Below are 1,098,319 nucleotides of genomic sequence, written 5' to 3'. Positions count from 1 at the left end.
AGAAAACTGAAGAACTTGTGAGAGATTCAGGAGGGCTAAGAGCATAGCTAAGTACCAAGGCTTATATTGCAAAATGATTGGACTAAAAGTAAATTATACTTGTAGGCCTGTCATGAATATTCAAGCACAGTTTTTGTTAAACTTATTTTTCATTCATCTTTAAAACAGAAGTACAAGCCTAGAAGAGAAACAAAACAAAACAAACATTAGCATTTAAAAACCATATTAGTTGAATTAGTTGAAAAAAACATTTACTTTTAAAAAAAATATTGTTGGGCCTTGTACTTTTTGCATAATTTGCCAAAAAAAGTCAGATCTTTGCATCAAATTTAAAAGCAAATAAAAACAACCCAAATGAAGCTATGTCAATGGAAGGCTTTACATGTATTTATCAGTGAAAATAATTATTTAAATAATATTTAATCAGTAAGTTGCAAAACCAATTCCACATTTTGGTAGGATGGAATGAAGACGAGGTTTAAACCGAAGAACACTTTTTTCGAGATGTCTGGAACAAATGTGATGTGTAAAGAGGTCTGACGCTGAGTTGTGAAAATATTACACAGATTACACATATGAAGCCGGTGTACAATCTGCCTACAGATAAATATTCATAAACAACAAAAGAAACCCAGCAAAAGTTAAATTCCAAAGGCATTGAACATGAATTGATCAGTAGCAATGGTATATGAGGCAGAACTACAGGGAAACCTGCTGCATAGAACAAGAACCTCAGAATTTTGCAAATAGTCCAACCTTTTTTAATGACAAACATTTGAATAAGGAAAACAGTTTACCCTAAGAATCATATATTTGACATGTTAATCATGGTGATGATTAACATGGTCTTTTTTTTAAGATTTTGGAGCTTGCTAGACTGATGGAAGTGGATCAGTGGAATTTAATTAGAAATGTCAGGAGTTTTGTCTGTCAACTGACTCCCAGTTATCAATGATAACAACCAATTTATTCATTGATCAAGAAACAACCAAGATAATTCAAGTCAATCTGGTCATAGGATGTAAGCAGACCCATTTTGGGTTTGCAAAGTCAAACAGAAAAGATTATTTTCAAATTTTCTGCCAGCAGCGGATTTGGTAAGGATAATTTATGTCCCATGAACACTAGGGAGCTAACGCTGCAGTGTTGTACACACTTCAAGTACTGTGAGGAAATTGAACACACTGCAACTGGGAAATTAAGTTTGTGTCTGGACAGTGTTTGATCAACTCTAAATATTAAAAGTTGTATCAGGTAATCAGTAAAACACCTGAAGATCTACTTTACAGAGTTAAAAGAAGTGTGAATGTTCAGAAAAAGAAATATAAAGGAAAGGCAAAAGAATGAGGTATAGTAGCCTCCTGTTTAAAAATGCACTGCAATATTGAATATGCAAACTTGGAAGCTTTAATGTAGTCAAAATGTCTTCTTCAACTCTAAATTAGACTCAATAAGACTTGAAGCCAGTGATCTGGACCGTTTCATCCCTTCCAATTTGATATGAAGTCATGTGTTTGCAGCAATCCCAGACTACCAGAGTAAATGTCGGTGTTTTAAAGATTTTTTCTCGGTTTCTGACAATAAATCTAACTAAATGTTTCTGTTTTAAGTAAGTTAGGATGCAAAGACTGGCTGAAGTAACTATGTGCACAAACCAAAAAACAAGTAAATCCATACAAACAAGGATATAACAGGAATCTCTAAAAGGAGCAGAGGGGAAGGGAGGCAAATACCATCATGTTTGCAGATACTATGTCCTTACTTAATTAATAACAGCAAGAACAAAAGATCAAAAACTCACAAAAAGCTCAGATTTCTCTCTTTGTACAGAAGTTGGTTTTAAGTGTGGCAAAGGTTCACATTTTTTTATCCCGACGGTCAACAAACTGATAATGTCCGTCTCTTTTGTATATTTTCAGTATCTTTACCAATTGCTGGTGATATGCTGCAAGGTTTCCTGACATTGATTTTGCTTCCTGAAGTACATTTGTACTTGAAATTTTCAAATTACACCATCAATGGACAACCATTAGACTGGCATTAAGTAGTGTCTGTTCATAAACAGATTACCCACGACTTTCCATATGTCAGTGCAGTAGAATACTTACTCAAATAAGTTACTTTAATTATAGAAGTTCAAGCATGGCATTTATGCCTGCGTTAGTAAATATCAGTATACATTAACTGTATCCTATGTTTTGGTATATTTTTATAGGTCATTTGCATTTGTGTATGTTCTACCTTATAGTTCCCAGCAACATTGCCCGGCTGTGTAACCTCATGTCAGACACGTGAGAGCTAGGGGCCAAAACAGGGCTTGTTTTGCTGAGAAGGAACTTGCGTAATCTTTCCCAAGCACTACCCCTCTGAGGTCAACAGTACATTCATTTCATCACTGCAGAGACAGTGGGTGTCTGCTCTAGGGGTGGGTTGTTCGAGCCAATTAGAAAGCTGTCTGAGACACACACCATCAAAACTACTGAGACCCGAGGCTTCAGAAAATTGGATTAGTTTGTTTTCAGTGCCAGGCATGCATGTTAAAACCACTGGTACTCAAATAGCAACAACAGCGTTCAGCACATATCTCCAGTGTGATCTGTTATAAAACAAATTCGGCATTTAATCTGCGAGCAACAGCTTGCATACAAATAGTAATGTGAAACAATTTGGACATCATTTTACTGACTGTTTTGACTACATTTGGATATATGCACATTTGATATAATAATACTAAGAAATTCAAGTAATGTACAACCCCCACTCAAAAAAGTAAAAGACAGACTGTTTAAAAATTTCTGTAAAATATGAGAAATGCGATGTCAAGTGAGCAAAACTGTATCCTTCAACATGACGATGGCCCAAAACATACTAGTAAATTCATGGACTGGCTGAGAAAGAAATAAAAAAGTCTGGATAAAATGGGCTTTACATGCAAGAAAAGTGTCAACATCTCACAGCTGAAAGTGAGTGGAGAAAACTTTCCCTCAACTGCAAAGGGCTCCACGATGGCTACAAGAAGCATCTCAGAGTTATTTTAGCCAAAGGGGATAACACTTGTAATGAATATGAATATATTTAATATTAAATCTTTAATATTTTATTAAATAACATTTTTGTCTGTTAAGGGTTTTCCTGTGAATACCAGCCCAATAAGGCGGTGGTATTTGGACAAAATTGAAACGGATGAGCCAAGCTCTGACATTATTGAACAGCAAAACTCTGTACACACAGAATGAATTCACACAATTTCTTAAAATACAAGAATTTATTAACAAAAACAAGTCAACTCAAAGTCAAACATATTTCAATCAACAAACTCTTTACTATGCTAAGACAACCCAACTAAACTACCAAGCAGAATGAAAGAATAAGGAAGACTAATGGGCTATGTACAATATAAGCAAGTTTTTCAAAGATGGTTAAAAAGCAATGACCAAAAGAGTGATGCAACATTACCATGCAATGTTTATGTTTGAAAACCAAGGATTATCTTGAAGAATCTAGAAATGAAGTTACACTAGTCCTGGAACTAGCTTAAACAATAATTGGTATACCTTCAAACAACCATTAACAATGCAAGACCAGATAAAATATTATTTTAAGAAAACAACAATTTAAAGAATGATTTGCTGAATAAAACCAACCTTCTGGATGACTAATTCTCAACTATGTTTAATTAGCTGCCTTTATTTAGTAAAATAATATTTAAGGAAATAATATTTTGAATAAGAACCAAACCTTTTGGATAAATGGGTCTAAATGGTGTTTAATTATTTATCACGTTTAGTAAAATAATATTTGGGGAAATGTCATTTTCTAGACTGGAAACTAACAACCTTTCTGGGTAAATGACCTGTAGCTGGCTTATAAGGTGGACAAGCACGTGATCTGGGTTGGAGCTAACAAAAGAAGCTTATAGATGTTACCAGAATCAAACATTAACCTTTAAAATACCACTAATACGGCGCCTTATGGTGGATCTGTGTTTAAAAACCACCCTTTAAGTAAAGTTTGTCTTAACTTTAAAAACACAATACATCATCAGCTGAGTTTCTCAACACAAACAAAAACAAACGTCATTAAACAAACATTATTTAGATTATTTAACTCTAAACTAATCTTCTCTGCCCAAACACTAGTTGTCCTGGGCGTTGAGGAAAACATCCAGTGTGGGTAAACACGTAGCTGTGGGGAAGGACTTTTAGCTGAACAGGTGTTGTGCGAAATTCTGTTCCCCTGAAATATTCTGTTCCCCCTGTGTCGGGAGCGCGCACTGCAGCCAGAGAGGCGGATCCGACCGTCTTCACAGCTTTTTTGATCGATTTGTCGGTAAAACGACGAAACGTATTCATGTCAATGTTGTTACTTATTTTTTAATCAACAGCTCCTAGAAAAAATAAATAAATACAAATTGAACCTGGTCTTGTGAGGTTGTTTTTGCACGGTTTCGTGTTGTTTCGCCGAAAGAATCCATGTCTTTTCCAACTTGTGTCATGTTCACTTTAACCTGATGGACATCAGTCAGCCACCAAACTCTGTTTTCCAACACATCGTGTTTATTTCTACTTTTTTATTACTGATATAAAACAATGGATGCTCACTCTGTTGGCTTCCTGAATAGATGAGAGTGTAGCTTATTTTTCTGGTAAATCGCGTTCTAATGTAAAATATGACAAAATACTGGATTTATAAAATTATTATTATTTAAGTACTTTACATATTCCTATATTAAACATATTTTCCATGTCATGTATGAGAACATATTTCCTCTCTTTTAAAAAGAGGCGAAAATATTTATAGGAACATCATAGGGGAACACAGTATTCCAGCCTGACTCACACCTCGTAATGTTTTGTTGCCCCATGGGACAGGGATTAACCAATCACCATATATTTTGGGTGGATCATTCCTCACATCATACACAACTATTCTTGTGAATGTGGACACATTTACTCTTTATTTGCCAGAATTACAGGGGGGAACAGAATATTTCAGACAGCTGAAATAATCAGTTCCCCCTCTATAACATGGGAACAAAATAACTTACAGGATTCATGGATGTTACATTTAGTGCATTTTGAGACTTTGGGTCTTTTCTTCCCATAGTTACCTTATACAAAAGTTTTGTGAAGAAAAATATCACGCTTATTTTTCAAAATGTAATTTATTGACTTTTAGAGAAAGTCTAAACAAACAAGCACACCACAGCAAACACACAAACCTAAAAAGAACATGCAAAGCACTTAAATGTGTTTTCTGTTGGTGGGCTTCCCACACATGCCTGATGAAACCACCTCAGGCATATCTCACATTGGATCTAGAAAAAGGACAAATAATATAAGGCATTTTCAGCAAAAACATCTGTTTACAATTATAACATCCATTCATTTTCTATTCCTTCTTATTCCAACTTTGGTCCGCAGGAGGGCAGGATCCTTTCAAAGCTTGCTTATGCAAGTTAAAATTACAGTTTAGGTCCTCTCCATTTAACCTCCTAACAATACATGTTTGAATAATTCTAAAATGTTGTTACCCAGTTCAAGTCCGTCTCTTTTTCCATCTCTCCGCAGAAGTGGCACAAGTCTACCAAGTCATCTGATAAGAATAAATGTGAAGTATAAAAATATACCTATATATACAGTTTTTCTTGTTTTTGCATATTCACTCTGCAAATCTTTTGTGATTCAAAGTTTGTTTGTCTGTGGAGCTCAATGACTTGCTTCAAGATGCAAATCCGGTCACTATCTGGTAACTATTAAACAAGATGTGGTAAACACAAACACAATTTATTCAGGAGCTGTCTATGAGAATGTACCACGTTTGGACATAATTAGTGATAAAAGTAGCATTATGAAGTTTAATAACAACAGAAAATATAATGGTTAATTAATAACAAAGTTTAAATGTTTCAAAATATACATCATAATCATACATTGTGTGAAAATTTGTATGGACCTTCAATGCAAATACTCCACATGATGTTTGGGATGTTTGACAGTATCACATGTCCAGCTTGACACACTGCATCCCTTCCTCATAAATGCCCTGTTAATATAGGTATATTAATAAGAAGAACCGTCATTTGAATTTAATGCTTAAGTTAACGTTTCATATCTACCCATACCTTGAGCTTTGCAAACATTTCTGGATGTCTTGCTTTGACTCCCCCAGTTGATCCAAGAACAAAGATATGTTGGCTTGTGGGTAGATCACCTAATAAGTGTGCAATCAACAGTCTTCATGTGGATTTGCTTATGACATAACTATTATATAAGATATTCTTAAAATATAAAAACAAATTCTTACCACTAATGTCCAGTGGTTGTGACAATTATTAATTCCCAGAATTACTTCATAATCCATTGGGTTCATCTGTGCCTTTAAAAAGCAGTAAACATGTTTTGATGTCACCAACCAAAAATGTATGTTTAGTAATACAAACAATGTACCAAGATTAGAATTTGCTCTAAGTGCTACAGCAAAACCAAATATATTCAAGAATAAATATCACAACCAATAACATATTGTCTTATCATTGATTCAAAACTGGTATTACCACATGGAAAACTCACACATAAACACATAGTAGAATGCATGAGATATACCTTTAATCTTGGACTTTTTCCCTGCCACATTGGTGTCATTGCAAATGAATCAATAAAAGCAGCCTGACCTGTATTCTGGATGTTGTAATCCTTCACGATTATAGCAATAAATGCATTAACAGACTGCAAATGTATTAAAAGACCAAAGATTAGCAAAATACTGTAACAACTTTGAAATTTAAAAACAATATAACTGCACTTTTCCTCCAAAGTATCAAATCAAAAGTAGCAAATGTTTCCAAATTCACAGGACTTGTTGTCCATGATGAGAGGAATAAACCCAGTGAAGGACTTGTTGAAAAAAGAATTTGTTCCCATGTTATAGAGGGGGAACTGATTATTTCAGCTGTCTGAAATATTCTGTTCCCCCCTGTAATTCTGGCAAATAAAGAGTAAATGTGTCCTCATTCACAAGAATAGTTGTGTATGATGTGAGGAATGATCCACCCAAAATATATGGTGATTGGTTAATCCCTGTCCCATGGGGCAACAAAACATTACGAGGTGTGAGTCAGGCTGGAATACTGTGTTCCCCTATGATGTTCCTATAAATATTTTTGCCTCTTTTTAAAAGAGAGGAAATATGTTCTCATACATGACAGGGAAAATATGTTTAATATAGGAACATGTAAAATACTTAAATAATACTAGAGCGGATTATTTTAAACAAAACAACATCAGACAGTACCATTAAAATGTCTTTTATAAATCCAGTATTTTGTCATATTTTACATTAGAACGCGATTTACCAGAAAAATAAGCTACACTCTCATCTATTCAGGAAGCCAACAGAGTGAGCATCCATTGTTTTATATCAGTAATAAAAAAGTAGAAATAAACACGATGTGTTGGAAAACAGAGTTTGGTGGCTGACTGATGTCCATCAGGTTAAAGTGAACATGACACAAGTTGGAAAAGACATGGATTATTTCGCTGAAACAACACGAAACTGTGCAAAAACAACCTCACAAGACCAGGTTCATTTTGTATTTATTTATTTTTTCTAGGAGCTGTTGATTAAAAATTAAGTAACAACATTGACATGAATACGTTTCGTCGTTTTACCGACAAATCGATCAGAAAAGCTGTGAAGAAGGTCGGATCCGCCTCTCTGGCTGCAGTGCGCGCTCCCGACACAGGGGGAACAGAATATTTCAGGGGAACAGAATTTCGCACAACACCGGCACTCGCTACCTCGACCGTGCGATGCTGTCCTGGTCTTCTTTTCCAGGCCGTGGGGGAAATCTGCTTCAATTAGGGCTGCTTCTGGAGGACTCAGAAGAACGGCCAAGTCAAGCTTGTCTCATTACAACCTTTATATGAATGAATGTCGGATACTCGAACAACAAATCATTGCTTAATTTCGTTGCATATGACTGTATTTACTTTTGGATCCAAGTTAAAGAGTCATGTCTGTTTGGCAGCAAGGAGACATAGGTGCGTTTGGTGCCTCTCCTGTCCGGCTCCCGTCTGGAATCCGCATGGAAAGAGATCTGATTGTTGGAACTCAGGGTTTTTATTCAAACAGTGACGTCACGGGAAGTCCGCTGTGATTCCTATTCCTGTTCCTGGCTGAGCAGGAGTAGGTTACTGTGATTTATTTTAAAAATTCCAGCAAAGATCAAACTGCCCTTTAAATGTTGTAATCCATGACTGGACCAAACACACTAGATATGAGATGGTAGGGTGTCCTAAGTTTTACCTCAGTTAGAATGCATATTTTTTAGTTTAACTTTTGTTGTTTGCCTGGCTGACTAAATACGTAAGCTTAATATAATATAACATACTGAATGGATAGAGTTTTAATGTAGATCATTGTTAGTGGTTTGCTCATCATTTATGTTAAATCCTAATGGATTGATTTCTGTTTAAATGTTTTAAATAAACATTAACAAAAATTTCATAAATAAATTCAAATTTGATAGGCTTAATCTTAACTAACTTACACATGTTGAAAACCGATTGTTTCTGTTTGATTTGACTGCAGGGCTACTGGAAAATCGTTTTGCTAAAACCATAATGTGACGACCAGGGGGTCAAAATAACAACTTTCATTAAAGTTTAACAATAAGGCATGATGTAGAATAGAAGGAGTGGCATACTGAGGTTTAAACAGCGTCTACAAGGACATTGCCTGATGGCAGCATGGTGTTGTTACATAACACCTTCACTGGTTGAGTTTAATAGACCATGAGGTGTACCTGATATGAGCTGAAGAAATCAGGCACTGGGATCTAACTGCAGACAAGTTCACTGATGTAATCTGCACCAGCAAGGTACACACTGAGAACAGCATGTGACATATGATGTTTGTACCAATCATTCACATGGCTACCCCACAGATAGTGATAATCAAAAGTGTAAACCCTGCTGCTGCTCAGTTTTACATCACTAAATTGCTACATTTAAACAGGACTCCACATATATATATATATATATATATATATATATATATATACAAAAAATCACACTGTGAAGTTTTTCTTGGAAAGTAACTGAGGGTCCTTTGAGTGGACATCAAACTCCCTCTCCTTCTAACAGTGACATCTCTACAGGTCCTTCTCAAAATATTAGCATATTGTGATAAAGTTCATTATTTTCCATAATGTCATGATGAAAATTTAACATTCATATATTTTAGATTCATTGCACACTAACTGAAATATTTCAGGTCTTTTATTGTCTTAATACGGATGATTTTGGCATACAGCTCATGAAAACCCAAAATTCCTATCTCAAAAAATTAGCATATTATTAAAAGGGTCTCTAAACGAGCTATGAACCTAATCATCTTAATCAACGAGTTAACTCTAAACACCTGCAAAAGATTCCTGAGGCCTTTAAAACTCCCAGCCTGGTTCATCACTCAAAACCCCAATCATGGGTAAGACTGCCGACCTGACTGCTGTCCAGAAGGCCACTATTGACACGCTCAAGCAAGAGGGTAACCCACAGAAATAAATTTCTGAACGAATAGGCTGTTCCCAGAGTGCTGTATCAAGGCACCTCAGTGGGAAGTCTGTGGGAAGGAAAAAGTGTGGCAGAAAACGCTGCACAACGAGAAGAGGTGACCGGACCCTGAGGAAGATTGTGGAGAAGGGCCGATTCCAGACCTTGGGGGACCTGCGGAAGCAGTGGACTGAGTCTGGAGTAGAAACATCCAGAGCCACCGTGCACAGGCGTGTGCAGGAAATGGGCTACAGGTGCCGCATTCCCCAGGTCAAGCCACTTTTGAACCAGAAACAGCGGCAGAAGTGCCTGACCTGGGCTACAGAGAAGCAGCACTGGACTGTTGCTCAGTGGTCCAAAGTACTTTTTTTGGATGAAAGCAAATTCTGCATGTCATTCGGAAATCAAGGTGCCAGAGTCTGGAGGAAGACTGGGGAGAAGGAAATGCCAAAATGCCAGACGTCCAGTGTCAAGTACCCACAGTCAGTGATGGTCTGGGGTGCCGTGTCAGCTGCTGGTGTTGGTCCACTGTGTTTTATCAAGGGCAGGGTCAATGCAGCTAGCTATCAGGAGATTTTGGAGCACTTCATGCTTCCATCTGCTGAAAAGCTTTATGGAGATGAAGATTTCATTTTTCAGCATGACCTGGCACCTGCTCACAGTGCCAAAACCACTGGTAAATGGTTTACTGACCATGGTATCACTGTGCTCAATTGGCCTGCCAACTCTCCTGACCTGAACCCCATAGAGAATCTGTGGGATATTGTGAAGAGAACGTTGAGAGACTCAAGACCCAATACTCTGGATGAGCTAAAGGCCGCTATCGAAGCATCCTGGGCCTCCATAAGACCTCAGCAGTGCCACAGGCTGATTGCCTCCATGCCACGCCGCATTGAAGCAGTCATTTCTGCAAAAGGATTCCCGACCAAGTATTGAGTGCATAACTGTACATGATTATTTGAAGGTTGACGTTTTTTGTATTAAAAACACTTTTCTTTTATTGGTCGGATGAAATATGCTAATTTTGTGAGATAGGAATTTTGGGTTTTCATGAGCTGTATGCCAAAATCATCCATATTAAGACAATAAAAGACCTGAAAAATTTCAGTTAGTGTGCAATGAATCTAAAATATATGAATGTTAAATTTTCATCATGACATTATGGAAAATAATTAACTTTATCACAATATGCTAATATTTTGAGAAGGACCTGTAGTCAGGTTGCATCTGGGGCCATACGCATAATTACCCATAATATGCTCTTAGAAATCCTATCTATTTTGGCGACTAAATTTAGGTTTAACTCTACCATTTCAAAAGTTGTTTATGTGCAGCTTTAAGTCACCCTTGTTTTTATATTTCTTGAAAATGTGATAAAAGTGAAAATTCAATCAGGACAGTAATCATTTATTGTACCCCTTCCTTTTTACAATTATAAATTATATTCTTTATGTGTCTTACCCAAGACCAGCTGTCCAAGGGGCTGTCAGTCTCAGAAGGGGCACTAAAGTCTTGCTTCTCCATGCTGGTCATCACACCATTTCCTGATTCGCAGTTACAAACTGCTGCTTTTTCCCCTCATAGAAATATTGATGAGAACATGAAAGGATGTCTGAAGAACCATCTACAAACTCAACAAGAAATGTCTCATAAATCTTCAGAAAAATTATCCTGTTTGGTCCTCTTCTGCGTTTTCTGATCAACTTCTTTAAAAAACTGTCAAATGTCTTTGTTTCATTAGATGTTTTTAGATGGACCAAAGGCTCTTGTGGGAGATACCCAGCTCCAAAATCTGTGATCTGCTTTTAAGTAAGCAGCTTATGTCTGTGCGCAAGTGTTTTACACTAAATTTATCAATGAGTGCCTTCTGGGAATAGGTTCTTGGAGGAAATCTGAGAGTGTTGACTGTTACTGGACTCCCGGCTGCTTCAGGTTCTCGTCTTCTGCTGCATAACAGCAACTTTTTGTTACCTTTTCTCACAAAATAGATTAATATTTTAATTAATCATTTTGTATGTGTAATACGACAGATAGACCAAGAAAATTCGATAGGAGGTCTGAGAACATGAAACATGACCTGTAAACAATGAGTTAAATCTTGTGACAATAAGCTAAGAGCTGAACTTTTGGTTGAACATGTTGGCAGATTGATACTTGACTACACAATCAAACATGTACACAAAGTTTAAAATATATCTGGATTTATACAAATAAAGACATATAAAACTGTACACAGTGAAAAACACTGCTTGAAAATGATGCATTTATGTTACCCAGAGGTACCAGCACAGATACAGACCTGCAATCTTACTTTTTGTACACACAGAATATAAGTACTTTTTTACATGATCTAAATCTAAAAATATATAATTCTGTAAAAAAAAACAAAAAAAAAAACATGCATCTAAAAAAAACTACACAATAAAAAGGTTGCCAAAAATGGGCTTACATTGCACACAAATGATTGTGTCTTCCCTGTTTTCACCTTTTTGTTTGCCATGTATCTGCGCAGGTCTGGGCACCGTGATAACACATAGCAAACAGTATCTGAAATGTCTCCATGTCTTCAATTTCTTGACAAAAGAATTAAAGAATGGATCCAAACTAAATGTAAAACCTGTTACTTCTCGTCAAGAGTTCCAACAGCTGTTTCACAACTAAATAATTAATGTCCTGTGAACTGTTTAAAAGAAAAAAAACACCCCAGTGCATTACTTGGGACTCCTTTCCAGCTCCTTTAGACGATTTGTTACAGTCAGATATGTTTTCCAGTCAGGAAAAAGAGCGGTCTGTCTTCTTTGGCGTTGGCAGTCTGGAACTCATCGCTGAGCCTGAACCTCCACTGCTCCTCCAGCTCCAGCCTGCCCACAGTCTGCCTCAGTGAGCTGCGATCTGCACTGATTACACACAGGGTTGCACCTACACAGAGGCAGGCAACAGGGACAGACTTTGTGAAGATGAGAGAAGACCGGAATGACGCAGTACAATTTTATTTGTTAAAAGATGTTTATTTTTTCCAATGTTTTGAGTGCTGTTTTTTAATGCATTTCAGTGCATTAAGAGACTTCCATCATTTCATCTTTATTAATTTTCTTTCTACAAGAATTAATAATTTGAGGGTGTTTTAAATCATTTTTTAAACCACATAGAGTTAATTCCCTTTCAGTATTTATTTTTTATATGTGAGTATAACACGACCACATCATAATTATGTACTGGCCACATTTACAGAGGAACCTATAGACATTAAAAATAATATCTGAGATTTGATGTACACCTGATTGTTTTGAGGGCAGCATTTTCTTGTTTTTTGATGTCTGCTGCTGTACCTTTGAGAAAGGTGAATTTCTTGAGGAACCCAGAGGTCACAAATGTGTCAGGAAAACAGAGAAGAAGCCCACTAAACAGCAACCCAGCAGTGTTGATGTTGACACAATGAGGTCTGGAACTGACAAAGCACACTGTTACCTGCAGGAGGAGAGCAATTTGTTCAAATGTATTTTTTTCAATAGTTTATTTGAGCAGTCAGGCTACACCACAATCCACAGCTTAAATCAGATATTCGCTTACATACATGAGATATTTACATACATATCTATGAAAAGACACATAACCTTTTTTTTAAGTCTCGGACATTAAAACAGATTAAACCTTGCCTATTTTAGGTCAGTTAGGGTTACTAAATTTATTTCTATTTATTAACTTGCTTTAAATTCAAAAGTTTACATACATTTTCTTAATAATTGTGGATTTGCCTTTATTCTGTATGATCTAGATCAAACATTTTCCTCTTGACAGAACTGGTGTAACTAACTGCTGCATGATTGGGGTCACTGTCCATTTGGAAGACCTATTGTAACCAAACTTTAGTTTCCTGGATGATGTCTTGAGATGTTGCTTCAATATTTCCACATCATGTTCTTGCATCACAACGCTACCTAATTTGTGAAGTGCACCAGGCACCCCAACAACATACATTCTTGATGTCTTTGCTGATTTCCTTTGGTTTTTCCATAATGGTACTCTAGAAAGCAGTGTGTGTTTGGGGTGTTGCATTAAAACACATCCATACATTGATATATGGGTTTTCCCAAACTGTTTATGGTAATCATAGTCTATGTGAACTTCTAAATTAGTTTTCTGGCATTTAGTAAGTGGAAATAATTTGGTTAATCCATTTCTGATTTAATCATTGTATGATTTGATGTCAGACAGTGAGGATAAAAAAGTTAGGTGTCTTTCTACGTATGTAAATATTCGATTTCAACTGAACGTTTCCTGGTTATTATGTGTGTGGCTGGGTAGGTGGGTGTCTCTCTACCTCAGGTCCCAGGTTGAGGTAACAATCCACGGATAGAACAGGGTGAGTGTAGTTTTTGGTGCTGAGGGGAAACAGTTTCTGGCTGGTATGCTGGAGGTATTTCTCCAGGAGAAGCTGAGCTGGAGAGGCCAAGAAGAGATGCTTGCTGTCTGGGGCACAGATGTACTGTGAGGGCCCCACTGAAGTGGAAACATCTGTCATCTGAATAAAAACAAACAGTTTCGATAATCATTTAAAGCTCTTTTGAATAAAAATATTTTTAAACTGTTCTTAAGTATAATGGGTAAATACAGCAGTCAAAGTGCTCACTTTCTTTGGCCCGACTGCAAGATAAACCATTCATTTTCAAATTGCTTGCAGATTATAAAGAAGAAAAGTATGGTGTACTTTTTATTATGTAGAACATTCAGTGAATTTAACTAAATAGAAAAAAAAACAACTTTTCTTTTATTAATCAATGATTGCTTTGTTGTACTCAAATTATTTTATTTATCAAGGAAAAGAGCTATCCAAATCAACCTTGCCCCCTGTTAAATCATGAATTGACTGTGATTAAAATATTTGGTTAAATTTTGTTAGTCACAGCCAAGCCTGATTTCGGCCAAATTAGTAGAATAAGAGACCACTTTTACATAACTTGTTTAACAATAAGACATAGGCTAAGAGACCTCAAAACCATGTCCCAAAACAAAGAAATTCAGGACCAGATGACAAAGTGAGTTATTGACATTTATCAATCTGGAAAGGATTACAAAGCCTTAAGCTTTGAGATTCCAAAGAACCACAGTCAGTGCCATTATCATGGAAAACATGGAGCAGTGGTGAACCCAGACCAACATTTAAAGCACTGCAGAGCTACCTGCTTTAGTTATAGTCAGTGTTCATGATTCAACAGAAAGAAGAAGATTGGGCAAAATGTGTTTAATGACCTGAAACATGCAAGTGTGGCAAAAAAGTCAAAAGAGAAGGAATCTCTAATGGGGCAATTAGTTTTTTAATGGCACTGTTTGTCTGAGTAGTTTTAAAATTCTCAGGTGAAAATTCTCCAGTCAAAACAATTTCTAATAAGAAATATTATAGAAGTAAAATGCAGACAAAGTCAAACATCTTCAACTGCTATCATTTGGCTTTGTGGCTGTGATAAGGCTTCATCTTCTGTGAAGTAATTTTAGGACAACTGATTGATTACTAGTCTTTACCTTGGTCTTGATAATGAATGTTCTGTATCCTCCGATGGCAATCTGCTTCTTCATGATACTGAAGTTGTTGAACTTGCAGACAAGCAGCCCTGCACTGTGCAGCCTCAGGGTGAAATCCACATCGTGACAGGTGAAGCGGTTCTGGTCATACTGGATGTTCTGACTCCGGTCAACATTGAGAAGGAGAAAGTCATGAACGTGACCTCTGGAGAAGGGCTCCCACCGTTTGATACCTGGTTCAATAGTAGGAAGCATTACAGGGTGAAAAACAGAAAAATACTGCTTTACTTTTTCTAAAACAAAATGTTGATATGAGTTGAAAGTGTAAGAACTTATTGAAATATAATAAAGAAAACATCTTCCACGAGCCACACATGGGTGATGGGTCATTTTAGCACAACATGATCTGAGATAAACGTTAACATGAAATTAAACTTAAAAAGATGTTAAATACTGTAAATGCAGCCATATACAGTAAATTAGAAAGTGCGTTCTGATAAGGCTCATTTGTCAGAATAAAAGTAAAAATAACAACCTTTAAGCAGGTATTAAACATACTTTTCACTAAACCCACATTTCTGCATTAAAAATGTTTTTAGCAATAAAACAGTCTGTGTGTAGCTAATTTATATGTGTTTTACTTAGTGAATTGAGTTACTGAAATAAATGAACCTTCTGATTATATTTTATTGAATACATCTGCACATCTCATATCTTGAAACTAACAGTAGTACATCACTGGTACATAACAAGCTGGTGGTTAAATGTTCAAATGAGAAAATATTTTAAAGCTCTTATTTCTACATATGAAATCATCTGAATAATCACAGAATGCACAGAATCCAATACATAGAAGGTACACCTGGTGCTATGCTTCTTCGCTTAGCTTTATTTCTAATCATGACAAAGCACTTCACAGCGCTATTGCTGGCATGAGCTGTGTGTACTCACCATTTATTTCCCTTAGAGAGTACTCCTGGAGCAGTGCTACTGTTTCTTGTCTTTGTCTATTTTCTATCCTCTCAGTCCCTTGGGCTGACGGCAAATTTCTGCTCATACTGACCCAGGTTGTACTGTTTTTGTTTCCTGTTATAAGGAAGCAGTTCCTCTTCACTGTCGCCTAATGCTTAATCAGGTTGAAGGATTGCTGCAAAGTCAATGACTTGTTGCAATCTGCTGGGCTTCTTTAGATAGTTAACATTGTGTCAATTAGCAGTAAACGATCAACCGAATTTGACTGTGTTGCACTATAGTTAGGATTCAATTGGACTGTATGTAACTGCATCCGACTAAATGATTGGATTAAATTAGAATTAATTAGATTTATTTTAATTACATTTAGCTTTTATATATATTTGGGCGAGAATTGGACCTAATTGTCTTGTAAAGTACCTTTGCTGTGAATTTTTAATAAATAAACTGAAATGAAATAAACTGAGCTTATTTTGTTTCAGTTAACATAGTTTTTTGCCAATCATCAAAAAACACAGAAATTCAATTTCAGTGTTACTTTTCTCTTTGATATGGTGTTTTCTGACCCGTTAATCCTCGACTGTTCCACTTCCTTATGCCACACAGACCATACTGGGCGAGGTCTGGACAGGCCTCCATGTGCTGTAAGACTTGTTTTAGTGACACAGCACGCTCAGCAGGACAACTGAAAAAACAGCAAACGTAAGGACGGACTGTGCAAACCCAACATTATTACATAAAATCTTCCTTTACAAACAAGAACAGATTTTTTTCTTTCACCTCAGTTTATCGTTGTCTACTGCGTTCCACATAACACAAGAGTCATCAGCCAGGATGATGAAGGGCCAGACGTCACCCACTGGGCTTCCACCCTCCAGACGCCGACTGCGCTCCAACTCCAAGTTGTGATAAGAAAGCTCTTTTATCAGGAAGTGAGCAGCACCTGGACACACATCAGGAGATGACCATAAAAGTGATAAATAAATAAAAATAATAATAATGATACCCAACCAAAACAAAAGATAAAATTGAAACAGAAGAGTGTAGGTAGTGTAATTAATGAAGCTCAATATATCTAGGTTCTAATGGGGGAGACATACCTATACCAGCTCCATTGAAGACAGTGGGCAGCACCAGCATGATGTGGTTAGGCCAATACTTCTTGTAGACAGCCATCTCATACTCTTTAACTACAAGGATATGTAAATGTGAGGCTCCATCCATCGCATGGTATAGGTTGAACAGACCATGTTCATGGCGGCCGGTGGTCGGCATGAAGATTGGACTCTTAATGCAGTCTGGGCTCTGCGAAAATAAAAAAAGTAAAAAAAAGGCGAAATACAGAGATTCTAAATATTCAATATTATATAGAATGAAAAATGAGAAGATAATAAAATAAAAAAATATATATTTCTGCCAAAAAATTGAACTGACAGTGTGTTTTTTACTGGGTTGTAAATAACATTTAAGCCAAAAATGTAACAATTACGCCACCTGGTGGAGAAACATTGTAACTGTATTGCAACCAGTCCTTTAAGAACATCCCTTTAAAGGAATTTATCTGGATTAAAAACACAACATGATAGGAATTTAGGAATAATTTTAGACTCCCAGTTAAATATTTAAAATTTTAAACTCTTTGACCAGATTCAATAATAATAAAAAAAACACAAATCCTGGCTGTGTCAAAAACAGCATTGTAATCATGTTTAATATGTTCTGCTGCCATGTTTTAGTCCCTTTGCTGTATTTGCCTGTATCTCAATGTTGTTAGTATCACTGTCAACTCTTTTATCATTATTCTATTTACTGTAGTATTCTAGATATACTGTTTATAAAAGCCCAAAGGGACAAGTGCTGCAAATTAGCTCAGGCTATAAGCACCATGATGGGACTGCTGCATTCTTAGTTTAAATAAATAAATAGATTTTGAGGTTTGAAACACAAACTAATAAATGTTGCAAAGCTAATCTAATGATAATATTTAAACTTCTTAAGTACTGGATGGTCCTTATGGGAAGCACTGGCAGATTTCTTAGAAAAGTTGAAAATGCTGAGATTTACGTTTTTGCAAAAAGGAACATACCCAGTCAGAAGTGAGAGGCAGTCGCATGCTCTCCAGCTGGCCACCTGGCTGGCTGAAGCTGAAGTAGTGCTCTTTAGACTTTGGGATGATGAAATAGAGCTGGATTTCTTCTCCAAGCAGGAGATGGGTGAATGTGAAGGCATGCAGCGTTGACTCGAACATCTAGGTTATGATTAGAGACAACTCCCGTTTATATTTTAGAGGCAGCTTGAGTGTAATTTTTTACACTGACTTCCACCATTATGTGTGTGCGTGCGTGTGTAATTTACAGACCTGATATCTAGGGTTAAAACCAAGATACTGATGGCACTGCTCACAATGATGATAGGTGTTGTACGCTGCGTACTTGGACAGCTTTATCCGAGCTGTCCGTCTGCGCAGGTACACATCCTCCTGGCGCATACAGTGTCCTTAACAACACAACAAATAAGAGGGAATAATGTAGCAAGATGACTTCTGGGGTTTAACACCTGAATTACTTTTAGAAGCCAAGAGAATGACAAGAATTGTCGATTTGTGCCTGTGTTTATTTCATAGCTGAATGTCTTTTGCACATTTCTTACCATCAGCTCTAAATCCAGGACAGTACACAATGCTGATGTCATCATATTTTGGGTCATGGATGGTGTAGTCGAAGGGCATCGTCTTTATAACGTCTGTGTTGGGCCATATAGCATTGGGTGGGTGGTACTGCGATCCATCTACCTGGGCTGCTAAAAACCCAATACATTTTAATGTACATTTTGTAATTTTTTGAAAAGCAGTTAAAAACATTAAGAGAACCTAAAATTATCAGGACACTTCTTGACAAATGAAAGTATAATAAGATAATCTTTAAGGTGTCACTTCAAACTAACTTTTGTTGGCAGCGGTTTAAATATTGCCTGTGTGTTTACATTGTATCAAAGTGTCATATCTTCAGTGTTGTCCCATCAAAGATATAATGAAGTATTCATGAAAATGTGAAGGGTGTACATACTTTTGTGAGATCCTGTATATTAGGCTGGCATTTGGTGCCAGTACTGAAACTGTTCTGGGCCAGTACAGGAAAACCTGATCTGGGTCATTCTTTGGGGTATGTTGTTCTAAGTGGCATTATATGGGCCAGAACTAGGCCAGATCTCTTTTGCTATGTGGGAAGTGATAACTGATTTCTGCCACAAGTATACTGACTGCAGCGGATGTCCTCCTCATCGTAGATATCCACCTCCATTAGCCTGATCAACATGCGAGACAGGAGGCCCAGGAAGTGAAGGTATGCTCCCGTCTTACCCACCTGACCATGAAAACAAAAAACAATATTTCATTGTAAATATGTGAAGAAAAAAAAGCAAAATCCTGTTCTTTTGAAAATCTGGTTGCGTGACTGGAACCAATGCATGACTGCAAACTGAATGGAAGAAAAAGCCAGACTGATATTACCTGTGGGGGGCCACTAAGCAGCAGCCTACGAGGGTGAAAATTGTCGGTTCGTCCTTCAGTGCGGTTGCTGCTGTCCATGTGGTAGAACCGAGGGACTGTCCACTGACGATAATATAGGGACTGTTCTGTGCATGTCATCATTTTACTAAGCAGAGGTCTGTGTAAAAACAACAACAAAAAAAGAAACCCTCATCTTAACATGCAAGAAATTTTGATGTTCATCTGCGGTCTAGGCGGCCTTTACAGTTGTTTCCACTGTTTCCCACACTGCTGCTGTTTGTATATCCTTTGGGATCATCCAAATCAAACAAATTACAGCCAATGACCCTTGTAATACCCTACAAGCATTTATTCCAGCATCACATATTAATTCTATAAACCCTAAAAGTAGCTGCAGGTCTATTCCTCTGTGTTTGAGGTTATTAGAAGCACACATTAAGAGCACATGCTTATTTAAAAATAAATATAGCTCCATTTTGCATTGTCTGCCTTTGATACACCAATGGAATTTTTACTTTCAGGAGGGAAGGAAAGAGAACTATGGTATCTTACTAAAGTATGCCTACCCTTAACAAGCTTTTTACATGTCATGGAGCACTGTTCAATGGAAATAATACGGTACAAGTAAAAACCTACCAAGACATGGCTGTCCAACCAAACTGATAGGCCTGCCATAAAGAGGTTTAATTGGAGAAGCAGCCAAGAGGCCCATGGTAATTCTGGAGAGGCTACAGAGATCCATAGCTTCTAGATTCTAATGACAGGACAACAATAAATCATGGACTTCACAAATCTGGCATTTGTGGAAGAGTGGCAGGAAGAAAACCAGTGTTGAAAGAAGCCCGTAAGAGGTCCTGATTGCAATTTGCCACAGGTCATAGTACAGAAAGCAGCAAATGTGTGGAAGGAGGTGCTTCGGTCAGATAAGATCAAAATGAAACCTTTTGGCCTCAAAATGCTATTTGGAGAAGGAAACACTGCACTTCATGAACCATATTCACTGTGTAACATGGTGGTGGCAGCATTATGCTGTGGAAAGTTTTCCTTAGCAGGGACATAGGCATTGGTCTGAGTTGATGGGAAGATGAAAATAAAATCAAATTAGGGGAAAACTGTTAAGACTGCGAATTACTTGAAGTAGCATGACAACACTAAACATATTGCAAGGGCTCCAGTAAAATAACTTAAATCAAAGAATATTCATGTGTTAGAATGCCCAGTCAAAGTCAAGACCTGAAGCCAACTGAGAATATGTGGCAAAATGAGGAAAGATTGATAAAAAACTTCTGTCTGTTATGTGGAATTGCATCATAGTTGGTTCTAAGTGTTGCTAAATTAACAGTTGCTTTTTAGAGTTTTGTATGTAAAAAAATAAATAAGTACCATGTATAATTTTAATTCCACTTTACAATTTGCACGTTTTCGATAAATATATTAAATTTGGTAGTTTTAGGACTGGTGTATTCTTAAAATGTATCCTGAAAAGCTCACATTAGGACAGTGCTACAGGTAAATAACTAACCTATTGTAAAATAAAGAAATAAGAGTTTCTGCTACCGGAAGCTGCTTGCCCACGCAACAGATATGTGTGGCAAGAATGAAGTACACCGTGGAAGGCCACTACTGTCACTGGCTGTGATGATGTTGTAGAGAGCACGAGGGAGGAGCACAGATGGAGGTCGACTAAATCCTCTCGCCCAGGAGCAGCTCAGATGAGGAGAGGAGGCCCGTGGTGATGAAGAGTCCGAGGATGCCGATTTGGAGGGAATTTGAAACTGAGAAACAGGCTGCTGAGTACCCGTTTGATTGTAGGATTGAGGATTTGTTTGAGACGGTGGCTGGCTTTGACCTTGGAGCTGTGCCTGCTGCTGGGAGCCCAGCTGGATCTGGGCATAACTTTGAACTTGGGGTTGGCTTTGGAAGTTAGAGGTAGTTTGAGAATATGACTGAGATGAGGTCTGAGGCTGAATCTGGGCTTTTGAGGGAGACTGCACATTGTCTGAGGCTTCTTTTGCAACATTTGGAGAAGTGGCAATTCTAGATGGGAGGGGATCTACAGTTCTACTATCAAGGCATGGCTGGAGAGGCTGAGAGGACTGTGAAGGTGAGTCTCCTGTAAATTAACCAAAAATACAAGATAAGGTTTTAAGTGAATAAAGAAATGAGGCAATTTGCCAATATCAACTGATTTAATTTCTCATCATACTGTTCTCCTGTCCCTCCTCCTCTTCATTGTCGGTGCTGCTAAGTTTCTCAGCATCACTTTCGATCTCGTTGCTTCCTGGTCCAGGGTTGTGTGGTGGTTGTGACTCTGCCTTCACCAGATAAGCAGCCAGCCCCAACTCCTGTTCCAGAGTGGTCCGTTGAAGGTACGAGCAGCTTATCACACGGAGGTCACAATACTTCAATGACCTGTCACAAGAAGAAATGCCACTATTGAACCTACATGACATTTATTAAAGCTTAGTATTTTCTTGTTAAAGTTTGTATGATCTAGAGTCAGGAATCCACAGTCAAAGCTTAGTGTGTACCTGGGTAATGATTCTCCTAGCGGCTCAACCCCCGACAAGATCAGGATGCAGGGGAGGGCCTCCAGCTCTAAGTAGGTATAAGGCACCCATTCAGCATCCTGGATCTTTAACCAGATCTGTAGTTCAGAAACACAAAAGTCAATATATACAGCATTTACAGTATGATAACTCTTTTTATTTCCAATCACATTCATTTAAAACTGAATGATAATAAGAAACAAAACCCTACCCTAATCTGATCAATGAAAGTCTGCCCAATCGTCAAAGCTTGGCTGGGATTCCCCAGAATAATTTCAAAACTCTCCTCCAGACCCAGCTGCCTCCTCACTCTGGACAGCCGTCGGTGGGCCCAAGCTGCCAGAGCCAGACAGGGGATCCGCAACAGGACCATATGACCATGACGGGTGGGGCACTGCTGCACGGCGGTGAGCAGAGACTGTACAATTTCCATGGTTTCCACAGAGGTGTGTTTGTGGAGGTTGTGAGAGCTTCTGATTTTGCCAGATGCAGCCATGAGAGCGACACAGTATTGTTTGACTAAGACTGTAGTCCGGATTACAGAACTGTGCAGCTTTGGAAATCTGAAAATGACAAAAAGAAACAGTGAATTTCTACTATCATTTGGTTTCAAATTTTATTAGAGCTTATCTAACTAAGGATGCTTGATGTGGTTGTTGGACCTTTCTTCCAGGGTTGATGTCATGCTCTCAAAGGAGGAATCATATCGCATCAGTGGTAGGCTGCTTCCTGAGCGAGTTGACTCTAAAAGCTCTGATACACCAAAGTACCGCGTCCTTTCATGATACAGATCCACATCCTAGGCACAAAAGCACTGACAATCAGACAGCTGTCTCACCAAATGTCTATCCTAAACAGAGTTTAGACTCACATTGCTGAATTGTGATGGCCAGTGTATCTCATTGTAAGGGCTGATGCGAGTGCACTGAGTCTGCAAAGCGAAGGGGAATGAGGTGACGTGTAGAATCAAGATGTTTGTGGCATCTTTCACCTGTCGGGAGTTTAAAAACCGATCCACAAGACCCAAACTGCTGTCTGTGTTGCTGCAGGATGTGCTGAATGGGACAAGACAGAGCCATATAGACACATAAATACAATTAATTGCCTAGTCTTTTCTGCATCATTTCATTGAGCTAAGGTTTTCTAATCCAAACCTGCTAATATCCCAATGGGCATGGTCATGAACCAGGATGTAGAGCGTGTAGGAGTTAGTCTGTGCTTCCTGGATGAGCTTGTCAATTCGTGACTGAGCGCTCTGGTCCATCTTCACTACATAATGCTCTGCCTCTCTCTGACACACCAATTCCTGCTCTGAACTGCCAAGCTCCTGAAGGACACCTGGAAAACACAAAGGTGAGAATAATTTAAAACAGCAGCATATAAACTAAAAACAAATTTTCACTTCTTCATAGCTTTTGACTACCGCTGCACTAAAACCTGTCTAATATATAAAGTTAAAGACACAGAGACTTTACTAACCAGAGCTCCTGAGGTGAAGAGCAGTCTGCTGAAACGAGACCTCAGAAGGTGGGACAAGGATTAGGAAGCTGACTCTATTAAAAGAACCAAGATCCAGGTTTTGTGTGCTGGAGTCTGCGATGGCACAAACATGGGACAGCAGCTTCCTAGCTACCGCCAGCTGAATGGGACGAACTTCATGCCACTCTACTCTATATTCTGCAAGCACAAATATGCACATCGAGATAATGATATATAAAATTTACATAAAGTGCAAATAAGGCAGAATTAAGAAGGATGCAGTCCAAGCTGGCACTTTGATAATAGAAAGTTGAAACTCCAAAATAAAAAAAAAACCTTATTACTACTAAGATAAAATGTGATATATTCTATAGTTGCCTTATCATCCTATGTAAGGTATTTTTGAAATCAGACAGCATTCTCACACACATGTACACACAAGAAACACGTATGCATTTCTTCAAGGATCTGAACTCTAGTGGCCTCAGGCCCTAAGAAGACTGCTACTTTCAAATAGGGACAAACTAAAATGTTTCCCTAATAATAATAATATTTTTATTTTATACTTTTTATACTGAACAACCATATATATATATATATATATATATATATATATATATGTTTAATGTTGAATGACATATGATTGTAACTTAATACATGTTTATATACCAAATTTATATACCATATAAAATATAATTTTTGGGATACACCACTATTAGTGGTTATGGCAAATTTCTTCCCATAGAGTTGATGAGTTAAAATGTATTGTGTTTCAGCAAAGGTTCTAACGTGCTTTCTTCTTACCTAAACAACTTTCTATGGGGCTTGAAACTGTCTCCTTGGGGCTGGGGGTGTCTTTTAAACTGTGTATTTGTGAATCTTTTGGACAAGGTTTGTCTTTGGGGCTATGTGTGGCCTTAAGAATCTTCTCTTCAGGTAACATCTGACTACTGGATGGGGGGGATGCATCGATGTGCTCCACACTGGCACTGTCCAGAAGGGAATCCATATTACCATCTGAGAAACAGAAAACCATACAAACATTTAGCAAATTCTGATGAAAACACAAATGCACAAGCCAAGACAGATATACCTACCTTGTCCAAGGGAATTGCAATAGTGGATAAGTTCCTGAGCAGCCCCTGTGTGGAGCTGGTGGCTGATTTCTTTCATTCCCTCACTGGGAGAAAACATGCTCTCTGCTAAGGCACGACACTGGTGTTTACCTGAAGGAGATACACTGTCTCAGTATCAGCTCTATTCCTTTAAATAAATTCAATCTCCAGTTCAAACTTATCACACCATCACTGTTTTTAATCACACCACAGCTATCACCTGTAACTACCACACAGGACTGAGTTTCTTGTCCTGGTGATGTGACGATGATGACCACATAGTTTGTGTTTTCAAGCCGTCCATCCAACAACCTGCTGAACATTTGCTGAAGCCCCTGAGCCAAGGATTTCACATCTTCCCCCAACATCACCACACTCTCCCCACAGGACGAGGCAGCAAGCTGGGCGAGCCAGGGAAGCTGATTAGGGGTGAGGGGCTGCTGACTCTGGGGAGGTAAAGAAAGATGCTGGGGGAGCCCAGGCAAGGTAGGGAGTACCTGAGGACAATCAAATGTAATCCATTATTCAGGTAATGTTTTTAATCAATGTTACCTATGTAAATTTCATAAAGGTTTTGCTATGGTGACCTTTTTCTTGCAATGTCTGACCTCTATTCCGTAGTGCCTCCCTTGGGTTCCTTGTGTTTGTGACTGCTGAAACTGTCTGATCTCACTGAGGTGAGATTCCCTCCATGACCTCATAAATATCTGCTCCAAGTCTTCAATGAGGGGCACCTGCTCAGGGCCTGGGAAAGAAAGACAAAAACGGCTGACACACTCTTTACAGTCTTGTATGATTGGATATAAAAATGTGTTATTCAGGACTAAGTATGCTACTTTTGCTGTAATTTCACAGTTTTGTTTTATTTAAAAAAAATTTATGGATCAGTTGATAATCTGGAACAGTGTTCTATTAGTTCATATCACTCATTAATGACTTTTAGCTGAAATAATTCAAAAGTAGGTCAGGCTGCCATCAGTTCAACAGCTGAGCATATAGAGGTGGGTGAATCTTCATCAGTGCATACAGAGCATCTGCACCATACAGAATGAGATTTAGTATTAAATTTATTAGTGGGGTTATTGCTGCAAGATTTGCATAGCACTTACCTGAATTTTATAGTGGATGATGTGTGTAGAATATACAGTGCCTTGCGAAAGTATTTGGCCCCTTTGAACTTTTCAACCTTTTGCCACATTTCAGGCTTTAAAACATAAAGATATGACATTCTAATTTTTTGTGAAGAATCAACAACAAGTGGGACACAATTGTGAAGTGGAATAAAATTTATCGGATGTGTCAAACTTTTTTAACAAATAAAAAACTGAAAAGTGGGGCGTGCAATATTATTCGGCCCCCTTGCGTTAATACTTTGTAGCGCCACCCTTTGCTGCAGTTACAGCTGCAAGTCGCTTGGGGTTTGTCTCTTTCAGTTTTGCACATCGAAAGACTGAAATTCTTGCCCATTCTTCCTTGCAAAACAGCTCGAGCTCAGTGAGGTTGGATGGAGAGCGTTTGTGAACAGCAGTATTCAACTATTTCCACAGATTCTCGATTGGATTCAGGTCTGGACTTTGACTTGGCCATTCCAACACCTGGATATGTTTATTTGTGAACCATTCCATTGTAGATTTAGCTTTATGTTTTGGATCATTGTCTTGTTGGAAGATAAATCTCCATCCAGTCTCAGGTCTCTTGCAGACTCCAACAGGTTTTCTTCCAGAATGGTCTTGTATTTGGCCCCATCCATCTTCTCAATTTTGACCATCTTCCCTGTCCCTGCTGACGAAAAGCAGGCCCAAACCATGATGCTGCCACCACCATGTTTGACAGTGGGGATGGTGTGTTCAGGGTGATGAGCTGTGTTGCTTTTACGCCAAACATATCATTTTGCATTGTGGCCAAACAGTTTGATTTTGGTTTCATCTGACCAGAGCACCTTCTTCCACATGTTTGGTGTGTCTCCCAGGTGGCTTGTGGCAAACTTTAAACGAGACTTTTTATGGATATCTTTGAGAAATGGATTTCTTCTTACCACACTTCCATAAAGGCCACATTTGTGCAGTGTACGACTGATTGTTGTCCTATGGACAGACTCTCCCACCTCAGCTGTAGATCTCTGCAGTTCATCCAGAGTGATCATGGGCCTCTTGGCTGCATCTCTGATCAGTCTTCTCCTTGTTTGAGATGGGAGTTTAGAGGGACGGCCGGGTCTTGGTAGATTTGCAGTGGATACTCCTCCCATTTCAATATGATTGCTTGTACAGTGCTCCTTGGGATGTTTAAAGCTTGGGAAATCTTTTTGTATCCAAATCCGGCTTTAAACTTCTCCACAACAGTATCTCGGACCTGCCTGGTGTGTTCCTTGGTCTTCATGATGCTCTCTGCGCTTTGAACAGAACCCTGAGAATATCACAGAGCAGGTGCATTTATACAGAGACTTGATTACACACAGGTGGATTCTATTTATCATCATCAGTCACTTGGGACAACATTGGATCATTCAGAGATCCTCACTAAACTTCTGGAGTGAGTTTGCTGCACTGAAAGGAAAGGGGCCAAATAATATTGCACGCCCCACTTTTCAGTTTTTTATTTGTTAAAAAAGTTTGACACATCCAATAAATTTCATTCCACTTCACAATTGTGTCCTACTTGTTGTTGATTCTTCACAAAATATTTGAATTTTATATCTTTATGTTTGAAGCCTGAAATGTGGCAAGAGGTTGAAAAGTTCAAGGGGGCCGAGTACTTTTGCAAGGCACTGTATATAGTGTCAAAGAAAGGTGAGGCCTTAAGAAATAGTGTGAAAGGTGTATAAAAAATAAAGACACTGTCAGAGTAGAGGTGAATCTTTTTTAAAATTCTAGAATAAGTATTTAACTTAACTTAACAGTATTTAAAAAAACTCCACAGTGGTAGTACTTGGTTTAAAGATTACATTATTCTCAAGCAGGAAAATGTTTTGCACTAACCTAGCTGAACAAGGTAGTAAACGGTGAGCAGAATCTGCATCTCAGCAGAGAGAGGTTGAATAGGTGATGGTCCATAATGTTGATAGACTCTGGGGAGTGATTGTGAGCTTAGGTAACAACTCTGGAGAAGAGAACTGACGAGTACATCGCTTGTATTGCCTGTGAGTTGAGGAAGAGGGCCATGACCTGTAAAAGTACAGAAAAAACATACAATATTGAAAGGCATAAAATGAGTAATGTCAGTTTTGGGATTTTAGCAGTTCATTCTATTCATGTGTCTTTTTCATGTTATCTGCTCCAAACAATGCATATGGATAGGATTAACTAACAACTTTTAGATGTAGGCTATCGAGACAAAAAAACATGTATATCCACACACAGAAAAAGGTGGCAAGTACTAAGCCATGATATCTGTATAGAATACACTCAACATTCAACGTGCCATTTCAGCCAGGGTTGGAGGCAGTAAGACTTTTATTTTAACCCCTCATAGAACACAATACACAGGACTAAGGATGTTAGTACCTTACCAACACGTCAAAATGGCATGGGAGATTTACATGATGACTATCTGTACATGCTCTCTGCCAATGTCCGCCTATCTGTGGCTTTTGGCCATAGACTCAGGTGACGTCATGGAGGAGCCGGCAGGGGGGGATGCCCTCCTTGGTGGGGTGTTGTTTGTGTGGGTGCTTGGTTCACGTCCTGGAGTAGTGGGCTCCCGTTGGGTGACCTATGGCTTCCAATTATGTGCCTGGTAGGCACTGGTGGGCACCTCTCCCTCTTGACCTCACAGGAGCTAGCTCACCAGGAGGGAATGTAATGTGCCCTCTCTACCTGCGGTGATGGACTGGTGCCTGCCAAAGGTGTTTGGGGGTCAGGGGGTCTCCCCTGCTAGGTGCTGGGCAGTCCTGCTGCAAGGTGTGGGCCCTGGGATGCCAGGGGGACTGGGTCCCTTGCCTGGCCTGCACGGGAGGAGTGGTTGGGTCGGGGAGGCCCTGTGCCCTACATCTCTCCTTGTGCCTCTTCGGGTTCTCTGATGGTCTACGTCTGTACCTATGGCTGCCAAGGGTTGATGCCTTGTGTCTGTCTACCTGGGGCTGCTGCAGCCTACTGGAGCCAAGTCCACCTGACCGTTGCTGCCCTTGGGTGATGTGTTTTGCATGGTTTCTACAATTCTACAAATCCCTAACAATTGTCCACCTCTAGGTGGCAAACCCGCTCACACACACCCACTCAACATAAACACATTTACTTCTACACATACACTCACCCACGTACTGATCCACAAATAATCCAAATGGTTGAAGGTCATACTAACACAGGTTACTATTACAGCAATATGGCCTGCATACTTTGATGCAGGATCCAGCCTTGATTTAATAAAGTCAATCAAGCAATTAGAATTCCGTTATGAGATATCGTTTTTGTAGGCCAAGCTTCCCTGGCACATGTAGGCAACCAGCTTTTATTTTTGGTATGCCTGAAATGCCAAGAGAGGACACTTAAAAAAAACAAAAGAAAAGAAAAGAAATGACTATTGCTTTGAATTTCTGAAAAGACCCTGAGTTGGTTGGGATAAAAAAGTCAAGTGGTAGACCCCCATAAAAATGCTGAGCTTGTGGATCCAATACATTGTCAATGAAGATACAGGCAGAACCTTGTCCCAATTTAAGGCCTTGAGGCTGACTGCAGCACAATAATCATAAGAGGGAAACTGCGAAAGAAAAAATGTAATCAAAGGCTCCGTGTCTTTCCATACCATACATTTGGACTTCGTAAGCAAGGACCAAACATTGGACATTACAAGGTTGAAGAATACTTTATTCAGTCAAGAGAAAAAAATATATTCTGCATGGTCCTGACGACTTTTGGTGTTATCGACCTAACAAGGAGAACCCACTGGGGATGTTTTGTCATGATCTGGAAGCTTTTTCCTTTAATGAAACTATGGAGCTCGTGTTGTGCAGGGGCATCAAACCCGAACTGGCTTTGAGAAGATGTTGCAGCATGCATCCCTCTTGAATAAGTGTTCTCATCTAAGTGGTGAACAGATGATCTTTCAACAGGATAATGCTGCACTTCACAACGCCCTGCTAACAAAGAGCTTTTTCCATACTACGTGTTTACGTGATCTCAATAACAGCAAAAACGTTTTTGGATGGATATCAAGGGAGGTTTTCAAAAGCAGATGTCAGTTCCAGACAATAGGTTCACTTTACAGAAACCATCTTCACCACATGGAGCAAAGATCCCACTAGTGTCCTGGAAACACTAAGATAATCAAGAATGCCTAAAAAGTTAACAAAAGCTGCAAGGCCACTTACTACTTACTTAATAGCCTTTTTTTTAGTTTAACAGATGGTCTCCACTTTTGTTTTATCAGCTCCTCCTGTTTCTTTTTGCATTTTGAAGATAAGCTTACAACCGGCTTACAATCCAGAAGCATGAAATACAAATAGTTATAATCCTTTTCTTAAGTTGATCAGGAGTGTATAAATTAACCTAAATACTTGCACTCTGCATACTCCATTTCTGTTGCATGTTTTGGACCATTGCGTAGAACCAAGGTGAATTTTTGAGCTGAAGGCTCTCCATCAAACAACATCGTGCAGCGTCAACTTAAATCACATGTGGCTACGTCATGTTATTAAGAACGGCAGCTTTATCACAAACTAAAAACAGAAAACTTTAAATTTCATATTACCATGTGCCGGTCTATATACACACATAAATATAAAAAAGCCCTTGCACCACAGTCAGACAAAAAAGGAAATAAATGAGACAGCAACCTCTCACAAATTATTGTTATGAAACAAAAATAGAACCAGAACATTCTGTTTGGAAACTAGTTTGGAAGCAAAGGGACCGACTAGAATAAAATGACAGGTATTATGACAATAATGAGAAATTACAGGAGATTAAAGTGTAGAACTATAAGCTGTAGGGTTTGACAATTGATACAAAGGGGGACTCAAAAGCTAAAAGGTTCCAAGAGGTGCTTGACATTTCCCAAAAGAACAGTTGGCATTTCAAGAAAATGCGGACATGTTTGCTGTAAGTTTCTCTAACTTTCGAATTACATATACAACTGTTCCTCCCACCTTTAAATATGACAGGCTGCAGCCTGCAGGCATGAAGCAGCTGATTAGGCACTGTTACAGACACCTCAGGGGGTGAGAGTTGACTTGAGGACCCCTGCAATGAACTCTGCAGGGATGTAGTCTCTGGCACCAAAGGGAAACAAGAACAGAAAGGTATTTACATTTAGCAGACAGTTCCAATGAGACTAATTACCTTTATAACAAATATATCTCTTCAAAAATACAGTGTGTCTGAGCATGTATTTGTACCTGATTTAGCTCCTTTGGTGATGACAGAAGTCACTGATAATTTTGATAAGGTTAATGTCGACTGTGCAGACTTCACAATATTCTCTGTCAGACTGCTGGCGGACAATTCAGGCGACCAGCCTTTGTGTCTCTTTTTGGGGGGACCAGCATTTGCATGTGGACCTGTCAGATTAAATAACAAAATCACATAACAGATTTTGTTTTAATATCAATAAGTACGAAGACTTCTAGCGTTTTCCTGTGTCGTATTCCAGGGACTCAGAAGGTATTATTTGTCATTTTTCATTCAGCTCACGTTGGGACTGAGAGACACAGGAGTCACTTTTCTTATTTCAACACCTTGCAAATTAACACATTTACTACAACATGCGGTGGGGAGACCTTTGTGGATACTGTAATGCAAAATAGTTGTATTTTAGTCATGCATTTATTTGTCTATTTCTCTCAAGTATCTGTTAAAATGCAGTAATAATGGAGACACATAAAAGATGTGCTTGTTAAAAGGGTAATGAAAAAAACAACACTGCCAGGAAGGAAGTGTTTCATTCAGAGATAATGCAGGGGGAAAAATAGATGAGACAGAGAGAGAGAGTTTTACAACCCTGGTTTATGGAGGAGGCAGACTGAGGGAGAGGGAGAGAGAAGGACAGAGAGGGGATATAGAGGAGAAAAGAGAGGCAGAAGTTTAGTGCTCTGAAGGCTGTCAAATGAAAGCAGGGAAAACAAAGGGTGAGCACTGTGACCTAAAAAGTAGCTGCTGGGCTCCTGTGAAGCAGACAGACATAAGAGGGAGGGGCTTAAAGTCAACCAACACAAACTCCTCATGTTTTTATGCAAACAAGAAGACAGTTAAATGTCAGCTAAGGAAATTGAATTTCTCTACATATTATAGAACATATAATAATAATAATATCCAAAACAAAAGGCAAAACATTTTCTAACAAACCAAAAGTGCATTTTTAGCACCAGTGAAATATTGTTTATAATGTTTTTGCTACCACAACATATTTCCATTCTTATCTTAGTTCTCACAAATTAATATGGCATATACAGATGCCCTATTTTAAACTTTCTAACTAAATCCAATTTATGAAAGCTGCAATGCGATTCTCAAAGAGCTTTTTATCTCTTGCTCTGTTTGTGTTTCACTGGAAATTCCAACATACCCTCCAGGCTATTGGACAAAACCTGAAAGCCTGAGAGAGTAACAAAAACATGTTCCTTCCAATAACTTCCTCTGACTTTATGTTTAAACAACTTACAGATATTACAAATTGAGCCTTCCTCACCTAAAAACGTCCACATCAAAGTAATACTGTTCCTACCTCAATATACTTGGTTAGATAAGGTGGTTTCATCAATCAGAAAAACATTTTATGTCAAGAAACTCCAGCTGAGAACAAGCCAATTCTGGCCAACTGATGCATGCCTTATGACTTTTTTTATTATTTATTTAACCTTTATTTTTACAGTAAAGAAATCCATTGAGATTATTCATCTCTTCTACAAGGATGTCCTGGCCAAGATAAAAAGCAGTACAATGTAAAAGTGCAAAGAAGCCAATACATTTACAAAGTAACACTAACAGTATCATTAAAGTATTTACAATAAGAACACTTAGACATTACAGGTACAAGATGTGACCAAAACCTCTGACAGTTTTGTCAAAAAGAAATGAGAGTTTCTAACCTCAACCTGAGCTGCAGATCATTCAAACATCATGGGGCAAAAAAATCAGACTCCTCAGTGTGTGCACAAAGGGTACCTCAAACCACAACCAACTACTGGTTGTGAGACTGTGTGTACTCTAGAGTACAGTGAACTTGGAGTAGATATATGATTGCAATTTTCCTAAAATGGCTTTATATATAAAAACATACAAATGCTTAATCCTATGAGTATTGAGTCAGGTAAATCCAGCAAGGTTATATAATGGTGAATCCTAAACGGTGAGCCTGTTATATACCTTAGAGCAGTATGGTAAATGGGGTCCAGTTTAGCTAGGGTAGTGGGACATGCAAATCAAATTTTATAGGAACATACATGTTTTGAGATGGCCTCATGTTCTTCAAATTTTATTAAAACAATGGCACTCGCAATCAAACTATCCCAGAGAGTCAGAAAATATAAAAATACAAATGCTTCACCATGCAATTAATAACCTTAAACGTTCAAACCCCGGTAGATAATGTCAATTACCTTGAAAGAAGTGTTGGTAGAAATGTTTTTTTAAAATGTAAAAGTAATGTGAACAAAAAGTAAATTTTTTCCTCTTTGAAAATAACATGCATGTCATACACGCCCAGAAAGAACTAAAAAGCTGCAAAAACCAGGGGGATGAATCTGTACCTGTACCCAAGGGTCTCCCAGGTCCTGACTGATTTAAAGGTGGCTGGGAAATGGAGGAAGCTGCTGCATGGTTCCCATTTATCAACGTGTTTGGGATATCAGCCGTCTGAGGCTCCACATGTGATCCTTAAAAATGTACAAAAAATACAAAGGTTTATTAGACATAATAACATTTCAGAAGACAAAAGGTAAAATGCTTTGTTGATTATGTCAAAACATTTGACCAGAATCAGTAATATGTCTATGTTTCATCTTTAACCTGTGACACTACCCGGTGTGTGAGTCAACGGTGGGTTCAATGGCCGTTCATCTGATGTCAGGTGGCCCTCTGAGAGACTGGATCTGATCTGTCTTATTCGGCTGTCTGAAAGACATATCAAACCTGTTGTCCACTAATAGAGAAAAAAAGAAGCTCTTTTACATCAATGCTTTGAGAGTGCACATGCTTGTGAGAAGGAGTGCAACTTAGTTTAGTGTTTAACTTTGAAGTTTGAGGCTTTGAACATCAGAAACAAACCTTTGACCACTGAGCAGAGTTAAACATACAAGACAATATAGGATGACCTGAACTCAATAAAGCTCTGTCATAAAAATGACTCCATTAACTATAAATTCACTCCAAGAGACATCTAAGAGTAATGGTATGTGTAACTTATCTGCTGGATTTACTTAACTTCCTAAAGAAATGTCCATGAGGTCAAAGGCTGGCTTCTTGTGCCAACATAGCAGCAAATGAGTCTGTGTTTGTGCTGGTGAGAGTTGATGCATCATTCTGTTTTCTGAAATGTATGTAGCTTCCCACTCACTGATACTTTGTGTGCATAGAGTCAAAGAGTTGTTAAAGATGTGAACAAAAAGAAGCCATCATCAAATAACCTCATCACAGATTTCCAGAACATACTTTATACATGACTTTCTGCCTTTGGGTGCTCTAAACTAGGGCTCTGCTTTGTATCCTTCATCTTATTTCAAGATCTATCAACAAGTGTTATTAGTCTTAAATTGTATTAGAAGATTACAAAAGACAATGGAAATTGACTGGCTGGTTACTTGTATAGAAGGAATTTAGGAGTGATTAAATGTATTCAATGGACGCTATTTTTACTCAATGCTGCAACCATCATAATCGTCTCTCAGTTTTTGCAAAAACACACACATGGGAAACGTTGTTTTCTTTTTGGCGGGGAAAAATACCACAAAAAAACTCAGGAAACGTGCCACAAACATTACCCTTATGCACGGGGTTCACCCCCGGGTTGTGAGTTTAGCGTTAGGATGAAAGCAAACCTTTTAAAGTGAGTATATACCCTATTAGGACTCAGCAGCATTACCATCCATCAGCACACATCTTTTCCCCAGGTAATGTTCTTTCTCACAATAACCTCCAGGATGTGGCCTCTGTGCACACTCTAGCGTCTCACCTTTGACCCATCTATGAGCCTGCCCTACCAGTCCATCTGGTCACAACCACACATCTTAGCAATCAAAAATCCAGTTTTATCCCACTTCCTGACTATGAATAAGATTAGATGTGCGTTTTAAAAGCAGTTGTGAAAGCAAGTTATTTTATTGATATTGCATATGAAAATTTTATACCATGATTATTTTCTGCAAATTTATCAATGTTAATAGTGTTATCATGGTTTTATTAAAATATGTTGTAAAAATATACAAAAGGCATTTTCATAAGAACCTGTGTTGGTGCTTTTCCAGTTATAAAGTTAAAAAAACAGCTACATTTAAAATCTCTATGCTTCACTTTGAGTCTTTGGCAACAAACCCAATATAATGTTTTTGATGGAGAAACATTGTCAGGGCAGTCCTTAAAACTGGTAACTGTTTTATCCCTAGTTATGTTTAATGGAGTAAATTACACAAAAATGGAACAAAATTGTAGATTAGAATTAAATCTATTCTAACTGACTGGATACCCCAACATGATCAATTTTCTTGTAAAAGCAGTAGTCCATCCATTACCATTTCCCCTCCAGCAGATGGGAGCACCCTTGACCAGTATGCTCTGGTTATTGCGGTAGAGATGGTACTTCAAGTGCTTCTGTTTCTTGGGCTGGGTGCTGAGTTTCAAGTTAATGTGGTTGGAAAACTCTGTGAAGTAACGGAAACCTTTCTCTCCACAGCCCATACAGTTTCCCGAGAAACCTGGAAGAGAATAGTGCAAATGGATCACAGTGAATATAAATATTATGAGGATCATGTCACAAATGCCTGCAGATGCAAAAACAAGCTCAAGATTTTTGGACCGGAAATGATCTAAATCAACTAAACATATCCAAATCTTTTAAACATAGAGTCATGTCATATTTTCCTGTGCAAGTCTTCTGCATTACCAAGCAGGGCGTTTCGACCCCGTTCATCTGGCAGGAAGCGGTTGTCCACAGCGCAGACCAGTAGGTTGTCTGGGAGGGAGGGGGATTTTACCCCTACTAGCATGAACCCAGGAGGAACATCCAAGTTCCCTGACGCAAGCGAGGACAAGCGCAGATCTTTGCCAGCCTGACAAAAGCCTGTTTGGAGAGTAAGGAAGTAATGACAGATTGTATTCATAAAATATTCATGTAGAATAAATACCTAAAATTTTCATTAATTTCATCATCATCAAAAAAGCATTTTCTTGCTTTTCAGATAATCAACCAATTTTTGTATCAGGGAAAATTATCTAAGTAAACACCAAAGGTATAGTTTTTAAATGTTGATCTGACTTATTAGGGGAAAAACAGATTTCCAAACCAACTTGGCTCTACAGGTCCTTCTCAAAATATTAGCATATTGTGATAAAGTTCATTATTTTCCATAATGTCATGATGAAAATTTAACATTCATATATTTTAGATTCATTGCACACTAACTGAAATATTTCAGGTCTTTTATTGTCTTAATACGGATGATTGTGGCATACAGCTCATGAAAACCCAAAATTCCTATCTCACAAAATTAGCATATTTCATCCGACCAATAAAAGAAAAGTGTTTTTAATACAAAAAACGTCAACCTTCAAATAATCATGTACAGTTATGCACTCAATACTTGGTCGGGAATCCTTTTGCAGAAATGACTGCTTCAATGCGGCGTGGCATGGAGGCAATCAGCCTGTGGCACTGCTGAGGTCTTATGGAGGCCCAGGATGCTTCGATAGCGGCCTTTAGCTCATCCAGAGTGTTGGGTCTTGAGTCTCTCAACGTTCTCTTCACAATATCCCACAGATTCTCTATGGGGTTCAGGTCAGGAGAGTTGGCAGACCAATTGAGCACAGTGATACCATGGTCAGTAAACCATTTACCAGTAAACCATTTACTGTGAGCAGGTGCCAGGTCGTGCTAAAACATGAAATCTTCATCTCCATAAAGCTTTTCAGCAGATGGAAGCATGAAGTGCTCCAAAATCTCCTGATAGCTTATCTGCATTGACCCTGCCCTTGATAAAACACAGTGGACCAACACCAGCAGCTGACACGGCACCCCAGACCATCACTGACTGTGGGTACTTGACACTGGACTTCTGGCATTTTGGCATTTCCTTCTCCCCAGTCTTCCTCCAGACTCTGGCACCTTGATTTCCGAATGACATGCAGAATTTGCTTTCATCCGAAAAAAGTACTTTGGACCACTGAGCAACAGTCCAGTGCTGCTTCTCTGTAGCCCAGGTCAGGCGCTTCTGCCGCTGTTTCTGGTTCAAAAGTGGCTTGACCTGGGGAATGCGGCACCTGTAGCCCATTTCCTGCACACGCCTGTGCATGGTGGCTCTGGATGTTTCTACTCCAGACTCAGTCCACTGCTTCCGCAGGTCCCCCAAGGTCTGGAATCGGCCCTTCTCCACAATCTTCCTCAGGGTCCGGTCACCTCTTCTCGTTGTGCAGCATTTTCTGCCACACTTTTTTCTTCCCACAGACTTCCCACTGAGGTGCCTTGATACAGCACTCTGGGAACAGCCTATTCGTACAGAAATTTCTTTCTGTGTCTTACCCTCTTGCTTGAGGGTGTCAATAGTGGCCTTCTGGACAGCAGTCAGGTCGGCAGTCTTACCCATGATTGGGATTTTGAGTGATGAACCAGGATGGGAGTTTTAAAGGCCTCAGGAATCTTTTGCAGGTGTTTAGAGTTAACTCGTTGATTCAGATGATTAGGTTCATAGCTCGTTTAGAGACCCTTTTAATTATATGCTAATTTTGTGAGATAGGAATTTTGGGTTTTCATGAGCTGTACGCCAAAATCATCCGTATTAAGACAATAAAAGACCTGAAATATTTCAGTTAGTGTGCAATGAATCTAAAATATATGAATGTTAAATTTTCATCATGACATTATGGAAAATAATGAACTTTATCACAATATGCTAATATTTTGAGAAGGACCTGTATGTAAACTTAAAACCTGGATGTAGCACCCTCAGCAACAACTGACAACAAGTGTTTGTCAAAAGGGGAAATGAGTCAATGAATTTTGGCTCACTTTTCTGTTAACATTTTTTTTATTCATCCATGTTTTTGAGAATTATTGACCAGTTTTAAGTTTGATTTAAGTGCAGAACTGACTAGGCATCAAAATGTTTTGGGCAAGTGTGAGACAGGTCTTTGTGTTCGTTATGGTAGTGGATTTGGTGATTGATCCCTGCAGTGCTTTAGATCCTGCTCTGAGTTCTTTTGTGACATCCTGGATGATTTGTTGACATAAACTGTGTTTACCACAGTTCCATGTTTTCTCTATTTGTGCATAATAGCTCTTAATATTACTTGCTGAAGAGCCACAGTCTTAAAATTTGCTTGGTAACCCTTTCCAGACAGCTACATGTCAACGACTGTTTCTCATTGGTTCATGAATTTGTTTAGATCAGAGCATGATGTGTTATTGAGATCTTTTAGCCTACTTTATGCCATCAGACATGTTCTATTTCAGTGATTTCTTGATTCGACAGTTATGTTTTCACATAGAACCAGGCTGATTTGGTAAATCCCCTTTCTCTGTCCACTCATTTGTTCACAAGTTTGAAATGATTGAAATATATCAGTGTAGAAAACTTTGACCACAATGGACAAATATTTTTTTTTCATGGACCACTAAAAAAGTGCTTTTCAGTATTTTTGTCATCACATATTTATACATGTACATGCCGTCTGCGGTGCAGCATCCCTCAGGTGGAGGTTTCATCTGATAGGGTATTGGTGGGCTGTTAGACTCTGAGCCATCTTCATCGTCGTCATCATCATTAAATGTACGGCCTAATTTGGAAAAAAAAACATTATTTATTTAAGGCCAAATGAAGGTGTTGCAAGAATGATTTAAATGATGTCTAACTCTGTAAAACAAAAGTTTTGGACTCCAACTACAAATGATAAACCCCTTAATCCTGAGCTCACTGTTGGTTCACCGTCATGTTTCTTCAACCCACCATCCTGCATAAACAGCTGCTCCGTCTCAAGATACAGCTGTGAGAAGACTGGCCGAGGCACCACGGTGTTGGACCTCAGGGATGCCTCAATGGAGTTGTGGAGGACCTCCTCGAAACGTGTGGACCGCAGCTGGCCTGCGTAAGAGTTCCCCATTGACGTCCTGTAAGAACACAGCAACCTTGAAAGATTTTTGGTTGTTTTTGTTTGCTTTGAAATGGTCACAAAAACTGAAGGTGAACTTGTCCAGATTATTTAGTAATATTTTGCACTGCAGAAGAATTAGCTCTGTGAAGGAAATAACAAAAAAATGAAAAAGGCTAAAGAAATAATCAAATTTTATGTTTACAGTTTAAAAGCTCTCTGGCATGAAGTAAAAATGCCTTTCTTTAGTTATGTGTACAGACTCACAGACACATTTACACTTGTGCAAAATAATTTACAATAAGAAGCACATCTCCTCTCACAGACACACACAGATCCACACAGGCTTAAATTGTGGCTGTGGGTGCATTGCGTTTGTCGAAACAACATATAAACTCAGCTGCACTGACAGTCAGGACACCCTGACCTAGACACAACTCCCTCCCTCTGTTTTTCTACTTTCTCTCAGAACATTTCTCTGAATGGGCTTTTCTCCATGGTTCTGTTCAGGGTTAATCTCAGATTTTTGAAATAAATGTAACGAACAGATTTATTAAGAGGACAAATATGTTGTAGAGTGAACAAACTTATCAACAGAAAGAATAAAATAGGATTGTGAACATAAACCTAATCTCCCTACTTTAAAGTTTGGCAGCCCCCAAGCTGGCTGCCAAACTCACACAATTGACTGACAAACCTACCTGCCTGGCTGCATAGCAAGGAGCATGCCAAGGAGCCACCTGAGGGTCACCTTACTGACAAGACATCATTACACACTGTTGAAAGCCCCTTTACCATATTTTCGAAAAGAAGCTCCATATATTAATGCCCTCACACAACGAAAGATGTTTTTCAAAACATTTCTGAAGCCTCATGATCCATCTTCTAGTTGGCAACATCTATCATCAATAAGAGAAAATTGTGAGTGACAAAATAATTAAAAAAGGACCTTTCCAAATTATTTCTTCCCTTCATAATAATCAGTGAAAAATTATTTGTCGGCATTAGAGTAATTAAACCATTCTATTAATTGCTGACCAACTTTTTCAAGGGTATTTTGAGGATTTGGCTTTGCTACAAGTCCTGGAGGTTAGGAGGCCTCCTTACATCACCATAATCTTTAACTCAAAAACATTAATATTACTTCCAGTCAGAAGAAACATGCTGATAAAATTAAAAGATTACATTAAACCAGTATCTGCCAGGGAAATTATTCATTTTGGGTGGATGGATGGATGGTTCGATAGTAGGCACATTAAAATTTCTTAAATTCTTAAATTTTAAATATTACTATTTGTTGCTATGTAAATATTTAGTAATAAATAAACAAAATTGCAACATTGTTACTACAGATTCAGCAATCAATCGATCAGAGATCTGAAATGTCCAAATTTTCCATGGTCGGCCCCGATTGGTGATCCGTGGACTCAAACTGAGGTAAAAAAAGAGGCCTTGCTGATTAAATGCATCAAAACTAATAATTTTAACAATTTATCTCTGAGCACATCAACCAAGAATTTTAGTTAGCTGAATAATAATCAGCCAAATGTTAGGGACATATGCATTGATGTAATAATGGGAATAATCTTGTAATTCCTACATTTTGAATTGAATTCAAAACTACAACCTCTTCCAAAGAACCTACAGCACATTATTTATTTTTTGCTTTTACGTGTTATGATCCTAAAAAGAGAGAAAACAAAACTGAGTCAGTCAAAATCAGCAGGTCAGACTTCAAAGAAAATCAAAAATCAGTAAAAGCCATATCAGTGCATCTTTAATGATAATTTATTCCATTAAAATCTAGATTTACTGCCAAAATACAGCATCAGCAACCCATGTCGTTCTATAATTTTCAACATTGTCATGTTATGGGGTCTGCTGTTATGAGGTTTCGAGCCTCACATTCTCCTCACGCATTTAGGCTGGAGAGATGAGCACATACATTCCTGACCACCTCTTGCTCCCACACATTGAAAGGAGCAGCGCAGACTTTTAGGGCCTTGCACCACCTTGCAGTGAGAAGAAGTGAACGCGAGACAAATAGCCTGGTCACAACACAGCCAGTGCTGACAGGAAGTAATCACACCTTCGACCAAAGAGGATGCTGATGGTTTTACAGCCAGGGACCGGGGGCTGGGAGGCAAGTGGTGGGGGAAAACATATAGCTGAGAAGTTGTACTCGAATGTTAGTGAATAATAATAACAATCTAGTAGATCTTCAGTTAAATGTTTCTTGTAAATATTTCTAAGTATTTAACACAAAGGAAACTTCTGCAGGAAGTTGAATTTATTCCAAAGACCGAAGCTGCATCTTTCATTTATGTTTCCAGTTGTCCCATTGCTCGGTCATGGATTCTGTATCTATCTCAAAAAACCATTCGGTGTTATATCTGAATGTGTTCCTGAAAAAACCCAAGAGACCCGCAACACACAAAAGGAGCAGAGATGACAGCAGTAAGCTGTAAGTAAAACTTTTAAGGCTGCTTTGTTGATCTTTTCTCTTCCCACCTCCCCCTTCTTTCCTCTTTACTTGACGTGGAAGTGGGAGATCCTTTTATCTCCCACTCTGTTTTTTTTCTCCGGCCTCTCTTTCACCCTAGGGAGAGAGACACTATTGTGGTTTTTTTATGACCCCTTGAACCCTATTCTCATCACTACATTTTACACACACACACACACACACACACACACACACACACACACACAAACACAAATAATTGGCAGTTAGGATCCTGTAAGGGGAAATCTAAGCATTAAACCACTAATCTAACACGTTTCAACTTAATATTTAATATTTTAAAAGATTTTTCAGGCATATTCATTATTACATTTTATAAAAGTGTAATTTACACCCATTTTCAAGAGAAAACATTTGGTAGCAACGTCTAGTTTATCCCAAAGCTTAATCTCACTACAATATCAGGTGAATTAAAAACCTCTGCAATCACAGCTATAGTTCCATTGTGCACGAGTCAGCTAACATTTGCAAACACACATATATCATCTCTGCTGTGAGCGCATGGCTGAACTAGTTTGAAGGATGTCTCATGAGCACAAGGTCAAAGGTGAGCCCCGATAACAATGTTTAAGTAAGGCTTTGATGTGGCTTTCCTTCTTGCACATGTGCACACCAACATGCACACACACACACACACACACACACAAACACATACATCCGTGTTTTACTATCTTTATGAGGACTTTTTGGTTACTTCCATTGACTTCCATTCATTTTCCATGATTTTTAGTGCTTAACCCTGACCCTAACACTAACCCTAACCAGTTAATACCTAACCCTGACAATAACTCAATTCATACCCTAGTCCTAAACCTAACCCCTGTCCCAAGAACGGAATTTGAAAAAGTGAGGACCAGGAAAATGTCCTCACTTTGTCAAAATGTCCTCACTTTGCGATAAAAATACGAAAAATGGTTCTCACTCAGCAACAAGTACAAGAACACACACACAGACACAGACACACACACATGCATAAACACAGGGACTCCCTACCTCCCACTCCAGACACACTCTCCCAGGGTCTTGGGCTCAGTGGACACAAAAGGCTTGTCTTAGGGAGGGGTGAAGGGTCATAATGGGAGAGGTCAGAAAAAGACCCCTGGCTTTTTTTCTCTCACAACACAGCCCACATACCAGTCAGTCACACACACACACACATCCGTGTTTTACTATCTTTATGAGGACTTTTCGGTTACTTCCATTGACTTCAATTCATTTTCCATGATTTTTAGTGCTTAACCCTGACCCTAACCCTAACCCTAACCAGTTAATACCTAACCCTAACCCTAACAATAACTCAATTCATACCCTAGTCCTAAACCTAACCCCTGTACCAAGAAAGGAATTTAAAAGTGGAATTCCTCACTTTGTCAAAATGTCCTCACTTTGTAATAAAAATACGAAAAATGGTTCTCACTCAGCAACAAGTACAAGAACACACACACAGACACACATACAGAAAAATATATGCAGCAGCACCAAGGCTTTAATTTCTTTCTGTTCACTCTGACACATGGGGTCTCCACATACATTACCACTGCGCAGCTGAGAAGATAATGGTACAACTGTGGTGAAAAAGATTGATTCAATTAAAACTACTACTAGGAATTGTACAGAGCCAGTACATGCCTGCCGAAGGTATTGCTCATGTGATGGGAACATTAAATAGTTGTTTCATTATATGTCAGATTAAGTTACTTTAGTTAAGTTTAGGTCAGCGGTGGTAAATCAATGTGAACTTTGCTGAAGTCACAGACTGGATGACTCTTTTTAGTGTTTAGGTCTGAAGGGTGTATGTGTGTCTGTATTTGAAACAGATAAGATAATCTAGCTGAGGAATGCACAGCATCTATTTCTGGCCTAAGTTGAAGAATGTAAACAGTAAAATAAAGCTAGCTATGCCCATACTCTGACGCAGACTGCTCAGAGCGCATGTGCAGAGCAAACAGGCAGAAGTGGATATTGAAATGGGAGCACCTCTGAGCAGTGACCCACAGCAAATGCTTCCATTCACAGTTTGCTCAACTGACACTGGATGGATGACCAGTCAGCCAACTGGTCAGGCAACTCCTTAGGCAGCCACTCAGCTATACATTCAGGTACTGATCCACACTTTGCAATACCCAGCAAATCAGTTTACAATAACTAAAAAGAAATACTCCAATCATTAAATCGCTACAGGCTTTGGCCACTGATGTGTTTCCCTGTATGAACAGGACAAATCTTTACAATGTCATACTGCAAAGCAGATTACAATACAAAATGGTCTATGACTGTAGCACATGGAAAACGCCACCACCTACACAAAGATTGTAGAAGACACTACTTCTGCTGCAGATCATTGTCAGTTGATATACTGTACAACATAAATCTGGCCCTCACTGCCTGTCGCTTTGCTTTCTCAGAGAATGTCCTTGAGCAGATAGTTTCTTCTGCTCTGTTCTGCTTACATAGCTCCAGGGGTACTTGTATTGTCTAGATCAACGAACATCTGGCTCAATATGTGCATTGGTGTGGCTTTAAACTTTTTTGATGTTGAATGTCCTCAAGAATTTAAATCATGCTGTACCCATCATCTTAACTTTGAATGAACAGGCTGATGTGAAAATGTTGATGATACATTTGCATCAACTTCAATCCAGACACATGTCAGTAAAAATATATATCACAAAGAAATCAATAAAACTTTTTAAAGTGACAATAAATACAAGACAGCATCTCTGCAACTATGCCAGGAAAACAAATAAATAATCTGTGTTGTGCATTTGGCTCCAAACTTGTAAAATAAAATAATCAAGAACACAAAATATTTGTTGGAAGACAGGTACATTTAGAAGATTAGTCGACAATTTTAATGTTTATTAACATATTGCTATTAAATGATGGATGGAGTAAAATTAAATTTCTAATAATGAATGTTTTTTTCTTATGTATTGTATGCAACTTCACAAAGCTGTTATTGAACCTTTTAAGGATGCGGCTTTGAAAAGAGACACAAAATAATAAAAACAGTTGTAAAAAGTACAGAAAGCGCGTGATATGCCTAAATACCACACACAGTGATAACGGATTATTTAACATCAGCAACAACTGAGTTCACAAAGTGACGGTGAGTTTTTTATCCTTGAGAAGCCAACTCAGGTAGTAATTAAAGCTGCGACTAAAAAAACAAACAGACGCATAAAACTGTTAGGAGGACTTACCTCTACAGTCCAGCGACAAAGTCCGAAAAGCTACTTTTCTCATAAAACGAGGGGACTGATCCCGCGTGCTGTCACCATGTCACCGGCGCGAGACCTGCAGCGGGACTGGCTTCGGTGTCGCGCGTGTCGTCACCTCTGATCTGCCGAGAGGTCCGTCCCCCTTCCTTCGGAACTTTGCTACGGTCCGACTCGGAATACACAAATTTAATCAATCTATGTTTTAAAAAGCAAAGGCAGAGCATAGAAGAATGACGGAATAAAATAAACAGAAGCCACGGTGAATGGAGAAAGAAAAAAAACAACAACAAAAAACAAACAAACACATAATGATAAAACAAAAGCAGAATATGTGCCCATAACCACGACTTGAAGTAATTTAAATGTCAGAATCAATGATTAGTGTAATGGTTGGCCTTGGCTGTTCATGAAAATAAAATGTTCTCAAACTGCAACTTTTCGTCTTTTTTTTCTTTTGTGACTTTTCAGAATCCCTTTTAAAGAAAGAAATAAAACTTCATGTGTCTAACTGACATTTTAATAACAATAACATTTTAGCTCAAATGCATATCTTGTGTATTTCTTTCCCATCAAATACCCAGCAATTAAATTTAAAAGTTTGAGCTGTATGAACTAAGCAATCCAGCAACAAACTGGTCTCCATTTCTTTATCAACTAACTAGTTCTGATAATACATCGCTTGAAATCCCCTTTTGCATCCAAAGAGTGCATTTGTTAATAATCAGCTTTCATTATTCACCAGGTATCACTAAATTAAATAAACAAAGAGCGAAGCATTGTTTTACATATAAATTAAAATTTTTAAGTTGTGTCATTAATGTGGGGGGAACGCTACTGTTTTAGACAGAAGAAACAAAACATTTCGAATAAAAAAAATGGTTTGGGGAAAAAAAAAACCGAGTCCAAAAGACGTATGTTGCCCTCTGCTGGACAAAACACTGTATTACAGTGAGAGCAAGGGCCTCAACAAAATTCATCGGGATAACGTTAGTGGCTTAATAACAAACAGAACGTTTTCTTTTGTGTTTAATTTGGACAAATAACCTATGATTTTTAAAAAAATCTCGAGTTATCAGTGAAAAGTTTTCTTGTTCTCATCGGGACAACTTTAATAAGCTCTGTGTCCCTGCTGTCACAACAGACTGAAAATCTGAAGCTGAATCAGCATTATTGCCAAGTTTGTACAGACAAACAAAGAATTTGACTCCAGTACACTTTGCTCTCAGTGAGGATTTTTCTTTTTAGATATCAGTGGAATCTTTTTAAATGTACATATATACACAACTGACTTTACAATAGAATATAATGCGAGATCAGTCTAAGTATGTATGGTGTTATTCTAAAGCTCTGACTGTCAAGTATTCATCAGATAAACAGCCTGTGTTAAGAAACTGTCTCTGTGGCGGCTGGTTTTAGCAGACAGCGCTCTGTAGCGCCACCTGAAGGTAGAAGCCTAAACAGTTTGTGTGCAGGGTGTTGTGGGGTCTGTAGAGATTTTAGCTGCCCTTTTCCTGACCCTAGACCTGTATAAGTCCTGGATTTAGGGAAGGTCAGCCCTGATGATTCTCTCTGCAGTCCTGATTGTTCATTGCAGTCTGCACCTGTCCTGTTTTGTGGATGAGCCAAACCACACTGAGATGGATGAAGACAGGACAGACTGAATGATGGCAGTGATGAAGATGACCAGCAGCTCCTGTGGAAGGTTGTACATCTTGAGTTGTCTCAGGAAGTATAGTCCCTGCTGGGCCTTCTACCGAAGTCAGTGAGTTAAGTTTCTCATGTTAATCTGGTATACACATATAAAGTATAAATGGTTTCATTATCATTGTATTTCACTGTGAAGGACACACATCTTCTTTTCATTGGTGCCAATTTGTTTTTTACGTGCACGCGTCTCATGCATGTATTGTTTCTTTGACATATTTTATTTTGTTGCTAAATAACAAGATTTAAAATGGGATAATAAAGGTTTTTCAAACTCAACAGATTCCCAGAGATTTGCTTTTTTAAATATAAAAATTTAAGTGGGTTTTAGTTTTACTGTAGATGATAGAGAACATTTCTTGGAATACTGTAATTTTTGTTTACATTTTGTCAGTTACACCACAAATATGTTATACTTATCAGTTTAATTATCAAGGTCTGAGATTGTAGAATCTCTGCATTTCTAAATACGTCTAAGTAAATGATCCCATATACTTCTATAAAGATCATACAATTATTAAAATAGAGATAAGATAACCCTTATCATCTACCTAAGGGGAAATTAAACATTTTCAGTTTTAGTGTTAGTATAGAAGAATTTAAATATTATTTACAGACTGTAAAATGTTTTCAAAAATAAACATTTGGAAAAAAAAATGGAAAAAGGTCTCCATAGTGGTGCAGTTGGTAGCACTGTTGCCTTGCAGCAAGAAGGTCCTGGGTTTGACTCCCTGCCGGGGGTCTTTCTGCATATAGTTTATATGTTCTCCCTGTGCATGTATGGTTTTTCTCTGGGTACTCTGGCTTCCTCCCACAATCCAAAAACATGACAATTAGGTTAACTGCTCTCTCTAAACTCCCATTAGGTGTGAATGAGTGTGTGTGGTTATTTGTCCTGTGTATGTCTGTGTTGCCCTGCGATGGACTGGTGACCTGTCCAGGGTGTACCCCGCCTCCTGCTGGAGATAGGCACCAGGTTCCCCACGACCCACTATGGAGGAAGCGGTAGAAAATGACTGACTGACATGACTGACTTGAAAAAATTCTAAATATATATTTATATCCATAAATACACACTCTAGACAAGATAAAATACAATAATTTAAACACTATATACACAGAAGGAAGGAAATGTGTTGAATTAGTATTTGTTGTATTGTACATGATGATGTTAGTAGCCATAGCCTAAACACTTCCACCCACCTGTCTGTGAAGAAATTTGCTTGTGTGCGACAATCTCCTCTCTTGCTTCTGATTGCACAAGGTACCAGGGCTTCTCATATTCCAGGATGGTGCGTGAAAGCAGAGGGAATAACACATTGATCTGCTTGGCAATGTGCACTGCCTCTTTGTGATCCTTGGACCAAATCTACCTTTAAACGCTCCTCTCTTCTTATCCACCAGCTGTGCCAGCTGTAAGCTCTGCTCCTCTGTCCAGTTTGGTTTTCTCTACCTTTTTTTCTTTAGTTTGTTTTGATCATTTTGCCAAATCAAAACATTTTATACAAGAATAAACTCCCAGTATAATGCTGACAAATGAGTGTCCACATTAATATTAAATAGATGAAGCAGGAAATAACCAGCATGGTGAGTAAACATAATAATAAGCAAATCAAAATGATGATGAGCATGTAAATAAGGTAAGTTCAAATATTTTGATGCTGTGTTACAATTGATTTAAGTTTGCCAAGTTTCCTCATCTTTCAAAAATTCTGAATCCAGTCTAAATTATATAATGGTTAATTTCTCTCCATTGATTACTAGGAGCACATTTGTTTTATTTTTTTTTTGTAACAACCAATCACAGCTCTTACAAGACTGAATCACTCTTAAGCTAAGTCTCCTAAGCAGGAATTATTAGGCTAAAATAGGAGCTCTATGAGAGGACAGGCCTAATTAAACCTGGTCCAAGTACTTGTCTTTAAAAGTTTAGTAGAGTCGACTTGTATGTAATTTAATCTTAGTATAAATACAATTGTTCTTAAAAGAACCCACATGTTTATTTATTAATTGAATGAACAAACAGTCTTATGAAGATCAAGAAACACAACTGAGAGGTCAGAAGTTTAAAGCAGGGCACAGTTGTAAAACAATATCCCAAGCCTTAAAAATCTCACAAAACATTGTTCAACCCATCATCTGAAAATGTAAAGAGCATAGTACAACAGCAAACCTACCAAGACATTAAATATTCCCCTAAACTCATAGGCTAGACAACTTTGGAGGAGTAGCAGAGAACCACTCCTCAGGTGGAAAAACACTGTTTACAGGAAACCATTGCACACAACATATCTTACCACTCTACCTTTATGGAGGAGAAGCTAAAAGAAACTCATTGTTGCAAGAAGGTCATAAGAAATCACATTTAAAGTTTGCCACAAGCCATGTAGGCACAGAGCAAACATTGAAAGAAGGTACTCTGTTCAGATGAGACCACAATTAAAATGTTTTTGGCCTACATTCAAAGTGGGTGGGAAGATGGATTGAAGGGCAATATGTGTTCATTTAATAAAGTGGTAAAATGTAGAAAAGAACAAGGAGAACGAATGATCTTGCATGCCACTTAAACTGAGTATAACCTATGATATATGAAATAATATCTAAAAAGTACAAAAACAGTATAAAATATTTGTGGATATCCAATTGCTATCCTGGATATCATGTAAAGATAGATACCAAAATTGATATAATCCAAAAGCCTTAATTAGTAATACTTTTAACAGCAATTTCCATTTACTTTTATAGGTACGTTTTATTTAATGAAAACGTAGGCAAACTTGAATAAGATAGTCTTTTAATGCTTGATTCATTAATGCTAGGTGTTACTCTGAGGTGCAGATGGAACCTAAAGAAGTTACCTAACTCCACAGTTAATCAAATAAATGCTGTAAAATACAGTGATACTAATAACATTTAGGAATATTTTTAGTCCATTTTAAACAAGGCCTAACCATTCCTGACTCTAGTCCTCCCTCCTAATTACAGCTTACATTTTGTCACTGAAAATCTCATACTTCATCCTTTCTGCTGTCCCAACTGGGCAGTGCCAATCTGTACAGTGGCACAACCATGCCACACCAACACAACATCCCCTGATGGGAGAACAGGTGTTGGACAGGGTCCAGCGGAGCAGAGAGGAGTGGGCTGCCATGATATATCATATGAACCGACCAGCACCGACTCCTCTGGCCCGAGGGAGGGGGACCCAACCATTTATTAAGTGAGAGTTTGTGTGTGTGTGTATGTGTGTGTGTGTAGGTTCTGGGGGGTGCGGGTGGGGATTTTGTGAGGGCAGCAGCAGGACAACAATGAACGCTAACAAAACCTATTGAGACTCAAAGACCCAACAGGGAAGTGAGCTAATCTGAGAAATCCCCAAGCAAAAACTACATATGCTTGTTGGCAGCAACCAATAGCCAAAAAAAACCAGAACATCTGTTTTAACATTTTATGTCAAAAGATATACAGCGATTACATGAAAAGATTGCAGACCTTTTTGAGAACTTACTACTTTGATTAAGAATATTCTACTTCACTATCAATAAACTAAAAAGAAAAACACATTGTGTGCTGTCTTAAACATGTTTTTTATGATCCATTCTAGTTTTGTGACTCAGAGCTTAAAAGAGACACAGATTAAGATTTCGAGATTAGTTTTTCAAGTCACTTAACTGCTAATTTTACAGGCAAATGACATTGAATATGATGCTTTTCTAAGCCACTGTGGAGCCATATTGGCTTAGGCAAGGCTTGTAGTTGCCGTTAATGGGTTGAATATAATATTTTATGTCCCGTTGCTATAGCCACGGTGCTTAACTTGTGAAGTAAAAATAGTCCGGCCCATTCATTTTAGTATAAATACCCCACTTCATTTCAAGACACAGACTGAGGTGTATGTAAAACATGTCTATTTGAATGTGCCCTGGCAGAAGGAAAGGTATTGCTACTTTAAACATAATGACGGGCCAGATCGTTTGGCTGAGAATAATGGTGGTTTCGCTTTAAAGCATATCACTCTCATTAGGTTTTTACACTCTAGTCTTACCTAACTATAGATGCACGTCTCTAGACACACACACACACTCACATGCCTGCACACACACATTGCACCACACACACACACAAACACACACACACTCATATCCACCTTTAAAGTCGTTAAGGCCCTTTGAAAAGAGGCCTCATTTGAGAGAAGCAATAAAATTTTTAATCATTTTATTACCAAAAGAGTATTTAACAAGTGGATAATGAAACGCCAAAGGCAGGTTAGCTGAGTTTAACCTTCATGGAGGAAGCCATGTATCACATGCTGCCCCCAGGCATGGTGGGACAGAAATGTCATCCTCCATTATCCACCATACCTGAAGTGCAGCGTTGTTCGGCTGGCAGGCATGCAGGCGTCTCCGCTCGACAAGGCCTGGCTGACGGGAAATTAGGGGGAAATTCAATTAACCGACGTTTTTTACGCACCAGGGAGAGGGCACAGCTGCACACACACTTCAACGTGTGATGCACGCACTGGGTAACGAATGTAACATGCACGTACCTCAAAGCATATCTTCCACATCTCACACTGTGCGGGACTGCTGGTGTGACAGGAGATCAGGGGAAACACATGTTCTTTCTCCTGTTAACAGTCATTGTCTTGCTTTTAATTTTCTCCTCTAAACTCTTTTTCCTTCCTTTTTCTAGTGGACTGCCAGCTTCGCTGAGCTCTCTGCTCTCTAAATAATTCTCCCTGATATGATAGTGTAACAGGGTTGCTCTGCTTCTTCTCTTCAGTTGGTCAATTAAGGAGAAAATGAGGCAGAAAGGGGCACTCTGTGTGCCACCATAAAATAACCATACCTAACTGCCTGCTTTCCAATTGCTCATTTAATATACTTTTAAATTGCCATGCAGTGTACTGCAAATGGAAGTGTTGTGCATGTAATAGAAAGTGAGAATACCAATGTAAAGGAAAATCAAGGGGCCTGGGAAGTGGACATCATATAGTATAAAAAAATTTAATAAAAGTGGTTTCATAGAAAAGCAATCACCAAGTTTTCAACAGATGAGAATTATTCCGGCCACCTCTGGCAGCACCAAACACAGGTTCATACATTATATTGTGCAATTTCTTTGTTACAGACAGCAATAATTTATGCCTGATAACAAAAAATACTTTATTTTCAATAACAAGGTCCTGTGGTACTTGGAGGGACTGGCCCCCAAAGTTAATTGAAAAGTGTCCTGGCTCTCATTTGCATAGAAAACACATTTAAAGGTGAAAAATTATAAATAAATACATGGCCACCTGTGAAATATGGCTTTTGGCCTGCTGGTCATTTATAACTTTGCCTTTAATTATGTGACAGGCTGGGCTTCTACAGCTGTAATGAGAGGCTGGAGTGATGGAGAGGAGTGTATGAGAGACAGAGGGCTATAGGTCATTTACTGTATGATCAGACAAACATGCCTGCAGATGCTTACTGATAGATAGACAGACATACCCACATGCAATAGAATGTTATATACGTATGAACATTCAAACCTGCCCACATGGATCTAAGTGCACACAAACTTTAGGTAACTTTACATCCACATGGAGACTCTCATGAACAGCAACTCTGCTTATCTTGAAGATTTGTTTTATTCAATCTTTACATATAAGTTGGATCTATATTTATTTAAGAAATGTCATTCATTTTCAAAAAGCAATTCAATTTTTCAAATAAAACTAAGATAAACAAAGTTTAAGCTAAATGTTGTCATCTGGGTTAATTTTAATGTGAACTTCTTTGGTCAGTCTAAAAAGAAAATAAATGACTAAATAGAAAAGCTTAATAATTATTACAGGGATAGTTCATCATTTAAGTAGAGATTTGTAGACCGTGTAATAGCAGGCAGTATCCTACCCGAAGTAGCAGCTCCTTTGGATGCCAATTTGAATAAGTAAAACAAAGTTTGAACTGTATTGATGAGAAAGGAGCTAGTCCAAAGATTAAATCAGATTTCTAAGACCTTCACTAGATTTCTACCTCAATGCTTTCATTGCAGGTCATTCAAAAGCCATTTCACACATTTTGTCATTACTGTCACTTGTGTAATACACAATACACTGCTGCGATTTATCGACGACAGACAGGAGTTCAGCTCCAATTATTGGCCAGCTAATGGAAGTTTTAATTGACCGATTTTTATTATTTTTCTTTGCCTTTGGAGTTGCATTTGGAATGAACTGAGACTTATTTTTGTTTCCAGTTCAGCCTCATCATATTTGACAATTTTAATATGCAGAGATTTATTACCTATATACATAAATAATAAAAGCTTGATTTTATTAACTTATTTATTATTTGATTAATTTTATCATATAATTTTGACATCCTGGAGGTTGGACTTTATACATTCAGTCCCTAAAAAGCACTTCAAGCATCCTGGGTTTCAGGATGAGTTCATCTTTGCCATCGCAGACAGAGCATTTGCATAAGGTAGCATAAGTCATGATGTGTATTAACAATAATAATGGATTATTCCTGCGACATTTGCATATCATTTCTGTAAATGTTGTATTGGTGGCCCCTTTAGGTGTATGCGTGATGATTTTGAGTTATGGCACTAATGCAACAGACTTTTTTAGATGCCCAAAAAATCTCCTAGCAGCCCGACTCAGTTGCGGAATTCATTATCTATACTAGAGCAGTGGTTTTTAAAGGTTTTGTGACAAGTATTACTCCACTCAGTACTAATTGATCCAAGTACCTACATATTGTAAATATATATTAAAACTGTACTAAAACAAGTTTTGTTTTGCATTAATTTGATTTTGTCACAAACTAGAAAGAAAGATTTTTATTTATTTGTAATCTAAATTCAAGCTTGGAAAAAAGAACAGGAAAAGACCCTGATTTAATAATTACAGGAGGTAAAGATGAAGGTTTCTAACCAATCCCTGGCCTCAAAAACCAGTACCTGTACGCAACCAATTTGTATCTCATTAAATCACCTCACACATTCATTCATGTTCAACCTACATTTCTTTACTCTCCCTTTCGGTAATTGAATGTCTAAAATGCACCTGGCCTGGTCACTATGTACCAAAACTGTCGAGTTCTCGATCGAGTTTCCTACATGGTAGTAGCAAAAGTAGCCACCAGTGCTTGTTCTTCTTTCACTGGTGTCTGCTTCAGTTTTTTATTAGGTGTTCCCAAAATATTCTCCATTGCATGTCCCAATATAGTAGTATCTACCACAGGTCCTTCATCCCTACCACTGTCAGACTGTTCAATTTTATTGTATAATAACTCGTGTAATAACCTCTGCATTTATCAATACCCGCGATCATTGTCACTTTAGCACAATCACCTCCACTCATTATTGTACATATGTTATTTTATTTTTTTCTATAATTTCTACTTGTTTTTGCACATTTACCTTGTTCTTTCTTGGATTGCACATTTCCTAACTGTCTGCATTCTACTTGTGTGTTACTAAGAGCTGCTGTAACAAGTACATTTCTCCATTGTGAGATCAGTAAAGTCCATCTTATCTTATCTTATCTTATCTTATCTCATCTCATCTCATCTCATCTCATCTCATCTCATCTCATCTCATCTCATCTCATCTCATCTCATCTCATCTCATCTCATCTCATCTCATCTTATCTTATCTTATCTTATCTTATCTTATCTTATCTTATCTTATCTTATCTTATCTTATCTTATCTTATCTGTTCAAAACAAAAATAAGTGTATTGAACTACTCATCTGTTTGGATGCTTAGGCTAATTAGTTCTATATCACAGCTGGTTTCCCTAATATTTACCCTGCTATTAGTTAATATCAAAATTTACTTTGAGTGTCACTAGAGGCAGATCATGTACCACCAGTAGCACGTTTTCCACAGATACAGAACTATGGTGCTAGAGTGTCAAATGGATAGAAAGGTGATGCTGGAGCAGTACTTACTTAAAGCAGCATATCTTAATATGCCACTGAAATGCAAGAAAAGCATGCAAGAGTATTCGGTAAAACAAATATAAACATGCTATTTCATATATATATATATATATATATTTAAATTCAGTTATAATGATGTAATGCATCATGAATTCAATTAACTTTGGAGTAAAAATTTACTTAATTGTTATTATGAACACAGTTTTTACCAGATTTAGAACCAAAACAGGTCTTGTCAATGTCACCAGCCAACATTTAAACACTTTTATAACAGAACTGTGGACTGGTATACCTAAGCAAAAGTTGTGGTGGTGGATATGCAGAATGTTGCACCTCTGTCTCTGTCTATCCCCTTGCTCCCTTTTTTTCCACCCTCTCATCTTTCCTTTTCTTCTATGCATAAAGAAAACAGCTTGCATTGCCCTGCAGGTACAAACAGAGTGCTTGGGTGGCTCGCACCGCTTTCACTTTCACCTTCACCTTCACTTCTTACTTTGCGGTCACATCCCAGTAGAACTTGAGCTACAGCAGCTACACTTGCAGGGGTGGTCTTTCTCTGTGTCCATGTCTACCCCTGTAAGAAAAGTATTTTCTGTCTCAGTGGAGAAAGAAGAAGAAAAAAAAAAAAAGAGAGGGGGGGGTCAGTCCAGCCCTGAAAGTCCTATAATAAGCAAGGGAAGGCCACGTTTTCACCATTCCACCCTCCAGAAATATTACAAGATAGACAAGCAAGTCGGGGCTAATCCCCGGGATGAAATTAGCAGTGGAGGGGTTAGTGACAGGATGGAGGTATAATAGAATGGGAGAGAATGGTGGAGGGGGGTGGGGCTTGAGATGGGTAACCTGCTAGAGGCAACTCGTCCACAAGGGATAATTACAAGATGCTCCTGGGGTTTTCTGTGTGTCTGTCGGCAGTGCTGGGCCGGCCTTCATTTTTGATGGCTCTATTTTCAACAAGGGGAACTGGTTCTCTCTCTGTGTGTCTGTGTGTCTGTGCGTGTTGGGGTTTGTGTGTGTGTTGCCCTTTCTCTCTGTGTCTCCAGTGCTTTAGATACATAGTAAAAGCTATTAAAATTGAAATTGTTCTAGGGGCAGTGAGCGAATGAAGGAGCGAGGCGACACTCTCAACCCCCCTGACAGGCTGTTTAATAATGGCTGTACAGTACTGTGTGTGCATGTGTGTTATCAGGAAAGTAAGGCCTTGTGCAAAGATTTATTTTTATTCTAACAAAAAAGTGTGACCGTTTGAAATCTGTGCTTCATCACTATCATTTTACCGGTTTCTGCTTATTCAAACAATGTTTTGACTTATTCTAATTGTGAAAGGCATTATAGACTCTGCAAACATTAAATGCAGTCTGACTACGGGGAAAATGGGTTAGATGTAATAGTTCTTTTTATGTGCCCAATGCCAAGTACCTGCTTATTTCTGTTGTTTTATCAGAAAATATTAAGGTTAAACAGCAACCAAAAGTAAGAAAAGATTTTATTCTACAGCAATTAAATTTTCCCATTTACAAATCTTCCCTCCCTCCCTCCTGGTCAATGGTAGAAGCTGGGAGGTGAACATGGCACGAGAAATTTTTGACCAGTACACTGACCCCTCTCCAGGGAAACAATGACTTTGAAAGTGCTGGACCCCACGCACATGCACACACGCACAAAATGAAGAATGGAAAGGGCTAACTCATTTATCACTTTAACAAATATAACAGGCTATTATAGGAGCACACAAAAGAAAATACAAAAGCTAAAGCAGTTGCACTTAGGCCAATAGCTCCATTCATTCATGCACATGTACCATCACAGTGCAGCACGCACATCAAAATGCAATTTTACACATTTGCAAAAGGCACATTTTAAGCTCTTAATGGATTTTTCAAAATCAAAGTACTTGCAAGCTGATTTTTTGTCCATTTGCAGACTAGATATGATGAATGAAAACAACTGTCTGCACATCGGATATTATTTTTATTTTCCTTGCAACCCAACTTACCATCCTGTTCAATGCAAACCTTTTTTATCCGACTATAATTCCTATCAGAGTTTCACCGTATTCTCATGCAATCATTCATGCAATCATTCATGCAGAGTTGTTGGCAGCAATCAAGATACACAGTCATTACTCAGTGAATAACCCCTTCGAGCATGTTGCTGTGTCTAAGAATGTTCGTAGTGGGGAAAAAATATGCATTTAGAGAAATGAGATAAGAAAAGCAGCTGAGGTGTTGCTAATGGGACCTGTAGATGGAGCTCCATACCAGGAAATCATACTGAGTAGTACCGGAATGTAGAATCCAGCTCAACGGTGCACATGTGTTTGAGTGTGTGTAGGTGTGCCTGTGTGAGAGGCAGAAAAGTGAAAAATAGAACAAGCTAGATGTGTGTAAGAAAGAGCAGAGAGAAAGGTGTACAGCACCTGATGTTACAGAATAGTCTAATGACCGTCCTTCCTTGTCTTTGAGCTGGGGAGACAGAGTCATCCAGCACATTCAGCACCAGAATAGCCACAGAAAAACAATGCATAAAGTGAAGTTATAAACAAGAGGGAGCACACTAGATCACAGGGAAAGATGAGGCCAGTGTAACATTTTTCTTGTGATAAATGCAACCTCTCACATAATTCACAAATTCACACAAATGCGAAGACCGCAGGCGCTGGTGGATTTAAAAGCTCTTGTCTCAGCGATCCAAAACTTTTAACTAAATGGTGCAAGCTCAATGCAAAGGTGCAATGCACCCAAAACTCCTTTATACTTTTCATATTGGAAAAATAAATTTAAAAAAGGCACAAATCAATGAGATAATTCAGAAAGTCAAACTGAACGTTTGGATTTCAACAGGTACAATTTGCTTCTCATTTGGATCATATAAAGTGTAATAAATACATTTACTAAATGATAAGCTGTTATTGTATGTACACCCAGCGGGGTTATATTTTGTATATTTTGATGAAACTGTAATAAGTTTAAATTATTTTCAAGGTCAAAGCTGGTAAACAGATTCTGTGTCTTGCTCTGAAACACTAACAGACGTGATGTCTTAATCTGGATTTTATTTTCCATGAGAGATAACACATTACTGTACATTAGTTGGAGATCATAAATTACTTCCTTTTTTAATCACAAGACACAAAACGACATCAGAAATGTTTTTAAACTAAACTTCAAATTAAGACATTGGAGGGTAAAATCTGTTATTGTATGTTATTAGTAATGACACTTGCTGACTGGGAGTCCATTGTAAAAATGGCAACACAGATGTGACCAAGTAACATGTTTACAACTCCTGTTTTGACTGCATGTTCAGAAAAACTGAGAAAAAGAAAAAAAAAAGAAAACCAATACAAGCCTTTTTTGTTCACACAAGTCTAAACTTTAATTACAAAAAATGAAATATGAAAACATTTTGTGAGATAATTAAAGTTAATCACTAGAGGTGTTATTCAACTACAATCAAAATAAAATTATTTAGTTTGTATTTTATGGATTTGGCTCAAAATCTTTGAGCAGAAGGAAGCAAAATAAAATCTGAACTAAAGAAAGCAAGTTTAAATAAAACAAAATCGATAAAAAACTAACCGGAAATTTGGTTTTAGAAAGATGTTACATTTTCAAGAAATTTTGAAGTATGATATTTATTCTTTTAAAAACATAGCTATTGATTAAAATTACAGATCACTTATGGAGCATGTGCTGCAGACAGTACAGTCTAGATGCAGATGCACACACATAGTACCCTACGCTGAAAGGAAAAAAGGCGCTCTTGAAAATGACTCATCCTTCCAGTACTGGATCTTTGTGTCATTAATTTGCCTAATTTCTTTATTGTTTGCTAGAATAGTAGCAGCTAACATGCACAATAATTCAATAGAGACTAAAGAGACTTTATGTTTTGTCTTGGATTATTTCACAATTTATGTGAATAAAAGGAAGGCTGTAATTAAATTATTGAAATAATTACAGAGATGTATATTTTGATGTTATTTACATTTCTCCAAATTACTATTCCCCCTTTCTCTTGTTTTTATATTACAAAGACAAAACAGCACACAAATGTTTTTGATCCATTAAGGTCTATATAAAGTAAATATTAGGGTTTACTCTTAAAAGGATTCATGGAAATTTACCATTTTAATCTGTCATTCCTGTGCAGGAATTTGTTTCCGTTAGCGACTTCAGCAAGGTCAGAGGTAGAAGTTAACAATACAATGACCCTTATGGGAGTCACACAGGTTGCAGTGTCTTGCTCAGGCATACTACAGCTGAGAAAATAGTTACCAGTAATGGGGAGAAAAAATATCTCCTCATATTTTAATATGTTGTAAAACAAAATATGTGTTTTACATTACTGTTCTGCTTGCTTTCCTCAGCTGCACGTTTCCTAAAGAAGTTTATCCTAAAAAAAAATGTATCCTTTTTAGGCCAGAGCTAGTCAGTTAACCTTTGTCAGGGAAAAAAAAAACCCAAGATGTTCATGTTAGTTATTTAGAAGAAAATATATATATAGGATGTTCTTTTTTTTTTCATAATGTCATGTCAGATAACTTTGTTTATGCTCTTGTCAGCAATAATTATAACTTCCTTTATTTTGCATGCAATTAAGAGAGGCTTAGACTTAACCATCATCACCTCTGAACACCCTAAAGGAGTCTCACACATACAGTATACAGACACGCATACACACACACTGGTGGCTCTTTAGCACTCGACGCTTCACTGTTCTGCATGTTCATCTCAGCACAGGATGAAAATAAAGACTTCGACCTTGTCAAAGACATTCCAATGTTAGTAGCCTGTTTTTTACATTTCTTTAAGGAGTTCGGTCTATGTTCCTCATCATTCCATGAGAGTAGATATATGAACAAAAACAGAATTTACATTGCAGGGCTCATTTTGATAAAAGCAGCTCTAAACTATACTTGTTTTAAAAATGATGTCACAATATTATAATGCAATTATTATAAGCATATATATATATATATATATATATATATATATATATATATATATATATATATATATATATAGAGAGAGAGAGAGATGTTTTCTGGTGCTTCATTCATCTGAGAAAACACATTAAGAAATGAAAGGACAAAAAAAATTAAAAACTAAAAATAATTGAGAAGATTTTAAATTATTTTTATGGTAAAGGATTTTTATTTTTGTAGCTTTTTCCAACTTATTATTCTAACTACTTACTCAGTTGAATATATTCTTTTGTAATAATTTATTGATTTATCTGAGTTTCCCATGCCTGACAGGTCTTAGGAAGACCTGGTGAAGTCAGAACATTGAGCTCCTTTCTGGCTCAATGTTCAACTTTGTGTGTGTAATTGTTCCTAAGAGCTACAACTAATGAACTGACCAGCCTTGGGGAGGTATATATAAACCCATTAACTTTAATAAAGTCTGAAGGTATAAAATGGCTCTCTGAGGTATTTTACTGTACACTTGGTTGTTCTTCCAGTCTGTTAATACCAGCTTCTCTTTCAGGTTCTCTGCATGGTCTTTTGTTCTGGAACATGTGTATAACTCTTTCTAATTTAACCAGAAATTGTGCTAATGATTTTAACCTGATTAGGCAATATGATACAGAGCCAGGGAATAACAGAGTTTATCCAGCTCAAGCAAGAAAGTAGATGATAAAAAAGCAAAAGAGGTGAGGTAAAGTTAAATGAGTATGTGTATGCATGTGTGTGTGAGCTCATTTGCTACAGCTTAATCCTTGATTCAATTCTCAGCCTTTAAACATGACGAATTACATTCCTGTCCTCAGCTAATGCTTTTAACACATCCCTGTAAGAGGCCTTAATCAAGTGAAAAAGGCCTCAGTGCTGCTTCCTGCGCACTCACGGGCAAAAACATGCATGCACTTTATAGCAAATACACATTCACAGCCAAGCAAAAAGTGCAAATACACAATTTACTAATTTAATATAACAGCAAACACAAATACACACACATGCTCACACAGACATATAGGCTGATTAGCCTAGCTGTGGTGTTATCCACCCTGGATAAGTCACCAGGTGGATAATGTGCTGCTTTAGCGCCTTAATTACGCCATAATCTGTTCAGCGCCTCACCCCCCTGCACAGAAGGACAGAGAGAGAGTGGGGGGGAGGGCAGGTGGAGGTAGACGGTACAAGAGAAAAGCAATTGGAGGGAGGGAGCTGAGGCAGAGAAAGTGAGGAGAAAGAGCCCCAAGGCACTCTGCTTCTTAACCTGTACCTTTTCCCCCTGATCTCATCTCTCATGTCTCCCTGGTCTTTTTGTGTTTCACTTGCTTCCTTCCTTCCCTTCTCTTTTCTCCTCTGTGCTTACTTGCCTCCTGAATTCCTTGATACACCTCCCCTGGCCCATCTTTGTTCCCATCCTATACACTTCAGCCCTCAGGGTTAGTCTCTGCGGCTGGCCCCTTTGTGTTTCGCTTTTCCGCGCCCCTCATAAACCTCCTTTATTTTACCCTCCTGCTGCCTTTCTGTTCCTCCGCACTCTGCTGAACTACCCACCAACCTCCTGTCGCCTGGCCACTCTGCATCCATGCATCGCTCTCTGTAAGTTGGTGTTTCCGTATCTCAGGCCCTGCTGTACCCTGTACCTGTCACTGTGCATAGCCCTTTGACAAATCACGTGAAGGGCAGACTGAGTTTTGTAGGACGAGACAAAGCTTAAACATATGGCTACAGTGTCCCCAGGTGCTGAGCTGTGTGCTGTAGAAGGTCCCTTGGAGTCTTTCTATATAACATTAGCTACCAGGTTAGCCCCTTTTCTGTGTGTCTGATTGCTACTGAATATTTGTCTGTCCACATAGTTCTGACTAAAGATCTGTTGGAGATTTATGGAAGATATTTCAGAAGGGAGCTTAATAAATGTTTATCGCATCACAAGTAGTTTATCTCAGGGTGTGATGACTTATCAGTAGCAGTTAATAAACTGAGAGATGTTTTCTTGAAGAAAGAAAGTCTGAAAATGGTAAACAATGGCACAAAGACAGCTGCTGTGAGATAAAGTTATTCAACATGCTACACAAAATGTTTCTAAAAGTGTTTCTTTTTTGACTGGTTAAAACAAAATGACTTTTAAAATGTGTAAAACTAATAAACAAAAAAGAAATATATATATATATCTCTTATATTTAAAAATGTATGTTTTTAACATATACTTGGCAGCTAGATCTGACTTTAATAACCAAATTTACATAAAAATACAATGAATGCCAAAGAAAGAACAAAACAATAATACTTTCATCTCGCAGTTAGTTTTAAAACCCTGACTGAGTATAACTGTTTTAAGGCTACAATGATAAGAGACTTTAAATAAAATGACACATGGTTTTTGGTTAGCAGGTAGCACTGTTGCCTCACAGCAACAGGGTCGATGGTTTTGCTCTCCAGGCCTTTCTGTGTTGAGCAGGCTTGCTGAATCTAAATAGACAAGTCAGCAGAAGCGAGCATAATTGTTTGTCTCTGAACTGAAGACATATCTGCACTGAGGTGAAGACATGTCTGGAGTGTACCTAAGGACGACTTACTACCTGGGCAAAATAATTTCATACCCAGAACCTCCTTCTGGCCAATTGGAGCCCTCTGTCTTTAAAGTAATTATAAGCATTTTTTGTTGTTTGACACTTATCTGTTTTAATGTACTGTAAATAAATGTTTAATAATTTTAATGTTGGCTGAATCGTGGTTGAGCAATTGTTAGCACTGTTGCCTTGCAGCAAAAAGGTCCTGGTTTTGAATCCACCAGCCCCTTTCATTGTGGAGTTTGGATGTTCTCCTTGTGCATTTGTAGGTTCTTTCTGGGTACTCCAGCCTCCTCCTATAGTACAAAAACATGCATGTTAGGTTAACTGGCCCCTAATTGTCCATAGGTGTAAGTGTTTGCATGGCAAGCTATATTCCCATGTGGGTACCCTTTCTCTTGCCTATTAGTTACTGGATATATGCACCGGATGTGTTTGCAAGGATTTAGCAGTTATGGATATGGATTTTTAAAGATTCTTTGAATTCTTTGAATTTGAAATATAATAAAAAAAGAAAAGAAAAGCAGCCTGGGAGTGACATACAGGTCAAAAGTCAGGTTCCCTGTTAACATGTGAAAACACTAGGTGTTTTAGCAGAGCTAAAAAGGAATTATACCTTAACGATGCTGTTTTGATGCAAAATATACCATCTATTTGAACATTTTTGAGGAGAAAAATAATGGCACTTCTCACTGGCAGAGGTGTCGACCCCTAATGCTGAAGCTACCTCCAGCTCTTTAAGAGACACTGAGCTTTGAGCAGCATTGAGATGCGCAAAGCAGAAAAGGAGCACAGGAGCACAGTACTGTTGGAAAAAGAACCTAGACATTCTGGAAAACAGGACATATGGGATGAGGTTTAAAGAAGATCTAAAACTTTGATGGACCTGCTTTACAGAATACCTTTTTTGGCATCACAGTGTAAACGGTCAGGATGTGACATTTTGGACGTTGTTTGTGGTTTTGTTTTGCTGATGTTTCTTGTTTTGAGGTTTTGTATTCATGTTTATTGCTTTCTGTTTTCTGACAGTTCTGGTTTCCTTTTGCCTCCCAGTGTGTTCTCCTCTCGCCCTTAGTTCCCTTGGTGTTTCTTTCCTATTTATGTACTTAGAATGGTTTCATTGTTATTATTATTATTATTATTATAGTCCTTGCTTGGTTCCTTAGCTTTGCTCTTGTTTTATGTTCATGGTTTGTATTGGTTCCTTTGCACTCTCCTATTTAGTAGTTTATTTTCTGTTACTCCTCTCGTCATTAGTTTTTCCTCTTTTAGCTATTAATTTCTCGGTTTTATCTTTATTCTCCAGTCCCTCCTTTGTAGGTTAGCTTTAGTTATTGTTTACTTTTATTCTTGTCCTCGTTTCCTCTGCTTCATTCTCAGTTTGTTCTATCAGTGTTGGTTTAAGTTTGTTTACTTTTGTAGTCAGGGTTTCTATTTTGCTAAGTTCTTAGGTTGTTGTGTTCCCTCCAGTTTCTCAGTTTCCTTCAGTCAATGTTTATTCTTGATTCTTATGCTTTAATTTATCTTGGTCTATAGTTTTATTTAGGTCTGCTCACTGTCTTGTCATTTAGTCCCTTTCCTCATGCTTTAGTTTTATTAGGTTCACCTGTTCCTTCTGCCTCCCTGCCTCTTGTTACACCTGTTCCTGTTCCTTTGATTACCTGCCCTTTGTATTCCCTTTGTATATTAGTTAGTCTGGTTCATGTGTTCTCTGCTGGTTCCTTCGTTACAACTCGATCCTCTACCCTCGTCCATGCCATGAGTTTCCATGTTCCTGCAGTGTCTGTTATGTAAGTGTTTGGATCTCGACTCTGGTCAGTATCTGCAGTGTTTTTGTTACGTTTTGTGAAGCCTGAATAAAGCTCTGGATCTGATTATAATGCTGCTGCCAAGCTCTTGTCTGCGCTTTGGTCTACCCCAAAACCTCACCGTGACATAAACAACTAATAAAAGAAGGGGAATCTTAATTTTTTAACAGATAACCAGAAATTCAGCCTTTAAAAAAAAAAACGGTTTATCAGCTGTTTCTTAATGACTGATACAATAGGCTGCACTCCCATTAAACAGGTCTAAAATTGTAGCACCACTTGAAAATTTCAGCCAAAACACAAATTGTCTCTGCAGGTTCTTAGAGAAGTCCTCCACCAGGCGTGGCATGTTTCTTGCCTGTTTTTAACTTGCAAAATACTTCTTTGGTGAGACTGTAATTGTTAATTAACGTGATGGTACTATACTTAAATATTGGGTTTTGCATGGCATGTGACCATTGACAAGCAAGTGGTTTGGTCATCAGAGAATTTAAAGGAGTACTTACCTCATGCCGGGACTACAAATTAAACACGGTACACTGGACTGGCAACATTTCTGTATGTTATTGTGGCTTATTTGCACAGTGCCTCTATTCACTATTCTAGCTGCAACAGAAAGGATCTTACCAAGCACTTGAAAACAGCAGTCTGTCTCTTGGCTTCTTCCACACAGAGACTGGTGTACACAGCACTCTTGTTGCAATAGGGGGAGATGGGATAGGATCATACACACCTCCAGATTGCACCTACAGTCTGGATGTTGGGAGGTAAAAGAAAGCTGTGCTTTTTTGAAGGTGCAGCTTAAATGCAAACGCAGTTGTCATGCTGTCCAAGAGAAGCCCTGGCATTGCATTTTAGAGATTTGTGTACATGATTCCCTCTAATTGCATCTGTTTGCACCCACCAGATATGCATTCAGAGTGCTGGGCCTGGGTAAAATTGTCACTCAGGATGGCATACCATTTGGCACCTATATGAAGAATCTCTTCACCATAACCTTCCTTATTGCTGATGAGCTGATGAAATATTGATGGGTTTTTCTATTCAACAGTGTGGCAAAAAGAGCTGATGGATGCAAAGAAACCTCCCATGTATAAAATAAAAAATACCCATGGTGTTCGAGCCATGGTAGAATGGCCATGAATGGAGCAGTTATAAGTCTGAGTGCTCATTACTTATAGGTTTTCAAATTTGCAACAATCCAGACTTTTAGTGTTACCTTAAGGAGGGCAATCACCACCTGAATAATATGTATTTTTTAAAAATAGTAATGTTTTCTTGATATTGGGAAAATGTTAGACAAACAAATAATGCATTTGCTTATGGATTTTGTGACTGGCAACACAGACACCATTTATTTGACATTTCAAGTGGCCCAGGCGATGAGATCATTTAAAACATGACACACTGAAATTGCTTTATGCACAGTAACATAATAGTTCAGCGTCGTGGTTGTAAGCACACACATACACAGTGATGAAGGTCTGTTTTTATGTGTCTTATTAGTCCTGTGGTTAGTAAAAATTCAGACCCTTTGGTGAGGATAATATGTCTAATCTAGTCTATAAAATGGCCAAATTCATTCCAGTACATGATCTAAAACAATCACTGATTGAGAGTGAATATTACTGTCTGCTTTTGACCCAGTCAATGTCCCACTGGTTACTGGTATGCATATAAATACATACAGCCTCACAGTAAAGCAAATCCCATCAGTTTTTTCCGCTAATGAAGATAAAGTGAGATATAAGTGTTTTCTCACCGTAGTTGATGCCAATTAAGTGCCTCATTTAATGCTAATTAGATACTAAACATCAATGTATGTTATATATTTTTTAAAGTTTTTCTTTCTTGTCATCCTATAAGTCAACAAGGGATAAGATTTGGTTTTTGTATGATCAACAGTGAGGTTTAAGGTAAATCTAAATACATACACGCACACGGTCTTAAAGAGCTGCCTACAAATTGGGCATAGGCTGTGACAATCAATCAAATTAGTCATTACTCAATAATGAGTGTTTGGGGATGTGGGTGGAAGATCTTTAATAGATTGCCAGCTTATTTTAGACTCTTCATTAACTTTGCCAAACACAGCACAAGGTAGATTTAGTTTTTAACGCATACGTTATAACCTTTTAGCTTTCAAAAGTCACAAACAAACCATCTGGAAAAGACTTCAGTGTCAGTTTTGAAGCATGTTCATTCTATCTGCTCATTTTCTGTGTTATTAATTAATGTCATGTTCAGCATATTGCAATAAAAGTATTGAATCATGACAATCAAAGAGAGAAAGACAAAATACAAGCACCAGTAGAAACTATATTGGGAGGAGAGAAAGAAAGACAATGTCCTATAACATTCGAATGTTCTTTCCTTTTTAAACTTTAGTTGTATTTGCTGGTGTGCAGAATAATTTTGGGCTATGCTTGTCTCCAGGGCAATGACCTCGGGGGCAAACAGATCCCCTTGGGGAACAGGTGTCAGGCAGGTGTGTTCAGTATGTGTGTGTGGTTGTGTGTGTGTGTGTGTGTGTGTGTCAGTGAGTAATGGCGCTATCAACTGGCCTACACGATCCATCATGCATGTCCGTGCCCCAGCACCTTTAAGGCCACAACACAAATGCACAGACTCACATTTAAATTAGCCCATCTGCACATACAGTTGAATACACACATAAATATACGTCCACCAGGCACAGAAACATTTAACAAACCAATCAGAAGTTGCAGCTTTCCGTTTCCATCTTCCCTTTACGGACAAAGACGCGCGCGAACAGGGTACAAAATGCTGAACTCATTCTGTCACAGCTGTGCTGTTACATAAGAGACAAAGTTGAATAAATCTTTAAAGACTATTTTGTTGGTTTGATGGTTTTCAATGCCTTACTGTAACCCACAGGAAAAGTAATGTATTCCTGAGAAAATATGAAACCTTCAGAAGTTCAACAGACTTTACAAGAGCCTTTAACTAAACCTCTGATTAAATTAATGAGTTCTGCTTAATTGTTGCCATTGTCTAAGAAGTCTGTAAAGATATACAACTTCAACTTGAACCTCCACAACACATTATAAACTACTTTTTGCAGTTTTCTCTTTGTTCATTTATAATTTATATCTTTTACATTTTGTCCTTCTGCCTTTATCTTGCACATTCATCTGTTGCCCTTGTTGATGTTGCAGAAAGTCTCCTAAAGACTGAACTCATTGCTCTGTTATTATAGTCTTCAACAGGGGAGGATGGGGTTATAATTAACAAAACTATAAAAGTGAATTAATAAACATTAAAATGCAAAATAGCAGAAACGGAAAATAACCGGTGCTATCTATTAAAAAGAAGCAACTCCCTTGTTTTTTTAATTATAAATTAGCAGTTCATTAATGGGTTGAGTGTGTTTTAGCAGGAGTGTGCATGGGAGGTTACCTAGGGACTTTAATAGATCGTGGAGTCCAGTGTACACTAATACCAGAGTCAAGAGAAAAATTTACTTTGAAATACAGCGTGTACCTTATTTTCACACCAACTACTTACTGAAGCAATGGTATTAATTTTTTATTTAAATAACGGGTCTCAGAAAACCATACTCTTCCATGCACACTCTTTGGTTATGGGAAAACAAATGTTCAGTCTGGATGTCTGTGTGGATATGGGATTGTATCTCCCACATAATATTAGTCTATCCCCCTGTCTTGGAGTGTGTTCACAAATCTTAAATTTTTATTTTGTTTATAAAACTAGATTCAATCTTTCATTTCAGCCTGAATCTGAAAAAATTGGCATGCATTTGTATTCATCCTACTGACTCCCACTATGTAGAACCACATTTTGTCTTTTGGAGTTTTCCCCTCTAACAGCTCAGTTAGACTGGACGAAGAGAGTCTATAAGCATCAACTCTCAAGTCAGTCTTGTAACAGATGATCAACTGGATTAATGTTTTCAGACTGTGCCATTCTATCACTTTAAACTAAACCACTCCTTTCCACCTGAAGGTGAGTGTCTGCCCACATTTCAACTCTTTTGAAATCTCTAACCATCCTTCTTCCTTTCAACTTTGGCCAACTTTCCTGTCCCCAACGCATGGCACTACAATTATCATGTTAAACAGTGGTGATTGTGTGCTTCTCATGATGTTCAGTGTTGAATTTCTTCCACATTTTACATTTTGTTTGTAGGTCAAAAACTTAAGTTATGGTCTCATCTTACCAGAGCACCTTCCTTGTCTGCTGTACCCCCTACTTAAATATAAATTGGCCTTTTTTGTTGCTTTCTTTTAACAATGTCTTCTTGCCCTGACTCCACAAAGTCCAGATTTGTGGTGTCTCAGACAAAGCTCAGACTAAATTCTCCAGTGGACAGATTCTCTGCAGCTCCTCCAGAGTTGTAATGGTCCTCCATGCTGTTTTTCTAATAACTTCTCTACTAGATTAAACAGTTCCTTGTGAGATGTTTAACACCACAATTATTTAGATTTTTGTTTGTAAAAAAAAAGAGTAAAAAATATGTATTAATTTCCTTCCACTTTATGATTATGTGCAACTATGTGTTTGTTTATCACATGAAATTTCAATAAAATACTTTCAAGTTTGTGGTTTGTTATTGAACAAAACTGGACCAGGCTAGATGGATATGAATGATTTGTCAGATCCTGGTTATCATCTGCCTGCTACTAACCCTTTTCCACCAGTAGGGACCGTTGGAGCTGAAGGATCAGGGTGGACAGGTGTGTCGCATCTTGTCATCAGCTGGAGGACTACAAGATAGTGGCAAGCTAGCACTTTGACACCTGAGTGTTTTGCCTCTTTGTGGTACTATTACCTGGCCATTTCCTTGTTTGAAAGAATCTTGAAGAAACTTTGTATCTTTGAAGAATTTTGATAACCTTGACTAATAGTTTGTATTTGTCTCAGGTTGCCCAAGTCCCGCTCCAAGTAAAAGAACCTCTGAAGAACTCATCTGACAATAACCTGGATCCTGATTGTTTCTTCCTTGCCGGCCGCTGGCCCTGGTGGTTCCTCCGCAGCTTCCAGGCGAACCCTGTCCACCCTCCTCCGTCCTGCCAAGACAATCTGAAGCTCCGGCGGTTCAGCGTAGCCACACCACCCCCCCCCCAGGATTGACAACCACTCTCCCTGGCGGGCCGACCTCCAACCAAACCGTAAGCCCCCTTACAAAGTAGTGTTCAAGGGTTGCATTTACAGTTTCTTACCTGCGTCCGTTCCTTTGCTGCCGGTCAGCAGATTTTGGTTTTCCAGCCCCAGGTCACCTGTAAATAAAGTTCCTGAAACGCTTCTCTGTCTTCCGTGTTTTCTGCATGTGGGTCAAGTCGGCCTTATCCAATATGACATGATTCTTTTAAAAAAGGTATCAGATTATTGTGAAATTTCGTGTTTTGAGTTGAATTAGAGTATAACTGAAAAGTCAAGCACCTTAAACCACTGAGACATCAGGCTGCCCTAAAAAAGCTATATTTAACAGTAGATTTTCATCCGGTCATCAAAGACCTACCCTTTTCCACCTATACCTCTCAGATGAATACACACACGTGGTCACACTATTGCACACATTTCTACACCTATACATACACAAATTAACACATATACAACCCAGCTCGATTTATAATAGTTGGCATGATCTCACGACCCCTCTCAGGGAGGAACTAAGAGAGTTCAAATCGTGGCCTAATTACACACCGCTCCGCTTCATTCCCTCCGCCTTGTGCTCTAAGAAAGTAGAGCGCACGGCTGCTGCACACACATAAGCACTAACACACACTCATGATCTGCTTTGAAAACAGACGACCCGTTTCAGACTGAGCTCTCTTGCTTCTATCACACATAGACATTGTCATTTTAAGTCTTTAACAAATATGGTCAGGTGTGTTTCTGTATACCATCTTGGGTCAACATATGTTTTAATTCAAATGAGGTCCAAACATGTTCTAGAATAATGATGTGGTAAAAACCCATGATCCCCTCCTCATCTGAACTTTGGCATCAGTTCCTGAAGTATTGTTTATGATGTAAAATTAGGCCTAAAAGTATTGAAAAGTTTTCAAATAACCAAGAAATTTGTTTCTGACAGGAAAAGATAATAAACATAAAAGAAGCATGGATTTAAAAAACAAATATTAGGTTTTATATACATAGTATTCAAAATGCATGTGGTAAATTATTTATACCCTTCTCAAAAATAAGTGTAAAATCCTTTATAGTCATTACAGCAATCAGGCCCTTTTTAAAACTGTTGACCAGCATTTTTCAGCTGGCATTTTTGTTGATGAGCTCCTTGTCTTTGAGATTGGAAGGCCTCCTTGCCATCAACCTCTTAAGCACCTTCCTCCACAAATTCTCTATCAGCTTTAAGTTGGGACTCTGGCTGGATCATTCAAAAACATTATTATTACTTACAGGTAAAATAAAAGATTAGTCTAAATCAAAATCTCCCAGGGATATGAATAATTTTAGGTTCAACAGTATTTTTGCATACCAGTGCATCAACAGTGTGCAAATCTAAATGTATGAGTGACTCATTTAGGGGCTGATGTATTAATAACAGAACAATAATGTGTTCACCACATGAATCCAGCCAACTGATACATAAACACATGCAAAGCTAATTTAAAAAAAAATTCTTCAACATTCTGCACAGGACTAAACCTCTTTTTCCATCTCAAAAACATGAACATTTTCTTAAAAATAGATAATTTATTGTTTTCAGAACAAGCTTTGTTAACTGTTCTGAACACACCTAAACTCACCATGACAGAAATCATTTAAAAGAAGAAAAGTCTGCAAGTGAAGGTTTTAACTGTCAAAATGAGGAATAAAAGGGCAGTATCTAGAGCTTTAAAACACTAAAGTCCTTTTAATATCAGCTTTTCAGTTATAAAGCCTTGGTTTAAAACACGCGTTTAAAGACTGGCAAACTGAAACTTGTAAAAATGTGCCTACAAAAGATCCATAATCATTCTCAGTCACAAAAACAGTTTACTCATATTCATAGACATAAAATGTAATGGGAGCAGAGCTGATGAAAGAGAACAGATTTCTTATGGATTGAAGTTATATGGTAACTTGTTTCTTTGTGGGATGATCCAATAATCCTCAATCTCTTTCCACATGTAACTTGTTTAAAATAATCACTGTAAAATAAAATACAAAAAAGTTAAAGAGAAAGATTACGGGAAACAGTTTGTGCTATTCAGGGTTGAAGGTTCAATTTGCAAGAGTTGGAAAAGCAGGTTTGAGCTGACCCAAAGGAGTAGGTGGCTTTGTTCTATTTTTGCTTTCTTCTGAGCACAGAGCAACAGGTTTTTCTCAGAGAGCTGACATAATACACAACACACTACCTCCACTATACATATGTGCATGAAGACAATTTTAACTTGTCCTTCAGAAGACGTAGCTTCCACTGTGACTGGCCGACTGGCGGAACCAGGAAAACAACAGATATTTCTTTTATCACAATTAAATTACCTCTAAAATTTGTTGATCTGTAGATGCAAGCAATAAAACAGAGAACATGCTTTACATGCACAAAGTAGTAGCCGAATAGTAGTTAAAAAACACACCTATGGAATCTGTGTGATATTTACTGCGAGCAGCAATAAGACGCAAGAGCAACGTTTCTCTCAGGGAAAGGCTGAAAGAACTGTGGAAGAATTTGCTTTAATGACTATTTATTAACTATAGAGTTAATGATAGCCCTAATCGCATGTGAAGTGCCTAAACAGACTCTTAGTGGAGATTATGATCTCACAAATGACTCTACGGCTGCCTGTGTTCATGTTTTTCATGCATGGACTTGAAGAGGGCCGAGTCTAATTTTACCAATCAGACAGTAAATGTTGTCAATGACTGCGTTCAACTGAAAAATAAATACGCTATTTAAATAAACTTGCCTTACCTTACCTTACCATATGGGTGACTCTGACTTTTTTGAGCAATTTGTACTGAACCATTGTGTTATTTACACAACAAAATTAATGTAAGAACAGCTCATCCTGATGCTCTCTTCAGGAGTGAAAAAATGATGTAACATGCGATTTATTTTTTTAAGGGGCAAGCTATTAATGTTTTAAGAGTTGCAATATTTTTCCTTCTAGGCGATGGTTTAGTGTCTGCTCTTCATGTGTGTGGTATGGTTCAGCAGTCGTGCACATGCAGGCGTTCTTTGCAATATTTGTAGTTACGGTTATTGATTATGTTTGCCTCGCCCCTTGCTTTAAACTTTACTTCTATGCCTTCTTTTCCCTTTAATCATAATAATATAAACTGGAGGATCATGCCTAAACCATCAAATGAACTGTTTAAAAAGTTTTTTGTTTTTCACCCTAGATTTTGTTGTCACTGGGGTCTGCAGTTGAGTTTGCAGCTACAGCAGAGATTTGCTGAAGAAGCTGCAGCTTGTCACTTCTAGATTTTCTCTGACACCATCATACAGATAGTGTAGCTGAAATAACAATATAAAACATGTCTTTTAATTTGTGATGATTTTATAAGCTGTTTTTTTTAATCTAAGAGTTTATTAAAGATGTACACCAATGTCATATTTCTTCAAAAGTGGCTAAAATTAAAAAACAGCTTTTTTATTTTAAACACCTTCTGAGGATGGAAGTATTAAGATATGTGGATGAGAGCTATGGAGAGCAGATGTGTTGGGAATTTGTCCATGTTAAATGCAATTTATGAGAGCAAAGATAACAGAAGATACTTAAACAGCTGTAAATAAGATTGCCAGGTGGCACTGCCTGTTTGATGGTATATGTTTATGCTTTATTTTAGACAAAATGTGATAAGTAAGAACCAATTTATGCTGGAGTTGTGAACTTAGTTCAGAATGTTTATTTTTTTATCCTGCAATGACAAGATTCCCTTTTGTCAAAATCGCCTCAGTGTGGCTTTTCAATCCATTTAACCATTCTTTTTTCCATGAATCCATGTAGCAGGAAATTCCCATTAATGAGTTTTTATGTTTGAGAATGTGTGTGTGCGTGTAATCTCCATTCCTGAAACAATGTTTTCCTGATTAATAAACCAAAACGTATATTCTCATTGTTTATCGAAAATAAAATGTGTTTATTTGGACATTTAAAAAAATCCTAAGTGATGTTAAATAACAATCAAAGTCTTTTCTGTCTAGTCTAGAGCTAAATCCAATTGAGAATCTGTAACAAGACTTGAAATATATTCACAGACGTTTCATTTTCCTCCTACTTAACAGTAGTGCATTTTTTGTACTTAGTTCAATCACATAAAATACCAATAAAACACACTGAAGTTTGCTTCTAATGTGACAAAACTTAAAACCATTCAATGGGTATGAATACTTCTGCAAGGTACTGTGGACCTAAAACACTTGAATACTATAGCACACATATGGCATATTGAAGTAGTGACAGTTTCCTAATTATTTGTGTTTGTCTAGTTAAGATTTCAGTGCTGAAAGAGATTTTAAGGACAGGGTATCGATACGTAAATGTGGTGGAGTCCTAAATGACCAGCCACTTGCTTAATGATGATTGCTGTAGGATCATTTCTTAACTCCCAAAAGCTTTGCGAGGCCTGCCAGTTTAGATTGACCAGCACCCACTGTTTGTGTACTGTAACTCAGATGAATTTTCAGTAACATTATTTAAAGGCGACACCAACTACCTATTATAACAGCTTCCGGAGATGATGTATACAACTAAACGGCTTTATATCATGCTGTGCCATCATTTGCCCTCCTGTCTATATCTCCCTCTTTGTCAAATGCTAGCTGTAATGGCAGTGCCAGGCAGGTGATGGTGATGCCAAGCCGGAATGACACGCTCACACGTACACAAACGTCTCCCTACAGACGCCCTTAATTAGACTCCATGCGGCCCCCACGGTCTCTGTGGCAGGCGAGACAAAGGGAGGCTCATACGTTTGGACGGACGGGCGTGTGTCCGCTTGCATCTGAGGGGCCTATCTTTAGCAGATGCTCATACCTCTCCCGTCTCTTTCTCTCTGTGCGGTGCAGCAGTGCTATCATTAAAGTGTCATTGAGAAGTGGCACCACTTAATTTTAGCTGCTCTCACTGGGGGCCCTGAAGGAGATGCTAGAGACTGAGAGGGAGAAAGGGGAGGAGAAATGGAGACAGAGAAGGGAGGTATTGAAAAGGGACAAAGATTAGATGTAAGGTATAGGAAGAGTCCAAACAAATTTGGAAAGGAGAGCTAACACATTAGAAGATGATAAGATTACCTCAAGTTGCGATAAGGTTAACTCAGCTTCTTTGTACAGGTGTTCACCCACTCTGAGATTTCTGATCAGGTTTTATTTGCAGCAAACAAACTCATTACACTGAAAACAAATTATAGATTTACTAATTCATTTCCTGTACGGCATCAAATAAGATTAAACCATTCCTCCAGCTGCTTCATAATAAATAGCCCTACTTGATTTAAAAGATTGATTTTGCAAAATATGGTCAGATGCAATATGTTTCTTTAAAAAAAACAAGGTAGGTGCATACTGTAGGTTTCTTAGACATTTTCCAAACAGCTGGTTGCCCTTAGATGACTTACAATAGAGACACACTTCAAGCTTCCTGCTGGCGTCAGGGTCGGTAATGAATCCATGTCTCAGGGTCGTCAGGTGAGAAGCGGCGCTTCCTTCTAGGAACTCAAAATAACTGAATGGAGTGTCTGAAAAAGAATGCAGACAGACAAACAAGAGTCGGCCACTGATAGTGTTATACCTGAACAGTGTTCGGGAGAAAAGAGACCATATGTTCTGCCATATATAGTGGAAAGACAAGTCAAAGACACTCTCAGTGAGGGTGTATGACTGGAAACACAGATGCATACCACGGTTCACACAGTCTTGCTGACTTTTCTCATTGATACAGTGACCTTAACCTTGGCATTCCCTCTCTTTCTCCCTCCTCACATTAATCTGTCTTCCTGATGTGTCAGTACAACGTTAACACGCTGTCGTTGTCTTCAGCAGCAGGTACACACTTGTTAATTCCTACCCTATCCCTCCACCCATATCTGCTATTTAGATTTTGTCTGGAAGGTTTCTGCCTTTTCAGAAGGCAGTTGCTAACACATACAGAACATTCCTTGGCAGTCTCTAAAAACTGTTACTTTCACTAGAGGGACTTTGTAAAACATTGTTTTTGGACAGTCCAATATTACCCACAGATTATTCACTTTATCGCCTCTCGAGCCTGCCATCACCTCCGTCCTTCTACCTCCAGCTACTGAAGGTCTTTTACACTATAGAAAAAGCTATTTCTGAGGGGTTCGACATAGTTGAAATGGCAACTAAAACCAAGAGCTCATGGATGTCTTTGATATTGCATAGCTTTAAAGGTAACCATAAAGTAGTTTATGTCCTTTGTCTTTGGTTTTTTTTTTTTCTGAAGATTACGTGGTCCCATCCCTCACCTTGCAGCACTGCACTACTTCTACCACCTTTACTGTCTCCTTGTTCACTGCCAAAGTGTTGTCATCGTCTCCCTGGACCACCTTCCTTATGTCTTCCTACCAAGTTTCACCCTTTGCTCCATATATTCATGCCTGGTTTACATCTCAGTGCTTTCTTTCTTTTTCACACCATGTCTACATGCTGTGTTCATGTCTTGTCTCATACCAGGGAATGTGTTTGATAGGGCAGGTCATTGCGCAGGTCTTATGAGTGCCTGTCTGTAGCTGGCTGGTAGAGATTGGACTGCTTTTGGTGTTTGTGCCCCTAGTAACATTGTTTTCTCTCTGCATGGTATCTGCCACATCGCTTTTTTTCTTAAACTTTGATGAGTCCTGCTTGCATGTTGACTTTCAATACGGGGACTACTTTTTGTTTTGGAGTTACTTTCTTTTTTGTTGCCACATTTAGGTGCATCTCAATTAATTACAATATCATCAATCAGTTCATTTATTTCAGTAATTCAATTTAAAAAGTGAAATTCATAAACAGTTTAGATTTGCTACAGAAAGAGTAATATTTTTCAAGTATTTATTTCTATTAATTTGATTATTACGACTTGTAACAAATTAAAAACCAAAATTCAATTTCTCAAAAATTTGAATGTCAAGGAAAGATTAGAGAAATATGAAGTTATGGCCTAAACAATCATCTACAGGGGTTGGACAATGAAACTGAAACACCTGTCATTTTAGTGTGGGAGGTTTCAAGGCTAAAGTGGACCAGCCTGGTAGCCAGTCTTCATTGATTGCACATTGCACCAATAAGAGCAGAGTGTGAAGGTTCAATTAGCAGGGTAAGAGCGCAGTTTTGCTCAAAATATTGAAATGCACACAACATTATGGGTGACATACCAGAGTTCAAAAGAGGACAAATTGTTGGTGCACTTCTTGCTGGTGCATCTGTGACCAAGACAGCAAGTCTTTGTGATGTATCAAGAGCCACGGTATCCAGGGTAATGTCAGCATACCACCAAGAAGAACGAACCACATCCAACAGGATTAACTGTGGATGCAAGAGGAAGCTGTCTGAAAGGGATGTTCGGGTGCTAACCCGGATTGTATCCAAAAAACATAAAACCACGGCTGCCCAAATCACGGCAGAATTAAATGTGCACCTCAACTCTCCTGTTTCCACCAGAACTGTCCGTCGGGAGCTCCACAGGGTCAATATACATGGCCGGGCTGCTATAGCCAAACCTTTGGTCACTCATGCCAATACTAAACATCGGTTTCAATGGTGCAAAGAGCGCAAAGCTTGGGCTGTGGACAATGTGAAACATGTATTGTTCTCTGATGAGTCCACCTTTACTGTTTTCCCCACATCCGGGAGAGTTACGGTGTGGAGAAGCCCCAAAGAAGCGTACCACCCAGACTGTTGCATGCCCTGAGTGAAGCATGGGGGTGGATCAGTGATGGTTTGGGCTGCCATATCATGGCATTCCCTTGGCCCAATACTTGTGCTAGATGGGCGCGTCACTGCCAAGAATTACCGAACCATTCTTGAGGACCATGTGCATCCAATGGTTCAAACATTGTATCCTGAAGGCGGTGCCGGGTATCAGGATGACAATGCACCAATACACACAGCAAGACTGGTGAAAGATTGGTTTGATGAGCATGAAAATGAAGTTGAACATCTCCCATGGCCTGCACAGTCACCAGATCTAAATATTATTCAGCCACTTTGGGGTGTTTTGGAGGATCGAGTCAGGAAATGTTTCCTCCACCAGTATCACATAGCGACATGGCCACTATCCTGCAAGAAGAATGGCTTACAATCCCTCTGACCACTGTGCAGGACTTGTATATGTCATTCCCAAGACGAATTGACGCTGTATTGGCCGCAAAAGGAGGCCCTACACCATACTAATAAATTATTGTGGTCTAAAACCAGGTGTTTCAGTTTCATTGTCCAACCCCTGTATATCTGCTGACTTGACAGCTGTACAACAGACACTGACAACCCTCACAAGAACGGTAAGCCACGGAAACTCATTGCTAAAGATTAAGATTTTTCAGACTGTTTGTATCCAGAAAGTTAAGTGGAAGGAAGGAATGTTGATGGAAAGGTACACAAGCAACAGGGATAACTGCAGCCTGGGAAAAATTGTGAAGCAACGTTCATTCAAGAGTTTAAAGGAGATTCGTGAGGTATGGACCGCAGCTGGAGTTGGTGCTTCAAGAGTCACCACACATGAATGTATCCAGGTGATGGTTGGCAACCGTTGCATTCCTTGTTGTCAACCATCCTTTTATAAGAGATGGTGTCAGAAGTGTCTTGCCTTTGCCAAGGAGAAACATGGTGCTCAATGATTCAGTGTCCTCTTTTAAGATGAAAGTAAATTTTGCATTTCATTTGGAAATCCAGAGTCTGGAGAAATGGTGAAGAGAGAACAGAAGCTGACTGAGTGTATAGACTCAGTTCTGATTTATCTACTGCTTTTGATCTGCTGTGTTTTATCAAGTCCAAAGTCAGAGCTGCTGTTTATCAGTACATTTTAGAGCACTTTATTCTTCTCTCTGCTGGCAAGCTTTATGGAGGTGCTGATTTAATTTTAAAGCAACCTGTTCTTCCTAACACAGTAGAGCCAGAGGCCGCTTGCCTCTATGCCACAGCACACTGATGCAGTAATTCATGCAAAAGGAGCCCAGACCAAATATTGATTCTATATATTGTACAGCACATGGGCATACTTTTCAGTAGGCTTACTTTTCTATAATTGAACAGTTTTTTTGGTCTCATGTAATATTTACATTTTCTGAGAAACAGAATTTTGGGTTGTCATTAAGTCTAAGTCATAATCATTAACGTGAACAGAAATAAACATGTCAAATGCATTACTCTGCTTTTAATTAATCTATATAGAGTTTTAGCTTTTTATTTAAGGATTTGTTTGCAGCACTAGTGGCCTTTAGTTTTTCTTTTTTGACAGTAGCTAGACAGGAAATGGGGTGGAGACATGCAACAAATGTCGCCAGGGCTTGAACCCAGGACGGCAACACTAAGGACTAGAGCCTCCGTATCTGGGTCGGGCGCTTAACCCCCTACACCACCAGCGCTACGCCCGAGGTTGAGCTTTTTAATATAATTACTGAAATAAAAACATGTTTTAATACCCTATTTTATGTAGATGGGCCTGCATAACAATGTTTCACATATGTTCATATGTACATATGTTATGTTTGTACTCAGGTTTATCAATATTAAACAAGAAAAGAAACAGTGTAGAATGTCAGATGAAAGGCAGTAATCTTATAAAAATTTGCTGTACAAGGGAGAAATACATGAAACATTCAAAGGTCTGGGGTACAACACAGTTAGAGGGTCTTCACCCAATATGTGACTGCTGAGTTTGGGCCCCTAATTAATCAGTGAAGCAAAAACAGACCTGCTTCTATTCTCCATAATTTTATTGGAGAATTACAGGAAAAAAAAAAAACTAACTCATGAGAGAAAAGGAAGAAGAAACTATTTGTTTTGTTAAAATATTAGACAAAAATAGGGATGTAAAAATTGACAGAAAGAGGACAAAAGTTAAGAGAGACACTTAATATGAAAAGGAGCTAAGAGGAAAATAAGAGAAGGTGGTGGGAGGTAAGAAGAGGGACAGGCAAAGACCTGATGAATGGATGAGAAAGGAGAGGATGAGGAGGAAAAAAAGGAGTGAGGCCCTCTTCATTTATTGCTCCACTGGAGAAGAACGTAGCGCTCTCTAATGGTTCTGCTATGGTAATAACAATAAAAACCAAGAGTACAAGAGAAAAAGACAGGTGGCAAAAGAAGGAGAAAAGGGAAAGAGGTTAGGACACAGACGGAAACACAAAGTGTGATTGTTTTCTTTCTAGGGTTTCATATTTTCCCACCAACTGTAGCTCTCACGCTCTCCCATACCCTTCAATACACCTACACTTGCCCTTTCTTCGTTTCCCTGCTTCCGCTGTTGGCGCCGTGTGTCCTTGCTCTATGCTTTGTTAGGCAGGGCAGTGGCACCGCTGTAGCTGCTGTGTCAGGGCTTTCTATTGGTGGTGATTAATGTATGGAGATGGACTGATCATCACCAGCCACCAACATTATTCTCACTGCCGGCACAGAGGAGGTGGGTGTGGGGTGCAGGGAACTCAGCAGTGGTTTGCTGGTAGCTGTCAGTGCGTCAAATCATGAGGACTTATAAAATGAAACTGCATACATATAAGTTCTATGTTTTGACGAGTCCACACCTTTACATTGTACAAGAAAAAAACTCCTTTAAAGTTTTTTTTTTTTCAAATTTAGAGATTTATTTCTTTCATATTTATGAGTAAATGAGTTTAAAAGCAAAACTATTTCAAGCCATCAGCTGATATAATTACCTGAATAAATAAACTTTTGTAAATTCAATTTTGAGAAAGTTTTTAAAGCTATTTTACAAGCTTCATAAATATGATGTTGAAATGCATGATGTTTTTTCATGTCATCAGCAGAAATGCTTTAGTGTAGCACGTGGGTATGAAGGACACAGAAGACAGTGTAGGATGCAGATGTGCTAAAACCTGCTGTGATTTTTATGCTACACACTTTAGTCTGCCAGATGAGGATCCTGATCTACTGAATTTATTATTAAGGCTGTTTTCTTTCAATGTTGCTGCTTTACTATGGATCTCAATACCATGCTATAATTAAGTAAAAGTGACTAAAAACATACACCAGTGAAAAGCAAATACCACATACTGTATGTTCTAGTCAATGTTGTATTTTCTAAACGACCATACTCATGTAACAAAGCACACACACTTCAAATGTAAACGTTAAGAAACAGAACTGTTTTTTCTTCAGTTTACTCCAAAAAGCCTTGTCAAACCCCAGGTTTAGTCAAAATAAGTTTATATTTACCCTGGTAGCAGGTCTCAAAGCATGATGAGTCTTGTACGACTGTTATTGTCCAGGTGTTTATCTGAATACTGGACAGCACATGAGAAAGTGTATCTTAGATAGGATCATAAAAGAGTTTCACTAAGGTAGATAACATAATTTTGTTTATTGCAGAAATTCAAAGAAAGTACTGAAACAATTTATCAACCATAAATTTAAATATGAATTGTTTAAAAACTTGAATATATATTATGTGTTTCAGTCATTGAAGTGATTATATGCATGGGTTTACAGGATGATGAAGGAATGTGGAAACAATGTCAGTCATGACAGAGTTATAAAGTAATAGAATAATACTGTACTTTAATGCAAGCTCTTTTCTATTTCTTATAGACATCTTTCTCTCTTTTGGATCAACTAAACAAAGCTCTCATTTCCAAAAATCTTTCATCATAATCAATCTCTCTTCTGGGCATCAATATGTGTAACAACATAATTTGATATTTCTAGAAATCTTCAGGCGCATACCGGCCTTCCTACGTTAGATATTTATAAATGAATGTAAACAACTCTGGTGGCAAACGACACAACTATAAAACAAGATGGAGCACCCCAAACTGTTGTTATCTACAAGTGTAATTACTAAATAAAATTTGTGCCATATCGGAGCACCAAATGGTGTGCCAGCTTGGCATTTCTGCCCACGCTACATATGTGTGTGCTGTGATTAGACTACAGAGACAGTAGATAAATTAGCTTTGGGAGGAAAATGGAAGTGAAAGATATACTGGATTGCCCTGTGAGAGTTCATGTCGTAAGTAGCCACACACACACGCAAACACACACACACACATCCATGCAGGAGCACACTAAAGCTTTCCTCTGTTTCTTCCTCCCTATCCACCTTCCCATCCATCAGGCCATCTCAGGGAACTGCCCGCAGTTCCACTGGCTGGTTTAATTGTTAATGCTAATTGCTATTTATTGGCTCAGATGCAAATGATAGGCTGGCCAAAGTGAAATTTTATGAGGAGTGAACTCCCCCTCTCGCACAAATTGAAAAAAGTGAAACAAGAGGAAGAGGGAAATGAGGCGAGGTGAGAAGAGCCTAATGGCAGTGCTTTAATAGCAGAGAGCAAAAATTAAGACTGATTTAAGAGACGCTGCTAAATCCCCCCCAAATCCTCTGTGATCCACTCTCAGGGAGACACCCATTTGGCAGAAAAGGAGAGAGGGATTGAGGAGTGGAGATGTGAGGAGAGTAGTGGGATTTATACCAAAAAGCAATAATTTATTGTAACTTATAAGCTTGTATGTCAGTATTACTTTATATTACTTTAAATTGCTTACATTTTTAACATAAAAGTGAATTATGTGATGCACTTTTAAAGGTGTAGGTAGGTAGAGGTAGAGAGAGACAGACAGACAGACAGACAGACAGACAGACAGACAGACAGATAGATAGATAGATAGATAGATAGATAGATAGATAGATAGATAGATAGATAGATAGATAGATAGATAGATAGATAGATAGATAGATAGATAGATAGATAGATAGATAGATAGATAGATAGATAGATAGATAGATAGATAGATAGATAGATAGATAGATAGATAGATAGATAGATAGATAGATAGATAGATAGATAGATAGATAGATAGATAGATAGATAGATAGATAGATAGATAGATAGATAGATAGTAGATTGGAGGTCAAACACAGCCAGCAGAAGCTTCTCACTGCCTCCCTCTACACCTACTGAGTGTGCACTTGAACAGCATCCGCATTTAATACACTCTAAAAGGCAAAGCAGCATTTGCACAGCACATTACCTTAATGCAAGCCCAAATGTGTGTGTGTATTGCAAGGATGCTTTGCAGAAGACTAGGGATGCAGGGCCAGCTTTGCATCCTTCTGTGACATACCAATGTCCTCTTTTGATGCTCGCTCATTTGTTTCCCTTCCATCCATTACTCCCCTCATCCGCCTTGTCCATCCATTGCTTCATCACTCCATCTGATTGAAGGAGCTTCCCTCCATCCTCAAGGTGCGATCGCCCTGCCAATTAAAGACCAATCCAATCGCTTCTGGGCGTTCAGTGTGTTCTTTTGTGGGGGAGAGCTGTTAGTGTTGTATGAAACTAGATGGACGTGTGTGTGTGTGTGTGTGAGAGAGAGATGTGAGATCTGGGAGGTTAATGCAGTTAGGGTTATTTCACAGTCCATTAAGAAGCTTATGTTGACCTCCCGACCCTAAAGCCAACAACATGGAATCCATTATCATGACAATAGGACTGCACATATATGTACATGTATGAATGTGACAGGGTTATTCCAAACTTAGAAAAATATAATCAGAAAATTACAAAGGAGGAACAAAGAATACACGTCTTTCATGTGTGATCACTGAGGGTTTGGTCAGTTCACTCAGAGCTGTGGAGAAATTTGTAACATTATAGTTAGTCTACAGAGAGGACCATGAAGGACAATCAATGGCCATGCAAAGCGGAAGAGAAAATGCTGACACTTTTTCTCTCTTAGGTTGCTGGAAAATTTGATTCAATTATGTAGCGAGCAAAGCTCAGGAGTGTGTGCTGGAGAGGCAGTGTGTGTGTTTGTATTTGTGGTGTAAAAGGAAAAAGCAGTTTGTTAGCTGTAACAAATCACAGAAAACTTGACACAAGTCAAACAAATTAGGTGTTTCTCAAGATTTAATAAGGTACCTATGTCAAATGAATGTTTGTATTGTTAATTTAATCCATCAAATACTTATTTTCCATTAATATTAGTTGCACTGCAAAATATAACTATTGACTATACAGTTAGACTTTTGAAGTCCTGATTCAACACCACTTTTCTCTGTGTCCCTCAGTGTATATCTGTCTTGCTCTTTTGTCATGCTTTTATCCACTTATTTCCTTAACACTGGGCTGAAATCCCTGACCCCAATCTTGAACTCTGTTCATCCACAGCTCTGGGCAGGTTATTGATCCACACGTGAACAGAGGCCTGACCGCTGCGTTCACCGCTAATGAGACAGACACGGCTGGTCTGGGTCTTGATGGGTTACAGTGTGAGGACCTATAAATAAACTTACAATGCCTGAGGGAGCCAGAAGATTGAATTTATTAAGTTTTTTGTCACACCTGAAAAAAATAAGATTTTTAAGGAAGGATAGACAAAGTGGCTTGTGCAGATCAGGTAAGTTTGCAAAAACCAAGTTAAATGAAAACACCATTATATTCTTTGCAATATTATCTACACTGCACACACTGAAAACATGTACAAAAGGAAATTCCTCTTTGTCAAAGTTGTGCTTACACAAACTCAGGTTTTAACCTTCACCCCTGCCCTCCTCTTTCCCATTAGATATTTTGGGGTTGATTGTGTGTGTACCTCTGTGCTAGAAACATGCTGTTATTTTATACCTTGCTCCCTTTTTAGTTATCCACATTGCGCAATTGACAGCAGAAGTGTTGTTACATTGGACAGTTGAAAATTGATATCCCTGGCCATTTCTTTATGTCCCAGGCAATATGTTACCTTTTCAGGGACTTATCAAACTGATGGATGGGAAGGGGCCACATCTCTTGTGGCCCTTGCCTTAATCAACAACAGTCTTTTTCAACACACACACACACACACACACACACACACACACACACACACACACACACACACACACACACACACACACACACACACACACACACACACACACACACACACACACACACACACAGACACACACACACACACAAATAATAAAAAACACACAGAAAAAAAATAACTAAATAAGAAACATAAATATTATTTGTATATTAGCAACTTGTAAAAGTACTCTACTTGTGTTGGAAAATTTTCTTTAAGCTTCATATTTTCTGATTGGTGATCGGCAGCTTTTTCCCCCCTGTTTTTTAAATGCATCAAATCTATAGTGCTCTTCCACTTTAACAAACATGGTTCTTTTGGCTGGGTGTAATTAAAGTTTTGGAATGGTCCAGCAACAGTCCTGATAAAAAAAATGTGTAGATGGTCCTACAGATTAGGGTGATAGATAGGAGGCCACCCAACTTCAATGACTTGAAACATATTGTCAAAGATAAATAGTTAAAATAGCAGTGAAAACATGCAAAAGCCAACAATTATATGCAGAATTTGATTGCTGTAGAGAAATTAGTTTTTTCTTTTACTGATTACTGAAAAGGATATACATGATTTTTGACAATGCTGTCAACTGACAATTTGTTGTAAACTGTAAATAACAGGTCATTCTTATTTTCAAAATTGATAATCCTTTTATACTATTTTATTATCTTTTGAGAGTTGACTGTCATTTCCGATCAGAAACAAAATACTTGGTTGAATGAAAACAATAGAAGTCTGTTTAATGACTCTGAGAGGTGTTTATCATTAAAGGGGAGACAGAGGTCTGTTGTTGGTTTTGTCCAAAAGAAAACACTATAGGACAAAGGATACACACTCACCCACATAAAGATGATGATTCTCTGTAAATTGTCCTTCACACAGCTCTCCCTGGATATTGACTGTATGTCCTTTTTCTCAAGCTGACGTTATTGTCAAATTGTTTCTCAAACGGGACACAATTGAAAAGGCGGACAGTTGTTCAATGGCTCGAGTTTTACCATTGATTCCCAATAGGGGCCCTCTATTCATCTGTCGGCTTGAGGAGCAGAGAAAAACTGCTCCCTGCTCGCCCCACAGCCACTCCCTTTCGATTTAGAGATGCCTGCATTCACATGCACACACAAACACAGGTGGATACTACATATATGCATGTACACACACCTCTACTTTCATTTAAATATTGCTCCTGTCCCAGAGCCCTCTGTTACTTGATACAGTATGATCCCCCACAAATCAATAGGAGCCAAGGAGACACCACACACACGAACACACACACGCACACTAAAATCAGGCTCCGTGTAGCCCACAGGCAGATGGTATCTGTTGTTATTCTCAACAACTCTGATATGGAGATCATTAGCAGAAGAAAAACACTAAGGTGCGTTAAGGCACCTGAAGCGCACACATGAGATAAAACTTTACTGATCACAATATTTATGCAGCACCATGCGGGATTTTTTTTCACTCAGTTATATTGTTTTTTAATAAGGGAATAAAAATGAAAAACACAAAAGATATGGAGATGGTATTTAAAAGCTATTAGTCAATGTGTACATTTTTATCTTAAATATAGAAATAAATAAATAGAAAATTAGCAAAGATAAAATATCATTTATTGTGTATGTTTTAAAGAGACAAAACTACTTCTCCTGTATTAGGGTCAGCAGGCTGCATACTGTACCTGCAGAAGTTGTACAAAGTCAATTTTATTAAAATGTATCCTATATGAATATTGGGCTCGTGCTGCATTATAAGTTGTATCAAATGCAGGTTCTACAACTCATCATTGCACTCTGTATGAATATTAAGGAGGAATCCCTTTAAAATATAGTAGATGCACATGATTTCTATTGCAAAACCTTGTTAGGTGATAAACCTTCTTATATTTCTAACCTTTTGTTGTGTTATACTAGTATTAATGATACCAGGTCCAATTAAAAAACAGTGCTAATCCTGCCCAAAGTAAACAATGATTTTAGCTAAAAACAACCTTTTGGTGTTGTTCTTTATCTTTGGAATATGCTTCAAAACATAATCATTCTTTAGACATTTCCTCTCCTTATATTTTTAAGGATCTTTTTGTAAATTCCTGAGCATGACCATAGATAAAGATAAAATTTGCTGGAAATATCATAATAATCATATTTAAAACATACTTTCTGATAGTCTTTAAGTTTTTCTCAAAACTAAGCATGTAATAATTAAAACTCTCTTTTCATTCTGTTCTTTGGTGTTACCATGTTTAGGTTATTGTGTGCAAAACTAGGGAAAGACTTACAAAGTCCATTACAACCACTCCATTTATTGCAAAAAAGGATTAATAAAGTTTACATAATGGCAATCTCTGTGAACACACCAATGCACTTTCTGCAGTCAACATTTGAAGGCTTTTTATGTTTTTAAACTCAAAACATCACACGTTATATTTAAGATAAAGCACAAACTGTTGCCAGAAATTATTCAGATTTTTCCTGTGAAATAGAGCGGGGTTATACTTTAAGGGGTACAATAAATCTAACAATGTGCAGAATTCGCATGGCAAGAAAGAGGTATTTATACAATCAGTGCGGTGTAAAATTGTAAAGGTGGAGTTAAATGATGTCCAAATATACCTCAGTTTAAAACAAATATAAATAGATTATTTTCACAAGGTACAGAAATTTATTGGGGTGGTTATCAGAGGGTGTATAGTCTTTAATGAAATGAATATAAGTGGTAAGTGGTTTAGGGTAGAATCAAATATATAGAAACTTGTGTGAATAAGTGTGTTAACTTCATTTGGATCATTAATGTTTGCATTTTTGAAATAAACAGTAAATCAAAAATGTGCTCTGAAAGAAATATGTTTTATTTTGTCTGTCATTGGTAATGAGTTGTGTTGGAGTTATTGTTTTGATTGTCTTCTTCTTCTAACTTAATGATGCTTATTCTTAAAATTATTATTGGTTATTTCCTTCCAGGTCATAATATTACACAACGTTTTGTGTACAGAAATTGTGCTGTCTGCTATGCACATTTTGTACAAACCATGATGGAAATTCATTTCCGTCAGGGGGAACGGTTCATATTTATTCTGAAAAAACTGTTGATAGTCTTCTATTGTCCACTGTAAGTTCAATTGAAAATATCTACCAGCAGGAGGTCACTTAAGGTTCTTTTAGTTTGGTCATCATAATCTGTCAAGTTTATTTTAGGTCAATTGAGAAATAGGCACCAAAATAAATTAGAAAAGTGTAATACAAAGTTTTCTGTAAATATTAAACTACCACATGAAATTATATGTAAAATTAAAAAAAAACGTAATTATTTTTCTCAATCTCCATAATGAAAATACTTAAGTACTATGAGGAAAACATCATCCAGAATTGTTTCAAGCTCCTTCACAGCAAAATAAGTTCCTCCACTTGGACAGCAATTGCGTGCAAGAGGATATACATTAAGTCTGCAAAAATATTGTAGTCATTCATAGGTCAAAATGAATATTTCAAATAGGTTTCAGATAAAAAGTGCCTCATTAAACATTACTGCAGCTTTTTTTTTAGAAGAAATGTTAAAATGCAGAAATAAAATTATGGTAAAACTGACAGAAATGGTATAGAAAATGACTGACATTAGTGCTAAGGATTAAGAAGATGATATTCTTCTCTTTCTTTGCCCTTTACTATTTTCAATTAGTAAAAGTGAGAGTTTATATGTATTGTGTGTGGATGTGTATGAGAAAAAGGCAAAGTAACACACAGAGGAAAACTACATCACATACAAGTGGTGGTGGCCCATGGTGTATGTATATGTTTGTACTGATAGTAGAAACCTGCGTCGTCCTGTGCTGCTCCTTCCTCTCCATCTGTTTGTGTGTGTGTGTGTGAGAGAGAGAGAGAGAGAGGGAGGAAAGAAGGCAGCGTCTGAGGGAGCATGCAGTGCTAGATTGATGTGTACCGCCGGCATGGCCGTTTCTACTGAGAACGGCCACACTCCTCTGCCTAATGATGCCACATCCATCCTGGAGCGCAGAGTGCTGCACGCTTAACTGTGTTTTGTGTGTGCATGTGTGTGTGTCCACAAGGCGTCTATCCTGGGGGCTTCAACGTAACACCTTCCAAAGCCTCTGATCACCTTTTATTTGGCACTAATACGCTTGTGTGTCTACGTGTGTATGGGTTTGAGACTGAAGGGTCCTACGTGACCATTAATACTAACTATAGATATCCTTGTCAGTGAATTACATCCTCTGATCCTGTATCCTCCTCTTAAGGAGGAGAGGTGAGGAGGGAGAAGTCATGGAAGGTAAAAGAAAAGGGAGAGATAAAGTGAAGCAGAGAATAGAGGAGTGTGAGTTAAAGAAAGAGAGTTGAAGGTAGAAAAGTAGAAGGGTGAGGAGAGGGGGTGACAAAGGAAAGGTGAGGAGGAGGAATATAAAAGAATGAGTGGATCCAAAGAAGACTTGACTATCTCTAGATCTTTAAGCTGTCAGCCCAAAATATTTAATCTACATATGAATCTCATACTTAAAAAAAATCTCTGAAATGTATTTATTTTTTTTGATTTGGCAGATCACTTAAAGTCAAACAAACAGCCAAAACGTAGTGCTGAAGCTCGCTGCAGAGCTGTACTCAGCCACCCAGCATCAACTTCTTCTGTGATATCTTAGTGATAAAAAGGACAACATAACAGGTAAAAGCAGATACAAGTAGAAGATACCTCAAATTATTACAGTAATAATAACTGAGAAGAAAACACTAGAAAGAGGCAACAAAGAGCTTCAAGAACCAACAGGAATAACTGGGATACAAAGAGTTGCTTTTATTTATTTTTTTCTTAAAATAAGACAGTAGTTTACTGGGCTGCTTGGTGTGAGTTTTCTCAATCTTTTGTGTACACATAAACAGTTAAACTTTGATCATGAATGATCAATGATCAATCGAGGAAGAAACGCTTTATTTTGTTGCTGAATGTAACTGTTTTCAGACCAACATTTACATCCCCAAAAAGCTAAAGAGTTGACAGAAGCAGCCCTTTAAAATTACCATTATGTTCGAATGCCATTGTGCTGCCATTCACCACCTTGTATACAGATTTAGCAGCTCTGTAGCATTACGCTAATATAGGCAAGAAATGATCATTCTAAGGCTCATAAATTTAAATAAAAAATCCTGTTTTGGACCATCTCTGCTTTAACACATTGAAAAAAATGGGTACAGGCTAAAATCAGATGAAAATAGTTTAATGTTACAAAAGAGAAATTCCGTACAATAGAAAAAGAAAAAGGCAATGGGGCAACCGGAAGGTACAGAACAGCAGGGAGGGAAGGAGGTAGAGGAAATCTGGGGAAAGAGGGATGACAGAGGGGACTAAGGGGTTTAGGGATGTATGGATGGAGGGAAGAGGTGCCAGCTGATTGATTGTGCTGAGTGTTAGAGACTTGTGGAAAGAGGGATGACAGGAGGAGGAAAGGTAGGACTGAATCCATCACTGCTTGGGAGGAAGTGAGAGGAAGATGCCTGCAAGCGAAGGGATGTATAGAAGATCACAGAGGAGGTAAAATAATTCGACATACAAACATGCTGAAATTAAAAAAGTTAAACAGAAGAAAAATGGACGGGAATGATAAGGATGAAGGAAGATATCAGCAGACACAGAGATTTATTGGATGAAGACATCCAAAAGTGAGAAGTGATTGAGCAATGACGGGAGAAGGAAAAACAATGGAGTGAACGGCAGCAGCTTTGACCTGTCATCTGTCTGTAATAAAGGAGAGAAGGGAGGAAGAGAGGAAAGGAGGAGTGACAGTTTTATTTTCCTAGCCAGGCGTTCATTCCCATATTCCCTGGCAAGCTCTCACCTGATGGAAAGATGGCAGGAAATCAATAGTCCATGTGCGTAATGGAGTAATGACTCTGAGTGTATGTGTATGTGTGGATAATGATAAGTGTGTGTGTGTGTGTGTGTATCTGACCGATCCCTGAGCAATCACACACAGCTTAAGCTGGTCCCGGGGGGTGGGGGCCACTTTAACTAACAACTTCATTATGACAGCCACACACATAGACTATCTCTCTAACACACACACTGTTGATCATCAAGTGAAGACTTTTCACAGATATCATTCAGGTATAAAACTTTACAATGTCACTTATCTAGCTTGAGCTTACTTTGAAATTGCTTCAATAAACTTCCATGCAGTACACTATGGCATTATATGGATTTAATCGAATATTTTGCAGAATTTTTTTTTATTTAAAGGCTAAAGATATTAAATAAATAAGTATGGAACATCAAATAACCACACATGAAGAGCACTACCATATACGGACGATGAAAAACTGGAAATCTCTCACAGTAAACACATAACAGAATTTCTCCATCAGGAAAAAAAAGGTTTTTAAATGGGAATTTATCAAATAGAATGAGGATGGAGTTAGCAATTTTGCATCATGTATTTATCATCAACTAACACAATGTGGATGAGTTGCAAGGAAGTAAGCACTAACAGCCTCTTCCGTTGGAAACTCTTTTTACACCAGGATCATGAAACAAATAGAATCTAAGATTCAAGAGAAGAAACAACATGATGACAGAAGAGGAAACAACACAATTCCCATCACAGTCAGGACAGATAGCTTGAGTGAACCAACAGACCTAAGAGGAGCTAGCAGCTGTTGTTTGTGAGCACACAGTTGATCAGGTAAGAAAACAGTTAACACTTTTTTGTGTACACTGTAAACATGCTGATGTATGCATATGCACATCAAAGTAACAATGCTAAATTTTAATGTTTCAAATTAATACACACCTGGTCATTTGTGGTGAACTACAGGCACTCTGAGCTAACCACAGAGTGATTTTAAACCTCTCCTTAAGAGATCTCTCCATTGCTTACTTCTCAAAGCTACTGCTCTCAAGGCCTATACTTGCTCTGTCTCCCAGGGCTGCAAGAACAAAATGACATTGTTGTGTTTTTGCAGTCCCGGTCATGAGATATTGCAGGTTGTTCTTGACCAGTAATCTAAGCAGAATGTTTTGTTTTGGTTTGCTTGTTGTTTGACAACCATTATATACAATGTGGCTGATGGAGGTTGTTATGGGAACTTCGTATGATTTCTGCACTTTTGTTCTTGTGGAGCATAAAATGTCTTGGACAGAAAGATCTTTGTTCTTCTTCTTGCCCCTTTGGATGAAATAACTTCCTCCTGCTTACATGAATTGCTATATAAAGATTAACTTTGTGACAATGTGAGCTGGAGGCTTTGGTATCACTTCTTTTGTGAGGAATTGATATTGATGCCCAAGTTCGGCGTTCAGAAAATTTTTATAATATCTTTGCATAACATTCAGCTGCAATCTTAGCTGCCTTGTGCTCACTGTTTTATGATTTTTAATATATGTTTTTGACTTTTTAGTCATGGAAATAAATATACCTATCATGAGCTACACGCCTGAACACATTTGAAAAAAAAAGTTGTAAAAATTATGATAAATGCCATTTAAAACAACTACAGTTTCTTTCATGTATACAAATAAACAATAAAGGCCGAATCAAGTTGGTGTGCTTTTGCTAGTTTATCTCTCAAGGTGTTCCCAGTATCTGCCAAGTTATGCCAAGGCTGTGAAAACATTCCCAGTGCTGGGAATGCTCAAGCCCTGGCACCGCCCCTCTCCACCGCCCCCCTCAGTCCCCTGTCCCCACACACACATGCAGAGATGCACCTCAATCAACCAATTAGGTAATCAAGGGGATCTCTCATCACAAAGACATGCCCACTGCCATGCCCAAATGATGGGGTGTTGGTGTTCATACATACACGCACACATACACGCACACATACACATAACTCAAGAAACATAACACCCCATGGAAACACAAATGGACACATGCACAACTCAAACTCACACCCTGCCCCCCAACTCATTACAGGTCCACTGATCAAAAAGAATGATGCTCGGTTTAGCTATCTACCAGAGAAGGATGGTGGGAAAAGAAGAATTTGGACAAAGGGTTGCTCATTGCGGCTCAGCGTCGGCACAGACCAGCAGCTCACGGCAGCAGCGCCCTCTGTTTACTAGCGGCTAATTAATTCGCCACATATGCTGAGAACATCTGTCGCTAGTGACCTGCCGGGAGTGCAGAGGACACACTGTTGCGACAGCCCGCTTCCCCTCAACTCTCATTAGCACACACACATGTACAGTAACATGCACACAAAGACAATCAGACACATACACGACATATGGACGGCTGTTTATGCACATGTGAAGAAAAACACATACCTCTGCACATCAACATGGAACTAGACTAATGCTAAAACACACACACTTTAAACCTCCTTTAGATCAGGACTTAAAGAAGATTTAAAGGCATAGGTATTTTACAACTTGCAACCGTTTCTGTGATGTACTCTTACAGAAAGAATCAAACATTTGTGAAATCTCAGTTAGTTTTTGAAATTAACTAAAACTTACCAACACTTTCTTTCTTTTTTTTACCAGAATGTCCTTCATGCTGCACTGTGTCAAAGCTAAACTTCGTGAAATAAAAAAGCAAAGCTCTGTGAAAGTGCAAACCGCAGAACCAGCACAAAAACTCCCACCAGCCAATCAGATTCATTAACCTACACCATTCCAAAATCCCTCAGGGGGACTAACAGAGACAAAGACAAACTCTCTTCCCCTTGTGTCCTGTGTCTCCCCTTCTTTCTCCCAGTTTTCCTCCTTTCTTAAACAACTCTCCAACATTCAGGTTTCAGCACAGGAATGACCCTGAGAAACACAATTAACATTAAATAACAAGACATTAAAGACTAAAATAAATTATTATGAATACATTTTTAGAACAATTAAATTACTCACAGATTTACATGTTCACTCATCAAATTTAAGTAGATGATGATTACCTCATTATTACTATTACCAAAATGAAAGTTTTAAAAATCTCTTTGGTTTGGATTTAAATCCTGCACATATAAATACTATTTGTGTAATATAATTTATCTTTAAAAATCTACCAATCATTTAATCCTAGTTATTTTTATATTGATAACAAAAAGTACACAATGTCGTATTTAAAATAAAGAGCATTTACATATTTAGGAAAAGAATGTTATAGTTTAAAAACTCTTAAAATAAATCTTTTTCATCTATTTAACATGCTAATAAAACTGAGATGTGCAAAGAAACCCAATACAATATAAAAGCTAAACTTTTCATATTAATTGATGCTGCAATGACTCTTCCACTGCATATATCAAACATATCTTTACTATAATAACTATAAACTGCAAAACTACTAATTAGAATAAAGGAAATATAGTGGCTCAGTGTTCCACAATTTACTGGTGTAATGTTTTATTTTTATTTTTTAAACCGACAGAGTAGTGCTCAGAATTGCTGTCTGAGTGCCAAGAAAAAGCATTATAGATCTACTTTCACAAGTGGAGCATTACAGCTAACGCTTTAAAGCTCTGCTTGATATTTATAAAATAAACTTTATTAGAAACAGTTTTCAGAATTTTTCAATAGTTACGGACACAGAGACAGAAATTAAAAGGAAAAAAATAAGAAGCACGAAAGAGAGACACGTGGGGCAAAAGGAAAAAGGGGAGAGAAGGAGAAAAGAATGGAGGAAAGAAAGAAGGATGAAGAGAATACAAGAAAACACCCTGCTTGCTTCTACACCTGCAGAAACATTAAAATTAACAGCTTTATAACCAAAATGTGCACAGTACTTATGAATGCAAGATATATTTAGTGGTAAATGCGGCTCAATGTAGAACATTTGTGTATCTGTTGACACCTGAATCTAAACACCTGTGGAGTGTGAATGTGCTTGTGTATACAAGGTTTCTCCATAAAAATTTGCAATAGCGAGTGTGAGGAGCCACAGACCTGCCCCCCTGGACCCGGGACAGATATGGAGGAGATCCGAGCCACAGACATCCAAATGCCCCCCAGAGCACAGGAACCCCAGGAGAACCACCGCCGGGACTACCACAACCCCCAGGAGAAGACCAGGGGAATGTCCCAGGGGAACCACCCAGCAGCCAAAGTGCAGAAGCCCCAGGGAGCTGCAGCAACGAGCCCACAGTCCCTGCCGGCAGCCGTCTACGCCTGAGCAGATCCAGCCATGGACCCAGAGACCCGAGACCCCAGGACATATCACTCCCCAAGCAGAGGCCCAACAGAGCCCAGGGGTCCACGCCCCAGCAAGCAGCCACTGGAAGTGAGCCAGCACACACCAAAGTACCCAGCCCCAGCCCCCGACACCGAGAACCACATGTACACTGGCAGGCAGAGACACCAACCACCGGCAGGTATTGTGGCGGGGGAGGACATAGGCCCCACATTTGATGGGGGGCCTAAACTGATCCGGGAGAGGGAGCAGCCCAAGACCCAACTTGACACAAAAAACAGGTACACACAGTCACAATCACACATTCCCACTCTCATGCGTACACATAAAAACACTCACACTCATGCACCCAACGTAAAGACAAACAACAATGGACATTGTACACTCACACTGCCCATACATACTCTATACTCCCAGGTCCAGGTGCTGATACCCGATAGGGGCAACCAGCCCTCAGACTCAGGGGGTGGTCCTCCTCCCTCCGGCTCCGGGGGTGGAAACAAGCAGACTACCCCAGCCCCCACCCAGAGGGCAGACACCATTGAGCACCGCACCCACAATGGAACCCCCGACCCCACACAAAGATGGGAAAAAGTTACCCAGCAAGAGATCCCCGGCCAGCGTCAAGCACTCAGGGCCGGCATCCCCCACCGCGCCCCCGCAACCACACAGACACACCACACCACATCACTGCCACTGCAACGATAGCCCAAGGAGAAACATTATCCAGCTCAGCTCTACCACCGCCGCTCAGGAGGTCCAAATGCCGGTGACCCCACATCCAAGAAGAGGACACAACCTCCCCACCCCACACGCTGCAGCCCCCCCACGCCACCCTCTAGCCCGCCACCTTGATCCTCCCCAGACTCAACAGCTAGCAGAGCAGCACACCACCAAGCCCGCCCAACCATTCGGCCAGCGCCAGCAGCCACAGCACATCAGTTCATGAGAGGGAAACATGCACCAGCTGTATTACTCGTGTAATAAAATTTTTGTACTTGTCATGTTAAAGAGAAAAATATAAAATAAACAGGAATGTCCCTAGGCCAAACCATAGATTTCTCCTTTAGTGGGCACAACCAAAAAATTAAGAATCCCATTTCTGTTATGATTCTCCTCTGTTTGTCTTGAGTTTCTTGTCTATTTCTCTGCATTTCCCTGTTTTATTGCTGTTATTTTTAATAGATTAGGTTCATGGTTATTATTCTTTTTGTGTATTCATGTTACTTCTTTGGACTTCTCTGTGTTCCCACTCATCTATGTTAATTAGCCTGCCTCCTTGAGTTGCTCTGCATTCTCCCTGCCACCAGCTGCTTCACTTTTCCCCTGATTGGCCCTTCTGGTTCATTGGTCGTTTCCCACACCACCTCTGTATTTATACTCTCTGATTTTCATTAGTCCCCACTGGATCCTCCTGTTTACTTCATGCTCCATTTCAGTACCTTGATTTTTCTGTTTATCTGCGTTCCCTGTATGTTCTCCAGTTCTCATTATTAAAAATGTCTACTCACCATGTGGCTCCCACATCCTTGTCTGCACATTGTTCCACCAACAAACCAGCAGTGTATGGCAGAAGGATCCGGTCAACACCAGAACCAAGCAGACAGTCATGCCTTGGAGTTGCTCTAGTGGATTCAGCAGCAGGAGGAAGAAGCAGGGGCCGTATTTGGATATGACATTGAGATTCTGCTTTCTTCCCTGTTGCTAGAAGAAATGGGAAAGACGTTTGGGGTCTCCCATCCCATTTCCGTAGGATTTGGCTGATGCCTGTATGTTTTCTCTGGTGGGTCACGCTGATGCCTTCCTCCCTGTTATGAAGGGTCTTATGTTACTGTACATCTGTGTGTCATCATTTTCTCATAACTTTCTCTGGAGGGTCTGGTCTATGCCTTCCTCCTTTCTCCGACATCTCCGAACTTGCTTCAGTCTTCTAGCTACCAGCTACCAAGCAAGCTCCACGACACAGGCAGGATTCTCCATGCTCCTTCTAGTGCCCTCCAATGGTCTTCAGCAGGAAATAGCTGTGTCTATTCCTGCTGTACATCTTTCTGCAACTGAGTTTGCTGCTCCACTTCTCCAGAACACTTTATCATCTGTAGTTTTGGCCTTATCATCATCATCATCTTCAATGCCTTTACCTTCTGGCTCCATCACCTTCATCATTGCCATCTACACTCCTGGCTCCACCATCCTCAGAATTGTCATCTATGCTTCTGGCTCAGTCAACATCATCATCACTTCCATCTGCTCCTTCTGATCAGCCAAAGGTCAACCAGCTGTGCCATCTTCTTCAAGTGATGCCAATGGCGGAATTATGTTGAACAAATGAGAGGCCTGCATCTAGGCAAACAGTTAAACTTTGCTGCCCAATCACACATACAGGTCCTTCTCAAAATATTAGCATATTGTGATAAAGTTCATTATTTTCCATAATGTAATGATGAAAATTTAACATTCATATATTTTAGATTCATTGCACACTAACTGAAATATTTCAGGTCTTTTATTGTCTTAATACGGATGATTTTGGCATACAGCTCATGAAAACCCAAAATTCCTATCTCACAAAATTAGCATATCATTAAAAGGGTCTCTAAACGAGCTATGAACCTAATCATCTGAATCAACGAGTTAACTCTAAACACCTGCAAAAGATTCCTGAGGCCTTTAAAACTCCCAGCCTGGTTCATCACTCAAAACCCCAATCATGGGTAAGACTGCCGACCTGACTGCTGTCCAGAAGGCCACTATTGACACCCTCAAGCAAGAGGGTAAGACACAGACAGAAATTTCTGAACGAATAGGCTGTTCCCAGAGTGCTGTATCAAGGCACCTCAGTGGGAAGTCTGTGGGAAGGAAAACGTGTGGCAGAAAACGCTGCACAACGAGAAGAGGTGACCGGACCCTGAGGAAGATTGTGGAGATGGGCCGATTCCAGACCTTGGGGGACATGCGGAAGCAGTGGACTGAGTTTGGAGTAGAAACATCCAGAGCCACCGTGCACAGGCGTGTGCAGGAAATGGGCTACAGGTGCCGCATTCCCCAGGTCAAGCCACTTTTGAACCAGAAACAGCGGCAGAAGCGCCTGACCTGGGCTACAGAGAAGCAGCACTGGACTGTTGCTCAGTGGTCCAAAGTACTTTTTTCGGATGAAAGCAAATTCTGCATGTCATTCGGAAATCAAGGTGCCAGAGTCTGGAGGAAGACTGGGGAGAAGGAAATGCCAAAATGCCAGAAGTCCAGTGTCAAGTACCCACAGTCAGTGATGGTCTGGGGTGCCGTGTCAGCTGCTGGTGTTGGTCCACTGTGTTTTATCAAGGGCAGGGTCAATGCAACTAGCTATCAGGAGATTTTGGAGCACTTTATGCTTCCATCTGCTGAAAAGTTTTATGGAGGTGAAGATTTCATTTTTCAGCACGACCTGGCACCTGCTCACAGTGCCAAAACCACTGGTAAATGGTTTACTGACCATGGTATCACTGTGCTCAATTGGCCTGCCAACTCTCCTGACCTGAACCCCATAGAGAATCTGTGGGATATTGTGAAGAGAACGTTGAGAGACTCAAGACCCAACACTCTGGATGAGCTAAAGGCCGCTATTGAAGCATCCTGGGCCTCCATAAGACCTCAGCGGTGCCACAGGCTGATTGCCTCCATGCCACGCCGCTTTGAAGCAGTCATTTCTGCCAAATGATTCCCGACCAAGTATTGAGTGCATAACTGTACATTATTATTTGAAGGTTGAAGTTTTTTGTATTAAAAACACTTTTCTTTTATTGGTCGGATGAAATATGCTAATTTTGTGAGATAGGAATCTTGGGTTTTCACGAGCTGTATGCCACAATCATCCGTATTAAGACAATAAAAGACCTGAAATATTTCAGTTAGTGTGCAATGAATCTAAAATATATGAATGTAAAATTTTCATCATTACATTATGGAAAATAATGAACTTTATCACAATATGCTAATATTTTGAGAAGGACCTGTACATACAGGCATGTTTGATGACCTTTAGTGACCAGGGATAATTTTTATTAATAATTTTAAAATGATAGCGGCACAAACAAATATTTTTGCTGCACAAACCAGCACAAACGTAGCCAAATTGATTGACCCTTTGTTTGTTTGATTTGAAGAAGGTGGGGGGCTGGTTGACCTTTGGTTACCTCTGGAAGCTTTCATTAATATCTTAAAAATGATAGCGGCAAAAACCTCTACACTGCATTTCCGGCCTTCACGGTTCATACATCTCGCTGCTGGCTTCCCAGGATCCTGCATTACTGCCACCACAGCTGGCCTACAAGGCTCCTGCATCGTTGCTGCCACAGCCAACCTCCAAGAATCCTGCATCATTGCTGCCACAGCCAACCTCCAAGGCTCCTCCATTGCTGCCTCCTCAGGACAACATGGGCGGGGAGGCAACCTAACACATTCTCCTGTTTTAGGTGTTTGTTTTTTTAACTTTTCTGTCTCTTTCTCTGCACTTCCCTGTTTTGTTGCTGTTATTCGTATTAAATTAGGTTCATGGTCATTATCGTGTTTAGATGTTTGTTACTTCCTTGGACTTCTCTGTGTCCCAACTCACCTGTGTTAATCTGCCTCCCTCCTTTAGTTACTCTGCATTCTCCCTGCTACCAGCTGCTCCACATTTCACCTCATAAGCCCTTCTGGTTCAGTGGTCTTTTCCCACAAAACCTCTGTACTTCTACTCACCATGTGGCTCCCACAACCTTGTTTGCACATTGGTCAACCAACAAACCAGCACCATATGACTTGTTTTTGAGTTTTTGGAGGCTTGTTTTTATGCCATCCCATCTTGTTATTCTTGTTTTCATTTGCCTGGAATGGTTCTTGTCTGTCTTCCAGATGTTATCCTAATCTTACTAAACTAAACTTACAAAAAATGTATAACAAATGTCACCATTACTCTATCAAACAGATCCAGCACTCATGGTGTCACTGCAACTCGCTGCTAATCTTCAGAGTAATCAAAACATTCTTGTTACCTTCATCTCATGATAAAGTCTCTAAAGCAACTAGCTGACCATTCAGTCAGTCAACTTATCATGCCATTACTCAGCTAAATAACCAGCGAACAGGTCAACAAGTCACTCGGTCTCTGAAGCATCCAACCGCACATCCAGTCAGTCAAGCAGCCACCCAACCAGTGGGCCCCCCACCTGTCCCTGCTAATTTGGTGAGGAATCAATTAAGGCAGTGTTTGCAGAGTTCTCCTTGCCTTCAGCTCATCTGCTCCTCTCTAATGCAATTGTCCTGTGTGCTGCGTGCAGAGCGGCATAATAAAGTGATAAGGCTAATCAGGTTGGCTGCTCTTCTTCTCTCCCCATACACATACTACACTTCTTCTATTAGATGTGTAATGAGATTCTGCACTCCATCAACACGATGCCGCTATGTGTGCGTGGAAAAGCATGCATTTCTAGGTTTGTGTGTACGTGTGCGTATGAAAGTCTGTGTGTGTGAGAATGTGTATGGGCAAGGGGGAGCTTATGGTCTTGCAGAGGAAATTTGCTCTATTTACATTCTATCATTAGCTTGAAACAAATGTGCCCTTGAGCTTAGTGCCCCTGTCTCTGTCGGGTGCAAACACTTTACTTTGGCAGAAGATCATAGTATCATGCACACGTATACAGCCACACACTTTTCTGTAAGAGACTTGAGCATACAATCAAAGTCATACATGCACAAACATTCACTTGAACATAACTAACAACACCACACATTGCTCAAATGGGCATAAAATATCACACATGCAGGTGAAATCAGCTTAGGAATCATCGTACCTTCCATAATGTCACACACAAACGCACCCACACAACCACACACACCCACACACATGCACACCCACATAACAGCGACCAACTAGACAAGCAAAGAGAGTGATGGTTGAGTAGATGTAGAGGACACAGGGCTCTATGATGTGTAGAATAGTCCTGGTCAATGGGGCAGATAATGAGTTGCCATAAACAGCAGCAGTCTTGCATTGTCCAGCTCAGCTCATTACCATGGCTAGCATATGTAATCAGTGTGTTGCTGGGGCATGTCTTAATGTACTCTGCTATTCCTCAAAGACAGTCCAGGGCCCACGGGGTGGGTCATGAGAAGGTAAGAATGGATCAGTGGATCAACCTTAGGAAACATTTGTGATTAGTATTCACCAATTGTAGTCTTCTCAGTATCTAATGATGCAAGTTAGACTCAGAAAGCAAAAAGAAGAACATTACAGAGAACAAAATACCATCATGTGCAAATGCACAGATCTTACAACCTTACACTGGAATTGGCCAGGAATCAGCTTGTTGATAGTACATGGGCTTTGGCCTGAAACTGGCAAGAGTTGGGAGTTGATATTTTTTGTTCATTTTACTGAAAAAAAATAAAAGGGCCATGTAACCAGAGACAATTCACTAAATTGGTCATGTTATGAACATATTTTTATGTAAATCATTAAAACAATGGTATTTGATTAAAATAATGCCTTTACGTAAAATGATTAGTAACCTTTAAAAGACCGAGTTATGAAAGGTTGAAAAAGTTATAATTTATTTTTAGTATAGTGCAGAATGATCACTTGTGCCAAAAATTGTAGTAAGTAAAAATTAAAAAGTAAACATTTCTGCATCTTTCAGGTAGACATTGTATTTTCTCTTCTGTCTCTGATTTGCGTTGTTACTCTGATGTACACGGACATCAACACTCCCTTTGTCAAACAACTTTGTTTTCTAGAATACTTTTTTACTGGTGCAGTGGTTGTGCAAAACAAAGCAGCTGTATATGGAAATACAGTGCCTTGCGGAAGTATTCGGCCCCCTTGAACTTTTCAACGTCTTGCCACATTTCAGGCTTCAAACATAAAGATATCAAATTCAAATTTTTTGTGAAGAACAAGTGGGACACAATCGTGAAGTGGAATGAAATTTTTTGGATGTGTCAAACTTGTTTAACAAATAAAAAACTGAAAAGTGGGGCGTGCAATATTATTCGGCCCCTTTACTTTCAGTGCAGCAAACTCACTCCAGAAGTTCAGTGAGGATCTCTGAATGATCCAATGTTGTCCCAAATGACTGATGATGATAAATAGAATCCACCTGTGTGTAATCAAGTCTCTGTGTAAATGCACCTGCTCTGTGATATTCTCAGGGTTCTGTTCAAAGCGCAGAGAGCATCATGAAGACCAAGGAACACACCAGGCAGGTCCGAGATACTGTTGTGGAGAAGTTTAAAGCCGGATTTGGATACAAAAAGATTTCCCAAGATTTCCCAAGGAGCACTGTGCAAGCAATCATATTGAAATGGAAGGAGTATCAGACCACTGCAAATCTACCAAGACCCGGCCATCCCCCTAAACTCTCATCTCGAACAAGGAGAAGACTGATCAGAAATGCAGCCAAGAGGCCCATGATCACTCTGGATGAACTGCAGAGATCTACAGCTGAGGTGGGAGAGTCTGTCCATAGGACAACAATCAGTCGTACACTGCACAAATGTGGCCTTTATGGAAGAGTGGTAAGAAGAAATCCATTTCTCAAAGATATCCATAAAAAGTCTCGTTTAAAGTTTGTCACAAGCCACCTGGGAGACACACCAAACGTGGAAGAAGGTGCTCTGGTCAGATGAAACCAAAATCAAACTGTTTGGCCACAATGCAAAACAATATGTTTGGCGTAAAAGCAACACAGCTCATCACCCTGAACACAACATCCCCACTGTCAAATATGGTGGTGGCAGCATCGTGGTTTGGGCATGCTTTTCGTCAGCAGGGACAGGGAAGATGGTCAAAATTGATGGGAAGATGGATGGGCCAAATACAGGACCATTCTGGAAGAAAACCTGTTGGAGTCTGCAAGAGGCCTGAGACTGGGATGGAGATTTATCTTCCAACAAGACAATGATCCAAAACATAAAGCCACATCTACAATGGAATGGTTCACAAATAAACATATCCAGGTGTTGGAAGGGCCAAGTCAAAGTCCAGACCTGAATCCAATCGAGAATCTGTGGAAAGAGCTGAAGACTGCTGTTCACGAACGCTCTCCATCCAACCTCACTGAGCTCGAGCTGTTTTGCAAGGAAGAATGGGCCAAAAAGCGAAGCTCTCAATTTACCGGTCGGTCTACGTTCCTAACCTCACCTATGGCCATGAACTTTGGGTCATGACCGAAAGAACGAGATCCTAGATACAAGTGGCTGAAAAGAGCTTCCTCCGTAGGGTGGCCAGAGGAATTGATGATTTCGAATTCCTTTGAGACCTCTATAAATCCCTTACCAGACTCATAAGCTGCAAGAGCCTTCTTTCAAGCTTAATGTTTGAGGTTGAAACCGGGAAATGTCAAAATGCTAAGAAACAATATTGACATCATACGCATCTGATGCGATATGCCTGTGTGATTGTAGCACCTATGATTGTGTCCTCATTTATTCTTCAACAGAAATTGCATTATGTTTTATTACTTTTTACTGAGCATTTTAAATTGCATTTTCTTCTGTTTTAATTGTCTAGTTATATTACTTTACATTGAATACTCATATGCCCAAATATATTAGAAAAACACACAGGCTTCCATAGGGTTTTCATATTTTTCATATAACTGTATATATAATGATGCACTTTTTGTTTTATAGAAGTGTAACTCTAAAGCCTCTATTTTGTCAGAAAAGTGCATTTTAAATTTATTGTTCGACATTGAAAGCAATGGAAAGGCAGTTTATGATTTATTTGTGTTTCAAACTTGTCTCTGGCTTAAATATGATATTTGTTCTCTAAAGCATTTAGAAGCATCATGGTAGCAATGTCATTATTTTACAGTCTTTAAAATTGTTTAAAGCTTTTTTTGTTTCCCTTCATTAACATAAAACAGTGGGAAAACAAAACAACAGAGGCAATAAAGTACGTGTGTACTTTGGAGGCCAGAAAGCTTTCACCAAGATGTAATTAGAAAACATGCAGGCACTCTTGCACACATACAAACATAATATCAAGCTGTGCACATCCTCATTAACTTCATCAGTATGATAAAACACGATTCTCTCTCATCCCACCCAAGATTGCATAAAAAGGAGATAGTATTTCAAGCTGCAGACACCAAATCTCTAATTATAACCTTATTTGAAGAAAACAAGGGAGCACTTAATAAGCAAATGAAAGTGATAATAAATCGCAATATGGATTGGACCTAGCAGACTAGATTATATGGGTGAACCCCTGCCGTGAGTGCGAGACAAAGTAAGAGGCAAGTGAAAGAGAGTTATTAATAATATGACAAAATGAGTAAATTACAAGGCTAAATACTCAAAGCTGTAATTATGTCTGTCTTTAAATGGGCCAAGATGAGTCGATGTGGGGATGATCGGATTGAAAGAAGTTAACTGCTTTTCTAATTATTCCTCTCTCTTATTTGCTCACGTTAATGATGTAGTCCCTCAATTTGCATTTGTGTTTTCCTTTTCACTGTTCATAGTGGCCAGGTTTTCTGTCAAGTACTTTAGACAGAGAATAAACACAGAAGGATCAGCAGTCAAATGGTTTGGTTAAGTTTTACACATGCAATCATTTTATTAATCAAAGTGGAATGCAACATGGCTTGTAAAAAATGTGGATACCTCTTTTTACTCTATACACAAAAAAATATATACAGTATATTTACTATATATTTCTACATTTCTTTGCTTGTGAGTGGAGACTGTGTGATTTTGGCCAAAAATGGTGGTGTACTGTGTGATAAAACCGTTTTGGAATCACCACTGTCAGAGGGATTTTAAGCCATTCTTCTTGCAGGATAGTGGTCAGGTCACTACGTGATACTGGTGGAGGAAAACGTTTCCTGACTCGATCCTCCAAAACACCCCAAAGTGGCTCAATAATATTTAGATCTGGTGACTGTGCAGGCCATGGGAGATGTTCAACTTCACTTTCATGTTTCATTAAACCAATCTTTCACCAGTCTTGCTGTGTGTATTGGTGCATTGTCATCCTGATACCCGGCAACACCTTCAGGATACAATGTTTGAACCATTGGATGCACATGGTCCTCAAGAATGGTTCGGTAATCCTTGGCAGTGACGCGCCCATCTAGCACAAGTATTAGGCCAAGGGAATGCCATGATATGGCAGCCCAAACCATCACTGATCCACCCCCATGCTTCACTCTCGGCATGCAACAGTCTGGGTGGTACGCTTCTTTGGGGCTTCTCCACACCGTAACTCTCCCGGATGTGGGGAAAACAGTAAAGGTGGACTCATCAGAGAACAATACATGTTTCACATTGTCCACAGCCCAAGCTTTGCGCTCTTTGCACCATTGAAACGGACGTTTTGCATTGGCATGAGTGACCAAAGGTTTGGCTATAGCAGCCCGGCCGTGTATATTGACCCTGTGTAGCTCCCGACGGACAGTTCTGGTGGAAACAGGAGAGTTGAGGTGCACATTTAATTCTACAGAGATAGTTTAAGTTTCAGTTTATTAATTTATATAACGCTTGTTTACAACAATGTCGTCTCAAGGCAACCCACAAAGGGTCCGGAAAGGCGTGGGGCCGCCTGGGGAGGCCAGATCAAACCACCGAGTCTCTCTATGACCTTCATTGTGTGGGATGTCAGGGCAACAGGTCTTTAGTCAGTGAGGACTGGTGGGTGAGTATTCTTTGGTACCAGAACAAGATGTGAGGTCTTCCACAACACTGGAACCTTCATCTGGGCCAGGCTAAGGTTGAAGAGGTGCTGCAGAATCCCGGTTGGTTGAAGGCAAACATGAAGAAGCAGAAGGGTCCATGGCTGAGATTGAAGATAAAATTTGAGGCATTACAGGAAAGCTGGGGGTCATATGAGGGTGAGGATTCTGATTGGCAGTGAGAGGAGGATGCTGAGCTTGTTTCTGAACTGAACCTATTGAAGAATGTTTTAATTCATTGGCTCTGTCCAGACATCCATCGATCCTCTTTCATCTTCTTTCAGCTCGAAGCCAGTGATCTTCTTCATCCCTGACCACACATCTCCTGATATTGTTTTGCTGGAGCTTGCTCTCCAGCTTCTTCTTGTACACCTCCTTGCTGTCTTTAATCTTGACTTTAAGTTGCTTCTGTATACACCTCAATAATACCCTGTCTTCTCTGAAGACTCATTTTTTCTTGTTATGCAAGTCCTTCAGGTCACTGGTGAACCAGGGTTTGTTATTGGGGAAGCATCTCACCTTTCTGGTGGGGATGGTGGTATCCACACAGAGGTTTATAGAGTCGGTGACATACTCAGTCATGGTATTGATGATCTCTCCATGTGGCTGGCACAGTGCGTCCCAGTCTGTAGCCTCAAAGTAACCTCGCAGGGCTTCTTCAGCTTCCTGTGACCATCTTCTCACAGTTATCTTTATTACAGGTTGCCTCAAAACAAGGGGCTTATATTTCGAGCAGAGAAAAACAGGATTGTGATCTGATTTGCCTAGAGGAGGTCTTGCTTTAGAGATGTATGAGTCCTTGACATAAAACAAATCCATGGTTTTGTTTTCTCTGGTAGAGCAGCTGACAAACTGTTGAAACGTTGGAAGGTATACTGTTGCCAAAATAACACTGGTGAACTCTCTGGGTAACTAGTATGGACGAAAACTTACTGCTAACAGTTCAATATCTGGACTGCAGAGACAACACTTCCCTGTAACATGTCCTGAATTACACCATCTGTTGTTCACTAATACTGCCAGTCCACCTCCTTTACGTTTGCCGCTCCTCTTTAAATCTCTGTCCGCTCGTATGGTTAAAAAGCCTGGCAGAGAGACGCTGGAGTCAGGGATATGATCCTGCAGCTATGCTTCAGTAAAACACACAATACTGCATTCCCAATACTCTGGCTGGGTCCTTTGTAGGGGTTGGAGTTCACCCAACTTGTTTCCCAATGATCTCACATTGCCCATCATGATTGATGGAAGAGGTGGTTTGAACTTCCTCCTTCTCTCTCTTCTCTTTGCTTCTGCTCTGCATCCACGGCACCTCCATTTCAACTGATCAGGGATTTGTTGTAATTGATGTATTATTTCAGCTTTAGAGATATTACTCAGCTGGTCATGGGATAGGGTGGGCCACCAAGGATATACTGGACCCATCCTTCAAATCTAGTGAATGGCTTTTGTATTTGTGTTGTCGGTTTTGTTTTTCCGTTGTGGCTTTTTATATGCATTGTGGCTTTTGTATTCCTGTTGTGGCTTTTGTTTTTCCGTTGTGGCATTTGTATTATGGAGGACCGATCCTGAGAAAATTAAAAATAAAAGCAGAAATATATATATTTTGTTTTACCTTTTCATTGGACATGTGTTTTCATCAAGAAATGCATATATTTTCTTTTTCCTTTTCCTTCGACATGTGTTTTCATCAAGAAATGTATATTTTCTTTTTCCTTTTTCTTACACATGCCTTTGTTCTTTTTACATTTCCTCGTCTCTCTTTTTCCTTTACCATATGCATTTCTCCTTCATTATGCAAATGAGGAGGGCTGCCTTTTTCTCTCCAGCTCCTCTACTATTGGTCAACAAACCGGAAAGAGGAGGATCCATGTGCAGGCCGAGGGTGCGTCCCAATTCAGGGGCTTGGATCCTTCCAAGTCCGTACTTGTGGGCCGATTATGTCACAGCGCGGCACGGAAGGTCTGTCAAATGCGGCCGACAAATGTGTCCTTCTTTTGCCCGATTTGAAGGAGGCGTTGTGAGTATCCTTCGCGGTCCATCTTTTCCCATGATTCATTGCGGGTCGAAGCAGATTGGTCAAGCAGGGGCAGCCATGGTGGACCACAGTTTCAAAAGCTGTGAGTAAACTATAAAAAATTACACTTTCTGTGACACAAATGAACTTTTACAATGTTTTTAGTGTGGGAATATAACTGTGTAGACGTGAAAAATCTGCTTGATTTATTAAGACATCACTTAATTTCAGACTTGCTCCGACGTGTTCGGAGTTTTCCGATCCGATAGTAACTGCCGGCTTGCCTCGCCAGCCTCCCTGGAGAGATCTGACCGGACTGTCGGCAGTGAGCTCCCGCTGAACCCCGGAGAGATCTCAATGGACTGTCGACACTGAGCTCCTGCTGGCAGTCATCACAGTGAACGTTAAATACAAGTGATTTCTAACAGATTGTGTTAGTATTATTCTAATTTATTGTGTCATATGTTCATGTAAGTTGATTTGACATTACAGGTGATATTAAAGTTAATCTGAATAAATGGACAATTTTATGTTATCTAATCGTATCGCTGGAGAGTGTGATTGAGAATAAATAAGCTTTGAAATATTTATTTTTGATGAAGAAATATGCTATATTTGTTTTTAAAAGTGTATTTATAATTCAGCTAGCATAATAATTTGTGATTCCAGGTACAGCTGACGAGAAATACACTTTCAAATGCAAATAAATCTCAGTAAAGAAGTTAAACGTTTGAAAGAGCTTGTTTTAGGCATTTACATAGAAATATTTTAGATGGGCCAACAGGGGAAGGTCACCCCCTTGCAGGCTAAAAAAAGTGGGACAATATGAAAAGGAAATATAAAGTATGTTCAGAAGTTCTCATGTCACACACAAATAAAAAAATATTTCTAAAAGTCTTATTGGTTTCTCTGTTTAGTCAACTCTTTTTTTCTTCCTTCTAACTTTAGGATTGCAAGTATCCAGGGTCAGGGAGTCAGTGAAAATCCCACTGGTGCTACTTGGCCCTGGTTTGTCCTTATGGATGAGGTGTTGGGACAGAGGTCTTCCACAACGCCACCTGTCCTGATTGCCTCCATCCCTGAGGACACTCCAGGGCCAAGCGGAGCGGTGGGCAACCAGATGGAGAAGGAAGACTGATCCAGCAGGAAGGGGTCAGAAAAGAAAGAGGGATTGATATGAGGAGATGATGGAGTTGATCAGGGAGGACATGAGGGTACAGAGAGAACCAGAAGAGAGGAGGACACAGAGAGTGGACAGACTGTTTTCCAAAGAATGGCACCAAAATAAGGTGCTACATAAGAAAAAAATAAATACATTTTGTTCAGATAGTTTCTTAAAGTTTTAAGCTGTTCTAATAAATTTCAAAATAGTTTTTGTCACCAATGTATTTTATTTCCATTTGACCTAACAATACATCAACTTCATTTAAATTTCTAAACACAAAGTTTATTTTGAAAATTAGAAATAGCATTTTAAACAGAATGTGGAAAAAAAGAACATTCAAACAGATCAAGATTACAAGACACAAAAGGCATAAAATAAAACTATGTACAAATATTTACAATGGCGATAGCAATATCAACCTGAGATAACGGTTCCTGGAAAAACCTCTTCAACAGAACAAAGAGGCAGATGTCTTACTGAACAGAAAGTCTGGCGGTGTGGCTAAATCTCTCGCAAGGTCAGAGGCTTGGATGGGATGCTGCAACTGAGACCTGTGGTTTGTCTTTTCTGGATAGTGAGCTAAGCATCACACAGGTGGTCTGCAGATATTTGTGATGCCTCTTTCCGCTGTCCACGTCATCGTCCATTAAGTGGGTTTAGAGGGCTGGCTGGACCACATCACTTAGACGTAATCAGAAATTTGCAGAATTAGAACACAAAATATTACAATTAGTTATACCCCTCAAACATTAATCACATCTATAATATTATACTTGCCTGCATACATTAGTCATGTTCTGATGGTGTATGTGTATATATATACATATATATATATATTTTGGTCAGTACAGACCAAAAGTTTGGACACACCTCATTCAAAGAGTTTTCTTTATTTTCATGACTGTGAATATTGTAGCTTCACACTGAAGGCATCAAAACTATGAATTAACACATGTGGAATTATATATTGAACAAAAAAGTGTGAAACAACTGAAAATATGTCTTATATTCTAGGTTCTTCAAAGTATCCACCTTTTGCTTTGATTACTGCTCCACACACTCTTGGCATTCTGTTGATGAGCTTCAAGAAGTAGTCACCTGAAATGGTTTTCCAACAGTCTTGAAGGAGTTCCCAGAGACGCTTAGCACTTGTTGGCCCTTTTGCCTTCATTCTGCGGTCCTGCTCACCCCAAACCATCTCGATTGGGTTCAGGTCCGGTGACTGTGGAGGCCAGGTCATCTGGCGCAGCACCCCATCACTCTCCTTCTTGGTCAAATAGCCCTTACACAGCCTGGAGGTGTGTTTGGATCATTATCCTGTTGAAAAATAAATGATGGTCCAACTAACCGCAAACCGGATGGAATAGCATGCCGCTGCAAGATGCTGTGGTAGCCATGCTGGTTCAGTATGCCTTCAATTTTGAATAAATCCCCAACAGTGTCACCAGCAAAGCACCCCTACACCATCACACCTCCTCCTCCATGCTTCACGGTGGGAACCAGACATGTAGAGTCCATCCGTTCACCTCTTTTGCGCCGCACAAAGACACGGTGGTTGGAACCAAAGATCTCAAACTTGGACTCATCAGACCAAAGCACAGATTTCCACTGGTCTAATGTCCATTCCTTGTGTTCTTTAGCCCAAACAAGTCTTTTCTGCTTGTTGCCTGTTCTCAGCAGTGGTTTCCTAGCAGCTATTTTACCATGAAGGCCTGATTCACACAGTCTCCTCTTAACAGTTGTTCTAGAGATGTGTCTGCTGCTAGAACTCTGTGTGGCATTGACCTGTTCTCTAATCTGAGCTGCTGTTAACCTGCGATTTCTGAGGCTGGTGACTCGGATGAACTTATCGTCCGCAGCAGAGGTGACTCTTGGTCTTCCTTTCCTGGGGCGGTCCTTATGTGAGCCAGTTTCTTTGTAGCGCTTGATTGCTTTTGCGACTGCACTTGGGGACACTTTCAAAGTTTTCCCAATTGTTCGGACTGACTGACCTTCATTTCTTAAAGTAATGATGGCCACTCGGTTTTCTTTACTTAGCTGCTTTTTTCTTGCCATAATACAAATTCTAACAGTCTATTCAGTAGGACTATCAGCTGTGTACTGTATCCACCTCCTGCACAACACAATTGATGGTCCCAACCCCTTTTATAAGGCTTGAAATCCCACTTATTAAACCTGACAGGGCACACCTGTGAAGTGAAAACCATTTCAGGTGACTACCTCTTGAAGCTCATCAACAGAATGCCAAGAGTGTGCAGAGCAGTAATCAAATCAAAAGGCGGCTACTTTGAAGAACCTAGAATATAAGACATTTTCAGTTGTTTCAAGAGAAGATGTGTCCAAACTGTTGGTCTGTACTGTATAGATAGATAGATAGATAGATAGATAGATAGATAGATAGATAGATAGATAGATAGATAGATAGATAGATAGATAGATAGATAGATAGATAGATAGATAGATAGATAGATAGATAGATAGATAGATAGATAGATAGATAGATAGATAGATAGATAGATAGATAGATAGATAGATAGATAGATAGATAGATAGATAAGTATTTGAACACCCTGCAACTTTGCAAGTTCTCCAACTTAGAAATTATGGAGGAGTCTGAAACTTTCATCTTAGGTGCACGTCCACTGTGAGAGACAAAATCTAAAAAACAAACAATGAGTTTTTAAATAATTTATTTGTGTGTTACTGTTGCAAATAAATATTTGAACACCTGCCAATCAGCAAACATTCTGACCCTCAAAGACCTGTTAGTCCGCCTCTAAAAAGTCCACCTCCACTCCACTTATTATTCTAAATTAGAAGCACCTGTTTGAGGTTGTTAGTTGCATAAAGACACCTGTTGGCTCATCTTCTCCAGAATTGTCCTAAACAAGCAAAAGGAAAGAGGGAAAACCAAAAGAAGTATGTTAATCACTGGATGGATATTTATGAAAGTTAGAAAGATAGGAGTTTTTGAAACTGGACAGAAACTGACTGCAAAGAATGTTGTTATTGTACCTCCAAGCCACGGTGGCTGATTTTTTAGCTCCAGTAAAAAGGTGGTCATTCTCACCCCTGAGCTTAATAAACTGGCCCGTCTGCTCCTTTGTCCCTAAACAACAACAACAAAAAAAACCATCTTGCTTAATATCAGTGTAAAAAATGTTTTTACATTTGTCTTAATTTGTAGAACATATTAAAATACTTCTATGCAAATGCCTAAAACAAGCTCTTTCAAACTTTTCACTTATTTACTGAGATTTACTTGCATTTGGAAGTGTATTTCTCTTCAGCTGTATCTGGAATCACAAATTATAATACTAGCTGAATTATAAATACACTTTTAAAAACACACATAGCACATTTCTTCATCAAAAATGAATATTTAAAAGCTTATTTATTCTCAATCACACTCTCCAGCAATACGGTAAGATTACATAAAATTGGTTAACTTTAATATCACCTGTAATGTCAAATCGACTTACATGAACAAATGACACAATAAATTAAAATAATACTAACACAATCTGTTAGAAATCACTTGTATTTAACGTTCACTGTGATGACTGCCAGCAGGAGCTCACTGCCGACAGTCCGGTCAGATCTCTCCGGGGAGGCTGGCGAGGCAAGCCGGCAGTTACTACGGTGGGAGTGGAAAACTCCGAACACGTCGGAGCACGTCTGAAATTAAGCGATGTCTTAATAAATCAAGCAGATGTTTCATGTCTACACAGTTATATTCCCGCACTAAAAACACTGTAAAAGTTCACTTGTGTCACAGAAAGTGTAATTTTTCAGTTTACTCAGCTTTTGCCACTGTGGTCCGCCATGGCTGCCCCTGCTTGACCAAACCGTTTTGACCCGCAATGAATCATGGGAAAAGATGGACCGCGAAGGATACTCACAACCCATCCTTCAAATTGGGCAAAAGAAGGACACATTTGTTGGCCGCATTGACAGACCTTCTGCGCCGCGCTGTGACATAATCGGCCCACAAGTACGGACTTGGAAGGATCCAAGCCCCTGAATTGGGACGCACCCTCGGCCTGCACATGGATCCTCCTCCTTCCTGTTTATTGACCAATAGTAGAGGAGCTGAAGAGAAGAAGGCAGCCCTCCTCATTTGCATAATGAAGCAGAAATGCATACGTTAAAGGAAAAAGAGAGACGAGGAAATGTAAAAAGAACAAAGGCATGTGTAAGAAAAAGGAAAAAGAAAATATATACATTTCTTGATGAAAACACATGTCGAAGGAAAAGGAAAAACAAAATATATATATTTCTGCTTTTATTTTTAATTTTGTCAGGATTGGTCCTCCATATTGTATTCATGTTGTGGCTTTTGTATTTCTATTGTGGCTTTTTATATTTGAGTTGTGGCTTTTGTATTTGGCCTAAGACCTCCGGGCCACCGAAGTTCCATGCAAGACGACCCAAGAGGCATACAATGTAAGAAAAACACAACATACTCACACTTAAATTCCCACAAATACACATATTCAAGCCCCAAAGTTTCTGGGAAGATATCCTTTCGACTGATAAGACAAACCTCAAGTTATTTGGCCAGCCACATCAGCTGTATGGTTATGGAACAAAAAACAAAGCTTTTAAAGGAAAGATCACAGTACCTTTTATGAAATGTGAACTTATTTAGGCACCAGGAACCTTGAAAGTGCGCATGGTACAATACACCTGAAAGTATAGTGAGGCATCCTAAAGCATAACATACAGCCCTATGTCAGAAAGTGCAGCCTTGGTCATGGGTCATGGGTCCTCCAACTAGATAATGAGAAAAACAGACTATTCTAAATGGCCCTTCATGAGCACAGTTAATCGTGAGCACTATAAAACAATTATGGAAAAGATTTGAGAATTGTATTGTGGAAACAACCCTTCAAACCTGAGACATTTTGAACAGAAGGGTGGGACAGACCATCTGTTGGCAAAATGCAAACACCTCACTGCGAAGTACAGAGATCACTTGTTGGTGCTGACTGCTGCAAAAGTTGTATTTTTAAATTAAAGATACCATCTTTGTTTATGCCACTTTCATGAGTAAAATTATATGAAACATTCAGCTTAATCAATTATCAAAGCTGACTTGTGTTAAATGTTGAATAAACAATAAGAGATACCATCAAACATGTTATTTTCAAAGGATATCAGAGATGGTTGTGGTTTTTTTTCATTCCAAATATATATTTCTTGTTTGTTTTTGATCACACTTCTTCCACAGATGGTAAACAATGCACATTGCACACTGTGTATAATAATGTGTGCATTATTGTATTTCACATATGAAGTATTTTCTAATAGTGAGCAGCATTTGGACAAAAATAGTTTATGCTGTCAAAATAACAATTGTAAGTACAACAAAGCTGTCTTGGATTTATCATCTACCTGAGCGAGGAGAAAAAGACTGGGTTTTTAATCTGAAGTACTTTATTTACAATGCCATGCAAAAGTTTATTTACCCTTTGATTTTTTTTTTTTTTTACATTTTGTTCTGTTGCAGCCACAAACATGAGTGTATTTTATTGGAATTGCATGTGTTAGACCAACACATATGTATTTGTGAAAATCTTAAAAGTGTGCCATATATTTGTATTCAACCCCAATCTACTCTCATAAACCTAAGTCCAGCGTAAATGATTACCTGGAGATGTAACCTAATAAGTAACTAGTGCCTACCTTTGTATAATGTAAACTAAAAAACATCACTATTCTGTGAAGGCCTTAAAAGTTTGTTAGAAAACATTAGGGAATAAACAGCATCATCAAGACCAATGAACACATCAGACGGGTCAGGGGGTGAGTAATGGAGAAATTTAAAGCAGGGTTGGATTATTAAATAGTATTCCAAACATTAACCATGCGACAGAAAGCTGCTCAGTCCATCATCTGAAAACAGATGAAAAAACTGCAGGCTTTCCACCTAAACTGACAGGCAAGGAGAGAAATAATCAGAGAATCAGCCTCGAGGACCATGAAAACTTTGGAGTAGCTTCAGAGATCCACAGCTTAGATAGGGGAATTTGTTGGCAGGACAACTAATATTTGTGCGCTTAACTAACCTGGGCTTTATTGAGTAGAGCGCAAAGAAAGAGATTGTTGTGTTCTTAGACTGTACTTCATAATTGCAAACTTTTCCATTGGGGCATAATCCTTGTTTAACAAATTGTGATATACAGTAGTAGAATCTGCAGTGTGTGGTTTTAGATATTTGAGGTTAGATAGATATAAATAATTTTAGAACCTGATAAAGGCCAGTTACATGTTACTATTGAGTCTGAAAGCCAAAACCCTGTGTCTTAATTTACCTCAAATATTTTAACCCAACACAAATGTCTTTAATGAAAGATAAATCAATTCTGCTACATAAGCAATGCTAATTGTATCAATCTGTGACACTGTTAACATTTTTCAGCTCTAGTTTAATGTACAATCCCAGCTATCATTGAGGTTCCCCTCTCCCTCCTTTTCTATCACAATATTTCACTTCCTTCATTTTCTTTCAGTAACCTTTTTTTCATTCCCCCATCTTCTGTCTAGATCTCCACCATTCCCAAATCTCTTTAGGTTTGTCTTGCACTACAGGATATGAAATTGACTTGTAAAGAGGAGACAAGTATTCACAGAGGATTTTACCATTCAAGGTTGATTTCATTTTATTTGCTATCAGGGCTGTCTGTCTCTTTGCATGTTAAAGATATGAGGTGGTTGTGCACGCACACCCATGTATGTGTGTTGCTCTGTGCTTTGTATCTGCCACTCAAGCAGCTGTGCAGATGTCACGCAATCTCACTTTCTTTGCATGGTTATATTTGACATATGCTTAACAGGGTCCAAGGGGATCGGTTGTAGCATTTTGCATTTAGGTAGGTGTGTGTGTGTGTGTGTGTGTGTGTGTGCCCCTGAGCTCTAGTAACGATCCAATAAAGTTGTCTGGGAATGACAGCTTCATTATCTTGCATAAAGGGTAACAAATGTAGACTTGCCTTTCCATCAGAATGGATAACTGAGAAAACAACAAGCCACACAGACTAATATAGACACTGTGGGACATTCTGTACTTTCTTCCTTTTTCCAACTTGTCTCTAGCACATATTGGGCTATTAACTTCTGGATGTGTGTGTGTGTGTGTGTGTGGAAGTGGAAGTGGAAACGATAAGTAAGTTAGGATTATGTCTAAATGTTGGTGACTGGGAGATTTTGCTTCACAATGAGTTGGTGTAACAGATACAAGTTTGTGTAAACGGGTGTTTCAGGGGTTTGCAGGCAGATGTCAAACATTTAAGACCATAAAAAACAAAAATACTGACAACTTTCTCAGTTATTGGGAACCTTAGGACACAAGACAGATATTGTGTGCATGGGTGAAAAGGAGAGGGAGGGAAAAGGGAAACAGACGTGACCTACCCCCCTCTATCCCATCCCATCTGCATCCTGACATCTGAGAGGGAGATCTAAGTTATTCTATGGAAGTATGTGTGTGTGTAACTGTCATCTAGTAGAAAGGTAATATTATGTAAATGGACCCACATATGTCATCTATGAGAAGATGGGGATGGACACACACTCTTACCTCTCTATAACACACACCCTAACGCCCTTAGGGTTGGGGGGTGTCGGCACCTGTCTCATTTCTTTGGGTCAGTTTTTCACACTTGTGACAGGGTCACACACCTCTCCTCTCATTGTTAACCTGCAGTAAAAAGCCACACACCCAGATACTCAAAAGTGAGCATATAGGTGTGAGTGATTAACTGAGGAAAGTGAGTGTGAGAGGGAAAACTGACAAACTGTTTGTGTGTGTGTGTGGCAAGAGAATTGAAGACGTGAGATGGAGAAACAGAGGTGTGAAATAAAGAAGACTGGGAGTATAACCAGCGTATGTGTCCTCCGGGCATTACCTACCAAATTAGTAATATGTCAGACTACAAGCTTTCTTTTCTTTAGTCAAGCATTTTGCCCAACCTTCCTTTAGTGTTGAGGTCTGCACTGACCAGTTTTTAGATTTTAAATGCATAGAAGTACTACACAAATTTGTTTATTGCATTAAGACTTTTTAGCTTTGTCTGGAACGTCCATTTAAACAACAACAAAAATATTTTACTAAATTATAAACTGCCCACAGCCAGTTCTTTGTCCAACCACTTGAGCTTCAGTTGGGGGCTTCTCTCTTTGCTTGTTTAACAAAACAGACATGTCCAGATATCTAATACCACTTCGGTTTAGAGTTGGTGACTTGCAGAATGCACATCTCCAGGTTACAGCATGCCACAATAAGATGATTTAATGTTACCCAAGCTCTGGATCATATCTTTGCTGACAATGAATCAGAGGACACGCAGCAGCATAGCGATACAGATGAGCAGGGTTTTGGGGAGGAAGATGAGGTGGAGTATCAACCAGAAGACACAGACACATCTGATCTGTCTGATAAGGAGGTCACCGGTGCTAAAGGTGCTCCTCCTCCTGCTGAAACATTCCAATTCAAAAGTGACAACATCTGTTGGAGCTCAGTACCTCCGGATGTACATGGAAAGGCAGCTGCTGCAAATATCAGCAAAATGACCCCTGGGATCACAAGGTTTGCTGTGATGAGAGTAAGTGACATCAAGACATGCTTTGATCTGTTTATGCCATTGCAACTACAAAGTCATTGTTGCTATGACAAATCTTGAAGGAAAAAAAGTCCATGACAACATGTTGAATGACATTGATGAAGAATACCTGGATGCCCATATTGGTGTTATCCTCCTTGCTGGAGTGTACAGATCCAGCAATGAGGCCACTAGCCCATTCTTGACTTTAACAAAAACCTGGAGAAGCTGATTGCCACCTACACTTGCCAGAAAATGACCAGGAGATGGCCAATTGCTGTGTTTTACAACATCCTTGGTGTGTCTGCATATACAGGTCCTTCTCAAAATATTAGCATATTGTGATAAAGTTCAATATTTTCAATAATGTCATGATGAAAATTTAACATTCATATATTTTAGATTCATTGCACACTAACTGAAATATTTCAGGTCTTTTATTGTCTTAATACGGATGATTTTGGCATACAGCTCATGAAAACCCAAAATTTCTATCTCACAAAATTAGCATATCATTAAAAGGGTCTCTAAACGAGCTATGAACCTAATCATCTGAATCAACAAGTTAACTCTAAACACCTGCAAAAGATTCCTGAGGCCTTTAAAACTCCCAGCCTGGTTCATCACTCAAAACCCCAATCATGGGTAAGACAGCCGACCTGACTGCTGTCCAGAAGGCCACTATTGACACCCTCAAGCAAGAGGGTAAGACACAGAAAGAAATTTCTGAACGAATAGGCTGTTCCCAGAGTGCTGTATCAAGGCACCTCAGTGGGAAGTCTGTGGGAAGGAAAAGGTGTGGCAGAAAACGTTGCACAACGAGAAGAGGTGACCGGACCCTGAGGAATATTGTGGAGAAGGGCCGCTTCCAGACCTTGGGGGACCTGCGGAAGCAGTGGACTGAGTCTGGAGTAGAAACATCCAGAGCCACCGTGCACAGGCGTGTGCAGGAAATGGGCTACAGGTGCCGCATTCCCCAGGTCAAGCCACTTTTGAACCAGAAACAGCGGCAGAAGCGCCTGACCTGGGCTACAGAGAAGCAGCACTGGACTGTTGCTCAGTGGTCCAAAGTACTTTTTTCGGATGAAAGCAAATTCTGCATGTCATTCGGAAATCAAGGTGCCAGAGTCTGGAGGAAGACTGGGGAGAAGGAAATGCCAAAATGCCAGAAGTCCAGTGTCAAGTACCCACAGTCAGTGATGGTCTGCATGTCATTCGGAAATCAAGGTGCCACAGGCTGATTGCCTCCATGCCACGCCGCATTGAAGCACTCATTTCTGCCAAATGATTCCCGACCAAGTATTGAGTGCATAACTGTACATGATTATTTGAAGGTTGACGTTTTTTGTATTAAAAACACTTCTTTTATTGGTCGGATGAAATATGCTAATTTTGTGAGATAGGAATTTTGGGTTTTCATGAGCTGTATGCCACAATCATCCGTATTAAGACAATAAAAGACCTGAAATATTTCAGTTAGTGTGCAATGAATCTAAAATATATGAATGTTAAATTTTCATCATTACATTATGGAAAATAATGAACTTTATCACAATATGCTAATATTTTGAGAAGGACCTGTAATGCATTTGTTGTGTGGACCCAGATTCCACAAGGATGGCCCAAAAGAACCAAACAGAAATATCTTCTCGAGGAGCTAGTAAGTTCCCTTGTCAAGACGCACATTAAGTAAAAGGAACTGGTGCCAAGACAGCCAGCAGCTGCAGCTCTCACCAAGCAAGCTGTCAACGACCACAGCAACACGAAGAGCCTCAGTGCCAGCATCCTCCACCACCTGATTCTAAAAGAAAGAGGAGTCAGGTCTGCCCTAGTATAGGGACAGAAAACAAACACATTGTGCCTCTAATGCAAAACATTTGCTTTGCAAAGAACAAACTACAAGAGGGACTTTTTGTCACACATTCATCTAACACATGCATACACATTCATGCTTTTGCACAGAGAAGCTTTGTATGGATCTAATACAAGTGTATTGCGGCTATACTACAAAAAATAGCTCTGCAAAGAACACACTAGTGTCACTTTTTGCTACACATGCATCTAAAAATGTTTTTGCACACCGAGCCTTTATGGAACTAGTACTTGATTTGTGTTGGTTTGATTTGCTCTATTTTTGTTTGTTTGACCTTGCAAATCTACATTTTTTTATTATTTTTTTTTATTATTTATTACTAATTCTGTTTTTCATTTTGTATTTGATAAAAGTCAGTCAGTCAATCATTTTCTACTGCTTATTCCATAGTGGGTCGCGGGGGAGCTGGTGCCTATCTCCAGCAGTCTATGGGCAAAAGGCAGGGTACACCCTGGACAAGTTGCCAGTCCATCGCAGGGCAACACACAAACAACCATGCACACACTCATACACTTTGCGCGGATACACCTTTTTGTCTCTCTCCACATTTTGTTTTTAATTGGACTGAGATCAAGATTGGAGATGAGCACTCCAAAACTTTTGACGTGTTTCCGAGCTTTAACTTGTTGTTTTGAGATGTTGCATAAATTTTTTTTTACATCATGTTCTTTCCTGATGGTGCTATTTTGTGAACTGTACCAATCTCCTGTTGGAATTATGAATCTGAGAATATTATTTAATATTTAATATTAATATTTTAATATTATATAAAATTATATTTCGGTCGGTTAAGGGTTGTCCTGTGAATACCAGCCCAGTAAGGCGATGGTATTAGGACAAAATAGAAAGGTGTGAGACGAGCTCTGACATTATTGAACAGCATAAACTCTGCACACACATGGAATGAATTACCACAATTTCTTAAAATACAAGAATTTATTAACAAAAATAAGCCAAATCAAAGTCAAACATATTTCAATCAACAAACTCCTTACTATGCTAAAACAATCCAACTAAACTACCAAGCAGAATTAAAGAATAGGGAAGACTAATGGGTTATGTACAATATAAACAAGTTGATTAAAGATGATTGGAAATTATGACCAAAAGAGTGATGCAACATTACCATGCAATGTTTATGTTTGAGAACCAAGGATTATCTTGAAGGATCTGCAAATGAAGTTAAGTTAGTCTTGGAACCAACTTAAGCAATAATCAGCAAACGTTTAGACAACCCTTCACAATGCAAGATCGGATAAAATATTATTTTAATAAAATAACGTTTTAAATAATGATCTGCTGAACAAAACCAACCTTCTGGATGACCATTTCTTGACGGTGTCTAATTAGCTGCCTTTATTTATTGAAATAATAAATAAATTTCATATTATTAAAGGAGTATTTTGGAAAAGAGCCAAATCTTTCTGGAGAAATGGGGCTTAATGGTGTAGCACCAGAATCAACACATACCTTTAAAATACCATTAATAAAAGGGTTAAAATGCATAAGCGCGGACGGCGCGTTATGATCAATCGTCTGTTTAAAATCACCCTTCAAGCAAAGTTTGTCTTAACTTTAAAAACACACAAAGAACACAACCTGAACACGTGTGCCGCAGATAGCCTGCTAGCACCAAGATAGCTGAGTTCAACACAAACAAAACTTCATAAAATGAAAAACGTTTAGATCATTTCATTCTAAATCTGTTTCTGCCCAAAACACTTAACCTCATGAACCGTGGTGAGGAAACATTGTCCAAGGGCGAAAGGTATCCACAGTCAACAAGCGGTTAGCTCGGTAGCTTCGCGGGGGGTGGGGGGGGGCTTGAAGGTCCGTTCGCTCTGAACAAAAGGGTTAGCTCCGGAGCTGTAGCTGGGTGGCCCGTCCTGTCCGCTCCTACAGGGCTCAGAGAGAAAGTCAAGCAATGCTTGTACCTTAATTACCCCCATTCATGAATGAAAATACCGGATACACAGACAGTATTTCATTTGTACTTACCTTGCATATGATCGATGATCGTATGACACTCTTGGATCCAGTTTGAAGAGTTTATATCTGTTTGCAAGCAAAGAGACATCAGCGCGCTGGGCCTCCCCTGACCGGTCCCACTAGAGGCCGTGTGGAAAGAGGTCAGCTTATTGGAGAGGGGGTGCTCTTATTCAGACAGTGGCATCGTGGGAAGTCCGCTGTTACCCCCGATTCCTAAGCTGTGCCGGAAGTAGGTTAATGCAATTTATTTTGAAAAGTTCCAGAAGAGTCCGTACCGGAGTTTAATGTTGTATCCATGGCTGTGGGTCCCAACACTCCCATACAGCAAAACCACAACACAACATGATGCTACCACCCCTGTACTTTAGAGTTAGGATGATGTTCTCAAGTTTGCAAAATTCCCTTTTGCTCCACATATAATGATGGTCTTGTAATCATGTTGGTGAAGGACTCATTTAACTGTGAACAATTACACTTTCTTAACAGCTTTGGCCACCATTTTCACAAGGCCTTTTGCGTTTGTTCTCAGTGTTTACTCATACATTTTACACAAAAACAAGTTAAGCTCCGGGACACAGAGCCTGTACCCCTTCCTGAAGAGTATGATGGCTGGATATTCCGGTGGTGCTTAAACATGCGCTTATTTCTTTAAACAGATGAACGTGGAGCACTCAGGAATCTGGAAATTGTAACCAAGGAGGAACCGGACTTTTGGCAGTTCACAATTCTTTTCCTGATATTTTGACAGATTTCAATTGACTTTTCCCTGATGTCACACAAAGAAGCAGTGTTTTTGAGATATTGCCTTAAAGTACCCGATAAATAAACAAATAAGACATCATAATTTCTACTGATGTTTCTGTACCATCTCAGCCGCATTCAGTCACTTGAGCTATTTTATTTTTTAGACATTAAAAGGACTGTGAGTTATTTCAGCTATAAACACTTGATGATAATAATTATGCAGCTTAACTGGTGTGATATGAGATATTTTAAGGATTATGATTATTGATTTATTAATATTCATCAAACATTATAATTAAAAAGCATAATTCAGAAAAATAGTTTTTTGACCAAAAATCATTACTAACGTATAGAAATCAGAGATGACCTCTCGTGTTGTCATTATGGGCTCAAAGCCATTAATAATTATCAATTAGTTACTTATCATTAATAATTGATAGTTATTAACCAAAACCACCCTAAATGTTACTGTTTAATTAACCGCTTCACCGAAAGTGGGGGAACTTTGACCTTATTTTGACAGATAAATCACTCTTGCACCAAATGCACAAACACCTCTCTCATATATATATATATATATATATATATATATATATATATATATATATAAATATATATATGTGAACATTTATTAAAACCATTTAGCCCTAATATAATTACTACTCTGGTCCAAAACACCTTCACCTAACTAACAAGCACTTTTCTACACAAAGGGGATAAAAATGACTACCTAACAATAATAATAAAAGAAAATATATGTGCATTGAGTGTCTATGAAGATCAAACCAGCAGTTTTATTGACAAAATGTGCTATTTAGGTTAACTTGGAAAGAGGAGCCCTCCGGGTGTGCTGATGTCTCAATTTTCGGCGATCAACTGGTAGATGGTGGGCTGTGCCCTATGTGACTAGCTGATTGCCCCATACCTCGAACAAAGGGTTATAAAACTCTTAGGCGGGAACTCAGCAGAAAAAATCCAATAATAAAACTACGACAAAGGAGTGGTCAGGCCACGAGGCCCAGACCGCAGCTGCTCTGAATGAAAAACTTTAAAATGTCCAACTTCTAACTTGTGGGTGATTTGGGATCAGCCAGACAAAACACACGCACCTCGCTGATCTCATCCGCGCTCCGCATTAAAGCAACACTTGCGCAGTGAATCAGAACAGTTCAGCATAAAACACTTCAATCAGTATTGCATGCAACTAGTTGGCACGTTGGATTAACTACTGGTGATTCTAAATCACCTTAAACTATGCCTTACCCTGCCCAGACCTCTAAAAACACCTATCCAATTTAATAAAAAGAACAAAATTATTTTGACGTTGATTTCTTCTCTTCTCCGGTTGAGGATGGGTCGAAGGTCTGAAGAAGAAAAATGGGGGGGGGGGGGGGGCAGAGTGACATATCCGTGATCAACAAGAGCGGTATACTTCTCATCCGTCCAAATCAGGGAAAATATGAGGAACCGTTGCAGTTGACTTGAATCAGCAAGGGCTCTTCTTGGCAACAAACCTCCATGGGTTTTTTCACCTGTGCCAGAGTGTCGGTGGGGTTTTCGATTGGTGTATGAATCTTCTGACCTTCTTATATCAGACAGATTTCCAGCTTTCAAGCTCCTCCGGGAATGGCTGAGGAAAAGTTCGCCTGCGAGCTTTTGTCTCTCCAGATATGCGACTCCGTTGCGTTGTCCCGTGAAACACGCTGACGTCAGAGCTGCAACGTCTGTTAAGCTGCGCATGTGGAACTGCGCAGCCCAGCCAGTCAATCCCCCCAAAATAGATGACCCCAACAAGATGAAATTCAGAATAAATAATGTGATATGTTAAAGAACTAAGACCTCAGAGGTGGTCTGAGGAAAATCTTCCTTAAAATTTTTTTATTGCATTCACACCTGTATTTTGCTATGTCAAAATGAGATTGGACAAGATCAGGATGGATTTTAGTGCCAGGTGTGAACGGGGGCAGAAACACTAAGGACATAAAACAGTACAAACATACTCAAACCTATGATCAATGTAGAATCACCAAATTATCTAACATGCTTGCTTTTGAACTGTGGGAAGAAACTAGAGTACCCAGAAAAAAACCTCACAGGCAGGGAGAGAGGATGAATAAAATAGAAATGAAAGACAAAGCAAATCACGATGTCATCTTGAAAGTCATATTACAATATTAAGTTGCCTTTACACTCCTGAAACCATCTGCAGCCATTTTAATTCACACATGGACAGCTTTCACCTTAATTTAGATGTATTATCATTCATTACTGACACATTGGAGAACATTGTGATGAATATAGCTGTTGGATACTGAATATAGTGAACAATTACCTTGTGATGTGGTATTATGACTTTTTAAATAAAACATGGAAGAAACAAAACATATACCGTGCAAAATATAAATATTGTAAGTAAATTTGGGAGTTTGAATATAGTGCCTTATTTTGTAGAAGGGTCTTACTTTTCGCCCTAAGACACACAAGGTGGTGTTAGTGATTTATAAAAAATAATTCAGTTCCATCACAGTTACTGACAGGATTACACTGTCTTTGTGAGTGTATGTGACTGTGTTTGTGGTCCTGTGTGCATGAGGTAAGAGATGATTTAAGTCTACTGAGTGGTCACAGGTACACAATAGGATTAAAAACAACACCTATCTGTTTGTGTCTGTGAGGGAGGAGAGCATTGACCACTGCAAAAGCCTCCTGAATTCTAAACAATGGTTTGTAGCTGCTGAAAAGCCTAATGTGGCATTAGAAATGAATATGGGAATTAGCTGCATGGGCATTTCCAAGATGGGACAGATAAAAAAAAAAGTTAATAATTATCTATATTTATATCTAGATATAGATCTAGATATAAATATACAGATATATATTCACTTCTAATCAAAATGGGTTAAAACAATTGCAGAAATTAGCTTTTTGCACTATTGGATCTTAAGAAGGTTCTAAGTAGAAATTCCCAATGATAAAAGAAGAACTGGGAGCAAGAGCCTATAGATATTGAGCAGATAATTGAAAACAGAAGTTTAGCTGAAATAGGATTTTCATCAGCTGATCGAAAGTTTAAAGCTCAAAAGAACACCAAAAACCCCTCAAAACAGAAATTAAATGCTCCTTTTCCACTGGCTCGATTTAGCCTGGCTCCACTCCACTCATGTTACATATTATACACTAACAGTCAAACGTTTTAGATACACTTTCTCATTTTCATAATTATTTACATTATATGCAGATTCTCACAAGGCACCAAACTTAGAATAAACATTGAATTTTGTTGTTACCAAACAAAAAGATTGTGAAAGAACTTTAAATATGTTTAAAGTTTTTTAATGTAGCCACCCTTGCTGTGATTACTGCTTTGCAAACCCATGCCATTCTCTCAATGCAAGACTTTGACAAGGCCTCTCCAAAATCTTTTTTTGGAGCCATTCAGTGGTGGCTAAAACAGGCTTTAACCGGACATTTGTTCTGTTTTTTTCATGAATATGTTTCAACACATATCCACCAGTCTTTGTCAATTTTAGAGGCTCGCAGTTTTTGAGAACAGGGAGGCCCTTCCTCCTAGGCCCATTCCAAATCGGATGCAAATCAACAACCTGCCTATCCCTCCCTGTGTCATTAGAGGTCATATTGTTTGGTGTGAGTTGTTTACTTGTTGAGTTGGATAAAAAATAAAGACTCCTGGATGGATGTCGAAACATATTCATGGAAAAAACAGAACGAAAGTCCAGTCGCCTCAGATTAAAGCCTGTTGCAGTTGCAATGACGGGGATGACTTGGAATTTGTACGGGCACATTCAGTGGACTTACTGGTGAGCCTGTCATAACCCAAGTGCGCTTGAGCTTAAGGTCACAAAATGACATTTTCATTCATAGTTTCCTGTCAGAAGAAGAATTCTGTTCCATCAGTTATGGCAAGCCATCTTGGTCTTCAAACAGGACAGCAGTCTGATACCTTCAGAACGCCACCACCATGTCTGACTGCCAGTTATATTTCTGAAATGCTGTGTTAGACTTACATCCTGGATATGGCACCTACATAGGTGGGTTCATGTCTGATGGGTGTAAAATGCCCCGAGCTAAACAGCCCCATATTGTGTTTAGTGGAATGGTGGCCTAGTGGTTAGAACAGGAGGTTTGTGTTCCAGAGGGGACACAAGGGGCCACGTTCATATCCCACAGATTACCACTCTGGGTCCCTGAGCAAGACCCTTAGCCCCAGAATGCTCCCTGGGTGCTGCACAATGGCAGCCCACTGCTTCTTGTAAGGGATGGGTTAAATGCAGAGGACAAATTTTGTTGTAATGTACATGTGCAATGACCAATAAAGATGATTATTATTATTGTACAAATTCAGATTTTAATACTACAAAGGTACAAATCAGCAAAAGGGGTGAAATGGCCTGCACCCATGAAGGTCACAAGTTTGGTTTACTGTTTCAGTTTGAAAATAGTAGATTTGGAAAAGGGCATTGCAGAGAAAGTAGAGAGGACAAAAGCAAGCCTATACCCACAGCCTAAATTTGGGGAGAGTAGCTACAGTAGAAGAAATTTTAAGCCTATAAAAAATGAAATATTTTCAGATGGAAGGCTTCAAAGGGTTCCGTGAGTTAACACAGCTAATAGTGAACTTGAGATTCAAACTGCGGTACTTCTTTGCCTTTGATTTGCCATAACCTTGTAGAAAGTTCCCTGGGTCCCAGTTTCACTCTCCCCTACTCTCCTAACTTTCCTCCTTGCCCCTCTCCACAATTTCTTTTGTTTTTGTCCTCCGTCTTTCTGTCAGCAAGTCCCTTCCATCAATACAGAACTGTCAGTCACTGGAGTGACAATTGGCAGATGTCGATGCATTGTAGAGGGTCGCCAGTTTCTATACATGTTTCAACTCCTGAAATGCTATCAGCTGCCAATACAAATACACACACACACACACACACACACTGATCTCCACGTGTCCAGAGATACCATTTTCCCTTTGCATCCTCATCACACGTTATCATTGCTGACACAGGAAAATTTGGTTTGGACAACAAGATCAGATCAGATGAGGAAACAAAAAACCACCTTCTGAGTATTCACTCTTTAAAGAATGTGTGCACACATACACACCCTACACACACTACTAATAAAGGTCTTTGACAAAAGCCAATGTCACTGACACATGGCTCCCCCTACTGGAGACCTAAGGGACCTTAGCAATGACATTTGGGTCATTGATTACATGGGAGTACAATAAGATTCATTGCTTGATTCATTCATCCATCTATTCATGTAGTCACTCCTTGCTCATTTTGCTGTGCATATTGTTTAAACCCCCCTCTACATCATTTGATAAAGCTCTGGTTAGGACTGGCAACATACCTGGTTTTCATCCCCTCTTTTGATATCTAACAACACACCAAGAATCAATGCATAGATAAAAAATCTGGATGAGAGAATTTTCCCCTTCGGTTCCTTTTCTCTCTGTAATACAAAAAATGAAATAATAGTTTTTAGTAAAACTAAAACATTCTATTTTGTTCACATACTGTATTTCATTTACAGAAACTTGACAAAAAGTCATTGGGTATAAAAACTGACTGGGCAGAAATCATTAGGGCAAACATCAAAATCCATATGTTTCCCATATTGGATGTTTGCACAACTTTAACACAAGTTGTTTTATCATCTGAAAAATCACCATTTGTTTTATTTAAAGCTTGTTTACTTAAATGTTTTTACTTTTTGAAGCTATTTGAGTATAAGGAGAAGAAAAGAATATACTGACACCAGCTAGAGGGATACTTTCCTCCTCTTTGCACACATGGTGCCCATCCATATGAGAAATGTGATTACAAATAAAAGTGTGAATGAGAGTGCGGAGTGCTGCAGCTGGCATGGCATCTGGCTTGGCATATCGTTGCCCGGCCTCGCCCACTGCCTGCGCGCTCTAATGCGGCTGTCGACAAGCCCATTAAGAAGCCATTACTAAATGCTCTGTCTCAGCTCCTGTTCCACGCCTTTCAGCACAGACTCAAGGGAATATCATGAAGGGAGTGAAGGGAAAAAGAAGGGGAAAAGAAATATGACATTTTCTATTTTCTTTTTTTTTTTCCTATTATTGTTTTTTTTTTTTTTAAGGGGCAACAAGTCCTAGCAGAAAAAATAAGAACAATGTTTTTTTTGCCAATAGCATAACAAAATTTTACAAACAGAAAAAAAAAAATCTTTTGTGTCAATTTTGTGACATAGACGGGCTCTGAACTCACTTTTTATTTTAACATCAGAGCAGAATACCAAGTGAAGGAGTTAGCCTAAGGGCACAGAAGGTTCTGATGTGAAGTTTGCACTTACAGTAAAAGTTCAGAACTGAACTAAATAATTAAAGTCCTAATTTCACAAAAAGCTAAGATAGTCTCTGAAAAAACGTTTAAGATTTCCAACATTTACTACTAAAGATACATTTCAAGATATATATTGGGCCTAAAATTGAGGAGGTAACAGTTAGATTAACCTGTATTTTAAACTAATTTTAAATTCAAGAGGTTATTCATTGAATCTGCTGGAGCTACCTCTCCAGCTTGAGGGTCAGAGTCCTGTGTTTTCTAATGACCACCAGCATGCTTGAGGACTTGGCTTTCCACAGCTTCTCTATGCTGTTAGGAGGATGTTCCAGAGGTGTAGTACAGTATGCAATTTTAAGGTCTATGAAGGTGATGCAAGGATTCTAGTGGTTATTGAGAGCACGGAAGTTGCTGCTGATGAAATTGTCACTATGCAGTCGTTTCTTTTATAATCTCTGCAGTGATAGAATAGATTCCTGGGGACTTGCAGTTTTCGAACTTCTTTAGTGCAGCTCTAACTGTGTGGGCTGTTACTGGGTCAGTTCTGCGGCTGGAGCAAGTCAATTTCTGATGTGATAAGGTTTCCATTGGCATCCTTCACAAGGGCAGTATTGATAGAGGTTTCAGGTGGGCCTGGTGGAGCATTTCATCAGCAATGCCAGCAAAGACATTGGTGATGGAGCAGGGGATTTTAGGGTTGTGGAGTCGCGAGTAAACAACGTTTAGTTAGTACTTGGGGGAGAAGTCAACTCGAAATTTAAATCTAAATGAAATAACTACCATGTGCTGTCTGGGCTTTGCCATGTCTTGCAGTGGAGGATTTTTCAAGAAAGCCAGATGTTGGTAATGCAAAGGTCATTGGATTAATCGAGGAGTGGCTATTTAATGCTGTCATTAGTGGAGCATCAGCAAAAGTGGTGCCAATGGGTTTTGAAGAGGTTGGATGCAACAGTCCATCTCTAGTGGAGGTGTAGATGATGGTACCAGCATCTATGAGGATGATGGTAAATTTGTGTTGTGGAGATTATTTGGATGGATAAGGTCAAACAGAGTGAACACGGGTTATGAAAAGTGAATTAAGGTTGTCATTGCTGTATCTTAATAAAGAGGAATTCATTATTTTTTATTTATAATTATACCAACTAATATTGTGTACCCTAGTCATTACTGCACGGTCTTGTTTCTGTACATGGATGTAAAGCAATGAATTGCTCTTTTTAGGATTGACTGTAACAGGTTTTTCTTCAAGCCCCGGAGCTTTCTCTCAGTAAGAACACACTTATCAAGCATCAAACACACACACATTTACATTAGTGCACGCTGTACAAGGTAAGGGTTGAGTTTCCTGTAAAAGTTTATGCATCTGCACCGTCTGCTGGAACTAAGCGGGGCTCTTAATCATGGCTGTAACGGGCAACATTACCGGCAGCAACAGAAGGCTAATGATGAATGCCCGAGCCTCTGTGAAAACCCTGACCTCTTTTTCTGCTGCGATGCACAAAATGCTCTTGTTCTCTCAGAAAGATACAAATGAACATGCATTAAAGCACACACACATGTATAAACTGTCAGCAATGCGTATATCTCAATATGAAAACAAAATGGAGTTGCAGAAACATAAATTAAAAACTTTGCACACATATGCACCAGACACAAACACACCTTGTTTTTTCATTCAATACTTTACAGCTAAACTAATTGCTTAAGGAAAGGTATTGTGCAATTGTGAGTTTTATGGATGATAGGACTTATACTTCAGTTACTACCTACGGTATACTACCTTATTAAGTCAGATTACTTAAAGTTGTGCAATGGTAGGAATTACTACCTAAAATATTAATCTTTGAAATGGAAGATTAAAGGAAGAGGCCACTTTAGGGATAAATATAAGAAAAAATACAGAGAGGTAGCCTTAACATAAAATGTAAATGAGAGAAGACAAGATTTTTAAATTGAAATTAAATTTAAGAAAAAATCACATGACAAGAAACAGATGGTTAAAAACATACAGAAGGAAGAATTTCCATCCAAGGAAGTGAGTAGTTATAAACGAGAATAAAGTTTTGATGAAGGACAAACTAATGTCAGGGACTGCGGCAGTTCGGGCTTCCTGTTCCGCGGCTACTGCATGTGATCCCGCCTGTCACTCACACTCCATCGCCATGACAATCATCATAATGCCGATGCCTGGAGGTAGGGACAAGCCTGTCCTTGTAACAAACAGAACCCTTCCTCGATCTGACGCCAACAACTCCTGAGAAAGTCTCACTCACACACACACACACACACACACACACAGATTCACACACAGACACACAGCCGACTGTAATGCATTGAAGTCACAAATAAAACTAGCACAGAAAAATCAAAGGATATTCCAGTTAAGATTAAAAATGAAAGCTAGTGTTGGTGTTTCTCAGCAACAATAATATGATGTGATATGCGACTGCCACTGCTTTTTGTGTGCATTGTCAAACATTTTCATTGTACAATATGTGTCATGTGGTTGTCTGTACACGTGAAAAGGAATATGTGTGTGCAGACATCATTCTACTCAGTTTGCACTGTCCAATAGTACATATTCGCATGTGATACTTGTGTGATAGACAAGTGATAGAGAGACAGAGACAGTGTGTGTGTGGTTCGGAGGTATGTGGGTTTGTGTTGGCCACAGGGATGAGAGCATGGACTTGTCAAACCAGGGAAGACATGGCAAACTGGATGGTGATGCCAGCCTTGTGTGACATCTCACTCACATACTTACACACATGTATGCACACATGCTGTTGCCCCCCAAACCTGCCCTGGCTTGCACTCTTGAGCTGTGAAAGCTGGTATGCAGAGAGAAAACGAGACGTGGAACCTCCTTTAACTGGAGGCTGACTGGTCCGTGTGTGTTTGTGTGGGATTACGGTGGAGTGGGGTTCAAAGTGTCACATCAATTTGTGGCTGTGTTGTTTCTGCAAGAGGCTAACCCCACTGCCACTTAAGCTTAGCCCAACAGTGAACAGCATACTGACAGACAGGACACATACATACATCTGCGCACGCACACACGCATGCACGCACGCACGCACACATGTCAACTCTAAGTTGCAAACAGTTGGATATGATGTTTTGATGAGTAATTAGTTTGCTGATTTTGGAGATCATGAAAGATATTATAGGGGTTTTTTGCTCTACAAGTCCCTTTAGGCAAACCTGTGATTTGTGATATGGGGTTAGATGAAATCTAGATTTATTCTTAAATCTAAATTTAAATTGGCTATTTAGTTTGGATGATAGTAAGAAAAACTTCAGGTTTTGTCAGTGATTTTGAAATGACTGGAATACATTTCTTTAATACTTCATTTGTTTTTCAAATGTTAGATGATCTAACAGGTTATCTAACACATAGGCATCCAAAGATTTAAATAATGTATCCAATTGTACATCAGTCAGGAAGAACATTATGACCAGTACGGGGACCATTTGGCTTAGCAGCCTTCACATGCAACAACCTGCGATGCACTGCATATACGGACACCTTTCTCTCAAAATCTGCATTACCTCTGAACTTGTTTTATGGCTGAGACAACATGGGCCTTCCTTTTCTCCCATGTATACCAATAGCCCCTTTCACAAAAAATGACGTCGTCTTCCGGTGTTTTGTGAAATGACCAATAAGGCAAGGGTGGTTGAAGTAAGCCCACCTATGCTATGCGCCTGATTTGCCAAGCAAGGTATTCACAGCCCCACATTAGCTGACTTGTAAAGGGGTTGAAGAAATGATCTAGTGATGACATATGGTATGTGCGACCAAGCAGTCGTAGAATTTAAAAGCATAAACGAGACTGTGAAATAATTTCTGATGAGAAGAACAAGAAAGTTAGATATATAATTTTAATTTGAAGCATTACACTGACTTCATCTGCCGTTATAGTTCTGAAAAGAATGTTATGTGGAGAGTTCTGATGCAGATTTTCCTTGCGGGGCGCACATTGATCCCACAGTGCAGTCTTTATTTTTAAAAACTCATGAGTATGTGGCATATCACTGTCTCCAGTGATATGTGATTTATGAATGTCCAGAGGACACAAAGTGGCCTCTCAACTTAGCAGGTTTATGACAGAAATGTTTTGCAAAACAGGCAAATGAGAATTTGCTGCTCAATAATCCCTGTAAGTGGTTCACCACTGTTCTCTTCTTGGACCACTGTTGATAGGTAGTAACCACTGCAGACTAGGTACACCACACAAGAGCTGATGATTTGGATATACTTTAAACTAGCCATCTAGTCATCACAATTTGGCCATTGTCAAACTTGCTCACATCCTTATTCTTGCCTATTTTTCCTGCTTCCTTCAACAGCTTTGACAATAATATGTTAACTTGATGCCTAGCACATCCCACCCATTAATAAGTACCTTTATAAAAAAACAATCATTCTTATTCACATCACCTTTAAGTCATTATAATGTTATAATTCACTGGTGTATATAAAAAAAATACCTGTAAGGAGGCCATGATCTGTGCAACTTATATAAGATCATAACCTCTCATGCGCAAGTAAAAGTTGAGCTGAAATCTAATTTTCGAAATTATCAAATGACTTGCCTAAAAAAATATTTTGCAATGCCACAATACACTCCTGAGCCCTGAGACTGAGCATTTAGCTGAGGTGGAGCTTTTGGTTAGACACCCCCAGGGGTGACCTGGCCTGGGCCCCAGACCACTTTAACCACTCGTCTCCATTAACAGGCCCCAGATATTATTATGCTCCCTTGGGACCAGGCATGATCTAACCAACCATTTACTCTCTCCCTTTCTTTTCTATTTCTCCCACCCGTGTCTGCCTCTCTCTGCCTTGATGTTACTCTATGACAAAAGACAGCAGAGAAAAAAATATGAGATTGATTTATTTGGTTTAGGGTTCTTTGCAATGGAGTCCTCTCCCACTTTTCTCTTGCATTCTCTCTCTCTTTTTCTCTGCAAATTGAAACCAATTAGCGGGCAGAGCACTTGTAGTGGGGAATGTAGGGCAAGCGTGGAGTAATAAAAAAGTATTGACTTTTCCGTGACTGTATACGGCGTGAAAGGGGTGCCGCGGCCTTGTCCGACATGAAAGGAGCTCCATTAATTTCACTTATTTCACCCAGGCCCCTGTCAGAAGGCCCTAATGCATCCTAGGCGCACTTCTCACATGCAGGCACTCAGACAGCGCAACATAGCTCCTGCCTAGTTACCAAATGAGTTTATATTATATATCAGAGTGACAGAGAGAGAGAGAGATGTGGAGAAGAAAAGAGTAATTTCTAATTCTTTTATTGAGACACAAAGCGAGGCCTTTCAAACGTAGCTCATTTTGACCCAGTTAACCATTTTTGACGTCCTCCTGTTTTTATTGCAATAAAGGGGGTGAAGGTCTAAGTTAAATAAAAACCACTTAAACTAGTAAAAGCGATCACACTAATTTATTTATTTTCTTCAACTAAAGTAAGTTAATTAAAGAAAGTCAAATCGGTCAAAAAGAAGCAGGATATACAGACCCACCCAATTAATGGGAATATTATTGAAAAGTACATTTATCTCAGGAACTCCATCACTAAATGACACACATTATATGGATTTTTTACATACAGGCTGATGTCGTATAGCCTTTATTTCTGTTAATTATGATGATGTTCTGCTTACAGCTTAAAGGTTGTTACTTTCAAAAGGTGCTTTTAATCCGATAAATGAGCCTCATTTGAAGGCATGTTCTATTGGCAGTTTGTAGCTTTAACTCAAAATTTAAATAAAAGTTTTAAAGTGGATTGGAGACTGAGTTTCTTAATGTCCTACATTATAGAAACACACAATAAAAACACACTGATATTTTTTATACATTGTTTTTATTTTAATTTATATACTGTTACCAAATCTGGCAGGTATGGAAATACACTAAATCATTTGTGCTAATTTGACATTTTTTAAGAATAGTTAGTCTGCACAGCAGCACATAATCCTAATTAAAGCATTACATATTGTTTGTTAGGAGTAATATATATATATTTTTTATTATTATATAGGTGCATTTAAAGAAAAAAACTACTGTCAGCAGTTAATCACAATAAGAGCTTGCATAAAATGTTAATTAGATGAAGAGAGACTTAATGATCTCAGCCGTAAGTTGTTAAAATATCTGATACCTACCAAAAAATCATAAATATTAATATGTTGGCAAAAATGTCTTTCCTGTATTTGGTTTTATCACACTTGTGTGGGAAATTATTTAGGTTTAATTACAAAAAATAAAACAAAATACTAAATAGCACTTTAGTGCACTTGGCTGTTGTAGTGGATCTACCTAGTGGCCTCTGGTAAATTCTGTTTATTTGCATTTCTACTAACACCAAATATGTGTGTGTCTATGCTTGTGTTTGCATGTCAATCTATGCATGCATGAGTGTGATAGAAAAATACACCCTCGATGTGTGCTTGTGTGGATGCATGTGTGCAATAGAAAGAACGAAGAGTGAGAGGCTATCTGAAGACAGAAACTAATCAGGGTGTGTGAGATAAGAAAGCAGCCTTTATGGTATATGCTAATCAACCCCCCCATACACACACACACACATGCGCACACACACCCCACAGCCTGCCACCACCATGCATAATCACCATGACTTATTCACATGATTGATGAAATATGCGTCTGTGAAATCTGAACCATGTTTGTTATCATCCGTTTTTCCAATTGTCCCCTCTCTCTTTCTTTCTCTTTCAATCTTTCTTGTCTCATTCAACCTCTCTTCCCCTCTCTGTATCTGCCGGCTGTTCTGCAGTTGCCCAAGATGTTTGGAAACATGTACAAACAAGAAATTACACACACAGCATGGGGTCTCTCTTAAACACGTGCACACTCAACCTCTCTCTCTCTGTTTGTCATATAGAAAATATGATTCATGGGAGATGCATAATAAAAGCAATATCACTTGAAGAGAATTATGAAGGAAAAGGGAAAAAAGACATAGATGAGAGATCTTGAAGATGCATTAATTGTTCTGTCCTGCAGAGAGAAGCGTTTGCTGGATTAGAGCATGATGAGAAGAGAAAGCCATGATGTGATAGATGGAGTTACACAGACTCAGGTTTCAGAGAGCTCTTCTGACTGAGACTCTATCACATTAATCAGAGAACAAATGCTGAATTTACAATTGCAACATGAAGCAAAGACTAAAAAAAAACTGGGCAGCAACTCCTAACTAGCTATAAACAGAAAGTGTCTGACTATTACAGCCTTCAACTGAAAAAATATACCTTTTTTTCATGAGTTCACATTAATAATGCACCATGGCTAAAACAGAAGCCCCATTTGAATATTCTGCCTCTCCAAAATATTATTTCCGTGTCATGTCTTGCTGTCATCTGGATGAAAACTGGTATCTGTCAAACTGTTTTTAGATTGAATCCAAATGACCACTTACAGCTATCTCCTGTAATTCCTTAAATTGTAATTAAAAAAATTCAAAAGTCCACATTTCTGAATAAATTGCAACTGATTTTATGCACTGGTTTGTTTCTGAAATGATTATGAAATGATTACACAGCATAGGTCCTATGCTGTGACGCAAAAAGCCACTATTCCCCTTTGTTCGACATAACTTTTATAGTGAAAAGTTGGTGCAGAAGCAACGAACCTGTAGATTTTCGTTCTACTATCAAAAAGTGATAACATTACAGATGCTGTTTGACCCGTCCAGCATTAACTATGGCACAAGAGACAAAGACAGGGTGTGTAAAGCGATCCAACGGGACTTCAATTTGGGCTGATAGTAGGCCCAGTTAAAGAAGGTGGGGGCTGAAACTGAGTCTCAGATTAAGATTGGGGCTGGTGAATTAAGGCTCGCAGCCTCGGGGTGCTATTACACATTTATAATGAGAAACGGAGAAGAGGGAGGGTTGCCTTTGCACCTCGACACACCTCAGATTAAATATGCACAATTCCCATGCAAAATGGGCTGTGAACAGACAGGACCAGCAGTGCTGTCTAATCCCCTGTGTTGGAGCTGTTTCAGCCAGGGTTAACAGGCTCATCAGTCAACACAGGCTGCTTTGCGCAGGACATCAGAGCCATTTGGAGTTATGTGTTTTTGATTGCTTCCTATTCCAGGTCCTGCCACATACCACACCAGCCTCTTACTGTTGCAGACTGGCCCCTGGACATATGAACTTGTAATAAGACATATCCAGGAAACACATATAAGCCATTGCAGAGATAAAAGTGTGACTTTCACATACATATCAAGCAGCTTATCAAGTGCAAAACCAAGGATACCAAAACGCACTGGATAAACAACACTCAAAGTGACATATTCTTATACATACACACAGCTGGTAATACTAAGACACACAGATTAAAACACTTCTTATATTTGCATTTAAAAGATGCTTTCTGGCAAGTTTGTGAATGCAAAAAACTCATGGAAGTCCACAAAATGTATACTGTCGGCACTATCCTTGGTGTCCGTCTACACCGTAGTTTTAACGCAATCCATTTGCATTTCACAGCCTGGTTTGACTTCTATCACCAGCTCTCTGCTGTATGAGAGGGCTGTCATGTTTCTCAAGTAAACGTGCATGTGCGTGTATTGTGCACTCAGCTTTTTGATAGGTGTGTAGGGGGAGGGGGGGGGGGTGAAACTAGGTACTGCACATAAAGAAAACAGAGAACTAGTGTGCACACAAACAAGGCAGCAAAGCAAAGAAAGGGCGATGACAGGAGAAAGAGATATAAAGTGATTATCCCACACTACATGCAGTATGCTTCAGTGGAGCATATCTGTACAGGGACAGACTGTCCATTAAAGTACAGGCATTCCTATTCAGCTTGTCTGCCTGCTTTTACTTGCATCCTTCTACACATGAAATGGAGACCATATGTATAGAGCAAAAACAGCGCCCCCCTTTGATTCCACCTCAAAAATAACTTTAACACCAAAGAATTTTACTCTGTATGTCTGTTTCATGATACTGAATGCTACCCTGACAGGAGATAAGTTCTTGAGTACATTAGTGCAAGTAAAACAACTTTTTGAAAACATAAATCTCAATCAATTGTATATCATCATGTAACACGGATGCACAAAGCCTACTTTACTAAGGTGGGCCAACTCCTGTAAGCAAACAATTCGTGAGTAAGCAAACAAATAACTATCAGGATCATAAAAAGATAAACTATCAGGCCCTGCTTCAGTTTGTTTATTTCTGTGGAGTTGGAGTTGAAGATGCCATCATACACCTGCCTCAACAAACCCACTGTCATCTGGAAAAAGCCAGTAGCACTGTGAGGATCACGTTCTTTGATTTCTCCAGTGCATTTAACACAATTCAACCTGATTCCAGTTTTTGACATTGAAGGGTTGTGTGTCTAACCAGGTAGTTAGCAGAGCAGGAGCAATACAGGGGACTGTGCTCTCACCATTCCTTTTCACCCGGAACACCTTAGACTTCCAGTCCAAGACAGACTCCAGTCATCTGCAAAAATACTCAGATGATTCTGTAGTCATGGGCTGGATGAGAGATGGACAAGAAGCCGAGTACAGGAAGCTGGTGGAACGCTTTGTGGCATGGTATGGAAACAATCATCTCATTTTGAATGTGAATAAAACAAAGAATATGATTGTAGATTTTAAGAGAAACAAGAATAGGCAGTATTTTCATCATGGGAGAAGAAGTGGAGGTGGTGGAGGAGTTTAAATACCTCGGTGTTAACCTGGACAACAGACTGGAGTGGAGCTGCCACTGTGAAGCCATCTACAAGAAACTACAGAGCAGACTGTGCTTCTTGAGGAAGCTTAGGACATTCGGTGTTTGCAGCAAGATGCTGCATATCTTCTACAGGGGTTGGACAATGAAACTGAAACACCTGGTTTTAGACCACAATAATTTATTAGTATGGTGTAGGGCCTCCTTTTGCGGCCAATACAGCGTCAATTCGTCTTGGGAATGACATATACAAGTCCTGCACAGTGGTAAGAGGGATTTTAAGCCATTCTTCTTGCAGGATAGTGGCCAGGTCACTAAGTGATACTGGTGGAGGAAAACGTTTCCTGACTCGCTCCTCCAAAACACCCCAAAGTGGCTCAATAGTATTTAGATCTGGTGACTGTGCAGGCCATGGGAGATGTTCAACTTCACTTTCATGTTCATCAAACCAATCTTTCACCAGTCTTGCTGTGTGTATTGGTGCATTGTCATCCTGATACACGGCACCGCCTTCAGGATACAATGTTTGAACCATTGGATGCACATGGTCCTCAAGAATGGTTCGGTAGTCCTTGGCAGTGACGTGCCCATCTAGCACAAGTATGGGAATGTCATGATATGGCACCCCAAACCATCACTGATCCACCCCCATGCTTCACTGTAGGCATGCAACAGTCTGGGTGGTACGCTTCTTTGGGGCTTCTCCACACCGTAACTCTCCCGGATGTGGGGAAAACAGTAAAGGTGGACCCATCAGAGAACAATATATGTTTCACATTGTCCACAGCCCAAGATTTGCGCTCCTTGCACCATTGAAACCGACGTTTGGCATTGGCATGAGTGACCAAAGGTTTGGCTATAGCAGCCTGGCCGTGTATATTGACCCTGTGGAGCTCCCGACGGACAGTTCTGGTGGAAACAGGAGAGTTGAGGTGTACATTTAATTCTGCCATGATTTGAGCAGCCGCGGTTTTATGTTTTTTGGATACAATCCGGGTTAGCACCCGAACATCCCTTTCAGACAGCTTCCTCTTGCGTCCACAGTTAATCCTGTTGAATGTGGTTTGTCCTTCTTGGTGGTATGCTGACATTACCCTGGATACCGTGGCTCTTAATACATCACAAAGACTTGCTGTCTTGGTCACAGATGCGCCAGCAAGACGTGCACCAACAATTTGTCCTCTTTGAACTCTGGTATGTCACCCATAAGGTTGTGTGCATTTCAATATTTTGAGCAAAACTGTGCTCTTACCCTGCTAATTGAACCTTCACACTCTCCTCTTACTGGTGCAATGTGCAATCAATGAAGACTGGCTACCAGGCTGGTCCAATTTAGCCATGAATCCTCCCACACTAAAATGACAGGTGTTTCAGTTACATTGTCCAACCCCCGTATAAGTCAATTGTGGAGAGCGTGATCTCTTCTGCCATCATCCACTGGCATAGCAACATCACAGCCAGGGACTTAAAAAAGCTCAACAAGCTAATAAAGAAGGCTGGTTCTGTTCTGGGGACTTCTCTGGAACCTCTGGAGAACATTGTGCAAAGAAGGATGCTTCATCAAATGAAGAACATAATGGAGAACCCTGAGCATCCTCTTCATGAGACTGCTGTACAACAACAGAATGTCTTCAGTCAGAGGCTTCTTCAGGTCTGCTGTAAGACAGACCGCTACAGGAGATCATTCCTGCCCACAGCCATCAGCATCTACAAGCTCTTTGAAGAAGCCTGCAATATATGAGCTATAACAACATTTAATTTCCCTTTGGGATTAATAAAGTATTTTTGAATTGAATTGAATTTCTTGGATAAGTACAACCATTAAGTTGTGCAGATGTCATATGCTGAAAAAAAAAAAAGAGTAACAGCCTTTCTGATTTAATCACAACTGTAAATTTTCAATTTAACATGCAAACATTCTTTTTATTATTGATCCATGGATCAATAATAAAAAGAATGTTTGCATTGACCCAAACTGAAAAACACAATATAATACTTTTTCTTCACACTCGTGGAACTATTTTCATGTTGCCACATAATATTTACATTGAATTTAGTTACTTGTTTTAATTACAGCAAACAAATAAATAAATAAAAAAACAGCTTCTCAGCTAACAACCCAGCAGCAGTTTGGAATAGTCTGAAAAACATAACTGTGCACAGCCAACCCCCCACAATGAACAGAATCGTCATCTGGCAGACGACCTTCTACTGCAGGTTTACCACTCACTGGTGTGGCATAAGTATTACAATGGAAAATTGTAATTCAACCTGGAAAGACTCACATAATGGAGAAACAACAAGAAGACAGTTAAAAAGTTTATTAATGAAAGATTATTTCTTTGGCGCTCGGACCCCTGAGGAAGACGTGAACGCCGAGGATGAAGTGAATTTGAATAAGCATCTTATGATTATGATTAGGTACGTCTTCCACCCTGGGATCCAATCTTGGTGGTGGTGTAGGCCTTGGTATGGAAAGAGTTGGGAGCCTATGGTGGAGAAGGGGTGGAGGATGGTCTTTAAACTCCATTACCTCCGGCTTACGGTGGTTTCATTTTTATTGTCAAACTTTTCTGTGTGAATACATTCTTCGGCTCTGTGTACACATGGCCTCAGACCCCCTATCTGGACTTAAGGTCAGAAGACCAGGAAAGCTCTAGAACCTGACAATGTCTCCCCCTCATGCCTGAGAACCTGTGCTTACCAACAGGCCCCTATCTTCACTCAGATCTTCAAACAAGTCTCTGGAGCAGTGTGAGGTTCCCCTGAGATTCAAAGGCTCCACCGTCATCCTGGTCCCCAAGAAATGCACCATCAAGGGGTTAGAGGACTACAGACTTGTTGCCCTGATGTCTATGGTCATAAAATCCTTTGAGCAACAGGTGTTAAAGCATCTGATGGACATTGCAGGCCTGCTGGACCCCCTGCAGTTTGCTTACCGGGCAAACAGGTCGGCAGATGATGTTAATTTGGGACTAGTCTTCTTCCTGCACCATGTTGACCACTCAGGGATGTACGCCAGGATCCTGATTGTGGACTTAAGCTCGGCTTTCAATACCATTAACCCAGACATTCTACACAAGAAGCTTACCCGGCTCACAGTGTCAGCCTCTACCTGTCAGTGGATCACCAGCCTCCTGACTGACCAGCAGAAGCAGGTGAGACTGGAGAGCATCTTCTCCCACACACGAGCCATCAGCACCAGTACCCCCAGGCATGTGTTCGCTCCACACTCCTCTGCTCTCTTTACACAAATGACTGGTAAGTGGAGGTCACTTACCTGTCTGTGAAACTCATGAAGCACACAGATTACACCAAAAGCCATGATATTTCTCCTATGGTAAAACTTTTAACTGAGCCTAAACCGGCTCAGTTATGGTTGAGGTGCAAACACACCCTCCATTTATGTTACCTGTATGAGTCCCTCTCTTTTCCAATGGTTATGGCCAATCTGACAGAGAGAGGTATCCCAATCATTGTGGTTTTTAATTTAACAATGGCCATCAGTGGGCTCTAGATGGACAAACTGTCTACTTTTAAGGCTAGGCTTAAAACTTTCCTTTTTGATAAGGCTAATAGTTAGAGTGGCTACCTGTGACACCTTTCTGGAGAGGGGCATCGTCCAAGCTTCTGCTGGCAACAACTTAATGCTCACCCTCTACTGATGATCCACATGGCCCTGTCTTTCAGTGTTTAACCCTTGGAAATGGAGGGTGTGTTTGCTCCTAAACCAAAACTGAGCCGGTTTAGGCTAAACCTGACTCCCCCTTACTCCAACCAACAGGGAGGGAAGAAGATGGAGGTAAAAAATAAGGAAAATAGCTCAGGATAACCTAAGCCACTCTAACTATAAGCTTTATCAAAAAGGAAAGTTTTAAGCCTAGCCTTAAAAGTAGACAGGGTGTCTGCCTCACAGACTAAAACTGGGAGCTGGTTCCACAGGAGAGGAGCCTGATAACTAAAAGATCTGCCTCCCATCTACTTCTAGAGACTCTAGGAACCACCAGTAAAACTGCAGTCTGAGAACAAAGTGCTCTGTTAGGAACATATGGAACCATCAGATCTCTGATGTATGATGGAGCTAGATCATTAAGGGCTTTATATGTGAGGAGGAGAATTTTAAATTATATTCTGGATTTAACAGGGAGCCAATGAAGGGAAGCTAAAGTAGGAGAAATATGATATATCTCTTGCTGCAACATTTTGAATCAGCTGAAGGCTTTTAACTGCATTTTGTGGACATCCTGATAGTAAAGAATTACAATAGTCCAGCCTTGAAGTAACAAACGCATGGACTAGTTTTTCAGCGTCACTCCTGGAAACCTGTTTAATATGGGATTTAAATGACATGTCCTGGTCAAAAATAACACCAAGGTTTTTTACTTTATTACCGGAGGTCAATTTAATGCCATCCAGGTTAAGTGAAACTAAGCAGTTTTTTTTTTAAAGACTCCGGTCCAAAGACGACAACTTCTGTCTTGTCTGAATTTAGAAGCAGGAAATTTAAAGTCATCCAAGTTTGTATGTCTTCAAGACATGCTTGTAGTCTATCTAACTGGTTGGGCTCATCAGGATTCATGGATAAGTAAAGCTGACTATCATCAGCGTAACAGTGAAAATGTATTCTATGCTGCCGGATAATTTTACCTATTGGAAGCATGTATATAGTAAAGAGAATTGGCCCAAGTACTGAACCCTGTGGTACTCCACAATTAACCCTGGAGTTTAAAGATGATTTATCATTTACATGAACAAACTGGAATCTGTCAGACAGATAATACTTAAACCAGCCTATCGCTGTTCCCCTGATCCTTATAGCACATACCAGCATTTCTAAGAGAATATTATGGTCGACTGTATCAAATGCAGCACTGAGATCTAACAGAACAAGTACAGACACAAGTCCATTATCTGAGGCCATAAGAATATCATTAGTGACTTTCAGAGCTGTTTCAGTGCTATGATGAGCTCTGAAACCTGACTGAAACTCTTCAAACAGGTCATTGCTGTGTAAATGTTAACACATTTGATTAGCAATTATTTTCTCAAGCATTTTAGATAAGAATGGAAGATTGGATATAGGTCTGTAATTTTTCAAGTCATCTCGATCAGGCGAAGGTTTCTTAAGTAAAGGTTTAATCACAGCTACCTTAAAATCCCGTGGTATATATCCATTTACTAAGGATAGGTTAATCATCCCTAAAATGGGGCTGGTAATCAGAGGGAACACTTCCTTAAATAATTTGGTTGGGATTGGGTCTATCATACAAGTCGAAGGTTTAGATGAAGCTAATATTTCTGATAACTCAGGAAGCTCCACAGGATCAAAGCAGTCCAAACACAGATCGGGTTCTACAGTTACTTCCAATGTTGTCTCACTTGCTGAGGATAAAGTAATCATCTTCATTGTCTGATAATGATCTACTTTAATGAAATTTTCTTTCAGGTGTGGAGTACTCAGTTAAATTAAAGTCAAAGGTTATTAAAAAATGGTCAGACAGGATAGGGTTATGAGAAAATAGTGTTATGTCTTTACACTCAATGCCATATGTCAGCACAAGGTCCAGAGAATGAAGACAAAGGTGGGTAGGTTTGTTAATGTTTGAGCAAAGCCAATTGAGTCTAAGATAGCATTATACGCTATATTTAAGCTATCACTTTCAGTGTCATCATGAATGTTAAAATCCCCCACTATAATAACCTTATCTGTATTTAACACTAAAAGGGAGTTTTTCCTCTCCACTGTCGCTACATGCATGCTCAGTACGAGGGATTGCTGCAAAGTCAACGCCAGTGACTGTCCACTGTCTCTACATGCTCATCCGGGAGGAGGGAATGCTGCAAGTCACTGACTGGATGCAATCTGCTGGGTTTCCTTAGTCAGAAAAACCTTTTATCCAATTTGAATAAATAATTGAATCTGACTGCACTGTTCAATGATTAGGATTAATTGGAATGTATGTACCTGACTTTTGTGAAGTGCCTTGAGACGACGTGTTGTGAATTGGCGATGTATAAATAAACTGAATTGAATTGAATCGAAAACTCCTTGCAACACTTCATTAAACATCATTCCAGCATAACATTGCTGTCAGTGATCATCTGCTGAATGCGCACAAACCTGATCATGGCAAAATGCACACATAACTGATCAAGCTGGCAGAGCCTGTAATCACACATCATGCAGTAGACCCACAGTGCTATGATGTTGATAATACAATTAATAGGTAAGAAGTAAAGACATGAGGCAGATTCCTCATCCTTCATTTGCAAACTGGATGCTAAAATCACTTCTTACCAGGTGAAAGAAATCACCATTTTAAGGCAGATTTTCCATTTGGTGACAAAGAATGTATGGTTTAACCTTGTCACAAATCAAAACACATTGCATTATTGACAGTAACATAGTGTCATTGCAAGGCAATCGGAGCTGGATCAGTTTGATTACGTTGTTTAAATGTCCACACATGCCAGGGGAGGGTTTTGTAGTAAAACATAATTTTGTGTCACCAAAAAACAATTTAAACAATTAAACAGGTTGTACATTGTTAAAATATTGGCAAAACAAACAAAATTAATTTAGTCAAATTATTGGAAAATAATTTTTACATACCGTACAAAAATCTTCGATTGAACTTTTTGGCATGTTTTGGCACGCTATGTTTTAAAATGATCAAAGCTATAAAATACAGATTGCCAGCTCCTATAACAATCTACATTGCTCAAAAAAATAAAGGGAACACTTAAACAACACAATATAACTCCAGGTAATTCAAACTTCTGTCAAATCAAACTGTCCACTTAGGAAGCAACACTGATTGACAATCAATTTCACATGATGTTGTGCAAATGGAATAGACAACAGGAGGAAATCTTTGGTGATTAGCAAGACACACTCAATAAAGGAGTGGTTCTGCAGGTGGGGACCACAGACCACTTCTCAGTACTTATGCTTTCTGGCTAATGTTTTGGTCACTTTTGAATGTTGGTGGTGCTTTCACACTCGTGGTAGCATGAGATGGACTCTACAAGCCACACAAGTAGCTCAGGTAGTGCAGCTCATCCAAGATGGCACATCAATGCGAGCTGTGGCAAGAAGGTTTGCTGTGTCTGTCAGCGTAGTGTCCAGAGCCTGGAGGCGCTACCAGGAGACAGGCCAGTACCCCAGGAGACGTGGAGGAGGCCGTAGGAGGGCAACAACCCAGCAGCAGGACCGCTACCTCCGCCTTTGTGCAAGGAGGAACAGGAGGAGCACTACCAGAGCCCTGCAAAATGACCTCCAGCAGGCCACAAATGTGCATGTGTCTGCACAAACGATTAGAAACCGACTCCATGAGGATGGTATGAGGGCCCGACGTCCACAAATGGGGGTTGTGCTCACAGCCCAACACCGTGCAGGACGCTTGGCATTTGCCAGAGAACATCAGGATTGGCAAATTCGCAACTGGCGCCCTGTGCTCTTCACAGATGAAAGCAGGTTCACACTGAGCACATGTGACAGACGTGACAGAGTCTGGAGACACCGTGGAGAGCGATCTGCTGCCTGCAACATCCTTCAGCATGACCGGTTTGGCAGTGGGTCAGTAATGGTGTGGGGTGGCATTTCTTTGGAGGGCCGCAAGGCTGCCATTAGGTACCGAGATGAGATCCTCAGACCCTTTGTGAGACCATATGCTGGTGCAGTTGGCCCTTGGTTCCTCCTAATACAGGACAATGCTAGACCTCATGTGGCTGGAGTGTGTCAGCAGTTCCTGCAAGATGAAGACATTGAAGCTATGGACTGGCCCGCCCGTTCCCCAGACCTGAATCCGATTGAGCACATCTGGGACATCATGTCTCGCTCCATCCACCAACGTCACGTTGCAGCACAGACTGTCCAGGAGTTGGCGGATGCTTTAGTCCAGGTCTGGGAGGAGATCCCTCAGGAGACCATCTGCCGTCTCATCAGGAGCATGCCCAGGCGTTGTAGTGAGGTCATACAGGCACGTAGAGGCCACACACAATACCGAGCCTCATTTTGACTTGTTTTAAGGACATTACATCAAAGTTGGATCAGCCTGTAATGTGTTTTCCACTTCAATTTTGTGTGTGACTCCAAATCCAGGCCTCCATTGGTTAATAAATTTGATTTCCATGGATGAGTTTTGTGTGATTTTGTTGTCAGCACATTCAACTTTGTACAAAACAAAGTATTCAATGAGAATATTTCATTCATTCAGATCTAGGATGTGTTAATTGAGAGTGCCCTTTATTTTTTTGAGCAGTGCATTTTTATGTTGCTAATATTACGTTCAGGCTTAAATATTGTGGCTGTTTATAATAAACTCCAAACTCTTCAAACATGCAATCTCAAAAAAACAACAGAACCGGGTGAATCTCCGAAAAGAATTAAATGATCAAGGGAGACAAATTAATTAACAGACATTTTTGTCTTTTATATTGTTAATATTGATTGGCCAATTTGCTCCGAGTTACGTCGAGCAAGATAAGAGAAATAATCTCGTCAGGGCAGATGACAAAGCTGCTGTGAAAGCACAACAAAAGTTAACTATAGCAGTCCAGAGAAGCAAAGGCCGAACAAAACAGAAGAACAAAATCAGCAACTGGATCATTTATAATGATGCAGCGTAACAATCCCTTCATATTTCTAGCAACACAGCAGAGGATCTGTTTGCTTTTCCTCTTGTTCCAGCCAGTAGCACCTACGGTTTCCTCATTTAAATAGGCTGGTCTGGACCTGTTTTGCACCTGTTATCCATTGCACAATCTTTGAAAATAGCACGCAACACGCCCACTTATTGCACGTGCAATTTATTTATAGTGGAAGCAAATTAGCATCCACTATTTGGGATCTTTGAAGATCAGGCCCAATATGTTTAGACTCTTACCTTCAGATTGACCCTACAGAACGATATTTGCAAAAACCAACCATCCCAGAGACAGTTTCTTTCCCCAGGCTGTCTCTCTGATGAACACTTAACAGTGTCCGGATCAATACCACACATATTTGCACTAGATGAATTGTGTCTTTTTCTTTTATAAAAACATGGTACATATACATATTTACAAAACGTTTTTCTTTTTCTTCCATCTCATATATTTATATATAAAATGTCTACACTGAAAGCAAAGTGGAACCAAAGTCAAATTCGTTGTATGTGTGCACAAACTCTGATTCTGACTTTGACCTTCATACTTTCGGCATCGGACAAGCAGACAGTCTGTTTCAGCAGCTCCCACTCAGCCCTGAGTTTTTCTTTTTTAAATTAATTTTTTAGATGTGTTGTTTGTTCCTGTTTTTTTCACCTTGCTGTACACATTATGAAGCTGACCATTTTGTGGACAACTTTGTTTTTATTTTCTTCTTTACAGTATTTGTGTTCTGAGACCACTTGAGCAGCCACACTCCCATTGTTTATACCAGGGATCAGCAGCTAAGACTGGAGCTCATGTTGAAATTATGTAAGACAACTCCATCTCCTTACCTTGTTATATCACCTTTTAGGAAGAACAGCTGGACATTATTGGGTCTTACCTGCTGACACCAAAATAGCTGAAACATGTATTGGCAACAATCAGCTTCTGTAGTCATGTGACATATATACAAGGTCACATCACATAGTTAGGTGACTGGCAGATCACAGTGGTGGAAAAAGTGATGACAAGTGGGAGGAGTTTTCATCTTAAATGTGTATCAATGAGTTGCTGTGACAAGATCAGAGATTATCAGTGGGATTTAACTTTAATACTCTTTATATGCTGATAATGCAAACCTGCAATATTAAAATTGAAACAAGAATCCGAGAAAAAGCCTGAGATATGTCACATGTTTATCTCTATATCAAAAAACAGCTTTGTTACATTAACATCAGTCACATTGTTGCATGTCAAAGTGGGCTTTCTCAACTCTCATGGTGTACAGCCACATAAACACATGGTCACATCACATGATTGTGCAACAAACATTTTTGACTGCACCAAAGTAGAAATTCACTTTAGATAAATGACCCAAACCTTTTGACTTAAATTACATCAGTGTAGAATAAGAAAATATGCACACTTTTTTGTCAAATAGTGTCAACTTTTTTCAAGGAATTTTAATTCAGACGTATTTTATTGAGAGTGTCCAAGTAATACCACAGGATGTGCAGCTGGCCCTTACTGTTGCACTTTCAGTGCAAATGCCACAGTAATGGAAGTTGAGTGTTGAGTTAATTGATAAATCAGAGGTCCTGAGTGGGAAGGAGAGTGGTGGGGGGATGTTTTATGACAGTGCAAATGAAGGGGCAGCAGAGTTTTACACATGCTGTAAAATGGTTATGAGGAATTAGCATTCTCGTTTTCCAACTGCAGTAACAGATGAGTGGACTGAATATATCACTGAATACATCAGAAGTATCATATGATCTATTTGCAGCTGAACCTGATTGCATTATCTCAGGATCCTGTCTATTTGAGTTGTGGAATTAACTGATAATCAATCCTATTCTCAATATAAAGATTCATTCAAGAGAAGTCATGCATTATGTTGTTACATCACAAATAAGGCAGTTTATAGCAATTTTTTAAGCATATTTGTGTAGAGACAATTCTTACCTTTTGCCCATAGCTTTAAAACCACTGTACAGGATACATGGAATAAAGTTTTGATAGAACCTTTGTGAGGGCAAGACATTAGTGTGTTTAGTGTCAGTTGTATTAAGGGAGCCAGGACATCACTGTTACAGCATTTCAACTGAACAATAATTAGGGGGTTTTGAATATCCATAACTACATCTGTATACATCTTGAAAATTGTCTCAGTGCATGTGTACTATAAAGATTACATGTTTATGCAAATGTGTGTTGTGTACAAGTCCAGATTGGTTCTGATCAGAATTTTGAAAGTTGTGATGGATTGCAGTCTAATGTGAGGGGAAAGAAAGGCTCGAAGCACATGCAACCACAGACGTGACCAATCACTGCAGTGTACTTGATTAGCACGAAGTCTCCTAATTAGCTATCTTTTGTGGTTACAGGCAGATCCGCTAGTGACATGGCTAATAACAACCACAAAATATGCATAAACAGAGAGGGCTTTCCCTAATTAGCATTTTAAATTAGTCAGATGACAGAAATATTTGACAGAATTGTATCTTATGGTGAACATGGCACTGCCAGTGGTAATTTTTTAGCTTTAGTTGCGTTGTGGGTAGTATTCATTCACAAAACATAAAACTTTCTAGTCTTTTTCGTTCCCGCAATAAATTTTAAACAATAAAAAGGATATACTGGAATAAAAAATTCTTCCAGTTGAGAGTAACAAGAAGTCATCTATCATTTTAAATACACTAACGGTCAGACGTTTTAGACACACTTTCTCATTTAATGGTTTTCTTTATGTTTATGAGTATTTACATTGTACAAAGATTCTCACTGAAAGGATCAAAACTGTGAATTAACGTGTATGGAATTATGTAGCAAATGAGAAAATGTAAAATAACTTTAAATATGTTTTATATTGTAAAGTAGCCAACCTTTGCTGTGATGACTGAAATATTAACCTTTGGAAGTCTCTGAATGAATGTCTGGGAAGTTCTTTTAAGGTTCTTTGGAAAACCATGTCAGGTGACCACCTCATGAAGCTCATGGAAAGAACGGCAAGAGCAAAGCAGTAATGAAAGTAAAGGGTGACTATTTTGAAGAATCTAAAATATAAAAATGTTTAGTTATTTCACACTTTTTGCTTACTATATAATTCCATGTGTTTCATTCACAGTTTTGATGCTTTTGGTGAGAATCTACAATGTAAACAGTCATGAAAATAAAGAGACCCATTTAATAAGAAATTGTATCTAAAACGTCGGACCTGTAGTGTACTTCTGCAAAAACAATATAAAAGATAAATATAAGAGATATATAAACAAGGAAATAAGGCAATGTTTGGACAAAATTTGATTTGCCTTTTAAGGTAAGATCATAGATGTTTGTACATATAGTGACACCTGTTATGTTTTATGCAAGTGGGACATAGCATTGGCTTATATAACTCTAGAAAAACTTTATTTATAATTTTTGTAGCAGACATTGTACTGTGTACAATGGCTTAAAACAGCTGTTGAATGGATCCACCTTTAGAGTTGAAAAGAAAAACTAGATGAGGTATAATATGAATTAAAGATGAATTTTAGTGTAAGTAATATTTATTACATGGAAACCAGGGTCAGAGACAAGATATCACTGGCTACTGTAGAATCCCAAAGATTACTAGAAAATTCAAAAAGGTAAAAAAACAATTAGTACATCATGTATTTAGGACTGTATTGGGAACGACAACCAGGTACCTCATTAATGTGCCAGTGGGTGGTTCAACACAGAACTAAAACTCAAAGACAGCTTTTCAGTTTACACAAATGCCTATTTAAATATCTTTTTACATACCATATTTTCCGCACTATAAGGCGCACTTAAAAACCTTTAATTTTTTCAAAAAATGACAGTGCGCCTTGTAATCTAGAGCGCCTTATATATGGATCAATTGGTTAATTGGTTGATCCATACTGGTTGTACACGGCGCTCTGTCAAAATGTTTCAGTACGACTGGTAAACTACAAAGCCGCACCGCTTGCAGCATTACGGCTACCGTAGTCAGGGGTGTCGCCGAAGTAATAGCGGTAAACACCTGTACTGTGCTTACTCCTAGTCCAACACCACTTGTGTGTGTATAACGTTTGAATGTACTGTTGCAGGAATTGCCTGAACTATATGTGATTAGAAGCTCATTGTGTGGGGTGTATGTTTTGTGTGTGTGTATGGAAGATGTTGACATTACTCCTCCGGAGAGAGGTGGCGCTGTGTGCTGCTGTAGCTGAGAATCAAGAGTGAAGGAGTGACGTCGGTATTATTGTGTGTGTGGGGTGGGTAGAGACGGCGACCGGAGCAGCGGTGTATGAGTCTGTAAGCCCTGTGTTTTTACGTGCTGCAAAGTCATTAAAAAGAACCCCGAATCTCGTCAACAACTCAGTGTTTTGATGCTGTTTCTTCATGCTCAACTCAGCAACGTATGAGTGAGGGAGTTAACCCCGAGGAAACTAGTAACTTCGGCCCTGGAGAAAGCGTCTCCCCTGTGTCATCAGACTACGGTCAGGGGACAGAAACAGGAAAGGTTAACAGTACTAACGTTTGATTTAGTGCATCAAACTGTTTCTTTTACGTGTTTACTGAATCAGGGAAAAATTCCCTTTCACGTTTTAACTAATGTTTGATTTCAACTTCAACTTCATAGACTCCAATGCATTCCTAACGTGAGGTTGGCTCTATTCAATAGAATTCTATGTAGAGGAGACCTTACCATGAGAGTGAATGGAGTTATCAGAACGCTGGTTTGTAGTGTATTAATAAAGTTTGACTGACTGACTTATCTGACTGTTTTGTTGACATTCTCTTTAGCACAGCTCCATCTAGTGGATGCATAACGCAACCCCAGTCAAACGTTTGACTGCAGTAGCTTCTATTCTATGCGCCTTATAATCCGGTGCGCCCTATATATGAAAAAAGTTCTAAAATAGGCCGTTCATTGAAGGTGCGCCTTATAGTGTGGAAAATACGGTACTTATTTTATCATTATGTGTTAACACGTCTGAGCTTTTACTTAATCTCTGATAATACTGTTATTCCAGACTCATTTAATTACAGAATGTCTCAACTTTTCAACCATAATATTAAATGAACAACAAATTGCACCACATCTCTGTTACACACATGCCAGTTTTCCCTTGCTTACCAATAATTTCTCTCATCAATCTGTTTCCTTGTAATTGTCTCATGTATTTTTTTTTTATCCTGGTCTTGAGGATTAGCCAAATGATGGTTATTGACTATTAGATTATAAATTTTAACAAATTAGTCAAATTATTAAAAGATTGCATTTTGAAACAGTACTGCAACAAAGTCAGCTGAGGCCTAAAAGATGAGGTGACGTGTGTGCAGTAGGGATAGGGGCAAATCTGAGCCACAAAAGAGGCAATCTTTGGACCTTGTCCCTTCTCCTAAGACAAAGCACCTACATCCTGGTGAGGTCATGTACAAGATTGTTTTAGGATAAGTGATGATTCTTGATAGGCTGGTCCACATTTAGCCAGAGAGACTGTCTATTTGTGACCCAGATGGCTAACATAAACACAAAGGAGTCATAAGCTAGTTCTGGTGCTTGGATTGGACTGGGGCTGGTGTGTATATCCTGCCAAGAGTTATGATAGTCAAACCAAATAGCCATAGTCTGGGAAAATAAAATAAAAATAAAAAAACTATGTTAATGATGAAGCTTCAGGCTATGTAGAGAGACTGAAGCAAGGCTTAGGGTGATGATTACAAGCAATGCTGGATATGGTGGCAGAGGCTGGGTGAGACGGCTATGGTCAGGGTTGGAAAATAATTAGGAATACGACTGAATAGCATGGCTTGATATTGTGGCTGGGGGGAGGTGGGGGAGGCACAGTATAAAGATGATGAGTACCAGGGTTGAGCTGTCCACACTGCTGGCCCTGTGAGCTGTGACAAGAAGCTGTGCTGGCTGCTGTTGTAGCTGGCGGTGATGCCAATGATAGGACTAATGCACTAATTACCATGGAGTGAGAGAAGAGAGAGAGAATAAACAGAGGGGGAGAGTAACAGATAGATAGCGCTTCAAACAGCCAGCTGAAAATGGGAAAATATGAGGTCAGATGAATTCCAAGTGACAGTGCTGTAAAAGGGCTAAAACAAACAACCAAGTCATTATCATCTTCATTTTAAAAGGTTCCCAAAAAAGGTCAGCCGTTCAAGTTAAAGGAACCAAAATATAAATTATTTTCATTCTTAAAACAGATATTTCTCATAATAGGTAGCCTCACAATGATATAGTGATATACAATATATTAGAATATTATTGAAAAGTTAATTTATTTCAGTAACTCTATTAAGTGAAACACACTATATAGATTAATTACACACAGAAGGATGTTTTCAAGCCTTTATTTCTGTTGATTATGATGATTTTTGACTAATAAAACCATGACATTTAAGATTAGAATACTATGATGCTTAATACATTTAGTCTTTATTATGTTTTCATCATCTGTCAATACAAATAGAAGCATTCATTGACTGATGGTTAGATCAACAAAAACTGAATGTTTCATATTTTCATTTCCAGGGGATAATATCAATTTACAGAACACTTTGCTTTAAGGTAAATATTTGTGTACAGAGAGGATATGATTATGTAAACAGAAGTGGACATGCTCTATCATGACTTTGTGTTTATTCTATTATGTTTATTCTACGTTTGTTCTCTCCTGTATTTAGGTTTTGTGTTGTATTCTTTTGTTAGTAAGTTTCTTTTTATGTTTTATTTTCCTTTTGCTCTGTGTTGTATTTACTTCCAGTCTTTCATCCCTTCTGTTTCTTTTTTCTTTTCATCTTTGTATTTTAGTAACACTGTTGAGTTTGTGTTAGATCTGTTTTATAGTTCTTGGCCTCTGTATTTTTAGTTTTTGTTCAGCGTTCATTCATTAGTTTTTTCTGCCTCTGCTTTCAGTTTATCACTGCATTCATTCTGGTAATTTGTCTCTCATCAGGTTTCCATTCCAACACTCTCCTCTGTTTATATTCCCTTCTGTCACGATGTGGTTTGAGGGCGGACCAAAGTGCAGAAAAGAGCTGGGCAGCAGCATGTTGTAAAAGGTTTTAGCTTCATTTCCAGAGGTTTTCAAAAGAAACCAAACAAGGCACTGCAGATACAAACAAAGTCCTGATCCAAAAACTTACAAGAGGTTCTGCAGGCACATGAAAAAAACTCAGCACGAATACGTGGGTTGAGAACGGGGTATGACAAACACAAGGAACCAGCAACAAACAAAGACACAAAACCAACTTATATACTGAGGAATAACAAGGGCAGGTAATCAGAGAAAACAGGAAACAGGTGTGACAAGGAGGCAGGGAAGCAGAAGGAACAGGTGAAACAAATACAAAGGCTGAGGATGGGCAAAGTAACTAACAATAAACAGAAACACAGACCAAGCAAACCTATAGACAAAGATAAATAATCAAATGGGGAATAAGAAAACTAGAATAATCATGACTAAAGTAAACAGAGAAACTAGAGGGAACGTAGGAACAACAATAACAACCTAAGAACAAACAAAGAACCCATAAAGAAAACCTGAATACAAAAGTAAACAAACCTAACCACACTGACTGAATTAACTGGAAAGGAAACAGAAAATAAACTAGTAAACAAGAAGAGTGCAAAGGAACAAATAATAAAACACAATTAAACATAAAGATACTAAAGAGAAATAAAACTAGAGAATCCAGGGAAGACCAAGAACTATAATAATTACAATAATAATAATAATAATAATAATAAACCATACAAAGTAATAAGAAAACAACCATAAAAGAACTTGTGAAGTAAACACTAGGAGGCGAAGAGGGAGAAAAGAAAACATGATACAAAAACCAAAATAGAAACATCTAAGCAAAAGGTAAACAAACACAAAGCCACAAACAAAGTCCAAAAATGTCACTCTGTGACACCTTCTGGTTCTCTCAGTTTTTGCAAGTACCTTCTGTTATCACTGCATTTACTAGTTCCTGTAGCAGCCACCTCTTTTTAGATTTCCCTTTCATCCTGGACTTGTACTTCTTTCAGTAATTTCTTTTTCTTTTTGCCACATTCACACTCTACGGTGGCCGACAGGTACAAATGCACAGCAAACACATGAATGATGCAACCTCCAAAAGACACATAAAACAAATGCAAATGCTGCAAAAGAAAAATGCTGCAATCACAGAAAATAGAGAGAAGCAAGTCCCTCTTCCAGCAGGACAACAACCATAAAGAAATAGCCAGAGCTACATTGAAATGGTCTAAATCAAAGCTCATTCATGTGTTAAAATGGCCTAGTCAAATGTCCAGGCCTACATCTGTTTGAAAACTTGTGGTGATACTTAAACTGATGTTCAGAAGCTCTCTATCCAGTCTTGAGAAATTTTGCCAAGAAAAAAAGTATTTCAGTCAAAACCATATCCTTCTCCTTTCTTCACAGGAAAATGTCCAATAAAATTAAAACTCTCAATACCCATGCAGCCACTGCATGCGGTTAATAATGTATACACTGCATCCTGTCACATGTATAACCATGAGAAATAAAATGCTACACTACCATTTGGACATTTGGACAGCTACGCATGTGATCTAAGGAAAAAAAAGTCGTAATCACAAGTTGTAAAACTACGTACTTACTGTATAACTGTAACGATAAATATGTGTGGACCATAGGAAAATCCAGATATCGTGATGAACATACAGTATATATACTTATTTATGTACTTATTTATTAATATACATGCACACATATGGAGCTTAACTTCCCCTTCATTAGATAAGAAAATCTAAAACCATTTTACATGAAACTTCTCCTAATTTGTTCCTTTGGTATTTGTTCAGCACAATGCAACTATAGATAGGATCATTCTGCATATGATTAAAAGATTCATAATTTAGGAATGCATATGACATTTGTACACATGCAGATCTACAGCCTTCCCAATATAAATCCTTGCCAATATTTTCACAAACACTGCCTATTGCAGTCTGTAAAATCCATTGAGCTTTCTCCCAATCTCTCTTGTCAGCTGGAGGAGACCCTTCCACCCTCCAACTCAGCCCTCATGCTTATTTATTGCCTCTTCCTGGGGCTGTGTTAGTTCATTCCCACGTCGCTGCTCTCTTCTTCTTCCCGTGCTCCTCTTGCTCTCTCTTGTTTCACTCCTCGTTTCCGGGCAATTGGGTCTGGGTGCTGATGGTGGGGAGTAAGGGGTTGGGGTGGAGCTGCTGGGAACTTTGAAAGTGTGTGTATGAGTGTGTGCTGGGAAGTGAGCTAATAAAGGACGGTGATCCATGAAAGGCCTTGAGCAAAGACACAGTCAATTACCTAATGCCTGGACCCAACTGCAGGGTCCATGCTCACACAGTCCCTCTAACAGTTGCATACACACACATACACACCATGCTTACACCTCATTTACGTATACATGTAAATCGGGCTGTAGAGGGCAAGTTGTGAATCGTGTGCTCTTGTGTGGGTGGGTGTGCATATGCGTGTGATAGAAAGCGATGATTTATTAAATTGCTGTCACTTTTGACAAATTTGTGCAACACAAGTTGAAGGTTTAAGCTTTACTGCGTCTGTGTTTTTTATCTGTTCTTTGAGGTGGTGGGATTGTGTCTTTATGACAGAATCCAGATAACTGTATAAACCTGTCTGATTTGACTGTTTAGGTTGAAAGCTGTATATGTGGAGCCTTTATAACCAGGCTTGACATCTGGATTGAAGCTCAAACATGAACTAAAGAGTAATTCAATAAGTGAAAGATTGAAAGTCTAGTTCTGGTTAAAAATGTTTGCTTATTTGGGAAACAAAAAGACATGCCTTGCAGAAAACTGAGGTTAGTCTTCACATGAAAGAAGATACCTGTGCTTTGTGATTCAAATACATTGGGAAATAAGATTGTAAAGGCATGGAGTGGCAAAAAATGGGTGGTCTTTAATTGTGTAGTCAAGGAAATTATTGTGTGAGGCAGATCAAACAGAAGGTTAATAACAGCACTTCAGACTTACACACATTCAGCTGAGTAGATTAGCGTGTGAGTGGTAATGAGTCAAGTGTTTCAGCGAAGACACCCACACACAATTCCTAATTAAAACTCAAGAGTTTGAACTTAGGTAGAGAAAGAATGGAATATGGATCATGATGAACACAGTTTGAAGCGTTTTTAAGACAATCTCCCATCTTATTTTGATTACAAGACCTTTATATATTACCACTTGTCATTAAGCAAGAATTGTAAATGCATTTTATGTGTATATGTTTGTATAAAAGATTTTGTTTCACATTTCTGGTGAATATCTGCTTTCCATTATTTGACTAGCATTTGCACAGTGAGTTAATGGGGAGACTCAATGACTCCTGTTGTCAAAGCCGAGTCTGGACCTAATCCGATATAATTCCCAACACCAATCACACTATAGGAAGACTTATTCTTTTAAGCATTTTATTAGTAAATTTATTGAAGGGCATGTATTGTCCATTGTCTAGTTTTCAATTGTATTTAGACTTGTAGCTCATGATAGTTACAATTGAGCTCAAAGTTATTAATACCCCTGGCAGATTTAGATTATTTTAATTCAACCCAGACATTTATATTTTAAAGAAAAAAACGTGGGCATCTCCTGGAAGATATTAAGGCTTTGTCTAAAGGGTATAACTAAAAAAGAAAAAAAGAAAAAATGTTTTATTTACATTAAAACAAAAATTGGCATTACAAAAATCATTTAAATAAAAATCTTTAAACTCTGTAAACTTAATTCTTCAGCAGAAAACTGAAAGAAAGAAGAATACATTAGGTCAAATGTCAAAAATTAGCATAAAAGTTATACATAATAGCAAAACTGTTAGCTGATCTCCTGAAAACTGAAAAAGAAGAACAAGGTCATCTAACGTGAAAGTAGCTGGTCTTGAAAAATACACTTCTCACCAAGCTAAACTAGCTAACTACCATATTTTATTTTTTGTTATTTTTTTGTTTTGCTCTGTGTGAAGGAGAAAGTACTCCTTTACTTCAATGAAAATTAGAGATCAATTTGAAGAAGCCAGGCATGCAATAAACTGAAACATGAGCTGTGCGGATTAGGCTTTTGCATTTTTCAGATCCCTGGATGTAGGAAATTCAAGACCAATTGAGCGGCTTTGCTGATAGTTGTGCTTTTACTCAAGCAGATGTGAACTTTAAAAGTCTGGACGATCCTTCTGCAGTTTGCTTTAGTCCATGTTTACTATAAAGAATTTGTACTGGTAGTTTGGACTCAGTTTATTCCAAAGCTCTGGGTTGTTCTTGCGATCCAAAGAAACATCTGGGTTTCTCAGGCCCCGAAGAGCCAGGTACAGCAGGGACATGGTTGTACCTCCACCAATGAAGAAGAAAAGGGGGATAAGAGCAGGATGGCTTCTGAGTTGCTTGCAAACTGTAAGAAGTATCTTGTATATATATGTAAACTAAAATGTTAATCTTAGAGAAATGACTAAGGTTTAGACTAATGTTAAGATGCATCTGACCCACACAAGGCCCAACGTGTATGATGCACACACACATATATCACATAGTCAGCGGCATCATACTGCCCAAGAAACCCTTCTCACTGTCAATGTTTATTTCATGGTGAATGCTCATCAGTACAAGACAAATTAGCCTTGTGTCTGACATTGTGATACATAGATACGTTTTAATACTCCTCATTGTGCTGAAGGTCCACTCTGCTGAGGCAGTGGACACTGGCATACTCAGGAAAAAAGTTTAGTATTGTAAATGGTAAATGGACTGAACTTATATAGCGCCTTTCCAGTCATACAGACCACTCAAAGCGCTTTACACTAGAGCCACATTCACCCAATCGCACTCACTAACGCTCACACAGTCATACACCGATACGCAGATTGGTAGGCAACTTGAGGTTAAGTGCCTTGCCCAGGGGCACATCGACATATGGCAGGAGGAAGCTGGAATCGACGACTACTCTTCCAACTGAACCACAGTCACCAAATATTGTACATTTGGGAAGTCCACCGTGTCCTTTTAAACTTTGTTGTCTTTATCATTTGCCTGTCTCCACAGCTCCAATTAGGCATCTGCAGAATCTAGATTGGGCATCAGTGTCCCATACTCAGTTTTTATCTCTTGCCAATTTGTGTCGGGCAGTTTATCTGGTAGAAAATACTGGCTTCAGGGCGCGGTGCTTGTGGTGCAGAGGTTAAGCGCGCGACCATATGCAGAGGATATAGTCCTTGATGCGGAGTCCCGGACCCGGCAACCATTGCCAAATGTCTCCGCCACTCACTGCCGTCTTTCCTGTCTGCCTATTGTCAAAAGATAAAGGCCTCTAGTGCTGAAAAAAAAAAATAAATAACTGGCTTCTCAGTCACTGGAGTGCAAGACACACTTTGTCCCTTACTTCAGAGCATTGGTTATGTATTGTAACCCTAGCTGAGTATAGGTACCGCCCTTTAAGGCTCTTGCTTGTGGGTTGATCCCTTCACGAGCAGCTCTGAAAACGTTAGTCCACGCCCACCTGCTGGGTGGGCCTCACCCCGATTTTTATAAACTGCACTCAACTGGGTAATTGGTTCCCAAAATGCCTTATTTTTTCAGCCATTCAGGAACCAGTCAGGCCAGGAGCTCAATGAACAATGACCAAAATATAATGTATCTGCACTGTTGGGTTTGTTTGTTTGTTTGTGTGTGTGTATCCAACTTTATTTTTTATTGCACACCTTCTCATTCAAAGAGTTGTCTTTATTTTCATGACTATGAAAGTAAAGGCATTCCCATCCCTCCCACAGTCCAAAGACATGCCTGTTAGGTTAATTGGTCACTCTAAATTGCCCTTAGGTGTATGAATGAGTGTGTGCTTGGTTGTTTGTGTGTTGCCCTGCGATGGACTGGCGACCTGTCCAGGGTGTACCCCGCCTCTCGCCCATAGACTGCTGGAGATAGGCACCAGCTTCCCCGTGACCCACTATGGAATAAGCGGTAGAAAATGACTGACTGATATATATATTTATATATGTTAGGTATTATTTAGTCAACTCAGAGGTAAGAACGATACAGTCATAGTTACTTGCAGCAAGGGTAGCCCACTTTGCAGTGAAACTACAAAGTTTTGACACCCTATCTCTTTATTTATATACACAATTCAACAGACAGTTCAGACAGGGTGTATGTGTGTGAGACAGAAAGGAGGCTGGTTCACACAGAGATAACAATGATCTCACACACACAGGGAGGAAGGCATAGTGCAGGTGCCTTGCAACACAACGTTTTTACATGAGTGATAACAAGTTTTTGCACCCATCCAACAGTCCCTCCTTTTATCACAAGTAAAAACATTTAATATAAAAACGAATAAGAAAAATACTCTGTATGAGCAGAAACCCACGGACGGTAAACAGATTATATTTTGTGGGAAATAATCATACGGTCCCGCCGCCCTCGGCGACCATTAAAAGTTAAATGTTGATTAATACTTGAAATCATAAAAATAAAAGAATAATACTTGAAATCATAAAAATAAAATAATAATACTTGAAATCATAAAAATAAAATAATAATACTTGTAATCATAAAAATAAAAGAATAATACTTAATGAAAACAGTAAAACATAATAAAGGAATTTAAAAATCTGCCCTGTTTATGTCATCATTGTACTTTTTCGCATTTCACTTAAGCAACAACTTCTTTTGATTTTCTGCTGTAAGGTCATTTTATGAAATACAATGTATGAGTACACTCAGGCTTTCGATGTGATTTATTTACAACATGTCATCATAATCGTCCCCTTCATTTTCGTGCATTTCTACCTGGTTCAGTGTTGCAAATGCCACCGTGACTGACTGAGTTACTATTCTTTGTACCATGCATTTGCAACATGGGATAATACATATTGACAGGAGACACAGAAGGCCCATGCATGCTATTACTGCAACTAGGAGAACCTTAAAAAGATTTATCCATCCCCCTGTGAGCATCCAATCTAACCAAGAAGAGTTAGGATCTGGGTGGTCATGTGCCATGACATTTTGGAGATTCCGTAGGTTGTTTAATGCTCCCGTTATGTTTGCAGAGTGTATATTATCTGGGATATATGTGCAACAGGTGTTATTCAATAGAACACAAACGCCCCCCGTTGATGCTGTTAGAATATCCAAAGCCATGCGGTTCTGAATTATCATGGCTCGCATAGCGCTCATTTCTGTGTTTTGACCCTCTTCTACTATTATGTAGTTATTTAGAAACAATCCAAATCGATAACTTAAAGTTTCCATGCGCAGCATTAATTTGCCCACATCTAACCAGGGTAAGAGAGATAATAATGTTTTATCATCTTTAGACCAAAGTTTAAATTCATCTGGGACATTTGTTCCCCAAATGGGGTCATGTGGTTTAACATCTATTTCCCTTTTTGATCTCCTATGTGGTATAACTATAGTCTGCTTACTAACTAGGCAATATTTCTTCCCCCGTGTTTGCAACAAATTATGCATGATCTGCAAAAATTCCTTGCATAGTCAGAAAAATTTATAGTGTAGCATTAATGCTTTACCAGATGTGACATATTCCCCCCTTGACACGTGGGTCTTCCCAATGTGTCACTGTAGCCGCTGTGTTGTATAAATTTTTTGGGAGGATTGGTTTATCTTCTATCTGATAGATGTCATCTTTTCTCTGTGCTCCTCTCTTTAGCCAGGCCTTTATTTCTGTCTTGGGTGCTGACTGTTGGGCGTCTTTCAGCACGTCTGTGTCTATAAATAGCAGATCTGACATTTTCTCTTTAATAGGTTGAAAAGAGTTAGTTCTGTCCCTGATGATGTTTTAAAACCTCTGTTTTGCCAAATCTTAGCATGGTGATGTACTGATCCGAAAACGTATTGGCTGTCTGTGTATATAGTAAGTATTTGTCCCTCATGTAATTCACATGCTCTTACGACAGCATATAATTCTGCTGTTTGGGCTGAGCATGTATTGGGTAGAGATTTAGCTTCTATTATCCTATCGATGGTTGTTACTGCATAACCAACTCTATTCTTTCCATATTCATCTTTAGATGCTGAGCCATCTACAAACACAACACATGAATCTGGTATAAGGGTTTGAGAAATGTCTTGTCTGGGTTTTGTGTCTTTTTCAACTTTTGCTTTATAAGAATGTGGTTTTCCATCTTCTGCAGTAGGTATTAGAGTACTTGGATTTAAAGGGCACATCTTTTTAGAGTTATGTTTGGCTGTGATAATAATAGCGATGTCAGTGTGACATGTCTTGCATGTAGCGTCAGGTGCTTCTCTTAATATTCCTGACTTCAACATATCTTGTATTACTGGCTTAGTACCTTCTTCAGCTTCTGGCTTTAAGGGGTATTGGCGGACTGATAACCTTTTTTCAGATATTATTTTAACCTTGTATGGTGGGAAACCCTTTATTAGTCCTACATCAGTTGATGATTGGGACCACAGTTCAGGTTGGACAGCAGCTAGGGCAGGATGCATGTTGCTCTCTTTGCTCTCAGCTAAGCCCTGTATTTGTCCCTCTGCCTCATCTAAATGTGTCCTTGGATGGACTTTGACTGTCCACCCTAGAGTGAGCTTCCAGATTCCTGTATTAGGATCTACCTTTGACAGTGTCAGTGCTGTTCCTGCAGAGGTTTAAAGCCTCTGTTTTTCCAAATTCTTATTATTCTTTTTTATCATATTTTATAAAGTAAGTCCTTATTACATTTAAAAATGAGATCAATATTTTTGGTAGTTGCTATTATTATAAATAATGCTTGGTTTAGTTCTTATTAAAAATAAAAAATAAAAACTCACTCACTGATGAACACAAAAAATGAAGGGCATATTATATCTTATAATCTTAGTTTATCTTACCCAGTTTTATAGATACAACATACAGTTTCAGTCAGCTTTGTATTTAGTTCAAGTAACTAAAGTTTGTTTCAATTAACTCAAGTTTTCTCTATTTCAGTCCAGTCCAGTAATTCTGTTAAGGTTCATTTCATCTTATACTAAGTTTGAGTCTAATTCAATCATTTTGAACCTGACTGGAAAAAGTCTAAACATTTGTTAAAATCTTTTTGTTTTACCATAGAGAACTGACCTAATATTATTATGGTAATGTTGAGGACTCTAATTTTTACATAACATGAAAGACATTTATTTCACAAAAACAGAAAGTCAAATACAGACATTTGGCCACATGAAAGTTTAAATACCCTGTTTGTAAAAGAATTATGAAAAATTGAAGACGGATCCATGAACTTTCTTATGGTTATCAGTATTTTCAATACAGGTAGAACCTTTGCCATCTTTATATGATTTTTCAAAAAAGATTCTGGAAACCTTATTAAGATATAAGTTTGGCAATGATCATCAGAACATCAGACCTTTATTAGCGCTTTTAAGGTCCCTCAAAGATGCATTACAATGAAATCAGTCATTCCCATTCACACACATTCACACACTACTTACTTATTTCTCTGTCAGAGTAATTTTCTTTGCAAAAATTTGAACATAATTTGACTTCTATTATTCTTAAAATGCACATTGTTTCCTCATAACCCCTTTTGTTTCCACAAGGTCTGTTTTCAACGCTTCAATTCTTATTTTTTTATTCACCAAGAATCAATAAGGTGGTCTTAGTGGGTCCACCTTAAAGGTGTTATCTGTTGGGTGTCATGTTATCATTGTCAGGTCAGTGAGGTTCATAAGTCAGTCAGAACCTTGGTCATTTGGTCTGTGCACATAATGTTTCATAGATCCAGCCTATGATTAGTCAGCAAAACGTCCACCTATAGGAGAAAAATTGATTGTTAATGAATGAACTGCATTTCCTAGGAACACTGTCTTCCTCCTGGATGAGCATCACCTGTTGAAAAACTTTCATCATTGTTTGTTTCACATATTCATTCAGATCTTTATATTATATCAGTAGGTGAAGTTGTTAGTATCTCATGTAGACTGACATATACTGTTGCATTTGGAGAGGATCTCAGATTAAATAAACATAGTTAGAGCTTCAATCCAGGTTCATTTTGTGTCTGCAGACTTTAGCCAATTTTTCTTTTTTTTTTATACATAAAGAGCAAGATTCAAAACATTTTCAAAAGGCAGATTGTGGCAGAATGTAGACAAAACTGCTTATTGATTGACAAAATAACATTCAAGCACACAATCACCATATTAAAAGGCTCTACTTCTAGAGAATCACTAAACTTCTGGGGTCCGGTTTTGGCCCGCGGACCTTGAGTTTGACACATGCAAGGTAGAGTTACAATTTTTTTTTTTTTTTTTTTCAGACCTTTCAGCAGAAACAGGCTTCTGCTGTTTGCAGAAGTTTTATCTTTGTTTTCAGGCAGCTGCATCTCTTTGTCAAGGTCGTTTCACAGAGCTGAAATTTAACTTCTCTCAAAGAGGAAAAATCAAGAATGCACACAATCTGAGCCAAATATGGAATTATTTCCCTGTAAGATTAATCTTTTGCATTTTATCATGATATTGTTGGTAGTATAACACCATAGAATGATTTTTAAAGCACCTGTTTCTCACTAATGCTTGCCTACAAAATGTTTTACTCTCAGATTACGTCTTTAACAACATTCTGTTCTCCCTTCTCTAGTCATTGTTCACTGGGTTGTCCAGTTGGACAGTTTCCATGTTGTCCACATTGTCACCTCCTCTTTTAACTTCTTTTACCACGTCCTCTAAAACCACCTCTTAGTCTTTATAATTTGGGGCTACCTTGGTATTCTAACCTGGGATGGGTGGCAGTCCGCCCCCATTTATTTGTTTTCAGTTAAGCTGAAAGTTTTTTCCTGTGCTTTTCTTAAGGCATCAGTATTATGGCTATGTCAGTTAAAGGCTGCTCTTATTGTTTTTTTATTTTTTATTAATCTTTTTGTTTTAATCTGTTTATCAACTGTGTGCACTCAGGGACTGAAAAGTCCCCTTTGAAATTATAATCTGGCAAGGTTTTTATTGTCTCTTGAATCTTTTGAATGCATAATCTCCAGTTTAAGATCCCCGTGTAGTTTTAGGATTTCAGTGATAATTAAGTTACCTGAAAATCCGTATTTTTATGCCATCGTGTACATATTTCTGTTAAATCAGAGCTTTTTCTCTGTCCCTTCCCCATTGTTCTTTGTTATTTTTCTCTTTTTAGTTTTCATTATTTCTAATTTTAGATCCCCTTGTAATTTTAAGACATCCTTTGTATCTAATTTGCCCAAAAACCCATGTTTTTTATTTTTTATTCCATCTATGACAGATCATACCTGCTCCTTTTACATAGTTCTCCATAAACTTTACCTCCCCTTCTAAGTCAATTAGTTTACTTTGTTTCTTCCCCATTATGTTTTATGTTAGTTTAATTGTAGTATAAATGTCCCAGATAAAAGGTCACTGGCATGAGACTTTAAGGAGAGGACATTAACACGGCCTTCTACTGCGACTAATTCGCAGCGGTGTTAATTTTCTGGAATGAAATCCGACCTGAATCTCCAAAGTCACCAGTACGTAGTTTTAATCTGGGCAAAAGAAAACACAGGACTAGCAGAATCCTGCTGATTCTATTAAAATGCTTAGTCCTCCATACACACAAAACACAGTCACACAGTTGGTTTCAGGTACCTTGTAATTTTTCTAAGTTAACTTGGTGTTATTTTATGAGCTCAATTTACTCCATTCTTTTTACTTTTATAGCGCTTATTCTATTCCCTCACAGGGGAATAACCCTTAGTCGTTTTATTTGGCCCCCTTCTTGGCGGGGCCCTACCTTAATTTGTCACTATTCCTTTCACGGTGGAATAAAACCATCCGAATGCAGCGTCCTTACCGGCGATGCACTACCAACGACTTTTAAGTATTTTCTTCTTTTATTTATATAGCGCTTACTCTATTGCCTCGCAGGGGAATAATCCTCAGCCGTTTTCTTTAATCCCCTTCACGGCGGGATTGTACCAAATTTGTCACTATTTCTTTCACAGTGGAATAAAACCATCCGAATGCAGCGTCCTTACCGGCAACGCACTACCAACGACTGTTAAGTACTTTTCCTATGAACTGTATTTTGAAACTGTCTCACCTCGGAGTTGACTTCTTGGTGACTCTCTGGACCCTGTGAGAGTCACCCCGCGCCGAGGAAGGCGATAACCCACTGGCCAGGTGTGAATTCACACACACCGGGACTTTCAGCCACTCCGGCTAATGGAGGCTGTGCAGCGGTGCTTCGCTCGACGTCAGGCTTCCCCCACGGATCCCAGAGTCACTGTTAAAGCAAAGAGAAATAAGGTTATTGAATTAATCCGGCTCGAAGGACCAATAAATGTTAGGTATTATTTAGTCAACTCAGAGGTAAGAACGATACAGTCATAGTTACTTGCAGCAAGGGTAGCCCACTTTGCAGTGAAACTACAAAGTTTTGACACCCTATCTCTTTATTTATATACACAATTCAACAGACAGTTCAGACAGGGTGTATGTGTGTGAGCCAGAAAGGAGGCTGGTTCACACAGAGATAACAATGATCTCACACACACAGGGAGGAAGGCATAGTGCAGGTGCCTTGCAACACAAAGTTTTTACATAAGTGATAACAAGTTTTTGCACCCATCCAACAATATATCAAACCACATTGTCAAGGTACACAAGGTACAGCTGTATGGCTGCATGCGCCACTGCAGGTACACCTACAACAATAATAAAGAACTACAACTGCAGTTATCAGCGGCTTCCAAATCCAAATTATCAGCTCCCTTGCTGGCCCCACCACTCCCTGCACTCACCCTTCTCCGCCAATGTTGCCGGCCATTCCTCACGTGGACCAACTGACCTTTCATGAGGTTTCTGAAGTCTTGAAGCTCAGGTGGAGATCGGCCTTATAGTATGCTAACCTTAAATATACAGCCAGAACTACAATGAAATAGTTTATATCAAATCATATTCATGTTATAAAACGACAAGCCGTTTTGTGGACAATCCATACAATTTGTGTGAGCATTACAAGACTTGATAATTATTACACCCTGAAAGCTGGAAGAGAGATATTTACAAAACACTTGCAGCTGTAAAGCTCACAATAGTTGAAATGTTTTCACTTGTGGGGGCTAAACATAAATGCAGGCCACACTTTTGAGATTTTATTGTTGTTCTTTACAATTATAATGAACTTTTTGGTCATCATCACATAAAAATCCAACCAAAATACATTGCGATTTGTGGTTGAACGGTAGTAAAATGATTAAACACGTATGAATACCTTTCCCAGTGTATTTTCTAGCACTTATTAAAGAGATAATATATTAAAATGGTGACACAGCATTGCAATGTAGAAACTTCTAAAGCACAGGTGTAAAACTCTAGTCCTGAGGGGTCTGTGTCCTACATCTTTTAGCTGTTTCTCTGCTTCAGCACACCTGGATCAAATAATTATGTCATCAGTAGGACTCAGGAGAAGTTGGCTACATGCTGAGGTGGCAAATGAGCCATTTGATTTAGGTGTGTTCGACCAGAGACACGTCTAAAAGCCGAAGGACATCGTCCCTCAATGACTGGAGTTTGACACCCCTGTTCTAAGGGGAGAATAGCAACAATGTGCAGACCTGACAGGCACCTTTTTCTCAAGTTCAGTATTTAATAGTAGAAAAATAACAACCCTGCCCCCCTGCTGGTGTATTTCCCGATTCTGATGTACCTCTCACTGCTGCCAATCAAATGCACCATAAAGGAAAAATGAACTTAGCCGCTGATGCGCCACAACCAGCTGATCCAACAGAACAAGGTAAAGAAATGTGTAAATGAATTAGTTTGTGTTTGAATGAATTTGCAGTGTATCTGAGAGTTCATGTTAACGTTTCTAACAGGTTCCTGCAGTAACAGTTGAGCTAAATAACAACAGGTGTGTTCTGTTGTTGTTACAAGCTGAAGTTAGCATACAATCTGTAGCTTCAGACAAAACTGTTTCACTGTTTGTGTTTTACTGTTAATAAATATATTTTAACTCCATATCATGCATTAGTATTTGTAATTTTCATCCTCGTGTTGCACAAACAGGAGTATGTGCTTAGTTTTTCTATTAATTAGTTGTCCTTATTTGCTTCTTTTACATAGAAACAAGTCTGCCATTGTATTCTTGTTTTAAATGACTGGAAAAGATAAAGTAGCCAAGATGAATGTTTTCAATTTGTCTCATCTGTCATCGTAAATATATATTTCACAAAATAATCTAGCTGTAGTTTTCTTAGTGTTAAGAGAATGGGACAGCAAAGCTTTGCATGAAATGGTAAAGAACATAATTTTTCCTCCAATTTAAATGTTCGCCAGAAAATACATAGCTGCATGTTCCACTTCGTTTTTCAAATGCATTTTCCCATAGAAGGCATTAATGCAAACTTTTGCAAAGTTAATGCAAAGTTTGCCCAAAAATTCTGAAAATATTGTCAGATGACCATAGCTGCTTTATTCAAAAGCTAATTGCAGAAGCAAAATCTTTTAAGCTTATTGTGACATACTTGTAAAGTTCAATGTCAAGTGGTATAAACAAACACGAAGAAAGTACCAGATTGAAGAGGATTACTAGGCATCATGTGGTAACGCAGTGTGCCCAGTTTCATTAGGATTGTCAAAGGATACTAAATCAATGTGGATACAAATCTTGCAGTATGGGCTGCAGTATACGTTTTAGCCAAGAGTAATAAACGGGAAGAATATTATTTTACATTTCAAAACTTGTTTCCTAACTTGTGTGTTGATTTTTCTGATATAAAATACAAGTAGTTTTCCAGTTTTGTTCTAGTTACAAACAATGAGCATGTATTTCAATATCCAAGTCCCATTGATTGTTTGTGTATTTTCTTCTGAGGGTGATGGATAAACTTTTTGCTAAACAGATGAACCTAAATAGTTTTGCCTTGTTTAAGATGACCTTCAGTTGTTTTTTTTTTGTTTAAAAAAAGAAAAGGAGGGAGCATGAGAGGGAGCAACAGAGGAAGGGACAGGGACCCTGTCCTTGCTCCTATCGCTATGGGATCAGTGGCATGGCCTGACCACTTCCACAGCCAGCAACTCAACCTTATCCATCACCACAAGATAGTTATCACACCAGGGATATAGGGGGTGTGAGGTAAAGGGGAGTGCAAACGAAGGAAAAGAGAGATTTCCTGCCCTGAGAACAAACTCTAATGCAAACAAAGCACACACAGGGATTGGAAGATAAACATCTATAATTATGCACCTATAGTGTATCTTGGTGTCATGATCCTTTAATGGTGCAACTAATAGTCTCAGTCACATTGCATCTTTAGTGTGTTTTTTCAGTGTTTCAAGCGCTTTAAATATGAGACAAATGTAAGCCTTCCTTCATTCATTTCACATCATGTAACCTGATAATATATGAAGCATTTGTTTGAACAAAACTGACATGACTATATTACTTGTGCACTGACTACTTGATATAATAGCTATATTAATAGCTAGCAGTGGTTAGCTGAACTATTATTACTACTAAAAGATGCTGGAAATACTCAAGTCAAGATCAACTCCAGATTTGTCTTAAAAGCATGTTAAATGTTTTGTTACATTTAATGGGTAAATAAGTACTTTGTAATATCTTAGCACTGGTTGTCTAATAGTAGAGGTCTCAGAACTATGAAAAAATGACACAAAGTTATCAAATGTAATGACATAAATTCTTAAGCCTTAAGTACCGGTTCTGGAGAGTGTATGGAAAGTAAACTACACGAGAACTTTGGAGTTGGCAAAAGTTGCATTTTCACATGCAAGCCCTCTTTTATGCTGGAAAAGCTTCCCAATTTAACTGAGAGAGAAGGGCTACAAATTAGAGGAGGTTTAATAATTGCTGAATGCCCAACGTCAGTGTACTTTGTTCACTGTTAGTGAGTAAAAAGAGACAACCTCCCCTAGCGTCCAATTTAAACTCCTATTATCACTCCAAAAGTAGCACTCAATGTAGAAAAATAAAAACGGGTATGGATTCAGTATTGATTTATTCAGATTAAATATTTAATGATTTACATAAAAATAAAATAAAACATTAGATCATTTATTACAATTGACAAAAGTTGCAACTGATGGAAGGCTTGCCTGTTTGAGGTGTAAAAATAGAGGCTTAACATTTTTGCTTAAGTCACATTTAACACAGATATTGCTGACTCTTCTCCCTGTGAGCTCTGTGTCCAGTCAAAGGTGTACTTTGAGGTACTGCTGATCCAGAGGGCTTAAAAGCTGCTGTCACGCTGTCTTCTGTCATTACTCTGACTCTAAAATGTCACTATTGCACTTTTTTACCTCCTTCACATTTTAAGTGAAACTAAGAGTAAGTTTTAAATTTAAAATAATCATCAGCCTCATCTGTCATGGTCTTTTTGTTTGTTGCCTTGTATTCATTGGTGACAATTGGAGGTATTCTGGTTCTCAGGTCCCAGGATCTTGTGGATTTGGTCCTTTGGGATTCAAGAAACCCAGGAGAACTAAGTTCCACTGAGTCAGGAATGCCCTTGGGAAAATCTGTATCCCTGTGGGCCCGGCTGGTAGGGACCTGGTACTTGACCTGCCTCAATAGCAGCTCCATCTCATGAGGGGTCTGTCTAAAAGGGGAGTTGAACACCCCAGGGCACTAAAAGAAGAGAAACAAAAAGAGAGGTTAGCCCAAGATTTAAGAGAAAAAGGGAAATGCACAGAGATGGAGGCTACAGAAATAAACATTGTGCCGTAGTAACAGTGGTATATATGAAGGTTTAGACAAAAAGTGTAACTATTTTTATATATTTGGGATTTTAAGTTGATATATTTTTGACAATCTTTTATTTCTGTTTAATAAGTCACACAAATTAACATTTCGAGATATTTCAACAAAACAATAAATAAGTCTTATGTTAAATTAACAGCAATAAGTTTTATAAATAATACAAAGTATTTTTGAATAAATTAAATTTAGCCAAATTTCCCTTTGGTGGTGGTGTCTCGTACTTAGAAGTTAGAAAATAGTGTCATCATAAAGCTCTTTCCGTATGTGATGACAGCAGTGTTAAACTCTGTTGGACTGGGACGGATCCAAAATGCTGAAGTTGTTCTGTTAACCATCTCTTAACCATGCTATATTTTTAGTTCTCGGGTGTAATATTGCCTAAAGGACAAGTTTATTTATCTTCTGATCACTACATATTTTCCCTTGAATTTCAGTGTAGTTTGTGTTACACATTCTTTGTCCGAAGTCCTGAGCTCACCAAGACTGTCCCAACAAAGTCCTGTAACATTTAAAGGTTAGGAGGACTCTACCTTTTCAATCTCAGCAGCATTAAGAAAACATTTGTCTGTCCATCCATCCATTCATCCATCCATCCATCCATCCATGAAACAACAAAGGCAACAATGGATAGACGAACTGAAAGAAGAATTATACAATCTATGTGCAAACACCAAAGCTGTCAAATAAACACTGGAATCTTTGTTGATGTACAGCACATGCATTGAAACACAAACAAAACTTTGTTTTACTGCTCCTAAAATCGGAAGAGATACGCCAGTCTCAGTAATAATTATTCAAATCGCGGTGGTCCTTTTGCCTGTCTGTTAATTAAGAGACCAAAGCTTCAAGTCAGAGGACTCTGTATCTACTCTATATGCTAATAATACTCTTTCCTATTTAAGCCACTTTAAGACTGAGACAACAGAGAAAAGAGGAAGAAATCAGAAGGGGGAAAGTGTTATATCAAGTAAAACCTCACTCTTTTTTAAACTACATTAACAAACTAGTTAATTAGACAAAAGTCCCCTGCTAGATAGTAGGATTTTTATCTTAACATTAGATTCAACTTAAATAATCATTCTATGGGTCGTTACCAAAACAAGAAACTAGTATGTTTAAAACAAGTCTATTCTTGTATTTAAAATGCCACCAAATTAAATGTAATACTTTATTTTTACTGGGTTAACTGGATGGGCCACACCACAATATTCCCTAGATATGCAAAAATCAGAAATGGAAAGAACATGCCTATGGTTCTCCATCCTGGGATAAAGAGACAATTGTTCAATTTAGGCTTCTATCCATAATCTATGAGTGAGAGGCAGGATACACCCTGGACATGTTGCTAGTACATCACAAGGCAACACACACACTTAGACCTAAGGGCCGTTTACAGAGGCCATTGGGAGAACATATAAACTCCAGGCAGAAAGTCTTTGTCAGGATTTGAACTCAGGACCTTCTTGTGGCAAGGCAACAGTCCAACCAACTTCTCCACTATATAGCTTGTATCATTTAACATTTTGGTGTACATTTGAATACATTAATTAAAAAAAAGAAAAATTATGTATTACTATTAGACTTCTTTTCATTAGAACAATGTCAGATGCATCATTAGCTAATCACTGTCTTATCAGAGAAGCCTGGGACCTATTGAATACATTTTACAAAGGTAGATGCAAAAACAAGGAATAAATGAAATTTGTCACTTTAGCGTAATCCACGGAAATTCACATTTGCAATTTCAAATGCGACTTTTGCATCATTACCTTGTAGTTGCTACAACTATGTTGAATCTCCCATATGACTGTTTATTTTGCATTACGAGATTTATCAACCGATAAAATCCACAAATAATTTAGTACAAGTATAAGATGTTTATTTGTCTATTTTTCCTCTATTTTTACTGTTAACATCGCAAGGACAAGAAAATAAATAATTTTCTCTATTCAGCCCAAACCCAGCATAGCAAAGATTGCCTTGAGAAGATATTAGTTAGGAATTGGCACTCAGCGAATGAACTTAGTTTACCTGAATTGCATCCAACACTGGACTGAGAAATCTTTCCAACCTGGGTCATCAGCAAAAGGACAGGATGACCTTTTATCCCAAGGACCGTTTCTATACCTGCGCTCTCAACTGGACAGCAGCATAACAGCAAATGAATCCCTTAATATATTTGTACAGAAACAAACTTATGTTCTTTGACGTTTGTTGGTACATAAACACACTCGTAGACGACACACACACAAGCACACATACAAAACCCCAAAAGTACCAAGCCAGCTACGAGAAGAACAATGATGTTGACCCCGGGAACACTGCATCTCTGTCTTTGTCAAAGGGACTTAGGGCCTTTTTGTAAGCCGTGTCTGTGTCTGTATGAATGTGCGTGAGAGTGTGTACGTGGGCTCATGTGTGTGTGGGCTAGGGTCCGAGAAGTGAGGAAGGATGAACTGTGGTGGAGAGCCATCTATTCACAGCTGACAAGGTCAGAGCTACTATGGGAAAGATACCCCTGCCATATGCAGAGGCACAGAAAGGAAGACAAAAATATATAGTGAGTTAGAAAGACAGAGGGAAGGAAGAGTTGATGAACTTTACATTTACTTTCTTTCCCTACTTGCTTATTTATAAAATTAGTTTACTGTGAGATAAAAACAAATAAAACACACATTGGTAAACATCAATGAGTGTTCAAATTTAAATTATTCCAGCTGGCAATTCACAAAAGTTATGCCTTTGATAATAAGCCTTTTGAAACCAATCAGAAGATGACAGTTAACTGGATCCAAAGGCATGAAAGAGAGAGTGAGGAAAAGAATAAGACAGGAAAAGTGAGAGGAGTAGTGGTGCTGAATCAACAGTGACCAGTGTGCTTTGTCTTCATTATGATCCCAGTGGGGACTCACAGAGATTTGTGGATGCCACACACACACACACACACACTCTTGTGCACCTGTACCAGTGGAAGAACTAAAATACTCCACTCAGCACATCAGAAGAGCCATGAGGACTCATGTGCGCACACTCAACTTAACGGCACACAGCCCACTTCTGTTGACAAAACACAAAAAAAAGAAACAATTGGTTTTTTTGTGCTTTTTTCCGTGTGGCCCGTCCCTAGAAGACCACCCTATCTGGACTGCTTATCTCAATCTCTGTCAGTCCAGGCACATTTAACTGTTCAGATGTATATGTAGGCATGTGCAAATTAGGATGTTTATTACCTAGAATCATTTCAGAGAAACACAATGCCACCTCGTTTGCACTGCTATTTTTAGTAGAAAAGACAAATAATTAGTTAGAGATGTGACATAGCTTTTCATCTACGAATGCAATCCTGGTTAAAAGTTGACTCATCTATCCAGTTTTATAGTAAGATTTAACCAGACGTATGAGAGTCTATTTGGAAGTTAAAGTATTCTGTTTTTTAAGGTCTTGTGGGGGTAAAAAAAAATGCAAAGAGACTGTAAAAATTAAAAAAGTAAAGATTATATCTTTAGGGACATACAGAAAGATAAAAATAGATAATTGCTAAAATGCTTGTTGGGTAAAAATGTGTAGTTACTAATTGTTATGAGAAGGGAATCACAATATAGTATTGGTCCTCAGTTAAACATTGGTCTGATCAACACAGTAGTATTAGAGCAAGGTAAAATATTTGTTTTAGAGTTTGTGTTGCCATATACTAACCTGCTTTGTGCTGAGGAGGTGGTGCAGTTGATGAGCTTGGTAAATTTTGGTTTTCTGCTCTTTTACAGCTGCTTGATATTCTTTCTCTCTTTTCTGGGCTTCCTCAATCTCATCCAACTCTTTCCTACACAAAGCACAATACATCCACATACATTTTTTTTATTTCTTTTCTTCTTTGACTCAGTTGATTTTTAAAGAGAAGTAGTAAAAATCAAAGTAAAATATAAATGCAGGAATAAAAGAAGAAAATCTTGTTATGTCATAATGATGCCATTGGAAATTAAAGTTTCTCCCACGCATAAGGAGCAATTTATACCACAAATTTATCATGTCTCTAAATCAGAATCAAATCTTTTCACACCAAGTTAGGATATTATGAAGAAGTTTAGGTAATTTGTACACAATGTCAACACAATTAAACAGCATTTGTGCAGGGGCTGGTCTGTATTTAAAACACAGCCTGACAATTCCCTGAAGTGCCCTTCAGAGTGATAAAAAAACCTGCCTAATCACACTGGGACAGACATGAAAAGGCAATGGAGCAGTGGGAAAAAAACAAGGAAATGAGACTTCACGGCAGGAAAAAAGCAAACTGAAAGAATGAGAGGGTATAAGTGGGGGGATGATGGATATATTTCATCACAGCAGCCAGGACAGGTCTGTCTGTGACATCTGTTTAGTGAAGCTGGCTAAATGGGATGCATTAAAACCCCATACACAGCTATTTCATTCCACAATCACACAGCCTTATTGTTACAAAGGGTAATAACTTAAAAGGGGATTTGGAAACAATTACTAAAACACATACGCCATGATAATTTGAAGAGACGCCCACAAAGCTAAGAGTAAAACCAATCTATTTCCGCAGGCGTAATACCAATAAGAGTTTAGCCAGAGCTCATCAACAACCCTGCATCTTTTTTGTTTCCGATCCCTTCTTTTTCTCTTTAATTCCTCACTGCCGTTTCTCCCCCTATCCAACTTCTGTTTTCAATTACAAGTCTCCACACCAGAATCCGGATATTCAAAGTGTTTCTGTAATGTGAGGTTAACACATTCTGCAGCTGCTGACATTTAAAAGGGAATTACAATGCGGTCCCATTGCCTTTGCATTTTCATTCCTTCCAGGAAACCAGATTAAATTACAAAATAAATGAAATATGCAGAGCTCAGTGTGTGCTTGTGTGTAATAAGAAAAGGAGCAAGTATGAATGTGTATGTTTATAATATTAAGCCTAGCTATTTAATGTAGTGCGGGGGTTTGTATAAAAAGTGTAAATATTGAGGTTGCTGGCCTCTATTTGTCTACCAAGCTAACAGGAAAATTACCTGTTAATGTAAAACATAAACTTGTGGTTTACTGCGAGAATCTTATTGACAAACCACCTGGTGCATGTTTGCACATCAGTATATTTACGCCTCACAAAACATAAACCTGTATTTTTGGTTCTGCTTGTTGCTGTTTGAGAGGGCTTAGGTAAAACTGTTATAAGCATGTGCTACTGTGTGCGCATGTTTCAGAAATATGTAAGTGTGTTTTAGTATTCATACTAATTTTTAAAGAATTTGCTTGCACGCACATATTTGTGTCTAGGTGCACGTGTGTTTGTCTGGCTCTGGCTGAATAGGTGACCTTTGTTTCCCTGCCCCCAGTCCTAGTGTTATTAATTGCTGTGTAGTGGACAAAAGCCAAACAGATTTGTAACGGCTGAAGGCACCTCGATCTGTGTCGACCCAACCAGCCACCACAACATACAACCCTCATTAGCCCTGTTCGGTACGTGGCACGTTCCCTCTTCCTGTGTGTGTTTGAAAATGTGTGTGTGTGTGTGTGTTAGACTAAGTAAAAATTAAATGATAGGAAAACATATAGATGTGCACTTACTGTTATAACATCTCCCATTAATAAGAATGTACCAACAATGACTAGGGCTCTTATGTTTTAATCCACAATTTCTCTTACTATCAGCTGTAAACTAGAAAGACTCAGGTTAGTTAACTCAACTATAGTGGATTAAATCCTTAGGAAGATATCCTGTGTCCTTTATTAGATGCAAAGTTCATAAGGAAATTATCATTTTGCCAAAAATTAAGCTGTGATCAATTGGGGAAGGGAGGAAGAACATCTTTGGGTCTGCTGGGGTCATGATGTTAGATCCTTCGACCTTTGTAGACTCTAGAGTGTGGTCTTTGTGGATTGAGTTTATTTACCAAAAATGCCAGATATGTATCTAGGCCTGAATGAACACTTTAGGCCCTTTCCACACTAACCTAGATATTTGGCAATAAAGGATAATGTTCTTCTCTGTTTGCACCTCTAGTTTTTGGTGAACAAATAGATTTTTAACACTTTTAAAGTGGTTATTTTTAAAACCTGTGTTAATTAATTACTCTGCTGTTGTTACCCTCAGGATCTAATGCTAAAGCTCTGTTTTTTATATAATTCCAACACACCATGCTGGCACATTTTCTATCGAAAATGGAGGGAGAAACTATTTAAAAAATATATCAGTAGTTTAGCTGGGGCCTAATGTGTCTCAGTTGTTCAAACAATCCTAACCAGCTTTGCACGTTATTCCTTATAAGTATTTTATTATGATAAATTAGCATTTGATATGAATTAGAGTGAGGTTAATTTTTAGAATTGCAGAAAATTTGAAGGACTCATAAGACATTACAGTTGATGATGTAGAGCACTTTGACTTCACATTGTGTCTGCTGAGCTGTTGAACATGCATGATAATCAATTATAACTACCTTCCAACAACTGGAAACCCTTGCTGACATTTTGGCCCAGGAATTTTAACTTATTTAAATGTATAATATTGAACAGGAACTTTTCTCAGTATTCCTTCAATAATTTACTTTCTGGTTCACAACAGGGGTTCAAGGACTGATGGAATATCAGAGAGTGAGGCACCAGGGGACAGCAGGCCACACCTTTGGTCATTCTGGCAAAAAGCAGAGCAGCTAATAGGCCAGTTTCTAAATATTTAATGGGGCCTTGACCTGATTGGCTAATTTAATTGCTCCAATTGAATGATTCAATAGTTGGCAAAGCGTGTCTATACAGCGAGTCAATTTGGACGGTGACACTAAATGCATTGAGTTTTAAGCAGCTAAAAACACAGCGTTTCTGTTTAACTATCTGATTGATTAACTATCTATTAAAGTAATGCAATTAACAGGGTATTATGTTAAACAATAGCTCAAATTAAAATATCCCAATCAATATTGCTTAAAAAAAACATTCTGAATGTGTCTTACTTACTTATTTCTGTTGTTTTATTCTCTAATAACACATTCTCACACAAATAACAAACACACACACACACACACACACACAGAAACCATACAAATGCAGACAGACAGAAGGAGTGAACTTGACTGTACTCAGAATGGATCTAAAGGAAAGAACAGCAAAAGAAACACTGGTGCACAGAAGCAGAGAGGGATCGCAGGGCAATCCTGCTCTATCTCCACCATAGCAGCTCCCCTTTCATGAATGTCCTTGGAAGGGACACAAGAGAGAGAGAGGAGTGAAGACAACTTGAGTAAAGACATGAAGAAGAAAATATGGAGAGAAAAGGAGGCAATATTGCTAATATAAAAGAAATAGTACAACTCAGCCCAGTGGCAATCCACAAATTCTCCTCAATCCTCCAATTTGGCACTTTTAAGGATAAGTTAAAAGGTTTTACTACAGTGTTACAGCATCACAGGGAGAATTATTTATCTGATTATGGCAGTAATAATTACCCAGCTGTTTGTAGAAGATAGAGGAATAATTCATGTAGTCAACAGGCCATGTCAGTAGTGGCAATGATGACACCAGGACATTTAGTAAATATGCAAAGCATGGGTGTTCTGCTTTCCTAATTGCCCCCATCGTCCCACTGCATACCCTTAATAAAGCCTGGGAACTTAAAGAATCACCCTGACAAAGTGATAAATTGTTAGGGTATCAAGGAAAACTGAGGCAGAGAGGGGACTTTGCTGGGGTCCTGACTTCATTAGGCTATGCAGAAGGAAAGAATGGATGAATGAAGATGGACATAGTGAACCTGTAGCAGGGAGAGGGAAGATATAGAGCTAAATAGATTAAGATAGAGAGGAACAAAGAGAGAAGGGAGAGTTGGAGATGAAGGGAGTCGTGTATAGAAGAGGATGATGTAAGTGGCAGGGATTAGTTGGTTGCTGTACCTAATGAAATGGCACAGATGGTTTTTGTGCTGGGGTGATCTGTCATTATAGAGAGAGACTGAAATAGAGACTACGAGTGTGAAAGGACGGAAAGCAGTTTAGTAAGAGACAAACTGCAACTGCATTACTACTACAACAACATTCACTCAATGGACACGATTAATCCAGCACTCAATAATGTTCAGTGCTTTGGACAGACAGACAGATAGTGGGGAAAAAAACAGGCTGGTGGATTAAACAGCAGAACTTTCTGGGGTGAGCGATCAGGTCATGAGTGATCCAAGGACTAAATACCTAACACAGGGTGGATATTTTCAATGAATTACGGAGCAGAGTTAATTGATCATGACCTCAGTCGCACTGCATAAACATGTGATTATCTGAAGCAAAGGAGAACTTAACACCCTGCACACACTGAGGGTGCGCCTGTGAGTCTATATGTGCACTTGCACAAAAACAACAGGATGTCATTCATTTATAATGCAATCACCAGACCAAATATAAAACATTTAAATTATCTCACAAAACACCTATAGTACAGTATAGCATAACATAGTATAGTATAAGCTTTAATAACCTAGTCATAGCTTTATTTTGAAAAAAGGTTGAAGAGGGAGGATGTAAGGTGAAATGCAGGTGGGGTCTTGAGGAGAAAAGGCAGTGATCCAAGGAGTACTTTAACAAATTTACATTTAATTTTAGCAGAAGCCTAGAGATATTTTCTGATAAAACGTATTAGCAATATAAAAAATGTGGCTATTAGCTAAACGTGATTTTTTTTGTCAAAAATAAAAGATGGCGTTTCTTTAGCTCAAAGCCCTAAAGCAGGGCATGTTTTATTAATGCACAGGCTGCGGTTCAAATCAGAGGTTAATTTTTAATTTCTTCACATGTTCAGTTCTTTGTCTCCTAGCCTTGAGCATTTTAAAGAAATCATTTCTCAGCCTCTACTTTCTACTTCATGTCTCGGTTTCTCATATTTCTTCACTTTTCCTTTCCTCTGAGCTATAGTCAAGTCTTCTAGTTACTGCTTTCAACAATATGTCTAGGTAAATTTACCTTTATTATATCTATAGCATAGTAGATATTTACTTCTTGGTTCTTTGCAGACTTTTTTCATTAGTTTTTTTTTGTTTCTGAAGCATCACATTTTTGTGACAGCAAAATTAATATTTGTTGATACTAAAACACTGAAAAATGGTCTTAAAGTATTTCACATGATCTATCCTGTAGCATTTGAAATGAGAGCTTTAATAGTATTTCCAACTGCAGGTATTTCATAAATATGTGAATATTACATGGTTTTGTAAATATGGAAGGCCAATTTATTTTATTTTTGGTAATGTGCAAACTTAAAAAAACAGAAACTCAGGAAGAGAAATATGTAAGATACATTTTACGAACACAACAAAAGTGATCTCCAGGGAAGGTTTTATAAACAGTATACATAGCAAAAAGTAAAAACATTATACTCAGCCATTATTTTCTGTCTTACCTCATAAGCTCATCCTTTGTGAGAAATTGCTCCAGATAGTTTTTCCGAGCATAAAAGTTATGGATATACTTCCTGACATAGTATCCTCTCCACCTTCGCTGAATCTGTAGGTATTACAGAGAATTTTCTCAAAACTTTGCATTGGGAATTATGGCAGAATGTAAAACAAATGTTTAACTACAACAAAATAGAAAATACACTTGTTTTTAATAAACATTTCCAAGACCTATCACTAACTTGCTGTGCCCCCTATAAAGACAATAGCTTCTCTATACAACATTATTTGCTAAGCAGTCAGGACTGTCCCATTCCTTTCATGGGTTTCGTGCTGTGATAGTTTTCATATAAATCACATGCAGCATTTTATCCTACAAGACAGTGACATACAGGCTATTCAAGGTGGGACTGACAAAAGTCACAGCTCCATATATTTAACTATTTCAGTCCACACTGACTGGACAGGCTTCATATTAGCTGGCACACACACCCATACACCAGCTGACCATTTTAAGGCAATGGGTGGACGTCCTTCAGACTAATTAGGAGATTAAAACAATGACAGGTAAGAGAATAATTACGCTATGAGAAGAAGGAAGAGGAGGAGGAGAGGTGGAGGGTGTGGGAAAACAACAAAGAGCAAAATGAGAATTAGCATTGATCTGCCAGTCAATAGATAATTTTAAATAAAGTAATTGGCACCACAAGTTCTTGCTGACCTCTGTTGACTAGTGAAATCAATGCTGTTGAATCTAATACAAATACAAGGTGCAGCATGTAAACACTAGTTTCTATTATGGCTTTAATACATTATATTCTGCTATTCAACACAATGTGGTGAAAACAAGGAGAGATTAGCAAAAAACAAACAAAAAGGATGGATCAACATTGATTCAAAGGAAACATAACAACTGGGCCTGGCTGTTTTTCTCCTTTTTGTTTAAACAATTAACACTTATTTAGTGAAAAAGTACAATTTCCTTCACTAAGAAAGTTTTGCATACTGACTATTGTCTGTCACAGTCTTTCTCTTGTGCTTTATACATTTACACAAAAGCTACTGCTTTTCATCAGAGAGGGCTGCATTTTCTGAAGTCCTAAGACTGACCCTAAGAATGCTATCTTATATGTAAAGTCAGACATGTAAAAGTCCGGCCTACATATGAAAAATCTTTAAAAGTGAAATTGTGAAATTTTGTTTACTTAAAATCTTTGATATCATTATAAGGTTAAATACATATTTTCAACATATGTTCTGTTGGTGGTCTAATGCTGGGAAAAACTCTACTTCCTATAAAAACACAGTCGAACATAGAATACTCTTACTGTAGGAAAGCTTTACAGGGCTCATGTGGGGATTAATCACTGAATTTTCTTACATTTTTAACCACTGAACCTAGACTTGTTTAATACATTCTGTAATAAATTTTATTAGTGTTTGCTGTTGGAAGTAATAGAAATATTATAGGAATATCAAATGTATTTGAATAAATAATAAAATACCCCTCTCCTTTAACTTTACAAGCATGTGCTTCACTACACAGGCTAACCTTTAACACAAGTGGCAGAAACATGTTTTTTCTATAATGGCAAATTTTGTAAAACAACAAGATGGCCAGTTTTATTTGTTCAGCTGACTATACTTGTAAAGTGTAGAAGACCTTTTCAATTTCAAACAAAATAAAAACATTCAAAACATTTTTGTCCATCTGCACCATTACCCTTTTTCCTTTATCTTTTTCTTCATCTTTAAAACTATTTATAGTGGAAGAGGAATTAGATTTTGCTCAAAAAATAAAGAATATATGTAACTGTAAAAACATAAGAGTTTCATTTCGTAAAACTGCCAAGCATCAGTTATGATTACACTGCTGTAATTTATGAGACAAAAATATAGTGACTGTTCTCAGGATAAAGACAGCATTTGTTAAAACAAAGTTTACAGCTGTATAAATAAAATATGGGAATTAGTTTCCTTACACGAACAACCAAACTATGATATATATGATTTGTTGTCATTGACTTATAATATATATATATATATATAAATATATATATATTCTGCTTCCAACAACTTAATGCTCACCTTCTACTGATGATACACTTGTCCCTGTCTTTAGTGTTTAACCCTATTTTTCTCCTAGACATAGCTACTGACTGAGCTTTTATTCTGACTAACTGTTTGTGCTCTCTCTCATACTCTAAACTTGTAAACTGGCTCAGAGTTTATCTGCTTTTTTCTTCCTAGATGAAACCACTAAAAGAGCTACATCATTAACATTTACTTTTCCTTCCCATAGAAAGTACTCCGGGATCATTGCTTCTGTGTTCTGCTTCTGTCTCTGCTCTGTTCTCTCAAACCCCCAGTCAGCAGATGGCCGCTCACACTGAGCCTGGTTCTGCTGGAGGTTTCTTCCTGTTAAAAGGGAGTTTTTCCTCTTCACTGTCGCTGCATGCATTGCTGCAAAGTCAACACCAGTGACTGTCCACTGTCTCTACATGCTTATCCAGGAGGAGTGAATGCTACAAGTCACTGAGTTGATGCAATCTGCTGGGTTTCCTTAGATAGAAAAATGTTTTAGCCAATTTGAATAAATAACTGAATCTGACTACACTATTCGATAGTTAGGATTAATTGGAATATATGTACCTGACTTGAAATCTGTATGATTCGACTGAATTGACTTAGCCCATTTTATTTTTGCCTCTGCCTTCTTCCCTCCCTGTTGGATGCAGTAAGGGGCAGTCAGGTTTAGCCTAAACCGGCTCAGTTATGGTTGAGGTGCAAACACACCCTCCATTTCTGCTACCTGTGTGAGCCCTTCTATTTTCCAATGGTTATAATCAGTCTGACAGAGAGGTACCCCTAAGCCTTGTGGTTTTTGGTATAACAATGGCCACAAGTGGGCTCTAGATGGACAAACCTTATCAGTTTATTATTGTACTTAGTACCCCTACACATAGCCCATTCTACAATGGCCAAACTCTAACACTCAGTAGTTTATTTTAACCTCCCCAACAACCCCGGACCATTCCAAACCCTTTATGAAGGGCCTTGAGACGACATATGTTGTGAATTGGTGCTATATAAATAAAACTGAATTGAATTGAATTATGTGGTATTGGCAGTTCTATCTCCAGTAAGTTTGATTTAATTGATTGACTAATTTATTGATTTATATAGTGCATTACATTAATCAAGTCTATACCCAACGAGTGCATGAATGGCCTTCTCCAAGTCAGTGCGATTTACAAAAGATTTAACTTTAGTCAGCAAACGCAGATGATAAAAGCTACATTTGACTACAGAGTTGATTTGTTTATCAAAGTTATACTCCTGGTCAAATATTAACCCTGGATTTCTAACTGTTTTATTTAACTTAAAAGGCAGACCACTAGTGTCTGCGGTGGACGTTTGATGATTATGCCTTACAGCTAATGAAAACCCAAAATTATGTTCTCAGAAAAAGTTTACTTTACATATTAACTCTGAAATGTTATGTTATGAATACTGAGAACACTCCTGACTTGGCAGTTGTCCAGCACACAGTCATTGGCACCCTCCATAATGAGGGTTCAAAAAGAGCCCATAATCAAACATATTCATGGAAAGTTGATCACAAGATCATGCACATACTGTATATCCTGGAGATAATGTACTGAACCAGAGATAATGTTTAAAGCTCTGTTGCTCAGTGGTCTAAAGCCCTCCTTTCAGATAAAAGTACATTTAGCATTTATTTGGGAATCAAGATCACATGGTCTGGAGAAAGAGTGGAGAGACAAAGAATTCAAGTAGCTTGAGGTCCGGTGAGCTGTTTCAACAATCAACGATACTTTGGGAACCCATATCATATGATGGTGTTTGGTTCACTGTTTTTTTATCAGGTCCAAAGTCTACTGAGAAATATTTATTCACATTTATTCACACTGATTTCATTTAGCCTAGACTTGTCCGTGGCGTACTGTCAAGGGCTAAATGATAGACATCAGACCCAAAATTGCAGACAAGCTAAGAACTGCTGTTAAAGCAATCTGGACATTCAAACACCTCAGCAGTGCTACAGGCTGATCCATGCCTCATCACTTTGATTTAGTAATTCATACCAAAGGATCTCATATGTACGGTGATAGTTTTCAGCAGGCCAGCGTTTCTGTATTCAATGTTTTACTTCATACACTAAAATGTTACTTCATACACTAAAATGTTACTTCATACACTAATTTTCTGAGAAGGTGAATTGTCATTTGTCAGCAGGCCATGAGAAACAGAAATAAATGCTCTGATATCATTGTGTGCCAATATTCTATTTTAGATGGCCCTGTAGAGCACCAAAGAAACTTTAAAATTGCAGAAGAAAAAAAAAATAAAAAGCTTTTTTATTCTCATGCTTTTTCAGGTTTACATGTCCTCTTCTACCTACAACCCCTGCCTACTTAATTTCAGATTAAGTGTTTTTAAACAGTCTACCCATATTTGTATCTTTATTGTAAGTGCATCATAAAATGTATACTTTAACTAGGAACAAGAATTACAAGATAATTTTTTTCTAAAGAAATAATTCCTTAATTCTTATCTAAAAGTTTGGAGAAATTTTGGCCACAGGCTTTTCTGAACAAAGTCATGGAATTGGTCTAAAAGGTTCTGAAAAGCCAATCAAAATCTAACAAAGGAGAATCTTTTGTTAAGAATATGCGGCAAAAATCCTTCCTCTTGCATATAGCCACATTGTATTTTAAGAGGCATTCTGTGTCATTGTCAAGTATTTGAGAGTGGGCCAAACATCTTCCACAGCGACATAAAAGACTGATTGTCAGTTTCACAAATGTGTGAGTGCAGTTGTCATCTTCAAGGATGGCACAATCAACTATTAAGTTTAGGGGGCATTTACTTGTTTTTGGTTTTTTTTGGGGCTTTTTTCCATTTTTTTTTTTACAAAGGGCCAGGTTGGTTGGATAGCTGTTATCCCACATTACATGAAATTACTATTTGAAAACTGATTTTTGTATTTCCTTAGGTTATCTTTGTCTAATTATTAAAATTAAGTTGATGATCTGAAACATTAAAGTATGGTGAACAAAATAAAAGAAGATTAAATCTGTAAAAGGGCAAACACTTTTTTTTTACTGCACTGTATGTGAATGGAAAACAATGCATTATTAATTATTTATTGAGTTTTTTTTCATCTATATATCTCCCCAAAAATCCAATCTTCTTTTGAGAAACTCCATATAAATTAAAACTCAGCACAGATGTCAATATGTTGCAAAAGTAGTAGGAGATAAAAATAAATAAATAAAAGCTTCACTTTAAATAGTTTTGCAGCGAAATTGGTAATTAGAGGTGTTAAAGACATTGCAATTCATGGGGATCCCCATTCACAGCAACCTCTAAGCAACAGTGTACCCACACCAAGACAATGGATTTGCTAATACAAGACACTATCATGATATTTACCCTGACCGCCATCTCGTTGTAGAAATTCATCTTCATGGTAAAATATGCCGCCTGTGAACACAAAGGAAAAGATGCCGTTACATCTTGTCTCTCGGCCCTCTGATCTGTCCACAGCAGGCATCAAAGATAAAGAGCTCTTTATACATAATACATTGCAGAGACGGCACAGATAGGGCCACGGTAAAGGGGGAGAGTGGGGGTAGAGGGGTAGAAATGGAGAGAGAAGGAAAGCAAAAAATAGAAGAGCAATGAGAAAAGGTGAGGGAGATGGAGGAGAAGGGGAGAGAGAAAGTGTTTAGTGGGCCTTTGTATCAAGGGAAGGACGGTACTCTCTTAATATACTAACACAGACAAGGGCCAAGAAAATCTATGGTAGTCAAGCAGTGCACTAATGGAGATGTATGATGGCCAAACGCTCTCCTTTGGATTTCATAATCAATGACAGCCCTGCGACAGAAGAGACTAACAAAGGGCCAGAGATACTCAGCAACGTACTCAACTCACAGACCGAACGTGCCAGACGAACACCGGTGGCACATTTCAGGAGCAAACTAGAGTGCTGGCCATAAAAGAGATTCAAATTTCAATGTCTTTTTCAATAATGACAAAAAAGAAGGGAAAGACTGGAAAGGGGAACACAAAGACTTAAAAGGAGATTGTAAATTCAGTTTCATGTTTTGTGAAGCTTTGTGCAAGTCACATTACACATGATAAGGTCCCAGAGACAGAGGAAGACAGACGGAGAGCAAAAGAGGAGGTGAAGCGTGGAATATATCTGCGCTAATTCAAAACAGTACACTGTGGCAATTTTGAGTGATTCAAATTAGCACTCGTCTGTTTTTAAATGAGACCAAACAGCCTCATTTTAGCCCATATGTGTGTTGTGACACATCCTTCACTGTTTATTTTAACACCCCTTTGCTCCCCCTCCTTTCCATTTCTTGAATGCCTCCCAAACGGCAACTGGCAGTTATGCTTTAGCAAACAGTCAATTTACAGGCATGATAAATAGCTTGTTGTGATACATTTACAAAACTCAATCCAGGGGAAAATTGTACGTGAGAGCGCTGGGTATTGGATCCGGTATCAACAATCTGTTCAATTAAGAAGCAGTTGGAGGCAATATGCTGTAAATGGGGCCTTGTTTTACTAAAGCACACATACACAATAATCATGTACACAACTCTTTCCTCATTTTTATTTGTCACTAAACTATTTTTATATGAATCCCAGAAATTATGATATGATGGAATTCCTTATCATAATTCATCACATTTGCTAAGTGTTAATTTCCACATGTGTAACAAGTGAATTATATTTCTTAAGGTCAGAGGCAGTGACTTAGAAATATGGCAATTGAATTCTAATGCATGCTTTCATAACATAATCAATATATCTATTGCTATTCCAGGCTCTAACTTACCTTCACCATTTGTCTGACATATGCCCTTGCTGCAAAGCCCCGCCATGTCTTCTGTAAAATGATTGCTTTCTTGTGCAGATGGCTGTAATAAAATCATATTAGGGTATAGTTATAGTCGCTGAAAAAAGCTAAACTTTGAAAAGGAAATGAAACGCTGTATGTCTGTTTTATCATTTCAGTTATAAACAGGTTAGTTTATGGTCAGAAATTATTCATCTCAATTAAACGCTGGAGCTGTCAGGAGTGGACCACCATCTGTCCCAGTGGACACTGGACTACCGCACCAGTAGCAAACAGCAAGTGAGGACATGGGGCTGTGTCTCTGACAGGCTGTTCTGCAGTACAGGGGCCGCGCAGGGGACTGGGCTGGCACCGTTCCTGTTTACCCTGTACACTGCAGACTTCTCCATCAACTCTCCAGGCTGCCATTTTCAGAAGTTCTCAGATGATTCTGCCATAGTCGGCCTCATTACAGGTGAGGACGACTCAGAGTACAGACAGTGGACACAGGGCTATGTGGACTTTTGCCAGCAGAACCACTTCCTGATTGACGTGGGGAAAACCAAGAAGCTGGTGGTGGATATCCACAGGTGCTAACCCACCAAACCAACAGCGGTTGACCTCCAGGTAACTGACGTTGAGATAGTGGACTCTAATAAGTGCCTGGGTGTTCATCTGAACAACAAACTGGACTGGAGTCACAACACTAATGCTCGTCACAGGAAGGGTCAGTGCAGACTCTACCTGCTAAGAAGACTGATATATTTTGTAGGGTGAACTCCTGAAGACCTTTATTGACTCTGTGCTTGCATCAGTCTATGCTGCTGTCTGTTGGAGCAGCTTATCTACAGCTGAGAGGAAGAAGTTAGATAAGCTCATCAGGAAGGCCAGCTTTGTCCCAGGCTGCATCCTCGACCTAGTGCAGCTGGTGGGAGACAAAATAACATCACTGTTGGACAACGTCTCCCATCCCATCTTGAAGCTGTTGTAGAAATGGAGAGCTTCTTCAGTAAAAGACAGCTGCGTCCTCGGTGCACAAAGGAGTGTTATCGCAGATCCTTCCTCCGCTGTTAGACTTTATGAAAAAAAACCTCAAAAAGCCTTTACATCCCTGCTGTTATTGGTGCAGTTTTTCCATTTCTTGTAAATAGTCTGAGGTTGTTTTTATGCTCAAACAAACATGTATATTTTGTACATTTTTAAAATAATCCTATTCAGCTGCACATTTCCTTTAATCTGAGTATGCTATTTTTAGTAACTGTACAGTATTTGTTTTACTTCTGCTGTAATTGTTTCCCCCTATTGTACCGTCTCTCATTCTTATTTTTTGTTTTTAATATTTTTTAGCTTTGAGTGTGTCTGCATGCTTCCATTTGCTTTTCACTTTGCTGCTGGTACACCTGACTTTCTCCACTGTGGGACAATGAAGGATATTTCTATTGTCTATCAAAAAACAAATATTCTAACATAAGCAGAAGCTTCAAATTAAAAAAGGCAAATATTTAGATCTACCTAAAACAAAGTAGTTCATAAAATCGATAATACCCTGAAATAAATGTACTTTTATTTTAGAAACACTTTCTGCAAACAATTTTAGCCAGCAGAAGACTGGAAAGGTCAGGAAAGCTTTATACTCTCAAGTACGCTCTCAGGAAGACACATGAACATGGAAGGCCCTTGCTTTTGTAGGCTTTTCAATCACACCAGATGAGTGTCACCTCCTTTAGTCAGTGGTGCACATTTGTATTCATCTTCAAACATACTCTAAATGCAAGTCCACTGCGATTCTCTGCCTCCAACGAGGCCATCAATTTCCAAAAGGCCATTTATATGCCCAGAAAATCAATGCTTATAGTGGGGATAGAAAAACCCCGGAGTTGCACTTAGGCAGCTAAAATTGTTGCTAATTATCCACTTAACGCATTGATCAATTAACTAAAGTAATCTGAATTAACCTACTGTCTGGAAGTTTGTCTGCTGACCCTGCAGAATGGTGCTAGGGTCACAGCATCGGAGGAAGCATGAAGGTAGAGACATACATTTCGCTGTGTGGTAAAGGAGCTACAGCTATTCCTTGAGGCCATTTGCACAGCTCTAGAAGTGGGATAATTATGGGAGTGAGCTAATATTAGGGTTTCGTTTGAACTCAACTCTTAAAGCTGTGTCTGAATGTTTTATAGCCTTCATATATAGGAAAAGACTCCTAGGATTTACTTTATCTGTGTTTTTGTAAATTTGATTGTTTTCTTTGTCAAATACAACAGCATTAGGCTAAGTTTGCTGCATTTTCTTCAAACACTCATCATATCCAAACTTTGCAAGACTACCTGAGGTATGCCCGCACCTTGCAGGCTCGAAACCAGCTCTGAATTCGGACGGCAGCCTGGTTCTCCTTCTGTCTGTTCTCCTCGGCTTGCCTAAAACACACAGGCCAATATTAAAAACAACTTAAGCTCTATAGCGAGGTTATGTTACTGTGGGGTCGTATAAATAATGTAATGAGTACTCCAAGCAGATACCATTCACAATAAGAAGAAAACAGACGCACATAAAACTAAATGTGCTGTGCACTCCTCTGCATGTGAACTGCTATTAAACATTTAAACCCCTAACAACTCTTTTACTTTAATTCTCTAACTATGTCAGGAAATTTTCTAGAAAATCAAACATATTTTTAGAAATATATTGAGAGGTTTCACTTATCTGTGACATGTAGAAACAGTTTCTGACAGATGTTGTAATTAAATAATTTAAATAGCATAATATTTGGCGTTTTAGACCAACTTTCAGAGGTCAGAATCCCATCACACCACAAAAAAGTTTTTTTAAACTAAATGACTAACATAACACACGTGTTGAAAACATTTGATGAAATTTCACACATAGATTTACCTAAAAATATGCTGTATTTATTATAAGCATTTCCCATTGTTTGAAAAAAAAAAAACAAAAAAAAAACTTTAAACTGTTTTACCAAAATTTTTCATTCATTGCTTTTACCAGTCGCCAATGTGGGTTTTCCAATTCAAGGAATTAATTGTAACCGTGACTGCAACATTCTCAGAACTCCAAAGCATTATTGGTGTGTATGTTATTATTATGAATTTTATTTAAAAATGCTGAACAGTTTCTATAAAAGCAGCAGAAATTGCAAAAATGACTTCCAGTTACAAGAAACATATCAGTCAAATTCAAATATTACTTTAAATCAAAATCTGTGATGAATATGAAATATTTGAGGCCTGCCTGTTTTATGAAAATTAACATATATTAATAAAATATGTGCTGAGGGATTATAAACAAATGACCACATTTTTCTTTTGGATCCTTCCTTTATCCTTTATGATCAAGTGCAGGCCATAGAGCTGCCAACACTGTTGGATGCAACATTTTCTGCCTCTTTGTAACTGGTTGAAGCTCTTGGACGAGTCCATGAATGTCTTTAACATTTGGGTAGCTATTCTAGTTTTGTAGTTTATGTGTATGCAATGAATTAATTTACAAAAGGTTTTGTGAAACTGTGTAGGTTAATACTTGGTCCTTTAGTGATCATAACCCAAACAAACACTGGTATTGTCGTTTTCAATTACAATGTGACTTGGTCTATGTGAAACACTTTTAATTCAATTCAATTCAATTCAATTCAAAAATACTTTATTAATCCCTAAAGGAAATTAAATGTTGTTATAGCTCATATTATGAAGGTTTCCTCAAATAAGCCATATGACTAAGAATCCTAATCTCGGTTTTACAGTTAGCATTGAATATACTCAAAAATATTCAATTTGCACATTCAGAGGAAATATCACGACCAATAAGCTGTTTTGCCTGAATTGATCTTGATTTTTCGTCGTTAAATTTCCACCGTAGAGCTAACACTGCTATCCTGCCAATTAAAGTACTTATGCATTTTACAAATAAGTTAAAGGTTTCACTAATAGGTATATTTGTTTTATTTGTCAAACTCTGTAACCGCGACAATCATACTTAAGTCTATTTAATATCATAAAAATCATAACTAATCTATCGTTTTGCATATGTTCCTTTTCGCGTATGTAAGTATATGCGGCGAAAAAAAAGACAAATGTGTTTTTGTTTTTCCTAGTTTTACCAGAGAATAAAAAAGGCTTCATATTTGGACAATTACTCCTTAGCCAAATAAATGCAGTTAGCTGGAACATCGGCACAATTTCTAAAATAATAAAGTGTTAACGTTACGCTAAATTTTGATGACAAATAAATACCACCTTGTTTCTACCAGCTTTATAAAGCAATATATGTGTAAAAACATGCCACGAACCTGTTTCTGTAGAAGTATTCTTTTCTGAATTCCTCTACTTGTTGTTTCAATTTCAGCAAGTCCGCCATTGCCACGCGAACGTGAGTTCAGTTTACCTGTTGTCTTGGCAACGACAGTTGCGTTTCTAAAGAGGCGTTCAGGACTCGTAGGGAAATTTTAAATTTGCTAAAATAAGTGTTTCACAGCATCCTATAAAACACAGAACGTATCTCACTTATGTTACGTTTAGTAGAACAAGTTTGCATGGAATATGTTTACTCCTTTGAGTGTGTTTACTATTAAACTTAGGAACTGACCGTTTTTAGAGTATTTGTTTAACTCTCGTTTTTTGGCATTTAATTTTTTATTCTACGAAGAAAAGCCAAAGCAATTGTTTTTTTTTTAATGTTATAAATAAAAACTATATAACTTGATAATGCATCTATAAAAGATTTTACCTCACTAAAAGTCATAGTTTTCGAAAAGAGACATTCATTCCAGTATTGAAGAGGAAAGCAAGAACTGTTATTTCATTAATTTACCCACAGCCAACAAGTATTTAAAGAATAAGAGAGTGAAAACAAATGCTGGAAAAGTCATTTAAAAATCTCTCTGCATGCAGATTGTAGATGTTTTTATTGATCTGCCAGCCGCCAAACCGCTTCCTTCCATGCGCTCTTTAATCTGTTTCCGTCCTTTCCTGACGTTATCAACCTTTATCAAAAAGTTATCAATTTATGTCTCCCTCCTCTCCCTTTCCTATTTCCTCTCATCTTCATTCCATTCCTCTTCAGTCATATTCCCTGTCAAAATGATCATCGAGGCGATGTGTATGTGTGTGTGTGTGGGGGGGGGGGGTTTCTATCTCTCCTAGGAAAGACACCTGTCTGCCTGTTGGTCAGAGCTATCTCAGCATTATAGATTGCTCCTTGAAGACAGGAAGATGACAAATAGTAAGAGTTAATAAATATGCTTCTACTTCGATGCTTTTTCATGTCTGAGTGCCTGAATACCTTAGTCTCTGTCAGAAACCTTGTCTGAGATTTTTTTTGCGTGTCTCTGTCTTTCTCTGAAGCCAATTTGCTGGCTGCTGCGGTGTTGAAAAGCTGTGAGCAGACATAGGAGTAGAGTTATGGCTCCAGGGGCGAACCCATGGTTGCGCAGTCCATCCATCGAAGGGCAGTAGGAGGGCGGCCACCCTGGTAATTACTGGAGAGCTGTTGTGACAACAGGCTATGAAAAACGCGTGTGTGAGAGAGAAACACAGAGAGAGATTTTAGGAGAGTGTTGTTTTGACAAGGCAGTAAGGATGGCTGGAAGCTATCCGTCCTACCACAACACTGATTAGATGTCACCAGGTGTATCTCTGTGAGAAAACAACAGAAAAAAAGAGAACAGGAGCTCCTTATAAAATACCTGCTGCTTATATGCTGTTTAATAATCCAGATTCTTTCTGACTACCAGCTATCTCTGCTTTTCATCTTTCTTTGATCACCTTCTGTCATTTTTCGCTCAAAACATTTTCTTTGCCAAGGGAGCCCTTAAAGACAGTTACCCATATATATTACTTCTTTATCCTGTCTTACTCCATCTCTCCATTCGGGGCATGTCACTTAACATGCATCCAGTCACCTCCCACAGTCAGGAGCTTTTTCAGCTAGTCATTCTCCATGCCCATTCTTCCTAAATGAGGGGCGTATGTGCTGAGGCCAGCACTGGTCATAAAGACACATGCACTCCAGTTGTGATACCAGCTTCTGTGGATATGTGGGGTGTGTGTAAAAGTGCTCAGTTTATCACTATTGTATGCGTCAGCATATGAGTTATTAGACAAATGTGCCTGTGGATGTTGGCCTTTCTGTTTTTTCAGTGTATTTCTGTGCATGCATGCTCCTACAGCCGCAGATGGGTGCAACGGATGGAATGTGTTTATCTGCAGGCCTTTTTCGGCCATTATTACTAAACATCTGTCCACAGCACATTAATTTCCCCACCCTGACGCATCCCTCTCTGCCCAGGGATCACTTAATTGAAATCCATAATGACACTTTCTTTTCCCCTCTCCCATACTGAATGAAACAGGAAAATGTGTTTTAAATGAAAGAATATTTGTGGTGCCTATTATCCAATCACTATCCCACATTGGTGTGCATTTCAATTAATTGACACTGTAAAACTAAATATGCACAGTTTAAATATAAAATACATCATGCCAATCAACATTTAACATTTTAAACACATAAAAAGATTAAGCATTTATTTCTGTCATTTATCAGTTTTCCTTGAAACAATAAATTTAGTTTTTACTATATTTACCAATTAATTGACCAAAGATCAGTTTTTCCTTGATCCTGAAAAAATCTGATTTTTACACCATGGACAGGTCACCAGTCCATTGCAGGGCAACACACAGGATAAACAACCATGCACACACCTATTCAAACCAAAGGGCAATTTAAAGAGACCATTTAACCTAACAGTTATGTTTGTGGACTGTTGGAGGAAGTTGGAGTACCCAAAAAGAACCCACGCATGCACAGGGGGAACATGCAAACTCCTTACAGAAAGTACCCAGGCTAGGAGTTGAACCCAGGACCTTCTCGCTGCAATGCTACCAACTGCGCCACTGTGCAGCCCTTAATTTTTTCCATATACCATTATTTTAGCTACTTAATTCTTATTTGGTGCAATGATCCTCTGTTTTATTTTTAATATTTTATCTATTTTTACATATATAAGTCCATCTACAGAAAATCTATAACATTAATCCATTTAGAGCTTTAAGATAAAATGCTGGAACTTTGCCCTTTTCTTTTCAGAAAAGCTATTCAAACTGCTTCTTCAAATGTTCTGCCCAGGGCAGCTGTTACGTTTACAGTGTGGATGCTTTTAAACCAATTTAAGTCAGTCTATACTTTCCTCATCCATACTAACCTCCCTTCAGCCTTCCTGTCTATATTCCTATTGCCTTACTGATTCTGAACTATGATTCTGGTGGTAAAAGAAAAATATCTTACCTATATTATCTCACATATATCCAGAAAAAGGGAGGGAAGGAGACTAACGAATTGAACATTGTGTAAAATAGTTTAATGCAGGGGTGGTTCATCATTATTTGTGGAGGATTGCATGCAGACAGGGGTGATCCATTAGTGGGGTCGTTTCCATGTGTGTATGCGTGTGTATATGTGTGTGAGTGTGAGTGTGTGTGGTGATGAATCTCTCATTTTGACAGTGGGGCCGGCAGCAGCAAATGTCCTTCTGGATCGAACACACACACAACTACACACACACTGACACGCGCACATGCACAAAGCCCGGGCTAAAGTACACATGTGGCATTATTGTGCCATCATTACTCTCATTTTGCTTTTCAACAATTTTTCATTTTGCTGTCTGCATTGTGACACACACAAAGCCATAAAGTAACATGTGGTGGTATGTGTTATGTGTTTATATTGTCAGTGTTGAAGTTAACAGTATTAAATTGAATTTGTTTTTTTAAACTAAACAGTAAAGTAACATTGCAAAAATATAAGCAACAATGAAATTAAATATGGCCATTTCAAAACTGTCATGTTATTTTAAATAAAATAATAAGTGGGGATATCTATTAAAATATCTTATTTAAAGATGTAACTCCTCTTAATTAACTGAAGTTAAATGTAGAACTAATGTCCAGTCTATCCTGTGTTTGTGTGAAAATCTTTTTTCCATAGAGGAAAATTGCCATGACAAAGACTATTGAGATAGAAGCTAATGATTTTTTTTCCCACTGTTTTGTAAAACAAAATCCTAGAGCGTCATAAGTATTTTTTGTACACAAAGTTTTTTGAATTTTTGGTTATATCCACAAAAGTGTTTTATGGGGATTTTCTGTGATAGACCAACACCAAGAGGCAAATGATTGTCAAGTGGAAGGAAAATGATACATGTGCTTAGGACTTGACAATCCCAAGTGCTTTAATAGAAGGTTACTGAACTTCATCTCTTGTTGCTTGGAGTGAGAAGATGTTTTCAACATCTTTTATTAATAAACATCTGGAAAGTGTGATGTGAATAAGTAACCAGCCGCCCTGAGGTGGCTGAATACCTCTTCACATAATTTGCAGAAGCACATTACATTTCAATTACAACTGCAATTCTTTTTTTTTTTTTTTGCCTATTCTTCTGTGCAGAATAACTCAAGCTCAGACAAACTGAATGGAGACCATCAATTTCCAAGTTTTGTCACATATTATTTAATAAATGTAGGTTTGGACATTGATTGGGCCAGTCACAGTTATGTGCTACTTTAAAACCCCCCAAAATATTTGACTCTTTATTAAAAAATCCTTTACAACTAGATGTCTAATCCATTTTTTTATTTATTTCTGGGGAAACAAACGATTTTATTGAGCTAAAACAACAGAAATTAACAATGTTTTCCCCTTAAACCACAGATATCAGCGCAAAACACATTTTCTACCCAAGGGCAGCCTCTCAGGTTACCTTACCCCCTAACAGCTAGCATAACTACTTTTGGTTGAAATAAATTCAGTAAAATTCATGCTGTAGCAAATTCAAGTCTGCGACATCAATCTGAGGAAAGTTTGCCCCTTTGCTGACTTTCATTTGTGAGTTGTTTCGCTTTCTTAGCATCTTAACGAGCTAAAGATCTCAGCTTTTATTCAACCTTTGACTTTCCATTTCTTAATTCTTAGCCAGCCCTTGGTGAAATTACTGGTAGGTTTTGTGTCAATGGAATGTTGCATTTTCCAGTTCTGCTTCTGCTTCAATTTATTTACAAATGATCTCATATTTTTGTTAAACATCCTCTGATAAATGGTAGAATTCATGGCAGAGTTTATGGTGGTTTACTGGCCAGGTCCTGGTGCAGCAAAGATTCCCCAAACCATAACACTTCTATCACCATGCTTAACAGCATTCCAGGTTCTTTTCCTGCAATAATGGATTTAAGTTAACCCAAATATGTATTTTGTTCTGGTGTCCAAATGATGCAATTTTAAACTTATCTGTCCAAAGAACATTATTCCTGAAGAATAAGTTTTCATTTACAATGTCTGTGGCACATGTTAATTTGTCCTTCATGTTTTTTCTTAGAGAATAAAGCTTTCCTCATTGCAGACCTTAGTTAACTTTGTCAGTCTCTCTCTGATTGTGCAGGCATACACTTTCACATTAAAAGTAACAAAAACCTGCTTCAATTACAGTCATGAGCTTCAGACTACTTTTAGCATTTTTGGGATCAACCTGCTTGGGCGGTCAGACTAGGGCATGGCTGCAGCTGTTGTAAATGTCCTCACCTGTGTCATACGCCTCAGTGAATAAAGCCATTTTAGGTCGGAATAAATATGAGAGTGCTCTCATTTATTCCTTGGCAGAAATTACAGGGGTTATGTAGTACATTTAACAGTATTGCAATTTGAAAAGTTGTTATCCTCTGTTTTAATTGGTATATTGCTTGATTTAGTCAGTTTTAAAAATAATAATAATTATCCATATGTCCAAATGTGTTAAAAACACGCACAGCCAAACCACGTTTTTACCTCTAAAATGAACTTTAGGTGGACCAATACTATCACAACATGTTCTTGCATTAGATTGCATTATTTGGCTACAGCTTGATTTTTTTATTCTCATAGTTATATGAAAAAAACCTTCATACATACTCAGTATTTCTGATTTCAGATTAAATTGTAAGCACATTTTTGACTTAATATATATAAACCATATGAAATGGCCGCAACAAGAGCATAATTTAGATGTTTGAAAGGCAGCATCTCTATAGGCCTGAGTGCCTGTTAGTATGTAACTGTATATAATCTGTAAACAAATTTCAGAAGCATTGTTCTATTTTTACCATTCTTTGCCATTTCCATAGAATGAAGGGAAACACACAATCACAGTCAAATCAGAACAAGATGGCAAAAGTAGGTTCAAAGCATTCTTTTGCATGATTGCCACATCTGATGACTATGATTTATATTCCACAGATTTATGCCCACAGTCACATTCTTCATTCAATATAAAACCCTCAGTAGTTTAATAGAATGTAGATTATAGAATGTAGATTTTTTTCTTCCAGTGACTCAATTTTGGGTGTAGAAAATAAATCATCCAGCATGCACTCTGATCATGGCAGGGTGTAGTCTTGCATCTCTCAACTCTCCCTCTCTGTAACACTTTACTATCACACCCCACTTGTTCTTTTCATCTGGCCCTACCCATTTGCTGATCCTGTTTGCTTCTAGATCTGGTTTGTGTCTGATTGGTATTGCATGCTTTCTTCAGCTTGATCTGTCTGGGGTCTTCTAAGGTATCACAGTGACCCTGGGATTGTTTTCTTCCCTCTGTGACTAATCTCTTGTTTAGTGTTAGTTTCCTTTAGTTTCTCTCCTTTATTTAGCTAGTTAGTATTCTTTTTAAATGGTTATGCTTCATAAATTAGTCAACTAAATAAGAAAGGATCTGAAACAATGCCTGTTAAATATTACAAATAGGCTTACAACAGCATCTAAAATGAACTTCAGGGATATAAGTAATTGTAAAAAAAAATATATGCCCATTGTAGAAATTGGCCAAGAAATCCGAATCAGAATCAGAATCAGAATCAGAATCAGGTTTATTGCCAAGTTCATGCATACAAAAAAGGAATTTGACTCCGGTACACTTTGCTCTTTTGTTCTGTTTTTGCATTACATAATATACAAATTTACAATTTACAATGTACAATATACAATGTACAATGCAATATTCTGCATTACAGAATATACAAATTTACAATTTACAATGTACAATATACACATATCTAATAGAAAAGGTGCATTTGCAACATCGGTATGCTGTTGTTCTGTACTCTATTGAATGTTCAACAGAGAAACAGCCTGGGGGAAGAAACTGTCTCTGTGGCGGCTGGTTTTAGTAAACAGTGCTCTGTAGCGGCGGCCTGAAGGTAAAACTAAACAGTTTATGTGCAGGGTGTGTGGGGTCTGCACAGATTTTGGCAGCTCTTTTCTTGACCCTAGACCTGTATAAGTCCTGGATGGAGGGAAGGTCAGCTCTGATTATTCTTTCTGCAGTCCTGATTATTCGTTGCAGTCTGGACCTGTCCTGTTTTGTGGATGAGCCAAACCACACTGAGATGGATGAAGACAGGACAGATTGAATGATGGCAGTGTAGAAGATGACCAACAGCTCCTGTGGACGGTTGAACTTCTTGAGTTGCCTCAGGAAGTACAGTCTCTGCTGGGCCTTCTTTTGAACAGTGTCTATGTGTGAAGACCATCTCAGGTCCTCAGAGATGGTGGTTCCTAAGAACCTGAAGTGGTCCACGGCCGATACAGTGTTGTTGAGGATGGTGAGGGGGGTGCATGGGGGTGGTGTTCTCCGAAGGTCCACCACCATTTCCACAGTCTTGAGTGGGTTCAGTTCAAGGTAGTTCTGACCACACCAGTGGTCACAGACTACAGACTTCAACTGGTGCTTGTTTTTATTTTGTTTCCCAGCAATATGTAAAAAAAACAAAAAAAAAACATTGGGATTCAACTATAGTCCCAAAGTTATTTTTCATCCAAATGCTATGACAGTCATTGTGTCCAAACACATGGCTCAAGGTTTTTCAGTTCTTTTAATTTTCCCATGATGTCACATAAGTATTCAGCGTGTTTAAGGTTTGAAAAGCAATGACATCATCATCTGGGCTTTCCTCAATTCTTAAAGACGTAGTGATCTTAGTGTCTATGTGTATGTAAACATTTGACTTTGAAGAAGTAATAACAATTCTCCCAAATATAACTCTCTCATTATTCTGGCATTTAGCAAGTAGAAAAAAATTGTTCTAGCTGACTCAAAACAGAATATGTTTATTTTGATTTAATTCTAGTTCTGTATCTTTTTATGCCATGTATATAAATCTGAAAACTGGTTTCAATTGTATGGTTTGGAGAACAAAATATTTTAAAAGATAAACCAACAGAAAATATAAACCTTTTTCTGATGTGCAACCATTTTATTTAGATTGCTAACTTCATTTTTGGTTTGAAAGTGTCTTGCACTTAATATTTTGTTTTTCTCATGATAAATACAGACAATGACCTGAGAATGGTAGATGCATTTATCAGCTGATGTTCAGCCTACACCTTTTGTACTGTCATTTGTTCACCTGGATTTTCAGATTCATTGTGTATGTTTTTGTTGTTTTAAATGGTCACTCTTAGCATTACCCTGGGACCTTATTTCATGTGTCTTTTATAAATGGCTTCCCAGTAAAAACTTGATAAATATTGAGTTTATTTGTTATTCTCCATTCATTGGCTCTGCACACCAAGAATATAGTCAGAATCGATCAACTCTCAATTCATTTTCTCTCTTGAATCTGAGGCTGTTCGTGAAACACAACTGAGACAAGGTCATTTGATTTTAGTAATGGTGTAAACAATCTAAAGCTAATCTTTTATTTTAAGTCAGATGGGCAGAATGTTGTCTTTTTCTCTTTTTCCTCTTAGCACCCAGCTAATTAGCTGGACCAACAGGCTGGAGAGGTGGCCAAACCTGACTAGCATGTGAGAGAGTGTGTCAAATGTCCTTTGGCATGCTTCAGAGAGCTAATCATAACCACACTGCAGAGATTAATGAAGTCAAGAGCAATCAGTTCTGACACACAAAAGGGACACATGGAGTTTAAACGAAAATTCAACATGGAAGACTCACCATCCCCGCCGCGGCAGGTCCGCACTTATCGGCCAATCATCTCCCAGGGCATCTCTTTTAAAGACCTTCTGCATGGAAGACACTGCTCTTCTGCTGGGCTTCGACCCTCCTCCACCCCTTCTCCACCATAGGCTCCCAACTCCTTCCAAATATTCCAAGGCCTATGCCACCACCAGGACCGGGTCCCAGGGGGAAGACGTACCTAATCATAATCCAAAGATGTTTATTCAAACCCACTTCATCCTCAGCGTTTACGTCTTCCTCCGGGGTGCCAAAGAAATAATCTTTCATTAATAAACTTACTAACTGTCATCTTGTTGTTTCTCCATTTTGTGAGTCTTTCCAGGTTGAAATGTGCACACACTGTCACTTACATGGACATTCTGGAATGGATGCAGTAGACTTTGTTTTGCTCAGCCAGCAACATGTGGATGGACTTAATGATTAACTGAATATCTTTAAGTATGAACATCTGTGCCTACATGTGTTGGTGTAATCAAACCTAAACCAAGCCCCTCTGGTGTCACGATTCTCAGGTGTTTGGGGTTATGTTTTACTAAACTGTTTGTTTTTTAAGCTTTTCCTTGATGTTTATTATGTTCTTAAGGTCTTGCCTTCAGCTCATTTCCCTGTGCTATTATTGTTAGAAAAGTGTTGCCTTATTAGTTTATTCCTTTATGTTTAGTTCCTTAGGTAATTGTTGGGTTCAGTTCTTTTTTACTTTTGGATTTTATCACTGTTTATCTTTTCCCCTTGATTAGAATTCTTTTTGTGTCTCAGCTACCTGGGTGTTAATTATTCTCCCCTCCTAAGCTTTCCTGCTTTCCTTCTACCACAGTTGCTCCACATTTCCTCTGATTTGCTCATCTGGTTTCTTTGTAATCTTCCACCTCTACCTGAATATTTAAATCCTGTCCGTGATACTGCCTCATATTCTGTTATCTTGTTTCACTGCCAGTGCTCCGTGTCATGTGCTATTGTTTTTGTAAGTTTGCCTTTTTGCTTTCACTAAATCCTTCTTTTCATCATGTGACTCCCTAGTTCCTGTCCAATTCTTTAGTTCTTTAAACAATCCACACTTCATGACATCTGCAGTATTTGTTCATCTTAATTGCGATTATACATTAGAAACCAAATACACACTCAGTACAAATACTGTGCAAATTTCTTGTGTACCTTGGGACATAAAAGATCTGCCCTCATTTTTAATCAGCATTAACAGAAATAATGGAATCGAGGGTGAGAGTAAAAGTAACCCAGCAATGGTTCTCTAATGTTAAATATTTTCAGTGTCTCTTGCTTTCGCTCTTTCTACTGGTTTGTTTTATTTTCCTTCCTGCAAGACCTGCCGGAGGACTGGTCAATGAAAATACATTTAATAGATAACCTCAAAGAGCTCTCTAGCTACAAGAATCCTGGCAGCTTTTTTAAAAATAGAATTGATTAGTCTTACTTTTGTGAATACGGCTGCAGGCGATTATTCTAATATGTTAGACTGTGATAGAAGTCCTTCCAAGGTATTTATAAACCCATTATAGTAATTAAGATAGAATAATTGTTTCTTGTAATACTCTGTTTACGATGTAAAACATCACAATTTTAGCAATGACAGTCAACCTTGCCTCACCTGTTACTGTGAAACTACTGACACTCCCTAATGTTATGTATGTGTTTAAAAGACTTTCTTCTCTTTCCCTTTAGTCACATTTTTAAATACATTGATTGCATCAAACTCTCAAGTTGTTAAGTTGTTCTTCTTATAATTGAGCTGGTCAATAAAGACTGCTGTATGTTTTGATGGTGTATATAAATATAGGCTAAACTTCTCTAAAGTGTGCAGCTAATGTTGTTATTTGTATGTGTAGCTACTCAGCTGCTCAACGACTGCAAAATAAATTCTCAGGAAAGCCATATTGATAAAAACATTGATCCGTGAACTTTGGGTCAAAGATCTTAGGGTTTAACTCAAGACCTTCACCATCTTTTAAACAAGATTCACTCTACATTCTATATATGAATGTGGTGTTCCTATTAAGCAATTATTGGTTTAAATATGGATATTTTTAGGAGTCACATGATGCTTGCTTTTATGTAGTCTGGACTTTTCAATATAAACTCGATAGTTACCAGTGACCACCCAATCACATGCACCAGTAAACCTGTATTTGTAACTCACTGAGTGTAACAAAGACATTCTGACTGAGTTGAAACTGTTTTCCACTAAATACACCTACTGATGGCTTTTTTGTCCTAATTCCCCTCACTGTTTGCACAGCCATGACTGGACATCTACTTTACCATGTAATTGTCACATGTGGAGTTTAAATGTAAAGTTGGATTCTTATGCATGTTCTTAATTGATAAAAAAACTAAAATAGCCCTAATGATACGAACGGTAAATGCGTACTATAGAATTGTTCAAAATGTAATATACACATACATACTGAGCCTTATTCATTACACAGCCAATCTAACTTACAAATCAACTGAAAACAGATCTGACCACAGGTGTATGGCCGGGCCAAATAGCCTTTCATGAAGTGGGATGTGTGTGTGTGTGTGTGTATAAGAGAACTATGCTGTCTAAAGAGATTTAGAAAGAGAAGAGTTGTCCAACTCTGAAGGTCTTTACTTTTCAAAGTACCTTTTGTTACTCATTTCGCTCCACATTGCTTTTTATTTAGTTTAACAAAAAAGGATATTGATGGACAAATTCACAAAGCTGTGCTATGTGCTAGATTTTTTGTTTTTGTTCTTCTGTGTACTCTACCATATATATATATATATATATATATATATATATATATATAAATATACATATATATATATATATATATATATATACATATATATATATATATATATATATATCTTCATTGGCAGGCACTTTGAGGATTAATTGAAGAGCTATGGTTTGCATGTGTGTGGTTTGTACAAATAGCTTTGTGAATTTGTTTGCTAATCATTTAAATAATACCAACCTTGGAAAATATTTGTTTACTGAGTGTGTGTAAAGAGATAACTATTTTATTTGTTGGAATATCGGCAAACAAGCCAGACTAAGCTACACAACATATGATGTTATGTTATAAAACACAGAAGAAAACACAATTACTAAACAACAGAAAAACAACAAAGAGATAAACCAAAAAGCAAGCTGCCAGTACAATGGCAAACAGTACACCAATTTCAAAATGTCAATGTAGTGAATCCACAAACCTGATGATGATGATGTGCTTGTCTCTTAGCATGTCAGAGGCAGCAGAAAAGGTCACTGAGCACTGTGGGAGCATTTACGAAGGAGGAAAACACTAAATACTCCTAATCCCCAGTTTATTTGCCGCATGGATGGTTAAAAGCTACTCGCAGCCTCATAAAATTAAAACTAAGTGTGCATCACACTGTGGAATAGAGGCATGGATATGGAAAGATAGCAAGAAAGAACAGGAAGAGAAAACGGCTTATATGATGAGGCGAGAAAGATAGTGAGATGAAGAAAGCAAGAAACAAGGAGGCAGTGAGGAGGCTGAGGAGAAAAGGGGGAATTGAGAAGCGGTGATGTGCAGCTCCAAAACATTCTTTAGCAGAATGAGCTGTCACCTGCACCTCTTTTCCTTGGCGATCTATGGTTCACACCGGCTGCCTTTGATTAATACATCCCACCTAAATCATTGAAAGTTCCCCTTTCCTTCTTACCCATAAAATGCAATACACAACACAAATCAGGCGCTTAAACAGTGAAGCCAGATAACAATTGGAAAATAATGCATCTTCACTGGGCCATCCCGATAAATTGTTCCTTATAACACCCTCCCTTAAACCAAAATCAATTCATCCACCTCCCATTTTTATTAAAATCTCCAGTAATAAATCTTCCCACAATGTTTGTTCATCTGTTTTTTGATACATTTATATCACTTTCAGTTCTGCTCCAGTGTTTTCCCCTCCCTGCAGAGCGTAAAATTTGAAAATCTATTTGGGGGCCAATGGATTAGTTAAAGGAGGTGTTATGGGCCTCTGTTCTTCGGGTGAAAAAGGGTGTCAGTTTTTCAGTGTGTGAGTGTGTGTCTATGTGTATGTGAAAAACGGAATCAATAAATGTGGCAGTGTGGTGAGTAGATAGCACCATTCTCCTTGCTTTTCTGATTAACCCAAGCCCCTGAAAACCTGACAGCAATACAACAATACAGAGGCATGTGTGGAAGTGTTGACTGGTATATTTTTGCTTGAGTGCCATATCAATTTCGAATTGCATTTGTCTTTTCATAAAGCATTAAACTTTTATACAAAGCTGTACAGTAATGTTGACTCTATGGTGTATTTGTTGACCACATTAAGAAGCCTCTCCCCCATCTTTTTCCTGTGTTTGTAGTTTTTACTGTTTGATTATCACAGCACATGCAACAATGGGAAATAAACAATATATAATGTATATTTGTGTTGTTTGGCATTAAGCATATAAAGAAAAATCAATGTACATCCTCTCTGGACCACCTACTTAGTAAATGTGTATAGACAAACTTTCTTATGTTTTTTTCTGCTAGGTCAACGATGGACAAAGTAAGCATTCAGATAGCCAACTACAATAGGAATACAATACTATAAGCCTCATTACTGAGTATTATCTCATTTCTTGGAAAATCAATAAAAGCTTTGCAAAGTGCTAGATCAGTCAGAGATGTTGTGTAATTTATTCTTAGTGCTGAAAAATTATTTATTTGTATTGATTAATGTTAATTAATTATGCTAATTGAGCAGGATGAAAACAGTTGTCCAGAATGCCCTCCTACACATGCATTGATAAACTGGCCAGAAAGAAGCTATTAGTTTTTCCTAAATAACTTGTGTAAAGTGAGAGATAAACAGAAGAATCAGTGTATATAATGACACACTGTTCATACTGATACAGAGATTCATGCATGAGATATTAAGTTTATTCATATATATTTTCCCCTTTGCTCATCATAATTTTGATTCTGTTTTAGCTGAATGTTCACCTATTTATTTTTATTTTTTCAAAACTAAATTACCCTCATCATCTTCATCTGGCTACACTTGTTAGGATATAACACATCTGAGGTGAAACAGTGTTTTTGATTTCTTTTGTTTTCAGAGATTGACTTGTTTTAAAAGCGTCAAACTAATTAAAAAAGTCTCATAACTAACCCATCAGCATGTTTAGCTTTATATAAAGAGTTGATCACATCTGATTTGTTTTCTTGTATGATTATTAAAAAGTAGACTTATTGGGAACTGTTTTAGATTAATTAATCGCTTAACATAAATAGCTTATCAGACAATCACATGCAAGTAAGTCAGTTTATTTAGTTGAAGTTCAAACCAACGTTTACAACAGGGAAGAAATTAGACTAGTTTAGGTAACTTTGAACATAGGTTGTTGGTTCCAAACAGGCTGGTCTTGGTATTTCAGGTCGACTGGGGTTTTTATACACAGCCACAGAAGAAAATATCCAGTGAGGCACAGTTGTGTGGATGAAGAGGCCTTGTTGATGTTGGAAGAAAATGGACAGAGTGATCTGATTAAAAGGCAATGCACAACATATTAAAACATGAAACAGAAATGCAACGGGATACCCCATCGGATGAACCTGCAGTCAGCTAAGAACAAGAAACTGAAGCTATAATTTAGACAGGCTCACCAAAATTGGAACATACTGGTAAAACATTGCCCGGTATGATATCAGTTGCAGCTGCAACATTCACTAGGTAGGTGCAATGATAGTTGAGGGTATTTTCTTGTTATACTTTGTACGGTGGCTGTACGGTGGCACAGTTGGTAGCACTGTTGCCTTGCAGCAAGAAGGTTCTGGGTTCAGCCATTCAGGAACCAGTCAGGCCAGGAGCCTGACAAAGGGCCCAATCATCAAAAGGTTGCGTGTATAAAACCACACACAAACCTTTTTGCATCCGCAAAGCTGATCTACAAACGAGTTGCTAATAAATAAAGACATTATAAGGCATATTCAATGCTTCATTTGCAAATTGAATGCTAAACTCACTTCTTAGCAAGTGAAAAATCACAATTTTAAGGTGGCCTATTCCATGTGGTGAGAAAGACAGTGCATGCTTTACTACTGTCACTAAATAAAACAAATCGCATTATTGACAGTAAAATTGTGTCATTGCAGAGCAATTGGAGTTGGATCAGTTTGATTACATTGTTGAAATGTGTACATATGCCAGGGGTTGATTTATACAGTGAAACATTATTTAGTTTCACCAAAAAAACAATTTAAACAATCAAACACATTGTGTATTGTTAAATATTGGCAAAAAAAACTGAACGAATTCAGTAAAATCATTCAAAAATAATTTATTTTTACATATATAAACTTTTGATTGAAATTCTTTGCAGTGATGTGATGTTTTAAAATTAGCAAAGCTATAATATACAGATAGTCAACTCCTATAACAAATTATTTTTACGTTGTTAATATTATATTCAGGCTTGAATACTGTGACTGTTTATGTTAAACTCTGAACATAATAAAAAAAAAATAAAAAGAACACAGTGAGTCTCTGAAAGGAATGAAACATTCAAGGGAGGCAAACCTCTAATAAATTTTTGAAAGACATATTTGTCTTTTATATTGTAAATATTGAATGGCCAATTTGTTGTGAGTTACGTTGAGCAAAACAGTTACCAAGCTGCGCACACTCCTGGGTTTTTGTCGGCCTACACCAGCTGCCCCTGTGTGCACACCGATGGCAGAGGGAGCGTGCTACTTTGGACACAGCTCTGCCCTTCTGTGCAGTAGCCTGTAATCCAATATTTTTATTAAAGGTGAAGCACAATCTAGTCTTTGCCTCAGTGGGTCCGTCCAAAGCCCAAACAAAAAGTATCTGCTCACAGAACAACTTCAAACTCAGCCTTATGCATGCACAATTACGCACTCAGAAGCGGCCTGCACAAATGAACAGACATGAGAAATAATCTTGCCAGGGCACAGGCTGAGATGACAAACCTGCTGCTGTGAATAATGACGATAAAAGTTAACTAAGTGCAACAGTCCTCAAAAGCAGGAGCAGAATGGAACAGAAAAAAAAATCAGGAACTGGATTATTCATAAAAATGCAATGAAAAACCCCTGCATGTTTCACAGCTTTTATTCGCCTTACCTCTTGTTCCGCCGGGGGCAGTAGCAGCCAGCGGGTAGCACACTTAATTTCCTCATTTAAATAGGGCGGTCTGCGCCTCTTTTGCACCTGTTATCCATTGCACGCGCAATCTTTGAAAATCTCACACTGACTTATTGCACGTGCATTTTTTTTTTTTGTCCAAGCAATTTAGCACGCCCTATTTGGGATGTTTGAAGATCAGGCCCACAGTGTCATGGTCAATTTGAAATTCTTACATAAAGATCAGAGACCTTTTCAGTTAATCCTAAAATTAAAAGATGGTTTTGTGCATTTCTTTAAACTAAATATACAATATTTGTTTTTTAATTGTAAAATTGAGAGGTTTTGTTCTGTGGAGCAATGTATTAATTTCTTGCTTCTCAGGGCAACAATGCCATCACATTATCAGTAATTCTTTTAGTCACATTGTGGAGATGTAAAGAACATAGACAATGGCATATAAAGTAAATAATGGCATATTTCTGGTCAAAGTTTTGGTGGAAACTCAGTTAATGTAATGTCCTCTGACGTGATAGAAGTTCCAGTATGTTCTGCCCCTTTTCGACTAACCCTTTATCGTTACAGCTCTACTCGCTTTTTAGGCTTTTCCATTTGTAACAGTTACGTGGAATCGTTACTATTTTTAGTACTTGCTTCTTTGCAGTTCCAATTGTGCCAAGTCGTGCTGAAAATGCAATGTCAGAGGACTGTTGATCACTGTCACAGCATACATATTATGATAACTAATTTCTTTAATTATTAAATTGTTGTATGCTGGGCTTATTGTGTATAAGACCACTATAGCAAGCTATTATTAGGTAGCATTAGATTAACCTCACAGGTCTTTTAGCTTGTAATGCTCCATGGTTTCCCTCTCTCTCCTGTACTTAGTCAGAGTACTTTGTCTTGCCACCAGCAGCCTTCTCTGGTTCTTATGTTTGTGTCACATGCAAATCACATCAAGTTACTTTTTCGTACTGTGGGGCCGTCTTGCTATTGACAATCTGCCCACAATGAGATGGTACTTAGTTGTGATGGAAAATGAACCAAACCACATAGAGTAGAACTGACCCGAGATGAGCCGCACTAAGTAGGTACTAATGGAAAAAGGGCATTTGTCACATCAGTGTTTGCACAGAGACCCAAAATTTTACATATTTGCCGACTTGAACCTTCATACATATGTATGTATGTATGTTTGCATGTATGTGTGTATACGTGTATGTGTGTATGCGTGTATGTATGTGGGCAAAAGGCATGTTTGTATGAGTATGTGTAAGTATAAGTGTGCTGTGATGGGGCAGAAGGCTGCGCTGAGCCTCATGGATTTGCTGCTAAAGTTTGAACAGTTTTAAATTAAAATGTATTGCTCATTCTCAATGTATTGATCTCAGACCCAGCTGTGTCAATACGCCGCCCCGACTATTTTTCCAATAACTTATAAAGATCTGCCAGCCAGGCATAAATTCATTACATAGCTCTGAGTATATATTCTCCCTCTCTTTTATCCCTTTCTATCTCATCCCTTTTCCTTCCCACACAATTTACTGTCTGGATTTACCATCTTCTTTTCCTTTCTCTTGCAAGAAGAGAAAAAAACATCACAAACCCCTTTTCACTTTCTTAAATGTAAGCCAAAGATAGTTTCCTTTTCCACCTGAACATTCTTTGAATAAGTTAGACATTACCTTTTATTTGTAATAGAATTTCTTCATTTTCCTCTTTTAATAAAGCAATGCATTCTAAAATAAAATGGTATTATTAAATTACCAGAATAATAATCCCAAACAAATGTTTCCTGTTTTTTGGAGTTTAATAAACATTTAAAATAATTTATTTTGACACAAAATAACTTCTAATAAAAATAAAACATCTTATGAAATGTGTTACTTTTTTTATTTATTTGTACAAAAGGATTTAATGCACAGATTTCTTTCACTTTTTCTTTCTTATTTTTTTGTTTCTGTAAACCTTTAAAATAATCAGGTTACAGCTCTGTTGCCATTCTTTCAAACGTTTTGTTTTCTCCAGCTCTCTCCTCCCCAATTTCTCTATTTTTATTTTCTCTACTCATCTGTGTCCAGTATGTCCTCTCTTCTATTGAGGTATTTCTAGTGCAAAAGTATTTATGCATTGTAAGACTCAACTTGAAGTCACAGAGAGAAAGAAATGCTATATGTTTGTAACTGTAGAATGTCTTCTGCCTTTCACACGTACAAAACAACAGTAAGTACAAGTATAAAAACTGTCAGTCGCACATAACATTCACAGCTTTGCTCCAATTGATCCAAAACACTTGGTGCAAAATTATTTGTGCAATGTAGCTGTGGAGTTTTTTAATTGTAGATTAATTTCAGTCACACCTATTCATATTTTTAAGTGTAAGTTCACAAATTGTGTTGCTTTGAGTCACACTTCAAAAACCTCTTAAATTCGGCATTGCTTCGGTGAAGTTAGCTTTAGGTTGGAATTTGGATATTGGCACACCGTGGTTTGAACCGATGCAGGCAATCTTATTACGAGTAGCTGCCCTCAGCCTGCTACCTCATAGCGGTTCGCTTAAGGACATCAATATATTACTGAACTAAACACACTGTTTCCTGGTGGTTTTGTTTTATGTGTTTTGGAGAAAATGTAACAGCTGATTTTATGTGTGATAGCTGAATCGTGGAATTCAGAAAACTCACATGATGCCTTTTTTCTTTTTGTTCTGCCTTCAGGCATGGTTTAGAATTTGTAAATAGTACAATTTTCTTTCAATCTGATCCATTATGGCTATTGTGGTCCTTAATATTGTTGTAGTCAGGTGAAGGCAATGTTGTCTTTGCAGTAAACTGGTTCTGCTGTTGATGTTTTCAATACTAACGTGCTAGTGTTGAGGGCACAACCACTGCTGTCCTCCAGGTGTGTGTGTTTGGGTTTAATAATTACTACGTGATACGTATGAGTAACGTATTTATCGGAAGTGGTAATTAAAAGAATACGACCACATGTAAAACAATTTTTACTACGCAGAAGTCAAGGGCACTGTTTGTAGTGCTTAAAATGTGGCTTAAACCATTTTGTTTGCTATCACCAGCTGCATCGGTGGGTTGCTTGGGATTGTCATAGAGTATTGCTCTGCTTCCACTGAAAAATAAAATACCCAATGATATCTTGGTTTTTTTTGACAAAATAAATTGTATTGACCTTTACTTTGACTTGTGATGGATGACATCTGTAATTGTTGTTTTGTTACTGACCCTGGATGACACGTGATTTTGGAGGAACAGTGTGAACTGGCTAGTTATCTGTCAGGGTGCTGCAGTTTTAGAGCAGCTGGATGGATGGATGGATGGATGGATGGATGGATGGATGGATGGATGGATGGATGGATGGATGGATGGATGGATTGTTTTTCTGCCCAATGAACACATTAGACATGTGGAAATTCTCACATAGATCCCAGTATGGGTAAAATTGTCACAATACCGAAACACGTTGGACATTTGTTCTTTTTAATTCTAGGGCTTCTTGTAAATGAATTATTTGCTAATTTACCGTCTTGCTGTGTAGGCTGACTTTCATTGCATTCCAGGCACCAGTGATGAACCCACTGAAATAAAAACATAATGTAAAATTAAAATTCACTATCAAGCACAGCTAGCAACATACAGTTGAACATCTGAAATAGATATACTGTATGACCTAAACAAGATGATCACCTTCTTTTGAATTAGCCCTATGAAGTTTTCTCATTGGCCAAAGTTGAAGATCTATTACATAAATAATTTACTGGTAAGTGTGAAGAGTTGCATAATCACTCAAGTAAACCAGTTGGCAACTTCCTCATTGGATTACCAGCCAAGGGTGCATGTGTTTTATCAAACACATGCACCCTTCTTTTTTATTTTAACAATTCTGTCTCTGCATGTAGTAAATTCTGGGTCTTTGCTTTTAACATTGTAGGATGCATAAATGTTTAAGGGGGTCTGTAGAGAGTTTATCTTTGACCCCAGGTGGTACAATGCACATGAGTGGTCTGTGGACCGAAATAATAATTGTTTTTCCTTGTGTTTAGGTAAAATGACTGAGGTGAAACACAAAATATAACAGGTGGAGGAAATGGTGGGAATTAGTAATTACTTTTACCTCAGCTTCGCATCAATTCCTACACACTGCGTTGTTGTATTTTCAAAGGTTAGTATGTTGACCCATTGTATTTCAGAAAATCAAGAGCATGTTGTCTTGAATAACTGTTAACTTGATACTGTATGTAAAGATCACATGGTTCGTGATATTCCAGACCTCAGTCTGGGTGGGCAAAATTATTTACCTTCAGATCTTGCTGTCAATTAGGAGAAATGCACCAATCCCTCTTGCAACAAAACACTCACTTCTTTTTTCTTTCTCTAATTTTTTTCTCTCTCCTTACATATCTTTGAGAAGTTCTTTGTCTCCTAAAACCCTCATTATAGTAAAATATTTTTCCTCAAGTTTGTCCTTGCATCACACCAGGATAAGCCAGTAATGGTCAGCTGACCCTGTATTTGTTGTTTGATGTTTGTCGCCTTTCCTTCATTTGGGGGCACTGACAATCGCACCTAGGAGAGGAGGATCTGGGTGGTTGGGTTGACAACACCAGGAGAAGCCTCTACATTAAAGATATCTGCATTGCAGCAAACAACTTATAACACAAGTTTTACAGCACTCCTCATTGCCTCAGCATTGATGTTGGGTGGCACTGTGAGGAAGGGGCTTTGTGTTAATTCTGATCTCAAATGAGCAACAATCTGAAATTTGTCTGAAACAGGACATCTTATTAAAGTACTAAAAAGTGTTCTTGCTATACTTTTATCCAGTTATTAAAACAAATGACACCATTATTTCACTTTCAGTTGACAATGCCAAATATGTGCATACTTGAGTAGTATGCTTTGTCAGCTGATTTTAGAGTGCTACATATAATTGTTGAAACTTATGAGATGATCCTAAACTATTCAGGGATTGCCTTCATCACTTTTTGACATGGCTTTTGATGGACAAAATAAAAAACCTTTTCACCAGCAGTATTTGAGACTACATAAAACCTAAACAGTAGTAGTGATTTGCATTTCAATCTGAAAAGACTCACAAAGAGAGGGTTGGCAAGAAACGTTTTAATGATGTGAAATTACATTATATCGTTAGCGCTCGGACCTGGGAGGAAGACATGAATGCTGTGAATTAAATGAGCTAAGATGAACATTTGTAAGGCTTAGATTTAGAGATGTGTTCCCCCTGATCCGACACTGGTGGTGGATTGGCGGCCAGGAAGCGAGGAAGCCAGGAGTAGATGTGAAGGAAGATGGTGGAGGTGGAGTGGAGGAGGGATGAGCTCAGCTGACAAGCAAGGAGGAACACAGCCGAAGGTCCTTTAAAAACAAGGCATCGGAAGGTGATTGGATGATGAATCAGGTGGACAGGATGCTAATTGGAAGGCCAGGAGACGCACGGGGAAGTCATTGGACGGTGGAGACGGCGAGGGTGAGTCTCTCATTCTGAATTTTCGTTTGAACTCCATTTGTTGTAAGGTGATCGTCTACTGGTAAGTGGAGGGATAAAAGATCATGTTATCTTACATCTAACACACCTTTATAAATGTAAATCAAACAATAATTTAGACCTTTGTAGTATTTGCATGGATTCATGCTCCCTGACAGCATCAACGAAATTACTATTTGTCCAACAAGATTTTGGCAGGTCTATTGATCACCAGAAGTTCATAGGATTTACAGTTATATAAATGCATGTGTTGGCTCCCAGTCCTGGCCCAGAAGTCTCCTGTGCATTGGTGGGCTTAGGGGCCACCTAAACTAACGGGGAGGTACCATCTCATTGCAGGTGCTCTCTCCTTCAAGGAGTGCATTCTGCTGGCAGGGTGTAGGGTCTGTAGGAGGGGCGAAGTCAACCTGGGTGTCTAATGTCTTATGTGTTCTGGGAGTTGTTCAAATGTTGGGGTGGGTGTAGGTTTTCTTCTGGGGTGGGGATAGGCATTGTTTGGATCTGGGTGGTTCCAGTTTGGATTCTGGTTCCTTGTCTTGGTTTCAAATCCATCTGGAGGACGGCTCAGAGAGGTCTGCATGGTTTGGTTAGCCCGGCTGGCGTTCATGGTTGAGTGGATGTCAGCTTTTCAGTGGGTTATGGCATGGGGTCTGTGGGCTCTCTGCCTTTTGTGGGCGTGGATTTTCTCGCTGGGCTACTTCTGGCTGGTGTATGGGTGTTCCTTATCTGTGTCCTAACTGGGGGTGGCCCTGTGGGTAGTCATGTCGGGGTTCACGTGGGGTGGAGGCTCGTGGGGTTAAGATCGGAATTTATTGGGGGATTGGGGCTGTTTCATCCTGGGACAGCTCTGGTTGGCAGCCTCATTTGGACCAGGTAGGCCCCTATTTTGGGTGTGGCCCCCTCTCCAGATGGTGATGGGGGTCAAGGGGGCTGGGGTCGAAGCGGGGGGTTGGGGTCTGTGCCGGGGTTGCTCGGGTTCGGGCAGTGCCAGCACTAGCCTGGGCTGGCGCTGGGGCGGTCTGCCTGTCTCCACCCCGGAACGAAGGGGACCACCTCCTGGGTCCAGGGGGTGGTTGCCTCTCTGGGGTATTGGTACCTAGACCTGGGAGTATAGAGTATGTATGATATTGTGTGAGTGATTGTACGATGTCTATTATTGTATGTCTTTATGTTGGGTATGTGGGTGTGTGTGTTTTTATGTGTACCCATGTGGGTGGGAATGTGTGGTTGGGATTGTTTGTGCCTGTTTTTGTGTCAGGTTAGGTCTTGGGTTGCTCCCTCTCCTGGATCACTTTAGGCCCCCCATGAAATGTGGGGCCTATTTCCTCCCGCCACATTCCCTGTCAATGGCTGGTCTCTCTGCCCACCGGTGTATTGGTGGTTCTTGGTGTTCGGGGCTGGGTGCTTTGCCACCCAGGTGACTGCTTGCCAGGGCCTGGGCCCCCTGGCTGTGTCGTTCCTCTGCTTGGGGAGTGATGTGCTCTGGCATCTCTGGTCTCTGGGTCCATGGCTGAATCTGCTCCAGCGTAGATGGCTGCTGGCAGGGCCTGTTGGCTCGTTGTTGCAGCTCTCCAGGGCTTTTGCACTGTGGCTGCTGGGTGGTTGCCCCGGGGCTCTCCTCTGCTCTTCTCTGGGGAGGTTGCAGTAGTCCCGGCGATGTTCCTCCCAGGGTTCTCGTGCTCTGGGGGGCCTTTGGATGTCTGTGGCTCGGAACTCCTCCGTATCTGTCTCGGGTCCAGGGGTGCAGGTCTGTGGCTCCTCGCACTCGCTATTGCATATTTTTTATGGAGAAACCTTGTATACACAAGTGCGCTCACACCTACACCCACAGGTGTTTAGATTCAGGTGTTAACAGATACACAGATGTTATTGTATATATTGAGCTGGAGTTACCACTAAATACATCATATATTCATTAGTACCGTGCACTTTTTGGTAACAATGCTGTGGTTATATATGTTTCTTCTAGGGTGTTATCTTGTATTCTCTTGACCCTTCACCCTCTATTCCTTTCTCCTTCTCTCCCTTTTTCCATTATGCCCCACATCTCTCTCTCTTTCATGCTTCTTTTTTTTTCCTTTTCGTTTCCGTCTCAATTGCAATTGAAAGAATCCCGAAGCAGTTTCTAATACATTTTGTTTTAGAAATATCAAGTGGAGCATTATCGCATTAGCCGTAATGCTTCACTTGTGAAAGTAAATCTGTTGGGCTTCTTCTTGGCACTCAGACAATAATTCTGATTGCTACTCTGTCGGACAGGACACCAAAAAAAAGATAATAAAAAAATTATATTATTTCCAAAAATGCTTTAATTTTAGGCCATTCTGAGGCCCCATAGGCCTAAGCATGGACATACTTCTGGTTGATGCATACTTACTAAGTCAGGAGCTGGTAGCACCCTCTCCGCTATGGGCAAACACATTACCTTTAGGTCACGGATAGTTTTGCTTAATATACGCATGACACATGGGGCAAAAGTGAAAGCATGGCAAAAAAAAGCTGTGATTTGTAAAGCAGCATTTGTAAATAACAATAGCAAATGTATGCGGTTGCATTCCCCCATTTGTGTTTGTTTTAAGGAAAAATAAATGTGATTAAACGTTGTGTGTGGGAAGACGTTAATACGGTTAAGTGAATTTGTTTTGCACCATTTGTTTTGTTTCAATTGGAGTAAAACTGAATGTAAGAGGTTTGTGATGTATGACTCACAGAAAACAATTTGTGCACTTGTACATAAGAATCTGAAGAGGTGTAACTGTTGTCTTATATTTGTGAAAGACAGAATAAATTCTACAATTTCATAACTCCTATAGCATTTCTCTCTGCGACTTCAAGTTAAAAGTTACAATGCACAAATACTTTTGCACCAGAAATACCTCCAAACTCTTCCCCCTCTAGCTTTCCTTTTCTTCTGCTGTTTTCCATTTCTCTTGCTAATCTCCCTCCACCTCTTCTCACTGTCAATACCTATCTAATTCCACTTTAGCACCAGTAATTGGCTGATGGATAGAAGCTATGGATTGGCCTCGTCCTGATGACTGTATGACATTTTCTCTCCCCTCCTCTAGAATTGGTAATACTAATAGAATTCCAAATCCGCAGCACTGGGATCCTGTCATGAGTAGGTCAACAGCTGTGTCAAGGTCCTATTGGAAAGCCAGCATCCAACATCTTAATTTAGACTTAGTTTTTTGTTTTTTTTTGCTCTCATTGCTTCAGTGAATTATCAGTGTGTATGCTGCATTTGTGCTTTTGTGCTTGTTGAATGCTGACCTCTATGTGACAGCCTGAGTTGTACTTGTAATTTTGTGGTCACTTCTCAGTTTTCATGCTGCTTTGACGGTCATTGATTGATTCTTTATTAGACTTCAGACAATCCTCTAAGTATTTCTGTATGAAATAAGAACAACCCAATGGAACTCATTTAGAAAAAGGAAGAGATTTCTTGCAGTACATATAAGGAAAACAATAAGCAGACTTTAAACTGCAAATTAAGGTTAAATTACTTCTTAAATATGAGATTTTAACACTGGAAAAATTGCGTAGAAATATCTGAACCAAACAATGCATGCCAGTGAAATATTCAGGGATTTTACTTTTATTTACAACAACAATTGTGTATTTTTTCAAAGTAAAAAATCTTCAGGAATTTAGCTCTACAAAAACAAACCTATTGTAACTGTAGATAACTGTTTTTTTCTGTCTGTCATAACTTTGAAATAATAAAAGCCTATAAAACAAATATTATAAATTAATCCTGTCTACTACTTTTCTGTGGTATGTAGGGTGTGTGTGTTTGTGTGTGTGGATGTGATATAATAATGAACTGGGGGAAAAAGAGGTTGGCTAAATCGGGTTGCTATGCTAATTCTGTCAGTTGACTGCATAATGCAGTGCAGCAGGGAGATGGACTGAACTTGACCCTGTTAAACCTGACCTTGGCCTCCCTCTTTTTCTTCCTCATCTCACTCGCAGATGTCAGTGCAGGGGTCCCCAGATTAAGCCAATAAATCTGTTTGGTGTGTTTGGAGATTCTTGGCAGACACAGAGATTGAACAATTTATCTGTTGCTTAAGCTATTTTTTAATCCACTCTTACCATTCTATAGAGTGTAAACGTCGTTGTCACGTGTAACATGGGACATCACAATGGTGTTAAATATTTGAAATGAAAGGAAAATAATCTAGAATGTTAGTCAGATTTTATATTCTACTTATTGTTTTATACTGTTTTACAGATTATTAGCACAAAAGTTGCAAAGTTTTTGTTGCCTGTAATATAGCAGTTTTGAGCTATGGAATTTTGAGCAGCTTAAGGTCTCACCTGTTTTGTTCAGTATGTGACTACTGTAGTCTTTAAGGAACATATTGATTTCTGTCTGTTTGTATGCTTGAAGTACTGTAGCAAGTACACAGTATGTAGAATGTAAATGTTATATACATAAAACATTTAAACAGATAGTGTTTGATATGCAGAGATTAAAAACAGAACACAAATACATTAACTGCATAAAAAATACCTTTATTGTGCAATATTAGTGAGATGCAATAAGTATTCTCTCCCCCACCAGGCTTATGCACTGAAGGTGAAAGGAGGAATGAGGTGGCAAGCAAGCAAGGGAAAGACTTCTATTAGTCCACTAAACAGGATGTAATCACTGGCAAGAAAACATTGTTCTTTTTTTTCTGCAGTTGATCAAAATTTTACATGAAACATATATCAGTTTAGACTTCATAAAGTAAGTTTACAATAATGATATAATTATAAATACACTCAATGTGCTTTATCTTCAAGCGAATCATTTAAAGGGATGAGTACTTTCACTATCTTGTAACCTGTAGTGATGCATTAAGATCATCATCATCCTTTTTTGATTCAGAAATGCCATAACAAACATGATTCCTCCAGTCAGATTGTGTCCCGATATGTTTTAGAGTGCCTCAAGTATTTCAATACATGGACCATCCAGTAAATACATTTTATTTATCTCTTTGAACACTTTGACATCTGCTGTTTGTTGTTGCACAGGGACCAACTGAGATCTGATGCAAATTGCACGCAAATAGGTTCTTATGTCTGCTGGACTTGATGGCTGTGTCTTTTGCTTGCTTATATTTAGTGTAATCAGCGTCATGAAGCCAGGGCCAAAAAGCAAATACTAGTTACAGTATTACAGTAAGACTTTGCTAATGTCCTACTTGCAGTTTTATTTTTAAATTATTTGTAAAAAGCTGTGTCCAATTCACGCATGCATAACATTTATGCATACTATAAAAAATAACTTACATAAATATTTAAAGCAAAGCCTAATCTTGCTTTTAAATATTCTTCTGTGAAGGAAAATTCTTTTGTGTCTTTATTGCACAAAATTTCCCTTGTACATTCAATACATTTACTTTCAGGAACAATTGTATGAATTGTTTGAACTCAGCATTTTGTTGTTGAATGGCCTTTAGACTTTACATTTGATGATCTGTTGAATAAAGTACACTGGCAGAACACTGGCATTACAGTAAGTTACTACCGTTGTTTTTGTAAGGAGTTATTATTTCAACTTTCTGACAAACACAACTTTGTTGCTTCTGGCTGCTTCTTAATAAGCTTTTACTGCAAACCACAAAGCTGTTGACTGTAATTTTTCTTTTAATGGCTGTTAGTTTTAGAACATGTGCATTTCATTTATTTCATTTCTCCCCAAGTTTCACATGAACACATAAGATTTTGTTGTAATCAAAATCATTGTTATCAATGTAGCATCTGAACTCCATGGTAGTGATAAGACAGTGATTTAAAGAGGAGACCATTCAGATGAATATTGATTCTGATTTTGTTAGAAAATCCATTATGTATGAAAAATGAAATGAAATAATAAATAAGTTAAAAAGTAACAAAACCTGAAAAACATACAGCAACACATGGTTTAAATCAGCCATTCAACTGAAGTCAAGAGTAATTTTTTTTTTATTTTAGCTCAGTGTTAGAGGGTGGGGTTACAAGGCTGTGTGGAATGTCCCTGTAAATTATTCAAAGCCCAATCAGGTGTCTTTTTCTCCTCCGATCTAAAGATGGGTATCAAAGGTCATTCATTCTTTTTCTCCAGGGTCACCTTCCCCTTGTTTCCTTTTAAAACTGACAGCTCCACAAACTTCCACAGCCTATCCCTTTCAGTGATGCTGTGGTCCAATGCTGCTACATCAGGTCATGGGGCAGAAACAAAGCAGCTGTGTGCATATGTGCAGTCTCACACCGTGTTGCACATATATCAGGCACATACAGACACTGACTTGGCTATCCTTTGCACCAGGCTCTATTGTGCATGATAGCACATCGTTCACTCTCCTTCCATGTTTTCATGTATCTAAATACCTTCTGACCTTCTCATAGACTGCATGTGACGTATAATCGCTCCTTGTGCAAGTTACTTTGGTGAATATGTAACAAGGGTGTTAGGAAACTGGGAATGCAAAATGAAAAGAAAGATTTTTGTTAATCTTTATGGCTATCTTTTCCTCTTTCTATCAGAATTTATAATAATGTCGCATAATGCGTTCAGAGTTTAGTTTTGCCTAAATATAAGGAACTGATAAGTTATTAGGTAGACCCCTGTGTTTTGTTTAGAAAAGTATGCATATAAATTACATTCTGAATGTAGTAATGTTTGTGGATAGATCTGTGATTCGATGTTTATCTATATGCAAAAGTACACACAGTTATGTGTGCACTATCCAATCGGCCTCCTGCGAGAGTTTCCTTCTACATTATGTGTCTACATGTTCACCGCTGGGGGCTCGTTGTCAGAGCTTCTCTTGACTGGCCAATTAATTATGATGGCCTACTTATGATGCGTAATGGGATGATTTATTAGTAAACACACAAACACACAAAAGAGTGGGGACACAGACAGTCAGGTAGCAGTGCCGCATTTCGTGGGCCAGATTTATATACTGGGGCAAGATCAGTCTCTACCTCTGGCTGTGCTCTGTTCAGGCAGAAGGAAGATCATAGCTCGTGAGCCATGAATATGAAAAAAATGCATCTGTGGGATGGCGGTAATACATTGGCATTATCGTTGTTTATCGTTGTTTGCCTTTTAAGGCTGATTGCAATAATGCTGATTTGGGACTGAGAATATAACATACAAAACAGTTATTCTGAGGAACCAGGCAGCTCAAATTTTGAAGAAACAGTTGTCACTTGTCATTGTTTTTACTGTAAAAGTTAACTGTGGCAACTGAACAATAACATCTGTGCTGAAAAACGTTTCTAACCTACAGCCTATAACAAATTTTCCATATTCTTTTGATTTGTTCCAAACCTAACATTTCCACCCTTCAAAGTGTGTTTGCTGAAGCTTGTGTCTAAGCTTGTGCTGTGGATTCACATGTACAGTAAGTGACTGTGTGTCTGTATGTGTGTTAGGTGTGGCAGGTATAGGTGAAGCAGGTCTGTCCTGGTGGCGAGGAGAGCTATTTGTTTCCTTGGCTAGCTGTCTGACTAGCTGGGTGGGTGTCCTATTTCTGGATGACACACACACACATACACACCAGACTCTATGCCCCTCCACCATACGTTGTGGGACATAATTTATGATGGCTCTGTAACATATGGACTTTTCATCACTCAGTGGCAACAAACTCTCTCGGCTCACTGTTACTGTTATTGTTTCTCTTTCCCTCTTCTTCTGATAACAGCCCTGTTCTTCATTGTTGTCTTTTTATTCCATTTCCTTTCCTGTCTTTCAACTAATGTTTAAAAACATGTCTATTTACTGGCCAGAAATACATGGAGAATTCCAGTGCAAGCAAGGAGTTAGTGGTCCATGCTTTTCCTCCCTCTTACGCTTGCCTCTTTGTACCAATAGCTGCCTCTTTCATTGAACTTGACAATGATTTTGAGACTGCGTTTATCTGTGATGTTTTATGTTTTTCAGTTATTGAGTACTAAATGCACGTGTTTTAAAAGCTTGTAATAAAAGTCTTGTACTAAACCACTCAGTGTGTCAAAAGAGATCTCAGAGTTTTATAATTAAACACGTGCGCCTTATAAACTATACTGCACTCTAGTCACGCTGCCACACATATAGGGAAAAAGAATATTTCAATTTTAAATTTATAATGCATAGCATACAGATCAAAGGTGACAAAGTACACTAATGAAGGGTTGACCAGTCTTTTTTTTTTTTAAATAAGTCTATTTATCAATTAACCAGCTTTACTGTTGATATGTGACTACCTGGCAAACTTCTTAAATCTTAAATAAACTTTTCACAAACGTTTGACTTGACCTGGGATAATTAAACAGAGAAGACTGTCTCAGTGCTCCAAAATGCTTTATGTTCTTCTTGTGATGCTCCTACAGATTTAATCTACAATATACTATATTTGGAGTGTCCTTTATTTAAACTCTTATAAGAGTATGTTTTTTTTACAATAGTATTATAATTAAACTTCTCATTTTTGTTTAACCAGTTTAACTGTGTACAGACCTGTAAAAATTTATTTATTTGTCTCACACAAGATCCTAAGTCTGTTGCATGTTTGCAGATTGTTACCTGCCAGCTTTATTTCATTCATGCTTCAGTAGTAATGACCAACTATTGTCATTATGTGAGCATTACTAGTGTAAAGGCTTTTAACAAAAACATGTTCCTATAGACTGTCAACTGTGCTGAGGTACCGGTGCACAATTCTTCAAATGCGATTTTAATATATTACAATCACTGATGGAAGTCACAAAGTTGTTATTTTTCCTCTCCAACAAACCTTCCGAGTCAAAAATAGATTTTGTTTCCAACATGAAAGCTCAGTTATACAAAAATATTCAGAATTTGTGAGAATTTCATAACATATGCTATATACATATTAGAAACAAATTCAGTTTGTAGAATGACAAATTTGCATGACCCTTTGCAGTACAAAGACAAAACTTGTTGGAATAAAGGTAATTACACTGATAGGTAATAAATACTTTTAAAGTGCTAACAGTTGAGAACAACAGTGATTTTGGTTGATCAGAGAATGTCAACTGACAACAACTTGTGATATTGCAGTATTCAGTATTCTGAAAAACACATACAAACAGGCAGGAGTCACATTCGTTTAGTCAAATTAGGAAAGGTTTTCTTTAAAATTTATAAATAATTTATTATAATTTATCCAGGAGGAGTGAATGCTGCAAGTCACTGACTGGATGCAATCTGCTGTGTTTCCTTAGACAGAAAAACTTTTTATCCAATTTGAATAAATAACTAACTTTGACTGCACTGTTCAATGGTTAGGACTAATTGGAATGTATGTACCTGACTGTTGTGAAGTGCCTTGAGACAACATGTGTTGTGAATTGGCGCTATATAAATAAAACTGAATTGAAAAATTTAATTGAATAAAACATGTTGCCAGTTGTAGGTGGTCCCGCAAACTATCGTGTTTTTTTTTCTCAACGAGTGTAGCAGCACTCTCGGTGTAACTATTGATGCTACTTTGTTCTGGTGATGAAGCAAGTGGGCCGTTGTCGGGTCGATGTGTGTCATTGTTATATTGATGTGAGGACAGACCCCTGAGGCCTGCAGCCTTCTTCTCCCCTGAAAGCAATAAATCTATGGCCTAGTGTTCCCTCTACACTGTACCTCAGATAGCCTTTCTTTCCCTTTCAAGCAAGTGCTCACTCACACACCAATACACACATTATGCTCCATAGAAAGCAAGAAACACGGACAAAACAATACTGCATGTGGTATAATTTCTCTGCAGACTATGTTTACATTTTAAATTGTATTATTTATTTTTCTTCTTTTGTTTCAGTTGCGAATGAGCATGTGTTTTAGTAGGGAAGAAGTGCAGCTTTCGTTTTCTATGAATCATTTTATTTCCCTTCAATCAGCCAGTAGAGGCCACTCACAGCATTCAGTACAGACAGACAGAACACAAGCACAGACTTGCGTGCACACACACACACACACACACACACACACACACACAGAGTCGACAGCTGTCCATTACAAGGCAGGGAAGGTAGGGTGCAAGTGAGACCATAAAGAGTAGCAAAGGGAAAATCTCAGGATGGAATGGGAAGAAGATTCTTAAAATAAAGGAAGGAAGGGCAGAAGAAACAGCCGTGAATTCAACCCAGAAGAAGTATAGCCAGACAGAAGGAGCACTGATGATGTTTGTTTATCTGTTTGCTCCCACTCATATTTACCAGCTTTGCACCGCTGAAGTTCTCCGCTTTTGACTCAGGCAGGGAGGGAAATTGGTGAGAAATTGGAATTGACATTCATCCAGTTTTTCTTGTGAGGAGTGAAAAGTGGAGTTTAGTGTCCTGTTGTCACTGTAATAATACACAACAGTGCTGTCAGCATGCGTACACAGTGTTGTAACAAATCTGTTTTTACTCAGCTGAAGGAAAACAGCCATGACAGAAGAACAACAGAAGAGGAAAAAAGATTGGAAATCAGTGGAAAAATTGCTAAAACATTTTAAATCTCCAGATATTTTTGAATTAATGTCCAACTACACAGTAACATCAGCTCATAAACAAGGTTTACAAACAAAACAGCATTACTATAAGTTAAATGAAATTACAGCAGTACAATGTATCGGATTAAAAACACATATAAAATATATAAGAAATTGTACTTTTATGCAAACCAACTGTTTTATTGTGTCTTTTATTTATTTAGGCAGCAGATTTGCTTTCAGTTTGTTGACCTTACCACATTTAATGAGAAAGAGAACAAAATGTGTGTAATCTGGGGATTTAATGGAAAGGTAGTCGCTGATGATATAAAGTAAAAGATGGTGGTCCTGCTAACTTTTCCCCAAAAATCTTCTCTCTTTCTTTCTCATATATTTTCCTTGCTCTCCACCAGTTATCTCTGCATCTGTCCTAATTATTTCATCTATTGCTTGGAAAGTAAATGCAAAATCAATAACTCTATACTGTGGAAGCTCAAAGAAGGAAAAAATAGAGTACAGGATGAAATAAGGACTGCAAATTTTTTTTTTACATTTTCAATAATGAAACATATGAACAAATCCTTAAACAAAAATGTATGAGGCTTGATCAAGTTCAATATTTCTAAAACTATATTGTAATGTTAAATAATACATCCTTTTTCTCTTACTTTAACGTAGGGCCAAATGTTAAAGATATATGACTCAAGTATGAGCATCAAGTTTTTTTTAAGGATTGTATATTTGTACTTAGATTGCTCAGTATAATGAATCACAAGTGTTTGTGAAAGTTTTTGTTTAGCAGTGCTGTGACATGACTGTATAAAAAGGAACCTAAAAATGTATGGGTAATTTAGTTCATCTGCAGTGTTGACATAGAAACAATAGAACTGAAAGTGCAGAGCAAAAGTAAAAAGTGAAAAAAGATCATTTGAAACCATAAGCTAAGATGACCTTCCCAAAGCACAAAGGACATAGAAGTTTAGCAAGATTATTCCTTTGGTTATATTTCTGTCTGGATGGGGAGTGAGTGGAGAAGCCTTGCTGTGACTAATGTGATGTTTGTTGAATCCAAACTTTCTTCTGCTACCCCCCACTTTCTCACAACTCTCACATGAAGACCTTATTTCTCTCTTTTCGCTTAGATTCTTTTTATTTTAGTTTTTTTCTTTTAGTTTATATATTGTTTTGTTTGACCATATTAACTGCTGGCTGGCCCACCTGCAGGTAAACAGACAATTGTACACTTTTTACACTGTCTGTGTGTATGGCACTATCTCTACAGTTCATTGCTCCTCCTGGTCCAAATGTTGTTTGTGATATTATATTTGTGTGTGTTTTTGTGTGTATATGTATGTGCCTGTGGAGGTGGTATCTGTGCTCAGATAAGACTGTAAACCAGATTAATCTGGTGTGGAAGAGCTTGTCAGCAGGACCACTGGGTGTGCATGTGTGTGTGTTTGGAAGTGTGTGTGGCATGAGAACCACTCTCCTCTCAACTTGCCCATCAGGTGAGCCATGGCTACATTGTCTATGTTTGTACGTGTGAAGGAAATTTACAGAGAATGCTATATAAGTGAATGAGTGTATGGAGGGTCCAGTGGAAGATAATGTGATCATGGGCTCCATGTAACACAGCATGACAACATTATGTGTGTTTGGAGTGTGTGTGTGTGTGTGTGTGTGTGTGTGTGTGTGTGTCTATGAGAGAGAGAGAGAAGCATGGCATGACAAGAATGTCTCTCTATTCCACTGTGGAGAGAATGGATTACCCTGCTCTCTGACTCAAAGCGGCAACATACACAGGCACACTTCTCAACTTCAGACCAACTTTTTAAATTCACACTTACATACTTTACAGGTGTGCTAAATTTAGGATATTGATAATGACAAACCCATATATGTGTTCCTTTTTACTTAATTTCACTTAATTGAGGTTAAATAAATCATCACTTGACAATAGGTGAACAAATATACTGTTGCTTAAGTGGCATTCAGCCACTCAAAAAAATCTCTTATGGCTTGAATCCTCATATTTCCAGGAAATTCAAATAAATTGACAAGCTAAAACACACAGAAACATCAATGATGAAGCATTAGGGTTATAAATAAGTGTCATGCACATTGATAATTGCAAAAGCTTTAACCTTTGCATGAAAAGGCAGGGAAAATATGCTTTATTTCATGAGTTACAAAAGAGACAGCGCTGGAAGACGTTTGCTCCTTTTTTCAGCACATAGGTTGTATACATTAAACTTAAGATAAATCAAAATTGCAGAAAAAATAAGAGAGACTGGGAGATATGTTGACATTTTACATTTAAAATATAATGAATGCAATAAGTAGAAAGCTTTTTGTTTAGAGATATTATGTTTGGTATAAGAAAAAGATCTGCTGTTCTCTATAATCAGGAACAATTAATCTCATATTTGTTGCTCCTTAAATTAATGTATATTAAAAAAAAAAATTTCTGCAGTTTAACATGCTGATCTATTCATTAAAGCTTATCTTCTATCAGTGTTTTATCTACAACTTCAGGGAAATATTGTTTTTATGGTAAACGTGAAAAACATGTAAGGGATATTATAATAAGATGTTTATTATATCTAAAAACACCCACAATAATTTAATTAAGTGAGAAGAAAATCTTTAAAATGATATGAATATATAAAAGAAGTAAGGGCAATATATATTTTTTGTTGTTGTTGTGCTCTGATGTGTCTTTTTGATGACATTTCTCAAATTTCTTTTTTAATTTACCAAAACCAATAGGATTTTAACCAAAGCTAAATATAGAAATGATAGACATCTAGTAACATTAACATGCAAAGAAAATCTTTAAATGTATTGTTACATTGGTCTGTTGCTAAAGATGAGATGCATTTTGTCTTTTAGGGCTTAGTCAGACTTAAATGCGAAACAGAATCATGCACTGCAGACCAAGTCCTAAGTTCTCATCACTCCTTTGAAACTATTACTCTCTGTTGCCAGTCAGATTGGTGCATGTTTAAGAAGAGAGACATTCATTTTTCCTCTCCAATGACACTCTCTGTAGATTTGCATTTTATCAGGGATGCTGGAGACCACCTAAAGTGCAGCATGGGACTATGTGTCTTATTCAAGGGCATTGCTGTTGAGAAGTTTAGAAGTAATACCAAAATCCTCCAGCTGCCAGCTCACAGCCAGAAAACACCCCTGTCTGTGGTGGGGATCAACCTAACAGCCTTTACCTTATTAGTCAGCCCCTACATCGGGCCTGACCCAAGGAGAGGTAGTGGGTGGTTGTGGGACAGCAGCCAAATGTGTGTGTATTTTGTTGAGTGGGTGGGGGTGTTGCTTCCCAAGCGTAAGGAGTACACTGTATCTTCCCCGACTACTCTGTGACAGGGCTACATACATCACCATCCCAACACCTCTGTTTCTCTCTTCTCTCCCTCTTCATCATCCTTATTCCCTCTATCCCTTCCTCCATCTATCCACCTTTCCTCCCACCCTTCCTCTCACCTGGTTCCATCTCTCAGGAGTACTGGTGTCTCTGCATTTCCTTTTTTCACATTCACCTGCTCGCCGCTCCCCCCCACACCTCTTGCCAGGCCTCCTTGAGTATCATTTACATCGATGATGCCTCATCATTACCCCTGCCCTACTTTATCTATCACCCAGCAGCTCTGTGGTAGAGCATCTTCCTTCACCAGAGGCTTCATTCTTTTGTTAAGTCACTGCAGATTTCAACGGCAGGAACAAGACCTATAAAGGTAAAGCAGATCCAGGCCTCCGATCATGTATATATCAAAGACATTTATCAACGAGCTGCTTACTACAAAAAGATGATTATTGGACTTCAGGCAGAGAGAGGTTCCAGCAATTGAATAATAAAAACATATTTTGAATGAAGTCCCACAACACCTGGGCCTTAATCAGATGTATTATGATTTTAATGGCCATTGTGCATTGCATAAAATGGCCCCAATGCCTATTTTCTTCCAAATGTTTTAGCTACTCTAACTGCTTTTGATCCTGCTGCAAAGTTTTAGCTGTAAAAAATAAAATAAAATTAGGTTAAAACACGGCCCTAATTAAAAGCATTTTAAAATCACAACAAATATTTGTTCATCCATCCGTCCGTTCGTCTGTCTGGCCATTCATGCATCCATCATCTTGCACATTTCTGAGATCAAGTCAAGAGGATACAGGTCCAGGAGGGTAACCTAAACAACCCTGTCTCTGACTACTTTCTCTATCTCATTCCAAGGCATTTCCAATCCAGAAGGGATTGTCCCTTCAGAAAGTTCTAGGTCTGCCACAGGGTCTCCTCTCAGTGGGAAACCTCCAAAGGGAGCCGTCTCAGAGGTATCTTGATCAGAACACATTAACTCTGTTATTTAATGCAGATGTGCAACAAGTTCATTCTAAGGTAACCCCCATATGGTGCAGCTTCTCACCCTGACTTTAAGGTTGAGTATGGGCACTTTACAGACAAATCTCTTTTGCAACACTTGTATCTGAGATTTCATTGTTTCAGCCATGATCCCTATCTCTTTTATGTGTCCTATCCAGCAGAGTAGCACTCTTGCTGTCTGAGTGCAAGAAGAAGCCCAACAAATTTACTTTCACAAGTGGAGCATTATATTGGGGCATGCTATAATGCTCCGCTTGATATTTATAAAAAATGTATTAAAAATTGCTTAGGGATTATTTCAAGTGCTATGGAGATGGAGACAGAAATGAACGGCGAAAAAAGAAGAAAGGAAGGGAGAGAGATGAGGCAAAGGTTGAAAAGGAGAGGAGATAAGAATAGATGAGAGAAAGAAGGATAAACAGAAAACAAGAACACCCTAGAGGTCTGCCTATACCACTTCTGTAGAAAGAGAGAGAGAAAGAAGAAGAAAAAGCACAAGGACAAATAACAAACACATATTTAACAACATCAACGTTACTGAAAAGTACACAGTACAAATTAATACAAGATGTATTCATTGGCAACTACAGCTCAATTTAGAGTACCGTTAATTCCAGATTAAAAGCCGTTACTTTTTTCCCACACTTTGAACACTGCAGCCTATACAACGGTGCGGCTAATGCCTAAACACTGCAAGAAAGGCAACCGTAACTCAAATAACCACTCGTTACAACCAAGGCATGCAGAAGAGCATTTCTGAACACACAACACGTCGAACCTTGAGGCGGATGGGCTACAGCAGCAGAAGACCACACTGGGTGCCACTCCTGTCAGCTAAGAACAGGAAACTGAGGCCACAGTTTGCACAGGCTCACCAAAATTGGACAATAGAAGATTGGACAAATGTTTCCTGGTCTGATGAGTCTCGATTTCTCCTGTGACATTCGGATGGTATGGTCAGAATTTGGCATCAATAACATGAAAGCATGGATCCATCCTGCCTTGTATCAACGGTTCAGGCTGGTGGTGGTGTAATGGTGTGGGGGATATTATCTTGTCACACTTTGGGCCCCTTAGTACCAATTGAGCATCGTGTCAACGCCACAGCCTTCCTGAGTATTGTTGCAGACCATGTCCATCCCTTTATGACAACAGTGTACCCATCTTCTGATGGTTACTTTCTGCAGGATAACGCGCCATGTCATAAAGCACGAATCATCTCAGACTGGTTTCTTGAACATGACAATGAGTTCACTGTATTCAAATGGCCTTCACAGTCACCAGATCTCAAGCCAATAGATGTATGGATGTATGGTGCTTTAAAAACGTATTTCCCCTTTAAACCAATTAACCGGAAAAAGCAACTCTCAAATAAAGATTTTCTTTACAAAAATAGAATCAAATAGAATATAATAGAATAAAATACAATAGAATAGAAATAGCCTTCATTGTCCTACAGTGTGTCAGCAGCATGAGAAAACTACAACACACTATTTACAAAAAATGGAAAACTGTTATTTATTGTGCTGGTTGGCAGCAGTGACATTATAAATTCTAACAACTACTGGGAGGAAGGGTCTGCACTTATTCTCCTTTGTGCACCTAGGATGCAGCAATCTGTCATCTAAGAAGCTCTCCAGTTCTGCAATAACTTAATGCATAGGGTGGGAGTCCACAGCTGTGGATAAGCTGCTGCTCCAACACATAACACCATAAATGATGGGTGATGCCACCACAGAGTGAAAAAAGCTCTTAAAGGATCGTAGCGCAAGATCCATGATTTTTGCAGAAGTCTGCCCCCTCTGGCGACAAGTTTAAATGACACCAGTGTTTTGCACGCGCATGAAAGAAGAGAAAAAAGGCTGTTATCTGCCGCTGCGACTTCAGTTGGTTCTTTAGAGGCGTAATGTCTTCTGAGGTAAGAAAGTTAGAAGTATTCCCGTGTTCTCTCAATCTCTCGCTAAAGTATCATAGCGGCGGAGACTCTCAACATAATAGTAGCAGGGTAAACGAGAGCGGGCAGCACGTCACACCCATGCGCACGCCCTGAGAATTCGGCCCGAATAACTCTCTAATGAACTGACTAATCTAGCTTGTAAAGGTAACTGCGGTAAATAGAAGATAACTCATTTTACATGTCGGGCAATTGGAAAGGCATGTATGGGAAAGAAACTAATAATATTTAACTTAAAAACTTGCGCTATGCACCTTTAAGGAGTGTCCCCTGCACTCTAAAAGATCTCAAACTCCTTAGGTAGAATCTGCTCATACCCTTCCTGTAAAGAGCTTCATTAAAGGAAAAAAGCCCTCTAAACCAAGCCAGCTTTATGTAAAATAGTAATTGCCCCCTTAACCTAATCACTGATTGTGCCACCCTCAGTGACTTAAACCAACATTAAGCATTTGCAGTAACTGGCAATGAGTCTAATGCATCTATGTGGAGGAATTTTGGCCTACTCATTGCACTTCTTTGAGCAACTTTGAACACTTATTAAGCATAAACCGCCTGTTTAAGGTCACAGTATCTCAAATTGATTCAAATCCTGACTTTAACTAGTCCACTCTATAAACGTCAGTTCTTGAAGCAGCAAAACAACCCCAGACCATGACACTACCACCGCCAGGCTTGACAAACTGATTTAACAATGGAGAAATTATTTTGTGCACCCAGGGTCAGGTTGGTGTGGAAAGCTTTTTTTCCGCTGATGAAATCATTTCAAAACCAGCTTTTGTATTTACTCAGGTTATCTTTGTCAGGTGGTTAAATTAGCTCCATCATCTGAAAAATGTAGGTGGAACAAAGGGTGAAAACTGAAGAAATGTGTAAGGGTGCAAATACTTTTTCACAGCACTGTCTTTTACAAAGTAATGAAAGTAATGAAAAATGAAGGTAAACAAACTACATTTTTATGTGCACTGACCATCCTGCTGAAAACACAACTAGAGGAAAACAAGAACTAAGTGAGTGAGACTTTTTGTCTCATTATCATGTAGACTGGATAGATATCTCCTGCATCAAGTCCATTTTATAAATAGGTTTTAGTTATAAGTTATATTTTTCTTCAAAATTTCCTTTAAAGCAAAAAGCAAAAGTGCATTTAGTCAAAATGTCTTTGTCTCTTATCTGCCAAAGACTAACAAAGCAGTAAGAGAAGAGCCAACATACCTTGAGCCCCATAAATAACTCCAACCTCTTGCTGACTTATATTGACATACAAATTTCTTCTGGTGAGATTAGTAACTTTACCTTGACCTTGGTTTATTGATTTTTAGTTCTTTTGCGCTTATTGAAAGAAGAATGGTCCATCTAACCTGTGTTACCCAAGAGCAAAACACAAATTATGGTAGCTCTGGGGACTGTTACAATAACAAAACAAGAGAGAGAGTTTTAGCCTATATAGCATCTTTAAAACTCAAATTTACAAATATTTGTGATTTTATTACTGGAATTTTAACAAACAGAGTGGAAATTGAGGTACAGACATCAAATTAATTTGAAAATAATTGTGGAGAATCTTTTGAAGACTTTTGGGATTAAGTTGGAAAGTTTTCTTTTCAATAAACTGTTTCATTTTCTCATCTTACCTTGGTCCTTATATCTGCTTAAGTCACAAGAGATATCAGATATGTGTGTTGCTGGAGTTTTCAGGGCTCGTAGGGTTAAGTCTCTCACTGTTGCTTTGCAGCACTAAACCATAGGAATCACGCATGCAAGTGCAGTAGAGGAGGACTTAATAATATGAAAGAAAATTGATTTTCTGGAACGAGATTTCTCCTTTGATAAGGTATTAGCTGGGAGGGGAAAATGTTGTGAATCTTCATTAAGAGCCTCTGATATGCAGTGGGATAATCACTGGGAGACGAGTACGAATGAAAAATGAACACAAAGGAAAGAAGGAGAGATTCATACATTAGGGAAAGGGAAAAGAAGGAAAGATGCCAGAAGTTGGAGAAGGAGCACAGACAAGATCACATATGCACACACTTGTATCCGAGACTTAAGCAGGAGCAGCGCTGCCCTAATAAGAGTAAAAATTGATTTCTTTCCACTTCCATAAGAGGAGATCCAAAGATGATGGAGGTGAGGATTGGGCTGCAGTTCATTATGAAAAAAATAAACTGTGCTAAAGCTTCGGGTATATCCCTAATATATACCCTGGCTTTTATTCAGTACTACTTCACTCACTGAACAAACAGTCTGATAAGTTTAGAACAGGGAAACTACCAAAAAGGAGTGATGTGGATCAGGAAGGAAGGATCATATGTACTGTAGAGCTGATAATGAGACCGGAAGCCTGAAAAAGTAACAGACCTAAAGAACACAGAAACTGTGGAAATGAGGCAGAAGACAAACAGTTAGTAAAACTATAGACATAAGAAAAAGCAAGAAGATAGCAATTTGGTAACAGACCCATTCCCCGCAGTGGAATGTATTAGGCAAAGCTGAGATGAGGATGAGGATAGAGTTAAAGAGGATAACACGCAGACTGACTGACTGGGGAGAGGGGAATTGAATAGAACCTATCCTCACCCAATGCTGATGTTTGAATTTTTTGACACACCAGCAGACAATTACAGATCTGCTGCAGCAAGGAATTGTTCTGGTGAGTCCTAAATATTTCACCCTGAACAAAACTGAACTGACAGCACAGAAAGTGACAGTTTGAAACATAAAATTTTTTTCTATTTAGATTTTAATTGCCAGACTTATGTCTGGCAATTAAAATAAAAGTAAGCAGTTATTAATAAATGATAAATTAGTGGCTGTTATTCAGTTTTCAGAAGTACATTTGTTAAAAAGTGATTGTGTGTTGTTGTGTGCAGATACATGCCATTGCTGTGAAATGTCTAAGTCCAGTGTTTATACTGCAATGTCTCTTTCTGTGTGTGGGATCTCTTTTCCTATGTTTCGGCCTGGGGGCTGCCTGTTAATGTGTGAAAGCAGAAAGTGGAAAAGATCAAATCCAACTGACCTGAGAACAGTACTGACACCTTCTCACTGTTGACTACGTAGTCTGCTTGCATATGTGTGTTTGTCCTTGTGCATGTCTGCACAAAAAAAAGCAGTAAACAATACAAAAGTAACCAGAACAAAAAAGTTACATAAGAAAATAGAGCTGAATGAAAAATAAACTAGAAACTTTAATCAGGAATAGGAAGACAGCATGACAAAGAGCCCAGAAGAGGAGGACAGACAGAGAAATAGTACGTAAGAGTCAGAAGAAGAGTGTGAGTAAGAGATGGGGGAAGGTGAGAGGTAGAGAACATTTATTATGCTGGAGCTTCATCTACAGATACAAATCACAGGCTGTTATCACACTGAAGCAAACCTTGCTGGGACTCTAAACTTGGATCCATCTCCACCATGACACTGACACAGAAACACACACACACATACCTGCAAATATAGATGTGGAAGAGTGCAACAAAAAACCAGATGTGTGTGTGAGCTTAGTGATAGGATTATAAATAGAGCCATGGACAGACTCTGCGAAAGGTGAGATCATCCAGTGGGCAGGGAATGGGTGAGGACTGGCAGTTTCTGTGCTCTGAAATATATGTAATTTTTTTCTCCAAATCTTTCCATGTGGGTACGAGAGTATTTGTTGTTATTGTTATTACCTAAACTGCTACAATTAAGCCCAAAATCATTTACACCTCTTGCAGAATTAGAGTTAAAATTATTTTCATTCAATCAAGAACTTTGCTTCTGATAGGAAATGAGAAAGGTATCAAAAGACAATAAAACAATGAAAAAGGAGTATCCCAATTTTGAAAAAAGGGGTTTTAATTTAAAACTTTAATAAAAATGGCGTGTCGAAAATAATTTATACTCTATTCAATAATCAATCGAAACATCCCATTGCAACAATCATTGCTCAGAAGCTGTTTGCATGTTTCCACTGATTTCCGGTCAGAAGAAACACGTTGGTAAAATTTAAAGATTACTTTAAACCTAAATGACCCAGATCAATGCCATTTTAGACGAAACACATTGGTCTGCTAAGAAAGTTGTTTCCGAGTATTTCAAGTGTTGCTTGAAATCCACACCGTATATCTTAAAACCTAAATTTCCCAGTGGTATGAATAATATTGAGGCTAACTGTATCATTATGGTAGGAGATTTCTTGATACAGTACCTTTACGTTGTATAGTAAAACTTGTCACTGCCAAATCCTTATGAAATTATTTGAATAGTAAAAGCATATGTTACAAATGGTCAACTGATATAAAGAAAAGGAACAACCTAAAAATTTGGGTTGTGTTGTAAACACCCAACTAGGAAATAATTTTACCGTTTCAGCACTGTGGACAGCAAAACCTATTGCACATTTATTACTGGAGTCCTTGGAATTCACAAGACTTTTCTGAAGCGATTTTATGCTATGTAAAATGCTTCTTGTCATAAACCAGTTAGTCTGCTGGTAGTTGTGTCTGGGGGTGGGGGGTGGGGGGGGGTAGAGGCGGCGGGCTAGAGGGTGGCGTGGGGGGCTACAGCGTGTGGGCAGGGGGGTTGTGTCCTCTTCTTGGATGTGGGGTCACCGGCATCTGGATCGGCTGAGCGGCAGTGGCAGGGATGTGGTGTGTCTGTGTGGTTGCGGGTTGTTGTTGGGGATGCCCCGAGTGCTTGCCGCTGGCCGGGGACCTCTTGCCGGGTGAGTTTGCCCCATCTTGGTGTGCAGTCTGTCTGGTTGTGGGGGCATGGTGGGGGATGCCCCGAGTGCTTGCTGCTGGCCGGGGACCTCTTGCCAGGTGAGTTTGTCCCATCTTGGTGTGAGGTCGGGGGTTCCGTTATGATCTCGGTGCTTGACAGTGTCTGCCCTGTTGTGCCTGGGGTAGCGTTGCGCGGGGCCCTTGCCTTGCTGTGTTTTGGGGGCGGGACGGGGCGGGGGTGCTTAGAGCAGGGCTGTTTGTGGAGCTGGCGCTGTGCGGGTGTTGATGCGTTGGCTTTTCAGGGATGACGCTCACCTGTAGGTGTGTGCCCATGTGCTTTGGGTTCGGGCTCATGTGTTCAATATCTGTGTCCTGGTTGGGGGTGGCCCTATGGGGAAATTCATGTCGGGGTTCATTGGGGGTGAGGGGCTCATGGGGTTGGGATCGGAATTCATTGGGGGGTTGGGACTATTTTATTTTGTGGCAGCTCTGGTTGGCGGGCTGGTTAGGACCATCTAGACCACTCTTTTGTACATGCCTCCCTCTTCGGATGAAGATGGGGGTCATTGGGGACTGGGGTTGGGGTGGGGGGTCAGGGTCCGGGCCGGGGTCGCTCAGGTGCATGCACGAGCCCAGGCTAGCCTGGACCAGTTTCAGGTACTGGGGCGGTCTGCCTGTCTCCACCCCGGAAGGAGGGGTACCACCTCCTGGGTCCGGGGGCAGGTTGTCCCTATGGGGTATGGGCACCTGGACTCCTGGGCTCTGTTGGGCCACTGCTGGGGGAGTGATATGTCCTGGGGTCTTGGGTATCTGGCTCCATGGCTGGATCTGCTCGGGCGTAGATGGCTGCCGGCGGGGCCTGTGGGCTTGTTGCTGCAGCTCCCTGGGGATTCTGCACTGTGGATGCTGGGTGGCTTCCCTGGGACTCTCCCCTGCTCTTCTCTGAGGGAGTACCGTGCACTTTTTTCAGTAAAAATGCTGGTAATATGAACGTTTCTGCAGGTGTAGAAGCAAGCAAGGGTGTTATCTTGTATTATCTTTATCCTTCTTTCTTTCCTCCATTCTATTCTCCTTCTCACCCCTTTTCCTTTTGCCCCCCTTTTTTCTCTTTCATGCTTCTTTTTTTTTCCTTTTAATTTCTGCCTCCATGTCAGTAACAACTGAAATAATCCCAAAGCAGTGTCTAATAAAGGTTCTTTTTATAAATATCAAGCAGAGCTTTAAAGTGTTAGCTGTAATGCTCCACTTGTGAAAGTAAATCTGTTAGGCTTTTCTTAGCACTCAGACAACAATTCTGAATGCTACAGCTGGACAGGACACGGTTTAAAAAAAAGAAAAAAAAAAGAACTAGTAACCAATAAACTCAAGAGTCAGATTTATTATAAATTAAATGTTGTCCAATAATTACTTATTAACCAACATGAAACAACAAAAACAAAATGGTCATAAACAACTAATGCTTAAACACACATGCAATACTATTAAACTGCTACAAATTAAAGAAATATATAATAAACCCAGAGGCAAAAAATAAAAATGCTAAGAATTATTTGAACATAGCATACCGTATGTTATAAATAAAATCAAACATTTATTGAACCTCAAAAGTTTGATAATCTATCTCTGTCAGGCAAGTCTTGATCTTGGATGAAAAGCTCTGTCTGAATATTTGACCTCATGCCCTTGGAAAGAGGCTTATCCTGGAAAGGAGTCAAGACCAAGTTCACAGCAACTGCAATATAAGGACACATGTTTGTATCATCAACACTTATTTTTTTCCATTTTTGAATGAATTACATAATATTTGACTGTGAGTAATTTCATCTCTTGTGAGTGCTAAGCTATAGTCAGCTGATATTTCTCACACAAACTCTCATCCAAAAATGTCTATACCACATGCAACCAGGTAACACACCTATCTTCCAAAAAACAATGGCTGTCTCCATCCTGAAATTGCATCCTACTCATGATGAAGTGGTGTTAGGTATTATTTAGTCAACTCAGAGGTAAGAACGATACAGTCATAGTTACTTGTGACAAGGGTAGCCCACTTTGCAGTGAAACTACAAAGTTTTGACACCCTATCTCTTTATTTATATACACAGTTCAACAGACAGTTCAGACAGGGTGTATGTGTGTGAGACGGAAAGGAGGCTGGTTCACACAGAGATAACAATGATCTCACACACACAGGGAGGAAGGCATAGTGCAGGTGCCTTCCAACCCAAGGTTTTTACATGAGTGATAACAAGTTTGTGCACCCATCCAACAGTCCCTCCTTTTATCACAAGTAAAAACATTTAATATAAAAACGAGTAAGAAAAATACTTTGTATGAGCGAAAACCCACGGACGGTAAACAGATTATATTTTGTGGGAAATACTCATACGGCCCCGCCGCCCTCGGCGACCATTAAAAGTTAAATGTTGATTAATACTTGAAATCATAAAAATAAAATAATGATACTTGAAATCATAAAAATAAAAGAATGATACTTGAAATCATAAAAATAAAAGAATAATACTTGAAATCATAAAAATAAAAGAATGATACTTGAAATCATAAAAATAAAAGAATAATACTTGAAATCATAAAAATAAAAGAATAATACTTGAAATCATAAAAATAAAAGAATAATACTTGAAATCATAAAAATAAAAGAATTAAAAAATCTGCCCTGTTTATGTCATCATTGTACTTTTTCTCATTTCACTTAAGCAACAACTTCTTCCGATTTTCTGCTGTAAGGTTATTTTATGAAATACAATGTATGAGTACACTCAGGCTTTTGATGTGATTTATTTACAACATGTCATCATAATCGTCCCCTTCATTTTCGTGCATTTCTACCTGGTTCAGTGTTGCATATGCCACCATGAACAATACCAGAAATTCTGTAGGAATGGATGTGCGTCATGTTCTTCCGTCAGTGTTCTGAGATGGGTCCCGTCTGATGTCCATCTCTTCTGGTTCGGTATCACTTCCTGTGGATCCTGCTTTAGATAGAGAAAGAGTCCTGCTACCAGAATTAAGCTCAGGCTTATCAGTCCTGTCCACATGTTACAGAGAGCCATTTTATAATTGGGCGCAGATCAGCTGTTTTCTTCACCGGTTTGAGACGCTGGGCCATCTTTGAACCCGGACTTCCTCTGCTACCCCGTCGGTTGATCTGGCTCCTGTAATGGCAAAACTGGCTTACAGTGGCTTTTATGGATCCAGGAAGGCCTCTCTGCTATTTTCAGAACTGTGGGCGTTGTCAGGAGTATTTGAAACGGCCCTTTCCACCGAGGAGTGCTCCAATCCTTCCGGTGGAGTGTCTTAATCAGGACCAGGTCTCCAGGCCTCATTCTGTGGGATAGGAGCAGAGATTATCGGCAGACCACTGGACATTTGTTCTTCTTTTGTCTGCAACATTTTATTCATCCACTCAGCTAATGAAGTTTCCTGTTGTGCTTTCTCTATTTCATTCATGTCAGAGGGCAGAGAAAACGGTCTGCCATGTACTATTTCTTTGAGAATACAAATTCACATCAGCAACTTGGTGTCACGTGATCTCAGACTCAGAACACAGTGGGTGGAGTTATACAATGATGTACAGTAGGTGGCAAATGGAGTAAGACCAGTTTGATTTGGAGTTATTCTCATCCATAATTAACCAGGGATAGGCATTCGGGCCATGGCCTCCCTGTTTCTTCCATTGTTTTCCTTAATCTTTAACTGAAACCCTAATGCATTAGAACTTAGTTCTATTAATTTATTTACAAAATGAGTTCCATTATCTGACCTTATAATCTGTGGGATACCATATGTGGGGAAGAAATGTGTCACTAGGTTCATCTATTACAACTAGGCAATATTTCTTCCCCCGTGTTTGCAACAAATTATGCATGATCTGCAAAAATGATTTGCATAGTCAGAAAAATTTATAGTGTAGCATTAATGCTTTACCAGATGTGACATATTCCCCCCTTGACACGTGGGTCTTCCCAATGTGTCACTGTAGCCGCTGTGTTGTATAACTGTTTTTGGGAGAATTGGTTTATCTTCTATCTGATAAATGTCATCTTTTTTCTGTGCTCCTCTCTTTAGCCAGGCCTTTATTTCTGTCTTGGTTGCTGACTGTTGGGCGTCTTTCAGCACATCTGTGTCTATAAATAGCAGATCTGACATTTTCTCTTTAATAGGTTGAAATGAGTTAGTTCTGTCCCTGATGATGTTTTAAAACCTCTATTTTGCCAAATCTTAGCATGGTGATGTACTGATCCGAAAACGTATTGGCTGTCTGTGTATATAGTAAGTATTTGTCCCTCATGTAATTCACATGCTCTTACGACAGCATATAATTTTGCTGTTTGGGCTGAGCATGTATTGGGTAGAGATTTAGCTTCTATTATCCTATCGATGGTTGTTACTGCATAACCAACTCTATTCTTTCCATATTCATCTTTAGATGCTGAGCCATCTACAAACACAACACATGAATCTGGTATAAGGGTTTGAGAAATGTCTTGTCTGGGTTTGGTGTCTTCTTCAACTTTTGCTTTATAAGAATGTGGTTTTCCATCTTCTGCAGTAGGTATTAGAGTACTTGGATTTAAAGGGCACATCTTTTTAGAGTTATGTTTGGCTGTGATAATAATAGTGATGTCAGTGTGATATGTCTTGCATGTAGCGTCAGGTGCTTCTCTTAATATTCCTGACTTCAACATATCTTGTATTACTGGCTTAGTACCTTCTTCAGCTTCTGGCTTTAAGGGGTATTGACGGACTAATGGCCTTTTTTCAGATATTAGTTTAACCTTGTATGGTGGGAACCCCTTTATAAGCCCTACATCAGTTGATGATTGGGACCATAGTTCAGGTGGGACAGCAGCTAGGGCAGGATGCATGTTGCTCTCTTTGCTCTCAGCTAAGCCCTGTATTTGTCCCTCTGCCTCATCTAAATGTGTCCTTGGATGGACTTTGACTGTCCACGCCAGAATGAGCTTCCAGATTCCTGTATTAGGATCTACCTTTGACAGTGTCAGTGCTGTTCCTGCAGAGGTTTAAAGCCTCTGTTTTTCCAAATTCTTATTATTCTTTTTTATTATATTTTATAAAGTAAGTCCTTATTACATTTAAAAATGAGATCAATATTTTTGGTAGTTGCTATTATTATAAATAATGCTTGGTTTAGTTCTTATTAAAAATAAAAAATAAAAACTCACTCACTGATGAACACAAAAAATGAAGGGCATATTATATCTTATAATCTTAGTTTATCTTACCCAGTTTTATAGATACAACATACAGTTTCAGTCAGCTTTGTATTTAGTTCAAGTAACTAAAGTTTGTTTCAATTAACTCACGTTTTCTCTATTTCAGTCCAGTCCAGTAATTCTGTTAAGGTTCATTTCATCTTATGTTAAGTTTGAGTCTAATTCAATCATTTTGAACCTGACTGGAAAAAGTCTAAACGTCTGTTAAAATCTTTTTGTTTTACCATAGAGAACTGACCTAATATTATTATGGTATGTTGAGGACTCTAATTTTTACATAACATGAAACAGACATTTATTTCACAAAAACAGAAAGTCAAACACAGACATTTGGCCACATGAAAGTTTAAATAACCTGTTTGTAAAAGAATTAGGAAAAATTGAAGACAGATCTATGAACTTTCCTATGGTTATCAGTATTTTTAATACAGGTAGAATCTTTGCTATCTTTATATGATTTTTCGGAAAAGATTCTGGAAACCTTATTAAGATATAAATTTGGCAAAGATCATCAGAACATCAGACCTTTATTAGCGCTTTTAAGATCCCTCAAAGATGCATTACAATGAAATCAGTCATTCCCATTCACACACATTCACACACTACTTACTTATTTTTCTGTCAGAGTAATTTTTATTTGCAAAAATTTGAACATAATTTGACTTCTATTATTCTTAAAATGCACATTGTTTCCTCATAACCCCTTTTGTTTCCACAAGGTCTGTTTTGAACGCTTCAATTCTTTTTTTTTTTATTCACCAAGAATCAATAAGGTGGTCTTAGTGGGTCCACCTTAAAGGTGTTATCTGTTGGGTGTCATGTTATCATTGTCAGGTCAGTGAGGTTCATAAGTCAGTCAGAACCTTGGTCATTTGCTCTGTGCACATAATGTTTCATAGATCCAGCCTATGATTAGTCAGCAAAACTTCCACCTATAGGAGAAAAATTGATTGTTAATGAATGAGCTGCATTTCCTAGGAACACTGTCTTCCTCCTGGATGAGCATCACCTGTTGAAAAACTTTCATCATTGTTTGTTTCACATATTCACTCAGATCTTTATATTATACCAGTAGGTGAAGTTGTTAGTATCTCATGTAGACTGACATATACTGTTGCATTTGGAGAAGATCTCAGATTAAATAAACTTAGTTAGAGCTTCAATCCAAGTTCATTTTGTGTCTGCAGACTTTAGCCAATTTTTCTTTTCTTTCTTTTTTTTTTTATACATAAAGAGCAAGATTCAAAACATTTTCAAAAGGCAGATTGTGGCAGAATGTAGACAAAACTGCTTATTGATTGACAAAATAACATTCAAGCACACAATCACCATATTAAAGGCTCTACTTCTAGAGAATCACTAAACTTTTGGGGTCCGGTTTTGGCCCGCGGACCTTGAGTTTGACACATGCAGGGTAGAGTTACAATTTTTTTCAGACCTTTCAGCAGAGACAGGCTTCTGCTGTTTGCAGAAGTTTTATCTTTGTTTTCAGGCAGCTGCATCTCTTTGTCAAGGTCGTTTCACAGAGCTGAAATTTAACTTCTCTCAAAGAGGAAAAATCAAGAATGCACACAATCTGAGCCAAATATGGAATTATTTCCCTGTAAAATGAATCTTTTGCATTTTATCATGATATTGTTGGTAGTATAACACCATAGAATGATTTTTAAAGCACCTGTTTCTCACTAATGCTTGCCTACAAAATCTTTTACTCTCAGATTACTTCTTTAACAACATTCTGTTCTCCCTTCTCTAGTCATTGTTCACTGGGTTGTCCAGTTGGACAGTTTCCATGTTGTCCACATTGTCACCTCCTCTTTTAACTTCTTTTACCACGTCCTCTAAAACCACCTCTTAGTCTTTATAATTTGGGGCTACCTTGGTATTCTAAACTGGGATGGGTGGCGGTCCGCCCCTCTTTATTTGTTTTCAGTTAAGCTGAAAGTTTTTTTCTGTGCTTTTCTTAAGGCCTCAGTATTATGGCTATGTCAGTTAAAAGCTGCTCTTATTGTTGTTTTTTTAATTCATCTTTTTGTTTTAATCTGTTTATCAACTGTGAGCACTCAGGGACTGAAAAGTCCCCTTTGAAATTATAACCTGGCAAGGTTTTTTATTGTCTCTTGAATCTTTTGAATGCATAATCTCCAGTTTAAGATCCCCGTGTAGTTTTAGGATTTCAGTGATAATTAAGTTACCTGAAAATCCGTATTTTTATGCCATCGTGCACATATTTCTGTTAAATCAGAGCTTTTTCTCTGTTCTTCCCCATTGTTCTTTGTTATTTTTCTCTTTTTAGTTTTCATTATTTCTAAGTTTAGATCCCCTTGTAATTTTAAAACATCCTTTGTATCTAATTTGCCCAAAAACCCATGTTTTTTATTTTTTATTCCATCTATGACAGATCATACCTGCTCCTTTTACATAGTTCTCCATAAACTTTACCTCCCCTTCTAAGTCAATTAGTTTACTTTGTTTCTTCCCCATTATGTTTTATGTTAGTTTAATTATAGTATAAATGTCCCAGATAAAAGGTCACTGGCATGAGACTTTAAGGAGAGGACATTAACACGCCCTTCTACTGCGACTAATTCGCAGCGGTGTTAATTTTCTGGAATGAAATCCGACCTGAATCTCCAAAGTCACCAGTACGTAGTTTTAATCTGGGCAAAAGAAAACACAGGACTAGCAGAATCCTGCTGATTCTATTAAAATGCTTAGTCCTCCATACACACACAACACAGTCACACAGTTAGTTTCAGGTACCTTGTAATTTTTCTAAGTTAACTTGGTGTTATTTTATGAGCTCAATTTACTCCGTTCTTTTTACTTGTATAGCGCTTATTCTATTCCCTCGCAGGGGAATAACCCTTAGTCGTTTTATTTGGCCCCCTTCTTGGCGGGGCCCTACCTTAATTTGTCACTATTCCTTTCACGGTGGAATAAAACCATCCCAATGCAGCGTCCTTACCGGCGACGCACTACCAACGACTTTTAAGTACTTTTCTTCTTTTATTTATATAGCGCTTACTCTATTCCCTCCCAGGAGAATAATCCTCAGTCGTTTTCTTTAATCCCCTTCACGGCGGAATTGTACCAAATTTGTCACTATCCCTTTCACGGTGGAATAAAACCATCCTAATGCAGCGTCCTTACCGGCGACGCACTACCAACGACTGTTAAGTACTTTTCCTATGAACTGTATTTTAAAACTGTCTCACCTCGGAGTTGACTTCTTGGTGACTCTTTGGACCCTGTGAGAGTCACCCCGCGCAGAGGAAGGCTATAACCCACTGGCCAGGTGTGAATTCACACACACCGGGACTTTCAGCCACTCCGGCTAGTGGAGGCTGTGCAGCGGTGCTTCGCTCGACGTCAGGCTTCCCCCACGGATCCCAGAGTCACTGTTAAAGCAAAGAGAAATAAGGTTATTGAATTAATCCGGCTTCGAAGGACCAATAAATGTTAGGTATTATTTAGTCAACTCAGAGGTAAGAACGATACAGTCATAGTTACTTGTGACAAGGGTAGCCCACTTTGCAGTGAAACTACAAAGTTTTGACACCCTATCTCTTTATTTATATACACAGTTCAACAGACAGTTCAGACAGGGTGTATGTGTGTGAGACGGAAAGGAGGCTGGTTCACACAGAGATAACAATGATCTCACACACACAGGGAGGAAGGCATAGTGCAGGTGCCTTCCAACCCAAGGTTTTTACATGAGTGATAACAAGTTTGTGCACCCATCCAACAAGTGGCTTCAGCACACCCATAATCTAGTGAGCTATGTTAGTGCAGGAAGGTTTTCTAGAATATGATCAATACCCAGTGGGGGGGCTTTAGGTACTAAAGCTGCAGAGAGAAAAGCTGAAGTCATGATCAGTTTCAGCAGAGTTGCAGCAAGAGACAGGAGCCTGGTTACAACAGTTATTGTAATAAGAGTGTAAGTACATCTTACATCACTTCTAGAATTTTAACTGAACTCAAGCGTTCAATTATCTTAAGTGCAAAAACATAATCCACAGTTTCCAGTTTATTATTCCATTTATTAAACAAAAATGAAAAATATCACATATTCCTCTTCAGATGTCTTGTTTTCAAAATGTCCTTCAGTTCTAAACTTATTTTAAACTTGCATAACCTATGCATTTCTTGAGCAGTCCATTGCATACTCCTTACCAAAAACAAAAATCGATTAAAATATGTGATCTTTGAGTTTTGGTAGGTGCTCAAAGTTTATGTAAAATTTATTGAATTATTTGCAGGATCTACAGTATTTATTTCCAAAACCTCTCGACCCAGAACCAAGCCACAGTTTTGCTATTTTAAAACTAGAAGGGAAAGTGGCTTCTTGTATAATTTCAAGTGTAAGGGGACATGAATCACAAACAATTTATTAAACTCAAATGAAGCATGAGTATTGCCCAAAGGAAAGGAAACCTAAATCTGTGATTATTGGGCACTTTTGATCCTAGATGGTAAAAAGGCAAGTGCAGTACCTTAGGCCATCTTCTGTCTACAGCCTTATTCTTAAACAGTCAAAGATTCTCTTGAAACGTAATGATTGGCAATTTATACTGACATACAATTGAGGCTGTCATGAGACATGACTGTAATTTTTATAAAGAGGATGACTTCAATCTATTAAAAATGATTTACATGTTTTTTTAATAACTGCTACAAAGTCCATCTCCCATACTGGCAAGAGGTCAGTGACTCTCACACTTATTGATGTCATAAATACTGGAAGGACTTAAGCACATGTTACTTAAAGAAAGTAAATCCTGTAGTGCATATTATACATAGACTGAAACAGATACTGCTAAACCACTCTCATGCTCACCTCCCATTGCTAAAGCCCTTATTTGTACAGCACACTGTCCTGTACTGAAATATGGTGACTTTGAAAAGGCATTTAAAATCTGACACACAGGCTCAAGGTAATTTGCTTAATGGCAGGTGTTGCAAGCCACACGCATATAAAGAAAGGCATATAATAACACACACAAAAGAAGACATAAGCATAGGAGTTGTGGCAACATCAAAACCAGAAAGACCACTGAAACTTAATCATCCATTCCTTTTCTCTGCCCACTTTATCCTACTCTGAATTATAGAGGAATTGCAGAAGGGTAAAAAATACTGGACAATTCACCAGTGCTTACAGGGCCAACACAGACACATAGATCAAGGAATGTGGTAGAAAGTCCAATCAGGCAAATGGAGATAATTCATACTCCCAAGATAAAGCCTGCACTCCTGAGATTCAAACCTGTGACAGTGCTAACACTCCCCCTGATTTTTAAGCTTGAATATAATATGCAACACCCCTTACAAAGCACAGTAAAACAAAAAAAAGACATTTTGACTATTTCTATGTATTTTTACACATAGTTCCACAGTTATGTAAACCAAAGAACCACAGATTAAAATTGTCTCACCATCATCTGTCTTGTAACTACCTGCGGTATGCAATTCTCCTTTCCATCAGTTGCACAGTGGCCCTAACTCTCTCGAGAACAAATAATTCATTGTCTTATAGGAGTGAAAATGCAACACCTCACTTTGGTGAAGAGAGAGGCGAGAAGGGGAGCGTGAGACTTTACCCAGTCTGCATTTAAAGAGGTGACGCACAGCCCCTCACATACATTGTCACTGTAATCCTTCGCTTCCATTGCCTTCCATTGTTACAGTCATGAAATGGAGTGGGGGGTGGAAGGGGGGTTGGATTTCAGTTTTTAAGGCTGCTGGATATCAAATCTGTTTTATACATTTTCCTTTGAGATTTTGTATTAAACAAAAATGAATATGCTGCAAAAGAAATAAATAAAAGAAGCACATATTATGATTAGCCTTCTTCACAAAATGGCGCCACCTACCAGATCTACAGAAAACTCGTATTGGTTTAAATGACAAATTTGACAGGCTGCTTAAAAACTGTTAGCCCTGAACTTACCTGTTATGTTGTAGAAAATAAAAAATAAAAATACGTAAATAAATTAAATGTAGTTTCAAATTGTATATATTTTGTAAGCTCAAATATTGGTTCAAATACAGGTGAAAAAGTGTTATTTGAGCTAGATGCCATAGCTTATTTAGAAAGCCGGATGTGCTCCATAGGAAAAATGACTTTTAATTCAAGACAACATGTTCTTAAAGTAATATGAGGTAAAGCTCATATAAATGTTCTTACATCAGTCTGAAAAAATCTGAAAAAAATCACAACTTCATTCAATCTCACCTTCAAGTCCAGAACAATTTGGAGGTGTGTGCAAAAAGTGAGTGCATTCCTTAGGGAATAAATTGTATTATGACCTCTATGTGCAAGACCCCTGATGGCACTGCATTTATTATGAAGATTGTGGGTTGTTTGTTTGGAGCAAATGCTTGGAGAGATCTTTTTGGTTGCAGCCAGAGCAGTGGTGATATGCAATGTTCATGGCAGCAACAGTGCCAAGAGTGTTACATTAAATTATTCGGAGCCATGCCAGCTTGATGTAAGTGTAAAAGGGTAGCCTCAAAATGAGCTTAGCAGGGCAAACCCTGCTAACCCTTACCCATCCACACTGCTGTGGGCAGGCTACACATTATGGATTACCAGTGACTACTGCCACCAGGCATCTCCAGGTAGCATTCAGGACCCGGATATGCAGCCACCACAATAATGAACCAGAACAATCTCGCCACAGAAGGTTTATGCATGCTCCAATCTGTTGGGGAACTCCTACAGACCATTATGGTGAGGATGTGCATTGCATTGTTGATGAATCCCTTAAGACCTCTCCAAGATCATCAGACCATCCATTTTCTGGCTAATTATGTAGTCCTTGGTTGGTGTAAAGGGGGCTTTCTCATGCATTCTGTGAGAACACCATGTAACTTTGGGACACAACTAGATGCCCCAGAGCTTCTAAGAAGAGAGATGTGAAATAACAGTCTGCCTTAAACACTTCTCGTACAACCTGAATTCTGGGTTATCCCTTTGTCAGCGAAGACTGTGGCACAGGCAGGCTGATGACCCCAAACCACTAAGCTGGCTTTTTTAGTCTCCTTACGGATATGTTTGGCACAGGGTGTTCATTTTTCTAAGTCTCAAAGATTGTGATAAAATTATAATCCAATATAATCTGTGATGGACTGGCGACCTGTCCAGGGTTTACCCTGCCTCCCGCCCTTAGGCTGCTGGAGATATAGGCACCAGCTTCCCCGCAACCCACTATGGAAGAAGCGGAAGAAAATGACTGACTGACTGATAATCCAACAGTTTCAAAAATATTTAAAAAGTCACTGAAGATTTGGAAAACAATAATGGGAAAAATGCATTGTTCTAAATTCATCTTGTTTTTTGTTTTGAGTGTGGAAAGCTGTTTTTTTTTATGTTACTTCATTGGAGTAGAAGAGGTCAGGAGTACATTAGCTGAAATATATCGACTGTCAGAATGTGAGAGGAGGAAAGAGAGAGAGGGACCCTAGCTGGCAGCAGCGCAGACTGTTCACCCCTAATTTTTTCCACCTTGTTAGGCACTCAGCCGTGGGCAAATATAAACACCCTGGCAGGATGGACAGGAGAGAAGGGTGGAGGGAGGGAAACATATATCTGAGCCATAAAAGAAAAAGGAGGATGAGAGAAAAAGGAATGCAAATATGGTTAAAAGATTAAGGGTTGAGGGGATACTGATATTAAAAACTCTACTTCCAAGAAAGCAAGAATGGATGGAGGAATTATCCAGGAAACAAAGAGACACAACAGTACTTTTTGAGATTCATTACCTTTGGTTCTGATCTTGATTGCCCTGTATCGGGTGTACCCCATTGACTACTGGAGAAATGTGATACCTTTTTTACTCCAGATGACACTTAAATATGACAGATTATGACCACTGCTCAAAGATAAATAAATGTTAACTGACCTTAACTTACGGAGTCATATAAATACGTTTCATCACAAAAGACTACATTGAAAATTAGTTAACTATTTTGTACCTCGTTAACTACAGGTCCTTCTCAAAATATTAGCATATTGTGATAAAGTTCATTATTTTCCATAATGTCATGATGAAAATTTAACATTCATATATTTTAGATTCATTGCACACTAACTGAAATATTTCAGATGTTTTATTGTCTTAATACGGATTATTTTGGCATACAACTCATGAAAACCCAAAATTCCTATCTCACAAAATTAGCATATCATTAAAAGGGTCTCTAAACGAGCTATGAACCTAATCATCTGAATCAACGAGTTAACTCTAAACACCTGCAAAAGATTCCTGAGGCCTTTAAAACTCCCAGCCTGGTTCATCACTCAAAACCCCAATCATGGGTAAAACTGCCGACCTGACTGCTGTCCAGAAGGCCACTATTGACACCCTCAAGCAAGAGGGTAAGACACAGAAAGAAATTTCTGAACAAATAGGCTGTCCCCAGAGTGCTGTATCAAGGCACCTCAGTGGGAAGTCTGTGGGAAGGAAAAAGTGTGGCAGAAAACGCTGCACAACAAGAAGAGGTGACCGGACCCTGAGGAAGATTGTGGAGAAGGGCCGATTCCAGACCTTGGGGGACCTGCGGAAGCAGTGGACTGAGTCTGGAGTAGAAACATCCAGAGCCACCGTGCACAGGTGTGTGCAGGAAATGGGCTACAGGTGCCGCATTCCCCAGGTCAAGCCATTTTTGAACCAGAAACAGCGGCAGAAGCGCCTGACCTGGGCTACAGAGAAGCAGCACTGGACTGTTGCTCAGTGGTCCAAAGTACTTTTTTCGGATGAAAGCAAATTCTGCATGTCATTCGGAAATCAAGGTGCCAGAGTCTGGAGGAAGACTGGGGAGAAGGAAATGCCAAAATGCCAGAAGTCTAGTGTCAAGTACCCACAGTCAGTGATGGTCTGGGGTGCCGTGTCAGCTGCTGGTGTTGGTCCACTGTGTTTTATCAAGAGCAGGGTCAATGCAGCTAGCTATCAGGAGATTTTGGAGCACTTCATGCTTCCATCTGCTGAAAAGCTTTATGGAGATGAAGATTTCATTTTTCAGCACGACCTGGCACCTGCTTACAGTGCCAAAACCACTGGTAAATGGTTTACTGAACATGGTATCATTGTGCTCAATTGGCCTGCCAACTCTCCTGACCTGAACCCCATAGAGAATCTGTGGGATATTGTGAAGAGAACGTTGAGAGACTCAAGACCCAACACTCTGGATGAGCTAAAGGCCGCTATCGAAGCATCCTGGGCCTCCATAAGACCTCAGCAGTGCCACAGGCTGATTGCCTCCATACCACGCCGCATTGAAGCAGTCATTTCTGCAAAAGGATTCCCGACCAAGTTTTGAGTGCATAACTGTACATGATTATTTGAAGGTTGATGTTTTTTGTATTAAAAACACTTTTCTTTTATTGGTCGGATGAAATATGCTAATTTTGTGAGATAGGAATTCTGGGTTTTCATGAGCTGTATGCCACAATCATCCGTTAGTGTGCAATGAATCTAAAATATATGAATGTTAAATTTTCATCATGACATTATGAAAAATAATGAACTTTATCACAATATGCTAATATTTTGAGAAGGACCTGTATTTTGTACCTGAAAAATCTGGGGTACAAAATTACAAAAACTGCAAAGGTATAATATGCTGAAGGGGAGAGATGATCAGCACCATCCCAATGCACAATTCAGATGGATTTATTTTTATGTAATGGTTGTGTGAGGTTCTTGTCTGAAGTTATTGGTCTAAACGTAGTAGATGCTTGTTAACAATGCTGTTGGTAAAAGATATCAAGGTGGAATGTCTGGGGTTAATGTTGGAGACATTTCACTCTCCCTGTTTTGAGGACCTGGCTGCTCAGCTTAACTTCTAGATCACTCCATTCTCAGTGTCCACAATGCACACTGCTTGGACCTGAAAAGTATGAATTTACATTAAAATGTACTTCATACTACCACACTTTAAATAAAATCAAAAATGCATGAAACATCCAGAAATATTAATTTACTCAGAAAATCGTTGTTGATTTGATCATGAAAGATGGTGCAGAAAAACATACAAGAGAAGAATTTTTATTGTGCAAAAATATGAAAAAGTTGTCTTGGCACAATCCAGCCAATCCAAGTTAAACAGCTTTAAATACAGCTGTAGAAATTGAATATTAAGAAAAAAAAAAATCTTCCTCATTTCAGAAAGTGAAACATATCTTATATGAGTGTCATTATACAAAGAGTGAAATAATTCAAACCTATTTTTTGTAATTTTAATGATTATGACTTACAGATAATGAAAACTTGTGTGTTTCACAAAATTAGAGCATTAAAAAAATGTAAATATTGGAAACTCATTGTGTCACACCCATCAACGAATTACCTCAAAACACCTGAAAGGATTTCCTGGGTCTCTAAATGGTCTCTCAGTCTGGTTTAGTCAACTACACAAACATGGGGAAGAATAATGACTTGACAGAAGACAGTCATTGACCCCCTTCACAAGAAGGTAAGCCACAAAAGGTCATTGCAAAATATGCTTGTTTTTCACAACGTGCTGTATGCAAGCATATTCATACAAAGTTGAATAGAAGGAAAAAGTATGGCAGGAAAAGGTGCACCAGCAACAGGCATAATCACAGCCCCTAAGCCTTCTTTTCAGATGAAAGCAATGTTTGCATTTCATTTTGAAATCAAGGTCCTAGAGTCTGGAGGAAGAGTGTAGAGGCACAGAAGTCCAGTGTGAAGTTTCCACAGTTAGTGAAGATTTGGGGTGCCATGTCATCTGTAGGTTTTGATCCACTAGGTTTTCTAAAGTCTATAGTCAATGCAGCCGTCTACCAGGACATTTAAGATCAATTCATGCTTCCTTCTGCTAACAAGCTTTATGGAGATGCTGGTTTCATTTTGCAGCAGGACTTTGCACCTACCCACACTGCCAAACGTACCAAAACCTGGCTCAGTAACCGTGGTGTTACTGAGATTGATTAGCCAGCAAACTGGCCGGACCTGAACCCCACGGAGAATCTTTGGAGTATTGTCAAGAGGAAGATGAGATACACAAGACCCAATCAATGCAGATGACCTGAAGGCCACTATCAAAGCAACCTGGGCTTCCATTACAACTCAGCAGTGCCACAGGCTAAACGGCTCCATACTACACCGCATTGATGCAGTAATTCATTCAGACCAACCAAGTATTGAGTGAATAGAAATGAACAAGCTTTTCAGAAACCTGTTTAAAATATAATTTTCTTATAGAGCTTACATAATATTTTAATTTTCTGAGATACTGGATTTGGGGTTTTCATTATCTGTAAGACATAGTGATCACAAAAGAAATAAAGTCTTTAAAAATGTCCCTCTGTGTAATGAATCTATATAATATATAAGTTTCACTTTCAGAAATGTGACGAAAAATATAAAAACATTTTCACAATATAAGAATTTTTGAAATGTACCTGTAAACCTGTAAACATTTTGTTTATTTGTAACAGTGCCTCTCTTTCTCTCCCTCTTTCTTATTATTCTTCCTTGTGCCACCCGTGGTTGCCCCCTGGTCGTTTGCTGGTTGTCTGGCAGACTTTGGCAGTATTGCCGTGGCGACAGAGACAGGAGCAGATGTGACTCTGGTTGCCGGGCGTTTGGCAGGAGCACTCATCGTCACAGTGATGAAAATGCAGCTGGACGGCACATCATCTGTAGCTTTGTGAAGAGATGGGTGCATGCTTGTGTGTGAATCTCTCTGTGCATTTGTAGGGATCACAGGGGAAACGAGGGGGTGGGGAAGTTGGCATTGGGTAAACTCCCCTCACCCACCAGCAAACACACATACATAGACACAGATGCACACATGCACAACCTAAGAGTGACCCCACACAGCCTTGGGAGACTGCAAGTGCACAGCCAGTAACCAGACAAGACGGGGGGTGACGAGTGTGTGTGTGTGTTTTGTGAGTGTGCATGCTCTAACCAGGCAGCAAAAAGTGCTGTCAAACATACAAGATGTTTATTTTTCCCCCTTTTTATTCTTTATTTCTTGAGGTATTTTCTTCTATTTTGGTCTGGCTGTCTGGTAGGTTGGAGAAAAATGGCTGTTTGGGGGCTAAATGTTTGAACTTGAGCAAGGAGACCCAAATTGACACTCTTAAGGAAAACTGAGTCCTGAGGATAGCAGAGAGAGAGAAAAAGAGGAAGGGAGAGAGAGATTACAGATGGAAACATTACTCAAGACATCTGTAATGTGTACACACCAACAAAGAAAACAAACATAAGAACTGGCCAGTGGATATGCTGCTGCTGCTGCTGCTGCTGCTGCTGCTGCTGCGCCCACTCCTCCCTGGTTACCCTTTCTCCCCTTTATCTTAAAATAAGGCAACTTCTTACTGATATTTCAATGTAGCACCCTCTCCCTGGATTATAGGTCACTTAATTTGTTTTCTAAATTATATAAAACCAAAAGGAAATAAACACAACTTTCAGGGCTAGGTTGTGTGTACCTGAGTGTTCGCAGCAGGAGATTGTGTTTCTGTACCACATAATTTGTTTTGTGTCGTTGCATCCATGTAAAAGGGAATTTATGTCAACATTAACTATGTGTTATACATTTGAATTTGCTTTGTGTGTGTGTCTGTGTGTGTGTGTGTGTGTGTGTGTGTAAGTTTGTGTATGCCTGTCAGTGGTGTGCAGAACAGCACTTTGGCAGTGGTCTGACATTTCCTGCTCTGACATCTTGTCTCAGTTCATCTCCACCGCCACTGAATGGACAGAAGCCCTGGAGGGACACACTAGCACCGGCGACGCAAACTTGTCTTTTTGTCAGCATCTGTGAAGAGCTCTCCAGTACATTAGTCACAGACACACATGCATGAATATGCACACATACATAGGTTTCTTTCTTTCTTTTTTCCATCCTTCTCCTTTTTGATGTAAAAATGACACAGTGACTGTAACTTGCAAACTGTTGGTTTAATTTGCAACCATTCAATTTTGATGGACAGCTTAAGAACTGCAGTAATTTCTCGTAGTCTATAACTAGTGAACATTTCAAGAAATAAAAGGGAAGCCCTGACTTCAGTCTAACATACAGCTGAAATCAGATATTTCTGCACACTGTATAAAAAGACACAAAACCTTTTTTTTTCACAATCTGACATTACATCAGACTAATCTTTTCCTGTTTTAGGTAAGGATTATAAAAAAAATCAATTTATTATTGCCAGAATAATGAGAAATTGAATAAAGTTCGTGTTTAACTTTATCAAACGATTGGATGGTGCTACTAACAATATCCTATTGTGAGTTCTCCCTGTTATTTATCTAGTTTGATGATGCACTGGTTCATACAGAAGTTGGGCTTGACTTTCTCATTGTCGGTCAATGACTGACAGGGTCAAAAAAATCCTGTCATAATCTATTTTTACCCGTCATTCTAGTTTTATTTAAAAAATTGTAGTGATCAGACATTCAGTGGCATTTAATTCATTTTAATTAATATTACGTTTGAACAAGCTGAACAGAGAATCCACATCAACCAGATGAATGCATGTAACCTTTTCGCCGCAGTAACAAAAACACTAACTGTGGTCAGTGTAACAACTTGAAAATAAATTGCAATTTAAAGATTGCACTTCATTAATGATCAGATCACCCACTGTGGCCTGAATGCACAGTCTCACAACTTACTCCAGGTCCACATGGACCTGAATTGCACACCAGCTTGTGCATAATTCAGTGTCTCGCGTGATATTGCTGCAGAGACTTATATCATGAGGTTTTTAACTTATGCCTCGGACAGACAATTTCATGTGACAGTTTTGATGTTGAAGAGGCTGAATCAGCACTCTGTCGTCACACTAGAGACTGGTGGAATTACAAGCATCACTTTAGCCAAAGTTTAGAAATCAGGCAACATTTCTCTAATTGAAGTTATCAGAAGTTGCAAGACTCTGAACGAGGTGTTTCCTGATCCGGCAAGCACTGGCTTCAGCAAGAGGAAACAGCTATTTTTTTAGTAACTCGCCACCAAGTGGTCAGGGCTGTGAATTGCAATCTGTCAAAATGACAGATGACCTTCAGACTTTTCCCTCACCATTTAAAAAAACCTGTCAAAAACGGAAACTATTAATTAAGTTAATGCAATCCCTGGGTTGAAGTATTAGTTTTTAAACTGATTACAGTTTCGTGTGTTTTAAATTTGCTTCAAAATTTGAATTATTTTTAAATTTAGTGAATATTATGTTTTTATACTTTTAATTACGGCTTTATATATTGCATTTTCTTATTATTTTGGACCTGAGTCTGTTAATAAAGTTCTTGATTTGATTTCATTAGTGTAAAATTGCCTTTTTAACCGTACGAGTTGGTTCAAACATATTAATTATTCATTCACAATGATAGGCTGTTGGAATTTGGCCCAGTCCTCCTGTTATAACTGGTGTAACTGACTCAGGTTTGGAGGACACCTTGCTTGCACAAAGCTTTTCAGTTCGGCCCACAAACTTTATGGCACTGAGATCAGGGCTTTGCGATGGCCACTTGAAAACATTCACTATGTTGTCTTTAAGCCACTTTGTAGCTAATTTAGCAGTATTGTTAAGTTCAATGGAAGACCCATTTGTAGCAAGGCTTCAACTTCCTGGCTGATGTTTTCAAATGTTGGTACAATATTTTTATATAATATTCTTCCTCGTGATGCTGCATATTTTGTGAAGTGCACCAGTCCCTACTGCAGCAAAAAACCCACACAATATAATGATGCCACCCCAATGTTTCACTGTTTGGATGGTGTTCTCAGGCTTGCAGACATCCCACATGTTCTCCAAATATAACAATGGCATTTCACTGAGAAATACTGAAATATGCTTTCAGAGATCAGGAGAACAGCACTAGGCTAGTTTAGGTCTTGTTTGTCTAACAGATTCCAATTTATTGATGTAAATTATAAATCTTCTTCACACTCCAGGGTTACTTATGGAGTACCACAGGGTTCAGTGCTTGGGCCAATTCTCTTCACTATATATATGGTTTCGATTGGTAAACTTTTGAGACAGCATGAAGTAAATTTCCACTGTTAGGCTGATGATACTGTAAATCCTGATGAATCCAATCAGTTCGGTAGATTACAGGAATGTCTTCAAGACCTAAAAACCTGGATGTCTTAAAATGTTCTGCTTTTAAATATATACAAGACAAAAGTTTTCTTTGGACCAGAGTCTCTAAAAAATAAACTGCTGAGTCACTCACTAAGGATGGCATTAAACTGGCATCCAGTAATTGAAGGGCAATTTAGGATTGGATTTAGATTGGTGGTATTTTCGACCACGGCATGTCATTTAAATCCCACGTTACACAGGTTTCTCGGATTTCCTTCTTTTATATCCCTAATGTCACAATTTGAAATAGCCTGAGATTGATACTGAAACACTTGTCAATATTTGTTACTTCAAGGCTGGACTATTGTATTTCTTTACCGTTAGGAAGTCCACAAAATGCAATTAAAAGCCTTCAGTTTATTTAAAATGCTGCAGCAAGAGGTCTGATGAGAATTAAAAAGAGAGATCATATTTCTCCCATTTCAGCTTCCCTTAATTGACTACCTGTTAAATCTAGGATCACATTTAAAATTCCCCTTTTTTACATATAAACCCCTTAAAAATCAAGCCATTTCATACATCAGAGATCTTATTGCTCAAAATGTTCCAAACAGAGCACTTTGCTTTCAGACTGCAGATTTACTGGTGGTTCCTAGAGCTTGTAAAAGTAGAATAAGAAGCAGATATTTTAGTTGTCAGGCTCATCTTCTGTGGAACCAGCTCCCATGTTTAGTCTATGAGGCAGACATCCTGTCTACCTATAAGACTATGCTTAAAACACTCATTTGGAAAAAGCTTATACTTACAGTGGCTCGGGTTATCCTGAGCTATCTCTGTAGATATATTGCTATAGGTTTAGTCTGTTTGGGGACATAATGACCCCTTTCCTTCACTCTTATACTTTTTCCTACTAATCCTTTTTTAACATACTTTTTAATGTACTATTTTTTTTCTTCATAGATGCTACATTTGGCCTGGCATTCTGTTTAGCTGTGACACCTTCCAGGAGCGGGGCATCGGCTGAGCTGCTGCAGCCAACAACTTGCTGTTTTCCTTCTATAGATGATACACTTGGCCCTGTCTTTCAGTGGTAAACCCTGCCTATCTTCTACAAATAGTTATTGGTGTAGCTTTTACTGTGACTATTTGCTCTCTTTCATCATTTAGATTTGAAACTGTCTCAGATCTTCTTAGCTGTGTTTTTTTCTCCTAGATGAAGTCACTAAAGGAGCTACTACTTCCACTGACTTTTTGCTTTTCTAATATAGAAAGTACTCCTGGATCAGTGCCTCTGCGTTTTCTGTGCGTATGCTCTCTTGAACCCCCATTCGGTTGTGGCAGATGGCCACTCACACTGAGCCAAGTTCTGCTGGAGGTTTCTTCCTGTTAAAAGGGAGTTTTCCTTTCCACTGTCGCTATGCATGCTCAGTATGAGGGATTGCTGCAAAATCTACAAGACAGTGCAAAAGGCTGTCCACTGTTGTCACATGCTTGTCCAGGAGTAGTGTAAGCTGCAAGTCAGTGACTCGATGTAATCTGCTGGGTTTCCTGAGATAGAAAACATTATAACCAATTTGAAAAATAAACAACGTGATTGCATTATTTGATAACTTAGATCAATTTGGAATGTACATATTTGACTTAGAATTTGCCTGTATAATTGGATTTAATTGACTTTGTTTCTCTGTAAAGAGCCTTGAGATGACCTGTGTTGTGAATTGAAACTATATAAACAATATCAATTAAAATTTTTATTTTGTTTTATTATAATATATATATATATATATATTTTTTTTTTTTTAAGTGTTGCATGATACAACAGAAGCCCTGAAAGGCAAGTGAGAAAAAAAATCTTGATTAGAATATTTCAAATTTTTTTTTTGCTGTTCTGCCCTGAAAGGCATGTGAGAAAAAATATTTTTGAGAGGCTTATGTTTCTGTTGAGGTGCTGGAATAAAACCACCAACCTTCACTAACAGCTGTGTTGTTCAAATGGATGGTTTCCAAGAACCAATGTCCCATTTTCTAAATGAGCTTGTTGTAAAGTAAAATAAAATACAGTAAAGGCACACAAATCAAGTAATGTCAAGTCAAGTTTATTTATATAGTGTGTATGTTGGCCATGCTATGTTGTTATCATCCCAAGCTTGTATATTCATGTGCGATCCATCCATTTGAACAACACAGCTGTTAGTAAAGACTGGTGGTTTTATTCCAGCGCCTTGAGGGGCAGAGCAAAGTATTGCAAGGACAAACGCTTAGAAAAATAAGCCTCTCAAAAATATTTTTTCTCACTTCCCTTTCAGGTCAGAACAGAAAAAAAAAAACTTAGAAATATTCTAATAAAGATTTTTTTTTTTTTCACTTTCCTTTCAGGGCTTCCGCACTTCCTGTTTTTCCACGTTGTATGCATTAAGGAGTTTACCATATTGTGGACAACTTTGTCTTTCTTTTCTTTTTTTATGGCATTTGTGTTAGAAGACTGCGTAAAAGGCCATGCTCCCTTTGTTTACTCCAGAGATTGGCTGCTAGCTGTTGGTAGCTACACTGCATCACCTCCCACCGATAATCCCAGCGAGCTGAGAAGAGACCCGGGACATGCGCCGAGATTGGGTGTCGCAATAGGAGGACAACAAGGAAAAGTTATGCAGAAGAAGGAAGATCACGGATACAAAAAAACATTTACAGTAAGGAGATGGAAGACCAGCTGCAGCAGAACAACATCAGTGGGGTTTGGAAGAGCCTGAAACAATTTCAGGTCACAAACCAAACTCCAAGGCTATAGGAGATCCTCTGTGTGATTAGGAGTGGGTGAATAATCTGAATCGGTACTTCATCAGGTTTGATCAGAATCTCATTCCTCCTCCAGCCCAGTTTTCCTCTGGTGGTGCATGTCCACAGGCGCAGACCAACCACACTGACAGCTGTAAACATCCATGGAACTGATGTTGAGATAGTGGACTCTATAGAGTACCTGGGTGTTCACCTGAACATTAAACTCGACTGGAGTCACAACACTAGTGCTATTTACAGGAAGGGTCAGAGCAAACTCTACTTGCTAAGGAAAGTGAGATCTTTCGGAGTACCGGGGCACTCCTTAAGAACTTTTCTTGACTCTGTGGTGGCTATCTTCTATGGTGTAATATGTTGGAGCAGCCGCTTATCTACAGCTGAGAGGAAGCAGCTAGATAAGCTCATCAGGAATGCCAGCTCTGTCCTAGGCTGGCCCCCAACCTAGTACAGGAGGTGAGAGACAGAAGGACTCTAACAAAAATAAACATCACTGTTGGACAATGTTTCTCACCCCATGCATGAAGCTGTTGCAGAACTGGAGAGCTCCTTTAGTGAAAGACTGCTGCACCTTAGGTGCACAAAGGAGCTTTATCGCAGATCCCTCCTCCCAGCAGCTGTAAGATTTTATAACCATAACTACATCTCTGCTGTTATTTACACCATTTTTGCATTGTAAATAGTGGGTTATTTTCTTGTGCACAGTTACAAATGCACTTATAGTAAATCTTCAGATCACTCAGCTGCACATTTCATTTAATTTGAGTATACCATTTTTAACACCTGTACAGTATTAACATTGTTGTATTAACATAATTTTTCCTTTTTTCCCTTTAGTTTTCAGTCAACTTTTTGATTTTAATAGATTTTATTACATTTGTACCTGTATGCTTCCATTTGCCTTTTATGTTGATGCTGACACACCTGTATTTTCCTAGTGTCAAACAATAAAGGATATTTATATTCTATTCTATTCTATTCTAAACTGAATCATTATGAGCAAATAATTTTTGTTTCATCTTACCACAGGACATGTCTCCACAAATTCAAGTCTGTATTCTTTTGTGCAGTTACAAACTGTAATCTGGCTTTTTATGTTGCTTTAAGAGTAATTCCTTCTTCAACTGGTGACCTTTCAGCCTACATCAGTGCAAGACTCATTCCCAAGTGGAAATTTGACACTCTCTTTACATCTTTAGCCAGAATCGTCATGCTTTTGAGTTTCATCGTGGGGATAAATCCACCTTTTGTACTAACATATGTTTCTATCTGGAATGCAAAATCTGGCTCCATCCTGAATGGTATGATAGATGGACACTGACATGCTGTTTATACTTGCATATTATCCTTTGAACAGATCATAGCAGCACCTTCAGACGTCTAGAAATCATATCCAAGAATGACTTTCTGATTATGATGTCTGTCTGATATCTTGCCTATAGCAAGCAGTATATGAGCTGTTGCTTTAATACATCCACAGATGTGCCTCTAATTAAGTCAAGTGTGAATGAAGAGAGGTTTACAAAGCCATGATGTCATCATCTGAGCTCTCTCAAATTGTTTATGACATAGCAATTTTTATGTGTATGTTTGACCTAAGTCAAACAATTTAAAAAGCAATTCTACAAAAGTCAAATGAAATATATGTTAACTCCTGACTCAAAATCTATCCAGGGTATACCACATCTCTGGTCCAAAACAAGCTCAAATAATGTTTCTTTGTGTAAAAAAATTTTTTTGATGGATGTAGCTGAACTGTTAGCTATTGTTGTCCATGTGGAGTGAATCTCATAACAGAGTGGCTGAAATGTGAAATAGACAATTACCCGGCTTTTCTCATTCACAAAGAATGGGATAGTAAACTTTAAAAGAATTGAACATAGGTTTTCATAACCCGTCTGTTGAATCATATACATTCTACAAGGTCCAACATTCTAAAAAGGATTTCCTTATATTTATCCAATTCCACAAGTCTTCTGCATCACAAATATCGTAGCAACCCAGCTTTCAGTTATTTAAAATTTGCAAATATTGATTTAAAGATAATCCTATATCTGACATATTACCTTGAAGTTTTTATTTAGACTGTTGCTTTACTTCACTTCATCCCTTCCTTTCATACCTGAAGAACAAGATTTAAATACACTTGCTGATGAAAGCTCCTACCGGATGCAACAACATCTGCATAAAGGTTTGTCATATAGATATATTGGTTTACACAATCTGTTCTCTCAAAAACAACATTGTTCAATGTTGCTGAAGTCAGCACTAGTAGCCAGCCATTTTAGTTTAAAGTTCAAAGTAAATACTGACATGATTCATAATCAACAATGGAAGACAGCCAGGAATGAGATACATCCTGGTTTGGGCTGCAGTTTAACTTGAGTTTTTGTAAAAGCAATTATAATAATTGTGAGACACCAATATGTGTCACAGTGTGTCTCTTGGTTCTGTATTTGTTTACATTTTAGTTAGGTGGTTGCTGCCCAGTATTATTAGTCTTTGAGTTCCCATTCTGGTGTCTTATTTTCTAGGTTACGTTCGGTTTATTGTATGTGGTTTTGATTCTGTAATTAGTTACGTTTAGTCAGGTGTTTTTTCTGTTACTGTTTGGTTAGTCCTTAAGTCCTCGTTTCTGGGTTCTGTTTACTAGGTTCTCTTCTGTTGACTGTGTTTGTATTATTATTATTATTATTTATAGATCTGTTCCCCCCGTGTTTTGGTCCCTGGGTGTGTTTACAGTTTTGTTTTTTCGTCTAGCTCCTCCATGTCCTCATGTGTCCCTATCTGGTTCACCTGCTCTCTCTGCTTCCCTGCCTCTTTGTCTCACCTGTTCCCCGTTTCTCTGATTACCTGCCCTATTGTTTCATGTCCACCTTTTGTCTGTATTTAAGTTTGCCTTCGTCCTTTGTTCCACGCGGTGTTGTTATATCTCTTTGGATTTCGTTCTTGCTCCGGATCCTGTTAAGTTCTAGTTTGAAATTGCCTCGTAATCAGGATTATCCTGTCATCCAGCGCCTCGCCTGCATGTAAGTGGATTCTCTTTAAATTAAAGAAGGAGTTTTGAACCCACTCTGCTTTTCTCCGTGCTTGTCTGACTTTTGGTCCATCACACAAAAATACAACATTATGACAATATGAGCTTTTTATTTTTTAGCAGGCCACTCATCCTAATAACACTGTCAATCCCTTCAGTATACTTGACCAGAATATTAAAAAGCTAAACAACATTGGCTGTATTTCACAGCTACATTTATTTATTTATTTGATTGGTCTTGTTTGTTTTTTATTTTTATAGAATTATTGATGTTCAAAAGGATTCAAGAAAAAACCAGTTCATTATTTCATGGCCACAAATTAAGCACGTTAGAGTTGTATGTTGATGTGTCCAGTGAAAATAAATGAGATAGATGAAGCCATATGAAAAAAGACCAAGAGCAAATTCTAAATCTTCTTTTTCAGCCATATTCCTAAAGTTGATTCCTGTGTCTGAATGGAAGAATTACTCTATCTAAGGAGACCTGCCATCTTTAGTTATCTCATCTCCCAGGCGCTCGCATCTCCACCTCCTATTTTCCCATCTCCAAAATCTCCAACAGTCTTTACGATGCTCACAAGAGCTTTGACATTTCTAAATGAAAAGGCTCTCTTTCCAGGGCTGCAACAACTGACGATTTATGACAACGAGGCCTCACTGGAATCTTAGCTGCTGTCATCCAGCATAATGATGTTTTGATATAAAGATGATTGGTGGGACTACATGTGCTGTACTGTGTATCAGGTCTGCATGTGTGTACGCCTCTGTGTGATTGGATGATTTAAGGCGGACACTTGAATCGTTCACTTGTTGTTGTTTATTGCTCGACTGTTTTCTATGTTGGAAGCTTTTTTTATTTTTATTTTAACCTGACATTTAGTGTACCCTTCAACCATGCGTTCCTTTTACTGTAGACTTGTCTTGCCTCTGCTCTCTTCCTCCTTGTTTTTTTGTTCATTGCTTTAAGGTTGTATTTTGCTTTTTTTGTAGCTATATTGTCGGTTTAAACAAGTATTTCTAAACTTCCTGTTCTTTTTTTGTCTGGTCTAGTGTATGGCTACATCTCCAGACACACATGCTCAACCCCAACTCCCTTGAAGCAGTCACTGGTGACAGGCGTATAGTTTGCTATAGTTTCTATTAGAGGATCATTGCATGCTTGAGGGCCCCCACAGATTGGTTACATTTTGTTCAGCAGGGCATTAGTGGGGCCTGTCGAAGGGCCCCATCATCATCAGTGTATCTGCCATCTTCCGGCGGTGATCTATGATTCAGCCATCAGACATACATAAATCAGAGTGCTAAAAGGATCTCTACTCTACCCCACTACCCCCCTCCTATTAAATTTATGCTGCTGTAAAAGAAAGGAAAATTAGTCATTGAGGTCCCCCCGCCCCGTCCTCAAGTCTTTCTCTTTCATTTTGTTGCCCTCTTCATGCAATGTGTAGTGGTGAAAAAATAATAATAATAAAAGAGGAAAGACAGGGTGAACAATCACATGTGGAGCCCATAATTTTTTTTTCTATTCTTCTTCCACCCTCTCTTCTTCTCTCTAATATCATCATTATCAGAATCGTAAAGCGAAAAATAACATGCCAGAGGGGAAAAAAAGGTGAGGGAAGAGGGATTGGAAAGAGTTAAGTGTATTCCCTTCAGCCACTAATCCCTCTTCTGTCATCATCCTCTGTCCAATCATCTCCAATTCTCTTCCACACAGGAACACATACTTAAATTTGAGAGCAGTTCATAATTAGTCCAAAATGTATGTGATCATACATGTTTGCATGTTTGAGGCTACTTTTTTTCTTTGTATTATTATTTTTCAATGCACGTGTACTTTGAGACAGTGCTTGTTGGTGTATGTGTTTGTGTGTCTTCACTGCTGAATGCAAATCACTGAATCACCCAAGCAGAACGCCTTTCAAATCCCATCGCCGCCCCACTCTGCCCTTCCACTGCCAGAATGCAGCACAGTAAGGCAGGCAGGTATGGAGTATGGACATAGCATTGTTGTGGGTGACTGGTTATGTTATTGGCCACAATCTACCCATTAACTTCTTGCAGTCCTCCCTGTCTATCATTGCACTCTTTCAAAGTAAGGCTTTTCTGTTACTATGTTGTGTTGTGTATGTAAATATATCTGTCTGCCCACGAGTTGATGGGTTTCTGGTTCAGGCTTCTTATGTGATTGTACTTTTACTACTGAGCTTTTAACCCATGTATGTTTATATTTGGATCAGCAGGGCTTTTCATCCATTTTATATAGACATGTGAAACTGGGACATACTCGTACTTGTACTCGTACTCGTCATCTTCCGCTTCATCATGGACCGGGTTGTGGGGGGCAGCAGACTCAGAGACACCCAGACCACCTCCTCCAGCTCTTACAGGGGGACCCCAAGGCGTTCCCCACACAGCCGAGAGAAATAGTCCCTCCATTGTGTTCTGGGCTGTCCCCTGGGCCTCCTCCCAGTGGGACATACCTGGAACGCCTCCCGAGGAAGGTGTCCAGGAGGCATCCGGTATAGATGCCCGAGCCACCTCAACTGGCCCCTCTCAATGTGGAGGAGCAGCGGCTCTACTCCGAGCCCCTCCCGGATGGCTGAGCTGCTCACCCTATCTCTAAGGGAGTGCCACTCTGCGGAGGAAGCTAATTTCAGTTGTTTGTATCCGGGATCTCATTCTTTCGGTCCAAAGTTCATGGCCATAGGTGAGGGTAGGAATGTAAACCGACCGGTAAATTGAGAGCTTCGCTTCTCAGCTCAGCTCTCTCTTCACCACAACAGACCGGTAGAGCGTCCCCATTACTGCAGCAGCTGCACCGACCCATCTGTCGATCTCCTGCTCCATTCTTCCCTCACTCGCGAACAAGATCCCAAGATACTTGAACTCTTCCACTTGAGGCAGGAACTCCATTCCAACCATAAGAGAACAAGCCACAAGGCACCCCCCACAGGGCACCACAAGGGACACAGTCCAATGCTTTCTCCAGGTCCACAAAACACATGTGGACCGGTTGGGCAAACTCTCATGAATTCTCGGGTACCCTGCAGAAGGTGTAAAGCTGGTCCAGTGTTCGAATATCGGCCGGACTCTCCTCTCCAATACCCTGGCATAGGAGGCTGAGGACTGTGATCACCCTATAGTTGGAACACACCCTCCAGTCACCCTTCTTATGAAGGGGGACCACCACCCCAGTCTGCCAGTCCAGAGGCACTGTCCCCGACTGCCATGCAATGTTGAAGAGGTGTGTCAACCATGACAGCCTCACAAAATCCAGAGACTTCAGGTACTCAGGGCGGATCTCATCCACCCCCGAAGCCCTGCCACCGTGGAGCTTTTTAACCACCTCAGTGACTTCAGCCTGGGTGATGAAAGAGTCCAACCCCGAGTCCCCAGCCTCTGCTTCCACCAGGGAATGCGAGATGGCAGGATTGAGGAGGTCCTCGAAGTACCCCTTTCACCATCCAATAACGTCCCCAGTGGAGTTCAGCAGCTCCCCGCCCCCACTGTAAACAGTGTTGACAAAGCACTGCTTCCCCCTCCTAAGGTGCCGGATGATTTGCCAGAATCGCTTCGAGGCCAACAGGTAGTCCTTCTCCCTGGCCTCACTGAACTCCTCCTTTTGTCTCTGCCATGGCCTCACGGTACCCATCAGCCGCCTCAGGAGTCCCAAAAGCCAACCACAGCCAATAGGACTCCTTCTTCAGCTTGACAGCATCCCTTACTGCCAGTGTACACCACCATGTTCGGGGATTGCCGCCGTGACAGGCACCGCAGACCTTACAGCCACAGTTACGGGCAGCAGCATCGACAACAAATGTAGAGAATATGGTCCACTCGGACTCTATGTCTCCAACCTCCCCCGGATTCTGGTCAAAACTTTCTCGGAGGTTGGAGTTGAATACATCCCAGGCCGAGGGCTCCACCAGACATTCCCAGCAGACCATCACTATGTGCTTGGGCCTGCCAAGTCTGTCCGGCTATCTCCTCTTCCAGCGGATTCAACTCACCACCAGGTGGTGATCAGTGGACAGCTCAGCCCCTCTCTTCAACCAAGTGTCCAAAACATGCGGCCGAAGGTATGAAGACACAATAGCAAAGTCGATCATCGACCTCCTGCCTAGGGTGTCCTGGTGACAAGTGCACTGATGAAAACCCTTATGCTTGAACATGGTGTTCTTTATGGACAATCCATGACTAGCACGAAAGTCCAATAACAAAACATTACTCGGATTCAGATCTGGGCGGCCATTCCTCCTGATCACGCCTCTCCAGGTATCACTGCTGTTTCCCACGTGGGCGTTGAAGTCCCCTGGCAGAATAATGGAGTCCCCGGGAGGGGCACTATGCAGCACCCCCGGCAGGGACGCCAAGAAGGCCAGGTACTCCGCACTACCACTTAGCCTGCAGGCCAAAATGACCAAAATGACTCGAAGGCACAACAAGCCAACCCACCCCAGCTCGCCCCCTATCCCCGTGGGCCACTCCAGAGTAGAAAAGAGTCCCGCCCCTCTCGAGGAGATGGGTTCCAGAGCCCACGCTGTGCGTGTAGGTGAGCCTGACTATTTCTAGTTGATATCTCTCAACATCCTGCACAAGCTCAGGTTCCTTCCCCCCAGCGAGGTGACATTCCACGTCCCTAGAGCCAGCCTAAGCATCCAGAGATCGGGCCGCTGAGGTCTCCAACTTCGTGTGCTGCCCACAGAGACTGAGGCTGACAAGTGGTTGTGTTTGTAGACGTGGGAAATGCAGTGTCTCATTTCAGTATGATGGAGATAGCCATCGGTGTATGAGGGTGGAAAGGTGGGTATTTGAGTGGTGGCAGAAGAGTTATAGACTAATGTGCAAGGTGTAGGAGGATCTGAGGAGCACAGAGTAGACTAACTGTGACAGACCCCGAAAGGTGTAGTAAAAGTCCAGAGACGAGGGAGCTGGCCTGAAATCCTGGAAGCCCTACAGCAAAAGTTTTCTGCAGGAGTGAGGACAAGACTGAAATTAAATCAGGTACTGGTTAATTCAAAAACACAGCAAGAGTGGGCCTAGTTACCGCAATACAGTCAATCTGGCATCTCTCTCTGGTTTCTAGCTCCTTTTTATACCCCAGCTGAATAGTCCTATGGAGCAGAAGCTGTGGACCCGCACCTGCCAATTAAACCCTAAACAGAGAAGTAAGAGACACAGACACAACCAACCTGCACTTGACTTAAAGTCAAGCAGGATCCAGGATGAAGGACCGTGGATGGCTATATGTGACCAAGGGCAGCTAGGAATAGATAAAGGCTACAGGAGACCCGAAGGGGCTCTGTACGAGGTTTTGTTTCTTGTGCATATATAACATGTAGAAACATAACCCCAAACATCTTTCTTTAGTGAAGGCCCCCAGAAATAGTGGTGAAGGAGACCGATAGTGTGGCTGCATCCGAGATGACACGAGAAGGATTCAAGGATTTTTATTGTCATACCAGCTCACATTTACATGTTAAGGTACGAAATTTGGACTCTTAAGAAGCCTAATTCTTAAGTAAAAGACTCAGTATAAGATACAAAGCTAAATCTAACAATAAAAAGCAGTCAATAAAAATATGTGCAGCGACAATCCAAAAAAAAAAAAAACAGAAATATACAGAGTTAAATAGTGAAGCTGGAATTAACAAAGTAGAAAATACACATGTAAAGCATGAGGTAGTCCTTAATATTGCACCTATTAGAGAGTGAAATGTTACATCTTTGGTGTGTGAAGTGAATGGCAGGGGCCTCAACACGCAGCCCTGGTGCAAGTCAGTGCTGAGGGTAATTGAGAAGAAAACAGTGTTGTGGATCCTGACAGTCTGATGTCTGTTGGTCAGGAAGTCCAGGACCCAGTTCCCCAGTGTGGGACTCAGTCCAAGAGAAGATAACTTTTCCACTAGGGTCTATGGGATGATGGTATTGAAGGCTGAGAAGAAATCCAGGAAGAGTAGAAGGACGTAGGATTTACTGCTCTCCGGATGAGTGAGGACTGTGTGGACCACCGGTGTGATAGTGCTGTAAGTGGAGCGGTTCTTCCTGTAGGTTTATTGATGGGGGTCCACACTGATGTTGATAGAGTTTTTACCGTGTCCTGTCTGGCAGAGTAGCACTCAGAATTGTTGTCTGAGTGCCAAGAAGAAGCCCAACAAATTTACTTTCACAAGTGGCGCATTACGGTTAACGCTTAAATGCTCTGCTTGATATTTATAAAAGAAACTTTATTAGAAACTGTTTTGGGATTATTTAAATAGTTTTGACACAGAGACAGAAACGAAAAATAACAAATAAGAAGCAAGAAAGAGAGACAAAATGGAAAAAGGGAGAGCAGGTCAAAAGAATGGCGGAGATGAATATGGATGAAGAGATTGCAAGATAACACCCTAGAAGATTGCTTCTACACCTGCAGAAACATATATAAAACAGCATTCTTACCAAAACGTGCAAGGTACTAATGAATGCAAGATGTATTAAGTGGTAACTACCGCTCAATATAGAACATCTGTGTATCTGCTAACACCTGAATCTAAACACCTGTGGGTTTAGATGAGTTAGCATGCTTGTGTATACAGAGTTTCTCCATAAAAATATGCAACAGTGAGTGTGAGGAGCCACAGACCTGCCCCCCTGGACCCGAGACAGATACGGAGGAGATCCGAGCCACAGACATCCAAAGGCCCCCCAGAGCACGAGAACCTTGGGAGGACCATTGCCAGGACTACTGCAACACCCCCGGAGAAGAGCAGAGGAGAGCCCCAGGAGAACCACCCAGCAGCCACAGTGCAGAAGCCCCAGGGAGCTGCAACAACGAGCCCACAGGCCCTGGTGGCAGCCATCTATGCTGGAGCAGATTCAGCCATGGACCCAGAGACCCAAGATGCCAGAGCACATCACTCCCCAAGCAGAAGACCGACAGAGCAAGGGGGCCCAGGCCCCGGCAAGCAGTCACCGGGAATGAGCCAGCACACTCAAAAGCACCCAGCCCCGGACACCAAAAACCACAAGTACAACAGCGGGCCGAGACACCAGCCCCCGACAGGGAGTGTGGCAGGGAGGAAATAGGCCCCACATTTGATGGGGGGCTTAAACTGATCCAGGAGAAGGAGGAGTCCAAGACCCAACCTGACACAAAAACAGGCACACATAGTCACAATCACACATTCCCACTCTCATGCATACACATAAAAACACTCACACCCAAGGTAAATACACACAAAAATGGATGTCGTACACTCACTCACACTCCTCATACATACTCTACACTCCCAGGTCCAGGTGCCAATACCCCAGATGGGCAACCAGCCCCTGGACCCAGGAGGTGGTCGCCCTACTTCCAGGGTGGAGACAGGCAGACCGCCCCAGCACCAGCCCAGACTAGTGCCAGCACTGCACAAACCCGAGCGACGCCGGCCCAGACCCTGACCCCTCGCCCGACCCCAGCCCCTAACCACCCCCATCCCCATCCGGAGAGGGGACAATGTACAACAGAGGGGTAGACCTGGTCCAACCAGAGCCGTGAAACAGTCCCAACCCCCCAAAGAATTCCAATCTCAACCCCGTGACTCCATTGATGGAGTCCTTGATATGAGTCATAACTAGCCTCTCGCTTTGAGTGCCTTGTTGCTGAAAAGCACTTTATAAATAAACTTGACTTGACTTGACTTGACTTGAAGCCCCTCCACATGTGCCAGTGGTTGTTGGTGGTAAAGTGACCCCGACTTTTCTGGGCCTATGTGGCTTTGGCCCTCGCAATGCCTGCAGTCAGTCCCTTCCTCTGCTCTCTGAGTGTTGATGAGTCCCCTGTCCTGATTGCAGCATCCCTGGTTTTCAACAGAGCCATCACTTCAGCATTCAGCCAGGGTTTCTGGTTTTGATAGCAGGTTACTGTCCTGGTGGTGGTGACATCATCAGCACACATGGAGATGAAGCCCAGGACCGAGGAGGTGTATTCCTCCAGGTCCACCTCTCCCTCATATGTAGCTGCCTCTCTGAAGACCTGCCAGTCTGTGCACTGAAAACAGTCCTGGAGCACAGAGGCTGCATTCTTGGGCCATACTTCAAAAAAATGTTAAGCATGACCCCTGGGGTGGGAACTTAGAGAGTCATCCTGGGGGACCTCCTGCAGTATCTGGTTTACCTTGTTGGGTTTGCTGAATCTGGTTCTCCAGGTCCCAGGAGAGGCCTCCAACTGTGCAGGACTGTGGTAAAATGTTTTCTGGCTCTAATGTCCCTTCTTCAGGGGCGAACTGACAAGAAGGGTGTCTGATTTTGTGTTTCTGGACCCTGGACGGTAAATTATGGAAAGGTTAAATCTGGAGAAGAATAATGACCAACGGGATTGCTGTGAGTTTAATCATTCGTGTATAAGTATGATAGGTTTATATGATCAGCCCAAATGATAATATGTTGCTTTGTTCGCTCTAGCCAGTGACACCATTATTCCTGTACCTCCTGTAGCCAGGAGCTCTTTGTCACCAGTGTTGTAGTTCGTTTTAGATGGAGAAAAATGTTTAGAAAAGAAGGCACAGGGTGGGGCTTGCCGTCAGATGTCAATCTCTGAGATAGAACTGCTCCCACCCTTGTGTCCGAGGCATCTACGTTCAAGCTGAATTATTTTGATGGGGTGGATGAGGATCTGCGCATCAGGGAATCTCTTAACTTCAGTGAAACCTTGATTTTCTTGAGGACCAGACAAAGGGTTTGTTAGTGGAGGTCAGAGAGGACAGAGGGTAAGGGGTTAGGGTCAGGGTTAAGTTCCTGCCACCAGGCTGAAATAGCAAAAGAAGTGTCTCTAAAAGTTTGTGAATCCTTGAAATCTTTGGAGCCATTTTTTAGGTTGGTGTGGGCAATTCTTGAACTGCTTTCACGTTATTTGGGTCAGCCTTCCCCTGCCCACCCTCAAACACAAACCCTAGGAATTGTGATGGAGCGGACATGAAATTCACACTTCTCAGCTTTTACGAATGATGGTTCTCCAGCAATCTCTGCAATACTTTGAAGATATGTCTGGGATGTTCTGTCAAGTTCTTTGAGAAGAACAGGATATGCAAACTCCATGCAGAAAGACCCCCGGCCAGGAATTGAACCCAGAACCTTCTTGCTGCAAGGCAACAGCGCTACCAACTGCACCACTGTGCAGACCATTGTAAAATGAAACATTTTGCAACGGCCTTTTCAGCCCTTCATTTAATGAAGGGCTGAAAAGATGGCGATAAAAGAGAAGAGGTTCAGAAAAGAAGGAACAATTTTAATAAAATGTTTCGAATGCTCTTGGCATAATAAAATAAATATCTGACTAAGATTTAGGAAAATCAACTTTTAGATCACTTTCCTTTTTTGAAATATAAAAATAAAGACAATGGAGCCTCAGGAGTGGAACACTTTGATAGTGTAACGTTTAAAAAAGGTAATTTATGTAGATGACAAAAGAAGCACATTTATCTGGCCCTTAGTAAACATCTGTGAGTTTAAGAAAAACCTTTGTCAGCAAAAGTTCAGATTAAGTTCTTTTCTAAATACCTCAACATGTGTCATTATTTGCTTCAGCAAAATGGTTTTTCATCAGGCCTAAATTTTGTTTCTCCTTGTCCTTCATTCAGCATCTAACAAAAATAAAAAGTAAAATTATTGCAAACCTTTTTTGTTTGATTCACAATAATTTACATTCAATCTAAAACCAGCCGAGACAGAGAACTGGTACAATATGTCCTATGTTATTTAAATTTTATTTTAAATTACCTATAAATCATCTTATTGAAATCTAATTATTTTGGACTTGGGCTAAAGCCCCCAATGTTTTGAGACCCTAAAACGCCACTGGTGCAGTCATAGGGCCAGTGAGGGGGCAGAGACAGGGCAAGGTCTTTATTAAAAACCTTTTACAGAACATGATATTCAGGTGCCAAGTTAGATAGATTGGGAGTGGAAATGGGGTCAGGAGGATCAGGTGAAACCTGAAGGACTGCAGACATGATTCTATTCGTGATTCTGTCCAGTTCATAGTACAAAATCAAACCACAAAATGAAAAGGGCATGTTTGGTGAGTAACTGTTTCTAGTGATCTACCATTCAAGGCGGTAACTTTAATGGGAATAGGGAGAGCCTGAATGGGGATGTTGAGCAGTTTAAACAAAGTAGAGTTAATTAGATTTTGATCAGAACATGAATCAACCAAGGCTTGGACTGGGAAGAATTTCTGATTGACGCAGATAGTGGAAGACAATAGGAAAAGGGGGTGGTTAGAAAAATATGTGGAGCCTGCCAGTATCACCAGAATAACTGACGGACCTGATCTTTTGGTCAGATAAGGCAGGAAAGGCAGAAGTGGCCTGAGGAGCCACAGTAGGATAAACGTTACTGTTTTTCTTCCGGAGATAGATGAGTGTGGCCAATTGCATAGGCTTAAATAATTAACAAACACAAATATTTAAGAAGAATAAAAAATGAATAATTAAATGATGAGAAGATAATAAAAAAATGTAACATTTAAAATGAATGATAAAATGATTGATAAGAAAATGAAAGGAAAGTTGGACTGAAAACTTAATAACGTTTAGATAGCACAGTCAGAGGCAAATCTAAACAAATAAGTTTTTAATGTTGATTTGAAGCAACTTAGGGTTTCAGTGCTTTTAAAGTTTTTCGGGAGTTTATTACAGATTCGTGGAGCAGAAGAACTAAAAGCTGCTTCTCCATGTTTGGTTCTGGTTCTGGGTATGCAGAGTAGATGTGGGCCAGAAGACCTGAGAGGTGTGGAAGGTTCATACATGGAGGGATGGAAGTCTGTAATGTATTTTAGTGTTAAGCCATTCTGTGATTTATAGACTAACAGAAGTATTTTAAAGTCTATTCTTTTAAACATGGGGAGCCAGTGTAGGGACTTTAGAACTGGGATGATGTTATCCATTTTCTTAGTTTTAGTGAGGAGGCGGGCAGCAGTGATCCGGATCAACTTTAGCTGTCTGATCGACTTTTTATGCAGACCTGTGAAGACACAGTTGCAGTAATCAATTCTTCTAATGATGAACGCATGAATTAGTGTTTCAGGTTCCTGCTGAGACATTAGTCCTTTAATCCTGTAAATGGTCTTTAGGTAATAGAAGGCCGACCTTGTTACTGTCTTTATGTGCCTCTGAAGGTTCAGGTCTGAGTCCATCACTACACCCAAATTTCGAGGCTGATTGGTGGTTTCTAGCTGTATTAACTGAAGCTGTGTGCTAACTTTTAAATGCTCTTTCTTTGGTCCAAAAAATATATATATTACTTTTGTTTTGTTTTGATTCAGCTAAAGAAAATTTTGGCACATCCATGCATAGATATTTTCTATGCATTTGCCCAGCGCTTGGATGGGTTCAAAGTCACCTGATGACATCGTAATATATAGCTGTGTTTCATCTGCATAGCTATGATAACTTGTGTTGTTGATTTTTATAATCTGAGTAAGGGGAAGCATGTAGAAAATGATTAGGAGGAGTCCTAACATGGCCCCTTGGAGAACGCCACATGTGATTTTTGTGGTCACAGATGTAAAGTTACCTACTGACGCAAAACAGTAACTGTCCTTGAAGTAGGATTTAAACCAATCAAGTGCTGTTGCAGGAAAGCCGACCCAGTTTTCATCCTTTAGCTTTTCACTCAGCGAGTTTAGGAAAGCTCCTTTGAGCGCCAGCTGGTTCCAGCCAAATTTGGTCGAACCTACAGTATGAAAATGTTCTGCTCTTCTATCTAAATTAATTCACTTCATAAGTCACACTTCCTTTAAGAATGGCACGATGATTCACACACGCCTGCACACATTTTAATATAATATGATAATTTATAAATAGACAAATTAATTATTTCTACTGAAAAAGTGTTTGACCAGAACCATTGGTCACTATATCTCTCCAGGATGTTATTTGTTATTGTAAGATACATGATTCAACAATAAGGTACACATTTTAAATTTCTGTTACTGTAATGGTACCAAGGCATGAGTAAGAGCATGGTGCTAACTCATGTCAACATTCGTAGAATCAAGACAAGGAGAATGACACAGTGAGAAGGAAAAGCAGCTTCTCAATGATTTGTAGTAATCCTGTCTTTATATGATGCTAATCATATGTAAATCCGCGTTGTAAAGTGATTTGGTTTTCCTCATATTTGAAATAATTATACAGGCAGTGCTTATGGAGGAAAACCTCTTCAGTTTCAATTGGTACACGGCTTTCTGTTGTTTTTGCACAGGAATGTGATGGCTGGTGTCTTAATCCACCACACCGGCTTGTTTACCAGCAACGAGGGAATAATGTGATTGTCATTGTCAGTTACACTTATGGTTTATTTTGCTCGATCAGGTTTAGGAAGGTTTCTTTGAAGCCATATTTTATTACAGAATACTAATTATGTGCTTAGGAGCAAAATATTTTTACTCCACCTTTTGAATACTTCTCAACTATGAAACTTTTCTTTAACATGTACAATATTTATGAAAAATTGATTTGAAATAGTTTCAGTCATTCAACCTGCAATAAATGCTAAGATAAAAAAAATGAAGAACTTAGTGTTTAAAAGCCAACACAAAGGAATTAACAAATTAAAAAATATATAAAACAGATGTTATGCCTATATGAAGATCTGACACACTTAAGGGTTTTAATTTCCATTTCAGAAATAAACATTATTAGTTAAGTTTTCAGTCCAACTTTCCTTTCATTTTCTTATCAATCATTTTCTTATTAATTTTTAATTTTATATCTTTTTTATCTTGTCATTTTTATTATTAATGTTTATTCTCTTAATAATGTTGTTCATTAATTATTTTATTATCTGTATGCCACTGTAATATTCTTTTCTCATTATGTCTCTTTTTCTTTTTTTCATGTACAGCACTTTGAATTGTCTTGCTACTGAAATGTGCTATATAAATAAACTTGCCTTGCCTTGCCTTGTAAAAAGACACATTCACAGAACTTTTTGAGTCAAAACAGCACAAATCTGATTTTCTTTTTTCAAATCAAACCCATATGTGGTCCTAATTCGGATATGTTTCTGATGTTTTTCAAAGCCGTTTTAACAGTTATGTCATTTTTTATCTGACTTAATCAAATGGAAACTATTACCAAAACTAGCAATGGAGATGTTGTGATTGCTGCTGTATTTGATAACTACATGTTTACACTGTTCTGAGGTGCAGGATTCAGCTCTGTCTCTTTGTTCACACACTGCTGCAGTTAGAGCTACTTTCATGTGTCAAGCTAACTACATCTTTACCAGAGTTGGTCTCCTTCAAAATAAAGGTCTTGCCCCAACATTATTTTTCCAACATTGTTCCAGACGCTCTTCATGGAGTTGGTCATTTTGCCCTCCAAATGAATGACATTGATACACACATGCATGTGCAGAACACTGCAAGCTGCAAATGACACCAGTCTTCTTCATCATTTTAGGGCTATAGACTTTTCATATTAAAATCTGATGGTGGTCGCTATAAAATTATAACGTAATCCATGCAAAAAAATAAAATAAAAATTCAATCACAGCAAAATTTTTGAACTGAGCATTATGATGTGGAGTGTGAATGTATCCATAGAGTTTTGCAAACTGCTTGATACCATTAGCAACACCCTGCCCCAACCCAGGTCTAAAATCTTTAAATCGGTTGACAAAGCATACATTGAGCTTATTCGGCTCAAATGAACAAAAATCATAAGTGGTTACAAGTTTCTTTTTATTGGTTTGGCAAATGCCCTGTAGTTCACTTTAAAGACAAAACAGTTTATTTGGTGGTGGTGTAGTGAAATAAAAATAAAAAATAAATGAAATTAAAAAACTTTCTTTGGTGGCAGCAAATACATTGAGTGGATAAAAAAAATTAAAAGTGTCTAATAATGTGCCAAAATCTAATTTCAAATACTAGTGCTACTTACACATTCATACTGTTGCATATATCTAAATGAAATGATAAAAAGTAATGTAAAACTACAGAAATCCTTCATAAAAGATATTTAAATCATGAGACAGCATAAACTGTGTAAATACATTTTATTTTATTCAACTGTGAATAACAAATGTTACATTTTTCTGACAATTTTTTGAATTTCTTAGATTCAGTTCAGTTCATTTATATTGCGTCAATTCACAAAACGTATCGTCTTAACATACATTACAAAAAAATAAAAAGAAAGTCAATTTAATCCAATCATCAAGTCAATTCTGTACATTCCATACTGATCCTAGTAATCAAGCAATGCAGTCAAGTTTAGTTTATAATTCAAATTGGTGTTTTCTATCAAAGCAAACCAGTCTAAGGTCAGCAACTCGCATTGTGTCGCTGACTTTGTAGCAATTCCTTATACTAAGCATGTATGTAGTGACAATGGAAAGGAAAACTCATCTGTAACAGAACAAAACTTCCAGCAGAATCTGGCTTAGGGTGAACAGCCATGTGCTACGTCCGACTGGGGGTTTGAAAAGACAGAGCACACGCGAACACACACAGAAACGCTTATCCTGAAGTACTTTTTATGTTCAAGTAAAATGTTAATGGTAGTAGTAGCTCCTGCACTGGTTGCCTGTGGATTGCTTTTAAGATTTTATTAACTTTTTTAAATAAGTAATGACAAGAAAGGAAGATAAGATATAGGTCTGTAATTGTTTAAGTCATGTTGATTGAGAGAAGGATCTTTCATTTTAAAATGTGGCCAGCATTGTAGGATCTCAGCTCCTCTCCTCCTGGTTGGTTCTGGCAGCTCGTTATCAGCAGCTGCAGCTCATCTCCTGATGAGCTCACTGGTCTTCTTAAGGCAGCTGCTGGAACAGGTCTTTGCTGGAACATAACCTCAGTTATGTGGACTGCCTGTTTGCCTACCTGCCCGGCTACCTACCTACCTGCCTGTCTACCTGTCGACCTGCCTATCTGCCTGCCTGCCTGCCTGCCTGCCTGCACCTTGTAAATACTCACCTAAGGACTGCACTGTAAATATACTCACCATCAGGACTCTCACCTTGGATTCCTGGATTCCGTCCTCCTCCCCTGGTTCCTGGACAACACCAACCTATTATCCTAGGCAAGCCTACACTAGGAATAAACTTCACTTACCGTCTACATCCTGTGTTTTGAGTCTGTTTTCATCTGGTTTGTTCTACTTCGACTACCTTAGTGATTCATGATAAGCATATCGGTGACTGGAGAATTCAGTTTTCAATAAATAAAATCATAATGCAATTAGAAACCTAATTAAAAATGGTCTTGTTAAGTCATTTTTGAACAAGAATGAATTGAAATTGGAAAATAATAAAAGTTTATATCACTTTGGAGTTGTTTTAATGTATAATCAATCTTGTTTACAAATTGTACCTGAATACATATGGCATTTAATTGGTCTGGTGGGGAAACACCTTATGGACTCTTCTCAACACAGCACCGGTGTGTGGTCATGTCTGCTGCTTTAAATACTCCCATGGCATTTCTCGCTGCTTGAATGATATAGGGTGGTGGTTTTAGACCTTTGCATATTTTTCTCTGCACCAGTCATGCCTACCTTTGCCTTGACAAGTACTTTCAATAAAGTCCAGTGCAGAATTAAGTACATAAATTACTACTCATAAAAAACTGTAATATATATTTTTGTTTGATTCACCTTTTGTTCTGTACATTTATACATCATTCCCAAATAGTAGAACGTAACAATATATAGATCTATAAAAAGTACATACTGCCTGTGATTTGATTTCTGTCTGCTTTGGTATTTCTACAGCAACTGTAAGTAAATCTTTTAGGACTGTGTGGTTGTATATGTTGAGTACTTGGAGAATATACCACATCTGTGATCTTATGTGGATAAACACTAGGTCAAAAGCAACAGGTTGGGACAACTTTTTAAAAAAAAGAAAGCCAACAGAGAGATCAACATAGCAACAAAACATTTAGAGAAAGAACAAATTGTGAAGATGAAGGAAGAGGATGAAGATATGTAAGAGGATAACTTCTAAAAACATAAAAATCTAAAAATTATTCAGACGATGCATAAAAGGTTGTGTGACAACAGTTTCACAATAGATTAGGAGGTTTAATAAAGGAAAAGAAGAGAGAGAAGTTACTTTTACTTTTTTATCCATGTTACCAAGACAAGGACACATTTTGATAGCCACCTCCATGATTTCACTTTCCATGGGACACACGCTTAGGCTCAGTGCTCTAACACAAACACAGACACACACAAAGGCAAAACAATAAAAAGAGGGGAGTGTAAAACAGGTGCTATAAAGACTGGAAGAGGAGACAGTGCATGGGGTTGTGTCAGCAGTACAGAGATCACTGGTGATGGAGGCACATTTTTACACATTATCTCACACACATACAGGGTGTGGCTTTTATTTACTTGTGAGAAAAAGGCTTATCTTGCCCACAGCTGTGAGGCTAAAGAGAGGTCTGACCTCGGCTCCTCTCTTCTCCTCTCCACACCTTCTCCTCCCATCCTGTCTTCACCTCAAACCTTCCCCTGTGGCTCAAGTGTCCATGTGGCTAAGTAACGCAACAAGGGCTCTAACCTGCGACCTGGTGCACATAGCACGTAGAAATGGTTCACAATCTTCTCAGTGTGGCACTGCTGAAATGTTTTGTCTTTTAGAACTTTGTTGAAGGAGAAAAGATTTTTATCACCGTTTGAGCACCAAACAGGAGGAATTCTGATATTCTGATTCTTTGAAAAAAATTCCTGAATTCTGAGTGCATTTTAACAGCCCACTAGCAACTTCATGCAGTATTTTAAATGCCTTTACACACCAAGGCTTGGACTTTTGTGTTAGTCTTTTTTTTAATCTGAGCTGTACTGATGATAAGGCAGGAGCAAAAATATTACCATATCTGTAATTAATAATTGGTCCAAAGTAACATGCTTTAATTAATCATATCAATTTAAAAACTGTTCAACACTTGTTTCAAAGTTTATGCCAATTATTATCCATGCTTATATGGGTTTTGAAGGAAAGAATGAGATCACCAGGAGGATCACTTTCTTCCATGGTGCTGCAGGAAAGTGTTGTGCATTGGTAGTCTGAAAAACACTTTGCAAAGTAGATAGACATTTTATTTAGAATTTTTGACCTTCTTTGTGGACCCACATCCTTCTTAAGTACCAATTTCCTCAAGTCTCTATGTCAGCCAAGGATCTCTGTTGACACCTCACACTCTTATCTGACTCTTCTGGGGAGCGAACACCAGCCTTCCAAAACGATTGTCAACATTAGCCTTTATAGGGAAGGATACAACTCCCTCTGTAATGGGTTCAACTTGAGGTGAGCCCACCAAAACAAAAATGTGCTTAGGGCCGCATTAGGGGCCATTGATACTGACAAAACATAATGTCACATCTTTCCAATTTTTCCAGTTACAATTACATTGTCATATTTTGTTGTAACCTAATCACAAAAAAACAGTTGGTTTTTTTTTAAGACCTTCGTCCAAATACCTAGTGTAGATTTCCGGCAGAGAGAGAAAGGGTTATAACCTGGTACCATTTTGAAGATAACATTTTAAATGTATTGTAGGAATACAGTTAATTTTTCAATTCATTTTATGAAAAAAAAAAAAAAATACTTGAAAGGTGTTAAAAGTACTGGAGCTCAAAATGAGAAATCAAAGGCAACCAAATCAAAATAATATGGTCAGGAGTTTTTAAATAAAAATAGGAACTCGATATTGAAACTACCAAGGTTTAATCTACAACAATCTCTGCAGTTTAGTTGCTGGAATCAAAGTGTGAAGTTGGTTAAAACATTGGGCTCACAAAAGATGCATAAAGGTAAATAGGAAAAACAAACAGAAAGCTGAACTAAGTTTCTAATTATTTTTTTGTTTTCCAGTATTTAGTTCTGTTTGGTCTGTTTTTTTCTGCTCAGTCTTCTTTAGTCCCTGTCTTTTTCTTTTTGGTCTCACTCTCTATCTTTGAGTGACTGTAGGAGCAATTGCTTGGCCGGCAGTGACAGATGTGCTGTATCACTGCTTCTCTTCATGAAAGGGAAAAAAGAAATCTTGTCTTGTCCTCCACATGTCTGTGCTCTTTTTAGAGCTACCAAGGTCCTGGCCCCATTACACTGATTTACACACACTCTCTCTCCGTTTTTGTTCCTGTCTCTCTGTGTCTCTCCAAGTTAATAGCAGAATGCAGATGAGCACTTTTTCACAAGAAGCTCACTAACTGTGTTGGGCATACATGTGTGTGCATGTGCGTGTGTTTGTGTGTGTGTGTGTGTGAGTGTGTGCGTGCAAATGAGTTCCTCTGGCCGAGGGGATGAGAGGGTAGTGACAGGGGTCTTGACATGCTAAAGAGGCAGAGTAAATGGGTTTTTCTAAAGCAGTGGAAGAAATATCACCATTTTATACCAGGCCAATTTATGTCCCCTTATCTCTTCCTCAAACATGTCACTTTAGCTACTGCTGAATGGTAATTACCACTCTTTCGACACTCAGTCATTCTTTAACACACACTCACAAACCTGTAGTTGAGAACACACTCAAGTACAAACACATAGCCAAGACGTTTAAGGGTACTCATGCACAATGTGTCTGAGACAAATGTCTGTACACATAACACACAGAAAAGTTTACTTTAGTCCTTACACTGATCCTAACCCTGTCATAAAGAGAAACAAAAGTTTTTGAATAGATTCTAATGCTTTCATGTTTATCTCCTGTGGTCCAGCATAGATGCTTTTCCAAAATGCCTGCAGCATGCTGTGAGGTCTGCTTTATTTGTTTAGGAGGGCCTCACCAATCTGATAATCCACATAAAAAGCCAGTCAGGATAAGATAGATGCACGTGCGCGCGCGCACACACACACACACACACACACACACACACACACACACACACACACACACACACGGGGGATAAATAGGCATTAGTACTCATCTTATTCAAATTCTGATGGCTTTGCCTGTCCCATAAACTGTCCCAAGAATTGGATCACCCTCACCAGCTTATTATTATGGTAACACTGCAGATTGTCTGAGAGCTGTCTCTGTTCTTAATTGTTTTTTTGTTTTTTTTGTCTTTACCGATGGTTAAAAAGAATATATGACCGATTTGACTATACTAAGTTAGACTACTCTTCATTTTAAGAATTGTGACATCTGAATTAAAAATTATTCCAAATGAAATGGATAATGTAGACATATGGGAGATCTTAGCTATTTTAACAACCACCAGTCTTTTTGTTTTACTGAAAAAGGCCATTTTTAGATGCAAAACAATCACTGAAGGGCTTTCTCACACAACAGATTAGTTAGCAACTTTATTAGCAAACACAGCTTCCATTGTGAAAAATGTCTTAAAGTGTTTCAGATAGTTGATTCAGGAACCTTGCAGTAGTGAATTGTGCTCCATGGCACTACATAAGCTACAGAGCACAAGTTTTGAGCATGTTTTTTGAACTTTTTAAAATAGTTACATCATAAACAGAATACATGTTTTTGACTCATTATTACATTTTGCAGCATTAGTAATTACGTGTTAGGGGTACATTTGTTATACAGCATCAGTTAACCATGTATTTAATAAATTAACTTAGGGTTAAATGAGAAACAAACAGAAAAGTATAATGAGATTACCTGCGTTGATGCAAAAGTAAGATCTTCCGCCCATCTGGGGATAACAATATATTAATAAACAGATATTTAATCCATAAAGGAGTAGTGTGGGACTTGCGTGTTTCTTCAGATGTCATCAGCCTACCCAGCCCAACACATGATATAAGCAGATATTGTTTTGTAACATCCATCCATCCATTGTCTTCCGCTTATCCGGGGTCGGGGTCTGGGGGGAATCCCAAAGCGTTCCCAGGCCAGCCGAGAAACATACTCCCTCCAACGTGTCTTGGGTCTTCCTCTGGGCCTCCTCCCGGTGGGACGTGCCCGGAACAGAGGCGTCCAGGAGGCATCCTAACCAGATGCCCGAGCCACCTCAACTGGCCCCTCTCGATGTGGAGAAGCACCGGTTATACTCTGAGTCCCTCCCAGATGACCGAGCCTCTCACCCTATCTCTAAGGGAGAGCACAGACACCCTGCGGAAGAAACTCATTTCAGGCAGTTTTATCCGTGATCTCATTCTTTCGGTCACGACTCAAACCTCATGACCAAAGATGAGGGTAGGAACGTAGATTGACCGGTAAATCGAGAGCTTCGCTTTTTGACTCAGCTCTCTCTTCACCACAACAGACCGGTAGAGCGCCCGCATCACTGCTGATGCAGCACCAATCCATCTATCGATCTCCCGCTCCATTTTTCCCTCATTCATGAGCAAGACCCCAAGATACTTAAACTCCTCCACTTGAAGCAGGACCTCCCCCCTGATCCGGAGAAGGCACTCTACCCTTTTCTGGCTCAAGAGCATGGCCTCTTGAGCAAAAACAGAGTTCCGGCGGGCGACCAGGAGGTCGTCCCCAGCAGGCACGGAGTTCCGGCGGGCGACCAGGAGGTCGTCCCCAGCAGGCACAAAGTTCTGGCGGGCGACCAGGAGGTCGTCCCCAGCAGGCACAAAGTTCAGGCGGGCGACCAAGCAGAGTAGAGGACCCCCCAGAAACTCTGTGGAACTCCGGAGGCGTGGAGCCTGGCGAACCCTCAGAGACTGAAGCAGAACCTGGCGAACCCTCAGTGGCTGAAGCAGAGCCTGGCGAACCCTTAGATGCTGAAGCAGAACCTGGCGAACCTTCAGAGGCTGAAGCAGAGCCTGGTGAACCCTCGTCTCTGGGTTCAAAGGCCAGAACGAGGACAAAACGTTCCTTGAACACCTCAGGAATAGGGTCCGGCAGCGCTTCCTCCTCGAACCCCTTGTCTCTGGGTTCAGAAGCCAGAACGAGGACAAACTGCTCCTTGAACCACTCAGAGACAGGGTCCGGTGGCACTCCCTCCTCGAACCCCTCGTCGCAGGGCTCAGAGGCCAGAACGAGGACCAGTTCCTCACTGAACTCCTGCAGACTAGGAACAGGAGCTGAGGCGTCGCCGAGACCCTCAGTGGCGTGAGCAGGAGCTGAGGCATCGCCGAGACCCTCAGTGGTGTGAGCAGGAGCTGAGGCGTCGCCGAGACCCTCAGTGGCTGCGCAGAAACTGAGACATCGCCGAGATCCTCAGTGGCGTGCGCAGAAGCTGAGGCGTTGCCGAGACCCTCAGTGGCATGAGCAGAGGCTGAGGCGTCGCCGAGACCCTCAGTGGCGTGAGCTGAGGCCTCGCCGGGGCCCTCAGTGGCGTGAGCAGGAGCCGAGGCGTCGGCTGGACCCTCAGTGTCGTGAGCAGAGGCGTCGCTGGGGCCCCCGATAACTTGACCGGGGCGTCCCTCTTACGATGTCCTCTGCGCCATGTGGAGGGGGTTGAGGGTGACTTAGGGACAGGCGTCATCCCAGGCTGTGGTGTGTCTGGCCTGGAGTCAGGCTGTGGTGTGTCTGGCCTGGAGTCAGGCTGTGGTGTTTCTGGCCTGGAGTAAGGCTGTGGTGTGTCTGGCCTGGAGTCAGGCTGTGGTGTGTCTGGCCTGGAGTCAGGCTGTGGTGTCTAGCCTGGAGTCAGGCTGTGGTGTGTCTGGCCTGACGTCTGGCTGTGGTGTGTCTGGCCTAGAGTCTGGCTGTGGTGTGTCTGGCCTAGAGTCTGGCTGTGGTGTGTCAGGCTGTAGACCTGGCTGTGGTGTGTCAGGCTATGGTCCTGACATGGGCTGCTCTGCAGCAGCGTTCTGGAGACCTGACGTGGGCTGCTCTGCAGCAGCGCTCTGGAGACCTGACGTGGGCTGCTCTGCAGCAGCGCTCTGGAGACCTGACGTGGGCTGCCCTGCAGCAGCGCTCTGGAGACCTGACGTGGGCTGCTCTGCAGCAGCAACAGCTCCCTGGAGTCCCGGCGTGGAAGGAGGTGGACGGCAGTAAAACTGCCTTACTGCAGTCTCATAGTCCCTCTTCATCTGCCTGATCCTCTCCATCAGCTCCGGAGAGGAATACATGATTCTGGTCTTCCTGAAGCTCTTTATCTGTCGTGCGTAGAACCTCAAGCGCTGCTCCAGCTCGTCAGGTGTTGCCTCAGAACACCGGGCTGGAGCAAGCGCAGACGGCATGGGCGAAGGTGCAGCGAGCCTGGCAGACAGTGCTGTGGCAGGCGAAGATGCGGGCTTACTTGCTGCAGCCCTCACGAAGGCTGGCTGGGAAACCACCTCCTCACCAGCCGACCGGCTGGGAACCCCTGCACGTCGGCGTTTCTTGCGGCGGGAGGAGGACGTGGGCCTCACTGCCAGAGCAGAGTGCGCAGCCAGGGGAGCAGGCGGAGAACGGCGACGAAAGGGACCTGTCCCCGGACATGGAATCGCCAACCTGGATCCATCATAAGCCGACTGTGGCACTGACAGCCCTGCAGAACGGCGCAACGACTTCTCCGCCTCCCGAGATAGGAAAGTAAAGAGGTCCATGGAGCTAGCCTGATGCTCATCCGCGAGGTCCATTGTTGGCGGAAACATTCTGTTATGGCTTGCGAGATATAGGACCCCAGAATGCAGATGAGCAGGCAGCTTGATGGTGCAAAGGTTTAATAACATAAATTCACACTCAGCAGGAGGCAGGAACAAAACAACAAATGGGCCGGCGAGACAGGCATGGCATGAGCAAAAAACAAGACATGATCTTAGAAAAATTTTTCTGCGATGACTAACTGAACAGGTGTGTATATATTGAGTGAAAACCAGGTGGAGCAAGGAGACAGATTAACTTGGAGCAGGTGAACCGAATAAACTTAATTAACAGAACAAAACCTGGCTGGAGCAATCCAGAGACTCTTGAACACAAACTAGAAAAACATGAAGCAAAAGCATAACAGATCCGAAAACCAAACTTGATAAAACATGAACAAGATGACAAAACAAACGCATGACCAGAAAAATAAACAGAAAAATGATTCAAAACTTGAACTGTGAATAAGACCAACAAAAACCCAGAAACCAAAAACCAAACAACCCCAAATCATAATAAGTAAGATGCCTGGTGGACCAGAATTGCCTCAAAGCCGTACAGAAGTCAATTCCCATGGCCTCTCCAAACTCCTCCCACGCCCGAGTTTTTGCCTCAGCACCACTTGGACTGCCGGTACCCATCAGCTGCTTCCGGAGTCCCACAGGCCAAAAAAAAAAAGCCAATAGGTCTCCTTCTTCAGCCTGACAGCATCCCTCACCACTGGTGTCCACCAGCAGGTTTGAGGATTGCCGCCGTGACAGACACTAACAACCTTGCGGCCACAGCTCCGGTAAGCTACCTCGGCAACGGAGGCACGGAACATGGCCCACTAGGGCTCAATGTCCCCCACCTCCCCCAGAACGTGTTTGAAGCTCTCCCGGAGGTGGGAGTTGAAGCTCCGCCTCATGGGAGACTCTGCAAGCAGGCCCTCAAGATTTGTTTGGGTCTGCCAGGTCTGACCGGCATCCCTCCCCACCATCAGACCCAGCTCACCACCAGGTAGTGGTCTGTGGAAAGCTCCGCTCCCCTCTTTCCCCGAGTGTCCAAGACATGCGGCCGCAGATTGGATGACATGACAACAAAGTCGATCATCAAACTGTGGCCTAGAGCACATATGGACACCCTTATGCTTGAACATGGTGTTAGTTATGGACAATCCATGACGAGCACAGAAGTCCAATAACAAAACACCACTCAGCTCAGAACGTGTGGGCCATTCTTCCCAACCACACCCCTCCTGGTCTCACTATCATTGCCAACTTGAACGTTAATGTCCTCCAGCAGAACAAGGGAGTCCCCCAGAGGGGCGCTCTCCAACACCCCCTTCAAGGACTCCAAAAAGGGTGGGTAGTCTGAACTGCTGTTTGGTGCATAAGCACAAACAACAGTCAGAACCTGTCCCCCCACCCATAGGCGGAGGGAGGCTACCTTCTCATTCATCGGGGTGAACCCCAATGTACAGGCGCTGACATGGGGGCAACAAGTATGTCCAGCAAGGGCAACTTCAGAGTGGAAGAGTGTCCAACCCCTCTCAAGGAGACTGGTACCAGAGTCAGAGCCATGTGTCGAGGTGAGATCAACTATTTCTAGCCAGAACCTCTGTACCTCGCACACCAACTCAGGCTCCTTCCCCACCAGAGAGGAGACATTCCACGTCCCAAGAGTCAGCTTCTGCAGCCGAGAATCAGACCACCAACGAGAACCACACATCCTGCTGCGTCCTCTGCCTAACCTAAAATCTTCATAATCAACAGAAATAAAGGTTTGAAAACATCAGTCAAGCCACCAGCAGAATTGCAACTTTTTTTTCTCCAGTCAACTGTAATCATTCATTTTTATTGTGAAGTTTCTTCACCACCATTAATAACAGCGGGTTTGTGAGCATGCATCCATAACATTTCTCTTCCTCAGAGTCCGTGAGTGAGTTCTCCTACTACTCAGGAAGTCTAACTCATAAACACATGGAATATTTTTTATGACCATGTTACAATAACAAAAAAATATTTGCATGGTTACTTCATAATCCTACTGGAAAAAAAGGTGTACACTAATCTTGAAATCTTGATTTTGTTTTTGGGCCTCTCACAGCATGTATTATCCAGAATTAACAAATGTTGGTCCTATGTGTTAGCATTTCTCTGCACTGTACTATTTAATCTTGCTAGCTCAAAGACCTGCCTTTATGAAAAAAAGGAGCCCTCTAACTAGTAGCTTTTGCTAGTGTTCGAATGGCAATGTGTGTAAGAATGTTATGCAGAGCCTGTCTGTGATGAGTGTGTGTGTGTGTAGTCATGGCCCGTGGTAGTGAGTGCCCTACCTGACCTTGAGAACAGAGCACCACATTGTCAGTCTGAGAGCTATAGCTAATGCTAATGTAGAGAGAATAGCCATAAAGAGAAGCCCTCTCATGCACTAGAGTTTTAAGTCTTTCACTCACTGAAAGGAAAAACCACTCACTGTCTTTTTTGTCTCCCTGTACTTAATTTTCAACTTTGCTACACATCTCCTTTTCCTCTCCTCAGTTTCAACACATGTCTCTTTGTAAACTCTCTTTTGTCTTTTTGTAAGTTTCTGTCAGTCTCCTGTGCTATCTAGACTGGATTTTCAGCCTTTTTTCTTACATTTAATACCTTTTTTCTATGAAATATCTATATTCTTGTATTTAACTACATGTATTTTAAAAGCAACAGTTTTTATCTGCCCCCCTTCATTCTTCTATTTTTCTGTCATGTAGAAACTAGCATAAACCCTTTCATTTTGTTGTCTCAAAAGGGTAATACTTAGAAAACAATATGAGGATATTTCTGTACATTAGTCTTTGCGAAAAACACTTTTCAATTCCCTCCATCTTCTCATTGCTCTTTTGTTCTTGTCTTTCTTTACTTATTTGTCTCCATCTTAGCATGACTTGCTACTAAATCTGTAATTGGCCTTTTATGCATTATGATCTTCTACAGTGACACATGGAGATTCAATGCTGGCTATATAATGGAGGAACTGTAGAATTAAACTGCAGCTTTAGATGTACTGAAACTTGAACTGGGGGTAAGACAGACTGAGTAATAGAATCAGGGAGAAAGATGCTATATTGTGAGTAAGTATGCCATGCAATCCTGTTACAGACTGCGTCTATTCTCATTCATTTTTATTGTATTTCCAGAGCAGCTAGAGTGCCTTTCACTGAGAAACTCAAAATTTAATTTGGGCCCCATTGTTTAGTCTACTTGAAATCCACAATCCTTAATTGTATGAAATGTGGTAAAGCTGTGATCCATGATTGTGCCTGTGACTCAAATTATCTTCTCTGACCTGGCTTGGTTTTGTAGGGATTGAACTCCATCTGCAGAAATAAAAAGGAGACTTGAGGCGCATGGGTATATCAATAAATGCAGCTATTATGTGAGATAATACTACCGGAATCCGTGTGGTGTCTGCATATTGTGAATTGCCATGAGCCTGTAACCCAGGCTCCGCAAAGTGCTGATAACTTAGAGGTGACATTGAACAGAATCTGTTTAAAACTTATAAAAGCGTCTGTTGGTTTTTGATATGCTATTGAATCTGATATTATTAATTAATTTGGAATATTGTTTTCTATAGATGATTTAGAGTATTTCTGTTGTGACAGATAGGAGTGAGTGGGAGAGTGAGAAATACAGTGAGGAGATAGGGTGTGGCATGAAAAGCTAAAAGCTGCAAGGATTAGAAACTTGATGTTTCAGTTAATTTAAAACTGGCCTTATGTTAAAAAAAAACAAAAAACTCCTATTTTTCACAAAAATTATTTTGTCTCTTTTGTGCACATTTATTACTGCCAGATATCCATTTTCTGACAAACTAAATCAAGCAGAATGTGTTTTAGATCTGAGGTCATAAGTTGACCTTCCTACATGTGCTTCATTTGTAAGGTTTTTTAGTGGTATGAAGCTATAGTTTTGTTTCCCTAGAAAAGTCTGCTGGCACAGGAGACTTTTACTTCATATCTGTGTTTTGTGTGCAACAATGCATGCTAGGTTCTCTTGAATAAACCAGCAAATTTCACAACAGTGGCCCATTGTGGCATTATTACTTCACGTGACCATGAGTGTGTGTGCATGAATGTTTTTGTGTGTGTTTCTTGATGTGATGATAGTGGACAAAGTGCTGGGAGCTTCAGTTGTCATCCTGTCACACACTGACAGATATGCTGCTCGTACACCATCTAGGCAATGCTACATGGATGTGCACAATGTGTACGTGCGTCAGTCCCCAGTGCGAGTTGGTCATATGCAGTCTGGGCATCGCCAGAGTACCCATGCACGTACCTTACACTCAAACTCCTTCGTTGTCGATGTGAGAAAACACAATGACAGAAAAGGGCTTTGATTTTTATTCTTTTCAGAATATTTTTGCCATTTCTTTTTTGTTTTATTAACCTGAAAGAAAATTAATGAAAGTGCAAGAAATCTCAGCAAAGATAAAATAAAAAGGGTTTTATCATATTAGTTTACTCTGCCTTTGTTTACCTATGGAACTACATAGAGATGTTTTCTATTGGTTTCCTTTATTCTGTATTATAAAAAATAAAAAGTCTTTTGAAAAGACATCAATAGCAAAATATTCATTCACATTTTAGTGTTGGTAATGTTTCCCCTTCGCCATTCCGTACTTTTGCATGCCATCTATTACAGGAGATTTGTACTGTTCTACTAATTCATACCTGCCTTGGGGGTTGTTTAATTTCTGCTTTGACAACAGATGCTTTAAAGAAATTTAGCCATACATTTATATTTGCTTGCAGAATGCCATTTGAGTTTATTAGGTCTGATTAGGCATATTTCCTATATTCTCTTAGAATGACCCAAACAGGAATCTGAACTACAAGCCCCAGAAATAGGGTGTAATATACATCCTTAAGAAAAGATATGGTAAATATGGTATAATTACATTTTGTGTGTGATTTAAGCATTTTCTTTTTTTATTTATTACCAAAATTCATTAAAATACTAGAGTACCAAAAGAAATAAGCTGATGTACAAAGGTTTAGTACATGTTTACAAAATAGAAATAGTTAAGGGGTTAATTGATCCAGAACTTTTCAAACTAAATCAACACAAAAAACCTAGTTTCTTAATCTTATATATGTCCAGTGGGCAGGCATCATGCTGGTTTCCCTTTGGCTGAACCCTTAAAACTGAAGTTTAAGGGTAGAAACAGGATTACCAACACTCCCGGACAGTTATCTTGTGGGGTTTTTGTGTCTTTGATTTGAAGGAGAATGTAGGGAATTACTTATTACTTAAGTTATACTGCTCTACTTCTGTTGCAAGTTAGGATACAATGTTCTATACAGTGTTCCCTATATGTTGCTGAGTGCATGTAGGATACATAAGCTATATTTTTGCATGTGAAAAAAAGGTGTGTGTTCACGTAGGCAGAACATATGGCTTGAAACAGAAGACGCTCAGTGTGAATCGAGACATCCACCATTGAACCCTGGTATGCACACACATACACACACAGGTACAAAGATTCATCATTAATATAATTATCATAATATTCTCAGTGCCACACAGCCTGCCTGTCACAAATATGATCACTGCTATCATTCTCACCGTTACACTGTAATTATTTAACTATCTTTGTGTAAGTAATCATTGCTGCCATCATCTGTTCCTGTCACCCACTGTAAAAATAATTTGGTTTTATATATCATAATAGCCATTTGGTATAATTAATCACATCAATTACAGGTTTTCCCCTAATTTACCTCAAATAATTTAGGTTTGATTTTCCATAATCTACTTGAACAAATAATTTTTCTTAAAATACTTATTTTATATTTAGAGTAATTTGTCATTTTAGATAAGCTTCTATTCAAAGAAAGATAAAAGTCCCAACAATTGAATACTTCAAGAACAAATCAACAGAATTTTATTTTTCCAACATGTAACCACTTGTGACCTTCAAAGGATACCTCTTCATTCTTGTCCCTAATCTTTAGTTAAACAGAAGTTATCGAAATACCCTTAAATTCCTTTTAAAAGTAGTCACAAAGCTCAAAACACAGCTTGTTATGCAGAGCTTTTGAATGTTTATGAGTGTTGGAACAATACAGGTGATTACTTTATTTGTTTTGCAATAGACTTTAGATATTTGGGTTTTAAATCAAAATAAGATCATGAGACAAGCAGACAATAATTCAACTTTTATCCCAGGTTTTTACATCTCCAACATGTCTCTAACAATACTTTACTGTTACCCAGGTGTGTCCTATTACAATGATTATTCAAACAATAAATAGTTTGAGTTTTGGCTGTACATATAGCATTTAGTTAGAGGTGTAACCAACATGAAGACCAGATAGCTGTGAAAGGGTATAAAACAAGCAATGACATTCCTGTGAGCAGATGGAAAATCACAGCCAGTACATGGTTGTACTGGCTATAACTTCGCAGAGCTTCCCAGAAGCTCATCAAGCTCACTATGCCTCTACATGCCAGTGGCTCACCAGCTGACTGACCACTGACCACTAGTGGCCTGATCCAGGACAGGGATGGGTCTGTATACAGACCAAAGGTGAATCACCATCCCCTCACCATCCCCAACAACGTGTGTACTGTGGATCACTTTTTGTTCCTATGAACCACCCTTTTTCTGGACCTGAGAGAGTCCTCACACATAAACACTTTGGAAGAAGGTCCAGCAGAGGCTGTACTTCCTGCATTAACTCAAGAACTACAACCTACCACAGAAGCTGCTAGTTATCTTTTACACAGCCATAATTCAGCCTGTCCTGTGTTGGTCCATCACTGTGTGGTTTGGCCCATCCACAAAACTGGACAGGTCTAGACTGTAATGAGAAATTAGGTTTGCATTGAGGATCATTGGGGCTGACCTTCCCTCCATCCAGAAGGAAAAGAGCAGCTAACATCTCTGCAGACCTCCGTAGTGTCAGTTTCTTCCTCCAGGCTGTCGTCCTGATGAACACAGTGAACTCTTTACAACAAATTCCTTGTTTGTGCAAACAATCTTGGGCAATAAATCTAAATCTTTTTCTGATTCTGAAGATCTGAAGAGCATCTGCAACAAAACATAAAACCACGAGCTCACCCACACCCCCTTCAGAGAGTTAGAGGAACAGCATCACTCTTGCTTTTCCAGTGCAATTTTAAGGTTGTCACATTTACAACATATACAGTTAAAAACTTAAATTGTTTGTGAGAAAGGGATGTCAAATATGTGCGTTACTGTAGGAGTGTTATAAAGTGAGAAAGTAAAATTAGCTTTTTCGAATTTATGTTTTTTTCAGGACACTACTTTTAAATTTAAGAATTGTTTTTCATGGTGATACCTAAATCTGCACTGGGTCAATTTGTCCCATGACCATTTTTACCCCAATTTTTACCTACATGTTTCATGCCTTTCAACTTCCATTTAATACATATAAACAAACCATTTCAAATCTATGTACATGGCTGGCCTTGGTCTTATGGGGCATTAAGCAGAATATGATTTTTCTTGTTTGGAATATTATCAACACTAACTGCACCTTTGGTCCAGGTTGGGTGGAAGAGGAGCCGGAAAGACGGGGACAAGTTTAATTGGCTGAGTTTTAAAGCAATCACAGATAATTGGTTAGTATTTGCTGAGATGTATTTGTGAACAAAAAAGGCTTAAACATAAAGACAAGAATAAACTTGATGAATCCGATTGTAAATATGGCAATGCAACAATAAAACAATGATGATTGATGTGTGTACTTTTACAAAGTAAATTTGACTATTTCTTTTAATCCTAAATTAACATTTAAACTATTTAAAATTCTTTAATTTATCTATATTGAAACCATCTAATCAAATTTAATAGTATACTCATTCTCAATAAAAAAATACAAAATCTTAGATACACTCACCAGCCACTTTATTAGGTACACCTGTCCAACTGCTCTTTAATGCAAATTTCTAATCAGCCAATCATATGGCAGCACCATAATACATTTAGGCATGTAGACATGGTCAAGACGATCTGCTGCAGTTCAAACCAAGCATCAGAATGGGGATGAAAGGTGAGGGATATTTTCTTGGCACACTTTGGGTTTTTGGTTACCGTTTTTCGCTACAGTTAATAATTGATGTCAATCACACAATGACTGCATTTTGTTTTTATTCCAGTGGCAGATTTTTGTATAACATAGGTGACGCAGAAAATCATTCAAAGGCAACTGTCATGCTGTCAGAAATGTTGATGTTGCAATTGCCCATGACATGAACTCCTCCTTAGCGGAATGGTCCGAATATGGCAAGCCATTTTAAGATTTAATCTCTAGACTAGATATTCAATACTGATATCTGCAACATAATTTTGCTAAGTCAAAACTTATTCAAGATATCTGTAATTAGATTTTGACTACTCAAAACTCTAATTACTGATATCTCTATTTCAGTTTTGCCTAGTAAGATTCAAACAATTTTTGCCATTCATGTGAATGGGTTTAGTCATTATAGATATTTCCAGTGTAGTTGCGGATATCTGCAATGGTTATTGTTGATATCTTTAATTCCAGTTTAAGATATCTACAATTTAATTTTGACTGGTCATAATTATTCAAGATATCTGTAATGATCATCAATTGAAGATATCTACATGATCCTTTCTAGATATCTTGAATTTAGTTTCAGAAAGTCAAAATGATATTTTAGATTGTCTGCAACTGAAATATGACTGGTAAAAAATGACGTTGTAGATATCTCAAATTGGAATTATAGATAGTCACAATGTAATTGATATCTTGATATCAATTTAGATTAAATATATCTAAAATTGTAGAAATCTTTTAAGCTCATTCTGCCTAGTAAAAACATAATTAGAGATATGTTGAATCAGAGTTTTGACTAGGCAAAATGACATCACAGATATCTGTAATTATGTCAAAGTCAGCGCTGCACGTCAATATGCCACTGCTACGGTAAGTGGAAAGCGGGACTGATTTATTCATCAAGCCACACCACCATGTTGGAGCACCAAGAGGAGGCAGAGTCCGTTTTGGAGCAACATAAAATGACATGGGGGCCTGTATTTGGCTTGTGGGCCTTGAGTTTGACCTAGACCATTTGTGACTTAGACCATTACATTTGTTCAAAGAAATGTTGAAAAATGTCTCTCAAAGCTCAAGATGGTGTCCTCAAATGTCTTGTTTTGTCCACACACCAAAGATATTCAGTTTATTGTCAAAGAGAACATCAGACATGCCATATGGCATCTCCATTTCAAAAAAGGGGTTAAAAGTCTTAGTTTGCTATAACATTCGAAATTTCTGCACAGCATGTGAGGTACTTCATCTTCAAATCAGAGATGTGATCAATATCAAAAATGACTCCTGTTGCTGCTGACTGAGATTGATTTGAGACCGCTCTACAACTACAGCCCAAATATCATCAGTAGCAAGTAATGACTCAATTCAATGCTGTGCCAGAACTGCCACCAAATGGTATGGGTTGTAGGGATTTTCCCCAAACACATTGTTGGTCACTGCAGTCTCTGTTGCCATATTTGAGAACATGCCTTCCGTCCATTTTTGAGATGGTGTTTGGTTGTTTTTTGCGCACAAAGCATGGTTGTTCCAGGTCTCCCTAAAGCGCTCTAGACTTTTTTGAATTTCAGGAAGAAAAACAATGCAAAAGTTTGTGAATGTCATGACTGTGAACAAGAAGATCTGAATCTTCCAGAGAGTAGAACATACTGTAAAAAGACTGCAATAAATAAATAAAAAAATTCTGAGTAGAATTGTGTGTGTTTGTCGTAACAAGAATGACAGCTCTTTCCAAATTCACACACAAGAATTCTAAATATTATCTTTTAGAACCTATACTGGAGAATATATATATATTTTTTTTTTTTTTCTTGAGAATGAATGACATAACATTAGGGAAGAGATAGTATGCTTTATATGTATCAGCTGATTGCTTTTCCTATATAATCTTTTATATATTTCACACCATCTAACCCTAACCCAAACCCAGAGTTTGGCTACAGGCCTTGAAGTCGTCTTACGTGATGTTCACATTTTTCATCATCTATCACAGAAAATCTTCTCCTCACTGGGATCCCAAGCAGTTTTTTCCTCTTGTAAAGAAATAATAAGGAGCATCCCAAAATTTTGGCTGTTTGTTTCACTGTGTTGCCTTGCTTCATGAGGAAGTCAATTTAGCCATTTAGTCACAATTTAGGCTACCACATCTGTTTTGTGTCTGCTGGGTTGTACCTAGACACACATTTTTTGCACACACACAAACACTTTATTTATTTATTTTTGGAGGTTAAAGAAATGTAGTGTTGAGGATTCAAATTTAATTGTCCGTCAAATCACACTCACGCATTGACTTGGTCTCTGCCATGCTAATTCTCTCTATTTTGCAGCAGCAACATTATTGCGACTTTGACTCAAAGTTGCCCTGTGTTCTGAAAACCCTGAGTATGATAATGTGGAGTAGGTCTACTCGGGGTATGTTCTTTCTAATCAGAGCTAGTTAACCCCGCTTCCTGAAACAGGGCTCTGCTCTTTACCAAATATGTTATTATAGTTTTACCAACTAAAAATACATTTCTTGCTATACTTCAAGAACACAATCTTCCACACAGTTCTCCTCAACTGACATTGCTCCAGCAATAATCCACAAAACTACTAACTGGTGGATTGACTAGTTGTATAATTTAAAAAGCTTGCAAGGGCTTTTTGTTGGGGTGACTGACTGGCCAACTGCTTCACTAGCAGAATAGTTTACATTCATGTGAATGTATACATGCTTTTTGTATTCAATGGGCCACAAAAAGACAAAAAACACACACACACATTTTGCTGGCCATTTAATATAAATGGAGGTTTAATATGTGGTTATATACTAAGGATATACAATGAAGCTATAGAAACAGAAGTCATTACACTTACTGTACGTCATCAGAGAAATACATCCTAGGAATGCAGCTTGTTGGATATTAATCTATATTTGTCAAATTAAAATAGTCTTGTTGTATTAATTAATTGATAGTGTGTGTGAAATATATGCATAGGTGTACCTTTAATAGTGTTTTAGTCATTTAGCTAGCTGGGACTCTTCTGTCTTTAAATGATCCTCTCAGCTCTCACAGTTTAAATGGTAATTAAACAGCAGTTCTGCTGTCAACAACCCAAATACACACACAAACATGCACATACAGGCAAATATACGGGCAAGCTCATAGCCCCTGCTGTTTAAATGGTAATTAAAGAGCCATTTCACTATCAACATCTGGGCATACTTATAAAGAATGACATTAAATGACACACATGCACACGTGTGCACACACACGAGCACCAAGCTGCTTTTGTGCAGCTCTTACCGAGTCCTTTGTCAAACGAAATTTCAGCTCACAAGACTGACCAAACACAACTAAACATAAAGCTTGGCAACAAATTTGTCATTTATCCAAAAGTCTGAACAAATCCTGACAGTTGCTTCATTTATCTGGTAATGTCCAGAGATGCTTTTATAACTCTGACATACCGATAGACTCACACAATATTAAACATAGAAATGGTTGGGGGTTTCTCCACTGGTGCTTATTAAAGAGAATTACCACATGGACATGTCTTCATTAATCACTAAATCAGACAGAAGGAGTCACAGGCTCTCACATTGTGGAGGTGTTACTCAGGTGCTTGCCAGCCCTTGGGCTCCCTGCTGAACGCTGAGGTTCCCTTGTCATTTCACTGTTTTTCACCTTTCCTCTGATATATTCATCTATTGTTTTCTATGTAATTTTTTTTTGCTAACCATTGTTATCTTCTTCATTATCTTCTCCTTCATCACTTTCCCAATCCTTTCTCCAAGCTTCAAGTTTCATATTTGCAGATGCATAAGATCCATATCTAGAATTTGAGATACCTTATATGAGGTAACAGGTCATAATGGCCTTAAAGCTGTAGTCCGAAACTTTTAATTGTTAAAATAATTTAAGAAATGCTGAAACTTGACTTAATTATCTATGCTAATTATTATTTTAATGTTGTCCCTCCCCCGGCTTCTACAGCTAAATCAGTAAAACTATTTGCATATTTGAGACTGGAAAATTTGTTTAATTACAATCACTCCAAATTATGCCAAATGTAGGTAATTTGCATCATACTTAAATTTATACCTAATTTTTGTACCACATTCAAATAATTCAAATAAATTTCAACTTAATTTAGCAACTGCTTGACAGCAAAAACACAATTATCTGTATGTAATTGTACATAATTTAAGGCAGCAACTGTTTGACCCAGGCTGCAACATATTTATTGAAATGTCCATTGAATTAGTGTAGCACGTTAAAGAGTTATATATGTGCCTCTGCAAACGAACCAACTTTTCAACATCACTTAGTTTATATACTGCAAGTGAACAAATGTGTTTGTGAGAGTGCATCTACATGTCTTTCAGTTTAATGTGTATATTGTTTATACTGTGTTTGTGCCTTTGTGCCTCCATTCCTGCATATTTTGTAATTTACTTCCTGACGTACCTTAAGGGAACAATAAAGATAAAGCAGATGCCAGCAGATGCCTTGTTTAAAGATTATCAGCCTGTCTCTCCATACTGTTAAAACTCACAAGGGACAGAGCCGCATTTAACACACCCAATTTCCATTACAAAACACATGGCATTGTGGCTCCTAAAGACAAAGTAAAATAAGAAGGAGACTGGAACAGGGATGCAGATCAGTGAACGTGGACATCATAAAATAAAAAATATGCAGAAAAGTATGGATGAGAAAGAGAGCACTGCATGAAAAATATACTTAATAGGCTGTTATCAATGTGTATTACAGCTGATTAGACCTTAAGATTACATCTTGAGGTACTTCATATATAAATACTACCCATATCAGTCAGAATGGACTTTGTGTAGAGTTTACCCTGCAAGATCCTTAGTATATCTAAACTTGCACTGGGAAAGTACTTACATAGTGTCTGAAGTGTAAGGAAATTATTAGTTAACATTTAAGCTCCTTTCTTGCCATATCTTAAGTTTGGTTTACATCTTGCATCATCTCTTTGTTTAAAGAAAAAAATATTTCATACAAATAGGCATGATTTCTGTTAGAAGAAAACTGACTCATCTGGGGTTTTTTTACTCAAGCCTATAAAATATTTTTATAGGTAACCTTCCATAATATTCTCGCCTGCATAACTTTCAGTTATACTCTTGTAAATATGTAAAAAATTACAGAACATTACTGGCACCACAGTATTCTCAAGTCTCCAAGACCAGGTTGCTTACAGGATTTAGTATCTACTGATTCATTTATTCACAGACATTTTTAGTTCTTTCAGCTTATTCCACTGAGTTCAAAAGACATCAAAGTGTCTGTCCTCTGCCTTTTCTGTCTATGCAGGCGTCCTGAGAGAGCGTAATTACAGTATAGAATGATAAAACCATTAATAACTGTGCACTCTGTCAGGATGAGACAATTCCCAGTGTAAGACTCATTTCATGCTTTGACAATTCCTCTAGGAATCATGCCACACAAAGAAGCACAGACTACTTCAGGATTTCTTAAATGCCTACAGCTGTCTGAAAAAAGTTCACTTTTCTGTTCACTTCTGTTCCTTATTCCTTTGCTTTCCAGTTCTTTTCTTCTCTTTCTATCCCTGTTCTATTATTCCAACCAACTTTCAATCTGTCCATCCATGTATTCCCTTTCTGATCTTATTCTAGTTAATGTATCCTCTTTTCTTCAAATCCCTCTCTGCTTCTCCACATGCAATATTTTTTATTATTTTGTATTATGAATCTTTTTTTTGCTCTCCTATTATCTTACTCTTCAATCTCTGTCTTTGCTGCCATCATGTCTTTGTCCTTCTGTCCTTCCATCGTTCAACCTCTATCTTAATTCTTTCATATTTTCATGTTTTGCCCTTCCATTGATCCATTCCTCTATCCATCCATATGTCCATCATCTAGTTTACAGGTCATAAATCTGCAGAGCTTTTATAACACAGCACCGTCCTCTCTGTCCCTAAACAGCAGGATGCACCACAGTGAGTCTTTTGATTGTTTGTCTGCATTAACCATGTTTGGGTGCTCATATGTTTATTCCATGTCTCCCATTTAGGCTTCCATGCTGTTAATAGTATTCCATTCACTCCTAATGTGCAGGACTTTATTTTTGGAATATTTCTACAAATCATTTTGGCATTTAAAACATGTACTGGCATTATGTGTGGGGATTCTGAGTGAGGATTTTATTTAATTTCATTTCTTTAATAAATACTTATAAGAAATGAACTTGAAATTCACACATAGTGTAAACATTTACCCACATGAATGTGTTTCCACATAAACACTTGCCACACACAGCACACTCCGTTTTTGTACTTTGACATGGCCATAACTCAACCCAAGCTACCAGGCCCTGTGAAATATGACAGCCTCACATTGCTGGAGAAGGGAGTGTGTGTACATGCATGCTAGAAAAAAAAAAAACCCAGAGAGAGTGTATGTATGTATGTGTTTACGGCAATGACAAGAGTCCACCCGAATGTCCTTGTCCGTCCCTTAGTAAACTTTTCATTGGGTCAGACATTAGCATAGGCGGCTAACTATAACCCACATGATGGATGGAGCCACAACTCTATCTGTGATGTGACCCATGCACAGAGCCTCAATGGATAGAAAGGGCACTTCTGGGTGGATCATGCTAATGCCTCCAGTGCAGCTGGGATGGCTGATGCAGAATTTCAATAATGTTGTCACTGACTCTATCTGGAGACAATGCATAATAATCTGGTCATCCTGGAGTTCAATAAACGATGACACCCAAACTCAACAAGGTGATAAAATGTATTAAATTAAAAATGTAAAAAATAAGGAATATGATAAGTGTAGAATTGAGTTGTTAAAGGGTATTTTACAGCTTCTATCTATTCATTTTCTGCACCCACTTTTTCCTGTTCAGGGATGTGAAGAAGAATGTGGCCATCACAGGCAATACCATTCATGCCCCCACTCACACCTAAGGACAATTTACAAACCAATACTCGCATTACATGCAGGTCCTTCTCAAAATATTAGCATATTGTGATAAAGTTAATTATTTTCCATAATGTCATGATGAAAATTTAACATTCATATATTTTAGATTCATTGCACACTAACTGAAATATTTCAGGTCTTTTATTGTCTTAATACGGATGATTTTGGCATATAGCTCATGAAAACCCAAAATCCCTATCTCACAAAATTAGCATATTTCATCCGACCAATAAAAGAAGTGTTTTTAATAATCATCTGAATCAACGAGTTAACTCTAAACACCTGCAAAAGATTCCTGAGGCCTTTAAAACTCCCAGCCTGGTTCATCACTCAAAACCCCAATCATGGGTAAGACTGCCGACCTGACTGCTGTCCAGAAGGCCACTATTGACACCCTCAAGCAAGAGGGTAAGACACAGAAAGAAATTTCTGAACAAATAGGCTGTTCCCAGAGTGCTGTATCAAGGCACCTCAGTGGGAAGTCTGTGGGAAGGAAAAAGTGTGGCAGAAAACGCTGCACAACGAGAAGAGGTGACCGGACCCTGAGGAAGATTGTGGAGAAGGGCCGATTCCAGACCTTGGGGGACCTGCGGAAGCAGTGGACTGAGTCTGGAGTAGAAATATCCAGAGCCACCGTGCACAGGCGTGTGCAGGAAATGGACTACAGGTGCCGCATTCCCCAGGTCAAGCCACTTTTGAACCAGAAACAGCGGCAGAAGCGCCTGACCTGGGCTACAGAGAAGCAGCACTGGACTGTTGCTCAGTGGTCCAAAGTACTTTTTTCGGATGAAAGCAAATTCAGCATGTCATTCGGAAATCAAGGTGCCAGAGTCTGGAGGAAGACTGGGGAGAAGGAAATGCCAAAATGCCAGAAGTCCAGTGTCAAGTACCCACAGTCAGTGATGGTCTGGGGTGCCGTGTCAGCTGCTGGTGTTGGTCCACTGTGTTTTATCAAGGGCAGGGTCAATGCAGCTAGCTATCAGGAGATTTTGGAGCACTTCATGCTTCCATCTGCTGAAAAGCTTTATGGAGATGAAGATTTCATTTTTCAGCACGACCTGGCACCTGCTCACAGTGCCAAAACCACTGGTAAATGGTTTACTGACCATGGTATCACTGTGCTCAATTGGCCTGCCAACTCTCCTGACCTGAACCCCATAGAGAATCTGTGGGATATTGTGAAGAGAACGTTGAGAGACTCAAGACCCAACACTCTGGATGAGCTAAAGGCCGCTATCGAAGCATCCTGGGCCTCCATAAGACCTCAGCAGTGCCACAGGCTGATTGCCTCCATGCCACGCCGCATTGAAGCAGTCATTTCTGCAAAAGGATTCCCGACCAAGTATTGAGTGCATAACTGTACATGATTATTTGAAGATTGACGTTTTTTGTATTAAAAACACTTCTTTTATTGGTCGGATGAAATATGCTAATTTTGTGAGATAGGGATTTTGGGTTTTCATGAGCTATATGCCAAAATCATCCGTATTAAGACAATAAAAGACCTGAAATATTTCAGTTAGTGTGCAATGAATCTAAAATATATGAATGTTAAATTTTCATCATTACATTAATGAAAATAATGAACTTTATCACAATATGCTAATATTTTGAGAAGGACCTGTATATGATTTTAGATAGTAGGAGGAAACTGTAAAAAGAAAGAAAAAAAAAAAGGAAGCATGTATGTAAGAACATGCAAATTCCACACAAAGGGCCAAGGCAAGTTTTGGACCTCCTTAATGTGAGGTAACAATGCAAATCACTGTGCTGTCACGCTGCCTTGTTCACCCTTGGTTACTTAAAAACAATGAAAAGTCATATAGTAAACCCTGTAGTCAAAAAAATTTATATTTGTTTAGTAAAAATTCATGTTACCCATTTCTGAACTTTCCTATGTATTTGATAACTTCTTTTCTCCTTAATGACCAAATCAAACTCACGTTAAATTATGATCAGATGTGTGGTTTCACCTTCTAATCATTCAGATGCTCCAAAAAATTTTACATAGCATGGGTTTCTATCAGTTATTTTGACAGAATTTTCTTAGGTTTTATGTCTGTTAAAAGGAAGTTGTCCCTTTGTGTCCACTGTCGCCATATGTATGGCGCCATATGCTCAGCTGGATGGATTGCACCAAAGTCAATGACCCAACACAACCAGTTGAGTTTGCTTAAATAGATATCTTTTCACTAAGTATGATTATAAATGGATTAAATAAATTATAGAATTGACTGCATTATATAGTATCATAACTAGTATTAAACTGGAATGCATGTAATTTCACTTTATATTTGATTAGAATGTCTTGGACTGATTTGGTTATATTTATTTTACAGGAATCGTCTGTTTGTCTTGTAAAGTGTCTTGAGTTGAAATTTGTTTTGAATTGGTGCTATATGAATACATTGAGTTTTATATGTTCCTTAATGATTTTAGATGGGTGTGGATCTGACGTTTGGGCTTTTTTGGTTTGTAACAGTTAAACAAAAACTACTTTCAGGACTGTGATCTTATACAGAAAGTATTTACACACCCATGTAGTAAATAAACAAGAAGAAGGCTCTTATAAAAGTTAGTTCCATTTAGTCTAATGTGATGTATTATATCGTTTTTTCACATGGCCAGTACAGACAGTAACCTCCATCTTTAAACCATGGCCTCAAATGGGATACAGCTTCTTAAACAGACCACATAGAAATATTAAAATAAACTTAAATCCTTCTGAAACTTTGCCTAAGTTTTTCTGTTATTATTTCTATGACCTTTTGGATTCCCACCAACCACTGTTTTTTCATATTGATTTGTATATTTAGACCTGTTCAACACATTAAAAGTTCGAAACAGACAGTATTAATTCTATCCATTTTTATACAATGCTTGTGCTGTCACAGAAAGGAATCTGGAAAATAATCAAAAAGAACTGTTAAATTGAGAATAATATTATGAGCAGATACATTTCTGAATAATAAAAAAAATAATAAGCAGTTTATTCATGACAGCATCTCCTGAAAAAAGAGCACATGAATACACTTTTTGGGTGTTGTATTTAGGGTCAGCATGGGGTTGGTCTGGCTTTCGGCTGAAAACTGAGCAACTGATATTCAGAGTAGTTTTCCAAAGGGATTTCAGGAGAGGATTGACCACCAACCCCCTCCACAACCACCACCCCCATTCCGTTGCTTTAACTGACATGAATGTCTTTAGGCAAGAAAGTGCAGATGAGAGAACTAAAAACAGAGAGGACCTGCAGCATGCTTATACTAATTATGGTTTCATTCTTACAGATTTTGACTATTGCACAGCCTGTGGTAATCAGAGCATAAATTCACATATTTGGAAAAGTATTCACACCCCATGAACTTTCCCACATTTTGTCCCATTACATCCAAAAACCTCAATACATTCTGTTGGGATTGTATATGAAAAACCAAAACAGAGTTGTACATCATTGTAAAATTGAAAGAAAAGGATATACAGTTTTCATTTTTTTCATATTTGTCTTACCTAAAACTTTTTCAATATATTTGTATTCAGTCCCTACGAAAAAAAAAATCTAGTGCAACCAACTGCCTTCAGAAGGCTAGTTAGTGAATAGAGTCCGAAAGAAATGTATTCTCTGTATAAATATGTGTTGTGTGAAGGCTTTGTGAAAACATTGGTTTTAAAAAAACAGACCATGAAACACCCTAGGCATGTCAGGGATAAAGTTATGAAGAGGTTTAAAGCAGGGTTAGAAAAAAACCATTGTTAAAAGAAATCCAAAAGAAGTCCCATTTGCAGTTTGCCATAAGCTATGTAGGGGGCAGAGAAAAAAAACAACTTAAGTAGGTGTTCTTACGGAGCCCTCGAAGGGACATGGGGGATGTTTTGTTTTTTTTTCTTTTGCGTCCCCACCCAATACTTTTGCGTTTGCTCGCAATACTTTTGCGTTCCCACGCAATACTTTTAGCGTTGTCATGCAATAGTCTTTGCGTTATCTCGCAATACTTTGTGGGATAGTTTTCAAACCACATAACTGCAAAAATGGAACAAACATTACACCCATTTATAGATTTATTGAGTTTTATTTTGAAATTGGCCTTGAATAAAAGGATCTTCAATCAAACTTAAAGATAGTTATTATCCACCAGCTGTCAAACTACTGAACTCTGGACAATAATACTGCACGAAACCATATCTGAAATGGCAGAAGCAATATTTGCTTATTGCTGCTGTATGATGTGTAATGTTTTGTTGCACACCATTAGTGCTTTTGTTTTTAGTGATTTGAATGGTTATTCTTATCCTAAGCATTTAATTGCATTGTTGACTGCATGTTAACCTGCATATGACAAATAAACCATACCAACGCCATATCAGTGCTGTTTGTTTTGTGAGCAGTTTTTCATATGTGCTGCTCTTCCAAAATGCACAGCTTTCTCAAGGTGATTAACAACTTTTGTAGGCGACTGCAAAAGTATTGCTTGGGGACGCAAAAGAAAAAAATTCCCCCAAGTCCCCTCGCGAGCTCAGTATGTTCTGGTCAGATGAGAATGAAATAAAAATGTTTGGCCTACATGTAAAATGTTTTGTTGAAAATTGACATGGCACATTATACTGAACACACCATCTCTGCAATGAAACATTGTGGTGGCAACATCATCCTGTGGTTATGACTATCTTCAGTAGGGAAAAGGAAACTTTTCACAATTGATAGGAAAATGTTAAAGGCTGGAGAACACTTGAGATTGGGGAGGAGATTCACCTTTAAGTGGGACAAAAACCCACAGCCTGAGCTAAAATGAATGGTTTAGTTTAAATCATATTCTTATGTTAATGACACAATTTTTTAGGGCAATTAATTAGATATAAATCTAATTCAGAATCTGTGCCAAAACTTCAAAATTTTAGTTCACAGATGCTATCTATCAAGTTAATTAAGCTTAAGCTATTATGTGTAAAGGAATGGAAAGGAATTTCAGTCTCTAGATCTGCTAAGCTCGTAGATGCTTGCAGCTCTAATTACAAGTACTGACTCAGGCGGCTGAATCGAAATGTGCCTTGCTCTGCACACTTTTTGGATTTTTTTATTTTTACAAAATTTTGAGACCAGGTATCATTTTCTTCTACTTCACAATTCTCCTTACTAATTTGTGTTGACCTGCCACATAACATCTATACCAATAAGCCCACTGTAGTTTGTGACAAAATATGTAAACAGGAAATTTGAAAGGCACTGTAGATGCAGGTACAGCTAAAAAATGTGAATATAGAGAAATGGTTCTATTTTTGTGACTCATTTCAGAAAGTGTAATTCATGTATACAGTGGGGAGAACAAGTATTTGATACACTGCTGATTTTGCAGGTTTTCCCACTTGCAAAACATGTAGAAGTCCTAAATTTGTATCATAGGTACTCTTCAACTGTGTGACAGAATCTAAAACACAAACCCAGAAAATCACATTGTGTGATTTTTAATTTGCATTTTATTGCATGTGTAAGTATTTGATACATCAGAAAAACAAAACTTAATATTTGATACAGAAACCTTGGTTTGCAATTACAGATATCAGAGGTTTTCTGTAGATCTTGACATTTGCACACACTGCAGCAGGGATTTTGTTGACCACTCCTCCATACAGATCTTCTCCAGATCCTTCAGGTTTTGGGGCTGTCGCTGGGCAATGCGGACTTTCAGCTCCCTCCAAAGATTTTTGATCGAGTTCAGGTCTGGAGACTGGATAGGCCACTCCAGGACCTTGAGCTGCTTCTTACCGAGCCATTCCTTAGTTGCCATGGCTGTGTGCTTCGGGTCATCGTGCTGGAAGACCCAGCCACGACCCATCTTCAGTGCCCTTACTGAGGGAAGGAGGTTGTTGGCTAACACCTCCTGATACATGGCCCCATCCATCTTCCCCTCATTATGGTGCAGTCATCCTGTCCCCTTTGCAAAAAAGCATCCCCAAAAACTGATGTTTCCACCTCCATGCTTCACAGTAGGAATGATGTTCATGGGGTTGTACTCAATCCTTCTTCTCCCTCCAAACACGGCGAGTGAAGTTTAGACCAAAAAGCTCTACTTTTGTCTCATCAGACCACATGACCTTCTCCCATTCCTCCTTTACATAATCCAGACGGTCATTAGCAAACTTCAGACGGGCTTGGACATGCGTTGGCTTGAGCAAGGGGACCTTGTGTGCGCTCCAGGATTTTAATCTATGGTGGCATAGTGTGGTCCCAGCTCTCTTCAGGTAATTGACTAGTTCCTGCCGTGTAGATCTGGGCTGATCCCTGACCTGATCATTAATGCCTCACAAGGTGATCTTGCATGAAGCCCCAGACCTAGGGAGACTGACCATCATCTTGAACTTCTTCCATTTTCTTTTAATTGCTCCTTCTCACTAAGCTGCTTGGCTGTTTTCTTGTAGCCCATCCCAGCCTTATGCAGGTCTACTATTTTATCCCTGATGTCCTTACACAGTTCTCTGGTCTTGGCCATTGTGGAGAGGTTGGAGTTTGTTTCACTGAGTATGTAAACAGGTGTATTTTATAGAAATAACAAGTTCAAACAAGTGCAGTTAATACAGGTAATGAGTGGAGAACAGAAGGGCTTCTTAAAGAAGAACTAACAGGCTTGTGAGGGACAGAATTATTACTGGTTGTTTGGTGATCAAAGACTTATCTCATTCAATAAAATGTAAATTAATTACTTAAAAATCACCTAATGTGATTTTATGGATTTTTGTTTTAGATTCCGTCACTCACAGTAGCTTTGCAAGTGGGAAAACCTGCTAAAATCGGCAGTGTATCAAATATATATATATATATATATATATATATATATATATATATATTATTTTCTATGTACATATATATGTACATAAAAAAAAAAAAAAGAAAAAAAAAAAATATATATATATATATATATATATATATATACATACATACATAACAGTTTTTTAATGTGTCCTGTCCGGCAGAGTAGCACTCAGAATTGTTGTCTGAGTGCCAAGAAGAAGCCCAACAGAGTTGAGCACTATAGCTTATTTAATTAGACAGCTATATGGCTCCACTTGATATATATAAAAAACTTTATTTGAAATTGCTTTGGAATTATTTTAAATGCAATGAACATGGAGATAGAGATGAAAAGGAAAAAAAAGAAGAAAAAAAGGGAGAGAAGAAAATAAGAATAGAGGAGAGAAAAAAGGACAAAGATAATACAAGATAATACCCTAGAAGTATGTTTCTACAGGGGTTGGACAATGAAACTGAAACACCTGTCATTTTAATGTGGGAGGTTTCATGGCTAAATTGGACCAGCCTGGTAGCCAGTCTTCATTGATTGCACATTGCCCCAGTAAGAGCAGAGTGTGAAGGTTCAATTAGCAGGGTAAGAGCACAGTTTTGCTCAAAATATTGAAATGCACACAACATTATGGGTGACATACCAGAGTTCAAAAGAGGACAAATTGTTGGTGCACGTCTTGCTGGCGCATCTGTGACCAAGACAGCAAGTCTTTGTGATGTATCAAGAGCCACGGTATCCAGGGTAATGTCAGCATACCACCAAGAAGGACAAACCACATCCAACAGGATTAACTGTGGACGCAAGAGGAAGCTGTCTGAAAGGGATGTTCGGGTGCTAACCCGGATTGTATCCAAAAAACATAAAACCACGGCTGCCCAAATCACGGCAGAATTAAATGTGCACCTCAACTCTCCTGTTTCCACCAGAACTGTACCTGCTTCTTTCATACAGGGTTGCGGGGGAGCTGGTGCCTATCTCCGGCGGACTACAGCCGAAAAAAAGGGTACACCCTCAACAGGTTGTCAGTCCATTGTGGGGCAACACAGAGACACCCAGGACAAACAATCATGCACACACTCATCAATAGCTAAGGGCAATTTTGAGAGAACAGTTAACCTAAAAGTTTTTGGACTGTGGGAGGAAGCCAGAATACCCAGAGAGAACCCACACATGCACAGGGAGAATATGGAAACTCCACGCTGAAAGATTTGAACGCAGGACCTTCTCACCGCAAAGCAACAGTGCTACCAACTGTGCCACCGTGCAGCCCCAGGGAAAGCAAAAAACGCATATAGTTCGAAATTCGGCTCAGACATTATTCCCTCATGTCATGAGCTCTGATTCTTCCTTCGTGTCTGCCAACAGAGTAGCCAATGCAGCTAGGGAGATTGTCCAAAGAAGAATAGGAACAGGGCTGGTGTGAATGCCTGTGTGCCTCCTGTGGATCGGCCACACATTGTCACCATCAGTGTACCTTGTGTCCGCAAAATAATGAGAGCAGGTAGGTCTTGGGGCATTCCTACCTGGCTCCACTTCTCCCATGAACCACTCGTGTTTTTTGCTTCAGGTAGTTTTTCAGCTGGGACACAAAGTTTCCCGTTGAGGCTCTCCTGGATGCAGGTGTGGCTGAGAACTTTATAAACCAGACTCTGATTTCTCAACTGGAGATCATCTTGACCTCAGTGCACCGTGTTATCCCTGTTAATTCTGTTGACAGGCATTCTCTTCAGCCCTACCAACCTTGGGGGCAACTGTGGCTGAGGTGGTAGGAGTACATCCTGTTGGGTTGACGGTTTGAACTTCCGCTCTGTCCATCTCAGTCGTTGTGTCCATGGGCAAGACACTACACTTGCCTTGCCTGCTGATGGTGGTCAGAGGGTCCAGTGGCGCTGATTGTATGGCAGCCTCGCTTCTGTCAGTCTGCCCCAGGGCAACTGTGGCTAAATTGTAGCTTACAACTGTCAGTGTATGAATGAGTGGATGACTGACTGTAGTGCAAAGCGCTTTGGGGTCTCTGGGGACTTGATAATGCGCTTTACTAGTGCAGGCCATTTACCTTTTACCCCATCCAACACCAAACTCAGCTTATACAAATGTTTATAGGGGATCATCTGGAAGAGATCCAATTTCTCTGTCTCCACCGTGTCTTCCCCCCTCATCTTGGGCTACCATTGGTTCTCTAGATAGGATCCCCATGTCTCCTACTCTTCATGTCAAATCCTCAACTGGGGCCCTAGCTGCCCATTTTGTTGTTTTATTCCCTAAAACAGATTGTGTTGCACAGAATCCCAGCTCCTGCAAACCATCGATGTGAAAAAGATTCCTCCCATCTACTGCAATCTTTTTAAAGATTTAGTAAGAAGAGGGTCTCTATCCTTCCACTACATCACCCCTATGACATGGCCATCGAACTTCTCCCTGGATATGTACCAACCCGTGGGCATCTGTTTTCCCTGTCCTCCGAGGAAAACAAGGCCATGGAAGAGTACATCAAAGAGGCCATTCAGCAGAGTTTTATCTGACCCTCCACCTCCCTGACTGCTGCTAAGGGTGATAAAGATGGCCTTTATCACTCATAACTTTCATTGGGAATACTTGGTGATGCCTTTCAGCCTTTGCAACAGTCCTGCTATCTACCAGCACCTTGTCAATGGCGTTCTCTGAAATATGTTTGGTCGGTGGTGCTTTGTCTACTTGGACGATATCCTGATCTACTCCTGATCAGAAGATAATCATGTGCACCATGTCAGATCGGTGCTTAATACACTGCTCGAGCACCAGTTGTTCTGTAAACTAGAGAAATGTGCCTTCCACCGGCACTAAACATACTTCCTCTGTTTCACTATCTCTTCAGATGGCTTGGCCATCGATCCAAAAAAGGTTTAAGTCATTACGTATTGGCCTCAACCTTCTAGCCTTAAGCAGCTGCAGAGCTTTTTGGTATTTGCCAACTTCTATCAGCGCTTTATTTGAGACTTTAGCTCTGTTGTTGCCCCTTTAACGTCTCTCACAAAACCTGCTAACCAGCATAGACTGTTTAAATTTTCTTCAGAGGCCTTAAAGGCGTTTCAACACCTCATTCATTTGTTCACTACAGCTCCAATATTGTTCCATCCCAACCCCACTAAACCTTCTGTGGTGGAGGTTGATGCCTTCGATGTGGGTGCTGGTGCTCTCCTTTCTCAATAAGGTTTGGATGGGAGGCTCCATCCATGCAGTTACTTCTCAAGGAAGTCCTCTCCCATCCAGCAGAAATATAGAGTCGGGGATCGGGAGCTGCTGGTAATCACTGGGATTTAGAGGAGTGACGACACTGGCTACTTGGGCCGAGGAACCAAACGATATCTGGACTGATTATCAGAATCTTATACACATCCTGACAAACAACTCAATCCCAGACAGGCTCGTTGGGCTCTTTTTATTGAGTCCTATAATTGTCTGGCCTATTGCCCTGGTTCTAAGAATGCAAAGGCGGATGCTCTCTCCAGACAGTTTTCCCATTCCACTCCCACCTTGGTTTCGGAGCCCATTTCCTGCCACACTTTCCTACCAAAGTGTGATAGGAAAAGGTGCAACAGCAACAGGGATAGCTGCAGCCTTGAGGGGATTGTCAAGCAAAATCCATTCAAGAATTTGGGGGAGCTTTACTATGAGTGGACTGAAGCTGGAGTCAGCACATCAAGAGCCACAGCGCACAGTTTCTCACAAGAGTCTTATACATATGTTACAACGGTCTTCCCTGGGCTAAGAAGAATTAATAACTGGACTGTTGTTCTGAGGCCAAATGTCCTTCATTCAGATGGAAGTAAATTTTGCATTTCATTTGGAAATCATGGTTCAAGAGTTTGCAGATACATTATTTATTCAACTTCACCTACATTCACATTTATTTACTTTAATGTAGTATTATTCATGTTGATCTAAACATTTACTCCTTCACCAGACCATCTGGCATTTCATGTTCTTTCATGTCGCAGCTGCCCATTGGTGTTCTCCAACTATTCAATCATCTTTCCAGCCTCCTGCGGGCTGCATCTCTTTCTGTATGGTCAGGGCCAATCATGGTCAGCTGTGTAGTTAAGGGATTAGTGATAGCCCAATCGGACATCCTCCTTCAGATTCTATCCCCTAACTCAACAGGGAACAAATAAAGACACAAAGGGACACAAACTTTCATTACTGGTGGAAACCAAAGAGCAGTGGAAGTTCAAAACATTCTCAACAGGAATAAGTGCCATGCTGAGGGCTTAGCTTTAAGACATAATGATGGCCCTGGCTTATAGGTTTCACTTTGTCCATCTGTTGTCTGTTTGGTTTCTCATTATCAGTGCAAAAAATGGTGTTCATGTCCAATTACGTGTATGCATGTGTCTATTCCATACTTTCTAAGGGGTGGTGTAGGAGGCAGATCACTGAGGCGGTGTGGAGATGAAAAATGAATGATAACAACAGCCTTTGAAATTATATTGATGTCAATCTTCCTAATACACATGGTCTTCTGTGTAAGAATGATGAGTTTATGTGTAAAAAAGAGACCAGGGTGCATCTGTTACGAGAGTGTTCTAACTTAATGCAGCAATTTAACCCCCCCTTTTAATGCTGTCATACACAGTCACGCATGACATGGCAGGTCCTATACACACAAACACCAAAATCACATTGATCTCTACGCTGACAAAAACACAAAGGTCAGCCACAAAAAATATATGACTGTTAATGAGTTGTTAATATAGTTCAGCTTTTAAAACATAAACTATACACACTCACATACAATAGCATGATGAGAGAATATATAATTATCCTGTTATCAATAAGCCTGTGCTTCTGCCATTCTCTAGATCACTGGAGTATGTAATTATGTTTCTTCACAACTTCATCTGTCTCACAAACACACACATTTACACTTGCAGGCAGGCAAGCAAAGTTCTGTTTGATCACAGTCTATCCCTGTTAAATATCCCAGCATAACCATGGTCACAAAAGATAATAGTAACTTTAACTCCAGGCTCACTAGCCACAACGACTATCCCTGGACATTTTACAGAATAATTTTGGCCATAACTAAAAAATAATAATAATTGAAGAACAATATTTAAGAGACTTTGTATATTACAAGATTACAAGATTACTACTTTTGTGAGGGCTGAATATATGGAGGCCATATATTAAAGGCATAGTCCTAAATGCAGTTTTGGGTTCGAATCCAGACCTGGACACCTTTGCTGCATGTCTTTCCCCTTTCTATCTCTGCCCAATTTCCTTATCTTACCTGTCAATAAAGGCCACTAGTAATAAAGAATCCTTGAAAAAAAGGAAAATTAAAGTTTTCATGATACACACTTTGCCCCAGCACAAGATTATTAGTGTGCTGGAAATGTCAGAACAGTATGGTGCTTGAAATAGTTTTCTAATTCTTTGCCTCTGCTCTTTGATGGCTAAGTAATTAATAAACCAAATTCAAAGGGTGAAGCAAAATGTATTTTTAGGTTTTAAAGGTGTTAAAATTAAAATACTGATGATAAAATTGTGACTTCTGTTGACATTTCTTTTTCTGAATGTCTTTACAGTGATGCTTGCTTGAGTTGCAACAACAATATAAAATCAAATGGTTAGCTCTGACTACAAAATCTTCTTTCCTAAACACCTGTTGCAATAGGTCAAGTTCAATTTCAGGTGGCCATATGTTGGGTTTTTATGTGTGTTTGCAGGAGGATGAGATAACATTTTAGCTGTACAGCTATTACAATGGCAACCCTACACCAGTCCTGTGTTGAGTTCAGTCAGTCTGGTCTATTTTTGGCAAGAGAACCTGAATAATGCTCTTCTTCCCTTTCCTTTGACTTTCTTTCTTGTAGCAAACTCTCTCTCTCTCTCTCTCTCTCTCTCTCTCTCTCTCTCACTTACTGTCTTGGGTCTCAAATTCTATGTCTGTTTCAGGAGATTATGTAGGTATCTGTTGTCTTCTTCTGTGAATATTGCGTGTGTGTGTCTTTTCTTGAGTGTATGCATGTCTGTGGTCCATCCGGTAGTTTGGTATGCATTTCAGCTTTCAGTGACCCACTGAAATAGAGAGAGGCTTGGGGAGAATACATAAATATTGGATGCATTTTTACCTAAATGAAAAATCTACATCCAAATACCTACATCCATTAATTTCTGAATGATAAATTTTTCTACCTTGTAGAGAGCACCATAACATTTTAGTCCAACAACCAAAGGGAACGGATTTGCTCTGTATTCAACCATTTTGTATTTGTAGGTTGGGCAAAAAGTCCACAGGCTGAAGGTACAAGAATGATGAGCTCCAATACTTAAGGGCTTGACAAAAATCAAATTTAAAAATCACCATCATTTTTTGTATTCATCCGATATTAATTTTAATTTTTGGTAATTGCTTGTGTATTTATTCCTTGGATTTTGGAAAGGCTTCAGTCCTTTGCATAGATTGTAACTTTATACATTTACACAGGTGCAGGAGTCCTTTTTCAGATCACTTTGAAAAGCTTCATTAATTGTAAATTTCAGTTTTATTTGTTTATGTATCAGAGTTTGAATAGGAACCTCTCTTTTATTAAAATAACATGCATGTCTGAAGTCACTGAATGCAGCCTCACCCATGAGATAGTTATTATGGCTAATTTAATAGATTGTTGTGTTTATCTATTTTTGTCTAAACTATCTAAGTTTTTGCAACTTTGTGCTTTGTTTTTCTCCATACACATATTAGAGTATCTGTAGTGATGTTTCCACTTATATTAATACAGTGGAACCTTTAAATATGAATGCTTAAAATATTAGTTTTTTCCAAATGCTGCATGACTACTTCAATTATGAATTTCCCTCTATATAAGTCTATAATGTCTATGATGTCTGGTAGAGTGTCTGCCAGCATATTACATGCTTTATTGTGTCAGTATATCCTTCACCTGCTGCTACTCTCTCGTGTTTTTCCCTGTTTTTCCTGCACCTGGCACACTGAGCAGCAAACAGTAGAGGTGCTCACTTCTAGAGCTAACAAAATGCATGCAAAGTTCGAAAAAGTGCAAACCTTTTATGTGCACCATCACCCAAACACTGTCTACCTAGGATAACTTTGTACAATAAAAATGCTTTGAGACTTTTCTTAACATATTGAAGTACAGGTGATGAGTCAGTGAACTCATTTCTTTTTAATTGCAAGCACTGATATACTGTAGTGACTTGAGGTGTGCCAGTGCTTTTAGGCAGTTTGTATGGAATGCCAGTGATGCCAAAATGTGTTGTTGTGTTTTTGGCCTGAGTGTTCAGTGATGAATACATAACATTACGTACCTCCTTAAATCGGAATGCAAGTTGTTTGTTCTTAAAAAGAATTTAATTCAAAAAGAGTACAACTCAACCATCATATTGGGTGTGACAGAGAAACCTTTCCACAGTATTTATTTTCCATCATTATTTTTCCATACAGTGCTTCTATCCAAAATGACTGACTGCTTCTATCCATTATACAATATAAAATGATTTACTCAATTTAGCTAAAAATCACTGTGATTTTCAATGCTGGAGGGATTTTGAATGGTGGAGGGTTGGAACAAATTATTTTAATTTCCATTATTTTCAAGTGATACACATGTTTCCAAATACATATTGTTAAGCTGTAAACTGCCTGTTCAAACATATTACATTCTTATTACGATGTTTTACTAGAATCTCATCCTGACATCACTACAGACATCCATTCAAGATGGCGCCGACGATGGCAACCTCCGAGCTTCGCTCTCTCTTTGTTTTTGTATTTTGTGTGTTTTTATGTTTTTCGAGCCACAGTTCTGTGGTGTCGGGCCACAATCCGGTGGTCTCATTCAGTAGAGAGGAACTTCTCAACATCAGAGAGTCCTCTCTTGGGTTTTTTTCACCATCTTTCATCGATCTGAGGTTCACTGAGCTCCTGGCAAGCGGAGCTGCGGCTCTATATGGGATTCTGCGCCGAAAACGGCGGAGGGGAAAGCCTGCTGGCGCGCTGGTAAAGCTCCGCAAAAGAGGACTTCGCACACCACTGCCTTCAATCCACCTGGCAAATGTCCGCTCTCTCAACAACAAGATGGACGAGCTGCTTCTTCTCACCGGTAAAAACACGGACCTCCGCGGATCAGCGGTTCTCTGCTTCACCGAGACATGGCTGAGTGAAAACATCCCGGACCGCGCACTGCTGTTGCCGGACTTCCAGCTGCTCAGAGCGGATCGCAGCGCGGAGCTATCGGGGAAGAAGCAAGGTAGCGGAATCTGCTTTTATATAAATGAAAGTTGGTGCAGAGACGTAAAAGTGCTGGGAAAAACATGCATTCCAGATCTGGAGTCATTTTCCATAATCTGTAAGCCATTTTATTCACAGAGAGAGTTTTTCTCATTTATAATAATCAGCTCATATTTTCCACTGCATGGCTGCACTTCTGCCGCAGAAAAACATCTTGCTGAGCTGATTACAGACCTGGAGAAAAAATACACGGACTTTTTCATCATAATACTGGGAGATTTTAACAGCACAAACCTCTCAAATTAACTCCCCAAATACAGACAGCAAATTAAGTGTCCCACCGGAGACAAAAACACACTGGACCATTGTTACACAGCTTTAAAGGACTCATATCATGCTGTTACCAGGGCTGCTCTGGGTTTTTTGGATCATTCTCTAATCCACCTCATCCCAACCTACAGACAGAGACTAAGAGCTTCCAAACCCAAGGTTCACACTGTTAAGAAGTGGACTGAGGAATCAAAGCAGATGCTACAGGCCTGCTTTGAATGCACAGTCTGGACTGTTTTTGAAACCTCAGCCACTGACTTAAACCAACTAACTGATGTGGTGACATCATACATCAGTTTCTGTGAGGACATGTGTGTGCAGACCAAGACTTTCTGCACCTTTGGGAACAATAAGCCATGGTTTACTCCACACCTCAGGAATCTGCGCAGGGAAAAGGAAGAAGCTCACAGCAGTGGAGATTGGGTGCGGTACAGGCAGGGCAGGAACAGACTAACAAAAGAGATCAAAGCAGCTAAGAGAAGCTACAGTGAGAAGCTTAAGAACAGCCTTTCTACTGGTGACACTTCAGCTGTATGGACTGGTCTGAGAAACCTGACTGCCTACAAGAGCCCCTCCATCCATCCTGAACAGAGTCGTCTCCTGGCCAACCGTCTGAATGGCTTCTACTGCAGACATGACAAGAAGCCATTCACACCTCAAATTATCCCCTCTACATCCCATTCAGGAACAAATTCCTCCCATAAAGCAACCAACCCCCCACCATCAGATCCTCTGCCTGCACTAAAGATCTCCGAGGAAGAGGTAAACAGGCTCTTTCAGCGCATGAAAACAAAGAAAGCTGGAGGACCTGATAACGTCTCCCCATCATGTCTGAAAGCCTGCGCACATCAACTTGCTCCGATCTTCACAAGGATCTTCAACAAGTCACTGGAGAAATGTGAGGTCCCCTCCTGCCTCAAGTGATCCACCATCCTCCCGGTTCCCAAGAAACCCACCATCGTAGGATTAAATGACTACAGGCCTGTAGCCCTGACGTCTGTGGTCATGAAATCCTTTGAGCGGCTGGTGTTGAAGCACCTGAAAGACATCACGGCCCCCTGCTGGACCCCCTGCAATTTGCTTACCGAGCAAACAGGTCGGCAGATGATGCTGTTAACTTAGGTCTACACTTCATCCTGCAACACCTCGACCGTCCAGGGACGTACGCCAGGATCCTGTTTGTAGATTACAGCTCGGCCTTCAACACCATCATACCAGACATCCTCCACGAGAAGCTCACACAGCTCAACGTCCCAGCCTCCACCTGTCAGTGGATCAACAGCTTCCTGACAGACCGACAGCAGCAGGTGAGACTGAGGAGCATCTTCTCCCGATCCAGATCAATAAGTACTGGTGCCCCCCAGGGGTGTGTTCTATCCCCACTCCTCTTCTCTCTGTACACAAATGACTGCACCTCATCGGACTCGTCTGTGAAACTCCTTAAGTTTGCAGACAACACCACTGTCATTGGACTGATCCAGGACGGTGATGAGTCGGCATACAGACAGCAGGTGGATCGACTGGTACACTGGTGCGGTCAGAACTACCTTGAACTGAACCCACTCAAGACTGTGGAAATGGTGATGGACGTTCGGAGAACACCACCCCCATACATCCCCCTCACCATCCTCAACAACACTGTATCGGCCGTGGACCACTTCAGGTTCTTAGGAACCACCATCTCTGAGGACCTGAGATGGTCTTCACACATAGACACTGTTCGAAAGAAGGCCCAGCAGAGAATGTACTTCCTGAGGCAACTCAAGAAGTTCAACCTTCCACAGGAGCTGTTGGTCATCTTCTACACTGCCATCATTCAGTCTGTCCTGTCTTCATCCATCTCAGTGTGGTTTGGCTCATCCACAAAACAGGACAGGCCCAGACTGCAATGAATAATCAGGACTGCAGAGAGAATAATCAGGGCTGACCTTCCCTCCATCCAGGACTTATACAAGTCTAGGGTCAAGAAAAGAGCTGCCAAAATATGTGCAGACCCCACACACCCTGCACATAAACTGTTTAGAGTTTTACCTTCAGGCCGCCGCTACAGAGCACTGTTTACTAAAACCAGCCGCCACAAAGACAGTTTCTTCCCCCAGGCTCTTTCTCTGATGAACATTCAATAGAGTACAGAACAACAGCATACAGATGTTGCAAATGCACCTTTTCTATTAGATATGTGTATATTGTACATTGTAAATTGTAAATTTGTATATTCTGTAATGCAGAATATTGCATTGTACATTGTATATTGTACATTGTAAATTGTAAATTTGTATATTCTGTAATGCAAAAGCAGAACAAAAGAGCAAAGTGTACCGGAGTCAAATTCCTTGTTTGTATGCACGAACTTGGCAATAAAGCTGATTCTGATTCTGATTCTGACATTATCGTAAGAACAACACCACTCAGTCATCCAACAACCTTTGCCTCAAAGCAAACCTGGGTAGTTTCAAACTGGTTTTGAAACCAAAAGGACTACATGAAAATAATTCCAAAAATGATTAGAATTGGTAAGCCATAGTTATTGTGGGAATTCAAGATCCAAGTGGATCAACGCTGATGGCTGGCTAATTGAAAATAAACTAGATTAACCACCTTCAGATTGACCACCTCAAGTTAGTAAAGATAAAACTAGTAATTTAAGCTAATCAGAAAGAAGATATGCTTATTTTAATAGTGGTTGATGTTCTTTCTCAGAAGATGGTCAGCATTCCTCTCCTTTGTCCTTGATGCACACATCTCATAGACCTACACAAACACCTTATGCAGAGCTTTTAGCTTCCTTGTCAGACTGCTACAGAGTACCCTTAGTCATGGATTTTGTCACAGCCCAAACAACACCTCCCCTAATATGAGGAAACTTTCTCCCCCCATTCAACCTGCATGTCTCCAACTGTCAATTGAAGAAACAGTAGATGAGACGCAATCACTCTTATGAGATACACCACAAAATTACAGGGGAGACCCTATTACCATCTAAAATATTGAGTACCTGACAGACAGGCGAGTTTCTATGACTAAGGATTCATTTATGATTGCATATAGCCCTCTGTTTCAATGTCACCCTTTACACAATGAAGGATATTGTGTGTTCAGCTAGTTCCAATGGACTTGAACACAGCTCAAATCAAAAAGCTGATGGAAAGGCTCTTGCTCTTTTTCTTACCTTGTAAACTTCTAAATTCCAAGACAACTTGAATTCCTGTATTTTTCTGTGACTCAACTGAGAGTTATCAGTGCTGGAGATGAGAATGTCAGAATTTCTAAAATGCTTTACATGCAAATAGGTAATAAACTTAATGAATTTCAACATGACAAATTAAATTATTTGACTGTTTTTTTCACTTTCCTTGAAGATGAGTAGACTGCCGACAACATTTTCTTAGATATTCTAGTGGATGTAAGACTTCTCTAGAAATACACAACTGAGGCTACAAAAGGGTCTCTTTACTTTAAAATTTGTTATTTATTACTTAGCTCTTACCGACACATAAATCAAAGCTGGAAATATTCAAGTATATTGCAATACATAAAATTAACATCCCTCCAAGTTTTGCCACTAAAGCCAGAAATGCGTAACAAGCACACATGCACAGTCAGGTCAGTTTGCAATGATCAGAAAGACATGATTTGAACATGTGTTCACAATGACACAGTTCAATTTAATTCAATTCAGTTTATTTATATAGTGCCAATTCAAAACACATGTTCTCTCAAGGCACTTCACAAAGTCAATTCAGTCGAATCACACAGATTGCAAGTACATACATTTCAATTTATCATAGTTAGCAAACAATGCAGTCTAATTCAAGGTATTACTCCAAATTGGTTAGTTTTCTAACGAAACGCAGCAGATTGCATCTAGTCACTGACTTGCAGCATGCACTCCTAATGGATGAGCATGTAGTGACAGTGGACAGTCGCTTGCATTTTGTAGTCGACTTTGCAGTAATCCCTAATACCCAGCACGCATTTAGCAACAGTGGAAAGGAAAACTCCCCTTTGACAGGAAGAAACCTCCAGCAGAACCATGCTCATTGTAGGCCATCTGCCACAATCGATTGGGGTTGTTATGCATTGGGGATTTTTGGTTTTGGGTTTTTCTCAATTTGTTCTCACAGTTGAGTTTTGGAAAATGCTTCTGTTTATTGTTTCAGAGGTGGTACTGTAGTTGTTTCGGTTTGTTTTCTTGTGGATGTTTTCAGTTCATAGTGCTTTCTGGTTTATATGCTGTTACAGTTATGTTTCTTAGGTTTGATTATGTTCTAGAATTTCTGTTTTGTTTTCACTCCGAGTAATCCCAGTAATCAGCTTCATTTGGTCCACCTGCATCATGCAATCAGTCTCTCCGTTTCACTTGCACCATGCTCTATATATACACTGTCTTTCTGTTCATTCCTCGCGGAAATATCTGTTCGTTTAGTTATGCCAAGTCTGTTTACAAAGCCTGCTTTGCCAAGTTCTGTCCTTGCCTGCATCTGCCACCTTGAGCCTGCTTTGACTTTCTTTTGTTTTATTAAATCTGGTACCTCACCACGCCACATTGCTTCATGCCTGTCTGCATTCTGTGGTCCACTACCACACCATGTCCTTGGTTGAGGGGGTTTGAGAGAGTAGAACATACACACAAAAGAACACAGAAGCACTAATCCAGGAGTACTTTCTATATGAAAGAAAAGCAAAATGTTAATGGTGGTAGTAGCTTATTCAGTGGCTCCATCTTATAGAGAAAAATAGGTAAGCAGATAAACTCTAAGCCAGTTTTCAAGTCTAGGAGAGAGATAGGGTTAAATACTGAAAAACAAGGCAAAGGGTATCATCTGTTGAAGGAGAACAAAAAGTTTTTAGCAGCAGTAGCTCAGCACCCCTCCAGGAAGAAAACACAGTGCCAGGCCAGGTCTAGCTTTTAGGAAGAGCAAAAACAGAGAGAGAACATAAAGTGAAATGCTGAAGTAACAGCAAATAATGCAAAATTGGAGAGTAGTAGGAGAATGTTGCAAAGAGACGGAAGTGGTTATTATGCCCTCCAGCAGCCTAGGCCTATTGCAGCCTATCTACAGAGATAGCTCAGGATAACCTAAGCTTCTCTAGCAATCTAGTCAATCGCCATGTCTAGGAGAGAGAAAGGGTTAAACACTAAATGGCAGGGCTACGTGGATCATCGGTAGAGGGTGAGCATTAAGTTGCTGCCAGCAAAAGCTCGGACAATTCCCCTCTCCAGAAAGGTGTTACAGGTAGACACAGAGCCAGGCCAGGTGTAGCTTCTAGGAAGAGAATAGAGAGAACAAGGTTAAAAGCTGAAATAACAGCAAATAATGCAAAATTGGAGAGTAGTGTGAGAATGGAGCGAAGAGGGTGAAAGTGGTCGTTATGTCCTCCAGCAGCCTAAGCCTATAGCAGCATAACTACACAGATAGTTTCAGTTCAGATTATTTAGTTAAACGGCGCTTATTTACAACAATGTCGTCTCAAGGAACCCCACAAAGGGTCCCACTGATGGTCATTGTTATACTAAAAACCACAAGGATTGGGATGCCTCTCTCTGTCAGACTGATTATAACCATTGGAAAAGAGAAGGGGTCATACAGGTAGCAGAAATGGAGAGTGTGTTTGCACCTCAACCATAACTGAGCTGGTTTAGGCTAAACCTGATTCCCCCTTACTCCAACCAACAAGGAGGGAGGAAGGCTCCCTCCCTGATAAGCTAAGCCACTCTAACTATAAGCTTTATCAAAAAGGAAAGTTTTAAGCCTAGCCTTAAAAGTAGACAGGGTGTCTGCCTCACGGAGCTGGTTCCACAGGAGAGGAGCCTGATAACTAAAGGATGTGCCTCCCATTCTACTTCCAGAGACTCTAGGAACCACCAGTAAACCTACAGTCTGAGAACGAAGTGCCCTGTTAGGAACATATGGAACAATCAGATCTCTGATGTATTTTCAAGGTATGTAAAAATTTAAATTAGGTGTTGACTCATGCTTACTAACACAATCCTCTTGCTGCAGCCAGGTGAGACAAAAATACTAAATCTGATTATCACATATCTGTCATGGTTCTTGGTACGGATCTGACCCACATGCAGAATTACACTCAGGAGAATCTCACAGATTTTAAGAGGTTTATTTTCACTGGACGAATAATGGCGAGAGAACCAGGACTAGAGATCACCAACTGTACAGAGAAGGGAAGAATAGGTAAATCCAGAGTGAAGATATAAATATTGTACTCAGTAGTATGTATTGCTTACCAGAGGAGATGACTGAACCGCCAGGGGGGAAAGAGATGTGGAGTCTGGGAGCCCAGGATTGGAGATGACTTAGGAGGTGGGTTCCCGGGAAGTCATTTCCAGCTCAGTCCGAGGTGTGTGAGACAGTGGTGTGGAGCACTGGGTGAAGGTACTTGCATGAGAGCTCGTTGGAGGGTGAACAGGGTTCGCTGTGATTTGGTCCGGCTGATTGTGGAGTCAGGAGGCTACCAGCTTGAAGTTTGTCCGGGGAGGGTAACTGGAGACTTGAACCTTGATCCTGAAGGTTCCTTATCCAAGAGTCAGGAAACTCACTTAATCCAGAAGTCAGGGATCGAACTGGAAACGAAGCCAGGGCTTGAAAGCAACCACTGTTGGCTAACACTCAAGCGACGAAGTGCTGGCAGCTTCCTGTTTAAATACTCCAGAGACTACTTACTGCGTTCGGTAGAGTGAAAACAGTCAGTGTATGCATACAATCTGTATACCTTTTTCTGATCCAGTACAGTTTAAATGATTCCATTTAATTCTCCTGTGATTCTTTTGCTAAATACCAGCCTTGCTTCCAGAACAAAATATATATCAGGAGAGACGAGTTTTTTTTTTCCAACAACAGCCAGCAGTTGAATGGCAGCTTGCAGCTTAACATGTTGTCACTGGTCAGATCAGGGAGGGAACCACAGAAAATTACAGACATTGTTTTGGCAAACTTGCACACTTGGTGTAACAGGGTGTCATTACAGTCAGCGTAAATAACAAACCTACTGTACTTATGCTTAGCCTATCCTTAGCCAGGACTGTAAGGTAGGATTTAATGTCATCTGTTCTGGCCCCTGGCAAACATTTGACTGTGGTCGCTGATGTATTTAATGGCACATTTCTGCCTATGGAGCTGCCAAATACCAGAATTGGTTTCTCAGCGGGTGTGTTGATGAGCGGAGAAAATGTAAACGGGTTGGTGGTGACCCCACATTTATTGCACATAACATTATCACTAAAGGAGTCAGAGAAGAAACTGAACATTTGACACACTCAGAGAGACTCAGAGAGAAACAGAGAAGCAACGGGAGAGACAGAATGGCTAGCCATAGCAGTGCTGAAGCTAATGCTAAGCTAGCAACTCCCTACCACTATGGCTCTGTCCCAATACCCAAACTACACCCTACGCCCCTCTATGAAATGTGTACTTGGTAAAAGTGCACGTAGGGGTTGAAGTGTGCAGGTTACAAGCATGCAAAATTGGAGAATTGGGACAGTAGTGGTTACGTTATCGACTTGCAACTCTGTGCCGTAACTGCGACATAAAAAATGGCAGGACCCGTCGCTGTTTTTGCAATTTTGCTGATAATAAAATATTTTAAAACTGCAACAAGCAATTGTTTTGAGGAGAAGAAAGTGCAGGAACCAAAGAAGGCTGATAAACCACACTCTCGACGCAGCGCCAGTGTTTGTTCGAAAGGTAATTTCAATGTTATGGGCTACTGAGTCCCCATAATCACCCTGAAGCCAGTGGTGTCTAACAATGGTGAGCCTGGAAACCAATAAAAAATATATATTGTCGGCTTACGGTCTAAAGTTTATGCAGTTCTTACTATTCTGATTTGATGGTTGATTACATTGATGGTTGTGATTGGTTTTTGCTCAAAACATCAGCTGCAGCAGTGAATTGTCTGTAATATACTTCGGGGAAGTCCACTTAGATGCGCGACTAGCCGAAGTGTGGATCAAGGGCAAAAAGGGTGCGGGTTGAAAGACCACTCTGGGGAATTGGGACACACTATACACTCGAACCCATCAACGAGAACACGTAATTGAGGGACACAAGAGTGGAAGTGAGGGCATTGGGACAGGGCCAATGAGAAAAACCATGTGAAAACAGAGGGTTCCCAAACGTTAAGTGCACCAACAGCAAATGTGTTCTAATGTGCTTATGTGTTACTGTGACATCCCTTAGAATAAGAGATGTCACAGTAAAGAGAACTCGATCAAACCGAAAGGGCCTGACACAGCAATCCAATGAGTGTAACAGCGAAAAGAGGAAGTTATGCAATACGCCTCAACCAATCACTGCAGGAGCAAGAGTATGTTCGGAATGTGTAATGGTATAAACCACCCCTCTGATTCGGAATTCAATTTCTTCCCGATTAAGCTAAATCAAACCAGAATATTCCGATTTGGGTGTTTATATAATGTATTTTTTTTTTTCTGATTGACCCTTTACTCCAAATACTTACTGTATTTAAATTTAAACATGCCTAGTGATTTTTTAATTTACAAAGTAATTACTGTACATCACACTGACATTGCTTTAACATTTATATCTGTTGTTTTCTGTCATTACTGCATGACTGATGCCTGTGCAGACTTTAATGTTTTTTGCAATACTAGTATAGGGATTAACATGGAGATGGTTGGATTTTGTATAATTAGCTATTAATACCAAAATGTTCTTCTAATGCTTAGAAATGAAGAACCCCAATCAGACCTGAAGATTGTGCAGCCTAAATAATGACAGAGGAAGTTATTGAGCTAAAGTAAACATGATATAAAAAAACGCACCAGTTTGTCTGCTATTATGTGAAGTGACAGTAGCCTTACAGATGTATATCTGCCTACAACCTGTAGGGTCTACAGACAGAGTTTCATACATCTAGGCCAGAGTCGCCAACCAGCCAGAGGCCTCATTCCATGACGAAACCCTCCTCACTGGGTTGACTGTCTCTCTGGTTAGGCCTCGAGAGCCACCAGCCCTCACCTCCCTTTTTACCACATATCAGCTTGGAGGCGCATGCATACACTCAGAAACACAGGGTAAGAGGGGTGACCTGACAGTGGAATCAGGGGGTGAGAACAAAATCTACCCAAACTGAACTGACCTCTAATTAGCGCTGCTGGCAAAGTGGCCCATCCCAAACACAATGACATGTAGACCCGTAGACATCCATACCCATACGGTTACACACACGTGTCTACACACCCAAATTCTGGAGGCTGTGATGCTGAGTGTGTAACATGTGCACAAATTGGTCATGTGAACAGTCTACCCACTGCTTTTCCTTATTTATGCACCTAATATATATACACAAGACCATATGTGGGGATTCAGTAAAAGTTTATTACATTAAATAATTTTTTTATAAATGGTAATAAATACCAAATTGTGAATTAAATAAATATATAATTCCTACACTATTTTAGAAGGAAAAAAGGAAGTTTTAGTTTTTCACTTTCATAATTCTATGATTTGTTTTCTGTCTCATCACACCTACCAATAATTGTTTGTCCTATTTGCTTAGGACAAAAATGCCCTTTTTTTGGAAAACAGCCCTCTTGTAATGTACTAATATTCTAATTTATTATTATAACTTTTTAATGTAGTCATACATTTCTACTCAGCGTCATTGCTCTGTTACAAATAACCTATTTTTTTCTCCACTCTTCCGTTCTGCTCCTCTGTCCTCTTTCTCGCTATTCTTCTTATTTTCAGAGACCATCTAATCTCTCCCAGAGACAGGACCTGTCTAGGCTGCTCAGGCACCGACCATGTTGGATTTTCATTGAAAAAACACATCTTAAAAAAGAAAATGTGTTTATGGTGAAAACTTGAGATTGTTTATTGATTTTTATTTGTGTTGTTGAATAAGTCTGTCTGACCATGATGTCCCAAAAGGGGCTTTGCTTTGTACGTGGCATTGGATACACATACATACACACCTACACACACACGCACACACCAACCCATAACATGTGCATGGACAGCTGCAGGACGATCCAAACACAGGATTAACTTTGAAGAGTTTGCTAGAGGCATTCAATATGCAATGACTAAAAAACTTCAATAAACTTTATGTTTTAAGCTTGTGTTACAGTCTTTCACAGTGCAAGTGAAAATGCTCTCAAAGATCCAAAAAAAATAAAGCATAACTTCTTTCAAAGGTTTAAGGTGTTCTACCAAGACAATAATTCAGTTTGCTTATATAGCTAAAATTCGTTAAATAATTTGCTCAAACATTATTGTTTTTTTGTTTGTTTTTTTTCATTTTGAAATTTTGCATGTGGTTCCTGTTCATGTCTGGTTAAGTAGACATGTATCTGACCATGTTATTAAAAAGGACTTGGCAGGTACTTAAAACAATAAAGAAGGTAAATTACGTTTTGCGCTTCACCCGTTATTTCTTGGACTTTAAGATGCTGTTATACACATAGCAGACTTCTAGATTAAGGAAAGGTATTAAAACTGCTAAAATATATCTTTAAGGAAAAATATATTTTATATTTCCACTTTAAAAACACATCGTTAAAGTTTAAAAAACAGACAATTTTTCTTTAAAACATATATTAAAATATACTTTTCCTAAATAACTGCTTGCTGAGGAACACCACCTCGACATGAATCACATTATATATACTGACGTTTTTGGTAAGCAATGTAATGAGGGATGTGTTAAATATATTTTTAAATAATTTTTTTTCACTAAAACAATTTTATAGTTGAACTGTATTAAATGGGCAAAATCATTATGGTACTAATTCATTAGATAATGTTATTAAACACTGCTAGCAGCAAAAGTTAGAAAATGAATATTTAGATTTTCTTCAAGTTATCAATCTGCATCTCATAAAAGAGTGAAACTGCTGGATGGGTAATGATGAAGACAGAGGCCTAATGTCTCCTTCACAATACTGATGCTATAAAATACAAGGCAAACAGGCATTCCCCTAAAGCTCTGTCTCTTGAGCCATCACTTTAACCACACTGGCAACAACTGGGCAGGAAAGACTGCATGAATATGTGCGAAGTGGAGACAGAGGAATAAAACAACCTGGATGTAAAATATGAGAAAGATTCATAAAGAAAATTTAATTGAAAGTGTGTCTATGTGTGCAAAACAGAGTCAGAGCTAGTAGATGAACAAACAGCTTCCTAGGTAAATGACAGGAAGTACTGGCTGTCTGTCATGTTGGTAAAGGTATTGCCAAAACCGAATACAGGAACATAAGGTGATTAACAGTTTTGGCATTTGATTACTGTATGATTACAGTCCTACTCTTTGATTGCTGATATAATTTTAGTTTTGCATTCATTATTCTTGCTTTATGTATTTTGTTGTATATTCTATAGTTAGTTTTATTAAGTGCAACATCTGGTTTTTATTGTTGTCGGTTCCTAAGGATCTATTGTGCCTCATTTCAAAAGTGCCATATCACCGTGTTTCTGTGTGTTAGGTGTTTGGGTTTTGGTTTTCTTGTATCTCTGTTTGTCTCCATTTATGGTCTTGCCTAAGTTCCATTTATTGTGTTCATTCATCAGTAAGGTCTTGTTATATTAGTTCATTCCTTTCTTAGTAGGGGTTTATACATTTGGATTTAGTCTGTTAGACCTCTGTTTCTTTATGTCACCATCTTTGTTAGTCTTCCTCTCTCAGTCTCCCTGCCTTCCTTCTGTCTCAGCTGCTCAACATAATCCCCTGATTATCTCACCTACTTTCAGTGTCATTCTCCACACCCCCCTGGGTATTTAGGCTCCCTGGTTTTCTTATTTCATTGCTTCATTGAGAAATAATGCGCTGCCACTAAAGGTTATGCTAAAGTTTTTGTTGTCACTGCATGACTGTTTTTTTTTTTGACTGACAGGGTCAAAATGATCCTGTCATAATCTATTGTTACCCATCACTTTATTTTTTTAAACCATAAATATTAAACAGTAAATAACATTTATTTTCATCAGTTTTAATTAATATTATTTAATTAATATGTATTTATTAAAAATTACTATTTAGAACAAGCTGAACAGAGAATCAACATCAACCAGATGAATACATTTAACTTTTTCTCCACAGTGACAAAAACACTGACTGTGGTCCCAGTAATCACATATTAATAATGAAAATAAATGATTGCACTTAAAATATGAACAGATCATCTACTGTAATATCTCACAACTCCCACCAAACCTCCTTCCTGCTGCTTGCTCACTCCCTTGCAGAGGGCTGATTACTTGTTTGTTCTTCATCTTTCACTGCATCAGTCCCTCTTTTTCACCTCTTTTAATGTTATTGGGCTTTTTGAAGAAACTTCGGACACTTGGCTGTCGTTACATTTTTCCAAATGAACCCAACGAGGTCATGCCTCAAGTGGGAAAACGGCTAATTAATATAATAACTCGCTACCAAGTGGTCAAGGGTGTGAATTACAATCTGTCAAAAAGACAGATGGTCTTCAGATATTTCTGTCACCATTGGAACAAATTGGTCAAAAATGGAAAATCTTGGTTAACGCAACCCCTGGCAGCCACCCTGGAAAAGTTGCATTTCAACCCTAGAGAAATTGCATGTTTCAACCATGGAAAAGTAGCATGATGAAATCCAAGAGGAGTAGTAAGCCCTAGCTTTTGAGATGCTGCAGCCCTCGGGAAGATGGCCATACCTGGAGAATTGGCTGTGCCCATGACAACATGATCTCAGCTGGACATTCTTAGAGTGAGTGTGAGGCATCAGACTAGAAGGTTGGCAGAGAAATGCTGTGTTGTGGTGGTAGCATCTATGGTCCCCTGATTGAGGGCTCATGCTGGGAACGCTGGAGGTGTGGCACTAGAGGTGAGGAGAAATCAGGCTCTTAAAATAAACATGGCGGGGCACAGGTTTGAGGAGAGTACCCTGCAAGGGAAGCAAGAAACAGAGGTAATGAGAGACAATGACCTACCTCAGGAAACACAAGGTAAAAAGGGAAAAATGCTGATTTACAAGAACACAGGGAAAAAGGGATAAGAGAAACAATGACTGGAGTGATAAATATTCAGTGCTTAAAAAACATGAAGGAAAAAAGAAGCTTGCCTAAGGATAGGATTTTGGTCAAAATTCATAAACTATTTTAGGAAGTAGCAGATTAGGTAGTCTTACAACTTTAAATCACCATTTTTTCCATAATCTCATGAGACAAATACTTTTCAAACAAAATTGTGAAGGCTTAAATTTAAATTCAGAGTTTATTTGAGTGTTGAAAAAGTGATATTAAGACAAAGACGGATTTGTGCAGCTTTTTCATAATTGCACGTAGATCTGTTTATTTTTTAATGTGCGCCTGGTTTAGGCAGATCTTTTAGTGCTGTTCCATATGTTTGTTTGTGTGGGTATAGCACAAATGTTGCTACTGTATGTTGCTGTAATTTACATTCGCAGCTTGGTGCCCCAGTAATTATTCAGACACTGCCTTTTGCTCCAACATAAAAAGCCTTCATCAGCCAAACATGAAACAGCAGAAAACCCGATAAGGCTTCAAACACTGCCTGCCATCCAAAGAGAAGCAGAAAGGTGAAGAGATGCATAGAGGCATAGATGGGATTTTTTTTTCTAAGGTTTGCTCTCACATTGGTGTAAGAACTTCTGCTTCAAACAACACACCTATGATTATTGGAAACTTTTATTATATTTTAAAAATACTTTTGGATTATTATTTTGATCAGTTGTGTAATATACCTAATATTTTGCTCACTTAAGATATGATGGGTAGAATGAAAAGTTAATATTCAGAAGATTTGGTTCCATCTTTCTTGTTTTTGGCATGAGCTGACTGGGCAAACTGAAACACTGAAATAATGTCAGAATATCTAAGTTTTTTATTTTTGCAAGAACCGCATCATACACTATCATCGACTAACATTGTAATCCCTCTTTGTACAGTCTACACACTTTTAACTTTTAAAGCATTAAAATTAAATTTTATTTAGAAATTATTTACATTTAAATAGCTTTTTATTGAGTCCTATAAGTTCTCTTTGTGTTCTTAAGACACACCTGTCTCAGTAATTTATCACAGTTTATACTGTTTGTCTGACTGCACTAAACCATAAACTCTAAGGCCCTGCTCTTCAAACATCCCAAATAGGGCGTGCTACATTGCTTTTACAAAAACAAACATTTTACGTGCAATAAGTGGGCATGTGGTGTGTGATTTTTGAAGATTGCATGTGCAATAGATAACAGTGTTCCCATTTTTCTTGTTATCTGGTTGTCTATACACCCATATTCATTATTTGCCAAAGGATAAATATTAATTCTCCCTTAAATAGGAGCATATGAAGAGAGCATGAAAATAAATAAGGAGAAAGAGTATGACAGTGAATGTGCAATGCTATATTCATGTTTCAAAGCAATCATGTCTCTATTCCTGTGGCTGACATGTACCAACATGCTAATCAGCTTTTCCCTGTATCCTGTTGCAGCTAATTGTCGACAAATTATCTGAACTCCACAATAATGTATGCATGGGGCTTCACTGCTACTACAGACAAGCCAGTCAACTGTTGTAGTTTCAAGATGCAGCTCAATGGTAGCATTTCAAAATAGATCTAAGTCAAGCACATTTCTTTCCTTAATTTCTTTCACTGTGTTTCTCTGGTAACTCCTGGTCCCTGCACATATTTACCCACTTTACTTTATCTTCACTTTAACTTTTTTTTTAATCTGTCTTATTTATGGTTTTTAATTTAGTGTCTGAGTTTAATAATGCCAAAAGCATGTGTTTTTTTTTGGAGTCTTTTCCAGTGTCACCGGCTGGTGACCCCACTGACGAAGGAGTTCTGTTGGAAAACAGATTTAGTCATTGATATTGACCACCAGAATGTTTCACCTTGTTTACGTATTCCTGAGCAGAATCACTTAATAACCCTCTGCAAGTCTCATCAGAAGAAAAATCTAAATATTTTAAACATGCTGCTTGTTTTTCTCCCCTACTTGTATTCTCAAAACTAAAAACTGTTTTTTCTGTATTTTATTTATTTTATTATTATTTATTTTATTTTTTGGTTAGCATTTATAATGCTTTGGCTGTTGCTTTATTTTTCATGTATATTGATTCATTACTTATTCTTTTTTCTATTTTCTGACCAATCTAGTTAGTTTAATCATGCATGTTCTTCCAGATTCTAGGTGACTGTTCTGCAAGATTTTATGAATATACTATACCATCCATTTTGGTCGGACAGATCGACTAGACTATGCAGTTCGACATATCCAGCTCAACAGGTGTCGCAGCTCTGACGTCACCCGGGATTATAAAACCCACAGAAACCAAACTATCATTGCCATTTCCAGCGTGTCTCACATGACGAGCGATGGAAACTTGCAGACGAGTTTAATTTTTCCTGCACACGGCCATTCCCTGGAACGCTTGAAAACTGGAATTCCCACCAACACTCCGGCGCATGTGAAAGCCCACAGAGGTTTATTTCCAAGGAGACCCCTTGTTGATTCAGTCAACTGCAACGGTTCCTCATATTTTACCTGTTTGGACGGATGAGAAGTTAACCGTCTTTGAGTTGATGGCGGATGCGTGACATTCTATCCCCCCTACAATTTTTTTCAGACCTACGACCCTCCTCAAGCCGGTGAAGAGAAGAAAGTAATTTTGTTCTTTTTATATTAAATCAGATAAGTGTATTTAGAGGTCTGGGCAGGGTGAGGCATAGTTTAAGGTGATCACCACCTAGTTAATCCAAGGTATTAACTTGTTGAATGCAATACTGAATGAAGTGTTTTATGCTGAGCTGTTTGATTTGCTGTGTAAAGTATTGCTTGATCCCAAATCAGCCAGGAGTTAGGAGTTGAACTTTTAAAAGTTTTTCATTCAAAGCAGCTGCGGTCTGGAACTTGTGGTCTGACCACTCCTTTTTCCCAGTTTTATTACTGGAGTTTTTCCACTGAGTTCCCACCTCGGAGTTTTATGACCCTTTGTTCGAGATTTGGGGCAATCAGGTGTAGGGCGTGGCCAAACTGTTCTATCAGCTGATCGCCAAAAATCGAGACATCAGCACACCAGGAGGGCTTCTCTTTCCAAGTTAACCCAAATTGCACATTTTGTCCATAAAACTGCTGGTTTGATCTTCATAGAAACTCAATGCACATATGTTTTGATTTATTATTTGTTAGGTAATCATTTTATTATAATAATAATAATAATAATTTCCCTTTGGGATTAATAAAGTATTTTTGAATTGAATTGAATTTACTCATTTTGTAGAATACAACTTTTTAGTTAGGTGAAGGTTTTTGGACCAGAATAGTAATTATATCAGGGCTGTATGGTTTCAATAAATGTTCACATACTGTGTATAAAGAGAGGCGCTTGTGTTTATTTCAAGAGTGCAAGAGTGATTTATCTGTCAAAATAAGGTCAATGTTCCCACACTGATCAGTGGAGCAGCTGATTAAACAGAGACATTTATCGTGGTTTTGGTTAATAATTATCAATTATTAATGATAATTAACTAATTGTAATTATTAAGTGCTTCTAGCCCATAATCACAACACCAGAGGACATCTCAGATTTCTATTTGTAAGCATTGATTTTTGGTTAAGAAAGATATTTTCCTGAATTATGATTTTAATTATATTGTTTGATAAATATTAATTAATCAATAATCATAATCCTTACACCATTTTTACTCATTTCTGACTTCTTTGTGGAAACAGCAGACAGCATTGGGCAAACCTGGGATTTTTATATTATTTTAGCAATATTTATAGGAATATTGCTATTATTTTCGGCTTAGACCGAATTATGCAATCCATAACAGAGCAGACGTCTATGTAGCTCCACGGAGCTGCAAATTTATATAATCATTCTTTACATCAGCCTGTCATTCCTTCGGCACCCCTTTTTCCAATTTTGACAGATAAGTGAAGCATGAACAAGTGGATTCACTTAATACATGTATGAATAAACAATGAACACAGATTTAATTACATAAATTGTTCTTTTATACTCTTGTTGATGGTTTGTCCATGTGCTTGTCACATGTTACAGGTAGAATTATAACAGAGCAGAAGTCTCTAATAAATATGCCATGATGAGTGCGACAAATCAAGTCTTACCTCAGATTTATAGCTAGATTTGGCATAATGCTGACATCTGCTTTATTCCATGCAGAATACAACAGAATATTTCATGCAAAATAAAAGCAAAAGCAAGTGTTTTTCTTTCTTGTTTCATATTTGACTTTCCCACAACTCTTTTCTTCATGTCCTTCATCAAACTTCAGCATCAGTATTAGTGTGTCTTCTGCTCATAAAAATCATTTTCTCTTGCCCTCTTTTGGAGTGGGAATCACTCAGCTGATCTCTTTTAGGTATTAGTTTATGGGCCATGACATGAGCTATGAATGAGAAACAATGAGGAAGACCTGAGAACATTAATCACAGAGCAACATAAGGTAATAGACGGTTATCAATTCCCTTACTCTCTGTGATTAAGAGTAGAGGGAGAAATTGGGTGAAGAAAAGAGGGAGAATAAAGTGAAAAGTGGTTAAGTAGAAAGAAGAGATGAGAGTTGCTGTAACCAAGAAAAATAATTTCAAAAAGGCTGCAGTATGTCTATATGTTTAGCGAAAATCAGAGAACGAAAGAAAAATATACAGTATTTTTTGTAAATTACAGAACCTTAAACCTTTTAAACCAAACAAACAAGCAAAAAGTATTGTTCTTTTCATTATCTTTTTTTTCAAGAAGAACAGTAAGGTTGGTTAGCTTTGATTGGTTTATAGCCAGTTGGTTAAAAAAGTTGTGTTCCCTGTCTGAACTTGGTGTAAAACTGCATTTTTTTTCACTATGTTTTCAATAGTTCAAAGCAGTTGTGTCATGAGTCATGTACTGTTACCTATTTTTTGTAAATGAACCTGACGTTTCTTCTCATACCGTCAACTCAATCCCTTTTTCACCATTCACCCAGTCTGACTCTCAAAGTGCACACATTCATACACTAATTCACTGATAGGTAGGTATCCAAGGTTACATATGCCCAAGGGAACAGTGTTATAGTAGGGAGAGAAAGGTGGAATTACATTTCCTGACTGAAAATTGCCCCACATTTGTTACGTTTGTTTTGCGTTTGTTTTACGTTTTACTTTGGAACCTTGGTTTTAGGTTTTTGAGGGTTTGTGATTTGTTTCTATACATTCTTCTAACTTTTGTTTGGACATCAGGATATGCCCTGGATGTACAGTTCAGATCCAGCAGTGACACCAGTGAATGTCCTATTTGATGTGACTGAAAATCATGTTTATATTTAATGATTTCAAATAAAATATAAACTAAAATCCAATCCTTTTGATTCGTATTTCTGACCTTATCTGCCGGCAGTTGCTTTGCATTCCAAACAAAAATTCGCACACCGCTTTTCATCATGCATTCTTCCAGGGGATCTGTGGATCGCTGTTAAGGAATGCATCCACTCATCCTCATAGTCAGCCTCTCTGTTACCTCTAGCCTCTTGCTTCCTTTTTTTTCACCATGTTGCTTTCTGCATCCTGCCTGCATTTGCATCCTCCGTCAGCACACAGTGACAGATAAAAGCTATTGCTCTGCTTCAAGACCAACCTATAACATAATATATTCTAAATTTTGTTACTATGCATATATAAATTAAAAAAATAAATGTGAGAATCCCAGCTTGGTCACACATTTTCTGTATGGAGTCAGTAACTTTGAGTGTAAATAGCAAAGAATTGTGGGAATTTTCTCAGATCAGAACAATAATCAGAGTGTGGCTTACCTGTTATACTGTACATCATAACAGCAAATGTGTTTAGAGAATATCTGCTCCCTGACTCATCTTAAGTGGCTTTATCCAGCTAAACATATATGCTTAGACCCCACCTGTTCAGTGTACATAGAGAGGATCTGAATACATCATGCTTTGGTTTCATCATAACAGCCAGTAACAACCTGCTGCCGTCCTGCCTGATGTGTAAAGATGAAAAGTCTGAAAATTGTAACTTAAATACAAACATAATTTACCACATTTGTTGACTTACTATTAATAATGAATTCACTGTCTCCATTTGTTTTCCATGACATTTTGAGGAAGGTTACAAATTTTAGCATAATGTTTTGTTTAGATCTTTGATGATATTAATGATCTTCAAAAATTGCTAAAAAAGCTCTGTCAACTTTTTTAATTCACACTGTGGTGCATGCAATCATAGTTAAACTAAATTAGTCTTTTTTCCTACCTTTTAAAAATGGCAATAGTTAAATGAGCTTTACACACCTCTGTATCTGTGTGTAGAGAATTTTCTGCACTCTTCCTGAACATTTTGGTGGAAATGTAGAGATCACCACCCATAACCATGTCCCTGAATTATCTCATCACTCTCATGAATCTAGTGGTTACATTTGATTTAATTTTCATAATAATTAAAGTGAACCATCAGTAGGATTAAAAACATTTGGTGTGTGAGTGGAGGTTATCGAGTGCTGAAAGCTGAATTAAAGTGTTCAGAGAGCTGTTGTGTTATTTTTTGCATCTGAGAAGCTGTTTCCCTCATTCTCTTTTCTTTCCATTTGCTTTTCTCTGTGGTCCTCTCTCCCTCCCCAGACTTGTTCAAGGAATTCTGATGAAGTGATTAGATTGATAGTTGCAAAAGGGGAAAAAAAAGAAAGGGGAGGAGTGGACAAAAATGAATACATTAGCATATCACAAATGCCTCACGCATTGTCAACCCTGGAAAACAAAATTCCCTAGCCACCTAACCCCTGCCGCAGTGCTGAAGAGCCTGGGACAAATGACTGTGTTTGAAACCTTACCCGGAAGACATTCAAGACAAAGTTAGAGTAAAGCCTTTTGAGGCAGAGAGATGGTGTGTTTGATATTTGCAATAGGTGGCAGCAAAGATACAGTCCTCTGTATCTTTACCTACAGTGTTGCTCCGAGCAGAGTAATTATGTTTGGTCTCTAGTTGTTAAAGGAAAAATAAAATTAGAGGGGTAATTCTTGTTTTAAATTTTGTATAATCCTACATTAACAAATGTGAAATAAAGAATAGGGTTTATAGATAAAATTAAACAGAATTTTTTCTTTCAAATATTCTTTTTTGTAGAGAACAAGAAATGTTATTAGTCTGAATTTTCACACTTATAATCATAATTCACGAAAATAAAATGTTACAAATAACACAAAGAAACTCCTCTTATAATTACATATTCATCAAATTCATTTTTTGTATTAAAGGTGTGTTCTTTATTGTTAAAACTGATTTCAGTCCATAGTAGTAAAGTATTTGTATGAGGGATTTTTCAACACCATGAAAAAATTCAAATACCCTCATATCTTATACAAAACCTCTAAAAATCAGTAGGTCAGTGACATCAGTTAAGATTTTGGTTTTGTCAAAAAAAAAAAAAAGAAATAGTTGGACAACATAATCACTCAGTACCTCAATTATATGCTTCATGTTATGCAGCATTCAGCAATTAACTAAGAAGCACACTAGAGATTTAAAATAAAAAAACCTCCACTGAGTCAGCCATTGTTAAATAGTGCATGAATGCTGAGGCTGAAACTTTGCTGGAGGTATAACAAGGTATGTGAAAATGTAAAAATATTCCTTTGCAGGGACTGAGAGATACTGCAACAGCTGGATGAATCACACACATATATACATATATATATATATATATATATATATATACAGTACTGTGCAAAAGTTTTAGGCAGGCGTGAAAAAATGCTGTAAACAAAGAATGCCTTCAGAAATATAAATGAAAATTGTTTATTTTTATCAATTAATAAAATGCTAAGTGAGTGAACCCATCATACAGCCAAATTCATTAAGAACTATCTTCAGTGTAAAGAAGAACAAGAATTACTGAAAGTGATGTTATGGCCCCCACAGAGCCCTGATCTCAACATCATCAAGTGTGTCTGGGATTACATGAAGAGACAGAAGGATGTGAGAAAGCCTACATCCATAGAAGATATGTGGTTAGTTCTTCAAGATGTTTGAAACAACCTACCAGCCGAGTTCCTTCAAAAACTGTGTGCAAGTGTCCTTAGAAGAATTAATGCTGTTTTGAAGACAATGGGTGGTCACACCAAATATTGTTTTGATTTAGATTTTTCTTTTTTTATTCACTACATTTTGTTGATTGATGAAATTAAATGACTAACACTTCAAATTTCAGACAAACCTATTTACTGGAAAGTTTATGACTACCTGGTATGTAGATTCTGAAGGGATCAAATATGTAAATGAACACATATGGAATTATGTAGGAAATGAAAAATTGTAAAATAACTTTACCCATGTTTTATATTTTAGATTCCTTAAAGTAGCTGCCCTTTTGAAGTTATTTCAAGACTCTTAGGAAAACCATTTCAGGTGACCACCTCATGAAGCTCAGAAAGAGAATGCCAAGTGAGCAAAGCAGTAATCAAAGCAAAGGGTGGCAATTTTGAAGAATCTAAAATATAAAAATGTTTTTTCACAGTTATTTCACACCTTTTTGTTTACTACATAATTCCATGTGTGTTCATTCACAGTTTAGATGCCATTGGTGAGACTCTACTATGTAAATAGTCATGAAAATAAAGAGACCCAATAAGTGAAAAAGTGTATCTAATACTTTTGACCGGTAGTGTTTATATACTTGTTAGAGTTAGAAAGCTGATAAACACAGACACGTGTAAAATAAGGCACAAGTTGAACCAAGTAAGTTTGACTTGCAAGGGTGAGCTGGTCCTCTGCCAAACAGCGACTTCCTTCTCACAAAGAATAAATTCTTGCACCATCCTTTTATTTACAACTCACATTCTTACAAGCAAAAAGTGAGAATTTGTTGAGCCAATCCTTACAAAGATTTCAACATAAAAAGTAGTTATTCCCAAATATGGTATGAGCATGTCATGTCCAGAGAGTGATCCACTCCAGACCACATTCCTTAACTTCCCACTCCCTTTGTCCACACTAAAACCAATCACAGGAATCATCTTCACTATAGTAGAAAGTCAAACATAAACCTTGTTTAAGCTAAACAATTATAATTTTTATACATGTTTCCAACAATACTGTATTTAATATATATATATATATATATATATATATATATATATATATATGTATATGTATATATATATATATATGTATATGTATATTCCATCCTCAATTTTTTGACTGCTTTTCAGTAGTTTTGCATTTGACCAGGCTCAGACTCAGCATGAGTCAATCCCTGGACCCTACAGAGGTTGCACAGGCAGCCTAACTCGACCAGGATGGCACATCAATATGTGGCATTGTCTATAGGTTCACAGTGTCTCCCAGCTCAACCTCAAGAGCAAGTCCAGGAGACATGCAGTCTTTTATGCAAGGATGAACATGATGAGTACTGCCAGAGCCCTAGAAAGTGACCTCCACTGGGCCGCCAACGTGAATATCTCTAACTGAACTATTAGAAACAGACTTCATGAGGGTGGCCTTAGGGCCTGACGTAGACTAGTAGGCCCTGTGCTCATCTCAGACTGTCCAGGAGCTCAGAGATGCCCTAGTCAGGATTTGGGAGGGGATATCCCAGGACATCATCCGTCATTTCATGAGGAGCATGCCCTGATGTTGTCAGCCATGCATTCAAGCACATGGGAGCCATACAAACTACTGAGTACCATTTTGAGTTGCTGCAATGACATTTCAGCAAATGGACTATGCTGCCGCATCAATTGATGATAATTGCTACAAGCTCTATTCTAAGATTAATCTTTCTTTGTGTGGTTTCACAGCTAAAGCATTTAGAACCACAGAAAAAGCTTTGTGAATTCACCTGAGTCTGCTACCTTATTTGTCTGGTCTCAGTTTTAATAGGTTATTCATTTTTACTTTACCTACTTCTGTCTACTTTACATGAACTCACAGGTTTGCCATTCTGTAACTTTTAACATTGTCCTCTAGTTATGGGGTTCACAACACATATGGTTTTTGCCTTCACACTTAAATGTTTCCAATCCAATAAAAACATTTTTATTGGATGGGAGGGAGAATCACTTTATAACCCATTGCAGATTTTCTCATCAGTTCTTGAAATTTTATTTGATCAAGGCATGATAAGTTGCTTTTTTAGAACTTTTAGTCTACATCATGCTGTGAAACGGGTTCTATTTAAGTCATCATTTGTTTCTACAGCTTTGGCTGTAATCAGGCATAGGTGTGACAAGTGAAATTGAACCAAACAAAATGAATAATAACAGTTAATCAAAGACTGAAAACTTGAGAATTTACTTTTTTACATAGGGTCAGGTAGGTTTGAATAGCTTTTTCCCTAAACAAATTCATCACTTAAAAATTGCTTGTTGTGATTTTTCAGGTTGTCTTTGTCTGATGTGAATGTTTGTTTGATGTTAAAGGGTTGACAAAACAAACACAAAATAACTTTTTGAGGTGCAAATACACTTTTACTGTATTGCATTACTTTTCAGGGTCCTGTTCATAAGCTGAACCATACCCCAGCAATCAGCAGGCGACCAGAGGCAGTATACCCTGGACAGGTTGCCAGTCGATTGCAGTACTAACAGACACAGAAGAAAAAAGAAGATAAAAGAAGTTTGAATAGCAACAAATCTGACCCATTGTTGCCTCAAACCTTTATGCTTTGACACAACAAGGTCTCAACATAACATCACTGTGCAACTGTAGTTTATTGTTAACTGCCTGCATTGGTTCTTATTGATTGAACATTCAAGTTTCTAATTGCTGTCTCAAAAATTGTCATTATGTCATTAACATGCTTCAGTTATTCATTATATAATCATATGCTGTTGTTTTCTAAGATCACAAATCTTTTTGATGGCAACCTATAGCTGAATACAAATAAAAATATTTTTTTATTTATTCTACACTAGTCCAATTTTTTAACATTGTCACCTTTCTGCCAAAATGAAGCCTCACATGAAAAATGAAGCCTTTGTCATATTTCACAAATTTTTTTCACAAAATGACAAAGGTGCTGCCATGTTTAAGGACATTGTTTATTAGATATACTCAAAGTAATGTCTATACTGCTTGTCCAATCAGTGTTGAAAATGCAGTTTACTGACAAGTTAGAAAATGTGCCAATTCTGCATCCAATCCAGTATTTGCAGCCAGAATCCCACCAGCAGGGCAAAGGAAAACCCTGTGCACAATGAGCTAATGAAATCAAACATGCAGTGCAGTTTTGCATGTTAATGCTGGCAGTAGGTGTCAATAGCATTTAAAGATGTCAGCAGGTGGATAGCGAGATGGATGGCCCTCTGCCTGCCTTTCACTTCCCACCCCAAGTAACTTAAACAGCATGTGCCTTAAATAGAAAACTTCAATATCTATTTGGGAAGAGGGAAGGAAGAGAGTTTAGGGAAATATAGAAGAGAGAACTGGAAGAGAGAGCAAGACAGAGAGTCAGAAAAAAGATAAAGGAGAGAAAAGAGAGAGCAGAAATAAGGCAATATCTCCCTGACCTCAAGTGCACATTGCACCACATTGACGCTGTTGTCATTTGTTAATCAATAGAAGAACTATCCCGGCTACACATTTAATGGCATGAGAGATTGGGCACCTGTAACAAAATTAAGGGAAGACTTAGAGCATAGTCTGTTTTTTGTTCAGTCAATTTACAACCTTGAATACAGCAGGGCTAAGAGAAACCTGACTTTGAATCTTACAGCCCTTGCAGTAAAACATTGTACTTTCATGTTTGCTTACACATCTTTATTCTAAGGAATTTGTACTTTTTGAAACATTTTTGCATATCTATTTTATTAATTTGTGCTTCAAAGCATCAAAAACTATGGTGCAAATGATTGTAAGTATTTTATTAAAACTTATCAAAGGAGCTTTACTGGGAACATAGAAAAACAAAACCTACACACGATCTACTTATTGACTTAAGATAAAGCTGAATGATTCCTAAGATTTAAACAGAATAGTGAAACCACTCTATTTTGGGGAAATAAATTTCTTTATAAATTGAATTAAGCCCTGTTGGCAGTATGTCTGCAAATGTCTGTGTGTGTACGTGTGTTTCTTTTGAGTAGCTTATACCCATTATGCTTCTTCTTCATTAATAACAGTGATGCCTTTTAATTTCTTTTGCAGGGCCCAAATTAAATGTGTCATCCCTTAGAATAAATAGTCTAGTCTAGATCTCACATGTCCTCTCTACCGCTCTCTTTCTCTGTCTGCTCCCGCTATATATACACAAACAGCTAGGCGCAAAGGGAATAATTTACAGGATAAATAAAGCATTGCTCCAATTAGTTATAAGTCAAATAAATTAGTCATAAATTTAATCCACTCAATTTTATGGCTTTGAGATTCATGATCTATGTAGCTGCAGAAATATATGCTTCGAGTGAACTTTATCTTGATCTGAGGAAGTAAAGGCAATGAGATGCAAGGTAATCAATGCTGTGATAGTACGTCTACTGAAACCCCCTCCTTTGCCATGTATTACTGATCTAAATAAACGTAAAGTTAATAAATCAAGCATGGTATGTGCTGGTGAATTTATGGGGCCTTTTACATCAGCACCTATGAAAATGAAATCATAAGATGACAGGAAATTATAGCTAGCCACATGCTTAATATGCTAAGTAACTTTTTTTTCATTCAACAACATTATAAATGTTTTATTAGAATGAAATTGTGCACAAAAGCATGATTTATTTAAAAGGAAAAAGGAGAATAATCAGCTAGAATAATCAAAGTAAATCAAGAGGTAAAAACTGCGTGTTATCCAAAATATTTATATCATTAATTACACACCACTATATAGTAATAAAATTTTAAAGAGAATGTCAATTACTGTCAAGTCTGTAGCAATCAATAGCCTGTAGTAAACTATATTTACATACTGAAACCGTAAGTCTCAGCTGTTTCATTTAAATTGATTAGTCTCATATTTATTGAAAAATCAATCGGAAGGATAAACACTTTCTTATCAGGGTGCCAATCTATCAGATATTATTAAATAGGAATGAGGAGGCAAGTACATTTATTTTAAGAATCAACAATTGAATACTTCAAATTAAACTGAGTTACTATTGGAGTTAGTCATTGATCTAATCAAGAATTAACTTATTTGTAATCATAGTCTCTAAAAACAGATGAAACATACAATAAAATACAACAAACAGAAAGACTAAATTCTACCTGAAAAGAAATTTCCAAACAAAACATGTATCATTGTATTATGTAAGGCATAAGATATTATTCAGGTTTATACGACTTGTGTGACCTCTAAAGGATGTATAGAAGACAGCACCTATTACAGAGGAAGAATCAAACTTTCAAAAACTATAGTTGGCCTGATTTGTTTTTTTTTTTACAGCTTTACTTGTTAGGACAATTAATCTCTCTATGAAGACACGATAGAGGAACAAAGTTATCACAACCTATCTCTTTTTGAAATCTGCGGTCTGTCCCGTTCTCCTGCTCACCCCGTACTGATGGTGGTATCTCAGCTCTCTCCTCCTGTCTTTCTCCCCCCTCCTGCTCTCTCACTCCTGTTCTGCTCCCCCTGTGCTTGTTGTGTCTCATGGGCCCTGACCTCCCACTGTAACCCCACAGAGCCACAATGACTTTGGTGCACAATACAGACTGCTCAGTAGAAGTCAGTGCAGAGGCTGCAGATATGAGCGGCAAACTTTTTCTCTGTTGTCAGCATAAAAGTGTGTGTGTGTGGGGGGTGGTGAATATATCCTGTTGCATGCAAGTCTTCCTTCTGCCTAAGAGTGTGTATTCGTGCATTTGTGTGTGCGTGCACGTATATGGTAGATCCTGTTGCATGGTAGTCCTCTATCTGTGTCTGCCTCCTGATCCAATTGATTGTTCTGGGTAAATTAGGACTGAGCACGGGTGATAGGGACAGGAGTGAGTTACACACTTCACCCCGTCCTTGTCCTCCAACCTGTTTTTCTTCTTTCCCTCTGTGTTCCTTCTGTAATCTACCTTTTTCCAAACATATTTATTCAATTGGTTGCTTATTTGCTTCCCATTTTTCTCTGTGACCTTTAACCTTCTGTCGGCTCTGCCTACGTTATCCCCCCTTTTCCTTGTATGTACCACTAATATTCAAGCCAGATTGTTGAAGAAACATCCAAGACACAAATACAGATTCTATTGAGAGGGTGGTGTTGGGTGGGTAATGTAGAGGTCATGGTAGCTGTTGACCATAAGACCCATGACCAAGTAAAGCTCTAAGAACAGGGTTTTTGACTTAGTACTTTTACTTTTTAGTGCAACATGATATACAACAATGATATAATGAAATTGTTGATAAAAGTTTTGTGATTATGGACAAAAAGAGGAAGGTAAACTCCTTGAACAAAGCGATTTAGGCCATGATGATTATTGCCAAGCAACATTAATTTAAGTTGCACAAAATATTTGTTGACAAGCAGTTTAAACCTTTAGCTAAATTCCATGTTATATTATTCTAAATATTAAAAAAAAAATGTGCAAATTTATTTGTAAGATACAATAAGTGAGGCATACGTGGTAATTTAATAGTGTAAAGATTATATAATGATAAGTACCTTAAAACAACAGCAACAGCCATTTATAATAAAAAAAAAAGTTTGATCCTTACTTAAAAGGAACTGAGGATGCCTTCCACCTTTAACCAAAAAAGAGACAACCCTGACAGTGAAGAAAACATACACATTGTACACAAAAATATTAAATGTCTGGTGAAGTTATGACTTTAAAACTTCACCCATTCGGGATTTAGAAGTTTTGTCTGTATATGTAAAACAATTGTTTAAGAAAATTTGTATGTGCAAAACCCTGCAGAGGAATAGCAGAACCTGGGTTGCTTTTAAAGAATGAAAAGCAACCCAGGCAGTGCTCACACTTTAACTAATACTAGCCTGATTGATCCCATGTGTGAAAAGCCACAGCTGATGCATTGAATTTCCATTGCAAATCAATTGCTCCTTCTTCATCAGTGCATTAATAACATGGCTTTCCTGGAGCCTTGGGGCAGTGCACTCCTAAATCAAACAGAACAAATTATAGTTTCAGTTATAGGAAGGGCATTTTCTTGTTTTAAAAAAAAATAATAATTCATGTGACTATTCTATTAATTTATTGTTGTTGTTAAACTATGTGTAACTGAATGTATTTCTCTTCATTACTAGGAGCGCTTTTGTGTGGGGGCTTTTTGCAACAACCAGTCACAGCTCTTAGAAGACAGCATCACACCTAGCAACGGGGTCAACCACACCTTCTCACTAAGATATAGATTTCTGTTCCTAGCTCAGAGTCACTCTCAGCAGATAACAGAATCACTCTTAAGCTAGGAGTCCTTGCCAGGAATCTCTAGGCTAAGACAGGAGCTGTCTGAGAGGACTGAGAATCTCTGTAAATTTGGGCCTAGATGTTTTCCTATTAAGTTATTTTTTGGAACTTAGATGCAAACATGAACTGTGTGGGTGTACTTTTGTTTTACCATAACCCTGCTGCAACAAATTTGCTATCTTCTTCACTGAAAAAACCCCAAAGATTAGAGAGTCAGCACATCCATATCAAGTCCAGTACCAAAGCTGTCTCCAACTAGAACTGATTTTGACAACATTTCCCAATTTTGCCAAAAAAACTATGAAAACTTAGAAGAAATCATACAGAAACTAAACTCTTCTTCCTGCTGTCTCGATGTTTTACCCACAGCTTTCCTTAAGAAAGCTTTGCCCATCATAACGTCAGATTTAACTCAAATAATAAACATATTCCTTTTGTCAGGTGTTTTCCACTTGGCCCTAAAAACAGATCCCCTAACTAAATCATAATAAACAACAACTTCAGTTATCATAACTTTCCAGACAACACACAGCTATACATTACGCTTTCACCAGGTGACTATACCCCTGTTCAAGCACTGATTAAATGCTTAGAAGAATCAATGCATGATGTGCCAAAATCTTCTTCAGCTGAATCAAAACAAAACTAAAGTAATAATTATCTTTAACCAAAGGAAATGCATTTAAAAGCACAAAGACTTATTAAACTTAGTAAATACAACTAGAAACCACCAATCAGGCTCGAAATCTGGGTAGAGTGATGGACTCAGACCTGAACCTTCAGAGGCACATAAAGACAGTAACAAGGTTGGCCTTTTATCACCTAAAGAACATCTCCAGGACATCTCCAAGGACTAATGTCTCAGCAGGACCTTGAAACACTAATTCATGCGTTTGTCTTTAGTAGAATTGGTTACTGCAACGGTGTCTTCACAGGTCTGCCTAAAAAGTCGATCAGACAGCTGCAGTTGATCCAGAACACTGCTGCCCCCATCCTCACTAAAACTAAGAAAGCAGAGCACATCACCCCAGTTCTAAAGTCCTTACACTGGCTCCCGGTATCTCAAAGAGTAGACTTTAAAATAGTTCTGTTAGTCTATAAATCACTGAATGCCCTCTCAGGTCTTCTAGCTCAAATCTACTCTGCATACCCACAACCAAACATGGAAAAGCAGCTTTTAGTTGTTATGCTCCACTAATCTGGAATAAACTCCCAGAAAACAGTAAAAGCCCTGAAACTCTAAGATGCTTTAAATCAAGATTAAAAACTTGTCTGTTTAGATTTGCCTTTGACTGTGCTATCTAAACATTAGTTTTCAGTCCAACTTTCCTTTCATTTTATCATTAATTTTCAGTATTTATTCATCAGTCAGTCATCTTCTATACCGCTTATTCCATAGTGGGTCGTGGGGAAGCTGGTGCCTATCTCCAGCAGTCTATGGGCGGGAGGCGGGGTACACCCTGGACAGGTCACCAGTCCATCGCAGGGCAACACACAAACAACCATGTACACACTTATTCATACACCTAAGGGCAATTTAGAGTGACCAATTAACCTAAGAGGCATGTCTTTGGACTGTGGGAGGAAGCCGGAGTACCCGGTGAGAACCCACGCATGCACGGGGAGAACATGCAAACTCCATGTAGAGAGACCCCAGGCTGGGAATCAAAACCAGGACCTTCTTGCTGCAAGGCAACAGTGCTACCAACTGCGCCACCGTGCAGCCCAGTATTTATTTATTTTATCATCTTATCATTTTTAATATTCATTTTTATTCTCTTTAATTATTTGTGTTTGTTAATTATTACCTTTTTGCCACTATAATGTATTTTTCCTATTATGTCTCTTTTTCTTTTTTTCATCTACAGCACTTTAAATTGTCTTCAACTGAAATGTGCTATATAAATAAATTTGCCTTGCCTTACATGTACATGATTATTTAATTAGAAATTAACATGTATAATTTATGTTTAATAGTGATATCTGATAGACTATTTACAATGAGCACAGTTCTACTGGAGGTTTCCTCCTGTTGAAATATAGTCTAATTCCTTTCCACAGTCACCAAATGCATGCTCAGCTCAGAAAGTGCTGCAAGTTCATATCTTCATGCTATAAGTCATCACATGTTAACTAATGAAAGGGGTTGGCGCAACATCTACGACAAATGCAATTGGCAATCAGTTGGCATTACAAACTGAATTTGATGGCATTTTATTATGACCAGAAGCTGGAACATATATGATTATTTGTTATTTGTTTGGAGCTCATGGTTCATAAATAAACTGAATTGGATTTATATTTCTATGATTATTTTTGTTGAATTATTTTCCAAATTTTTAGAATGGACTAGAAACATAAAGGCTTTTTATCTGCTACTATTTTGGCTTGTGTGCTGGTCCGAATCCAAAGGGATGGAGTTTATCACTCTCAGGAGATATTTAATTGGGCTCTATAAGTTTTGCTTCTCTACTGCTCCTCTCTCGTTTCCTTCTTAAACACAGTTGTTATCCCTAAACTGCTGAACTAGTAGAACTGTCAAAAAAAAAGCAGCTAGCAGATGTAGTTGGGATCTGGCCCCCCACTCCATAAATAGATGTTTGTTTCCGCTTTCTGTGTTTGTTAGTGTGCCCTCTTTCTGGATTTGTCCCGCTGGGACCATTTTTCAGAAAAGACAGGAACACATTAGGGAATGCTTATTTTGTATTTCCTGGCTGTTCTTCACATTTCGCTTTCAGTCTTGTCAAACCATCACTCCACACTTCTTATCCCAGTCATGTTGAGTTTTACCAACTCTGAGCTTGGGCAACAATTACGGAAGCAGAGTAGCAGCTTGAACAGTTTATTTGTAATACAACAAATAAGTTTGAATACAGACTGGATCGGCCAGAGGGATCTGAACTGGCACTGAGGAGAGGAGAGGAGAGGAGAGGAGAGGAGAGGAGAGGAGAGGAGAGGAGAGGAGGAGAGGAGAGGAGGAGAGGAGAGGAGAGGAGAGGAGAGGTAATTGGTTGTTCGGTGGAAGTTATGGAGATTTATTTGGGACAGGAACAAAGTCAGCTTATTGTTGGTGGTGGATGATAGTTTGTTGGAGGAGGCAAGTGGAGTGGCTCGGTGGTTCACAGGGCTGGTGTTCTTTCCTTGTGATCCCAAAGTTGTTGTGCTTCAGCAGAGCGCATGGCATTGGAGGGTGGACAGGCGGGTGAGCAAAAGTCTGGTGTTTCCACAAGGTGGTCTCAGAGACGCAGGGCTGGAGGTAGGAGAGGAAGGGAGATTCACGGCTGGTGCGGCAGGGAGTTGTTCTAGTAACTCGCCTGAGCATGACACAGAGAGCAGGATTGGGGAACCAGGACACGGTCACCAGAATGAGCAGATCTGCAAGGCAGGACAAGAAACTCTGTTAGAGCAGGCTTAGGAAACCGCAGAGAACATAGCCAGGTTACCACACTGGTAGAAACAACGGGCTGAGGCCTCCCTCCAGGTTCCAGCTCCTTAAGAAGCCCGGGTAATTGGGCTCAAGGAGAAACATCTGTGCACCCTGTAGGAGGAGAAAAACACAGCACAAACAAAGAAACATGCGCACAGCCACTCTGGGTGTGACAATCCCTTCTTTGGACTTATTTCCAATTTATGTAGTCATTTTTTAAACTTATTCTATTTATTTTACTCAGAATATCTTTCCCAGATTTGGGTTTTTTGAAATTGTTTGACTATATTTTTTTCTAATTTTTTACGTTTGATTTAAAACTTTGATGTAAAACACTAGTTTTACTGTGATGCCTCTTTTTTAGCAGCTAGACTAACTGGTGGTCTGAACTGGCACATCAGTTTGGTCTGTTTGCTCAACATTTCTCTCTCCTTTTCATCCTCTTCCTCTCGCTTCCTCATTCTTATACTGTCTATCAACTAAAAAAAGAGAGAAGGTTTGGTTAATGGCGTGAGTATGAGATCTGCTTCTCAGCTCCAGAAAAAAGTAGAGGAGTGCAGAGAGAGAAGGTGAAAGAAGAAAATGAATGAAAAATGGAAGAGGGAAAAGCAGCGACACACTTGTGTCTGCTGTCCTGCAACCAAGAGGCAAATAAGAGATTCTGAGAGTCAGGGATAGTGTGCCAGAGTTAGAAGAGAGAGAGAAAAAGAGGATCTCAGAAAGCTGTGTCCTTGAGAACTGCATCACAACTCTTTGAAGAGAGCCTGGAGAAGGTGTAAGTACCCTGCATCTCAGTGGGACATGTGTGTTTCCTGTGCTTCATGGACATTACAGCACAGTACCGTCTGTGTGTGTGTGTGTGTGTGTGTGTGTGTGTGTGCGTGTGTGTGTGTGTGTGTGTGTGTGTGTGTGTGTGTGTGTGTGTGTGTGTGTGTGTGTGTGTGTGTGTGTGTGTGTGCGTGCATGTGTACAAACATGGTGCTTGTACGCTGACCTGCCAAGCTCAGAGTGAAGCGGGTTTGGCTGTCTATCTGCTATTGTCTGCCTGCCTAAGTGTTGCTGACAGGGGATTATGACAAATACAAAACACCGTATGGACCAAAGAAAGACACAGCCAAACTTCACAGACACGTGCATGCATGCATGAGGTTTCATGTTGAGAGCTCAGTTTGACTGCTTTTTGTAGCGTAGTGTGTGTGTGTGTGTGTGTGTGTGTGTGTGTGTGTGTGTGTGTGTGTGAACCTCTGTTTTAGCATATTTATGGGTTTTGATGTCTATTTTAATTCGAAAATGTACCTTGTTTTCTTTTTGTAAGGTTGAAAGAAAATTAGTTCTTTTACATTTTTTTGTCTTACAACTAGTATTGGACCACCTTTCTGCCAAAACACTGAACAGTGCCTTGCAAAAGTATTGATACTGCACAAACCTCAATTTTTTTGTTTGGGATGGATAATGCTCTGGATCCATGTTTTTCAACCCTGGTCCTCAAGGCACAGAGCCCTACATGTTTTAGATGTTTCTGTGCCTCAGAACACCTGATTTCAGTTGATAACTGATGTAACAGGTTTTTGCTGAGTGCACTCATCTAAATACAGTGTGTTAAAGCAGGGAAACATCTAAAACATACAAGGCAGTGTGCCTTGAGGACCAAGGTTGAATAACACTGCTCTAGACTAGTGCATAATTGTGATGTGACAAATGATACATGTTTTTGTTTCTTTTTTTGACAGAAATTTACAACAAAAAATCTGACAAATGTGGCTTTTTATATCTAGCTCCCCCGAGTTAATACTTTAAAGAACAAAATTTCACAACAATTACAGCTGTAGCTGTTTTGGGCTATGTCCCTAACAGCTTTGCACTTCAACACCCTTTTTGCCCATTCTTCTTTGCAAAACTGCTCAGGCTCAGCCTGATTAGATCTGTGAGCATTTTAAAGTCTTGCCACATAGGTTCTAGCTCTGGGATTTGACTGAATCGCTCCAACACATAAATATGCTCTGGTCTCAGCCACTTAGGTTTTGAGGTTGTGTGTCCGAACTCTGAGGCCTCGGGATAAGAGCCAAATGGTATGACCCATTGAACTATTTGTAACTAATCACAGGCCACAACCCACACAGCATGCAATAGAGCCCAGTTGGGTTACACTCATCAAAATATAATGAGAGCCAATATGTCACTCATGTTTCTGAGGCCAGTCTTGAAATGAATGTCATTGCTGGAAATGTGTGCCATTTTTGCTCCATTTCACATTTTGACTTTGGTTGGTACTGTGGGTAAAAAAAGGAAAGAAAACCTCGCCTCTGACTTGAATAGGACCCTGGCAGAAAATATCTAATGTACCAGATATCCTAATCTATAAATGCTCTGGTAGTATCATGTCTTGGGTATCACGTATCTAGTATCATCTGCTGTGTTTGATCATTTGTAACAGGACAAGTGTGACCACGGATCATTCTTTCCAGAATATATTTGGATATGAAATTAAAGCATCTGTAAAACATGCATAGCATACCAAAAGACATAAATCATTTTCTTTCCTGCAACACAGTTGTGAACGGATATAACTTGAGCTATGTTTCCAGTCAACTGTATCATGTTGCATCATGACTTACATTTCATGCTTTTCTCCCTCCAAAGGAAACTCCTCTATGAATGTATTTAACATATTGTTTACATGGAACCTTTGAACTAATAATATTATACATTGTAAACCTATTTACTTTCTGATTTCACTTCTGATACATAATATGCTGCGTAGTATGTGTTTTATGATTTAAAGAATATTTAATTAAAAAGGCATAAAAAAACTACAAATGCAGAACTCGTTCAAGCACATCTCTAAAGTGCTTAATTGATTGTTTGGGAGTACTATTTTTTTCATTGTTATTAGCTCAAAATTATCTTTATCAGAGCCATTTTCGTAGTAAAACCACAGTAACAGATATTCTAAATTGGTTTGTATAGGGTTGCGGGGGAGCAGGTGCCAATCTCCAGCGGTCTACAGACGACAGACAGGGTACCACCTGGACAGGTCGCCAGTCCTTCGCAAGGTCACTCAGTGACACGCAGGACAAACAACCATGCACACACGCATTCACACCTAAGGGAAAATTTAGAGAGACCAAATAACCTAACAGTCACGTTTTTGGACTGTGGGAGGAAGCTGGAGTAACTGGAGAGAACCCACGCATACTGGGGGAGAGCAAGCAAACTCAATGCAGAAAGACCCCCGGCCGGGAGTCGAACCCAGGACCTTTTTGCTGCAAGGCAGCAATGCTATATATATATTTATATAGTAATACATATATGTATTTAGACTTCAGAAACCATTTCCAACCAACATGTTAAGTGACCAGAAACTAAAGTTGTAAGTTACCATGGTGGTAAAATGCAGGCACGTGTGTATATGGTGCAATGTCTGTGTTTTAGCATGGTCTAGCCAACAAATTGAGGTCAGCCGTTCAATAATTAAAGCATGTCACTGGTTAGTGCACCAGTTGGGTCAGCCAGTCAGAGGGATGGACTGATGTCTGATCAGAGTGACAGAAGTTATGGTGCCTGTGAAAAGACCAGAGAATAAGGAATATGTCGACAAGAGGGAGCGCTCGAAGACATGAAGCAAGAGAGATGTAATGTTTAAAGACTGTTTGCTGTGTGATTATTTTTTTCTCTTAACATTGTTTCAGCTACAGTATTTGTCTTTCCTTTGTTTGATTTCAGTATGTCAGGAGTGAACACAGCTTGCAGCAGACACCCTACAAGAAAAATATCAGGTAAGAGGAGCAGTGCTACTGACACTTCTTTGAATGGATGACCAAATAACTGTCACATCAAGGTTTGTACCAGGAACAGCATTTATTTACTCACAGATATGAAAAACAGTCTGGTTGTGTATGTGTCATTTATCATTATTAACTAAAAACTGGAAGGCAAAATTCAGAGTATTAAAAAAACAACATATGAATCCTGATCACCTCCCTAAAATCTATAATTAAAAACCTGTATAGGCATAGAGCTGCAATCTCTGGAAGTATTTCTGCTTAATGAGTATTTGCTTGAAATAGCTGAGAAGGGAAAAGTTTTCCGTGTCAGGTTAAGCTCAGTTTCAGAAAATACTTACAACGCTTTAATTAGAAAGACATATATAAAATAGTGGGTGAATTTGATATCTTTAAGCAAAAGTGAATTACATTCTATGTTTAAGTTAATGCACCGGTGTAGCGTAAGCTTTGTACTGCACATGTATCATATAAAATCATTTAATTGCATATTATAGCAATAATTTTACATTATCATTGAGTAAGTGCCAGAAAAATCAACAGGTTGTAAGCTCAGTTGTGTGTCATGCAATGTTTCAAGATTCTGTTTGAACAGCAACTGGTTGTGCAGGTTCTTTAATTGGTCAAAAATTCATTAAAAATAATCCTGGTTTAGCCACCACTGTAAAGTTCAGAATACATCATTGTTAATGGGACATTGTGTAGAACAGTTTGGTGGCCATTTAGAGAATCATGGCTGCTCCTGTGTTTCCTAAGTCTTACAACGGTAAAGTGTTACCTGTAAACTTCGGATATTTTTTTTCTGTTTCTCTTCTAGATCTCCTACATATCTCTGATAACTCAATGTACAAAATAATCTCAGAGATGCTTTGGATTTAAAAATGTTTGTTTCTTTTTTTACTGAACATCTGCAATTTTAATACTTCTGCTATTTGTTTAAAAAACAGATTATTGTAAAAACCTGCATGAACATTGTAGTTTCTTCGTAAACCAGGCCAGATTCAAACTTATTTTTATCTGGAAACCTTTCCAGGTGATATTGTTTCTATTATTACAGTTTGGCAGGCTGCTTAGATTCACACAAATGCAACTGCACAGAGAAACATGCACTTGAACACAGATGGGTAACTGGAAACTTGAGGCTTTTTCAGGTGCTTCAGACTGCACTCTACTTTAGGCCAAGATGATGTCACTGGGACACCAAATCATTCACATCATAGGAAACGGGAAATTAATTCTTTTGAAAATGCTGAACTCTTTGTGTTTCTGGGTAATTAAGGATTTTGACCTTGTTACTGGCATATCCTTTTGGTTTTATTTTTCTTTCTTGTTTGTGGTAGTAGTTTTTAAAGTAAAAACCTCTGCCTTTTTTAAAGCTTTCTTTGTCTTTTATCAGATTGGTTCCTTTAATGATTTTCTTTTTGCACCTCCCTCATGTCATTTAGATAATTTTAGTTCTGACCTGGCATTTTTTGTGGTCAAATTCCCCAAGCTCAATTTTTTCTTCCTCTTGAGATTTTAAGTTGTTGAGTCCATGAGCTGGTGGTCCTTTTTATGCTTCTCTCAGCCAGAAGCCCCAGTGAGATCCTGCAGATTTGGCCAGAAGTTGATCTCATGATTAGTATTCAGCTGTCAGAATATGTCAGTCAACAGGCCTCTTTCAGTCCTAACACGCCCACCTTCCATTCTCTCTTAAAATACATGAATGTAGCATGTAGATATGTATCTGTGAATGTGTGTACATGCTTCAAGATGTATAGCTCCACCAACCCCCCACCTCCATTTCCCAAATAATTTTCCCTTCATCATATTAAATGACATGAAAAGAGCTGAAGAATATATGCATGAATTAATTGACTTGAATAGAAGTATTTAGAAGTTCAATCCACAGGGATTTAAGCTGCTGTGCATTTTCAGTAGAGGAGTGTTTTATTTCAGTTTGTCCTCCTCATTCTCATATGCTGCCACCTTTAGTTCTTCGTCAGGGAACCACTACAAATCGATTAAGTGCAGGATTAACAAAGTAGAAGACCACTAAATGGCTGTTTGTCTTTCTTAATATAAAAATTTTCTTTGTGGCATATTTGAACTCCAGGTGGGGTGCCTTTTTAAAATTTTGTCTATGAAAGCACAGTGTAATTTAAAGATTTTGCAAGAAGTTGATATATTGTACAACATATGTAGTCTATTTACTGTCAGGATGGAAAGAGTATGGTTGCTAGTTAGTGCTCTTGTGTGTAAAGGATTTTATCAGATGATAACTCAACTTTAAACAAGTGGTCAATCTCAGTATTGGTAGTCATAAGAACAACAATACCAAAATGCATTTAAATGCTCAGAACTGGAAGCTATTATTTGGCTATTTTCAGTTGCAATTCTGAAAAAATGGGCAAAAATCTATTTTCAATAGAGGGGACGAGAGAATTATGGAAAAAACGACAGGTTGTGTGTTGTATTTATTTAAATATCTTTTAAACTTGGAAAATAGCTTGCAATTTTTGATAATCTCTCCTTGTATATGATTGTTAAGCTCAAATTTCACTGATACGTTTACCTCTGAAAACCTGGCAAGTCACTTTTGTAAATAAAACAAAATAGAAAAAATGGTAAATTGTCTTCCTGTAGACAGTACAAAATTTTGGAAATCGCTATTGTTTTTAGAAAAGAATCTTATCCATTTTTTATTATTGATACTTATATTTCTGATACTTACAGTACAGACCAAAAGTTTGGACACACCTTCTCATTCAAAGAGTTTTCTTTATTTTCATGTCAATGAATATTGTAGATTCACACTGAAGGCATCAAAACTATGAATTAACACATGTGGAATTATATACTGAACAAAAAAGTGTCAAACAACTGAACATATGTCTTTTATTCTAGGTTCTTCTAAGTAGCCACCTTTTGCTTTGATTACTGCTCCGCACACTCTTGGCATTCTGTTGATGAGCTTCAAGAGGTAGTCACCTGAAATGGTTTTCCAACAGTCTTGAAGGAGTTCCCAGAGATGCTTAGCACTTGTTGGCCCTTTTGCCTTCACTCTGCGGTCCAGCTCACTCCACACCATCTCGATTGGGTTCAGGTCTGGTGACTGTGGAGGCCAGGTCATCTGGCGCAGCACCCCCATCACTCTCCTTCTTGGTCAAATAGCCCTTACACAGCCTGGAGGTGTGTTTGGGGTCATTGTCCTGTTGAAAAATAAATGATGGTCCAACTAAACGCAAACCAGATGGAATAGCATGCCGCTGCAAGATGCTGTGGTAGCCATGCTGGTTCAGTATGCCTTCAATTTTGAATAAATCCCCAACAGTGTCACCAGCAAAACACCCCCACACCATCACACCTCCTCCATGCTTCACGGTGGGAACCAGGCATGTAGAGTCCATCCGTTCACCTCTTCTGCACCGCACAAAGACATGGTGGTTGGAACCAAAGATCTCAAACTTGGACTCATCAGACCAAAGGACAGATTTCCACTAATGTTCATTCCTTGTGTTCTTTAGCCCAAACAAGTCTCTTCTGCTCGTTGCCTGATACATATTTTCAGTTGTTTCACACTTTTTGTTAAGTATATAATTCCACATGTGTTAATTCATAGTTTTGATGTCTTCAGTGTGAAGCTACAATATTCATAGCCATGAAAATAAAGAAAACTCTTTGAATGAGAAGGTGTGTCCAAACTTTTGGTCTGTACTGTATGTTTGAGTGGCTGGTGCATAATTGTAATGTATTAAGTCTTTAAACAATACCAAATGTAGATGCGTTTCTGTCACATAATTTAAAGCAGAACTCTACAGAGTGAAGCAATATTTAATGAGTTATAGTGAAGGACCCAATCGCAATTAGGAGGCAGACAAGATCACACTACAGTGAGAGATGTTAATACAACTACTACCAACCACTAAGGAAACCTAAAAGAAGCACAACTGCAGTGTTGTACCCCAGCCATGGATGAAATATGGACTTGAACTGTACACAGAGAACTACAGACAGGTTAAAAAAAAAAAAAAAAAAACTGAATCCTTTAAGGCGCAGCATTAACCTATCTTAGACTAGCCCAGGAAGGAGGAGTCACAGCGGGAATCCCCGTGATGTCATGGGGATCCATGAACCAAACACTGCTCCCAGTCTCACCTCTTTCTCTATGTCCGACAGCATAAGGAGAGGCAACATGCAAAAGGGTCTGAAACTCGAATAAGAATAAGACTCTTCTTTTTCAAAGAATCCTTGGATCCAAAATAAAATACGGTTAGCTGTCTCCATATCGGGTAACTGTATAACGGCTGAAAATAAGACAAACAGCCCCGTTGAAGAGTTTGCTAAATGAAATATTATAACTTTGGGTTTAATTGTTTTTGTTAATATATTCTTATATTTTAAAGAATTCTCAGTGTTTATTCTATATGTGTGCTGAGCACCAGTGCTCAAATTATCTCCTTCATCAAGTGTTCCATAAGATCACACCATATTGGGCTGGTGTTCATAGGACATTACTTGACAGACCGAAAGTTGTTTGGCTAATGATTCCTGGTCAGGGGTGCATGATTTGTAAGTATGACTAAAATTCTATATTTTAACTCTATTGGTAATTTTGTTAATAATTAATAATTATTAATTAGAATTATTAAAAGTTGCACAAGAGCAGGCAAACCGAAAAAAAAAACAACAACATGACAATAAAAACCAGGATCTGATAAAGAACTGACTGAAATGAGAAGTGTTAGTGCTGGGGAAGTGATTATTGAACAAGGAACACATCGGATTGATTAACTTAGAATCTCAGAAATATCAAAGAGCTAGAAACAACTGACGGAGACCGGCTATGGAGGAATGGCAAAATAAACATGAGAGGGAAGCACAGGAAACAAAAGCCAAAATTAAATGGAGCAAAAAATAAACTATTGTGACAAAAACTTAGACTATAAACCAAACACAAGGAGAAAAACAGTTAGATAACAATAAAATAATTACAATCAGAATACTACAACATACTATATTTGTGGTCTTTTGCATATCTGGGCTCTCCTCTCCAAAACCCTGGCAATCGCTTCCCAGGGGAGGCTGAGGAGTGAGGTCACACTGTAGTTGGAACACTCCCTCTGGTCCCTCTTTTTGTGGGGACCACCACCCCGGTCTGCCAGTCCATAGGCACTGTCCACAACCGCCAGTCGATATTGAAGAGGCATGACAGCCACAACAACCCCACAATATACAGAAACCTGAGGTACTCGAGACGGATCTCATCCACCCCAGAACTAATGCCACCGTGAGGCTTTTTAACCACCTTGATGACTTCGGCCTGGGTGATCCTCGAAGTACTCCTTCCTATTACAATATAATACACTTGAATACGCAAAACTGAACACAACACTTCATAATTTTTCCTGCACATTCCTTATTTCCTTATTACTTTAATCCTTGTCCCAGCTTTCACTTGCCTCTCTCTCACCATCAGATCCTACCCTCTTTTTCGATTTAAAGTTGTACCTATCCTGTTTTTTTCCTCTTTTTTCCTCCTCATTCCTTCATTTATAGGGTGTAAACTGTGAGTCTATGAGATACTGAACAGATCGATGCCTATAGATTGGCTCACTGGAAGCCATTAGTTTTGGGTTTTTATAAAGCTAGTCATTACTGTGCTTAATCTTGCAGAAAATTAAATTTAGAGTTGTGTACAGTGTTTTGGTTAAAGGTTGTTGATGTTTTTTTTTTTCTTATTTTCCTACCAGCTGCTATTTTTTCCACCATTTTGCATTTAACACCATGCATGTGCGTATTGTTGTCAGATGGGTGTGTTTGTGTGTATAATGCATTTTAGTTCCTTCTTCAATTAGCCGCCAAGCTTCCTGGTCATGCCAAAAATACCCTCAAGAAAACTGCCCATACAACAACATGGCTTGGCCACAATACTGCATACGTACTTACTTTTTTCCCTTGGGGTTGGCAAATTTCTCCATTGTTAGAGCTTTTATATTCAATACATCCAATGGTTTTAATAACTTTGAAAGTGATGAGAGGGTGTCATTTGTTTTCTTCCTGACACTTTGCTTTTGTTGTTCAAAGTGCATGATGACTCCATCCAGGTCCAGTTTCAATTTCCAGAATTGATCATGAAGTCCTGGAGAACACTCAACTTATTCCTCCCCTCTGACTTGCCAAATATCCCCTCCCTAATTCCATTACTTTTTCCCTTCAGTTCTGGGCCTCTACCTCCGTCTGCCATGCTGTTTGAGTTTCCCATTCATGAACCCTTTTTTTCTCCCAACATTCCTTGTCATTCCCAGTGAAAATTATCCCACTCCCTGTTTTCAGTGCACCTCCTTCACTTTCTCATATTCCTTTCCCATTTTCCTCACCTAGGGCTCTCAACATCTTTCTAGTTTCCCCTGGCTCTTTCTTCATCCCCAGTTCTCTTGTCTACTCATTTTAGTCCCCTTTTGTCCCAAAACCTTCCCCCAATGCACACCCACATCCTCTATAACTGAACAATAGGTGCCTTGAGCACTGAAAGATCGCTTCCCATCCCAGCCCAACGCCATCAGCTCTGCCCACCCTCCTCCTCCACCCCACGATGATATGCAGAGTAGGGCAGCAGTCTCCTTTTGTTTAGCTTAGCGCAAATGAAAATTGCTAATCAATTTTTACCCCCTCTTATTTCATGGCATGTAGTTCCTGGCCCTCCCCTGCCAGCTGTCATTGTGTGGTTGTGGTGCAGGGCTGAAAGCTTCATTAGCAGGACGACAGCATATTTTGCCCCTTAGCACTGTATTCACAGAATTACTAAAGATAGGACATCACCCGGTGTGAGTCATTGCATTCGTGAAAACAGACATTTTGATGTGTCCTATGATAATGTTTTTTCATAAGACTAGGACGTTTTATTTTTATTTATTCTAATATATCAATGCTTCCTAACGCCTTTTTTTTAAATATTGCATGTATTTATTATGGAAGGTCAATTCTTTGAACTATTTTCTTTTTTTAAAACAGCTATTTTATATTACCTACTAGCAGTTATGCTCTGCTACAGTGTAGGCTACTACAATATTGAGAAGGACTTTTGTAGTTTTCAGCAGCTCTAAAAGAAATAGCAAAGTTAGCCACAAAAAATATCTTAGATTTCTTTGGGGGGGTTGTTTTATTTTTATTTTTTGTTTCTATATCTTTACAGTGAATTTAAATTATCTACGTTTTAAGAAAAAGAAATACGCATCTACTTCAATCTGGCTTAAGAGCTGACTTTACCATATTGCAAGGCACCCATGGTTTTACATGTAAAACATATCTAAGTGAAAGTCAGTCAGTCAGTCATTTTCTACCGCTTATTCCACAGTGGGTCGTGGGGAAGCTGGTACCTTTATCCAGCATTCTATGGGCGAGAGGCGGGGGTACATCCTGGACAGATCGCCAGTCCATCGCAGGGCAACACACAAACCTAAGTGAAAGTCTTACAGTAAAATGTATTAATTTCTCTAATCAAATGACAACATCCCCCAGTGGGCCCACCACCTGCAGGGGGAACCATGAGGGACCGGTGCAAAGAGGATTGGGTGGCGGATGAAGGTGGAGACCTCAGCGGCCCAATCCCCGGATGCTTAGGCTGGCTCTAGGGACATGGAATGTCACCTCGCTCGGGGGAAGGAACCTGAGCTTGTGCAGGATGTTGAGACATATCAACTAGAAATAGTCGGGCTCGCCTCCACGCACAGCGTGGGCTCTGGAACCTATCTCCTTGAGAAGGGTTGGACTCTCTTATACTCTGGAGTGGCCCACGGGGAGAGGCGGCGGGCTGGTGCACCAGCAGTAAGGAATGCTGTCAAGCTGAAGAAGGAGTCCTATCAGCTGTGGTGGGCTTGTGGGACTCCTGAGGCAGCTGACGGGTACTGTGAGGCCAAGCGTGCTGCGGCCTGGGCTGTGGCAGAGGCAAAAACTCGGGCCTGGGAGGAGTTCGGTGAGGCCATGGAGAAGGACTACCGGTTGGCCTCAAAGCGATTCTGGCAAACGGTCCGGCGCCTCAGGAGGGGGAAGCAGTGCTTCGCCAACACTGTTTATAGTGGGGATGGGAGGCTGCTGACCTCGACTGAGGACGTTATTATCGGGCGGTGGAAGGAGTACTTCGATGATCTCCTCAATCCTGCCATCACGCATTCCCTGGTGGAAACAGAGGCTGGGGACTCGGGGTTGGACTCTTTCATCACCCAGGCTGAAGTCACCGAGGTGGTTAAAAAACTCCGTGGTGGCAAGGCTTTGGGGGTGGATGAGATCCGCCCTGAGTACCTCAAATCTCTGGATGTCGTGGGGCTGTCATGGTTGACACGCTTCTTCAACATTGCGTGGCGGTCGGGGACAGTGCCTCTGGACTGGCAGACTGGGGTGGTGGTCCCTGTTCATAAGAAAGGGGACTGGAGGGTGTGTTCCAACTACAGGGGGATCACACTCCTCAGCCTCCCTGGTATGGCCTATGCCAGGGTATTGGAGAGGAGAGTCCGGCCGATAGTCGAACCTCGGCTTCAGAAGGAGCAGTGTGGTTTTCGTCCCAGCCGTGGAACACTGGACCAGCTCTATAACCTCTACAGGATACTCGAGGGTTCATGGGAGTTTGCCCAACTGGTTTACATGTGTTTTGTGGACCTTGAGAAAGCAATCGACTGTGTCCCTCATGATGCCCTGTGGGGGGTGCTCCAGGAGTATGGAATCGGGGGCCCTTTATTAGGGGCCATCCAGTCCCTGTACGAGCGGAGCAGGAGTTTGGTCCGCATTGCCGGCACTAAGTTGGATCTGTTCCCGGTGCATGTTGGACTCCGGCAGGGCTGCCCTTTGTTACCGATCCTGTTCATAACTTATATGGACAGGATTTCTAGGTGCAGCCAAGGGCCGGAGGGGGTCTGGTTTGGGGACCAGTGGATTTCGTCTCTTCTTTTTGCAGATGACGTGGTCCTGCTGGCCCCCTCTAGCCAAGACCTACAGCATGCGCTGTGGCAGTTCGCAGCCAAGTGTGAAGCGGCTGGGATGAAGATCAGCTCCTCCAAGTCAGAGGCCATGGTACTCGACCAGAAAAGGGTTGCTTGTCCTCTTCAGGTTGGAGGGGAGTTCAAGTATCTCGGGGTCTTGTTTACGAGTGAGGGAAGAATGGAGCGGGAGATCGACAGGCGGATCGGTGCGGCTGCCGCAGTAATGGGGGCACTGTGCCGGTTCGTTGTGGTGAAGAGAGAGCTGAGCCAAAAAGCGAAGCTCTCGATCTACCGGTCGGTCTACGTTCCTACCCTCACCTATGGCCATGAACTTTGGGTCATGACCGAAAGAACGAGAGCCCAGATACAAGCGGCTGAAATGAGCTTCCTCCGTAGGGTGGCCGGGCACTCCCTTAGAGATAGGGTGAGGAACTCGGCCATCCGGGAGGGGCTCGGAGTAGAGCCGCTGCTCCTCCACATCGAGAAGGAGCCAGTTGAGGTGGCTCGGGTATCTATACCGGATGCCTCCTGGACGCCTTCCTCGGGAGGTGTTCCCAGGGGACGGCCCAGGACACGCTGGAGAGACTATGTCTCTCGGCTGGCCTGGGAACACCTTGTGCTCCCCGCGGAGGAGCTGGAGGAGGTGTCTGGGGAGAGGGACGTCTGGGTGTCTCTGCTGAGTCTGCTGCACCCGCGACCCAGTCCCGAATAAGCGGAAGACGACGAGTACGAGTACGAGTACAAATGACAACATCAGTAAACATTAGTCACAAAAAAATGAAAAAAATTTTTTTTAATAATATTTAGAAGGAATAAAGCTTTGAACCAGTAGTGTCAACATTTATTGTTGATTTCACCATGCTCACAAGCAGTACTTAATAACCAAATTTTTGGTCACTTCACTTGGATATTTATGAGTGGTGGCACAAAGTTACCATGCTACTTTAAATATCAATCATAATGACATAATTCTTTAGAATTTGCTGTATTTTGGCCAGTTGTAATTAACCACCTTCCACAAAGCTGATAATTGCTTTATCTGAATCAAAGTGCAAAAGCTTGATGCACCAGTCCAAATCCATGGGATGAAAAGTAAAAGAGAGAATGAGTTGATGGTCTTGACTCCTACAGCAGATACTGATCTGAAACAGCTGTCCTCATATTCTTATTTTTTTTTTTGCCAGAACACTCAGAGGTCTATGTGAATGTTTGTATCTTTGTTTATACCTGTAGCTTGTTTTGTTTTTAAGCTGCTTTTATTATAGTGATGAGAGTTTCACAGGCATTCCTGTAAACTCTAGGAAACAGTTACAACCAAAATGACATGTCTTATCCACAGGCATCTTCAGGTGACCCCACAGATTTTCTGACCTCTGGCTAAGCCATTCCAAAACTCAAGCTTTCTTCCGTTCCAGCCACTCTTAGATAGCCTTTGATATATGATTGGACTCAGTGTGATGCTAAAAATTAAACCCCTCTTTTTCTTTAGCTTCACAAAGGCTTCGGGGGTCCAATCTGAATATTAAATAACTGAATAACCCTAGAGCGTGATGCTGGCACCGTCATGTTTCAATGTAGTAATGGTGGTGTGGAGTGCTGTTTCTTCAACCCTACTTTTTATTCCAGACATGTGGAGAATAAAAGAGGCTGTTGTTACATGAACAACACAACCAGCTCTTGTTGGAAAGTCCTACAGCTCTTTCAATGTTACGGTAAATCCCTCGGCAACCTCCCTGACCAGTTTCGGTCCTGTGTTTTCATCAATTTTGAAAGAAACGACCAATTTTTGACAATGACTATTTTCTCCAGTTATTGATGATTGTCTTTAGTGTACTATGGCATATTGCATGTATATACTTCTATGAAATGTCTTTGTGCCATTCTACTTACTGATGCCTTTGTATAATGAAATTATTTTGATTGCTCGTAATCTTTCTATAAACATTGGCTTTGGCTAAAGGATTCAACTGAGTGAATCCCAGGAAAACACCGTAAGGACATTAGGACAGTTTGTCAGACTCAGATTTTATGCAACTGGCAACAGCTGTGTACAGTGACCAACAGATGCTAAGACAGACATTAATAGTACTGACGTAAATACACTGCTGTTCTATAATACTGTAAAATATTACACCCACTTGTTTCAAAGAATTAAGGAAAACGTACCTTTTCTTTTATCCATTTCTTCTGCGCCATCCATAAGTTTTTATTGAGGTTCTGGTCCAATATGACTTGGTGGACTTTTGCATTTGGTTTTGTGTGTTTGTGTATTTTGGTGTTTGCATCATTCATGTGTATGCAGCTCGTTTTCGCTGTTTGTGGTTCGTTTGCACCTGTCAGCCACCTTAGCTCTGAACTCAATATATTTGAATGCCCAACTTACTTAAAATGGGGTTAAAAAATATTTGTTTAGGAAAGTGGACATCTTTCCAGCTGTATTATTGCAGCTTTTTCATTTTTTTCTATTTTTCACTTTAATAGTTTTTTTATTTCAGTTGAATCATAAAGGGTCACAGTCAAATCAAAGGTTTAATAGGTCTTGTGAATAATTTCTCATGTTCTCAATTTTTTTTAAATAATAACAAAACCTGGGATTTTACCAGGGATGTGTACACTTTTAAGGTCACTGTATATCATTAAGTGTTTTACCCAAAAAGGCTAAAACATTTGGCTGGTATTTCTGGCTCCATGTTGGACTAGTTTTCATCTTAATCACAGGGTAGAAGTTTCTCTGTCAAAGTTAATAAGTACCATTCTGTGAAAGTATCTTTAACCTGTGGTGTTCCCAAAGGGTCTTTACTCAGTCATTTGCAATTTCAATTTACATTTTTCCCTTGCAGATATTTTGCAGTCTTATAATGACACCTGTTCCTTTTTTAAGGTCTGATATTAAGTTTTATGTCTTGTAAACCATGGCAGACTAGGGAGTAGATTCCAACCTAACACTGACTCAAATTTAAAATCTGTCTATCTTGCTTCTTTCAAGGCACATTATGAAATTTAAACTAAATGCCCCATCCTCCAAACTTAAAAATATTCTTCATGCAATTTTTTCTTCCTATTTAGGGAATTGCAATGACTTGTGTTATTGACTAGACAAAAGCTTCTACGTGATTACAAGTTTGCAGCCAGGTTATTGATACATCCTAATAAGTGAGTTCATTCAACTCCTGTTTTATATTCATTACACTGACTTCCTTTTGAGATCAGAATTCATTTTAAAATATAAAGCATTAAATGTCACATCTTTCTGATCTGCTAACTAAAAGACTAACTCAAATTAAGTTATCTATTATCACTCTGTTCTATTAAACATGCAAAACTTCTAATTTGATTAATAGTTTTTTCAGTTTTTTTGTTGGCTGTTTTTTTTTTTTTTCTCATAAACATTTTAAAAAATGTGGTAATTCTGTCTTTGTCTTTTTCTCTATGTAATGGCACCTGCATGTTGTTAGATTAAACCTTTCAGGATGTGGCTCTCCGGCTGTAGACCGAAGTTAAGTCATGCATTTGACTAGGGTTTTACACTGACATTTTTCTTCCCTATACCTATTACCTTATTCATGTACTTATATTTTGCTGTTATGTCTTTAATGCATGTTTTTTGTTTTTTATTTCCTTTGATTTTAATTATGTTTATGTTTTATTTTGTAGTGTGCTTTATGACTCTCTGTAAAAGTGCTTCATTCATTCTTTTGTCTCAGAAAACTATTTTCAGTTTTGAAAGTGCAAGATACCAACTTAGTAATGTTAAGTAGTCTTTTCCACAAGCAGGTTTCGGTAAAATCCTGGAGGAAAGTCAGAATCTAAATTAAATTGAATTAATAGTTTTGAATGAAAAGACCAACTATTTTAATATTTATATTTTTACATAGTTACCGACATTTTTATTATTATTATTATTGTTATTTTTTAGGTCCCATTATTATTTTTATTATTTCCATCCATCTAAACTCCCCACAGTTTTATGAATGACCTCTGCCCTTTTTCCATTTTGCCTTCTTATTTATTTAATTTTATTTAGAGAGATAATCTCAATAAGGCTGATGGTCTCATTTAGAATAGAGACCCACAGACACAAGAGATCAGTTACACAAAATAACAACACAATAATCATAAAGCATTATCTTGGCATACAAAAAGGAAGAGAGAAAAAAAACCACAAAATTAAAAACAGACTTGAAATTATAATATTTCAATTTTCTATAAAATGTGTCTGTAAAATTTCCCAAAGAGATCAAACTGGACAACTGGACTGGGCAGTGCTATGAGGAAGATGGAGCATAATAGGAAAATGTATTGTTCCCAAATTTAGTGCAAATCTTCTTGCTTTCTATATACAGTTTGGACAGCAATTTTCCTTCCCCTACTATTATTAACCCAAGCATCTATTTGTCACCCTTTTTCTGTGTGGTTGCCTCTTGGGTGCTATTATTAACTCCAGTGATTATAAATAAATTAATGCATTCTATCCAGGGATGAGAACACTTGACTGGCTTAGTTTAATTTGACTTCCCTGTAAATGTCTCTGTGTCACTCAAATAAAAAAAAAATAAAAAAAATGTTTGCTCAGACATTAGTGTGTGTCAGTGTAGCTGTGTATAGTAATCCAAGGCACTGATGGTCACTTGTGACTTGTTTCCTAAGGAGTATCATGTACCAGCCTAACTGTTTTTGTTGAAACCAGATCATCCTCGCCAATCACATGGATTACTATATGCTTAATGAAACAATGTCAAGTACATTTTGTTGAGACATCAAAATGGCAATGTTTTTTATATATATATTCATTCTAACATACTTTTGATCAACTTTTAGACTCAGATGTTGTGAAAGACATTTTTATTCACATGCCTTCTCTGTCTTTTCATTTGACATCTAGATAAGACAGTATCATAACGCAGACCATAATTAGTTGGTTTTTTTTTCCATATACTTTAACACTACATTACATTACAATACTAAATATTTTGCTGCTAAGTATTCTTAAGAGCTTTCAGTTTTCAGACTGACCTTAGAACTAATTTATATGTAGAAGAAATTTGTTTTTCACCCAAAACTGTGCTGTTAAATATTTCCATTAAACTTTAATTAGTTTTGTTGAAGAGCTGTCAGTGATACTTTTAAACTGGACAACTTCTCACTGAAACTTGAATTTTATTCCCTTTCTTTTCCTGATAATCTTGGTATGTTTGATTTGTCCCGAAAGTCTGAACGCAGATCTGGGAATGAAGTTACACGTGGGTTGGTCTTCCTGATTTTGAAGTTAAAAAACTAGTGGGAGTTGTTGTGGTGCTAACTACTATTAGGAATGTAAGCCAATAACATAATGCTCTCCATTTCTTGGGATTCAAACATTAAATAGACATATTCTTTCTTTCAAATCATTGATAATAATGACCTTTAACAGTGTGGACAGGAAAATCTTAACTGTAAAATCAAGAAAACAGATAATTACATTTTGTTTTTGTTACTTTTTCTGTTGTGCCTATTATCGTCCCTAGCACCTTTCATCCATTGTGTATGCATGTCCATGTTAGGGTTAAACCAGGAGAGAAGTGGTGTATCTGAGTGAGTGAGTGAGTGAGTGAGTGAGTGAGTGAGTGAGTGAGTGAGACCGAGAGAGAGAGGTACCGTGTGTTTTGAGTGTCGTGGAAAAACTGGAAGAGTTGCTAATCCACGTGGCTGGCCGAGCAGAAAGGCCATTCATATTTATAGCTGACTGAATCATATTCTGTCAAACAGATGTCCAATACTCAGAGCAGGACCAAGAATAACCCTTGTATGAGACTGAAATAAGGCTTTAAAGACAAACCCATATCAGAACTGTATTTGCTGCTGCTGAGTCACTATTCACAGGGTGAAAAGAACCAGAGGACGGTAATTTACACCTGAATTGAAATACCGTGTGTCATTAGGCAGCCAGGATAAATTGCTGAGTCATTCAGTCATTTAAGTGCAGTCCCTCCTGAGATTGGAACTGAATATACTATGGAAAAATATCCATTGATGGAAATAATTGTTCATTTATAAGATTTCTAAATTTGCTAAGAAAATGTTTAAAACCTGAAAATCATTTGTAGAAAAGGGAGATATCTAAATGTCTAAGAGTTATGATGTTGATATTCTAATTAATGCATTTACAAATAATTATAATGCGTCATAGATATCAACAGTCACACAGGTCCCTAAAATATGCAATGAAACTGATTATTCGTAGTTTGAGATTTTCACAATTCCTTACTTAAATACTCCTATATTTTGCAATAGGCGAAAGTCAATAATTGCTTTTAAAAACAAAGCATCTATCTATCTATCTATCTATCTATCTATCTATCTATCTATCTATCTATCTATCTATCTATCTATCTATCTATCTATCTATCTATCTATCTATCTATCTATCTATCTATCTGTCTGTCTGTCTGTCTGTCTGTCTGTCTGTCTGTCTGTCTGTCTGTCCGTCTGTCTGTCTGTCTGTCTGTCTGTCTGTCTGTCTGTCTGTCTGTCTGTCTGTCTGTCTGTCTCTTTACATATATATTACAAGAGATATATATTTTTAAATAGAATTTCTACTGAGAATTTGATGCATTATAGAAAATGTGAATCTTTGTCAGCTAGGCACTTGTTTTCCTTCATATGAACGGTGAGTCTGAGTTTGAGGATACAATGTCATTGCTGGATCCAGCCAGCCCATCAAAAAGTTAAAGGGATAAATTTAGCCTCACTCATCTCGAGGCATGGCAGGAATAACTGGAGCTGAACCACAGTGTAAGGTCTGAAACTCAGCACAGGCTTCCAGTGGCTATTCAAAGTGTAATGGGTCAAATTATCTCACAGTACATGACAGAAAATAGAAGTGAAGCAAATTTGATATTGATATTTACTCCCTATATGAATACATAGAAAGTTTTGAAATTAATGCTTTCATTGTTCAGGAGTGTTTGTATGTGTTTTGTTTGTTTGTTTGTTTGTTTGTTTGTTTGTTTGTTTGTTTGTTTGTTTGTCTGTTGCACAGATAGGTTGTTTTTTACTCGGTATTATTGGAAGGGATAGACCAGTCCTATCTGTTTTCCATTAATGCAAATACAATTTCAACAGACATTAGAAGATAACGGCAGCTCTTAATTGTCAGTCCTGTTTTTCCGTCTATTTAGACAGCAGTTGCAGGTCAAGGTTAAATAAAAACTTTACAATGAGTGCTTAAAGCTCTGAACAAGAAATATTTAATAATGATTTGTATTTAGATATATAAAAACATATATCGCCCAAAAATCTTCAACATTTTCAGCATCCGATGTAGAAAGTAGGTGTAAAATGCTAAAACCACAAAACCACAAGCTCTCATCAATTTGATTGGACATGATATGGTTTCCAAGGTTGAGATAGGATCAGGAAAAAATAAAAACAATCTTTAAAAGGTATCATTTATTTACAAAAAAAAGAATGAAATGTACTACATACGTTCAGCTACAGGCGCTCTGCTGTAACAAGGTAAGTACTGTCTCAAGAAAAAAGATTTGGAGAGCTTTTTGACAAATAAATTAAAAGCAAACATGCATGAAGATTGAGCTCAGTACAACATTTCATCATTGTTAGGATATTTGTTTTTTTTACTTTATATAGTTAAACAACCATAGAGCATATTATACTGTATTAATGATACAGAAAGAGAACACTTATCTTAGCACATAGACAAGTCACACAGGTAATATTGTTTCAATCAGTAAATGTTAGTAATGCCACTAGTATATATTTGCCCCCTAAAACCATTTCACTTGAATTGAATTCTTTTCAGAGTAATGATTCAACTCATGAAGTCAAATGACAACAAAAAGCAACAACGGATGTTTAAATTGTGTAAAGTTAGGAGAACAAATAATCTATAGATGAATTCACTTAAAAGCACAAAAGCACAATGAGTTTTATTTGTAATCTTTTTGCTCCCTTTTCCATACCTTTATGTTATCGGTGTTTTATGGTCCTTTTTTTGCATCTTAAACAGCATTTTACATTTCTATTTTAATGTTTTAGATTCATTTTCTCATTCAGATTGATTGTCCACACTTGGTCTGTGATTAGAGTTAACAGACATTCTCTGGTTTTTCTTCTGTCCTTTCAATATAGAAATTCCCAGTTTTTTTTATGTCTGTTTGTCTTTTGATGTCCCTTTGTGCTGCAGGTCCATTCTTTCTTTAGACTGCCTGCTGGTCCTAACCCGTGTTTGTGTTTAATTAAATGAATTTAACTGGCCTCATAGCACTGTTTGTGGGCTAAAGGAGCCTTGTTTAGTATTAAAGTATGAACAATCTGCTGAAAGCAACTTTAAGCACAGTGGATTTTTTTTTATCGACAGAAGATCAAAACACATACACATTAGTGTTTAAATGTTTGATTGTGAGAAACACAAGAAACTGTACTGAAGATGGAATGGCTTCAGAATTTCAGATAGTTAATTTATGTCATCAGTATTATTGTTAAAAAGCGTGCAGCATAGTAATTAAATAGAATATAGAATACAAATATACTATCAACACCCTTGAGGAACAATACGATTTAATCTCTTTTATTTTTATGTTTATTAGATTATAATCACATTGTCTGTAATATGGTAACATGTATAAATGAATAAAACTTCAACACATTTTTGACAAGAATCATTTATATCACTCAAAGTCTGTATGTGAAGTAGTTCAAGAGGATAACTGCTAACAATACTCTAGAGAAAGAGTTGTACATCTGCTCAGTTTGTATTTATCTGTCAGCTTCTTTGTATACCCGTGTCTCTGGAGACAAATAAAAGCACATCCATGCATTACCATGGCCTACAATAACCATACAACTTTGAGACACACTATACAGATAGAAATGCACTTACAATAAACTCCAGTATATTATTGCATGTGACAGGAAGTGCACACACAGTCTCTATACTCCACAATTATTTCATGTGTGTTTGTGTCCCCATTTCTTCTCTCCCTTGAGTATTCTTACCTTCTCACCCTCTCAACCTCTCAACCTTTGCACATTTCCCTCTTGGCAGAAACTAGGCCTTTCTTTTCTTTATTTTTCTCTCATTCTGCCTTTACTCTGTCTCTTGTTCTTGTTCACTCCAGTTTTTTTTTTCCTATATAGATATTCTCAAACCTCCCCCTGTATTGAGATACCCTACTCACAGCACTCCCAGTGACCCTGTCTGTGACCAATGACCTCAGGGGTAAATGCAAGGTCCCACCTCTCCAGGAAATAAAGACATTAGCTTCCTCCAACCGTCTGACCCTGTCTCACCTAACCGCATCTTTCTTCACCCCTACCTCTGTATCCTCTCTCTAAATCCCCTCTGTACCGCTTCCTATTCCTTTTTTCTTGTTTTGGTCCCTTTTAACCATCTCCAAAAACACAGCTTTAATACTGTATTTTACTCATGTCCTTTTAACTGCCTAGTATTTCTACATTTGCATCCTCAGGCCTTTATTTTGCTTTGATTAGAATATTTTTTAGCAATTATACACAGAAATAGGAGGCAGATCGATGATGCAGTTAGGTCCTCCTACTGAAATTTAACACCTGAAAGTAAATACATTCTGAGGAATGTTATCATCACTAAAAGCCAAAAAGTCATGTTTTAATTATTTACAGCTTAAGCTAGATATTTACATACACAGTGTAACAAAGTCAAACATGTTTTTTACTCATTGTTGACACTAAATCAAATGTAAATATAATTTTCAGGTTAATGTGGATTACCAGAATTATTTCTGTTTGCTAAATGCCAGAAGAATGAGTACAATCATTAAATTTCTAATATCTATGACATTATAGTTTGCTGGGACTTTTGCCCATTTGTCTGTATGACTCAACTTCTGGGAGCAGCACAACACCAGTGACAAAGGACGGTGGTCTCAGATTTGCAAGCTTCACTTTGTAACAATGGTCATTGTGTCCAAGAAAACGTCGATTTTAGTTTAATTAAATACCGGAATGTATTTAAAAATTAAGGTGTTTGTCTCTGAGTGCATTTGCCAAAAGTAATCTGGCTGTTTCTGCTGCTTTTTTTTCTAAGAGGTATTTTAGTCCATGTCTGTACATGCCTTGTTTCATTGTGCGTAATAACACTTTCTTACCAGCTTTATATAGCATCTTCGCAGGGTGTTATGATTTTTTTTCTTTGGTTGGTACAATCATTTTGCACAAAGAAACCTCATCTTTAGGACTTAACACCTGTCTCTTTCCTGAATAGTGTGATTGCTGGATATTTCCATGCTGTAGCCTCCAAACTATCAGAAGCTTACAAAACCACAGCTTTATCAACTAAAGCATAGTGATCGTAATGCATAAAACCTTCTTGTGGTGTTTTGCATAAAAGAGTGGAGACAATATCTTCTCGTAACTCTTCTTTATTACTCTTTTTCTAACACTGTCACATACTGTCCTTCTTCTCCTCTTTCTATTTTCTGTTTAATCCCACAGAGACCCCACTGGCCTAAAGGCTTAATAGAAATCATTGAAGCACATTAGAATTTTGTTTGTAAGCTTCTGAACACTTCTGAATTTGAAGAAACTAATGAAAAAATGAATGACATTTAGCAAATAGAATTTATTTTAGTAGTCTTAACTAACTTAAAAAAGGAAAGGTTTAATCTGATGGGGGGGATTATGCCTTTTTCAGATGTAACTTAATTTAATCATTTTCTTTGTATGAAACAAAAGGTTGACATATTATATGCATTTCAATGTGTGATTTAATGTGTAATTTCCCACCAGTGGTTGGCTCCATTTTGAGTAGAACTGGACTCTTGATGTTTTCCCACAAGAGACCCTCTGCTCCAGTTTTCTTTTCTCAGTCTGAGGTTTAAGATAATATGTGGACCTCTTTGTATTGTCCCTTATCTGGAGTTGAGGTAAAGAATGTTTTTATTTATTTTTGTACATTTGAAATTTCTGATTATCCTCAATATCAGCAAATGGTTTAGTTAGGTTTTTGTTTTTTCATTTTATTGTTGCTTATTCTCAAAATAACTCTTATTCATTGTCAAAATATTGTAAGAGAGATAAAAGCAATATTTACTGAATACTGAATTTAGGAACAACATTGTATATGAAAACATACAAAGTGGCTAAAGGCGTGAAGAGCGAATGCTTTTATTTTTTTATACTGAATTGACACTATTTACAATATATTAACTGCAGCCCCCCTACTAACATGCCAGGTTTTTGCAGTGTAACTAAATGTTAAACTATATCTTGAACGGTTGAACTGAAAGACAAATATCTAAGGGGGCAATGCAGCAATACCTTGGTGGCATACACAAGTCTCCTCACCTTGAAACATTTTTTATAACATGTATGTTGCAAAACTAATTCTATTCCTTGAATTTTTCACACTTTAATATTGCAAGCAGCAAAGGCAATATATTTTATAGGTATTTTATGTGACTGCCCAACACTAAGTTATGTATAATTGTGAAGTACAAGGAAAGGGGATACATGGTTTTAAATTGTTTTTGCAAATTAAATCTAAAACATGTGGTGTGCATTGAGCCCACTTTACTCTGATACTTCTAAATAAAGACATGTGCAACAATTTGTCGTCAAAAGTCCCATCAATTGTAAATAGATTCCACCTGCGTGTAATTTAATCTAACTATGAATGCATATTTTCTGTGAAGGCCTCAGAGGTTTGTTAGAACACTGATTTTCAGTCATGGTCTTCAGGATCCACTGTCCTTCATATTTTATTGAGTCTCTGCGTCAGTACACCTGAACCAAATTATTGCATTAAATCTTCAGCTGCCATCCAGTACTGCAAAAGGACATGTTAATCACCCATTTAATCACCCAAGTCAGGTGTTTGAAGGCACTGAAAGATTTAAAACATGCAGGACAGTGGGTCCTGAGGAGCACGACTGAAAACCTCTGCATTACCCCTAGTTCTCACTGACTCAATCATCCATGCATTTTGCTCTCCATCGCAAATAGAAGCCATTTTAGTCAATGTGGTAATTCACACTGGCTCCATGGCGCTGTGGCATGATGGAGAAAACCTCTTCCGTCGTCCGGCAGAGACACGGATCAAGTCTATTTTGAGCTGTAGCGTGTAGAATTAATCTCCGCTGTAAATCCAGAGCAAAAATACAAATAAAAATGTTAAATGAGTTGGAAAGAAGGGCCCTTTGCTTAATTGTGCAATGAAAAGAGAAACCGAATCTATGAGGTGGATTTTGTGTGTGTGTGTGTATGCATATCCTACTTATATATGAGTTTCTGCTTCTTTGCATGTGTTTTAGCATCATTAGTGTGTTGGTTTTTCATTTACTGAGTGAAAGACGTGTTTCCCCTGGGATTACTGTACTTCTCTCCCTCATTGTCTTGCTCCCAAAGGAAAGAGAGATGGAGAAAACATTTGTCTGGTGCTATGTTTTGCCACAGCAACACAAGTCAGCCATGTCACCTGCATGTAGCGTTTTGCTTTATGCATATTCATTTAAATTCCCATTTCAGCATATAGAACATAGACAAAAAACATCTTACTTACTTCAATTCGTCTCTTGATGTTTACAGAAAATAGGAGAGATTTATTTTTGCAAATGCATGAAAGAAGCTTAATGTTAAGCACTTGCAAAAATATGTGGAAGAAAAAGTTTATTTTTTTCTTATCAGCAGCCTGTTGTTGAAAATAAAAACCCAAAGTAGCATCACAGAGTGCAAAGACTTCATCTTATTCCTTGAAGCAGTAAAATTAAATGTTGTATAGCTTCAGTTCTCCACAAGAAATTAAATATAGTTACCTATAAAACTACATGTCATGGTCAGTTTTTTAAAATTATTATTAAATCAAGATAAAATCTATCTTCCTAAAAACAAGTTTCCACACAAACATGCTTCTGGTGACCTCACATACCGGTGAAGATCCGGATATATATATATATATATCCAAAAGTTTGGACACACCTTCTCATTCAAAGAGTTGTCTTTATTTTCATGACTATGAATATTGTAGCTTCACTCTGAAGGCATCAAAACTATGAATTAACACATGTGGAATTATATACTGAACAAAAAAGTGTGAAACAACTGAAAATATGTCTTATATTCTAGGTTCTTCAAAGTAGCCACCTTTTGCTTTGATTACTGCTCTGCACACTCTTGAAATTCTGTTGATGAGCTTCAAGAGGTAGTCACATGAAATGGTTTTCCAACAGTCTTGAAGGAGTTCCCAGAGATGCTTAGCACTTGTTGGAACTTTTGCCGTCACCCTGTGGTCCAGTTCACCCCAAACCATCTCGATTGGGTTCAGATCCGGTGACTGTGGAGGCCAGATCATCTGGGGCAGCACCCCATCACTCTCCTTCTTGGTCAAATAGCCCTTACACAGCCTGGAGGTGTGTTTGGGGTCATAGTCCTCTTGAAAAATAAATGATGGTCCAACTAAACACAAACCGGATGGAATAGCATGCTGCTGCAAGATGTTGTGGTAGCCATGCTGGTTCAGTATGCCTTCAATTTTGAATAAATCCCCAACAGTGTCACCAGCAAAACACCCCCACACCATCACACCTCCTCCTCCATGCTTCACAGTGGGAAACAGGCATGTAGAGTCCATCCGTTCACCTCTTCTGCGTCGCACAAAGACTCGGTGGTTGGAACCAAATATCTCAAACTTGGACTCATCAGACCAAAGCACAGATTTTCACTGGTCTAATGTCCATTCCTTGCTCCCTCCAACATGCTGTCTTCTAGCAGGCAGCGGCATGCTTCTGCCAGCCACAGCCATGAATTGAGCTGCATTGTGAAATAAATAAATAAATCTTTAAGTAAATTAAATAAATCTTGAAATAAATAAAATAAAATTAGATGAAACTTTCTTTTAACATAATTATTTTGTTTTATTTCATTGGGATCATTATTTATTTCATGGAATATTTATTAATAATTTATCAATAGCAGTATTTATTTATTTATTTAATTTTGAATAAAACGGCTCTCCATATTTACACACCCAGAACTTATAACCATGCTGATAAAGAGCTCGGATAAATGTATGTGAGGGGTTTTTCCCCATTTTCCTTTAGTTTTCATCTGAGCCTACAGGATCTAAGTTATCATTATAAGTGTCCTGCATTAAGTTACTGCATTATTATCAACATCTACTACAACAAATCCATTATTTTATTGCTGTTGTACTTCTTAATAAAGCTGAATCTACAATTCTTTATATTTGCTTCCCAGTCTTAAAATTGCTGATCATCAGCTGTTCACGACCAGATTAATTCTTGGAGTTTCCGTGCAATCAGTACATTACAGTAAGCTTTAGCACCATGGAATAATGTGCACTTGATGGTTTGATGGAACATAATTGTGGCTGACATTGTTGGAATCAAAAACACCCTTAAGTCCAAGAAAACATTATTTCTTAATCAACTAAAACTATAACCAGTTTCAGATTGTCCACTTGTTCTCTTCTTAGTGTTAGTGGCTTGTCTCCTCAGCAGGAGGTTTTAGTCAATTTTAAAGGGGAAACATCTCTAGGTTCAAATAACAGCATAAATACCAACATGCAATATTGTTGATGAGAGACTGAGTGAAAGAATGCATAATTAGAACCTTACAAACACACCATTGTTATATAACAGCAATTCTTTAAGTCCGGACTCCAATCTAGATTCAGACTGAACAGCAAGTCAGTCTGAACCCAGCCCATGTTTTATTTTTAGGACTTGCTCAGCAGAGGCTTAGCTAACAGCTGTGTGGAAGAGATCTGAGCACAGCGCAGCATGCTGCTGTAACACTAGTTATTAATAATTACAACATACAAAGCAAAGCATTTAGCTTATGGCACAGGAAAACACGTATTCGCCACCCAATAACAGGGGATACAAAGACATGTTTTAAGCTGACTTATCGAGTTATAGCAAAATAGAGAGGAGGTAACCTATAGCTAAAAGCCCGTTGTTTCTAAAAACTTCTATGTCAATAAAGATGTAAATTGTATCAACGAAGAGTTGAAGCAGAAACAAAATATTTGTCAATGTTGAAAACAAAAAAATATTTTTTACTGGTGAAATCTATTGTGAGCTTTTAGTTTATTCTTGAAATATTTTTATTTTTAGAAAAATAAAACAGGTTTGGACTGCTCATTGTAGGCTTACATGAAGCTTTGAGTCACTAGTTTTATTTTATTTCCATTTTTATTGGGTACATTTTAAAGTGCTGCACTAATCTTTATTCATTTTAACCTTTTTATCTAGTTGTACAAGTATATGATCAATTTCTATTTTGCTCCATTTAATTGTACACTACATGGTGCACCTTGTGTGGTTTTATATGCACTTCATAGAAAAATAAAAATTGGCAGTGACATTAAAACTTTCCTTTTTTTTCAGTCTTGCTCTTGTGCACACAGTCATGCATTAAGTTTGTGCTTTTTTGTCTTTACCTCCTTCTTCATGTGCCCGACCCACACTCAGCAGTAAACCAGAGCCTATTAGAAAAAAGCGAAAGAAACAAAGAGTGATGGGAGGAAAAGGCAAAAAGACAGAAAGAACAGAGTGTAAAGAAATACAAAGCAAATTTTGCTTGTCAGGATTTCTCTCTGTATTTGTGTGTGTGTGTTCTGATGGAAGAGAGAGAGATTTTTGCTTATCAGACAGGAAGAGGATCTCTTACAATAGCATTCTGACGTCTCTCTTCTCTAATTTGGAAAACTGTTTAGATCCCTATTCTAGATATCACATGCACACACACTCATACACACACAACTTTGCACACAGAGACGTCACAGAGGTGGAGAAAAAGATGCGGCTACCGAGTTGGAGACAGAGCTGCTGATTCAGCTTTATGCATTCACAGACTTAAGACAATTATGAATTCACACTAACCAAAAAAGGACAGGCACATACACATACACACAGCTTGCACAATCTTACTTGAGACTTAAATTACTTACAGTTTTATATTTGATATTCAACTTATGCTTCAAATACAATTATATTCACACATAACATAGAGAGAGAGATGATAAACAGAGGGAGGAAAGAAATTAGCCTTTTTGAGTTGGAGGAGTAGAGGATAAGAAGAAAGGGGAAGAAGACAAATTTAGTCGACACAGACAAGAGAGGGGTCAACAAAATGGCTTCCGGAAGGTCCTGTGGAAAAGGAGGAATCAAAAACTATTTTTATTGAAAGATTGTATTGCTTAAATTGTGTTATTATCATACTCAGAATAAGATAAAATTGTACAGAAATAAGTAAATCAATTTTAGCTCAACTGTCACAATACTAAACCTTCAAACTTATTACCGATACTAAATAAAGTTTTATATGCTGTACTATTTGTGAGGGGTAAAATTATTAATTGACAGCCATGAAAACTCTGGAAAAACTGCTTATCCTGTTCTTAGAATAGCAGCTCTGATGCCAAAGGTGAAAAGTATAACCTTTTGATAAACACATTAAGAATGGTCAATTTAAGATACAAACTTGATGGAAACTATAATGCACATATTAATACCTTTACAAATATGTCAGGTCTTGTGGTAATTTGTGTACCACTATACTATAAAATGGCTTGATTTATGTCTACTCAGGTTTTTCCAGCCACAAAATGAACATTTTGTTGTTTTGGTGAGACATTTTGAGCTATAACAATTCACACTTTATGACAAAGGGTGGGAGGTTGAGTATTCAAATTCAAAATTAAATAATCACGAGTGGATTCAAAGAGTATTCTGTTTCTTAGAATGCACACTTTGGTTCTGATCAGGAATGTCAAAATGTTTGCTTATCTCTGAACACTAATAAATCAACACAAAGTATATATTTATCTTATCATAACTTGTTACTGATACAATCTTTTCAGTAATCAAAAAATAATGTTTTTAGATTGTTAGTAGCATTTTAAAAGCCCAAACTTTAGCAGTGATTAAAATTGTTGTAATTGTTTTTCTAGAAATCGTTCTTTCCATTTTGTAATCTGACTTTGTTTGTCTTGGAAATCCGTCCTCTACAGCTATATATATTTTAGATGTCAGTAATATAACTAACAGAAATAATCAAAGGTCAGAGTCAACTGGAACAATTCACCTGCAGAAACCCTGTAAAGCTGAACGGTGCTTCCTTTTACCCATGATAAAAGAGGGATCACATTTTGTTATGTACCACAGCAGGGTCAACCATTGTCTGACTGATGAACAAACAGTTGGCCAATGCCTAAATCCCAGTTGGAGTTTACACACACACACTCACACAATAAAATCCCACAGTGTGTGTGAACAAACAGAGGATGAAAGGCAAGACAGCAAGGGGAAGAGCACATATAAAGAGCTGCTGTTTTATTAATGAACCTGGAAACAGGCTTGGGATTCTCAAGATGAGTGTTTGTGAGTGTGTGCATGTGTGTGTCTTTGGCAATGCAGCCGCACGGCATCAGAAACCAAGGTGGCTGCCTGGACTGTATCGGTACTTTTAGACACTCTCACACACACTCGCAGAGATGCACACGCAAAGTCTCTAATAAATTCACCCTAATTCATTCTTTCTTTTCTCTGGGGAAGAGCCAGCAGTTTGCCTGATCCAAGGAAGCTTCACGTTACCTTCACTAAATAATTGATGCTCTGTCTCTGAGTTTCACTCACTTGCTCCTCTTTTTGCTGTCTGTATATCTATATGTTTGTCTGTCTGGTTAATTTTTTTGTAACTCTTATTTCTCTAACACTGTGTGTCTTTCATATTTTGTCCTACTTTGTTTCATTGTACATTAACATAACATACACAAATGTTCCGAGTTGTAAACATTGCCCATTTTATTGGAACAGCTAGCAATTTGAGGGAGTTGTTATAAACTAGTGTCATTTAGGGTTTTTCCAATAGCAAAAACCCTGTTTATCTGTGTGCATGGTTGCATATGCATGTGTGTAAAAATGAATGGGGATGAGGAGGTGGGAGGGGGACCTTTGGAGATAGAAATCTTTTCAGGTCCAAATGTCCTCCTTAAGACTTTAAAAGTGGCAGCATTTTGATTCATGGTGGGCGTGAAATTTAATTTTTGTATTTGTAGAAGCTACTGTAGTGTGTGAATTTTGTGTGTTTCTGTACATGTGAGTGTATATATATATATATATATATATATATATATATATATATATATATATATATATATATATATATACACACAGACCTTCTTCCCCCACTCCCACAGGGACCTAACCCCACTAACCAGGGGTTAAGTGCTGCCTCTAACATTCACCTTACCTTCCTCTTCTCATATTTTAATGTTCCCTCCTTTTTTGTATCTCATTTTCTCATATTAAACCTTTCAGCCCTTCAGTTTGCTCTTTTTTATACTCAGACACATGCCACGCACATATGTTCAGTCTTGAACTCACTCATGTTTCTTCATAAAGAAATGGCGGATATAGAGAGGCATGAGAAATTGTAAAGTTTAACATTTTGGGTATACTGTTACTGCTGTAAGTTTTCTTCTGTCAAACAAATGTTGGAGAAAGCCATGTTTTGTGTGTGTGTGTGTGTGTATGTGTGTGTGTGTGTGTGTGTGTGTGTGTGAGAGAGAGAGAAAGAGACAGAAAGGGAGAGAAGCGCATGTTTATGCTGATTGGTTCTTTGCAGAGAGACTGTCAAGAGTCAAGAGTCCCTAATCCTTGCCATCAGAGATTTCTCAGCACACACATACATGCATGCACTAATAAATTCACGCATTTTCTTATCGGGTTGCCCAGTGAACCATTATGATGCGCTGTGTTTGAGTGTGTGTGTGCTTTGATGAGGGGATACCAGTCATCCCATGACAGAAGTAATCCTGTTCAGTGGAAGCTCTGGATATTCCAACCAGTGTATGTGTGTTGATGTGTTTCTTTGTGTGTATCCCCATGCAGCAAGTCATAGAGCCCAAATCCACTGCCTGTTTGCCTCCCTGCCAGTCTATCTGGGTCTTATTCTCTATCTACACTGTTGCAATTAATTTCTAAGAAAAGACTCAATCAACTTTTGATTCTTAAATCCTTGATAATAGTGTTGATCTTAAAAAAACAGCAAATAAAAAATTCAAAGTAAAAATAAAAAATCTGAGGCAACTTTTAAACATTTACTAAATAAACACTTTGCATCCAAGTAATTTTTTATAATGTAAAGGGCTGGTGATTATTAAAATAAAATATATTCTTAATACCCCTATCACATTATTGTAATTCTGCTTTGCTTTTTAGTGGACATATCATGCTATAGGATCATCTTTATATGTTTTTCAAACTGTGGCATACACAGTTTGAGAACCAGCTAAGCCATAGATGCTAATATTTTTGTGTTGGACTTGCTGAAATATTTTGTGCCATAACCTTTGCAACCCTAGGAAGCTATATATACCACACATATTTACCACTACTACTACAAAATCAATGCAATTGTTACTCAACTGTCACAGCACATACCCAATGGTAACATTGACTTTCATACTAAGTTATTCAGACACTCTGTATGCACTGATGAAGATTCGTTTGCATTGGGATGCTGAAGGCTAAGTACAGCACTGTCTGATACGCTGGGACCTTCTTCTTTATTCAGCTAATAATTATTTGACCACTTGGAGGCTCTCTAAAGGTAATTTTTAACAAGGGCTGTACAATATATCGCCAACACATTGTCATCGCAATATCAGTGTGTGCAATATTCATTTCATAAAGAACTGTTTGTTACAAAGGAATGTTTGGAGTGCTTCTTCACTTTTAGAGCTAACAAATGCATTTTTAGATATGGCAACATGCATTGCAAGTGAGAAAACAGAGTGATGCAGCATAAGAATACACTGTAGTTTGAGACTTAAATAGATAAATACACAGTGCCAGTTATAGATCAAACAGGTGATTTGTATTCACCTTTACCTGGTACCTTTATGAGGCCCATAATGATGTTAGGCCAAGTAAGCTAAACTAAAGGTAGGAAGACAAACTGTAATTCCTGAAAAACAACAATACCAACAAGTGAGTCAGATTAAAATTCTTACATTTTTATGCATACTGAACAAGAGAGTTAATAAAATTTTATGAAATATCCTCCACACACAAATAAGTTGTGGGACAGCTTTTATGTGAAGTGGGAATGATGATTTCAGTTTCCTGAAAATTTTATATGTGACATTTACCTGCCTTGAAGTCACTGAAAAGGAAATACAACCACTAATCAGAAATGCAAAAATGTAACAATTTATAATTATTTAAAATAGTTTTGTGGGTGTTTTTTGCTGCTGACTTCCTTGAATAATGTAATTATTTCAGTTCGTTTTTTGTGGAACCGTGAATGTTTAGCTGTGGACTCTGGTGTGTTTTGGGAGCATCACAGTGTCTTGTTTTCAGGACATCAGCGGGAGGCTAATGGAACGGCTTTGTTGGTTTAAAAGAATTACCAGCCTCGTTTGCCAAAATCAACTCATAATCTGCTTTACTGGCACCAATACGGTCACACTCACACCACTGACAATACCTACTAACACAAAGCACACGCTCAAATGATGATCAGCCATACAGCAATGCAAGATGCAAACTCTCTTGTGAAAATGGACATGATGAAAAGAGGGAGTGATGAAAGGATACAGAGGAGAGAAAAGCATAGTACGACAATAAGTAAGCAGTAAGAAGGAAAAGGGGTAAGAGGTGAAGCAACAGAGAAAGAGGACAACAAGTAAAGGCTCAGATTGAGACGCATGGAGAGACAGCAGGAGATGACAGGCTGCAGGGTTATCAGTGATTAACAGTTCCACCCTATAGAATGTTGTACTGAACATCAAAGAAAGAGACTCTTGTTTCCAGGCCCTGAGTGTAACCTTGTTAGGAATGGGATGGTAATACACATATACGCATAAATGACGTATGTTTTCCTGTGAGAGAGGAAGAATCATCCCAAGGTAGACAGCAGGAACTGAAAACAATATGAGGTTAATAGTCATTTAAACAGCAGTGTTGAAATAGGAGAGGGAAATGACAAAAGCATGGAGATGAAAGAAAGGAATGCCACCAGAACAGAAAAAAATACACTTTAATAATGTTTGTTAAAATAATAGCTGTATCAATTATTTACTGTAAATACAGTAAGTTGTTGTCGATTCTTTTGTTGACAAATCAAACTATTTTTACAGACTTTTTTCTGAAGAATTCAAGGCAATGTTTCTTTGCTCAGAAAGTTTTGCTTACTAATTTTAATTTGTTTGTTTTCTAAAATAGTGACAGTCTCTCAGACTGTCACTATTTTCTATTATTTGTGGCCCAGTGATGAAATGTATGTGTCTCTTCTGACATTGGCTTATGTTAGGCAACAACTTTTTAATGAGGTGGAATGATGTATCAAATATATCTATGGGATATCTGATGTTCCAGTTTTATGGAAAATTTCATGTGAGGTATGTTTCTTTCTCTCTTTTCTTAGTGCTACAAATGCTAAAGTATTGCTTCCCACATATGATGCTAACCACAGTTGGAATCCATGGTTACAATCTGTAAAAATCGGAAATAAATTAAATAAATAAATAATAAAATAAATATTAAATAATTCAATACATTCATCTGTTGCATTAACAATTTCTCAAAATCAAAATAGAACATTTCAACATTTATTTCCAGCATATTTATTCAGCAAGGAAATATCCAATAGTAGGAAAAGTTTGTTTTTAGCATAATCACCGGTGACACAATTGTTGGCACCCCTTCAGTCAATACTTTGTACAACTAGAAAAAGGTTAATTTTTATGAAGGTTTTGTCTGTTCAACCATTTCTGTGTTGTATTAGTCATATTTTTGAGACCATTATCCAGCTTATCATTTTGTGACCAAGTCCACCAATTTGTTTTTCAAAATCTCCAGGTATTTTACTAACAGTTCATGATGCAATGAACTCTTACAGGGTTCCCAGGATCTTTGGAAGAGAAACAGACCAACAGTATCACAGTTCCTCCTTCATAGTTAACCATGAGCATTAGGAGTAGTTCAACATGTTATGCCTAACTGCATTGAGGACGGAGGCCTCTGTATGTGGGTGGTATGCTCTACTGCAATGCCACACACCCCAAATAAAACAATTGGGATATAATCCCATGAATAAATGTATTGAAATTACCTGGATTTTTCTAAAACGTTCAGCATGAAATCATGCAACTGCAATAAAATGAATTTAAATTAATTTACTCTAAGGCTTATTATACATCTTTAATTTTATACTCCATCATCAAAGCACAAAAGGGTTGAAGAAGTGAGACAGAAAAAGAAGTGGGGAACAGTTTGTGATCTAAAGGAGAGGAGAGAAGAACAATGACTTTAAGTCTTGACAAACACTTAACGGAGGCCTTTAGACTAACACTTTGGAGCAGACATATCTGCCTGCATACCAATAGAAAATACTGTCATTCTCTATCTAAGTCAGAGCCTTTTGATGTTGTGTTCACACAGATAGAGAAAAGAGATGAGGAACAGAATGGAGATGGAGAATGGGGTGAAAGAGTTACAAAAACATGAGCATTAAACCAAAAGGCTGGGGGAACTGAGCAAAAGGAAATTTTGAGAAAAGAGTTTAACCCTTAATTTCTTCAGCAAGATTTGTAATTTTTTATTCTATACATTTTCCTGTGCTTTTTTCCTTTTGGGTTTTCTGTATCTGCCTCTGTCTCCACCAATATATAGATTACCACAGTAAATGTAGTTATCAAGTAGAAGAAAAAAAACAGAAAGCACAGAAAATAGGAAGTGGAGGACAATGGAGTATGTTGATGTCTAAGAAAGTCAAAAACTGAATGAAATACGGTAGCTAAATGAAACTTAAAACAAAAATAAATAAAAAACATAAGTCAACAGGGCTAATTTACACTGGAGGTAGTTAATGGCTTATACAGGGCAGGTAAAGTAATCAGTACCAATGCACAACTGAGTCCTCTCTTTGTTAAATGACCAGACTGTTGAACTGCCTGTATTTCTTGTTTTTTCAAACTTAAATCCATCCATCCATCCATTGTCTATACCAGCTTATCCATTCAGGGTCACATATTGGGCTGTTGGCTGTCTCCAGTGGTCATTGGGTGAGAGGTCATCAGTCCAATACAGGGTTACACAAAGACTCACAGGACAAACAACTCAAATTTCAATCATCCAGTTCAGTAAATAGCACCAACCAATAAGAGCCAATAGCAGAAGAAACTGCAAAGAGAATTTGGAAATTTCATTTGTGCAACCGCTCTATTCTGTTGCTCAACATACCAATGCATTTTTGTTTTTTTTGTTAAAGATGTTTTTTGTGGCACTAGTGGCCTTTATTTTTCCAGCATTTTTGAGGAAAGTGGGCAGACAGGAAATTGGGGTGGAGAGAGGGGGAAGACATGCGGAAAATGTTGCCAGGGCCAGTACTCGAACATGGGACAGTCGTGTTGAGGACTAAAGCCTCTGTACATGGGTCGCACGCTTAATGTAAATGTACCAATGTTTGGTAGTAATTGACCACACACAAATTGCCCTAATTGTTGTGCTAGTTTCATATTAGAATGTATGCTTTTATTGTATTGTCCTTTTAGTTTTTTAAATTGACCCGTGAACGCATGAACATTACACATATTACTATCCAAACTGTACAAGCATTGGCAGGCGCAAACAGACAAATCCATCCCATGCACTTTTAAATGCAACACACATACACTTTCCTCTGCTTGTTGATAAGTGTGTTAGGAGGCTGGGAGAAATTATTAATTATCAGGCTAATGGGCACCAGGCTGAGTTCTGCTTCATTAGGTTCTAACTGTTTGTGAGAATCCTTGTTTGTGTGCTTGAGTATCAGAGGACTGGGGGACCTCTGAGTAACACACAAACAATAAAGAGGGTGGGTGTTGGGGGTAAGAGTTAGTTAACAGCACACATGCATTTACACAAACACTGGTATCCATGAAAAACATGAAAGGCCTGCTTTACAACAAAAATTATAATTCAGTAAATGGATAACAGAACTTATAGTTAACAAAAGCCATTTTGTTAACTATAAGAGCATTGCATGACCAGTGTTCAATGTTTTTTATTATAAATTTTGTATAATGCTCTCCTAGGCTGATGCTGATGTTTCTTACATGGATGGGGCTTTTAAAAATGTAATTAAGTACCAAAGTTTTCAAGAAGCAAAGTAGAAAAGTGTAGCCACTTTTACCAACCACATCGTGTGTTGCTTTGCATACTCATAACATTGTGTTTCCACCCTGTGTTCAATGGCTTTGCAGTTTGCTCCCATTCTATTGCTTGGAGGGTTGCGCTGGCTACAGTATGATAAGTAAAACCAGCTGACTTTAATCTGTCTCACTCCCACTAGAAAAGGCAGATAAGGAAGGGGAAGGAAAGCAGAGGGAGGGTGAGACATTAAAGGGAGTCAAAGAAAAAAGTGACATTGTTTTAATCATTTGCATTTTGATAGAATCCCAATGTAATTTTAACAAACATTTTAGTTAAAGGTCTAAGGGAAATGCAAAACTTAACTTTACCTTTTAAATTTTCTTCATTTCTTTACATCAGTTTTTTAACATGGAAACATAATGCGTTTCCATGTTAGTTTCTATCGCCTGCTCTCTGGAAATTTCATAAGAAAAAAGGCCTATTTTGAGAATGAAGCTGATTCTGAATGCTTCTGTGTGCATGTGTGGGAACACGTGTGTTTCTCTATAAATAGCTCTGATAGTAACATAAGCAGGGGGCCCAGGCTTAGTGGTTTTTCCCATTGATTAGATGACCAGCTAATGCACAATCATCCCAGCCATTCATGCACATGTGGACACATACACACAAACTACTGCTCCTACCTAATGAGTTGGTCAAGACCCCCTAGGAGCAACCAATCACCTCTTTGCTCCAAAGAGGGCCGTTGTTTAAGGGAGAGACAGGAGGACAATGAAATGTAGGGAAAAGTGAAAGAAAAAATTAGATGGAAAGACTTAAATGTGTAAAGAGGCAGCGCACCCAATACATGATTGGAATATATTTTGAAAAGAAATATAGTATATTTATATAATATATAAAATTTGAAAAAAGTATATTTATACAATGCATAATATCATAGATTAATGTAAAAAACAGATGCAATTCCACTTAAATTTTTGTGTAAATGCACCTGTATGTGGTTAAGATGTCCCTGAGGGGTGTCTTCTTGCTGTCGATATGTGTATCCCCATGTCTGGGTGTACGTGTGTGCTAGAATTACCCTGAATGCTTTAGCGATTGACTGCCTGGCTAATGGCAGTCTCTGTTTTCCTCTGATGGTCATTGACTAGGCCCTCTCATCAATACCTGTTTTTACAGCTATTCTAAAGGTGTGTGTGTGTGTGTGTGTGTGTGTGTGTGTGTGTGTGTGTGTGTGTGTGTGTGTGTGTGTGCCTGCGCACTATTAGTAGTAGTGATATTATGTGGTTGTGTCTGCTATCAGTGAAAACGTTTTCTCCACTGGATGTCTCCTGAGTTGCATTAAAAAAAAGTTGTTACATCAGTGCCAATTTTTCCTGAATTGTTATCTCATACATATTTTTTATTTATGATTTTGTGTAGGATTTTACTATTCTATCTTTGATTTGTTACTGAAAAGCATTTAGTGTGTCTGCAAAAAATACCCAGCTCTTTTTGGCATTTCATCTTCATTCCGCATTTTGTTTAAGGCTGGAAGTTAAACAAATCTAAAAAATACAAATTCAAACAAACAGACAAAAAAGAAAATGCATGCAGGTAGTGAAAATCAAAATTTCCTTGGCTCATGCACAAGATGTAGCAATAGATGTGCCATGGAGCAAAGGTTTGCTTCAGTTAATGTTTTTTTTTTTTTCAAATTACATTAAATATTTGCTGTGGTGTGTACTACATAATCAGACCCAAGTTAGTCTCAAAGAATTATTATATTTCTTCTTTACAAGTTAAAACCACAATAAGATTAGCCCGAGTTTCTTTAAGATGTTTAAAAATTACCTCAATCTTCTCTTCACTCTTAGATTCTGTTCTTTTCTACTTCTTTTATTCTCTTTTCTTCCTCCTTTATTCTTCTACTGCCACTATCATCTGAGTTTGGGAAGGACTTTGTCGCACAGACACAGAGCAAGACTATCACCACTCCACCCAGGAGACCACTCATCTCTCACTTCTCCAACCTGCCTTCCTCCTTCTATGCATCCAGCTACCCATTCATCGATTGCCACTATTCTTGGACTTTTGTTATCCCTCTTCTGGTCAGCTCGGGTTTCCCTTTCCACCACTCAGCTGTGTGTGAGAGCTAACCTCCATATATCTTTGCCTGTCAAATGTGATTAGGCATCAAATCTGTTTCAGAATACTTTATTATTTTTATAAAACACAATAAAACTTTAAAAAAGCTGATAACCTTTTATCTTGTTAAAACACTTAATTGCACAATTAACTACATCCACATAGGAAATGGTTATTTTTGAGTGAATTGACTCCATACACATTAGAAGCAGCAGTGCCATTTCTGCCTAGTCACTAATAAATGGCTCAAGTGGCCCAAGGATTGACCATCTAAACAAAGTGTTCAATTCTGTAAAAACAACAGATTGAGCAACAGCCTGATTAGTCTCGCAAGAGGCAAATTCATCCAGTCATTCAATTTACTGAAAAAAAAAACAATTTTGAGATCTAGTTTTCTGCGCAGGATTTTTTTAAATCCCATATAAATCTTTGAAGGAGAACAGAGCAAAAAGGAACTGAGAATGTGACATGCAACAAAGATCCCTGGCCAAACAGAAAAAAACAAAGCAAGCACATCGAACATTTAACATATTTAACTTATGTTGTACGTTTGTAAGAGAACATCTGCAATAACTTGCTGAGAATAAAAAAATGTGTTTTCATCTGTGAAGTTTGAAACTTTATGGGTATCATAATCAGAGAGCTATATTTATTAGGAAGCATAATGTCTTCACTCTTATTTTCTTTATTTGGATGCAACAACCCTTAGTCTCAATTAAATGCATGTCATTGGGTGTTGTGGACGCAATGCACAATAACATTCGGTTTCATTGATCAAAGATTTTCTCTCCTCGCTTGTCCTAACATATGCTATTTTGGCAGACCTAATTAATTTTTTGTGTCTTTCTCTGACCGTAGGAGTTACACGAACACCGTGCTGCAGAGCCAATGTGGGATGTGGCTGTCTGTGTATGAACAGTAAGTATCATTGCAGGGGTTTATGTCACTGGTTCTAACTTTTTGTCCTTCAAACACTACACATTATTGTTATTTAGAAATTTAAATATATAAACATTTTGCACAGCCAGATTGACCTTTACCTGAAAACAGAATGAGAAGTGAAACCATAATAAACACACAATTGAATATGTCCTTCAACAAGAAGTGAGGGAATGTAGATGCCTTGGTAGAAGAATATAATAAAGATTTTTACTATCAAAAATAGCTGTTTTACAAACAACAGTAATGGCTCATTAAGGCCCAGTACCTTCTCCCTCAGTAGGTTACATTACTGCTCACCTGCCTCTTAACACAAGCCACAGCTCACTGCAGGATGGGAATTTGTTTCAAAACTTGGTGAGTGAAATAACGCATGAACCTAAAGGAAAGGCAGCTGATTTACTCAATGTGTGTAGCTTTTACTTCTACAAAAGACATTATTAAGTCTCTTGTGAAAAAAGGACAAACAATGAGAACAACAAAAACACTTTCTCCATTGCTGTCATTTTGGGTGTGTGTGTGTGTGTGTGTGTGTGTGCGTGTGTCAATATTTTGACTTTGGCAGAGAAGTAATGTCAGCTGTGTGGCTGCTTTTGTTGAAAAAGTGGAGAAATACTGATAACATTTAGATAATTTCTGTAAATATCGCTGATGAAACAGAAATATAAATTTTAATATTAATATTGATATTGATATTGATATACAACTTCTAGCATTATGAGATAAACAAAACAACCCTATGTTTAATTTATTATAAAACATTGCTGAACTTTATTGTATGATGCACTGTAGATTTTAAGAAAATCATCACTATACCCACTGGGTTATATTAAGATATTTTCATTAAACAAAACTGGATGCATCCTAGACACATATTAGTTTTTTTAAAGGGACAACACGTATAAAAAAGAACTATGCAAGCTACACTGCTCAAAAAAAAAAAGGGAACACTTAAACAACACTATATAACTCCAAGTGAATCAAACTTCTCTGAAATCAAACTGTCCACTTAGGAAGCAACACTGATTGACAATCAATTTCACATGCTGTTGTGCAAATGGAATAGACAACAGGGGGAAATCTTCGGTGATTAGCAAGACACACTCAATAAAGGACTGGTTCTGCAGGTGGGGACCACAGACCACTTCTCAGTACCTATGCTTTCTGGCTGATGTTTTCGTCATTTTTGAATGTTGGTGGTGCTTTCACACTCGTGGTAGCATGAGATGGACTCTACAACCCACACAAGTGGCTCAGGTAGTGCAGCTCATCCAGGATGGCACATCAATGCGAGCTGTGGCAAGAAGGTTTGCTGTGTCTGTCAGCGTAGTGTCCAGAGCCTGGAGGCGCTACCAGGAGACAGGCCAGTACACCAGGAGACGTGGAGGAGGACATAGGAGGACAACAACCCAGCAGCAGGACCGCTACCTCCGCTTTTGTGCAAGGAGGAACAGGAGGAAACCGACTCCATGAGGATGGTATGAGGGCCCGACATCCACAAATGGGGGTTGTGCTCACAGCCCAACACCATGCAGGACGCTTGGCATTTGCCAGAGAACACCAGGATTGGCAAATTCACAACTGGCACCCTGTGCTCTTCATAGATGAAAGCAGGTTCACACTGAGCACATTAGACAGATGTGACAGAGTCTGGAGACTCCGTGGAGAGCGATCTGCTGCCTGCAACATCCTTCAGCATGACCGGTTTGGCAGTGGGTCAGTAATGGTGTGGGGTGGCATTTCTTTGGAGGCCTGCATGGCCCTCCATGTGCTCGCCAGAGGTAGCCTGACTGCCATTAGGTACCGAGATGAGATCATCAGACCCCTTGTGAGACCATATGCTGGTGTGGTTGGCCCTGTGTTCCTCCTAATGCAGGACAATCATGTGGAGTGTTTCAGCAGTTCCTGCAAGATGAAGACATTGAAGCTATGGACTGGCCCGCCCGTTCCCCAGACCCGAATCTGACTGAGCACATCTGGGACATCATGTCTCGCTCCATCCACCAACGTCACGTTGCACCACAGACTGTCCAGGAGTTGGTGGATGCTTTAGTCCAGGTCTGGGAGGAGATCCCTCAGGAGACCATCTGCCGTCTCATCAGGAGCATGCCCAGGGGTTGTAGGGAGGTCATACAGGCACATGGTGGCCACACACAATACTGAGCCTCTTTTTGACTTGTTTTAAAGACATTACATCAAAGTTGGATCATCCTGTAGTGTGTTTTTCCACTTTTTTTTTACACACAATTTTGTGTGTAATCCAGGCCTCCATTGCTTAATAAATGTGATTTCCATTGATGATTTTTGTTTTTAATGAGAATATTTAATTCATTCATATCTGTGATGTGTTATTTGAGTGTTCCCTTTATTTTTTTTTAGCAGTGTATATTCACCCTAAGGTTTACATTGAATAACCAATACCCATAGATTTACAAAGCATAGATGTTTTTTGTTTTTGGTTGTTGTTCACATCAGATGGGCTGGAGAAAAACTAGATGGGTATATTCTCTATAAATAAATTCACTCCATGATGGTATGCAGAGAATATGCAAACTGCTTACAGAAAGGTCCCAGCTGAGATTTAGGGAACCTTTCAGTCTGAGGCAGAGGCTTACAACTTCACCGATTTGGTGCTTTGACCTCTAAGCATACATTTTCTGTTAAGTATAAGCTTTGTTTACCAATATATAAAGAAAAAAAAGATTAAAAGAAAAATTTGAAATGATCATTGTTTTAAAATATGCTTTTCCTCACAATTATAGGACAAACATTCCGTCACTTACCAACTGTGCCGTAAAACCTAAAAAAGGACATTAATGTTTTAATATTCTGTGTCATTGGATGAAGTCCTCTGTGCCTGTGTTAATGTTCATGTCTTTGTTCGAGCACTAGATTGAATGCACTTCCACATACCTCTATGGAAATGAAGTCTCACACACACACATAGTGGGACAATCAGGTCGTTCCAAGGTAAAAGGACTTAGATATAGTGAAATATTCATACTTTAAAGGTACTGTGTGTGTGCGTACTTACATGTGAGTTGGTGTGACTGTGTATGTGTGTCCAGCTCATGACTGCTACAAGCAGTTCTCTTTAATTGAGGTCCTGACGCCTTAAGCAAAATGCTCAGGAGAAGGATAGAACCCGCGCTGTGGTAGGCCCATGGGTGCTGCACAGAAATATTAAACTAACACAATACTGAACCTAAAAAATATATTCATCCAATCTGGATATCAGTAGTGATTATTGCTGCTAATGGGTGTTTCTGCAGATGATTAGTGGTGTTTACATTTTATAGATTGTTTGTAAAATACATTTCTGACCCATACAAAGATTTTCCAAAAGGTTTCATAGGTCGTGAAAACCAGTTTAAAACATCCAGGTTAAAAACTTGAGTCCTTAAATTCAACCTTCTGAGCTTTTGTGTGTGTGTGTGTGTGTGTGTGTGTGTGTGTGTGTGTGTGTTTGTTCCTGTCTTGGCATCACAGTGAGAACCATTTTCCCAATTTCACCATCAAATTGAGGACCGTTTGTACCAAAGTGAGGACATTTTGCTGGTCCTCGCGACCTATTTTGCTAACGGTTAGACTTAGGACTAAGGTGTGAATTGAGTTTAGGTTAAGGTTAGGGTTAGGCATGCACTGGTAATGGTTAGGTTTAGGGTTGTTGTCAGGGTTAGGTCATAGAAAGGGTTGAAAATGACTGAAAATCAATGGAAGTCAATGGGAGTCAACACATGGTCCTCACTACATATAGCAAAACAAGAGTGTGTGTGTGTGTTTGTGTGTATTCTGTTTGTTGATTTTGGCTTTTTTTATTCCCTAATGGTGTTTGTTTCAACTATTACTATTATTACTGGCAGATTATGTTTGCCTGCATCTCTATTCCTATTTTCTGAAGTATATAAACAGATAGCTAACTCTCATAACTAATGTGATTGACTCTTATCTCTTGACTCATATCATTGGTATAAATGTGCCTTCACATATCAATTCTTTCTCCAGAAATCGATCGTAAGTTGATATCACACTGTCAATTTTGCCATGTGCATTGGTGTATTGAAACACGTCTTACATAGGTCTAAACAAAAAGAAATGAAGTGCATTTTGTACAGCATGAAGTCCTGTCATGTCTGTGAAATGTGTGTTTGTACAGTGTGTGTGTGTGCTGTGTTCTAATGTGTCAGGACAGCATATTTACTTTAGCTTTGATGTCACTGTCTCAATTTATATATTTGTTTCTATACTTAGTGATCCAAAGATTACCAAGTATGCCCACTGAGTCTATGACTCACAGAATAATTAGCTAAATGATTAGAAAGTGGTTCAGAGTGACTTACCTAGTTAAAAAATAAAAAGAAATATGGACCTACAAGCACTGAGTGCATCAATAAATGGGTTAAATAATAAAACAATTTCCAAAATTATAAAAGATTTAAAATTACTAAGTTTTAAAAGCTCCTGGTATTTAGACTAAAAGTTTGAAATTATATTACATATTTCTACTAGGGACAAAGGTGATTTGGGATTTTCTACCTTAGAACTGAGCAGAACGGACCACGCGGTGTGCGGCGGGTAGCAGTTCACTGGCAAAGAATACTACCCTTGGTGGTTGAGTGAGGCTGTCCTGAGAAGATGCGTTTTCTAGGAGGAAGGGGACTGGAGTGCCCAAAACTCCTGTGGAGACATTGGCAACTTTTAAAGTAATATTTAATATTCCCCCCATAACCCACACGTGTAAGGGGACAGACATAAAGTTCTGTCACAGTACTGTCAGGAGCCAGAAGCAAAGTTCTGAAATGGGACAGGAGCAGAGTTCTAAGGAACTGCCTCCTCCCCAGGGAGAAACGTTTGACTTTTTAACTTTATGGTAACAACTATGGACCCACAAGCACAGAGTGCCTCAATAAATGGGTTAAATAATTGTATTTTTCCAATAGGGTGTCATTCAGCTCCATAATATACAAATCTGTTAATTTTGGTCTGTAGTACAACTTTTCTTTACTTTTCTTCACGTTCCTTTATTATGCTACAGCAATGTACGTTTTTATGTTCTTTTGTTTGTCACTGCAAAGTTGTAAAGCACTTTGAATTGTCTTGTTGCTGAAATGTGCTATATAAATATACTTGCCTTGCCTTGCCTTTTTATGCATTCTAAGGTGAGGGATTCTTCATTCCAGAACTAGCATCAGTACGACATAGCATGGCATTAAGTATTGTTACCTTTGCTTCATTGCTTTAAATTTGAGAATCATTTTTGTCGAATTTCTTTTAGTGATGACTAGGCGTAGTATTTATGGCGTCTCAGACTTTGTAACACTCATGCCACAGAAATGTTTTAAATGTCCAAAGAAATCAGTGGAGCCTTGCCTTACTGGTGATTAGTGTTCAAAACGGTGTCAAATGAGTAGGAAGTTGATGTTAGAGTGGTTAACTAAATCTGAGCATATTTTTATACCATAGAAACACAACACAGATAAAAAATATTCTGAGGGGCATCTCAACTCTTAAAATGTGCTTGGAAGAAGATTGACAAAAGAACATTTAAAAAACGACATACAAATCTAAACACACAATGAATATAAACAATATTTTTTTAAATATTTAATGCCCAAATATGTGAGAATTTCATTCTGTAAACTAGATACAAACAATAGTTGGAGAATGAAGGAGAGTGCCATCTTTAAAGTGAAAGTTCCTAAGCAACATAACTAAATTTATGAAATGACAGTCACCTTACCTTCTTTCTCTGCTTATATATGTTTGTCTAGTTTCCTTGTGCATAATTTGGGACGGGCTAAGTCAACAAAAAAAGAAGTAGAACAGAGGAATCATAGAGGTGCTCTTTGTAAAATGACAAAAGTGGAAGGTGTAGGTAAATCCCAGTCTAGTATCAAGTATCTGATCAGCATCCCAATCAAGGCATTTTTCATTGATGATATCAGAGCCACTGATTACACCTCAGCTCCATTTCCATCAGCTATGTCGTAATGTCTGTAATTTAAGTATCTTGGGAGGCAGCCGTGGCAAAGCTTCATTCAAGACTGTTATGTTGACTAAACATCCAGTGAAACACTTCATCTTAAGATGAGTTCTTTCAGGTTAATTGTCAGAAACAACATACCTGCTTTAAATAGAAGAGTCCTTTTTAAAAGGAGAGAAATAAGTTAAAATTATTAGGATGAATTGGTTATGAATTAGTTACTCTGTCCAGATACACCAGGCACCCTGCCTTGCAAGTTGCAGATGTTCAGCTTTCACAGAAACAGAACTTGATGACAAGCTGCTGAGCTAATTCATTCATTTCAATCAAGTTTGGTGGACAGGGATACATCTAAAACATTCAGGACAATGTGTGAATACACCCTTTAGTTAAAAAATATAAAAAATAAAAATTCATGCCACCTAAGATTTTTCTTTTTTTTTTTTTTTATCTGCTATGAATGAAACTGTTGACACTGAACCTCATGCACCCATGCAATGTGCCTGGTAATATACTCATTTTAGCTCAGTTTCCCCACAGTAATCCACTACGTAATATATATTCATCAATCAATCAAAAATGAAACTTTATTTATAGAGTACTTTTTATACAGTCAGGTGTAACACAAAATGCCTTACACTGGTTAAAAACAGAAGGACAGAAATTTAACCACTAGAGATCAAATTAAGTAAATTAAGTAAAAAAGACAGCTTAAAACAAACAAACTGACTGTAAAATGATGAAAATTAAAAGCAAGAGAAAATCAATCAATTGAAGAGGATGAGGAATGGTAGAAACACAAGTGGAAGGAAAATGTATATACTTCAGCGAGGAAACACTGGAGATGTATGTTTATTTTATAAGAAAAATAACATGAAAAAAATCTAAAACCATATAACAGTAAACATACAGAAACATAAATAGCAAACAATAAAGACTAGTAAAGAACAATGTTCTCAAAACAAATGACTGTAGTTACTATGATTGCTAGTTGCTAGAAGTGAAATAAAATATGAAACTTTATAGACTTCAGCTAAAAGCCAGATTCCTCTTTAGTCTTTTTATCCTAACTCTCAGCTTCCCTCAGATCTTTAGGAAGGCTGTTCCACAGCTAAAGGCTGTAAAAGCACCCTAAAAACGTTTCTTAAATGGACAGGTAGTCAGTGCAGAGACTTTAAGACTGGTGAGTTCAATTTAAGGTTAAAGGTTCGGTATAAGGTTTCTCCATAAAAATATGCAATAGTGAGTGTGAGGAGCCATAGACCTCCGCCCCTGGATTCGAGACAGATAGGGAGGACATCTGAGCCACAGACATCCAAAAGCCCCCAGAGCCCGGGAATCCCAGGAGGACCACCACCGGGACTACCGCAACCCCCCCAGAGAAGAGCAGATGGTAGCCCCAGGGGAACCACCCAGCAGCCACAGTGCAGAAGCCCCAAGGAGCTGGAACTACGAGCCCACAGGTCCCGCCGGCAACCATCTACGCTGGAACAGATCCTGCCAAGGACCCAGAGACCCAGAGACCCAAGACCGCGGGCCACATCACTCCCTAAGCAGAGGCTCAACAGAGCCAGGGGGCCCAGGCTCCGGCAAGTAGCTACCGCGAGATAGCTGACACACGCCAAAGCACCAGCCCCAGACAATGAGAACCACCAATACACTACTGGTAGAGCGGGCAGAGACATCGGCTGTTGTCTCTGCCCGCCTCAGGAGTGTGGAGGCGGCAAATAGGCCCCACATTTGATGGGGGACCTAAACTGATTCAGGAGTCGGACAGCCCAAGACCCAACCTGACACAAAAAGAGGGACAGACAGTTGCAATCACACATTTTCACCCTCAAGCCCATAAAAACACTTACACCCACACACCAAAAATAAAGACACACAACAATGGACATCGTACACTCACTCATACTCCCCATAAATATTCTGTACTCTCAGGTCTAGGTAGAGATATCTTAGAGGGGCAACCAGCTCCTGGACCTGGGAAGTGCTCCCCTTCCGTCCAGGGTGGAAACAGGTAGACCACCCCAGCACCAGCTCAGACTAGTGTCTGCACCGCCCAAACCTGAACAAGCCCCTAATGACCCCTGTCCCTACCATCACCGCTGAGCTGATCTAAATGCCGATGACCCCACATCCAAAAAGAAGACAACCCCCCCAACCCCCAAACCCTCCAGCCCGCCACCCCAGCAACGTCTGCCCAGCAACACCCACACATGATGGCCAAGCACCACCACAGCACGCCATACAGCATAGGAAAGAACGCAGCAAAGAGCACACAAAGCAAAAGCCATGCACAAAGCCCACACTGCACAAATGCGCACCAGCCTCCCAATAATAAAGCTCCCGGGAAAGTGCAACCCCGCAAAAAGAAGACCCACAGCATCCAAACCCAAGAACATATGCCTGACACCCATACACCAACCAGAAGTAGCCCCACGAGAAAACCCACACCAAAGTTCACAAGAGGCAAAGAGTCCACAGAGTCAATAACAAGACCCACCAAGAAGGCAAGATGACCCCACCCTGAGAACATCTCCGGCCAGCCAGCCTAAACCATGTGGACCCCTACGACCCCTCCTCCAGACAGAATCATAACCGAGAACCATCAGGAACCGGAACCAAGACAAGGAACCAGAATCCAAATCCACATAAAAACCTATAAAATAAGATTTAGAAGGGCTTTAATTTTGAAATTCTACATCAGATGTTGGTGTACTTTGGTGAGCAGCATGTGGAGGTATTGTACTGTTATCTTGAAGTAAAAGTATTCACTGAAAATAGACAGTTTTGTTGCAACACTGACAGCAATTCAGTGAAAATGAGTAAAAATATAGAATTTGATGTGCTTAAATTTTGAAATTCCACGTCAGATATTGGTAAGTTTCGGTGAGCAACATCCAGAGGTGTTGTACTGTCATCCTGAAGTGAAAGTATTCACTGAAAACAGACAGTTTCTTTTTGCAACATTGAAACCAACGTATGGAAAAGTAACTATAATATTAGATTTTGAAGGGCTTTAATGTTGAAATTACACATCAAATGTTGGTGAAATTTGGTGAGCAGCATCTAGAGGTATTGTACAGTCATGCTGAAGGGAAAGTATTCACTTAAAAAAGACAGTTTTGTTGCAACAGTGACAGCAACTTAGGGGAAAGTGACCATAAAATAAGATTGTGAAGGGCTTTAAGTTTGAATTCCATATCAGATGTTGGTGAACTTTTGTGAGCAACATCTGGGGGTGTTCTGTTGTCATCCAGAAGTGAAAGCAGTCACTGCAAGCATAAAGTTTATAAAAATAACTTGTCAAGCCAGCCCTCACTGTCGTTTCCGTAATGGAGGCTGGCTTGACAGCAGTAGATTTTTGTGGCTTGTCCATTACGATGTTTTCAAAACATTTGTCCACGTAGCTCTCCAGGCTGTCCAAGGTTTCCGCGTCCAGTTTGTTTTACTGGGAAAATATAAGACAGTGGTTAGTATGTTTAAACGTTTATATGTTTGGCTTGAATGTATTGACTTGTTTCACCTGAGTTTGTTGTGTTTTTGTGTTTACCAGTATACCGCCAAGTTATTTAGGCACAGCTCTCATGAGATCCCAGCCGCTCATTACCTACCTTTGTTTGTAACATTGTTACTGTGGTTTGTGAAACTTAGGGTTAGAGCAAATCTGGTTCATGGAGACTCCAAGCAGACCCTAGTGGACAGGTACAAATGATGATATTTACATCACACAGACTTTGAGGTTAAGTGGACAGAAGATAACTCTGGAAGGTATAAATTAGGTAAAATATTGAGGTGCAGATTTTTCTACATATAATTTAGTCATAACCATCATGTGCTTCGTACTGGCAGACACATGGTCATAACAGACTTGGAATGATATCCCTGGCAGTTAATCCCTTCTGGAACATCCCTGGTCAGGTGTTTCCAGTTAACAATAAAACCCTTAATCAGAAAAATGCCACTCTATCACTGAGCCAGAGGCACCAGGTGTTAAAGAGTCCTTGGACAAGACACTACCTTCCCTATTGTCCACAGTATGTTTGTCAGAGTTCGAAGTGTGCTGTTTCATGCTGGCAATTTGTTTTAGATACAAACATGTTTCTACATAATTATTTCAGGATTTTAAAACAAATAATTCTGTATGGTACAACTCTTCAGAAACCCTACTTTAAATGTTCTTAAATAAAGATAAGGTATATTTTATCACTGTGACCCAAAATTTCCCACCTAAACTTTTAGAAATAATCTTCAACCAAATGATGCTTCTGCTTCCTCTCTCTCAGTTACAACTCCATCATTTTCTTCAACTGTCATTTCTGAGTCACTTCAATTATCTTCCTCTGTCATAATTCTCTTTTTATTTCTTAGGCATCTTCCTAACATTCCTTTGTAACATCTTTCTTCTGTATAAAGATGTTACCCATTCAGTAGTTGTTTTGGCAGAGGGGCAAAGAAATGTGTTGCCAATTAAGGGGTATTGTGGTGCTCCGGCCTCAACAGCAACACAAGAACACCAAGATTGGAGAGAGAAGAGGTACTTCCCCTCCCGCCCTACGTTCCACCCACCTTCTAATCCTCTAAAAGCACTTAGGAGATTGGCGCTGCCTGTCTGCCTCTGCCTGCTCATCTACCCTGTTGGTCGCCACAGCAGCTGAATGGAAGAGTTGCGGCTCTTAATTGGATCATGAGAGTGTGATGCAGGCAACAGCATCCACATTATGGGAAGCTGACTTTGTGCAGAGTAACCCTGCCAGGATGACCCTTTCCCTGAGTATGCAGGTGTGTGTGTTTATACTGTCTGACCCCAATGTGACTAAGAGCCTCTGTTTATCAAGGCATGTTGGCTGAGGCTGCGAGAGAGGATAGCTTGATGAACAGAATATAGAAAAATAGGGAATAGTCGAAAGAGGAGACGACTATGTAAAAATATAAGGAAGTAAAAAAGAGAAGGAAAGGTGATAAAGAGATAAGTACAGTATAGGAGCAATTGAGCTTTGAATTTGTTTTTTATACAAACTTTTTACTTCCTTTGTAACCGCAGGGGGTAGGATGGGATTGATGACATGATGCAGTGAATTAATCTCCCTGAATCTTGTGTTTGTGCTCTGCATTTGTGTGTGAGAGAGTGTGGGTTTCTTTCACTTTGGTGCAAAGTGACTGTGTTGTCCGTTATGGTGTAAACTGATAGCGTTACTGCTCTTTGCCACATTATGTGGAGCGTGGATATGTACATTTAGTTTCCTTACTGCAATCTATATCACACCAGCAAGAACATCTGATCCCACAGAACTAACGGGTACACGAGCAAGGACTATTACTAATCGTTTTCACTTGAAACCTTGATTTTATCCCAACTGCATGGGCATCATTCTGTTTGTGAGATACTGGGGAAACTGAGGATTTATACAAGATTTAGCTTGCTTAAAAATCCTTAATTTATCCAAATAAATACAGAAAAACTAGTTTGAGGGATAATTTGATTTGCTGGCAGAGGAGAAAAGTGTCTCAGTGTCATTGTTTTATAATACATAATTTTTTATTATTTATAATTGGACTGCAAAATGACTTCAAGGAGACACAAATGTCATCAGCATAGTTTATTTATTTTTTTAATTTTAGCTAACTTCTGATGACCAGACTAGATATTTCAATAATAAAGAGAATACAATGGTTTGTGCATTGTCTCATTTCTCATCTACTTGATGGAGACTCAATAGATGTTAATTTTAAATTTGATAGCTTTGACTCTATCCAGCTCATTGTAGGTCATATATATTGCCTTGGAAAAGTATTTAAACACCCTGAACATTTTCACATTTTGGAACACAACAACGACAACCTTTGTTTTATTGGGATTTTATGTAATGAACCAAATCAATGTAGTGCATAACTGTGAAGTGGAAGAAAAAGTATATGCGATTTTCAACATGTTTTTACAAATACAACTAAAAATATGATGATATACAGTACTGTGCAAAAGTTTTAGGCAGGTGTGAAATAATGCTATAAACAAAGAATGCTTTCGGAAATAAAAATAATGATTGTTTATTTTTATCAATTTACAAAATGCTAAGTGATCGAACCCAAACATACAGCCAAAGTAATTAAGAACTATCTTCAGCATAAAGAAGAACAAGACTGGAAGTGATGCTATGGCCCCCACAGAGCCCTGATCTCAACATCATCGAGTGTGTCTGGGATTACATGAAGAGACAGAAGGATGTGAGCAAGCCTACATCCACAGAGGATCTGTGGTTAGTTCTCCAAGATGTTTGGAACAACCTACCAGCCGCGTTCCTTCAAAAACTGTGTGTAAGTGTACCTAGAAGAATTGATGCTGTTGTGAAGGCGAAGGGTGGTCACACCAAATATTGATTTGATTTAGATTTATCTTTTGTTCATTCAGTGCATTTTGTTGATTAATGAAAATAAATGATTAACACTTCCATTTTTGAGAGCATTCTTTTTTACTGCATTTTTACACACCTGCCAAAAACTTTTGCATAGTACTGTATATTTACCCTCTTATCCTTTAAATTTCAGCATAAACAAAGCTGTTCTGTGAAGGCCTCAGAGGTCTGATAGAAAACATCTGGGGGACTATTGGCACTACAAAGACCACAAAACGCAGCAGATAGGACAGGGATAAACAAAACATCACCCCAAGTTTTGAACATCTCAACCAGCACTGTTCAATCCATCATTTGGAAATTGAAAGAGTACGGCACAACCGAAAACCTGCCAAGACATGGCCATCCACCTGAACTGACAGACCAGGTAAGGAGAGCATTAAACAATAGAGCAGCTATGAGGCCCATGGCAAACCCGGGGTAGCTGCAGAGATCCACAGCTCAAGTGGACGCATCAGCTAACAAGACAGCAATCGTTTGTGTACTCTACAGATCTGGCCTTTATGGAAGAGTGGCAAAGAGAAGCCATTATTGAAAGAAAGCCATAATAATTCCCATTTGCAGTTTGCAAAAAGCCATGCAGGAGACACAACAAACATGTAGAAGAAGATGTTCTAGTCGGATGACTCCAAAATTTTACTTTTTTGCCTATATCCAAAACACTATTTGTGTTGGAATATCAACACTGCACATTATCCTTGACACACCATCCCATTGGTGAAACATGGTGTTGGCAGCATCATACTGTTGAGATGTTTTCCTTTAGCAAACTCGGGGGTGTTGAAAACATGCACATCACACTTTTGAAATTTTAATTTGTGAAGACTTTTGAAAAACACATATATTTTTACATCAGCTGCACATCTTTATATTTTTGGTTAATCTTTTACATCAACTTCTAAAACATTGAAGTTTGTTTGTAATATGACAAAATGTGTAAACCTCAAAAGGTAGGAACACTTTTGCAAGGCAAAGGATAGGGTGTATGTGTGGCAAGCTTTGAATACACCCAGTTGTGTGGATGTCTGACCAAGCAGGGTGCATGTGCATGACTGTAGACATGTTGATTTTTTTTTTTTTCTGAGTGTGTCTATCTGTGTTGGTAAAACTGTGCATGTGTGTGTGTGTGTGTGTGTGTGTGTGTGTGTGTGTGTGTATGTGCATAGTGTCAAGTGCGACAATACAGCAGGGGCGTCTGATCCCTCCACCTTTTAAGAACATCAGAGGGTGTGAAAAGCACTGATTGCCCTAACCGCTCTCATTGGGACTCAAACTCGCGGCTTAGTTGTGCTTGAGCGAGTTTGAAGAGACAAGACAGAGAGAGTGAGATGTGTGCACTCGTGAGTGAGAGAGTGAGGATGCGGTAAAGGGAAACGAGAGAGACAGCGAGACAGAAGAAAAAGGTTTGGAAGGAATTAGTCATAAGAAGTAGTAGAGGCACAGACAGGAAATCAAAGTTAGCAAGGGAAACTGGGAGTAAACTAACAAACTGGAGAAAGATGAGAATGACATGGAAAAAAAGGCAGAACGAGGCTGATAGAGGACAGAGAAAAGATGGGATGGAATTAGTGAACGAAGTGAGAGAGACACTTAAAAACACAAAAGCTTTATTTTATTTGTTTAGTTAGTAGGTTATTTGTTGTTCAAGATCCATATTTGGTATACTTCTGGGCTGGTCAGAAGAACACAAAGGTCAAAGACCCATCTAAAAATGTTTTTCAGAGCAAACCAAATAAAATTATTCTTCACATGCTTTTACCCTATATTGACATTCAAGTTACTGCAAATCAAAAGAAAAACCTTTTCCTGGCTTTATTTAAACTTTTCTGGTATGGCAAACAGAATGATTGACAGCCTGCTCAGATGATTCCTCAATGAAAAAAATGGTTTTGGTATTGCTTAAAGCTTGAACGTTTGTCTCATGAAACAGTTGTAATTTGATTTTGACAAATGAACATTTGCAAGCTGGGAATATTATTTCCCATGTTTTGTAAAGGTGTTCTAAGAAGTATTTCACATGAGGTAAATAAATCTTAGGTTGCTGTTTCTCAATGTTTAACTTGAAAAGAGAATACAATTGGGAATTCTAAGTGTCAGTACCGATGTCTGAAAGTGTGTGTGCTTAATGTCAGCCAGGTGTTGAATGTAGGCTTGGCTGTGCAGAGCGGAGTGAAGTACAAGACCTGGCAACTAATATTCACTGACATTTAACACATTCAGACCTGCATGCTATGCACATGTGGAAAAGGTATTGCTGTTTCCCCTCTACCAGTATCATGAAGATGTGAATAAGAAACCCATTTTGACCTTTAGGTTAAGAGCACCCAATGGACTGCCAGACCCTCTGAAAGAAAATACAAGCAAAAATAATATAACCTCTTTCTGTGTTATCTTAACTTATAATTAGAAAGTAAAAACACTTCTAAATGATTTTGTGGCCTGATAATAGGGGTTTAACAGTACGCATGTTTTAAAGTCACGATTCAGTATGATTTTGATACACTACAATTAAGAACATTAAAAAATGTCTGGTTTATTTACTTAAGTAAACAAAGAATCTTTTTTTATGAAATTTATTAATTTTATTATGTTATAAAACTTTAAAAACGTGTAAAGTTTATAACAGAGTGGAGATTTGGAAATTTCTCTATAAATACTGTGATATAAGCAGGTATGGTCAGTGTCTAGGTAGATATAACAAAACAACCACTCAAAAACAATCAATGGTTGTTGTTTACGTTTTTTTTTTTTTTTTAAGACTGTGCCCATATTTGAGAGAAAAACATGTTAAAATCACTTTGAAATTGCTTTAATATTTAAACAACCTTGTGTACCAGCTGTACCTGAATGCAGCTTGCGCAGCTGTTTGGAAAATCCGCTCTCATGGGGTATTCTCCGATTAACATCTCACATGATGCACGGAGTTCGGGCTCATTTGATGCTACAGGTAACGGATTTGGGCATCAGCTGATTTTTCTCCAGTATCTGTGACGTTTACATTGAAGTTGTTTCAGGTGCAGAGAGAGCTATTATCGCTGCTGAAAAGTGCTGATGTAAAGTTTTGATTTGGTTCACCTTTCTTTCTGCACTGTAGTTACAAGAAAAAACCTAGATGTTACAAAATTAGTAATAGCTGGTAGTCCTCTCGGTTTTGTTTTCGGTGTCACTTTTTAAAGTTGCGCTACAGAACATTGTATTGCCCACTTATTTCTGTGCATATCCTGCACCTGTTCAGGTATAAAACAGCGCAGTGCTGGTTCGGTGCACGTTGGTAATGAACCGACAAGGGTGCACTGGATATTTTCAGTACCAGTACAATTGCATGCATCCCAGATGCCTATGAGTTCTTCTTAGATTTCCCCATAAAAAGTGCAAAAACGCAGGTACTCTTTTGAAGTATATTTACAGACTTACAAATATTTCAGTTTGGGGAATTGTAAGATCCATTGACAAAAACTCTTAACTAGAATAGATGAGAATTTGTCAAAATTATTGAGGGGGGAGATATTTATTTTTATGTATTATTGTAAGACAAAATGAAATGAATATAAAATGAAATGAAATAAATGGCTTTCTACGTGATATTGTAATTATATTAAAGAGCATTTTGTTTTTTTCCGATGTTTACACTAAGATTTTTTTTTTTTTATAGTTTGAAACTTGGTTTCACCAATCATCAGTTTGCAAAATTTACAAAGATGACAACATTTATCATCAAGCAGATCTTTTTCCAAGAAGTCATCTGTTTAAGGCAACCCTACCATTGGTAAGGTAAGTTTATTTATATAGCGCTTTTCAGCAACAAGACACTCAAAGCGTTGTACATACAATTGCAATACAATCACAAAGCAAATAAACACAGATACAGACACAGAAAAACTAATCAAATGATAAAATCAAGCAACAGAGGTAATTTAAAAAAATAAAATAAAATAAAGACAATAGAATGATGGACAAGAAAATGAAAGGAAAATTGGACTGAAAACAAAACTAATCATGCCTAAATGGCACAGTCAAAGGCCACTCTAAACAATCTTGATTTAAAGCAACTTAGGGTTTCGGCGCTTCTACAGTTTTCTGGCAGTTTATTCCAGATTAGTGGAGCATAAGAACTAAAAGCTGCTTCTCCAGATTAGATTTGAGCCAGAAGACCTGAGAGGTCTGGGTGGTTGATACACTGACAACAAGTCTGTAATGTATTTTGGTGCTAAGCCATTCAGTGATTTATAGACTAACAGAAGGATTTTAAAGTCTATTTTCTGAGCTACATGGAGTCAGTGTAGGGACTTTAGAACCGGGCTGATGTGCTCCACTTTCTTAGTTCTGGTGAGGACTCTGGTGAGCAGTAATCAATTCTACTAAAGATGAACGCATGAATTAGTTTTTCAAGGTCCTGCTGAGACATTAGTCCTTTAATCCTGGAGATGTTCTTTAGGTGATAGAAGGCCGACCTAGTTACAGGTCTGAGTCCATCACTACACCCAGATTTCGAGCCTGACTGATGGTTTCTAGCTGTATTCACTGAAGCTGTGTCCTAACTTTTAAATGCTCTTCCTTTGGTCCAAAGATTATTACTTCAGTTTTGTTTTGATTCAGCTGAAGAAAATTTAGGCCCATCCATGCATTGATTTCTTCTAAGCATTTACCCAGCGCTTGAATGGGTTCATGGTCACCTGGTGACATCGTAACGTATAGTTGTGTGTCGTCTGCATAGTTATGATAACTTACGTTGTTGTTTATTAAAATCTGAGTTAGGGGGAGCATGTAGATATTGAATAGGAGGGACCCTAAGATGGACCCTTGGGGAATGCCACATGTGATTTTTGTGGTCTCTGATGTAAAGTTACCTACTGACACAAAAAAGTCCCTGTCCTTCAAGTAGGATTTAAACCAGTTGAGTGCTGTACCAGAAAGGCCGACCCAGTTTTCCAGGCGCTCTAATAAAATGGAGTGATCAACATTGTCGAATGCTGCACTAAGGTCCAAAATTGCCAGCACTGTGGTTCTTCCACAGTCTGCATTTATACAGATGTCATTGAACACCTTGACAAGAGCAGTGTCTGTACTGTGGTGAGACTGGGTAAACGTTTTTATTTTAATCATTCAAGATAATCGTGTTCGTGGGTGGGTACCTGCTATTTAGTATCACTATTTGCATTTTTAGGGTCTGGCCAACTTTTGGCCTATCTTAGTTTTATTTGTAATCTTGTTTTTTTTTGCATGGCATATCCACTGATTATTTTCATTGTTTCCACCTGTGTGTTCATGCAAGTTTACTCAGCCTTTTTGTGTTACCAGGCTTTTCTTTGATGCCTATTTTTCCATAATTTTATTTTAATGATTTCTTTTGGTGCTTACTGTTTGTATTTCTGTTTTTTTAGACTTCTCTAGCAACACCTAACAATACTAAAATATGTTATGCATTTAGGTCCAGTGTCTTCCAGCATTTCAATAGTGAGAAGCAAAACATTTTCCTTCACTTTAAAGTTTTCCTTATTCAGCCATACAGGAACTCTTTAACTGCTTATAGCACTCTGTAAAACAGTTCTTGTGGAAACTGGACCCAGTCCACACCTTCTTTTTTAGGGCATGCTCAGCTGAGACTAAACCAACCGCAGTGTGGACGAGACCTGTAGAGCAGGGGGCTGTTATAACATTAGACAATAAAAATCAAATACTATTCGAAGGTCTTACTTTATGAAACAGGAGAACTACTCATTATTGGTACTGCCAACAAACAAAAAAATATTATGGAAAAGATTATTAACAAGTCCTTTTAACAAAAGAGAAAGTATGCTTATGTTAGCCCTGGACCCCAGCAAGCATCTTCTTGCAAAAAGATCTTCACCAAACCAAGATTTGCATTTCATAAATAGTTTTTGTAGCCTTTCATGCTGAGACAGATTTTTGATGTTTTTGTAGCATCTTTCTAAATCCTAGTTAACACCATGTTGGTGCAGAGAAGCCACTCCAAAAAAACCACAAGGAATAAAATATTGATTGCTGTCACACACAAAACGGATGCTGATAATATGTAGATTTGTAGTGTAACTTCAGATCTGGTTCATCTCTAGTCTCTGTAGTTTTTATTTTTAAACAGTTTTGTTTGCTTAAAACATGTGAATTTTAAATTACAAAAACACTTATGAATGATGGATTTTTAAAGAACTTTCAAAAGCAAATTCCAGTAAATTTGCTGATTTTGCTGTTAAACTAATGAAATTTTATACGTTAACCATGTCGCTACATTCTCGTTCAGGAGAAATAAATGCTGTCAGTTAATGGTATGTCAGTGACTCGACGCAATCTGCTTGGTTTCCTCAGAACCTTTCAAACTATTTGAGCAATAAACTGAACTTGACTATATTGTTTGATAACTACAATCAATTTGGAATGCTATGTAAATGACTTTGATTCTGTCTGTATAGGTAGATTGAATTAACTTTTTTTAAAGTGCCCTGAAACAACATTTGTTGTGAATTGATGCTCAACAAATTGAATTGAACTGAATTGAAGTTTATACATCTTAGTAAAGACAGAAAAGGACATTTCACAGACTGGGTTACTGCCTCTGGGTATTTGTAACTTTTATGTAATTTTTTTATGTTACAGTGTGTTGTTGCACTTTAAGTTTAAGCTAATTTATTCTGTTATTTCTTCTGTTTAAAACTGTTTTTATACAGAACAGTTTTTAAGGCTTCTACATTTTTGAAGATTTTTTATAACTATAGATGCAAAAACTCAACAGCTCTCTTATTTCTATCCACAATGGTAAAAAGCTATTTAGAAATAAATACATAACTCAAACTAAAAGGTTCAATTTGTCACAGTATAAACATGTCATAGCTAAAGTTTTATTTTTATTTTTTAAAATAGGTCTACCTGGGGACTGGCATTACCAGGTCTGAGCAGGGGATGCAGCAGGTTTGCAAACCTTTCAGTTGAAGACCCAATCCATAGGTGAGTTTTTAGCACACGCTGAGGGACAGTGGGATTTGTTAGATTTTGACCAGAGGAGGGACATCACTTACGTACATCAAAGGCTTATTACTATTACAATAATATACGATATTTTTAACTTTGTCACAATATACTTGTTGCAACCTAGCTGTGACAGCAAAACTGTGCTTGAAATGGGTTGAACTTTCCATAAATAATGAAAAATGCCATACAGCTGAAATGACACAATATGTTTTACAGGAAGCAGCTAATGAATAAACAAGCCCATCCATGCATCCATCCATCTATGTATCCATCCATCGATGCATCCATCAATCCTCTTCCATTTCTATGTTATAGCAGCACCCTGCTCTATGCTCAGGTCACGGTGCTAACAGGTCCATGTGACCAGCAACAATTTCTAGAAACCCATTCCCTGGACAGAATGGATACAAATTCCCTTGAGCTTTTTTTGGGTCTGACTGGATTAAGAAGATCCTCAAAGTGTTCCTTCCTGCGTCTGCCATCCCACACTAAACAGACTGGGATGATTATTATTTCTGAGTCATTGAACGGTTTTCAATAAGTTCTTTGAGGCCAGTAGAAGGTTGACTTATCTCTGCCATTTGAGTAAAGTGCCATGAGAGAGACACATTTTTCAGCAGAATTTTTAATCACAACACTAGCTACGTTTACATGGATATAAGTAATTGGAATAAACGGCCAATTGGACTAAAAATTTGTCATGTTAACATGTCAGTCGGAATATTCTGATCGGATTCGGCACGATCAGAATGAAATTGTAATACGATTGAAAGGGGTGGTTTATGTCGATTGACAATCCGATCAACATGCATGTAAACGCTTGACCGGATGAAGTCATTCTGAATGAGGCAAACTGACCTGAGTGCGCATGAGCACCCCACGTCAACGTGACGTATTTCCGCCTTGAGTGGCTAGGCGCTCTGGCTAGATACTAACAGAATATTCCGACTGGCAAGTTTACATTACACATTTTTTTTTCGATTGCTTATGACCATATAAATGGTACAATCCGACCATATAAAAGGTACAATCCGATTATTTTTTGGTTTTTAATCCGAAAACATTTTAATCCTATCGTGAAATTTTGTGCATGTAAACAAAGCTAGTGTCGCCATTTTTAAATAGCCTGCTGTCGAGTATTACATAATTCCCACACAGACAGAATTTGCTGATTCAGGTTATAAATACTTCAAACACTTAGGAATAGCATAAAATGTTTGATAAAAATACATGAATGAGGAAAAGGAAACAGGCCAAAAAAGATGGATTATCCTGTCTTTTATCTCTCTTTGCACAAAGGTAGAGACACATTTTAACAAAAACCATACTTTTGGAGTTAAACCAGTTTAACACACAAGCAGCCTTGATAGTATGAACTGTAACGTGTTTCAGAATGGCCCGAAATACTATCCCTAAGTAAGACAAAATGCTTGATACTAGAGCTAATGCAAAAAGAGACTCACTCACTCACTCACACACACATACTACACACATTAGGGTGGGGGTCAGGTGTGGGGTTAGGCTGTGAGGGTCTCTAATAGGCTCCCCTGACACATGAGGTGTCAACTGTGGAGACAGAGATGTCAACACGCTCTCACATGGACATGCTTAAAAAAACAACACACAACCAGACACGCCCAAATGTAACTCTCAGCGTGTAAAGATGTAAGACAAAAAGGCAAAACATTCTATTGTGCTTATATTTAAACACAAACTTTTTTTTTTGTTTAGTGGTCTTGTTCTACAGTTTCAACTGTTTCATACGTTTCTTGAATCTTTCTCCTCCACTGAGCTACAACAGGACAGATAATCTCCTTCATAATGCACCACACGTTTTGTTATCTTTTTGTTTATCTTGTATCTGCTTGTGTTTGATCATTCCTCATATGGAGTATGTTTCCTGTATGTGTAGCATATAACATGTGAAATGATATGTCCAGTGTGTGTGAGAGTGGGTGAGCATATGTGTGCGTGTGTTGTTATGGATTGCCACATTGTGGACCTGACAGGATCATAATTACGAGCAGTGATGAAATCTACCAAGTGTTTTTTCCCTGCATGGCTGGGTGTGTGCGTGTGTGTGTGTAATATTTGTCATCCATGGCAGCATGCTCCCTGTTAGCGCACAGTAACCATGATCACACTTCCATCTTCTGCTAATAGGACCATGAGACAGACAGAGAGGATAGAAGACAGACAGACAGACAGACAGACAGAAAGTGTTTTCTTTTACGGATCAACTATTTTGCTACATTTACGTGGTGTCATGTATTGCAGCGGGTAAAATGCCTGAGTGAGTGTCAGACTCGGACCCATTCAGCACATAACGGCATTTTCTCTCCCTTCATTGGCCTGTGATCCAGCTGTACCTTGCTGTAGTAAAATCAGGGGAAACGGTCTGGAGGTGTCGGGGGGGGGGGGGGGGGGGGGGGGGGGGGGGGGGGGGGGGGGGGGGGGGGGGGGGGTAGAAGAGAGAAGATGGAGGAAAGATGAGAGGAGTCAACAGAGATAGGGTGAGCTAGAGAGAGAGAGAGGGGAGGCGCTCAATTTGCCATCACGGGTGCAACGGGGCAGAAAGTATCTAAGAAAGTGGAGTATCCTTGTGTTTGTGTGCATGCATAAGAGAGGGAGAGAGAGTGAATGTTTTTGTGTGTGTGTGTGTGTGTGTGTGTGTGTGTGTGTGTGTGTGTGTGTGTGTGTGTCTAACAAGGGAGAAAAGACAACTCATTTGAATGTCAGATACAGGGAAGCGTGGTATGCAGGGCAGGAGGAATGAGGCGAGGTGGGATGAGAAAGAATGAATATGGATTACTGGGATGAAGATTCTATTATTTTCTGCCCGTTTCTCTGATCTCTTTGTCGCAATGATATAGGCTTGTGTATGGAAATGTGTGTGTCCATGCGTATGCGTGAGGGTGTGAAGGTGTTTGTAGCCATTCAAAGTATGTTAGAAAAAGTACAGGTTTGCAGCAGAGAAACCATATTTGCTAATGTGATGTCTGTATGATTTTATAACAGTCCTTGTGATTGTGAAAATGTTTGAGCTGTGCAGTGGCTTTTAGCATCTGTTTTTATCATATTTAAGAAAGAGTTCTAAAACATCAAGTTTTATCAAAAATGAGCTTTCAGAACTATTAGAAAATCCTAAAACAGTCATAAACCTACAAATTAGGTAACATAAACCCATCTGCAAGCAGACCTTCACATGAGGTGGCACATAATAAATCAACCATATACAAATTTTCCTCATAAATAAACATTTATATTAGAATCTCATTTTATGAGTTACAAATTAAGGTTCATTTTAATATTTTTTTTGTGGATTATAAGAGTTAACTGTAGGTTTTTTCTTTTAAGATGCAGTAAATGTCAGTAGAGAGCACAAATTAATTAAAGCAGTAGACCACTTTTGCTCATCAAGAGTCTGAAATATTTGCCCATCCTTCTTTACAAAGTAGTGAATTGGGAGTATCTGTAAACATCAAATTTCTAGTCTTGCAACAAATTCTCAATTAGATTTAGGTGTAAGCCATTCTAATGTGGTCTGGTGGTATGTTTAGGTTTGTTGTTCAGATAAAAGGTGAAAGTCTAACCCAGTCCCAGATCTTCACAGTCATGAACAAGTTTTCTTCCAGGATTGCCCTGTATGTAGTACCATCCTTTTTCAGCTAAACTCTGACCAACTCCTCAGTCCCTGCTGGAAAATTCATAACCACATGTATCATAACCACATGATGCTGCCACTTACATGTTTCATAGTTGAGATAGTCTGTTCAGGGGGTTTGTTTCCACTCATACATAGTGTTTTGCATGTTGGGTAAAATATTTATTTTGGTCTCATCAGACCAGACCACCTTTTTTCCTAAGTTTGATGTGTCTCCTGCATAGCTTGTGGCAAACCTTACACTAGGGATGCTTGATATATCTGCATTGACATTGGTATCTGCCTATGTTAGTCAATATAAAACTGGTCAGATATTAATAACCCATGTTTATTTCCATCTTGTTGTTGTTTGTGTATGTGTTTTGGGAGGGTAGGATGTTGGTCATGCAGTATTTGTTTGGGCATGTGACACTGATTGTGATGGAGCACAAGATTGTGGGGTGTTTAACTGAAGCAGAAAAGCGATGTCAGCGGTGTGGTTGTTTTTTTTAGGGTGTCGAACAGATGCCTTCACACAGCATCTGTACTTCCTGAGATGGAAATATGAACAATTCGCCTCTATTTACTAAGTAGACGACTTTTAAAGGCAATAGATTGCAGTGGATTTTATTCGGAAAGTATCACAAAAAGTCTTGTTAAAATATATTAAAGTGGAACTAAACCCCATGTAAAAGAATAACTACACCCCCAGACAAAATTTGAAAAATGCCACCAAAGTGGGCAGTGCCAAATGTGTGGATGAGGGGGGAAAATCCAAGTGCAGTAATCACCATTCAACCAAGAGGAATTAAACCAAGTTTAATTCTGGTTGAATTAAACTTGTTTAATTCAACCAGAATTAAACAAGTTTACATGAAATAAAAAAATGGCACAGTAACATAAAGATAGCACACTTAGTTTAAACAGTCAGTCAGTCATTTTCTAAACCGCTTCTTCCATCGCGGGGAAGCTGGTGCCTATCTCAAGCAGTCTATGGGCAGGAGGCGGGGTACGACCTGGACAGGTTGCCAGTCCATCGCAGGGCAACACACAAACAACCATGCGCACAATCATTCACACACCTAAGAGCAATTTAGAGAGACCAATTAACCTAACAGGCATATCTTTGAACTGTGGGAGAAAGCCGGAGTACCCGGAGAGAACCCACGCATGCACGGGAAGAACATGCAAACTCCATGTAGAAAGACCCTTGGCCGGGAGTCAAACCCAGGACCTTCTTACTGCAAGGTAACAGTGCTACCAACTGCGTGCAACCAGGTTTATACAGTTTATCTGCAAAAAAAAGTTGATCAACTACAAACTTTTAGGAATAACTTTTGGAACTTCAACTTAGATAAGGGTAATTAGGTTGCACAGCTCAAACACATTAAAGGTGCATATTTATAACGGAGCTAAAACCTAAAGTCTGTTCTGGTTGTTATTCATTATTTAATGTGGACAACAGACATTTTAAGGTGGAATCATTGCTCAGAAGGTTGATATTAAAGTGAGTTCTAGTTCCTTCCATGTATAGATGAAACCAGATATTTACAAATACTGTATATAAAAGATAACCTTTTTTAACTGTTTGTCATTAAAACAGATTAGACAATACTTCTAGGTCAATTCACTTTATCAAAAGCCTTTTGTATGCCTAATAATAAGAGAGAATTCTCTCTCAAATTGTTGAAAGCGAGTAAGATCGTAATTTTAGTGTACAGGTCCTTCTCAAAATATTAGCATATTGTGATAAAGTTCATTATTTTCCATAATGTCATGATGAAATTTAACATTCATATATTTTAGATTCATTGCACACTAACTGAAATATTTCAGGTCTTTTATTGTCTTAATACGGATGATTTTGGCATACAGCTCATGAAAACCCAAAATTCCTATCTCACAAAATTAGCATATTATTAAAAGGGTCTCTAAACGAGCTATGAACCTAATCATCTGAATCAACGAGTTAACTCTAAACACCTGCAAAAGATTCCTGAGGCCTTTAAAACTCCCATCCTGGTTCATCACTCAAAACCCCAATCATGGGTAAGACTGCCGACCTGACTGCTGTCCAGAAGGCCACTATTGACACCCTCAAGCAAGAGGGTAAGACACAGAAAGAAATTTCTGAACGAATAGGCTGTTCCCAGAGTGCTGTATCAAAGCACCTCAGTGGGAAGTCTGTGGGAAGGAAAAAGTGTGGCAGAAAACGCTGCACAACGAGAAGAGGTGACCGGACCCTGAGGAAGATTGTGGAGAAGGGCTGATTCCAGACCTTGGGAGACCTGCGGAAGCAGTGGACTGAGTGTGGAGTAGAAACATCCAGAGCCACCGTGCACAGGCGTGTGCAGGAAATGGGCTACAGGTGCCGCATTCCCCGGGTCAAGCCACTTTTGAACCAGAAACAGCGGCAGAAGCGCCTGATCTGGGCTACAGAGAAGCAGCATTGGACTGTTGCTCAGTGGTCCAAAGTACTTTTTTCGGATGAAAGCAAATTCTGCATGTCATTCGGAAATCAAGGTGCCAGAGTCTGGAGGAAGACTGGGGAGAAGGAAATGCCAGAAGTCCAGTGTCAAGTACCCACAGTCAGTGATGGTCTGGGGTGCCGTGTCAGCTGCTGGTGTTGGTCCACTGTGTTTTATCAAGGGCAGGGTCAATGCAGCTAGCTATCAGGAGATTTTGGAGCACTTCATGCTTCCATCTGCTGAAAAGCTTTATGGAGATGAAGATTTCATTTTTCAGCACGACCTGGCACCTGCTCACAGTGCCAGAACCACTGGTAAATGGTTTACTGACCATGGTATCACTGTGCTCAATTGGCCTGCCAACTCTCCTGACCTGAACCCCATAGAGAATATGTGGGATATTGTGAAGAGAACGTTGAGAGACTCAAGACCCAACACTCTGGATGAGCTAAAGGCCGCTATCGAAGCATCCTGGGCCTCCATAAGACCTCAGCAGTGCCACAGGCTGATTGCCTCCATGCCACGCCGCATTGAAGCAGTCATTTCTGCAAAAGGATTCCCGACCAAGTATTGAGTACATAACTGTACATGATTATTTGAAGGTCGACGTTTTTTGTATTAAAAACACTTTTCTTTTATTGGTCGGATGAAATATGCTAATTTTGTGAGATAGGAATTTTGGGTTTTCATGAGCTGTATGCCAAAATCATCCGTATTAAGACAATAAAAGACCTGAAATATTTCAGTTAGTGTGCAATGAATCTAAAATATATGAATGTTAAATTTTCATCATGACATTATGGAAAATAATGAACTTTATCACAATATGCTAATATTTTGAGAAGGACCTGTATTTAAATTTCTGAATATACATAACCTGATAAAAATAGCTCAACTTAATCTGTTCTGTTGCTCTAATTTGACACCAAAAACAACTTCTTTCAGTCAATGCCACTGGTGTCTTCAACAACAAAATGGTCTTAATGCCCGTGCAAGTATTTGTATTTGTATAAGTATTTTGGTCAACATTTTTTTTTTGCCTTATTCGCTTTAATTATGACATCTTCCTTCTTACCATTTGTGTCTTTCCTCTAACGTGTTTTGTTTCTCCTGCCACACTCTTTGCATTATGTTATCTGTTCTTTTTTTCCTTCCTGTTCCTCTCTTTGGTTAGGTGGTGAGCAGACAGAGGAAGAGAGAAAAAGATGTGAGTCTCAGCCAATTTGTCTTGACACATAGAGATGCTCAGGTGGGAGAGGGGTGTCAAACAACTAAGAGAGGGTGAAACAAGTTTGTAGCTTGGTGAGAGCTGATATAAGAAAGAGAGAAGATGAATGAAGAAGGCTAGAGAGCAGTAATAGCAAAGAAATGAGCAGAAGAGAGTTTATTGAACTGACGGAGCTTTTTATGAGGGAGAATTTTGGACTAAGTTAAATTATATTTTTGAAAACTTCTCTAACTGAATAAAGAGAATCATCACAAGAGTTGCACACTTACCAATATTTGCAATAGGTATACTCATACACACAGGGTTTGCAAAAAAAAATTATCTTTCCACTAAACTGGCAGTGACCTGTCATGAAAACCCAGAATTCAGTTTCTCAAAAGAATCTAAACATTACATCATTCCAATAAAATGTATATTTTAATCTAGAACTGTTATGTTATGGCCTACACAATCACCAAGATCCATGCTGACTTTAGAGTTGTCCAGCAGACGGTGACTGAACTCCCCCACAAGGACAATAATTCACATAAGGTAATTCCTAAAGATTCGGGCTGTTCAAAGTATTGTATCCAAGCATACATCCTTTCCGGTCGCAAACCATGGCCTCGAACTTGGAGGAGCTGATCCTCATCCCCACCGCTTCACACTCGGCTGCAAACCGCCCCAATGCATGTTTTAGGTCTTGGCTAGAGGGGGCCAGGATCATTCAAGCACTCAAACCCCTCCACCATTTTAAGGTGGCGGTTGAGTCACTGCTGAGTGATTTTGATTTGAAAGGCAGAGAGATACAACAAGCTAATGATGTGTTAAAGAACATGACCATGAAGTAAAATATTTACTAATAATTTCAATTTGAAAAGTTATTTCTGCAATAATTCATTGAAGATACAGACGGATTGAATTATTGAACGTGCATCTACAGTTCTATTAAAATAGCTCATGTATACATATTAATTTTGGAAATTCTAACTTATTTAAGTGTGGCACTTCTGGCTTTCAATACAGCTAGGTATTCCAAATCTTTCATATTTTGGTGTTCTGTTTAGACATGTTTAGACATGTTTAGATTTGAGTTCCAAATGGCTAAACATTCCTTTGGTAAATTCTAGAGCAAAATCTTCATTCTACGCAAGGCTGCTCACCTCCAGCCCAGAACCTTTGTGCAGGTGCAGCAGTGAGGAAACACCTGGTAGTAACGTCAGTCTAGAGCAAGTTATGAAACAAACGCAGACATTAACATTTATCAGCCTTCAAACATCACCTATCGGACCTGTTCTAGTTATAGAAAAATATGCACTGACGGGAAACTGCTACATTTGTTAGGGTGTGTGTATTTTCCCTTCTCTGCCTGCAGTACAACAAGCATTTTATACTTTACCTAAGCAGCTTAATGAATTCAAAGTCAGAGGTTGTGTCAGCAAACAAACCATCTTCCTGTTTAGGGTAGGGGGATTCTTGACCACGACTGCAAGGACAATTAGGAGGAAAAAGCAAATAAAGATTTAATGTAACCTAAATATTAGGCCTACATTTTGCCTCACAAACAGGCCTATTTTCAACATGTGATGCAACTGTCACTTTACTTGTGTAAAGCCACTCCTGAATCAGAGTCTAATTCGAAAGCATCTTACCTGGGCTAAGGTGAAGAATAGCAAATGGATAGGATTTATGTAGCGCTTTTCTAATTGTATCAACCACTCCAAGCCATTTACACTAGTACCACAAGTGCTTTTCCCAGGGGCACATCCAGATGTGGCAGGAAGAAGCTGGAATCTATCCCACAACTTTTAGGTGCAAGACATCTACTCTGCCAGTGTGTCACAGTTGCCACTGAACAACGGTGCAAAGTCCGCTTTTCAGGTAAAATTACATTTCGCATTTCACGTGGTGTAAGGGCTCCTTACACTTCAAGTATATCAGGAGGAAGAGGAGACAGGCAAAGAATCCAAGTCATTTGAGGCCCTATCCTTGATGATCTATGGGACCATGCCACTTTGGTTTTGATCAAGTCTAAAGTCAGACCAGCCATCTACTAGGAAATTTTACAACATGCTTGCCTCTGCTGATAAGCTTTATGGAGATGCATAGAGAATTTATGCAGTATTGTGAAGAGGAAGATGTCAAGAGGGCACCAAAAGCCTCAGTATAATCAGTCCAAGCCTTCAATGGGCTGTGAAAGCAATTCTACATGGTCCTGTATAGTAATGAATGGACATCTTTGCTTATCACAGTTGAGAATCATACATATTTTAAATTTGTAAGAAAAATCATTCCTGCCTAATGATGATCATGTAGGCAAAACTTGTATAATCAGGTGTATGGAAATATAATATATCCATGCTGCACAGCCTATTCAAACATCTGATAAAGTTAAACACCCTGACTTGATGTCATTGCTCTTGTCTTCTGTGCATTGAATATATATATATATATATATATATATATATACAGGGGATGGACAATGAAACTGAAACACCTGGTTTTAGACCTCAATAATTTATTAGTATGGTGTAGGGCCTCCTTTTGCGGCCAATACGGCATCAATTTGTCTTGGGAATGACATATACAAGTCCTGCACAGTGGTCAGAAGGATTTTAAGCCATTCTTCTTGCAGGATAGTGGCCAGGTCACTACGTGATACTGGTGGAGGAAAATGTTTCCTGACTCGCTCCTCCAAAACACCCCAAAGTGGTTCAATAATATTTAGATCTGGTGACTGTGCAGGCCATGGGAGATGTTCAACTTCACTTTCATGTTCATCAAACCAATCTTTCACCAGTCTTGCTGTGTGTATTGGTGCATTGTCATCCTGATACACGTCACCGCCTTCAGGATACAATGTTTGAACCATTGGATGCACATGGTCCTCAAGAATGGTTCGGTAGTCCTTGGCAGTGACGTGTCCATCTAGCACAAGTATTGGGCCAAGGGAATGCCATGATATGGCAGCCCAAACCATCACTGATCCACCCCCATGCTTCACTCTGGGCATGCAACAGTCTCGGTGGTACGCTTCTTTGGGGCTTCACCACACCGTAACTCTCCCGGATGTGGGGAAAACAGTAAAGGTGGACTCATCAGAGAACAATACATGTTTCACATTGTCTACAGCCCAAGATTTGCACTCCTTGCACCAACCTTGCCAACCTTGAAACCAACGTTTGGCATTGGCATGAGTGACCAAAGGTTTGGCTATAGCAGCCCGGCCGTGTATATTGACCCTGTGGAGCTCCTGACGGACAGTTCTGGTGGAAACAGGAGAGTTGAGGTGCATATTGAATTCTGCCGTGATTTGGGCAGCCGTGGTTTTATGTTTTTTGGATACAATCCGGGTTAGCAGCCAAACATCCCTTTCAAACAGCTTCCTCTTGCGTCCACAGTTAATCCTGTTGGATGTGGTTCGTCCTTCTTGGTGGTATGCTGACATAACCCTGGATACCGTGGCTCTTGATACATCACAAAAGTGCAATTTGCAATCAATGAAGACTGGCTACCAGGCTGGTCCAATTTAGCCATGAAACCTCCCACACTAAAATGGCAGGTGTTTCAGTTTCATTGTCCAACCCCTGTATATATCAGTGAAACACCCAGTCAGTCAGTCATTTTCTACCGCTTATTCCATAGTGGGTCGCTGGTACCTATCTCCAGCACTCTATGGGCGAGAGGCGGGGCACACCCTTGACAGGTCGCTAGTCCATCACAGGGCATGAAACATCCAAATATCCATCAATTTGTGTTCACAGAATCTCAGCCTCGTGTGTTTTACATGTACAGAAAATCATGTTAGGATGATAAATCAAGCTAGTAAGAAACAGCAAACAGGAAGAGAAGAAAGTAAAAATCTGCAATAAGTAAATGCAAGAATTTTAATCATTTAGGAGAAGGGGGAGGCAGAGTTGATTCCCAGGATGTTGCCCTCATGATTGTGGCATGTCCGCCTTGAATGGACCACATGTCCGTGGCTCTTTCCATTTACAGATGGTGGATTGAACGTTCAAAGCTTAGAAAATCTTTTATGGCCTAAGCCTGTTTTAAACTTCTCTACAACTTTATCCCTGACCTGTCTGGTATGCTCCTTGGAATTCTCTTAACCAACTTCTGAGGCTGTCACAGAGCAGCTGTATTTGTACTGAGATTAGATTACACACAGGTGGACTCTCGTCATTAGCAATCATCAGGCAACCATAGAAGGCAATCGGTTGCACTCAGAGTAAAGTGGGTTGAATACTTTTGCACACTGCACTTTTAAGGTTTTTATTTGTAAAGTATGTTTTAAATCAGGCATTATTTTTTTCCACTTCACCACTTTAAGTTGGTCTTTCACATAAAATCCCAAAAAAATATATTTCTGTTTCTGGTTGTAATGTGACAATATGTGGAAAAGTTCAAGGGGAATACTTTTACATGCACTGTAACTAGAACCTAAACACATTTGGGAGAAATCCGACCTTCCAGATGGAAGCTGCACTGAGTTTTTTATTAGTGGGTGGGGCTGAAATTATGTCATAAACTGACTGTGACAACATGCTTGTCATTGACCTATGATCATGTATACTACATTTCAAGTGGATCCGAGGATATATGAGGGAGATATAGCCCTTGAAGAGTCCTAGGGGGCGCTGTTGATCCAAATTTCAATGTAATCCAATAGAGCTGTTTGGGGGTTGACAAACATGAACCATATTCAGTTTGGAGTAAATAAAACCTTCCATATGGAAGCTACACTCATTTCTTTATTAGTGAGCGGGGTTAAAGTGATGTCATCAATTGACTGTGTCAACATGTTCAGCATTGACCTAAGATCATGTATACTGCATTTGAAGTGAATCCAATGATGTATGAGGGAGATAGAGCATTTGAAATATCCTAGGGGGCGCTGTTGATCCAAATTCTAATGTAATCCAATAGAGTTGTTTAGGGGCTGACAAAGATCAACCATATTCAGTTTGGAGTGAATCGGACTTTCCATTTGGAAGCAACACTCATTTGTTTATTAGTGGGCGGGGCTAAAGTGATGTCATCTATTGACTGTGTGAAAATGTCCATCATTAACTCATGATCATGTATACTACATTTCAAGTGGATCCGATGATGTATGAGGGAGATATAGACCTTGAAGTGTCCTAGGGGGCGCTGTTGATCCAAATTTCAATATAATCCAATAGAGGTGTTTGGGGGTTGACAAAGATCAACCATATTTATTTTGGAGTGAATCGGACCATGCATGTGTAATTTAGAGGCAAACGTATGGCCATGGCGTGACATCAGAATTCGCCACGCTGCCACAGCCACACCCTCCAGCAGAGCCAGTCAATACTGGCGACTGTCTTGGACCATCATGTTATCTGTTACTTGGCACAGTTTCACATTGATTAGGTGAAGAACATCAAAAATTTACTCTCTAAAGGAAAACATGACACTTCCTGCTCTCAGGGGGCGGGGCTTCAATGATTCAATTCAATTCAGTTTTATTTATATAGCACCAATTCACAACACATTGTCTCAAGGCACTTCACAAAAATCAGGTACATACATTCCAATTAATCCTAACCATTGAACAGTGCAGTCAAATTCAGGTATTTATTCAAATTGAATAAAATGTTTGTTTGTCTAAGGAAACCCAGCAGATTGCACCGAGTCAGAGATTTGTAGCATTCACTCCTCCCGGATGAGCATGTAGAGACAGTGGACAGTGACTGGCGTTGACTTTGCAGCAATCCCTCATACTGAGCATGCATGTAGCAACAGCGGAGAGGAAAAAATCCCTTTTAACAGGAAGAAACCTCCAGTAGAACCAGGCTCCGTGTGATCGGCCATCTGCCACAACCGACTGGGGGTTTGAGAGAACAGAGCAGAGACAGAAAAAGAACACAGAAGCACTGATCCAGGAGTACTTTCTATGGGAAGGAAAAGTAAATGTTGATGGATGTAGCTCCTTTAGTCGTTTCACCTAGAAAGAAAGAACAGATAAACTCTGAGCCAGTTTTCAAGGTTAGAGTCTGAAAGAGAGCACATACAGTTAGTTACAGTTAAGCTCAGTCAATCGCCATGTCTAGGAGAGAGAAAGGGTTAAACACTAAAAGACAGGGCCATGCTGATCATCGGTAGAGGGTGAGCATTGAGTTGTTGCCAGCAGAAGCTCGGACGATTCCCCTCTCCAGAAAGGTGTCACAGGTAAACACAGAGCCAGGCCATGTGTAGCTTCTAGGAAAAGAATAGAGAGAACAAGGTTAAAAGCTGAAATAACAGCAAATAATGCAAAATTGGAGAGTAGTGTGAGTATGTAGCGAAGAGGGTGAAAGTGGTCGTTATGTCCTCCAGCAGCCTAAGCCCATAGCAGCATAACTACACAGATAGTTTCAGTTCAGATTATTTAGTTAAACAGCGCTTATTTACAATAATGTCGTCTCAAGGAACCCCACAAAAGGTCCCCTGATGGTCATTGTTATACTAAAAACCACAAGGATTGGGATACTTCTCTCTGTCAGACTGATTATAACCATTGGAAAAGAGAAGTGGTCATACGGGTAGCAGAAATGGAGGGTGTGTTTGCACCTCAACCATAACTGAGCCGGTTTAGGTTAAACCTGACTCCCCCTTACCTTACTCCAACCATCAGGGAGGGAGGAAGGCTCCCTCACTGATAAACTAAGCCACTCGAACTATAAGCTTTATCAAAAAGGAAAGTTTTAAGCCTAGCCTTAAAAGTAGACAGGGTGTCTGCCTCACGGACTAAAACTGGGAGCTGGTTCCACAGGAGAGGAGCCTGATAACTAAAGGATCTGCCTCCCATTCTACTTCTAGAGACTCTAGGAACCACCAGTAAACCTGCAGTCTGAGAACGAAGTGCCCTATTAGGAACATATGGAACAATCACATCTCTGATGTATGATGGAGCTAGATCATCAAGGGCTTTATATGTGAAGAGGAGAATTTTAATTTCTATTCTAAATTTAACACGGAGCCAATGAAGGGAAGCTAAAATAGGAGAAATATGATCTCTCTTTAATTTTCATCAGAACTCTTGCTGCAGCATTCTGAATCAGCTGAAGGCTTTTAACTGCATTTTGTAGACATCCTGATAGTAACAAATGCATGGACTAGTTTTTCAGCGTCACTCCTGGATAGGATATTTCTAATTTTGGCAATGTTCCGGAGGTGAAAGAAGGAAATCCTAGAAACTTGTTTAATATAGGATTTAGTTGACATGTCCTGGTCAAAAATAACACCAAGATTTTTTACTTTATTACTGGAGGTCAATTTAATGCCATCCAGGTAAGTGATTGACTAAGCAGTTTCTTTTTTAAAGACTCCGGTCCAAAGACGACAACTTCTGTCTTGTCTGAATTTAGAAGCAAAAAATTTAAAGTCATCCAAGTTTTTATATCTTCAAGACATGCTTGTAGTCTATCTAACTGGTTGGGTTCATCAGGATTTATGGATAAGTAAAGCTGAGTATCATCAGCATAACAGTGAAAATGTATCCCATGCTGCCTGATAATTTGACCTATTGGAAGCATATATATAATAAAGAGAATTGGCCCAAGTACTGAACCCTGTGGTACTCCACAATTAACCCTGGAGTTTAAAGATGATTTATCATTTACATGAACAAACTGGAATCTGTCAGACAGATAAGATTTAAACCAGCTTAGCGCTGTTCCCCTGATCCCTTCAGCATATTCCAGCCTTTTTAAGAGAATATTATGGTCGACTGTATCAAATGCAGCACTGAGATCTAACAGAACCAGAACACACACAAGTCCATTATCTGAGGCCATAAGAATATCATTAGTGACTTTCAGCAGAGCTGTTTCAGTGCTATGATGAGCTCTGAAACCTGACTGAAACTCTTCAAACAGGTCATTGCTGTGTAAATACTTGCACATTTAATTAGCAACTATTTTCTCAAGAATTTTAGATAAGAATGGAAGATTGGATATAGGTCTGTAATTTTTCAAGTCATCTCGATCAAGCGAAGGTTTCTTAAGTAAAGGTTTAATTACAGCTAACTTAAAAGCCTGTGGTACATATCCATTTACTAAAGATAGATTAATCATATCTAAAACGGGGCTGGTAATCAGAGGGAACATTTCCTTAAATAATTTGGTTGGGATTAGGTCTAACATACAAGTTGAAGGTTTAGATGAAGCTAATATTTCTGATAACTCAGGAAACGTCACAGAATCAAAACAGTCCAAACACAAATCAGGTTCTGCAATTATTTCCAATGTTGTCTCACTTGCTGAGGATGAAGTAATTGGGAGTATGTCAAAGATTTTCTTGTTAATAGAATCAATTTTATTTAAGAAGAATCCCATAAAGTCATGGCTGCTAAGAGCTAAGGGAATGGATGGTTCAACAGAGCTATGACTCTGTAAGTTTAGCAACTGTACTAAAGAGAAACCTAGGATTATTCTTGTTCTCTTCTATTAATGATGAGAAATAAGCTGTTCTAGCTTGTCGAAGTGTCTTTTTATACAACAGTAGGCTATTTTTCCAGATTAAGTTGGAATCCTGTAGGAGTGTAGAGCGCCATTTTCTCTCCAATTTTCTAACATTGTGCTTTAAAGTATGCAGTTCTGAATTAAAGCAAGGAGCTAGCCTCCTATGAATGATTACCTTCTTTTTCAAGGGGGCTGCATTGTCTAATGCATCATGCAACGATGAAGAAACACCATGAACAAAAGAATCAATTTGTGAAGGGGCAGTAACAGAATTATTGCCCTCCATTGTGCTTTGCAGTGATAATGAGGAAATTAAAAGTGGAACAGATTCTTTAAAGGTTGTTACATCATCGCCTGATAATGATCTACTATAATGAAATTTTCTTTCAGGTGTGGAGTGCTTAGTTAAATTAAACTCAAAGGTTATTAAGAAAGGACAGGGTTATGAGAGAATATTGCTATATCTTTACACTCAATGCCATATGTCAGCACAAGGTCCAGAGAATGAAGATAAAGGTGGGTAGGTTTGTTAATGTTTTGAGCAATGCCAATTGAGTCTAAGATAGCATTAAAGGCTATATTCAGGCTATCACTTTGAGCATCAACATGAATGTTAAAATCCCCCACTATAATAACTTTATCTGTATTTAACACTAAATCAGATAAAAGGTCTGAAAACTGATCTACAAATTGAGAGTAAGGGCCTGGTGGACAGTACAAAACAACAAACAGAAGTGGTTTCAGTGCTTTGCAATTTGGATGAGGAAAACTAAGGATTACATATTCAAAAGAGTTGTAGCTATTGATTGGTCTGGGACTAATCAATAAATCGGTCTGAAAGATGGTTGCTACTCCTCCTCCTCGCCCAGTATTTCGAGGAATGTGAAAATTTAAATAATTAGTAGGATTGTCACAAATCAGGTCAATAACTAGCAATGTCTTTAAAGAGAGAGATCTTATGTTCAGTAGGCCACATTAATTGATGTCAGCATCTGATCAGTGAATATTGTTCGGAGCCAGAGGCAGATCAATCTTAGAAGGTTTCAGGTCTCTATGACTTTCCTTGTAGGAGCTATATCAATTTCGTGTTTTATGGCGAGAAGTCATATTTTGAGGCGTGGCCACGCCCACACGCCTTCATGTATCAAAAAGCTTTTGATAACTTTTGAGTGCCTTTAAGAGTATACTGTGATTTTCAAGTCTCTAAGTCAAAAGCTGTAGGGGGAGTTCGCTCAGATATCAATCCAAAATGGCCGACTTCTTGTTGGGCTTGAACCAATGCTCCAAGAGACTTTTTTGTAGGACCTGACAAGTTACGTATGTGTACCAAGGGTACCTGTTCCCAGGGTCGTGGCTTTGATGATGTCAGCATATGACCCCATAGGATCGTCGGGAACCCGAAGGTTCTCCTTCATGCCAACTTTGGTGTGATTTGGCATTTCTTTGGGAAAATATTTGTATTTTTTCACTTTGGGCGTGAACGCCGTATTCGTGCCCCGGCCACGCTCCCTAAACATGTCCGAAAACTCACGATTTTGATAACTTTGAATCCCCCATGCCTTAACTGCATATTAACCAAATATGAAGACGATAGCTCCAACTTCCTAGGAGGGGTTCGTTAAAGTTCAAGGTGAGTAAAAGTGAAAAACGGGCAAAAATCGGCCTTTGACCCAAAATGGCCGACTTGCTGTGCTTTTCAGGCCTAAAAATCACATATCATTGTCTTTCAGTTTTACAATTATGCACTTCTCTGTATTTGTCTCATATACTACCCCCCCCCCCCCCAACACTTTGAGTTTTATATAAAAGAAATGATCTCATGAATTTGAATAAAATTTATCCTATAATTATTACAAAAAATCAATAGTCTGATAAACATTGGCATACATGTTATCAAAGCTGTTAGTTCTGTCATCATGCCTTTATTTATTTGTCAAATTAGCAATAGTTTGTAATTTGTGTTCTTAAATCAGTGTTTGTTAGTCTCATAAATCTGTACCACTTTGGAACTACGGCTTTGGAGAACCCTAAATGACTGCTGAGCTAGTCTCTCTTCTCGCGCATATAATCATAGGGAAATTAGCTTATAGCATTCCAACAAATTGGTCTTCCAATTTTTTTTTATATACTAATTTGTTCTTGAGCAGTCTAATCAGTAAATTGCAACGGGTCCAGCTTACAAGCCATTTTGTGGAAACAGAGTTCTACATGAAGGCATCAGTGTGGGACAACAGGGTATTATGCTGCTTAGTGCTGATCACTGAGGTTTCAGGATGCTGTAAAACAATGTGAGAAGCACTTTCTACACATTCAGACACTGCTGTAATGAGAAAATACTCTTAATCCAGCTCACACATACACACACAACACACGCAAAGGCGTATTTCTGCTGCCGAGTCGATTCTTGGTGAAAGCATATTGCGAGAGAAGCAGTTTAAGGACGGGCAATTATAGTTTTGGACAACGTCATTGATTTAAACTCCTGATTAGACGAAAGGTGACAGAGGTGGTACACACAATAGCAAGTGTTGGAGCGGGGTGAGCATGGGAAAAATCACGTATACAAATGCACACACTTGCACACACTCACAAATGCAGAGCCTTAGTCTTTCCGTCAGTCATCGGAATGCCTCAGTATGGCAGGGGTCCCCTCTCATTGCTGCTTTCATGTTCCTCACTCTGTCTCCCCCTTTCTCTGTCTCGACACACCTGACTGAAATATTGATGTCTCCCAAGCACTGCTGTTCATGCCTAAGTGGTTGTTTTTGTTTCAAAGAACGGGTGACTGTTTCACACCTCCAGACAAAGAGACAGAGCCACGTAGTCAAGAATGGAGGCAAATGCAAACTTTGTTTCGACTCAGTTGGGAACAATTTAAGATTAAAGGCAAGTATAGACTTAGAGCAATTAATGGTCTGATCAACTACAATGATTCGGTGTTTTTTTTTTAGCATATTTTGCCACTCAATTATTATCTATTTACATTTTTATTTTAAGACAAATACATTATGAATAATAGTTATATTTTATTTATGTTTCAGAGGTACAAAATACCACAATTTACAGTACATTATTATTAATAATCTTTAATTAGTTACCATTTAGTTAACATTTAGTTATTGATTTATTTAGAGATTGGGATTAATCTTCTTAAACAGTACCATGCAATACATTCACTTATATCATTCTTGTGTTCAACTGTAGTCACACTATCATTTATATCTCTACTTGGCACTCAGAGACGCTTTCCTTGTTTATGCTGACTTAGTTTTACTGTTTAGCATATCCTATTAATATTAAATGAGAATTTTTTGTATACGAGTGTACCATTAACATTAGTACATGTGTACGTCTACACACAAACTCCCTTCTCTTAGAACTTGTAGCTGTTCGTGTTCTTGTTTAGGCAAATAAATATAAATTGTCACCAAATTTTCAAAAGAAAACCTATAATATAGGTTTATTTCAAGGTGAAAACTAATCAATTTGCGATCCTTTCATTTTTGTATCAATAAATTTTAAGTTTCAGAGAAAAATAGCTGTGAATACTTATATTACTAACTTTTTTAAAACCAAAATCTACAAAACATCAAAAATCGTATTTATTGTAATCTTTTTTTATTAATATTTATGTGGCAGAGTACACTGTACAAAATATTTTTTAGGGGTGCACTAGGAGATGACAAAGTTTATAGAAATTGTAAACGTATGTCGTGTTTATTCATACACAAAATAAAACACCAATAAGCCCATCCAGATCATTTCTGATTTAGGCTTTATATGCATGTATTTGAGTATAACATTTAAAAAGGTACAAAGATTTGGAAAATTTATATAAAAAAAATAAATGTCAATATTTGTTATTTGTTAAAATGTTTTACCACATTATATATTTATGTTATCTACTTTTTGTGTGTTGTGTTGTTGTAATAGCCTGCTGAAGCCAGTGATTCCTGCTGTATTATGAGTTCCATTTAACCTGTATTATACCAACTGCTTTGTATGTGTGTGCCTGTGTCTGAGCGTCTGTTCAGTGCAAATGGGGTCGGCGAGATGGGGTCCTCAAGTTGATGTCACTTTGTAATTGAGTAATTCTAGTTCAAATGCATCTCTATTAGTGATGCCTATCAGTGTGCACTCACTTTAAGGCATCCAATGTTTCAAGCTCAATTTTCAGACCCCCAAAGTTGTATTTCTGCTGAGATATTTTTACTAAGCCTGCAGCAGTAAAATAATGTTATAATAAAACATTCTGAAACTGCTAAGGAAACTGTTCAAATAGTAAACCATAATTTGTGAAATACTTAATTATGAGTGTCATTCATTAAAACACTTAAATTAGCTATAGAAAATATATTCTGATACAGAGTATTATAAAATCATGTGATTGATTCCTTCCTGTTGCATTTTGCAGCATTTAATTTCAGTGATGTTGGCGATCCTTAAGGCAACTACAACAGGTAGCTGTATCATAAATTTAGTTTTTAGGAATGCCTTACAATTTTCCATTGTACTCAAAGCAATTAGTGATATACTCTTCAAGCAGCGATTAGACGCTACCTGTGCAGGTGAGTAAAATATCTCCAGTGTGTCTATTGATATGTTTCTGTGCCCCCATTTAAAACACATGAGTCAAGTTTTTAAACCTGTTGGCTGCATTTAAGTGTGGAAAATGAGACAAACATGTCCGTCTGTGTTATGATTTTAATATTGCCAGTGTCAGCTGGAGCTGATCTTTGTAAACTGTTACGATTTGGGTTTGTTTGGTTTTTTGGTTTCGGGTTTTTTCTTTATGTTTTTCACAGTTAAGGTTTTGAATCGTTCTTCTGTTTATTATTATTATTATCATTGTTATTATTCTTGTTAGATTTTTGAATCATGTTTCTGTTTGTTTTTTCTGGCCATGCTTTATTTTTGTCGTCTCGTTCATGTTTTGTCAAGTTTGGTTTTCGGATCTGGTTATGCTTTTGTTTCATGTTTTTCTAGTTTCTGTTAGTTTGTGTTGTAATTATGAATCTGAGAATATTATTTAATAATTAATATTAATATTTTAATATTTTATCAAATAATATTTCGGTCTGTTAAGGGTTGTCCTGTGACTACCAGCCCAGTAAGGCGATGGTATTAGGACAAAATAGAAAGGTGTGAGACGAGCTCTGACATTATCGAACAGCATAAACTCTGCACATATATGGAATGAATTCACACAATTTCTTGAAATACAAGAATTTATAAACAAAAATAAGTCAACTCAAAGTCAAACATATTTCAATCAACAAACTCTTCACTATGCTAAAACAATCCAACTAAACTACCAAGCAGAATTAAAGAATAATGAAGACTAATGGGCTATGTACAATATAAACAAGTTGATTAAAGATGATTGGAAATCATGACCAAAAAGAGTGATGCAACATTACCATGCAATGTTTATGTTTGAGAACCAAGGATTATTTTGAAGAATCTGGGAATGAAGTTAAGTTACTCTTGGAACTAACTTAGGCAATAATCAGCAAACGTTTAGACAAACCTTCACAATGCACGATCAGATAAAATATTATTTTAATAAAATAATGTTTTAAATAATGATCTGCTGAATAAAACAAACCTTCTGGATGACCATTTCTCAATGGTGTCTAATTAGCTGCCTTTAGTTATTGAAATAATATTCGAAAACATATCATTAAAGGGGTATTTTGGAAAAGAGCCGAATCTTTCTGGAGAAATGGGGCTTAACGGTGTTTACTTAGTTATCAAATCTAGTAAATAATGTTCAGGGACTATTATTCACTAGCTTGAGAACCAACAACCTTTCTGTTAACTACTCTTAGTGCTAGCAAACACGTGTTCTTACCGTTAGCAGTTAAGCTAACAAAGAAGCGGATAGCTTAGCACCAGAATCAACACATACCTTTAAAATACCAGGGTTAATAAAAGGGTTAAAATGCATAAGCGCGGACGGCGCGCTATGAGCGATCTTCTGTTTAAAATCACCCTTCAAGTAAAGTTTATCTTAACTTTAAAACATACAAAGAACACAAACCGGCCTGTGTGCTACAGATAGCCTGCTACAGATAGCATGCTAGCACAAATATAGCCGAGTTTCACAAAACCAAACTTCATAACATGAAAACGTTTAGATCATTTCATCCTAAACCTATCTGTTAATCTGCCCAAACCTAACCTCTGACCATGGTGAGGAAATGTTGTCCAAGGGCGAAGTTTGAAGAAGGTCCACAGTCAACAAGAGGTTAGCTTTCAGCTAACCTCTGCGTTCGCTCTGTGAACAATAGGGTTAGCTCCGGAGAGCTGGCAGCTCGTCCTGTCCGCTGCGGTTTCTGCCGTCTTCCTTCAGGCCGGGGCTTTTCTCGAACACCGTTTGCGTCTGCGGGGCCTCGGAGAGACAGTCAGCAATGCTTGTACCTTAATAATCCCCGTTCATGAATGAAAATACCGGATACACAGACAGTATTTCATTCTACTTAACTTTGCATATGATCAATGATCGTATGGCTTTGGATCCAGTTGAATTTATGTCTTTTTGCCAGCAAAAGACATCAGCGCGCTTTGTTTCCCTCCTGTCCCGATGGTCATCGGTTTGGAAGAGAAAGACTTGTGGAAAGGCGGGGGCTTATATGCAGGCAGTTTCATTGTGGGAAGTCCTCTGCTACCCCCCCTTCCCCCTTCTGAAGTTGTGCTGGAAGTCAATTAAATGCCATTTATTTTGAAAGTTCCAGAAATGTTCGTACCGGAGTTTTAATGTTGAAATCCATGGCTGTAGGTCCCAACATTTGTGTTCAAGAGTTGCTGTTTTGCTCCAGCCACGTTTTGTTCTTCTGTCAATTAAGTTTATTCGGATCACCTGTTCCTGTTAATCTTCTTGTTTCACCTGGTCACGCTCCATAAATACACACCTGTTCAGTTATTCATCGCGGAATCATTTTCAAATCATGCTCATGCCTTCCTCTCAGATCATGCTCATTTCTTGTTTTGTGGATCATGCCAAGCCTGTCCTGCCTGTCCGTTTATTGTTTTGTTCCTGCCTCTTCTGAGAGTGAGTTTTTTTTTTTCTTTTTTATTAAATTGTTTTGCACTTACCGTCATGCTGCCTACTAGTCTGCATTCCGGGGTCCTCTATCTCGCGAGCCCTAACATAAACAGTTTCATTCCTGGGAGCAGATGCCTGTCATAGTCATTCCTATTTAAAGCAAAGGCCAAATCCCATGAAAGCCTTGATTCATAAGGTTTGGAAAGATCTACAACATCAGAACCTTTCTGGATGAGTCATGGCAAATAGAAAACACACCCTCTTTCATTTTATCACTATAAAGACAAAATAAAACTTTTATAAATTTTTTACAGATTTGATTATAACAGATAGCAGCAATGCTGAACAAACTTTTTTATTTTGTGTTTGTTTCAAACATAAAGACGCGGAAAATTTGCGTTTTTGTTTAAATGATTTAAGTCTAGATCATTTTTGTTGTGTACATCATTTAAAACCCTGTAACTTTTTTTTGCAATGCCTGGAAGTAACAACCAAATAGGCTGCAGTTCTTTAAAATATTTAAACTGAGTTATCAGTTGGTAAACATCAAGAACTCTTCATTTTTACATTAAATTAAGCCATGTGTATTGGTTATTTAAGGTTTTGCTTAGTAATTGGTGGGCGTAGAGAATCCGTCATTGTGTTTTATTGTCTAATGATTCTTTTGATATTTATGTTTCCTGTCATGTTGCAAAGTTATGTTACAGTGGGGAGAACAAGTATTTTGCAGGTTTTCCCACTTGCAAAACATGTAGAAGTTTTTTTATTTTTATTGTAGGTACTCTTTAACTCTGAGTGATGAAATCTAAAACAAAAATCAAGAAAATCATATTGTGTGATTTTTAAGTAATTAATTTGTGTTTTATTGCATAACAGAAGTATTTGATAAATAAGAAAAACAAAATTTTATATATGTTTGCAATTACAGATATCAGACGTTTCCTGTACTTCTTGACGAGGTTTGCACACACTGCAGCAGGGATTTTGGACCACTCCTCTGTACAGATCTTCTCAGATCCTTAAGGTTTTGGGGCTGTCACTGGACAATATGGACTTTCAGCTCCCTCCAAACATTTCCTATTGGGTCCTGGTCTCCAGACCAAACTTAAGATGCTTCTTACAGAGCCATTCCTTAGTTGCCCGGGCTGTGTGCTTGGGTCTTTGTCAAGACGACCCATCATCAATGCCCCTAATTGAGGGAAGGAGGTTGTTGGCTAAGATCTCCCAATACATGGCTCCATCCATCCTCCCCTCAATACGTTGCAATCGCCCTGTTCCCTTTGTAGAAAACCATCCTCAAAGAATGATTTTTTTCCCTCCATGCTTCATGGTAGGGATGGTGTTCCTGGGGTTGTACTCATTCTTCTTCCTCCAAACATGGCGAGAGGAGTTTAGACCAAAAAGCTCTATTTTTGTGTCATAAGAACACATGACCTTCTCCCATTCCTCCTCTGGATCATCGAGATGGTCATTGGCAAACTTCAGACTGGCCAGGACATGCGCTGGCCTGAGCAGGGGGACCTTGCGTGTGCTGCAGGATTTTAATCCATGTGTGCTACTAATGGTCTTCTTTGAGACCGTAGTCCCAGCTCTCTTCAGTCAGGTCATTGACTAGGGCCTGCCATGTAGTTCTGGGCTGACCCCTCACCTTCCTCATGATCATTGATGCCCCACGAGGAGAGATCTTGCATAGAGCCCCAGACCGAGGGAGACCATCATCTTAAACGTCTTCCATATTCTTATAATTGCGCCAACAGTTGTTGACTTCTTTCCAGGCTGCTTGGCTATTTTACTGTAGCCCATCTCAGCCTTGTGCAGGTCTAATATTTTATCCCTGATGTCCTTACACAGCTCTCTGGTTTTGGCCATTGTAGAGAAGTTGGAGTTTGTTTAATTGAGTGTGTGGACAGGTGTCTTTTATACAGATACAAGTTCAAACAGGTGCAGTTAATACAGGTACAGAACAACTAAGAGGCCTGTGAGAGCCATAATTTCTACTGGTTGTTAGATGATCAAAATACTTTTGTCTTGTAATAAATGTAAATTATTTACTTAAAAATCACACATTGTGATTTTCTGGATTTTTGTTTTAGACTCCATCACTCACAGTTGGAGAGTACCTATGATAAAAATTTAAGACTTGTACATGCTTTGCAAGTGGGAAAACCTGCAAAATCAGCAGTGTATCAAATACTTGTTCTCCTCACTGTATCTTATGATGAAAAAGGGCATGGAGTTGAAAACTGTTTCTTACTGAAGGGTTTAGCACTTTTTTCACATTGCATGTATTTTCTTCTGAAGAGCAAATTGTTTTCAATGGACAGGATTTTTTTTCTTGCATTAGGAGTACTTTAGATCAGCCAAAAAAAACTGATATTCAAGTCTTAACAAGAACTTAAGTTTTAAGTTGCCTGGTTAGTTTAGAAATTTACAGATCTAGAGATTTTTTGCATTGTGTGTATATGTGTTTATGCATGCCATCACTGTGTCCCCTATGCCCCTGTATTGTTCGTCACATTCTTTTTCTTCACAAAAAGTCATGGCCTGACAAGGTGCTGCGCACTGTAAAAATTATGCCCTGTTTATACGTATTTATTTCCCCTTGACAGTTTAATTATTTCTGGCCCCATTGGAGGAAACCACATAAAAAACTCCCCACGTTCATACAGATTCTAATTAGGAATGGTGGGAAATTAAAACAGAGTTGTTTCAAAATGCTGTCATTTTTCCAGGACCTCGTCTGGAATTATGTCTCAATCAGCACAAGCGGAAATAATTACTTGTATACCTTCTAACTGCCAGCATTTACCAAATGGCAAAGCAATTTACAGCCATCATGGCCTGAGAAGCAATCATTGGGCCAACTATAAATTCACAGGCCGACGGTTTGGAGAGCTAGATTGGAAGGCAGGGTATAGTGGAGAATTAGAGAGAGAGATAAACAGGAAGGGTTTTTTCTTCCTTCAGAAGTTCTCCCTCAATATCTGTCCAATGTTTTGTCTTTTTTGTTTTTCTTTGCAGCTGTTTTTGTCCATTTTAATGCCCTTAAAACAATTATTTTCACCGTTTCACTTCTGCTTTTTTCAGAACATCATGGCATCTTCCACCCCTTTTTTTACATTAAGACCATTACACTAAGAATCACACACATTAACACTTACACACACCTTTCAAATGGAGAAAGCGACGATTAAGTGATTATTTTCACACACACCATTAAACATACTCATTGCTCACACAGACAGAGCCAAAAGCCTAGATAAAAACATACATGAGCAGAGACACTTAAACGACCGCGCACACTGGACTTAAAGTAATTACTCACACACGTCATTAGACACAGACGCAGATGAAGTGGAGTGTGTTTATGGTTTGTGTACCTTTAAGCAGCCCCTTTATACGTATTGGTGCAGTAATACCATCAATCTAATACAGCAATTCAACAAATGTTCACTATCTTAGACCATAAGTTGCCCCAAGTAAATACAGTTGTGCTTTAAAGTTTTTTAGGCTTTAAACTTTTTTTTGCAAAAATCCAAGACATCGTTGGTTTTATTTATACCACTCATATGAATAAGACAGGAAAATTAAGTCAAACTATTGAGCTTCTTGTTTTTCCATCAATCTCTTTTGTGAACCTTTGAAAATATTACAGAGAAAAAAAAAAGAAGAAACACATTCCCTTACAATCTTCCTCTTACATACTGAAGCCATTGATGAGACATCCAAGTACAGTGTAACACTGGAGAAAGAATAAGAAAAGTAAATAAATAAACAGATAACAAAAAAGAAAAAAGGAAAATTATTTATTACAAATCAAAATAAATAAAATATAAAATAATATTTTGTCTATGCTACAAATGACTATCCAGTGACCACCGATCAGCTACTTACAGTTAGAACATGGGGTGTTGATGTTAGTCCAGATCATCTGGGAAGTCCAGCTTCACAGCATAATCAAGAAAAGGATCCCAAATCCTTGAGAATTTGGCCTAAGAACCCTTCAAGAGATGTCAAATTGTTTCCAGTTTGGCAAAATAGAGGACATCTCTTACCCAGTGAATGTGCAGAGGAGGTGTGTGGACTCCCATTTCAAAAGTATCAAACACCTTGCAAGTAAACTAACAAAGGCAATGAATAGCTTTATCTCTGTGGGCAATAATATTGCTGTAGGAGTTACCCCAAACAATGCATTGATGGTGTCTGGTGTCAGTCTTTTCGCTGTGACCTCATTCAAAGAGTCAAAAATAGACTGCCAATAGGATGTTAGTATGGGACAGGACCAGAACATATGAATATGAGTTGGTGCTGCTTGATTACAACGGTCACAAGTCGGATCAACATTCTATTCAATTCAATTCAGTTTTATTTATATAGTGCCAATTCACAACACTTGTTGTCCCAAGGCACTTCACAACAGTCAGGTACATACATTCCAATTAATCCTAACCATTGAACAGTGCAGCCAGAGTTAGTTATTTATTCAAATTGGATAAAATGTTTTTCTGTCTAGGGTAACCCAGCAGATTGCATCCAGTAAGTGACTTGTAGCATTCCCTCCTCCTGGATGAGCATGTAGAGACAGTGGACAGTCACTGGCGTTGACTTTGCAGCAATCCCTCATACTGAGCATGCATGTAGCAACAGCGGAGAGGAAAAACTCCTTTTTAACAGGAAGAAACCTCCAGTAGAACCAGGCTCAGTGTGAGCGGCCATCTGCCACGACCGACTGGAGGTTTGAGAGAACAGAGCAGAGACACAAAGAGAACAAAGAAGCACTGATCCAGGAGTACGTTCTATGGGAAGGAAAAGTAAATGTTAATGGATGTAGCTCCTTTAGTCGTTTCACCTAGAAAGAAAGAACAGATAAACTCTGAGCCAGTTTTCAAGGTTAGAGTCTGCAAGAGAGCACATACAGTTAGTTACAGTTAAGCTCAGTCAATCGCCATGTCCAGGAGAGAGAAAGGGTTAAACACTAAAAGACAGGGCCATGTGGATCATCGGTAGAGGGTGAGCATTAAGTTGTTGCCCGCAGAAGCTTGGACAATTCCCCTCTCCAGAAAGGTGTCACAGGTAGACACAGAGGCAGGCCAGGTATAGCTTCTAGGAAGAGAAAAGAGAGAACAAGGTTAAAAGCTGAAATAACAGCAAATAATGCAAAATTGGAAAGTAGTGTGAGAATGTAGCGAAGAGGGTGAAAGTGGTCGTTATGTCCTCCAGCAGCCTAAGTCTATAGCAGCATAACTACATAGATAGTTTCAGTTCAGATTATTTGGTTAAACGGCGCTTATTTACAACAATGTCATCTCAAGGCACCCCACAAAGGGTCCCACTGATGGTCATTGTTATACTAAAAACCACAAGGATTGGGATACCTCTCTGTCAGACTAATTATAACCATTGGAAAAGAGAAGGGGTCATACAGGTAGCAGAAATGGAGGGTGTGTTTGCACCTCAGTTATAACTGAGCCAGTTTAGGCTAAACCTGACTCCCCCTTACTCCAACCAACAGGGAGGGAGGAAGGCTCCCTCCCTGATAACCTAAGCCACTCTAACTATAAGCTTTATCAAAAAGGAAAGTTTTAAGCCTAGCCTTAAAAGTAGTCTTGAACATCTTGGAGAATCTGACCTTAGTCAGATGAGTAGATGTAAAATTTTGCATTGCATCAGTCCGTGTCTAGCAGAGACTTAAGAATGGTGCACTTTATCCAGAACCTTCTCCCAGATATCTTCAGTGAGACCCCCAGATCCTCCTCCCAAAGAGCTTTAATTGAAGACAAAGAGGCCAATCAAAGTGAATGAATCTGAGAGTAAATAAACAAGATCATACCCTTTAGAGAGGAAGCAGGCTTCAAAGTGTATCCAGGGGGAGTTAGAGGGTAAGGAAGGAAACTGAGGAAACAAAACTTTTTTGGACAAATGGTCAAATGACTCAAAGTTGTCATTTATATATAAATCCTTAAATGATTTAATTCCCTGTTTTCGGACCAGACCACAAATGCATGATCCATTAAAGATGGGGGAAAGGAATGATTAAGTGTTATTGGTGCCTGGATAGAGCATGTCCGAAAGCCAAAACTGATTCCAAATTTTCATTGTCATCTTAACAATCCCATTTTTTGTATAATCTTTGAGTGAGGATTTAATGGGTGAGTGAACTAAAGCTAAGAGAGAAACTGGCTTACAGGAAGCTTGTTCCATGGTTAACCAGACAGGCAAGGTTAATTGAGAACCAGAATACAGCCAAAATGTAATTATTTTTAAATTAGCTGCCCGGTAATAAAACTTCACTTCGGGCAGCCCCATGCCTCCTAAATTCTTCGGCCTCTGCAAAAATTGTTTACGTAATTTGGGGGTTTTCTTGTTCCAAATAAAATTCAAAATGATATTATCTAATTTACAGACAAATGTGTTTGGCAGAACAATTGGTACACACTGAAAACGATAAAGGAACCTCAGGAGAATATTCTTCTTGGTGCAATGTCTTGACGTGTAGAGCGCTAAAGGGGGAAATAAGATGAGTAATTACAGGTCCTTCTCAAAATATTAGCATATTGTGATAAAGTTCATTATTTTCCATAATGTCATGATGAAAATTTAACATTCATATATTTTAGATTCATTGCACACTAACTGAAATATTTCAGGTCTTTTATTGTCTTAATACGGATGATTTTGGCATACAGCTCATGAAAACCCAAAATTCCTATCTCACAAAATTAGCATATCATTAAAAGGGTCTCTAAACGAGCTATGAACCTAATCATCTGAATCAACGAGTTAACTCTAAACACCTGCAAAAGATTCCTGAGGCCTTTAAAACTCCCAGCCTGGTTCATCACTCAAAACCCCAATCATGGGTAAGACTGCTGACCTGACTGCTGTCCAGAAGGCCACTATTGACACCCTCAAGCAAGAGGGTAAGACACAGAAAGAAATTTCTGAACGAATAGGCTGTTCCCAGAGTGCTGTATCAAGGCACCTCAGTGGGAAGTCTGTGGGAAGGAAAAAGTGTGGCAGAAAACGCTGCACAACGAGAAGAGGTGACCGGACCCTGAGGAAGATTGTGGAGAAGGGCCGATTCCAGACCTTGGGGGACCTGCGGAAGCAGTGGACTGAGTCTGGAGTAGAAACATCCAGAGCCACCGTGCACAGGCGTGTGCAGGAAATGGGCTACAGGTGCCGCATTCCCCAGGTCAAGCCACTTTTGAACCAGAAACAGCGGCAGAAGCGCCTGACCTGGGCTACAGAGAAGCAGCACTGGACTGTTGCTCAGTGGTCCAAAGTACTTTTTTCGGATGAAAGCAAATTCTGCATGTCATTCGGAAATCAAGGTCTGGAGGAAGACTGGGGAGAAGGAAATGCCAAAATGCCAGAAGTCCAGTGTCAAGTACCCACAGTCAGTGATGATCTGGGGTGCCATGTCAGCTGCTGGTGTTGGTCCACTGTGTTTTATCAAGGGCAGGGTCAATGCAGCTAGCTATCAGGAGATTTTGGAGCACTTCATGCTTCCATCTGCTGAAAAGCTTTATGGAGATGAAGATTTCATTTTTCAGCACGACCTGGCACCTGCTCACAGTGCCAAAACCACTGGTAAATGGTTTACTGACCATGGTATCACTGTGCTCAATTGGCCTGCCAACTCTCCTGACCTGAACCCCATAGAGAATCTGTGGGATATTGTGAAGAGAACGTTGAGAGACTCAAGACCCAACACTCTGGATGAGCTAAAGGCCGCTATCGAAGCATCCTGGGCCTCCATAAGACCTCAGCAGTGCCACAGGCTGATTGCCTCCATGCCACGCCGCATTGAAGCAGTCATTTCTGCAAAAGGATTCCCAACCAAGTATTGAGTGCATAACTGTACATGATTATTTGAAGGTTGACGTTTTTTGTATTAAAAACACTTTTATTTTATTGGTCGGATGAAATATGCTAATTTTGTGAGATAGAAATTTTGGGTTTTCATGAGCTGTATGCCAAAATCATCCATATTAAGACAATGAAAGACCTGAAATATTTCAGTTAGTGTGCAATGAATCTAAAATATATGAATGTTAAATTTTCATCATGACATTATGGAAAATAATGAACTTTATCACAATATGCTAATATTTTGAGAAGGACTTGTATTATTTGTTCTTACTGAAGCCGGGGGTAATGGGTATAAGAGCTTAACCTAAAATGTAAAATAAAAATGGTCATTCCACACGGTCGAATGCTTTCTCAGCGTCTAAAGATATAAGTGCTTGTGGTAAAGTTGTTAGTGGTAGATTATAGATAGTGTTAAAGAGTCATCTTAGGTTTAAAAATTAATGTCTATTTTTAATGAACCCTGTTTGGTCAGTAGAAATTATATTTGGGAGCACTATTTCCAGACGAAGGGCAAGCAACTTGGACAAGAGTTTAAAGGCCACATTTAGGCAAATGGGTCTGTAAGAAGAGCAGCTAAGAGGGTCCTTATCTTTTTTAATATAAGAGAGATCATTTCCTGGTTTAATGTTGGTGACAGTTTACCAATTAAAGTAACTGGTAAACTGATATATGAATAAATTCATATAAATAATTCATTAAACATCTCAATAAGAACTGGGGCGACATTGTCTTGAAAGCTGCTATAAAACTCTACTATATAAACTCTACTTTTCATTCTGATTTATTCTTTTTTGGGAACTATTCCTCTTGTGGTGGATACAGTTGATTTTTTTTGGACGACTGTCCACTCCGGTGTCGTATGCTGTGCAGCTTGGAGGATTTTTCTTAATACCTAATATTTTTTGGACATTTGTTATGATGCATTGCCATGGCAACGGGGTTGTTTCTTACAACCGGGAGCAGCTGATTAATATCTCAAAAGCTCAAATAATACTTCAACTACAACCACTAATCCCTGATGAGTTGAAAAGGAGACGCTGTGGATGCAGAGCAGGAGCTAAGAGAAGAGAGAGAAGGAGGTAGTTCAAACCATCTCTTCCGTCAATTATGATGGGCAATGTGAGATCGTTGGGAAACAAGTTGGATGAACTCCAAGCCCTACAAAGGACCCAGCCAGAGTACCGGGCATGCGATATTATGTGTTTTACTGAGACATGGCTGCAGGATCATATCCCAGACTCCGGCGTCTCTCTGCCGGGCTTTTTAACCATACGAGCAGACAGAGATTTAAAGAGGAGCGGCAAATGTAAAGGAGGTGGACTGGCAGTACTTGTGAACAACAGATGGTGTAATACAGGACATGTAACTGTGAAGTGTCGTCTCTGCAGTCCAGATATTGAACTGTTGGCAATAAGTTTTCGTCCATATTATTTACCCAGAGAGTTCACCAGTGTTATTTTGGCAACTGTTTACGTTCCACCTTCCGCTGTTGCCAACACTGCATGTGATGCAATCAGCTCAGTTGTTGCTAAGCTACAGACACAAAACCCCAATGCTTTTGTGGCAATTTCTGGTGATTTTAACCATGCGTCACTCTCTGCTACACTTCCAACATTTCAACAGTTTGTCAGCTGCTCTACCAGAGAAAACAAAACATTGGATTTGTTTTATGCAAATGTCAAGGGCTCATACATCTCTACAGCAAGACCTCCTCTAGGCAAATCAGATCACGATCTTGTTTTTCTCTGCTCGAAATATAAGCCCCTTGTTCAGAGGCAACCTGTAATAAAGAGGACTGTGAGAAAATGGTCACAGGAAGCTGAAGAAGCTCTGCAAGGTTGCTTTGAGGCTACAGACTGGGATGCACTGTGCCAGCCACATGGAGAGGACATAAATGCCATGACTGAGTGTGTAACCGACTATATAAACTTCTGTGTGGATAACATCATCCCCACCAGAACCGTGAGATGCTTCCCCAATAACAAACCTTGGATCACCAGTGACCTGAAGGACCTGCTTAACAAGAAAAAAAGAGCCTTCAGAGAGAGAGACAGAGAATTATTGAGGAGTATACAGAAGCAACTTAAAGTCAAGATAAGAGAGAGCAAGGAGGTGTACAAGAGGAAGCTGGAGAGCAAGCTCCAGCAAAACAATATCAGAGACTTCACTTCATCCTCCGGCACCTGGACTCCACAGGAACCTATGCCAGGATCCTGTTTGTGGATTTCAGCTCTGCCTTCAACACCATCGTCCCAGTTCTGCTACAGGAGAAGCTCTCCCAGCTGAGTGTGCCCGACTCCACCTGCAGGTGGATCACTGACTTCCTGTCTGACAGGAAGCAGCGCGTGAGGCTGGGGAAGCACGTCTCTGACTCCCTGACCATCAGCACCGGTTCCCCCCAAGGCTGTGTTCTCTCTCCTCTGCTCTTCTCCCTGTACACCAACAGCTGCACCTCCAGTCACCAGTCTGTCAAGCTTCTTAAGTTTGCGGACGACACCACCCTGATCGGACTCATCTCTGATGGTGACGAGTCCGCGTACAGATGGGAGGTGGACCATCTGTTGGACTGGTGCAGCCAGAACAACCTTGAGCTCAACGCTCTAAAGACAGTGGAGATGGTTGTGGACTTCAGGCAGAACCCAGCCCCACCTGCCCCCATCACCCTCTGTGACTCCACAATTGACACTGTGGAATCTTTCCGCTTCCTGGGAACCATCATCTCCCAGGATCTCAAGTGGGAGCCAAACATCAGCTCCCTCATCAAGAAAGCCCAGCAGAGGATGTTCTTCCTGCGGCAGCTGAAGAAATTCAACCTGCCAAAGACTATGATGGTGCACTTCTACACAGCCATCATTGAGTCCATCCTCACCTCCTCCATCACCATCTGGTACGGCGCTGCTACAGCCAAGGATAAGGGCAGGCTGCAGCGTGTCATTCGGTCTGCTGAGAAGGTGATTGGCTGCAGTCTACTGTCGCTACAGGAACTGTACACCTCCAGGACCCTGAAGCGGGCAGGGAAGATTCTGGCTGATCCCTCCCACCCCAGTCACAGACTCTTTGAGACTCTCCCCTCTGGCAGGAGGCTGCGGTCCATCCGGACCAAAACCTCACGCCACAAGAACAGTTTTTTCCCATCTGCCACCAGCCTTGTTAACAAAGCCCGGAAACTACACTGACACTCCCCCCTTTTTTGATTCTGATTCTGATTCTGAGATGTGTGGACAGGGATGAAGAAGATCACAGGCTTCAAGCAGAAGGATGATCAGACCGATGGAGGCCTGGACAGAGCCAATGAACTGAACACATTCTTCAATAGGTTCAGTTCAGAAACAAGCTTCGCATCCTCCTCTCCTGCTCACAGCCAAACAGACATTCCACCCTCCTTTGACCCACAGGACCCACAGCTGTCCAGTAACACCTCACATTTTTTATCTTCCACCTCAGCCCTAGACCCTTCTGCTTCTACATGTTTGCCTTCAACCATATCAGAAGATTCTGATGCTTCCTTTGCTTCCCCCTTCCACCTATGTGTCTCAAGAAGTCAAGTGAAAATGCAACTGGAGAGACTGAATCGGAATAAGGCTGCAGGTCCAGATCATGTCAGTCCTAGAGTCCTGAAGGCCTGTGCAGAGCAGCTCTGTGGGATTCTGCAGCACCTCTTCAACCTTAGCCCAGCCCAGAAGACGGTTCCGGTGTTGTGGAAGACCTCCTGTCTTGTTCCGGTACCAAAGAAAACTCACCCATCAGTGCTCAATGACTATAGACCTGTTGCCCTAACATCTCACATCATGAAGGTCCTAGAGAGACTCCTGTTGGCCCACCTGAGTAAGCAAACAGTAAACCATCAGGACCCCCTTCAGTTTGCTTATCGCTGTGGAGTTAGAGTTGAAGATGCCATCATACACCTGCTTCAACAAACCCACTGTCATCTGGACAAAGCCAGCAGCACTGTGAGGATCATGTTCTTTGATTTCTCCAGTGCATTTAATACAATCCAACCTGATTTGCTTTGTCAGAAACTCCAGAAGACTCAGGTGGAGGCCTCAACAATCTCCTGGATCAAAGACTACCTGACAAACAGACCACAGTTTGTGAGACTGAAGGGTTGTGAGTCTAACCAGGTAGTCAGCAGCACAGGAGCACCACAGGGGACTGTACTCTCACCATTCCTTTTCACTCTGTACACCTCAGACTTCCAGTACAAGACAGACTCCTGTCATCTGCAGAAATACTCGGATGATTCTGCAGTCGTGGGGTGGATCAGAGATGGACAAGAAGCTGAGTACAGGAAGGTGGTGGACCACTTTGTGGCATGGTGTGGAAACAATCATCTCATTTTGAACATGACTAAAACAAAGGAGATGATTGTAGATTTTAAGAGAAACAGGAATAAGTCAAAAACTATTACTATCATGGGAGAAGAAGTGGGGGTGGTGGAGGAGTATAAATACCTCAGTGTTCACCTGGACAACACACTAGAGTGGAGATGCAACTGTGAAGCCAGCAAGATGCTGCATATCTTCTATAAGTCTGTTGTGGAGAGTGTGATCTCTTCTGCCATCATCTGCTGGGGAAGCAGCATCAGAGCCAGAGACTTACAAAAGCTCAACAAGCTGATAAAGAAGGCTGGCTCTGTTCTGGGGACTCCTCTAGAACCTCTGGAGATCATTGTGGAAAGATGGATTATTCATAAAATGAAGAACATTATGGAGAATCCTGAGCATCCTCTTCATGAGACTGTCCTACAACAGAGTGTCTTCAGTCAGAGGCTTCTTCAGATCTGCTGTAAGACGGAGCGCTTCAGGAGATCCTTCCTGCCCACAGCCATCAGAATCTACAACGGCTCTTTGAAGAAACCCTCATAATGAGCTACAACAATATTTAATTTCCCTTTGGGATTAATAAAGTATTTTTGAAATGAATTGAATTGAATTAGTGGGATGCCATCTAGCCCCAGACATTTGCCGGATTGCATTGTCTTAAGGGCAGTAAGTAGTTCTGTGGTAGTTATTGGGGTTTCTAGTTTTTTGGCTGTATTTATGTTGACCTGAGGAATTTTCAGCTGGAAAAGAAGCTATCAGGGCCCTCCTTCCCTACATTTACTTCTGATGAGTATAAGGAGGCATAGTAATTCTTGAATTATATGTTAATCATTTCTGGGTCTATTGTAGTGCCTGAGGGTGTGGTGATTTTTGGAATCTGGTGGGATGAGACAGTTTGTAAGCTTTTAACATTTCCCATAAGACGGATACAGAAATTTCAGGGGTTCTATTTATAGGCAAAAACTCATCTATTTGCTTAGAGATCATATCTACAAATCGCGCATCTTATTATAAGCACATATTAAATTACGAAGGACTCTAAACCTAATATTAAGCACAACAGGGGAATGGTCCGAAATGACGGCCGGTTCATATGAGCAGGAGGTGGAATATAGACATGAAAGAAGTCTATTATCTAATAAAAAATAGTCAATCGGGGTAAATGTGTGATGTACAGGAGAAAGAAATGCATACGCTTTGCTTGTAGGGTTAAAAAAGAGCTATGGGTCTGAAATTTAAAAGGTCTTCAGAAAGTTCTTAAGTACTTTGGCTGATTTTGAAAGCGGAACAGTCTTGGAGGAGGATCGATCAAGATCCGGATTCAACCAAGAATTTAGGTCGTCGTCATCTTCCGCTTCATCTAGGACCAGGTCGCGGGGGCAGCAGACTCACCCAGACATTCCTCTACCCAGACACCTCCTCCAACTCCTTTGGTCAGGCTAGAGGGGGCCCAGAGGACCACGTCATCTGCAAAAAGAAGAGACAAAATCCACTGGTCCCCAAACCAGACCCCCACTGGTCCTTGGCTGCGCCAAGAAATCCTGTCCATAAAAGTTATGAACAGGACCGGTGACAAAGGGCTGCCCTGGGAATAGGTCCGACTTAGTGCCGGCACTGCGGACGAAACTCCTGCTTCGTTTGTACAGAGACCGGAAGGCCCCTAATAAAGGGCCCCCGACTCCGTGCTCCTGGAGCACCCCCCACAGGGCACCACGAGGGACACAGTCACAGGGACACAGAATGGCTTCTCCAGGTCCACACGGTCTGGGAGCACCAGATGTTACATCCAGACTTGTTGTTATAAAACAGTGGGGAAGAGTCACCCATGCGTTGCAGAATCACTTTAGGCGCATGAAAGAAATGTACCTGGAGAATAAAGGTTGGCCACCAGTCCCGGGCTTCTCCCACAAGGAGAGATGAGCAGGGTCGAGCAGTGGTTTTTCCTCCAGCTTCAATAAATCCTATAGCAAATCCTCAATAAAATCCGTGGGATGAGGTCCCTCCACTCCTTCCGACGCACCAATCTCATGAATATTATTTCTTTGGGATCTACTCTCCAGGTCCTCACATTTCTCGCCTAGACGATTCACTTGTGGGGTTAGATTACTTACTGTGGCTTTGAGCTCTTCTATCCGGGAGCTTTGGTCATTAGCAGTTTCCTCCAGGTCTCGTACTGTTGTTTCATGAGAGACTCCAGCCACTGCAGTGATTCGATAGCGGCCCTTAGTTCCCCTTTAACAGATGTAATCTCAGAGTGAAAACCTTCAGCAACAGTTTTCACTTTAGTGAAGATGTCACTTCTTAGCCCATCCATCATAGCTTGAATCCTAGTATCTAGAGAGCCAGCTGCCTTCTCTGAGTCCGGCATCTTGGGATCAGGAGAGGGTGTTTTGCGGCCTCCTTTCTGATTGTCTTGTTTTTTGGTGAGTATTTTACATTTATGAAGTATAGGTTGAAAGAGTGGACATAAAAGGGCCTATAACCACTTGAAAAGCAGTTGCAGAGTACTTATATGTCAAAAGATACAACAAGGAAACATCTACTCTCCACCGCAGATCATAGCGCACCCCCCGCTTCTTGTTTTTTTTCTCAAAGCTGTCACTACAGCTATAATACAATTTATTTAATTTCCTCCTTACTGTAGAGTCTGATTTCATATCTTTTTATGAGGTAAACATTTAGTTTTTGACCTGGTTGAGAGACAACTTTAGATGGGACTGAGGTGAACTTCCCCACACCTGGACTTGCTCAAGAAGGCATAGAAATTTTGTTTTTCAAAATACTGGCCAGTGTACATGTTGAATAGCTGATGCAAAGCCACAAAATGTATTTGCCTCTTACAGATTTCTTCTGTTTTTGCTTTATTGTCACATTTAAATGTGTCAGATTGTAAGATTTTTATTGGCAACGATAACTTGAGTAAATACATAAAATGGTTTTCAAATTATTTTATTTGTTAAAAGAAAAAAAGCCGCTAAACCAATCTCGTCTTGTGTAAAAAAAGGTATTGCCCCTAAACGTAATATTTTGTTGTGCTGCCCTTCATGGTAACAGGTGCCCTCAGGTTCATTAACTACCCATTCCCCGAAAACAGGGGAGAGGGTGTACTTATTTAATTTCAATTTTCTTTTTTTTTCATTGCTCTACCTTACCTTAGGTAAACATAGCCATGTGTGGTATCCTCAAAAACGTCACTCTTGGCTGAAAGCTGATATAAACCACTTATACGACCACCAAACACAGGTAAAACTAGAAGCAGTTAAATCAGAAAGTAATCAAACTCTACAGAATGCTGTCACTGCAAAACTTGGTTTTAGCTGTGCTCCCAGCAGCTTGCACACACACAAACAGCATCTGCAGAGCACAGACCTCACAGATTATTAAATAAATTTTATCACAATCCACCCAGGATTTACCAAAACAGCAGCAAAAGAAGACCAGAATTATCACTCACGAATGAAAAACATACCGTAATCTAAAAACTTTCTTACCTTCATAATTTCATCTCCTAAAAGTACGGAGCCCGCAAAGGGACATAGGGGGACTTTTTTTTTCTTTTGCGTTCGCTCACAATACTTTTATGTTCCCACTCAATACTCTTTGCCTTATCTCGCAATACTTTGTGGAATAATTTCCAAACCAGACCACTGCAAAAGTGGAACAAATACTAAATTTTTTAGATTTATTGAGTTTTTATTTTGAAATCGGCCTTAAATAAAAGGATGTATTCGGAGCTTGCAAGAGGACATGGGGGGATTTTTTTTTCTTTTGCGTCCCCACGCAATACTTTTGCATTCGCTCGCAATACTTTTGGCGTTACCACGCAATACCTTTGTGTTCCCTCGCAAAAGTTGTTAATCACCTTGAGAAATCTGTGCACTTTGGAACAGCAGCACACATGACAAACTGCTCATAAAACAAACGGCACTGATATGGCATTGGTATGGTTTGCTTGTCATATGCAGGTTAACACGCAGTCAACAATGCAATGCAATGCTTGGGATAAAAAAAGTACACATTGTGCAGTAGCAATAAGCACAAATGTGGTTTAGTAGTTCAGTAGTCTGACAGCTTGTGCATAATAACTCTTTAAGTCTAATTGAATATCCTTTTATTTAAGGCAGATTTCAAAATAAAACTCAATAAATCTCAAAAACAGGTGTACTGTAAAACAAATTTTTTTGTAAATGGTGCCAACATGTGCCATACTGTGCCAATGGGCAAAACGCATAGGTATGTCTTTACCAAAACCTCAGTAACTTTGCTTTAGTTTAGCTTAGCTGCATGAATCTTTGCACAGGTAATGTCCACAAGTGGATTTAGGGTTTTCAAAACTTTCTAGCCTTAATCATGGTATTTCTTAAAGGTTCATATAGTACAATATAGTACAATAAAAAAAAGCTTCTGGCGAGATAAAAAATTTTAATTTTTCTCTGTGTTCCATCCTCATTATCTCTAGAACAATAGCAGCTATTGTGATATTTACACTTCTAATGGAATCTCCTAAGTGTTAGCTTTTATTTGAACCAAGATTATTTATTTAGAGTTTGTAATTGCAGAAAAAGCCTAAATTAAATTATAAGCATGTTATTTTGAGCATGAACTTCATGAAAGCCCCTTGTGGCTTAAGAGTTTAACTGTTTTAATTCTGCCACATTGAATGATTTTTAAAATAAAGGATTGTTAAAGGTCAAGCGGCAGCATCTCAAATAAATTTAAGATCAATTCTGATGTAAAGGGATGCACATATTCCAAAAAGTTTAAATTTGATCTTTTCTGTCAAGGGATTTTCCAAAGGTTTTGGAGATTATCATGATTATCAATTGTGTTTCTTTTTGTTCATCAGTTGTTTCACATTGGAACTCAACCATAGATGCCTTTTTTGACCTGGGTGCTTTTGTAACCTCTTGGATGAGTGGTCAATGGCCTGTTTATGTTTGGCAGCAACTTCTAGAACAATTCTCCGCTGTTTGCATGTTGTATTTGCATGTTCGATTTGTGGATAATCATTGGGTGGGGTTGGTTTATATAGCTTTTTCCTCTATAGCTGCTTTTTATGTTTACTTACTTGACACAAAGCAAAAACAGAGAAATCTGTAAATGGCAAATACTTTTTTAAGACAGTGCATCAGCTATGATAAGTTTTATTCAATGTTTTATAAAGAAGAGCTTTTTTTAGATTTAACAAATACTAAGTTGAGTCAGGCAGCCAACAATCAGTCCTAAAAACAAAAATAAACATTACACTAATGATTAAAAAATCTAACAAAGCAGAATGGTAATCAAAACAGCATGTTCCAGCAAGGAGTTAATTAAAACTTTTAGTCAAAAAGGCTTCCTATTTTAACAACATTCTAACAGACAGCTATTTCTTTATTTTAAATTAGTTGGCAGCAGTGTTTGATTTTAATTGGCTGCTTATAGAATGTTTTTTTAAACATAGTTATAACTCTGTTTCATGAGATGAGTTATAGTTGGTCCTATGCTTTGAATGAGGGCAAAATGCATTCACACTGCTAAAGTAATGCAGATAGAAGCGTCCCAGGCACCCACTATTCATTTGCAGTGCTTTTACACCTGTTTTTGGCTCAATTTAAATGTGATCAGACCTGTTATTGATGTTCATACTTGCTGTCAGCACTTACTTGTTGTCAGTAGACGAGTCTAACAAGGATCATTCACACCTGGTATTTAAATCCATCCTGAATGTTAAAAACCCAGTTTTCAGCTTTACACACAAGTAAACTAGTAGTCACCTAAAACTGTAGGGCTCTCAGCTAAACAAAAAGATACTTTGACCTTTAGACATCAACATGGTTGAGATTCATCTGAGTGGAGTTAATTCAACAACTATTTTTTTTAAGGCTTACCTGTGTGTCCTATGTAACAGGCGTGATATAACAGTGGAAATGGAGAAAGAAAGAGTTGGACTTTACAAAGCTCGCTAACACACTTTATTACTTTATGCACATTGTGCAGAAGTAACTGGATATTGTAAATATGAAGATATGACATGTGATTTGCATTAATTATTTTATAATGCAGTGACCAGAGTGGGTTCAAGCAGCTCTTAACCGTACAGTGTCCTGATATACCCTGACCAAAATAATCCAGACTTGTTTCTAGCATCCCAACAAGGAAAACCTTTTAATTGAAAAAAATCCTACCTTTAGAGCATTCAAGATAGCTGGTTATTTATGTTTTGCTTGCTGATAGCCATGCCGAGGTTTGCAATAGCTCTACAGAAGTTTTTGTTTTCTTGTTTTTACTGGGAGTGCAAAGTTAGTCAATCTTTGAAATTAGTTTCACTTTGGGTTATCCGTTCATGTGTCCCAGGGCATAATGCATCCAGACTGCCAAACTAATGCACATCGCTTCTGAGAGTGTTCTGAAGAAAATCATTGTCAAAAATTGTCTTGAGTTAATTCTGCACTGTCCAGATACAATTGGACCACTAAGGAAGCATGTTGGTACGAGGTGGAAAGGGGTCTTAGTGCCAGGGTGACACGACTATAAATGTAGGGACTAGACATGTAAAAACAAAAAAAGAATGTGTTGTATCTAGATTATGGTGGACATATTTATCAGGTTGTCAATGTTATCATGGTTTTGTTAATATGTAAAAAACAAAAAAGCAAAAATCCTAAGGTTATTTATTTAAAAGTGAAGGCAACAGAAAAAATCATTTAATCAACATCACTACTATTTCTAGTAGTTTTTTAGTAAAAAGCTGCTGCCAAAAATATAACTTTTCTGGGATTGAAAAAAAAACATCTTGCTTCCTAACGTTAGTCCACACTGTTTAGTCACATTAGCATGCTCCTTTTGTTACTTTTCACTGGAAATGTGTCAGTGAAACACCAGACAGACATGAAGGGTGATCAGTAGAACTGATTTTCACAAGAATCCAAAAATGACTAAAAATGGAGATTCAAGGTTTTTGCCCGACTGTGACGATAAGCAGACCCTTGGCCTCAATGCTTGTAAAAGATCTGAAGTTGTAAACAAATTTGACTCAGAACCAGACCATTCTGAAATCCACAAACATACTTTTCATTAATGGCTAAGCACTACGAGGGAGTAACTGCTCATGTTGTTTCCTCCCGCATGCAGTGAATGCAAAAACATCTTTAAGAAGCTTTTTTGCAAAGTTTTCAAGTCCAAATTATAGCTACACTGTTTGTTTTACATGTGGCTAGAATAGATACAATAAAAATACTTGTTTACCTAATATAATAAAAAAAAAACAATTATTTTTTTATCCCTAATAACAAGAGTGGATTTACTTCAATCCTTAATTATGTTGCAGCCCTTGCAGTCCATATGAAACATATCTTGATCCAGGCTTGAACATGTCTTCTGAAATTCTCATTGACCAAAATTAGCACCAGAATCTTTGGTTACATAACAATGCAACAATACTGAAGAAAAGAAATTCCATCTTGTTATAGCATTGCTTTTTGTAGTTCAAACTGGAACAGCAAACTGAAAGTTGACAGTCTGGTTAAAAGTACACTTTTAACCAGTTTTAACCAGTTTCGAACTGCTTTTGTTGACATGCGTTTCTTTGTCTTCCCTTGCAAGTGCGTTGGTAAAGAGCTTCAGTTCAGCTGACACTCAATGTTAAGGGAACATGTTTAACCGTTTAACCAACGAATGTTTTATATATATATATATATATGTGTGTGTGCGTGTGTGTGTGTGTGTAATATTTTAAACTGGTTATTTAAATGTTGAAATTGTGTAAAAAATGTGTTTTGCTGAACTTCATTGTCACTTTTCTTCTGTAGGCTTATTTTTACTGTGAAACTTTGCTCCCCCTATGCTGTTTTATTATCCTTTTTCCCCATTCTTCTTGTCTGTGCAAACACCGTGTCTTACCGTCTTTATTAGTAGTGGAATTATTCACTTGGCTTGCACCTCAGTTTGAATAAATTGAGTGTTGAACTATTGGAGAGACACGCTTTTTTGGCAGGTATTCATTTATGTCTGGGAGTACATGTGTGTCGTGTTTGTGTGTGTATGTGTATTGTGTTAACAGAGAGACTGCATTGAGAGTCAAGTAATCCCAGTGGAATATCCCACTCATGTTCTGTTTGAGAGCGGCGTAATTAAAGGAGCGCACCTCTCCGAAGTCACCCTTTTCAATACAAAACGCTGCTATATACAGCCTCACAGGCTGCTAGAAAGATACGCAATAAAGAAGCATACAAACTCAGTGCTTTTCTACCCAGGCAAAACTCATCCTGTGTATAATTACATTCAAGTTTTAATTTATCCCTGAGAATATATGAATTACTAGAGGATGAGAAGAAGGAGGAAAGGGGACTAGATAGTATAGTGATAGATGCCCAATTTAGAGAACGTTTTAAGTAAAAGAAAATGTAAAACATAAGTGAGATAAAATTTTATTCATGTTCTATCAGCAGCCTAGACCCTAGACCTTTTTTTTAACCCAGTTTTTCTGACAATTGAAGCCTGACTTTTTTTCCCCACATAAACATAGGACATTATCTCAGAAAGAGAATTAATGCAGAGCTGCAACTACAGATTTCATTAGTTTAAGAGGGGAATCTGTGGTTTTGCGTGGACTGAGATGTCCATCTTCTCACAGTATTTGTTGCATTTAATAGTATATATTATATGGCCTGAGCAAGGAACATCAACATAGCTTGAATAGAAACAATGTGCTTGCACAGACACACTAACACATTTTCATTGTTGACATCTATCATGTCTGTCTGTCCCCATTTGATGAGGTCACAACCTCAGTTGAGCCCAAAGCCTTTTTCTTTTGCCTGTCCTCGCATGATGAGGTCACACCTTTCACTCTGTGATAAGGTGCAGTCCAGCTAACCTTCAGTCTGACCACTGACAGGAAGGTGACAAGATATGACCTGCTAAGCATGTATCGCTGGCAGTTTTTGACTGTTTTAAGGGGTAGAAATCTAGATGCTACTTCGTCATTCAAGAGATTTAATTCAAATATTTTAAAATCAGAAAAGCAAACAAAATAAAATACTGCTCAGAACTGTCACCAGTGGTGTAATTTATTTTTAGTAGAGGTTAATATTTTATTTTTAAAAATTGTAAAGTCACCCTCTTCACATCCTACTCTTCTTGCTCACCCACTTTTTCTCATCTAAATATAAATGCTTTCCTTGTACTATCTGTGTATGTGTCTGTTGAAAATAAGCACAAGCTCACACCTCATTCCTCTTAGCTGCAAAAACTACCTGACCTTTGTGCAGTATAACAGGGGGCCCTGTTCCAAAGAAGTCAGTCCAAGGTTTGTCAGCATATATCTGTGTGGCCATAGGAAAGAACCATCTGCAAACAAATAGATTTACTCTACTGTCGCATTATCTATTGGAATATGGGGTAAGTGTTATGTGTGTGGTGTGATTGCATAAGTTTTTGTGTGTTTCATGCATGTGTGCCTCCTTGTACCATGCTGCTGCAAAGGTTACCCAAACAGAGTTTTGGTGACAGGCTCCAGAAAGCCCCCTGAACCTCAGCAGCTTCTCCAAGCAGCTGGTGCTCTCTCCTTGGCCTTGATCAGAATCTATTTCCTGCCTGAAAGTGCCTTAATGCTCACACACACACACCTGTGTGCACACATATACATATTTCTTACAGATTCACAAAGAGACAAATTCAAGAAAATGTCTCCAAATAGCACGTTTCTTAAATGGAAACATTGACAAATTCATAATTCCACCTTAGTATTTCCACAATAAGCATAAAATCAAAAATGTCAGAACATTTCAAGTTGGCAGAATACAGTTCATGCTTGATTTTCTATCTGCACTAAATGTTTGGAGCTTAGTTTATATTCATATTTTGGATTGTTAAGTTTAGGTCAAGTCATCACAAATACTGTATTTATAGTTGTATATATATCGGAATAACTGAAACTATAAAGAAAGAAAACAAAATTAGGTTTTACTAGTTGGCTTTTCATTAACAATGCAGATTAATAAAATCAACCACCAACTGCTTATTTAAGGAGCTAAATTGGGGCCATAAACGTTGTTCAAACGAAAAAAATTTGAACCTAAAAAATAAAAGTTTGTTCATAAGAAAAAGTTTGAACCTGAAAAATTTGTTTGAACCTCCCCCCAAAAAATGTGAAAACTGGAAAAAAAAAAGTTTTGCAACTGAAAAAGAACAGATGTGAAACTGGAAAATAAAAAAGTTCAAAATCATGACTTGACAGCTCAACACAGCGGCTGAACAACATATTCCCAGCTGTTGCATTCAGGGACCATGGGAACTGGAATTATCTGTAATACATCATCGATATTCTATATATATGCGATTGGTTTTGAAAGATAACATGCTTCACCGATAGAAGCAGCTTAGGAGAATACACAACGCGCATCTCAGAGGAGAAAATATGATTTGCACAGCATTTTAAGTCCATGTTGGAGACTTCCCATGCTCTCAACAAAAAGCAAAAGAACCGCCAGACTAAGCAGCAGGAATGAAACCATATGCAAAACGAGCCGGTATTTTCCGAATATCCTTGCATAATTAAGCCTGGACTTGTTTTCACATGGACTGGACTCGGGTTTCGGTTTCTGGTGCATTTTTAAATAAAACGTGTTTGGTCTTCATTTAGAGAAGTGACTCACAGCCAGGATCAAACTGGTATATGGGGCAAAAGTTTGGCCACACCTTCTCATTCAAAGAGTCTTCTTAATTTTCATGACTATGAATATTGTAGCTTCACATTGAAGGCATCAAAACTATGAATTAACACATGTGGAATTATATACTGAACAAAAATGTGTGAAAAAACTGAAAATATGTCTTATTTTCTACGTTCTTCAAGGTAGCCACCTTTGCTTTCATTACTGCTTCGCACACTCTTGGCATTCTGTTGATGAGCTTCAAGAGGTAGTCACCTGAAATGGTTTTCACTTCACAGGTGGATACTGGTGGAAGAAAATGTTTCCTTACTCGCTCAAAAAACTCAAAATCAACAAAATATCCCAAAATGGCTCAATAATATTTAGATCTGGTGACTGTGCAGGCCATCGGAGATGTTCAACTTCACTTTCATGTTCATCAAACCAATCTTTCACCAGTCTTGCTGTGTGTATTGGTGCATTGTCATCCTGATACACGGCACTGCCTTCAGGATACAATGTTTGAACCATTGGATGAACATGGTCCTCAAGAATGATTTGGTACTCCTTGGCAGTGACGCACCCATCTAGCAGCCCAAACCATCACTGATCCACCCCCATGCTTCACGCTGGGCATGCAACAGTCTGGGTGGTACATTTCTTTGGGGCTTCTCCACACCGTAAATCTCCCGGATGTGGGGAAAACAGTAAAGGTGGACTCATCAGAGGACAATACATGTTTCACATTGTCCACAGACCAAGATTTGCGCTCCTTGCACCATTGAAACCGACGTTTGGCATTGGCATTAGTGACCAAAAGTTTGGCTATAGCAGCCCGGACGTGTATATTGACCCTGTGGAGCTCCCACAGTTCTGGTGGAAACAGGACAGTTGAGGAGCACATTTAATTTTGCCGTGATTTGGGCAGCCGTGGTTTTATGTTTTTTGGATACAATCCGGGTTAGCACCCGAACATCCCTTTCAGACAGCTTCCTCTTGCGTCCACAGTTAATTCTGTTGGATGTGGTTCGTCCTTCTTGGTGGTATGCTGACATTACCCTGGATACCGTGGCTCTTGATACATCACAAAGACTCGCTGTCTTGGTCACAGATGCGCCAGCAAGACGTGCACCAACAATTTGTCCTCTTTTGAACTCTGGTATGTCACCCATAATGTTGTGTGCATTTCAATATTTTGAGCAAAACTGTGCTCTTACCCTGCTAATTGAACCTTCACACTCTGCTCTTACTGGTGCAATGTGCAATCAATGAAGACTGGCTACCAGGCTGGTCCAATTTAGCCTTGAAACCTCCCACACTAAAATGACAGGTGTCTCAGTTTCATTGTTCAACCCCCGCAACATCAAGTACGCAAGGGGCGACAGTTTCTGGGGCGCTGATATTTTGCTGGACCATTATTTCCTAAACTATGCCATATCAACCTGTTAGGGATAACCTTTATTTATATAACTCATAGGTGTTTTTCCCACTTATACCTTAATGACATTAAGCATAGTTCTAATGTTTCCTTTTTGTTAGAATAGGATAAGAATGCTCATCGACACACATTACAAGGATAAATGCCCCAAGGTTTGTCATGAATGACCTGTGGCTGGGGCACTGGGTTTGATGGTGGAGCAGGCTGTAACTGGTTTGATTAGAATGCAGCAGAACACTTAGATTAAGGATGGACACCCACAACCTACCAGATAGACACCACAATGGTGACACATAGTCTACTGATAAACAATGAGTGAGGCACATCCATTGCATTGGAGTGCCAAATATAAAACTACATGTGACCTTCTTTCGGGGCTCTTCATCATCTTTACACAGACGGCGACGGTCCGACACGAGAGCCTCGGTGCTGATCTCTGTAATCATTCCTCTGCCTAATTTAGATTAAAGGAGCGGAAAGTTAGAAACTGTTTGAGAGTTGTTCCTTTAACAGTCAGTGTTAGAGTGTGATCGCTTCTGGGGACCAAGGACTGGAGGTTTGACCGCCAACAGGGTGCGGTAGCTCGGACCAACCTCTCCTCTGCTCCAGTCAGGCAGATCAGCTCTGCTGCGCGCTGGCAATCAGCTGATCTGTAACACATGAACATGCGCTGCAGGGCGGCCAGCTGACAATAAAGTGCGGAGATCAGAAAAAAAGCCCGGGCTACTAAAACAAACAGTGGCACTTATTAAAAACTATATATATATGGCTGTGAGTCACTTCACTAAATGAAGACCAAACACGTTTTAATCAAAAATGCACCAGAAAACAAAACCCCAGTCCAGTCCATGTGAAAACAAGTCCAGGCTTAATTATGCAAGGATATTCGGAAAATACCGGCACGTTTCATTCCTAGTCTGGCGGTTTTTTTGCTTTATGTTGAGAGCATGGGAAATCTCCAACACGGATTTAAAATCCTGTGCAAATCTGTCAAGATCATATTTTCTCCTCTGAGATGCGCGCTTCTTTTGAACAAACTTTTATTTTTCAGCTTTAATTTTTTTTTCTTTTGAACAAATTTTATGGCCCCAATTTAGCTCCATACTTATTAGATCAAAAACTAAGTAGTTCATGGTTACTGTGATTGTTAACAATTCACATTATTTAAGTCTGTGAAAGACCATGACAATTTTGCTTTAACAAGAAAATATAATCACTAAAACAGAATTAAATGAAAGCAAGTCAATTTAAATTTAAGCAACAGTAAGCTCTGGCTGCTGTTTGTCAGTTTTTCTATTAAAATCTACATCCCACTTTTACCTCCCCCTTTAAAAATGATTGTTCTCAGTCCTAATCTCTTCTTTCCGTTTTTTCCCTTGTGGATTAGAAGTTAGCTGGTTGGTGAAGGAGGCAGCAGCTGTTTTTTTTCTGATGCACTTGCTGAAAACATCTAACTAAAAACTGAACTCAGTTTCGCCTGTCCCTCCTGTATCTGTGATTTAATTTTGTGTGTGTGTGTGTGTGTCAGAATTGCAATTTGTTTAGTTTTTAACACTTTTTTTGATGTAATAAGCAGTTGATGGCTTAATCAGACATATTTTATGCTTAAACACATAGAAACACTTACCAACACTTAATTCAGAGGTTTCTGTGCTGGCTGTGTATAAATGGACCAGAGGCCATAGTGCCCTCTGTTGGCTACTAGTGAGGTACAGTCAGAAGCTCTCCGTATCATCTGTTCCTCTCTCTTTCCGTCAGAGAAAGCAAAGTAAGATATTGTGTTTGTAAAATGCCATAGGTACACTTTTAACCTTGACAGGTGGACAATGATGTATTTATTCATGTTTCATATTTGAGATGAAAAACGTTATTCATCATAATTATGTTTGAATATAAGTAAGACTTGGATCTGGGTATGACTGGCACATTTGTGTCACTGGGTCACCTGTCTTCATTGGCTACCTCATGAATTTGTTAAAGCTCGTGTTGACCAGCAAAGCTGCCAAATACACACACACATGCATTGCTTTGAGTGAGCTTACTGTGGCCTATTGAGTGCTGTAATTAATGTTGGTAAGAGTTGCAAAGGATAATTCTTCCATAGGCGTCAACAGGCTGCCACCACAGGGTCAAAACCCGCAACCCACACAGACTCAGGCACACAATCACTGATAAAAGAGCAGAGTGGGATGTCAGTGGTTTGCACAGTACCAAAACCATCAGATGGTGCAAGCACACAATTACACACGCATGCAATTAATGGTTATAGGTTGAGTGTGAATTTATATTTCAAGTTCCACAATGTTGTTAAAAAAATGGTAAAATTGTTTAGAGAAATTCAAAGGAATTGCATATGAAGACTCCTTGTGTTTTATGGTTACTGTTTTGTGTTTAATACGAGGGTTTGTCTACTTACAGAGGGAAGTGATCTAAAGGGGTCACTTTTAACATACACTCTGATTCAGAGGCAATCAATAGCCTAGGAGGGATGAGGTAGGGTGGATGGGGGTCAGACAGGAGAATAAAAGGTAAGAGATATAGAATGATGAGAACAGATTATTTGAAGACTCAGAAGATTTTTGATATTCATTGTTTTCTGCTGTTGTGAATTAGCTCTGTTTATGATTTTATGTGCACAATAGACCTTTAGTATTTTTCTATAATACTTTATTTAATATTTAACAGTATAAATAGCTTTTTTAAATGCTTGTGTTTATTATGAACTTTACGCAGTTTTCTAGATATTCTCTCTTCCTGTCACTCACTTTAGCTCATTTTAATATTTCCAAACAACTTGCAATAAAACCGTTTCACATTTAACTTGCATGTTAATTATAACATTAGCTTAGTGTTCCTACATCTTAATGTGTCTCCACAAGCTGAAGAATGCTAGATGTGCACGTGTGTAGGATTCCCAGCACATTCAGTAAAAGATTTGTTTGAGCAGTGGTGGTGGCAGCATTGATTCACACTCATCTTTGTCAATGCTTATAAGCCTCTGGATACATCATAACTGTGTCTTTGTGCATGTGTGTGTGTGTGAGCCTCAGAGCATCTGTGAATGTGCTTGAATTCATCTCCCTCCATCCACATGGAAAGCAGCATCAATGTGTGTTTGTGAGTTTCTTCCTTTTTGAATACTTTATTCTCTGGGTTACTTCTGAAATAGTTAGTAAATGTTATAATAATTATAATAATGTTTTGAGTTATGCAGATTATCACTTTTGAACTGTGTTTGGTTTTGTTCAGTACAGTACATTTATAAAAACAGTACATGCTATAAGAACAATCCCAAACAAGAAGTATACCTGCCTTTAAACATGTTTTTGGGGTGGAAAAAGTGCCTGCCATCAGCTCACAGAGTAACACATAAGAAATATGCATTTAGTTTATTTACTTAAATGTTGAGAGTTTTTTTTAACCAGTAGATATGTCAGAAATTTAAAATAATGTCATGTAAAAAATAGAGAAAAAAGAGGTTGTTATTGTTGGTCCACGCACGCAAACACGCATGCACGAACCCACTTACTCAAACACACACACACACACACAAACGTACTTCAAAGTAGAGATTAGTTTCAGGAAATGTTTTATTATCTGGTTTCTTCCAAATGTGCTAATTACAACCACTCCCTTTCATCTCTGCATCCCCCCTTCCCACAATTCTGATTTTCTTCTCAGTATCTGACTCTTTTCAGCACTCACCTCCATCCTTTGTGTTGGGGTACCAGAGTGATGGAAATGTCAAATGGGAAACTGGAAAACATTAGCTAAAAAGACGTTAAGTTTAGTCTGTACTGTTTTGGCCAAGCACACCAAAATCTCTATTGGGCTCCAATTTTCTTTTCCTTATCTTCTTGCGTCCCTGTTTGCCATTCCTCTGTCACCCACTCGTTTCAACACTAAGGAGCCGTGCACTGATTCTCCTGGAGTTTCAATCTAGACACTTCTCAGTGTGTTTGCAGACACTGGAAGCAAACGGCGCGCTGGTTAGGAGATGGAGAGGGGTTTGACAGAAACTGCAAGCAGCAGGAAGAACCTTGTCCCAATCATGCCCAAATCATTCCACAACAAAGGACAAGCACTGTGGAATTGCCATAATCTCGTATTTTACTGCTGGGCTGTGATGGGCTCCGCTGCGCTCTGCCTGTCTGTGTGCATTTGCAGTGTGACATGTTATTCAAGCTTTGGGTTTAGGGTCAAGCTTACACTTATTTCTGTAGTCTTGCAATTTTGTGGGTTTGATTAGGTCAGTTTTGTGTCCTGCAGCCAAGCAAGCTCAAATCCATATTTTCCACCACAAATATGTCTTCAGACAAGGTGGGTTGGTGTAGGAAAGCTTAAAAAAAATCAGTGTCAAGACTTTTTAACAAAGTTTAAAGAAAGCAGAGAGAAAAGTTATGTTATAGTTGTTTTTTTGTAGATGTGTGGTGTTTTTGTGGGTGTCTAAATGCCAAGGCCATGTAATGAGAGTAGTAGAGACCAGAACAGAAAGGTTTTGGAAAAAAACTAGGTCCTGCAGATGTGTTAAGAAAGATAAATTAAAGGAAAGAAGGCATTTTGTTTTCTTTAAACCGTTCTCTCACCTGTTCCTTTCTCTGTTTCGTTCTTTCACCTCTTCTGTATTGCGCTCTTTGTCCGATCCCTCCTTCTCTACCTGCCGCTTTCCCTCTCTCTCTGCTTTCACTCCCCTTTTTCTCCACCCCTTTCTCCACCCATTCCTGCAGCCATTGGTGGGCAGCTGACCAATGGCTGCAGGACCGGGACCTAAGGGACTGCATATGCAAAATCCTGCTTAATATTCATGAGCAGCTATCGGAGCTTTAAGTCGTTGATTAGGACAGCAGCACAGTTTTCTGTCCCAACTGCCCGGCTGGCTGACTGGCTGCCTGTGCGTCTATAGCTCCCCTCTCCCTCGGCTCTCACATGCACACAGCACACACGCGCTCCCTCTCATCTATACACACACGCAGAGCTGATCAGTGCAGCCAGCGCAGAGCCTGGTAATTGTGTTGCTCCCTCCAAGTGGAAGGAAGGACTGGGAGAGAGAGAGAAAAAGTGGAAGAGCAGAGAAAGAAGAGGGGAAAGAGGAAACATATCAAAACTTTTATATTTTTAAACCTTTTTGCTGTTCTTCAGAGGAGGTTGATGTGACAATGACCCGGTATCGCTGATGGAGTCGGTAGGACACCCGTTATCCGAGTGTTTTTTAATGCACTCTGAACAAGAGTAGGTAAATTTTACCTTTTAATCTTACCTTTCTAAGCCTTAACCAACTTGTCATCTCAACTGTTTTCCACTGAGTGGCTGCATGTGTGTTGGTATGCTGGAATGCAGTGAAGGTGGCCGGCACCGTGTCAAGGTTGTTTCTGCTGTCAGGTAGCACGCGATCCTTGCCTCAGTGTGTGTGCATCTGTGTGCTGTTACAGTATCCATACAGCAGTTATTCTGTTTGTTAGGAGAGCCTACTTTCTGTCACCTGAAAGCCACACACTCACGGACACTCACACACATGCAGAAATACAGTCTTTACTTCACTTTCTCCGCTTCAGCAGATTGTTTTACTTTCAGTCGGATTGTTCTCAGAGCCAAACACCAGGTCAGTTAGGACAACTGTGTTGTGCATGCTCATCCAAACAGAGACGTAGTGAGGTAGCAGGGCACTGGGGTTACAGGAATAACATGAAGGGACAGGAGGAGAGCGGCCCATAAGAATGGAGAGAGGAGGAAAACGAGTGGGGCAAAGCTGTGCTCTTAAATGCCAGAGGAGGTTGAATTTCAGACAGGCAGCTCAGCGTGTGGCCCCGCGCAGGTTTTAGAGACAGTTACACACTCCCTCACACACGCATTGTGACTCTTCAGCTGCTCCTTTAGCCAACACTTTGCTCTTTTAGGTGTAAATAAAAGGCTGTTAAAAATGCAGATTGACTGATTGCTCCAGCAGTTTGTGCTCATTCTTCTCTGATTATTTATGGCAATCACAATCTGAATTTAAAAATGTTGAATTTGAAAATAAAAATCAGCAATTTTTAGTAGTGTATATGTTTGTTTGTTGGTCTTTTCAACATAAAAAATATGAAGCACTTTTGAAATGATGCATTGAAGTGTGTCATCAGTCAGTATAAAGCACTTACTTTCTACATGATCTTAAGCTATATTAGATAAGAAACAAAGTTGTGAAGTGAGTTTGTTTTAGTTCTGGCTTTAAGACAAATACATTTATTGACACGGGTCAGGGGTATTCATGAGAGAAAGTCTGAAGCGGAGACATGAAAGAAAAAAATCTATAAACAGGATGAGCCCAGATGTTTTATTGAAGTGTTTTACTAAACATTTAAATGAAACTTTGCAGTTTTTGTATGTTTCAGTTTGTCTTCTCTTTGTGTGTGGGTGTGTGTGCGGGTGTGTGTGTGTGTGGGTGGGTGTGAATCTTTTGGATCATCTTATCTGCACAGCATGTCAAATGGTCAGGGACCAATGTCAGAAATGAACAGAAAGAGGAATTAAACCTTCATATTAACATTGAATGGACTGCTGTTTAAAAAGTTAACTTAATGTATTCTTTAATTTTGATCTTTTAATTTAGCTGTTTTTTAACATGTTAAAAAAGCAAAGATCTGAAGTATAAACTAGAATAGAAATTTCAGTTATGATTCTAATACGTCATTAGAAATAAAGTAAAAATATGCTTTAATGCTGACTTTAATACCATCTGGAAATCAGTCGACTCAATGTCCTGAACAAACTCTGGCTTTAAGGTTCCTCCGTCTGCAGGGACGCAACCCTGTTGGCTGTGTCTGTACAGCTTTGGTCTCCCAGCCCCACACTGGGTTTTTTGCTGAGGAATCCACCCTGGCTCCTCCTTTTAAAACTTTGAATTTGACTAGAAAACATATTTATTTCTTTACTAAAATATTTTTCTTTTCCATGTTTATATTTGTGCACAAAGGTGTGTTGAGGAAATCGTGAACACTCGAAAAGAAACCTTAACTTCCTAAAATCAGTAGTGGAATTACTGGAATTTCACCTGTGTTTGTTTTTTTTTTTTGCCTGTTTTCTCTCACGTATTTCAGAGGACCCTCTGGTCCAGTCACCCGTCTGTCCGCACCTTCATCCTTCCATCGATCCATCTGTCCACCTCTCTCTCTTCTCCACTCAGGCTTTGCCTCCTTTGCTTTGAGGCACCGCTTTCCTAATTAAAATATTAAGGATAATGATGATCATACCAATAATAATAACAAGTACCGCTTAAGCTGTTAACATAATTACATTCCCCCCATGTCACCATATACATACAATTTGCATATGATTAAAATATATTTTTTTTCTACTGTGACCTTAGTGAATTTAATGTTTTTTGTCTGTCTGTGCGAAAAAGACAGACCTGTGGAGAGAATTGCACAGCGACCGTGCAAATTTTTCAGGCACAGGTTTGCGGCGCGATTAGGAAGAGGAACATAGTGCATAGATTTCATTCGGAGTTGAGTTTTTTTGTAGCTAGAAAATGTTATTCAAATATTTTTCTGGTATATTTTATATAGAAATTAAGTCATAAGATGATGAATTAATTTTTAATCATATTAAAGTGTGATAGTAATGTTTTATCAAACATTTAAATGGATTCAATAATCTATCAGCCATGTCAGGCCATGCTCAATATTGTTTAGCACTCGGAACTTGCTAAATTATCATGTTGGTAGAAAATAACTTTCAGACGAAAAATGTTTTGAAATATTTTAAAATAATTAACTTTTTTTCCTGATGAAAATTGAGCTTGAAGGCCAAACATCTTGAAAGTGCTCAATCTGTCAATCTGCGGTTCTTGTTATATTTTACAATTAAGAAAACATCAATTAACATGAAGGGAAAAATACAGCATGGTTTTTTTGGTTTTTGCGCCCCTTTACTTTTTGCAGTTTTTTTTTTTTTTCAGGCCATGAGGAAAAAAGAAGCAATAGAGCCATAGAGACACAGAGGTAAAGCTGACTGCAGGGAGAGATGGGGGGGAGAGAGTAAAGAGAGATTGCATAAATTAAAATCCTTTTAATCTCCTTATAAAATCATTTACTTAATTCATCTGTCAAAGCATGTCAATATGTGCCGCGATGATTTGCAGGCTGTGTGCACGTCTGTGAGTGTGTGAGCGGGTGTGCATCAAGCATTTTTTTATTTTTTTTGCCATGCATGAGTTTGTGTCTGCCAGCCCACAATTTGTGTGCGTGTGTGTGTATGTGTGGGCTTGCGTGCGAGTGTGCATGTGTGACCCATCAAAGGCCTGTATAAGAGTTGTTCATCTTTTTGTGTGTCTCTGTGAAATCCATTGTCAATTTTTGCATTGTATAACCCTTCACGCACACACTTGCACACACAGACACACACACAGAATCTTGCTCAGGCTCAAGGCGGGCCTCTCTCTCATCTGAAGAGTCCGGGCATTCCAGTGGTAAATTTGTCCCGTAAAGAGGAAGATGCAATGAGAGAGACGGATAGAGCGAGAGGTGTGAAGTGAGGGGGGTGGGGGGTTTGCTTTTGTCTGACACCAGCATTCAGGAGGTCCAACGGACACACATGTATGCATGAGCGCACACACGTGCACAAAAACACAAACTCTCATTCAAACACACACATAGCAAAAAACACCTTTTTTTAAGGATTTACAGATAAAACATAAGTGCCTTCCTGTATCAGTAATTACATTTAGTACACCAGCGACCACCGGTTTTAATGTTGATGTGAATTTCACAGACGTTCATTCAATCCATCATTGCATGGGTCAGTGCAGGCCTTTATGTGTTGAAAGAGCAGTAAGAGAGACTTTACCAGCTATGACACACACTCACACAAACAACCATTACACCACACTGGCTTTGAAGCAATGTGCGTGTGTTTGTGTGATTGAATGGCAAAGTGCTGATTGAAAGGAGAGAGAAAAACAGAGAGAGATGGTAGAAGACATCGCAGCTCATCTCTTCCTCCCCACACGGCCCCCCCCCCACCATTTTCTCTGCTGCGCTCATCCTCTCATTCCCCGCGTTCCATCATCCATACATCCCCGTCATCCATATATCAAAATGTGCATTCAATTATTATTCCTATTATGATGATCTATCAAATCATTTATGCTCCCTCTAAGAATTACTCATCAGACAGCCGCTTCTGACTTTTGTCTCATTCAAGTGAGAGGTTAGGAAATCACAGTTTTTTCGATGTTAGACACAGATTTCCCCCTGTAGATTTAAGCTTTTATTTGGAAAAAGAAAGGGAACAAGATAACTTGGATATGGATATTACATTATGTTTTATGGGTAATTTCAGCAGATCAATTGCATTAACTGTTAAGCAGGCTGTTTTAAGCATGCGTGCGTGTAAAGCCATTGTGCTCTGTTGAAAGCTTCCAAAGCCCTTAACCACTGCTAATACAAGGAGACAGCAAAGACTTGGCCACAATAGAGAAGATTCAGATGGAAAGAAGGTGTGCATACCTGTATGTGTGTGGAAAAGTCTGTTCCAGCATAGTGCAGGTTCAGATGTTCTGTCTGTCTTTTTTTACTTTTTCCATTGTGTGCGATCCGTGGGTAGAGCCTATAGATTGCCTGTTTGGGTAGTCATCCTTTTTTACGTGCTCAAACTGAGTCTGATTAAATTGTCATTTTTTGAGACAGCCTAATTGGTTCAAAAAGACATAAAAGAATGATATAGTGGAACAGGAAAGAGATGGATACAAGGGAAAGAAATGAATATTGAGGAAAAGAAATGAATGACCATGCCGCCTTTTGGCTGACAGTGAAATATTCCTCCTCTCATCCAACCATCATGCTTCATGTGTGTGCCTGATGGAGAGAGAATGACAGACCAGCCCACCATCCCAACACTATCTTGAGGTTTTTTTTTAATTCTCCGCTTTTTTCTTTTTCCTGAAGCTCAAATGTGCACTTAAAATTTCCTTTATTTAAGTCGTAACTTAAATTATTATAACTTAGCAAATACATCCTTCCATTTAATGAATGTGTCTGATATTTAGTTATGTACTTCCATTTTTTTACACATTCAAAAATGTAGGTGCTTAACAACAGCATTTCTCCCCATAAACAGACAATTATAAACTAACAAGATCTTTGCACCTACAGCTGTTATTTTTAGATATCTGAAGTTATTTTTTGTCTTTCAGTTTTACAAAACTAAACCTGTTGTGTAAATGCTAATACGTCTATTTCTAAATTATTCAAAGATGCATTATGTTCAGGGCACATTGCAGCTCTTCTTTACTTTATTTAGATTAAAACATGTATTCTTGTTAATTCTGCTTGTTTGGCTCAGGATTTTACCTATCAAGCAGAGCTGCACGGATCTGCAAACATACTCTGTGTTGCACATATGCACCTCTAAGCATGACTCTCAAAAGACAAAATACATCAGCAACCAGGTTCTAGGGTACATTAGTGAATTTCTTATATAAGGTATATTATCCTTTTTGTAATTTTCCAGCATTCTTTGATAGAACTCACAGACATAGGAAAATGTAGAATTTTCTGTAAAACTTTCTCATGCATGATTTCAGTCCTTTCACATTTGCTGTCGTGCACTTTGAATGTACCTCTTGATGCACTGTTTACATACATATATGAAGAAAAAAAAAAAACTGAGAAGATGTTAATACTTAAAAACATTGCAGCTTAATACAGAGTAGTTGTATGGCAAAACTCTTCAGACTCCGAAAACATTTTAACATATAAATATATATATATATAAGTACATTATTAAGGCAATAAAAAATAATAGAGCAGGCGAAACAGTTCTTGCCCTGAGGAGGTGGATTCCTTTGCGCAGCTGATCTGCTCTTTTCCTCACCCCTGCTGATAAGTCATTTTTCCTTTATCTCTGTCTTCCTTCACGATTCCTCCCCACCGCCGCCACATGCGTACACTGTCCTTTTCTCCCTCTCCACACACCCCTCCCTTGTGAAGCTGTCACCTTTCTGCACCCGCTCAGTCCCTATTAAGGCCGACAGCCCATCTGCCGCCTGCCCCGCTAACAGCTCCCGTCGCTAACGCTAACGTGCACACACACATCCGCTCAGACACACACACACCTCGTGCCTCATCCAAACCCACCTGCTCTGATGTGCTTGTGGTCACACGCAGAGCAACATAGACAACATTCAGAGCAGAATATGCTCGTCCACCTACTCATTTCTATCTCCTGACTAAAAATATAAATTTAAATACAAGACTTTACCTATCCCAGGCTTTTGTCCAGTTTTGAGGAATAAAGGTTAAAGTATTTCTGCTATCAATGGAGGAGGTTTCAGAGGAACTTAAAAAGAAACAATTCAGTGGTTCAATTGTACTGATAAAAAGAGCATCATTTGGTTCCTATTTTATTCAGCAGAGCATGTTTTTGTGCTCTAATTAAGCTCAGGAGATCTTCTGAATCTGCTTTTTCCTGTTCACAATTATTGTGCAACTAACTTTGTCACATATTCTTTATGTTTAGTTATTCTTCAGCTGCCTATACTGTATGTCAGCAGTCCAAATTAGTTTGAAAACTATCTTTAAGCACTTTTAGGAATGGACATTCTGGATGAGTCTTTTAGACATTGGGCTGGCCTGACTAGAGGGGTAATAAGGTAGGGCAGTTGCAGCTCTGCATGCACATGTGTGTGCAGTGTGCCATTTGCTCTCTTCAGGGATAAATGTGTGTTGCATTAGCAAGGCTGGTAACTGTCTCATCAATCACTGCATCACCGTGTCACACACACACACACACACACATGCACTCATGGACACACACAAACCTTGTTGTGGTCATTCTGTTCACAGATGGACCAGCAACACATGACTGAGTCACTGAGCATCAGAAAGACACCTTCAATCTCCCTACCTCCCAACTTTAACTCACATATACATTCAGCATGGGTGTGTGTTTGGGCTGCTTATGCACAGTGACAGGAGCGTGAAATAGGTTAGTGAAAATCACGTAGGTTAATATTTTTTTATTCTTATAATTCTTGTAATTATTTCTTATTCTCTGTTTTAACTCTACATTCATAAGAAATGATACAGCATTAACATTTTTACAAGTAACACTAGATTTAAATGATTATCTGCTGAATTTTAAATGTTAATTAACTAGAAATTGAGGAATTATAGGTTTGTTTTTGAATTATAGGTCTCTTTTAGTAATCCACAGTAGTTTTAGGTTAATGCAAGCAATTGGGGAAAAATTCCCTGGGCTAAATATTTGTGTCTTATCTCAGGACAATGTAAACATAGGCGTTCTTTTTAACACAGCATGTCTGTATTTGAGGTACTTTTGATATGAAAATTGCTTTCTTTTATCTTTTTAATCCTCGTTTTTCATCTCTTCACTTTATACTGGCTTAAAGGATAAACAGTTCTCTTCACGGTAATTATGACACAGAGAAAGGCCATTCAGACTGAAACTATCATGTGCCTATTGGTACTGAATATACTTCAATCTGGGTACACCAAGATACACTCCAATATAAAAACTGCAGTATTAAGAGTTGCCTGTCTGTATAGCATTGTGACACCACAACCAAAGCCAATAAGCATCTCTAGCAGCAGTGGCAGCAGAAAGATATTGATTTCTCCTATTCACCAGAGTGGAACTAAAACCTACATATTACACACCCTGGCCTCTACCTCGCACTACACCATTGCTGCTCTGTGGGTGGAAGGAGGGATAGTTGTCAGACATGTCATTGGTTTATCTACCTGTGTGTCCACCGGGTTTGCCTAAACAATTGCCAACATCCCGCAACTAGACACACATGTACACATTTCACAGTTTCTAATATTTGCATCTCAGATCTTTAAATAAAAAACAGATGTACTAACAAGTAGCATGGTTTATTTTCTATATATTGCTATAAGAAATGTGAAAACTAGTGAGCTGTTATACTAGGAAACAATTGACAAAACTATAAAAACGAGATGAAAATTATTAAAATAATAACTGTATGGGTAGATATTGGTACACACACCATGCTTTCTACAAACATCAAAATATTTTGCTGTTTTGGCATAAAGATACAAGATAAAATTAGTTATTGTCAATGAAATTGATATAAAATGCATATCTCATCAGCATCTGGAAGAAAAGAGAATACAAAAAAAATCTAAAATCAAACAAACCACATACTGGAAATAAGTAAACACTTGCATCCACTGGACATGAATATGCCCAACAGACGTTTCAATACACACACACAAACACACACACACACACAATCCATACATATTTTAAAAACCAGCATTTAAAAAGCATTTTTTGATGTGCTTTATAGAAAAGAAACATTTTTTCCTTGTTAAAAAAAGTTTTCTAATTTTTCTCATTGTAAACCAACTTTTTGTGTCGAAACTTTGTTTAAAATATTTGTAAGAAATCGTTACTATTTTAAGAAAAGATGTGTCTATTTTCTTTTATCTCCTCTTTCTTGATGTTTACCAAAGGAAATGTCCTCTTTTTAGTTACATTGTACCTTTTAATGTTTAGGGTTTATTTAGAAATGGGCCGTCTTGATTCTGTTGTACACTGCTGACCTTTGCGGCAATTCTTCGCCTGACGTTGGAGCAGAGTTTAAATGACGGATGGTAGACCGTCTTCTGGTGCGTTCTTGCTTTTCCCTCATTCTGAAAGCATTATCGAAGGCTAAAACTAGTAAAACTCCTCAGACAATAAACTTGGCTGGAATGTTCTCCAGTTAACGTTCAATGATGCATATATGCACCAACTGATCTGTCTTGATTAAAATGTGTTAACACAACAAGACAAAAGCCTCTGCTGCTTTAAAATTACAACCTGTCCCCTCCATAGCTCTATGAAGGCAGTCTGTGCATCTGCTTGTTGGCCCAGCATGTCAGCATTTGTGTTGGTGTGTGTGTGTGTGTGTGTGTGTGTGTGTGTGTGTGTGTGTCAGTGAGTCTTTTCTTTTTATGGCCTGCATCTCTATGTCCAAACTGTGCTGAGCGGTTTCACACTGAGGCCAAACAAATAAGCAAAATTAGCATGTGGGAAGTGATTGTCTGCATGTTGGGTCTATTAAATACATTTCACCCACATCGGTTTGTCTCTCATTGCATTTCTTGTACTGGTGTCCTTGTATGTTAAGATTTATTGAACGGAAAAGGATTGAGAAGTATTGAAATATTTTTACTGTAGTTGAAGATTGTTAAGTATTCAATATTAGCAGATTTTTGTCTGTACTGTTTGATACAACATCCTTATTGAGACAGAGAGAATCTTCACATCTCTTCCTGCCATTTTTCTGTCTATGTCTTTCCAATTGGCTGCTTTTTCACTGCTATCATTCTCTTTATCCCCCTGAAATTTGCCCACCACTCAGAATGAACTTATCCAAAGGGCCATTGGTGAACAGCAGCAGTGAAGAAAACTCGAAGACAACATATGTTAAATGCGGCGCTGGTGCCTGGAGGATGCACCAGAGCTACGATTCACTAGAAGCCAACCACATGAGAGACGCACATGCCCTCTACAACCCCAGGTAAGACAGAATTACAAAAGATGCAAGTGATGGCAAATCAATGAGCTTGTCCTGCTTAAGTTTTACGCAAAAGTCACACTCTGTAGCTGACACGAGAGGGAAAAGAAAAGGCAAGCATACCGATCCAGTAGAGAGAAAAGTAAAGCCTTCAGTTACAGAAATTGTTGGAAGCTCATTCGTAGCATTAAGATGTTTCTGTTAATAATACTGAACTGCATACTGCATAATCTTAACTGCATACATTTTTTACAACACAGTGCAAAATAGGAGATTTATTTTCCTCCAGTGCAGTTATCTCACTTGCTGTAAGTTTTATCAAAGGGTGTATTTTTAGAAACATCACTGTTAATAAGCAGCTTGTTTCATATTAAAACAAGGGAAACAGGTGACATGAAATAAAGCCTAATATTCTCTGTCTTCATGCTCATTCTTACTGTCTGCCACTTTTTATGTCTTTTGAAAATTAAATATTTCTGTGGATAACAAACGATGATACATGCCCAGATTTCAAAACTGTAATAGTAAGTATATGTTTTCTTTTTCATTACATATACTGTAATATATTATCTTAAACTACAGGAAAATAATCTACATGTTCAGTATTTACTGTATTATTTTTCATTAATATTGATTCAGATTTTGTAAACTTTATTCATGCATTCCAGATGAAAAGCAAAATGCTTTCAAATAAAAAAATAGGGTTTTTTTGTCTTAAAAACCTTTGCTGTATGATCTTATTTGATTACCTAAGTATTGCAGTCATTGATAATGCGGGTATTGTATGGTTTTGAACAGCCTATTAGAACGCATTTGATTAGCTCATTGTTAGGCTTTCACAAAGCTTTCTAATGTTAAGTGTGTGTGTATATTACAGTGTGTACCACAGACTGGAAAGTCTTAGTTCAATAGGATTTTAGGGTTAGTCCGGGTCAAGCCAATTAGAGGTCTGGCAAGCCATTCTCACGCCGACCCCTGGCCAATCAGCACTACATTGGTGTGTGAGTGTATGCGTGTGGCATGCAGTGGGGGTGAGAGGTGCAAAGTTTTGCCTTAGGTGACATGCCTTATTTAACCATGTATGCGTAAATATGACTCCACACTGAGGAGCACAGCGTCAGGTTTTGGTTGTAGGTGTCAGTTGAGCAGTTGCGAATTGTAACCCATCATGCATAAAATTTTGGGATGATGGCGGCATTTAAACTGTTTAGATCCATGAGTCAGATTTTATTTCCAAGTGCAAAGTGTTTTTTCGTTTGCACATGGAAACACACAAACACACCTGCAGTATAAGATCGCCTGAGTACTTCCACAGGATATCCGACCTCCAGCTGTGCTGATTTGATTTAGTCACAATTATGTACTCACTTTCTGATAAACACACACATGCACACACACATACTTTCAAACTCTAAAACATATGGTTGTGGTTGTAAATTTGTCAACTTTTAGTTGTTATTAAATAGTGTAATTTATTGTAAAAGTCAGCAGTACTTCATTTATTTTACATTATTTTTTTTTTCTACTTCTAAATAATTTAGCTGCGTAACATACATTAAGTATTAAATAAAAGAATAAGAAAAATCGTTATGCTTTATTTTGTGAAAGCTTTTCTCAGGCCCAACTTTTTCTAAAATTATTTTTTTCTTTTTATCTATAGTTTTCTCTGGGCAGCAACAATATTATACCCTTTTTTATATTTAGGCCATCAAGCCATGGGAATGTGATTAATGTTAACCAGTGTGCATGAACACACACATAGTCTCTGGCTAGAACACACACACACATACACACACACATACACACACACACACACACACACACACACAAACGTTCGCAAACACAACATGTATACTGAGCCCAATGTAATCATAATGATAAAGCAGATTGCCTTAACACACAGATGGGCCTCCCAACAGCTTGTGTGTATGTGTTTGCGGGTCTGCGGGTGTGTGTTAGTGTAGACAACACTGATTGGATTGCAGATTTATAGAAGAGGATTACTGCAGAAGCAGCGATAGAACGAGAGAGAAAAAGAGGGAGATGGTTTCAGACACTCACCTCTCATTAACTTCCGCCCCCCTTCACCTAAGCTCCCCTTATTCTGAAATATGGACCAACACTCACATATACACACATATTAATATACATATTTTTAGGATCAGATGTAAATGCAGTGCTTAGCATTTTGTGTGCAGTAATCATTAAAACATTTACGTTTTTACAGGTTTTTTATTTACATTTATAAAATATTATGTTGAAAAAGTTTAGAAGAACATTACAATTCTTGAGAAATAATGCGGAAAAACAGCAAATAAAGTTATGTTAATCTGAAGTGCTCCTAGCAAACATGATGCAGAAGTTGAATATGAATAACAGGAAGATGTTGATGACATGTGCAAGTACACAAAATATCTTTAAGTTGGAACGACCTAAGCTCTGTAGAAAAGAGACAAGGGTAATGAGTTTTTTTTTTTTTTTTTTTTTTTTTGTAAGTTAAAACTGACAAAGACAGGCTTTGAAATACATAGCAAAGAATGCAGGTACAGATAGACAGAGCGTCAGAGATGGGTAGAGACAGTGGGCACTCCAGCAAACCTGATTATGACTGGATGTGAATTAGATTCCCTAACAGATGGTCCAGGAGCGAGGCTGTAAGGTGCATGAGCCAGGAGTGAGGGGAGGGGTAGGCGGAGGAAGGAGGCCGTGGGGGAAAGATAGGCAAAATCAGGCGAGTAAGCTGAAGAGACAAGTGTCAACTGCAGCTTGTGGCAGGGTGAAAATGTGTACATTTTCACTGGTCTGGAACGATTGTGAACAATATTGATGGATGTATTCGTGATAAGAGATCATATATAAAATTTTGTTTTTTACTTTCTTTTTTTAACCTTGAGCAGTTCATTACATAAACATAATGAACAAATTTGATCTCTATAAATAAACCTTTAATACACAGAAAAAAGATGCACATAAAGTTAAATTAGATTTTCTAGTTTTTAAAACCATCATTTGTAGAATATTGTACAGAAAATTGACAAGTAAGGGCCAAATGCTGCCTGTTTAGGATGGATTTCTTACATTTTTCCAGCTGCTGTGCATTATTCTGTTACTCTTCCTCTTACAGTGATGGATAGGTGTAAATCATCACAGTCCTGTAGTGACAGCCCAATTTCCCCAAATCTGATCTGCTTAAAGAATGCAGCTTTGACGCTCCATTCACTGCTGCACCTTTTCCTTTTCTCTTGTCTCTTCTGCTCTCCTTTCTAACATTTTTTTATATTTCAGTTTTCCCCCCTCTTTCTCTATGATCAAATACCATTTACCTTCACACACTTTCTGCTTTTTTCTTTATCTATTTCCACTGTAGCATTGCACTTTTTTCCCCATTTCCTCCTTGTCTCCTTCTCTCTTTCTTACCCCTCCTCCCTCTATCTCCTCCTCCCATGTCACATTTGAAAGCCCTGCCATATTTACTAGAGTGAAAATCCTCTTTCACCATCTGCTTAATAAAATGTGTTTTTAATCCGATGGAGGGATATTTTGTTCCTAAATACTTTATTTTATTTTCCCAGTTTCATTGGATGTCGCACCTTACCCAGGTCACTGTCTTTCTCTGTATAAGAGGAAGAATTGGGAGAAGTAAACAATATATTTTGGACAAAATTTCTCTTGCACACCTGATGCTAAGCGATAACATTTTCAAGCCACAAAATTATCATCAATAACCTTTCTTTTATGAAGGGGTGAACTCAACCTTTATATCCCTTATATCACTTCACAAACAGACTCCACCAAAATCGTGCAAATAAGTAATATCAATTTGTATCTGTTACAGTTGCATAAATTTTGCATATACTTTTAACAAATAGAATATGAATTTGTGATTGCATCTTTCCCTTAAAAGAATGATTTGTGGCTGGCCACATTCAGCATCTTCTATAAAGGTTTACATAACAGGAAGATGCCTGAAGTAATTTATTTGATTTTTGCTCTGCGGTCTCTCCAGTAAAATGTTGGAGGTCACTGCAAGTACATAGTATGTAATTTAGGCAGCTCAAGTGTTAAATCGCAGCTGGTTTCCATTATTGTATGTATTTATTTGGCAAATAAACATTTTAATGTGAATCCCAGATTTCTCCTGTTGACTGAACAGTGTTCTGGTTGGAGTTGCGCTGTTTTTTCTGCTTTTTATATTTGTTTTATTTTGTGGCAGTCGAAGCACTGCTCGCACACTAGACAACTACCGCAATGACACGAAACAGATAAAGAAGACAGAGAGAGAGAAGGAGAGGAAAGGAAAGGAAAGGAAAAAGAGACACGGTGACAAAGATAGTGCCTGGCAGCAGCACACTTATCAGCAACTGCTCCACAAGAAAAGGACCTAAATCATCACGATTCCCATCGGAAACACATGCACTCACACATGAATACAAACAAAGCCTCTCATTTTAGCTCTGATCATCTTCGCAGTACTACCTTTTTACTTCAATAACTACACCGATAGAGCAAAGGAGCTTGACAGAAAAACAGGAAAAAGTTTTTGAAACTACTTTTGAACAATGATTTTCGAAGGAATCAGTTGTCACCAAACAACACAATGTCCCCAAATAGTTTTCAACTTGAAAAGCACCAGCGTTTTAATACATACTGTGGAATGTCGATATTCCCTGCCTGCCTTGTCCCCTACAGTCTAGAGTGTGTTTGTGTTTACAGTATAAATCAGTGGGAGTCACTTTCTTAGGTTATTTCACAGTTTATTGCATAAAGCTTCACACTCACTATATCACAATAATTTGCCAGCACAATCTGACATACTATTGAATAAATAGAAATATAGCACACAAACACAGATGATTCCTCTGCTTTTGCCAGTCCTTACAGCCTATAAACCCATTGGGTAAAATGTGTTTTAGCCATTATCACATTGATTGTATGTAATCAGGGGTTTATTCTACACCAATGAAGTGAATTGCAGGTTTCCTGCCCGACTAACACTGTTGCAATTGATCTGCTGCTCCCTGGTGTGCGTGTTTGTGTGTGTGTGTGTGTGTGTGTGTGTGTGTGTGTGTGTGTGTGTGTGTGTGTGTGTGTGTGTGTGTGTGCGCGTGCATGCGTGTGCATGTGCATGTGTGTGGGTGTGTGTCAGGAGGGTGTAACGTGGTCTTTGAGGGGGTGTGGATGCACCAGCGAGAAAGAGCAGGAATGATAGGGGGTGTTTGTATGTGAGAAGTAGAAATGATAACAGCAAAAGATTGAGACCCAAAGAGAGGAGGAAAGAGAGGGAAAAAGAGAACTCCGTAGGTGGGAGAGTGCTTCAGATTGACTGTCACAGTCGGAGTCTTTTTTTTCCTTTGTAATCATTTTTGTTTCTGAAAACAACTATAATCACTGACTCACTTTGATTCTGTACAGCAGAACCCAACCACACGCATAAACTCAAACCAGTAATTGAGACAATCAGAGCTCCAGTTCACTGCCTATAAGTTGGTTTGCCACAATAAGTTTTTTTTTTTTTAAATGGTTCAGGTACACATGAATTACATTGTGGTTGCAATGCATTTATTTCAGCCATCAGACTACAGAGAGTAAACGTCACTAAGCAGTGCAATCCCCTACATTCCTACAACTGTTTGCACCCTGATTCGCTTTATTTCTGCTCTGGATTCACAAAGGAGGTTGCACTAAATAAACACAGAAACAAACATGCCCATCAAATCCAGCAGATGTGAGCCTTTTACACCCATTTTTGCATCCACCTGCCTTTTAGCCACAAATACATTAGGCAGAAGTGAGAGGAAACAGAGAGAAGTGTCTTAATTTTTTTAATTATTATTATTAACACATACCCCGAGAATCTGACAAGACGAGGCATTCCTTGTAGCTTTAGGGACATCTGACTTGAAGAATCACATCAGAATCTTGTTTCTAAAGCAATAACCCCCACACCTCAGGTGTCTACATGGTTGGTTGTGCCCCTCACAAAAGTCGCGCATTGAAGACAGATATTCTTTGCAAAGTTATTTTATTTAACTTCTGTTTATTTACATTATTTACATTCCCTGAAATCCTTGACACATCCTTTGTAAAACCAGCTGCTCAGCATATTACTATTTTTCCTTATCCTGTGCCAAACTGTTTACCAGCTTTCATAAGACAAAATACAAATAGCTCTTGTCTTTGAGAATATTATTTTATTTCCTCTGCTCTGACTGTAATTTTATATAGATATACATGAATATAGGTAGGCTTTCACCTAAATACATGTATGATGCCTCAATAAAATGTGGGCAAACTGCATCAGCACAGAGAGATTGTATCAGTCAGTATCAGTATAACTTTATTGTTGTCCCCAAAGAGAAACTCTCCTTGCAGAAAAAAACACAGATTCTACAGCATTGGGAAACAACAGTAGAGAAACTCCAGGAAGAATATCAGTACAAATATCAATAAAAACAATCAGACTAAAATGACAAATCAATCACATTTGACATTTTTATTTATCTGAATAATGGCCTGATTAATAAAAGAGCTTTGCCTTCTGCTGGTCCTTGTTGTATGCAGTCTGAATCTCTCTCCAGATTGGAGTTGTAGGTTGTTAGTGAAGAAATTTACAAGCAGATCTGTCTTTATGTCTGGACTAAGATGGGCATGTCAACTGAGGCTTGCACACATTTAGCACTCATAAATAGATTTGTAAATGTATCCCCGAGAGAGGAGGCCTGCTTTCACTATTTGCTTGTACATGTTTTTTCTCCCTAAAACAGAGTGAAATAAAGCTAACACAGAAAAAACAAAAAGATGAATGTAGCGGCTGAAAAAGGCAATTTAGTCCATTGATGAAATCACTGTATTCACTTGACTATGGAGATGTAAATGTATTTTGGTTCTTTTCCTCCTTACTCAGTTCTTTAATTCAATGTATTTTCTTTCAAGCTCCCTATGCTTCCCCTTATTTTCTTCCCTCCCTGAGCATTGCCAGTATTATCTAGATAAAATTGTGTAAGGTCCTTTCTTTTTTTTTTTTTTTCTTTTTGCTTATTGGACTGTGCGTTCTTATCAGCATTGAAAGCACAATGCTAGGTGTGATGGAAAGGTACTAACAGACCCGTTGTAGCTACACTGTCAGCACTTCTCCCCTCTCCATCTCAGCAGCCAGCCTTTATGCTTCCTCTATGTTTTTCTGTTTTACACTTCTAACTTTTTTCCTATAGGAAATAACTTTAAGAAAAATAAATTGTGAAGGTGGTAAGAGGCTTTATCCGGCTGCACCTTGGGGCACTAAAATTCATCCGGGAAGTTTGTCTAAAAGTAAGTGTTTTTTTTAACAATAATTAAGCATATTCCTCATCTGTAGATAAAAAATAATTAAAACTCAACAGAATTTGAAAGAAAAATATATATGTTTTTTGGTAGTTATATTGTTTTCATTCTAAACCATAATAGCTCAATAAAACCTGTTTGGAGTTATGTGTGAGTTTATTGCTGTGTCTGGTGAGACAGCTTTACAAAGATTGTACATAATAAAGAGGTAACAGTTAGCACAGATAAAGGAGCTCAGAGCAAACAGCACAGAGTGGACCAAGACAATTTGAGGCCGTCATCATTCTAGCACGATGATTGCATGTTTGTCCTGGCTAGTTATCAGCCCACTGCTCTAATGGCAGCTTGTCGTGCTAAAGGTTGCCCACCTTCCCTTTAAAACAGTCTATGTACATCCCATTATTTCCCCTCCCTCAACCTTTGTCCTTTTCTGTGTCACTGTGAGTTTTTTCATCAAGTGGGGAGAAAAAAAAAAACAGAAATGGAACTGAGTAGAAAGAGAAAATGACACGGACTGTCTGAAATGAAGTCAAGAGCAAGTAGCAATCTTTCAGGTGTGTTTGTGTATGATCCCAGTGACAGATGGTTCTGGTGAATATTTGTTATCTGAAGGAATTAAATCATAACATTGAGGTGAAGGTGGTGTCACAAACACTTTATTTGAGGCCAATTTATTCAGTTTTTTGGTTTTTAAAACTATCACATCAGTGCTTACTTTGAGAGGTTACTTTACGCAATATTTATATGTTCTGGATTTTTTAGTTGTCTAAGAAAACAGCACTTTTTCAAAAACGTGATTGACAACAACAACAACTTTAGTGGCTTTATGTGGTGTTATTGGGGACACACTTGAAAGCACATATCTTATTATTTTCAATGAGCATCGGGTTCTATTCTGGACCCCTCCCCCACTCCAAAGCCCTCACACAGTCCACTCACAGCAGTCCCTCCCAGTTTAACTCAGAACCGCCCCCTAAGCATCTAGACTGCTAATGAAGTGCATCCTCAAAGCCGTTGTTGAATGATCCCCGTATGGTCAGCACAGGATGTAAATGTAAAAAAATGTATTTGCCCCAAAGTAATTATTTGTATTTTAAAAAATGACAGCATTTCTCTTGTCTCTTTTTGGTACATTTTTATTGTCAAAATTGACTGTATACAAAAAAAGTTCTAAATAATGTTTCACTGTGACCTGTTTTAGGTTCCTAAATGGATCATAAGGTTAACAACAAAACCAGAATGTAGAAAGACTAAACTAATACTATAATTTAAAAGTTAATTTGTAGTTCTAAACATATTTTGGATTTTTTTGCTTACTTGTCACCTCTCCGATGATGTTATTCATCTCTCCCACAATGTTTGTTACTATGGTGTGCAGATGACCAATTATGCAAAGCAAGTGATAATATAATTTAGCAAATTCTAGTGGCTTTTCGGACAGCCAACGCCTACTTTCCTTACTGAGGAGGAATTGTACAATCTTCATGAAGTGCACGATTGTAAGCAGCTCTGCACAGGTAAACAGAGATATACAATTTACCCTAAGAAAAAAAAAGATTGATATAGAATGTAGAGTTTTTAACATGGTATGAGCTAAAAAAAATTTCACATTTAGTTTAAGCCCAAAGAGCAGTTGTATGGCATTAATACATTTACTTAATTTTTAGCCTATGAGGTTTATAAAAAAAGGAAAACATTTAACTATATCTGCTCTCTTTGTTTAAAATTTTGTTTTTGGGAATCTAGGAAAATAACATTTACATCTACCCAACTGTTTAAAATACTGTTATTAATTACATTACCTACATTATATAGCACCCCCAAACAAAAAAGCGATATTTTATAATTATCAACATACTTTATATATCTCACCGGGTACTCCGGCTTCCTCCCACAGTCCAAAGACATGCCTGTTAGGTTAATTGGTCACTCTAAATTTACCTTAGGTGTATGAATGAGTGTGTGCATGGTTGTTTGTGTGTTGCCCTGCGATGGACTGGCGATCTGTCCAGGGTGTACCCTGCCTTTCGCCCATAGATTGCTGGAGATAGGCACCAGCTCCCCCGCGACCCACTATGGAATAAGCGGTAGAAAATGACTGACTGACTTTATATATCAATATATTGAAAGAGAAAGAAACAATGAATCATTTTTTTTTTTTACTTTTTATATATTTCTTTGAGCACAAGAAAACACAAAAAAACTAAGTGAGACCCAGCCCTTATGTTCTCTCTTCACACTCATCTGAAGAGTAGAAAGGTACAATAGGACTGCTCTTTCAGCACTGAGCCATCGCTACATTGCGCCGTAATTATACTGATAACATACATACATAAATGCATTCAACCCCTTACTTGGCACAGCACACTAGCTGTGATTTCTTAATCTTCTTTCCTCCACCCCTCTCCTCTGCACGCATGTCTTCTTTTTTATTCTTTTTTATTTCTCCCCCTGCGATGGCAATTATTTTTCATTCATAAGCAGAGTGAGAGTGAGTAAGAGAGCTGAAGTAAGACATGATAGAGCAAAAGAGAGACTGGGATGGAGAATGGAAAGAGATCTTTTGGCACTTAAACTCTTTTGCTTAATGGTACTCAGAGGGATTGACAGTGGAAAAGGAAGAGGGACAAAAGAGCATAAAGATGAGAAAAGGAGAGATTAAATCATCACCACCACATCATCTACTTAAATTAGTCTAGTCGCTTTTTCCTGCCACTGCTGTTTTCAGTCCCCCCACTGGAGCACAGACAACTTCATGTCATTGCTTTTATTCCTGTTGCTCATTTCTGCATACACAGTGTCTCTTTTCTGTCTTATTCCATCACTTTATGTCCTCATGTCTGTACGATCTCTCTTTCTGTCTCTTTTAGCTCCTTTTATAAAGTCTTTATTTGCTTCCACACGTTTTTCACTGTTGTGACTATGAATCTGAAAATATTATTTAATATTTAATATTAATATTTTATCAAATAATATTTCGGTCTGTCCTGTGAATACCAGCCCAGTAAGAAAATGCTATTAGGACAAAATAGAAAAGGGTGAGCCAAGCTCTGACATTATTGAACAGCAAAACTCAGCACACACATGGAATGAATTCACACAATTTCTTAAAATACAAGAATTTATTAACAAAAATAAGTCAACTCAAAGTCAAACATATTTCAATCAACAAACTCTTTACTATGCTAAAACAATCCAACTAAACTACCAAGCAGAATTAAAGAATAACGAAGACTAATGGGCTATGTACAATATAAACAAGTTGATTAAAGATGATTGAAAATCATGACCGAAAGAGTGATGCAACATTACCATGCTTGAGAACCAAGGATTATCTTGAAGAATCTGGAAACGAAGTTAAGTTAGTCATGGAACTAACTTAGACAATAATCAGCATACCTTTAGACAACCATTCACAATGCAAGATCAAATAAAATATTATTCTAATAAAATAATGTTTTAAAGAATGATCGGCTGAAAAAAACCAATCTTCTGGATGACTAATTCTCAACGGCGTCTCATTAGATGCCTTTGTTTATTAAAATAAATGTTATTAAGGAAATGGTAAAATATTTAAGGAAATATTTTGGAAAAGAGCCATATCTTTCTGGAGAAATTGGGCTTAATGGTGTTTACTTAGTTATCAAGTTTAGTAAAATAATGTTTAGGGAACTATTATTTACTGGATTTAAAACTAACAACCTTTCTGGGTAAATATTATTTAGCAGCAAGCACGTGTGCTTAGCTGTTAGCAGTTAAAGCTAACAAAAGAAGCTGATAGCTTAGCACCAGAATCAAACACACACCTTTAAAAATACCGTCAATAAAAGGGTTAAAATGCATAAGCACGGACAGCGCGTTATGATCAATCTTCTGTGTTTAAAATCACCCCTTTAAATAAAATTTCTCTTAACTTTCAAAACACACAAACAGAACACATAGCAGATAGCCTGCTAGCACCAAGATAGCTGAGTTCAACACAAACAAAACCAAACTTCATTAAATGAAAAACGTTCAGATCATTTCATCCTAAATCTCTCTGCCCAAACCTAACCTCTGAACCATGCTGAGGAAAAGCTATCTAGGGCAGCGAAGTTTGAAGAAACGTCCACATTCAACAAACGGTTAGCTACAGCTAACCTCCTTAGCTGTTGGGAGTGGCTCGTTCTGTCGGGCCACCAAACTGCACGTTACCGTAACCACGGTGATGCGGCTCCTGTTGTCCTTCTTTCAGACTGGGAAACTGCTCTACTCGGCATCGTGCTGGGAACTCTATAAAACAGCTTGATTCTGTAGGCCTCAGAGAGAAAAGTCAAGCCAGGCTTGTACCTTAATTATCCCGCTATGAATGAATCTACCGGATACACGAACAGTGATTGATTTGTACTTAACTCAGTGCATATGATCGATGATCGTATGACACTCTCGGATCCAGTTGAAGAGTTATGTCTGTTTGTCAGCAAAGAGACATTAGTGCGCTTTCTCTCCGGCCAGCCTCACAGCGGAGTCCGGATGGAAGAGATCGGCTTGTTGCAGAGGGGTGCTCTTATACAGACAGTGGCATCATGGGAACTCCGCTGTTACATTTCCCTTGGCTGTGCCGGAAGTAGGTTAAATGCACTTTATTTTGAAAGTTCCAGAAAAGTCCATACCGCATCTTGATATTTTAATCCATGACTGTGGGTCCTAACATCACGATGCCCTCAGCCCATTTCAAAGGCCTGCCTTAGCATCATATATATATGATATAACGTGTCCTGCTGTAGTGTTTTAGGCATATCATATGGTGCAGGGTGCAGGGAGGCCTACATGTGCCAGGACAGTTTTGCTCTACAAAAAGGATATCTCAAGACAGTATCTTAGTTGCATTATTTACTTTATTAATTCCAGATTCAGTCCAGCATCAATGCAGGCAGGCCACATTGATGTTATAGTAACCTATGCTTGTATGAACCTCAACCAGTGAGTGTTCTTGTGTGTTGGTGCATGTGTGTTGGTGCGTGCGTGTGTGTGTGTGTGTGTGTGTGTGTGTGTGTGTGTGTGTGTGGGTTAGCAAATGTGTATAACTGTGATTGTGTTGAGTGGGTGCATGTGAGCATACATTTGTAAATGTGGTGAGAAAGGTAGAAGGCCTGCAAACCACAGCAACAAAGAGCAGCAAAGGACAGGTAGACCTGACTCTGGAAGACTGAAACCGTCCAGGACAGCCAGATATAAAGCATCACCCCAAGGCAACCATACGCTCCACACAGAAGTAGGTCACCAGCAAAGTACAGGAGCAGCAGCAGCCCCCAGGCCAAAGAGGCAAAGAGTGACACGTTGGGCACCAAGCCCCCCCGACCCAGCCACACCACCAACCCAACTGCACAGGCCAAGCCTGGGAACTGGTCCCCACCAGCAGTCCCAGGCCCACACCAACCCCCGGCAGCAAGACTACTCGGCGCCAACAGTAGGGTAGACCCCTTAGAGATCCCAACATCCCGGCAGGTACCAGCTTACTGCAGCAGCTTTAGTGCATTAAAATTGAGGTGCAGGCTTGGGCCAACCATAGCGGCGGCAGGGGGGGTCACTGCATGGTGCTCCCCCTATGCCCCTTGGCATAGGGGGAGCACCAAGGCCAATCGTTCCATACACCAAGATCCTACTGCTGTGTGTGTTTAATATGTGAGGGAGAAGGGGGTGGGTGCCAAGGCACCAGCATGAATGCCTTGGGGGCCAGCTCCCCAACTGGCCCCTTCTTGTCCCACCAGTTTCCACCCCAGTCAAGCAGTGATTGAGTCCAGACACTCCCCAGCTCCTCTGTGGGGGATTAAGTGATCCCCCACAGAGGAGCTACACCCCACGGGGGAATGGTCTTCGAGATCCCAGGCAAGAGAAGCAAATCGAGTCCACCCACTTCCAGCCTTTGACCCTATTCTGGCCCTCACATGGCACCACAACCCTAGTCCAACAGGCCCCAACCATGACAGCCACACCACAGGGAGCCACAGCAGACGCCAAGCCACGTGGAGACCCAGCCCTGAACGTACCAACACCAGCCAGGAGTGGAAGCAGGCCCAACAAAAAGGCACAACACCCCATGGCCCAGCCCCACTTCAATGCCGGCAGCCACAGCACCCTCACCACACTGCCGACATCTCCATGCCGGACCCACTGCTACCCCGGGGCAACGGATAGACACCCAGTCTGCCTAGGGACAGCACTGCCCTGGTACCAGCATCCTCATACCACCTGGACATACCGATGCCAAGGTGGCAATGCTTATACCCCCTACTAGGCGATGCATTCAAATGTTGGAGATCAAACCAATTAGAAGTTATTCTGTTGTTTTTTTCTTAAAAGCAGACATTCTCTACATAAGAACAAATTATAATAACATATTTTTTAAAGCATTATATTTAAACTCCATTTATTCTTCTAGTTCTTAGGTTGTTTTTTGTTTTGTTTTTTTTTGCAATGTTTAGAACTGCAAGACGGATTGTTTCCAGATCTACTTTTATTTTGCAGGATCTCTAGGTTGTTCCAAATGAGTGTTTGTCTGCATGGGAGAATTGAAGACCAATTCATTTTCATATATTCCTATATAGATATATTGTAATCTATGTGCCAGGTAATGTAAAAATGTGGGAGTCCCAATCCTCCTAAACCTTTAGCCTTTTGTAAATTTTTTCAACTTATTCATCGTGGTATAGATTCCCATAAATGTTTTGATTTGATATATTCTAAGCATTTGAACCAACTGAATTAAGGGAAGATAGAGTTTTTTAAGGAGGATCATTATTTCAATTGCAGACATTCTTCCCATGAATAACAAAGGGATAAATTAATTTAAAGACAGTGGTGTGTGCCACAAAGACTTAAATAACAGGATCCCTCAATTATACACGCCAAATTGGGGTGGAATAAAATACATGATAAAATTGGTGAAAGGGCCAAAGTATCAGGCATCAGAAATGTCATACCATATTATGGTAAGAAAGAAATCTTTTTTAAAAATCACAGAAGTTAATTAAATTTGTTTTCGGGGGGAGATTTAGCACATTAGAAATTTTAAAAAACTGCTTTGAGTCAATCAACAATCGTCAGTTGCTGCAGGTCCTGCAATCCCTCTCTTTTCCTATTCTACCCATCTTCTTTTGCCTGTCTCTCTTCCTGTCTATATTCATTCACTATTCCCCCACCTGAGCAGCTCTCCATTTTCCGTCAGAGCGGTGTCTGTGTTTTATGGGTCCCTGTGGAATGGGGATCTTTTACAGGCCGACTGGACTTTAGAAGTCCCTCGTTTAGCAGCATCCTGCCTTAATTAAAAACCCCTTTTGTGCTTTCTGCCTTTAACAATGGAAGAGAGTGAAGGGAGGGAGGGCAGGGCTAGAGGGACAGAGGCTAGTAATGTGAAGAGAAAGAGAAGGCGAGAAAGAGGGCAGTGGGAAAGAGAGATGGTGCTGAATGGGAAGTGATAGGGAGACAGATAGTAAGGTAGACAAAAGGACGGATGGAAAGATATGGACAGAAAGAAGATAGCTGTTAATTACAGCTGCCATTAACAAGACACCAGTCCACCTCTAGGGAGAGAAGGAAGGAAAACCAAGAAAACAGAGAGAAATAAGAGAGACACAGAACAAAAGATGAGAAGACTACAATCATAAAGTGATTCTGATCAGCCTGCTCAATTTTTTCCAAAATTTACACTTTCTTGTACTGCTTGGCCTGTGGTTTTTGACCCTGTATGTGAGTGTGCTTCAATATGTGACTATGTATCTGTATCTGTGTGTATGGCCTGTCTCTGGGATGACTGAGTGTCAGAGGGGCTGCTTACTGATTACCTTCATGTTGAACAAGCTGCTATTGACTTGAAAGTGACGGATGACCTCACCCTCAAGCATGTGAATGTGGCTGTGTGACAATATCCTGCTGTACACGTGCCTCTCTGCTCTCCAACACAAGATTTTTATAATGAACCCCTGTAGTTTTTTTGTTTTTGTTTGTTTGTAGCTTTAAAATTTATTAAAATGTCTGTATTTGCACATGTGGCTGAAACTTATTGCCTTAACTAAATGTTAACATTTAAATGTATATTTTAGCTTTTTTTCTTGTCTTAGAAATGGCTTGTACAGTAATGGCAGTTCTTTTTTTCCCTTTCTGTTTTCTTTTGCCCCTTTAATTTCTTTAGGCTTTTCTGCAGAATGTCCAGTAAGGAGCGCCACCTAGAGTCGAATTGTCCGTCCTCTTACATAAAGACTGAACCATCGAGTCCTGCCTCTCTGACTGACAGTTTAAACCATCACTCACCTGGTGGCTCCAGTGACGCCTCTGGCTCATACTCGTCCACTATGAACGGCCACCCCAATGGCTTGGACTCCCCAAGCCTTTATGGTTCCAACGCAGGACCCCTGGGACCTGCTGGAGGCCCAGGATCGAAACGTTACGAGGACTGTTCATCAACTATTGGGGAAGATTCACAAATTAAGTGCGAGTACATGTTGAATTCCATGCCGAAGAGGTTGTGTCTGGTGTGCGGGGACATTGCGTCAGGGTACCACTATGGAGTTGCATCATGCGAGGCCTGCAAGGCTTTTTTCAAACGTACCATTCAAGGTTGGCTTCTATTTTGTATTCAAAATTGTCTCTTTATTTGTACTCAAACCATCACATTTTCTTCTGTTGTGTCTTCTTCAGTTTCCCCTCAAATAGTTTTATGATGGTCGGTTTTGCCCTCATGCTGGTTTAACTATGTGACCTATTTGACAGGCTGCTCTAAAGATGTAAATTATTTTATTTGTAGATGTAGTTTATTTACTTTATAAATTAGCCTTTAAAATTCTGTTATGTGTAAAACAGAACAGGCAGATTGCATTAATGGAATCTCAGGAGGTATTCAACTTCTTTTCATGGGTGCAAGCTGAAAAACAACCAACCAGTCAAAAAAAGGCATACAGAATGAAAATACGGATTAGGTGGTTTGTTCTTTTAACTAGTTGAACAGAAACCTGGAATATGAAACACACTTCTTTACATGCACCTACAATTGTGCAAAATCAAGGACACCCGATGAAATTCTTTTTAGTTATATTCCCTGCAAAGTGAGCTACCATGACACTAAGGCTAGTTTTACTTGTATCTCTCTCCCCCATCATTTCTGTTTTGATCCTTTAATGCACAACCACACATACAGCCACCTGGTACAGTAATATACACATCAACAGTTGAACACCAGTCCCCAGTTTCACGCACAACCTTGACCTCTTCTTCATCAGCAGCAAAAACAATTTCCTGTGATTGTTTGCAGTCCCAGATCTAGCTGCTCAAGGCAGGAGAGAGTTTGGTATAAGCCTGTTTTCTAGGAGATAATGCTGTGTCAGAGCAAGGGCAGGGGTCATGTCAACGGTTCAGGGGTCCATGCAAGGGGGTAGAGTAAAGACAGGATCGAGCAATAATCCACATGATGAGAAGAGCACCAGGAATTAGGCTCTGTAATCTGCTGCTTATGTCTTGTTAGGGCTTGCATGATTGCAGAACGTGTACAGGTATTCAGACTTTATTCTACAGATTTTCAGATTATTTATTCAATAATCTGTTTCCAATTTGGTCACCATTACATCCTTTTTATTCCTCATGAAGGTCAGCTTGACCATAGGTTTAGCCTAAATGAGTCATGTTAGTTCATCCATTCAGTCATTCAGTAATTTGCCTGAAACAACCTCAGTTGTACTAAAGTGCTGTAAAGGCAAATTATAAAGTAATCTTGCCTAACACAAGGAGCTAATAAAATAAAATAGTGTAGTCAACCAATTAGTGAAGAAAGAAAAAATCATCAAACCAGTTAAAAACTGTGTACAGTGGAAAAACAAAAAAAATGATGTTCAAACATGGAAAGAGAAAATAAACAAAATACAACAATACAACCAAAAACAGAAGGAACGCCAAAATTTACAGAAATGTAAATTTAACAGAAGTGAGATTGGTTTGACAGACTAAAGAAATCATTGTGTTTTGGGAACACTGGAGGTAGACCTAAATGTTTTTAAATAATTACATATAGAAATAAAAATAATGAATACATTTAATAAAAAAAATGTAATTAATAAAATAAAGGTAAACTAAGATCTGCATTTAATTCAGTCAACTGGTATAAAAGTTAATCATAAGTTAATAATAATTTTCATACCCCTGATAGGTTTAGTTTTATACTAACCTTTTAATTTTACCAATATTTTTTTTTCTGCCTGAATGTAGATTCTTAAGCAGCACTTCCAGAGTCCCAACTTAAATTTGAGTGAGAATCTGTGAAGGGAGCTGCAGATTAGGGTGAGAGCAAGGAGGTCTTCCAACCTCACAGACATGGAGGTCATCACCAAAGATCATTAGTAATAATAAGCAGGGTTTGATTGCCAAATGCCAATAGAGAATTTTCCACTAAATATTAAGAAGGATAGAAATAATTTTTGAACAGATAAATATTTTCTTTAAAATTCACAATTCTTTTTATGTTTTGTTATCTTTTGAGGGATGCCTGGGCTATTTTCTATCAGAAACAAACTTCTTGGTGTAACGGAAATATTTTTAAATCTAAATCAGCCATGGGTATAAACAACTCTGAATTTAACTATAGATAATTTAGGATTAAAGTGTTCCTAAATTAGGAATACATATTTTAATCTACAAACCTAATCTACAAGTAAAACCAAAAATATAAAACTTAAATTTGCTTTAAAAATGAATGGGCTTTACTGCCCTCAGGTCTTCAGAAAAGCTGTTCCAGTATCATAATAAGAGTATGAGTCCTCACACTGGGTTTTTAAGTATTATTAAGACATGTTTTACAAAACCCGAGGGCTCTGGATAGCCTTTAAGATAAAAGCACTTTTAAAATAGATTTAAACTATTTTGAATTACATGTAAAGCCATAAAGGATCTTAGTCCAACCACTTATAGATAGCTATATAAATTACCTATTAAAGACTGTAAAAGTGTGACGTGGCTCTCTTTATAGTATAGCTAAAATTTGTAGTAGTTTTGGTATCATCGGTAGTAGTTTAAAACTATTTTCTCATATAAATATATTATTAAAGATTAATATGGAAGTAAAGTAAGTTTTTGGTGTGCAAGCAAATAAATCCAATTAAAGCATCAAATCGAGTAGTTTGCAATTGTCAGTGATTATTAGTGTTGCATTAAAAGTAGTCAACAACTAATAAACAACTTTGGGGCATAAAGGTTCTTCAAAAAACATTTTAGGACTCGCTGAATTCTTTTTTAAATTAATAGATCATCTGTTCACAGGACAGCTGTCTTGTCACTTAGTTCACCATTGCAATAACCAGCTACCAGACAGTAATTATTGATCCATTCAGTCAGTCATGTCAGGCAGGAGTCATCAATCTGCTCTTTCATCCATTAAACTATCTGTGCTTGCCTTCCCTTGCCTCTGATAAGCAGCTATCCCAGTAAAGCCCAAGAGAACAAGAGAAAGAGTAAAATGTGGGCAGAAGGTCGTCTCATGTTTTACATGGTCACCACTACCTGGAGATGACCTGTATGTTTATTATGAGATGACATAAGGGCACAGTGTAATTCCTTATGAGATCTTAGCACATGCATACACAAAGAGTCACACAGAGACACACCCATCACCACACACACTTACTGTGATACAGGCAAAAACACAGACATGCACACACAAACCTGTACTTTAAAGGCACACACTGCACATACGTGAATAGGCAGTCACACACATAACCTTGTCATGACTCTCTCTATAGGTTTAACCCATCATTGCTGCAGGGTCAAATGTTCAACCAGTTTCACCTGTTTCATTTTATTTAGAAGGCTTGTTAAAGAACACGTATATGGTAGGTCAGGACACAGCTGCAAAGGAAATACAGTAGCTGTAGTAACTGTGTTGACAGGAGATCTTCTTTTTGAATGTGAACCTGAAAAGCTGTAAAAAACAGTACATTGCCAGACCATAGAAATTTCATTTTCAGTGTGCTTGTAATCCATCTTCCTGATATAGTCTCTATGTTACCAATACAGAAGGAGAAAGGTCATTTATTTCAGATGTTTGTTAAAGTTTGTGACTGGATTATAGTCAAAGATGATTGTAATATAATAAATTAATGATGCAAAGGATGGGAGTTCATATAAAAAATTTATTTACTGTAACAATTTTAATAGAAAATTACATAAAGAGTTTTGTTAAAGTGGAATTGTCTTCTGTTTAGATTTACTCCACAAGTTGTCTAAGCTCCAGTAAACATGGTTGTTATTTTTCTTGCACCAGCTACTTTTAATAACTGTTCAAAAAGACAAAAAGCATTCTTGGATGCCTCAAAAAAAGGGGATTGTGACATTATCTTTGGCTACTCAAGGCAGACAGAGTGGATCTTGTGTCTCTGTGTGGGCTGCACGTCTGAATGTTCATCCAAATGTAAATGAACGAAGGTTTATGTGCACGTCTGGGCACATGTTCCTGCTGGGTGTGTGTTGGCGTGTTTGTCCTGGCAGGAAAGCAGGGCCAGCCTCAGATGGGTAGTGGCAGACATATTGGTGTGTTTCAACCCATTAGCCAATAAAACCACAGGTAATCACCAAAAAAACACCTCCAGCTGGACGGGAGGAGAGCTTGGGGTAGGAGAGGAGGGATAGGGGCAGATAAACAATAAAATGGGGAAAGGAATGTGGACAAGGAATGAGAAGGGGGAGGATGCACTGGGCACATAGATGTACCAAGGAATTAGTGCTATGTGTGGGCTGGCGTGCTTTTGCACGTGTGTGTCGCAGTGTGGAGGAAGTGGCTCTGGCAGCTGCTGTTTCTGTGGCTTTAGTCCAGTAACACCTGACAACCTGCATCTATCACTACCTTATTGAGAAAGAGGGATAAAGGGGAAAGTAGAAGAGGGCAAAGTATGGGAGATAGAGGCGTCGGGCTATGAAACAGCAAGAGAAAAGCAAACACATGGAGGCAGAAGATGGACGAGGGCTGGAAAAGTGATTCTGAGGAGGGATTTACTGAAGGAATCTCTGAAACAAATTATTAATGGAACTCTAAAACACTCAATATTCATACAGTTAAAAAGATTCTTAAGATAGATTTTTCAATAGGATTTTTTTAAATACTCAATTGGACTTGTGCGTATTTTCATTTAGTGGGGTAATGTATAGGTTGAGGGTTAATGTGTCACATCATTGTAGTTCTTTCCCTATTTGTTACTCACCAGTTTAAATTAATGTTTGCCGCCATGATATCAAAATATTACAGTTTGTTTGTAATATATGTGATTTTCTAGCTAAGGTTTTCACATACTGTACTAAGTGCTAACATTGCAAGCTTTAAACTGGTCGTTCAGTGTGCAGCGCACACAGCTCGTCTGTTTCTTTGAAATTACAAGGTATTTTACTCAGTGCCCATTAGGCCATGCAGACTCCATGTCATTAGCACATTTAGCCTTACTACATGAGAAGTGTCCCGCTTAACTGCAGAATTAATCTAGTCCTCTTGTAACATTAGCATATAAAGGCTGGGTGTGGGCTAACTAGTCCCATTAGCAGCATCTATTAGGATGTAAGAGTTCCTTCAGCATTTAGAGTGTTTAGCCTTTAACTAACAGGGCCAATTAATGGGTGTCTTGTTACCCATTAGGAAGTGTTTGGGCATTTATCCTTTTCCCAAGCTAACTAGCTTCTTAATCAGTCCAGTAATGAGAAAACATCCTCTCTGCTGCAGCAGTCAATAGTAATCACTGTTTACTCTGTTTCAGTGGGAGATGTATGGGCCTGCTGGAGTACTGTAGTTGTCAGATGGGCATGAGAGGAGAAGATAACTTTATTCTGTTTAATATGCTAACATGCCCACTGCTACAGATAAATATAAAGGGATGTTAGGACAGCAATGGTGTGCACAGTATACAGGTGCAACTCAATAGATTGGAATATCATGGGAATTGTACTTATTCAACAATTCAGTTCAAAAAGTGTAACTTTTATTATCTAGTAAGACGCAATTTTTCTGCTCTTTTGTAATATTCAATTTTTTCTGACAAATTGAAGTTTGACTTTTTATTGGTTGTAAGCCATTATCATAACACTTACCAGAAATAAACATTTGACTATATCATTCTGTTAGATGAATCTGTATAATACTCGAGTTTCAAATTCTAATTTTAATTAACCTTAAAATTATTTGCTAATGCACTGAGAAGCACTTGTCTGTTATTTGAAATGGTGATACAAAGGGAACATTCAAAGTCTTAACATCCCATGATACAATACAATAAACTGTATGTTTTAAAAGATGTAATTATGGTAAAAGAGAGTAGAAAAATAACTGTAGAGTGATTAGTAAAATTTAAAAAGTTGGTTAAAATAAAGAACCATAATGAAAACATAACAATAAAGTAGGAAGACATTTTCCATTGTTTGTGAATCTCAGCTTGTTTGTCAAATCCTATTCTACATTCAAAGATATTTAACTGATCCACATATAAACAGTATGTATTTTAAATTAATAGGCTATATGCTTTTTACCTTTACAGAGAAATCTTCAAATACACCTAACTATTTGTCTTTAAAGAGGATATGCAAAAATAGTATCCAATTACAAAATAAAACTCTTACCAGAAAGCAAATCTTCTGCGGTGCTGTGTTTAAAGACTTTGGTTTCAGTTTTCCTCTGAAATAAACATTATCCCAACAATGACCTAAATTCTGTTTCAAAATCTAAATATACATTTAAATTTCACAAATTCTTTAATTCATACATTTGTTTATCTGCTTCTTATCTTTAAGCTTTATGTTTTTCTTCATCTACATGCTGTGAGTTTCTGGTGTCTCTCAGCTTGTCTGCCTATCTGTGTGTTGATGTATTCTATCTGCAATTAAACTTCTCCTTCTGTCTTTCTGCAACGTGTCTGCATGCCACAGGCAACATTGAGTACAGCTGTCCTGCCACCAACGAGTGTGAGATCACCAAGAGGAGACGCAAGTCGTGCCAGGCCTGCCGCTTTATGAAGTGTCTGACTGTGGGCATGCTGAGGGAGGGTAAGGGAAAAGGTCTCTTCTTACTACTTTTTGTTAACTTGTTTACTTCTGGCATTTTCAGTATGTTTAGATTTACTAAAGCTAAATTTAAGAAAACAATGGATGCACACATATGATTTTTTTTTTGTGGGTTTTATCTGAATAAAGTAAAAGTTACACATACAACCTCAAACATATACATACACCCCAACTGATTTTTGGTTAAGAGTCCCAAAGCAAGTTATACTCTAGCTACACACTTTTGTAGCCATGCTACATCATGTAGACATGCTTCTGGCATAAATGTGACTGAATATTTGACAACACTGGTAGAGTTCATTTAAATTGGTTGTTTTCCCTATTGGCTTTTAAGCATAATATAGTTGGGGTCAGGGCTTTCCAAAAGTCTGTTAGCCTGCTTTTCCATTCCAAAACCAGTTTTTATGTATGTTTGGGATGATTATCCTTGTTAGAACACCCAACAGTCTCCACCTTTCAATGCTCTAGTTGTAGGTAAAAAAATAAGGGGTTAGTCCTCCCCTTATTATTTCACCTGAGTTTGTGCAATACACCAGCCGCACTAGCAGTAAATCAGACCCACGGCATGATGCTACCACCACCATCTTTGACAGCAATAGGTTTAAAAGCATCATCTCGACTCCTCTAAACATACATGAGCCCAAATAGCTCAACCTTTGTCTCACCTGACCATAAAATGTTTCTCCAGTAAGTAGGTTAGAAGAGTTCCCAACTATTCTAACCATTTTCATCTGAGGGGTGCAGATTAGGTCCCATGCCTGAAATTTGGACACAGTTGGACTGTGCAACAGGACAGTTATTCCAAACATCTTTCCAAACTGGTTTCAGAATGGATAAAGTAATGGCCCTGACCTCAGTCCTATTGAAAATGTGTGGTCTATATAAAAAGGGTCTGTGTAAAAAGGGGTCTGTGCCAGGAACCCTACCAACTTAAATGAACTGTACTAATTCTGCCAAAAAAGGCCTCAAATATTCATGCTTATCCTGAGAGTAGATATGCTATGTATATGACCAGCAATGAATTATTTAGCTCTAGGACATATGTAAATATTTGAAAGTGAAACCCTGATATCAAATAATCTTGCATGTAGTACACACATACAATGGAATCTCCTCTAAATACAGGATTTGCTGTTTGCTTTCCCAAGTCCTTTTCTATTGTTCAACTTAGTTTTTATTTACTTTTATTACTCTATATTCTGACACATTACCTAACACAACATTGGAGAACACCTGTACCCATGTTTAGAGAACATCTCAGGTCTTAATTGATGATTAGGCTTTATAAATGGTAACTTTTCACGACCTGCACCACAAAATGTCAAAATGTAATACCTTATTATGGTTATTTACATGAAGAAGATGAAAAGGTAAAACAACAAGCAACACTTTCAGAATTTGCCCAAAGATAGATAACACCAGAAAACAATAGATTTTCTCTGCCCCAAATCACTTTGATTAAATACACTCACTCTCTCATTTTTACATTCCCTTGTTGCCTTTTGCTTCTTTCGCTCTCTCCTGTATGCCCACCTTTGACCTTTCTACTCCCACTGCACTTCCAGCGATGAAACAGGCAGAGGAGTCGGGAGGGATGACAAGGAGAGTAGATAGAGAAAAAGAGGGAGAGAGAGAGGGTGAAGGTGGGAGAAGCCTTGGGGATAGGATGGAGGGACAGAGGGGAGGGAGGGAAAGAGATTGATTTATAGGAGCAGAGGAGGGGGACCAAGGGAGGATGAGAGGCAGGGGGAGGATGGTTGAATGAAGCAGAAAGTGTGTGAGAGACGGCAAGAAAGGAGGGGAGAGAAGGGTCAAGGTTGTAATTGATGGGAGACCTGCCCTACGCCCCCTTCCTTACAGTGGTCAGGGAGCATGCCAGCCCTACCGCCATCCCTTCCACTCTTCATATGTCCAGATTCTTCTAACCACTCAGAATGTTTTTACTCTTTCTGATTTTGTTTTCTCTGTCATCCATTTATTGTTCTCAAAAAAAGTCTGCATACTCAGTTGTGCATCAGCTTAAATGCATATATATTAAAGTGTAGTAAAAAAAAAACCTTGAACTTGAACTCAAATATTTGATATTACAAAAACTGCTGTTTTTTTAATTAAACAAAAATACAAACAATGACCATTTACTTTTAATAACGATGACAATAACTGCAAGCAACTAAGTTTCCTCAGTCTCCCTTTTTGTTTTTTGCAGACACACACACACACATTTCTCTAACAAGCTGCTGTCGTAGCATTTGTTATCCCAGTTGATCTGACATAGCAGAACCTATGTCTCATCTCTAGAGTTTTATCTTGTGTATGTGGCCACAAACACACTCGCATACACACACACACACACGTGTAGTTGCATGTATTATTGGCAACTCCAACAGCACGGAAATGACAGCCTACGTTGTGTATAAAGTCACATTCTTTATTTAATAGTGTTAGTGAGAACTTATAAAAAAATGAAGACACATTAAGGTGTGCAGAGTAACGACCAACTCAAAAAAAAGTTGCTTAACGAAAACCGATCTTGTCACTTTCGAGACCCTTTAGGTTTAAAGGGAAAGTAAGTCACATTTCCTGCTCAGAGGAAAGGTAATATAGCCCTCCCTTTTGGTGCTTTCCATTTTACTGGTAAAGGAAGCTGGATGCTCCTCAGAAGTTTTAAATTTTACTTCATTCCGGATTTTGTAGACTAAACCAGAAAATCTGATAAAGTTAATTTAAAGAAGGGCTTACTTGATCATTTCACTGATTGTTTTGAAGACTACAATATATTTGTTTGCATTTGTTTATTTACATGGGTAAGATCAGAACAAAAAGGTTAACTAAGTCAATTAATCAATGCAATCACCTGGGCTTACTTGAATAGATAGCCTTTTTACCATTTATAAACTGAACTGTTATTTTATAACTAGGATCAAACTGGAACTGTATGTAATTCAATGTAAATCTGTGTATATGATTGAAATGTACAGAATCATTTTAAATATTTCTTGATATGAATTGGATCTGTACAGTACATTGCAATGACATTTCAGGTTCAACATTAATAAACCAAACTTAACTGGGTCGGTACTGTGTCTAGGGGTTTTTATCACAACCAGGAAACTTCTTCTTATTGTTGGAAGTTCTAGTTTTCTTTTTCTAATTGCATCCACTAATAATTAAAGCTGAAATTTTAGATTGAACGTTGTTGAGCCCCTGCTACCCTAAAATCAGCTGCAATCAAGTTACTGTAAAAGACAGGCTATTGACATGAGCTTCAGTAATGTTTGTGTTAGACCAGAATATGTTACACAAGTTACTTCAAAACCTGAGATAATTGTGTCAAATTGTACTACTAATACAGGGAGGAGCTACAGAAAACAGTTAACAGGGATAAGTGCATAAATCCCACAAATATCAAAAACTAAAATGTCTGTTTTTCCACTGGGAAAGAGGGAATGTAACTGAGGGACATGTGTTTGTGTCCTTCTGTCCAGAGCAGGCAAACAAATAGCTGCCTTTTGTTACGACTGCCTCCCTGTTCTATCCACATATATCATGCACATACACATGAGGCTGCATATCTATACATCAACATGACAGACCACAGCCACCCCATTTGTTGTGCAGTGTGAATTTAATACAAGGGGTCCCACTCTCCATATGAATAAGGCTCATTTGGAAAACTGATATATCCATGTTCTGTTTGGTAATCTTAATTCTTCTTAGACCTTTGGAAAATATCAATAGATTTATTGTATGGCTGAGCTAAACAGTTTTTCTACTTTTTCATTGTCTGCTGTGTTAGGATGCACTAATATATAAACCATTCACCTTAGGACCACTAATGTGATAAATTAAGGACCACTTTTGTTATAAAGCAATGTTCCTCTGGGATTACCTTTATATTGGGTCCATGCTCTACATTTACCAACAAATTGTACAGGTTCATCGCCTTTACATAAGCTACCATTTGGAACAAGAGGTCTGCCCCAGCTAGCAGCATTCAGTACAAAAACTGTTGAGGAAAGGCTCAAATCTCCTATGTGTTGTGGCAGAGTGACATGTTACATTAAACTGTTTTAGTTTAGATAAATAATCCTTCTCCTTTCGTCCAAATATATCGCATAGTACATCCAGAATTCTCTGAAGGATAAATTCCATAGCAAATATACACAAATATAGAGACGTTAGGAGATTCTGGATTTTAATTTAAGATTTATTTTTCAATTAAGTACACTTAATCCAGGATTTCATTTATCAAACACATTGACTTTTGTTTTTGAAAGATTTATTAAATAAAAACAAAATCGAACAGGATATATTAAGGAGACTAACTCTAATTCTATACTGCAGTAGAAAGTTCATTCTGAGATGATTTAATTTTTTTAAAGGTTTACCACTCCCTCAGGAGAAAGGGTTTCATGGCCTATAATTCTGAGTTTTGTGACCATTTTCAGGGGAAAAGTTTGGGAGAGGAAAATTCAAGGAAGGAAGTTTCCAAATGTAAACTTGTAAATATACAAATGTACAAATTTAATTTTGTAAACTCAGCTGCTGTGGGGTTTTTGGCTAACTGTAGGAGTCCAAAAAATGCATTTTGAAGTTACTCTGAGAATAGCAGTTTTTATGGGTGATATATCAGCTCTAGGATGTTTGTCATCACTAAAGCATTGTCTAAACTTTTCATATTTCAATCCAGTGGGATATTACAGCATCTGTACAACTGTAGAAGGTTGCTCGTAATATTACGGCCTGTCAAAATATATCAAATTTTAATATTTTGTAAGAATTAGTATCTCTGGAAACCTCTTTAATTGCAAATGTGAAACATTTTTTATGTAATACTAGGCTTCCCATTTTCTTATTATGAAATCTTTTTTCATACATTTCCAAATGTACATTATATTCCTGCCTTTTGATACTTACACAATGTATCTGTTACATAAACTACATATCAAATCACTGTCTTATTTTACATGGCTAAAAATGTTATTATATTGGACAAGAAGTCCTTGACACTCATTTGTGAACATTACTTAGTGTGTTTCATTCTTCTCTTCCTGGTGTTGACAGTGTTGTTGCAAAATTGTGTAGATGATGATGGTAAGTGGCTAGATCAGTTAGCATCTCTGCTAACTGTGGTTGTCAGGGGTAGCTCACGGCAGAAAGGTGAAGATAAAGTGGTCATGGTGGAGTGGGGAGGAGGACATGGAGGCATGTGTGTGTGGATGCTGCAGTTTACCCCTTAGGGCAAGATCTGCCTCAAATTAGCTTTGTCGCCCTGGGAGACAGAGAGGGTGAGATGAAAAGCAAGTGAGGCAGTAAGGAACAGTATGTGAATGTGTGTTTGTCTGTGGATGAGAACCTGAAGAACAAGAGGCCAGGGGGTCAGGAAACCAACTCAGAACAGATTTCTTTCTGAAAATGTTCTCTGAAACACACTACCCAATATATGAATGAACCATGTTGCATTTACACATCCACCACTGTGAGGAAGAAGATGAGAGCAAAACATTGAATGAGCAAACTAGGAATCAATCATAAAGGAACAAACATTAGCAAACCACCCACAAATATGTAGCACCTAATTTCTGCAGCAAAACAATTAAAAGACATTCTTATTATATAATGAGAACCACCCCTCTGGCAATGGCTGGCTGTCCATTTTTAATAGGGCCGTAATGATGCGTCAGCTGAAGACCAAAAGGTCATTGGGGTGGGGCTCAAATCTACTGAGAGGCGGTAGGAGGGATGAGAGAACAGTGATATCACAGGTAATAAACGCACAAGCAAGATTGGTGATGTCAATTAAATTTAACTCTGCAAACATTGCATAGATGACAAACATGACATGTTTAACATCAGTTGTTATTTGTAGAATTATCATGATTAGAAAACACAGATTAGACATGTAAATATGAAAGGAATGAATTGGCAGAGTAACTCAGCAAGGGAGCCAAAAGTATTCAGTGAACATATATACAGTACATAAGCTCAAACTGACAAATTTGCCCCCATTCAGCAGCAGCTTTGGTGATGAATCTTGAATAGGCAGGCAGAATGTTTTGAATCCAATGCCTCCATCTTTATAAAGTCATAAATGGCCAGCTGGATTTAGCTGGTGGTACTTCTAGAGGGACAAGTCCTCAGACTACAGATATAAACCTTGGCGCCATGCCCCACACACGCACGTATGCACACACAAATTAACACATCGTGCCAGCTTTGGCCCTGATCCCCATAGCCTCTGAGACCTAATGAGTGAGATCAGGTGGAAGGCCCCAGTCTGTGTTAGTGTTGCTACTTGTGTGTGTATACAGCTGGTAATGTGTGTGTCTTTTAACTCTTCTCAAAGTTCAGCGATCTTGATTGCTGGCATCCACTCTCATTGGCCTGCACACAGGTAAACTACTGTATTACTTAAATGTGTGAGGAGGAAGAGCAGAATCATATCAAATAAAGCAAGTTAGTTTATCTTACTGATAATTCCTTTAGATATGCGAATAAGCAGAAAAAATAAAGAAGAGATATGTTTATAAATGGACAAAAGGGGAAGTAAAAGGTGAGTAATATTCAAAAATGACTAGAGAGGTGTTATTTCCATGATGGATAGATGGAAAAAGGCGAGAGTTGAGGAAAAACAAAAGACAGGAGCGCTAGACAACTGGTGGCATCTGTGTTCCCCCCATGGGAGACTTGTATCTAAATCTGGCTCTGTAGTGTCTCTCCTCCATGAGTGTGTGATTGTGCAACTGGCATCTGGTTGCATCCCTGCTAGAAAGAAGCGATAATGGAAATGGAGTGACGAGAGATCAGCCTAAGTGGTCCGCTCTCTTTCAGAAACACTTTCTTTTTGAGGAGAGGAGAATGGAGGTATTTTAGCAGGCAAAACTGCAACCAAAAACACTCTCACACAATGAATAGACAGATAAGCATCAAGATGGGCTGTTTTTGAATGTCTTCTATCCCAATCACAACGTCGTGCATCTGCTTTGCATTTCACTGGCGTTGGAAAATTCACTACTTTCTAATACATCTGATACTGTAGCTTATACAATTGGATTTGATCTCCATAGCATTATTGTCTCAACTCTAAGACACTATATACGCCGGCAACATATGTGTCACTAATACAAAAATGACACAATGTGACTCAAATGTTGCAGCATTGACCCAATAATAACATAGAGCTCTGTCTACATTGATGAAAATGTGCTCACCTCAGCATGTTGAAAGCTTGGAGTGGCTCCATCTGGCAGCATTGCAACGAACCTTCTAAGTAATTTAACTAGTAATTATTAAACTATTTGGGCCCTGATAGACTTAGGAAAGGGCACAGAATTTCAATCAGGCGATAAAGTGTGGTAAAATAGAGAGAGACAGTAACTTTAGGCAAGTAACATACACTACAATGATGTAGTAGAACCCTGTGAATTTTACAGCCTTCATCCCAATACACATGCATTACACAAAACACAGGTGCATCGTAAGCAACACACATACTACATACAGGGGTTGGACAATGAAACGGAAACACCTGTCATTTTAGTGTGGGAGGTTTCATGGCGAAATTGGACCAGCTTGGTAGCCAGTCTTCATTGATTGCACATTGCACCAGTAAGAGCAGAGTGTGAAGGTTCAATTAGCAGGGTAAGAGCACATTTTGCTCAAAATATTGAAATGCACACATTATGGGTGACATACCAGAGTTCAAAAGAGGACAAATTGTTGGTACACGTCTTGCTGGTGCATCTGTGACCAAGACAGCGAGTCTTTGTGATGTATCAAGAGCAACGGTATCCAGGGTAATGTCAGCATACCACCAAGAAGGACGAACCACATCCAGCAAGAGGAAGCTTTCTGAAAGGGATGTTCGGGTGCTAACCCGGATTGTATCCAAAAAACATAAAATCACGGCTGCCCAAATCATGGCAGAATTAAATGTGCACCTCAACTCTCCTGTTTCCACCAGAACTGTCCGTCAGGAGCTCCACAGGGTCAATATACACGGCCGGCTTGCTATAGCCAAACCTTTGGTCACTCATGCCAATGCCAAAAGTCGGTTTCAATGGTGCAAGGAGCGCAAATCTTGGGCTGTGGACAATGTGAAACATGTATTGTTTTCTGATGAGTCCACCTTTACTGTTTTCCCTACATCCGGGAGAGTTACGGTGTGGAGAAGCCCCAAAGAAGCATACCACCCAGATTGTTGCATGCCCAGAGTGAAGCATGGGGGTGGATCAGTGATGGTTTGGGCTGCCATATCATGGCATTCCCTTGGCCCAATACGTGTGCTAGATGGTGGCATCACTGCCAAGGACTACCGAACCATTCTTGAGGACCATGTGCATCCAATGGTTCAAACATTGTATCCTGAAGGCGGTGCCGTGTATCAGGATGACAATGCACCAATACACACAGCAAGACTGGTGAAAGATTGGTTTGATGAACATGAAAGTGAAGTTGAACATCTCCCATGGCCTGCACAGTCACCAGATCTAAATATTATTCAGCCACTTTGGGATGTTTTGGAGGAGCGAGTCAGGAAACGTTTTCCTCCACCAGTATCACGTGGTGACCTGGCCACTATCCTGCAAGAAGAATGGCTTAAAATCCCTCTGACCACTGTGCAGGACTTGTATATGTCACTCCCAAGACAAATTGACGCTGTATTGGCCACAAAAGGAGGCCCTACACCATACTAATAAATTATTGTGGTCTAAAACCAGGTGTTTCAGTTTCATTGTCCAACCCCTGTAGATGTGACAGTATTTGATGTTTTACAACTTGCGGAACGTTTCTTAAAATTTAGACCCATGTAAAATACAATTTCAGATAGACCAACAGCATATTGAGTAAAGTTCTATAAAGGTATTTTTCAGGAAGTCTTTTCTCAGATACTTAAATGTGCAGTAGAATATTCAGGTAATAGTTTCATTGCGTTATGTGAGCAACAACCAGAAAAGCAAACTTTACTCGATCTCACTCACACAGTTACAAATTCACACTCCAGTGACAGCCACCTGCCCACTGCCTTAGGCACGGCTATTCAGAACTGTTCTGGTCTAAACAAACATCACTGCATGACACCACACACATTCTCCTCTCAACTTCTATCATGCCTTCTGTATTTTATCTCTTGCCTTGGATTACAGTCTGACACAAACAGGGCATTCTAAACATTTTTGTTGTACATACAATATGTTAGTTTTTAATTGTCTGTGTCTTTCTCTGCGTTCCACTTATATCAATTCATGCAATAGATACTTATACACTGTACTTCCTCATTACGTTACATTGTAAGGGTAAGGCTCAATCAGGTATGTATTTCATCATTTTATACATGCTGGAAAGGCTTACATTTTGCAAAAGGATGTGAGTCCAAGCAATGCAAACATGTCTGCAGACTTATGTCCACAGACACGAGTAATACAAGTAACAGATACACACACTAGATTTAAATGGGACTCTTGTCCTGCCCACTACACTCACCCATCAGTCCATAAAGCCACACAGGAAAAACTGTAATGTTATTACATCCACACTGCAGCTTAACACACATGAACACAACATCTAACTCTCTGTGTGTAAAACTAGTTTAGGTGGGAGAAAGACTTTAACACAGTTAATGCTCTGAAAGAATATGTGGTCTCTCAATTTTCCTCTGTCTTCTACAATTTGTTTTTTTAGTGTCTGCCCACTGCTCATTTTGGCTGTGATCTACCAAAATTCATTCGTTTTACTTGTCCATCTACTCTCCCCTGTGCTCCTTCCCACGACTCTCACTCTTATTTATCCCCCAATTCTCTCATCATCTTCATTGACCATCTAAAATCAATCTGTTTTCTGTTTTTCCTTCTATCCTCTTGTCCTTTCCTCTCCCCTCTGCCTTTCTCCTACATGTGCATTCAGGTGTCAAAGGCATTTCGCTTGCAATCCTTCATCTGTTCACAAACACACACACATATGCTGACACAGAGTGACGCTAGCACAGCGTAAAAAAAAAAAAAATCTATCCTGATGTGATCAGTGGAGATCAGGCTATTGACAGACAGCAATATTCCCACGATAGAAATCATTCACCTTCATCACTGTCACAGTGTTTGTGGATGCACTTTGGTGGATGTGCATGCATAACTGCATGTATGAAAAATAACAATAAATAGTACAATATTGGTAAAAGAACAAAAACGTTCGAAAACCTGCCAGTAACACCAAAACAAATTTGCAGGTATGTTTTTTCTGTGTGTGAGAATAAGGGGAATGTAAGTTAAAGTATGCTGTTACTTGAAGTTGTCTTCTTTTCGACATCACTGTGTTTTTCTTTACACTGTTTTGGCCTCTTTTGGTCTCCATCTACAGTGTCATCTAAAGTAATTATTAGAATACATTTATTTGAAATTTTCACATTTTGTCACTTCAAAACCACAAACTACACAGTACAAAAAAGGGAAGTACAAACATACAATATTACATAACTTTACATAATCTAATGAGTTTGGTATACACTTTTATTTAACCCTCCTGAGTCAATACTCTGTAGACTCACCTTTCACTGCAATTACTTCTGCAAGTCTTTTTGTGTGTCAATACCAGCTTTACATGTATAGAGGATTAGGTTTTTCCTTCTTTGCTAAAAAGCTACAATTAAGTCAAACTAGATGGAGAGGTTCTGTTAATAGCAAATATTCAAGTGTGACCACAAATTCTCAGTTGTATTTAGGTCTGGGCTTTGACTTGGCCATTACAACATGAATAGGCATCATTCTAAACTATTGCCTTTTGCAGTTTCTAACAAGATTTTTTTCTAGACCCCACCCATCTTAACATTAACTCTATCCTTATGGAAGAAAAGAATCCCTACAGCATGATGCTGCCTTCACCATGTGTCACAATGGGGATGATGTGTTTAGGGTTATGTGTGGTGTAACGTTTTTGTCACACATGGCATTTTGCATGTAAGCCAAAAGGTTTCACTTTGGTCTCATTTGAGAAGAACACATTCTTCTACATGTTTTCTATGTCCCCTGCTTCAGGCAAACTGCAAAGGGAAGTACATATGAAAAAACAAATCTAATATTTTCTTCTTAAACTAATAATTATCCAGTCAAGTACACACAAGTGCCCTCTATTTAGTAATAAGTCAAATTGTAAAGACAATTGTTTGCACTGGATTTTATATAGGAGTTTCAGATTAATAGGGGCAAATACATGAATTCACACCACACTTTTCTAGATTTTTAAATGTAAGAAAAGAAAACAATGTAACTTTTTCTTTACTTCATAGTTATGTGCTGTTTTGGATAGATCTGACACATAAAATTCAAAATAAAACACAATGAAAGTTGTTGATATAACGTGACAGAATGTGAAAAAGTTCAAGGTATATGTCACTGTGAATATGTACTGTATTCTTTTGATATTTTACCACTTTTGGTTTTCTCTTTTCTACGATTTCTTTTCTCATTTTGCATGTTTTAATAAAGGTCATTTTTATTTATTTTGTGTTTTTTTCTGTCCTAGCATGCCTTTTCTATTTCCTTTTCTATGTTTCATTATTACTAATTTTCACATTTACTCCCCCATGCTTCTTTTTTCTCTTGTCTTTTTTCCCTCTCATCTCATCCCCCTTTTCTTCCTCCCTTGGCCATTCTTTATGGTTTGAAGGTTCATTTGTTAAGAAGAGGTAACAGACTCTCCTAGGGCTTCCTCCTGTCTCTTTTTTGTGAGCTTTGGAAATATAATTTTCAATTTTTAATTTGATTCATTTAGATTTGACCATTAATCAGTGCTGAGGGAGAGTTAATTTGGTGGAAAATGGATGAGGTAGTTAGAAGGGACTCTTTATGAAGTGAATTCAGGGTCTTTTAGGTGTATGAGAAAGAAGAATTGGAAGTGGGAATGTAAAAGAAAGCAATTTCAAGATCGTCTGAGTTTATATTTGGGTTTTGTGCTGAAAGACTGACCCTTTATTAGAGCTGTATGTTGAATTCAGAAATTATTCTAACTAAAAACCTCCTCATCTTCTTTATAAGGCCAACATTAATTTACAGCATAGGGCAAATAAAGTATCTTCTATAAACCTTAAATACATTTTAATACAACAACAAAAAATGTAGTACCCTGAAAATAACAGTATATGATATTCCAACAACATCATTGCAGAGTGTAAACCTATGGATATTTTATTTAAAGCACTATTAGACATTGCTGATTGAAAAGACACAAATCTGCTCAGCAGGAGAGTTGTTTGTGCCATTTCCCCATCTGAATTAGTTATATATTTATTGTATTAAAAGATCAACCATCTATTGAAATTTTACAACAAACTGAAACATTGGAATAAGAGTCCAGATTACCGTATTTTCCGCACTATAAGGCGCACCGGATTATAAGGCGCACCTTCAATGAACAGCCTATTTTAGAACTTTTTTCATAAATAGGGCGCACCGGATTATAAGGTGCATAGAATAGAAGCTACTGCAGTCAAACGTTTGACTGGGGTTGCGTTATGCATCCACTAGATGGAGCTGTGCTAAAGAGAATGTCAACAAAACAGTCAGATAAGTCAGTCAGTCAAACTTTATTAATACACTACAAACCAGCGTTCTGATAACTCCATTCACTCTCATGGTAAGGTCTCCTCTACATAGAATTCTATTGAATAGAGCCAACCGCACGTTAGGAATGCATTGGAGTCTATGAAGTTGAAGTTGAAATCAAACGTTAGTTAAAACGTGAAAGGGAACTTTTCCCTGATTCAGTAAACACGTAAAAGAAACAGTTTGATGCACTAAATCAAATGTTAGTACTGTTAACCTTTCCTGTTTCTGTCCCCTGACCGTAGTCTGATGACACAGGGGAGACACTTTCTCCAGGGCCGAAGTTACTAGTTTCCACGGGGTTAACTCCCTCACTCATACGTTGCTGAGTTGAGCATGAAGAAACAGCATCAAAACACTGAGTTGTTGACGAGATTCGGGGTTCTTTTTAATGACTTTGCAGCACGTAAAAACACAGGGCTTACAGACTCATACACCGCTGCTCCGGTCGCCGTCTCTACCCACCCCACACACACAATAATACCGACGTCACTCCTTCACTCTTGATTCTCAGCTACGGCAGCACACAGCGCCACCTCTGTCCGGAGGAGTAATGTCAACATCTTCCATACACACACACGAAACATACACCCCACACACTGAGCTTCTAATCACATATAGTTCAGGCAATTTCTGCAACAGTACATTCAAACGTTATACACACACAAGTTTTGTTGGACTAGGAGTAAGCACAGTACAGGTGTTTACCGCTATTACTTCGGTGACACCCCTGACTACGATAGCTGTAATGCTGCAAGCGGTGCGGCTTTGTAGTTTACCAGTCGTACTGAAACATTTTGACAGAGCGCCGTGTACAACCAGTATGGATCAACCAATTAACCAATTGATCCATATATAAGGCGCTCCGGATTACAAGGCGCACTGTCATTTTTTGAAAATATTAAAGGTTTTTAAGTGCGCCTTATAGTGTGGAAAATACGGTAATTTAATTATTGATCATTCCAATATACAGTTTTATTTAAATATATTCTTACAATAAAGGTGCCAGTTATGAGAGTCATCAGGATCTATTAATAAATAAATACATCCATTGATCATATTTCTCCTACTTTAGCTTCCCTTCATTGGCTCCCCGTTAAATACAGAATAGCATTTGAAATTCTCCTACTCACATATAAAGCCCTTAATAATTTAGCTCCTTCGTACATCAGAGATCTGATTGTTCCATACGTTCCTAACAGAGCACTTCATTCTCAGACTGCGGGTTTACTGGTGGTTCCTAGAGTCTCTAGAAGTAGAATGGGAGGCAGATCCTTTAGTTATCAGACTCCTCTCCTGTTGAACCAGCACCCAGTTTTAGTCCATGAGGCAGACACCCTGTCTATTTTAAGACTAGGCTTAAAACTTTCCTTTTTGATAAAGCTTATAGTTAGAGTGGCTTAGTTTATCCTGAGCTATCTTCCTTATTTTTTACCTCCGCCTTCCTCCCTCCCTGTGGGATGGAGTAAGGGGGAGTCAGGTTTAGGCTAATCCGGCTCAGTTATGGTTGAGGTGCAAACACACCCTCCATTTCTGCTACCTGTATGACCCCTTCTCTTTTCCAATGGTTATGGTCAATCTGACAGAGAAAGGTATCCCAGTCGTTGTGGTTTTTAGTATAACCATGGCCATCAGTGGGCTCTAGATGGACAAACTGTCTACTTTTAAGGCTAGGCTTAAAACTTTCCTTTTTGATAAAGCTTATAGTTAGAGTGGCTTAGGTTATCCTGAGCTATCTCTGTAGTTATGCTGCTACAGGCTTAGGCTGCTGGAGGACATAATGACCACTTTCACCCTCTTCGCTACATTCTAACACTACTCTCTAATTCAGCATTATTTGCTGTTATTTCAGGTTTTAACTTTATGTTCTCCCTCTTTTCTCTTCCTAGAAGCTACACCTGGCCTGGCTCTGTGTCTACCTGTGACACCTTTCTGGAGAGGGGAATTATCCAAGCTTCTGCTGGCAACAACTTAATGCTCACCCTCTACCGATGACCCACATGGCCCTGTCTTTTAGTGTTTAACCCTTTCTCTCTCCTAGACATGGCAATTGACTGAGCTTTTACTGTGACTAACTCTATGCGCTCTCTTGCAGACTCTAACCTTGAAAACTGGCTCAGAGTTTATCTGTTCTTTCTTTCTAGGTGAAACGACTAAAGGAGCTACATCCATTAACATTTACTTTTCCTTCCCATAGAAAGTACTCCTAGATCAGTGCTTCTTTGTTCTCTTTGTGTCTCTGCTCTGTTCTCTCAAACCCCCAGTCGGTTGTGGCAGATGGCCGCTCACACTGAGCCTGGTTCTGCTGGAGGTTTCTTCCTGTTAAAAGGGAGTTTTTCCTCTCCACTGTCGCTACATGCATGCTCAGTATGAGGGATTGCTGCAAGGTCAACGCCAGTGTCTGTCCACTGTCTCTACATGCTCATCTGGGAGGAGGGAATGCTGCAAGTCACTGACTCGATACAATCTGCTGGGTTTCCTTAGACAGAAAAACATTTTATCTAATTTGAATAAATAACTGAATCTGACTGCACTGTTCAATGGTTAGGATTAATTGGAATGTATGTACCTGACTTTTGTGAAGTGCTTTGAGACGACATGTGTTGTGAATTGGCGCTATATAAATAAACTGAAACTAAAACTGAAGCTTAGTCTGGTCATTGTACCGGACAGGGAAGGTAGTAACCTCAGATAAATACATTTGTCTGTAGACACTTGCATTAATTTGGCTTTGCTATAACCATAAGTAGCATTACGGGCAGCTGCTTTTTGTTTTTTGTTTTTTTATATTCTATTCCTGTTTTGATGTCATGCTGCTATTTAATTTTGTGGCCACGCTGGTGGTGTCACGACTGTGTTTTACTGTTCCCTCCCCTCAGATTACAGACTGAGCTTTTTTTTTTTTTTTTCAGATCAATGCTGGTTAAATGATTGTTAGAAACAAAAACTCTAATTACATTTCATTTTATTGTCCCTCTACATTGTTTACATCTCTAAGTCTTATGAGCATGCTGCATGTCACGACTTACAAACTCAACATGGGGCTGTAGGTTAGAAAAATATGTGTAGTTTTAGTGTGTATGTGAGAGGAAAAAGCAAAGAATAGGTGTATGACTTGGTTTGTACCTCCTGGTGTTAAGAGTCCCTTGACCGTTTGCTGACACTGGGCCCCCCACTGTACCTGGACTGTCAGTCCTTCTGTCCCCCTATCTCTGCCTCAAGCAGTTGCACACATTAACATGTACACCCCCCCCCCCCCCCCACACACACACACACACACACACGCACACACACGCACACACAGTTGAAAATAATAAAAATAAGGAAAAGCCATTGAATGACAAAGTTCTATCCAAACATTTATGTGATTGTACACCGCGCTCTCTCTCTATGTATATCATCATATAGAGGATGGTGCACAGCCTTAATATAATAGATATAGGATGCAATTATAAGTACTCACAAGCCTATTTTATAGTAGGAACATCCTACCTGACATCTTTCTTTGCTCGTAATAGAAACCTTTATTGTAAATCTGTGTTGTCTTGAATGTGGTCACCATAATTTCCAAATGATTTAAATCTCTGAGAGTGAGCAAATCTCTTACTTGCTTTCACGTTCTCATTGGTCTCATTTCCTTCTTTTTCTCTGTCTAGATTTATAACAGTGGAATAATTTAAATGCACAATGTGTCAAAAAAGCTTTACAAATTTTGTTGCCATTAATTAGTAAAACATAAGAATTCCATACTATTCTCAGCATACTTTACAGTGAACTCTATATAAATTGCTACCTATTGCATGTCAACAATAACAAAAAACAAATGAGCTTTTTGTGTATGTATACACGGTGTGCACAATTATAATAAAACAACTACAGTGCTCTATTTCCCAAATAATAATTCACTTTGACTTTGACATTATTTAAAAAGGTACAATGTAAAACTTCAACATAAATGTCACCAGTTGATGCACCGATTATAGCTTTTAGCTAATTCACCTTTGCAGTGTTCAAAGAGATGGACTGTTTTACTTCACTGTTCCTTTACTGTTGCAACATTTTAAAGCCATTAGGAAAAAATGTACACATTTCTTCATCTATTTTATACAAATATTTTGTCATCCCCCCCCCACGTTACCTGCCTTCTTTCTAACTGGTACAAAAGTCAAACAACAAAGAAAATTCTGTATGCTTTAAAAACTTTCAGAGCTTTTTAGGCCTTTCCTTTCTCCTCTTATTGTTTCCAGCCCTTTCCTCTCTTCCTCTAAAGCACAAACACCTCTGTCTTCTTTATCCACCTTTAAGTGGTAACCACGGTAACATCCAATCCCTTGAGGGATTGGCCTAATTCAATTAGGACTCCTTTGTGTCAATTAATTAACGAGACATAGAGGGAGACGGCAATCGAGCAGCAGAGATTGGGCAACATGAAGATGGAAAACCGCAGAAACAACGTGGGAAAACACTGAAATTTTGGCCGTAGATTTCTGTGAAATATAAAAGTCAAAAAGTTTAGGAAAAAAAAAAAAACATAAAAATTTAAAAAAGGCCAAATGCCAAAACAAGAAAAATACACTCTGCTTTACACCATACTTTATTTAAGACATCTTCTTTTATCTGTTTGTTCCCTGAGTCAATCTGTGTTTCTTTCAGACTATGACATGTATGTATTTTCTTTTTTATCAGTGTCTCTTTTGCCTTAACGAAAATAATACTTATTTCCTTTCTTTGGTATTTTTTTTTCCAGGTGTTCGTCTGGACAGGGTCCGTGGTGGTAGACAGAAATACAAACGCCGAATAGATGCAGACAACAGCCCGTACCTGAACCCACAGCTGGCTTTGCCCCCCAAAAAGCCGTGTAAGAGCACAAACTTTCAGAAACATTTCAGATTCAACTATATGCTGTATGACTATGTGTAATCTGTGTTAGGATATTGAATTACCATCTATTCTAACAGAAACATTAGGACAATAAAAAACATTTCAAGTGAGAACACACACCTACAAAAATATGGGTTTTAGAGAAACCCATCAGTTTACAGCCATGTTTATCACCCTTTTTTCTACTGCTGCTAGTTTGCAATCACAGCATTTATGTGAGTGATATGGCACCATAAAGGTATTTGTTTATCTTCTGTTGGATTGGGTGCTATTTTCAAAGAATAAAAACAAAGCATAATGAGTGAAAACCTAACAAGGGAGAGTGAGTGAGAGTGAGAGTGACAGAGACAGGTAGAGACATGGAGAGATTAAACCTAAATGAGAGCTTTTCTCAGACAGAGAGAGAATGAGGAACAGGGAGGGTGGGCAGGAGAACAGCCGTAACCCTAATCCGGATTAAATCCAATCTGGCAACCACATCAAACTAGAGTTAGCTCTCTAGCTAACCGTCTGCTTGTACACACAACATATACACACATGTTGTGCAAATTGAGCAGTATTTAGCAGCTTGCTCCCCAAAGCCCATTTTGCTTAAATCTGAAGCATATTCTACTGTCAGCCAATATGCTGAATGGCTGCATGGCAGCTTACTGGAACTTCTGCAACACTAATTATTGAAATGATGGGATAAACTGAATTTGTGTACATTCCGTTTATGCAGGCATACCAAGAGGATGAATGTGTACTAGCTAAATGACCATCTCATTGTAAACTGTAAAATCTTTAGCTCTGTTAAGATTAGAAAGAACTTTTTTTTTTTTAAAACAAAGAACAAGTCAAAATGTTCCTCCTATCTGTGGTTTCTGCATTTGTTTCTGTCACGTATCTACTTTTACTTCTGTCTCACACACAAAATCCTCTTGCGCTTCTGTCATCCTCACAGACAAAAACACACACACAACCTATCTGTCTGTAGCCCAATCCCTAGCCTCACCATCCCAATTGATTGTTTGGAAACAGAACAATAGCCGAGGGTTTGGAAATGGGCTTCCATTGATTCTAATTAGGGAAACATTAAATAAGATTTACCCTCAGATACTGCGACTCGGAGTGGTGAGGCTCAAATGACCCCGGAGTTGGACCATGCGTGTGCGGATACATGCATTTCATTTGTGTGAATATAAAAGATTTGGAGGGGGTGGACTGTGTTAAAATCAATACACAGCTTATCCTCACAACTCTGTTTCACTCCCTCTTGTTTATATCTACCTAGTTATCACATCTCTGGATGCTTCCTGTCCGTCTTTTACAATCTCTTCATGGCTTTTTTATCTGCCTGTCTTTTTTCATCCCTAATCTCCTCTTACTCTTTTTCAATCTTTCACTCTGCTCCTGCTCTTCTATCCTGCACCAACATCCCCATGCTTGATTAGTCTGTGGATTAATTTGGAAGTAGGATATCAGTCTGTTACTAATGGGCCATAGAGGTCTCATCACCACATGTCACTCTGGCCAGCAGAGCTGTTTAGCTTTCAGTTATCCTTTCTTTCTGTATCCACCCGTAAAGCCTTTCAAGGCTATGGTGCAAAAGAAAACCATTTTAGTTAACTTTAATTACTTGTTGTAATTACTTTTAATCCCACATTGAAGCTTATCCTACATGGAAATCTTGAATGAATGTTTTTTTTTTTTTGTGGCACCTGCATTTTTTTGTTTGAACTCACCAATGATAATTACTTATTTTGTTTTTAGTTGGCACAAAATGAGCCTGTTGTTATATATTTTTATCCACATCTTTTCTTGTGTTTTTTTGCTGAGCCCTTTAATGCTACATGAAAAAATATAAAGTATTGTGATGAAATATTTGCACCCCTACAGACCATTTCTGACATTTCTAATACTAGACAAGAATAATTTTGGTGAATAAAAACAGCTTTTAAATGAGGATTTCATTTATAAAATAGTGAAAAGGTATGCAAATCAATCTAGTCCTATTTAAAAATACAATTGCCCCCTTTGTTGAATCACAAGTTAAGTAATCACATTTCTGTTTAGAACCCAGGTCACCCAGGTCTGATTTCTTCCTGACCTGAAAAGGGGGCACTGATAGGGCCAGGTTAGTTTGTATAGCTTTTTTTCCTAATAAGTGAAATCCTCATATCTGAAAATTGTATTTTGTATTTATTAAGGTTGATGATCTGAGGCATTTATGTTTGACAAAAATCAAAAAGAGAAGAAATTTGCAAGGTGGCAAATACTTACTCACAGCAGGTGTATTTAGTCAGAACAGATGTTTTATTAGGGACTGTACATATGACCTTTCATATTTTTGCACCTGAATGGTGTGGAACAGCTTGTACCCTACCCAGACAAAAATTTCACTATCTCTCTGTCTCTGTGTCTGTCTCCTTGTCTGGTGGTCATGTCAGTTGCCTTTGGCTGCCTTGCAGATAACAAAATCGTCTCTCACCTGCTGGTGGCCGAGCCGGAAAAGATTTACGCCATGCCTGACCCAACAGTACCCGACAGCGACATCAAGGCCCTCACCACACTGTGTGATCTGGCGGACAGAGAGCTGGTTGTCAACATTGGTTGGGCCAAACACATCCCAGGTAGGAATCCCAATTCAATTTCCAATCTCATTCAATACACTTAAAAAAAAAAAAACAGCAACACACAAAGATGCAGAAACGCAACTAAATGTGTGGATTTGAGGAAGTCTATAACTGTATATCTGTAACGTCTGCAGACATACATGGTCACACAGAAACGTCTAAACTATGACATAATCTGTGACTACCTTTATTTACAATTGTGTCTTTTAGGTTTACACGTACATTTTTGCTAATTTGATGTTCCAAATGTGTGTGTGACTGAACAGTATGTAGAAGAGATGCTTGGGATGAATGATTAGTATTGGCAGCAAAATTTACCGACAGACAGACAGACAGACAGACAGACAGACAGACAGACATTTTACACTGTAACACTTTAGTGCCTATCCACAGAGAAAATAAGAACTCAATCTAATCTTTTTAAACCAACCCCTAACCCCTTTTCTCCCTTAATCTCTCTTGATCTGCAGTACAAGATGAAAAGAATTACCATAATAGCAAAACCAACAATTATATCTAAAAAAAGAGGAAGACAGTAAGTAAGAAAAATAACAATAAAGTGCCCAAACTGGTTGGGGGTTTCTAAAGGATCCTCCAGGGAGGAGCAGCATATCAGATAAACAGATTAGCAGAACACTTTGACCTTTTGTCAGATAAAAATAATTACAGAATAAAAGAGAAGAAAATACTGTCCTGGTTTGCTTCAGCAGGACAGCATTGCAGGGCTGTAAAGCACAGGGGAAAATACCAGATTACAAACATAAATATTATTTAGTCATGCTGCGTAAATCTATACCAATAAAGTTGGTGGCATTGGATAACAGGGTCCATGAATGATGCGTATATGATATCAATAATGTGAAAATAACGGTAAGAAGGAAAAATCGAGATGAATTGAGTGAGTGAGATAGGAATACACATTGCCCCTAGTAAGTGTATTGATCTCTGTGCTGCCATATGGACAATAAGCAGACATACCTATTGATCCATAAACTAAGAATAACACAAAAAATGTTTTTTTTTTTCTGTTTTTAGGACAGTATACCACATTTCCCATCCTTTCCTATACTTATCTGTTTTTCAGTGTGTCTCACAAATTCCAGTCCTGTTTTGGTTTTCATTTTCAACTGTCTTTCCATCCGGCTGAGTTTGTAATATGCCTACACATCTAAAGCTACCAGGAACAGTGGCTTGCAAAACTTTTCATACCACGTTTTTCACATGATTGAAAATTATAACTGCAAACATCAAAATATTTTTGGGGATTTTATGTGATAGAATGAAGATGAAATGAAAGAAATGAAATGAAGAAATATGATACTTTCTTTTTCAGACCCTGTTTTCTGTTACCCAGTTGCCTTCAAATTCCCCCTATACACAATATAGAGTTCACCTGTGTGTAAATTAAAATCTGTATAAATACAGCATCTCCTCAGAGGCTTGTTGGTGAACATTAGTGAACAAGCTCTGTAGGGGTTATAACAATCATGTGAAGAGTGTCCTTTAGAAACAAAACATTACTTTTTGTTGGACATGCAAAATGCTAGGTGTCGCAGAAAATGAACACTAAACATCACCCTGAGCACACTGTCCCAATGATGAAGCGAGGTGGAGGCAGCATAATTCTGTGGGGATGCTTTACTTCACCAGGGAGAGAAAGCTGTTCAAAGATGATGGGAAGATGGATGGAGATAAAGGCAGGAAAACAGATGAGCTGCAAAAGACTTGAGACTGGGCCAAAGTTTTACCTCCCATCAGGGCAATGAGCCTAAAGCTACAGCCAGAGAGACAATGTATAATGGAGTGGTTTAGAAGAAAAACATATTCACTTGACAGGATGGCTCAGTCAAAGTCCAGACCTAAATCAAATCCAATACTCTCCATGCAGTCTGACTGCGCAGAGCTATTTTGCAAAGAACAGGCAAAAAATACAGTCTCTATTTGTAGAAAGCTGGGAGAGATGAATCCCAAAAGTGTTGCAGTTGTAATTGCAGCAAAAGGTGGTTCTACAGAACATTGACTCACAACAGCTGAATTCAAATTCTTGCCACACATCATTTATTTATTCATATTTATATTTGTAACAAACCCATCCATTGTTTTCCATCCATTTTCCAATTAGGGCACTACTTTGTTTTGATCCATTACTAGACCCCAAATAAAAATAAACTGAACGTGGTATTTTATTGGGTTGTAAGAAAGCAAAATGTGAAACAAGTTTAATACTTTTGGGAGACAATATACACTCACACCTCTTTGTGTTGTTTATTTAATATACTTGTTTTGCACCGCAACAACTGTTTCTTTTTTGTCTACCTTTCTTACAAGCAGTCCAAGTTAGACAGGTTATCTGCTGAGTGTAGTATCTGTGTGTGTGTGTGTGTGTGTGTGTGTGTGTGTGTGTGTGTGTGTGTGTGTGTGTGTGTGTGTGTGTGTGTGCGCAGCTTTCTGTAAGAAGGGAGTGAAGCACACCGATTGCTTGGAGGAGAAGAGAAGATGGTGTGATTAGATGAATGAGAAAGGCAATCCACTGCTCAGAGAGAAAGATAGAACTCTTCATCTTCCAAGTGTGTGTGTGTGTGTGTGTGTGTGTGTGTGTGTGTGTGTGTGTGTGTGATATGAGCACCTTATGAAATCCTCACTGTTTACAGCACTGAACAGTGATGTCCTCACAGAGCATGATCTACTGTTCACTCACAGTGGAGAGGATTGTCAGAAAGAAATACACCTCCTGCACATTCTTTATCAGCTCCTCACATGCACACACACACACACACACGCGCACGCACACACATGCACACACACCATAAACAAGAACAGAGGAAGAAAGACCTATTAACCTGTTAGCAGCCATCTTGTTTCACATCTTGTTGGGCGCGCGTGCGTGTTAGGGATGACTGTGTTCTTAGTGTGCGCACGTACACGAGCCTTTGCTTGCCATGGTACAGTAATTTTTTTAATCAAATTGATGGAGAGAGACAGAGAGACAAAGGCAAAAAAAAGACAGAGGCAGAGAGAGGGGAGGCGAAACCAATTTATGTTTCATGATATGGCTGCGCAGCGCTGCACATACACACATGCACATTCGCGGTACACGCACACAAAGGCTCCTAACAGTGGTAACAACGTGTCAAGGCGAGCGCCAGGCAGCTAATTTGAAGTCATTAGATGTCTGCCGTACTGGCAACAATTTGTTACGCTCTCACACGCACAAACACAAAGGGAAAAAAAACACATCACAAACACACACTGAGTTAAGAGCCGTCTGCGGATAGCGAGGAGCCTAAATTGTAAACTAATTTAAACATCACTCAGTGTTAGAGAGGCTGCCTGCAAGACAGGACCCCGGATAACAAGACTAGGGCTGCGTTTCTGTGTGTGTCTGAGTGTGTGTTGCTGGTCATGTGTGACACACAGAAATGCCTAATCTGAGACACTTTTGACATTATACAAACACGCATATCTCTGTGACTGGTTCTTGTATTCTAAGATATAAGTATGTGCATTCATTTTCATACTGACATGGCCCTATGCAAACATTTGATATGTCATTAGGAAAGGAAAATGGGGTTTCAGCAGCAGTGTGCCTCTTCTTGTCCTAAAAGAAACCATACGCCTGTACTTTTAACACATATACATAAGCACAGGTGAGCCTTTTGCTAATTTAAACTGAGAGAAGTCCACATACACACACATAGCTTTTCACAGTGCATGGAGCATGAAGAGTAAGCCGTCACACTCTGGGAACTGTGCTTATGTGGAAATATCAGAAGTTATTATTCAAAGGGCATGAAAGGCCTTACCGTCCAATAATATGGATTAGTGACGAGAAGATCTAATTTTAATAGCTCTCAAAAAGGCAACTCCAGATGCATATTAGGCTGCATGTCATGGTGAAGCATGGATTTGTGTGTGTGTGAGGACCTGAGTTCAGTCAGGTGGGAAGAGGACGTGGAGAACAGCAAATATTTGAACAGAAAAGAATAAGGGAGTGAATTAAAGAAAAGAAAGGCCATTCGGAATGAGCCATTTATCTGTCAGTAGACTTAGTCTTTTCATCCTTTTTTCTCTTCTCTTACTCATTCTTTCTCTCTGTTTCCATAATAACTAAATGGCTTCCAGGCAGTCATACTAGCAGCTCTTATCTAGACATGCGAACACAAAAGAGAAAGACAGACAGGGCGAGAACTTGACTTGACGAGAGACCAAGGAACGAAAAAATGAATGAATCAACGAATAAGAGCTGGAACCTATAACACAGCCTTTTTTTTCCTTCTTTTTTACCAGAACCAGGGCCCTTGCCATTAGTGTTCTTTACAACCCCCTCCCATTTTCTTTCTTATTCAAGAAGAAATTGCTCTTGGGTCTCCCCCTATTCTTTTGCCTCCCTATCTCTTTTTACTTTCTCTGTCTTTTCTTACAGCCTTTCTCCCTCGCTGTTCCCCTTTCAATTTTGACACTCAGGATAAGCGGTCTATGTGTCGGCTTTTAACGTGGCATGATTGAGTTGTACAAATGGGGGATGGGAAGAGGATGGTTGATGCCATTGGTCCAGCCATTTCATCAGTCCCTGTGGAGATATGGCGGTTCGAGTATGAGTTGTGGAGGTGGTGATGGGATGTGAGGGTGGATGTCCACCATGTTATGTCTGCACACATCATTCATTACCATATAAAAATGTAACTAAATAACATTAGATAATAGTTGGATTCTGAAAGATTGCTTTCAAACAGTAATTCAACTTGGTATAATTTGTAATTCAATGAGATCAAGAACAAACTAGGATGGTGTTGAATAAATAAGTAGTGGGATGACCATCTTGGGATCCAAGACACTTGAATGACTTTTGTCTGACAAATCATTAACAAGACTACTTCTGTAGTTTGACCTTTTTTATTAGCAAATTTCAACTACTGTAATGAGGGCATCAATTTATAAATGAAAGAGTGGCATTTTAACTTTGTTTTGCTTATTTTTTGAGCAGTTTCACTATAAACTGCTAAAACACTTTCTGTTACTGCATTAGAGTAAACCAGGAAATATTTAATGTCACAGAAATAACTGGAAGTGAGACTGCATTATTAAAACTAGTTTAGATTTAACTCAAGGACTGTAGTGCGTCAGTTACCTAAAAGCTCACTAAAAAGGGTGCTGGGTGGTTCACTTAGTAGAGCACATGCACCATGTGCTGAGGCTATAGTCCTCAATGTGGTTGTCCTGAGTTCGTTTCCTGATCTCTGGCCATTTGTTGCATATTTTCTCCGTCTCTCTTCACCCCTTTGCCCTCAGGATGCAGACACTGAGGTGCAGAAGGGCTCGCTTTGGGAAAAGCCTGAAAAGGCCTTGGGATGCCATTTATAGTTATGTTGAGCTCTGTATTTCTATCATGTATTCTGGGTAGTATTACTGTATTATTCTGCCTGCTGATAATGGGAGTCCAGGGGCTGGTCTGTGGAAATGAGCTTTCCATTGGGGACAATGAAGTCTTAAGACTTTTCCCTCAAATTACAGTTCAATGATGGACAGTAGTGCCAAAAAATCTTTAAAAAAGAGCTGACTAAAAAGCCTTCAAGACAGGAACTATTATGAATCTAAAGCTAAACTAGAAACCTGCAAGCAGCTTTGAAGGCCCTCGCACCCCTCAGCGCAACTTGGGCTGTTGAGCGACCGCAGGAGCCTGGCATCACCTCATGCACGCCACATACGATGAGACCGCGTCACTTCAACACGTCGCCAGTAGGTGGCACTTTGAGCAACATGTCATATGATCTTCGGTCATGCAGAGTTTCGGTCTGGCAAAAAGCATTGAAAATTTGGAGTAAATCGGATCTTCCAGAAGGACGCTGCAGTCGCCTGTTTGTTTGTGGGCGGGCCTAAAACAACATAATCAATTGACTGTGTCAAAATGTCCATCATTAACTCTTGATCATGTATACTACATTTCAAGTGGATCCGATGATGTACGAGGGAGATATAACCCTTGAAGTGTCCTAGGGGGCGCTATTGATCCAAATTCCAATGCAATCCAATAGAGGTGTTTGGGGGTTGACAAAGATCAAGCATATTCAGTTTGGAGTGAATCAGACCATGCATGTGTAATTTAGAGCCAAACGTATGGCCGTGGCGTACCCTACCCATCATTATGATGTCACACCACGCCATCATAGACACACTCTCCAGCAAAAGCAGTAAGTACTGGTGACTGTCTAAGACCATGATGTTATCTGTTACTTGGGACAGTTTCACATTGATTAGGGGAAGAACATCAAACATTGACTCTCTAAAGGAAAACGTGACACTTTCTGTTCTGAGGGGGCAGGGCATCAATGATGTCAGCATCTGATCAGTGAATATTGTTCAGGGCCTAGAGGCAGATCAATGCCGGAAGGTTTCATTTGTCTGTGACTTTCCTTGTAGGAGCTATATCAATTTAGTGTTTTATGGCAAGAAGTCATATTTTGAGGCGTGGCCACGCCCACACGCTTTCATGTATGAAAAAACGTTTGATAACTTTTGATCCTCAATCCCTTAAGAGTATACTGAGTGATTTTCAAGTCTCTAAGTGAAAAGCTGTAGGAGGAGTTCGCTCAGATATGCGGGTTAGAAACGGCCAAAACAGGGTCAAAATGGCAAATTCAATCCAAAATGGCCGACTTCCTGTTGGATCAGGACCAATGCTCCAAGAGACTTTTTTGTAGGTTCTGAGAAGATACATATGTGTACCGAATTTCAGGTTCCTCGGTCAAAGCATGGCTTGGGGCTGATTTTTAAAACTTTTCTAGGGGGCGCTGTGGACGCATTAGGCCACGCCCAGCAAATATGGCATCAGATCTCTTTTGGGGACTGGACTAGGATCAATCACATTGCATTTGGTGTAGATCAGATGATCTATGTGGAAATTAGAGGCACACATATGGCCATGGCGTGACGTCTGACTTCGGTGCGCCGCCACGGCCACGCCCTTTTATGAAAAGACACTGTGCCTCAAACGAAGTTAGACCCACTAGTTATCTGTCTTCTGACACACTTTCAAGTTGATTGGGTCAAGAGGGTCAGAGGGGTTTGTTTCCAAGTGAAAAAAGTGACTTCCTGTTCTGAGGGGGCGTGGTTTTGATAATGTCAACATATGACCCCATCGAATTGTCGGGAACCCGAATGTCCTCCTTCATGCCAACTTTGGTGTGATTTGGAATTTTTTTGGGAAAGTTATCGCAATTTTTCACTTTCGGTGCGAACGCCAAGTTCGTGTCCCGGCCACACCCCCTAAACATGGCCAAAAACTCACGATTTTGATAACTTTTAATCCCCCATGCCTTAACTGCATGTTGACCAAATATGAACCCGATAGCTCAAAATCCCTAGGAGGAGTTCGTTAAAGTTGGAGGTGAGTAAAAGTGAAAAACGGGCAAAAATCGGCCTTTAATCCAAAATGGCCAACTTCCTGTGCATTTTAGGGCATACCCCCAAGAGACTTTTTTCTTGTTTTGAGGAGCTCTAGCATTGTGCCGAATTTCAGATCTCCACGACTTACAGTTCGGCGACATTAAAGAACAAAAATTTCACGCGGGGGACAATTTTGGGTAAAAGCGTGTGCGCGTGTAGGGGCTTGGCAAAGTCCCCATATTGCCCCACCAAAAGTCCCCAGAATAATAAGAAGAAGAATTCGAGCGATTACAATAGGCCCTTGCAGTTTTCCTGCTCGGGCCTAATAATCTCTGATTCATTTGTATCCTTATTTTTTCATCTCGCTTTCTCTGTCTTTTGTGTTCCTTCATGGTCTGAAATAACTTCCACTTGCTTTAACTCCATGGTATCCTTAATCTCTTCAGCCAACCTCAACTGTCAACCTCTGTCTCCTCCTACACTCTTGTATTTAAATTGTCCCTGTCAACTAGCCTTTTTTTCTTTCTCTTTGCTGAAATCAGTTTGTTTCTATTGCTGCAGAAACAGAACTGTGCAATACGGAGCAATGAGATACTCTCTATGGGTTTGTGCACCAAGAGAGGGTTGCTTAAACTGGTGATATCACCACATAGCCCCCAGCCTCTTCATAAAGTCAGTAAAAAGGCTGGTGTTTGGTGACATCAGCCAGAATAAGAAATACAACACTCACACACTTTTCTGTTCCATTTGGCAAATAAGTGAGCTTTGCTGGAATAAAACTTCTAAAATCACACATTATTTCCTTCTTCAAGTTTTAATTGCCTCCCTTCCTTTCTTCATTGCTATATCTTTTTTAATTAATATTTTAATGTGCCCACTCTCAAAGCAGTTAGGTAGTTTAATAAAATGTAATTTAAACAGTCAGTGTTAAATATGTCAACAAATACACTCATACCCATACTGACACACACATTTGCCCTCAATCTGTCTGCGAACACTGGTTCACCTTGATAGTGACAGCATGCTTGGTGCCTTCTTAACCCACAAAAAACCAGAACAAAACACATAAAAAGTTCAAACTGAAAGATTAAGTTAAAACCACATTATTAAATACACTGTATAAAAAGAGACATAACCATTTTGTCTCTCCATCTGTTATATATAATGCAGCATTTCCTGTTTTAACTCCATTACGATTACCAAAATAATTTAATTTAATAATTGTTTAATATTTTTTTTGTTGTTACTTCAAGACATCTAAATGAAAGCTTGCAAGCACAAGTACACACCCCAGCTGTGGAGTACAGCATCATGTTTTGTAGGTATTTGCTTCAGAAGGTACTGGTGCACTTCCCAAAATAGAAGGCATCATGAGGAAAGAGCATTGTGTAAACACTGAAGCAACATGTTAAGGTATCAGCCCAAGAATTTGAAGCTTGCACACAAAGAGTCTTCCAAATGGACACTGATCCAGCAAAATGGCAGTAAAATCAAAGTTTGGCGTGGCCATCACAAAGCCCTGATGTCAGGCTCATAGAAAATGTGTAGACAGAACTGAAAAGGTGAATATAAGCGAGGCAACCTACACCAGTTCCTTCAGAAAGAATGGACCAAAATTCCAGCAAACCACTGTGGGAAGGTTGTGGTAACATTCATAAAACTTTTGAGGCAAGTCCCACAGTTTAAAGGGTTTTCCACCAAATACTAAAGGAATATAAGTAAATGTCTGAATTTGAAGCAGTTTAAAAATTGTTCTCTAACCCAAAATAATTCTCTCCCTCGTTATTTGATATTTAGCAAATAGAAATAATTTTGATAATCCCAACTAACCTAAAAAAGAAAAACTTTTGTGTGATATAAGTCAGATAGTGAGGAGAAAATGGTCTTTTTATACAGTGTATTTAAATATCTTGGTTTCAACTGTATATCTGCACATTATATCAATAAAAATATTTAAGTTTTAGAAGATTTAAACTGTTTGAGTTGGGTTCACTTTCTTTGATGTGAAATTATCGACTGCTTTTTCAATACTGTAATGATGTCTAACTTAATCTGGCTTTATTGGAATCTGATTTGCATTTAGAATCCCAATCTGATTTAGTTAATGGGCCTTGGTAGATTTCGATGGCTATCTGCAAGCGTGTGCATCAAGTCTCTGTTGATTTTCCTTCAGCGCTGTTCACCGTGTTTGATTTCCATTTCTGCTCATCCCCGAGGTTTAATATGTGTCTGTTTGCTTGTGTGAGAGAGTGTGTTTGTCTGTTTTATTGTCCACATTCATGCAAAAGAGATATCTTATTTTCCATTGCCCCACCACAACCATGAATTCCTTTTGCAATACAAACAAACACATCCCAGTTTGCAGATGAAAACAAATATTGATGAAATCAAATTAGGGAAAGAATATTTGATATCAGATTCTAATGTTTGAATTAAGTGGGGCTCATTTTATTGGATTAAGCCCATGAGAGGCAGAAGCATATCACCATTATGAGAAAACAGAGCAGTTTTCTTGGCTGTGCCTGGCTTTTTGCTTTTTCAACAACAGCAAGCAACACCCTTTTACCTTTTTGATAAATTCACATTATATATAACTTGTTAACACAACTTTTGCATGTTTCTTTTGTCATTTTCTATTTCTTTCAAGATAATGTCACAATCCTTGACTGTCTAACACACATAACTTCAGGTGGCTAAAACATGTGGCAAACCCATCTGCAAAAGTATTCAAAACCCTTGTACTTTTTCACATTTAGTCACATTACATCCCTAACCTCAATGTATTTTTTTGTGGGTGTGCCTGTTAGGGTTAGCATGTGTGTGATAGAGTAGTGCATAATTGTGAACTGGACGGAAAAGTATTGATGGGTTTCAAGCTGTTTTTACAAACAACAAATCAGAAAATGTGGTGTGCACCCTTTACTCTGATACCACAAAATAAACTACCTTGGGACCAACCACCTTCAAAAGCCACCTATTTTGTAAAGAGTCCACCTATGTGTAATTGAATCCCAGTATATATAGAGCTGTTATGTGATGGCCATAAAGATGTGTTAGAAAACATTATTGAACAAACATTCTCAAGAAGACCAAGGAGTACTGCAGACAGGTCAGAAATAAAGTTGTAGAGAAGTTTAAAGCTGGGTTAGGTTGTAAAACAATATCCCAAACTTTGAACATTTCGTTCATCTGAAAAATTTAAAAAGTATGTCACAACTACAAACCTACCAAGACATGTCCATCCACCCCAAATGAGAGAATGTGTTGCCTGAAAAACGATTAGCTTTGCAATCAGTTAAGCTGGGATCTGTGGAAAAATGCCATAGGAGAAAGCCATAAGTCCCATTTGTAGTTTGCCACAAGCCATGCAAAGGTTCCAGCATGTATGTGGAAGAATGGCTTTGGGTCAAATTTAATGTTTTCATAAATGCAAAGCACTATGAGTGGCAGAAAACTAACACCTCACCTTACCATGAAAAGAATTTCCGCTGTGTGAATCATAGTGGTGGCAGCATCATGTTGTGGGGATGTGTTTCTTTAGCATGGTCATAGTTGATGGATGGAGCACCTTTAAGCATGTCATAGAAACTAAACACACTACCAGAACCGCAGTAGAATGGCTCAGATTGAACCATATTTGTTAAATTTAAGAATTTGTGGCAAAACAACAAATATGAAATGACAAAGACGCACTCTAAAAATTCATGTTTCTAAACAAGCAGCTGTACGTGCGTACACGAACGCACACATTTTTATAATACATCAAAACCAGACAAGCAGTAACAAATAAATCGGCAGACCATCTGAGCCCATCATTATCTAAGTCATTACTAACAAACAGTCAGCTTTTACTACTTTCAATTTGCTTCTGTGTTTGTGAGTTTTTGTCTGTGTGTGCGTGTAGTTGTACAGTTGTCTTAGATGGAAAAAGAGAGAAATGATATGATGTGATATGATATGCTGGCGGGGCATAAAGATAGATGATCATAATTACGCACAGGCCAAACTCCATTTCAAATCATCATCATCCTGTTATATCTGTTGAAGTGCACACACACAGATACACACACCAAGAGCTCATGCAGAGATTCATCCACCTCAACACACACACGTATCACGCACCTAAGGTATGCATACTGCAAATCTAGCGGAAGGAGGGACAGGCTTGTCATGGCTTCACATTATTTTATCTTGGTTCATGCAAAGTTCACAGACAGGCATGAAATGGTTATTCTTTCCCTGCCTTGCTCCTCTCTATCCTTCTATCTATTCCATTCTCAATTGTATTCCTCCTTAGTCCGCTTCATTTTATTCTCCTCTAGCTTTTCCTTGCTGATCTTCTCTGTTGTATCACTCTTTTCTCCTGCTTTTTTTCTCTCATCTTTTCTTCCCCATTTACTCTTTTTAAATAACATACATGGAATCCATCAGATGGGAAACATTGGTTTAAAATATGACAGTCACCAACTGTGAACAACATAAGAAGTACAAAAATTCTACGGATGTGCAAATGAAAGCACCTGTATGCAAGCAGTGGTATAGGACTGCACATCATGTGTGGTTGTAGTTTTAAAAATTGGACTGTATTTAGTTCAGTTTTTATGTAGTTGACTCTTGCCTTTGCACACATCATTTAATTCCTTCATGTTTGCCACATTCCACATGCTGTGTGGTAAATTGCTGTGACTTGTCCTCTCATTGGTTTACAGGGCAACCAAAAGTAAACACAAACACACACACATCAGTAGTAATATGTGTATTTTTGTGTCTCCTTAATCTTGATGGGATGTATCATCAGCAGGCTGTGATCACAGCTGGGGGGTCATGTTTGTGTGTCAGCTTTCCAGTTGATAGTTTTTTATTTTTTTTTATTTTTTAGTCAACATGTATCCTTGTTCATTAGTACACAATAAATAGTTTTGCAATATGAAAGATAGTATTCTCCTAGTTGTCAGACCACTATATTTCCACGTTGTTGTGGTCTGACAGCTTGGAGAATACTATCTTTCATAAAGCAAAACTATTTGTGTATTGTGTGTGTGTGTGTGTGTGTGTGTGTGTGTGTGTGTGTGTGTGTGTGTGTGTGTGTGTGTGTGTGTGTGTGTGTGTGTGTTGTCTATCAAGACACACAGCCGAACCAAACCATTGGCTTGGTTGCTGATGATGACATATGAGTTCCTGGCCTTGGTAATGGCTGTTAAATCTCATAATTACACGCTTCTTTATTGCAATGCATAATGACCCCACAGCACTATTGGACAATTAATTAAGATTTTCAGCCCAGGCTTTTTCAAGCCCAGATGAGGAGCTGGAATGAGGTCTAATGTTCTTGTCTTCAAGCTACGACATAAAGACATGGTGCTTCAGGAAAGGAGCCTCTGTGTGGGTTCGTTTTTATCTTTGCTGCTGTATCCATCTGTTTATGTCTTTCTTTCCCTTTCCTTCCTTTTTTCTGCATTGCATCAGTGGTTGAAGCCTATCCTCTAACTGACTGGGTTCTCTGTGGTGATTTTGGCAACCATATCTCTAATCTGTGAATGGTAAATTAATCCCTGTGGTGTTTCAGTGGTGCTCCCTTTATGGAAGCTACGGGGGATTAGGCAGATAGAATCAACACACCCGCATAATCTCATATAGAGACACCAGGCCTGGATGAGGACCACTGGGTTTGTTTTAAAGCCACAATCAGCAAGATTCTGCTGATACACAAATTATGTCTTGCAGAGCACCCTGTGGTGTTTGTTTTTACTACTTTTCAATACATTGGTAACAGAAAAATTAATGTTAGATCTAGTGTAAAAGCCCTGTTACCTTGTATTCTTCAAAAAGCACACATGTTATACTTATTAGTTAAACCATTATGACCACTGACAAGTAGGTGAATAACATACATTCATCATCATGGGACCTGTTATTGGGTGGGATAAATAAGGCAGTAAGAAAATAATTTGTCTTCCAAGTTAATGTAAAAATCAACAAGGGCCATCTCATGATGGCTACATAATGGGGCCAACACATCCCCAAAACATAAGCTCGTTGGGTTGTTTTTGGGCTACAGGGCTCTGTATCTACAAAAGTGATCTGGCGACGGGGTCATAGGCAGTCAAGGCTCATTGATGCATGTGGAGAGCAAAAGTTGGCACATGTGATCCAAACAGACAGACTGTAGCTCAAGGTGCTGAAGAATTTAATGCTGGTTCGGATAGAAACATATCTGAATTGCATAGTTTGTGTGACTAGGGGTACAAAGTGGCAAACCAGTTCCCAAAATCTCAATTCAATCAATGATGTACTGGACAAACAGGTCCCATCTATGGAGGCCTAACCTTGCAACATACAGGACTTGAAGGATCGGCTGCTAACATCTTTGTACCAGACACCAAAGTTCACCTTCAGATGTCTAGTGGAGTTCATGCCTCAATGACCTAGGGCTGTTTTGGCACACAAGGTGGACCAACACCATGATGGACAATCTGTCACAAAAATATACCTGATTGAGGTATTATCAACAATTATATTTATCTTGTTACATTTCAAATTTGTAACCATTAGTAGTGGCCAGGAGTATTACATGTCAATTTATGTGTTTGTCAGAAAGTGACAGACAGGAAAAGTTACTTTGTAAGCTCCTCAGCTGTGTGTATACACAGTTAATTCCCCAGACAGATTTGTGCACACATGCACATGCTCACACACAGAGTGGTCAATCCGGCCTGTGTCAGCATTATATTGATGGAAGGAATGGCAGGATGCAAAGGTGGAGGATGAGGAAAAAGTAGGATGACCTAAGAAAGGTAAAAATGTGAAAAGATTATGAGTAGTTAAAGGCTGAAAAATAAAGTGCAGACTGTTGCATTACATTTAGTTCCATAAAAACTAATAAGTAGAACTGAAGGTTATCCTTTGAGCAAGAAGGTTATCCTTCTTGTTTCTGTATGGAGTCAAGAAGACTTGGCCTCAGTGGAGCTTGCAGTGCTCATACACCTAACCACACACATACACACACTCCTTGACTCTGCCCTGGTGGAGATAGAAGTGGGTAATTAAAATGTAAATATTGATATTTTATTATTTGAAATGGCTCCACTGCGATGCTCTTAATGTCACTCCATCTGTCGTCTCCACGGAGACTTGGGGTTGCCCTGGACGACCTGAAAGACCAGCTGCCCCCACCAAAGCAACCCACTACAGCAACAGCTAAAACGCTAGACAACACCTTCGTTTTGAGACGGTATCATTTTGGGTCTAATTAGGTGTTAAATATTAGCACCCGCAACCATAGAGACAGCACACATACTAAAACACACACACACACTATGCCTCTTCTCTTCTGTGTCTGTCTTTTACACACACACATACACACTTACAGAGCACTCATCTTCACTACAGCAATGGGAAGATTTTAAGTGTTAATCTTGCAGTGCTGCTGATGGTGTCTAATGTATGCAATTAACAGTCAGGCAGGGCTGAGGGTTTGGTAATTAGCTGGCTGTTCACACTGATTAGAGGCTACCACAGCCCTATGACTGCTCTGCTCTCCCCCAGGCCACATGGAGAAAAGGGGGGTGGTGAAGAAAAAAGAGCACAAGGGGGGAAGGGGGAAAAAAGAGAAAAATATATTTTAACCAAGAATCTTAGAGAGGATGAGGATCCAGGTGTATAATTGTGTGTGTAATATATCTTTTGTAAATGGGACTAAATTGAAAATAAAATACATTTTTGATCTTATATGTATTTCATTTTGAGTTTTTATTTGTTTTGTCAAGTGTGGTTAAAGAAGAGTGCTAAAACCAACTAAGGTGATTTATTTTTCTATGGTTTACTATTTAAAATCAACAACATAAAAAAAAATTCTAACTCTAATCATTGGGTGTGAAATTTGTTTTTCTAACCATAAGAAAGTAAAAGCAAATTAAAAACGTGAGGAGTGAAACCGTGGAAAATGTCCATGAACATTATCCTTTAGCAAAATGCTGGATATCAATATTGTCTTAGCCATAAAGACACCGAACATATATGTCATGGCCTATGACTTATATGTTATATATATGAGCATATCTATATCTATATCTATATATATATATATATATATATATGTATATATATTTATGTGTGTGTGTCTGAGTGTGTGTGTGGAAGAGAATATGTATCCTGTGTGTGTCTTTAAGCTCTTTTAAATTAACTGGTTTTCTGGGTAGATTTGTTTCCATCTCGTTGCGCATCTTTGTATAATTGGGTCAGCTGGTGGATGTGTGTGTGTGTGTGTGTGTGTGTGTGTGTGTGTGTGTGTAGGTGTTTGAGTGCAAGACAGTTTGCATTCTGCATATTTCTGTTGTGTATTGTTTCAGCCTGGCCAAAGCCATCACAGGGGGCCCATGTTCATTTTGGCTGTCGTCTGTCCGTATGGTACGGAACAGTTTGAGATGTGGGCACATAAACATAAACAAGTACACACACTCAGCAAGCACTTGCATTGCCCAGCATGAAACAATTTGCGCACGTTTAAACACAAGCACATACAAAAGTGCAGTGAGGGCGAGCACTGGAGTTTCCTACAGTCACACAGTGTGCATTCATAAGCAAAACACACACTGACATACACACAGGGCACCAATGAGCTGGTAACTGTTGGAAACTTCACGCGTCTTGATGTAATCTCAGTCTCAGTGGGTCAGTAGACTTAAATCTGTCCCCCGCAGGACATAGTTCGTGCACATGCTGATCTTGGGCTATCCACTGTTCTCAGATGAACAATGAGAAACTTGACAATCAACAAAAAATTCAACTCCACTGTTTGTATTTTATGTGTTTAATTTTCATGTCACTGTCATAGCAGAGTTTCATGTTGCATGTTCTACTGTACTGACACATAACCATCTTTATTCTTAGTCATTATTGAGCTTTAGGCACTTGGTACTTGTGCTGGTGCAGTTCTTAACATAACACTAAGGACCATCCAAACCTCCATACATTGTTCCCTAACTTGAAATGTTACCATACATTAGACCACTTTGGCCTTTGAAAACTATAACAAATAACCTGTATAACCAGGCACATTTTGCAATAATCAGAGGTATCATCTGCCATGTTTGCTATATAATGCTAGAGCAGAAAGAGCAAACCTTGCACCGAACTCAGCTGAAGTGGTGCATGCTCACACATTCAGACACACATGTCCCACTGTAGACTGGATCAAGGGGACTCTCCTCATACACAGCAATTTGGAGGGATACTCCATATATTACAATGAATAAATAAATACTGAAATGAAATACTAAATATATTTATAAATATGTGTTGACTAAAAATATTGATGTGAACATATTAGAATGCACAAATCATGGCAGCCCTTTTCCACTATTGAAGTCGAAAGTAAACTTCAGACTGTTAACAACCCATTTCTGTCCTCTGATGTAAGGAAAATTCTTTGAGGTTTTCATAATTCATATTCAATAATATTTCTAATAATAACATTATTTAAAGATAATATTACAATAATACATATGGTACATTGCTTGCCTCAGTGATGTTGGCCTATTTTATCTGTCTTAGAGACTCACACTGGGATTAAGTTGGAAGTTGGCTCATTTTGATTAGATGTAGCCCAGCAGCACTGATTTGACCTGCTCCTATGCTGGCAGCACACAGGCCATGTGCACACAATTTCTTAAAATGTAAGATATCCTTTTGGAGGTGTCATCCACTGTGAAGCTCCTTAATTATAATATGCTAAAACTGTTGAGACAAAACTGTCGAGGTAATGGGAAACAGTGTACATCATACAGTTTTTGTGAAAAAATTAGGGCACCCTTTGAAAACCTGTGTATTTTTCTAGGATATTTGAACATATGGCTATTTGACATACATTTTAACAATACAAAGAAACATCTATTAATATAAATAAACCATAAAAACTGAAGAAAATATTTTTTGTAATATTTCTGTAAAATATATTAGAAAAACAAGTGATTTTGCTGAGGAATAAAAGGGCTTGAAAGGGCTAAACTTACACACTTCAGAACCACATGATGAGAACATCATTAATCAGCATTCTAAATGGGGTTTGACCTGTTTAAACCCCAGATATTTAGTTTGGTGTGCTAGAAGTTAGAGTGAACACCATATCTAAAAGTACATGCCTCAATTATCAGAAAGAGACTGTACACTTTTAACTTTCATAGAAGGCGTGCGAAGAGGAAACTTTTGCTGTCTAAGAAAAACATACAGCTCACACTAAACTTTGCCAGAGATAATGTAGACAAAGACCGGAACCTCTGGAATAATGTTCTTTGGACAGATGAGTCTAAAATTCAATTATTTGAACACCAGAATAGAGGAGATGCTTGCCTTAAACCAAAACCAAGGTCATGAAAAGGACCTCAAACCAAGTGTGAAACATGGGCATAGAAGTGTCAGGATCTGGGGGTTTTTTGCTGCAGCAGGACCTGGTCAGGTAACCATCATAGAATCCACCAAAATTTCTACCATATATCAGAGGGTGCTTGAGGAAAAAAATGTGACCATCTGTAAAAAAAAATAAACTTGAACTAGAACTGGACCCTGCAACATGACAAGGATCCAAAACATACCATTAAATCCACCACGAACTGTTTGAACACTAAGAAATGCAAAGTCCTGGGTCGAGAAAAAGCCTAGATCTTGAGATGCTCTTTGAGACTTTAAACGGGCTGCACATACAAGAAACCCCTCAAATATCTGACAGCTGAAAGTGAGTACAGGGGCAAAATTTCCTCAAACCGATCTGTGGCCACAAGACGGCTACAAGAAGTGTCTCACAGAAGTTACTTCAACTTTTACAAAGGTGAAGCTAGCTATTACAAGCTCTGGACTCTTAACTTTTGTTCAGCTAAAAACACTTTTTTGTTGACATCTTTTCTTTAGTAAATAAAAGAAAGCCAATTTTGTTGTAATAAACCCCTTTCTTTTTCACATATAAAAAAAATGTATTCAACATTTATCAATAAAGAACTGATTACCTGGGTGTAGATATTAACATCCTCTTGTTTACTTTATATAGAAAATAAAGTTTAAATTATCACCCAGAAATGTGCTAGCTGTATTACAGCAGTGTCATCATCTGTTAATGATGGTGATCAGATCCCCACCTATCTCATTATACACAAACACACACAGACCAATACACACACCAACGTCTTTAGTGATGCAACAGTTATCACACACACAAGCATAGCATGATCATACATATACTGATTCGTATTTACGTGCTCGTAAGCACCAATCGCTTCTCACTGGTCCCCATTTGCCCTGTAACCACACAAAAACAAATTTAGGGCTCCGAGATATGTGTGTTTGTCGGCATCTGCGAGGCAACTGGAGCATGAGAGAGGGCTATCCTGTAGGTGTGTGTGTGTGTCTGAACCAGGCTGTTGTGCGGTCTCCGGTGTAAACGTGCAGTCAGGACTCATTTGGCAGACAAACAGGCCGCAGGGCGGCTGGGGAATCAACGTGTGTTTCTTTGTGTCTGTGCGTGTTTGTTTTCATGTGGCTATCTGATGGAGAAAAGTGGAAAAAAAAAGAAAGAGCACAAGAGCAACCAGAGGAGGTTAAGTTTGCATGACTGCACCATAGCCTCTTTCTGTCAGACACGTGTGGCACATGCCAGAGAAACACACACTAGCACACAAACACACACACTGTTGTGCACTTTGGCAAAAAATACACTAAAACTCAAGAAAAGGCATAAAAGAAACAAAAAGTTCCACTATTTATGTTCACAGATAAGACCATAATTGCCTGCTCTTACCAAACACCTACATAAACCTGTTTCTTTTAGATGTTTGTGTTCCTGAGCAAATTTTTAAAGTCATTTTAAGGTACATTGCTCCACATACAACTAAGCCAACATAGCAGCTTGCAGCACACGTTACAACATCCTTACAACCCGCTCACACTTCCTTACTTAGTATGAGATGCCTTATCAACAATGGGCAGAAAGGAAATGTAATTAGAGCCAAAGAAGGAACCTTCTTTTGTCAATTGAAATCACAGGTATGAAAGAAAGGTCTCCACCCCTCCTTCTCCACCATCAGCTCTTTTCCTATCACCTCTCCCACTTTTTACTTTCTTTTCTCCCCCGTCTTTCTCTCGCTTATACTTTCTCTCCCTCCATCAATACCCCTCTCTCTCCATCATCAGCACTAAATTCCCATTGATGTTTCTTTTCTTCTGCTGTATCGATCGCTTCATGAGAAGGAGGGGAGGGAGGGTGGAAGAGAAGAAGGGAGAGATGGTGTTATCTGTTAATTAATTTGTCCTGAAGCCGGCCGCCTATTAATCAGACAGATAAGAGGCATTGGATGGCTGAACGGCCCAGACAGGCTGGTGAGACAGGGAGATGGAGAGGCACACACAAAACACACAGATAGGTGTGCACATGAAAAGACTCGTGTATGGGAATTTTGTGTATATAAACAGACTGTAGAGAAAAGCATAACATTGCCTTGACAGTGCAGTTTTGTTTATTACATACTGCGTTCATTATAAAACTACACAGAATAGTTGCACACAAGACAGAGACCTCATCCTGATAAAAATCACTGATGAGCCTCAAAAAGAAAACCTGCACTTTCAGCTCAATAAATTAATTACAGGGTTTTAATTATTGGTCTTTATGTGCATGTTTTGTGTGTGTGTGTGTGTGTGTGTGTGAGAGAGAGAGAGAGAGAGAGAGAGTGCGTATATGTGTGCACTTTATATTTAATTAGGAGGGATGTGTTTGTCAATGACCGTATTTACAAACCCACTTATCATGCAGATAATCTTTGATGATGTATACAATTTTTGTTCCTAGCATAGTTGTGTTTACTTGACTTTGGGCACCAAGTTGTTGTCGTGTCAAGGGCCTCAAATACTGAATTTTGGTAAAGGTTTTTCAAAGACAGGTAAATATCACAGGTTGACTTGTAATGTTATGTACTACATTAGGGTTGGTATCATGTGATGCTTTTATGCACATATGTGAACATGTTCACCAAATCCATCAGTGATATGTGTTCAAAATCTTTTTTGTCAGACTGTGGATATTGTAAATGGACACAGAGACAAATTAAAATAGACAACAGCTGACAGAGAATCATATTAACCATTCATTAGCATGTTTTGTTCACCTGATTTTAGGTCAGAACATATTTAGTCTAAATTTCTCCTCATCAGAATGATTGAAGTAAAGGCACTCCTGAAGACATCTGCTTCTATGAATATGTGCATGTTTAGGTGCACAAAAAAAAACAACTGTTGTTTTACTCCCTTGTGATGATTTCATTAGGTCAAAAGAGACTTCTGGTTGCAAACAATAAATTGCTCCCTTCACTATGCTGTTTGTGTGTCTTAATTTTTTGGAGCAATTCTAGTGTGTTCCTATGCATTTATGTGTAAAGTGCCTTGCAAAAGTATAAAACCCTCTTGAACTTTTCCATATTATATGATTTAACATTCACAATACCTTTTTCTATGTTATCATTCTTTGTGTCTTTGTGAACCCCCCAAAATGGTGCATAAGCACCAGCTGTAGAGATGTATGGAGAATGTCTGTGAACATAGATTTGAAAGTATTGCTGCAGATTGTCAATCAGATTTAGGTCTGAGACATTCTCACCCATGCATAGGCTTTGATTTAAACTTAACCATTGGAGGTGAGGTGGTAGGGCAGGTGTCCTGCTGGTGGGGGAACCTCTGCTCCAGTCTCAAGTTGTTTTTGGCCTTTGACCGGTTTTCCTCCAGGATTGCCTTTTATTGAGTTTCATTCACCTTCCTATCAAACTGAGGAAAATCATCAACATAGTATGATGTTGCCACCACTATTCTTAATAGTGGGGATGGTGTGTTCAGTGTGGTTGCTTGTAGGTCAAAAATTTCATCATTGGTCTCGTCTGACCGACACCGATCACATGTGTATGTAACGTTGCTTTTGTCGATATTAAGACGTATGATCGGGTGCAGGTGAAAATTTTATTCTGATGCAACTAGCTTATTCGGAGGACTGCCTTTGTGTTATGGTAAGAAGGCACTAGACTGTATCAACCCCTGGTAGCTGCTCATGTGTTGCAGTGGCCACCAGACTTGACTTTATATAAGGACATGCTATAATGCGGACACAGTGGTGTTATTTTAAGGGTCAGCTTTCCTGCACGTTGCGAAGGATGGTGATGTGTGGGTGATCTTTATAGTGTGTACCACAAATCTAATTTAATCTGATGCAACTCCACTGTGCCCTTTACTGTGAGCTGCTGCTGCAGCCAGTGAAGGTGTCTCTCAGGTGCTGCTTGTAGATGATATGACGTAACAAACACATAATATCCCAACAGTTAATGCTAACCTGGCTTTTTGCCTAAAAAAAAAGGAAGCACTTGTGAGTACCGTATTCAAAATGTGACCCTCATTGGGCACTGGTGGCCCAGGGGTCCCATGTACAGAGGCCTTAGTCCTCAACACAGGAGGTCGTGGGATCAAATCCAGGCCTGCAATGTTTGTTGCATTCCATTCCCTGCTCTCTACCCCTATTTCCTGTCAACCTGTTAAAAAAAATAATAACAGCCACTAGTGCCTAAAAAAAATACCTTTATAATATCTGACCCTCATCAAAATTTAATTTCTGATTGGGATCCAAGCTAATCTATTGGCTACTCAGATGCCAGCCATGACAAAAGGCAATTTTTCATAATGTAAAGCAAGTTGGACCCCAATGACCACAAATGAATTATAATTGTTTTGTTGCAAAACATCATTGGTAACAGCCAGTCTGCATAAAAATATAGGAAGGCTAATGCATAAGAAAATGTCACATAGTTATTTAAACATCCATGTCAAACTCATTATGAGGTTTGAGCTGTTTGATGTGACAACATAAGCATGAAAAACTCTTCCACAATTCCCCACTTAAGGAGAAAAGCAAAATCCCTTGTGAAGTTTCAAAAGAACTGTTGCATGGTGGTGCAGTTGGTTGCACTCTTGCCTTACAGCAAGAGGGTCCTGGGTTTGACTGCCAGCTTGGGGTCTTTCTGCATGGAGTTTGCTTGTTCTTCCTGGGACCCCAGCTTCCTCCCACAGTCCAAAAACATGACTGGGTGTACCCTGCCTCTTTCCCTTAGACTGATAGGGAGATAGGCACCAGCTGCCCCTCAGCCATGTACGGAAGAAGCGGGTATAATGGATGGATGGATGGATGGATAGATGGAAGGTTCAAAAGAAATGTCTAGTGTCCTTAGCGCATTATCATTTGTAAAAACTGAATTTGTAGTGTTTTCACAAATGAATTTCAAATGTTTCTTTTATGCAATGGAGATAAATATTGTTAGCCAACTTGAATTTCTGATTACCATGAAAGTATTTTATGCCATTTAGAAAAACTAAAGTAACATTTAAGCAGTATTTTAATATAGTGTGAGTGATAATGTACTTGTGGATAATTCAGGTTTTTTTTAATTTTGAAAAACCTTAGTATTTTGAGTTGAGTTTCCTTAAAATTAAGTCTAAGGGGTGCAAATTCTTTATTTGAAAGAAACAAAATGATTTAAGTAAGTTTAACATATTTTTTTAACTTAATAAATTAACTTGGATGAATTCAATTCCATTAGTTGTTACCAATTGAAGCATTTTGTTTATGTTTGTATCAACTCCTCTCTTTTTACAGTGTAGGTTTACAATTAAGTTGTACTTGTTCCATTTTTTAATAATGCATTGAGCTGTCCTCTGTGAGATGTTCAAGGTTTGGGATATTGTTTAATCTAACCCTGTTTAAAAACGTTTCTACAACTTTATCCCTGACCTGTCTGGTAAGTTTCTTGGTCTTCGTGATGCTGTTTGTGTCATATTTTGTGGCTGCAGTGGATCAAAGTGCAGACAAACACTGGGCAGCAGCATGATGAGAACAAGCTTCCTTCTTTCATCAAAAGGTTTTCAAAAATGTTGCATAAGTTACTTCCTGAACAAACACGAGTAGAGCCAAAAACTTACATGAGTTCTCAGTGGAAGAGCATAGCACAAACAGAACTTAAACAAGGGTAGTGAACGGGAGGAACCAGCGAGGAGTAAAAGTAGAAACAGGTATTTAAGCAGGGAGAGAAGGAGAGTGGACCAAGGAAGGAGAAGCTAAGGTAATAAGGAAAGAAGTGGACCCAGGTGTGGGAAATGGCTTTGAATGGTTACTATGGGCACATGAACCAGGAAATCCAAGGACATGAGAGAAAACGATAGAGAAACAAAAGGGAAGTAGGGATAACAAAATACTAACAGACTAAGGGAGAGCAAGGAAAAGAAGATAAACCAACAACTGAAAGCTATAATCAGACAAAGGAACAAACAAACAAAACTACTAAGCCCAAAGAATAGAGACACCCAACTGAAAAGCAAACAAACACAAAGCCAAAACAGAGTCCAAAATGTCCAACCCCGACAGTTTGTTATTTTCTTAACAAATCTTTGCAGCCTTCACAGAAAAACCGGATTTATGCTGACAATAAACCACATACAGGTGGACTTTATTTATTAATGAGGTGTTTTCTAAAGGCTTGCACAAGATTTTATTAAAGGGTAAAATTAGTTAAATACACAGGCACGCTGTCCTTAGTAAGTTTTTTATTTGTAATAGATTTTAAACATACATCTTTTTCCTTCCACTTCACAGTATTGCACTTTGTGTCAGTCTATCACAAACAAATATAAATTTTATAATACAGTTTTTGATTGTAATGTGAGAAAATTTTACTTCTTTGCATGTTGTATATATGTATATTTCTTATAGTAATTATTTGTTGCAGATGTTAAAAATTGGAGATTGCACAAAATGCAGCATGGACTTAATTGAGGCTCCTGGACCTAATACACATTCACAAACTTCACCTCATATATCCAGCATCTCCAGAGGAAGCTCATTGCAGCAGATGTTGCTAAAGCTATATCTGCCTTCTCATCTGCCTGTTTTCTTGGCAGGAGGCTTCATTCTAACACACACACACACAAATGAACAAACTGGGGGAAGTGGCTCTGCAATGAGGTCTGACAGGTGTGCTCTCATGGTCTGCTGTCGCGGCATTCTCGATGATGGTTTGCACTCATGAAAACACAGTCATGTAGGCAGACAGGCAGGTGTGAATGGACAGGTGTGTGGGGAAGGGACAGCTGTAAGGGGAGGTGTGAGTGGGCAGGTGTTCTATTAAAGAGAAATAGAAAGGAAAAGACAGTATGAGTCTATCACACGAAAGTAGAACATTTATTAAAAAGATGTGAAAACATAGGAATTCAAACACAACAGGGAAATAAATGTTTACCGTTTAAATGAACACAAGATGAAGCAAGAAAAAGACAAACAATGATCAGTCATAGAAAGAAAGATTCTGATATAAAGGCATTGGCTGTGTAGAAAAAGACAGATCTCCAAATGAAAGGACATGGATTGACCACTAAAGAAACCAGCAGTTTTAAGGCCGTGGCAGCAATTAGTGTGTGTTTTGAGCAGAGCCGCAGTGATGGCCAGCATTGATCCATGGAGGCTGTGGCAGGCTGAGATAAGGCTTACCATCCCCCAGGGAAAAGCCCTGAGCAAAGGGGACAGAGGAAGTGGAGGAGGAGTGCTTGGAGGAGGATTCTGGTCAAGTGAATGGATGAATGGTAAAACAGAAGGATAGGAGCTTGACCCTTTATCTTGTCATTTGAATAACTTCCTTACTTTGTAGTTTAACTTTTGATTACTTATTTATGTAACTTGTAGCTATGGTTACTCACTTACTAATAGGTAATAGGTAGTACAGCCTTTGAGCACTTTTTAATGTGTTGATAAAGTGTTTAATTTCTAAAAACTGCTCTGGAATAAGTTTTTTAGTCTCTCCTTTCTAAAAACATCTATACAGCATTAGTTTATGTTTAGATTTTATATGTTTGCAGCACTTGTTTCTGTTTTTTTATGCTAGAAAAAAAATCCCTGAGACAAGTTTTTTAAAATTCAACATGCATAAAACCTTAAAATTGTGAATTTGATTCTAAATGGCTCAATTCACTTACCTCTATATGTGTACCGCTGTTCATAGCTCCTTGTCGAACTGGTCCAAGGGGCTGCATTTTGCCCAGTTTTAATTCCACTTAAACACAAAAATGTCCCTTCTTGAATACTCATGGACTTGTTTAGTCCCCAAAGTCATTTGCTATAATTATAAGGAGAACAAAAGGAAGAAATGATTGCATTTTAATAGGCATTCACACTGCATTTGCTCATTGGACATAAATGCAGAACTATGTGTTGGAACAAGAAAAAAAAAATTAGGAAATTACCCATCCTCAAGTTCTTCTCTTTACCTGTTTCACCTTTCTCCAGGTTTCTCCACACTGTCTTTGGCAGATCAGATGAGCCTACTGCAGAGTGCATGGATGGAGATCTTGATTTTGCGTGTTGTGTACCGCTCACTCTCCTTTGAAGACAAAGTAAGAGCAGCGTCACTGTTTTTTTTTCTTGCTCTCATGAAATATGCAGATTCACATCTAAATGGTCTTTGTTTCTTTGCTTCTTTTTAGCTGGTGTATGCTGAGGACTACATAATGGACGAGGACCAGTCAAAACTAGCTGGCCTTCTGGACCTGAACAATGCTATTCTTCAGCTGGTCAAGAAATATAAGTCTATGAAGCTGGAGAAAGAAGAATTTGTCACTCTCAAGGCCATTGCCCTGGCTAACTCAGGTTTGAAACTATTCACTCCTAGCTGTTTTTCTCTCTCTGCACGCTAGTCTGTCTGCTGAAAGAGAGTTAATCCCAGGAATCTAGTGAATTCCCGTGGGGCTCATTTAGGATGAAACACCAGAGCCTGATTTCAATACCTTGCATACAAACACACAACAACACCCCTGTGCATGTTTGATGAAGTACGTATACACATAGGGAGTTTTTTTTTATTTTATTTTTTTGTTCTCAAGTTTACCACTTACACTGTTACTGCCACCCACATTTGTCTTGTCATACTCCAATTGTCACAAGTGTCACATGCCTACACATATTTTATGCATGCACACTCACATGGGGTGTATTACAAACACGCACAGACATGTTCAATCTGAATTCAACCCCCAAACAAAGTGGCAATCCCTTTTATAATTAGCATAGTCGTCTCTTCAGATGCCTGTTAAATAAAGTAAAATCATTAGGCTCCCGAATCTGTCGATAAAGGCCCGTCTCTGATGTGTCCAGCTGAATCGACAGCTGACTGACGCACACACACTCCCTCACACACACACCCTTTTCTTCTCATGACCCATCTTTTGAACTTTGTCTTGGAAGCTGGCCAACTCTTCAGTACTCTTTAATTACAAGGGGGAAGCTGTCAATACAATGTGTTTAAATGGGAGAATGTACTGCAGGGGCTTTCAATAGGTAAGGTGGGGCCTTTTTTGTGTTGGTCATCATCTATCTTCACAAACAAACCAAACATCTACATACAAATTTTACAGCAGTGTTTTCACTATTTTATCTCTGTTATACTGAAATCACAGAACAAAAAAAATATTAAATACATAAATCTGAACGTAAATCTGAAAGTACTTTGAAATAGTTTTGACAGACAGTGTACATACTAGTTTGCATATGCAGAAAATATGGATGTGTTGTCTTCCTGTGGACATTCTGTGAACTTTTCCTCAATGTGTGACTTTGTGTGCATAGGTTTCCATGCCTGTTCCAAGCCTAATTTTGTTTTTTTTTTGTTTGATGGTTTTCATCTAAAAAGTAGTTGATGATAAAGATAAGGATGATTGTAGTGTTCCATTTGTTAATTCAATTCAGTTCATATGTACAGCTCCAATTATCAGCAAATGTCAGTAAAATAGATACAATTCATTTCCATAAGTGGACCAAATCAATAGAATCTAGTCATGTAGAAATAGTCAAACGCAACTAAATACACTTTATTTGATCCTATTTATAATGCAATTCTGTCAAATTAGTTTATAATGTAATTTGGTAAAAAGTTATCCACTGTACCTAGTAAGCCTAGCTGATAGCATTGCATCAATAACTTGCAGTAATCCCTCCTCCTAAGCAAGCGTGTAGTGACAGTGGGCAGTTGATTTTAACAGCCTCTATATTGACAGCAATTAATAGACTTAAAAAAAGATTAAGTCAATGTGGCATTTCATAATAATACAAAAAGAAGAGAAAAGGGTCAGTATATAACAACTTTGAAAAGCATAGTTGTATCATTTACATAATTAAAATATGAACATGAAACACACAGGTTAAAGGGTTTCCTATGCACAATTTAACACTTTGGTCTAGTAGCAAGCCAAAACAATGTAATTGCATTGAAGATAGATTTGTCCCTAATATGTAAATCCCCATAGCAAAGAATGGAGCTGATACTGTAGATTCTTATTCTTTTTATAATTTTTGTTGTTGCTGCTGCTTAGAAAAGTATAACACATGATTTGATGTAAAATTTTTCTTCTCAGGTTTGAGAATCATAATTTTGTATTTAACTATATTATGTTGATACTATAATGATGATTTGGAGTATCTGTCTTATTTTATGCATATACAGTGTGATTTATTCTCACAAAACATATGATTATCATCTTGTTGCAATACTATGCCACATACCAGGAGTCTCTAAATAATTAAATCAAAAGAGCAAACTCAGATATAAGAACTCCTGGACAAGTACCTCCTGCTAAAGTCCAGTTATACCTTAGTGTGAATGTATTGACAAGCTTCTAAACTCTGCAGGAAGTTTTTCAAAATGACACGGCTGACGTCCACATACAGTAAGAACTTTGTATCTTTGCCCAGCCTCTAACTGCACTCCAAGACAACAGAATGCTAGCATTAGCATTTTGAAGGGCACTGACACTAATTAATTCACAGGATGCTAATCGTCTGCATTAATGAAGCCAAGCCTTAAGAAATGTTAGCAAACGTGCCCTACATGTAAAGAAAGCCAAACCAGCCACAGGAAAGAGGAGACACGTGTGTGTGTTGTAGTGTAAGTGTGTGTTTTCCCTCGTTTATATGTGTGTTGGTTCCATGTTAACATGTACACTTTAACAGCCTGATGTGCTTGTGCTCATTAAAATCTGCTGTTTTACTTGTGAGTGTACAGCAGGTCACGGCACAGGCAGAAGCCATGTCTATCAGCTCAAACTCTACACTAATAAATATAATGTGAAACTCATTAAATTTCCATATAACTTTAGCCCGGTCAGTAGTGGCTGCATATCATGAGGGTCCTTACCTTAATTTAAACAATAAAGAAAAGTAGAATTGTTTTTTTTTTATCCATTTTATCAATAGTACTCATCCGTTACTGACTTGTCACTTGTGGCGATGACACGTATATATGGTAAAAAGTACATTTACCTAATAGTTGGCCTAACGTGCACGAAAATAAACCAACATCTTTCATAAATTTGTCCTCCTTTCTTCTTTCTTCCACAAAGCCAGGACATCATTCAACTGCAAAGAATAAAAATACAAACAAAGAAACAGCTGATCTCAACCCAAAAATATGATACTGAGCTCTCTATTGATCCCCCAGAATTCAGCCTGCTCACCGCTCTCGCCCTGCATATTGATAAATGTATTACCCTCTATAGATTCAGCAATGTGTATTTGATTGTGTTTGTGTGTGTTACTGTGCAAATCTTTGTGTAAATGTTGACTTGTTTTGTCTGTCTGAGCATAATCATTTTTGTTTGTTTCCTCTGGTTTTTGTACTTTCTGTGACCAGTTTCCTTTGGTTTTATTCACCTGTGAGAATGTGTAGCAGTCTGGAGGATGTCTGAATCTAAAAAGAATCACATGGGGAGTATTTGGTTAATGAGTTTGTACAGCTTAATGTTGTACACCTGTGATTTTCCAGATATTGGTACCAAATAAGCAATTGTCTTTCCAGCGGCAGGTTAAGATTGTGTTTTTTACCTCATGCATGCATGCTAATGTGCATCTCTAGACATGAAAAGCATAATACTATGTGCAGAGGGAGGTGGGTGTGGTAATAGTGCAGCCTCGGTGGCCATTGATAGTTGGCTTGTGATTATTATTTAACATGCATGTAATCATTGATTGGTGACATTGATCAGAGGTTGGGAGCTAAAGGCCAGCACACATTAGGACTTTGCCTCCCTTAGGGGCAATAGGGAACATTATTATGGAGAGATTCTCATCCTTTACTACTATACATGTGGAAAAACACACCAGAAACATGCCAAGTGAAGATGAAACTACAGATGTGTGCAGCTACACATTTTTGTGCACACGCAGAAACTATGTTTGATGTTGCTGCATCTCCTCATTGTTCTAAGAATCTATCTCTTTTTTTGTCCTCCCACTCATCTTTTCACCCGTCCATTCATCACACCCACAGATGCACCCTTCAGAGACATTGAGAAGGGTAGTGTCTGAATTATTGTGGTGGTACAACTACATCATACTTTTAGTTTTAGCAAAACATGAAATGTATGAATGCTACATTTAAACCTAAAATAATGTCAATGTTGTTTCAATGCTACTAGAAATTATGCTTTTTGACTAAATTTATCCATGTTGAATAATCTGTTTTATAAAGATTTTTATTTAATTTTTGCCCTTTGTCTGCAGACATTTAAATTACTAGAAAATTCTTAGATCCTATATAATTTTTTGATTTTCAACCCAGATGTATATTTCTGGATTAAATCCTAAGCATTTTTCCCTTTTTGGTGTACAGACTCAATGACACAGCTGACAGAAAAGATTTCATTTATCCAGATAAAAAAAGCTACCAGGGTAAAAAAAAAAAAAAAAACTATCCAAACCAACCTGGTCCTATGTGAACAGATGTGAATAAGAGTAAAATCCATCACAACATCTAAAGTGCTACAGACCTCAGTAACCTCTGTTAAGTTCAGTGTTCATTATTCAACAATAACAAAAGATTGGGCAAAAATGACATACATGGAAGAGGTCCAAAATAAAGACCACCACTGATAAAAAAAAACACAAATTCCCCATTTCACATTTACCAAGAAACATTGATAAACCACCAGCATTTTAGAAAAAGATCATATCAACAGTTAAACATGGTGGTGGTAGAAGGGTGATGGTCTTGGGCTGTTGCTTCTTTAAAACCTGTACAATTGCCATAATTAATGGAACAATGAAAATATCTAAAGAAGAATGTCCAGCCAGATAGGGACTGGTCCAAGTATTGAGCTCTGTGGCAGACACACAGTAATAGGTGCTAGGGAGGAGTCTGTATTGGCACTTGTCACATATAATCTACATGGATAACTAGGAAATAATAAAAAATCAGAGACCTCTAATGTGGGTGATTAAAACAGTTTTCTTCTGTTTTTGTCAAAAGGCAAAAACAGAAAAAATACTTTTTCATTGCACTGTGGCATCTTATCCTATGAAATGACAATGTTTAACCTTATGAATTTAATTTTGACATTTACTCTCCTTTCTGTCCAGATTCCATGCATATTGAGGATGTGGATGCAGTACAGAAGCTTCAAGATGTGCTCCATGAGGCTCTTCAGGACTATGAGGCTTCCCAGCACCAGGAGGATCCCCGCCGGGCTGGAAAGCTGCTTATGACTCTCCCCTTACTCCGTCAGACCTCCACCAAGGCTGTGCAGCATTTCTACAGCATCAAACAGGATGGAAAGGTCCCAATGCACAAACTCTTCTTGGAGCTGCTGGAAGCCAAGGTCTGAGGGCTGGGACTGGATTGAAGGACAGATGGACGCCAGTTTGAACGACTTGAGCTTCATGTCAAACTTTGATCAGCAACTTTGAGTGACCTCTTGTTCTTTACATACAGATACTCCTATAATTGCATACACAGACTCGCAAACACACACAGATATGTTCCTAAAGGTTGTTGGTTGACACATCCCCCCATAGAATCGATCAAAACCTTAAACCAGAACCCTAAAGCTAGTTGTTGACTAAAGAGCATTCGCTGGATTCTGTTTTGATAAAGACAGGGACAGGAGGACTTAACCTTACCCATGGCCAATCAAAGAAGACATGTCATAACAGGTACTTATTGACAGTTATATAACAATTACCACATAAATCCAGATTATGACAGAACACCTATGTATCAAGTAACACTTAAAATATTAATGAAAAACAGTTGAGGACACATAATAGACAATAAAACTCTCCATGATAGTTCTGAAAGACTCTAAGACTGTACTTCCATTTCCTTTCCCTGCGCCTATTTGATCTAAAATAATTTTTTTAAAGTTCAAGAAGAACTGAATGGGAAAAAAAATCAACACTTAGAAAATATTATTGACATTTGTTGTAAGTGTACATGTACAGAGAGGTTTGGATGGATGGACTTAAAGAAAAGAATAGGAGATTTCCCTGTCAAAGAATGGAACCACCCATTCAGAGGATGCCAGCAAACTTTACAGTCATAACCCTATTCTGTTTTGGTTTTAAGTGGTTTCCAATCCTGGGCCTAAAAAGGAATGGTTTTTCTCTGTTCTATCTGTTAATCCCATAGTTGTTTCTGGATTCGAGCACCTAGGACCAGAAGTGGACACAACCACTGTAACCATTTTCCGGTTGACCTGGTTTTCCTTTTTTTCAACAACACCCGAGTATTTCTGTTTCATGAAGACCATTGACTGGTCAAACAAACCAAAAGGTCCAGTGGTGTTTGTACTGCAGACAACCTAAAAATTAATTAAAAAAAGGGCAGCTAGGCAACACTATTGTCTGTTGGTCTGCAAGACTGCATTTGGGTCTAAACACTTGAGTTGTGTTGATATTCAATAACATTATCAGACTGCTGAATCAAGACTGTCTTCCTAAAAAAACTTTCAAATAGTTCAAATACTATTTGGAGTTATACACTTTGTCATTCCCTTCTCTTGTGTTTGGATATCTGTTTGAAACATTACCTTTACCTGTTTAGCAGCCAGGGTTGCAGTTCTCCACATCAGTTTTACTCTCGGTGTGCCATCAGAAATGGTCTGGCCCAAGATCACCTTCCAGACTCCAAAGTCTCACCTCACTACTACTCTCGTCGCCCTAAAGTGTTCACAACTTTCAGCTCATTTCTTGCGGCAGTGCAGAGAGTTTTTTGTGACTCACTCAGGAAATGTAGCAGGAGATTCAGTCACTGGACAAAAACAAATCAGAAGGAAAGGTTTGCTTACTAAACTAACTTAAGAACAACTGTTGTTGCTTTAAAATTCCTTGTTTTTTTTTATTATTTTCACCTAAAAAATAATCATAATGATAATACCAATTTAAGTGTTGTAAATATTTTTCATCCTGTATATGACATAACCCAGCTTTGGTTTAGAATTTAAAATGGTCTTCTTACAACTGAAAAGCTCAATGTTTTTTATTTCTTTCCATTAGCCTAACCACTTTCAGCATTATCACATATATGTAACAAATATCACAAGTAATAATCTATTAACAAATCAGTTTGTCTTAAAAACTCGAGAAATAGCGCTTTATAATGAAGGTATTTGGACAGAGCCTGCATTAATAGCATTTTGTGCCAGTCTTAAATTTGGGAAAGGATTTTTTTCAAAGAACAAAATGCTGCTTCTTTTGCTCTATGCATAACTTATTACAAGCTGTTGGAAGACACTCAATACTAAATTTGGTAAAGACTGTTAGTCACCGGCAATATGGACCTCCTGAAGTTTAAAGTCACTACATTTACTCTTCTTGTGGATCTTTGTGGATAAATTTGATCAGAATTAGCCAAAGGAGTTTGTTTGAAACTAACAAAAAATATATCCAGTTTATCAACTTGCCCAATAAGAGCATTTCTTTGGGATCAGCTGAGAAACTAAATCAAAGTTTGTAGAAGTGATGGTTCTTGCAAAAACAAAGCATCAGCCTGAATGCCATATTCATGTCCAATTCCTGTCCGCTTGATTTCATTGACTATGTCTAATCGCTGGAGGGGCCGGGGGGGCTCTTTTGTGTTTTAAAGCTTCTAGTTTATCATATTAGATGCTCCTAAATATCCTGCTTAGATAAAAAATTTAAACCTCATTTGAAGCATAATTGCACAATGGTTTTCAATGATTAATATGTTAAACTAAAAACAAAATGCAACAAAAACAATGTTTTCAGAGGTCATGAATATGGTGAAACATGAAGACTTTGATACAGACCATTTTGCCATTGGAAAGTAGATTTCCTTGGCTTTATTTTCGAATTGGAATAAATGCTAGTTAGTTTCTTTCTTGTTATTGAATAGTTACAGTTTCCTATTAAAATGCTAAAATTCCATTTCATTAACCATCAAAAAGAGGGAAGATGCTTGCAGACAAAAGGGGAGCAAAGAGTTTATCAAAAGCATTTTTACTAATATTCATTAACACGCCTCCTGTCTGGCTAACTACATAATTAGCTTGTGACTCATCCTTTAAATCTGCCTCATTAGCTTGTGTATAAACTGGACAGTTAAGGCCTTTGCAAATAGTAATTTAAGACGTGACTTTATCTAACTAAGCTAAACTGGAGCTTTAAATGGCTTAAAATGAGGACTACATTTTTATCACTGTAATCCTGGTGTATTTTGTTTACTGTAAAGAACATATTTCTTGTTTAAATTCACATAGTTTCTCTAGAAGAAAGAATTGGAAAAGCTAGGGTGAAAGACGTTGGGTTTATAATAAACTGAGATAAAAAACAGTCTTTTATTTCACAGTTGGAACATGATGCATATGGTGTGGCTAACTGATCACAGTTTTAACAGGTAGACAGTGGACATTTACTTAGGATTTGTTTTGCTATATGTAAATTTTAAAGCCAAATAAGAATGCCAAAATATGTATTGTAGATGACACTATAATCTAATATAAAATGGCAACATTTCACAGCTGAGGAGCGCAGCAGTTTAAGTGTATTTGACCTCTAACAACACATCTCCTGTATCAATGATCAGTATGTTTAGTAAAGGGGATTTCCTCAACCTTCTTTAACCCTGCTGTATATTGTAAATTATGCAGATTATAATTCTAGCATTATACATTTTATTGTTAAAAAAAATCTGAAAAAAACAAAAACAAGAAAAAATGTAGTTCAGCTTGTGTGTTTCATGTTTGCTGTTTTTTCTTTCAAGAAAAAGAGCTTTCTCTTTGATTTTATCAGTTTTCATTTGTAAGTCGCCTCTGATTTTACTCTTTCCTTCTCTGTTGAGTCTTCTTAAGGCGTTGCTGTGTACTTTATCTTGTGGTGATTTGTGCCGTGTGCTTCTTCTTTAGACAACAGAGTAGAGTAGAGGCCATGTTGCTTGTCTTTCTGTCAATCAGTCCTTTGGGGTCTGGGCACTGGAGTTGCTCATAATGAACCAAACATGACATAAGGCTCTTTAACTAGGCTACCAGGATAAAATTACAGCATTCATCTCTACCAAACTATACATAATTAAATATCAAGTATCTAAATGAAGAAACACGTTAACAAATATTTAAAAAACTGATAATTTGTGTAACATTAATGTAGAATAAAATATCATGTATATCTTTAGGAAAATAAAGCTGAAATAAAAGGACATTTGAGTAATTCATTGGTGATACTTTTTTGATAAACTCACTGTACATATCTGCCCTCTAAACCTCAGCTCAGTCATTATTTTTGCTGTTTCCAAGGAAACTAAATAGCAAAAAACCAACAAAAGTATTCTGGATGGTTTTTTTTACTAATAAAGAAAATCATTTATCTTCTCCAAACTTCTAATCATATTGTGGCAAAACATGGTACAGCCCAATAAGATTAAACTGCAAAAGTACATTTAGTACAAGTACAAAATTACACCATCACCAACATTATCATATGTTGTTTAAGAAAGTAAATTTTGCAAAACGCAAACAAAAGATTTGTAAGTCAATTTCTAAAATAAGAGTTGATTTTCCTGCTTTGGCTGTAAATTATAATATGCCTGATCAGTGTCCCTTCTCAGGCAAATTGTGTTAAATACTGTCCACTGTACATTACTCCACACAAAGCGTATGAAAGAATGGTGCTCTCCGCTGACTGTTCTTTGTCTTTTGTTACTGTTTTTATTTATTTGTCAATTGTCTAACCAGCCCTGTGAACTCCTGACCTATTCAACACACAGAAGGGGGTTTAAACTCTCTCCGATGTGATTGACACTGAACTGAATCTGTTTGCGTGTCACTGGAAATGGTTTACACAGGTGACACTTATTCTGGCCAAGGCCATTTCAGAGGACTGAAAAAATTGTTTGTCTGAAGTCAGATGCTCCCCTGATCTAACTTAAATCCACAATCTTTGTGGAGGGGAGCATTTACCTTTTGCACTTTGTTTTCTTGGTAGGAATATTCTGAAGACAATGTAAGATGATGAAGCAGATGTTGCACATTTTTTGTGTTACATTGTAGAGCCAAATGGTGATATTTCTTTTATTATGATTCTGCTTTTAGAATGAATTAATTAATTACATTAATAACAGCCACCAAAACTGGTATTTCCACAAAGAGCAGTGGAAGATGCACTATCAAGTTTTATGGTGGGCTTCTGATACCAATATTTTGACCAGTTTGCACTTCAGGCAACTTCTTATTGCCATCATTTGACACTTAGACCCACATGCAAATACTCCATTTGAGAAGAGTTTAACTGAAACAAAGGGAAAACTGATTGATCCACGGTGGCAAACGAGGACTGACTGTCCCTCACGGCTCCACCTAACAGAGACCAAAATGTAGTTACCTACAGCTCTACAATATTTGTAATTTAGTTATAATTAATCCCAAAATGTAACTGCCACTTTACTGCAGCCTATTTCCAGTCTAAATTAGCAAATGTGGGAATATTTAAGGGAGAGGAACTTTGGGGAAAAAATAGATGCGCAAGGATAACAAGGCGCTTGAGTGGTGGAGAAGAATTCCTGACGCAAGAAGACCTTCTAGTATTATTGAAAACATGTCCGTAGATTTTAGATGTGCTTCACATCAATAAGAAGGGGAAAAAAAAGAAAAAAAAGTAACCTGTATATTTTTGTGATGTGTATCATACAAGTGTGCTCCAACAATAATGTCCATTTGTGTAAATGTATTTATTTCACATTGTATATATTGTTCATTGAAAAAAGAGAGACCTATGATTCTGTAACTTAAACTATTATGGGTTAAAACATTACATGTGTTACTCCAAACTATGCCTTTCAGGATTATTACTGTAGAGCAATATCAATTAAAACCAGGCTTCCAGTTTTGAAATCAATCTCCTGTCTCTGATTTTTTTTTTTTTCTCAAAACAATTTTCTGCAAAAGTAACAAAAAAACAGAAGCTTGCTATGTTTTTGATGTACAGAGAAACTAATATTTTTGAGCAAACTCTTGTCAGTTCTGAAGTAGAAGACTAGGACAGGCACTGAATACCAGGTGAAGGGTGGGGTATTCCTTGAACAGGATGTCCGTACGTCACAAAGTGCATACTCTGTGAAAAACACTGCCAGGCTCAATTTACTTAGGGTAGCTTGGAAAAATAATGCATATACCTGTGTTTTAATACGTTTTATTTTTTATTTTGGGTTCATCATATCTTTTTATTCCTTATATCTTATTCTCTCATTCAAGATCATACCTTTTTGAACCAATAGCTTCCCCACCCTCATACCCCCCATCCCCTCCTCCATACCCTGCAACAGTAAATGGGATGCAGAGGGCAGATATTTAATGTATCATATAGCCGTGAAGGGTTTTAAGAAGCTTTTTCCCTAACAGGGGGGAGCCTTGACCTGCAGGCAAATATTTTTCAACTAGATGACATAAGAAGATATTAGTGGAGCGAATCATTTTTTATAGCCTTCTTGCACACTTTCTTCTCACTCTTGTGTTTAAGTTGTTGCCCGCTCACTCAGCCCTCTGCACAAATGTTTCATTTTACTTGGTTGCCTTTTGGAGTTCATTTGTTTTATTTTATTTTTGATTTATTATTATGATATAATAAAAGCTACTTGAGCATTTCAGCTGCTACAGGGCTCTTATCGTTAACCTTGTGGAACATGTGTTAGAGTGGGTTCCACATGCCGCATCGCTAATGCCCACTTTAACTCTTTTTTTTTTTTTGCTCTGCCCTCTGGCTTCATCTGGATTTCTCCTTGCATCTCTTCTTCTTTGGGTATCTCTTGTGTCTTTTGCCTGATCCTGTGCTGTCTTCTATCTGTACATCTCTGGCTTCAATATTTATATTTACTCCTTTGTTTCATGACTTTATTAGATAATGCATACTGTTCAGTTGGCTGTACCCATTCAGTTGAGTCCTTCCAATGCCGAGTTGAGCAACCCGACAGAAAAAAAGAAACCTTGTCCACTCATCTTTTGATCATGACGCATATCTCAAGGCCATAGGTAAGGGCTCAGCTGTATATTTACTTTAAAAAACCAAAGCAGTGACGACATTACTATTGACAAAACCTCAATCCATCTTTCCATTTTACAACTCATCTTTCAGTCAAGATCAAGAGACTGATACACTTGAGATTAAATTCTGGGATTCTTGGTCCACAAGTTGACAATTCTTGTAAGATTATTTTATTATTCCATCAATATCTTTATTGATCTTCAATCTAACTGTACCTCCGGATATACATTTTTAGTAGTTTTTACTATGTTGTATAACACAATATGCAATACTAAAGCTGAGGTTACACTGACACTTTCTCCAGAAATCCTTAACTAATTATATTATTCGATGTCAAAGCTGTCAATAACAGTTGAATGTCATTGTTAAAACTAAGATAATTTTGTTGTCTCTAGCATTTCGCCCGATGGATGTGCCTATAACTCCGTTCTTTGTTGGATCTCGGCGAACGGGGGTGCCTATTGGGGTCAGCCGGGGAGCTGGCTCCCTGGAAGAGCATTTTGCCCCCCAATCCTTCCCTCCCCATCCCCGGACACCTCCCTCCGCCCACTCCATCACACTACCACTCATGTAGGGGCTTGGGGTGCTGGTGCGTCATTGGAGAGCCGCAAGGGCTTTCCATCTCTGCGGTCCCATGGCAACCTGTGCCCCAATTTTATTGTACAACTTAGATACTCATTTATAACATTTTCATGGCATTCACATGTAAGGCCTTGGTGTGAGTGCAGTCAATGGCATCGAGGGAGGGTATTTTATTACTTTAACTTCTGGTGCCTGCGCTCACCTCTAAGGGTTAAGTTGCACGTTTTTCTTTTTAAATGCACACTACAACAACATGCATTAACACCACATTTGAGCGGGCAGAGGTAGGCTTGGGGTCTATTCACACCCCCATTTCCCTGGGGCTTTTACACTGTGGCTGCTGGGTGGTTCCCCTGGCACTCTTCCCTGCTCTTCTCTAGGGGGGTTGCAGCAGTCCCGGCAGTGGTTCTCCTGGGGTTCCTGTGCTCTGGGGGGACTTTGGATGTTTGTGGCTCGGATCTCTTCCGTATCTGTCCAGGAGGGCAGATCTGTGGCTCCTCACACTCACTATTGCATATTTTTATGGAGAAACCTTGTATACACAAGCATGCTCAAACTCAGACCCACGGGTGTTTAGATTCAGGTGTTAACAAATACACAAATGTTCTATATTTAGCCGCACTTACTACTAAATACATCTTGCATTGATAAGTACCGTGCACTTTTTGGGAAAAAAGCTGGTAATATGAACAATTCTGCAGGTGTAGAAGCAAGCAGAGTGTTATCTTTTATTCTCTTCATCCTTCTTTCTCTCCTCCATTCTTTTCTCCTTTTCTCCCCTTTTCCTTTTTTCTCCACCTCTCTCTCTTTCGTGCTTCTTTTTTTTTCCTTTTCATTTCTGTCTCCATGTCCGTAACAACTGAAATAATCCCAAAGCAGTTTCTAATAAAGTTTATTTTTATGAATATCAAACAGAGCTTTAAAGTGTTAGCTATAATGCTCCACTTGTGAAAGTAAATCTGTTGGGCTTTTTCTTGGCACTCAGACAACAATTCTGAGTGCTACTCAACAAAAACAAAAAACAGAGGGCTGCTTACTTGGTTCAAAAAAAAAAAATCTGGATGAGATTTCTCACCTCTTAATCCAGTCTGAACATGACGAGTTGCAAATTGTGGCAATTTTTGTTTTAGGCTATGTGATTATCAGTTTTGCACTGATAATATGGGTGATATTTTATTTGGCTGGTTTGGAGCTACTTAACGTCCCTTATTCCAAAGGACACATAGATAAGCTCACGTATTTAGATCTACATATCTGAGTAATACCACTAGCCTTGTGTGTGTGTGTGTGTGTGTGTGTGTGTGTGCGCGCGTGTCTTTTCTTCAGATATTCCCTAATATCAGTGGTGGAATTCCCTTGAGTTTCACAGGCCTTCCATCTTAGACTAACAGTGGTAATGGCTTTTCATAGCATCCAGCTCCCCTGGTACACTCGGTGTAACATGGATAAGAAGAATAACACCACAAAGGGACAAATATGCTTATGCTCAAACATGACACAGATGGGGGGAAACATAAATGTAGCATATAAACTGGAGGGAAATTAACATCATGGAAATCATTTTTAGTACTGAAAAACATTTCTAATGACACAGACTACTTTAAATACTAGAATGTTCTAGCATGTTATTGATGTATGTATTGGCTTCAATTTGGTATCTGAGAAATAGTGTCTGCTGCATATTAAACCTACCATCTATCTAGTAGCCACTGTTGGGGGATTTAAAGTGCCACTAATTCAATGGTCAGTGACACGTCAGACTATTTATTAAAGTACACTAACCTAATAAATGGCCCATAGAATGGAGAGTTAAAACATTTACTGTCCTAAGAGAGAGATAGAGAGGAGTATATACAGAAAGAAAAAAGAGAAAAGGGAAGAGAGAAGAGACAGAGAAAGGAGAGAATGAGAATAAATGACCCATCGTATAGACTTAAGACATTAAAGTGCAAATAGACAGCTGACCCTCATATATAGCTTGCACATGCAGCACAAATGCATCTAGTCACCAAAGCCACTTTACACCTTGCATGATAGAGGGATGGGGGAGAGAATGAAGAACTGGATGACACAAAACACGGGATGTTAGCGAAATAAAAAGAGGCAATCAGAGTAACAGGCAAAATAAATTTGATGAAAAACAAAAGATTACCAGAATGATCCAAAACAAATAACGTAAGAAAAGGGAAGAGAAAGAGGTAATCCAATTTTAGATATAGTGTTTCTAAGTGAATGCATAAAAAAATACAGTGTCTACAGAAAGAACACGATGTCATGGTTTTGGTTTGACAAGTGCAGGTAGCAATTACAGACACAATCGCAGAAGTTTGGAAGATGATGTTTCTGTAAAATATGTAAACAAGTGATGTTCTGCAGGTATCGGGACCATGGTCCAGAATGACACCAGGAAGAGAGGTAAATGGTTATATCTTGTATGGAGATGATAAGAAATGAGCACATATTTGTGAGCGCGACTTCTCTATTTGGGGATGAGCAGAGTTCCATGGGAGTGCTTTATTTCCACTGTCGCCACATGCTTGCTCAGGAAGATTGGCTGCTGCTAATTGGCTCCTTAGATAGAAAACCTTTGACAAACTATTATTACAAACTAAATGTAACTTAATCATGCTATAACTAGAACCAAATTGGAACATGTGTCATTGGATTTAAATCTGTTACATGACTAGATTGTATTCTGTTGATTTGATTATATTTGTCTGGATATGGGATGTGTTTGTGAATTGGTGTTAGAAACTGAATTGAATTAAAATACTTAACGCCTTTTTTCCAACTGGAATATTTATATAGAAAATTCAAAAGCTAAAAGAATTGAAAATTGTATAATAAAAAAACCAACAAATATTTTACCTAATTTAAAACTTGCATGGGTTCCTCAAAATACAATTCATTTTTGCATAACTTATTAGTACTTAATGATTAAATTTTGATTCTGTACTGTTATTGTCAGAAGTCAGTAAGATATGTTTCATATAACCAGCAAAGCCGTTTTTTCATGTTTAGCTGCCTGTGCTTACTGTGCACCCACTGATGTTCTGCCCAGTCTTTGTTTTGGTGTGGTATAAATCAAGATTATTGTATCCATTTAATGGGCCAATTGTCAGGGGAGAATTTAAGTGGAGATAGTTTCCAAAGTGCCCCAAGCTACCAACGCAGCCCTGACAGGGGAAAGGTGTTTGGCATAGACAAAGTATCTGTATGTGTTTCTGAATTTGCTGCTGGATGATGATATGTGTATGTGCATTGTCAAGAGAGGCAGGAGGTTAATTCAATCCTATAGAAAAGCAGCATGGAGGGGATTGAACAGCACAGCCCTGGGGGTGTCACTGGCCTCAACCCCAATAGGGGGCAGAAAACGTGCCCACACACACACTTGTGTGCATACACACACTCACAATATGGACAGTATGTCTTGAGGGTGTGAAGCCTGGAACGTTAAGGAAAGCCAAATTGTTTTTTATATCTGGGTCCTGGTGCATTTCATTTGGAGCTGAAAAGGATAAATGATGAACATGGATTAAAATATATATACCTATTTATAGAAACTGCTGCATAAAACAAGGACAAAAAAGAACTTTCAGAGAGATTCAGTTATAGAGGGCAGTTACAGGGTTTTGAGCCACAGAGAGGCTAGACAGAAATGGACTGCATAAAAAAAGAGTGGTACGGTTGAGAAAGGGATGTGAGGGATAGGTGAATAATTATAGGGAAACAAATGGCTGAAATAGAAAGCATGTAGACAGCAGTGTGACATGGAAGTGTTTGGGGGGAAAAAAACAGACATGGACCAAAAATATAACTGACATCAGCACACCATACTATGTGTTGACTCAAAATGGCACATTTGCCAAGCATGCATGTTGTGTGTTTCCTATGGCTGATGTATGAGCCTATTTAAAAACAGCTTCTGCAACTCATAGGTTTATAAAAACAAAAATCTGATTTCGCAACACTTTCCTGACTCAAACAGATTCCTCAAACACCAACTATTTGACAATAACACACCACATATGCATTTAGATAAACAAGTGAAAAATACATAAATAAAATTGGCCTCAATTCAGTTTGAAATGTTTCTGGTTTTGTAGTTATAAGACCCAGCATGGTCTAACTAATGGCAATATGGAAACTAAATCTAAAAGTGACATATTCTGTCCTATTGTGTTGTATGTCTGTGAGCATTTACCAATCCAGTCTATTCCACCAGAATCTTATTTTAAGACATTACAACAATAGAATGTGCCGTAAGGTTAAAAGGTTAACACTAAAACTACAGTACTTTGTGCAGACAAAAAGCCCCGCATGCAATTTTCCTCAAATAAGCCAAGTTTTGGAGTGTTAAGGATCATTTATTCATATGTGTGATAAACTTTCATTTCAATGTTATTTATTGGAGTTAAACATTTGATTCTTTATAGATCGGGTCAAAACCCGATATATAAATGTCCAAAGCCAGCCAGAAATTTAAACAAATTGATCATTGCAATAAAAATAATTTTGTTTTTTTTTCTGGACATTGTATGATACAAGAAACAACTTCAAAGAATTTTAAAACATGAGTGTGGTTTACAAGTTTAAATCTACTTTAAACAGGATAAAAAACGAATGTACTGTCTCAAATATTATAAATGTCCTTTAGCAAGTTGTATAAAAATCATAAGCTTTTCGTGTCAATCAACAATGTTCTGATCAGAAACGGTAGAGCTCAATTAAACTGATTGCTCTCTTGACATATACCTGGCTTTTAAACATAGATCTGTTTTTAACAGGGTTGAGGTCAGGACCATCCTTCTGGCTTAATGTTGGCCTTCTCTACTCAACCCCAAACCAGGTTTGATGTGTGTTTGAGATCACAACCCTTTAGAAACATCCAATTCCGTCTAAGTGTCAAACATCTAGTTGTTGCTCTGAGGTGAAGTTAAAGAATTTGAAAGGAGTCCTGCTTTTTTGTAGTTCCATCCACATGATGTACGGGGACAATGCAGATCCCCTGCATGATGCTGTTACTCCCATGTTTGCTAGCTGGGAAAGGGTTATTGAGTTTACAAACCTGACCTTGAGTCCTTTAAAAATATTTCTTAGCATTGTGAACAAAGAACTTAATCTTTGTCATATTTGACCACTAACCTTTTATTACCCAGAAGGCATTGGTGGACATCTGTGAGTTTTAGTTGTATCAGAAGGTATTTATTTAGGAACCGTTTTCTTGGTCAGCATTTACACTGGTGTTGGAGCATCTTCCAGTTTGAGTTTGGGTCAGATGAGTGAAACTGAACATACCTCCAAGGTGGTATTGGAACAGATGAAGTAGGCTAACATTAAGATGCTGAAATGTCCCATATGCTATGAAAATTTATGGACTATGCTTAAAAGCTGGGTCTATGGCAGAAATCTAACCAATTTAAAAATACTTTGTCATTTTTTTTCCCTAAGGAGTGTTCAAATGTCCAGTCTGAATTATACTAGAGACTTGGTGATGGCTAAAACTGTCATATCACCCACATGCAGAATCACTCTAGGACACAGGTAAGTTTCAAAAGTTTAATTATCTCAAGAGGCAAAACTGTCCTTTTAATTCTCCCAAAGGATGCGTTCTCTGGTTGTCTAGTCCAGACTCTCGGGCTTGTCATCTCCAGGTAGAAGGGGGGGGGGCACAATCTGTAGGCAGCGATCCGGAGGGTCAGAAGGTGTGCTTCCAGTAAAGTTGGAGAGCGGGCAGGCTGGAGGATAGTTGGAGCTTGCAGAGGCAGCTGGTTGCTGGGTTCCAGGGTTTTTCTGTCCGAAGGTGAAGGAAGTGAATCTGGAGTTGTGATCAACATGACCTGAGAGCAGCAAAAAACAAGAGCTTAGGTTACTGCAATGTTTGCACAAAGACTTACAAAGTTTCAACCATGAACTTGGAAACTGATATCTCGGAGGCATGAGTTACCACTCAACGTGGAGCATCAGGCGAAGAATGCTTGTCCTGCAGCTCCTTGAAAATGCTCCAGCCAAAATTGGATACAGGTGTGCAGACCAAGCCCACCAGCAAAGCCTCTCCGGGAAGACAGGAAGACACACACAGTAGCACAACACAGATTGTGGCAAAAACCTCTCTGCAGCTTGCTAAGGGGCATTTATCCAAGTATTATTGGGGATATATTTGGGCCTGTATGTATATGTCTGATCTTGTGTTGTTTAGAGAAAATCTGCATTAGAATCTCTCCTTTTCTCCCTAAAATTAAATGTATTAGTACATGTATCATCAGTCCGTGCTGCATAAAGAAATGTTTAAACACATTATTAAAACCTCCAAAATATAAATGTACTGTATTTATGTAGTATGTATATTATTTATGTATTGGCATGTGTGCTAACATCCCTTTGTGTGTAGCATTTTCATTTATTAAATCTAATCTAAAAAAAGAAAAAACAATGCAGTGGCGCACCAATTTATTCCACTTTTTCTAATCAGCAGCAGGGGCAAAGATGTCTCCATACATATTCATGCCACTCTAAAGACTTAGAGACACATTTACAACCAACATTTACCATATTGGTTTTAATGTTATTAGACTAGATAACACAATTTAGGGAAATATAAATCATGCACAAGTAATCTAGAAAATCAAGCAATATCAATGGTCGGATCAAGTTTTCAACTGTTTCTCTGATAGCTCTTCAATCTGTGGAACTGACTACGCCTGGCTGAATAAATTAGCACAATCAATGTATAACTGGATTCTCTGTCTTGTGGACACACTTCTTACAAATCTATGCAAATGTCTTGTGAAGAGTGGATAAGAGGAACTCTTCTTGGCTAACAAAGCTCTTGATGATCATAGTCTGACACCATGGTGTAATGTTTTCACCCACTCAAAAAACAGAAGGAAAAAGATAAGAATGACGTGATGAAAGTTTAAAACAGAACGATTCCTTAAGATTTCATAGGAAAATCCTCAGTTAATGGATTTGAATGTTTGCTTTTGTATTAATTTAAAGAAATCCTCTGACAAAGATAACTTCGACTTGAATAATTTTTGGCATGCCCACTATTTTGAATACATGGGAAACCCTGGAGAACAGTCAGTTTTCTTTAACTACAGATGAATTGATGAATACATTTCAAGTGAAATATTTTTCAACTAACTGATGAGTCACATTCGGGTTTTCACATCCCCTCCTTTCTACTCTATTTTCTTTTCACATCAATTTAGCTTTCATTTGCTTCCTCCAATACCTTCATTTTTCCCCACCACTTTTCTCTCTACCTCTATCCTAGCCCCTAGCCACCACCCTTCTCCTTATTTCCCCTCCCTTTGCTACTCTCTGCCTGGTATTGATTAGAAGGCGAACCTCTAATCTCCTTAAGGTCATTAGGAACACTTAATTAAAACCTAGTTAGAATGCCTTTGTTCGACCAAAGCAAATTGCAGCTGTTCAAACGAGATTAGTATGATAACATTAAAAAACTGTCGGCAGACAAAAGTAAAACTGTCTTACTAGTAGAAATGTTTACATAATTAAAATGTAGAGAATCTGAACACACATTGCAATCTACACTTTGGTATACTTGTGCCTGTGTTTCTGCTTGTTTGTGTGTTAGATAAAGGAAATTAGGAATTATTACAGTTCAATAGCGAAGTTCTATAGGGTTGAATTGATCTCCTGCCTCTCTCACAGCAAATGTAAAAATGTTATCTAGAGAGATTTATTTGGGGTAATGTGAGAGGGAAAAGATCTAAAGGGGGGAAGAATTTCTAAGTCATTTCTAATGTTCAGTCTACATTCAGTCAGTTTTTTTAAAACAACAATCAGACTTAAAGCTTTAAAAAACCTAGGCTACTGCTGTTTTAAATGCAGCAAAAACCTGCATAATTAGAATTTACCCTATAAATGTATGTCTTCCCCTCCTTGAACCGCCACCTTAACGTGGTGGAGGGGTTTGAGTGCTCGAATGATCCTAGAGGCTGTGTTCTCTGGGGCTTAAATGCCCCTGGTAGGGTCTCCCATGGCAAACAGGCTCTTGGATACGGGTCAGACAAAGAGCGGTTCAAGAACCCCTCATGATGACTACAAAATTGAGGCACGTGACATCGCCCGGTACGGCGGAGCCGGGGTCCCACCCTGGAGCCAGGCCTGAGGTCGGGACTTGTCGGAGAGTGCCTGGTGGCCGTGTTGCTCCTCGCGGGATCCGGCCGTGCCAAGCCCGAACGAGAGACGCGAGACCATCCCCCAGCGGGCCCACCACCTGCAGGGGGAACCGTGAGGGACCGGTGCAAAGAGGATTGGGCGGCGGACGAAGGTGGAAACCTCGGCGTCCGATCCCTGGATGCTTAGGCTGGCTCTAGGGACGTGGAATGTCATCTCGCTGGGGGGCAAGGAGCCTGAGCTTGTGCTGGAGGTCGAGAGATATCGACTAGAAATAGTCAGGCTCGCCTCCATGCACAGCGTGGGCTCTGGAACCCATCTCCTCGAGAGGGTCTGGACTCTCTTCTACTCTGGAGTGGCCCACGGGGAGAGGCGGCGGGCTGGGGTGGGTTTGCTTGTCGCCCCCCAGCTCAGCCGTCTCGTGTTGGGGTTTACCCCAGTGGATGAGAGGGTCGCATCCCTGTGCCTTTGGGTTGGGGATAGGTCTCTGACTATCATTTCAGCCTACGGGCCGAGTGGTAGTGCGGAGTACACGACCTTCTTGGCGTCCCTGTCAGGGGTGCTGGATAGTGCCCCTCCTGGGGACTCCATTATTCGGCTGGGGGACTTCAACGCCCACGTGGGAAATGACAGTGACACCTGGAGAGGCGTGATCGGGAGGAATGGCCTCCCCGATCTGAATCCGAGCGGTGTTTTGTTATTGGACTTCTGTGCTAGTCACGGATTGTCCATAATGAACACCATGTTCAAACATAAGGGTGTCCATCAGTGCACTTGGCACCAGGATACCCTAGGCAGGAGGTCAATGATCGACTTTGTTGTCGTATCATCAGACCTTCGGCCGCATGTTTTGGACACTCGGGTGAAGAGAGGGGCTGAGCTGTCCACTGATCACCACCTGGTGGTGAGTTGGATCCGCTGGGGGAGGAGAAAGCCGGACAGACTTGGCAGGCCCAAGCGCATAGTGAGGGTCTGCTGGGAACGTCTGGCGGACCCCTTGGCCAGGGATGTATTCAACTCTCACCTCCGGGAGAGCTTTGACCAGATTCCGAGGGATGTTGGAGACATAGAGTCCGAGTGGATCATGTTCTCCGCATCTATTGTCGATGCTGCTGCCCGTAGCTGCGGCCGTAAGGTCTGCGGTGCCTGTCGCGGCAGCAATCCCCGAACCCGGTGGTGGACACCGGCAGTAAGGGACACTGTCAAGCTGAAGAAGGAGTCCTATCGGCTGTGGTTGGCTTGTGGGACTCCTGAGTCGGCTGACGGGTACCGTGGGGCCAAGTGTGCCGCGGCCCGGGCGGTGGCATAGGCAAAAACTCGGACCTGGGAGGAGTTTGGTGAGGCCATGGAGAAGGACTACCGGGTGGCCCCGAAGCGGTTCTGGCAAACCGTCCGGCGCCTCAGGAGGGGGAAGCAGTGCTTCACCAACACTGTTTACAGTGGGGGTGGGGAGCTGCTGACCTCGACTGGGGACATTATCGGCCGGTGGAAGGAGTACTTCGAGGATCTCCTCAATCCTGCCATCACGCATTCTCTGGTGGAAACAGAGGCTGGGGACTCGGGGTTGGACTCTTTCATCACCCAGGCTGAAGTCACCGAGGTGGTTAAAAAGCTCCGCGGTGGCAGGGCTTCGGGGTTGGATGAGATCTGCCCTGAGTACCTCAAGTCTTTGGATGTTGTGGGGCTGTCATGGTTGACACGCCTCTTCAACATTGCGTGGCGGACGGGGACAGTGCCTTTGGATTGGCAGAATGGGGTGGTGGTCCCCCTACATAAGAAGGGTGACTGGAAGGTGTGTTCCAACTACAGGGGGATCAAACTCCTCAGCCTCCCTGGTAAGGCCTACGCCAGGGTATTGGAGAGGAGAATCCGGCCGATAGTCGAACCCTGGCTTCAGGAGGAGCAGTGTGGTTTTCGTCCCGGCCGTGGAACACTGGACCAGCTCTATACCCTCTACAGGGTACTCGAGGGTTCATGGGAGTTTGCCCAACCCGTCCACATGTGTTTTGTGGACCTGGAGAAAGCATTTGACTGTGTCCCTCGTGATGCCCTGTGGGGGGTGCTCCAGGAGTATGGAAAAGGGGGCCCTTTACTAGGGGCCATTCGATCTCTGTACAAGCGGAGTTTGGTTCGCATTGCCGGCACTAAGTCAGACCTGTTCCCGGTGCATGTTGGACTCCGGCAGGGCTGCCCTTTGTCACCGGTCCTGTTCATAACCTTTATGGACAGGATTTCTAGGTGCAGCCAAGGGCCGGAGGGGGTCTGGTTTGGGGACAAGAGGATTTCATCTCTTCTTTTTGCAGATGACGTGGTCCTGCTGGCCCCATCTAGCCAAGACCTACAGCATGCATTGGGGCGGTTCGCAGCCGAGTTTGAAGCGGTTGGGATGAAGATCAGCTCCTCCAAGTCCAAGGCCATGGTTCTCGACCGGAAAAGGGTGGCTTGTCCTCTTCAGGTTGGAGGGGAGTTCCTGCCTCAAGTGGAGGAGTTTAAGTATCTCGGGGTCTTGTTCACGAGTGAGGGAAGAATGGAGCGGGAGATTGACAGACAGATCGGTGCGGCTGCCGCAGTATTGGGATCGCTGTGCCGGTCCGTTGTGGTGAAGAGAGAGCTGAGCCGAAAAGCGCAGCTCTCAATTGACCGGTTGGTCTACGTTCCTACCCTCACCTATGGCCATGAACTTTGGGTCATGACCGAAAGAACGAGATCCCGGATACAAGTGGCTGAAATGAGCTTCCTCCATAGGGTGGCCGGGCATTCCCTTAGAGATAGGGTGAGGAGCTCGGCCATTCGGGAGGGGCTCGAAGTAGAACCGCTGCTCCTCCACATCGAGAGGAGCCAGTTGAGGTGGCTCGGGCATCTGTACCGGATGCCGTCTGGACGCCTTCCTCGGGAGGTGTTCCAGGCATGTCCCACCGGGAGGAGGCCCAGGGGACGGCCCAGGACACGCTGGAGGGACTATGTCTCTCGGCTGGCCTGGGAACACCTTGGGCTCCCCCCGGAGGAGCTGGAGAAGGTGTCTGGGGAGAGAGACGTCTGGGCGTCTCTGCTGAGTCTGCTGCCTCCGCGACCCGGTCCCGGATAAGTGGAAGACGACGAGTATGAGTACGAGATGTATGTCTTGTGCAGAGTTCATTTGTTGCTTTGATCCTAATAGTAAACACAAGGTTTGCTATTTCAATTGCAGTTGAAAGCAAATATTTACATTCACATTGACAGTGTCTTACATTAAATCAGACAAAATCATTTTCTGTTTTAAGTCAGTGATAATTATCAAAATTATTTCAGTTTGCTAAATGCCAGAATAATATTTTTTTAAAGATTTTTTAAAAACATGTTTTGTCATAAAATATGTCTATCGAACCCCAGAACTAAAGCTAAAGACCTTGTAAAAATGGCAGCTGAAACTGGTAAAGAGGATCTTTATCTACAGTGAAAGACTTGTGCTGACATGAAATGAAAGGCCATTTTAGAGAGGAAAAAAATTCCATTGCTCCAAAGCAATATAAAAAGAAACATTACAGTTTGCAAATGCACACCTTAATTTATGGAAACATGTCCTGTGAATTATTTAAAGACTGGCTGTTGCTTTAATGATTGTTTCATACAATCCTTAAAAAAAAAAAAGTAAATTTTGTTGCAATCCCCCCAGGTTTTACTCAACCAGCAGCAAAGGAAGGCCAAAATTATCACTCAGATTTGAAAAACATAATTAACATACTGATTGTTTAGATAGAGTATGTCAATTCTCAGAATATTCAGTTAGATTTGCGCATATTATTTTGAGCTCAAACTTCACAAAACCCCTTTGCGCTTAGGAGGTTAAAGATTGCATATTAATAATTAACTAATATAAGAAAAACAGCATTTTCTTTAATAACTGCCTATGATTATTATTTTGATTACCCTACAGTGTATTTAGTGGAGAGAGTAACAAATGGGTGCTGGTCATTTTGCCCCTGTCAAAGCACCAAAAACAAAACCTATCAGCTGTGCTTTTAACAAGTTTTCTATTGCTTTTATGTGTGTGCGTATGCACTGGAATTTGTCCCAGCCCAGAAATTGGACAATTTCCTGCATATTGACTGGTTGAGAAGCCACTAGTCTTCTGTAAGGAAATGTGGTTATATGACTCCAATAAAAGACACCAGTTAGAGGTCACCTATGGTTACTTTAGTATAATCAGGAGGCCTTACCCTGCCATTATTCATTAGAACCAACTGGTAGAAAAGCGGATCAATCACATAATAATTAGAAATAAAGCTTAATGTAAAGCGTTCAGATAATATTTAATTAAATGATAGGAATAATTTATTGCTTTATTCCCATGGCAATTAACCACAACAAAATTATTTCCAACTTTGTTGCATGTTACCTAGATAAAATCCAACAGTAAAAACAGGAAATACCAATAATCAGCAGCATGCCATTACTGCACTGTTACCCATGTATTGTCATATTGCACTAATCAGACATCAACTGTCTGTCCATATTATCTAAATGATTTCAGCATTTTTATTGTATCTCCATACTTCATGAAAAATAACAGTTCAACTTATATGCAATTGTTGGTATGTGACTACAAAATAGTTTCTTTTCAGGTTCGAAATGGGAGTAGGAAGAAACGAAATGGGGTTATAAATAGAAATTAAGAAGCGAAGTGACCTACAGTATCAGGATATTTGTAGGGTTGAGTTGAGTCTTTGCTCCCCATGAAATCCCCCTTGGTGGCACCAAAATTAGAATGGAGTAGCGTATTTCTAACCAGACATAATTACTTTCATGGATGCATGTTGGTTTGTTTAAGGATGTGCATTAATTGCATTCTTAAAGAATGATACAGTGTTTGTATTGCGACTGATACATCATTAAATGATTTTCTTCGAGACTTTCTGCCACTGATTATCGTTGCTTAGAGACGGAAGTAGCTTTCTTCTTTGGTCCTAAGAGCCACTTGTCTGAAACCCAGACGCCTCCCACGTAGGTGGGGGGTAAAGCATTATAAACCACGCAGGGAGGGGGTCATCATTTAAATCGCATATTAATGTCTGTCTGTTTTAAAACTCTTTGGTGTTCTGTTTTTGAAGGAAAAATGTCGAGCAGCTTTCTCTAATTCTGCTTCCAAGATTCTCAAGTTTCCGTTACTCGGTTCTAGTCAGTGTAACGTTGCAGCACCGTTACTTTGTGCCCGGTATCCTGCCGCCTCGAGCGCCCCTTGGCAGATGGCAGCACGAGGTAATCTTCTTAATACCGCGTGCCGCATGTTCTGAATGAGAGAGGAAAGAGGGAGACGAAAAATAGCAGCTTCAACAAGTTTAGGTTGTACTGGCATGATATCCCTCGGTAAACTCGGAGCCTTAAACGACGAGCGAGGTAATTTAGTCACGTTTTGAAAGGACTACTTTTTGGGGAGCGGCATTTGTTAACGGTGACGGACAGGTGTGCTGGACAACCTGTTGGGGACTTGCTTTCTTTGACTCACGCCAGAACAAGTTGAATGCTTGTCGACGCTGCATGTGATGGGGAGAGAGCTTTGTGCAGGGGGTCCAAAACAGGTAAATATTCTGCCACTACTACATATTTAGAATGTTTTAGTATCTGCATAGATTTGTAAATTTGCTCGGCTTAGAGAACAGTATGGGTTATTAGATAGAGGGGAGCCGTTGCTATTTTCTAACGGACTTTACAGCCGAGCCAGGGCCATGTAATATAACACTTGAGATGACTACATGGCTGGCCTCTTTTTTTGTGTGTGTCAAAATGTGAAATTGAAGCTGCAAAGTATTGTAATAAAGAGAGCTTTGGCCTAAGCCTCAATTTCCAACAAACTTATTTGAGAACCTGTTTAGTTGGATAAAACCTGGGGGCCAGATGCCAGAGAAAAAAGGGCATGTTTAATTCAATGGAAAATGAAGAAAAGCGAGAGGCAATGTAGCAGTATCAGTTGAGCTGTGCCTCCATCAAGCTGTACATGATAGTGTGGGCTTTGGTCGGGGAATAGCCTGCATGGCATTTCACTCTCCTCAGATTTGTCTGATGTTGGATTTTGGTCTGACCAGTTCTCTTTTTTCCCCTCTTTTTCCAGATTGTGAAATCCTACCTATCATGCGAAGGCTTTGGTTGTGGTTTGCTTGAGTGTGTAGGTGTGGGGTTGAGGGACAGAGACTGTGTAACAGAGGACTAATCTTGGGAGCTTCACCCTAGGGGCACTGGCCTGTAAAAATGTCCCTGTAACCCTGGAATCATGAAACCATGACAGTCATCACTTATTCAAACAGTGAGGGGAGGCTTCAGAACAAAATTCCGGTTCTTGAACATCCCTCAGCCTGTGGGGATGTTCCAGAATCCATGTCTGACATTCTAGAACCTGGAACCATGCTGGACTCCTTAAAGATTCAAGAATATTATGGGGTCAAACACACAAAGATGAGTAAAGAGAAGAGTGATATTAAAGAACAAAGTATTCATAGGAAGTTTCAAACAATGGGACAAGGAATCAACAGTTGCAGAAAAGATGTAAAAGGATATCTTAAGTTGGTTAATGGAGAGAACAAGAATGAACCAAATCTCACATGGATGTGTTCATTTGGAAAAAACGGGAGTGGAATCCTGCAAAGAGAAAAAATAGTGCAGAATGAGCTTGTGTTTGCATTAACACATCAAAGCATCCATGAAGAAAAATATAAGATGAATTTCTTCAGACTGAAGTGGCATAAAGTCTGGTTCTGGTTACTTCTTATGTTCCTAAGCGTATATCCTAAACCTGCTTCATCACAGGTAAGAATTGTTTTTAAGAACTGTGCCTACACTGTGATTTAGTCCTTGTTACTTGTAAACAGTATTAGACTGACACATCTGTAGTAGGAGAAAGACAGGTGTGACAACCTTAAAAATGTTTCTGTCATACTCGGGTGTTCCAGTATGTCATGGCTGTGTTTACTTGATTTTATTGCTAGTTATTTAAGCATTGTTTTGGTAATGTTTTTCTTAATATTGCTTTTATTTTGGCTACAAACACATACCAAAATGTTCCTTTGAAAATTATGTTTTAGGAACTATTATTAAACAAATAAAATGTGTTTTGTGTAGAAAATAGCCAAACAACAAAAACAAACTAATTCAAAGAAAACCTGACCCCCCAAGTGGTTTCTAATTACAGCTTTTTTACGAGGGATTCTCTTGCTGTCTATACCTGCTGGTGTCATCAAGAAAACATTTTCTAACACCTTCTGCATCTCTCACAGGGACATTTCCCACGAATGGAGAATATTGCAGCTTTCAAGCCTGTGTCAACCTCACCGCTTCGCTCCACCTGTGGCGTTTCGGAGCAGAGCAGCTACTGCCAGTTACCTTCCTCACAGGATGAACTGCATTTGTGTTTTCAATTAATGTGTGTCCAGGAGTGCCCCTATAGATCCTCCACACCACCTTATGCCCCACTGCTGTTAGCAGCACACAGGTAGCTGGTTTAAGTTTTAGGAAGTTATTACAATGTTATGTATGATCTCTGACTTTTTAAATACACTCACAAATCTACTCTAAAATGCAAAATATTCATTATTTTTGTTCACATTCATATATATATATATTTTTTTTAGTACGTGACTTTTTTACTTTTTTCTATGTAGAACCAAGACTTTGTTACTGGTGCTATATACAAAATGTTTACGTACATTACAATTAAATTAATTGATTAAAAAATTCCCCTTGACTCAACAGAGCTTTACAGTTTAATAAAAGTTATTTATACATCAATAGATCTCTTAAATTGTTTGTACGTACAACTCGTAGTTGTAAAGCACTGCAAAAGAGGAGAATAAAAAGGGATTATAGAGACAAAAATGGTACAATCAATAAAATCATCACAAAAAAGCATTAAATAAAAAGGGTGTTTAGCTGCTTGTGGAAATAAAACCTTTTTTAAGGTGCCTGTATTGACACGTGTAAACTTATTTCTACCAGGAGTACGTGTGTAACTGAAGACACTGTTGACACTCATCCTGGGACTCAGACAGAGGCTGAAAGCAAAACAAGTTCAGATGGACTTTTTGCTGGACCTGATGGTATACTGTTTCAACCCAGCAGAGATGGATGTCTGGTCACTCCTCCTTCACAGGCAATAGGACCACGTGGTTCCCTCACCTTGGCAGTGTGGTTAAAACCAAGCTCTACTGGGGAGATGTGAGTTATATGTTTCATAAATTTAGATAACCTGAAATATTTGTCAGATACATAAATTAATGTCCCAGGCTTTATTTGAATGGATTCAAATATTTGCTGTTGTTTATTAGCAACTGAAAAAATTTCCTGTGTTGAATAAAAGAAAGAAGTGTTCAAAAGCTTTTTTTAAAAAAACTAAATGTCTCTAGATAATTAAGCTGGCATTGCCAAGTGACTATGTTTCCAACATATTGGATATCAGAGGGTTGCTTTTGGAAGATACATGACTTTAAGTACGTCCTCCCCTCTAAACTGACAAATCAGTGTGCCACTTTGACATAAAGGAGTGTTTTGTTGAAAGGTAAACTGCATCAGTTGACATTTTGAATCAACTATCAGATAGCTAGACAGTGTAACAGCCATGGCCAGAGCTGTTGTCTAATAAAATCCTATCCCTTATGGAGAAATGGCCTACATAAAAAAGTAAATGCAAAGAATCATGAATAAATTGTAACCTGAAACTATGAAGGTTCATTTAATGTAAAAAGCCCGTCATCCTTATATTGGTGAATTATACAAACCTACTGGTCAGATTTACCAACAAGGATGATTTTATTCTTTTCACTTAGTTTCTCTGTTCATTTAAATCTTAAAAGACTGTTCTAGTGACGCAAAACACTGAAATGTTTTTGAGTCCTTTTAGTAGGTTATAATATGCCTACCTTTCGGCCTTTTATTTGTCTGTTTATTTTACAGGTGTAAAAATAGAGTAGCCAGTTGTAAGGATAGTTCAGATATTTTCAACTGGCGTTGTGTTTAGAGGTTATGACTCAAGACCACCTTTACTATAGCTGGATATCCAGTAAAAGGTTATGTCTTTTAAGTATTTGTTGGTGGAAGGTATCTGTAACAGACCTTGACATGCCATTTTTTTTTGTTTGTATTTTTGTAAATGAGGTTTAAAGCTTTATAAAACATTTTTGCTTGAGGTGGTTTACCATTTGAGATTAGAGATATTGTAAAGTAGTAGAAGTCTGCTTTGTTTCTGGCCCTGCTCTGAAAAGCTGAGAGCTGAAAGACTTATCTCCACTTATATTCCATCGAAGTAAAGATTTTGAGATAGTTATCTGCTGCAGGTGAACACCTTACCACAGTATTGCATCATTTGCCATGCATTTCAGTGGCATATGAGTATATACAGCTTTTAGTAAATATTGTTCCAGCAGTGCCTTATACTGTACACGTGCCACTGCTATGAAATGGACACAAGTGCAACTGAAATGTCCCAGTAATGAACCAATAACACTTAATCTCTTTCTGTGCTGTGCAGATGCACCATCTTCATCAATGATGATTCACTCACATCTGTATCCTGAATGCTTGAACTGATAAGTCATAGAACATTGTGAATTAAAAAAAATGTCATCTTACACTGTATTACATAAGGGCACATAAAAAGGGACACGCAAACTTTAAATATGTAACAGCACTTGATGTTTCACAAATGCACATAATTTCCTCATGTTTAGACGCATGTAAAACACATCCTTTCATTTACCAGCATACATTTCAAGATATTGTGAAGTATCAAAATAGCACTTTACTATTTTGTAGATGTTTGTGAAAGGGAAAACCGTGACAAGCTGATCTCACAAAGAATATGTCATGCCTGTTCAGGTCAGCTTCACCATCAGGAAACAACAAGCTGTCATGTCCTACTTAGACTCTTTGAGTGTTGGAGAAAGTGAGAGAGACTGTGCCAGTATGTTCCAGGCCTTGCCAGTGTGGTGCATGGTTACAGAGGCTTAGATCAGCTTTCAATCACATACACCAACCAGTGTATAGACAAGGCGAATACATGTACAAAAGAGATCTGTTGACTTTTATTGGCAACCATATCTATTTTCATACAGCAATCTGAGATGTTCACAAGTCAGTTTTTCCAAATCAAGTCTCTTGCCCCAAGTCAAATTCAAGTCTTTAACAACTGAAAAAAACATTTCCTAGTCAAATCCACTATATCTACTGTAGCTGTAACCCTGCAAAGGGGTAGGTTAGGATTCCAAACTTGTTCTGTTTGTCCCTAGGTCTAAATTACCACACAAACATTTAACTACCTTTTAAATTCTTTTATATTTATTAAATTATGTTTTAATCATTTAACATTTAACTGCTAAAGGCTACTTTAGTATTTTGAAAATTAATCAAATGTAATATTTGCCATTTTAGAAATATAAATAGGCATTTATGCGCTGAGAAAAATGTTAAGAGATCAAAACCTGCTAGGTTGAATTTCATATGTTTTAATGTGTCCTGTCCGGCAGAGTGGCACTCAGAATTGTTGTCCGAGTGCCAAGAAGAAGCCCAGCATGTTTACTGTCACCAGTGGAGCATTATGGTTTTCGCTATAATGGACCGCTTGATATATATATAATAAACTTTATTAGAAATTGCTTTGGGATTGTTTCAAATGCAATAAAAATAAACTATATCTGTGCATCTGTAAATACCTGAATCCAAACACCTGTGAGTGTATGTGTAAGCGCACTTGTGTATATACATTTTCTCCATGAGAATATTTTAACAGCTGGGTGAGAAGTCACAGACCTGCCCCCCAGGACTTGAGGCGGAGACAGAAGAGTTTGGAGCCACAGACCTGCCCCCCCAGGACCCGAGTCTCCCTTCGCACCCCAGGGAAGAGCAGAGGGGAGCCCTGGGTGCACCACCCAGCAGCCACAGCGCTGAAGCCCCAGGGAGCTGCAAGGACAAGCCCACAGGTCCGGCCAACTGCCAGGTATGCCAGAGCAGATCCAGGCATGGAACCAGAGCTGAGTCCTCCTAGCAGAGGTCCAACAGAGTCAGGGGAATCAGGTCCCGCCATGCAGCCACCGGGAGTGAGCCAGAACCCAACCCCGGACACCAAGATCCACCAATGCACCGCCGGGGAGTGTGACCAGGGGGAAATAGACCCCAGATTTGATGGGGGACCTAAGATGATCCAGAAGGGGGGGGCAGTCCAAGACCCAACCTGACAGAAACGTAGCACACGCAGTCCCAATCACATGTTCCTACCCTCACGTATACACAGACAAACACCCACACACTCATCGTAAAGACACACAATAATAGATGCCGTACACTCACTCACACCCATACAAACTCTATGCTCCCAGGTCCAGGTACCGATACCCCAACATGAATCTCCTCACCGGGCCACCCCCAACCAGGACACAGAGATCGAAGTCATGCCCCTGAACACAAATTCCATGAATCCCCTTACCACAGGGGCACACACTTGCAGAAGATCTCCACCCATGAAAGGCCGATGAAAACACATCCGCACGGCGCGAGCCCCTCACATGGCCCCCAGCTCCAACCACACCTGCCGCGTCATCCCCCCCCACACAGTACGCTGCGAGAGCAAGGTAACTGCCCTGCATAGTGCCGCCCATGTTGAATTTCTGAATAAATGAAAAAAAAAATGCTTTTTTATCTAATAACCTAGCACCTGTTTATCTCTCTCTTCATAATGTCCACTCCTTTGTGATGTATTGCGATTGTGATGAATTAGAGTTCAGAGGGTTTTTTTTCTCCTCACTGTGGGCTGGATAATTTTTTATAATATTGGGAAACAATTTTCTAAAGCTATGTCGAGTCTAACTTGAGTCTGAAGTCTTTTATTTTTACGACTTGAGTCTTTGTCTCAAACTTGCCATTTCTGACTAATGTTGGGTTTCTTGAACACTCAATTCTGCTTGTTTTAAAACGTGTCTTTTTGTTTAGGTATTTTTCAATAGGATTGTCATTTGAAACTTTTTGTGGAATTTTGGTGACAGTGTTTGCTTTTTTGTATTTAGATACTGGGAATTTTTGTTCTGGTTCTATGTTACATAATCAGAATTAATGGGCCTAAGAGTTCATCATATTCTTGTTTTATTTCTTGGGAAAGATCTCCAGAACTTTAATAATTTCACTAGTTATGTTTTTATTCATATAAATGTTATTTTCAAACAACACCGTTTTCACTAATTCAGGTTTAATGACAAATGTAGGTTTTATTCTGATGAGCTGAATTAAGTAACTGCGGTTTGATAAAGATGGTAAGTTGCAAGTTGAGCATACATTTATGTGCAGTGTAGACAATCAAGGAATCACATCTATTTGTGTATTTGATGTGTTTTTTACAAGCAGTTTTTTTCACTTCACTTATCTAACATTGTGTGTATGCATTTATATCGGCTTTTTTGCTGAAAATATCTGCGGGTATGACTTAAGAGAAGCATCAAGTTTGCATGAAGCTCAGGCACAACACATTAATGGTTACATGATCTGGTCATGTACTGGATGTTATTGCTGTTAGAGAAATTTAAATGGGATTGTCAGATCGCGAGATATTTCTCAGTGTGTTTAGGAAGTCATTTGTCTGTGAAGTCGGATGATGGAAAACTCTTGTTGTCTTGGCCTACCGAACATGACACCTGTGTGGCTGAATGCGTCTCAGTAGAGTCATATCTCCCCTCTCACTCACTCACTCACTTTCTCTGCCCCTGTTATTCTTGCCATTGTTGCCCATCCATCTTTTGTTGTACAGATGATCATGGCTGCCATCAAAGAAGCCAGATGAAAGGAGGTCTCTGTCTCCACCTCTGTCCATCGCTCCTCAGTTTTTTTTTGTTTTTTTTTTGTTTGTCTCTCCCTCTGTGATTTCACATCCCCTCATTTGAACAATGGACAGAGCTAACCACCTGTTCTTACAACCCATGCTATTTATTACATCAACACTGTACTCTCAGAAGCTGATTGTTTTATCATGTTTAGGGATTTTTATTTTAGTTTGTACACCCTATTAACTTTCTTTTTACTGCCATCTTGGATTGTCCTGCTGTCAAGTTTTTTTTTTTTGTCTGGTCAACTCCCCCAAATTATGTGTTCAACAAGTCTGCGATGAAAACAATTATAGAAATGGGGAGGTTTGTTCAGAGTTCCTTTATTTACTGTTTTACATTGTTTTATAATCTCATTAGGTTGAAGAAAGTTATCATGGGGAAGGTAGCTAGACCAGTGGGAAAAACTAAAGTACTAACTCAAGAGTAAAATCACACCTAAAGTAAAATGATCCTAAGGGTTTCCAGCACTAAAATATAATGAAAGTTCTATATTTATCACTCATTTTAGAACGTGAAACTCATAAATTATATGGTTTCATCACACATAGTGAAATATTTCAGACATTTATTTCTTGTCACGATCATTATTATGGCTTACAGATCATGAAAACCCAAAATTTAGCAGTCGCCAATCCATTGCAGGGCAACACAGAGACGTACAGGACAAACAACCACGCACACACTCATTCATACCTAAGAGCAATTTAGAGAGACCAATTTACCTAACAGTCATGTTTTCGGACTGTAGGAGGAAGCAGGAGTACCCGGTGAGAACCCATGCATGCACATGGGGAACATGCAAACTCCATGCAGAAAGACCCCTGGCCAGGAGTAGAACCCAGGACCTTCTTGCTGCAAGGCAACAGTGCTACGAACTGTGGCACTGTGTATACAATCAGCTAATTTATTCAAAACCTGCAAAGGCTTCCTGAGCCTCTAAATGGTCTTTTAGTCTGGGTCAGTTGGCAACACAATGATAGGTAAGACTCAGTTGTGGCCGGCCCATAGGTGGCGCCTCCCTCCCTGATAAAACGGGGAAATGTAAATATATAGTAAATTTATATTTCTGATGTCAGTCTGTCTATCTCAGTTTTACTGACTAAGGTGTACCTCTATGTAATATGAAATATATATGAACTACATTTCCCTCCTATTGATATTGATTCACCAGAGAATTCCCACAGACAGACTGGTATACTTCTATCATGGGGCACTGTTAAGAGTGCCCCAGCGGTGCAGCCGGATAGCCAATCGTGTGCAGTTGCTATAGCAAATGAATAAATATATATGGCCAATGAGTATTTGGCCACATGTTCATTGTTGGATATAAAGGTCCCAATGTCTGGAGGACCTGGACTTCAATTACACTTCAGTAGTGTGTACAAACAAGTATTTAGCGAATTAGAAATTAACTAGGGCTGAAACGATTCCTTGAATGATTTGAATACCTCAATAACTAAAATTCCTCAAGGCTAATTATCTCCCACGAGGCTTTGTTAAATTCTGTTTAACTATTTGGTGCACTGTGTTTCGACCATGTGACTATTTTTATTGAACACACACTCTTCTGCAAATGATAGCCTGATATGCCAAGTGTAGTTATCAGCTACAGAGCGGGGGTAAAAAGAAAACAAAAAAACACAGAAAAGTAGAAAGAAAGAAAGTGATTATAGAAAATGTCCAAAGTGTGGGAATACTTTAAACTTCACAGGAAACAAAACTATGCTTATATATATATATATATATATATATATATATATATATATTATATATGTGTATATATATATATATACGTGTATATGTATGTATATATATGTATGATTTTACATCATCCTTTACCCATTCTGCTTTTGAAGAATTTAAGCAACTGGCTTTTACCTGTGAGAAATGTATATATTGGTAATTCATTGTTTAGTGCTGAAAACATTTGAATGATGTACACATGCATATGCAAGTCTGCATGGGCTCACTGTCTATTGTAAATTTAAAAGCTCTTTTTCTCATGAATCCATCTATAGTATTCTGTGATTTATTGGGTATGCTGCCCTGGGTTCATAAAAGCCATGATTTCCTATAAAACATCAGTGAAGGTGGTTAATATGACACGTAGCGGTTGTGCATGTATGTGCACGGTGCAACATTGAAACCCTCGCGGTCGTGTAAAATATTGAGATTCAGTGGGAAAATGTCAAAATGAGGGGCTAGATGCACTAGTGCTCAGCTTCAGTGGGTTTGTGTTTTCTGGTTTTAGGTCATGTTAATTCTGCTTAGATGAATTTTAAGCCGCTGTTTGTAGACCGTTAAATTTTGAAATATTTAAATTTATTTCTAATTTACTGTGTATGCTTTCTTGTAGGACGGTACTGGAGAAGAGCTCAGAGAAGCATTTGGTTTTTTCTCTGACAGCGTCTGAGCGGGCTGTAACCTTCAGATATGGTCAAACCAACAATCCAACCTCTCTGATGGTAAGCTTCAGAACAGAGGGCCGGCTACTGCTAAACAGGTGGACACATCTTACTTTGCAGGTGAGAAATCTAAATAGTTTGAGGATCAATATTATGACACTGGATTGGAAGTTCAGACTCGAAGGTTTAATTGTAGCCAATAATAAAGTAGCCATTATGGAGTATTGTATTTAATACTAATAAATTTGATAAGGGTGTTTTTATTCCAGTTTATTTAATGCATCAACCAGAAAAAGAAACATGTTAGGTAACGTGACTCTCAGTTTGCTGTTGCATTTTAGGAAAAAACAAATAAGCTGAAGAAAGAGCACAGCATTTTCTCTATAATCAGCAGTACAGAGAGGTAAATAATTTGTCTTCCTCTTCCTGCAGTGCCATAGTCTTTCCTCATAGCATCAACCTTTGTCATGCGTTTCACATATCTCTCTTTAAAGTTTCAAGTTTCAAATATTTTTTTATCACGTTTGTTTTTTGTTTTTTTTTTTCATCTACCCCGCTTAACTTAAGTGGTGTATATCAACTTGAAATGTTGTAGGTCGTTGGAAGTCAGTAATACAAGGCCTTCATGGACAAAAAAGTCTTTCACTAGCCTTCATCACTCTTAAATGGCAGCTAGTGAAGTGGAGAGAATTTTGAAGCCTAAATGAATCCCTGTGTGTGTTATTCTGGTTTCTGGTGAAGTGGATCATTTTACAGATTTTTCCACTGGACAGTCTCACTCTTTCATCATCATGGGTAACAGCCAAGATACAACCCAGACAAACGGGTTACCTTGAGGAGCCTTGTCATTTTTAGATGCCTGTAATCTAAATTATCTTCTTGCTTTTTGTCATTTTGAACTGACCCATATTTTAAGACACTGTTTCATTTTGTGTAAAAGTATTTGTTGTAGTCCCTTCCTGTTACATAACCAGTGATCACACTACATTACATAAATACTCAAGTTCTCAATTTAACTGTTGCATTTAATATTTAGCAAAACTCAGTTTAGCACTCCAATACTTTTTAAGTGGACCATTTCCTCTTTTTATATAACTTGTGCTACATAGGTTTAGAGAAATGAAAATCTCTGTGTGAGCATGAACTAGCTCTCTTTTGTGATTTGTTTAAAAATCGAGCTCCTGTGTGAAAACTCAGCAATTTGCAGCATCATTTCAACTCTCAGCAGCATTATTTTGCCAGAGCAGAGAATCTAACTTGACACCTTAGTTTACAGTATGCTGATGGGTGTTGATGTTTGAAAAATGTGGCAGCCCAACCTGTTGTTGGCTAAATGCAGTGTTGCTGATGGCTCAGATTGTAGACAGTGTATGTACAGTATGCAAAATCCCTTCTAGGGATAAAGTTGTCATATGTGCCTATGCATAGCACACTGCTCGATGTGCCAGTTCAGACGAGACATGGAGTGAGGCTTTTAGGCGTTTTTCTTGAAGTGTGTTGCATTTGTGTAGCTTTGAGGTGTTTTGATGCTTTGTCTGGTTGTGTCTTTCTGTACATCAGTCTGTAATGGTATGGAGATGTGATCAGTTTTGACCATTCAGAAAAAGATTATAATTATCCTTGACACACAAACACTATTCGTGTACTCATATCACTCATGCATGCACACACACTTCTGTACTTGCTCTGTCACATAAATACACTGACACAAACTCACCCCTCACTGGTAATTTGTAGCAGTCTGTCAACCACAATGCAGATATTACTCTAAGGAGTGAAGTAGAAACCCTCCCTATCCACATATAGACACACACACACACATGCACACACCAGTCATCTGCCAGTTTGTACAGATCAAAACACAAAAAAAAGACAGTCAAAAGGAATACCGATTTCCAAGTGCCAGGAGCATTTCTCTCTCTCTCTCTCACACACACACACACACACACACACACACACACACACACACACAAACTCAAGGTGCCAGAAGCAAGGTGCTGTAGGGATGCTGGTGCTCCCTAGGTAGTTGTCTTATCTGATTATGGTAACGATGTAGAGAACAACGGAGGAAAACGCAGCCTGAGGGAGAAAGGACTGACAGAGGAGGAAAGATGGGGGAAGTGAGGGAGTAGGCTCAGCGTAGTTAAGTGCAGTCAGCTAATGCAGGTCTAATCCTTCAGTGCATTTTTCTAAAAAACATTAAATAGTAAATGTTTGCAAAAAATTACTTTCAATCTTTCCACTCTTTTATATTAATGAACTCCATACATGTTCTAAATAAGAATACTAAAAATAAATGTGTTCTTTTAAAATAAAGAGTTCTGCACCACACATAGTAAAATGTTTACTCTATAAAGTTTTTTTTTTTTTTTTTTTTTTTTTTTTTGAAGGTTGTTTATTAACAAACCCAAAAAACCACATAAGGACTACAGTGGTTTCCATGTTGAAGATTACGTACATTAACTGTTAACTGTATTGCTTAAGCAGTTTTATTTTGCAGTTTCTATTGATTTTTTTTATGCTTGCATTTACCCTTGAACAAACACAGTTAATGTATTTATAAAGGTTTAATAATTCAAATTTGCACTCTAATAAAGCTTTGTTATTTAGAAATAGAAATGTTTTATTCCACATAAAGTCTCTAAACCTTTCAGGGAATTTGCTGAAGAATTTTACCAAATTTGAACATTGCAAAATGCTCAACAGCTTGATATCCATTGCAAAACTAGCATAGCAGTAATAATAGCAGTAATATCCCTTTTTTAAAGGTCTGCTGCAGAGTGTGAATGACACCACATCAAGTTTCTGCTGTTAACTTTATGAATGGAGAGCCCAAACTTATGAATGTAGGCACTGTGTGTCTACATTTGTGTGTGAAGAATACTCTTCCTGTATGACTGTACATCAGGTGCCATTCTTGCTTTGAAGTAGTAGCATGTTGCTGTTGCATTTTTTGCTTTTGGGGAGCAACCACATTGAATTTAGCTGGTATAAATTGTCTAGGTTGATGCCTCACCATGACCAATGCTGAGTGTATTTTGTGACCTAATAAAACGACAAAAGACTTGTCACTATATGGATCTATTATCATTGCAACTTTTACCAATAGCACAGCAGACATCAGAGCAGACAGTGAAGTGGACAAGGATGATGCAGAAGCTAAAATCTAAAAACAAGTCGGCGTTAAACTGACTTGCAACACAAAACTGATATGGCAGCGGTGACGGTTCACACAACAGAAAAAAGGTGACAGATTATGGCAGAAACCTGGGTATTTGTTCAAATAATTACTCTAACAGTTGCTTCCCCTCTCTGTGAGCTATATACACACCTTCAAAAGAAACGTTTGCAAGCCTGCTGTTTCTCATAGGTCCTGATGGGAACAATGTGCATGTCATTCGATTTTAAGAAAAAAACTTGACATTTTAGTGATTTTCATGGTATTGATTTAATTACTTTGTTTTATGACAAATATAAAAGGAAAAAAGTAGAACCCCTGATTTAAAAAGTAAGAGGGGAAATTACAGAGAATGAAAGAAAAATTGGGTTTTAATGAAAACTTCACTCTGGAGTACCAGCTTTGTGTCCGACAGAAATCTGGGGTGGGGGGGGGTTCTGTCTGTTAGCACATTAACATTAATGTAAGCGGCAGCAATTGGAACAACCAGTCACAATGGTCACATCACAACCCAAGATGTCAGCATTAATGTTTAACGGATGCCTATGCACCCTTCCCTTCACTCACTATTAAGCACACTAGTACATAAATCATGTAGTACATCCACAGGGATTTATTACACACCAATTTGGTGATTTTTCAGAGAGCTTGATTTTTTTTTTGGTGTGTGTTTGTTTGTTTTTAAGATGTGGGGAAAAAAAGCTAATGTACCTTTTTGTTAATGTGGTTAGTGAATTGGAGTCATTGGAAGGTAGAAGTAAGGTGAAAGACATGGATGTGCTTATAATTAACCTAATATTTCTTCTTGCAGATAATTATTTGTTCCCTACTCTCTCTGTGTCATAGTCTGTTTTTGTGACTCTGTGTTTGGCTTTGTTGCAATCACCTTTTGATTCTTGTGGTATTTGCTTTGTGCCTTTTGTGTTGCTCCCTGCGTTCCTATGTGTATATTTGACCTGTTAAACACCTGCAAAAAATTCCTGAGGCCTTTAAAACTCCCAGCCTGGTTCATCACTCAAAACCCCAATCATGGGTAAGACTGCCGACCTGACTGCTGTCCAGAAGGCCACTATTGACACCCTCAAGCAAGAGGGTAAGACACAGAAAGAAATTTCTGAACAAATAGGCTGTTCCCAGAGGGCTGTATCAAGGCACCTCAGTGGGAAGTCTGTGGGAAGGAAAAAGTGTGGCAGAAAACGCTGCACAACGAGAAGATGTGACCAGACCCTGAGGAAGATTGTGGAGAAGGGCCGATTCCAGACCTTGGGGGACTTGCGGAAGCAGTGGACTGAGTCTGGAGTAGAAACATCCAGAGCCACCGTGCACAGGCGTGTGCAGTAAATGGGCTACAGGTGCCGCATTCCCCAGGTCAAGCCACTTTTGAACCAGAAACCGCGGCAGAAGCACCTGACCTGGGCTACAGAGAAGCAGCACTGGACTGTTGCTCAGTGGTCCAAAGTACTTTTTTCAGATGAAAGCAAATTCTGCATGTCATTCGGAAATCAAGGTGCCAGAGTCTGGAGGAAGACTGGGGAGAAGGAAATGCCAAAATGCCAGAAGTCCAGTGTCAAGTACCCACAGTCAGTGATGGTCTGGGGTGCCGTGTCAGCTGCTGGTGTTGGTCCACTGTGTTTTATCAAGGGCAGGGTCAATGCAGCTAGCTATCAGGAGATTTTGGAGCACCCCATAGAGAATCTGTGGGATATTGTGAAGAGAACATTGAGACTCAAGACCCAACACTCTGGATGAGCTAAAGGCCGCTATCGAAGCATCCTGGGCCTGCATAAGACCTCAGCAGTGCCACAGGCTGATTGCCTCCATGCCACGCTGCATTGAAGCAGTCATTTCTGCCAAAGGATTCCCGACCAAGTATTGAGTGCATAACTGTACATGATTATTTGAAGGTTGAAGGTTTTTTGTATTAAAAACACTTTTCTTTTATTGGTCGGATGAAATATGCTAATTTTGTGGGATAGGAATTTTGGGTTTTCATGAGCTGTATGCCAAAATCATCCGTATTAAGACAATAAAAGACCTGAAATATTTCAGTAAGTGTGCAATGAATCTAAAATATATGAATGTTAAATTATCATTACATTATGGAAAATAATGAACTTCATCACAATATGCTAATATTTTGAGAAGGACCTGTATCTCATTCTTTTCCTTGTCACTGCCCCCAGTGCATCCACCTTCTTTGTCCTTCCCTCTTTCCTTTTCATTTTCCTCACACCCAGTTTTCCCTCTCTCCCTCTCCATCTCCCAGGGGACAATTTCCTTTTCTTAAATAAACTGTCATAGCTAGTGTTAAAATATGGGCCTTACATGGGGTAAGCGTGGCAAGGCAAAGGCATGAGGCCCTGGACTGGTATAAAACATGGATAATATGCTGTGAGAGGTAATTGTATCTTTTAGCACTGAGATGAGTAAAACAAATGTCTCCTCGCTGTAGAGTCTCTCTCTATATCCTTTCCCACCTCATGTCTCCTTTCTATGTCTTCCTTTACACACTGCAGTTGTGTTAATATGATAGAGAGAATATTGGCTGTACATCAGAGCTGCTAACAGTTCATTGTGGGGTAAGGCGAGTACAGAGGGTTGAGGTTGGACTAGAAAGGGTGGGAGAGCCTTGAAGACAAAATATCAAGAGAGGCAGGGCAATCACAGGAGAGAAATAAAAAATGAAAGGTGACTATTTGTCTGAAAACAAACGTAACAATCTGTTGAGTCATTAAGTCAAATTTCAGTTTTTACCTTTTTGATCCCTCTTGTGTATCATTAAGGAGAATAATAACATCTTTAACTATCCACTAGACGTTTTGCTTTCAAATCATTTGGCTCAAATGTATCAATAAGTTTAACTTATCAAAATGACTTTGACCAGAACATTATATTCATACATGAAAAGGTTCGCTGGCTTTATTGGTTTTTCAATATAATAGCATGGCAACATTGTGGTCCAAGATTTAAGATATTGAAAATGACTTTTCATTACACCCATTGAAATAAATGTATTTTGTGGCATTTTGTTCAAGATAGATCTGACCCACATACAGAAGAACATTCAGAAGCACAACTGAATTAGTGAAAGGTGTTTTATTTACAAAGTGATACTGGAACGTGAATGGTAGAATCGCCAACTGCATGGAAAGAGGGGAAGGAGAACTGGTGAAAACAAGAACTATTATCTTGAGGAATAAATGAGAAGTAATTATGTTAATAGTAGAACGACTTACTAAGTGAGTGAAGTCAGGTCGCCAGGGGTAGATGAAGTCGTGACCCAGGTGTGTGAAGCGGAGAAAATCCAGATAGTTTACTTGAGCTGTAGAGTGAGTTCTGGTGAGTTCAGGAGTTAATTCAATGGTCAGGTACTTGCATTGGAGGGTGGAAAGGGTACGCTTCTGCCTTGGTTCAGGAGACTGATGATAACAGGAAGCTGCTAGCTTGGTACTTGGAAACAAAATCCAAACGAAACCCATCAAACATATCTTGATCGTCCAGAAACTTCTGGAACCGAAGTCAAAGTTCAATGAAGAATGATCAGAAGTTTCAGGTTTCTGCCAGCGAAGGAACATAAACATCAGCTTAGTAACAAAGAACGAAGCATAGCTTAGAAGTGGCTGAGCTTGTTACCACTGAAGGCAAACACTCTGGCATTGAAGTCCTCCCATGCAATCAACAGATCAGTTGCACCTGTCACCCAGCACACCTGAGAAACTCCAGCACCATCTGAAAACTGACAACAAAAGTGCAGACAAAAACACAAACACACACTGAACCCACAACCCCAACATTTTAAAGAATTAATTTACACTGTAAAGAAGCAGACTTTGATGTGAATTTTAAAGCGTTTTTCCCAGCAATCTTTTCAGCACATCACAAATATAAATAAACAGGAGCAAACAATGTTTGGACAAATTCAAAACCACTTTAGTTTGAGCCAGATGGTAAAAGAACTCTTCCCTACAATATGACAAAGTGAGATTTATGGAGGGGTTGTGATTTTCTGTAAAAATTACCAATTAAAATAATAAAAAAACAAAGACACCACAGAAAACGAATTTCTGTGCTAAACACCTGCAAAATGCATGATAACGGAAGTTACAGTGAAAGACAAAATACAACAATCTGGGTTGCCAAGGCAGTTAGCTGCTAGGTGGGCTGCTCAGTCAGCTCAACCCTTATGTTGTTCATACATGTACTGCTGCACCCACTTATGTGTCCAGACAAGAAAACTAAAACTCTCTTTGAAGATCACCCAGTTGTAAAGAGAGTTTTAGTTTCTCTGTTTTTTTGTTTCTTTAGTTCCTCCTGCTATGCTGCCCCAGTTGGCGAACTCTGGTGAGTGGTAACCTGTTTGCTTCACTGCATTGGGTTTACTTTCTTAACATCACTGTGTAGTCAATGCCCTAATGAAAAGAACATAGTAGAGATTGAAATATTTTCCTGTTTAATTGACATTGATCTTACTGGTTTAGTTGAGTTATCAGATTTGGAGCTTGTAAATGTATATTGAGCTTTGTCAAAGTGCATCTCCTGTCGCGTTGTACTATGCAGAAAAGAGTTTGTGCAGCTCCAATAATTGCTTGCAAAGCACCAAGCCAAACCTCTCCATTGTATTGGATTTAGGCTTCAAACACAAATTCAAGCTTTGTCTGAAAATGTTATTATGGTCATAAATCACTCAAAAAATGTATAAACAGACCCCAGAGGGGTTTAAGTGATACAGCAGTCTGGCCATGATTTTAACATCTTTTTTGTTGAAACACAAAAATATCCCAAGTTAGCTGCACAACCTGTATACATAAAAAATGTGTTGGCCATTAGTCTATGAAAGTTAAGCAGCTTATCTTTATAATGTTCTTAATGCAATGTCTTGTCTTAGATGATTCAGTTTAAGTAATGAAAAAAGTACAGCCTTTTTCTACATTCTTACATTATTTTGATACCATTTATATTTAGTTTATACAGTTTGCTTTTTAAGCTAATGTAATCAGGTTTTGAATACATCTGAAAAAATTCATGATTTTTGTTTGCTTAATATTGTCATTGCTCAATATGGTCATTTTTTTAGAACTTCCAATATATCATTTAGAAAAGACCTACATGAACTGCAACTGGTGTTTAATTGTTAAGAGATTATGACTATTTAAACTGCCCTTAAGCCCATCCTGCTCGTTACTAGTGGGTTGTTTCCTCCTTGTTCTGATACCTGTGTCATCTTGCACTTCTTTGAGACAGTTGTGAGAGGTCGGGGATAGAAGTTAGGGTTAGATGCTCGGCATCAAATGCCAAGCTGGTAATTTCCTGGATAAGACTAATCCATCTGGTGACTAGGATGTGAAGAGAGGCTGGGTTAAGTAAGTGTACTTCAAGATAAACACGCTATCATAGGAGAGAACTTAGGAAAGAGGGATGTGTAATGGGTAAAAGAAAAGCATCTAACCAACTCAGCCAGGCCTGGATGAGATTTGGATGAGTGTGCCCTTCTCCCCAGGTTCCGAGTCTTATGCCAGTGGCAAGCATCGCTCATACTGCTTCCTATTTAAAGGTTCAGTAAAATAGCAAGTAAGAATGCAGTGATTAAAAGCAGCAAGGGAAAATAAAATAAATAAGAATAAACTGTTTAACACAATGGAGATTTTGCACCTCATTACAGCAGAATTCATCTTTTAACGGAGCCAATCGGAAGGTATCATGATTCAATTCTAGAACTACCTGAGCTGTCCCGTGTGAGCTAGTGGCTCTATTCTGAACTCCTCTCAGAAGACCTCCTCCCATCCCTTAGGTTTAATTCAGACAACTTCTGAATATAACAAATTTCAGCTGCTTTCATCTCATTTCCATTATTTCCCAAGTCCCATGACTATGTGCAAGGGGTTTGAATGTAGTTTAATCTTTGGGCATGGCTTTTTCTTCACAACCTTAAACTAATACAGGAACGTTGTTACTGCTGACGAACTCCATATGTTCAATTCTCATTTTGTTTTACTGTGACTTGTGGATAAGATAAAGATACTTAGACACTTTTATTTGAATAATTTGGTGGAAGATGAGGTGCTTTAAGTTTTTCAGTCTGGTTTTAAATGTTTCCATGCACAGAATCTGCATTGTTGAGGAGTGACATCCTCCTAGCTATGGATTCAGGAAACCATGCAATCTAGTTCTCATAGATTTAACAGCTGTCTTCAATACAGCGGACCTTAACATTCTGATATCCCGCTTAGAGCATTGTGTAGATGTCTGGGGTACTGCACTAGAGTGTTAAAGGAATTCCAATCTTTGATGGCTTTTAACCTTTTAAATTTTGCTGAAAATTCAATTCAGTTTATTTATATAGCGCTAATTCACAACACGTCATTTCAAGGCACTTTAAAAAGTCAACTGAATCAAATCATGCAGATTTCAAATCAGGTACATACATTCAAATTCATCCTAATTAGACAACAGCGCAGTCATATTCAGTTTATTATTCAAATTGGTTAAAAAAGTTTTTCTATCTAAGGAAACCCAGCAGATTGCATCGAGTCAGTGACTAGATGCACTGATTCAATAAGACCGGGGTAAAGATTTTTTTTTTTTGCAGCTCTCATCTAAACGTCACTGGTGGGTCTTATTATTGTGTAGACGTTGGCTGTCTGACAGATTCCAGAAAACCTATTGTCACAAACCTTATTTTTAAAATGGATAGTGATTTTAGACTGGATGTGCAGATCAGTGCAATAGTAAAATCCAGCTTTTTTCACCTGAGGCAATTAGCCAAAAATAATAAGCATCTTGTCGAACGATTACGTCAAAACAGTAATCCATGCCTTTGTTACAATTTGGCTGGATTACTGTAACTCTTTGTACCTTGGAGTCAGTAAGTCATCCTTATCCCTCTTCAGTTGGTGCAAAATGCTGCTGCATGGCTTGGAACACAGAGGAGAGAGGATATTATTCCCATTTGATCCTGTCTGCACATGTTGCCTGTCCATTTTAGAGTTCATTTTAAAACTCAGTATTTAATTTATAAATGGTCCTTCCCTTTCCTGCCTGTCTGAGCTTCTGCACCTGCAGTCGCCTTCTCTGTCAGTCAGATTGACTTACTATGGAATGCTATGCCGCTGCAAATTAGAAAAGCCTTTGGTCAGTGTGCTGTTTTCTAAGTGTTTCATAAATAAAGATAGCTTGGCTGGCTTCATGAAGCATTCTGTCTTTATGAAGCATTCAGTCTCTTTCCCGTTAAAGACAATGACTTCAGATGAAAGACACACACTCTCAATCTGACCACTTTTTAGTTATTTTTTTAAATTTGGGACTACAGGGGTTGGACAATGAAACTGAAACACCTGTCATTTTAGTGTGGGAGGTTTCATAGCTAAATTGGACCAGCCTGGTAGCCAGTCTTCATTGATTGCACATTGCACCAGTAAGAGCAGAGTGTGAAGGTTCAATTAGCAGGGTAAGAGCACAGTTTTGCTCAAAATATTGAAATGCACACAACATTATGGGTGACATACCAGAGTTCAAAAGAGGACAAATTGTTGGTGCACGTCTTGCTGGCGCATCTGTGACCAAGACAGCAAGTCTTTGTGATGTATCAAGAGCCACGGTATCCAGGGTAATGTCAGCATACCATCAAGAAGGACGAACCACATCCAACAAGATTAACTGTGGACGCAAGAGGAAGCTGTCTGAAAGGGATGTTCGGGTGATAACCCGGATTGTATCCAAAAAACATGAAACCACGGCTGCCCAAATCACGACAGAATTACATGCGCACTTCAACTCTCCTGTTTCCACCAGAACTGTCCGTCGGGAGCTCCACAGGGTCAATATACACGGCCGGGCTGCTATAGTCAAACCTTTGGTCACTCATGCCAATGCCAAACGTCGGTTTCAATGGTGCAAGGAGCACAAATCTTGGGCTGTGGACAATGTGAAACATGTATTGTTCTCTGATGAGTCCACCTTTACTGTTTTCCCCACATCCGGGAGAGTTACGGTGTGGAGAAGCCCCAAAGAAGCGTACCACCCAGACTATTGCATGCCCAGAGTGAAGCATTGGGGTGGATCAGTGATAGTTTGGGCTGCCATATCATGGCATTCCCTTGGCCCAATACTTGTGCTAGATGGGTGCGTCACTGCCAAGGACTACCGAACCATTCTTGAGGACCATGTGCATCCAATGGTTCAAACATTGTATCCTGAAGGCAGTGCCGTGTATCAGGATGACAATGCACCAATACACACAGCAAGACTGGTGAAAGATTGGTTTGATGAACATGAAAGTGAAGTTGAACATCTCCCATGGCCTACACAGTCACCAGATCTAAATATTATTGAGCCAGTTTGGGGTGTTTTGGAGGAGCGAGTCAGGAAATGTTTTCCTCCACCAGTATCACGTGGTGACCTGGCCACTACCCTGCAAGAAGAATGGCTTAAAATTTCTCTGACCACTGTGCAGGACTTGTATATGTCATTCCCAAGACAAATTGACGCTGTATTGGCCGCAAAAGGAGGCCCTACACCATACTAATAAATTATTGTGGTCTAAAACCAGGTGTTTCAGTTTCATTGTCCAACCCCTGTATGTCTCCACAGTTGTCTCAAAATTGGATTTGCTCTAACAAAGCAAGAAAACAACCAAACCTATCAGCATTTAGGCTGGTGGCATCCTGCCACCAGGGAGCTTATTTTAAAACTCATCTATTCAAGCTTTACAATCAACTTTCAACCTCGAAGACAACCAATTCTAAGAAAAACAAAAACAAAGGAAAACAGTTTTTTTATGAGTTTTTTTTTTTAATTCCCTGTAGGCTATGAAGGTAACTTGTAGGAAAGACTGTTGTCAACATTATGTACTGAGCCATGGCTTGGCAGGTGAAGGAAAATTGAGAAGAGTTTAGTCAAAATGACATTCTACGGATCACTAAAAGCTTTCCACTCATGGTTTCCTGGGGCTTTTAGAATGGCTTAGGTGCATTGCCAGTGGATGAGTGTGCACACCAAAAATCTTTAATTAATAAACTTTAACAAAATGTGTAAAGAAAAGACACACAAATACACAAGAAGGCAAGCTGGTTTTATTTGTTTAGCACCATTCATGCACAATGTAATTCAAAAGTGTGTTACAGAAAAATAAGGAGTAGGTAAAGCAAGTAAGAACACAAGGAAAAGCAGTCAGGCAGTCATTTTCTTACGCTTATTCCATAGTGGGTTGTGGGGAACCTGGTGCCTATCTCCAGCAGTCTATGGGCGAGAGGTGGGGTGCACCCTGGATAGGTCGCCAGTCCATCGCAGGGCAACACACAAACAACCATGCACACACTCATACACCTAAGGGCAATTTAGAGAGACCAATTAACCTAACAGGCATGTCTGGACTGTGGGAGAAAGCTGGAGTACCCGGTGAGAACCCACGCATGCACGGGGAGAACATGCAAACTCCATGCAGAAAGACCAACAGTGCTACCAACTGCGCCACAGTGCAGCCCCGAAAAACATTAAAACGTAATAGAAGTCTAGAAGTCTGTTGAAAAAACACAAAATACATAGTGCTTTTCACATATTGGCCCCTCTCTATGGACCACATAAGTTTTAAAAACAATATAGTTTAGTGGCTCTTATAATAATCAAAAGTTAATTTTTGTGATTTATTTTAGAATTATTTGAAAGCATTCTTTGTTTGCAGCATTTGTTTGCAGAAGCTCACAGCAGTGGAGATTGGGCACGGTAAAAACTAGGCAGGCCAGGAACAAACTAACAAAGGAGATCAAAGCAGCCAAGAGAAGCTATAATGAGAAGCTGAAGAACAGCCTTTCTACTGGTGATACCTCGGCTGTATGGACTGGTTTGAGAAACCTGACTGCCTACAGGAGCACCTCCACCCATCCTGAACAGAGTCGTCTCCTGGCCAACCGTCTGAATGGCTTCTACTGCAGACATGACAGGAAGCCGTTCATGCCTCAAATCATCTCCTCCACATCCCATTCAGGAACAAGTTCTTCCCACAAAGCTATCAACCCCCTACCTTCAGATCCTCCGCCTGCACAAAAAATCTCCAAGGAAGATGTAAATTGGCTCTTTCAGCGCATGAAAACAAAGAAAGCTGAAGGACCTGATAACGTCTCCCCATCATGCCTGAAAGCCTGTGCAAATCAACTCGCTCCGATCTTCACAAGGATCTTCAACAAGTCACTGGAGACGTGTGAGGTCCCCTCCTGCCTCAAATGATCCACCATCATCCCGGGGCCCAAGAAACCCACCTTCCTAGGATTAAATGACTACAGGCCTGTAGCCCTGACTTCTGTGGTCATGAAAACCTTTGAGCGGCTGGTGTTGAAGCACCTGAAAGACATCACAGGCCCCCTGCTGGACCCCCTGCAATTTGCTTACCGAGCAAACAGGTCGGCAGATGATGCTGTTAACTTAGGTCTACACTTCATTCTGCAACACCTCGACCACCCAGGGACGTACGCCAGGATCCTGTTTGTAGACTTCAGCTCGGCCTTCAACACCATCATACCAGACATCCTCCACCAGAAGTTCACACAGCTCAACGTCCCAGCCTCCACTTGTCAGTGGATCAACAGCTTCCTGACGGATCGACAGCAGCAGGTGAGACTGGGGAGCATCTTCTCCAGCAGCGGATCAATAAGTACTGGTGCCCCCCAGGGGTGTGTTCTATCCCCACTCCTCTTCTCCCTGTACACAAATGACTGCACCTCAGCGGATTCGTCCGTGAAACTCCTGAAGTTTGCAGATGACACCACTGTCATTGGACTGATCCAGGACGGTGATGAGTCTGCATACAGACAGGAGGTGGATCGGCTGGTCCACTGTTGCGGTCAGAACTACCTTGAACTCAACCCACTCAAGACTGTGGAAGTGGTGGTGGACTTTTGGAGAACACCACCCCTATACACCCCCCTCACCATCCTCAACAACACCGTGTCAGCTGTGGACCACTTCAGGTTCTTAGGAACCACCATCTGAGGACCTGAGATGGTCTTCACACATAGACACTGAGAAGGCCCAGCAGAGACTGTACTTCCTGAGGCAACTCAAGAAGTTCAACCTTCCACAGGAGCTGCTGGTCATCTTCTACACTGCCATCATTCAGTCTGTCCTGTCTTCATCCATCTCAGTGTGGTTTGGCTCATCCACAAAACAGGACAGGTCCAGACTGCAATGAATAATCAGGACTGCAGAGAGAATAATCAGGGCTGACCTTCCCTAAATCCAGGACTTATTCAGGTCTACGGTCAGAAAAAGAGCTGCAAAAATCTCTGCAGACCCCACACACCCTGCACATAAACTGTTTAGAGTTTTACCTTCAGGCCGTTGCTACAGAGCACTGTTCACTAAAACCAGACGCCACAGAGACAGTTTCTTCCCCCAGGCTGTTTCTCTGTTGAACATTCAATAGAGTACAAAACAACAGCATACAGATGTTGCAAATGCACATTTATATTTATATATGTGTATATTTGTATATTGTGTACAGGTCCTTCTCAAAATATTAGCATATTGTGATAAAGTTCATTATTTTCCATAATGTCATGATGAAAATTTAACATTCATATATTTTAGATTCATTGCACACTAACTGAAATATTTCAGGTCTTTTATTGTCTTAATACGGATGATTTTGGCATACAGCTCATGAAAACCCAAAATTCCTATCTCACAAAATTAGCATATTTCATCCAACCAATAAAAGAAAAGTGTTTTTAATACAAAAAACGTCAACCTTCAAATAATCATGTACAGTTATGCACTCAATACTTGGTCGGGAATCCTTTGGCAGAAATGACTGCTTCAATGCGGCGTGGCATGGAGGCAATCAGCCTGTGGCACTGCTGAGGTCTTATGGAGGCCCAGGATGCTTCGATAGCGGCCTTTAGCTCATCCAGAGTGTTGGGTCTTGAGTCTCTCAACGTTCTCTTCACAATATCCCACAGATTCTCTATGGGGTTCAGGTCTGGAGAGTTGGCAGGCCAATTGAGCACAGTGATACCATGGTCAGTAAACCATTTACCAGTGGTTTTGGCACTGTGAGCAGGTGCCAGGTCGTGCTGAAAAATGAAATCTTCATCTCCATAAAGCTTTTCAGCAGATGGAAGCATGAAGTGCTCCAAAATATCCTGATAGCTAGCTGCATTGACCCTGCCCTTGATAAAACACAGTGGACCAACACCAGCAGCTGACACGGCACCCCAGACCATCACTGACAGTGGATACTTGACACTGGACTTCTGGCATTTTGGCATTTCCTTCTCCCCAGTCTTCCTCCAGACTCTGGCACCTTGATTTCTGAATGACATGCAGAATTTGCTTTCATCCAAAAAAAGTACTTTGGACCACTGAGCAACAGTCCATTGCTGCTTCTCTGTAGCCCAGGTCTGGGGAATGCGGCACCTGTAGCCCATTTCCTGCACACGCCTGTGCACGGTGGCTCTGGATGTTTCTACTCCAGACTCAGTCCACTGCTTCCGCAGGTCCCCCAAGGTCTGGAATCGGCCCTTCTCCACAATCTTCCTCAGGGTCCGGTCACCTCTTCTCGTTGTGCACCGTTTTCTGCCACACTTTTTCCTTCCCACAGACTTCCCACTGAGGTGCCTTGATACAGCACTCTGGGAACAGCCTATTCGTTCAGAAATTTCTTTCTGTGTCTTACCCTCTTGCTTGAGGGTGTCAATAGTGGCCTTCTGGACAGCAGTCAGGTCGGCAGTCTTACCCATGATTGGGGTTTTGAGTGATGAACCAGGCTGGGAGTTTTAAAGGCCCCAGGAATCTTTTGCAGGTGTTTAGAGTTAACTTGTTGATTCAGATGATTAGGTTCATAGCTCGTTTAGAGACCCTTTTAATGATATGCTAATTTTGTGAGATAGGAATTTTGGGTTTTCATGAGCTGTATGCCAAAATCATCTGTATTAAGACAATAAAAGACCTGAAATATGTCAATTAGTGTGCAATGAATCTAAAATATATGAATGTTAAATTTTCATCATGACATTATGGAAAATAATGAACTTTATCACAATATGCTAATATTTTGAGAAGGACCAGTATATATATGTATATTATGCAAAAACAAAACCAGAGAGCAAAGTGTACTGGAGTCAAATTCCTTGTTTGTATGTACAAACTTGGCAATAAAGCTGATTCTGATTTTTTTCAAACTGGCCTAAAACGTTTGCACAGTACTATATATATATATATATATATATATATATATATATATATATATATATATATATATATATTTATAGATAGATAGATAGAGAGTTTAAAATTATGTCATTTTCAGAACTTTCTTGCACTTGGTGGACACAGTTCAAATGAGACTTAATTGCCAGCACCATTCCAGACAATGACTTGGTTCTTAAAGAAAAACTTGCCAGATGAAATGGAGAATTAGAGAAAAGTAAAATAAGAAATACTGGACAGAAGAAAAGGCAAAAGAAAATGTGAGGAAAGTGTTTGTGAAAGCTAACAAAGGAGATTTTCAAAAGGGTGCGCAGTAGCTAAGAAAGATGAAGTACTTCAGGATTCATTTACATCAAGCCTGACAAGAACCTCACTTTTCCCCAAGAGCCGCACAGCTCTGGCTCAGAGATTCCTAAAGAGGGCCTCGTCTTCGAGCTCCCTCTCCGTGCTCTGACTTTTCTTTTTCTCCCTCCTGTCTCTTTTCTTTTCCCTTTTTTTCATATTCACTCCCGCACTCTTTCTTGTGCTCTTATGCGCTTGCCAGTCTTCAATCAGGCATCATGAAAGTGTCTGTCAGGGCTTCTTAACTATCCTCTGAGAGGCAGACACTTGTCTGGGCCTGCCTTCATCCCCTAAAGGCGTTTTTTGACTTGGACTTATTTCCCTCCTCACACCTTTTCAACTCTCCTAAAGAGCTGACAACAAGTGAGAGCGACAGGGCAAGATAAACATGAGTGAGAAAGACAAGAACGAAGATGAGAAGAGGAAGTAGTTAACTGACGGGGAGCCAGTATAAAAATGGAAATGAAAAACAGAGAACACTGAATAAGTGAAAAAGAATGGAAAGACGAACTCAAACAATAAAAAGGTGAAGGAAGGAAGTGACCTTATGATGAGGAGAAAGAACAAAGCAAGGTGGACTATCGCAGAATAGAGAAGATGATGAGGGAGAAGAAGGGGATTCTAGTAAAACAGGGAGAGTCACATTTATCAGTGGTCCCACAGTGTTTCTTAAATGCAGGATTTGGAGATTGGAGTAAAAGAAGTGATGGCTTGAGCACATTAAAGTTTTTTTTTGTGGTTGGAGGTGGAAGAAGGGTGTGTGTGCACAGGTGGTGGGTGTCGCTCTTATAGAAGTATCTTCCCTTTGTCCTGGGTTTGATGTAAAAGGAAGCTGCTCCTGCTTTGACAGTGTTGTCGGCCATGCAGTTTTTAATATTCATGGAGTCGATCGAGAAGGGAAAGGAAAAGAGGAATAGGGTGGAGAGGAGAATTTTGGTCAAACGGAAAGCTAATTTGCAGCTCATGCAGTAGAGCCTGCGGCTCTTTCTGCTACCTGGGAAATGAGCTGGAAGATTAGCTGAATGTATAATTTACATGTTGTCAAACACACAAGCATAAATAAGTACACACAGTGTGCAGAAACCTTTTGAAAAAACACATACACACACTTTCTCTACAAGTAGAAACTCGTTTTGGTTTTTTTTTTTGTCCATGTTATTTTTGACAACTCGGTCATATCAATGAAATTGTTCAGTAACAAAAGGGCACTCTGTAAAAGAACACTTTATTTTACAGTTTTTGTGATTATATTTTATATTTCTTGTTAAAGGCACACATTTATGATAATTTTTCAATTTGCTGCCACGGTTTACATTTTGATGCGTGGATCTTGCTGTCATTTACAGATCTATGACCAACGAGCAAGTCTTTTCCTGGATGGGCTTGAGGAGGACGGAACACCTTTCGACACAAAACATCTGATCAGCACGCTCTCTGATATCAGCGAGTATGGTGCCATGTGGGTGGGACTTAGCTCCAATGGTAAGAATGTCTGTTTTAGGAATTTAGTGATTAATGGGCTTTCCACTGGAAATGGCTATTTTTTTTAGCTTGAATGTCTTATGATTCTGTAAAATATTTGGAAATATGGCACGTTGTTGTCTATCACATAAAGAGCAACACAATAAGCAAAAGAAATGCAAATATGTCTTCAGTGTTCCGAGAAGTTCCAAATATTGCACAAATTTGACATTTATTTTAGGAGATACATATTTAGAAAATATAATGTCTGACATGGAGACTGCGGTATCAGTACTTGAATTAAAAAAATTGTATATTTGAAAAAAGGAAAAAGATAAAACATTCAGAATGTGTCATCTTCTGCATGAGGTGGGATCTGATAAAAAGTCAATAAAATTGATTTTATTTGTACAAATCATTTTTGTTGTAACATTTAATGTGGAGTTGGAGTAATATGGAAAAGAAAATGTAAAGTTCAGTAGATCGTTTTATATTCCTACATGAGCCTACCTGCAGGCAGAGTTTTTTTCATATGAGAACCATGACCTTAGACATACAGGAACTGGTCATTCTGGCAACTTTACACTTGGCTGTGAAGCTCCCCAGTTCATGTGGAAGGATATGGACAGATACCATATTATCTGCAAAAATAAGACTGTGATTTTCCCTAACTATACTTCTCTCCATCATCAGGCCTTAAGATCATGTTAATGATCTCCTGGCTATAGAAAGTTGCCCTTGTTTCCCTTTTCTCAATCAATCAACCTTTATTTATAGAGCGCATTACACACACAAAGTGACCAAAGTGCTGTACACGTCCATAAATGAGGACAATACATGGGTAAGGTGCTCCTGTTGCTTGTGTAAGGAATATGATTATTGATTAATTAATATTCATCAAGAATCATAATTTAAAATAATTTGAAAAATATTAATTTCTTAACCAAAAATAATCACTTACGAATAGAAATCAGAGATATCCTCTGGTGTTGTGATTATGGGCTCAAAGCTCTTTAATAGTTACAAATTATTAACCAAAACCACAAACTGTCACTGTTTATTCAACCGGTTCACTGAAGGTGGGGGAACTTCGACCTTGTTTTGACAGATAAATCACTCTTGCATGAAATAAACACAAATGCTTCTCTTAATTATATATATGAAGATTTATTGAAGCCAAATAATCCTGATAGACCATTATTCTGGTCCAAAAACCTTCACCTAACTAACAAGCACCGTTCTACACAAAGGGAATAAAAATTACTACCTAACAATAATAATAAAAGAAAAATATATATATGCATTTAGTGTCTATGAAGATCAAACCAGCAGTTTATGGACAAAATGTGTAATTTGGGTTAAATGGAAAGAAGTCGTGCTGATGTCTCGATCGCAGCAATCAGCTGATGAAACAGTGGGGCCACGCCCCTTTAGCCACAACCAGCTGAACGCCCCAAATCTTGACAAAGAGTCATAAAACTCTTGAGGCGGGAACCCAGTGGAAAATTTCCAGCAATAAAACTGGAACAAAGAGTGGTCGGGCAAGGCCCAGACCGCAGCTGCCTTGAATGAAAAACTTTTAAAAGTCCAACTTCTAACTCCTGGCTTATTTGGGATCAGCCAGACAAAACATTAACCACGCACGATTCAGCAGCGCTTGCGCAGCAAATAAAAATACAGCTCAGCATAACATAATTCAATCAGTATTGCATGCAACAAGTTAATACTTTAGATTAACTACTGGTGATCCTACATCACCTTAACTGCCTCATCCTGCCCAGACCTCTAAATGCACCTATCCGGTTTACTATGAAAAGAACGAAATTACTTTGAAGTTGATTTCTGCTCTCCACCGGTTGAGAATGGATCAGGTCTGAAGAAAAGGAGGGGGGGGGGGATCACGCGTCCGTGATCAAATTAAGGAAAGAAAAAAACGGTAACTTCTCATCCGTCCACGAGGGGAAAATATGAAGAACCTTTAGTCGACTGCATACACAAGGAGGAAAACTCTTCTCCTTGGACATAGAACCTCTGTAGTTTTCCACCTGCGCCGGTTGTGGCACGGTCTTCGATCGGCAAATAAATCCTCTGATCTTCTCGTATCAGACAGATTTCCAGCTTTCAAGCTCTTCGGGAATGGCCTTGTGGAGCAAAAGTTTGCCTGCGAGCTCTTGTCTTACCAGAAATGCGCCTCCTATTCGCTGTCCTGTGACAGGCGGGAAATGGCCCCGAGGGATCAGCCGGACAAAACTGAGACTTTGCATCTCAGCCGGTTTATACTTCTAGTGACGTCAGAGCTGCGACGTCTGTTGAGCTGCGTGCGTCAAAATGTGCGACCAAAATGGATGGCCCCAACACTTGTTACCCATGAGCAGCTGGGCAGCAGCATTTCGGACCAGCTGCGGACAACATAGAAGAGAGTTGTCAACCTAGCATAAAGAGAGTTGCAGTAGTCTAGGGTAGAGGTATTAACAACATGCATAACCCTTTCAAGGCCACTGTAAGGTAAATAGGGTGTGATATAGCAGGTTAACCTTAAATGATAAAACCTAGACTCGACCACTGCAGTGACCTGTTTATCAAATTTCAAACCATTGTCAAAAAATGATCTGAGTGAGGAATCTTGTTTTTTGTTCTGGATGCATTCATGTATATAAATTGCTCTTTGTCTTATTGGTCCCCTGAGACCAAACGTCCTGTGTTTATAGACATGACAAATATGCTAACTAAATCAGCCAGTCAGGATCACTTTGTTGGCCACTGTGCTGGACCCTGTGCTGCTCAGGACATGGTACACCTTTGTCTAAAATTAATACTGAGAGCAGAGCACATTGTTTCATGAAAGCTACCAGATATTTGTGGAATAGGAAGCTCTGATACTCTGATCCCAGTTCACTTATAGATAGTGAATGTTATTTTATGTGGCTGCATATATTCAGTGCATGGTAAGGCATCATTTCTGAGGCCTTGTCCACACTTACCTGAATTTTTTTGCAAAACCCCTTACAAGGTTTCCAAAGAAGAGATCTTTAACGTGGTGTAAATGTGTAAACAAAATATATTTTACAAGCTATTAAATAGAGGCCCACTTTGCACATAATCACTCTCAGTATGTCACAAACCACAGCAAACTGTGTAAAAGAATACAGGGGCTACAGCTGTTTTGGGAGGATCTTTAGCCAAGTACTTATTTGTCATAGCTCAAGTACTTCTTTTAGATTTTAATGTAGTTAATGTTGACTATCGACCGATAATTAATCATTAAATTGACAATGTATTTAACTGTAATACACATCCCTTTCTTCACCCTGTGAAGAAGCTTACCCTGTGTTGGGTTAAGCCTCTGGTTTGTCTGGTAGAGGTCCCACTAAACATTTCATGAGCCAGTTTGTTCTCATGCAAAACCGTATAGTTCTAGAAGCAGCTTTGAATCTGGTTTTCCCAATTTTGTGTGGCTTTTTTCCCCCTGTGCAATTAAATATACCACCTCATATGGTGGCTTTTAAGATTTGGCTTGGATTATTGTTTGTTTAGTTAAGACTGGTTTTTGGTCTTGACCCTCTCACGTCTTGTGTTAAAGGACAAAACTAAATGCTGATTTAGCAAGAGGGGGGTGCTGGTTTTTTACCACCTTTACAGGCTTTAGGCCTTCACGTTCAAGCATTTCAACAAACAGAAGACATTAAGGATGCCGTTCTTTGCTTATGATGACATGCAACCCTATATTGGACAAATTCCTCTTGGTACTTTTGACAGCTACAAGAGGGCTATTGATAAATGTTTTGTTTATGCTCATAATGGCCTCCTGTCCATTTGAGGCCCTTGGTCTTTCTGATGATAGTGGTATGTCTCTGTCCTCCTCAGGGCTTTCAGCCTGGATTTTAGGTTAGATTTTATTTGGTATTACAGAGTTGATAAAAATAATATTATTGGCTTAAAGGATAATGCAAATATAAATTGGTTGTAAAAAATCATTGATTGCTGTGTAATAGGTTAATACACAGGGTACTTTCTAAGACGCATGCAAAAGATTTCGAGTAGTAAGGTAACAGTGTTAGTACTAAATAAAGTATGTAATTTCCTATGCATTTACAGTCTTCTATAACTGTTCCTTTTTTGCTTAATAGTCCTAAAGGAGCAAAAAAAATACTTAAGAGTTTATTATGTCTGTTCATGGTAATGTGTCAATGATTACTTCACCTCTGTTTTCTCTCTGGCCTTTATCCTCTTTTAACTACATATCTGTGATTGATTCATGGGGCCTGTGAGCCATTTCAAAGTCAATAGCAGGGAAACTGAGAGAAAAATGATATCCGTTTAACTCTAGAGTGATAAACGAGTGTTTTTGTTCTCGTTTATCAGCCATCGATTCCTAGTTCACAGCAGGTAGCATCTGATCAGCTCAAGATCACATAAGAAAGGTTGATCAATGAGAGTGATTGGGGCAGTGCAAGAGTGTGTGTGTGTGTGTGTGTGTGTGTGTGTGTGTGTTAAATGTATGTAAGAAAAGGAGGTGTTTGAACCCAAGGGGAGTGCCTGGAATTCTGATCTGAAGATTAATTATTCAAATACTGATCAGCTGTATCGATTAACAACTATGTCGGTTTGTGGTTTTGTACCTATTTATTGGAGTTTGAAAATACGAGTGGTCAGATTTAAATGTTCATGCCAGCCTTTTAAAGGTACAGTGTATAGGACGCAATGACATCTAATGGTAGAAAACAGCAATTCATGATCACTCAACATTCTCACCTAGTGGAACTAGACAATGTATTGAATTGCTGTTGTACCTGCATCAATATGTGCACCATCTAAATCACAAAGGGCTCCCTGGATGCAATATTTTGTAGGACATTCAGTTGCAAATGACATGCATAACATTCCGCAAGCAAATAATATACTGGATGATTGGGATGGCTTTTCACTGCATTTGGTGCCCAAATCTGATATGGATTTGGGTGTCTACATGCTCAACCTCATAGAATGTGGTAGAAATCATGAATTGTTCAGTTAATTTTCAGTTAATCACCACGAATATTGTATGTGCAACAATAAGCAGCAATATCACAAGTATATATGTTCACCTAATGTCGTTACCTCCTGGGAAAGAACATGATAAAACTTTTTCTCTTTCCAAAAAAAAAAAGCTTTTGCAACAAACATAAATTGGCTTTTAATTAAGGTGTTTTGTTTTTCTTTTTTTTGATGAAAACTTTAATCATAAATGTCATAACCAAAAACACAAAAGGTGGGTAAAATACAAACTATCAACAAACATTACAATCTTAGTTTGATCAGAGTACATAGTTAATTAGAAAAAGGAAAAAAAAAACACACACAGAAATAAGGTACTTAGCCTTATTAAAATAAATCAGATTTCTAATTTTAAACATAAAGGTAAATATGTTCTTAAACAGTTTGTTATTTATTCAAATTCAATTCAAATTCAAAAATACTTTATTAATCCCAAAGGGAAGTTAAATGTTGTTATAGCTCATATTATGAAAGTTTCTTCAAAGAGCCGTTGTAGATGCTGATGGCTGTGGGCAGGAAGGATCTCCTGTAGCGCTCCGTCTTACAGCAGATCTGAAGAAGCCTCTGACTGAAGACACTCTGTTGTTGTAGGACAGTCTCATGAAGAGGATGCTCAAGGTTCTCCATAATGTTCTTCATTTTATGAAGAATCCGTCTTTCCACAATGATCTCCAGAGGTTCCAGAGGAGTCCCCACAACAGAGCCAGTCTTCTTTATCACCTTGTTGAGCTTTTTTAAGTCTCTGGCTCTGATGCTGCTTCCCCAGCAGATGATGGCAGAAGAGATCACACTCTCCACAACAGACTTATAGAAGATATGCAGCATCTTGCTGCAAACACCAAAGGACCTAAGCTTCCTCAAGAAGTACAGTCTGCTCTGTCCCTTCTTGTAGATGGCTTCACAGTTGCATCTCCACTCAAGTCTGTTGTCCAGGTGAACACTGAGGTATTTATACTCCTCCACCACCTCCACTTCTTCTCCCATGATAGAAATAGTTTTTGACTTATTCCTGTTTCTCTTAAAATCTATAATCATCTCCTTTGAAGAGGTGCTGCAGAATCCCACAGAGCTGCTCTGCACAGGCCTTCAGGACTCTAGGACTGACATGATCTGGACCTGCAGCCTTATTCCGATTCAGTCTCTCCAGTTGCATCTTCACTTGACTTCTTGAGACACACAGGTGGAAGGGGGAAGCAAAGGAAGCAGCAGCATCTTCTGATGTGGTTGAATGCAAACATGTAGAAGCAGAAGGGTCTAGGGCTGAGGTGGAAGATAAAGAAATGTGAGGTGTTACTGGACAGCTGTGGGTCCTGTGGGTCAAAGGAAGGTGGAATGTCTGTTTGGCTGTGAGCAGGAGAGGAGGATGCGAAGCAGGTTTCTGAACTGAACCTATTGAAGAATGCGTTCAGTTCATTGGCTCTGTCCAGACCTCCATCGGTCTGATCATCCTTCTGCTTGAAGCCTGTGATCTTCTTCATCCCTCTCCACACATCTCTGATATTGTTTTGCTGGAGCTTGCTCTCCAGCTTCTTCTTGTACACCTCCTTGCTGTCTCTTATCTTGACTTTAAGTTGCTTCTGTATAATCCTCAAAAATTATCTGTCTCCGTCTCTGAAGGCTCTTTTTTTCTTGTTAAGCAGGTCCTTCAGGTCACTGGTGATCCAAGGTTTGTTATTGGGGAAGCATCTCACGGTTCTGGTGGGGATGATGTTATCCACACAGAAGTTTATATAGTCGGTTACACACTCAGTCATGGCATTGATGTCCTCTCCATGTGGCTGGCACAGTGCGTCCCAGTCTGTAGCCTCAAAGCAACCTTACAGAGCTTCTTCAGCTTCCTGTGACCATTTTCTCACAGTCCTCTTTATTACAGGTTGCCTCTGAACAAGGGGCTTATATTTCGAGCAGAGAAAAACAAGATTGTGATCTGATTTTCCTAGAGGAGGTCTTGCTGTAGAGATGTATAAGTCTTTGACATTTGCATAAAACAAATCCAATGTTTTGTTTTCTCTGGTAGAGCAGCTGACAAACTGTTGAAACGTTGGAAGTGTAGCAGAGAGTGAAGCATGGTTAAAATCACCAGAAATTGCCACAAAAGCATTGGGGTTTTGTGTCTGTAGCTTAGCAACAACTGAGCTGATGGCATCACATGCAGTGTCAGCAACAGCGGAAGGTGGAACGTAAACTGTTGCCAAAATAACACTGGTGAACTCTCTGGGTAAATAATATGGACGAAAACTTATTGCCAACAGTTCAATATCTGGACTGCAGAGACGACACTTCACAGTAACATGTCCTGGATGACACCATCTGTTGTTCACAAATACTGCCAGTCCACCTCCTTTACATTTGCCGCTCCTGTTTAAATCTGTCTGCTAGATTGTTTGCTATAACAAATTACATGTTTTATAGCATAAAACATGTAATTCTTCAACAGATAAAATATTTTCCAACAAGATCTAGCCGTTTTTCATAAATTCTACATTTTTGTTTACTCGATCCAGTCTGTTGTCTGGTAAGGCAGAAATAACATTTTTAGAACAAATCCTGTTGGGGAGCAGAAAACAAATGTAGTATTTCCAAACTTTGAGAATATCTTGTGTTCCTGTCACCAACTTGTATGTTTGTTTACATTTTAAACCATCACCCTCATGGGAGTTTCTTTGAGAGATTGGTGTGTTCAGTTGACTTTAGTTGGTTAGACAAATGTAGTCTGTGATACTTCAGCAGGTGCGGTTATGTGTGGGATTCCCAAGTCTGTAAAGACTGAGAAATTTGCGATGCGTATTCCCATCTTAAGTCTCAAAAGATGGGAGCTGTTGGGGGGTGCGGAGGGGAGGAGGAGGAAAGAGGTGTACAGACTTTCTTCAGGTAACCTTTTTTGTGAATCTCACTGTGGCCTTGAAACCCTTGAAACCCACGATCCAATAACATAAACAATTCCACCTGTTTGGCAGAAGACTTCAGCCGCTGTCTTTGAGGAGTCACACAATGGCAGCTTGCTCCAAGACCTCAACAACATCTCTCAAGGCTGGGAAATATTGGCACCAGGTCCTTCAAGTCAGCATTGGGGATCGATTCTCAGAGGGTCATCCACAGTTTATCACTCTCTTAGCACATGTTTTGTGGCTGCAGGATGCGTTTTGGCGGATGTGGCAAAAGGGAAGGATGTTTTGGTTATATTTTCCCAAATTAGAAATAAAAAACACAGAAGGTCTGAAAGGGGAATAATGTCGCATCTTTGGGGTTCCCTCTTTGCTCTACTTGAAGCTGTGAAATTAATGTTTTTTTAGGAATGCTTGTAGCCCCTAGAATCCTGAATTAGGGGATTGTTAACTGCTACATTTTGTCAGAGAAACAGAGAGGATTCTAAAGGTTATTTTTTAGCTACAGAAACATTTAATGACTGTAAGGAAAAATATACAATAAATTAATACATTTACTTACAACACTAATACCTCTTCCATTCTTCCATTTTAGCTGCCTCCATTTCTAACAATATAAAGCCACATAGAAGAGCGAATTGAATACCATAAATTAAAACGCACAGAAAGAAGAGACCTACACAGAGTAGGGAATTAGGGCTTATACCTTGCATCATCTCAGTAACAATAGGAGAGTGCTTTTCAGTTGAAGGTATAATCCCATTTCCACACGATAAAGAAATCCAGAGCCAAAGCCTAAGGCTGCACACTTACATCCCACAACCCTCTCTCACACTCTTCCTGTTTTCCATGAACATGGCACACTGTAAACGTTACCCACACACTCATACAGTGGTTGGGCAGAGACACCAAAGCCTCTCTCAAGTGTAAATACAGACACACACTTAGAAACTACACACATTCTTTTGCTAAAGCACGGATAATTTTTGGAATCCACAAGGTAAAGCCACAAACACAGAAATTCACACTTTCACAGACTTAAGATGGCAGCGGTTCTGAAAGCGCTTAGAGACGTTATCCATCTTCTAAGACTTAGTCAAACTAGAAGGAAGTTGGTTGAACAAAAAAGGGCTTTGTTCCTCTTTGGGCCAGCATCATCGCTATCATCTCTCTGGGTCTCTTATTTTCTGTCCAGCGTTATCACATTTGCATTGTTGTGTGTGGTGATGTGTTAGAGAGTAGTTTTTTTGTTTGACAGTGTTATGGGTGTTCAGTCCAGTATCTCCATGTGCGTCTAGACATTTTGCCATTATGTTTGAGGTATTCCAGCATATTTAAACTTGCCAAAGTGACTGTGCTGTTTTTTTTCAATGTGTATATGGTGTATATGCTGTTAGTGTTGTACAAAATATAGTTGCAATCATTCTATAGTATCAATGTGTCAAGACTATTACTTGTCTACTTCAGGGTTGTTCTTTTTTGCATTTTTTTGTTTTGTAAAATAAAAATTACTTTCTGTTGTATTCTCAGATATTTGAGTTTGTATGTGAGTAGTGTTATTTTTTCTCACTGTACATTCAAACCTTTCATAACACAAAGCTATAGAAAGAAACAAGATAATGATAGAGCAATTATTCACACATCTGACTAATAGTTTTATTTAGCAAAACCTAGAATATTTCTTTGCATGTTTGTGGTCAGTATTTATTACTCTTTGATTGTCATACCAACATTATAGATAAAAATATTTGTTTTATCTTTGTTTGTCTCCGTAGACCTTTCAAGAGTTTATAATAACATGCTAATGAAACCTTATTAATTATTTTTTTAAAGGAGGACCAGAAGATGGGTTTGAAAAAAAGTATATTATACCTCACAGTCCTCAGACGGTCTTAAATCGGACTTTCATCATTAGACCAATGAATTTGCCCTCAAAAGCCTTGCTGCTCTCTAGTGGAGACAAATGAGGTCTGTGGCAGATTCTGCTTGGCTTTCTGTTGAGATCTTGGCCATTATAGGCAGCTGTTGGCAGCCTCACTTAGCGCGTTTCAAGAAACTGATAAGATAATCTACTAAATACTGTGAAATCCTCTCACTTACTGCCTTCAGTACAAACCCATTAACACCTTCTTTATGTTCTTTTCAACTCTGCTTTCATCTCTCCAGGGTCTAATCAGTTCATTGGGCGGATGCAGGACTTTAGATTTTATCCCACTACATTGACCAACAGGTGAGGTGGATAGAAAAACAGATATGTGGTGAACAACTGCTGGGAAAGGAGAAAGAAACCTTAAAATGGTCAAAGCAGTTTATCATTTTACTCATCAGAAAAGAATGGATTTTGAAACAAAAGCAGAGGAGCAGTATATATTGATAAAAGGAAAACTGTTAAAAGAAAGGAGCCAAGGAGGGCTAAGCATTTCATATTTAGACCTGTACTTGTTCAAGATTTTTTTTAAGAATTCATCACAAAAGCGAACTAACGGGTGCTCTTAGATTTTCTCAAACAATTGAGGATAACAGCCCTTTTCAAGCAATACTTTCAAGAATTTTTGTAGTTGATTTACTGCTGAAGAAATGTTGAGCTGGTAAGAGAGGTAGTCACAGAGGCGAGCTGGCAAATAGTGAGATGTGGGTGATGGGACATGCAGCTCTACTGTAACCGACACCCTTGCTTGATACCCCACTGGTTAAGCAAAGGCAGCTTGCTGATTATATCTCGTGTTCTCCTGACTTAAGGAGATTTGTAGCTCTGTGACAAAATTAAAGGGTAAAAAGTTAGGTTATGTTGGGCTAAATTTATTTCTTTACAACAGTCAATTGCATTTACTTAAAATATAATTTATGTACCATAAGAGGAATGATTAAATTAAAGTTTAATGTGGTGTTTGCTGTGTTAACAGGGAAATAGTCCAGTTGTACTCTGGAGTCATGTCGAAGCTCCATGTCCAGCCTGAGTGCCGCTGTCCTCCCAGCCACCCCAGAGTACACCCATTAGTTGAGAGGTGAAGTATCGTGATGTCTTATGTATTTAGACAGAAATTAGTGCAGTCAAAAAGGTTCAAATCAGATATTTGTGATGAAATGCAATTACCATTTTAATTCCCTGGCTTAAGAGGGGAAGGCTTAGTGGGTAACCATTTTTTTTTTTTTATTAAGAGCAGCTGTATTAAACATCTTTAATGTTTGAACACATTTGTCATTGACGCAAGTAATCAGACTTCCTGCAAATGTGATTATGTAATAAAATATGTAACTGCATTAAAGATGCGTTTGGTTGGGTATAAATGATTATTTTAAGTGTTTTAGTTATATTTGGTATGCTTTTAGTTTAAATTTGAAACATACGCTGTTTACAGGTACTGTATTCCTAATGCTGTTGAGGACACCACTAATGACAGGGTCTTGAGACTAAACATCAACGCTCATCCACTTAGTTACATTAATGACCAGGACATGGGCACCATGTGGGTGTCTAAGGTCATGAGTTTACAAGAACTGGATGAAGGAGTCACTATTACGGTGGATTTGGCAAATGGACAATACCAGGTAATGCAACTTATATGACAATTTTATGCGATCAAAAACTTTATTACTGTTATTGTCTTGGCTAGAGACCATCCACAGAACCATGCAGTTTGTTTTCTTAGGCTATATCCTGGTGCGTGAATGAAGTCACTGATTTGATTAATTCAGTGTATCCTTAAAATCAGTTGGCAAATAACTTGTAACCGAGGGATAAATATATTTATTTTTCTATTGCTACCATATAATATGACCTTTTTTTGTTGAATATTATCATCATCATGCAAAATAGAGCTACCATGAAATGACATGGGCTCGAAATAAATACTCTTTATTTTGAATATTTGTACAAAATTTTAATCTGTTCATGAATTCATTTGCAGTTTTGAACACTTTCATACACAAGAAATGTCATGCAAAAATATGATTGGCATGCAATTATGTAAATATAGAGTACAAATAGAGAATGTATATGACACAGATAAATTATGAAGAGTTTGGATCACCCTCTTAACAATTAATCCAATAATTTATACAACACTGTTGTTTAGAGTTTGCTTGATAGTCAACCGCATTATTATATTAAGTCTACAGTTGAAATACTAAAACTGAAATATATGTAATTACTTGGACGTGTTAATGTAATAAATACCATATATACAGGAATGTAAGGTCACAAAGGGATAAAAAGGCCAAAAGAAATATATAAACTATTGGAAGTAGGTGCTGTTGTGTTTGGAAGACTCTTTCCTCCTCTCTGGGATGTGTGTACTGCCTATATGTGTGCGCAGGAATTTAGGAGCTGTCCTCATGTAACTTCAACTCAAGTCCCAATGTAAGACTTTCTGAAGTTGGGGGTATTTCAGTATGTGAGTAGGTTATTGCAGCCTTGGTGGCTAATGCACTCCCTGCTGCGTAACCCTGAGTCCTGGCACACTGGAATGGCAGATAAGACTCATACACACACATGCACATGGGATATAGAGGTCCTTCTCAAAATATTAGCATATTGTGATAAAGTTCATTATTTTCCATAATATCATGATGAAAATTTAACATTCATATATTTTAGATTCATTGCACACTAACTGAAATATTTCAGGTCTTTTATTGTCTTAATACGGATGATTTTGGCATACAGCTCATGAAAACCCAAAATTCCTATCTCACAAAATTAGCATATCATTAAAAGGGTCTCTAAACGAGCTATGAACCTAATCATCTGAATCAACGAGTTAACTCTAAACACCTGCAAAAGATTCCTGAGGCCTTTAAAACTCCCAGCCTGGTTCATCACTCAAAACCCCAATCATGGGTAAGACTGCCGACCTGACTGCTGTCCAGAAGGCCACTATTGACACCCTCAAGCAAGAGAGTAAGACACAGAAAGAAATTTCTGAACGAATAGGCTGTTCTCAGAGTGCTGTATCAAGGCACCTCAGTGGGAAGTCTGTGGGAAGGAAAAAGTGTGGCAGAAAACGCTGCACAACGAGAAGAGGTGACTGGACCCTGAGGAAGATTGTGGAGAAGGGCCGATTCCAGACCTTGGGGGACCTGCGGAAGCAGTGGACTGAGTCTGGAGTAGAAACATCCAGAGCCACCGTGCAAAGGCGTGTGCAGGAAATGGGCTACAGGTGCCGCATTCCCCAGGTCAAGCCACTTTTGAACCAGAAACAGCGGCAGAAGCGCCTGACCTGGGCTACAGAGAAGCAGCACTGGACTGTTGCTCAGTGGTCCAAAGTACTTTTTTCAGATGAAATCAGATTCTGCATGTCATTCGGAAATCAAGGTGCCACAGTCTGGAGGAAGACTGGGGAGAAGGAAATGCCAAAATGCCAGAAGTCCAGTGTCAAGTACCCACAGTCAGTGATGGTCTGGGGTGCCGTGTCAGCTGCTGGTGTTGGTCCACTGTGTTTTATCAAGGGCAGGGTCAATGCAGCTAGCTATCAGGAGATTGTGGAGCACTTCATGCTTCCATCTGCTGAAAAGCTTTATGGAGATGAAGATTTCATTTTTCAGCACGACCTGGCACCTGCTCACAGTGCCAAAACCACTGGTAAATGGTTTACTGACCATGGTATCACTGTACTCAATTGGCCTGCCAACTCTCCTGACCTGAACCCCATAGAGAATCTGTGGGATATTGTGAAGAGAACGTTGAGAGACTCAAGACCCAACACTCTGGATGAGCTAAAGGCCACTATCGAAGCATCCTGGGCCTCCATAAGACCTCAGCAGTGCCACAGGCTGATTGCCTCCATGCCACGCCGCATTGAAGCAGTCATTTCTGCCAAAGGATTCCCGACCAAGTATTGAGTGCATAACTATACATGATTATTTGAAGGTTGACGTTTTTTGTATTAAAAACACTTTTCTTTTATTGGTCGGATTAAATATGCTAATTTTGTGAGATAGGAATTTTGGGTTTTCATGAGCTGTACGCCACAATCATCCGTATTAAGACAATAAAAGACCTGAAATATTTCAGTTAGTGTGCAATGAATCTAAAATATATGAATGTTAAATTTTCATCATGACATTATGGAAAATAATGAACTTTATCACAATATGCTAATATTTTGAGAAGGACCTACTCCTCTGTGTTTGCTTTTTTATTTTGCAAGTAATGTGGCATAGTTTAATTTTTTCAATAAAAAAATTTAATTGGAAGCCAAGAAGTAACATTTCTTATGATCAGCCAATGCATAAACAAATTAACCTCTTAAATATTCATATGAAAAAGTAAATTTTTTTAGGGGGGGAGGTGTTAAAATGTCAGAATGTTTAGGAGTTTGTTTATATTTCTATGTATATCTGGTTTCTCTGTTTAGGTTCTGTTAGATGTTTTGTTGTTCCCCTGGGCTCCCTGCGTGCTCCCAGTTTCAAAGAAGTGAGATAAGGTTATTTATTTTATATATATGTAAGTTGATACAGTGCTAAATAATTGTCTTAATGCAAGGAAGAGCCAACATAATATAACAGGCCTTGCAATATCATACCATGGGTACAATAAAAGCTATTTGAAAGCAAACATTACGGTGTTGGTGTTGTAGTGAACCATCAGACACTTTAAACCAGGTCAGCTAAAGATTCCTCTGTACGACGCTGGTGTAGTGGTTAAGCGCGTGACCACATATAGAGGCTACAGTCCTCGAAGCAGCCATCCCAGGTTTGAGTCCCGGACCCGGCGACCTTTGCCGAATATCTCCCTCTCTCTTTGCCCCTCTTTCCTGTCTACCTACTATCAAAAATAAAGGCCTCTAGTGCCGAAAAAATAAAAAATAAAAATAAAAAAAATTATTTCCCCTGAAAATGTACTTTTGACACCATTAATAAAAAAAAACATGCTTTTAAAAGATGAGTATATGTCTTTTAACTTCAATGGTATTTGTTGAAAGAATAAGCATGGAAAAGAGTTTACTAAAGAATAAAAGGAGAAGTACAATGGCTAATTTTAATGCACAAATATTTACCTTTCACTAATGGTGCGTTCAGACCGAACGCAAGGACACGACCTGAGCAAGTGATTTACATGTTATCCCTAGGCAGTGGTGCGTTCAGGAGCAAAGGGATGCGAAGGACGTGTGTCTTTCGATGCGAGCGGCGCAATTAGGGTGAACAGAGCGAAGCGACACCACGATGAACCTGTGTCAAATTTCGCTGGAGTTGAAAAATCTGAACTTTTCTCGCAATTTGTGTCGCGTCAACCAATGAGAAACTGGATGTGTCTGTGACATAGGGTGAAGGACCATACTTATGGCTACCATGCAACATACTGTTGACATATCAGCTCTTGCCTGCTGTATTTTGGTGGTCCACACAAATGAGACGAAAAATTCGCTGCAATCGCGTTTGGTCTGAAGCCACCATAAGGATATCAAAACAAACTAAGCCTATTTAACTAATAGGCAAAAGCAAATAATTAATGAGACAAACATTTAATGTAAACTATGCCCTACTGGAATGAGCGTTAGAAATGGCCAGGTGCTCTTTTGCGGAATTAATTAAAGTAGCCTTAGACCTTAAAAGTTATCAGTCATTTGTTTAATTACCAGATTTCAGGAAGGAAATAATTTGATGGTGTAATTGTGGGTAATTATGATGTAAAAAACGAAGTTTGGGACAAGAGAGGAAGGTGCTTGTGGGTTCAATGCATGTACCAATCTCCAGCTCATTGAATCACAACTGTATCGCCATAGATATGCAACTCCTTTCATATTGTTTGTTCGGCTTAGAGACAGACAGACAAAATGAACACAAGAGCTTCAGTTGGTGGTTTCTTTCGCCCCGATTTGGAGGTCTGGAGGTTCTTCACTTTGGATTCAGAACTGGGTGATGTGCTGGAAGGGAGTCGATGAATGATGCTGAGTGCAGCAGGAGTGTGCCGGGAAACAATACTCTTGGCAGAGTTTCACACAAAAGTTAGACGAATGATGCAAAGCAAACATTTATCCCATCCATATCCCTAAAGACTGATCAGGTTCAGGTGTGTCAGTTTCTTTTTTGAATGCAAAGCTGGGTTCCTCCATTCTAAGGTTAGGGTCTCAAATACAGAAAACAAACTTTCTCATAAAATCAATCCACAGCTCAGGTGAGCCAATAAGGAGCAGATTTTTAGGCAGCTTTCAAAAAGCTAATCAGAGTTCTTCCTCTGTGACACCAAAGAATCTCATATATGTGAGACTTGATGCATGGCTCAAATAATTTTGCAGGTTTTTATATATTGCTTTAGCCACTGCCTATGAGAACAACAGCCTCGGGGCTTAGTTCCTCACTAAACCAAATCTAGCCCAGATACCAAGTGCAAATTGTCATAAGAGAGGGAGCTGCCATTAATGGGTGTGGCTGTTGAGATCAAGTTGGCTACTGGGCTACTCAGTCTGGCTAATCCATCAGCTGAAGATGGGTGTGGCCTCCACACCAACTTAAACAGACTTCCTGAAGGCTCTGCTTTGAAAAGACCTATTAGGCTCAGGAGTCTGGACCCATTGGACGGAGAGCTGGTTTGTGTGACTTCATCAAACAGAGCGGTGGGGGGTATCATATGTTGTCATAAATTAGACCTAAAATCTACAACACACCAGTAAAAATAGGAATCATGCACAGTATCTATATATGAGGATGTTTTGGCTGTCACCTTAAATCTTATTACAGTATAGAGTGAGCAAGAGTGGTTGAAGGACCCAAATGCAGAAAGAGAAAACAGCAGGCAGGAACCAGGTTGCAGGAACCAAGGTGGCTAAATCCTCAAAGAATGAACTTAAATCAGTATGCAGATCCAAGCCATCACAAGTCACTTACTAATAGATCATCTAAAGGGATGACATAACAGAACCACCTCTAAACCAGAGGCTTATATACCGCTGAATTACAGACATGGGAGAGAACAAAAAACAAAATGTAATTCCTCTACCAAAATTATGACAGAAATAATGGAAAACAGGGTACATACAAAAAACCCAATGAAAAAAAACATTTGCAGACTAAAAAAATGATGGAGGTGAATATAATGATTTGCAACAAGAAAACATCCGAAGCTTCACAGTGGTAGAATTCAGTAGAAATCTGCTGCCTCAGTTCACCTTATAGGAGATATATCATTTCTGTTAACTTTCATCCCTTACTTTTTCAGGTGTTTTACGTCATAGTACAGTTTGGGGGACTTTTGCCTGAGTCAATTTTGATCCAGAGAAGAAAGCTTGACTTCTCACAGCATGAGACTGGTAGTGTTACAGAACAGCCCTGGTTGGACTGGCAGTATATGGCCAGAAACTGCAATGTGTTTGATATGCAGAACAATGGACCACTACCAAGACCAGACTCAATCAACTGTCTGCAGATGCCCAGGTGGGTAAGACTGTATTGACTAACATTTGAAGAGTCCCATGTCTATTGATAGTCTTTATAATCAGTGGGCACAATTAGCTAAATTTACCTAGTTTTTTTATTTTTTATAACCTAACAGTCTTGTCTTATTTGAAAAAAATAAGTAAACTGCATATTCTTGCTATACAGCTAGCATAATTGAAACCATTCTCAACACATAAATTTGTCAGTTTTATGCTCTCCCATAATATGTTGTAATAGTAATATAATAGTAAACCTATAAAAATTTGTAGGGAGAAAAACATTAAGTGACGATCAACTTTTTAAAATTTGAATAAAGGTTTGTCTTTTGCCATGTTGGTAAGTATGATGTATTCACCAAGATTTCACCAAAACTTTCAACAATGAATATGCTAAAAAAAAATGTAAATTGATAACTATCTTGTCTTTTTCTATAGACCATTACCCCTTTGCATGGTGATGGTCTTTTTTGAGAAATATTTGAGAAACTTTCTTGCAATATTAAATAAAAATGTGTATATATGTATATATATAAAGCCAACCACCTACAGTGTTATTTTGGCACATGAGCTGCAACAGGCTTTGAATTGGCATTATTTACAGTACTGGACCTGGAAAATATGCACAGCCACAGTTTGAGCCACTAATTCTTGGCAGATCCGCTTGCATCAAGTGCCTGGTTGGCAATAGTTGGAACATGTATGGATAGATCACAGATTATGCAGTCATTGTTCATTTTTCACTTGACTGATAGATGATACCACAAGCAACCTTTATTGGCTCAGAACATGTTAGTAAAATTGGCATAACCTCACATTGTCAACAAAATGACACACTTAATGTTTTTATAATTGCATTAACACATCAATTTGCTTCATGTGATATTTTTTTTCTTTGGAAATTTATTGAATTTTGCAAAATAAATTGTTTCTTTCAAGCCTACTGGTGTATTTTGCAAGATACGTTTAAGCACACTTTTTATACTTGTCATTAATTTGCATTCTGTGGTTTTTGGTTGTACATTGATGTTATGTAAGCAAATTGAAATGGAAATTTCAAATTCCAAATCAATTCTGATACATAACATCTTACTTTCAGCACAGATCATATCTGTAAATATGTCAAAGTCTTGTGGCCCTAAAAGAATAAACTCAAGAGGCACATTAGAACCTCTCACCACATGTTCTAGATAAATGTTTAAAATTTCAATGTAATGTACAGGGGTTGGACAATGAAACTGAAACACCTGTCATTTAGTGTGGGAGGTTTCATGGCTAAATTGGACCAGCCTGGTAGCCAGTCTTAATTAATTGCACATTGCACCAGTAAGAGCAGAGTGTGAAGGTTCAATTAGCAGGGTAAGAGCACAGTTTTGCTCAAAATATTGAAATGCACACAACATTACGGGTGACATACCAGAGTTCAAAAGAGGACAAATTGTCGGTGCACGTCTTTCTGGCGCATCTGTGACCAAGACAGCAAGTCTTTGTGATGTATCAAGAGCCACGGTGTCCAGGGTAATGTCAGCATACCACCATGAAGGACGAACCACATCCAACAGGATTAACTGTGGACGCAAGAGGAAGCTGTCTGAAAGGGATGTTCGGGTGCTAACCCGGATTGTATCCAAAAAACATAAAACCACGGCTGCCCAAATCACGGCAGAATTAAATGTGCACCTCAACTCTCCTGTTTCCACCAGAACTGTCCGTCGGGAGCTTGTAGTGCAATTTTCTTATCAAAGTGGAGAGAAGTTGACTCACAACAAGAGAAAATCCGGACTTTGTCTTTATAAGTTTTATTCAAAGGCATTAAGCGTTTGAAGACCCTGTCACTGAGGTTAGTCAGTGAAGCAGAGCCCCGATCAACATTTACACACTGTATTTATAGCAAACATGACAGTGTTATCTCAACTTCAGAGTGTGTGTTTTATGGCCTAGACCCTCCTCTGGTTCAGAGGTGACAAAGTTATCTAGGAACAGACCCATCTGCTCTTCCTGAGACATCACCCTAAATTATGGGTTTTAACCATTAAACTTCTGATAATGGCTTTACAGCTTCCTCCTCTAACACAGATGTTCTGAGGAGTGAGGTAACCTAAAGGTCATACACTTTGGAGCACTTGATAAAAGAATTTCCATTACAAGCTCCACAGGGTCAATATACACGGCCAGGCTGCTATAGCCAAACCTTTGGTCACTCATGTCAATACCAAACGTTGGTTTCAATGGTGCAAGGAGCGCAAATCTTGGGCTGTGGACAATGTGAAATATGTATTGTTCTCTGATGAGTCCACCTTTACTGTTTTCCCCACATCTGGGAGAGTTACGGTGTGGAGAAGCCCCAAAGAAGCGTACCACCCAGACTGTTGCATGCCCAGAGTGAAGCATGGGGGTGGATCAGTGATGGTTTGGGCTGCCATATCATGGCATTCCCTTGGCCCAATACCTGTGCTAGATGGGCGCGTCACTGCCAAGGACTACCGAACCATTCTTGAGGACCATGTGCATCCAATGGTTCAAACATTGTATCCTGAAGGCGGTGCCATGTATCAGGATGACAATGCACCAAAACACACAGCAAGACTGGTGAAAGATTGGTTTGATAAACATGAAAGTGAAGTTGAACATCTCCCATGGCCTGCACAGTCACCAGATCTAAATATTATTCAGCCACTTGGGGGTGTTTTGGAGGAGCGAGTCAGGAAACATTTTCCTCCACCAGTATCACGTAATGACCTGGCCACTATCCTGCAAGAAGAATGGCTTAAAATCCCTCTGACCACTGTGCTGGACTTGTATATGTCATTCCCAAGATGAATTGACGCTGTATTGGCCGCAAAAGGAGGCCCTACACCATACTAATAAATTATTGTGGTCTAAACCAAGTGTTTCAGTTTCATTGTCCAACCCTTGTAGCTCATACTGTCCACAGCTTCCTACAAAACACAACCTTGTTGATTACTCCAGCCCTACTTAGCATCATTGCATATATGGTTTCAGTGTCTTTCACCACAGCTGACCTGCTGCTGCATTTTTGTGCAACAAAATATAAGGATGTAGAAAATACAAATAAAATTTGAGAAGCAATAATCAGTTGACCAGAGTTCAGAATCAATATAAAAATGGACTCAGCCGGTTTGACCTGGGGAAACAAAATTGAAGTTGGTATCGGTCAGGAAAAGCCTGAACAGTGCATCTGTAAATTCAACTTGGGTTTCAATACTGTGATCTATTAAAATATATATTTTGTTCTGTTTGTAAATTGTAATTTTCCTCTGTGTAGCAGTGATGTGCCACTCTTAGGAGGTAACATCACCTTCAGTCTGCTGACCACACAGCCACATTTGAGACCAGGATATAATGACTTCTACAAAACTCCAGCCCTGCAAGAGATGGTACAAGCTGCACAGGTCAGAATACATATAAAAGGGCAATACCACACTGGAGCAGTCGGGGTCAACCAGCAACACAGACACTTTGTCATTAGTGAGATCACAATCAGTGGCAGGTAAAAACTTGACATTTCTTCTGAAATATATTGTTTGTCTTTCTATGTTGTTGAAATTAGTCAAGTTGCAGTTAAGGTGAAGCTTTTGATATGTAGATCTATTAGAGACCAGACAGATTTTGGACTTGACAAACCTCAAATATAAACAAGGTATTTATTTTGTATGATATTTTTGATAGGCTTGTTTGAAAGAAAATTAATAAAAATATTTTTAGACAAATTATCATAAGCTGCACACTTCGTATTTAACAGTAATTCTTCTCCTACCAAAGCAACTCTAAGTGTCATAATTGGTTAAATGAAATATTGGAGTGTCTCCTCAGTACCGATTTGTAAGAACTGAGTGAGCACAGTTGAGAAAAATTATTCCACACAGACTGTTGGGTTTCAGCAGAGCTTTTTGAGAGTAATTGTGAACACATCTTTTCATTAGACTGACATTGTGACTGACATAGTGACTCTCTTTTATGACTGTGGTAATTATAGGATTATGCAGGAGGCAATCATCTCTCTTTCTCTCCTTCTCCCTCCCTCTAAGCTGTTTTAATTAGTAGCTTGTTACAGTGAAGTAGGAGAAACACAGATTTAATGCCGCTGAAACCTCATCTGTGCGATCTTCATCCATCCATGTGATTTATTTCTGTTTTATTTTTCTGCCATTTTTTCTTGATTCTTTATAAAGCGTGTAAACATAAATGTAGGAGGAGAGAGAGACTTTTATTATGGAAGCAAAGATATCAGAATTTGTTATTGATATTGATAATAGATATTAACATTTCTGTTATGGAAGATAGGTGATATTAACTGATATGTATGTTTATATATGTGGGAGCCTTTAGGGGTGAGTGTCTGTTTACATGGTTATTTGTCGTGTGTTTCGCTGTGTTGCCCTGTGATGGACTGTGAACCTGTCCAGGGTGTATCCTACCTCTCACCCAGTGACCACTGTAGATAGGCACCAGCCCCCTGTGCCTCCCTGTATGGATAAGCAGATATAGACGATGCATAGATAAAACCATTTATTTGATTACTTTGAAAGCAAATATTTTGTACTTTGTATTTTGTTCCTATGACATCATGAACAAGTGGCCAAACAATTTATTAAAAAAATTGCTGTGGGAAGACAAAGAAATAAAGCTACTGAATATCTGAAAGAATAATAAAATTAGTGTGTGTGTGTGTGTGTGTGTGTGTGTGTGTTCCTGTCTTGGTATCACAGTGAGAACCATTTTCCCGATTTCACCATCAAATTGAGGACCATTTGTACCAAAGTGAGGACATTTTGCTGGTCCTCACGACCTATTTTGCTAACGGTTAGGTTTAGGACTAAGGTGTGAATTGAGTTTAGGTTAAGGTTAGGGTTAGGCATGCACTGGTAATGGTTAGGTTTAGGGTTATTGTCAATGGGAGTCAACAGATGGTCCTCACTACACATAGCAAAACAAGAGTGTGTGTGTGTGTGTGTGTGTAATTGCATGTGTTTTTATGAGAGGTCTGTTACCTCCTATGTTACACTGATAATACTTGAAGTGATATTTAATATTGTGGAATGACCTCTTTTCATTGCAACTACTCATGTTTTAAAGATGGAGGAAATTAGAACAGACATTTTAAGGAAGGGAGAGCATTTATCCAATTTTCTTTGTTTTTTTAATTTGAAATGTATTCTAAACCTCTGTAACAAAACTTTAAGTTGTTTCTCTGTATTTGGTATAATTGGTATTTTCACACCATATCGTTTATGTCACCTGAACAGATGTGAGTGTCACGGCCATGCAGACCAGTGTGACACCAGTATGACCCCGTACCGCTGTATGTGTCTACCTGCGAGCCACACAGTTGGAAATAATGTGAGTAACAAATGTCTCATAACCACACAGATGGAGCAGATCTCACAGCCACTGTGACATTGTTTTACACAACAAATTGTGGCAAACATATAAAAGTTCATATTAACAAGTCCCACTGATTTAAAGACAGATGCACAAAGCTTGTTTGCTTTAACAGCGGAGTTTCAGATGCAATTATAAATGGCTGAATTTTATCCAGGTATACATCACATATCTTCAAGCATGTAAATGTATAGATGGTGATGCTGGTGATGCTCAAAGAGAAAGAGAGAGGAGGGTTGGAGAGAGAAATTCTCTTTGGTCAAAATCTTCTCATGGTCTTAATTAAGCACTTTCCTTTTTAATGTCAAGGGGCTTTCGAATGAATTACAACAACATACATACATGCATCCATACATGCCTAAATAAAGTGGGGAGAACAAGTATTTGATACACTGCTGATTTTGCAGGTTTCTCACTTGCAAAGCATGTATAAGTCTTTAATTTCTATCATAGCTACTCTTTAACTGTGAGTGACGGAATCTAAAACAAAACTCCAGAAAATCACATTGTGTAATTTTTAGGTATTTAATTTGCATTTTATTTCATGACAGAAGTATTTGATGCACCAGGAAAACAAAACTTAATATTTGGTACAGAAACCTTTGTTTGCAATTACAGATATCAGACGTTTCCTGTACTACTTGACACTGTAGCTGGGATTATGGACCACTCCTCCATACAGATCTTCTCCGGATCCTTCAGGTTTCAGTGCCATCACTGGTCAACACAGACTTTCAGCTCCCTCCAAAGATTTTCGATTGGGTTCAGGTCTGGAGACTGGCTAGGCCACTCCATGACCTTGAGATGCTTCTTACAGAGCCACTTCTTAATTGCCCTGGCTGTGTGCTTCAGGTCGTTGTCATTCTGGAAGAGCCAGCAACGACCCATCTTCAATGCCTTTACTGAGGGAAGAAGGTTGTTGGCAAACTTCAGACGGGCCTGGACATGCGCTGGCTTGAGCAGGGGGACCTTGTGTGCGCTGCAGGATTTTAATCCATGACGGTCTAGTGTGTTACTAATGGTCTTCTTTGAAACTGTGGTCCAAGCTCTCTTCAGATCATTGACTACGTCCTGCTGTGTAGTTCTGGGCTGATCCCTCACCTTCCTCATGATCACTGATGCCCCACAAGGTGAGATATTGCATGGAGCCTCAGACCGAGGGAGACCATCATCTTGAACTTCTCCCATTTTCTTTTAATTGCTCCTTCTCATCAAGCTACCTGGCTATTTTCCTGTAGCCCATCCCAGCCTTGTGCAGGTCTGCTATTTTATCCCTGATGTCTTTACACAGCTCTCTGGTCTTGGCCATTGTGGAGAGTTGGAGTTTGTTTGATCTGTGGACAGGGGTCTTTTGTACAGATAACGAGTTCAAACAGGTGCAGTTAATACAGGTAATGAGTGGAGAACAGGAGGCCTTCTTGAAGAAGAGCTAACATGCCTGTGAGAGCTGGGATCTCACTGGTTGTTAGGTGATCAAATACTTATGTCATGCAATAAAATGTAAATTATTTACCTAAAAATAACACAATGTGATTTTCTGAATTTTTGTTTTGGATTCTGTCACTCACAGTTGAAGAGTATGATAAAAATTAAACACTTGCTTTGCAAGTGGGAAAACCTACTAAATCAGCTGTATCTCAAATGCATGCATGCATACATACATACATACATACATACATGCATACATGCATGCATGCATGCATACTTGAACAAAAATAAAGTTTTTTAAATGTAAAATGTGTTTCTTACATTTCTTCCAGAACATATTATTATTTATTTGCTAAAAATTGTTTTAACTGTTTAACGTGTTATTTTTTGTTAAAAGTACACTGAACAGGAGGATCGGATGGGCTGTCAGTGAAAATACAGGCAACCCATTAACCTCAATAATGCAACTGGTAGACAATGGCTTAAATAACAACAAACATAAAATCTTAAAAAGCCATGTCTTCTGCCATACCACAATCCTGGCTGGTTAAATCTTGGAAGGAAGCACCAAAGACAGAACATTGAAAGGTGGAAGACAGTTTTCTTACCTGACCAGAAGAAAATGAATATGGACAGTCCTGATGGCTTCCAATCTTATAGGCACAACCAGAAGATTCCACTGGAGATGTTTTCTACTAAGCACATTGGCAGAGCTTCCATCATGATCTGAAAAGCCTTTTCCATCAAAAAGAACAACAAAGCCTTATCTGGCTTGGTTTTCAACAGAACAATGCTATAGTTTATTACACTCATCTAACAAAGGACTTGTTCCAGAAGAATATCATCCCTCTTTGGATTGTTCTACTTGTTCCCATTGACCTAAATCCCATCAAAGGCATTTGGGGTTGAATGGCAAGGGATGTTTCCTAAAATGGACATCTGTTCAAAACTGTAGATGCTAATGGATTTTGAAGTTTTAATTGCAGTTTCTTAGAGTATTACACAGTCTTAAATTCATGTGAAGTTCCCAGGACACCCACTGCTGCAAAGACTGACAGGTATCCTAAATGTTATCCTAAATGAAGGACTACAAATTAGGGATACACGATATGTCTGCATAAAAAGCTGTATCAGCCAATGTTAGTGATTTCTTTTAACATATTGGTATTGGCCTTATAAGTAAAACTGGGGCAATTTAAAAGAAATCATTTTTTATTTCCATCTTGTTGCCGTCTTTATAGCCGATAGTTTTTGTGAATAGCAGTTATCGGTCGTAACAGCAACGTTGTCAGATATTAATATCGGCCAAGATTTACATATCGGTGAATCCCTACTATAAATAGTTTGGAAGTAGCCTAATAAAACTAACTAGATTGATGGGCAGCAACAATTTCTTCTCATGGAGTTTGCATGTTCTCCCCATACATGCATGGGTTCTCTCTAGGTTCTCCAGCTTCCTCGCACAGTCCAAAAACATGACTGTTAGGTTAATTGATCTCTCTCAATTGCTCTTAGGTGTGAATGGGTGTGTGCATGGCTGTTTGCCCTGTGTGTCTCTGTGTTGCTCTGCGATGGACTGGTTGTTCTGTCCAAGGTGTACCCTGCCTCTCGCCTGTAGACCACTCAAGATAGGCACCAGCTCCCCAGCAACCCTGTAGGGAAGAAGCAGGGATGCATGGGATGGATATTAGCATCCCCTGACTTAAGTCCCACAAGCATATGCATGTGCATAGTTTTTCTCATGACTGCTTTGACGGACATGGAAACTTCCTTAATTGATTAATTAATTCATGTAATTCATCAATTAAGCTTTTCACACATGGCCTTTCTATTTTGGTTGTGTTTTTTATATTTAATGACAATGTTGAATAGTTGTGGGTTTTTGTATTTTTGAAGTTTGATTTAAAGAATTTTAGAACAAGGAAAAGAACAAATCAGTTGTCGTATTTTCTGATATTTAACATCCTAGATTTTGAAAAATCTCCTTGAACCGCCACCTTAACGTGGTGGAGGGGTTTGAGTGGTCAAATGATCCTAGAGGCTATGTTGTCTGGGGCCTAAATGCCCCTGGTAGGGTCTCCCATGATAAACAGGCTCTAGGTGATGGGTCAGACAAAGAGTGGTTCAAGAATCCCTCATGAGGAACAAAATATCGAGGCACGTGACGTCGCCCGGTACGGCGGAGCCGGGGTCCCACCCTGGAGCCAGGCCTGGGGTCGGGACTCGTCGGAGAGCGCCTGGTGGCCGGGTTGCTCCTCGCGGGACCCGGCCGGGCCAAGCCCGAACGAGAGACGCGAGGCCATCCCCCAGTGGGCCCACCACCTGCAAGGGGAACCATGAGGGACCGGTGCAAAGAGGATTGGGTGGCGGACGAAGGTGGAGATCTCAGCGGCCAGATCCCCGGATGCTTAGGCTGGCTCTAGGGACGTGGAATGTCACCTCGCTGGGGGGGAAGGAGCCTGAGCTTGTGCGGGAAGTCGAGAGATATCGACTAGAAATAGTCGGGCTCGCCTCCACGCATAGCGTGGGCTCTGGAACCCATCTCCTTGAGAGGGGTTGGACTCTCTTCTACTCTGGAGTGGCCCACGGGGAGAGGCGGCGGGCTGGTGTGGGTTTGCTTGTTGCCCCCCAGCTCAGCCGTCTCGTGTTGGGGTTTACCCCAGTGGATGAGAGGGTCGTATCCCTGCGCCTTCGGGTTGGGGAGAGGTCTCTGACTATCATTTCAGCCTACGGGCCGAGTGGTAGTGCAGAGTACCCGGCCTTCTTGGCGTCCCTGTTGGGGGTGCTGGATAGTGCCCCTCCTGGGGACTCCATTATTCTGCTGGGGGACTTCAACGCCCACGTGGGAAACGACAGTGACACCTGGAGAGGCGTGATCGGGAGGAATGGCCTCCCCGATCTGAATCCGAGTGTTGTTTTGTTATTGGACTTCTGTGCTAGTCACGGATTGTCCATAACGAACACCATGTTCAAACATAAGGGTGTCCATCAGTGCACTTGGCACCAGGACACCCTAGGCAGGAGGTCGATGATCGACTTTGTTGTCGTATCATCAGACCTTCGGCCGCATGTTTTGGACACTCGGGTGAAGAGAGGGGCTGAGCTGTCCACTGATCACCACCTGGTGGTGAGTTGGATCCGCTGGAGGAGGAGAAAGCCAGACAGACCTGGCAGGCCCAAGCGCATAGTGAGGGTCTGCTGGGAACGCCTGGCAGAGTCCTCGGCCAGGGATGTATTCAACTCCCACCTCCGGGAGAGCTTCGACCAGATCCCGGGGGATGTTGGAGACATAGAGTCTGAGTGGACCATGTTCTCCGCATCTATTGTCGATGCTGCTGCCCGTAGCTGCGGCCGTAAGGTCTGCGGTGCCTGTCGTGGCGGCAATCCCAGAACCCGGTGGTGGACACCGGCAGTAAGGAATGCTGTCAAGCTGAAGGAGTCCTATCGGCTGTGGTTGGCTTGTGGGACTCCTGAGGCGGCTGACGGGTACCGTGAGGCCAAGCGTGCTGCAGCCCGGGCGGTGGCAGAGGCAAAAACTCGGGCCTGGGAGGAGTTTGGTGAGGCCATGGAGAAGGACTACCGGTTGGCCTCGAAGCGATTCTGGCAACCCGTCCGGCGCCTCAGGAGGGGGAAGCAGTGTTTCGCCAACACTGTTTATAGTGGGGGTGGGAGACTGCTGACCTCGACTGAAGACATTATCGGGCGGTGGAAGGAGTACTTCAAGGATCTCCTCAATCCTGCATTCCGTGGTGGAAACAGAGGCTGGGGACTCGGGGTTGGACTCTTTCATCACCCAGGCTGAAGTCACCGAGGTGGTTAAAAAGCTCCGCGGTGGCAAGGCTTCGGGGGTGGATGAGATCCGCCCTGAGTACCTCAAGTCTCTGGATGTTGTAGGGCTGTCATAGTTGACACGCCTCTTCAACATTGCGTGGCGGTCGGGGACAGTGCCTCTGGACTGGCAGACTGGGGTGGTGGTCCCCCTTCATAAGAAGGGGGACCGGAGGGTGTGTTCCAACTACAGTGTGAAGCGGCTGGGATGAGGATCAGCTCCTCCAAGTCCGAAGCCATGGTACTCGACCGGAAAAAGGTGGCTTGTCCTCTTCAGGTTGGAGGGGAGTTCCTGCCTCAAGTGGAGGAGTTTAAATATCTCAGGGTCTTGTTCACGAGTGAGGGAAGAATGGAGCAGGAGATCGACAGACGGATCGGTGCGGCTGCCACAGCAATGGGGGCACTGTGCCGGTCCGTTATGGTGAAGAGAGAGCTGAGCCGAAAAGCAAAGCTCTCAATTTACCGGTCGGTCTACGTTCCTATCCTCACCTATGGCCGTGAACTTTGGGTCATGACCGAAAGAATGAGATCCCGGATACAAGCGGCTGAAATGAGCTTCCTCTGTAGGGTGGCCGGGCACTCCCTTAGAGATAGGTTGAGGGGCTCGGAGTAGAGCCGCTGCTCCTCCACATCGAGAGGAGCAATTTGAGGTGGCTCAGGCATCTATACCGGATGCCTCCTGGACGCCTTCCTCGGGAGGTGCTCCAGGCACGTCCCACCGGGAGGAGGCCCAGGGGACGGCCCAGGACACGCTGGAGGGACTATGTCTCTCGGCTGGCCTGGGAACGCCTTGGGCTCCCCCTGGAGGAGCTGGAGGAGGTGTATGGAAAGAGGGACGTCTGGGCGTCTCTGCTGAGTCTGCTGCCCCCACGACCCAGTCCCGGATAAGCGGAAGACGACGAGTACGAGTACGATTTTGAAAAAAGGTACCTAATTTTTACCAAGACTGTAGTTTTGTTTTATTCTATTTAAACCAATAATATCATAATAAAATTGAACACTAACAAACTGCTATTTTCTGCTAAATAATAACATTTGGATCCAAATTATCTTCTTTGGACTGAACGTGAGAACATCCAGACAAACCAGACAAGTGACTACTTTTACAATTTTCATTAAGAACATGTTAAAATTTCTCAGATTATTTATTTAAAAAAAATACTCTTCTTCATTCATTCATTGTTAAAATTTTTAAAAGTCTAACGGAAAAAAAAGAAAATGCTTCCAAACATGGACATGTGCCTATGTATTAATATATAAAAAAATCTTTCATACTTTTTTTTTTTCATCGTTTTATAGACTACAGTTGTCTCTATGCTCTCTAGGTCCCTGCACCGCCTTTATCCTCTTTTCTTTACTGATCGCTCTCTGTCTCATACTCTGTCGTTCTCTCCTGAGTCGCTGTTTAAATAATGTCTCAAATCGACTAGAACAATGACATTCCCTCAGCATGCATCTCTAATCAGCCCCTTTTTCCCTGTTTGTCTTTTGCTTCATTTCACTCAACCGTTATCCATAACCCCCACCCTGTACCACTCTTTGTGTCGGCACTTTCTAAGTATCTAATTCTTTTCTGTTGACTTTTTTTCTCTCTTCCATATATTTATCAGTCTCAGATTATTCCTCCCTCCCAAGCTTCTTTCCTTTTTTTCCTAGTATATTACTTCTTTTGTTGAGTTGGGTGATGCAACAGATATAAGCAATATGCACATGTTTTTTATGTGGCCTATTCTCTGTAGGAGCTTTGATTATTTGAAACACATCAGTGAATAATATGTGCATTTGTCTACAAGGAGTTCTTTTCTTTTGGTGCCTGTGTGCAGTTTTCTTTTAAACCTTTCCGTGCTTTCCCTCCAAGCGAATATTCAAGACCTTTCTTCTGTCTTTGTAATATTGGAGCATAAAAGGCTGTGGGGAATATTAGCGTTTAATATTGCATGCATTCTGTTGATTTGGATTGGCCTAGCACCATGAAGGATGTTGTACTAATCTGTAGAATTTCCACAGTGACATAAAAGTGACAGAAATGCTCAGACATGTGTCAAAATGATCAACAGGGGCCTTAGAAGACACACACTTAAACTGGCTGTGTCTCTCTCTCTCTCTCACACACACACACACACACACACACACGCCGAAACCCATATGTGCACAAACGTACGCTCGCACTCTCCCACTTTCTCCCTCTGTCTTTTGATTCTTTCTTATGTGCACTCGGTGTCATACTTGATCTCTCATTCTGTCACTCTGTCTCTGCATCTTGCTACAACCACTGGATTCAGTCAAGGCTGAAAGATATATCATATCATGAATTTTACATGATAGTACTCACTTTATCTTATTCATAAAATGTAATTTTTTGATTGTAATCTTTTTACTAAGTGTAGAAATGTAGCATTCAGTGGTGTTTTAAAAAAAATGTAAAGGTAACTTTTTTTAAGTTTCCCTGTTGTCTGCACTCTAAAGGCATGTGTTTGATAGTTGCATCAGATTTTATTGCAGAACTGCCAACAGTGATATAATTGTTTTTGTGGGTCTGTGCATAAGAGCGTGTCAGTGTGCATTTTGAGGTCTGTACATTTTTGTTCATTATCGTAAATCTCTGCAACAGACGTCACTCAGTAAAGTGGGGTTTAAAAAAGATAAGAACTAAGTGAACAATAGCAAGGTTTTTACCAGTGTCCATGTATTGCTTTTTTGAAAGTGAATACTAGCTGTTTATTTGAGTTTGTATCTGTGTGAGGCTGAGTCTGATAGCTATTGACGTAAAGTGGTGTTGCCCAGAATCTCTGTTGCTTAAGGCTACATCAGCAGCAGATTTTCACCTGCACTCTGGTTAACCAGGTTAACTTTTCTGTGGATACACAAGAAATAGATGTGTACACACAAACATTTACACACACAAACAAGCCAGTGCCATGACCTTTGCTGCGAGAGCGTGAAATTAGTCATGGCATTTAGGATAAGATGAGTGTTCCCAGTGGATTTACACTCACACACACATGCACAGATGCTTATGACAGGCCATCTGAATGTCCACATATCCATTAGAGTAGTCTCCTCACTCAGCAGGTTTTGTCACTACAATCAGAGTGAAAATAAGATGTTATTCCTTCCACTGGTTCACAGTCCAAACTACTTTGATTCACACACGCGCGTACTCACACAAACACACACACCTACTCAGATACTGTCTTTACAGTACTAGGAACAATATGGACAGCTCTCTTATTAAAGATGTGCATCACTAAATGCAAATTCCATACAATGAATTAAAACATTATTAAAAAAGTAAAATTCAGTATTTCAGTTCACTAAGTAAAACACATTATATAGATTAATTACACACCAAGTTTTCAAGTCTTTATTTCTGTTAATTATTATTATTAGAGTAGTGCATCAGACCACTAAAAACATTATTAATACAGAGCTATAAGTATGTTTTAAACCTGCTTAAATGTTCTTAGTCTCATTACAATGTGTGTTTTAATTTATTAACAGACTGTACATACCTAAATTGCTTACAGTGCTGTGAAAAAATATTTTCCCCTTACAGATTTTGTTTTTGCTTTCTTTTAATCGCAGGGCATAAAACAATGTTAATAAAAAAGATAACCAGAGTACATACAAAATCTGTTTTTCAAAGGATTTCATTTATTAAGGGAAAAACTATTTAAATCAACCTAGCCTTATGTGAAAAAGTAATCTCCCCTTGTTAAATCATGAGATAACTGATTGACTGCATTTTTTTGAATGTTGGGTTCAGATTCATGAGCCACACCCAACCCTAGGTACTGCCAGACGTATCCAGGAAACCACCAACATAAAACCTGCATGAAGCAGCATGAAGTAGGCTCAAAAAGGAACACATCATGCACTGATTTATAGCAATGTAAACATTGATGAGAAACCAATTCATTCGCATATATCACTCATGAAGGGGTTACAAAGCTATTTCTAAGGCTTTGAGACTTCAGCAAACCACAGTGAGAGCTATCATCCACAAATGGAGAAAACATGGAACAGTGGAGAAATATTCCCAGGAGTGCCTGGCTTACCATAATTATTCATCAAATACTCATCCAGGAGGTCACCTAAGTATGCAGAACAACATTTTAACCACTGCTGGCCTCACTTGCCTGAGTTAATGTCGGTGTTCATGATTTGACAGTAAGAAAAAGACTGGGCAGAAATGGCATCCCGAGTTCCAAGGCCAAAACTACTGCTGACCAAAAGGAACACAAAGACCTGTATCTCATTTTTGAAATGTGTGCCTCCTGTTTGAATAACACAGCCTTTTAGAAAAAAAGCTTCATACTGGCAGTCAAACTTGGTGGTGGTAGTTTGATGGTCTGGGCCTGCTTTCCTGGTTCAGGATCTGGATGACTTGCTGTAATTAATAGGAGCATAAATTCTGCTCCCTACCAACAAATCCTAAAGGTAAATGTCTTTAGTTAATTAATCCTGAGTGTATTTGGGTTATGCAACAGGGCAATGATCTGTAGTCTCCAAGCAATTCCCAGTCTGAAGAGCTCATTAAGAAAAAGCCTTTGTGGTGGCCTAGTAAAAGTTCTGACTTAAATGTGATTGAACTGCTGTGGCTTCACCCTAAACAGGCATACTCAAAGCACCCAGTGTTGATAAACAACAGTTGCAAAGACGAGTGGGCCAAATGTACTCGAAGACTCTGTGATATTTATCGCAAATGATTGATGGCAACAACAGGTGTTTGTTTCAGGGGCTGCTACTTATTCAAATAGGGTCAAGTTGGATAGCATCTCCCTTAATAAATAAAATCATCATTTGGAAGCTGCATTTTACATTTAGTTTAGTTATCTTTGTCTGAAATAAAATAGGTTTGTGAATCTGAAACATTTTAGTGTGACAAAAAGCAAAAGAAAAGACATTGTGCCATTTCTTTTCACTGCACTGTACCCACACAATAAAATGAACTAGGAAAACAAATGCTTATAAATTTAGGAATGAGTGTGTGGAACTGTATTTCAGCAATGACAGAACTGCACTTGCACTAACACAACGATGCAGTTTAAATCTTAATATAGCTTATAGTGGCCAAGTGCAAATAAGAGGGACAGAAAAACAGAATTAAAACTGCACAGATTCAGTCTTCTTTATGTGTCCTCCTTTTTGCTCTGTTGCAGCATGTAGATGATGGAGCACCATCAAAACCTTTTGTATGAGTAGAATTAACGTGCACGCTCTTCTTTTAACTCCCAAACACCAGTCCCTCGACTAATTAGCAGGCATGGAGCGAGAGAAGGTAAAGCAATGTTGTATGAAAAGAGAAGAAAGAGAAAACCTCTGTCTTTCATTTGGTATGGTAATATTTTCAGCTCACATAGACACTGTGACTATGAGAATAAGCATTTGAGGGACAGACAGGAGGGGGATGAGCAGAGGAGATATGGAAAGATGGGAGAGATTTACAGAATGATTTGTTTTTCAGAAAGGTGTGTGTTAGGAAAAAGGCGGAAAGCTGCAAAGATGGAGGGTACCAAAAGAAACTCAGAGGAAAACTCCTTTGCTTCAGGTCTCAGCTATAGTAGATTAGTTGAATAGTGAGGTATAGGGAGAGCTTGTTGATTAGAAAGGCAGAAAGAAGTAGTATTGTTGTGTAAAACATGTTAGAAACAGAGCCACAGCCAGAAAAGTAAAGACATATTTCCTAAATTGCAAAAAAGCATGATCAAACTCGCAGACAGTAAATTATTGAAGGTATGCCAGGAGATGTTCTTCATTTAAACATTATGTCAGATGGAAGAGCAGGAAAAAGGACAGCGCAAACATGAACATGCAAATATATTAATACATATTATATATAATGTTTCTGTACTGTCAATGATGTTGGTCTTTATACATTTATTTCGGTTTCTGTGGTTTTTTTTGTTGGTTTGCGGAGATTTAATCATTTATGAATCCTATGCTGCTTCACAGCAGTGCTTATAACCAGTTAGGTGTAACCAGATCACAAGATTTATTGAAACATGTTTTTGTCAAGATATACACCAGTCAGGCCTAACATCGTGACCACTGACAGGTTAAGTGAATAACCATGATTACTTCTTCATCATGGAATCTGTTAGTGGGTGGGCTATATTAGCCATCAAGTAAACATTTTGCCCTCAAAATTGAGGTTTTGGAAGCAGAAAAATAGGCAGGCAGAAACATTTAAATGAGTTTGACACGCTGTGATGTGTAAACGACTAGGTCAGTGCATCTCCAAAACTGCAGCTGTTTGGGGTGTTTGCTGGTCTACAGTGGTCAGTATCTGTCAAATGTGGTCCTAGGTAGCTCATATTGCTGAAGTAATGTTTTTGATAGACTTCAGAATACACGGTGCATCACGTTTTTATTCTTATGGGGCTTCATACCAGTTAGGTTGGGGAACAATGAAAGAAGCTTCCCTGCTCTGACAAATCATGTTTTTTTTTTTCCATCACATAGATGAACACATGTCCAAGATGCAGTCAGTTAGTCCAGCAGAGGAAGTGTGATGCTTGTTTCCAAGCTGAACAACCTCATGTGGATGTTTCATTGAGACGTACGTCATACCTAGGTCTTGCAATGGTATTTCCTGATCGGTGTGGTCATGTGTAATGGGATAATAAACCTTGACACGAAGCAAAAATGGTTCTGGAATGATCTGAGGAGTACAACAAGGTGTTGACCCAACTTCCAAATTTCTCAGATCTCAGTCCACTCAAGCATCTGTGCTTGATAAATAAAATGAATCCATAAATCCCCCACCTTGCAACTTACATTACTTAAGGATCTGCTAATATCTTGGTGCCAGATGTCAAAGGTATCGAGTTAAGTCCATGCCTCAACGAATCTGGCCTGCTTTGGCAGAAAAAGGTGGAACAAACTATTGGGCAAGTGGTCATAGAGTTGACCATTTATAGATGTACAGACGAAAAAGTCCATATAATTTGTTTTTGTAACTGTGTTTTTGTTGAATATATTTTTGTAAGCTTTTATGGTAGTGTGTAAAGTTATGTACCTGTTCCGGGTACTGGCACATCTTGAGCCAGAAGAATGATTTAAAATATTTTTGCTGGTTATATTTATCTTGTTTCATTGTATTTTTATAATAATTACTGTCTTTTCTTATTTTGTTAATTTGCACATTGTTTTTAACAATGTTTCCTACTTCCTTTCCCCTCTCTCTCTCTCTCTCTCTCTCTTTCTCTCTATCTATCTGAAATACAAAATTGTATCACCTTCACCCAGTCTTCATCAACCCGCTCCCCCTCCTCCTTTTTACCTCCTGAAAACCATCTCGTCTGTGTGTCATACATAATAGGCCCAGTGCAGGTCTGCTCTTGTCACACATGGGAGGAACTCCTGTGTTTTTTAATACATTTTTAATCCTGCCATTTGATGCCCCCCTTGTCCACCATAATTTGTACTGACTGCTGAACAAAATCAAAGGACATGTACTTGCTGCTTGTCGCCTCTGCTGTTTTCTGCTACAAAAAATGCATTTTCTATAGCATTTTCCCCCTTTTCTCCCGCCCCTCCACACATACTATGGTATGTTTATTTTGACATTAAAAGTGGAACTGTATAAAAGTGGTAGGTGTTGCAAGTCTCCCCTCATTAGATGTCTGTTCCCTTTGCTGTATTGCTGTGTGTGTGTGTACTGGTTCACGATAATATGGTGAATATTCTGTTTTCCACTGACATATATTGTACTTCTTAGATTAAAATTTACACAATTCATTGTGTAAATGCTTATCATTTCCACCTGTCTCATATTAAATTCCCCTCCACTAGCCTGTTTATATAGACCCTGGGGATATCTAAAAGGGTGGTGCAACAAACTCTGAGTCTTTACTAAATACAGGCAGGAACAATGCTGTCTCTCAAGTCCAGCAGATGGGAGCAATCTGCCCCCTTTTGTTTCTTTATCCTGTTGCATTACTTTTAATTGCAGCCACAAAATAATGGATGAAGTGAAGAGAAAATGATGTATAGTCCTTCCAGAACTTGCTGGAGGGACACAATATATCCCGTCTGGCCTGAGAACACCTTGGGATCCCCCAGAATAAGCTGGAGAACGGGTCGAGGGATTCTCTTGGACCCATTGTCCCCGCGACCCGATCTCGGATAAGCGGGAGACAATAGATGGAATGGGAGATTTTTTTTAAAATTTAAATCTCCCATCTGCCTTTCAAACTAAATAGAGCAATTTGTGTCCCTTCTGCATTTTTGTGCTATTTAGTCCTTTTGAAAATATAGTTTTAATATACTACTAATGCAATTTGATTTCTAGTTTTATTTTTGTTTTTATTCCCTGTGGAATAAAAACAAAATTGAACTCGTTTTCCACAGGTGAAGTTATTGTTTTTTAATAGGTTAAAATGCTTTTATGTACTGTAAATCTACCAGTCTGCATATATGTATGGAAGGGGCAAAAAGGTTTTCAAACAAAGGCTCTCCAAAATCATTACATGGGTGACCCTAAACTACTTGCCTAAGTATTAAAATGTAAAATGTTGACAAAAAAATTTGTAATAAGGATAAAACAGATTTCTGTGGTTTTATTTATTTACTATTTAATCATGTTTGGTCTTTTTCCCTCTTCCTTTTATAAATTATTCCCTGTGGCCCTCAAACAAACAATTTTTTTTTTATTTATTTGGCCCTTAAAACTGAAGTTAAATACGCCTGACGAACAGTACCACCAGAGTCCATTGCTAAAAGGATATTATCAAAAATCCCTTACACTGCAAACGTGGTGCTGTGATGAGTTTTAAACCCAAGCTCAAACACCTTTAAAACTGGATATTTAACTAGTATTGAATTCAAGTAAGTATAAACAATTGTATTCTAGTATCTTTAAACAAATGGTGAGTCGGAAACCAGTCCAAGGTTCTATAAGACAGAAGTGTCTAGACCAAATTTCTGAGCAGAGTTTTCTCAGCAGCAAAACATGTGATGTACAAAGATTTGTAGTTCCTGATTCTTGAGAGGGCAGAATAGTGTTTTTAACCCACTTGTGTAGGTCTTTCTTCATGGAGTTTGTATGTAAGGATTGTGTAGATACTTTACCAGTCTAAAATGAACCATGATAACAAAGTTAATTAGATTTTTTAAATTTTCTCTTTGTTCCTACACTATAACGCTGTGAACAGTGTTATCATGTTGCCTGTTGCATCAAAACGTCTTACAAACATATGTTAGGTTAGCAGTGTGGCCACTATGGTCTATGCGGTTGCATAGACCATAGTGGCCAATCCATGGTGGGTTTAAATTTTTTAAATGGCTATTATTTTCACCAGAAGAGCAGTGTTTTACAAAAACTTAGTGGTGTTCAATTGATAAGATGTTTGTTCAAAATGTTTTAAGTATGTTTATTATTACAAGGGAATATGTTTAAGAAAACACAATGGAAAATGTGGAACGATATAAACAGAATCTGTTGAAACCAGTACAGGTGCTGTGTAGTATTTCAGAATATTCTATTTCAGAATATACTATTATCTTTTTCAATCTAATACTTTGAGACAGCTGAGATGCTGATTTCTTCAGTAGTGTTGTACATTTTGATGCCATCCTGCTAATGGCCTGTTGTGTTTTATAGAAGAAATATGCTTAGCTGAGGGTGAATAATCATTCACTTGTAATCATCAATAAATATATTGTTTTTGGCAGTGTTGGAAGATTTCTGTGATTATTATTAAAATAAGATGGCCATGTTTGTGTTCATCGATTAGCTTTAGATTAGCCCTGTCTCCTTGTTTCCAGCATGCACTTATTTGTAAGGCCTAGGAAATCTGACCTCAGATTATTAACTACTTCCATGATTAGTTCATTCATTCATTTCAAATGTGTAATGTAATTACTGGGATTTTTACAAATCTGAAAATTACAAGTTGATGCATCTTAATGCTTCCTATTTGACCTAAACCTTTTTTGTTTTGTTTGTTTTGCTTTTCAGTGTGAGAATTGTGCACCACTTTACAATGATAAACCCTTCAGGTCAGGTAATCAGCTCCAGCCTATGAACTGTCGACTCTGTCTGTGTTATGGCCACGCCATCTCTTGTCATTATGATGTCCAAGCTGATGAGCATCCAGATGAGCACTATCGAGGAGGAGGAGGAGTCTGTGACCTCTGCATGCACAACACTACAGGTGCTGTCTTATTTGAAGAAGTTATTGATACACTGACAACCACTGACAGTTTCAGGATGTAAAGCAGATGTTCAGCAGGGTAACCTCATAAAAGCATCTGGACCTGATGGTGTTTCTGGAAAGGTGCTCTGGGCCTGATCAGCTGTCACAGATCTTCACCGAAGTCTTCCACTTCTCCCTGACACAGGCTTTCATTCCTGTTTGAAGTCTGCTTTAATTATACAGCAATTCCAAACACAATTCACTGACAGCCTGAACGATTTCCACACTGTTTCTCACACACATTGTCACTAAATGCCTGGAATAGCTAGTCCTAAACCACGTGAAGGCCAGCTTTCCTCTTTCTCTCGACCCCCATCAGTTTGCCTATTGAACAAACAGGTTAAGGGAGGCCATAATAGCTGATTGATTATAGCTTAGCCTTCAACATGATCATTCCCAACATATTAGAAATATTAGGAAATTATCTGATGTGGGGCTTCCCAAACTCACCTGCTCCTAGATTCTCAACCTTTTCACCAACTGCTAACAGACTATCAAACTTTAACTCAACCTTTCTACTAGTGCTCAAACTGAGCACAGGCTCCCCAGAGGGGAGCCCAGCGCTCTACAGTCTATCAACTACAGAGTACACACTAGCAACAACATAGTGAAGGTTACAGATGATACAAAAATAGGGGAGATAAAACTGCCTACCAGAACAAGGTACTGAATGTGTCTTTGTGGTGTTTGGCTAATAATCTATTTCTGAAAAGCACAAAGAAAAAGGAAATGATACTTGACTTTAGGAGACACAGAGCTGAGCCACCTCCCCTCCTGTAAATGGAGAACCTATTGAGAGATTTTTACATTCCTGCACAGCATTGTCTCTGCTGACCTAATGTGAGCAGCAAACACCTCCAGCATCATCAAGGAAGGGACAGCAGTGTCTGCACAATCTGAGAATTCTCTAAAGGTATAACATATGCGAGAAGCTGCTGGTGACCTTTACCACTTGGCTAAAGAGAGCATCCCACCATGCTGCATCGGTGTGGCTCACAAACTGTGCAAATTCTGATTGCAAGAGGCTCCAGAGGATGCACACACACTCCTGCCGCTGATGACCACACATCTCATCGATTCAACAACAAGAGATCTCTCCCACCCTGCAGTTCACCTGTTTGACCCGCTTCCCTCCAAAAGGCGGTACAGGTCCATCAAAACCAGGGCCAACAAATTCAGGAACAGTCTTTTTCCGCAGGCCATCACAGTATTTTTTTTTTTTTTTCTTTTATAACCGTGTCCTGTCCAGCAGAGTAGCACTCAGAATTGTTGCCTGAGTGCTACTGACTGCCAAGAAAAATGGCTAATGGTATAATGGTCTGCTTGATATTTATTAACTTTATTAGAAACTGTTTTTTCAATTGGAATGGACACGGAGACGGAAATGAAAAGGAAAAAAAGGAAGCAAGAAAGAGAGAGGTGGGGCAAAAAGGAAAAAGGAAGAGAAGAAACAAATAGAGCAGAGAAAAAAGGGTGAAGAGAAAATAAGATGACACCCTAGAAGACAGCTTCTACACCTGGAGAAACGTATATAACAGCATTGTTACCAAAAAGTGCACAGTACTAATGAATGCAAGATGTATTTAGTGGTAACTGCGGCCCAATATGGAACATCTGTCTATTTGTTAACACCTGAATTTAAACACCTGTGGGTGTAAGTGTGAGCACGCTTGTGTAGATAGGATTTCTCCATAGAAATATGCAATAGTGAGTATGAGGAACCGCAGACCTGCCCCACTGGACCCGAGACAGACACGGAGGAGATCTGAGCCACAGACATTTAAAGGCCTCCCAGAGCACGGGAAACCCAGGACTACCGCATACCCCCAGAGGAAAGCGCCAGGGGAACCACCCAGCAGCCACAGTTTAGAATCCCCAGGGAGCTGCAGCCATGGACCCAGAGACATGAGACCCAAGCAGACCCATCACTCCCCAAGCAGAGGCTTGACATGGCCAGGGGGCCCAGGCCCTGGCAAGCAGCCACCAGGAGTGGGTGGGCACACACCAAGCAACCTGCCCTGGACGCCGAAAACCATCAATACACCAGTGGTCAGAGACACCAGCCGCCGGCAGGGCATGTGGTGGGGAGGAAATAGGCACCCCATTTAATGGGTCCCTAAACTGGTCCAGGACAGGGAGCAGCCTAAGACTCAACCTGACACAAAAACAGGCACACACAGTCACACATTCCCACCCACATGTGTACACATAAAAACACTCACATACACACACCCAACGTAAAGACAGACAACAAAAGGACGTTGTACACTCATTCACACTCCCAGTACATATCCTATACTCCCAGCTCCAGGTACCGATGCCCCAAATGGGGACCAGGCCCCCAGACCCAGTAGGTGATCCCCTTCCTACGGAGGTGGAGACAGGCAGACCGCAGCAGCCCAGACTAGTGCAGGCATCGTCCGAACTCGAGCAACCCTGGCCCAGACCCCAGCCCCCAACGACCCCCGTCCCTATCCGGAGAGAGGGCCACATACAAAAGAGGGGTCTGCCTGGTCCAAACGAGCCCGCCAACCATTGCCGTCCCAGGATAAAACAATCCCAATCCCCCAATGAATTCTAATCTCAACCCCAAGTGCAACAGAACACCACCAAGCATGCTCACAACAGACCCCCTGACCTCACACCAATAAGGGACGACTGTGGCTCAGTAGGAAGAGTAGTCGTCTTGCAATCAGAAGGTTGTGGGTTCGATTCCAGCGTCCTCCTGCCATAGGTCGATGTGCCCCTGGGCAAGGCACTTAACCTCAAGCCTACCGATCTGTGTATCGGTGTATGAATGTGTGAGCGTTAGTGAGTGCAATTGGGTGAATGTGGCTCTAGTGTAAAGCGCTTTGAGCAGTCTGTATGACTGGAAAAGCGCTATATAAGTTCGGTCCATTTACCATTTACAAACTCACCCAGCAAGAGGTCCCTGGCCGGCAGCATGCACCCGGGGCCGGCGGCCCTCATCATGCCCCCGTGACCACACAAACACACCATATCAGCCACTGCAACGACAGCCTAGGGAGAAAAACCAACCAGCTCACCTCCACCTTCACTGCTCAGCTGATTCAAATGCCGCTGACCCCACATCCAAAAAGAGGACACAACCTCCACCCAACCTACATGCTGCAACCCCTCCACATCACCTTCCAGCTCGCCGCCCCGATCCCCCCCACCCGCCAAGCCTGCCCAACCATCCGGCTAACGCCATCAGACCCAGCCCGCCTGTTCATGCGACAAACAAACAAGCACCAGCCGCGTAACCAGGCCAGGCCGACCAACCGCCCCAGGCCGAGCACAACCCAGTGCACCCCCGCTCCGACTGCAACCGCAGCCCAGTGCTAGCCACCGGAGCACGCCAAAGATCGGGCACCCCGCCAACCCCATTCCTCACCTCAATCCCAGGGGCGCCCCCAGCCGCACACACTCCCACACGGCACATCTCGCTGCACTAAGCAGGCCGGCCAGTCCCTCCATCAAAGCGAAACCACATCTCAATCACTGCCACACACTGCCTGGTGAAAACCCCCAGCCAACGGACTGGGCACCGAAGCCAGGGACTGAGATCCAAAAAAATCCAAACGATCACAAAAGGGCTGAAACATCAGCCCCACCACCAATTGACCCCCAAGACCCAAACCCCAACCAGAAGACCTGCTCCGTCTCCCAGGTGCCAACCCCAAACAGCAAATAAAAAAAAGGAACCCTCACTGTCCTCTACATGCAACTTCACCCTTAGAGGTGGGTGCAGGCACCAGTGGTGAGGTTAATAAAATACACTCTCTCCGGATGCCATTGATCGTGCCCAGCCCCAAGGCCCTACATATGTGTGTCATGAAAATGTTATAAGCGAGTGTGTCTGAGTTGTACATTAAAATTGGGGCCCAGGATGCCATGGGACCGTGGAGACCCTCTTGGCACTCCAATGGCACACCCGCACACAAAGGCCATACATGAGTGGTGTTGTGATGGAGCGGGCAGAGGGAGGTGTCCTGTGATAGGGAGGGAAGGACTGGGGGGCAATATGCTCCCAGGAGCCAGCTCCCCGGCTAACCCCAATAGCCAATAGAGCAGAACAGCCGGCCCAGCGCAACAAGATTACGCTACACAAAGGAGGGCACACCCGATATGCCCAAGGAGCTGAGCCCGGGGCAGAGCCAACAGAGCGCCCAGCACCGGACAGCAACAACAACCAGGCCAGCGGAGCCAGCATAGGCACATCTACCCCCCCAGAGACAAATGAACCGAAACAGCCAAGCAGTCTAGGCCAGCCAACCAAAATTGATAGAACCAAGCGAAGCTGCAGCTCGTTCTGAGCCAACGCTACAGCAATAGTGACCCCACACATCCTTCCATACGTCTGTAGGGACACGGTAAAAACCACCAAACCCGCCGCAGCACCCACACACATTGGCCAAGGCCGCACCGCACAGGACCACCACCCCACCAACACAGCACATGGAGGACAGAAAGCAGCAAAGAGCACCCAAAGCAAAAGCTGTGCATAAAGCCCACACTGCACCATCACTGCATTAAACATTCACATTAACCACCCAACTTACATGTAAACAACTTTTACATGTATACAGCCCACACACAAACATAAAAATACACATCACCACACGAGACTTTGTGCAGTACTACAGTGCAAACCTTGTACATTTGTATTTTTGGAACCAGATAAATCTCTTTTTATTTTGTTGAACATCTGATGTTCAATCACAATAAAAGGATTCTGATCTGCATTTCTGTCTCACTTTTTACTGTGAATGTCATTGTAGAAAATGCTTAAAGTCGAAGGGCAAAACACAGATTCAATGAACAAAATCACGTGCAGTTTTGCTACCCATGCACGGAAAAATTGGCCATGATAGCTAAATACCAATAACGGTATCGGGATTCAAGTTTAATGACGTACCCCCAAATTGATCTTTCGAATATTCCTGGATTCAAACTGGGACATACCTAAAAATTTCAGAAGTGAAGACTTTTTTGTATGTATCATTTGAGTTGTATCTATTCACTTTTCTCTATAATGCCCTTTGTCACTCTTATTATAAGGAAAGAACTGTGAGCTCTGTATAAGTGGATTCTTCAGGCAGCAGGACTCTGATCCAACCTCCGCTCATGTGTGTCAGCCCTGCAACTGCAACACTGCTGGTACTGTCAAAGGTAACACAGAGTGTGCCCAGGTAAATAACGACACATCCTGCACTTTAAAGTAAATTTATAACTTGCTGATTTTGATGCTTTTCAAACTGACCGCCTTACCACCTTTTCTCTGTTGTATCTCCTCATCTCTTGCTGTGTGTCTAACATAAAGATTGGAGGACAGTGTAACTGCAAGGCTGCAGTGACAGGCCGTAACTGTAGTTATTGTTTGCCCGGTTGGTATGGTCTCAGTGCCACAAATCCAAACGGCTGCACATTCTGTAACTGTAGTGACCAAGGCACCGTTAGCACCTCATCAACAGGAGCAGTTTCCATCTGCAACCACTACACTGGGCAGTGTCAGTGTAAACTCCATGTCACAGGTAAATCTTTGAAAAATCATGGGGAAGATTATAATTGTGTATCCAAGAAGACACAGGTGTTTCTGCTCATTCAAAACAGATGAGGAGGGTTTTCATACCCTGAACTTACACTACCGGTCAAAGGTTTTAGATACATATTCTCACTTAATGGGTCTCTTTATTTTCATGACTATTTAAATTGTAGATTCTCATCAAAGGCAACAAAACTATGAATGAACCCACATGGAGTTATGTAGTAAACAAAAAGTATGAAATAACTCTAAACATTTTTATATTTTAGATTCTTCAAATTAACCACCTTTTGCTTTGATAACTGCTTTGCTCTCTTTACATTCTCTCCATGAGCTTCATGAGGTGTTCACCTGAAATAGTTTTCCAAATAGTCTTGAAAGAACTTCCCAGAGGCTTATTGAGAGACGGCCAAAGTTTAATATTCCAGTCATCATAGCAAAGGGCGTCTACTTTAAGGAATCTAAAATATAGAGCATATTTAAAATTATTTTGCAATTTATTGATGCTACATGATTGTATACTTGTTCATTCACAATTTTGATGCCTTCAGTGAGAATCTACGTACAATTTAAATAGCCATAAACACAAAGAAAACCATTAAATGAGAAAGGCGTTCTAAAATGTTTGACCGATAGTGTATGTCCCAGGCAAGTCATTTTAGGAACCTGAGGTAAGATAAATAAAAATGTAATAATTTTTTCTGTCAGATCCATATCTCATCACTATAGATGTGGGTCAGAATATAGCAGAGTGGTAAATTTGGGATGTTGCATGTTTGGCTGAGCTGTTTCTTTACCAAAACAGACCAGAGGAGCTCCCGCATTACTGCAGATGAACAAGTTGCCTAAACGTCTCGGCCTCAGACAGAGGTTGACCCACAACCCAGAGGGAGCAGTTAATTTTTTTGGGTTGAGAATCATAGCCTCTGACTAAAAGGAGCCAATTCAATTCAAATTCAAAAATACTTTATTAATCCTAAAGGGACATTAAATGTTGTTGTAGCTCATATTATACAGATTTCTTCAAAGAGTTGTTGTAGATGCTGATGGCTGTGGACAGGAAGGATCTCCTGTAGCAGTCTGTCATACAGCAGATCTGATCAAGCCTCTGACTGAAGAAACTCTGTGTTGTACTACAATTTCATGAACAGGATGCACAGGGTTCTCCATAATGTTCTTCATTTTATGAAGAATCTGTCTTTCCACAATGATCTCCAGAGGTTCCAGAGGAGTCCCCAGAACAGAGCCAGCCTTCTTTATCAGCGTGTTGAGTTTTTTTAAGTCCCTGGCTCTGATGCTGCTTCCCCAGCAGCTGATGGCAGAAGCGATCACACTCTCCACAACAGACTTATAGAAGATGTGCAGCATCTTGCTGCAAACACAGAAGGTCCTAAGCTTCCTCAAGAAGTGCAGTCTGCTCTGTAGCTTCTTGTAGATGGCTTCACAGCAGCTTCTCCACTCCAGTCTGTTGTCCCGGTGAACACCGAGGTATTTATACTCCTCCACCATCTCCACTTCTTCTCCCTTGATGGGAATAGTGTTTGACTTTTTCCTGTTTCTTTTAAAATCTACAATCATCTCCTTTGTTTCATTTATGTTCAAAATGAGATGATTGTTTCCACACCATGCACAAAGCACCATGCCAGCTTCCTGTACTCAGCTTCTTGTCCATCTCTGATCCAACCCACAACTGCAGAATCATCTGAGTATTTCTGCAGATGACAGGAGTCTGTCTTGTACTGGAAGTCTGAGGTGTACAGAGTGAAAAGACTTGGTGAAAGTACAGTCCCCTGTGGTGCTCCTGTGCTGTCACCTATCTGGTTAGACTCATAACCCTTCAGTCTCACAAACTGTGGTCTGTTTGTCAGGTAGTCTTTGATCCAGGAGATTGTTGAGGTCTCCACCTGAGTCTCCTGGAGTTTCTGACAAAGCAAATCAGGCTGAATTGTGTTAAATACACTGGAGGAATCAAAGAACATGATCCTCACAGTGCCACTGGCTTTGTCCAGATGACAGTAGGTTTGATGACATTTGATTTTCACATCCTAGTGTCTTCACACTCAGCTGTGAACCTCTCTAGTGCATGCTGAGGGGCATGGCCTGAAGAAGCCAACAGAAGTACATAATTTGCAAACGAAAAGATGAGACCCCGAGGTTCCCAAATGAGACAGCCCCCAATCCTTCACTACGCCTTGAGATCCTGTCCATGAGCCCGACAAACAGGATAGGTGGATGGAGTAGCCCTAGTGGATTCCAATGCGGAGTCCAACCTGCACAGGAAACAAGGTCGACTTTGTGCACAGCTGTTGCTTTGGACATTTACCTTACACAAGTGGGGAAAACTCGGAAACCCAATGAACAGATGCTACACGATGTTCATGAATAAAAACGTTTTATCAATAAAACAAAAATATCAGAAAGTGGGTTTATGGAGAAACCTTGTATACACAAGCACGCTTACACTCAGACCCACAGGTGTTTAGATACCGGTTTTAACAGATGCACAAATGTTCTAAATAGAGCCACTTTTACCACTAAATACATCTTGCATTGATAAGTACCGTGCACTTTTTGGTAAAAAAGCTGGTAATATGAAAATATCTGCAGGTGTAGAAGCAAGCAGGGTGTTATCTTGTATTCTCTTCATCCTTCTTTCTTTCCTCCATTCTTTTCTCCTTCTCTCCCCTTTTCCTTTTTACCACATCTCTCTCTCTTTCGTACTTCTTTTTTTTCCTTTTAATTTCTGTCTCCGTGTCTGTAACAACTGAAATAATCCGAAAAGCAGTTTCTAATAAATATCAAGCAGAGCTTTAAAGCATTAGCTGTAATGCTCAACTTGTGAAAGTAAATCTGTTGGGCTTTTTCTTGGCACTCAGACAACAATTCTGAGCGCTACTCTGCTGAACAGGATATGTTTAAAAAAAAAACAAAAAAAACAAAAGCAGGTTCAACCCTAAAACCTGAGCTAGCCCCTTTTAAAATAGGTTAAAATAACCCCCTTAAAAGAATAAATATTATAAAAACCTTTAGAGAGCCAGTGACGTAAAATTCAATAAAACACTGTTTAAATGGAGTCTTGGAATCGTTCTCAACAGTCACTAGGAGAGGGGCCAAACCAGGGACCAGGAGCCACCATTTGATCCACACTGCCAGTCCTACACTAGTAAGCACTGCTTTGTCCAGGCCACTCATTTGCTAGGCTGGCATACAGTTGTGTGTGTGTCCCAACACCCCCTGGTTGGGGGCTCAGCTCCTTTGGCATTTCCCTCGGCCACGGGAAACCGCGACGGAACAGTATCTCCGCACCACAAAGGCCTATTTTATACGGTGCATAAGTGTGCCCCCTGCTGTAATCCCCAATCGCCTTTTAGGATGTGTAGAAGTTAAACGTTACTCATAAGCCCTTATCATGCAGGTTCCATGCGACTCACTGTTCTTGACGGGGAGTAAGTGAGTGTTTGCTTACGTGAGTGAGTGCATGCTTGCTGTTCCTTTCTGCTTTCCTGTCCCTGTTCCTTTTACCTGATGTTGTGACTTTTATCTACACCACACCTGTAACTCCACCTATTGACTCCACAGCCAAATCAATTGATTCTTGTTTTCTGGAGGAATTTACAGAGGGAAAAAAACTACAAAAATGCAAAACACAATATAAACAAATCATGAAAATAAATAGAAGGATCAAATATTAGTATTTCCCACTGTGTAACATGACAAAAACTCCTAAAAAAGGCACCAAGACACCCCATAATCCAGTAGAATAAAATACCACATGGAACAGTTGCAACGCTTCCCGAGATCCACAAAACACTTGCATACCAGAAAGGAAAACTCCCTTAACTCCCCTAGCAATTCAGTGAAGATAAAGATCTGGTCCACTGCTCCAGGGCCAGGACGAATGCCCTATTACTCTTCCTGATCAGTCGGAGCCCGCTTTCTAACACTGTAAACTAGGCTTTCCGAGTAAGGCTGTGAATTGTGATCCCTCAATAGTAGTAACACACTCAAATTGGGACCATCCCAGTCTGCCACTCCATTACTGTTGTCCCGGTCCTCCATGTGACATTGAAGAGGCGTGTCAACCGTGACAGCCAGTCCAAAGCCTTCAGCATCTCGATACGAATTTCATCCACACCTGGCACTCTGCCACTGGGGAGCTTTTTAACTGCCACAATTATGGAATCACCTTCAGTGTTCAGGGTCCGCTGCCTCCACAGACGACATAGTGATCAGATTAAGGTGATCCTCAAAATGCTCTTTCCATCGCCTGACAATGTCCTGAGTTTGGGTCCGCAGTTTCACCTTCCCACACGATGTACAGTTTGGGATGACCCCTGTTTCTCCTTTCTCAGTCACTGAACGGTTTTTAAGAGCTTTCTTGAGGCCAAACAAAAGTATCTCTACACAGCCTTTGTAAATTCTTCACATTCCCAAGTTTTTGATTCTGCAGCCACAGTCCTTCCAGCTGGTCTGTACCTGTCAGGTGCTTCAGGAGTCCCCGAGGACAACCAAGCCTTAAAGGTCTCCTTCAGCTGGACAGCTTCCATCACCATTGGTGACGACCAGCGATGTGTGCCGCCATGACAGGCACATATGGCAATTGCGATTCAAAACGAATATTTCCTTTTTACACATTTTTCACTAGTAAATATTTATGCAAACACTGTATAATTTTTCTTCCAATTCAGTTATTGACTATGTTGAGTTGGTCTGTCAAAAACAGTTCCTATCAAATACCTAACCATATTGTTGTTTCTGGTTGTAATACGGAAAAAATGCCAACAAACTTACCACTGCATCTCCTTAGTAAATCTGAACTGTAAATTTCTTTAGTGCCCAATGAGGTTTGATGATAGGCACAAATGAACAGTAAATTTCCCTGTTACTCTCCTTAATTGTCCAACAGGTTTGCCATAATTAATCCATATGGGCTTTCACTGAAGTGCACACAAGCAAAAATCTATACACTGGGTGCACATTATAAAACAAGCATGCATATATACACAAGTTTTGTGGTAGCCAAAATAAACAGGCTTTTCTACTAGTGGTGCTTCCAGCCGTTGTGCCTCTCTCCTTGATAAATGGTTTCACTCTATCCCTTGTGTGTCTTTGAAGACTAGGCTCATATGAAAGGCAAAACTGGCCAGCGCTTCTCAGCTCACCGCATCATGCTTATTGCTAAGCCTTGCTATCAAGGGTCTGTGTTGTGCATGAGAGTGTGTGCATGTGCAATGTTGGTGTGTTTTTGTAAGAGATGGATGTGACCATGAGTTGAAGTTCATTTATTTTTCTCTAACTCTGTGTTGCGGGAGTGTTTGTACATAAAAATGTCTCTGTGTTTGTGACTGTACATGCACATTTATGTGCACGTATGCCATCAAGGACTTAGCTGGTATTTAATTCTCTAATTCAGTGCCAAGTTGATTAAAACAAACTGCTGCAGCCCCTTGTATTTCTTCACACTTCTTACAAGACCCATTTTTTCTGTCCTTGTTTGTGTGGTTGCTCCCACAGGTATTTTTCAGAAATGAGATTTGATTATGGCAATTTATTACCGCCAAGCTGATACTTTGTGTAGAGCAATGGCAGGCATGCTTCTGAAGGATGGGATTGAAATGTGTGCGCACAGATGCAGATACACACATGCAGAAAACTGTGTATGCTCATAACAAGGTGCCAGAGTGGAGTGTGTTCATAATAGTGCTTGAAATGGTGATGCATGAGCCTGTTAACCAGCTGGCTACTGATAAAAAGCTTGGCCATGCTACTGAAAGCACACACAAGCAAGTACACACATGTTCACAGGGGCATCTTGAGACAAAATACATTGTTTTGTTTTGATCTAATATAATTTAAAACACAATTATCCAATATTTTTACTGTTTCTTTTTTATTCGTCTCTCCGTCCTTCAGGTTATTACCTCAAGAGTTTTGCTTTTTAGTAGATAGTCCACTTCCAAAAATGCAGCTTGGCATGGTTTGGCAATGTTTTAACTACATAAAAATAAAAGAAATTAGAATAAAAATGCCGGTAACTCTTTATATTAGTTTGTCTAGTTAATGAGTTAAATAATGTATTCATCATAATCAAATCCAAATCTAAGCACAATCTAGTATCATTGAACTATTATTGAATATGATCCATGGAGAAAAAATTATCCATAACTATAAAATCATTAAAGTTGGTGGGTCAGAAGAAATACAAGTGTTGGACACAGGCACTAACACAGATGTACTGGTATGTTTCCATTAATCTCTGTGTGCACCCACAAATTCATAGCCACCCACATATGAACATGTGCTCCCTCATAAACGACTGTCGTGACTGCATTGCCGCCAGGCATCCATTTAGGGACAGATTGCCTGTCATAGAATACGTATGGCATATTCAAATAAGCACACACTCACGCTGCATATCATAGTTTAACTAGCCTTAAAGCTTCACATTGCTTCCGTGGCTATCAAACCTCCTTTGGCATGAAATTGATTTTTATTACTGTTTGATTATTAAATATAAATATGAGAGGAACACTGTAAAGAAATGAGTTTATTATTTAAATGCCTATACTAATGAAAATCTAATTTAGTGTTGATTGTATAGCTCTAATCTAGACCTTTTTAAAATACGAAGTCATTAAGTGTTTGGGAGGTGAATCTAATGCTAATGTTTTAGTGTTGCTATAGAAATAACTTTTTTTTAAATTTCAGTCTTGCATCTTTCTATTTCCTCTTTCTTTTCCTCAATTCTTTTCTGTACAAGTGCTTTATTTATTTATTTATTGCTCTGTAAAATTAAGTGTTTGGCCTGAGGTGAGTGATCCATCATGAGGAGAGGGCCTGGCCCTAATGATGGCAGTTTTATTCACTCACCAACCATTTCTCTTGCTCTCTGAATCTCACACACACACACACACACAGGTCGGCAAAAAGAGGGTTTATTCAATACCTGCTTAATGAACAAAAACAAAAGCTGTTACTTAGATTTTTTCTAAATCTCCTGCTCACTTTTGCTTTTTATCCAGGTTTGTCATGTGACCATTGTGAGTTTGGATATTGGAATCTTTCCCACCCAGATGGCTGCATCCCATGTAACTGTGACCCCTTGGGTTCCCTCAGTTCATTTTGTGAGCCTGATGGGGGGCAGTGCGAGTGTAAGCCTGGGGTGGGAGGCCGGCAATGTGACTCCTGCGGCAGGGGCTTGTATGGTTTAAGACTCGAGGGATCCTGTGCCCCTTGCAACTGCTCACATGATGGGACGGTACCTGGGACAAACTGCGACCCGTACACAGGCCAGTGTGTATGTAAGGTATGTACAGGTGCATCACAGTAAATTACAATTTTAGTAAAAAATGTGTTCGTTACAGAAATATAGTTTAATATGGGAAACTTATGCTAATAGTTTTGTTCCATTCAGGGTGATATGTTTCAAGTGTTTATTCCTCATACTATTGACTGTAATGTCCTAAAATTCATTAACAGTAATTTCAGTCTACTGAAGATGTCAATTTACTGAACACTACATGCACTCAATATTTGGTTGGGCTCCTTTTGCATGAATTACTATTTAATGCAATGTGACATGGAAGCAATCAGCCTATGGCTCTACTGAGGTATTAAGGAAGCACAGCGTTACCAAAGTCATTCAACAGTGTGGAGGTACTTTTGGCAGTTTAGGCAAGTTCCAACTCCTAATGGAAATGATATCAGCATCTCCATAAAGCTTGACTACATAGGCTATTTCTTGTTAGACAACTGCACAAACGTTGGACTTAGTACAACTATGTGGACCAACACTAGCAGATGACATAGCTCATCAGATCCTCCTGACTGTGCAAACTTCACACTGAGCCGTAAGCAGCTTGGATTATATGCTTCTCCTCTCTTCCACAAGACTTTGGGACATTGATTTTAAACTGCAATGCAAAATCCAGACTATGAACCACTTTGCAACAGTCCAATCCTTTTTCTGCTTAGCTCAGGTATGACACTTTTGACAGCTCTGGTTCAGAAGTGCCTTTAAATAAGAAACTGTCCTGGATCTGGTGGCTCTTGACTGGTTTCTGCCACAGTCCATACCTTGTGAATCTCTCTTAAACTATTAAATGAGATTAACCTTTAAGGCAGTAATTATGCCAGTTGATTTTTTACTTTTTGTACCACACTTTTTCCTTCCACTTAACGTTCTCTTAATATTCTTGGAAAGATCACTATGTAAACAGTCAGCTTCTTTCGTAAACACCTTTTGTTGATTACCCTCCTTTTAGAGGCTTCGATCACTGTTAGACAACTGTAGAGTCAGTGGTCCATAATTGTTAAAAATCCCTCTTTTGTTTTGGTCTAATGCAGAATCATTATTTCTGACAAACTGAATTTTTGGTTTTCATTACCTATAATAGTGAAAAATACCAGAAAACAATTTAAATATATCATTGTATGTGTGTAATGAATCAATGTATTGAAAGACTTTTTTTATGGAATTAGTGAAAAAAACAAACCAGTTTGAGGATATTGTTACTCTAGGGCTTCAAATTCCAGTACTTGAGGGCCCATGTTCTGCATCTTTTTGATGTGTCTCAAGTCCAACACACCTGAATGGAAAGGACTGAATTACCTCCCCATGCACTCAAGTTCCTCAGAGTCCTGCTAATGACCTAATTATGTGATTCAGGTGTGCATCTAAAAGTTGCAGGACACTGAGCCTCGAGGACAGGACTTTGACACCCTAACTTATTCAGGTCCACCTACATCCTTTTTTATACTCACATTTTTATTGTACACCTTTATGTAAAACACTGACTTCCTTAAATACTGTATTGCACAAAGAACGTTTTTCTGCACTCTTAGGCCTGAAAAGGTTGATCTATACCGCCGAATGGTGCTTGTTGGGACTAAATTGTTTTGTTTTGTTTGTTAGGTTTGGGGTTTTTTTCCCCAAAGAAATTATCTTTATTTCGAATAATTATTTGGGATTAAGTTATGAAATACTTTCATACTACCGGTACATGAAAAGCTGCAAATATAACATTAATTGTTTGATTTAGAAATAAAACGAAAGGATTTTTACACTTAACTCAGGCTAAAAATAAAATAAAAACAATATAAGTTCAAAACAATGACAGAATTTGAGACAATAAATCAGAGTAAGGAAAAGACAATAGATTAAAATGCATTAAATGATAAAGTCTCGACTTTTTTGAGGTAGCACATTTAGTGTACTTGCTTGATCATTTAAATGTTACAACAGTTTAAACATTTTTTTTTTTTTTTTTTTTTTTTTACTTTTTATCTCAATCCCTAACATTGCTTTATCAGAAACATGTAGAGGGCCATCATTGTGATTCATGCCGTCATGGTTACCACACACTGGAGCAGCGCAACAGCCTGGGCTGCTTGCCGTGTGTGTGCGACATCAGTGGAACTGTGTCGGAGGGTGTGTGTGACATGAAGACTGGACAATGCCCCTGCAAGGAAGGAGTGGAGGGTGCCCACTGTAGCAGCTGTGCTCAAAACTTCTTTAACAGTAGTTTAGACCTTGAAAGTAAGAAAACACAAAACTTAAGACATTTGTTACACCTTTATCATTCAACAGCATTTTATAAGCTTAACTTTTTATAGTAGAAGTTGTAGAATATGATTTAGCCGTCACATAAAACAACTTGTTTGTATCTTTGTCAGAAGGTTTGTCCCATGGCTGTGTGCCATGTATCTGCGACCCCAGGGGAACAGTAACGGGGTCAACTTGTGACAGCACCACGGGGCAATGCGTTTGTATCCCATCACGACATGGAAAGGACTGTAGTAGCTGCAGACCCGGTGAGTTAAAATAACTGACTGACAGATAATAAATGGGTTATTAACAAAAAGAAAAGAAAACATTACTTCTAATAAGTTATAGCTATGTTATGGAAGAATTTCTTTAACACTCTGTGTCGGAAATAAAGAACAAGAAAAATGGTCCAGGCTTTGAGCTTTTGTTGAACATGGGTTATGCACATTTTCATTTCAGATTTTTTGCGTTTTTGTGTTCTGCTATATGCTTGTCAGCTTTTTTAAAAAAAAGATTTTTATATGTATGGTCTGTACCTACTTGTGTTTTTATGATTAGGCTTGTGTGATAAAAGCAGCAAAACGTTAGTGATGGACGTGAGAAGAAAAGAGAAAAATAAGTTGGATGGAGACACCAAACTACATAATTTCCACAAAATATTAATATTTTACCTTAAAAAATGTTTTGCTAAAATGTATATACAGATAAGTTATCTGCGAGAAATGTCATTTTAGGTGCACAAATGTCCTAAATGCTCTGGTCACAAGGTTAACTTTTACGTCTGTTTATCTGTTCTGTTTTTGGGTTTTTGAAATTTTACTCTTTTGGTTTTTTTTACCTTTTTCTCCTGCGACTCTGGCAGATTAATGAATTCTACGTACTGCTTATCTTGACTACCTGACCTGTCATAGTTACTTAACAATTTGAAATGAACAGGTCTGTCCCCCTGTCTCAATGAGACTACCTGTATAAAAAAGGTTTATTATTAATAATAATAAAATGTTCATATGCCTACATTTTACCTAGAGAATTTTAAAAGATTTCGTCAAAATTACATGAAAATGTTGTGTATTTATGTTTACGTTTTCATAATAATCTCTGAGAATGTTTGTTTTTAAATATTTAAGCAGTAATATTTAAATAGCTTTATTATTGCAGTGGCATTTTATGGTTCACATCTAATCTGTAATGTCTGCCTGAGTGGTTTACAGAATAGTTAATGTATTTATTAGTTCACAGGCATTGAGAAAAATAATCTCAAATGATATATGTCTTGAAACCTGGAGTGCCTAATGTAACCTCAGACACTTTTATTAGTTTTGGGTTAAGTTTTATTACAGATGACTAAAGACCTAACTAGTAGTTTTAAACTGTATTAAACTCCCTTACCAATCATTTACCCTGGTATTAATGTATTTGTCTTTTGTGTGGAGTGATAAAATATTTTAAAAAGAATATGCATTTTTCTTTGAAATACTGCACTGCATGTTTAATTGCAATATCAATTTATTTACATTTACATTTGTTTCTATCCAGGCTTCTACCTCACTCCAGATTACAGCATGTGTTTGGAGTGTGACTGCCATCCTATGGGAGCAGTTCAGCTTACTTGTGAGAGCCAGAATGGACAGTGTGTCTGTGCTCATCCCTCAGTGGGAGGAAGGCGCTGTGACCAATGTCGTGAGATGTTCTTTGGATTCAACCCTGGTCTGGGAAGGTAGGATTATCTTAACCTCTCTTACACTTTTAAGAAACCAAAGAAAAATGTTGTACATCTTAGTGTTTTTCTTCCAGTTAATTTAATCTGCATTAGAAAAACATAATGGATTTATGTATCTATTCATAGTGTGTGCATGCATCCAGGTGCAGTCCCTTTTAAAGAGAGTTTGTAGAAAGGTGAGCAAACAGATGACTTACATGAGTTAAGAACTGCTTTGACCTTTGGTGCTCATGTTGCTACCTGCAGGCCATCTGACATGCTAGCACAGCTTAAAACACTCATCCACAAATGACTGTTCACTGTAGACAAAGTGTTAAACTTGTCCATACACACACACACACTGTACAAGGTTTCATAGTGGATGGATTGACCACAAACTGTTTGACCAGTTGTCCACTCTGTGTGTGTATATTCGTATATTAATGTGTATTTTCGCTGACCTTGTCTGATAGCTTTAGTTTCTGGTGTGGCTTCATTAGAGATGACATCAGGCTGTGGCTGAGATCTCTCAGCTGTGAAGAAGGATGGAGATGGGTTAGAATAAAACATGCATTTATAAAATTCAAATTAGATTGCTCGGTATTTTTTCCTGGAAAAACAATTTTTTCTATTAAAAAAAAAAAGAGAACTTTATGGAGCATATAAACATTTGATATGTTTGTCATCATTAAATAGCTCCTAGTTTTATTTTTACAATTTAATGACTATGCTTATCCAACTACCACAACGTTAAAGTTAGTTCAGTAACTTGTGCTTCAAGCCTGAGAGGTTTCCAAACACTGAATCTTAATGGGTCAGGATGTTTAGAGGGATTCACTTTAATGACGAATGAAAAGGAAATCCTCATTCAGTGTTGATAAGAGGACATGATACAGAGTTGCAGACACCAACACCCAGCAGGCATTTTTTGGATGATGGATTTAACAGTGCCCCATGAGATGGTCAAAGGTTGAGATATTGTTTTATAACCCAACCCGGCCCTAAACTTCTCCACAACTTTATCCTTGACCAAACTTCTTAACCTTTACAGAAGAGTTTTATTTATTCTGAGATTAAATTACACACATGTGGAATCTGTTTTACTAATTAGGTGACTTTCGAAGAGAACTGATTGCACTGGATTTTATTTGGGCATCAAAGTAAAGGGTCTGAGTGTGAATGTATAGCAGAGTTTTGATTTTTATTCTTTTTTATAAATAAAATCAAAAGCCTTGTCCTTCCATTTCACTATGATGCATCACTTTGTATTGACTCATATAAGTCCAAGGGATATGCCTTTGTTTTGCAAGATAATTTATATGTTTATAATGCTGTATAAAGATTTGTGCATTGTTAGTGTTTTATATTTTTTATTGAAAGGTTTTCATTATAGACATACAAACATTCCAAAGTTGCCAATGGGAAAAGAAACAAAACAAAAACCCCACCCCATATTAATAAAAAACCCAGTCCTCGCTGTCATTTAAATACTATACAAACAACACATAACAGTATACACTGCTGCACAATATCAGACCAACCGCTATAACTAAGCCATCTATTCCTGAACGTGTGTCGAGGGTTGATTGAAGAAAGGAAGAAAAGGTTTCCAAATCTGGTGAAATTTCTTCTGCGAGCCTCTCATCAGACATCTGATCTTCTCCCATTTTAAAATTGATTATACATGTTTAATCCAGTGTATTACTGTGGGTGGGGCAGCATCTCTCCACCTCAAAAGGATTAAGCGGCGTGCCAGCAAGGTTGAAAAAGCAATAACTTTGTGTACCCCAACAGGTAAATTCAACCCCTCAGGAACAACCCCAAAAAGCAGCATGGCTAGATTCATGGTGATTTTAACTCCAAGAACAGCAGAAAGGGCTTCACAAACATCTCCCTAAAATTCTTGTATTTTAGGACAAAACCAAAACATGTGAATTAAAGTAGCTTCCTCAAATTTACATCTATCATAGGTTGGATCTATTTCTGGATAAATCTTAGCCAATTTGGATTTGTGAAGGTGCACCCGGTGAACAACTTTAAATTGACTAAGGGAGTGTCTTGCACACATGGAGGAGGAGTGGATTCTCTTTAAAACTTTAGCCCTAATTGCCTCACTGATTGTGATTTGCAAATCTTGCTCCCAAGCCGCTTTTATTGCAGGGATGGGAGGGAATTGCAAATGAAAAATCAGTCTGAAAATGGCCAAAATCACTCCTTTCTCACTTGGATTGAATGATTTCAGTTCATCAATTATAGTGTCAGCTGGGTTATCTGGGAACCCTGGGATGGAACCTGAAACATAATGCCTGACTTGTAGGTACCTAAAGAAATGAGATGTGGGGAGGTTATATTTGGAGGACAGCTGTGCAAAAGAGGCAAATTTATCTTCAATAAAAAGATCTTTAAAATACCTCAGGCCCTTTTTAAACCAAATGTTAAAAGTGGCATCTTGCATCGAAGGGGGGAAAAAAAACATTTGATGGTATTGTATTGGAAAGGCTCATATTTCGAAGGCCAAAGTATTTCCTAAATTGTGAATAAATTCTAATGGAGCTAATAACTACAGGATTGACAATTATCTGGTTCGTAGAAATGGGTAACGGTGCTCCTATTACTGATGATAGAAAATGAGTCACAAGACTGTTTCTCCAGTTCGACCCAAATAGGGCCTCTTTTATCAGAGTAATAGTATAACTAGAATGACAGACACCACACATTAGTTGCCTAATAATAGTATCTATGATTTGGGAGAGCCATTCCACCATCTTGTTTTGATTTCTGGAGATGGTCTTTTCGCAAGCGTGGCTTTTTCCCATTCCAAATATACAGTACAGACCCAAAAGTTTGGACACACCTTCTCATTCAAAGAGTTTTCTTTATTTTCATGACTATGAATATTGTAGCTTCACACTGAAGGCATCAAAACTATGAATTAACACATGTGGAATTATATACTGAACAAAAAAGTGTGAAACAACTGAAAATAGGTCTTATATTCTAGGTTCTTCAAAGTAGCCACCTTTTGCTTTGATTACTGCTCCGCACACTCTTGGCATTCTGTTGATGAGCTTCAAGAGGTAGTCACCTGAAATGGTTTTCACTTCACAGGTGTGCCCTGTCAGGTTTAATAAGTGGGATTTCAAGCCTTATAAAACATCAGTTGTGTTGTGCAGGAGGTGGATACAGTACACAGCTGATAGTCCTACTTACTGAATAGACTGTTAGAATTTTTATTACGGCAAGAAAAAAGCAGCTAAGTAAAGAAAACCGAGCGGCCATCATTACTTTAAGAAATGAAGGTCAGTCAGTCCGAACAATTGGGAAAACTTTGAAAGTATCCCCAAGTGCAGTCGCAAAAACCATCAAGTGCTACAAAGAAACTGGCTCACATGAGGACCGCCCCAGGAAAGGAAGACCAAGAGTCACTTCTGCTGCGGACAATAAGTTCATCCGAGTCACAAGCCTCAGAAATAGCAGGTTAACAGCAGCTCAGATTAGAGAACAGGTCAATGCCACACAGAGTTCTAGCAGCAGACACATCTCTAGAACAACTGTTAAGAGGAGACTGTGTGAATCAGGCCTTCATGGTAAAATAGCTGCTAGGAAACCACTGCTGAGGACAGGCAACAAGCAGAAGAGACTTGTTTGGGTTAAAGAACGCAAGGAATGGACGTTAGACCAGTGGAAATCTGTGCTTTGGTCTGATGAGTCCAAGTTTGAGATCTTTGGTTCCAACCACCGTGTCTTTGTGCGGTGCAGAAGAGGTGAACGGATGGACTCTACATGCCTGGTTCCCACCGTGAAGCATGGAGGAGGAGGTGTGATGGTGTGGGGGTGCTTTGCTGGTGACACTGTTGGGGATTTATTCAAAATTGAAGGCATACTGAACCAACATGGCTACCACAGCATCTTGCAGCAGCATGCTATTCCATCCGGTTTGCGTTTAGTTGGACCATCATTTATTTTTCAACAGGACAATGACCCCAAACTCACCTCCAGGCTGTGTAAGGGCTATTTGACCAAGAAGGAGAGTGATGGGTTGCTGCGCCAGATGACCTGGCCTCCACCGTCACCGGACCTGAACCCAATCGAGATGGTATGGGGTGAGCTGGACCGCAGAGTGAAGGCAAAAGGGCCAACAAGTGCTAAGCATCTCTGGGAACTTCTTCAAGACTGTTGGAAAACCATTTCAGGTGACTACCTCTTGAAGCTCATCAACAGAATACCAAGAGTGTGTGGAGCAGTAATCAAAGCAAAAGGTGGCTACTTTGAAGAACCTAGAATATAAGACATATTTTCAGTTGTTTCACAATTTTTGTTCAGTATATAATTCCACATGTGTTAATTCATAGTTTTGATGCCTTCAGTGTGAAGCTACAATATTCATAGTCATGAAAATAAAGAAAACTCTTTAAATGAGAAGGTGTGTCCAAACATTTGGTCTATACTGTATGCCAATATAGTAGAGTCAAGTTTTTAAAAATAGGCATTTGGAAGAAACACAGGGAGACACTGGAACAAGTATAAATACCTGGGGAGCACAGACATTTTAACCACATTCACTCTCCCTAGCATAGAAAGTGGGAGGGGGGACCATCTAGCCAAATCTTGTTTAATTTTAAGTAATAGTTTATCAAAGTTTTTCTTGAGATCTGAAAAAAGCTTGGTTACAAAAACACTTAGATAAATAAAGCTATGTAAAGGTACCCTAATATTTGCAAGAACAGTACTATCTACATTTAATTACAAAAGCTCACTTTTATGCAGATTTAATTTGTACCCTGAGATTTTCCCAAATTGAGTAAGAAGATTTAGAATAGAGGGAATAGTTGTCTCTGCCCTGGAAATAAAAAGGAGGAGGTCGTCGGCATAAAGGGATAATTTGTGTTCTACACAGCCTCTGGTAATACCATAGATTAAACCACTAGTTCTGATGGCTATAGCCAAGGGCTCAGTCGCTAGTACAAAAAGAAGGGGACTAAGAGGGCAACCCTGGCGGGTCCCATAATGTAGTTTGAATGGTTTAGAATAAAAATTATTTGTTAGAACCATGACTGAAGGGCTGGCATATAATAACTTAATCCATGCGATAAATGTGCTACCGAATCCAAATCTTACCAATGTCTCAAAAAGGTACTTCTACTCTACTCTGTCAAATGCCTTCTCTTCCTCCATGGAGAGAAGGCATTTTGAGTCATCCTGGCATGTGGAGTACATAATGTTGAGCAGTTGACGTATATTAAAAAAAACAGCGTCTATCTTTAACGAAACCTGTTTGATATGGAGAGACAATGTCGGGCAAAACATTCTCCAATCGTCGGGCCGGTACCTTAGCTATTATTTTATAATCACAATTTAACAAGGATATTTGCCAATAGGATGCACAGTCAAAGGGGTCCTTACCTTTTTTTGGTAGTGTTATACATGCCTGATTTAAGGTGGCAGGGAGAGACCCTTTCTTAAGACGTACATAGCCGCCATCTCAGTCATAAGTTGTGTAGCAAATGTAACGTAAAACTCACTAGGTAAACCATCTGGCCCAGGAGATTTCTGAGATTGCAGTTATTTGATTGCCATCTCGACTTCCTGCAATGCTATCGGTGCATAATACTGTTGAAAAGCTTCATTTATCCCCTGCTGATCTGAGATGACCTTACCATGCTGAGATTTTACACCTTTAATGGATTGTTTAGCTCTGGTGCCTTTAAGTTGTCTTGACAATATCTCACCGACCTTATCGCCATGCTCATACAAGTTACTCCTATTTTTTAATAGTAGGTATTCTATAGAGTGTAAAGTAAGTACATCATATTCTGCACTTAAGTACCAATGGAGCATGGTCAGATATTGTTATAGTATGGTATTCACATGCTTGGACATCCGTAATCAGTTTATTGTCAATTAAAAAGTAATCAATCCTGCTGTAGCTATGGTGAGCATGAGAAAAAATAAGTATTGTCTATTGTTGGGGTGTAAAAAACACCAAATATCTGAGATGCCATATTCTGCAAGAAAGGATTGTAAATAGGATGCTGATTTCGATAGAGCATAACCTGGTCTCGATGATCGATCCATCCCAGGGTTCAGACACAGATGAAAATCCCCTCCCATAATGAGCTGATATGAGTTTAAACAAGGAAACAGTTTAATAAAGCAAGAAAAGAATTGGGGGTTATCAACATTTGGAGCATATGCATTAGCTAATATGACATTATTATAGAGTTTACCAGTCACAATAACAAAACGCCCACATGGATCTGATATTAAAGAGGACAGTATAAAGGGAACATTTTTGTTAATCAGTATAGCAACCCCCCTGGCCTTGCCCTGAAAGGTCGAGTGGAAAAGCTGCCCCAACCACCCACATTTCAAATATTCAGGATTTTTAAGATGAGTTTCCTGCAGAAATGCAATTCCTGTATCAAACTTTTTAAGATGTGTGAGAGCTTTCTTCCTTTTCACAGGATGGTTCAGGCCTTTTAACATTCCAAGTAACAAAGCCAAAATTATTTATCATACTCATAACATCAACAAGGATTATGGAAAGAAAAACAATCAACTACTAAACGTAAAACAAAATACTAAACAGTTTACCCTGGTTGGTCTGAGAAAGGAATCTAAAGAAAATACTGTTATTTGCAGCGGAACCTAAAAACCCTCCCGAAAACCCCAAGGCGAAACTAGCTGTAAGAACAAAAAGCACACCTTCTCTATCTACCTGCAGCACCTCCATACAAAATCTATCTAAATAACATCTCCATCTGCTCCTTAGAAAAAAATTAGCAAATACCCTTCTAATAAACAAGACAAGGTCAGGCCCAGGCAAATTGGATGCTTTGTTATCCAAGTAACATTGAAGTTTATACACTTAACCATAAGAAACCCATAATTACAGTTATTACTTACTTAGTCAGTATAATTGCCTGTCACATGGGTATAATTCTAACTCACACAGGTATGGCACTCAAGATGGTTTATTAATGTCCTCAATAAACCTCTCAGCCTTGGCCACCGAGCCAAATGCAGTTCGGGTTCCGTTAGTCTGTGTGATGTGGAGTCTTGCCGGGTATAACAAGGATTTCAGTCCCATCTTATATAAAAATGACATTACGCACCTATATTCCGTCCATTTGCTCACTGCGTCAGGGGGGTAGTCTTTGTAGATCCTGAACAGGACATTATGGTACTTTAGATTACCCCTCTTCCTGGCCTCCCGAACCATGAGCTCCTTGTTCTGATAACGATGAAAGCAGAGTATGACGGCCGTGGCCTACCTCCGGGGCCCGGCTTAGGCATCAGGCTGCGATCCAAGTCCGGTGCCGACGGAAAAGTGTCATGACCAAACACGTCCCGCGGTAGTTAAGAAAAAAAAAAGACTCTGGGTTGTGGACCTTCAATGCCTTCAGGTATACCGACCAACCAGATGTTGCTCCTTCTGCCTCTCCCCTCCAGCTCAGTTAGCCTAGCCCGAAGCTTCTCGTTTTCAGCGCGTAGCCTCTTGTGACTGTCCTCCACCTTCTCCAAACGCTGATGAAAGGACTCAGCGTTTCCTCCAGCAATGTTAAACACTGATCATGGCTATGTACAGTCTCTTGAATTCCATCCAATTTGTCGTTGATGATTTGTGCATTGTTAAACTAAATGTTTAAAAAAGTAATTACATTCTGTATTATGGTATTCAATTCAATCTATGTTAACCCTAAATTTCATGTTGAAATGTTCTTTATTGGTTCTCCCTAATTGCATAAAAACATAAAAACACAAACACTACACTTTTACGCTCATTGATAAAAGGAAGACTGGATGCAACATTGATGCTTCTCCTTGGAAAAGGGAGTGAAGGTCGAGTGCTGTGGCATTTTCTGTATCAAAGTGTGTATGCGTGTTGGTGCGTCAGTTGACAGGACAAATTTGCGCCTCTTTACGAGGCTGTGGCTTTTCACACAGCAATAAAGAAGGTGTACTGGTGTGTGTGAGAAAGACATAACGTTAGTACAGTATGCAGCAAAATAAAAACACATATCAATAATGTCCATGCGTAGGTGACAGTAGCATGGTTAAACTGTGTCAGTTTGCCAGACTGGTTTGTTTAAGTGTGTGCAAAACATTCTCCAACACACAGACTGCACCGCACGTTTTTGTGTTTGTAAAGGTGTAAGGTGAGTGACCGTATGCTCACCCACTATCTTGCCCCTGTGGGAGTAACACCAAACCAGTGACCTAGACACAGACCTCGTCAGACAAATACATGCCGTCACACAAATGGACACAGTCTTTGGCAACTCTGATGGGGTATGAAGTTAATATCACAGCTATGGGGTGGTATAGATGGAAGTTAGGATTTCCCCTCACAGTGTTAAGAAAATGACCCAGCAGTTCTCTTGTGAGTGAACACCAAATCGAATAAATTCACTGACACTGTCCAAACATTCCCAAAAATATTTCAGATGAGAAACTTTCCATCTGGTGCAAGCTTCAGTATAACCACACATGCATCATTACAATTGGATTCTAATAATACAGTGCAGTCAAATTCAGTTTATTATTCTAATTGGTTTAGAAATGTTTTCTATGTTAGGAAACCAATTGTACAACTCATGAACTTTGCAGTATCCCTCCTTCTGAGCAACATTGGAAAGAAACGGCATGACAATTTTGTACAGAAAGTGTTTTTCAGAAAGTGTTAATGTATCCATTTATTACATTTATATACCAAAATCAGCTTGACTGCTTCAGTCTAAATGTCATTGAAATATCTTTAAGAGAGCTTTGGAATGATCATAGGATATGTGGTTAAATCTAGACTGACAAAACATGCTTCATACTATTGTCCCATCGAGCACAATGTACGGTACCTCATGGGGAGCTTTGTTACAATAACAAGAGGAAGGACTGCCACAAATACCACATCTGAGTACTTATCTGTAAAAGTGGTCGTTAAGTGTACTTTCACACCAATATTGCTTGGTCTGCTTTATGTTGATTTTAGATGTTTCCCAAGATTGTCTGCTACGTTGGGGCAGGTGTGAAAGCTCATCTGAACTCTGGTGCGATCCAAACAAACATGCTTTGGTCTGCCTGAAAATGTGGGTCTCAGTTCACTTGAAATTGAACCCTGGGGTGGTTTGCATACATTGGGGAAGCCAATAGACTATTTAACGGGCCAAGGACAGAAAGTGAATATATGATTTACTGACATATGTGATGTAAAAAGTTTAATTTAAATCCTTGCAATACCTTTCTTTGTGTGTGTTACCATATTCTCTTGCTTTCCACTATCTTGTTTCCTTACTGCTGCATTTGTGTCATAGACAGAGCAACAAGCTTGATAACTTCATGTGATACCTCCCCAAACAAGCAGCTTAAGTAACTGCATGAATTTGTCCAGGTGGTTTGGCCTGCTTTCAAAAGTGCGGTGTGAAAGTGAACCAATCCAAATAGAATTGTGACATTTTTCATCATTTCCTGCTCAGCCAGACTGAGTACCCCAGATTGTCCTGGTGTAAAAACACTCCAATTTTAACTCACTGATTGGTGAAGAGGTTACAGTAATTTCTTTAGACATGATTCCTATCCCGTTGTTGTGAATGCATGAGGGGGCTCAGGTGTGGGGAAAAGCGGCCGTACTTTTTCTATAGATATGGGTGTGGGGTGTTTTTTGGAGAGAAAAAAAGTTGTATCAGAGAAAGGTTGAATGGGTTTAAGTTTGTATTAATTAGGAAACATTTCTTAACCTCATAAATGTCTAAAGAAGTGCTCAGACAAAAGGAACCTCATCATCAACAGAACACTCCATGAGCCCTTAAGCTTAATAATTCAGTAATGCTTGGCAGATACCTCCTTATACCCCTTCTTCCCTTTTTTCATAAACAGATGCCAGCCTTGTGCATGTGACCCAGCAGGCAGTGCCAACAGTTCATGTGATCCAGACACAGGAGTATGTTTGTGTAAGCTGCTGGTAACTGGAGAAAAGTGTGATTCATGCCAGCCTGTAGCGAGTCATTTTGATCCTGAGAACCCTTTTGGATGCAGCAAAGGTGGTACCATCAGTTTTTGTTATGATTAGTATAGTATGTGAGATTTTGGGATTTATAAAATAATTAAAACCCTGTTTGTGTTTCTCTGGTTCCCTTTTTTTTTTCTTCTTTTTTGTTTCTTTGTACAGCCCCCTTACAGCAGCCTGCCCCGATTGGTTTGGCTCTTAGTTACTCTTCAATCCATCTTTCATGGAGTCCACCTGACTCCCCTAATTCACATAGGCTCAACTACACCCTCATGAGGGATGGACAGTCAGTTCATACCATCCAGAGTCACTTTCCTTTCAGTATGTACCAACACAGCTTTTTAAAGGTTTTATTGTCGCTAATTTTATTTAAATAGCATAAACTTTGTTGTGTTGTGTTTTCTGGCTTAATATTATTTTCTTTTTTTTAAGGCCTTGAATCATTTGAGGATGGTGGTTTGTTTCCCTTTACCAACTACTCCTACTGGCTCATAACAGCTAATGTAGCTGGTCAGACAATAAGTGCATCAGCCTCGTACCAGACTTTAGGGGCACCACCTTCTGCAGAGGAGCTTCATATAAACCTCCTTGGACGACCAGGTCCAACCAGTGCAAGCTTTAACTGGAGCATACCAAGAAATGATACAGGCCCAGTCGAGAGGTAAGGACTGTAAGGAAAGGCAAGTATGAAGTTGAGTATGTAAAGACGGAGCACGTGCGTACACACTTTTGTTTGCAATACATCTGATATTACATTAGAGAGTGAGGTTAAAAATCTCTGCAAGATGCCCAGAGTGAACGCTGCAGACATTTGAGGACATTTGTTTTTTCAGTGAAGTGAATAAAGGGGAGTTCATTTATAATGAAGTTGTGATATGAAAGTTAGGTGAATATCCAAAAATTATGTGTAATGCTTGGAAGACTGTGGTGGAAATTTTAGCTAAAGGGACTGTCTAAGGAAGGAAATATATTGCAATATTTTTTTCAGTCTGCTGTGTTTAAAATCAGTATTTAAATATAGAGTTACGTAAGTGGTTTGAACTTTTTAGAATACGATTTATAGTAAGAAGGCTATCAAGATTTGAAGTAAAGAAAAAGAATAATGAAAAGTTTAAAGAATTGTAAAATAATCGTTAAATCCCCAATTAATCATGCGTGAGCAGCAAACAATGTGAAATGAAAATGAGACTGTGGAATGTTTAACAAAGATTTGCTCATATTTTAAAGCTATTGTCCATGTTTACCTGACGTCTGTTCAGTTTACATATTTTCCATATTTTGCTACTGCCCAATATGGCCACCACTGCACTAGACCTCACCTGAATATCATTATATAATAATACAACCAAGTGCAGTAAGTAAAAAACTTGATAAAAATCATTTGTCCTTTTTAGGTTTGTGTTATCATCAGTGGAGTCATTTAATAAAGCAGAGCCGGTTATTCACTACACAGGTTTGTCTACAGAGGCTCTGGCAAGTGGTTTAAAGTCCTTCACACAGTACTCTGTAACACTGGAGGTAGGTATGCTCAGAAACCAGTTAGTAATAGACCACATATGCTATTTTATTTGTTTTTAAACAAGGCACAACTTTAAAGTTTTACATTTTTTGTCCTAAAATTAAGATTATAAATTGTCTTCTTAATCCACAGGCATGCTCTTCTGGAGGCTGCACCTCTGGCCCTCCACTGTCTCTTCTGACAGCTGCTGCATCCCCAAAAAACCAGTCTGCTCCCAGGATCAATGCTACAGGACCTCATACACTGCATGGTTCTTGGGAGCCTCCCAGTCAGCCCAATGGTATATCTGCACACACATTATACTGTTAATGCATATAATCAAACAAAACTGTGAACACATTAGTGTAATTAAGGATTGCAGAACAACTCAAATACATTAATGTCTTTCAAGATGAAAGATTGTGTAAGTAAACCAAACCTACATAGAAATGTATTTTCAACAAATAACCTATAGTAGTGCTGTTGGCCTGTGTTATTCAAGCTGAATGGTAATGACATAACAGTGCACACAAACACATAAACTCCCACACACTCACAACATACACACTCAACTGGAAATGCTTTTGGTAAATCCAGAGAGCTTTGTTATAGCTCTAAGGCTCAGTCTCCAACAAAGCTGCACAATCTGAGTTTTTCCCTGTTTTCATCTTTCGTAGTTTTGTTCTTATTGATCATTTTTCCTCCCAACTTCATCCCCGAAATCACATTAGTTGTTTTTCTTTCCCTTTCCAATATTGGTTTAAAAACATGTCTCCCCCCTGTGATATTTTTTTTTCTTAGCTGAACTCAGTCTTAATGTCTTTGCATGACTCTGCCAACCTTGAATGTTGAATGGTTAAGATGGTTTTGATGGAAAAGAGCAAAAGTTGCTGTTTTGTTTTTTTCACTGCTGTCATTATTTATTTTGTAAAATTTAAGGAAAACGTTTGCTAAAAGAATTTTTTTTATTTTTATTGGCGACCAATGCAGAGTTTTTGGTAGGTTTCTACTGGGCTTGGAATGCATCTTTTGGTTATATTTCTTCAAAAATGTTCATGTAATATACTGATTTAACAGGACACAGATGTTGATGAAATATTGGATAATACTGAAGTTCAGTCAATTTAATTCATTTCAGTTTTATTTTTGTAGTGCCAATTCACAAAACATGTCATCTCAATGCACTTTACAAAGTTAATTCAGTCGAATCATTCAGATTTTAAGTGTGGTACCTACATTCCAATTAAACCTAACTATTTTAACAGTGGAGTCAAATTCAGTTTATTTTTTAAATTGGTTAAAAAGTTTTCTATCTTAGGAGACCTAGCAGATTGCATCAAGTCAGTGACTTGTAGGATTCACTACTCATGGATGAGCATGTAGCAACAGTGGACAGTCGCTTGCATTGACTTTGCAGCAATCCCTCATACTGAACATGCATGTAGCCACAGTTGAAAGGAAAACTCCCCTTTAACAGCAAGAAAACTCCAGCAGAACCAGGTTCAGTGTGAACTGCCATCTGCCATGACCGATATAATAAATATATCACAGGGCTTCACAGGTTTTTATCAAGCAGGACAACATTTAAAAAAAATTACATTTGGGCTTCATTTTCATATCTCAATGTCTTTATTGATAAATCATAACAAGAAATACAAAACTGCTTTTCTATATGAAAGTATCACAAAGTGATGCTGCGCTAAATTAAATTAGTTTAGAAAATACTGAAAGGTCAGAGCAAAAACAGGACAAGCCACGGCTTGATTGTTAGCCAGTTTTCTAAAGCTGTCCATCGCTGTCACGAGTGTGTGTTCCTCCCACCAATAAATTATATTTAAAAAATACATATTTTATCATTTATGCTGAAAGGAAGAGACGAGAAGTGTGAATTTGTGAAAATATTTGGCTGTAAATGCAAACAAAAACAGAAACCAGAAATTCACATACACTTTATCAACACACATTTTTTTGCACTGTCTGACATTAAATCTCTCAACATTATTCCTATTTTATCATTTGTGATTATCAAAATTGTTTGTTTTCCAGAATATTTAGAGAAAGTATTTTAGCATTTTTTAGAGAGGTGTACCTACAACAAGATCACTATGCATTTAAACAATTTGGGAAAGTCTAAATGATTTGTAAGCTTATAAAATTGAATTTGAATTAATTTATGGCATGCCTCTGTGATGTTATTTTAAGCACATGCTTCAGACTGTGTGTGACACATTATAAAAATTTCTTAAAGAAAATCAGACAAGATATCTGGGAAATAATTGTGGATTTTTACTAGTCTAGTTCATCCTTGGGTAAAATTTCCTGATGCCTGAAAGCAAAACGTCAATCTGGCTTACAAAAAATATATGCAAATATAAACACCATGAGAATGTTTAGTGCTCCTACTATTCTGGAAGGAGACAGGTTTCTTGTACCAGGGATGAATGTGTTTTGGTGCAAAATATGTGCATCAACCACAGTACAAGAGCAAAACACTTTGTAAAGATGCTGGCTAAAACTAAAAGTCAATTTCCACACTGAAACAAGACCTGTGAAACAACGGCTGAAAGGCAACTCTGGGATGAAGATGCACTCTTAAAGCATCAAAAAGAAGCCAGATTACAATTTGCATTTGCGCTCTGAAACAAAGATCTTAATTTTTGAAGACATGTCCTGTGGTGTGATGAAATGAAATTAAAAGCTTGCAAACCTAAGAACACATCCCACCTGTGGGCTACGGGGGTGGCAGCATCATGTATTGTGTGTATTTTGCTGCAGGAGGGACTGGTGCACTTCACTAATTTAAATGGCATTATGAGGAAAGAACACCATGTAGAAATATTGAAGAAACACCTGCAGACATCAGCCTTGAAGTTAAAACTTGGGTAAAAATGAGTTTTTCAAATGAACAGTGACCCCAAGTATACCACCAAACTAGTTTCAAAGTGACTAAAGGACAACAAAGTAAATTTTCTGGGGTGGCCATCACACTGCTCTGATTTCAGTCCCATAGAATATATGAGCAGAGCTGAGAAAATGTGTGAGCAAGGCAGCCTATAAACCTGACTCGGTGACACCAGCTCTTCTAGGAGGAATGGGCGTGAAGTGAAATTTTGTGAGAAACTTACATAAAACATCATACCGTTTAACAGTTTTAAATACTAAGGAAATGTATGTAAACATCTACATTTAAATGAAGTGATAAAATATTTTCTGATTATATTCTCTCTTCTTACTCTGACATTTAACAAATAAAAAGAATTCTGGTAATTCTTACTACCTGCCACAGGAAAGGTTTTGTCTGATTTAATGTCAGAGAGTGAGGGAAAAAATGGTTGTCATTTTATACAGTGTATATAAACATCTGGCATCAAAATCAGCTGTCATACATGCAGTCATACTCACACTCATATTTCACATACTACTTTGATTTACCTTTTTTCTTCGGCACAGGCATCATCACAAAGTATGAGGTCTTTCTCCGTGGACCAATGGAATCAAAGAATGTATCAGCTTTTAACTCTGAGAGGAGAGTTTTCTCCAGCTCTGGTTGGCTGGACCCAAGTGTCTTCCCAGAAGGAAGTCCAACTAAAAGGAGTACCTTGTCCCCTCCTGAAACTAGTACCATTATAGAGGGTCTGCAGGCATTTTCAGCCTATCAGCTGAGAGTTGTAAGCATCAACAGTGCTGGAAATGTCACATCAGAATGGACCACAGCACACACCTTGGAGGGAGGTTTGTATCCACAGCTATAACTTTGTAATATTGGAGTTTAGAGGGGTCAGATTTTCTCTTTCTAAACACAACACAGCAATATATGAAAAATGACTAAACATAATGGCTAACGATTTTTACGGAGTATATGGGTGGAAAGAATAGACATTTAGAAGCTTTTTCATTTGTTGTAAAGGAACCATGTTTCACCAATGCTGTTAGGAACATCCCCAATTCAAATCCTTAGTTGTTTTACTTCAGTGGTTGTTTTACTTCAGTGGTTAAATTTACTGGCTTGTTAGCTTAGTCCTTATCTGAGTAATGTGTTGGCATCAAGTTTGACCTAGTGATGATACATAGTTATTTATAGGCTTTACCAGAATGCTGATTTTTATTTTTTGACAGCGAAGTGTGAGAAAATATTCTCAGACCAGCAAAGAAGCAATTCCTGGAATGTGAGCCTCCTCTTTAGGCCATTCTAATTTACCAACACAGAAAGAAGCCAGTACATAATAATTTTACCTCTAGACATACGTCAGTAGATATAAACTGTGGACATGTCATTTGCTTACACAACATAATAAGGTAAAAAAATAAAAAATTCAACAAAGAGACAGAGACAAAAAAAGAAACAAGGGTAATTGTCAGAGGGATTGAAAAAAATGGAATGGAAATAAAAAATGCACGTGGGGGAGGGGTACCTCATTAAGGTATTTAAATTTCAAAGAGATGATATGGCTCATTAGAACTAAATGATTGCCTCCAACATCACTCTCAGCTATGTGTCTGGATAACAAGCATATGATAACATGATTTTAGATGTGAAATGTGTGCCAGGGTTTTAGCACGTACGTATGCAGTGTGGATGACAAAAATAAAACAGTAGTTATGTTGACCATAAATCACATTTCATAGCATATTTCACAGTTTGATGCCATCAATGGTGAAATAAAGAATTCCCCCCTTTAATCTGTCATGTAATTATGGCTATCACAACCATAGAATTGTGCAATACTCAAAACAATTTAGTCCACATAACAATGACAGACTTCTGATTTGTCAGTGTTTGGCAGAATTTTCTCATTTGGTACAAATAATGAAATTACTTGATTTTCAGTTTTAAGAAAAACATAATATGATGACATATTTAATTTAAAACACTAATAGAACAAAGTCATCAGTCAGTCATTTTCTACCGCTTATTCCATAGTGGGTCGCGAGGGAGCTGGTGCCTATCTCCAGCAGTCTATGGGCGAGAGGCAGGGTACACCCTGGACAGGGCACCAGTCCATCGCAGGGCAACACACAAACAACCAAGCACACACTCATTCATACACCTAAGGGCAATTTAGAGTGACCAATTAACCTAACAGGCATGTCTTTGGACTGTGGGAGGAAGCCGGAGTACCTGGTGAGAACCCACGCATGCACGGGGAGAACATGCAAACTCCATGCAGAAAGACCCCCGGCTGGGAATCGAACCCAGGACCTTCTTGCTGCAAGGCAACAGTGCTACCAACTGCGCCACCGTGCAGCCCAGAACAAAGTATATATTTCAAAAAGAGAAAATAGGAGATGTTTGATAAGTGTGTTTTTTCCACTCCTGTTTGCTTCGCTGCTAGTTCTTCTACTTTGCTGCAACTGATGGTTGAAATGTTGTGTCCATTTCCAGTCCCAGAGTTTGTGGCTCCTCCAGTTGTGTCTGCACTGTCACCCACCAGCCTCAACGTTACATGGAACTCTACTGAGGGTCACGGCATAATTTCCAGAGGACAAGTCACAGAGTACAGAGTCAACTTACTAACTGAGCAAACCACCAATCCCTATGCTCCTCCAGTTGTTAGTCAGGTAAGTTCTTGCACACATTTATAAAAATTATTAAATATGATGTGTAAAGAAACAAAATGTTGCCTAAATGTAAATATCTTGATATATTTGTCAGAATAGGGTTAGTGTTTTTTCTTTGAATGATTATTGTCTTAGCTGTCATTATGTAGAAAATGTTCATGATCTTCTGATTGGTTTTCAAATATCTCTTGCATTCAGGTCTTACATAGGATGGGAGCATCGTCACTGCCTGTACACAGAGTAGAGGGGCTGAAGCCATACCATGTTTACAACTTTTCTGTGACACTGTGCACAAAAATGGGTTGCATTACGAGTCTGCCAAGCACAGGGCGGACCTTACCAGCAGGTACAAGAAAAAGGTGTACTCACACAAACTCACACAATTAGTCTCTATGCCCATTCAAGGGCTTACGTCCTTCAGCACTGACAAAGGAAAAGATGGGCTCACAAGAACTGGATCCTTCTTGGCTCCATTTTGTCAGGCAATGGGGATGGGCTTATAGAGACTTCTTTCTATGAGAAGAATCAGAATCAGCTTTATTGCCAAGTTTGTACATACAAACAAGGAATTTGACTCCGGTACACTTTGCTCTTTGGTTTTGTTTTTGCATTACAGAATATGCATATATACAATATACAGATATACACATATATGAATAAAAAATGTGCATTTGCAACATCTGTATGCTGTTGTTTTGTACTCTATTGAATGTTCAACAGAGAAACAGCCTGGGGGAAGAAACTGTCTCTGTGGCGCCTGGTTTTAGTGAACAGTGCTCTGTAGCGGCGGCCTGAAGGTAAAACTCTGAACAGTTTATGTGCAGGGTGTGTGGGGTCTGCAGAGATTTTAGCAGCTCTTTTTCTGACCCTAGACCTGTATAAGTCCTGGATGGAGGGAAGGTCAGCCCTGATTATTCTCTCTGCAGTCCTGATTATTCGTTGCAGTCTGGACCTGTCCTGTTTTGTGGATGAGCCAAACCACACTGAGATGGATGAAGACAGGACAGACTGAATGATGGCAGTGTAGAAGATGACCAACAGCTCCTGTGGAAGGTTGAACTTCTTGAGTTGCTTCAGGAAGTAAAGTCTCTGCTGGGCCTTCTTTCGAACAGTGTCTATGTGTGAGGACCATCTCAGGTCCTCAGATGGTGGTTCCTAAGAACCTGAAGTGGTCCACAGCCGATACAGTGTTGTTGAGGATGGTGAGGGGGGGGTTTATGGGGGTGGTGTTTTCCGAAAGTCCACCACCATTTCCACAGTCTTGAGTGGGTTGAGTTCTAGGTAGTTCTGACAACACCAGTGTACCAGCCGATCCACCTCCTGTCTGTATACACACTCATCACCGTCCTGGATCAGTCCGATGACAGTGGTGTCGTCTGCAAACTTCAGGAGTTTCACGGACGAGTTCGATGAGGTGCAGTCATTTGTGTACAGATAGAGGAGTGGGGATAGAACACACCCCTGGGGGGCACCAGTACTTATTGATCTGGATCGGGAGAAGATGCTCCCTAGTCTCACCTGCTGCTGTCGGTCCATCAGGAAGCTGTTGATCCACTGACAGGTGGAGGCTGGGACGTTGAGCTGGGTGAGCTTCTGGTGGAGGATATCTGGTATGATGGTGTTGAAGGCCGAGCTGAAGTCTACAAACAGGATCCTGGCGTATGTCCCTGGACGGTCGAGGTGTTGCAGGATGAAGGGTAGACCTATGTTAACAGCATCATCTGCCGACCTGTTTGCTCGGTAAGCAAACGGCAGGGGGTCCAGCAGGGGGCCGTGATGTCTTTCAGGTGCTTCAACACCAGCCGCTCAAAGGATTTCATGACCACAGACGTCAGGGCTACAGGCCTGTAGTCATTTAATCCTAGGAAGGTGGGTTTCTTGGGCCCTGGGATGATGGTGGATCGTTTGAGGCAGGAAGGGACCTCGCACGTCTCCAGTGACTTGTTTAAGATCCGGGTGAAGATTGGGGCGAGTTGATTTGCACAGGCTTTCAGGCATGATGGGGAGACGTTATCAGGTCCTTCAGCTTTCTTTGTTTTCATGCGCTGAAAGAGCCTTTTTACATCTTCCTCGGAGATCTTTAGTGCAGGCAGAGGATCTGAAGGTATGGGGTTGGTAACATCTCCCAGGCTTCAATTATTAAAGATCTGTGGATTGTTACAAACATCCTCTCAGTTGAAACTATTTTAACTCCGTTTCAGAGCTTAACCACTTTATGAATTATGTCTTTAGGTAGTAGTCTTTAATCCTAATCTAAGCTCTCCTTTTTCCTTTCACCCGCAATTAGGAGTCAGGTTTGGGGGAGGTAATTTAAAATTGACGGTAAGTGCAACAGATTTAATAACAAAAAACTCACTCACTACAGGAGGCAGGAACAAAACAAACGGGCAGGCAAGACAGGCATGGCATGATCAAAAAACAAGACTTGAGCATGAAAACAAGACATGAGCATGAGAGAATGAGAAATGTTTCCGCGACGACTAACTGAACAGGTGTGTATAAATGGAGCATGGTACAGGTGGAAAACAAAACTGATTAACATGGTGTAGGTGAACCGAATAAACTTAATTGACAAAACAAAACGTGATTGGAGCAAAACAGAGACTCTTGAACACAAACTAGAAAAACATGAAGCATGGAGCCTGGCAAACCCTCGGAGGCTGAAGCACAGCCAGGCGAACTGAACCCTCGGAGGCTGAAGCAGAGCCAGGCGAACTGAACCCTCGGAGGCTGAAGCAGAGCCAGGCAAACTGAACCCTCGGAGGCTGAAGCAGAGCCAGGCGAACTGAACCCTCGGAGGCTGAAGCAGAGCCAGGCGAACTGAACCCTCGGAGGCTGAAGCAGAGCCAGGCGAACCCTTGAAGCGTCGCCGAGACCCTCAGTGGCGTGAGCAGAGGCTGAGGCGTCGCTGAGACCCTCAGTGGCATGAGCAGAGGCGTCGCCGAGACCCTCAGTGGCGTGAGCAGAGGCTGAGGCGTCGCTGAGACCCTCAGTGATGTGAGCAGGAGCTGAGGCGTCGGCCTGACCCTCAGTGACTTGAGCAGGAGCTGAGGCGTCGGCCTGACCCTCAGTGACGTGAGCAGGAGCTGAGGCGTCGGCCTGACCCTCAGTGACTTGAGCAGGAGCTGAGGCATCGGCCTGACCTTGAGTGACGTGAGCAGAGGCTGACTTAGGGTCAGGCATCATGTCAGGCCTGGAGTCAGGCTGCTCTGCAGCAGCGCTCTGGAGACCTGACGTGGGCTGCTCTGCAGCAGCGCTCTGGAGACCTGGCATGGGCTGCTCTGCAGCAGCGCTCTGGAGACCTGACGTGGGCTGCTCTGCAGCAGCAGCAGCTCCCTGGAGTCCTGGCGTGGACAAAGGTGGGCGGCAGTAAACCAGCCTTACTGAAGTCTCATAGTCCCTCTCCACCTGCCTGATTCTCTCCATCAGCTCCAGAGAGGAATACATGAGGCTGGTCTTCCTTAAGCTCTTTATATGGCGAGCAAAAAACCTTAACCGCTGCTCCAGCTCGTCAGGTATTGCCACAGAACACCGAGCTGGAGCGAGCGCAGACGGCATGGGCGGAGGTGCAGCGAGCCTGGCAGACAGTGCTGTGGCAGACGAAAATGCAGGCTTACTAGCTGCAGCCCTCACGTCGGCTGGCAGGGAAACCACCTCCTCGGCAGCCGAACCACAGGAAGGCGCTCTGCGCCGACGTCTCTTGCGGCGGGAGGAGGCCGAAGACTTCACTGCTGGACCAGAGTGCGCAGCCAGGGGAGCAGGCGGAGAACGGCACTGAAACGCCTCAGCCTCCATCTGCTCCAGCAGCAGAGGAGAGGGTAGAACCTCCAGGTTGGTCGGCAGATTCCTCATCGCCTCCTCCTTCTGCCTTTCAACCCAGCGATCCAAGGCGTCTGCCTTCTGTTTCTCCGCGGAGTCCATGGTTGGCGGAAACATTCTGTTACGGTTTGTGAGATATAGGACCCCAAAATGCAGACCAGAAGGCAGCATGACGGTAAGTGCAACAGATTTAACAACAAAAAACTCACTCACTACAGGAGGCAGGAACAAAACAAACGGGCAGGCAAGACAGGCATGGCATGATCAAAAAACAAGACTTGAGCATGAAAACAAGACATGAGCATGAGAGAATGAGAAATGTTTCCGCGACGACTAACTGAACAGGTGTGTATAAATGGAGCATGGTACAGGTGGAAAACAAAACTGATTAACATGGTGTAGGTGAACCGAATAAACTTAATTGACAGAACAAAACGTGACTGGAGCAAAACAGAGACTCTAGAACACAAACTAGAAAAACATGAAGCAAAAGCATAACCAGATCCGAAAACCAAACTTGACAAAACATGTACAAGACGACAAAACAAAAGCATGAACCAGGAAAATAACAAAAGAACAAGTTAAAACCTTAACTGTGAAAAACCTAAGAAAAAACCAAACAAACCCTAATCATAACAATTCTATCCATGAATTTTCAATACAGTTTGGAGAGGTAATGGCTTTTAAACTATAACCACAATGAAACAATCTGAGACCAATCTGTTTAGGTCTTATTTCACTGTTTTTAAACATATTGCGGTCTCCACTTGTGGAGTGTGGAGATTTGTGGCTCTAGATCACAGCAGCACTTCTCCAAGAGGGACCACTCAGTGTCAGGTGATGTTATGAAAGGAATTTCCCCACTGATGTGGGTACATTTCCATGACAAAATCTAAATTGACCAGGCAGTTCAAAAGGTTCTGATGCTGGGGGACAGTGTAATGAATTGTGTGGGTGATACACTCAACAGCCAAACAGATCTTTGCCCTTCTATCTTCAGCATACATGGGCTTGGACTACAAAATCGCAACGAGATTGGCAGATACATGAAGATACGTGAAAGCCATAAGCAGGAGGTCCGTAACATTGTTTAGGTGTTCCGCAGCAAATACTGTGATGTAACAGTTCAGAAAGCATAATCGAGAATAAAGAAAACTGAACGGATTGAAAAATATGCCCCAAGCAGAATATAAAGATATCAACGCAGCACCTGGAGAAACTAATTCAACTTTTCTGCACCCCTACAGAGTACAAGTACACAACAAAATGCTTTCAAGGGCTAAAAAAGTGGATTTTGCATGATATGTCCTCTTTAAGTTTGATATCACCTATCAGAGTTTTAGTAGGTCAGCGCCACAAACAGATAGCCCTTATAGTTGATATTATTTTTTTTTAATCTACAACTGACTCGGTTCTTAAACATTTTTGACCGTTCAGTACTGTCAGAGATTTTCAGTGAGTCTCTTTCCAACACTATGTAACTCTTGTTTTCCTTCACTAGTAATTTAAGAATGTGTTAAATCTGTGGGAGGACCTTGAACATTTAGAATAAACCACATAAGATCAGAGGGGCATGCAAACTCCCCAGAACAAGTGTGACTGAGACGCACACAAATAATAAAAATAATGCAAACATAAACATATATCTACTGGTCCTTCTCAAAATATTAGCATATTGTGATAAAGTTCATTATTTTCCATAATGTCATGATGAAAATTTAACATTCATATATTTTAGATTCATTGCACACTAACTGAAATATTTCAGGTCTTTTATTGTCTTAATACGGATGATTTTGGCATACAGCTCATGAAAACCCAAAATTCCTATCTCACAAAATTAGCATATCATTAAAAGGGTCTCTAAACGAGCTATGAACCTAATCATCTGAATCAACGAGTTAACTCTAAACACCTGCAAAAGATTCCTGGGGCCTTTAAAACTCCCAGCCTGGTTCATCACTCAAAACCCCAATCATGGGTAAGACTGCCGACCTGACTGCTGTCCAGAAGGCCACTATTGACACCCTCAAGCAAGAGGGTAAGACACAGAAAGACATTTCTGTATGAATAGGCTGTTCCCAGAGTGCTGTATCAAGGCACCTCAGTGGGAAGTCTGTGGGAAGGAAAAAGTGTGGCAGAAAACGCTGCACAACGAGAAGAGGTGACCGGACCCTGAGGAAGATTGTGGAGAAGGGCCGATTCCAGACCTTGGGGGACCTGCGGAAGCAGTGGACTGAGTGTGGAGTAGAAACATCCAGAGCCACCGTGCACAGGTGTGTGCAGGAAATGGGCTGCAGGTGCCGCATTCCCCAGACCTGGGCTACAGAGAAGCAGCACTGGACTGTTGCTCAGTGGTCCAAAGTACTTTTTTCGGATGAAAGCAAATTCTGCATGTCATTCAGAAATCAAGGTGCCAGAGTCTGGAGGAAGACTGGGGAGAAGGAAATGCCAAAATGCCAGAAGTCCAGTGTCAAGTACCCACAGTCAGTGATGGTCCGGGGTGCCGTGTCAGCTGCTGGTGTTGGTCCACTGTGTTTTATCAAGGGCAGGGTCAATGCAGCTAGCTATCAGGAGATTTTGGAGCACTTCATGCTTCCATCTGCTGAAAAGCTTTATGGAGATGAAGATTTCATTTTTCAGCACGACCTGGCACCTGCTCACAGTGCCAAAACCACTGGTAAATGGTTTACTGACCATGGTATCACTGTGCTCAATTGGCCTGCCAACTCTCCTGACCTGAACCCCATAGAGAATCTGTGGGATATTGTGAAGAGAACGTTGAGAGACTCAAGACCCAACACTCTGGATGAGCTCAAGGCCGCTATCGAAGCATCCTGGGCCTCCATAAGACCTCAGCAGTGCCAAGGCTGATTGCCTCCATGCCACGCCGCATTGAAGCAGTCATTTCTGCCAAAGGATTCCCGACCAAGTATTGAGTGCATAACTGTACATGATTATTTGAAGGTTGACGTTTTTTGTATTAAAAACACTTTTCTTTTATTGGTCGGATGAAATATGCTAATTTTGTGAGATAGGAATTTTGGGTTTTCATGAGCTGTATGCCACAATCATCCGTATTAAGACAATAAAAGACCTGAAATATTTCAGTTAGTGTGCAATGAATCTAAAATATAGGAATGTTAAATTTTCACCATGACATTATAGAAAATAATGAACTTTATCACAATATGCTAATATTTTGAGAAGGACCTGTATATATAAATGTGTGTAAAGCACCTCATAAAAAGCAAATATTGATATCATGAATAGTGACACAAATATTTCCTGTTATTTTGTAATGCTATATTGCAGTATAATAAAGCATCTTACCTGCACACGTACACACAAGCACATCAAGGAGTGCAGTCAGTCATTGCATGCTTGAGTGGCGACAGCATTGGTCATGCTAACCAGAGGGGATATTATGGTGCCGGCAGTAAAAACAATTTACTGTTAATTACAAAGAGAAAAATGTGGCGTAGCACACACTTCCTGCTGGCCATGAATCAGACACACACAGAGTTAGAGAAACACACATACTTTGTCTCTCTGGTTCTTCTCTGTAGATTAATAACATGTATAGAATTTAGATGAACTTCCCTTCCCAAATTGACACAGGCAAACATAAGATTATTAAGATTAATAAGGGTATTTAATGGCCTTATTAGATTCTCTCACCAGTCGATACTCTGCAGCAAGCTTTCATTTTTATGCAGTTAACACTTTAATTCTGTCTTTAAACATCCTATTCACAAATAGCACATAGCCGCACATGAGTATGAAAAACTGCTGACTTGCAGACTTGTCCCCACAACAGACTTTAGGATTTCTGTGCTCCCTGATCATGCTGTTTTTTTTTTTTTTCTTTGCTTTAAAGAGAGAGATTTCAGGAACCCAGACAATAGATGCAGAAATGATTAAAGAAATTGTTTCAACCATAAATACTTGCTCTTAGATTTTAGCATTTGAACAAACCTTTAAGAGCTAGATGGCAAATATTTCTGTGTTCCTCCAGTCATCATTCCTCATGTGTATAGCAATGAAAGATGTCTTGCATTGTAATTGGTTGGCTGTTTAAATGTATTTTTAATGGCTACATCTGTTGACACAGTGGCAGTGTTTATTTCAAGTGATTCCAAAGACTTCTCTTGACTGTAATACTGTACAATTCAATGTGGCATATTGTACCCAGTTGACTCATTCAATGTATTTTTAACAGCCACATCTGTTGCCACATTTTTCTTTCATCTTACGCCAAAGATGTCCCTTGGTTCCACTGTAAGAAATGATAATGGCATGCTGTTCGGCAGAGTTCACTTTTTTATTTGTTAGTGTTTTATCTCATAACAATCTGCATAGCATGTGTTTCTCCTCTGGGTATTTATCCTTTGTTATAGCAGATGTCATACTACCTTATAGCTTATATTTTAGCTATTTTAGCTCCTATTTTTTAACCAAATCAGTCAGCAATGTAGTTTATTACTAATATGATCAGTATTGAAATATTAAATGTTATTAGTTTACTGTGTCTTACATTTATGTAACATTCAGGTTTTTATATGCAACTGTAAGTTGCTTGGAGATTCTGTAATTTTAGCACTGTGAGTTCTTCTGAAACAAACTCTTGTTCTGCTGAAATTTATCTTCACAATGGGTTGTGTGTCTGGTAAGACGTAGTCAAGCATGCTACAGATGCACTGATAAATGGCCCTTACATAAGCCTGGACCATTAGAGTCAGCTACCATCTGCTGTAAGTGAGCAGACAACATCTGTGAAACCACTGGAATTACACCGACGCACACAACTAAATGTTTGAGCACACATGGTGGCAGACATAATGAGACAAGGAAGGAGATCTTCGTCGATGTGTGTTGATGCATTTGCCATGGTTTCGATAGTGTGTGTCTCCCTACAAAGTTATTGATCACATTGTAAAGTAAGTGGCTAATCAGGGACTGATTGTGATGTTTTATGTATCCTACATCCATAACTGCTTGTTCTACAAGACATACACACACAGAGACATGCACACATACACGCTTACGCTGTAACACCTCTCACCAGAACAGGAACTTTATTGATTTATGCATAATTGGCATGAGGCCCTTCCTGAGAAAAGAAATATGCAAGGCAGGGATCACAGCGTCAATAAGTGGCATACTTATGTGCGTGGTGTAGCTGTATGCTAAGAGCCCATCAAGACATGTCGGTCGCTGTAAAAACAAGAGACACGCCAACATGCCCGGACGTTTGGTGATGGGAGCTAGCCCATGATCTAGCTGGTTCATTACCACATCAGCAGCTAAAATTAAGCTGTCAGGGGGACTGTTAGCTTTGTGCACGTGCTTTAGTTAACACATAAGTGGGTTTCATCAAACTGTTTGCGTCATATTCTGAGGAACAGCTTAGTTAACCAACAAGCAGATACAATGGCACCATACATTACTGACTTACATAATATACATCTTAACATATTACAATCACAAGAGTCAATAAGAAAAAAGGGATACCTACTATAATTGCTCAAACCTTAACATGATGAATTCTGTCTTTACATCCGTAAGGTTTTTAAACTTTGTTTAATGGGTTTGAGAAAAAGGAAAAATTATAAAGGCCACCATTTCATGATAATCAGACTTTAATTTATTCTGATTTGTCTTCATAATAGTCCGTATGCTCTATTAATAAACTCATATTTTTTATGTTCTACTATTATACAGACTTCCCATTAACTAAAAAGGAATTAACCGCAAAAGTCAGGATTTTCTGCCTTAGAGCTTCAATGTACCCAGAGCACCACTTAATCTAGTGTGCAAAACTTTAGGAAGCAATCCATTGTTCTTGCTCAGAAATGCCAGAACTAACAACCACTTATAAAACAGAACACCAGGACTCATTGATTCAGAATTCATTATAATGTGGTACAAGAATTTAACATATATCTGCTCTAATTTGTTTAACTTACTGCTGTGACATTTTGTGCTTTGTTTCTTACCCTACAGTGTCTATGCACAAACTGGATCAGTGAGCAGTGATATTCTGCTTGTTTTATAGTTAGCATGGGAATCTTTGAAGTTGTGCATGCAGCCATCTGTTGCTGAAACCGACACTCGAAAAACTCGGCCAACAAAAATACAGTTAAACTTACGTTTCCATTTTGTAACTCGTTATCAGAAGATTGTTAAAAATAAGACAAAGACTTGTGATCTGATATCTAGAGGAATGTCAATTCTTTACTGATACGGTAAAATAAAATATTATATATGAACTTGCATGTAATTCAGTGCCCATTTCTTTACTTTTAATGCTGATTCCCGTGTTCATTGACAAAGGATAAAAAATAAAAGACAAATAATTTTGCCTAAATTTGGACGTAAACAGGCCAGTGAACCCAGTACTATTCGAGATAACAGAACTGGAATTGCTCTGTTTATTGGTCCAAAAGCATCTTTATGGTTCTCTGTAACGAACTAGTAGAATAAACTGATTTTTATCAGTAAGCAGGGATTTTGCCTTCTATTGCTTCAGTCAATACATTGACACAACTACAGAAAGTCATAGACAATTTGAAGAGTGAACAGACTGTGCTTCCTGTAGTTTAAACTTGCCTAATACATTCTTCATTTATGTTGTGAAGCATGACCTGCATGATTATTGACTTCTTGTGCCTAGATAGCGGTGCCTTTGGCATGCTTCTTGAATTTGTGAATCAGTGGAGGTCACTAAGGTCAGTTTAATTTGATCAAATCTTAAAACCTCAAGATTGAAAGTTTTACACAAAATAATGCAGTAAGTGTGGCCTGTATCTCATTTGCAAAGACTGCTCATTTTAAGTCCTCAAAACTAAAGGTCATATTCTACTTAAGCACTAACTTCCAGGTTTTAATAATGTTACAAAGGCTTTTTAACTTATACAAAACTGCTGTCTACTGTTTCGAGCAAGTTGCATGTTGTCACATCCATATTGTCTTATTGCCATAGCTCCATATCAATTGACTGGTTCGCTATTGGTTTGCAGTAATTTATAGTTGGATGTGCCTAGATGAGCTGTCTAAAACGAGCTATCCACTTCTCTTTTAAGTGCTCTATTACCACTCAGACCGAAGATGGTCCACATGTGTCACAGAGAGCTAATTTACTTCCACCACAGGCCATTCCAACAATTACTGAAACGAACACTGAAACATAGTGATGGAATGACACTTAATGTACACACATCTATCCCATCCCTATACCGGTCCATGACACGAAACGTTTCTCTCTCCATTATTTTACCCCTCCCTATATCAGTCTGCAGTTGATTTATTTATGATACACAATAAAATTATGGCTTGAGTACCACCTGCTATGTTTCAAAGAGACATTTAAATTAACATTTAAAGTGAAGGAGGGAAATTAAATGGATGCTTCATACATGAAAACAGGATTTTTTTGTCAAATGCTAGACTGTGTGAGGGAGATAAAATCAGTTTAAACAGTCAGTCAGTCATTTTCTACTGCTTCATCCATAGTGGGTCGTGGGTTTAAACATCATGAAAAAAATAAAACATGAAAAACACTTCCTGGTTGTTGTGTCAACCATGACATAGCTAATGTTAAAACATTTTTTTAATTATTTGAATAACATGATGTTAAAGAAAAAAGATGGTGTTTCAGGGAGAAAAACACAAATATCTGAACATAATGCTAATTGAACTCATATTGACATGTTTTGTATGATTTATATTTTCTCCCTGCCTTTTTTTCAGCGCCTACAGGTTTGTCTTCACCTCTATTACATCCTGTAAATGCAACCACCATTCAGATAGACTGGGATCCTCCAGATCAACTTAATGGACCAAGCCCACTTTATCAGGTAAAAGGTCCAGTTTACAGTTTTATTAAAAGTTACCAGTTACCATTTGTATTTGGTTATTTGCTGAAGAAAATTGAAATGAGTTTTATACATCCTTGCACTTTGTTTTTTTTCACCTCGCTGTCTACAATAAGATATCTTGAGTAGTTCTTGCATAGAACGATGGCATTGTCATTGTTCGTTTAATTTTTTTGACCCACATGCAGAGAGACACTCAGGAGGCAGGAGAAAAGTTTAACAAGTTTATTTAAAAGGTGAATACTGGAACTGGAACCGGGACTGGAAACTGCAAGTGTAAGCAGCAGGCAAAAAACAACACATAACCAAACTCCCAGACTCCGACATCATCCTCCCCTCAACGGTCGCCACCTGGCGGCCGAGAAGAGGAAGAAGGCAAAGAAGCAAGATAATCAGTGATTAAAGAGGGATAACAAATAAATGACTTAGGAACCCAAGTATGGTCCTTCGGACCGCAGCCCTCCCAATCGACAAGATACTGCCAGCCCCTACCCCGCCGACGGGAGTCTACGATCTGTCGGACCGAGTAAACTGGATGACCCTGGAGGTCCTGGGTTGGTGGAGGGGGTTCGGCCGGAGGGCACAAAGTGCTAGTGAGCACAGGCTTGATCTGTGAAACATGAAAAGTTGGGTGAATGCGGAGGCTGGCAGGTAGGCGGAGACTGACTGAGGTAGGGCTGATTATAGATTCAATTTCATATGGACCTATGAATCTGGGTGACAGTTTTCTGGACATGGATTTTAGGGGTATGTCTCTGAGGGACAACCAAACCGTTTGTCCGGGTTGATATTGGGGAGCAGGAGACCATTTACTGTCAACAAATATCTTGTTTTGTTGAGCGGTGCGATGGAGTGCTTGTATGGTGGATTTCCAGATCGGTCTACAGCGCTGGATATGGTGGTGAACAGAGGTGACGGCAATGTCTTTTTCGTCAGTGGGAAAAAGAGGGGGGGCTGGTAACCAAGAGAGATTTCGAATGGGGAAAGTCATGTAGCAGAGGAAAAGTGCATTGTGGGCGTATTCTACCCACGGTAAATATTTCTTACAATCTACAGGATTGGTGGAAGTAAGACATCTTAGAGTTGAGTCGAGTTCTTGATTCATATGCTCAGTCGGACCATTGGACTGTGGGTGATAACCTGACGTGATTGATACCTTGGCCTCCAGCGCTGCACAGAACTGTTTCCATACTTGTGTTATGAACTGGGCTCCACGATCGGAGAGGATCTCCTGAGGGATGCCGTGTAGCCGAAAGACATGCTTGACCAACAGTTGTTTGCAAAGCCGAGGGAAGTTTCCTAAGAGAGATGAGGTGACAAGATTTGGAGAAACAGTCTATTATGGTTAATATTGTGGTCATACCTTGAGAGCTAGGGAGTCCAGTGACAAAATCCAGGGCTATGTGGGACCAGGGCCTCTTGGGAATCTGGAGGGGTTGAAGATAACGTGCCGGGTGTTGATTTGAAGATTTGTTGCAGGCACAAACTGAACAGGCTTTGAAATACTCTTTGACATCTTTATGAATGGAGGGCCACCAAAACCTTCTGGATATGAGGGGTATGGTGCGGCTGGTGCCAGGATGAGCTGAGAACTTTGAGGTGTGAAACCAATGGATAAGTTTGGAGCAGACAGTTCAAGGTACAAAAGTACAGTTGGGTGGACCGATGCCGGGATCTGGTTTGGAGCGTAGAGCCTGGTCAACAAGGGCCTCAATCTCCCAGGTTAGAGCACCTGCGATGCAGCTAGGAGAAAGTATGGTGGTCGGTTTATTTTCTGAGTTGTCACGGGAATACTGGCGAGACAAGGCGTCTGGTTTAACATTTTTATCCCCAGGTCTGTAAGAAATAGATAGGTTAAACCAGGAAAAGAATATGGACCAACGAGCTTGATGGGAGTTTAACCGTTTTGCGGATTGGAGATAGGCAATATTTTTGTGATCCGTCCATACCAACACCAGGTGTTCTGCACCCTCCAGCCAGTGGCACCACTCCTCCAAAGCCAGTTTAATGGCTAGAAGCTCACGATCACCAACATCATAGTTTTGTTCAGCATTGGATAGTCTGCGGGAAAAGAAAGCACATGGGTGAAGTTTGCCATCCAGATCAGAGCATTGAGATAACACGGCTCCTACGCCTGTGTCTGAAGCAATTACCTCTAAAGTAAACTGTTTAGAGGGGTCTGGGTGAGTGAGGATGGGTGCTTGGGAAACCTCTCCTTTAATTGTGAGAAGGCTGTGTCGGCTTCTGGTGTCCACTGGAATTGTGGCTTTGTAGAAGTAAGTGCGGTTAGAGAGGCTGCAACCAGACTGAAATTTCTGATGAAATGTCGGTAGAAATTTGCAAATCCCAGGAAACGTTGTAGTTGTTTTCTTGAGTCCGGAATGGGCCACTCAAGTACTGCTTTGATCTTTTCTGGATCTGAGCGAACCTGCCCACCCTCTAGAATGAAGCCCAGGAACGCAACGGATGATCTGTGGAACTCACATTTTTCGGCTTTTACAAATAGTCTGTTTTCCAGAAGACGCTGAAGAACCAGACGGACATGATGACGGTGTTCAGGAATATCTTTTGAGTAGATGAGGAGGTCGTCTAGGTATACGAAAACAAAGATGTTTTGAAAGTCTCTTAACACATCATTTCCCAATGCCTGAAATGCTGCAGGAGCATTCATTGCAAAGTCCAAACGGCATTACAAGATATTCAAAATGGCCACGGCGGGTTTTAAAGGCTGTCTTCCACTTGTCACCTTGCCATATTCGAACCAGGTGATAGGCGTTGCAGAGATGGAGTTTGGTGAATCTAGTTGCTTCCTGGACTGGCTCAAATGTAGATGAAAGTAGAGGAAGAGGATACTTATTTTTTACAGTGATTTGATTTAGTCCTCTGTAACCTATACAGGGACGTAGGGATCCGTCCTTCTTGCTCACAAAGAAAAAAACTACTCCTAATGGGGAAGATGACTGGCGGATTATACCTGCAGCTAATGATTCTGAAATTTATTTTTCCATGGTTTGTCTTTCGGGTCTTGAAATGTTGTATAGCCGACTGGATGCGAGTGGTGCATCAGGAAGCAGATCAATAGCGCAGTCATCGGGACGATGAGGCGGAAGGGCAGAAGCCTTTGATTTACTAAAAACTTGCTTTAAGTCAAAATACTCCTCAGGTACCTGTGATAGATCAGACTCAGACTCCAATTGAGGGGACAGGGGCAAGGCAGCGGACTGGAGACAAAGTGATAGACAGTTAGTGCGACCTTCCCTCCAGTTCAAATGACGGTTGTAATGGTGTAACCAGGGAAATCCTGAGACCAGTGAACTCTGAGAAATGGGATAAACAAAGAATGTTATTTATTTTCTCATGGTGGTTACCTGAGATGATAAGCTCAATCGTTTTAGTGTGATGAGTGACTCAGTGGAGTGTTTTCCCATCCAAGGCTAGAACCTCTAGAGGTGGATCTAGTGGTTCCACTTCAATGTGACCTTGTTGAACTAATGACAGATCAGTTAGGTTTTGTTCAAACCCTGAATCTATGAGGGCAGACAGATTTAACTGGTCTTGGTTAAATAAAAGGGTGGCAGGCAAAGTTAGTCTAGGGGTCTTCAGGCTGATTTTCTGGTCCGTCAGCTCCCCCTTTAAAAGTGAAGGACCCTCTCTTTTGGTCGTATTGGGCAAGCTGCAACGAAGTAATCTGAAGACCCACAATACAGACACTGATTAGACTGTCTGCGCCGTTGTTTCTCCTCTGGGGTCAACCGTGTACGTCCCAACTGCATGGGCTCTGGTTCTGAGGAACTGACACCTTTCTGAGAACGGGGTAATTGAGACGGGACAGAGGATTGGATCCTTCCCACAGTTCGCTCTATTCATGAGCACTTCCTTTCTCTTATCCGATTGTCCATTCTAGTTGCTAAAGCAATGTACTCATTCAAAGTCTTAGGTTCTTTAACAATAGCCAGTTCATCCTTTTAATGATTCATTTAGGGCATGAAAAAAGGCTGACTTAAGTGCACATGAATTCCAACTAGAAGCAGCTGCTAATTTCCGAAACTCAATGGAGAACTCAGATACGGGCCTGTTTCCTTGTTTTAGCGCCATCAGGCAGTGGGCCACACTTGTCTGATCTAAATCAGAGGGGAAGGTTTGTTTAAATTCTTGGACGAATTCCTCATATGAACAACCAAAATTGTTACAGTCAGTAAACCTAGCTTCTGCCCAACGGAGTGCTTTGCCAGTCAGGAGTCCAATAATAAATGCTATTCTTGTATCATCGTGAGGGAAAGACTGTGGGGAACGGTTAAATACCAGGGTACATTGTAACAAAAATCCCCTACAACTACTATTCTCACCGGAGAATTTCTCTGGGTTAGGGGAAGTGACGTCACGTACATACAGAAGCTGGTGTGAGGTCGGGGATGAGACCAAGGGCTCGACAGCTCCCTCTGGTGTCTGGGATGTCCGGATACTTAGAGTGTGTTGTAGTAGTGAAGCCATCTGATCCAGCTGTTGGTTAGAATGACGTTCCAGTGAGTTGTGAAGTGTGGATCCATGAGACTGAATTTGGTGGCTATGTTCGGCTAGTGTCCTCCTAAGTGCCTCTGCTGGGTCAGATTGGCCTGAGTGTTCTGTCATCGTTTGTTTAATTGTTTTGACCCACATGCAGAGAGTCACTCAGGAGGCAGGAGAAAAGTTTAACAAGTTTATTTAAAAGGTGAATACTGGAATTGGAACCACGACTAGAAACTGCACACTGTACGGGAGAGATGCAAGAGGTAAGTAATCTTAAATTATGTTTTGGAAACAGATGGAAAACAATCTTAAGCTTTGGCTTACTGTGGATGGAGGTGAGTTTGATGAGGAAGAGGGATGTCGAGTCAGGCAGAGCTGTGAGACTGCTGCTGAGTCTGTGGTAGTCCAAAGTGGTGGTGACTTTCTTGAGGTAAGGTTTCTGATGAGATCTTGACGATTTGATTCTGTGAATTTGGTTACCTGATGAGAATCTCGGAAGCTGGTGGTGGGTAGTTGGTTGGTGGAGGGTGAGCAGGGTGAGCTTGGAGGAGGACAGAGGCCTAGAGCTGTCAGCTAGTACTTGATCCTTGGGAGTTTTGAAACTTGACTTTGGCAGGATGCAAAGCAGGGACCTGGAGCCAGGGCTGAGAATTGCAGGAGCTTTGGAGCTAGACTTCAAGTCACCTGGTGCCAGGGCTAAAAAGTTGCAAGAGCTTTGAGTCTTGGACTTTAAGTCACCTAGGAAGGAGCACAAGAAAGGGTAAGAAAACTGCGAGCTTCAGCACGACTATACAGGTCCTTCTCAAAATATTAGCATATTGTGATAAAGTTCATTATTTTCCATAATGTAATGATGAAAATTTAACATTCATATATTTTAGATTCATTGCACACTAACTGAAATATTTCAGGTCTTTTATTGTCTTAATACGGATGATTTTGGCATACAGCTCATGAAAACCCAAAATTCCTATCTCAAAAAATTAGCATATTATTAAAAGGGTCTCTAAACGAGCTATGAACCTAATCATCTTAATCAACGAGTTAACTCTAAACTCCTGCAAAAGATTCCTGAGGCCTTTAAAACTCCCAGCCTGGTTCATCACTCAAACCCCAATCATGGGTAAGACTGCCGACCTGACTGCTGTCCAGAAGGCCACTATTGACACCCTCAAGCAAGAGGGTAAGACACAGAAAGAAATTTCTGAACAAATAGGCTGTTCCCAGAGTGCTGTATCAAGGCACCTCAGTGGGAAGTCTGTGGGAAGGAAAAAGTGTGGCAGAAAACGCTGCACAACGAGAAGAGGTGACCAGACCCTGAGGAAGATTGTGGAGAAGGGCCGATTCCAGACCTTGGGGGACCTGCGGAAGCAGTGGACTGAGTCTGGAGTAGAAACATCCAGAGCCACCGTGCACAGGCGTGTGCAGGAAATGGGCTACAGGTGCCGCATTCCCCAGGTCAAGCCACTTTTGAACCAGAAGCAGCGGCAGAAGCGCCTGACCTGGGCTACAGAGAAGCAGCACTGGACTGTTGCTCAGTGGTCCAAAGTACTTTTTTCGGATGAAAGCAAATTCTGCATGTCATTCGGAAATCAAGGTGCCAGAGTCTGGAGGAAGACTGGGGAGAAGGAAATGCCAAAATGCCAGAAGTCCAGTGTCAAGTACCCACAGTCAGTGATGGTCTGGGGTGCCGTGTCAGCTGCTGGTGTTGGTCCACTGTGTTTTATCAAGGGCAGGGTCAATGCAGCTAGCTATCAGGAGATTTTGGAGCACTTCATGCTTCCATCTGCTGAAAAGCTTTATGGAGATGAATATTTCATTTTTCAGCACGACCTGGCACCTGCTCACAGTGCCAAAACCACTGGTAAATGGTTTACTGACCATGGTATCACTGTGCTCAATTGGCCTGCCAACTCTCCTGACCTGAACCCCATAGAGAATCTGTGGTATATTGGGAAGAGAACGTTGAGAGACTCAAGACCCAACACTCTGGATGAGCTAAAGGCCGCTATCGAAGCATCCTGGACCTCCATAAGACCTCAGCAGTGCCACAGGCTGATTGCCTCCATGCCACGCCGCATTGAAGCAGTCATTTCTGCCAAAGGATTCCCGTCCAAGTATTGAGTGCATAACTGTACATGATTATTTGAAGGTTGACGTTTTTTGTATTAAAAACACTTTTCTTTTATTGGTCGGATGAAATATGCTAATTTTGTGAGATAGAAATTTTGGGTTTTCATGAGCTGTATGCCACAATCATCCGTATTAAGACAATAAAAGACCTGAAATATTTCAGTTAGTGTGCAATGAATCTAAAATATATGAATGTTAAATTTTCATCATGACATTATGGAAAATAATGAACTTTATCACAATATGCTAATATTTTGAGAAGGACCTGTAGTCTTTAGGGTATGGCCAGATGAAGTTACCACAAAGGCAAACACTCTGGCACTGGAGTGCTGACAGCTCCACCTTCTTATACTCCTCCAGATGACTACAGATGAGAAACACCTGCTACCCTCCACACCTTGAAATCCTGGCGGCATCTAGTGGTGAGTAAGTGTAAGAAGCAGGCAAAAAACAACACATGACCAAACTCCCAGACTCCGACAGGTATCCAGCGTTTGCTCATTTCTTTTCCTATCTGTGGGAAGTTGGTGCACATATCCAGGGTTCCCAGAGAACCTCTCAAATAACTTTGGTGATTATCCTATTTTTATTCTAATTTTCCTTGTTAAGCTCTGTTTACATATATAAAGCTAAAAAAACTAAAGCGTAAAACTTGTGCTCAAATTCTCTAAACTGCGTGTGAGTTTTATCTTGTGTGTGTGTGTGTGTGTGTGTGTGTGTGTGTGTGTGTGTGTGTGTAAAATAGATTTGTACTTTTAATTTGTACTTTACATTTAAGGTCTCTTTACAGATACAATACTAAAATCTACATGTATTAGGCCAGTCTTTGTTGTATTTTATTGCTGATTTTATTGCTTAAGGTTTTTTATAAAATTGTTTTTAATTTTTATTTTATCTGTTATTCACCAGTACGGCACTTTACTTACTTTACTAGATATTAAAATGATGATGATGATTGTGGCTAATTGTCAACTGCTTTAATATTCCCATGACAACACAAACGACCCACAATTTTAGCATAGCATACTTTAAGATAAATAACATAATATAGAATTAACTATAAAGTCTCAGAACACATTTGATATATGGTAAACTTATTAACAGACTTTGCGTACTGTATACCAGTTCCTATAGGTGTAGTTTGGTAGGACAGAGTATTAAATAGTGTCACTTTTAAAGTGCCAGGGCCGACGTAGATTCAGAGCAGTTCAGTTCTAACTGTTAACAACACATCTTGTCAAGATTAGTTTTATATCGGATGACATTGTTCTCGACAGTGGTGATTTTTAAGCAGACTGAACAGACCACAAGGGAAAAATTTGGACATATGCAATGTGAGGAGTGATGTTACTATTCCTGTTCAAGCTAGCTTTTCTGATCTGCACCTCACAAAATGACAGAGTATAGTAACCGTACGTGATTTTCAAAACTATGTATCTGGACAATGATCTTGTTGTTCCACTTAACCATTAAGTCATGCCTACGTCAGCCGCAGTTGCGGTAGCGCTGTCCTCCATCGTTAAAATGTAGTATCCATCCAGGACCTGCACTCAATTAAAGGCCTCCATTACAGCCAAACTCATCTGTTCTCTGATTGGACTGTTAAATTTGTGATTGGCATGATGTTAACCAATCGGCAAGAGAAAAGGTTCATAATAAGTTGAAACTCTCATGCAAGTTGGGGAACTTGAGCACAGAGTTTTACATATAGATTTTAGCGTATCTGTAAAGAGACCTTCACAAAGAAAATTTGCAACTTGAATAAATACTTTTTACAATATTTTTTACAAAATGTTACTCACAGCTACGCAAGCTGATTTACAAGAACAAAATATTTATGACTGGATTTTGTGTCTATAAACATAAAGTAGGCATTTATCGTTTTCAGTTACTTATTTTTACATCTGAATGCTAAATTGCCATAAATGATTCTACATGCTTTCAAGGAAACATTTTGTCTTGTAATACCTTGACAATGTTTCACAAACTACTGTAGAAATGCACTGATCAGGCTTTTCCTGGCAAATACCAATTTCTGGTTTTCTTTTGGCATGCTTTAACTGAAATCTGGCCTTTTTTTTCCACTGTTTTTTTTTTTTTAAAGTAGTTTTCAATGTGAGGTCTAAAACAGTGCTGTTGAATAACTCCTCCTTCTGCAGCTGTGTCTTACTGAGCGGTTGAAAGCATGTGAAAAGCTTCCATCATGGAATTAAAACCTGTGATTTTTATCAATAAATCTAGAAACAATAACACTTCCTCAGCAACTGCACTTTATAACTTATATGAAGTCACTACAAACTCCTCATAAAGGTGTTACTGTATAGAGTTTTAAAGGAATTTTGCTGATGCAGACTTCCATGTTTTATAGCTTTTGAGGTGGGAGAAGAGGTGAAATGGCTGCAGGTGTGATTAAAGCCCAGTGCTGTAGCCACAAGTTTGTGATCATTTCACAGAGTTTTCACTGTGAAACTTTATTAATCAAAGTCAAAGTACGGTTGTAACATTTAGAGATATATTAGGTTATTCATTGACAACAAATAAATGTACTACCTCCCTGCCAGGTTCATTTTTCCTGGTGTGAATTTCTACCATGGGTTAAATGTTTTTACCCAGGCTAATTCTTATTTTGACAGATTCAAATTTTTTTTTCCAAGAAGAAAAAAAATAAACTATTTGAGAAATAAATATGCTGCATTATCTTTAATAGAGGTTGTTGTATTGTATCCAACTTAAAATAAAAGAATCTTCCATATTTATGCATCTAAACATGTCTCCAACGTTAAACAAATTTTTAGTAAACTGAAAAATCTGCATTAATGTACCTGCTGCTGGTTGGTGTGCTTTGCAAAAGGTGAGACTTGTTAGTTTTAATGAATTCAATGAATGGTGTTTGATTGGTCGATTGCAATTGGTTCATCTCTACTGTAAACATCACTTCACACTTAAATGTTCCAATTTAACAAGACAATTTGTATAGTAGAGAAAGATAATTTGAGTAAATACAAAAAATAAAAATACGGAGGCAAAAAACCTATTCGACCCACCTGGCCCTATGTATAGCCTAAACCTAATAGCACCAGTCCGCTGCAATAATTAACGATTTTTTTACATCACTGTGGAGGAATCCTGGCCTACTTTTCTTTATTGAATTATTTTAATTCAGCCTAAGTTGATGGCTTTCTATTTGTTTAAGCAAGATTAGGAGCAAATTGGTGGACATTGTCCTTCAGGACTTTCTGATGGAGAGCAGAATTTATGGTTCCATCAAATTGTCCAGGTCTTGAAGTAGCAAATTAGCCCCAGGCCATCATACTACCAACACCATGTTTGTATGATGTTCTTATTCTGCAATGCTCTTAGTTGTATGCTGGAATTAACGGGACACCTTCTAAAAAGGTTCCACTTTTATCCCACCAGTCAAAAAATATTTCCCAAAAGGTCTTGAGAATGTTTTTCAAATGTGAGATGGGGTTAAGTTTTCCTATTTTGGTCTGCAGTTGGTTTGGCCTTGGAACTTTTCTCCATTTCCGAACAGTGGATGTTACTGTGGTTCGCTGAAGTCCCTAATCCTTCGAAATGACTTTGTAACCTTTTCCAGACTTATGAAAGTCAGTGACATTGTTCCCCATCTGTTCTTGAATTTCTATAGATCAATACATGAAGTGTTTTTTTGAGATTTCTTTTGCCTTTATGTTGTCAGACATCTTCTATTTAGGCTTTTGGATTCTTTATATCGGAAAGTAAGAAGGCCTGAGTGTGAAATCTAACTGAGCTTTAAAAATGAAAGTACAATTTGAAAGCTGTCCTTAGGATTTACTTGGGTTGTCTTTGTCTATTGTAAAATGTATTTGATGAAATGAAACATTTAAGTGTGACCAAAAAAAATCAAAAACAAACGAAATCAGTAAGGTGAGCAAATACATTTCTAACCTTTACTAACATCTCAGCTTCTGTAATAAATTTTATCCAATATGATGTATTTTTAATACTTCTGTTGGTATATATTTTATGTTTTACAGGTGGAGAGGACAGACGTATCACTCTCTGATCCTCAAGAGCCAGTTGTTAGAGGCACCAGATTTCCAGGGAATGGTTATTACCAGTTTCCCAGTAACACTCTTCCCAACAACACTGACTTTACTGGTAAGAAATTGTCTTATTAAATAATTTAGCCAAACCTTTAGTGTGTTTAAGAGCATCCACATATCATTTTAGAGTTCTGAATTTCCCTTTGTGTTTTCTGTCCAGTTTTAAGTCATGATCATTTAAAATTCACAACCTTTTTAGTACCCTTACCATCCTGTGTGTACACTTGCAAACACATGTATTTTTGTGTCCAGACAGCAGTCTGTCGTATAGTAACGTTCCTTTAGAATGACTTCCCCAGTCAATCCTAAAGGACAATTATCTTTCTGTTTACTAGCATCATTAGAGGGTTGAGCTCCACAGCCAAACATGTTCTGCTTCATCTGAGAACATCACCCAGTCTGACGCTCATAATTAATGACTGCTGATACTAATCAGTAGGATTTGAGCATGCGAAACTCTTTGATGCCACTTGAGATTGCTTAACTCTTCAGTGCAAACTAGGAATCACCAGTTATATTTGTTTGTGAAGACAAATATAAAATATATCCTAAGGTTTAAGTAACGTGAAATCGTTAAAACCATGTTAAAAAAGTCAAACATTTAGTTGCATCTTTGGGCAAGCAAGTTTTCTGAAACTGGTAACAATGTTATTGTTTCATGCAATTTATTATTTATCTCTAATTCCTACACACAGCAGTCAATATCTATTAAACAAATAAAGTTCTTGTTGATGGCCACATAGTCATACTAAAAACAGACACATTTCTATTTGATAAACAGCAACACATTGTTACCAATTACTGTCTATATGTAATTGTAAATATAACTCTAGACATCAATAGACAATCATAGACATATTGTTTTTTTCTGTTAACTTAATAATTTGGGTTCATTTGTCTACTGGGAGTACATTTCTTTTCTATTTTAGGGACTAGAAATGATTATTCTGCTTATTTTTTTTTATCACTTTACTCATTGATCTTGGCTCTCGTTCATTACTCTTGTTCAGTACTTTAATCCCAAATCAACAAATTACATTTTTGATCTCTTCCTTGTCCTTATGGGACTGAGGTAAAAAGTCTCTTTGAACACTGGCAACAAATAGATGATGATTTTTGTTATTGAGACATGCTTCTTCGCCCTAACCAGTCTCCTCCTTCATAAAGGGTAATGGATCAGACAATCACTTTCAGACCGGATCTATTCTGGACCATCAATGTGTCGGCAGTCTTCAAACCGTCGCCCTTTTACAACCGTCAATACTAATAGCATCATCTGCAGACAATTATTCCCATAGAAGCGCACGGAAGAGCGAACAAATCAAAGCCAAATTGGATTATGAATGTAATGCAGTGTAATGCCCCCTTGAGAGTCAATTGATCACAGAGGAGAGACTTGTCAATCGTTGATATCTTGTGGAAACCTTGTAACTCAAGCAATGATAGCTGTACAACTGCAACTTTTTTATAATTACTAAATTGCTGTAGTTTTGTGTCTTTAACTTTGACGTCCATAACAGTTTTAACCATAGTAAGTTAAACCTATTTTTAAAACATCTATTCTAATTTTAAAGTTTGCTTATAGGCCTTAAAAATTGTGCACTGGTATCATTGCTCCCTTTGAATTTTCTTATTGAGCAGCAATTCGTCAATTTTCTCTGGCAACATTAGCCTCTGTCCCAGGGCTGTTATTTATCTGTTGTTTCCTAATGCAGATAGTTTTATTTCCTAAACATGTTAAGGGTGCATCCTTGAGCAGGGTCAATATTGTGCATGGTAATTCCTATTTAAGGTAAAACAAATCTTACCATCTGAAATTCAATAATATTTACCCTTTCACCTGTTGCTTAATGGTCCCTTTGGTAAAATTATTTTTGGTTAAATAGGATATTTTTCTATGTGCTATTACTGCAAGTGCATGTTTCCATAAATTAAATCTGTTCACTTATGTTTAAAGATGTTTCTTAGTGCCTAATAAAGGTACTTAAGGTCAGCATTGGTCACACTGCATCTTACTTTAGAACGGTATGTAATCATGCTCTGATATGAATAACCTCTGAGTGCCTGTTTCCATAAATGCTTGTTAGTTCATTCATCTTACCTATAATTCTTCAGTATTACTTCCTGCTCTTCATGTTTACATTTGAATTAACGACCTTGTGGGTCTCGGTTAAGAGTGACATATGTTGTTCTTTGCAAAATAATGTATTTAGATGGAAATGGGTGTCTCTTCCTCTTCTTGTAATTCTTCATATTTTAGGCATGAAGTGGGTTAATTGGAATGGGGAAGACATCCTGCTTATATTTTTTTGCTAATCCAGATGTATTTCTTCTATCAGCAGTTAATGAAGTTAGATGAAACATTACACAAATAGTTAGAAAAAAAGAAAAAAGAAATAAATGAAAGAACAAATAGACTTGGATAATTTCCAGATATGTCTAATACAGTGCACTGCACTGCAGCAAGTGAACAGGAAGAGGGAAATGTTAAATGATACAAATTATTTTTCCTTAATTAATATGATTGATTGCTATGCACTGACGTTGAGAGGAGACGGGGAAAAACGTGTGAAGGGAAAGTTTGCACAGACATCATTAGTTTTTCCCCATTTAAAGATTAATCAGAAGAGGCTGGGCTCTTTAATTCTGTCATTTGTATATTTAATGGGCTGCTGCAGAATCTATGGGTGTAATTAGCTAGCTGCCGCGCTCTCATTAATATGCCAGGCTCTGATTAATGCCAGCAGAGAGCTAACATGACTGGAGTTATTCAGGTTATGTTGTGTAGATGATTACACACAACCTCCGCTGTTTACTAAGACAGAGAGAAGAGAAACAATGAGCATTAAACAATATGAACTAATAAATAAACCTCAAAATTGCAAATTGCTCAATATTTCTACCTCTTAATGCTGCAAATCATGGTATTTGACAAAAGCCTGTTATTAAAGTTAAAGCGGAAGTCCAATTTGGATACTTCTCAGTTTTTAAATTTCGCCTATTAAGTAGTTGTATGATTTTCCTAAGTAAAACTGAATTGGAAGGATGAATATTATCCCCTACATGTTTATACGTTTCTTTCCTTAATGAAAGAATAACAGTTTGTAACAGGATTTTTTATTTTATTTCTTTTAATTATTTTCCTTTTTGTTCTAAAATTATTCTCTGGATTTTGTAATTAAGGTTTTTATATTTCCAATAATATTTAAACAAGCTTACTTTGGGTCCCCAGACCTGATGGTAGCTACACATTTGCCTTGTAAAAAAAGCAGCTACAATAACTCTCAAAAGTGTGCACATCCTGTTGAAATTGTAGGTTTTTGAGACTTAAACATTCAGACCATGATGAATAATCTTCAAATATTTTTCCACCTGTAATGTGACATATAATCTAGAATTCATCAGAAATACTAACAAACCTCTGGAGAGGAAATATATTAAAAATAGAAAAACATTCAATAACCCAGCACAAGTGTGCACGCACATAATGTAATATATCCTAAAATATTTTTTTACTTAATTGGAATATTCAATTCCAATTGAATATTATTGGACTTATTTGTTTGTTATTTGGAGTGTATCAATAACATTAAACTGCTGAGCTCCTTCAGTGAAAGACTGCTGCATCCAAAGTGCTCAAAGGAGTTTTATCCCAGATCCCTCCCAACTGCTGTTAGACTATCACTATCCCTCCTCCCAACAAGCTCATGAAGTCTTTACAGCCCTGCTGTTATCTGCACAGTTTGTTTTTGTAAAAAGTATGTTGTTGTTTTTTTCTGCACAGTTATTCATACGCATTTTGTACATTTTCAAAAATGCCCTACTCTATTGCACCTTTCATTTAATCTGAGTATGCCATATTTAATAACTACAGTATTTGCCCTTATCTTTTGCTTTTTATAGTTTTTATTTTAACGTACTTTGTGTGTACCTGCGTGGTTCTGTTTGCTTTTTACTTTGCCGCTGATGAACCTAGATTTCCCGACTGTTGGACAATTAAGAATGTTTCTATCCTATTTGCCCATTCTACCTTGCAAAAGTTCTTCAAATCTATCAGATTACTGGGATATCTCTTGTCCAGACTTCCTTGTGTCATTGCAAAACATTTTTGTTGGATTTAGTTCTGGAATCTAGTTAGGGCAATGCAAGACTTGGATTAATGTCTAGCCATTGTTTTGTCCTATTCAAGATGGTGGATTTACAAAATTATTGTGTGGTAACATACAGTAAAAGTACTGAAATAGCTGCTGAAGTTTTTTGGGGGTTCAGCATTTTAAAGTGACAGGATAAATACTTTAAAACAGCACAAGACAATTCAGGCAAAAATGAGATCTAATTGTTGCTACTATAGTTGTTTAACTGTTTAAATCTGTGAATTACCCCATGAAGCTCCTGTGAGAAAAACATTGATGTAAACACATGTTTGGGCATGTGTTTCTGTCAGGATTTATTGTGCATATTGTGCTTGTTGTGTTTTGTGCTTGTGAAGTGCACTGTGTTTGTGCACACGAGTGTATGTGTGTTTGTGAAAAGTGTTTTTGATTGTACTGTGTATGCAACACAGTCACCTGTCATGGTGCATGCTCAGGTTTGTCTGCTGATGGCTCTAAAGTGGTTGTCAGTGTGAAGTAGCACAAGTCCTATGGGAATATGTGAAGGAAGGAGCATGAGCAGGGTCAGTAGATGCTGTACCTTTGACATGCTTGGCCAACATCTTGTCCAGCACAAGGATTCAAACACAATTCAAAGCCACATTGTTAAATGCAATCATAAACACTTTCATTTCTGAAATGTATAGACTGCCTCAGTTTTTTTTCCACACCTAAATATCTTGGATTGTTTAACCAATTTTAATAACAGACACAAATAACCTGAGTAAATGCAAAATGTAGTTTTTAAATGATGATTATTAAGAGACAAAAGTCAAATTTCACTTGCCACATCAAGCCTGAAGAAACAGGAAACCACTTAAATACAACTTGTCTGAAGTAGGTTTGAAGGTCTCAAAAGGAGACATATGCTTGAATCTAAAGACTTTTAATTACACATGCAAAGCAAAGTCATTGATATATCAGTCTGGAAAGGGTTATAAAGCAGGTTGCGGACTTTAGCAAACCACAGAAAGAACCATTACCCACAAATGGAGAAAGCGTGAAACCATGGTAAACCTTTCCAGCAGTGACAGACCTACCACAATTACTTTAAGAGTGCATCAACCATTTATCCAAGAGGTCAGAAAAAATCCCAGAGCAACATCTGAAACACTACAGGCCTCACTTGCCTCAGTTAAGGTTAGTGTTTATTCAACAATAAGAAAGAGACTGGCCAAAACCACTGCTGAACACAGTGACACTTCTCACATTTTCCAAAAACATCTTATTATCCAAGACTGTTTTGGTGACTTTTGCTAAGATGTTGTGGCATGACCTGAAAGTGCCGTTCAAGTACAGCAAGAAGGTCCTGGATTCAAATTACGGCCTGGGGTCTCTGTGCATGGAGTTTGCATGTTCTCTCTGTGCATGCATGGGTTTCCTTTGTGTATTCATGCTTCCTCCCTTAGTTCAAAAACCATGATTGTTAGGTCAGTTGGTCTCTCTAAATTGCCCTTAGGTTTGAGTGTGTGCGTGTGCATTGTCTGCCCTATGTAGCCCAGTGATGGACTGGCAGGGTGTACCCTGGACAGGCACTGATTGGGCGAGTACATTTTGTGTCCATGCAGTTTTGGTCTTGTCAAATCATCTCCCATTGAAGATTTAGTCCTGACCAAATGTCAATTCGTACATGCTTCGTGGGAGCTGGCGTCCAAGGTGGGATTCATGCTGCAGGACCATGCAGTGCCCCATCCTGCACCTCAATCTGAATGCAATAGGGATACTTAGGGGTTTGGGGTTGGAGTGGGGGGAGACTGTTGTCAACAAGCAGTAGGGTCTTGCGTGGTCTCCTACCACCATAAAAGGCACCATAAAACATTCAATGAAATCAAACGAGATTACGTGTCTGTCACCTTTATACATGGTTTATTATTATCATATACATTTTGTTTACTATCTGAATGATAGTTTTTTCTGTTAACCCTGGCCCCAGAGCTTCTATTTAATCTTTTTCCAATGGTTTTGCTAGATTTTATTTCATCCAGACAGCCTTGTTGGCTTCTTTTAATTGATGCAAGTAAAACTAGCAAGTTTGAGGACAGGTGTGTCTCTACACAGCTCTGGAAGATCAATGATCTCTCTGCTGCTGCCAAAGCACAGAGATCACTGCACATGTATAGTACTTTCTTTATTGTCTAAATGAGTGTCTCCATTTGTCCTTACTTTAAATACAGGCCAAAATCACAGTTGTTACGACCCAGCCCAAAAGCTGTAACCAAGAAAAGGGGGGACACGACACCAAAATAGTTTTAAGCCTTTTTAAACCCATTTATTTAAAATAAGAAATAATCAATCTGTATGTTGTCAGTGTAAATGTTTGGTGTGCTGTTGGTGCGTGTGGGGGATGGAATCAGCAAGGCAGAATGTAAAGAAATAGTGCTGTAGCGCAGTGTGTGTGCAAAAGAAAGCCATCATGGCGGCAGCGTGGCTGGTCACACAAACCCGAGGACGCAGAATGGGCATGCCCTTTTTATCCCTTTCATGAACACCCTAGCCCCCAAATGTTTTGATGGCGACTGCAGGTAAACACGGTTTTCCAGTACTATTTGAGACTCATCTTGTCTTCTGACCACAGAAAAATGCAACCAAGAGAAGCTTACAGCTTGGCAGTTATAATTGGTGAACAAAGAGGTTAGAACAGATGGAAGAAAAAGTTGGTAATGGGAAATGCAAAATTGACATGACATCCCTATGAATGAATGAAAAACTAAGCAGTGTCATTAATTTATTTCTGAGCAGTTTTATCTGCATTTTATTAAAATACTTGGTAATTTGAAGGAACTAGCCTTTTGTGAGATTACAGTTTTATCTCAATAATTAAAATATCAAAAAATTATTTTGGTGATTCAGTTCAAAAGTGAAATTCATTCATTTATTCATCTTCTATACCGATTATTCCATATTGGGGGTTGTCCAGCAGTCTAGGGGCGAGAGGCATTTTCAGTTTGTTAAAACTTGCGTAATATACTTGCTGACACGTGTTGTTTAATGCAGCATAAAAAGTTTTAGAAGGTAAAGCAGTGGTAAGGTAGTCGAATCAATAAGCAACTACAGCTAAGGTGTTTCAGTACCAGAGCCGCAGACCTTGGCCAAAAGTAACCTGTTCAATAAAACCCTGTTGTTGAGATGAAAATAGTAAACCATTTTCTTCCAGTGGCTGAATAGACTACTCATTTTATTCATTTTTAATTTTATTTTAAACTGCAACACTATCTGCAACACATATTATCGGATATTGCATGTTTTTCTAATATTGCGCAGCCCTACTGTTAATTCTTCACAGATGTCAATGCTTCTTCTCCAGTGTCATAGCTCAGGCATTGGGGTAAGGATTTTCATCCTGCCTGTTCTTTAGTTAACAAGTAAAACGAGCACACCTTGCAGGACTTTCATGATCACTTGAAATTTTTTATGTGCTGCACTGGCCACTGTTTTCTTTGGCTCATACTTATGGAGAAGCAGACCTTTAAAATAGCACCCAAGCTTAGTGGTTTTGGTTGTTGTAGGTAGCATTAGTGTTTTTCAGGCTGCAGCCTTAACACAGCCAGAAATGTCTGAGCAGGCATATAGTTTAAGTGTAAGTATGTGATTAATTTACTAATAAACTTGTAAAAGTTTTAGTCTGGGTATTAGTTTTCACTAGAATTAAAATGGCAAATCGGAGGGGAAGTTTGTGCCTGAACTAGAATAGAAAACTGTATTAGAATACAGTAGAGAATTGAAGACACCCAAAGGAAAGCTTATTCAGGGGATGGAAGATGGTATAGGAAAAGGAGAATGAAAAGGTCACAAGAAGGATGAGTAAGGTTAAAAGCAAAGGATGAAAGATAGGAAGGATTGAAAGATCAGGAAGGTGTGATGGAGAGAGAGAGATGGTTAAAGGGGGGTAATGTAATGTCAAGTATCTGTCATGACTTCACTCTTCTCTGTTGTGACAAGGTCATGAATTTAAATGACGCCTACCTCCTTAAAGTACAAAATGCAAGTTCAATGCATGAAACAGTTTATTAGCTTTGCTTTATTCTACAATCACTTTGAAAGTTATAAAATATAACTAAAATAGATAATTTTTTGGGGGGAGCTGATGTGTAATAATTTTGGAAGTATTCTTTAAACCTTATTTATTATGTGTGTATCCTTTATATTTAAAAGGTATAATATTATATTTGATATTCTGCGCTTAAATGTGTGTAGGATTAATTTGAGGGAAAGTAAAAATCTGATAGAGGCATTTTATTTATTATCGATGTGCACTGACATTGACAACCTGATATACAAGCTGAATCTTCATACAAAGGTGTACTTTGAAGATTTCAGTAGAGATCCTTAACCTATGTATGTGATATGTAGCATGATCTTTTCTGTGAGGAAAAATTGACAGGTTTTCACTTAGTTTGTCTAATTCTTGTCCAATTGTGTGTGTCGTGAAATTGGGGAAAAATGAGCAGGTTTGAGCTTTTACTTGTCCTACTTCTCTTCATTTTGATTCAATTCACCATCATCATTTTGCAAACAATGTCTTCTGTTTAACCCTAAACTGCCTTCGTTCAAATCCTCACAGGTTCCTGCTCCTTTTTCTTTATGGAAATAGACGGAGCTGAAACACACTCCCCAAAGACACAAACTTGCTCTGTCTGTGCTGTTATATGGATCTAGAAGTGGATTAAGATCCAAACCCTGATCTATGGTAACATGACAAGACAGAAGGCAGGATGACTTAAATGGTCTCTGTCTTACTACAATAAAGCTACGTTAGTTTCCCACATTGCAGAAGCTTTGAAGAGGTCATAACATGTTTTTCAAAGGTTTCTCTGTTTTATTAATGTGTTTGAAAACCTCATTAAATGAAGTTAATACAGTATATATATATATGTTTCAACAGCGGGAACCACTTTTAGGAACCTTGTGATGTAATGCCAAGGTCTGACAAGAGTTCTGACAGACTCCCACTGTCCAGTAGCAACGGCTTTATATGTTGTAAATCTGTTAGTGTTGCCACTTATTTTGAGGTAACTTTACACATCTTTTAAATAACTGTGTTTATAATTGGCCACAACATTTAATTTCCCTTTGAAATGAATAAGTGTTTTTGAATTAAAATGTTTTCAGTTAAATTGGATTCAACTGAAAAGAATCATGAATTAATTTTTGATAGCTACAATAGATCAATATACTGTTGGCTTCCTTTCTTGACTGCCACAGATGTGGTTGAAAATGGAAATGTTTGATGTTTAAATCATTTAAAAATATATTACGATGACATATTACTATAAACTTTACAGTGATTTTAATAAAGTGTTAGAATATAGGTGCTGTCAAATAGTCCAATGATAAATGTTCTATTTGTCACATTTTACTGGATGTTTATCTAGTTTAGGTAAACCTCCTGGTTTCTTTTAGCTGCTGTTTGAGACAGTAAATGTTTAGCAGCACACGCCAGAAGACCTAATATAAAAATCTATCTTCTAACTCCAACCTTTGAGAAAATACTATAGAGTATGACTTAAATTAATGTAGAATTCTCCTAAAAATATATTTTTGTGGTTCAGGATTCAGGATAGGTCTATTCAAAACTCACTTTTATTATGTTTGATACACCTTGGTTTTATAGATTTTCTGGCTTTATTCTGTGATCATGACCCATATTTGAATAACAAATGAAGAATAGGTAGTTTGTTTTTAGTTTTTACTATGACGCAAATACAGATAGACTGTTGGAACTAATGCAGACAAGCAAAAAAAAAAAAAAAAAGTATTTGGTTTTCTTTGCACTTAAAAATGTTTATTTATTTCACTGTATTGATATTCGTGTCATTTATGTATATGTATATTTAGCTGTTTAGGCTTTCATTAATTATACAAAAAGCACTATATCACCTGTACTGTATCATAAAATGGCACAGAAATATAATGTCCTTAAATCTCTAATTGATTTTTAGCATAGATTCAAATGGACCCTTCAATGGACTTACATAGTGTTTGGATCCTAAAGTATTCAGCTTTCTTTTTAACCTTTATCAGTTCCCTTATTGCTGTTTCATGAATGTAAAAGTGTCAGTGCAAAATCTAACTCTTTTTTGATCTCATAATGTACACAGGAAAGGCTCTATCTTGGAAGAGATAAAAGAAAGAGATCACAAGTGAGAGGTGGTAAAAGTGTGGAAGTAGACGTGTCTTCTAAGACTAGTTTCCTCATGTGTATCTTGGTGGTAGGATTATCTTAGACAGCTGTCTAACAGTGAAAATAGTCCGTTTAGAGCTTTGCTCTTCATACAGTTCTTTTTCCTTGTTTTTTAACTTTAAATCAGATATATTAGTGTATTGTCAAAGAGTATTGACTCAAACTCTATTTCCTAACATTTGTACTTGGTAGTTTTTGATATTTTAAAAATAATTCAATAATCCTGACCTGCTAGCTGACACTTCGTAAAGGACTGTGCACAAAACTGTCTGTTTCTAAATGTGTGTAAGAAAATATTGACTTGATTTTTGATTCCCACCACAGAGCTTTTTAGGTTGTTTCAAAATTTTAGAAAAACATTCAGAGAAAAAAAGTAAAACATCTGGATGTATTTTTAGGTTATGTTGTGTCTTTCTTTTGAGATTAGAGCTGATACATCATTACAATTGCAACACAAGCACCTTTAGCAAAGCCCGGAGTATTTAACAGAAAAGCATTATTCCGCTTTTTAATTGCATTAATTGTTTTATTGTAATAACAGTTTTCCCATTGCTTAGGTGTTTGAGATATAATGTATGAAAATGTGTCATTTCCTTGGTTCTCTCTGTCTTATTATTTCTGATTTTAATTTTGCACTAGGTGTTAAGCTGAGTTTCAAGACTTGGTCCCCAGATGGCCTCCTGCTTTGTGCCTTCTCTCCAGGAGATCAGGAGGAGTTTTTGGCCATCCAAATAAAAAACGGACGCCCATACTTTTTGTTTGATCCTCAGGTACTGTATCTTATGAGCTGATTACAGTATAATAGTTAGAAGTCAAATAAGCAAATCAATTTACCTTAAACTGGATTTTTGTGTTTTAAAGCATACAAAAAAGCTAAAAGCAGGATTAAATGTGGTAAATTTCATGTTTTTTGTATATACATACATATAGTACGGCTTCATAGAGCTGCAGTTGGTAGCACACTTGCTTTGGAGCAAGTGGGTCCTGGGTTCAAATCCCAGCCTGGGGTCTTTCTGCGTGTTCTCCCCATGCATATGTGGATTCTCTCTGGATACTCTGGCTTCTCCCACAGTCCAAAACATGGCCGTTAGGTTACTTGGTCTCTCTAAATTGCCCTTAGGTATGAGTGCGTGTGTGCATTTGTGTGTCGCCCTGTGTGTCAGGCCACCTGTGCCTGTTGTACCCTGCCTCTCAACCAATGACCCACTGGAGATGGGCACAAGCCACCCCAGAAACCCCCCTGCCCCCCATGATCCTGAATAGATAGGCTTGTATAGACGATGGATGGATTTACAAAAGTATCTATACCTTGAAAAAACATGTTTACATGTTTTCTGTCTGCCATTTGGGCTAAAACAAACAGTCCCTAAAGTATTTGGCAAAAATACTGTTTAGACTAAGAATCAGGTTTGTTGGTGACACACTTCACCTTCCTAGCGTATAAGTCTTTAGAGAAATGGATTTGAACAAAATACAGCTAGTTCATTGGAGACATGTAATCATGACATTCATTTTAGTATTGATATTTGATTTAGTTGAACTGTTTTTCATTAAATCTGTTATACACAGTTTTCTGGGCTATGAATCCTTCACTGTATACAGTAGACTAGAGCCTCACAAACACAAAACAAAACTTTCTCATCAAACAGGCTTCTTTACAACACCACTAGCAATAAGTTGTTGTGTGCTGGTAAATAGTGCACAAGGATGTCAGATCTGAAAACAAAGTATTTATTATTGCCTTCATGGAAAAAACAGAGAAAGAAAACGTTGAAGTTTAGGAAAGTCTCTTTGAAACAAAGACATTTTCAGAATGGTAAACACACAATTTAAAGTGAGAACATGCTAAAATATATTTCTTTACTATATAATAGTAAGTATTGCTATCTTCTTAGGTTCTTTAGTCCATTTACTGTTAAAATCAGATTTCTGTACATGTATTTTCTTAATTTTTATTTCCTTTCTAATAATTTTCTGACTTCACCATTTTTCTTTTATTCTTTTTGTCTAATCTGCTACTCTCTCTGTGTTTTCTTTCTTTCTCTTCAGCTAACTCTCCCTATTTTCTCTCTTACTGGCTCTCATCTAGTAAATGTGATCTGTAGCCCCTCATTGGTTTCTGTCAGGGAGACAGGGAGAGGGGAAAACTTTGAAAGTGTGTCAACGTTTGAATTGGACTGCAATTAACTCATTCCCTGCAGTCACCATGCATGAATACCAATTGCAAACTAATTAAGCTTTGCACCCTAGCACTTGCACACCAGACAACCACGCACACACCAACACACACTTGCATACATGCAGATCACCATTTTCCTAATCCATCCATACAGCTACTTGTAGAAGGGTTAAGAGTCAGTCACTTTGATGATGAAAGTGATAGTGAGAGATGATTACACATACATTCACAAGGCCACTAAAGAATAGCACAAGGCACACTTGAACATACATACATGCACATTGGTTCTCCATCAGTGTCACATTGGAATGTATGTTAGCAAAATGTCTTTATAAGTGGGTAAATATGTAAAGCATGTGTGTGGTGTATTGCAAGATGTGTGATGAACTGTCTGTGTGTCTTCTCCGACTGGGTTGATTCCTTTGTTTAGGTTAGTTTGAGGTAATTACCAGTAGGAGTGGTGTCACGGCTTATTAGTGTTCCCCTAGATACATATAGCTGGGCCCATTACTTTCCCCTATTAGCCTGTTGAGCTAGCCTAATGGGATTAGCAGTGCAGGGGGGTAATTTAGCATGACACAGGGAAGTGATATGCTCATAAATAAGTGCATGTGTGAGCTGTCACACACATGCTTATGTAAAAACACATGAACATACACAAATTACCTTTCTCTATTTAGCGATACATAGAAGTGCTATAGTAGAGATTAGTGGTCAGTTATATAAGAGAAAGTCTTGAAACAGACATAAACAGTACATTGCTTTGCAGTGTCTTTGCATGGTGCTGGTGCACCAGAAATAGCAGGCTTGTATATGACAATGAGTGAAAAAGAAGCTAAAGTAACACAGAAAACTACAGTAGACTTTACAAAAGTCAGTATTTAGAAATGTCTATCTTTGGTGAAGCCAAAGAAAAGAGGGGATTCTCAAATTGCTTTACACATTTTTAGGCCTGCAGCATAGCTTTTAAAATGTGTCCACTTGGGGCTTTAGCTTTGCACACCAGTCTTTGCTGTGTTTCTTCCGTATTTTAGTTGACGCACCATTTTTATTAATCTTTGTCAGTTGCAATTTTTTATGTGTCTCCCTGACTTACTGGGTAAGAATAAGGCAGGATAGATCCTTTTACAGAAAGATAAACTATGTAACTTATGATGTTTAGGACTAGCTGGAATTTGTTTAGAGGCAGTAAACTCCTGCAACCAATTAAAAATCAGTAGTGAAGCCAAAATTTGAGGAATTTCTAATTCACTGATAATAATCTACACCTTTATATAAATACAAATATAAAGTAAAATGTAATAAAAAATGAACATGAAAACTTAAACATTTCTTTTGACAGAGGTTTTGTAAGAATTTGCCTTTTTTGTTATTTCTGCACAATGTCAATTTACCTGGTTTTAAATAATACAATTATATTTGTAAAAATGTAAATGTATTCCAAAAATTTAGTTAATCAAACCGGTGTCAGAAGAATCAATGAAGATATTGAATGAGAGCTCACCCTTAGGAAAAACAAAGGAAACCCAAATGTTTTCAGATTTTAAAAGTATCGAAAGTTTTTACCCTTGTTCTCTTTTTTTTTTTCCTTGTGTTTGATGAAATTTGGATTTTTTGTCCATTCTGGTTTTTTTTAGATTGAATATACAGGTCCTTCTCAAAATATTAGCATATTGTGATAAAGTTAATTATTTTCCATAATGTCATGATGAAAATTTAACGTTCATATATTTTAGATTCATTGCACACTAACTGAAATATTTCAGGTCTTTTATTGTCTTAATACGGATGATTGTGGCATACAGCTCATGAAAACCCAAAATTCCTATCTCACAAAATTAGCATATCATTAAAAGGGTCTCTAAATGAGCTATGAACCTAATCATCTGAATCAACGAGTTAACTCTAAACACCTGCAAAAGATTCCTGAGGCCTTTAAAACTCCCAGCCTGGTTCATCACTCAAAACCCCAATCATGGGTAAGACTGCCGACCTGACTGCTGTCCAGAAGGCCACTATTGACACCCTCAAGCAAGAGGGTAAGACACAGAAAGAAATTTCTGAATGAATAGGCTGTTCCCAGAGTGCTGTATCAAGGCACCTCAGTGGGAAGTCTGTGGGAAGGAAAAAGTGTGGCAGAAAACGCTGCACAACGGGAAGAGGTGACCGGACCCTGAGGAAGATTGTGGAGAAGGGCCGATTCCAGACCTTGGGGGACCTGCGGAAGCAGTGGACTGAGTCTGGAGTAGAAACATCCAGAGCCACCATGCACAGGCGTGTGCAGGAAATAGGCTACAGGTGCCGCATTCCCCAGGTTAAGCCACTTTTGAACCAGAAACAGCAGCAGAAGCGCCTGACCTGGGCTACAGAGAAGCAGCACTGGACTGTTGCTCAGTGGTCCAAAGTACTTTTTTCGGATGAAAGCAAATTCTGCATGTCATTCGGAAATCAAGGTGCCAGAGTCTGGAGGAAGACTGGGGAGAAGGAAATGCCAAAATGCCAGAAGTCCAGTGTCAAGTACCCACAGTCAGTGATGGTCTGGGGTGCCGTGTCAGCTGCTGGTGTTGGTCTACTGTGTTTTATCAAGGGCAGGGTCAATGCAGCTAGCTATCAGGAGATTTTAGAGCACTTCATGCTTCCATCTGCTGAAAAGCTTTATGGAGATGAAGATTTCATTTTTCAGCACGACCTGGCACCTGTGCACAGTGTCAAACCCACTGGTAAATGGTTTACTGACCATGGTGTCACTGTGCTCAATTGGCCTGCCAACTCTCCTGACCTGAACCCCATAGAGAATCTGTGGGATATTGTGAAGAGAACGTTGAGAGACTCAAGACCCAACATTCTGGATGAGCTAAAGGCTGCTATCGAAGCATCCTGGGCCTCCATAAGACCTCAGCAGTGCCACAGGCTGATTGCCTCCATGCCACGCCGCATTGAAGCAGTCATTTCTGCCAAAGGATTCCCGACCAAGTATTGAATGCATAACTGTACATGATTATTTGAAGGTTGACGTTTTTTGTATTAAAAACACTTTCCTTTTATTGGTCGGATGAAATATGCTAATTTTGTGAGATAGGAATTTTGGGTTTTCATGAGCTGTATGTCAAAATCATCCATATTAAGACAATAAAAGACCTGAAATATTTCAGTTAGTGTGCAATGAATCTAAAATATATGAATGTTAAATTTTCATCATTACATTATGGAAAACTTTATCACAATATGCTAATATTTTGAGAAGGACCTGTACTATACGATATACACACATATGCTTTAAACCAGATGTTTACACATTCTGTATATTAACACATTAAAACCGCCTAAAGTTTTCCTGGTTGAGGTCAGGGTGATCAAAATTATTTTTATTTCCTCATGATGATCTTTCCTAATGATGCTATTACATCGGTGAAGTCCACCATTCCTTCCTGTAGCATAAAACACAGCATGATGCTGCCACCCCTTATTTTACAGTTGCTGTAATATTCTCATGCTTGCAAGCTTTCGCCTTTTTCCTCAAAATGTAATTGTAGTCATTAAGTCCAAACACTTCAATTTTAGTTTTGTTAGACTACAGTACAGGGTTTCCAAAAATGTAGTTCTTTCTCCCTTAGTGTATTTAAAAACTTTCATCTGACTTTTTTAGGCCGCTTTTGAGGATAATGACTCTTTCCTTGTTGCACACATTTAATCTCTGGGGCAAAGAACCATGTCTCTTTCCTGAACAGTATGATGACTGGAGATTCCCCTGGTGCTTACATGTGTGTATATGTTTGAAGCAATTGTGGAACCTTTTGTCGTCTGTAAATAGTACCCAAGGATAAACTTGTTGAGGTCCACAATTCTCTATTAATGTCTGGATTGGTTTCTTTTCGTTCTCCCACAATGCCACATAAGGAAGTAGTGTTTTTGAAGTGTTGCCTTAAAGTCCACAGGTGTGTCTCCATTTAACGCAGATGTTGTCATTATTCAGAGGTTCACAAATCAGCATCTGGACTTTTCTAGATTGGTCAAAGTCATACTAATCTTAGTGTATGTAAACTTCTGAATCTGAAAAGAGTGGTAGAATAATTATCTAAAAAGTTGAAAAGTTTAGTCTGATTTAATAATAGTGTGAAAAAAAGTTGTATTTTCATATAACGTATATATAGTAAATATCTGTTTTTTTAGTCTATATGCTGCATTTGGAGCGGTTAAACTCCTTGAAAAGCCACAGGAGTGGTACTTTGGTTTTACATGCTTTGTTTGAGTGTATCCACCAGCTTTTGGGATCATATGCTGTATAATAGAGAGATTGGTAGTGGGGCATCCAACAGCACATACACATCAGTCTAGTGCTGAAGCACTCAGAGAATGACAACAATGCTTGAGTGGGTTTTCCTAAATTGAGGTGTGTTTTTAATCCAGCTGTTTACTCAAAACACACATCTGCCGCTGATCGTCCGCGTTGCCTGACAAAATGAAAGTGACCGCCAAGGTTTTCTTCTGGAGTGCTTCCTGGTAAAACCACCATCAATCTTTAGTCTATTGAACAAAACGACTTGAGTGGCAGCAGTACTCTAAATGTTCTGCTCAAGGGCACCTCAGCAGCAATTTCTGGGATGTTTGAGTGTATAATTTCACAGCTAGTAGTTTCCAGTCAAGGAATTAAAAAGTGTTTTTGTATAATGGTTGGAGGTGAGCAAAAAGAGGTAAATAGACTCCTATGTTGTCTCGTTAAGTAGAGCTGGCTAGCGATAGCAGTAAAGATGTCAGAGGCTGATATACTTCATATATTTATTGATCTCATCATTAAATCTTCATCACTGTGCATTTGTCTGTCGGTGTGTGTGCGTGTTTATTCACATTTATGTGATTTTTTGTTTTACTCTATCGCTTCTCGCCTACTTACTGCTAAAAGCTGATCAGAACAATGATGTCAAACATAACTGGTAGCAAAAAGCTCTGTAACAACACTTTGATCATAATATGTACACGTTTGTGTTCTTCTAAGGTGTTTTGGGTATTCTTAAAGTCTAAGCAAGCGTTCAGTTTTTGCTCTAATTTGTAGATTGACTTTGCTAATTGCTTTAAAGACATAGACCTTTAGTCAATGTTTACAAATACATTTGTGTTTAAGTTCATTCCTGTATTGTGGGTTTATATTGCTTGTTTATTTTTTGTAGGGTTCAGCAGTGGTTGTAAGTGTACAGGGTGACGGGGAACACCGCTACAATGATGGCCAGTGGCACAGTATAATAGCAACTAGACAACGGGCCGTGGGAACAATCGTGATAAACCATCAATATAGCGGTAACTATTTTTATATTAATACCAAGCATTCTGTACGTCTGCTTCTTGTGTAGGTGGGTAAATGTATGAGTGGGTACATCTTGCTTCACTATGTATGAAAGGAACATGTCAGGTATGTCCTTAGGGACAAACAATATTGTGTGTCTAACAACAAAAGAACCTAGAGACTACATTTAAATGTAGATAGTATTAATCATTTTGTACGTATTATAATATTTTAATTCCAAATTAGTGTCAAGTCCGGAAAAATTTTAAAATAAAATTGTGTGTGTTTTGTTAGTTGTTTTTATTTTCCAGGAATCTCATAGGAACTTTGATTCTGACATTCTGACGTAGAGTCAGTTTAATTTAAGTCATGATAATATTTTTTATTTATAGTGTTTTATAGGAAACTCGGACGCTTCACAAACAAATGTAGGCGTAAAGTGGCATGGTCAATGGGAGTCTTACAGAAAAAGGAAAATCTTACATTATGAAATTGCAGATAAAGAGTTTCTGTGGCCAAGTTTACTAATTTTTATGTTAGCCTTCAACTTAACCAGATAAAATGTGTGAAATGAATTATCTGTTAATTTAGCACTAGTATAAAGAGACATTGTATGCTGGTTATAGACCTACTTATGTGATCCAAATCAAGTGATTAACTTATCTCTTCAGTCAGATAAACCGAATCTAAACAGGCATTTTTCTTTAAACAAATATACACATATTATTCTGAATTAGAAACACCTGCTTGAGGTTGTTAGCTGCATGAAGACACCTGTCTACCCCACACAATCAGTAAGACTCTTACCTACTGACAAAGACCAAAGAGCTGTCCAAAGACAACATTGTAGACCTCCACAAGGCTGAAAAGGGCTACGGAGCAATTGCCAGCTTGGTGAAAAAAGATCAACTGTTGGAGCAATTATTAGAAAATGGAAGAAGCTAAGCATGACTGTCAATCTTCCTCGAACTGGGGCTCCATGCAAGATCTCACCTCGTGGCATATCAGTAACCCTAATAAAGATGAGGAATCAGCCCAGAACTACAGGGGAGGATTTTGGGGAACAACCGCCTTCCCTCAGTTAGAGCATTGAAGATGGGTCGTGGCTGGGTCTTCCAACATGACAAAGATCCAAAGCACACAGCCAGGATAACCAAGGAGTGGCTCCGTAAGAAGCATGTCAAGTTTCTGCATTAAGAAGCATGTCAAGTTTCTGCAGTGGCCTAATCAGTATCCATACCTAAACTCTATAGAAAATCTTTGGAGAGAGCTCAAACTCCACCCAGAAACCTGGCTGATCTGGAGAAGATCTGTGTGGAGGAATGGGCCAAAATCCCTGCTGCAGTTTGTGCAAACCTGGTGAACTACCTCAGGACCTTCTCCTCAAATATTCCAGTTAGACCCCGGTCTATTCAGTATTCATCTTTCTCAAACAAGCCCTTTAGGATCTTCAGGTTCACTGCATTAGGCCACAGTCCACATCATTATCAGCATGTTCTTTTGACCTCTTATAAATTCCTGTTCCAACATCTAGTTACTTCACTTAAGGAGCTCAATCAAACTATAACATTTTCCCAAAAAGTTCACATTTTTGTAAAGTTAACTACGTAGAGAAAATAGAAAGGTATACCAAGGTATCCCACATATCTCCAATCCAGTATGAGCACAAAAAGAATACTTGTCACTTGCAAAGTTATATAAAGTCTGCTATAAGTGGGGTTATTTATAAAATCCAATTTTCCCATATTTGCTTGAATTTATCCTTCTGAATTCTCAAGGAATAAGTCATCTTTTCCATTTTATATATTTCTAGTACTATGTTGTGCCACTCCTCCATTGTGGGAGGTGCTGGGTCGAGCCATTTTCTAGTTATAGATTTCTTACTTGCTGCGAGCAAGGCTTGCAGCAGCTTTATGTCCTTTTGTGTCAATGCATGCACATTCCCAAGATAAAGAGAGTTAAAGTCCATAGATATTTTAGACTTAAATACGTTGTTTAATTTCTTAATATGTCTCCAGAACTGGTTAAGGTTGGGACAGTTCCAAAAAATATGTAGTGGTTTGCCACACTCTCCCAGCACTGTCTCGAGAGGGTCTGAGTCTGGCCTTTAACTTGATGTGGGGTCCTAAAATATCTTATCATTTTTTTCCAACAGTGTTCTCTCCATTCTGTGGAATTAGTGGATGACCACTGGAAAATGCAAATTTGTCTCCATGCTTCGTCTGAAATCTCAATTCCTGATTCCCTTTCCCATCTTCTTTTAACATGCCTCCTTGAACCGCCACCTTAACGTGGTGGAGGGGTTTGAGTGCTCGAATGATCCTAGAGGCTATGTTGTCTGGGGCTTAAATGCCCCTGGTAGGGTCTCCCATGGCAAACAGGCTCTAGGTGACGGGTCAGACAAAGAGCGGTTCAAGAACCCCTCATGACGACTACAAAATAGAGGCACATGACGTCGCCCGGTACGGCGGAGCCGGGGTCCCACCCTGGAGCCAGGCCTGGGGTCGGGACTCGTCGGAGAGCGCCTGGTGGCTGGGTTGCTCCTCGCGGGACCTGGCCGGGCCAAGCCCGAACGAGAGACGCGAGACCATCCCCCCGTGGGCCCACCACCTGCAGGGGGAACCGTGAGGGACCGGTGCAAAGAGGATTGGGTGGTGGACGAAGGTGGAGACCTCGGCGGCGCAATCCCTGGATGCTTAGGCTGGCTCTAGGGACGTGGAATGTCACCTCGCTGGGGGGCAAGGAGCCTGAGCTGGTGCGGGAGGTCGAGAGATATCGACTAGAAATACTCGGGCTCGCCTCCACGCATAGCGTGGGCTCTGGAACCCATCTCCTCGAGAGGGGCTGGACTCTCTTCTACTCTGGAGTGGCCCACGGGGAGAGGCGGCAGGTTGGGGTGGGTTTGCTTGTCGCCCCCCAGCTCAGCCGTCTCGTGTTGAGGTTTACCCCAGTGGATGAGAGGGTCGCATCCCTGCGCCTTCGAGTTGGGGAGAGGTCTCTGACTATCATTTCAGCCTACGGGCCGAGTGGTAGTGCGGAGTACCCGGCCTTCTTTGCGTCCCTGTCGGGGGTGCTGGATAGTGCCCCTCCTTGGGACTCCATTATTCTGCTGGGGGACTTCAACGCCCACGTGGGAAATAACAGTGACATCTGGAGAGGCGTGATCGGGAGGAATGGCCTCCCCGATCTGAATCCGAGCGGTGTTTTGTTATTGGACTTCTGTGCTAGTCACAGATTGTCCATAATGAACACCATGTTCAAACATAAGGGTGTCCATCAGTGCACTTGGCACCAGGATACCCTAGGCAGGAGGTCAATGATCGACTTTGTTGTCGTATCATCAGACCTTTGGCCGCATGTTTTGGACACTCGGGTGAAGAGAGGGGCTGAGCTGTCCACTGATTACCACCTGGTGGTGAGTTGGATCCGCTGGAGGAGGAGAAAGCCGGACAGACTTGGCAGGCCCAAGCGCATAGTGAGGGTCTGCTGGGAACGTCTGGCGGACCCCTTGGCCAGGGAGCTTTGACCAGATTCAAAGCTCTCACCTCCGGGAGAGCTTTGACCAGATTCCGAGGGATGTTGGAGACATAGAGTCCGAGTGGACCATGCTCTAGGCATCTATTGTCGATGCTGCTGCCCGTAGCTGCGGCCGTAAGGTCTGCGGTGCCTGTCGTGGCGGCCGGTGGAAGGAGTACTTCGAGGATCTCCTCAATCCTGCCATCACGCATTCCCTGGTGGAAACGGAGGCTGGGGACTCGGGGTTGGACTCTTTCATCACCCAGGCTGAAGTCACAGAGGTGGTTAAAAAGCTCCGCTGTGGCAGGGCTTCGTGGTTGGATGAGATCCGCCCTGAGTACCTCAAGTCTTTGGATGTTGTGGGGCTGTCATGGTTGACATGCCTCTTCAACATTGCGTGGCAGACGGGGACAGTGCCTTTGGATTGGCAGACTGGGGTGGTGGTCCCCCTACATGAGAAGGGTGACCGGAGGGTGTGTTCCAACTACAGTGGGATCACACTCCTCAGCCTCCCTGGTAAGGCCTACGTCAGGGTATTGGAGAGGAGAGTCCGGCCAATAGTCGAACCCTGGCTTCAGGAGGAGCAGTGTGGTTTTCGTCCCGGCCGTGGAACACTGGACCAGCTCTATACCCTCTACAGGGTACTTGAGGATTCATGGGAGTTTGCCCACATGTGTTTTGTGAACCTGGAGAAGGCATTCGACTGTGTCCCTCGTGATGCCCTGTGGGGAGTGCTCCAGGAGTATGGAATCGGGGGCCCTTTACTAGGGGCCATCTGATCTCTGTACAAGCGGAGCAGGAGTTTGGTTCGCATTGCCGGGACTAAGTCGGACCTGTTCCTGGTGCATGTTGGACTCTGACAGGGCTGCCCTTTGTCACCGGTCCTGTTCATAACTTTTATGGACAGGATTTCTAGACGCAGCCAAGGGCCGGAGGGGGTCTGGTTTGGAGACCAGAGGATTTCGTCTCTTCTTTTTGCAGATGACGTGGTCCTGCCGGCCCCTCTAGCCAAGACCTACAGCATGCACTGGGGCGGTTCGCAGCCGAGTGTGAAGCGGCTGGGATGAAGATCAGCTCCTCCAAGTCCGAGGCCATGGTTCTCGACCGGAAAAGGGTGGCTTGTCCTCTTCAGGTTGGAGGGGAGTTCCTGCCTCAAGTGGAGGAGTTTAAGTATCTCGGGGTCTTGTTCACGAGTGAGGGAAGAATGGAGCGGGAGATTGACAGACGGATCGGTGCGGCTGCCACAGTAATAGGGGGGCGCTGTGCCGGTCCGTTGTGGTGAAGAGAGAGCTGAGCCGAAAAGCAAAGCTCTCGATTTACTGGTCGGTCTACGTTCCTACCCTCACCTATGGCCATGAACTTTGGGTCATGACCGAAAGAACGAGATCCCGGATACAAGCGGCGGAAATGAGCTTCCTCCGTAGGGTGGCCGGGCACTCCCTTAGAGATAGGATGAGGAGCTCGGCCATCCGGGAGGGACTCGGAGTAGAGCCGCTGCTCCTCCACATCGAGAGGAGCCAGTTGAGGTGGCTCGGGCATCTATACCGGATGCCTCCTGGACGCCTTCCTCGGGAGGTGTTCCAGGCACGTCCCACCGGGAGGAGGCCCAGGGGACGGCCCAGGACACGCTGGAGGGAGTATGTCTCTCGGCTGGCCTGGGAACGCCTTGGGCTCCCCCTGGAGGAACTGGAGGAGGTGTCTGGAGAGAGGGACGTCTGGGCGTCTCTGCTGAGTCGGTTGCCCCCGCGACCCGGTCCCAGATAAAGCGGAAGATGACGAGTACGAGTACGAGGTGTTCTCATTCGTAGCGAGTAGGAGAGCCTCATATAATTTTGAGATTGTTTTTGTGATTGCGGACTGATATGCTGACAATAAGATGTTAAACATTTCTGTTTCTACTATTGTTGGGTTCTTATGTCTGCAATTTTTATCGGGATAGTGACGTAATTGCAGGTACCTATAGAAATAATTTGTTTGTAGTCCATAGTTCCCTCCAGAAACTGGAAACTCTGCTGGGCTCCTTTCTTTGTGAAGGACCAGTAGGTGGTCAAGCCATTTGTTATCCACTCCTTGAATATTATGTCGCTCCTGTTAGGGATGAACTCCGTATCATGAACACGCCACCTAAACAGGCCTTTTTTAAGTGGTGTAACAGCACTTAATCTTTTTGATGCTATATTTAGCTTATAAGTTTTTAAAATGGCTTTAGGGATATTTTCAATATTGGCAAAAACCAAGAATAAAACTGAATCCTCCGTTCAAGAGTAGTGTTCTTATGTATCCGTTTGCATAAGGGAGTATATTGTTAGTTCAAACCACATCTCATTTAGTCATATTTACATACACACCTTTTACCCTCATTGCTCTTATTTTGCCATCTATTATTAACCTCTAAATACTCTAATTGTAAGTACTTATTGTGGTACTTTTCTGCTCTTTTGCTTTTTGCTACCATCCTACCGTAACTGCTCCAGGAAGTGCATCAGCTTCTAGCGGGAACAGTATTATTGGTGAAAACATGGGATTGTTTATTGGAGGCCTGCCTGAAGATTTTGCTCTTTTAAGAGATGATTCAGGTAAATATCAAGTCATTGTTAGTGTAATATATGTTGATGGGTTGACTTCATGACAGCGTAACTATTGCTTTGAATGAACAATACAGCACGACAAGCCGTCACCACTTAAATCTACAACAAAATAGCTGGAAAGAAAATGACTAAAGTAGCTGCAGTGGTCCAGTCAAAGTCCAGACCTTATGATGTTTTTTTGTTGTTTTTGGTGTTACAATGCATCTTTATGCCATTGTGGCCAGAAGTTCACATCTACTCACAATGCTTATGAATGCCATTTTAAAATGGAGTTTTTCATTTTGTATTTAACCATTCTGTTTCTAGCGTAAAATGATCACACAACATACAACTTCAATGACTTCAATGAGGCACAGTTGAGGTGCAACTTGCTAAGAGACTTTTAACCAAATATTAGTGGTTAATAGTTGAGCATTGATGTGTAATCATGATACTGTGGGGATTTAAGAAAATACTATAGAATTTCAAACTTGTGCACCCAATTCATGCTTTCACAAATCATTGAAGTTGTATATTCAGTGCATTATCTAAAAAAAAACTCCAAATAATGATTAAAAGAACAAAATGAATATAGAATTTATACCCATGAGAAGTCCATATAAACTTCTATTTGAAAATTGCATTTTGTAATTTTTTTGTGGGCTACTGGTAAACCTTGAATCAACGTTAAATCATTGAGCATCCTTTAATTATTTATTTAGTAAAAATAAAGTTTTGGCTGAAAACGTGAGAGTCTGTCTTTCCAGGGGATACCCAACTGGTGCGGAGAGGCTTCTCTGGCTGCCTCAGAGACATAAGTTTAAAGATGACTGAGAGCCCTTCAGAGGAATGGAAATTACTGGATTGGAAAAAAGCCACAAAGAAGGTAGAAGTGTATGAAAGCTGGGAAGGCTGTCCTCTTCAAACTGTAAAAGGAGTCCATTTTCTGGGTGATGGTAGGATTATACTTTCAATTTCTTAGTTAATTTACCTTTTTTCTTTTCTGCAGTACACACCAACAAAGTGTACAATTTAAACTAAATCAGATAGCCTATACTGTGATATAGAAACATCTAACAACATGTTGCAGAACGTAATCAGTAACAAACAGCCCTTTGGTCTGTCAGACTGTTTATAAACATCTTCACATGATCTTCATTACCCTAATACATTTCTACTGTATCTGAATTTGGTGCTTGCTGCTAATGGTTATTGTAATGAGGTTGTTGCTTAGTGGTAAATATTGTTCTCTGTCTCAATATCAATTTCTCTAGACTTTTATTTTTTTAAGCCTTGTAAGAATGATCTGCTTATCCTGTCTTTTTGAGAGTCTGATCAAATCATATATCCCTAAAAGATATTCCATGTTTCAAATTTAACATCTTTACTTGTAATAAAAATGCACGTTGACACTAATTACATCCTGGTGTACTTGCAGGTTACTTGGAGTTAGACAGAGGTGTTTTCAGTGGAGGACACGACTTTGAAATTTCAATGGATTTCAGAACTGACCACCTCAGTGCACTTTTGCTATTTATATACAGCACACAAACTGAAGATTGTATGCTTGTAAGATCATAGATACATTTGAAGTAGCTATTTTAGAAACAGAGACATACTTTGATCATGTTTATTTGTAATATCAATCATACTCGTGTTTTTTTTTTCCAGGTAGAACTCGAAGCCGGTCTCTTGTCCTTTATTCTGACGTCTGGTGGCCATACGACTGAACTCCGCATGTGGGTGGGACTTAGCTACTGCGATGGAGACTGGAAACAATTGTCATTGGCAAAACGGGGCTCTCTCATCTTTGCCGCAGTGGATGAGTGGGCTGAGGAAATTAGGGCAGTGGGAGGGGCAGCAAGACTGAGAGTTGACTCACCGTTGTACTTGGGCGGTGTGCCGACTGAACTCGCGCATTCAGTTCTGAACGTTCAAAGTCACAAACACGGTAAGATGCATAAAGATTTCAGGTGTTCAAGGTTGAATTTCTTTTAGAAGAGCCGTGACTTTTATTTTTTATATTTTTGGTCGCTTTAGTTCTATTTTGTACAAACTCCTAATACTTCTAAACAAATGGATTTAATTTGCGAAGGAGCCCTGTGGTTATGGTTTTCTTCCTGTGAAGTTTTATAGCTAAGCCTATGCCTATAAATGTTTTCTGTTATAAACTGTCCTCCTTACCTTCTAGTAAGAGAAATTGAAGGATTATCAGGTCATTGCAAGTTTACTAACCCTGTGTTCAACTTATCTTCCAGTATGCCAGTGGCGTAATTACACAGTCATAATTGGGAGTGTTTTGTATGATGAGAAATATTTATAACTCAGTGAAGAGTAATACTACTCAAATCTAAACAAATATGTAAAGCATTAATCCTTGTATGTGCAATACTCATTCTCTCCCTTTGTTCGTTCATTTTCTTTCACAGGGCTTGGAGGTTGCATACGGGGTCTAACTGTTCGCAGTGATGAAAGAACCCCTTCTGTCAGTGGAAGTATTAATCTCTTGGTTGCCTACCGCCGTTCTGTTAGAGTCAACTTAGATGGCTGTCCTACCAGTGAAAGCCGGTTTAACTGCAGAGGAAATGATTCAGTGCTTGTTTACACTGGGAGACAGACACAAGCCACAGATAATAGTTTGCAGCCTTTCACAGGTAACAATGTGCAGTTTACATGCAGATGTATACATTTAAACATTAATAAAACGGTATTTTATTCTAGTAATTTGTGTAAAAAAGTTAAACATATTGTCCAGATTCATTAAACAGAGTGACATATGTTGAATTTTGATTATTATGGCTTAAATCTATTGAAAACTCAAAATTCAGTTTCTCAGAAAACTTGAATACTAAATTAAACCAATACAAAAAGATTTTTAAAATAGAAATGTCAGCCTATTGAAAAGTATTCCATGTACTGCATAGTAGATATACTCAGTATTCGGCCAGGGCTTCTTTTGCATGAATGACAATGCATCAGTGTGGCGTGGCATGGAGGCGATCAGCCTGTAGCGCCGCTGACGTGTTAAAGAAGCTCAGGTTGCTTTGATAGCAGCCTTCAGGTCATCTGGATTATGAAGTCTGGTGTCTCTTAGGTCAGGGGAGTTTGTGTAAATTTTGTATTTAATTTTAAATTTAATCAAGTACAATGATACCACGGCAAGTTCCCTTTTATCTTAGTATCTAATTCTTAACACCAAATCCCCTCAGCCTGCTTTATTTATTTTTTGCTTAGCTTAAAAAATATATTTGAAGTACAAAAAATGCAAAAAATGTGCCTATCCACATTCTTTTATACTGCAGAAGTTATAAATGAAAGTGATGAGCTAATATTAGTCAGGCCAGGGGTTAGGGGTGCCTCCAGCTTAGTTCTGAATTTGATGCTTATCTTCACCTGCAAGGAGGGGTTTAAAAAATCTGTTTGGACTGATGCATCATCTGAAACAATGTGTTTCTGGGTATTTGTGAACAAAGTTATGAAGATTTACTGCAAGATAATAAAGTTGGGGTTACTTTTGAAAAAAAAAAAAACTGTGTTCCTTGTATTTTTCCAAATGCACCTTCTCTGATTATAATAAATATGTACTTTCTCTATCTCATGATTTCTCTCCCCCCCACCACCACCACCACCACCTTTTGTGCAAACAAAACACACGTTTTAAGAGTACTTGTACAGGTTTGTCGCCTTGGCTCCAGGAGGTTTGGCAGCATCACAGTGGCAGAGAGGACGGAGTTGTGGTAAAGGTATGACATCTCTTTAACAGTAGGTGGTATTCTTTTGTGTACTGTTGGATGTTATTATGTTTAAAGATGATGATCACAAGGCTTACACATGTAACTCTTTACCACGGTCCATTTTGTAAAACATCTTTGCATAGAGTGTCTATTCATTTTTCCCGAGATTCCTCATTATTCCAGGTTGTCAAATTAAAAATTTTTCTGTAACCTTAACATATTTTTCAGGCGAAACCAGCATTATCTTGGATAGTATGTTAGCCTTATTGAAGGCCATCTATATTACTAGGGTCTGACGTTATAAGAGATTGATAAGGCCTCTATAAAGGGCATCACAGTAAAAGGCCGTTAACCCAGAATGGCTTATATGGTCCCTTGTGTAATATAAAGCTGCTCGTTAGTAGTGAACGATACACTAGTAGGTCTCAGAACGCCATCCTATGAGCAGAGAGAGAGACAAATTGAAAAAAAGTAGAAAGTGCTAAAAACAGGAATAAATGAAGGATGACGAGGGATTGAGGAGTTAAGGACTGAGAAAATTTAAGAGGAGGGAAGGAATGCAAACAATCAGAAAGGTTTTTAAATAAAACTTACACAGCAGGAAGGGATTGGTGTAAAAGGAATGAAGAAATGTGCCTGGCAATTGAGTAATACAGTGAGAAAAAATGATGACTGCAAACAAGAAGATGTTGAAATGAACATGACTAATTAAATAGTTTAGAAAGCAGCGAGGGCAATTCAAAAAAATAAGGACCATAGATAAAAAAACGAGTGCCTTGAGAAACAAAGCAGATAATAAAAGGTAAAAACAGGTGTAAACAAAAGGTCCAAGAATACCTGATGACAAAACACATGAGAGGCAAAGATCACAAGGGAGTAGCAAAAAGAGACCTTGATGGACATCCCTGAGCGGCCGATGATATTTGGGAAAAAAGGCAACAGGGAAAGGTGGGAGGCTGAATGCTGTGAAATATAGCCGTGAATGAATGGCTGCCTGTATTAAATCAGTGCTGAAAAAGTTACTACTCTCATAAATACTATTTATGCTAATGGTTACGTATGATTTACTGAGCCTATTAAAAACGAAGAGATGGGAAAAGCTTTTTCTTTAATCTCATGTGCTGTCTACCTGTTGTTTCTGTTTTTTTATTGATATACTTTTCTCTTTAGGGTTGACTTGACTTTTCCATGCGGTAAACAAGATTTTTCATCTTTTTTATTAAGCACTTTTAGGTGCATCACAGTAGATTGGAATATTCAAAAAGTGAAACTCATGTATTGTGAAGATTCATTCCAGGCAGTGATATATTTCAAACATTTATCCGTATTAGTTTTAATGATTATGGTTTACTGCTAATGGAAACCCAAAACTCGGTTGATCAGAATTGGGGAGGACCATTGCTAAAGAACCAATGACCCTCACAAAAAGAGTGGAAGGAAAAAGTGTTTTAGAAAAAGATGCGGAAGCAACAGGGATAACCTGGGCCTTGAGAGGATTGTGAAGACATCTCATTGAACAGTTTGAGGAAGATTCACAAGGTGTGGACTGCAGCTGGAATCAGTGCTTCAGGAGACACTACACACACAGGTTATCAGGAGATGAACTACAAGTGTTGGGTTCTTTGTGTTCAGCAACTCCTGAACCAGAGACGGCGTCAGAAGCGTCTTACCCAAGCTAAGAAGAAAAAATTATGGTCTGTTGCTCAGTGTTCCAAAGTCCTCTTCAGATGAAAGTAAATTCTGTGTTTCATTGGTATTTTGAGGAAGAATGCAGAGAGATAAAATAGAAGTTGCTAATGATTTGATGTGCTCTTCAATTTGCTGGTGTTGGTCCTCTGAGTTACACCCAGTCCAAATACACTGTTGCTGTCTGTCAGGAACATTTTAAGCACTTCTGGCTTCTCTCTGCAAGTTTTACGGAGATGCTGATTTCATTTTCCAGGAGGACTTGGCACCTGCACACAGCCAAATGTACCAATACATGTTTTAAATGACTATGGCCTCACTGTGCTTGATCAGCATGCAGACTCACCGGACCTAAACCCTATAGTGGATTTGTGGGGTGTTGTTAAAAGAGAGTTGAGAGACTCCAGACCCAGCAATGCATATGTGCTGAAGGTTGCTACCTGGCTTCTTGAGCACCTCAGCAGTAAAAGTGCATTGATAATTGATGTAAAAGGAGCCCTGGCCAAATTTTGAACGCATATACTGTATAGTACATAGCTTTCACTAGCTCGACATTTCTTTTTTATTGTTTTTGTGTAATGTTGTAATTTTGGGAGAAAACAAAATTTGGGCTTTAGCTGTAAGTCATTATCAAAATTTACAGAAACAGACACTTGATGTATATCACTTAGTGTCTCATGAATCTATAAGTTTAATTTTTGAGTTGAATTGTTGAAATAAGTTGATTTACTGATGAAATTCAGATTTATTAAGAGGCACCGTTACTAAATGTAATGCATTTTTAAACCTCTTTTTGTCATAATGGTTGGTTTTAAGACTCTGGAAACACACAATCACGAGGATCAAAGAGAACGTTTAAATAGTTTATTATGAACACTGAGATGGGAAAGAGCTGGGACCAGGACTTGGCCAGTGGATTGGACTGGAATCGTTCTAAGTGTGAGAAAGAAAAAAAAAAACAGACTTATAAGAGCTCAGGCTTGAACACAGGAAATAACTGTGATAGTCTTAGCTGACAGACTTACTGAGAAGGGAGTCTGAGCGAGGCAGGGGGAGATAAGTCTTTCTCCACGGTGTCTGTGACGTCGGAGTGTGGACAGGCAGGTGAATTATCCTCTGAGTTCGGCTTGGAGAGTTCTTTGGGAGGCTGGGCTTGGAGTCGGATAATAAAGCAGGGACTATGAGTCGAAGGCGTCGCGGCTTAGAGTTTCCACACTCCTCCAGATATGGCACGAGACAAGAATGCCGGGACAGAAAAATCCATGAAGCACTAGGCTAGGCAGGATCTGTAGATCAGGGAAGACAAACAAGACGATTAGATTTTTAGGACAGCAAAACTGCAGAGAGCTGTTTACCACGGAGTGAACAAAATGAGCTGACGCCTTCCTCTGGCTCTCCACTCCCTAAAGAAGCCCAGCTGATTGCTCTCAGATTAGAAACACCTGTGCAGAAGCACCTGCCTGTCACGCCCTGAATGGAGAAGCAGAAAAAAACAGCACAGCACACACATAAACCTGCACAAGGCCACCGTGGACACTTTTTAAGAAAATACATTTTCATCAACACTAATCTACGTCTTACAGTCTTATCTCATTTTGATTATTTTTTCTTCTTTGACTAGTACCTACATCTGTACCACCTCCAGCCACAGTGCAGAGTATCAGCGGCTTCAGTGCCAAGGTGAGCTGGTTGGCGCCCACAAGTGACATCCGAGGGCCTATTGACAGATATGAGCTTAAAGCCTACAATAAGGACCATCCGGAAGTACCACCTATCACAGCCACATACCTTGCTAATGGAAATTTCACAGGTAAAACACATATTTTTACCCTCTAAATTATTTGTTAATGTGGGACATTTAGCCTATGTTATAGCTCCCACCATAATGCAGTCTTTAATATTCCTTTAATTGTCTTACCTTATGTTGCACTACTGATCAGTTCTTTATTTCATTTTAATTTTATTTTAACATTATTTAACCAGATAGATTAAGATCAATGACTTACTTACATATTAGCCTGGCAAAAGGCAGGGTCTCTTGAGGGAGAGGAGAAAGGCAAGCAAACAAAGTTGAAACACTGCGCTACATTAGTATATTACAAAGATTATATTTACAAAGACATGGCTAAATTTAAAACACAGGCAACAGTCTAAGAATAGACAATGAGCTAGCAGCATTAATCTTTAAAAGTTTCATAATAAAAGGTTTAAATACTGTTGCAAGATGTGTTTTTGGAGTTGTCAACAGAATTGGATCAAAGAGGATTCAACCCGTTTAGCAAAATGTCAAAAGAAAACACGCAAGTTTTAACATGTGCTCACAGTTCTTACGAACCTGTTGCAGATGATTTCCTATGATTACTCGCACACCTGTAAGGACCTTTTGGCCTAAAATGAACAGACATTTAGTCATCCTATTTTACTCTCTCTTTTGTCTTGTATTTCATGATAACACACAGACATCCACAATGTTCCAGCTAAACCCGTTAATGTCTCATTGGCGTGCCTCCAGCTTTGGGAGACTGTCTCCATTTGGAACACGACACTCAGGACTACCCCAATGATCTCATTCCCTGGCATCACTTCTTTTTGCCCCCCTCTCTTGCTGTTGCTCACTTTTCTGTCTTTCCCCACTTCGTCTTTTATGATGAAGATGATGTCTGCGTCCACTCCTGCTATTCGTCCCCCCTCTCATCCACGCTGCTATGTCTCTAGGCAAATATGATGATGAGCTTTGCTGCCTCTGTCTTCTCCAGTGTCTCTTTTGCTGGTCCCCCCCCCTCTTTTACAGACATTTAGTCCACTGTGATAAGGCTTCTTCTTAATTTATGATAGCCTCGACACCTGACTGCAGAATTACACCAATGGCTAAAAAAACACAGAAAACAAATGAGGGTGTAATAGCAGCAGAGTGGGGCCCTGGCCCTCTAATTGAATTAAAAGACATAGGTAAGACAGAGAGAGCGAGAAAAAGAGACAAGCACAGGGTGATTGAGCACAGAATGCAGAAAGGAGAGTGGGGAGGAATGGAAAAGAAAACAGACAATGTTAAAAAAGGGACTTTGGAAACGCATAAAGGACTGAAGGAGGCCAAGACGGCTAAATCAAAAAACATCGGAGAGCGACGAGTAAAGCTTAACAATTAGAGTAGACTGGGTCTGTTTGCCAAGCACTGCAAATTTGCTTAGCAACAGTAGCACAAAGGAAAAAATAAGGTCTTTAAAACACATTTTCAAGCTATTTGGATACAGATTTTGGTGTTATGCTAAGTACAGAATAAAACGAGTCAGTTAAGGCATACTTGGTACAAAGGCATATGGTCTGTTTGAAGGTAATTGCCCTTAAGCAGCGTTTAACCTTTGTGGGCCACCTTGATTGATCTGAAGTGTAGCAATCAAAATGTGAATGAAATGTGTACATCCAACTCAGATTCCATTGGCTCAGCAAAATAAGTCCCAACTATGTAGGCATTTAAGCTTTTTTCATAGTATACTCCAGTTTATTCCATCTATCCATCTACAGGTCCTTCTCAAAATATTAGCATATTGTGATAAAGTTCATTATTTTCCATAATGTCATGATGAAAATTTAACATTCATATATTTTAGATTCATTGCACACTAACTGAAATATTTCAGGTCTTTTATTGTCTTAATACGGATGATTTTGGCATACAGCTCATGAAAACCCAAAATTCCTATCTCACAAAATTAGCATATTTCATCCGACCAATAAAAGAAAAGTGTTTTTAATACAAAAAACGTCAACCTTCAAATAATCATGTACAGTTATGCACTCAATACTTGGTCAGGAATCCTTTGGCAGAAATGACTGCTTCAATGCGGCGTGGCATGGAGGCAATCAGCCTGTGGCACTGCTGAGGTCTTATGGAGGCCCAGGATGCTTCGATAGCGGCCTTTAGCTCATCCAGAGTGTTGGGTCTTGAGTCTCAATGTTCTCTTCACAATATCCCACAGATTCTCTATGGGGTTCAGGTCAGGAGAGTTGGCAGGTCAATTGAGCACAGTGATACCATGGTCAGTAAACCATTTACCAGTGGTTTTGGCACTGTGAGCAGGTGCCAGGTCGTGCTGAAAAATGAAATCTTCATCTCCATAAAGCTTTTCAGCAGATGGAAGCATGAAGTGCTCCAAAATCTCCTGATAGCTAGCTGCATTGACCCTGCCCTTGATAAAACACAGTGGACCAACACCAGCAGCTGACACGGCACCCCTGACCATCACTGACTGTGGGTACTTGACACTGGACTTCTGGCATTTTGGCATTTCCTTCTCCCCAGTCTTCCTCCAGACTCTGGCACCTTGATTTCCGAATGACATGCAGAATTTGCTTTCATCCGAAAAAAGTACTTTGGACCACTGAGCAACAGTCCAGTGCTGCTTCTCTGTGGCCCAGGTCAGGCGCTTCTGCCACTGTTTCTGGTTCAAAAGTGGCTTGACCTGGGGAATGCGGCACCTGTGGCCCGTTTCCTGCACACGCCTGTGCACGGTGGCTCTGGATGTTTCTACTCCAGACTCAGTCCACTGCTTCCGCAGGTCCCCCAAGGTCTGGAATCGGCCCTTCTCCACAATCTTCCTCAGGGTCCGGTCACCTCTTCTCATTGTGCAGCGTTTTCTGCCACACTTTTTCCTTCCCACAGACTTCCCACTGAGGTGCCTTGATACAGCACTCTGGGAACAGCCTATTCATTCAGAAATTTCTTTCTGTGTCTTACCCTCTTGCTTGAGGGTGTCAATAGTGGCCTTCTGGACAGCAGTCAGGTCGGCAGTTTTACCCATGATTGGGGTTTTGAGTGATGAACCAGGCTGGGAGTTTTAAAGGCCTCAGGAATCTTTTGCAGGTGTTTAGAGTTAACTCGTTGATTCAGATGATTAGTTTCATAGCTCGTTTAGAGACCCTTTTAATGATATGCTAATTTTGTGAGATAGGAATTTTGGGTTTTCATGAGCTGTATGCCAAAATCATCCGTATTAAGACAATAAAAGACCTGAAATATTTCAGTTAGTGTGCAATGAATCTAAAATATATAAATGTTAAATTTTCATCATGACATTATGGAAAATAATGAACTTTATCACAATATGCTAATATTTTGAGAAGGACCTGTATACATTGTCTATACCTGCTTATACTAGCGGGGGGGGGGGGGGTTGGTGTTGGTACCTATCTCAAGGAGTCATCGAGAGGCAAGGTATATCCCAGAGAGGTTGCCAGTCAGCCATTCACGGGAAGATTCACAGGACAAACATCCATGTACACACTCGCTACTAAGGGCAATTTATAATTACCAATGATTCAGCATGTGTGTTTTTGGATTAGAAGGAGGGAGTACTCAGCGAGAACCCATTCATGCATTGGAAGAACATACAAACTCCATATAGAAATAACTTGAATTGGGATTTAAACCCATTTTCTTCTTGCTTTAAGGCAACAGTCCTGAGAACTGGTCTACATTTTTTTTAAAGCTTTGCTGGTTATTTGTAAATAGGGCAACAAATAAGATTGATTAGATTTAATAGTAACATGAGATAAACCCCCTAAAACATTTCAACCAATGCCTGCATTGATGTTACTTATTCACAAACAGGTATTTTTGTATGTTGTGAAATCTGTCTTCTTATGTACAGCTGAGTTAATGAAATCAGCTTAGTGGTTTTCTGAAGTTGAAATTGTTTAGAGATACCATTCCTTGTCTGCGCTCTTTACCTCACTACTTTTTCGATTCTCTTCAGGTTTGATGACTGGTCTCACTCCATCAACCCAATACATTGTCACCGTAAGCACGTGTAGTCCTGCTGGCTGCACTGAGAGTCCTGTTGGTAACAGTGGTGATGACAATGATGTAAGATCAGGCTTTAAAACCCCAGAAGAAGGTAACAAACACACAAATACACATTCTTCTTACTGATGCATGACTGTTTTTGCAGCTTGATAAATAAATACACTTCTTTTCACGCCAACCCTGTATGTTTAGGGATTTGTAGTTTTTTTGCAAGAATAAAAAAGGAGCAACATGAGAAAAAGCCCGACCACTAAAGATCAGGAGGGTTGTAAATGGAAGATGGAAAATGTCTAAATAATGAAGCACTTGGGGAGCAAATGGCAGCTTGACAAAAGATGACATACAGAACAGACCAAACGTTTGGACACACCTTCTCATTCAAAGAGTTGTATTTATTTTCATGACTATGAATATTGTAGCTTCACACTGAAGGCATCAAAACTGTGAATTAACACATGTGGAATTATGTACTGAACAAAAAAGTGTGAAACAACTGAAAATATGTCTTATATTCTAGGTTCTTCTAAGTAGCCACCTTTTGCTTTGATTACTGCTCCGCACACTCTTGGCATTCTGTTGATGAGCTTCAAGAGGTAGTCACCTGAAATGGTTTTCACTTCACAGGTGTGCCCTGTTAGGTTTAATAAGTGGGATTTCAAGCCTTATAAATGGGGTTGGGACCATCAGTTGTGTTGTGCAGGAGGTGGATACAGTACAGAGCTGATAGTCCTACTGAATAGACTGTTAGAATTTGTATTATGGCAAGAAAAAAGCAGCAAAGTAAAGAAAAACGAGTGGCCATCATTACTTTAAGAAATGAAGGTCAGTCAGTCCGAACAATTGGGAAAACTTTGAAAGTGTCCCCAAGTGCAGTCGCAAAACCCATCAAGTGCTACAAAGAAACTGGCTCACATGAGGACCGCCCCAGGAAAGGAAGACCAAGAGTCACTTCTGCTGCGGACGATAAGTTAATCCGAGTCACCAGCCTCAGAAATCGCAGGTTAACAGCAGCTCAGATTAGAGAACAGGTCAATGCCACACAGAGTTCTAGCAGCAGACACATCTCTAGAACAACTGTTAAGAGGAGACTGTGTGAATCAGGCCTTCATGGTAAAATAGCTGCTAGGAAACCACTGCTGAGGACAGGCAACAAGCAGAAGAGACTTGTTTAGGCTAAAGAACACAAGGGATGGACATTAGACCAGTGGAAATCTGTGCTTTGGTCTGATGAGTCCAAGTTTGAGATCTTTGGTTCCAACCACCGTGTCTTTGTGCGGCGCAGAAGAGGTGAACGGATGGACTCTACATGCCTGGTTCCCACCATGAAGCATGGAGGAGGAGGTGTGATGGTGTGGGGGTGCTTTGCTGGTAACACTGTTGGGGATTTATTCAAAATTGAAGGCATACTGAACCAGTATGGCTACCACAGCATCTTGCAGCGGCATGCTATTCCATCCAGTTTGCGTTTAGTTGGACCATCATTTATTTTTCAACAGGAGAATGACCCCAAACACACCTCCAGGCTGTGTAAGGGCTATCTAACCAAGAAGGAGAGTGATGGGGTGCTGCGCCAGATGACCTGGCCTCCACAGTCACCGGACCTGAACCCAATCGAGATGGTTTGGGGTGAACTGGACCACAGAGTGAAGGCAAAAGGGCCAACAAGTGCTAAGCATCTCTGGGAACTCCTTCAAGACTGTTGGAAAACCATTTCAGGTGACTACCTCTTGAAGCTCATCAACAGAATGCCAGGAGTGTGCGGAGCAGTAATCAAAGCAAAAGGTGGCTACTTTGAAGAACCTAGAATATAAGACATTTTCAGTTGTTTCACACTTTTTTGTTCAATATATAATTCTACGTGTGTTAATTCATAGTTTTGATGCCTTCAGTTTGAAGCTACAATATTCATAGTCATGAAAATAAAGAAAACTCTTTGAATGAGAAGGTGTGTCCAAACTTTTGGTCTGTACTGTATTAAAGATTATAAGGAAATATAATCTTGACTGGGGAAAGGGAATTATATTTCTTCATTTTTTTAATCGCAGCATTAATCTGTGTTGGAGTAACCAGCCTTGTTGGGGAGATAATGTGACGGCAGAGGTCAGTACAGAGACAGCAAAAATCAATCTGACGCTAAAGGGAAGAAACAAATTACTGTATTGATTCCTGCAGAGTACAGAGGTAAAACACTGAAACATGTCAGGGAGACTCCAGGAAAGGAAACATATTCAAAACTTTTTTCAATAATGCATGTTGTGCAGGCACAATTTTACTCCCCTATGAAAAGGGGGAGTAAAGGTTAGGAAAAAAATTTCCTTACCTCTGGTTAAAGTATCTCAGAGCATAAGACCTGAAGGTTCTTCCATTCCACAGGTTCACGTTATCAGATGCCACAGAACAAGCTGATTTTTTTCAGAAACTTATTCAGGCCAGGTAACTATAAACTCAGAACAACAACAAAATAACAACAAAACCTCCAAGATAAGATGGCGAGGAGGTATGCTAATAGGATTTCCGAAATACCTTAAGTTGCCCTTTTCACTGTGGTGGAGCAGTGGCTATTTTCCATTGATGCTCTTTCTCCTTCTATCTTTGTAGTTTTTAACCATAAGACTTTCCAGAACTTCTTGATTAGAGCATTGGTGATAAAATGAATACCTGTGATTGAGCATAACAGATGTATACTTACAAAAAATGAGTGGCCACTTTTTTTCATTTTTCTTTTAGTGAACCATTATATTTGTAGGTGCACATATATATTACATTTTCATTTTACTACAATTTCAGTTCCAGATGCGGTCTCTCCTCCATTTGTAGTTTCATCTCCTTCAGCTCTGTTTTTAACCTGGGAACCTCCATCAAGGTAAGGTACCTTCTCATCTGCCCAATTTTCCCTTTAACATCCTGAAACCTTACTTAGCTATTTATTATGTTAAATATCTATAACTTCTAAATTGTTAATATTCTACTCTAGCGCTTTGCTGCGTCATACTAACTTAATATTACGAATTTATCCTTTATTGCTCGCTCATTTATTAGATAATGCATAAGAGATGTATTTTTCCTTACCATGTAAGATCATCAGATTATAGCTATGTAGTTGGGCGCGGCGCTGGTGGTGTAGGGTTTAAGCGCGTGACCATGTGCAGAGGCTATAGTCCTTGATGCGGCTGTCCTGGGTCCGAGTGCTGGACCGGGCGACCATTGCCGAATGTCTCGCCATCTTTTTGCCCTCTTTCCTGTCTACCTTGTGTCAGAAAAATGAAAAAAATAAAGGCCTCTGGTGCTGCAAAAAAAAAAATATTGAAAGCTATGTAGTTGCAGACTAATGCACACCCAAAGGAAATGGCAGTGACACAAATATTGTGTTTTCAAACTTGGGGTCTTCAGCTTTTAGTTTGATTCTGTGCAGATTGTTTAGATGCATATGATTTTTTTGCAAATTGTTGTACTGTCTTAAAAAAGTTTACTTTATAGCCAAAAGCTCAGTATGTTGTGCTTTTGCCCTGGAACAAAATTGTCAGCTAATTTAATTTCAGTATAGTCATATAATGAACATAGGTAAATCTGTGAAAGGGTTAAGGTGAAATTACTTCTATCAATCTTGTTAGCAGAATGGGGCAGATGTGCTTGAAAACATCGTCTTCTTGTAGTGACAGTGATTTCCTCCAGTGTCTAGCATTCAGTCCTCATTGCTTTGCATCAAAATGGTAAAAATTCAAGGAAATCCTCCTTAGAATTTGCTCCTAAAAGAAAAGTTATTTTACAAAATTGAAGTGAAAGATTCAGCTTTACGGAAGAAGGCTTTAGGATGTCCATGGGTGTCCAGCAAGTTTGAGTACCAATTACTTCCAAGATAGTGCCACCAGTGTGGTTGTTCAACATAGGTAGCAGGTGTGTACACATCTGCACACATCATGAGGCAAAGACGTTTGGGCAAGAAGAGCAGCAAACAGCCCAGTTTTTCCTTGTGTGCTAGAAAGATGTCAAGGATAAACCGAAGTACATCAGGAAGTAAAAGGAGAAGACTGGGACAACGTATTTTATTTTATAATTTATTTTTTGGATTGTTTTGTACATTTGAAATAGAATTTGTCTGCAGAAGAAAATGTGAGACCTGCCATAAGTCCTGTTTCATGCCAACAGCAAAGCATCCCAATTCTGGTCATTCAGAATTTGTTTTATTCACAATTCTACCCCAAAGTAGTATTTTAAACATCCGCATTGAATACTTCCTCAACAGGAAAAGGCTCAAAGACCTAAAGAGCTCTTTGGAAAACGTTTTGGGAGGAGTATTCACAGCAGTTTATATTAAATGTGTCTGCTTTGCTTAGATGCTTTTGAAATGTTTAAATTGTTCTTCAGTATATCTTAGAAATTAATAAAAACTTTAAATAAATGTTGAACTGTCAAACTACATTTACCCCCAAAGGGTTGGCCAGTGACTGTATAAGATGTCCAGTACTCCATACTATTGTTCTCATTTAATTGTTTTCCATTGATAGGCCAAATGGAGACATTACAGAGTACTTCCTCTATCACAACAGTGAAATGGTCTACAGAGGGAAAAACAGGCAGCACAACATCACCGGTAAACAAAAAGTGTGTATTTGTATGTGCTGTAGCTGGGACTGTATAGAGATGGGCTTCAGTAAAATGGTGGGGGTGGGAGTCCCAGTCCTTACCAAGTGGGATACCACTTTGTAAAAGTAAGCTAAACATACACTTGAAACTGAAGTGGCAGAGCAACAAAGAAAACAAAACATTAGCGCACATCCATGCACACAACTTCCGCTTACAGTTTTCACTGTGGAGACCTAAAGAGGGTATGAAACACATGTCACACCAATCAGAAGGAATACTCTAAAAGGATGCAAATAAATGCGCACAGAAACACTCACAGCATCATACACAGGTAAGCAAGGCTTTACACAAACTCTGTTGAAGGCACATGCATTGAAGTCCTCTCATTTTGTATGAGCGAATAGGGTGTTTATTTATTTTTACCTACACACTGATACAATTAACAAACCATCTTACTCCTTGAAAGCGTTAGTGTGCATTTTTGAAAGCCAATGAAAGAGTGAGAGCACATCTCATCCATGCTGAGTTATTAATGCAGATTGTCTGATTTTCACAGTGACTGGGTGGATTATGGACATTGTAATTACATGGTATGTGCAAGAATAGATTGTTTCAGGGTGAGATTCCAGCAGTGGGCCAGATGGTGAGAGGTTTTCGAACAGAAAGAGAAAAAGTAGTCTAAACAGAAGAGGGTGGACAGAGAAAAAAGGACAAAACTAACCGCTAGAGTTTATCTTATCTGTGCTGTCAGGGAGTGTGATCTTTTCTTTTTTTGTAACTACATGTGTTTGTGTTTCAGGTCTTGCTGTGTACTCAACTAACTTCTTGGTACTTGGTGCTTGCACTAATGTAGGCTGTACCAACAGTTCACAAGTTACAGCTCTAACATCTCAGCTTCCACCTGGGCCCCTACATGCTCCAAGTCTTACCTTGCTGGACTCTCGAACTATATTTGTGGAGTAAGCACACCAAAACACACCCACACCCGCTATATCTTATGCATATGTAAGTACAAAAAGGCCTACTATCTTAGAACCCAGAGCAGACCACAGTGACAAGTGCAAAAAGAACAATGCATTATGAAATATGCACAACATTTTCATTTTGAGCCTTTTAACCTTTTTTAGACAACACAGAGACATTTATAAGCCAAAAGAATCTACCTAAATAATAATAATGATTATATTTGGATTTCGTGGAAGGGGGTCCAAATCTGTCAACACGTGTTCAGCCCCTTTAGTTATATTTTATAAAAGCGGTCTAGACGGAGAACACATTGCCAATGACCTTCAGTTGTGTTTACCATGCATAATTGTTTTAAGCAGTTATAATCTGACCTTTAGAGATAGCAGGTATATCATAATAAATCTCTGGTGTTTTCCCACCGTGTTCACATGCAGCCGTTCCTGATGTTTACATCATGTAAACATATAAAAATCCATCTGTTCGTAAGCTTACTTATGACAGGATTCACACCAAAAACATAGAAACAGCCATTTGCATGCACAGAAATGCTCACACTTTATTGGATTTAAGGTTAGGGAGTCAATATGTTACTGCATACACTGGTATGACAAAATAATTCTTATAGTTTTTGAAAAAGAACCATGTGGTATGAACAGAGGCGAACCACAAGTCCCACAGTTGGGCCTTCTTTACCAGAACAACCTCCATACCACCGTACAACACCTCAACATTAATGCACAAATGAATATGAAGCAGATTGGCACAACCTGGTATAAGAGAAGCTACTCTCCCATTGTCAACTGATTGTAGCAAAAACAGAACAAACAAAATCAGGTCCCGGGATCACATAGAGGGAACAAAGAGTCAGACTTTGAGCGCCTTGCTGAGCAGATCAATGTGTTGTACCCTCTGCTTTCACGCTCCTGCCTGGAACATGTTTACATCTTCCTCCTGTGTATATAGTGTTTAGATTATTTTACTTTATTTTGTCTGGAACAGTGGTTTTTAATCCTGGTCCTCAGGACCCAGTGTCCTGCATGTTTTAGGTGTTTCCCTACCTTCACACACCTGACTTAAATGGGTGATTAACAGGCCTTTGCAGCACTAGATGGCTGCTGTCGAGGTAATGCAAGCATTTGATTCAGGTGTACTTGAGCCGGGACATGTCTAAAACATGAAGGACAGTGGGTCCTGAGGACCAGGATTAAAAAACGTTTGTCTAGATTGTGTATTTATAATTAGATGTTTTTTGACTTTTTCTAAATGTTTCTTTTCGAAAGCAGTTTACAGTCTATAAATACTTAAACTCCTCTGTACTATATTGTTTGTAGATTTTTAAATTTCTTTGTCATGGTTATTCATTGTTCTTTCTATTTTTTATTTATACTTCCTAATATTATCCACTAGATGTACACCATTATCCTGTCCTGTTGCTGAAACTATGTAACAAGGGCGATGATAAAGTTAATCTTATGTCTATATTAATAATTGTATGATTGTTATAGACATGCTCATTTACTTGACTGTTTAGGGGGTGGATCCCTGCACTATCAAGCTGGTAGCACTTTATTAATTCACAGTTGTTTGTTGTGCGGAGAATCTCTCTCCATTCTCTCTGTCTTTCATCCATCTTTTCTGCCCAAGACACTCTTAGGCTCACGAGGAGTCCTCCTCACTACTCTTAATAGTTTGTCCAGCCCCAGGTGCTTTGTGAAAAACCTTTATCTTACCAAGGGAAACATCTTAGAATTTGATGAATAAAATCATACACCACTTAAGCACTGGAACCAGTTTGGTGAATTAGGCCACTGTTATTGTCACCTCTTGTGTTTTAGTGTTTTTGCAGCATTTGGTAAAGTAGCTAATAAGTGTCTCACAGCATATATTGCACAAACAATGAAAACATTGCATATCTTTTGTGGTTCAGCAGCATTGAAATATAAACATTTATATCTTTGACATCTGTCCATGAACATCTGTTATCAGCCCTCAGTTCTCTTACATAAATGATTATGTAGTCAGATTAAATACCTTGGACCACTAAAGAAAATGCCCTCTGACTATAAATCAAACTATGATTTGACTGATCAGGATGGCTCTCATATGTATGCTGTCATTTAGTTTAGGGCTCAAGGTGTTTTGACAAGTCAAATGACAGTAAAAGCGACAGACACCGTGCTCTAACCAAAAAATCAGAATCAAGTGTTTTTTTAATGAATGTTTTTGCAGCAACGGTCCCATGGGGCGCTCTGTATGTGGGGTGCACAATCTACCTCTACACTACCCGAATCAAGTTCCTTCTTAATTTATTTGCCGAACATCAGGGTTTGTCTCAAACTGTTCGTTTTCCAGTAGATCTTCCTTTAAATGTTTGATTTGAAAGCTTAAATGATGGATCTGTTTCACAGAATTGATTTATCAAAACCAGTGACTGCACTGAGTAAATCTGATTGCAAAATCCACAGGTATAAAAGAAAGAAGAAAACCTTTAGAATATATCATATGGGGATGTGGCAGTTTTTTGTAATTGTTTAGACTTGTACATCTTTCCATGAGTGTGTTCCTGCTTCTTGAACATCTCCGTCTTGAGCCCATAAAATATTTTGAACAACATACTCACCTGGTGAGTATGGGAAGGCTGTGTACTGCCTTGTTGACACATTGGTAATAGGAGTAGGTTGAGAGATCATACTAGATCAATACCACTCTACCCTTACTGTGAGAAAAGCTAAGAAAAATAGAGAGAGAGAGAAAAAAATATAAGACAGACAAAGGGAAACAGAAGAAAGAAGGCAATAACAGAAGAAAAAGAAAATAATTGGATATGCATGATGAGTGATGGTAAAAGATTGAATAAGAAACACGCTGCAAACAACTATTTTCTTACACCAACACAATTGTTTACCGCAAGACCCAATAAGAGACATTTACCACCACTCATACTGAGCTTTCTTGCAAAACCTATTACCATTTAAACTTATGTACTCGTACTCGTCGGCTTCGGCTTCCGACCGGGTCGCGGAGGCAGCAGACTCAGCAGAGACACCCAGACGTCCCTGTCCCCAGACACCTCCTCCAGCTCCTCCGAGGGGAGCCAAAGGCGTTCCCAGGCCAGCCGAGAGATATAGTCCCTCCAGCATGTCCTGGGCCTTCTCCCGGTGGGATGTGCCTGGAACACCTCCCGAGGAAAGCATCCGGTATAGATGCCCGAGCCACCTCAACTGGCTCCTCTCGATGTGGAGGAGCAGTGTCTCTTCTCCGAGCACCTCTCGGATGGCCGAGAGCCTCACCCTATCTCTAAGGGAGTGGCTGGCCACCCTACGGAGGAAGCTAATTTTAGCCACTTGTATCCGGGATCTCGTTCTTTCGGTCATGACCCAAAGTTCATGGCCATAGGTGAGGGTAGGAACGTAGACTGACCGTTAAATCGAGAGCTTCGCTTTTTGGCTCAGCTCTGTAATGGGGTACACTGCCCCCACTGCGGCAGCCGCACCGATCCGTCTGTCGATCTCCCGCTTCATTCTTCCCCCACTCGTGAACAAGACCCCGAGATACTTAAACTCCTCCACTTGAGGCAGGAACTCCTCTCCAACCTGAAGAGGACAAGCCACACTTTTCCGGTCGAGAACCATGGCCTCGGACTTGGAGGAGTTGATCTAAATCCCAGCCACGTCACACTCGACAGCGAACTTCCCCAGCGCATGCTGTAGTCTTGGCTAGAGGGGGCCAGCAGGACCACGCCATCTGCAAAAAGAAGAGACAAAATCCTCTGGTCCCCAAACCAGACCCCCTCCGGCCCTTGGCTGCGCCTAGAAATCCTGTCCATAAAAGTTATGAACAGGATCGATGACAAAGGGCAGCCCTGCCAGAGTCCAACATGTATCGGGAACAGGTCCGACTTAGTGCTGGAAATGCAGACCAAAGTCCTGCTCCGCTTGTACAGAGACCGGATGGCCCCTAATAAAGGGTCCCGGATTCCATACTCCTGGAGCACCCCCCACAGGGCTTCACGAGGGACACAGTCGAATGCTTTCTCCAGGTCCACAAAACACATGTGGACCGGTTGGGCAAACTCCCATGAACCCTCGAGTACCCTGTAGAGGGTATAGAGCTGGTCCAGTGTTCCACGGCCGGGACAAAAACCACACTGCTCCTCCTGAAGCCAAGGTTCGAATATTGGCCAGACTCTCCTCTCCAATACCCTGGCATAGGCCTTACCAGGGAGGCTGAGGACTGTGATCCCCCTTTAGTTGGAACACATCCTCCGGTCACCCTTCTGTGACACCCCTCTGCCACAGCCCGGACTGCGGCATGCTTGGCCTCACGGTACCCGTCAGCCGTCTCAGGTGTCCCACAAGCCAACCACAGCCGATAGGTTTCCTTCTTCAGCTTGACAGCGTCCCTTACTGCTGGTGTCCACCACCAGGTTCGGGGATTCCCACCACTACAGGCACTGCAGACCTTACGGCCTCAGCTACAGGCAGCAGCATCGACAATGAATGCGGAGAACATGGTCCACTCTGACACCATGTCTCCAACATCCCCCGGAATCTGGTCAAAGCTCTCCCGGAGGTGGGAGTTGAATACATCCCTGGTCTAGGGCTCTGCCAGACGTTCCCAGCTGACCCTCACTATGCGTTTGGGCCTGCCAAATCTGTCCGGCTTTCTCCTCTTCCAGTGGATTCAACTCACTACCAGGTGGTGATTAGTGGACAGCTCAGCCCCTCTCTCCTGCACAAGCTCAGGCTCCTTCCCCCCCAGCGAGGTGACATTCCACATCCCTAGAGTCAGTCTAAGTATCCTGGGATCGGGCCGCCGGTGTCTCCACCTTTGTCCGCCACCCAATCCTCTTTGCACCGGTCCCTCATGGTTCCACCTGCAGTTGGTTGGCCCAATGGGGGATGGCCTTGCATCTCTCATTCGGGCTTGGCCCGGCCCGGGTCTCACGAGGAGCAACCCAGCCAGCAGGCGCTCTTTGATGAGTCCCGACCCCAGGCCTGGCTCCAGGTTGGGACCCCGGCTCCGCTGTACCGGGCGACGTCACCTGCCTCGATTTAGTAGTCCTCATGAAGGTGTCTTGAACCGTTCTTTGTCTGACCTGTCACCTAGAGTTTGCCATGGGAGACCCTACCAGGGGCATTTAAGCCCCAGACAACATAGCCTCTAGGATCATTTGAGCACTCAAACCCTTCCACGACGTTAAGGTGGCGGTTCAGAGAGGGGTTAATCTTTTTTTTTTATACTTAGTACTTTCATGCATTAAAGGAAAGCTGCTGTTGTCTTTCTGTCATCTCTAACTTGTCAGGTCATTCTCCTGACCTCTGCCATAAAGGCATTTTCTTTCATGTAATGGAAGTGAAGTGTGGGGACCCAATGCAGAGAGGAGGCAGGAGGCAACCAGGAGACAAAAAGAAAAAAAAACATTTACTTAAAAAAAAGAAAATCAAAAACTTACCAAAAAAAAAAAACTAGAGTCCAGGGTAAATCCAAAGCAGCAAATCTGGGGGATGCAAGGAAAGAGGCCAGTGGCAACAACAGGGATTTCTGAGTTGACTGAAAAAACCAAATGGTATTTATGCTGGAGAGCTTGATTACTGTAATGCAAGACAGGTGTGTTGATGAGCAGATGAGACAGCTTGATGAGTGCAGGGAGCTGAGACACAGAGGAAAGTTACTGGGTAAATCAGGGAACACACTCTCACATGCTGGGTCCTGCGTGTTTGCGATTAAGGGTTCCCAGGGGTTATGCATGGGAGTATTTCTTCAGTTATTTGCACGATGAGGTGTGGCTTATATTGGGGTTGGAGCGGTTGCAGACTAGGACTGAGTTGTGTATCTTTGTGGGAATTTTTGGGGATTGTGGTCGACCGGGTGCTAGATGATGGCAGAATCCCTTTTTTCGACTGTGCTCAGTGAGGGAATAATGCATTGTGTGAATGCCAGAGAGGAGATCAGTTAGTGCAGTTCAGTTACTTTTGGCCAATGTCCACTCATGGTCTTTGCAATGTCCTGCGCTCACATCTGCCCTATGTTGCAGTTTCTCTCCACATCAGGAGACTCTGGGGCATTGTTCACGCTGAATATGCATGGTGTTGGTAAATATTCATACATGAACACAGGAACAAACACACAAGAAAACTGATTGCAGCTAAGAAATTCATATTTACAATAGCTACTTGTTTATGGTTGTGGGTGTTGTAACAAAGGCATATGTATGTGTTGATGTATGAATATACTCTTGTTTGCTCCCTCACACACCCCTCACCTTTTCTGCTCTTTCTCTACCCCTGCAGTATTTGTCTCTTTATATCTGTATTATGGTCTGTCCTCTTTGTTGCTTGAAGAAGATGGGGTCTATTGTGTCATTCATTGAATTAAGACATTGAAAAGACAATAGTGCCATTGTGCCGTTTTGTAGCGTATATATGCCCCCACACAGTAAGGCAACCAGACCCACCATATTGTGTCGTTAAGCTGTCTTGAGAGGAAGCATGCACAAAAGGATTATGCTGGATTTTTACTTTGGTTACATAGGTATTTTAAACATACACACACAAAAAAAGATAGAAAATAATATGAAACACAGTAACATGGATATTTTAGTTGCCTTGGACCATAAAATAACTACAGCCATATCGTTGCTCAAAAAAATTAAATGGACCATCCTCCTTTATGTTTAATGTAGCAGCACTGAAAATACGAATACAGAGGCATTATCCCAAAGAGTAACACTTAGAAAATGGCTTATTTAAATCATCCTCTTGGTGTCATTTTCTTTTAGTTTCTGCTTTTGCTTCCCTCTCTTTCCAGGTGGTCACGTCCCTCGCAGATAAATGGTGTTTTGAAGTTCTACTCCATCTTCCTGTCACATGATGGTTCGGAGCCCATGCTGGCCTATAACAGCTCAGACCTTGCTGAGGAACACACGCTCCGCAACCTAACTCCAGGAACATCTTACTCTGTCACAGTGGCTGTGAGTCCTCTTCATAGTTATTTCTTTTCAAACTTATTTGTATCTTTATATTTCTGTGTCACACATATTTATTTTTGTGTTTGACAGGCCTGCACAGGAGGTGGGTGCACCAGAAGCCCCCCAAGCCACGTTCAGACTGAGGAGAGTACCCCGGAGAATGTTCCTGAACCGCTGGTCATCCCTCTCTCCCCGCATTCACTCAACATCAGCTGGGCTCCTCCTGAGACTCCAAATGGTAAAAAAAGACATACAAAGAGCCAGTCATAAATGCTGTGCACAACTAAACATGAAACATGCAGAGTTGTTAACAGAGTAAGAAAGATGGTCATGGAAAACAGATTAAGCTAAATACAAGTCTCACAAAAATTAGCTGTCATTCACAATATTTTTCCATTGTTTAGACAAATTCAAGTGATCCGAAACTTTTGAAACAAAACCAGTTGCGAAGGAGTCTAAAAACAAAATGGGTAGAGAGAAAAAAGGTTAAAATTGGGAGGGGCTTCCCCTTCTTTTTGAGGAAACAGTTTTCTTAAACTCTGTCTCTGCCACCTTTCGTCTTCAAACATCTTGAAATTAGGATTAAATGGGAGCAGGAGCGAGAGGACAGTTTCACCAAGATACTTTAAGTGGATGAAAAGTGCTCCCTTTTGACTAAAGAGAGAACTGCAGGCTGGAAGCCCAAATACTTGCACCGTCTGGCATCCTCTTTTTACATTTTACCATTGTTCTGGCATTCAGTAAGTTTTATTAGAAAATAACTGAAACGTCTACTATGGAAATGTTTTTTGGGTTTTAACAAGGCTTAAAGCATAGTTTTTATTATACTTCTTGTTCAGATAGAACCTGTATGTTGAGTTTCTCTATTCCAAGTTAAAAGAAAAGAAAGATGTGTAATAGATTTTAAATAAAGTCTTAAGTAACATTGTTTCTGTGAGAAAGGCCAGTAGGTGATGATTAAATAATAACTGTTTGTAGAGTAAGAAGAAAAAGTGGGCTAAACTTTTAATCTTAGAATAGTGATGCTCTATTTGGAATAAGGCTCTTTTTGTGTCTGAATAAAATTTTGATGAAAGATAGCTACTGACAGCAGTCATTACAAGTTGAAGTCAAATGATATACTGACTAATATCAAAATAATAAATAACAATAGTATTTCTCTGTAAATCAGATTAATAGCTTAAAACCGCATTTAACCATCTTTTCCATCCCATTTAACAGACTCTGAACATAAAGTTTGTGAAGGTGCTACAAATTATTAGATGTTAATGTCATGCTTGTTGTGCAGTAATGTGTATGTGATTTGAGCTTTGTGTGTTTTATACCTAATCCCACATTAGGGTATTTTGCACCATAAACCCTGTGGTGTGTGTGCATATTAACCTGGTTAAATTGCTTAAAGCTTTCCTCAACTGATGAGAGAAATTTATAATAAGCAAGATGATTACTGTATTATCCTGTACTTAAAAAGCTTTATGTTTTCCTTTATAAAAAAAGGGAGAAATGCTCAGTTTCATTTTTCAATGACTTTTTTTATTAAATAAATGGCATGATGATGGGTTACAGAGTGATATCCTGTGTTATTTTCTCACTGTCTTCCCCCCCCTTTCTCCGCAATTCCACAGGGATTTGTGGGGGATAATCCTCTCGGGGATTAGGTCGGGGCAACACGCAGACAAAGAGGGGAAATAAGCCTGTTATGCATTCGCTGCTTCATTTCCCAACCTGTCTTTATTACAGCCTATACTGATATGGGCTTATTCATGCACACAAGCACATACAGTACTCTGCACACATTCACACACACACACACACACACACACACACACTCACATGCATGTGATTGGCCACATTAAGAGCTTCCCAGATAACATGCATCCGTAGGGTTTTTGTGTCTTCATTTTCGTGATAGGTGTGTATATCTGTATTGAGCAATAATAAAACCCACACATGATTAAAGTAGAATAGACCCTTAGTTCTTAGCACTGATCTTTTGAGCCTCCTGTATGCATTTTTATTAAGGAAAAGCACATTTGGCACCGTACTGTTTCATTTTTTTATTAGGTGGATGTAATGTCACATAATTATTGTGTGTTTGAGGTATGGATTGTTATTAAATGTGTGGATATCTGGCAACCTGCGTGGTGTATTGATATGTGTCTGTGTCTGCATACCTATTTTGCTCATTTGTGTGACTGCATGTTCATTTTTGTACCACTGTCCTTCTCTGGGCCTTCATCCCGTGTAACGCCTATGGTTACAATTGTCATTTCAGTACTGTTTTCATCTGTAGGACACACTGACTGGCAGGCCTTGAGCCTCTAAGTCAGTTTTTATTTGCATATACAGTGAACTAGAACGCACTGCAACATTGCAAAGCCAAACTTTAAGCTTATTTCTTACAGTCTGGACACTGTCATGTAGTATGAGTGACCAGTAAAACTAGAAAAATGCCTGTGGATGTGTTTAGTGATTAGTCCTATCTAAAAAAGATTGAAGCATATTTAAGTCAAAACTAATGAGGGTGAATAACATGTTAAATACATATAGTGACAGGGGTGTTTGAGGAAAATGAGAAAATGCAGTCAAATGTTTAGGAAATGATTTTTTTTAAATAAAAAGTTTTATATAGAGGTACATGTGTAAAACAAACATTTTATAACATTAAACACTAAAATGTGTAACTACTGTGCTTATTGTGTCCATTTTGTAGCATTAATGTAGTCTGTTGTCCTTTTGTTCTGTTTTTGTTTTTGTTTTTTTTGTGAGCTGGTCCCAATCTTAAAATTTTCCAGCTACTGAAAGATCACACTTCTCAGCCTCCATTAGAACGCCTACTTTATGGTGTTGGAAAGGAGGTGGATACCCAAATCTTGAATTTAGAAGAAGCAGTTGATTTTCATTCTGGCTGTAGGAAAAGTAGTGCAGACTGTTACCGTCACAGAACTGTTGAGGAGGTCATGAGAACTTGGTTGTCTGGTATGCATGTGTTTTGTAGCTTAGCAGAAGGCTTACGTCTTTGTCCCTCGAGGCATTTTGTGGGGGAAGTTGCAGGTGATTTGGATATTGAAGATGCTTTAAAGGGTTGTCCGGTTCTTGTATGCCCAAAGCTAGAGCTGTGTCTGCATTATCAGCACCAAATCAAGATCGTTTCTAGTGCAGGTTCAACTTTGCCAGGCCTGCGTCTTGTCACCAGTCCTGTTTGTGGTGTTCATGGAGAGGATCTCAGGGTGTAGTCATTGATAGAAGGCTGTCTATTTTTTGGATCTCAGGGTCTTATCTTTGCTTTTTGCAGATGATGTGGTTCTGTTGCTGTCTTCGGGTCATGACTTTCAGCATGTGCTGGAGCTGTTTGGTGCCAAGTATTGAAGCAGCCATGGTTAAAGTCAGCTCCGCCAAGTCTAACACCATGGTTTTGTAACCAGAAAAAAGTGGACTGTTCCCTCTGGGTCTGGGGTAAATTTGTTGATGTTTGGTGGATAAGGGATCGTGGTTTGGAAAACCATAATGTTCCAGTCTGATCGAGATCTAGGGCAGAAGATGGTGTCATTTTCTTCTATAGGGTAGCTTAGAGATAGGATGAGAAGTACTGTCATTTAGAGGGAGCTTGGAGTAAAGCCACTGGTCCTCTATACTGAAAGCAGTCAGTTAAAATGTTTCAGCCATTTGAAGGCCCTTTGGAGGTTTTCGATGCACATCCCACAGGAAGGAAACCTCGAACATGTTGAAGGGACTATTTTCCTTCTTATATTGGAGCACCTTAATGAGATGAAGTGTGTCTTGGTTTCCCAATTGAATCTGTTACCCCATGGAGGCAATCTTGACCATGGATGGATGGATGGAGCTAACTACTGTATGGAGTTACATGTCAAAATAAACTTGTATTGAAACCTTAAAAACTCAACCTCACTCAACCTTGATCAAGGTCCATTTGTTTGCATTAATTGTGTGCTGTTGCTTCTTTTTCCTTTTTCCTCATGCATTTCATAATTAATTATGCTCTTTTGACAGGTGTTATAACAAGTTACGGTCTCTGGATGGATGGAGTCCTTGTTTTCAACTCCAGTTCCACTCAGAGTTTCTTCGTAGTAGAAGGACTTTCTCCATGGAGCCGGCATGTAGTTAGACTGCAGGCATGCACAGCACGAGGCTGTGGCAAAGGGCCAATGGTCAGTGAATCATTCACTTAAGAAAATTTTTTTTCTGTAAGTAATTGCAATAGAGATATGACTTTAAAAAAGTCAGTCAGTCAGTCAATTTCTACCGCTTATTCCATAGTGGGTCGCGGGGAAGCTGGTGCCTATCTCCAGTAGTCTATGGGCGAGAGGCGGGGTTCACCCTGGACAGGTCGCCAGTCCATCGCAGGGCAACACACAGACAACCACGCACACACTCATTCATACACCTAAGGGCAATTTAGAGTGACCAATTAATCTAACAGGCATGTCTTTGGACTGTGGGAGGAAGCCGGAATACCCGGTGAGAACCCACGCATGCACGGAGAGAACATGCAAACTCCATGCAGAAAGACCCCTGGATGGGAATCGAACCAAGGACTTTCTTGCTGCAAGGCAACAGTGCTACCAACTGCGCCACCGTGCAGCCCTCTTTTAAAAAAAAAAACTTTAAAAAAGTGTCTTTTTAAATTCATTTCAGTGTTTAGGATTTATTTTTTCACCAGACTCGTATAGTTTATAGGTCCAGTTCTGCAGTATTCAATGCAGCTTTTCAACCAACAAGTGGTATTTAGAGCAATGCACGCTTCATAAAATCCTCTATTTCTGAATAAACTTCCATCAGATGGTGAAACTAAATTGCTAATAAAGCAAAGGAGATTTTCAGAGAGCAGGTTATTGCTGTAAGAGAAAGAAAAACATAGAGACACCATGGGGGAATCCACATCTACAAAGTGAATGTGTGTGCGAGTGTGTCACTGTGCCTCATAAAGGTGATCGATTCTCTCAGCTCAGTAATGAGAGTTACGTGGTGACAGTGACATTTGGTGGGAAATGCCACTCCATTCTCAGCAACGTCTCTGACAACAGGCCAGATTTTAGGGCATATTTCCAATACAGATGCCACAATTTGTCAAACACCAGAAGAAATGGCTGACACTGCAGAACAGAAGGAGAGGAGGACGGGAAAGGATACGTTAGAGAAGAGAAATCCACAAGGGTGACAAGAAAATGAGAATAAAAGCATTGAGAATAAGATCCAAATGAGAATGATAGAATAAGTAGTTAGAATTATGAAAGAGGAGGAGGGATTGCAAAAGATATAAAAACTACAAACTGAGTTAATGCAGACCAGTCTTTTTGGGCACTTTGATTTGATAGATTTAATGTTAGAACATCATAGGTGAATCAATTGATGAAGTGTGTTATTTTGTTGTGACCTGTATCTGTATAGTTTGCATGTGCATACAATGTACACATCTGATCTTTGTATAACTGTGCTTTTGTTGTTTGTTTTTTGTTAATTAGGTGGAGTCACATACATTAGAGATGGCCCCAGAAGGCCCTATATTGCTACAGTTGACCAATCACAGTTCTAGATCACTTCGAGCCCGCTGGACGGCCCCTCCTAGAGCAAATGGGAACCTCCGCTACACACTGTACTGCAAAAGAAAAGGTGACACATTCTGTCTCTCTCTTCCTTCACAGAAAATCACAGTGATGCCTCAGTTTGAGAACCCATTTGGATGTTTTATTTTCTCACTGACATATTTGTTGAAGTGTTAACTATTCAAACATTAATAGTATTGTTAGCATTTTAATGTTAGAGATGCTCTACAGAACACTTTGCACTGTTTCAAAGATTTGCTCTATGAGCCCTTTTAATATATATGCTTGGCATGCCTCCTAAATATGCAGTAATTGTTACAGTTTTAGTATCTTGTCTTTTTTTTATACCATGACAAATGTGTTGCCAAATCACATTTTTGCATGTGGGTTATAAACTTTATTTCTGACCAAAAGCACCTTGTTCCACATGTTTGCTGTGCCCTTACATTGCTTGCACCAAACTGCAAACATCTTATGGTTTTTTTTAAATAATGGCTTTCTTCTTGCTTCCGTTCAATTAAGCCTAGATTTGTGGAGTACATTTTGTCCGGTAACTGATTCTCCCTTCTGAGCTGTGAATCTCTGCAGCTACTCCAGAGCTGCCATTGGTCTCTTGGCGGCTTCTCTTATTAATGTTATCTTTTTCTGACCTGTCAGTTTAGGGGGTTGGTCTTTTCATAGGGTTACATTTGTGCTTTATTTTATTTCCAAATGATCTATCCTGCAATGATCCTCAGGATGGTCAAAGCTTGTGATGTTTTATAATCTAACCCTGCTTTACTTCTCTATAACTTTATCCCTCGCCTGCCTGGTGTATTCCTATGTCTTCATGGTGCTGTTTATTTTTGTGTTGTTCTTAAACAAACCTCTGAAGCTTTCACAGAATAGCTATATTTAAACTGAGACTAAGTTACACACAGTAGGACTCTATTGATTATCTGGCTGCTGAATGCACTTGGTTGCAGTACATTTAATTTAAGGGTATCAGCAAAGGGGACTGAATACAAATGCAAGTCACAGTTTTTTTAATTAGATTTGTTTTATTCGACTTTCCATGATTTTTCTCAATAACCATTTGTTACTATGTTTTGGCATATCACTTAAAAATATTTGAATATACAGTTAGTTTTTTAGTTATAACAAAATGTGGAAAAGGTTCAAGGTGTTTCAATACTTTGTCAAGGCATGTGTTTGACCCTTACGAAAGCAGCAATTGACAGGCTATTTCACTGTATATGTATATATATAATATATATATATATATATAGCTACACTACTTGCTGATTTTCTGTGAGAACACTGTTATTTTCAGTTTCAAAAGCACCTAGTGTTTTTGTTATAGGTTTCAAAGAGAAGCAGAGCAGAAATGGACTGAAATGTACACACAAAGGCACACAAACTCCCAACCAAGGGAAATGTATAAAGTCAGGCACGAAATAGGACAGTGTAAGAAGTAGTAATCAAATCCGACTATTATGGAAAGTATTTTGAAGTATTTTGTTATAGCTTAGGTCAGAGATGATCTAGGAACGTAGAGTCAAAGCACGGCTGGTAAAAGCAACAAAGACAAGTTGCAATCATATCACTATAAAGATGTGCATGAAGTAGGAAAAGAGCCAGTGATTGCTTGGAAAGTACAAATTAGAAATTACAAAATTCATGGTGACAAACAAACAAAAACTGGACAATAAAACAATATGCTGAAAGATTTTAAAGAGTACAGTCTTTAATTTGTACACAGTTTATATCTCTGGCACACAAAGAAAGTATCTTTGATCAGTGTCTCAGAATTAGTGAATGGAGTAAAGCATAAAGGTGTGTAGAAGGAATAGAGTGATGTTTTGTTTTATCTGCTGTTTCTTTGAAGTAAACTTCATCCATTGGGTCACATAGAGCTGAGCATTGAGTATATGTGTCCACTCAGGTATATTGAAGAAATGTATTGACTTTTCTTTCACATGTATTTAGGGATCACTGCATAATCTCTCCCTTGATCGCTCAAAGCAATTGTGCATTTCTCTCATTTTCTCCCTTTTTATCTGTCATACGTTTGTGTGATGTTTTATGTTGTGGCTGTGCATTTTGAGAAAAACTTGTTTTTCATCTATTTAGATGGTCATGGTGTGCTGGATGGAGGATCAACAGCGGGCATTTGGTTGTCTGTGTTTGACCTACAGCCTTACACAAACTACAGTTTCTGGATCAAAGGATGTAACACACAGGGTTGTGTTGAGAGCCTGCCACTCATTGTTACTACACCCCCAGCAGGTACGAACTCTCAGTGAAAGAATTCGTATAGTGCAGGAGCACCTTTCCTTCATTATATGAATTTTAATCCGTGTGAACTGAACATTCATACAAATCTTTGAAGTGTAATTGTTGTGAGCATTGTTTAATGGTACTCATTCATTAATAAATACACTCAGATTGTTTTAAATTATCAATATATTAGAAATCAAACAAATGGGTTTAAAGAATTTCAACAAAACTGCTTCTTTTCAGTATCGTTTTTTTGAAGAATCTTCTTCTGTGTTTTGCATTAAAATAATCCAACAAAACCTTGTTTACGGACACTGGAAGACATTAAATGTCAATGCCAGTTTTTTAATGCTGCACTTTAGAACACTAGAAACGTTTCACCACCTTGCTATGCAACAAAATGTAACAAAGCCGTGCAGTGCCCTCAACAGTTAAGGGGTACACCCACTAACATCCTTTTCTTCAGTACATGTTTTGCTGAGATAAACTTAAGATAATCCTTTTACAGGAAGTCATCAATTCCTTTTTTAAAACAGTAAGGTACCAAATGCTTCAGTAACATTTATTTATAGCTATTTTTAAGATGGTAATTTTCATTGGACCAGCAATTTTCTTAAAAACAAACAGGGTTCCTGTTTTCCTAACTAAATACATTTAGTCACATAGACTTTTTTTAAGTTTTCAGTTTTTGTATGCTACTTTAACAATATGTTTAAGGGGATTTAAGGGATTTTTAGACATCCTGAAATATTTCTGCGCATGCCTGTGTCAGAAGATCTCTGCGGAGAGGGAGCCACCACGGCTCTCCATGCAGTGACTGGAAAATCTCTGCTAGCCAGTGTTTCCCCGGCTAGCAGGAAGCTACCAGAATGAGTGAATGTTTCCCCTTTTGCACCCTGGCGAGGGCAGGAATGATCAGTTCGAGGGGCAGAAAAGCATACAGTAGAACCGGTGGCCACTCGTGTGATAGAGCATCCAGCCCAACCGGAGCACCTTCCTCAGTCAGGGAGAAAATCTCCGGACATTGAGTGTTATCCTCTGATGCAAAGAGGTCCACCTCCACTCGGCCGTACCTCCGCCATATTTGGGTTATAACCGCACCGTGGAATCTCCACTCCTTGTAGCAGGGATTGCCCCTCGATAGCAGATCCGCATCCCTGTTTATCACCCCTGGCACGTGAGTGGCTCTCAGTGACAGTCTGAACCAGCTCACGCCTGCTGTCAGTCTGTGTGCCAGCATGTGTAAATGATGTGAGTGCAGGCCCCCCTGCCTGATAATGTATGCAACCGCCGTTGTGTTGTCTGTTCTGACCACAACATGGTGTCCACTGATGAAGGACAGAAAATGTCTCAGAGCCAGTGTCACGGCCATGAGCTTCAGACAGTTTATGTGAGTTGTCCGTATTTGTGAGTTCCACACACCGTTTACCATCATGCCCTTGTGTGTGGCTCCCCAGCCAGTTAAAGAGGCGTCTGTGGTGATAACCTTCCGTGTTAGGATAGTTCCTATCGCAACGCCGGTGTTGATATGAGCATTTTTGCGTGCATCACAAGTTCCTTTTTCCCTCAGAGGGGCAACTGCTGCCTCGATGCATTTCACAAACACGCGTGGGCTTAGTGAGAGGCCAAAGGGAAGCACGAGATACTCGTACGTCTTTCCCTGAAATACAAATCTGAGGTACTTTCTGTAAGGGGGATATATAGGGATGTGAAAATATGCGTCTTTCAAGTCTACGGAGATAAAACAATCCTTGACGCACAAACCTTATTAGACCCTTCGGGTCCACCGGGGTGTCGAGGAGTTGGTTCTTCTCTCTCTGAGACAGACTAGACAGATTCAACCATCTGGCTCTTTCTTGAGTGACCATTAGGGCCATTGCTCTCCCTGAGGCCTGGACAGCGCTTCTGTGGAGACACAGGCAGAGGTCCGTCACCACGCACAGCTCGTCCCACAGGTCTGCGATTGGTGTTCCCGCCATCTGCTCCTGTAATTCCACTTGATAGGCGAGGATAAGAGACGAGGCATTCAAGGCCTTCACCGTTGCCGCCACCGCCTTGTACCTTTTTTTGTTTAAAGCTGACTGAAAATAATCGGGCTTGAGGGTTGGTCCTGCTGTTGTCATAGTCGATTTCTGTGACGGGTGCAGGTTAAATGGCAGCAGAGGTTCTACGGGAGGCAGACAAAAAAAACGCTATCCTCCATGCCGGTCCAGCCCGACCCTCCCTGAATAGGATTTTAGGTGGTGAGCGGATTACTCCAAGACCGGGTTGCTTCCTCAAGGCACTCTGGAAAAACCGGCAGCAGCTGTCTGGTGGAAGATTTAGCTTTTGGAGGCCTTTTCCCCTCATATTGAGATGTGGTGGTGTTGGGATTATGATTATTGATTAATTAATATTTATCAAGAATTATAATTAAAAATCATAATTTGACTAAATTAATTTCTTAAACAAAATCCTCATTTATGAATCGAAACCAAAGTTGTCCTCTGGTGTTGTAATTATGGCTCAAGGCCTTTGATAATTACAATTATTAAATATCACTGTTTAATCAACCGTTTCTGCCGAAACGTGGGGAACTTTAACCTTATTTTGACTGACCAATCACTCTTGCACAAAATAAACACAAAACGCCTTCTCTTTATCTACGTGAAAATTTATTAAACCAATCAGCGTGATACAATCAACTCTTCGATCCAATAATCTTCACCTACTCAAACATGTAAAGTTCTACACAAAGGGTAAAATATCTAACTAAACAAAATAAAGCAAAACAGCAGTGGGTGTGTATGGAATCAACCAGCAGTTATGGCAAAAGTGATAATATGACAAGGGAATATGGTGTTGAACGGAGTTTGAGATTGCCCCTCCCAAACTGTAATGCAGTTATACTAGGTCATAAAGCATCCCCCAACTCTGAGCGAGGGTCTGCGCACAAAAAGGGTTATAAAACCTTTGGCGGCAAGCTAGTAAGACATGAAACTGAAGACAAAGAAAATGGTAGAATTTCACTATAAGGTTATTATAGCAGTCCAGTTCTACCACACACCTCCGCTCAGGTGTTCGCACGGTAAAGACACAAACTTGCGAGACACGGCGGCCTCAGAAATCAACACAGCACATCAAAGTTTCAATACAATGTTGCATGCACATACAATTCAGAAACACATCAGACTATAAGTAGCGATTCTAATCGCCCTAACAATCCTACTCTACCCTGCCCACGCTATTCCTAAAAAAGAAATAAAAATAAAAGGTAGATTTTACTTGTTGAAGTCTTCCTTCTGGGGCAGCGAGTGAGAGAGAGAAAGGGGTTGAAGAGTTCCATGCGTCCGCGGATACTCAACCGTTTTCTTCCTTGGCGGCCTCCGTGGCAGAAAGGTAGAAAAATTATGACGGACTGTCAATAGTCGACTGGTACAAAACAAGGAGGGAAAGTTGCGTCTCCTTGAAACTCCGTGGTTTTTTGGTTACGTGTTAAACTCACGTCTTCGATCAGCAAAGTGAAATTTCTGGCATTCTTATTCCAGAAACCTCTTTCATTAATTATTTGTTGGCCAATGGAGAGAAATAAATGAAAATCCCCATGGGCTTTTCTTCTCCAGAGAGAGATGCTTCAGATGTTGGTCCGTTATCCAACGTGAAAGCGCTTCTTTCAAACGTTCGCCTTCCTATATTACCTCTTGTGACGTCAGACCTGGGACGGCCCCGTCATATCAGTCGCAGTGGCCGCTGGGTTTTGTAGGACAGACTATCCTGCGGTACAAAATGGCCGATAATGTTGGAAAGGCATAGTGGCGTCCAGCAACGTGCAAATGATCCAATATTCAGCAAACAAGTGGTCCAACAGTGGTCTCCGTGAGGGTTTCCAGCCATTCATTGCTCAGCTTTGCAGCTGGTCTTCTACAGACATCGTGCAGATTCGATGCAGTTGGGTTTGGAGGGCCGCTACAGCGGGTGTCACCCGCCTCCTTGGGTTCGCAGCCGACGGGATGGAGAAAGTTCCCCGTCCTGCTCATAGTCGTCAGACCCGAGACTAACAGATTCCGCCTCGGAGTCAGTTTCTGCACCAGCACAATTACTGAAATCCAGGAGGTCGGTGTCATCTTCCTCTGGGTCAAGTAGTGGGGTGACAGCGTGAAGCTGGTCGCCCCAACTGGCTCCTCGCAAAGGGGGCTGTCCCTCATCGGTAGCGGTGATTGGTGGCAGGGGATTGGATACCCCCAGCAGAGGATCAATCTCCGACAGGCTACCTTGGCGCGCTAGCCTGTGGCATTGAGATTTAAGAGAGCTGTGCAGTGTTCACAGCTCACTGTTGATGCTAACCCATCCCGAGCATGTTGCAGCCCTAGACACAAAGCACAGACAGGATGTGCATCTGCTCCAGAAATGAGGCTGCCACATGTGCAAGTTCTAGTCGGTGGCTTGGCCCTGTCCATGCCGAGTACAGAAGCTAACTTCGCAACTACGTATGCTTCGTTTAAAACTGAAGCGAAAAGGCGTAGCTAGTTTGGTGACCAGTTGCAGCTGATGCTGTTTGACAGACCAGCGGTTGTAAAACTCAGAACCACCAAGTACAGGTATTGAGAAGTGCCTGAGTTGTTGGCTCGCTCTGTGAACAGTTAAGCTAGCTCAATAGTTGCTGACTAGGAGTGAGAAGAGGTGTTAGACTGAAGATCACCTGGGTTACGTTGGGCATTTATACTGGGAAAAGATGTCCCTTCTCCCAGAGCGGACGTCATTCTGTGGGCCAGTCAGGACTGGCGTAATGTAATAGAGCTTCTGGGGGTCAGGCGCTGGGGGCGTGTCCCATAGTGAGATACAAAAACGAATGTTGAAAGAGAACTGATCAAGCCTGGTTCCAAATGTTTTTGTTACCAAATGACTACAGTTGTGAAAGCATTAATTGGTTCACTAATTATTTTCATCAATTAAACCATGACCAATGATTCTGTCCCAGCGATGCCACTTTAAAGTTTATATAGTCACTAAACACCTCTACTTAAAAATGTAACGAACATTTTCTCACTATCAAGGCAAGAGGAAAGGAGAAGAGGACTTCAGTCCACTGTTCTCAATCCATGACAGCCATTACACTCTGAAACAAGTTTACAATCACTTAAACAGCAGAGGAAATTTGTAGTATTTAGATTTTTTGTAATTAATATATGAGCTATGTCTCTAAGGAGCATTAACTGCACACACACATGGTGCGGCTGTGTGCCTCGTTTCCTAAATTGAAATCTGGTAATATTTTACAGCAGCTGTGGTTGTTTTATTCAATAATAAATAAAGAAGTAAAATAAACAATTGTAAATTCCAGAATATTACTCCGACAGGAAGGACTTACTCTCTCTTTCTTCACAGATATTGATCAGCATATGTCAATGATTTAAAACTCATTACAGTTCAAATTAACACACAATATGAGATATAGACAAGTTTAAGCTAATATAATTGAGTTATATTGCTGAAAAAAGAAATTAATTCAATTTGAAATGCTTGGCACTCTCCTTTCACAAAACTCCATTCGATAGTTCAAGGTAAATGAAAAAAATTACTTCCATCATACCCAGGCCTTTGTCTGGTGTAAATTTCTACACTGTTATGTTTGTAGTTGGTAGAGAACCCAAGTCGAGAGACTGACTGTGGCAAAAAGAGAAGATTTTTAATAATACACAGCATGGCCATGAACTTTGGGTCATGACCCAAACAACGAGATCCCGGATACAAGCGGCTGAAATGAGCTTCCTCCGTAGGGTGGCCGGGCACCCCCTTAGAGATAGAGGGAGGAGCTCGGCCATCCAGGAGGAGCTCGGAATAGAGCCGCTGCTCCTCCACATAAAGAGGAACCAGTTGAGGTGGCTCGGGCATCTATTCCGGATGCTTCCTGGACACCTCCCTCGGGAGGTGTTCCAGGGGATGGCCCACGCTGGAGGGACTATGTCTCTTGGCTGGCCTGGGAACGCATTGGGATCCCCCCAGAGGAGCTGGAGGAGGTGTCTGGGGAGAGGGAAGTCTGGGTGTCTCTGCTGAGTCTGCTGTCCCCGCGACCCAGTCCCAGATATGGCGGAAGACGACAAGTACGAGCAAGGAGAAGAGCGGAAATCACAGGAAGAGGAGCACTTGGAGCACAGGGAGCATAACACAAGGAATCAACAAAGAACAATAAAAGCTAGTAAGCTAATATGCTAAGGGAAGGATGGAGAATCACATTGGATCCAGGTAAGTTAATCAGGAATTTGGATCAGCTGAGGCAGACAGCAAACGGGGAGGCTGAGGGAAGGAGACTAATTGACACATAGGGAGTTAAACTAGAAAAAAAAGTAACTACATACCAAGTTGAAAAGGCCTGACACTAACAATAAGAGAATAAGTCAAAATGCACAGAGGGTAGAACACATGAAATGGAAAAGTAAACACAAATATGAACTATATGGCAAGACCTTTTAATCCTTAATAAAGAACTCAGAAGTGATCAAAACATAAGCACAAATTAAAAATTAAATACCGGAGGATTATGACATACACTGGCTTAAATTCCTTCTCTGGTACTTTTTACACTGCCAGATGCAGTGGAGGTAGTGGTGGTGTTGGAATAAAAAAAATTAGCCCAAAAGGTTCCTGGAAAAGGTTTCTGTAGTCCAAACACACCTATAACTTGGCAATGAACACATGCAGGTTGCTAAAAGAATCAGCATCAGCAGATTTATATTTTGGGTAAGCTAAAAACTTCTTCAGCCTTTGCATTAATAAAGAAATCTGCAAAATGAATGTTCTTTGAAATCACCATCTTGTAGTTCTCTGAAATAGAAATGATTAAATATTTTCCCTTGGTACAGCAAAAGCAATCAAATGCCAACACCACTTTTGGTTGTTCTTTTCATTTGTTCCGTTCTCTTTTGTTAGTTAAAGTATAAGATGAAGAAATACCAACTACTTGGGATTTTTTTAATTTATTTGAAACCACATTTGTTAATTCAATTTCTAAATCTTTCAACCAATTTAAAATGATAATGACTCATTAGAACCAGTTATGTATCTCGATTTTGCAAACTGAGATCAAATTAAATGAGATGCTGAAATGTTTCAGACACCTAATCTTAAAAGTAATATTCCTTATCTTCGAGATAAGAGCTATTACAAAATTCATGCAGAATGACACAGAAGGTATAAAGGAATGTACAGACTGATGTTTATTTCAGCAGTCTGGAGAAGATGCTAATCAAACAGGTGCACACAAATTTGTAAATAAAAAGTTAGCAATCCTGCTGAAAGCATTGAATTCATCCTTTTTTGTTCCCATGTCTTAGTCAGGAAACAACAAAAGACAGACTTAGGAAAGTTCTGCTGTTCAAGTTCAAAACAAAGGCACAAGAAAGTATAAATTTTAAATACAAGACGTTTCCTCTCTTTCCATCTCTCCTTTTACCTCTGTGCCTCTGGCATCTCTTTAGACTTCTTTAAGGCAAACTGTCTTGATGCGTCCTTGTTTCATGAAAGAACAGAGAGAAGATAGCGCAGCATAAGACAGAAGAGCAGAGTAGGAGGAGAGCAGAGAGAAAGAAGTGAACATAAAAGTGCATAGTTTAAAACGATTAGTGACACCTCTGATATTGTACCTGCTAACACAGCATGAGAAAGACACAGGCTCAACAGTATGTGTGTGTTTCTCCAGGATTTTTGTGTTGCGTACAGATATTGGTGTATGCGAGAAGGCAAGCAAAACATCTTGTCATGATTTACAGGTGGACACTGAGGGAATGAACATTCATCTGCATGTGCATCCCTCTGGAAAAGACAAGGGTAACTGAAAGGAATACATTGGAAATATCAAAAACTTCTTCAGCTGTAAAAACATGTTAAAACGAGCAACCTGAACAAAGATATAGTACATTTATAGGCATTACGCTTGCAAGACAGCAGTATTTCTTTATCTACAATGTCAGCACAGGTGCAAATTATGTCTGAAATCAGATTCTTTAAAAAGAAATACAAATGTTCATATTTCTAAATAAAAAATTAACTATTTTTCAATAAATTTTTTCTGTCTTCCTTCTGAGGTAGTTGTACAAATACACTTTTGTAGGTGGTGGCCCTTAGTTTGCTTACTTTGCTTTTCTGTGGTTTCATTTCTATATTTTTGCATTAAAATTATCGTTCATGTTGGTCAGCTACTGCTATTGTTGTGGTTTTAGCATTTTCTGTGTGCACATGTGTGATCTGTCTTTGCAATTGGACTTCAGTAATACGATTTCTTCAGCAATCAGTTGTTTCTAGCAGGAGAGTCATGTTTGATTGAAGGGTCACTTTATGCATCAGAGGGGCTGTTCTCATTTCACCCAGTCAACACTCTGGTCAAACGTTGATTGTCCTTATTTCCGATATTTTCTTATTCTTCTCACTTTGTCTTTGTTGTGTTGGTAAACAAGAAAACGGCTTCACCTAATAAAAATGTGTTTCTTCATAGCCCCAGATGGATTGTCCCCTCTGACTGTAGTCAACGCAACCAGCGCCAGTCTAAATGTATCGTGGTCTGCACCTGTCAACCCCAACGCACCAGGCCCACTCATGTACAGCTTGCAAATGAGAACGTCTCCACAGAGCTCTATCTTCAGGTAACAGAGAACATGAAATTTACAGATGAATAGGTAAACAAATATAGACACATACGTTAATAACCCCAGCAGGGAAATTATTAGTTTTTTACCATTAATATCCATTTAAAATGAACTAGGCCTAATTCATTTATTTAATTAGGCATAGTTGAGGATGACTCCGACCACTCAACGGCAAAGTAATTCCAGTACGGTTCTTTATGTGTTCATTATGCATCAACTGACAGGTAGAGGTATGCATATTCCACCTGGCTGTGTGGTGATTTCAGGTGAATATGTGCCAATTTTCTACAAGGGGTTAAAAGTAAAAGTTAGTATGTACATTATAAAAAGTTTAAAGTCACACAAGGTTAACTTTGAAACAATATTCAAAACTTCAAGTTGATATAATGAGATAAACAATTTACTGGCCACCTTATAAGGTGCACATTGCTTGTATTGGATTGGATTCCCTTTTGTCTTCAGAAGTGCTTTATTTTTTAATGAAATTCATTCAACAATGCGTGGGGAAACATTTCACATGAGATTTTGGTTCATGTTGGCATGTTAGCAGTACACCGTTGCTGCAGATATGTCAGCTGCACATCCATTATGCAAAATCTTTATTCCACGGCATTCCAAAAGGGTTCTGTTAGCTAGAGATTGGGCAACTCTGGAGGCTGTTGAAGTACGACAAACTTGTTCAAGAAACCAGTTTCAGAAAAACTGAGCTTTGTGATATGGTGTGTTATCTTGCTGGAAGTAGCCATCTGAAGATAGGTACACTGTGGTCATAAAGTGATGGACATGGCCAGAAACAATACTCAGATAGGCTGTGGAGTTTACATGAAGCTTTCTTAGTACTAATGGGCACAAAGCATGTCAAGAAAATATCCCCCAAACCATTACACAGTACCACCAACCTGAACCATTGGTACCAAGCAAGATTGATCCATGCTTTCTTATGCCTTATTCTAACCTTATCATGTCAATGTTGTAGCTGCAGATTGAGAATCTATGGAACAGAGAATGTTTTACAATCTTTTATTGTCAACATTTTTGGAGCCTTTGCAAATTTTAGCCTCATGTTTCCTGTTCTGGGCTGACATGAGTGGCAATAGGTGTGGTCTTCTGCTGCTGTGACCCATCTGTTTCAAGGTGTGATGTGCTGTGCATTCAGTGAGGGTATTCTGCATTCTCTGGTTGTAATTTGAGCTTCAAGTTGCCTTTCTATCATGTCACAACGATTCTTCTCTAACCTTTGAAAGGGACAAAAAGGATATTTCTCCACACAACTGCTGCACATTGGATATTTTTTCTTTTTCAAACTATTCTCTGTCAACCAGAGAGATAGTTGTGTGTGAAAATCCCACTTAAACAGCAGTTTCTGAAATACCCAAACCAGCCTGTCTGGCACCAACAAACATCCAATTTTCAGTCACTTAAATCCTCTTTCTTCCCCATTGTGATGCTTGGTTTGAATTTCAGCAAGTAATCTTTACCACATTTAGGTCCCTTAATGCGTTAAGCTTCTGGCATGTGATTGGCTAATTAGCTCAGTAACTGAGTATTTTCTGTTGTACTAGCTATCCTACTCGAAGTCATTGGTAGGCTATAACACACAGCACTTCAAAATATGTCACATAATTATCTTTCTAAAATGTAAAAAAATAAAGATATGCATACTCTTAAAAATAGGTACATTATATATCAAAGCAGAACCTCTCATATCAATATAATAGATTATAAGAACAACAAGGAGAGCCAAAAGACAAAAAAATAAATTGAAGGAGGAAGAGTGAGGTCGAGGAATTGGGACAGAATAAAAAGAGAGAAGGTGTGAATCTGATATGTATTCATTACATGCTTCCTGACAACAAATTGCAATTTAATCCAAGAAGAGGAGGCTCTCATTCTGTGGTAATAAATAAATGACTAGCTACATGTATTATATATCAGACAGCCATGCCCTCCTCCTCCTCTGCTATGGAAATCTCATTGTTATCTGATTTATTCATTCATTCATTCCCTCCATCCATCTGATGGTAAATGGTCAACGGTGTCTCATTTATGACAGTTTTCTTTTACTTTGTCCTACATTCTTTTGTGTGACTGTACTATATGGGATCAGGTTTGCAATCTCTTATATTGCTTAATTTCTTATCCTGCTCTGTGTGAGGTGGTAATTTAAAATGTAACATAATTTTTAAAATTTTGCACAAAATATATAAAGCAATTTAGAAGGTACAGGTCCTTCTCAAAATATTAGCATATTGTGATAAAGTTCATTATTTTCCATAATGTCATGATGAAAATTTAACATTCATATATTTTAGATTCATTGCACACTAACTGAAATATTTCAGGTCTTTTATTGTCTTAATACGGATGATTGTGGCATACAGCTCATGAAAACCCAAAATTCCTATCTCACAAAATTAGCATATCATTAAAAGGGTCTCTAAACGAGCTATGAACCTAATCATCTGAATCAACGAGTTAACTCTAAATACCTGCAAAAGATTCCTGAGGCCTTTAAAACTCCCAGCCTGGTTCATCACTCAAAACCCCAATCATGGGTAAGACTGCCGACCTGACTGCTGTCCAGAAGGCCACTATTGACACCCTCAAGCAAGAGGGTAAGACACAGAAAGAAATTTCTGAACGAATAGGCTGTTCCCAGAGTGCTGTATCAAGGCACCTCAGTGGGAAGTCTGTGGGAAGGAAAAAGTGTGGCAGAAAACGCTGCACAACGAGAAGAGGTGACTGGACCCTGAGGAAGATTTTGGAGAAGGGCCGATTCCAGACCTTGGGGGACCTGCGGAAGCAGTGGACTGAGTCTGGAGTAGAAACATCCAGAGCCACCGTGCACAGGCGTGTGCAGGAAATGGGCTACAGGTGCCGCATTCCCCAGACCTGGGCTACAGAGAAGCAGCACTGGACTGTTGCTCAGTGGTCCAAAGTACTTTTTTCGGATGAAAGCAAATTCTGCATGTCATTCGGAAATCAAGGTGCCAGAGTCTGGAGGAAGACTGGGGAGAAGGAAATGCCAAAATGCCAGAGGTCCAGTGTCAAGTACCCACAGTCAGTGATGGTCTGGGGTGCCGTGTCAGCTGCTGGTGTTGGTCCACTGTGTTTTATCAAGGGCAGGGTCAATGCAGCTAGCTATCAGGAGATTTTGGAGCACTTCATGCTTCCATCTGCTGAAAAGCTTTATGGAGATGAAGATTTCATTTTTCAGCACGACCTGGCACCTGCTCACAGTGCCAAAACCACTGGTAAATGGTTTACTGACCATGGTATCACTGTGCTCAATTGGCCTGCCAACTCTCCTGACCTGAACCCCATAGAGAATCTGTGGGATATTGTGAAGAGAACGTTGAGAGACTCAAGACCCAACACTCTGGATGAGCTAAAGGCCGCTATCGAAGCATCCTGGGCCTCCATAAGACCTCAGCAGTGCCACAGGCTGATTGCCTCCATGCCACGCCGCATTGAAGCAGTCATTTCTGCAAAAGGATTCCCGACCAAGTATTGAGTGCATAACTGTACATGATTATGTGACGGTTGACATTTTTTGTATTAAAAACACTTTTCTTTTATTGGTCGGATGAAATATGCTAATTTTGTGAGATAGGAATTTTGGGTTTTCATGAGCTGTGTGCCAAAATCATCCGTATTAAGACAATAAAAGACCTGAAATATTTCAGTTAGTGTGCAATGAATCTAAAATATATGAATGTTAAATTTTCATCATTACATTATGGAAAATAATGAACTTTATCACAATATGCTAATATTCTGAGAAGGACCTGTATTAAAGAAAGTGATGCTGGAGAAATAAAAACCGTAGCCCTAACCTTGTGTGCAATCTTAATAATAAGACATTAAAGTGAATCATGAATCTTATTGTACTAAAGGCTGTTTAGTAATTTTGTAGGCAATGAGACAGGTTCTTGAATATTGATAATCAGCAGGGTTGATTTTAAATGATGATGTGCTTAATAGGACTACTAGTGCAGGCCAGTCACCTGTGACTGGCCTGCACTAGTAGTCCTATTGGTCCTATTAAGCAGTCTGAACAAGATGAACAGACTATTCACATCATCCAGATGAATAAATAACATATTTTCTACGCAGTGGCAAAAAAAACTGACTGTGGTCCCAGTAACTACTGGTAAACAATGAAATTAAATGATTGCACTTAAAATATGAACAGATCACCTGCTGTGGTCTGAACGCACAGTCTCACAACTTCCTCCTGGTCACAATGGACCTGAATTGCGCAGCCAAATCAAATATCTAGAGTGGGTTTTCTGCAGATGTCATGAGGTTTGCACTTTTGCCTCAGACAGATGACTTAATGTGGATGTTGTTCTGGAGGCTGAATCCGTGCTCTGCTGCCACACTAGAGAAGCAAGCACTCTGCTTCAGCGCCTCCACGGGAGTAAACGGCTAATTAATATGCTAACTCGCCACCAAGTGGTTAGGGGTGTGAATTGCAATCCGTCAAAATGACTGATGGCCTTCATATTTTTTCATCACCGTTTAAATAAAACGGTCAAAAAAGAAAAATATTTAGTTAACGAGACCCCTGGTTAGAGCAGTACATTTTGTTAGCTATCTTATAACATCAGCATTGATGTAATTCTACTGGTTACAATCAGAGCATCTTTAAAAACATTCATCTTTGACATCCTTTTATGTTAACTAGATCTAAACTGCATTTCCATAAATGTGTTGTTTGTGTTCATCCTTTCTTAGGCTTTTGGAAAAAGCAACACACACCCAGTCCTATTATGTAGAGGGTTTGTCACCATTCACAAACTACCTGTTCAGAGTGGTGGTTTCACATTCCTATGGGCAAACAGTGGGGCCTTGGACAACCCTACGCACCTCAGAGGATTGTAAGTACTGACACGTGTAAGTGTAATATTTTGTGCAATTATTTTTCAAAGGTGAATGCAATTACAAATCCAATTCAAGTGCAAAAACAGGTGTTGTAAATAACAAGGGAAAACAATGTAGTTGATAGTATGATGATAGGCATGAATATTTAGGTGTTAGGGTCAAACACAGCACTGATGCTGTTTTGTGGGTTGTTTTCCAGCAGTGGTTGCTAGAAACAGTTTAGGTAATTTTGTATAATGTCCTACATATAGCACAAATCTTGAGAAATTTAGAAGTGAACTCAGCAACTGGTTAATAGCATGCATTGTTAGCTTGTCCACAGTGCTGATAAATCACAGTTAAATTTAAGTGATATTGACTTATTTGCTGATTTTGATCTAAAGTACTGGAAAACAAGCATGTTGTGTTCAAAGCAGTGTCAGTTTAGCTGGTTGTAGGACCTAACTTAATGCAGACTGGAGGCAGTGATGAGTGCAACAATGCAATGATTTGCAATGATGATAAGGATAATTACCGAAACAAAGTCAATGTCAGAAATCCAAAGTTTGAGACACAAGGACAGGAAACAGACAACAGAATAAAACCAGCAGAGACTTTATCAACCAGAGGGGAATATTTACAGAGGAGAGGTGATCAGGGGAATAAGAGACATGTGTGAGATACATTAGCAGAGTGTGAGCAGCTAAGTGATGAAACCTAAAACACCAGAAATTAGAAAAAGGACTAAAATAAAAGGAAAAAGGATATCGACAAAAACACAGAATCAGGAGAGAAAGCAAACAGGAAGTCACAGAGCAGAATGGACCAGAGTAACCAAAATAAAACAGGAAATTACAAATGTAAAATTCTAAGACCACAACTCTAAATGCAAGAAACCTAACGACATACCATGATAAACACAGTCCATAAGCAGGGTATGTGGCCAATTTACTAATAATAAAACAGGCCAACATTGTGCATAACATTTTTTAAGTTACTGTAAGTAAATAAGTACTGTAAGTCACAATTGCAAAAGGAAAATATAAAAGGAAAAGAGGTGTTAGAAACATGGGCAAAGGCTGAATTGGGTGAAACACACTGACAGGGTTAGATTTGCATACTGTAAGGTGTGTCTCTGTGTGTGAGTGACCTAGCCATTGTCATTGTGGGCTAATTGTTGTAATAGAATCATATTAGCCACTGGAACAGCCTCCTCAGTGCAAAGTTATAAATTAATTAGCACCGCGCTATTATCACATACATTATCATTAAGCAGCTGAGTTTTGCATACATTGATACATGCATACCTACACACAGAAATGCATACAAAGCATGTGCATGCTTATGCATGTAGCTGCACATTTACTTGAGCACAAGTGAATTTTCTTACATTGCATGCACATACTAACTGAGACACACACAACTGCAGACATTTAGGATGCATTAAATTACAGCTCTGTGTTTTTCTCATTGTTATGCAGAATTGATTTCCCTCCAACAAACACACAAACACGCATGTACATGCACACACCAACAAATACATCTATATGCACACCAACTCTCAAGCATATAGAGTCTCTATCAGATATTTAAACACGCCACTGGGTCATAATAATAGCCACACTGCTTGTCAGACTTGGTCAGGAGTGCTTGGTGGTTCTTTACAATGCAAAGTCTCCCATGTACAACAATGCAGTGCTTGAAATAAATGTTTTTTCTTCCTTCTCTAGAGTTTGAGGCAGTAACAAAGAATTCAAAGTACTTAATACCAAAGTACATTTTTTGTGTACCTGGTAAAAATATACTCAGACAGTAGAGCTATACGTACATTCTTCCAGGGGGCACCATTTGACACTGCAACTGGGGCAAGTGATGACCTCAATTTATTTTAACATCCATAATAAATAGTGAAGTAAGATCAAATTAGTCAAAATGTTTACTTGACAAAACTATACCCACATAGGGATATATATAAATAAAATAAAGGGAACACTCAAATACATCCTAGATCTGAATGAATGAAATAATCTCATTGAATATTTTGTTCTGTACAAAGCTGAATGTGCTGTCAACAAAATCACACAAAAATGCATGGGTGAAAATGTATTACTCATACAGTCTGTAAATGAGAACACTGTAGTACACAAATGAGTTCTGTATGTAAGCGATAGTATTTTATGTTGCAAGACAAAAAAGGTAGTTTTCCACAGCAGAAACACTGGAGTTTTTGATGGAGAAGGACTCTTCTGCTCCTGTCAACCAAAGCTACTTTATGGACCTATGTCATCTGGGTCAGAACAGTTCTAAAAAGTTGCTTCTTTGATTTATGTAAAAAAAACAAATTATATATATATGTATATATATATTGTACACTGCTCAAACAAATAAAGGGAACACTCAAATAACATCCTAGATCTGAATGAATGAAATATTCTCATTGAATACTTTGTTCTGTACAAAGTTGAATGTGCTGACAACAAAATCACACAGAAATCATCCATGGAAATCAAATGTATTAACCAATGGAGGCCTGGATTTGGAGTCACACACAAAATTAAAGTGGAAAAACACACTACAGGCTGATCCAACTTTGATGTAATGTCCTTAAAACAAGTCAAAATGAGGCTCAGTATTGTGTGTGGCCTCCACGTGTCTGTATGACCTCCCTACAACTCCTGGGCATGCTCCTGATGAGACGGCAGATGGTCTCCTGAGGGATCTCCTCCAGGACCTGGACTAAAGCATCCACCAACTCCTGGACAGTCTGTGGTGCAACGTGATGTTGGTGGATGGAGCGAGACATGATGTCCCAGATGTGCTCAAATCAAACTTCTGTGAAATCAAACTGTCCACTTAGGAAGCAACACTGATTGACAATCAATTCCACATGTTGTTGTTCAAATGGAAAAGACAACAGGAGGAAATCTTTGGCAATTAGCAAGACACACTCAATAAAGGAGTGGTTCTGCAGGTGGGGACCACAGACCACTTCTCAGTACCTATGCTTTCTGGCTGATGTTTTGGTCACTTTTGAATGTTGGTGGTTCTTTCACACTCGTGGTAGCATGAGACGGACTCTACAACCCACACAAGTGGCTCAGGTAGTGCAGCTCATCCAGGATGGCACATCAATGCGAGCTGTGGCAAGAAGGTTTGCTGTGTCTGTCAGCGTAGTGTCCAGAGCCTGGAGGCGCTACCAGGAGACAGGCCAGTACACCAGGAGACGTGGAGGAGGCCGTAGGAGGGCAACAACCCAGCAGCAGGACCACTACCTCCGCCTTTGTGCAAGGAGGAACAGGAGGAGCACTGCCAGAGCCCTGCAAAATGACCTCCAGCAGGCCACAAATGTGCATGTGTCTGCACATGAGGATGGTATGAGGGCCCGACGTCCACAAAAGGGGGTTGTGTTCACAGCCCCCATTTGTGGGGAGAACAGCAAGATTGGCAAATTCGCCACTGGCGCCTTGTGCTCTTCACAGATGAAAGCAGGTTCACACTGAGGACGTGACAGATGTGACAGAGTCTGGAGACACCGTGGAGAGCGATCTGCTGCCTGCAACATCCTTCAGCATGACCAGTTTGGCAGTGGGTCAGTAATGGTGTGGGGTGGCATTTCTTTGGAGGGCCGCATGCCCCTCCATGTGCTCACCAGAGGTAGCCTGACTGCCATTAGGTACTGAGATGAGATCCTCAGACCCCTTGTGAGACTATATGCTGGTGCAGTTGGCCCTGGGTTCCTCCTAATGCAGGACAATGCTGGACCTCATGTGGCTGGAGTGTGTCAGCAGTTCCTGCAAGATGAAGACATTAAAGCTATTGACTGGCCTGCCCGTTCCCCAGACCTGAATCCGATTGAGCACATCTGGGACATCTCGTCTCGCTCCATCCACCAACGTCACGTTGCACCATAGACTGTCCAGGAGTTGGCGGATGCTTTAGTCCAGGAGGAGATCCCTTTTGTGTGATTTTGTTGTCAGAAAATACAACTTTGTACAGAACAAAGTATTCAATGAGAATATGTCATTCATTCAGATCTAGGATGTGTTATTTGAGCTTTCCCCTTATTTTGTTTTGAGCAGTTTATTTGCATGCACACTCAATAATTTCTTGTTTATACTGCAAAAATGCTTACTTTGTTTCATAGTAAAGTAGCTGACTACTCAGGCTGTAAGATGTTCATTGTAGTCATCAGAGAGACAGCCTAGGGAAAGAAGATGCCTCTGTGGTGGTTGGTTTTTGCAATTGGTGCAGGGTAGGGGCGACCTAAAGGGACATGTCTAAACAGTACAAATGCAGGATGTGTGGGGTCTGCAGAGATGTTAGTGGCCCATTCCCTGACCATGGATTTTTAGAAGCCCTGGATGGAGGGAAAGGCAGCTCTTATGATCTTCTCTGCAAACCTAATTGTTACAGTTGGGCCCTGTCCAGTCTATGTGCTATGCACTTGCTATGCTGGTGGTTGTGAGAGTGTGTGTGACTATGTGGTTGTGAGAGTGTGTGTTTGTGGGTCCTTGAGAATGTTGTGGGTATTTTTGTGTGATTTTTTCACATTTGTTTGATATGTTTTACTGTTGTTTATCTTCTGTTCTGCAAGGACCCTATCAAAAATGAGATGGTGCATCTCAAGGGGTTACCCTTGAAATAATCAGTTGTCAGTGCTGCCAATTATACCTTTTATTTCTTTACATACATAATATGTGCCATGATAGGGTTAAATAAAGTCAAAATCAGGTCGAAGGACATTGGGTCTGCCCAGCAAATGTTTCTGTTTGGCCATGATAAAGCTGCTCTCTTGTAATCATCTGGTTTCATAACATTTTTTGTGGTATTCATCAGCAAGATTATAACGGCTCTGAATGTTCTATTCTAATCTAGGCTTATTTAGATCTATCTATATTTTGTAATGCAGTAAGTCCTTATTATATTTAAGAGTTGGGTCACTAGTTTGTATTAGTTGTTATTATTCTAATAATGCAAAGTGCTAATTTCATTAGTTCTAGTGCTTATTTTAATCTCTTTCCATACCTCGATTGGTCTCTTTTTATGTGTAGTGTAGGCATCAAAAGGGTCAGAGTATTGTGTTCATTTAATTGTGAATGTAAGTATTAACCATAGATACCATTTTTTAAAATTTGGTTCAATTACATTTAACTGTAACTGAGTCTTGTGGAAAAACGTATCCGTTTAGAAGGCTTAATGAAATTGATGAACACAAAAATGAAGGGCATGTTATGTCTTATACCCTTAGTTTGTCTTACCCAGTTTTATAAACGCACTGTACAATTTCAGTCAGCTATAAATTACACTTTATATTTATTTCAAGTAACTAAAGTTTGTTTCAGTTAACTCAAGTTTTCTTCATTTCAGTCCAGTTCAGTAATTCTGTTAAGGTGCATTTTATCTTGTGTTACATTTTAGTGTAATTTGATCATCTTTTAAAATTATGTTTTGAGGGGAGAGATTGTCCCTTTCTGGCACTTCCTTTCGTGTTATCATAAAGACCTGACCTAATATTATTATGGTACTGCTGGATCAGACCTGCTCTTGTAGTCTCTAATTATTATTGTGATACCTTATTTAATAAATAACACTGAGCGTCAGATAGTTTAAAATGTTTTTACCTTTCAAGCAGGCGGTCCATGGTCAGGACTGCCTCTCCAGACCTAAAAACTCAAAATTCTCATTAGTTTCACATCAGAAAACAATTTAAATTAAATTGTTATACCCTCATTTTTACATAACATGAAATAGACATTCATTTCACAAAAACAGACAGACAAAATGAACGAACATTGGCCACATAAAGTTTGATTACCCTGTAAATACAGCATTTTTAGAGTGGAACCACTTTGTGTCACTTAATGGTTTAAACATTTTTCTTACCCTTTTCTGGTGACTCGACAATTATTTCCGGGACCCAAACAAGCTCCATCAAACTGTTGTTTTAACTTGTTAAAGCGTCTTTGTGGTTGAAACTTGCTAATATATTTATCCTCCCTGTCTCCAAGCATTGTTCCAAGAGAACAAGCTGGGAGCTCATTTTCTAGTGACCTCTCAGTCATTCTCTCACTTCACACACACGTTCACACACTCTGGCCAACCAGGCGGTACAGCACCATTTCCTGGTCCACATGAGAGCTTATTTTGTTATCTCTCAGACACCAAAGCTTATCACAGCAGAGTTTATTCGTGAGCTAGGGTCTGTTAGCTTAGCCTGTTAGCTTAGCGTGTTAGCTTAGCATGTAGCAGTCAGTCAGTGTCCGTCAGTGTAATATGTCCCCCGTCACTTCAGTCTGCTCGCTGTTATCGACTCACACACATCCACACTGGCCAGTTGATATTACACTTTTATCTTTATACAGCTGTTTATTCAAAAAGGAGCCAGTGGCTTTAAAATTTTTCTTATGGAAAAATTAGAGAGCTATCAAAACTCAAGACTCCCTCTCGGTGGTGGCTTTTGTGCTAATTCTGAGCAAACAGGAACCATCGAAACCTAAACCGAGGATGCGCATTTATCTCTGCGTGTTTTACTCACAAGGAAGTAAGCAACTTTTTGAATCTTTTAAGAAGTTCAAGAAGCTATCGAAACCTAATACTTCCCCCTTGGCAGCGCTTTCGAATTCCGTTAAGCGGAACTCAGGACCCGTTCAAACCCTAGCCAAGTATGGTGTCTCATTCAGGGATGTAGCTTTTATATTGTGTGTGAAGGAAACCGATCTTCCCTTGTGTACAATAAAGGAACTCAAAACCTACACCCTTAGATTTTAGCTGTCTTTTAGAAGATTGTACCTTTCTTCCCGGGCTGTCACAGTTAAAATCGCACCGCTTATTAACACGTCTTATCACTCATTAACGCGTTCGCAACAATTATTCTGAACCATTTCTCTGCCTCCAAGAATTACAAAAACAGCTCACTCAGAACTAACAACACAGCCAGAGTGTTTTTACAGGAAAAACACTGGAGATTTTTAATAGGAATCTCCTTACCTGTTGCGGCCGCTGCTGTGATGTGTTGTCCTTCCGTGGCAACCCTATCCTATCCAAAAGTGGTTTTTGCTTCCGGGGCGTGGGCGGAAACACCAATTTGTCCGAGCTACCGCACCCTGCTGGCGGTCAGACGCCTTGGAGCCCTCCGGTCCTTGTCCACATGAAGCGATCGCACACTCTATCTAAAGACTCTTAAAGGAACGACTCTCAACCAGTTTCTAACTTTTAGTTCTTTTTAATCTAAGTTAAGACAGAGGAATGATTACAGAGATCAGCGCTGAGGCTCCCGTCTCGGACCGTCGCAGTCTGTTAGAGGATGACGAAGAGCCTCGATAGAAGGTCACATACAGTTTTTATATCTGGCACTCCAATGCAATGGATGTGCTCTCCCTCAGTGATTATCAGTAGACTATGTGTCACCATTGTGGTGTCTATCTGTTAGATTGTGTAGTAGCGGGTGTCCATACTTGATCTAAGTGTGCTGTAGCTTTCTTAATCAACCCAGTTATACCAGCTGCTCCACTATCTACCCCAGTGCCCCAGCCTCAGGTCATTTATGACAATCCTTGGGCCAGTCGGTCGTGGCAGATGGCCGCTCACACTGAGCCTGGTTCTGCTGGAGGTTTCTTCCTGTTAAAAGGGAGTTTTTCCTCTCCGCTGTCGCTACATGCATACTCAGTATGAGGGATTGCTGCAAAGTCAACGCCAGTGACTGTCCACTGTCTCTACATGCTCATTCAGGAGGAGGGAATGCTGCAAGTCACTGACTGGATGCAATCTGCTGGGTTTCCTTAGATAGAAAAACTTTTTATCCAATTTGAATAAAAAGCTAACTCCGACAGCACTGTTCAATTGTTAGGATTAATTGGAATGTATGTACCTGACTGTTGTGAAGTGCCTTGAGACAACATGTGTTGTGAATTAGCGCTATATAAATAAAACTGAATTGAATTGAAATTTATCCTTGTACTGTATGTCTATGAGCATTCTTATCCTATTGTAACAAAAGGGAAACACTAGAACTTATATTTATTTCACTATAGTATAAAAGGGAAAAACAGATATGAGCATATTAATAAAGGTTATTCCTAACAGAGCCAAACCACAAAGTAATGGATGCGCACAGGACAGACTGAATATGTCTATCAGCACTTGTGAAAGGTTGTATGTTGCAGCAGAACATACTAGACTACCGAAGTAAATTTACAATTTTTTTCTTCTGTGGTTCTCATAGAAGGTTGACATTAATATTACATTTGTATTAACAACAGGAAAGTCATTTGGTCTGCTTGTTTGGTCCGGACCAAAAGCGAATTTGTTTGTTTTTTTTCATTTGGTGCGGTTTGTTTTCACATTGTACTTTTTGTAAGTGAACTATTACTTGTAAACAACGCCATGCGGGTAACGATCATTGTTCCCATTGGACATAAATGACGGGGGCGGGACAGAGCACAGACCCGGAAATGTAGGAAAACAACTGTAGACGTGCTGCGTGCAGCACCTGTGTTCTGCATATTTGTACCATTATTAAAGCTGCAATATTATTGTGAGGGTGAAGAGCAGCTCATTCAACACAGACTTTGAGACGTCCCATTTATAAGTTTAGAACCCCGTCGGAGAATGCGTGCTGAACGCCCACGTTCTCTACGTGCCTTTTCCCACAGCAAACCAGTAGCGTTGCTAAAGCAACACACAGCTTATCAGGTATGATTACCTTACAACACACACCTTTGCTACCGGCTACGGTGGCTTTTTATGTACAAGGAAATGTACGCTTTTTGTAGTTGGTTCGGATCGGGGCCGGTTTGTATTCAGACCATAAGCGAACCGCACCAGAGTACGTTTGGAAACGGACCGAGACCACCTCAAAAAGTGGGTCTCGGTCCGGTTGTTTGGTCCGGACAAGCGTTCGCTTGATTGTATTCACACCTGCACAAAAGGTCCGGACCAAGGAGGGAAACGAACTCTGGTCCGTTTAAAGCGGACCAAAAGTGGCAAGTGTGAATACACCCTATTTGATAAGGTCCTGGTTAGAATATGTGCAACATTGTCAAAGGCCTTTTCTTGACGTTATTGATCACTAGAAATGATCGGTGCTGGTGGTGTAGAGGTTAGCACGCGACCATATATATACAGGCTATACAGGCTATAGTCTTCGACGCGACCGTCCCGGGTTCGAGTCCCGGACCCGGCGACCTTTACCGAATGTCTCCCCGTCTCTTTGCCCCAACTTCCTGTCTGCCTACTATCAAAAATAAAGGCCTCTATTGCCAAAAAATAATAAATAAAAATGTTGGTCATAGCCACACTTTGTTGCATCAAGAAATTTTAACAATGCTGGACCATTTTACTGAGTCTTAAGAAGGTGAACAAGTGATTTCTTCAAGAAGAATATTCTCTCTGGCATGATTCGTCTTTTTGGAGACGGATAAAACATCATTTTGCATATTTGGTCAATTGGTGAGATGTTATCCAATCAGAATAGCTATTTGATATTAAAAAGCCCTTCGCAAATTGCCCTGACACTTGTTTTTTTTTTTTAAAGATGTAGATATTCTTTTACAAACAGGTAGCTAATGAAGGACACCATTTAACAGTTTTTTTCTGATAAGTGTCCATAAAATTGTCATTCTATTTTATAGAAAATATGCCAACATGTACTATTTTAGCTATCCTAGTATATATTTTATTTTCTCTACTTATTCCGACTTTTTTCTTTGTTGCACAAAAAAGTTTTTTTTTACTTTTTACAGAAGTAAAAAGAAATGTAAGATAAAAACTAGGGTAAAAAATAAAGATAAAAATATAGATGAAAAGGGATAAAAAGAGGAACAGAACAAGAAAGAGGAAAAGGAAAGAGTGAACTAATGACAGAACAGAGGGAGAACCACGTGCTTTTCTTTCCTTTTTATCATTCCATTAAAGTTTTATATCCATCTTTTTAATATAATTTGGTCCCTATGAATTCCTGTCGCTGCAGAACAGACAGACGGCTCCTGTGAACATAAACTCTAGCCGTGTTGGACAGCTCCCTTTCCTCTGTCTACTCCCATGTTCACACCAGCTAAGTGATCTAAGAGCTTGTGTCTGTGTGTGTAAATGTGTGCCTGTGCACGCAATGGAGGAGAGGTGCATATTTCAGAGTGCTATGAAGAATATGAATAAAGAGGACGAATAAAGCACCACTTGAACAAAATACTCTTACCAAAGCAGTCTTAGAAAGTGAAAATGTGGGTGTATGTGTGTAAGAACATTAAATAACATTAAAACATAAAAAGGATAATCCTTCATCACCCAAACTAAATCGTAGCATAGTGAGATAGAGGAGCTGTACAGGTGAAAGAAGCTACAGAGACGAAGTTAGAGGTAATGACAGAACACAAAGAATTCATTTTATTTTTATTTATAATAGGCTGCATTAATAAAACATTCCCGTCTTTTTTCCTTACATTTTTGTCACTTATTCCCAATAGAATATTGTATTTAAAGCATAATCTGAAATTCTGTCCTACTTAAAGAGATACAAATAATATAAATTACTTGTACTAACCTATATACAGGGGTTGGACAATGAAACTGAAACACCTGGTTTTAGACCACAATAATTTATTAGTATGGTGTAGGGCCTCCTTTTGCGACCAATACGGCATCAATTTGTCTTGGGAATGACATATACAAGTCCTGCACAGTGGTCAGAGGGATTTTAAGCCATTCTTCTTGCAGGATAGTGGCCAGGTCATTACGTGATACTGGTGGAGGAAAACGTTTCCTGACTCGCTCCTCCAAAACACCCCAAAGTGGCTCAATAATATTTAGATCTGGTGACTGTGCAGGCCATGGGAGATGTTCAACTTCACTTTCATGTTCATCAAACCAATCTTTGACCAGTTTTGCTGTGTGTATTGGTGCATTGTCATCCTGATGCACGGCACCGCCTTCAGGATACAATGTTTGAACCATTGGATGCACATGGTCCTCAAGAATGGTAGTCCTTGGCAGTGATGCGCCCATCTAGCACAAGTATTGGGCCGAGGGAATGTCATGATATGGCAGCCCAAACCATCACTGATCCACCCCCACGCTTCACTCTGGGCATGCAACAGTGTGGGTGGTACGCTTCTTTGGGCTTCTCCACACCGTAACTGTCCCGGATGTGGGGAAAACAGTAAAGGTGGACTCATCAGAGAACAATACATGTTTCACATTGTCCACAGCCCAAGATTTGCGTTCCTTGCACCATTGAAACCGACGTTTGGCATTGGCATAAGTGACCAAAGGTTTGGCTATAGCAGCCCGGCCGTGTATATTGACCCTGTGGAGCTCCTGACGGACAGTTCTGGTGGAAACAGGAGAGTTGAGGTGCACATTTAATTCTGCCGTGATTTGGGCAGCCGTGGTTTTATGTTTTTTGGATACAATCCGGGTTAGCACCCGAACATCCCTTTCAGACAGCTTCCTCTTGCGTCCACAGTTAATCCTGTTGGATGTGGTTCGTCCTTCTTGGTGGTATGCTGACATTACCCTGGATACCGTGGCTCTTGATACATCACAAAGACTTGCCGTCTTGGTCACAAATGCGCCAGCAAGACGTGCACCAACAATTTGTCCTCTTTTGAACTCTGGTATGTCACCCATAATGTTGTGTGCATTTCAATATTTTGAGCAAAACTGTGCTCTTACCCTGCTAATTGAACCTTCACACTCTGCTCTTACTGGTGCAATGTGCAATCTATGAAGACTGGCTACCACGCTGGTCCAATTTAGCCATGAAACCTCCCACACTAAAATGACAGGTGTTTCATTGTCCAACCCCTGTATTTTTTAAAGTTTAAATATCTGAGTTTGCATGCAATCCTAGTACAAAATAGCTTCAGCAAAAGTTTTTGTTTTTATGATGACAGGTAATAATTTTCTTTTCTGTTTAACACACTTTACAAATCACAAATGAGCAGAAATCACATAAGCAATACTAAGTAAAGCTTGCGTCATCTGATTTTATTTGTTGAATTCTTAAAATGATAGTTCAACTTAACTAACCAGGCCAGGGTTGATGAGTAACAACTCTGCTTTTGCAGTTCATTGGAGGCTGTGATTACCATTGAGTTGTCTTGAGCAAATCTCTCCTGCTTAGGCTAACATAAAGCAACCCAGAGTTTGATTCCTCTGTGTTTTTATGAACCGTAGTTTTAAGTAGACAGTGACGATTTCATTATTTTGTAGACCTGGACTTCGCAACTTATTTAAACTGGTCATAGGATTTTTACCTTTTGAGACTGAGCACCGCTGAGGCTGGGGGAAGCCCATTATTGTTTGAGTACATTTTCCTTCCCCCTTTTATTTTCTTCCTTCTTAATCTTCTTCATCCTTACTTCCCAATCTATGTACAGCGTCTTAAGCCATACTAGGAATCCACCTGAGGAATACTTTCCTGTTTATCAGTTGCATAGTCTATTGCCACCTTTAAAACCTTAAGTTTTCTTTTTTAGACTGATCTGTGTCATATACCGTATTTTCCGCACTATAAGGCGCACCGGATTATAAGGCGCACCTTCAATGAATGGTCTATTTTAGAACTTTTTTCATATATAGGGCGCACCGGATTATAAGGCGCATAGAATAGAAGCTACTGCAGTCAAACGTTTGACTGGGGTTGCGTTATGCATCCACTAGATGGAGCTGTGCTAAAGAGAATGTCAACAAAACAGTCAGTCAAACTTTATTAATACACTACAAACCAGCGTTCTGATAACTCCATTCACTCTCATGGTAAGGTCTCCTCTACATAGAAATCTATTGAATAGAGCCAACCGCACGTTAGGAATGCATTGGAGTCTATGAAGTTGAAATCAAACGTTAGTTAAAACGTGAAAGGGAACTTTTCCCTGATTCAGTAAACACGTAAAAGAAACAGTTTGATGCACTAAATCAAACGTTAGTACTGTTAACCTTTCCTGTTTCTGTCCCCTGACCGTAGTCTGATGACACAGGGGAGACGCTTTCTCCAGGGCCGAAGTTACTAGTTTCCTCGGGGTTAACTCCCTCACTCATACGTTGCTGAGTTGAGCATGAAGAAACAGCATCAAAACACTGAGTTGTTGACGAGATTCGGGGTTCTTTTTAATGACTTTGCAGCACGTAAAAACACAGGGCTTACAGACTCATACACCACTGCTCCGGTCGCCGTCTTTACCCACCCCACACACACAATAATACCGACGTCACTCCTTCACTCTTGATTCTCAGCTACGGCAGCACACAGCGCCACCTCTGTCCGGAGGAGTAATGTCAACATCTTCCATACACACACACGAAACATACACCCCACACACTGAGCTTCTAATCACATATAGTTCAGGCAATTCCTGCAACAGTACATTCAAACCTTATACACACACAAGTGGTGTTGGACTAGGAGTAAGCACAGTACAGGTGTTTACCGCTATTACTTCGGCGACGCCCCTGACTACGGTAGCCGTAATGCTGCAAGCGGTGCGGCTACCAGTCGTACTGAAACATTTTGACAGAGCGCCGTGTACAACCAGTATGGATCAACCAATTAACCAATTGATCCATATATAAGGCGCTCCGGATTACAAGGCGCACTGTCATTTTTTGAGAAAATTAATGGTTTTTAAGTGCGCCTTATAGTGCGGAAAATACGGTAATTATACCTTTTTATCTAATTTGATACTATATTGTCTTAGCTCTAGTGTATTTATAGATACTTGCTTTTTTCTGGATTTAACTACAGTTATATTCAAGAAATAATATTTTTTCTTTATTTCAGTAACTCAGTTCACTAAGTGAAACGCATTATATAGATTTACACACAGACTGATTAAAAAAAATACAGAAATGTGGGCTTATGGAAAAGTATTTTTAATACCTGCTTAAAGTTTGTTCTTTTCAAAGATACTTTAAATGTCAAAGATGAGGCTCATCAAAACATTCTAATTTATTCTAAATATCTAGTAGAAAAGCTTTTTTATGTTATGCAGCAAGCTTTAAACAAGCTTCAACATGTTTTTTCTTCAGCAGTGGAGTCTTGCATGATAAGTGTGCAAAAACGCATGTTTTATGCATTATTTATAGCATTCATAATAAAACTGTACTTGCTAATTCCAGGTCATCTTGAAGATCTCTAAAAGTCCTGACTGAACGGCTCAGAGTTTTGGAAATATGTCTGTAGGCAATGTTTACAGACCTTTTTGAGTTTCTTGTGCTGGTATGTTGGTAATGAACGTCATGTGCCCCATACCGAAATAATATTTTTTTAAAGGTAATCATATCTTTATGTTAATCCATTACTTTCAATTTAGCTTTTAAGGTAAGGAAAGTATTTATTATAATATCGAGCAGAAGTCATATTTAAATTTGCAAGAACAAGGTGATACTTTGACATTTCTGAACCTAATTGATAGTATATTTGTAAGGAATTTGAAATTCTAGATTTACAAATTTGGAGAACATAGTTCAAGCATTGAAAAACTGAATGACAAGATGGGTGGATTTACTTTTTCTGTGTATGCTGTTTTCCCGACTTTATATGTGTTTACAGTGACAATGTGCCCTGGCTCAGATCTGGTACTGATGGTCATTATTTATGTTAATAATCCTAAAAAAACAAACTTTCTCATTTTAGTTCTATAAGCCACTTCTTAGTTTTTTCCTCTTTCTTTACTGTTTAGGTCAAAAGGTGACTTTTATAGTATTAAATAGATCGTCCTAAATCATCAGTGCCTGCAAAGGATATTAAATTATTTGTTAACATTTAAAAACTATTATGGTAGTTGCAGTTACTGAAAGGCTCATGTGCATCTTAGGATATGCTAGCCTACGACCTTGGTCATACCTCATCCTCTTTTTGACCGCCTCTTCAGAGAATCCTAAAGCCGCAATGACTTTAAATAATCTGCAGCAAAGTAAAGATATGAAATGCAATGTAAATTCCCCCCGTATTACTTGTCACGTTTTGACACCTTGTTGTAAGTATCTTGATAACAGTAAAGCTCAGCATTTGTTCTCATTATGACTCCTAGGAGCCTTGAATCACCTTCAAAAGCCCAGTCACCCAGTCACACACAAAACTCATGCCCACAACCACACACACATGCTTGTAACCCTGTGCACGGCTAAAAATAATACCCGTCTTCTTTTCCCTTACACGGACACACAGATATACACACCTAAACGTACACCAATTGTTAAATACACACATGTAGAATGTATGCACAAGGATGGATGAGAAACTACACTCCCAAATACACACTTACACACACATATTCTCCCTCACCTCTTCCCCCTCTTCCAAGCCCTTGTCAGTTGATTGTGTTATTACTATGCTAACCAAATCCTTATAAATGTGATTTAAGGCTTGGCGGCCCTGCAATCCTGTTTTAGCCTTCTGCTACTGTTTTTTTTTTTTTTACTGGAGAGAGGAGGAGTAAAGGTGGGAGGGGCAGATGTAGGGGTGAAGGGAGAGGGGCAAGAAAATGAGACAAGAAGGCAAGGAGACTGAAGAGATTTTTAAAAGGGGTAGAAATGTATGGAACACTTTGAAATTGTAGGATGAGGGATGGAAAAACATAGGAGGTGAGAAGGAGGGAACACACGAGTCACAAAATCTAGATGGAGCTAATGCAATCTAAAACTTGCTTCTTTCTGTCTAGAAATCAGTAAAGCATTGGCATCCACCCTCCACTCTACCTTTCCCAGCCTTCCCCTTCAAAAAATGCATCAAGTGCATTTTAAATGAAAATTTCAATTGAAAAACTTAACAGCCCTTCAAATTGCAGAATTTTACACGCCTCAGTAAAGCCTAAATAACACTCAACACAGAGAAAGGAGAGGGTGAGAAGGCAGGAGAGAGGGAGGGAACAGTGGAAGGATAGGGGCAACAACAAGGGTTCTTTTGAGTTGTTGATGGTAACCGGATCAAGGTGACTTAAATCAATGTTGCTTTAAAATTGTTTAGCATTTTCTGCTGGTGTCCTCCATTGTTTGGAAGTCTGCAAGGAATCCTAATTAGACCATGCCACAAAAAATGTGCTAAATAAATGCGTTGTCTGATTAAACATTCAACATAGAGTAGGAACTCGACCATCCACAACAATTTGCAAGCATGCAGGGAAACGCTCCTGCATGGACATGAAGAGAAAGGGAGATGGGCTACTTGGTTATTCGTTGGGTTCAGTGGACCTTTTGGTGGTAATTGAATCAGTGTGAGTGCTGAGTAGAGCTAGCATAAAAACCTGTTAACCTAAAAGGTCAGCTTCCTGCATTGTTTATGTAGTATGGAGACCAGAGAGGGAGAAAAAAAGAGACCCAATACAAAGTACAAATGGGAGACAGAGAAAGGGATAAAATGAAGTGGTAAGAAGAAGAGAACAAAGGATGAATGCATAAGAAAGAGAAGAAAAAAAGCATAAAAATTGTTATAATTTTAAGAAACATTTCAACTTTGCTAAAGGGTTGTTTGTAATGTGGTTATGCTAGAGCTGCAGAAATCTTGCTAATACATAACTCACTTTTATATGATGTGAACGAACACAGTTCTATCAAACAGATCATTTCATTAAAAAAATTTGGCTGAGTTGAAAAAAAATGAAATTAAAAATATTTTATTTTAAGCTTGTCAGTTGAGTAAATTAAAAGTAGAGATTAAAACTAACAGAATCTAAACAACAGTAACTAAAAAATAGCATTCATGTTGCAATTAAAACATTTCAGCAAAGTAAAGCACATTTCAACATGGTGGAGACCCTGAGCATGGCATAATGTCTTACCTGTGCTTGTTAAAATGATGTGGATGTGTTGTCTTGTTCCTTGTATAGTTTCATAGTGGCGGTCGTCTTCATTATTGGTGGTTCTTGAGAGCGGTTAGAGCAACTCTGCGCTCTACGTCAACAATACGCTCCTAATATTACACAATAAAGAGGGTCGCTTTATTTTCATTTTCGGCATTTAAAATTCAGGTTACATACAGTTTTAAAAATAGTTTGGCACATAGGAAAGCGGTATTAGTGCCTCAGTCCGTTAGCAGTCAGGCTCATGAATCAGTTGATAATGTGGCAAAATCGCAGTGTTTACTGTTTAGTTGCATGCATGCACGTAGACGTGCACGTATGCCTAATCTTGCATGAATTTATGTTCTCATACAACTGGTAATCTTATTTCACTCTCTCCCTTTCTGTCTATCCCTGACAAACACGCACACATATCACCATCTGGGAAAGCCGTTAGCGGTTAGCGGTAGCACTTAGCAGCGCAGCACGCTCCCTCAGTCCGCTCAGTCACCTTGATCTGCTTGCCCTTCACACAGCACCATTACTGCTATGCTGCATCTCTGTGGGTGTGGGCATGTGAGTTACTGTGTGAGTTAGGAATAGTGTGTGTCTCTGTGTATGTCCATTATATAGCAGTACAGTGGGATGTAAATGCCAGGGGAGGAGGAGGTTGTGGGATTGCCTTCAAACAGTTTTCCATGAAGTGAAATTTCCTTCCTTCTGGTCTCGTGTTCATTTTTTTCCCTTGCACAGCCATGTGATAGTCATGTGACTTTTTGTCCATAGCTTTCGGATTAGCGTCTCTGCCTCTTTCTGAAAGGATTATTTTCTTTTTAACTTTGAAGACTTGAAGACAGTCTCACACACAAAAATTTGCATAAGGGACCGGCCGGTTACTGGTGTCAAGGTATATCAGAAAGGTTTTTTGCCCAACTGTTCCTACGGTTTAAATATGGTGCCAGAAAAATGGAGTGACCAGAGTTTTTTTAAGTTGTATGAAGTACAGAGTAGCACAACATTCCTCCTCCTCCACATGTTTCTGCATAGTGTAGGTTTGTTGACCTAAAGATGGCTTCTATATTTTTCCTATTGGTCTACAAGAATGACAAATTATGCTATTTGGAGATATTTATTTTAACAGAAAAGCACTGACTGTCATAGCTGAAACTAAAGCATCACCACACCACCCATCGCTGTTTTAAAACTCTAGCTGGTAAGTTACATGCTACATGTCTGTTAATTAGTGACAAGCTGGTCAATAATTTAGTTTGTTTAGTTTGTTATACTTGCAATGAAAGAGCAGAACCCCAAAAGTATAATATTTTCCACAATAAACAGAGATCACTACTAAATTTAAACATGATTTATTCTATGTCTCTGTTAGTCTATGTAATAAAATCAAAATAACTTTAAATACATGTTATGGTTAACATCATTATAGCTGTATAACAAATTGTTATATAATTTTTGCAGCACTGCGAACACTTGCTTTGTTTTCCCTAGCTTTTAATAGAAGCAATAAGATCATTTTAGACATTTTAACTTACATTTTAATATACTGTTACACCCTGAAACATTGGTTCATGAGTCATCCCTTCTCAGATCATTCTCTAGCTCCACTAGGGTCAAGGTCAACTATAAAGTCAAGACATCTAAGTGAAACTACAATTCAGTTTCTGACCTTAAACACTTGGCCTATACTAGTAATGCTCAAGACATTTTTTTTACCATCCACTTAGAGCAAAGTCAAAAACATGGACCCCAAAGGCTGAGTACTCTGTCACAGTTAACTTTTCATAGATCTTTATGTTCTTTATAATGATCTCAGTTGTTCCCTGTAATTGTGAATTACTGGTCAAATTCATTGTTTGTTTAATTTTCTCTTTACAACCACTAAAATGTGAATCATTTGCGTTTGTTTTTATGTTTGTGAATGTCTTGATTGTGGATAGAAAAGCAATTTTTCATGTTGTCTAGTTAGCCTATTATTAAATTGGAGGAAATTTGCTCTCATGTATTATCATAAGCACCAAAAAACTCTAAATGCAACATGTTCATAGCATTAGTGGAGGAAAGTGAAAAAGTGAATTTCCATAGTAATTTCTTGAATGTTGTTTCAAGATCGCTCTATGTCATTTTGACATTTTTTGGTATGTTACTGTCATGTGTTGGTGTTCTTTGGAAATAATCCTGCTCTTCACCTTTCTTACTCTTACTTTTTCCTAATCTTTTAAGTTTTTATTCTCCTCTCATTTATTTAATTTTTTTCTGTAGGTCCAGGACCAGTAGACACACCGGCCATTGTGGAACTTTATTCTCGGAGTGTATCAGTTACCTGGGATCCTCCAGCACAAACAAATGGAATTATTACAAATTATACAATTTTTTTACTTTACCCAGGTTCCATCAATTCTTCAGATTATGAACCTAATTTAGTCACCAGCACCATCTCAACCTACAGCTCAAATTTATCATCTAAACCAGGTCTGATGTCCAGCATTATTGGATTACTCCAAAATTCAGATTTTAACTTTTTGACATCGTCAAATCCTAGCAGACCTAAGGGCTCGAGCCACAACTCTGTGTCTTCTGCAGATTATGATGACAAATTGAGCACAAGTCAAGAAAATGCACACATCATCCATTTCTCCACCATGAGGCCTGCTACTGTTAAAAAGAATCAGACCAAGTCATCTAGTGAGAGCACTGAAAGTCATGACCACAATATTATCTTATTCAAACCAGCTGAGCCCAACACCAGCAGCGTAAATCCAGACTTCTCACTGTCAGCCCCAAATTATACTGCAAGCAGCTTTAATCCTGATCATTTCATTACACAAGAGCCATTCACCAGCCCAGTCTCCAGTTTTTTTGCTGCTGCTTCAAGATCTACTCCGCTGTCCATCACTGTTCCTGGAAATACCACAAGTTACACTTTCCTCAATCTACTTCCCTACCAAATGTTCAGCCTCCAGGTACTCCAGTGAAGTTGTAAATTTAGCAATACAATAGAAGACAACACTGTACTGTATAAAATTAAAAACATAAATGATTTAATGAAAAGCATATTTATTTGTTCTCCTTTTTTCTGCTTATTTTCCAGTAAGAAATATTACAATGTTTTCATAGTGATAAAATCATTATTTACAATTTTAACAACATGTTAGACTACATTACAAATTGGTGTTCATTTATTGTTTCCAGTCATAGTTATAGTAAACTGCAACTATAGTTGAGGATGACCTTTGGAAAAGAAACAAATATTGAAATATTGTGATGTTACAAAGTTTTTTCCATCATCCAGGTAAGAGCATGCACACGTGTTGGTTGCTCAGTTTCTGGGATGTCTCAGTATTTCCAGACCCTCCCAGCTCCACCTGAAGGGGTGCCTGCACCTCACCTTTACTCTGACACACCAACATCTGTTCTCTTGTCCTGGGGTGCACCGGAAAGAAGCAATGGACCACTAGAACGGTAAGAAACAGTCTTCAGTCCATCTTTTACATTTTATTCTTTATATTAGTCTGTATGCATGTGTATGTACCTGAACCCTGTGTTCGCTGTAGCTGGGAGATTGAGCGCAGAGTTGCCACAACCAAACAAGTCTCCACAGTAGGGCATCTTCTGCCAGTTCCTCCCCCTTTGTCGTTCCTCGACTCCTCATCAGCTCTCAGTCCTTGGACGGTCTACCAGTATCGGCTTGTGCTCCATAATCAGGCTGGAAAGTCTACAGGTAAGGCTGGAGTAACAGCCTTACACACTGTTTTCAGTCCAAGTCAGATGTTTCACGTTTCTACCTCATTTATTTTTTTAAATGGTACTTAAACTATATATTTTAATACATGCAGGGCCCTGGGTCAGTGTCACCACCAGACCTTCTCGGCCAGCTGGACTGAGTCCCCCAAGAGTGAAAGTTCTTGGATCAGAGTCGCTTGAAGTAAGGGTTTTCTTATTGTCTTACTTTTGTTCTTACTCTCCTACATGCTGATGAATGTACATTGGATTGTAGTATTGTCTAAATAAGGCATAGAATGCTGATACAGAACAGTTTTACCTTACAAGACAGTTTGTAGTTTAAAAATATCTAAATCACAGAACAGTCCTGTAATGACTTTTAGAGTGTTTATATTTTTTCAAACCAAAGAAATAAAGTAGTACTTCATTGAGAATCTCCTTCAGTCACTGTGTGTTTGATCGAGTAAAAAAGACAAAGCAATGTCACATGGATTCTTCTGTCTTTCCCTTTTCGGATTTAATGAGAGAGAGGAGCATTCAACTCAAGGTCCCCTTCAGATATGGGAGGGGCTGTGACCCTGTCTGTTGCAGCTTCCTTCCTGTCGGCCATTTTGAAGGAGTGACTGGAGTGGATTTCCACCAGTGGCTAATCTCTCATCAAGGCCTATCTTTGAAAGCCACTGAAACAATATTACATGCATCCACACACAAAGATGCGCACACACTTGCACTCACAGCCCTACACTAATGCTAACTGCAGAAAAATGCTAATGCCTGTCATCATTTCAGCACCGCCCCCGTCATTGCTGCAGCAGCACAGCTTTAAGGGTCACAGGTCTAAGAAGAAAAGAGTTCCTTCCTGGTTGCTGCTAATTGGGCAGACAGGAAGCTGCTTCCTGGTTATCAGCTGACCTTGACAACACATTGGAGGTTTTGAACATCTTCCTCGCATTTAATCCATACATGGGTTCTTCTTCTCTGCCAAAAAACACATTTCTGGCCTATGAGGAAAAAGGTCTATTCAAACCAACACAGATGAAAATTTAGAGACATCTACAGCTGTTTAGTGGAACTAATAGTGTGATTAGAACTATCTAACTAAGGTATACATCATAAATGCATGCTTTCATGCTATGAAATGCTTTCAATGTACAGGCTTTCATTTATTTATTTTTTTAAACCAAATTCTCATACAACACAAAAGCAAAAAGTATGAAATGTATTTAAATTCCTGCATTTACATTATCTTCATTAACTAACAAAAATGACTGTATATTTGGAATTGCTGAAAGCATCAAAACATACTTTTTTACCAAAGTTGATAAATTACAAGATTCTGTGAAAAATCTGTGAAAAGTCCATTATGCTACAGACTTTTCTAGAGGTATGGTGCTTTGCAGAAGTATTCATACCCCTTAAACATTTTCAAATGTTTCCCGTTCCAACCACAAACTTTAATGTAAATTATTTGGCTACTATCTAATTGACTAAGTCAAAGTAGCACATAATTGTGACATAAAAAGAAAAGGATACTTGATTTTCAAACTTTTTCTACAAATAAAAAGCTGAAATGTGTGCATATGTATTCAGCCCCCTTACTCTGATACCACTAAATAGACTCAAGTGCAACCAGTTAAGCCTCATTCATTCATACCCGATAATATTTGAAGCATTTATTGTCATGTCTAAATAGTAAAGTTATTAGAGATGTTCTCAATTATAGTAAGTAAGGTGCATTGCATTGAGTAAACGATAGAGAATGCCACACTTTATAATGAAGTAGTTGTAACAGCAAGATAATGGTTGAGAAAGGTTTAGTTTATTTCGTTCTGAAACAACCCAAAGTTATTTATTACAATGTTTATTTTGAGAGACATTACTGAAGAATCAGAATCAGCTTTATTGCCAAGTTCGTGCATAAAAACAAGGAATTTGACTCCGGTACACTTTGCTCTTTGGTTTTGTTTTTGTATTACAGAATATACATATTTACAATGTACAATATACACATATATAATAAAAATGGTGCATTTGCAACATCTGTATGCTGTTGTTTTGTACTCTATTAAATGTTCATCACAGAAACAGCCTGGGGGAAGAAACTGTCTTTGTGGCGGCTGGTTTTAGTGAACAGTGCTCTGTAGCGGCGGCCTGAAGGTAAAACTCTAAACAGTTTATGTGCAGGGTGTGTGGGGTCTGCAGAGAATTTAGCAGCTCTTTTTCTGACCCTAGACCTGTATAAGTCCTGGATGGAGGGATGGTCAGCCCTGATTATTCTCTCTGCAGTCCTGATTATTTGTTGCAGTCTGGACCTGTCCTGTTTTGTGGATGAGCCAAACCACACTGAGATGGATGAAGACAGGACAGACTGAATGATGGCAGTGTAGAAGATGACCAACAGCTCCTGTGGAAGGTTGAACTTCTTGAGTTGCCTCAGGAAGTACAGTCTCTGCTGGGCCTTCCTTCGAACAGTGTCTATGTGTGAAGACCATCTCAGGTCCTCAGAGATGGTGGTTCCTAAGAACCTGAAGTGGTCCACGGCCGATACAGTGTTGTTGAGGATGGTGAGGGGGGTGTATGGGGATGGTGTTCTCCGAAAGTCCACCACCATTTCCACAGTCTTGAGTGGGTTCAGTTCAAGGTAGTTCTGACCGCACCAGTGTACCAGCCGATCCACCTCCTGTCTGTATGCAGATTCATCACCATATCATCATCCTGGATCAGACCAATGACAGTGGTGTCGTCTACAAACTTCAGGAGTTTCACGGACAAGTCCGATGAGGTGCAGTCATTTGTGTACAGATAGAAGAGGAGTGGGGATAGAACACACCCTAGGGGGGCACCAGTACTTATTGATCTGGATCGGGAGAAGATGCTCCCCAGTCTCACCTGCTGCTGTCAGTCCGTCAGGAAGCTGTTGATCCACTGGCAGGTGGAGGCTGGGACGTTGAGCTGGGTGAGCTTCTGGTGGAGGATATCTGGTATGATGGTGTTGAAGGCCGAGCTGAAGTCTACAAACAGGATCTTGGCGTACATCCCTGGGTGGTCGAGGTGTTGCAGGATGAAGTGTAGACCTAAGTTAACAGCATCATCTGCCGACCTGTTTGCTCGGTAAGCAAATTGCAGGGGGTCCAGCAGGGGGCCTTTCAGGTGCTTCAACACTAGCCGCTCAAAGGATTTCATGACCACAGACGTCAGGGCTACAGGCCTGTAGTCATTTAATCCTATGATGGTGGGTTTCTTGGGAACCCACCATGAAGAGCTACGTTATGAAGCTAAAGCAGATTGTTATGAGCCATAAACAGCCGGCAGTCTGTGAATGTCACTGGTTGATAATCAAACGTATTCTTTTAAAGTAAAATACATACTGCACCTGTCAGCGCTACTATGGTTGTAGATTACATGCTTTTCACTGCTGATTACATGAGATAAAGGTCTATAAAGACATCCCAATAAAAGGGAAATTGTTTTTTTCTCCTTGTGAAGTCAGTATGAGAAGTCCTTTCCAGAAGGAACTTTTCTTTCCACCTGGAGTAAAAGAACAAATTTCTCTTTTGTTGCAGAGTAAATATTGCCCTTAAGACTAATCTCATACCAAAACTTTAAAGACAAGTCAGCTCTTTGAGACACACGTCTAAGTCAAGTCTGAAGTCTTTATTTGTGGTACTTATTAGCAACTTGAAGTTTCAGACTGGAGTCACCATCTCTGCTGTCCACATGGGTGTGATTTAAGCTCAGTATCTTGCTGTACTGCGAAGGCCTCAGATGTATGTTCAAAAACATTAGTGAACAGGCAACTTCAAGAAGACCAAGGAACATATCTGGGATAAAATTGAGAAGTTTTAAAGGGAGGTTTTAAAACATTAACTGTAGCTTGGAATATCTAATGGAGCTCTGTTCAGTTCATCACCTGAAAATGGAAGGAATATGGCACAAATGCAATATAAGCAGCCAAGTGGCCCATGGTAACTGTGAAAAGGTTGGACAGATGCACTGCTCTGGTGGGAAAATCGGTTGAAAGGAGAACTATTACTCGTGCTCTCCACAAATCTATCCTTTGAGGAAGAGTGGCAAGAAGAAAGAAGGCCACAAGAAGCCCCTGTTTGCAGTTTGCGCTCAGGGTAAACTTGCTTTGACTGCCAGACCTGATACTGTTGGTTGCTGTTTTTGATGACCTCTGCCAGCGGAGTTTTTCAGTGGAATGGGTGATTTCAAATATGTTTGTTTATTTATAATACTTTAATCTCTAAATATTGTTAAAATTGGCTAAAGTTTAGTTTATTCGTTTATTTCGAATATAATTAAATATCCATATATCTAAATGTGTTACAAAAATACACAAGTTTTCATAGGGTGTTTGAATAGAAGAATGAAAAAAAAAATTATTCTAACCTAAAGCTGTTTGACTTTGGTTGGAAACAATTTTAAAAGTAATATTGCAGTTTTTTACAGTTTATGCATTTCGTTATCTGAATAAAACCATAGACACCCCAACATACATTTGTTTTGTCAGTGTAAACTTCAGTCTTACTTATTTACAAATACCCATACACACACAAACATATTGTACTGGCCTCAGCCCCAGTGCCAGTGTCAGGGTCTCTGGTGTCTTCACCATCACCAGATTACATCAAGCTATTCAATCTGTAAATGACTTCCACCACAGAGCACACTCAACACGCACTTTGGGAAATGAGCTACCTAACTCAAAATGACCCTGCCCAGTTGTGGTGTTTGTGCGCCTTTGAGTATGTGATTGTCTTTCTGTAGTTAGAAGGTGTTATTCATGTGTATGCATCTGCATGTGTGTGTCCTGTATCACCTCTCAGAGTCGCCTGTTAAAATATCAAGGTTGCATGATAAATAATTAGTCTTGACATTCATTCATAATATTCTCATCAACATTGACCACTTCATCATCTACACTTGTATTAACAATCTGTTTACTAAGTAATTTCATTACAGTTTATTTCCCCAAGTGTGTTGTTGAGTATCCATAATTTCTAAACTTTGTTGCTGCTTATCTCAGAATCGTTGCATCAATCCAGTGATTACTGTGACAGATTTTTCATTTATGTATGTGTGTGCTATCATTTATGTGTTTAGCTTTTATCTTTGTCCTGGCTCTGAAATGCTGTCAGACTGAACTGATTCCAAGTCAGATACAATGCTTAGCTTTTGTTTTTGCATGCAGCAATTCCATTACGAGCCGCTTTCATTATTTTAGCATGGTGTTTGTGTGTGAGAGAGAGAGAGAGAGAGATTGCCTGTTTGTGTGTGCCCTGTTTTAAATGTGATGAAAGAAACCTTCTACTTAAGTCAAAGTCAGGTTATGTTTTCCTACAAGACAGTGCTGAGGACACACACAGTGGCCATCCTAACAGTGTTTTTCCTCACCTTCCTTTATGTTGCTGGTGCCACTCTAAACTGACAATACAATGTGTTCAGAATCCAATATACATATGTTCTTACGTGCATACACAAAGGTTTTTTTCTGTTATAGCTTGTATTAGATAACGAGTTGATGTACCTTGCAAAAGTATTTAAAAAAATCCAACTTTATGATGTTACAACCACAATCTTTATTCAATTTTGTTAGGATTTTATGGTATAGGCCAGGGGTCCCGAAATAAAATAGGAGGAGGTCCGCTCCCTCCCTCGTCCAAACACTGGGGTCTGAACATTTTAAATCAAGAGGCAAAAATATTTTATTTCTTCTTTATTTAACATTTAAATACCACTAGAGTTTTTTTTAACTATGGATCAATTATTTATATGCCTATGAAATCATATGCTGAACAGAAAAGAGCAATCCAATTTAAGTACCAATATTAAACACTTTGAATGGCTCACTCGAGCTGGGTTTGTGCAACTTGGTATAATTCTGCTCTCTATGTTGTGCTTGTGACAGGCAGGGTAATTTGTATAACCTTTTGCTTAAGTTGTTGTCCTTCTTTTCCATCTTAAAGTGTTTCTGCCACAGCTTCTTTGCAATCTTTGATCATTTCCTAGTCAGTGAAAGGCTTTTTGTGTTTTCTGTGTACTCAGAGTGAGCACACGTATGCTCGCTGTTGTGCTGTAAGAGACCGTATGCTTCTGTCCATTCATCTTTAAATGTGTGATTTTCATAATCCACTTTATGTATATTTGATGAAGCCATCTTTTTCTAATCACTCATCTGTGCACCACCAATTCATTGTATTATCAGCAAGCGTGAGCACACAAGCTAGTAATTTAACAACCTGCGTTCAAGGACTCGCATAGCTTCTTCTTTGTTGTTTTCTGGCGGTTGACATACAACGATGTGGTGCATTGCTGCCACCAGCTGGCTTGGAGTGTGGACCAGAATGTCGCTGACCTACATAGTTGTCCGTCGTCTTTGAAGAAGAAATGTGGCCTGAAAAAAAGTCTTCTATTTGCTAGGGACCATAAAGATTGGACTCTGGACCAATGAAAGAATGTCATATGGTATGATGAGTCCAGATTTACCCTGTTCCAAAGTGATGGGCAGATCAGGGTAAGAAGAGAGGCAGGTGAAGTGATGCACCCATCATGCCTAGTGCCTACTTTACAAGCCTGTGAGGGCAGTGCTATGGTCTGGGGCTGCTGCAGTTGGTCAGGTCTGGGTTCAGCAACAGTATGTGTTCAAAGAATGAGGTCAGCTGACTACCTGAATATACTGAATGACCAGGTTATTCCATCAATGCATTTTTTCTTACCTGATAGCATGGGCATATTCCAAGATGACAATGCCAGGATTCATTGGGCTTGAATTGTGAAAGAGTGGTTCAGGGAGCATGAGACGAACCCCATTGAGAATCTTTGGGATGTGCTTGAGAAGGCTTTGTGCAGCGGTCAGACTCTACCATCATCAATGCAAGATCTTGGAGAAAGTTTATTTCCCCAGATCAATACCATGCATTTTTGCACTAATTCAACCATGTCTTTTTATTTACTAAAAACACACTATATATACACATTTACCAAAAAAAAAATTTTTTTTTTCATTTCCTTTTGTATATATTTATATTAAAAATGTCCTAATTGTATTGAGTCAGAAGTGCTTTATTTAAATTTAGGTCACAATTTATTAATTTCTTTTTATAACAATTTATTTTCTTCCACTTCACAATTATGTGCTACCTTGTGTTAATCTACCACTTAAAATGTAAAATAAATAGATGTTTGTGGTTGTACTGCAACAAAATGCAAAAAGGTTCCATATGCAAGTTTACAAGGCCCTGTAGAAAAAATTAAATGGACTATTTTTCCTTGCCAATGGATTTCAACTGTGTGTTGTATTTTAACAAAATGCATTAATCTCTTAATCTCCAATATTTGTTTCAGGTCACCTGGTCACTTCCTTTGATTCCTAATGGAGAGATTCATGGATATGAAATCCGTCTCCCGGAGCCCCGAATCTTTCATGACACCAGATATTCCTCTGAGCTCAAAGTCACTGTAACAGACCTTGTTCCGTACACAAATTACAGTATTACTGTGCTGGCATGTTCAAATGGTGGAGAATATGTTGGTGGATGCACGGAAAGTCTTCCAACTCCTGCTTACACATTACCTACGAGACCTGAAGACATTGCAACTCTTTCAGTCGTGGCAGTCAGTGAATCTTTTCTGGCAATTTCTTGGCAACCACCATGTCGGCCCAATGGACCCAACATCAGGTAAAATGAATACCAGGTATATACATACAAAAGTATGTTTTATTTTGGTTACATGTATGGTCCTATTATATAGTGTTACCCGCCTTACTCATGTGGGGCTTAGAGGTATTTCTATCTTGATACTTACTGTTTGCCAAATTAACTTGCATGTGACTGGTTTCAACAGAACAAAACAATCTCAAATTACTGAACAAATGGCAGCATAAATGCATGCAGTTAATTGTTTATATGCAGTAACACTGAGATTTTGGTATTGACCTTGCTTTCTTCACTAACAGTTTTTTACACATTGTTTTTGAGTTTTAGTGTGGTGCAAAAGAGAAAAGGAAATAGTTTGCACCTTTTAAAATTATTTGAAGATGGAAACATCTGTGACTCCAAAAAGAAGATCCAATTTCATGCCTAAACCATTTAAGCTGGCCACATCTTGTGAGAATGGGTGCCTATACACTCACCGGCCACTTTATTAGGTACACCTTACTAGTACTGGGTTGGACCCCCTTTGGCCTTTAGAACTGCCTTAATCCTTCGTGGCATAGATTCAACAAGGTACCGAAAACATTCCTCAGAGAGTTTGGTCCATATTGACATGATAGCATCACACAGATGCAGCAGATTTGTCGGCTGCACGTCCATGATACGAATCTCCCGTTCCACCACATCCCAAAGGTGCTCTATTGGCTTGAGATCTGGTGACTGTGGAGACCATTTGAGTCCAGTGAACTCATTGTCATGTTCAAGAAACCAGTCTGAGATGATTTGTGCTTTATGACATGGCGCGTTCTCCTGCTGTAAGTAACCATTAGAAGATGGGTACACTGTGGTCATAAAGGGATGGATATGGTCAGCAACAATACTCAAGTAGGCTGTGGCGTTAACACGATGCTCATTTGGTACTAAGTGAAAATCCCAGCAGATCAGCAGTTTCTGCAATACTCAGACCAGCCTGTCTGGCACCAACAACCATGCCACGTTCAAAGTCAGTTAAATCACCTTTCTTCCCCATTCTGATGCTCGGTTTAAACTGCAGAAGATCGTCTTGACCATGTCTACATGCCTAAATGCATTGAGCTGCTGCCATGTGATTGGCTGATTAGAATTTTACGTTAACAGGTAGTTGGACAAGTGTACCTAATAAAGTGGACGGTGAGTGTATATCTAAAGTCAGCATTGCAAATCAAAGGAGTGCCAGCAGCTCCACAGGTAACAGTGGGGCACTGCACCCATGACCCCACACATTTCAGATCTACTCACCATTTACCTTCCATGCTTAATATTAATCATGAAACTGAAAGCAATATCAGAGATAACCTCAATACATTTACAAAAACATTTTAAAGTAAATTTTATTTATTAAAAATATATATGAAAATATAACTGTCCCCCATGTTAATTTTTTAATTAGCATTGGTTACCATATTTTCTTTTTCAGTTTGACTAGCCACACCCAGGTTTGATTACTGTCTGACTTGTAGAGTTAAGACATCAACTAAATAGAACCTGTCAATCAACATGAAGTAGGTGAAACAATATTGAAAAAGGTTGAGGAAATAAGGTTGTCACTCATGTATGTTTATCTTTGTTGTTAATGCCATGGCTGGAGTGGGGGATTCTGCTTCCGTGTCTTGAGCAGTCTTTACGCCGTGATGTTTTGGGTCTGATGGAACACGCCGTCTCCCCAGATAGGGGAGAGTTTGCCTCTGCTTCGAATGAATACCTCAAGCCTCGGAAGGTTATTCTTAAACAGATTCAAGGTTCTTACTGAGAACGTTCAGTCCTCACTAGGATTTCAGGTCGATTTACTCCTTTTACCAATTTGTACACCAATTTCATACCTGCCATTTTATCCATTCCTTCTACAAAACGTTCCAGACATTTGGCATTTAAAATGAAAAACTAACACCTGGTGTGAATTTATGATTTACATCTGTCTAGCTTCTTTGAAAATATACAGGATTAAAACCATTTCCATCTTTAGATTGTGATGATTTAGAAATTAATGAAAAAGTTTGAAGACAAAAAGCACATCCGTTCTGTCAAAACAAACACTTCTCATAGATTCAAAATGTAATTCTAATAGGCAGAGTTTTAGAAGCATCATACATTTGCATAATATTAATAAGTAAAAGCCCAGCGTTACAAACCAGACAGACCAGACTGATACCATCATGTGGGTTTTGAAAATAATGTTCTGGAGATGTTCAGTTGCTGCTGAAGAACTCCTCCTAAAAGATATGAACGCATTAACAAGCTGCTAACAAAAGTGCCCTGCTAATGAGCTAAGTGTTGCGCATTCATAATCAGCATTTTCACAGTACTAATGCACATTCTGGTCCACTTTGTTCACGTCCTGTTCGACTCTGCTTGCGATTAGGCCTAAAATAAAGGTTCATTTTCTTAGCAGGTGATTAAAATGCATGAGGCTCTCTCTCTCTGTTCTGCGCTGCTCAGCTCTGTATGTTTGTCTAAGTGGGTTGGTTAAAAGGCGACGTTAAGCCCTTCTCTTCTGATTACAGCAGAAATTAGCATCACTGTAGGGAGAGGAAAACACAAAACCCGCAGAAAAAACAACGGCTGGAGGGGCATTGGGAGGGATGAGGTACAGTGGAGGCAAAAGAATAGAGATGATGGAAAACAGCACAAGAGGAGGCAATAAGTGATAAGAGTCAGCTAAAGTTCTGTGTGGAAGTTTGAGTGTCTGCATGTGTGTATGGTGCAGTACAGTCTTTGTGTGTTGATGGATTCCTTAACATGACACTGGCTGTGTTTGTTTTCTTTTATTCAAATTTTCCCCCTCAGATACAAGTTGCTCAGACGTAAAACCCACCAGCCCCTGGCTGTCGCCATGGTCCCCACATTAGCAGCCACTTCCCCACCCCCCTCTGAAGATCTCCATCGCTGGTTCCATGTTTACTCCGGCACCAAATTGTTCTATGAAGATAAAGGCCTAAGCAGGTGAGATTACTGGAATGAGCTCTAGAGCAAATGGCACTGCTGCAGCAAACAGTGTGTGCAGAGCCGATCGGAGTGACTGCTGATGCCGATCTTTTAATACCGCTCAAAGATACATTAAGCAAATATCCCAAAGAATTAAATAGTTTTTGTTTCACACAGCATCCCTTAATCTCAGTCCACCACTTGGTAGCAGCTTTTTTTCTTTATCCTTGCTGAACTGCTCTGGGTCTATGGCCCTTATGCGCCTTTTCAAAATCAGCTGACCAACCTTTAGATGTGTCAGCTCTTCTCGGTGCAGGATTTTCTGTAGGAATGTATTTGTCGCATTGTTAACTGAAGAAAAAACTGTTATATCTGCAATATGTCTCCACAACTCCACAACAAGAGTTTTCCTGTCCCAGGTCGCCCCATGCAGGCTCAAAATGAGGGATTGCTGCAAAGGTAATGACTCAGGGTCCTGATCGTCAAAGATCCCAAATAAAAGGCGCTAGATTTGTCATCTCAGCCTCTGCCCTGACAAGATTATCTCTTCTATCTGTTCATTTGTGCTGGGCACCCCTGAGTGCGTAATTGCGCATGCCAAAGGCTGAGTTTGAAGTTGCTTTGTGAGCAGATGCTTTATGTTTGAGGTTCGGACGGACCCAGTAAAGCAAAGACTACATTCTGCTTCGCCTTTTAATAAAAATATCGGATTACAGGCTATTGCGCAGGAGGGCAGAACTATGTGCCATCAGTGCGCACTCAGGGCAGCTGATCAGTGCTGCGTCTGCACCATAGGAGAGCGCACAGCCTGTTTACTGTGTTGCTCGACGTAACTCGCAACGGTCGCAGCTTACAAATTTGCCAATCAATAATGGCTATACAAAGACAATTTATTATAGCTTTGCCTTCCTTGAACTTTTATTTCTTTTCAGACTCCCTTTGTTCTTTTGGTTTTGAGAGTATGTGTTTAAAAAGTTTGGAGTTTATCATAAACAGCCACAATATTTAAGTCTGTACGTAATATTAGCAACACAAAAGTAGTTTGTTGTAAGAGTTGGCAATCTGCATATTATTGCTTTGCTAATTTTAAAACATAGCGTCACATAACTGTCCTGCAAAGAATTTGAATCGAACATTTTTGTACACAAAAATAAAGTATTTTCCAGTGATTTTACTGAATTTGTTTTGTTAGTTTTACCAATATTTACATGTTTAATTGTTTCAATTGTTGTTTGGTGTCACAAAATAATTTTTTTACTGTATAAACCTTCCCCTGGCATATGTTCACATTCAAAACCACGTAATCCAACTGATCCAACTCCGATTCCTCTGCAATCTATGCCTCCTTCTCGCCAGTGACAGCAGACATTTTTCCCAGTTAGTACCTGCATTTCAAACGTGCAAATCTAGATGCAAAAACAACACCTGTAATCCGTTTCAGGTTTGATAAATCGCATTGAAGGTGGTAAGGGATTACATTTGCACATCCCACTCCCATAAATTTGCACGTTTGGGTCATTATCATATGTTTTGTATATTTATAAAAGCAAACACGCTAAAAGGTTTGCGCCCACCGTCCCGCTGATTTTACACACTCAATCCTATTAGCACCTCGTTTGTAGATCAGCTTTGCGGACAGAGTTTGCGTTTTGAAGATCAGACCCTTAATGCACTAAACTGTTCACTGTTGCCTCATGCTCTTTCAGCTGGAGAGACTTCTGCAAAGTCCATCACACAATGCAATTGGCTGGGCTTTGAAAACTTTGTACCATTTAGCATAAACTGAACCTGACTGCAATGTTTTATAGCTGGGTTTATTAGAATTGGAAGGGATTGAATTTACTGTATCCATTCATTCATCCATCCATTGTCTTCCGCTTATCTGGGGTCGGGTTGCGGGGGCAGCAGCCTAAGCAGAGAGACCCAGGCTTCTCTCTCCCCAGCCACTTGGGCCAACTCGTCCGGGGGAATCCCAAGGCGTTCCCAGGCCAGCCGAGAAACATAGTCCCTTGAGCGTGTCCTGGGTCTTCCCCTGGGCCTCCTCCCGGTGGGATGTGCCTGGAACACCTCACCATAGAAGCGTCAAGGAAGCATCCTAACCAGATGCCTGAGCCACTTCAACTGGCTCCTCTCGACGTGGAGAAGCAGCGGCTCAACTCTGAGTCCCTCCCGGATGACCGAGCTTCTCACCCTATCTCTAAGGGAGAGCCCCGACACCCTGCAGAAAAAACTCATTTCAGCCGCTTGTATCCGTAATCTCGTTCTTCCGGTCATGACCCAAAGCTCATGACCATAGATGAGGGTAGGAACGTAGATCGACCGGCAAATCGAGAGCTTCGCTTTTTGGCTCAGGTTTCTCTTCACCACGACAGACCGACACAGCGCCCACATCACTGCTGACGCAGCACCAATCCGTCTATCGATCTCCCACTCTATTTTTCCCTCATTCGTGAACAAGACCCCAAGATACTTGAACTCCTCCACTTGAGGCAGGACCTCCCCCCCCCGACCCGGAGAAGGCACTGAGGCTCAAGACCATGGCCTCGGACTTGGAGGCACTGATTCTCATCCCTGCCGCTTCACACTTAGCTGCAAACTGCTCCAGTGGGAGCTGAGCTGATGTGGCCAATGCACCTAGAAATTCTGTCCATAAAAGTTATGAACAGAATGGGTGACAAAGGCCAACCTTGGTGGGGTCCAACCCTCACCGGAAACGAGTCCGACTTACTGCCCGCAATGTGGACCAAGCTCTGACACCGGTTGTACAGGGACTTAACGGCCCGTATCAAAGGGCCTTGTACCACATACTCCCGGAGTTCCTCCCACAGGATTCCCTGAGGGACACAGTCGAATGCCTTCTCCAAGCACACTCTCCCTGATTCCGAGGTTCGACTATCCAACAGACCCTCCTCTCCAGAACCCCCGAATAGACCTTACCAGGGAGGCCTAAGAGTGTGACTCCCCTATAGTTGGAACACACTCTACGGTCCCCCTTTTTGAATAGGGGGACCACCACCCCGGTCTGCCAATCCAGTGGAACTGCCTCTGATGTCCACGCGATGCTGCAGAGTCGCGTTAACCAACACAACCCCACAACATCCAGAGCCTTAAGGAACTCCGGGCGAATCTCATTCACCCCCAGGGTGACCTCAGCTCCAGAGATTGGAGAGCCCGCCCCAAGGTTCCAGGCTTCGCTTCCTCAGTGGAAGAGATTCCGGTGGGATTGAGGAGGTCTTCGAAGTACTTTGCCCACCGACCCACAACTTCCCGAGTCGAGGTCAGCAGCACACCATCCCCACTGTAAACAGTGTTGGTGTTGGACCTCTTCCCTCTCAAGACGCTGGATGGTAGGACTCCTTCAGCCTGACAGCATCCCTCACTGCTGGGGTCCACCAGCAGGTTCAAGGATTTCCACCATGACCGGCAACCTTGCGACCACAGCTCCGGTAAGCCGCCTCTGCAATGGAGGTTCGGAACATGGCCCACTCGGACTCAATGTCCCCCACCTCCCCCAGAATGTGTTTCAAGCTCTCCCAGAGGTGGGAGTTGAAGCTCCGCCTCACGGGAGACTCTGCAAGGCATTCTCAGCAGACCTTCAAGATTCGTTTGGGTCTGCCAGGTCTGACCGGCATCCTTCCCCACCATCGGAGCCAGCTCACCACCAGGTAGTGGTCAGTGGAAAGCTCCGCTCCCTTCTTCACCAGAGTGTCCAAGACATGCGGCCGCAGATCAGATAACACGGCAACAAAGTCGATCATCGAACTGCGGCCTAGGGTGTCCTGGTGCCAAGAGCACATATGGACACCCTTATGCTTGAACATGGTGTTAGCAATGGACAATCCATGATGAGCATAAAAGTCCAATAACAAAACACCACTCGGGTTCATAACGGGAGGGCCATTCCTCCCAACTACACCCCTCCAGGTGTCACTGTCATTGCCAACGTAAGCGTTGAAGTCCCCCAGCAGAACAAGGGAGTCTTTGTAAATAGCCTTGAGGCGGCATTTGTTGTGAATCGATCCTGTATTAATTCACTGAGTTGAATTGAATATAAACTGAGATATTGACATCACTGGAAGACAGTTAATGTTATAATTCACACATGCATCAAGAGCATCATTTTGTCTCTCCACAGATTCACCTATTACCAGTACCAGCTCACGGTTTATAATGATGTGGGCTACACTTCTGGAGATATTGTTACTGCAGTGACCATGGCAGGGGTTCCCCTCAAACCTCCTACTTTGTCTGCTCATGCTATCAATCACACAGCTGTACAAGTCAACTGGAATAAACCTTGTAAGATTACCTATTCTCTGTTCACATCACACTCTCTTAAACACAAACATTACATCCAGTAGAGGTCTTCCTTCATAAATATTTGATATTTGAACTCTCACTATTTTACAGCAGATCATCTGTAAAATGCAAACACACATTCACATGTGCAGCCCCTTCAGATTGTAGCCAGGTGCTACTCTGCACATCTTTTTGTTAAAAAGTTTTGGAAAGCACAAAAAAGTCATTGTTTTAAATTATTTAAAAAACATTTCTGTTGATGAATTATTATTAATCATCATCATTCAGCATTATTTGGTTTTACACCAGTTGTGGCAGCCCAGTTTCTTTTGAGTTTTCCAGCCGAATGAGGGTCAAAAACAAATCCAGTCGTGAAACTAAGGTATATTTTATCCTGATCAACCTTGAATATTAGGTTTAAGCCAACGAGTGCTCATATAACATAAGATAAATTTGAAACTTGCATATGAATTGTTGAACGAACATTTTGATCTCATTCATTTAACTGTGTGCTCCTTATCAACCTTTTCAGTCAGATAAATTAATCAAAAACCTTCATGCATCACTATCATAGTTAATTTGTGTAATAAATTTTAACTCAAGAAATTTCAGAAGTGAAGTTTTAGATAGAAAATTTTTATTTCATTTAACTGATCCCTCACCCTTACTCTCTTGTTGTATTTTTCAGCTCTACAGGACCTGCAGGGAGAGGTGGAATCATTCTTTCTCACCATCAAGTCTTCCAAGTCAGGCCCGCTGTTGGCTTATGGGCCTGAGGTTATGTCTACTGTGATAGGAGACCTTTGGCCTAGTACAACATATCTGATATCACTGCAGGTGTTCAATGGTGCACATAATACAACTAAAGCAATGGTTAACGTCACCACACCTGATGGAGGTAGGAAGAAATAACACTATAAATATTGACTAATTTAAAACAACCTACTATTATAAAATGTTAATATCCATATGTAGTGGTGTAATCATTTCATTTTTCTTTTTTGTTTATGTATAAATTTAATGAATAGTGGATCTTCACATTACATTCATGAGAGGTGTTTGGGTTAACATGTATTTCTCTGCAACATTTTGCTTCACAGGGGATGTTAAACATCATGTAGTGAGGCATGAAATCAATACAAAGTGTGTGTGAGACTGATTCAAGGTGCTGTAAAATGCTTGTTTGCACCATGCACAAACACACAAAAACTGCGCTCGTGCTTCTGTACAATCAAGCCATATTCTACCTCTGAAGCAAGATGGCAGTGTCCTTTACAACTCAACAGAAATTTTTTGACACTAACAAAATATAATACATTTCTCATGAATTTTGGCATGTTCGAATGGAAAACCTATTCCAAAATATGCAATCTGTAGTGAATTCTAAACCTGTTTTTGCAGTAACACTGATAAAGTTGATTGATAATTATATGCATAAAAAATATATTTTTTGGAAATATTGATATGTTCCAATAAAACTCCCAGAACCTATTGTTCAATTATTTATACCTCTCTACAGTTTTCCTCTATATGATTATAAATCTTGGGCCACTTTCTGCCATGTTTTATATTTAAGTGTTCACTTCCCTCTCAGTAACTGTGTACAGCCATCTTTGTCATTTTTATCCATCACCTTTCCTATCCTGTCTAGGTATATCATATGTCAGAGGGCTCCTTCCTTCTCTCTAATCTAAGCTGTATAATAAAAAGTGCATTAAAAACATTATAAAATCATTAAGCGCTAAAGGCAAAGCGTGGCTCGTTTAACTGAGAGGGCTCTTGAGGTAATTTCATTATTTTACAGCTATAAGAGTGTGCACACACGCATGCACCTAAGAGGCCTAATATATTTTAACTAATGTAGTTCAACCCTACCAACCATCCTAACGTGGCCTGCAATCTATAGGGCAATGCTAACATCAGGGCTAATTGGCAAGAAAAATACACGTACATGTCTGTGTGTGCAGAGAAGGAAGCTCAGTGTTCAGCTTTGCACAGATAATGCCATTCTGCAGTAAATTGAATGTAGGGCGGTGGGTTGGGTTCAGGTAAGTGCTTTGGCAGCAGATGAATTGAGTTAACATTTCATAGCCAACTATATTTTCACTTAAAATAATACATGAAGTCTGCATGATTACCTTTTTCACACCAACTGACCTTGTAGATCTGTCATTTCCTTTGTTTGAATGTTCCCTCTCATTTTGAATTCCTTGCAGCATGATTCCTGCACATCATTGCTCAATAAGTCATTTTTTTCGACCACAAAGTAAAATGTTATTCCATCTCCAATACAGAGTAGGATAGATTTGAAATTAAACTGATGCATGTTTTTTAATATATTTTACAAATTAAAATTGGTGGTATTCATCTGTAGAGATAACAGTATCTGTCCATTCTTCAAGTCGTGATTAACCTCCGCCCTAAAGTCTTTTCCAGCTTCTAACAAGTTTTCATCTAGTGTACTGTATTTACAGTAGCTTCATTCATGTTCCCATTGACTCTGACCTTCTTGCCTCTCGCTAATAAATAAAAGCGTACCACACCATGATGCTGCCACCACCCTGTATCCCCACTGGCGCAGTATGTTTAGTGTGATGAGTATGGAGCTAAATTGGGGCCATAAAGTTTGTTCAAACGCAACAAATTTGAACCTGAAAAATAAAAGTTTGTTCAAATGAAAACAATTTAAACCTGAAAAATAAAAGTTTGTTCAAAAAAAAAAAAACTTGAACCTGAAAAATAAAAGTTTGTTCAAAAGAAAAACATTTGAACCTGAAAAATTATTTTGAACCTCCCCTCAAAACATGTGAAAACTGGAAAAAACGATTTGCAACTGAAAAAAAAAACCAGATATGAAACTGGAAAAAAAAGTTCAAAACTACTTTTCAGATTCAAGTTTTTTTTCGAACTTGCTGATTTTTTTTTTTCGGCTTCAAACTTCTGGCCCTGTTTTGGCATGGAGGGCAGCGCCTCAGATCACACGGGTGCGGAATCATGACTGACAGCTCAACACGCGGCTGAACAACATATTCCCAGCTGTTGCATTCAGGGACCATGGGAACTGGAATTATCTGTAATACATCATCGAGAGGAGCCAGTTGAGGTGGCTCGGGCATCTATACCGGATGCCTCCTGGACGCCTTCCTCGGGAGGTGTTCCAGGCACGTACCACCGGGAGGAGGCCCAGGGGACGACCCAGGACACGCTGGAGGGACTATGTCTCTCGGCTGGCCTGGAAACGCCTTGGGCTCCCCCTGGAGGAGCTGGAGGAGGTGTCTGGGGAGAGGGACGTCTGGGCGTCTCTGCTGAGTCTGCTGCCCCCGCGACCCGGTCCCGGATAAAGCGGAAGATGACGAGTACGAGTACAAGTACATCATCGATATTCTATATATATGTGATTGGTTTTGAAAGATAACATGCTTCACCGATAGAAGCAGCTTACGTGAATTTGCACAGCATTTTAAGTCCGTGTTGGAGATTTCCCATGCTCTCAACATAAAGCAAAAGAACTGCCAGAGTAAGCGGCAAGAATGAAACCAGATGCGAAACGAGCCAGTATTTTCGGAATATCCTTGCATAATTAAGCCTGGACTTGTTTTCACATGGACTGGACTCAGGTTTCGGTTCCTGGCACATTTTTGATTAAAATGTATTTGGTCTTAAAGGTCTTTTGTGAAGTGACTCACAGCCAGGGTCAAACTGGCATACGGGGCAACCGAGGAAATCCCCAGGGGACCGCTGGCTTAAGCATTTATTATTTTGTGAATGTTTAGTTTTTAATAACCGCACAGACGCAGGGCGAGCGCGACATCAAGTACGCAAGAGGCGACAGTTTCTGGGGCGCTGATATTTTTCTGGATCATTGTGCCCTAAACTATGCCATATCAACCTGTTAAGGACAACCTTTATTTATATGATTCATAGCAGTTTATATATACATATATATATATATATATATATATATGTATATATATATATATATATATATATATATATATATATACATACACACATATATATATATATATATATATATATATGTATATATATATATATATATATATATATATATATATATATATATACATACACATATATATATATATATATATATATATATATGTATGTATATATATATATATATATATATATATATATATATATATATATATATATATATATATATATATATATATATATATATATATATATATATATATATATATACACATACAGGGGTTGGACAATGAAACTGAAACACCTGTCATTTTAGTGTGTGAGGTTTCATGTCTAAATTGGACCAGCCTGGTAGCTAGTCTTCATTGATAGCAAATTGCACCAGTAAGAGCAGAGTGTGAAGGTTCAATTAGCAGGGTAAGAGCACAGTTTTGCTCAAAATATTGCTCAAAATAGCTGCTAGGAAACCACTGCTGAGGACAGGCAACAAGCAGAAGAGACTTGTTTGGGCTAAAGAAGACAAGGAATGGACATTAGACCAGTGGAAATCTGTGCTTTGGTCTGATGAGTCCAAGTTTGAGATCTTTGGTTCCAACCACTGTGTCTTTGTGCGGCGCAGAAGAGGTGAACGGATGGAGTCTATATGCTTGGTTCCCACCATGAAGCATGGAGGAGGAGGTATGATGGTGTGGGGGTGCTTTGCTGGTGACACTGTTGGGGATTTATTCAAAATTGAAGACATACTGAACCAGCATGGCTACCACAGCATCGGCTTACTATTCCATTTTCAACAGGACAATGACCCCAAACACACCTCCAGGCTGTGTAAGGGCTATATGAACAAGAAGGAGAGTGATGGGTAGCTGCGCCAGCTGACCTGGCCTTCACAGTATGGTTTGGGGTGAGCTGGACCGCAGAGTGAAGGCAAAAGGGCCATCAAGTGCTAAGCATCTTTGGGAACTCCTTCAAGACTGTTTTGCTCTTGATACATCATAAAGACTTGCTGTCTTGGTCACAGATGCGCCAGAAAGACGTACACCAACAATTTGTCCTCTTTTGAACTCTGATATGTCACCCATAATTTTGTGTGCATTTCAATATTTTGAGCAAAACTGTGCTCTTACCCTGCTAATTGAACCTTCACACTCTGCTCTTACTGGTGCAATGTACAATCAATGAAGACTGGCTACCAGGCTGGTCCAATTTAGCCATGAAACCTCCCACACTAAAATGACAGGTGTTTCAGTTTCATTGTCCAACCCCTGTGTGTATGTGTGTGTGTGTGTGTGTGTGTGTGTGTCAAAATAAGTTTTCATGTTCAGATGTTTTTCTTTTGAACAAACTTTATGGCCCCAATTTAGATCCATAGATGAGCATTGTACAGTGTTCATTTTCTGCCAAACATAGCATTCTGCATGTACGCCAAATAGCTGAGCTTCAATCTCATCTGACAAGAGCATCTTCTTTCACATGTTTACTGTGTCCCTATTCTTTGGCAAACTGTAAATTTGACTTTTTTGGCTCTCTTGCCATTCTTCCATAAAGTTCACATTTGTGAAGTGCAGAGCTAATAGGTGTGCTTTCAGCAGGTTCTCCTCCTGAGCCGTGGCTCTCTACAGCTCCAGAGTTGTCTTTGCCTGACTTGTCAGTTTAGGTGGACTGTCATGTCTTGGCAGGTTGCAGTTGTGCCATACTCCTTCCATTTTTTGGAGATGTATTGAACAATTATCTGTGTTCTTAACTGTTTTTATACCGAGATTAAATCACACACATTTGGTCTTATTAGATTACCTCTGAAGGCAGTTGGTGGCACTGTATTTTATTTGAAAGTATCAGAGTAAATTAGGCTGAAATCAAATGTATGCCTCACTTTCAAGATTTTTATTTTTTTTTAAATGTTGAAAAGATTTTCTTTCCATTTCACAAGTATGGGCTTCTTTGTGCTTTTCCATCACACATCCCAATAAAGTATATTGTAGTTTGTGGTTGTACGGTGACAAAAAAAAAGGTGAATGGGTATTCATACTTTTGCTTAACCCTGTAGAATCAATAAATCCTCCTTCACTCATTGGCATATCTGCTAGTTTAGATCAGAACTGGAGGATTTATTGATACTACAGATTCTACAAAAACATTTTTGGATAGTCACCTTTCATTTTGTTACATGTTATTTTTCTTCAATGAATTACTTTTTTATGTGTTCCTCTTATGCCTCTTTCAGAGCCAGAAGGGATGTCTGCTCCTGAAGTGGTTCCAGTAAATAGCAGCACGACACGTGTCCTCTGGTTCCCTCCTTATCGAACCAACGGAGCAGTTACTGGTTACAGCATCTATGTTAATGATCGTCTTCATGGCAGTGTAGACAACAGCTCTGGTTCATACCTTCTGGGGAACTTGCTGCCTTTTACAGTCTACAATATACAAGTATTCAATCAAATGCTATATAAAACACAACATTTCTGCCAAATACTTTTTATGTCATCTTTTATAATGTGTGCTTCAGGTGGAGGTGTGCACAGTGTATGCATGTACTTGCAGTAATATTACCAAAACAACCACTGTAGAAGACCTGCCAACTGACCTGCCCAGTCCACATGCACAAGTAATCAGTCCCAGGTAATACAGATGTGCACTTTGGGTATTATTACTCTTTTACTTTTAAATTTAAGCGCTACGTTTTTTATGATTCAGCAATATTTTTGGTTATGTGTGAAAATTCAAATTAATATTTAGTGAGTACATTTTGATAGATAAAATATTATGAGTATTGGTGTAAAGTGTTTTCTTGTTGGTCCAATAATACAAAATACTCCGGCTTTTCTTTAGCAAATAATAATAATAAGAAACTTTATTTGTCATTGCACTTGTACATTCTAACAAAACTGTCCCCTGTATTTAACCAATCCCTTAGGGAGCAGTGGGCTGCCAATGTACAACACCCAGGTAGCATTGTAAGGGTGTGGCTCAGGGACCCAGAGTGGCAGGATGTAGGATTTGAGCCAGGGCACTTGTGGCCTCTCTGGGATGCAAGTGCCCTGCTCTCTGACCACTGGGCCACCACTCCAAAGATAATAGGATGCAAATCATTTGGCATTCAAAGTCAAGATTTTTGTGCCCTTGCGCAGAGCAGTAGTAATTGAACATTTACTTTACAAAAGGAATACAAATCAAAAAATTGTAATTACATTCAGATGTGGAAATGGCTTCACTGCAATTTTTACCCATGCATCTCAATTGTGCCATTGAATAGTAAAAACATATGATATTATTGAAACCATCTCAGCAGCAAAGGTTGAATTTCATATTAGTATAACTTTAAGTTTTCTTAAAAAAAACATCAAAGTATTTACTTGTAGCATTTAGAATGCTCTGCGTCACATGTAAAATGAAAACTGGTTGTGTTGCAAATATTGTTTCTGATTGTTCGTTTAGGGGCTTTTTTTAGCCTAAGATACTCTGGAGGTTGTAAGTCTGTGTTAAAACATAGATCTATTCCCTGCCAAGAATGTCAATGTTAAAAAGGAAGAAAATCAATACTGAAAAGTGTATAAAAAATGCACACACCCTGGCACTCTAGCTCAACTTTGTCAGGCATTAACCATGCATGAATGGATTTGTGATTTAAAGTGTGTGTGGCTGCATGTGTACATTTGTGAAAATGGAGTGTGAAGGAGGCACTTACTACTGCCTATCACTTTCACTTTGTTTTTGCTTCCCTCCACCTCTCCTCTGTCAGAGCGGTGAGATTAGATTGGACCCATCCGGGCAAACCCAGTGGGATCATGCTGGGCTACGAGGTTTTAAGACGGACCCTTAGATCATGCACTGATGGGTCAACAGGGGTAGCACCATCCTCAGAGAGTGCCCATGGTTTAAGGTTTAAATGTTTGTACCTGCAGTGTCCTGTCGGTCACAGTGTGTGTGGGACATCCTGCTTTCATCCAGAAACACAGGTAAATATTTTTTATCTTCTACTCATAGATGTCATGTAGTTTTTATTTATTATTAGAAACACTCCAAAACACTAATAATAACAAGCAATAGAAATCTTGGTGAGCTGCAAACTAAATGACAAAAGTCTGAGTAAAAAATGTAACTGTGACAAACACTGTTGTTACAAATGTGTTATCATTTACATACAAATGTATGTCTACTACAGCTTTATCTGACAAGACAGGGTGGCTGTGTTCCAATAGGTATTGTAGTCGTCTTGCAATTGGAAGGTTGTAGGTTCAATTCCGGCTCCCTAATGTGCCCCTGGGCAAGGCACTTAACCCCAAATTGCCTACCAATCTGCGTATCGGTGTATAAATGTGTGCAGGTTTTTGAGTGCAATTGGGTGTGACTTTAGTGTAAACCACTTTAAGTGGTTGATACAACTACAAAAGCACTATATAAATTCAGTCCATTTACAACAGCACTTTTACTATAACGGCATTGCTTGCAAACATTATTGGTCTCACACAAAGAGACAATCAAGCAAGTGTATATCAAGAGCAGCACTCCTAGAATGATAGCTGTACCTGTATATAATTTATATTGCTAAAGCTAGATGAAGCTATAGGTTGACAAATTACTTGGTCATGGCAATTATTAAATTGCCATTTGTCATGAAATGCATCAACAGTAAAAACATTGAAAACTAGTAAGATACATCCATGGCTCATGAGACTCATTTGATAACAAGTGAGATCATTTTCTCAGTTCTCTGATGCCTCAAAATCTGATGATGCGTCTGCTTTCATAGTCTCGTTCGTATAAATTCCCGAGTAGTAGATAAAGTAATGAAATGTCAGATACGAAATGTTTGCTCACTTGCGAAGTATGCGTCATCAGCACTTACTCAGGTCGAAAACTTATAATAGTTCATCAATTTTTTTTTTAATCGACGCTGTTACCATGCAATACTTTTTTCTTTCTTAGCACTTATCTTCCAGTCACCTCCTGGTTTCTGGCAATGAGTGCAGTGTTCATGCTCAAAAATACAAAAAGATAACATAAACATACAATGGGTCTATATAGTGATAGGGGAAACACAATACTGTTCTCACCATTATGCATGTTGGATCATTCCCTGTCATAAAAAACAACTCTTGACATCCCAATGGTGGGCAGAGGTATGAAAAATTTGCTGTTATTTCTATTTAAACAAATATTTCCTGGGAATTCCTGAGTAACTAAAAAAGTTTTATTTTGCTTTTCTTGCATACATACAGGTATGACGTTTTTGCCAGTGCAAGAAGGGGCTGCTCCTTTGAAACAAATTAACTCTGACGTACAGCACAAACTAAACACACACTCATTTAGAAACGTTATTATTCCAAATCCACAGAGTAAAGTAAAATACACAGTAATACAGTTGCAGACATGCTTTAAAAGTAAAAATGCATTACTTGTTAATAGAAACATGTTTGTCATGTGTAACACAAGTTTAGAGTTTTTATTTATGATGCAGTTTATTTCCTTAATAAAGAACCACAGGCAGTATTTCATTTCCATATGTTGTTGATTAATGAATAAATGCTTTGAAAATGTAGATTTTTCTATGCAGTTGTTTGATTTTCAGAAATAAATTTGTAGTTTCAGAAAACATTTCTAGTGATCAATTGTTTTTTAACCAACTTTTTCCCTGTGTGTTTTCATTTGTCTGTTAAGCAGATATGCTGCGGTGGACTACTGCACAAGAGAAAGCCACACCATCATTGCTGTGATAAGCATTATTTTAGTTGGAATGAAACATCCAACCCTGTTTGCTGCAATGGCAAACTTGTCCCATCTCACCCTAATCATCAGTGCTGTGGAGGATACTATGTTCTCATAAAAACCAGTATGTTTTTTTTTACTTTCTTTGTTTGGACTAACATCCGATTAATTATCCTCTACTTGATTTGCTTCTAGTCTTCTCAATGTTGCTCAAGTCTTTCCTTCATCTGTCCTTGTCTTTCTAGATGAATACTGCTGTCCTGACCACTTGCAGGGCCGGGTCTCTGTGGGGTCTGGTGACAGCTGCTGTGGGGGGGTTCCTTACTCCATGACAGGCGGCCAGCTTTGCTGCAATGGGAGACTGCATGATGGCTATGGGTTACAATGCTGTGGAGGCCAGATAGTAGATGACATCTTGGTTTGCTGTGATGATTCTGTACATACATATGAACCAGGCGAGTGACAAAGAAAACCACACGTGTAGCCATAATGAAGCATCAGAACTTGCATTATGGGTTCGGCTTCCACCTTATATGCTGCTAGCCAGATTCATGGCAAACAAAGTTTTGCTTGTAAAGTCCTTCAGGCTTAAGTCCTTCGCTCAAAAGACACCTTTGGTGTAACACTAGTTACTCTGAAGCAAAAAAGAGGTTTTTTCAGGGTCAAATCCCTGGTGGTATCTTTTGTGTTTATGATAGTGGGTGGATGAGAGAATTAGGAAGAAGATGACAAATGACAGAAGAGAGGATAAGAATGGGTTGAGAGGTAGACACATGGTGCAGGAACGTGGGGTCGTTTCCCTGTCCTCCTCTCCCGCAGTGTCCCAAAGCACCCGGCTACCATGGCACAGATGGGACTGTGCATGTGTCTATGTGTCGATGTCAACGTATGTGTGTGTCATTAGACATCTTTGTCATGGCAGATGATGATGAAACGCGCTCAGGATGGCACCATTGAGGGCACTGCCAAGCCCACAGCAGGAGAAATACACACTCATTCTTTGTCTCTCACGCACACACATAGACATATTAAACACAGTCACACACACACTCAGAGTCGACAGGGTGCACTCAGCAGGGTTCGCCTTGTGTTGAATGCCAGATAAAGACACGTGGACTCTATTCATCACCTATAAACAATGGCCCCATATGGGCAGGCTTATAGTATTCCATTAGCCTATCAACCATGGCTCACGCATGCACTAACACAATTACACGCACACACACGATATCTGTTTCATCAATTTATTTATTGTGAAATAAATGTATGATTAGACAAAATTCGCAAGATTTTCTTTTTGTCTGTTGTTAGATTCTCCCACTTAGTCTCTTGATGGACTGTACATGAAACACTATAGATGTCCAGTCTTGTTTTTCTACTAAGTAATAGTGTACATTTAAAGACTAAGTTATGGTTCTTTGACCCCTGCAGATGATTGCTAATATCATTTTGTTGTTCTTTTCTTCTCCTGAACTATATCCTCTTTTCTTTCTTCCAAATGAGCAGTCTTTATGGTCACCCTTCATTTGAAGAGGCCTCCCAAGGAGCACATATGCTCCCCACCTTCTCAACCTCTTTGTCTTCCTTCCTTTCTTTTTCTTATTTTTACAATTCATTTTCATCTTTTTCTTTTACCTTTTGTTTTGTCAATTTAATCAATCAGTTCTCCAAAGCGTCTGCTCTTTGCTTGGTCTCTTAGTCTTTCTTCCTTCTTCCAGATTATTTTCTTGTCACCCTCCCTCTTTCCCATTCACTCATCAGTCATTAGCGTTAGCTTCCCCATTGAGAGCATATGGTATGATGGATCATAGAGCTAGGAGTGCTAGCAAGGCTAAGGGCCATTTGCCGAGTGCTATGCACAGTTGGGGAGTGCTGCGGCCAACTATGCAACCTCAACCCAACTCATTGGTTTCCAAAGAGTCGCACACAACATGCATCCAGCCACACAGGATAGTTTATTTAACCTTGGCGCCACTTGTACTCATTACTCTGTCCTGTTTCATCTAGACTTAATTTGTTTTATTTTGATAAAGTGCGAGAAGGATTTGTAAAGTTGAGCTGAAATAAATGCAGATCAAAAACCGAAGAGAGAGCTGCAGAAACAGAAAACATTGCAATATTTACATTATGCAAAATAATATTAATTGAATTATAAATGATAAGGAACAGAAGATATAAGAAAGATTTAAACAAATTCCAAATAGAAATAACATTAGCTACTAAATATTTAAAATACCAGGAAAATGGAGGGTTAAAGTTAGTAGGGGTGAAAGCTGGAAAGAACAGAATAATTGTGAAGAGGTAGATGGAGCAGATTAAAGGAGGAGTGAAGGGTATCCCATTGTGTCCAGCTGATAGACTAGGTTAGGCTGATGTGATTATGGTGTCCCTGAAGTGCGATCTATCACACATTACCATCCACACTGTCAACAACCATACACAAACACTGCAGGGGAACGGCAATGCCAGGAGACAGCTGTCTGGCAACAGATACTCATACCGGCTTGTGCTCACGTACACAAACACGCCAGTATTCATATCAACACAAAACCACAGTTGCATATTAACACACACACTTGTAGGGAAACATGAGAAACACACAACCTCCCTGTGTAAAACAAAAATCTGTTTCATTCATTCTCCTGTTAATCTTAATTTGTTTTATGTATAAATTTCTTTTAAGATAGTGTCAAGCCTTCCCTGATATTTTTATAGGTTTGTACCTATGAAATTGCACTCAGAATGGCCCTACAGGCCCTTATCTTCTATGGCTGGAAAATCCATCCCCAGAACCAAATAGCTTGTACCAAAGTTCAGAAAACTTAAGGTTAACTTCTCTCATTAATAAGTTGTTTCAATGTGGTAAACTTTGTGTATCTCTCAGTAGTTATGTTACTTTGTTAAATTATTCATACCGCTTAAATATTTTTGTCACGTTACAATTACAAGTCTAAATCTGTTTTTATTAGCATTTTATGTGATAAACCAACACAAAATATGGTGTAACTTGATGTGGTTAGAATATTATTAATAGTTTATAAATAAAAATCTTAAAAGTTTGGCATGTGTATGTATTCAGCCCCTTTTCTTCTGGTATACATAACTAAAATCAAGTTTCACCAATTGCGTTCTGAAGTTGATTAGCAAATGAGGTCCAACTGTGTTTAGTTCATCTGAATATGAATGCAGGTGTTTTGTGAGGGTCTTTGAGGTGTGTTAGAGAACATTAGTTATCAAAAAGCATCATGAAGACCAAGGGAAAGCTCAAGGAAAATGGAAAGGGAATGGACCTACCACAACATGGCTGTCCACCTAAAATTACAAGCTGCGCAAAGAACTCATTAGTCAGACAGAAGACCAAGGGACCCATGGTAACTCTGCAGTTACTATATAGGTAATCAGCTTAGTTGAGAGAATGTAGGAAGGAAAACAATGAGTTATGCACCCCACAATTATTGTTTTTATTAAAAAAATACAAAAAATAAAACCACTGTTAAAAGACAGCCATTGCAAGTCTTGATTGCAGTTTGTCAAAAGCAATGCAGAGGATACACTAAACATGTAGAAGAATATGCTCTGGTCAGAGGAGATCAAAATTAAATTTGTTATTCTTCATGCACGGTGGCACAACAGAAAAACTGTTAAGAATTCACAAAAGACTTCCAAATAGGGAAGATGTTCATTTTCTAGCAATATTACAAATCTTAACATGCAGCCAGAGCTTCACAGATTGGCCCAGTCAAAGTCCAGACTAAAATCATATTGGGAATCTGTGGTAAGTTGGGAAATTTGCTCTTCATAGACACTCTGCACTCAGTCTGGCTGTACTTGAACTATTTTGCATGACTATTTGTTTCTGAACATACAAAATTGGTTGAAACATACCATTAAACAACATTTACCCACAATTTGCATATTTCCCATTTGTATATGGGAAAATAAATTTAACCTTTTTCTTCTACTTCACACTTATGCTCCATTTTTTGTTGGTCTATCCCATCAATCCAGGTAAATACATTAAAGTTTGATAGTTGTAATGTGACAAAAGGTAAAAAAGTTAAAGGGTTCTAAAAACTTTTACTATTCACTGTGATACTGAATGATACCGATCAACATCTTTCTCATCATGTTGTTATCCTCAGTTCTAATAAATATGGTAATACTTTTACCAAAGTATTTCTGAAATATGTCTTGCATCATAGCACCTTTGTTAACAAACATACACAAAAAAACACAAATGGAATCAAAAGAATCCACATTTTGGATATGATGGTGTAATGTACTTTAGTACTTTAGTTTCAGGACTGACTGTTCTGCTTCTTCCATTTTATCAGAGAACCAGTGGCATGGATTTAACCTTGGATTTCTTTTTAAGCACCCACTTTTGATGTAGAGACACCTATGTTGCCCAAGTTGTTTAGTCAAGTCAAGTTTATTTATATAGTGATTTTCAGCAACAAGGCACTCAAATCGCTATACATGAGGAAAAACATTATAATGATACAGAAAATCAAACACAGAAAAACAAATCAAATGGCACTAATAATCCTAATAGCTCATTAAGTCCTCTGTGGTAAGGAATTCATCCTGTGCTAGAAGAAAAATGATAATATTAATCTTTGAGGTTGCTGCTATGAGGCAGTTGTGGTCCCATCATTCAAATAACCTGGGTCACTGGTAAAACAGTTTTAGTCTAAACTTTTTAAATAGTAATAATGTTTGTCTGTCACTGGTATGATATAGTTGTAATACAATCCTTTTAACAAATCTAAAATTCTCTGGTCATTGGTGTAAAAACGGCTTTAGTCCAAATTTTCAAATACTAATAATATTTGGCTTTCACTGTTATTCCTTCTGAGAAATCTGAAAATCTATTAAAAGTAATGAAATCACACATTTAGGTAGATGATAAAAGAGACCACATTAGGTAAGAAGAGGAAGAAAAATAATATTTCACACTTTATCCTTAACAGGATACAGTTTGAGATTGCAAAAAAAAAACTCAGCACAAAGAAGCAACATATATACGAAATAACATCATGCAGGGGATCCGGTGAAGGCGGTGTGAAGGGGTGCATATGTTTATTTTGAGCATATGTGTGTGCATGTGAGTGTGTGCAAAGTAAGTCTGTGAAGCACTGTCACAGAGGTTGTTGTCGTTGATGATACGATGGAAGGTTCATCAACCGGCCACAAAGTTCTGAGCAGGTCCACAGATGTCCTCAGGGAAGGGAGGGAGTAGAGCATCATGTTTACATAACTTCCAGGAGAGGTTGAAGATAGCCAGCCATCAAGACTGTGGAGGGGAGCCAGATTCAGAAAAACAACAATTACTTGGGTTAGACTGACTCTTAATTTTCCGTCAGCCTGGAGAGTCTCGCTGGTGCTTCTCAATGGTGAATCCAAACAGCCAAATTCCTGGTCCTTTCCGCCAGATCCGAGCGAACAACTTTGTCCAAGATTTATCCCATTTCACCCCTGAGTCCAGGAACCGCAACCTGCCTTTGATCCAGTCTGCGATTCAGCTCACGTAACATCTCAGTCTGAGTGTTGATCGCTCTGCAGGGGGGATGGGGGGGGACAGAGAAAAGCGTCCTCCTCCACCGAGAGCAGAAAGAAAGTTTAGGGTAGCTCATTTACTCCACTAAAGCAAGTACATTAGAAACAACGTGCACGTGGACGTAAACATGAGTATAGGTGAAGCAACAACCAAACTGTACATTGTTGAGGTATACATCAATGCCAAACTTGTTGCAAAGCAAATGTCCTAAATTGAAAGGACCAGAATACCGTTGCATAGATACATTCATGGTAAATTCTTGTACCCAATTAACTTTACTCATGTGTTAGGGTGTACAAAATAATTTGCTTTTACCATCTTCTGAATGTCCTCATCTGTCAGTAATTTATTTAGATTTCTCAATGCATTGTCATAGCAATTGTGTTGCAGATATGCTGCTGTGCTTTTGAATATATTACAGAAGAACTGAGTGCTAAAATATTACTTGGTAGAGAAGACCCTGCAATCATTAAACAGATTCCAATTTTTAAGGGCACCTGAGGTATTGTATCTAGAGCAGTTGGCAATCACAAAATATCCTAATGGACTGAAAAAGGTTTCTTTAAAGATGTGTTTTTGTTTTCATTAATACATTTCTTAATCTCAATGCATGAGCAGAAATTATATCAGACCCTTGATTGTATGAAATGTATTTTGTTTGTCTAATAGTTCTTGAACTAATTATAGGATTTCTACCGGTAGACAGGAGAAAAGTGAACAGTCTTGCTTGTTGTGTATTAAAACAACAATTTAAAGAATCCAGATACTTGTTACCTGTAACTGCTCAGGTCACCAGTCGATCACCGGACAACACACAAACAACCATGCATAAACACACTCATACCTAAGTGCAATTTAAACAGACCAATTAAGAGACATGCTACTGGACTGTATTGAGGAACCCAGTGTATCTGAAAAGAATGCAAACATGCACAGGGAAGACATGCAAACTCAATGCAAAAAGACCCAAGGCCAGGATTCAAACCTAGGACCTTCCTACTGCAAGGCAACAGTGCTAAAACTGCGATACCATACAGCTAACTTGCAGCTAATGAACACCCAGAAATGTTGGCCTGATAAAACGTAAGCCAATGTACTGTACACTTGTCAACTCAGTGCTTCGGTCTGGGTTCGTTTTGCTTGAATTACTGTGGTGTGGTCAGGTAAGCACTCAGCCTGTTGCAGTACTAAGGTGGTATGAAAGCCCAGGTTCCTTTTAATAGCGACCTATAGTTTGTGTTCATTGTTAGCTCTGGTGTCTCTCATCCACTTCTTGTCAGTACTCCACAGATTCTCAATGAGGTTTAGGTCAGGCCATTTTTCTAGCCATTCAAGTATGGTGACAATTAAAGGAGGTATTGGAACTTTAGGCAGTTGCCAAGTCATACTGGAAAATGAAACCAGCACATCCATATAGCTTGTCAGCAGATGTATTCATGCTTGAACATTTCCTGACAACTAAATATTTTCTTAAAACACTAAACACCACTGGGCCAACACTAGCAGAGGACATAGCTTGCCAAATCACTGACTTTTGGAAACTTAACACTGGATAGTGTGCCTCTTCACTCTTCCTCCAGACTCTGAAATTCGAAATGTTCTTTAATTTGAAAAGAAGTATTTAAATCACTGAGCAAAATTTCTGTCCTTTTCTAATGGTGTAGACCAAACATACCTTGAAATACAGAAAACTGTGACTGCCTGTTTCACGTGGTGCAGGTCCTTCTAATGCAGCCAGACTATTCTGATCCTTCAGCATGCATCAAACATCTGTAGGCCCTGTGCCCAATGCGGTGTGTGTGGTTTCAGCCACAAACCATTTAAAATAAGTCAAAAAATTGCAGTTGCTTCTATGTATAGGCCAGAAACAGTGCTTCTTCTATCTTTAAGTGGTTATAATGTTGTGGCTGATTCGTGTAAAAGTCATCAGTAATGCTGACCTAACTTCTGCATTGCCCTTTTTTTGGTTGTGGTGTGTTATTGATATGCACTCTAATCCTTCCTTCAGTCTCTCCAGTTGTTACACAATAACACAAAGTCTCTGTGCTAAATCCTTTCCTTTCAGATCTGCTTGTTTGTTTAAACAGCTTTGGTTACACTTTCAAGTATATTTAGCACTGTTTGACTTCTAATAAGAGTCCGGGTTTTCTTGCAGTGTTGCCTGCTATGCTGCAGGTTCACCACTAACTTTTAATCTCTTTATTTAATTATCTTTTCTTTGGTGTCTTAGTTAGTATATAAGATATGCACCTAAGACTTTAGTGAGATTATATGGTGTTTAGAGGAACTCGTGGGATGCCTTTGGCCTCCCATTGTGTCCCAACTCTCTCCCAGTTTACTGTGCGCTTCACTAATCATTTCCCCTTTACACTTTTTCGTTCTAGTGTCTGGGTCTCAACTCTTCTATCTGCCCTCAACCCCACTGACACTATTCTCACTGTGGGTGCTACCATAAATGCTCACCCCACCTCACTTTTTCCTGAAACTGGGTAAATGTTAAAATTGTGAGCATTCCTTTAACTCCTTCTCTTACTTACTCCCTCCGTGCCAGCCCAGCAGGCCCTATCCAAACGTTCAAGGACAAATCTGAATATCCCTTTTCACCGTTTAAGTGTTAAAAGCCTGGCGGTGCCGGGGTGTTATCTTAACGCGCCTTGCCATGCCATCATCAGAGCGCGTGATGAAAATGGCTGTGATGATGCTAAAAGAAAAAAAGGAGGGGGAGAAAAAGTAATAATCAAATATGTTTTTCAAGGGCACAGTGACCATTTGCTGGAGGGAAATTATCCCAGTAGTTAAACTAGCTCACTCAGAGACTGGCTGCGTAGTGAAAGGGAATACATTTGTGTGTGTGCGTGGGTGGAAATGTGCATTGAGTTCTTATTTAAACTTGCTCTGTGCATCCAACACCTTTTTCTGAAAGTCTCTGTGTTCATACCCGTCTATAATGTATCTGCAGTTTAGATGGATCTTTACAGGTCCTTAACTGTTTTTGTCTGTAGGTTTTAATCAGTTTTCCAGTGTGTAGATATCTGCGCGTATGTTTATTATTGCCAAAAACCCCTCATTACTGATGGGTAGCAAATGGCCAACACTCGTGGATTCCAAACAGCAGCGTCTGGCTGCTTTAGAAGATAAAGTGCTCTCTTAACTCAGGAAGACATTTCTCTCTCTGTTAATGTATTTATGATGATGACTTTTCTATTAGGTTTACTTTAATGACTGGCAAGAGTAAAAGCACAGGCTGTCAGAGGCACATAGAGTACAGTCAGTCAATGTTTTATTTGCATTCATCCAACTCTTAACGTTGGTGTCACACATTATAGATCAGTTAAAATTTATCACGAACTCGTGGCAATTTCTATCACTAGGGTGTCAATGATTTTTAGATTTCAGTTCTGCTGTCAAAATGTCAAAACACTATTTCTAAATCAGTATTAGAGCTGCACCAATTGTTTTTCAGGAAATTAATCAACACTTTTTATTCCTAGATTATTTTAAACGATAATGTTTCCTCCCAAAAAAGCATTTTTCTAAATGGAAAAGGTTTTATTTTTTCATACCACAAAATAAAACTTAAAGTTTTGTAGTTTTGCACTTTTGCACAATTATATATATAAACTGCTACTCCCAAAATGTTTGAATTAAGATACTGACATCATTTACAGAATTAAATTAAGACCAGATGAAGTAAAAGTAATTTAGTCTTCTGTATTAGTTTTTCTGTATTACCCACACAGACACAGCCAAGCAGTCAATTAGCTGAATGTGTGTGAGGGGGGGCAAAGTAGCAGACAGGCAACCTGTCTAACCTCAGAGGGCATGCAGAAGCTCGATAACAATTTGAACATACTTCTGTTTTTGGTTTTTTGGTCTTTTTCTGTCTCATCGCCAACCCTTTGGTCCATCTTTGCAGCTTCTCATACTTGACTTTGTGCTGCTGAGGTTGTTACAAAACCACACAGACTGTCCAAACCTGACTTTATTGTCGCCCTACTTGACGGTCTTTCACACTTCAGACCACTTCAGTCATTGAAAACTTTGAAAAACATATATATACAGGGTTTCATCTACCATATTTGCTTTGAAATAGTTGTACACAGTCAGCCCATGACTGGAGCCAAACTCCTGACGTAATTAAAGTCACAGACCCAAACGCATAGCACTGTAAACTGCAGGGGGAACTTTCTGCACACACTTTGATTTAGGGTAACTTTTAAGAGATTTAGGAAAATATAAAAAGATGAAATTATAAAGATTGTGTGCCGACTAAAAATATTGACAGATTTTTATAGTTGACATCATCGAGGATGTTGATAAATCGTGGCTGCCCTTAGTCTATAATCTGATAGTTTTTAATCTTGATATCTTCAGTGTTTTTCCAGAACATGGTATTGATTTAGGAAATAATTGTAGGTAGGTTATGATACATGAAATTATATTAAGGCTCAGTTTCATAACTTTTCAGAAATCAACCCTGAAGTACAAATACTTCCTTTGCAGGGAGCTATCTTTATTAGACATCAACAGAATGATGAATGATGAGATCTCTTTACTATATTCCTCTGGATTAAAAATACAGGTCCTTCTCAAAATATTAGCATATTGGGATAAAGTTCATTATTTTCCATAATGTAATGATGAAAATTTAACATTCATATATTTTAGATTCATTGCACACTAACTGAAATATTTCAGGTCTTTTATTGTCTTAATACGGATGATTTTGGCATACAGCTCATGAAAACCCAAAATTCCTATCTCACAAAATTAGCATATTTCATCCGACCAATAAAAGAAAAGTGTTTTTAATACAAAAAACGTCTACCTTCAAATAATCATGTACAGTTATGCACTCAATACTTGGTCGGGAATCCTTTTGCAGAAATGACTGCTTCAATGCGGCGTGGCATGGAGGCAATCAGCCTGTGGCACTGCTGAGGTCTTATGGAGGCCCAGGATGCTTCGATAGCGGCCTTTAGCTCATCCAGAGTGTTGGGTCTTGAGTCTCTCAACGTTCTCTTCCCAATATCCCACAGATTCTCTATGAGGTTCAGGTCAGGAGAGTTGGCAGGCCAATTGAGCACAGTGATACCATGTTCAGTAAACCATTTACCAGTGGTTTTGGCACTGTGAGCAGGTGCCAGGTCATGCTGAAAAATGAAATCTTCATCTCCATAAAGCTTTTCAGCAGATGGAAGCATGAAGTGCTCCAAAATCTCCTGATAGCTAGCTGCATTGACCCTGCCCTTGATAAAACACAGTGGACCAACACCAGCAGCTGACACGGCACCCCAGACCATCACTGACTGTGGGTACTTGACACTGGACTTCTGGCATTTTGGCATTTCCTTCTCCCCAGTCTTCCTCTAGACTCTGGCACCTTGATTTCCGAATGACATGCAGAATTTGCTTTCATCCGAAAAAAGTACTTTGGACCACTGAGCAACAGTCCAGTGCTGCTTCTCTGTAGCCCAGGTCAGGCGCTTCTCCGGCTGTTTCTGGTTCAAAAGTGGCTTGACCTGGGGAATGCGGCACCTGTAGCCCATTTCCTGCACACGCCTGTGCACGGTGGCTCTGGATGTTTCTACTCCAGACTCAGTCCACTGCTTCCGCAGGTCCCCCAAGGTCTGGAATCGGCCCTTCTCCACAATCTTCCTCAGGGTCCGGTCATCTCTTCTCGTTGTGCAGCGTTTTCTGCCACACTTTTTCCTTCCCACAGACTTCCCACTGAGGTGCCTTGATACAGCACTCTGGGAACAGCCTATTCGTTCAGAAATTTCTTTCTGTGTCTTACCCTCTTGCTTGAGGGTGTCAATAGTGGCCTTCTGGACAGCAGTCAGGTCGGCAGTCTTACCCATGATTGGGGTTTTGAGTGATGAACCAGGCTGGGAGTTTTAAAGGCCTCAGGAATCTTTTGCAGGTGTTTAGAGTTAACTCGTTGATTCAGATGATTAGGTTCATAGCTCGTTTAGAGACCCTTTTAATGATATGCTAATTTTGTGAGATAGGAATTTTGGGTTTTCATGAGCTGTATGCCAAAATCATCCGTATTAAGACAATAAAAGACCTGAAATATTTGAGTTAGTGTGCAATGAATCTAAAATATATGAATGTTAAATTTTCATCATGACATTATGGAAAATAATTAACTTTATCACAATATGCTAATATTTTAAGAAGGCCCTGTATATTGCAAATCAACCAAAAGATTACTAATTCATCAAAAGATTGATAGCTGATCCCCAATTAAAATCATCAAAAATCTAATTTATTATCTTTACATAACTGAAACAAAAGAGCAAAAGCATGAATAACTAACAGCCAAATGAAAGTAACACTAATTCTAACTTGCACACTACAAATGAAGAAATAATTAGCAACTTGTGGAACCAAGCTGTAAAACACTAACAATTAGTTGATCAGTAGTCTACACATTTTCCAAGAGCTTATCTGTTTCATAGAAGAAATGGATTTTATGACCTAATTTGACACCAGTACCTAATATTTAGTCCTTAGAAAAAAATTTGTTTGGAAATTCTTGAAGCTTGCTGTTGACGTCTTAACGTCCTCCTTGGTCACATTTTCTCCAATTATTGATAACTATCTTTATTGTCCATGGTATATAAATAATGATGTGGAACTTGGTGTACACTTCTCCTTATTTATATCTTTGTATAATTAATTCTTTTCATCCTTTGTCAGCTCTCTGTAAACCTAGCTAAATGGTGCAACTGACCAGGTGACAGGAAATCCTACCAGCACAGCCGAACTTTGTTTTAGGTTAATCAGGTTTACTAAAAGTCATGTAAGGTGTGAACTCAAGAAGACTGGATGTTGAAAATGAAGCAAAGTACTAGTTTATAGGTTTACACAGTTACAGTATGCACTTAAATAGTTGCAATTTTTGTATTTTTTTTTCATTCCCCTTCCTAACAACAGATGTTTGTTTTTCAGTTGAGATGTTGCGAATAAATTTCACATTCGAAGTGGAAAAAGTTTGGAAAGGATTTATCATTGTGTGTATACCTTTGAGACCCACTATGTATTACTATGCTTACGTTTGCATGTGCTGTCACACACACGTCCAGCTGGTAATGTTGCTGTAATAAGAAAAAAAATCACAAAGACAATAGGACAACTGGTCTTCTGGGAAAAACGTGTGCATATTATTTTATTATGCGAGTGTGGTTGCTGCCTCATCATCCATACGTGTGTTTTCACAGGGGAACACCTTACACTGTCTGAGGAAGTCAATCCTTTGTGATTTCATCTCTTGACATGACATGTAGTCAGGCCTCTGTGGAGTGCCAAGTGCATGCATGTGCAAACACACTTTGTGTATTGGAGAACACAAAAGGAATTTGTAAGTGAATATTATTAATGAGAAAAAACAAATTTTCATGTAATTTCTTATTAAAGTCTTTGAAAATAATTATTAAAAAACAGTGCATGTCTGTAAAATAGGTAGAGGGTCTGTTATGCCTAAATAAAATGCTATGAATGCATGTTCTTGCTGTGCACTTGGTTCCACACCCCTTGTAATATATTCAGGTATTTAAAAGTGTTTGGTTTGTTTAAAGTTGTGGAGAGGCTTTGGTCTCCTAGAGAGCTCGGATTTACTAATCCACAACACACATTTTTATCTTTAGTTCGTTGGCGGGTCTAAATATTGACTTATCATTAAATGGAATGACTGAAACCCTAATAATAATTCACATTGTCTAAGCACCTTGTGTTGACGCTGTGCTCCCGATGCTATTAACGAATGTATGCAAATCCTGCATAAATCTGAAGATTAAGGCTGAAGCTTTCATTGATGCAAAAGAGAAAAAAAGAAGTGTGTATTAAAATGTTGTCAACGCATAGACAATTACTGAAAAAACCCAGCTTATAGAGAAGTGGAGAAAAAATGTGTGTTTTTGTGTATGTGTTGCAGAATGTTAACACAAATGTTCAGGCATGTCAGATAACGCTCACAAAGACGGATTGGATTTCTGCTGAATGGATGATAATGCAATAATAACGAAAGCTGCAGTACTGTAAACAAACATCAGAGTGCACTGTAAAGTTGCAGAGAGACAGAAAAAGTAAACGTGGAAACAAAACTGGATAAACAAAGATTGAGACAGGAGAAAACCATCAAGATGTTGCATAGAGAGGAAGTTAGGAAAGAAGCATGCAGTAAAAATAAAAAATCTTCAAACTAAAATAACCAAAGAAGTTACGGCTCTGCAAAACGGTAGTCTAGGCTGCTGCAAACTTACTTATTTTCATATGAAACTGGTCAAGTTTAGGTTTTTATTAAAAAGAAAAGGTGGTGATAGAGACCAGATCATTTTAAAGACACCATAAAATGACTAGAGAGATGAAAACTACGTAAAAATCATGGAGAATGTAGAAACAACAAAGGATGCTAAAAGTTCAGTTTTAAAAATTGTCAGCATGAAGAGTTGGGCTCTGTGTTTGCTAGATGATACACATGAACACCACTGACTTGATCCAGTTTAAATTAAAAGCTGTTAGTTGTTTTAAGCTTCACATTTAAATGGAAGGAAGGAGTAGAGGTAAGAATGGTAATATGATGAGTAAAGGGACATTATTTTGAAAAAGTGTTGAGCTGTTTATTTGCACGTCATTGAAGCTGAAGTAAGGCGCAGTGGGAATTGGCCACCAAGACCCCGCTCCACTCCGCAACATCTGCCGCTGCTAAGTGAGTTAGCACCCGTCAGGCTGCCTTTATGTCACACAATCACATACACATGCATTTCCTTGTTATATGGAGCCTGTGATGGATGTGTTGAGGATATAATACACTGCAACAGTGCAGTATAAAATATGTGCCATTCTCAACTTTTGGCCTTAAAGTGGAATGATTGCTTAAATTAACAACATTTAATGTGCTCAAAGTATGAATGCTGATTAGAGTGTGAAACAATAAGTTATTTATCACTTTATAAGTAGCTGTAGCCTGTTAAAGGGCCATGATACAGAGCTATGACTTAGAGTTTAATGTCCGTTGTTAAATAAAATAGCCAACGCAGCTGGGGGTCAATAATGCCTCAGAGAAGAATATCATCAGTTCTTAAGTACATTTCCGTAATAACTTTTAAGCATATTGATGTTTTCTTCATCTAGGCAGTTACACCTGTTCTGTAAACACAAATGTCTCCAATTAAAATAAAAAGCTTTTATTATAGACTCTCACAGTTAGACTTTTGTTCTGTTCTGCCTTCATTGCAGCACATTTTTAGTATGACCCTTCTATACTCATTTGTATTTCTAATACACCATCACACCAGGATGCTGCTGACTCAATAACACTATATTTTAACCTTAATTGAATGCACGACCAAGCCTGGAAGCAGTGGTGGATTTAAGGATGGCCATCATGGGCCCCCACCCAGGGTGGCATTTCGCAGGACACAGCATGGAGCATCTACACAAAATAATTCATGATAGTGGCATTTGGCTTTTTATTACCCGTTTTAATATTCCAATATTAGTCATATCTTGTTACTGTGCACATCAGTTATTTTTCAGTGTAATTAGAGATTATAAAAATGTCTCGATATTAAGTGGAGACCTGTACTTTATACACATGATGTAGGTCTGTAACTGGTTATTTGATTAAGCTGTGTCACGTGACCACATAGCCAGGCTGTGGAGACAGAATTCTGTCAAAGTATATACAATTGTATTGTAGCGTGTTCAGAGTTGTGTGTTGTGCAGTATACAAAACTGCCGTATTATGTTTTTTGTTTCGGGGTTTTGTTGCTTGGGAAGGGAAGAAAGGGTGTCTCCCATCTGTTTTGTATGGCGTGGCTGTGGCCTACAGCAACTAAAAATAAGAATTCACCGCTTCAACTAATGTCATCTTGTGGGTAAAATCAACATGTGATAACGACAGCATTACAGTGCTGTCAGAAGTAAACTTTACCCAGCCTAAAACACGGTTTAAGGCAGCCTTACCTTCCACGTGGCGCGGTCTGCAATAGCCAGTGCAGCTGTATCATGGACATTCCGGCAAGCATTAAAATAGAGGTGGGAGACTGGGACTGTGCAGTGGTGGGCTAGCCATTGTGACGGAGTCGTTGTGACCCAGCAGGCTGCCGCTGTGGTTGCAGACAAAAATGGAGGCACCAGTGAACTGAGTTGACTGTGTGGTGTAAAAACTCCCAAATATGATGAGAAAACAGACTGGGAAGCTTTTAAGGCTAAGTTCGAAATACTGTCAGCGGCTGGTCGGTGGATCAAAAAGCTCCCCAGCTCGCCATGTGTTTGACGGGGGATGCCTTGTCCTTCCTGCTGCTGCTGGATCCTGCTGAGAGGAGCGACTATGGTGCCCTAACAGGCGCACTGCAGCGGCGGTTCGCCCAGTGTTTCTGAGCAGAGCTCCTGTGGTCGGAACTGAGTGCATGACGAAGACTTGGAGGGGAATCGCTATGGGCTTCAGCGAACGAGGTGGAGAGTCTTACCAGGAGACCTTATGGGCACATGCCACCCGATATGCAGACTGAACTGGCTCATGATTAGGCGTTGTCCCCACCTGACCTACATGCACACACACAGCTGGCCCGGCCATGTACCCTGTAAGAACGTTGGAATACTAGCTGGAAAGAGAAATAGTGATGACTTTTGTGCTGGCACAAGGAGAGGGGGTTTCACCAAGGATCAGGTCAGGAGCCGACTGTGAGATAGTGGTGGAGACACAAAGACTCGAAGAGGTCACCGATATGATCAGAGGGTTGAAATTATCATAGGAAAAACATCAGCAGACACAGCCACGGCTGTGACAAAGATTTTGCTGGGGCTGTGTGAGCGCTGGACACCTGGTGAAGTTGTGTCCCCCTCATACCAACACCTGGGAAATGGCCAGGGAGCGTAGTAGCCAGGAAACTGTGCACCCACACTCTTGTGCCCTGCAAATCCCTCCCACAGACCATACACACAGCTCGGAGCAGCTGGAAGAGAGAGCCAGCTGTTGCTGTGGTGGGAAGGACTTTAATTTCAGACTTCTATTCTAGGCAGCTTTGAGGGGGTTTCCCGCACTGCCTTGGTGGACACGGGGTTGACAGTTAAGGTGCGTTCACACCAAACGCGATTTCTGCAAAAGGAGCGGCCAATTTACATGTTATCCCTATGTAGAGGCGCGTTCAGGAGCGGCGCGGTGCGGAGGGCGCGGCGCGGCAAGCGAAGCCGGAGTGGAGAAGCGTGATGGACGTGTTGAAAAATCTGAACTTTTTCCTAAATTCGCGTCGCGTCAACCAATCAGGGACTGGATGTGACTGACGTAGGGTGAAGGACCAAAGCTGAGAAGAAGCAGTTGTCAATGATGGAGGACCAGATCATAGTGGCGGTGTGCGGCAAGCCAGAGTTGTATGATTCAACTAATTACTTTTACCGAGACAAGTACAGAAAGGATCTGGCCTGGTTATGTTTAGGCACAAATATCTTAAATTTAGGAGATGTGGACATTAAAAATCGGTTGTTTTTTTTACTGAGCTGAGATTTATTTACTCACCGAAGACAGATTGACAGGCATTCAGCAGCGGGGATACAGCGCCGGTAAACCGCGGTGAAGTTAGTTTGAAGTTGGATGTTCAAGCTCTGCGGAGTTAGCGGCATCTAGCTCACAGGCACTCAGATTTTCCACGATTGTTTGGTTCGGAAACTTATTGACGGCGTTTTTCGGCTCTCCACAGGTAAAACACCGTGATTATCCGTGAAATCCATGTCCAGCATGTTCAGTTGAAACCAGCAAGCAGCAGATGGAAGCTCCTCCTATTTGATGACGCGGCGAAGCGTTGCCGCTTGTTGCCGAATGCCAACGTGGAGTTCACGCAGAATGTAAAGCGGGCAATAGCACACAAATGAGGCGAAAAATTTGCAGAAATCGCGTTTGGTGTGAACGCACCTTTATAGTGGTTTGACCAGAGGTGGTGCCACCAGGTGTGCAGCTGGAGGAATCGACTGTTCAGCTTTGCATGGTGATTGAGGAATTGGCACCAATGCAGGAAAGGGGTAACTTGTTGCTCACAGTCGGGGATGTAACATTACTCATCCAGTGTGGGTAGCTGATGTACAGGACACATGCATTCTGGGGCTGGACTTTTTGAGGGCCCGTGACTGTCGGTTGGATTTGGGTAGGGCCACCCTAAGTTTTGTTGAGGGCCATGTTGTTGATATGAGACCCCAGGATTTTCGGGAAGTCAAGAGACAGCAGCTAAGAAGGACTCCTACCCACTTCCGTGCGTGGCTGAGTGCCTTGACATGGTGGCTGGCTCCTCTTGGTTCTCCTCCCTGGATTTGAGGAGCAGTTACTGGGAGGTTGCTCTGGCTGCAAATGCACAACTAATGATGTTTTTCTGCACCAGCAAGGGGCTGTGGCTGTTTAAAGTGCTTTGTTTTGGCCTGTGCAATGCACCTGCCACATTTGAACTGATGGAGTGTTGGCTGGGGTTCCACACCCAGTGTTTGTGTTCTTAGATGTCATTCTGACTCACAGGGACACCTTTGATGCAGCTGTGAAGGCATCATGCAGGGTCCCGGAGAGAATCTGGGAGGTGGGGCTGAAGCGGCATCCTAACAAGTGTAGATTCCTTACCAGGGAGCTAGGCAATGAAGGGGTCGGGACTGTAGACGAAAAGGTGCGGGTAATGCATGAGTGGCCCACACCTTTGGATCAGAGACAGCTGAAAAGCTTCTTGGGGTTAGCGTCTTAATAAGGAGATTTGTGCGTGGGTTTTCATGTATCGCATTTCCCCAGATTCAGCCATTCGTCTGGTCAGAGGACTGTGAGGAGGCTTTTGCTAGCCTCAAGCAGGCTCTCACAAGTGCTTGGTGTCGCCAGACCCACAGTTGCCCTTCATTCTGGACAGATGCAAGCAGTGAGGGTCTGGGGGCAGACCTGTCACTGGTGGGGTCTGAAGGGGAAAGGGTGGTAGCCTACTATAGCAGAGCTCTGAGAAAGGCAGAGCGGCGGTACTGTGTCACTCACAGGGAGCTGTTAGAAGATGTTTTGGCTGTAAATTCTACCTGTGTGGGTGCCCTTTCATCATACTCGCTGACCATGCCTCACTGCAATGGTTAACCTTTAAAGAACCCGAGGGACAGATGGCTCGGTGGTTGTCGGAGCTACACAGCTATGAGTTTGCAGTTGCACACAGAGCAGGGAATAGCCATGGAAATGCTAATGCAGGGGGCTGTCAATACTGTGACCGAAAGGAGACCCGGTAACGGGCTCTGGCCAGTGGGGCTTATCCCCAGGTTAGAGAGAGGAGTGAGGCGGCCACGCCTGAGTGCAGTGTGCTGCAAGTGATTGGAGCTGCAGACTGGTGTGCAGAGCAGAGGCAAGACCAGGACTTACAAGCGTGTTGTTGTGGGTGGGGGCTCAGCAGCAACCACTATGGGAAGAGGTGGCTGCATTGTCTCCGGTGACAGAGGGACTGTGGGCCAAGTTTGGGGTGCTGAGGTTGTCCGATGGGGTCCTTCAGCAGGCCTGGACAGAATCCGCCACAGGGATGAAGACGTGGCAGGTTGTGGTCCCCAAAGCTCTGCAGGGAACAGTTCTGAAGGGTGGGCATATGGACATGTGGGCTCAGGTCACTTTAGGGTGATTCTGTGGCATCTTCATCAAGCCTTCTACTGGGGTCAACTTAGGAGAGATGTGGAGGAAATCTGCAGGTGTTGTGACCTCTCCACAGCTTGTAAAGGACCACAGGGACAGTCTAGGGCTCAGTTGCAACAGTTCCCAACGAGTGAACCCATGCAGTGAGTGGGCGTGGCCATCATGGGCCCTTTCCACGTACAGAGTGTAGAAACCTCTTCATTCTCACCGCTATGGACTATGTCGCCAAATGGCCATAGGCTGTTGCGCTGCCTGATCAGGAGGCAGGAACGGTGGTGAAAGCCTTGATGGAAGGAATGTTCAGCACACTGGGGGTCCCGGAGTCCATCCACAGTGATCAGAATCGGCTTTATTGCCAAGTTCATCAGAGAAACCGCCTGGGGGAAGAAACTGTTTCTGTGGCAGCTAGTTTTAGCAAACGTGTGAGAAGTTGGGGATAGCCAAAATCTCGCACCACACCTTTCATCCCCAAAGTGATGGGTTTGTGGAGTGATTTAATTGGACTGTGGCTGAACAGCTGTCCATGCTCATATCAGACCACTAGAGTTACTGGGATTTACACCTGCCACTGGTCCTTATGGCATTTCACAGGGCTGTCCAGGATTCAATTTCTTGTGCTCTTGCTCTCCTGATGCTTAGTCGCGAGCTAAGAACACCTGCACAGCTTATGTACTGGGGGGGCCTCCCACCTGTGGGGCCAGGTTTCGCCAGGCAGCTGCACAGTAGGTTAGACCAATGTTTTTCAACCCTGGTCCTCAGGGCACATGGCCGTGCATGTTTTAGATGTCCCCCTGCTTTAGCATACCTGATTTAGTTTGATGGCTGATTACCAGCTTTTGCTGAACTTCAATCATCTGAATCAGGTTGGCATAATGTAGCGTGTTCAGAGGTACGTGTGTGGTGCAGTTTACGAAGTTACGACTATTATGATGTTTTTCGAGGGGGTTGTTGCTTGGGAATGGAATAAAGAGTCTCTCTCCCATAGGTTCTGTATGCTGTGGCTGTGGCTTACAACAGCTAAAAATAAGTTTGTCGCTTTAACTAATGTCATCTTGTGAGTAAAATCAACGCGTGATAACGACAGCATTACAGTATGGATTTATACACTGACATTCATATTTTATTGTGTTGCCTCCATTATGTTGCCTAGCAATACTTTTTTCCCTAAATCTGCAGCTGCTTCAGCGGTTTCACTGTCAGCCCTACGTAACAACTCAAGTTACTTGAATCTCAAAAGTGAATATCTGGATGTTGAAAAAAAAAAAACATCCTTTAAAGGAGCATAGTGCAAGATCCATGATTTTTGCCGACGTCTGTTCTCTCTGGCAAAAAGTTTTAATGACACCAGTGTTCAGCACACGCATGAAAGAAGAGGAAAAAAGCTGTCATCTTATGCTGTGACTTCAGTTGGTTCTTTAGAGGTGTAATGTCTTCTGAGGTAGGAAAGTTAGAAGTATTATTTCATTAGCTAATATTAAATAGAAGTATTTTAGTCAAATATTTTTTTTTAGGGGAAAACGTATCTACCCTTTTAGTTTAATAGTGTAGATATTTCACTTGATAACTTTATTTGTTTAATTGAATGTATTTCATACATGTATTTTTAGTATCTTACCTTTCTAGAAAAAAGAGGTCCAACTGCTGGTCCATTTTTATTCCCAGGCCAGATCTCAGCTCCTTCCATCTCTTGAAAACTCCCCTGATATTTTCTCTACTCCGTCACCGATCAGACTCCAACTTTGCTCTTTTTGTCGCAATAGACAAACGTTTTTTGTTTTTTTTTACTCTGGTGTGGAGTCTGCGATGGGGTATAAGATGCACTTGTGGCTGGTATTTTGTGTTCCATGTTCTAAAATAGTCGCCCGCCCGTGTTCTCTTGTTCTCTCGCTAGAGTGTTATAGCAGCGGAGACTCTCAACATAGTAGTAGGGTAAGCGAGAGCGTGCAACAGTTCACACCCATGCGCACATCCTGAAAATTTGGCCCGAATCACTGTAATGAACTGACAAATCTAGCCTGTAGAGGCAACTGAGGTAAATAGAAGATAACTTATTTTACATATTGGACAATTGGAAGGGCATGTATGGGAAAGAAAATAAATAATATTTCACCTAAAAACTTCTGCTATACACCTTTAAATTTGATATTCAGTTGCAAAACATATACAAACAAATAGAGGAGTAGCATGTATTTTAAATGTCACCTTGCCGCTGAAGGTGATGCAGTGCCAGACAGACATCACCTATCACTGTCAGAGATGGCAGCTCTCAGACAAACACACTTCCTCTTCCTTTACACCTTTTCAACAGTGGAGCCTGAATATTGCTGCTGAGCCGTGAATATACCAGAGGAACAGAGATATGTGAGGCTGCAAGGAGAGAATAGGACAGGTGGATGTATAAAAATGATAAGAAAAAATATTCAGGTCAGGCTAAATACTGTTTTTGAGCTAATCAGATGAAGAGTAGACTAGAAAAAAATTGAAGTTTAAGGAATGCAGAGGATCAACAACATAATGTTGTCATGTAGTGTGGTTGTTGATGACACAAATGCAGAGATGATGGTGGCAGATACATGGAAAATTAATATGAAATAAATGTGAATTAACAAATAACTTAGTAGAACTTCCATAATGGTATGAGGAATACAGGAGATGGAACCAGGGTGATGGCAACAGAAGAGTCCAATAATTAACAAGAAAACCAACCATCCATCCACATATACCCGCTTATCCTTGCATGGTCGGGATGGGGAAGGTGTGGAGGCTGATGCCTATCTCCAGTGGTCATTGGGTGAGAGGCAGTGACAGGAAATTGGCCTGTGATGGACAAGTCGCTAGTCAATCACAGGGCAACACATAGACACACAGGAAAAACAACGATATGCACACACCTAGTCCTAGTTGCAATTTAGAAAGACCAATTATCAGCAATGATTTTGGACTGGGAGTAAGGCAAAGTACCCAGTGAGAACCCCAAGTGCACAGAACAACCCGGAACCAAGTGTGTTGTCAGCAAAGCAACTGTGCTGAAAACTTTGCCACCATGCATGGTGACATGGAGATCAGGTGAGACAGAACAGAACTTCTTTGCTCGGGAACACAAGCAAAGAACTGAGGGAAGGTGAATCGTAAACGCAGAGGGAGCTGAACTGAACACAAAAAGATCTAGAAACCTAGGGACCACAGACTAACACTAAAATAAGAGTAAACAAAATTGTACAGAAAATAACAAAAACAAAACATGGAAATACCTTGATGGCAAAATGAACAACCCAAAATAAGTCGAAAGCAACAAAAAAAATAACCACACAAACAAACACCAATGGATCATGACAGTTGTTGTATAGAGTTGTGCTATTCTGGTAAAAGTTTCCCTTTTCTGTATCATTTCAAAACATAAGAAAGACTATTGCCCTATTCAAGCATTAAAATTAGTGGAAGTAGATTATTTAATATAAAAATATTAACAGGAAAATATAAATATTTTTTTCTAATAGAGATACAAAGTTGAAGCTGTGAATAAGTCTACTTAGGTAATGGAAATTATGCCAGTGTAGAAATGAAGCTTAAAAATCAAAAGACACTTTCTGATTGCTTTGTGTTTGGGATAATTTTGTTGTTAAAACGTCCACCTTCGTTTCATCTTCATCATCCTGGTAGATGGCAGTAAGTTTTTATCACAAATGTCTATGTAGATTTGTCCATTCACCCTTCCTCTGATTATATGAAGTCTGCCACTACTGTATGATATGCAGTGCTTCTTGACCTCCAATCATTGTGTTTTATGGCTCCAAGTTGTTCAATTTTGTTCTCATCTGACCAGACCAAATTCCTCTAGTATTTCACGGGCTATGTTTTCAGCATGCTTTTTCATTAGTACTAAGTGGCAGGATTGCTTCTAATTACTGATTTCAGGTGGTGTCATAACTTTCCATGCCATTTTACTCCTCCCTTTCATTATTTTATAACAAATGGGCATCTATGGTTTGATTTATTAGCATTTATAGGCTACAGGTGTTGTTAACAGCACCTGCTGAGAATTTCATGTCAATAGCACCTTTAGAAGACATATTAACTTTGAAAATTGGTGATGTGTGCCCCTTACTGTATGTATTTTTTTTTTTTGGGTAGAAGTGCATAATGACTTGGTATAATAAGGTAAAATATGATGCACCATAACAATGACATTAAGCTTATTTATTGTCTTTAGGTTTTGTCTGCTGTGGAAAAGAGTATGTAAACTCTTCAACCTCTCTTTGCTGTGTGGACTACAATGGATTTTCCAGAATTTACACTTCTGGCAATACCACAGTGATGCTGCAGTGTTGTGGGTCAAAGGTTATACATATGGACGAAGAATGTTGCAATGGCATTGGCTTTGACCCCAAACGACATGTTTGTGCCGATCAAGCCACGGCTGGTTTGCTGATACCGGTATGTTTCAAGTTGTGGTTCAAACCCTTTTCAAAGTGGATTCAGGTGTTTTGTTGTCACTATGCACTCAATTATTCACAAAGAATTTGTAGTGACAGCCTGTATTGCTTGCAACGTGCTTGCTTTGCTCAAGAAATCAGTAAATGTTGGCCATCTGACTGTAAGTGAAGACCAAATCTATATTTCCATTAGTTAAATGAACATCAGGCCAGATCGAATTTGTTTTAGCTGTCCACTTGTCCTTAAAATCCGTCGGAAAATCTGCCATCCACCATTTATCACCTGGGGTCATGTGGTGTTTTTGTATTCCTAAGTCAGCATGAGATGGTTCATGCAAGCACCCATATACACACACCTGCAGACAAAGAGTAGGAGCACTCATTAGCTCTAATGATGTCATTAAGGTCCATGTAAAGCACACACATAAATGCATAAGTACAAGTAAACAATGTGCAAGCTTTTGTTCAAGAGAAAAAGCTGCTTAAAACTATATGTGAACACTAGACTGTTTTTTTACTGATACTAATGAATTCTTCTGTCCTTCTCTTAATTGTATTGGTCTCTCTATGTCCTGTGGGCAGCACCAGTGTTTTCAGGGTGCTGTGTGTCCTATGGCTGCTGCAGCTACAGCTTACTGTGGCTCCTGTGACCTTGATCCATCTCTGACTGCCTGTACTTGGGTTCTGACTGCACATCCACACTCCGACACAGAAGTCCCGACAGAACTGCCATTCATCAGCACCACACGGAAAACCCTCACAACCGTCCTGCCTGCACATACAAACAGAAGTAAAAACAATAATAAAATAGCTGACAGAAATGGTCAGACAAATACTGAGAACACAGAGAAAGGGAGAAACCTTTGCCTGTCACACGAGGAAGTGGTGTACAGCGGTGATGCCAATGTTCACACATATACAGGTAAATAAATACATCTTTGTAACAGTGTTTGTTCTTGTTGCTTTTGAAAGCACAGTTCCATGCAAAACAATGTCATACCCCTTGAACTTCTTTAGACTTTGTCAACCTGACAACTACAAACTAGTTTATTTTATTGTGTTTTTGTTGATGGACCAATACAAAGTAGTGAATAGTAGTGAAGTGGAAAGAAAATGATGTATATTTTAATAAATGTTTCACAAATATAATTGTGAAAAGTGTGACACACACATGTATGCAGCTGCCCTGAGTCGATACTCTCTAGAACCACCTTTCATTGCATTACAGCTGCCTTTTGGGGTTTGTCCCTAACCCATTCTTCTTTGCAAAACAGCTCAGTTACAGATTAGATAGAAAGGTTCCTTGGAGTTAAGTCTTGCCACAGTTTTTGAGTTGGACTTAGGTCTGAAGTTTCATTAGGATATTCTAATGTGTATTTTTGATCTAAACCATTGCATTGTAGCTGTGTCTAAATGTTTAAGGTTGTTTTCCAGCTGATAGATAAATCTCTTTCCCAGTCTCAAGTCTTTTTCCTGCCACTGCTGACAAAAACAACTACACAGCATGATGTTGCCCTCACCATTTTTCACTGTGGGAATGGTTTGTCTAGGGCACGGGTGTCCAGCTCCAGTCCGCATTAGGTCACCCCCACTCCCTTTTTTTAAAAGCTTTTATTTAGAAGGAGGAACATAAAACAAGATATACAATAAGACTAGCTTACAAAGAACGTTGTGAAAAACAGCAGACCTAGTACAGCTAAACTAAATAATAAAATACAGATTTCCTTATATTTTTGATGACTACATGGACAACTAATAGAAAACGTTAATGGAAAGAAAAAAGAGTGCGCATGTTTTAAAGGTTTTTATGTTGTTTATAATTGAGAAAATGTAATATTTATATGTAGGATTAATTCCTTAGCTAAACTATGGAGAATCTGGATTTATCAACAAAGACTTGTCATAGGATAAGCATTAGGTTAATCACATAAAACTGAGAAGTTAGCTTGCTCTCATCATCGATGTAACCAACAAACAAACAGCACATTTTCAACTAAAGTAAAATGGTGGTATACCATCCAGCAAACAACAACCGTAAACATATTGTAAGAGCTACTATGGAGTAGTTTAGATCAAAGTATATTTCTGCGTTAGAAGACTCCAGACAGAGCCAAGACCTAAATTCAATTAAGATTAAGTGGTAAAAAAATATATTTTTTTACCACCTCCATCAATTCACTGAGCTTTAGGATGGAAAATTGGTAAAAATGTCAGTCTCTTGATTTTTATTTTTGTTTTAGAACATCCCAAAAGATCTTCAGCTGTAACTTCAGCTTAAGGTGGTTTTCACAAAGTATTCACTCAGAGAACTGAACACAAAAGACACATTTCAGATTTTTATGTGCAAAGAAGAAAAACATATGCAAAATAGACATATGAAAATAACAGAACTCAGTTAAATTATCGCCTGTAGAAGTCTAGAAGTGTCAGCTAGCCTTACAGAGAGATCGTCACCCCTGCAGAATCATGCACATAACATCATACACTTCAAACAGCTGTTGCAGTGTCAGATAATCACCTTTATCAGCTCACCCTCTTTGGGCTGTAGACTTGTGTGTAATTAAAGCAAGATGGGCATTTGGATGCTGTTTCAAAATTACCCACTGTTTATTAGCCCAAAGGGAGTAAGTTCATGTGTCTGTGGATTAGTGCTGATGTGTTGATTTTTGCTCCATTCACACATTTTTTATTTGGGTATCTAAGGCTATTAGGTAATTATTAAAGGTGGTCAAGGGTGTTTATTGTATGTTTTGTTCTGCAGCTATATTTCACATATTTCACCAATGTTTTAATTCAGTTAGTTATGATTTCCGAGTAGCTCTGTAGGTCTATGTATGTGCTGTGATTACGTTGTGTGTGTTGCATGGGGCGGTTAGGATAAGACTTTCAGTGCGGTGCTGTGACACCATCTGGGCAGAGGCACATAAAGCTGTCGTCACCCACCATACACCAGATGTTTCTCATGCTCACGCACACACACACACGCACACACACACAGTCACGCACACTTACACACAGAGTATCATGACATACAAAGATCAAACCCCGACAGCTTTGTATTTACAGTTAGAGCCATAAAAATGTAATACTTTGTCAACACACAACCTATATTCATAAAAGTTCATTATCAAACAAGTACTAAGATTTTTCTGTGGACAAACATGTTTGATGTTTTATTTACATCTGTGTTTTTCTGTATTTAGCAACATAAGTTATGACCGTAATAAACACAAGAGCCCCAGACTGGCCATTTAAACAGCCATTTACAGCTGCAGTCCCTTCACACTCCTAAAAGCAATGCCCATGTATGTGTGCAAGTGCTTTTGTATGTATATATGTTCCTGTAGCATAACACCTCATCACCAGAAAGGTTGTAACAATCTGAGCGTCAGGGGACTGCCGTCATGGCACCAGTGGCAGTGCATATTTGTGTGATATCTTGCAGTTTGCAGGATGATGGTAAACAGCTTGAAAGATGAATCTTTAATTGATGTTTTGGGCAAACACATTTCCTTCGTGTGTCATTTAAGGTTCATTTGTGATGAGAAAAGGCAGATGTTGAAAATCCACCAAAATTGTTTTTTTACTTACTGCACATGTTTTGTATTTTGAAGCTGTTCACATGTAGTATAGGAATTCAGCCTGACTGATCAGATATCTCATTTATATGATCTACATTTATATAATCATGATACTCTGTGATGGAGTTAGCTCACGACAACACCATGAGCAGGTCAACATGAGCAGGGCAGTTGATTATGTGAAACTGCCAATGAGTTCAGTCACCTGAATATATATTGTTTTTTTTAGACGTTACACAGGTCAAATTATTTCAACTGCTAAACTTATGATTAGCTTGACTGTATAGCCTATCACACTTGATATGAGAGGGTTAATGAAGCACAAATTATTTGTGACCTCGCAGAATAAATCTCTACTACAGTAAAACCGATAAGATCTTGCTGGCAGCTGTCACCTGTTTTTATACAACTTTCCTGCACATATAGCCCAATCATAAAAGTGTAAACTGATAATGCTGGAATACTTTTACACTACTTTGAACGGTGTATAAAATAAGGTTCATTAATGATCAAAGCAAACTTTACACTCTGGATTAAATTACTAATTCATTCATTCATTCAGCTTACTGTACATATACTGAAGAATCTGCCTGACTTGCAGTTGCATCTATGGTAGGGCGTGGTTTGGAGGGTTAGGTGAGGTGTTGAGTGAGCACTCAACCAGCCCCCAGTAATAGAAAACAAAGGCCATTTTGTGTTTATTAAGTGAAAATAAAAAAAGTATTTGCAAGTGCTTTTTCTCTGCATCATCAAACTATCTATTACAACCTGCAACATCACTTATGATGTGATTTTTTTTTCAGTTCCACTTTGTTCTTAAAATTGTGAATCCCTTGTGTTCTATAAAAATTTAATTCATAAAAAAAGCAAAAAAAATGTATCTGATAGGATCACTGCTTCTGCTGTGTTTGTGACAGAAGAAAAGAAACCTGCAACCTAACGCACAAATATGTTCAAGTTGCTCCCATCGCTGGACCTGATATTAGCTGTGCTAATATCTGCATATATACAGGGGTTGGACAATGAAACTGAAACACCTGTCATTTTAGTGTGTGAGGTTTCATGGCTAAATTGGACCAGCCTGGTAGCCAGTCTTCATTGATTGCACATTGCACCAGTAAGAGCAGAGTGTGAAGGTTCAATTAGCAGGGTAAGAGCACAGTTTCGCTCAAAATATTAAAATGCACACAACATTATGGGTGACATACCAGAGTTCAAAAGAGGACAAATTGTTGGTGCACGTCTTGCTGGCGCATCTGTGACCAAGACAGCAAGTCTTTGCGATGTATCAAGAGCCACGGTATCCAGGGTAATGTCAGCATACCACCAAGAAGGACGAACCACATCCAACAGGATTAACTGTGGACGCAAGAGGAAGCTGTCTGAAAGGGATGTTTGGGTGCTAACCCGGATTGTATCCAAAAAATATAAAACCACGGCTGCCCAAATCATGGCAGAATTAAATGTACACCTCAACTCTCCTGTTTCCACCAGAACTGTCCGTCAGGAGCTCCACAGGGTCAATATACACGGCCAGGCTGCTATAGCCAAACCTTTGGTCACTCATGCCAATGCCAAACGTTGGTTTCAATGGTGCAAGGAGCGCAAATCTTGGGCTGTGGACAATGTGAAACATGTATTGTTCTCTGATGAGTCCACCTTTACTGTTTTCCCCACATCCGGGAGAGTCACGGTGTGGAGAAGCCCCAAAGAAGCGTACCACCCAGACTGTTGCATGCCCAGAGTGAAGCATGGGGATGGATCAGTGATGGTTTGGGCTGCCATATCATGGCATTCCCTTGGCCCAATACTTGTGCTAGATGGGCACGTCACTGCCAAGGACTACCGAACCATTCTTGAGGACCATGTGCATCCAATGGTTCAAACATTGTATCCTGAAGGCGGTGCTGTGTATCAGGATGACAATGCACCAAAACATACAGCAAGACTGGTGAAAGATTGGTTTGATGAACATGAAAGTGAAGTTGAGCATCTCCCATGGCCTGCGCAGTCACCAGATCTAAATATTATTGAGCCACTTTGGGGTGTTTTGGAGGAGCGAGTCAGGGAACGTTTTCCTCCACCAGTATCACGTAGTGACCCGGCCACTATCCTGCAAGAAGAATGGCTTAAAATCCCTCTGACCACTGTGCAGGACTTGTATATGTCATTCCCAAGATGAATTGACGCTGTATTGGCTGCAAATGGAGGCCCTACACCATACTAATAAATTATTGTGGTCTAAAACCAGGTGTTTCAATTTCATTGTCCAACCCCTGTATATTGCAGCTTGCTTCAGAAATTCAATCTGGTGCAGAAATAAGGCCTATGGAGGGTGCAAAGCAGCAACACAAAATGAAGGATATTTCACTGCTTTGTGAATTTCCCCATATTGTTTAATATTATCCAACAATTGTACTTTTCTAAACTATGTTGTTGATTTGCAAATATGTTGCATTATTACTTTGCCTTATTTTTCTCCTTGTTTTGATGTAGACATTGATCTGGAGCCCTTTACAACCTATGAGTATCGAGTTAAGGGCTGGAATAGCTTTGGTCCAGGTTCCAGTGATGTTACAACAGTGATAACCAGTGAAGACAAACCATGGGGAGTTGCCCCACCCCGCTGGAGTCGCCTAGGTGAACGAGATGACATTATCCAGCTGTACTGGCAAGCTCCTGCCAAACCTAACGGTAAGTATGCATGTTTGCATGATTATTATTTTTTGTTCTTAAAATAGTTATGACAATCTATTCAAAAGCATCGTCTGTGACTGTTGCTTATTTTGAAATCTTGAAAGAAGCAATTCCCTTTTCATTAGGTATTATAACCCATTATGTTGTGCTTCGAGATGGACAAGAACGTTACCGTGGAGATGAAAACACTTTTACTGATGTCGGAGGGATTAGGCCTTTTCAGGAATTCATCTACCAGTTGAGGGCCTGTAACCAGGCTGGTTGTACTGATAGCACAAAGGTAAGATAAAAATATTTCCCAGATCTTTAAAAACTGTGGAGGTTTTTTTAAATGTAGGCAATCATTAAGCAAAGGAAAGTGCTAATTTACAAAGAAAGAATATGCATCATGGATAGGTATGGAGCTAAATTGGGGCCATAAAGTTTGTTCAAACAAAAAAACTTTGAACCTGAAAAATAAAAGTTTGTTCAAAAGATAAACATTTGAACCTGAAAAATAAAAGTTTGTTCAAAAGAAAAAAATTTGAACCTGAAAAATTATTTTGAACCTCCCCCCAAAAAATTTGAAAACTGGAAAAAAAGTTTTGCAACTGAAAAAAAACCAGATGTGAAACTGGAAAAAAACAAGTTCAAAACTATTTTTCAGATTCAAGTTTTTTTTCAAACTTGCAGATTTTGCTTCGGCGTGGGGGGCGGGGCCTCAGATCACGGGGGTGCGGAATCATGACTGACAGCTCAACACAGCGGCTGAATAACATATTCCCAGCTGTTGCATTCAGGGACCGTGGGAACTGGAATTATCTGTAATACATCATCAATCTTCTATATATACAGGGGTTGGACAATGAAACTGAAACACCTGTCATTTTAGTGTGGGAGGTTTCATGGCTAAATTGGACCAACCTGGTAGCCAGTCTTCATTGATTGCACATTGCACCAGTAAGAGCAGAGTGTGAAGGTTCAATTAGCAGGGTAAGAGCACAGTTTTGCTCAAAATATTGAAATGCACACAACATTATGGGTGACATACCAGAGTTCAAAAGAGGACAAATTGTTGGTGCACGTCTTGCTGTTGCATCTGTGACCAAGACAGCAAGTATTTGTGATGTATCAAGAGCCACAGTATCCAGGGTAATGTCAGCATACCACCAAGAAGGACGAACCACATCCAACAGGATCAACTGTGGACGCAAGAGGAAGCTGTCTGAAAGGGATGTTCGGGTGCTAACCCGGATTGTATCCAAAAAATATAAAAAGTATTAAAGCTACTACTGAAAAGTGTCTTTCACAAATTCTGATGAGCTTGTTTATTAGTAAAGAGGAATCCTGCAGTTAATGAAATTGTGTAGATGGGAATACATTTTTTTAACCTTGTAGTTATTGGTTAATTCATGTTGGACAAATTATTGTAGAAAACAAATAAATTATGTAGACTAAGCACACAGATGAAAGAAGAACTTTAGAAACAAAGATTGTTTTTTTGTTTTTTCCAAAAGATAGCAGAATCTGTTTAAGTGACAGTTAAACTGGAAGGCCAACAAGTGGGGATCAATGTTGATCAATGTATGGAGAAAATAATGCAACAATCATAAAGATAACATCAGAGTATTAATGAATAATTAGATTCAGTTTGATTAAGGCCTCTTTAAAAATCTAGTGAATATTAAAGTGGGGGGAAATCTATCTTAAAGAAATTTAAGGGTCCAAATTCTTAATAAAAACAAAGATGGATGTTAGATGGTTCTCAGACAGATGTGTCCACCATCTGAATGAAACAGTTGGACAAGTCTCATCCATGAGACCCCTGGTCCTTCTGGGTAGATCTTTCCATTTCAATTTACAGTTAGTTATGTCAACAACTGTCCATTCAGACTTGTGGCACACCTCTTTGTTTTTCTAGGTCGTATTTCCCACTTCCCAATTGGAAATACAATAAATATGCATCTGTGCATAAAACATATTGCAGGTATAATCTACTTATTAACTCTTATGATTATTTGGATTTCATTAAACCGCATGGCACACATAATAGTGTGCAACCTGTATTTATGAACATGTTCCTTTAAAGTTTCAAACACACTGTTGGCTGGGTTTTCTTAGATTAAAAACGTTTTACTAATTTGGATAATAAACTAAACTTGACTTCCTTGTTTGAAAAATTGGAATATATGTAACTAAACTAAATCTGTCTGTGTGATTGGATAGAATTAACTTTTTTAAGTGCAGTTGGACTATGTTTGTTGTGAACTGACAATATACAAATGAATTAATTTGAACAGTAGTTTGCACCAAAAATAAGTAGCAAATCCAGCTGGTTTTCCAACTTGCAACTAAGAATAGAATAGAATAGTCTTTATTGTCATTGTACTGGGGTGTATATCGAAATTGAGGGTGCTCGTGTTAGGCTACCATACACAACAGTAGGATTTTTTTTTAAAAAGGTGATTAACTGGATTGTGACATCATTCCGAGATCTGAGCTCCGACTTCCAAGACCTATACTTTCTGTATTCAGTTTTTTTTATATATATATAGAAAGCCCCACCTAATACTTGTGTGTGATGTTTTTTTTTGTTTTCTGCTATAATTGGGTGTATATCCAAGTCAGCGGCGTTGATACCTGTGAGGTACAACTAGTGGTCAAAACATTCTTGGAAAGGATTCTCTAACGTCTTGAAAATATTTTCCTCTATGTTAAAGTTCTAGAAGCTTTCGCTCTGGTTGAAGACTTTATCAGTGTGTGCATTCACGTACTCTTATACCCCAAACTCAGTCTCTGCCATCCATTTTTCCCTCAGTCTGTGTCACAAATACAATACAAATATATGGTCACACAAACAAGCTTGCACACTCTCCCTGCAGTGGATGGAAGAGGAGTGAGTTGGATTAGTTTGTACAACACTGAAAATTGGCCAAACAGTCCCAATTATGGGATAACTTGAACTAACCTAATACACCACTGCAATTACCTGGCATCAGCTCCTTCTCTCACACACAGCTCCACGCGCACACACAAACAGTCAGAGGTGCCTGCGAACATACAGGCACTCAGAATCACACACCTACTGTGACAACAGAAGGTGCTGATCTAATATGGTTGGTCACTTAGAGTGTGAGGAAGAGCGATTGGTCCTTCTATGTCTCACAATCCTTTTGCCCTGTTCTCTCTGCCATTTGTCTCCTGTCATTCGCATGATCTAAGAGTCACAGTTCCCAGCTTCTCTTAACAGTTATCTCCTTACTTTCGTAACCTCTTTCATCTTCAAACATGTGTTAATTACTTATCTGTAGTCTGTGACGTGATGCATTTCATATTATATTCACCTATAAAAAAATGTAACTGACTTGATTAGTTCAGATCAAAGAATCCTCTGCCCAGAACTTTAGACCATTATGTAATTTTTATTTCGGTAATGCAGTTCAAAAGGTAAAAGTCATAAATACACACAGTGGAAATCAGATATTTAGAGTTAACTGCAACATTATTCATTTGGATTTTAAAATGTTGTAATTTAAGCAAGATTTTTGTTTCTGAAAGAAAGCATATGACCCATTTCAAAACATTTAAAAAGTATACCTTTTGAAAACATATTTGTCATTCTATGTACATTTTAAAACTACATGTATAAAATTATCTATACCCCTCTCAATAATCATTGGAAATTTCTTTGTTGCTATTACAGCAATCAAACCCTGCCTATAATTTATGAGCAATATTTTTCCCTGGTGTTTTGACTATTTATCAGAATCTTTATTGGTTAACATTGTGTGTACAAACAAGGAATTTAACTCCGGTTTCAAGTGCTCACAGGCAGAAATTCAGTAAAAATATAAAACTTGAGGTAACAAATGCTGTGACCATGAATCTGAAAATATTATTTAATATTTAATATTAATAATTTTATATTTTATCAAATAATATTTCAGTCTGTTAAGGGTTGTCCTGTGAATACCAGCCCAGTAAGGCAGTGGTAATAGGACAAAATCAAAAGGGTGAGCCAAGCTCTGACATTATTGAACAGCAAAACTCTGCGCACACATGGAATGAATTCACACAATTTCTTAAAATACAAGAATTTATTAACAAAAATAAGTCAACTCAAAGTCAAACATATTTCAATCAACAAACTCCTTACTATGCTAAAACAATCAAACTAAACTACCAAGCAGAATTAAAGAATAGGGAAGACTAATGTGCTATGTACAATATAAACAAGTTGATTAAAGATGATGGAAAACCATGACTGAAAGAGAGATGCAATATTACCATGCAATGTTATTTATGTTTGAGACCCAAGGATTATCTTGAAGAATCTGGAAATGAAGTTAAGTTAGTCTTGGAACCAACTTAGGCAATAATCAGCATACCTTTAGACAAGCATTCACAATGCAAGATCAGATAAAATATTATTTTAATAAAATAATGTTTTAAAGAATGATCTGCTGAATAAAACCAACCTTCTGGATGACTAATTCTCAACGGTGTCTCATTAGCTGCCTTTATTTATTAAAATAATATTTAAAGAAATGTTATTAAGAAAATAGTAAAATATTTAGGGAGGTATTTTGGAAAAGAACCAAATCTTTCTGGAGAAATGGGGCTTAATGGTGTTTACTTAGTTTATTAAATTTAGTAAAATAATGTTAGGGAAATATTATTTACAGGATTGAAAAACTAACCTTTCTGGGTAAATATTCTTTAGCAACAAGCACGTGTCCTTAACTGTTAGCAGTTAAAGCTAACAAAAGAAGCTGATAGCTTAGCACCAGAATCAGACACACACCTTTAAAAATACCGTCAATAAAAGGGTTAAAATGCATAAGCACAGACTGCGCGTTATGATCAATCTTCTGTGTTTTAACTTTAAAAACACACAAACACAGAACACAAACTAGCATGTGTGCTGCAGATAGCCTGCTAGCACCAAGATAGCTGAGTTCAACACAAACAAAACCAAACTTCATAAAATGAAAAACGTTCAGATCATAAATCTTTCTCTGTTACCCTGCCCAAACCCTAACCTCGTATGAACCATGCTGAGGAGTTGTGCGGGCGACAACAAAGTTTGAAGAAAGCTCTGTGAACAAAGGGTTAGCTTCCAGCTAACCTCCGGAGCTGTGGCTGGGCGGCCCTTTCTGTCCGCTGACCACACTGCATGTTACCACGGTGATTTGGCTCCTGTTGTCCTCCTCTCAGTCTGGGAAAACCGCTCAACTTGGCTTCGTAGAGACAGCGTCTCTACTGGGGACTTCTCTGGAACACAGTTTGCTTCTGCAGGCCTCAGAGAGAAAGTAAAGCAATGCTTATACCTTAACACTAGAACTCCCAGGACCGTCAATTTGACAGTTTTGAAAGTTTGACATGCCATAACTCTGTTTTATTAAAACTCTTATCTTCCTGGCATCCTGACATTTTCTAAACCTGTGTTTTGCGTGTTCCTATGTCTCTATTTTAAAAAAAATAACAAAGTAAATAAAAGTTCTAAGTATTTCTACTTCTAACTACCACAGCCGCTATTTTGACGGCCTTATTATTTACATTGATATTTTTTTCCCGCGGCTGAGTATACGTGCGAGCGTTGCCTAGCAACCGCCACTCTAGAATGCAGTCTGAGAAGGAGATTGTTGGCATCCTACAAATGGCTTCTAGAAGAATATTTTCTGCTCAAGAAGCATTGGAAATGCTTCAGCAATTACATGATTGTGATTTTTGGGTCGAGAGGGATTCTGACAGCTCTTGGTCAGCATTCAGTTCCAGTGACAGCGGGTCAGAGAGTGAGCCTCCCCCGGCTAAAAAACATGAGTCGTCCCGTTAGCAGGAGGTTGTGGTGCATTATTTCAAGGAAGTAAAAGCCTAGCCTATGTAACGATATTATCATTTTAGACTATAGTTTATAGATTAGTAAACTAATAATCTATCAATTATAGCAACAGTGCCACAATCAGCGCAGGTTCAGAGACAGGGAGACGAGCCTGGTGCCCAGTGCCCAGATATAAACCCAGCAAACCGGCTCACTGGCAGGAGAGAAACTAAAAAGCACGGTACTGATAATGGAAAAGGAAATAAACAATAAGTTAGGTCATAGATATAGTAGCCCAGTAAAAACAATCTATTCTGCGCTTTACAGCGTTTTCATCGCAAGACAAGCGCATACTTGGGAAGGAGGAGGGGATAGGAAAGTATGGGACTGTATGGACAGTAGTAGGGGAGGAAGAAAATAGAGGGAGGAGCCAGAACGTGTTGACAGAGCGCCAGATCCAAGATGCCCAGACCACGTTCCTCTGCTTAGAGGACGCCGAGATGCTCATCCACATTCAGGGCTATGCCGTGGCTGAGACCCGCAGAGTTTTAGGAGATGATTCCTCCTCGGACATGAGTGTGGATGAGCTGAAGGCATTTTTAGCACTAGTTTATGTCCGCGGAGTGAAAGGGGGGCATAACATGGAGCTGTCCAGCTTTTGGTCAGATTAGTAAAGCTTTTTTTTTAAATGTACCCACTACTCTGTATTATTTTTCAGTACTATTTATAAATAATAATAAAACTTAATAGGTTTTGATCAAATACTATTATTATTTCTTGTCAAAACCATAATTTTATAGCGTGCAAGAAAACCTTTAGCATTCTGACCGGATGTAATGCGATGACGTCATCACCACCGTCAAATTGATGGGCTTGGGAGTTCTAGTAATGTTAGAATTCTGGGAGTTCTAGTGTTAATTTCCCCTTTTAATGAATGAATACCGGGTACACAAACCGTAATTCATCCGTACTTAACTTAGTGCATATGATCGATGATCGTATGACACCCTTGGATCCAGTTTGAAGAGTTTATGTCTGTTTCCCAGCAAAGAGACATTAGCGCACTGGCACTGCCTTTCTGGCCGGCTTCGCACGGAGTCCGGGTGGAAGAGGCAGGATGTAGCAAGAGCGGTGCTTTTATTTGGACAGTGACGTCACAGGAAGTCCGCAGTTACCCTGTTTCCTGGCTGTGCCGGAAGTGGGTTAATGCAATTTATTTTGAAAGTTCCAGGAAAGCCTGTCACGTTGTAACCATGGCTGGGGGTCCCAACATCCCCCCTTTAGTTCCAAAGAATGAGGTGGAGTTCACAGTCTTTGGGGCTAACAATCAGTCCTCAGCCATTTGAAAAGAGTCACCGGGTTCCTGCAGGTAGGCAGAGTTCAACAGTTCATTTTTGGTTCAGAGGTTAGTGTTTGGACAGGAGTGAGGTAGGTTTGGGCACAGACTAACACTAATAAAATTTTTTTTAAAAACAATACAAAAATCATTTAATAATTTTCACACCATAATAATACTGCTTTTAAAACCTTAATAATTTCTCAAGTTTATAACCATAAGAAAGAAAAAGATTAAAACAGAATATAGGGTGTTGGAAATTATTTACCATCTTCATACCTTGTTTGATAGATTTTACAGGGTTGATTCTGGACTGCAACGGCTTGCTATGTCTTTTAGGAATGCCGTTACCTCAGTTATAACGCACCTGCAGATCATCTCAAACTCCTCCTTTATGATATCTTTGGAGTGGCTCCACTCTTTATCACCAACCTTACAGTTCGATGTTGCACTGTGAAAAGGTGTTTGTCTTTTAACTGGTGGCTTGTCTTTTGGCTGGCGCCAGTTACCACCCCCCTGGTGCGGTTGCATCACTCGGGGACTGACTTTGCGCTTCTTCTTAGGCCTGTTCTCTGTTTGAATATTTAACACTCTAACTTTGCCTTTTCCTGCTCTGTCTGAACGGACACGTGTTTCCCACACAAGCTAAGCATATCTATGAGTCTCCTGCATGGAGAGATTCTCTGTTATGCAATGCATGGTCACGTCATAGTGGGTGGGGGTCTGTTCCTGCTTTTGGGATGAAGCTTTCTTGAGCTCATCTGCCTTCAGGTCCACTAACATTGGTTCAGTTCTCTCCTCAGCTTTTGAGAGCTTTGCAGCATTCTCTCTTTCAAGGGCCGTCTGGTGGCCAGTCTGTAACTGAAAATATCTTTTAGCTTCCAGTTGTGATATCTGCTGATACAACAAGGTAAGCTGACAAAGAACATTTGAAATCAGAGCATCTCTAGTTGGACACTTAATGAAGTTTACCAGCTCCTGAATCCTCTCATCACATGCGGCAAGGTCAAACTGATTCAAAACATCCCACTCATCTGGAGACAAACGGATGAGATCAGCAACAACAACCTTCTGCATCTCCACGTCTGCTGAATTCATAATGGAGTTTGATTCCATCATTTTGGCAGACACTACAAAACAACAAAGTTATGAGAATTTGCTAAAAGCAAAAACAAATGTATGTCCAGCTACGGGGTTGGACAATGAAACTTAAACACCTGGTTTTAGACCACAATAATTTATTAGTATGGTGTAGGGCCTCCTTTTGCGGCCAATACAGCGTCAATTCGTCTTGGGAATGACATATACAAGTCCTGCACAGTGGTCAGAGGGATTTTAAGCCATTCTTCTTGCAGGATAGTGGCCAGGACAATACGTGATACTGGTGGAGGAAAACGTTTCCTGACTCGCTCCTCCAAAACACCCCAAAGTGGCTCAATAATATTTAGATCAGGTGACTGTGCAGGCCATGGGAGATGTTCAACTTCACTTTCATGTTCATCAAACCAATCTTTCACCAGTCTTGCTGTGTGTATTGGTGCATTGTCATCCTGATACAAGGCACTGCCTTCAGGATACAATGTTTGAACCATTGGATGCACATGGTCCTCAAGAATGGTTCGGTAGTCCTTGGCAGCGACGCGTCCATCTAGCACAAGTATTGGGCCAAGGGAATGCCATGATATGGCAGCCCAAACCATCACCGATCCACCCCCATGCTTCACTCTGGGCATGCAACAGTCTGGGTGATACGCTTCTTTGGGGCTTCTCCACACCGTAACTCTCCCGGATGTGGGGAAAACCGTAAAGGTGGACTCATCAGAGAACAATACAAGTTTGGCATTGGCATGAGTGACCAAAGGTTTGGCTATAGCAGCCCGGCCGTGGAGCTCCCGACGGACAGTTCTGGTGGAAACAGGAGAGTTGAGTTGCACATTTAATTCTGCCGTGATTTGGGCAGCCGTGGTTTTATGTTTTTTGGATACAATCCGGGTTAGCACCCGAACATCCCTTTCAGACAGCTTCCTCTTGCGTCCACAGTTAATCCTGTTGGATATGGTTTGTCCTTCTTGGTGGTATGCTGACATTACCCTGGATACCGTGGCTCTTGATACATCACAAAGACTTGCTGTCTTGGTCACAGATGCGCCAGAAAGACGTGCACCAACAATTTGTCCTCTTTTGAACTCTGGTATGTCACCCATAATGTTGTGTGCATTTCAATATTTTGAGCAAAACTGTGCTCTTACCCTGCTAATTGAACCTTCACACTCTGCTCTTACTGGTGCAATGTGCAATCAATGAAGACTGGCTACCAGGCTGGTCCAATTTAGCCATGAAACCTCCCACATTAAATGACATTTGTTTCAGTTTCATTGTCTAATCCCTGTATATATGTATCTTCTACTATACATATGTTGGAAACATTTGTATGAGTGTAAAATGGGCACAGAGGTTGATCATTCAACCTGTGACTTATGACAACACTATGCTGTAAGTGTTACAATGCTACTCCTTTCTCTAAGGATATTTGTGATTTTAGTGTTAATTCTTAAACTTTCTTTGGGAGAACTAGTGATTAGACACTATTCTTAACCGTTAATGGAATTTTGTTTAAAAATGCAAAGAAAAAAGAAAATTGCTACACCTCCTAAGTGTAATAATTGCAATTTAGGTTTTGATACACCCCCTTTATGGCAGGGTGGATTAGATTAAATTTGGGATTTAATCTGGCAATAAATCCTGTTCTTTCAAAACATAAAACAAACTATAAAGTTCCTGAATGGATGCATGCATCAAAATTAGATCAGATACTAAAATTAACTGCAAAGTTAATTCAGTTTCAGATTGTGGTCGTACACAAAACACAGCCTCTGGATACAGATGTGCAACTGTCTGGACAGTGAGGTTAACTGAAGTTAAACCAAGTCTCAAATTATTGTTTACACAGAAGAAACCAGACTGAGTCCTAACATCTAAAATTTTGCCTATGTAGCAGAGTTGATTGTTACTAGCACAGAGATATTGGACTTATTAATTTTGGTGAAAGTCTAAAATTGTAAACTCCTGGAATGTCACGAAGTTATACTGTTCTCTTAAATATAGTCAGTGACATCTGATGTTAGAACTCTGATGTTTTGAGTCCTATTGTGACCAGTGACAGCTGGTTTTAAGCTCATCACTTGGTGCATCAATAGTGTGCAGTTGTGGTTTATTCATTCTAATTTATGTACAGTGCAAGCTGTTCATAGTAATGCCCACCCAGGGACGTCATATGTTGTGACTATGAATCTGAAAATATTATTTAATATTTAATATTAATAATTTTATATTTTATCAAATAATATTTCGGTCTGCTAAGGGTTGTCCTGTGAATACCAGCCCAGTAAGGCAGTGGTAATAGGACAAAATCAAAAGGGTGAGCCAAGCTCTGACATTATTGAACAGCAAAACTCTGCGCACACATGGAATGAATTCACACAATTTCTTAAAATACAAGAATTTATTAACAAAAATAAGTCAACTCAAAGTCAAACATATTTCAATCAACAAACTCCTTACTATGCTAAAACAATCCAACTAAACTACCAAGCAGAATTAAAGAATAACGGAGACTAATGGGCATATAAACAAGATGATTAAAGATGATTGAAAATCATGACCGAAGGAGTGATGCAACATTATCATGCAATGTTTATGTTTGAGACCCAAGGTTTACCTTGAATAATCTGGAAATGGAGTTAAGTTAGTCATGGAACCAACTTAGGCAATAATCAGCATACCTTTAGACAAGCATTCACAATGCAAGATCAGATAAAATATTATTTTAATAAAATAATGTTTTAAAGAATGATCTGCTGAATAAAACCAACCTTCTGGAGGACTTCAACGGTGTCTCATTAGCTGCCTTTATTTATTAAAATAATATTTAAAGAAATATTATTAAGGAAATAGTAAAATATTTAGGGAGGTATTTTGGAAAAGAACCAAACAAACAGTAATTCATCCATACTTAACTCAGTGCATATGATCGATGATCGTATGACACCCTTGGATCCAGTTTGAAGAGTTTGTCTGTTTGCCAGCAAAAAGACATTAGCACACTGCCTCTCTGGCCAGCCTCTCACGGAGTCCGGATGGAAAGTAGGATGTAGCAAGAGCGGTGCTTTTATTTGGACAGTGACATCACAAGAAGTCCGCAGTTAACCCGTTTCCTGGCTGTGCCGGAAGTAGGTGAATGCAATTTATTTTGAAAGTTCCAGGAAAGTTTGTACTGGTCTTTCGTGTTGTAACCATGGCTGTGGGTCCCAACACAAATTAAAGGATTAATGAACATTATCTACATCTATGTGTATGTACAGCCAAATATTGTTTTATATAAAGAAGAAGAAAAAAGAAAAGCAAGTTGGGGTAGTGCAAATATGTTTGTATCACAGCAAAGTAGCTGAATATTCAGACTGTAAGGTGTTCATTGTGTTAACTCTTTATGACCAGCGGGAGCGCCGGTGCTTCCATTTGCATATCTATTTTTAAACGCCTGTAGAATTGCGACCAAAGAAGGTAGAACAATACTTTTTTTTGCAAATGAAACCGGAAAGTTTAACTTAAATATTCTACTCACCCTGTGTCCCAGAGCACGGTTTTTATTTTCCAGAAACTGATGCAAAATCCAGTAAAAAATCGCAAAAAAAAAAAGAAGAAAATTCAAATCCAGACCGCAGTGTACTTCCTACATCGGAATATGCGTGATGACATTGGTGGATGAACTATCACATGGTTTTCTTTAACACCAATGCCCGCAACAACTGGAAGTGATGTAATTTCATGGGTGTTTTTTCCTGGGAGTGGTCTTTTTTTTCCCCAGAAGTTGTAGTTTTTTCACGGTAAACTTTGCTCGCACTTTCATTTTCATTGTTTTTTGCACTTTTTATTTTTTGAAGATGGTCTTATGTGCTCATAGGTATCTGGCACACTTAGAGATTTAATTACACTTCTGTAAATAGTTTATTTTGATGTACATATTATCTTTTCTCAAACTGTTCACAATGTACATTTTATATTTGTTTTGGTCTCTGTTCATAAAAATGTGTGTATTTCAAAAATGAAGTTATGGACACATTCCAAATAAATTTGATGTGGTTTGAAAGGGTTTTGTGCAACTTTTTTATATTGTAATTTTTGAGGGATACAACTGTGATATTTCTGTATTTAGGAAAGTACGTGCAAAAAAAAAAAAAAAAAAAAGATTTAAATTTATCTGGTGGTTAATTGCACTTTTGGCAATTTACTTAGTTATTATGGAGTTATTATATACAAAATATTAAAATATAGGATGTAAGGGTTGTATTGATGTATAACAAATTGAAATGCTCCACAAAAGGGCTCTACAGCATGTACAAATGTAAAAATATGCTCTGGCGAGCTTGCTGGTTTCTGCAAAAGGCACTCTGTAACGCCAACCTGAAGGTAAAAACCGTCTAAACAGTTTGTTTTTGACAGCGTTCTTACCCCATATCTTCTATGCAGAATCCACATATCCTGTACACAATGTGTATGTAAAGACGGAAATGTGTGCATATTAGTCAATAGTTGTGCATAAGTAAAATCCAAAAGGTATTGTATATTTTCTCTGTAAGAATACAAAATAAAATGTTACAGCTTCAAGAAATTACAAACACAAAGTTCAAGTTTACAGTTGTGGTTTATCCTTTATGAATACAATATGCTATGAGAGTTTGTGAATACGATTTCTTTGCCCTGTTGCCCTGCAATGGACTGGCGACCTGTCCAGGGAACTGCTGACACACTCCAGCCACATGAGGTCTAGCATTGTCCTGCATTAGGAGGAACCCAGGGCCAACCACACCAGCATATGGTCTCACAAGGGGTCTGAGGATCTCATCTCGGTACCTAATGGCAGTCAGGCTACCTCTGGCTGTGCGGCCCTCCCAAGAAATGCCACCCCACACCATTACTGACCCACTGCCAAACCGGTCATGCTGAAGGATGTTGCAGGCAGCAGATCGCTCTCCATGGTGTCTCCAGACTCTGTCACGTCTGTCACATGTGCTCAGTGTGAACCTGCTTTCATCTGTGAAGACCACAGGACACCAGTGGCGAATTTTCCAATCCTGGTGTTCTCTGGCAAATGGCAAGCAGCCTGCATGGTGGTGGGCTGTGAACACAACCCCCATTTGTGGACGTCGGGCCCTCATACCATCCTCATGGAGATGGTTTCTAACCCGTTGTGCAGACACATGCACATTTGTGGCCTGCTGGAGGTCATTTTGCAGGGCTCTGGCAGTGCTCCTCCTGTTCCTCCTTGCACAAAGGCAAATGTAGCAGTCCTGCTGCTGGGCTGCTGCCCTCTTAAGGCCTCCTTCACGTCTCCTGGTGTACTGGCCTGTGTCCTGGTAGCGCGTCCAGGCTCTGGACACTACCCTGACAGACACAGCAAACCTTCTTGCCACAGCTCGCATTGATATTCCATCCTGGATGAGCTGCACTACCTGAGCCGCTTGTGTGGGTTGTAGAGTCCGTCTCATGCTACCAGGAGTGTGAAAGCACCACCAACATTCAAAAGTGACCAAAACATCAGCCAGAAAGCATAGGTACTGAGAAGTGGTCTGTGGTCCCCACCTGCAGAACCACTCCTTTATTGAGTATGTCTTGCTAATCGCTAAAGATTTCCCCCTGTTGTCTATTCCATTTGCACAACATCATGTGAAATTGATTGTCAATCAGTGTTGCTTCCTAAGTGGACAGTTTGATTTCACAGAAGTTTGATTTACTTGGAGATATATTGTGTTGTTTAAGTGTTCCCTTTATTTTTTTGAGCAGTGTATAACCTTTATATAACATATATAATTCTTTAAATAATTAAAAGTAATAGATCCATATATGTTTCCTTTTTTATTTGGTTACTGAAATAAATTACCTTTTCATTAATATTCTAATTTGTTGGAGCTTATCTGTAAAGTGTTTTTAAATTGTTTTCTGGAAATACATTTTCAAATCCCATTTTAGGCACAATTAATACTAAAAGATTGTGCAGGTTTTTGAGTGGCCCCTCAGATGGCCATATCTATCTTTTGCAGTTCAAAGTTGTATCCACTACAAATAATGTAATACAGTATACAAGATAACTAAAGAATATAAGGAGAAAAGACCAGTAACACCTGCTGCATATTAAAAGACTCATATACCTGTTACAGACTTTGTTTCAAAGTTAGAACCCACAATGTTCTAATTTTCGACATACACGACCTGATAATATACCGTTAATAAAATATTTGCAAATAACTCCCTATATAAAAATCTTTTTTTTCTATTTCTTATGCTTTTTTGATGTAAATCATTTGATTAAGATAAAATCTATCCTCTGAAAAACAAGCTCCTAGTGGCACATGCTTTTGATGACATTATGTAAGGTATACACGCCTGATCAGAGTTCTTTTGAGTACGTTAGTTTGTATTTATCTTGTATGGATCTAGCAGCAACAAGCGCCATGGAGATGATTTTAAAGTTCCAATCATGTTTTCTGCAGAAATGCTGCATGACCTGCTACTTGTGCCCAAAATCGTCACCATGCAAACTAACTGAAATCCATACTTCATTACCTACCTGTGTTTTATTGTCAATATGAAAATATTTTAGTGTAAAACAAATACACCAACCTTTTCCCCTATTCCTATTCTTTTTGAAAAGGAATAATTTGAAGAAAAAAAAATAATAATTAGCTTTTTTATGCTTGGAAATTGACATCAAAACATTCTATTAAAACACTTTAGAACTAGACATTACAGGGATGATGCCAAAGGTCTGACTGAGCAGGATTGAAAGGAAGAAATCCGATTTGTCCTTAGTTGCATCCCAAAAGGAGCAGCTTTATACTCTCTGCCAAAAATCACAAATGTTGTTGTAGTCAAGAATGATGTTCTTCTAATCTGTAATCTATAACTCTGTATTTTAAAGTGGTGCACTTGTGTACGTACTGTGCTTATTCTTAATTCCTTGCATTTGAACAAGGTTTTGACTGACAAACGTCTATCACACTGAAACCTTCCTGAATGATTCCACGTCTCCCCCCATCTCCCTTACCTCTGTCTGCTCTTCCACCTTTGCTGTTTCCTCCTCCTCTTTTTGTTCTCTGTACTTGAATGCATATACTCAAACATACCTGTGTGTTTTTATGTTTGTGTGTGTGCTTCTATGTCTCCTTAGTTGTTGTAGCAGCGATCTAATTGCATAGCATTGTGTGGGACAGCTGGTGGAAGTGCTAGTGACAGTCTATTAAGGCAGGATATCCCTGTTGCCTTTAGCAGCAGATTGCCCTGTGATTCTGAGATCTCTGCATTTACCACCACTCACCAAGGCCTACAGACACAACATCAGGAATTTACAAAAGGATGGTCACTTTTGTCATGATACAAAGCAGTACTTTTTTAAACAAGAGCTCAAATTACTTATATAATGTGTTTTTTTTATATATATAGTTGCAGAGATGATTGTTTTTTTTAGTATGCGTACATTTTTTAATTACCTCTTATTTTATAGTGCCCCTGCCAAATTTAGAATTTTAGTACATTTTTGTGGTTTTATTTTGTCAAAAAATCTGATCCTTATTATTATATAAAATTGCTTAAAATGTAATGTTATATAACTTTTCCTGATAAAAATGTTTCATACCATGGTAATAATATATAAACCTAATCATAAAATGGTTGGTGGTTTGGATCGTTGCTCTTTGTGTCTTAATGGCTATAGTGCAGTTCCACAAGTTAATGTAACTGGTGATGAGCGGTCTGAGTTGGCACTCACTATCTCTGCTCTCAGAGTGCATGTGTTTCTGGAAGATTTGGACACATTTCTCATTCCATCAATCAAAATAAGATTTTGTGGCACTTAAATAGTTTTTTTTCATGGTCGTATTTATATGGTCCAAAGTAGATTTAAACTCTTATGTTTAAAGGACAAAAATATAGTAAACAAGCTGCTTCTTGCAAAGGTTTATTTCTACATGTCAGTGGTGGACCTTGGCTAATGAATTATTTTGTTTATCCATTAAATCTATTGTTTTTTTCTAAGAGAAATTGCCTTTATTTTAGAGTAGTGAGTCCATGCTTTTGCTAAAAGTTGCATTTCTGTGACACGTTAAACTAACTACCTGCTCTATTGCTTCTGCAACTTAACTTAAAGTTCTCCATAATGATGTGGTCATTTCTTTAACTAACTATAAAGAGCTAATTTAATAACGTTTTCCTTTTTTGTATCCTGTACTTTTTTAGAGCTGCTGTATTTTGGGCTATTGTGTGTGTGTTTGTTATTATGTTTCTCTTTGTGCGTTTTTGGTTGTTTGTGTTTAGGTGGTGGCAGTGACAGACCAGGGGGTTCCAGAGGATGTGAAGCCTCCAGTGGTAACAGCTGTTAGCTCCTCCTCTCTCCAAGTGAACTGGTCTGTCCCTTCTCATCCAAATGGTGTCATCCAGAAGTACCACCTAAATCAGACTGGTGTCGGAACCATATTCACACACACCAGTGGACCTAACATATATACCGTGAAAGGTAAGACATGGATCACTCTGTTGCTGCTGTCAGGTTTTTTTGTTTTGTTCTTGATGTTTTTCCTGAACTTTTTTTTATCTATTTTTTTCTTCACCTCCAGTATTATCCTAATATTTCTTACTTCTCTCAGTCCTGAATATTTCTATTGTTCTCTTTTACTTCCTTTTTGCTGTGATTTATTTCTCTTCTCTGCACTTTTTTTTTTTAGATCTTTCCTTTCTCTTACATTGTCACACTTGTCTTGATGCTCATTTCCTGCTTTTTAAGTTGTTTAATATAGTTTGCATATTTGTGTACACAATGTATAATCCTCAAAGAAGTGAAAATAAGTTTAAAAAGCACAGGAGGAAACAAAATAATTGGGTATAGTTAAAGATTTGAAGTTTGTGGATGTCAGTCCATCTATGTTTTAACAATTTGAAGCCAATAAATCCTGCCACTCACTGTATTATCTTTTGAAATGTAAATAAATAAATCTCAAATTAGGTTGTCCCCCACTTTTTCATTATTTGAAATATCCAAAGGTCACATTTTTAATGCAGAAATTCAGAGACATTTAGCTGCTTCACAGCTTTTATGCTGCTCCATCTTGGATTCATACCAGGTATCAGCTTTGCCAGTAGCCAACTGACTATTCCCATGGTGTCTGTGGTTGGCTTGTATGGTCAGGGGTTGTGAGCATGTGTTTGGATGTGTAGGCATGAGGCAAAGCAAACAATGCCAAACAGAGATGGTAATGTGTTGCTGTAATACTGTACCAGCCCCAAGTGCCAGTGTAAGGAACCAGCGTGTGTGTGCGTGAGTGTGAAATTTTCATCTACTCAAATGAGACACTGGAAAACCATGAAATTTAGGCAAAAACACTTCTGGGACAGTCTCTCTTTCCCTCTTTTCTATTTTTCTCTTTCTAACTGTCTGCTTTGCAGCTCTGTGTCGCAGCACACTCTTCTTTGAGGAATGTTTTATTTGACATTTTTACAGCAGTTAGCTGTGCTAAAGCAGACTCATCAATGCTAAATCTTTTTTATTCCATATTATTGGATGTATTGTGCATTTTTCTTTCATAAAATATGAATTGTGAAAGAATATATTTTCTACCCAATTCTTATTTTTATTTATTTATTTTTCTTCTTTAGAATTTACTCTGCAGACTGTATATTGTGCAAAGGTCTAGATGAATCCTAGATGAAGCCACTAAAGCCATTAACGTTTTGCATTTTAACATAGAAAGTACTCCCGGATAAGTGCTTGTGTGTTTTTTGTGTGCTCTGTCCTCTCAAACCCCCAGTCAGTTGTGGCAGATGTCCACTCACTCTGAGCCTGGTTCTGCTGGAGGTTTCCTCCTGTTAAAGGGGAGTTTTCCTTTCCACTGTTGCTACATACTCGTTCAGAAGGAGTGATTTCTGCAAGTCAGTAACCTCATGCAATCTGCTGGGTTTCCTTAGATAGAAAACCTTTTAACAATTTGAATAATAAACTGAATTTGACTGCATTGTTTAATAACTCGGACCATATCATATGTGTTTAACTGACTTTTAATCATTGTGCATGATTGGATGGAATTTACTTGTTTGTTTTAAAGTGCTTTGAGACAGAATTTGTTGTGAATTGTTGTAAATAAACTGAACTCAATTAAGAAAAACACTTCAGGTATTGAATATAAGAAAAATCAAATGAAACTGATAATCAACTAAAATAAAATTAATTATTAAACAAATATCAACTTTTATTGTTTTATTAAAGCTAAAGAAACACACAAATAAATCAAATAATTAAAGAAACTAACACTAATTCCACAATCCAGAGTACTACTATAAAGATGAAGTTTATGCAAAGGTTGTTAAACATCAAAACTTAACTTTATGGCCCAGTTTTGATTCTAATCTTTATTTTAATCTGAGGGTGAGGGGTGGACCACAAAGCAGCTTTAATGAGCATAAGCACCAGAACTGGCATAATAGCACAGAAGAAGCCTCATAGAGGCCCTTTCGGCTCAGTAGGAAGAGTAGTCGTCTTGCAATCAGGAGGTTGTGGGTTCAATTCCAGCTTCCTCCTGCCATATGTTAATGTGGAATCAGATGTGGAATTGGGGTAACATAAAAGATACATCACATTACAATGAAAGAAATGGCTCTTTTATTTATTTCAAAACATATTATTTAGGCTGAGAAAGACCAAAAAAGTCAGAAATCCCTTTAGACAGAAAGCTATTTTATGACATGAGCAGTTTTCACGTTCGAAATTGCAAACATGTAATCATTCCAGGGAATAAAACAACACACTTATATTCAAGATTTAACACTTTAATAAATATTTAAAATTATAACTAATTCATTATTTAAAAGCTTTTCTAAAGCAGCAAACAGGATCAGTCATATGAAAGAAACTTTGACATATATGGGCAAGCATTCAGACAAGACCTTTTTTAAGCATAACTAGTGTTAAGGTCATAAAAAGATGAATATTTGTGAAACTCCAGGATCACACCTGTATGGAATAAGACATTTTGGCTCGGTCTTAAATTCTGGTGAGGACATTGTCAAGTGACCTGGACAAATGCAGTTAAAGAAAGTGAAAGGTTTAATCATAGGTGTTTGTGTCTACTGACAGCACTATATAAGATGGTTTGTTCCCATTTCTTAAATTTATTCTATGAAAAAAGCAAACAAAGAAAGCCCGAAGAACGATTGATAAAGACAATTTTAAAAGGTTACAAAATCCTAGTTTCAAAAAACTAAAGTATAAAGAAGTAAGGGGGGGTACAAACTTGGGGGCAAAAAGTGAACTGAGGGGTTCATTTCAACACTGAGCAAAGGAGAAACAGAGGAAGAAAGAAGACCGACAAAAAGATGGATGAATGATTCTAAGTGTTTTCAATGAAATATGATCAGAAATAATTGCTGTGCTATTCCCTCATCCTTAATGTTTAATATGCCATTATTCATCTTCCTCTGCATCTCTCCAGTGGTTCTTTGTCAGAGACAGATGCTCAAGGAGCTCTCATCCACACACTCATTTAAACCACAAAATGTGAATGAATTAACTTTTATTAGTAGAAAGAAATTTTTGATATTGCTCATTTACATGTTGTTAAAATGTATCGATACCTAGAATCAAGTACTGTAAACATCTGACAGACACAATATGCCAACTGATTGAATATTCTTGTAAAATGTTGTAAGAAACTGTGTATTTCCGAGGTTTGTTTTTTCCCCCCAAAATTATTAGAAATAGTATCATAGTTTCAGCCTTGTTTGCAGTGTTTGAATAAAACAAACAAAATAAGTGTCCAAAAATACAAAAAGCTATTTACTTCGTCAACCATTTCCTGTTTATCCACTCTTTGCCTTAGGAAACAGACTCTAATTGCTTTTTTTAACAGTTTTAAAAAAGTAACACTGCATAGAGAGAATTAAGCACTACAGTACAGCGACACCCCATGTGAATCAATATTAAGTATTGCTATCATTAGCTCCCAATGAAATATTGCCTGCAATTATATAGATTATGGCATTAATCATGTGTTTAATTGGTCTTTTGCAGGCTCGTTATTAATTCAGAACAGTAGGGAATTGAGTATGTTCTTTTATTTATTAATGCAACTCTACCATAGCCCCAGACTCTCACTTGTTCACGTTAAGGATTGAGGCATCTAGAGAAGAGAACAGAAAAAGACAAAAATAGAAGTGGTCGTTTTGGTCCTGTCTCTCATTAGAAAAATCATCAATTGTGTAAGTTGAAAGAAACTTTTTTCCAACGAGTTTTCCAACCCTAGCCTGTCCACCTCTGCAGGAGCAAGTTTACTGATGTCTCAAAGAGGTGTAGAGGACAGTGGGGTGTTGATGTAAAACCTGCACTTTAGGCCCTAATCTGTCATCCTCTTGTTTTAATAAAAGGAAACGGTCATCATCTACATATACATTTTTTTGTTTTTTTGCATTTGGCACTGAGCAGATATTTTTGTTCCTTAGGACTGTGCTTTTGGGGTTTTGGAATCTGGGACAACACTGTGACATATTTATGTGACTTTGCGGCATTTTGGGCCTTAATTTTGTGCTTGTGCTTGGTCTGACATATAAAAAAAATATTTAGGGTGAGTGATAGATACCAGAAGTAAAGGCCACTGGAATTCTACGATACTACAAGGATGTTACTTATGTTGTTAACTTAACATGAATTATATAAAAAAGTTCAGTCAGATATTTTTGTACTTAATGTAAATATGCAAATAAAAATCAATCTATTCTAAACAACAGCATTCGAAACACAAATGGTTTTAAGAAGCAGTAATTTACCTTCAACCTTTGCTCGACAAATATAATCGTAAGTGTATGTCTGTACAGTTGTGGTTCACAAGCAGTCATAGGCATGATCTCATATATATATATATGTATATACATGCATATATACAGGTCCTTCTAAAAAAATTAGCATATTGTGATAAAGTTAATTATTTTCTATAATGTAATGATGAAAATGTAACATTCATGTATTTTAGATTCATTGCACACTAACTGAAATATTTCATGTCTTTTATTGTCTTAATACGGATGATTTTGGCATACAGCTCATGAAAACCCAAAATTCCTATCTCACAAAATTAGCATATTTCATCCGACCAATAAAAGAAAAGTGTTTTTAATACAAAAAACGTCAACCTTCAAATAATCATGTACAGTTATGCACTCAATACTTGGTCGGGAATCCTTTTGCAGAAATGACTGCTTCAATGCGGCGTGGCATGGAGGCAATCAGCCTGTGGCACTGCTGAGGTCTTATGGAGGCCCAGGATGCTTCGATAGCGGCCTTTAGCTCATCCAGAGTGTTGGGTCTTGAGTCTCTCAACGTTCTCTTCACAATATCCCACAGATTCTCTATGGGTTCAGGTCAGGAGAGATGGCAGGCCAATTGAGCACAGTGATACCATGGTCAGTAAACCATTTACCAGTGGTTTTGGCACTGTGAGCAGATGCCAGGTCGTGCTGAAAAATGAAATCTTCATCTCCATAAAGCTTTTCAGCAGATGGAAGCATGAAGTGCTCCAAAATCTCCTGATAGCTAGCTGCATTGACCCTGCCCTTGATAAAACACAGTGGACCAACACCAGCAGCTGACACGGCACCCCAGACCATCACTGACTGTGGGTACTTGACACTGGACTTCTGGCATTTTGTCATTTCCTTCTCCCCAGTCTTCCTCCAGACTCTGGCACCTTGATTTCCGAATGACATGCAGAATTTGCTTTCATCTGAAAAAAGTACTTTGGACCACTGAGCAACAGTCCAGTGCTGCTTCTCTGTAGCCCAGGTCAGGCGCTTCTGCCGCTGTTTCTGGTTCAAAAGTGGCTTGACCTGGGGAATGCGGTACCTGTAGCCCATTTCCTGCACACGCCTTTGCACGGTGGCTCTGGATGTTTCTACTCCAGACTCAGTCCACTGCTTCCGCAGGTCCCCCAAGGTCTGGAATCGGCCCTTCTCCACAATCTTCCTCAGGGTCCGGTCACCTCTTCTCGTTGTGCAGCGTTTTCTGCCACACTTTTTCCTTCCCACAGACTTCCCACTGAGGTGCCTTGATACAGCACTCTGGGAACAGCCTATTCGTTCAGAAATTTATTTCTGTGTCTTACCCTCTTGCTTGAGGGTGTCAATAGTGGCCTTCTGGACAGCAGTCAGGTCGGCAGTCTTACCCATGATTGGGGTTTTGAGTGATGAACCAGGCTGGGAGTTTTAAAGGCCTCAGGAATCTTTTGCAGGTGTTTAGAGTTAACTCGTTGATTCAGATGATTAGGTTCATAGCTCGTTTAGAGACCCTTTTAATGATATGCTAATTTTGTGAGATAGGAATTTTGGGTTTTCATGAGCTGTATGCCAAAATCATCCGTATTAAGACAATAAAAGACCTGAAATATTTCAGTTAGTGTGCAATGAATCTAAAATATATGAATGTTAAATTTTCATCATGACATTATGGAAAATAATGAACTTTATCACAATATGCTAATTTTTTGAGAAGGACCTGTATATATATATATATATATATAAATATATATATATATATCCTGGGTTCGAATCCGGGGGTCTTTCTGCATGGAGTTTGCATGTTCTCCACGTGCATGCGTGTGAGCATGGTTGTTTGTGTGTTGCCCTGCGATGGACTGGCGACCTGTCCAGGGTGTACCTCGCCTCTCGCCCATAGACTGCTGGAGATAGGCACCAGCTTCCCCACAACCCACTATGGAATAAGTGGTAGAAGTTACACATTTTAACCACAGTTCATCAGCTGTCGTTAGGGTTGAGTTCAGGGCTTTGGGGATGCCTGAACTCAACCCAAGGACACATCACACATACAGTGTGTGATCTGTATGCAGTTATGCCTCCAAAACCACTTTCAATATGTTTGGGTTCATTGTCCTGTTGGAACACCTTTAAATTGTCACACTCAATTAAAAAGAAATTTCTTTGGAATTTAAGGAACAACCCAGAATTGGGGGTTCACAATATCAGGAAATCATGAGATATTCAACAACGTTGAGAGTATTATATGACTTGCGACACATAAATACGTAATATTGCTAATGTCTTTCTGCTTTTGTTTCATTGCAATCATGCAATATGTAGTTTTAGTTGTTTAACCGCTTAATGACTTTACCACTATGCTACCACTTTACCTTCAACATACCACCTAAATAGAACCTGTTTCACAACATGTAGGCTAAAAGATCTCAAAAAGCAACACATGTAAAGAGATTTAAGAAAAACTGCCAAACAAAGTAATTGATATGTATCAGTCTAGAAAGGATTACATACCCATTTCTACAGCTCTGACACTTTAGCAAACCAGAGTGAGAACCATTATCCACAAGTGGAGAATACATGCAACAGTGTTGAGTCTTGTCAGTAGTGGCCAGCCAACCAAACTTATTCCAAGATGACAATGATGACCCATGAAGGAGATCACAAACAACCCAGAACAACATCTGAAGCACTGTAGGCTACACTTGCAACAGTTAAGGTCAGTGTTCAAGATTTAAAAGAATTAAATGTACCAGGCAAAAACTGCATCCATTGAAGAGCTCTTAGGAGAAATTCACTGGTGACTAAAAGAAACACAAAGGCCCATCTTACATTTACAAAAAAACATCTTGATGATGCCCTAGACATTTCAGAAAATATTCTGTGAACTAGTTAGACAAAAATGGAATTGTTTGAAAGTTGTTTGTCCTGTTACATCTGCATTTCAAACAAAAAACATGACGCATAGTCAGATATAGCAATTATCACAAACAGCTGAAGGCACTTGTTGCCACCAAGGGTGGCACAAGCAGTTACTAGATTTAGGAGGGGGGGATTAGTTTTTCATATAGAGACCTTTTGTTTTAGATACCTATGTTTCCTTTAATAAATGAAACCATTTTAAGACAGCTTTATGTATTTACTCAGGTTATCTTTGTCTGATATTAAAATTAATATTGAACTGAAACAATAGGGTGTGATAAAAATAAACAAAAACAGAGGAACTCTGTAAGTGGACAAATACTTTTTTACAACCTGGACTCATTGTTGCAGCTCAGAGAGTCGCTGTTTCAAGAAGCCAAAGACAGGAAGTGAAACTTTTAATTATTTAGGAGAGGTGCTATCAGAGCTCTCTTCTCCTTCTCCTCCCCCGTTTGTTTTATTTCTTCTCTCTCTAGTTTTTGACACTTTTTCACAAAATAGTTAGTTTTGTTTTTCCTTCTTTTTGTATCATCCATTGTGCTTATTGTATGAACTTATTGTATTTTTACTTCTCATTTGTTGATTGTTTTTTCATTTATCTTTACCCTCTTGTATTATTCTTAATTTAACTTTTTCCAATTCTCCTGTCTGTCTCTTGACAGTCTCCTGCTTTCTTTCACTGTATCAAGTAGCAGGTACGATATGTTGGTATTCGCCTATGACTCTCTCTTATGTTCACTAATGCAAAAGGGGACTGGCGGCCTGTCAAAAATCATTTTTTTAAATCAGTTGAGCTCACACATGGTCTAATTTAAACTACTCTGTAGCAGCAATTCCCTGACCCTACCACTTGTTTGTTCTCCTGCTCAGCCTCCCTGACACTTCACTTAGATGTAAGAACTGTGTTCCTCTTTCCTCTGCCAGAGTCCCTCTCTCTCTGTGGCGCTATGCCTAACGCCATCGCAAAGAGATCTCCGCTGTGTCCAGATCTCACGATGACAGTGGCAACCTAGTCTCGCTTCATGTTAGTGAGGTTGCTCATATCTGAAGCTCCCTCCACCATTTGTTTTTACTTTGAAGTGATCACCGTCAAAATGAATAAAGCTTTTCAATATTAACCATGTAAGCTTACAGATGCAAACCCAGGTTCTGTTTTCGTGTGGGCATACACACACACACACACACACACACACACACATACGCAAACACAGTCCAAGGTATTGTTTCCCATTTCTCCTGCAGAGCAACACTGCCCTCTTAAGGCTAAATGTTTAAGGTAATTTGGGAACTCTGTTAGGAACTTGAAAGTTATCTATGTTTTTGCATCTATTGAACCAGGAGGAGTATTTGTGCTTGATTTAGCCGTATATTTAAACTAATAGTATTGGGTGATAGTTTTTCCTATTGATTCATGAAGGAATTAATAAAATACCGTTTGCAAGTCCTGACATCTTATAGTCTGCAGTTAATTCATGATGCGTCACTTTAACTTTTTTGTATCAAAAATTCAATTGAATTTTATAATTTTGATTAACCAGACATCTCAATCTAAGTTTTTTTCATTGCTGTTTGAAGGTTACATATTTTGTTTGTTTTATGCATCCGGACTCCTGTATCGACACGTTCAGTGCAAGAACATCTAGTGACAGCTTTCTGCCTCATTCAGTGTAGGAACAAATGACATTACTTGCTGTCTAGATACACTTACTATGGTAGAGTACACCCACACACACTAATACACACACTTAGTTTCACAGTTAAACAGTGTAACACTGGCGTATGCCTCAACTTTAGTGCTTTTGTATGGCTGGCAGATTTCTTTTATTAATCCAACACAGAGCAGGACAAAGATGCATTGATCAGAAGTTGGGTTAAGCGTGGCAGGCTGTGGGGTACGTTAAGCAGGCCAAGCAGCAGAAAGAGACATGAGAAAGATGCGGTGAAGCTTTCTGCTGTGGGTTGGACTGTGTATGTGTGCATGCATGCATGTGTGCTTGGATGAGTTGTTGCACATGTTCTTTTCTGCATGACATCAAGTTTGTTTGTCTACAGGCCTCCAGGCATTAATACCTGGAGACAATTATACACATGTTTAAATAATAAAATCTACAAAGAATTGTTTCATTTAAAAAAAAAATATCTTGTTTCATTTGCTTGATTTATGCGATCATACTTTCAAAGCTTTAAATAAATCTGATTGTTTTTTATCTTTCCTTTTACTGTTACTAAAAATATACATCATATATTAGTTTTCAAAGTTAAAATTTAATGAATAAAAAGATGTATTATAAAGTTCAAGAATTATCATAATTCATTCATCTCTACAAGGATTTATTTTGATGTAAGTCGTTATTAGTGTGAAACATTTTCTCAGTGTCTGCATAGTGCAGAATAAAGCAGAAATAAAGAATTCAGCACACTATATTATGCAGTCATCCTTTTGAAATGTCAATTGAGTTCGTTCATTTCTCCTTTGAATTTGATTTGCAAGCTGTTGTATGCTGTCAGTTAAGTGAATGACCATAAAATACCCAGTCGACCCTCGTGGCAGCACTAAGAATTTGCATTCCTCCTCGCAGATCCACCTCACATCAAAAGCTAGACATAAAATATACATCTCCATGAAAAAGTTGTTTCCACTACAAATAGATCTTTTGCTATATTGAATGTTTAGCAACTTCTAGTATTTAAATATATAGAAAAGGCTGATTTTATGTGGTTGAACTTAAAGTACCTTTCAGAGGCTCTGCTGCTTTTTTTATTCTGCATAGCTGGTGCCTATAAATAAATCATGTCTGGACAATGTAGCCTAAATGCATACAGAGGTATCATAATTATCATAGATCAAAAGCTGATGACATTACAGCGTTAGACCAGTCCTACCCATGTCAGTTCCACGGCTGCCCATCTTTACGTTGTTTCATTATTGAGTTATGGCATGCATAATTTAACACCGACAGATATGGATCCATCCGTTGAGAATGTGTGGCAAGAGCTGGAGGAGAGAGAAAGGCAGGACAAGCCTTCTGTTTTTTCTGATTATTTTTTAGTTTAAAGTTTCATTTCCTACCCTCTTTCTGCCGAGTTATATATATCTGTATATATCCTTGCATGTGTGCACATGACAGTGAAAAATAGGGTTATAGAAAAATGTTTCAGAGAGGATTGTATCTACTTATATACCTATGAGGGTTGCCCATTTTCTTTTAATTCTTCTTGCTTATGCTTGTCCATGTGCTACAGGTTTGGAGCCATACACAGACTACAGTTTTGTGGTGGTGGCCTGTACGGCTTTAGGATGTGCAGCCAGTGAACCGTCCACAGGTCGCACCCTGCAAGCCTCGCCCAGTGGTACACACAAACTCTCATACTAAACACCCACCTATTACGCTTTGCATAAATTGTAGAATCCTTTTACACTCAATTCTCCTAGGTTTCATGTGAAAATCTTTTTTTTTTGTTTTTATTTTTGTCATGGATGTAACATTTATAAAAGTACAATTTATTTTCTTTTTTAAAAACAATTTTATTTTGATTTTTATTGAAGAAATTCTCCAACACATTTTTTAGTTTCATTTCTTGTCTCCTTGCGAAGTGAAACTTTAGGTTTTCTTTTCTCATTTATCCTCCAATTTTCTTCCTAAAAACTTACACTATGTTTTTGCTTGATTAAGATAAATGAAGGATTTTTTAAAAATTTAACAGTTTAGTTTTTAAGCGTTCTCCTGTATGCTCATAAATCTTAATCTCATAAAGTATTTCTGTTTATTTTATTTTCAAAATCAGATGTTTTAATGTTTAAATGTTTTCATGTCAAAAATGTAATTTTCTTCTGGCGTGTTTTTCCACTTTTTTCTTTTCTTAACATTTTTTTCTGAACATTTTAGATGTGCTATAAGGTGTCTCTGTTTCATTTAACCTTTCAGATGGCAGTTTGTTCAAAATAAAGAGGTTATTGCTAAATGATTATAGATACAATTAACTACAGTGGAAACACTGATTCTCCCTCTCCTCTTAACTTCTGCCTCACTCCAGGTGTGTGGTCAAGCCCGAGACATCTGATAATAAACACATCTGCAGTGGAACTGTACTGGGATCAGCCCGCTCAGCCTAATGGACACATCTTCCAGTACAGGCTTATAAGAGACGGGCGCAGTGTTTTTACCGGAGGTCACCGAGACCAGAATTACACCGACACTGGACTCATGCCAAAACACAGGTTAAGCATGGACACACTCGAACAAGCGCATAAAAAGTTTGTGCATATGTGAATCAATGAATACTTCTAGTGCATGTATCTTAATTTGAGTGTATGTTTATATTGAGGTCACCCCCGTTTTAAAATCTTTCCCATCATTCTGACCATGTCTCTGCACTCCGTACCTGTCTGTTTGCGTCATTTAATGAGCAAATATTTGACATACCAATGACAGATGCAAACATTATTCCGCCTGCGGATTAAAATCATGAATCAGATTTGGCTTCTGCTTGCACACAGCAGCAGAGCGTAGATTTTATTTATCTGTTTATTTTGATTTAACCTTTATTAATCCGTTCCTCTTTTTTTAATTACAAAATTAATTTTCTGCATTAATTATAGAAGTGTGTAATGGTACCTTCCTCTTCAGCCTTCCCTCTCATGAGACATTTTCTCTCTACCCTAAAAAGAAAAGTTGAGATAACATCCCGCTGTACTCCTGTCTCACCCATGTGTGAGCGTAAGGGAAAAGGAAGGAAGCAAGGAGATAGAACTGTATGTGTGTGACGTTTAATTTTCCCTAATTCCAGATAGTCTGCCAAAAGGCATTCCTGTCCGGACCATTCGCTTCTCATCACTTGTCTTGCCTCCCATTCACCCCATCCCTCAGCCTCTATCCCCCCTTCCCTGCTATCATTTTCTTCTTACCTCATTCTCTTCCTCTTTCCCTTCTTTTCCCAATTTAGCCCTGCGCCAAGAATTACACAGAGAGCATCGGCCCCATTATCGGAGCTGACTCGTGTGTGCGCGTGCAAGTGTGCAGTGTAGCACTTATTTTTGTGCACGCGTGAGACAGCTCAAAGTGGCCATTGATTATTTATGACAATGTTGATTAGCTGTCACTTTGCTTGGGCAGCCCAGGAAGTGTCTAAGATGACGAGAGAATTAACCTATTCCCTTTGGCTGGCCCCGCAGGACACACACTCACACACACACTCTCTCTCTCGGATTTCCATCCAAACAGATGCAAATGCTCCACTCTCTGATTACCAAATATGCACTCACACACACACAATTTTACTTTTGATATCCCAAGGCGGTGTTTACATTTAGGTAAATATCTTCCAATGATGAAGTGTTGAACTTCATTCTCCCACTGAAACCGTATGCCATGATAAAATTCTTCCTCTCCATCACGCTCGGTCTCTTCTTCACCCCCTCCCTCCCAACCATGCCTGTCCCTCTCTCTCTTTCCTTGCCTTGGTTTTATGTGTCCCACTGATGTGTATTTATTTATGTTTTTCTGTGTGCCTGTGCTTGTGTGTGAAAGTAACGTATGAGTAGTTTTAATATGTTTTTGTGAGTGCGTTCTAACCCGGTGCCGAGGCGCTAATGGCCTCCTTTTTAAAACGCTCGGCACATGAACAATAACCCAACATCACCGCCTATTAATGCATGTGTGCTGGAGTTTATAGCAAATTAAAGGCTTTTAATGTTAAATGGTGGCCCACTTACACAGTTAATGTAGGACTCTGCACCAAGCAGCCACATGCTCTTAAAAGGGAAATCTATCTTATGATGTCATGAGGAAGAGAGACGGAGAGGGGGTCGAGAGAGGCACTGAGACACATGAAAGAGGGAGGAAGAGGTGAACCTTAGAGACAAAGAAGGAGGAAGATATAAAACTGAACAGTAGTTTCTGTTTAAGCATCGACATAGACTCATGTCCTTGATGATTAAATGTTATCCAGAAACTGTTAGATGTTACGTAAAAACAATGAAATTCTCTAAAGGCAGTATCAGAGTTATTGAAATTAGAGAGATTTTGTTTTAAAAATGTTTTTTGCACTTGGTTTTCATCAAATATAGATGTGGACATATTGGTTGGCATTCCTGTTGGAGATGTGTAAAAAAAAAAAACTCACTTTTTAAGGGGTTCATTTATGCAATAGGGAAAAGAAGCAATGTTTATTTTTATCCAAATGTCTTTTATGCTTTCATTTCTATGTTGATCAGAGTTTGGAGAATCAGGTAGTTGGTAAACTATGACTTCCTGGTCACTAGACTTGCAAAGGCTTCATATTTATCTTCACACTACTCAAAGTTAGCAAGATGTTAAGGGACACAACAAAAACCTCCAAAGTTATCTCTGTTCGAGAACTGCAGTAAAGTTTGGCATCTTTTGATAAGTGTCCATAACTACCATTGCATGGTATCTACATGCCAAGCAAGGTTATTTGGGAGTGATGCTGGAAAACAGCCCTTTTGTCCTAACAGCCCAATGATAAACATCTAGAGTTTGTTAAATTCCACTGTCACTTGTACTGTGTGCTTTGGTAATACGTAAGATTGGTAAGTTTGAGCCTTGATGCAACACTCCAGTTGTGTTTGACATGAAAGAAAGGATAAATATGTGGCAAAGCAAACTATTCCCATTGTTGAGTATGGTTGAGGATCTGTAATGCTGTGGGCTATATGTCTTCCAAAGACCCTGGTAGCTTTATAAGAATGCCAGCGTAATGAACACTTTGAAATACCATGACATTTAATGCAAATTCCCTTTTGACTCTACTAGTCAGTCGTACATGGGTCATTATTTGGTCTTTAAAAGGATACCGATCGAAAAGATTTGGTCAAATCAACACAAAAATAGTTTACCTGATACAAAATCAGACATTTTCCATCACAGTCACAGAGCTAATTCCTATCGAAAACATGTTGGATAAGCTAAAGAGATGAGAACAAGAATAATTCAGGTGATCTACAGAGATTGAGCAAAGAGGAACGGTAAAGGAACCCTTCATCTGTTTGCTCCAATCGTGTAAAATGTTATAGACTCTTATTGGCAAAATGGGGTTAGACAAAGTATGGACAGCAAAAGTACCAATAATTGTGCCACTTTGCTAAAAACAATTATTACTTAACATTATTAACACTGTATGAATTTACTTAAATTATAAGTTGGATTTTTCTAAAAAAAAAATCATTGTGAGATTATCTTAATTTAATAAAAAATAATTTATTTGGCTGTTTTACGCATTTATACCAGGGGGCAAAGTGTTGCAGAAGGGTTGAATGTTGCATAAATGTTAAATTGTTTGTCTCAAGTGAAATAAAATGCATTTCTTTTCCCAGGGTTGCTGAAGTGATTACATTTTGACTTATTCAGCACGACCGTTGGATAACTTTGAACAGACAATACGTTTTTAAACACTATGTGCTACTGCACAGTTTTCATGGTGTTCATAATGTTTAAATAGGGCTGTTGAACTATCCAAAGATTGAAATCATGCCATCCCAGCCTTCTCTTCTGTTATTGAGATTATAATTGAAAAGTGAAAATTTTCCACCTTCTTAGTTAGAAAGTTTAAGGTTTCTCCATAATTTTACTGCTTTCCTTAACTGGGCTGACATACGTAATGATGCTTTTAGGATCCATGAGGATAATTTACCATTTTTTGAAGTATAGTTCTATCAGAATTAAATTTATGGGAATTTCTGAAAGATTATTAAATGAACGATGTAAGATGTATATAAAAAGGGCAAGTCATATGTTTAATCGCCGTTTATTGACATTTTAATTGCATGTTTGTGCAATTTTATTGGTATTTTAAGGGTGCGACTGCAGGTCAGGTAGAGTGGAGAAGACAAGTGCTCAACAAATAAATATAATAGAATCACTGGATGTGTGCGGTCATTTCTGTGTGCATGTACATGAATGAGAAACACTTTGTTGAACCAAGATGAGGTCAAAAATCAGCTATATAAGTGTGGACCATTTACTATTTTGTCTATGGAGAAGTACTGTTGTCTGTCACAACAGCCTGATCATAAATGCACTTAAGAACCTTTTGCATTTTGAAGTGACCAGAAACATCACCGTTCTTTTTGAAACACTTATAAGCAACAGTTAAGCTGGAAAATGTTGTCATGGTTTTATAAATTTTCTATTTCTAACCAATATAGCCAGGCAGAAGTTTAAAATAAATTTGCAATGAAATCAGTAACAGTCATCTAAACTGGCGGGCATGCATACCATTAACATTTTCTTATTTCATTTCATCACCACATCATGGTGCTGCCACCACCATACATCACTGCTGTGATTGTATGTTCACGTTAGTTTTCCCCCACAAAACATTTTGCATGTAGGGCAGTATTTTAAAATTTGGTCTCATCTGCTTTCTTCTTACCACTAGTTGCCCTGTCAACATAGTCTCTCACCTGAGCTGTGGATTTCTGCAGCTCCTGCAGTTTTCTGATTAATGATCTTCTTCAAAGGTTTGCAGTTGTGCCATACTCTTTCTATTTTCAGATGATGGATTGAACAGTGCTCTGTGAGATATAACCCTGTTCACTTGAAAACTTCATCAATGACCTGTCTGTTGTGTTCATTGGTCTTTGTGATGCTGTTTGTTCACTTATGTTCTTATGTTCTCAAAACCTTCACAGGATGGCTGTAAATTGTAATACTGAGAATTAATTGCAGACTGGTTGGCTGTACGTACTAATCTTCGGAAGACAAATGATTGCACTGGACTTTATTTAGCACAGAATAAAGAGGGGTTTCAGATTTTTATATGAAAACCATTCACTGTCAGTGGAAATGTCACATTAAGTAATACATGACTGTAAGCAATTGGGAGAATTACGGATTGGGTTTGACACAACATGGCAAAACTATCTGGTATGGTATTAACTGATAAGCAGTGACTAAGAAATGTGGTTCTGTGGTTTTTATTGAAACTTACTTACTCTGTCCTTCTCCTGTCCCCCTTTGCCATCTTCCCCCCATTCCTCTTTACCTAATTTTCTCTTCAGGTATTTGTATGAGCTGGAGGCCAGTACAGCAGGTGGCACAGGTTTGAGTGACAAATATGCTATTCACACACCAGTGACCTGCCCCACTGGGATCCCAGCCCCCTACAACGTGATAGTTTCAGGTCCTTACTCAATATCACTTACCTGGTCCCCGCCTGGTGAGTAGCCATCTTTATAAAACAGGTATATATAACTGAAAGGATTAGTGGATAAATTATGAAGTAATTCTCTTTTTCTCTCAGACATTGGTCAGAGTCAATTGGTTCTTGTGTTCCTCAGCTTTCTCCTATTATTTTTTTAGAAATGCTTTTTCACACTCATTTATTTAAAATTGTAAGTTGCAAATATAATAATATATAAAAATTGATGTCCTTTAAACATTTTAAAAATCTAACAGTGTGGTTATGTGTTTGGGGACATTTACAGTGGGAGTCTATGAAAAATAAAACAGGAGGAAATTTTTTCAGAGTGGAACAAAATACTTGAGTGGTTTTCCATTCACCTTCTGGCCTCTCAAGACTTGAACAGACACACTGGCATACAGGAGCATGCACTGGGGGCTGAGTTTCATGCTTATGGGGCAGTGATTGTCTGCCCTAACCCATCTATCATTGACTATTACTCTCTCATTAGGCTGATTTCCCATCTCAGAACCACTTAAAAGGACCAACTAGCAAAGACACTCCACTTACCTTTCTGTGTGTGTGTTTTCTTTCTGTGTATTTGTGCCTGTGTTTATGTATGCTGTTGTGTACATGTGTGTGTATGTGAGTGCATGCATATCACTGTGAGATATTTCCATAGGCAGGCCTATTCTATCGTCATTATGGGTTGATTTTAAAGGTGAGGAAATATTGGCTAGGTTCTCACGCTTGGTTAACTCCCTGAGTCCACAGTCTGGAGTGTTTTGATCTTTTGTGTGCATATGTGTGTGTGTCTAGACCTCTGGTAGTGTGTCTGCCTGTGTGTATGTACATGCATATGTCTGTGTGTCTTCATATGCATGCACTGACTGTTAAGCACTGACATATGGCTGTTAAAAGTATTTACGTTGAGTCCTAAAGTTTAGACCCATTCTTGCATCATGATGTTTGTGGCACTCTGTGTATGTATGTGTTTCTCAGAGGGACAAAGACATATCACATTTGTGTTTTACTATCCCAAATTTTATTCTAGCATTTGCTATTGTTTCATGTATATGAAATAGACATTGGCAAAGCCACTAATTGGTTGTAAATAATAGAACTTAAAAGTCACATTTATGATTAAAACCTCTGTAACATTATCACCGTAGTGTGGATTCTTTCTTATAAATCCTTCTTTGTGTGTGTGTGTTTTTGGAAGAGTTGTGCTTCAAATAAAAAGCCCTATAAGCTGAAGTCATAGGTGTGTGTGTATGTTTTTTTGGTACTTGTGTGCATATGTGAGTTGGGGGTGAATAATTGAAGTCTTTCATTTGTCTGGTAATCAGTTCGTTCTCGAGATATCTAGAGTTCATGAATGTTGAATAACCCATCACAATACAGTTGGCCTGAATTATGGAAAACCTCCTGTGAGAATATTAACAAAGTCTCAGTGTGTGTGTGTATGTGTGTGAGGCTTTCTCTATACCTTTGCAAGCATATGTATGGTTCCAGGCCCTGACTGACTGCATTGTAAAGCCAAGAATACTCAGCTTGATCAATATATAATATCAATATGATTATGAGATGGGTTGGGAAATTTAGCTTTAGGGTTTTAGTTTTACACTGTGGAGCAGAAATTAAACAATGGTAGCAGAATGACATAAACCTTGATCATCCTGCCAGTAGTGTGCTTTGCTGTCATGTGAAGGTTTTTCTGTTCAGAATTCTTGAAACAAATTCCTACAGCTACCTTATAAGTCCTATTATAACTTATAGTTTCCGATCTGTTCAATCTAATTTGGTTCAACTCAGTTTTAATCTACACTGTAGATTATACAGTATATGGACCTAATTTACAAGAGGGCTCATTTTGTGACACTGAACAAAGAAAGTTTCTTTCAAATCCCATCTGATTTCTTAAAACCAATAATAAAAGGATTCTTAGTGCAGAAATGTGAGCCTATTAAAAAGGATGTCCATGTACTGTACAGTAAATGGATTCAATATTTGGTCAGGGCTCCTTTTGCCCGAATGACTGCATCAGTGAGGCGGGGTTTGAAGGTGAGGAGCCTGTGGCTCTGCGAGGTGTTAACAAAGCCTAGGTTGCTTTAATAGTGAACTTCAGCATTACTGGGTCTAGTGTTTTTCAACTTCTTCTTGACAATGCTCCCAATAGGGATCTTGCTGGCCAATTAGGCACAGTGATACAAAGGTCATTAAACCAAGTATTAGTACATTTGGCAATGTGGGTAGGTGCCATCTCATGTTGAAAAATGAAAAACCCGCCAATTTAATTTTCCAAACGAAATACTTAACAAGCTTGTCAGCAAGAAAAATATAAAGAGCTCTAAATGTCCTAGTAGACTGCTGATTTTAGACACAAGAAAATACACTGGACACCAGCAGATGACATGGCTTCTGAAATCATCACTGACTGTAGAACCATTTTACTGGGCCTGTTTCTCTCCATGTGTCTTGCAGAGTCTGGGACCCTGAATTCCAAATAAAATGTAAAGTGTATTTTAATTTGACAACAGGACTTTAGATGCCTGTGCAAGATTCCTTAGCCCCAACAAAACACTTCTGAGGGCACCTCTAGTTCAGGAATGGCTTAACACAAGGAATGTTACAGTTATAGTCCATGTTTTGAATATGTCTGTTTGGTGACTCTTGAAGCTCTGACTACAGTCGCAGTCCATGCCTTGTTGCTTCACAGTCCCTTCAAGGCTGCATTCAACCTGTAGTTTGTGAACCCTTCTTGTGGATGGTACCAATGACTGTTTACTGGAAAACTGTCAAGGAAGGAGTCTTGCCCAAGATGTTGTACATAACATAACATTTCTGCATTAATATAGTCCTTTTTCATTGGTTTTAACTAAAATTCAGTTTTTTTATAAAAAACTTTTTTTAATGGAGTGTATGTCATAATCATCAAAATCAACAGAATTAAAAGCTTGAAATATATCACTTCCAGACACAGGGAGGGGAACAATTTGCCTCAACTTGTTGAGGGTTGAGAGGAAAGGAACAAAATAAAAACACCACAATCAACTTTATTGGCAAAGATAGTGTGTACAAAAAAGCAATTTGACTTTGGTTTCAAACACTCAGCCTACAGACATGAAGTGTAAATATATAAACTTTACAGGCAATAGAATAAAATATTTTAAAAAAGCATTATGTACATATCAGGGTATGTAACCCCATTTTTAAAGGCAGGTTGTGATGCAAATATGCTTTTTTTGTTTCATAATGGACTGAGTAGCTGACTAGATGTAAGGTGTCCATTGTGTTCATCAGAGAGACATGCTTCCTCTTACTTGCTGGGACTCTGTGATTAATTACTGAAACATAAATCTTTCTAACTAGTTTTAATAAATAATTAGTGGCAAAACCTGGCTGTTTTAGGGCTGGATTTGTATTTTTCCAAAACAAAACAAAAAAGATAACTGTAGACTATACGGCAATATCCTTGATATTTGCTGTTGGCTGACAAATAAAAGCTTTTAAAATCAAATTTAACACAATCAAAGCTAAAAAGTAAAGGTATCAGGCCAGTAATCTTTTTAAAAAGAACAAAACAAATGAGGTAGTTCCTCCAACCTCCAATAACTTTTCAGTTAGATTGTGAGTTTCTCAATTTATTGATCTTCAAAAAGCATCTAAATTAGCTTTAAAGCTCAGCATTGGTTCCTTTAAGGTTCTACATGGAACATTCAGCACTGTTTTATTTTTGCCTTAATGGGACTATTGGTGATCATCTGCTGATTTATAGCAGAAATCCTTCACGGTAATTTGTTTCTGACCTAAGCTTATTTCATAGTGGTTTGACTGATTATTTCTTATTTAACAGAAAATACTATACTTTTGTGTCCTGTGTGGTTTGTTTCTGTTATAAAGTTTCCCAATAAAATATCTTGCTGAAGGTAATCACATCCTGTCTTATTCCACAGCTCAGCTAAACAGCCGTCAGCCTGTCTTCTATAATGTCCTGTTAAATTCAGGAAGTCAGAATGCAATAAGTCGACATGCTGGGCAAGACTTGCACCTCTTTGTGACGGATCTAGAGCCTTTCACCACTTACTACATAAGAGTGCAGGCCTGTCAAAATGGCAAGTATCTATCAGTATCTCGCTCAAAATAATAAGAACAGGAAGGTAATACACCAAGTAATTTGCATACATATCAGCAACAGAGAAGCCTTTGCTTTGATAAATTGGGAATTAAAGTAAAAAATCTAATTCAGTGTTTGATTTTTTTTAGGAACAAGGCCATATCTGGAGACTCTAATATTCATTAGATTCATTTATAGGCAGGAATGTCAATAAACTTGTTGTAATGAGATTTCATCTCTGCTTATTTTTAGACGGGTGTGGAGTGGGAGAGGGTGTCTACATCCTTACTTTTGAGAAAGCCCCAGAAGGTTTGCAGCCCCCAGCAGTAAAGGCACTTGGGCCAAGTGTTTTAGAGATCCACTGGACACCTCCAAAGAAACCAAATGGACTCATCACCTCCTACCATATATACAGGTGAAATATAAACAGAAAAAAACAAACACAAAATTTAAAATGAATGAGACATGTCAGAATGACATTAGTTTTATCATGTTGTTAATTGATCCTGACCTATTCATGTGATCCAGCTTAACTACTGTGCTTACCTACAATTCAACTAAACCAGTGTTTTTCAGCCCTGGTCCTCCAAGGCACACTGCCCTGCATGTTGTAGATGTTTTAGAGTCTCTACTTTAACATACTTGATTCAGATGATTGCACCTCAGCAAAAGCCTGTTAATCAACCTTCAATCGAAAATAGATGTGCTGAACTGGGAAACATCTGAAATACACAGGGCATTGTCCCTCGAGGACCAGGGTTCAAAAACACTGAACTAAACTATAAAACCCATGCAATCATAAGGTAGAACAATACACATACACCACATTTGTCATACTGTTATTAAAATTATGTGTATATGTACAGTACAGACCAAATGTTTGGACACACTTTCTCATTGAAAGAGTTTTCTTTATTTTCATGACTGAATATTGTAGCTTCACACTGAAGGCATCAAAACTATGAATTAACACATGTGGAATTATATATTGAACAAAAAAGTGTGAAACAACTGAAAATAGGTCTTATATTCTAGGTTCTTCAAAGTAGCCACCTTTTGCTTTGATTACTGCTCTGCACACTCTTGGCATTCTGTTGATGAGCTTCAAGAGGTAGTCACCTGAAATGGTTTTCAAACAGTCTTGAAGGAGTTCCCAGAGATGTTTAGCACTTGTTGGCCCTTTTGCCTTCACTCTGCGCTCCAGCTCACCCCAAACCATCTCGATTGGGTTCAGGTCCGGTGACTGTGGAGGCCAGGTCATCTGGCGCAGCACCCCATCACTCTCCTTCTTGGTCAAATAGCCCTTACACAGCCTGGAGGTGTGTTTGGGGTCATTCTCCTGTTGAAAAATAAATGATGGTCCAACTAAACGCAAACCGGATGGAATAGCATGCTGCTGCAAGATGTTGTGGTAGCCATGCTGGTTCAGTATGTCTTCAATTTTGAATAAATCCCCAACAGTGTCACCAGCAAAGCACCCCCACACCATCACACCTCCTCCTCCATGCTTCATGGTGGGAACCAGGCATGTAGAGTCCATCCGTTCACCTCTTCTGTGCCGCACAAAGACATGGTGGTTGGAACCAAATCAAACTTGGACTCATCAGACCAAAGCACAGATTTCCACTGGTCTAATGTCCATTCCTTGTGTTCTTTAGCCCAAACAAGTCTCTTCTGCTTGTTGCCTGTCCTCAGCAGTGGTTTCCTAGCAGCTATTTTACCATGAAGGCCTGATTCACACAGTCTCCTCTTAACAGTTGTTCTAGAGATGTGTCTGCTGCTAGAGCTCTGTGTGGCATTGACCTGTTCTCTAATCTGAGCTGCTGTTAACCTGCGATTTCTGAGGCTGGTGACTCGGATGAACTTATCGTCCGCAGCAGAGGTGACTCTTGGTCTTCCTTTCCTGGGGCGGTCCTCATGTGAGCCAGTTTCTTTGTAGCGCTTGATGGTTTTTGCCACTGCACTTAGGGACACTTTCAAAGTTTTTCAAATTGTTCAGACAGACTGACCTTCATTTCTTAAAGTAATGATGGCCACTCGTTTTTCTTTACTTAGCTTATTTTTTCTTGCCATAATACAAATTCTAACAGTCTATTCAGTAGGACTATCAGCTGTGTACTGTATCCACCTCCTGTACAACACAACTGATGGTCCCAACCCCATTTATAAGGCTTGAAATCCCACTTATTAAACCTAACAGGGCACACCTGTGAAGTGAAAACCATTTCAGGTGACTACCTCTTGAAGCTCATCAGCAGAATGCCAAGAGTGTGCGGAGCAGTAATCAAAGCAAAAGGTGGCTACTTTGAAGAACCTAGAATATAAGACATACTTTCAGTTGTTTCACATTTTTTTTGTTCAGTATGTAATTCCACATGTGTTAATTCATAGTTTTGATGCCTTCAGTGTGAAGCTACAATATTCATAGTCATGAAAATAAAGACAGCTCTTTGAATGAGAAGGTGTGTCCAAACCTTTGGTCTGTACTGTATATACATACATAAAGTCTTTATAATGTTTCCTCAGGTAAACGTATACTCACCAGGCTCCACAGTGTGTGTGAATGTGCATCTGTGTTTGTTTGTGTGTGTGTGTATGTGCGTATATTTATATATATATATATATATATATATATATATATATATATATATATATATTAAAGCATGCTGAAGGTCGTGGTCTGCTTGTTGACCAAAGAGTGTGTGATCTGTATGCAGGGTCAGACCAGACTAAGCCCTTTAAGTCCTCGGGAAACAATCATTAGCATAGCAGCACACATACGCCCCTCTGACACATCTGGAATCCTCCAACTCAGGCAGACAGGGACTTGGATAAAACGGGAAAATGTCTTTCTTTCTCTGCGCCACACACCTGAAAGCCTGCACAATCAAAGACCAGCGGTCTTACCAAGGTAACAGGATGCTTGCATCAGCCAGGAATACAATGTTTAAGACGTGATGCTACATTTTTTATTTCGGTTCCCCAGAAACTAAGGGTGTTTTATTTTCAAAGCACTAAAAGGACATCAAAGTTTACTGAAATCCGTTTAGAAAACTAACAAGCTTAACATCATATTTGAAGTAAACTACTTAACTGGTGCAAATAAAAAACAGCTGGTAATATGCTTGTGTAGAGATAGTGATGTGTTTTGTCAGTCCAACAAAAGTATAAAAAATAATTGAGAGCTATGGGTATTGAATTTCAAGCACAAATCTTTTTACATTCAACTTGTGTTGAAGCATTTATGTGTGTGCTTGTAAACTAATTTCTTTCAGTGTGTGCAGGGCAGATAAATGTTGAGATAATGTTATTTCTGTTAATAATCATGCAGACAGACAGAAAATAATGTGAAACAGGTTCCATGAAAGGGAAATCTTGAAACTTGTCATGTTATACAACATGAAAATGAAAACATGATGTTATGTCTCCATGTCTAATGCCTGGGTCACAGGGCAAGATTTTAAAATTGTTGGATGAATTTCAAAACACGACGATAAAAAATCTTAGATATAACAGGTTTGGTCATACAGTATGTGGTGTACAGCCACACTGCAAGCACAACACACAACACATGTACAGACAAATCTCCCAAACCCTCTCAAGATTAAATGTGAGTTCACAGTAATTCCCCTCCGTGTTTCTATCACCTTGCTTTCTGATTGGCTACACTTCACATTCAACAGGCTGCGTGCTCGTTTATCCTCAGGGAACACCCCAACAATACAACATGTTGAACATCCCCGATTTGAGGTCAGAGCAGTCCCGACGTCCTTCAGAGTGGACTAGATCATACTTAACACACCACACAGTGGAGAAATATCTCATAAGATTATCTTAAGAGCCATCACGATGAGACTAGGGCATGTTGGAAAGGGACGATTGAGTCAAAAATCAGCATGAAAATCAGGCTTAACCTAACCTTTGACACCGGAATTGTTGAAGCATTAGTTTTATGCAAAAATAATGCCAAGACACTATGCCTAAAGAAAATTTTGTTTAAAGAAAAATTAACGTTTTGGACAAATTGTTTCAATCTTCTAAACTCATGACCTTCCACCTACTTTGACTTCCTTTGTCCAGATCAGATTTGGCTTTAGAAAATTAGCTAACACATCTTTTTTTCCATGCTGGTGGCATCCTGGAATCCATAAGATATGAATGTTTTTATATCCTATTATTATTCTGAAAAGATTTGTCTGAATGCCTGTCGGTATTTAAGTTTCTCTTATATGGAAAATCTTATTTTCCCAATTAAAAAAATTCAGAAAGCTTTTAAATCATACACGTTTAGTCCTAACTTTAAATATTATTACATATTTGGAACTTGGAATGTGAAAATAGCCCTACACAGGAGATAGTATTTTGGCTACAATAGTAGATTGTTGACATTTCTGGTCTCTGTCTAGTCCAGGGGTGTGCAATATGTGGCTCATTAGTGACCTTTAATATTAGCCAAAAATGTTGCCAAACAAATGGCAGTATTTTGATATGTGAAGGTAGCAAAAATTATAGGTTAAGCAGTTTTCTGTGTACTTTTCTACAATGTCTCCATATAATGGCGGGGGAAAGCTTTCTATAGCAGTTATTTTTCTTATTAGGCCCCAATCTTTATTTTATATTGAATGTCCTAATAAGTTTAAATATTTATTCTGTTTTAATAAAGATGTAGTTTTGTTCTAAAACCTAGAACAAGAAAAAAAGTGGTTCTTTAATCTTAAAAAATTAATTACAGGTATTTTCTAAGCTTGATAATATTATTTTCCAAGTTGCCATTTAGCAGCTCGTAGTCTTCTGCTTGATCCGGGACCGGTTCGCGGGGGCAGCTGACTCGTTTAGAGACACCCAGACTTCCCTCTCCCCAGACACCTCCTCTGGGGGGAGCCAAAGGCGTTACGAGGCCAGCCGAGAGACATAGTCGCTCCATTGTGTTCTGGGTCGTGCCCTGGGCCTCCTCCCGGTGGGGCGTGCCTGAAACACCTCCTGAGGGAGGTGTTCAGGAAGCATCCGGTATAGGATGCAGAATTGAGGAGATCCTCGAAGTACTCCTTCCACTGCCTGATAATGTCCCCAGTCGAGGTCAGCAGGTCCCTACCCCCCACTGTAAACAGTGTTGGCGAAGCACTGCTTCCCCCTCCTGAGGTGCCGGATGGTTTGCCAGAATCAGTTCAAGGCCAAACGGTAGTCCTTCTCCATGGCCTCACCAAACTCCTCCCAGGTCCATGTTTTTGCCTCTACCACAGCTCGGGCCAAGGCACGCATGGCCTCACGGTAACCATCAGATAATGACAGCATCCCTTACTGCCGGTGTCCTCAACCGGGTTCAGGAATTGCCACTGCGACAAGCATCGCAGACCTTATGGCCACAGCTACCGACGGCAGCATCAATAATAGATGTGGAGAACATGGTTCACTCGGACTCTGTCTCCAACTTCCCCGGGAATCTGGTCAAAGTTCAAAGGCTCAGCCCCTCTCTTCACCCGAGTGTCCAAAACATGCAGCCGAAGGTCCAACAACAAAGTCGATCATTGACCTCCTGTCTAGCGTGTCCTGGTGCCAAGTTCACTGATGAACACCCTTATGCTCCTGGAAGGACTGGGAGTATTGCCCACTCCTCCCAGTTACGCCTCTCCAGGTGTCACTGTCGTTTCCCACGTGGGCATTGAAGTCCCCCAGTGGAATAACGGAGTTCCTGGGAGGGGCACTATGCAGCATCCCTGACAGGGACGCCAAGAAGGCTGGGTACTCCGCACTGCCGCTCGGCCCATAGGCCAAATCACAGTCAGAGACCTGTCCCCAACCCAAAGGCGCAGGGATGCGACCCTCTCATCCACTGGGGTAAACCCCAACACGAGACGGCTGAGCTGGGGGTGTTCGGGCCATCCATTTTGGTCGCACATTTTGACATGCGCAGCTCAACAGACGTCGCAGCTCTGACGTCACTGGGAGCATAAACCGGCTGAGATGCAGAGTTTCGTTGCCATTTCCCGCCTGTCTCACAGAACAGCGTAACGGAGGCGCATATCTGGAGAGACAAAAGCTCGCAGGCGAACTTTTGCTCCACAAGGCCATTCCCGGAAGAGCTTGAAAGCTGGAAATCTGTCTGATACGAGATTTATTTACCGATTGAAGACCACGCCGACACCCGGCGCAGGTGGAAACCCACAGAGGTTCTATGTCCAAGGAGATGAGTTCAGCCTCCTTGTGTAATGCAGTCGACCTACGGTTCATCTCCTCCCCTCCTGGACGGATGAGAAATTTCCTTTTTTTTTTTTTTCCTTTTTCTTCAGACCTGATCCTCAACCGGTGGAGAGCAGAAATCAACTAGTAATTTTGTTCTTTTCATATTAAACCGGATAGGTGCATTTGGAAATCTGGGCAGGATGAGGCAGTTAAGGTGATGTAGGATCACCAGTAGTTAATCTAAGGTATTAACTTGTTGCATGCAGTACTGATTGAATTATGTTATGCTGAGCTGTGTTTTGATTTGATTTGGTACACAAGCGCTGCTGAATCGTGCATGGTTAATGTTTGTCCGGCTGATCTCAAATCAGCCAGGAATTAGAAGTTGGACTTTTAAAAGTTTTTCATTCGAGGCAACTGCGGTCTGGGCCTCGCCCGACCACTCTTTGTTCCAGTTTTATTGCTGGAGATTTTCCACTGAGTTCCCGCCTCAGAGTTTTATGACTCTTTGTCAAGATTTGGGGCATTCAGCTGCTAGAGGCTAAAGGGGCGTGGCCCCACTGTTTTATCAGCTGATTGCTGCAATCGAGACATCAGTACGACAGGAGGGTTTCTCTTTACATTTATCCCAAATTGCACATTTTGTCCATAAAACTGCTGGTTTGATCTTCATAGACATTAAATGCGCATATATGTTTTTCTTTTATTATCATTGTTAGGTACGCATTGCTATTCCCTTTGTGTAGAATAGTGCTTGTTAGTTAGGTGAAGGTTTTGGACCAGAATAATGGTCTATCAGGATTATTTGGCTTCAATAAATCTTCATATATATAATTAAGAGAAGTGTTTGTGTTTATTTTGTGCAAGAGTGATTTATCTGTCAAAACAAGGTCGAAGTTCCCCCACCTTCGGTGAAGTGGTTGAATAAACAGTGACAGTTGGTGGTTTTGGTTAATAATTTGTAATTAATAAAGAGCTTTGAGCCCATAATCACAACACCAGAGGACATCTCTGATTTCTATTTGTAAGTAATGATTTTTGGTTAAGAAATTAATTTTTTTCAAATTATGATTTCAAATTATAATTCTTGATGAATATTAATTAATCAATAATCATAATCCTTACAGGGGCAACAAGCAAACCCACCCTAGCATGCTGCCTCTCCCCACGGGCCACTCCAGAGTAGAAGAGAGTCCAGCCTCTCTTAAGGAGTTGGGTTACAGAGCCCACTCTATGCGTGGTGGTGAGCCCAAATATTTCTTGTCGATATCTCTCGACCTCCCACACAAGCTCAGACTCCATTCCACATCCCTAGAGCCACCCTAAGCATCCGGAGATCGGGCCATAGAGGTCTCCACCTTTGTCCGCTGCTCGATCCTCTTTGCACCAGTCCTTCATGGTTCCCCCTGTACGTGTTGGGCCTACTGGGGGATGGCCTCGCGTCTCTCGCCACCAGGCACTCTCCTATGACGGTAGGACCAGGGTGGGACCCCGGCTCCGCCTCCTGGTCTAAAAAATGTGTTGTGGGTGAAATAATAGAATCCATTTTTTGTTTATTGGCTGGGTAGTGTGATGTGGCTCTTGCGTTACCCCAAGTCTACCTTTGATTGATCATGGAGCCTAACCGACATTTCCCCCCCTGGAGGCTTCTACTGAGAAGCAGATCTGGGTGGTGAATCAGTCAAAGAAAGAAAAAACAGGAAACTTAGCAATATCTTTACCTGATTAGTTCAGAGAATGGTCACCTGTTCAGATTCAGTTGCAATAAATCTTTTTGTTTGCATCATGTGCAGTTGTCTATTTTTATGTTAAATTTTGCAAGATTGTAATTTTATCTCTACACTTTGGAGGTGCTCAGCATCTAGTAAGTGGCTTTTAGTAACTTTCATTAAGTGTGTCACCCAGTTGAGTCTGAATCCAAAGTGTGGATGAGCTGTCAGTTTCCAAGGGACCTCTAAGCAGAAATGCAGTTGGAACAGAAAACCAAACTATCCCTCCAGCGAAGAGATAGATGAAGGTAACTGAACCACAAGAGCAAAAAAACAAGTTGGTTTATTGAAAGAAAATGGCATCTTCTGACCCAAAGTAAAGGACTAATTCAAGTTCTATTCCTGGTTGTCCTAGAGTTGAAAGCCCAAAGGTGGCTCTACATTTATTATCCTAAATAATTCCTAATCTTGAGAAATACACAAAAATCTCCTGATTCTTCTTTAAACGTGTGATACAAATCACTCACTGTGAGGGTAAATCATTTACCCTCAGCTTTTAATAGATTGTGAGATTGACCAATTTATCAACCTTTAATATAGTTTAAAGTTGCTTAATCACACCAGCAATAGAAATATACATCCCAATAGTTGCTTGTGTGTTAAAACATTAAATCTGACTGTTCGCATTTGACAAGATCCAGGAAAAATAAACAGTTATGAAAAGCCTGTCTCATTGTTTTTCACTATAGGCGACCATTAGGAACCGAAGAGGAGCTGCTGGTTCTTATTTGGTCCAGTGGGCCCCTTGAATTTGTTGATGCAAGCCCCACTCTGCAACCATTCAGCTTCTTCCAGTACAAGGTTCGCGCCCACAATTCCAAAGGCTCAGTTGTAAGTCAGTGGGCTCTAGCCCAAACATTACAGGCAAAGCCAGAAGAATTGGTACCCCCTGTTGTCAGACCAACTGGTAAGTTTATTAAACCATTAAAAATTGTTTTCATATTTTTGTATTTAATCCATGTAACACATGCTTTTATGTTGACAGGTGCATATTCAGTCCAGTTGAGGTGGAGTGAACCAGGAGAGCCCAATGGTCTTATTTCCCATTATAGACTGTTTTACACAAAACAACAGCTGGACCCAACTCTAAACTCAACTACTATTACAGCTCTCACTGTAGAGGTAAATGTACATCCGGCTTTGCATTATTGGTCATAATAAATTTGTTTTTTATTGATATAGATCCTCCAACATGCAAAATCACAGTTTTCACTAACTAAAAGAAGAAAGGTCTACGGCAAGAACACATTATATAATTTGAGATAGTGTGTCATCTGCGATGCTTGTGAAGAAATTTAGACTCTACCTGTGGTGCTTTTGCCATCTGTTTGCCAGCAAGAGGTCTGAAGACACACTCACACAGACACATAACCCATCACCTGCTATTCTCCAGGGTTCTTACCTCAGTTCTGTGCCGTGCACCATGCTCTAACATTGTGAATAGGTAAAGTAGAAGCAACCAAATGCGCACACACACGCACACACCTACAGATACTCTGATACACTAATACAGCACTTTAGCCCATATATTTCTGTTAACACCTGACATCTACGCTCAATATGACTTGGCAGCTAAGTTCACCCACAGCTCCATTGAGACTCTTGGCAACCATAGTTGGCCAAGTCTTAGCACAATGTACATCTGTATTGATACCCAAAACATTGTATAATTCTACTAACATCTGGCTGTGGAAAGGAGATAACAAAGGAAGAAAGTATTTAAATTAGATTAAATAAAAATCCAATATGACACAGAAATAAGATGGCAAAAGCAGTCTTTTACAATGTGGTTAAAAGTGCAGTTGAAAGAGAAGGTATTTAACTGTTAAAACAAAGACAAGTAGAATTGTTAGAAAAGTTTAGAAAATTACACACTGCCTGGAATGGGTAAGAGGAGAAGGGAAAGAACGATTAAAAAGAAAAGTGAATCACAAAGAGGGGGGTTGAGACAGGCATGATAGATAAGGGACCGAGAGGGACGAGAGGTACAAGTATAGATCTATATTCTGTCCATATATGTGGCCTCCTCTCCCTTGGTGACCTTTGGCTTGTCACTCATAATTAATACAAGATGTAAATGGAGACCTTTCACCTTCTCATTGATATGGGCCACTCTGTGTTTGTGTGTGCGAGAGAGGCTCATTGACATGGCATAGACTCATTTTGGTGGTGGTCATTTGTCACAAGGCAGCCTTCAACACATTCACTCCAATTCGCAAGAATATACAAAGAAGGTAGAAGAAACAACAAAGTTTCCAGGCAGCTGGCAAAGAGGCTTGAGTTGCTCTAGTTCATGAAGATCTTGTGTTAAAATAACTACTAAATAAGTATAAGAAGTGTGTTTCTGTGTAAGGTAAGCAGGTGTATTTAAATATAAAGATCCCAAAGGTTTCCTATAGGATTTAGGTCTGGGAACTCATGTGGTCTTTGTAAAGAAAAGATTGTATTTTGTGTCTGGTGAACCATTTTTTGTTAATTTGGCCATATATTTTGCAATTGTCTCATGTTGAAAGACACCCAAAACAACTAGTTCATGTGTACATAGTGTGTTTAAATGGAATAGTGGATAATGTCTCACTAAAGCTTACACATGGGTACCCTCAGTATGTGTTGCAACTATATCAGTCTCATTAAATAAAATATATAGTTTTCATCAGTCAAATTTCAAATCTATTTTTCTATATTTCAGTGTGAAGGGTAAATTCTCATTTTCACAGGGTATTAATTGCACAACGCATAAAGGAAAGAAAATATTTTATAAAAAATATACCTAAATTTATTCTCAGAATTACAATAACACTCCAGTTGTAAACAGAATGATTATATTGCATCTATTCATTACAACATAATTACAAATGAAGCTGTTAGTAATCACACTAATGTAATTTTAAATGAATAAACAGGACATGCACAAACAAACATGAACTCTAATTTCTTCATAGGGATTTGTAAGGGAAATAGAAAGTGAATGTTTAAATTTATATTGGCTGATAAGGATTTAACTTTATCAAATAGTCTCTCTCCCTGTGAAAAGGTAACCTTAAAGTTTAAACATATAATTTGGATTTCTAAATTCCTGACTTCAGGGAAAGTTTAAAAAAAAAAAAAAGAAGAAGAATTCACCAAAAGGAGGCCTTCAAGGTCTGACAGGTTCTGACACCCGACAAGAGCCTGACATGACTTGGGACTTGTGTCACCTCTCAGGAATCCGGACTGGGTCCCTATACCTGCAGCTCTGAACATCCTGTTCCTCAGCTCACTGGATGGTGAATCTCTGCACAATATTTGTCAAACCTGGCCTTAAGGTTGTCTCTCTGTGGTAGCACTGGCTGTTTTCATCTTTGCAAAGGCAGTTTCTCTCTTTGGAATTCGGAAACACATTGTGAGCAGTTTGAAACACCGTTTTGATGAAAGATTAAAGAATTATGACAAAGAATAAGAACATCAATTCAAAACAAGTGGATCAAACATGTCAAAATCTTTAGACTTCACTGAGCTATCTGTTTCTGTGTGTATCTGTGTGTTGTTGGTCAGATAATCATGGTCCTCTGTTTCCCTTCTCATCCATCTCTTTTTCACACACTCAGCTCTCACCTTCGCACAGAAGTCAGAGTAGTTTTTGCCACGTCTATATGTATAACCTTATGGACAAAATAGATTGTAGCTTTCCCTCATCTTACTAGATATCCCTGGATTTAAGCAGTGCATTCCAGGTCTACTTCCACTAATACATTCTTAGCAGGGAAAGACAAGGTTGCATTCTGAGTTTTAACCTTATCCAGAATTACTTAACCAGCATTTAAATTTTGCAAAACATTTTAACAATCTCATTTTCTCAAATAGAAGATAATTTACTTCAGTGTAAGGTGACCAGTCTTGTTCAGAATGGTGAATGTTGGTATCTATGCACATGCAAAATTATTTTCAAGATCTGTTTTTGTGCGTTTTATAATGCTACAACTTCAATGCTTGAGGTACTCTTATTTCAAAGGTACAGTTAAAGGTTTCCATAATTGTGCCACTTGTGGTTTTGCTAAAAACAATTATTTCTGAACAAAGGACTTTTTTATTCAATTGATAAATGCAAACACATTAATTTCTGAGAAAGTATTGTTTTGATTAAATATTAATTTATTTTACTACACATTTTTAACAGAGGTGTCAACACATTTCTGAACATTATAAATCTTATCAAGATCCTACATGTTAATAAGGTCATAGTTCAGTGATCTTACTCAGTCACAGTTCCTTCCTTTCCTCTGACATGCTTCACTTTTAGTGTCCACCCTTTTATTCCTCAACATTTCCTTCTCTTTCTTTAAGTATTGTTTGAACATATGTGCGTGTCGATTTGGTATGTGTATATTTGTGTGTGTATTGATCTCAGACGGGGCTGGAAACCCTGCTTTGTGCCAGCTTGGCTGATTAATGGGGTCGTCTTGGCAATCAGACGGAATGAGGGTATGAAACGCAGGCAGCCTGGCTCGCTAGACCCCTACAAGCTGCCTGTCACACACACACACAAAGCTTCAAATAAACTCACATTTTCTTACAACCTTCTACCCGCTATTCTTAGTCTCTAAGTATGTGTGTTTTTATCTGATCACTGTGGTTCCTTTTCTTCATGTTTGTTTCTTTGATTTATTTTGACCATTTTGCCCTCACTGCTGTTGGGGATGCCACCTGAAACCTCCCCATAATCTTTCATATTTTCTGTGTTTTATCTTTTATCCTTCCCTCTTCCCACTCTTCTGTGCTGTGCCATGTATTTAGATCTTTTAACTCAGCTCCTCCTAGATGCTCCTAGATGAGTCATCTCCATAAGTCTCTGCCTACCTCTCAGTTTCCTTTTTCTTACGTTTTTGCCATCATCTGCACTTTTCTCACTCCAGAATTACCATCTTTTTGCTTTTTTACTATTTAACCCCTCTTATACACTCACAACTATCTCTAACATCGTCTGAGACTATCTCTATTTAATTTTCCTTTCACTCCTCACTTCCATCACATCTTTTGCTCTTTCTTTGTGTCTTCCAACACCACCTCCTCTCTCTGTTTCCTCCTTTACTTTGCTGTCCTCTCCTCCCTCCCTCGGCTCTTCCAGATGTTACATTGTGGCCCTTGGGATCACTGGTCGAAGGAGACCGTTGTCATATGTGTGTGTTTAAATGTGTGTTTGTTACATTGTGTGCATGCATATGTCTCAATATTGCTGCCTGGCTCGTGTGCATGCAAAGCATTTTTGTTTGTGTGTGTATGTGCAACAGTGTGTGTTTGCATGCTGTATTAATACATCCCATTGATCAGAGCAGGACCCCTGACAGTCATCATCCCTGAGAACCATCTGGCCGATGCCTGACGCTCCCTCACCCAAACAGAAGCTGACACCCTATTAATCTGCTGCTGCCATGCATACATGCGTGCACGTTTCTATGTGTTAGCAACTGAATCATTGAGAGTATATGAAAGACACAATGTAAAGGATTTTGTGTTGCATGCAGATTTTAAGCATATCTATGTTTCTGTGTGTATTAGTGCGGGTAAGTGCTTTAGATCCAAATGGCACGCACATGCACACCCCACTCCGCCATCCGCCAACAACAGCCGGCGCTGAAGGGAGCTGAAGGGTGCTTGGAAATTAAGGTTATTACACAAATTGAGCCATATGGTCTAAATATTTCAGAGCTGAAATTTACTAGGCAATAAAAATGGCCCCTACCTCGGTAATGGTGTAAATTACAGCTTAACCACCAGCGCTAATGATGTCCTTCTGTACGCCCCGTAACCAACCGTACATGAAGGACACATTGTTTAAAAAATACCCCAGGAAAAGCAAAAGAGAGGGAGAAAGAGGGAGAGAGGAGGGATTGGAAGAAGGGATTTTTGACAGAGATGAAATGTTGGAAATGAATGGAGAAAAGGAAGAAGGGGAAAAAGTAAAGGAAATTACAATTTGGGAAAACTGATAGAAGAAACAGGGGGACTAATTGATAAAGGCAAGGAAGACACAGAGAGAAAGACCTGGCAGCATGTTTACAATCTGTTAGTTTACCATTAAGAAACCGTCAGAGAGTGTGAAACAGCCTAAGCAGCGGGCGAACTGTCTCAAAACCAATATGAGGTTTTAGAGCATTTGTGTGTCACTTACACTGTCTGAATGTGTGTATTTAGGCATGAACAGTTTTATACGGATGATATGTTAATTAAAAAAAGCCATTAAGACATGGTGGTGGGGCGCGGCGCTGGTGGTGTAGGGGTTAGCGCGCAACTACATATAGAGGCTATAGTCCTCGAAGCAGCCGTCCCGGGTTCGAGACCCAGACCCGGCGACCTTTGCCGAATGTCTCCCCCTCTCTTTGCCCCTCCTTCCTGTCTGCCTACTATCAAAATAAAGGCCTCTAGTGCCGAAAGAATTCTTATTTAAAAAGAAAAAAAAGACATGGTGGTGGAAAATCAGACAATGGTGGTGTGCATCTGTATATAATCCCCTCAGTAAATACCTCGTAGAAATCCTTTGCTCCAGTTACAGCTGCAAGGGTTTTGAGGTACATCTCTGTCGGATTTGGACAACTGTAGATGGAATATTTTTACATTCTTCTTTGCAAAATAGCTCAATTTGTCAGATTGAGTTTAAAGTATGTTTGAGAATATATGTGATTTGGCCATTCCAACACCTGAATATCCTTGGACCTCAATCATCGTTGGAATGGTCTCAAATCTTTTTGCAGCCTCTAACAGGTTTTCTTTTAGGATAGCCCTGTATTTAGCTCTATTAATCCTCCCATTAACTCTGACCAGCTTTTCCTGTCTCTACTGAGGAAAAGCATCCTCAATGCATAATGCTGCCACCACCATGTTTCATCTTAAGATGGTGTGTTCAGGGTGATACGCTGTTATAGTTCTCTACCACACATGGTACTTTCCATATGGATAAAAAAATTCAGTTTGGGTCTCATCTGACTAGAGTACCTTTTTACACAGATTAACTGAATCATCTACTTGGATTGTGGCAAACCCCAAACAAAGACTTTTTATGGCTTTTTTTTTTCAGCAATGGTTTTCTCCTTGTCACTTTTCCATAAATAGTTGTTCTGTCAACAGATTCTTCCACCTAAGCTCTGGATCTCTACAGCTTCTCCAGAGTTATCATAGGTTCCGCCCATTTTCGAAAGGGTGTTTTTCTGAATGCATTTAATTATGTGCTTAATTATTAAGCTCATATGGCTTTACGCAAATCTGCTTATGTCTTTTTCTTAAAGACATGTTTTTAAGCAGAGCAGAAAATTAAATATTGCCTTTAATTTTTATTAAATACTTCAGTGAATATTTGTTTTGGATCTTAACAGCTAATAAAAACCTGTCCCATTCCTCCTGCACATTCTGGAATTAGAAGGTTTTTTCCCCAATTCTGGAGTATGTAGAAATCTTTGTATTTCCAGACTACTTGCTGTCCAATTGTTTAAAAGTTGTATCCATCCATCCATGAGCCTACCATCCATCCTTCTCCTATCCATCCCTCCTTCCTCTGTATCTGTCTTTGTTCCTTCTGTCAATTCTTCCTTCTTCCATTCAGTTATTTGTTTTTTCATCTTCCATTCATTCACTTCCATCTGTCCTTTCTATGGGTTTTCATTCTTTACTCTTTTTCTCTCTTCTCTCTGTTGGGATCATCCATTTTGGTCGGACAGCCCGACTAGGCTGTGCAGTTCGACATGCGCAGCTCAACAGATGTCGCAGCTCTGACGTCATCCAGGATTATAAAAATTTTGTTGCCATTTCCAGCATGTCTCACGGGACAACGCAACAGAGGCGCATATCTGGAGAGAAAGCTCACAGACAAACTTTTCCTCCACATGGCCATTTCCGGAAGAGCTTGAAAGCTGGAAATCTGTCTGATACAAGAAGGTCAGAAGATTCATAAACCAATCAAAGGCCCCGCTGACACTCCGGCGCAGGTGAAAACCCACAGAGGTTTGTTGCCAAGGAGAAGAGTTTTCCTCCTTGTTGATTCATTTGACTGCAACGGATCCTCATATTTTCCCGTTTTGGATGGATTAGAAGTTTACCGTTTTTCGGATAGGTGTATTTAGAGGTCAGGGCAGCATGAGGCATAGTTTAATGTGATTTCGAATCACCAGTAGTTAATCCAAGGTATTAAGTTTTTGCATGCAATATTTATTGAAGAGCTGAGCTGTTTGATATGCTGTGCAAGTGTAGCTTGATCGCAGAGCGGGGATGCGATCAGCAAGGTTTTGTCCGGCTGATCCCAAATCAACCAGGAGTTAGAAGTTGGACTTTTAAAAGTTTTCATTCAAAGCAGCTGCGGTCTGGGCCTCGTGGCCTGACCACTCCTTTGTCCCAGTTTTATTACTGGAGTTTTTCAACCGAGTTCCCGCCTCAGAGCTTTATGACCCTTTGTTTGAGATATCAGCACACCAGGAGGGCTTCACGTACCAAGTAAACCCAAATTGCACATTTTGTCCATAAAACTACTGCTTTGATCTTCGTAAACACTCTATGCACATGTTTCGTTTTAATATTAGTTAGGTAATCATTATACCCTTTTTGTAAAATAGGGTTTATGGGATTATCTGCCTGTGTTAATGGAAAACTAATCAAATTAGTTAAATTCTGTGGTTGCAACTGTAATTCACACTAGTGATCAAAAGATGGCACTTAACGCCTGTCTGCAGTGGAGACAATCCTGTTGCAATTGCCATTCACTCAATGGCCACCAGACAGTGGTGTTGCTCCCTCCCTGACCAGGAGTGTTAGTTACAGCTGTAGTTACACCAACGGGCACTAGAGGCAGATAGGATGCCTCCTACTGTGGCAGGAATTTGGTTCCTATGGTACCAAGCTGATTGCGCTACAGCTCTAAGCACAGCAGGACTTGCTTTGACCAGCTGAAAAATTAAGTTGAATTTCACACCATAAACTACACCAAACTTCCACCTTGCATCCACAAAAGCGCCTAATTAAAATTATTATTATTCATCTGCAGTAGAATTTAGCAAATATTAGTCAAGATATATATCCTGTAGCTTACAAGCACCTTTGCGAAACTTCATCAAATCTCACAACAGTTCACAAGTTTCACTAGTGATGTCTGTCATTTTAAGGCCCACCCAGGGACACCAATAATGTAAGCAATGGTTTTTGGTTAAGAAAACTATTTTCCTGAATTATGCTTTTTAATTATAATTTTTGATAAATATTCATTAATCAATAATCATAATCCTTTCACCTCCTCCTGTCCTTACTGTCTGTTCTTCCTTCCCTCTTTTTTTCATCCTTTGCATACTCCATTGCATACTCCTTCCTACTCATTTCTTCTAACCTTTCACCTTTTCCTCTTCCTTCCTTCAATCCCTTCTGTCTTTCCTTCCTTTCCTATCTTTCTGCTACTTCCTTCCCAGCTTCTGCCCTTTTCTTTCATCCTTTCTTTCATCTTTCTTCCTTTAGTCCTTCCTTTTGTATTTTATTCCTTTCTTTTGTCCTTTGTGCTGTCCATTCATTCCTTCCTTCCTTTCTTACACCTTTATACCTTTCCTATGTTTTTTGTCCATTCTTCTTTCTTTAATCCATTGTAATATTTTCTTCTTTCCTCCCTTCTAAATTTGTTGTTTCTTTCTTTAGTTTCTGGACATTTGTATAGTGAAAGCCTTGTCTTTGTAGAAATGTCTGCCATAAATTCATCATTCACTTTTATATTGATACAAAATAACAAAGGACTGAGAGCTCTGAAAGTTAGAAAAAGTGTTGTGCTTTTAGACTTTTTTATGTGCCGTTGCTCTTAAAAAACATCTTCTGACAAGTAAAGGAGAGAAAAGATTGGAGGGGATAGTAAAATTCAACACTGAGTTCACAGAGGTTGGAAAAAAGAAAAAAGGACAAGATGAGAAAATAAGAAGACTCATATGTAGAATTCATTAGTCCCTCGATCTACAAGACCCCTTATTTAGAGGTCTCCAATTCTGATTGGAGAGCTCTCGGTGTTCTGCATACAGCCAAATAATCAGGCTTCAACTATTCTTACTGTGAATTATCTCTCTGTCTCCTTGTCTTTTTCAGAACTCCTTCCAGTATCTACACCCTTGAATCCAACACAACATTTCTGTCTGAGGCATCTCTGCCTCTGTATCAAATTATAGTTTTTATGTTGCACTCATCCACTGTTTGCCCCCTTCTTTACCTCTTCTTTTTTCCTCTTTCAATTGAGCTTCTATTTTTCTGCCACTGCCTTGCTCTCACCCTCTCCCTCTTCTTGTTCACTGCCTCACACACACAGTGTTTCTTATAGAAATAACAGGTTGTGTGTTATTGTGTCTCTGTCTCTGAAGAGGCCACAACATCCGCCGTAGTGCTCTCCACTTGTTTAAATGGCTGTTTAATGCTGCAGCTGTGATAAAATGGGCATCACTTCAGATGAAAGCTCAGAGTGAATGTGAGCATAAAAGGGAGTGATTTAAAGAAGTGTTTGTGTGTTTCTGATCGCCGAGCCTATTCAAGTCTAGAGGAGAAGATGTTTGGTGTGCTTGTGCATAAGCAACCTCTGTTTTTTTTTGATTGATAGTAGGCACTACTTAGTTTTGAAGAGGACCCCCCTGCCTCTGTAATGTGTCTCACAGCGTGCATGTGAATGCATTGGGTTTATGTTTGTAAGGGGCATTCAGTAAAATGTTTAGTAACTGGTGGTGAGGTGAGAGTATTGCCATATAATGACTACCATATATTCATAAGACTGCTTCATTAATGAACACCTAAAGAGTCATTTCTAAGTTTTGTGTGATTTTTCATATTATTTTTGCTTATACGGTGCTTTATAAAACTAATCATACCTGTTGAACTAATTTGTTGTACAGATTTAGTCATGTTACAACAAACAACAACAAACATGAATGTATTTAATTGAGAATTTTATGTGATAAACCAACACAATGTGCTGTGCAATCATGAAATGGCAGGCAAAGGATTGTTAGGATTATAAATCTGAGAATATTATTTAATATTTAATATTAATATTTTATCCAATAATATTTCGGTCTGTTAAGGGTTGTCCTGTGAATACCAGCCCAATAAGGCGATGGCATTAGGACAAAATAGAAAGGTGTGAGACGAGCTCTGACATTATTGAACAGCATAAACTCTGCACACACATGGAATGAATTCACACAATTTCTTAAAATACAAGAATATATTAACAAAAATAAGTCGACTCAAAGTCAAGCCTATTTCAATCAACAAACTCTTTACTATGCTAAAACAATCCAACTAAACTACCAAGCAAAATTAAAGAATAACGAAGACTAATAGGCTATGTACAATATAAACAAGTTAATGAGAGATGATTGAAAATCATGACCAAAAAGAGTGATGCAATATTACCATGCAATGTTTATGCTTGAGAACCAAGGATTATCTTGAAGAATCTGGAAGTGGCGTGAAGTTAGTCTTGGAACTAACTTAGACAACCATTCACAATGCAAGATCAGATAAAATATTATTTTAATAAAATAATGTTTTAAGAATGATCTGCTGAATAAAAACAACCTTCTGGATGACTAATTCTCAACGGTGTCTCATTAGCTGCCTTTATTTATTAAAATAATATTTAAAGAATATAAGATCTAACATCTCCCCATCTGGTTCTTCACTGACCGTACCTGATCCAGCTCGGCCTGTTGTTATAGAAAGTTTTTCTCCTATTTCTTTAATTGAGCTGGAAAAATTAGTGGACTCAACGAAAGCATCTTCTTGCTCTCTTGATATTCTACCTGCCTCTCTTCAAAAATGTTTACCGTCATATCAGTCCCTGTGTGCTTTCGATAATTAATACTTCACTGGCCTCTGGTCAAGTACCCACTTATTTTAAGAACGCCGTCATTCACCCACTTTTAAAGAAACCCAAGCTTGACCCTTCTATTTTCAACAGTTATAGACCAATTTCAAAATTACCCTTTTTATCTAAGATTCTGGAAAAGGTTGTATCTATGGAGCTGATAGCCTTCATGGACAAACACAATATCCTTGAAAAATATCAGTCTGGTTTTCGTAGGTTTCATTCCACAGAAACAGCTCTTGTTAGAGTTTCTAGCAATATCTTGTTGCGTAGTGATGCAAGAGAGTGTTCTGTTGTGCCGATGTTGGACCTTACTTCTGCCTTCGATACTGTTGACCATCAAATCTTGCTCAATAGGCTGAGACATTGGGTGGGTGTATCTGGTTCTGCTTTAGAGTGGTTCACTTCATATCTATCTGAACGATGCTTCTGTGTGGCTGCCTCTAGGTACAGGTCCTCTCCAGCCTCCCTTTCTTGTGGTGTCCCCCAAGGTTATGTCCTTGGGCCTTTGTTATTTTTATTGTATTTGCTTCCTTTACAGCATATCCTGAGCACTTTTGAGGGCATTTCTTATCACTGTTATGCCGACAACATTCAGCTGTATATTTCCTTTAAGCCTGAACATGTCTTTAAGTTACAGTTGCTGATTGTATGTTTTGAATCTATCAAACGTTGGATGGCTGATAACTTTCTCCAACTTAATGATGAAAAAACCGAAGTCCTTGTTTTTGCCCCTGATAGATTTATACCCAGGATAATGGAAACTCTTGGTCCTCTTGGCAAATTTGCTAAATCTTCCATCAGGAACCTTGGTGTAACATTTGACTGTTTTCTCCTTAGATACCCACGTCAAATTTCTGGTTCACTCTTGTTTTTATCATTTACAGAACCTTGCTTAGTTAAGTCCCATTGTGTCACGTTCTGAACTTGAGATTGCTATCCATGCATTCATTTCCTCATGTTTGGATTACTGTAATGCTTTATTTACCTGTCTTAGCAAAAACTCCCTGGAACGTCTCCAGGTTGTTCAGAATGCTGCTGCTAGACTTCTGACAAAATCTTCTAAGTATTCCCACTCCACACCGTTACTCATCCAGCTGCACTGGCTCCCCATTAATTCCAGAGCTCAGTTTAAGGTTCTGGTCCTGACTTATAGAGGTCTTCATGGTCAATCCCCAACTTATATCAGTGAACTCTTGTATCCGTACATTCCCCCCAGGTCTCTGCGGTCATGCGATAAAGTCCTACTGGCTGTACATAACACAACGCTGAAAACTAAGGGTGATAGAGCTTTTGCAACAGTAGCTCCCCGACTCTGGAATTCTATCCCCTTGTGCATAAGGACTGCGGATTCGGTGGTGTCTTTTAAAAAACTGCTAAAAACTCATCTTTTTAGGCTTGCGTTTGGTTAGTTTATTTTTTATTTTATTTTATCTTATCTTCTTTTATTTTACATATATAAATATATTATTCCAATTGTAATTTGTTTTAGTGTTGTGAAGCACTTTGTGATCTGTGTCTTGAGAGGTGCTATATAAATAAAATTTTACTTACTTACTTACTTACCCCTTTTTATGAATGAATACCGGATTCTTTCAACAGTAATTCATCAGTACATCAGTACTTAACTTGTGCATATGATCGCGGTATCGTATGACACCTTGGATCCAGTTGAAGAGTTTGTCTTTGCCAGCAAAGAGACATTAGCGCGCTGGGCCTCCCCTGTCCTGGTCCCGCAGAGGAGCAGTGGAAAGAGATCTGACCATTGGAATGGGGGTGCTTTTATACAGCCAGTGGCATCATGGGAAGTCCACTGCTACCCTCCTTTCCTCAGTTGCTGGAAGTCCGTTAAATGCAATTTATTTTGAAAGTTCCAAAAAAGTTAGTACTGGAGTTTTAATGTTGTTTCCATGGCTGTGGGTCCCAACAGGATGCATGGTGTCTTCAAAAAACCTTTTAAAAACAAAATACTAAAAAGTGTGGTTCCATTGTAGTTCTGGCTGTGTATTTTGGTGAATCTCTGCCCCAGTGTCAAGTGTTTTCCTATTAATAAAGTTTTTCTTCCATTAATGCGTTGTCTTTATCTCCATCCAAATCTGTATTTGCTGGGATCCCCACAGCACCATTAGTTGTCAGCATAGGGATTGTTTTTCTGTGTGATGCGGAGTGATAGTTTTTTGTAAAATATAATCCTGTGCACATACATACCAACAAATTTTGTTTTTGTCTCCTCCAACCAGCAAACCTTTATCCACATGATTGATATGTCCCCTAAATGGCTTGTAAAGTGGCTTGAGAAGACATATGTTGTAAATTGGCACTATATAAATAAACTGAAATTGAATTACAAATGGGATAACCATGGCTTATTGTCAACAATTTCCTTCCTCTTCACTTGTTTCCCTAAAGGCTATATTTGTGGAGTCCATTAATAATAATGTTGTCCTTGAATAGTGTGTCAGTTTAGGTGTATGGAGGGGGTGTAAGGGTATACAAAACTCATAGTTTGGTACTCAATGGCATCATATTCACAGAGCTGTGTGCAAGTTGGGGTGTTTATCTATGTTTCTCCTCACCTTCTCTCACAACAAGGTGTGAATGGCAGGTGTGCTCCTGTAGCTGCAGCTTATCAAGCCTAATCAGGAGGAGCAGACTCCCTGAGACAGATGCCAGATTGTTTTGCTCTTATGCATGAAACCTGTTCCCTCGTTCATGCTCAGTTCCGGATTTCCTGTGATCTGCTTCTGCATTACTTGTGATTATTGGATAAATCCTCTCAGGACTCTCCTCTCAAATCTATTTTCTTCTCTGGTTGCCCTACTGATAAAGGCAGTATACCTCCATCATTTACTTACCTGGCTGTCCATCTTCCAATCTTCTCCAACTCTTGAAGGAAACCACAAAGAAAACAAAAACCAAGCCATAAGACTGTGAAGTGAATAATGTAGTATAAGCAGGCATAGCCAATGCCTTGAGAGGTAGATTATGCAACAATATAACCACTTGAAAACCTTCATTGTTGGTTTTTACACATTTGCAAATAATTGTTTGCCCATATTTGAGAATAAAACATGTTTTAATAACATTAGAGCTGTTTTAATATAAAGCCTACTGTACCAGCTGGACCTGAATGTGGCATGCACAGCTGTTGGGAAAATCCCTTCTCTTCAATGGGATTCCCATTACACCCCTAGTGAACGGCCATACCATACCATTTTCAGATGATAGATTAAACAGGGCTTGAATACATGTTTAAAGCTTGGGAGATGGTAGTATGACACAACTCTGCTTTACCGTAACTCACAGAAACAGCTGTATTTATATTACATTTAAGCACTGTGTGTAACTTTCAATGATCTTATTTCTAAAATGTGCTCTACAAATAAACTGGCCTTGCCCCGTAAATAGTTTTGTTAGTTCCCTGATAAAATGTTTGTTTTCGGTAATTAACTTTTTTTTCCTTTTAGACTGTATGGCTGATTATTTGTTATATTTACATTATAAAATGAGCGCAACAATAGTAAACAAACATCCTCATCGGTAGTTATTTTAATTTTAGAAGATGGCTTTTAAGTATATGTCCATTAGTCTTTGTCCAACTCACGCTCAGAGACATACACAAGACATGATATATGCACGATGAATTCGCTGCTCCTGGGGTCTTGAGCCGCCAAAGCCAATCATAGATGTTGGTGTGAAGTGGGTAAGCCTGCTCCAAGCCCCTACAGTCCCTCTCTACATCATTGCTGGCCACAGACAAAATGCATGCCTAATGGCACTCTGTGTCTCAGTGGGTGTGTCTCCGCATGCTTGTGTGCGTATTGCACGGATGGCTATGTGTGTCAGGGTTTGTCTAACGCATCCTGACTAGCAGGGACACCCATGCAGGGCATTTGTAAACAGACACAGGGCAATCGTTCCAGCAGCATTGAATTAGGTATGCACATATAAATATGCAGACACACACACATACGGATTTGGCTTTAGAGCTTGGCATGAGGCGCGATGGATCAGTATGTGGTGCACTGGCTCACCTCAGAAGCCTCTGAAAACAATTACTGCTCTCACAGGGCTGCTCAGGGCACAGCTTGGACTAATAGACTGGACTATTAAGGCGAAGAACTGAACTGAAAAAAAATTAGTTGAATCTACTGATGAATTGAAACTGATTAAAACATGTTTATTCAAAACTATCCCAAAACCTTTTGAGATAGACAACGCAAAATCAGTTGGAAGTAGTTAACATGTTAACAAGTCACATTTTCCATGTGTATTCGCTGGTTTTCATTGTTACCTACATGTGTGTGTTGGATCTGTGTATAAATCAGAGACAAAGAGAGGATGTGTGCTTCTGTTTCCGTTCACATGTGTACATGTGGGTAGCCATATGCTAATGCTGGTCTGGCTCTGTGTCTCTATCTCTCTGCAGGGCCCGGGACTGGGGCCTTTGTGAGATAATCAGCATAATTCTTTTGACAAATACACATGGTTATTCTTAATTAGTATCACACACTGTCCCCCTGGCTTTACTATGCCTCCCTACCTGAACATCAGAACACACACTAATGGCCCGTCGCGCACATACAATTTTAGGGATCCAAGAGTCAAACTCAGAAAACAAAACGGTTGCAGATTTGCACTTGTTAGTATACATGCAAATGCATTCACAAAAACTTGATTACACATCATGGTCCTAGGAGCTCTTTCTGCAAAGGTTTTTTGTGCAGAAGTGCACACTGTCAGGTGGATTTAGAATGAAAAAAAAGATGAAATAGATTGCTTCCTTGCACTCAGTGCTCGGTGTTGTGTTGAACCATGTTGGATTGGTGAAGGCTTTAATGTATACATTAGCAAGACCTCTTCCTGTCTCCTCTTCTCTGTCCGTATCACTCTTCCTTTTTCTTCCTCTTTCTTGTTTACACTCCCCACTATCTCCCCCTTTTCTCTTCACTTCTTGCTCGTTTCTTTTGCATTTTGTATGATTAACTGGTGACTTTGATCATCCACGCACATATGCATACAGAGGAGTTCACTGAATTTGAGTTGACAAGAACCCTTTCCTTTCATATCTTACTATGCAGCTCCTAATGTGGACTTTATAAGCTGGCCATTTTTTCCCTCAGAAAAAGGCCTAACAGGAAAGAAAACATCATTTATGAAGGCTGTTTTCTACGGTAGCCACAGCTTTTATGTCAAATGTGGAGATAAAGTGGTTTTTTGTTGTGATTATTAGCTTGGTAAACCATATTGATACAAATAACTTTCACCCTTTCACCTCTGATAAGCCAATATCAATGTGAGCTCTGTAAACCACAACAGACTTTCTCTAAAACCATCTTTTTTTTTTATCAACATGCTAAAAAAAAATGTTATCCCAGTATATCTAAGTTCATCTCAATAAATTATAGCCTCAAAGTTAATTTATTTTAAAAAATATATTTTTTCGGCACTACTGGCCTTTATTTATTTATTATTTTTGACAGTAGGTAGACAGGAAAGAGGGGTAGGGGTCCGGGACTCGAACCCGGGACAGCCGCTTCGAGGACTGTAGCCTCTGCATATGGTTGCATGCTTAACCCCTACACCATCATCGCTGTGCCCAAAGTTAATTTATTTTAATTGAAAATTTAACAGGGCTGCACGGTGGCGCAGTTGGTAGCACTGTTGCCTTGCAGCAAGAAGGTCCTGGGTTCGATTCCCAACCTGGGGTCTTTCTGCATGGAGTTTGCATGTTCTCCCCATGCATGCGTGGGTTCTCACCGGGTACTCCGGCTTCCTCCCACAGTCCAAAGACATGCCTGTTAGGTTAATTGGTAACTCTAAATTGCCCTTAGGTGTGAATGAGTGTGTGTATGGTTGTTTGTGTGTTGCCCTGCGATGGACTGGCAACCTGTCCAGGGTGTACCCCGCCTCTCGCCCATAGACTGCTGGAGATAGGCACCAGCTCCCCCGTGACCCACTATGGAATAAACGGTAGAAAATGACTGACTGACTGACTGACTGAAAATTTAACACGGTGGCACAGTTGGTAGCACTGTTACCTTGCAGCAAGAAGGTCCTGGGTTCGATTCCCGGCCGGGGGTCTTTCTGTATGGAGTTTGCATGTTCTCCCCGTGCATGCGTGGGTTCTCACTGGGTACTCCGGCTTCCTCCCACAGTCCAAAGACATGCCTGTTAGGTTAATTGGTCTCTCTAAATTGCCTTTAGGTGTATGAATGAGTGTGTGCGTAGTTGTTTGTGTGTTGCCCTGCGATGGACTGGCAACCTGTCCAGGGTGTACCCCGCCTCTCGCCCATAGACTGCTGGAGATAGGCACCAGCTCCCCGCGACCCACTATGGAATAAGCGGTAGAAAATGACTGACTGACTGAAAATTTTACAGTTTTGCTATATTGATTCATTACACATTGAATGATATATTACAAGTGAATTTTTGTTGCATTTTGATGAGTATAGCTTATAGGTAATGAAAATCCAAACTTTGGTTTCTCAGAATAAAATAATATTACCAGTGGAAAATGTTGTGTCGTGGCCATTTTACGGCCTCCATAATTATGGGGAAGATTTCTAGTTGAAATCAAGTAGTTATTGACACACTTCACAGGGAGGGTAGGCCGAAAACATTGTTAAATAAGTTGGCTGTTCACAGAGTGAATGAAAAATTAAGTGGAAGGAAAAACTGTGTTGGAAAGAGGTGTACAAGCAACAGGGATAGCCGCAGCCTTCTGAGGATCGTGAAGCAAAGCTCATTTAAGAATTTGGTGTAGATTTAGTGTGAACTGCAGCACATACTGTACATTACATACTTTTCATAAAGCCAACATTTCTGTTCTGAAAAATCCTTTATTATTGTTCTTTGGTAATATTTTAATTTATTGAGAAACTGAAATTTGGCTTTTAATTAGTTGTAAGACGTATTCATCATAATTAACATAATTAAATACTTGAAATATATCACTGTGTGTGTAACTAATCAATATTCTTTAAATACATATAAATTGACTCATTCAAGCAACACAGATTTCTTACTGGAGTCAAATCATGTGATGATGTTGGCTAAATTATATTTTCCAGTTTTTAATTATAATGTAAGATGTTTTATGCAAAAATGTTTATACATGGATGTTTCTTTTTTCTGTGTCCTGTCACAGCATTTCAGGCATACTATCTAGGCAGATGGTTGCCTACATGTGCCAGGTTTATACATGGATGATATAAAGGAGATAGATATATTGCCAAAAGTATCAAGTCACACCACCAATTAATTTCGGTGTTACAATGACTTCCATGGCTGCAGGTGTATAAAGTTTGGTGAGGAGAAACTTGACTGGCTTACACAGAGTCCTGACCTCAACCTTCTTGAACACTGGAAGAATTGGAGTGGAGGCTGCAATTCTGATTTTCTCATCTAACTATGAACACATTCTTAAACATTGTGGAGATGTTTACAAATAGTTAAAGTTGCTATTGCTGGCAACGGTGGGTCCATCAACAAATTGGAGCTTATAGATTAAGAATGGGATGTTATCAATGGTCATATACATGTAGAAATAGACAAATAATTTGGCAATATGGTATATTAGCTGGCTGATAGTGACTCATGGTAATGCGACAATTCTCAAATCAAATTCCGTTTAGTCCCCATATAATCTTATGCAGACTCTGGGCACAAACCCAAAACTAGACAAAAACAAAGAAAACTCAAATTTACAGCTCTGTCACTTTAATCTAACAAATCAGAGTGAGCTTATGGTAAACATGATAGAAAATGTATAGATAGTAGGTTGTCCTCCCAGTGTTTTTTCTTGGTTTAACCTAGTTAACTACGGCTTTTCCTCCTTTTTATTTTTTATGTTTGTAAGTGTTAACAACAAATTCTCCCATTCCTTGATACGTGCATTGATTGTTTCGTTATGTATGCTCTGAACAGGAGTGTGTGTATGTAGAGTGGAATGTAGAGTGGAATAGTTATTGTGTGAGGTGTTAATGCAGTGTAATAGTTGTGTATTTCACCGGCATTTAATACCAGTCTGGTCACCTGCTTGTGTGTGTGGATTTCACGGTCAGTCCTTGATTGTTGTGTGTGTGTCTGTGTTGCAGAAAGCAGCCTGTTAATGCGGTGTGTTTCAGTGATAAAGTGTTTGAATGTATTGCCATCTAGAGGCATGTAGCAGAGTCTCCATGCTCCTATAAAATCTGCCAGCGCCAGATGCTGCTATTGACAATGTGCATATGTTAACCGCTTTATAGGCCACATGCCTCACATATTTCACTGGCTTTTAAGGTAGAGAGATCTCTCATTCTGGCTCACTTAATCCGTCTTTCCCTTTTGCCACATCTATCTTTTTTTTTTTTCTGCAGCTTTAGCCTCCTCCTTCTTTGGTTCACTTTTCTCTCTCCCCCATCTCTTCATTTTTTTATTTGTTTCATCAGTTATTAACTAACTCACATCTTACTTTTAGTTATAAGTCTTTCCTAACTGTCTGCCCTGTGTTGCCTTGCTAACATGCAATTGTTTACCTTCTTTTTTGCACTCCCTCCGCACGTTCTCTTTTTTTATCCTCTCTCCAAATCCATTGTCATTGTGGCCCTCCCTCCCTCTTTTAGTGAGAAGTGCTGTGATTTGCAGGAGGATTTAGCTTGTGTCTAGGTGTCTAGGGGCTTATTAATCCCGTTTCACTGTGAATGAAAAATATGTTGGCTTCCAGACATGAATATAGCAAGTACATGCATTCTGGTTGTTGTTCCGACATTTCAGCCTTGATGCCACGCCACGGTGATTTGTCAGGGATTTCATTTGATTCAGTGAAAATTTGAGCCTTTTTGATCCTGCTGCAGTTGCATTGAAGTGGGTTACCAGTTAATCTCTTTACATATGCTCCATTATGTGCAAGCAAAATTTGATCTGCAGACTCAACACTTGAAAGAAGCATACCCTCCTGTGTTACACATTCACACAAATGCGTTCAGACGCAGAGACATCACTCTCATAGCTGCTTCGGAGCTCCCAGTTATAGGCAAACACAAAGACAGGGTATAAATTCTACATCCTGGAGCCTAGTGCTCCCAGACTTCCATGTCATCGCACGCCAGGGCCTTTTCAAACAACAGTGTGCCTCTTATCAATTAGTAAATGGTGTTTTCTGTCTATCACGCTTGCATACACACTTTTCCTGCATCTGCCAGGGTGTTGGGCTGGGTCCCACTGCCTAAAGCTACTGGCATACACCCTGGTTTTGTGTGTTTGTGTATGTGATATGAAATGGTGCATGTTCGACATAAATACTTAATCTGGAAGCTTTGAATTCACCCACTAGGGAAAGCCATTTGCTTTTCACGTTGCTCACTCTATCTCTGCTACTCTGGCATGTGTTTCTTCCTTGACCATGGCAGAGCCTGTATGTTGAAACATTGATATCACAAATCCCATGTTATGTCATCTTAGTTTTCATTGTTCTTTTTCATTCTGCTTTAAATGGCTGATGCACTGTTTTTGTTCACACAGGATTTGAGTGTGTAACTAATGTCCTCTGGCTGGCTGTCATGTTGGCATTCACCCACTTCACCATCAGTTTTTCTCTATTGCCTTTTTACTTTTGCTCAATCATTCTTGTCGTAAAGCCAACTTTTCATATATATCCAATTTATAACAAGTAAAAATTATTTAAATATCAGGTTTTCTGAATACCAGATTTCAAAATAGTAATATAACAGAACTACGGCTTTGTGTTATACCATCATAAATATAAATTTTTTACTTAAAAGTTAAAATTTCCAAATTTCAAGTTTGAAAAAGTATCAGAAAGTGTTAATAAGTCATTCAGGGTAACATGCTGAGAAATACACTTCTGTGTTTAAATGTTTTTAATGAAGCAAAGATCAATGTGCTTAAACAACACATCTTTTTGAGTGTTGGTAGGTTTACAATAGCTCGACTTTAAAGTTAGTTTTAGTTGTGTTAAAAACATTGTGCCAAAAATTGTTTTGAATACCACTAAAGTCAACCCAGGTAGCATTACTTGTGCCACAATTTGAGAATCAATGTTCTGTAACATGTTTTCTGTGTCTCAGGGTTCAGTGTTGGAGGCAGCAGTCTTTGGTCTTGACCCATACAGCCAGTACAGTTTCTGTGTGGAAGCTGTGAATGGGGCAGGTAGTTTGGAAAATAAAATGAAGGAAATTTAAACATAGGAACTGAATAGTAAGATAACCACGAGTGAGTCTGATTGTTTTGTACCCCTTCAGGCAGCGTTTCCAGTCCATGGGTGGAGGTCATGACCCTGGAGGCTTCTCCGACCGGCCTGGGGAACTTCACAGTGGAGCAGAGAGAGGAGGGCAGAGCATTGCTGCTCAGCTGGGATGAGCCACATGCTCCAAATGGAGTCATCAGGGTACTGATCATAACCAGGGTTGTCACAACACAAACAAATTCACAAATATCACATTTTCAGTATCTCAGTAACCTTTTTTTAAATGCATAGAAATGCATAGAAAAGCATAAAAACCAATTACCAATTGCCGTGTGACAATATTTTAATTGTATTAAATATGGCAGAACCATTAAGAAGAAAGCAATTAAGATTTAGAAGAAAATGTATATTAAGAATCTGTTTGATACAAAAAAAGTTGTTTTTTTTACAGTGCACATAATGGCCTGGTCCATAAAGCATCTGTCTTTAAGATGCTGCAGGTTGTAGAGTTTTGTAGCATAGTATCAGGGCTTTTTGGCAGCTTTTCCTATTAGTCTGCCTCATAGGCAAAAAACCTCCAAAGAGTACATTTGCGTTTGCCTTTTTAACTGAAGGTGTTCGCACAGGCACCCCTCTGGCCCTGCTTGCCAAGTTAGTGGAGTTTTAAACTTCTAGCAGCAGCTCACTGTCTGCAGCGGGGCTGTGTGAAGTTGTGTGCCAACTTGGGAAAATGAAAAAAGCTAATTTGGTATGTGTTTGGATGTGCATGAGTGTCTTTAAAGAATGTATTATTTTAGTATTATATTGAAATCTTGATTATTTTGACAACCCTATGCAAGAGATGTGACAAAATCACAGACTAAAGGTGAGGTTGAGATCATCACAGTGGCAACATATAGATTTTGTTTTAATTACCCCTTGTAGTTCATTATAGCTGTTATTTCTAACATGTCTTTATATAATCTGCAAGTACTTTAACAATACTACGTACACGTTGTGACCGCTAAACAACTCAAACAAACATGTGTCCAGTGTCCTTAGGGTCCCATCTGAAAATCCTCCTTGACTGTTTTCTTTCCCATATTCGTCCATCTAGATGTATAATTTGTACAGTGAGGGGAACCTGGAGTTCAGTGGCCTAACGCGGAGTTTCCTGTTTCGTCGTTTGGAGCCTTGGACTGTTTACTCTCTGACTCTTGAAGCCTGTACCAAGGCAGGTTGCGCGCACACCCCTCTTCAGCACATCACCACGGCAGCTGCACCACCTGCTTCCCAGCTGCCCCCCAGGCCTCTTTCGGTCGGCTCTGACCATGTGTCGTTTACTTGGGACCCTCCCTCACAACCCAATGGGCCAATTGGAAAATATTCTCTGCTTGGAAGGAGTTTGGAGGAGAGGAGGAGGTTAGGAATTAATAAAGAGGATACTGATGGGGCAAAGGTAGGTGAAATATTGGCAAGAATCACTTTAATCAATTTAACGTTTGCCGGAAAAAATAACTTAAGGCTTTGATTTTACTCTCATAGTTAATAAACATGCAGTTCCATCAAAAAGAACATGCTTTTGCACAGTTTATTTTTATTTAAAATAAGTTTTTTTTTTTTATTGAAGCACCCACCTTGATCATCCATCATGCCTTCCACAGGTGCTCTTCACAGAAACATCCCCACAGAAAGCTGAATCCTTCTCCTACACAGTAACTGGTTTGTGTCCCTGGACCCAGTACGAGTTTAGCGTCTGTACTCACAACACAGCGGGACACACCTGTAGCCCCTGGGTAACTGTAACAACCAGACAAGCCCCTCCTCGTGGCCTAGCCTCTCCAACAGTGCGTCACGTCCAGGACCGGCCCAGCGAGGTGGTGGTGTCCTGGGCTCCTCCTTTGGAGCCAAACGGGGTTCTACAGTCCTACAGGATACATAGAAATAATGTTAGTTTCTCATTCAGTTTTGACCCAACTGTCTTGACCTACACAGATGAAGACCTTCAGCCATTTTCAACATATAGGTATTCGTGTCTTTTGTTTCCATCAACTTGTGATCTCTCATTTGCTTATCAGATATTTTAGAAAATAGACACAAAAAAACAGAAAGTTTTCACTTCTTTTTTTTTTCTTATAGCTATTCAGTGACAGCCTGCACCTCAGAGGGATGTATAACCAGCCCACAGACCAACATCACAACACTAGAGGCCCCACCTGTGATGGTGGAAGCCCCCACAGTTGATGCCATAACATCTGATCATGTAAACATTTCATGGGTTAAACCGCTGATGCAGAATGGAGAGGTGACAGTATATGTCCTGAAAATGAACAACAAAGAGGCTTATCGTGGGAGAGACCTCAACACAGCGCTGTCAGACCTGCAGCCACATACATCCTATCAACTGGTTCTGTTGGCTTGTACCAGAGGTGGCTGCACTACCAGCAACACAAGAACCGTAGTTACTGAGGAAGCTCCCCCGACACACCTGGCAGCCCCTACTCTTAAGGTGGATTTTATCTCCACCTTGGAATTTCAACAAATTTTTAAATCTGTGGTGAATAAAGTACATTAAATTTGAGGGTTTGTTCATCTTTACTGTTAACAGTAGCATTGAAAAATCAGTTAAACAAGTGTAGTGGTCATGTGTAAGTTTGATTTTTGCACGAACAATGTTTTTAAATTTTCATTCATAATTCATTATTATGTTTTGGCTGATTTTGTTGATGTCACTAAAAAGTAGTTTCTCCCCTTTACCAAGTCATTACCCCATTTTATGTATTTTATCTTCAACTATATATTACAAGGTTACTGGCCCAGAGTCCGTTGAGATTACCTGGAGACCACCCAATCATCCTAATGGGATCATCACTGGATATGAGCTCTGCAGAGATGGTGAAGTTATCTACGTTGGCACAGACACCCATTATCATGACTTCACTCTTCAGCCAAGCATGGAATACAGCTATGTTGTCAGAGCCAACAACAGTAGAGGCACTGTCAGCAGTGAGGTAGCCACAGCAAAGTCTCATCCATCAGCCCCATCTGGTGTGGGTCTCCCAACCCTAACATCACTGGAGGCAACCCAGGTGGGTCAATCTTTTTAAATTGACCTGAATCAAGAACTCTAGAAGCTGTCATTGAACAGTTTTGAAGATGTTATGTCCTTTTTCTTACCAGGTTAGAGTAGAGTGGCAGACACCAGCTCGACCTAATGGACAGATTGTGAGCTACGCTGTGTATCTGAGAGATCCAGTCCAGCTTAACATCACCAGTGCTGTCTTCACTCCAGAGCATAGTGTCTTTTCTGACAAACAAATCATTCTGCGGGGGCTGAGCCCTTACCGTAGGTCAGTCAGAAAAGATTTCTGTCAGTGATTCCGCTTTTTCCACTTTCAAAGACAGTAGTTTATTTAAATTTATGCATAGAGGCACATATGCATGTGGAGTGGTGTTTATGTTCCGGTGTGTACTGAACATGTCGGGGTATCTGTATCTGCAGCAGAGTATGTCTAAACCTGTGCATGTGGTGATAAGACTCAGATAAAAAAAGAAAAAAACTCATCAGCCTTATTACCTTAAGGACACCTGCACACTCTCTCTCTCTTTGATGACCTTTCGTCTATCTACTGGCCTTTTCTCTGCTTTTCCACTTCACTCCTCGCTGTTTTTTTAAATCTCACTTACAAATGTGACCTCATGATCTTGCTCACTTTACATTTTATCGTATTGCAACAACAAATTCAATGCATTTTTGGGGGACTTCATGTGATCACAATGCTTTAAAAAGCAGTGCATAACTGTGGACGGAAAAGGATACCTGATTTTCACAATTATTTAGAAATAAAAGTGGTGAAGTGAAGTGTGACAAACATACAGGTCCTTCTCAAAATATTAGCATATTGTGATAAAGTTCATTATTTTCCATAATGTCATGATGAAAATTTAACATTCATATATTTTAGATTCATTGCACACTAACTGAAATATTTCAGGTCTTTTATTGTCTTAATACGGATGATTTTGGCATACAGCTCATGAAAACCCAAAATTCCTATCTCACAAAATTAGCATATTTCATCAGACCAATAAAAGAAAAGTGTTTTTAATACAAAAAACGTCAACCTTCAAATAATCATGTACAGTTATGCACTCAATACTTGGTCGGGAATCCGTTTGCAGAAATGACTGCTTCAATGCGGCGTGGCATGGAGGCAATCAGCCTGTGGCACTGCTGAGGTCTTATGGAGGCTCAGGATGCTTCGATAGCGGCCTTTAGCTCATCCAGAGTGTTGGGTCTTGAGTCTCTCAACGTTCTTTTCACAATATCCCACAGATTCTCTATGGGGTTCTGGTCAGGAGAGTTGGCAGGCCAATTGAGCACAGTGATACCATGGTCAGTAAACCATTTACCAGTGGTTTTGGCACTGTGAGCAGGTGCCAGGTCGTGCTGAAAAATGAAATCTTCATCTCCATAAAGCTTTTCAGCAGATGGAAGCATGAAGTGCTCCAAAATCTCCTGATAGCTAGCTGCATTGACCCTGCCCTTGATAAAACACAGTGGACCAACACCAGCAGCTGACACGGCACCCCAGACCATCACTGACTGTGGGTACTTGACACTGGACTTCTGGCATTTTGGCATTTCCTTCTCCCCAGTCTTCCTCCAGACTCTGGCACCTTGATTTCTGAATGACATGCAGAATTTGCTTTCATCCGAAAAAAGTACTTTGGACCACTGAGCAACAGTCCAGTGCTGCTTCTCTGTAGCCCAGGTCTGGGGAATGCGGCACCTGTAGCCCATTTCCTGCACACGCCTGTGCACAGTGGCTCTGGATGTTTCTACTCCAGACTCAGTCCACTGCTTCCGCAGGTCCCCCAAGGTCTGGAATTGGCCCTTCTCCACAATCTTCCTCAGGGTCCGGTCACCTCTTCTCGTTGTGCAGCGTTTTCTGCCACACTTTTTCCTTCCCACAGACTTCCCACTGAGGTGCCTTGATACAGCACTCTGGGAACAGCCTATTCGTTCAGAAATGTCTTTCTGTGTCTTACCCTCTTGCTTGAGGGTGTCAATAGTGGCCTTCTGGACAGCAGTCAGGTCGGCAGTCTTACCCATGATTGGGGCTTTGAGTGATGAACCAGGATGGGAGTTTTAAAGGCCTCAGGAATCTTTTGCAGGTGTTTAGAGTTAACTCGTTGATTCAGATGATAAGGTTCATAGCTCGTTTAGAGACCCTTTTAATGATATGCTAATTTTGTGAGATAGGAATTTTGGGCTTTCATGAGCTGTATGCCAAAATCATCCGTATTAAGACAATAAAAGACCTGAAATATTTCAGTTAGTGTGCAATGAATCTAAAATATATGAATGTTAAATTTTCATCATGACATTATGGAAAATAATGAACTTTATCACAATATGCTAATATTTTGAGAAGGACCTGTACACTGCTCAAAAAAATAAAGGTAACACTTAAACAACACAATATAACTCCAAGTAAATCAAACTTCTGTGAAATCAAACTGTCCACTTAGGAAGCAACACTGATTGACAATCAATTTCACATGATGTTGTGCAAATAGAATAGACAACAGGGGGAAATGTTTGGCGATTAGCAAGACATACTCAATAAAGGAGTGGTTCTGCAGGTGGGGACCACAGACCACTTCTCAGTACCTATGCTTTCTGGCTGATGTTTTGGTCACTTTTGAATGTTGGTGGTTCTTTCACACTCGTGGTAGCATGAGACGGACTCTACAACCCACACAAGTGGCTCAGGTAGTGCAGCTCATCCAGGATGGCACATCAATGCGAGCTGTGGAAAGGTTTGCTGTGTCTGTCAGCGTAGTGTCCAGAGCCTGGAGGCCCTACCAGGAGACAGGCCAATACACCAGGAGACGTGGAGGAGGCCGTAGGAGGACAACAACCCAGCAGCAGGCCCGTTACCTCCGCCTTTGTGCAAGGAGGAACAGGAGGAGCACTGCCAGAGCCCTGCAAAATGACCTCCAGCAGGCCACAAATGTGCATGTGTCTGCACAAACGGTTAGAAACCGACTCCATGAGGATGGTATGAGGGCCCAACGTCCACAAATGGTGGTTGTGCTCACAGCCCAACACAGTGCAGGACGCTTGGCATTTGCCAGAGAACACCAGGATTGGCAAATTCACCACTGGCGCCCTGTGCTCTTCACAGATGAAAGCAGGTTCACACTGAGCACATGTGACAGACGTGACAGAGTCTGGAGACACCATGGAGAGCAATCTGCTGCCTGCAACATCCTTCAGCATGACCGGTTTGGCAGTGGGTCAGTAATGGTGTGGGGTGGCATTTCTTTGGAGGGCCGCATGGCCCTCCATGTGCTCACCAGAGGTAACCTGACTGCCATTAGGTACCCAGATGTGATCCTCAGACCCCTTGTGAGACCATATGCTGGTGCGGTTGGCCCAGGGTTCCTCCTAATGCAGGACAATGCTAGACCTCATGTGGCTGGAGTGTGTCAGCAGTTCCTGCAAGATGAAGACACTGAAGATATGGACCGGCCCGCCCGTTCCACAGACCGGAATCCGATTGAGCACATCTGGAACATCATGTCTCGCTCCATCCACCAACATCATGTGGCACCACAGACTGTTCAGGAGTTGGTGGATGCTTTAGTCCAGGTCTGGGAGGAGATCCCTCAGGAGACCATCTGCCGTCTCATCAGGAGCATGCCCAGGCGTTGTAGGGAGGTCATACAGACACATGGAGGCCACACACAATACTGAGCTTCATTTTGACTTGTTTTAAGGACATTACTTAGTTGGATCAGCCTGTAGTGTGTTTTTCCACTTTAATTTTGTGTGTGACTCCAAATCCAGGCCTCCATTGGTTAATACATTTGATTTCCATGGATGATTTTTGTGTGATTTTGTTGTCAGCACATTCAACTTTGTACAGAACAAAGTATTCAATGAGAATATTTCATTCATTCAGATCTAGGATGTGTTATTTGAGTGTTCCCTTTATTTTTTTGAGCAGTGTATAAGTCCACTTGTAACTTAATCTTAGTATAAATCCAGCTGTTCAGTGAAGGTTTCAAAGGTTTGTCAGAGAACATTATTGAACAAACAGCATCAACAATTTGTGTTGTGGAGAGGTTTAAAGCACAGTTAGGTCATAAAACAATATCCCATGATTTGAATGTCTGATGGAGTATAGTTTAATCCATTATCCAAGGATGGAGCATGACAAACCATGGTTATCCACCTAAACTGACAGGCCAGGCAAGGAGAACATTAATAAGAAAAAAATCAGCTATGAACCACAGAGTAATACTGAAGAGGCAACAGAGATCCTTAGTCCTTTTGGGAGAATCTGTAAAGAGAATAACTATTAGTTGTTCCCTTAAAAGAAATTCCCCATGTACATACCTAATCTCAAAAATCTCATTTTTTTTCTGTGTAGGTATGAAGTAAGGGTAGAGGCTTGCACAGTGCTGGGCTGTTCCTCCAGTGACTGGTCCTCGGTACTCACACTGGAGGCTCCCCCTGCCGGTCAGCCGGCGCCACTCTTAGATCTCACACCTGACCCTCCTACCGGCCTGCGGACAAGCTTTCTTCTCACATGGTCCCCCCCGGCTCAGTCGAATGGTAGGATCCTACATTATGAGGTGTACCGCAGGCAGAGCGCCTTGGACACTGACAAGACGGGTACAGCAACAGTCGTTTATAAGAATATCTCTACATCATTCAAAGATGGCGGACTCCAGCCTTACACAGCATACCAGTACCAGGTAAAAAGAAAGGAGTATTTTGAAGAGTTAATCTATAAAAAAAAGGTAAACATAAGATTTTGAAATTCAGGCAAATGGGGTTGTTTACAAATAAACTTAAACAACTCCATTTGCTACAAAACTGAGTAAATATTCTGACGTGAGCCTCATTTGGAGACAAGACTAAAGTTACTAACACATTAGAGGTTTTGCAGTAAGATTTATTTTAAACACATTGTCTTAAACACAATACCATCTTGCCACAGCACTATCTCATCCAGGACCCATTATCTCCAACAATCACAGACACACCAGCGCATATCCACATAACTAATCAGACAGGTGTTAAATGGAGCAGTCCATAATCATGCTGTTGTGTTTGTGCATTGGCCCTCTAATTGACAGGTTAGCCCTTTGGAAGCAACAATAACATTAGCATTCCTGCCTGTCAGACGTATGAGCCGAGGCCAGAGAACGGATGTAATTGATTGAGTTTGCCTGATTGTGGTGCTGTCTTTATTTACGAGACTTCTAATTTATGACATGAGGAGGGAGGGAAGGAGGAGCTTTGGGAGATGACGAGCGAGCAACAGAGCCATTAATCACTGGGTCCTCTGAGCACCCCACTTCCTGATTACCAGCCAGCCAATCGAATTAACTGTTAGCCTGCTCGGTAACAGAGCTTGTATTGGAAAGACCTTTTAATGGTGACCGCTACATGTCCCTGGAGAATTTGACGGTGGAGGGGGGTTTGAGGTGGATGGACAACATGTTATGTGTGAGTTGGCAATAAACACAAGTATACAGTGGTACTCTGTTATAGTTTGTATCAGGGAGTGAAGAACTGAGTTTTTTTACCTAAAAGTTATTCTCCAACCACTTTCTTAGTTTTCTGTCACTTTATGATGTTTTATGTGTTCTTCTTTACATGAACTTATCAAGCTGTTCACTCACCCATCCACCTGTGTTCATATCTGGCCACTGCACTTTCTCTGCATGTGTATCAAGCACACACAAGGACGAGTCAGTTCAGTTTAGCACACCACAGCCCGCAGAGAGAAATCATATTAGGCTAATTACACTGGGTCATAAGCTACTATTGACAGCTTTATGCGTGCTTTTAATTACAGCCCACTTTCACACAACTTAGCCCCGTCACCTCAAGTAGATGCACCCGCCAAGTTACTGTGTCTGCCTATCAGAACACTAAAACCCAGCCTGCTGTCCCGCCGTCCAATAAAAATGCTCAAATCCTGCCTGGAAGTGTACTGTAGTCGTTTGTTGCCATGGCGGCTCTTTTGCTGCCGTCGCAGCTAACAGGATATCTTTTTATTTTGTGGCTAACAAGCCAAATCATGGCCCAATAGGAGGCAAGAAGACAAGAGTGGAGAAAAGGCAGTAAAAAATTTGTAGATGATATAAGGACGAAGGCATGAGTTTTACCTTTTTAACACTGGATCAAGGGCGAGGTTATGCGGGCTCACTTTAAATTTGAACATTTATTCCCTGTTCTGACTGTGTGGCACAAGTTTTTTAATTACTCAAAGTCATACGTCATTCTGTGGTCTTAACTTTGTTGCTATGGAGAGGAAGAAGATAGATGTTGCTGGGTAAAAATGTTTATTCTTTATCAGTTTTGTTTCGTTGTGAATTTGCACTGGTTGGTTAAATCGGATCAAGTGGAAAACCTTTTTAGTTTTTATAGAGGTCATTTAAATGATGCCTTGTTTGTATGTGCAGTGTGATCTGTTATTTTGCTGGATGAGTATCTGTTCTGGTTGTTTAAGAGCGTTACACTGAACTTCACATATAAGAACTAACTACTCACAGAAAGAGACAGCAGGTAGGAAACTCTCGAATTCATTTCATTCTGAAAATATTACTTCCATGAATTTATTAGTGAGCAGGGATCAATTTTTGTTTACTCAGGTCAGATTAGACCAGTATTAAAAATTTGTAGCCTACATGCAAAACGCTAAGAACTCCCAGCTAACCCCTCACCCCCAACTCTGTGAAAAAGGTGATGATTCACCTTCCAGCAGACAGCAGCGACAAACATTTAACAATGAAAGGCTTTAGATTAGCACATTTGTGTGTTAGGAAGGTCCAGTCAAAGTCCAGACCTAGGCCTAATTAAGAATTTGTGGCAACAATTGAAAAAAGGATATTTTCGTATTTATCCAATATGACTGATCCTAAGGTAAAACTGATGTCTCTGGATGTGCAAAGCTGGTAGAGATATATCCTAAAAACTTGCAGCTGTAATTATCTACAAAGTATTTACTCAGGGGCTGAATACAAATGCATGCCACACGTTTCAGACTTTAATTTATCACAATGCTTGTGACAAAATATGACATGGTTTGAGGGCTATTGATAAGTTTGCAAGGCACTATATTGATAAGTTTGCAAGGCACTATACGTTTCCTTGTTAATTAATTCAGTACTATTTTCTAAACCTTCAAACTGTTATAAAAAATAAAATAAATCTAGAAAAACCCGAACTAAAGAATGAACTTACCAGCTCTTATGCTACCCACTGCTATCCTACCAGGCACTGCCTTAGTAATGTCACCTTTATTTTTCAAATGCAAACATAGTTAGCTGCTTTCACCCATAATAGTAATTTTCACTCTGAACATCAACACTGTATATTTCAAAATATGTATTTAATTTGTATCTGAAATGTCTAGGTTGATGTTATTTTGTTCTTTGTTGCACAATAACCAATTTGGTACATTTGTTTTAAATTTTAAAACTGAACAAATTCATATCCAACCAATATGGATGATTAATATGTTTGTGATGAAGAAAGGCCTTTTTGTAACATGTATGTAAATTGAGAATTCCTTAAAAAGGCTACGCTGTCACTGTTAAAATCTACAAACAAAAGCCATTTTGTCTCACCGTGGTTTGCTGGAGTCCCAAAGTCCAGACTGATAGATATCAGTAACTTTGTTTCTCATCTCAAACTACTTTAGCTCAGGATACGAGATGTTGATTTTTGAAATCCTTTAGCCTATTTTATGTTGTCCGACATGTTCATATGTACACTATGAATGCATGTATTAACTGTATTTGAAAAATGTTACCTGCTGAATGATGAAAATTACATGTCTTACAAACCGATATATTTACATCTGTCCCTGGTACTGATTTGCAGTCCCTTTCAGATAAATAAATGAAAATTGCATCTTCTATTTCAATGATTTCTTGATGCAACAGGTCTCACGGTAATCAGGTTTGGGTAGTGAAAACGGAGCTAAGCTTTCTAAAAAAAAATGGTTAATCACAGTTAATTCATACTTTGCAAGATGTGGACAATATTATTCTTATAAGTTATTCCACCCTTTTTAGTTTCACATAAGGCAGGTTATTTGTGTCTAATATAAAATTTATTTCATCTAATTGCGTGCTTAAGTTTGAGACTGCCGTCCCTCCTTTAGCGACCTTCGTGGTTGTTTTGGACAGATTCCTGATGGATTCAAATGAAACAAAACTAAAATCTGATCCATTTACGAAAAAAAAAAATTTTGTAAAATGTATTTATTATAAGCCAAGTTATATCCTTTCATACACTACAGTGGTCCATCACATCTGCTCTTATCTTCTGTAGGTTGTATATATTGGCATAACTCAAAGCTAAGAAGCAACTCCACTATCACTCTGGTTTCAGAACTTTTATCTTGCTTCTTCTGGTTGCATCTTTACATCTTTTCATCCTTCCCTCCTCCTAATCTCCAGTTTCTCCATCTTCTGCTTTTCTTTCCCCTCGCCCTCCTCAGTCCATCTGTGCTGTCACTTAGATCAATCAGTCTGATTGATTACGGCCTAATTGACTATTATTGAGGTTAATTCAACTCTTAACACATATGCAAGTGTATGCATGCTCTCACAAATCTCGCCGTCATAGCCACAAACAACAAACCATGCACACAGGCACACACTTTTAACAGTGAAGCTCGGAGCCATCCATCTGCCTTCTGCACTACTCCTGACAGGCTACAGATGACTTACACATGCAAATCTCCACCCCGCCTGACCCTGCGCTGTGTACACCTTCTAATTATACCCAACACAAGCACACAAATAAGATTACTGTGTATGCGTGTGAATAACTCCTTGATGAAGGTGAAAAGTAATTGTCATGCAGATATGTTAGTATTGGGCTGCATGGTGGAAAGGTTTTGCTCTCACTGCTGTTGATAGTTTTGATGGGGGGGGGGCCACTGGGCATAATTTCATGTGTGCTTTGATCACATTGAGTGATTTTGTGGTTTGTAACCAACAGGTGTGGGCTGTAAATTCAGCTGGATATGCTTCCAGTCCATGGGTCAGAGGGAGAACAGGACCTGCCCCGCCTCAGGGTGTGGGGGTGCCTGTTGTCTTGGATGTTTCAGCAACCTCAGCAGTCGTGGGCATCTCCCCTCCAGCTCAACCCAATGGGATTGTGAGCCTCTTCAGAGTGTTCTCAGTGGACCAGAACAACCGCACTCTGGTACCAATGGTGCTACTGAACAAAACCATGCAATTACTAAAGACAAATTTACAACCCAATTTCTATAATGTCTTTTTTTTCTTTTCCATGTTTCTCTTGGGCAACCGCTTCGATTTTTAATTATTCAAAATTCAAAAAACCTCAAATTCATCTCATTCTGCTGTTTTTTTTTTTTTCCTGCAGCTCTCAGAGGGTACATCCCATCAACAGACTCTCCATGGTTTGCGTCCTTACACACAGTACTGGGTGGGAGTTGAGGCTTGCACCTGTTATCAGGTAAAGATTATAAATGTTGCCTCTTCTTGGGACAGACGTTAATATACATGGATGCATCTTAATAAATTAGAATATTTTTTATTTATAAGTTCGATAATTCATGTTAAACAGTTGAACTTCTATAGATTGATTACACACAGAGTGATGTATGTCAAGTATTTGTCAGTTTTAATGAGTATGACTTACAGCTAATGAAAACCCTAAATTCAGTTTCTCAGTAAATTATAATATATAAGATGAGTTCAAAAAGAGTTTTAATACAGAAATAACAGCCTACTAAAGAGTATGTCCATGTATTATACAGTATATGCATTCAATACTTGGTCAGGGCTCCTTATGCATGAGTGCCTGCATCATTGCAACGTGGCATAGAGGAGATCAGTTTGGGGTACTGCTGAGGAAGCTTAGTTTGCTTAGATACCAGACTTCTGCTCATCTCCCCTCTTGGGTATTTTGTCTCTCATCTTCCTCTTGACCATACTTCATAGATCTCTACAGGGTTTAGATCAGGCCACTTTGCTGCAAGCGCAGTGGTGCTGTGTTCATTAAACCAGGTATCATTACTTCTGGCACTGTGAGCAGGTGCCAAGTCCTGCAGGGAACTTCTCCTTATAGCTAGTCAACAGAGGAAAGCATGAAGTACTCTGATATTTCCTAGTAGACAGATGTACTGAATGGACTTGGACTTGATATAACACAGTGGACCAACACAAGCAGATGACAAGACTCCACAAATCCTCTTTGACTGTGGAAACCTCAAGCCGTGTCTGATATCCCTGCTGCTTGTTCAACTTTTTTTACAACTTTTTCCTTCCACGCAACTGTCCAGTGACACTCTTGGATGAAGCCCCAGCTTCTTTAGCAATGGCTTTATGTGGCTTACTGTGATAAACTGAATTTTGGGTTCTCATTATCTGTAAGCCATAATTAAAAAATAGCCGAAATAAATACTTGAAATATGACTTGTTTTATGAATCTATATAATATATGAGCCTCATGCTCAGTGTTGTAGCCGGGGTCCAGTGAGAGAGCTCCACACTCTTGCTGCTCCCCCAGCCGACCAGCGCCCCCCTCGTCTCATCAACCTGACCTCCCGCTCCGTGCAGGTGGAATGGAACGAGCCTGTAGCACCTAATGGAGTCATCGACAAGTAAGCGAAAGTCTTGGAAGACTGCACATTGCACAAAAATTATACAAGCCTGTACTCTCACTCAGTGTCTGCCTGTGTGTCCAGCTGCGAGCTTCATCTCAGGTCCTCCTGCCCGCCGCCCCCCCAGCCCATACCGTCAGCCTGCACAGAGGGACCAACAGAAATCTGTTTCTTTGGCAAAAAGTGGAGCTATAATGTCACAGGTAATTCCACTGATAGGGTGAGTATGCATTATTTAGAATAAATGCTGTATCCAGACACACTTTCTGACTTTAAAATAAAGTCCCCTTAGGATATTATTATTATTAATCTCATCTCATTCCCAAAAATGGCCCCAGCAATTCTTACGCTGTCAATAAATTGATTAATCTAGGATTATCAGGAGCCAGGCTACATCCTTTCCAATTTAACTGCTGAAGTCTGCATGTCTTCACTGGAGTAAAACTGTAAATATTGTCTATTTAACTGTGCAGGTCTCCAACCATACTCTACCTATGAGCTGAGTGTTGCATGCTTCAATAACATGGGCAGCACTGCCTCCAACTGGACAGCTGTCAGCACACTCAGTGAACGTAATGCATCTATTCAGTCCTAATGCCACAGCTAAGCAGGTAGACCAAGCAGTATAAAACTGTTTAAATGTATTTGACCTCCTCTCTGTTTCTCCCCTCAGCTCCCCAGTATGTGTCTCCTTTCTCTGTGGACAGCAACTTGACAGTGATCTGGCTGGACTGGACAGGGACCTTTTCCCTCAACGGCTATCTGAAGGAATACACCGTGACCGAGAGCCAGCTCAGAGTTTACACTGGCTTCTACAGCTACCTTCATATTCCACGCACCTCACAGAAAAGTGAGGGAGCACACACCAAACACTTAGACATACAGGTCCTTCTCAAAATATTAGCATATTGTGATAAAGTTCATTATTTTCCATAATGTCATGATGAAAATTTAACATTCATATATTTTAGATTCATTGCACATTAACTGAAATATTTCAGGTCTTTTATTGTCTTAATACAGATGATTGTGGCATACAGCTCATGAAAACCCAAAATTCCTATCTCACAAAATTAGCATATTTCATCCGACCAATAAAAGAAAAGTGTTTTTAATACAAAAAACGTCAACCTTCAAATAATCATGTACAGTTATGCACTCAATACTTGGTCGGGAATCCTTTGGCAGAAATGACTGCTTCAATGCGGCGTGGCATGGAGGCAATCAGCCTGTGGCACTGCTGAGGTCTTATGGAGGCCCAGGATGCTTCGATAGCGGCCTTTAGCTCATCCAGAGTGTTGGGTCTTGAGTCTCTCAACGTTCTCTTCACAATATCCCACAGATTCTCTATGGGGTTCAGGTCAGGAGAGTTGGCAGGCCAATTGAGCACAGTGATACCATGGTCAGTAAACCATTTACCAGTGGTTTTGGCACTGTGAGCAGGTGCCAGGTCGTGCTGAAAAATGAAATCTTCATCTCCATAAAGCTTTTCAGCAGATGGAAGCAGGAAGTGCTCCAAAATCTCCTGATAGCTAGCTGCATTGACCCTGCCCTTGATAAAACACAGTGGACCAACACCAGCAGCTGACACGGCACCCCAGACCATCACTGACTGTGGGTACTTGACACTGGACTTCTGGCATTTTGGCATTTCCTTCTCCCCAGTCTTCCTCCAGACTCTGGCACCTTGATTTCCGAATGACATGCAGAATTTGCTTTCATCCGAAAAAAGTACTTTGGACCACTGAGCAACAGTCCAGTGCTGCTTCTCTGTAGCCCAGGTCAGGCGCTTCTGCCACTGTTTCTGGTTCAAAAGTGGCTTGACCTGGGGAATGTGGCACCTGTAGCCCATTTCCTGCACACGCCTGTGCACGGTGGCTCTGGATGTTTCTACTCCAGACTCAGTCCACTGCTTCCGCAGGTCCCCCAAGGTCTGGAATCGGCCCTTCTCCACAATCTTCCTCAGGGTCTGGTCACCTCTTCTCGTTGTGCAGCGTTTTCTGCCACACTTTTTCCTTCCCACAGACTTCCCACTGAGGTGCCTTGATACAGCACTCTGGGAACAGCCTATTTGTTCAGAAATTTCTTTCTGTGTCTTACCCTCTTGCTTGAGGGTGTCAATAGTGGCCTTCTGGACAGCAGTCAGGTCGGCAGTCTTACCCATGATTGGGGTTTTGAGTGATGAACCAGGCTGGAAGTTTTAAAGGCCTCAGGAATCTTTTGCAGGTGTTTAGAGTTAACTCGTTGATTCAGATGATTAGGTTCATAGCTCGTTTAGAGACCCTTTTAATGATATGCTAATTTTGTGAGATAGGAATTTTGGGTTTTCATGAGCTGTATGCCAAAATCATCCGTATTAAGACAATAAAAGACCTGAAATATTTCAGTTAGTGTGCAATGAATCTAAAATATATGATTGTTACATTTTCATCATGACATTATGGAAAATAATGAACTTTATCACAATATGCTAATTTTTTGAGAAGGACCAGTACTTCATGATAATCTGTAGCCTCATGCAGACAATCATTCACAGGACGTTGTTACATCTGACAGTATAGTATACATCAAGACCAATTAAAGACAACTGTTACAATACAGCAATGCAAAATTATAATTTAATATATTTTTTTTTAAAGCTTCAATATTTTAGATATAACTCAGAAAAATTGGTCTCTTAGCATCAATAAAAAAAAAAATTAAGTTTGACCCCTCATATTGAGCTTTGCCAAGACTGATATATTGATACAAGGGATACAGTATAACATGTAAAGCATACAGTGGTTCTCAAAAGTATACACACCCCTGGTAAATTACCAGGTTTTCATACTTTGAAACCATTATAAATCCTATCTAAACATTTTCCACATAAAAAATAGACAACTCTGCTCAGGAAAAAATATATAAAATAAAAAAGTATGCACCTATATAGTCATGCCATAATTATTCAAGCCTAATGGCAGGTTTAGGTCTAAAGCAATCTTTAATTTGACAAACATGTTCCTTCTGACTGGAAGAAAGATTAATGTTCTGGAGGCCAGTCAGTCCCAACTAGAAACTGTTAGATAATCGTTGGATATGGCTACAGAATAGGGTGATGGCAAAGAGGCCTTGCCTGGAGCTTCTCATTGAACACAAGATGAGATGGGCAAAATACCAGTGGAAAGATGCAAAAAACGGCTCAGCAATTTTTACAAATGTTTTATTACTATAAAGGATATTTTTGCTATCCCATTCTTCAGTAAAATGTAAATAAAAACATATTTTGTAGTGGAATGAAAATGACTTGAAATCTAAGTTTTTCCAGGTCATGGTCTTACACACACGCACACACACACACACGTGTAATGTCATTTACATAGTGGAAACCTATACAGGACGATAAAACGGTGTTACATGAAACCTGCTAACCCAAAATCGTTTCTTCTACTGTCTCTGTTTTTTTTTTGTGTTTGCTTTTGTAGCTTTATCCTTTCAGGTAACTTGCATCACAGACAATGGCAGTGCCAGCACGCCCACCATCAGATACAGCCCGGCTACAGGCCTCGGTAACAAACACACTCTAGTACATTCCTAAACTACTGCAAATGTAGAATCAAAAAATAAAACAGCATGGGATAGCATATTTAGTTAAGCTTTTTTAACCTCTCTTTCTGTATGCAGGTTATCTTGAGCCTGTTGATGGCGATAAGCAGGGTGTCAGCATTTCAGCCACGCCTGTTTACTCTGAATTATGGTTCATTCTGCTATTTGCGTTGCTGGGTCTGTTCCTGCTTGCAATACTGATTGGCTTATTGCTAAAAAGGTATATTCATGTGAAGTGTTTATAGAACATATTTATTTTTTATTAACTAATCTAGAAAAGAAGAATAAAAAAATTAAATGTCTTTTTTCCCATTTAGAGCTTTGAGGAAGAATCCATCAGCCAGAGAGCGCCCTCCACTGGTCATGCTTCAGAAGACCAGAAAGGCTGGAGGAGACATGTACATGGTGAGAGGCAAAAATAAGAGTATCTCTAAAACACAAGGGATCTTTTATTGATAAAAGAGCAACAAGAAGAGCATCATATAGAAGGTTAAAGTAGGTCAAACCAACCAGAAACAAGAGGTTCTGTAACATTATTGACTGGGTTAACAACTTAGAATATACAAGTGCATCTCAATACAATAGAATGTTATCAAAAAGTTCATTTGTTTCAGTAATTAAATTCAAAATGTGAAACTTGTGTATTATACTGATTCATTACACACAGTTAAATATTTCAAGTATATATTTCTCTTGATTTTAAAGATCATGGCTATCTGCTAATTCGCACTCGGGCCGCTTGGATTGTGTGCCGCCACTCTTCCTCCAGACTCTGGGATCTAGATGTCCAAATGAATAGCAAAAATTATTTTCTTCTTTACTTTTATCTGAAAAGGGGACCACTGTGCAACAGTCCAGTCTTTTGGAGGGAGTCAACAAAAGGAATGTAGGGTTATAGCATATGTCCTAAATAATAATGACTTAAAGCACTGACTCCACGCCTTGTGAATCTTCAGAATCAGAAAAGCTTTATTGCCAAGTACGTTTTTGGACTTACAAGGAATTTGTTTTGGCGTAATGCGCACCAACACGCCGAGGCGACCATCTGCGGCGCCATCTTGGAATATTCAACAAACTCTGGAATACGCTTTGCTTCACCATCCACTCAAAGCTGTGATCATCCCTGTTGCCTGTGCAGCTTTTTTAACCATACTTTTTCCTTTTACTCAACTTTTGAGAAGTCTGCTTGGATCTAGCAATCAGCTTCTTTAGCAATGACCTTTTGTGGCTTAACCTACTTTTGGGTGGTCTCAAAGACCTGTCTGAACTGGACAACTGTCACGTCAGTGTTCTGTCCTGTGATTGTGTAGGCCATAAGATAATTTTTATGTATTAAAAAGCCTTTTTTATCAGTCCTGTATAATACTAAATTGTTTTGAGAAATGCATTTTGGCTATAAGCCATAATCATCAAAATTAACAGAAAAAACACTTAAAAAATAATGCTTTGTGCAATAAATGTGGTTTCACTTTTTGAACTGAATTACTGGAAAAAATTTACCTTTTGGATGATATTCAAATTTATTTTAGATGTGCCTTAAATGTTTAACATAAATCAGAAGCACAGCTTAGTTTTCTCTTTAATTAAGTTAGTCTACCAAATAATCAAACCCCAACTTCCATTTCAAAGCAGTGAGTGACAAAAAGAATCTGCACTAGCATTACTAACTACTAAGCTGTTCCTAGCTTTGTGGGGTCCCCATGCAACATGCCGTTTGGAGGTCCCCCAGTTATCCAAACTACAATGTAGAGATTTCTAATTTATTCAAGGATCCATTTATATGTCACAGTCTGTTACACTTCACGAGCTGAACAGGCAACAGTAATGATAGCTTCTTATTAAAATTTGACATCTTATGTTCAGCAACTCAAGCGGTAAAAATGATAAAACAAGGGAAATAACCATCCTCTATATGTGAAATAACAGATACTGAACAGACATTGAGGCAGAACATTTAGCTCCACGGCCCTCTAAATGCTTGTGGGACTTTTCCACACACAACAAACAGCTCTTCTACTAGTACTGCTATAATCACATAGCTGCTTTTCTCTATAAAAATGTAATAAAGATAATATTGTGCTTAGAGGCTGTTTTATCTTTAAATTAAAGTACTTCACCTCAATGTTCTGATTACTTATAACCTTTCTTTATAAATGTATGCTTTGTTCTTTCTTCCTTCTGTTAATCTTTTTATTTATTTATCTTTTTATATCTGTTTCTGGTGCAATCATGCACTCCTCCCTCCATCCGTTCTAATCCTCAATCTTTCTCTCAGAGGCCCTGTCCTGAGCTGTGCTCTAAACATCTCTCCGGCTCTATGCTTTTCCTTGATCAACCTACAGTAAGATCACCTTCTGTCTTTTTATCCCTTTGTCAAACCCCTAAATGTTAATCTCACTGTCCCCCTGCAGTTTGACACTGTAGCAGACTGTGTTGAGATCAGCAACGTTATACTTAAAAGCTACACTGTGTACACAGAGGTATGGGAATGTGGATTATGGTGGGTTACCCTCCCCTGCGTGTGCTCTGTGTTTGCATCTGCATGCTCTGTTTGTGCGTGTGTGCATACCACAGCCTATCTAATGAAAACAGTGGCTAGCTTGTTGTGGTCAGCTGGGGTAAACGATGTACAGTGTTTTAGCTTGTCTTTAAATGTGCATTGCATGTCAAAAAAGAGACCACCTGGATTTAACAAACCAAATAGGCAACAGCCTCTTATTAGATGATTGTGTTTCAGCTGGTAGCAAGTTATCTAATGTCTAACTGATGCAGTGAGTAGCTTCTCATTTTCCATGTTGGAAGACACATACTGTGGACATGGGAAACATGTTACTCTGTTTCAGACAGGTCAAATTATTGGCATACATCAAGCAAAGAAAACATCTGAAGAGATTGCGTATGCTACAAAAATTGGATTAAGAACTGCCCAACGCATTATTAAAAACTGGAAAGATAGCAGGACATTATCGTCTTCATGGAAGAAATGTGGCAGGAAAAAAGATCTGGAGTGGACGTAATCACTAGGAACATTTGATCAAATTAAATCGTAATAAACAAACAACAGCATAGGTCACAACTATGATCAATAGTAAAAGTACATCAACAAGGTCAAGGGAATTTAAGGGATTGGGGCTAAAGGGTTGTGTAGCCTTAAGAAAACACGTGGTCAATGAGATTAATCTGAAAAAAAGGAAGGCTTCAGTTTTCTAGGAAGCATAGAGATTGGACTCTAGAGGAATGAAAGAAGGCAATGTGCTCTGATGAGTCCAGATTTACTGTTCCAGAGTCATCATACCTATTGCATACTATACCCGCCTGTGGGGTCAGTGATCTAGGGTTGTTGCATTTGATTAGGGTCTTTGTTCAGCAACGTTATGTGGCCAAAGAATAGGGTCAGCTGACTTCCTGCATGTACTGGATGACCAGGCTATTCCAACAGTGAATTATGTCTTCTCTGATGGCATGGCCATGTTCCAAGATGACAAATGAATCTTTGGCATGTGCTGGACAAGAATGTGCATGGCAATCCAATGCTCCCATCATCTCTGTAAGATCTCGAATGAATGCAGTTCTGGACATGTGTGTCGTAATCAAAGCGGTCCAATAATATCAGAGTATGTGACTTTTTTGGGATGTGCAGTGTGGTTTCAACTTTATACATGTAAATGAAACAATAATATGTTACTGTTAAAATATTTTATATTCTTATACAATTCTAAGCCAGAATGAAGCTTTAATTAATGACATCACTAGACCCTATTATTCATGAACTACAGGTTAAATCTTGAAGGGTGTGTCCCCTCCTGTTGGATTTTTGTCATCAGAATAGGAGAGTATGACAAAACTATGATAAAAACTATAGTCATTTTTTAGTGTTAACAGTAATTAAAGTATTGGTCAGAAGGATTTTAAACATGCGGTCACTCTTGTCCTAACACTGTATCTCACAGGGTGTGACAGACACAAAGATTGTTGGCAGCAGCTCACGCTATAGCCCCATGTCTGTCCTGCGAGCTCCCAGTCAAACTGACCTAACTCAAGCCTACTCCCAGCATTCCCTGCACCGCAGCGTCAGTCAGTTGATTGACAGGAAGTCACTGATGATGGAGGAAGGATGTTGGGATAACCCACTGGGACATGATTCTGGACTGGTGAGGGCAGGCATACATTTCTTTGCTGATGAGTCTCCTTGGAGTTTCTGTGTGATTTTTCAGGTTATAATTTCCTAGTTTGGTTTGCTCATTTCTACTCGCAGTGAGCATATTTATTCTGTTCACGCTAAACAGAATGAATATGCTACAGAAAAATGGATGACTTGATAAAATGAATCAACAAATTATCTCCAAAAGTCATTATGGTACCCTTGGGCAGTTACATACCTAATAATCTGTGTGCTGTAAACCGTTTCATATTCAGATACTTTCGCAATGTGCAGTGATGTTCTGTTACACCTTTCAGCTCAAATATTGCATAAAATACGGTGGCAGACAGATTAAAACTGTAATAGCCATATGATCACCTTATCAACATGTTTGGGTCTTATGTGCTTTCTTTCAGTATGTGGAGGAAGACGAGTTTGTGGACGCCATCAAGGCCATAAGTTCAGGGAAAAAAGAGCACACCAATTTCACTGACACTCATCTGTAGGTCCTAAAAAAACAGGATGTTAACACAGTGAAACACTTGTTCTATTTGGTGTCTTCTTATCGTACCCTGGCAATGTGTTTGACACCTGGTAGAGCTAAGCAGTCTTTGCTTCAGTTGAGTCAGGGACAAAACATTACTGTTTAAATTTAGAGTTGATATGTGGACTAAAGCCCCCATATCTGGTAATTTTATGACATAGATGGTCTGTAAATGTTTGGGTTAGATTGTGATCAATTTTCCCTGCTTGCCAACTGTTTTTAGAGGGTTTAAATTTTCAGTAAGATCAAAACAATACAGAAGCTTGTTCATGTCAATCACTTCCTCACCTGGTAACTGTGCCTATTGCCGTATCTATAATCAACACCACTGGGGCTTTAATTGTTGACAAACGCTTTGCCTTCACGTTAATGTTACTAGAGACAAACGCCAACTTTTTAAATGTTTGTATTATTATTGCTATTATTGTAATCATTGTTCTGATGTAACCCAAAAGTCCAAACTGAGATTTTGTCTTAACGCATCTTTGTGGATTTACTGCTTATTGCAATTTAAATGTAAGACATATGGCTGAGAGTCAACTCAGATGTGTTTACTTGTCGTTAATGTGATTATTACTGTTATTGCTTCTGTGGTTTATAGATTGACTGTTCTGTGGTAAAACCTTCAGTTTCAGCTAAAAACAGACGAAAAAAAAGTCCTGTTTAGTATTTTTATAGGAGTAAAACCACACTGATTTATATCTAGATTCCACCAACTGGACCTAGAAACAGTATTTATTAGAGAGAGATGTTTACTTTCATTTTAATGTTGATAGGTTATACTTTGTGTGTGCGATATTCAAGTCTGATGTTATGCCCAAATGTTTTTTTAAAACACTGGCAGTATTATATTTTTTAATTTATAGATACTTCATAGATTAATTGTGTATTTCTGGGTGAATAATTAAAAAAATCTATCAAAATAAGAATTTTCTTGTTTTCTTACAAACAGGTAGCTTGACCACCAGAAGATTGATGGATTGTTAAATAAAGAGAACAAGAGACAGATAAGAACAGTTTAATCTTTCTTTACTGCACTGTGAAGTGAAATGTCAGGATTCGAAAGCATCAAGTCAACAAAAGAAGTACCAAACGTACCAGACTGATGTTGAAACGAAATAAAAAACGTTAAAGGCAAAAGAAAACATCACTAGACACATGTAAATGTTTTATGTTTCTTATCATCAATATTCATTTAAACAACATTAAATCAAAATACCTTGCACAAAAACAACTCAATATGTTGGTGTCTAGAGGTGAGGAAGTGAAATAGGATGATAAACAGAGCAACTTTGTGCACACAAATTTGTTGAGTGGTTCTAAATTCCAGCTTTATCTGAAACTCATGTTTCTAGCCTGTTTAAGCATTTTCTGCTGAGTTTGAACAACACAGATGTGCCAGCAGCTGTACAGCACCTTAGTTACCACACTCACGCGTCCACACCAGCGCCACTGTCTCCATCAAAACTATGCTGCCGTAATTTACTTTTTCTGCTGTGTCCCTTAAGGGGACATCTAGGCAAGTTTAAAATTAACAAACTGGCAGTAACAACCGAGGCCCCCCCTGCTCAAGGACGCCAATCTGACAAGGGCACTTCTGAAGCGTTCGCGGCCGCATTCACAGCTATTGTCAGCCACAGAGGGAGGGGAGAGGCTGTGAAAAAGAGAGTTTGTGGAGTGATTGTGAGGGACAGTATGGCCCTGAGCTACACACACACTTACAGGCACACACACACACACACACACACACAAAGGCTTTTATTAAACTCATAAATCACAATGATGACAGACGCCATCTAAGAGACTGTCTGACGGGAAGGTTAGTGAAATCATGGAGCTATGGAAGGAAAAAAAGCACTTTTCTGATGCTCAAAACAAAAAATTTTTGCTTTTTACAAAGTGTCCAAATTAACCATACAAAAAAACTCATCTCAAAAGCTTCACTGTAGTTTTTTATTGTTAAGTTCAGCCTACAATACCTTAAAATGATCATTAAAACATCAGATTGTTTGGATTAATGTCATCAAAGTTCTTTTCCTGTTTTTGCAGTCAAGCAAGTAAAACCTGGAAATGCCAATATCTTTATGACAATAAAGTAATATAGTGTACAGTGTTACAGAATACATATAAAATGCATTATATAAAAAAAATACAGTTTTAAGAGTGGTCTGAAATAAACATCACAGGTGCAAACTTGAAGTAGGCATGGGGAGGTTAACATTATGGTTTAAAAAGTTTGGGATTCAAATTCGCAAAAATGTTCCTAAACTAACGGAAAGCTGTGACTCTTTAAAAGGGAGTGATTCCTTTTCATTGTTGCCATATGCATGCTCAGTATGAGGGATTGCTGCAAAGTTGAAGATGCAACCAACCGTCCACTGTCGTCATGCGCTTGCTGTGGAGGTGGAGTTGCTTTTAAGTCTGTGACACAATGCAATTGGCTGGGCTTTCTTAGACAACCTTTAACCAGTTGGCATTATAAACTGAATTTTAAAGATTTTTATACATTTCTGTATACAGTGTAAATGAAATGTGTCTCAGAAAGTGCCTTGAAATAAGTTTTAAATTGGCACTATATGAATAGGTTAAATGGAAATGAAACTGCACTCGGTTCCTATATAAGTAGCTGTTTATATGTAATAAGATTACTATAACTGTACTCTTCAATGTGTTAGATTATCTTTGCAGTAGAAGACATAATCATTAGTTTTCTGTTTTATATAAATGCAGTTAAATATTGTAATGCATTTTTAGCAACCATTTCTTTGTATATTGGGATACCGTAATCTCATAGCAGCCCATGCCTACTATCAGGTTGGAAAAGACCAATAATGCTCTGTTCATTACCAGGTTGTGAGGAACATCTCTGTAATTTAAACTACATAAATATTCTTATTTAATGTTAACTTCATGAATGAGAAGTTTTGAGGGCAGCTGTAAATAGGATTACCTCATATTGCAGCATTTCCTAAATTCAGCACATAAAACGATATCATACGAAGAAGCTTAAGCAACCACATGTGGGTGTTTTAGCTCGTTAGAATCTGGCTGTAATATAATGTAAACATAGCCAGAGAGGAGTTGATGGACAACAGACAGAACATGCAGCAAACAAAAAACTATACACTACAATACATATTAAACTGTATATTTGTAATCTAAAATAAACACTCAAAACTGTAATATTAGAGTGAATAGTGCAAGAATAAATATGTGATTACATCAATATAGGCCTTTTATCTATACATGTTAGTATAAACACACAATAAAACACACGAGTGCATCCTTTTTAGGACTTTGCTTTGAATATGCATGTCGACTGTCTGCAATGTTAGTGTATCAAGATCTATGTGTCGTTGCACAAGCAGCGACCACAGTGAGCGTAGCGACTTTATTATTTCAGACTCACATTTCAGGATGTTGTTTTCGGGCGTAGTTAAAGCAACACCAACCTTAAACTAGCCTCATACAACAAGTCTGAAAAAGCCTTTACTAATGCATCATACCCAGCTGTTGTTCTCATTGTGGTTTATAATTAACTCTAATCTGGTTCGCTTTAAATCTATCATAAAACGATTCAAGCCCAAGTCAGAGCAGGTCCATTATGTTCCTACACAGTGATCTGCCTCTTCACAATCCTTTGGTCACTAATATACTTCTCCATTAAAACACAACAGTTAAATAAGGCACTACAACAGCCATCTGACACAACGCACATCAACACCTCATTTAAACGAACTTAAGTGAGGGAGTATATGTGTAAATCCTCTCATTAGGTCTAATATAAGGTATGAGAAATGAAACTAATAAATGTTATTAGTGTTATTAAATGATCTTGCACAGGCACCTTTGGGGAAATGTACATAATCTCATGTGGGAAAAGAAGCACTTATTCTCCTAAAGCTTTAACTCAGATACGAGCTCTAAACAAGAAGCACTGAAAAGCATTCATGTAAATGTTCTTTTTTAAAGACTGCCACTTGTCTGCTTTCAAATATACATTAGCTTGCAAAAGAATTCCTGTTTCCTTGAACATTTTTACATTTTCTCTCGTTACAACCACAAACATCAATTTATTTTTAATTGGGGAACATAGTTTTTAAGATTTTTGAATGCTTTGAGCAGGATGGTTTTATTGTAACTGTGGAAGTGTGTTTAGTGTTGCTGTACTGCTGAAAGTTGGTCCTCCAGTCCAGTATCAAGTCTTTTTCTTCTATGGCTGTCCTCTAATTTAGTTCCATCTATCTTCCCATTAACCACCTTCCCTATTTCTATTGAAGAAAAACATCCCGCAGCATTGTGCTGCCACCACTGTGTTTCTCAGTGATGATGGTGTGGTCCGGATTATGTGCTGTTAGTTTTCAGCCATTCGTGGTGTTTTGCATGTTGGCCCAAAAGTTCAATTTTAGTGTTATCTGAACTGAGTTCCTTTTTCCACATGCTTGCTGTGTCCCCTGCATGGCTTGTGACAAATTGTAAACAGAAATTCTGATAGCTGTTTTTAAACAAAGGCTTTTTTCTTGGCACTCTTCCAAGACCCGATTTGTAATATTTGGCCTGTCAAGAGAACTTCAAACTGACCAGTGGATCTCTGCACCTCCCCCAGAGCCTCTTGGCTGATTCTTTGACTAATTTTCTCTAAACACGGCCATACGTTTTCCAATTTCAGATGGAGGATTGTGCATTGCTCTGTGAGATGATCAAAGCTGTTTTTAACTTCTCCGCTGCTTATCCCTGAGCTGTCTGCTGAGTTCCTTGGTCTTTATGATCCTGTTTGTTCATAGATTTATTTATACTGAGAATAAATTACATGTAGGTGGACTCAGTTTCCTATCTAGAGGATTTCTGATGCCAATTGGTTAGACTAGATTTTAATTAAGAGTATCAGAGTAAAAGTGGTTGAACATATGTGTTCCTTATTGTGGATACTTTACATAAAATTGAATTTAAATACATTCAAGTTTCTGGTTGAGAAAATGTGATGAATGCTTTTGTAAGCTATTGTACATTTAAAATGTGTCATTAAACAACTGAAATTTCTGTGTTAAAATAGACACTTTTTTCTTTCTTCTTTTTAGTGTCGACCTACAAAATGAAGCAGGCCTTAAGGTACACTTGGGGTGCGGCGCTGGTGGTGTAGGGGTTAAGCGTGCGACCCATGTACACGTCCTTCTCAAAATATTAGCATATTGTGATAAAGTTCAATATTTTCCATAATGTCATGATGAAAATTTAACATTCATATATTTTAGATTCATTGCACACTAACTGAAATATTTCAGGTCTTTTATTGTCTTAATACGGATAATTTTGGCATACAGCTCATGAAAACCCAAAATTCCTATCTCACAAAATTAGCATATTTCATCCGACCAAAAAAATAAGTGTTTTTAATACAAAAAATGTCAACCTTCAAATAATCATGTACAGTTATGCACTCAATACTTGGTCGAGAATCCTTTGGCAGAAATGACTGCTTCAATGCGGCGTGGCTTGGAGGCAATCAGCCTGTGGCACTGCTGAGGTCTTATGGAGGCCCAGGATGTTTCGATAGCGGCCTTTAGCTCATCCAGAGTGTTGGGTCTTGAGTCTCTCAACGTTCTCTTCACAATATCCCACAGATTCTCTATGGGGTTCAGGTCAGGAGAGTTGGCAGGCCAATTGAGCACAGTGATACCATGGTCAGTAAACCATTTACCAGTGGTTTTGGCACTGTGAGCAGGTGCCGGGTCGTCCCGAAAAATGAAACCTTCATCTCCATAAAGCTTTTCAGCAGATGGAAGCATGAAGTGCTCCAAAATCTCCTGATAGCTAGCTGCATTGACCCTGCCCTTGATAAAACACAGTGGACCAACACCAGCAGCTGACACGGCACCCCAGACCATCACTGACTGTGGGTACTTGACACTGGACTTCTGGCATTTTGGCATTTCCTTCTCCCCAGTCTTCCTCCAGACTCTGGCACCTTGATTCCTGAATGACATGCAGAATTTGCTTTCATCCGAAAAAAGTACTTTGGACCACTGAGCAACAGTCCAGTGCTGCTTCTCTGTAGCCCAGGTCAGGCGCTTCTGCCGCTGTTTCTGGTTCAAAAGTGGCTTGACCTGGGGAATGCGGCACCTGTAGCCCATTTCCTGCACACGCCTGTGCACGGTGGCTCTGGATGTTTCTACTCCAGACTCAGTCCACTGCTTCCGCAGGTCCCCAAGGTCTGGAATCGGCCCTTCTCCACAATCTTCCTCAGGGTCCGGTCACCTCTTCTCGTTGTGCAGCGTTTTCTGCCACACTTTTTCCTTCCCACAGACTTCCCACTGAGGTGCCTTGATACAGCCCTCTGGGAACAGCCTATTCGTTCAGAAATGTCTTTCTGTGTCTTACCCTCTTGCTTGAGGGTGTCAATAGTGGCCTTCTGGACAGCAGTCAGGTCGGCAGTCTTACCCATGATTGGGGTTTTGAGTGATGAACCAGGCTGGGAGTTTTAAAGGCCTCAGGAATCTTTTGCAGGTGTTTAGAGTTAACTCGTTGATTCAGATGATTAGGTTCATAGCTCGTTTAGAGACCCTTTTAATGATATGCTAATTTTGTGAGATAGGAATTTTGGGTTTTCATGAGCTGTATGCTAAAATCATCTGTATTAAGACAATAACAGACCTGAAATATTTGAGTTAGTGTGCAATGAATCTAAAATATATGAATCATGACATTATGGAAAATAATGAACTTTATCACAATATGCTAATATTTTGAGAAGGACCTGTATAGAGGCTACGGTCCTTGAAGCGGCCGTCCCGGGTGCAAGTCCCGGACCCAGAGACCTTTGCTGAATGTCTTCCCCCTTTCTCTCCCCCTATTTACTGTCTGCCTACTGTCGGAAAAATTTAAAAATAAAGGCCTCTAGTGCCACAAAAAAAAGTCAATGTACACTACTGACAAAACATGGACTAGATCCAAGTATATTTTACATCTACAGTATGTCACCACACATGATCATCAGCCATATCCTTCATCTGAATACCGGAGTCGAGGTCTGTGATCTGAATCTTTGCTTCACTGTTGCTATGCTGTGAGCTGTGACACAACTTAACAGTGCAGCTTGTATTGCATGCCCGACCTGCACAATCTAACTGCTGCCTGTCAGCTGTTGCTTAATGTAAACCCATCTGACTCTGGCTGCAGCAACGAAAGTATTCTGGGATTCAAGTAGCTGCCAATATTTTGGACAGGGTAACATGATTCAGGTAAGTTACATAAACATCAACTGCACGACAGTGTAATGAGGTCTGCTGTTTAAAGAAGTCTTATTATTCTGATTATTGCAGATATATGGCAAAAAAGCTCATGGGTGGTTGGTCGAGCTTTTTCAGGTAAATATTTGTTACTAGGACAATTTCTTACATTAAATTTTCTAATACAGATCAAGATTTTAAATTCATTTTTAAAATGTCGGTATTTTTACCAAACTGAAGGTAATGCCTTTGTTAGTTTTATTTTGTAACCATCCATTTCAGCACATGGTTACTAATACTATGCTGTTTTGGTTGTCCGGCTCTGCTCTTCCTTACTTGACCTAATCTGTGACCTTGTGCTTTAGCTTCACTCCTAAAGTTTTTTGAGAGCAACATCCTCACAGGAGGAGAAAACAGAAGATTGAATCCTAAAACTGTCACCACCTGATTTTAAATGGACTTGAAACACAAAAAGCAGCCTGAGGCAGAAGACACTCCAGTTACAACTTGCAGATTTAAGTAAAGAATAATATTGAAAGACATGATTCCTCAAATGTCGTACTGATAGTGTTGGAAACTTGTAGCTTCTTCATGAGCCACACCTGTATGTAAAACAGTGACTTTTCTTGCAGCTCATAGTGTGGTCTTCTTTTGCCTTTATGTTTAGCACTGACCTCCTGCATGTACCTACAAGTTAATTCCAATGATCAGGGGAAGAGTTGCTCTCAAAGGCTGCTGTCATGACTAGATGGTTCAGCTGCCAGCTTCCTGTGTCGCGGAGAGGTGGAGGAAGACAGTTTGGTTGGGGAGGGCGAAGCGTTTGCAGATGAGTCACTGCCGCCACCTTCAGATCCAGAGGAGAGAGATGGAATTGGAGGAGCCCTCTTCCTCCCCAGAAAGGCCCCCTCTAGCACTCCCCTCTTCCTCACAGCTACGTCGGCTTTAACCCCGTCTCCCCCTGATCCAACGCCATCTCCTTCCTCTGACTGAGGTTGCACCTTTCGTCTCACGTCCCCTCCTGGAATTGGGCTGTCTGGAGGTTGCTGTGGTGATTCTTGACTCACGTCTGCTTTAGTCACTGAGATGTTTGCGGTGTTACGGGAAGCCCAGAGCTCCATGACAGAGGTGCTCCTCTCACTGTCCTCAGACCCAAAGTTACACAGCAAGCGCCGGGAATCGGGGATCTGGTTGGGTCCAGTGTTGGATATCTGGCTCAGGCTGAAGTTCTGGAAGTCTCTAAAGAAAAATGCACAGGACAGTTAGAGGACCGGCCATGCTTTTATGGCTGGAGAGCACCAGCACCAGAGTTTGTACCTCTTTCTGTTGTGTCCACAACTGACAACTTTACAGACTCAACAAACTACTGGCACTGCTCAATAACTTACACTTCTTTTAGTTATTTGATTTAAAAAGTGAAACACATATATTATATAGATTTATTACACAGTGACATATTTCCAACCTTTTATCTGTTAATTTGGATGATTCTGGCTTGCAGGTAATGAAAACCCAAAATCTAGTTTGTAAGATGGTTGGAATATTGCATACGGCCAATAGAAATCCAGAAATGTTCTGTTCTGGCCTTTATACTCATGGGCCAACCTGCTGTTGTCCAGCAGACAGTCACTGAATCCCCCCACAAGGATGGTAATTGTATAGGAAGCTGGTTCTTCATAAAGTGCTGTATAAAATAGAAAGTTTAGTGGATGGAAAAAGTGTGGTATTCAAGCAACAGGGATAATCTCAGCCTTGACAGGATTGTTAAGCAAAGCCTGTTTAAGAGTTTCAGGGAGATTCCAAAGGCGTGGACTGCAGCTTGTGTCAGAGTTTTAAGAGTCACCACACACATGCATAAAGGACATGGGCTTCAAATGTAACATTCCTTGTGTCAGAGAAGTCGTCAGACCCAGTTTATCTGGGCTAAGGCGAAAAAAATACAGGATTGTCGTTCAGTGGTCCAAAGTCCTCCTTTTAGATGAAATGATGTTTTTTCATATCATTTGGAATTTAAGTTCCCAATTTCCAGACGAAGAGTGAAGAGGCACAGAATCCAAATTGCTGGAGTTCACTGCTGAATTCATTTTTCAGCAGAGGTCTGCATCTGTCCACAAATTAATGGCGATGATATCACTGTGCTTCAATGGCCAGCAAACTAGTTTGACGTAAACACCATAGATAATCTGTGGAGTGTGGTCAAGAGGAAGATGAGAGAAAAGATCCTCTGCAGATGAACTAAAGGCTACTATTAAAGCAACCTGGGCTTCCTTAATACCTCAGCAGAGCCAGGCTGCGCTGATGCAGTAAATCATGCACAATTCTGAGAAAGCTAAGTTTTGGGTTTCAGTAGCTGCAAGCCATGATCATAGAAATAAACAGAAATAAACACATTTCATTTGGTGATAATCTATAAACTGCCCTAGATAAACTTGAATGCACCAATAACAGTGGAAATGGATTATAAACTGAAGGAAGAGTGCTTGGGCTCTCCTGGCTTAACATATTAACATAATTTTATTGATTGATTAATCTCTCTCTTTTAAGTCCAGTCCTGGAGAGCTACCATTTAGCAACTTTTAGATGCATCCCTTCTCCAACACACCTAAATCAACTGAATGGGTCGTTTGCAGGCCTCTGCAGTGCTGAATGACTGACTGCTGACGAGGGAATTCAGCTTTGGTTCAGGTGTGTTGAAGAAGGGATGCATCTAAACGTTGCAGGATAGTAGGTCCTGAGGACTGGACTTGGCCACCCCTGATCTAGATAGTTTGACGAATGTCACTTCACCTGCAGCTGTTAAAGGATTCAGTTCGACGAGCTCGGGCCAGCAGGGGGCTCTCTCTGTAGGGCCGGACAGCTCCATAGGTGGCCTGGCTCTCAGGAATAGGTTCCTGGGCCTGCAACTGCAGACTGGGATTGAGAGGAGACAGACAGGTGAGAGCTTTAATGGTCAAAAACATTAACAAGCACTTATCCGGTTAGTCAATGTGCCATCTTTCGAACCTTGACATGGACTCTCTGAGGCGTGTGTGGTGCAACACAGAGGGGGCGGGGCTTATATTTGGGGTTGCACAGCGAGACGTACTAAGGTCACACTGGTCCAGCAGCTGAAGCAGCTCCTCCTCTGTTGGGCCACCTACATCTGCCAAACACAAGAAGAGCCTTACAGCATGATTACAGGATTTTGTGAATAGAAACTTACACTTTGCCATTTGTCTCTCCTTTCTTACCATCTTTCTTCCTCTCTTCACCTTTGTTGGCTGTGTCCATCGCAGTGGTGAGGTCCCACATTTGAATACTACCATTTCCATGACCGGTGAACAAATAGCGACGCGGTCGGGACCCCATCCGGCTGGAACCCTCACACTCCCGAACCATGAAGCAAGTGATAGTGGTTCCATCCACTGATTGCACCTCACAGATCCTTAAACATCCCAAAAATAAATTCACATGTAAACTAAAATAATATCGATCATGCTGATCAAATAGATGTATATGGAGGACAGTGAACCTTTTTCCAGTTGAGGAGAGCCTCACAAACAATTTGTTTGTGATGGGGATGACCTTCTGGATGAAAACTTGTTGATCATCTCTCTCTCCAAAGGGGCCTATGAACAGCAGACAATTCAGCTGACACCTTTTTTTAAATGTTCAGGGAAAATGACCCAAAGTGTATCCCCACAGCATAATACTGCCACCACCATGTGGTTTGCTTTTTATGTCAATCACTTCACACCCCAAATTTAACTTGCTTCTCAACTACTTTGCATGCAAAATATCTGCATTTGAATGTTTATTTTTGACTGACTTCTTGTCTCTTCTGACTTTTTGTCTCTTATATGTTGAACATGTCAGACTCCAAGCATCACAAGCTGCCATATAATTTGTATTATTTTAAATTTGTATGTTGTTTCTTCTCTCTGAGCTTCCCATCTTACCACTCTCACCTATATCATTCCCAGAGCAGTAGCTTCCATGGCTCTCCGTCTCCTCCAGGGACAGAATCTTAAAGGAAGCCAAAGGGGTGGAGCCGGGCTGCGTGGAGATCATCCCCCTGAACCGTGTCACCGTCCACGTCCGAACGTGGTTGTTGTCCGCACACACTTGCACGCACACAAAATAAAAACAGTAAGATTTGAAACACAGAAGTACATTGTATTAATAAAGGAATCTTAAAATGGATTATTATTTGTGCCTGTAATCTGAATTATAAGGAAACTCGACAGAAAATCCGTCGTTACCTGATACTAGATGTTTCTCAGATAACATAATCTTTGTCACTGGGCTTCTATGTACAGTGAATGTCTGAAAGAGCTGAGGACCCGATCCTACGGTCTCTGGGTGCTGAACAATCACTCTCACTGCACCACTGCTCGTCCCATAGGCTATCTCTATCCAGTTCCCACTCACACCTGAGAGCAGGGTCAAGGAAGGAAAACACAAACAACATCCAGATAGAAGAGTATGTTATCTTTACATTTCTCTTTTTTGGTCCAGAATGTAAAGAGAATTTTTATGTACATTAAATTTAGTCTACATGTCTTGAACTGTTTTAACTTTTTTACTAATAAAAATCCAGTTGACATGTTACCTGCATTTGTATTCAGCCCCCCTGAGTTGGTACCTTGTAGAACCACATTTAGCTGCTATTTCAGCTGCAAGTATTTTGGGGGTATGTCTTCACCAGCTTTGTACATGCACTGACTAAACCTTTTTTCCTCATTCTTCTTTTCAAAATAGCTCAACTCAGTCAGATTGGATGGAGAAAGTCTGTGAACATTAATTTGCAGGTCTTGTCACATGTTTTCAATTGGATTTAAATGTGAACTTTAACAACCATGTGTTGGCAACATGTCAGATTGTGGGTTCAGGATGATTTACAGTGCCGGTATTTCTCCACACATAATGTTTTTCCATGCAGACCAAAGAAAAACGGAAGCAAAGTCACCATCCCACATGTACCTGATGTAATCTTTGTTCTTTCAGTATTTACACGATACTTACTGGTTTTAGGTGTGAGGTACACAGACAGTGCAGTAATGGCATCGTTTGAAGGATCGTGATAAAGCTCAGTTACTAAGAGATCGTTGTCCTTCATCCTTAGAGGAAACTTCTGCATGTCTGAGAAGAGGGAATTGATATGTTATGGAATACAGTGTATGTTAGGATTTTAAAATAAGTTTTGACGATGGATGAAAATCAAACAAAAACAGTCAGTCAGTCAGTCAGTCAGTCATTTTCTACCGCTTATTCCATAGTGGGTCGCGGGGGAGCTGGTGCCTATCTCCAGCAGTCTATGGGCGAGAGGCGGGGTACACCCTGGACAGATCGCCAGTCCATCGCAGGGCAACACACAAACAACCATGCACACACTCATACACCTAAGGTCAATTTAGAGTGACCAATTAACCTAACAGGCATGTCTTTGGACTGTGGGAGGAAGCCGGAGTACCCGGTGAGAACCCACGCATGCACGGGGAGAACATGCAAACAAAAACATCTAGACTGAAATCTTTTAGGGACAAAGACATCTGTTAGTATTTTATAAGTAATTCTATAGAGTTACAATTAATCTATCTTTATCCTGTGACAGGATTTCACAAAGGTCCAATAAGACTGGTGTGTATGTGTTTGTACCTATATAATAGATGGAGCCATTGGTGCAGCCCAGTAGAAGGAAGGACCCAGCTGTGTCACAGCTGGTGATGGGAACTACATCTTGAACCTAATAAAAATGAGAAGTGGACTTACAGGGGGAAATAGAGGAAAATAAGAAGATATACATAGTATGGCAAACATGTACAAAGAGGAATACAAGCATTCGGTATCTTATGCCAACACACTGACATATCCCACCTGCCAGTGTTGTGTGACGGCGTTCCACACACCAACCTTTCCCGTGTGGCTTGTAGCCACCAGCTGATTCCCAATGAAGAAGAGGTCGTCAACAGGAACACCAAGACTGAATATACCTAAGGCAGAAGGTGCCATGAATGTCAGAAACTTAAAGGATCCAGGACCAGAACCTGCGATATTTTATGTAATTCCTAAATTCAACTAATTTGCTTGCATTGACATGTGTTTAACTTTTAAAACCTACCAATTTCATTTCCACTGCCTCCATCTTGGATACTCCAGAGGATAATCCTGCTTTCAGAGGCAGCAGCCACCATCTTGTCCTTGTCTCCATGTGGACCACCCACCACTTTAGCATTAAGTGCTATACGTTCAATGGTCCAGTCAAGGTAGGGTGAGGAAAACACTTGCTGCCATCCTGATGATTCCTTTATCCTGCAGCGTGAGCATGCACACGCAAATACTTTTTATGGATTTTTGTTTAAAACAGATTTTCTAAATATAAAATTCCATCAGTGATACAGCTAAAAATCCATCTAGACCTTTGGTATGAAGTCTTAGCCTTGGACCTGATATCATGTACACGTAAAGGTACATCTTAATAAATCTGAATATGATAGAAAGGTTAATTTTGTTTTATTAATTCAGTTTTAAAAAGTAAAACCATGTATAGATTCATACACAGAGCAAAAAATTACAATTGTTTATTTCTGTTCATTTTGAAGTGTACATTTAATTAAAGAAAAATCCCAAATTCTGTTTTTGACAGTGCCCTGCCGGCATAGTTGGCCTGGTATTTATATGACTTTTGCCAGGTACCACAGGAGGAGGTGTCTGGGGACTATGTGGGGTTAGGGTGTTCCCAGATAGGATAAAAGGGGCTTTCACCTCAACTCTTGTGTGGCCTATTCCAGATCAGGCCTGTTGCTGGGCTTACGCCAGCATGCCCACGCCGCCACCAAAATCATTCAGCTTCCCCAGGTTTGACCAGCCACACTGCCGCTTTGAGGGCTTCCTTTTGCTCACACACTGCGCTAAAACAGTTTATTTCACTACACCCTGCCGTACTGATTCTCTTCGCCAATGCCTTTAAAAGAACTTAAATCCATTTTGGTGTCTCCCCTTTTCTTTTTTACAGCTTATGGGTCGGGTTGTCACACGGTGTCTTATGAAATTTAATTATTTTGTAAGATCAATACAAAAGATATACAGAAATATTCTGTTATGGTCTATACACGATCACAGGGAAGGCTGTTGACAGTTGTCCAACAGACAGTCGGTGACAGTCTCCACAAGAAGAGTAAGCCACAAAGAAATTATTGCTAATGAAGCTGGATATTCAAAGTGCTGTAGGCAAGTATATTATTGTAAAATTTAGTGGAAGGAAAAGGTGTGGTACAAAAGAAACTGGGATAACCGAGGCGTTGAGAGGATGGTGAAGTAAAACCAATTAAGGACTTTGGGGTGAGATTTGCAAGGCATGAACTGCAGCTTGACAGAGAGCTTCAAAAACCATAAAGAAAAGATTTACACATCTAAAGTAGAGCTGAATAAAAATTGCTAAAAATGCTACCTGTAGCAGATGACAAAGTGTGCATAAGCTGCAACAATCCAGTTGTGATGTCCTGCTATAATCAGCACTTTCCTGGGGTCAACCATGAAATCTGCAAACACAGAATAAACATATTTTCTTTATCGTTGCTTTTTAACAGGGAACTGTTTTTTCTACTTAATTTTCTGAATGCTTGAATGAAGAAACCTTTGCCAGAAGGAGGAACATACTCTTTACTGAAGCTCACTATTCCCATATAGTCAGCAGAGATCCGGTCAATATGAAACTAGGCTACTTCAGTCAATGCTGTCTGAGCACTAAAACGATTTCAGGTCACATTAGCAGCAGCACTAATGCATTTTCACAAGAAAGCACAAACAAATACATACATGTACTCTATTATGCATGTATTTAGCACACACACATGGACAAACTGAAAAGCCAAACATGCATTTTAGATAAAGCTTTTAAAGGGCAGACACAAAGCCAGTTTTGCATCATTGGAGACCTCTAGTTGACATGTTAAAATAAAAGGCATCATATTTGCTTCTGATGTTTTAGGCTAAAACCAAAGTTGAAATGTATTCTCTCACTCTTACCCAGTTTCTCTGAGTCATCTGTTCCAGGCAAAGGAGGATGAGGAAGGGGAACAACACGGGCGAAGCCCTCCGCTCCACTGGGACCCGGTCGCTCATCACAAGATGAATTTCGAGTAGGGACAGCTGTTCAAAAATAATTTTAAAAATCCACTTACTTTACTCTTAGACTATTCTATCATATTATAGCAAGTTGGATTCTAGACTATTTCTGCGGTGCAACCTATATTACTGTGACTACCCCCCTTTGGCATGTTTCAAGTTTTGTTGCCTCACAACCTGGATTTAAAATGGATTGTTTGAGAGTTTCATTTCTTTAACAGAACATGCTTACAACTTTGAAGTACTCGTACTCGTTGACTTCCGCTTATCCGGGACCGGGTCGCGGGGGCAGCAGACTCAGCAGAGACGCCCAGACGTCCCTCTCTCCAAACACCTCCTCCAGCTCCTCCGGGGGGAGCCCAAGGTGTTCCCAGGCCAGCTGAGAGACATAGTCCCTCCAGCGTGTCCTGGGCCGTCCCCTGGGCCTCCTCCCGGTGGGACGTGCCTGGAACACCTCCCGAGGAAGGCGTCCAGGAGGCATCCGGTATAGATGCCCGAGCCACCTCAACTGGCTCCTCTTGATGTGGAGGAGCAGCGGCTCTACTCTGAGCTCCTCCCGGATGGCCGAGCTCCTCGCCCTATCTCTAAGGGAGTGCCCGGCCACCCTACGGAGGAAGCTCATTTCAGCCGCTTGTATCCGGGATCTCGTTCTTTTGGTCATGACCCAAAGTTCATGGCCATAGGTGAGAGAAGGAACGTAGACCGACCAGTAAATTGAGAGATCCGTCTGTCGATCTCCCGCTCCATTCTTCCCTCACTTGTGAACAAGACCCCGAGATACTTGAACTCCTCCACTTGAGGCAGGAAGTCCCCTCCAACCTGAAGAGGACAAGCCACCGTTTTCCGGTCGAGAACCATGGCCTCGGACTTGGAGGAGCTGATCTTCATCCCAGCCGCTTCACACTCGGCTGTGAACCGCCCCAGCGCATGCTGTAGGTCTTGGCTAGAGGGGGCCAGCAGGACCACATCATCTGCAAAAAGAAGAGACGAAATCCACTGGTCCCCAAACCAGACCCCCTCCGGCCCTTGGCTGCGTCTAGAAATCCTGTCCATAAAAGTTATGAACAGGCCCAGTGACAAAGGGCAGCCCTGCCGGAGTCCAACATGCACCGGGAACAGGTCCGACTTAGTGCCGGCAATGCGGACCAAACTCCTGCTCTGCTCGTTTTTGTGGTGAATCAAACAACAACTAGGACAAAATTATAGAAAACTTCAACTTAGAGGGGGTGGGCCTACTATTGCCCCCCCTCTAAAGTCAATGTTATGTAGAACCTCCTTTTGCAGCAATTACGGCTGCAAGTGGCTTTGGATAAGTCTCTATGAGATTGCCATATTTTGCCCATTCATCAAGACCCATTCACTGCTCCAGATCCTTCATGTTGGATGGTTTTGACTTGTGAAAAGCGGACTTCCAGTCTAACCACAGGTTGACTAGGCCATTCCAACACATTGAAGTGTTGCTTTAGCAGTATGCTTCAGGTCATTGTCCTGCTGGAAGGTGAACCTCCATCCCAGTCTCAAATTGCAGGCAAACTAACACAGGTTTCACTGAAGAATATCCTTGTATTTGGCACCATCCATCTTTCCTTTCCTTGGTCAAGTTTCCCAGTCCCTCTTGCTGAAAAACATCCCCACAGCATGATGCTGCCACCACCTTGTTTCACTGTGGAGATGGTGTTCTCGGGGATGTGTTGGGTTTGATCTAAACACAGTGTTTTCACTGGTGGCGAAAAAGTTCAGTTTTAGTCTCATCTGACCAGAGCACCTTCCTCTGTACAGTTGGAGTCACCAACATGCCTTTTGGCAAACTTCTCATTTTTAACAACATGTTGCAACCTCTGGAACCTGTCAGACAAGGTGTGTTTATACTGACAGATCATGGGACAGATTGCATACAGATGGACTTCATTTCACTAATTATGTGACTTTTGAAGGTAACTGGCTGCATCAGACCTCCTTGGTGGGTTCACAGCAAAGGGGGTGGATACATGTGCACATGCCACTTCTCATGTTCTTTTTTCTTTATTTTATATGGGTTTTTTTTCCCCCCATTTCAATTCACCAAGTTAAACTATTTTGTGCAGATCAATCACATCAAATAAGATTTAAAAACATTTAAATTTCATGTATGAATGTAACAAAATAGGTAAAAAGCCAAGGGGGGTGAATACTTTTGCAAGGTACCCTACCTCTATTTTCAGTACATTAAGTGTTCAGTGTGAGTTTCATGTTTTTACCTGGGGGAGGCAGGTAACCATGGAAGAGAACACTACCACATGATGAGCGGTCCAGTTCCTCGCATAGCAGCAGGCGTCTCACTGCACAGGTTTACACACAAATACACATAAACACTCATGAACATAATCATTTCAGCTTTTTCATCAAGTTAGAACTTGTCTATTTTTATTTCTGTTAGTTTAGAAAGAAGTTGACATTTTTTTTTACTTTAGCTGCATACCCTGAACTTTTAGATTTTTTCTTTACTGAAATTATGAAGGCTCGACCACACCTAAATGAGCTCGTTGTTTTTTTTTCTCTGTTTAATATGATTTCAAGAGTCTGATTGATTTTTAAAAAGGTAACTTTGCTGTGTTGCTGTGGGGAAGTTCCAAACACTGAAACATGATGTAAATCACCATATTTAGGGAAGTAACACTGTTATGGGTCTGACCTTGGTTAAAGCCATGACACAGTAAGACATGATTTACTTGAAATCTCCATTCTGTCCTGTTGTAGTTCAAATGTATCAAAGGAAAATAAAACATATATATTTGTAAATATAGCATATATTATACAGTGTCTTGCCTAATATTCATATCCTTTGAGCTGTTTTTCATTTTGTCACTTTAAACCCAAAAGGTCCATGTATTATATTGGGATTTTTTTTCCCATCTCCACAGCATGATCCTGCCACCACCTTGTTTCACTGTGGAGATGGGTTGTTGTTAGTAAAGTCTGTGGTGGTAGTTTTCTGCCACACACAAAAGTTCTATTTTAGGCTCATTTGACTGGAGTACCAGTACAGTCTGTCAGTTAATGTGGAAGGCCATTTCTTGGTAGGTTTGCAGTTGTGCCATACTCTTTTCATTTGGAGATAATGGACTGAAGAGTGCTCTGCGAGATGTTCAAAGCTAATGTTATTGTTTTACAGCCTAACCCTGCTTCAGAGGTTTCCACAACTTCATCCCTGACCTAACTGCTGTGTCTCTAAGATGCTATTTGTTCTTCAATGTCCTCTAACAAACGTCTGAGGCCTTCACATAACAGCTTCATTACGCTGAGACAATATTGCACACAGCTGGACTGTACTAATTAGGTGACTTCTAAGGGCAATTGGTTGGACTGGATTTTGAACAGGGGTGTCAGAGTAAAGGGGGGTAAATTTCAATTCAGATTTTAATTAGCAATAAAACAAGCATTTTCCTTCCACTTCACAGTAATGCACCACTTTCTGTTGGTCTATCACATCAAATTTCAAAAAAATATGCTTATTTTCATGTTAAAATCCTCAAGTGGTATGAATACTTCTGCAAGGAACTGTCTATACATTAGTAAACCTAATTGTTGCTTTCCGAGTTTTCCTTCTTAATCTGTTTCTACACACCTAAAGGAGTGATTCCATAGAACTCCGCTTCGTGTCGCAGCACACTGATGTTGACACCTCTGTAAAGGAAAAAAGGACGCAGAAAGTGCTTTTTGTGCAGCTCATATCACAAAAATACACAATGCCCATCTTAAAATGCAGCAGTCAAGCATGCTTAACAAAACTGGTTTCAAACTCCTACCGCAAGTCCAGTTCTTTGGTTCGGAGAAAGTTGAGAATAGGTGCAAATGCTGTGGGGTCTCTGTCAATAAATATCTGAAAGTGAAATCCAGGAGTTCAGAGACAGGATGTTAGTGTTAACTCGCAAGCTGCACTTTGCAGAATCCAGCAGACTAAAAACAGCAGACTACTTACAGCTCCAGTTTCATCCCGCAGAGTGGATATCCTCCCACTCAGTAAACTAAAAAAACACACAGAGACAGCCATCGGTTTTTTACTACACCAGGAAAAACAATGCTAATGCCATAACTCTGATTATTATCCTTACAGCATGTTTAGTATTAACTTGTATAAAAAACACTACAGTAACTGAACTAAAGACAGATGGGAACAGAGACTGACTGACAGGTCAGACAGGTGTTTTAGCATTCATCCTGACAGGCTTTTATAGCACTGCTCAGCTGTTGTAGGGTTAATTTTATACCAGCTCCAATCTGCTGCCTCTCTTCAACTGTTGCCTCCATCTAGACTTAAAACCACAATTAAACACCTCAGCAGACATGAAACAACACACTCACACAGAAACAGCATTTCTTCAACGGAGGTTAAAAACCTCCGTTTTGTAGACTAAAGTAGTGCATAGCTGTAAAATAGCAATGAAATAATAGATGTTGTTTTTTTTTTATGTGCTGGGGCTTTGTATTCAGACCCGGCCTAAATGTAAAACTGAGTGGTGGAAAACTAACACTACACATCACTTGAGATTGGGTCAGAGGTTCACTTTCCAGCAGGAATACAACACTAAACATACAGCCAGAACTACAGAGGTATAGTTAAAACATATTGATGTGCTAGAAATACCCTATCGGAGCTCAGCGCATATGCATGCCACACTTTTCAGATTCCTTTTTGCACAAAGTTCTAAAATCTGTGTATCTTGTTCCTTTTCGTTTAACTTTCTATTAGTTTATGACATAAAACTCACAATAAAATACAAGTAGTTTTGTGGTTATAAGGTAATAAAGTTTAAAATGTTCAAGAGGTATGAATACTTTGTAAGGCACTGTATATATATATATATATATATATATAAACAAAAGAGCTCCAACCATTGAACTAACCTTGAGAAGAAAGAGTCTGGGATCCACATCAGAGTTTGTCTGGATGTGCTGAACCTTGTAAAAGATAGAAGTCAGAACATAATGAATATGTTCTAATCACCTTGCACGCATGATCACAGTTTGAAACCTGAGTGAATATTTTATTTCAATTCAATTCAATAATACTTTATTAATCCCAAAGGGAAATTAAATGTTGTTATAGCTCAAATTATGAAGGTTTCCTCAAAGAGCTGTTGTAGATGCTGATGGCTGTGGGCATCAATTTAATTAGACATCCAAAGTTGGTAGTTACAACACTAGTAATGTGTTTACAGGAAAATATTGGATTGCATTTGAAAGAAATTGTACATTGTGTACAATGTAAATTATTCATAAGTGTAGCAGGACGACTTAGACGCGTGATCTGCTTCTATTACATAAATACCAACAACGGTATGAAGGTCTTATAGTATGAGTGTAATCGCTAGAGATAATGTTTATGAAATGATGGCAATCATCTGTCGGTGTCAAGTGGATCTCGCTTACCTTGTCCCCCCGACATTTAACTGGATGATCTCTCCCATCCCAGGCGATGAACTGTTACCGTTCGTGGCCATGATGACTGAGCCAAACCAGGTAGTGTTTTCACGAAAATGCCACTGAGTTGACCCACAAATGCTAGCTTGCTAACGCTCCTCTATCGGCCCGGCTGATGCCCCCGACTCCCCAGCCTCACAGCTTCTCCTCGGGGCCACCATCCACAAAATATCCACTACACACAGCCTATCCAAACTACGGTAGCCGCATCGGAAAGCCTCTGCATTGTGGACGCAGATGTCGGGGGTGCTTTATGTCAAAAACAGCCACTTGAGGATCCCCCCTATTATCCAGCAAGCTTGCCCTGTGTGGAGATCGTGGGATAGCAGCTTGCGCAGAATTTTGGCAACGTGAAACAGCTGGGATGCGCGTCTGCAATGAGGCAAGATAGTTCCCCTCCGATAGCTTGTTCTTTCGTTGAAACACTTACCATGGTGGTACGTTGATTGACAGCAAACCTCCTTTCCATAAAATTGTGTATTTATTGTAGTGAGTCCGAATGTTACACCGAAGGGTAACTACAGGTACAAAAAAATATATATGAGCGATTAAACAATGTCAGATAAAGCGAAGGGATCTAGAAAACCAAATAATGTGGGGTGATCAATCCTTATTTAAAGACACGCGTAAAATCTTTGGTGCAAAAAATATCCTTTTTAACTTCTTCCTACACGTGTAAAAACAAGCCTACCCGCCTATCCTATCAAATACATATATTGCTCCTTTTCTATAATTGTTCTACTACTACTACTACTGTAATGTTTTTTTGTTACTTTCTTTTCAATTTGCCAGCCTTTGTCATCTTGTTAATATTTTGTTTACCACAGTATCTGAAGTAAGAAATACAAATAATATATATATATATATATATCCCTGCGTCGTCCCTTGTGTTTTTTGTTTGTTTTTGCTGAAAAGTTGCAATAATTTACATATCTTGCTCTCGCACTAACGTACCTGAAGTGCAAAATGTCAAGGCAACAGACTGCATTTTTTCCGCCTGTCTTCTACCCTTCCATACTATTAAATAATCCTGTTCAGTTATGCTTTGTAATCCCGCGCATATTGTAATAAATACCTAAAAGCCCTATAATGACCAACCATGTCTGTTACTGTCTTGTTTAGACTCTCATTAGACGTGGACCATTTAAAGCAACACAATATGACTGATTTTCCAAGTGGCTCCGCCGCGCTGAGTGCGGATAAACAAAGCTGTGATTTGTTCCGCAGTTTGGTACGTGATGTCCTCTAGCTGCAAGCTGCGCATTCTGTGCGCAGAATGACGCTCCTGACGTCCCGCCCCGCCCCGCCCCGCCCACTCCGGCTCACAGAGAGGGACTTGAGATGCTACATTTTTATGACGAAGTAGCATTTTTTCTTCCAGACCTCCTGTTTTTTTACTGCTTTCGTCAACATGAAACTAGAACATGTTTGTAGTTGTTGCGGGTTTCGTTTTTCTTCCGTAAGTTTTTAATATATTACTTTTATGCGAATTACAGTCGAAACCAAGGAGTTCATTTGTCTTTCTCTAGCTTAATAGCTACGGGAAAGTTAGCAAAGTGGTGGGTGGCTGAACTTTTAGCTAACAGTGTCATACAGGTATGCTAAGAAATTTGATGGTTCTTTTCATGAATCAAGATTAGTAATAAACACGCAGAAACGTCTTTAGTTCTATATAACTTTGTTAAAATAGTTTTAAAAGTGATGGGACCTTTTAAACTTATCACCTTGGATAGACGAGGTCACATTCTAACTGTCCGTCTTTATTGTGTGTCGTTAACAGCTTTTGATCCCTGAGCGTCTCATTGATGTTCACTCCTTTTAAAAGAAACTGGATTTATGATTAGCTCATAAACCGAGAGGAGAACAGAAGACAGAGGTGCTCCATCACTTGTTTCCGGCCAGACTCGGGGAATCTAGCGAAGCCACGTTAGAGTAAGTGTTGTTGTCATGTCCGGGGCAGAGGAGAAACCGGCTCCCGGTACAGATGCAAAGGCAGAGTTTACAGCAGAAAATCCTTCCCCGAGTACCACGCAGGCACATGGCGGGACATCTACAACATCTTCCGTGGTTTCACCAAAGCCCATTGCCACCTCAGCGACCGAGGATGAGGAGGAGAGCGAAGATGAGTCTGAGATCCTGGAGGAGAGTCCTTGTGGTCGCTGGCAGAAACGTCGAGAAGAGGTGATCATCTGCAGCACACGTCCTCCTTCACTACTCACACGTCCATTTAAAAGGAGTTTTAACTTTCAGCCACACTAAAATGTGTGTTTAGGTAAAACTCTTTTATTATTATAGGCAATTTATGATCACCAGTTTTTATAAAGTTATGATCTGCGGATACTGATTTCATCTGATTGTCTTACACAATGTCTGTAGTAAAATAATAAAACTGCATTTGTCAAAAACGGCCAGAAGTTACAAAGCTAAATCTCTGCATCACTGAAAATCTCCAAACACAGTGTTTCCCTTCTTCATAAAACAGATTACTGACTTTTTATCTGGAAACCTAATTATGTAATATGCAACATCTAAATAAGAATTTAAATCGTTAATTGATTTATTGTAACTGTAATAGAGCCTTTTTTACATTTATTTATTGTCAATAGCGTCTTATATCAGTGATATAGTGTAATCATTACTAACTGTAAACATCAGTCTGTGTGATTGTTCCTTGTGGAAAATGCCAGCCCTTATTTAGCCTGCCACCATGTAGCGACCCAGCATGTCTCATGACAGAAAGAGTTGGAGTGACATCTATGCCAATGAGAGAGAATATGCTGACACCTTAAAATATTTGCTGTGTGTGACAATGTGTGTTTAAATCCTGTTGCTAGCTTAAATCTCTGCAACCTTTCTTTTCTTTTAACGTTTTACTGTATGTTTTTATAGCAGCCAACTAATCTTGAATTGAAAATAACTTTGCCGTTATATATTTGGCTTCCTGTTATCAGCTGATGTGTCTGCCACCCCTCTTTTATATCTGTAAAAATAGTTTCTTTTCTCAAAGCTTCTTGCAGCTCCCTGATTTCTCTGACGTAGTTTTGAACAACTCAGTGATGCTGAGATTAACTAAGCTAGTCTTTGTAACTAAGTACCAAGTTTCACATGGAAAACTGAAAAACGTTGCGACTGATTGTTTACTGATTAGGGTCAGATCTGTTTATAGTCGTCTGGTTCCAGACAGCAGCCCTGTTTTCAATGTCTCTGATATTGGATATTTCTGACATGTTCGTGTTTTACTTCCTTGAAGCTCTGATATATGCTGTAATTTCAACCTATTGCTCTAACGTGTATTTGTTACATGTGTAAATATGATGTAAAAAACTTCAGGAAACGTTTGAATAATATTTTGAGTTAAACTAAAATGACTTGCATCTCCATTAAATGTAATTAACTGATCACCTGACGAGCTTAAAGGTGGCCAGACCTCCAGCGAATCAGTGCTTAACGATCCCCAGTGGTGACATTTTTGTGAACCTCTGCAGATTATCAGTTGTGCTGTATTGGAAATTACTAATCTAATAGGTTGTTTCTGCTCCTCTGAAACAAAGGTCAATCAGCGTAATGTCCCTGGGATAGATGCTGCATATTTGGCCATGGACACAGAGGAGGGAGTGGAGGTGGTTTGGAATGAAGTCATGATTTCAGAGAGGAAAAACTTCACACCACTGGAGGTGAGGCCCAGAACTTCAAGGTGGCCTCGCTAAGTTGATCTATGTGTACTGAAGATGGTCACATAATTGTTAGAAAAAAGATGAAATAAATGTGAAGATCTGTACTATACATGGTTATTTTCTAATAATGGGCTACGTATTCTCCTGCCTGCCTTGGTGCAGCTGAGAAAAGGAAAAGTTGTGTGCCAATCTATTAATCATATGAATTGAATTACATTTCAAGTTTAAATGAAAGTATTATACTTTAATCTGTTATGAAATTGTAACATATTTCTGTTGTTGGAATGGATTTAGGAGAAAGTCAAGGCTGTATTTGATAACCTTATTCATTTGGAACATGCCAATATTGTCAAGTTTCACAAGTATTGGGCTGACAGAAAGGACAATAGAGCAAGGGTGAGTCTTGTGTCATTTAAGACACTTGCTTTTTTCAACTAGATAAATAGTTTAACTACTTAAAGGTTTACACTTAGATTACATCTGTCTGTCTCGTTTCTCTAACAGGTCATTTTCATCACTGAATATATGTCATCTGGAAGCTTGAAGCAGTTTCTGAAGAAGACAAAGAAGAACCACAAAAGTATGAATGAAAAGGTACAGTAAAAATATCTGTTTTTTTAGTCAGTCTGAAAAAAATAATTCTGCGTTGTGCTGCCTGTGTTTTATATGGAGGTGTAAGCCATGTTATACATTTGTTTTATTAGCCCTTGTTGAAAAGCAGCTACATTATGTTCTGATAACAGTCTTCTCTATCCTTCAGGCGTGGAAGAGATGGTGCTCACAGATCCTGTCTGCGCTAAGGTCAGTTTCTTCTGTCAGATGTTCTGCAGAATTGACCTCCAGTTTAATGGTCCAAACAATCTCTTTGAGTACTTTGTGCTTAATGGTGAATTTATCTTTCTTCCCTCCATGTTTTGCAGTTATTTCCACTCATGTGATCCACCGATCATTCATGGGAACCTTACCTGTGACACTGTCTTTATTCAGCACAATGGGCTCATTAAGATTGGATCAGGTATAAAATTACAACAGTTTCATCCCAATGGCTTTGGTAGTAGAGGTTAACTGGGCTCTTTTGTTCAAAGCAGCCTGGTGCATTTTACGAGTGGCTTATTTAGCATTTGAGCGTTCCAGTGTTGTGTTTTCACACTGCTGCTATGACATTTCTCTTTTAGACACTCCACAGTCTTTGACACAATAGGTTTATTCGGTGTTTTCTTTTCCTGGTGTTCAGTCTATATTCTCCCAGCATTGACTTGTCCAAAGTTTCTGCAGCATATTAGGCGTAGAGGTCATGGCGGTTGCGATACTTATAGTTTAAATAGAAAACCTGTAGCCGCTAATTCTAAGTCTTTCTGAAGCGCTCTGTGAGCGTCCCTTCACTTTTGCTTAGGTCTTTTGAATGTTCTTTGGACTCCTCCATCAAAAGTCTTGTGTGGAACATCAGGTTGTTGCCTTCTTAAGGTGAATTTATGTTCTTTAGACTTCCAGATTAAGACCCCAACTGGGCTCACTAGAAAATTCTGAAATTTAGAAATACAACATAAACCTTTAAGTATTTTTTGCAACCATAAGGTTTGCTCTTACCCATCATGAGATGCTTCTTGGACAACACTTTGTTAATGAGAAATGTTTTTATAGGCCATCAATTAAGACCAAACCAGCAGATAATAATTGGCACTGATAGGAAACAGCATTGATGTCTATAAATACTCACAGATTTAAGCTATTTTCTTTGCTTTCTTTATTCTTCATGTATTGAATATTTATTCCCTTATTCATTCCACTTCATTGCATATAACGTTTGTTTTGATTTCTTTCTACATGTGAATTTACTGAGGAAAAAAGTGACGAGTTCAGTACTTATTTTTCCCACCGCGTACTCTTTCTTCTTTCTACTTTATATACATTACTCTTACCCTTTTGATGCTGAAGTCAAAAATAAATAGTCTTTTCTCATTTGCAGTTGCTCCAGATACTATTAACAACCATGTGAAGACATTCCATGAGGAGCAGAAAAACTTGCACTTTCTTGCCCCTGAATATGGAGGTAGATGTCACCAAACTAAGACTTCACTGTTTTTCTTTTTACGTTGTAAGAGCCGTTGAAGGTTTCACTGCGTTTTAAAGACTAATGATAAGTAAAAACTATTTTTTTAAAAGTCTGCAGCGAGAATTGAACTGTAATGATATGCATGGGAAACTATGCTTTGTTTTGTTATTGTAGCTGATAACGACGTCACCACGGCTGTAGACATCTACTCGTTTGGCATGTGTGCCTTAGAGGTATGATTAGACCTAGAATGCATATTACATCCACGTGAACCTTTTCCTAACATGTGTTGCTGTGCTGCAGATGGCGCTATTGGAAATTCAGAGCAATGGAGATTCCTCATACATCTCTCAGGAAGCTATAGACAATGCCATACAGTTACTGGAAGACCCACTCCAGAGGGTAAGATGCCCAGTTTTCACGGTTATGACTATCTGTATGACTGTATGTTATAAATCTGTGTATAAAATTGTTTTTTTATAAACAATATGATTGTTTATCAGTGCATAATCTAGATGTTTATATATATATTTTTTTGTAGGAGTTAATCCAATCGTGCCTTGCGGGTGATCCCAGTATAAGGCCTACAGCCCGGGAACTGCTGTTTAACCAGGCTCTCTTTGAAGTGCCTCTATTAAAACTGTTGGCTGCACACTGTGTTGTCAGCTACCAACGTGAGTTCCGAATGCACACATACAAACATTCACGGGAAAAAAAATCTGTTTGTATTTTCCTGGAGAAGATATTAGACAGTTTCATGACTTGTGATTTGTATGGTTGTCTAAGTCGTTTATGAAGCTCCGCTAACAATGTGATTAAAAAAACACTGCATTGTGGATTCCCTAAAAATCTGCGGAGATGTCCCCTTTTTTTAAAGGCTGCAAGGAATTTCATATCTGACCTGGTGGTGCTAGATCAGTGTCTGCTAGAACGCTGAAGCATTTTCTGCACTCAGACAATTATTGGACTTTGTAACCTAACAAATGAATTTTTCAAGACACTTGCGTGGAGTTGTGTGGTGATTTTCTCTGTTTATTCGGTCCAGACATGATTCCTGAAAATGCCCTGGAGGAGATTACCAAGAAGCTGGATCCCAATCTGGTTATTGCTGTGACTAAAGAGGATGTTCAGCTCAAGTAAGTGTCAAAAAGTGTCGTTACGATTCCGATGACACGAGATGTCTGTGGCATGCAGCGAAATGTAACACAGCGACTATTCGCAACAAATGTTGTCTGATACAGTTACTGTTATTTTTCTACAGCCATATGTAATGTTCCATTTTGCAACTCAATCGGATAAAAATAGTTTTGAAATTATATAATGTCAGAAAATTGATAGAGTAACCAGAGTTAAAATTATTTTATAAAGCGACTGCATATTGGTTACCCCAGTTTTTTCTTTTTAAATATATGATATTGTGTTTTAAACCTAATAGTTTAAAGACCTTTAGTCTTTCCCTCAAGTTGTATGTTTGTTTGAATTTTCTCTATAGGTTGTCCCAGTTTCCTGCCTTGGAGCTTGACAAATTCCTGGAGGATGTGAGGTGAGAACCAAATTAATATAAAGGAAATCAGTGGACTTAAAAGTTGAGCTGATATGTTGTATGGTTAGTTCCTTTAGGTGAATAAAATGGCCTATGTGCAGCGTGTGGTCTAGAGGTAGAGAGTGCTTTGCTGTATGTCTTTCCCCCTTCTCTCTCTGTCCATTTCCTGTCTAAATACTGTGAAATAATGGCCACTAGTGCAACAAAATAACCACTTAGAGGGAGCATTGAGCCATCTTAAAGTCCTGGTATTTCTATTATTCTTTAGAGATATGAAATCACTAGTTATCTATTGTTGGCTTCCAAAAGCATTAATTCTGTAGTCTTTATTTAGGACCTCTGTATCATAAACTCTTGCATCTCTCTTTTCTCTTTTAAATTGTCTCATGTTTTCCCTATATCTCTGTTCCTTCACTTTGAATCAGGAACGGCATTTATCCAATGACAGCATTCGGGGTCCCCAGTCCCCAGCAGACCCAGCTTAAAACAATTGCATCTCCTGTTGTTATTCCATTGGTCAAATCACCTACACCTGAACCTGCAGAGCTTGAGACGCGACGGGTGAGTTCAGTAAAGATTACTGCCTGGTACACATGCGGTTTTATGGAAAGTTATTAAATGTTGCCCTGACACGTTTACATCGGTAGGTTTAGGAAACTGATTTTCTTCTCTTTTAATGAATCTTTTTTCTTTTGCAGGTTGTTCAGATGCAGTGTAACTTGGAGCCTGTTGAGGAGGGAGCAAAGTATCATGTAAATGTATATTTTAGAATATATAGGTGATATTTTACAACAACATTTGAGTTCTTACTGACTTACAGCCCCTTGCTATTCAGTTATTTGGTTTAAAAATGAATAACTTGCTGTGTTTTCTGTTTCTCTCCATCTAGATAACATTACTGCTGAAACTGGAAGATAAACTGAACAGACATCTAAGCTGTGACATGTTACCTCGTAAGATCAACCTCATCACTACTGTTGTATCACCCATGTGGTGAACTTTGAGTCCAAGCTTTTAATATTTCCATCCAGCTATCTTGCACGTTTTAAAACTTCAGCTCACAGCAAAGTTGAACTTAAAGCCAATTTTGAACACGTACCACACAAGAACCTGGTATTTAAAAGCAAAATAAATGACAGGGTACAACCTTTGAAATTCATTAATAGAGATTTTGCACTAGTTAAAGCAGAAACCTTAACATGGTTTAAGATTGGGCCTTCTCAAAGAAAAAGATTAAGAATTTGAAAGCTTTGCTATTAAACATTCAAGAAATATCTATTTTGGTGCTACATGTTTTTGCACACCTAGAGACTGAAATGTTTTAAAAACAACCTGTAGCTTTCGTTGCAGCAAAAGGTGGTTCTACAAGGTATGGATTCAAGGGGACTAAATACATATGCACGCCACACTTTTCAGATTTCTTTCTGTAAAAGATCATGTATCATTTTTCTCTGCGTCACAATTATACATTGCATTGTGGAGGTCTATCACATAGAATAGAATAAAACTTTGTCAACTTCTTTGACAGGGCTCCGACAACAGCATTCCTGCACTTAAAATACAATAAACACTTCAAAACGTACCTAAAAAGCCCATTAAAACACATAAAAGGGACTGTTAAAAGTGTGTAAAAGTACAGCTCTTGTTTTAAAGCGTTCAAGGTGGATACTGCACACACAACAAAAGATTTTTTGTAAATGGCTTTCCGGGCCAGAGGGACTAAACTTTCTGCTTGATGGGAGCCCCTGGAATCGGTGATGGAGGGGATGAGAAGGAGACTGGAAGTCACCAGGTGTCTGTTGTTAATGAGGTGTGTGTGGAGGAAGCTCGGCAGTGGGTAGGTCCTGGTCGATGTGTTGTTGTGGAACCGGGTGAAGAACTGGTTCTTGTCTGCCACGCCTCTCTTGCATTTCCGAATGTTATTTTGTTTTCTCCCCGGCTCTTATGGTTCAGCGTGTCCTTTCTCCTGAGCTCTTTTTTAAGCTCCCACACCCTGGATTTGTCCTTGAAGGAAAGTGAGTTTTTTTTCTGGATGAGGCAGAGTTTCATATCATTTGTAATCAAGCTTTTATAGTTATAATTTTATTGTAAGCGAAAGTGTCCTCACAGGATAAAATGCAAAAGGTTAAAGCCTCCTTCAAAAGGTGTGGATCATCCCTGTGTTCATTTAAAAATAGCTCCACTTAGTAAAGTCAAAGCAGCCTTTAAGTGTTTCAGCTGCTGTTTTATTCCAGACCTTAGGTTCTGTATTTGGGTAAAAACAGAATGGTGGTGGGCATGTATTGGTCCAAGGAAATTAGATGAGTGGTCATGTCACACCTGGTTAAATCTCCAAATATAAATATTGACAGCTCTGTTGTAGCTGTCAGCGATGTGCTCAGCAGCAAGGTCAATTTCACAAAGGTCAAGTCACTGGGGAGTGAGCAGATTATTGAAATTGTTAAAAAAAAAATAGGTGAAGAACTTTTGGACACAAGTTAAAACGTGTAAGAGGAGTGAGAAGACAACATCTGAAAGGAAGAAATGTAAATCATGATGACTGGACATCGCTTAAATTTAGTTAAACTATACTCTCATTTTCTTCCTTTTCTTTCACATGAGTTTTAAACAACTCAGGACATTTCATATGCTTAAGCAACACAATTAGACTCTCAGATTTAATATTTATAAAATTTTACTAAATTCAGTTGTTTGTTTTTCAAAACCTGTGCCTCATAAGATAACCATTTGTATGTTACTGCTTGTGATGAAAGCCAGAATATAGAGAATATCATGTAGCTGGACAGAAAGCTGTTGGCAGTAAAATGTGATGCCTGTCATGCACACATAGGTATGACCGGCATGTATAATGTTGCAGACGTGTGGAGAATGTGAGGACTGTGAAAGGCTCCAGCTGACAGCTGTCATCTCCTCTGCTCATCTCTTACTAGGTTTTCATGTCTGTCTCATTTATGCTCTCACTTCCAGACATTTGGTGTTGTCGCTCCTGCTTCTCCTCGCTGCTATCAGTTAACGTCTTGCTTTGCACTCTCACTCCCTAATTCCTCTAACATGCATGCTGTAATTTTATTGCACACTAATCCGTCTCCCAAACACACTCCGTCCTCTTTGTAAAGATCCTTCCTGGTGATCTTCTGATAGCCACTGCATTCTGTTAAAGTCCATAGTGTCACTACTTAGTCACAAGATAACTGATCCAATCAGCATATAATTTATTTATTTCTCTTCACCCTTGCCCATCGGTCAGTTGGGAGAGCTAACACCGTTGCAGGTCATTCACATGTTGGTGTCCATTAGAGAAGTCATACTCACTGTTTAAATCCTTTCAGATAGACTGTATCTCTATGTCTGTCTCTCTTGCAGTTTAAACACCTTTTTAGAGATTGTGACCACACCATGATGCAATAGTTGCTATAGCTCAAGACGATTCAGGCTAAGGTGATCCTGATTTTGTTTATGTTGCCGTCAGTAACTGTGCTGCTCTGTGTTTCAGATGAAAGTGTTCAAGATTTGGCTGGAGAGTTGGTGCAGCTGGGCTTGATCAGTGAGGTGACTGTGTTTCTGTTTAATGTGCTGTTCTGAATCTGCAGTGCAATCCTAACCAACATGATATAAAGCCCCTAATACAGAAGGAAGAAAAAAACTTTGCTTTATAGCTTTTAATGCATTTAGTACTTCTTGCATTGGTTAAACATAACATTCTAACCACTGAGACATCGGTGAAAAACAATGACTCTTGATATTATGGAGCCTGTTTGGTTGTGTGTTTGTATTTAGCAGGGAAAGGGTTGGACTGAAAAATAAATGTTTTCCTTGAAGTTGATGTGTTGACAACAGAAAAAATGACAAACACCATATTGTGCTGGCAAAATAGCTATTAAATCTTCACTATATTGCATTGTTTAAAGCGCATATATAAGCATCCTTATAGCTTTTGCTTTGTGATCTTTGCAACAAAAGTGCTCACTAACAGTCATTGAGCCAAATATCTACTTGACATATTCCTGAGTCTTTTTTTTTAAGGAAAAAATCCATTAGTTGTCAACAGCCACGTTGAGCCACAAGGACATCCTCTATTTATGGAAGTGCTTCCTGGTTTTAGTGCGCCTCACTCAGAAGGTTGTTTTGCATCAGAAGAGTACATTTAGAAATTGCTTTTCCACCATAAAAGACAACGAAAAGGCCGATTGTGTTTTATTTATGTTTTATGCCATTAATATTTCCAGGTTTCTGGCTCTTTTTAAAATTATGATATGTGCTCTTTGAATGTTTGAGTTTTAGCTTCATGTTGTCAGGCTTATTGAATTTGTTTGTGTTCTTGGTTATTTAAAACCTATCCTTGCTCTCTACAGGTGGACCAAATAAAAATAACCTCACTGCTTGAAGAAACATTCACCCAAGCTCTTCACTAGTACGTCTCATCAGAAGTAAATTTTCAGCCTTATTACTTGTTCCTCCCGGATGCACAACACAGTGATTGTTATCAGAATGTTTTGCAGGGCTTACAGAGCTTTGGGTGGTTTATTTGACCAAAACAGTGGAGGATCCCTTACATCAGGGAATTAAAAATATTTTAAAAGAACAAAATGTACAACGTGAAGCCAGATGATCCCAAAGAAACCAGCAGCTGTGAACTTTCTATTGTTAGGTGAACGTATCCCAGCCTGGGAAACCTTTAAACCAATGCTTTCTTCAAGTGTGCTTTGTTTACATGAGGAGCTGCCTTGTTTGTTTCTTCGAAGGAGTTGATCTAAAGCACCTTCGAGATCTGATTGTCTCCTTCAGCAACCTGCTGGTGTCCCTTTATTTTAATGGCAGCATCTGGACCCACTGACAATCAGAACTGTAGTTTCCATAGAGAATAGTATTACCTTTCCATGCACAAAAAATGAGCCAGGCTACTCCTTTCTAATTCCTCATTTCATATGGTTCTCGTCATATTTTGCTCAGTGTTTTTGGTTTCTTTTATATCATTCTCAGCTTTTTGTGCTTTTTTTTTTTTCCTCAAGTTATTGCCTTCTAACTTATATGTGTGGACATTTTGTTTAACCGGGCAGCAGACATGCAGCTTCTGTAGGTGACCTTAATATCAGAAAATATTCCTAATTTAAGAAGCCTTTATTAAAGAAGCAAAGTAAGGGCATTATGGTATTTTACTTTTTGAAAATACAATACATGCTTACTTTGAGGTACTGTGAATTTGATGTCTTTAAATGTTAGTTTGTTTTTTTATATTTATGTTTTTCTGTCAAAACGCTTTTCAGTTTTTAAGTTTTTTTCTTTTACTTCTGTTTACAATTGCTGCTGTCTGAGTGGACCGGTTACTCTGCCTTTAGATTTCATATGAAACGTGTGTTGTGAACTTTGGTGAGATAATTTGTGAAAGAAAAGTCTTTGCCGGATTGGTGTGTTTTGTAGGAGAGATAGGTACTTTATTCCAAGTGTTCTTTGCATAATTTCCTTCTTCCCTACTGAGGGTCTGAGCCAACAAAATACTTTTTAGTCATTAATTAGGGATAACTAAGAGCTTAGTGTTGTCATTCTCTGTTTAAAACATTTACACACAAGCTCATAGTTAGACCTATATTGAGGTCATGGAGTTTATATTGACATTTTTAGTAAATTTTCCTCCAAACTCTTTGTGGTCTACTGGTATTTCTTTTGCTAAAAGGTCAGATATGTCTGAATACTAAGCATACAGCAATATCCAAGGATTACAGTAAGTTTTGTTTGTGTTAAACATTTGGTTTAAATCTGTTTTGAGTTCTATAATTACTCTGGCAGATAATGAAAAATGCTCTCCTAAGCCTTGTTTTTAAAATGATTTCGGTTACTGTCTACTACATGCTGTATGTGGTCAATCTTAGTGCATGGTTTATGTCATTTTAATTATTTTCACTCATTGTGAGCTTCTAAGATTGTATTTTTCGAAGACTAGCTCAAGTCAACCAGGGGAATGTAAATGGATCACCTCAGAGCACAGAGGTGGTTCAGACCAACCAGTTTGACCACCAGGGTTTATATTGACTGCAACCTTTCTAAATGTACTTCTTTTGCACCCCATTCATTAAAGGTGATAAAACTGGTTATTAAATAATCAAACACATTTGACAGCTTTAGTCTGTTACTCCATGATGTGAGCTTTTGGTTGTATTTAGGTATTTTTTATGGATTGTATATGACACAGACATCAGTAAACGAGTGCCTTTTTGATGCTTAAATTCTGGCATACATCAGAATGCATGTTCTTGCAAATAAATGGATGGATGTGTCTGCTTTGTTCTGTGTGGAGTTATTTGTAAGCCCATAAACAAATATATTTAGTCTGAAATGGCTGCTGCAGCCACCGGCTTTATTAAAAATCTACAGGTGCATAAATAGGAATATATATCATTTAACGTTTGTTTTAGTATTTCAATTCAAAAAGTGAAACTCTTAGATTCCCTAAATACAGAGTGGTATTTGCCAAGTGTTTTCTGGTGATTTTGATGATTATTGCTTACATTTAATGAAAATCCCAAATTTCAGAAGGTTTACTACTGCTTTAGACAAAATTAAAAAAGTATATTTTTGACGCCAATGTGTGGGCTTACTGAAAGCTATGTCTATGTATTGTACAGCATATGCCTTCAATATTGTGGCATGGTCAGGAAACCAGGTGCTGCTGAGGTGTTGGGAAGTTCAAGTTTCTTAAATAGTGGCTTTCAGCTCCTGTGCATTGTTGGGTCTGGTGTCTTACATGCTCCTCCATTACTTCCCTATGGGGTTCAGGTCAGGAGAGTTTGCTGGCCAATCCAGCACAGTGATACCAAGGTCATTAAGTGTGGGCAGGTGCTGAGCCCTGCTGGAAAATGAAATCAGCGTCTCTATAAAGTTTATTAGCGGAGGGACGCATGAGGTGTTTTAAAATGATCTGGTACATTGTTGTGCTGACTTTGGACGTTATAAAACACAGTGGACCAACACCAAAAGATGATGTGGGTCCACAAATCATCACTGACTGTGGGAAGTTCACGCAGAACCTCAAGCAGCTTGAATTCTGTGCCTCTCCACTCTTCCTCCAGACTCTGGGACCTCAATTTCCTAACAAAAAGTTATTTAGTTAAATCTGAAGCAAGGGAGTGGCCAACAGAGGCCAGTGCATGTAGGACTGGTCCTGGCCCCTGTGCTGAAGACATAATACTAAACCAATTTCTTATGATATGCGCTGACACAGAAACCTTAACTGATTGGTCCCCTTGGACTAATTTCATTTTTTACCCTTACCGTTTTACTTTAACAATGAATTATAAGTGATGTGTTGTGTTTTGTGTCCCTAATGCAAAAACACGACCCACCCTGTCCCCCCTGGTAAATGTGGCCTAGAACCGCCGGGGGCCCAACCATTTATCCCCCTTAGCCCAGGTATGACCCTTCTGATGTCTCAGGTTCAGTGGTGTAATGCAAGAAATGCAACAGTTGTAGCCCATGTCCTGAATACGTGTAGTTCAGTATGCAGCAATATCTGTTTCTTGCACAAATTTCTCTATACTTTTTTCTTCAACTCAACTTTCACGTATGATGCTCGGGTTCAGCCAGCTTCTTTTGAGATTAACTTAGCTTATGAAAACTCCATATTTCTAATAATTTTAGACGCGGTTGCCGTGTAACGTACGTGCAGCACGTCGTAGGTAATTCACAGGTACATATGACGACGTCATCCAGGAAGTGGACGGAGGGACGTCCGTGTGGGACGGAGCGGCTAAAGAAGCTTTTATTTGTTTTAGTAATTACTGTTAAAACAGCACAATAAAGGACAAAAATACTTGACCCCCCCTGCAGAGAAATGTGCGGCTTCGGTGAGTGCATATTCACATGTTTTGGTTGATGTAATCAAAATAAGAAACCTGTTTTCAAAAGGGGGCCAAGGACTTATGTCCGCGTTTTGTCTTCATTGTTGTAATATACAGTAGGCCTACAAGCATTGTAGTGATTATTTACGACATTTTTGCTTCCTTTGTTGGTTAATTTAACCTGCATTTAATACAAGTCAGATTACCAACAGTCTGTAAACCCTTTGTGTGGATAGATGTTTGCTGCGTATTAACCAGTAAAATAATGTTCATTAAAAAAAAGTTTTCTACTTCTAATTGTAATTAAAGAACATGAAAAAAACATGTTGAGCTAAACTTTTTATGTATCAAATAAGCTATTTATTAGAAGTAAGCTTTTTAATATTTAAATTTAAATCTTTGTGCTGTTCAAGTCCAGCGTAAACTGTTAAGACCAATTTTGCCAACATTTTTCTTCTGTCTGAAAGTAACATTAATGTTCTGGAGCGGCCAGATTCCCGACTAGAATTTGGTGTATAATCTGTGGGGGACCTGCAGATTAGGGTGATGGCTAAAATGGCGTCCAGCCTCAAAGATTTGGAACTCATCAACAAAGATAAATGGTCAAAATACCAGGGATGCATGCAAAACACTGGCTAGCAATTGTAAGAAGGCTTTTTTTTTTTTTGCTGTACTGCCAGAAAAGTTTGTCATTTTTTATTAAGAGGGGTAAAAATAATTTTCAGCATGCAATTTATAATACAACTTTTACTTTTTATTCAGTGTCCTTGTCTCATTTCCTCCTATCAGAAACAAACATCCTGGTTGAATAAAAAGAATTTGAAATTTTTCAGGGGTTTGAATAATTTTAGGCTTAACTGTATAACCAATAAGCCTTTTCAAAAATGACAAAGATGTTTAAATAAAATGTCTTTCTTTTATCTACTACTTTTAAGATGAAAATGGCAACCATTAAAACATGTTTAATAGTATTCAATTTATTTATATAGCATAAATTCACATCAGATGTCTTTTAAAGGCCCTGTGCAAGATAAAACTGCCAATTTCATGTTTAAATAGAATCCAATTCGGGTCATATTCAGATCAAATCAGTTAAATTAATTCTAATAAAATTTGATTATATAGTCACATTCAGCCTTAATTACAACCCCATACAAATCCAAATTGACCCAAATTATTTTACTGTACAAACTAAGTTAAACAAAGTTAAATGTGTGGCCATTTTGGATAACTGGACAGCAGTTGGTAAAATGTTACCTATCTGGGGAGGCCCAGACAGTTGCATTGAATCTTTGACTTAGTTACAACCTCTCAAGTAGGTGGCGACAGTGCGAAGCAGCATTTCCAATTTGACACGAAATCTCCACCAGACTCTTCTTTCAGTATGAGCAGCCATGTACTGTGACTGATGGCCGCTCATACTGAGCGCAAGGATATTCTTCACCATTTATTCTTAAATGTTTGCATAATCAAAGCACTGAAACATGAAAGCTATTCCTTGTGTTTCTGTCCCCCAGATAAGGACAAAGGGCCTGGGAGGCTGATGAAAAAGGGGCTAATTCTCATCCTGGTTGGCCATATCAACTTCATCCTCGGAGCTATTGTCCATGGCAGTGTCCTGCGCCACATTTCCAAACCCAGCCAGCACATTAGTACTAACTACACTGTAGCCAACATCATTTCTGTCACCTCTGGCTTGCTGGTGAGTTACTTCTTTGCTTTGTTTTAAATTAACTCAATAATTCAGATGAGGGAACAGAAACATTAAAGGGCAGTTTTAATGCATTATTTAAACTCTGAGCCTTGATATAAAACACAGGCTGAGGTATTAAGAAATACTGAAGCTTTATGACCTTAGCCCACCTAAGAAGTCCCTGGATTTTCATACAACAGTTGTCATTTTCATGTTATTTAGGGACTTAAATGTAGTATATATTGGACTAGTTATTTTTTTAATGGCGGCATTTACAGCACATCATGTGCTAAATCTTTGTCATTCAAATCTAAGCCCACATGGTGTGTGCCAACACCATTATGTTTGTTCTGACAAACGTTTCTTACATGTGTATCATTTTTATCCTCTCTCTCTTCCATAATTGTCCACCTCTCTGTAAAAGTCTTCCTCACCGTTGCAACAACAAGAGACCTCTCCCTATAATGCAGAGATAAAGCAGAGACTGCTCAGATAAAACACAGACAACTTATAATAGAGATGGCTTATGCTGTCATGTTATTTATTGCAGTTTAATAAAACTTATTGTTTTTCTCTCTTCATTTCTTCTATTTTATGATTTAGGACCAATCAGAAAACATTTGTTCGCAGTTTTTCCTGTTTTTCTTTCCGCATTGGAGCAACAACACACACACAAGATATAAATACTTGCAGTTAATTACGCTTTCTCTCTGTGCTATAATACTGCTGTGTGTTTTTCTCTGTGATCAAGACAGAACTTGCCTGTCATGAAGGAGCTGGTTCTTCAAACCAATCAGTTGTCCCTCGAGGGAAGGCCTCATTACATTCATTTATCAGATAAACTGACACTTGTCAGCAGTGAGATGGTGTGAACTTGCTCTTCTCTTTGAAATGACCTCCAAATGAGATATGAGGGCCATACATTAGGCAGACAAAACATACAGGGATTGCCAAAAATGTGTGGATTAGATTTAGTTTTTGTTGATGGCTTTTGTCTTGATGTAATTTGACAAAATGTGGAAAAAAGTTTTTTTTTATAGACACTGCATCTCATGTTGTCCTTAGCGTCCCAGCTCTGCTCCAGGAGAAGCTCTCCCAGCTGAGTGTGCCCGACTCCACCTGCAGGTGGATCACTGACTTCCTGTCTGACAGGAAGCAGCGCGTGAGGCTGGGGAAGCATGTCTCTGACTCCCTGACCATCAGCACCGGTTCCCCCCAAGGCTGTGTTCTCTCTCCTCTGCTCTTCTCCCTGTACACCAACAGCTGCACCTCCAGTCACCAGTCTGTCAAGCTTCTGAAGTTTGCGGACGACACCACCCTGATCGGACTCATCTCTGATGGTGACGAGTCCGCGTACAGATGGGAAGTGGACCATCTGTTGGACTGGTGCAGCCAGAACAGCCTTGAGCTCAACGCTCTAAAGACAGTGGAGATGGTTGTGAACTTCAGGCAGAACCCAGCCCCACCTGCCCCCATCACCCTCTGTGACTCCACAATTGACACTGTGGAATCTTTCCGCTTCCTGGGAACCATCATCTCCCAGGATCTCAAGTGGGAGCCAAACATCAGCTCCCTCATCAAGAAAGCCCAGCAGAGGATGTTCTTCCTGCGGCAGCTGAAGAAATTCAACCTGCCAAAGACTATGATGGTGCACTTCTACACAGCCATCATTGAGTCCATCCTCACCTCCTCCATCACCATCTGGTACGCCGCTGCTACAGCCAAGGATAAGGGCAGGCTGCAGCGTGTCATTCGGTCTGCTGAGAAGGTGATTGGCTGCAGTCTACTGTCGCTCCAGGAACTGTACACCTCCAGGACCCTGAAGCGGGCAGGGAAGATTCTGGCTGATCCCTCCCACCCCGGTCACAGACTCTTTGAGACTCTCCCCTCTGGCAGGAGGCTGCGGTCCATCCGGACCAAAACCTCACGCCACAAGAACAGTTTTTTCCCATCTGCCACCAGCCTGGTTAACAAAGCCCGGAAACCACCCTGACATTCCCCCTTTCCCCCACACCCCCCCTTTTTTTGCTGACAGGACACCTGTAACCTGTAACTCTATGCGTTACATTAACGCTCAGCTTGGACTCCTGCTTACTTGCACTGCTTTACTTGCACAATGATCACCTGCACTGTTGTATTGCTCTTGCATCTTATACTGCTCTATATTTACTCTCACTCACTTAAAACTGTGCACTTATATTATATTATATTGTAGATATGTTTGTACTGTTTAACTTGTATTGTATTGCACCGACTACGCCAAAACAAATTCCTTGTATGTCCAAAAACGTACTTGGCAATAAAGCTTTTCTGATTCTGATTCTGATTCTGATGTTCTGTTCTGTGCTCTGAATCATTTTACCTTTTCATTTTTCAGCCAAATGTGCAAAATAATAATTTAGTTTCACAACCTGGGGCTAGGATTCCTAGCTATTTAACATAAGCTAATAAAATCTGCATTGTTCATAGTTAAATGCTTATATTCTCATATTGATCTCATAGAGCATTGCTGCTGGGATTACTGCGATTGTGGTTTCAAGGAACCTTCATGGTTTTAAGCTGGTGAGTTTAATTTGGCTTCAGACACTGAAACACATCAGGTTGTGTATTTTTTTTCCTGTAAACACTCTTCATGATGTTACCTGTGTCCTCAGCAAATAAGTCTTCTGATTGCGTCATTCCTGAACGCTTTGCTTTCGGCGGCGTGCTGCGCCGGTCTCCTCATGGCCATTAGCATCACCATTGCCCACAATGGGGCTGGTCTGATGTTTGGATGCAACGACACGGTGGTGCCCATCAATGCCCGCTCGCCTGTTAGTTCTCAGTGCCCATTTGATACAACACGAATCTATGTAAGTGAAGGGTGGAACATTTCATGCTCTTTTCATTATTATTATTATTATGAACATCAGAGGAGTAATGGTCAACAGGTAACCGTACTTTTTGTTTCCACCTCCTCCTGTCCGTCAGGACACCACTCTGGCTCTGTGGATCCCCTGTACTTTGCTGTCGGCAGCTGAGGCCGGACTGTCGGTGTGGTGCTTCATCGTTGGACTGGCTCTCAGAGGGCTGGCACCCTGTGGGAACAGCTACATCAAAGACCAGGTGGGTTTTTTTGTGTATTCAGATGGGTGTGCTCGAGGGCTCAAACTGTGGTGTGTGACTGAAACTCTCTCTGACTCACAGAGTTATAAACAGGTTGGGTTTTATTCAAACACATAAATTATTAAGTTGTTGGATATTCTATGTCAGGGCAGCCAGGGGCATTTCAAATAAAATGTTGTTTTATTTTGAGCTTTTTCTTTTCTTTTTAGTTATACAAAAATGCAGAAATTCTAAATATCATATCAATAATGCTATTGAGCAAATTACTTTCACCTTGACTGTAATGTTTTAAGAAAGGTGTGTAATATTTAGTTTTACCTAAATTATAAAGCATGTTTCAGAATTTCAGTATGTTGTATCCATTCCTAATAGCTTATGTAAATGTCTCCTCTTGAATTATGTATGGTTATTCATACTAATAATACTAATGAGTATTTTGGCCATTTTTATTCGCTGCCTAAAAGCCTTTAAAATGTGAAGGTAATGTTTTTTCTGTTTTAGTTTATAACTAAATTAATTTGCATGCGCTATGAAAATGATTTAAAGCTGGTTTGATGTGGCTAGGAATACATTAATTATATTTTACCATTTAATCTACAATGATTTGTCTTAATGCATATATAATTATAAGAATGGGACCAATATGTCACATTCTGACTGTGACTGGCTAAAGTGGGTGGAGTAGTCATCTTGAATTCCAAATATTGTGGGTTAGATTCCAGCTTCCTCCTGCCACATGTGCCCCTTGGCAAGGCACTTTACCAACAGTTGCCCACCAGTCTGCGTACCAGTGTAGCATTGTGTTTGTCTTTGTGACTGCGATTGGGCGAATATGGTTCTAATGTAAAGTGCTTTGAGTGGTCGTTATGACTTCATTGTTTCACCTTAGAATTATTATAAAACATACATTTAACATTCTATCTTACTGTGTTGCACAACTAAAGTTTAATTTTCTTTATTTTTTTAGATTAAGATTTTGTGGAACTTTTATTTTAATGGCTTTGCTGTTTTTTCCCTTTTAATCCTCAAAATGTTAGTCTTTATTTAACCATTGTATAACATTGAATTTGCTTGGTAAAATATTGAATATTTATTCAATATTCTACCTGTGGATTTTTACTTATTTCTGCACTTGACAGAGGATTTGATTTGTTTGATTTTCATGGTAACATAGAAAAGTTATGATAAAATGTGATTTTTGGATATTGAGCTGCTAAAGCAAAAAAAAAAGTTTTTCTTATGCAATCCAGTCAAATAAGTATAAAGTATTATTAAATATTTTTTGGATTTTAAACATTTAGTTTTATATAATTATTCATTATCTATTAGTTTTTTTTATAATTTATTTTACTGTGTCATACTGAGAGGCTTGAATGCAGTAATTTCATTACAGTGATGATTATTCTTTAAGTTTGTATGATTACATTTTATTTGAACTCATAACGTACTATAAAGGTGTAGATAAAGAACCTTTCTGCCATTGCCCTGTAACTACATCCTAATTATTGAACCAGTTGCGTTCAGACTAATCACTTTTTCCTTCCTTTTTAACCCTAGTTGGAGGAAGAGGCTGAGCGCTCTTCACAAACCCGCCGCCTGATGGGAAAACATTTGAATGTTGAAGCTTAAAACATCTCGTAGGTTTGCTGAAGTCTGTCCATTTCAAACTGAAGAACATAAAGTGCCGATATGAAGATTAATATGTGCTTACATGTTTTCACTATGAAAAAATTGTGTTTATGAAGGATGTTTTTCTTTTTATATATTTTAATTTGTAGAAATTCTTATTTCTGAAAAATATGCAAAGAGTGATTATTTAGCTGTTTGTCCATATTCTTAACCACTCAAATCTATAATGGCTATTTCATGTGTATAATATGATCAAATGTAATTATTTACCTTATTCATCCATCCCCTTTAATCTATAAAATGGTAAACTGCATGTCTGTTTTGTATACTATTGGCACTGAACCAGAAGGTAAATCATGCAGCATTTGGGGGTACAACCTCTATAATAATAGATATATTGTCCATGATTAAAAGAAACCTGATAATTCGGTTTCTGATATATATTACTGTAACTGCATTGTTGAAAAAAAATCTGTATTTTAAGATCTCTGGGACATTTTAAATTTTCCATTTAATTCTTTTGTACATTACTTACCATTATTTGTCAACTTTGTACAGTGTTTTTTTTTATATCAAAAATCAAGGAAAACACTGACTGTTAATGAAATTTATTCTGAACTACCTACATAAAAAAATATTGAATCCCACCAAAACCATGTATGGACTGACTGCATTTATATACTGTTCTGCAGAGTAATTTTGGTCATTGTCAAGTGGGGTCAAATTAAAAGGTTAAAACCAGTATGTGGGTCAGCAGCCTGAGCTGCCATAGACCCGGACCCCCCACAACTCTCTGACAGAGAGGATCAGGATCAGATCAGCCATGAAACAGTTGATCTAGGGCCGTGTTTAATGGCGTGGAAGGAAATCATAGCTCACAGTACTAATCCTGAGGCTCTGGGGGGCAAACATTGACATAAGTGTTGACTAATACAGTCACAACAACTTGTTGTCAAGCTGCAACAAGAGACTTCTATAATTTCAAGGACAGCTTTAAGGATATGAGAAAAACACAAGACATGTGCACTTACAGATAGTCACATTATTTGCTGCTTCTTTGTATTTTAAGCTTTTAATCGGTGTTATTTAGTTAAGGACAGACATGCATTTCTCATAATAAAAATTATCAAAACTAAATTTTAAGAATTCTATTATGCTGTTCATCAAAAGGTTAATTTATTTCTGCTAAGTTAGATCATTCTGGCTTAGAGTAGTAAATTTATTTTCTTACAAATTAGAATATTGAATGTTTAAATCTTTAAAAAAACAATAAATAAAAAAATTTAACAAAAAATGTCAGCCTATTGAAAACTATGTCAGTGTTCTGTACATTATATGCACTCAGTACTTTGTGAGCCTTCCTTTGCCTGAATTACTGCAGTGCGGCATTGAAGCTCTGCTGAGGTGTTGAGGAAAGCCGGGTTGCCTTCATAACGTGCCTGCATTTTTGGGTCTGGTGTCTCTCATCTTTCACATGACAATACCACAAAGATTATCTTTGAGGTTTATGCCAGGATAGTGTTTTGACTAATCACGCAAAGTGATTTACTGTTTATTAAACCTGGTATTTGTACTTTTGGCATTGTAAGCAGGTGCCAAGTCCTGTTGAAATATGAAAGCAACGTCTCCATATAACTGTCGAAGATCTGAGTCCCTCTGCAGGGACAACTCTCATTGTGAAACTTAGCCAATCTCTTAAATGGGGTATGGTTCACAGTTCTTTCAAGGGTCTACTTATTCCTGTTGCTTCAGCACCTTTTCTTTCACATGTTTTCCTTCCACTCAACTTCCCATTGATACAGTCATATGCAATGAATTTAATTATTATTAATAAGTTAATTAGTTCAATAACTTAATTCACTAAGTGAAACACATATAGATTAATTACAAACAGACTGGTGTTTTCAAGCCTTTATTTCAAATTATGATGATTTTCCACTTACAGCTACTGAAAACTTGACATTTATGATTAGAATATTGCATCAGAACAACACAAAAATATATATATATGCAAAAATGCGGGCTAAATGAAAAGAAGGTCCAATACCTGCTTAAACGTTATTTTTAAAAAGCACTCATATGACAAACGAGCCACATCGCAAGTTCTAATTTTTCATTAACTGTAAGCCATAAATATCAAAACTAGCTGCAGTAGAGGTCTGAAATATATCACTCTAAACATGTTCATTAGTTGCATGTTTTGAACAGAATTACTCAGATAAACTGTGCAATTATATTCCAACATATTGCAATGCAGCTATAAAGGGAGGTGAGGGCTTTAAGTAAGTAAGGAAAACTAAATAGTGGCATCCTATAAAGGACAAAAAAATTACACAAGCATACATAAATAAATGCATAAATAAAAAAACAATTTAGCAACTGCCTGGGACTCATCCTCTCCTTTTATAATTCATATTGATAAACAATATTTTGTACGTAAAATTGCAGTTAAGTTACATTGTCAAAATCCAACTGCACATTAAGCTTTATTAGTATTTCATTATACTGGAGATGTATTATTAAGCAGCCCACTGACGATCTAACACGCCCACATCCACAGCTTCACGCAGCTCACATCCACTCATACAGCGAAGTCAACTGGCCTGTCTGCGCGGTCACGCTGATTCCGCGCTCCCGTTGACTTGTGGGCTGCACGCTGCATGCAGCCAGCTGCAAAGGAGAGCGGTCCAACGCTGTACTGCAGTGAACAGAGACCAGGACCACCCGAACCGCTCACTGTTCTACACACAAGGTAAAGCATTTGCTGCTGTTTGTACTCATCTCTGCAGCTGATTTGATTCTGAAATATAAAACAGACGTGCAGACGTGAACAAAAAGACGCTTTAAAGGAAACCGCGCTGTTGCTGCGTGGAAGACGCTGCGGTGACAAACAGACTGATGGTGATTTTTGCGTGTCACCGCGTGTGGTTGTCGCTTCAGCGAAGAAGATGAATAGCGCGGTGTTAAATGTCTGCGCTCTGAAACCAGCCACCTCGTTTTTCTGGTACCCATAAGGAGCGAACGCTACGGCGCGCCTCGCCGCAAATGTTACGCAGGTGTTCACCGAAATTAGTAATCAATGCAACAATGTTAATGGCTGCTGGCTGACAGCTCCGCTTACAGCGCCGCTCTGACGCAAAACTGAAGAAATTTCTATTTTGTATTTGGATATTTTACTCGAGCATAAGCCTGAAGTTTACATTTCAACCACACATAAAGTCGCGTTGTGGCTCAGTCTGAAACATTACAGAGGAGCCTTCCAGAGTGCAAAAAGTGCCACAATGTCAAACAATTAAACAGTCTATTAATAAAGTAAATTGTATAAGTTAGTAAGGAAACCTATTCCTAATAATACGGAGGTTCAAAAGTCCCACAAATGAATAAATCATTAATGATTACATACATTTTGAAAACAAATAAGTTCAGTAATTTATTTGTCTTATTTAAAAAATGTTTTAAAAACTAAAATTTATAAAGTATTATAGCACAAGATTATGAAATTATTATATCAATCCTTATTGCTCAAATAATGCATGGTGTTGTGCTGCAACACATCATGAATTGATTTATTAATTTTCTCAGCCTCATTCTTTAAAGTCTAGTGGAGTTACTACTTTGTTGCTTTTTTTTTGTGTGCATATGCTTTGTCCTCTCAAACCTGCAGTCAGTCACATCAGATGGCCAATCATAGTGGGTCCAGCTGCAGGCTTTGTCCTGTTAAAAGGAGATTGTTCCTTCCCGCTGTTGCCACGTGCTTGCTCAGAAGAAGTAATTGCTAGAAATTCAATGAATCAATGTTATTAGCTGGGCTTGCTTGGATAGATAATTGGCATTATAAAATCAATTTGACTGCACTGTCTGAGCTGCTGGTCCACAGGTGTACATTCACATCGGCGTCTAAGCTGACAGGAGCCTGTCGCGGTTTACTTTGAACAGGCTTTCTGTAGACTGCAACCTGACCCCGCTGACTCAGCTCTCATACAAGAAGATGATCCGACACTGAGACAAGCCAAGACAATTTTTCTTAAGAATGCGAACGCACACTCTGTCAGAAAAAAACATTTGCCTTGCCTTGCACCCATCAGGGGGATGCAAATGTATCATAATAGGATGCCTTTATTCATGTAAAGAATGGTGAGGCTCATCAGAGATGATATCAGAAACAGTACACTTCAAGGAAATCCACTTTGCTTTTTTAGGCATTAATCCCCTCTTTGTATTTTAAACTTGTAAGACCTGTTTTCAGGATCCAAAGCAGTCTGACGGTTAAAAGAGAAACATTTTGTGTCTTTGCAGAGAAATCAGCTGGAGCATTTTTGGGCATTATGACACAGCGGAGTCTCTGCAGTTCTCTGGAAATGTAGCAAGGAAAGATAAATCAGTTGAAAGAAGACAGACGGACAGACAGAAACTCACAAGAGACAACTAACAGATGGAAGACGGAGCTTTGCAACAAGCTTGGGGATGTAACAAGATTCTGTGACCTTTGACCAGTGGAGCTCCAGGATCCGGAGAAAAATCATACAGTGCTTCTAAGTGAGAAAGGCATTTTGAGTCGTTCTAAGACGCAATGAAAAGAGAGGATTGTCATTTGAAGAATTACAGAGTGCAGCTCTGTTAAATTTGGCTTACCCTGTGCAGTTTAGACAGCATGCATTCTGTCTGTGGATTTCACGTTTAGTGTCGATTTGTGGTATTTAGATCTGTCACTGACTTAAAAAGTGGACATGTTTCTCTCTTATCAAGCTGCAGTCAAGATAAGGATGATATAAATGATCTGAAACACTGACAATATGTCAAGCGTTAAAAAAAAAACACCTGTCGAAGGACGATGTGCCCGAGAAGGGCTTTCAAAAACTGTAACAATCAGCTGCAGACAAAAAGTCCCTTGCTGCTATCTCTTCATCCTCCTCCTCCTGCTCTTCGTCTCCCTGGGTGCACCTCACATGGAGTCTGTAGAGAGCCACAGTGAATTTAGCTGTGAGCCCATCAGACTGAGAATGTGCCAGGATTTGCCTTACAACACCACCTTTATGCCCAATCTACTGAATCATTACGACCAGCAAACGGCCGCACTGGCCATGGAGGTAGGTGTTCTTTTTTCCCTGCATCTTAAAAGCGATTCATGGGTTCTGTGTGTGAAAATGGGGAAAAAGCCATCGACTGTGAATGACATGTTGTTGCTTCTTCTGAAAATTACCATAATAAAATGCACAGGGCTTGGAAGTGGTGTGCAGAAATAGTTACTGACTATGAAGCAGCAGTGTGCAGAGTTTTATCTTGTCATGTTATGTACCTGCTGAGCTCTGAAGGAAATCTCATGCACCCAAAAGTGACGGGGCCAGATGTAACTCAGATATAACTGTATCTGAAATGAAAACTGACACATATCATGTGCTAAGGTTAAAATGCCATGCGATCAATTCAGAATAAGATAATTATCCTCAGGCAACAGGTCCGCACATCAATCCATCCATGTTTTTAGTTTTTTTGTCAAGAATCAGGCTGCAAATGAATTAGCTAATTAAATACTCAGTTAAAGTAATATTTTTTTTTCTTTTAGAAGTAGTTTAAGTGTTCAAATTTTCAAAGGAGAGTGCAGTACAAGTACAACACATAGGCTTATGCTAATAACCCATATTGTTTATCAGTGCATACAGGCATGGGTAGCTCAGACACAAACAAGGCCTTCTTGCTTTCTGCAAATGTTACCTTAGAGCCTTTAATCTTTGAGCTGCAGGATATACAAAGCTGCAGGCATGAAAATTTTAGGATTTAAACAAACCAGGAAAAGCACAAAAAAGAGCTATGCTACATCTCTCTTTCTCATGTTACAAATTCCTATTCTTACTACATGTTGCATCTGTAGACAGATGGATGTATATGTACTCATCCATCCATACCTGACCTTTTAGTTTTTTATGAGTACTAGCAGACAAGACAGAAGGTGCTATCTGATCAGAAGTAGAGGAAGAATGTTCTCCAATGAGGTGCGTGTGTGATTGAAAGCTTATGAGAAATGCCTTTGTGTTCGGGCATTGGCTTGTAGCAGTTGAGGGGAAGAAGTGCTGTGTTACACACTCTGTGCAATAGTAGACACACATACATCATTATCATGTTACCTCTCTTTCCTACTACATTGTTATTCCCTGGAGAGTGTGAAAGGACACAGAACAAGGTGTTGTTCAGTAACTGCTGTAATTACCTGTTTTTGTCTGGATCAGAAAGAATGGTGCACCACAGTATGTAAAATGTAGGTATTTTCTGAGGTGCTAATTTTACTGTTATTTCTTCACAGCACAATGACTCTAACCCAACTAAACAGAAATGAACTAAAATTTCTAACACACAAAGCTTCTATTATTTTCTTTTTGCACAAGCCACAACATAATCTGACCAGCAGAGCTTTACCCATGTTGTGGCTACTATGTAACAGTGCTTGTAGGTTTAAACATCCCAAAGGAATAACACAAGCAGCCAGTTGAAATAAATCTGCTTCCAGCTGTTCATAGTTGGTATATTAAATTACTCTTGTTGAAAAGCAGATGAATTTGAACAAGGCATGTGTTGGCTGGTACAATTGTATGTTTAATCCTCGGGGTTTTTTTTGTTTAATGCTTAGTAAGCACTTTCCCATGTCAAAACCAGATAGACGTCACCCGGATTATCTAAATTCTCTTATTTCATAACAGTGCAATATTTTTGTGATCTCCTTTATCCCTCCACATCAAAATATACAGTGTTAAGGTCTGCGGTAGGATTATTCCTTTCTTCGAGAGTTGAGAAGAAAACTGCTTCATGTATTTGGTCACACATCCCCCTGACTGCGGTTCATTATGGCCATAGCTTCAGCTACAGTCATGGCCTTTAATCAGCACATGAAGGACCATGCAATTGTTCCGTCATGTCAGTTCCCTACTGTCATGTCAAAACACGCTACCTCAAAGACTCCAAGAGCCATCTGTTGTTGAACTTGATTTGACCCAGATGAAGCTGGAGCCAGGTAACTGAAACCCACAGTCACTTCAGTCATTTCTGAAGATGGCTGAGAAGCAACATAAGCTGTTATTTTTCTTGCTCTGCTCTGCAGTGACCAGGCAGTGCTGTCCTAGTGGAAATCCTGGAGGAAATTTAATAATCCCTCAGTAGAAAACATTGGCTGCATAATGCCAGTTTGTGTATGGGTTTTTTGTGCAAGGAAATGAGCAATTTCTATGATATCCAAAAGACCCCAAGCCACCTCCTTGATCGGTGGAGTTTAATAAACTGTTTTGACTTCCACATTCTTTCTAAAATCTGTTCTGTTTAGATTTTTCAATTCTTGTTTTATTTCTGATAACTCTTTAGTTGTGATTATGTTTTAAAATGGTCTTAATTGGATTTGCAAATCCTTCGACCTAATTTAAGATATACCCTCATACTGCATATTAAACATCTCTGCTTTTTTCCATGGTTAAGAAAGCACTCAAGTACACCTAACTAAAGAAGGATTTAATCGAATTTGGGAGAACAAATTAGAAAATTAGTTGTTGGTAACATAAAAAAAATTTCTTTAGCCCCTTTCAGATCATAATTTCTCAACAAACAAGCAACCACAAACCCCACTTTATTGCTGATTTTGTTAGTTGCATGCATTTAAACTGGTCCTGCTTGAATGCTGGCCTTTGTGTGCAGCTGACCGTGCAGATGGGATTGTGGAACCAAAGGGGCATTCAGCAGCATTCACTTAAACAATATGCATAAAACCTTCTTCAGTATACTACATCTGTTGAAGCTCTGTGTTGTGATCCTTATGCTACCATATTGCCATTCTAAAGATGGCAGCATCAAGTTGTGTGGGGTTTTGCTCCAGGCGGGACTGGTGCACTTCACAAAATAGATGCCATCACGAGGGAAAAAAAAAATTGTGAAAATACTGACACAACATCCATCTTGAAACATCAGCTGGGAAATTGAAGTTTGATGCCTACAAGGTCTTCCAAATGGACAACGATCCTAAACATAGTCAGCTGAACTAATTATGAGCAAGGTGGCCTCCAAACCTGACTAATTTATACCAGTTCTGCCAGGGCAAATGGGCCAGAATTCCAGCAAAATGTTGCGAGAAGCTTCTGGAAGGAAACTCAAAATGTTTGACCCAAAACATACATTTTAAAGCCACTTCCATCATATACTACGGAAATACATTTAAACCTCTTAATTGAAGAACATAAAAAAGGAAATGTTCAGTTTAATTAAATGTTGTACAGTGAGGAAAAAAGTTATTAGTCATTGTAATGTTTGTAAATATCAGATTTTAACTGTGGCTGATATTCGTCAGTCATCTCTGTGCTTTTAAAAACTAGCTGTCTTTGTTGGTATCGTACAAGGTTACTACCTGCAGTGTCGAAGCATGGCAAAATTCTTGTACTTAATTTGTCATAATAATTGGCAAAATATTTATCAGTAGACTTTATCCTCTTGCTTCTTCCAAATCAAGTTCTCAGCTTAATGTTTTAGGCGTGTGTGTGTTGTTTTTTTTTAAAGATTGACCATCTCTAGAGATTTCATGGAAACATGTCACTCACTTAATAGAACAGGTACTAGATAAGAGTGAAAACTGAATATTTATTGCATAATTAGTTTTGCAGTCATGATATTTGTAGCTTACATATTTAAAGCCTGACTAAACTGTAGACTTTGTAAATATAAAACAATTTTAAACCTGTTAATGTCATGGTTAAAGGCCCTAAATATTGTTTTCTTAAAAGTTCAGCCTCATGTAAGAAGCATTAAATTGGAACAAGCCATCAAAGTTCAAAAGTGTTTTTATTTTACCAAAGGACTATGGGATTTTATTATTTTAGCAACATGTTTTGGAGGTTGGTAAAATATCTAAATAAGAATAAAGTTGGTTGCCTCTCTCAAAGTGGAGTTGTTTTTTGAAGCTGTTGCAGTCATTGTTTGGGTCGGTTGCACTGCTTCAGTGACAACCTGCGTGTCTTGGAAATCATTCTTGTCAGCCACTGTTATTTTTGTTGATGTATCCAAACAGTTTGCTTTTTTGTGCTGTTGCTGAGCCTTCTGTTTTTCTAGAGATTCTACCTCTACATTTTCAGTGTCTAGTGTAGCTAAAGTAAAAATATCATCTGTAACTGAGTAATCCAAATGTAGTTGAATTTATTCAGTGTAAAGGTTACAAGCTCTAAAAATATTGTTCCTTGTGTAAAATTATTTAGCCAGGGTGAAAAAGTGGATGCTGCTACTTCCTCTGTGTGGTAGATGCTGGGCAGGGTTATGGTCCCAGCTGTCATTGCTCACTAGTGCAAACTAGCTGCTAATCTCTCTCTCAGCTCCACAATGATGACATTGATTCCCACACCAGCGACCACCCCATCTGCTAGAATAGTCAATTAAACCTGAGTAGAGAGGGCGAAGAGAGGCTAATTAAGGGGGGAGGAGAAGTCAGAAAAATAAATTGTACATCTAATGGACATAATTTTTAAGGTTTTGTTTTTGTTTGCATGCCACTTTACGTGACTGATAAAATAAGAATGTATTCCTTGCTGTCCATCTGCTTCAGCATGTCAGTTCCCTGAGGATTAGTTATCGTGACATTATCTAAACTTTGCGTGTTTGAAACACAGATTTGGATGTTTGACTCAATGAGTGTTCATCACCAACGTAGCAGAGTTTACCACAGCCAGAGTCTGCAAACCTACTAACTCCAGGGTCTGCAAACCTACTAACTCCAATGAGAGTTGGCATCACGAGGTGTTTCACATTTTTAATTTAATGCAGGTTTGTTTAGCTAACTTTGTTTCACATTAAAATAAGTATTTTACAATTTATTTAAATGCCTCTGCCCACAATCTCTCTCTCTCTCTCTGTCTCTCTTAATGGAAAGGTAGTTTTATTGCAACCCGATCTCAACATAAATGCATTTAGATCAGGTTCACATGGTCATCTAAGTAAACTGCACCCTCCATGACTCTTATGTAAAAACTAAAACAACTGTTTAAACATCTCTAGAACCACAGAGGGGAGACATTTTAAACCCAGGGGTACGGTGGGGCCGACATAGCTGCACTGTTGCATTTCGATGTTTCTAGGGTAACCACGTTGTGCAAAACTGACAGGCACCTTGACTAACATGATAAACAAAATTAAACAGAATTAGATACTGTTGGTGCAGCAAACTCACTGGTTAACTTCTGCAACTTAATGGCTTTTTATGACCCAACGTAATGTCATCACTAAACTCTACACATTATTGTACTCTGACCATGTCCTTGGCACCACACAAAGCAATCCTAAAATCCAATAAGCAAATAAGAGTTGAGACAGTGGAGTAAACTGGCAAGTGACCAGAATATAAACAGGCAAATTCAGGGCATGGAAAGCTGGTCATTTTCTGTTTATTTCTCCAACCCAACACTGGACATTACGAATGTGGTTGTGTTTCTGCATCTATAAAAATGTTTTATCAGCAAATCTGAAACTTTCTCAGAAAGTCACAACTCTGATGCAGAATCTTCAGGCATGACATTAATGCCTATTGCTTTATTTGAAATGGCTGAAATAATATATTTAAAATCTTGGCATTGTTAAAGTCTAGTACAAAATTTACTTAGATAAAAAGTAGCAAATGCTAAAAAAAAGCAAATATTGGTTAATTATTTGTAGAGGCAGAAGGAATAATAATCTGTTAGGGTTACAAAAGAAGGCAGAAAAGTTGGTTTAAAAAAAAAAAAAAGAATGAGGGGGGTCCGGAAAGGGAATGTCAGGAGCTTAACAGAAAGAAATACTGACAGAGTGACAGGTTGTGTAATGTCTGTAGACTCTACTGTCTCTGCTGTTTGAGTTTCTCTCATCATGGGGTCCTGTCTTTCAAAGTAAGACTACTTTGTTTATGAAAGGCCACCCTGGGCCTTGCAGTTCCTTTAAATCAGAACATGTGTATGCGTGCCAGTTTTTGCTTGTTGTGTTCAATTGTACTCTTTTGTTCTGTGTGTGTATGTGAATATGAAAGAGTGTGTGTGGGATTGCAGGGTTAGGTCTACGCTGTGGGTATGTGCATGCACACAGGGCAATGCTGCGTTTTACTTGCATCTGAAGAGGCTCATTACCCTATTCACTCTGCAGACAGACAGATCCTCATTCAGTTTAAAAGTTCCTGTTTATTTCAGCTGAGCTCTTGATTATCCTGCTTATTCTGACAGTCTATTGAAGCTGCCAGCCCAAATGAAGCAATCATTTATTTATGAACAGAACAAAGGCGCTGCCTGGTGCTGCTTTTTGGCAGACTGCTCCCATCTACATAGCGGCCACCTCCTCTTATACAGCTCCACAATGCCTGAATGAGATTTGAAGAGAGCTCTTGAAAAATACTGCTGCAAAGGATGAGGTAAATATAGTTTAGTTAGCTTCCATGTGAGGTGGTGTTACACCTTAAACTCGGTGCCATTGTGATGAATGTCATGTTAACATCAGTTCATTGCAGTTTGTGTATACAACGCGGTTTCACAACAAATGTCTCAAATCACAGAAACTGATCCAGTATATACACATGAATATAGACAATCCAATCATATGGACAGATTAAGTCAATAACGTATTTTCCAATTAAATCCAGTTAAGTTCAGTTTCTTATGCCGATTGGTGACAAGTCCGCTAGCTAAGGTAACCCAGTAGATTGCATCAAGTGACAGACTTCGCAGCAATATCCCGTCCTGTACCAGCAGTGGACATTCAGTTGCGTGAAGTGATTAACTTTGCAGCAATCACTAATGGCATCCGTGTAGCGACAGAGGAGCAGAGAACACCTCTTTAACGGGAAGAAACCTCCTGCTGAACCTGGTTCAGTGCGAGCAGCCACCTGCTGTTACAAACTATGTTGAAGACAAAGTAAATGGTTAATAGCAGTAGTAGCTTAGTTTAGTGGCTTCATATGGGAGAGAAACACATCTTAACAAATAAGCTCTGAGCCAGTTGTAGATTCTGTAGGATAGTTAGTTGCAGCAATAGCTCCTTCAATTGCTTTGTCTAGGAGAGACGGGATTAAATGCAGAAAGACATGGTCTGTATAATCTATAGAAAGAGTTAACAGCACAAATTCAGCAGATGGCCCCTACAGGAAGGTGTTGCAACAAAACAGAAATGCTTGACTATTGAAAACATGCAGGGGTTGAACAATGATACTGAAACACCTGGTTTCAGACCACAATAATTTATTAGTATGGTGTAGGGCCTCCTTTTGCGGCCAATACAGCGTCAATTCGTCTTGGGGATGACATATACAAGTCCTGCACAGTGGTCAGAGGGATTTTAAGCCATTCTTCTTGCAGGATAGTAGCCAGGTCACTACGTGATACTGGTGGAGGAAAACGTTTCCTGACTCGCTCCTCCAAAACACCCCAAAGTGGCTCAATAATAGTTAGATCTGGTGACTGTGCAGGCCATGGGAGATGTTCAACTTCACTTTCATGTTCATCAAACCAATCTTTCACCAGTCTTGCTGTGTATTGGTGCATTGTCATCCTGATACACTGCACCACCTTCAGGATACAATGCTTGAATCTTTGGATGCACATGGTCCTCAAGAATGGTTCGGTAGTCCTTGGCAGTGACGTGCCCATCTAGCACAAGTATTGGGCCAAGGGAATGCTATGATATGGCAGCACAAACCATCACTGATCCACCCCCATGCTTCACTCTGGGCATGCAACAGTCTGGGTGGTACGCTTCTTTGGGGCTTCTCCACACCGTGACTCTCCCGGATGTGGGGAAAACAGTAAAGGTGGACTCATCAGAGAACAATACATGTTTCACATTGTCCACAGCCCAATATTTGCGCTCCTTGCACCATTGAAACCGACGTTTGGCATTGGCATGAGTGACCAAAGGTTTGGCTATAGCAGCCCGGCCGTGTATATTGACCCTGTGGAGCTCCCGACGGACAGTTCTGGTGGAAACAGGAGAGTTGAGGTGCACATTTAATTCTGCTGTGATTTGGGCAGCCGTGGTTTTATGTTTTTTGGATACAATCCGGGTTAGCACCCGAACATCCCTTTCAGACAGCTTCCTCTTGCGTCCACAGTTAATCCTGTTGGATGTGGTTCGTCCTTCTTGGTGGTATGCTGACATTACCCTGGATACCGTGGCTCTTGATACATCACAAAGACTTGCTGTCTTGGTCACAGATGCGCCAGCAAGACGTGCACCAACAATTTGTCCTCTTTTGAACTCTGGTATGTCACCCATAATGTTGTGTGCATTTCAATATTTTGAGCAAAACTGTGCTCTTACCCTGTTAATTGAACCTTCACACTCTGCTCTTACTGGTGCAATGTGCAATCAATGAAGACTGGCTACCAGGCTGGTCCAATTTAGCCATGAAACCTCCCACACTAAAATGACAGGTGTTTCAGTTTCATTGTCCAACCCCTGTATATGGTACATGTAAGTGTGTTGAAGCACATTTCATTCTTGACCTTTCTAAATACTACAACTTTTTTTGTAGTTGTCAACAAACGTCTGGTATTACTCTGGCCAAGTATTTATCTGCTCTGCTTGGCAGAAATTTATAGTTTGTTGAAATTAGTGTATCCATTGACTGCACTGGTTTTTAGGTATAGTCTACCAATTTCTATATGGCTGAAGTTTGGACTTTTAGAAAGCCCATTCTAGAAGCCTAATATGTCCTTAGTCATTCATATCATTGTCCTATTGGAACACCTAATTCTATAATTATTTCAGCCAACTTCACATACAGACAGAGAGGCATGTTGAGGCCTTCACATTAAACCTATAAAATGGCCTCAACTTCAGTGCAATCAAAATAATCTAAACTATGTCTAAAAGCAGGATCTGTACCAGAAAACTTTATTCATTCAGGTTGCTGTCAATATAAGTTACCCATGTCATATGGTCTTAATCTGAACCCATGACCTGGAATATGAAGTGTGTGTGTTTGTGGCCAGTGAGAGATGTATAAACCTTTGTGCTAATCCCATTAACACCAACATGCACACAAATATACACACAGTCACCAGTCATTGATCTCTTTCTCACGCAAAGCCACTAAACACAGTGTAGCTCTAACATTTTCAGCATACTACAAATCAGGACCAGCGTTGGCTTTAAAAGCTCGTGTACTCCTAATTGTGCACTTCTCAAACCACATGCCACCCAATTCTCCAAAAATAGCTCCATCATAAATGCTCTTAGGGGTCCAAATCAGCACCAAGAGAGAATGGCTAATTTGTAGAATGTAAATGGGTGATATTCCAGCTACCTTCCTGTAGAGTAGGTTAATAAATGTGTAGTTATGTTACACTTTTTTTTTTTTGTTACATGAAGAAGCTCTGAAATAAAAATTAAGCATTGCAGAAAACAAATCACACTACTGGATTACATGTCCCCTTTGTGTTCATTCAACCTTCTGTGGAGATGCTTCTTGACAATAAATCTTATCCCACTGGAAAGACACTTTATTTCCCTTTTTAAATATTGCCACTTGGTAAGTAAAATGCACTTGAGAGTTGAGCAGCAGAGTTAAGTATGTGGGTTGTGCCCATGGAAAAACTTGCCAAGTCCTGGCTGCCAATACCAAACAGCTTTTTGGTGGAAGCGGTGTGACGGTGTGGGAGAACATTTTCTTCACTGGAAAAATGAGGCTTGTCGTCACTGAAAGCCATCTCATTACATCTAGATCTGATTCTGCAAACAGTGCCAATCCCACATCTTCACTAGGGATCACATTTTGTATCCTCCAAGGTGTCAATGCTGACCCCCACAGTGTGGAGTTTTTCTGAGACCACCTCCAAAATGTGGGAGTGGATCATTAGATACTAGTGGGATCAGATAGGGCTTGTTAATTATGCCAGAGTTATTCAGATAATCCCACTGGCTGACTTGTAACAAACGCTGGTTGAAGAAAGTTATGCTATCCCACACTAGTGTATGGCCAAGCGTTAGAAGAAGCTGCTGTTGTGTCCAATTCGTCTATGTACTACTGAGGCTTGCTTGTTTAATGAATAGATAAATGGGTAAATTGCCATTTTATCTAGTTTATTCCAAATTAGGAAAAAGGTCATAAAACGGGTCCTATTGTTTTTCTCTATAGAATATAGGACATATGAGAGGTGAGGAGAAGGATTGGATGGTTAAATTGTGCTTGGGCGATCTGATTCAGCTTTGTTGTCGCACTCTGTTCTCTGTCTCTATCACTTCCATTTGACCTTCCTGTCCCATGCTCATCCAATTCTTTTCTTCCCGCTTTCACACTTTCTGTGTCATCTCATGTGTTGAGCCCCCTCTGTACATTTTGAGATTATTCGCCCATTAAAGGAACCCTGCTACAATGCGTGCGAGTGAATGTTTTTGTCTGTTATCCTGAATAAGGCTTGGCCATGAGCGAGTCTTCACATCACCTGTTGCCATGGTAGTTAAATAGGCAGTGAAGGATGGAGAGGAAGGGAGGGAGGACAGCAGGGGTGAGTGGGAGAGGAAAATTGGATGATGTGTGCCATGTTCTGGAATAAACCCAGACAGAAAGCACTGCATTTACAAGGAAGAGATGTTATTGAAACCAAGTTATTTAGTTGCTGAAGTTATATTTGCCTTTTGCTTTTAGAAACATGAAGACATAGCGGTCTGGAAAGGTCACCCCCCAATTTTTTGCTCTGTTTATTGTTGTCTTGCAAAGGCAGAGTGACTGAATCATCATAGATACAGTTTCAAAAAATTTCAGGCTCTGTCACAGATTACCACATTAGCCTCTTCTTAGCGTGGATAATAACATCAAGACATCTGACGCTCCTTTGACCTCTTCCTCCCATAATTCATTCAACCGACCATTTTGTCTGTTAATAGAGTTTTTGTTCTGAGGGAGAGAGAATTTGTTTTTATTTTATTAGATTTATTTTTCTATTATTTTAAAGTCAGCAGCAGAATAATTTTCAGTTTATGCTGAAGCAGTTTTGGCAGATGCTTTACAGATGTAATAAGAAAAAAATAAGAAATCAGTAAATATTAGTGTTCAAATAGAATTCAAAATAAGTACATTTAATAAGACATTGTGTTCATTATAGTTTAAGTGTGCCAAAAATTTTATTAAATTCAAATGTAAAATTTATAATAACAAAATTGTTGCTTGAATGTTAAAACCATATCATTACTTTCTGGTTCCTGTTCTTCAAATAGACTAACATTTGTTTCATTAATTTCTAGAACATCTCACCTAATGTATTGACAAGAGCAGAGTTGCCAAATGACTGACACCATTTTAACGGAGAATAAAATATGCTTTTGTAAATAAAACATAATTTAAAAAAATTTTTAATTTACCATCTAACGCATTTATTTTATATTTTAATTGGTAAATACAGTAGTTGGTACAATAAATGTATAATTTTATTTTATTTAAGTAGTATAGTTGTTGTTTTTTTTCCCATGTAATTATTTGTTAACATCTTCTCAGACCTTCGCCATGATAGAAGTGGACTAACGATGCAGAAATATCTTTTTCCGTCTTTGTTGCAAGATAAGACTCGATTAAGCAGTTGTTACTCTAACCTTGGAGGCTCCAGATCCTGAATCTTGGAAGACATCTCAAATGTGTGTAGACTGTCAGAGGATGAGTAAAGAAATGCAGTCTTTGTGTTATTTACTGATGTTACCAGGCCTTAAATTACTTAAAATACTCTATGTAACAAAATGAGGAGGAGACAGCCTGTTGGATTGTAAATCATTCTAATTTTTTCAAGAAAGCTCAAACTGGTTGCAGATTGTCTTGAAAATAATTTGACAAATAAAACAGAGAATGTTTTATTATGGCTTCCTAGTTTCTGCCCTACATAAAATGACAGATTAGCAAAGTGAAGGAAGTCAATGAATGCTGGTGTTAGAAGGAGAAAAAAGGAAAAGGTGGACAAATACATGTCAGTATAATTGTGACGAGTAAATGGGAAGCAAAGAAAAAAGAGCTGAATACAGGAGAAAGAAGATGGGAGGAGAGGAGGAGGGGACGTGAGCATGAAGAGGAATGCTATTAACAGCTTTGTTGAGTCCCCCTGACTGAATGTTGGATAGACATGGATAAACGAACAAATGTTCCAAAGGGAGTAAGACTGAGATAATCGTGCCCCTTTCTTAACTGTCCTCTGAGATTAAGGGGAGACCATCAGAATATGTGCAGTTCACCACAAGCAAACAGGAAGGCACATCTGATAATAAATACATAATAAAAATGCATTAAATGGGATGTGGGTGGTGCAAGAAGAGAGATATGGAGACATCATATAACTGTTATATAACTGTGAGCTGTAACAATACACTTTATTAACACTGCAGAGAGGGCAAGAGAATCTAAATTGGCTGTAATGCATTACAGCAGGATGCTGTTAGAGTGGGGAGGCGAGATGGAGAAACAGTGGTATTATTGCGTCTGCTGCAGGAGAAAGAATAAAGGGTTTAGCCCTCATAGCCAGTGGAGACAGGATGTTGCTGGGATAATATGCAGAAGCTAGGAAATGGAAGTAGCTGATATGGTTTGGCAGCATTTGTGCTGCAGGCTCTAAACCACTGATTTAAGAGTGAGTTGAGACAGAGATGTAACTAGAAGAAAGGGGATGTGCCCAGATAGACTTGTGCAAGGTTTACAAAACAAAATTTCTCCAGATTTCAACTCAGGAATAGAAATTCTCAATTTTTAAACTTTATTATTCCTGGTTTTTAGCGGCCCTGTGGATTTTTATCCCAAGAAATGTTTTAAATATGTGGTTGTTGTCACAAGTTTTAATCAGGGGGAAAAAAGTAACCAGTCACTGAAAACTTTCAGAAAGTATGACAGTTTAACGTGATAGATTTTACAGCTGGGCAGCAGAACACTGATTAAAATGGGTGGATTGGTGCCAGTTTAAGACCTGTGTCTTTCCAGGGTTGAACACAAAAGCCTGTCAACTTAATGTGACCACAACACAAAGCTGACCACTGTTATAGGAAGTGTGAGGTTCTCGCACACCAAGCAGTCCTTGAAATGCATTTGACTCTCTAATCCTCCGAGAAAGTGCCGTTTCTTTTTTTTTCTTTCAATTCCTCCCCACTCCTCAGCTTTTGTTCCCCCTCCCGCACTTTTGAGCCCACATTCTGACACCCATCCCCCACCAAATAACACGTATACAAAAAAAACAGACTAATCAACTAATTCTCCTCCAAAAAGTTATTTATGTACAATAGATCTCATTCTCATTTTATCAACACAAATGCAAACCTAGCTTCACACCTTAAAATATCGAATATATGTATAAAGTGCTACTACTTCATGAAAAAATCCGTTATGTATCAACACAATAAAAAAGTTGGAATATTCAGAATGTCAAATATGAGCTTGAACTGGAAGCAAACAAAAGTAGGACTCAGTTGTCAACTCCAAAGAATCACCTTTTGTTTTATCCTTAATTTAAAATGGGATTATAGAGGCAGTAACATTCCCATGCAACTTTCAAATGACTGGTATTTTTGAATTTAATGTAAATTTTATGAGATTATCTGGTTGATATTTAATTTATAATGAAAGAGGACATATCATGCAAAATCCACTTTTTAAGCATTTTGTTGTGTATTGGGAGTCTCTGAAAGTCTAGAAAATTAGAATATAGTTCCTCCAGATCCTGCGTTGATATATGTAGATGCTGTCTTCAGTCTGTTCAGATTTTTCAATTCCGTTTCAAGTTATCAATGCTCCGTTCAGAAGCCTGCATCACTGATGGTATGTGGTTGCATGAGTGCTTGTGGCATGGGCGGCTTGCATGTCTGGAATGGCAGACATGCACCATTAATGCCATTCCAGGTTCTAGAACAACATATGCTCCCATCTAGATGTCATTTCTTTCAGGGAAGACCCTGCATTTTCCAACAAGATGATGCCAGACCACATTCTGCAGCAATCACAACATTATGGCTACGTAGGAGAAGGATCCGGGTAGTGAAATGGCCAGCCTGCAGTCCAAATCTTTCGGCACGTATGCAATGTAATGCAATGCAGATGTGCACAGCACCCCCTACCGAACAAGATGGGTAGCTCGGTGAGCTGGGAGCTGAGGAAGAGCGGCTGCTGACGTCACTCTTCCGCGCCCGCACCTCGGAATGCTTTTTCGTTTTCAAGTTCTGGGCACTACTTTGCGGGCAGACCACGAAAACGAAAAAGCAATGTCTGCTTTGTTTTCTTTTTGATTATGGCATAAAATGTGCAGTCGTGAAGAAGAAAATGCAAATAGGATGATTGATTACTAATTTTATTTATGGGTCAAATAATGCAGCCACATTCTTAAAATGAAAAAGCATTTCTGGAAATGCTTTTTCATTTTCAAATTTTACATTTCAAATTGAATTTTGGTATCTATTTGCTGGGGCATATTTTGAAAAATAAATCTCAAATGTCTTTTTCATTTTAATTAAGTGAAAGAATGAGCAGTCTTGAAGAAGAAAATTAAAATGCAAATAGAATTTTTGATTACTAATTTCATTTATGAGTCAAATAATGCAGCCACATTCTTAAAATGAAAAAGCATTTCTGAACATGCTTTTTCATTTGAAATATGGTAACGATTTGCTTCCATAGCTCATCAGTAGCTCTGGGGTGTCATCTCTTTAGCTGCTCCTTGCTCGTCCTGTGGTTTGCAACAAAACCTTGCAGAGGGTCAAATTTCCTGGTTATCTCTACCTCTATCATCACACAAGCATGTTAATATGAATGCAGCACGGGAGGAAGAAAAGTAGTTATGGAAGAATTGAAGAAAATAAAATGAATTATAGATATCTATTAACTAAGCCAGAGCATCTAAGACAATTTAAAACCTGGATGAAAAAACTAAGCAGGCTATAAATAGAATTATTGTACATTGTGTTTTGTTTTATACAAAATTAAATATGCTGTAGCATGCGGTAGTACAATTTTAACACTATTCAGTTCATTTTTCAGTAATTCAAACTTGTGAGAAACAGCTTAAGTACTGCACAGTGGCCTTCTTTTTTGCTATATTTGATGTTACTTCATCAGATCCAAATTAAAGTCTTTTGCTGAAAAAGCAGTTTGTTCAACCATATGTAGCAATCAGGTGCAAAAGCTTTCCCCAGCTTTTTTCCGCAGCTGTACATTGTTATCTTTGCTTACATTATGAAGTTGTTAAGCACATGGCTCATTTCTTTTATTGTTTATGCCTTTTTGTTGTTTTTTGTTTTTTTTACGTGAAGCTATTTTCTTTCTCCTCTTAACTCCCCCCCCCACCCCCGTGGAGAGAAGGAGTAAAGAAAAAGAAACTTAATCCTCCTTTTGAGGCAGGAAAGACCAGTTGGAGGGCTTTCTCTTCTCTTCTTTTCTTTTTTTTTGCTTTTTCTCAGAAAATGTTCAGGTTCTTTTTAGTTTTATTCTGAATGCTCAGTTTCCTTGACATACAACCACAGTTTTCTTTCTTTAATATTGTTTCTTTAGTATTGCCATTTGCTTTTGTATAGCTACAGGAAACATTGAGAGAGCAGGTTTGAATGACTTTGATTCTGAGACCATGACTTGAAAAATATACACACACTTTTACAGCATCTTTAGCATTTTGCTTTTGCAGTAAAATGGGTAACATGAAATCTAAATTGGTTAGAAGCTAAATTTGTACCGTTGTTCAGACTATTTCTCACTAATGTCTCTGCCAAGTTGCTCAAGTGAAAACAACATTTGGCCAGTGTAGAGTATTTCATGGTGAATATTGTTGTAGGGTGGCATTTGTGTAAAGGTGTTTGCTTCCTTTAGACAGGGACATGGAAAGGTGTTCATACCTGTTGAACATTTCTTCATTTCTCATGTTACAACCACACATTTTTATGTATTTTATGAGTCCAACACAAAGTAGTGCATATTTCTAAAGCAGAAAGAAAATGATGCAAGGTTTTCAAACATTAAAAAAAAATTACTTTTCTGATATGCACTCAAAATCTTTCAACAAAATGTTGGTGTATACTCTGCAATGAGAGCTAAGGATTAGCTAATGTTTAATTATCTTTACTCTGTCACTAATGAAAGTTCAGGTGATATAAATTCTTTTTCAAGGCTTTTTATCCTTGCCTGTACAAATCCAGAAATGTTTAAACTTTTTAGTTACAATACATACTGACATATTTAATTCGAACCAGTTTGACAAGAACATCAACTGGAAACCCATCAATTTAAATTTGAAATGCAGCTTGTGCTATTTGCACGCAGGCATCAGACTAACCAACTCTATTACCCCCTAGAACCACCACAGGGAGTCATTTTGACTCCATATCAGAGGTGCATTGACAAGGGTAAACATGACATTTAAAAAGGCCACTTCTGATTTTTAAACAGTTCTCTAAATTCTGCGTAGAATGCAAGCTTGTCAGCTGAAAAATAAAAAGTTGTAATGATTTAGATTGCAGTAACTGTATACTGAAACCCAATTTGCAGTTTTCACAGAAATGACTCTTTTTCTTCTTTATCATAGTGTTTGTTGTAATAAGCGATGATGTCATGCCTGTAACTTCTGTGTCATGTTTTAATTTATTTGAGACAGAAACACACATAACAGATATGACCAAAGAGTTGTGACTTGTGGGGATAGTTATATTTTAGCTGATATTTTTATAAATGCAGAAATGCGCCCACAAAACGTCCAGAAGAGCACCTTCCCTGTCCATCGTAGCATGCTTCATTTATGGTTTTATATTCCTTGCACATGCTCTTTGACTCCACAGTCCTTACTCTTCTATTTGCTTATTGCATTTTGGGACAGTTGAAATTGTCAAGTCATAGAAGGCATAATGTTGCAGGTTTCCTGAGGTACTATCTATTTCTAAGGCCTCCAAAAAGCCATCTTTTGGTCTCAGTCCTATTTGTATGTTTCTCAAACAGATTTTCAGGGTTATCCAAATCTTGTTTTAATCTAGTATTGATTACAGACCTCATTCAATTGGGATCAAGTTCTGAAGTGGTGTCAAAACCTATCCTCCGTTCATTTTTGATCATCCCAGTATTTTCAAAAGTTGATCTTTATCCCATATAACGATAATATGGCCCACTGTATTTCTTTATTGGATTGATTTTTAAGATGCAAATATATATATTTTTTAGTATACACTGTGCTGCACTTCACGTCCATCACAACTGACACACATAATGTCAGGCAATTTTCTTGAGTTATTCTCCATGGATAGCTGATTGGCAACCCCTTCCCCTTTTGTGCTGTGGCACAGTAAGGCCACTTTGTATCAATATTCTCTTTGTGGTGAGAGATGGGGGGCAATTGCCCTGAATGCCAAAATAATTGCTCACAGCTAGCGGCACACACATGATTTCTTTTCCAGACACGCAAACCTTGGTGCATCACACACACTGAAAGTGCAGAAACTGGGACACACTAAATACAAGGAAAGTGCACAGAAGACATGGGCAGAAAGAGGACACATGAAATAGAGATTTGCTCTGGAGTTTGACAGAGGTGACGTTAAAAAAAGCTAAAACTTGCTCACAAATGTGTCCTGAGGCTTAAATGGGATGTGGGTTGGAAGGGTGGACAGACTGACTAAGATTGTTCTTGAGACCGATATTGACATTCAAGACTGGGAACAGAGCAACTCTTTGAAACGCTCACTTAGGATAAATGCCTGTGTCTAATGGATGTAAAATGATTCCGTAAGCCCATTCGTTTCTACAGTTATATGAACAAAATTTAAAAAACATTACACTTAAGTTTAAAAACTTAATGAAGTTAAAGCTGAGGTCTAAACTGTGTAGCTACCTTTCGTGTATGAAGAATGGGCTTGCATTACAACTTCTAGTGGCATTCCTGCTGCGAATGGTTGAATTGTCTCAATAGTGTCATTAATTATTAAAGAGGAGAACTATAGCCAGTGTTGTGAATCTGAAGTTCTGGTGTTTGAAAAAACAAACACTTCTATGCTGACATTACAGTTTTCTGTGCCTGGACCATTGCTCAAGTTCCACTTCAGAGATGACATTTGTTGTGAATTGGCGCTATATGGATAAACTGAATTAAATTGAACTATCTAAATGTTGTTGAACGGGTTGTAAAATGCTTGAATTTTCTAATGAAGACAAGGATTCTTTGCACATTATTGCATGTTTCTGTGCAATCCTGAAAACTATGTCACAGCTCATGCATGGCTGCATCCATTTACTGGTGGAGCTTCTCTCCCATCTGTGGATCTAGAACACAGCAATTGAGGAACGATCAAAATATTCTTACAAGCCCTCACTTCACTGTGGCACGCACATAAAACACACACAAACCTACTGATGCATGAAGGTTTATGTGTAAGCATATACAATTGATTGTGGAAAGAGATGAGTATAAGTGCAGCTCTTTGGGGCATTAGCACAAAAATGTTTAACATGACCTGAAACATTAATGCAACAATTAGTCCTCTTCTGCTTGACACCATAACATACCAATTGCAATATTAGTTACCTGGTACATTTATTTATGGTTATTTGAGTTAGAATTAAGCAAAAATCTATATACAGAATAAAGACCTTAATTTAGTAGTTTTCAGATAAACATGCTTATTATAGAAAATGTCTTTTTTGCTGAACTGCCGTTTTTAGGGTAACATAAGTATAACCAGTATAACATAAGGTAGCTGGGCTATGTGCTTGGGTAGGCAGTCTGCAGATAGCTGATGGACAGTCATGCTACCCCTAGCGTGCCAAATGGTTTCACCATCATAAGATGGGTGCTGGGTAGAGCTCCTTCAGTCTCCAAAACATGACTGCCTTTGTTTACTTAGGACCAGAAATAGTCAAGTTTGGTTTTTATTTTTAAAGGAGGGGAAAGTATAGCAGTAGCACTGGGATTCAGCGATTTAAATTATTTTAGGCTGATAAACCTATTAGCCTTACTACCTTAAAATATATCTGAGGGATAATCTTAGACCTTCACATTTGGGCATCTGCATTTAAAGATATTTGCTTCTATTAAAAAATGTAATATCTCATGAAGCTGTCACTAGAATGAAAGAGAATAGTTCAGGATTAAGTCAAGAATAGTTGATTTGTTGATTTAGCACCTACCTTAAAGGTTATTATTCTTATTGTTTGATGTTTATCTGCCACAAACATGAATGGAGTATATAATCTGTGTAAAGGATACCCCTGCTGCTTGTTTGCTCAGTTCATGGCCGCAAAGCTCAGCCTTCAAAGGTCTCCTTGCTGTCCCCTACTTCAAAGCAATGTTTGGTAACATGATTGCAGCGATACATATTTCAGAAGCTTCTAAATATTAATGTCATATCAAGTAATGGTGTACGTTTCAGCAGAAAAGGTAGAGCTCTCTTGTTTTCCTCTCCACCCCCTTTGATGCAGTGGTGCCCCAGAAATGTTTCACATGGTGCCATTTGAAAATGTTGGGGTGTCAGACCAGAATTAAAACCAATGACCAACTTTGAAAAAGTACAGAGAAGTATATTTGTGTGTACATTGTTGACTTAGAATACAACTTCAGCAATAGAAAATATAAACTATTATATATTTACTTGATGACTATTCTGCTTTAATTCAATTCAGTTTTATTTATGTAGCGACAATTCACAACACATGTCATCTCAAGGCACTTCACAAAGTCAATTTAATCGAATCATACAAATTTTAAGTCAGGTAAATACATTATAATTAATCCTAACTATCGAACAGAGCAGTCAGATTCAGTTATTTATTCAAACTGGATAAAATGTTTTTCTGTCTAAGGAAACACAGCAGATTGCATCCAGTCAGTGATTTTTAGCAGTCACTCCTCCTGGATCCTGGATGAGCATGTAGCGACAGTGGACAGTCACTGGCGTTGACTTTGCAACAATCCCTTATACTGAGCATGCATGTAGCGACAGTGGAAAGGAAAAACTCCCTTTTAACAGGAAGAAACCTCCAGCAGAACCAGGCTCAGTGTGAGCAGCCATCTGCCACGACCGACTGGGGGTTTGAGAGAACAGACCAGAGACACAAAGAGAACACAGAAGCACTGATCTAGGAGTACTTTCTATGGGAAGGAAAGGTAAAATGTTAATGGATGTAGCTCCTTTAGTGGCTTCATCTAGGAACAAAAAACAGATAAACTCTGAGCCAGTTTTCAAGTTAAGAGTATAAGAGAGAGCACATAGTTAGTCACAGTAAAAGCTCAGTCAGTAGCTTTAAAGTGAAACAGACAAGTTTTGAGTTCATGCCTTAAAGCTGTAATAGTTTGAACCTAAAATTAAAATGTTCTTGTGCTTTTATTTCCAAAGCCTTTTCATCCAATGGTAAACTTGGTCTGCAGTGCCGACCTGAGGATGTTCTTGTGTGCCCTGTATGCCCCGGTGTGCACAGAGTACGGCCGACTGTCCATGCCATGTCGATCCATCTGCCAACGGGCCAAGGACGAGTGCCACAAGCTCATGGAGATATTCGGAGTAGCTTGGCCAGATGACATGGAGTGTAACAGGTAAAGATGGAAAAATGCAGTCCAAAAATTTAAACCTTGAATGAACACATTTCTATGACTGTCAGACGTACAGTTCTACAATCCTAAGTGTAGATACATTCAACTTGAATGTTGGAATTAAACAAAGATTGAGCTTTCACAGACCTCTTTACACAAATCTTATTTGTGGTTTCTGATATGGACAAGGCGTATAATAAACATATAGGATCAGACTTCATTGTCTCACCTATGGTTTTTAACTTGGCTACTGGGGGAACTACCCTGGTGCAGAAATTAAAGATTACTCAACTGCGCTGAAGTAAATGAGAGATCATTGAAGATCAATTGAAAATCACAGATCAACACAGAGCAGGAGTTCATGCTTTTATCTACCAAGCCAGCAATCTGCCATCAGGTTGTCCACAGCTGCTATAAATATCAATAAACTCATGTGTCTATCATCTTTTCAGTTTGTAATAAAACTTCTGCACCAGACCATTTAGGTTTTTCTTTTTCCAAATGTTACGCCTGATGTAATTAAACATGTTGATAGCGCTGGACAGGGCATTCACTGATTGGCTGTTCATTGTAGCAACTAGGCACGTAACAAATACCACAATACTAGCAACATAAAGCAAATAATAAATCAACACATCACATGATTTATCTCTTAATTTCTTGTGCTCATGTCTTTAAAAACAAGCATTTATCTCACCATAACTTAAGACAAAAAGAACTTGAAGACTTACAAGAATCTAATTAAGACAAATTGGATCTAGATAAAAAAATATATTTTTTAATCCCATTTACTTTTTGTGTAGCATATACATTACAATCTTCAGTACAGTTATTGTCACATCTTATAATGTAGATTGGTCAACCATGTGGTATTATTAGCAGTGTGCTAAAATTTTCTTTTTCCTGATCACAGCTGGTGTGAGTACAGACCACTTTTAAAATGTGTTTGGGCTTGAAGCAAACAATAGATTTGATTATTTCGACGTTCAAAATTTAGAAATGTATACAAAAGGATGGAAGAAACTATGCTGAAGGCAGCTGAGAAAACAGTCAGAAGCTACCAGAAGTGAGGAAGTTACATTTGGAACTGCGAATTCTGGCATCAATTCAAAACACAATGTCAACCCATAAAGATAGTAGTGATGGCAAATTTTTCAAGTCGAGATGGAGTTTTTTAAAGTGAATAAAATTACGTGATAATTTATCCAGTGAGTAGGAGAAAGCAAGTATAAATATGATGCAAGCATTATGTTGGCGACCTTACAAACCAGCACCCTGTTGAACGACTTTTAAGCTTTATGTGCTGAGCAAAGTCTGTGTGTAACTCATCACAGGTATTTACAAAGGTTTGTGATAAAATGTTAATCAGAAAAACAAAGCTTTCAGTAACGTTTAGACTCCTGACCATCATTTTTTTTCTCTAATGCACGTAGGTGTGAGCCAGCGCTTCAGTTTATTCAAACAACTGTCACCAGACCACCTTATTTTAACAAGCCAGGCAGTGAAGGTGCAAGTCTTTTTTTTTTTTCTTTTATAAGCGCTCCATGTTTTAGTTTTTATTTCAATAAGAAAATTGCATGTATAAAATCATTCACACCATTTGCTATAATCAGTGGAAAATCCTTTATTCATTATGCAGTAATCAAACCTTGCTTATAATTGCTGTGCAGCATGTTTCCACTGGTGTTTTGACCATTTATACTTGGTGATAAGCTCCAAGTCTTTGAGGTTGGAAGGCCTTAGTACCATTACCTTAATCTGGAAGTCCGCCCACAGATTTTCCTTCAGATTGAAGTGGATTCTCTGGCTGGGCTGCTCCAGAACCTTAATACTACTTCCAATCAGAAATATATATAGCTGAACCAAAAGACAATACTCTTAATGTGTGATTGCATAAACTGAAATCTCAGACAAGCTTGTAGTAGCTTGTAGTTCAGCTGACAAAGTGTTTGTTTTTTCAGGTTTCCGGATTGTGATGAACCTTACCCTCGCGTTGATGACCTACTGACAGGCTCAGAACCCACTGACCAAGCATCCATGACCGTCCAAAGAGATTATGGTTTCTGGTGTCCCCGAGAGCTGAAGGTCGACCCGGACCTCGGCTACACCTTCATGGGAAGGAAGGACTGTTCTGCTCCCTGCCCATCAATGTTCTTCAGTCAGCAGGAGCTGACCTTCATGAGATACTTCATCGGAGTCGTCTCTGTTGCTTGTCTTTCTGCAACGCTCTTTACTTTCCTAACGTTTCTCATCGATGTTACAAGGTCTGAATAGCTGTTATGTGGCATTAGTTTAGTCAGTATTTTCTTTACTGAATATATATATATATATATATATATTATCAAATGAATCTGAAATTCAAAATGAAAATAAATTTTAAAAACTTTAAAAAGGTGCATATTTAACAAGTTTTGAAATAGGACTAAAAGTGAATCAGAGAAATTAATGAAGTTGTCTTCTGATAGGTTCCGATACCCCGAGCGGCCAATCATTTTCTACGCTGTGTGTTACGTCATGGTGTCGCTGGTCTTCTTCCTGGGTTTCCTTCTAGAGGACAGAGTAGCATGCAATGCAGTGAGCCCGGCCCAGTTTAGAGCTTCAACCATCACACAGGGATCTCACAACAAGGTCAGGGTTTGAATAATTAACATATTTCTTAACATTGCCATTTGTCTCATGGGAATGTTTTCAATCTAAATTTAAAGGACATCAGTTTTACAGCGTCCTTCCAAAAATAGTTTTTTCTTGTTTCTTTTTCAGGCGTGCACGCTTTTCTTCATGGTCTTGTATTTCTTTACCATGGCCGGCAGCGTGTGGTGGGTAATACTGACAATCACTTGGTTCCTGGCTGCTGTGCCTAAATGGGGCAGTGAGGCCATTGAAAAGAAAGCCCTCCTCTTCCACGCTGTGGCCTGGGGCCTCCCAGGGGCCCTGACTGTCTCTCTGTTGGCCTTGAATAAGATAGAGGGAGATGGGATCAGTGGGGTGTGTTTCATAGGGCTGTATGACATCGATGCCCTGAGGTGGTTTGTTCTGGCACCGTTCTGCTTCAATGTGGCGGTGAGTGCAGTTAGAAGAGAAATGATGAAAGAAGGGATGAATGGGAGGGGATAAATGATTGATTGTGGAAGAGATAAAGGGGTGAATGATAGCAATGTGGAGTGCTTAACTGTACTCTTTAAGAAATAATCGCTCATCATAATCGTGCAATATCTGTCTGAGTGCCTTCTCTTACTTCATTATTTCCTCAGGTTGGCATCTCCCTGCTTTTAGTGGGAATTGTTGCTCTGAACCGGGTGCGGATGGAGATTCCCCTGGAGAAAGAAAACCAGGCCAAACTAGTGAAGTTCATGATTCGAATGGGCGTGTTCTCTGTGCTCTACCTCGCCCCTTTATTCACAGTGATTGGTTGTTACATCTATGAACACACCTATCGGAGTATCTGGGAGACGACGTGGATGGAGGAGAACTGCAGGCGATATCACATCCCCTGCCCATACAAGGTAAAGGAAAACAATGTGATTGCTCAACACAGCTATGAGAAATTGTCATCTTTTTCAGTTTTAACCTCTCTTGTTAATGCAAGATAAACATGCCTTTTAAATATCAAATTTCATATAGCTGTATTACACTACAGTGAAAAGGTGTTTGCCCTCCTAAAGATTTATTTTACTTTAGGTTTTTTTTTCAAACATAAATGTTACACAGAAATGTTAATATTGGATCAAATCCAATTGGATTCAAATCATGAAAACCAACCTGGCCCCATGTGGAAAGGTATTCCCCCGCTAAACTCAACAACTAGTCGTGTCACCCTAAGCAGCAGCAGCAACAACTTTGGCTAGGCCACTCTAAAATCAGATTTTTTTGAGTCATTCAGAGGAGGCCTCGGTACTATGCTTTGGATCATTGTCCTGCTGCAGAACCAAAATGTAATTGGGTTTAAGGTCCAGTACTGATGGCTGGACATGCCCCTGCCAGATTTTCTAGTAAGAGCAAAATTTACGATTCCATCAATTACGGCAAGTCGTCCGGGTCTTAAGGAAGCAAATGTTTATTCATGTACTCGGTAAAGAAGCTGGCTACCATTGGACAGAGGGCGTTGGCGATGAAGATGCCAGGCAGGAAGAAAAGAGGAGACGAAGTACGTAAGGACATGAAGATAGTTGGTGTAACAGCAGAGGACACAAGTAATTCGGTAAAACGGAGGCAGGTGATTTGTTGTGATGACCCTGAGGGGAGAAGCAGAAATTCACAAGGACGTGATAAATGCAGCAGAGAAATAAATTTGCCTTTTATACAACTATGTTGAAAAGTAAATGGACTGAACTTATATAGCGCTTTTCCAGTCATGCAGACCACTCAAAGCGCTTTACACTAGAGCCATATACACCCAATCCCACTCAAACACCGATACGCTGATCGGTAGACAACTTGAGGTTAAGTGCCTTGCACATCGACATATGGCAGGAGGAAGCTGGAATTGAACCCACAACCTTCTGATTGCAAGAGGACTACTCTTCCTACTGAGCCACAGTCACTTAATCCTAATCTGTCCTATAATCTGTCCTATAATAATAATCCTATACTGTCATTATTAAATTTACCAACAGTAGAGCTGCACAAACGTCGAATAGCAATTGGCCATGTGTACAAAAAATTCAGCATTTAGGGAATCAAACATTCAGCTATTTGGAAATTGTTTCAGTTGATTATCTGTGTAATAGGCATTGGAAAACTATTACCAAATTTTGCAGGGTTTTATTCTAGATTTTCACCCAAGTGTTGTGAATAAAAATCAAAATGACTAAAAATGTTATGTTATTGTATTGGATTTTTGTTTTAAATTCTTGTGTGAATACCATGAAATTGAGGATCTCGTGATTCTAGAAGCTCCAAAAATAACTGAGAATATTTTTTTTGGCTTTTTCCCCAAATCATTACAGTTTTGTTGTTGCCAATTTAAACTTGAAACCAAATTGTAATTTTCTGAGCTAATCATTCAGCGGTAAAGGCCTGTGTGTCTGTGTCTGTCTGCTGCTGTGACTAACAGACCCTGGTAGGTAGGTGCGTGTGTGTGTGTTTGAAGGAGAACATATTTGTGGAGGAGACCATAGTGCTGTACGCGTCATTAGCTCACCTAATGCAGCTCTCCAGACCGACTCCCAAAAACTACAATCTTTGTTTTCCTCTGGCCTTCTTTGTCTTCTTGTCTTTCACTCTTTCGGACGATTTTCCTACACTTCCATCTTCGGGTCTCCCCCTTCTTCTCTTCTCCTCCCTTTCTTAGCTGGTGTCTCTTTCTTTTAAACTTTCTCAGTCATGCTCTGCTGCCTGTTCTCTATGAGTGCTTTGTAGCAGTTTTGAAGAGGGGGGGGGTTCATACAGTCTGGTGCTAAATTAATAACCAGAGACATTGACCCCACACTCCCTGGTGAAAGCATGCATGAAATTTTTAAATTACATTGGATGTCCAGACAAGTGTTTGCCACCATAAGATAGGCTGTATGGGTGAATGGAGGCAGGTGCTTATATTACAGGTCAGTGTATGTGCTGTCTGTTTGTGACCTCATGGGGATGGGCCTCTGTTGCATGCTGTTGTAGCTGTGGTATTTCGATGTGTGTCATTTGACCTATCCCTTAGCTCATATGTGCAAACCTTGAATGACAGACAGAACAGTTTAATGACTTTAAAAAATTGGATATTCTGTGTTATTATTGAAGATCAAGGGGCTTGTCATGTAATTATACAGTGCTCAAAAACATTAAAGAAACACTTTGAAAACACATCTAATCTAAAAGTTACTGAATAAAATTGACTAAGAAATGATGCAGCTGGCTGCTTCAATTATGAGTTGCTGTAATGACATTTCAGCCACTCACAATGGTGCCCAGTAGTTTGTATGGCCCCCACATACTTGTATGCATGCCTGATAACATTGGTGAATGCTCCTTATGAGATGACTGATGGTGTCTTGGGGTATCTCCTCCCAGATCCTGACCCTCTATTGCTTAACTGACTTGATATGATACTGATTTATGTGTTCCTTTAAAGTGTTCCTTTATTTAATTAAGTGTATTTAGATTGTCAGCAGTTGAGCTTTGACTTGTTTCCTTTAATTTTTTGGCTATATTTTGTGGACAAGTGGTGCAGTAAACAGAATGGGTTATTAAAACCCACCAAACTCTGAAATAATGAGGGCAAAGCAAAGGTCTTTAATGCACCAGCTGCTCTCTTGTGATCATGATTTCGTTGTTACATAACAGCTTTAAACCATAGGATTTACTTTTGGTCTGTTTCTCTGTTGATTTTCTAAAGTATTGTTTTGTATGTTTTAAAGTAGAGATTCACTAATCGATTGACCAGAGAGCAGAATCGGCCAGTTTCCTTTGATTGTCTGTGATTGGTGATCAGCAGGTCAAATACTGAAAGGTCTTAATTCATTTTCCCAACTCGATAAATGCATGAAACCTAAAAAATCCCAGCATTTCTAGTCTATAAATACATCAAACAAAATCATGCATGTTGATGTACTGTGTTTTGACTTCAATACAGTCAGTCAGTCAGTCATTTTCTACCGCTTTAAAAAAAAATTTTTTTTATTTGACTTCAATACAAATAAAAATAAAAACATTTATATAAATTGGGATGATCTTGTAATTCCATTATTTTCAGGTGGGTTCACCCTCTATCAAAGAACCGGCAGTAAGTTGTTTGTCTATAGGGCGAAAAAAGAAACTGGAATCCCCTGGTCCAATCTGAAAAAAGAAAGATGGACATCGATATCAGCCGGGAAAAGCCTGATCGGCGCATCCCTAGTTTGAGTGCATATTCAGTTACAAAAGCAACCAAATGTAATTCAGTTATTGATTGCATTTTCACCAAATGCAATCAGGAAGGAAACTAAACATCAGTGTTAGTGTTATAAAATATTAAAGACCTCATCAGCTCACCATTTAAAAAAAAATGTCTACAAATTAGATTTGTTGTTTAATTAGTACTGCCCTCTACTGAGAGATGCATCACAATCCATTTTCAGCAGTTAAAGCAGGTGGGGTTTTACTTGGATTTGCTCCCATCTTCAATCATCTGGAATGACTGACTAGGATAAAAACACATGTCAGGGCTGAATAGTTTTAGGCCCCATAATCTCTAAATTGTTTCAATGGCATTCAGTGCACCCATGTCTTTATTACTGAGAAAATGACCTACTAGACAAATATGCTTTTATTATTGCAACATTCTTCCCTCTGCCCATGTGTTATTTTAAAGTGGAATGTTTCAATATTTCTGTTCCTGTTAGGTTGAACAGACCAGCAAGCCTGCCATGGTTCTGTTCCTCATTAAATACCTGATGATGTTGGTGGTGGGGATTCCCTCTGTTTTCTGGGTGGGCAGTAAGAAGACATGCTTTGAATGGGCCAGTTTCCTGCATGGACGCAGACGCAAAGAGTAAGTCTTTTGGTCGACGTTTATAAGGCCAGAAAATGTTTTCCCAAAGGATTCTGTCTTTGTCTTATGCTTCCTCAGTTACAACCCTTGTAGTACCATAATGTAAATAGGTGTCAAGAAAAGAATTGACTTCAGAACAGCATTTGTAATTATAGCAAAATCTTGTAGAAAATTAGAAAATGGATAAAATCGGATATTTGTCTAAAGAGGGAATTTAAGTATGTGCAGACGTGGCTTATCCCAATGGATGACAGCAGTGGCTTTGCACGTTTAGGTTTTAATTCTTAAAGCATTTTCTAGTTTTGATCCTACATACTTTTTTTGATCATCAAAGCACATGCTGTTGGAAAATCACTATGGAAATTAGATTCTTACATGCAACCACCCCTTTTAATGTGGAGAGAATAATGTGTTTCACTCTGCATTGGTATCATGCCTACATTTCCTCAGTTACCTTAACTCACTAATCTGTTTTTCTTTATAACAAACCTCAACTTCCTTAAAGTCTTGTTTAAAGCTGCAGTACAGGTGCATCTCAAATTAAAATGTAATAGAAACGTTAATTCATTAGTGATTCAATTCACAAAGTAACATTCATGTAATAAATGGATTCATTTACCCAGTGTGTTTCAAAAATGTATGTTGGTTTATTTTGGTATTTACGGCTGAAAGCTAATGAAAAAATAAAATGATTTAAAAAAAAAAAAAAGCAGTTTCCATGCAGAACATTCATGCTTAAAGTACCAGGGAACAAACTGACTGTTGGAGTTGAAAGTTGAGTGGAAGGATAAACTGTGGTAGAAAAAAAAATCCATAGGCAAATGAAGGTTGGGGCACAACTGTTGCACACATCAGAAGACTAGATTGTGTTGTTCAGTGTATCTTTTTAGATTAAAGTACATTTTGCATTTAATCTAGAAATAAAGGACCAGATCTAGCGACAGTGACAAGCTTTGTGGAAATGCTGTTTTCATTTTCCAGCAGAACTTGACACCAGCCCACACTGCCATAGGTACCAAATCTGGTTTAATGACCATGGAATCACTGAGCTTGATTGGCCAGCTACCAAAAATCAATGTATGGAGTATTGTTAGGAGATAGATGATACACCAGACTCAACAAGCTGAAGGCCACAATTAAAGTACCCTGGGCTTTCTCAACACTTCAGCAGAGTCACGGGCTGATCTTTTTCATGCCAAACAGTGTTAATGCTGTAATTTATGCAAAAAGCAGGCTCAAGAAAGTATTGAGTGCATATGCTGTACAGTACATGAACATGCTTTTCAGTTGACCTACATTTATGTATTAAAAATCCTTTGTTTTGTGTGTCTGCAGCAGTGGGGTGAATGAGTCCCGACAGGTTCTGCAGGAACAGCCAGACTTCGCTCAGTCTCTACTGCGTGAGCCAAACACCCCCATCATTAGGAAGTCAAGAGGGACGTCTACTCAGGTAGACAGCAAACTGCAGTCACAATTATACAGAGTATGGTCAAAGTGCCTAGCAGGAGCTTCATGGCATACAGTAACAAATCTCTGGTGGCTGTTGTTGCAAAATAAAACAAGACACTGAATACTGTAAGGTTTAAAAGTTCCTACCATTCGTAATGCAATAATAAACAGAAGGGTGGGTCAGAAAAGCATATTTTTATTGAACAGACTTCATGTAGATCCAGCCACATCACTGAAGCTCTTTACAGCTCAGACAAAAACCCATATGTAATTAAAAACATGTCATTCTTCTGTAAATACTACTATGCTTCAAGTTGAGCTACAAAAGATAAAATCAAAAAATTTATTTATGACAAGAACATTTCTAATTCATTTACTCTTGTCTGTACAGTGAGTTTAATAAGAAAAAAGCATGTGCATAGTAGTTCATTTAAATCAGTTTATCCAACATGCTTGTTTATTATGGAAAATGTATGCATTTCTCTGCAGGGCACCTCCACCCATGCCTCCTCCACCCACTTGGCAGCTCTAGATGATCTTGACGAACCAATCAGGACTCACCATGGACACCCTGCATCAACCAGAAGCAAGCCTAGCAGCCTCCACAGCAAGGCCAGCTACCACGGCAGCCTGCGCCGCACTCGAGATGACAGGTAGATCAGAAAATACACACTGTTGCATCGCTCCTTCATCCCTTTGGTCCTGTCCTCACTCCTGTGCATCTCCACCTCTCTCAGGAACGATTCTTTAGCTTACCGGGGCACACTGGACCGCAATCTCCATGGTAGCATGCCCCGGCTTGACCACCCACTCTCCACCCACAACAGCTTGCATAAGATAGACAGCCACTCAAAGCACAGCAGCCAGCGGGACATATCCGAGGCTTCACCTACCCTCATCACCCATGGAACAATAGGGAGTGATGGCCGAGCTGCTGAGAAGGACGGCACCAGTGCCTGAAAGTTTAACTTTCGCAGAGTCACGGTATGCTGGCTCAAAATACAGAATCCACCAGTGAGTGCTGTGGTGATTTTGGGTCTGGACCTATGTGACCACATCGGTTTAGCTTCACCAGAAGTGATCCATGTCCTCAGACCATTGTGTTACAATTTCAGGTGTTATTCTGGGAAAATTATGGAAAACTGGAACTTGCACTGGATAGAGACCAGTAACTGGCTAAACATTGTGGGGGAGAAAGGTCATTGCACTTAATACAACATTGCAGTGTCAAAATCCTAATCCTGTAGGACTTTCACCAATAATGTGACATTTGTGAAAAGCTGCAGAGTTTTGCTTTTATAACAATCTTAAACAGTTTGTCACAAAAGTGGCTTGTTTGTTTTGGACTGCAGCTATTAATGCTCATCTCTGTGTGACTTCTTAGACAAATAGGGGCCTAAAAACATGGACCTAATCATTATTTAGTCAAATATTTTTACACTGTGAAAACTGTCTGATGCATGTATAAAGACTGGGACATAGCAGGGGTGATGAAGTTTGAAACTAATGCATAATCTGTGCAGTACAACATGGACATGATGAAATCTTTCTAAACCAGGTGTGCTCCCTTTTCCAACACACCTAAACGCTGAAGAGGGAATTCAGGAGTGTTGGAGAAGGGATATCAACATTTGGGCCCTGGTATTTTTGTATCTGTCATTAGCAAGGTAAAAACAACCCCAAATTAGCTGTTTGTAAGCTGAGAAGAAAAAACAATTAAGTCCCAGAAACAGGTGCTGGTATGCATTTCCGCTTATGCGCTACCATTTAATGCCGAGTGTAGAAATTGTATCTAAGAATGACATCAAAACCAGTGGGATTATTTGAGGTCAGAAATCCAAGATTGCTGCCTTGCATAAACAGGCAGCTCTTAAATTAAACTAGAAGACGTGATTAAAACAGCACCATCAACTAATAATGCATCGCCAGATCGGTTTTTATTTTCTTTAGCTCACAACAAACTTAAAGCCTAATCACGTTGCACTTTCTAAAGCTGCCTGGAATTTAGGTAATATTCCCGATATCTCACTTGAAACCTGCCTACTGTAGAAACACCTGCCATAAATTCAGTGAATATCTAGGTAAACCCTGGAACGTTGAGTGAATTTTTTCATGGAAAATGTGGAGAAACAAGCTAAAGAGCAGTGTGTTAAACCCAACGAAAGTTTTAAATTACATTTTTATCTGTATAAAAATAGTTTAACGTAAAGTATTTCAGATTTCATACCTTAACTGACTAGTGTTGTAATATTCACCTCTGTACATGCTGTTTTGTCTTAAGATTTGCCTCAAATGGGCAGATTTACCTTCATTACATTTTATTGGCTGATCTTTTGCTTGTAAATGTAACAACCTGTAAATATGTTTTCATGCAGTTTGATTCCTAATCCTTTGTAATTTAACTAAACCTACCTCACCTGTACCCTCAGCCTTCTCTTGTTCTGCATTCACATCAGTAAAAATGGTGGCAGCTCGCTTTGTGGTTTTCAAGTCTACCTCTTGAGTTCAAACCCCAATGTACTTCTTACTGGCTTTGTGTACTGCATTTCATTCAGTGGCATCCATTATTTCCAGCAAATTTAGTTAAAAACACAGTTTTAGCCCTTTAAACAGGAGAATATGGTTTGCATTGAGATTGTAGTTATCCAATAATTGCACCAGGCCCAATTTATGCTTATGCTTTCACTTACTTTGTACATAGAGTTCTTGTATGATGACTGATCTGCCTTCTGTTTTTCCTCCCATCATTTTTGGACCTACAGCAATTGTCTGTACTTTATCATGATTGCTTACATGCATTAACCAGAGTGCTTTTTTCTCAACATGGGACATAGTTGAGGAAAGAATAAATGAAAGAAGCTCTTAGCTTTTGAACATCCATGTTCTTACAGGTCTGTCTTCATAAACCTTTAACAGTGAAGCATGAAAAAAAAAACTCAGAACTATGAGGGTTAAAAATTCAACATTGTGATTTTTAAAACTTTACTTAATTTATTTGCAATTGTAATGTAAAAGCCTCTTTTACATGCAGTCCAATAAACTTTGACTTGACTCTTTCTCTGTTATGATTGACATCTTTACCAAAACTGTAGTACTTTGAAACAGCGTGAACGTTCATAATCGACTGTGTTGGGATGTAATGAAGAGCTGGAGGTACTTACAGTTTGGATAGCTTTTCAAATCAACAAACACCAAGTTAAGACCAGACACTTGAGCGTTCTCTTTTGCGGCGGACAATGGTGGCTACGTCTTGTTTAAGTGCAGAGACACTCTCCTCCAGCTGCTCTGAGAAGTCTCTCAGCAGACGACTCTGCTCATCCACAAACAGTCGAAGTCCCAGCAGGTCTGACTCTTCCTAGAAAGCAAATGCAAGAAAACCAACATTGTCAAAAATGACTAATTACTGTAATATTTAATATTAATGTGACCATTTCATTGTTTTAGCCAGGCAACGGTAATATATCGTCTAATGCTACATAAAGATAAGGATGCATACGCTGGGTCTATGTCTGCGCAGGCGCTGCAGCTGACCCCTTACAGAAGTCATACTGTGGTAGAAAGCTTTCAGTGCACGTGCAAACTCTGCATCACAGCTAGGACGCAGTGACCGACCTCGTGCACCTTCTCCGCCTAAAACCAAAGGAGGGAAACATGGATGTCTGAGTATAACACTGCAGGTCTGAAACAACAAATGAATTGTGTATGTGTACCGATTCTGGCTGTGTTGAGCTGTTCTCTCAAACTGCCATTTTCTTTCCTTAGTGATTCATTAATACTCTTCAGTTCCTCCAAGTTCTGCTGAAGAGCTCTGACGGAACAGCTAAGCTCAACAGAGTCAGATACCTGCAGCATATAAGACATTTATAGTGTTGGAAAAAGTATTTGCAGCCTTCTGTTTTTGCTTTTTTTTCTGCATACCTAAATTTTTTATATCAATGTTATTTCATGAGGAGAAAAAAATATTCAAACAAATCTAGCCCTTTAAGAAAAGTAATTATCCCCCCTCTTAAATCAATTTTTTGGGTTTGATTTCATGAGTGACAATGAACCTTTTGTGTCAACATGAGATAAGCTAAAAGATTTGAAAAAGCAATAAACACTTGTATCAGTTAAGGTCAAAGTGTTTATGACTGAACCTAAATAACATCCATGAGAAAGTTCAAAGGCCAAACCCACTGCTGACCAAAAAGAACAGAGTTGCATCTCATATTTCCCAAAAACATTGTCATGAGGCAAAAGAGGAACTTTTTGGAAGGTGTGAGTCCCATTACATCTGCTGTAAAACTAACAGCATTTCAGAAAAAGTCGTCATACTGACCGCTATACATGGTGAGTTGTTTTGTCGCAAAAACAAAAAAAACAAATGCGCTCCTAGTAATCAATGGAGAGAAATTAACATAATATAATTTATATTCCCCTCCTTGAACCGCCACCTTAACGTGGTGGAGGGGTTTGAGTGCTCGAATGATCCTAGAGGCTATGTTGTCTGGGGCTTAAATGCCCCTGGTAGGGTCTCCCATGGCAAACAGACTCTAGGTGACGGGTCAGACAAAGAGCGGTTCAAGAACCCTCATGACGATTACAAAATTGAGGCACGTGACGTCACCCGGTATGGGACCCGGCCGGGCCAAGCCTGAACGAGAGATGCGAGACCATCCCCCAGTAGGCCCACCACCTGCGTGAGGGACCGGGGCAAAGAGGATTGGGCGGCGGACGAAGGTGGGGACCTCGGCGGCCCGATCCCCGGATGCTTAGGCTTTCTCCGTAGGGTGGCACTCCCTTAGAGATAGGGTGAGGAGCTCAGCCATCTGGGAGGGGCTCGGAGTAGAGCCGCTGCTCCTCCACATTGAGAGGAGCCAGTTGAGGTGGCTCGGGCATCTATACCGGATGCCTCCTGGACGCCTTCCTCGGGAGGTGTTCCAGGCACGTCCCACCGGGAGGAGGCCCAGGACACACTGGAGGGACTATGTCTCTCGGCTGGCCTGGGAATGCCTTGGGCTCCCCCCGGAGGAGCTGGAGGAGGTGTCTGGGTAGAGGGACGTCTCTGCTGAGTCTGCTGGCCCCGCGACCTGGTCCCGGATAAAGTGGAAGACGATGAGTACGAGAATTTATATTGGATTCAGAAATTTGTAAATCGTGTAACAAATCGTAAAAATGTTTGGTCACAGCATCAAATAGTTTGAACTTAGCTTATTTACATGCTCATTATTTTGATGTTATTCATATGTTTACTTGTCATGCTGGTTGCTCTCATACTGCATTTCATATTAATATTCTGCATTTTACTGTGATCTCCTTGTATAATGAGGTTTAGTTGGTAAAATGACCAAAATAAAACGGAGAAAAAAAAGGTGGAGAAAACCGAACTGAAGAGAGGAGCAGAACCTGCTGGTGGAGGAGGGGAGAGGAGTGTTAAAAGGTAGATTTGGCCCTGGGATTACGGCGCAAACAAACAGGCATTGCCACACAATCGATGCTTTCAGCACCAGCCCGGATTCTGAGCAGCTCTGGTAGCTGCTGCATTCAGAAGCTGGAGAGCAGATAGCAGCAGACCACAGAACTTCTCCACAGACGGGGAGCATTGTAGATGACCATTTAGGCATAGGCTGCTGACATCATGTACAATACAGCAAATACTTATTTACATCTGCCTTCTGATTATACAGGGGTTGGACAATGAAACTGAAACACCTGGTTTTAGACCACAATAATTTATTAGTATGGTGTAGGGCCTCCTTTTGCGGTCAATACAGCTTAAATTTGTCTTGGGAATGACATATACAAGTCCTGCACAGTGGTCAAAGGGATGTTAAGCCATTCTTCTTGCAGGATAGTGGCCAGATCACTACGTGATACTGGTGGAGGAAAACGTTTCCTGACTCGCTCCTCCAAAACACCCCAAAGTGGCTCAATAATATTTAGATCTGGTGACTGTGCAGGCCATGGGAGATGTTCAACTTCACTTTCATGTTCATCAAACCAATCTTTCACCAGTCTTGCTGTGTGTATTGGTGCATTGTCATCCTGATACACGGCACCGCCTTCAGGATACAATGTTTGAACCATTGGATGCACATGGTCCTCAAGAATAGTTCGGTAGTCCTTGGCAGTGACGCGCCCATCTACCACAAGTATTGGGCCAAGGGAATGCCATGATATGGCAGCCCAAACCATCACTGATCCACCCTCATGCTTCACTCTGGGCATGCAACAGTCTGGGTGGTACGCTTCATTGGGGCTTCTCCACACTGTAACTCTCCCGGATGTGGGGAAAACAGTAAAGGTGGACTCATCAGAGAACAATACACGTTTGGCATTGGCATGAGTGACCAAAGGTTTGGCTATACCAGCCGGCCGTGTATATTGACCCCGTGGAGCTCCCGACGGACAGTTCTGGTGGAAACAGGAGAGTTGAAACAGAAACAAGATGGCGCCGCAGATGGTCGCCTCGGCGTGTTGGTGCGCATTGTTTTGTTTTGTTTTTTGCTTTAAAACGGTCTGAAAGACAAAGGGACAGTCCTGCAACCATCCCCCACGACGCCCCCCAACAGCTGCAGCCACAATCCTCCACCTCCCCAACCTCAAGAGGGGCCTTGGCACCTCCAACCCCCACCCTGAATTTCCCCCCCACCAGCCCCCTACCCACGCCGGGGACGGCTCTTTCCATCCAGGAGAGGGACGTCAACAAACTCTTCAGGAGACAGAACCCCCGGAAAGTTGCTGGTCCGGATTCTGTCTCACCAGCCAGCCTGAAGCACTGCGCTGATCAGCTGTCTCCAGTCTTCACAGACATTTTTAACACCTCACTGGAGATGTGCCAGCCTGCTTCAAGTCCTCCACCATCGTCCCTGTTCCCAGGAAGCCAAGGACCACAGGGCTTAATGACTTCAGACCCGTCGCCCTGACCTCTGTGGTGATGAAGTCCTTTGAGCGCCTTGTGCTCTCACACCTAAAAGACATCACCGACCCCCTCCTGGACCCCCTGCAGTTTGCCTACAGAGCCAACAGGTCTGTAGATGATGCAGTCAACTTAGCCCTTCACTTCATCCTCCGGCACCTGGACTCCACAGGAACCTATGCCAGGATCCTGTTTGTGGATTTCAGCTCTGCCTTCAACACCATCGTCCCAGTTCTGCTACAGGAGAAGCTCTCCCAGCTGAGTGTGCCCGACTCCACCTGCAGGTTGATCACTGACTTCCTGTCTGACAGGAAGCAGCGCCTGAGGCTGGGGAAGCACGTCTCTGACTCCCTGACCATCAGCACCGGTTCCCCCCAAGGCTGTGTTCTCTCTCCTCTGCTCTTCTCCCTGTACACCAACAGCTGCACCTCCAGTCACCAGTCTGTCAAGCTTCTGAAGTTTGCGGACGACACCACCCTGATCGGACTCATCTCTGATGGTGACGAGTCTGCGTACAGATGGGAGGTGGACCATCTGTTGGACTGGTGCAGCCAGAACAACCTTGAGCTCAACGCTCTAAAGACAGTAGAGATGGTTGTGGACTTCAGGCAGAACCCAGCACCACCTGCCCCTATCACCCTCTGTGACTCCACAATTGACACTGTGGAATCTTTCCACTTCCTGGGAACCATCATCTCCCAGGATCTCAAGTGGGAGCCAAACATCAGCTCCCTCATCAAGAAAGCCCAGCAGACGATGTTCTTCCTGCGGCAGCTGAAGAAATTCAACCTGCCAAAGACTATGATGGTGCACTTCTACACAGCCATCATTGAGTCCATCCTCACCTCCTCCATCACCATCTGGTACGCCGCTGCTACAGCCAAGGATAAGGGCAGGCTGCAGCGTGTCATTCGGTCTGCTGAGAAGGTGATTGGCTGCAGTCTACTGTCGCTCCAGGAACTGTACACCTCCAGGACCCTGAAGCGGGCAGGGAAGATTCTGGCTGATCCCTCCCACCCCGGTCAGACTCTTTGAGACTCTCCCCTCTGGTAGGAGGCTGCGGTCCATTCGGACCAAAACCTCACGCCACAAGAACAGTTTTTTCCCATCTGCCACCAGCCTGGTTAACAAAGCCCGGAAACCACCCTGACACTCTCCCTTTCCCCCACACCCCCCTTTTTTTGCTGACAGGACACCTGTAACCTGCAACTCTATGCGTTACATTAACGCTCAGCATGGACTCCTGCTTTACTTGCACTGCCATACTTGCACAATGATCACCTGCACTGTTGTATTGCTCTTGCATCTTATACTGCTCTATATTTACTCTCACTCACTTAAAACTGTGCACATATATTTATATTATATTGTAGATATGTTTATACTGTTTAATTTGTATTGTATTGCACCGACTACGCCAAAACAAATTCCTTGTATGTCCAAAAACGTACTTGGCAATAAAGCTTTTCTGATTCTGATTCTGATTCTTGAGGTGCACATTTAATTCTGCTGTGATTTGGGCAGCCGTGGTTTTAAGGTTTTTTGGATACAATCCGGGTTAGCACCCAAACATCCCTTTCAGACAGCTTCCTCTTGCGTCCACAGTTAATCCTGTTGGATGTGGTTTGTCCTTCTTGGTGGTATGCTGACATTACCCTGGATACCGTGGCTCTTGATACATCACAAAGACTTGCTGTCTTGGTCACAGATGAGCCAGCAAGAAGTGCACCAACAATTTGTCCTCTTTTGAACTCTGGTATGTCACCCATAATGTTGTGTGCATTTCAAGATTTTGAGCAAAACTGTGCTCTTACCCTGCTAATTGAACCTTCACACTCTGCTCTTACTGGTGCAATGTGCAATCAATGAAGACTGGCTACCAGGCTGGTCCAATTTAGCCATGAAACCTCCCACACTAAAATGACAGGTGTTTCAGTTTCATTGTCCAACCCCTGTATTGTGCTTACATCATTGTACTGTGCCTTGTCTAGAGTTTGTATTTATGTGTATACAGGTCCTTCTCAAAATATTAGCATATTGTGATAAAGTTCATTATTTTCCATAATGTCATGATGAAAATTTAACATTCATATATTTTAGATTCATTGCACACTAACTGAAATATTTCAGGCCTTTTATTGTCTTAATACGGATGATTTTGGCATACAGCTCATGAAAACCCAAAATTCCTATCTCACAAAATTAGCATATCATTAAAAGGGTCTCTAAACGAGCTATGAACCTAATCATCTGAATCAACGGGTTAACTCTAGACACCTGCAAAAGATTCCTGAGGCCTTTAAAACTCCCAGCCTGGTTCATCACTCAAAATCCCAATCATGGGTAAGACTGCCGACCTGACTGCTGTCCAGAAGGCCACTATTGACACCCTCAAGCAAGAGGGTAAGACACAGAAAGAAATTTCTGAACGAATAGGCTGTTCCCAGAGTGCTGTATCAAGGCACCTCAGTGGGAAGTCTGTGGGAAGGAAAAAGTGTGGCAGAAAACGCTGCACAACGAGAAGAGGTGACCGGACCCTGAGGAAGATTGTGGAGAAGGGCCGATTCCAGACCTTGGGGGACCTGCGGAAGCAGTGGACTGAGTCTGGAGTAGAAACATCCGGAGCCACCGTGCACAGGCGTGTGCAGGAAATGAGGTACAGAGGCCGCATTCCCCAGGTCAAGCCACTTTTGAACCAGAAACAGCGGCAGAAGCGCCTGACCTGGGCTACAGAGAAGCAGCACTGGACTGTTGCTCAGTGGTCCAAAGTACTTTTTTCGGATGAAAGCAAATTCTGCATGTCATTCAGAAATCAAGGTGCCAGAGTCTGGAGGAAGACTGGGGAGAAGGAAATGCCAAAATGCCAGAAGTCCAGTGTCAAGTACCCACAGTCAGTGATGGTCTGGGGTGCCATGTCAGCTGCTGGTGTTGGTCCACTGTGTTTTATCAAGGGCAGGGTCAATGCAGCTAGCTATCAGGAGATTTTGGAGCACTTCATGCTTTCATCTGCTGAAAAGCTTTATGGAGATGAAGATTTCATTTTTCAGCACGACCTGGCACCTGCTCACAGTGCCAAAACCACTGGTAAATGGTTTACTGACCATGGTATCACTGTGCTCAATTGGCCTGCCAACTCTTCCTGACCTGAACCCCATAGAGAATCTGTGGGATATTGTGAAGAGAACGTTGAGAGACTCAAGACCCAACACTCTGGATGAGCTAAAGGCCGCTATCGAAGCATCCTGGGCCTCCATAAGACCTCAGCAGTGCCACAGGCTGATTGCCTCCATGCCACGCCGCATTGAAGCAGTCATTTCTGCCAAAGGATTCCCGACCAAGTATTGAGTGCATAACTGTACATGATTATTTGAAGGTTGACGTTTTTTGTATTAAAAACACTTTTCTTTTATTGGTCGGATGAAATATGCTAATTTTGTGAGATAGGAATTTTGGGTTTTCATGAGCTGTATGCCACAATCATCCGTATTAAGACAATAAAAGACCTGAAATATTTCAGTTAGTGTGCAATGAATCTAAAATATATGAATGTTAAATTTTCATCATGACATTATGGAAAATAATGAACTTTATCACAATATGCTAATATTTTGAGAAGGACCTGTATATATATATCTTTGAAAGCATTTTACAGTCTAAATATATTAATAATTCTATTCTATATTGTTTGTAATTTTGTTCACTTTTTATTCATGGTTTTTTATTATTGTTTCTATTATTTATTTATCTTTCCTATTATTACCCACTAGAGGTACACCGTTAACCTGTCCTGCCGCTGAAACCATTTCATTTCGCCCTACAGGGATAATAAAGTTTATCTTATCACCATATTAATAAATGTGCGATTGTTATAGAAGTTTTTGCGCTCATTTATTCAACTGTTTAGGAGGTGGACTCCTGCGTGTTGTTAAATGTAACAAAAAAAATCTAATCTAAATCTAGATTTTGTCCTGAAACACTTATAATAATAATAATTAGAACATTTAATGTCCAACTTACTGCAGCTTGTGATGGACCGGACACGTCGATGATGAAGACGCCCTCTGCAGTCATTCTCACAGCTTCCAGGGATGAATTCATATGAGTACAACCCTCTAAGACAGCAAAACAATGCCAAGTGGCAGTTTTATGCATGATAATGCATCAGTGAAGTTTAAACAGCTTCACTATGTAAATATCTCGTTTAATCTGAGACATTGTATTTTTCTTAGTTTTACCAAAGAAAAATACATTTTCATCTACTTTACAATTCATATTATTAATTATTACAGGAAGATAAATTTTTGCACAGATGCCTATTATCAGCAGGCCTCTGCAGTTATCTCATGGTAAGCTGCTAATCCAATTTATTTAATAAAACTGATTATTAGAAAACCCTTTTGCAATTGGCAGAGCTTATAACCCTTGACTAATAAGGAAGCAAAAGAGCAGCATGGCCTTCTTTAGGTTAGCTTAGTATCTGAAACATCAGCAGTTATTTATACAGTAAAAAGGCACAGAAGAAAAGAACTGTATTTTATTGTTCTGTTTAGAAAGCAGGTCAATTTATATGTTGCTGGAAACTTAAAATCCCTTGCTATAAGTGTGTAAAACTACACTCAGTAGAAAGCAGCACAAACTGGATCTAACAAGAACAAAAAAAAAGTGATTGGGAGGACCCAAGATTACAAATATGTAAGAGTCTGTAGTTTAGGACAAAGATGTCTCACTGGCAGCTGCACAAGTCAAACTCTAGCATCTGCATCAACAATGAAAATGAGACTTCAGGCACAATTTCTAAGAATAAATCATATTTCTGGCTGTTCAAAAAAACTATTGTATGGAGGAAAACGTCTTCAAGCCAATTCATGGATGCCATTGCTGCAAAAGTTGTTTTCTTTTTCCTGAAAGCTAAGTTTGAAGAAGACATTCATATATTTCCATAAAAAATAATCAATTTCCAACACTGACAATACCTGCATGTTCTGCTTATCTACTATATTTCCTTGTCAGGCTAATTTCGTGTGTTCATCTATGGGAAAACGGTACAGTATTGTATCCTTATGTTTCCTTCCTTCCTCACCTTGAAGACCCCAGAGCTCAAGCACCACAGCACTGCTTTGCAGATAGTCCAGCAGAGATTGGGATGTTTGAAGGGAGGTGAATTGGACCCGGTGATCCAACAAAGGATTGATGTTGTGCCACAGAGGTGGAGTGTAAAGTGGCTCGCTGCAATCAAATACTCTGAAACTAAAACAGCAGAGGAAATTATTTCAGGGTGTCTCAGCCTCCAAGTTCGAATTTATTTTTTATCGTGTTATTAAGCTATCCTCACATGCTCATAAAAAATGTTGCATATATCCACTCAAGACTCACCTGATTTGGATCCCTCGATTGCGGGCCTCCCTGATCCAGCAAACCCCACAACACTGATCCAGGACCAGCTGGAAGTCCAGTCGTCGACCCAGTATTTCAGATGGGTCAATCAGGATGTCGTCCTCCCCCAGTGGGCTGGAAAGTTGCATTTTTTAGACACAGCTTTCTGTGAGCTTGCTACTGTAAATGTGTGTCTGTGTGTGCCATACAGTCCATTGGAAGTACAGGGGACGAGCTGAGCTTGTAGAATGGCTTCCTCTGTGCCCTCTGAACCCAAAACCTGCAAACAGAAATAGATTCATGTAGCATCTGATAACATTTATGGCTGCGTGCGTAAGGTATGTATGAAGCATATCCGAACACCTCCAGCTGCTCCTCCAGAGGGATGCGGAAGGCCAAAGACTGAAGCCAGAGGTGAGCAGATCCCAGGAGAAGAGGCTCAACTGGATCCCAGAATGGGTCTTTATCTCTGGGTAGCACTACAGCTGGAAGCCCCTCTACTCTCTGACAGCAGCAAACACAGAGGTCTCATTGTAAAAGTTGAGTTACTGCCCAAATTCCAAATAAACTTTAGCCACGTATTATTAGAAATGAAATACAGGTCCTTCTCAAAATATTAGCATATTGTGATAAAGTTCATTATTTTCCATAATGTCATGATGAAAATTTAACATTCATATATTTTAGATTCATTGCACACGAACTGAAATATTTCAAGTCTTTTATTGTCTTAATACAGATGATTTTGGCATACAGCTCATGAACACCCAAAATTCCTATCTCACAAAATTAGCATATTTCATCCGACCAATAAAAGAAAAGTGTTTTTAATACAAAAAACGTCAACCTTCAAATAATCATGTACAGTTATGCACTCAATACTTGGTCGGGAATCCTTTTGCCGAAATGACTGCTTCAATGCGGCGTGGCATGGAGGCAATCAGCCTGTGGCACTGCTGAGGTCTTGTTGAGGCCCAGGATGCTTCGATAGCGGCCTTTAGCTCATCCAGAGTGTTGGGTCTTGAGTCTCTCAACGTTCTCTTCACAATATCCCACAGATTCTCTATGGGGTTCAGGTCAGGAGAGTTGGCAGGCCAATTGAGCACAGTGATACCATGGTCAGTAAACCATTTACCAGTGGTTTTGGCACTGTGAGCAGGTGCCAGGTCGTGCTGAAAAATGAAATCTTCATCTCCATAAAGCTTTTCAGCAGATGGAAGCATGAAGTGCTCCAAAATCTCCTGATAGCTAGCTGCATTGACCCTGCCCTTGATAAAACACAGTGGACCAACACCAGCAGCTGACACGGCACCCCAGACCATCACTGACTGTGGGTACTTGACACTGGACTTCTGGCATTTTGGCATTTCCTTCTCCCCAGTCTTCCTCCAGACTCTGGCACCTTGATTTCCGAATGACATGCAGAATTTGCTTTTCATCCGAAAAAAGTACTTTGGACCACTGAGCAACAGTCCAGTGCTGCTTCTCTGTAGCCCAGGTCAGGCGCTTCTGCCGCTGTTTCTGGTTCAAAAGTGGCTTGACCTGGGGAATGCTGGCACCTGTAGCCCATTTCCTGCACACGCCTGTGCACGGTGGCTCTGGATGTTTCTACTCCAGACTCAGTCCACTGCTTCCGCAGGTCCCCCAAGGTCTGGAATCGGCCCTTCTCCACAATCTTCCTCAGGGTCCAGTCACCTCTTCTCGTTGTGCAGCAGTTTTCTGCCACACTTTTTCCTTCCCACAGACTTCCACTGAGGTGCCTTGATACAGCACTCTGGGAACAGCCTATTCGTTCAGAAATTTCTTTCTGTGTCTTACCCTCTCGCTTGAGGGTGTCAATAGTGGCCTTCTAGACAGCAGTCAGGTCGGCAGTCTTACCCATGATTGAGGTTTTGAGTGATGAACCAGGCTGGGAGTTTTAACGGCCTCAGGAATCTTTTGCAGGTGTTTAGAGTTAACTCGTTGATTCAGATGATTAGGTTCATAGCTCGTTTAGAGACCCTTTTAATGATATGCTAATTTTGTGAGATAGGAATTTTGGGTTTTCATGAGCTGTATGCCAAAATCATCCGTATTAAGACAATAAAAGACCTGAAATATTTGAGTTAGTGTGCAATGAATCTAAAATATATGAATGTTAAATTTTCATCATTACATTATGGAAAATAATGAACTTTATCACAACATGCTAATATTTTGAGAAGGACCTGTATATGCAAAACATGTTCTCCTCATTTTGTCATCTATGCTTAAAATTAACATGAATATTCAACCTAAAGAAACATTTGTGTATCCTGAAAAAACATGTCAATGTTATTTCCAAAACACACAGTGTTCTCGTGCTGTTCCGCCTTGAAATGCTGGTACAGCTCCTCCATTAGAAACTTGCGGTTGATAAACTTGGCTTTGGACCACATCCAGACCTGCAGAACATGCATGAGAACTGAAATCAGTCAGAAACATCTTTCTGGTACAAAGGAAATCTAAAGCTAGTGTGCACAACAAATCAAAAAAGAAAAATAAACCCCTGCCTGCTTGCTTCCTGCAGAGGTCACTCTGACAACAATGTCTTTCTGCAGATCGTGACCTCGAGAGTCAGACAGGGCCAGATTTTTTATTTCCAGCTTAAATTCAACTCCCTGGAAATTGTTAAGAAATCAAATGCAAATATATCAACTCACATCTGTGTGGGTTAATGGGAACATTTACAGCAGGACCCTTTGAGTTACCTTGCTCAGTTCCTGGCTCATCTGATTGGCTTCAGCCACCATGGGCATTAGCTTAATGTAGTCATAGAAGACAGCTAACAGACTGGGGTCTGTCTGGTTGGAACCAGTGTTGGACTCACCTATACATACAAAAACATTTTGTTTTCCACATACAAAAAAAAAAGGTCACAATTCCACTGAGTGATTCTCTCACCCACCCAGGTGGATGCCCTCAGCAGCAGCCAGCTCAGACTGGAAGTAATCATAATCGTAGCGACTCCAGTCTTTCCCACCCCTCTCAGACGGATAACCGATGAACAGGTAGGTACAGTTTGAGCCCAGAATGAGACGGTCCTAAAACAAATTATATATATATATATATATATAGAATAAATTTGTCTTTAACTCCTTTAGTTTCATCTACCACAGCTGATTAACATATTTCTTACAAATGCAAAGACCCACCAGGTGTTGCAGCTCAATTGTCTCGTACACAGTGTTACCATTAACAATAACCTTTGACCCCATCACGGGGGTCAGTGTTACCCGCCGCTGTTCATTCCTGAATACAACATGTCGCTCCTGGATCCTAGCTCACAAACAGACAATGTGCATGGAAAACGAGAATACACTTTTGTTTTTAGGGAGGTATTTTCAAAAATCACACTTAAATTATGCATCTCGCATGTCACTTTAACTGTCATGTGTTTGTGGGTTTCTGTAGGTATGTTTATGGATAAATGAAAAGGAAAACTCACCCTAAGCCCTTGATAGAAATTGATCTAGGGGAGGAGTCACAGAGTCCAATGCCCCACTCACCTGGAACAAAAAAGGAAACATGCTTCAACCTATAGAATTTGTTTGGAAATACACTGATTTATTCTCCTCTTTAGGAGGCAAATGAGGACTACTTTGTATCATTTGCCAGCTATTTATCTGAGCAATCACGAGGTTTCTCAAGGTTTCCTTCTAATGCCACTTTTATTTAATATGTACATGCTTCACCGAGCTTAAATTAAGAAACACCACAGCATCTCTTGCGATACAAGACTTTAAATTTCTGTCCCCACATGATCAAAGTCCCTTATAGTCAAGAAGCAAGTGTGTCCAAAATCCAAATGAGTGGATGGGTCAGTATTCCCTCTAACTTAATGAAGACCAGGCAGAAGTCATTGTTTATGGTCCTAAAAATACAAGGTGGATGATTTCAGTCTGTTTCCTTAACCACAACAAATAGGATTCTGCCTGGTAGGTTCTGTAGATTAAGATCCACATGTAGTCTATTACTGAATCAGATCAGTAGTTAAGGCTTTTCTGTCAAAACAGCAAAAATAAAATGTATTGTTTTCAGTAGGTTAGATTATTAGAAAAGAATCCAGCTGGTTAAATATTAAAAAACCCAACCATCTGATGTCACAACCAATCCTGGGGCATGGATGTGTGGGTTTGGCTGGTTTGTTCACACTTTACACTGATAACTTCTGTATAAACACAAAATCAATGTATAATAAAATACTCTGAGAATGCAGTTTTATCTACTTTATTTGACCCATCGAACAACTCTGCACCAACCGTGTTAATAAAGATGTGGACTAATTGTCATAAAAATCCTGTTACCTTCAATTATGAAGGAATTAATTAGGTGCTGTCCTGTAAATACTTTTGTCCGGAAAAACCCACATTGAACTGGTCTGTAAAATAAAAACAAAGTATATATTTCCCTTGACATCTCAAGTCCTTCTGAGTCAGTAAAGAAGTTCTTCTTTTACTGGATACCTCAGTGATAATTAGAAGTTTGTATTAATGTAATAACATGTGGTATAAAAGTCTGTCCATTGCGGAAAAAGACAAAACATTTAAAAAAAAATTGCTCTGAAACTAAAACCACCCAGTCAAAACATTTTCCAACTATAATTTTATGGTGAGAATAGGTTATTCCGACCATGCTTTGACTCATGAATGCAGCTCAAAGATACAGGGTCCTACAGTTTAATGAGGTCAAACTAAAAAATGCCTTTGTACATCAGCCAATCCTAAACATGCAACATTACTCCGGTTGGAATAATCTGCTCATTTTACTGTGTGTACTTTTGATTTTGCCTGTGTCTGTATGTTCGCAAACAATATTGCAAGATAATTTCAGACTTGTTCTCACAATAAAGGAATATATTGTATTCTATTACTGTAATGCCACCTTAACCAGTTACTGTAAAATATTTAATTAGGCTCATCTATGTCCTGATGAAAACCAGAAAAATTGTTTATAAATAATGCCTATTTTAAAACATTGTGACTGACTCACCCTCCTGGATGAAAAGCTTCACCACCCCTGACAGCTGAGCATCCTCATTGATGTTCAGGATGTAGGGATACATCTGCATCATCCTCCTCTCCTGACAGCAAATTAGAGAAACACGGACATGAATTAGCAGGAAAAAAGGCGAAAGGAGGATTAAAGACTGAAACATTTTCACCTGCACCAAATATATTATCCACATATTAAAACACTAAGTCCATTCACATTCTCCACAAGCATTTATTTCAAAGCTCCTTAGACAAAACAAAAAATCCCATAGTGTGTGTAGGTGTGTGTACCTGTGTGATGCTGGCATACTGCTGCTCCCAGTCTTTGAGCGCCTCCTGCAGGTTTTGTTCCCACAGAGTCTGAATGGCTCTAATCTGGAGCTCATTCTGGGTCAACAGCTGACGAAGTTCCTCTGGAAACAAAAAAAATCCCAAATATGTTTACCCACTCTCATCTCTGCCAGCTGAATGGTGCTCTGGTGTGTCCAAACACTGATTCTTACTGGACTCGTCACTGGCTCTGCGCCCCTCCTGGTCCATTCGGCTCAGTTTCTGCATCAGTCTGGCATTCTCAGCCTTTAACTCCTTAACAAGCCGTTCAGTAGGGCTCTCATTCACCACTGCCCTGTTTTGGATACGCTTTGCCCTGAAGTGTGAATATGTGTTAGTACCAATATTTGTCACCTTGGGCTCCAAAGCATAAATAATTGATGTACCTTTCAGCATAGCGCAGGGTGGAGAGAGATTCCTCATAGCAGATATCTGCAGGACTCAGAGTGGCAATCTTGAAAATAAATGCTACAAATCAGTACACCACAATGCATTGCATTGTCACATTACAACCACAAAGTATTATTCAATGGAACATTATTTGATGCTATCCCTAAACCATTCTTGCTCTTGGCGAAATAAGTTGTCCTTCATTTCATTTCTATATCAAGACTTCCAAATTTATTGTGAGGCTTTCACAGGACTTCCTTCAGACGTCACCTCTATTCCAAAATTTATTTAGGCAGATCATGTTAAAAGGGAATGAACACAAACTTGGATATTTTAGATTTCTACTTTAAACATGAATTTGGAAATTATAAACACTAGCTTGCAGCTGTAACAAAAAATCAGATAGTATAAAAAAAGAAAAAAAAAAAAGTAAATATTTTTGCAAAGCACCTAACGTCTACCAACTCTTTTTCATATTAATATCTCTGAAGTGTCAGTTTACCATGACAGTGCGACTGTTTCCTCCCAGTGCAGACTGCAGCAACTTTGTGAGAACCGAGTCTCTGTAGGGAATGTGGACCACCTTCTTTCCCACTGCAACATCTGCCAGGGCGCTGGAGGTACAACAAGAAAGAATCTGGAGAAAACTGATAGACCCAGCAACATGTAAGTAAAGAAAAACCAAACGCATAGCAAGAGAAAAACCTGATGACATTGCCCAGAGTGGTGAGGCTCAGGTTTATGGCTGTTCCTTCTTTGAGTCTGTCAGCTTCAGACCCTGAAGACCTCTGACGCTCACTGCCAGCAAGGTCCACCAGGTTGATGTTGGACTGCTTTGTGATGCTCTCTTTAGAGAAGATCTGATGGAGATGTTTTAATCATAAAAGGGTTTACTGTTAATGTTCTCATTAGCTTGATTTTAATAATAAAAAAAAAAAAAAGTTATAATCAAAAAAACAGAATGAGGGATAACTGTAATTGCAACTGACTGGGCTTCCTTCTCTTTGGGGTATGTGTAATGCCAACTCATAAAGAGTTGGCATTACACTGTCAGCTAACTGATTACATAGCAGGAATACGATCATATGACATTAAATGTAACTGGGCCTGAATCAGACAATATAATTAGTTTTAAATGAATTGGATTAAATTCTCTATAACTGGACATGGATTAAATCCATTATGTTGATTTGATGTGGACTGGTGCTATAGAAATAAACTGAATCAAATTAGGTTTAATCCAAATAACACAAATAAGCCTGAAACAAACTGACTTGAATGTTAATTCATTGATATTAAAGAAAAACAGCATGAGCTGTTGATTTGTTGTCTGAACTAACTCCAGACATAAATCATGGGAACCATTTTACCTGTTTGAGCTGCAGAATAATGAGCATGTGTGAGCGGCTGCTGTTAGCATTCATTTGAGTGGCAGCGGTGGTTCGAGTCCTGGTCCCCTGTTCCATCAACTGCTCCACCTACAGTCCAGTCACATTTATTTATAAAAACACATTTAAAAACCACAGCTGACCAAAATGCTTTACATGGTAAAATATATTAAAAAAACAAGGAAAATAATAAATCGATGAAAGTATCACAACAAAGACTCTGATGTCCTAATTTTAAGTCTTGATCTGGGGGTCTCTAAGAGCAAGTGACTGGTTGATCTAAGAGTCCTAGCAGGACTGTAAGAGTGAAGCAGATCAGATAAGAAATATTGTAGAAAGAAAACCTCTAAATATTGAGTTTGTTTTTCTCTGACCACACAAAGAGCACCTCTCCCCAGTACTGAAATACAAGTGATGAGTGTTTTTGTCAAAATTAACTTTGTGATGCTCCATCAGAGCTAAGACACCCATCTTATTATGGGGGAGCTAAACCCACCCAGAGATGGTATTTTCATTTCAGCAGTTTACCACTCTACTCTCATCAAGCTCAACACCAGAACCAGTTATATCCTCAGACTCCTGGCTTGGCCTGTTGAGTGGCCATTTTGAAGACACAACCACTTAAATTATGATTCTCACAGATTACAACTAACCTTCAGGTTTCATTTCAGCTGTTAGCAATAAAACTGACAAACATGTCAGCATCCAAAAAATGCTTTAGAGATTAGAATTTTATCTGCATGAAAACTCCTTAACAATTTCAGCTATACTTAAAGCTATCTGATATTATGCAATTCTGAGGGTTTTTACATTTTAAAGCCAGTTTAATTACTTGATGTCACTGTTATGGGGGAAATATAAAAAAAAAAAATGGTTAGTTATTTTCTATATAACAAATGTTGGCTAGCTGGATGTTGTTGTTAATCAATCTTGAATATGTGATCGATTAGCCAAAATTTTGACTTTGATGTTAAGCTAAATCATGAGTTGCATCTAATTTAGAATATACTAGTCTAAAATTAAGGGCAAAAACAATATTTTTATTATTAATATTTGTCTGCTTTTTTAGTTTAAATCTTTAAATCATCTTTAATCATGCTCACAATATTGAATAATTTTAAGGGTTTTAACCCTTCAAAGTGTTTTATTTTAGTTGTCTCTACTTTAATCCCACTATGTCTTTGAATGCACATTTTACTTCAGGTTTTATACTATGCTTTCTGATAAACTCTCTTTTCCCATAAATCACAGGTAAAGCTTGGCCTTGTTGATTTCTGTCTGCACCGTTATTCCAGTTTCATGGGATAACAAGGAAATGCACTAGAAAAATAGAAGACCAAGTTAATTTTCTCTATATCCTACCTGAGATGTGCAAAAATAGCTATGAACCTTTTCAGATTTTGCCATGTTTCAACTGCAAACTTTAATATCTTTTATGGAGACTTTTTCCAGATAGAACACCACAAAATAGTGCATAATTGCAAAGAATTGGAAAGGATGAAAGATTTTCAAAATGTTTTACAATTACAAAGAAGAAATATATAAAAGGGTGCCATGCATTTGTATTCAGCCTCCTAGTCAGTACTTAGTAGAACCACCTTTTGCTGCAACTACAGCTGCAATTCTGTTAGGTAGATGTCCCCACCATCTTCTACAAAGCTTTACCTCTCAGTTTTAAGTGTTTAGCATTCTCTAAAGGTTTTCTTCCAGGATCGCTCTGTATCTTGTTCCAGCCAGCTCCCCATCAACTCTGACCAGCTTCCCTGCTCCTGCTGAAGAAAATCCTCTACACAGCATGATGCCATACTGCCATGTTTCCCAGTGAGGATACTAGGGGGATGCTAGGGGTGATGTGCAATGTTAGTGTATTTTCACACATGGGGGCTTTTCCACATAGGCCAAAAGGTTACATTTTGATCCTTTCTGTTTGGAGCACCTTCTTCCACATGTTTGTTGTACTCGTACTCGTCGTCTTCCGCTTTATCCGGGACCGGGTCGCGGGGGCAGCAGACTCAACAGAGACGCCCAGACGTCCCTCTCCCCAGACACCTCCTCCAGTTCCTCCAGGGGGAGCCCAAGGCGTTCCCAGGCCAGCCGAGAGACATAGTCCCTCCAGCGTGTTCCTTTGCCGTCCCTCGGGCCTCCTCCCGGTGGGACGTGCCTAGAACACCTCCCAAGGAAGGCGTCCAGGAGGCATCCGGTATAGATGCCCGAGCCACCTCAACTGGCTCCTCTCAATGTGGAGGAGCAGCGGCTCTACTCCGAGCCCCTCCCGGATGGCCGAGCTCCTCACCCTGTCTCTAAGGGAGTGCCCGGCCACCCTACGGAGGAAGCTCATTTCAGCCGCTTGTATCCGGGATCTCGTTCTTTCGGTCATGACCCAAAGTTCATGGCCATAAGTGAGTGTAGGAACGTAGACCGGCCAGTAAATTGAGAGCTTTGCTTTTCGGCTCAGCTCTCTCTTCACCACAATGGACCGGCACAGCGCCCCCATTACTGTGGCAGCCGCATCGATCCGTCTGTCGATCTCCCGCTAAATTCTTCCCTCACTCGTGAACAAGACCCCGAGATACTTAAACTCCTCCACTTGAGGCAGGAACTCCCCTCCAACCTGAAGAGGACAAGCCACCCTTTTCCGGTCGAGTACCATGGCCTCGGACTTGGAGGAGCTGATCCTCATCCCAGCCGCTTCACACTCGGCTGCGAACCGCCCCAGCACACGCTGTAGGTCTTGGCTAGAGGGGCCAGCAGGACCACGTCATCTGCAAAAAGAAGAGACGAAATCCACTGGTCCCCAAACCAGACCGCCTCCGGCCCTTGGCTGCGTCTAGAAATCCTGTCCATAAAAGTTATGAACAGGACCGGTGACAAAGGGCAGCCCTGCCGGAGTCCAACATGCACTGGGAACCGGTCCGACTTAGTGCCGGCAATGCGGACCAAACTCCTGCTCCGCTCGTACAGGGACCCTAGTAAAGGGCCCCCGATTCCATACTCCTGGAGCACCCCCCACAGGGCATCACGAGGGACACAGTCGAATGCCTTCTCCAGGTCCACAAAACACATGTGAACCGGTTGGGCAAACTCCCATGAACCCTCAAGCACCCTGTAGAGGGTGTAGAGCTGGTCCAGTGTTCCACGGCCGGGACGAAAACCACACTGCTCCTCCTGAAGCCGAGGTTCGACTATCGGTCGGACTATCCTCTCCAATACCCTGGCCTTACCAGGGAGACTGAGGAGTGTGATCCCCCTGTAGTTGGAACACACCCTCCGGTCCCCCTTCTTATGAAGGGGGACCACCACCCCAGTCTGCCAGTCCAGAGGCACTGTCCCCGATGGCCACGCAATGTTGAAGAGACGTGTCAACCATGACAGCCCTACAACATCCAGAGACTTGAGGTACTCAGGGCGGATCTCGTCCACCCCCGAAGCCCTGCCACTGCGGGGCTTTTTAACCACCTCTGTGACTTCAGCCTGGGTGATGAAAGAGTCCGACCCCGAGTCCCCAGCCTCTGTTTCCACCACGGAATGCGTGATGGCAGGATTGAGGAGATCCTCGAAGTACTCCTTCCACCGCCCGATAATGTCCTCAGTCGAGGTCAGCAGTCTCCCGCCCCCACTATAAACAGTGTTGGCGAAGCACTGCTTCTCCCTCCTGAGGCGACGGACGGTTTGCCAGAATCGCTTCGAGGCCAACCGGTAGTCCTTCTCCATGGCCTCACCGAACTCCTCCCAGGCCCTTGTTTTTGCCTCTGCCACAGCCCGGGCCGCAGCACGCTTGGCCTCACGGTACCCGTCAGACGCCTCAGGAGTCCCACAAGCCAACCACAGCCGATAGGACTCCTTCTTCAGCTTAACAGCATCCCTTACTGCCGGTGTCCACCACCGGGTTCTGGGATTGCCGCCACGACAGGCACCGCAGACCGTACGGCCACAGCTATGGGCAGCAGCATCGACAATAGATGCAGAGAACATGGTCCACTCGGACTCTATGTCTCCAACATCCCCCGGGATCTGGTCGAAGCTCTCCCGGAGGTGGGAGTTGAATACATCCCTGGCCGAGGGCTCCGCCAGACGTTCCCAGCAGACCCTCACTATGCGCTTGGGCCTGCCAAGTCTGATTGGCTTTCTCCTCCTCCAGCGGATCCAACTCACCACCAGGTGATGATCAGTGGACAGCTCAGCCCCTCTCTTCACCCGAGTGTCCAAAACATGCGGCCGAAGATCTGATGATACGACAACAAAGTCGATCATCGACCTCCTGCCTAGGGTGTCCTGGTGCCATGTTTGTTGTACTCCTTACCTAAACAGGACTTCCTAATGCTACAAAGGCTTTTCTCTTGCAACATTTCCATAACAAATAGATTTCTGAAATGGCTCCTCCAGAGTTACCATGGACCTCTTTTTTGCTTCTCTGATTAAATTACAGACAGGTTATATCCACTTACTATTGAGGGGACCTCTGAAGGCAGTTTGCTGTACCGTATTTTATTTAGTGATATCGGAGCAAAGGGGGCTGAATACATATAAACTGCACATATTTCTCTTCCACTTCAGTGATATCCCACTTGTTGGTTTGTAACGTGAAAAAATGAAAGGGCTAAATAACACCTTTGCAAACAACTGTATAAGTTATTTTACCTGCAGAGCATTCTCACAGGGAATTTTACGAAGACCCTCAACATAAAAGCCCCTTTGCAGCTCCTCTCTCACTCTGAGTCCACCTGCAGTCCGAGACCCCCGGAACAACAGGTCGACCACCTGGAAATAGAGAAGTTCAGTCAGCACAGCAAAAACCTCCTCATAGAAAGAAAGGCTAGACAGCAAAATACAAGAAGCAGTAACACTTTACAAAAAGGTCCAAAATTACCTGCTCGTTATAGATTTCCAGCATACTGAAAAAGACCTGAGAACACATCAACAAACATTTAGAATAAAAGCACACTTCCCCTCTATTGTGAGAAACAAGATAACCCATTCTTCTTATTAAGAAGAAATGGAAATAAAGACCAAAAAGTGAAAGGAATAAAACCTTCATGAAGGTGAGTATAGTTACATTTTGAAAAAAGCATTACCTGACACTGTCTGTTTTCTTGGTTTTCTCTGATCGCCTCAAACAGTCGGTCACATAGTTTAGGAACCAGGCCTTTGTTAGGCCCGTAACCCACCATCGAGTAACTCTTCCCTGATCCGGTCTGTCCGTATGCTAGCAGTGTGGCGTTATAACCCTGCACGTGTGATTGTGGGTGTTTTATAATGAGGTAAGTTTGTGGATGATGACATTGTGTGTAAACAATTTAAGGAAAGAGGGAGAGGTTCCTACCTGTAGCGAGTTCTCCAGTATTCCCACTCCTAGGTCCTGGAACACACTGTCCTGGGGATAAAAAAAATCAGCTGCCATTACATAAATATTTGTTAATGCAATCCTAAAATTAGATGCTTTTTACCCAGCACTATAATATAAACCTTTTACTCTGTCGGGAAAATGTTGGTCATCTGTCCCACCACTTCACCTTGGAGCTCACCTGGTCAGCGTATCTTCCTCCTGGCTCTTCAGGAACAAAGAGACCAGTGTGGTCTCTTGTGAAGCCACTGTGGGACCAGTATGCATAATCAAAACAGAAGGACCGTCGGTTGTGGCAGTCACGTGGGTCGTGGATGCCGATGGAGGTCGAGACCAGTGAGATGATACAACGGCTGCCTGCATCCCTCTCTCTCTGTTTGGTAGAAGGAGAAAACGAGGCTGTGGGAGGATGCTTATATTTATATAGTATTTCCAGGAACAAGTAAATCCTGACAAACACACGGAATTTCAGTGGGATAGCTTCATTGCCAAACTGAATACTCAGTTACTACCACAAACTTCAGTGGATTACCTTTGGAATCTTGGCTGGCAGCACAAACGTCAGAATTTAATGTTTTACAATTTTATCTTACAAATAAATTATTTGGTGTGATACCCTTAAATAAAGTCCAGTGTGACCAACTGTAATCAGAAACCCCCAAATTAGTATATAGAGTGCATCTATGCGTAATTTAATTCAAGTATAAAACTTAGCTGTTCTTTGAACGCCTCAGTAGTTTGTTAGAGAACGTTTCTGACCAAACAGCATCATGAAGACCAAGGAGCCATGCAGACAGATTAGTTAAAATTGTGAAGTTCACAGAAGCGTTAGGTTATCAAACAATATCTCAGGCATTGAACATCTCACAGAGCACTGTTCAGTCCATCATCTAAAAATTAAAGGAGTATAACATAAAAACAACCCCACCTAGACACGGTTGTTCAATCCAAACTGACAGGCAGGAGCAAGGAGACCACTACTTAAATAGGAATTTATGGCAATACCTAATAACTGATAATCAAACACTCTTCATCCAATCTGAGTTAAGCTATTTTGCAAAGAATAAGCAAACGACATTTAAATGGCGTGTATTGCAACCTGTTTTAGCCTACTGAATATTTTACAAATGTATTAAATAAATGGATGTTCAAATTAGAAAGATTATTTACCTATAAATCTTTATGCCACAGCGTTGCCAATAGGCAGCTAACCCCAAAAACAACAACAATATCATAATAATTCTATTTAAAGGACTGTGGATAAGCAATGGAACAACAGATTTTTCTGAGTTAACTGTTAAAAGAATATCATATTGAAATATTAATTGCCTGAAATTTAACCATGCTGATGCACAGACTTTATTCATGAGTTAAGACCATATCTTCAGACCTTGGCAGACAAACAACTGTTATGTTTAAATTTGTCACATGGTAGAACATGGTTGGTGGATCTGGACCATATCTGGGGCGGACTCGCAGTTTTAAACGGGGCGCAACAATGGCCTCACTGACTGACAAGTGCGTACCCATATATGGTAACGACTATGTTAAAAATGAGAAATAAAATGTAGACCTAAAAACATAACCTTTGAGCCAGAAAAAAATACTTTTAACGCGACACCAACTGATCCCCACAGTCCCTAAACAATGAAGCGATAAGGTCCAGCTCTCTTTCAAAAATATGTAGTTATATTTCAATTTAAAACAAAAGAAGTATTTCAGTTTTATAATATTCTTCAGTTTTGTTAAACGTACCTTCTGCTGGGGTCATTTCTTTCTGTTCTGCCTGCGTACTGGTCCCAGTATCACACCTGCTCTGCATTAACTCATTACTGCCTCAGTAAATGTCTGATTTTCACAGATAGGCCGCTGGATGTCATTTTATTCTACTTGACTTACAGATCATTTGCTCTTTTTCAGTTAGGGTCAATCTCTTTTTAAAAAGGCACCATAAGGGCCTTGGCCGCATTTCTGTAGTGTTTTGTTGCCACTATTAAATGATACAGCCTCGTGAAACTAGAGCTTTACAGACACCTGCACAAAAAGCACAGACTGAACATAACGAGAAAGAAAAAATGAGAGTACACTGACCTTGTTGAACGGTCGCACTCTGACAGCCACTTTGACACAGTCCTTAGTGTGCACGTCTGAGGCTTTGGCCCTCATGGTGCAGCTGATCCAGGACTGACGGAAAGATCCGCTCCCTAACACAGACCAACACAAAGCTGTGTCGAGTTACTTAGTAACCTGGAGACATTCAGGGCTGAATCATGCTGGACAGCGTGATGTAAGTGGAGACGAGCTAAAGCTGCCGCACACTGCGGTTTAGGCTTCTTCTGGATCAGTAACGTGAAAACTGAATATGTAATGAAAGGAAACTTTTATTTAATTTGTCACCGATGTTGTTGTTTCTGAGGAGCTGGCTGGTTCCAGTTTCACTTTCACCACATCTATCTCTATGAACTATAAAAGAGACACAGAGTGCTGGCAGTCTGTTCCCCCTGTGTCGGGGGCGCGCACTGCAGCCAGAAAGGCGGATCTGACCGTCTGCAAAGCTTTTCTGATCGATTTGTCGGTAAAACGACGAAACGTAACCATGTCAAGGTTTTTATTTTATTTTTAATCTACAGCTCCAAAAAAAAAAAACAAAAAAAAAAAAAAAACTGTGGATGCTATACAGTGTGGGTTATTATGATTTTTACATCAATTTTAGAAACTACCACGAGGTTGTTATATAAAAAACAAAATGATATACAAAACAACATTCACTAATATTTTTTGAAATAACTTATTTCTGAGTTTTTACTTAGGAATAAACACTGAGAAAGACCTGCCTGTAAGTTATTTTGTTCCAATGTTATGAGGGGGGAACAAATACTTCAGACAGTCGAAATATTATATTTTAGACAAAACATCAGACATTACCGATCAGAAATGAGCTACTAAAAATATGTTTCATTAATCCAGTATTTTATCATATTTTACATTAGAACGCAAATAACCAGATTAATAAGCTACACTCATCTTTTCAGGAAGCCTGATTGTTCATGTCCAACAGAGTGAGCTTCCATTGTTTTAAACCAGCGTAAAACAAAATATAAACCAAACGTGTTGGAAAACACTGACTGATGTCCTTCAGGTTGGAAAAGACTTTGATTCTCTCTACGATTAAAATCACTACACTAAATTGTGTGGAAAACAAAATCACATAACTAGGTTTAATTTTTTATTTATTTGGTGTTTTCTATGAGCTTTAGATTGAAAAATAAAGTAACAGTCTTGACATAATTTCAAAGCTTCTCAAAGTGTAATTAACATAAACAGATGTCTGTATACACACATCATCAGCAGGACTATTTTTAAAACACTCTAATTTAGAGCGGTTTGAGTTCAGTGTCAACAAATTAAATATACAACCCATCTAATGTTTGGTTAAATGTTAGATATCCAGCCAGAAAGATTGTAGATGGGTCCAAATATGTTTTTCTGAAATATGCCAAGGTTGGAAATTTCTTGAAGTTTATATCAGAAATCAAAGAAAGATCAGCATCTTGACATTCAAATTTGAGTTTCTTTTAGGAAACAAACAAAAACAATACGGTATAAAAACAATTTGTAACAAATGTTATATTCATAAATATGCTATTTAAGTATTATAGTATTAACCCATAAAATAAGTTGTCAAGCCGTTTTGTTTGACATACTTTCCATCATGAACGCCAACCAAATAATTGCACAAAATGACCAGCAGGTGTCTCCCTTTCTCATGATAATTTTATTTCATTGTTTTACAGAACTTTGGTGCAACTCCTGCTTATTAAGAGCTGGACAAATAAAAACCGACAGTAGCAAACATGCTTAAAGGACTGTAAAGGTATTAGATGGGATCACTTAAAAAATACACTAAAATTTCTGCGTTCTGTGCAGAAATGTCAGGTCTAGTCATCTTTTTTTACTCTGTTTCTCATGCATGCACTGGTTGTCTTGGATGTCACACCTGCACTCAAGACTGTAAAGAGAAAATGAGACTGACACCAAAAAGACTGGAGTTTTTTCAAGTTTAGTCGTATTTATCAAAGAGCAGTCATCAAAAATAAGACATTCTACATACATTCATCAGAAAATAGTCTGAATCAGATACTTGTTGCCATAAATTGCATTAATCAAACCCCAAGCTACTTTTACATCTGCAAATTGTTGTGCACTTTTTCTCCTTTACATCTCTCCCAGATCTGCTGACAGCAGCAGTTTTCCACACAAAATTCTCTAAAATCTATTTTGATTTTAAGACTTTGGCAAAGGCAATCTGATGTGATCATCAAATGCATTCAAGACACTTCAAATTCAAAATAAACTTAATTCCTTAGGATTTAATTATTAACTTTATTTGGAACATAACAAATGACTATATACAAATCTAGCAGTAGAAATAGATCCCTACCAGACTGTTGCCTTTTTTCTCTTGAACAGAAAAACAGACCTTTAATTTTTAAAAGTAAACAGCAACAAGAAAAGAAAACCTTAAAATAACAGAATGTGAATAAAACCTCTTCATGAGATCGGTTCAGTTTATCATTGGGAGCCTCAAAAAACCCACATTTATTGCTTTTCTTTGTGCCGTTCTGTGTCCAGAGCTCAAGCTGACGATGCCAAACAAAATGGCCGTTTATCAAGTGAAATCAAGTCTGCATGAGAAGGAAATGTAAACTCCAAAAATAAACCCTCCTTCACACTGAATCTGTTGTGTTTTGTCCCAGAAATAAACCATCCCACCTCCACGGCTTTCATTTTGCTCTCAGCAGAGAAAGTTTTTAGAGAAACTGCAGCACTACGAGGCATTTCAAGAAGAACAATCGTCAGTTCAGGCCGTTCTTTTTTGACAGCTCATGACGATTTGAACCAAATGGCCCTCTGAGGTTCACTGGTTACTACCACCTCCAGGCTCCTCAAAGTTTCCTCCTTCTGGTGACGGGTTTTGAGAAAACCGTTTCCATTATGCGTTTGCGCCGAAGGTTCCTGGTGGAGGTCGGGACCTCTCCGTCTGTAATCCTCTTCAGTGCTCGCGGGAGCAGATCAGTTGGAGTCGGACTGGGCAGAGGTGAGACCAGTTCCACCTCTGCGATCTGAACAGACGCTGAAGCAGCTCTGGATCTGAGAAGAAAGACGGGAGAAAAGCGAGGACCTTTTTATTAGTTTTCATTCTTTAAAGGATAGCGGTCAAACATTTAAATTTATGCAACTTCATAATAAATAAAAATGTAGCCTGCAGTTTTGTTTTTTTTTTGCTAGAGGATTTAGTGGGAAGCTCTGGTTTTAAAACAGTTCTTACTTGGCTGTGTTTTTGCTTGTTTTTCTGGTTTTAGATGTTTTCTCCACTTCAATGCGATGCTCTTTTGAAGAAACTTTATCCTAAAAGGAAAATAAAAAACAAGATAAACTATTTGCAAAAGTATTCAAACCCCTTCAACCTTTCCAGATTTTGTTACGTAAATCATAAAATTCAATGTATTTTATTGACAGGCCAAGACAAAGTAGTACATAAGTCTGAAGTGGAAGGAAATCATTAAATTATTTTCAATTTTTTTCTCCAAATACACATGCATTTGCCCCCCTTTACTCGTACTTGTCGTCTTCCGCTTATCCGGGACCGGGTCGCGGGGGCAGCAGACTCCCAGATGTCCCTCTCTCCAGACACCTCCTCCAGTTCCTCCAGGGGGAGCCCAAGGTGTTCCCAGGCCAGCCGAGAGACATAGTCCCTCCAGCGTGTCCTGGGCCGTCCCCTGGGCCTCCTCCCGGTGGGACGTGCCTGGAACACCTCCTGAGGAAGGCGTCCAGGAGGCATCCGGTATAGATGCCCGAGCCACCTCAACTGGCTCCTCTTGATGTGGAGGAGCAGCGGCTCTACTCTGAGCTCCTCCCGGATGGCCGAGCTCCTCACCCTATCTCTAAGGGAGTGCCCGGCCACCCTACAGAGGAAGCTCATTTCAGCCGCTTGTATCCGGGATCTCGTTCTTTTGGTCATGACCCCAAAGTTCATGGCCATAGGTGAGGGTAGGAACGTAGACCGACCGGTAAATTGAGAGCTTCGCTTTTCGGCTCAGCTCTCTCTTCACCACAACGGATCTTTACTCTAATACCCTAAATAAAACCCTTACTCAAACTGTTTTAATCTCGGATTAAATGCAGCCATTTTCAGAGGTTTGTTAGAGAACAATAGTGAACAAACAGCATCACGGACACCAAGGTACACAGCTGACAGTTCAGTTTAAAGGTTATAAAACAATATTCCGACCAACTATCTCTTGAAGCACTGTTTAGTCCATCTTCTGATAATGGAAAGAGTATGGCAGAACTGAAACTAACCAAGACATAGCTCTCCACCTGAACTGACTAATTACAGACGCAGCCAAGAGGCTCATGGTAACTCTGGAGAAGCAGCAGCAATCCAGAGCTCGGGTGGGAGAATCTATTGACAGGACAACTACCAGTTATGCAACAAACACATCTGACCTTTCTGTGCCAAAGCAATGAGTTCCCGTTTACAGTGTGCTAAAAGCCATGTAGGGGACACAGCAAACATGTGGACGAAGGTGCTCTGATCAGCTGACACCACAACTGAAGAACGGTTTGTGTGGCAGAAAGCTAACATTGCACAAAAACCTGAACACACCTGCACCATGAATGAAACATGGAGGCGGCAGCATCATGATTTGAGATTAAATAAAATACAATCGGTCCAGAATCCTAAATAAACAAGTTCATCTTTCACCACTGAGAGTGATGCTGATTAAACCGAAGCTCCTACCTGAACAGAAGCACCTTTGACACTACTCCGGCTGCGTGTGACTGGAGCCTCCAAGTCCTCACTTGGATCAGGAGAGTCTGCTGTACGAGCTGAAACACAGGAACAGTACAAGGTTAAAACCTCCGTGGATGGGTGGAGGAATACAAACCAGCAGGGAGTCGGCTCACCTCTTGTTTGTCGCTGTCGGGAGGGCGAGTAGATGAATGAGTGTCCTCCTGGAATGGACTCGTTTTCTGCAGGTTCAGCTACCACGTCTGTTACAGGAGGCTGACATGAAACCTGCTCCACTGATGGTTTTGTGCTCTTTTTCCTGGTTCTCTCCACCTTTATTATGATACCACCTGTATTCACAAGGTCACATATTTACATACAGATATATATTTTGGTCTTGAATCTTACAACCAAAACATTACTTTCAAACTCTAACTAGTAATTAGACTGTGACAGACATGTTAAGTTAAACAGCCTCGTCCGTACCTTCCCGTTTCTCCTCCTCATCCTTCAGTCTCTTGATGAGGGCATCTGCAACAGGAGTTTCAGAATCCACCTCTAATGGTGAGTCCAGCAGGGGCAGATCTTCCTCGGGGTGGTCCCAGAGTCTGCTTCTCGTAAGGCGACGCGAGTTTGACTGGCCAGCGCTCTTACTGGGATCAGAATCAGAGAGATCGTTGCCTTCTTTCGAGTTTTCTGGAGCAGCTGCTTCTCTCTTCTTGCTGTTGTTCTGAGGAAGGGACACAGCAACCAGTTTGACCTATGGATTTTAAATGTTATATGATGTAAGAGATGGAGAAAATGATGAGATGAAAATGATAATAGAAACATAGACTGTCTGAAGGTGTCAAAGGTTTTCCTGTTTTATCTAAGGTTGAATCCTTACTTGTGGATACACATTCAGGCTAAACTGTCGAGTTGTCCTCCCAGGGCTGGAAAGTTGCTGCTTTTTCTCATCTTCTTCAAACACTGCTGGCAGGACCTCTGGTCTCATCTTTCTGGAGCTGCGTTTCACAGGAGGGACAACAGGCTCCTCTTTATTCTCTTCTTTGACCGCCTCCAGAGGTGTCGGCTCTACCTCGCCGGTATTCACCATCTTTCTGCTAGACCTCCTGGGAGTGCCTGTCTGAGTCGTGCTGCTTTTGGAAGGAGTTTCAGTCTTGGAGCTGGTTCTGCGACTCCTTGTTGTTTTCACAACCTCATCCTCTTGGCTGTCTTCTTTGATTTCTACCTCTGTGGTCAGAGATTTGTCTTTGATGCTGGTTCTTGTTGCAGTGGCTCTATGCGAACGTCTGCCTGGCGAAGGCGTTTTAGAGGTTGAAGCAAGTGAAATCTCATTATCCATGCCTTCAGCCTCCTCTTTAGAAAGTTCCGGCTGAGTTTTGCGAGTACTTCTACGAGGTGTGGCGGTTTGGAGCGGTTGACCTTTTCTAGAAGTACGAGTTGCTGTAGCAGGAACAGCAATGCTCTGTTTATCAAACTCTGTGTTTCCATCCTGCTCTCTCTCGTCTGCTGCCTGAGGAAGAGGAGAGATAAAAGTAACGTTCCTTCCTCTTGTCATCCTCCGTGTTGGAGTAGAGGGAGCTTTCTTTCTCTGAGAGGCCACGGTTTGTTTCTCAGTTTGACTATCTGAACTCACAACCTGCTCCCCCAGTTCCTCTTTAACATTTCTATGCCTCAGTATTCTCCTGGGTTTCTCCTCTGTTTCCTCCTCAGATCTAGCTTCGGTCTCTGATGATGTTATGTGGTCATGTTTCTTGTCCTCCACAGCAGACTCGGTTTTTCCCATCTCTGTATCTACAGACCCGTTCCCCTCAGGCAGCGGCACCTCCTCAGCAGGCATTGTTTTGTCCTCTTTTGACACCTCCTCTTCAACAGCTTCTGTTTTTGCTGTGGAGTCTGTGTCATTTACAGCAGCTAGAGGTTCTCCTGGAACCGATACAGCAGCAGATTCCTCATCTTCAGAAAATATTCTAATTTCTTCCAATTTTAAATCTTTCTGCTCTGCAGAGTCATCCGTCTCCTGCTTTGCTGCAGTAAATTCAGTCTGCAGATCTGCCTGGTCATTTCCAGGCTCTTCCTCCCCCACTACATATACATCATTCTGATCCAAGTTCTCGAACTCTTTTCTTTCTTCTTCTTGAGCAGCTTCTTCTATGTTATCTGTGTTCAAAGTAATAACGTCGCATTTATCCAAAAGATTTTCACTTTGTATCTGAGGCTGGGCAGGAAGCTCAGACATCTGCAGATCATTCCCAGCAGCCAGCGCCTCTGTAACTCCATCCTCATCCGTGTCCAGCATCAGTGTGAAGCCGGTGTGAGTTTCAGGCTGCTGCTCATCGGCCACAACGCTCGGCTGAAGCTCAGGAAGAGCGAAGTGAGCGCCGTCTACCAGGTCTTGCTGTCCTTCCATGAACTCGAAGGGAACCAGCAGAGTGGTGGAAGGTTTGAGCTCCATGTATGGTGATCTCTGCTCTGTGTCTGGAACCATCCCTCCGTCATGTCCGCCGAGTCTCACCATCACAACCTCGCTTTCTATATCTTCCTCCATCTGCAAAGACATAAAAAAAAAAGCCTGCTTATTCCAATTGATTAAAATGATCAAATTGTATGCCTACAGTAGGAGAGAGGCAGATTTTATTTGAATTTAATGTGATCTAGAAATGTTTCAGGTCACCAATCGTTACCTTCAACTCTGCACCAGGTGTGATCAGAGAGAACTCAGCCGCCTGCTGCTCTGAAAGTTCCTGCAGGAAGTGAGCGTGCTCCTGCTGCATGAAGGCTGAACTGGGTTGGAGTGGTGGCAGCCTCCCATTACCCTGAACCTCATCGATGATCTCCACCTCACTACCGGAGTCTTCCACTTCGTCTTCCTCCTCTTCTTCATCTTCTCCCTCCTCCTCCTCAGCTTGATTAGATGACTCCTCCTCTTCTTCTCCGCCTTCATCCTCAGATGCAGAGCTGGACAATTCTTCGCTATCGTTCACACTCACCACAGCTAGGAGAGCACAAACAGAAAAATCTGCGTATTTAACAAGAATACCAGAACAACTGTAAATGTGTGAGGGTATGTACTCTTCCTCACAGTGGGAGTCGGTGCCTGTCGGCTCTGAGGAGCTCTCAGAAACGGTGGATTTCTGTGTTGTGAACGCTGAGGGATCTACAGCTGGCGGCTGCTCCTCCTCTTCAACCTCCCCCAATAACTCACTGCAAAGGAAGATGGCAGCCATTTTAAACATGTCAAAAACATATTGGAAACATATTTACGAATCTCAAGATTTTTTTTATGCGAATCAAAAGCACCACAAATCACAAAGAATGCCTGCTCATTACAAAGTGTTTAATTTCTAAAATTATTAATCTAAACAGGGGCTACAATTCAGGATAAAAAAAAATGTTCCTCTAGGAATACAGGTACATAAATTACTACATCTTTGAAAAGTTGATTTATTTCAGTAAATTCATTCCAGAAGTGCAACTTGTATAGATTACTTGCACAGAAAATTATAAGAGTTTAATCAATTTAATTTAGATGAGTGTGGCTTCCAGCTAATGAAAATCAAGATTCAGTTTTTCATAAAATGAGAACATTTAATGGAAAATTCAAAAATTAAATTTTATGCTGTGATCTCAATAATAGTGGAAAAAAAAAAAATGCTGCCTTTGACAGTCCAGCAGGAGGATGAGCTACAGAACGCCATTGCTAAAGAAGCTGGGTGTTCACTTGGGGGTTCTGGGAAGAAAGGTTTATTTAAGAATTTAGGGGCGATTCAGAAAACATGGATTGTGGGGGAATCAGGGATTCAAAAGCACAGACGTATCCAGCACATTTTCCTGCTTACACTGGCTAATGTACCAGTAGGTGCTTTAATGACCATGGTCCACTGTGATGACCACTATACTCGAATCTATGAAGCATTGTAAAGAAAAAGATAAGACTGTGAGCACCTCAGACAAGCCAAAAGCTGCTTTCTAAGCAACCTGAGCTTCCTTAACACCTCAGCAGAGCAACTGGCCAATCACCTGCATGCTACGCTGCACTGATGCAGTAAATGCATTAGGGCTGCACAAAATACTGCAAAAATATTGTTACTGCAATATGACTGTGTGCAATAATTATATTGCAAAGGACTGTCTGAAGTGCAAAACTCTTGGCTAACAATGTCTAACCAGTTGAACAGCGTCTCAGGGCAGCAGACATTCACACTGGACACAAATGACAGTGCCAAAAATGCTGAAGGACAGAGTGATGGAAGAACAGATGAAAAAAAGAGGAAAGAAGAAAATATGCATATATTGCAACTGATATTGTCATCACATTATTTACCAGTATTACTGCCATAGCAAAACGTTTAAATATGGCGCAGCCCTAAGCCACACAGAGTACCAAGTGAATATACTGTATAGTACATGTACATATATTTCAGTAGGCTGACATTTCTGTGTACAAAATCTTTTTTATGCAATATTTAAAACTTCCTCAGGAACTGAATTTAGGGTTTTCATTAGTTGGAAGCTATAACCATTAAATTACCTGAAATAAACACTTGAAATATATCCCTGTGTAATATTTCTACGAGTTTCACTTTGAAAAAACATCTCTGAAATACATTTACTTTTCAAAGACACCCTAATTGTTTTAAATACACTTGCATTCTTGTGTTTTTGAACAGTAGTGTCTGTGTTTTAGGAGAAGCACACACCTGTTTAAGGAAGTCTGGCTCAGTGAGGCGTTGTGGATTGCTGAGCGGCTGAGAGAAAGTGACAGGTCCTCACCAAACAGGTGCTGCTGCACAAAGTCGGTCAGGTCTAAGGGGAAACGACAAAAACGATCAGTGCACTTTCTGAAGAGCACACCAGTTCAGTATTAAAACACATTTCTATGAGGTTTAAATGATTAATTTCAGGTTATGAAAATGGTCAACCACATCTGTGTAGGTCCTTTAGAAATGTAAGAGCTTACCTGCGGTCTGCAGCTGATCCTGTGCTGCTTGGTTTGTGGCTTTACCTTCTTCAGATGGTTTGGGTTGCTCAAGGTTCAACTCAGGTGCTTCCCACTGAACGTTTAGTTCTTCACCTTTCACCTGCTGCTCCTCAGATCTGATCTCAGTGTCTGAGCTCTCAGGTAGCTGGTTAACAACTGCACCAAGTGAAACGGACCAGAGAACTTGTTAAAGAAGAGTGGAGAAACGTTAAGTTATCCAGATTATTTTCTTATTAAAAGAATATCAACTCCAAATGATTTTGGTCCAGGCTTTGTGTTAAGCTTCCAACCTTCTTGTTTTTAGAGTAAAGACATTAATTAGAACAACAGTAACCTACCTTCCTGGAGAGGAGATCGCTCCTCTTGGTCAGGACTTGCAATATCGTCCTGTTTGCTCACTGAGACAAGGTTCAGATACTCTTCTCGTTTAGATTCAGCTCTCTCCTCCTCATATACCTTCTGATCAGAAGCACCCTCAGTGACTTCCTCACAGGGCTCTGCTTCCTTCAGAAACTCCTCTTCCTTATCTGCATCCTCTGATGGGAGGTTAAAGCTTTGCTCTATGGTAATGTCAGACCTTTGTTCTGGTTCGTTTTCAGTCACAGGCTTGATGTTCAGTGTCACTACATCATCGTCATCATCCTCTGCAACCATTGGTCCCCGTGCTCCTTTGGGGTCTTCTGAGAGAGTAGCATCATAGTACTCTAGACTGGTGTCTGTTGACAGAACAGATGTCTGGCTGGTGTCAAAGTTCACGTTGACATGTGTCTGACCTCCAGCTGATGGGTTTGCTGCTGCAGCTACTTCCTGGGCGGGCGCTAGCTTACTCTCAGAGTACCTAAGCTGCGGTGAGGGAACACCGCCTTCTGGAGGTAGGAACTTTACATGAGGATGTTGTCCTTCCTCCTCCTCATCTTCCTCCTCAGCAGGCAGCGAAGACCATGTCTTGTGTGTGGCTTTGGAGCCTCTGCTTAGCTGGCTGAGCTCACTGTCTGCTGCCATCTACAGATGAATACAAAGACAACTTGCAGATAAAAAAGCTACATCCACAAAATAATCAAGAGATCCAGTAAAATGACACCGAGCCACAATATTGATCTCATCAGGAGTTTACCCCGTTGATCCACCGGATCCCCTTCTCTGTTTCAACGATCTCTGCTTCTTCAATGAAGGTGATGCGGCTCTCTTTGCTGCGCAGTGGGGGGGTGATGGAGCGCCCTGGAGAGGCAGACGGAGTAGCAACGGGTGTAGGTCTCAAGCTGCTTCGCAGGATGGATTGGGGGGTGAAAGCTGAAAAGACTGGGCCAGAAGCAGCCAAGGCCCGAGCCCGCTGGGAAGGAACAGAGCAAAAATAAGTGTGAAGTTACCGTGCCACAGAAGCCCCTAACAACTCTTTAAAAGCTATTTTTTTAAAAGCAGTTTTTTTTCCAAGATTTGCATTTATTCCTTTTACAGAATAATGATAACCAAAAACTTTGCACATTAAAGTGTTAAATATATGATTAAGTGGTGAAATAGTGAAACTGATTTGCTTTTCAGATATTTAAAAAAGGGAAATTTAGTCTACATTTAAGTACTCACTTTGACGATCTGTGGCGTTTGCAGCAAACTGAGCTCAGGAGCTCTTCTGATGCTCTTAGGAGAAACCCAGGAGCTTGGAGGTCTGGAAGGACTGAGGAGAGGCTGAGGAGTCTCACAGGAGGGGTGGACCACCAGGTCAATCAGTCTGAGACACATTAAAGAAGATGAATCCATGTTTCACTATTCTGCATCATTTAAAATGGTTGGTTCAGCAAAACCTTATACGCGAAAGGCAAGTGTTTCCGTGCGTGCACTAAATGTATGTCTATAACTAAAAACAGAGTCAAAAACAACAAATAAAAAAACCCCAGGGTTAATATGTGTCAGTTCTTATAGAGACATGTCTTGTGCATTGTAGAAGCAGTTTACAAAGATAAAAAGAGACCAAGGACTATCTCCAGAAATACTGAAACACAGCAGCATGCCAGTAGTTCTCCTGAGAGTACCTTGACTTTCGTTTGGAGGTCATGGTGATGGGAGTTCCTAGGAAGGGATCAGGAAAAGCTAGGGCGGACAGCCTAGAACTGGAGCCCTGAACATCCGCTGCTTTTGATCTGGGTAAAATATGGATTTGTCTCATTACACTTAAATATATTTAAATACTGTAGATGACTTTTAACATTGAGATGCAATTTATGCATTAAGTTCTCACGTCTTTGCTGGCGAGGACTGCGGTGACACTTCTCTGCCTCGACACACCTCCTCGATCTTGGTGAAAACGCTGTTGATGAATCCAGCTCTGGACATCACCTTCTCATTGGCAGGACGTTTGGTAATAGTAGACAGCGGCTGTGGTCGAGAAACTAGAGAATGGATTGCAGATATGACATTAAAATAAGTAAAAACAACTATTTACTCGGGAGTACATACGTAAAGGTTCTCCAAGGGAGGTCCAAAACAGCACAGCGAAACCATGTGTCCACAGAGAAGAGCCGTTACCTTCTTTGTGAACGGTAGAGGGATGTTGGTAGGGCTTGACTCGCTCCATCGCCAGTTTTCTCTGCACTCTGGGTAAAACTTTGCCGTACTGGTCCAATATCGAGTTTCTGGTGTTGGATCGCTCTTTAAGCTTTGGGTCTCGCTCGTTCTGCAAATAAAGAAACAATGAAGCACAGTATTACACTCACCCCACATAAATCTACGCATTACAATTAACACTTTTTGGGTCAAACGTTTGTACAGTAAATTCTGAAAAACAATCTGATCATACATGTCAAAATAATATGATAATAATGAGAATTCATTTTTCTCCACATACCACCAAGTTCATTTTGAGGGTTTGGTTGAGCTGCAGAGCAGGAATGTAGTTGGCCTGTTGAAGGTAATGAACCATCAGCAGTTCTCTGTTTTGAAGACCTCCTGTGCCTTGGAGAAACATTTCCAAACAGTTCTGAAACCAACAAGGAAACGATTAAAACAGCGAATACTATTTAAAAAGTTGAGTAAAATATAAAGTTTCAGACTAATTATGCATCGCCGATCCATTTACTTGTTCATTGAGGCCCAGAGGCAGTTTGAGCAGCTCTTTGATGAGGCCCAGCTCCTGGCAGCTCTCATACAGGAAGCCCAGCAGCTCGGTGATATTCAAGCGGTTAGAGTGCTGCCGAAGTAAACACCACGCCTCGATGAGACACCTGGAAGCAGAGGACATCGGCGGATTGACACATGTGAAATGAAACTAAACCATTGCTTGGTGCCCAGAAACCTCTCACCAGCTTAACTGACCTGTTGTGTAGCAGCACAGAGAGGCAAAGTCTGGCCTGGGTGGTGGAGGTAATCAGAGGCTTTGTAACGTGGAAGTAACGGAGCGCCACTGACTGCTGACCCTGACACATCAACGCCTGCAGGACCCGCTCATGCTGCCACTTGAAATGAAACTGAGAAGCAGCTGGATGTAGGAGTAGATCAAACGAGCTCTGAGGACAAACAAGAAAATACTTAACACAAAACATACAAACTTTCCTGCAATAAACTCCAGACAATCCAAAAACTATAGCCAAGAGTAGAATGAGAAACATCAGAGCCAACAATGCTCTGATGCAATATGAGCAGCCTGAACACCTCAGCAGGGCCACAGGTTAATGCCATGCTGTGCTGATGCAGTAATTTATGCAAAAGGAGCCCCAACCATATGGTGGACTCATCCTGCCATAACTAAGAATATCTACAGAAATAAATAAATTCTCAATAAAAAAAGCAACATTTATTGAGAATTTCAATTAAATACACACAAAAAAAGTAAAGAAATAAATGTAGGCAGTAATTAAATTATTCAGTGAGACATAAATGTCTATATCTAATTTAATTAGTTTCTTTATGTATTCACCTTTGTAACAATTACCAATTTATTATACATTACAATTTTCAACTTTATTTATCAATGACTGTTTTTTGAATTCATTTATTTATGTGTATGTTTTAATATTTTCTGTCTGTTCGGTTCTTCCTCTGTATTTTTTACACTATTTATTTGTTCAATGCTATTTATTCATGTTTGTGTTTTTTACATTACCATATTTATTTCTGCCTAATGGGGAGGGGCAAATGTCTTCAGGTGTCAACTTCTGCCTATTGTTTGGTTAGCAATAAAGTTGAAAATTGTATTGGCTAATAAATAAATCCAGTGAAAGCAAGAGGATTAGCGTCTTCTCATTGTCCATCTGCAGGTAAATGATGAAGCCCAGATGTTTGTTTGAGTTTTACCTGGTGGTCATTATGATCCAGTAACCAGAGTCCTTGTACCAGTTTAACCAGTCCGATGGGGATGGCAAAAGCTGTGGGAAAAGACTCCACTGATGTTCCATCCTTATTGGGGAAGGAGTACATGACATCCAACAACAGGTAAATCACCTGGAACCAGAGGTCAAGGAGGCTCGAACGGCTGAGATGGAGTTCATCAATTCTTATATTGACATTATGACGTTTTAGAGAAAGTAAAGTCATGCTAAAAGGAAAAACTGCTGAGGCAGCATGACACTGCAGCTAGCTGGTATTAGCTTAAGGATACAATAGCATGCTTGGCAGTTTCATCAATGTTGTCTAGAAGGTAGATATCAAGCAAGGCCTGTGGATCATAGACACACAAAATAAAGCACAGTTCTTTACAAAATATGTTTCTGCAACAACACATGAGAATAATGCATCATAAACAGAATATAAAAAATACGCAAGTTTATATCCTTACATGCAGCGTAGGTGGTGGGTACTGGCCCGTTCCACCTTCATCCCTTTTCCACAGGTTGGTCAGACGTTCACCGCACTGTCCAACCAAACCATCGATCATGAGGCAGTCTGAACACCATTTGGTCCTTAAACAAAACAGGGAAGAAAGGAAACCTGCATGAAATGTACTTGGAGAATAAAATGCCTGTCATTTAAACATAAAAAATATGAACAGAGTCCAGAAGGTAACCCTGGCAGATTGGTTTATAAGTGTGATGGAGTTCACCACTCACTTGGCCAACCTGATCAATTCCTCCCTGCGAATGATGTAGTAGTTACTGATGACTGAGTGAGTAAAGAAAGGCCTGGGGATCTGGAGAGCATCTTCATCTGGTGGGAGAGGTCCGCCATGAATGAGTACAGGGACAAATACAATATTAAAACAGGTTGTTCTACACAAATCAACTTGTTTATCAAATGAACAGAGCGGCAAATTTGTTTTTTTAGTTTCTTTTAGAAATATTCTAAAACAGAAGTACAAAATATCTTCAGTTAACTATTAGTCTAACACAATTCTTCAGGTTGCAGAGTTAATTCCCTTTAAAAACTATAGTTTATTCGCTAATTCTTAAGAAACTATTAGAAATATTTTTACAACAGGATTTATTTTAATAACTTTTTTGAAACTTTTCTGAGTTTGGGCGAGCATCTCCATACCTGATCCCTCCGGGAGTAAGCCGGTGCGACAGAACCAGAGGACCACTTGAGCGTACTTGGAAATTAAACAGGACACCATGTTCTTGTTCATTAGACCTGCCAAACCTAAAAAAAGACGGGTCTGATGAGTAACCTCATAAAAGTGATATTAAAAAAAAACCAAGATATTGCAAAATACTGAAATGATAATATGACTAAATATTATGATGAAGATGTCGATTATGACTAACCCCCTTCTTCCTTGTGACTCTTTTTTGCACCATCATAATGACCTCACTATTTTCCCCAAATCTTCCTGATAATACCAAAGCCTCTTGTACATGGGTCATGTGCTTAAACCCCTACACCACCTGCGCCGCGTCCGTTGCTGTGAAATTTGTGTGGGTACAGTACCTTGCTGTGTGAGCTCCTGAGCTTCATTGAGCAGGCAGTGGAAGATGGCACTGAGGTTACTGAGCAATTTCTGGGTGTGCTGCAGCAGCTGCAGGGTCTGAGGGTCAGTGAAGTTGGATGAGCTGTTGAACAACGGGGCACCTGGAGACCAAACACACACACATACAGAGAAATATGGACTCCTTTGAAATGTTGACATTATGAAGTGTTGATATCAATCAGGCAGTTTGTGTGTTTTTGTTACATGGTCCTGCAGAAGTTTAAGTAGTTACTGGTCTGGCAACCATACAAAAACAGGTTCTGCAAACATTTATATCTACTCTATTCAAATAAAACATAATGCAAACATGTCACAGAACAAAGGTTTCTACAGATTTTATGTTGCAAAAAATCTAAATATGTACTTATTTATTACTACTGCTTCCACTTTCCAATCAGATTATGATTTTTAAGTCTATTAAGACTATATAAATACATACAGATGGCATCAAGCTCCTCTTTGGTCTGGACTACTTTGTTCCAAGCCCAATCCAGGATGTAGCGCAGGTTCAGTGCTGATCCTGGTTGTTCTGTTCAGGAAAAAACAACAACCGAATAACAGAAGAAACACTCAGCAGTAAAGATAGAGGTAGGAGTACATGCACTATAATCTATCTTTGTTTGCAAGTTTAAAACTAGAAGAACTACCTTTATCAGGTCATTTTAAACAAATGTGCAATAAGGAAATCTAGAGAAAAACTGATTCCTGTCCTGCTCCTCACCTTCAGCAGTCCACTGCTTAATGCAACCAGTAATCAATCCCAAGGAACTGGTCTCAACTGCTGTTGATAAGATGGCATCAAGCTGTTCCTCCTGAGGACCAACAGGAGGATTGAAGCAGACATGATTTGCCTTCAGCATAAAAACAATATATACTTTGTTCTCTTAATTATTTTTCTTGTACCTGAGAGAGATTGGTTGCCTGACTGTCTGACAGGCGAGATGAGAGGAGGCCAGACATAAGGCAGTGGGAGTAGCTGATGGAGATGATGTCACTGGAACAAGGAGCAGCTTTCTTCAAAAAACTTAAGGTCTGGATTTCATGACAAAGAGAAAGTTCTGGTCAACCTTAAAGCCCACTTTAAATTCTGCTAAGATCCTACATGTAGGTCAGGACAGTTCTAAACAAGCCACCATATGCTGATTTAGGAACAATATCTAACAGTATGTGTATTATTGCCTTGCAAATGCAATCATATTACTTTGGCTTTTCCACATTTTGCCACATTGCAACTAAATGGTAAAATGACAATTTATACAGCACTTTTCTAGTCATACTGGCCACTCAAAGTGCTTAACTCTAGAGCCACAGTCACCCAGTCTCATACATTCATACACCGATGTGCACATCGGTGGGTAACTTGGGTTTAAGTGACTTGCCAAGGTGGTACATGGGTGTGTGACAGGAAGAAGCTGGAAATCAGTGTTAAACTCAAACGTTATTCACCACAAACTTGCCTCTTTTTGATACCCAGAGCAAGTTAAGTGCACAATTCCAGTGGTAAGTAAGCATGTAGCATCTGGAACAGAAACAAAACAAAGAGCTTACAGACATGCAGTTAAAACTAACTCCTTTCAGTTTTAAAATGAATATAAAAATATTGTGGAACATATACAAAACCTTAACCTACCAAAGTTATATGTGGTTGGGTTAAAGTACTGTTCTGGAGGGGGGCAGGTGAAGGGCAGGCCCCTGCTCAGGCTGCGTTCATGTACAACCACATCCAGGAAGGTGTGGGGAGACACCATCTGCACCACCAAGTCCAGGGACCAAACTGCCAGGTAGGGACAATTCTGAAGAGACTCCCCAGTTCTGTCGATGTGACCAATCAGCTGTTAGAATAAAACTCATCTAATTTCCTAAACTCGTGCATATAGCATTGCTACCATTTTGGTACTTAACATGAAAGTATCCTAGATTAACATAAACTGTACCTCAGAGAGTCAGGCATTTGTGCATGGTACCAACGATTGATGTCAAAGACCCCTATGTACGTAGAGGGACTTCCCTGACCATAAGCCTTGACTTGCCAGCAAAAGATAGACAAACTGGTGTCGGGGGATGCAACTGGGAAGTTAAGAAAAAAATAACAGTTTGTATGTGTCAATCAGAAAAGAAGGCAGCAGGCTGTAGTCCAAAATGCATGACTTGTTCTCAGATAAATATACCATAACAACAGAAAAGTTATGGTTAAGTGCTAAAAATGGTAAAAGCGTGCAAATTAAACCCCCTCCATAAGGAACGTCGAGGAGGGCTGCTAACCTTCATTCATACTGTCGTCCCTGTCAGGATGGGCTCTGAATTTCTCGATCGTCTGGCAGCTCAGCAGACGTGTGTTTGTGGCCTGAGCCCTGACAGGGAAAGACGTGCCACTTAAATCCTGACTGTAACGTTCCTCGCAGTACTCAAGACCCTGTGTGAGAGAAACATGAAGATGGGAGACGGTGAAAATGCAGTACAAAGCATTTGTTAGGCCTTAAAAGGTTTGCTTTTTCGAACAGTTGAAATCTCAGGGTATAAACTACAAACCTCATAGAGGATCTTCCCAGAAGCCAAACATTTTCTTTCTCTGAAGGCCAGCTGAAGCAGGTGAAGGCAAACCAGATCTCCCTCTCTGTGTGGGAGTCAAACAAAACAGTCAAAATAAGAACGAAGGTGGGATTAAGGGTGTGCAGTCATGTTCGCTTTGTCTAAAACTAGAAATGTTAACAGCACAGAATCCAAATAAGCTGAGAACAATCTAACTCTTACAGATCCTGAGAAGACTGGACAGCCCAGAGGTAGCAGCAGTTTCTGGGGTCGTTCTCTGGCTCCTGGAAGACGAAAGCATGAACAGGAACCCTGCCACCCTCCAACTGTGACTGGTATCTACAGAAAATGAACAAAATAATAATAAATACAGTTTCATTTATAAATAGTGAACAATAATACGTTTGTTTGACCAATCAGAAGGCACCACATTGCCTTAAATATCCATACAGGATTGAGGAAAACCTGCTAATATTGGTTAAAGTCGCATAACTCGTAATAAATAGATAATTAAAGTGTGCCATATTTCTGGGGAAGAGCTTTTCATGGTTTAAATATCTTTAAAGAAGTTAAAGAGAAAACACAGATACTTACTCCTTCTTCAGAGTCTTCATGTTCCACAGCTGCAAGTGTCCATCAGAAAATCCCACTGCCAGCTGGTTGGTTCTGGAGATGTACTGCAGGGCCGTGACACCAACGCTACCGGGCGGGTTCAGCTGCAGACAGAGATGTCTGCCCTCTCTGGTGCTGACCTCTCTGAGCCTGGGGATGTCTGCTGGAGATTTGGTCACCACCTGCAGGTCTGCAAACACACAAATGTTAACATAGAAGGTAGATAAAAAAAAAAAAAAAAAAAAAGGAGAAATAAGATCCAAATTCAACTTTAAATGTTTCACAGCCCCCTCTCACCCGATGCCTCCAGTTCACACTGGCTGCAGGACAGATCATCAAGACAGAGGTCCACAAGCAGGACATGACCAAGATCTGTTGCTACTGCAGCAATGCCGAAGAACCAGCGTAAACTCTGGTGCAGGTGCTGGGTGGAGGTGCTTGCTCCACCATAACTCACTAGAGGCTCAATAGCTGTAATCTGGAAGGCAGAAAAAAGACAAATATATGAAGGTGAGATACTTTAGGCTGAATAATGATTACTCATTTTGTAAATTAATTCTCTTATAAAGACAGACTCAGCAAGTACATCTCCACTAGCTTACAACTAGCTTCTCTGGACCAGAATTTCACAGTTTTCACTTTTTGTCTGAATTATTAGTAGTTGAATAAAAACTTTACCATAAGTTGTCAGCTAAAAGCATATTGCAACTTATGGTCTCACAGGTAAAAGAATCTAACCATTTTGTAACAAACTCACCCTGCCTGGTATAACCACAGCTTTCACCACTCTAGACAGTCCCAACTCATACAGACACAGAACGCTGCCTCTGGTTTCCTCCAAGCCAACCAACAGCCCAGACCTGGAAATATAAACAGAAAAGCATTTGTTACTATCTGAGCGTAAGAATCTGTCCATAATCATGGTACAAAGCTGAATACATAAAAAACCATCTAATATCTTATCCCTTTGTCAATTTTTTGTGGGTTTGTTAGGTCTGAAATAAAAAGAGTAGCAGGTCTTGTTACTTAAGACAAAGGCTTTTTATAATCACTAAAAATCACACAGAAGTAGGGTCCCGTTAAAATGGAAAACTGAGAACTTCTGCTTATTATCAGTGATTTCTTTCTACTCTATAAACACTTTCCGTGACTAGACACACACAAGCTACAGATTATTTTGGCTGCAACAGGCTCTGTCTCCATCGCTACTCTCACACTCAATGTAGTAAATGAAAAAGGCAGGGTTAACGGTGCAGACGGGCTAATTAGGTATTCTTTAGCTTCATGGTGAGAAATGATGATTCTGTGATAATAATACACTAACTAATTTTATCTGCAAAACCCAGAAACTGACTGTATGATTGTGATCGTTCCTGTTTTCACTGTCACTTCCATAAAATCAGCTATAAATGCTGCACATACCTTTCAAAACAGAATTGAATCCAATCAGTGATCTGCTTAGCAGTAAAGTTGCACTACTTATAGTAATTGTTAGGGTGCAGTTGCCTTTCTGAAAACAGAGGTTTCAATTTTTTGCACAAGTATTTGTTTTTGTGAGTGACTGAAGATTCATAGCCGGAAATTTTTTTTATATGCGTATGTCACTTTTATCGTAAATAAAAATGCAACAAAATGTGACAAGATTTTCTGTACCTATTTTGCCACCAATGCCAAATACATGAGAGAAATGCAAAAGTAATAACAAAAACAGTTAAATTCTGCATTTACCTACATGCACCTGCTGTACAGGTCCTTCTCAAAATATTAGCATATTGTGATAAAGTTCATTATTTTCCATAATGTCATGATGAAAATGTAACATTCATATATTTTAGATTCATTGCACACTAACTGAAATATTTCAGGTCTTTTATTGTCTTAATACGGATGATTTTGGCATACAGCTCATGAAAACCCAAAATTCCTATCTCACAAAATTAGCATATCATTAAAAGGGTCTCTAAACGAGCTATGAACCTAATCATCTGAATCAACGAGTTAACTCTAAACACCTGCAAAAGATTCCTGAGGCCTTTAAAACTCCCAGCCTGGTTCATCACTCAAAACCCCAATCATGGGTAAGACTGCCGACCTGACTGCTGTCCAGAAGGCCACTATTGACACCCTCAAGCAAGAGGGTAAGACACAGAAAGAAATTTCTGAACGAATAGGCTGTTCCCAGAGTGCTGTATCAAGGCACCTCAGTGGGAAGTCTGTGGGAAGGAAAATGTGTGGCAGAAAACGCTGCACAATGAGAAGAGGTGACCGGACCCTGAGGAAGATTGTGGAGAAGGGCCGATTCCAGACCTTGGGGGACCTGCGGAAGCAGTGGACTGAGTCTGAAGTAGAAACATCCAGAGCCACCGTGCACAGGCGTGTGCAGGAAATGGGCTACAGGTGCCGCATTCCCCAGGTCAAGCCACTTTTGAACCAGAAACAGCGGCAGAAGCGCCTGACCTGGGCTACAAAGAAGCAGCACTGGACTGTTGCTCAGTGGTCCAAAGTACTTTTTTCGGATGAAAGCAAATTCTGCATGTCATTCAGGAATCAAGGTGCCAGAGTCTGGAGGAAGACTGGGGAGAAGGAAATGCCAAAATGCCAGAAGTCCAGTGTCAAGTACCCACAGTCAGTGATGGTCTGGGGTGCCGTGTCAGCTGCTGGTGTTGGTCCACTGTGTTTTATCAAGGGCAGGGTCAATGCAGCTAGCTATCAGGAGATTTTGGAGCACTTCATGCTTCCATCTGCTGAAAAGCTTTATGGAGATGAAGATTTCATTTTTCAGCACGACCTGGCACCTGCTCACAGTGCCAAAACCACTGGTAAATGGTTTACTGACCATGGTATCACTGTACTCAATTGGCCTGCCAACTCTCCTGACCTGAACCCCATAGAGAATCTGTGGGATATTGTGAAGAGAACGTTGAGAGACTCAAGACCCAACACTCTGGATGAGCTAAAGGCCGCTATCGAAGCATCCTGGGCCTCCATAAGACCTCAGCAGTGCCACAGGCTGATTGCCTCCATGCCACGCCGCATTGAAGCAGTCATTTCTGCAAAAGGATTCCAGACCAAGTATTGAGTGCATAACTGTACATGATTATTTGAAGGTTGACGTTTTTTGTTTTAAAAACACTTTTCTTTTATTGGTCGGATGAAATATGCTAATTTTGTGAGATAGGAATTTTGGGTTTTCATGAGCTGTATGCCAAAATCATCTGTATTAAGACAATAAAAGACCTGAAATATTTCAGTTAGTGTGCAATGAATCTAAAATATATGAATGTTACATTTTCATCATGACATTATGGAAAATAATGAACTTTATCACAATATGCTAATATTTTGAGAAGGACCTATATTATGCTGATTTGCATGTGTGTCATCAGTGCATAAAGCATCAGCAGCAAAAATCCTGTTTACATGTACGCAACCTTGTTTACTTGAGATCTGGACATGCGCGGAGCAGAAACAGATATAGCCACTTTGTTTACTGCCACTGCTAGTCAGAAGGAAATTAAACAGGACATCTGCTAAGCTGTAGCTAGAACTGAAAATATCTAGTCAGTCACTCTTTCTGCTGTCAGAAACTAACTTGTCTGAACTCATCTCAACAGAAAAGTGCAAACTGTAACAAACTATGTGCTCTCTTTCAGACTCTAACCTTGAAAACTGGCTCAGTTTTTCTGTTCTTTCTTTCTAGGTGAAACGACTAAAGGAGCTACATCCATTAACATTTACTTTTCCTTCCCATAGAAAGGACTCCTGGATCAGTGCTTCTTTGTTCTCTTTGTGTCTCTGCTCTGTTCTCTCAAACCCCCAGTCGGTCGTGGCAGATGGCCGTTCACACTGAGCCTGGTTCTACTGGAGGTTTCTTCCTGTTAAAAGGGAGTTTTTCCTCTCCACTGTCACTACATGCATGCTCAGTATGAGGGATTACTGCAAAGTCAATGCCAGTCACTGTCCACTGTCTCTACATGCTCATCCAGGAGGAGTGAATGCTGCAAGTCACTGACTGGATGCAATCTGCTGGGTTTCCTTAGATAGAAAAACTTTTTATCCAATTTGAATAAATAACTAACTCTGACTGCACTGTTCAATGGTTAGGATTAATTGGAATGTATGTACCTGACTGTTGTAAAGTGCCTTGAGACAACATGTGTTGTGAATTGGCGCTGTATAAATGAACTGAATTTAATTTAATTTAATTAAACGTGATCAGAACACACATTTGTCTTCCTACAGAGAATAAAAGTATTTTATAAAGAGAAACATTTTACTCGGTCATATGTTTTTTCAGTTTCTTGCAACAATATTTCTGCACTGTATGGTTACTACTTTTAACGTCCCATCTTTTTTCAGCACTGATAGCTCCACATTGACCACATTTTATACGCTGCTGCAGAACAATGCACCTTTAAATGTTAAAACAACTGATATCGGTCTATTGATCACCTATCAGAAAAGAAACAAGAGATAGGCAAGAGGTGGGTGAACTTGAGCTCTGACCGTTTGAGCCAGCCGAAATCCCTGGCAGTGAGGACAATGGGTGGATGCTCTCCGCCGCCACTGAAACAGTGTGCAGACAGCCGCTCTCCTGTCACTGCGTGGACAACCTCCAGATGGGGTCCACTGGCCAACCAGGCCAACCCGCTTTGACCTTCGTATGAAGATAAAGAAATATAACCTCGGTTATAATTTACGTTAAAGGTAACTGAAACAATTCAGTAAATTAGGTGAATGTAATCTAGAAATTGTTGTTTTTTTCTGTAAATTAAAAAGAAAAAGATTTAAGCATGTATTTTCTATGAATGTGACTTTAGAATCAGTTATTAAGAATAAACATCGGTATTGTCTTAGTCTGATAGTCTGATATAAACTGTGACTGAATTTCTTTAAGCTGCTGGATTTCCATGTATTATATCAATAAGATACATCCTAAAGCGGTAAATAAATCAAAGGAATATGAACTGAAAGACGGTTCTAAAATATTATATTAGTTTTATTTCTTATAAAATAATTCAAACAATTTTCAACACTCTTGCTGGCACAGAACAGAAAATGATAAATTAGTAATAATGTTGTATAAACGTTCTTACCAACAGTGAACTTGCCATGAAGAACACAGTCCAGGCTGATCTCATCCTCACCCAGAGCATCTACAGTCACTCCTGAGAAGGGCAGCAGGCTGCTGGTGACTTGGGCAGTCAAGTCATGCATTGTTCACTGTGTCAAAAAAAGCAGAGGAAATTTGATTTTATTCACCTTATTTTTGTGCCTTAAAAATAAGGCACCAATTGCTCTTCTGACCACACATTTGTGATTCAGAGGCATTTTACTGTACATGATCTAGATTACACACAACCCAGACACACATTCATCAATAATTCTTAAAATCTAGAGGACAGGCGTGGCACTGGTGGTGTAGGGGTTAGCGAGGGACCACATATTGAGGCTATAGTCCACGAAGCAGCCGTCCCGGGTTCGAGTCCCGGACCCGGCGACCTTTGCCGAATGTCTCCCTTTCTCTTTGCCACTCCTTCCTGTCTGCCTACTATCAAAAATAAAGGCCTCTAGTGCAGAGAAAAAAGAAAATCTAGAGGACACACCTCAACTTGGTCTCCATGTGTTCGGCTGAGTTTTTAGCTCGAATGAGTGCTTTGTTTCGAAGCACAGCCGCTGACAACTGGGCCTGAACTTGAGCTTAGGTCCTACTCAACAACCCTGCAGGCTGCTGCACATCTGTTATCACATGTACAGCCTAACAGCGAGCTTTGGTAAACTGATAGAGTAAAGAACAACAAGAATAACTAATAAGGCAATTGCAGGGTCCAGCTTTTATCTTATTGATACTTAAGAAAAACTTGATACAACAATTCTCTTAAATCTTTGGCACCTCTCATCATGACTTTGTTCTCTATGAGCTTTGGATTCTGTGATCTATTAAACAAAAAAATCTCAGGTTTTCTTTTCAAAGTTTCTTGGAAACTGCATGTTCTTGCCAAACCCTGGCTTGGTGTATGGTGTGTCAATGTTTTAGAGAAGCCTTTCTAAAAGAAAAGAACAAGACTTGACAGCAGACTTGATATATGCATCTAGTTTTTCAGAGATGATCCAGCTACATCATGGCAACATTTCAGGTAAAGGTTTGTGGAAAATAATATATTTTGTGTCTGTTGGAGTGTTACCGTTTTTCAAAAACTCCCCAAAAAGAAACAGAAATGAGTTATATGTCTGCATGACAGGCCACTAACGACAAAGTGCCTGAAAAACATAAGTTCAAATAGATTCCTTGCACACCAGTCTGTTTGTGAAGAGATCAAGCAGGTTTCTTGGTTTGGTTTAGGTGCCTCTGTTATGCCTGTAAAATACATAATTACTGCAAGTGGCTCAAACAAAAACAACAATAAATTCAACAGATGAAAGATCCACAAGATTTTCTCAGAAAGAGTGGAGAATCGTTGATTGAGAGGTCTAACCTGCTCATTCCAAATTTGAAAGATTCAGATTTTCTTCCTCAAGAGGCAAAAACACAGAGGAGACAAAATGTGCTGCAGGTTCCTTTATAGTAGTTGTAAATTCAACAGTAAACTGAATTATCCCAATTTATGCATCAGCGTATGTCCCTCACCTTTATCTGATTTTTATTAAACTCAAAAAGTGTATCAAAGTACATGATGTTGGTTCTTAGTATTTTACCCATTACTTAATGAATAGGGGTCTGCCAATCACTGCTCTGGGCAAAATTGGATGATTCTGACCTCTGGCCTTTCAACTAGTTCATCTCCACTCAAAACCTTGAAGCAGTCCTGAACAACAAAGCTTCAAGTGTGTGTTTTTTTTTCGTCTGGTGTTTCCTTTATTGGTTTACTTCTATTTACTTTTTCACAGTCTTAAAGTCTAGCTATTGAACTGCTGAACCAACCAGACAATGTCTCCTACATAAGTGTAAGAGACAGTGTGTTAAAACTGACACAACACTGCCCTCTGTGACCGCTGGGGGGGTGGGGGGGGGACAGCGGATTCAAGTGAACTCCCGCGCAACCAGCCAGCTGGCATAGAGACACGCTAGACAGCACATGTGGACAAATAAATGTAAAAAAAAAAAAAACACTAAAACAACAACAAAAGCGGCATTCTGAGTTTTAATGGGGCAACACACATTACCGACAGACCAAAAACCTAAATAGTTTATACAAGACACGGTTGGATTGATACAACACGAGCAATTGCACTCGTAAAAGCCTGGGTTGCTGGGGGTGATGGCATTTAACATAAACATACATGTTATAAGTCAAGATATATGAAGCAAGATTAAAGCGGTACATAACGATACTTATGGAAAACTTTCATCACCTGTAGTACAATTAGCCTCACGGACTATACTTACCGACGTTGGGTTAACTTCACCAAGAGCAGCTAAACTAGCCATTTACCCTTTTAGAAAAATATATATCAGCATTATTCTGTTAAAGGTAGCCTACTTTACCGACTGGTTGGAAATGTCAATATTTAAAGGCCTATACAAAGGATTAAGCATGTTTTTCGGTCTTCCTTCAGTTGCATTAGCCGGCTGTTAGCATACAAGGTCACACGGGATTAGTTCAATTAGCTTTATCGTAAAAACTTTAACTACACGACCCAACGATAGCCAACAGTATGCGGGGGTTTGGCAGTCCCATTATATTGTGACAACTGATTATATTTATGCTACAGCAAGCGAAAAAGAAGCTGACAAGTATAGTTATTGACTGCTCTAAGGAAAGTCGGGATAGTTGAAACGGCTAGCTTGGGCTCCGTTGCTACTCTTGCTAACGCAGCTAACTTGGAACCAGAAAGCACATCTCTTAATTATTGCTAGGTTTATAGGTCAATAGCCGCGATGGATATCACAGCAGATGTAACTTTTTACCTTGCCACTTGCAAAAACTTGACTCCTTTAGTTAAACCGCTTTTACTCTGGTGGCCATGCTAAGGCAGTTCAAATATAACGTCAGGCTGAGCACAGATAGCTTGTAGCTCCTGACAACACCGTGGGTAAATCCGTCTCAATAAGGCGCAGTAATGCTTTTATTGCAAATCGTTTCTAAATGTTTAACCAACATAAGGGGAGTGTAGGGTTGTGTTACATCTGAACTAGCTAGGCTAGAAAACGTGATGCACTGCTATCAACGTTACACTACCTGTCCAAGAATGATGAAGGCTTCGGAGCCACTGTTGCTTTGTTTTTCCCCAAGAATCTCTCCTTCCTCTGTCATAATCCGATTGTTCTCAAAATACAATAATTCCAATAGTCATCAAGGTGTTAAAAAATATCAGGAACGAAAGCCTCAGCAGACTTCAGGCTTTCACAACACGAAGCGCCATTTCCACAGTGAGAAAGTAAGCCGTACAGTTCTTCTTTGTCAGCCTCGTTTCTGGGAGATTGGGCGCGGCAAAGACAGACATCCGCCCCCTTCTGTTTGGGAGAGAGAACTGCTCTTAGGTGGTCTGCTCAAAAACAAAATTCTAAAAATCTTTTGCAGGGACAAGGTAAAAAGAAATATAAAATAATATCTCAATATAAAAGTAGAAGGAAGTAAATATGTTATGACTGCAGATGCCATTTGTTATGCAAAGAAGCATTATGTTCATACTCCATGAACACATTGTGTTCTGTTACAGCCACACATATCTGGTTTTTGGTGGTGAGAAATTAACAAAAAGTTGTGCATAACTTTGAAGTGAAAACCTCCACGAGTCAACACTTTGTAGAACCACATTTTGCTGCAGTTACAGCTGCAAGTCTTTTGGAGTGTGTCTCTTTCAGCTTTGCACATCTAGAAACTGAACCCTCCAGTGAAACATGGGAGTGGTAGCATGGTGCTGTGGGCATGCGTTTCTTCTGCAGGGACAGGAAGGCTAGTAAGGGTTAATTGGAAGATGGATGTTGCTAAATACAGAACAATTCTAGAAAATAAGAACTGTTAGGGGCTGCAAAACAAGGTTTCCTTTCCAACAGAATTGTGAAATTGTTCACAGACTATTTCTATTGAATCTTGAATGAAATTGAAATGGAAAATAAAAACAGTCTTTATGTGTACCCCATAAGGCCTGCAGGTTTAATTGCACTCAAACGTGGTTCTACAAAGGATTCAATCAAGGATACTAAATACAAATGCAGACTGCACCTTTGAGATTTGTATCTGTAAAAACACAATTATTTTCTACTTCTCGTTGGTGTATAACATTCCACTCAAATACTGTTGGCTTATGGCTTTGGTTGTACTGTGACAAAATGTGAGTGGAGTGCAATGAACTGTCTGTAAACTATGCAAGGACAATGATCTAAAAATATATGTTTTTGGTGCATCATCACCAAGTTTCTTCCGTGCACATTAAAGTCGAAGTCTGTGATCCATTTATGTGGGAGTTTGAGTTTGTCTTATGATTCCTATAATGTGAAAAGAATTTGATATTAATTAGCTGCTCGGTTTCACATGATAGCATCATCACAAAAACAGCCTTCTACATCTACTCACATTGGTTTTGCAATATTTTATTGCTTTTTACCAAGGCTGGACTTTGCTGCTTTAAACATTAAAGTTTCCGGCCAGCAGAGGATGCATAAAACCATTAAAACTGAATGCTTAAGGTTTATTTAAGCAGAACACATAATTTCATGGATTATTAAAAAATGTCAACTCAGACAATATGGGACTGACTCAACTGACTTATAAGAGGGTTCAGTCCAGATCTTTCCTGGAATATAAGAGAAATGGAACAGTCTGAATGGGACGGATAGCTGAACTATCAGGACGGAGAGCCACAGTAAAGCTTGTTCTCCTTGTTGAACTCTGGGGGCAGCTGAAAACTACCTGCAAGCTAGACTGTTTGCAGCAGATGCAGAGACAAGACAATGAATATGTGAGTCGTCAACTTATCAAACAGGAGTTTTAGTCAGGCTAAGGGATTCAGACAATCTGTCAGTTATGATTTTGCTACATATATATATTTTTTATCCTGTTAGCCTACTCTGTCTTTGTCTTGCTAAAATAGATAATAAAACACCAGATTCAAAGGAACAATGTGGTTTTCATCCAGGAGGAGGAATAGAGAACTGACTCGAGCGAGAGTTTTCAGTTCATTTCAATTTTGAGTTTAGTTGTGCTTTATGTAGACCATGTGTTCCTCTAAACAGATAACAGGCCATCAAATGGACTCTGAAAGTAAATTGTGAAATGACAGATATATAGTATTCCCAACACAGAAGCACTTCCGAATGACTTCAATAACTTCCCACCAAGAGGAAGCGAAGTCTTTGTTTGCACAAAGTCTTCATATAAAAATGAATTTCTGCAAAAACAAATGAAGGAAAAAAAACGTTTTAAATGCTCAGAATTATTTGGCAGCAACTGTAGTCATAAGACTTCAATCAGGAAGGTAAAGAAGTTTTTTTTTTTAAAGACATCCCCATATTAAAAAAAGTAAATGCTTAAAGTCATCAGGATGTGATTATACAGTTTTTTTGCAAAGTACAAAAATATTGTTACATTAACATAAAAAAAAAGAAATATAAAAATAAAAAATGGAATTATTTATTCCTCGGTTTTAACTAACAGAGTCAGAAAATAATTCAAGTGCTGCATTCTGGCGCTGTGACTTTCTCCTCATCTGTCGTTCAATCATCAAGTCAAACTCTTGTCTTTCTCTAGAAAAAAGGAAAAGGAAAAAAAATATGAGGTCAATCATCAGTTTCAACACTGGGCAAAGAAATTGTTCTTTATATTATACATCAATATTTGAAAACATTCAAGTCCTACCTGTTACTGATGCATCGCCCCTTCAGGTACTTTTCTTCTGCCTTTTTCACTGAAAGATTGTCCACCCCAGCAATAGCATAGATGATAGCCTGCATAAAAAGACAAAAAACCTATCAGTGTGAAAAACGAAAGCCCTATATGTAAAAAAAAAAAGAAACCAATCAATAATATTTATCAGTTTTTCTTACCTCGGGCAGAAGCACATCTAGAATAAAAGGAACACGCTCCATTGATTTCACCCCAGCAAGGATTGGGGATTTGGCCACAGCTTTTCCATATAGCTCATTTAGGTACCAGTAGACCTGGTCCAACTGCTGATCATCTTCCAGATAAATGTTAACAACTCTCCTCCGTTTGGCACTTAAAAAAGAGCGAAGCCATCTGGACTGGTGCTGCCCCCGGATCACAGCCTGCAAGCAGATTAATACACTGGATTTATGCAAACGGTGATGGTTCTCCTGCAATACATTAATATGTGTTAAAAAATATCCACTCCCAGCACTAGTTTCATAATAAATATATCAGTATAAATCAAACAATAACTTCAAAAATAAAAAATATAACAGTTTTCAGATTTAGTCCAGATAGGGGCCAGAATGAGATTCTCACAATATAATAACCTAAATCAAAATACCATTGTTTGTTGGCATTAGTGTATAATATAAAAAAAAAAAATGACATTAGATATTGGCCATTTATCTGTATCGTATTATAACTTAGGTTTTTTGGGGTTACGGTTTTGAAACCACTTACATATTTTGGTAAAAGTCATGGTAACAAAGATTCCTAAGTGCTGGATTGAATAGTTTTCTCTGGCTGTATGGAGAACAAAGCAACTTCCTCTCCCCCACTTGTTGCTGCGTACTGCCGACCAGCTGGATGGGGTAAAAGTCCCCTCACCCCACACTTTTGTCTTGCATTCAAGAAAAGACGTTCCTGCCATAAAACATGGATTTTATGGTATAAAAACTAAAGGAGCAGCATCCAGCGAGCCTAATAGGGTAGCATTTTTTACTAGGGTGCACCAACTGCAGTTTTCTGGCCAATCACGATCTTTAAAAAGCCTGACCTGCTGATTCAGATTTTGGTCGGCACCGATTTATTTATTTTATAACTGACCCTGTCAGGTGTTATAAGGTCACAGTACACCTTCAATGTTCCAATCTTATTTTATTGAAAAAGATTGAAACAATACAGTCTTGTTTAAACTGCACTTAAGGTAGTGCTCTCAAATATAAATGAAAAGTTTAGAGTGTTGCAGTTCCTTCAGTCTTTAATTTTTCACAAAACAAAAAAAAACAATAAATGTCATTATTTGAACAGCAGTAAGAACATTGTTTTTTTGTTTTATATAGAATCAGTAGAATCATGTTACAGATTTTCATGAAGATACATGCTTGGTATGCTGTTTTTATTTGAGGCTTTAACACCGTGAAAATCTCACGCCTAGCCTGGATCTTCGCTGGAAAGAGACATAAAACAGTGCTGGATATAACTGGAGGAGGTCACAAACACTTGGAAATGGATGAATGACATACTTACTGAGAGGGACCATCGGGCCCACAACTAGCCAAAAGCTAAGGTGATAATGTGGTCAATTTGTGCAGATATCAGTAACCTGCACATCTGCAGGAGAACCATGAAGGATTACTCACATTTGTGAAGAATTATATGATGCAATTACCTGTGCATCTTCCAGAAAAGGCATTGTATCAGCAAAAGCAATGTTAAATGACAGGGTCTTCTCAGGATCGGGTGTTTCCAAGGTGGAAGTCAGGAAGTCAGTAAAGAAATAATGGATTATAGTAACCTAACTTACCCAAATTTTGAAGCCATTGCTTGGATCTAAATGTACACTGCTCAAAAAAATAAAGGGAACACTCAAATAACACATTCTAGATATGAATGAATGAAATATTCTCATTGAATACTTTGTTCTGTACAAAGTTGAATGTGCTGACAACAAAATCACACAAAAATCATCAATGGAAATCAAATGTATTAACCAATGGAGGCCTGGATTTGGAGTCACACACAAAATTAAAGTGGAAAAACACACTACAGGCTGATCCAACTTTGATGTGATGATATTAAAACAAGTCAAAATGAGGCTCAGTATTGTGTGTGGCCTCCATGTGTCTGTATGACCTCCCTACAACGCCTGGGCATGCTCCTGATGAGACGGCAGATGGTCTCCTGAGGGATCTCCTCCCAGACCTGGACTAAAGCATCCGCCAACTCCTGGACAGTCTGTGGTGCAACGTGACGTTGGTGGATGGAGCGAGACATGATGTCCCAGATGTGCTCAATCGGATTCAGATCTGGGGAACGGGCGGGCCAGTCCATAGCTTCAATGTCTTCATCTTTCAGAAACTGCTGACACACTCCAGCCACATGAGGTCCAGGATTGTCCTGCATTAGGAGGAACTCAGGGCCAACCACACCAGCATATAGTCTCACAAGGGGTCTGAGGATCTCATCTCAGTACCTAATGGCAGTCAGGCTACCTCTGGTGAGCACATGAAGAACACAGTCCAGGCTGATCTCATCCTCACCCAGAGCATCTACAGTCACTCCTGAGAAGGGCAGCAGGCTGCTGGTGACTTGGGCAGTCAAGTCATGCATTGTTCACTGTGTCAAAAAAAGCAGGAGGCCCTCCAAAGAAATGCCACCCCACACCATTACTGACCCACTGCCAAACTGGTCATGCTGAAGGATGTTGCAGGCAGCAGATCGCTCTCCATGGTGTCTCCAGACTCTGTCACGTCTGTCACATGTGCTCAGTGTGAACCTGCTTTCATCTGTGAAGAGCACAGGGCGCCAGTGGCAAATTCGCCAATCCTGGTGTTCTCTGGCAAATGCCCAGCTTCCTGCACGGTGTTGGGCTGTGAGCACAACCCCCATTTGTGGACGTTGGGCCCTCATACCATCCTCATGGAGTCGGTTTCTAACCGTGTGTGCAGACACATGCACATTTGTGGCCTGCTGGAGGTCATTTTGCAGGGCTCTGGCAGTGCTCCTCCTGTTCCTCCTTGCACAAAGGCGGAGGTAACGGGCCTGCTGCTGGGTTGTTGTCCTCCTACGGCCTCCTCCACGTCTCCTGGTGTACTGGCCTGTCTCCTGGTAGCGCCTCCAGGCTCTGGACACTACGCTGACAGACACAGCAAACCTTCTTGCCACAGATTGCATTGATGTGCCATCCTGGATGAGCTGCACTACCTGAGCCACTTATGTGGGTTGTAGAGTCCGTCTCATGCAACCACGAGTGTGAAAGAACCACCAACATTCAAAAGTGACCAAAACATCAGCCAGAAAGCATAGGTATTGAGAAGTGGTCTGTGGTCCCCACCTGCAGAACCACTCCTTTATTGAGTGTGTCTTGCTAATCGCCAAACATTTCCCCCTGTTGTCTTTTCCATTTGCACAACAACATGTGAAATTGATTGTCAATCAGTGTTGCTTCCTAAGTGGACAGTTTGATTTCACAGAAGTTTGATTTACTTGGAGTTATATTGTGTTGTTTAAGTGTTCCCTTTATTTTTTTGACCAGTGTAGTAATGCAGTGTAAAATATTCTTATAAACATTGAGCAAACATTCAGCCACGTGGCTCCACTTTTGTCAGAGTTCACAGAGACTACTGGTCTCCACTACTACCCACTTCATTAGTGGAAGACACTGAAATAAAAAAGGCAGGAAATGTGAGGGAAGGCCTTCTACATCAGCAGAAACAGAAATAACCTACCAGAAGATGTTTCTCCACCATGTGCTGCTTCACAATGAAATAAACAAGCTTCTCATTGGCTCGGTTATGGGCAGCATGGGTTCGGTCTGGCAGCAGCCTTTTTGAGCATGTCGAAACATCTTCGTGCTTCTCACTTATGTCCTCCTTGTGATCTTCACATGGTTCCACCTGTATGATATCACTGGTGATGGTTAGTCTATCTGAGGCTGCCTGTGGATACTTCCTTCTCACTGGGTAGCCTAAAGAAGACAAACACGGTAATTAGTATCACCAAGAGCAGGCAGGGGTGCATGTCTGTTAATGTGTTATTGTCTGACGCCATGCTGTTAAGGAAACTTACTCATGTCATGGTTACAATACTCAATGAAGGATCCTGAAAACGAACCGCATGCTTGAAACAAAACAAAGAAAACATGATTAGTAGTTGCTAATAATTCAGGAAGAAAAACAATGTTAAGCCAGACGCCTTTATCATATATTACTGTACATCTCAATAATCTCATTTTCAAAGTACTGAAAGTAGTTACAAGAACCTTGATGATCACCTTAAACAAAAACATTATGTAAAAATCCAGTCTGATTACAGATATTGCACTGGTGGGAGTGACAAATGACCTCCATCAGCTGCAAGATCTCCCTCTAACCTCCTCTTCCTTCCATTTATCTGCTGCATGTGATTCACTCATCCTTGAGATTTACCTCAACTGGCTTCGCTACACTATTGGACTCACTGAGCGGAGAGAGTACAGCTCTCTTGAATACTTAACATCCACTGTATAATTCATTTTAAGAGAACCTTATGTTCTCAAATTATTTCTCTATTTATAGTATAGATTCACTTTGTAACTCACCTTGATTTCTCTCTTATGAAATTTATTTTATATTTTTATTCTTATGCTTTTATCTTTACACAACCTGTTTTTGCTTTTAATCTGAAGCACATTTGTATATAGCAACAAGTATTAAAAGCAAAATTGTTACTGTTATTCCTACTAACCAATACGGATTCTGTAGTCTTCTATAAATTCCAATGACCAAGTAATAGCAGCCGAATACGACTCTTTGGCTTTTCGCTGGGAAAGAAACAAACTGTCATTGTGAGGAAAAAAAAAACATCTTCACAAATCAAACAAGTGTATGAACAGCTCTTACCATCAGCTCATCTGCTTCTTCACAGTCAAAGGGTTTCAAGGATTTCAGAGGCAACGTAAACCTTCAAGAACACAAACACAGTTAACAGGCAACCTCAGAAAGATCATTAATGTTACGCTCAACAACTGAGTCAAGTTGAATTATGTGTTTACAAGAAAATGGGTAAAGATCATTAGCAAACAACTGCAGTGAAAAAAAGAAATAATTTTTGTTCCTACCCTTTCTGTTTCTGAATCCCTGTGAAAACCTGGTCAACAAACATGACACTTGCTTTTTTCTGTTTTCGGTTCACATTTTTAACCTGCAGAGAAAACATCACAGTTTCCAAAAAGCCAGAAATGTCGAAGAGTTAAAGGCATTTTTTTCTGGTCAGTTATCGGTAACAAGGTATACCTTAGGTTTCAAATATTTCCACAGGACAGCTGAAGGTGTCAGGTTAATCAATTCAAACAAAGATATGCGCCTATAAACAGCACGGGAACGTCCATCATACCGTTGAGGACGCTGACATGATTTTGTGTCCAAGATATAAACGTGTTGTGAAATGTATGAATTAACCACAAAACAAAACACCTTGTGAAGATACTGCCTGAACTTGGTAAGAGAGTGTCATTATTAATAGGGAAATGAGAAAGAAGCCATTACTCCAAAAGCAACATTATAGGCCAAATTATTATCACAGACATGACCGGGGGTCTGCTTAAATTAAAATTGAACTGCTTGGCCATAATTACTACTGTCACATTTGGACGAAAAAGAGGTAAGATTGCAAGCCTGAAAACACCATCTGAACTATGAAGTACAGTGGAGGCGTTTTGCTGCAGGGGGGTCTCTTGCAACTCCCAAAATAGATGGGGAAATAACCATATGTGGAAATACAGAGGCAACAGCTCAATATCAAACAGGAAGTTACAGCCTAGGCACAATTGGGCCTTCTAAATAGTCAATGAGCCTAAGCACACCACCAGATTAGTTACAAAGTGGCTTATAGACAGCAAAGTCAACGTTTGTAGTGCAATCACAAAGCCCTCATCTCAGTCCCTCAAAAAATGTGTTTGCAGAACTAATCGGATATGTGTGAGCAAGATGTCCTACAACCTGACTCAGTAACAATGGTTCTGTCAGGAGGAATGGGCCAAAACTCCAGCAAACTATTGTGACAAACCCATTTAGCAAATACAGACAACTTTGCTAATCCTAACTGAGCTAAAACAAGAGAAGTTTAGTCTGATTGCATAGATGGTGAAAAAAAGTGTTGTCTAATAAACAAAACTGTATATTCCTCTAAGTTCTTCACTGTGAGAAAAGTACTAGTATCTACTCTTTGTTGCCCTTACCAATGCCGGCCAGTACGGATAATTTCTACATTTGCCCCACACAAATGCTCCTTCTGTGATAGATGAAGGTTCTGTAAGACACAGCATTGATAAAAAAAAATCCATCAAGTTTGGCTCTTGTGGAGATTGTTTACTATCAGCCACAGTCATTTTCTCTTACTAGTGTTCTTCTGCATCAAGAAACTTGGGAGCTCTTCCTCCTCCTCATCTTCACTCTCATCTTCCTTCATGGACAGAGAGGGCAGCTGTTCCTCATAGGTACTCAGTTCGATTGAAAGATCTGAAGACAGCAAAGAGTCTTTTTGGGGATTGAAGAGCAGACAAAATAAGAGTCAGAAGTGATTCCTGTATTCAGCTAATTTATGTAAATTGTTGCGTGCCAATTTATGTATTTTTTTAATTTAGAACCACTTAAAAATAAACCACAGTTTAAATCTGAAACAAGCAAAGGCGCTATACACAATTAACTGTGCCCATGGTCCCACATTTCTTTTAAACATATTGAGACAGACTCCAGATTGTACCTTGCTCAGGTGCACCAGGACTCTGCAGCTCAAACCTAGGCCTTAAGCGTTTGGATGGCTGAGTAGGTCCTTTTCCCTTTACATCTCCAGTCTTATTCTTTCGTGGCCTGCCACGCCCACGCTTAGTCACAGTCCCGTTTTCCTGGGTTTGCTCTACAGCCCCCCTTTTTTGAGGTTGTCTTGGCTGAGAAGTGTGACTACGTTTTTGAGATTTTGATTTGTAGCATGGTGAATCTCCCTCTGACGTCTACAACAAAACAAAAAGATGTTATATTTGAGTGGCGAATTTCCAATCTCATTAAGCTTTGATTTGCCTGTATGAATTTTAGCCAATTATAATTTATTTTTAAGAACAATAATATAAAAAGGAATAACGGCCCTCAAAATATTTGTTTCTAGCCTTCCTGCCATGAGCAGTCATTAATTATTTATAATGGGAGTAGAGGCAATGTCAAACATCTCCCACTGTAAGAGAGAGCAGCAACTGTAAAACACGGTTCACCATTATTATTAAACAAACACAAAAAAGATTTGGAGTTGACATTTCAAACTGTATTTAGCATCCTACATTAGCGATTAGTGCAGCTATTATAATCTGTGTGGATTCCCTTGAAAATAGGGCTTTACCTTAACTATTAGATTTCTAAATGTCTGTTGGCAGATCAAAAGGATAAAATAGAGCAACTTTGCTATAATACATTCAGTTTTCATCTTATCTGCTTGTAGCTTGAATTAAATGCCGAAATGTCTTAACATATTGTACAAAGTAGTTTCCGAAACAGCTTCTAAAATACCTGGGCTTCCTCTCTTATTTATAAACACATAACTGATTCTGAAAATAGTGAACTTTCAATCTTCTTCTCTAAGCAACTAGTTCCACACCGTAGAGTGTTGTTGTCGGCCCAGCCTGCAACCTGTACGATGAAGCAGGGCCAAGGGGTTATTGAGGTAACTTCAGGTTTAGTTTGAGATTTAAGTATTACAAAGCTGGCTCAGATCTTATCCGAGTCTGTCACCATGGTAACTTACCTCCGTTACATCCTCCTACTTAAGACAGGAAACATTTATGAGAGATACAGTTAAGCCCAAAATTATTTCTCAGGAGAGTTGATACTAGGTACCTAAAACAGAAAGTACTTTAATGTTGTTTCCTGTTAGAATATGAGGTTTAGGAATCTAATGTTAACTGTGTTTCCTAACTAAATTGCTCACAGAAAAATATTCCTTCTCATTTAATGTATGTGCAGGATGCATCTATTTTTTCTAAGTTGCGTCATATCGTGTTTGTCCATTTACGCATTTACAGGTCCTTCTCAAAATATTAGCATATTGTGATAAAGTTCATTATTTTCCATAATGTAATGATGAAAATTTAACATTCATTTATTTTAGATTCATTGCACACTAACTGAAATATTTCAGGTCTTTTATTGTCTTAATACGGATGATTTTGGCATACAGCTCATGAAAACCCAAAATTCCTATCTCACAAATTAGCATATTTCATCCGACCAATAAAAGAAAAGTGTTTTTAATACAAAAAACGTCAACCTTCAAATAATCATGTACAGTTATGCACTCAATACTTGGTCAGGAATCCTTTGGCAGAAATGACTGCTTCAATGCGGCATGGCATGGAGGCAATCAGCCTGTGGCACTGCTGAGGTCTTATGGAGGCCCAGGATGCTTCGATAGCGACCTTTAGCTCATCCAGAGTGTTGGGTCTTGAGTCTCTCAACGTTCTCTTCACAATATCCCACAGATTCTCTATGGGGTTCAGGTCAGGAGAGTTGGCAGGCCAATTGAGCACAGTGATACCATGTTCAGTAAACCATTTACCAGTGGTTTTGGCACTGTGAGCAGGTGCCAGGTCGTGCTGAAAAATGAAATCTTCATCTCCATAAAGCTTTTCAGCAGATGGAAGCATGAAGTGCTCCAAAATCTCCTGATAGCTAGCTGCATTGACCCTGCCCTTGATAAAACACAGTGGACCAACACCAGCAGCTGACACGGTACCCCAGACCATCACTGACTGTGGGTACTTGACACTGGACTTCTGGCATTTTGTCATTTCCTTCTCCCCAGTCTTCCTCCAGACTCTGGCACCTTGATTTCCGAATGACATGCAGAATTTGCTTTCATCCGAAAAAAGTACTTTGGACCACTGAGCAACAGTCCAGTGCTGCTTCTCTGTAGCCCAGGTCTGGGGAATGCGGCACCTGTAGCCCATTTCCTGCACACGCCTGTGCACGGTGGCTCTGGATGTTTCTACTCCAGACTCAGTCCACTGCTTCCGCAGGGTCTCCAAGGTCTGGAATCGGCCCTTCTCCACAATCTTCCTCAGGGTCCGGTCACCTCTTCTCGTTGTGCAGCGTTTTCTGCCACACTTTTTCCTTCCTACAGTCTTCCCACTGAGGTGCCTTGATACAGCACTCTGGGAACAGCCTATTCGTTCAGAAATTTCTTTCTGTGTCTTACCCTCTTGCTTGAGGGTGTCAACAGTGGCCTTCTGGACAGCAGTCAGGTCGGCAGTCTTACCCATGATTGGGGTTTTGAGTGATGAACCAGGCTGGGAGTTTTAAAGGCTTCAGGAATCTTTTGCAGGTGTTTAGAGTTAACTCGTTGATTCAGATGATTAGGTTCATAGCTCGTTTAGAGACTCTTTTAATTATATGCTAATTTTGTGAGATAGGAATTTTGGGTTTTCATGAACTGTATGCCAAAATCATCCGTATTAAGACAATAAAAGACCTGAAATATTTCAGTTAGTGTGCAATGAATCTAAAATATATGAATGTTAAATTTTCATCATGACATAATGGAAAATAATTAACTTTATCACAATATGCTAATTTTTTGAGAAGGACCTGTATGTTCATACCCGGATTGCTTGTATAGCCTATTCAACAGTCGAAGTTTCTCTTTGTTGAGTTGTTTGGTTTGTTTTGTTCAAGAGCAGTATTTAACTGCGCAGTCACAGCCAGACAATCTATTGCCAAAAACGCCTACATTACATTTTTAAATACGTTTTATAATCACTTATCGTTATTGCAATAAAAACCACAACATAAGCCGCTAAACTTTCAAGTCCATATTGCCTATCCGTCGTATAGGGCCTTGGTATTAATATGATGCATTCATTGATTGATCAACAATTAAAAAGTAATAAAGCAAGTTTTCATTTTTTGAATGGGCTGTGCATCTCTATAGATATACAATATGCGTAAATGAACAATACAGAAAGCATCCCTCTGTAAAAATGAGTTTCACTCGTCACCTTTGGTTGAGTGATAAATTGAGAGTAATCTGGCAGCATTTCATCAGCTCCAGGAGAGTTGAGTGAAATGTTGGAAGTGGTGGAGCCATGGACAGGCGTTGAACTCAGGCTGGCTTCTGTTGTCCGTTTTCTCGGCCCCTTGCGTCCTTTAGGTGTAGTCGGTACAGATTTAAGTGTGGACAAATTAAGAGTGGGGACATTATCAAAAATTGACACTTCTGTAGCTGGAGACAGGGCCTTGGTAAAGATGGGCGTCTTTTTAGATTCACTTTTCCTTGTTTTACGAGGTCTGCCTGAAAGATAAATACAAAGATAGCCTCATGTCAGCCCAAGAAGTAGCTGAGTCTTAACAGCTTTGAAATAAAATGGCGTAGAAAACGAAGCGATGCACTGTTACCTTTCATTGTTGTGTGCTTCAGTGTGGTCCACTCATTGAAAGGATATCCTTTGAGTTCATTGGCTGACAGATAAACTGCAGATAAACATGAGTACATAAGCGACATTTAGCAGAGTTAATTTCAATCACCTAGACAACTTGAATTAGTAGTGTAAAAATAAAGCTAACAGATAGGCAAATAAACAGAAGAAGTTATTAAGTAAACTGTTAACTGATAAATACACGTTAAATATGCCGCACAACACTTAGTAAACTGACTAGCATGTATTCATTGCTACAGCTTTTTTACCACCATGTATCAAGAGTCCGAAGGCTTAACTGTGTCGATTTAATAAACGAGCATCAAGGTCACCTGTCAAAAACAAATTAACAAAATCATAATGAAGCAATCAGCAAAATAAGCTGGTTTATTTTTTGGTAAAATGTTTCACAACAACTCGAAAACGTCTGCTGATTTATTTAGTACGCATAAAGAAAAACTAACCGCGAATTAATAACTGATTAACAACAAAACCAAACCCGCCAGCAAAACACTGGCGGGTTTAACTAAAAATAGGAACTTACCTCAAAAGGTTCAGTTTGTCAGAAACCCAGCACCATCAGGCGTCACGGTACCTGCTCACATTTACTGATGCACCAGGTTTGTAATGGTAAGACAAAACAAAGTGTTCCAAAATAGCCAAATACTGCACAGAAAACACGAAAACAACCCGTCGTAAACACAAATTCCTGTTTGGAACAAGGCATGACTCTTGCTTCCATTTACGGGGCATGACGCGCTCTTAAGGAATTAATCAAACGCCCCCAGTGGTCTGGAGGGCAAACAACAGTTGATTCAAAGTCCATCTGTTTTTTGTTTTTTTTTTCAAAATTACATTCATATTAAATGAAAAATTTTATTTATTTTACTAAGTCAGTTATCTAAGGGAAACACATTATCTAGATTAATTACACATACAGATATTTAACGCCTTTTCTGTTAATTATGATTGATTTCTTGCTTACAGATAATGAAATATGACATTTAGGATTAGAATTTTGCATCAGACCAACAAAAAAACATTTTAATACAGAAAGGTGAGCTTACTGAAAAATATGTTGAATACCTCCTTAAAGGTTGTTATTTTCAAAAAGTAATTTTTATGTGAGAAAAGAGCCTGTTCTAATTTATTGAATATTGACTGGACCATCCCTACACATGGGTATATGGGTTCAATATTTAGGGTTGTTCTGTTAGAAGGTGAATCTCCACCCCAGTCTCAAGTCATCTGCAGCCTTTCATAGGTTTTTCACTAATGGTCTCTGAACAAAAATCTCTGAGGCCTTCACAGAACATCTGTTTTTATACTGAGATTATACTTTTCTCTATTTACTAATTTGGTTACTCATTGTACTACATTTAATTTAGGGGTATTAGACAAATAGACTGTACATAAATGCGCATCACACTTTTGTTAATTTAGTTGTGAAAACGTTAAAAAACCATGTATTATTTTCTTTCAAACATATCTTTGTGAGCTCCTTAACAAATCTACCTTGGACATATTTCCACTATTTTTTGTTCTATAAGTCTGTCCCACACAGGATGGTTGACCCCTCTGAAGAAATGTTATTGCACTGGGATTAACATGCCTGTGTGTCTGCAAATCTGTAAGCTACAGCTCATCATTTACACATGGGTTGCTTAATAGTTTGTCAGCAGAGCGATAATCACTGATGGTGATTGTTAGTTATGGTCAATTTAAACTGCAGGTATTAAAGACAGAACTCTCATTCCAGCTTGTTTTTCTAACATTTGTTATCAGTGATAAGTAGTCTGTCTGAACGGTAAAAATAATACATGAAAAAAATATTCTCCTGCTATTGAATGATATGTCTTCATAATCAAAATGTTACTAATTGGGCTATTTTAATGGGAAACAAAGATGTCTCCTAAAAAAGCCCACTACGGAGGGTTTTTGTTAGTTTTACAAATTGTAAATGACAAAATCAGAGCTAATAAAGGAACTTTTAATTATGTTAACAAGAAAACATATTTTTAAAAATCACAGAGGTGGTAATTGCTTAACCATCTGCGTCTTTGTTTATGTTCATTTATCAAAGATTGTTGTCAAATTTGCACCAAATAGCAGCTCATTTTTAAACTTTTCAATTAAATTAAAGCCAGATGTTTTACCAGTCCTTTTAAATGTGAGCTGTTGATATCCTGAGAAAAGTATTTTTTTATTTTCAGATTACAGTGCAGATATTTTAAGATGAATACAAAACATTTCGTTCTGGGTCTTGTTTCCTGGTTTCTTCACATTAACGTCTTGCTCCATGCCCATCCACAACATTTCTGCTAGTGTAAAGTCGAGACTTTGACTATTCCTTTCCAAAACAGTAACTTAATTCTTCTTTACTCTTAATGTGGTAAGATGAGATGTGTAATCAGCTTGTTGTTTGCTGGCTAACCCACTTTCTTTTGTGATTCACTTCACAGATAAATGTGCCGACATTCTCTTTTAGCTTTCTGGCATAATTTGCTGTTCATTGTGGTGGCAACTTGTCCTGGTCTGGATGCACAAAAAATCAGCAACAACAGTAACTAATACTTAGTACTCAGATAAAAATTGTAAAGATTTTTAAACATTACACCTCTTACTTAAAAAAAAATACATAAAATATATTATTTTGTAGTCTACATGTGAGCTGACATTTCTGCAAGTAACTTTCAATAGTGACAACTACTTTTAACTGCTATACTGCAAATGTAAATTACTAACTGTTGGAACATTTGTACATGAATTATCATTGATTAGTTTAAAAAGGTTCTTTATCCCTATGATTTACCATTAAAATACATTTTCATTTATGTAGTTTGGTGAACTTTGATAGAAGTGGTTTGAATGCTTTTGACATTTATTTTTGAAGTACTTTTACGAACTATTAACAGAATTGTCATCTTGCCTTGGAGTTGCATTTGGGTGGTTGCTATGCAGACTGAGCAGAAACTTGTGTGCGTGGGAGTTCTGAGAAGCAAGCTGTTCGTACGCCGGCCAATTTTTGTGTCCTTGAATGCCAGATGTGGACGCGTGTGCTCTATCAGTATCTGGACAGAACCAGTTTTATGTTCTTTATATTCACTGCCTTATTGTTCATTCCTCGCGGAAACATTGTCAAGTCGTTTGTTTATGCCATGCCTGTTCTGCCGCTGATCCTGCCAAGCCATCATCTGCAGCCGCATACTTGCCTGCCAGTTTGTTTCTTTTTTGATTATTAAAACCTTTTACTCGTCACACTACACTGCTTCCTGCTCATCTGCATTCTGGGGTCCACTTCCAAGATCTAACCTGACATATTCTTAATCATGGCAGGATTGGTCCTGTCTGACTGATCTGTGTAAATGAAAATAATCTGTAAAGTGACTCTTGCATTAAACTTTGCTTTCTGTGTTAGAATATAATAAATGTAATTTGTTAATGAAAGACTACATTTATTTGAAACTGCTTTTATCTGTCACAAAGCAGCACTCAATATGTGCTGTGATAGCAGCTGGTTCTTCATCATGCTCAACTGTTACACTTAAGGCCAGAATTATTCATACCACAGGCAGATTTAGATTTGACCTCAGCCAAGAAGTTTGTTTCTCAAAGGAAACGGGACAGGCATCTGTCTAAAAGGAATAATACAATAAACAATTAGTGTTAATTTAGAAAAAATCTTATCCGTTTTCATTTACAATTTTACTGAAAAACGGCATGCAGAATATGATTCATATTCTTTCCACTTGTTTTGACCATTCATCTTTGGTGATGAGCTCCAGGTCCTTGAAGTTGTAAGGCCTCCTTGCCATCACCCTAATCTGCAGCTCCTTCCACAGATTCTCTTTAAGATTCAAATTGGGACTCTGGCTGGCACCAGCCAGCATAGAGTCATTTCCATGCCTTGCTGGTTTACATTTTACTGTAATATTGGTGCAAGAGATAATCACTTTTACCATATAGTTATAATAGGAGAAGATTTCAAAATTCCCACTGTTCTTCCTTCCACAGGCCAAAAAACATGACTGTTAGGTCAATTCATCTTGCCCTTAGCTGTGAGTGTTTTTATTGTTGTTTGTCCTGTGTGTCCCTGTGTTGTACTGTGATGGATTAGTGACCTGTCCAGGGTGCACTCATGAAAACATAATCTGCAACCTTTCATTGAATTTTGTAGAGCAATTCCAGTCGAATTAGTAATACAATTTTGTTTGATGAAACAATCTCACTACTTGTGCATCAAAACAATATCTATTTTAAGCAAGCGGAGGCACATTTTCATATTCTGAAGCTAATTTGTGTTTTAAATCTTATTTCTCATATTTCTTAAATGCTTTTGTTAAGAATAAGTTGGAGTAAAGATGAATTTTGCAACTGAGATATATGAGATTTTGAAAACCAATGTGGTAGACAAAGTTGCAATGTAAACTTTGTCAGAGAATTAACTAAAACAAACTATTCTCTTTTAAGTTGTGCTAAATAGAACAAAAGTGAAGTTTCACAACTATCTAAAATTTTATACTGCACTCTTTTATTTTAAAAAAACTGGTTCAATATGTGGTTTATTATTTTAGTACGGATTACATATCAATAGTCTGTTGTTCATATGACTTTACATGTTGAGAGAGGCCTGTTATGAGTTGTGAGGGGTAATCAATCCAAAATATAAAGCTAGAAACTTGACCCAGGATTTTAATGGAAAGATTATGATTTCTGTAAAACAGCTGCTTAACAGAGGCTTAAATTATCTACGAAGACTGTCTAAACATGTTTTTCTTTTCATGATGTGTGGTTGGACCGACACCTTAATGTGCTGGAGGGGTTTGAGTGCCCGAATGATCCTAGAGGCTATGTTGTCTGGGGCTTAAATGCCCCTTGTAGGGTCTCCCATGGCAAACAGGCTCTAGGTGACGGGTCAGACAAAGAGCGGTTCAAGACACCCTCATGAGGACTATACGGTCGAGGCATGTGACGTCGCCCGGTATGGCGGAGCGAGGGTCCCACCCCGGAGCCAGGCCTGGGGTCGGGACCTGTCAGAGAGCACCTCGTGGCTGGATTGCTCCTTGCGGGACCCGGCCGGGCCAAGCCTGAAGGAGAGATGCAAGGCCGTCCCCCAGTGGGCCCACCACCTGCAGGGGGAACCGTGAGGGACATATTCAACTCTCACCTCCGGGAGAGCTTTGACCAGATTCCAGGAGATGTTGGAGACATAGAGTCCGAGTAGACCATGTTCTCCACATCTATTGTCGATGCTGCTGCCCGTAGCTGCGGCCGTAAGGTCTACGGTGCCTGTCGCAGCAGCAATCCCCGAACCCGGTGGTGGACACTGGCAGTAAGGGACGCTGTCAAGCTGAAGAAGGAGTCCTATTGGCTTTGGTTGGCTTGTGGGACTCCTGAGGCGGCTGAAGGCTACTGTGAGAACAAGCGTGCCGTGGCCCGGGCTGTGGCAGAGGCAAAAACCCGGTCCTGGGAGGAGTTCGGTGAGGCCATGGAGAAGGACTACCGGTTGGCCTCGAACTCGAAGCGATTCTGGCAAATCGTCCGGCGCCTCAGGAGGGGGAAGCAGTGCTTCACCAACACAGTTTACAGTGCTGACCTCAACTGGGGACATTATCGGGCGGTGGAAGGAGTACTTCGAGGATCTCCTCAATCCTGCCATCACACATTCCCTGATGGAAACAGAGGCTGGGGACTCAGGGTTAGACTCTTTCATCACCCAGGCTGGAGTCACAGAGGTGGTTAAAAATCTCCGTGGTGGCAGGGCTTCGGGGGTGGATGAGATCCGCCCTGAGTACCTCAAGTCTCTGGATGTTGTAGGGCTGTCATGGTTGGCACACCTCTTCAACATTGCGTGGCGGTCGGGGACAGTGCCTCTGGACTGGCAGACTGGGGTGGTGGTCCCCCTTCATAAGAAGGGTGACCGGAGAGTGTGTTCCAACTACAGGGGATAACACTCCTCAGCCTCCCTGGTAAGGCCTACGCCAGGGTATTGGAGAGGAGAGTCCGGCCGATAGTCGAACCCCGGCTTCAGGAGGAGCAGTGTGGTTTTTGTTCCAGCCATGGAACACTGGACCAGCTCTATACCCTCTACAGGGTACTCGAGGGTTCATGGGAGTTTTCCCAACCGGTCCACATGTGTTTTGTGGACGTAGAGAAAGCATTCGACTGTGTCCCTCGTGGTGCCCTGTGGGGGGTGCTCCAGGAGTATGGAATTGGGGGCCCTTTTTTAGGGGCCATCCGGTCTCTGTACAAGCGGAGCAGGAGATTGGTTCGCATTGTTGGCAATAAGTTGGACCTGTTCCCGGTGCATGTTGGACTCTGGCAGGGCTGCCCTTTGTCACCGGTCCTGTTCATAACTTTTATGGACAGAATTGTTAGGCGCAGCCAAGGTCCAGAGGTGTCTGGTTTGGGGACCAGTGGATATCGTCTCTTCTTTTTGTGGATGATGTGGTCCTGCTGGCCCCCTATATCCAAGACCTACAGCGTGTGCTGGGGCGGTTCGCAGCCGAGTGTGAAGCGGCTGGGATGAAGATCAGCTCCTCCAAGTCTGAGGCCATGGTTCTTGACCGGAAAAGGGTGGCTTGTCCTCTTCAGGTTGGAGGGGAGTTCCTGCCTCAAGTGGAGGAGTTCAAGTATCTCGGGGTCTTGTTCACAAATGAGGGAAGAATGGAGCGGGAGATCAACAGACAGATCCATGCGACTGCCACAGTAAGGGGAGCGCTGTGCCGGTCCGTTGTGGTGAAGAGAGAGCTGAGCCGAAAAGCGAAGCTCTCGATTTACCGGTCAGTCTACGTTCCTACCTTAACCTATGGCCATGAACTTTGGGTCATGACCGAAAGAACGAGAACATGCGGCTGAAATGAGCTTCCTCCGTAGGGTTGCCGGGCACTGCCTTAGAGATAGGTTGAGGAGCTCTGCCATCCGGGAGAGGCTCGGAGTAGAGCTGAGGTGGCTCGGGCATCTATATCGGATGCCTCTTGGGCGCCTTCCTCGGCAGGTGTTCCAGGCACGTCCCGCCGGGAGGAGGGCCAGAGGATGGCCCAGGACACGCTGGAGGGACTATGTCTCTCGGCTGGCCTGGGAACACCTTGGGCTCCCCCTGGAGGATCTGGAGGAGGTGTCTGGAGAGAGGGACGTCTGGGTGTCTCTGCTGAGTTTGCTGCCCCCGTGACCTTGTCCCGGATAAAGCGGAAGACGACAACGACAACGATGTGTGGTTGGGTTTTTGGTTTTGTTTTAGACGTTTTTTCATCAATATAATGCATCTCTTGATGTTTTAAAATGTTTTTTTCTTCCTATTTAGCTGATACTGTATTTACTTTCTTGTCTTTCTTCATACGACATCTTAGTGCAGTTAACAACTCTGGATTGTATTAATTATAAAATCCTTTTTAAAACATCTAATTTAATTATATTCCTTATACACTATTGCCTTTGTAGTAGTTGTAGTTTACCAAATCCTTATCTGCTCCTGTTTTTTTTTAAATCTTAAGATATATATAGTTTTTTTCTACCTGCCTTTAATTAATAGCCCATATTACAGTGCTTCACACCATGAAACTCTCAGCAGCCTTAGAATGAATAAGTGCTTCCCATCTTAACATAAAGTGTTAGTTGTATTTCCTAAGAATCTGCTCTTTTGAAACTTGAGTGTATTGTGTTTTATTGTATTTTTGTCAGTTTCATCAATCTGACAGTCAGATGACGGATTCATACAGAGGAAGCGAAAGTGCACTGTCAGTATGTTCTCTGTGGTCCACAGTTAGCATCACTAGAACTTGGCAAAAAGCGGCTGTAAGTTAAAATCCTGAAGCATGTGAGTTCAGATAAAATGATAACTGGAGCAGGATAGTTTAACTGACCTAGAATATGTAGATTGTATGGACATCATATTTATATATTTAGACTTTTTTTTAATTGTGAAGCGCCATGAGACATTTGTTTTATATTGAAGCTGTGTAAATAAACTTAATTGGCTGGGGAGCATCTTCTTCAACACAAGAACCATCAGCACCGGCGCCCCTCAGGGGTGTGTTCTCTCTCCATTGATATATGAACACATCACACGTGGATCGGCTGGTACACTGGTGTGGTCAGAACTACCTGGAGCTAAACCTGCTCAAGACTGTGGAGATGACAATGGACTTCCGGAGAACCCCTCCCCCTAACATGCCTCCCCTCACCAACACTCTTCTGTGCACATCCATGTCTATGTACCTTAGACAGGACAGGTCCAAACTGGACAATTAGGTTGGCTGAGAGGATCATTGTGGCAAACCTCTCTTCCATCTAGGACTTGTGCAGGTCCAGTGTCAGGAAAAGGGAAACTAACATCTCTGCCAACCCCATACATCCTGGACACAGACTGTTCAGACTTTTACCTTCAGGTCGGCGCTACAGAGCGCTATTTGCAAAAAACAAGTTTTCACAAGAGCAGTTTTCCCCCAGGCTGTCTCTCTGATGAACAAATGAACATGTCACAGCAAGAAATGGTCATCTAATCTGCTGTAAAACAAAACAGGGATTTTGCACAATCACAACCTGTCTCTCTTCTCTTCATATCATTAAAGAAGTGCTGGACTGCATCTATTTCCTCTAAAGTTTGCATATGTATATGTAATATCCATTTCTTTGTTCACTTAAACTTGCCCAATGAAGTTGATTTTGATTATAATTCTTTAAAGATTGTTGTTTTGACAAAGTGTAAAAAGGTTTAAGAAGAGTGATACCTTTGCGAAGCACTGTATGTTTATGAAGGGATGATGCCTTTTACTTCCTTTACTTGTTCTTTTCTGATCTAATTTTACTTGGGTACTGATTAGTTTGTGTATGCCTGGTACTCATTTTATACTTATTTTGTATACAGTAGTGTGTGTGATGTCTTTGCTTTTAATTATAGTGCTTATATGAGAGGTACTCCTAATTTCATTTGACTGCTTTACTGTACATTGAAGTCATTGGGTCATTCATTTTGTAACCAGACTAAAAAAAACAAGTTATGGGTGAGTTTAGCACCCCTTAGTGGTTGAAAAAGTGCAGATGCAGTTAGAAAGCCAGACTTTGGTCAGATATATATTATTTTTCTTTTTCATCGAGATTAAGATTCACATGATTGAATCAATGGCGATGAGAGAAACGACGTGAGCCTCAGTCCAGACGTCAGAATAAGGAAGCGGTGAGCCACAGTTAGTCAGCAGGATCACATGAGCTGCGTTCATGTGATCGATTCACGTGTTCACAGGGATAAATACGACGAGACCAACCTTATAACAGCAGGCAGAGGCTGGAGGGTAACGTTGAGCAAGGTGGTACCAAGAGCCGATCAATAAGCGACAGGTTGGTTGTTGTTTTCTTACTTTGAAGCTTTGAGACAGTTACGGAAGTGGTTAGCTAAATCTGTTACATTGCACAATATACTTGCTAAAACTACACAGTTGGGCATCTTTTTTATAACCAGTTTATTTTTTATATCTTTTTTAACAAACAAAAAAAAACGGACTCTGTAGCTTATAGTTATTTTTAGTCTAATTTCCATGTTGTTGACTGTTTAACCGTAGTTGTTAGCTTCACTCTGATTTAAAACATGAATCAGGTGGTGCTAATTGGTACAAACAAGGTGATCATTGACGTGGATTCAAAAATGAAATGTGGTACAGGCCCTTCTCACACAAAGGAGTACACAACGGTCATGAAACACGACACTGAACTCAGTTAGTGAGGGAATGGAAAGTGAAACCATTTGTTATAAAAAGGCCCAGGCAATGAGGCTTGCTATGACAAACCTAGTTTTGAGAAGGGGATCAAAACACGAGAGGGTTCAACTAAACCAGCCCCAGTTTTAAAATGACAATCTGAGATTGAAATAAGGAAAGCCTTGCTTGGGTGATATAAAATGGCAATGCATGCCCTTTGTCCTTTTGTTTTTATTGTCAGTGAGTTTCTAATCAGAAGCTGTGGCGTTTTGTACACCTGTGTCACCTTGTCTGCTGTTACCAAGAGGAAAGGTTGTAAAACATTAATTTACCCCACCTATTCATCGCCATAAAACTGGTAAAACCATGAACGACCCGGTAAAAAAAAAAAAATAGTTTGCCAGCTTTAGAATAAAATGTTATGGTCGGTTAATCGAGTTTTGCAGTTTTGTTGTAAACATTTATTTTTATAGGGATAAAAATCATCAAAAAAAACCAACAAAAAAAAACAAGCTTCCACATGCATAAGCCTCTAAAGACATCAGATAAGGCATAAAATCAGCAATTGTTTCTTTTGTTTGCTTTTAAAGACTTCGTCTTTTGTGAAATGACTTCATTTCTTAGCTGTATTCTTGCTGGTGGTGGACATTTGTTAGTAGGGGAAAAATAGACCCCTGTCTTGTATCTGAGAAGAAAATAATTGGTATTGAGTGCTTGAGATACCCTGTTTGAGGTTTATCACCAGTACCAGAAAGCGTTATAGAAAAGGTCATGAGTCATTTCACTTGCATGAGGAGCATAAATGAGTCTCTGTGGGTTTTTTTTGGTGCCGACTCATTAATTTCTAACATCATCTTAGACCTGTTAATGGAAAAGATGTTTAATCCCCCTGATCTTTTTAAGAGTTAAGAATCTGCTTGCATCAGAGTCTGTGAGCTGTGTGAGGGCTTTTTGTGCCGTCTGCAATGACTCGGCAGTTTTTAGTGACTTTGGCCATACTGGCCAGATCTTTGAAAGCAATTGACGAGCTGTTGATTGCTGTAAAGAAGTGAGAAATGCAGATGGGCAGAGCTGAGGTCTCGCTTCCCCTAAATCCCATTCAAAACCATGTATTAACTGGAAGCTATTTCTCATTAACATTATTCTGCTTCTGAACTGAGGTTTGCTATTTTTATGATAACCATTTCCATAAAGGGGAAGTTTTTACTTTTCTTTTGTGTACTTTTTGTGTAGGTAACCCATGAGCACCTGTCATGTGATGTTTAAGTTATTTCCCAAGAATTTTGTGATAAGTCGACGCTGTTACAGGAAGGGTGTGTGCCTTAACATGTGTTTGGTGAGAAGGTAAAAAAAAAAAAACCCAAAAACACTTCTCCTAAGCTAAGTTTAAAAACCCAAATAAAAGCATCTTTTTTAGCTTCTTTTTGCCCAATGCAGTTTCTCATTGGGAAGAGTTCGCTTTTATTTTTTTCACCAGTAACTATCTTAAGAATGTGATCAGGTTTTCTGAACATTCCCATAATGTAAACAATACTTACATACGTGTTATTTTCCCCCCCTCGATGCGGTTTGTTAACATTGTAGGAGACTGAGAACAGGACCTACTTTATCCTTCCACTTGTATCCCCATCAGGTGTGACGATGTCTAATCTGCAGTAAAGTTTTGCTGGCCTAGTAGCTTTAGGAGTGTCTCTAAGTGGGGAACATTGTGTGTTCTTATGTTGAGGAACAAGTTTTATTTTATTTTTTTCTTCGGAATATTTTGTCTCAGTAAATTCTAATAAAAATTTTTTTTTCCTGTTTGTGTTGGACAGAATGTGGTGTGCAGCTCTCCTGGTGCTGGCTGCCAGCTTGTCTGTGAGCCTGGCCAGACCCCGCATCCATCCTCTGTCCAGTGATATGGTCAACTACATCAATAAGCTTAATACAACCTGGAAGGTGAGTTTATTTAGTTTAAAATCAGGATCCAATGAATGTTACTTTTACTGATTCCACTCCTCGTCCTGCAGGCTGGCCACAACTTCCGTGATGTGGACTACGGTTATGTCAAGAACCTCTGTGGCACTCTGCTTAAGGGACCTAAGCTCCCAGTCATGTGAGTCTCATAAGATCAGTATCATTTCAGTAGTTTTTACACTGCTTTCACACCAAACCTTTGGAACCCTTGGTACTGTGCCAGAATCCAGTTTCTAGAGCGCATCAAGCCAGTGTGAACCCATCCCAGCCCCTGGAACAGACCAGAGAATCTTACCTTGGCAAGGTTTTCAGCAGTCGGACACTGTAGCAGTTTGCTTGCTTGCCGTGCGAATGTGTGCCGGGTCCCAGTGTACCAAAGCAGGAATTGAAGATGTGACGTAAGAGTAGTGTGTTTTAAGTAGAAGCAGAAGAGGGAAAAACAATCCGAAGATGACAGAGTTTTAAAATGGCTCGTGGGGCTACATGGAGTAGTGAACTACATGTGAAAACCAATGTGGCAACAGAAACGATGAGATGGACTTTTTTTCTTTGTGCTTTTGTTTCTTTGTGATCAGAGCAGCACTAGAGCAGTACTGCCACGAAGCAATTGTTTGCAACTGCATGATGTTGTTTGGCCCGGTCTAATATTTGTTTAAAAGCAAACCGGTCCAACTACAGATGTGAATTTTCTCATTTTAAAATGATCCCTGACCAGGATTGTGAACTTGCCCTTAGACACAATACATTGCTAAACAGTTCACACCTCTTGAACTTTTTCATATTTTGTAACCTAACTACCACTAGCTTCAATGTATTTAACGAAATTGAATGTAATGGACCTGAAAGTAGTGCCTTTAGAACTCCACCTGCACTAGTAACGGGTGTTTAAAAAGTTCAAGGGGATGTGAATACTTTTGCAGTGTTCTGTGCGGGATGTGCGGGACTAGAAGTATGTCTTGCATGCACACCGTGTAAATTTAATAGGTTTCAGTCTCTCCAATTAGGACGATGCAGTTTCTGATAATTTAAAAGACATTAAAGGTTTCACATCAGTCGTTTGTCTCTTCAGGGTCCAAAGTGCAGGAGGCATGAAGCTGCCCAAAGAATTTGATGCCAGAGATCAGTGGCCAAACTGTCCCACTCTGAAGGAGATCAGAGACCAGGGCTCCTGTGGATCCTGCTGGGTGAGAGAACTGTTAAAAAACAAATGCAAATTCAATAAAAAAAACATAGAACTTGTATTTTAATAACCTTTCATTCAAATAAGTGTGATGTCATGCGGTTGTTCTTTCTTTAGGCATTTGGTGCAGCAGAGGCCATCTCTGACCGTATCTGCATTCACAGCAAAGGGAAGGTCAATGTGGAGATTTCCTCTCAGGATCTGCTTACCTGCTGTGACAGCTGTGGCATGGGGTAGGTCCTTCATCGTTTGTCTTCCTCTGCACATAATTATGATTTTTAGTGACTTGTTAGGTGACAGAACTCACAATTTGACATTTCAAGCAAAAGTTATTTTAAGTGATCTAAACTATTGGTAGTGCTTTCCTTGTACAGGGCTGTGCTGATCCAAAGTGAGTTTTTGCTCTCGCTGACCATAGTTAAGTTGATGGTGTAGAAATAAGCCTATAACAAGCTTTGTGTTTCTCAAGGCATCTTGTTTAAGGCATAAAATAAAAATTTTGTGGGACTTAGTTTGGAAAGATTAGTTTCTAAACTTGATACATGTTGTAAGAAAAAACAGACTGTGTGCCTACAGAGATGATGCTTAAAGTGAATTATAAGTTGCATTTTATTTTTTATTTTTAAGATGTAATGGTGGTTACCCCTCAAGCGCTTGGAACTTCTGGACCACACAGGGACTGGTGACCGGAGGTCTCTATAACTCTCATATTGGTGAGTTTGTGTGTGGTTTCAGGTTCACATTTTTGGTTTAAGCTGGGGATGTTATACATGCAAATGTATGACATCAAATTACATTGGTTTTGTGTTTGAAAAATGTGCATTTTACACGAACTCTCCACTGACGGCCCACGCAGAAAACAAAAGAAGCCTTGGTCAAGAGACAACTTGCAAATAAATTATGATTTTTATGACGCCTATGTGCCCCATTTCTAAAGCTTCCCTGGGCAAATGCCCATACGACCTATATCAAAACTGCCGCTGCACACAGTGGTGTAATACCTGCCTTTTTTTGTTTGTTTTTGTAGGTTGCCGACCCTACACCATAGAACCCTGTGAGCACCACGTAAATGGCAGCAGACCTCCCTGCACTGGGGAGGGCGGGGACACGCCTGAGTGTGTTGCACAGTGTGAAGCTGGATACACACCAAGCTATCAAAAGGACAAACACTATGGTAAGAATCCTACAGAAAACTCAAATTATGACTACTCCATACCTTACATACTCACTACTGATTGTTCAGCATAAAGAAATGAAAACTTGAATCACTGCTCTTCTTCTTTCTGCACGACTGACAGATTTTCTAACAATAGTTTCGATTCAAAGAGTTAATTCAATTGCTATTTAGAAATGACTTGTTTTAAAATTTAAGAATCGTTATTATTGGTCATATCTCGACGTTGTGTGAAGAGACACATACAGGATTTTTAATGCAGTTTTTGTTGCAGGTAAAACTGCTTATGGTGTGGCACCCGTTGAGGAGCAGATCCAATCTGAGATTTACAAGAACGGACCAGTAGAGGGAGCGTTTATAGTCTATGAAGACTTTCCTTCCTACAAGTCTGGTACAAACAAATATACCAATCAGACAGCATTATAAAAACCCTACTAAAGCAAATGACACACAGGATGAATAACTGCTCCTGATTTCCTTCCTCCTCTCTTTAGGTGTGTATAAGCATGTGACGGGCTCTCCTTTGGGTGGACATGCCATAAAGGTCCTGGGCTGGGGAGAGGAGAACGGTGTTCCTTACTGGCTCTGTGCAAACTCCTGGAACACTGACTGGGGTGATAATGGTGAGCAGAAAGGTGTTGTGGTAAATGCCTCAGCCAAAACATGACTGAGGCAATTATGCTATGAGGCTAACGAAATGCTTTTACTCAGTCAAGAGCTTAATGTGAATTTTTCTTTTTTTTTGTTTTAGACTGAATATTGAATATGTAAAATTGATTTCTATCACTTGGATTTTCAGGATTCTTTAAAATCCTCCGTGGATCAGATCACTGTGGTATTGAGTCAGAGATGGTAGCTGGAATCCCCAAATAAAACCAAAAGTAAGATCAGAAATGTTTCAATGACTATAAAACGTTTCCTTGACATGATGTCATGAAGTTCATAAATGTTTTAATTTGCAGGTTTTATGCTGCTTCATCGCCAGAGAGTGACGCATTCCACTTAACAGTCAATGGACAAATGACTCTGCTCAGACTGACATCTGAGGGGGGAAAACTCTAGCGCCTTCAGTTTCTAAGTGCATTTTTAGATTGGACAAAGACTTCCTGATAACAATTTACTCTTATTCGATGGTTCTTGTAGACCAAGCTGTTTACGAGTCTGTTTTAGGGCACTCCCACATTTCACTTTATTTGAATTGCTTTGAAACAGGATGTGACATTATACAGATGAATCAGCTTGTTTCTGTCACAACTCTTGTTTTGTACTGGTGAAAATTGTAGGCGATTTTAGATTAATGCATGTTAGAACTCACTCAAGTATATAAAAGCACCCAGATGAGCAGAGGTGTGTTGCTTGGAACATAAGTGATCATACAGTGATTGCTTGCTGCTTTTTACTGGCAAAATATACTCTGTACTAAGAAATGTCAGAATGTACTGTCTGTAATGGCTGCCTGTTTTGGGTTTTTAATTTTTTATGTAGATTGGAATAAGATGAACTGGGGTTTTGACTGCCAGTTATGATCAGATGTTAGAATTTTTTTTCATCTGAATTCAATAAATCAAACTTTTGTTGCCAATATGGTGGTATTTCTCAGTTTGTACAACTGGTTATTAAAACAAACAAACAAAAATGTGGGTTGATGTCAGAAAGATGCAACTGTTTAAAAATAGCAACACAATAAAAATGCATTTACATATTTAAGAGATTTTTATGCATCTTTCACCCAAAGGTCAATGAGAACATTTAAAACTATATACATTAGACATTGTTAGTCTATTCAAAAACATCTTTATTGCATACCTGTTCTAACTTGTTCATAATAAACTTAATTAAAATGGTGGATGTTATTTTGGCTTTGAGTTGTTTTGAAATGGGGTTTGGGTTGTTTTCATATGGAAAGGTCTCATTTAATATCTTCAAATGAACTTATTTTTCTTTTGGGCATTGGGGAAATTTTAAGTAACTTCATCTAATTTTCTTACAGACACCAGAAGAAAATTATTTTGTCTTTTCTTCAGAGACCGTTTAAATTATTTACCCTTTGATTGTGATACCGGAAAGGTAGGAATGCAGAGAGAATAATCAGAGCTGACCTTCCCTCCATCCAGGACTTATACAGGTCTAGGGTCAGGAAAAGAGCTGCTAAAATCTCTGCAGACCCCACACACCCTGCACATAAACTGTTCAGAGTTTTACCTTCAGGCAGCCACTACAGAGACAGTTACTTCCCCCAGGCTGTTTCTCTGAACATTCAATAGAGTACAAAACAACAGCATACAGATGTTGCAAATGCACAATTATTATAAATTGCTCAAACAAATAAAGGGAACACTCAAATAACACATCCTAGATCTGAATGAATGAAATATTCTCATTGAATACTTTGTTCTGTACAAAGTTGACTGTGCTGACAACAAAATCACACAAAAATCATCCATGGAAATCAAATTTATAAACCAATGGAGGCCTGGATTTGGTGTCACACACTACAGGCTGATCCAACTTTGATGTAATGTCCTTAAAACAAGTCAAAAAGAGGCTCAGTATTGTGTGTGGCCTCCATGTGTCTGTATGACCTCCCTACAACGCCTGGGCATGCTCCTGAGGAGACAGCGGATGGTCTCCTGAGGGATCTCCTCCCAGACCTGGACTAAAGCATCCACCAACTCCTGGACAGTCTGTGGTGCAACGTTATGTTGGTGGATGGAGCGAGACATGATGTCCCAGATGTGCTCAATCAGATTCAAGTCTGGGGAACGGGCGGGCCGGTCCATATCTTCAATGTCTTCATCTTGCAGGAACTCCTGACACACTCCAGCCACATGAGGTCCAGCGTTGTCCTGCATTAGGAGGAACTCAGGGCCAACCACACCAGCATATGGTCTCACAAGGGGTCTGAGGATCTCATCTCGGTACCTAATGGCAGTCAGGCTACCTCTGGTGAGCACATGGAGGGCCATGCGGGCCTCCAAAGAAATGCCACCCCACACCATTACTGACCCACTGCCAAACTGGTCATGCTGAAGGATGTTGCAGGCAGCAGATTGCTCTCCATGGTGTCTCCAGACTCTGTCACGTCTGTCACATGTGCTCAGTATGAACCTGCTTTCATCTGTGAAGAGCACAGGGCGCCAGTGGCGAATTCGCCAATCCTGGTGTTCTCTGGCAAATGCCCAGCGTCCTGCACGGTGTTGGGCTGTGAGCACAACCCCCATTTGTGGATGTCGGGCCCTCATACCATCCTCATGGAGTCGGTTTCTAACAATTTGTGCAGACACATGCACATTTGTGGCCTGCTGGAGGTCATTTTGCAAGGCTCTGGCAGTGCTCCTCCTGTTCCTCCTTGCACAAAGGTGGAGGTAGCGGTCCTGCTGTTGGGTTGTTGCCCTCCTACGGCCTCCTCCACGTCTCCTGGTGTACTGGCCTGTCTCCTGGTAGCGCCTCCAGGCTCTGGACACTACGCTGAGTGTGAGGTATAATTCAAGTCAACTCAGAGGCAAGAACGATACAGTTCAGTTTTACTTGCAAGGGTAGCCCACTTTGCAGTGCAAACTGCAAAGTTTTGACACCCTATCTCTTTATTTATATGCACAGTTCAACAGACAGTTAAGACAGGGTGTATGTGTGTGTGTGTGTGTGTGTGTGTGTGTGAGGCTGAAAGGAGGCTGGTTCTCACAGGATGCGATTGTGTGAAATAGATAACGGTGATCCCACACACAGGAGGGCTGCATACCAGAGCATGATACAAAGCGGAGTGCAGGTGCCTTGCAGCACAAAGTTTTTACATGAGAGATAACAAGTCCTCGCACCCATCCAACAGTCCCTCCTTTTATCACAAGTAAAAACGTTTTATATAAAAACGAATAAGAAAAATACTCTGTATGAGCAGAAACCCACGGACGGTAAACAGATTATATTTTGTGGGAAATACTCATACGGCCCCGCCGCCCTCGGCGACCGTTAAAAGTTAAATGTTGATCAATACTTGAAAACAAAAATAAAAGAATAATACCTGAAAACATAAAAATAAAAGATCAATACTTGAAAACATAAAAAAATAATACTTAATGAAAACAGTGAAACATAATAAAGGAATTTAAAAATCTGCCCTGTTTATGTCATCATTGTACTTTTTCTCATTTCACTTAAGCAACAACTTCTTTCGGTTTTCTGCTGTAAGGTCATTTTATGAAATACAATGTATGAGTACACTCAGGCTTTAGATGTGATTTATTTACAACATGTAATCATAATCGTCCCCTTCATTTTTGTGTATTTCTACCTGGTTCAGTGTTGCATATGCCACCGTGACTGACTGAGTTACTATTCTTTGTACCATGCATTTGCAACGTGGGATAATACATATTGACAGGAGACACAGAAGGCCCATGCATGCTATTACTGCAACTAGGAGAACCTTAAACAGATGTATCCATCCCCCTGTGAGCATCCAATCTAACCAAGTACCAGTAATTTTGCAGAAATGTGTGTGCGTCATGTCCTTCCGTCAGTGGTCTGAGATGGGTCCCGTCTGTTGTCCACCTTTTCTGCGGTGTCCTCTCCCTTGGGTCCTGTAGTGATACAAGAATAAGTACTGCTGCCAGTACAAAGCTCAGGCTTATCAGTCCTGTCCACATGTTACAGAGAGCCATTTTATAAGTTGGGCGCAGATAAGCTGTTTTCTTCACCGGTTTGAGACACTGGGCCCTATGGCTCCTCCAGTCCCTTTGTACCCGGGCTTCCTGTGCTACCCAGTCGGTTGGTTTGGCTCCTGTAACGGAAAACTGGCTTACATTGGCTTTTATGGATCCAGGAAGGCCTCTCTGCTATTTTCAGAGCTGTGGGCATTGTCAGGAGTACTTGAAATGGCCCTTTCCACCGAGGAGTGCTCCAATCCTTCCGGTGGAGTGTCTTAATCATGACCAGGTCTCCAGGCCTCAGGTCGTTCTGTGGGATAGGAGGAGAGATTATTGGCAGACCACTGGACATTTGTGTGTCTTTTGTCTGCAATATTTTATTCATCCACTCAGCTAATGAAGTTTCCTGTTGGGCTTTCTCTATTTCATTCATGTCAGAGGGCAGAGAAAACGGTCTGCCATGTACTATTTTTTTGAGAACACAAATTTACATCAGGGACTTGGTGTCACGTCATCTCAGGCTCAGAATATAGTGGGTGGAGTTATACAATGATGTACAGTAGGTGGCAAATGGAGTATGGCCAGTTTGATTTGGAGTTATTCTCATCCATAATTTGACCTTGACAGTTCGATGAAATCCATATGTATGGTATGAAATGGGTGTGCTGCTGCTGGGAACTGTCCTCTTTTGGGCCTCAGGTTGCCCTGTGAGTTGTGTTTGCAACAAATTATGCATGATCTGCAAAAATTCTTTGAATAGTCAGAAAATTTATAGTATAGAATTGATGTTTTACCAGATGTGACATATTCCCCAGTGACACGTGGGTCTTCCCAATGTGTCACTGTAGCCGCTGTGTTGTATAAATTTTTTGGGAGGATTGGTTTATCTTCTATCTGATAGATATCATCTTTTTTCTGTGCTCCTCTCTTTAGCCAGGCCTTTATTTCTGTCTTGGGTGCTGACTGTTGGGCGTCTTTCAGCACGTCTGTGTCTATAAATAGCAGATCTGACATTTTCTTTTTAATAGGTTGAAATGAGTTAGTTCTGTCCCTGATGATGTTTTAAAACCTCGTACTTCCGCTTATCCGGGACCGGGTCGCGGGGGCAGCAGACTCAGCAGAGACACCCAGACGTCCCTCTCTCCAGATACCTCCTCCAGCTCCTCCAGGGGGAGCCCAAGGTGTTCCCAGGCCAGCCGAGAGACATAGTCCCTCCAGTGTGTCCTCGGCCGTCCCCTGGGCCTCCTCCCGGTGGGACGTGCCCGGAACACCTCCCGAGGAAGGCGTCCAGGAGGCATCCGGTGTAGATGCCCGAGCCACCTCAACTGGCTCCTCTTGATGTGGAGGAGCAGCGGCTCTACTCCGAGCCCCTCCCGGATGGCCGAGCTCCTCACCCTATCTCTAAGGGAGTGCCCAGCCACCTTACGGAGGAAGCTCATTTCAGCCGCTTGTATCCGGGATCTCATTCTTTCGGTCATGACCCAAAGTTCATGGCCATAGTAGAGGGTAGGAACGTAGACTGACCGGTAAATTGAGAGCTTCGCTTTTTGGCTCAGCTCTCTCTTCACCACAACGGACCGGTACAGCGCCCCCATTACTGTGGCAGCCGCACCGAACCATCTGTTGATCTCCCGCTCCATTCTTCCCTCACTCGTGAACAAGACCCCGAGATACTTAAACTCCTCCACTTGAGGCAGGAACTCCCCTCCAACCTGAAGAGGACAAGCCACCCTTTTCCGGTCGAGAACCATGGCCTTGGACTTGGAGGAGCTGATCTTCATCCCAGCCGCTTCACACTCGGCTGCGAACCGCCACAGTGCATGCTGTAGGTCTTGGCTAGATGGGGCCAGCAGGACCACGTCATCTGCAAAAAGAAGAGACGAAATCCTCTGGTCCCCAAACCAGACCCCCTTCGGCCCTTGGCTGCGCCTAGTTTTAAAACCTCTATTTTGCCAAATATTTGCGTGGTGATGTACTAATCCGAACACGTATTGGCTGTCTGTGTATATACTGGTCCTTCTCAAAATATTAGCATATTGTGATAAAGTTCATTATTTTCCATAATGTCATGGTGAAAATGTAACATTCATATATTTTAGATTCATTGCACACTAACTGAAATATTTCAGGTCTTTTATTGTCTTAATACGGATGATTTTGGCATACAGCTCATGAAAACCCAAAATTCCTATCTCACAAAATTAGCATATTTCATCCGACCAATAAAAGAAAAGTGTTTTTAATACAAAAAACGTCAACCTTCAAATAATCATGTACAGTTATACACTCAATACTTGGTCGGGAATCCTTTGGCAGAAATGACTGCTTCAATGCGGCGTGGCATGGAGGCAATCAGCCTGTGGCGCTGCTGAGGTTTATGGAGGCCCAGGATGCTTCGATAGCGGCCTTTAGCTCATCCAGAGTGTTGGGTCTTGAGTCTCTCAACGTTCTCTTCACAATATCCCACAGATTCTCTATGGGGTTCAGGTCAGGAGAGTTGGCAGGCCAATTGAGCACAGTGATACCATGGTCAGTAAACCATTTACCAGTGGTTTTGGCACTGTGAGCAGGTGCCAGGTCGTGCTGAAAAATGAAATCTTCATCTCCATAAAGCTTTTCAGCAGATGGAAGCATGAAGTGCTCCAAAATCTCCTGATAGCTACCTGCATTGACCCTGCTCTTGATAAAACACAGTGGACCAACACCAGCAGCTGACACGGCGCCCCAGACCATCACTGACTGTGGGTACTTGACACTGGACTTCTGGCATTTTGGCATTTCCTTCTCCCCAGTCTTCCTCCAGACTCTGGCACTTTGATTTCCGAATGACATGCAGAATTTGCTTTCATCCGAAAAAAGTACTTTGGACCACTGAGCAACAGTCCAGTGCTGCTTCTCTGTAGCCCAGGTCAGGCGCTTCTGCCGCTGTTTCTGGTTCAAAAGTGGCTTGACCTGGGGAATGCAGCACCTGTAGCCCATTTCCTGCACACGCCTGTGCACGGTGGCTCTGGATGTTTCTACTCCACACTCAGTCCACTGCTTCCGCAGGTCCCCCAAGGTCTGGAATCGGCCCTTCTCCACAATCTTCCTCAGGGTCCGGTCACCTCTTCTCGTTGTGCAGCGTTTTTCACACTTTTTCCTTCCCACAGACTTCCCACTGAGGTGTCTTGATACAGCACTCTGGGAACAGCCTATTCGTTCAGAAATGTCTTTCTGTGTCTTACCCTCTTGCTTGAGGGTGTCAATAGTGGCCTTCTGGACAGCAGTCAGGTCGGCAGTCTTACCCATGATTGGGGTTTTGAGTGATGAACCAGGCTGGGAGTTTTAATGGCCTCAGGGATCTTTTGCAGGTGTTTAGAGTTAACTCGTTGATTCAGATGATTAGGTTCATAGCTCGTTTAGAGACCCTTTTAATGATATGCTAATTTTGTGAGATAGGAATTTTGGGTTTTCATGAGCTATATGCCAAAATCATCCGTATTAAGACAATAAAAGACCTGAAATATTTCAGTTAGTGTGCAATGAATCTAAAATATATGAATGTTAAATTTTCATCATGACATTATGGAAAATAATGAACTTTATCACAATATGCTAATATTTTGAGAAGGACCTGTAGTAAGTATTTGTCCCTCATGTAATTCGCATGCTCTTACGACAGCATATAATTCTGCTGTTTGGACTGAGCATGTATTGGGTAGAGATTTAGCTTCTATTATTCTGTCGATGGTTGTTAGTGCATAACCAACACATGAATCTGGTATAAGGGTTTGAGAAATGTCTTGTCTGGGTTTTGTGTCTTCTTCAACTTTTGCTTTATAAGAATGGGGTTTACCATCTTCTGCAGTAGGTATTAGAGTACTTGGATTTAAGGGGCACATCTTTTAGAGTTATGTTTGGCTGTGATAATAATAGCGATGTCAGTGTGATATGTCTTGCATGTAGCGTCAGGTGCTTCCCTTAATATTCCTGACTTCAACATATCCTGTATTACTGGCTTAATACCTTCTTCAGCTTCTGGCTTGAAGGGGTATTGGCGGACTAATGGCCTTTTTTCAGATATTAGTTTAACCTTGCATGGTGGGAAACCCTTTATAAGCCCTACATCAGTTGATGATTGTGACCACAGTTCAGGTTGGACAGCAGCTAGGGCAGGATGCATGTTGCTCTCTTTGCTCTCAGCTAAGCCCTGTATTTGTCCCTCTGCCTCATCTAAATGTGTCCTTGGATGGACTTTGACTGTCCACCCTAGAGTGAGCTTCCAGATTTCTGTATGATGATCTACCTTCGACAGTGTCAGTGCTGTTCCTGCAGAGGTTTAAAGCCTCTGTTTTTCCAAATTCTTATTATTCTTTTTTTATCATATTTTATTTTATTGGGGACTTTGTTTTATCTTTTTTTTTTTTATAAAGTAAGTCCTTATTACATTTAAAAATGAGATCACTATTGTTGGTAGTTGCTATTATTTTAAATAATGCTTGGTTTAGTTCTTATTAAAAATAAAAAATAAAAACTCACTCACTGATGAACACAAAAAATGAAGGGCATATTATATCTTATAATCTTAGTTTGTCTTACCCAGTTTATAGATACACCGTCCAGTTTCAGTCAGCTTTGTATTTATTTCAAGTAACTAAAGTTTGTTTCAATTAACTCAAGTTTTCTCTATTTCAGTCCAATCCAGTAATTCTGTTAAGGTTCATTTCATCTTGTGTTAGTTTGAGTGTAATTCGATCATTTTGAACCTGACTGGAAAAAGTCTAAACGTCTGTTAAAATCTTTTTGTTTTACCATAGAGAACTGACCTAATATTATTAGAATCAGAATCAGAATCAGAATCAGAAAAGCTTTATTGCCAAGTACGTTTTTGGACATACAAGGAATTTGTTTTGGCGTAGTTGGTGCAATACAATACAAATTAAACAGTATAAACATATCTACAATATAATATAAATATATGTGCACAGTTTTAAGTGAGTGAGAGTAAATATAGAGCAGTATAAGATGCAAGAGCAATACAACAGTGCAGGTGATCATTGTGCAAGTATGGCAGTGCAAGTAAAGCAGGAGTCCATGCTGAGCGTTAATGTAACGCATAGAGTTGCAGGTTACAGGTGTCCTGTCAGCAAAAAAAGGGGGGGTGTGGGGGAAAGGGAGAGTGTCAGGGTGGTTTCCGGGCTTTGTTAACCAGGCTGGTGGCAGATGGGAAAAAACTGTTCTTGTGGCGTGAGGTTTTGGTCCGGATGGACCGCAGCCTCCTGCCAGAGGGGAGAGTCTCAAAGAGTCTGTGACCGGGGTGGGAGGGATCAGCCAGAATCTTCCCTGCCCGCTTCAGGGTCCTGGAGGTGTACAGTTCCTGGAGCGACAGTAGACTGCAGCCAATCACCTTCTCAGCAGACCGAATGACATGCTGCAGCCTGCCCTTATCCTTGGCTGTAGCAGCGGCGTACCAGATGGTGATGGAGGAGGTGAGGATGGACTCAATGATGGCTGTGTAGAAGTGCACCATCATAGTCTTTGGCAGGTTGAATTTCTTCAGCTGCCGCAGGAAGAACATCCTCTGCTGGGCTTTCTTGATGAGGGAGCTGATGTTTGGCTCCCACTTGAGATCCTGGGAGATGATGGTTCCCAGGAAGCGGAAAGATTCCACAGTGTCAATTGTGGAGTCACAGAGGGTGATGGGGGCAGGTGGGGCTGGGTTCTGCCTGAAGTCCACAACCATCTCTACTGTCTTTAGAGCGTTGAGCTCAAGGTTGTTCTGGCTGCACCAGTCCAACAGATGGTCCACCTCCCATCTGTACGCGGACTCGTCACCATCAGAGATGAGTCCGATCAGGGTGGTGTCGTCCGCAAACTTCAGAAGCTTGACAGACTGGTGACTGGAAGTGCAGCTGTTGGTGTACAGGGAGAAGAGCAGAAGAGAGAGAACACAGCCTTGGGGGGAACCGGTGCTGATGGTCAGGGAGTCAGAGACGTGCTTCCCCAGCCTCACGCGCTGCTTCCTGTCAGACAGGAAGTCAGTGATCCACCTGCAGGTGGAGTCGGGCACACACAGCTGGGAGAGCTTCTCCTGTAGCAGAACTGGGACGATGGTGTTGAAGGCAGAGCTGAAATCCACAAACAGGATCCTGGCGTATGTTCCTGTGGAGTCCAGGTGCCGGAGGATGAAGTGAATGGTGAATGGTGATGGTACTGTTGAGGACTCTAATTTTTACATAACATGAAACAGACATTTATTTCACAAAAACAGAAAGTCAAACATAGACATTTGGCCACATGAAAGTTTAAATACCCTGTTTGTAAAAGAATTGTGAAAAATTTAAGACTATGAACTTTCTTATGGTTATAAGTATTTTTAATACAGGTAGAACCTTTGCTATCTATATATGATTTTTCAGAAAAGATTCTGGAAACCTTATTAAGATATAAGTTTGGCAATGATCATCAGAACATCAGACCTTTATTAGCGCTTTTAAGGTCCCTCAAAGATGCATTACAATGAAATCAGTCATTCCCATTCACACACATTCACACACTACTTACTTATTTCTCTGTCAGAGTAATTTTCTTTGCAAAAATTTGAACATAATTTGACTTCTATTATTCTTAAAATGCACATCGTTTCCTCATAACCCCTTTTGTTTCCACTGGGTCTGTTATGAACGCTTCAATAATTTTTTTATTCACCAAGAATCAATAAGGTGGTCTTAGTGGGTCCACCTTAAAGGTGTTGTCTGTTGGGTGTCATGTTATCATTGTCAGGTCAGTGAGGTTCATAAGTCAGTCAGAACCTTGGTCATTTGGTCTGTGCACATAATGTTTCATAGATCCAGACTATGATTAGTCAGCAAAACTTCCAACTATAGAAGAAAAATTGATTGTTAATGAATGAGCTGCATTTCCTAGGAACACTGTCTTCCTCCTGGATGAGCATCACCTGTTGAAAAACTTTTTATACATAAAGAGCAAGATTCAAAACATTTTCAAAAGGCTGATTGTGGCAGAATGTAGACAAAACTATTTATTGATTGACAAAATAACATTCAAGCACACAATCACCATATTAAAAGGCTCTACTTCTAGAGAATCACTAAACTTCTGGGGTCCGGTTTTGGCCCGCGGACCTTGAGTTTGACACATGCAGGGTAGAGTTACAATTTTTTTCAGACCTTTCAGCAGAGACAGGCTTCTGCTGTTTGCAGAATTTTTATCTTTGTTTTAAGGCAGCTGCATCTCTTTGTCAAGGTCGTTTCACAGAGCTGAAATTTAACTTCTCTCAAAGAGGAAAACTCAAGAATGCACACAATCTGAGCCAAATATGGAATTATTTCCCTGTAAAATGAATCTTTTGCATTTTATCATGGTGTGGTTGGTAGTATAACACCATTATAATTTGGGGCTACCTTGGTATTCTAAACTGGGATGGGTGGCAGTCCGCCCCCCTTATTTGTTTTCAGTTAAGCTGAAAGTTTTTTGTTTTTCTGTGCTTTTCTTAAGGCATCAGTATTATGGCTATGTCAGTTAAAGGCTGCTCTTGTTGTTTTTTTAAATCATCTTTTTGTTTTAATCTGTTTATCAACTGTGTGCACTCAGGGACTGAGAGGTCACCTTTGAAATTATAATCTGGCAAGGTTTTTTATTGTCTCTTGAATCTTTTGAATGCATAATCTCCAGTTTAAGATCCCCGTGTAGTTTTAGGATTTCAGTGATAATTAAGTTACCTGAAAATCCGTATTTTTATGCCATCGTTTACATATTTCTGTTAAATCAGAGCGTTGGCTCTGTCCCTTCCCCATTGTTCTTTGTTATTTTTTTTCAAACTATGAATGTCCCAGATAAAAGTTCACTGGCATGAGACTTTAAGGAGAGGACATTAACACGCCCTTCTACTGCGACTAATTCGCAGCGGTGTTAATTTTCCGAAATGAAATCCGACCTGAATCCTCAGTCACCAGTACGTCGTTTTAATCTGGGTAAAATAAAACACAGGACTAGCAGAATCCTACTATAATTCTATTAAAATGCTTAGTCCTCCAAACACACACAACACAGTTGTTAGTTTCACGTACCTTGTAATTTTTTCTAAGTTAACTTGGTGTTATTTTATGAGCTCAATTTATTCCGTTCTTTTTACTTTTATAGCGCTTATTCTATTCCCTCGCAGGGGAATAACCCTTAGTCGTTTTATTTGGCCCCCTTCTTTGCGGGGCCTTACCTTAATTTATCGCTATTCCTTTCACGGTGGAATAAAACCTTCCCAATGCAGCGTCCTTACCGGCGACGCACTACCAACGACTTTTAAGTACTTTTCTTATGAACTGTATTTTAAAACTGTCTCACCTCGGAGTTGACTTCTTGGTGACTCTCTGGATCCTGTGAGAGTCACCCGGCGTCGAGCAAGACAATAATCCACCGGCCTGATGCACCGGGACTTTCAGCCATCCAGGCTAAGGGAGGCCGTGCGGCAGAGTTCACTCGACGTCAGGCTTCCCCCACGGATCCCAGAGTCACTGTTAAAACAAAGAGAAATAAGGTTATTGAATTAATCCGGCTACGAAGGACCAAGTAAATGTGAGGTATAATTCAAGTCAACTCAGAGGCTAGAACGATACAGTTCAGTTTTACTTGCAAGGGTAGCCCACTTTGCAGTGCAAACTACAAAGTTTTGACACCCTATCTCTTTATTTATATGCACAGTTCAACAGACAGTTAAGACAGGGTGTATGTGTGTGTGTGTGTGTGTGTGTGTGTGTGTGTGTGAGGCTGAAAGGAGGCTGGTTCTCACAGGATGCGATTGTGTGAAATAGATAACGGTGATCCCACACACAGGAGGGCTGCATACCAGAGCATGATACAAAGCGGAGTGCAGGTGCCTTGCAGCACAAAGTTTTTACATGAGAGATAACAAGTCCTCGCACCCATCCAACACTGACAGACACAGCAAACCTTCTTTCCACAGCTCGCATTGATGTGCCATCCTGGATGAGCTGCACTACCTGAGCCACTTGTGTGGGTTGTAGAGTCCGTCTCATGCTACCACGAGTGTGAAAGAACCACCAACATTCAAAAGTGACCAAAACATCAGCTAGAAAGCATAAGTACTGAGAAGTGGTCTGTGGTTCAAACCTGCAGAACCACTCATTTATTGAGTGTGTCTTGCTAATCGCCAAAGATTTCCCCCTGTTGTCTTTTCCATTTGCACAACATCATGTGAAATTGATTGTCAATCAGTGTTGCTTCCTAAGTGGACAGTTTATTTCACAGAAGTTTGATTTACTTGGAGTTATATTATGTTGTTTCAGTGTTCCCTTCATTTTTTTGAGCAGTGTATATGTGTATATTTGTAAATATGTATATTCTGTAATGCAAAAAAAAACAAAACCAAAGAGCAAAGTGTACCGAAGTCAAATTCCTTGTTTGTATGTACGAACTTGGCAATAAAGCTGATTTTGAAATAATAGAATATTGAAATCGTCATTTTAAATTAAACATTTAATGACTACATATTTAATCTCATCTTCAAATAGGCGCATCTATATTTTTTATGTATTACAATTTTATTTAAATGCGAACATTTGTTAAACTGTTTATTGTGTTATGTTAGTCCTCCTTTGGTTCAAATTAGACACCCAACTCGATGTTTGTTGAAAATAAACTGCCGGTTAAAATGAACGTGGCTCGTTTTGTTCACCGTAATCAGTTTTACTGTTGGGATGGCGGGGCTAAGTAAATGAAACGTAAACTAGTTAATGATTAACAAAGCGACGCTAGAAGGAAATTATGCTAAAAATAAAGATACGTCAACATTTTTATTACTTTTCTATTTGAATAACCATATAGCTTTAAGTTTCCGCACAGTACAACCTCGCCCGGGACACTCGTGATTTAAAAACAAACGCGCAAGCCACACTGGGCCGCTTGCTCTTCCGGGAGGCGGAGAGTGTTTGTTTAGTCAGCCACCCAGAGCCGCCGTAGGCAGAGGGAGCGGGCAATGATGGAGGGGGGAAGCAGGCTTCCGTGGACGAAGTATGGCTCTGTTCTGTCCTTGTTCGTGGTTCTGTTAGCTATCTGGTTCCGTTCACCGCAGGACACAGTGCTGGACGACCGGCTGGACACGGTGTTGTCGTCTCTGCTTCGGGCGGAGAGGAAAGTCGGGGTTAATAACGCCAGACCCAGAGTTGCAGTTGGTAGGTGCGAGTCCTGAGAGCTAGCTGCCACTAGCTGAGCTGCTGTTCTGGGGGTTGATGTGGACCCTGATGATTAATAAATGTTAGTTTCTAAACATGTAAAGTTCCTAACATTGAAGTCAGATGCTGCAGATGACCTACTTAAATTTTGCTCATTGCTACTGTTAAACGCGTTAAACTACATCCTTATACCTGTGTATTATTGTATTATGTTGACCCTGGCTATGAAATGTTATGCAAAATATATGTAAAAGCAAAATATAAATCTACGCTTAAAATAAAATAATAGCGAGAATTCATAAAGTTTTTGCCAGTGAAATAGAAACCAAGACGATCTGAGCTAAAGTTAGATGTTGAGGACCACCATAGTGTGGTGGAGTGTAGTCTGACAGATTGCCTTGTTACCTCTGGAACATTCTTCCCTTAAAGGTGTTCTATTCCCACTCCTCTTCTATCTGTACACAAATGACTGCACCTCATCGGACTCGTCCGTGAAACTCCTTAAGTTTGCAGACGACACCACTGTCATTGGACTGATCCAGGACGGTGATGAGTCTGCATACAGACAGCAGGTGGATCGGCTGGTACACTGGTGCAGTCAGAACTACCTTGAACTGAACCCACTCAAGACTGTGGAAATGGTGGTGGACCTTCGGAGAACACCACCCCCATACATCCCCCTCACCATCCTCAACAACATTGTATCGGCCGTGGACCACTTCAGGTTCTTAGGAACCACCATCTCTGAGGACCTGAGATGGTCTTCACACATAGACACTGTTCGAAAGAAGGCCCAGCAGAGACTTTACTTCCTGAAGCAACTCAAGAAGTTCAACCTTCCACAGGAGCTGTTGGTCATCTTCTACACTGCCATCATTCAGTCTGTCCTGTCTTCATCCATCTCAGTGTGGTTTGGCTCATCCACAAAACAGGACAGGTCCAGACTGCAACGAATAATCAGAGCTGACCTTCCCTCCATCCAGGACTTATACAGGTCTAGGGTCAGAAAAAGAGCTGCTAAAATCTCTGCAGACCCCACACACCCTGCACATAAACTGTTCAGAGTTTTACCTTCAGGCCGCCGCTACAGAGCACTGTTTACTAAAACTAGCCGCCACAGAGACAGTTTCTTCCCCCAGGCTGTTTCTCTGATGAACATTCAATAGAGTACAGAACAACAGCATACAGATGTTGCAAATGCACCTTTTCTATTAGATATGTGTACATTGTAAATTGTACATTTGTATATTCTGTAATGCAAAAACAGAACAAAAGAGCAAAGTGTACTGGAGTCAAATTCCTTGTTTGTTTGCACGAACTTGGCAATAAAGCTGATTCTGATTAATTAATTACAGTGGTTTCTATTTATACTAAGGCTGTGGAGATAGGCACCAGCTCCCCTGCACAGAAACGCAGGTATAGACCGTGGATGGATGTTACGTTTTTAGTAGAAAGCAGTAAAACAGGGTACTAGTGACAAAGCAGAATGACTTTAGCATAGATATTTTCATCTAAATGAACTGTGCACTTTAGTGTTGTTCTCCTCAATTTACTACAGTGTTTTTCTCTTCTTCTCTGCCTTAGCTGCAGGTATTCAGTTGTATGCCTGCTGCAGAGGGAAAGTTTGGTGTATGTTAATATTTCCTCTTCTGTCTCCTTCCTCAGGTTTTGGGGGTTGTGTTGACCTCATAGTAGATGGTGTGTCGTTCCTAAATAAGATGGGCGTCTCTCACACAGACCAGCCGCTGCACCATGACTATCTAGAAAATGCTGAACAACTGGCTCAGAGCTTTGCCTACTTCTTTGCACCAGGAGCTGCTGCAGAGTAAGTAATGTTGGATGGAGAGCAGCTGGTTTACAGTAGAAGTTGTGAGCTTTTAACAGTGTAGGAGAACAAAGCCTATAAGGCTTAAAGTCAGTGGTGTTGCATTCCTTTAATATAAACTAGATGAAGATAAAACAAGAAAAAAGAAGTCATGTTACAGATACTTTCAAATCTTTTTGATATAATATTGTCTCTGCACTTTCTTTTCTCCCCCCTGCAGGCGTTTTATGATTAATGAAACCCTCTTTAGTGAGCTGGTCGAGGGCGCCCGTGACTTACCTGGAAACAGATGGTCTGTAGGTGGAAACGCTCCTGTGATGGCCGGTCGAATGGCAACAGAGGGATGTGACGTGTTGTTAGGAGGAAGTTTCAGCCCCGATTTTACTGAGGTTCTGTCCCAGCACATTGCAGGTACATAGACCTATACAAATCTAGATTAAAAATGACTTCTCTTTTATTCTTTATAATTTTTAATCTCCCTGTCGTTCGTTTTTCTTCCCAGTGGCTGGTAAAATGATAGAAGAGCCAGACATACATCTGATCCTGGAATATTCATCTGGTGCCAGCTGGGGGACCTATACCTCACGTAGAGCCAACAGGTTTTTAATACAAAGATTTTTGGTTTGTTTAAAGTGAAGCACCTCAGGGGCTTGTGGCCAATTGCAATTCGCCAGTTTTTGTTAAAGTTGATTTTAACCCATTCTGATTTCTCTTTAGGAATTAAAATTAAAAGCATTCAAAAATATTTTTATTCTAGCCTTCCTTCCATAAACGGTTCATAATGATTTATATTAGAAGCAGGAGTAACATCATGCAGCTATATGAGAGACCAGTTGCAGTAAAACAGGGTTTTTATAGTTTAAAATAACAACAAAATGTTTGAGTTTACATTTTACTGTCTAGGAGCCAATATTGGCAATTAGCTCAGTTAGCTTTGCTTACTGTAAACATCCGTCTCTGTATTCCCTGAAGAATGGAATAATAATTTGCCTTAGATTTCCAAAAAGCTGCCAACGAGAGGTTTTTTATTCCTGGCCTGCTGAAGTTGGCTCCAGGTCAGTTTGCTCATAGTGAAGTTTTGCTCCATGTTGTAGCGGCATGAATGAAAACACATTTTTCGATTTAAAGAGCTTCCCACAGCCTTTTGCTTCGTTTTTAAACTCCTCACTGAAACCAAAAGACAAAACAACTTCCACACCGAAGAGAGTTGTTGTTGGCAACAAATGGAAAATGTTGGATTTTAAGCCTGACTGGCCAGTTAAACTTAAAATCTGTCACTGTCTGATTTTCTGATGTATCTTTAATCTATAAAAGTAACTTACTTCTAAAGTTTTAAATGGTTTAGTCTTGTCTTATTCAACTGACCTCCTCAGACCTACACCCCAGTGAGAGCACTCTGGTCAACCAGCCAGTTTCTTCTAGATGTTCTAAGGTCCAGATTAAAATACAAATATGATTGGACCTTCCCAGTAATTCTATTTCCAAATTATTTATTCATTTACACACTGCTCAAACCCTGGAGTTGCTGAAATGAACATTTCCTTTTAATTCCATTGGTGAAAAAAACTTTAGCAGATGAATATTTTTGTTGTGTTCTTACTGTTTTATTATTTTACTACTCATTTATTATAACGTTTCAATCAACTTCATGACACTGTGATTCAGGTCACCCTAGATTGTTTTAAATGTGAATATATATAAATAAACTTGACACTGACATGTTTTGTTTGTGCTCCATAGATATATCATTCACAGTGATGCCCATAACCCCTACTTGGACTCCTTGGAAGAGTTTGCTGAGAAACTTGAAGACTTCAAGCCTGATCTGTTAGTGGTGGGAGGGCTTCAAATGATGGACAACTTCCCCTTCAATTCAGGTAGGAAAACATGTTTTTATCTGCTGTTCATGTGGGCAGTCCACTTCATTATGTTGACCAAGTGAAATAGGCAGAAAATAAATGAGCATTTTTCAGCCAATCCTGCTTGGATTTGGTAATACCATGTAGTGTTTGGCAAGTGTCTAAATGAGGAATATTTAAAACATGTGCAGCTCTTTCTTCTGTTTTTGAGGAACACATGTGAAGTTTGAAGGAGTGACAGGCCCACACTAACTCCAGTCAGTCTTTTGCTGAAAAAAACCTACAGAGAGGTTGTTTTCCCATTTCCTAAATGATGAATATTGTCCTTTTTAAAGGGAGAGGTGTTTTAGCAGAAATCTTTTCTGTAACAATCCCAGAAGAGAAGATCTTAGCTGCAGCTGAGTGGTTCAGATAGAGACCAATACAGGCTCTCCTTTACTACTCTTTCATTGGTAACGTCATTGAAGCATGTATGAATAAAAAACTAACACTGGTATTGTTGGGAGAAACCCTAATTCATTAGGGCACTTCCACATATTACAGATTACATATTCTGTGACTTACTTTAGATTAAATTTCATTTGTAAGATTCTGATATTCTGTTTGCGTTTTCTGCATGACAGACAAACTGGGCCCCAGTTAGCAGTAGTCACTGGGAAAATATTTGCCATGACAGCTGAAAAAGCACGAGAAGAACAGGTTATACCAAACTTTTCTCTCCGAACCATTTGAACAGCAGAATAGACCCACATTCAGTTTGACCCTTTGACTGCAGTTATGGTTTCTTTTAGGTTCTCTGTCACATTTTCACATCAGACAGTTTTTTGTTTGCTTCCTTCCCTCCTTGTTGCCCGAAGTGCCTTTGAGCCTTCCACACGTTTTTCTCCTCTCCATTATTCCAGGTGAGCGAGAGGCGGTCCTCTCCCAGCTGGCAGACCTGCTGACCTCCTCATCTCCTCAAATCGGCATCCATTTTGAGATGGCAAGTTTTGTGGAGGAGAACATAGTAGACGACCTTCTTCACTATGTCATCCCCCATGTATGTATGACTGAATATTTAGATAAGGATAGAATAAACACTCAGGTGAGGGTGTAGAGTCAGCACGTGGCCACAGTCTCACAGGTTCAGTCAGATAAGGCAGCGTGTTGAAAACACTGAGGTGATACCAGGGAGGTGGACATTAGATTTGTTTAAGTAAATCTGATTTAAATCTACAAACAAAACAGTCTGACTTAGTTGGAGGAAAATCTGTCTGATTTTCTTTTGTTTCTTTTCATGTGGATGTTGAAACATAACTAATGAATACTTTTCTCACATGCAGCCTGAAAAAAACGATATGAAACTTGGCAAAATATGGACTTTTATTAGACTTTGCAAGAAAAACATCTAATATTTAGTTTTTTTAAATCAAACTTTAATCACATAATGTAATAATTTAACACCATAACTAATGTTTATTTACTATAATTCTGAAACAGCAAGTTCTTGTTATAGATATTCAACAATCGGTTTTTGTGGCCAGTTTTTGATTTTATAAAGTTTTGGCTCTGATTCAGATTTTAGCAACTCCACGTTTCTCTTGAAGAACTTTAAATAACAAAAAAATGCCTTTTCTCCTCTGGACAGGCTGAAAATTGAATATTCAAAACAACTAAAAGTCTTGTTGTAAAACAAATAATTAATAATTTACCAAAAATAGCAGAAAGCTACAAAGCTCTCTCTCTTTGCACCACTCAGGTTTACCACTCAGGGCAATGGGCCAGAAGTATCTATTGATCAAACACAAAGAAAAGGTAATTACAGCAGATCTCCTATACAACACATATTAAAGCTTACTGTAATTGTTTTGTTACATCTCAGAATAAATAACAGTGGTGTCCAACTATGATGCGCTGTTAAATAAATACTTTATTTATTGTAATTATACTGACGCCTTACAGGGCAATTCTGTCATGATTGAGCATTCATTATTTATATTAGGAGCAGAGGCAACACAGTCAGTGTCACACAGCTCTGCAGGCTTCACTATTATATAAAAACAACATAATAGGGTTAACATTTTAAACTGTCTCTAGTTGCATCTAGCAGTTAGCGTGGTTAGCATTACTAACAGTAACTTTTGTGTATATTCAGTGCAGAGTAAGGAGACTCATGCCTTAACTTTGAGATTTTATAAAGACCACCTACATTTTGTAAAACCAACATTTCCCATGAGCAACATTGGACTCATCAAAAGAATGAAACAGATCAGTTTTACAGTAATATGTTCAGACTTCTGTTCTGCACTGAAACTGACCTTCCTGTTAAAAAGTAGCTGCCTGAATAAATATCAGATGTGCCTCTGTAGAAAAAAATGACTTTCCTAAGCAGAAGTTCACACCTTTTGTGCTTCCACTGACTTTAAATTTGAAACATCTCACTGATACTGAAAATAGCTGAGTCTTATTCACTCCGTAGCCACTTCCTCACCAAGATGTTGCCATTAGTGCTATCTGGTTGGCCTTGTGTGTTGAGAGTTTTAGTTTCCAGATGGCCAATCAGAGGTGGTCAAATGGAAAATCTGCCAAATCTGGTCACCAGCCCATTTCAGGGTACTTCATAAGTGTTTTAGTGGTGGTTGCAGTTTATTGCACTGGGCAAAATAAAAATCACCTCTGTGCATATGTTAGATGTTAGGATAAAAACAGAATTAATAAGTTGCTGAGCTCGTTATCACCAAACACACCTGAGGTCACTATGATTAGGATAATAGATTGAAAATGGCTGCTCTTTGAAAACCACTCTATGTATTTAAGGAACTATAAAGCTCATTCAGGGAAAGATTGGTCATTCCTCCATGGTCAGACATTTTAATAAACAATTAGATACGTAAACTATGTTTCTTTTTGCTCTTAGTTTTTATTAATTGCATCATAAGATATTTTTAGGCTTTGTAGTGGCCTTTGTAGTGTTTGTGTGTCAGTGTCTGTTTTCTCTGGTTCTAATAAAGTTTCCCTAATGGCAAAACTAAATTTATCTCATCGTCTTATCCTGTCTACATGAAAAAACACCATTCCATCTCAGCTGCAGTTATTTACAAAGAAAAAATCTATACACTTAGATGGTTGCAGCAAAATACCTCACTTTGTTAATGTTTTCTTTTCTTGTTTTCTTTTCTTTCCGCTTTTGACATTGATCCTGATTCTTGTTTTCCAGGCGGACTCTTTAGGAATGAATGAACAAGAACTCCCCAATCTTCTCAGCCTTCTAAAAGGCTCCAACATCACTGTGCTGTCAGACCCAAACCCTCGCGTAGCTACTGTCCTCGACCAGATGAGGGAGGTTTATCGCATCCTGAACCAGCGCTACAAGGATGCTAACTCACACAGTGAGGCCAACAATGGTAAATCAAAGGGTAAGCCACTGACTCGTCTCCATGTCCACACTCTGGCCTTTCAGGCCATGATAGTGACGCACGGCTCTCAGTGGAAGAACACCATGTCCGCTACAGCCAAGGCGTCGCTCACGGCTAACCGTCACGTCTGCGGCTCAAATGACATCGACCTCAGCAAAGCTAGGCTCATCATGGACGACTCGTTCTCCATTAGCCATCGTGAGGGCAGCCAGCGTATCCCGCTGCAGGAGACCAGGCCAGTCAGCTGCTGGGATGAGGACGACTACCAGATCTGTGTGGCGCCAGTGCTGGTGTGCACTGAGGTTTATCAAACTGCAGGTGGAGGGGACAACATCTCAGCTGCTGGCTTGGTTCTGCAGATTTAAAAAGGAACACCAAATGGTCCTTTTGACCCTGGAAAGTTTGTGTAGGTGTGATGCACCCTACCCTGCAGGTACTGATATGGCTACAAGACTACGGATATCACATCTGCTGCTCCTGGCCTAGATGAAAAATAGGAAAAACTCATTATTGTTACTTAAGAGTCAGATCATGGGTATTTCTATAGCTTACTCGGTTCTAACTTCTAAAGGGAAGCAACAGTAATAACTGCAATTTAACATTTATTTGTTTTTCTAATCTAACTAAACGTTCTTTAGTTTACTCTCAAAATTAACTGTTTTCCTTCTCTTCAGGACAGTGTCACTGATCCACCCTCCGCTGCAACAATATTAATACTTAGTTGCTACTTTATTTCTACTCTAGTTTGATTTTTAGCAAATAATCATCTGGCAAACAGTTTGATTCTCTTTTACTCTGATAAATCTGCTCCATCATCTGACTCCAGTGATTTTAATGGCTTGTTCTTCTATTTCTCTGAGGCCTTAAAAAAACTTGACACATCTGGATGAGATGAAGAGGCATGAAGTTCTGATGTAATCAGATGTAGATCATAGGTTTCTTTTGCAGCACTCAGCAGTTATATTATGATTTTTGACCAAGATTTGCACAACCATCTTTTGTATGATTAGATATATTTAGATTTCCTCCTGGAACGCAGTGGACATTTGATGAAAGAATCAGAAATGATTAAATCTGTTTCTTGGCAGGACGTGAATTACAAATGCCTCACTTGCCTTTTAGCAAATAATTATATTGTAGATAGGGCGAGTGTTAAGTGGAAACCTGTCAGATTCAAACTGTTGAGATACCTTCTGCCTCTGCTTTCTCTTTCTCTGAGGTAAATTCTCCATAAAATGCTTTGGGTTCTCCCAGTATATGTGAAAATTGTGCAGAGGTTCTGGTATGTCTGTGTTTGGACTGTAATTTCTCTGTGATTCAGTTGGAGTGAAATAAGACAAAATGTGAAGAGAGTGCTTCTGGTTGCTGGCTATAATTATTTCCTCTGTATCTCCATGATCTTTCAGCTTATTCTTTCATCGCCTTGTTTATGGCTCCTCTAAAACCAAATGACCCATGTGGTTTGCCGTAGACAAGCTGCATTTCTCATTATATTGCTGGATTAAGTGGAACAATAGCTCATCTTTAGTTTTTTGGGATTTTTAAACATGGGATTGTAATCTGTACTTGAAACCAATGTTAATCAATATAAACACCATCGATACTTTGAAGCAGTGGACCATTGATGAAGTATATATTTCTATGTTTAGTCCTATCTCCCTCATAGAAGATTATAAGGCTCATAACTCATGAATTAACACTGGTGCTGGTACCAGATGTATTGTGACTTTTCAACCCATGCTTCCTTTTTTTTTTAAATAACACCTGAACATTGTACTTCTAATTGCATTACATTTATACATTTACTTTGTTTTTATTTACTAACTGAGCAACTGAGCTTTAACTGAAATGAAGCCAACTCCAATATTTTCTCACTATGTGCGAATCAAACATTCCAGCCGCTGTTGTTCTCTCCTGTCTGGGAGAATGAAATATGTTTCGGCCCCATATTGTAACATATAAAGTAACAATTGTTTTCTTGGTTTAAAAAGATCTCTTTTTTTAATGAGCAAAAGCAACTTTATATGTGGAACACATGGTTTTTGTTACAAAGAAAGAGGTCAGAACATGGGAATAAAATGTGAAAATCCCTTTAAATCTTTGCTGTATTGATTTGATGGCAACTGGTGAAGCTGAGGGTAAATGAGCCTTAATCTGTTTTCAATGTTGGTGTTTGGTCAAATCCGGTTGTTTAATAGAGCCTATTTCTCTTGATTTCTATTTGGGTTTTTTTTCCTTACGAATTTGTCTTAAGTTGTAATTTAAAGGCTAATTTGCCAGTGCTTTCCTGTGGACTGAAATACTGTAGCATGAATTCATACTCACTGGGGAACTGTCACAGCACTTATCTAAAGTAGATAAGTCGTATTATGTGTGTTTTACATCTGTGTGATTGTTTCATGCATGTTGAATCATTGCAGAACCATCTGAGATAAAATTACAGTCTTATCAGCAATCATTGCTTTGTTTATTATTACTATTAGTTATGTTTTTTTTTTTTGCTGCAAATATAAAGCAAGCATTAGCTTTACTTCTGGCTATAAAGCTGAACTCTAGTTGGTGTGATACGTCATGGCGTCTCGATCACAGCATAAAGCAGCACAATTAAAATTGTTTTTTCTCTTCTCATCCTCATGTATAGCAACATCATTTCACACCACTTTGTTTACATTACTTCCACCACTGGGTTGCCGTAGCAACTCACACCACCTTCCTGATTACTGTTACCTTTGAAGTGCAGCATGAGATTCTTGCAGTATGATCATCTTGAGTAGAAATACTATGATTTTACTGTATTTACTCAAAAGTGTAAAACAAAAATATATAATATGATCTAATTACTTTGACTTAAAACCCAAAAGTCTTTATTATTTTGATATATCAAATTCACTAAGATAGAATAATAAAAACTTTTACATTTAGTAGAACGGCACACTTTCTGGCTGTTCTGTTCTCTATGGAGCAACACGAGTACAATCAGCTGATAACTGGTGAATTACTCAGGCTATCTGCTTGAGAAGAGACTAAGTAAAGCCAACTCAACACATCAAACTGGAAACTCTTGCAAGGGTGACAATTTAAATTAAGCCCATGTTTACTTGAGGTCTTGCCATAGCAGGCTTATGTGCCACCTGAGAAATAATTTAAAACATTAAAAGTTATCCCAGCATAACAGGCTGGATTATTTTCAATAAGTGTATTATACACTGTACAGGCACTATAATATCTAATGAAACAGCTTTGGCTGACTCTTCCTACATGCCAGGATCAACGATGAGTTTGTCGATTATCTTTGGGTAATATATAACATTCTCCTGTCGATGAGTGTGTGTTTTTAGCATCTCATCCATCTCCCCTTGAGTGAAAGGCTCACCTGGTTAAAACGACACACCAAAATGTTTTTCAAATAAAACACACTAAGACTGCTTCCACATTTCATCACTAATATTAGCTTCCTTTTCCCCTTAAAATTCTTGCTTTACCTTTCTCCATCATATACTTTGTCAGCTCTTCAGGTTGAAGGTAACCGTTCTGGTCTCTGTCCAGAACCTAGAACCAGAGTTAATGTTATTTCTCGTGTGGAGATGTGAATTCTCCATATAGTGTCAGTGACAGGATAAGGAAGTAAGAGCCAATTTCACCTTGAAAGCCTGTAAAATCTTGGTCCGAGGGATGGGAGGAAACCTAACAGAAACATGGAAGCACAGTTAATTTTTCCAATATCAGACGACACATGCTTAGTATTACAGAGCCCAGACTGGACTATTACCAGGAACATTTTCTCTGTAATATTCATTTAAAAAAAAAAAAAAGATTTTTATGCTGTTTTAGGATGTAAATGAACATGTTTTCACTCAACTTTGAACAGAAGATAACTTGAATGACTCCAAAATGTCACGATTTTACAAAGAAAAGAGGACAGGATGGATGGATGGATGGATTACTTTGTACAAACTAAACTTGTACATTTATGATGTTATAAAAATTTAATGTTTTGACAGCTGCTAATGTTAATGTTCACAGGGGATCAGTTCATGAGAATAACCCTGAATAATATTTTATGTAAGACAACCACTGTTTTCTTAAAAGAAATTCATTATCTCATCATCATGCCAAATGGAGGAGGACAATGAGAAGCATTCAAATCATGTACCAACTATATTTTTCTGTCACGTGAAATCGGAGGCTCAAAATCTACTTTTATGACTTTTGTACATAATCAACATAAACGTTGTACACAAAATTCACAATTTCAGCTGGTTTTCCACATTAATTTCACATAAGTCCACAAAATAGCTCAGATTTTACTATACACATTTGCAAAATTATGGCGAAAGCATTTTATGTGAGGAACTCTATGACCATGCACTCATAACACGATAGATTTTTGTCTTTATAAAACATAGGCACATAAATTGATGATCAAACTGCTGTAAAAGAATGAATTACTAATGAGGTTTATAGCAAATAATCTCTTAAAACTGTATCAAAATATGCTGGTAAATATCATGGAGCCAAGATAAATTGTCTTACTTGTTCTCCAACAGGACTTTGGTCATAGCTGGAAGAAACTTCTCCAGATGTACAATTTCTGAGTTATCCTCTTCCACCTGGGTAAACAGAACAAGGTTCTTGGGTTTTACTCTTTAAACTGACACTTGCTCCTTTTGAACTATTTGCACATGAACAGTAGCCTATTATATGACGGGTTCCTTTATGTATCTGAACAAT

At 39.5% G+C, this 1,098,319-nt stretch overlaps 14 protein-coding genes, 3 long non-coding RNA genes and 1 pseudogene across 39 annotated transcripts in view; 7 read left to right on the top strand and 11 right to left on the bottom strand.

Moving 5' to 3' along the window:
- Nucleotides 1–7,583: 7,583 nt before the first annotated feature.
- LOC124866461 lies at nucleotides 7,584–8,079 on the bottom strand. The gene is made up of 2 exons (XR_007037828.1): nucleotides 7,992–8,079; nucleotides 7,584–7,871 (listed from the first exon to the last, which is right to left on the bottom strand). It is a non-coding gene; the product is annotated as an uncharacterized LOC124866461 (long non-coding RNA).
- A 3,659-nt stretch (nucleotides 8,080–11,738) lies between these two features.
- greb1 (growth regulating estrogen receptor binding 1) lies at nucleotides 11,739–44,753 on the bottom strand. 2 transcript variants are annotated; one of them, XM_047362544.1, is made up of 34 exons: nucleotides 44,644–44,753; nucleotides 38,778–38,938; nucleotides 38,500–38,607; nucleotides 35,723–35,899; nucleotides 35,352–35,534; nucleotides 33,634–33,738; nucleotides 33,375–33,500; nucleotides 31,026–31,187; nucleotides 30,777–30,899; nucleotides 27,673–27,858; nucleotides 25,306–25,442; nucleotides 24,918–25,194; nucleotides 24,680–24,808; nucleotides 24,387–24,599; nucleotides 23,583–23,780; nucleotides 23,258–23,441; nucleotides 22,975–23,158; nucleotides 22,766–22,902; nucleotides 22,315–22,666; nucleotides 22,086–22,201; nucleotides 21,761–21,966; nucleotides 21,112–21,667; nucleotides 19,555–19,711; nucleotides 19,306–19,408; nucleotides 18,696–18,845; nucleotides 18,406–18,542; nucleotides 18,133–18,294; nucleotides 17,147–17,351; nucleotides 16,827–16,989; nucleotides 16,613–16,731; nucleotides 15,075–15,307; nucleotides 13,876–14,076; nucleotides 12,884–13,022; nucleotides 11,739–12,473 (listed from the first exon to the last, which is right to left on the bottom strand). In XM_047362544.1, exons 2-34 carry the CDS (start codon nucleotides 38,929–38,931, stop codon nucleotides 12,310–12,312), a joined length of 5,946 nt encoding a protein of 1,981 aa, XP_047218500.1. In that variant the 5' UTR covers nucleotides 38,932–38,938; nucleotides 44,644–44,753; the 3' UTR covers nucleotides 11,739–12,309. The 2 variants fall into 2 exon arrangements, with proteins under 2 accessions (XP_047218500.1, XP_047218501.1); XM_047362545.1 differs by having other exon boundaries at nucleotides 18,696–18,842.
- Nucleotides 44,754–156,674: 111,921 nt separating this feature from the next.
- LOC124866625 lies at nucleotides 156,675–157,159 on the bottom strand (annotated as a pseudogene).
- Nucleotides 157,160–168,474: 11,315 nt separating this feature from the next.
- Nucleotides 168,475–189,950, bottom strand: spata17 (spermatogenesis associated 17). Its single transcript, XM_047363686.1, has 7 exons — nucleotides 189,825–189,950; nucleotides 187,852–187,941; nucleotides 185,525–185,606; nucleotides 184,102–184,152; nucleotides 178,647–178,750; nucleotides 172,949–173,072; nucleotides 168,475–169,120 (listed from the first exon to the last, which is right to left on the bottom strand). Exons 1-7 carry the CDS (start codon nucleotides 189,890–189,892, stop codon nucleotides 168,815–168,817), a joined length of 825 nt encoding a protein of 274 aa, XP_047219642.1. The 5' UTR covers nucleotides 189,893–189,950; the 3' UTR covers nucleotides 168,475–168,814.
- A 264,787-nt stretch (nucleotides 189,951–454,737) lies between these two features.
- On the top strand, nucleotides 454,738–543,484 carry esrrga (estrogen-related receptor gamma a). 6 transcript variants are annotated; one of them, XM_047363927.1, is made up of 9 exons: nucleotides 454,738–455,113; nucleotides 464,253–464,411; nucleotides 479,899–480,323; nucleotides 486,648–486,764; nucleotides 504,123–504,233; nucleotides 506,707–506,868; nucleotides 532,601–532,707; nucleotides 532,798–532,960; nucleotides 537,719–543,484. In XM_047363927.1, exons 1-9 carry the CDS (start codon nucleotides 455,058–455,060, stop codon nucleotides 537,961–537,963), a joined length of 1,545 nt encoding a protein of 514 aa, XP_047219883.1. In that variant the 5' UTR covers nucleotides 454,738–455,057; the 3' UTR covers nucleotides 537,964–543,484. The 6 variants fall into 6 exon arrangements, with proteins under 6 accessions (XP_047219883.1, XP_047219881.1, XP_047219882.1 ...); XM_047363925.1 differs by having other exon boundaries at nucleotides 506,686–506,868; XM_047363926.1 differs by having other exon boundaries at nucleotides 486,648–486,776.
- A 14,908-nt stretch (nucleotides 543,485–558,392) lies between these two features.
- On the top strand, nucleotides 558,393–918,550 carry ush2a (Usher syndrome 2A (autosomal recessive, mild)). Its single transcript, XM_047364117.1, has 97 exons — nucleotides 558,393–558,912; nucleotides 559,443–560,134; nucleotides 560,602–560,816; nucleotides 561,320–561,538; nucleotides 568,541–568,709; nucleotides 576,073–576,108; nucleotides 586,653–586,788; nucleotides 596,853–596,916; nucleotides 597,590–597,691; nucleotides 598,046–598,235; nucleotides 603,844–604,058; nucleotides 607,344–607,568; nucleotides 609,325–609,418; nucleotides 624,681–624,876; nucleotides 629,983–630,113; nucleotides 630,245–630,455; nucleotides 637,489–637,772; nucleotides 639,779–640,004; nucleotides 640,142–640,279; nucleotides 641,550–641,730; nucleotides 651,586–651,749; nucleotides 651,878–652,036; nucleotides 652,148–652,376; nucleotides 653,110–653,233; nucleotides 653,367–653,514; nucleotides 656,664–656,945; nucleotides 658,597–658,772; nucleotides 658,971–659,118; nucleotides 670,344–670,450; nucleotides 681,127–681,250; nucleotides 692,167–692,297; nucleotides 698,872–698,998; nucleotides 704,975–705,076; nucleotides 705,835–706,023; nucleotides 706,506–706,636; nucleotides 706,739–707,018; nucleotides 707,497–707,721; nucleotides 708,730–708,810; nucleotides 712,109–712,297; nucleotides 716,241–716,381; nucleotides 719,078–719,153; nucleotides 720,796–720,881; nucleotides 721,674–721,833; nucleotides 728,651–728,813; nucleotides 728,901–729,048; nucleotides 732,822–732,979; nucleotides 734,294–734,441; nucleotides 736,487–736,642; nucleotides 745,101–745,248; nucleotides 749,992–750,134; nucleotides 769,164–769,864; nucleotides 770,194–770,363; nucleotides 770,456–770,622; nucleotides 770,738–770,826; nucleotides 777,972–778,306; nucleotides 781,106–781,261; nucleotides 785,379–785,542; nucleotides 786,231–786,440; nucleotides 791,721–791,923; nucleotides 792,003–792,115; nucleotides 793,236–793,452; nucleotides 795,158–795,326; nucleotides 795,448–795,657; nucleotides 818,603–818,826; nucleotides 819,408–819,747; nucleotides 824,903–825,100; nucleotides 825,229–825,383; nucleotides 841,606–841,804; nucleotides 852,262–852,369; nucleotides 853,054–853,237; nucleotides 858,038–858,195; nucleotides 862,116–862,274; nucleotides 862,529–862,691; nucleotides 870,915–871,132; nucleotides 871,211–871,347; nucleotides 892,138–892,219; nucleotides 892,312–892,457; nucleotides 893,353–893,694; nucleotides 893,900–894,261; nucleotides 894,375–894,744; nucleotides 895,043–895,324; nucleotides 895,416–895,585; nucleotides 899,681–900,008; nucleotides 904,279–904,494; nucleotides 904,669–904,761; nucleotides 905,766–905,911; nucleotides 905,996–906,114; nucleotides 906,385–906,483; nucleotides 906,585–906,761; nucleotides 909,376–909,459; nucleotides 909,575–909,716; nucleotides 909,814–909,901; nucleotides 911,772–911,837; nucleotides 911,908–911,976; nucleotides 913,447–913,647; nucleotides 914,054–914,139; nucleotides 915,134–918,550. Exons 2-97 carry the CDS (start codon nucleotides 559,610–559,612, stop codon nucleotides 915,135–915,137), a joined length of 17,019 nt encoding a protein of 5,672 aa, XP_047220073.1. The 5' UTR covers nucleotides 558,393–558,912; nucleotides 559,443–559,609; the 3' UTR covers nucleotides 915,138–918,550.
- On the bottom strand, nucleotides 711,337–711,882 carry LOC124867590. The gene is made up of 2 exons (XR_007038109.1): nucleotides 711,513–711,882; nucleotides 711,337–711,420 (listed from the first exon to the last, which is right to left on the bottom strand). It is a non-coding gene; the product is annotated as an uncharacterized LOC124867590 (long non-coding RNA).
- Nucleotides 891,925–901,593, bottom strand: LOC124867589. The gene is made up of 4 exons (XR_007038108.1): nucleotides 901,431–901,593; nucleotides 893,873–894,162; nucleotides 892,304–892,460; nucleotides 891,925–892,204 (listed from the first exon to the last, which is right to left on the bottom strand). It is a non-coding gene; the product is annotated as an uncharacterized LOC124867589 (long non-coding RNA).
- A 2,307-nt stretch (nucleotides 918,551–920,857) lies between the features above and the next one.
- Nucleotides 920,858–935,366, bottom strand: kctd3 (potassium channel tetramerization domain containing 3). Its single transcript, XM_047362549.1, has 19 exons — nucleotides 934,920–935,366; nucleotides 934,395–934,448; nucleotides 933,469–933,514; nucleotides 933,296–933,369; nucleotides 933,115–933,173; nucleotides 931,748–931,828; nucleotides 929,412–929,534; nucleotides 928,834–928,924; nucleotides 927,505–927,695; nucleotides 927,261–927,376; nucleotides 927,042–927,129; nucleotides 926,409–926,525; nucleotides 925,646–925,816; nucleotides 925,352–925,507; nucleotides 924,916–925,012; nucleotides 924,635–924,828; nucleotides 924,408–924,546; nucleotides 924,192–924,314; nucleotides 920,858–922,643 (listed from the first exon to the last, which is right to left on the bottom strand). Exons 1-19 carry the CDS (start codon nucleotides 934,988–934,990, stop codon nucleotides 922,133–922,135), a joined length of 2,502 nt encoding a protein of 833 aa, XP_047218505.1. The 5' UTR covers nucleotides 934,991–935,366; the 3' UTR covers nucleotides 920,858–922,132.
- Nucleotides 935,367–936,283: 917 nt separating this feature from the next.
- Nucleotides 936,284–948,512, top strand: LOC124867161 (nuclear receptor-binding protein-like). Of its 2 annotated transcripts, none has more exons than XM_047363454.1 (18): nucleotides 936,284–936,429; nucleotides 936,751–937,151; nucleotides 938,522–938,644; nucleotides 938,939–939,040; nucleotides 939,149–939,238; nucleotides 939,405–939,445; nucleotides 939,565–939,659; nucleotides 940,611–940,694; nucleotides 940,872–940,930; nucleotides 941,001–941,099; nucleotides 941,239–941,371; nucleotides 941,743–941,833; nucleotides 942,190–942,240; nucleotides 942,666–942,801; nucleotides 942,939–942,992; nucleotides 943,130–943,193; nucleotides 945,734–945,789; nucleotides 946,593–948,512. In XM_047363454.1, exons 2-18 carry the CDS (start codon nucleotides 936,918–936,920, stop codon nucleotides 946,650–946,652), a joined length of 1,572 nt encoding a protein of 523 aa, XP_047219410.1. In that variant the 5' UTR covers nucleotides 936,284–936,429; nucleotides 936,751–936,917; the 3' UTR covers nucleotides 946,653–948,512. The 2 variants fall into 2 exon arrangements, with proteins under 2 accessions (XP_047219410.1, XP_047219411.1); XM_047363455.1 differs by lacking the exon at nucleotides 936,284–936,429 and adding an exon at nucleotides 936,430–936,566.
- Nucleotides 948,513–949,921: 1,409 nt separating this feature from the next.
- Nucleotides 949,922–957,152, top strand: LOC124866720 (keratinocyte-associated protein 3). Its single transcript, XM_047362631.1, has 6 exons — nucleotides 949,922–950,078; nucleotides 951,590–951,774; nucleotides 954,268–954,327; nucleotides 954,420–954,617; nucleotides 954,736–954,870; nucleotides 956,428–957,152. Exons 1-6 carry the CDS (start codon nucleotides 950,066–950,068, stop codon nucleotides 956,497–956,499), a joined length of 663 nt encoding a protein of 220 aa, XP_047218587.1. The 5' UTR covers nucleotides 949,922–950,065; the 3' UTR covers nucleotides 956,500–957,152.
- Nucleotides 957,153–958,811: 1,659 nt separating this feature from the next.
- LOC124866969 (frizzled-3-like) lies at nucleotides 958,812–993,938 on the top strand. 3 transcript variants are annotated; one of them, XM_047363096.1, is made up of 11 exons: nucleotides 958,812–959,251; nucleotides 960,796–961,586; nucleotides 981,787–981,983; nucleotides 983,942–984,244; nucleotides 984,446–984,608; nucleotides 984,741–985,040; nucleotides 985,232–985,483; nucleotides 989,285–989,433; nucleotides 990,772–990,883; nucleotides 991,372–991,535; nucleotides 991,620–993,938. In XM_047363096.1, exons 2-11 carry the CDS (start codon nucleotides 961,293–961,295, stop codon nucleotides 991,840–991,842), a joined length of 2,157 nt encoding a protein of 718 aa, XP_047219052.1. In that variant the 5' UTR covers nucleotides 958,812–959,251; nucleotides 960,796–961,292; the 3' UTR covers nucleotides 991,843–993,938. The 3 variants fall into 3 exon arrangements, with proteins under 3 accessions (XP_047219052.1, XP_047219051.1, XP_047219053.1); XM_047363095.1 differs by having other exon boundaries at nucleotides 958,851–959,251; nucleotides 990,769–990,883; XM_047363097.1 differs by lacking the exon at nucleotides 960,796–961,586 and having other exon boundaries at nucleotides 958,866–959,251; nucleotides 990,769–990,883.
- On the bottom strand, nucleotides 985,491–1,018,076 carry kif28 (kinesin family member 28). Of its 5 annotated transcripts, none has more exons than XM_047363091.1 (28): nucleotides 1,017,706–1,018,075; nucleotides 1,015,796–1,015,987; nucleotides 1,015,594–1,015,644; nucleotides 1,015,346–1,015,498; nucleotides 1,015,141–1,015,176; nucleotides 1,014,912–1,015,031; nucleotides 1,010,256–1,010,363; nucleotides 1,009,591–1,009,745; nucleotides 1,009,388–1,009,499; nucleotides 1,008,882–1,008,949; nucleotides 1,008,669–1,008,811; nucleotides 1,008,457–1,008,578; nucleotides 1,008,164–1,008,254; nucleotides 1,006,620–1,006,680; nucleotides 1,006,327–1,006,450; nucleotides 1,006,080–1,006,215; nucleotides 1,005,883–1,006,001; nucleotides 1,005,685–1,005,792; nucleotides 1,005,484–1,005,576; nucleotides 1,003,517–1,003,657; nucleotides 1,003,363–1,003,433; nucleotides 1,003,154–1,003,288; nucleotides 1,002,861–1,003,027; nucleotides 1,001,798–1,001,892; nucleotides 994,593–994,725; nucleotides 994,379–994,512; nucleotides 994,044–994,237; nucleotides 985,491–986,212 (listed from the first exon to the last, which is right to left on the bottom strand). In XM_047363091.1, the coding sequence occupies exons 1-27, from the start codon at nucleotides 1,017,778–1,017,780 to the stop codon at nucleotides 994,079–994,081; spliced, it is 3,102 nt and encodes a 1,033-aa protein (XP_047219047.1). In that variant the 5' UTR covers nucleotides 1,017,781–1,018,075; the 3' UTR covers nucleotides 985,491–986,212; nucleotides 994,044–994,078. The 5 variants fall into 5 exon arrangements, with proteins under 5 accessions (XP_047219047.1, XP_047219046.1, XP_047219045.1 ...); XM_047363090.1 differs by lacking the exon at nucleotides 985,491–986,212 and adding an exon at nucleotides 988,557–988,739; XM_047363089.1 differs by lacking the exon at nucleotides 985,491–986,212 and having other exon boundaries at nucleotides 993,557–994,237.
- Nucleotides 1,018,077–1,019,370: 1,294 nt separating this feature from the next.
- Nucleotides 1,019,371–1,044,859, bottom strand: ahctf1 (AT hook containing transcription factor 1). Of its 2 annotated transcripts, none has more exons than XM_047362404.1 (40): nucleotides 1,044,609–1,044,859; nucleotides 1,041,525–1,041,651; nucleotides 1,040,935–1,041,085; nucleotides 1,037,186–1,037,288; nucleotides 1,036,726–1,036,906; nucleotides 1,036,411–1,036,618; nucleotides 1,036,039–1,036,155; nucleotides 1,035,817–1,035,901; nucleotides 1,035,550–1,035,700; nucleotides 1,035,222–1,035,354; nucleotides 1,034,918–1,035,099; nucleotides 1,034,745–1,034,806; nucleotides 1,034,191–1,034,319; nucleotides 1,034,009–1,034,099; nucleotides 1,033,727–1,033,816; nucleotides 1,033,248–1,033,388; nucleotides 1,032,855–1,032,959; nucleotides 1,032,431–1,032,527; nucleotides 1,032,160–1,032,283; nucleotides 1,031,983–1,032,039; nucleotides 1,031,679–1,031,825; nucleotides 1,030,701–1,030,891; nucleotides 1,030,465–1,030,609; nucleotides 1,030,234–1,030,365; nucleotides 1,029,915–1,030,062; nucleotides 1,029,628–1,029,778; nucleotides 1,029,422–1,029,529; nucleotides 1,028,976–1,029,120; nucleotides 1,028,509–1,028,724; nucleotides 1,027,733–1,028,396; nucleotides 1,027,374–1,027,550; nucleotides 1,027,114–1,027,219; nucleotides 1,025,496–1,025,617; nucleotides 1,025,098–1,025,408; nucleotides 1,023,297–1,024,961; nucleotides 1,022,897–1,023,170; nucleotides 1,022,587–1,022,760; nucleotides 1,022,420–1,022,508; nucleotides 1,020,944–1,021,023; nucleotides 1,019,371–1,020,765 (listed from the first exon to the last, which is right to left on the bottom strand). In XM_047362404.1, the coding sequence occupies exons 2-40, from the start codon at nucleotides 1,041,643–1,041,645 to the stop codon at nucleotides 1,020,561–1,020,563; spliced, it is 7,578 nt and encodes a 2,525-aa protein (XP_047218360.1). In that variant the 5' UTR covers nucleotides 1,041,646–1,041,651; nucleotides 1,044,609–1,044,859; the 3' UTR covers nucleotides 1,019,371–1,020,560. The 2 variants fall into 2 exon arrangements, with proteins under 2 accessions (XP_047218360.1, XP_047218362.1); XM_047362406.1 differs by having other exon boundaries at nucleotides 1,022,897–1,023,140.
- Nucleotides 1,044,860–1,045,942: 1,083 nt separating this feature from the next.
- On the bottom strand, nucleotides 1,045,943–1,058,430 carry si:dkey-127k13.1 (PWWP domain-containing DNA repair factor 3A). 5 transcript variants are annotated; one of them, XM_047362407.1, is made up of 15 exons: nucleotides 1,058,222–1,058,430; nucleotides 1,057,947–1,058,009; nucleotides 1,057,658–1,057,732; nucleotides 1,057,261–1,057,553; nucleotides 1,053,984–1,054,230; nucleotides 1,053,620–1,053,757; nucleotides 1,053,460–1,053,530; nucleotides 1,052,341–1,052,423; nucleotides 1,052,123–1,052,183; nucleotides 1,051,968–1,052,043; nucleotides 1,051,311–1,051,361; nucleotides 1,050,971–1,051,209; nucleotides 1,047,416–1,047,637; nucleotides 1,047,228–1,047,316; nucleotides 1,045,943–1,047,115 (listed from the first exon to the last, which is right to left on the bottom strand). In XM_047362407.1, the coding sequence occupies exons 3-15, from the start codon at nucleotides 1,057,662–1,057,664 to the stop codon at nucleotides 1,047,016–1,047,018; spliced, it is 1,677 nt and encodes a 558-aa protein (XP_047218363.1). In that variant the 5' UTR covers nucleotides 1,057,665–1,057,732; nucleotides 1,057,947–1,058,009; nucleotides 1,058,222–1,058,430; the 3' UTR covers nucleotides 1,045,943–1,047,015. The 5 variants fall into 5 exon arrangements, with proteins under 5 accessions (XP_047218363.1, XP_047218368.1, XP_047218364.1 ...); XM_047362412.1 differs by having other exon boundaries at nucleotides 1,053,620–1,053,739; XM_047362408.1 differs by having other exon boundaries at nucleotides 1,057,950–1,058,009.
- Nucleotides 1,058,431–1,066,815: 8,385 nt separating this feature from the next.
- LOC124867606 (cathepsin B-like) lies at nucleotides 1,066,816–1,073,532 on the top strand. Its single transcript, XM_047364140.1, has 11 exons — nucleotides 1,066,816–1,067,013; nucleotides 1,069,184–1,069,307; nucleotides 1,069,379–1,069,464; nucleotides 1,070,395–1,070,509; nucleotides 1,070,623–1,070,738; nucleotides 1,071,133–1,071,218; nucleotides 1,071,533–1,071,679; nucleotides 1,071,954–1,072,070; nucleotides 1,072,174–1,072,302; nucleotides 1,072,479–1,072,560; nucleotides 1,072,642–1,073,532. Exons 2-10 carry the CDS (start codon nucleotides 1,069,185–1,069,187, stop codon nucleotides 1,072,550–1,072,552), a joined length of 993 nt encoding a protein of 330 aa, XP_047220096.1. The 5' UTR covers nucleotides 1,066,816–1,067,013; nucleotide 1,069,184; the 3' UTR covers nucleotides 1,072,553–1,072,560; nucleotides 1,072,642–1,073,532.
- Nucleotides 1,073,533–1,086,276: 12,744 nt separating this feature from the next.
- Nucleotides 1,086,277–1,095,685, top strand: adpgk2 (ADP-dependent glucokinase 2). 2 transcript variants are annotated; one of them, XM_047362760.1, is made up of 7 exons: nucleotides 1,086,277–1,086,509; nucleotides 1,088,175–1,088,334; nucleotides 1,088,555–1,088,745; nucleotides 1,088,837–1,088,933; nucleotides 1,090,075–1,090,211; nucleotides 1,091,096–1,091,232; nucleotides 1,093,390–1,095,685. In XM_047362760.1, the coding sequence occupies exons 1-7, from the start codon at nucleotides 1,086,314–1,086,316 to the stop codon at nucleotides 1,093,951–1,093,953; spliced, it is 1,482 nt and encodes a 493-aa protein (XP_047218716.1). In that variant the 5' UTR covers nucleotides 1,086,277–1,086,313; the 3' UTR covers nucleotides 1,093,954–1,095,685. The 2 variants fall into 2 exon arrangements, with proteins under 2 accessions (XP_047218716.1, XP_047218718.1); XM_047362762.1 differs by having other exon boundaries at nucleotides 1,086,377–1,086,513.
- The window catches only part of LOC124866811 (dynein regulatory complex protein 8-like), a 5,440-nt gene continuing 900 nt past the window's right edge, over nucleotides 1,093,780–1,098,319 (bottom strand). For 2 of the 4 annotated variants that reach the window (XM_047362764.1, XM_047362763.1), the window contains exons 4-7: nucleotides 1,098,122–1,098,198; nucleotides 1,097,230–1,097,272; nucleotides 1,097,071–1,097,137; nucleotides 1,096,430–1,096,961 (exon numbers count right to left, since the gene is read on the bottom strand). In XM_047362764.1, coding sequence (XP_047218720.1) covers nucleotides 1,096,843–1,096,961; nucleotides 1,097,071–1,097,137; nucleotides 1,097,230–1,097,272; nucleotides 1,098,122–1,098,198 — 306 coding nt within the window. In that variant the 3' untranslated portion in view covers nucleotides 1,096,430–1,096,842. Of the gene's footprint in view, nucleotides 1,093,901–1,093,933; nucleotides 1,094,071–1,096,429; nucleotides 1,096,962–1,097,070; nucleotides 1,097,138–1,097,229; nucleotides 1,097,273–1,098,121; nucleotides 1,098,199–1,098,319 lie in introns of those variants that run through there. The other 2 variants (XM_047362766.1, XM_047362765.1) reach the window with 2 other exon arrangements.

The sequence above is a fragment of the Girardinichthys multiradiatus genome, chromosome 4, assembly GCF_021462225.1.
Source record: "Girardinichthys multiradiatus isolate DD_20200921_A chromosome 4, DD_fGirMul_XY1, whole genome shotgun sequence".
Taxonomy (NCBI): domain Eukaryota; kingdom Metazoa; phylum Chordata; class Actinopteri; order Cyprinodontiformes; family Goodeidae; genus Girardinichthys; species Girardinichthys multiradiatus.
Note: the sequence above shows the minus strand (reverse complement) of the source record. Positions and strands in the feature narration are given on the sequence as shown.

What these genes read in the sequence shown, in the direction of transcription:
- LOC124866969 (XM_047363095.1), top strand. Translation starts at nt 961,293, where the DNA reads ATGTCAAGCGTTAAAAAAAAAACACCTGTCGAAGGACGATGTGCCCGA. An exon ending in GATGACATGGAGTGTAACAG is followed by an intron (nt 981,984 to 983,941) that starts GTAAAGATGGAA and finishes TTGTTTTTTCAG; the next exon opens with GTTTCCGGATTGTGATGAAC. An exon ending in CACAGGGATCTCACAACAAG is followed by an intron (nt 984,609 to 984,740) that starts GTCAGGGTTTGA and finishes TTTCTTTTTCAG; the next exon opens with GCGTGCACGCTTTTCTTCAT.
- kctd3 (XM_047362549.1), bottom strand. Translation starts at nt 934,990, where the DNA reads ATGGCCACGAACGGTAACAGTTCATCGCCTGGGATGGGAGAGATCATC. An exon ending in CCAGACTCTTTCTTCTCAAG is followed by an intron (nt 933,515 to 934,394) that starts GTTAGTTCAATG and finishes GTGTTTTTTTAG; the next exon opens with TTTACTGAGTGGGAGGATAT. An exon ending in AGATGACTCAGAGAAACTGG is followed by an intron (nt 928,925 to 929,411) that starts GTAAGAGTGAGA and finishes CTGTGTTTGCAG; the next exon opens with ATTTCATGGTTGACCCCAGG.
- LOC124866720 (XM_047362631.1), top strand. An exon ending in TTGATACAACACGAATCTAT is followed by an intron (nt 954,618 to 954,735) that starts GTAAGTGAAGGG and finishes CCTGTCCGTCAG; the next exon opens with GACACCACTCTGGCTCTGTG. An exon ending in ACAGCTACATCAAAGACCAG is followed by an intron (nt 954,871 to 956,427) that starts GTGGGTTTTTTT and finishes TTTTAACCCTAG; the next exon opens with TTGGAGGAAGAGGCTGAGCG.
- greb1 (XM_047362544.1), bottom strand. Translation starts at nt 38,931, where the DNA reads ATGGGGAACTCTTACGCAGGCCAGCTGCGGTCCACACGTTTCGAGGAG. An exon ending in GCCCATTGGGATATTAGCAG is followed by an intron (nt 23,159 to 23,257) that starts GTTTGGATTAGA and finishes TGTCCCATTCAG; the next exon opens with CACATCCTGCAGCAACACAG. An exon ending in GAACAGTCGAGGATTAACGG is followed by an intron (nt 15,308 to 16,612) that starts GTCAGAAAACAC and finishes CTATTGAACCAG; the next exon opens with GTATCAAACGGTGGGAGCCC.
- esrrga (XM_047363924.1), top strand. Translation starts at nt 455,058, where the DNA reads ATGGAGTCGGTAGGACACCCGTTATCCGAGTGTTTTTTAATGCACTCT. An exon ending in TTTCAAACGTACCATTCAAG is followed by an intron (nt 480,324 to 486,647) that starts GTTGGCTTCTAT and finishes TGCATGCCACAG; the next exon opens with GCAACATTGAGTACAGCTGT. An exon ending in GAGGGAGGGTAAGGGAAAAG is followed by an intron (nt 486,777 to 504,122) that starts GTCTCTTCTTAC and finishes TTTTTTTTCCAG; the next exon opens with GTGTTCGTCTGGACAGGGTC.
- adpgk2 (XM_047362760.1), top strand. Translation starts at nt 1,086,314, where the DNA reads ATGATGGAGGGGGGAAGCAGGCTTCCGTGGACGAAGTATGGCTCTGTT. An exon ending in CAACTTCCCCTTCAATTCAG is followed by an intron (nt 1,090,212 to 1,091,095) that starts GTAGGAAAACAT and finishes CCATTATTCCAG; the next exon opens with GTGAGCGAGAGGCGGTCCTC. An exon ending in TTCACTATGTCATCCCCCAT is followed by an intron (nt 1,091,233 to 1,093,389) that starts GTATGTATGACT and finishes CTTGTTTTCCAG; the next exon opens with GCGGACTCTTTAGGAATGAA.
- LOC124867606 (XM_047364140.1), top strand. Translation starts at nt 1,069,185, where the DNA reads ATGTGGTGTGCAGCTCTCCTGGTGCTGGCTGCCAGCTTGTCTGTGAGC. An exon ending in AGCTTAATACAACCTGGAAG is followed by an intron (nt 1,069,308 to 1,069,378) that starts GTGAGTTTATTT and finishes CTCGTCCTGCAG; the next exon opens with GCTGGCCACAACTTCCGTGA. An exon ending in CACTGACTGGGGTGATAATG is followed by an intron (nt 1,072,303 to 1,072,478) that starts GTGAGCAGAAAG and finishes TTGGATTTTCAG; the next exon opens with GATTCTTTAAAATCCTCCGT.
- spata17 (XM_047363686.1), bottom strand. Translation starts at nt 189,892, where the DNA reads ATGGCGGACTTGCTGAAATTGAAACAACAAGTAGAGGAATTCAGAAAA. An exon ending in ACAACGAGATGGCGGTCAGG is followed by an intron (nt 178,751 to 184,101) that starts GTAAATATCATG and finishes TAATACCTACAG; the next exon opens with ATTCAGCGAAGGTGGAGAGG. An exon ending in ACCTCCTCAGCACAAAGCAG is followed by an intron (nt 169,121 to 172,948) that starts GTTAGTATATGG and finishes CTCTTCTTTTAG; the next exon opens with TGCCCTGGGGTGTTCAACTC.
- si:dkey-127k13.1 (XM_047362407.1), bottom strand. An exon ending in CTTGATGCAGAAGAACACTA is followed by an intron (nt 1,053,531 to 1,053,619) that starts GTAAGAGAAAAT and finishes TGTGTCTTACAG; the next exon opens with AACCTTCATCTATCACAGAA. An exon ending in GGGCGATGCATCAGTAACAG is followed by an intron (nt 1,047,116 to 1,047,227) that starts GTAGGACTTGAA and finishes CCTTTTTTCTAG; the next exon opens with AGAAAGACAAGAGTTTGACT.
- ush2a (XM_047364117.1), top strand. Translation starts at nt 559,610, where the DNA reads ATGACAGTCATCACTTATTCAAACAGTGAGGGGAGGCTTCAGAACAAA. An exon ending in GGACTCATGCCAAAACACAG is followed by an intron (nt 853,238 to 858,037) that starts GTTAAGCATGGA and finishes TTTTCTCTTCAG; the next exon opens with GTATTTGTATGAGCTGGAGG. An exon ending in CCTAATGGAGTCATCGACAA is followed by an intron (nt 905,912 to 905,995) that starts GTAAGCGAAAGT and finishes CTGTGTGTCCAG; the next exon opens with CTGCGAGCTTCATCTCAGGT.
- ahctf1 (XM_047362404.1), bottom strand. Translation starts at nt 1,041,645, where the DNA reads ATGCATGACTTGACTGCCCAAGTCACCAGCAGCCTGCTGCCCTTCTCA. An exon ending in GAATTGATCAGGTTGGCCAA is followed by an intron (nt 1,032,284 to 1,032,430) that starts GTGAGTGGTGAA and finishes GTTTTGTTTAAG; the next exon opens with GACCAAATGGTGTTCAGACT. An exon ending in ACCCACCACCTACGCTGCAT is followed by an intron (nt 1,032,040 to 1,032,159) that starts GTAAGGATATAA and finishes TATGATCCACAG; the next exon opens with GCCTTGCTTGATATCTACCT.
- LOC124867161 (XM_047363454.1), top strand. Translation starts at nt 936,918, where the DNA reads ATGTCCGGGGCAGAGGAGAAACCGGCTCCCGGTACAGATGCAAAGGCA. An exon ending in GGCAGAAACGTCGAGAAGAG is followed by an intron (nt 937,152 to 938,521) that starts GTGATCATCTGC and finishes TCTGAAACAAAG; the next exon opens with GTCAATCAGCGTAATGTCCC. An exon ending in TTGGCATGTGTGCCTTAGAG is followed by an intron (nt 940,931 to 941,000) that starts GTATGATTAGAC and finishes GCTGTGCTGCAG; the next exon opens with ATGGCGCTATTGGAAATTCA.
- kif28 (XM_047363091.1), bottom strand. Translation starts at nt 1,017,780, where the DNA reads ATGAGGGCCAAAGCCTCAGACGTGCACACTAAGGACTGTGTCAAAGTG. An exon ending in GAAGCTTTTCATCCAGGAGG is followed by an intron (nt 1,006,681 to 1,008,163) that starts GTGAGTCAGTCA and finishes TTTTTGTTCCAG; the next exon opens with GTGAGTGGGGCATTGGACTC. An exon ending in TGAGCCAGGAACTGAGCAAG is followed by an intron (nt 1,005,793 to 1,005,882) that starts GTAACTCAAAGG and finishes AACAATTTCCAG; the next exon opens with GGAGTTGAATTTAAGCTGGA.